This window comes from Podarcis bocagei, assembly GCF_964188305.1.
Source record: "Podarcis bocagei genome assembly, chromosome: 10".
Taxonomy (NCBI): domain Eukaryota; kingdom Metazoa; phylum Chordata; class Lepidosauria; order Squamata; family Lacertidae; genus Podarcis; species Podarcis bocagei.
The window spans coordinates 20695571-21841618 of record NC_138135.1 but is presented as its reverse complement, the minus strand read 5'-3'; the positions used below and the strand labels follow the sequence as shown (position 1 = coordinate 21841618).

Sequence of the window (1146048 nt, the reverse complement as noted above, 5' to 3'; positions counted from 1 at the left end):
GTATTGTTTTATCAGCTGTTGTTTGCTATGTTATCCATTATTTCCCATTTGTGGACTGAAAGCAGCAACAATGGCAAACAGCAATTGTGTTTGCTGGATTGATTCCTGTTCCAGATGTGAGACAAGTAAGCAAACATCCCACTGGAGCTGACACAGTTCCTGCTATCACAGGGGGCATCTAGTGGTGCTGCTGCAGCCACCAGCCTCCCCCACATGAGAACTCATGGGCTCATCTGGCTAAAATGGTACTGTAACCATCCCATTACAGTCCTACTGTTACCAGGTAAGCCTACTTGTATGTGGGGGGTGGGGACATGGTTGGTGACTGCATCAGTATCACTGCTAGGCTCCCTCCAAGTTGTGGTAGATGCTAAGGGGGTGTCCACTTGGATCTTGGGGGGGGGTCACTTAGGGCAGCTTGCCCAGGTTCTCTTAAAAAATATGGTGCTGGTCCAGATTTTGCTCCTCACTGTTATTCAGAAGAGTGTGCTCACTTTCCTATCTCAGTGTGAACAGCAGAGGAATTAATGAGTGCTTATTAAATTGAAGCATTCATGAGAATTCCTCTTCTTTACTATGAGCTGAATAATTTAACTCACATTTTAGCTTTTATGCAACATAATGGGAATGCACGTTTTGCCTCTTCCAACAATGATCTTTAATGGCTTATCTGTTTCAGAAAAGCTGCTGTTCATTGCATGAAAGTCTTAATAGTATTTTTATTATTATTATTTCTTCTCTGCTTGTTTGCATTGGGCGAACATTATCCCAGCAAATATGACTGCCAATGCTTTTCATCTCAGCAGCATGATGTGTTTAATTTGCTGGATATAAGGAGGGACTCCAATTTGGTCTTTGAAATCAAAAGCTAACAAACCTTACAGTAAGCTAAGCCTTGCATGGGAGGGCCTTCGCCACCAGTTTCTCAAGCCTACCCTGCAAGTGTCCTGATTTTCCAGGGACAGTCCTGGAATTATAATAATAATAATAAAATTTTATTTATATCCCACCCTCCCCAGCTGAAGCCAGGCTCAGAGCGGCTAACAACAGTAAAATACTACAGCAGTCTAAAATCAATTCATTATAAAATCAGTTCAAATCAAATTAATGGCAACCATTGGGCTAGAGTTCTGTGAGGATTACCAAAGGCTGTGCCTTGGCCAAAGGCCTGGTGGAACAGCTCCGTCTTGCAGGCCCTGTGGAAAGATGTCAAGTCCTGCAGGGCCCTAGTCTCTTGTGACAAAGTGTTCCACCAGATCAGAGCCACAGCCGAAAAAGCCCTGGCTCTGGTTGAAGCCAGCCTAACCTCCCTGTGGCCCAGGACCTCCAATATGTTTTTGTTTGAAGACCGTAAGGTCCTCCGTGGGACATACCAGAAGAGGTATGGTATGAGGGTCCTAGGCCGTATAGAGCTATAAAGGTTAAAACCAGCACCTTAAACCTGATCCTGTACTCCACTGGGAGCCAGTGCAGCTGGTATAGCACCGGGTGAATGTGATCTCGCAGCGAGGACCCCATAAGGAGTCTCGCCACGGCATTCTGCACAGCTGATGATTTGATCCTGGAATGTCCCTCTTTCCTCTTCCAGTGCCAGTGCCAAGCTTGGGGAGGAGAGTGAACTGGCACTTGCCCTGAGTTGTGGCCACGGCTATGAGAGAGCATCCCATTGCCTCTCCATGGCTGCCACTGCTGGTCTCCTCCCTTGGATGGCTCATGGGGCTGCTGAAGAGCAGGTGAGGGCGAGAGGCTGCCATTGCCAAGACCCAACCCCCTTTGATGTGCTGGCTCTGAGGGGCAGGGCCACCCTGGGTGGGGAGAAAGGGGGAGCAAAGTGGAGAGCAAGGAGTCTTGATTTTTATATTTTTAAAAAATAATGCTTTGTGTGTCTTTGTCTAATGTTGCCCCTTTCTAAAATTTAGCTATTGGTGTGTCTTTGTGTAAATCTACCAAAGTATATATATATATTTTAAAGATGGGATCAGGGGTTTTTCTCAGGATGGTGGAGAGTGTGTCCCATCAGTGGCATAGCGTGGGGGGTGCAGGGGGGGCCAGCCGCACCGGGCGCAACATCTGGGGGGGGGCGCTCGCACTCGCAGCTCTCTGCCCCTACCTGGCTCACTCACTCACTCTCACTGCAGTGCTGGCTGTGCGAATCCGATCCGAGCTGCCGGGTCGCCGCCCACTGTGGAGGGGGAGGGTGCCAGGTGTGTGTTGCGGTGCGGAGCGGAGAGAGAGCGAGGGAGGGACTATCTGGGGGAGGGACAGTGCAGCGGCCGCCCAGCGCAGCGCTGAGCGCGGGAGAGAACCACACCAGACCAGACCAGGCAGCAGCAAGAAGAAGCTGGCAGCAGCGGCAGGTTAGGGGTTAGGGGGCACAAATTACTTGCCTTGCCCCGGGTTAGGGGGCGCAAATTACTTGCCTTGCCCCGGGTGCTGACAACCCACGCTACGCCACTGTGTCCCATTTGTGTTGTGGCGACACTCGCCCTTCTTCTGATAGGAAATGCTCTGTGAAGGGTGGGGGGACCAAAATGGGAGGTCAAGGAGGGTCAGTGGGAGGAGGCATGAGAAATGTCCCAATTTTCATCTGAGGAATGTTGGAAGGTATCCTCAAGCATTCTACCTGCTGAAGGCTGGCAAACAGCATTGCGAACATGGGAGGTCAGGCTGGATGTATGACTGAGAAGCTATTGTGTACAACAGAAACATATACACCAGGGATGGGGAATGAGGGAGCCAAACATTTGACGCTGGGAACCCATGCCAGGTCACGCTGCCTCACTGGCCTAGCTCTGAACCTCCTTGAGTGTTTTTGCGAGGCTGGAATGGATGTTTGCTTTGGTGCAGGATAGAGCAGGGCTTTCCCCCGAAGATTCCTGGGAACTGGAGTTCGTTCAGGGTGCTGAGAGTTGCTAGGAGAACCCTATTCCCCTTACAGAGCTACAGTTCTCAGAATGATTTCACTATTGATTGCCCCTTCCCAGGAAAATCTGGGAAATGGAGGTCTGTGAGGGGAATAGCGTGCTCTCTGAAGTGCAAGCTGGATTTGGAAGAGGCAGAGGGTGGACTGCAAGAAGATCAAACCCATCCATTCTTAAGGAAATCAGCCCTGAGTGCTCACTGGAAGGACAGATCGTGAAGTTGAGGCTCCAATACTTTGGCCACCTCAGGAGAAGAGAAGACTCCCTGGAAAATACCCTGGTGTTGGGAAAGATGGAGGGCACAAGGAGAAGGGGACGACAGAGGACAAGATGGTTGGACAGTGTTCTCGAAGCTACCAGCATGAGTTTGACCAAACTGCGGGAGGCAGTGGGAGACAGAAGTGCCTGGCGTGCTCTGGTCCATGGGGTCACGAAGAGTCGGACACGACTAAACGACTAAACGACAACAACAACAACAGCTCTCCGAACCCTTAACAAACTACAGCTCCCAGGGTTCTTTGCCAAAACCCACAGCTGCTTAAAGTGGTATGATACTTGTCAGGGAACTGACATCGGAGCAGAGGGGAGAGGAGGTGCTTCCCGATTCTGCGGAAGAGGGAACGAGTAAGGGTAGAGAGAGAAAGTCATCTGGGGAAGAATGTTCCGGTGACACCAGGAAGAAGGAGGAGGGAGGCAGCACCTCGGAGGAGAGGCTCCGGGATGCTGGCACTGAAGGGAGTGAAGAGAGCGGAGCGGCACCTCTGGGCACGCCCACTCTGCGCAAAAGGGTTACGCGCAGAGAGGCGAGGCGAAGGGTGTCAGTCAAGGAGCTTTTATGTTGGAGGAAATTTAGGAAACACCCACTCACGGATTCATCCAGCGACTGAGCAGCAGCAGCACCTCGGCTGCTCAGTCAGGGAAAGACACCACCAACTTCCAAGCAGTTTTTGGAACAGCTGGAGGTTTACACACAAGCAACCCCATTTCCCGTGACAGCAATCCGAGAGTCCCTTACGTTGCTTGTGTGTAAGAGCCCTGGGGAACAGTCATGAGTCAAACAGAAGGAGCAGGCGCAGGAGAGGGAGCCAGAGGCGGACAGAGTCTTGAGGAGAGAAACCGAGATATGGAGAGGCAACTGGCTCTACTGGCGGCGCGGCTGGATGAGAGGAGGATGCATGACGCCCAGGGGAAGTTTACCCCCATCGCAAGAAAGGTACCGGGACTTGTGCAGAAGTTTGGGGGCAACCCCAGGGATTACAACGCTTTTAAAACAGAAGTGCAGTATGCGTTGGACCTGCAGTACGATGACTTTGCCGACGATGGGGGACGAGTTGCTTTCGTGGTGGGGCACCTCGAGGGGCGAGCCAGAGATTGGGTTCGGCCCTTAATGGCAGCGGAGAACGCTGCCTTAAAGGACCTGAGAAAGTTCTTCTCAGCGATGGATCACATGTTTTCCAGCGATGTGGAATTGAGTGTGACGCGCAAAGAACTGATGGGGTGCAAACAGGGGAACCAGTCAGTGAGAGAGTACTGGTCGAGATTTGCTATGCTGATCCATAAACTTGGGTGGGATCTGAGTTCGGAACCTATTCAAATGTTGTTTGAGGAGGGCTTATCCCCTTGGGTGAGAGACGAACTTTCCCGCTCGCCCCACCCTCAATTGATGGACCAGCTGACCAAGTTGGCGCTCGCTGTGGGAGTCAGACAAGAGACGCGCGCGCTGGAAAGGCGGGAAGGGAGAGCTGAGCATTGGCAGGAGAACCGGATTCCAGACATGCCAGCACCGGCAGCGCCGCCCGAGGAGCCAATGGAGATTGGAGGAGCCAGCACGCGCGGATTTTCAAACTCCAGCGAGGTGCGTAAGAAGGAGGGGAAAACCAATAAGAGGTGTTTCCTATGCCAGCAGCCGGGACATTTTGCCAGAGCATGCCCTCAGAAGAAGGCATGGCAAGGAATGGTGGGGGCTGTGGGGAGTGAGGAGGAAAAGAAGGAGGAGCCGGGAAACGGCAGGGCTTGGCTGCAGGAAGGAGGGCACAGCAGCCAGGCGAGCAACCAGTAGTAGTGCCCAAACCAGACCCCCCCCCCGAGCAGCCATCGCAATTGAGGTGGTGCTAGAACTCCCAAATGGACACCCCATCAAAGTGAAGGCGCTGCTGGATTCAGGCAGCTCCTGCAACTTCTTTAGCAAGGATTTTGCACTGGAACACCAGCTCCAGGTGGTGCCTTTAGAACATCCCCTGCAAGTAACCACAATAGATGGGAGAGAACTTTTGGGAGGGGATGTAACCCACCAGACCCCTCCCATGAAAATGACGGTTTCCAGACACACTGAGACCATTGCCTTTCACATAGCCACCCTAGCAGGACCACCCATCATACTGGGAATGAGTTGGCTGGCACTGCACGACCCAGTAGTAGGGTGGCACCAGCGGACAGTCACCTTTGGGTCAGCTCACTGCGTAGAGCATTGCCACGGAGGGGAAACCTCGAGGATGGCAGTAGCCAGGGTGGCAGGGATGGTGGTGGGAGAAAAAGGGAGAGTACCACCTCAGTATGCAGACCTAGAAGAAGTCTTCAGCGAGAGAGAGGCGGATAGACTACCCCCTCACCGGCCCTTTGACTGTCAAATCAACCTACTCCCAGGGGCTCAGTTACCAGTGGGTAAGCTGTATGCCATGTCAGATAGGGAGATGCAGGAGTTGCGGAAGTTCATTGACAAGAATCTGAAGAGGGGCTTTATACGAGAATCAAGGGCGGTGTGGGGCAGTCCAGTGTTCTTTGTGGACAAAAGAGACTCCAAAGAATTACGCTTGATCGTAGATTACAGGTCCGTAAACCGGGTCTCCGAGCCTGTGACCTTCCCTATGCCCAGGATTGGTGACATTTTGGCCAGGGTGAGGAAGGGGAAGATTTTTACTAAGCTGGACCTTCGGGGGGGGGGTACAACTTGATAAGGATGAGGGAGGGGGATGAATGGAAAACCACCATGTTCACCCCTCTGGGAGCCTTTGAGTACTTAGTTATGCCCTTCGGATTACAATCGGGATCGAGCACCTTTCAAGCTTTCATGCACCACGTGCTGGGGTCTCTGCTGTACAAGAATTGTGTGGCTTTTCTGGACGACGTACTCATCTATTCAGAGAATGAGGAGCAGCATGTGAAAGATGTCAGAGAAGTGCTGAAAAGGCTGCAGGAGCATCAGCTGTGGGTCAAACTGGAGAAATGCCAATTCCATGCACGAGAGGTGGAGTTCCTGGGATACAGGTTGTCAGCGAAGGGTCTGGCCATGGACCCAGGCAAGGTGCAGGCCGTGATAGAATGGCAGCCTCCCAAGAACCGGAAGGATGTACAGAGGTTTTTGGGGTTTGCAAATTTTTACCGGAAGTTTATCCAGAACTTTGCTCATTTAACAGCACCCATAACAGATTGTCTCAGCAGCAAGAAGAAGTTCGTATGGACGGAGGAGGCCCAAAGTTCCTTTGAAAAGCTCAAGAAGGCGTTTGCATCAGAAGAGCAGCTCCTGCACGTGGATCTGCGGAAGCCGATAAGGCTAGAGACGGACGCATCAGACAGAGCTGTAGGGGGGATATTGCTTCAGCAGGCAAAAGGGGAGTGGAAACTGTGTGCCTTCTTTTCCAGGAAGCTTAACAAGTCGGAGAAAAACTACACAGTGTACGATCGAGAACTGCTGGCAATTCACGAGGCTTTCCGACGGTGGCGACATTTTCTCATAGGCGCACAGCACAAGGTCCAGGTGTGTACTGACCACAAGAACCTGGAGTATTGGAGAACGGCAAGAGTGCTCAACCAACGACAGGTGCGGTGGGCTCAGGAGTTTTCCAAGTTTAATTTTGAAATTAGGTACGTGCCCGGGAAGGAAAATGTGAGAGCAGATGCCCTCTCTCGCAAGCCTGAATACGAGGAAGGGGAGGGAGGACCAGAAGCACGACATGTTATTCCCGAGGACAAATGGGTGTGTGGGGGAGTGTTCGTCGGGAGGCAAGAGCTAGCCGGGTTGACGAGGGATGATCAATATGCACAAACCAAAATCCGAGAAATTGGTATCACTGGGGAAACTCCGGGGGGGTTTGAAATTAAGGACGGAGCATTGTACTATAGGGGGGCCTTGTACATACCTGAGGGGGAATTGAGAAACAGAATACTCAAACAGATGCATGACAACCCCACGGCAGGACATTTTGGACAACATAAAACTATGTTACTGGTCACCAGGCAGTTTTGGTGGCCACGGGTGAGAGAGGATGTGAAGCAGTATGTACGAGGGTGCCAGATTTGTCAGAGAGCGAAGGGGGAGAGGTCAGCACCTGCAGGGCTACTGGAACCCTTACCTACACCAGAGAAACCATGGGAGGTGGTATCAATTGACTTTATGACTGATTTACCCAAAGCCAGGGGGAAAACAGCAGTTATGGTGGTAGTTGATTTGATGACAAAGATGTGCCATTTTATTGCGTGCTCGCATGCGGTAACTGCAGAAGAAACTGCCAAGTTGTTTGTAGAGCATGTTTTCAGGTTGCATGGCGCCCCCTTGAGAATTTTATCCGACAGAGGCCGGCAATTCACGTCCCGATTCTGGAGAAAGCTTATGAGCCTACTGGACGTGGAGGTGGTGTTCACAACGGCCAGGCATCCGGAGACCAATGGACAGGCAGAGAGAGCCAACAGCGTGCTGCAACAATATCTACGCTGCTACATCAACGAGAGGGAGAAGGACTAGGTGGACAAATTAGCGTTGGCTGAGTTTGCATACAATAATGCAGAGCATGTGTCCACAGGGATGAGCCCGTTTATGGCAAATTACGGGTGTCACCCCAGGGCTTTCCCTGGGGAAGGGGAGGGAAGTTGGGGTGTTCCCGCAGCAGAGGAGTTTGTGGAAGAGATGCAGGCTTTACACCAACAACTTAAGTTAAACTTGGAGAGAGCCAAAGAAGTGTATAAGCGGCAGGCAGACCGGCACCGCAGGGAGGGGGAAAACATAGGAGTTGGGGACCAGGTGTGGTTGTCCACCAAAGGGTTGCCGTTCAAAGGAGGGTGCAAGAAGCTACGGCCAAAGAGGCTGGGACCATTCCAAGTAATTCAGCAAGTCAATCCGGTGACCTTTAGGCTCAAAATGCCATCTCACATGAAACTGCACCCGGTGTTTCACAGGTCCTTACTTTCACCTTTCAGGGAAGGGAGGGAGTGTCTGGGTCAGCAAAATGAAACACCCCTGCATCCACAGATGGAGGAAAGGGAACTCAGTGGACATGCAGCTGAGATTCTCAATTCCAGGTGGAAAGGGGGGAGGGGGGAGTATTTGGTGGCATGGGAGGGGGAGCCAGATGAGGAAAACGCGTGGGTCCCAGCAGAAGAAATGAGGAATGAGTATCTGCAGGAGGAGTTTCATAGCAGGTACCCGAGAAAGGCCAAACCACCAGAGAGATTTTGGAGGGAGCAATTTGGCACCACCGATGAGGAGGAAGGTTTTGAGGGTTTTCCAGCTTCCGAAGAGGAGGTAGGGGGTTGGCCAGAAGAAGAATCCGATTGGGAAGAGGGGAGAGACAGCAACAAATGGAGAGGGGTGTTTGAATCGTCAGGTGGAGAGGAGAGTTCTTTCCGAGGGTTTCCTGCGTCACCGTCAGAGGGAAGGACGGGGGGAGAGGAGGGCCCTGGGAGGGAGGTGGATGTCAGGGAACTGACATCGGAGCAGAGGGGAGAGGAGGTGCTTCCCGATTCTGCGGAAGAGGGAACGAGTAAGGGTAGAGAGAGAAAGTCATCTGGGGAAGAATGTTCCGGTGACACCAGGAAGAAGGAGGAGGGAGGCAGCACCTCGGAGGAGAGGCTCCGGGATGCTGGCACTGAAGGGAGTGAAGAGAGCGGAGCTGCACCTCTGGGCACGCCCACTCTGCGCAGAAGGGTTACGCGCAGAGAGGCGAGGCGAAGGATGTCAGTCAAGGAGCTTTTATGTTGGAGGAAATTTAGGAAACACCCACTCACGGATTCATCCAGCGACTGAGCAGCAGCAGCACCTCGGCTGCTCAGTCAGGGAAAGACACCACCAACTTCCAAGCAGTTTTTGGAACAGCTGGAGGTTTACACACAAGCAACCCCATTTCCCGTGACAATACTGCTTTAAATTTTTAGTGTAGGTGGGGCCTAAAATGCATCCAAGAGCCATTCAGAAGATTTGTTTTAATGTCCTTTGAATAAAATAATGCTAATAATATCAAAGGCTCCTGAAACAGAAGAGATCAAAACATGTTTTTTCCCCCCTCTCTCTCTCTCCAAAGAGAAAACATAATCACCATGTCTATGGGGGCTTTATTAGCTGGTCGTAATTCTACGCAAGTCATAATGGCCCCAGGCAAGTTGGCTGTCATTAAAATGGTGGGGACAGAAGCAGATGTCTAATTGAGTGAACAACAGCCCCAACTCTCAAATTAAATTAATTATAGAGCTACCTGGCTGGGTAAAAAAAGAGAGGGAGAGAAATCATCTTGGTAGCGATTAGATATTTGCCAAAGGGACGGAAACATTTTCCCCTAGCAATCCTTTGTGGTAATTTTTCTCTTTGTTCTATGTAAAACCATTTCACATTTGTGATAATTTCGCCTTCCTGTGTAACTTGAATGGTTGTTTTACGCTGATCACCTCCGCAAACTGAAAGCACCTTTCTAATAGTCATTTCTCATGGTGGCTGCGGTGGAAAGTTGCAGGGTATGGGGAAGGTGTTCAGGCCCGAACCCTGTCTCAGCTCCAAGCCAAATCGGATCCAGATAGCAATGGGACTGGCTCAGGATGCAGCGGATCCTAGTCCATCTCAGCCCCACCCCTGCCTTGGGGTCACCCTGTTTTAGGGCTTTCTCCTGGTCTTCACTAGTGGGGCTGCACCACCTGTGAGAAGCTGGCTAAGCCAGCAGAGCTGAGTGGAGGGGAAGCTCCACTCCATCCAAGCCCCCCAACCAGCCCAGGGTAAGGGGGGGACTTGGGTAGCTCTGTTTATCTTGTACATGGGTGCTGACTGCTTTTCTAAACTGCTTTTCATCACAAAGCAACCTCTAAGAGGTTTATATATAGCAACCAAAACAATAAAAAATACATAATCCTAAAATGCAATTTAAAACCACAATAATAAAACAATTAGGATCAACAGCAATACCAAAAGAAACCAGAAATGACAACATGAAGTATCCATTTATGACATCTAAGCAAGGGCAAAAGTGTTCTGGGCTATTGGGAATGTATCTATAGAAGTGAATATTGGAGAGGGACGACAACAGGGGACATCACTATAGAGAAAAGCCTTGCTCAATGCCATATTCACCAGGTTCCCCCACAGATAGAGTTTAGACAGCAGGTTAAAACTTTGTTCATCCAAGAGTTGCAAAGAGTTAGCTAATCTTCCTGTTTCCTTGTACAGTACTGGTTTTAAATGTTTCATTGGTATTGCTACTGGACTGTTACAGTGTTGTTATGCTGGTTTTAAATACTTTTGCTTTCATTTTTTCAGGGTGCCCAAATGTCATCTGTTAATAAATAAGTATAGATGCAGATTTAGAAATAATTGATATAATTCAGTAGTGGGGAAGACACCAGGTGACTTGCGTGCCTTCTCAGTCTGCTGACCAGGATCTGCTAACAGTTGCTGGGCAATTCCAAGGTTCCTGCTCCCTCCATCCAATTTTTATGGTTCCTTGTTTTTAAGCCAGATCTGGATAGGGCAGCACTCAAACAGAGGAGACCTTCAAACAGAGGACAGTCTTCTGACAGCCCTTCAAAATAGAAAGCTGCCCTCTGCAAAGTAGGTCACATAGCTATCTGAGTTGCCAATCCATCAATCAACCAATATAAATAATTTAAATTAAGTAAGCAAATAAGCAACAAAACATGTATCTCCTATATCAGTCTCTGTAAATAGGCTGCTAATGTGCTAAAATCTGCAGCAATGATGTCATGAAAAGGGGGAGGATGTTAGTATTTTCATTCTCCATTGCTGGTTGGATCTTGTGATCCACTGTTTACATTCCTTTGTGATAGGAGTGTGGGAACGGAACTAGACACTGTACTTCTGTCCTATGTGCTTTTGTATTTCTTTTTTCCCTTTGTTGCTTTTGGACAGAGCAGATGTGTGAAGCTGCTGCTTACACTAGCCATGTTTGTTGTTTTGATCTGTAAATAAAGGAAGCTTTTGAGATGCCAACGCCTGCACTTCTAGCTGTTACTCTGCTGATGCATTAGCATGCCCACAGCTCCACCGGAGGTGGGTCACTGGACACCTGAGTGCGCTCCCAGACCAGGCCATGGCCGGGGGGCTGGCACGTTCACAGTAGGGGCTGTAACTCTCCAATGGTCTGACTTCATATTCAAAGGTGCACTCCTCCTGAGACAGATGGATGTCAACCATACTGTGTTCACTTAAGGCAGGGATGGGGAAGCTGTGGATCTTCAGGTGTCGTGGGGCCAAGCCCCATTTGCTGTAGCCAGCATGTTCAGTGGTAGTTCAACATCATCTTGTAGTTCAACATCATCTTGTAGTTCAACTTGTAGTTCAACATCATCTAGTTTCATGTTGTAGAGCATGTGATACGTTTCAGCAGCTTGTTGGAGCAAGGCAATGTTTTGTCAGGCTCTTCACAGATATTCGTAACCAAACCATAGCTGTCAACATTTCCCTTTTTTTTAAGGGAAATTTCCTTATTACGAATAGGATTCCTCGCAAGAAAAGGGAAAAGTTGACAACTATGAACCAAACAGGTTTATTAACAGGATTATATAAGGTTATTGGCAGGGTTCTTAATAGAGGTCTGCAATAGGTTTTCTCTTAGGTCAAAGGTACTCTAACATTTTGTGGGGATGATTAGGGAGGCAGGAGAGGATATATTATTTAATGATGTGCCCAAATAATATGCAGATACATCCATTTCAGATCAATTAATCCAGAATGGGGGGAAGGTATGCTCCTGTGATTGTTCCCAGTTCACAAACAGCTGTTCTTGTTTGTGAACAAAGCTCTTTCTAGAAATTGAGTACCTCATGTTACCTTCCCACCCACTCCTCTTTACAAAGGCTTGTCTCTCCCTCAGCTCCCATCCTCTGAGTTTCCAAACTTGAAAGCTTTCCCACCAAATCAGTTCCCCTCAGCCAGCTCCATTCGAGCTGCGCCTAAGGCTTTCATCCTGTAACTGGGTCACATCCACCTAAAGTAGCTCCAGCTGAGTTGAAGCAGGCCTGTGCCCAAGGGACGTTATATTCTGCCAAGCAGCATGTGCCCCCTGAGGGAGGGCCTCAATCCAAAAGCTATTAGAGAGCTTGTGCTACATGGAAAGCTAGCACCCATATATACTACATGTAGCTCCCAGAACCACACATTAGGAGTCTTTGGGACACTACTGAAGGAGAAGAAAAATTAAATATCCAGTAGCAGAGGGCTGAGCATGAGATGGTGCCATAGCAGGCAATGAGTCACAGCAACAAAGCCCTGAGCTTGAGCAGTGGTTGGTGCTGTTGCCATTACCGCTGTCATCTCCTCTTCTTTCCCTGTCACAGGTGACTTGCATTCTCTCCTTATCACTGCCACTCCAGAACATCCTTTCCCTCTATTTTCAGATAGGGTGACACGTCGGATAAGTCCCATTCTACATCACTTCTTGCTACAGTGGCAGATTCCTAGGCACTTTCTCTAAGCAAGGTTGGCAGCCTCAACTACTCCCCCTCAACCGAGACAGTACATGATTCAGAAGGCTGCTGGAAGAGGAGCGCTCTACTTTGGGTTTTGTTCGGTTGAACTGTTCGGCCTAAGACTCCTGTGAAGGCTTTTTCTAGGAAGTAAGTCTGAGCCAGGACTGGCCCAAGAAGACATTTTGGTTCCTGAGGGAGAAAAACAAGCCCTGTCTTCATCTATCCTCTGTTTGGGGCCCATATTGGGAGAACAGGAAGACATTATCATCATCATCATCATCATCATCATCATCATTATTTCCTGTGGTTCTCCTGACATGCCCTCAACCTGCTCCTAGAATGCCTCCTTTGTGCCCTCTGTGATGTTGAAGGGGTATCAGTTGCAAGCCCTCCTCAGCCTCCCAGAGGATATCCCTCTTTGAGGGTGAAACTCTCTTTCTGCCCTCAGACAGGAAATACAGTCATATCTCAGACATTGAATGGAATCCATTCTCGAAGTCCGTTCAACTTCCAAAACATTTGGAAACCAAAGTGCAGCTTCGGATTGGCTGCAGGAAGCTCCTGCAACCAATCAGAAGCTGCAAAAGCTGCCCTGGACGTTCAGCTTCCGAAAAGCATTCAAAAACCGGAACACTCAATTGTTCAGGAGCCAATTTGTTTGGGAGCCAAGGCGTTCGAGATCCAAGGTATGACTGTACTGAAGAATCCTATGGTCCCTGGGACACCTCCTAGGGACCCAACTTTCGTGTACAAAAAAAATTGGCTTTCTATGTGGTAGGGAAATGCAACATTTTGAAATGAAAGCTATTTGTGAGGGAAAACCAGTAATCAAATTCCATTTTTTAAAATAAAAAAATGGCTTTCTTCTATCACAGTTTATTCTCTAATAGGACATACTCTTCTGCAACAGCCACATTCAACTGTTGTTGGAAGAGCACTGATGTTCTTAACATCAAACAGAGAAATAATGTGATGGTTTTCTCAAATTATTTGCCTTTGCAGCTTTGGCAAATGTGGGTGACAGGCAATCTGGGCTACCTACAATAGCGCAGAACTTCTAACTGCAGACTTTTTGCTTGAGAGTACAAAAACACAATGCAATACCATAAAATGGCTTCTACTGGTCCTTTCGTTTGTCTCATTTGTTTTGTCTTCAGGCATAGCTAATTATCCTGCCAGCCCTGTATTCATTCAGTCCCCCAAAGAGATTTTCAGTATTTTACTTTCTATGCTATTGTTTTCTTAACAAACCACTCTTTCCTTTCCTGCCGCTTCGCTACTCGAAGAAAGGAATTAGTTTTTTAAAAGCCATGCTTCCAGCGGCAATTTGAATTCAGCTATCAAATCATGCCCAACAGGCTGAATATTTGGTAACAGAAGTTAATTAAAGCATGGGGCAATTTTAGCATCAATAAATGGTCTGTTCTGGCAAGAATGCCATGGCCTATTGTCAAGTGCATTCAAAATATGCCTCACCTAGAGCTCTAAATAGAATCTCCCCTCCCTCAAGAAGAGTGTCCAGGATAAAAGAGAACATAAACATGCAATATGCGTGCTGATATGGAGCTCAGAACAGCCTCACCACAATCATGATAGAAGGCTGACAGTGAAGGTCAATTAACACATTATCCTTTTAGAGAGGGTGGGACTGCATGTAATCAATGCCCTTCATACCTGGGTTAGTATCAAGACCAAAGGTAGCCAATGTGGTGCTGGATGACGAAGGGTCTGAAGCCCATAATTCCCATAATTCTTAGCTGGGGGTAGAAGGATCTGCCAGTTTTGGTTCTCTTGTTTTTCCAGTCCTAAATTCAGTTCTCCACATTTCTGCAGCAATTGGAGAATTCTTTTTATTTATTCATTTAAAGAAATTCTCTTGAGAGTTCACCAGCATTTTAATGCGAATTTCTCCAAGGAAACACATTTTTGTACGCCTGGTGTTTTTTTGCAAGCAATTTCCCCTAATATAATGCATTTTCATATGCTATATTCATGAATATGTTCCTTTTTCAACACACTTCTCCTTAATACATGCAGGTTTGTAAACACTGTTTGGTTGGAGTACTGCATTGCAAAGTTCAGAGAAGTGTGAATTTCAAAGGATAGCTGAGTTTCGGTTTATCTGTTGTTTCAGAAAGCACAAATTTGCACCTTTCTCACCTTTAAGTGAGTTCTCACCTTTAAATGAGAACTGAATCAGATTTCTCCTCTATCCCTAGTCCCAGACACCATGGCCCAATGGTCAGAGATTATGGCAGTTGAAGTCCAGCAACATCTGTAGGGCAGCATGTTAAGGTCTTTCACCTTCTTTCCTGTATTCATCAAATGCTACTGTTTGCATAGGGTGTATGGGGTGGCATCTCCTTCTGGGGTAGTTTTTCCACCTTCGGTTCCCACCCTGCACTTAGCTTTCACCTGTGAGTCCTAGAAGCTGTCGGCATGTGACAGCAGCCACATCCCAGAAACGGCTTTGATATGCCAGCTAAACCAGGTAAGGGGAGCCAATGGGTCTCAAACTCTTGCTGAGTTAGGGAATTTCCCTGCATGTGAAGACAGGCCAATAGTGGGTCCAATGGTTAAGGTTCTTCATGTGCTGCAAAGGGAAGGGAGGAGCAGCAGAGGTGGAGAAAGGTGGGTGCGGTGGGTGCAGTCTGCCCTGGGTGCCATCCCGGGGGGGTGTCACCCCCCACCCAAGATGCTTGCTGCAGGGGGGGTGCACCCCTGGGACATGCACCCCGCCCTCTGCTGCAGATACGTGGAATTGTTACATGTCACATGTCTGTTTACATTCCAGCACGTGAGTGGAACATCCACTCTGTATTGCTTTTGTTTTCTCTCTCTCCAAGAAGAACGACAAGGAGAGAGGCCATGTTTTTCTTTGTCCTGATTTATATATAATAAATGTGTAGTTTACACAGAGGAACTATACCAGAAAGAAATGGATGTCTCGTATACCCCAGGTAGTGTGGTTGCTGACCTTGAGCCAGACATCCTGGAGAGTGAAGTCAAATGGGTCTTAGAAAGCATTGCTAATAACAAGGCCAGTGAAAGTGATGATATTCCAGCTGAACTATATAAAATTTTAAAAGATGATGCTGTTAAGGTGCTACACTCAATATGCCAGCAAATTTGGAAAACTCAGCAGTGGCCAGAGGATTGGAGAAGATCAGTCTACATCCCAATCCCAAAGAAGGGAAGTGCCAAAGAATGCTCCAACTACCGCACAATTGCACTCATTTCACACGCTAGCAAGGTTATGCTTAAAATTCTACAAGGCAGGCTCAAGCAGTATGTGGACCGAGAACTCCCAGAAGTGCAAGCTGGATTTAGAAGAGGCAGAGGAACCAGAGACCAAATTGCAAACATGCGCTGGATTATGGAGAAAGCTAGAGAGTTCCAGAAAGACATGTACTTCTGCTTCATTGACTATGCAAAAGCCTTTGACTGTGTCAACCACAGCAAACTATGGCAAGTTCTTAAAGAAATGGGAGTGTCTGATCACCTCATCTGTCTCCTGAGAAATCTCTATGTGGGACAAGAAGCTACAGTTAGAACTGGATATGGAACAACTGATTGGTTCAAAACTGGGAAAGGAGTACGGCAAGGCTGTATATTGTCCCCCTGCTTATTTAACTTATATGCAGAATTCATCATGTGAAAGGCTGGGCTGGATGAATCCCAAGCCGGAATTAAGATCACCGGAAGAAATATCAACAACCTCAGATATGCAGATGACACAACCTTGATGGCAGTAAGTGAGGAGGAATTAAAGAACCTTTTAATGAGAGTGAAAGAGGAGAGTGCAAAATATGGTCAGAAGCTCAACATCAAAAAAACGAAGATCATGGCCACTGGTCCCATCACCTCCTGGCAAATAGAAGGGGAAGAAATGGAGGCAGTGAGAGATTTTACTTTCTTGGGCTCCATGATCACTGCAGATGGTGACGGCAGTCATGAAATTAAAAGACGCCTGCTCCTTGGGAGAAAGGCGATGGCAAACCTAGACAGCATCTTAAAAAGCAGAGACATCACCTTACCAACAAAGGTCCGTGTAGTTAAAGCTATGGTTTTCCCAGGAGTGATGTATGGAAGAGAGAGCTGGACCATAAAGAAGGCTGATCGCCGAAGAATTGATGCTTTTGAATTATGGTGCTGGAGGAGACTCTTGAGAGTCCCATGGACTGCAAGAAGATCAAACGTATCCATTCTGGAGGAAATCAGCCCTGAGTGCTCACTGGAAGGACAGATCATGAAGCTGAGGCTCCAATACTTTGGCCACCTCATGAGAAGAGAAGACTCCCTGGAAAAGACCCTGATGCTGGGAAAGATGGAGGGCACAAGGAGAAGGGGACGACAGAGGACGAGATGGTTAGACGGTGTTCTCGAAGCTACAAAAATGAGTCTGACCAAACTGTGGGAGGTAGTGGAAGATAGGAGTGCCTGGCATGCTCTGGTCCATGGGGTCACGAAGAGTCGGACACGACTAAACGACTAAACAACAACAACAAAAGTTTAGTATAGTATCCATGCCTCGAGCCTGATCTGTTGTGTGTTTACTCTTCTGTGTAATGTGTGCTCCTGCTAAATAGTTGGAATCATGAACGTACCTCGGAGGAGGGTGACTGATGGATCTCTGCAGTGGCAAGGCTGAGAGGGGAGACACTCTGGCTGGGGCCAAGCCAGCTGGCTTTCCATCCCATGGTCCCAACAGCCCCACCCACTGGGTGCACGCTGCTTCAGGTGCCAGAGCAGCTAGCTCCACCTCTGAGGAGCAGATGGGGTTCGTCAGATGTGGTGGAGTCTCCTTCGATGGCCCTTGTGGTCTATTCCAACTCTATGATTCTATGATTCTATGATTCTATAGCCTGATTCTGAACTCTATGATTCTATGATTCTATAACTTGGGAAGGTAGCCCATCTAGGAGAAGAAAAACTCTATCCTTAACCTCCACTGCCTTGTGGGATATCTTTGGGAAAAGAAAAGGCTAAGGAGTAATCCATACACAAATCCAGAGTGGAGTCGGTTGGATGGTGCCTTGTATGCCTCCTTCTGGCAACTTCTGCAGCCAAACTGGTGCTGAATGTGTTGCTCTGTTTTCCTTTGGACCACATCAGTGAAGCTGAGAGAGGGGTCTTGTCGTCTGGACAGCCCAGGACCTCCATAAACACTGCCCAAGCTTGCGCTCTGGAGAGGTCACTTGGGTGCTGCTGATGCAGCAGTTTGACTTCACCTCCGGAGGTGCATTCCATTGTCTCTTGAGACAAATGGATGCCAACAACTGCTTGTATTGGCTGCCAATGGGCAGAAACCTTATTTCAAAGGTATCTGTCATTTGGAAGCCAGTGCAATTAGTATCCACTTACAGAGTCTGCTTCCAGACCACTCTCAGTCCCAGCAAGACTGACTGAAGAGGAGTACTTCTGAGCTTGTTCTGGGCAAATTTACCTCCCTACTGAATCCAATATCTTGTTGCCCCCACTTTACATCTAGGATCATAGTGTGGGTAGCTGATTGTGTATCTTTATGTCCTGATGCCTCTATTTTTTATATATATATAAATTAAGCAATGGGCTCCATATCCTGTTTCAAACCCATGAAAGAAATAGAGCACACCGGTGTTGTGCTGGAGTGGTTAGTCATACATAAACCGCAGAGATCCAGGTTCAAATCGCCCACCTCTCTTAGAACCTGATTGGGTAACCTTGGACCAATCACATTTTCAGCCTTGCTTACATCACAGGGTTGTTTTGAGGTAAAATGGTATCAATTCCACTCCCCAAGTAACCCATCCTGAGCTTCTTAGAGGAAGGATGAGAAGCAAATGAATGTGATAAATTAAACAGACTGCATGAAGAGCAATTCCATAATCCCATGAATTAAATGCTGTAGGAACTGTCAGCAGTTTCCCCCCTGGAAGGTCTCCTGGAAAAAAACCCAACAGCTGAAGCTTGCTACACTGCTACAACTTCAAATCAGAGAAGCTTTCACCGTTGACTCCTTGCCTGCTGTTCAGCTGCTTAAAACACAGGAGCACTGGAAGGAGAAAAAATATACATGGACAACTGCAATCTACAGCTATCACCCCATCAAGGGACTATACATTTTAAAAATAGGAAAATAAAAGGCAAGCACATAATATCCCTACAGCTATAGTGCATTGTGGGTATGGAATTTAATTTAACAGACCCTTGCAAAGTGCTGAAGAAGGCATTGACTGAGCACATACTCTGAGCTCTGTTGATGGATTTGCCCCTGTTGCATCATATCTCCATGCTGAGAATTTCCCTAGGAATTCATGCTTAGAAACCCAAAGAGGCACCTACCTCCTATCAAGTTCTTGCATAAGATCTTTTTGTGGTATCCAGGGCAGCTGGAGGCAGCATCTGGCAGAGGAAATGCATACCAAACAGCCCCAGTTGGAGAGTTTGAGCCCCCACTGCACCGTGAGCTTGTGATCCTCCTCCCCACACAGTATGTCCTTACTGATATTGACAAGCTGCTAATAAGCTCTGAACTCATGTCTGATCAATTCGACACTTGGCTGGACTCTATTGGGGAAAAACACAACCCCACGTGTTCTTGCAGCAGCCATGGCCTGGAGAGACGACTATTCAAGGGCACAAGAGTACATGGGGAAAGCAGAGAGAGGCATTGCCAAAAAGAGAGAGGGCTGGCATGGGACTCAAGGAGCTATAGGAACTTTGAAGAACAGTGTAAGAGGAAATGTGTCAAGATCATGCACTGGAATTAGAGTGGGCACTATGCACTATGGCTGATTTTGCTACTTGACGACCCTTGATGACAGCTCAGGGGAAACCTGCTTAAGAGCCAACACTTTTGCTGGAGTAGCAGATGGATGTAATTTTTCTTTCAAGCACCATTATGGATACACTTCAAGCCCCCCCCCCCCCCATTTTGCTCCCATGGAGTCGTGTGGGCTGGGTCATTGCATGGCATTGGATGTCTTAATCAGTTGAGTAGTCATGGTGTACATAATTCCAACAACCCAGTCCTCACGGAGGGCAGGCTCACACATGAATAGTCCTCATTTGATGACTGTGTGAATTAGACATCATGGATCAAACACCACAGAGGCAACACCCATTTCACCTCAACGGTATGCTAAGGCTTTTCAGTCGCGTGGATTTGCAAGTTCAGAGACAACACACACAAACTTAAATAATCAATCGCACCACTTCAGAGTGTGATAAAATGTTGGGATATCCCCTCATGTGAAGAACTCCCCCTTCTATGTCAAAGGGGATGACTCCATTAGAATGTGCAGAAAGGTTTGTGTTTTTTAATGTGGGAAAGCATTCAAACAACCGCCATCTCCATGCATTCAGAAGTGGAATAGTCTGGCAATTGATACATCAGGTGCAGCTGCTAATTACGTAGCTTGGCTGTCAGCTGTGATTTATAAAACCATTAGGAGTAAAGCTGTGTGAATCGGATCTGGATTGGACTGATGTACATTTGCACAACCTCTCTAATTCATTTGGGCTGAGCTGCTTGACAGTGGAACAGACTCCCTCGGAAAGCGGTGGACCATCCTTCATTCCAAGTTTTTAAGCAGAGGTTGGATGGCAATCTGCCATGGATGCTTTAGTTGAGATTCCTGCATTGCAGGCTGTTGGACTGGATAAGCCTCAAGGTCCTTTCCAACTCTACAATTCCACAATTCTATGAAAACAAATAGGATCCTCTATACGGAAACTGAAGAGAGCTTAAAGAGACTATTGGTACTGACCTTTAAAGCCCTAAATGGCCTCGGCCCAGTATTCCTGAAGGAGCATCTCCACCCCCATCGTTCTTCCCAGATGCTGAGGTCCAGCGCTGAGGGCCTTCTGGCGGTTCCCTCAGTGTGAGAAGAGAGGCTACAGGGAACCAAGCAGAGGGCCTTCTCAGCAGTGGCACCCGCCCTGTGGAATGCCCTCCCTTCAGATGTCAAGGAAATAAACAACTATCTGACTTTTAGAAGACATCTGAAGGCAACCCTTCAGGGAAGGGAAGTTTTTAATGTTTGATGTTTTATGGTTTTTTTAATATTCTGCTGGGAGCTGCCCAGAGTGGGTGGGGAAACCAGCTAGATGGGCAGGGTATTAACAACAACAACAACAACAACAACAACAACAACAACAACAACAACAACAACGTATATTATTATACATGGGAAGATGAGTCTTAGAGGGCTCTGGGTCTCAGAGAATGGGAGAAGGCCAAGTTCTGGAGCTGGAGCTGGAAGGCTTGTGAGAGTGCAGTGCCCATAAGCCAAAAATATATCTCGTAGAGTACAGTTGCACTCATGTTCTGCTTGTGGGTTTCCTATAGGCATCTGCTTGGCCTCTGTGAGAACATGGATTGGGTGTCTCTTCAGCCTGATCCACCAGGGCTCTTTTGATATTCTTATAGATAAGGGCACCAAAATATTTAGGATCAGTTTTATCTCTAAGCAGAACAACCTGTCCCCCATAGAATATGTCACATATTTAGTAGAAAGCCTATGCCACAATACGTTTATTAGTCTTTAAGGTGGTATAGAACTCTTATCTTTTGTGGTGAGTACCAAGGTCCAAACCAGAGTTGAGCGAAATGCATATTTAAGAAAGAACATCAGAGTTTAATATATATGGGTGGATTTTCATCTGAATGGGAAGTTTAACCCATCCCCTCACAGCTGCAATCCTGACTAAAGTTCCCCTGTGCTGCTATTAGCTCTAGAAAAAAGTTCCTGTTGGTGCCACTTCATAGGAGCATAGGGACATTTTTTGTCCAAATCACAGCTGGGGAGGGAAGGCTTAAACCTCTTACCTACATATGCTGCAGTCCCAATAAAAACCACCCTCCACAGTTATTATTTTTAAACCCTGATGATGTTTCTAATGACGCATTTAGTCCAGCTAGTCCAATGACACATTCCTGTCTAGTTTGACCTCAAGAGGCAGTCGCTGACAGATTTAAATTAGCAGTCCATGAAGCCAATGGGCCACTGCTTATAGATGCCCACTCAAGTCTACATTGTTGAGCAGTGTCTGTATTTGATTCAGAATATGGAAATACTCATAATACCCACTTCAACAACACCTCCGCCAGAGAGCCGAATCCAATAATGTCAGTCAAAAATAGGGATGCTCTTTTGTACTTGTAATTTAACATCCTTGTTCTTCCAGCAAGGGTCAGTGCTTCTGAGATGCCCTCACATTGCTGAAGGCTCTTCTTCACCAGCTGTACGCTGCATTCACTAGGCCAGTACTGACTTCTTTTTGTTTAAAGCGTGTTTCCACACCCTCCAATTAAAGAGGATACTGATCTATAATATGCAATCAAGTGTAACCTTTCAAGATGAATCTTGTCAGGTTCCACACTCATGCTTCACATATCAGGGTGTGCAGTTAAAACACTCCTAAAGATATAACACACGGGGGCTTTAACAAATGCTCCAGTTGATAATGGAGAGAGAAAGGGCTTATCCACACTTACCTTTTCTCCACACTTTCCAGGTATGGTTCAAACTTTAAAGCTCCATGTCTGAGCCCCTCCCCCTCTTTTTTGCTCTGGAGTTTTGCCTACAAAAACCCACTCTTTAAAGCTGAATCAGAACAAATGGTAATCTGTGGGAAACCTGAATTGCCATTTGCTCCAATTCAGCTTTAAGGAGTGGATTTTTGTGGGGAAAGCTCAGGAGCGGAAAAGGGGCACTTAGAAATGGAGCTTTAAAGTGCAGACTTGTGCCTGGAAAGAGCGAGGCAAAGGGGTCAGTGTAGATAAGGCCAAATAAGAGTTGTAAGGAGCGATAAGAGGTCATTCCATGATGCTGCCCCACTGGGAAAGATAGGGAAGCATTCCACCAGTTTTGCCAAAAGACTAGCTGTATCGGGCACCTCCTCCCCCTGAACTGTGCCAGCTAGTCATTATAAGAACAACTGTTTGAAAGTTGGCGCCTGAGATTGATCTCCCCCCTTCCCTCCCTGTCCGTTTCCCCTTGTGTGTCATTTTTTTGTTTTAGATTGTAAGCCTGTGGGCAGGGACTGTCTTGCTTTAATTGATTGTACATAAGCCACTCTGGGAGCCTTTTTTGGCTGAAGGCTGGGATCCAAATGAACTAAATAAATAAATAGTTGGAATGCAGTGAAAGAAAAGAAAAAAGATAATTGTGAGAAGAGCCTGGAACGTGAAATGGATGTGAAGAGTGTCAAAATGCCAGAGCAGAGCAATGCAGGGCAGAAAACTGTGTAGCTCGAGGAATGGTGTGTGTGTGTGTAAATCCTGCAGCTTGCTTGCTCATGTGACCTGTTGGCAGGAAATGAGCATTTGTCTCTGGTGATATGATTTCATCCCCCATGGGGGAGTTATTGCTGTCAATAGAATTGGACAGCTAGAAATTGCTTTGCAGTCACTTCATAGGCCATATGTCAGCCCCTTGGCAGTATTACTGGCTGAATTACCTGTAGGTGCTGATGACACCTCTGCCTGGGGTCACTGCAGAGGAGCTTCCCTCCCTCCCTCCCTCCCTCCCCACCCTTGGCCAGTTTCTTCCAACGAGAGAGGGAGACTCTATCAAGTCTCTATGCTCTATCAAGGATGCAAAGCATCTCTATTTATAGCGGCGAACCAAAGTCTCACATACTTGCAATGCCAACAGTGATATATTTATTCAGCAGGATCCTGTCACAACATGTACATCAGACCGGGGCAATTAAGAAATGGAAAATACAAGGACATTCATTCTCTTTCCAAGGCATTCATGCATATGTATTATTCTAGGGTGCAGAGAGCACGAGAACTTCATATACACAGTCAGATAAACATCTCATCCCATGAGCGAAGCCAATGTTTTCGGAACAAGTGCAAACCCCGCATCCCATAAGCACTGTGGTCACATACAAAACAGGACAGGATTGGCTGTACAGTGTCACCTGATTTTTCAGGACCAGGAGGATACTGGACTCTGATTAGAGCATCTTGGTTTAAGCTTTCTTTAGTTCCATTCTCCAGCGAGAAGCCCTGGTGGTACAGGAAACTGGGGGCTAACGCTTGACTCACAGAATCCCCAATCTGAACTCCCTCAGTGCCTTGACTCCTTTTTGTTGGCAGAAATTATCTTTACCTCTTTTAAGATCAGGAATTCATTCTCTGTTGATCTGATGGGCAGGCCACAACTTGTTTCTACAGTTAGCAGAGGGACCCCTGGGTATTAGTCACGATGCAGAAAACTTTGATATCTTTCATGAACCAAAGGTGCTTGTAAAGAAAACTGCTTAACGTTCTGCCGAAGGTTAGGAACAGTACAATAGGAATACATTAGGGGGTGCATGGGCCCCAAGATTTGCCTTGTATTTGTATATATTCAAGGCTGGTTTAGTCCATTGACTGTCTGTCTGCCTTGCTTGCTTGGATGGTGGCAGGCTGTCTGGAAAGCTGGTCGGATGGCCATTTGGAAGCGGGTTGCCATGCTTTGTGCCTCAATGCTGGGTGTTTTGTTAGCAGATTGGCTCTCTGGTTGGATGGCTCCATCAGGGGAGCAAAGATCAATCCCCTGCGTCTCCTCCTCACCTCCCATTTGTGCCAGTGGAAGTTTTTCTTCCAAAACAAATAGCAGCTGATCCAGATTGTGACTGAAGTGGAGGGCAAAGGTTTAATGCTCCCCTGGCCCTCTGCCAGGGTTGATCTGGATTGAGGTACCCATGCTTGCTATTTACCCTTTCAAATGCCATTCATGCCAGTTGCTAATTGCGTGAAAGGCATTATTTCCTGTTTGGCACTCAGAGGAGCCATCAATGAATGCATTATGAAAAGCACATGACAAAGAGATCAATCATCTTGCACTGAAGATCACTTAGAAGAGGGGTGAGGGGCCTTTCATGGTTCAAGAGCCGCATTTCATCATAGGCAAAGTTATGGGAGCCCACATGCCAGGAGGGGAATGGCCAGAGGCAAAAGTGGGCAGTGCAGTGCACATGACATTTCTCTTTCTACAAGAAGCTACCTTCCAGCCATCAAAAACCAGGGGTTCTCTCTTCTCTCTCTCTCTCTCTCTCTCTCTCTCTCTCTCTCACACACACACACACACACAGAGAGAGAGAGAGAGAGAGAGAGAGAGAGAGAGAGAGAGAGAGAGAGAGCACCATCCCCCATCCATTCAAGCAAGAGGCATGATCACAGCTCAAGGACACATTCCAGACAGGCAAAAGCATTCAGAGCCTACAAGGAGGAGGACCAGTGAGACGTGTGGCCTGGGGTGAGGGGATGTCATAGGGAGAGTCTTCAGAGTCAGATTTAGGGTCATGTTAGACCACTGGACCTAAATTTCCCATTCTTGGCTTTGAAAAAGAGGCTCACTTTTGTTGGTAATCAGTTCTGAGAAGTTTAATTTTTGGGGGGTGGGGAAGCCAGGTGTTTGCAGACTCCACACCCTGCTCTGAGAGGAGCTCAGCAGCTCACACTCTGAATTTCAATTCATTTCACATTTAAAGGTGAACTTACCAAATTCTCATTTTCTGAAACAAGATGTGAACCGAAACAGTGATTCCTCCAAATGTGAACTTTCCTGAATTTTGTAGTTCTACAACCAAATCAGGAGTGCAAAAAGGCACGCATTATGGTAAAATGTATGTGCACAAAAATGCATATATTGGTGAAAATAATGTACAAAATGGATTACATCAGGCAAACTTGCTTTGCAATAATGTGTATTGCCTATAAAAAGTTGTTTAGTGGGAGAAATTTGCTGGTGAATTTTTATGAGGACTTAAAAAGAAATCACAAACTGAAGTGGAATGTGGGGAACTTAATTTAAGATTGTGAAAATAAGAAACTGAAATTGACTGATTTGGTCATTCCTACCTATGAGACAGGTGATGTCCCTTCTAACTCTATGATACTATGATTCTATGACCCTGAAACTGGAAATTGTGCACTAAATACACACACACACACACACACACACACACACACACACACACACACACACATATATATATATATATATATATATATATATATATATATATATATATATATATGATTTAGTTTAATGTACATATGGTGAAACAATCTCTACAAAATAGCAGTTCAAAAAATGTAGACACCTGTTGACGGCTCCAAATTCTTCTTGCTGAGTGGCTGGAAAACAGTCAGATCACTCAAACAGGAAAGATTCCCCACATGGGTAAATACAGTTATTAGCTCCAAAGATAGCACCTGTTGGCCACTCAGTGATTGCTCACAAGTGCTGCATCACTTCAGTCACAGACACTTCCGAAATGAAAGGGCTGCACAGACCATTGTATATAGACACCATAGCCAAAAGGCATGTATTGTCACAACTATGGTCCATGATGCAAAGCATCAACGGAAAGATATTTATCTGTGGAGAAAGGAAAAGAAAATTGAACACCTTGAGGGGAAAATTTGAGCTGCTGACTATATGAACATCCATTGTGAAGTGAAAGGCTTGACATTTAGGAACAAAAAACCCACAAAACCATGGTGAACTTAAACCATTTTAAATGGAATGGAGCAACATGTTCCATCATCCTCAGAAATGGGTGAACGCTTCTCAGTTTGATTTAGAATTGGTTTAGTATTTACCAGCTTTCTTAGTGAGGAAAAAAAAGTCCTAGTGTTGGTGCATACACACTGATGTACCACAATCATGTATGTTATGGCATTTCCCCCTAGAAAGTCTAACATGGGTTCCTTTGCCTCACAACCTATGGCAGAGGGCTGCTTGGAAAGTCACTTTTCACTGCCATAGGGAAAGGGTCATAACTCAGTGGTAGAGCACAGACTTTGCATTCAACAGATCACAGGATCAGTCTCTGGAAAAGACTCTTTGCTGAAGTCCTGGAGAGCTGGAGAGCTGCCACCAGTCATTGTAGGCCACAGCCAGATGAATGGTCTGGTGGTTTGACTCAGTATAACTCAGCTTCCTGTGTTCCAAGCAAACTTCCTTATTCAATTAGGGTGACTATGATTACATACAAACTTGCTTAAGGAATTCCAATTTTTAAAAGGATATTATGGCAACACTGTTTCATTTTAACTGATATAAAGGAACCCTTCAAACATCTCATAGCATTCCAATCAAGTGCTGGTGCATATTTTTTTCCTGACAATGATTTATCTATCTTCTGTCCATTATCTGGATTTTCTGACTTGCACATCCAGTGTCTCTCAGTAGTTAGTGTGTTTCTTGCTTTGTACAAGATCACCCATGATACACTTCAAAACTGACTTTTCCCTTCCTCCCCCCATCTTATGGTATTGTATTGTTAAGGTGATGGTCTCTGTTGTTTGTTGCTGTTTTTGCCTTATTTTCACCTGTATTTCAAAATAACTTTCCGTGTCAAGCAGAGGGTTTTACATCTGGGATGGAGACCAACAACCCTATGAAATGTTTACAGGAAACAATTAAGAGAATTGATTGGCCACTCACCCATCAAAAGCTTGCTTGGTCAAATGTACTCTGTCTGTGTAGTTCAGAAAGCAAACAAGGTGAATTTTATTAAAAGTTAACCGAAAGAACTTCTCTGCAGATTGACTACGAAGCTGCTGGTTTTGTGGTTTCACAGCAACAAACAAGAGTTTCATCAAGAGGAAAGGGGTAATATTAAATAACTTCTATGACTGGGTCTCATTTTTGGCAACTGGTTTGTTGAGCCCCGATAGCTTGTGTGCAGGATCTGAGTTCACATTCTGAGCCAGAGAAGAACTTTGTGGGGAATTTATTTATATTATTCAATTAAAAATATTTTTATACTGCCTTTCATACACAGTAGCATACACATCAGATGTTGATGGCGACATTTAACAGGAGTGTGTATATAACCTTTTTAAAAACAAACAAACATTAAATTTATACTAATCACATTTTTCATGGACTTCCCAGTTGCTTAACATATTGCAGCATGAATGAAGATGCTGGACATCCCAGCAGAGTTGCCGGGAACGCTGCCTGCATTTCTTCCTGGGAATTCCTTTCCTTTCTACATGACTTTCCATGCTGAAGCTTGATGAACTGGAACAGACAGACGGATCTAAAAATAAACACCCTACTTGAGAGAAAAGGGTTGTAGGTAGGAGGCACAGAACTGTGTGGGTTTTTTTTAAAAAAAGAATGCTTTTGTTGTTTTCTTTTATACTGTTTTTAAGATTCAGTTGTGCTGCTCTCCCTGCTTCCCAAAGGCAAATTCCTGCTTTCTTGACAACTGGTGCACTGGCAAATGAAGCATAAAATGACAGCAACATTCACGGTGAAAGGAAAAAAGCAGGGGGGAAGTTCGTGACCAAGTCCCTTTTCTGGTACCCATGCACTATAGTCTGATCCATTGGGGCTCAGCCCTATCAAGCAAAATGCCAATTTCCCCCCAAAACGTTTTCCCCAAAATCTCAATACCATGCTCTTTCCTGTTACACAGATCCTTCTACAATCCATTTTAACAGAGAGAGGCTTTTTCTGTCCATCTCCAATCCCTGGCCAATCAAATCTCTGCACCACTCAGTCAATCTCCATCCAAAAGGATTGCTATGGCCAGGAGGTCCCACCCTTCTGTCCCCAGACCGGGGCGGGGATATGTTGTAGTAATTTTGATCTTACCAGAACTACTGGCTGTTAGTCCTGGCTGTGCAGTTTCTCTCTCACTCCTGTTGTCATGATGGCAGCCTTATAATAAATTTCATTTTATCAGGTCTGCAGTCTGGGTTGACCTGAGTCAATACATTTGTTTTGAGCGTGCTCAGAGTTGTTTCCTTAAAGGCTATACCTCGTCCATGTTGGCAGTCCTATGTGGAACCTTTAACCAATTAAGACTGCAATCCTACACATATTTATCAGAGAGCAATCCCCATGGAATTCAGTGGGGCTGCTTCTGAGCAATGGACAGTTTCTTTGGCATGAACCCACATTAGACATTCTGAACCATGGTAAGACACTTAGGTGTTAAGTAATAATAAAAATGTGATGTTTAAAAACCCACTGTTTCTTTGCAAAGGTGACTAGGGAGAGAACCAGAATAGCTGGGAAATACAAAACATTTCTCCTGGGAGAGGAGCAACTTGACAATTTCTCAACCAAAGTAAAATACTTTTCAGTTTACTTAGGTGCTAAGTATTTGTAAAATTGCAATGCTTAAGTGTCCACATTATTTTTGCAAGCAAAGGTGCTGCCATGAGCAGAGCTGTTCGCTGAATTTTAATCCTCTGCACGCAACTCTGACCTCCTTTCCAGGAGAGGGGAATGGAATGTCCCTCAATTTCCAAAGCCCAGGTTTTGAGTGCCATTGCTTATGAGCCAAAATGGCACCATGCAAACAGCACCCACTGGACTGGGGGTGAAACCACAACACTTGCAAAAATACAAAAAGCAATCTGGAAAAATCTGAGTTGAGAGGACCATACACACACAAAGAATTTGTTCAGTAGTCACAGAACGTATCAGTCAAATATTTTCTCTAGCTATTAAAATGAAGCATAGGTTGGGTCCAAGTTCACGACTCAAAAGCGCCACTCCTTCCATTAAATTCTGTCAGCTGCTAATAGATTGAAATTCTCTGGGTTTTTCTCTTGACCAGAGGTTACATCTTCTGGACCTCCTCTTCTCCATAGGAAAGAAAGCAAAACCACAACCACTGTTGGTTCCTAATTAAAGAAATGCTGTTTATTGTGTATATCTTAAGTACAAAAGTTTATGAAAAATATAAAGATATAAATGTACATCTATGACAAATAAAACTCAGTGAGCTGGTGTTGCCAGCTCTTTCTTCCTGTGCAGCCTGACATTTAGCCAATGATGCATCCCCCAGTTTGGAACAATCAGAATCAGAAGGATCTGTATTTGCATCGGCCACTAGCCATAGCAACAAAACAAAACAAAATGTACTAAAGATAGAGGTAAAAACGTAACTATACAAAATACATTTTGAAGGTTTACAACCATGATCATCTTGATCTGCTAAAAGAAAGGACACAGTAGCAATGGTTGAGCGACCCGGCATGGACAACAATAGAGGGGTAATAACCTCACTCCTCAAATCTTTATAAAGAGTGCAAGCCAGCAGCACATGAGCCACTGACTCTATATTGCCATTATCACATGGACATAACCGTTTTTCCAGTGGTTTTTTTTTGAAATCAACCCTCAAGTACAGCCGAAGGCAGTATATTAATCTTGTGAAAGTGAAAGCGCATCTGTATTTTGGAATTGTTAAATTTTGCAAACAGGGTGCCAAAGGAACATGCAGGGCCATTGCTGGCAGCTGAGAGATTGTCAGATGGAAGCACTATTTGGATAGATAATGCAAAGACTTGTGGGGACCCTGGCTCCACATCTGTCTCCTGCTGACATTTGGCTCTTAGGATTCTGGCAAACGGCATGGACACCACCTGGCTGCAAACCTATTGCCTCCTGTGCTTCTGTAGCACTCTACCACTCTACCAGGTACTCTACCAGGTAGCACTCTACCAGGAACTACTGAAGACTGGGAATGGGCCCAAAGTGATAGGAAACACTTCAGTTGCTTCATTTCTGCATTCCAGGCTGCTAGGGAGCAGAGTAAGATAAACCACTTGTCAATCCTTTATGGGATGTCTTCTGTACACACAAATGCTGTAAACAAGAGTTAGATGGCTTTTTATGAACATTCAAGTTGCTGATGAACACTTTAAATTAGGAATAACTTCTGCTGGTGGAAAAAAACCTGACAGATGAAAACACTGATGAGCACATCATTTCTATGGGCTGTATTCAGTGTTTTCAGTCCACTAGCGCAAGGGTACTTGTGCAAGTGGGTGGCTGAGTTTTAATGTTATGCAACAGAGGAATCTACTGCAACAATTGTGCTAGCAGAAATTTGTTCCATACGAGACTGCACAGTCTATTGTACAACAAAGTTACCAGCAAGCTGCTTATGCATTCTCTCATGCATCAGTGCTCCACTGGTGCAACACATTTTTCCAGTGAAACAAGTATACCACTAAGAGACTTCAACTTAGCGCTGCATTGGGTCAAACTATTGTCTACAAACAGATCCTATGAACGTTTGAAGAGACTGTCCTAGGTAAGTGTGCATAAGTTTTGCCATAGCAGAACAAGAAACAGGCAGCTGTTCTGGGTCATTGTGGGAAACGTGAATGGTGACTCACAGACCCATATACCTGACATGAGGGCCAAAAGTAGGTGTTAGTGCTGGTGTGCCCTACCCGGCACTGGGCTCTCAACAACTGGTCAAGGAGTTCAGGACCGGCCTTTCTATTACTGAGACAGCACATCTTGCCCAATCTAGGGGTGGAGGTGAAATTTGGCTCCACTTGCATTTTAATCCAAGTTTATGTAATTCACACTCCTTGATGCAACAGGCAAACTGAGATGCAGTAAACCTTTAACTCTTTTGCTCTTCTCCAAAATTCTGCAAGGAACACAAAGGAAACACAATGCAAATATGGGAGAGAAGGGTTTGGAATCAATTGCTTAGCATTTGAGGGCTGAAAGCAACAACAGCAGCAATTACTGATCATACTCAAAGGATTTCCGGACATGGGACAAATAAACAAACACAGGCAATTTCCACTCCTGTTTCCATTTTCGTCAGAATTCTCCAACATCCCTAGCTGCAGCCACAACATTCACAATGCAAAAAGAGTTCCCTGTTGGTGTTTAGGATATTGAATTGACCTTGGTTAGCAGTGAACATTTACACAAGAAATAAATGAAAACAAGCCAGGACTCTCTGCACAGAAATTGATTTTCTAGCTTGTTGCGTCTTCCATTTCCCTCCCACCCCCACTACCTCTTATTTTGTGCCACAGACCATATGCCAACCTCAGTATCACAAATGCTAAGCTAGCATCATGCGGTCAGAGACTTCAGCTTTGTTATCTCCTATATGATCCAGACTGTCCTGCACTTTTAATGCAGTTTTGGCATTTACTTATATGGCAGTTGCATTCAACTTGCATTTCTCAGGTTTTCCCAGCAACTCAAGGATGTCACACAGAGCTGAAACAAACAATGGATATTCAAGCTGAAATACTGTCTGCCTGCTCCATTTCCTTTCTGCACTAGTCTCTTCTCAAAGGGAAAAAAAGAGAAAGATCTTAAGTGGCTTTGACATGCTCTTTTTCTGACAAACTCATCTTGCTTCCAATTTATCGCCTTTCCCCCCTCCAGGGCCTCCTGCGTAATGGGAGAGGCTGAGTGATCAAGCTCTGGTTTCTACATCCAAATGAGGATTGTTGCCACTCTTCTGAAGATAAGAGCAAAAAAGGAATCTCACCTACAGCAGAGATCTTTGTGAATTTTAAATTTAAAAACAACGCAACAGTAATCCACCAAATTTGCTACAATTCCTGCAGTTAGGTCATGCAGGTATGGCTGAAGATTCAGGTGTTCAAGGAACGTGAAATGTTTTTGCCAGGGAGTTAAGCCAGGTGTGGAATAAACTTTCAGGAAGTCACTGGGAACTTGAACTGGCTAGCTTTATTCACTGTCTTTTCCAACATCTTGCTGCTAATTTATTTCTTATAAATGGGGAGGAGTGTATAGCACAGTGGTTAGAGCACCTGTGTTGCAAGCACAATATGCCAGGTTCAATCTCCTAGCACTGCCAGTAAACAGGAATTCAGGTTTCCTCTGAGCTCTGGACCCTTCACAGACAATTTTTCACCTGTACAGTGACTGTTCCATTGGCCCTATTCCAGTCTGTATGCTAAGTAAAAGGGAAGAAGGTGCTGGCATCTTAAGAGACCCTGAGCAGCAACTCATCCCAGATGTAAGCAGAAGACAAAAGAAATAAGGAGAGATGTCTCCAGAAGGTAAAGAAGTTCTTCCCTGGGAAGTCTAGAAGTTGGTTTCCTTCTCTGTGGTGATGAGCACATCCTTGCATGGATGTTGACCTCCCTGCTTGAAGTACTGTCCAGATAAGGCAATCAGGTGCTTCTTGGGCTGGGGCAAGTCCTCTGCTGCAGAAGCGAGCTGGCGTAACCGCTGTAGAAAGACAAGCAGGGAGCAGACAATGTAGCCGTCAATATAGCTGTTAGACAGACAACCACTCAATAGCCATCTGTATCCATTGCTCTGGGCAAAGACATTCCATGAGCAAATCCATTGTACTTCCTAATGCATGATTATTGGAAGACACGTCTAAAAGAGCAGAAGGGAAACAACGTAACATTCTGATCCATTTTGCCTTTAGGCTCACTTTTTGTCGCCATGTGGTAGAGCCCAATGAACTTTCGGCAGTGCTTACAGATGAGTGGATAGGCACAGGTTTGGGGAGAACAGCAAAGCATCCAGGGACACCTCAAAGTGTGATCCTCCAGGCCTCTCTATCTGGTCCTTGGGACACTCCCTAGGTCATACCTCCTCAGCCACACCCCTCTCCCCCAGCCACACCCCACAGTGGAGTGTTTTTGCCTGGCTGGAATGTGTCCTCAAACTCGGATAGTGCTTCTTGCTCGTCTGGAGGAATGACAGAAGAACGATGTGAATTAGTAGGTGATTCCCCTGGAGGAGCATGCAGCTGCAGACTAGGTCCTTTAAAACAATGCAAACAGCTCTGCCAAGGGGACAGAGACATTTGAAAGACAGGCCCTGCTAGCCTTTTTATAGCTTTGTTAGCAGAGACATCTCGCCAACTCAAGTAGCAGGGCCCCATGGGAGCTGACCAGGGTCCTGACTTGCCTCGTTTCAGACATGACTCACTGGATGAAATCCTAAAATTTATTGCCACTTACTCCGTGCGCCCCAACCCCCAGCAGAACAATATACTAATCCATCTTATTTCAGCATTAGATTCAGTAGGCCAGAGCAGTATCTCTGCTTGTGATAATGGACAGCTTCAACTACCCTTATGTTAACCAAGTAAATATATGTTTGGCTTGAAATACAGGTTGGCTGTGTTTCAGTTGCTTTTGATTTCAGAAAGTGCATAGCGATAGATGGATTTCAAATGCAACCTGAATCGAATTCCTCCCCTATGCTACTTGCGGCTGGCAATGGTGGCAATGGTGACCTCTTGGTGGGTGTGCTGGGACAAGGTTGGGACAAGGTTGGGAGAGGGGTGGGATGGCAGCAGCCCCGCAGATACATTCTCACCTGGAGTACCCCTGATCTCACTCTCTTGCCTTGCCCCATCTTGGCAAGTGCAAAGCTGCCAATGGAAGGATGCTGCCGCCTCCATCCACCAGCCTCACAAGCCACTGCTGGCTGTGCTGAACCTTCTTAAGCTTCTCATTTTTCAGGCTGCTGCACTGCCTGCCTTTCATCCAGAGCAAGCCCTCGAATTAGGAAGAACTTCCTGACAGTAAGAGCTGTTCGACAGTGGAATTTGCTGCCAAGGAGTGTGGTGGAGTCTCCTTCTTTGGAGGTCTTTAAGCAGAGGCTGGACAACCATATGTCAGGAGTGCTCTGATGGTGTTTCCTGCTTGGCAGGGGGTTGGACTCGATGGCCCTTGTGGTCTCTTCCAACTCTATGATTCTATGATTCTATGATTCTATGATTCTATGATTCTATGAATGGCTTATTTGTAACCATCATTTCAAGCAGTAGCAGTTCACTCCAGCCATCAACTTAAGGAGCAGGGGACTCCTATGCTCATTGCAATGCCAATGCAGATTAGGCGCCCCACTATGGAATACAGAAATGGTGAATCACTTAATACAGTGCAATTTTTTCAGTACCATGGGGTTGCTTTCTCTTTTTGATAAAATGCTCAAGATCTGGCCCAATCTGGTGCCATGGCAAGAGCATCCACTTATTATTAATACTAGTAATATTAATACCCCGCCTTTTGCTCAGACCGAGACTCAAAATGGCACACAGGCATATAGGAAGTACCTGTCTAAAACAATAGAGGAAAACAGCACCCTTCACATCCTTAAACTAAAAGCATGCACTAGCATAGGTCAGTTAAATGTCAGAATTTGCATCTGGGAGTTTTGCAAAGTTAATTAACCTTGGCACTTCACGATTTCAGGACTGGGTACATTGCTCTGATTCATGAAGCACTGGTTAACCCAGCTGCTGTGAGCAACATGAGGCCTGGGAGCTTGTGATGAAGCCTTAAGAATCTCAGTTCTCATTTTTTTGTTTTTGTTTAATGAAGTCTCTAGCCCTCAGGATCGCTGAGAGGAGTTTGAACAATATGATGGCAGGAAAGTACATATGCCTGCCTGTTCCTATCATTACTGGAATCCCAGAAGCAAGAAGAAAGGCTTTCATTTTTGAAAGTGTTTCCTAGAGTTAATTAGTTACTCTGATTTTTCTCCAAAAGCCTTCTAAACATAATAAATCGAGAATTCTTCATGTGAACAGAAGGCACCAAATCAGAATATGTCAGCAAGGGAGTGGGCTGTTAACTGAAAGGTTTTTTTATCATTTAATTTTTCAAAACTTTTCAAAGACAAGAAGAAATTCACAGAAATGCAGTTTGCTGCAAAGTGTGTAGGTTGTTGTTGTTTTAAATCACTTCTGGGATTGACTCAAAGTATGAGGCCCCTTCCTCCACCCAAACCCGTGTCAAAAAAAGTGACTTTCAGTAACGCCAACGTGATGCACACTTTATAGCATAAAGTAGGAGGAAAGTAGCAGAAGGGATGTGGTTCAACTGTAGGGAAACTGCTTGGCTTGCAGAAGGTCCCAAGTCCAATCACTGGTGCTTCCAGGTACGGATGGGAAAGTTTCCTGCCTGAAACCCTGGAGAGCCATTGCCAGTCAGTATAAAGGTAAAGGGACCCCTGACCATTAGGTCCAGTCGTGGCCGACTCTGGGGTTGCGGCGCTCATCTCGCTTTATTGGCCGAGGGAGCTGGCGTACAGCTTCTGGGTCATGTGGCCAGCATGACTAAGCCGTTTCTGGCGAACCAGAGCAGCGCACGGAAACGCTGTTTACCTTCCCGCAGGAGCGGTACCTATTTATCTACTTGCACTTTGACGTGCTTTCGAACTGCTAGTTTGGCAGGAGCAGGGACCGAGCAACGGGAGCTCACCCCGTCATGGGGATTCGAACTGCCAACCTTCTGATCAGGAAGCCCTAGGCTCTGTGGTTTAACCCACAGCGTCACCCACGTCCCAAGCCAGTCAGTATAGGGAAAACTAAATTAGATCGAGCAGTGGTTTGATTCAGTAAAAGGCAGTGCCCAACAACCTGTTCTCACAATGTTCTCCAGCCAGACGCTTATGGGAAACCTGCAAGCAGGACCTCAGCGCAACAGCTGTGGCTTCCAGCAACTGGTATTCAGAAGCATTATTGCCTCTGACAGTGACGCCCGGTGGTGTAAGGTGATTGGTATGTTACTGGACCTGCCAACCAATCAAAATTGAGCCCTGACCCCCACGTCTGCTCACAGATTTTGCAACACAGCTCCAGTGTGCAAAACACATGTGGGGGGGGGAATATGTATTTCACATAAAGATGCCTATTTTGCATTGAAAAACATTGCAAATGTGTGTTTTATGTGCAAAGCACATAGAAAACGCGCACAATTTCAATGTTGGCTTTTCATGTGCTCTTTAAAAAAAACACTCCACACAAAGAGGAACGGAACATTAAATGCCAGCAAAACTGCATGCGGATGGAATCAGCCTGTTTAGTCCACTCCTAGCTGTAAATCCTCTGGAGAAAGTGTTGGTTTGAAAATGCTGTAAATAAATGAATAAAGCAATAGCAGGAGCTAATCAGCCAGCCTAGGCTGCTCCAAGAAGGTTCCAATTCTCCACTTGGTCAAATGCAGCTCTCCAGGCCTCTTTTCCTGGTCCTCAGGATTCCCCCAAGCCACAGCCACTTCCCTGGCCATGCCCCTCATGGCCCCCTGCTCTGCACTCTCCTCAAGTGCTTTTGCCTAGCTGGAATATGTCCTTGTACTATTATAATGCCGTTTGCTTGTCTGGATGGAGAGTAATATGTGTCTATATAGGAAGGTAGAAACATCTGACTTCTGCATGGGTGGAATGCAGCCTCCTGTAAGAATCCCATCCATTGCACCGCCCACTTTTGCCTCTAGCCCCGCCCACAACTGGAATGATGCCTGCGGGGGGGGAGATCCCCCGCCCCTGCTAAATATAAATGGCACTTGGGTTTCTCACTAGTTCTTCACTGCCTGTATTTTCCTAGGAGATTTTCTTCAGATCTGAATCTATGATGTGTCAAAGCACCAAGAGTGTTGGATGCCCCCCGTGACCAGGTGAATAGTGCTATAAACACTGGGTATGTGTTTCTATTTGAATTGGTGGCTGTACTTCACAATGACCTTCTCGGTGTCGTTTATTGTTAAAAGAATTGTTATGACAACTCTGTTCTCATCCAGTTGTACTTTAAGAATTGCATTTTTTTGTTTCATTTCTGCTGTTTTTCTAAGCTACTTGAATGATAGAAGAAAATATTAGCTTTCCTGTTATGCAATCCAGTTAATATCAGAAATTAAGCTTGAAGGGCAAAACTGGTGCTCCTCTTGCTTTTCCGGGTTTCCTAAAGGCCTGGATTTCATTTCTGGTGGAATTAAGTAACTTGGCAAACCAGATCATCTTGCTGCTAGGATGTTTTGCACTGGGGTTTTTAAAAAGATAATAATATTTGTTTTGTTTTACCTAATTAAAAGTTGTGCAAGAATTGCTCTGAACCAAATGATTTCTCTTAAAAAATAAATCTTTATTATTTTAATTTTATTAAAACAGAAAGTGGGGAGAGTTGATATTTGTTCCATTTGTATATATTTAATTGTTCTGTTTTGTAATGTTTTCCCCATCTGTGCATGCTAACGATATTCAGTGGTATTTGTTATGGCCTTTGGCTACGACAATAAACTGAAATCAACAAGGCAATCCGGTACAAATGGTTTAATGCTGTCTATTTCTTGGGTTATTGGTGCTGTAGTTTCTTTTTATTGTCTTAAGCTGATTCCACACCAGGGCCCTTTAATGCTGCTCAGGCATTGCTGTTCCACAGCCAGCTTGGAACAGAGGCTGATTCAAAGAAGCCAGAGCATCGTAGGGCAAAATGCATATGACAGAGACATGAAGACACATTGTGTGCAGTTGTTTATGTACTCATGCTTGAAGACTCCAAGCTGAGATGGGTGAGCTGAAGTGTTTGATTTTAAAGGAAAGGATAGATGATATAGTGAGCACAGCAGAAACCTGGGGGTATAGTGACAGAAACAGTGGGGGGCACTTATCTCGAGATAAAAGTCTATAGGAAGAACAAGGGAGGGCATAATGAAGGAGACACCAATATGTATGTCAAAGACATACAAGCTAGAAAGCCCCAAAAAGGGCAGACTCATCCACATACTCACTATGGATGGTAATACCTGGAGCAAAGAGTAAGTTAGTACTAGGAACATACAGTCGTACCTTGGAAGTCGAACAAAATCCATTCTGGAAGTCTGTTTGACATTCAGAATGTTCAGAAACCAAAGTGTTGTTTCTGATTGGCTGCTAGAAGCTCCTGCAGCCAATCGGAAGCCGTGAAAGCCCCTTCGGACGTTCGGTTTCCAAAAATAGTTCACAAACCGGAACAGTCACTTCCAAGTTTGCGGCGTTTGGGAGCCAAAACATTCGGGAACTAAGCTACTCAACTTTCAAGGTATGATTATACTAAATGTCCAGAGTTATCCTGAGATGCTGAATCTAAATTAAGGAAGCATCCATAAGAGGAAATGCAATAATGGACCAATATCTTCACATAGACTGGTAAATGTTTGTTCACATAAACAAAGAGGTAACATTGCTAGATAGCCTAAGAGACTGTGCCCTAGAACTGAGGGAAAGCAACCCTAGATTTAAAGTCATCTGGTGCCTCTGGTTGCTCTTTGATGGTAAAAGGCAGCAGCAGAGACCTATTTCTTATCTTAGCGATGTGGTCTCACAACACTAAGATTGCAGGTGCTGCCTGAACTTTGACAATTCATTGTCAAAAAGAAGTTAGAGGCTTATCTCTGATCTCAGAGCTATGGTGCTCAGTGCTAAGAGCGAAGAGCGAAGATAATAAATGTCTTATCTCCATCCCTGATGTCAGGTGAATGACAGGTAGGTGTGGTTTGCCCAAAATGGCCTGGCAGGCCAATTCAGAGGCCTGGTGGCCCTAGTAAGACCCATGGCTCAGATGTCTCCTATGCCTGGGTTAGTAAGACAGACCTTACCCTTACAGAAGCCTTGCTGGTTTTGCTTCAGCAAGACTCATTTTTCTGTGTGCTTGGTAATTCTATATTTATGCTTTCTACCAGCTTTCCCAGAACAGATGTTAAGGTAATTGACCTGTAACTTCCCAAATTCCACTCTGGATCCTCCCCCCACCTTTAAATGGAGTTATATTGGCCACTTTCTGGTCCTTGTTGTGTAGAAGAGAGAATTTCAGCAGCTGTAACTTGCCAGGCAGCTACACTTGCACTCCTCTTTTGTAGCTAGCCAGTAAATCAATGTCTCCATAATAAGTGTGTAAATTAAGAATTGTCAGTTTCACATGGTTTTTGCTTTCTGGAAATCACTAAGGCTACAGTCCTAACCCCATTTGCCAGGGAGTAGTCCTCACTGAATTCAAAAGGACTTACTTCTGTGCTGTTAGAGTGTTGCAAGGAGAAAAGAGGCTCAGAAACCTATTAAATTGCGGCAATTATTATTATTCCTTTTGAGTGCAATCCTCAACAATGGAGATATTCATTCACATCCCTAAGCTCATCATGTTATGACTTGAAGACAGGAAAGGACTGCATATTGAAGACAATACATTTAAAGATCATTTAAAGATCTTACAGTTAATACCTCAGAAGCAGTGAATTGAAACCTCCAGAGAACAAAGAATATTCCTTTTCATTCCACTTTGACCGTATGAGGCATGCTGTGTCAACACAGTTGACTGGAAATGGTGCAGCTGTCTTCAAAGGTGTTAAAGGCAACATCAAGGTGGAACCAAATTGTCTCCTGAAAACACACCTTTGCTTTCCCTCGCCGAACAAAAAGTTGTCCACCTGTCAAAAACTCCACTAGCAATTCACTCCCTGTCAACAAGTGAGTCACATCCCTCGTTCCCCTTCAGGTAGGTGCCCTCCTCATCACACACAAGAAAAAGGGTCATTGTACTACATGTAGCTGTGGATACACCCAACTGGAAACAGTGAGGTCTTTTTATAATGCAATATTTCTGATCTTTCCTTCCCACTGCATATTTTTCATTTGTTTGTGCCCTTTGCCTCATCTGTGTGTTTTCCTCAAGGCTCCCCTTCCTTTACTTCCCTGTCCGGGGCTTTGCCTCACAACTTGTCCACCTGAGGTGGACATTAAATCAGCGCCGGCGTACAGCCTGTCATTCCTCATTATGTTAGCATCCCTAGTCAGTAAACAAGGGCCTGCGGGCACAACATCACCTTCCCGGAGGTCAGAGCACTAGGAAGGGCACCCTCTGCAAAGTTCATTCTCTTCAGTGCTAGTGTGTGAGATTTCCCAGCCACTTGTCACTGCGACTTAAATTGCTTCACCAGGAAATATGCAGACACACCACCCAACGAGGTGTGCGCCTAGAAGGTTGCATTTCATCCTTTTCAAATTATCTGTCATTCCAAAAGCTGCAGTTTTCAGCAAGCCAACAACAATGATCTTGCACCAAAAATGCACAAGATTAAAAGTCAACGGCCCGATTTAGACATCACATCAAACTGTGGTTTGTATGAAGCATTGTTTTAGAACCCCAGAACAAGCTGCAAGGGTCCAAAGCGGGGTGAGGGAACTTTCTTCTATTGAAGGCTTCATTCTCTCTGCAGTGGTCTGCCAGGGATTTCATGCCAGTGGTGGGAGGAGATAACACCAGAGGCAGGCAGGGCTGCCCCTTCTCACTCTATCTTTCTGCCACCTCTCCCCCACCCTATTTGCCTTCCCTCCCACTTCCTGCCAACAGGTAGCTGGGGACTAGACAGATTATTCTTGCCAGAGTTATGAACTGATCGCCTGCAGAGAGCTTTCCCCTCTCATCTTTCCATCACTCCGCTAATTTTGACTCCCTTCTCCATTTTTCCTCTCCCAAGGCTCAGGGCTGCATAAAATTAGTTCAAGGTCTGCAGGTTGCCCACCCCTGTTCCAAATTTGCAAGCAAATAATAGTTTAGAACTCCTTGGTTGCTCTCATCTGCTCAGCACTCCAACCTTTTGAGCTGTAACTTGTCAATTCAGACACCGCATCAAACCATAGCTGTGACAAACCCTGGTTTGCCAACTGACTTCAAACCACGGTCTCTGATTTGAGTTTGCCAATCAGATTTTAATAACTTGACTTTTAGCATGCTCTTGTTATGTTGATTGGGTTTTTAACAGCCTTGGGGTGTTGAAGGTGGGTTAAACATTTATTAAATAAATAAATAACATCAACATCACAAAGCACAAACAATGATCTGCCCATTCACACATTACCCAAAAGCAGAGTAAACATTCCTAAACCATAGTTTGGCATGATTCCTGCTGTTGTATAGGGGTCTTCCTTTATCCAAACAGATTGGCCATTACCTTGATGTAACAGTCCAAGAAGGGCCTTGCATACGGCTCCTGGTCTGCCATACTCAATCCAATGTATGGTGGCAATCTGCTGTTCATGGGGAACTGCATGTATATCAAGCCAGGTATGCTTTTAAATATGCTAATAAGTTCATAAAAAAATGAATGCCTGCAATTAAGCAGAATTCAGGGTTAGGTCCTCTGAAAAAGCCAGAGCATTGCTTCATGGCTTAGGATGTCACTAACACCCAATTATTTTGGGACCCAGCAAACCAAGGCCATTCTGACTTTCTGTACTACAACGGAAATCACCGAAGCTGCCAATTTCACATCTTGCAAGCCAGTGAACAGCCCTAGCCAAAAGCAAACCAAAGTTCTGTGACCTTAGAGATGCTTCACTTTCTTTTACCTCTTTTAATGATCCTTTGGTTTTCAGGAGGATGAACGCAGCGTACAGTGGGATGCAGATGATAGAGGACAGCGCCATCAACCAGCCCACAGCAATACCCCATGGCGGATATTCGTATACTTTGTTATATGTGAGTGGTGTGTACCTAATGAGTGAAAACAGGAAGGTGGCCTGAAGAAGACAAAAGCAGAAAGCATGACTGCTATGCTAAGTGCAATGAGAAGATAACTCTGGAAAAGAGCTGTATACTGATATTTATAGCTTGATACTTGGTAGCAGAATGATTTAAGCTGTGGAGAGGAAGACAACCCACACTGAACTTGAGTCATGGTAGCCCATGGAGAGGTGGTTGTGAAGATCCTCTTGGGCTGCCCTTCCTGACCTGGCGCCCTCCAGATGGTGTGGACTACAGTTCCCAGCTAGTATGGCCAATAAGCAGGGGTAATGGGGGCCTTCTAGTGGTTCCCTCACTGTGAGAAGTGAGGTTACAGGGAACCAGGCGGAGGGCCTTCTCTGTAATGGTGCCCGCCCTGTGGAACGTCCTTCCATCAGATGTCAAGGAAATAAACAACTATCTGACTTTTAGAAGACATCTGAAGGCAGCCATGTTTAGGGTAGTTTTTAATGTTTGAAGTTTTATTCTGTTATTAGTATTCTGAACTCCATTGTCAAAATAAAAAAATTCCTTCCAGTAGCACCTTAAAGACCAGCTAAGTTAGTTCTTGGTATGAGCTTTCGTGTGCATGCACACGAAAGCTCATACCAAGAACTAACTTAGTTGGTCTTTAAGGTGCTACTGGAAGGAATTTTTTTATTTTGACTATGGCAGACCAACACGGCTACCTATCTACTACTGAACTCCATTGTTACTTCAGCAACACTGCAACAGAAGAACAAGAACCTCATGGAAGGTTCAATGTTTCATCCTCATTCAGAGATGCATTAATGACCTAAAACATGGCACAAAAGATTCAATCTACCTACCAGACAAACTCCAGGTGTGAGAAAGAGCCAGCACACTTTAACCAAGGGCCATGGTCGGTAGCCAATCATATCCTCGATGTTGTCATAGAAACGGTCTGCTCCTTGATGCCCACAAAGAAAGAGAAGGGTGGTTTTTTAAAAATCAACATAAATCCATAATATTATGAACACAGATTAACTTGATTTTATACACACACACACACACACACACATCCAGACAATCATCAGCTCTGTAGTTTATTTGTATGTTTCCATTCCCTCTTTTCTCCAAATAGATCCGGGCAACCGAACAACAACCATATCAGGAGACCATTTTGTCAACTTCATGTCCGACTGGGGTTTTGAAGCTGGGTTTCCTATATCACTAACCCAGGGATGGGGACCACCTCCAGATGCTGTTGAACACTAACTCCCATCATCCCTGATAATGGGTCTCGCTTGCTGGGGCAAGATGGGACTCCCCACCTTGTTCAGAGGGCCACAAACTCCTCATCCCTGTTCCAGCAACTTCACTTCATTACCAGGGATGAAGTAAACTAAGAAGATCTTGCTGTTATGAATAAGATTAAATGGTGTATTCATATCATTATGTTTTTATATGTGTTGGAAGCCTCCCAGAGTGACCGGGGCAACCCAGCCAGATGGGCAGGTTATAAATAATAAAATTATTGTTATTGTTGTTAGACCATTTTTTATGAATTGAAGGGAAACCTGAAAACTTCTATAGTGCTTTGGAATGCAAACAAAGTTCTGTTAGAAGTAAACCTTTTTGGTGATTTACAAGGCATTTTATTTATTGTCTTCTCGTATCTTATCTTCAGAGTTAAAATGTTTTATTGTTCTTTTTCATCTTTAGGCATAATGCTGTTTTATGTTCCATAAAAATAGCAGTTGTTGTTCTTATACAGTTGGTCGGTTTTAGTGGTGTCTTATCTGTTTAGTCATAAGGAGTGCTGGGTCTGGTGATTTTTATAAGCTTGGCTGGGGGAGGACGACACCCTCTGAAGATTGGATTAATCTTTAGAGGTAGGGTGAAATTCTAAGAACTGTCAAGGTGGGGCGTTATGAGATGGCCAGTGATTCCCCTCATCCTTTTTAACCCAAAAGAAAGCCTTCAAACCAGAGTTTGGCCACTCTCAGCAAGAGGGCCATATTTCTTGGACAAGGTTGTTGTAGAGTATGACAGACTGCTTCCTTCATGGATGTGGGAAAGATCTGCCAGTATCTTGTTCAGGACACTCCCAGCCAGAAGCCACAGGCCTGCCAACATTCTCTGACTCAGGGGATGAGTCCTTTGCAGTACCTCTGTCTCCACTGCCTTGAGGACTACAGAATGAGGTGATTCCCCTTTAACAACTCCTGCAAGGCAAGGCCTACCACACTCCAGGTTTTTTCTGCTTACATAAGGCTTTGTGTGGCACCAACTCCCTGCAGAGGCAACATCTACAGTTGCTACTGGCTTTCAGAGCTGTCCAAGGTCCTGTTCTTACCTGCCCACATTTCACTAGCACCAGTCACTGCCTGCTTCCACTTTGAGTCTCCACCTCCCATGGCTCTGGACATTAGGCATCCCTGCATTGCCTAAAAAACTGTGCACTGGTCCTTCTTGCCAGAAGAGAGTGAGCATTGCACAGTTGCCTAGGCAACCCAGGGATGCTTGCCTAGCTTCTGGGGCAGTGACATGAGGAGACAAAATGGCCCTCTGTTGCCTAGGTGATTGTACAACGCTCACTCTCTACCAGTGACAGCAAGCATTGCCCAACCATCTGGGCAATGCAGGGATACTTGCCCAAATTTATGGTGCTAGGCTGGAGCATAGCACTAGAAGTCTTTCTGTGCTGCGGGCATTATTATTATTAATATTATTAACATTCTTCACTTATAGGGCACCTAATGTTTTCTAAGGGCTGTACATATATAAAAAGATAAGGCATGTTTCCCTTAAAGATCACAATCTAATAGATATTACAGAAAAGAGGAGGAAATGTACCGTAGTTAGAAGAGGAAGCAGGGATGCTGGGTGCCAGTCAATCTTGATGGCTTGGCTAGTGACAGAGACCAGAGTATGGCTCCGTTCATCTCTACAATCCTAGGGCAGTCACTGAGCCACCACAACCCAACCTTGCCCATGGCACACTGGTGCATTTCACTCCCAACAAAAACCCAATCCTCCACATTTTACACCAAATTTGTGGGTGATACTTTGACCCAGCAGTACTGTACTTTATTCAGATCTATGGATGAATGTGGGGGGGGGGTCAGGAACTGGAACTGTAGGCTCCGGCCTGCTCCCTGCTCTGTGAACATTTGAAATGGAGCATCACTAAACATTAGCCATAACTTGTCCTGCTTGTAGCACTGTTGAAGTTGATGCTAGTTTTTAAATTTCGGAGTCAAACAAGCAGCAAGTTCCATTGCTCTGTTTTCATCTTCAGGCTCTGACTGAGCAAGCAAGGAATCATATTCCAAAGCCCGTAGCATTTAGACAGAAATGAAAAAGTTGCATTTAATTAAAAAGTTACTTCTGGAGCTGGGATTCAGAGTCAAAGGTCCAAGTGCCTGATCCCAAGTGGCTCAGTATCTCTGTGAATCACAGCAAGTAAACCACTGGCAAGTCACTATGAAACCTTCCCCACACCCCAATGCACATATGCCTGCTGTGACATCAGGGAAGATTAGTGAATTGGGATGCAAGCAACATCAGAAGTCAAGGATGACTTATTATGAGATACTGAGATACAACTTTTTATAAAAAAAGCAGACATTTTGCTAGTGGAGGGGAATGATAATCTAGTGGGTGGGAAGAGAAAAGGAAACATTTTGGATAAGCAAAAAGTGAGTAACAGCAGCAATTTGGGACATATTCACCAACACTGTTCAGCTGGTAGAGCATGAGACTCTTAATCTCAGGATAGTGGGTCTGAGTCCCATGTTAGGCAAAAGGTTCCTGCATTGCAGGGGTTGGACTAGATGACCCCCGTGGTCCCCCGTGGTCCCTTCCAACTCTGCAGTTCTATGATTCTATGACTAGGGTAGCATTGTTAAAGCTTTATTTACTCATCTGCCTCCTTGCAGAAATGCTACACTGCAAAGGTTTCAGCCCAACCCATCAAAGGCAAGGGGTGACATAGTAGAAAGCAATGGAACCTGACACAAATGGATTTACTGAGTCCTTGAACGGGGAGGTTGGCATGCTCTATGTTTCAAAATGATGGTGAAAAGAAATTAATCAGGCTTAAGGAGTCATCAGTTCAGTCAGCCTGTGCTGCTTTCTGGCAAAAGTGGAAGCTGGAAGAAGGATGTGGCTCAGCCTCCCCACCCCCGGTCATCTATTCAAAAGGATTATGTACACTGCCGTAGAGAAGGGCCTTGAATAACTCCTTAGGGAGAGCTTTGTTTAAGTAAATGGAGGTGTTTGCTGTTATCCTGGACAACCTAAAGCGCACAAGGTGAAATACGGTCACAAAGCAGCAGTCCATGGAAGAAGTATGAACCCTGACTCAAAGAGCTGCTCGGTCCCCGGTCATCCCAGCAACTACCTTGCAACAAGGTGCCCCCCATGCCCCAAGAAGTGGTCAGTGCTCCACCTCTGTACCATAGTGTATCTTCAGCCTGCTCCTGGTTGCTCACCGGGCATAGGTGTCCAACTTGCAATGCCTGTGCCCAAATACTAGCATAACCATACTTAGCATTTTAATAGCATGCTGAACACACACCCTCCCTGCCTATTATTGCAGAATCCTTTATAACAGTTCTGAATTAAAGGCCAGCAATATTATTACCCACTCACTCTGAATATTGCAGAGAAAAGCTGAGGGAACTGCATATTACCCTAATCTTAATGAGATCTTGCAAGTTTGCAACTGGGTAGGATCTGAAGGGGGTGGGAATATCCCATTTCACAGCTCGCACTCTTTGCCACACCAACTCTGCCTATCCAAATTTGTCTGTGTGCTTGTGCAAGAAAGATACACTTATTGGAAATTATTAGAGACAAGCCATGGATTCATTTCAAGGCCACACAGAAAATTGCCCTGAGCATTCTTTGGCCCAGTGCCAAACCTGGTTATCTAAGATTCCAACAGCTTAAACCCGAATTCTTCTCCAGCAGGAGAAGTTCTCTTTCTGAACAAGTAATCTTGGGGTCATATACACTGGCGCTGTTCAGAAAATGCTCCCTGGGCTGTGTTATTATTCCAATCTTTTTAAAACATGCATGGTGTGTGTGTGTGAGAGAGAGGGGGGGAGGGGGGGAGGGACAGAGGGAGGGAGAGAAGACTCCCATCTAGACTCTTACTTTTGGCAACTGCAACAGCAAGCAAAAGTTGGCTGGAAATGGCATACTCCTTTCACAGAAATAAAGCCATATGCAGGAAATCCTCAAATCTTTGTCACGATGTCTGCTTGACAGGCAGGGGGAAAGCTGCCAGGCTTTGTGGGTGGCACCATCATGGCTGCCAACAGGCAAGTCTGAAACATGTGTCTTTATTTACGATGTTTGCTGTAAACCTTTGCAGCATAAGCAAAGCAGATCTGGGCTGCCAAACTACATATCCTCGGGTGGAGAGAGGGCAAGAGGAGCAACAATCCCTGGGCACAAGTTGCCCGTTTGCCTACATGGTATTTCATGCCAACATGGAGTGAGGTTTTCGGATGGGGGAGGAAAGAGATTTAGAATAGAGCACATATAATTAGGCATGTGAGCTTGCACACAGGAAGTCAGGGGATCCTTCCTAAGTCTTTCCAGAAATAGCATTCTGTCACCAAAAGAACTATGAGTCCAGTATATCTGAAGGAGCATCTCCAACCCCATCATTTTACCCGGACACTGAGGTCCAGCGCCAAGGGCCTTCTGGCAGTTCCCCCACTGCAAGAAGCCAAGTTACAGGGTACTAGGCAGAGGGCCTTCTCGGTAGTGGCACCCACCCTGTGGAACGCCCTCCCACCAGATGTCAAAGAGAAAAACAACTACCAGACTTTTAGAAAACATCTGAAGGCACCCTGTTTAAGAAAGCTTTTAATATTTTATAGGTTATTGTATTTTAATATTCTGTTGGAAGCCGCCCAGGGTGGCTGGGGAGGCCCAACCAGATGGGCGGGGTATAAATATATTATTATTATTATTATTATTATTATTATTATTATTATTATTATTAGTCTTCCAACAAGTCCCTCGTTTGCAGAAGGAGTTGCTGGGATGTTGACACTGGGATAGTTCAGGATGGGCAACTGGTATAACAAGAGAGCACACCAGTCAAATTTTGAAATTAACCAGCAGGAAAAGCAAATAAACCTATTTTAGATGTACACCTAAATATGTCACACGAATGAGATAAGCATGTGTTGAGAAATGCAGTTGTCATGCAGGTCAAGAATGTGATAACTACCTGCCCCCGAGGGGCACACCTTGGGATTGGGGTGTGGAAGCAGCAGCCGGGGGATAGAAAGATGTAACATCTTACAAGGACTGGAAGAAACACCATGGACAGAATAACCTCCACACACACTGGAAGAACAAGGATATAGTTTGAGTTCCTCACTTGTAGTTTTAGAAATCATTTAATGTGTCAACACGAATCGAAGTTATTAATATTGCAGTTGTTGTATAAAGGATTATTATTATGACTGGAAGGTTATGGAAATTAATAAGATTTTGGAATGCAGAAATAAAGCCATCAATTCTAGCATGCAGGGGGCCACTTTATCTAAATTATATAATTCAGTACTCAAACCATTGGTATTAATAATTACATTATACATTAGCATTGTTATAATGAGGCTATTATTGGATTGTAATTGAAAACTAATAAAAATTATTATTATTATTATTATTTTTAAAAAGGAAGTGCAGGTTTGCTCTCTTCCTGGCATGGACAGCTCAGGAGACAGACTCAGCCTTGCACCCTGTTCTCTGCTGCTGAGCTGTTTCCTGCTAATTGGCAGAGGAGAGATCAGGAGAAGAGAAAGTTTAAACTTCCCCCTCCCCTCTCCTTACTGATTGGAGGGAAAGATCCTTGTAGTTTCACTCCTTGTTTTCACTCAGACATGCATTTTTGTGCACATTTTGGGGTTGGAAAAGTGTATTGCAAAATTCACCGGTGATTTTCAAAGGACAGTTGCATCTCAATTCGCACATCATTTCAGGAAGTGCAAATTGTGGATATCTGCCTTAAAATGTGAACACGAACCAAATTTCTCCCCAATCTCAGAACTTCTACATACCATAAACCCATCCAATGCAGACGACTTCAAAGATAGCCAGGAAAAGCAGGCATGTCCCGCTGGCTGCGTAATAATCAAACAGCTGGAAGATGTACATTCCACCCTGCAAGAGGCACAAAGGGGGAAAGGAAGCCCATTTGCAAACAACTAGAGCAAAATGTCTGAAGAAGCCAACAAACCAGTGAGCTATAATAGTATGGTGTTAAGAAGCACAGAAGAACTCACCTTGCTATTAAAAAAAAATCTGCCAAGCAAACCCATCTAAATGCCTCTTCACTGTGGCAGGGTGTTGTCAAAATGCCTTGACACAGATGTTGGTGGACTCCAGCTCCCATCAGGCCCAGCCCACATGGCCGGTGCTTAAGGATGCTGGGAGTTGTCGTCCAGCAACAATGGAGAGCACCAGGTTCCCCCTTCCTGGATTACAGGTCTTAGTGAACGAGGATCACAGCCCTTCTCATTTCCTACATTCCACAGAATGCCTACACATTTTTGCAATTCCACAAGGCAGAGGGACTTGATCCACCTGGAAAATGCAATGATCCAAGTGCCTCTGGCGCAAGTTCCCAATACTCCATGGAATAGAGGCCTGAAAGAGGGAATGGAACGGGACTCCTACGCTCTTCTGCTGCTGAGAACATGCCTGGCCATGCTGACCTTTGGTGCCAGCTCTGGGTTCTTTGCACAGATGGTAGATGTATGTTCTCTAAGGTGGGCCATTTGGGGGCTTGGTGCACAGACTTTGAATCCTCACATAGTACCGATGTGCCTCACATTCTCCATCATTTCACAGATGGAAATGGGGACACTTGCCTCTGGGGTCCCTTGTGTGACACCCATTGGCATCAAAGCACTCTCAAACCTTCACCAAGGCCCCCAGCCTCTCCTCTCACAATGAATGGAGCCTTTGGGGGCTTTTTTGATTGCTTGCCTGGGTGGAGGATGGGTTTGCATGTAGAAACCAATAACTTCAGTGTGGCCGGATATGTAGCCTAATGTACAAAGATAAAAATCGTATTTGTTGTTCCACCCACTTTTGCCTCCAGAAGATGACTTATGAAGGAACACAGCTCACAGGCTGAAAATAGTTCTCCACCCCTGGTTCAAAAGGCACCCCAGAGACAAAACCAGGAAGAAAAGAGGGGTAGTGATTTATTTGGGTCAGGCACCAAAATACATGGACTGTCCCTGAGGGAAAGGACATATACAGTCATACCTTGGATCTCAAATGCCTTGGCTCCTGAACAAATCGGCTCCTGAACAATCAAAACCTTGAGTGTTCCAGTTTTTGAACAATTTTTGGAAGCCAAACATCCAGTGAGGCTTCCACAGCTTCCAATTGGCTGCAGGAGCTTCCTGCAGCCAATCAGAAGCCGCACTTTGGTTTATGAACGTTTTGGAAGTCAACCAGACTCCCGGAACACATTCCGTTCGACTTCCAAGGTACAACTGTATAGCATATGGAAATGCAAATCGCGTTGCAGCTTCTTCTAACCATTTATGTGAGCTTAGAGTGCTGGATAATAATGATTGTATGCCATTGTGTGGTTGTTGGGGCAGGTGTTATTTCCAAATGCCTCTTCTGCCCTCCCGCTGAGCTCTGCTTCTCACCTCGGTGACCAGTAGCAAGCCTATCAAGTAGCAGATCACTGCAATGCCCAGGATCAGCATCTCCCGGCGTCCTTTCTTACGGAAGATGTCCGGGAACAAGTCAACAATGGCTGTCACCAGGCTCTCGACACAGACAAACTATGGAAGAAATAGTCGTATCAGGAAATACCACGTTCCAGAGCTCCCCTTTCTTTTCTTTTTTTTTAATAAATATTTTTATTCAGTTTTCAAACATAAAATAGAAGATCATTTAACAGTTACATAAAAACCCTTCACCAAAGAAGTAACAAACATTTCCCCTTTCTCGGTCCTCCCTCTCCTCCAATTTCCTTGTCAGTGTTCACTCTTAGCCAGGCATAGGCAAACTCCGACCCTCCAGATGTTTGGGACTACAATTCCCATCTTCCCTAGCTTAACAGGACCAGTGGTCAGGGATGATGGGAATTGTAGTCCCAAACATCTGGAGGGTCAGAGTTTGCCTATGCCTGCTCTTAGTCATAACTTCTTGTAGCCATAACCCAGTCACACACATCTCCCAGCACATGCAGGACTGGACTTGAGATACACTGCTGGAAACCAACCCCACCCTGCCACACACAGTGTTTGCAATGGCATGCCTCACGTGGCCTGAATCCTTCCATGTGGGTGTGTGCATGACTGCCTTGGCACAAGTCAAAGTGGCTGGAAGCCAAAACTTCCCCTTGCCCCTGGGGAGGGTTTGTAACTCAGCGATGGGAGAACATTTTTTCTGCTTGCAGAAGACCCGCGGTTAATTCTTGGCAGCTCCAGTTAAAAGGCTCAGAAGATACCTCCATACAAGACCCTAGAAAGACTGTGCCAGTCACCATAGACAGTACTACATTAGATGGGCTGTTATCTGTGTGTGTGTGTGTGTGTGTGTGTGTGTGTGTGTGTAGATCTATAAATAGTGACCACCATGCATTGTAATGGATGCGTGTTAGTATATCCTTAGTTAGCCAATTCAGCTGCTTTTTCTTCTCTAGACTGGTGACTGGGAGCAGCCACTGAGACCACATAACACCAGTCTTGAAAGACCTACATTGGCTCCCAATACATTTCCAAGCACAATTCAAAGTGTTGGTGCTGACCTTTAAAGCCCTAAACGGCCTCAGCCCAGTATACCTGAAGGAGCATCTCCACCCCCATCGTTCGGCCTGGACACTGAGGTCCAGCGCTGAGAGCCTTCTGGTGGTTCCCTCACTGCAAAAAGGGAAGTTACAGGGAACCAGGCAGAGGGCCTTCTTGGTAGAGGCACCCGCCCTGTGGAATGCCCTCCCATCAGTTGTCAAAGAAATAAACAACTATCTGACATTTAGAAGACATCCGAAGGCAGCCCTGCTTAAGGAAATTTTTTATGACTGATGTTTTAATGCATTTTTAATCTTTTGTTGGAAGCCACCCAGAATGGCTGGGGAAACCCAGCCAGATGGGCAGGGTAGAAATAATAAATTGTTGTTGTTGTTGTTGTTGTTGTTGTTGTTGTCATCTCTCCCCACCTCATAATATTTAACCATGTAAGCAGCTTGGGAAATGAAGTTTCATTTGGGAAACCAAAAAGGTATGGGGGGGGAATGGATGCAACAAGAATGAAGTTTGCATTTGTGTTAGTAAAATCTGTGGATCGTGACGGCTCACCTGGCACCTTCATTACCTGCCTTTAGGCTCCAGGCAAAAATATTTCTCTATAACCAGGCCTTTGGCAGATTAACATTCTATGGCCTTTTAAATGTGTTTGTGAGAGGGGGTTATTGGTGGTGGTGGTGATGGCTTGTTTTGTTTTCTTATGTATTATGTATTTTTATGTTGTGAACTTCCCTGTGATCTTTGGATGAAGGGAAGTATAAAAAATTAATTAATTAATCAGTTAGTTAATTAATAATGCACATCTGATGCAGGTTGAAGTGACAGCTTCCCACATCTTTTCACCAATCTATACAACAAATTAATGCGTTTCATTTATTCGTGTCACTCCTTTTTTTCCAGGTACCATTTAGTAGGTTTCCCCCCTGCAAGATACTATTACAGACATACCACCCCCAAACTCAGGAAAATGATAAATATTTTTCCATACTTGACTGTCCAGTCCCAAGAAGATCAGCATAAGGAAGAACAAGCAGGCCCAGATCTGAGACACAGGCATCATGGTGACAGCTTTTGGGTAGGCGATAAATGCTAATCCAGGACCTACCAATTGAGCAGAAACAGGTGAACTGATGTTTCACTAACCCAATAGATAAGCTGGGTTGATATAGACACATCTACATCTATTATGATGTGTCTTTCCATGTACAACAAGGTGGAGGGAAAGGGCCAGATTCAACTACCCCATTCAGCTGTCAAAAGTTGGACTTCCACTAGCAGAAGAGGACTTTCTGCTCCCTCCCCTCATTCACCCTGTGCATCCCCCAAATCTGCTCTGGAGGATTTGGCAAAATCCCAGAACAGTGAACAGGTGGGAGGAAAGGAGATATTCTTCCATCAGACAAGCATATAATGGTTGTGCTGATAGAACAATCTCCTTCGTGCTACACAGAATTCTACCCAAACAGTTGCATCAAACCAAGTCATACTCATAGTAGACCTATTCACACCAATGGACTCAAGTTAGTCAAGTCCATTGAACTCAATGGGTCTACTTGGGATATAATTTATTGGATACAACCCAGTGCCCTTTATCTTTCTAACCAGATGCTCAATCTAATATTTTATGCTGGCCTTTTTAGCAATTTTTTTTTAAACCTCCTTTAGTGTCGTAGTGGGACCTACAACAAAAGCTTCCAGGTTCTGGAAACCCATCCACTCAATTCTGGTCCTCTCATTCCCAACAGTCAGTCTGGATTCCACACCCTCTAAACATGCTCAGTCCATCCCATCAGGGTGGGGGTCTATTATACTTCCCCACATCTATTTTACCTTCATAACAACCCCACGAAGTAGCTTAGGTTTAGAGCTTCCTGGTGGAGTGGGGTTTTCCCATTGTCTCGATGGTCTCAGTCAGTGGATTTAACTAGCTCTCATAATGATCCATAACTGAGCCACTATATGAAAAGCCAGGTATTGCACAATAATACAGAATGGATCACATGTTCTAGGAATTTTTGCCGGGGGTGAATGCAATCTTGGCTCTGAGAAGTGGCATGAAGATATGCATTATTCCACTCCGTTTATGCCCTGATATGTAATGTCAGCTGGTTCTGGCCAAAGAACAAACTCAGAACATCAACAGTTTTAGAGGATATAAAAATGTTTTCCACCCATAGTCCTGATAACTTTTACGCGTCTCTTCAGGTTTGGGAAGGGCCATAGCTCAGTGGTAGAACAGCTGCTTTGCATGCAAAAGGTCCTGGGTTCAAACCCCAGCATTTCAAGGTAGGGTTGGGAATGCCCCATGCCTGAAGTCCTGGAGAGCCACTGCTGGTCATTGTGGACAATACTGAGCTAGATGGACCAATGGGCTCAGTATATGACAGCTTCCTGTTCATAGTTCCATTCTTAAGACCCCAAGCCATGCTTTATATTTCACCAGTCTCTTTGTTGCAGTCCCTGCATGCTCACCTGATTCAGCCACATATGAGACGGGCACACCCTGTTCGTGAGCCATGAAGCCCAACACGGAGAAGATGGCAAAGCCAGCCACAAAACTGGTGGCACTATTCAGGAAGCAAAGCATAAAGCAATCCCTGCCGGGGCAAAACGAAGGTGAGTGGGTTACAACTGGAGGATGCTCCTGTCCTTTGCACCCCCAGGCTGGAGGTGGGGCTTGTGCATTAAATTAAATTAAATTAAAGCTCCCCCTCCACCTTTTATCCCAGAATTTGAGCACTGGACCTACCAGTACTCATTAGCAGAGCAAACAGTTTGAAAGGCAGAAGATCCTACATTCAAGCCCTCACATCTCCTGATAGGTCTCCAAGAGACCTTTGCTGAGGAGCGTGGAGTATGGTTCCTAGTCTCATCATAGACAACAGTGTTATGACTTCATATATGGCGTGTGTGTGTGTGTGTGTGTGTGTGTGTGTGTGTACTCTCTCTCTCTCTCTCTCACACACACACACACACACACACACACACACACAGGCCATCAGTCCAAAAAAACCCACACCCCAAAAGCAACCATTAAATCATTGTTAGCTGAATGTCCTCACAAAATTAATCTAGGTCATTACTTTATTTACGTTACTTATGAAGAGCCTTTGTAGTGTGCCCTTCACCTCAGTGGATCCCAGAGCTCAAACCAGAGAAGGTATAAAATCATATAAGGCACAATAATAAATCATCAATAAACAATAAGAGCAGCTAAAACAAGAGAACCGGCTTACCTGCCATCAACTAAATGATAAAGTAACTACTGCAAAGGCAAAGAGACAAGCCTTTAATTGGCATCAAAATTATACCTGTATTGGCACCAAGTGGACTTTTATGGGAAGGGTATTCTCCAAGTGGTACACAAGTCTCACTGCGAATGAGATTGGTTGAATCATGATGAGCATATTGGGGGTGGGGTGCGATGAAATAATTTGGACAACTCAAAAGGAAGCATCATGAGTAGAGGAAAAACCATGTCCCAAACCTTGATAGGGTGGAAAATTCTACTCCAGTCATAGAATTTGGAACTGCTTGCTGCAGAATCCCAAGGGAGTCTGATCACAGTGAGGCACAGCTGAGTAGGGTTGCAATATTCCCCAAAGTGAAAATCTGGACAAAGTTTTTGAGTTTTTGTTTGTTTACTTTTTGTCAAAGTAACTGAGATTTTTGGGGGAACATCTCCTTACCTGTAGCAATTGTTGTTGTACTTGTTGTAGCTGCCCAAAGCTATGAGGCACCCCTGGCAGATGGCATAAGAGAAGAAGATCTGAGTGCCTGCGTCCATCCATACCTAGAGCAAAGCAAAGGGGAATCATATCTAGATTCAGAAAGCAAACAATCACAGTTTGGCAGACAGGGCATTGTTTGAGATACCAGGCACAAATCCTGCATCTGTGTCAACTGCCGTGTTTAGGTGACTTCTTTTATGCCCATGTGACAGTTGCTGCTTTGGCAACAGAGTAGGAGAAGCCCTATTAACTTTCTTGTGTTAAATGTGCATTCTTGACCTTTGTAATGTTTTATTTTGAAATCTTTAAGATATATTTTAGTTTCCTGTTTATTATGCTGCTTTGAATGTACACTTTATATCCGACTTTCTTTGGTGATGTTTTATTTGATGGTTTAAGGGGTTTTTTAAAAATATATATATATAAAGCGGTATATAAATGAGATGACTAAAGATGAAGATGCAGCACCTGTCATTTCCACCATGCTATACATTTAGCTGAGCATCGGGACAGAGGAATCTCTCAACTTCCGTTTCTCTCACTTTGTTCTCTTCCCTACTTTATGCTTGGCTTACTCCATTTCTGCATTTGCACATTTTCCTACAAAACATTCACAAGAAAATTCATGCGCATTTGTGTGCAGAATTCTCCTCCTAATATGTGATTTATTTATTTTTTTGTATACAATTTTGCACAATATATGCATTTCTGGAAACTTCCTCCTCTAATGCAATGTAGTGTGTATGTGTGCTTTATTTTCATTAATATATGTACTTAAGGGCACACTTTGGGGTTGAGAACACTATTGCAAACTTCAGGGAAGTGAAAAATTCAGAGGATAACTGTTTTTTCATATACAGTGGTATTTTGGTTCTCTGACTTAATCCGTTCCAGAAGTCCGTTCGACTCCCGAAACCATTCAAAAACCAAGGCACAGCTTCTAATTGGCTGCAGGAGCTTCCTGCACTCAAGCGGAAGTTGCGTCGGACGTTCAGCTTCCGAAAATCGTTCGCAAACTGGGACACTTACTTCTGGGTTTGCAGCATTCGGGAGCCGATTTGTTCAACAACTAAGCCATTCAAGAAATGTGAGTTATATAGGTTGGTACTAAAATGCGAACCCTTGAGTCTTGAAAGGGTTGGTCTCCCATTTTCTGTCTCATTCATTTCCACTTGGCCTAGGAGGGCAGGGCCCTAAATGATGCCAGCTGCAGTCTGTTTCTACGAAATGTTTTGCATTGCTGGCTAATAATCACTACAATTGCTAATACTACCATATTTATGAAGCATGTCTGATATATTTATGTTTTAGTTGTGCCCATTTACTGATTTGTTGACTGCCTGGCTTTGAGCATTATTTGGTTGCTTGTGCTCTCCGTTCATTTCTTGGCTGCTGAAACTATTTGTTTAATCTGCTTTCTGGGTTGCATTTTCAGCTTGCCTTGGTTTTATTATTGTTTATTTTCTATTGCTAAAGATATACCGGTAAGTTATCCGCAGTGGCATGTGGGGTTGGGTGGAGCTGCCTGCCCAACCTTGGCAATGTGACTGATTATCTGCATGGGATCAAGCAGTCATGTGACCATGGTGCCAACAGGAGAGCTTCAGACAATTCTCACACCATCACCACCCAACATGTAAGCAATGTATGGGTAGCCCGTGTGACCAAAAAGCATGGTAGAAATGTCTTTAGAAACAAAGGACACAAACCACCATCTTTTTTAAAAAAAAATGGCAATGGGGCATAAACCTGTAGCAGGAATGGACAGCCCATCACTAGTTTCATATTTAGAGTAGCCACTTGTACTGTACAGTGATTATTATTATTTTTTGGTAAAAAATAATGAGATGCCAGTGCTCATATCTTTACCTACACGGTAAAAGGCTACAAAAGTGGGTGGTACCGTATTTTTCGCCCTATAGGACGCACCGTCCCATAAGGCGCACCTAGTTTTTTTGGGGGGGAAATAAAGGGGAAAAAAATATTTTCCCCCCAGGCGCGGGGCTGGGGCAGCCCGAGCTTCCCCCGACCCCAGCCCCATAACAGGCAGCTCTCTGCAAGCCGTGGGAGCCCAGCGGTGGCTCCCGCTGCTTGAGGAGACATCCGTGAAGCCTGGACGCGCTGAGATCAGCGCGCGCAGGCTTCGGGATGCCGGCAACTCTCCCCAAGCAGCGGGAGCGTTCCCGCTGCTTGGGGAGAGATCCGCGAAGCCTGGACGCGCTGAGATCAGCGCGCGCAGGCTTCGGGATGCCGGCAACTCTCCCCAAGCAGCGGGAGCGTTCCCGCTGCTTGAGGAGAGGTCCGCGAAGCCTGGACGCGCTGAGATCAGCGCGCGCAGGCTTCGGGATGCCGGCAACTCTCGCCAAGCAGCGGGAGCGTTCCCACTGCTTGAGGAGAGATCCGCGAAGCCTGGACGCGCTGAGATCAGCGCGCGCAGGCTTCGGGATGCCAGCAACTCTCCCCAAGCAGCGGGAGCGTTCCCGCTGCTTGAGGAGAGGTCCGCCAAGCCTGGAGAGCAAGAGGGGTCGGTGCGCACCTACCGCTCTCGCTCTCCAGGCTTCAGCGAAAGCCTGCATTCGCCCCATAGGACGCACCCACATTTCCCCTTCATTTTTGCAGGGGAAAATTGTGTCCTATAGGGTGAAAAATACGGTACTCTGTACCAGCAGGTATAATCACAAAGAAGCATCTCATTTGTGAACCACAAAAATAGAGAAAATCCACTCCCCCAAAAAAATAGTAGTGCAGAAGAATTTCATAATATTTGCATAATATTTGCTGGTCCTACTCAGAGTAGAACCATTGAAATCAATTGCCCTGAATCACTTAGGTGCATTTATTTCAGTGGGTCTACTCTGAGTAGGACTTAGTTGATCACAACCCAATTACTATAATTTCAATAGCAATGCAACACATCTCACTACAGTGAGAAAATGGCGGCCTCTTTGCCTGCTCAGTCTGAATGTTAACTGCTCATGATCAAGGTGTCTCCCCTGCCAGGTAACTTACTGCTCAAGATGAAATAGTTAAATCAGCTATGATTAAGTGGGCACAGGACATTGGTCATAATATTATGTTTGCTGACTGGGAATGGTTGTGGAACACCGGTATAAAATTTACGGCATGTAATGCTTTAAAGGAAAATATTATGAAAATGATTTATAGGTGGTACATGACCCCAGTCAAGCTAGCAAAAATTTACCATTTGCCTGACAATAAGTGTTGGAAATGTAAAGAAACTGAAGGTACCTTTTATCACCTTTGGTGGACGTGCCCGAAGATTAAGGCTTTCTGGGAAATGATATATAATGAAATGAAAAAGGTACTTAAATGTACCTTCCCTAAGAAACCAGAGGCCTTTCTCTTGGGCATTGCCTGCCAATTGGTGTCAAAGAAAGATAGAACATTTTTTATGTATGCTACAACAGCGGCAAGAATACTCATCACAAAGTATTGGAAGACACAAGACCTACCCACTCTGGAAGAATGGCAGATGAAGGTGATGGACTATATGACATTGGCTGAAATGACTGGCAGAATCCGTGACCAGGGGAAAGAGACAGCGGAAGAAGATTGGAAGAAATTTAAATTCTATCTTAAGAAATATTATAAAGTTGATGAATGTTAAAATGTTGAGGTTCTTTAGAAAGATAAGGAGATTACAGCGATAAAAGATCAAGTTAAAGAAAAGAATAATGAAGGAATATACATGATAAGATTAAATTTAGGATTTGCTGAAACAATTTTGAAATTTTGGATGCAGAAAGGGGAGGTTTGGGGGAGTCCGAGAAGCGAGGTTTATGAAAAAAAGGATACGAAATTCTACATGTTTGTTTGTCTTTTTATTTGTTTGTATTGTGTATAAAAAATTGTAAAACCAATAAAAATTTTATTAAAAAAAAATGAATGTTAACTGCTCAGTCTGAATGTTATCTTTAAACCAGTCTTGGACCCAACAGCCTTTCAAATAGAGGACTGTCCACTGTAAAAGAAAATAAAGCACCCAGCTACCCTGTTCATAATTGTTGAACCACAAACTATGCAGAAATAGTTCCCATATTTCCAATATTCCTGACTGCTTGCAGTTGAGATGATAACTATGTGATTTTTTTCAGGGGTTTTTCTTTGGCTAGAAACTCTGGCCTCTCTGGGGAAATTCTGACGTTATCCATGAGAAACTCAAGCCAGATCCCAGTAAATTAGAAGAGACATTATCTTTCTCTTTCTTAATCATTTTCACTTAGGGCTCGGTGAAGCCATCTGTCAGGTATTGAATATTTAATAGGAGCGGCCGCATTTGCTGTGCCTTAAGTGCCAATGGCCTAACATATCCATATTTTAAAATATTCTGGCAAACCGCAGTCCTCGTGCTAGAGTAAACTTCTGCTGCCCTTTAGAAAGGGCTGTTGCCTTTAAGGTGGAATGCTAAAAACTGCTTTAGAGGGAGCAAGGTTACCCTGTGTGACCTAGATATTTTTGTCCATGAGGATTCTTTTTAAAAAATAAATATATATCCAAACTGATGCAGAAATATGAACTTAAGATCGAGAAAAATGAGAAACTGAGAGAAACTGACAGATTTCCCTCATCCTCTTTAATATGTAATCTTTTATCTTTGCATGGACATTTTATTCTACTGGTTTAATCATGTTCTTAGATCTTTAGGTAGGTATGGAGGAGAAAAATCAGATCTTGTGATTTCTAGCCACCAAATCTAACCATCAGATCAGAATCATTCATAAACTCACCTGGGGATCTGCTAGTCTTGAAATGTCTGGCTTCAAATAGAACAGAATCCCTTCGGTTGCACCAGGAAGAGTCACTCCTCGAACCAGCAGAACAATCAACATCAGGTAAGGAAATGTGGCAGTGAAGTAGACCACCTGCAGGCAAGCAGAATGGAGATGTAGAGACAAAGTCCTCCTGAACTTAGGACTGTGATCGGGGTTAGAGAAGGAAGGTAATCTGAGAACAACATTGTAGAAAAGTGGAGCTTATTTACAACATACAGGAATACTAAGATCCAAGACACAATCAACCCATGCAGGGGAAATATAGAAATAATTAGGTTAGTACTAGGTACTTAAACAGACATAACCCTGAAGGAAGGTATGACGGTTACAGCAATATTATGGGAATATTATAACAATGAAACAATTAAATTCACTGGGCATTTTAAAGGTGCTAAAACAGATTATTTTATCCTGGGCTGAGCAAAAACTTTTTTAAAAAAGAAAAACTATTGTTGCTGCTGTTAAAAGCAGGTGACATTTAGGGATGTCTCATTGGCAGTCAGAACTGCCAATCAACTCAAGCCTAGTAAGTATGTTCACATATCACGCTAAGCCAAGCCATGGTTTAGTGTGAATATGCATAGGTTTCTGAATCAGGAGAAGGTGGCTGCTTTGCTTTTCCTCAGTCATTCAGCTGCTTTGCTTCACTGCATGGCATTAATCACAGCTCATGGTTTCAGATTACAAGACATAATCCATCAGACAAACCTTGTTAGTCTAGAGAGAGCTAAATCACAAGCCTGGGTTCAGGCAACACTCTAAACCAACCCATGGCTTAGCTCAGCTCTGTAGCAGAACCACCAGGCAGAAGCAAAGCACCTGCCATCTCCTCTTCCAGAGCCCACACATTTGCACTAAACCATGGCTTAGCATAACACGTGAACTAATATTATGTGTGAAATTACCCAGCATCTTTGGGTGACAGAGCACTGCACATTTCCCTGCCTCCAACATGAGCATGCTGTGAGCCAAGGATGCTGGAATACACCTTGCCATAACAACACCACACGGCAGGTGATGCTACCTGAAATTGACCCTCGAGTTTATCTTCGGCTGAACGGAGGGATGAAAGGAATCTGTGAGCTTGCCAAGGAGTTGGTTGGGTCATTACTGAGTTATTTGCAGATCACTCTCCTTCCCAGGCTGAGAGGGGGGAAATGGCGAAAACAGGTTATTTACTGGGACACTGTGGGTTTTGCAGCTGCTGTTGAAGTTGCAGAACAATCAAGCACGGGACAGAGCAATGGAGAACTTCTGAAACAACAATGGGATATTAGCTCCACCCAAGGAATAAAGGAGAATAACAACAACAACCGGGACAGAAAGAAACATCGTGGACAGAATAATTGCCACACACAGGAAGAACAAGGATATCATTTGAATGCTTCACCTGTTGATTTATAAATCATTTAATGTGTCTATATGAATAGAAGTTGTTAATATTGCAGTTGTTGTATAAGGGATTGCAATTTTGACTGGAGTGTAATTGAAGTTAATAAGATTTTGGAACACTGAAATAAAGTAAATAATCAAACCATCAATTCTAGCATGGGGGGCCGCCTAAATTACATAATTTGGCATCTGAACCTTTGGTTTTAGTAATTGTATTATAATTTGGCATTGTTATAATGACATAGCTGGCAACTTTCCCCTATTTTTAAGGTAAATTCCCTTATTCCAAACAGAATTCTCGCAAGAAAAGGGGGAAGTTGACAGCTATGCATGATGAGGCTATTATTGGATTATTGTAACTGAAAACTAATAAAAAAAATATCGGAGAGAGAGAGAAGGAGAGAGAGGAAGGAAGGAAGGAAGGAAGGAAGGAAGGAAGGAAGGAAGGAAGGAAGGAAGGAAGGAAGGAAGGAAGGAAGGAAGGAAGGAACCCTTGGGTCTCCTCCCTCTTCCTTTCTGCTCCTTCTTTGACACAGGGAACCTGGCAGATCAGATCAATATATTTTAGGAAATGACAAGCACACGGTTGCTCCTACTTTGCCAGTGGACTTGACTCCTTTCCAGATGCAGAAGTAGCAGATGATCCAGGCCAGCAGGAGACAGAGAGCCAGTTCCCACCTCACGTTGCCCAGATTATGTATCCCGTCTGTTATTCCCAAGACTCTCCTCCTGCCAGGGTGGATTAAAAGACGAGATACAGGGTGATGTCCCAAGCCTGACATTTCACTATTAGCCAACTCCAGCCCCTTCCTGATTATTTTGACTTAGACCCCCATATAGTCGGTTTCCTTTAGAACCCATCACTTACAGTGCCGATGCTAAATGACTTTCCTTCATCTTCCTCCATTTGATAATAATAATAATAATAATAATAATAATAATAATAATAATAATAATAATAATAATATCTTTATTGTCATTGCCCCCTTCGGGGACAACGAAATTACTTGACTGCTCCATAAAAACACTAATTAAACAATACAGTATAATACAGCAAGGGAGATTAGATGACTTTCAAAGTCCGGGCTTCCCATTCAGGGCCGAGATCGCTCTGGAGAAGAAGCTGTTCTTAAGACGGCTCGTTCTTGTCTTCATCGTCCTGTATCTCCGTCCCGACGGCAGGAGCTCGAAGAGACAGTGACCAGGATGTGATGGATCTTTTACTATGTCCAGTGCCTTCCTATGGCACCTTGTGGCATAAATCTGCTCTAAGGTGGAGAGTGGGCAGCCAACAATGCTCTCTGCCGCCTTAACAACTCTGCACAACCCCAACCTGTCCCGGGTAGTACAGCTTCCGTACCACACACATAAGCCATAAGTGAGCACGCTCTCAATGGCACAGTGATAGAAGGCAAGCAGCCTTCTATCTTCTATCTTCTACCTTTGATCTTTGTACTTGGTTTCAATTTATCTTATTACCTTGAGCAATGGCCATCGCCTTCTTTCCACAGACTTCCCCTCCCTGCTCATCACATTGCATGGTTTCCCCTCCTTTGGACAGTGGACATTTAGCCTTTTTATCTTGCACAGAATTTGAGGCGTACAAATGTTCACATCCTTGTTCAATCCCTGACTTTTTTCCCGTGCCTCTGTCAATAAACTCATGCGGTTCCCCTATGCCTGGGTCTTCTGTGCATGCTCCTTGTAACTTCCTTTTGCTGGAACATTACAGAGGCCAAATTCAAAAGTCTCCTGCCTTTAAATTATAGGGTCGGGGGGAAGGAATCAGAAAAATCTGAATACATACTCCCAGAACTCAGTGGCTGGAGAGGTGGCGTTAAGTGGCATGATATTGTCCTCCAAACTCGAGCTGTTCAGAAAGTCCACACAAAGAGCTGTGGAAAAGGGGAAAGCGGTTGGGTGAGAGTCTGCAGTGCTCCAACAACATTCTGGCCAGACTTTAACCGGAACCCTCCCCTCCCCAGAGTTTCAGAAGGAAATGGCAGCTCCTTATTTATACAGGATCCAGATGTTTGTGGTATGCAGGTTATTACTGAGCAACACAGATACAAACTCCCGTTTCCCCTCCTCCTTTCCCCCACACACTCGCCTTCTGTCATCGCTTTGCATTCATCCAAGTCCACCCTCACTTACAAATGGTGGGGAGGGGCTGTGTGAGAGTTTATTGGTGAAATTCCTAGAGAGGGAAGCAAGTCGCAGAGCATCTAGCAGTGGTGGCGATAGAAGCTAACAATGTATTTTAAATGAGTAATGAAAGTCCAAGAGGAAATGCAAGAAAAGGAGCAGGAATTAGCAAATGTTGAGCATAAAGCAATCATCATCATCATCATCATATTTTTGGAAGGAAAGACATTCACAAGAAAACATCCTCGCTTCTCAGTCATTTGGAGAAGCAGGACTGAACCTTTCTTGCAGTGGTGCCATCAAGGCAAGACTGTGGGGCAGGTGTCAATACCGCCCCCTACACACACACACACACACACACACACACACACACACTCATAGGGCGGCTCTGTGTCTTACTTTAGAAAGGGCAGATCTCTGTTTGAAGGAGCCCTCTCTCTATCTGAAGAGTTGTCCATGCTAAAGAGGCAGAAGAACCACAAGAAGAGAGAGCAGTCAGGACTTTGACATTGCCCATCAACACTTAGTGCCTGGACAGCAGACCGAGCAGCCGCCCAAGACACTTGGTCATTTCTTTCCCAATATTGTGGGAAATTCATGCAGTGTTTGGGGGGTTTTGTGGTGGTACAAATCAGCACAGAAGACCATCACCTCTTTCTTTGTTGCCCTTGGCAGCCATTGTGTGCTGGCACACACATCAAGAAAGGAATACCAGCACCTCTTTTTTAAAAAAAAATTACCCCCAAAAGCATTGGGTGTGTTGTATTCATTTTTAAGTGATAGTGATAATTTTGAAATTGCCTCTATGTATATAAATCTTCAGATTTATATAAATCTAAAAATCAAATATGGGTCCTCTTTTTTGGTGATGCCCCCAGGGTGGGATAAGAACTTCAGTTTTACAGGAAAGTTTGGTGTTTTGTTTTGTTTTTAATATTTTGTTGGGAGCTGCCCAGAGTGGCTGGGGCAATCCAGTCAAATGGGTGGAATAATAATAATAATAATAATAATAATAATAATAATAATAATAGCCCTGCTGAGCCAAGCCAAAATCCAGCCTAGTCCATCACCCTCTTCTCTCAGTGGCAAACCAGAAGCCCACGGAAAATCTGCAAAGAAGGTCTTGAGTTTCACATCACACTCTCCACTCCAATCCCAGCGACCGTTCAGATATTCAGAGGCATACTGCTTCCAACAGGAAAAGGTAAAGGTAAAGGACCCCTGGACGGTTAAGTCCTGTCAAAGGCGACTATGGGGTTGTGCACTCATCTCACTTTCAGGCCAAGGGAGCCGGTGTTTGTCCACAGACAGCTTTCCGGGTCATGTGGCCAGCTTGACTAAACCACTTCTGGTGCAACGGAACACCGTGACGGAAACCAGAGCACATGGAAACGCTGTTTACCTTCCCGCTGCAGTGGTACCTATTTATCTACTTGCATTGGCGTGCTTTCGAACTGCTAGGTTGGCAGGAGCAGGGACAGAGCAACGGGAGCTCACTCCGTCATGGGGATTCAAACTGCCGACCTTCTGATCGGCAAGCCCAAGAGGCTCAGTGGTTTAGACCACAGCGCCGTGAGCATGAAGGACCCCAAATGCAGCAGGGCTGGCTTACTCCATTTTAAAGTAAGTGATGTTTTACCCATGGCCATTTATAAAGAGATGATCCGCACTTGCCCCCCCATCCCAGGGAGGACCATGAAGAGTCTAAAATTAACAAACTATGGGCAGATCCACATCACACATTTAAAGCAAGTTTAAAGCACATGACTACCCTCCCTCAAAGAATTCTGGGAACTATAGTTTCCCCTTCACAGAGATGCCATTCCCCAGCACCGTTAACAAACCACAGTTCCCGTTATTATTTGGAAATCAGCCCTGAGTGCTCACTGGAAGGACAGATCATGAAGCTGAGGCTCCAATACTTTGGCCACCTCATGAGAAGAGACGACTCCCTGGAAGAGACCCTGCTGTTGGGAAAGATGGAGGGCACAAGGAGAAGGGGGTGACAGAGGACGAGATGGTTGGATAGTGTTCTCGATGCTACCAGCATGAGTTTGACCAAACTGTGGGAGACAGTGGAAGACAGGAGTGCCTGGCGTGCTCTGGTCCATGGGGTCACAAAGAGTCGGACACGACTAAATGACTAAACAACAACAACATGCTATTCAGATGTGCGCTGGATATACTGTTAACTTGTGGCTTGGGTGCCCTTACATGGAAATTTGTGAAGGGAAGGCCACCTCCAGACTGGGAACAGGGATCAGAGCCTTAAGATGTCATTAAAAATTAAATGCCTGGTATGAGTAAAAGGAAAATGGCGATTTGTAACGTGGATACACTCGTTCCGCCTGCAGAGAAAGAGGCAAAAGACTGTAACAGAAGGCAAGAGGCATTCAGAGGCCAGGTGGAACCTCTGGCTTTGCTTCTCCGGGGCCCTGTGGATTCTGAATAAAATGAAATAAAGCAAAGGCTGACTGTACAAAGGTGCAGTTCACAGCCCCACTGCATGAGACTCTGGTCTCTTCAGCGACTTGAAAGAGAGAGGCAGGCAGGGGGGTTTGCAGTGTTTATTGCCATGTGAGGAGGTCAGTGGTACAACATTCTTATCCTTTCAGTCATGAGTTCAGAAGGTCATGTTCAGCTCACAGAAAGGCTGTCCACAAAGCCAGGAACCAGCCAGGCACACAAAGGCTTTAAGGGAAAAGAACTAGACTTTTTTTTTTTTACTCAGAACAGAATTGACTACAACATATCTAAGGAGGAAAGCAAAGAGAAGAATGTGCAGTGAGTATTTCCTCTCTCTTTCCCCCCCCCCACACCCCCAAAAGCAAAACAAAAACAAAAACCACTCTCTGGGAGTTGCACTCATGAGATTAAAACAGCCACAACCTTGTAAGGAAGCTCTTCACACAAGGGTTTTTCTTTCCAAGACATCATGAGGTCTTTTTAAAATAAATAAAATAAAATAAAGGTACACTCCACATCTCTATCATCTTGATTGGGCTCAGAGAGAAAATAGGCAGTATCAAATCTTCTCAAAGACAAGACAAAGACGTATCACAAGCGCTAGGTTGCCTTGGTCCAGAGCCATCCCTAACCTTAGGCCGAGAATGATGGAGAAACCTCAGCCAACAGATTTGGGATAGCCTTTGAATTCTTCCAATAGTATCAACCACAACATCTGGGGTTCATTCACCTGCCCATCTAAGTCCTAACTCAGAACAGACCCATTGAAATTAGTGGGCCTAAATTAGCCATGTTCATTAATTTCCATAAGTCTATTCTGAGTAGCATTGGATACAACCCAGTGTATGTTATCATCTGCCAGTAATGTCCTACATAGGTCTAACCAGTCAGTGTACGCAAAGGAATAAATGGACACAAATGTCACATCAGAAGTGACAATATTCAAATGCCAATTTTTTTGCTACTTTAAATTGTCAATTGCTTATTATATTTTCACCAGCAAGGGGGTGAGAAAAAGGATTTGCATTTTTAATTTTGTGTGCCAACGTATCTTGCGCCTGAACCTATGTAGCAAAGTAAGAAGAACTACAGTTCCATTTCTTCAGAAAGCCATGCAGGAGGTGGCATCTTGCCAGAGTTATACCTGTGTTCCAGGTATTACTGCAGCTGGCCCAGGGTAGAACAGCAGCGAAGGAGTTAAATAGGTAGAACAGGGCCCAAGCCAATATGATGATGTAGTAGACATTCAGGAACGATTCGATGACTTGGGAAGCATAGCCGATTCCTGAGTGGCAGAGAGAGATAAAGGTGATGGTTAAAAACAGACAAAAAAGGGCCACAATTTCCTGCCAAGCTGTGATTGAAAAAGACCTAGGTTTTCAGTTACTGATAGGACCGAACATAGTTCAGAGACTGGCCAGAAGCAGAGGTGGGGAAGCTGTGGATCTCCAGATGTCACTGCCATCATCCCAGGCTGTGCTCACAGGGGCTGACGGGGTCCAGCAATGTCCAGAAGGTCACTAGTTTCCCACTCTGGTCTGAAGGCAGGTGAGATCCACCTGCCTGTGGAGGGCAGAACCATTGCTTCACAGTGGGCAGGGCAATGGATACAAATTTCATATTTGTAGAGTCTTCTTCTTCTTTGGCGATCACTCGTAGCCGAGTAAGATTGTCTTCCATAAACATGGTTTTAACAATGAGTCCGTAAGTGACTGTGGAGGCCAATTCTGGATCCACACATCCTTCTACAGTGGGGACATTAGTTCCCAGGTGGGAGTTGATCACGGTGTGGATTTGCCAAGTGTGCCTTCCTCTTAGCACGTTTCTCCCTTGCGTCCTGAGTTCGAGTGTCTTCAAAGCCCATTACACCTTTGGTAAAGGCTGTTCTCCAATTGGAGTGCTCGCAGGCAAGTGTTTCCCAATTGTTGGTGTTTATACTACATTTTTAAAAATCTGCCTTGAGAGAGTCTTTAAACCTCTTTTGTTGACCACCAGCATTACGCTTTCCATTTTTAAGTCTGGAATAGAGTAGTTGCTTTGGAAGACGATAATCAGGCAACCGCACAACATGACCAGTCCAACGAAGTTGATGTTGAAGAATCATTGTTTGAACACTGGTGAGGCTTCTTCCAGTATGCTAGTATTAGTTCGCCTGTCTTCCCAAGTGATGTGTAAAAGTTTTCAGAGACAGTAAGTTAGTACACACATACACACACACACACACACACACACACACACACACACACACCTCTATCCTCCATCCAGGCAAGCAAGAAACATTACTAGAATTCAGGGACACATTCCAGGCAGGCAAAACCACTTGGGGGTGAAGCAATGGCCATGAGGGGTGTGGCCTGTGGAGAGTTCCTAGGGCCGGGCAGAGAGACCTGGAGGGCCTCATGTACAATCCTATACATGAGGTTCCCTGTTGTACAGGATCAGTTTGTATCTCTGCAGCGTAAACTGCCACTCCTGGCATAAACAACGCCTTGCAGGAAATCACCTCGCCCTTCAACTCCTCACTGTTGCTGCAAACAGGGAGCTCACGTTTTTATCTTAAACGCAGAAAGACTTGCAGACTTGTGGTTCCTTGTTGCTGCCACCGCTTCTTCCTCCTCTGAATATATGCCCTTTCACACCTGCCTTGGCAGGGGCTCCGCAGTTTTAAACTTGTTCTGCTTCTGGCTGCTCCTTTGCCACCACCTTTTGACTCTGTATTGAGAACCAGCTCTGCCTCCAGTATCTACACTTCAGAATGACTCGCCCTTTTGACTTAGACTGCAGTTCTGAACAGGTACAACGGCAGCTGGCTCTATGCCATGCCCTGTAGCAGGGGAGCTCAGAGGGAATTAGATCAAAAAGTACAGTGCGTGTTTGGCAGAAAGCTACCAGGACTTCCCTTGTACTACCAACTTGCCTTCAAAGATAGGGCAGATCCGTCTCCAGGCAGTGATCCCACCCTGACCGGTATACTGCCCAAGGGCTGTCTCCAGCAAGAATACTGGGATCCCACAAGCAAAGAGGAATATGAGGTATGGGATGAAGAAGGCACCTGTGGGGAAAGAGAGCAGGGAGAGAAGCTGAAGCAAATTCATTATTAACACCTTTGTTAAAAAGAGGGGGAAGTGATATTTTCACAGGGCTGGATTAATGATCTTGCAAAATAGCTGCCTCCACAAATGCACATTAAGAGTCGTACCCTGGTTTTCAAACAGCTTAGTTCTCAAACGTTTTGGATCCCAAACACCACAAATCTGGAAGTGAGTGTTCCGGTTTATGAACATTTTTGGGAATCTGACAGGGCTTCCTGCAGCCAATCAGAAGCCGCGCTTTGGTTTCTGAATATTTTGGAAGTCAAAAGGACTTCCGGAACAGATTCCGTTCAACTTCCAAGGTACGACTGTATTACAGTTCCATCACCATTTTTTGTTTTTACAAAATGGAGGACATTGACAAACTAGAGCAGAGAAGCAGTGAGGAAGTGGAATCCTTATGCTGACTACCTCTTCTCTGTTCTAAAATAACCCCAGCTACTTCCCCCCCTCTCTCAACAGGGGGCAAGGAAGGCAAGCACCCACCCAAAGAAGGAGCTCACCTCTCCCACTGGCCCCTCCCCTTTGCTGGACTCCTGTCAATAACATATACTGCTATGTTTTTTCAGTGATCATGTGGGACACAACTCATCCACCTAGAGATATACTATACCCCTTATGTGTGTCCTCCTCCCCCCAAAAAAATTCTGGTGCCACCACTGGGGAGGGGGTGAACCGAGCTCACAGTTCTTTGACACACAAAAATGATTGCACAGGTTTTTTTAAAAAAACTGTCTTGTGCAAGACTGTGGAAATCTGTTATCTACTTTGTGACAAATATCTAGCTCATAAAATAGTCCTCTTTGCAATAAATCTGCTGCACAAAATATGATTAGCAGGTGCTAAGGGGACCATCTTATCTAATGATTTTTTTAATCTGATATATTTTTAATTAGTTTCTTCATTGCACGTCATAAATTTTATAGTGAGTTTTATGTTTAGTCTGCATATTGCATATGGCTTGCTGTATTGCGAGCTTAAAATGCGCTGTTACGATTATTTTTTAATTGTTTCCTGATGACCAACGGCTACAATGAAATAAAGGGCACTAGAAAAATTATGGGTGCTGTGCACTTACCACCTCCGTTCTTGTAGCAGAGATAAGGGAATCTCCATACATTGCCCAGACCAATGATCTCTCCAGCCACAGACAGTAGAAACTCCACTTTGTTGGTCCACTGTCCTCTGTCCTCAAGCTCATCCTTCCTCTCTTCTGGCTTTTCTTCTACCACTGGCACAACCATAATCCCACTGGATTCCGCATCCCAAGGTCCTTTGCTTTCCATGGCTCTGAAGGGCAAGGGATGGCAGAGGGGAAGGCAGATCACATGACATGGGGAATTCTCATAGGATTCCTATCAAGCTGTTTTGCTTTGCTTTGCTTTGCTTTGTCCAAACAGTTTCTTATGTTCAAGGTGAGCATGAACCAAGGAGTGAGCCAGTGAAAATAAGGGGGGCTAGGGAGGAGGGTGAAATTGGATCCAGTTTGCATCTAAGGGTGAATCTATTGAATCTGCACTTTCCAAAATAACATGAGAACTAAAACACAGCCATCCTTCAAAATTTAAAAAAATGCATATATTAGAGATGTGCATAAAAATAAATATATTCATGAAAATAACATCCAAAAGTGCATTATTTTAGGTGAAATTATCAGCAGAGAATGTGTACATTAGTCAAAACCACATGCAAAAATGTATTTATTCAGTGAAATTTGCACTAAAATGCTGGTGAATTTTCATGAGGATCTTTTTAAAAAATAACAACAACCTGAGGCCTGCAGGTATAGCAGGTACACACATTTAATTTAATTTTATTTTAATTTAATTTTTATTATATGCAGCAATGTAGAGAACTGAATTTAAGGTTGGAAAAATGAGAAATATAGACTACTGAAATTGTTACTTGAGGCAGACCTTTGTGGGGAAAATGATAGAGATGTATCTACTCTATTCATAGTACACCCATTGAAATGAATAAACCTAAATCGTGTCCATTATTCCAATGGGTCTACTCCAATTATGGATTGGATTACATTGGATTCAATCCACAGCCCTCACTGGTCTAAAACCACTTCTTCACATCTATGTGAATCAGCAATGGCCAGAGTTTGAGTGAGAAAGGAAGGAAGGAAGGAAAAGGAAAGGAAAGAAAATGAAACTAAAATTTAAAACTTTGAATGTAACTGTTTAACCAGAAGTAACGGATTCTATAATCCTTATCTAGCTGAACCATTCCTCAGAAGCTTTGCATCACTTCAGTCTAATTTGCAACAGCTTAGGCAAATATAGGCTTGCCCTGGTAGTAACCTTGAGAACTTTCATCTGTCAGTAAAAGCAATAATAGTGAAAAGCAAGCTAATTTATATCTGTGAAGCCATTTTTGTATATGATTAAAAACCTGAAGAAAATTCAGCATTCCAAATAAAAAAACAACAGTGCGCATCCTACTGCCTGCACAATTATAACACACCAATATTTAATTCAATCCAAAGACTAAATTCAAATAGTGTGGTTTATATGTGCAATTTGAACTCGGTCTTGTTGAATTTCAGTGACTCAAATTCTGAACTTATATTTTTAAAAAATCCCAAATACCTAACCATAATATAAATTGCAGTGAGACAAGATTTAAAAACTTCAGTTTCTCTTGACAACCCCACCAGCACCACAAGGCACACAATACCCTTCCTACAAGGCACCATTTTTCATTCATTCCAGATATTTATATACCACTTTTTAGGCAGAACTCACAAGACACTTTGCGTAAGTTCCTTACAATGAGCATCTTTTCTTTTTAAACTTTATATAAGGCAGCAGGGAGCCTGACTCCTGAAGTTGTTTCTGCTTCTCTCCTCAGGGCAAGATGCTCCCTCAGAAATCCCTGCGGCAGCAGTTGTAGGGAGGGGCCGCCACAGGAAGCTGAATGGCGGCAGCACACAAAACTATTTGTGTTTCTCCCCTTTCCCCCTCACTCCTGTTTCCTCTCCTCCATCCCAGGCCCTGCATCCTCCTCTCCAGTGTGGAGAGCCAGTGTGGTGTAGTGGTTAAGAGCGGTAGTCTCGTAATCTGGTGAACTGGGTTCGTTTCCCCGCTCCTCCACATGCAGCTGCTGGGTGACCTTGGGCTAGTCACACTTCTCTGAAGTCTCTCAGCCCCACTCACCTCACAGAGTGTTTGTTGTGGGGGAGGAAGGGAAAGGAGAATGTTAGCCGCTTTGAGACTCCTTCGGGTAGTGATCCAAACTCCTCTTCTTCTCCTCCTTGTCCTATCCCATATTGCCTTCCCTTGTCTGTGCCTCGCATGTGTCAGCAAACCTGATATGCTTGCTGTATAATGACCCTGACCCAATGAACCCTATTTTCACCTTGTCCTTTTTCACTGATGGCCTGCCACCTGCTGTGCTGAGGATCAGCTTCGCTGCTTGCAAACACACACACACACACACACACACACACACACACACCACCCTGCTTCTCCAAGATCCTCAGATTGCTAAGAGAGTCATCTGCTGTATCCAGATCTGTTGCAAACATGCCATCTGGCTGATCAGCTAAGGAAAATGCCTGTTCAGCGCAGATGCCTCCTCCATCTCGCCAGAGCTCCATGGCTTGTCAAGTGAACGAAAGCCAATGCTTTGTAATGGAACCTGTTCTGAACTGTCACAGTCTTCACCGCATTCCAATTTGTGTCTGCCAAATGCATATCATCAAGCAGAGCAGTGCTTCGGACAATGCTTATTAGCAATGTCATTATGGGCAGACAGCAGAAGATCTAACTTCAATTTATTTGCTTATTAGGGATGAAAACAAAGCCCGTTTCCATAGCCAACCTGTTTTTATAACTATTTACTTGCATTATGAGAACACTTGATCAGACACTTGTTCTGATGTAGCACAAACCCTGACGGGCTTACAGCGATGCGGAGCAGAATCTCTTCTGCAGAATTCTTTTTTGTCCATTTCATAAGTTTGTTAGTAGAAATGAATGGATGCCAAGTGCAAATATAATATTAAGCCAACTTGGCAGTTTCAAAAGTGTTTGACTTTGTTTACTACATATAAATGCAAGTAAAGCAAATATGCTAAATTGGATCCCTCTCTAGGGCAGCAGGAACATTTTTGGTGCAAACGACCTTATGCTACTGGAAAATTTCCCCATTCAGAATTCAAAGTTCCTGCAACTTTGTATGTACAAAATTCAAGGTTTAATCACTTCTGCCAGAGAAATTCTGGAGAACAGCAGCCAGTCAAGGTAAACAACCCTGGGCTAGATGAGTGTATTGGCCAAAATGTGTTATAATTCAGCTTCCTATATCTTATTCTTTAAAAGGCAAGAGGAGAAAGGGGAGTTCTGTAGATCGATTTATCATTGCAAAATTCACAGACCACTATGAAATTGCTAAGAAGACTATTTTAAGCGCATCGTATAATGTGGCATGACGCTTGCAAAGCACTCCCAAGTCATATGTCCAGTATGATTAAAGCCTGAATTGTGTCTCTCTGCTTGTAGGATTCATCAGCGCCATTCCTTACTGGCGCCTCTACAGCGATGGACCTGGGCTTGCTGAGCTCTGTAGACAAGAATCGGAATCAGAATGGACAAACTAATGGAAATCCCTGCACAAGCTACAACATGGGGAACCTCAAGCCAACTGGAGGTCAAATGTGGCCCTCCAGGCTTCTCTAACTGGCCCTCAGGACTCTCTCCAGCCCATACCCACTCCCCAGACTACACCTTTCCCCACCTCTGGTCGGTGCTTTCATGCACCTTTTGCTGGTGCAGGAATAGGATCTTGCCTCTTGCATGCCTAGATGGAAAGGTAGGGATCCGTGCACCTGCAGGTGAATGTGTGCATGTGCAGTTGATAGATATATAATCAATAAAAAAAATTATTTACATTTCAAAATAACCATTTAAACAACCTTAAATCAATGACTTTCCTTCTTCTCTTTCCATGGTTTATTTTGCATATCATACATCCCTGCATATTTTACATGAACCAAACATGAACCAAACCATTCAGTAATCTATTGTTACATCCATCAAAACTTATTTACACTGTTGAATTTATCTTAATGCTACCAGCGTTTTTAAATGAACACAATTTTCACCATATATTCAGTAAACATTTTCCAGACTTCTTTAAATGTACATTCCTCATGTTCTCTTCATGTTCCCTTACTTCATTCTTCATGTTCTCTTCATGTTCTCTTACTCTACATGTTAAATCTGCAAGCTTTGCATATTCCATCAGTTTAAGTTACCATTCTTCATTGGTTGGGACCTTGCTCGTTTTTTATTCCCCCTTCATTTTATTTACTGCAAAAAGTTTGCAATTTCAAGTTGGCTGGTAACGCAGGACCTCCCATTCAACTATAACCGTGCAACCTGAGTTTGCTGGTTTGTATGCATCCCACAAGGGATGCAGGTGGCACTGTGGGTTAAACGACAGAGCCTACAGCTTGCCGATCAGAAGGTCGGCGGTTCGAATCCCCGTGACGGGGTGAGCTCCTGTTGCTTGGTCCCTGCTCCTGCCAACCTAGCAGTTCGAAAGCACGTCAAAGTTCAAGTAGATAAATAGGTACCGCTCCGGCGGGAAAGTCAACGGCGTTTCCGTGCGCTCCTCTGGTTCACCAGAAGCGGCTTAGTCATGCTGGACACATGACCTGGAAGCTCCCTTGGCCAATAAAGTGAGATGAGCGCCGCAACCCCAGAGTTGGCCACGACTGGACCTAATGATCAGGGGTCCCTTTACCTTTTATGCATCCCACCTGGAAATTGCAAGCCTGCACATGCCTCTAGTCGCAGTCTTTCCCAGTATGGTGTGATGCATTTATTTATGTTTATTCTATAATATTGTGTGTGTGTGTGTGTGTGTGTGTGTGTGTGTGTGTGTGTGTTCCTAAATCCGCATTTATAGGTATAAATTAGCATATGCAAAATTTATTCAAATCTGCACCCTCTTTCATCCTTTTTAAAAAATGTGTTGCATTTCCTCACCTCCAGCAGCCATAGCACCCCCATTCCAATCCAAATTGGGTCCCCCTCGGCTGTATACGGTAATTTTTTTTTAAGAAAGACAGCAGTCCAATTAAAAAGTTTTCCGTATAAGACAAGGGTATCAGGTTTACATTATAAGAGTTTGTATGCAGTATATATTGCTGCCTTTAGACTAGACACCTAAGGGGAGGACTCTGCATTCCCTTTCCAGAAATTTTGCAAAACACCTTTTCCCCCAAGGATACTACTAGTCTAGAAAGAATGACCATTTCTGAAATGGAAGGCAGGGGACCTTCCATTTTGAGCTTGCAGATTGCACTTTGGGATCCTTAATTAAAACTTCAATCCAATGCACACTTAGCTGGGAGTAAGCAAACTCGGTAGGATTTACTTCTGAGTAAATATGCAGAGGATTGCACTGTAGCACGCTCATGCCTTCAATTCCTGTTCATACATGCAGCAATAAAATCAACAAAGTCCCATAAAAGATATACCAACACAATGGGGATGACCACCAAGGATTCCCCTTCCTTGGAGATTTTAAAGCAGAGGTTGGATGGCCATCTGTCTTAAATGCTTTACAGTGGTACCTCGAGTTACATACACTTCAGGTTACATAGGCTTCAGGTTCCAGACTCCGCTAACCCAGAAATAGTGCTTCAGGTTAAGAACTTTGCTTCAGGATGAGAACAGAAATCGTGCTCCGGCAGCGTGGCAGGTTAAGAACAGACCTCCGGAACGAATTAAGTACTTAACCCGAGGTACCACTCTATTTGAGATTCCTGCATTGCAGGGGGTTGGACTAGATCACACCTGGGGTCCTATCCACACTTACATGGGAGTAGGTCCCATCTAACTCAGTGAGGATTACTTCTAGACAGAGATATGGCTATAACACCAGGGTTCCCCACCACCAGCACCACCACCAATTGCTCCATTAAAGGGGTGGCTGGTTGGGATTCCTAAATGTTTGGTTTGGCATAGCCCTGTCTCAGATGATGGCATTGGTTGAGATGAGGGATCATCAACAGTGCCCTCTGGACTGCCCGCAATTCCCTGTGGTGGGTGGGCTGTCCTGCTGCACACCTATGCAGGTGAGAGATTCAATCTGCTAAGCAATTGAGACATTTGCAGTTCATCCCAAGTGACTTTTGGCCATGTTAATCTCTGCCCACATCTCTAAGGAAGCAACTCTCTTTGCCAGTGTTCAGAACAGGCCTGCCAAGCCCGGTTGAGGAACAGCCCCAGAGGTAAAGTCCAAGGTTTGCCACCTTGTATCAGCAATTGCTAGTTGAAGGAGTGGCGCAACTGTGCTCACAGCAGCAATATTAAGGTCAATAGATAAGGGACTTCCTTTAGGAACTCTTTTAAATTATCTGCTGCAGGCTCACATACAGACAAATTGATATATGCAGCAATAAACCCCGCATGGGATGATGCACGGCTTGCTCAAGACATTTGGGGGCCTGAGGCAAACCACAGAATGGCATCCTCCTCTCCACCAGGGGAAAAATGGGTGCATGAAAAGCTACATCAGGAAGAGGAGGGGGTGGGAAATAAGATATACATCTTGGGATCTGCTGCCCCATGGATTCTGCTGCCCAAGGCAGTCGCCTCACTTTGCCTCATGGGCGGCCCAGCACTGGGCTGATGTGTGCTCATTTGAGGGGCAAAAACATGGGCACAAACGTGTATTCTGATGTCATGCTTGCACACCGTGAGGCATGCACATACATTGCACTGATGTCACACGGCCCTGGGTCCCCTCTATCATGGGGCAAGAGGTGTGAATGGAGCAGTATCCCTGCCCCCAAATGTTGGCAAGTGCCAATGGTATTGCATATGACCCCTCCAATAACATCATGAGACCAAATCATTATGGATGCACAATAAAAAGAATATATCAAGGAGCCTAGATTTGTTTCACAGAGGCAATAGCCTGGCTCTCACACACACACCAAACACCAAACCATGTTTTCGCCAAGGTGCTTGTTTTCAGGGAAGCAATGTGATTTCTCAACCTCAGTGAAATGAAAACAAATTCTTGGAGTCTGGTCTGCTGTTTTCCATACATGTACACACAGACCACTGGGCCTTCAGTCTGCAGTGTTTCACAATTCATTTCTAGCCTGTGATTCATATTGCTTGACCCTGTCATGGCCTGTCCTTCCACACCCACATACAACTTCTTCATTGCCCTGTTCCTCTCCATTTCCATCACTAGGTATAAGGGAGCCTGTCCATTTCAGTTTCTCCACGTTTTTCATTTTTCTAACCTTAAATTCAGTTCTCCACATTTCCACATAAGTGTGTGATTCTTTTTAAATGGCCCTTGTGAATATTCACCTTCATTTTAAATGAGAATTTCTCTCAATATACGCAATTTTGCAAAGCAATTTTCCTTAATATAGCACATTTTGGCGGGTGTTTTCCACTGACATGTGTATTTTTACCCTAGTATATGCTTTTTTTTTTTTTTTTTGGTACGCATTACTTGACTGCACTGAAAATTCAGAGAAGTGTGGATTTCAGAAAATGGCTGGGTCTCAGTTTGCATATTGTTTCAGAAAGTGAAATTTTGGTGGGTTCATCTTCAAATGGGAACTGAATCAGATTTCTCATCCATCCCTACTCTCAACACCATTTTCTTTAGGGCTCCCCAGTGGACAGGAGTGTAAAAAAAGGGGGGAAATCCTGCTTAGAGTTCACTCAAGGCCAATTCAGCTTGCAATCCTAGGCACACGTGGAGCTGCACTTCCCAGAATCCCCTGGGAACAGGCATTGACTGTTAAATCACTCTGTAAATTGTAACTACACATGTTGGGGAATAGGGGTCTCCTAACAACACTCACCACCCTTTACAAACTAGACCCTCCCGGGATTCTTTGCAGGGGAGTCGTGACTGTTTAAAGTGGCGTGGTGCTGTTTTGAACATATATTGCCGATGGGGCCAAAGCCCCACTGAACACAGAGGGGCTTAGGATTGCGCTGTTAGTCTACTCTCCCTGGGCCAAAGCATTGCTGTCTCCGGTACAATTTCCCATGTTGCATTGCGCTGCCTCTCAAGGCTTCTTCGCCTGAAGCAGGGCACCAAAATCAGTGACAGGCAAAAGGAAAAACCACTCACCTGAGGTCCCACAAACGCCTGCGTCTTGTTCCTGTTAGGTCACCGCAAACCAGCTGGGGAATGCCACAACATCAACAAAATATTAAGGAAAAAGCAAATCCGGAGCCACTAAAGAGAGAGGGAGAGAGAGTTGGCTGAGTAAACAAACCCTTCTCTCTCCTCTTTCTCTCCTCCTCTTTTCCCTCCCCTTACATGAGATATTCCAAGCGAATTATCACCAGAGTTCTCTTGTGGGTGGAGGGTCAGGGTGTGTATATGCATTTCTGAAGAGGGGGGGAGAAAGGGCCCTCTCTCTCTCTCTCTCTCTCTCTCTCTCTCTCTCTCTCTCTCTCTCTCTCTGATTGCCTTATAATACTTCTCTTTATGAAGCAGTGAGAGGAGAAGGCGGGAGGGAGGCCAGCAGGCAGGCCAAAAATGTGGAGACCGTGATCATTTCACAACACTGAGGGGGCGTTTTTCACACATGCGACCCGTGCCGTCATAAATGTGCTCGCTAGGAAGTTAACTCCGTGGGACTTGTGCCCAAGTAAAAAGGCATCGCAATTGGCTGTCAGAGAGGGAGGGAAGGAGGGAGGTTACTACTGGAACCATACATTTCTAGCATGTATAAAGCACATAGCTCTCCCCACCCCCACCCCCCAAAAATAATAATCCTGGGAACCATAGGCTTTTTTTTTTTAAGGGTGCTGGAAATTGTAGCTCTGTGGGGTGTAATCTGCAGTCCCTGGGATTCTCTGGAGGAAGCCAGGTGCTGTGAATGTATTTCTTTAAGCAAGATTTCTGTACCACTTGATTGTAAAACACACACACACCTCTAAGTGTTTTGCAAAAATAAATGTATGGTGTGGGCATGACCTTGTGGGGGGGTGTTCTTGCACCATAATAATGCATCAGCAGTGGGTTCATGCTGCCTTAATTTGCCATGCAATTCTTCCTGAATGCTACCACATTATTGCTGTTTGAATGGACAACGAAACTGAGCTGCAAAGTGGGCCTGTGTCTTGCAACTATGGCATTGGATTTATCCACTTCATTTCTATTCTCCACTCTCCTGCCTCAAAAATGCTCAGGATGGCAGTGTTTTACCCTCACAACAACCCTGGGAGGCAGCTTAAACTGAGAGGCAGAGGCTGACAAGCGAATCACGCCTCGACCTCAGTGGAGTTGGGAAATAAATAAAATAAATGTTTGTTTGTTTGTTGAATAAACAGGATTTAAAAGTTATTAGCTTTGGTTAGATTGCGGAAGAAACAGCCCATCAAGTCCATCCTGGCAACAATTTGGGAAACTTCATACAGGATACTTATTTATGAAAATTTGTAAATGGATACAGCGGTAGGGAATGCAATCAAAGAGGCTTATATCTTCACATGTGCTGGCACTGCACTGGGAGTTAATTTTCAAGGAATGAAATTTACAAAGCAAGAGCTTGCTAAATGTATGGGAAGGGGAGAATGAAGGAATGTCACATAAATATCTAATTGGCTTTATGCAGCCAGAATGGAGATTTCTAAAAGCTGGGAAACTAATGTTCGACAACTGGCTGCAGAGACTAGGGCACGCAGCCAGGGCCATAAAACTAGCATTTAATGTAAGGGCTGGCAAGGGGACAGACAATTGTAGTGGACCTCTGAGCTGCAAGTTTCTTAATTGTATGCCTTGCTTCCTCCAAGGAAATCAGGGCATTATTCATGGGTTCATCCTCCAAAACAATCCTGTAATAGTATCTTGGCCAAGAGTCATGGGTTGCCTAAGGTAACCCAGAGAATTGATGGTTGATCAGAGAGCTGAACCCAGATTTTCCCTGTTCCAAATCCCACGGCCTAACCACTATACCACATCCAAATCAGGGCCAGGTTCTTTTAAAAGCGATTACTCTCTAGTTCCCAGTGCATATTGCTAATCAGCAACACTCCAGAATGGCACAGTTAAGTTAAGCAAACAGAAGCTATGCTCTTTTTAAAACATCTGGCAATAAGGGCGCTCCCACGCCTTTCCGAATTGATAAACCCTTCATACAATATTCACATGATTTGCTATTGTACATTTTGCACCACGCCCAGTTGCACCCACTTGACCCTTCTAACATTAGAGCACCTTCCCTGAACCACTGCCTTGAAATGCCCATAGATGTTATTAAAAGACATAAATAAGGAGGAGACTGGGTCAGTTTGCCTGACCAGAAAAGTGGGGTGAGGGAACACAGCAGCTGAATGTTGAATGTCACAGCCTTAATTCCCAGTGGCCAGGATGCCGAGAACAACATGGCAAACAGGCTCTGGGTCCGACTTGTTTTCAATTAGTTTACCTAACAAATACAATTTCTCCTTTGACTACTATACATTCCTGATCTTGACTATGATATCTTATATTCCACTCTTCCCTCAGCTGTATTTTCATATGATACATCAGAGAAGAAATGAGAGCCTGTGTGGTGTAGTGGTTAAGCCCGTGTGGTGTAGTGGTAATCTGGGGAACCAGGTTCGTGTCTTCGCTCCTCCACATGCAGCTGCTGGGTGACCTTGGGCCAGTCACACTTTTGTTCTCTTTGACATCTGGTGGGAGGGTGTTCCACAAGGAAGGCGCCACTACCGAGAAGGCCCTCTGCCTGGTTCCCTGTAAATTGGCTTTTCGCAGTGAGGGAACCGCCAGAAGGCCCTCGGTGCTGGACCTCAGTGTCCGGGTAGAACGATGGGGGTGGAGACGCTCCTTCAGATATACTGGACCAAGGCCGTTTAGGGCTTTAAAGGTCAGCACCAACACTTTGAATTGTGCTCGGAAACGTACTGAGAGCCAATGTAGGTCTTTCAAGACCAGTGTTATGTGGTCTCTGCGGCCGCTCCCAGTCACCAGTCTAGCTGCCGCATTCTGGATTAGTTGTAGTTTCCGGGTCACCTTCAAAGGTAGCCCCACGTAGAGTGCATTGCAGTAATCCAAGCGGGAGATAACCAGAGCATGCACCACTCTGGCGAGGCAGTCCGCAGGCAGATAGGGTCTCAGCCTGCGTACCAGATGGAGCTGGTAAACAGCTGCCCTGGACACAGATTTGACCTGTGCCTCCATGGACAGCTGACTCCCAGGCTGCGCACCTGGTCCTTCAGGGGCACAGTTACCCCAATCAGGACCAGAGAATCCTCCACACCTGCCCGCCTCCTGTCCCCCAAAAACAGTACTTCTGTCTTCTGTCTTGTTAGCCACTTTGAGACTCCTTCGGGTAGTGATAAAGTGGGTTATCAAATCCAAACTCTTCTTTTTCTTCTTCTGGGCTTGAGGTTCTAAGGCAGCAGACCTTGAATACCATATGGCAAATCACTTTTGAAACTAGGGTACTTTCTCAATGAACAATAGACCTATGTGCCATATCCTAAACCCTTTTAAAACCACACTAGGTACCTGATACTCTTTTTATATCTATATAAAAATTCCACCAAACCATATTACCCCATACAATAACATTTTCATTGAAATATGATTAGGCAGCCAGATGGTTTGCTTTTTAAAAAAAAACAATGTTGACTAGGCATCATTGCTTATGGCAGGGGTCTAGAGTAAAATGCCAACATTTTAAAGAAGCTAATTGTTTAAACAAGACTCTTTAAAGAGGCAATCTTTTTCTGCTGAAGGAATCGCAGCAGAGAGTCAGAAACTGAAGATTTGCATGAATGAGGATATCCTATGACAAGGATTAGAAAACCTTTGTATTTGTAGGGAATACTATATGAAGTTCATTTGGGAATTTGCTATCCTTGCCACATCGCTACACAATCTATTTAAAAACTTTGTTGACAAAAAAAAGTTCCAAAGTGCAATAATAGGGTTCAACGGACAGAAGTTTGTCGATCTGTATTTGAAAAGTTTAAAAGTCAGTTAGTGCTGCCACCTATATTGTTCTAGCCAAATTAGGAAGTTTATAAAGTATCCTCTGAAAGGAGAGGCCCCAGTCACCTTTAGTTACAGAAGACAAAGCCCCAACCCTGACCCTTGGTTAAAACAATTTCACTAACTACTAATTTCTGGGCACAATTCAAAGTGCTGGTCATGACTTATAAAGCCCTATATGGTTGTATGAACCTGACGAGGCGGTAAGATCTTTGAGTGAGCATCTTCCCTCTGTTCCATCATCATCAGAAGAGAGAGCCTTTTCCATGGTTGCTCCAATATTATGGAATTCTCTCCCAATAATGGCTCACTTGGCTCCCTCTTTGTTATCCTTCCACCAACAGGCTAAGACCTTATTCCAAAAATTAAGGTATATACAATGCTGATCACTGGAGACTGCTGTCAGGGCTGTTTTTAATTGTTGGTTTTAAATGTGTTTGGGTGTATTTTAATTATTGTTTTAAACTAATTTGCTTTTATTACATTACATTTTATAATGTTGCTTTTAAATGTAAGCCACTATCTTGAAGGATCAGAGTTTTCCTTCTCCTAGGTACACTGCCTTCCCAAGTTGACAGGCCCCATCTGCCCCTCACTTTCCTCTCCAGCATGTGCAGAAACTGCTTTCTTGACTGTTGGACCCACTATTGATCTCATCCACTCAATCTCTCAGAGCCTGTCTTCAAATGCAAGGGAAGTTCCTAACTCACCAAGAGTTTGAGACCCATTGGCTACCTTCACCTGATTTAGCCAGCCAGTTGAAGCCATTCCCATGATGTGACTGCTGTTGCCTGATGGCAGCTTCTAGGAGCCACAGGCTGAGTACAGGGTGGGGGCCAAAAGTGGTCAAACTACCCCACAAGGAGCACACTGTGTCCCCCAACACCCCATACACCCCAATTTTTGCTTTATTTAAAAAACACTATCGTATCAAAAGGGACGCGGGTGGTGCTGTGGGTTAAACCACAGAGCTTAGGGCTTGCCGATCAGAAGGTCAGTGGTTCAAATCCCCGTGATGGGGTGAGCTCCTGTTGCTCAGTCCCTGCTCCTGCCAACCTAGCAGTTCAAAAGCACATCAAAGTGCAAGTAGATAAATAGGAACCGCTCCGGCAGGAAGGTAAACAGCGTTTCCGTGCGCTGCTCTGGTTCGCCAAAAGCAGCTTAGTCATACTGGCCACATGACCTGGAAGCTGTACGCCGGCTCCCTTGGCCAATAAAGTGAGATGAGCGCCGCAACCCCGGTGTCGGCCACGACTGGACCTAATGGACCTTTACCTTTACTTTTTATAGTATCAAAAACTACATGCGTTCCCAGCATTCTTTATTGTCCCTATGCAAAATATCTCCATTTGGCCTGCTAACTGCACACCAGACATGGCAGAAGACTAATCTGCTGGGGGCTGGTCCATGAGGATGAATGGACCACTGCCCCACCAGCCTCAAGCCTGCCCTCAGCCAGTTCCCACCTGCCTGCTTTTGTCTCCCCACCTACCAGTAGACCGGCTGTCTTCCTCCCTACCATCCCTGACTGACACCATCACCCACTGCTGGATTAATCCCAATGTTTGAGTCAGGATTCAGTTATTCTTCCACAACCTGTGTTGTGCTACAGTCTCCTTCCTGTCTTACCAAATACTAAACCTAACAATGGGAACAAGCTCCATCTCAGCAGTTTTCTTCTTCCGACAAGCCCTCTTCTTCCTCTATTCATCTCTTGCCAGCTGGCAGAGCCTCCTCTGTCTCCTATTCTGCTTGGCCCTTTTCTTCCTGAAACAGGTGCAGAGATTTTAATAGAACTGCTTGGGCTGACTCACGGCCCTCCCACCTGGTCTGTTAACACTGCGGATGTCTTTCTGAAAGATGCATTGGGAGATGTTCCAGGGAACTCCCTTCCTGTCACACAAGCCTTGCGCTGGAGACAGAGAAAGCAGAAGTCCACACAGAGGTCAGCTCCAGGCCACCTATTAATTGAGAATTAATCTTGATTTGTTTGCAAAAGCTTATGGGGACGTTATATAATGCTGGCTGTTCAGTGATCATTCATTCTGATTTGTTTCTGGGGAAGTTATGTGACCATGCACCAAGCAATTGTTATCCACACAAGAGCTGTTCAACTGTGGAACAGTCTCCCTCGGGAGGTTGTGGACTCTCCTTCCTTCGAGGGTTTTAAGCAGAGGTTGGATGGCCATCTGTCATGGATGCTATAGCTGAGATTCCTGCATTGCCCATGGTTGGACTTCCACCTGTGGTACTTCTGTGCTTGGTATACCCTTTTCCACTTCCTTGCTTCTTTGGCTTAGGTTTGCTCTTGTCAATCATCATGATCCTGGCCGGCAAGTTGTGGGTTTTGGAAAGATGCCGGACAAAAAACCCAACCTCAGTCTAGATGCAGTATTTGAGTTCTTATTTGTTCTCTATGTGCCTGATTGCATTCTGAAACATCCTCCAGATAATATACACATGGTTTGGATTTGATGTGCTACATCAGTTGCTAAGCACTTGGAATCCAGGTCTCTAACTCAGCACTTCCCAACCTGGGGCTCACCTGTGCAAGTGGGTTGCAGGCTCCATAAGTAAACCAAAAAAAATTTTTGGTTAAAATCCTTAACTGGTATGATGGATATCACTTACAACTTATATACAACGGTTATAATGTTGGGTTGACATCTGCAGCTGAACTTTGGAAAGGCTCAGGTCTTACATTTTAACACTTGGGAACCACTCTCTGGCAGCTGACAGAAGATCCAGTGAGCATTTGCCATAAGGTGCTCATAGGAGTTAAGTAATTTTTTGCTTGGGTGCCTCAAGTCATGGTTATAAAATTGGCAAACCTGAAGTTAAAATGCATGAAGCAGGCAGCTGCTGAAGACCTAAGGTCCAAAATTAATGGGATAATAAATCAATGAGTCACCATACCAAGTAAATGTGGGCTTGTGGGTCATTAGCCAATCACAGTCCCCTGATGTGCCCACCTGTATGATATGTGCATTTGTAAAGCACATTTGTTGCTTTTTAGACATTTCAAACATTACTCTTTCATCAAGAAATCTGTAAACAGCTAAAAATGTATTGTGTGAAGGCATCTGGATACATGTCCTGTTATAGAGGTTCTAGGTGTTCATCTGTGACACAGCTAATGCCTGCTTGGGGAAGGTTGAATGAACAAGAGCTACAGTCCATTATATTTAAGGATCAGCAAAGCCAGTTATCTTTCTGTGGCCTGACTCTATACCTAAGTCACACACATCCCACACATTTAAAACACTGTCATGACACTTCAAACAGTCATGACATTCCCCCAAAGTATTCTGGGAGCTGTAGTTAAGGCTGTTAACAATTGCTAGATCTCTATTCCCCTCCCAGAGCCACAATTCTCAGGGTCATTTAAGAGTAAATCCCTTTTCACAGGAAACTCTCAGCACCCTTAACAGCTCCCAGAATTCCATGGGGTAAGCCATGACTGTTTAAAGTCATATCATAGCGCTTTAAACATGAATGGTGCCCTAAGCCTGGGCTTTAGTGGAGCTCTCTTTCCAATTTATTTTAGTTTATATGGAAACTACATCCCCCCCCCAAGAGTAGAGAAGAAATATGGGTGGGGAAAGCTGCATCTCCATGAAGAGGAGACTGCCAAAGGATCCACTTGTCAAGATTATGCTATGTAAGCTGAAAGTCAGAGAAGGGATTTGTTACTCAAAGGCTGGGGAAACAAGCAAGCAGATGTTTTAAGCTTTCCATGCTGTCGCCTGAAATCTGGGGAAGAGATACCACCAGTGATTTTAGGGCTCAACTGCTCTGAGATTTTCCAAAGGCACAGTGGTGCACTTGATGGCCTCTGAAAGCCCCTGCAGTACAATATGTACACAGAAATGGCACCACCAATGATGCTGCTGGTTACCTCTCTATGCCTGGCACAGCTTACACCACAGGAAGGTCCAGGCAGGTGGCTGGCATCAGCTCTGCAATGCCCACGACCAGTTTCCAAACTGTGCACAGAGGCTTCTTAAATGAGGGACTTTTCATCTGCAGCTTCTGTAGCTCTGGTTTCACCAATAAATAATAATAATAATAATAATAATAATAATAATAATAATAATAATAATAATAATAATTTATTTATACCCCGCCCATCTGGCTGGGTCCCCCCAGCCACTCTGGGCGGCTTCCAACAAAACACTAAAATACAATAACCTATTAAACATTAAAAGCTTCCCTAAACAGGGCTGACTTTAGATGTCTTCTAAAAGTTTGGTAGTTATTTTTCTCTTTGACATCTGGTGGGAGGGTGTTCCACAGGGCGGGCGCCACTACCGAGAAGGCCCTCTGCCTGGTTCCCTGTAACTTGGCTTCTCGCAGCAGGGGAACCACCAGAAGGCCCTCGGTGCTGGACCTCAGTGTCCGGGTAGAACGATGGAGGTGGAGAAGCTCTTTCAGGTATACTGGGCTGAAGCTGTTTAGAGCTTTAAAGGTCAGCACCAACACTTTGAATTGTGCTCGGAAATGTACTGGAAGCCAATGTAGGTCTTTCAAGACTGGTGTTATATGGTCTCGGCAGCCGCTCCCAGTCACCATTCTAGCTGCCGCATTTTGGATTAATTGTAGTTTGTGGGTCACCTTCAAAGGTAGCCCCACGTAGAGCGCATTGCAGTAGTCCAAGCGAGAGATAACCAGAGCATGCACCACTCTGGCGAGGCAGTCCGCGGGCAGATAGGGTCTTAGCCTGCGTACCAGATGGAGCTGATAAACAGCTGTCCTGGACAATAAACAGCTGTCCAAGCCAGTTCTGTAACATGGAGCAGCCCATCCTTTTCTAAACTTTGAGCCATTTGTAACATAACACTCCTATGCCCAAGTCATGAACCAGGCCAGCAGGTATTCCATTTGGACACCTAAAATCACCCTCCATATCCAACTGCAAAATGAAAATATTTCTTCTCTCTTTTTTTGGAGGTTTAGAATTCTGCCTGGCAATCAAACATTTAGGGTAAAGCCCTCTGAACAGCAGGAAGTCTGCAGTCCTTATAGATAATGCAGAAGGCTCCATCATTTATTTACTTGGAGTATTTCTGAATTGCCTTCCTGCCAAGGAACCCCTTGAGTGCTGCGGTGCGTCTCAGGAGGCATGGGAGAAGTCTCCCCAAAACACAGGGGAGATGCGGCATTGAAAATCCTTCTGCTGAGGCAGCTCCTCCTGGCATCATACACACTGTGGCAGCTCTTCTGTGTCGCCAAGATTGTCTTAGGCAGGGAACCAAAACAGCAGCACCGTCTGACAGATGAGAAGATTCCTGCTAGATCATTAATCACTCCCTCTAATAGCAAACGTGGATGATGAGTGCTGACAAAAAATAGAGCTAGAATGAGACCTCTGAGAAAGAGGGAGGCATTCATTTACACAGGGGAGCAGGCGTTTGCAGATGTAGAAACAAAACCTTTTTTTAAAAAACAACAACACCACTATTGGGGCCAAAAACCAAAGGAACCTCAACACACACAGGGAGAACTGGGTGTTTGTTGGAGAAGGAAAATGGAAAGTGGGAGGGAGTAGAGAATGTTCTGCTTGAGCTCCTCACACTTTTTGCAAGTTGGCAGGAAGCCTGAACAGGAGAACATCCTGACATTGCACTGCTGTACATGGTGCAGGTCCTACATGTGCAAACACACCATTCCTTGAAGGTAAGGTGGGTGTTGCACCTTACCTTGGGCAAAACCATACTCAAAAACACATTCCAGAGCAGCTAAAAAAAGCACCAAATGTTGGTAAACTACAATTCCCATCACCCCTTGCTATTGGCCATGCTTGCTAGGGATGATGGAAGCTGTAGTTTAGCAAAACCTGGGGGGTGCAAAGGCTCCCCACTTGTATAATAAAGTAATAAACACCACTTGCCAGTTTTAAGCTATATTTCTATATGTACCATCCATTCATTGACTGGATTCATCCCATCTAATTAATCCTACCCAATCAGACACCGTGGGAGCTATAGTGACTGGGTACCCAGGAAAGCTGGGTTCCCCAAGGGTTGTTGTTGTTGTTGGCAACTGTCTGTCTCGAGAGACAGTGTGCCTCTGGGGATTAAGTCAAACCGCTGGAGAATCACAGCGCTGATTCTCTGTGGCTGCAGAGACTCGTAGCTTGTAACTGCTGCCTCCTGCATTGATTTTGCTGCAGTCACCTCTCTGAGACACAAGCAGCGTGTACGGAGGTCCTGGGCTACCCAGCCTCACTGATGTGGTCCAAAAGGAAAGCAGAGCAACAGTGGCGTAGCGTGGGGGGAGCAGGGGGGGGCGGCCGCACCGGGCGCAACATCTGGGGGTTAGGGTTAGGGGGCGCAAATCCACGGGTTATGGGGCGCAAATCCACGGGTTAGGGGGTGCAAATTACTTGCCTTGCCCCGGGTGCTGGCAACCCACGCTACGCCACTGCAGAGCAATATGCTTGGCCCCACTTGGCTGCAGGAGTTGCTGGAAGGAGGCGTACAAGGCACCATTCAACCATGTTAGGGACTCCACTCCAGATGTGGGTAGGATTTACTTCTTAGCCTTTTCTTCTCCTGAATATGTCCTGCAATCCAGTGGGTATAGATTTTTCCTCAGGGTTTACTCCCAAAGCCTTTCTCGTGAATAAGTTCCCCAAGGGTACTCAGCCATCATAGAGTCATTTTTTTTAAAAAAAAAGAACCCTTAGGATGATGCTTTGGGATCAGGAAATACAGTACATGCCATGTGCATATTTTGGACTCTCTGCAGTGTAAAGGAATCCTGTTGCTGCGGAAGACTCAGCATCACCCTTGAATCCAACTGTTTAAAGTTCATTTAAATTGCTTTTCCCAAATTCCAATCCGATTGCTGTGCAGCGCACCTAGATCACCAAAAGGAGCTAAAGTACTGGGGACACCTTGTGGCTGCTAGAATGAAGTTTATAATTTTATTTAAAATGCAATCCCAGTTGCTGCTGCTGTGAGAGATTGCTGAGGGATATCACCCACAAAGCTAATCAGTAAGACATCATGGGAGCTATATGTACTCAAATGGTCATTTATTTATTTTGACCTGGTAGGAACATAGCAAGCTGCCTTATATACCAAGTCAGACCCTTGGTAGGGTGTCATTCAAAACGGTCTACACTGACAGGCAGTGGAGCTCCAGGGGTTCAGGTAGGGGGCATTCCTAGCCACACCTGGAGGTGCCAAGAGGCTGAATCTGCACGCAAAACAGATGCTTTACCACTGAGCGATGGACTTTCCTGGTAAATAAAACTCTCCACTGGTACTATAGGGGTGTGGGGATATGGTTTGTTTGTTTTTTGGGTTGTTGTTTTTTGCAGAAGTCCTCTGATTTACAATATATTCTAGTTCTTTGTCCCTCGTTGTTTAAATAATAATAATCAAATGGCCAAAAGCAAAGGCCTCTGTTAATCACTGCTCTAGACCTAGGCAAGTTAATGCGAGCCTTCCGTATCTATAAAATCCCAGATGTAGCTCACCTTTACTGTGTTCAAGTGCTGAGCTGAAGTAATGCTGAATTGTAAGTGCCAAAACTTTCTCCCGCTATTTTCCTATTTTTCAATCAATTAATTTTAAACCAACTGCATTCAAAAGTTAACATAATTTCGGTGAAATTTCCACAGGGCGGGGGAAATGCAGTCTTTCGTCACACATTTTTGAGATGTTTGAAGCTTGCCTGAAAGCAGGGACGTCTTAACCATTGTCTCTAGTGGTGCGTGGTGCCACAGCACTGGGGTCCCAGGGGCGCTGAGTGGGCTCTTTTGCTGCGGCTCTGCGTGAGTTAAGGACCAAGCGAGGCACTGAGGCGGCCGCCTGGCTCCTCCCTGTGTGCCTGGGATTAGCATAGGGCTGTCAAGGGGCTGTGCTGAGAGAGGCTTCCTCCAGCTTCCAGCGAGGCTCTGAGTCCCCGCCCTACCCTGAAAGGAGGAGGAGGAGACAAAGGTGGCTGCAGGTGGGGGGTGAGCCAAGGACTGCATCCCTCCCAGCCCCATGTTCCCTTTTTCTGCCTCCTGGGCAGCTCCAATCCCATCCCTATGGGCGGTGCCGAGAGATTTCCTCCGTTGCTGTGCTTGCCCCCACCTGCTGCTTGGCAAGAGGGAGTTTTAATAGTTGGGAATGTGGTGGGTAGAGGGACGCGGGTGGTGCTGTGGGTTAAACCACAGAGCCTCGGGCTTGCCGATCAGAAGGTTGGCGGTTTGAATCCCCGCAATTGAGTGAGCTCCCGTTGCTCGGTCCCTGCTCCTGCCAACCTAGCAGTTTGAAAGCACGTCAAAGTGAAAGTAGATAAATAGGTACTGCTCTGGCAGGAAGGTAAACGGCGTTTCCGTGCGCTGCTCTGGTTCACCAGAAGCGGCTTAGTCATGCTGGCCACATGACCCGGAAGCTGTACGCCGTCTCCCTCGGCCAATAAAGCGAGATGAGGGCCGCAACCCCAGAGTCGGTCACGACTGGACCTAATGGTCAGGGGTCCCTTTACCTTTACCTTTATGTGGTGGGGTATGATTTCTATTGAGTGCGGCTGATAAGGGTCCCCTGCTCTCCCCTCCCCATGAAATTAAAAGGGGAGGGGGAGCCGTTTCTATGATGTGGGCTGGATGAAGTATTGTAGTTTGTGCGTCACCAGCCATCTGTCTACACCCTTCACCCCTTGCTGACCACTTTTATATTCAGTATTTCTGATCTTGCAACACAGCCTTGCGATTTCATTTTGCAAAGGTCACCTTCCTGGGGCAGCTGATAATTAAAAGCAATATAAAGGTATCATTTCTGCAGCAATGATAATCCTATGTAAATGCACCTGAGAGTAAGCCCCATTGTATAGAGTCAGATTTACTTCTGAGTAGTGCTGCAGGAAGGCATAGGATATGGGAGGGGATGTCTGTATCTCTTCTCTCACTGCTACCTCTCCCCCCCCCCCCACTTTCAGTTTTATCTATTTATGCTAGTTGAAAGAAAGCTGGTGCAAAACATGACAGTGTAAAGGGACAAAAAGGGGCATGTGGATGGTGGGAAGTGGGATTATTATTAGTATTGTTAGAATTTATATACCGCCCTATACCCCAAGGTCTCGGGGCGCTTCACTGAATAAAATCAAAATATAAAACCACAAAATACATAATCAAAATAAAAACAACAGCCCTAATAAGCTCCCACTCCCAAAACCACATTTTAAAAGGGCAGAGGATCATCACAAAGTAAGACAATTAACGAAGCCACTAGTTGGAAAGACCATTATCTCAGAAATGTCCGGGGAACCTTTCCTTAAAAAGGTCAACAACTTTGGGGTTGCCCCCCCCCCCCCGCTTAAAAAAGGTCAACTCTGGGAAACCGGGGGGGGGGGGCACCGGAGGGATCTTTGCACCACGGCACCGGATATGCTTAGGACAGCCCTGGCTGCAAGTGTTCTTTCATTCTACAAGTCATTTCCCCAGTGGCCTGCACTGTGCAGTCTTCTTTGCTGCAGATGCTTAGAAAGTTGAAGTAATTGTAATCTTAATTTTAGCGTTTTAACATTTGTATGTTTCTTGCTTCTGTTTTATCTTTTCTAAACCACTTTGTGATATATTTCTTTACAATCAAGTGGTGTATTAATAGAATAGAATAGAATAGAATAGAATAGAATAGAATAGAATAGAATAGAATAGAATAGAATAGAATAGAATAGAATAATTAGCTAGAGCTGGAAAACCAGTGAGATAAAATGTATGAAATCATACATGGAATCTGTGGGGTTTGCAGCCAAATCACAAGTGCATGTTTTGCTAGGACCCTCTGTGTGAGGCCACTTCCTTTGCATCTCTCTCTTTACACCATGCTCCCAAGCTAAGCAGATATGTGTCTGGGGCTTCAAGTAGGCATGCACACGCACACACACCTATTTTGAGACTACCAACTTTTATATTACAGTAACTTAGAAGTATTTTTCTGCACACTACTTTGATGCATTTGCTGCCTTCATTGAAATGTAAGTAAAACTTTTTGCTTGTCTTACTAAAAATGTCTGGTTCATTCTCTGCAACGGGGGTGAAGAGAGGAAGGTCAGCAGATCACAAATAAAAGGGGATAAAACACTATAATTTTGTAATTCTTAAGCTTCAGCAAACTGTAAAACATATAAGTGTTTTTGCTCAGCTACATCGGCTTCACGGCCTGCTTACTTTTCCATTTCTCCCACACATGTGTATAGGAGGTTTAAATTTTAATCTACAGATTTAATCCTCAATCCATTTCCCTCAAAGAATCTAGGACTTTTTACAATGCTCCATCAATATGCTGGACTGCTGCCCAAATAATTGTTAGTATTCCACACTACAGCACCTCAGCACCTCCTTCTTCATCATGTGATGCAGTTTCATCAGTCTGCAGCTTGCCGACCTATACTGAATAATGGACAAATAATGAAGTCAGTGAATAATGAACTGCTGAATAACAAATGCCTTCATGCCTGGACTACAAAAGAAAAATGATTTCTTTCAAAAAAAAAAAATTTGTGGCAACAAATACTTGCAGGATTTCTGTTTTTTTAAAAAAAAGCTGGCCATCATTTTCAGCAAAAACATTTGCTTTGAATATTTGAACAGCATTGCTATATAATTAATCTTTCCCCTTCCATGGGCCACTAGACAGCCACTATTCTGCTCAGAAGCCACAGCAACAGCTCAAAAAGAAATTCTGCATGTAGGAAGACACCCATACTGCCAATAACGAGGAAAATGTTCCGTGCCCTTGCTTGTGCTCATTGCGATTAGGGATGGGCATATATGTTGATTTCGCCTTCTCTTTTTTTCTTTTGGTTCTCCATGTTTACAATAGATATAAAGTAAAGGTAAAGGGACCCCTGACCATTAGGTCCAGTCATGGCCGACTCTGGGGTTGCGGCGCTCATCCCGCTTTATTGGCCGAGGGAGCCGGCGTACAGCTTCTGGGTCATGTGGCCAGCAGGACTAAGCCGCTTCTGGCAAACCAGAGCAGCACACAGAAACGCCGTTTACCTTCCCGCCGGAGCGGTACCTATTTATCTACTTGCACTTTGTAGTGCTTTTGAACTGCTAGGTTGGCAGGAGCAGGGACCGAGCAACGGGAGCTCACCCCGTCGCAGGGATTTGAACCACCAACCTTCTGATCAGCAAGTCCTAGGCTCTGTAGTTTAACCTACAGCACCACCCGCGTCCCTACAATAGATATAAATCCTCCCTAAAATTCATGAGCATTTTAGTGGGAATTTATCCTAATATGCACAGGTTTGTGTGCAATTTTGCATCTAGGAGTGGTGGTGATAGAAGCTAATAGTGTTCTTTAAAATGAGTAACAAAAGTCCCAATAGGTAAGCAAGAGGAGGAACAGGGATTACCAAATGCTATGGAAGGAAAGACATTATGCAGAAAACATCCTTGCCTATGGATGTGGTGAGATCATTTGGAGAGTCAGGGCCTTGACATTGCCTGGATAGGAGACTAATTAGTCACCCAAATCACCTGGTCACTTTCTTTCCCAATAGAGTGGCAAATTTATACAGTGCTTTTTTGAGATAGCACCAATCAGTACAGTACCAGCACCTCTTTCTTTGTTGCCTTTGGCACCAAAAATGCGATTTAAGTGATAGTAATAATTAGCGCTCTCTCTCTCTCTCTCTCTCTCTCTCTCTCTCTCTCTCTCTCTCTCATATATGTGCATTTTCATGCACACATGTTTATGTACACATTATTTGGCTGCATTGCAAAATTCAGGTAAGTGTGAATTTCAAAGTATGGCTGTTTCAGTTTGCACATAGTTTTGGAAAGTGTGAATTAGGAAAGTTTATGTCTAAATGTAAACTGAATCCAATTCTTACTCCATCTCTAATCAGAGAAACTGAGGTGTCTGGGTCAGGACTGTGCAGGAGTGCAACTAATGTCTGGCCCAGCACACCTGCACAATATTAACACAGCTGTGTTGCCCTCTTTCCACCACTCCATGCCTCTAGTGGCCCATTTGCCCTTTTTTCTTTTTCTTTTTTAGTTTCAAAGCTCTGCTGGCATTTATTCATCCATTCATCATCTTACTAAAAACAACAACAAAAAGGTGTCACTTACACTCCCAGTTCTCCTACCTCAGTCTGACCCTGGAAAGGACTCAGCACAGACAGGGGACACCCAGAGCAGTTCCTATTTGTCTGCGCTGCCAGAGAGGGGGGAATTGAAGAGGACTTTCCTAGCCAAGCTCTTTTCATGCTTTCTTGCAAAAGGCCTTAAGGGTCAAGCTACAAGTGAGGCTCATTGCATGTAAGCAACGAACATGCAGAGATAATAGAAAGAAGAGGAATATCAAGATGATTGGAAGAAATGTAAAGATTATTTGAATAAATATTGTAACATTAAAGATTAGTAATTACTTGAAAGTACCAAATAGGCCTAGGATTAAATAAATAAATGAGAAATAGAATGTTAAGAAAAGTTAAGAAATTTGATTATAATTGGAATATTGTTTTTTGAATAATGAATTGGAAAACTGCTACATTCAATTACAAGGAAATTCAGATGGAAGAGATTAGAGGAAGTCAAGTAATATGTTTATGAAGTTGGAAGTTTGACTAATTAATAAATTCTTATTGTATATGTATATGTGGCTGTATCCTTGGTTATTATTTGTTATATTTGTCTTATTTTATTTTTTTAATTTTTTTTTCTTATTTTTGTTTTATTGATTGTATGAAACTTAATAAATATTATTGGGGGGGAGAGAGAATAAGAATAGTAATAGTAATACAGTCGTACCATGGTTTTCAAACAGCTTAGTTCACAAACAACTTGAAACTCAAACGTCGCAAACCCGGAAGTAGGTGTTCTGGTTTGCGAACTTTGCCTCAGAACCTGAGTATCCAGCGCAGCTTCTGATTGGCTGCAGGACACTCCTACAGTCAATCGGAAGCCGCACCTTGGTTTCCGAACATTTTGGAAGTCAAACGGACTTCCGGAACGCATTCTGTTCGAAAACTAAGGTATGACTGTAATAGTAATAACTGCAGCAGCTGTTGGGGGTCAGAAGAAATGGGACCATTGGATATTTTAAAATCACACCTCCCTGCCATGGTTATGATGACTGCTTCCACCTCCCAAAAGAACTACTTTCAGCCCATGAGGAAAGGAGCTCCTGTTGATGCTGTACACAGTTTGGGCCTTAAAGAAAAAAGGGTAAGGGGATAAAATCCTACTGCAAAAGGGTAAAAGGCCAATACTGGAATACTGTACTTCTGTCCCAAGCCATATGTCCCTACAAGTTGGAAACGGAGCAGGAGCTAAGCCTTGAGCAGCAGATCAAAACCCACTTTAATAGACAATAATGCACATCACAAATATGTGGAAAGAACAATGATTTTATAGATGGAATGGGAAGCTCCCTAAAACCCATGCAAGATAAAATGCTTCTGTGACGGTGTTAAGTATTTCCATCCCAGGCTTCTGTCCTTCCAGTCCTAATCCTTGAAGATCTCACAGGAGGAACATTTTGGTTTGAACCATCTCCTGTGGTTGTGCCCCCAGAGAAAAGACGAAGCTGAATCAGCTTCCACCACAACGTCTTGGGAGAACTCTCTTTCCCTAGCAGCCACCATGGATCCTTTGGAAGGGGGGAAAGGGAAATCAGCTCCTGGGTCCCTCTCTCCTTGGCCACAGGCAAAGTCCAGGACTGTCCAATGCAGAAGGGGCTTGCTTCCCTCTAACAGTGAGAATCCAACTCAGTCAGCATCAGGAGCCTAGTTTTGGAGGCTGGAAAAGATTGTCTTGGGCACATGCCTTGGGGCAAGTCTTCATCTGGACAGACGAGTTGATGGAATCTCTGAAAAACAAAGTGGGAAGAAGAGAAAGTGGAAGGAAGATTATTCCTCTAAGCCAGGGGTCAGCAAACTTTCTCAGCAGGGGGCTGGTCTACTGTCCCTCAGACCTTATTGGGGGCCGGACTATATTTTGAAAAAAATAATGAACAAATTCCTATGTCCCACAAATAACCCAGAGATGCATTTTAAATAAAAGGACATATTATACTCATGTAAAAACACACTGATTCCCGGACTGTCCACGGGCCAGATTTAGAAGGTGATTGGTCCGGATCCAGCCCCCGGGCCTTAGTTTGCCTACCCATGCTCTAAGCAATCAAAGTGTCACTCTGTAGACACACACACACACTAGAAGCTGCTCTATCCTAAGTCAGGCTACTGGTCAATCAAGATCAGGGTTTCCTGAGTTCATTAACCCCCTGATGAGCTTATAAAGTTGTCACCGACTCAAACTTCTTCTCCAACTTTTTATTATTATTTTTTTAATTCAGAAGAAACAAAAAAGCCCTCCTCCTCCTCCAGCCTCCCCCTGCCCTGCAGAAATTAAAAGTAAAGCAATTAAAAAATGAAACAAGTGAAACTTGACATTTTTATCAAATAAAAGTATTGTTCCAAAGAACTCTGTGTGGTGGTAGTGTTCTGTGCCCGTGCTCATTCAGTGTTGCATAGGTGATAAAGTCATGCCAAATGGTGGGGGGAAACCCTTTGGATTTTTTGCCCAATCTCCTTTCCTGCACATACGCTGTTAGTTTGTCTATATCAGGTCCCGTAATTAAGAACGCCATTCCAAATTATTAGGAATGGTACTGAAATAAAGTCAAGAAATATCAACATATAATCAACATTTATTAATCAATCAATCACCATTACTAGGAATCATAACATCTAGAAAAGAAGAAATAAAACAAAGCAGCATGGGCTGAGAATACTGTTGTATTGTGTAATTTAATACTGAATAAGGCTTTTGAAACTTGCTATGAATTATTTGGGGGGTAGAGAAAGAAACTTGAAATGGCTTTAAGAAGGCACAGCTCCAACTACGGGGGGGGGGGCATCACCCCACACGGCATTCATGATACTGCAACTTCTTCAATAGCTCTGAATAGTGGGGAACAAATTTAAAAGATCACACAGGAAATACATGAAGTGTTTTGTCTGGAAGTCGATAAGCAGAGGAGGAGGGGAAGGAAGGGAGCCAGAGAGCACTGCAAAGCGAAGCTCTCAAATGGTGACATTTTAAAAATGCTGTGCAGTCAATAACAAGCTCACAGGAAGGCAGTTTTCATCTGCCTAGCCCTCGAGCCAAGCTGAGCTCGATAAAGCCGCGAACTCCTCTTGCCAGTAACTGAATGATCCTTGGCAAAAATTAGTGCAATGTCCCCGTTAATTACTTTTGCAACACAACAAGCTGGCCTCCAAAGTGCATCGCGTCAATAGGCTGAGTAACCAGCAAGCCTCCCTCGCCCAAGCAGCCTCTCAAAGTCCAATTCTTAAACACAACAACAACCACCTCACCTCTCTCAGGGAGCCCTTGATGGTGGAAAGCTTATAGACAATCCAGAGAGGGATGCAGATCATGGATGAGAGTCCCAGCAGCCAGCCCACCGTGTCTCCCCACCATGGGTACACGTATTTCTTGTTGTATGTCAGTGGGGTGTATTTAATGAGAGAAAAGAGAAATGTAGCCTGGGGAGAGGAGAGGAGGAAGGGTTAAGCACACCATCTGTACCTAATTCATGTTGCTCACTCTATGGCCAGAGCAAAATGGCCTTGAGACAATGAGAACCTACCTGACCAAGATTTCTGAGTTCTGGCCAAGGAAGTACTTCTCCTGATGACCCAACACACACACACACACACACACACACACACACACACACTCTGCATACACACACAGTAGGAGAGGTAGGCAATGTGGTTCGTCTCCAGATGTTGTTGAACTACCACTGGCTGGGGAAGAAGAGTCTCAGAGCCCAACCATATCTTGTTGGCTATCCACAGCATATAGATACCATCAGGGCCGAATTAGGTGAGATGTGGAGGGGCAGCCCAATATGTTTTGCTGCCTGAGGCAAAGCAGCAAATGCCACTCCCCACTTCCCCACTCATAATATTCATGGCTGGCCAAGCTATTTTGGCATCTGAGGCAAAAAATAATAATCTCACAGACACCTCTCCCATAGCAGCAGATGTATCATTATCACCATCCATTAAATAACGAAGCATTTGCTGCCGTTTCTTGACACCCAAAAATTAGCTGCCTGGCACCCAAAAATTAGCTGGAACTCTGCCCAATAGTATAGGCTGGCCTTGGTGATCCACAATCAAATATCTTCCCAGGCCCGTTGTCAGGGGTTGGTGTAGTCAGGCACTGAATGAGGCCCCTGGAGCTCAGAAGGGCCCATTTTCTTCTGGTGAGTGGCAGCACTTTTGATTCCGATCCGCTACAGTCACCTGCCATGGCCAATTACCCACAATGCAATATTTGACCACACATTGCATTTTGGGTAACAGAACCTGTCTATCAACTTCTGCCCCATTTATTACCCACCTCCATCAGAATTAAACTATTATAACTCCAGCACAAACACGTAACATTAGACGTGGGAAAGGGCCAATCCCATAACTGTCAGGATGTTGAACTACAGGACATGAACCAACCTGCATCCAGTTTTGGGTTTAGGCATCCTGAACTTCTTCTGGATTCTGTCTGTTTCCACTTATGCAGAATCCTATCATTATCCCCCAGTTCCTTGAGGAACCACACACTGCAGTACAGTAAAGGTAAAGGTACCCCTGCCCATACGGGCCAGTCTTGTCAGACTCTAGGGTTGTGCGCTCATCTCACTCTAGAGGCCGGGAGCCGGCGCCGTCCGCAGACTCTTCCGGGTCACGTGGTCAGTGTGACATCGCTGCTCTGGCGAGCCTGCACCAGCGCAGCACACGGAACGCCGTTTACCTTCCCGCTATAAAGCGGTACCTATTTATCTACTTGCACTTAGGGGTGCTTTCGAACTGCTAGGTGGGCAGGAGCTGGGACCGAAAGACAGGAGCTCACCCCGCTGCGGGGATTCGAACTGCCGACCATATGATTGGCAAGTCCTAGGCACTGTGGTTTTACCCACAGCGCCACCCGCGTCCCACCTGCAGTGCAGTACAGCAAGAATAAAGACTATCTGTACCCCCATTTTGGAAAATCACTGCCCACTGCCCCTTTGCCCAAGTGCACTCTTTCCTGTTGTGCCTCCTGATCAAATGACTGGGATGTCTAACTCACCACGCAGACAGCTGGAGTGATGAATAGCCAACAGTATTTGATGACAGCCCATGGCCGGTAGCCAATCATGTCTTCGATGTTATCATAGAAACGGTCAGCGCCTGTGAAAAGCAAAAAGAGGAGAGGGAAAGCAGTCTGCTGGAAACATATGGTGGGGAGAAGGGCGGGCTAGCAGCACCTGTTTAAGGTATCAAAGCAATGATTGGCAACTTCTCTGGCCAGTAAGGCAATATAGGGTAGGCCAGAGAAGTGACATCAAGGTGCCTCATTCACTAGGAGTTTTTCTAAGGCCTCTTCAGTATTATTGCAGGTATATTCTGCAACATGCTCTTGAGATTATTATTATTATTATTATTATTATTATTATTATTATTATTATTATTATACCACGCCCATCTGTCTAGGTTTCTCCAGCCACTCTGGGCAGCTTCCAGCAAAATATAAAAACATAGTAAGACGTCAAACTTTAAAAATAATAGTGCACTAGTGTTTTAGCATTGTTCTGCAATGTTTGACCAATCCTCCCACGTTGTTGCTATCTGGAGGGGCTACAGTGCAACAAAAGCAGGACAAAAATACAGTGGTACCTCGGGTTACATATGCTTCAGGTTACATACGCTTCAGGTTACAGACTCCGCTAACCCAGAAATAGTGCCTCGGGTTAAGAACTTTGCTTCAGGATGAGAACAGAAATCGTGCTCCGGCGGTGCAGCGGCAGCAGGAGGCCCCATTAGCTAAAGTGGTGCTTCAGGTTAAGAACAGTTTCAAGTTAAGAACGGACCTCCAGAACGAATTAAGTACTTAACCCGAGGTACCACTGTAAACCAGGGCACGTGATATAAAAAGTTATGAGATTTCAGCAGGAAGTTATGAGATGTGTACTGATTGCAAATGAAGCGATGCGACCACCTCAAAACCTTTGCGGGTAGAAACGATATTGAAGGAGGCATCACTTCCAACCACCCCATTAGTATTGTGAGCACAAATCATTAATGTGTGTTAAGAATGACATCTTGGGAAGCCCCTCGTCTGGTGGTTTTAATGCCTGCTTCAGAAACAATAGAGATGTGCTCTTAAAACAGTGGCATGTTTTTCCATCGCATTTGCGCTTACCATATACCCATCCAATGCACAGGGTTTCAAAAATGGCGACAAAGAGCAGGCACATCCCACTAGCAGCATAGTAGTCAAACAGCTGGAAGACATACATCCCACCCTAAGAAGCGGGGTTAAGGATGCAGAAAGAAGGAGAGAGAGGAGAGAAAGCCAAGGGTTGTAGTTAGTGCACAGAGCTTCTCTTCCCAAGCAACCAGTGACAGCATCAATTCTTCTAATATTGATCTAATATTCTAATATTGATCTAGTATAGCTTTCTACTGATCTGATCTTCAATACAGTGGTACCTTGGTACTCGAAGAGCTTGGCTCCCGAACAAATCAGCTCCCGAACATCGCAAACCCAGAAGTAAGTGTTCTGGTTTGCGAACGTTTTTCGGAATCCAAACGTCCGACGCAGCTTCCGCCTGAGTGCAGGGAGCTCCTGCAGCCAATCGGAAGCTGCACCTCGGTTTTTGAACAGTTTCGGGGGTCGAACGGACTCCCAGAACGGATTAAGTTCAAGAACCAAGGTACCACTGTATAGTATAACTTTCTTTTATCTAGAAACCTCCTCTCCAAATATCAGTTTGGGAAATTATCTTATCTCAACTTGGCATTTCAATACAGTCTCCCTTTACACATGTGGATAGACAAAAATTACATCAAACAATGGGTAATGGCATCCAAACAAAATCAGAACATGAAGCCATGATTTAAAATTGGCTACCAGATTCTGGCTTGTTTGGAAGCCATTGACCATAGTTTCCAGTTCAGACACAATGGGAAACTATGGTTAACTGCATCCTGGCTTACTCATGCAAAGGGAAAATCAAAGTGACTGCAAAAAGAGCCTGTGGTGCAAGGGGTTAGTGCAACCTTCAGTTAACCAGAAGTTTGGTGGTTCAAGCCCATCCAGGGACAGCCATGGACAGGATTCCTGCATTTCAGGGAGTTGGACCAGATGACCCACGGGGTCCCTTCCAACACTACAATTCTATGATTCTACAATGGTCCACATCTTGGCTTATTAAGCAGAGCTATTTATCATCCACTGGGCCATTATTTGGTATTTGGAGATCCTGTCAATGTATCTTATATTGGCAGTGGGCTCCATCTGCTCCCTCCAGATTCCTGTTGTTGCTTTTTCCTTCTTCGCTGCTGCCAAAAAATATCTGAATTTAGGGGAAACCACTGTTGCTCCAGTATCAACTCTGAATTCCCCTCTCTGCAAAGGTCATATAATAACAATAAGTAGTAGCATAACATAGGCCCTAGTGGCTGTTTATATATATTGCACTATTTAATGTTAAGTACTCTACGCAGCAACTGGTGTGCATGTTGTGGGGAGTGGGGTCCAAGGTGGATAATAAGTAATTTATCGTAAAAGTCCAGCCCCGGGGACTATTCCTTAAATACGCCACATCATGATGGAAAGCCAATGTCTCTGGAATGCAATCTTAGCAATGTTCTCCTTTCAGCCTCTTGTTACCACGAGACAGAAAAGAGACGATAAGTTATAGTCTGGGAATGCAGAAGTATGCAGCAGGCCTATATTTAAGCCTCCACATGGTGAGAAACTAGGAATCTAAGGTATCCAGGAGGACGAGCTACAAAAACTCTTGTGTCATTTCATGCCTCTGTAGAAAGCTGGAAAAGAGGGAGCTCCGCTGCACAGATGTCCATGCACTGGGTGGCAGCTGTTCATCTCCATCCAAAAGGCAACTTATCAGCCTTCAGAAGCCCATAGGGTAGGTGGGTGGGTGGTAACTTATTTCAGTCTAAGGGCCACATTCTCTTTGGGGCCAACTTCCAAGGGCCACATGCCAGTGGCGAGCAGGGCAAAAGTGGGCAGAGCAATTAATGTAAATGTTAGTCTTGTGCAGTGAGCTAGTTTCTCAGACACCCCTCTCTCTCCTCCATTCAGGCAAGCAAGAGGCGTTGTCAGAGCTCAAGGACAACACCCAGCCAGGCAAAACCACTCAAGGAGAGCACAAGGCAGGAACAGTGAGAGGTGAAGCCGGTTCATGGCCTGGTCCTGAAGGTCAGCTAGAGAGGCTTAGAGGGTTATATTCAGCCCCCAGGCCTGAGGTTTCCCACTCCTGCCATAGGGCATGACCAGGGACGCAATTCCTGATAATTCACAACACAACAGTGGACCTGCGGTTCACACACTTTCACATAGTTTCTAGACATTGATATCAGAAGTCTAAGAAAAGGTAGGTTTGAGCATGAAGATGTAAGTCCTGTTTTCCAGAAGACCTGTATTATTAGACCTGTATCTCAGCAAATAATATTTTAGTCCTTCCATTATGCTTTCTGTTCTGGATTGTTTGCTGTTAAATTTGTGGTTATTAATTGTTGATGTTTCCAAGCAATGTGCATAAATCAACAGAGAACAATTTATGCACAACCAAGGCAGCAAAGTCACAGTTTTTGATATATTTCATGAAAGCTGCTGATTATTGTATGTTTTTCTTAAATCTTCAAAATTAACCAGCATTAGGAGGGGAATATCTATCATAACAAGGAACTCAACTGTGATGATACATTTTCTTGCAGATAGTAGCATACTTTCTTAATATGGCTACCTTTCAGGGGTGCCAACCTTTCAGGGGTGCCAACTTGAATAAAATATGGGGGGGCAGGTAAGACCCGCCATGATCACATGACATGGTGCATGCAACCATTTGAATGGCAATCCCCATCAACTGGGGGGGCAGCCTCCTCAAATATTTTATTGGTGGGGGCAAACACCCCTTGGCCCCTAGGAATTGGCTCCTATGCTGCATTTGATTAGATAGTTGGCTGTCTATGAAAACCCAGGCTGCAGTGTTGATTTATTACTCAAACCAACTGATAAAGTGCTGGTGATCAGTTAAAGGCAGAGCCCCAATTTGTTGCCTCTTCATCCAGGGGTGGTGAACCTTTGGCTCTCCAGATGCTTAAACCCCTCTCAGCCTCAGCAAGCATTGCCAGTGGTGAAGGATGATGGGAACTGTAGTCCAGCAACATCTCAAGCGTCAAAGGTTTCCCACCCCTGCTCAAATCCTGTTTGAGTCTCCCTGGCAGCTCCTTGCCTTAACAGGGCACTCCTCCCATTATGAAGTGGGAGACCACAGGGTCCTCTGAGGTGACTTCCATTTCCTTATGAGAGGGATGTCTTGATGGGGAAGTAGAGCAATTTGTTCATTTTAGTGCCACTGGCACCCATGGGGCTAAAAAGAGTATGTTGTATTTGCAACAACAGCAAACCCTCTTTCCCTCCCTTTCTATGCAGAAGTTATATAAGCAAAGGAAATGTAAGTTCCGATACCTCTGTGATCATGACCAGTCCCACGAGGAAGGAGAGGATGGACACAATAAGGATTAGCATTTCTCTGCGGTTCTTTTTCCGGAAGATTCCAGGATACATGTCAACTAGGGCCGTCACCAGGCTCTCCACACAGACAAACTAGGGAGATAATTTAGGCACCCATCAGCAATTTCCTATCACCGAAAATCACCCAATTTAGACCCTCCCTTATCATTCAACTCAACAAGTTATCCACAAAGTATTGAACATAACATGGCCCTAGCAGTTCTGAGCTGGAGAAGAATTTGAGGGCTTCTAATGCTTGCCACACCTTAAGACGTGAGCAGACCGGGTTCCCAAAGCTTGATTCCAGTCCTGAGCCTAACCAACATGAACAGCATTTTCACCTTCAACAAGCAATGAATTAATTGAAGGTAACATTAAAAGTTCTCCTTCAGACAACAAGATTCCAGCCTCCTGCACCTTCCCCGGCAGATGATGAGTTGGGTAAGCACACCAAGACAAGTCTAATCAGGTAGGAAAAAATGTATTTCATGCCCTGTTAGGTCTGTCCAAGGCCCTTTTCCTCAATGTGAAGTTGTTGTTTATCACCCACAGCAAAAGAAGCAAGCTGTCTTCTGCCTCCCAGGCGAGAGGTTAAGTTCTTGGCTGAACCTACCCACTCAAGGCATTGTTACCTGGCTGTCCAGTCCCAGCAGAACCACCATGATGAAGAAGAAGCAGGCCCATAGTGGTGAGAAAGGCAGCATGACAACAGCTCGTGGGTATGCAATGAACGCCAAGCCAGGCCCTGTCGAGAGAAAGTGGCTAAGTGAGGTGTGCTGGAATCAGAGAGTTTTGCAAAGAGGTGTTATGAACACCCGGCAGGCAGTGAGAACAATGACAAAATGTAAGCCACATTCGCCAAATTATATTTATAGGGCAGGGAAGTCCAGCCTCTTTCCTGGATCTTTGTTGCACTGCCATGCACAGTATTAATAAAGAAACAAGGCTGCTAAAGTGTTGGGTACCATCTTCAGCAGTAAGTAGAAGAAGAAGAAGAAGAGTTTGGATTTGATATCCCGCTTTTCACTCCCTTTAAGGAGTCTCAAAGCGGCTAACATTCTCCTTTCCCTTCCTCCCCCACAACAAACACTCTGTGAGGTGAGTGGGGCTGAGAGACTTCAAAGAAGTGTGACTAGCCCAAGATCACCCAGCAGCTGCATGTGGAGGAGCGGAGACGCGAACCCGGTTCACCAGATTACGAGACTACCGCTCTTAACCACTACACCACACTGGCTGTGGGCACTGCTACAAGAGAAGGGGGAAGGGGGGAGAGAAAAGGCCTCCCAGTCTGATTTGGCTCTCCCTTTATAGAATCAAGGCACGTTGCCCCCGCCCCCCAAAAGTGCAGTCACATACAGCATTCTAGGATGCTGATGATCATAATGCTACTTTTCTGCATAAACCACTCACCTGACTCAGCTACCTCAGAAATAGGCACTCCCTGCTCCTGTGCCATAAAGCCCAAGATGGAAAAGATGGCAACACCAGCCACAAAACTTGTCCCACTGTTCAAAAAACACAGAGCAATGCAGTCCCTAGGAAGAAGAGGCGAATATCAGAGCAACAAAACAACCACACATCTAGTGAGAATGAAACATTTATAAAGACGGACAGCCAATCAAATGATAAGCACCACCAACAGCCAACAAGACTGAAGTAATCAAATGAAGATGTGTCCATCTTAGGGAAATCACTAAATTAATTGCATGAATTATTAATCAATCAGTTACTGATGAATAGCCTCTTAATTGCAGCTTAGTTTCTCATTTGCTGTTCTACCTGGTGGAAGGGAAAGCAGATTTACTTACTGGTTTTCTTTCTTTTTTTTCTTTTTTTGTAATTAAGGCCGCATCTCTACCCCATGCAGGGAACAGGATGAGTGCAATACAGTTTAAAAAATAGTAATTTACATTTTAAATTTAAAAGACAGCTATAGCTGGCAAAGTGTGTTGAAGTTTTTCAGGGTTACTGTGCTTTTAATTAGTAGCTTACTCTTTGCAGTTTCTGTCTCATTTATTCCTTCACAATTATTATTAGATGTTTTAACTGTTTAGTTGCTGCCACAAGAAATAGGAAGGAACAGAGGAGGGAGAAGATGCAAGGAGTAAGCTTGTAACTAAAGGCACAGTAACTCCTAAGAACCTCAATTCACTTTTTGCCAGTGACAATTTTCTTTTACATTTAAAATGTAAATTAAAGATTTGTCACAAATTAGGTCTGGGGGGGGGACACAGGATGAGAAGGGGGGAATTAAATGCTGGCAATGACATTGTCTGGATTTTCTGTAAAAAGTGAGTGAGTGAGTGAGTGAGTGAGTGAGTGAAGGATGGCAATTCCAGATTATGTTAGTAGTGTGGAACCAACCAATGTGAAAAAGTGGGTTAAATTTTGCTACATTTTACAGAGGGCTGGAAGGGGACAACTTGATATGGAAGATCCATTTTTGGTAGAAGCCTTGTGTTTCTTGTAACAGATGGCTCACCTTTTAGTTTCCGGAAAACGAACAAATTTTAAAACTCATTTGGAAAAGACAGGCAATTTGAGAAACACAACACACAGGATCAGAGCAGGGATTATTTTAATCCAGTAAAGTTCTGCTGCTATGCAGAAAGTATACTGAAGGTTCAGAAAGAAAACAACAAGTGAAAAGGGCAGGACTTTGCATGGTGGACTCACATTCAGTTACCTGAAGCAGTTGTTATGATACTTGTTGTAGCTGCCCAGAGCTGTCAGGCATCCCAGACAAATGGCATAAGAGAAGAAGATCTGAGTACCTGCATCCATCCATACCTGTAAGCAACAGAAAAAACATAGCAAAGTAGAATGAGCATCACCTCAAGGAATCTTTGCCACTTGAAAGACAGTGGATGGGACTTGTTTGTGAATAACTCCACTAGAGAAAATACCTCAGCCTACAGTTTCAAGAGGCAATTTATCTCCCCAAAAGAAAATCCTTTTCTGTCCCCCTTCCCTAACAGTAAAATTAAGTAGGTAACAAAAAGGAAAACTGATCTGCTTGCTGTTGTGTCAAGTGAGGTCTCCCTGTCACTTAAGGTTTGTACACATTAGCCTTTCGTCTGGCTTTAGTCCATTTTCACGCCAGCCTTTGAATCCATGTACACATGACGTTATCCACAATTACTCTCAATCCTCTGGCTTCTTCTGAAATACTGCGATTTGATGTGGTTTCCACAAAGCCACTTTCACTCTGATTACAAAACTGTTTGTGTGGTGAATCCCAGGTGTTTACAGTGGTTTCATGAAAAAGCATGGCACTTTTCCCGGGGCCACAATCTCACCCCACCCCTTCCAAAATAGCACATTTTTCAGGGCAGGAGCAAGGTGCAGTTCACGTGACTCACCTGGAAGCATATCCCAAAGACATGCTGTCAGGGAACTGCCATTGGCTCAGGGGTGAGAGGGGGAAAGCCGAATGGATTACAAAGAGCCCCCAAAGATTGTGGGAAGCAGCATTTCCTCAGCGGAGGAGGGTAGCCACGCCTCCAGTGGGGAGGAAATGCAAGGCTCGGAGGCGGGGAGGCGGTGCCAGGACACCTTGCCTGAGCAAAGCGGGGAGGAGAGAGGTCCCCCGTTACCCACGCCTTCCTTGCACAGTAGGCTTCCACGCAGAGAGGGAAGGCACAGACTGGCCATCAAGAAACTACTCTTCTGGGGAAGGTTTAAGGACCGCCCACTCTCAGATTCTGCCAGTGAATGAGCAAGACACGGAATAGAGGCGCTCTGCTTTCCAAAGGTTTTTATCACTGATAAGAAAGCTTTAACACAGACTATTGCAGCATATTGCCTGATTGTTCTTGAGCAACCAACCTATACCTCTAACATATGCGTTCCGGTTTTGCATTGGAAAAAGTTGGAAGTATTATATAAGCCAGGAAGCCATAATTAACTACAGCTTTTCATTACATTTGAACCCAGAATTATAGCGAATGGCTGCCAAATAAACCAATATCTGCAAGCCCACTTTAAACATGGCTTCATATTCTGCTTTGCTTAGAATCCATTTGCCCTAGTTTCTCCATCTGCATGTTACAGGAAACTGTGGCTGAAGGAACCTTTCCTGGTTGGTGCAAAGGAAAGATCACAGTGACAGCAAAGGGATGCATGTGGGAGCATGATGCCCATCCACATCTCAGCCGATTAAGCTGAAATATCAACGTGCAAATAAAGGCAATGCGCAGCCTGGAACATATCCTAAAATCCTCTGCGGTGTGCAAGAATGTTGCAGCAGACATGTATTTGGCACATGTTGACTTGGAAAGTGCTCACTCAGGGGTGTAGGAAGGGGGGCTGTGGGGGTGGTCCGCCCCAGGTGTCATCCCAGAGGGGGGTGACAAAATGCTCCACCACTGTGCTCACTGAAGGTAACAGGCTTGAAAACAACTGTGTTACACCATCCACCATCAGTACTGCCAAATACTCACTATCCCTTTGCATGAACTATCAAATATTGCAAAATTTTCAACTGTCGGAATCCAATACAGCGGACAAGTTTACAGAGAATTTTTGGAAAAATGTTGAAACATGAAAAGAATGTCTGGGTAACCATCTCTCCTTTGAAATTCAGAGAATAATTTTGAGGAGTGTGCCTTCAGCCGTGAAAGCAGAATACAGCCATCATTGCTGGCAGCCATTGATTGCCTTATCCTCCAGGAATAGCACTTCTCTACTGATGCTGTCAAAATAAAGCTTCTAGGCTGGCCTGGGAGGGGTTTAAAGAGGTTACAAAGGGTTTTGCTGACCTTCCCCCCCCCCCAGACAGGCACCCCCTTAATCTCCTTTGTAGACACCTCCTCCACACAAAAAGGCTGGAACCGGGATTTGACATGGAGGAACTTGTCTTGAAGAGATTAAAAGAGGGCAGTTGGGCAAAGTGGAACTTTTCAGCCAGGCAAAGTGGAACGAGCTTTGGTGACTGAGGGGAAAAGGAGAGGCGAGGAGGGGGAAACATTTGCAGGGCCAAAGAGGCTACAGCAGCTGCTTTTGAACAGATGCACCAGATCCGTTTACCGTTTGTTGTTGCCCCTCAGCAAACTCTAAGCACCTGAGCATCGAAAAAAGCTATCACTCACTAAGGCCTATAAAAAGCATAAAGGTGGCACAACGTTGCCTTTAAGAAACAAAAGTGACTGCCACCAAAGGCATCTATGGGCACCATACTGAGGGTTGTGGCATGGCCTGGAAAGAGGTTCGGTGGCTGGGGAGGAGGTGCAGTGTGGGGAGAGTCCCATGGTAGAGGTGGGGGCTTGTAGAGCTGTATACATAAAAGCTGGATTTTCAGCCCTGCTTGATGAATGAAGAGTCTTCATTGGGGAGGCACAGTGTTTGGAGTCACAACCACCTTTGTTGCCCAGGAGCATATAACAGAATTGCAACAGGGTTTGCAGCAAGGAGATTCCCTTGGGCAGGAGAAAAATCCAGAAAGAAAAACTGAGGCAATGATGAGTTAATTGCTGTCATCCATGCATATCCTCCATTTGTTGAAGAAATAAAAAATAATACGGAGGTTCAGCCCTGGAGATCTCCTCCTGTTTTCTTTGCAGAATTGTTTCATTGTCCACATATTCTGTATTATTTGGGAAATTGCAGTGTTTTCGTTCACACAGCGGCCTTTGTTTGTTAGCACTTAGTGGCCTTGGCTTGTATTGTTCCACGTATTTATAGCAACATCGTTCTTAATCGGGTTCCCGCAACTTTGCCTTTTTTTGTTACCTCTATTGGGGTGTCACACACACACACACACCTCTGCTTTTTGTTTGGTTCCATATAAGGCAGATTGGTATATTCCTAAAAGGGTCATTGGCAGCAAGGTTATATTAAAAAAAATAAATCTGATGAGATTTTCTGCAGAAAGGATAAATCCAGGTTAAACGGGGGGGAGGGGGTTAAAGGCTGCCATTTTGATGCCCGTGATGCAGCAGGTGCTGCAAACAACTCACATACATGAGGAGCACCAATCCCACAACTCACACCTGTCTGGAAGCATCCTTAAAAGGAGACAGAGAAAAAAGAAACATAAAGGAAGCAGGTTGTGGGTGGGTGGGGGATAAGAGAGATTTGCAAAAGGGACACACGAGGATAAGGAAGCCTCTCTTTGCTTCTCTCAGCTTACCTGGGGATCACTGAGCCGAGTGAGGTCTGGGTAAAGGTAGAAGAGGATCCCTTTAGATGCCCCGGGAAGGGAGACACCCCTGATCAGCAGAACTACCAGCATGAGATATGGGAACGTGGCAGTGAAGTACACCACCTGGCAGGAGGACAAAACACAGGAACAGCATCAGCAATTTGCTGCGAAGAACAGCTGGGTTAGACAGGCAGGTGACCGGAGCTTCGAACAGACCTACAGCAAAGCCTGCTTAGCCTTCAAACATTACAGTGGTACCTCGGGTTACAGACGCTTCAGGTTACAGACTCCGCTAACCCAGAAATAGTACCTCGGGTTAAGAACTTTAAGAACAAAAATCGTGCTCCGGCGGTGCAGCGGCAGCGGGAGGCCCCATTAGCTAAAGTGGTACCTCAGGTTAAGAACCGTTTCAGGTTAAGAACGGACCTCCAGAATGAATTAAGTTCTTAACCCGAGGTACCGCTGTATAAGGGATGGGATGGTGGAAGCAAGGAAGGAACGTGTTCCCTCTGAAAGCTCACTGCAATGGAGACTTTCCCATCGCAGCTGGACACTTCTGCTTATCCAGGCCTCAAGTCAAAGCAGCAGATGTGGTACAGTGGTTAGAATGCTAGACTAGAACCTGGGAGGTAAAGGTAAAGGTAAAGGTTGTTAGGATATTCCCGTTCCACCTTAAAAGGGAGCAGGCTGTGAGTCACAGAGTCTGCGTATTTCCTGTTCACAGGATGTTTATGTTTCCTATTGCTTTCGTTTCTCTCTGTGTCTGGAGACACTGACGCAGGCAGTCATGTCTTTCTTTGTTCTGATCAACGCTGAATAAAACTTGTAAATAATGCTCTCCTGAGTGCGACTTTTGCTGTGACTATCTGCTGATAGAGTGTGCATGAGCTCTAGAATGTGGCAAGCTTTTTTCTAGAAACTCATGTTGCTAATTGCTGATACTGCGTGCCTACGGGAGATCGATGGGTCGTCCGGCAGACGGCTTGGGGCCATTATGGACTTTATCTCCCAGGCAGTATCCCAACAACAGGTTATGGGCCCAGATTCACGGCACTTACAGGAGAGTAAGACTGCGACAGACTGCTGAAAGGTATGTGGAGGAAAAGCGAAAGTAAGGCTTTTCTGTTTGCCGCGGCAAGAGCTTTGAACTCCGGCAGACTAATGGATCTGGGAGCTGCGCCAGAGAATTTGTAAAGGGATCCCTGACCATTAGGTCCAGTTGTGGCCGACTCTGGGGTTGCGGTGCTCATCTTGCTTTACTGGCCAAGGGAGCCGGCGTACAGCTTCCGGGTCATGTGGCCAGCATGACTAAGCCGCTTCTGGTGAACCAGAGCAGCGCACAGAAATGCCGTTTACCTTCCCGACGGAGTGGTACCTATTTATCTACTTGCACTTTGACATTCTTTCGAACTGCTAGGTTGGCAGGAGCAGGGATCAAGCAACAAGAGCTCACCATGTAGCAGGGATTCGAACTGCGAGCTTCTGATCAGCAAGTCCTAGGCTCTGTGGTTTAACCCACAGAACCACCCGCGTCCCACAGAATCTGGGAGAGCAGGGTTCAAATCCCTCCTCAGACACAAAGCACACTGGGTGACCCAGGGCCAGTCACTGTCTCTCACAGTCTCCAACCTTAATCACAGGGTTGCTGTGAGGATAATCTGGAGAGGGGCAAAGCTCTCCTTGAGCGCCTTGAAGGAAAACGGAGGATGTAAAGGCAATAAATAACAACAAATAGGTCACTCTACAAATTTTGCTGCTGTTCAAGTGTAATAGAATACATAGAAGTGACAGCTAAGAATATAAATCGAGAATGCAGAAAGGTAAGGTGACTTGGGAGGGCTCAAATACATCCTGGATGACCCAGATATTAGAGGATTTTTCCTTATTCCAGCTGCCCCACATCTCCATGTAGCAGCTCACATGCCATTTCCTGGTACATTCATATTCCCTATGAAGATCATGAGAATATACACGGATACAGAACACATTATTTAATAGAACATATGACTGCAGCAGCGCTTGACTGCAATATGTATCCAAGCAATTAATAAATAAATGCAGTTGGATTTTTAGCCTGTTTCTCCATTCCTACTATAGCAAGTGTTTTAACTGCTTATAAAAACAAAGGGCACGGAATCCAATCTCCAATACTCAGCCCTGACAACTTTAACTGCCACTAACTTAATTGAGAAGACCAACTTAATTGCTGAATGAAGGAATCGGCGGTTTCTGGGCGAATCTTTTTGTTCAATATTTTTTCCATCTCAAGATCGCTAAGATGCAAGCTAAAACAAAACAGTAGTTCAGGTGAAAACTGAATATATCAATGAGGACTCTAAAACAAAAGCATAGTCTGTTCACCCCCACCTTGCTTTATTTGGTTCTGGAGACAATCCAAGTGGAAATTTTCCTCTTACTTATTTCTGAATTGAAACAACAGGGCTGGAACAGAGTTTGTGGGTCACCTGAGTTGAAGTGCCTGCCACAGGAGGCTTCCCTAGATAGACCTGCCATCACATTGAATCAAGGGAGAGGGAGGCAGTTATTGAATATTGTTACAGGCCACCCCAATCCCTGCCAAGCCACACATGGAATTCCAGGGGTTTTGGCCCTCAATCAGGGTCTGTGCTGCATTGGAGATTTGAAGATGCAGTACCTTTAAGAAATATGGTTTATTCACATATTTGCACTTGAATTTAGACAGAGGGAGTCCAGATCTTACAGCACATCAGGGAATGGCTAAGGTGGAATCTACACACATATAAAAACCGTTCTGGAAATGCTTTCCCCCCCACACACAAAAAAAGCTTTTTAAAAAAATACCATACATTGAATTTTACATAGGGCTCATCATCGCCATCTAGCATCACATTGTATATTGCACTTAAAACACACTTAAAATGTTTTATTTGCAGCTGTATAGCTGAATCCATGGCTGGATCTAGACACAACAAAGAAGCATTTCAGTTAAATGCGTTGTAAATTTAAACAGGGGGAACAGGTAGAGAAAAACTGGACTCCACAGCACCATCTGGTGGCACAATGTTATATTGCATATACAATGCATATCAATCGCTTTTTCTTTACCAGTCTAGCTGAGTCCCTAGATAACAGGAGTGGTACCAGATGGGGAAACCCCAGAGGAGGAAGACTCAGAGCTCAGGGATTGGTGGTGGGACACTGAGGAGTACTCAGAGGGAGGATGGCAGGAGGAATGGTTGGATGCTGAAGAAGCGACAGGCTGTAGTGATCAAGGATTGATTGATTGATTGATTGATTGATTGATTGATATTGATTGATTTAAATAACTCGCCCTTCCTCCAAGGAACCCAGGCTGGCAAACAGATGCACAATTTAAAAAGCACACAGTCATTTAGCCTACTTGTAGGTTTGTCACTCAAATAGTAGACATAAGAATCTAACAACTTCCAGTGGTGACTGATCACAGAACACAAATTAATGTCTTTCTTAGAACATAAAAACTGGGTTTGGAGAGAGAGAGAACTAGTGTGATGCAGTGGTCAGAGAGCTGGACTGGGGAGATTCAGGTTCAAGTTCCTTCTTAGCCATGAGGGAATTTTGGCCCAGTCACACCCTCTCAGCTGAACCTACCTCACAGGGTGGTTGTGAGGATAAAAAAATGGGAGGGAGGAACTTTTTATTTACACTTCTGTAAGCTCCTTGGAGGAAATGTAATATAAAATAAGTAAGGAAGAATCCTAGCCGTGGTCTTCCTCTGCATCTGCATTTCTCCTTTAGAAAAACGCACATACAACGTCAACAGCAAAACAACCAGCTTTTATATTTATTTGGATTTGCAGTTTGTAACCTAGAAACAGCATAAATCCCTCTAAGCTGAACCTTTCTCCTCAAAGACCAAGGCAGGACACATTAATGCTCTCACCCAGTAGAATACAGACAGAAACAACAACAAAAATTGCTTTCACACAAGTATTCTCCTCCTGGTCTCCTTATTAAAAAATAATAATGAAGGCATGTGGAAGTCAAATTCACTGAGATTTAGGTTTGGGGAAAGAAATTTGTTTCAGTTTGGCATTTTAAAGTCACTTTCCAAAACAATATGTGAGCCGAAACACACCCATCCTTTGAAACCTAGTGCCTACATGGAAGGTATACCCACACCAGTGTCCTAGTCATTTTTTCTTCCCCAAATTCTGGTGTGTGTATGCTGGCACTCTTGGGCTACCTAACAGAGAGAGTCAGAGCTCTCATCAAACTGCAGTTCACTAGATTCTTTGAGGGGGAGCCAGGGGGATCAAAAGCAGGAACAAAACTATTATAGATGTTGTATACATATGCTCAGCACCATTCATTCCCAGTCCAATTATTCATTCTTAATTTTCCTCATGGCGAAAGGGACTTGCTCACTGCTCCTATGGAACTGGTTCCCCCCAAACCATGGTCAAACACCTTCTTCCTCCATGTTACGCATGCCCTCTAACATTTCTCTGATGGAAATAGGGACGTCCCATTCCATAATAATAATTTTACTATTTATATCCCACACATCTTACTGGGTTGCCCCAGCCACTATGGGCAGCTTCTAACATATATAGAAACATAATAAAGCATTTTTTAAAACTTCCCTATACAGGATTGCCTTCAGATGGCTCGAGGGTCAGATAACTCCATACCCTCCAACATTTCTCCAATGAAAATAGGGACATCCTAAGGAAAAGTGAGACATTCTGGGATCAAATCAGAAACCTGGATGGCTTCTCTAAGTCAGGAGCATCCCTGGAAAATAGGGACACTTGGAGGGTCTGTGTATGCGAACTCATGCAGGGAGTGGAGGTTTCCATCAATTCCCAGACTCTGTGCCTTTCAAATCCTATCTGAGCAGCAGGCAGGCACACACTTGCAATGACAAAGCCTTTTCCCAACTCCTACAAGAATTTGTGATGGGATTGTGTGCCTGAAAACAGCAAAATATTTGCTCCGGTGTAAATGACTGGCCCAAATCCAACCATTGTTGGTTGAATGAAACGATAGCAGATGTTCAGCTTAGTTGTGACCTCCCTTCCCCCCCCCCCACCCGCCCTGGCATTTTTAGAGCACTGTTCACACTGACTTGACTATGAAAAAGCCAACTGCGATCAAAGACATTGTGCTTTGACTCACGTTGTTTTATAACAGATAGGATTTTGTTTGGATCTGGTCCATGCATCATCAGTACCAAATTATTCCATCCATGCCATTGAAGGGGACAAAATATCAACTTTTGTGTTTCCTGTAGCACTGACAAGTTTATGCATCTGCTCAGCGCATGAAGCTCCTGCTCCGGTGGAATGGAAAAAGCCAACAATCACATCGCAGACAATGATGGCACCTCTCCAAAACACTAATATCTGTCTCTGGCCTAAGACAGCCACTTAGAGCATTTTTTTTTAAAGTGGCATGGGATGTGGGAGAAGTCTATTCGCCCCTTCTCAAGCAGGCAGTTTTGTGGGCGGACCCCAGGCCTCCTCTGTGAACCGGCCTGTTGCAGGCCAGATCATCCTCCTGCCACCAAATTGGCCAATGCTGACAGGAATTAGAGTGTGTTACCCGGGGCGTGGGACCAGCTGACCACTAGCGGCACTTGGCCCTGTGTTAAGGGCAAAGGTAAATTCCCGGCTTGCTGGGCCTTCGGCCTCTATTTGCAGTTCGTCAGCCAAGTTACATGTACAAAAATGCAAATATTAGGGTAAGTTGTGCATATTCATGAAATAACCTCATTATAGCAAGGGAAAATGTTTTGCAGAAATGTGTGTTATTAGGCAAAATTGCATAAAAACCATGTCTATATTAGGACGAATACCGTGTGGAATTCTCACAATAACTTTTAAACAAAAATGCAAAGTGATGTGGAAATATGGAGAACTGAACTCAAGGCTGGGAAATTTGAAATGAGAGAAACAAAACTGACAGATACACTTATCCTTATGTGGGAGCTCCATTATCAGAACTCCCAACTCTTTTAAAAGACTCAAAAGCAACAAGGGGGATGCAAACAGACTGGGCTTGCAAAGCTAAGGGCAATAGCTTGCTCCTGTCTTTCCTCAGCAACTGGTAATTTCAGAGGTGCCTCTGAACCCTGCAGGCTGCCTATAGCTGTCATGTACACTAATACTGAACTCCATCCTCTGAGTGCTGGTCCTTATGTAGCCAAAATGGCACCCTCCATGGACAAGAGGGAGGTGTCAGGAGGTCTGCGGAAGCTGCAGAGACCACCCAATGAGGACTGAGCACGTGTATGCATGGAATGCTAGTTGTAGGGGAGAGAACCAGACAGCCATCAGCTGTGGGAAATAAAGGCATCCCCTAGAAGATGGCATAACTTATTGGCTTGAACCCTGAACAGCAGGAGCACTCTGTTAATTTTTAATTAATGTTGCAGGTCCAGTCCCACTTGTCATGACTAACAGACATTGACAGACTTATCCTCCATGAATCATGCAGCTGCTGCATCACATCTAGTTTGGCTCTTATAAATCCAAACTAAGTACACAGGAAGTATTCATGGAAAAGGCCAGCACTTTTGCTCCCAGAATCTTTGTTTCTTTGGTGATCACTTGTAGCCGAGTGAGACTGGCTTCCATAAACACGGTTTTAACAGTGAGTCCATAAGTGACTATGGAGGCCAATTCTGGAAACACATGTCCTTCCACAGTGGGGACAAAGAGTTGATCATGGTGTGGATTTGCCAAGTGTGCTTTCCTCTTAGCACGTTTCTCCCTTGTGTTCTGAGTTTGAGTGTCTTCAAAGTCCATGACACCTTTGGTCAAGGCTGTTCTCCAATTGGAGTGCTCGCAGGCCAGTGTTTCCCAGTTGTCGGTGTTTAGACTACATTTTTTTAGATGTGCCTTGAGAGAGTCTTTAAACCTCTTTTGTTGACCACCAGCATTACACTTTCCATTTTTAAGTTCAGAATAGAGTAGTTGCTTTGGAAGACAATAATCAGGCATCCGCACAACATGACCAGTCCAACGAAGTTGATGTTGAAGAACCATTGCTTCAACACTGGTGATCTTTGCTTCATTCAGTACACTGATATTAGTTCACCTGTCTTCGACACTCATGATGCACAGAGTTTCTTTAAAGCCACAAAGACCATCTATGGGCCAATAAATCATGGCATATGCCCCCTATGCTCAGCAGATGGTACCACACTTCTAAAAGATAAAGAAGCTATTGCACTGTTCTGGAAAGAACACTACCAACATCTCCTTAACCGCAACTCCCCCGTAGCTGCTGACTTCCTCTCACAAATTCCGCTCCCAGAATATTCCTATCACAACCAGGTGCTTACGTCCGGGTTTCTCAAACAATGCAGTGGACCAGCAATTTACCCTGCCCCAATATGCCAAGGACCGGTACTGTATTTGGTCCCTCAAGCATCCCACTCAACCTTGGCTGTGGTGGAGTCCAGTGCAGGCGGGCAGCAGATGGCTTGTGAACCAGCGCTGGTTCATGGATCACCACTTTTGTGTAGCACTGGCCTCAAAACCATAGCCACTGGTTGTGAATCAGCTACAGAGGGGTAGTCATAACACAGACCAATGTTTCCCAAAGAAAGTGGGCTACAGGGATCACAGAATAAGCACCTGTGTACATGCCTTTAGAAAGGGTGTTTTTCCTGCCCTACCTTAATCCTTCCTTGACCTCTTGGGCCTTCCAAAGCTGTAAGAGAACACTTTCATCATGTTCATTTCCTCACACAACAGGAGCCCAGCATGTGTTGGGAAAGAAGCCAAACCAGGGTTGTTTTTGGTCATTTGGAGCTCAATGCAAATTTTGTGTTTATCTTAATGAGCCGAAGTTTAAGAGATAGTCCTAGATTATTTCCAGATTATTCCAGACAAGGAGATCCATTTGCACTCTATTATATTGACATAAAATATGAACGCAGAGATACCTCCCAATAATGAAACAAGACAGCTGAAATGTTAAGGAGAAATTGGACAACAAACGTTAGCAGTGGGAAGGAATGTGGAACAAAATGGAATTGTAGACAACTTAAACATTGAATGGTAAATTGATTATTGCTGTTTCGGTTTTCCTGAATAGGGAAGGGCCATAGCTCAGTCCAGAGCATATTGTGGCATTGCATATAGAAGGCTGTGGGACTGGTGGCCCATTAAAAGTTGTGGGACTACAACTTCCATCATCCCTGACCATTGGGCTAATCTGGCCTGACTTGAAGGGAGTTATAATCCGACAACATCTAGGAGGTCCATATCTGTTCTAATAAAAAAATTCCTTCCAGTAGCACCTTAAAGACCAACTAAGTTAGTTCTTGGTATGAGCTTTCGTGTGCATGCACACTTCTTCAGATACACAGATGCTTCGGATGTGTATCTGAAGAAGTGTGCATGCACACGAAAGCTCATACCAAGAACTAACTTAGTTGGTCTTTAAGGTGCTACTGGAAGGAATTTTTTTATTTTGACTATGGCAGACCAACACGGCTACCTATCTGTAACCATATCTGTTCTAGTTAGTTATGAGTTACTTTTTCGTTACTAACAGTTGCTTATTTTACTTATTAAATATCTTCATGCCTCCCCATAGCAAAGTTCTCTGGGCAAAATGTAAATAACCTCTCTCCATTCAGGGAATGTGTGCCGAAGACTTCCCGTTTTCACAGTTTCCATTCTTAGATCTTCTCTTCGGAGTTTCTGTGTCACATGCCAGCTTTGCTTTCACATAGCATATGCTTCACAAGACATGGGTTTTTTTCCCACTACATCAGTTATCCATCAGCATGTTTGGTCTTATTTTTCTACATTCTAAGCAGGGCCAGCCCAATACATTTTGCTGCCTGAGGCAAAACACAAGATGGCATCTCCTCCCTGGTTCCATGTACGGAAGGCATCCAGCCTGGCAGCTGACTCTGTCTGGAGACGGAGCAGCAGCATCTACCATGCCCAAAGAGCAACAAGGTAGAGCACACAGCACACACATGGCAGCCCTCCAACGCCCTTCTGGAACTCTCTTCCCACTCCATTTGAGATCTGTTCCACACAGTGCTTTCTTTCTAGAAAACAAAGGTGCTCACTATGGTCCTCTTTCCCAGCCCCATTTTCTCTAACACACACACTGTCTCCTGTTCCCTCTCAATTGATTAAAGCCTCATTTTGCATGCCCCCTCCCCGTTCTTCAACCTACCCCGCCACCTTGCCCCATCTGCTCTTCACACCCACCCAGCATCCCACCTTCCCCCTTCTCCTTCTGAAAAGAGCGAGCAAACACAGAAGGGAAGAGGGGCTCACACTAGCCTGTCCACTTCCCGCGCAGCAAGGCAGCAGCATAGCGGCACGTCTAGGGGGAGAGAGCACCATTGTGGGGCAGCTGAAGGGAAATGGTGCAACCTGTCAACTGAGAGCAGCAACCACAGCTCTGAACAAGGGCCTCCTTTTCCTCGCCGCCTCAGCCTCCTGCTTTTCGCAATCCCCCTTTTAGTTACGGTTGCCTGCTTGCTCTCCCCACCCTCTATTTACCTTATTTCAAGATTTGAAGGGGGGGAGGTGCCGGCACTGCGTACCATTCAATAGTGCCAGGGGGGGAAAGCACTGTTTCCACACAATATGAGAATCAGGTCTTTAGTGTTTTGACCCCCCTACCCTTAGGAATACCCTCTCCTGAAGGTGCCTCATGAAGACTCTCATCTGCCAACAAGACTTTCAAGCAGAGAACGTTCACAGTCTGTGTCTGCACTGGAATTGTTTTTAAGATGTCTTTAGTGTTTCGTCAGCTGTTGTTTGTCACCCTGGGAGGAGGGGCAGGATATACATTTAACAAACAAACAAACAAACAAATCTCCATTTCATTATTGGGGGTGTTATGGCAGAAACCTGCTGATAAGGCTCTGTCTCTTATCACAGCGTCAAGGCTCAAGGCAGACTCTCATTTCATTTTGCAGCGGAGGAAAATAATACGGAAACCTTTGCCACGCATGTGTTGATTCCATCTGGCCTAGTAACCACGCTGTGGTTTGCACCTTATCGGGAAAAGACAGTCTCCTCGTGATTTTGAAGTTTAAGAACAGATGGAAGTGAAAACAGAAAGCTGGCCGGGAATGGCTCAGGGGAGTGTATTAAAAACACACTAATGAGCACAGCCAAATGACAGCGACATATTGTGAAAACCGAGATGGAGGCAGACGAGATGGAACGGTTGAGAGGCCAACTCGTAATCACCTTAATGCATAGTACACACCAGGGAGGGGGCAGCCTTTTCCATGTTGGTTTTTGGCAACATCCTCCTATTTTGAGCACCTGTGATGGCCTGCCATAGTCCAGTACTACACACAACCATTACTGCATACATGGAGACACAGGAAACCAGCAGAGACTAGGCTTTTCCTAAGGCTGCAAAACACCGAGGTCATTGTGAGGTCCCTGCATGTTTTCCCCTGCAGAGCATAAAGCACTTTCTTGGGGCAAAATAAGTATGATACTAAATGCATGAGTAGCAGGGTTGTGCATGGGCTCCCACCCCAATGACCTCTGTCTAATGAAAGAGCCGGCATAGCTTCCCTTGCATGTGAATGTTGCGTGATAGACTTCCACAGGGGATGGGAAACATCCTAAAGAGCCCCCCCCCCCCAAGGACCCAGTTAGCACCACTTTTTGCTGAGATAAGCTCCATGCCTTTTAATTGCTGGCTTTGTTCAGCAGCCAAATCAGTTCAGGAGTTGCCTCCTGCCTCCCACCATCTTTATATCTTCAAAAGAGGACTGGACAAATTCATGGAGGACAAGGCTACCAGTGGCTACCAGTTCAATGGCTGTGTTCCACCTCCACTGCATGGCGCAGTATGCCTCTGAATACCAGTTGCTGGGAGTCACAGCCAAGAAGAGTACTGTTGTGCTCAGGTTCTGCTTGCAGGATCTAGTTGGCTACTGCAAGAAGATGAGGCTGGACTATATAGGCCATTGGCTTGACCCAGCAGGTTCGCCTTCTGTTCTTATGTTTGCATTCTAGGAAAAGCTGCCCAAGTTGAATTTCTGCCTGTCACTCACACAGGAAAAATAGGTACAGTGGTACCTCGGGTTAAGAACTTAATTCGTTCTGGAGGTCCGTTCTTAACCTGAAACTGTTCTTAACCTGTAGCACCACTTTAGCTAATGGGGCCTCCCACTGCCGCTGCACGATTTGTGTTCTCATCCTGAAGCAAAGTTCTTAACCCGAGGTACTATTTCTGGGTTAGTGGAATCTGTAACCTGAAGTGTCTGTAACCTGAGGTACCACTGTACAAGTGGTAATATTTCAATAACTTGGCATCCTGCACATGTATAATTGATGCCACCCTCTCCTGGGTGGTGTATTTAAATTCCTTGATGTGGCTAATAGCCATGCAACTAATGTACTGTAACATGTTGTTAAGCCCATCAGCTGCAGAGGGCTACAAGTATTGTGATGGAGGGAAGCGAGAGAGAGAAATGAAATATGCCCACCTTGCCTGTGGACTTGACTCCTTTCCAGATGCAGAAGTAGCAGATGATCCAGGCCAGCAGGAGACAGAGAGCCAGTTCCCACCGCACACCTCCCAAGTGCTCTATGCCATCAGAAATGTTGAGTACTCTCCTCCTGCGGAAGAAACAGAGCCTGGCTTGATTTCTTCTGGGTACACTTTGTAACATCTCCCAGCCTGGCCACTTCCCCCAGAATACACTGTTTTGCACATGGTGCCCCCTCGCAATGTTGTGGAGGGTTGCCATGGGAGCCTCAGAAGGAGCTGGGCCACTCCAAGCCATGTTGCAGCCTGAGGCAAATCGCCTCACACTCCACACCTGCCAGGTCAAAATGAAGAGCAATACTCAAGGCCAGTCAAGTTATTTTGTCGCCCAAGTCAAAAGATTCCCCACTGGATTATGGAACCCCAAGCTTATGTTTTGGTAGCCTGCAAGCTTACAGAAACGTAACCTATTCTGGCAAGTCCCCATACTTGATCATCAGGGTTTCTGAGGAGGAGGTGAACCTAGAGCACACCTGCATGCCCAGTACATGCTCTGCCCCCACACACTGTCCTGTCTGACTGGTTTGGAGCCCTGGTCAATTCTGACTTTGCACTGCTGTAGGTGACAGCAAGCAAGTAAATGGAGCATCCATTTACTTTGTGCATCCATTAAGGAATTCATTGTAATATGCTTCAAAACAAGGGCATATATACGTGATAGCTCTTTGTTTGTTGATGAAGGGCAGGAGTGGGGGCGGGCAGTTCTGGCCCGGTGGTCCAGAACTTTATCTCCTGCCACCCCACAGGTCAATTTTGACAGGTAGGCAGGGCCATGAACCTGACAAACATCTGATGTCATGATGCGTTGAAACAAATTTTCTCACCAGAGAAGCCACACTCTTACAGTGCTCCTTTGTGGGGTTTTGTGTTGGGCGTTTGAATAACCTCCAAGTATTTGACGCAGAGAGTTGATTTCAGAAAGGAAGATGCAAGGGTGGTTTCTATGGAAATGACCTAATTGTCCTCTCTGGTAAAGGAGTGCAGAGGTGTAAATGCATGTGTGGAGGAAAGACAGGATTAGATTACGAAAAAGTGCCACTCCTGCACTGCTTCTGAAACCAGACAGGTGCCATGTGCTCACTGTGCTGGAGCATACATTATGTGCTCCTGAGTCATTTCCTGTGCCAGCCCTCTCCTGACACCTCCTTTACTGCTTCTTCCGTTTTATATACAAATCTATATTTATGTATTTGTACAATTGATCTATGAGAAGGCAGCAAACAACCATTATTGCTTTTGTGCCTGGAATGAGGAGGAGGGTGTTCATTGATGGGTTGGTACAAAGGTGCAGACAGCAGCTGCCACAAGATACCAGATGGGTGGACCTTACGTTAAGAGCATATGCATCCTACAGGTAAGGTATGCATTGAAATTTGCATAGTTCATTTTAAAAATATGCAAAAGATGAGGAATAGACAAGAAACCCAAGGCCAGATTTATGCTCCGCTTTGTGCAGAACTTAACTGATTTAAATCGCAAATTAAGAGTTAAGGTGCACAGAGACCAAGATTCCATTCCCACAGTTCATGCTTTTCCCAGTTAGCAATGCGAGCTATTGAGATCTATAGACTTTGCATGTCCAACAGAAGAACACTCCTGCGGCTGGTGGTTGGTCATAGCTGTGGAAACCAAACCTGAAAATGGAGGAATCTTCACTTACTCCCAAAACTCTATGACAGGAGAGGTGGCATTTTCGGCCGACACATTTAGCGAAGTGTTTGTCTTCTGGAATTCCACACAGTTCTCTGTAAGACAGCGCCAAGTGACAGAAACTGTGAAAACATACAATTGGAAGACATCCCCACAAAATGCAACTAATATACTTTCCTTTAAAAAAAAAAAAGACCAGGAATAAAACTGCAGAGCTCAATAGGATGCTCAGGAAAGAAAGAGTCTGTGCCACATGAGGCTAGGATCCTACAGAGAGCAGGCCTGGGATCAGTGTCCAGAAAAGTGGGGCCCATCTACCACTGAAGCACTTCTGGGAAGCGATGAGGATGGTGAGCACGTGGTGAGGTGCCCAACACCAGCCCACCGACCTCAAGGTTTGGCGCCAAACCTGATTGAGATAGCTGTTCATGAGTGTGCCTGGGCATCCAAGCCTATATGTGTATGAAAAGGATGAGGCAAGTTCTTTCCTAGACAAGATTGGCTACTCTTGATTGACTGGCCACTACACCAGTGTGGTGTAGTGGTTAAGAGCGGTGGACTCGTAATCTGGTGAACCGGGTTCGCATCTTCGTTCCTCCACATGCAGCTGCTGGATGACCTTGGGCCAGTCACACTTCTCTGAAGTCTCTCAGCCTCACTCACCTCACAGTGTGTTTGTTGTGGGGGAGGAAGGGAAAGGAGAATGTTAGCCGCTTTGAGACTCCTTAGGGTAGTGATAAAGCGGGATATCAAATCCAAACTCTTCTTCTTCTTCTTTCAGAGCCAATGAAGTTCAGGACTTAACAGCTCAAGACTACAGCTAGTTCAGAGGTGGTTTCCCCTCTCCCCACCACCACCACAATACCAATCCTATGTGGGGCTAGGGCTAAATTTCAGCCCATCATCTGCAACAATATCCATGTCCACATGTAATGGAGTGAAGGCAAGACAAGACAGCCTGCACTGCCTTGTCAAAAGTGGGCAGAAGTTTGTTTGTGTTTAGTGCACACAGAGGGCATGTGCTGGGTTGGCCTCCCACAGGGAAGGAGGGGCAGAAGAGTAAGAACGTGGCCATGCAGATCTCCCTGGACAGGGAGTTCCAAAGGGTTGAAGCCACGACGGAAAATGAAGTACTGTAGATGGTTATTGCTAGCGGGGGGGGGGCGGTGTGTGGAATCAGTACAAAGTAATACTAAGCATCTTGCAGAACAGCAAGAGAGGGACTCCAAATTACCTGTGTTCCACTCATGATCACAGCTGCCCCATGGAAGGTCTATGGTGAATGAGCTGAAGAGGTAAAACAAGGCCCAGGCCAGAACAATAATGTAATAGAAATTAAGTAGTACAACAATCACCTGGGAAGCATAACCAATTCCTGCAGAGTGAACAAAAGAAACAGGGAAGGGGATTTGAAGAAAATTAATTGGAGTAATAAAGCCAGGGTGGTTTTGTTTTTTCAGGGTTGCACCTACATTTGGGGTACCCTGAAGCTCGAACTGTTATGGGGCCCCCTTTGCAACCAGCAACGAGATCTCGTAACCACTCAGTTATCTTCTTCAGTGGGGTTGTTCCACGACAGATCCCCACAATTATTTTAATAATAGTAATAATAATAATGACTACGACATCTCAGATCTTGATTAAAATTGCTATACTGGATTATCTCACATGTCAAAGTCACTGCAGTAAATAAATATTTCCCATGCCTTGTAGTTTTCAAGTTCTTGGGGGGGGTGAGAAATAGGGAAATGTTATATACATGGATGAATTAAGTTGCTTTTGGGGCCCCTCTGGGGTTAAAGGCTATGAAACTTAAGATTCTTAAATTTCATAGAAGATCTGCCCTGGGTTGCACCCCAGTGGTGGGCAAGCCAGTTGCAAAAGTCAGTGGTTTCTATACACAAACACAAGCACGCACACTTACGCACCATATAACACCTGTCTCCATTCTCCTTCCATGCAGACAAAGGGTTCAAGGGTTCATTCCAGCCAGGCAAAGGAGTGTCTGGCCCCTTGGGGTGGTGTGTGGCCTGAGGAGAGGCCTGAGGGACAAATTGAATCCTTTGGAGGACTGCACTTGGCCCCCAGAACTTGAAGTTCCCTTTGCTAAAGTCAGCTGGCTATCAGTTGTTGATTGCAATGAAACAACTGCCTTTGTTGACATGGGCAAGACATTCCAGCAGCCCTTTGCTTACGATGTTACAGCGAACAATGAACTCCATCCACTTCTACCTACCTGAGCTAACTGCCAGGCTGTGATTAACACAGTAATTTGTCCTGGAATGAAGCAGAAATAAATCAAGAGTCCCTAATGACCCAGGAACCTTTTAGCCTCAACTTTCCATTTGATCCGGATTTTGAGTAACCTTAAAATCATGCAAACATCTGATCAGAAAGTGAAGTGTTCCATTATACTAGAACTTGGGGGAGGGGGTGTCATCCACTGAATCTGAAGGATAGGGGATTCAGAACAGGCTATTTGCCATGCTTGCTGAGGCTGATTGGAGAAGCCTGCCCTAATCCATAATTTTCATAAAATCCCCATAGGGCATGCATTCGCATTGCAGGATACATCAACTTGTCTTTCCCATTTTCTCAGGTGCTCCATTCACCATTCTGGGTGTTCCTTTCATTCACCATGTCTTCCCCTTGGTTTAATTTCCACTTACTTTTTTAATTTTCCCTGCACCTGTTTATGCACTGTACATTTCCTAGGTGTCATATATTCCAGAATCTTACAATTCTACAGGAAAACAAGTAGAGGCTCCCCCTTTTCTCTTTTACTTTACACTAGTTCCAAAGTGTGCCTTATGTCTTAGTTTTGGCACGGCAGCCCTTGTTGGAGGAACTGGGCATGAGGAAGGTGTTAATTTCCTACATGAGAACAAATCACCCTATATATTAGAAAAGGTCAGAGGTGCAAGGCCAGCCAAGCCAGTTGCTATGGCAATGGCCCAGGGTCGTCTATGCAAGGGATTGATGCATGCCAGCTCATCTGTGCCAGGGTGTGTTGTGTGTCCGGGTGTGAAGGGAGTCGGCGTTACATCTTGAATTGCTGGAGCAACAGATATGCTTTGTACTTGTATGTGTCTGTAGCTGTATATGGTACATCCTGTATATATATTTCTCAGCATCCAGAACTGTATTACTGAAGCTTTATCTTCTGCAGCAGTAAATTATTTGGGGCTCTAAGCTGCCTCTGTGTGGTGACTGGACCTGGAGGCAACTTCCGCTGTGTGGGGATCTCATCTCAGATTCCCAACAGACCTTACCCCAGCCGGAAGTGATTGAGGGAATCTTTGATTTAAAACAAACATAAAAACATAAAAAGTAGACATAAGCATGCATTTTACACAGCAAAACAAAAAAGAAGGAAGATCTTTGATTAGCACCCACCCCATGCTGATTGTCACTGCATTAATACAATTTCCCCCAACCTGGTAGATCCTTTCTTGTAATCAGTAAACATCCGCATTTAACATTTTATTTCAGCTAATGTGCAACCTGAGCTTCTCTTTTCCCTTTCCATCATGTTAATTTTCCTCTTCTATAAAAATTGAGATTCCTGTGGTCACTTCAGCCACACTCTGTTGCCTCCACAACAGCGATCTTTGTCACAACTGAGGGGCGTTTGCATTTTCCACTGACAGGTATCACTCTCAAGCTTCAAGAAGCAGTGGTGCTGCTGTTGCAAGAGACACAGTCATTAAAAACCCGAAATAGTGCTGATGCACGATGATCTGATGCTAATGCTACAGCAAACAGCCAAAATTGGGCAAACGTTGACATCAGCATGTGAATGCTGACACCCCCAGCTGAATCTTGTGGGTGTGCAGGGAGGCAAAGGATTCGCATTTTGTCTGTCCTTCAGACATCTTATTTACTTGAGTGTGGCTTCTGATTTATGCTAGGGCCCTCCACCCCACCTGCCACAGAGCAAAAAGATCTTCACGTGATACAAAGTGTATGGAAATGTTATGCAAATATGTGCCCCCTTTTGGAAGCCAGGCAGAGGGTCCAATCCACATGTAAGTGTACCGGGCCCAGAAAATCCCATTGATGCCCTATGTAAGATAGCTGCTTTAGTGCAAAAGGTAGTACAGACTTTCTAGCAAACAAGCTGGTCCCATCATACCCAACTCACCTTCAAAGAGAGGGCACAGCCTCCGCCAGGACGTGACACCTCCCTGGCTGGTGTACTGCCCAAGTGCCGTCTCCAGGAAGAATACTGGGATCCCGCAGGTGAAAAGGAAGATGAGGTAGGGGATGAAGAAGGCACCTACAGATTCAGAAACACATGGAGGTGTTAGATGCTCAGGCTTTCAAAACAGGAAGCTATGGTGATAACAAAGAGCCAAGTGGGGAAGGGCATTTATTTATTTATTTATTTATTTATTTATTTATTTATTTATTTATTTCTGCAAATGTTCATGTTTTTGTTGTTCATTTGTTATATTAAGAAAACCAAACTGAATTATTATTATTATTATTATTATTATTATTATTATTATTATTATTAGAAAAGATATGTTTGCTAACCACACAACAGAAGTAGTTTGACCCTCAGAGGTGTTTGAAGATCATCCCTTGGGTTTGGGCCAACCAATAGCAATACACTTCTCCGGGATTCTGCCAGCAAAATGTTGAGCTTGTGGACACATTGACCCAATGGCCCAGTGAGCAGGTTTATGATGGTTTTTAGAAAGAAAGCTCAGATGACAACAAATATGGTTTTGAATACTTCATACCAGAACAAGAAGGTTCAAACCTTTGATCAGGATGAGACAAATGCAACTTTGATTGTATTTGATCACAGACAAATTGCATTTTAAAAACTAAGTTCACTAACATCACAGAGTCAGCTGTGGAACAAAAACACTGTCTAACTTAACCCTCTGCACAAAGCAAGCCTATCAATTCATTATTCTTAAGAGCCCAAATGAATATGCTCCCAACTATTCTCCACAATATTTTGCTCTGCAAACTTTGAACATATTGAAGATATTCTTGGAATACTCCTATCGTTTGCCAGATACTTACTCAGGATTGGATATCTATATTTTACATACAATATTCGCTTCACTATTTGATACCAGAATAATGTTTGATACTTGATACAACATGGTATTCCGTACTCAACAGTGCTCGGCTGCTGCCATGCAAGGATATCTTGCAAGTTATTTTTTACAGCTGACATGCAACCATAGTTAATATTAGACAGCATTCAGTAGTTGCCATGTAATATCAAATGGTGTTAATATTTGATGCTGGCCCAGCATTAAAGCAGTCAAAAGATGCTTATCACAGTAGCACCAATCTATTCAGCAACATTCAAACTGGTGGCCCCTTGTGACATATGGGGCAGTATCCAACTAACACATCCCATCAACACAACGATTTCTGCAACAGGACTCCCCCACCCTATGTCCTCCCCAAATCTAGTCTGGAGGGTTGGAGGCATGAACGGGGAGGCGGGCCAAGTCCCATTGAGCAAGCAGAAATTTTTGCACTGATGGGATGTACTACTCAACGCTACTGTAGATACAACCCATGACTAACATTTTGACTGAAAAGGGAAGGAATTAAAGCAATTCTTATGCCTTTTGTGTCCAGGTTTGGACAGATGCAGACTCTGCTCCTTGGCATTAATTGCTAGCCACTTTCAACACCTCCATCCGTTCCAGGATCAAGCCAATATTTAACTGACTGGAAAATCACAATTAACTTTAATTTGCTCCGAAATCCCCTTAACGGTTCCAGCTCTTAGCAGGCTGGACTGGGCTCCCTGCCCTTTGACTGAAGTCCACACCAAGCTGGCATGGCAGGAGGCTGTGCCTGCTATGGAAGCAATGAGCTTTCAGACCCTGGGGGTAGAGGGAGGTGAGATCACTCCTCTGCTTTCCTCTGTTCCTAGCCAATAGTAAAGGAGGATGCTTTACTAAGCCTGACAGCAGAAACTGGGCTGGTATCCTCCATGCTTTTCATTGCTTTTTGTGTGTGTTAAAAGGGCATGTACCTTTCAGTTTAGTCAAGAGTACCAGCTGAAAGATGATTCCTTTTTCTTGCTGAAAGAGAAATCCAGGGTCCAATTAAAACATGATGCCAGGTCATATTTTAAAGGAACAAGGAATGGAACCAATAGCGAGATCCACATGTAGGTCAAGTTTGAACTGAGTGTCAGTGGTGGCTGGTGTCAGTGGGGCTGACTAGGGCAGAGAGACTAGGGCCACATTCAACACCATACATTTAAAGCAGCATTATATGAAGGGGAGGTTTGCTACTTATTTATTTATTTAATAAAATTTATATACCACTTGACTGTAAAAAAAAGAAAGAAAACTCCTCAGAGTGGTTGAGTGGATAGGAATATCCATCATCAGTATTCAATTACAGTATTGCTACCAGTATATATTTATTACTATTGTATTGATTTCCAATTTGTATTGATGGTTGCATTGTATATTTTTGTAATAATTGTTTTGGTTTGGTTTAATTTGTTGTACATCACCATACCCCAAAAGTATCCTGGAAAAATCAAGACATCCCGTGGTTTTTCTTTTGTCACGAGAGAATGTTGGCCATTTTGGATGCCATGATCTCACGCAATTGCACACCACAATTATTTCCTGAGGCTGTGATCTTGTGCTGTGACCCCAAAATATACATTTTAGAGCACCATGCCTGAAAAAAGCTCTTTTTCGGGGGGCGGGATTGTGGTGCAAAACCACACGAGATCAAGACATCCAAAACAGCCAACATTCTCTTGAGAAAAAACAGGAAGATGGCGTCTGGGAATATTGTGTCTTGGATTTTGCCATCAAGGTGTTAGAGGGTATGCATCACCAAGAGAAATTTTATATATTAAGAAATATAAAAATGGTTTAAAATAAATATTGAAATCATCCCGGACCATTGGCCATTGTAGTGGGGTTGATAGGAGTTAGCGCAGTTGATAGTCAAGCAACATCTGAAGTGCACCATGTTGCCTGTTCCCGAAGTAACAATGGGGCTTCTTAGTAAACATGCATAGGGTTGGCGAACCCAAGTTTAGGAACATTCCAGCCTCACAAAAATAAAAACAAGCCTCCCCTCTAATCCCTCCTCAAAAACAAAATTCTCAAGCAGAAAGAGAAACAAAAAGGAAAGCCGGCGTGGAAGTAGCTAATCCCTTTCACGCTGTCAGGGTGGGAAAGCGGTTTAGGTAGGCCTCTAAGGCAAATCCAAAAGATTTCAGACCAGAGTTCATAAATCTACTCACCGATAACTCTTACAAGTACCAAGTCCTTCTAACCTGTTTTTCTACAAGCTTCCAGAAAGTCAGATTAAGTAAATAGTTATCAAACCAAACAAGGAGAACAATTCTCAAATGGGTCTCTAGGTAATTTTTTCCAGAACACATACATAACCCACACGACAGCACAGAGCGTAACTGTGGCAGATGACTCCTGGTGAGTCTTTTAAAGGAAACGTTATTATAATAGGTTCTTATACTGCAAAAGCCTATAAATTATCTTAACTGAAGAGAAGAACTTCTGTATTCACATTATACAACTCCTCAGATTTAAAATCTTACTAAGACAGTTACTGCACTTTTTACTTCAGTTGAGATGGTTGAGATGAACACCTATTATCTCCAAACTGCAACTTATCACACCAGTGGTACTAATATAAAGAGAGACAAAAACATTTTCTTGACTTTATTTTTTTTAAACATAAAAAGAAAACCATGGGCCCCTTTTTATAGCAGGTATGGCAGCGAATGGTGGCCTTCACTAACCCACCTATATAGTGTCCTTTGGTACATGCTTCCATTGTGAGGGGAAATTTAATTTACTAGCACAAGCACCTTAACACAAGTTGCTGGAAAACTAATTCTCTCGCCCCAACATATTTTGTTTTGTGGATGATAGTTTCATGTGTGTCTTGCTGTGACATCACTGTGAGACTCATAACAAGTCTCTTCACCCCTTGCCTACATCATTTTGAATGCCCCACAAGGACAGATGGGAGAATGTGTCATTTTCAGTTTCTCTCAGTACCTCATTTTCCCATCTTAAATTCATTTCTCCACCTTTGTGATTTTTTTTTTAAATCTCATGAAAAATTTGTCAGCATTGTAGTGTGAATTTCTTCCAATATAGACATTTGTATGCAACTTTCCCTAAAATACACATTTTTACAAATAATTTTCCCCCTAATCCTGCACATGCTTATATGTTGTTTCCACAAATATATACATTTTATGCACATTTTATCCTAGTATGTGCCTGGCAAAATTTGGATAAGCGTGGATCTTACTGTGTTTGGATTTGTACATTGTTTCAGAAAGTGTGGGTTAGGTAGGTTCTCCTTTAAATGTGTCCTGAATCAAATTTCTCCCTCATCCTTACCCACAAGTAAACAAGTGTGTGTCTGAGATAGAGAGAGCTCTCTAAGGACAGAGTAAAAGAAGCCATCTCCTTGGCAACTCTCTTCATTACATCTTAGGACATGCACCATGTGAGGCAAAATTGTAATGTTATGGAAAGGAGTCATGCTGTCCTCTCATTCCAAAAGATGGGGAAAGGAAGGGGGAAAGCCCTGCCTTCAGTGGGAACACAGAATAATTTCTTCCTTTGTGCAAGGAACTATTTCTACTAATTTGACTAGCTGGGGCTCCCAGCAGAGGAAGGGAGGAGGAGAGAGGAACCAGTGCTTCAAAGCCATTCCTGTCTTTCTTACTTTTGGGGGTCATTTTTGGGATGCCAACCCATTACAGACTGTAAGGCTACCAGATTTTTTTCAATGAATCCAGAGACACTTTTCAACTTCAATGGATTTTGTATGGGGACTGATTTGTAAATCCGGGGACTGTCCCTGGGAAACGGGGACGTCTGGTAACCTTATTACAGAGCCATAATGTTATAGCCAGGTTTTTAGTCCCTCTTCCCTCAATATAGCAATAACTCTGCCTGGCTTTCCAAGCTCTTGTCAAGATTAGTGAGATGGTTGTTGTTTTTACAGTAAAAGTCCTGTAGCAGCTTAAAGACTAGCTAATTTGTTATGGCATGAGCTTTCGTGGACACACATTCACTTCAGATGCATGAGGGATTGTTCTCTATGGACATTTGTGAGTGAGAGAGACAGACACACGGACACAGCGTAGAGCAAAAAGCAGTAGGAGAAAATGGCCATGGAATGCAGAATGTGCCTTCTGAAACAGATCAATTCAAGCATGGAAAATAAGTACGGCAACCATTTCACCACTACAAAGCAGTCAACCTAGACTCACTTTGTAAATTAAGCATCCATAGAGGGACAGGAAGCCAGTAGCCATGTTTGGACAATCGAAACCAGGCTTCCCATACTGTTTGGTACCATTGATCCATGCTTACTTCTGACAGATCTCTCCAGTGTCTGGTTATAATGTTTCTGGTTGCTGAGAGTAGGTGGGTTATGATTTCTTTGTGATGTGAGTGGGTATTATTGTCTTGGAAGATGTTCAGTAGGGCCAATTCTGGGGTGATTTCTAATACAGTGGTACCTCAGGTTAAGAACTTAATTTGTTCTGGAGGTCCGTTCTTAACCTGAAACTGTTCTTAACCTGAGGTACCACTTTGGTTAATGGGGCCTCCTGCTGCCGCCGCACAATTTCTGTTCTCATCCTGAAGTAAAGTTCTTAACCCGAGGTACTATTTCTGGGTTAGCGGAGTCTGTAACCTGAAGCGTCTGTAACCTGAAACGTCTGTAACCCGAGGTACCACTGTACTTGCTTAGTTATTTTACATATTTCTCGTATGGCTGTTGTCCAGAATTTTGGATTTTGGGGCATTCCCACCACATGTAGAGGTATGTGCCTGTGGAGGTGCACCCTCTCCAGCATTTTGGTGAAGTTCCTGGGTGAATTAGCGCTAATTTCCTTGGTGTTAGGTACCATCTGTAGGTAAGTTTCAGAGTAAGTTATTTTCTTTTCATAGATATGGATTTAAAGGGGGGTTTAGACCACATTCTGGTCCCCTGAGTGGGGTTAATCTCATAGCCTATGTTGTCCTCCCATTGTTTTCTGATTACGTCTAGGGGGTTCATGGGATTTTGGAGTAGCATTTTGTATATGGTGGATACCATTCCTTTGCCATGTCCCTTTGTTGTTAGGAGGAGGTTTTTGAAGGTTGTCAGGGGCCTAGTTGTTGCTGATTTTACTACTGGATTGTTTAAAAGGGCATGTACCGTATTTTTTGCACCATAACACTCACTTTTTTCCTCCTAGAAAGTAAGGGGAAATGTCTGTGCGTGTTATGGAGGAAATGCCTACGGGTGGCATGCCTACGGATTTTCCTCCTCTAAAAACTACATGTGTGTTATGGTCGGGTGCGTGTTATAGAGCGAAAAATACGGTAATTGGTGATGTGTTAACCAAGGCATTTGGACGTCTCCTAGTTTGTCTTGTATTTCTTGTGTTGACAAGGGTTTATTTTTATAGAAGTCTGTTAGGTGATATAGGCCTTTGGTTTGCCAGGTTCTGGAGGTTCTGGGCTGTGTGATGGAATAATGGGCGGTGTGCCAGGGGAATTAGAGGGGATGGGGTTGGGGTTAGTTTGCTTATTTCTGCTTTCCATGCTTTAAGCATGGTCTGTGTGTACCTCCTTTTTCTTTTTTTGATGGGGTAGGAGTGGAAAGCAACACGGGAAGGAAAAGTTCACCAAGAACCTCAGCACCATTGCTTCAGTCCCCCCTCCCCAAAAAAAGGCCTTTATAGTTGCATGAATATTTATTTATTTATTCTTTTTAGTAATGTCGGGAGATCTCATGTTGTGTGTGGTTTTACACTTAGCTCGCAAGGACACAAACAGTTTTTGGGAGAAAATTGTGGAAGTCACTGGCTGCCTCCTAAGTCCCCCCCCCTCCCCACCTTGTACTGGGGTTTGAAGAGGAAACTCTTAGGTGGTTTTGTGCAAGTTCCTCTTTCTCTCTCACCCTAACCTAACACATAAGGGTGCTGTGAAGATAAATGGCATAAACTTTGCAAAACATTTTGTACGCTGTAAAAGGCTGGCACTTGGCTTGCTTCGGCTGGCATTATTGATTCCCTCCCACCCATCCCCCATGATATGCAACTGCAGGTGTGCAGGTTCTCTTGTGATCAATGGGAAAGTGACACAGTTGAGACATCTAGCAGATGCGATGTAAATTTGCTAGGCAAGAGCTGCACTTACCACCACCGTTCTTGTAGCAGAGATAAGGGAACCGCCAGACGTTCCCCAAGCCGATGATTTCTCCTGCTACAGAGAGCACATATTCCATTTTGTTGTTCCAGTGGTCGCGTTCTAGGGTTTGATCTATTGCTTCTTCCTTCTTCTTCTTCTTCTTCTTCTCCCCAGAGGCTTGTGCAGGTATTTCTCCATTGATCACTGCCCCGGGGACTCTGTAATCCATCCCACCTTCAAAAGCTCAGTGTCGCCTTTCGCCCCTCCACTGTTATGCTTACAACAATCAAATTCTCAAGCTGGAGGAAAAGTGAGAGACAAACTCAGGGACACGCTCAAAAGTTCACACCACAGCTTCCTTGCTTACAACAGCTGGATATGTTGACATTCCAAGTGCACAAGATGTACCCATAGACTTTACTGAGGCAGGAGGTATTTACTTTGGATTAGAAGAACAGTGTCAGCTTAATTTTTAAATGATTCATCTCAAAATGTTCTGGTTCCTCACAGAGTATCCTTTCAGTAAGCATTCGCCAATGTTTTGTACACCACCAGGTATTTTGTTTATTTACATCCCCCTTTCATTTTAATTCATTTCACTTGTGAAAACAATTCAGTGAAGAAATTGCAATCCTGTTTACTTTTACGAAAGTGTGCCTAGAAGCACTGGGCTCAGACATGTTTTGGGCCATGTTTGCTCCTGTCACTGGCCCATCACATCCTCCCAGACCCATAGAAATAGCCCTATGGTCCCCCTTCAAGAAAATGTATTCACATTTGCCATGGAGCATCAGTGCAATATCCTTCACAACCTGGGGCCGGGATACCTGAACAATAGCTGACCACCAGCTGGATGCTCCTGTGATCTGTGTCAGGGATGGAGAACCTGCAGCTAGACTGATGACTGGGAGTAGCTGCTGAGACCACATGACACCGGCCCTGAAAGACCTACATGGACTCCCAGTACATTTCCAAGCACAATTCAAAGTGTTGGTGCTGACCTTTAAAGCCCTAAACAGCCTTGGCCCAGTATACCTGAAGGGGCGTCTCCACCCTCATCATTCAGCTTGTACACTGAGGTCCAGCTCTGAGGGCCTTCTGGTGGTTCCCTCAATGAGAGAAGTGAAGTTACAGGGAACCAGGCAGAAGGCCTTCTCGGTAGTGGCACATCCTGTGGAACGCCCTCCTATCAGATGTCAAGGAAATAAACAACTACCTGACTTTTAGAAGACATCTGATGGCAGCCCTGTTTAGGGAAATTTTTAATGTTTGATGTTTTATCGTGTGTTTAATATTCTGTTGGGAGCCGACCAGAGTGGTTTGGGAAACCCAGCCAATAGGTGGGGTATAAATATTATTATTATTATTATTATTAGTAGTAGTAGTAGTAGTAGTAGTAGTATTCCAGATGTACTCCAGATGGGACTACAGCTCCCATAATTGCGGACCATTGCCAATGCTGGCTGGGGCTGATGGGGGTTGAAGAGCATCATTCATTAGGAGGGCCAAGGTTCCCCATGATTTCTGTACATCAGTAGACTCCAATTTTTCCAGAGCTCAGACCCATTCTGTAACTAAGGGGACAGCACCAGTCTTCAGACCGGAGGTGAACCTTACTGATGCTTTTGAAGCGGGGTGGGGAGTCTTCTGAGATTTATCCACCTTTAAATCCCAGACTTCTATGCTTTGTTCTCATGGGCACATATTCTGTCCTCTTATTTTATAATAAAAAAACCCAACTGCAAAATGGTGGTGACACTATTTAACTTCTAAATTCTTTTAAACAGAGTATTCCAGGTAGAGCCTGACAAGTGGAGGTGGTAGTGTTTGCTTGTTTACTTTTAAAATTGCACTTTCCGGGGGTTTTCCATATTGGCTTTCTGCACTCATCAAAATAAGCCAAACCATGGAATCATGGAATTGTAGAGTCAGCAGGGTCCCTGAGAGTCATCTAGTCCAGCCCCCTGCAATGCAGGAAGCTCAAGTACAGCATCCCTGATAGGTGGCAATCCAAACTCTGCTTAAAAACCTCCAATGAAGGAGAGCCCACCGCCTTCTAAGGGAGTCTGTTCCACTGTCAAACAGCTCTTACCATCAGAAACATGAACATGACTTTAGATGAATACTAACCTCAGTTGCCTCCCTAAAGTCTGGCCCAGCTAAATTACAGTATTTAAGCAATACAGTTGAAGGTGACATTCCCAAATTCTCTTTCTATACTTAATAGCTCCCATCATTCCCAGCCAGCTTAGGCTAATGGTCAGAGATGATGGGAGCTGTAGTCCAGCAACATCTGGGGACCTGAGGTTGAAGAACATTGCTCTAGACCAGGATGTCCCAAACTTGGGTCTCCAGCTGTTTCTGGACTACAGTTCCCATCGTTCCTGACCACTGGTCCTGCTGGCTAGAGATGATGGGAGTTATAGTCCAACAATAGCCGGAGGTCCAAGTTTGGGAAACCCTGCTCTAGATCAGGGGTGGGGAAGCATGTGGCCCTGCAGAGGTTGCTGGACTACAGTTCCCATTGGGCTGAGCTAGCATGGCCAACAGCCAAGGGTTATGAGAACTGTACTCTAGCAACATCTGGGGGGGATGAGCACAAGTTTCCAACCCTTGTCCTGGAGGAGACCCAACAGGCCTGACCGCTGCCCCATACAAATGAAGTGGACAACCCTGAATATGTACCAGAAACCCCTTGCAACAGATTGTGGTTCTGTAGCAGGTAGGCAGTGTTCCCTTGAAAGCAGTGCTGGATTTACTTATAAACTAAACAAGCTATAGCTTAGGGCCCCCCTCTCTTGGGGCCCCCCAAAAAATTTAAAGGAAAAAACTGGATGTACATTTCCAAAATATAACAATTATTTGATAAAATACATATTTTGTTATGTGCAAATGGCTTTAGATACCTATTAGGTCCATAGTATATCTTCAACACAAAAAGCAGCAACAATTTGTTGTTGACAAAGGACAGCTGGACATATAAAGGGCCCCATTACCTTCAGTAGCTTAGGGCCTCATCAAACCTAAACCCGGCCCTGCTTGTAAGACAGGGCCAGAAGGAAGAAAGCTTGTAAACTTCTCCATTGCTTTAGACCAGGGGTGGTCAGAATGGCGTTCTCCAGACATTTTGAGCTACAGCTTCCCTTACCCCTGGCCATTGACTGTGCTGGTTGGGGACAGTGGAATTTAGAGTGCACAACATCTGCAGGACACTTTCTTGGCTACTCTGCCTTCAATGCATTGACTGATCCCGAGTGCATCACTGAAAGGAACGGGGTGAGTCCTAAGAAATTAGGCAGTGACAGAGGGCATCGCATGTGTTCTGTAGCATCATAACTCACATCACACAAATCTTTAACATTGTTTATTGATCAAGGCAAAGATCTGGCAGCCAAGTGTGCCTGCCATTCTTCTTAAACCAATGGTGCTTTGGGGCCATTAGAGTCCAAGACCAAGTAACTATCAAGGTGGTAACACGGCAGGTGGGGGGGGGCCTTCAGGCTGAGAGAGGGCTGCTTTTAGGTGATTGGATGTGGTGGTAAAAGTGGAATGGGGACTGCAAGGCAGATGAAAGCTTTCAGTGTCTGGCTCTGGGGACTGTTCTAAATAAGGAGGATTCTGAAATAGAGAGCTAGTTCCATAAGCAGACTTTATTATACAAACCGTGCACATTTGTACGTCACTATTAAGCGTAAAGCCTTTATTTTGTGGAAGACTGAAGCAGCACATTGGATGGAGACTGAATGTGGGAGATCTTTAGAGGCTAGCAAAAGTAGCCGAGCCCGGTAAATCTCTCCAGACACATTAGTTTCTGAAAATTAAGCAGACTCTCTGTTGTGATTAGGTTCTGCCCCATGCCTCCTCTGAACCAGAAATGCCTCTTTCCCTGGAAAAAAAATATGAGACTCTCAGGATGCTGCATTCTGCTCACAGATCTGGACATGTGTTGCCCTTTTATTGAAACACACAATGGATACCTGCTGGGAAGCCAAATGCAAGGAAGATCTGGCACATGAGGGATCTGGTGCAAATCCACCTTTTTAAGGCAACTTTGGGCATGCATAGTATTATTTCAATAGAAACTGCGTACATGTGATGGAGTAACAAACCAATTAAGAATAGGATGAACAACTACAAAGGACCCATCTGCTGTAATTTTAATAATGCAGTGCGTTCTTCAATCTAAGGTCCCGCAATGTTGCTGGAATACAGCGCCCACCATTCTCAACCACTTTAGCCAATCATCAGGGATGATGGGAGTTGTAGTCCAACGACATCCAGGGAGCCAAGCCAGAAGAACACAGCTTTATTGGGTCTGTAGGAGAGGATATTCCACCTGCTGGGATCCCTACTTCTTTGTAACTTGTAAAAGTAGAGAGTCTTGATCACTTTCCCATTAGTTCACCTTAGCGATGTGCAAACTATTGCAAACCATCTCTTAATGGTGTGGGGGTTTTTTGAGGGGGGGGGGAGTCAGTTTTGAGATCATACTCCAGGGTCCCTTTGGCCCTCTGGATGTTACTAAACTAAAACTCCCACCATCCCTGGTCTGCTGGGCTGATTGCATTTGTAATTCAACAAAATCTGGAGCCCCAAAGGTTCTCAACACTTGCCTCAGGCACAAGACAACCAAGGTGTTTTCTTTTGAAAATGTCTCATTCAGTGCTTTGCCCAGTGAGAGAATGTTCCCATAATCATCATGTACAGCGTATACTTTGCCTCTCCACCTTCCCAATTCAGAATCTTTAATAGTTCACAGTGGTCCAGTTCTCTCACACACATACATATACACACACAAACTCACAGTGGCCCAGTCACATGCCGAACAGTAAGCCAACTTCCTTCATGCCACATCCAGATGCACCTCAAAGGATCTTTGGATCCCGCTCCCTATGGAGAACGACTCCAGGAAAATAGTGATGGCATCATTCATGTGAAGAGCATCAGCCATTTGTAGGTTACCGTTTTCCTCCACCACCCTGCCTGCCCATCAAAACCAAATTCTTTGATTCATTCATTCTCTCAGCCAGTTCCTTTTGTGAAGAAAACAAGAGATTCCAATACACAGGGAGGAATACTACAGCCCAAAGTGCTTTGAAAGCTACACATGAATGCATAGCCAGAAGGAACAAGAAATCATGTTAAATCAGAGGGGCAGGGGGAGGAGAGAAGGAGAAAGAGGTGGGTGCATAAAGATATCTTTGCCACTAAAAATTGTTAGGCAGTCCGCACACATGCACACCACACACAAACACACACAGTCCGCCTGATGACTGCAACGCAGCCCAACGCAGCAGAGGAGAAGGTACAAAACTAAGTTGTTACCTTGAAGGAATGAGCTGTCAGGGGTCTGGCTGACTGGGGAACCGTGAAAGCAATAAGAAAAAGGTGCTGGCTATTTAAAGCATGCAAGAAAAAAACCTATTCTGCAATGGTGTAATTCTAGACTTTGCCCGGCCCACATTCCTTCCTCCACCCCCACCCCCCAGGGCTGTACAATAAACTACACACGACTTCTGATGTGCCTTACTAAAGGAGCCCTTGCCCACTGCCCAGGCAACTTTCCTCCTCCTTTGCTTTTTGCCGTCTGTGTGGAAGAAATGCACACAAATGTGTAAGTTCTGCCTCTCTTTTCACTGCGACCATGTCTGTGTCACTGGTCAATTTCTGTTCAGTCTCACCTTCCAAGGCCCAGCCACTGAAACATACCACAGCATTGCTGAACAATCTTTTAATGGGGTTTTATTGAGGGAGCAAACAAAGAGGTGGTGGTGGTGGTGGTTGTGGTTGTTGTTGTTACCACTTGCCCTTCACCCCAAGTTCCGAGGGTGCGTTACAACAATTAAAACACAACGCTAGAATTAAAACACACTACTACCCAATATTAAAAACAGTTTAAAAGTTAAAATTACAGAAATAAGATGGGTCCTAAAATAAACTTTTCAAGTTTCAAAAGGCAGGTCAGGGAAGTGCGTCCTCAGCTGTATGCCCCTTGGAGCTCTTCATAAACCCCATTTTAACCACACAGAACTATTCTGTATTGTCAGCTACCTCATTGTTCAATCCAAACTCTTGATTGTTTAGGAACAGGTCCCAATACTGATCGGGGGTGTGGGGCTCCACTTTCTATATACCTCCATTCTGAGAACTGCCCATTCATTCCTGCTCTCTGCTTCCTGTTTCTAAACCAGTTCATGAGCCACATGAGGACCTCTCCTCTTATTCCATGCCTGCTAAGCTCACTTTTGAGTCCTTGATGAGGTACTTTGGGAAAAGATTTTTGAAAGTCTGAGTACACAATGTCAACTGGAACACCTCTATCTATGTGCTTGTTGACACTCTAAAAAACAACTCCGCTGAATAGGCTAGTGACACAGGACCAAGCTAAGCTAACCAGTCTGTGATTTCCAGAATCCCCTCTAGAACCCTTATTTATAAATAGTATTGAGTCTGATCAGAGGGACAAGTCACTTATTACACATTTGTGTTCTTTAAGAACTCTCAAGGGGATGGTGTTCAGATCCAGCAATTTTTTATTTTATTGACAAGGCTTCCTGTGGAAGTTAGTTCAGAGACAGGGATCTGCCCTAAAAGTTATTCTGCGAGGACAGAAGCTAAAAATTCATTCTGCATCCCTGCATTCTTCTTATTTTCCTTTAACGTACTTTTGACTCCCTTGTCATCCGAAGGCCCAACTACCTCCCTAGCAGGTCTCCTGTTATTAATGCATTTAAATATTCTTTGCAAGACCGAACATTCCAGCTCACTAATCTTTGCTAGGAGGCTTCTACCATTAGCTTATAAGCATCCATAACACAGTCTCTTTCCAACCATGTCTCTTGCACTTGCGTTTTAGCCTACTCTTCAACCTCTTAATTTCTATCCTGTGGGGCCCCCCCCCTCTCAACGCCAACTTCTGCCCTCTTCCCTTTAAATATTTTTTTCACCTTCCTTTTCAGCCCAGGGGGTAACATTAGGGTGGCTTCTTATGTTGCTTAAAGACAGGACACCACATTTACACAGCATGCTGAGCACATATTTTCAGCTATGCTTGAGATGTGTATGAAATATATATGAGATCTACACCTGACAATCCCAGGAGTCCTAGTTAAGTGGTTCTCTGCAAATGTGTAGACTAATTTTAAAGTTAATACTTGGGTTATTAAGATTATTATAAAATATGTTAACCTACATGGATACTGGGAATTGAGATAAACGTCTCTCTCTCTCTCTCTCTCTCTCTCTCTCTCTCTCTCTCTCTGTGTGTGTGTGTGTGTGTGTGTGTGTGTGCGTGTGTGTGTGTGTGTGTGTGTGTGAGAGAGAGAGAGAGAGAGAGAGAGAGAGAGAGAGAGAGAGAGAGAGATTAAAAACAAACGTATAATTACTGCTAAAAACAGCATGGCACCAGCTCTTTCATTAAAAGCTGTTAGTTCCCCAAAACCTGTTGGAATAAGAAATAGTAAGGGGTCCATAGTTCAGTGGCATTCAGAATCTACAAAGGCATCTTCAGGGGGGGAAAGCCCAGGTAGCAATTTTAGGAGATATCCCTGCGACACTAAGGGATATGGACTAACGATTCATCTCTACACAAGCAAGTTTCACATATTGCTAGACTGTTGCTGAACATTTTTCAGCTTTTAGGTTATTTGAATCAAGACGCAAATATGGTTTGTTTGTTTTTAGAAAGCAGTAAGATAAGGTTATAAACTGGTCCCTTCCAATTTTGCAGATTTATGAAATGTTATTGCCAGCTAACCCCAGCAGAACCAGGAGATCAAGAACGGAAATTCCTAAGCTGTTTGAAAACATTGCAGTGTGTATTGCACTCACACAGGGGACATTAGAGAACTGCTGGATAACCACCCTAAATTAAGTTCTCACACACTTCAAGATATTCTTTATTGTTTAGACAGCTAAGCAGCTACTCTTGAACCACAGCACATTAAAGAAATTCATGACCTAAATGGTTCACACCTGCATCTCAAAAGCTTCCAAATTCTGAGCTCATCATAAATTATGATCAGTTAAATGTATTCAGTTGCGCTTGATTAATCTCAGTTGCCAAACTTTTCCCCAGAAACCTGCTGTATTTTCTCACTTCTCCCCCCACTCCAAAAACAAAAACCAATAGCTATGCTAGCTTGGAATGATGGGAGTTATAGTCCAAAGAGGATGCCTTAGAACTGTGTCACCATCATCAAAGAGATACATTTGACAACATACAGTCAAAGAACTACACATTCCTCTCTCTGGAGAAATATATGTGAATCCACAGCAATCACAATTCTGTACCAGAATTCCCTGTCCATCTGAATAATTTTTCAAAAAACTAACAGCACTAGTTTAGAGCACTAGTTTGCTGGAGAAAATTTCAACCAGTGCTCTTAATTATTTTGCTTGCAACTACCGTAAGTATGCAACAATTGCCAGTGGTGGTAGACATAAGAGAAATCACAGAATCTATTGGCTCAGGTGTAGAGTTGGTGTGTTTTAATTAATTAGCAGCATGCTATATTTGCAATAAAAATAAATAAAAGCTAAAGAGGAGTCTAGTTTTGCTTTAAAATTCTGGCCATCTCACACACCCCCACCCCGTATGACAGGTAGGAATGCAAAAGCAGTAGCAGTGTAAGACAATGTTAAGTGTCTCAGTAATTACAAAATAGTGAACAATATGTCATTACAATGGCAGGCTTTGTGGGTTAAATCACTGAAAATGGACCATGGTGCCTTACCATCCCCCCCTCCTACTGTTCTTTAGTAGCTTCCTAGGTTAACAAGAGTATACCCACTGAAATCAATCGACTTAAGTCAAGACTATTTATTTCAATGGGTTATTCTTGGGTATGACTTAGGACACAACCCTGCCATTCCAGTTGCATAACCTCACACATACACACATGGCAAGCAGGAGTGGGGGGTTTTATACTGAGGATGTAATGCTTGTGAAACTTTTGCTGAGATTTGGTTCATCATCTGGAAATAGTGAGAATGTAGGACAAGGGTTGACTAAACCCCAGAGCTGGATCTGGCCTCTCCAGGCAATGTTTCTGCCCCCCTCAAACCCCACCAATTTTGGTGGCAACAGTAGATGGCAATTGGGTAGATGGAAGACCAGAACCCTAACAAGGCTGTAGATCTCCCTTCCAATCATTGGATTCATTGATGGAGAAACAATCAGTATGAGTCATTTCAGTAGGGATTCCGAGTGCCTTTGTGTGTGTGCACACGCATACAAGTTTATGGGATGGGCACACCTACTGCTGATATGTGATCCTCCTTCTCTGAAGGTTGGGCCAGGGTGAATACAGGCCACAGGCCAAAAAGGTTAGTCAACCATGCTGTAGGAAATCCTTGATTGCTCATCTTCCAAGGACCTTCCATCATCTTGTGCAATGCCTAAATGAGGCCAAATAGTTCAGAGCTTGCAGAGAAAGTGGCTATGATAGCAGCTTCATTGTTAATCAATTATTTGTGAAGGCCAGGAGGCAAAGCAAGGCCCGCACCAGTGCTTTTGAACAAGGAATGCCAATACTTACCAAACCTAACTTGCCCCTTACGAATCAAGAATTTCTCTTCTGCTCCTGAATAACTTTGCTCTACATTTTTACCATGTTTCCCAGCTTGATATCACCTGCAAATTTCAAACAAAAATACTCCCAGCTGTCCTTCCAACTAGCTAATGACTGAAAATATAGAACAATTTGGTTGCCCAGGACTATGGGCTCATCATCAGACTTCCACTTGTCCCACCGCTTTCCCATGAGGAAATCTGATTTTTACAGCCAAATCGAAACCAACATCAATGGGGTTTTAGAGTGGATTGACATTTGCACCAATTCAGCACTAAAGAGTGGACTTTCTGGAAGAACAAGCGGGGAACTTTTCAGACCCCTGCTTTCTAGGCATGGGACAAGCAGAAGTGTGGACGAGCCCTGTGCAAAGTCACTCCACTGCTTGTCAAATTGAAAGCCTACACCACCAGGGAACCAGGCAGAGGGCCTTCTCGGTAGTGGCGCCTTCCCTGTGGAACACCCTCCCACCAGATGTCAAAGAGAACAACAACTACCAGGCTTTTAGAAGACATCTGAAGGCAGCCCTGTTTTGGGAAGCTTTTAATGTTTGATGTATTATAGTATTTTAATATTCTTTTGGAAGCCGCCCAGAGTGGCTGGGGAAGCCCAGCCAGATGGGCGGGGTATAAATAATAAATTATTATTATTATTATTTCCTCTTTCCCCCAACTCCATTAGTGCTATGCCTTACTACAAATTAAGGTGCCAGCAGGAGCCAGATCGATTACTCTAGGAGCTCAGAAACAGGGCATTATGGCTATGACCTTCCCCACCCTTTGTGCATCCGTATTGAGAAGCCAAACCACCTTCACAGTTTTAATTTCACTCCTGAAAACACTTTTCAGTTCGGTCAGACTCTGTGTGAATGTATTGGGCTGTAAACTTCACAGGAAGTATCAATTCAGCAAGGAAATATTATACATCTTCATCATCACATCAAATGTATTAAAATCCAAACATTTTAAATAATCCATCTCCATTTTGTTCAGCATACCAGTTGCCCTCTTAAAAAGTATTTACGGTAAGTATAGCCTTACTTTTTAGCAAACAAACTTGGCCCCTATTTGCTGCTTTCTTCGCCACCTTTAAACTACAGTGGTGCCTCAGGTTACATACGCTTCAGGTTACAGACTCCGATAACCCAGAAATAGTACCTCGGGTTAAGAACTTTGCTTCAGGATGAGAACAGAAATCGTGCTCCGGAGGCCCCATTAGCTAAAGTGGTGCTTCAGGCTGAGAACAGTTTCAGGTTAAGAACGGACTTCCGGAACGAATTAAGTACTTAACCCGAGGTACCACTGTACTCTCTTTTGTTATTAAACTATGCAGCATGGGGAAATCTGTACCTTTCCTGGGATTTGTTTTATTCCTTGGAGCCCAGGTGCAATATTAGTAGCTTTAAAAGCTGTCCTCCTCAGCTTCATCTCCTAAGTTGGAAACAGCTCATTGTTTTGCATTTCTAATCCAATGGCTGGTTCTCTTCATCCCTTTCCTGACTTCACTATTTTCAGTCTCTATATAGCAGTGTGGTGTATTGGTTAAGAGGTGTGGACTCGTAATCTGGTGAACCGGGTTCATGTCTTCGCTCCTCCACATGCAGCTGCTGGGTGACCTTGGGCCAGTCACACTTCTCTGAAGTCTCTCAGCCCCACTCACCTCACAGAGGAAGGGAAAGGAGAATGTTAGCCGCTTTGAGACTCCTTCGGGTAGTGATAAAGCGGGATATCAAATCCAAATTCTTCTTCTTCTTCCTTGGCAGTTAAGCATGCTACAGATCTCCTTGCACCTGATGAGTGTTAAAAGTCTATAGAAAATAAGAATTATGATTTTTGCATGGGAATGAGCCAGTTGTACATGTGGCAAAAAACAGAGTAGAATGAGGTTCAATTTAAATTTAACTATGGTACATAAGATTTCTTACCCAAGTATACGGATCAAACATAAAAGCTTCACAAATAATATTCTGAAGCCCACAAATCCCAGTTAGCTTAGGTGTTTCTTGCTCTTCCCCAACCCCTGCCCCACAGTAAACATTTGGAGCATGAACCATATTACAAAAGGTGCAATATTCAAGTGTTTGAATAGGTGTAGCATACAGGCCATGCTGAAAAGAAGAAGAGAAGAGTTTGGATTTGATATCCCGCTTTATCACTACCCGAAGGAGTCTCAAAGCGGCTAACATTCTCCTTTCCCTTCCTCCCACAGAACAAACACTCTGTGGGGCTGAGAGACTTCAAGAAGTGTGACTAGCCCAAGGTCACCCAGCAGCTGCATGTGGAGAAGCGGAGACGTGAACCTGGTTCCCCAGATTACAAGACTACCGCTCTTAACCACTACACCACACCTGCTCTCCAGTGTGCTTATTATGGGCTGTGCTTATTGTTGGTATCATATTGTTGGTATCTATTGTTGGTATCATATTGCCCAGAAGGTATGTCTTGGTAGATCATCCGTAGCAGTGACCAGAGGAGGAATGACCACTGGGAGGAGGTGCAGAGGAGGAGGTGCAGAGAAGAAGCGCATGGTGCATCTGCAGTGGCACAACAGGATGCCTTCATCTGCCCCAGCTGCAACAAAACATGTCTTTCCCATATCTGTTTCTACAGCCACAGCAGGCGCTGTAACCTTCCAACAGTTTGACTTCATCCCCAAAGGGACGCTCCTCCATTGTCTCCTGAGACAGATGCGAACCAATGGGTAAGTCATCAACATTTGTAGCAACCACTGCCCCTCCTAGAATTCAAGGGATGGGTTTTCTGATGCAGGACTGAGCTTTGGGGCATTCTGAAACAACCTGCCCCAGGCCAGAACAAGCAGAGGGAGGGGATGGTCTCTGAACCTGCTCTCCAAGGCTTCACAGCTTTCAAAATCAGCATGACTAGGAACTTTCATTGAATTTGCTCTGAACTTCAGAGGCACATGAAAGCAGAAAGATCATTTTCAGGTAAGAGATTACCCTGCCTCATTTGCCAAAAGACAATGTAAACATGTTTCTTTCCCATTTTCAGATGAGGGTCAGTGATAGTCAAGACCTCCTACCCTTAGAGTAACTTAAGTGGGACTTATTAAATATAATAAAGCATTCACACCACTTTCCCTGAACATCTAGTGGAATTGTTGTACACTCTTAAACGTAAAGGTAAAGGTACCCCTGCCCGTACAGGCCAGACGTGACAGACTCTGGGGTTGCGTGCTCATCTCGCTTAAGAGGCCGAGAGCCAGCACTGTCCGGAGACACTTCCGGGTCACGTGGCCAGCGTGACGAAGCTGCTCTAGTGAGCCAGCACCAGCACAGTGCACGGAAACGCCGTTACCTTCCCGCTATAAAGCGGTACCTATTTATCTACTTGCACTTAGAGGTGCTTTCGAACTGCTAGGTGGGCAGGAGCTGGGACCGAACGACAGGAGCTCACCCCGCCACGGGGATTCGAACCGCCAACCATACGATCGGCAAGTCCTAGGCACTGAGGTTTTACCCACAGCGCCACCCACGTCCCAAGTGTACACTCTTACCCTCTTGTAAAGGTGGCTAGTATTACCCTATTACTTTGAGGAGAGACAGAAGCACACGCCAACAACAAACATTTGGCAGCCTAAGATCAGAACAGAGAAGTCCTGGCCTTAGTGAAGATCTTTGAGGATTGACAGATCATACTCATAAATGCAATGGCCTTTGGAAGTAAAGTGAGAACACAATGGCAATGTTAACTGAATAAACTGATGCATTTGGTCTGGTAGGGTGGGTCAACTAGGGTGGTGAATTCAAGGTAGGAAGGTTCCTAGGCTACTAGTCAGGATGGCTATATGGAACCTCTACACTGAGAGGCTGTATGTAACTAAATGCTGCGAAGTAACAGAAGGTTATTGCCTTCACACTCTTGCTCATGGATTTTCCAGAGGCATCCAGTTGGCTGCTGAATGAAACAAGGATGGTGGGCTGGATAAAACTTTGGTCTGACTCAACAGGCCTATTATAGGAACTTGAAAAATTGAAACCAGTGCCAAAAAAGGGTAAAAACTGTCCAGATTGGAAAGCAGACTTAAATAGGCCATAAAACCAGGCCGATGCATAATGAATGCAGAAATACTGCAAATCTATACACATTATACATACTCAGTAACAAAAGAGGGGACTAAAATGTTTGTTTCACCTTAATGATTTCTTGGCCTGGGAAGACCGGAAAGTGTGGGGACAAACACCTCCTGAACTAATCCTATAAAGTCAAGTTGCTTTAAATATTCTTTGACAGTTTAATATCACAACTTTTCTGCTACCACTTTCTGTTCAGAAGTCTGTGGTAATCGAGTTGACTAGGTCTGACCTTCATATTGTAGCTCTGGCTGGTACTTGAGGCTGACCAAGTGAGAAACTTTGTTGTTCCAGGGATCAATAATCTGCTTTAGTTGTTCTTTGCAAATCACTACACTTTCTTACCTTGCGGCCACACAATTGAGAGGACACTTTGTTTCCGAAAGCTGAAACTGCAATCCAGAAAGCTATATAAATGAATGGGGGAGACCAAGGAAACCCAGCCAGAGATTTCTTTGAAATGTCAACTATGATTGCATGAGCTGTTGAAGAGGAAAGATGTTTTTGAATTCAATTTTACAGCGGAAGCAGAAGTGGGTTGCCTGCCTCTTCAACATGTAGTGAAAACTTGAGAAACTTGTCAGCATTTTCCACTTCTTCACAAAGGAGTTAGAGGGTCAAGTTGAAATGCAGCTCAGGAGAACACTTGTGGGTCCTGTAAACAGTTTTATAAAAACACTAGACCCCCCTCTTGACTTAATGAGAGTCCCCCACCCCGATATTATAGGAGGTGCATTATTTGCAGACGGAAGCCAGTGATGTGCTTCAGGACAAAGATGCTTGATCAACGACATCTCCAAGTACCAGATACAACAGAAGGGACACAAAACAGTCAAGGCAGAACACTACAAGATTTTTATCTTTTAGAAAATCCCAACCCCTGCATCTAGTAAGACTGGACACTATAGTTACAACACTCCTAGAACTGTAGAAGAATGGAAACACAATAGATAATGGGAACGGGGGGGGAGGGGGGAGAGACACCACCATGGCCAGTTTCAGCCACTCACAGAAAAGCCAGCAAGGATCAAGATGCCCTGCTAACAGAACAAACTCCAACATGAAGGTAGCACATGAAATGTTTTGTTTTTACCTATTTAAAACACAGGCAGCAGGTGGAGCAAGGATGTGGGGAGTAACTGCTAATTTCCTTGTACTACAAGGAAGGAATGAAGTTAAAAACCCAAGCCTGCAGGCAGGTTTTTTTTTGTGTGTGTGTGTGTGAGCCTCTCTCTTTTTTCTGTGCTGCTGGTAACCGTGGTTAAGTATAAAAACCAAAGAAAAATAATCTTTCTTTTTTTTGTAGAACAAGTCAGTAGTCCGAGACATAGAAAAAAGTAAAAACCAGTCCTTTTTAAAAAATTGGTTTACTAAAACAATTGCCACCTGCTCCCCAAGTCACCTCTCTTCCAGGAAAGCGGGGGGGGGGGGAGGGCGGAGAGAGAGATTGAGCCAGATTTGTGGCCAAGTGTAGGCCTTTAATCCATAGAAACCTAAAGGCGAGGAAGCAGGGCTGCAATCTGTAGACTGCATTTTTAGAACTGTGAAACTACCGTTTGGTGATACTGGGAATACTTGTGAGCTGGCGTTTTTCACAGAAGCATGTCAGTGTGGAATCGTGAGGAAGCTGGGCTACTCTCAGCCCCCATCTCCAACCCCATGCACTCGTGATACCTATCATACCAGCTGCACCTTGCTTCAGACAGCTTAGTGACAGGGTGTCAAGCAAAGCCTGAGACAAGGGGAAATGGCCACCAGTGCAGAGAGGAGTGCTTTGCCAAGGAAACATACCCTCAGCTACATGTTAATTTATACGGTGACCTTCCCACAACAAGGGGAGGGACCACCAAAGGAAGGAGGGCAAACACAAAATCAACGTCTGTTTCCAAGACCTATAGTTCCTTTGCCTTCTAACAACAAAACCAGGAGCTAATTTGTTTGTTTGTATTCCACCCACCCATCTCCCCCTGTGTGGTGCTCAACGCAAGTTCCTTGTCCACATAGCATGGCCTAGGCACCTCTGCCCAATCAGCCCACCACTCAAGAGGCAAACTTGTGGGTTGCAGGATTCTCAGCAATGACCCCCATTTGAACTGTTGAGGCAAAGTAGCTTAATCCATGGGCCTCATATCTGCTCAGCCTGAAGGTGGTACCTATGCTTAGCCTCTTTTTTTCTTAAAGGAAACATGGGAGTAAATACACTGGCTGGGACTTCCAACAGGGTGGTATCTGCATAGCTGGGTCAGTACCCCTGTGCCCATGACATCCCTTTTGCGTAAAGGAAGCCAGCTATATGGGGCCAGCTCCGCTATAGGGCCGTACGTCCGCAGAAGTGGAGCATTTCCAAGTGGCTACATTAGCTTCACGCCGCCATCTTAGTGTTCCATTTCCCTTACGTCCCAGTAAGACCAAGCGGCTGCTAACTCGTCTCCTTGAGGTCCTCCAAAGGTAGTTTGTAGCTCAGCAGGAAATGAGGAGGTGGTGCATGTGTCGGACTGCCTGCCTCCTGAATCTGTTTCTTTGCACAGTTTATACAGATATAATCTTCACTCTCGGCCATTTCTGGCGAGACACCAACGCAAACTTGATGAAACCACTCATCACAGCCGCCATCGCACTGCACCCAGTCTACCTGTAAGATACAATAGACACGTGTTAGTGACATCGCAACGGAAGAGAGACTCACAAAAGGCGACAGAATTCTCCAGCTTAGCATTACAGAAGCTGAGAAACTGAGTACAAACCTATTCAGGTGTCATTAGAGAAGCAAGGGTTAATACATTCATTCTTTACCACCATAATAATAATAATAATAATAACAATAATATTAATAAAATTTTATTTATATCCCGCCCTCCCCAGCCGAAGCCGGGCATCTTTGAAGGAGAGAACTGCATCTGGCCCCAGACCTTCAGCCTGTCCATCAGGAGCAGCGTTAAGGATGCCAGAAACCAGCAGCAGATGCTACAGCACCTCATCAGTTGTTCCCAGGTAACTTCTGCTCAAGGGGACAGACTGAGGGGTGCAGAATACTTAGCTGGGAATTTACCAGGGAGGACGACTCCCTGGTTAATGCAACAGAAATGGGCAGGGAAAGCCTGTGAGAAGGAAAAGCCCCATTCTGTAGGATTTACCTGGAGACTTCATTTTTGAAACCAACATATCGCAGGCGCCTCCCATGGTTCAGATGTTTCAATTCTCATTCAAGTAACAAAGCAGGGTTTTCACAGCCTGCACCCAGAAGACTCAGAGATTCATACAACATCCTAGCTTGCATACAGTATGAGCATACATTACCTGCATAAACTTCCATAACACAGAGGGGACTATGATTCTGGTAAGTGGGCAATTAGGCTCTTGCATTTCACCACCAAGATACATGGCACTTTGCATAAAAAATAATCATGTGAAATGACGCGAGCACAATCCCAGTTCTTGCAGTTAAGATCACAAAGGCCAGGGACATAACACAGTGAGAATTAGCTGCTGCTATACATTTAAGGCTCACTTTCTAGATAATTACAATGTCCATTTGTTCAATATACTCCATTTCCTCCTCAAGAACATACGCACAAACACACACACACACACACACACACACACACACACACACAATATTTCCAGTATTAAGGGGTTCCTGACCAGAAACTGGCCCTTCCTGAAATCTGTGGTTTCAATGTCATATACAGGCAAAATTGGAAGTAAAAAAGTAAAGGGAGAGTCCACAGTTTTATGGCATAATATATGCATATATGAAGACATTCATGTTCAAGCCTGCAGCAAATCCAGACCTGGATAGCTGCTGCCGGTCTAAGTAGCTGGGCCAAAGGTATCAGGCAGCTTCATATATTCAACTCTACCATAGGTATCAAGTTGAAGCAGACCATCATCCCCTAAATTAGTAGTTGGCTTGATTTTCAAGTAGTATCGGATTTTGTCCCCTAAATTAAGTGCACTCTACTTTAAAAGAATTTAAAATTTATTATCTCAAAGTAGCCATAAACCCAATTCGATCATATTATTGTAAACCTCCTTAATTCAAGGCTAAACACAGTTTGCTTCCCCTTTTTGCTGTTCTGAGCCAATCCTACTTTTTTGTTTCTAGCAATGCTTTAGTCACTGATCAAAGAATTCCTGCTTGTGTTTTTTTGCCCATATGTGGCAGAGGGTTAATGGCCACCATGCAGTGGCAGGAGCAAATAAAAGAGGAAGCACAAGTGGGATGGAAGTGCTAAAATTATCAGTTAAACCAAAGGCAAGCACGCTGTCATCAAAAAGAGAAACACAAGCTTTGGTTCCCGACACTGAAAAGCATTTATTTCAGCAGTCAAAAGGATTTTAACTGAGCGTCTGACCTTAATCCTACCCAAAAAGATGAATGAAGTACAGTAAATTAAGATACTCCAACATTTGAACCCAATTCTGCCTCCTCTTGTCTCCAAGCAGAGCACTTCAAGAGTACTTGAGGAGGTGCTAATTCTGTGTCACTTCCTGCAATTGCTGGGGTGTTTTAGGGGTGCAGGGCTGTTGCCTCCAACCTGTCATGGTTGTTGGAACCGTCAGTGGGCAATTAAACATTTATTATCCATTATTTAATTCTGGATAAGGCCACTGACCTTTTGTGCGTTATGAGACCTGGCTGAGTAAGGCCTGGTTTTGGTCTCGTGCAAGTATCCAAACTGCAGTGGGGAGAGAGAAGTGTCAGTTATTGGTAAAGACAGTTATTGGTACCTTAGCTATGCATTAAGGTATGCGGTTCTTAGTTCATTGAATGCAAAATCTATTTCTGCAGTGCTGGAGGTTGGGCAGACCCATTATACTGGATAATTCAGCATACAAACCAAGGCCGGAGCTGACTTGAACTTCTCGGTCTCTGACAACCAGGGGTCTACACCAATACCTTGCTCTGTTCATGCAACAGGGTAAGTTCTGGGATCCACGATCTGCCCTAGTCTGAAAGCCTATTAGGCAAGGTGGGTGACACCACTGCCAACTTGGAAGGCAGAGATCCCTCCCTCAGGTGCCCTCACTGGGGTAGTAGGCCTTTTAGGCTGGTGTGCCACTGGATTCATGAAGCAAGCTGGATTCCGCAACTCTGGAGGATAAGCAACAGGGAATGGGTACCTGTCAATGGTCTGGCTGATGTGTACAACAGAAGGTTGACTTTAGCCAGTGTTACTCCCAATAGCCTATTCATTGGCACTGAATCTCTGGTTTAGGAAGTTGATGCACGTGAAGGAGAGACCAGTGTTAACTCTTATTAATGCCAAAACTGATCAATGGACACATCAGCCTTCCCTCTTTGCTGCCACTGTATCTGCAAAGCATCATCCAGTGGACCTGTTCCAAGTGGCAAATTGCACCCCAAAAATGTTTTCTAAAATTCCTGCTAACTTGACTTTTGGTCTAAATGGCACAGAGACTGTGATTGTGGCTTTTTGGTTCATTCCCATCTACTGTGGGAGAAACAATCTCCTACAGGCCTTGTTACGACTTCCTTTGCAGCCTTTCAAAGTACTGGCCATGAGTCTTGGCGCCCCAGTTACAGAACTAATATTCACAGAATTGCTTGGCTATTGTGTTCATTCTTGAGAGAAACCCCAAGGGCCAGTAAGATGAGATTGCTCACTTCCCTGCCTCACCCCCACCAGCCCTTCTTACAGAATCCCATAATGCACACCCACTATGTATGAAACCACTGGGAGATATCAGGTGTAGGGATGGCATTAGGCATTACTCATGTAACGATCACTATACTTTTTGTCCAATCCAGGTTCTGCAGAGTCTATGCCTGATGTCTGACCACTGAGGATCAAAGTTAATTAAAGCCCTATCTAGATAAGACTAAGGTGACTATGGTTAGCAGGTAGGAAGATGGGGGCTTGAGCTTGGTCCTCAAGCTTGTAGCTTTGCTGGGGGCAGCAAACAACTCCACCTGTTCCAGCAACCTCAGATTCAGACTTAAGGAACCATTCATGTCTTCATAGCTTTGAGGCTGGAATCTCATAAAGTGGCAGAATGGAGTCCACTGTGCTCCAGCATCTGCATCAACTTTCTTATTACCTGGGTCCTTCTCCCTCTTCAAGACCATGGACTCTCCTTCACTGGAAGTTTTTAAAGCAGAGGTTGGATGGTCATCTGTCATGGATGCTTAAGATTCCTGCATTGCAGGGAGTTGGACTAGATGACCCTCACGGTCCCATCCAACTCTACTATTTTATTATTCTTTGACCACCACTTTCCACAGGACCAACCATTGGGTCTTAGAACAAGTGTGCCATCTTAAGCAAAACAGTGCAAAACATTAGAATAAGAGAAATGTACAGAAACATTATTGATGGCTACTGTATGCCATGAAACTCTTTCTCCTACAGTTTGCCAGTGTTTAGCAGCCTCTTGGCACTGAAACGTTTTTTTATTTGTATTTTTTTGGACAAGTGCACAGTGGGCAGGGCAACTATGAGTGGCAATATGTTTTAAACTGGTTTCTAAAAAATACATTAAGTTTATAAAGGAACAAATTAGCAAGGATGTTCTACAATATTCTCTGGTCTGAACTGGTGTGGATAGTGTGAGCGATCAGTCTAAAAAATAGGCAATTTAAAGCATCTTCATGGTGTGTTCCCTAGGTCTCTGCAGCTAAATTCTGCAGCAAACCCCTGGCTTTTGCAGCATATGGAAATTTCTGCAGCAGCTTATGCACTTGTGCAGGATTTACATTTTGAGGCGTGTGGCTTTTTTTGCAAAAGGAAAGCTTTATTTTTCAACAAAGAACCGCACAGCCAACAGCAATCTGCATTGTTCACCTGCACAAGAACCCTCTGTTAGTGCATACCCTGTTTCCCCACCCTGGGTGATTAGGTGCATTACTGCACATAGGCAATAGCTGGCATTGCCAACACACAAGTCAATCCTAGTTATGCGTGCACACACATGCAGAGCAGCTTTGTGGAATGTTCTCTGAACAGAAGCAGCACAAAACTGTGATAAGTTTGAGTGTTGCTTCCAGGAGATTGCTCTTGCAGAGCTGAAAGTAGAGTCCAAAGTTGCTGCAAGTGGACCTGAAAAAAGGTCTCCAGGGCGGAAGAGATTTAATTTGCTATAATCCGATCAGTTCTAAAAGCTCTGCAGATTTACCTCCAGCAAGAAAAGTGGGGCAGTGCAGCATGTGGCTTCCCTCAACCTGCAGACTCATGGCTCACAGGCTTTATGCAAGAGCTTTTGGAAGATTAACTTTCCTAGACGAGGACCGCACGGCCAGCTTAGAGACTTTCACTTCGATACACACCAAGGCCTGGGAATACAGTTCTCTCTCAAGTCTGGAATTAACTCCTGGGTGTCAGTCAGCAGGTTTTCTAGAGTGCCAGCAGGGAAGGAAAGATGAGGAGATGGGAAAACTTATCAGATGGACGAACTATTTTCAGATTTACCCATTTCTCTACTGCATCTCTTAAACTGCATCTGTCAGCAGTCAGAATCCAGTTAGCAAGACTGAATTCTGCTTCAGAACAGCCTAAGTCATACATGCATAAATGGTACACACACATAAAATTCCTTGTTCATTATTATCAAGCATACATTTGTATGGTTTACACCCTTTAAATAAAAATAAAGTGACAGAATGCTAAGACAGCCTGAAAGACAGCAGGCTAGTACTGAGCTCTGAAAAGGTTCAGCCAAGGTGACCCACCTTGTCCTTGCAGGGCCTCTGGCAGTTCTGTGCAGCACATACTGCATTTTCATCATCAGACTCCTCAGCTCCTGACCAGTCATACTTGGAGGGGATATCCAAGATTTTCTTCTCCCTCTTTTTCTCTGTGCACTCTTTCACCAGCTCCACCTTGGCCGCGGCTGCCTTCTCACGCTTCTTCTTCCGCTCCTCCTCCTTGGCCAGTTTTTTGGCCAGTTTGTTCAGCTCCTTCGTCTTATCCATGGTCAGTTTTAGCTTCTTCTTCTTGGGTTTCTCCAACTTCTTCAGCTCTTTAGACTTCTGCTTCATTTCGCCAAAGAACTGCTCTGCTTTCTCCAGCTTGCGCTTGCGCTTCCGCTCAGAAGAGTCTCTTCCCCGCATTTTTAATGGCTTCTCGTCCATGCTGTCATCCTTAAAGAAAAGGTAGTTTGACAAAAGAAAGGTTAGGAAGACGGACATATCACAAAGCAAAGTCAAGGAACTAGGATTGTTTAAATCCTGTAGCGATTCCAGGGAGTGCAACACATACTGCTGTGATGCTACTTGGGTGACACTGTTCATTGTTGGAGTGGAGGCCAAGTGAAAACCCTTCATCCGCCCCACAACATTGGCCATTTTAGTCACCACTGGGAGGGCACAAAAGAGTGTATGTAATGCATATCAATAAGCAGAATGTGTGCACATATATGCAGAGAGAGACAGGCTACATGACCCAGAAAGGCAGGTGCTGCAGTTCAAAGTTTTCTCAATCTTATACAGAAAATGACCAGTTGGTCCATCTAGCTCATACTGTCTACACCAGAGCTCAGGAACCAGCAGCCTTTGGATCCAGCCTGCAGCCTGCCTGACTTCCCTCTACAACAGATAGGCTTAAATAAAAAGCTCTCACACACACATGACTGAGTCTGTTTTCCCCTGAGCCAAACTGCCTAGTAAGAAGGAGATTTTTGATGGGGTAGGGAAAGAGATGAAAAAGTGATGGGGGGGGGAGGAATGAGGCTTTTCCTGAAGGAATGCAACCCTCAACATAGTAAAGATTCCCCACCCCTTCTCTAGCTTAACTAAGCAGGGAAGAGAAGGTAGTTGTTGTTCTAGCCAATTTTGTTTCATCTCCTAGACCCAGAGCCACAGGCTGTCCTGCCTTCCTCAGTGGATGTGGAAGAAACAGAGGGGAACCCTACAGCATTAAGTAAGCATGTCTTGAAAAGGGACTTGGGGGAAGGAAAGAGATGGAAACTCTTCCTTTTGAAGGTAAGTTAAGGGAACTAAATGATTCTCAGTATGGAACACCCATCCTCACCTCCATAATATGTAGAAACCTATCCTCTGATGGTGGATGTGTTGCTTGCAAGATCCGCCAGATGTGCTGGGTCTCATCCAGAGAAACCTCTAGGAGATCTCCGATCATCATTAAATCTTCTAGCTGTGATTTGGCTCCAGGAGACAGCTCAAGCACAGGAGGTTCTAAACTTCGAGGTACCAGGGGGCTTTTGCGAGGCTGCTTCCTTGGGGTGTTGGAGCCTTTTAGAGAGAAGCCGAAAATCACACCAGACAAGTCAAAAGATAATGGTTTACTTTTCCATTAACATAAAAAGGATTAGAACAGACAAGACTTCAAATAAACATTTCAAATGCTGCATTTCTTAGTAGCGAATGGCAATTATTTCCCTTAATTATGGCAGACTGCAAAGTCTCTTGAATGATCAAACACAGCAGTGGAAGCTAGAATTATAGTTAATTACTCAAGAGCCACAAGGCACTCAAGTGTTACATGTTACTGTGAGGTCAGACAATCCCTTAGATGCCCCATATATATAGGAAATGTTACCTTGGGAGCAGCTTTTGGAAGCTGATGAATATGCATGTTCAGCACAGAAGGAGGGGGCTGTCCACATGTGTGTTACAACTTCTTCAGATTTAATGGGAATTTCTTCATCACAAAACAAGTTGGGCTCCACACTGCTAGAGGATTTTACACTGGCATTGTCCTACGAGCAGAATGTAGGTATAGAGTTATCTATTTTTGTGCCAACATATGTTAAGCTAGTGTGTTATAGGAACATGGCTTATGGTTTACTTTTTAACCACTGCAACAGATAGACAAGAGGGCCAATACCTCTCTCCAGATTTATGGGGACGGACAGTGCATTTTTGCTCATTTCCAGTCAGTTAATTCAAATGCAAACTCTGCAGTAAGATTAAAATCCATTACAAGCTTCACAACACATCTTGGATCACCTTGATGTGTCAAGCAACTTTTACAGCTGTGAATGTAAGCTACAGTAAATTGGCTGAAGTTTCATTGAAGAAATAAAACTGACATTAATGGCTCAAAGATTTTTACTGCAGTGCTGACCTTTATGTCATAGCCAAATGCTTCCCTGATGGCTTCATCTGAATCCGTCTCCTCATCATCATAGTCTATAGTCTGTCGCGGAGATGACGACACACTACTCATTGCCCGGTTAAAGCCAGATTGCTGAAAACTAGTCAAGTGACCCTAAGGGGTGAAAAAGTATTAGGAGGTTAAAACTAAGTTAATTTAGAAGAATTCAACAGGAGGTCTCCTTTGCTTTGCTCTATGGATACAATTCAGATCCAGAAATGTAATCTTCACATCTAAATAAAATACAGTATACTGTATTTTGGCAGAGAAAGCCAAAACAGAAAAAGGAGTGAAGCAAACAGGAGGCAGGATACCAAAATGTGATTAGTAACTCTTCAAAGTAAAGCTAGAATCCCATCAGTAAAACAATACGGAAGTACACCTACATACACCTGTCCTGATTGTCACATTTTACAATCTCTGGCTTTGCAGCCTATAAACCCCCTGCTGGTCAATGAATATACTTTATGTGCTTAAAGAAAACGGATGCAATTTGGCCACTTACCTACATTCGTAACAAACTTGAGTTTATTAAACTGTGAACCCACTCCTGTTCAAACTGAACCTTATTCACCTGATTTTGTAAGCCAGGGGTAGGCAACCTAAGGCCCGGGGGCCGGATGCAGCCCAATCACCTTCTCAATCCAACCCGCGGACAGTCCAGGAATCAGCGTGTTTTTACATGAGTAGAATGTGTCCTTTTATTTAAAATGCATCTTATTTGTGGAGCATAAGAATTCGTTCATTTTTATTTATTTTTCAAAATATAGTCCGGCCCACCACATTGTCTGAGGGACAGCTGAAAAAGGTTGCTGACCCCTGTTGTAAGCCTTGTGACTTTATTTTTGTAATGCAAAAGAAAATGTGATCAGCTGGAATTCCAGAGTAACTGGCCATTGTCTGAATGGTGCACTGCAGCTATGAAAACTGAATATACATTTTTATAAAGTTCTGTGCCTTATTGTTTTTGTGGAGGTCCTTATTGTGTACACCTTCACTTGTAGGCCTTACAAGACACCTAATTTAAAAAAAAAAAAATCACCAGAAGCTTTGTGTTGCAGGAGATGGACTGCACTCAGATCAAACTAAGCAACAGTTCTTAATATGCAACAACTTTTCAAGTGTTCCCAGAAAGAAGCACTACATACACCAGAGAAACAAACTACATCCTATGTATTGCTTAGGCCCTGCCTCACCCCTACCTGTAGGTCAGGGTTGGCTGCGGCCTTCTGTAGCTCTGCGCTGATTATTTTCTCTGTTTTCTCCCGGGCAGCCTGTTCCACCATACGTTGGCTCAACACAGAGAGCTTGGCCAATGCAGAGGACAGTTCATCTGTAGCCAGAGCTTGCCGTGCTCGGTCCTGCCAGCTCATAGCCCGCTCTGTCAAGCACTGGAGTGCCTCCCCCTCCGGCAGTCTGACCGGCAGCTTTTGCAAGGACACAAGCAGAGATAAGATGGTCTCAAGGCGGGGTCTTCGCGAACGCATGCAGAGTGGGCATAGGAACTTGACTTCTTTGGCAGGCCAGCTGGAGCCTTTCTTTTGGGAGCTGGTTTTGGGGAGGGGCACACAGGTGCTGTGAAACCAGTCTTTGCAGAGTTCGCACTGGAGCATGAACCCACTGGCTGTTTTGCGACAGATGCAGAACTTGATCTCCTCGATGCGGTCCACCATCATCATCTTTGCCAGGTTGGCTTCCCTGAGGGCATGCATGGCTTCAATCTCCTTCTGCTCACGGTCCTTGAAGACTGCCACCTATTGGACAGGGAGAAGAACAGGTGAAACCCCTTCACTCAGCTCAGCTGCTAAACCCCATTTTCTTCCTTTAAGTGGGGAGCTGAGGAGGCAAAGAGGCCACAGCACCAAACTATGAATCAGAAGATCCCTTGTTTGAATCTCATCTCTGCCATGAACTAACTAGCTGGCCTTAGGCAAACTTTTCTCTCCATCTCTGGCACATTATTACTGAACTCAAAAACTCATGTGAAGCACTATAGAAATATATCATTTTTAAATGTGCAGAAGAACCGTCATCTTAATTTCCACAGAATTTCCTATGAACTTATGTTTACAGATTAGTCCAGTGTTCAAAAGCAGTTCACATCTCTCCACGTAATGAGGGTTTACAGCATAATTATATCATTATCTTTACATGCAGGTACATTTTATCATTCTTCCGAAATGCTTTCCATTTTTAACATAACTTTTAAAATTATGATTGAAAGCTTTCCATCTCAACACTGAAGAGACTTCCACTGAGCAAACAAGAACTATGCAGCATAGCTATTCTGTTTTATTTAATCTCAAAAAATTACAAACAACTACCTCTTTACCCGCCACCTAAAACTATATAGCAATGAGGCATGTTGCACCCAGGTTGGTAAGGCATTCCATTGGGTGCCCTGGCCCTGGAAGAGCTGGGCCTCAGGTCATGATCACAGCATGTGGAGAGGAGGCTACAGATGAAGGTAGACATTAAGATACACAGAGTCCCAAGCCATTCATGGCTCTAAACTTTAGCATCAACACTTTGTCCTGAGCCTGGAAACAAAAGGAGTGATCAAAAATTGGCCAAAATACCTGCCACAGGTAACAACACTCACAAGCATTTATTGTTCCATGAAGTTAATATGTAAGGGCCCCCCATAGAAGAAATCAAACCCAGTGCAGTGCTGTTATAGTTCCTTACCACAGTTGCAGTGTCTCTGGTCTCTTCTAGTCCATCTTCTAGCTCACTCAAGGACTCCAGGTCAAGCTCCTTCTCTTTCTCCTTCTCTATCAGTTCCTTGACTCTTTTTCGCCTGTTCTTACTGCTTCCATAAACACCAATGTCAGTTCGAGGGCTCAGAACCTGCAACCAAAAAGCAGACCAGTTATAAGACCACTCAGATTGAATGCTTCACAGAAACATTTCAGACAAATTTCATTCGAAACCAGATTTAAATCAGAATTCACCAGTGGGACAAATTAAAATGATTTTGGTAAACAGTACTTAATTAGCAAGCTGAAACTTTTTGGGGTGGGGGTGGGGAATCAATTTCAGGCAAAGCAGACCCATTTTCCTAAAGAGAACCCTTTAACATGGTCCTGAAGTTCATGTATTTTCATCTCACTCATGCACAGATTTAATGCTTCTCAATCGGTTATGCATTAAGACACAGGGAAGTGTTATGGCTATACCAGTGCCAAGCATCAGATAGAGATAGTCACTAGCCTCAGGTTGCCAGCTGTCCCCATTTTTACAAATCAGCCCCCAGATTTACAAATCAGTCCCCATACAAAATCCATTGAAGTTGAAAAGTGTCCCCGGATTCATTGAAAAAAATCTGGTAAACTTACACTAGCCCCAGTTAACCATTTGAAAGCAATGCTAAGGTCATTTCTACAGGCCCCAATACAGAATTACCCACAACTTACCTGTAAGAGTGTATAGCTCGAGTTCTTCTTAAGAAACGTTCTGCCTGTTCGCTCCCTCCAGGCACGGGCTGCTGCTACCTGTGAGTCGACTTGTGGCAATGCCTCAAGGCGGACGGGTATCAGGCGGCCTTTTGCAGACAGATTCTCCAGCTGTTCTAAATATGCATAGTTGCTCCCATTCTAGGGGGTAAAGAATAATTCTCAGCTAAACATTCCAACCACCACAGTAAACTGAACTTATGCCATCCTATGCAGCCACGGGTGGATTTCAACACTGTTCAATTATATTAGGATAAAATGGATAAGTGCAATAAAATCACATATGAGCATTAACGCAGCATGACACAGTAAGAGAATAAAATTACAACAGTAAAATAAAAGCAATTCACACTAATAGCCCTGAGAAAATAAAAGGGTCCATGTCTGCTGCCAAAAATACATTGGACAATGCCTTTTAGGAGAAATATTACCCACCTAACCTGGCAATACTGACCACCATGGCAGTGGTTTCAGAGTTTCTTGCAGTGGTCTGTCCCATTACTTGCCACCTGATTTTTTTTAACTGAGAGGCCAGGGATTGAACCTGGGACTTTCTCCATCCAACACAGGGGCTGTGTTGCTGCACTATGGGCCCAACCCATGAAGTAATGAGAAGGCCCTAGGCAATCTTCCTTGGGATGAGTGTCCCAAGGCTGGGGTGCCAAAATTGAAAAGGCTCTTTCCTGCCAGAACTCAAAGGCCTAAGCATTTGGGAAAGGGCCTCTAAAGATGGCCTTAGTGTATGGAAGGAAGTGACCCCAAGCAGCCTATTACACTACCAGCTCTCACCCATAAAACACACACATTTAATAATTTCCTACACATTTCAATAGTTTCCATAATTTACTCCAAAAACAAATTTTATAATTTGTACGTACAGAATTCCAGAACACCTATCTGTAAATAGCAAATGACTTCACTCTGCTTGTGAGGAACAAGTGAGCTTGTATGGGTGCATAAATATAAAATTGAAAACCTCTATAAAAGGACCTGTTCAATTTTTGTTCAAGGAAATGCAGCTATAAGGCTAAGGCTGAGACATAAGGGGCATGGTGGATGATGCCACATATTTATCAATACAAATGCAGCTCATTTAATTGGAGAAGGCTTCAGTATTCAAGTTGCTCCAACTGAGTAGTTGTCACCAGCAGTGACTATCCACCCTTACATTCCGAAGCCAGTTCAGAGAACTAAAAATGTCAGCTTTTATTCACAACTAAACACAATCCCAGCCAGGGAACAGAATCCCTGCCATTCTTCACTTAAAGAAATTTTACAGTTTTATTCTATTTTTGCTGTATATCGCTTGCAGCCTTCAGCATCTTTATTGAAATGGAAAGGCAGGACATAAATACGGTAAGTAAATATTAAGAAGACACTGCAACGCATTGCCAGGATGCATCAGGATTAAAAAGCATGGAAATGAATGGGACCATCAATGAATATCAGATTTCAAAATGAAAAAATGATGCTGTCTTTTCAAGGAAGGAAGCAAATGCCGGTTGGAAAGGATTTAAGGATATATATACCAGCTCCATTGCTTGCTGTGAACCATACCTGAATAGCCTCCACTTTGGATGTCCAGTCTCGCGCTCGCTGCAGGGCTTCTCTTAGTGCCAGCACATTGGGCAAGTAAGCAGGGATGTTCTTTGCTTCATTGACAATGCTCTCCAGAGCTGCTATGCTTTGCCGAGGCCTGGGGGTGCATGGGGACACAACCTGATTAGCATATGGTCTTGCTTTCTTACCTGAAGGAGCGTCTCCACCCCCATCGTTCTGCCCGGACACTGAGGTCCAGTGTCAAGGGCCTTCTGGCAGTTCCCTTGCTGCAAGAAGCCAAGTTACAGGGAACCAGGCCGAGGGCCTTCTTGGTAGTTGCACCCGCCCTGTGGAACGCCCTCCCACCAGATGTCAAAGAGAAAAACAACTACCAGACTTTTAGGAAACATCTGAAGGCAGCCCTGTTTAGGGAAGCTTTAAATGCTTAGTAGAGTATTGTATTTTAATATTCAGTTGGAAGCCACCCAGACTGGCTGGGGAAACCCAGCCAGATGGGCAGGGTATAAATTATCATCATCATCATCATTATAAAGTCCTAGCTACCACGTAGTCATTGTCTGAACAGCCATCACCCAAAACTAACCCCTTCTCTGTGGCAGTGCATTTTTCAGCGTTATTTATTCCATTTTTAAAGCTGATAATGAAAACTGAATATCATCAACAGCATTCAAAGTGCAGTTTTAGCGAGACGCTCCCAAACTTATCTCTGAAGGACAGAATTAGAATGTGAATGGTTTGGTTTCATTTTTTGGCCATAAGGCAGGCACCGCTCCATAAACTTATTAGAGGAGTCAGTTCACGTGTTGGGAGGCCAAGACTCGACTACAACTCATTGTGGCTTAAATGACACCGCAATTCCGAGGTCCTGTAAACAGAGAGCAGAATGACCAAGAGTAATACTCGCCTTGCTTGCAGGCAGACTTTAGCTTTCTCTTCCCACCTCTCGGAAACTGTGAGCAGCTCCTGCAATTCAGCCATGGCCTTCTCTACCGCATGGTGTGGGGCCAGCCCCACCCCTGAGTCAATCAGTTTCTTCATCACATCCAAGGTAACTCTCTGAGGATCTGAAAGGGTCACCCGCACCTCATCCAGCCAGCGTGCCTGCTGCAGCTCTTGCTTCAGGCGAGGCAATTCAGGAAGTTCCACATAGAGGCCAGTGCCCATGTCTATCAGCATCTGCAGCTTAGATGAGTCAGGGACCTCATCCATCATGGCCTCCTGAGCACGTTCATGAAACTCTTCAACGTCATCCAGCAGGTTCTAAGGGAGCGACAACAAAGTGCTCATTCACTACAGTGATGGCAGCTGCCAGAGGGGTTGCAGACTGCATAACTAAGTACTGGTATGTTTGGGATGAGCTGAACATTCAGAACTATTGAGGTTCTAAGCAATGACATCTGATGTCAGGCAGAAAAAAAGCTACAATGAAGAGTTTATTGCAAGAAATGCTGCCCAGAATAACTGACAAGGTAGGAAAAAGTGCTATTATAAGAGCTTTGACTGGAATGGCAAGCAGTGCTAAGACACTTGCTTCTATCCGTTGTGTTAAACCTGAAACCCCTCCCCATAAAACACTTTTCTTGACTATGACTACTGGAAACAATCAAATTCAGTCTCATTACTGTCCGTGTTTTGTTCTCCTGGGATGCTACAGTGTCCAGCTCACTGCTTCCCCCCCTTTGAACAATTTGCTTCTCAAACCATAAGAAGAGCAAGCACTGTCAGGAAAACAATCTGCCTTTGTATCACTTTGGCTATATTTAGAGTACACAAAATGCAAATTATTTTTTGTTTAACATTAGGAAGATTTAAAGACCACAGAACTAAATGGAATAGTGTATTAAACACAGCCCCCGGGTTGCATAATTTTCAAACTTAGATATGTTCATTAATTATCTTGCAGAACTTTCATTTCAAACAGGAAATGGAAGCTCTAAATCAGAGGCAGCTGATTTCCAGATGAAGAGTCTGATCCAGCTCTCTTCCTTCAACCCCCACTGATTTAAAGGGCAGGAGGTGTATAAAAAAGAAAAGTAGAAAGTGCTAAGATTATTACAGTTCAGTGCCGTGATGGCAATCGAAATCACCACCTCATAAGATCAAACATCTGTTGAGCAGAGAGGGGTTGATAACACCCCCATACTCCCTGCCACACACAGACACAGACACAGCTGAACTGCAAAGATCAGCTGAGGAGCAGGGGCTGCAGGCCTGGGCATGACTGCATGTGCAGGATGAACACCCTTCAGTCAAAATCAGGTAGCCACCTCGGTTCTAAAGAAAACCAAAACTCAATCCAAGTACAGCCTTCTCCAAAAACCCACCTTTACTTGCCGGGCCTGACTGATGACACAGGGAAGACTAAACAGCTGCTGCACAAAAGCTTTCAGTTCTTCCACAGTCAGCTTGGTCCGTGTCCTTCCGCTCTCTGGGGTCAGTCTACTATGGGGAAAGAAAAGAACCTTGTAAATCACATACACAGTTCCTGGAGGGCAACAGAGTCAACAAACGGGCCATGTTCAAGGTGTTGGTACTAGCATGTAAAGCCCTATACAGACCAGGACCAGTTGTTCTCTGGGGAAGTTTCTCCTGTAAATTCCAAACATCTCAGAAGCCCGCTCCACAGTAATTTGGAGCAGGGCTTTTAGTGTGGCTGCCCATTCTATGGAACAGCATTCCTGTCAAGATGCAACAGGTGTCACTATCCACACTTTTTAGCAACTTTTTTTTGTTGCTGTTGTTCCAACAGGCTTTCCCAGCTGGATAAATAAGTCATTCCCATGAGTGTCTATTTTGTATCATTTTAGTTTTGTTTTAACTGTATTGGGTGTTTTGTGTTTAACTGTTTTTTACTCTTTTATTGCACATTGCCTTGAGACCACTGAGACAAAGGCAAATGCGATTAATAAATTAACAACAACAACACATAGTAAATTTCCTCTGGTTACGTAAACAAATTTGTTACATAAAATCGAGGCTGTAGGGGAGTTTGAGGCCTTACCATCACACACTCTGAAAAATAGAGTTCAGATGTTAACAATGTAATACTTTAAAAGCTGTATAGCCCAATATTTTATCAAAATTAACAGTAGTGTAGATTTTTATGTAAAAATACAGAGTTAAAGCTTGGCAAAATCTCCACCAATTTTCACCTCACAACAAGCACAAATATTTGGGGACCACATTGCTCAATGCTGTCACCATCAACCTAACTTTTGAAGGTGAAATAACCAGAGCAGGGCCTCCATCAGTGATTTCTATTAATATGCAAGTTCACATGGAGGAGAAAGGAGTCCTTCAGAATACCCATGTAAATATTAATTAGGTCTTTCTAGTTGTACCCAGAAGCAGCAAAATTCCTTCAGCATGAACAAAATGTGATCAACACCAGTTTGGTCATTTTTGAACACATTATTTCCAATCTGAAATGTTTCACCAGTTCCAATTCTCTCACCACTGCAAAAGTTTTCTACACGCATTCTCTAGGGGGTAGAATCCTTCTGATTTGACTTCTCTAAGCACTTTCCAATTTGTCCCCCCTTCACGACCAAACTGCCTTTGGCACATCCCCCCAACCGCCCACCAAACTAATATATTCCATTTGAAAAATGTCAATTCTGGCAAGGCATGCACAATTTATTTTGACAGTAGAATAAGTGTTTTTGGTTGCTGATTTATACAGTTACGCCAAAAATCTACCTCCACCCTTCCTGGTCATACCTGTGCTTTTGTTTTTTGCTCAGAAGCAGTTGGGCCACTGAAGCACAAGTCTCTGCCTCTTTCACAGCATCTCTCAGCTTGCGGAAGAGGTCGTTCTCTGGGTATTTCCTGTCTTCAGCATCCTCCAACATCACTCTCAGCTCAATCACATCTGCAAGAAATTAGCTAAGAGGCCATTTGCACATATACACAAGCACAGCAAACTACTCCCCACACCCAACCACAAAGTCCCCAAGAACAGTAGACTGAACACATTCAAGTTATCATATGCATCCATTTGTTATGAGCTATTTCCTACATCACGAAAGTATTTGCTCCTCACTTTAGTTAAGATGCCTCAATTCATGGCAGTATTTTAGCCTCATTTCTGCAAAAAAATTGTGTGAAAGGTAGGCTGGCAATCAAATACTTCCACTAACTAATTACTGTATTTTTCGCCCCATAGGGCGCACCGGCACATAGGGGGCACCTAGTTTTTTTGGGGGGAAATAAAGAGAGAAAAAACCAGTCCCCAGAACAGGCTGCTATCCGCAACCCGTGGGAGAGCTGTGCGACTTCGCGCAGCTCTCCCACGGCTTGCAGAGAGCCGCGCGAAGCCCAAAGCCTGGGGGGCGCTGAGCTCAGTGCGCCCCCCAGGCTTCTGGGTGCAGGCAGCTCTCTGCAAGAGATACTAGCTTGGTATCAGAAACCCTGCACACATTGTGTAACACACCCATCACCTTGCTACATGGAATAAATGTTAAGTATTAAACCTCCTCAAGAACAGAGTCAAACTACAAATTTAATTCTGAACTAGCCATCCCTTGCTGCAAATGTATGTCCTGCATGATCTAATGTTGAAAGCATTTGCTGCTTGATAAATGAGCAGCAGCTGATTGGCTGCTTCTGGGCAACTGGTCCATATATATATATATATATATATATATATATATATATATATATATTTGCTTTCGTAGATTTTCACGGGTACAGGAATGTAGGTTTTGGTGTCTTCGGGTGTCTTCCCGTGTAAGAGTTGGGGTGTCTAGGCGACGTTTCGACGAGGTCTCACTCGTCATCTTCAGGCTGGTGCTTTCGGCTTCTTGTTACTAGAACAGAGCAGGATCTCAGTGTTTGAGTTCCTATAAATACTGTTGAGGGGGTGTGGTGTATATATATATATATATGTAGGTTTTGGTGTCTTCGGGTGTCTTCCCGTGTAAGAGTTGGGGTGTCTAGGCGACGTTTCGACGAGGTCTCACTCGTCATCTTCAGGCTGGTGCTTTCGGCTTCTTGTTACTAGAACAGAGCAGGATCTCAGTGTTTGAGTTCCTATAAATACTGTTGAGGGGGTGTGGTGTATAACAGTATTTATAGGAACTCAAACACTGAGATCCTGCTCTGTTCTAGTAACAAGAAGCCGAAAGCACCAGCCTGAAGATGACGAGTGAGACCTCGTCGAAACGTCGCCTAGACACCCCAACTCTTACACGGGAAGACACCCGAAGACACCAAAACCTACATTCCTGTACCCGTGAAAATCTACGAAAGCAAATATATATATATATATATATATATATATATATATATATATATATATATATATATAATGAAACAGGAAGTCAAGCATGCAGTACTAAAAGGAACAAGTATTTCAGACGACATAAGAAGTGACATTCCCAGCTGGGATGTCATATAAGCTTGCTTGGGTCATGTAAGCTTGCTCAGGTCAAATGCATACTGTCTCAATCTTATTTTGAAGACAAGAAAACTATTACCTCTCTGCAGGACATAGAGCCACAGTGTAGAAACGTAAGGAAGTAGCTTCACACACCAGCACAGCTTTTCTGACCCTGTAGCCTTTCTTTGTGTCACATTACAAGCTGTTCCTCTGAGCTCAGGGACACTTCCAAAGCATGTTTTATTGTACATGCCCCCATTTTGTATCTTCCCCACAAATCAGGCAGATTTGGCTGAGAATGTGTGGCTGGTCCAGTGAGCTTCATGGCTGAGTGGGGATTTCAAACTGATCCTAGTCCAACACGCTTAATATGCCACATTGGCTCTCTGGAGCTCACTGTGTTAAATCATTTGCTGACTTAATTCAGTTCTATGTTGAACATTTTAGTATTTTTGGTTTTAAATACATGTTTACATGTCTTGGTGAAGTATTTTGTATAGCTTTCCCTGAACTTTATATATTGTTTTAGGATTTGGTTTTGCTCAAGTCCATCTCCCATTTGTGTTTCCAACCAATTGAAAACCTTCCTTAACAGATTCCAATAGGAAACAAAACTGCATCTAACCTTTCTTGTGGTTGAGGTTGGCCGACAGCGCATCTGTGACCCTGCTGACCCATGTATCATAGGACTGTGCTCTGACTTTCACTCCGTACAACAAGGAAGGGAAGTCCTCTAGTGGATACCGGTATCTGGAGATAAACAAGGAGGAAGAACTTTCAAATGTACTGCAACTTTCAAGTGAGTAGAAGCAAAAAAAAAAAAAAAAAATGGGAAAGATGATAACAACATTATGTATTTGTCAGACTATTATGCAATGGATCTTTGAATAAGAGGGAACATTATTACTGTAAACATTTATCCTAGTTTAGAGGCAGAAAGTAAGGCAGTATACAAAAGGAAGCAGGATGGACTGGGAAGATGGTACCTTAAACATTTCTTCTGCATAGAGCATGAACACAAATCATTTGGATGATATAGGCATACAAGTCGTTCAGGGTTACAGGAACACGTAAGAGCAGACAGGAAACAGGTGGTCCTACAAGCGGCACACTGACGCTCATCATCTGGAACCAGCTCAAACACTTCCTCCTCTGACATCAGAACTCCCTAATGCAAAGAAAAAGTGACATCTAACAAAGATAATGGTCAGGGGAAGACCTTTTGTTTCCAAGGCCTCACACAATCTCTTGGTTCAGTCCAAAGGGCACGAAAGCAGAGCTTCCCTGAACTCACCATCTGTATGACAGCCTCCCTTAAACGTGCCTCATCTTCTGTCATGAGAGTCATTTCTTTGCAGACCATGGCAGCCAGCCCCACATCCAAGCACTCTGGGTCTGCAGCCATCTTGAAAATTAGCTCCTCATGAGAGAACACACAGTGACGCCTCAGTCGCCGATAATGGCTGACACACTGCCGACCTATTGGAAGCTAGAAATGCAAGAAGCGAGATATCTGGTTTAGAGCTATCCCCAGCTCATCTTGGGCTTCCACACTGGAGTTCATGAGAAAAACACGTTAAAATGGTCTCATTAAATGATATAGGCAATTATTATGAGCATTAAGTGTGTCACACTATCCAGGAGTAGGGTCTCCAGGGGCCTCAGTAAGTCAAGCTCTTTGGAGTCAACTTGGGGTGGGGGATATGAGGGAATTGCTTGTGTGAGGTCTGGAACCCAAGGGCTTCATTTCACATGATGCCAAAGGAGTCTCAAATAGCCTGTCTGAAATCCGCCTCTCCCCCAGAAACTCCAAGCCAACCACATAATTAGCTGGGAACAAAAAAAGATAAACAGCAATGGGGATGAGAAGCAAAAAACAAGAGGAGTGAGACTTGAAAGTAAGTCTCTCAAGGGGATACCATCTCCTCATAACATCTGATAAACCAAAGAAGCTGCAAGAGCCAACACATTTTAACAGAGGAAAATGATGTCAACATAGTAACAGAGTAAGATTTGGACTTACACTGCAAGACTTGAAGTATATCACCTAGTCTCCTGCCAACAGTAATTATTTCAGCAAAAAAACAAGTGAGGCAACCTTAAAGATCAGATGTCCAAAAAAAGGAAATTTTGCCTCACTTGAATATGAAAAAAGTAGAAAATACAAAGGTTCTTTCAGAATGATCAACTTTGCATTATATTGCAACATTGCATTATATCAATTTTAATTTTCAAGCTCTGGTTCTATTAAAAACAAAGGTGTCCAAATGCAGAGCAAACAGACAAAAGAACTTTCCAAAATATATAGTATATACATTTCATGTTCTTCAGAGTGGTGAATGAAGGTTTGACTTTGTAAGTCAGTACAGTGGACGCTCAGGTTGCAAACGTGATCCATGTGGCATGCACGTTCGCAACCTGCAGCGTTCGCAACCCGTGGCTGTGCATGCGTGGGTTGCAATTCAGCACTTCTGTGCATGTGCAACCGCCAAACCTGGAAGTAACCCATTCCAGTACTTCCAGGTTTCGGCGGTCCACAACCTGAAAAAACGCAACCTGAAGTGGCTATAACCCAAGGTATGACTATACTGAACAAGTTTCAATTTCCCCAATATTTGAGATTTAATTTCCAAAAAGACGACTACTGCACAGAGCATGTCACAACCTCTGGAAATTCTGCAAGGTTTCAGCTTGCATCTAAGTTAGATAAAATACCCAGGCTTTGGACTGCAACAAGTGTTGTGCTTAAAATTGGTTTGATGCAAGGTATTTTGACCATTCAGCCTTATGTAACTTATCATCATAGCATGGTGTAATACAGTGTGATATGCATAAATTATTCAAGGGGCTTATACGAGTGTTGTGTTTTTGCTCAATCAAAAAAAATACACAGACAATATAAGAAAATTTAAAAGCAAACTTTAAGCAATGTATCTGGATATGCTAGTTTAATAAAGAGGTGTCTGAATACATGCCTGTCTAATGTTAACAGCATATTAGTATTTGGATACCAAACCACCATAGGGTTATTATTGTAAGTTGCTTGTTCCATACTAATGGCAAGAAGGAAACTGGAGAGCTGCCAAACCTCCTCAGCAAAAAGCTAAATAGCCATAACTGTATTTTGCCCAATGTAAAGAAAACTGCACCTTGAGCTGTAACCAAAACAATAATCCTTTTCAGATGGGTACTACTTGGATGCCTTTTAATATATAGCACCAGACAGTGCCCAGATAAGAGAAAAGCTAGGTTATGCCAGATGTATACAGACCCAGTCAGCAGTGCAGAAGTTCACAGCTTCAGCAAAATTGTATCCTTGATTAAATCCAGAGTGATAGGCACGTGGAAAAGTCACAACAAATTCGCCAGCACACTGATTGGTCCGGTACACCTAGAGACAGTGAGAAGTGAGAGATTTTGGAAAGAAAGCATCATTATCATATTCATCTTTCAGAAACGGAGATTAACATGGCTGGTAGTAACTACTAATTCATGCATGAACTATGCTATCACCTTTTCCCTTCTCAACCACTTCATAGAATCCATCAACTGATGCAGGCTGCAAAGAAACTGGTTTTTAAACCTCAATCTTTTTACATAAGGCTCTTGGGGCATATCACCAAAGGAGCATCTTTCCACTATCTACAAGTGAAATCACTAGTTGCCTAGATAAGGGTTAAAAGCGTTTAGAACACAATATATACACAGTAGCTAGAAGGATGTAGGTGTTGATGGTGTTGAAAGCTACTTAATATTCCACTGGGAAACCTTCCTAGTCCAGTTCTTGGCACAGGTTTTTCAGACCTACCAAAGCAATCTCAGTTCCATAATCAGGCCTGAAGCTGGATTGAAATGAATCTATAGACTGTTTAAAATGCTATTCCGAGTCATTCTGCGTGACACGAGACAAGTAACTTATAGGCAGGTAAAGGTTCTGCAGAACTTACAGGCACACCATGCTCCATTAGCACATTGGGGTTCATGATGGTTACTAGCTGGTGCAGAAGGTCAGGTTGATTCTCAAATAGTTCCGGAGCAAGCTCTCGCATCACTTCCTCCAGCTGTTCTGCTGCATGGGAGGGCACTCCATACCACGTCTTTGGCTCCCCCCTAGCAAAACATATCATCCATTACCACAAAGAAAGCACATTCTAGCATGAGGCATATTTTCCAACCCTAATCTACAAATTGTCCCCGTCTTCTAGAAGCTGTAGAAGTTTGCCAAGAATAAATTGAACTGGAAAACAAGATGCTTCAAGTCAAGGATGAGCTACTTATTTATAAGCCTGGTCTTCAGGTAATACACAAACAAGGAGGATGCTGAGCAATTGAAGGGAAACATATGATTGTTCAGAAGTTGACTGAAGAGGTTCACAGACATTACTCTGGCCCGACCCACATATTTGGAGTGTTTTGCAACTTAGACATATACCAACTTCTCTCATTAATAACTGTCTTTGCCCCTTAAAGGTAAAGGTACCCCTGACCGTTAGGGTCCAGTCGTGGACAACTCTGGGGTTGCACACTCATCTCGCTCTATAGGCTGAGGGAGCCGGTGTTTGTCTGCAGACAGCTTCTGGGTCATGTGGTCAGCATGACTAAGCCGCTTCTGGTGAACCAGAGCAGTGCACGGAAACACTGTTTACGTTCCCGCTGGAGCAGTACCTATTTATCTACTTGCACTTGATGTGCTTTTGAACTGCTAGGTGGGCAGGAGCTGGGACCGAGCAACGGGAGCTCACCCCATCATGGGGATACAAACTGCCAATCTTCCGATCGGCAAGCCCTAGGCTTGGTGGTTTAGACCACAGCACCACCCGCATCCCTTACTTTGGCCCTTACTGGACACTCATTATTGTATTCAATGCTCTTCTCCCTTGAGCAGAGAACTTGTGTAACATTCTAGAAAAGATAAGGCAAATAAGGGTGACACTACCTGGGCATGCACACCCACCCACCCAATGTGGCAGGAGTCCATACCAGTGAAGGTAGTTGATGGAATAACTCCAGTGATCCTCAATGTGCCAGCAGAAAGAAGAGAAGCACATTCCCACATAAAGCCAGGGCACCTTCATGCCAGAAATATCAGCATTGATGTGAGCAAGAACAGATTGTTCCAGGACTGGCATGTTGTTGAGGTTCCAACCAGAAAGGGCATACTCCTGCCAAAAGAACAAAGACGAGTTTGTAAAGGAACCAGCCAGAAGACCATTAATATACCCTAACATAGGACAAGAGCCAGTTCTTTAGACTCTCCTCCTAGAATGGTTATAATCCTCTGCCACATTCAGGCAGTAAATAAGGTTCTGCAGGTGCTTCGCCATCGCTTGAACCCTGGGTTGGGGCAGGAAGGCTGGATGGGGTGGGGAGGCTGTAACTGATGGCAAACCTGACCTCCATCCCTTACACAGGTCAGCCCAGCCTTCACTTACAGCAGGGGTGAAGAAACTCTAGCCCATGACACCATTTCCCCAAACCACATCCACCTGCCCCACACATGGGGACATATGTGACACCAGGTGTGGGGAAGATAAGGACATGGCTACAAAAGTACAATTGGGAGCTCCCAATTGCGCCTTTGCAAGCAGGGTTCATTGGCACTGACAGCAAGCCCCACTTCGACTGGATGCAGTAAGATGCTCCCCCTCTGAAGAGGAAGGTTTTAAAAAAACAGCTAAGGGAGTTTCAGCTAGCAGGAAAAGCTTAAACACTCTCCTTCTGCCTCTTTACGACACCAATTACCACTTCTAGTGGCATTGCTACAAGAGGAGTCAGTGAAAGGTGTCATTTATCCCCCTACAACTTGTTGCTAAACCAGTAACAATAAAAGTGTTGGGGGGCTCTAAGTAAGCTGCCCTTGGTGGTCGGTCTAACATCCCACCCACCCTCACCATTCATCAGATGATGGAAGCGCTCCTGGCACACACATGTACTGGCTGGTGCCTCCATGCTAGTGATACTGCATCCAACATGCGTATATAAGGAATGAAGTCATTCATACGGCAATGCACACACATTTGGACTAAGAACTCCGCAGAACTCAGTGACACCATAGGGCCACCCCCCATAAGGAGCAGGGGCAATAGTGAGAGGGTACAAATATCTGTTCAGCCCCACTGTCAGCCTGATGAGCTAAATCAGCAGCAGTGGCCTGGCCCCAAGCTTTCTGTCCACAATGCTTGTTGGGGCCAAGAGATATCATAAAGAATGTTAACTGTATGTTAAAACTGTTGCCTCTCAAAACTGAAATACCCCCAAACACATTAATCCTAACAACATATAGAGTCAGCTTTCTAAAGTGCATGCAGATTGTGTATCCTAGCCACACCTCCTCTTCCGGCATTAGCTTTCGCCTGCCATCCTTTATAGGGAAACCACTTCCAAAGTCCTTGGATGAAATGTCGGCTCCATACTCCACAATTACATCCTCCTCAATGCTGCTCACAAGTCGCCAGAACTCCTTCTCCACCAACTCAGTGGGAACCATCTGAAAGCACAGAGGGAAGAGCTTTAAAACTAGCAAGTTAGATGTAAATAGAATGGAGCAGCGCTTACCGCTTCACTGGTGTTCAATGCTTTCTCAAACCCACATTTAAAGCCGTTTTTCTCTCCAGACCAGTGCTGAGGAACTTGAAGTTCCAGGAAATGTTGGACTTCAATTTTCCCTAATCAGCCCAGCCAAAGCACAGGGAAAATGGAAATTGTAGTCCAACAACATCTGGAGTGCCAGGGTGTCCCCACACCTGCCTTACACAGGTGCAGTGAAAGTGGGAGGAATCACACTTGAATGCTCCCCTTCTTCCCACTAGGGAAGCAAGGGTATGCATGTTAGAGAGAGAGAGAGAGAGAATGAGAATCCACACAAGCATCAGGCTAGGTTGTGAATTATAACAAATGCTGCTACTCTGCTCAAATTCTACATCTGGAGGAAACCAACCAGAGAGAATCAGTCACTGTGCTTGTTTTCTTGAAGCAACAGAGTGCTCTTGCTACTTTTTTCACCACAGATCAAGGGTTCATAGGAAACAGAAAGATAGGTGGGTATTACAGATAATTTTTGTATCTAAATTTTTGCCTCTAAAGACACATTCCCCCATTTTTGTCCAAATATCTGTAACATTCTTGTTGGATCTGAATTTAAATAAATGATGACACCAATGTAGGAAAGGATCAATCATGATTAGAATTCATAATCCCTTTTACGATCTACCATTTTTCTAGCAACTAAAGCCAATTCACGAAAATGGCAAAGAGTGGCAGGGGATAGAAGAAAGGACATACTGTATTTACGCAAATCCAATGCACCATTGAATCTAACACACACCTCAATTAGCAAAAAAATGAAACCAAAAAAAGTATTTGCTTTGTCAAAGGTGTTTTTCAAGCTTGCAATCAAATCTAATGTGCCATCAAATAATGCGCACCATAACTTTCGCAACGTAATTTGGTCATACAAGAGTGCGTTACATTCGAGTAAATATGGTAGTTTAGTACTACTAAACATGCTTTGCATGTTGGAAGCCCCACATACCTAAAGAAGCCACAGGACTGGGAAAGAATTCTGTCTGGGGACCTGAGGAGAACCACTGACAGTTATAGAAGGTCATCTCTGGCCTAGATGGGTCAGTGGCCTTGTCAGTAAACAACAACCTTGCTATGGAATGTTTATAAAAATACCTGAAAACATTTTTTTCAAAATTGAAGACAAAATCCAACTCCTAATGCTGCCAGAATAAAAGCCCAACTGGATATTAAAGAGCTTGGCACCTGAACTGCATCCATTTTCCTTTCATTTTGAAATGCAAGGTTTTTACCATGGATGTAGAGAAGGAAAAAGGACTCCATTGGGGCTCTCTGGCCTCTAAAGACACATTCCCCCATTTTTGTCCCATGAACCCAATCCCTGAGGTCTCTCTACAGAAGAGGACAGAATTCTAAATTCTAAATTCTGCAACAACAAAAATATAAAAACAAATTTTAAAAAACCTATAAAATAGTTAAATAGCAACGCTGTGTGGGCAAATCTGAACTGCCTATAGGTTTTCCGACTACTAGTGAGAACACTTTGACTGCAATATATATTACATACTTACGTGGACTGGCATGTTGAAGTAATCAGACTTGAAGTTATCTGCCATCTCACCAAAGCTCTGAAGGGTGTACTCTCGAACAGCTTGTTCAAATCCAAAGGCCTCACGTGGTTTGTTACATTCCTAGAAAAGAGAAAAGGTGTTATTTGTCATCACAGAAAGCAGTTTAATCAGAGCATCCTGCAAAAATGGAATGAAGTTCCTTCATTTAACTAAACTAAGAAATTGTTAAGCTTTCATTTTTTTATCTCTCCAGGTAAGTTGACTTAGGCCAATGAGCGCATGCAGCAGTGTTGGTGAACAAGTGGACTTGCTTCCCAAAATACTGAGTATCTGCGCCTTTTGCAGTACACTGCTGTTGGGGAGAGAAAGACAAGGAAGAGAGCACAGCAAGCTGTACACAGCTCATCAGTGAACCTGGAATGTGACAAACATCTGGAGCAGGACCATTTGAAAGCAGGTTCCACTTTTCCATAGTAATCTGTGTCTAACTCAGCTGTACAGGCAAGAACTCTGCTTGTTCAGATGTTTTCTGGACTGAGGGCCTCTCCAAATATCATCAAGTCCCTACACAGAAACGCCTTTCAGATAGGAAGAATCATGAAAGATCACATATGACAGCTGCCCATGTCTCAGCAAGCCACAATTGACTGTAGCTACTACAAACTTCAAAACGGACACATTTTCCTACTGTTAACGAAGAAGCCTTGTCTCCTGGACAAAATTCCTCTACACCTCAGAAGGGGTAAACCTTGGGTAGCTAGATGAAAAAGAAGACAGGATTCCTGAATCTCAAATAGTTGGAATGAGGAGGGAAGGTATTTCAGCAAGTGTAGCTCACATGCCAAGCTACAATTTCCAAAATTTCCTCTTCTATGCAACTAAAATGACACAGAAATCCTATCCTCTTTTCTTACCTGGCCACCTTAGCCGAACTACTAGTGTTTTATGGCCTCAATGTTTAAAATACGCCAAAAACATAAACAAAATACCTCAGCAACGCATTTAGGGCATCTCCAGTCACCTTTGGGCACATCAGGCAAAGGGGGTATCAGGCAAAAAGTGTGGTAGCTGTCGTCACATCCATCACACAGCAACAATTTGTCCTCGTTGTTGCCCCGGCCACAGAACAGACAGACATAAAGGTCAACCTATACAGGAAACAGCATCTTGAGTTTCATGTCTTCTATGCATAAGACAAACCTACCCAAATCCTTCATTACATCTAATGTAGCTGCATGCAGTGGCCTCCGCAAGAAGATTCTAAATAAGCCTCCAGTGGAAAGATGAAAGATGTCAATCATCATCCAAGGAAGCCACAGGCTCTTTACAGGGTTGGAATAGCATTTGCCGGGCACTGGCCAGCATGGGGAATCTCTGGTTGAGGAATTCATCTTTATGCTTATTTTTTGCTGTATTTTCAAACTACAGTTAACAAAAGCAAATTAATGTATGACTTAAAAGGTAAAGGTAAAGGGAGCCGTGACCATTAGGTCCAGTCGTGACCGACTCTGGGGTTGCAGTGCTCATCTCGCTTTACTGGCCGAGGGAGCCGGCGTACAGCTTCCGGGTCATGTGGCCAGCATGACTAAGCCGCTTCTGGCGAACCAGAGCAGCACACAGAAACAGTTTACCTTCCCGCAGGAGCGGTACCTATTTATCTACTTGCACTTTGATGTGCTTTCAAACTGCTAGGTTGGCAGGAGCAGGGACCGAGCAACGGGAGCTCACCCTGTCACGGGGATTCAAACCGCCGACCTTCTGATCGGCAAGTCCTAGGCTCAGTGGTTTAACCCACAGCGCCACCCGTGTCCAACGTATGACTTACCAATAACAAAATTCAGTGGTTAATACTACTATGCACAACCCAATATTATTCCTGGGCTCACTGATTATAGCCAGGCACCTTTTTTGCATTTCCCCCTAAAAACCATCTATTCTCTCATTAAATATAATCCTCAGTTGTGTAGTATGTAAAGTTATGCAAAATTCAGCGATATCATCTCCCTAATACCAATTAACACATGTTACGAGATGTCACATAATTAAGACTCATTAATTGACCCAAATTTCTCACATTCTGCTATTGGAACACTTGGAATGCATCAAGGTTACTCTGAAACCCAAACAAAATCTGGAGGGAGCCTGTTTTTAAACACCCATTGTACACATGCTTCTTCCATGAAATGCATAGACACAATAATGAGGATCTGGCAGCTCTCCAATTAGCACAGATTTTCTCTGTATAGGCAACTGCAAGCAGTCTTGCTTAAAGACAATGCATAAAGCCAGGAAGAGACTGAATAACATTGCATAGTCTCAAAAACTAGTAGAGGTACTATTTGGTAACAAGTATCCAAGATGTTAACTGTGATCAAACAGAGAACGCCTTGAAATTTCAAATTTCTCATCTTGTAGACCTCTCTCATGAGGTTAATGCAAACAGTTCCAAACTGTAGCCTGAAGAAGAATTAGACTTCTGCAACTAAAGACTGGATTAGAAGTTGCTCTCAGCCAAACTACAGCACTACCAGCAACTTTAATAAAATGAAGGTGTTTTGCTTCCTTATCCCTTCAGTCATCATTTCCCCAAGCCATGTAAGAAGCAACTTATCAGATGCTCAAGAGCAAACTTACAAAGTTGACAGAAAGGGCCCCTTTCCGCTGCCTCATCTGCATGCCGAAAGCTTCCGACCTAGTACCTTTCCGCCTTCGAGGTACGTCATCTAGAGAGAGAATGTTGTACTAGTTATATTCTCTGCAAAGATTTCACAGCGTCAGTCTGGTGTCCTGAATGGAGCAGCAAGCGAAGCATGCTTAGCAGTAAACAAATGAGTCATCACTTAACTAGGTTGCAATGGCACTACTAGCCACAGAATGACAACTTGATAGCATCTTAAGAGCCCAAACCTTTTGTGTTTAAGGTGAACAAAATTTATCACGATAGCTGTAAATAATAATAATAATAATAATAATAATAATAATAATAATAATAATAATAATAATAATAATAATAGTATCTTTATTGTCATTGCCCCCTCTCAGAGACAACGAAATTACTTGGCTGCTCCATCCACCCAGGTAGGGCACTCCACACAAAATCAAAACAACTATAAAAACACTAATTAATACAATACAGTATAATACAGCAAGGAAGATTAGATGACTTTCAAAGTCCAGGCTTCCCATTCAGGGCCGAGATCGCTCTGGAGAAGAAGCTGTTCTCCAGAGCAGAACTGGAGCAGAACTTTAAAGCCTGTGAGCAATCTGTACCAAAGGAATAGAAACCAGAAGGACGTTGATATGATTCCTGAGACTTTGTTCACCTCTTCAAGGCCACAAATCCTATCAACTCCATCACACATTCTTCTCTTACCTTCACAACCTTCATTCCAAAGTTCCCAGTTACAACCTATTTAAAACTGGAATGTGCATATCACAAATTTTACCAGATGAACGCATATATATTCCTAACACCTCTTTTTTTAAAAGGGGGGAACACTGCTCAGGCATGCAAATGTGGAAGATCCATCTGGCCTGCATCTTACTAGCTCATAAGCAGCATATCCACAATACGCACATTAGTAGGCTAGAAGGCTCACCTTCATTGAAATCCTTCCCCCCATAAACTTAACTAGGAATCACAGTGACACATGAGATCTTTAAACTATATCATGTTCGATTATTTGCAAGGCACCAAGTTCCCTCAAGGTTTCAGCTAAGTACCACAGTAGTTTATTTCGTGCTGGCTTCTAGTAGTGCCAGTTTTAACAAATATATAAAACTCTGTTGCATCTGGAACTTACCAAAGGTTCTCAATGGAGTGGGCATGCAGCTGCTATACAATTTTTGGAAATGCTCATGTCACCACTTTGTACCAGCAGCTAAATGATGAACCACCAGGCTCAAAACTATGTTGAAGAAGTTAACATACCTGTGATCCTCAGATGAAGGATGATCATAGAAATTTTAAAAAATAAAATAAAATAATAGCCTCACTCTACTTTAATTGCAGTGGCTTAAAGCTGCTGCTTACCTTCTTTTTCTTTTGCTCCCAAAGCCAATCCCATCATCTTTGGTCCTGCTCCAAAGATCTGGAGCTTCTTCAGTTCAGTGTTTCTACTCATCTCGCCTGCCTCTGCCTGAAAACAAGATAACATCAACTCACCATTAGTATTTACACAGAATGTAATTGCTCTCGCAGTAAATGACCAGAGGAGTTATGGGGCTGGAGCAAACTCCTGCTCCACAGACATCAGCCTTTGCACAGTCACTGCCAAGAGCAGATACTTTGGAAGATAGTGTGGCTTTTATCTCTACCAACATCATGTGTAACAAATTTCAGATAATCAATACAATTTACCTTGCTTGGAATGGCACCCAGCTGCAAAATGTCAAAAGCAGGAAGAAAATTAAAATTAGATCATATTTACTATCCCATTTCTATTAACTGACACCATCTGCTAATGCACTTTTTAAACCGTTTTGTAATGAAGAATAAAAACCTATCACATTAGTTATTAAAGGGCAGTTCCAACAATAAGGAACAAGAATAAGAGTTCATTATACATATTGAATCCGCTTTGAGTTTTTTAAAAATCAAGTGATATATAAATTATAGGAAATCTATACTATTAGAATATAGAACTAAGTATATGCCTTTGTTAATGAGATTGAGTCTTGAAGGCCTGGCTGCTCTCCAGTACGTGTCTCGATTTTTGACACATGCAACATTTATCTATAACCATCCTGCATCTTCTGCTACATTTCTAGTGTTTATTAAAACAGTCCAATCTGCTGTTCCTCAGAAATCCAGGAAAGGCTTTATCTTTCAACAGGCTTAAATCATTATTTTTTTCACATTTCCAAATTAAATTTTGTAACACTAAATAGTATCTCTCATGTTCCTGTCAAGTTGTTTAAAATTCAAAAGGGACATGACTCTTAGTGAATGGAGATCACAGCAGTGCCTGAACAACATAAGGCAATAAGTAGAAAGTGAGATGCAGTTTTAAAAAGAGATAGTGAGAGAGAAATTTCATTAGGATTCTTTATTTTACACGATATCTTGCTTAACTTGTAAATGAGCAATTGCTAATTGCAATTGAAATGTCTTCAACAATACTGACTGTCTACCTCAAAGTTAGCCTTTAACAAAGCACTGTATGTTCCTTTTAACTGTGATCAGGTGATGGAGAGCATTAAATTGCACTTCCTATACCTTCCCTTCTTACTCAACCACTGTTCAGGGATATGCTGGCACCAACATTTATTGCAATTAAAGCTAAGCAGATTCCATACTTTAAGGTTTCTTAAATCAGGATTTCTGACTTAAGAAGTGGAACCCTTAACCCAAATTTTGGAAATGAACCCTGGTTAATGGGGGATTGTCTTTAATGCTACACCTTCATACCTCTTAACCATAGTTAAGCAGAAGCGATGATGGAGTGTGCATGGCCCTGAAAGCTTGTTCTTGGTCACATTTAAGAATGCCTTTGTTGTGCTATGCTAGCACTAAAATTGTGTTTTAGAGAGGTGAATCACAAATGACCTTGTTGGGAGCAAGCATCTCATTTGGAACATGCACAATTGTAGCATCTGCCCCAACGTGGAGAGATTTTGTAGAAACCCTGTAAGGTTTCTGAAAATGGGGTTTTGTTTTCTGAACAATTGTATGCTAAGCTGTGCACTGAAAATGCTGTACCAAGATTCCAATATAAGTACAGAATAAACTGCTTTGAGTATTTCATAGGGTTTCCAAAACTGGTAAGAATGGTCCTGCCAATCTAAAGAACCAAAACAGGCCTATTCCATCCGCATCCAGATATATTTTATCCACATTTCAGGAGAAATATGCTTTGCTACAAACCACACTGTATTAAGAGCAGGGAAGTTGAAAAAGAAGATCAAGAATACTTTTAATGTTGGTCCTGAGGGAAGCATTTAAGCAGAGTCCGGGGAAAGCCACTCTACTCCACAAAAGTACACTACTGGGAATGGTCTAGCTAATTTACATATCCAATTCCAAAAAAACAGCAGCAAAACAAGATGAACCATGAGAATTGCTTTGGAAGACTCAAAAATAAATATATTTAAACCTTCTTAGAGAGGTGAAGAGAAAAAGAAACCAAATGTGATTATCCACACTCAGTTAACAACACCAACAGTAGCAGTAGTAGTATTACTCAAGCATTTAAAGTACTTTATTCCATGTTTTGATTGAAGAAAACACATAGGGGATCCAGACTTTGTTGTGCTTAGAGGAAACTCACCAAAGTCAATGGGACTTAAATTAGTAATAACTCTCAAGTCCCAAGGGGTCTCAATGGGTCTATTCTGAACACAACTAAGATTGGATTCAACCTAGGATTTGTTGCATAGTCAGATACCATCCAATGACCAAATCATACTCTGAGCAGACACACTGAAAAAAATCAACCAACATGAACCAAGTTCAGCGATTTCACTGGGTCTACTCTGACTTGTATTGTATCCAAGTTAGAGCCAAATTAGTCATACCATTAATTTCAATGAGTCTACGTGGAGTATGACAAATGCTAGATATACTGTAGCCCTTTATTTTTCACTTCATACTGAGGGTTTTTCACGCTCATGGTTGAAATTATACATACAGCAATGCAATTCAGTTATTCTATCAAAACACTTAATTCTGGTGGCTTATAAACCAAAATCAATTTTAAAGGGATGTCTTAATAAGATATTTCTGTTTTGACTGTCCAGACTCCTCCCCATCTTCATTTTTATTTTTTAGAATTTCACACTAGACTACACTTGAAGTCTTCAAGATATAACTAATATTACTTCATTTGAACTTTAAGAGATTTGTATACTAGATATCTATGCAAAAACCATGATTACAAAACTACTAAGGACTAGATAGAAAACGTACTTTGAATGTATGTGCCTTCTGCATACAGTATATATTTTTTTAATTACTGTTTCGGTAACCCTAACAAGCTCCACAAGGCCTCCCCTATTTGGCCTCTGAGGCCATTCTGGCCTCAACATCCACAGATAAATATGTAGTTGATTGTCAAGACTTGCAAAGCACAGGCAAAAATGTGTCACCTAATGTCCTTATGATGCCAGGTAACTGGCAGGTCAGCAGTCCCACTAACCAGTCAAATTTGGCCTGTGGGAATGGAGCAAAGAAGATAACGATGGCCTACTGGCTTCATCCAGTTCTTCCACCCCTGTATTAACTTGATACTCTTAGGACACTTGATATTTGTGGAATATTTCTGCTGCGCTAGCACAACCCTCCCTATTCCCATACCTGCACCAGAGCAAGTAGAAAAGTGCAAGCAAAAACCAGACATACCAAATATACCTGGGAACCCTGCAGAGCCAAGCTACCATGTACCAAGTGCAGGCATAGAGAGAAAACCCATCAAATTATTCCAAGTTCAGTCAAGAAACCATCTCCTCAATTGTTATTTCAGCATCATTTAGCCTAAAAAATTAAACTATAATTGTCACTTCATACTTACTTGCAAATGTTAGAGGATTAACCAAAAAGCTAACTTTCCTTTAAAGCCAACTGACAAACCAGCTACTAGAATGTTTTGTTTAATGAAGTACAGAACGTGTCTCTCCTTCCTGTTCATTCTCCTTTTGCATAATCATTTATATCCTCCTCAAATGTATCTGCAACTTAGTGTTTTTATGTTTTAAACTGAGCTATGGCCACCTCCCCAGTGAGCAATCACTCTTATGAGAGTTTTTGGTACCAGCCAAATGCTAATGCATATGGCTGGTGACTTATAATTGTAGCAGTTGTTTTTTTAGGTGTTAAATGATGTAATGAAAATTTTAATTGTGCTTTGTTTTATATGCTGTGTTTTAACTTATTACATTCCCCACTTTAGGATTGCTGCTTCAGTGAAGAACAGGTAATAAAAATTTTAATTAATTAATCAAAACATGAAGAATACTTACTTTAAACATACACAGAGTTTAACAATTAAAGAAAAAGGCTGTCAATGCTAGTTACAATTTTTCATATATTTATTTCACTCTGTTAAAAAAGAATTGGGCTTTAAAAGTAGCTTGTGTCATCACATGTTCTGGAAAAAAATACTCTTAAAATACTCATGAAATAAAGTGGTTATATTAACTGAAATACTGAGAAATTTGAACGGAAGAAGTAGACATTGCTTAGAAAGCCTTTACTGCTACTAGCAATTTCTTCCCTTCAGTGTTAGGACTATTCTGAAGACTTCTGGCCACCACAACACACAAAAAGAAGGTTGTCTACAAATTAACTGAACCCAAGTTCGTACATAACTACTAGTTCTGCTGGTGTTAGTGTGCATCAGCCAATCTCCTCATACATACCAATAGTAAGCATTTATACAGGACTTTAAGTTTTCAAGAATACTCAAAACAAGCTTTTCATTCATTCTTATAAACAATCCTTTAAGGTAGACCAGTTTATCACCTTTGTATTACAGCAAGTGGGGAGCTGAGGTTAAGAGATAATGGTTTGCTTAAGGCCACACGGCGAGGCCACAGTCCAAATGAAACCCAAGGAACTCCTCAGCTTAGCCACCAGCTCAAACTGATATAAAATTCAGAAGCTGGAATGAACACACGTCTTTTTCCTCTTAACATAGTCAGCTTACTCAGTGAGAGAAACGTTAGCGAGGCCAGCACAACGTGAGTGTTTTTATCTAGCACGCTCACTTTTGATCTTTAAAAGGATGGCTTTCTCATGAGAAGTTTTGAGTGAGCCCCCACGGCCTGACAAAGGCTGTTGCATTTCCAATGCATCTGCACTGGTGCAAAGACTAAAGCACTCTGTCTACTATGGCCAAGTGATCTGGGTACCTGGGACTTGACACGTCTGGTTCTCTTCAGCACAACGTTCACTCTTGTACCCTGCTTAGGGGGAGACTGGGCACCAATGCCGAGGTCCTCAACCTCCACTTTTTCCTTAAGGTCCAAGTTTTGCTTTTGGATGCCCTAAAGAATCAGAGCACAGAAGGACACCAGGTTGGTTGGATCTGGGATGGCAGACTCTGGTTTTCAAGATGAGTAGCACTACTGGGAGAAAGGGCCACCAACAATGACACACTGCATTACAAATGTCATCTGGACAGAGTCACCCACGAAAACTGAATAAAACCGATTTCTCAAGTGCTGCTGCCTAGCCAAGGAAAGATTCCTTCCCATGTTTGATTCTTTTCCAACAAAGTCCTCATCCTATCAAGGTTGACCTCAAGCATAAACAAAGAAGTAGATACCATCGCAAAACCAGATCACAGTATAATATATCCCTCTTGATCGTGATATAAGCAACTTGTTTCCATGAGGCAAATGTACAAGAGCACAAAACGTTGTGTTAGTATACAGTAGACAAGCAACATACTGTATCTCATATTACTCTCCTGCAAACAAAGCCATCTCTCACCATAAGGCTGACACCAGACTGGAAAAGCTCATATGGATATAAGATCCGTTCATAGTGTGACTTCAGCAGTGAGCCAGTTGCCTTTCCTGGTAAGTAACCAAGACGACTTGCAACTTTAGACCATTTCTTTTCTTTAGTTACCACTTCAAAGCCTCCTTTGCTGGCAACAATCTGAAATAAAAGTGAAACAGATTTATTTATTTTTTTTAGAAAGCTACATACAAGTTTCTTAAAGCATACTGATCACAGTCCAAATATAAAACTTCACCAGATCCTCTACTTAATAACAAGGGGATAGTTGTTCTGCAGAATCAAATTCATTTCTCGCTCCAAAAGCTTAATGCATAAAGACAATTTGGATGCCTGAAACCAGACAAGAAGCAGTTCCCAAAGGTGTTTGAAATAGCAGATTCTCACTAACAGCCAGAAACAACCAGAAACAGTTTGCTAAACTTGACTTTCCGTCTTATGAAAAGCATTAATTTAACCTGCGGTTCAGTCCAGTTCAGAAGTCAGAAGAGCTGGAGATCAAGAATAGTGGCTATGCAGACACTCCCAGGAAAGAGTCTTAAGGCAACAGATTATTGCATGAGGTAAAACAGTCTTCTTTCAAGCTGAAGGCGGCAGCCACAGCTATATTCAATTCTTAACTGATTCTTATCAATTTAGACCCTCAATGGCTTGATTAAACCAGTGTTTATTTGCCTTGAAGAAGATGCCATGAGAGTAATACGGTCAGCATCAGGCCCAGAGAGCCTTCCTCCAACACCACATTTCCTCCTCCCCTTAAACTGTCAAGTAAATTTGAACAGAATTACAAGCCAATTGTAAAATTCCCTTCCCTGGATATGTACAGCTTTCCACTTGTTCAAGTTCACATATAACAAGCCAGTGAGTTGTGAAATACTACTCATCTCACTCAAAAGGGCCCATAGCTGTGCATACCGCAAATCTGTGTTCTTCCTTCTTGGCATTCAGGGAGGTGACAAGGCACTTTTGAGAAGGCATTCAGCTGACAAATGAACTGCCATGAGACCAAAAGTGCTATTGCACAGTTGGAACTCTCTGCACTACTACTATTATTACTAAACATTATCTAAGCATTTCACAATTATTAAAATACAAACCAGTCTCTGTTCACAGACTCACAATCCAATAGTTAGAATACAGAAGGGAAAAAAGTAGGAGAGGGGAAAGGAAAGCAGTTCCAACAAGTCCTTCACTAATTGATGAAAGGATTCAGGTTGGTCTGCCCCCTTACCATGATGTCCTAAGAGGGAGGGATGCAGCCTCCCAGTGGCCCTTCATCCCCAGCTATGGCAGAAATCAGGCTGTTTACATTAGTTTGCATTATACAGTGGTGCCTCGCAAGACGAAATTAATCCGTTCCGCAAGTTTTTTCTTCTTGCGAGTTTTTCGTCTTGCGATGCACGGTTTCCCATAGGAATGCATTGAAAATCAATTAATGCGTTCCTAGGGAAACCGACTTCAGACCAGGTCCGGGGACAGTCTGTCCCCCGACCTCTTCTGAAGGCTGGGGGGGGGGGGACAAGGGCTTTTCTTCCCACCCCCAGCATTTTAAAAAACCCCGGGACAGCGGAGGGCTTCTCCGCTGTCCGGGGCGATCTTAAAATGCTGGCGGGCGGCATTTTAAAATCGCCCCGGGACAGCGGAGGACTTCTCCGCTGTCGGGGCGATTTAAAAGCCCCTGGGAAGGCAGGCAGGGGGGACAAAGACTTTTGCCCCCCGCCAGCCTTCAGAAGAGGTCCTGGACCTCTTCTGAAGGCTGGCGGGGGCGAAAGTCTTTGCTCCCCCCGCCTGCCTTCAAAAGCTGTCCGGCCCAGGCTTCCCGGACCTTTCCGCCAGCAGCGGCAGCGCTGCCGCTGCTGGCGGAGACTTGCCGGCATGCCGAAGCCTGCGCGCAGCGCGCCCAGGCTTCGCGGATCTCTCCGCCAGCAGCGGCAGCGCTGCCGCTGCTGGCGGAGACTTGCCGGCATGCCGAAGCCTGCGCGCAGCGCGCCCAGGCTTCGCGGATCTCTCCGCCAGCAGCGGCAGCGCTGCCGCTGCTGGCGGAGACTTGCCGGCATGCAGAAGCCTGCGCGCGTTGACATCAGCGCGCCCAGGCTTCGCGGGCCTCTCCGCCAGCAGCGGCAGCGCTGCCGCTGCTGGCAGAGACTTGCCGGCATGCCGAAGCCTGCGCGCAGCGCGCCCAGGCTTCGCGGACCTCTCCGCCAGCAGCGGCAGCGCTGCCGCTGCTGGCAGAGACTTGCCGGCATGCCGAAGCCTGCGTGCGTTGACATCAGCGTGCCCAGGCTTCGCGGACCTCTCCGCCAGCAGCGGCAGCGCTGCCGCTGCTGGCAGAGACTTGCCGGCATGCCGAAGCCTGCGCGCAGCGCGCCCAGGCTTCGCGGATCTCTCCTGCCTTCAAAAGCCGTCCGGGATAGCAGGAAGCGCTTCCCTGCTATCCCGGACTGCTTTTAAAATGCTGGCGCTGGGGAGCAAAGCCTTTCGGCCCCCGCCAGCCTTCCTGAACCTCTTCTGAAGGCCGGTGGGGGGGGAAAGGCTTTGCTCCCCACCGCTAGCATTTAAAAGAGGTCCCCGGAGATTTCCCTATGGGCTTTCGTCTTGCGAAGCAAGCCCATAGGGAAATTCGTTTTGCGAAGCGCCTCCAAAACGGAAAACCCTTTCGTCTAGCGGGTTTTCCGTCTTGCGAGGCGTTCGTCTTGCGGGGTACCACTGTACCAAGGTTGCAGGCTTTAAATAAGTTGTATGCTACATGCAGCTTTGGAAAGGCAGGTTTAAAACATTTTATAAAAATAAACATTTAGTACTACAAGAGTTTAGCATGCTTTACAGGCACTTTTAAAACCAGCAACAATATTATTTAGCATTATTGTATTAATGATAGTTTTAAAATGTACTACTAGCTACCAATTAAATCACAATTCACAGCTTTCTGCCATGATGCAATGCATATGCTATGAACTGGTATGGAAACACTAAGAAGCTGTGCAGTATGAACCCTACGTGCCTGGAAGTTACTTTCTAGTAGAGTAACCATATTAGTCTCCTGCAGCAAGACCCAACAAAGAGTCTTAAGACACTTTCAAATAGTAAGAGTAATTTGCCTTGCTGATATAGAAAGCTACTGCACCCAAAACTCCTTATTGCTTATGTACTCCGATAAAAATCCATGGACTTAATATGGAGGGAGGGGGAGTTATCAATGAACACACCATATTATTCAAGCCATAAGCTAGAATATTTTATGATTCTCTATTACAGCAGGGAAAACGTGATTTTATGAGAAACCACTAACACCCTACCAAATGATTGTAGATTCACACTCACCTTGCTCAGTGAATAAAGATCCAGTATTTTTCTCTCCACGACTGGGATTTTTAATGTAGATCCTTGAAGTTCCCAAAATTTTGCCAGCTGATCTAAGAAGTCCAGCTTCACTCTAGTCATTGCCTATTAACAAACCAAGGCAACAGATGGACGTCATACAAGTTAGGTATGAGAGAAGCACAACACCCAAGGAAAATAATGGCAGCATGCTCACAGACAGCTCCTCTATTTTGAAAGTCTTCAAAACTTAGACCAGAATATGTCCTTTCAGAACCAAGGCCATTTCAACAAATGACAAATCCGAATATAAGCTTTCTACATTTCTACAACTCTGGTAGAGACTTCTCCTTTAGCACTGGCAGATATTTCTTGCACAGCAGAAGTCAAGAAAAAATATTATGAAAGAGGAGAAGAAACAGATGAATCCAAGTACAATAAAAAATACTACTTTAATGCAGATGCCTTGTGTTTCCTCTTTTCAGAATTTTTAAAAGTCTCTTGCAAGTTGCATGTATATCATTTAAGCATTTTCAAATCAAAATGCTATGCAGTAAGAAATAAAGGTATGGATGTAAATTGAAGTTTAAAATATCAGAGTAATATCCTCATGGAAGAGTTTCATTCACTATCTGAAAGCCGAAGAGAGTCTATGTCTCACTAGACTATTATGCTGGTATTAAGTCTAATACCAGCTCTAACCTATTTACTTGAAAACAAGTTCTACTAGAATCATTGAAACAAATCCTATTCAGGCATTCAAGCAAACCTGCAAACTTTGCAAGGGGCATGGGGATGTGCAATGTCCCCTATATACAATGACTGTCTGCTCCACCCCAATCTTCCTGCAGTTGTCTAAATGTGTCTAGAATCCTCCTGACAATCAAACTTCCCTATCATGAATAAGGTTCTAAATGTATTCAGCCAAACATGCTTACAATCGCCCTTCAAACCTACTGGAAAGATCAAAAGATTGGCTGGAGGGGGCAGGGGGAGTAGGGAGGGACAGCGTGTGTATAGATGTTAAGCAGTGAATGTACTCCCTACACAGTTTGTGCCCTCATGCATTCTTCTGAGCACCTGAATATGGTTATAGTTTCAGGGGATGTGTTTTAAACTGGTGTTGTAAGACATTTCCAGTAGGGTGTAAACAGCTCCTGCAATGATGCACAGTAATAAAATGAAACATTGCTCATAGACACTTGAAGTTAAATTAATCGAATCAAGACAATAACTTTGTACCTTATAAAAAAACCCAAACAAACAGGTCTAATGCTTTATGTAGGGGTACAGATTTATGCCAAAGGTTGGGAATCTCACCTCTAGTTCATTCAAACGCTGAACTCGTGGCGTGAAACGAAAACTTTGTACATCACATGCAAAAGGAGGCTGCCAGTCCTAAAAAGAAAGGAGGGAATTTAGTTTAAGATATAAGCCTTCAATAAATATCCAACACATCCCCATAGCTATTTCCCCAATATTTTATAAATACTGGATTTTTATTCTTACATGCAAGTTAAATCAATGCACACCTGAGAATATCTTCAGACGAATTAGAAAGTAAAAAGGCTTTTAAGAACAAGGTTAATTTATTTTAGAGCTGACAGAAAACAGTCAGAATGTTGGCATATTTGAGAATGTATCTGGCTTTAAAAGGCCCTAATTCTTCCAATGTCTATAGTCATGTGGGTCACTAATGTATACAAGCAGAAGCAGAATCTGCAATCCAATAAAACCTTCACTCCTGCAAGGAGATGTTGGCATAAGAGGAACACACAACTGAGGACAATATGCAAGGTAAACCCAAGGATTGACCATGTTGTAAACATGCTTAGACTCTGACTTCAGCAAATGCACTTCAATTTCTTGTCAGTACAGCAGTATGGCCTCACAAGTAACAAGTCCATAGAACACTTTATTTGCCTGTCTGCCTGCATCTCTCTCTGCCAATTATTGCACAGTATGGCATGAGTCAACAAGAGAAAAACCACTTGCCATAAGCAATCAAATTACTACAAACTTTTTTGTAGAAAAAAAGGAAGATAAAATCACTTGCAATGCAATATTTCAAAAACATTTAGAATAGCATACTGCTTAAAGCTTCTAATAATATCAAGCAAGCAAGTTATTCATTGCTGAATGAAGATTTAAATTATCTGCCAACGTAACCAGTTCACTATGCAGGTGCTGAGGCTGCTAGTAAGAATCAGAAGACATTTAAGCTCAACAGAATTTTGAGTTTTCATCTTAGGACCACAGCAGATACTACAAACAATCCAACGTATTTGATGTGGTCCTAAAATAGGCATCTACTTATAGAGCAACATGCCACAAGGCCAAGTAGATGGATTCAAGAATAAAACAGAGGCAATAAAAAAACAAAGGCTACAAAACTTAATGGCACCTATTTTTCAGTATTTTAGTGAATGATAAGACTTGTTCCTGAAGTGCTTTTTAATCCTTATGTATTGCTACTACACTGTTTCAAAATTAAATGTTATGCTACTTTGCACTTGAGATTATACTCTAATTTGCAAGTCAAGAGCATTGCAAATGAATGCACAATGTGCTCTTTTTAACAGTATGCAGTAGTAATCATCCATAATTGTCCTGAATAAAACCATGTTTTTTAAACACAATATAGTAATAGAACTGAAGCTTTTATTATCACTCATCCCCAGTTAGGACTAAATGGGGTGCAACATTACTTCAGAATTCATTTCATTCAGTAACAACTCCCCAAAATATATTTAAAAATTAGTTAAAAGCTTATTGCCAGATCACTGATACTCCAAAACCATCGCTCACTCCACTTTAGAAACCCCTCACTATTGTGAAATTAAAAAGAGAAACCCAAATACCCAACTCTTTTAGTGACAGACAGGGTGTTGACATCTTATTACGGCAACACTCCTTTTCCAGCACCTACCAAACTCAATGTGCAAAAGCAATGCCAGAAAAAAAGCAATTCTAATCATTGCTATTGCTTTTCCCTTTCTACAAGTTATTTGGGGCAGGGAGCTTAAAAACTGAGAATGAAAACTCCAGCACTTTAAACACCTCTTGAGATTAAAGGGAATGTGATGAGTAAAACCGTCTTTCATACTATGCCATGGAATATAACTGAAATATTGTACATTGAAAATGCAGTAACAAAGATGGAAGACAGGATCTAGATTGACCTTGGATGGTGAAGGGGAATTAGCAACATTCAAAGCAGGATGCAGCAACTGGATCCCATTTCCCAAAGCCAGAAAAGGACTGTTCAAGGGGAGAACTAGGAACTTTTTTATGTAAAAAAATAATAATCACCCCTCATATGTTAAATTGATATTTTAGATTATTGAAGAAATGTACTAGAGAAAAAAGGAGTGTAGGATAGAGGACTTTGTTAAATTGGTATAGTGTTTTCTGCTACTACCAAGTTGCCTCCAGATAGACAAGCAAAAAGACAATTTTACTAGATCAAGTTACACAGGAACTGCACACAAATTTTTGATAGGGAATTTTATACACCTCAAAAGGCTTAGGGGCCCTTCACCCTAAAACTAACAGAAGTTAAGTCTTTGTGGCCTAGATCACTTGCTCTATGCAAAACGTAAACATGATAACCCTCCCCCAAAGTGAAAGTAAGTATTCTTATTGTATTGATCATAGCTACTGTATCTTATATTGCTACAACACTGAATGGACCCTTAATCTTCTTCCTGTTTTCCTCCTTTTTTCCTTGTATGCACCTACCCAGCTTTTGCTTTTTTGAAACATCGTTACGGAATTACAGTCAAAATTAAAAACAGGTCAGTATAACAAACAAAAATCAAGGAATCCAAAGGAGAAGTTGCCCCATCGTTAAGGAAGCGCCATCCCTTGGGCACCTTTCACGGGCGAAGAAGCATCACAGACCGTGGCAGCTGGTGATGCGACCGGGCACGGGAGGAGATGAAAAGCCAGGGGAGGGGCTGAAGGGGGAAAAGGGGTCGGGGAGCGACTTCACGGGAAAGCCGAAATCCTGCTCCGAAGACCCAACGTGCCCCCCCCCGCCCTCGGACCCCTTTCCCGGCCCTGAAGGGTGGACCCCACTTCCCCATCCCTCCTCCTCCTCCTTCCCCGGGTACCTTGGGAGGCCTGATCTTGCAGATGCCCGTTTTCTCGGCCAAGGGCCGGATGCGGCCGATGAAGCCGAGGGGGTCGCTGAACTCCTCCCAGCTGGGCTCGAAGACGGGGCATTCGGGCGGAGGCACGAACTCTGCCACGTAGTGAGACCCGCCAGGGCCGTCGTCGTCCCCCGACATGGCGGCGGCGGAGCCGTCGACGGTGATGATGCCGCCGCCTCAGGGCCGGGGAGGGAAGGGGCTTAGCTGCGGCGGCAGAGGAGGAGGAGGCAGGCGGGGAAGGAGTGAGAGAGAGAGGGCGAAGGGGGGAAAGGCGAAGGGGAGGCAAAGAAGCTCAAAGAGGGGCCGGGGGGCGGAGGGACATCCCGGTGTCCATCGAGGGGGGGGCGCTGCTGCCCGCGAGCACTGAGGCCCTCAGAAACAGGCGCCGGAGTCTCGCGGAGCCCACGGCTGACGAGGCCTCCCGTTTGTTTTTGTTTCCCCCTTCGGGGGTTTGTTGTTTTTTCTTCTTCTTTCCTTTTCCTCCCCTTCTTGAGGCTCGCCGGAAGTGACGCGTCTGTTAAAAACCCTTTCTTGCGGAAGCGAGCCGTAAGCATATCCCTCCGAGAAGTAGTTTACGTTCAAAATAATTAGTCCCGGCCGTCTCTACCTCGGGGCTTAAGCCGCTCCTCTCTTCGCGCGAAGCTGGGGAGAAGGCACCGGCTCGTGTTCGCGAGTCGCCTGCTTTTGCTCCTGCAACGGGTCTAAACAGTGGGAGCAAGTTAGGCCGAGGCCCTTTTTTCGGTTCGCGGAGGAATGTGCAGTGCGTTTTGTGTGATGGGACCCGCTTCGGCAAGAGAACTTCCGGTGCCGACTGTCCATGTACCCCATTCTCTCCGTGTGCGAACAGACTCTGCCCCGCCCCCCTCCGTGGAATCGTTGCAGAGCCCCGCCCGCCTCTACGAGCCTTAATGCGCTCCTTTCTCTCACCTCCCCCACCCCGCGTCCACTGGCGGAAGCCGCCTCAGCTGCAGCGTCTCTCTTGACGTTTCGCTCCCCCACCCCGCGTGCGAAACGGCCCACCTGGACTCCACCCACTTACAGTTCCCAAAGCAGCTGTCACTCTCAACATCTACCTTTCCTTCCCCGCCCTAACGGACGCCGCCGCCCGTTCTCGGTCGCCAGAGCAACCGTCCCTCCCCCCGAAGCGCCGCAGTTCCCTGACCCCCTCGGAGTCCCTCAGAGAACAATCCCTCGGGGGGACTGGCTGAGGCGGTTTTAGCCATAGTGATTAATTAAAACGACTTTCCAAGTAAATAAACTTGCCAGCTAACCAGAAAAAAAGAAAACAAAAACCACGAGTTCGGTGTTTTAAAATCGTTTACCTGCCACTTTTCCTCCTGCTGGCTGCAGTTTGAAATATTTTTTTTAAAACCTAGCCCTGCCTCTCGCTGCCTTGCACCAGCTGATAAAATATATTTTTATTCCAGTAGGCAACAATTTTAAAAATTGCTTTTCTTTTTTAAAAAACCTGCAAAGGTCATTTTTAAAATCATTGTTGCTTTTAAATGTATTTTTAACGTGTGTTTTTTAGCAGCATTACTCCGATTTTAAATTCTTGCAAGCCACTCTGAGGGATGTGTAATCACTAGAAGAGCAGGATAGATACAAATTAAAACAGGTTTCCCTGCCTGCAGACATTTTAATCCTTGCAGCAATCTTTGCGAGGGAAGGATAGGCTAGGTGGAGAAACAGCAGCCTACTTTGCAGGGCGTGAGGTTGCAGCACCCATGTTTGCTCAGAGAGATTCTGAGTATAGAGATTTTAATCTGGATGCTGTACATCCACTGGCTCTCTACACCTCATGCCTTTCTCTCCAAAAAAGATTGCTGGGAAGGTGCTGAGAATTGTAGCTCACTGAGTGGTAAACTACAGTTCCCAGGATTCTTATAGGGGTGTGTGTTTTGACCGCCATACTGCTCCAACTCTTTTTATGTCATGTTGGTGTGCAGAACTTCAGCCAATGACTTTTTCATAACATACATAACTGTGTTATCCTCTTAAGGTCTTCTATTAATGGAACAATATCAGAGACTGGTTAAAAAAATAACAACAAACCCATAGGGGAAAAATGGAGGTACAATCTGTAGAGAATTGGGGCTCACCCCTCCCAAACAAAGGGGAAAATTGGGTTGTTTGAAATTTAGACTCCATAATACAATACCATCCCTCAGCATCATCCCACAGCTTTTAGCTTAATTAATTATAATTATAATCAGATTTTTTAAATATCTGTTTTTGACTTTGTTACAATGATAATGTTTTGGTTTGGTTTTGTGTGGGGTTGTTTTGTTTTTTGTTTACCTCTAAGAGCTTCTATTTACAATCAAGTGGTACATCCTTGCTTCTGGTCACTCACTGCCTTCCGAAACCTGGAAGCTAGAAGTGTTGAATAATAGGTAGATAACCTTTCAGGTTATTTCATATGGAATAAACTATGTACCCCTAGTTTTGTCATTAATCACCAACATCAACAAACTGTTGTAAACATGAATAAAAGAAGAGAAAACAAACCACCTATATGCGTATGATTGTTCAGTCTCTTCTATTGTGTGGACAAAAGGGTTACTAATCTGCTTTTTCCAGGCAGCTCCACAACAAAAGTGGAGCAGAAGGGGGCGGGGACTGCTGTGATTCTGCTTTTGTCAAGGTCCTGAGCAAGAATTCGGAAGCGTATTTTCCATTCAATTTCATTATTTTATTTTAAGGATTTATAAAACGTCCTTCAAATATGTTTCTGGGGGACTTTCAAAAAACATAATAGCATCACAATAGAAATAACAGCAATTCATAAAGCAACAATTAGGACAACTAAACAAACACAGTATAAACCAATTGGGAAAATCCTGAGAAAATAAAAAGGTTGTTGTGTAATATAATATGGAAAGGTTGCCCTGTCTCACATTTATTCATTTTCATTTAATCTAAATTAATAACAAATGAATACCACCCCCTGATTCTATGCTGGCAGTTGCTAATAATGTTTAGGATTGCGTTCTGCCTTGATTATGTACTGCAATAAATTCACAATTATACCATTATGTAACCCCAGTGTTTACAGGAAGTTGGTTTGATGTGCTATGACAAACTCTTGTCCATGATCCACCTCACTGACTATTTGCCAGGTGGCAGGTGCTTGATGAGCCCCCTGTTTACTTTTTACAGTCCCAGAAGGGCAAGAAAACCAGGAAAGCAAGCCCTTCATGCGTCGTTATACATAGCTGAGCTTGATTTGGTTCATGTTTAGGCCGCAGCAAACTAATGTGTTCATTGCTTTTTAAAATATACAAACTTAACTTCATTCATGCCCATTCTTCAGCAATTCCCTTTCAACAGCTATTTAACACCCATAAATCCTGCAGCTGATGGTTTCCCCAACATGTAGATTCGGTGCTAGGAAAAGCTTAGATTCTGCCCTGCGTCCCATAAATTAATGCCACTGACTTATTGGATCAGTAATTGATTTCCAACACTATTCAGGACTATTCTGGGCACTTACAAACAGAACGTGAATATTACAGCCTTTCCCTTGTTTGTGTGCAGCATCTGGTATTAAAGAGATATATTGCTTCTGAACATGGAGGTTTGATTATTTGTTAAATGTATATCATATCTTTCTTCCATGGACCCCAAGGCAATATTTATAAAGCTTCCAGGCAGTCTCCTATCTGGGCACTGACCAATATCCATTTCTGCTTAGAAATGGATCATGAATTTGTCTAATGCTATCTGCTGAACACCTGCTGACTTCCTGCTTGCCGCACAGCTTTGTGACTATACAACTAAACTAGTTCAAGGTTCTTGTCTTAATTTACAAAGCCCTTACCCCCTTGCACCCAGGATATAAACACCACCTTTATATCCAGCCCAATTACTAAGATTGTTGGGGGGAGTCTCTGTTGGTTGTCCCCCATGACTCAGCTGCATAGCTCATCATAACTACTAAAGGTGGTATACAAATGTCTGAAATAAATAATGAATTGTTCACCTAAGAATACAGTGGTACCTCGGGTTACAGACGCTTCAGGTTACAGACGCTTCAGCTTACAGACTCCGCTAACCCAGAAATAGTACCTCGGGTTAAGAACTTTGCTTCAGGATGAGAACAGAAATTGTGTGGCGGTGACACAGCAGCAGTGGGAGGCCCCATTAGCTAAAGTGGTACTAGGTTAAGAACAGTTTCAGGTTAAGAATGGACCTGCAGAACAAATTAAATACTTAACCCCAGGCACCACTGTATTTTCAGAATGCAACCGGTTTGGTACCTGACAACGTTGTCATGGGCTATTTGGATACAGAGGAATGGTGGGAGGAAGCAGCTGGGGAACCACCAAGGGAAGAAGGCTCAGAGCCCAGGAAGTGGGGATGGGACAACGATGAGTGGTCAGAGGGAGGAGGAAGTGTCAGAAGCTGAAGAGGTAGCAGGGCTTAGTGAGCAGACAGTATTTATGGCAGAGAGAAGTCCAGAAGCAGACGCTAAAGCAGGTGAGTGGGATGAGGGAGGCCAAGAGGCAGAGATGAATCAGGCTGGTGAAGGTGCACAGGTTTCTCCCCTAGCTCCAGCCTGGTTTCCCAGAGCCAAGAGAGGCATGAAGAGGGTGATGGAGAAATTAGCGTCATACAGGCGCAGTCTCAGATTGCTTGGGGGAAACCCTGGAGACCCTTCAATCTCCACAGCTGCTTCATAAGGGCACCTACCAAACAAGAGCTGCTGTGCTTATTTGACCTAATACTCCTGTGCAGATCCTTTCCCCACCTAATAAAGAGTTAACTGTTGCTCACCAGGGCAAGATAGGCCAATCCTGGCCTGACTGCACTGGTACCAATTAGGATTTTTTAAAGTACCAGAATGTATGTTGGAACAGTGTTTTGATAAATGGACTGTTGTCCACTTTTAAATTTACAGGATAGCCATGTTAGTCTGTTGTAGCAAAAACTAGAGTATTGTGGCACCTTAAATACTTGTAAATGCAATAAACTTTCATAAACTATTTACCAGATGCACAAAGATCCTGAATTGACAAGCATCAATACACATGAGGGAATTTAGAGGATTATTGTTTTAAGTATTATTGAAGGCTGTTTGATTTATAGTGATTTTACTATTTTTGTTGTTGTTCAGAGTGGTTTGGTAAGCAATGTAGTAAGTAAGCAATATAACAAACAAAGAGTTGTGGGATGTGATCCCATCCGCGCTTACAGCAAATACAATGGGGCTTATTTCTTAATATATATTTAAAAGGACTTCACAGTTAATAGACTAGCTGATTTATTTCTGCAATGCAGAGGGTTGGACTAGATGATCCTCAGGGTCCCTTCCAACTCTACAATTCTATGATTCTGTAACAGCCACAATCCTGTACATGTTTACTCAGAAGTAAATCAATACTAAACGGAGTCTACTCCAAAGTAAGCATGTACAGGACTGGAGCAAGGAACACAGTCGGATTTATTTCCAAGCAAATATACACAGAAGTGCAATGATAGCTGCAATCCTATGCACACCTCCCTAGGAATAAATACCATTAAACTCAGTGCCACTTTTTGCCGAGTAAGCTTATTAAAATTTGCAGTGTCATTGTCTTCAGGGGCACCAACCCTAGTTAAGTTTATTCAGAAGTAGATCCCACTGCATAACGCCCAAACGTTAATGGTTTTTTTTGCCTCTTAGTAAACACAGGAATGTGCTGTGCTTTGAAAGAATCCCAAGTCTCTTAGTCAGGCATCCCCAACCTGCGGCCCTCCAGATGTTTTGGCCTACAACTCCCATGATCCCTAGCTAATAGGACCAGTGGTCAGGGATGATGGGAATTTTAGTCCAAAACATCTGGAGGGCCGAAGGTTGGGGGTGCCTGCTCTTAGTTGATGCTGCAAACTGATTAACAGAGCGACTTCTCTGGAAATAAACGACGTAGTAATTTTTTACTCACTTAAGTGGGGGTTTAAGATACCAGAAAACTATTTGCTTTGATTTATATTAATTCCCTCTTTGCTTTCGTTTCGGCGAAGGGTTTGGATTAACTTTTAACATGCCTCTATAAGCCTATCGCCGACTCCTCGCATGCGCCGCCGCTTTCCGTTCTTCCCACGTTTGGGCTTCGTTTCCCCTTGTAAACGAGAGTTTAAAAGTATTGTTGGATGGCAAGAGAGCTGGGATTGGGCGAAAAGCTCCGACTCCGTTTCTTACAGCTCTTTCGATTGGAGAATACTTGTAGGAGCGGAGGGGCCCTCGGCTTGGCTTTTTGGTTCGTCGGTTGAGAGGAGCACTAGCTGCGGCGCGAACGGGAGTGTTAGAGCGGTTAGTGTGTTTGGGGTGAGCGGCGGGGAGGCGCGGGATGGCTGAAGTGGGGCAGGAGCGGAGAGAGACACGATGCAAACTGCTTGCTCCGTAGGGCGGGTTCATGGTGCTTTGCTAGGACAGAAAGGAAGGGGCTCCTGTTTGATTTTCATTTTTAAAAGTTAAGTTGGGGGGCGTCTAATTCAGATGACTAGGAGAGTAAAGCTCCCCACTTATTATTACTATTACAGCGGGTTACAACCATTAAAACGCAATACTCAGAAGCAATGTAAAAGATCTTACAGCCACAGAAATCAGGTGGGTCCCCAAAAATATGCCCAAGCAGGCAAATATACAGGTTTACAGCCAGCCCTCCTAGATTATTTTGGGGTGTGGGGTTGGAGGCAACCAACGTGTTGTGTTGCCTAGCAATTTGGGCTTGGGGGGAGTTGGGTTTAAGTCCCTTTTTAGCTAAAAGTAATCCTGGACCAGTCACTGTCTCTGAGACCACTCAACCTCACAGCTGTTTCAGGGATTAAAAAGCGGGGTGGGGTGGTAAAATGGTTTCACCAGTCCTAGATACGTCCCTTGCTAGCATCTGCTCATAACAACTTGCCACAATTTAAGCCACCTGTCCGACAGTCATATTACTTTATTTCTTTCTACCCCTTCCCATGACATCCTTCCTGTTTTGACTATCCCTGCTACCTTTCCCATTGTGTAGCATACATTAGCCCCTGAAGAAAGGTAGGGGCCTTTTGGTTGAAATTCCTAGCTCTGTGTGATAGGATAAATGTAATAAATCATTTATATGTGCACTATCATGTATGAAGCCTGTTACAAGTGCATAGTTTGCCATATCAGATTGGAAAATTGTTGGCTGCAGCACGGCTTGATTTCATGTGAATTTGGTTCTTAAACCACTTTCTTTGAGCACATGCATCTGTTTGTGAGGAAATAAAAATGGGCCACTAGAGAACCATTAATACACTTTCTCTGAACCTTTGGCTTTATGCTTATGTTACCAAAGAGTAAAAAAGGGTATATTTGGCACTACTGCAGGTGGTAGGAGTGAGCAACATGACTTCCTCTCCAAGAACACCCTCTGCCTCCAAAAGGTAAGTCAAGGAACTGACTGCTTGATTTCCTCTTCATTTGTATTAAATATTATGAATATCTTTTCTTGAAGACCATCTGCCATTCCACACTTAGAGGTGGAACATTGTATTGTAGCTTGGTACCTACCTACCCCTAAGACAGAGTTGTCCAACCTTTGTCGGTCCAAAGGCCACATTCCTTGTTGGCCAGCCCTTTAAGGACTGCATGGGCCAAAAGCTGTGGCATAACCAAGGCTAATGTGGGTGTGGCTGCCCACATCACTCTTGTGTACACACGTGCAGATCACACAACCAATTTTTGTCTTTGTGCTAATTTTCCCCCTTTTCCTTAAATGAGCAACACAAAGGAAAGTATCTGTATGGAGGACAAGGTGAGGAAATTCCCAAGACCAGGTGGGAATTCAAATACCCTGCAATGCCCATGCACCTTTCAGGTGTTTCCTGCATGTATATGCTGTTGCATGAGTGTGGTGAAGTGGAAGAGCCAATTTTGGATGTAGAACAATGCCAATTTTGACACCTTTAATGTTTGGGTGTGCTTAGTCATGCCTTTGTCCAAAAAGGTTTCACAGAAGGCAGGGGAAAGGTACCTTCTTTAGGAGAAATTGAGTTTCTCAAAAATCAAAGATGGATCACTGAGGGTCCTCTCCCAAGGAGCAATAATACCACTCAGTTTTTGTCTAGTGGGAAAGAAAGTTTCAGAACCCTTTCCAGGTGTTCCATTTTCCCCAAAGGGAGCCTGCCACAGTTTTGAGAAACTTGAGGTGGGATAGATTAAATTCAGGTCTAGATTTTGTGACCTGTGTGAAACCATTCTGTGTTTTTATGTTATTGCTAACTGCAAGAATTGAGGTTTGGTAGTCTTTATGACTTTGTAATAGAATTGTTCTTGCTATATTCAATCATGGTGTTCAGGTCAGCTGCCGGCCACGGCTCCCCCAAATCTCCTAGTTTCCCATCACCTCACCAGAATGATTGTACTCCTCTTCCTTCAATCAACGAACGTCTGGCCTTTCTCCGCCCTTCCCGGCAACTGCTGGAATACTACCGAAAGAAGATTGCAGACTTTGATGAAGAGCATGAGGAACTGGTCCAAAGGCTGGAGAAATATAAAGCATCACATGATGAGCAGGTATGGGAAAAGCAAAAGATGGGTGAATGGATCACTTTATCCGGTGGTTGGCAAAGCCAGGTTTAGTATTTTGAATTAGGATTTAGTGTTTGCTGATATGCTTTGTTACTTGGTTTGCAAAGACAGTATTTGCCATCTTGGATTTTCTGGGAAATTCCAAGTGAGGAGTGTTGGTCCATTTTGAAAATACAAAGAGGTGTAAATTTGAATGGTGTGGGTCATGGCAGCAGCTGCCAGAGTTATCTATAGCTTTGGGAAGGACTCTTAATACTTAATACTTAAGTTAAAGTATTGAGCAGTGAAGTCTTTGTGCTGCTCAGTTTTAAAACTATAAACCTGGGTTTGAGTGTCAAACCATTAGCCTCATCCTAAATAAAATGAATTCTAATATGGCAGCTATTAAACCAGTAGCTTATTTTATTGAAAACTAGTCAATCAAATATAGATGGGATGTAAGGGGTTGTACCTAATGTAGGGTCAGAAAGGCAAAATGGGGATTTTGCTGGTGTCCTGCCAGCGCCACTGCCCAACAGCTTCTGTGACTGAACTAGCGGAGTTGGTGTTGGAGAATCCCAGAATGTTAGTTTTCAATAGTGGACCATCATATCATCCTGGAGTAACTTGGGTTGGGGCACAATAGTGCCTTGTCGCAGTGGTCCCACTCCTACTTCCAGGGTCACTACCAGGACTAGCATTGGGAAACTTATGTGGCCTCATAGCAATTGTGCTGCTGGGTTCCACAGTGTTCCGTTCTGTCTTTCTTACGATTTAATAGGCATATGAAACAGTTGCGAGTAGTAATCAGGGGATTTGGAGCAAAGGTTATTTCATCAGTACAGTATTTGGTTCCCAATGAGCAATGAGAAACCCTCTCTCTGCTCTACCTTTGCTGTAACGGCTAGGTGATCAATAACAATATGCTTCCGTTTCCCCCCTGCAGCACAAATTACAATGGGAAATGCGTCAGCGAGAAGAAGAAATCTCCGAGCTGCAGAAGGCTCTGAGTGACATGCAGGTTTTCCTCTTTCAGGAGAGGGAGCACGTCTTGCGCCTTTATGCTGAGAACGATAGGCTGAAAATCAGGTTTGTTGCCTAGGTGGGAAGAGTAAAAAACAGCCTGCAGAACAGAGGGGAGTGGCATGTCTGTGCCATTTCTTTTTAAAGTTACAGGGACTGAGATACTTGCTGTTCTCTCTCACATGAAGAGATCTGCAGGGAAGAATGTGGTGCATGCTTCCTATCCTAAGGTAGATGTTCTGCTGTCCAATCCCCTCTGCTGTTGTCCTAGAGTCTCGGGAAAAGGGCATGCAAAACAAGCAAAACAATAAAGAGGTGGAGCAACTCCCACCCGAGGAAATGTTGCAGCATTTGGCACTTTTTAGTGTAAAGAAAAGGCAAATAAGAGGTGACATGTTAGAAGTTTATAAAGTTATTGCATAGCATGGAGAAAGTGGATAGAAAAGAGTTTTTCACCCTGGACAGCTTGTTGTTGTTGTTTAGTCGTTTAGTCGTGTCCGACTCTTCGTGACCCCATGGACCAGAGCACGCCAGGCACTTCTGTCCTCCACTGCCTCCCGCAGTTTGATCAAACTCATGCTGGTAGCTTCAAGAACACCATCCAACCATCTCATTCTCTGTCGTCCCCTTCTCCTTGTGCCCTCCATCTTTCCCAACATCAGGGTCTTTTCCAGGGAGTCTTCTCTTCTCATGAGGTGGCCAAAGTATTGGAGCCTCAGCTTCACGATCTGTCCTTCCAGTGAGCGCTCAGGGCTGATTTCCTTCAGAATGGAGAGGTTTGATCTTCTTGCAGTCCATGGGACTCTCAAGAGTCTCCTCCAGCACCATAATTCAAAAGCATCAATTCTTTGGCGATCAGCCTTCTTTATGGTCCAGCTCTCACTTCCATACATCACTACTGGGAAAACCATGGCTTTTACTATACGGACCTTTGTTGGCAAGGTGATGTCTCTGCTTTTTAAGATGTTGTCTAGGTTTGCCATCGCCTTTCTCCCAAGGAGCAGGCATCTTTTAATTTCGTGACTGCTGTCACCATCTGCACTGATCATGGAGCCCAAGAAAGTAAAATCTCTCACTGCCTCCATTTCTTCCCCTTCTATTTGCCAGGAGGTGATGGGCCCAGTGGCCATGATCTTCGTTTTTTTGATGTTGAGCTTCAGACCATATTTTGCGCTCTCCTCTTTCACCCTCATTAAAAGGTTCTTTAATTCCTCTTCACTTTCTGCCATCAAGGTGGTGTCATCTGCATATCTGAGGTTGTTGATATTTCTTCCGGCAATCTTAATTCCGGCTTGGGATTCATCCAGCCCAGCCTTTCGCATGATGAATTCTGCATATAAGTTAAATAAGCAGGGAGACAATATACAGCCTTGCCGTACTCCTTTCCCAATTTGGAACCAATCAGTTGTTCCATATCCAGTTCTAACTGTAGCTTCTTGTCCCACATAGAGATTTCTCAGGAGACAGATGAGGTGATCAGGCACTCCCATTTCTTTAAGAGCTTGCCATAGTTTGCTGTGGTCAACACAGTCAAAGGCTTTTGCATAGTCAATGAAGCAGAAGTAGATGTCTTTCTGGAACTCTCTAGCTTTCTCCATAATCCAGCGCATGTTTGCAATTTGGTCTCTGGTTCCTCTGCCTCTTCTAAATCCAGCTTGCACTTCTGGGAGTTCTCGGTCCACATACTGCTTGAGCCTTCCTTGTAGAATTTTAAGCATAACCTTGCTAGCATGTGAAATGAGTGAAATTGTGCGGTAGTTGGAGCATTCTTTGGCACTGCCTTTCTTTGGGATTGGGATGTAGACTGATCTTCTCCAATCCTCTGGCCACTGCTGAGTTTTCCAAACTTGCTGGCATATTGAGTGTAGCACTTTAACAGCATCATCTTTTAAAATTTTAAACAGTTCAGCTGGAATACCATCACTTCCACTGGCCTTGTTATTTGCAGTGCTTTCTAAGGCCCATTTGACTTCACTCTCCAGGATGTCTGGCTCAAGGTCAGCAACCACACTACCTGGGGTGTACGAGACATCCATATCTTTCTGGTATAATTCCTCTGTGTATTCTTGCCACCTCTTCTTGATGTCTTCTGCTTCAGTTAGGTCTTTACCACTTTTGTCCTTTATTATGGTAATCTTTGTACGGAATGTTCCTTTCATATTTCCGATTTTCTTGAACAGATCTCTGGTTCTTCCCATTCTGTTGCTTTCCTCTATTTCTTTGCATTGCTCGTTTAAGAAGGCCTTCTTGTCTCTCCTTGCTATTCTTTGGAAATCTGCTGCAAATAAAATGTTTTAAGTGTGTTGTAAAGTGCAATATACAAATGTGGCACTAGGTGGCGACAGTGCTCAGGTTCTGCTTGCTGGCTTCTCACAGGCAGCTGGTTAACCATGGTGAGAACAGAGTGCTTGACTAGATGGGCCATTGGCCTGTTACACCAGGCTGGAAGGACTTCAAAGACTATTTCTTTCCTTTTTGCTGAACGGCTGTGTTAGGATATGCAAAGCAGTTGGCAATCTGAGTCCTCATTTTGAGTAGGAAGGAGTTACTATATGCTCCGTCAATTCTTTGTGGAACAGATGCAACATTAGTGAGAAGAGAGAAAGAAATGGGATAGGGAAAATTGGGGGCCTTTCACTACACACTGTCTTTACATAAGATCTTGTTCAGCAGCCAGATTCTACAGGAAAGAGAATTTCTCCAGTGTATACAGACAGACAGACAGACAGACAGGCAAGCTATCTATTCCCACTTCTTGGATGTTTCCTGGGCTTAGGGGTGCACCAACTAGTGCCTTTGGGAACAGAAATAAGTCACTTTCCTTTAAACTGTTTTCAGAGAGCTGGAGGATAGAAAGAAGATCCAGCATCTTTTGGCTTTACTGGGAACAGACAGTGGCGAAGTTACCTATTTCTGCAAGGAACCACCTCACAAGGTAAGAGCACCTCTGTTAACCTACAAGACATTTTTATTTCAGGTTCTTTCTAAACTGTTCTATGTTGCCTCTGTGAGATATAAAGTACATTAAAGGCATTGCCTTTGGTGGTTCACAAAGCATATTAAGACAATAAAGTACAGCAGGATGTGACATGTAAAGTAACAATAGTAAACCATGACAGCAAAACAGTAAAGAATTACAGCAATATATAGTGAAATAGCTAAAGTAAATTTCTGGAGTGGAAATAACTATATGCCATGCTACACAATCCTGTGAATGTCTTCTCAGAAGTAAGCCCTGCTGAGTTCAGCCTGCTTCTGGGTAAGTGTGCAAAGGATTGCACTCTAAATCCCTAAGCAAAAGTAGGCTAACAGAACTATCCTTCTAAAATCTGTAACTGTGGAATAGCCTTCACAAAGTAACCCATTAAGCAAAGCCTAATAAATATATTGTGATACTGTAAAAGTTTCCATTGGTCAGAGCCCACTTTGTCAGATATCTAGCTCAACAGATTGCAGTCTTTCCTTTTTTGAAATTGCTTATATGCTGTTATTCATTTCTTAATCTTCTGCTTTGCAAAAACGTAAGATAAAACAATGATAGCTGTAGTTATTCTGCCTATACCCACTTCAAGTATCTTAAAAATTGAAATTGATTAATTGGGATTAGGATCCTTAATTCCCTTAAGATGCATTTTGCTCATGGGATACTCCCATGGGGAGGTCATTTCTGACAGTTTCCCCCACATCCCCAGGTGCACTGTGAAAATCTGCTGCAGAAGGTTTAGAAATTGGTACTAGGGCCTGAAAGCCTGTCAGTATTAACCCCCACTGCACTAAAGTTCTTCCTAAAAAGGGCAACTCAGGATCCAAGCCAGGTTATGACTGTAGTTAATATTGTTGCTATTACAATGGTACCTCAAAACTCGAAAGGCTCCGTTCTCAAACGTTTTGGCTCCCGAACAACAATAAGCTGGCAGTAAGTGCTCCGATTTTCTAATGTTCCCTAGAACACTGTCTTACATGGCTTCCGCTGTGCAAAAACCTAGCTGTTGGCCAGTCGGAAGCCTGGGAACTTGAATGGTCTTCCGGAACGGATTATGTTCCAGTTCCAAGGTACCACTGTCTTAAGAAGTAATTGGTGTGTGTAGGGAAGTTTTAATGTTTAATATTTTATTGTGTTGTTATATCTGCTCGAAGCCGCCCAGAGTGGCTGGCTGGGGAAATCCAGTCAGTTGGGTGGGGTACTATTATTATTATTATTATTATTATTATTATTATTATTATTTATTAAAAGTGTGTGGACTTTATCCCATACCACTAAATCCAGTGCCTTACATAGTTACAAATTCCAGTGGGTTGTCTTTAAAAAGCAACTGTTATCTCTGCAAAAACAGCTACTTAAAACAGTCTACGCAAATGATTTCAACCAGCTGTCTACCATTATTTGTTCCGGAGGTTTGCTCGTTTTTGATTTTGCCAGCAAGTATACAAAGATGAGAAAGACACTTGTAACAAGGGGCGTGGTGTCCAGTTTCCTGATTCTGAGCACGTTTACTTGGTTACTTCCACAAAAGGTTTTAGGAATGCTCAGGCCTAACAAGGACATGCTACTAGTGTGGGGGTTATAATGTCAGAGCAAGAGCTACAACCCTGATTTTTTGCATTAAACAGAAAAAGAAACTGACTCTGCAGGGCAGTAATGGTTTGCACATTCCTCCCAGGATGAAAAGACAGCACAATGGGTTGTAGCTCCACCTGTCTTCCAAAAGCAGGAAATGCACACAACATTGTAGGATGTAGGTGTGGCTTAGGCCTCCTCAACCCTAGTCAATGTTCTGTGTTTGTCTGAGCAACACGCCCCACACCAAAAAAAAACCCTTCTCCTTTCTGTCCCCCAACACTCCAGAGCACATCTGTGGAGCAGAAGGGAGAGAAAGGGAAAACTTCCGTTCTGTAAGCAGAAACCTTTTCTGCGACCAGATGGATATCATCCCCCTCTACCTAATTCTCTGCCTCTCTGAATTCTGTACATCTGAATGCATTCAGGAAGCTCTGACAGTGTTCACTTTGAAGCTGGCAAGCACAAGACAAGATTGTAATTGTTTCAGTTGCCGTTCTGTGCTTCGCTTGTGACTTCATGGAGCACTACAGATGGGTGCATACAGACCCAGTCCTGTACATTGCAGTGCTAAGGGAGCAACGCTTAGGATCCAGAACACAATCTTGGTAATCGGGGGCAAGCTGACTCCTAATTCTGAAGCCCAACTCCAGCAGTGAAACACCACCCATTTGGTGCTGTTGGGTGGCAGAACTAGATGAGACCTGTACACACAACATGGGTAGAAGTGCCCTTCTAGCAACTGGGCTGCTAGAGTAACGAAGCTGCAGGGAGAACCGAGCCACAAGTTCATGTTGCATTCTGGGATTCAGTCATGTGCCTATTTTACTTTAGAATTCTTTTCCCTCTAAGGCTTTTTGCATCGTATTGCTACTGAAGCCTATCTCAAAAGCAGAGCAGAAAATAAACTCTCTTTCTCCTTGCAGGCCACTATACCTCAAAAGCTAATCAAGGGCAGGGATTCACATGATCGAAGTGGCAAGCATACTTCAAAAGCAGGTAAGTGAGAAGCTAAAAATTATTTCCATCAAAGAAGACATCTGAAGAGAGAGGCTATTGTGGGCGTGGGGGGGGGACACCTAAATAAAGGAGTGACATAGCTTTTCTTTACCAATTCAACTTTTATTTCTGCTCTAGGTATAAAACACTGTGCCACAAAACCAGCAGAGAATGGAGAAAAACCAGAAAATGAGGATAGATACAAGAAAGATGAGCAAACACTCTTATTGCAGGTAAGTGGCTTTGTGCAGCCTGGGTGGACTTTTGTTGCTTTTAGATCTCTAAAACCAAATAGTTCTTCCTCCGTGAAAAGTCAACTTTGCCAGTGATGGGCATGATTTTATGCACATTGCCATCCATTGAAATCAGGGGAGCAAGTCAGTGATAATCCCCTGTACCAGGGGTCAGCAACCTTTTTCAGCCGTGGGCCGGTCCACCGTCCCTCAGACCATGTGGTGGTCTGGACTATATTTTGGAGAGAAAAAATGAACGAATTCCTATGCCCCACAAATAACCCAGAGATGCATTTTAAATAAAAGGATACATTCTACTCATGTAAAAAAACACTGATTCCCGGACCGTCTGTGAGCCGGATTGAGAAGGCAGTTGGGCCGGATCTGGCCCCTAGGGCTTAGGTTGCCTACCCCTGCCCTGTACAATGGGCCATCCCCAGGGAGACAGAGACACTTTTGGGAGGTGAAAGGAAGAACTGCTCTGAACATTTCCTTTGACCCTGTGACCCTCCCCCAACTCTAGTGTACTTACTGCAAAAAAAAGTGGTAAGCCAACTCAGGTGGGCTTTTAGCCCTTCCTGTTCATTTCGTGAAGTGGTCCTCCCAGAGCTTTGCTCCAAAGTCCTGTCCCAACAGCGCCACCAGGAGGAGAGGAGAGGAAACATTCCTCCCATAAACTTTCTTCCGTTAACTTATCTTAGAACGCTAGCCAACAAGAAGTATATCATTGCTTAATTTTATTCATTAAATTTGTATCCCAACCTTCCTCCCGTAGGAGCCTAGGGCAGCAAACATCAGACTGTTAAAACAGCACAATTTAAAACAAATTATTAAAACATACTTAAAGCCATTCTAGAACATTAACCTCCCAGTGAGTTAAATGCAAAAGACTGCTTCCTGTGTTCGTGTTTTTGTTCCTGTTGTCAGTCAGTAAGACATTCCTGTGGTGTTTGTTTTCAGGTATGTGCTCTCAGGTATCTTAAAACAATGCTGTAAATTTATTTGAGACCCTATTCTTTCTCTTTGCTTATGATCTCATCACACTCAATTAAACTTTGATCTTTGCTTTAAATGCTCAGAGCCAACAGTAAAAAGAGAGAGGCCAGAATATTCAGAGAAGAGTTGTCTGTTTTGCATTGGACTTCAAAAAATTTATATCTTTACTTAGGGTGGCTGATTGTGACAACACCCCCCACCCCCCATACTTGTAAGCCAGTGTAGCTGATCTATTAGCAACTCATTCATATGGTGATGAATCAAATGCATTTGAAGAAAAGGGAGGGAAATGGGCTAAATGGCTCCAGATCACTGGTTTGTCATATGACAATTGCAGTAATCAAGGTCAGTGAATAGCATGATCATTGAATTAGTAAAGGAACTTAAAAACAGAGTTCATCGATTTGGGTATTTAGCTGCCTTATTTCTCTTTCATTGTAGTGCTTGACTGCCCCAATCTATCTTACAATCTCTTAGCTTTCCAACTGGTTTTCACTTATTGCTTTTATATTCCAAGACTGACAGTTTAGGTAGGTATGGAACTTTTTATTGTGCAAAACCTAGAGTTTCAGAGTTATTTTTATAGCTGAATAAGGCTGCTTAAAGTTGCCTGTTAAAAAGCAAGAACAAGAACCTGACCGGGATTACTTTGCAAATGCATTTTTTTTACCAAATGACTTCCATAATAGTCTCACAACAGGGACAAAAAAATAATATCCATGCTAGCTCTTTCTAAAGTCCATCTAGTTCAGCATCAACTCTTCCATTGTGACAAAGAAAGAAATGATGAGAAAGTTAATAAGGAGGGTATGAAGCCATTTTTCTGCTATTCTCCAGCATCTAGCTGCTCTGGACAGGTTTCTAAGAAGGTGGAAATCGCACTTCTGAACATTACGGCTCCCAGTTATTCTTTGTGTATAGAACAATGTTAGCTGTTCTGCCAGAGGAAAACATAACAGAAAATTCTACCCCCTTTTCTGTACTTGTTTAGGTTGAAGCTCTTCAAGCTCAGCTAGAGGAACAGGCCAAGCTGTCCAAGGAACAAACTGAAGCATTGCTGGAGGACAGACGAATCCGTATAGAAGAGTCTCTGGTCCAGCATCAGAGGGACCAGGAGAAGATCAAGGAGCTTACTCAGAAGTAAGTGCAAGAAGAATGTGTCTTTGCTTTCAGTCTGAATACAAATCATTTTATTCGTGGTATTTTACTTACATTTCTATCCCACCTTTTTTCATCGTGGAACCATTGGTGATGTACGTGTGGTTCTTAGGCAGTCGCCCACCTAGGTACTGACCAGACCTACTTAGCTTCAGCAAGGTGGTCACTTCTTGTGCCTTCATAGCATATTGTGGGACCAATAAAAACAAACCTTACTGTGATGGGCAGAAGTGCTGGTCAACTGTATTAAGACAGTGCATGGACCTCCTATTGGTGTTGATTTGATACTGTGTGAAGTCACAGGGTACTTTGTGTCTCTCGTAGCAGGTATAAAGTGGCAAACATAACATGCGGTAGAAACCAGTCATACATTTGCACTGTCCTACTCCTTAGATATGAACTTGAACTCATTATATGCATGCATATAGATAGCTCTTGTCAGTAGAGCATCATATTTTTAATATGGTCCAGGGTTTGGGTCGCCACTCAGGTATGGAAGAGAAGCATGGCTCTGGGTGCTGGCTTTAATTTGAGGGAGAGTTCACAGCTCAGTTGTAAGGCACATCCTTTGCATACAAAAAAGGTCCCAGGTTAGATAACCGGATCTCCAACTAAAGGAACTTGTGTATGGTAAGTCTGATGAGCTGCTGACAGTCAGAATAGACAGTATTGAACTAGATGAACAAATGACTCCAATATAAGCCATGGATCAAAGATTCTAATATAAGACAGCCTCATTCTGTTGAGGTCCCTCACAGTGGTTTCATGTGGGTCCAAAGCCAGGGACAGCTGCCCGTTGACAAAGTGAATTGCACTGTCAAGCCATTGATCCCCACCCCGATTTGTAACTGGGATAATGGAAGAGCTGGGGAAGAAACTGGTGACCGGTTCATTGCCATTCCTCTCTCCAGTTACCACAAAGTTCAGAACTTGCTGCATGAGAGCACCAGAGATTTTCTCCAGATGAAGTTTGACGCACGGGCAAATGAGAAATCCTGGATGGCAGAGAAGGACATGCTGCTGAGGAAGCTGGACAAAAGAAAAGGAGCACCCAAGTGGAGCAGGATCCGGCGGGACAGCAGCCGAGGTCGGGAGGACATCAAGAGAAGGCAGGACGGCGGCCGAGTGTCAGAGGACATCAATAGAAGCCAAGACAGCGGCCGGCGAGACAGTGGCCAAGGTTCAGGAGACATCAGGAGAAGGCAGGACAGTGGCCAGCAAGGCATCAGCCCTGGGAGGTGGGACAGCAGCCCGGAGCAGTGGGACAGCAGCCCGGAACAGTGGGAAAGCAGCCCAGAGCGGTGGGACAGCAGCCCATACCGGTATTCTATTGGCAGAGTTTCTCCTGGCAGGAGGAAAATGCAAGACAGAGCTGCCAAGCACGTTTCACGAGCAGAGCATGAATGCCGTAAACGATACTGTGCAGAGATTAAGGTAACGGACTGCTATAACCTAACTGCGATTTCTGAAGGTTCAAACATATATTACCATGAAATGTCAACATCCCCTGGTGCCGTGGCACATTGAGATGTAGCCTATTATTATTTAATTTATAATTATAATGTTTTATTTATACCACACCCTCCCCAGCTAAGACTGGGCTCAGGGCGGCTAACACCAAGTATAAAAACAATTGATTAAAATACAACTTAAAAACAAGATTAAAATACAACATTAAAATGCAGCCTCATTTCAGTAGAAACTCAAATCAAAAACTTTTTGGGGATGAAAACGTCAAATCTTCACCAAGGCCAGTTATCCAGACTGGTCCTGCGTGGGCCCGAAAAAAGCCAGTCCTGCCCTGCCAGTCATGTCTTCTTTTTTAATCCCCCGGTATCAAGAGTAGCTTTTTCCTCACCACAGGAGGATATTGTGCTCAAGGCCTGATTGTGAACTTCCCAGAGGCATCTGCTTGGCCACTAAGAGAACAGAGAGGTGGATTAGATTAGCCTTTGTTCTGACCTAGTGGGGCTGTTCACTTGGTGATGTAAAAGTTTGTATAAGATCTGCATCCAGGTTGTTGATTGGGGCCGGTTATAGGGGACATACGTCTCCCTTGTTACAGCAGCTCCACTGGCGACTGGGTCTGTTTCCAGGCACAGTTCAAAGTGCTGGTTATGACCTGTAAAGCTCTGCCTAACTTACCGTATTTTTCGCCCTATAGGACGCACTTTTTCCCCTCCAAAAATGAAGGGGAAATGTGTGTGCATCCTATGGGGCGAATGCAGGCTTTCGCTGAAGCCTGGAGAGCGAGAGGGGTCGGTGCGCACCGACCCCTCTCGCTCTCCAGCCTTCAGGAGAGCCCCACCGCCAGACCCACAAGCTCGGGGGACAGCGGGGAGGCGCAGCGCGCCTTTCTCGCTGTCCCCCGACTTGGTTGGAAGGCTGGCGGAGGGAGAAGCCTGCTCCTCCCCGTCGCCAGCCCTGCAAACTTGGGGGACAGCGGGAGGCGCAGCGCGCCTTTCCCGCTGTCCCCCGACTTGGTTAGAAGGCTGGCGGAGGGCTTCCCCCTCCTCCAGCCCCGCAAGCTCCCAGAGCCATGCCAAAGCTGCACGCAGCTTCGGCATCGCTCTGGGTCCTGTTCTGGGGGCCCCGCGGCTGGGGGAGGGGGAAATATTTTTTCCCCTTTATTTCCCCCCCCCCAAAAAAATCTAGGTGCGTCCTATGGGCCGGTGCGTCCTATAGGGCGAAAAATACGGTAGGCCCAGGCTGTCTGAAACAACGTATTTCCTCATACAAACTTGCCCAGGTTTTGAGATCTTCAGGGGAGGCCCTTCTCTTGATCATGCAACCCCCACAGATATGCTTGGTAAGGATGCAGGAAAGGGCCTTCTTGGTGGCTGCTCCCATATTTTTGAACTCCCTCCCTAAAGAAGGTAGACTGGCTCTCTCCTTGCTGTCTTTCCGCCAGCAGGTGAAGACTTTCTTGTTCCAAAAGGCTTTTGGGAACTGATTGCTTTTAATGAAAGGACTGGTCCTCTGTTGTTTTCATTGTAATTATTGGTATGTTTTTATAATTTTTATATATGTATCTAGTTTTAATTCTATCAATTTTTTTAAAATATTATGTTGTTAGCGCTTCTTATTTTTATCTGTAAGCTGCTTTCCCATCAGGGAAAAAGGCAGAGTATAAATAAATAAATAAATAAATAAATAAATAAATAAATAAATAAGTAGTAGTAGTAGTAGTAGTAGTAGTAATAATAATAATAATAATAATAATAATAATAATAATAATAGATTAATTCCTGACAGGTTGAGAGTGCCTCTTTCCTTCATTATCATTAGTAGTTCTGTAATTCATTCATTCATTTATAGCATATCACTTGTCGCTGTTGTTGAAAGACTGAAAAAAATGGGTCTGTTTTAGTGTGCAGTGGAGGGGGAAAGGGGGTTAAGAATAGTCCTCAGACACACAAATAGTTATCTGTGTTCATTGTCCAGGCAACATACACAAAACACCGAACATGGTTCAGTTTGTTGCCCGTGCAAAGTTGACTTGTTGAATTCTAAAGTGTTGCAACTAGAGCATATGAGCTAAAGTACTATTAGTGTCTCAAACCAGCTTAACTTTAAATCAAGCACAGGGTGGTCCTGTTAATGCCCTTCTTTGTCATAATAGAAGCCACTAACTATTCAGGGTGATCTAGTTGCCTTCATAGTGCTGTTTAGTAAGGAAGCAGTTTTGCATAAGGTCTCTCTCTGCCTTATAGCATTTTATAAGCCAAGGTGTATATATATATATATGTCTCAATCACAGAGGCTACAGGAGCGATTAACACAGGAACAGCGGCTATCAAACATGTTCCGAGAGCAGTGCGTTTCCCTGGAAGAGCAGCTGGCTAAGATTCGAGAGGAAGGAGATGTAGGACGAGAGATCTTCAAGGTAATGCCTTGCCCTGCTGCTGTCAAGCTTAGCAAGCACTTTGGCATGCTGTGATAGTCTCCTCCATCCTCTTTATTGCAAGAGTTATTCACGGGATCTGTAATCTTCTGTTTGCTTTCAAAAGGAACGCTCAGAAAAGATGGGGAAGCGCCTGCAGCTGATGACCCAGCGCTATGAGGCCTTGGAGAAACGGCGTTGCATGGAGGTGGAAGGCTTTAAGACAGACATCAAACAACTTCGGCAAAGTCTGAAGGAGGTAGAGCGACTGCTTTTCAAGGTAAGTGTTGTTATGACCAGGAGAAGGACAGGACTGAGATCCACTAGGGTGGAACCTAGACATGTATAAAAAACGCTGTGAAAATCCTTTTTTAAAAAACATATTGAAAAATATATTGAATTTGCCATAGCTCGCTATCGCCATCTAGAGTCACTTTTGTATAATGCACTTTACAACATTCTTAAAACATTTTGTTTGCAGTTGTGTAGTTGAGTCCTAGGTAGAATTGATTTTGAATGTTCAGACAGAGAATTCCTCTGGTGCAATATTTAGTTCTGTTACAAGGAAGAAAAATAAACAAACACTAGCCCACAACTAGAAATCCTGCTAGCTGTGAATGGAGATGTTCAAAATTGATCTGGTATCCCTTTTGCTATAGTTTTGACTGGCCTTTTAATGAGTTTGTGGGACAGGGATTATTGGTTTGCTTTCGTTCTATTATGCATTTTGTGTTCTCATTTTTTATTTTTATGTTGTGACCCATCCAGTTTTTAAAAACAGATAGAAAAATGGGGTGAGGGGAAGGCTTGGATGGCCACAAACCTTTTGGCAACCCAACAGGGAGACCCACAAAAGCAGTCAAGAAAGCATTTTTTTAACCCTATAAGTTTTTTGAAAATGACGAATTGCAGGAAGGGACAGCAGTAGCCAACAGACCCCAGGATAGCCAAACCACAATCTAGAGCAGGCTTCCTCAAACTCAGCCCTACAGCTCCCATGAGCCCTAGCTAGCTGGACCAGTGGTCCCGGATGATGGGAATTGTAGTCTCAAAACATCGAGTTTGAGGAAGCCTGATCTAGAGGATACCAGGTTGACTTAACCCTGCAATAGTCTAACCTGGAGATAACAAGAAATTACCACGGTGAGATCCAGCTTTTTTCGGGAAGCGTTGTAGTTCCCATGCTAGCTGAAGCTGGAAAAATGGTTCTCCGACTCAGTGTTGCTACTATTTTTTAAAGGACTCTTCTTCCTTTGAGGACACAAAGAGTGCTAGACTAAGGTGGAATATGCTTGTGTGGGACTATACAGGCATTTGATCCTGTCCATTATCTTCTTGATTTAGGGTGCCAATGCACCTTTTGAAAAATAATGGTCAAGTTGACTGAACCTTTATATATCCATCTGTTTTTGTTTCCCTCTCTAGGTGACGGCAACTGCGGGGCCAGAGCAAGACCTTGCAATTCTGCAGGAAGTTCGCCAGGGGAATAGGAGAACTAAAAAAATTCAAGGGGAATTGAAAAATTTAAAGTCAAAGATCTATGGGCTAGAAAATGAGCTCAGAGCCTGCTAATAAGAGACACGCCGGCCAACACCAGTGGCATATAGATAAAGGCCATTGTTGCAACAGCTTTCTCTTATCTTTATTTTGTGACACCACGTGGAGCTTACTGTGGCTCTAGGATGTAACTTTATACTCCAGGACTTAAGGAACCCATTAAACCTAATGTGAGGTTTGGAAGGAAACTCTCTTACTTTATTTTTATTTTTATTTTTTTACATGGGTTTAGAATTGGCTTCCTGCTTTTCTCAATGTCAGTTTATGCACAGATTGAGCTGGAGTCATTGGCTAACTTTTACGTTGCTCTTGCAGCTTGCAGGAATGTTTTCATCTGTTCTAAGAATGATGCAATATTCAGGCATCTCCAGAAACCAGCTCAAGTAGATCTCATACTATGTGTGTCAGTGGTTATTAAAAAGAGGGAAGCGACTTCCCTATGTCCCTCAGGAATTACTTTGTAATGTGTGGGTGACAGTTTGTTTGAAGAGAAGCCCTTGGTTACATCCACACTTGTGGGCAGTATTCAGCTAAATAGTTGCGCAAGCAGAACGCCTTTTACTCACACAGCGGAACTCCACACACTTCCTGCGTATGTGAATGCCCTACACAATCTCCAAATCTGCTCTGTTGTGTTGCAGGGCAGGAAGAAAATTAAGAACCCCAAAGAATTTGCTTCCAAAGAAATGCGACTCGAGTCGGGTTGTACAAGTGCTTCTTCAGTTGTGGGTCTCGCTTAGGTTTTCTTACAGAATATCTTCTGCTGCAAGATACACACTTGAAGTGTTGTGAGGCAGCATCATTTGTCCCCTGCTATAGCATTAAACTTGACATTAATTTAACATTTCTCTTGGTATTTGTCACCAAGGCTTCCATTTCCTACCACCTCTGCAAGATGAAATGCAAGTCTTAATGCAAGCAATTGCTTGCCTTTGACCAATATGTCACACTTGGTTTCCATACTTTTTCCTAGAGGGAAGTGCTTTCCATGCAGGAAATATATAACCTTCCAAGTGATCTTATCTGAAGTCTTATCCCTTTTGAGGTTTCTGGTCTCCATTCTCTTGTGGCTTTGTGTGGGTACTCAAAACAGCCATATCACAGTGCTGCTAATGTGTAAACGCTAACATGCACCTCCAGACAGAATTCACAACAAGAATCACTGCAGCTGGAAAGTCTGTTTGCGCCTCGTTGCTTTCTTTAAAGAAAGCCAGCAGTTATAGTAAGCAAGAAGCTGAGAATGCAAAACAGCAGGCAGGCAGATGGATTTTGTTTTTCCCCCCTTAGAAATCTGACACAGTAAGCAAGAGTAATGTAGATGAGACTGTTTGCACTGCAAATATTAAATGTGATGTGCTAGGTGCTCTTTGCCTGCACCGGTAACATAATAACATCAAAACTATATTCTCGTCTGGCTTGAACTGGATTGTAATGATTTGGACATGCTTACACACAACAACACCTTGAGGATCTCTGAAGAGCAACATGCTGTACAGTAATTGAACATGCCTTAGCCGTGTCTCTTTGTATTTTGTACCTTCTATGCTATACTTGTCGATTTATTCAACTTTTATAATAAAATTGGAGTTGAAACACTTTTAATTAGATTAATTAAAAACACAGTTGTGTTGTCCCTTACAGGAATATTAGGGGGCAATCCAGTCAAATGGGTGGGGTAGAGAACCTGTGACCCTCCAGATGTTGGACTCCAGGTCCTATTAGTCTCGGCCAGCATGGCCAATGGTAAGAGATTATGGAAGTTGCAGTCCAGCAACATCTGGAGGGCTACAGGTTCTCATGTCTAAATTAAGTTCTGTGATCCTTCACAAGTGCCTGGCAATCAAACCTGTAGGTTGCATGGCAAAGTCAATAAAAGATTGCACTAGCCAGTGTTGCCCAATTTCCTCCAAAAGGTAGAGCCTATTCCCAGCTTTCCTTTCCCCCCGATTGCGGATCTTCCAAATCCGCTTGCTTGAAAGATGATAGCAAGAATGCTTGTATATGATGAGATGAAGTCCTGAAATGCATTTGTACTTATGGTGGAAATGGAGATGAGGAAATGGGGGGAACAGGGCAGCTACCATGAAAAGAAAAGGCTAAGACTTCAAACATAAATTGGCTCACGCTCTGAACATATGTTGAGCCATTAGCGCAAGTGGATGTCCGTAGACAGCTGCCCCTAGGTGATTGGGATATGGGCATGCGCATCTAACTCTTAGCCATTAAGACATGTGTGGAGAACTGAAGGCCAAAGATATTAATTTCTATAATGCTGGAATATGGTAATATGTGAGTTTGACACTGGAGCTTCACCATATGAATGTGAAGATCACCATATCGGATCATGCTGGCATAGCATTACACAGCTTTTACGTCTTCAGTTGTTTCCTTCCCACTTTCCAACATACATTTTAAATATAACTGGCGCCACAGGAAGCTGCAGCATTGGCTGCTCTGCCTGGGAGCAGAAGCTCCAGTGTCTCAAGGCTTGTTCACTGGAGATGCCAAGACTAAACCTGGAGCTTCTCCAGTCTCCCTTTTTGCTATGAACCCTTGCCTAAAATTTCTATCCAGAAAGTTAATCTGAACGGAATTCCAGCCAATCCTTTATTTAATATTATACACACACACACATCCTGTTATACATCTCCCCATAGGGGCTGGGGCAACCTGGGCAGATGGGTGGGGTATTATTGTTTTTATTGTTATTCAGGCCACTCTTCTGAGTCTTTTATGATACTCTGCTTCAGGGTTAAAAAATAAGTCCGCCCCAGAGCAAGGGGCAAAGTTTTTGAGTATGTATCACCATTCTCACTAGATCACTTCTGAAGTTTATATATTCACACACACACACAATGTTTAGTATTACTATATTTCTGTGTTTTTTAGTTGTGCTAATGTGTATTTTCATGAATGTTACTGATATAAAATGTTATAATGGTCTGTTGACTGCAAATAAGGATTCGTGTTTTGTTGTAACATAAAAAAGCACTAGGGGGCGCAGTCCCTCTGTTGTATTAAGAGGAGCAAAGGAACTGCTCTTTTTCTGCTTATCCTATTATCGAACATAACATGTGTATGCACAGTGTGATTTCATTTGTAACTATTTTTAAACGTGTGCGTCTCTAGGTTCCTTGCAAGGCTTTCTCTAAGTCTTCCTGGAGCTTTTGAGAAACAGATTTAATTCCTTTTGCCTTCCTACTCCAGCAGAACGTGGGTTGGGGAGGAAGTCGTGCTGCGCTTCCTGGTCTGGGAAGACTGTTCATCTTGACAGCATCTCTTGTTGCTCGCTATCTGCGAGAGAGAGCAATCCAGGAGCCCATAATGCCCTGCTGGCCAATGTCCCATTTGTTTAAACTGCTGGATGGTTTTCTTATTGGGCCACAATGAAAGGAACTTCCTATCAGCCCCCAAATCAGCACAACATTCGCCACTTTAGAAAACCCAGATGCATCTCCAGATGTTGCAAGAGCACACTTGGATGCACAAACCAATCCCACTGCCTGTTTTAACACATCAAAGCTTCTGCTAGCTAGGATAGTAGGTAGGGAAGAATTGCAATGCATTCTCTATTGCTTTATGCCTGGAAGATGGTACAAAACCACTGCTGCAGTAACTTCTCTACATCCACATTCAGCTTCTGGAGTTATCTTCATGCTATGAAGTTGGAGTATCTTCAGATAGTACTTTTCCCTACTCTGTGCTCTATGGGGAAAGGGTGAGTGAACTTCTTCCGGAAGGAGCCCAGTACAACAACTTTTTTTAAAAAAATATTTTATTTATTTTTTTAACTTTTTATTTTTTAATACATTTTTATTCAATACAAGTTAAAATACATACATAATCACAACAGAAGAAAATACAAAAGAGAAAAACAAATACATCTATCCAAGGAAAAGGAATTAGGGAATATTTTGTCTCTTTTCATATTTACAGTTATTTATACCTTTATAAAATGCTATTCATGATAACACAGTGAAATGAAATGTAAGATATCAGAATAAAGAAAATGGGAACAAAAAGAGAATAAAAAAGTAAAAAAGCAGGTCATATATGAAATTTTTTTAAAATTAGATAAGTACTCACAATACATAGCCATTATTATTATTTATAATTATTATTAACAATGTTTTATTATTAAGAAAATTAAACAGCTTCCATAAGGTTAAAGGTAAAGGACCCCTGAACGATTAAGTCCAGTCAAAGGTGACTATGGGGTGCAGCACTCATTTCGCTTTCAGGCCAAGGGAGCTGGCGTTTGTCCACAGACAGCTTTCCGGCTCATGGCCAGCATGACTAAACCGCTTTTGGCACGATGGAACACCGTGATGGAAGCCAGAGCACACGGAAACACCGTTTACCTTCCTGCCGCAAGATTACCTATTTATCTACTTGCACTAGTGTGCTTTCGAACTGCTAGGTTGACAGGAGCTGGGGACAGAGCAATGGGAGCTCACCCCGTCATGTGGATTCGAACTGCCGACCTTCTGATCGGCATGCCCAGGAGGCTCAGTGGTTTAGACCACAACGCCACCCGCATCCTGCTACAACTTCCATAAAGCTGAGGCTGAAGGGGTTGTGCAGTACGTTAAAAAAGCCCAGCTGGATCAGACCAAAGTTCCATCGATTCCAATATCCTTTTCTTACTGTGGGCAACCAGATGACTATGAGAAGCCTTCAAGAGCAATTTCCCCCACTTGCAGTTCCCAGCGACTGGTATTCAGAGGCAACTTGCCTCTGATGCCATCCATAGATGTTTTGACACAGAAGAAGGGGAAACAATGGGCAAGGAAGTTTATCCCTCTGGAGAAGAAGCAACGTGGGACTAGAGGAACTTCCTCCAACGGCTGCACTGAGACCGCATCACTCACGGCAGGCTGCCCTCTAGTTTCCTCACTAGCACAGGCACAACAGAGAGCCAGTATGGAGTAGTGGTTAGAACGTCAGACTAAGACCTGGGAGACCAGGGTTCAAATCCCCGCTTGGCCATAAAGCTTACTGGGTGATAATGGGCCAGTCACCGTCTCTCAGCCTAAGCAACCTCAGACAGTTTTTTTGAGGCCATGTATACCATCTTGAACAACTTGGAATAATAAATAAACCTGGAACAGATGTTAAGTGGGATAATTAGCCATTTAAGGAATAAAGCAGAATATATATCTAAATAAAATAAATAATAAATAAATATAGCGCCACGCTATTCACTTCCTTAGGTGTGGGCACCACTTTGCTCCTGTGAGTTTAGCATCTCAGTTCGAAACACAACCTGCTTTTAGAATACTTGAAGCACATGGCAAATGCCGCGCCTCATTTTGATAGCTGCCACTCCCCTGTTCTTTGAGACCAGCTTTTATTAATGTTTCACTATGCCTGTTCCTAAAGCAGGGCTTTGCAGCCTTTGGTTTTCTGTCCCACAATCACGTTTTAGTTCATGATACTCACAAAGCCAGGGAAGAAGCGCTGGGAACAAGGGTGAGTGGAGACCAGCAGACCTCCTGTTCACCAAGAGGCTGTTGTAGAGGGCAATTCATTCCATCTGTTGCCCCTGTGGATCCTACCACCCAAGGCAATTGCCTCACCCCTGCCTGAGTACAAAGTCCCTACATTCAAAGTCACCACATAAGGAGCTCGTGAGACAGTGTGCCATGTCTTGGGAGGGAAGAAGAGAGCCTGAGACTGGCCCATCCTCAGTTTATATCCTGCTACTGCTGTGTGATCTGTGACGTCAGATCGCTAGTGGGTTTTTCCAGAGCTGTGTGGACAAGGCTTAACTTACAGCTTGTTGCCAAGTAACTTGTCCAGGATGAATGGATTTAGGAGTCAGCATGTCCCCTCCTTCCCGTTCCAACCCCACCACTCCCCTAGAATGCCCACTTGGGGAAACTTACACTGGCATAAGATCTGCCAGTCCCCATGAGCAAGCTGAGCCAGCTGGGATGGGGTAGTTACACTGGTATATCCCAGCTAAGCCAGGATTTCGCCACCTGAGCCAAAGTTCCACCACATCCTAAGTCTTTCAGCCTAATGGTTCTGAGCTCAAGATTGCAGCCATAATCTCTGATCTTAGAAATACTTCACCAATACGCTGCAGCATTTGTTTTAATTCGCCCCAATTTGTTTGCCTTGCTAATTTATACATTTTTTTGGGGGGGGGAGGCTAAATAAACTATTAAGTATATAACTGGGCTAATTACTACCACACTGTGGATGTGCCCATTGTTGGTGCATTTTCAAACATGCAACTCTGTGTCTGCTGTAATGAGAACAGCCAAACCTTTATTCCCGCAAACAGACTTGTGTGCTTTAAAGCTTGGGAGAGCAAGTGTCTTGAATCCATACAGGTGGGCAGCATCCATGTCAACAAGCCAAGCTTATTGAATACAATCAAATGATTGCATTTTAGTGTATTTCTTAGAGTTCAGGGATGTGAGGTTGACCTGGCTGCACCACGTCACCACATTGACAGAACCCACATGATTTACACAGGAGACGTCACCAAATCCACCACCAAATCACATTGAATCCATGGACTGAGCCGTGAACATCATGAAGCCAGGGCCACCAGGAGCAGGTCTCTGGACCTGAGGTACGGCTCCTCTGGATTTTTACTAGGGAGATCCACAAAATCTCTAATCACATCAGTAGCCACAGACTGCTCCACAAAAACCGCATATCCAGTGGTACATGGCACCACAGGGCACAGAGACATGAATCCAGAGCGCAGCTCCCTGTGAACCTGTTTATGTTTTATGTATCTTCCCCCTCCAAATGAAACCCATAAAACCAAGGATTTGACTAAGGCTTCGTGGGGATCCCCTATGAAAATTCAGTGGATCCTCAAGGAATCGTTTCCTGGATCTGAAGGATAGAATCTGAGCTTTCTATGACTCAGGTCATGGGCACAAATGGGATGGGATGGCTGCTGTTCTTGTATGACCACATATTAAAAAACCATGAGGATCCATGAGTCAACTTTTTTGTGTGTCATGCACCAAAAGCCATAAGATCCTTGATTTTTACAGCTCAGCCTGTGGAGACTGTTGTGACCTGTGATTTGGTGGTGGGGATAGTATCCCCTGTTTTGTTTTGTTTTGATCACGTGCATTCAAGAAGTTGACTTGTAGACGACTAAATCCTCCTTAGAGAAGACTTACTGAAATCAGTGGTTGTGTCCAACTTCTAGGTCCAATGATGTCCATGAGTCAACTCCGAGTAGGACTTAGCTGGTTGGATACAACCGGATCCGTGTTTGGGTTTGGTTCGATTTACTGCTTTCAAGGTATATGGCGCGTCCTCAGCCAGAGACTGGCACGAAGGAATCTCGTTCCCCTCAGCCGGTGGGTTGGGTCGGCTGGGGCGGACAGGTGCAGGAAGGGAAAGAAGAGCCTCTGTAACCAGAGGAGGAGACGCGCGGGCTGCCCTCGGAGGTCCCTCCTCCCTGGAGAGACAGCGGGTGTGGGTGTTGCGTTTGCGGGGAAAGAGAGAGAGTGTGAATGAAAAGGGAGAAGACAAGCGGGCTCAGTGCCTGGAAAGGAAGGCGGGAGAGGAGGGCGAAGAAAGGTGGGACGAGGGGACTGAAGAGGTGACTGTGGGGAGACAGAGCGCGCGGGAAGGGCCTGGACCGGCCACCCGAAGGAGAAGCGCGAAGGAAGGCACTGAGAAGAAGGTGGCTCCTGGGCTCAGGGAAGGCGGCGCGTCACAGGGCGAAGAGGCTCTCGCGCCGCCGCCGGGGACCTTACCGTCCGGGCTGCTGAGGGAGCAGGACCAGCCCCGTAGTAGTCCGTCCCCCCCCCCCGCCGCAACCGGACCTAGCGAGGGAGGGGCGGCGACGGCAGCAGAAGTTGAATTTGGGCGGCCCCGCGGCGGTGTGAGGCGAGGCCACTCCGGCGACGCTGTTCCCGCCCGGCCGCGGGGAGGCGGCGGAACGAGAAGCGGCGGCGGCGGCGGGAGCAGCAGCATGGTCTTCCCCGGCGGCTTCGCCTGAGGCGGGATGAAGAGCCGCCCGTCGCAGCTGGGCAAGGTGCTGAGGAGGAGGTTCCGCCTCGTGCTGGTCTTCGGGGTGCTGGCCGTGGCGCTGTGCGCAGCCTACCTGGAGCTGGTGGTCTTGGCCGACGGCGGGGGACACCCCTTGAACCGCAGTGAGTGGAAAGGGGGTCGTTGGGGCTTAGGATTCCCACGCGAAGACTTCAGCCGAGTTTAAAGATCTTAGAAAACAGGCGGGCGTAACCGAGGCGAGAGTGTCTCTGAGCGTGTGCGGAGAGCCTTATCCCGCTCCTCGGGCCCGGGGGTTCCACTGGGGATTAGGGAGAAGGGAACGCGGCTTCCCAAGCAGATTCGGACTCAAGTGCTTCCATCCATTTCTTTTAGAACAGAGCCACAGTGTCAGGTCTGATGGGGCGCAGAGGGAGACAGGTGAGTGTCGGGGAGCAAGGCAGACGGCGCAGCTTCTGCCGACCTCACAATGCTGCTCACTCTGAGGCAGATATCCTGCACGCGCCAGAGCTCCTGTTAGTGAGTTGGTTAAGGGCTGAGAAGTTTCCTGATCCAGAACCTAAAGGCCTAGACTCATAGGATGAGAGGGTCAGGAGGGAAGCGCACCTCAGTTGTTATCCCAGGCAGAAGTGGCTGGCTACCTGGAGTGCTCATTCCAGAGATGGAGTCCTTCACACTCCCTGACTCAATGGAAAGGGAGTCCATCCTGCTGCTCTTCTAGCCAGAGAGAAAAACCATAAGCAGGGGCGTTCTTAAGGGTTGGCCGCATAGCGCCTCTTCCCCTGTGCGCTCCCTGGGCTACTCCTCCACTTCTTTGGGCCTTGGAGGAAGCCACTGGTGGGGTGCGAAAGGCAACAAAAAGCAAACCTTTTGAGTTTCTGGTCCATGGTCTGGGGGCAGGGGCTGTCAATACATCTCCATGCCAAAGGCGCAAGGGATGGGAGGGCACCATCCAGGTCCTTGCCAAGGGAGCCAAGGTATGCCTCTGACCATAAGGAATAGCCGTAGGGGAAGGTCCATGGTCAGTGTTAGAGTATCTACTTTCATAGAATCATAGCGTTGGAAGGAACCCTGAGGATCATCTAGTCCAACCCTCCAATGCAGCTGTCCCATACTGGGATCGAACCTGCGACCTTGGCATTATCAGTGCCACACTCTAACCAACTGAGCTATCCATGCTCAGGCTTTGGATGCAGAAGGTCCCAGGTTCATTCCTCCAACAGGGCTGGGACTGTCCTCTGCCTGCAACCCTGGAGAGCCACTGCCAGGCAGTGTGGACAGTACTGAACTCGATGGACCACTGGTCTTACTCAGTCTAAGGGTTAGGGTTAAGCTCTCGACCGCTGCCCTCAGTATCTGTAATAGTGTGTTAATAGTACAGACCAGTCCTATAGAGTTCTTGTAAGGGTTGAGGCAAAGGCTGTGTTCACATTACTGGCTAAAAATGCAGCTAAGTTGTTCATTTCCTCAGTTTTGACCCAGCTTGTTATTTTTCTAAGAAATGACAGCATTGGTAGCAGGATAGATATGGATTGTGGCTAATGCCGTGTGCACACTGCTTCCCAAACAAGCGTTGGATGCAGAGTAAATAGGAGTGTGTACACAGCCAATGTATGTAAAATACTGAGCTCAGTAAGTATGTAAATACTAGCTTTATTATATGTGCTGGAACATCGCCTTTAGTCCCCGGACTAACCCATTTGGACAGGACTTGCAAAATTAAGGCTGAAAACCCTATGCCCACTTATCTGGGAGTAAATCCCTTTGAATTCAGCAGGACTCCTGAGTAGAACATGTGTAGGATTGCGCTGTAAATTTAAAGATATCCTTGGGGTTAAAATGCACCTTTGGTGAATCTTTCTCCAAAGAAGCTGCCTAGAAATCATGGCTAGAGAGCATGCAATTAAAGATGCATTGAAGACATGGAGAACTGTAGCCAAAAACGTTTTGACTCTGCCCAAGGTTGGAGTTCTCTTCTTGGGAGCCAAATGTGCCTTTGGCTAAGGCTAAGCCTTCCTCCAGAAAGGGGCTGTAATTAAAACCTGCCAACTGAAGACAAGAGATGAATCCTTTCTCATCAGGCAGTGTGAAATTAGTAGGTCCGGAAGAGGCACGTGTTGACAGTTTAGCCATAGGGTATAGCAGAGCATGCAGGGATGGTGATTACGATTTCAAACGTCCCACACCACTCAGGACAACTAGAAGGATTTACTTACAGCTGGAATTGAAATGGGAGCATCCTATCTCCAAAGTAGGGGGAAATAGATGGTAATTTGCACCTCTCTCTTTTTCTCACATGCGCATCCAGAAATGTGGGTGTACTCAAATCTGACAGAATATAGTTGATTGATTCATGTTTGGTTATTTCATTTCTATGCCGCTGAATATATTAACAGTATGAGAGTTGCACAGAAAACCGAAGCAGCAACAGAGAGCTTAGAGAGAAAGTATTGCAAAAATACAGTTACATATAAAAATGTTACATTAATACAAAGTAACTAATATTATATATGTGTGTATGTGTGTATTTTAAAAGTTGCTTCATCCTTTCACACAGCCGCCCCTTTTCATGCATTGCAACCCTTTTAAAAATAGCAAAGCTACTATCGTAAAACACTAGGGAGTAAACCCATTGGACACAGTGGGACTTATTTCTGGGCAACTAATTATGTGTAGGATTGTTCTGCGCAGCTGAACCCGGACAAATTTATTTTCTCCATTGAAACAAGGTTGTCTGAAGGCCATAAAGAGGGCACCATAAATTTGATAGATTCTGCTGCCTCCGGTGCACTTCAGACTATCTGCCAAAACCAGCTTGCTAGAAATCTGGTTATAATGTAAATTCATCATCCTTTAGACTTAGTCAGATGGCCTAAGGTGGATCCTAATGACAGTTTTCCTGGGTTTTTTCAATCTTCATCATGAAGAGGAAGAAAAAATGGTGGTGGATTAATCGGAGCTTGTCCATACTGTTATTTAATGTGGGCCTTCCTTCCATTACCACATTTTTCTGTCTATAAGATGCCCCCATGTATAAGACGCCCCCTATTTTTGGGGACTCCAATTTAAGAAAATGGGGGGGAGATACTATCCGTGTATAAGATGAGCCCAGATTTTGAACATTATTTTAGAGTAAAAAAAATCATAGTCTTATACATGGAAAAGTATGGTAATTCTCTGTTAGATGTTCTTCTCCAAATCATTGCATTCTTACACTTTCCCTTCCTTCAGTCTGGATTTTCTCATACCAGGGATACTCTGGAAAGGAGAGGGTAGGACCATCTGGATTGAGGGAGGGGGAAATGTGGCAAGGCAGAGATTTGGAAAAGAACATTGTATGGACAGTGGAGAATTAATGGAGGTACAGGAAGCTTTTTGTCCACATTAAACAACAATATGGATGAGAGCTCAGTGATCCTGAGTTGAAACGTCAGATACTGAATTGCTCTAATGAATGGTTCACAATGTATTTATATCGTAGGCCAACTCCACATTGCAAAAGTGGGTTGACTGAATGTGGATTAACATGTGGATTGATCACAATTTGTTTCATAAACCAGTAATTCAAATCATGAACCATGTACCTTTCATTCAGTGTTGCTTGATAAAGTTCTCTTACAATGGGGGGAACTGGTGGACACAATTAACCCTTTTGCATCTGATAAAGCAGACTGTAGTCCACAAAAGCCTAAACTGGTAATAAATTTGCAAAAAGGTGCTCCCAGCTACCGTTTTGGCAATTGTAAAAATTTTACGTTTTTTGCACAGCTGTCAGCTTGTCTACCAGTTAAAACGAGAGCCAGTGTGGTGTAGTGGTTAAGAACGGTGGACTCGTAATCTGGTGAACCAAGTTCTCATCCTGACGCATCCTGAGGAAGGGAAAGGAGATTGTGAGTCGCTTTGAGACTCCTTAGGGTTGTGATCAAGCAGGATATCAAATCCAAAATCAAAATCCATGAGATTATACTATTGGTTGTGGCATAAGAAGAGTGTGTGCTGTATTTATTTACATATTCACATTGTGTAGCAGCAGATAACCTTGTTGCATTTACATCAAAGGTTAGCAGCGAACTGTAGCTCAGTAGCAAGTGAGAAACGTATTACCAATTATGTAATCCAAAAAAGAAGGTGAAGGAGATTGAGGTTCTCCAAACATTTGAATACTGCACTGATTTTGCCTTGGTGAGAATGGGTTCGAGGATTAGTATTTCAAGCTCTATTAGGGTTATATAAGGGCAAACCATGATGGCTTAAAGAAAATTACAACCAAAATATATTTTGGGAAATGTACACTTTTAAATTGCAATAGGTACTTGACAAAAACTAGAGGAAAATTAACTTGTGTGTTTAGTTTATGATTGAGAGGGTTTTTTTTTTAGTGGCTTGTGGAGGTAAACTTTGAGACTGCCAGTGCTACCCTACTACCAATAAAAAAAATCTATTTTGAGTTGTAGTAATGAAAAATAAATACTTTTTAATTTTATAAATACTTTTTATTTTATAACTCAGTAAAATTTCCACCTTCTACAGGTACAGGCATGCTCTATGTTTGTTTTCTGCTAAAAAGAGCTGGTCTCAGGCTGAAGGAGACAGAGGATGTTAGGAGTGGAGTTCTTCCAGCGTTTTATTCATTCTCCTTTATTTTTGTTAAATCTTTCTTTATAGTCTCCCAGGTGGAAAACCTAGTGACAACACATAATTGGGTAACAGCCAGCATTTATAACATTGCCTTTGCTGATGCAATAGCCTCCTTCTGCGTTTGTTGTTCTGCATCCCAAAGGTAGATTTTTCTCCAGTAATTTTCCAGAGCTGGAAGTCAGTCTATAGATCATTATTTCCATCTCTGTTTGCAACAGAACACTCACTGTTTAACTTTCTCTGGAACGTACTTATGGCACATGGGATGCGTGGGATCCCAGCAGGCTCCCCCCCCCCTCAAAAAAAGCTTGGTGCTAGCGTTCACAGCATTACTCTGGATTTTTTACTCCTGTTAACGGAGGAATCTGAGGGCTCCCTTGGGCAAAAAACAAAGACACCAACCAGGACAATTTGGAGCAAAAGAGCAGCCTGTAGGCTTGGCCTTTATTGGAAACTGTGGTGACAGGACTCCCATCCACAACAAGATGAAGCAAAATGGAAGCCCAGAACAAAAAAAGACCCCAACTTTTATTAGTTACTAATCCCCCAAACTACACCCCTAAGACTACATCACAACTACATCACAAAAAGGAGGGGTTGAGGGAGGAGTTGTGGAGGTAACCTGGGTATCTTGTCACCTGGCTGGTTCCTCCTTTTCCCCCTCCCCATGAGTACTTTCCAGGTGACAAAGGGGAGTTTGCAGTTTCCTGCCCCCAGAGGGAAGAGCTGATCATTGTCCTTTGTTCCAGTCTGTGCTGAATCCACTCCCATATGCAAGTTCTTTGTGACCTTGATGGTCTTCTGTCTAGGACCATCAGGTTTGGCATAGCAACTGGGCAGGGCTCCTGTGTATGTGTTGATATGCTCAAGGGATTATGGCTGCCCTGTATCAAACCTTCCCCATTTTGTAGTCCTTCCTACATGGAGTAAAATAAAAGTGGAACGGTGCAGATCCGATGTATGGTTGATTTTCTATGAATTTATAACAGAAGCATAGTGTATGGTGGGTGGGTGTGGGTGGGTGTGGGTGTGTGTATGTGTGTCAAGTTTGTACAAAATGAATGATTGGGGGGGTTCCTGCGACACTCTGGATTATATTCTACTATGGCATTCCTACTTCCACTCACACAAACACCAAAAGACTGAAATATTTGCTTCTAATGGCTTTTGTAAGTGTTCTGCAGCATCTGCAATGGGGTCAACTCATTACTGCTTCACATTTAACATTATGGAATAAGGGGAAGGATCCCATTATGAATTGATAAACTGTTTCATTGGTCCATGAGTATCAGAACCAAAATTCCATTCTTCCACCTGGCTACCAAATGTGCCAGACCTCTAGCAAACACAGAAGGCCCAAGGGAGAGGCGAAGTTGTGACTCATATGCACAAGACCAGTATCCAGCCAGTATCTTCTTATTGTAATAATAAAAATAAATAATCCATATTTTAAAATTGGGTTTGCCACTAGGAAATACTGGCGAGGGAGCAGGCATCTGTTCCCCAGTGAGAAAAGATGGGTCTCTATGCCAGGTTTGGGCAGCATGAGAACTGCCTACAGCCCGGGTGCAAGAGGGCATGTAAAGCCTGCTGAATCAATTGCGATCGAAAGGCTGGGATTTTTTTTTAAAAGAGCTGTGTTTATCTGCCAAATTCCCTATTTGATTTTTCAGTTTAAGATTGCTATCTCAAATATCTTTCTTCAGATCTATTTGCTTGTGAGAACTTGTCTTAATGAGTCTTGTGTAGCTACACCTTCCTCCTATGCTTGGTCCTGGATGACTCAGCACTTCTGCTGGAGAAAGTTGGACTGTTTGTATACATATGGAAAAGTTCAAACTCTTAATGCAAGTGTAAGAAGCCTGAAAGAATTGCTACCTCCACCCATTAAACACATCAGATACTGCTGTCTGAGGAGTATTTTGAGGAGCCTGAAATGAATTTGGTCAAAAACAAGAAGCTCTTCTCATATGTTCTATTACAGTTATATTTGCATTTAAAAAGGACACCTGCAACCTGCATTGAGCAAAAATGTATGTCTCCCTGACAAATCTGAGGAATTTCATCTGCACAACTGTCAGTGCTCAGAATGATTTGCAATAATCAATTGGCTTGTACTCAATCCTGTCAAACAGGTAATATTATTTGCATATTTCAGGAATGGGGATGGAGTGAGCAACCTGGCATTTGAACCCAGGCTGTCTTTCCTAAGGCAGGAGTCACTAGATCCCCTGACTCATCCAAAGAGTGACTAATTTGGGCCTAATTGAAAAATGCCAAACATCTCTGTACAACTTTTGTCTTAATGATTGGAGACTTGGGGCCACTCCAAATTTCTTCATGGAAACTGCAGAACTGTTGTGTAATCTGCAATTAGATTGTCACATGTATGGTTATGAGTTTGGGTACCTCACTACATGTTGATTAGCAGGAAAAATACAGCCCATCACAGTTTTTCTGCAAAGCCCCCCCATAATAAAATTGGTGCATATGCTTTTGTCACACATGACAACCAATAGATATTGCCTGTTGTTGCCTATGCAGGAGTGCTTTCCATGTAGCTACTGTGTAGGGACATAATGGGACACACCATGGTTGCAAAGGTTCTAGCTTCAATGTTCTCTCCCTGCTTGAACATAAAGTCCCCTATACTGTCTAAGATTTATTTTAATCATTATTTACATCAGCATCAGTGTGAATATGGCGAAAGCAATCTAGGATTGTCTTCGTAGCCATCAAAACCAAGGATCAATGTGGGTTTACAAACCATGGTTAGGGGCAAGCCCTGATTAGCTTTAACCATGATTGTAATAGAGGGGAAGGGAAACATTTCAATGTGAAAGGGATATGGAAAGCCACATGCAAAATACATGCCTTTGTGTGCTTTAGGTTCCTTCTGTGCAGATTAACATCCTAGGAAACAATCGGAGGGTTGTGCGCCCATCCAAAGAGCCTCGGGGGTAAACTGTGTTGTCAGCAAAATGACAGAAAAGAAAAGGGCCCCTGTCCAAACCTGCTCTCTTCCATCTTTCCACATCTTGTTTCCCTGCATTTTTTATAAGGTATGTGCTATATTTCTCTCTGGCCTGTGACACTCTGAGTATTGCCAAACTTAAGCATAGTGGCAGCTCACCTACAATACAGTCACACCCAGTATGCAAGTCAGTCTGTGGACTCTGTTACGAAGAAAACAAGAGCACATCAGAAAGAGTGCTAATGACTCTTCTAAAGGACCCCGGGGGCTTTCTCACCCTCGAAGCAGAGCTTAATCACCGCTAACGATAAATGTTTTTATGAACTTACTTGCTAGCGATTCCAATACCCTAAGGTAAAATAGTTTACAGGTTTCACAAAGGCAGAGATAGCCTTTTCCTTTCTAGGTCTTTGTCCTCATCTGTATCATCTCATATCCCCAGAGTATATTGTTATGAGTTTGGGGGGGAGGCAGACCCCCCCCCCATAATCTCTACAGTCAGTGGTTAGAATTTGAGCAAACTCATAAGTTCTGGCCAGTTCTTCACCCACTTCCCACAATCCTTTCAGTTGCAAAGAGACATTTCGCTCTTTGCAGTCTAAAGGTAAATACAGTTTAAGGCAGTGGTTCTCAAACTTTTTTTCCTCCTGGACCACACTTTCAGAATAAAATTTTACTTGTGCCATTCCGAATTCCTTATTGGTAAGAAACACATTGGAAAACAGAGAAAGAAACAACAACTAGCAGTGCTTGCACACACACACCACACTTTTCTGCTTGATGGGCCTGTGACAGCTACTTCACATTTTCATTGCTTACATGCAGTGGCCCTGTGCAATCTCTCTTTTATTTTAGTGTGCCTGTTTTGCAAGGGTCCCCTTCCAAACACACAAAATCGTGGGTTGTTGTTTTTTCAATTTCAAGAAAATCCAACACGGACTAAAACTTTTGGCCTTTCACATCAGGGGGTGGGGCGCCTTAAATGTGCTTCATTGAGTTGCACCCAGCAAATGTGCACAGAGCTGCACCCAGCAGCCTTGTAGTACAGGTTGAATTAGGACAGAACCCTCCCAGTAGCTACTAAAAGTGAACGAAGTGGAAGTACAGTAGTTCATTCACACAGCCTACTGGGGTAGATGAGAGTGCAAAAAAAAAGCAAAAAAATAATAATCCCACTTGTGTAATATTTTCCAGGACATATTATTTCCATCCACTCAAAGACAGTTTTAGGGTACTACAACCAGTGCTGTTGCACTGGCCACTGTCCTGCAAGGGGTGCCCAAAAATGCCGTAGAATGGACCATGAAATCCTCCTCCCCAATTTTTTGCGTTGCACAGGGTGCCACTGGAATTTGAGAACCCAAAGCCTGTCACTGCTCCACTTGTGGCCCTTTAACAAAATGTAAACCCCATGACTCTGGGGAATTTGATGAATTAGTGCTTGCATGCTGCACAGGTGACTGGGAACATCTCTGGAGAGTGATGATGTATGTTAGGTTCACATTTATTTCCACAAGCAAGTTCAGGCAGGAGGATGGCATAGATTGGGTTGGTTTTTACTTACACTGCAGCTTTAACTCTAAGACTGAAGGCATGTGCAGGGCAAGGGTTGTCTGGGCATGTGAATGGGTGGGGATGAAAAAAAAAAACAGTGGTTGGTGTCCTCCCCCCCCCCCCCCCGCATGCTTCCTGGTATTTATCATGGCTTTGTTTCCCACACTCTTAAATAAACAGCAAAAGTGCTTGTGGAGTTTTTATTTTGATGATTTACACAAGGTCTACCAAGAAAGCTAAGAAGGAGCGACTCAGGGGGGCGGGGCGGAATCAGAATTAATAGGATGAGGCTTTTTAAATTTTATTTGGCAAGCATTATGAATCAATGGCTCCAGGCAAAACTTGTCCTCGCTTTGTTCTCTCTGGAAAGTGAGAACAACCCAAAGGTTTTTTTTTATCAAGACTTACTTATTATATATTTTTATTTTATTCCATTTATATCCCACCTTTCCTCCAAGGAGTTTGAGGTGGTTTCTATCGTTCTCTTCCCCATTTTTATCCTCACGCCAACCCTGTGAAATAAGTTAGGCTGAAGAGTGAGTGACTGGCCCTTTATCCAGGCATCTAACTCAGCATTGTAGAGTGGTGGCTAAACATAGCCATGTTCATGTAACTTGGTTTGAAGTGAAGCCCCTTCCAATACACCAGGCACCCCCAACTTGGCCCTCCAGCTGTTTTGGGACTACAACTCCCATCATCCCTAGCTAACAGGACCAGTGGTCAGGGATGATGGGAATTGCTGGAGGGCTGAGTTTGGAGATGCCTGCAATACACCTTGAACACAGGATGTTGTGCCCACTGTGTGCACAGGTAAGACTAGCCCATAAACCTCCTCATGCCCTCCAACATTTCTCTGATGAAAATAGGGATGTCTTAAGGAAAAGCGGAGGGACGCGGGTGGCGTTGTGGGTTAAACCACAGAGCCTAGGACTTGCCGAGCAGAAGGTCGGCGGTTTGAATCCCCGCGACGGGGTGAGCTCCCTTTGCTCGGTCCCTGCTCCTGCCAACCTAGGAGTTTGAAAGCACTTCAAAGTGCAAGTAGATAAACAGGTACCACTCTGGCGGGAAGGTAAACGGCGTTTCCGTGCGCTGCTCTGGTTCGCCAGAAGTGGCTTAGTCATGCTGGCCACATGACCCGGAAGCTGTACGCTGGCTCCCTTGGCCAATAAAACGAGATGAGCGTCGCAACCCCAGAGTCGGTCACGACTGAACCTAATGGTCAGGGGTCCCTTTACCTTTATAAGGAAAAGCCGGGTGAAATCAGAAACTGGGGCAGCTTCACCCAGCCAGATGGGTGGGGTATAAATAAATAAATTATTATTATTATTATTATTATTATTATTATTATTATTATTATTATTATTTATTAATTTCTGTAAATCCAGGACTGTCCCTGGCAAATAGGAACACTTGGAGGGTCTGATGCCTGAAACCCTCCTCACACATTATTTCTAATTGTGGGTAGATCATCTGGACCCCTCTTGTCTTTCTGTCTTATACTGAGGTCTTAGTCTACACATAAGAATGACTTTCTTATGTTAAGTAGTAAGCAGGGAACTGCCATGACATGAAGCCACCACATTGCTGAAACTAAGCAGGGCCAGGGCTGATCAGTGCCTGCAGGGGTGACTGCTCACCTACACTTTCTTAGGTTGCATGGCATGTAATAAGATAAAGAGTAAATGAATGTTTGTTTGTTTTTACTATAAATATACTATAATAGGATCGCCTTTGGACTTCCATACCCAGTCCTGTGCTTTTTAACTGTAGACTAGAAGAGCCATGGTTGAAATCACTGGCAGGAAGTGCCTTGAAGTCTTTGTCTAGTGGGCTTCATTCCAGATTTCACACAGGCCAGCTTGAAGGCTCAGATCCTGCCAGCCCATTGGAATACTGTCTGCTTTGGCACTCCCTTGGGACTCTGTTTGCTGCCCAGATGCAACACTGTGCCTGGGGGAATGGAACAGAGTAGTTCTGGACGGCCAGATCCCATGTACGACAACATCTTAGAAGCTCTGCAAAATTCCACAAAGTGGCCTTGTTCCAGATTTCCTACCACATCCAAGCTCCAATGTGGTGCTCAGATGGATCAGTCCTTAAATAAATAATAGTCAAAGCAGGTGTGAATATGAATGAAACATGAAGAGACAGAGGTTAAAATTGATTAATGTCCATTGGGTAAAAGCATCAGGCTGTGTGTGACAGAGCATTAAAAACGAGTAATTTTCTTGAAAAACATTGAGACCTTACATACGTTTGAAAGATTACTTACAGAAATGTAAGTTGGAGGCAGGAAAATGGCACCCCTATCTTCATCTTGCAAACTTGCGAAAGGATCTTCACATGATCTGCTTTTCAAGTTTTTATTTATTATTATTGATTGTCACAGTCCCAGGGTCCCAGACCCCCTTGGTGGTCATCCAGCCATCTTTTGCTTTTTTCAGGCACAGACTGGCCTTCCTTCTCGATCTTACCAGAAGAGAGAAGACCTGCTCTTCAAAGAGAGGGAGGGAGGGGGTGAAAGAAATGAACCCATATAGCACCCTTTGTTGTTTTGTCATGTCCGACTCTTTGTGACCCCATGGACCAGAGCATGCCAGGCACTCCTGTCTTCCACTGCCTCCCGCAGTTTGGTCAAACTCACGTTGGTAGCTTTGAGAACACTGTCCAACTATCTCATCCGCTGTCGTCCCCTTCTCTTTGTGTCCTCAGTCTTTCCCAACTGAGGGTCTTTTCCAGGGAGTCTTTTCCTGGGAGCACTCAGCAGTTACAATAACCTCATTTCCTGCCTCCCTAGGAGGCTTACAAGCAATGAGGAGGTTTATGGGTTAGTCTGGATCTTAGCAGCCCCTTTCCAGCCCCACATTTCCTCAGGTGCAGCTATCCTGGCTGGTCGGGCTCCTGTGATGAAGCAGCCCACTGACCTGCTTCTTTTCCACACCGGTGATTAGGCAGACAGCTGTATCTTCTGTTTCTGTTTCTTTTTAGGACAAATAAGGAGCTACAGCAGTACTGGATTAGTATGACTGTTGATAGCTTTTGAACTGAGTATGTGTCTGTTTTTTTGAGGGTGGAGGCACCTTTATTACAGGGGATGGAAATAGGAATTGGATAGGCTAGTTCAGAGAAAGAAGATGCGACAGTAAAGATATTCCAGTCCTCTCCTCCCTTTCCTTGGAATTCCTGCCAACTGGTCCATATAGATCTTTGTTTTAACATTTGTTTTGGATGTTTTGGATGTTGTTGTTAGAAGCTGCCTTGAGTCTTGGGGAGGCAATATATAGATAATTGTTCTAAATCCATGTAAAAATGAAAAAAATGCTGTCGTGTTCAATCAACCCCCTATCTCTTGACACTTCACCTTGTTGCACAAAAGGCAGAGCAAGGAAATCCCATAATTACATGTAGTGCAGGCCAATCAGATATGACAACTTCTTGACGGAGTTGGATTGCCTGGGGCTTATCTGTAGCCCCTGGGACTGCTAAGTCATCTTCCTGCAGGGTTGAAAGAACCCTGTACATTTTTAAAGTACAGTCATACCTTGGTTGTCGAACGTCCTGGAACTCGGACGTTTTGGCTCCCAAATGCCGCAAACCCGAAAGTATTGTTCCAGTTTGGGAATGTTTTTTTGGAACCCGAACATCCAACGGGGCTTCCGCAGCTTCCAATGGGCTGCCAATCAGAAGCCTCACTTTGGTTTTCGAACATTTTCCAAGTTGAACGGACTTCCGAAACGGATTCTGTTCGACTTCCAAGATACGACTGTATTTAGGGGGAGGGGGTTATTGGTTTGTTTTGCTTTTGCTTTATTATGTATTTGGTATTTTCATTTTGTATTTTTATGTTGTGAACCATTATTCGGTGCTCTTCGGATGAACATCAGCAGACAAATTTAATGAATAAAGTATATAAAGTTTATAAACTTAATATATAAACTTAATATTTGAGTATACTGACTGTGAAACTTGAATCAGAATATTTGTGCAGTGCAAAAAGTGTGACAAATAAAACATATATGGATAATAAACAGGTCAAGGAGTTAAAACTTCTTGTTGAAAGTATAGCATACACAGTGCAAACCCAGCTTTGTTGCTGTGCAATGCTTAAAATGGCCCCTAGACCTGCTTCAGGCACAGAGAATGCAAGCTTGTTTCCTTACTTTGTGGTTGTGGAAGTAGATTTATATTTAGCCGGGCAGTCTGTGGGCCTTGCGGGCGGCTCGAAGAAAGAAATAATCTCTCCCAATCATTACCTCACATTGCCTAGCTTCCCAGAGCATTTAAGCTGCCTGGGTGGAAAACTGGGTGATAAATTTAGATGAGATATTTCTTGCCAAGAGCCATGTATCTGACCCGGCCCGGCCTGGTAAGACAGAAAGGGAGAACGACATAAGATCTCCTCTCAGAAAGGAGCTCAAAGTGCTCCAAGTCTTCCATGTTTCCAAATGGAAAAAGAGAGTGCCTTTCTCAAGGACATTAAGAGTCCCATAGGAAAGCCCTTGGGAACATATTACTGCAGCCTTGTGTTTATAGTGGAATGGCCAAGCTATATCTGTCTTGCATAGCATGGAGTAAATACCTTCTCCATTGAGCTCCCTAAGTATGCCAGCAGGCAGCTGATATGCTTATGTGTGGAATGCTATAGGGCTTTCCTAAAAGAAACCTGACACAGATATAAAGGCCTGCAGTGGCTGTCCTGAACTTCCAAATATTTGGGAGAGGGAAAATAAAATGTAAGGAATCCCAGAGAGCAAAGTACCTGGATTCCCTCCTTTCTCGCACACAGTAGCCTTGTTTGCACATCACTTTAAACCATAATTGAAAGCCTGGGACAAACCTTGGCTATAGCTCATGTTGTTGTTATTGTTTAGTCATTTAGTCGTGTCCGACTCTTCATGACACCATGGACCAGAGCATGCCAGGCACTCCTGTCATCCACTGCCTCCTGCAGTTTGGTCAGACTCATGCTGGTAGCTTTGACAACACTGTCCAACCATCTCGTCCTCTGTCGTCCCTTTCTCATTGTGCCCTCAGTCTTTCCCAACATCAGGGTCTTTTCCAGGGAGTCTTCTCTTCTCATGAAGTGGCCAAAGTATTGGAGCCTCAGCTTCAGGATCTGTCCTTCCAGTGAGCATAGCTCATAGTTTGGAGCAAAACAAGACTCGAGCCTGGGAAATGCTAAGGCAAACCATGGCTTATCTCCCAGTAGCATGGGAGGTAGGGAGGAGCAAGGTGGCCATGATTTCCTCCCTGCACAGTGCATGTTCACCTTTAAACCATATTTAAGCATAACTATGGTTTAAAGTGATGTGCTAACTTCACCACTAATATGGGTGTTAGCTTTCAGGGAATTTCAAATGGGGATATGTTCTTAGAGGAAAGATGTATTTCTCCATATCAGCACAGTAGCCCCATTTCATAAGCTTGTATTCAATGAATTTGTATTCATAAATGCATATGCACCCCTGCACAGCTGATTTTCAGTCTGTAAAAAGGGATGTTTCATGGATCTCCCATGAAATATGTAGTTTGACCTATGGCATACACCTTGTTCTTATAGTTTTCAGTTGCAGCTGTTTGGGAACACTAGTTTCTGTTCTGTCTCTTCCTCCATCTTGTCACTCAGTATTCATTTCCATATGGCATATGGGACCTGCTTAGTCTTGGGCATACCATACGAAAACCCTCCTACCAGCCATGTCTTATTATTGCCTGTGAAGTGCTTGACTGACACAGGCACACTCCTCCCACCACCTCTTTCTCAGTCTCAGGCAAGGAGCACTTATCAAGCTCTTGATGGGTGCCAGATGTAACTAATGGGCTGTGTTCAACTTTGTGGAGGTCTGTTGTACATATTTAAAACTTGAGTCCATTAACATTCGCCCTTGAACATATGCATGTGGACTCATCCCTGCCCTCCAATAACAGAGTTTACAGATGGTTTTTACTGCCCTTGATATTTTTTGCTACTTTAAATAATCCCTTTTTTGTTTGAAAGCCAGCTGTGCAGTCCTTTATGCCAGAGCCAAACTCGCTGATGGGTGCAAGTGCAAGGGTGTGGTCTACTAGTCAGAGCAAAGGGGTGGATGCCAACACTCCCAGCAGTCTATATTTGGCTTGGCCAGCAATGCGTTGTGGGATTTTAAAGGAAGCCAGTTTACCTCACTCTGGCTGAGCAAGGTTTTTTTTTGGGGGGGGGAATGTGTTTTTTAAAAAATAAATATGTACTTGTTCATTCTTGGAAGATGCTGTGTTTTAATCTATGCTTTAAAAATGTGAAAGTTTCTTAAGTACAGAATCGGTCGATGATGGACTGAAGAGATTCCACGTCAGACAGTAGGGAGCAGATGTTCTAAGACCCTCAACACTGTTGATAGTTTCTGGTTCCTCAACTTCAGTGGTTGAGAAATTACTCAAATATTAGCTGCGATGTCTGGAAAATATCTTTTAAAAAGCTACAGAATTTACCAGCTTCTTGGCCTTTATGAGCCTTCAGTCATACAACATGAAATGAAAACAATGAAAAACTCATTTTTCAAAGGTACACATGTTTACCATGGAAACCTTTAAAGGGTGACTGCAATATGTGTAAGGATGTAAGAAGACAGGGATTTCCGTTACAACCTGCCATCATCACAGTTAGAACTGCTTCTGTTCTGCTGCAGTTCTGTTTCCAGCAAATACTGCATTGCTCATTTCATTGACTGCTATTTATCCTAATTTATGTTATGAATTTAATGCAATTAATGATGTAATTTTTTCTCACATCATTTCTTTTAGTGCAAAGACCATTCATTTCAATATTTGTTTTAGTGCAAAGAACATTCATTTTAATAATAACATCAAACATTAAAAATTTCCCTATACAGAGCGGCCTACAGATGTCTTGTAAAAGTCAGTTGTTTATTTCCTCGACATCTGACAGGAGCGCATTCCACAGGGTGGGTGCGGCTACTGAGAAGATCTTCTTCCTGGTTCCCTGTAATGAGGGAACCATTGCTCCTCTGCCTGGTTCACACTGAGGCAGTGGCGTAGCGTGGGTTGTCAGCACCCGGGGCAAGGCAAGTAATTTGCGCCCCCTAACCCGTGGATTTGCGCCCCCTAACCCTAACCCCCAGATGTTGCGCCCGGTGCGGCCGGCCCCCCCTGCACCCCCCACGCTACGCCACTGCACTGAGGGAACCGCTACAAAGCCTCAGAGCTGGACCTCAGTGTCCAGGCTGAACAGGTATACAGGGCTGAAACCATTTAGGGTTTAAAGGTCAACACTAACACTTTGAATTGTGCTAGGAAACATACTGGGAGCCAATGTTGATTTTTAGGACTGGTGTTATATGGCCCTGGCAGCCATTCCCAGTCATCAGTCTGGCAGCCGTATTCTGGAGTAGTTGATTTCTGAGTCACCTTCAAAGTAGAGCACATTACAGTAGTCCAAGTGCTAGATGCAATTGAAATGTGGGGAGTTACATTTTGTTTGTGGACTGGAAAGAACAGCAAGAGTGACTAATAATTGGTACTGTACTTGCTGGATTCAGTTCCATTCCGGACATGGCACGAATAAGCATTGTTTCCACTTCCATTGGAATTCTCCAACATCCCTAGGGATGTGCCACCAAGGCCCAAACAATGGAGCTCTTTGAGTATGTGGATACGTTTTGTTGTTCAGCCTCTATGTCACTTCATTTTTTGATAGCTTGTGGCATTTAAGATTTGTGCTTGTAAGAGACAATACAAGTGAACCACAAGGAAAAATACACACAACATCCTCTTAAAGATGCCAGTGAACAAAGAGTTGGAACTATAAGCAGAAAGAGGCAGAAAATCTGAAAAACCCAGTGTAGACATGACGTTGTTCATATGCATACTTCCACAGAAATGGTTCCTAAAACATTTCATTGGAGGCAAACATTACATATGAGCTAGTCCTTAAAGAAGTGTGCTACTTGTTGCTTTGCTAGACATGCATCTGTCTGGCCAGATAATAGCTTCTCCTTCCCAGTTGCAGCACCATGCAATTTTCATTCTAATTAACTAAGGAAAATCCTTTCATTTTCTTTGATGGAGACCAAGGGAGGAACCGTTAGGGTATTTATAACATGAAAAGACATAAAAATATCATTTTTCCAGTTTTCGGCCCAGACATTCTAATCTAAAACCAGAACCCTACAGTAGTTTTATACCATAATGATTTTTTAAAAAACAAAAAACTACCAAAGTTCTGTTTGCTGCACTCCTTTGGAATACTCAAATCTGTGCTCCAGTGGCTGGGATTGTACTGTGGAGAAGTGCCCCCCCCCCACTGCTGTGTATGTTTGTAATGGAAGTCTGAGGTGACCACAAGATTTGCCTTGTACCTGCAGCATTTGGAAGAAGCCTAATCTGTTTTGGATCTGCTTGTGTCATTTCATTCAGATTCATTCTGATCTGTTAAATCTAAAGCTCTGTTTTACACACACTATAATGGGGAATCTAAAAACAGTGACAACTTTTTTCCTTTTCACATAAGTGGATGAAATTTGCAGGTAAAGGAGCACCCCTGCCCCAAAGTAAATTAATTACTGGTAATCAGGCAGATGCATTTGGGGGTTTTTGTGTAGAGAACCTTTCAATTGTTCGTTTGTTTAAAGAAAAGTCTTTCAGCTTAAAAAAATAAATAAATTCTGAAGGAAGGATTCCAACCCCTAATCTCTCAAGCTTTGGGTGCTTCTCTTGTCAGTCTGGTTTAATTTCTCAGAAAAAGAAAGTGGGTAATGCATTTAATTTTTTGGAAAAGCTGAGACCAGAGAACAACTCAGAAGCTTAGGGGGTCTCTGATCTACTTTAAGATGCCTTGAGACACTTTGTCAACAGCACAATCCAACTCAGCAATGTGAGACCATGACTCAAATCACCCTGGCTCACCTTGCTCTTTGGGCTACACACTGAGCCAATGAACATCTCTAGTATTTAAAGGGAGCTTTAATATTTGCAGTTGGGCACAGTAGAGAGGGGGGGAGCACAGTCGGAATTGCAAATGTATCTGTTTAGCTTTGTATTTTAAAATCCTTCATAATTGTCATTATTTGCAATTTATTTCTGCTCTTAGTAATAATAAAAATTGAAAATCTTTCTCTTTGGACATTGGAGACAGGACAAGGATGATGGTACCATTATGACATTTGCAATGTTCATTTCCGATTTCTTTATAAAGAAATCTGCCCTTTAGTATCTGTACATAATTCATATTAAACACTTGCCTATGTTATCAACTTATGGTGTTTTTCTGCTACGTTTCCCCATTCTTCAGTGCTTGTTTGGATTATGTCTGCTGTGATCTGTTTGCATAACAAGGCAAGCAATGAATAAGAAAACAGAAGTAGTAATTTTGCAGCTGTGTATACCAAAGTGAAATAACCTCCGGGAACCTTATTGTGCTTATGGTTTGCACAACCAGCCCAGCAAACTGACCTAGTGGGTGCAGTTTTCCAGTTCAAATACCACAATAGCCTGGCAGAGGCAGAAGGTCCACACGCAAGCTACCTTTTGCATTGAATATGCTGAGCAACTATAACAAAAGTCTGCCTTGAAGGTAAACTTGCAAGATTAGCAGCTTTTCTTGTGAAACGTCTCCAGCAAACACCTATTCTCTTTTTGCTCTGTGTAGTCCAGAGTTGCAGGAAAGACGACTTTCATGTACAGGCATTGATAGGTCTGAAACAGCAAATAGCAAATGACCCATGGTCATCTTGACTTGCCAACTTACTTGATACTTCACAAAATCACCTTTTATAAGAAGAGCACTGAGCATAATGACTTCTTATGCCAAAAGCAGTGTGTCCAACTTCGTCTCGTTTGACATTGAGACTTTGACTCTGAGTTGACTTATTGTTGTTGGCATGTTGACCAGCAAGTCTGACGCTATTTGAGACACATGAATGTATTAGTTCTACGCATCACTAGCCCTGAGCAGTGAATTAAAACCAAAAAACTCCAGCAGTAGAGCTGAATTTTCATTTTCAGCTCAGATAATTCAGCACTATCAATTGTTTTAAGAAAAGGAAACAGCTGGAGTGTTTTACAAATCCACACTACATACAGGTTTTGTAGCCTCATGTATGTTTTGTTTTCAAGAATGAAGATGGCTTGGCATGAGAAAAATATTGCAAGAACAAATATTTATTGCATTGTTACTTAGCAGAATCTATGCACTGCTTGATTAAAGTAAAACCTCTAAGGAGTTTGTAAGAATTAGTAAAATTTATTTGTTTATTTATTGCTCATTGTTCACCATAAGGTCCCAGGGCCGGATACAGCCTTAAAAACAATGTTGAAAACAATTAAAAACAACTTACAACCATAAAAATAAGGTGTGATAAAATTATAAATAGAAGAGTTAAAAACAATTAAAAAGATAATTAAAATTAGCAGAAAAAAGAATAAGACACATCAACATCAATGTTTCTGGATAGCCTTGCCTAAACAAAAATGTTTTAAGCAGGCACTGAAAAGAGTATAGTGAAGGCTATTTATTTTCCTTTATTACCATAGGAATGCAGAATGCTAGTGCATGTAAGGGACATTCCACCCATTAAATGTACTAGAAATATTTTATTTGAAGTGGTCACAAATGTGCCAAGGAAAAAAAAAATTTCTGGGTCCTGTGAATATGTAGCAAACTTGCTCACAGCATCATGTGTTTGGGCATGGCCCACAGCCTTTTCAGACCAGAATTTGGAACCTATAAAATTGCAATAAAACCAAATGAGGGTGGAGAGACCAACTGTTCTCTAGGTTTGACCATTTATGCATGCCAGACCATTAGTAAGAAGAGTTGCTGCCAAAATCCTCACGAGAAGTTCAGTCTGGAATAGTACCTTCATCATAATCACCACATTATAAGAAAGGGGGGGGGGAACCGGCTGTGTAAACGAGTTTTTAAATGCTCCAACTGCGGTTTCTTTCAACTGGGGTGACTGTGGACCATGGGCTATAAAGGGTTAATGAGAAATCTCAGCTCCTGAGGTTCTTTCTTTCACATTTTTGTCTGTAGGCAAAGTAGGTTGGTTGGTTGCTAGGTGTGTGCATAGCGTACTTCTGGCTGTGGTACAGTGAACATAGGCTTGGACTGTGGGCAAGTGAGCTGGCAACTTAGGAACCAGGGGCGATAGGGCTAATTGAATAGTCAAAATCAAAGAGCAAGACAGGAGGCAGAACCAAGGCACCAATGAGGAGGCAAGTCCAAAGTGCTAGCCAGATGTTGAGACAGAGCGATGCAGAAATCACTTGTTGCTCAAGTACTATGGAGGATTTGGTGGGTGTGAAATAAGTACTTTAAAAAGTAATCTATCCTGACACTTTCAGCATTTGGCTTCCATGTATGTCCATGAGTTCTAGTGTTAGGAAAGAGGGAGTAAAACTTTTCTATATCAACTTTCTCCACACCTTTCATAATTTTATAATTATGTAAGTGTGAGCTGTGAAAATAGGCTCCAGTCCTGTTCTTCTTTGTCTGCAGGCTCAGACACTTGTTCGGCAATTCCCTTCATGTGCACTCCAAAGCAGGGGGCAGGGGAGTTAAAAAGTGCAGACTTGAATCTTGCAGGGAGTAAAAAACAAAACAAAACATTTTGCTCCAGTGTACTGAAACAAAAGTTTTGTGGATCTCATTGACTCTTAACGTTGCTTTATCTGATTATAATTGGGCTGTACTAGGACCTGGGAAACCAGAGTTCAAATCCCCCCTCAGCCATGATGATGCCCATTGGCTGACGTTGGACCAGTCAGTATCTCTCAACCTATCTTACCTCCCAGGGTTGTTGGGAAGATTAACATGGTGAAGGAGAGAAGTTTGCATGCCACCTTGATCTTCTTGTAGGAAAGGTGGGATATAAATGTAGTAATGAAATTAAATATAGACAGTAGGTGGCAGTAACAGGGCCTCCTCTGAGGTATTGCAAATGCCCTTAAATTCTAAGAAGTGTTGCTGGAATGGGAGCTGTGTTCAAATCTTGTATGACTTGGCTATGGCCAAGAACTCTCATTACCAGTGCAGTCAGTCAATGGTGAGGGGGACGACACCAGTATTAAGATGTTGTAAAGGCATTCAGGATATTGGGCTGTCAGTGGGAAGCAGGCAGAAGGACAACAAACTAAGCTTTAATGAAACAAGCCATGGTTTGCTTGGTCATCTGTGCGGCAACTCATGATTTGTTCTCGACAAACCACAGTTTAGCATTGCATGCAAACCTGACCACTGTGTGCATCCATGTGGCTTTAAAAACAAAAAAGGAGACTGGAATGCATGTATAGGGAAGATTGGGGGCCACAAACAATAAATCTAGTGTTCTGTATAATATCTGAAAAGTACTGCAGTCTTTCTCTGAAGGGAGATGTGACCTTTTGCTGCTGAATGTGTACCTCTTGTTTGTTTTTTTAATAAGAAAAAAGAGTTTCACTCTAGGACGGTCTGGGTCCAGATGGTTAGATATCAAAGGTATGTGTAAGGGAATGTATTGTATGGTTGGTTGTTCTTGATATATTGTTAATCTGTTAATCCAGATGCCACTCTTATAGTACAGCAGGAGCCCTAGGCTGTTTAGGCTAGTTGCTTCCTGGGTCAGACCACGGGACAGATGCCGATATGTCAAACCTTGAATGTGACTTGTGTGACTTCGGGAGGGGTGGGGAGGTGAAGAGAGAGACTGACAACACTTTAATGGCTAAGTGAAAAATGTAGCTGCCTCTTGTGTTCACAAAGGATTTATTGTAATGTAGAGATTAACAGTAGAGATTTTAAGGAGGCTGTGATTTCTGACCTATCCTCTTCTCAAACAGCACTGTTTCCATCCTGCTACGATTTGGCTTCCACTAAAACCTACCGTATTTTGCGCCCCATAAGACGCTCCGGCCCATAGGACGCACCTATTTTGGGGGGGGGGGAATAAAGAAAAAAAATTTTATTTCCCCCCCCCAGGTGCGGGGCTGGAAGAACCAGGTCGGGGAACAGTGGGAAGGCACGCTCTGCCTCCCCGCTGTCCCCCGAGCTTGTGGGGCTGGTGATGGGGAGAAGTGCGCTGATCCCGGGACTGCAGGCAGCTCTGCGCGGCCACCGGGAGCGGGGCGGAGCATAGCCCCCGGTTCCCGGTGGCGGTGCAGAGCTGCGCTGGTCCCAGGACTGCAGGCAGCTTTGCGCGGCCACCGGGAGCGGGGCAGAGCTTAGCGCCCCGCTCCAGATGGCGGCGCAAAGCTGCACTGGTCCCAGGACTGCAGGCAGCTCTGCGCGGCCACCGGGAGCGGGGCGGAGCTTAGCAGGACTGCAGGCAGCTCTGCGCAGCCACCGGGAGCGGGGCGGAGCTTCGCCCCCCGGCTCCCGGTGGCCGCGCAGAGCTGCGCTGATCCTGGGACGGCAGGCAGCTCTGCGCAACCCTCGGAGTGGTCTCCCAAGGGTTGCGCAGAGCTTCCTGAAGCCTGGAGAGCGAGAGGGGTCGGTGCGCACCGACCCCTCTCGCTCTCCAGGCTGCAGCGAAAGCCTGCATTCGCCCCATAGGACGCAGGCACATTTCCCCTTCATTTTTGGAGGGGAAAAAGTGCGTCCTATGGGGCGAAAAATACGGTATGTTACCTGTCCCACTGTCCACTACAGCCAAAACCAGTGTAATTAACTGCATAATTTCAGTGCATTCCATTGGAAGGGAAATGTGGAAAACAACACTATTATTTATGTAATAGTTGCCAACTAAAGAAGCAACTCTAGTGAATACGGCTTGTGTTCACTTGCAGGATTTCTGTTCCTGACCTCGGATGAACGTGCAAATTGTAGCAATTTCCATTTCCAGAGGAATTCTCCCACATCCTTAATTCACACTGTCCATTTAAATCTGCTGCTGAATCAGGAGACTCAATAGCTGCAGCCATTCCTACCGATTTCCCCCTCTGGTCCTGTTATCTGCCTCTGTTCCCCTGCTGCAGAATGCCTAAGGGTGAACGGTCCCAAACATTTCTGCAGAAAGTTTCAGTTGGTCATTCAAATTTAGGGTGAAGCAGTGAGTCAGAATCTAGGAGAAGCAATCTAAGGTATAAACAGATAAGGAACATGTGTCACAGTACAGCACAGAGCTGAAAGTATTGCCTGCCAGCCTTAGAAGCATCCTCTTTCTGGTCCTTCATTTAAAGTTTCTGGGAAGCTGCATAAATCAGGCTGATATGACACATCTCCCAGTGAAAGCTGGAAGTGAGGGCAAGTCAGTGAAGTACATTTGCGTTTTTCCATATGATGAGCCAGCACTGAACTAGCTCAAGTGTGCAGAACTGGGTCCTGTACTTCTGTAGACTTAACTGTAATCAAAGTGGAAAAACTTGAGCTGTTACTGTCTGAGAACCAAACTAAAAAAGAAAGAAAAGTCGTAATTGAGGTTTGATTCTCTGACTTCCAAATCAGCACACACTGCATAATAGAATGCCGTTTCTAGAAATGGATTGCTGCTTATGAATCTCATTGCTGTTTTGGCCTTACGCAGTTGAATGCTCTATCCAAACCTGATTAAGAAAATTTGAACTGAGATTTGAACACATTCTTTTAATTATGCAGTAGGTTGTAGACATGTGCATACATTCAACATAGATACCTTTGTTTCTATTGAAAATTAGTAGATGAAATTAGCAAAGTCTTGCTGCTGTGTGTGTATTTGCTCCCCCTTCTTTTTGGAAAGTCAGTACATCAGGTCTACTGTCATGTGTGCTGTTAATATGGAGGCCTAAGCTGCAGAAGGAAAAACCTAAAAGAAGCAATAGCTCTGTGAACAATGCATATTGGGGCTGTCTTCTGTCAGCCAGTGCTGTAGGAAAGGGAGTAGCCTAGAAAGGTGTATGAGGACAGTTCCCACACCCAGTGGAACTGCAACCTACAGAGGAAACTGCTGAAGAAGGTAGACAGCTCAGCCATCAAAGGTATGCCTTCCATGCTGAGAGTTGCAACATTAAAGGATATGACTTATCCATTATATAAAGCATGGTTTTCCTCAATAAGGCCTTTTATCATTTCACCTGCAAACATATTGGAATGGGACACTGCCTGTAATCCCAGTATGTTTTCGACTCTCCCTCTGAATATCCTTAGCTGCTCAAATATTCTGTGTTCTCCAGGTGTCTGCCAGTTCATCGTACCCTTCACTCATCCCTGCCTCCTTCCCCCACCTTGCAAATCTGAACCAACCAGTTGAACAAGATCTCCTTAATAGCTTCACTTGCTCAACCAAGATGACCTTGTAGGGGCAACAACAAACCAGGAAGGAATGTCTGGGTGGCTGGTCAGTTCATGTGAAGTGACTGACTATAAATCTAGAATATGCCAATATGTAATGCTTTAAATTTGGTGCAACAATGCCTGCATTGCAGTATCAAATTAGAATGGAAAGAATTCAAGGAAAGGAGGAATCAAAAGCTGCTGATCTCCCAGAAGAGCTGATGGAGAGGCTGCCATATTATGTTTTCAGGTAATTGCTATAGTGTTTGCCTGCAGGACAGCAGTTATCTTTTCCTGAAATGTCCTGGAATGCTTGGTTGCTGTTGCTGACCAGTGTATAGGAAGACAAGAGAACTCCTACAAATTCTTCTGTACCCAAATTTGACTCTGTATAACATATAATCTGCATGCTATGTCCATCTTTTGAGGACACATTTTATCTGGTTTGTGGTGTCTATGTTGCATGGTTTGTGACGTGGCATGACAGCTCCAGTTCTGCTGCCTAGTGGAAATAAATTTAGCTTTGTAATCTTGGCTACCATCTGCAAGCTCAGCATCCACAATATCAATCAACCTGTGGCTATGTTGTTCTGGAGATTACAGTTATAGCAGGAACTTGACTATGTAACTAATGGAAATGAATGACTACTTCACACTAAATAACTTGACTAATGCAGTTCACTTCTCTGCTTTTTATGTTAAGCTCTGTTTAGGCCATTGTAATCTTAAAGTGGATTTTCATGAATTACAACCTCACCCTGCCTAATTTCATAAGCTGCAAAATATTGTTTTAAAAAAACTCAACTCATCTTATCAGGGGGTCAATTTGTTTTCTCTAGGTAACCAAGTATATGAAGTTCCCCAGGTTAACATATGACATTATCATTTGCCCTCCTCAGGTATTTACATAAGAACAAATTAATGGTGAACACAGAAAGCTGCATTATTGTACCTGAAGCAGCCTTTTGATGTTTGTGGAAGTCATTTTTGCAAGATGTGTTCTGTAAATCAAATATCTTCCTATATACATACCAATGTAAGGCTGTCGTCGCACAGTCCCCTTTGGAAGATTTGTAGTGCTGTACCACAACCCTGGATTTGCATGAAGTCAGAGTGGGGGGAGGGGAACAAAAGAGAAGGGAGGTGTTTTAAATGGTAATTTTAAGCAGCAGAGGCTGGAACAAAGCAGGGGTAGAGGGACACTGAGAAGTTTTAAGGATATGGGTATGATCGAAGGAGCTGTGAGGATATGGGGCGGATTAAAGGACCCGTGAGGATATGAAGGGTTGAGTGTGGAGTATAATAGGTGGGAGGTTTGGTGGGGTATGCGAAGAACATGTGCCAGTACTGTTGTGATATCATTGTTGCATCACAGTCAAAGCCTCCATTCCTTGCTAATCAATACTGATGGGCACAGAGGACTTTGTGCAGCTACATTCTACTTTGTAAAAACAGATAAAGAAATCAAGATTACAGTACTTGGAATTGTGAATAATGGAATCCTGTGAACATTTCTTGCCTCAAGCAAACCTTCTTCTACTCTGTCCCTTCGTTAGGTGGTGTCTCTGTACTTTCATTTTGCCATACACATCATGACATCTAGTTGCCTTAATAGGCAAAAGCCCTGTGTTGCACAAAGGAGAAGGGAACAATGGAGCAGCTGTTGAGCTGAGGCCTCTGCACTGCCTTTTTATGGAAATCTGTTCCATTATTTCCATAGGAACTCTTGGGGTTATTTTGGCATCCAAGACATTAGAAAGGACACTGAGCAGCTTTGTTAGACAAAGGCAGCCCTCCTGGTTGGCTCTGGCAAATACCTGTGTCGCTTCCAGTGATAAGGTGGTTTCAAAAAGCACCCCCAAGCTATGCACCTGCTTTTTCAGAGGGAGTGCAGTCCCATGAACAACTGGCCTTTCCCTTTAATTCCTGGACCTGGAAACCACCCAGCCAAAAGATGCAAGTGTGATAAGTATCAGAGCATGAGACTCTTAATCTCAGGGTTGTGGGTTCGAGCCCCATGTTGGGCAAAAGATTTCTGTGGTCCCTTCCAACTCTACAATTCTATGTAGAATAAAGTAGTAAATGCAAATCTCTCAATGCACAGTAAGTACTTTATTTTCAGAAAAGTGTTCATGGCACAGGAATGGCACCAGATGTTGGGGAGGGTGCTAGGCATGGGGCCTTGGGGGGCCCCCAGGACAGGGTGCAACTGAACTTGGCTGCTGTTTAGAAGTGACCCCACCACTGAAAAGCATCTGGGGGCTTGACGGGGAAGGCAGAGAATGGTGACATCCTGAGTCAGGCTGGTGAGAGGACTTTCCCTTCCCCCCCAGGCCCCTGTTTGGTGCATGAATGAACCAACTGCAGTCGCTGGTTTCAGAAGTGAAGTGTTATGATAATAATTGCCACCATGGAGCCCAAACATGACTTCTTCTGTATTTATTGAGATTGTAGCTTTGTTGCAAAACGATGCATAGTGGACTTTGGCATTTAGATCTTAGAACTTCATGTTTATAGGACACTTATAAATCTACAAAGCAGGGCCTGCCTGTCTGTGTTTAATTAATTCACACGTCTCTTCCAGAGTTGGGTCATCTTGTTTTACTGGCAGGAAACTGAGGCAGAGCAACACGGGTTTGCCCAAGACCACCTCTTTTGAATCAGTGACATAGGAGGCTTGGCTGAATTCTTCTTCTACCTACTGGGCCAACCAGCTCCCTTGTAGATTCACTGCCTTGAAATTAGGAATTGATATATGTAGTTGTAATAGCCTTGTGAACAGCAGGCAAGGAGAGATGACAGCATATGCAGATTCTGCGTAAGCAACCCCCTGGGGCCTATTTCTGCGATGAAAGAGAAGTCTTGGCTTGCATATTCAGCTATTACTTTTCAGGTGCTAACGTTGGTGGGAGGTTATTTTGCAGCCTTCTCTATTAACCATCTCTCTGTGTGGCATGAAAATCTTACGGCTGTGCTTGGGTCATTGTCTGTGCCCTTATAACAAAGGCAGATCGCTTACTCGCTTGAGAAGAGGAGATGAGGGGGAAATGAAGGACCTGGCGATCATTTATTTATGCCACAGTGTTGCATTTCCTTTTGACTCTTCTAGACTTTTAAAGTCCGTAGAGAAAAAGAGAGAAGTGATGATGTTTAAATAAAAATGGCTGAGGAACTTGAGAGGGGTGGCAGGAAAAGGGCTCCAAAAACGGGTCAGTAAGGCATGGGTCGTATATTGCTGTGGAAGTGTCGCAGCCTGGAGACACAGGCAATATTACATTAATATGTATTTGTAGGTATTTATGCTCAAATTCTTTGCCTGCATTTCCTTCCAAAGACACTCTAAGCAGCTCACATGAAAAAAATTAGACTATATGAACATGTCAAGGAAGATTTGGTTTGGTAAAGAAGTCCAGAAACAGGAATAAAAGCAAGGGGGACACTGCTGAGAATGGGAGAGGGTAGCTAGGTAGTTTTCTACACTGTGGCTAGGAAGGAAAACATGCTTTTGTGTGTGTTTTTTGTTGTTGTTATGAACTACTTCCAGTTGGGTTGGTAACTTTTTATGGTAATGCTGTGCTTTACAGATTTCACAGCCATCTCCTTCAATTATCCAGGCTTGCACAGTGAGTCTTTGCCTGCTATTAGGAATGCCTCCCCTTTTCTCCATCATTTGCAGATCCTTGGCCTCTGTCCATGTACCCAGCGATAGTCTTGGTCAGAGTTCCACTTCAGCTTTATCTGACAAGACGTATGTCAGGAATGTTATGCCACTGGCTCCCCCAAAGCATGACGGACATTCAAAGGGGGAAACAGAAGAATTTTGGTTATATATAGTTATACCCCATGTCATTTACTCCTTTGTTTTCATCCCAGTTGGTGCTCGATATTTCATTTCCTCCTTGGAATGCTTTTCTGCTCCACATTCAGCCCCCTTAAAAAGCTCTGCAGTAAGTATCATTGTGGGAAGGGCTGTGGCTCAGTGGCAGACTATCTGTTCTGCGTGCAGAAGGTGTGCCAGGTTCAATCCATGGAAAGTCCAGGTAGAGCTGGGAATCTTCCCTGTCTGAGAACCTGGACAGCCACTGCCAGTCAGTGCATTTTGTTGTTGTTTAGTCGTGTCCGACTCTTCGTGACCCCATGGACCAGAGCACGCCAGGCACTCCTGTCTTCCGCTGCCTCCTGCAGTTTGGTCAAACTCGTGCTGGTAGCTTCGAGAACGCAACCCAGCCATCTCATCCTCTGTCATCCCCTTCTCCTTGTGCCCTCCATCTTTCCCAACATCAGGGTCTTTTCCAGGGAGTCTTCTCTTCTCATGAGGTGGCCGAAGTACTGGAGCCTCAGCTTCAGGATCTGTCCTTCCAGTGAGCACTCAGGGCTGATTTCCTTAAGAATGGATAGGTTTGATCTTCTTGCAGTCCACTGGACTCTCAAGAGTCTCCTTCAGCACCATAATTCAAAAGCATCAATTCTTCGGCGATCAGCCTTATAAATGGACAAGTTCTCTGACTCAGCTGAAGGCAGTTTCCTAAGTATCACTTGGCCCTGCGTGGGAATTCTCAAGCTGCTTTATACCTTTCCTCTGATGCGTAGTTGTTCCTTGGCTATCCCTGAAATAAGAGCCTTTCCATTATCACTGATGAAAACGACACAGTGATCTAAAAATAAGCAACAATTTATTTCTGGCTCTTTGGCACTGCGCAGGTTTTGAATCAAGAATGCTGACTATGGGACCCAGACATGCTCTCTGCTTATCTGTGGCAGCCACTGATGTACATTTCTAGAATGACAATTCCATTGTCTGGCAAGTGGGACTTCCTAGCTGCTCTAGAAAGCATTTCTTGGCAGGAGAATAAATTACAGCTGCCCATAGGAAACAATGGAGGAATTGAAGCCTTTAGAAAAGCTATAACTGGGTAGCAGAAGAATGACACACACACCCCTCAGCTACCATAGAAAGATAAACAAGAAGTTCAGCTTCTTTCTAACCTAGGTCTTATGTTTCATGGGGGGGGGGGAATGAAATTTCTGCTGAGAGAGTGGTTTTTATGAGAGCCCTGCAGTGTAGTCCAAGTGGTGTTATCCCCACATGACACACTGGGCAAGGGGATCACAACCACCGCCCATAACTGTGACATAAGTGGCAGGCAAATGAGATTGAGAACAAAATTGTCATAAGACTCTTTAGAAAAGGCTGTATGAATTGTCACTCTCTTGACACTTTGTTGAGGAAATGTGTAATCATAGATCAACATCAGAGTACAAATGCTTCAAGTGAATTTTTTTGCAAAGATCTGAAAGAACAGGTCAAGCAGTTAACTACTGGTTAATGAACAATACTGATTTCATCAAAGACTGTATTTGTGCATCTCTAAAGTACACTTTCAGGCAGCATATTGCAAATAATTTAGATGTACTTTTCTGATTATGGTTTTTGTCAGCGAAAATATTTGTGACTCAAAGAATTCATTATAAAAACCATGAATATACTCACTATTCAATATAACAATTAGGATTGTTAAAAAGCACTTTAAAATGCTGCAGTAGGATTAATACCTCTCCCCTGGTAAAATAAAATAAAATCCCTGCTGATTATTTCAGATACCCAGTGGGAAACGTTCCACAATATAAAATATATCTGGTTGCAACAAGCATAGCCTTGTTTTCTCACCTTCAGTCACCCTGCAAACTTAAAACCAGGACTCCCTGGAATGTACTGTGTACTGTTCCCAGGCAAATGGGAGCTTTGAGGGAACAGGATGATGTGTGTGCTTGTGTATCACAACACAGGGGCAATGGTCAAACCCCTCCCTGACAGCTCTGCAGCCCCGATACAGATCCGCCCTCCCCATGGCTGCTATTACACATGAGCCTTTGACAATTCTTTTGGGGATTGTCAGAGAAGCAGTACTTTGCAGTGGTTCCATTCCTATCTGTAGGGATGGTTCCAAAGAGTAGCAGTGGGAGACTTTTCCTCAGCCCTGTGGCATTTCTGCAGGTTTCAATCTTGTCTCTCATGCTGTTCTAGATGTGGAGCTATCAGGAACAGTCATTGTAGGATTGGGAACAAAGTGCCATCAGTATGCTGATGACCCCCATCTGAATCGAGAGATGCAGCATAGGTGCTGAGCCATTGTCTGGAGGTGGTACTGGGTTGGATGTGGGCCAATGAATTGCAACCGAATCCGGACACGTTCTATGGTTGGATGGTTCTTCAATTCAGGATTTCGAAGAATGTCCTGTTCTAGATGGAATTGCACTCCTCTCAAAGAAGCAGGCAACATAGCTTGGGAGTACTGTTTGGGTCATCTTTGTCCCTGGAAACCCAGGTTGCTTCAGGGGCCCGGAATACTTATGCCCAACTATAGCCATTCCTAGTCTGTAATAGTCTAACTAGTTACCCATATTCAGTGAATGAGCTCTACATGGGGATACAGTTGAAAATGGTCCAGAGGTTAAAACCGGTGCAGAATTTGAATTTGACAGCCAGGGCACTAATGGATGTTCCTGGTCACATGCATATAACACCAATTCGAAAAGAGTTGCATCGAATACCAGTGGAATTCTGGGTCATGTTGCGGGTGCACAAAGAGATAGAGATGTCAGGGATGAAAAGTATGAATAAAAAGGATGCACTGAGCTGGTTCACATGTAATGCTAAACCAACACAACTGTGCAAGAATGGAGATCACAGTCCATAGTGGTCCAAACCCAGCATTCATGACTTTTCTCCATTAGACAAGCCATGAGCTGTAAACCCGAGAACAAGCCTTGGCTGCAGCTCATAGTTTGTCTATAGCAACACAAACCATGAGCCTGGGTTTGGACAACCTGCTACACCAAATCATGGCTTAGCTCAGTGCAGCAGCAGGACTAGAGGAGGAATAAAGCCACTGTGATCTCCTCTCTGGGAGTCTCCACACTTGTGCTAAGCCATAGTTTGAGATGCTTTGGGATGGACAACTGATCAGCCACTTGCCCAGTCACCTGTAGCTAACACAGAAGAATTGCCTTTAAGCAACCAAGTGGGGAGCCAAATTAGTCTTCATTTTAAGCTGCAAATTATTAATATAGGTATGTGTAGTCAGGTGATTGGAATACAAACTGTTGTGGATTTATCTGTGAGGCTGGTTTACAGACATCATTAACTTTTTATGCGTACTAAACTATGGGACCGAGTGCTTGGATGTGTAAAAAATAATCCAATCACATCCTTTGAGGTGAAGAAAGATGAATTCCTCTAGGAATCAAGAAGCAGCCTGCATCACTTTCTAAAAACAGTAGACTTATGGGAGTTAGACAATTGTGCATTCTGCACTAAACATGATTGCATCTACTCTACTGCTAACCTGATTGGTAGTTATGTGCTATTAGCGATGGCACTTGAACTGATTGTTCTTTCCAAGAGCTTAATTTCAATTTGTTGGGTGCTAACAATCATTTGCTTTATTATGTCAGCCACGCAGCCATGGATAGTGAAGAATAATCTTAGATTCTAATCAGATCCAGATAAGAAAGGGCATCCTCTGGCTAAACTTGTTTTTTCTTATCTAGTGATTCTGATTAGTTTTCACGCAACAGTTAAGTTGTTGGGTTATCCAAGCTTTGTGCAATTATTTTTCCCCCCTGGTACAGATCTGCTTTGTCACCTGAACTTGGCGGATCCCCCAGCACTTTGTAGAGCATAGCCCTTGCAAAGAGGCATTAATTTAGCACTTGGTCTCCTCTTGCAGCTGCTTTTGAACATGGAAGACCAGGGTTAAACCCTTTCCCAACCATAAAGCACTGTGAGTAGCCTATCTAACAAAGTGCCGTATTTTTCGCTCTATAACACGCACCAGACCATAACACGCACGTAGTTTTTAGAGGAGGAAAATCCGTAGGCATGCCACCTGTAGGCATTCCCTCTATAACACGCACAAACATTTTCCCTTACTTTCTAGGAGGAAAAAAGTGAGTGTTATGGTGCAATAAATACGGTAATTGTGGATAAAGTAAGATTACAGTTCAATTTACATATTAGATTAGTTGTTTCTGCTTTGTACCTATCGTCTTCAGTGGTTGAGTCGAACAAGCTCAGATATTGGTCTGATGTGTTTTCACATATGAAATTGTTTTTTATTTTCAGTGTATCTACTATGACTGTCATTGGATATCACCCGTTATTTTTGATTATTGATAACTATGTGTCGCCTGCACCAAAGTCCCTAGGCAACTTACAACATACAAAATGGGAAACACCGTGAAAAATAAATAAAGATGATCACATAAGAGCATAAGTAACCCACATCTAAAATAACAACCCCAATTAACAGCACAGAAAATGATCAGCAGGGTAAAGAAGCTAATTATAAAACCCTAAAAACTGTGCTACTGTTAAAACTATTAAAACTACTAAAAATTACTGAAATGCTTCAGGGGGGCCACCACCATAAAGGCTTTCTCATTGCCACCCTCCACACTTCCCATAGAGGGGACACCCTGAGGCTTAAGAACATCAAATACTGGATCCTGGAAATGCAAAAACATGGATCAAGCCATGATCAAAGAGAATAATTTACTTTTACTCTTAAAACAGAAAAGTTCTTTATTTCTGAAGACTTTTGTTAGGTTTTCTGGTTGTGCTGGAATTAAAGGCAAACTTCCCATAGGCATGCAGGGACTCTACTTAGTGGTTTTATTCTCATCCTCAAATTTAAACTGATGGTGCAGTTGGCTTTTTATAAAGCCAAAACACCAATAAAAGTTCACTAAACTTTTTTTTAATGCAAGTCAAGCCACCTAATCTGCAACATGTGGGTCTGGTTTTATATCTAGCTTTATTTATGTATTTAAAAATAACTAGCTGGCTACCCCACTCCCCTTTTATTATTATATATTCTGGGACCCGGTTGCTGATGGGACATAATTTTTTTCTTTTCTTTTTTGCATACATGAAATAAAAGATCGAGCAAGAGATGGATGTTGGCAACATAATCTTGTGTATGGTGCAACATGGCCTAGATATTGCTGCACCATAAAATCTAATCAGGCTCCACAAACCCTGCTCTGTCTTCTCTTAATGTGCCAGGCTGGTGACTACAGGGACATCCTGGGAAGGGAGCCAGTTTTAATTACAGGATCAGGTGGAAAAATAAATATTCGGATAATCATGGCACCAGGTGTCTGACAAACACATCAATGGATTAATTGCTTCATCTGGTGCTGTTCTCTGCAGTTGTTTGGCTGAAATTGTATATAGCACTGCTGCTGTGTGTATGGTCAGAGGCGAGGTGGGCCAGCTGGACCACTGGCAGAGGGGCCAGGACCTCAGGGCAGCACACAGCGCCTGGAACTGGACACCTCTCCTTTCCCAGCCTCTTTCCATTTTTTATATAAAAGAAGAAGAGTAAGCCATTGGCACACAAAAAGCAAAACATGGCGCTGCTGTGTTCTCAGCCAATGACAGCGAGCAGAGCTGTTTTCAGCCAATGGGTGGGGACTCAGGACACGTGAGTTGTTTTGGTCAGCGGGTGATAGAATTCTATGCTGCTTGCCTACCTTCCTTCCCTGTGATTCCTTTCATCATAGAAACCAGAATTTATTTTTGTTGAGGCAGGTGCTTCCAATATTTATTTGTGTGTGTGTGTGTAAATAATAGTATTTCATGTGTATGTGGATTTTAAAGACACGCCCCCACGGCAAATTTCATGTATGCAGCAAAAATAAAGTCGATTTATTTTGCATTAAGAATCCACTATATAGTTAACTTTAAGGACTTGGGTATATATGTCTGCTCAGCAGTAAGTTTTTTTATGTTTAATGGAGCTTATTCCCAGTTAAATTAAATGGGGTATCAGGGTTGCAGTCATCAGACCAGATTAATATTGCTTGGAACTTTTTGGCAGGGTGGGGGGCAGAAAATATGGCCCTCCACAGAACATAGATGCATCGCTGTTGTTAATGAAAGTAAAATTTGATGCCTACAATTCTTATGGGGAAACACTTCTTGCTGTTACTTTTTGTAAGGATATTTATATATCTCCTGAAAAAGGGAATGCGGTAAAACTAGCAGCGCTGAACCATCTCTCTGCAGCAATATTTTGTGGACCTTTTTATTTTAACTATTATAAATAAAGGCTGTATTCTTTCTGATCTGGAATGTATGTGGAGTCGTGGATAGGGGTTTCTGACTAAAAATAGTGTCCCATTCCATGCAAAGCAGGCTATGGCATGATTCCTACAGAGTCAGAGGTGATCTGCATGCAGTGCTACAGGGGAAAAACCAGACGTCTTGAAATTGTCTGGATAAGCTTTTACTAATTTACCCTGACTTGAATTTTCATAGGGAGCAACCTCCTTTATTACATATGTCAAATATGCTAACAAGGTAATAGATGTACGTACTCTAAACTACATTGGAAGATAAATCAAATTAACAGAAGGTTATTAAAAAACTAATATACAATGATTACTTAAACACCAAGCATTTATTTTGCAATGGAAATATGTTCTATCATTTTGTGGTACTCTCGTAACATTGCTCTAGAAGTAAAAAAAAAAAAGTGAATGAGATATATGTTAATTATATTTGCTCAGCTCTACTTTTCTGGTACATTTCAGGGGCCTTCAAGGGTAAAATGCTAGATTATAAGTTGATAATATTTGACCCACTTTACCACTGTATGCATTGCATACACACCATACATATAAGGTAGTTTGAAAGCACCCCACCTCAGAATCCTGGGAACTGAAATGTATACTTCGCAGAACTATAGTTCCCAGCACCCTTAACAAACTATAGTTCCCAGGATTCTTTGGGGAGGTGCTTTAAAGGTATGGTGTGTATGCAGCCTCAGAATCAGACGCATAAGAAATGCTCAGAGACTGAAGGCTCCTCTGGGGCTCACAGTCTGCAAATTCTTTTGGAAGGTTTTGGAAGGCATTCATCCCCACCCACTGATTTTTACACACTGGACCAGAAGGTTGCATATTCTTTTCCTGCCATTCCCAGGAGCACATCTGGCTGGCATAATTCTGGTCATACAGCAAAGGTGGTAGCATTTTGAGATCCAAGGCCAGCCTAAGAAGCTTGGAAGGAGTTGCTTTCCTTGAACTGGCTGTTCCCCTTCTGATATAATGAAATCTGGTGCCAGTAATTTATTTCATAATACATAATTGGTATTCCACGCCTTCAACATGATTGCGATTTAATTCATTCGGTTGGTTAGCATAAGGAGAGGCCTGTTGGATCAGACCAAAGGCTCATCTCTTCCTTTTTTTCACATTAAATTTTTATTCAGATTTTATAAAGAAAAAACAAATACAAAAAAACACAAATTTACATAAGTTTTCTTATGTAAACCAGCATCCTGGTTTTCTTTTCCCCAGTAGCCAACTAGATGCCTATGGGAAGCTTGCAGGCAGGACCAGAGTTCAGCAGCCCAGCAACTGACATACTGCCTCCAACAGGGGGCAGGCTAGAGCATTGCCATCATGGCTAGCAGCTCCTTGATAGCTTTATCCTCTATCTATTCATTGCTTCACATGGCCAGGAGTCCTAAAGTGATGGTCAGGGACTGGTTGGACGCAGGTTAAATAAGCGCTCTGAATTGTGTCATGCCCCTAGTCCCATGTCCAACTGTACTGTGTTGCTGGAAGAGAGTGGTCTTGGCTTGCCATAAAATGCCTGTACTGTAGTTTCAAGTTGTTTTAACCTATAATGTGGGTATCACAGATTCTGAGCTTTAGACTCTCAATAATCTTTCTGCTTTCACATGGGATTAAGTCCTATGAAAACGATGAGGTGCGTTTGTAAGTAAATACACAGTGGGTTTGTTTGTATGATTATCTTTAACATATGGACAGCATTTTCTTATGCCTTATATAAAGGGGTGAGAAAACACTGCCGGCACGACGGCCATGTTCAGACCCTCCAAGCACCCCTGTTTTCCAGGGACAGTCCTGGACTTAGAGAATCCATCCCAGTTTCTGATTTGACACTGGAATGTCCCGCTTTTCCTTAGGACATCCCTCTTTTCATTGGAGAAATGTTGGCGGGTATGGAGTTATCCAATCCCTGAGCCAAGGAGATAAGTAACTATGCAACTTTAGAAAACATCTGAAGGCAGTCCTGTATAGGTTTTTAATGTTTAATGTTTTATTCCTTTTTTATATATGTTGGAAGTTGCTCAGATTGGCTGGGGCAACTCAGTCAGATGGGTGGGGTATGATATTATTATTATTAAGGACGTCCCTATTTTCATTAGAGAAATGTTGGAGGATATGCATGTTTACTTGTGGGCAACCTGCCATGCAATGCATGGCTAGGGTCCAAGGTCGAAAAGTGGGTGGAGCAAAGGATGTGACTCTTGTCTTTGCAGAGTAGGTCATGTTCCAGCCACACAAAAGCCTGAGTTTTCTAAAACAAACAAACAAACAAACAAACAAACAAACGACACCCCCCCCTCACTGAGATGTTATGACTGTTCAAGGACACAGTCTAGCCAGGCAAAGGCAATCTGAGGATAGTGCAGCTGCATTTAACCCTGAGGCGAAGAGGTTCCCCATTCCTAGCCTATAGGAATTGTTGGTGCTTCCACAATGATTGAGTTGCCATGGTTTTCTTAAACTGAAAGTTTATTTCCGCATTTTCCTTTTACCTTGCAGGATATGGAAGCTGGAGTGAACTAGCTAAAGCTCTGAGGAACCAGGACAACCCTATAGTGGATCCAAGCCTGCAGTTTTATCTGCCTCAGAAACCAGAAAATCTGGTAAGTTGAACTCATAAGTCGTAGTAAGTGCTCCAGATTTAAAAGCAAAGGAATTCAAGTCTCAGGTTAGTGAAAAGAAATGGGGTTGCAAAATCAAGTTTCATCAGTGTACAGTCTCTGCAAGTGTTTACAGTCTGTGTTAATAGATAAGAACTGGATCCTGAATTGTTACACAAAGGTGTGGCTAAAATTATGCATTGCTTTTATTCCAAACAGTTTATGCCCCGTACACCTTAGACACCAGCTATGCTAATTACTCTCTTGGATACAATTGCAGTTGCAGAGGGCACTCTTTTAATAATTACAGATAATTATCAGGTATTTGCAGCAGGAACAAAAAGGGAGGCATTCTTTATGGCAGTCTATCCACTCCACCCCAGTTACAGTAGGAACTCCCTGCCATTGCTGACTTACCTGACTGCTTTTCAAGAGCATTGGTAAGACCTGCCTATATGGGCTCAGCTTGTGTGATCATGGGAAGTCTAAAAAGGGTGGAGAAATCTCAATAAATTTTAGTAGGATGAATTCTTAATCTGCTCTGCCGAGAGTTGGTTTTTGGCATACTTTTATTACCTGCCCCTAACTTTTTATACCAAAATGAGTAATTCAACTCCTTAATCTTTTTATTTGAGCTCTGCATCGGGCAAAAGATTCCTGCATTGCAGGGAGTTGGGGTAGATGACCCTCATGGTCCCTTTCAATTCTACAATTCTGTGATCCTATGATTCTGTGATCGCTTTTTGCCACCTTAACCGTCAGAAAATGTACTGAAAGTAGCAAGAAAAAGGAGCACTTGGGTGTATTTGGCCCAAATACAAAGAGTACATGCCAGAAGAGAATAAACAGGATTCAGCAGCTTGATTTACCTCTCAGATTTTCCTGGAAGACATATGGAGCATTCATTTTGTAGTCTAGACCAATGTAGTCCAGCCTTGTAGTTCAATAAAGCCTAGGGACCCAACTCCCATCACCCTCAGCGGCTTACCCAGTTGTCAGGGATAATGGGAGCTGCAGTCCCAACAACATCTGGGAACCCAGGATTGAAGAATATTGATCTTGGCTGCTCTGTCCATTTCTGAGTGACACATTTCCAGGAAGACGTTGACAAACTGGGGTGCTTACAGAGGAGACAACCTAGATGCTGAGGGCTTTTTGGAAACCAAGTCATAAAATAAATGACTGAAAGAGCACGTCATGTTTAAGCTAGGATATGAGATTAAAGGGAGGCATGACAGTTGTCTTCAAATATCTGCAGCGTTGTCCCATAGAAGATGGAGCAGATTTGTTCTCTGTTGTTGTAGTGGCAGGGAAGCAGGTCTCAGCTAAGATAAATTTTCTCCTCCTTCATTTTCTTTCTCATAGACACACCCACACACCATCCATCCATCCTGTCTGCCACACTTTTATCCAGTGGAAATTCAAGCTATTTTCTTCAGCAGTTAGACCAGGAGACTCTTCAGTCTGTGCAGTCCCCAATGCCCTCAGCATCTCTTTTATCTTTTGTTTTGAACAAGTTTTGATTTGCTTGTGCTCCACAAGCCACCAGTTGTCCACCTCTGAGACATATTCTAGCCAGCCACACAGACTTATTTTCTTGTTTTTCATTCCGTATAGGTTCATAGCAGAGTTAACAGAAGAAGCAACAATAAGACAGATCCTGCAACTTTGATTAACTCTGCCACCTGGAGGCCTGAGGTTAGTGTTCAATATAATGTCTTGCAACTGAATTAATAAACCCATTTAGGCAAGATGCATTTCATACATTTAGTCCGTGTTTATTCAGAAAATGCCCAAATTAGTTGGAATTAAAACTTAGTGAAGTTTTATTTATAAATATCCTCTGGATTGTGCTCCCAACAAAAGATCTAATATGCAAGCAGCCATTAAGCTGTTTGTTTACAGTGTTTGTAGGATATGAGAGATTAAATACATCATAATAAAAACTGTTAAACTTGTATAAAACTGAAAGTGTACAATTATGGCTCCTTGAACTCTGATATGCAACCCTTGAGCTGTCTGTGTCCATATGGTGAGGATGTGAGTAAGAGCCTTCTCGGTGGCTGCTCCCTTCCTTTCTCAAGAAGCTGGACTGGCTCCCTCCTTGTTCATAGAATCATAGAATCATAGAGTTGGAAGAGACCACAAGGGCCATCGAGTCCAACCCCGTGCCAAGCAGGAAACACCATCAGAGCACTCCTGACATATGGTTGTCAAGCCTCTGCTTAAAGACCTCCAAAGTAGGAGACTCCACCACACTCCTTGGCAGCAAATTCCACTGTCGAACAGCTCTTACTGTCAGGAAGTTCTTCCTAATGTTTAGGTGGAATCTTCTTTCTTGTAGTTTGGCTCCTTTTATATATTTGAACATGGCTATCATATCACCCCTTAACCTCCTCTTCTCCAGGCTAAACATGCCCAGCTCCCTTAGCCGTTCCTCATAAGGCATCGTTTCCAGGCCTTTGACCATTTTGGTTGCCCTCCTCTGGACACGTTCCAGTTTGTCAGTGTCCTTCTTGAATTGTGGTGCCCAGAACTGGACACAGTACTCCAGGTGAGGTCTGACCAGAGCAGAATACAGTGGCACTATTACTTCCCTTGATCTAGATGCTATACTCCTATTGATGAGGCCCAGAATTGCATTGGCTTTTTTAGCTGCCGCGTCACACTGTTGGCTCATGTCAAGTTTGTGGTCAACCAAGACTCCTAGATCCTTTTCACATGTACTGCTCTCAAGCCAGGTGTCACCCATCTTGTATTTGTGCCTCTCATTTTTTTTGCCCAAGTGCAATACTTTACATTTCTCCCTGTTAAAATTCATCTTGTTTGTTTTGGCCCAGTTTTCTAATCTGTCAAGGTCGTTTTGAAGTGTGATCCTGTCCTCTGGGGTGTTAGCCACCCCTCCCAGTTTGGTGTCATCTGCAAATTTGATCAGGATGCCCTTGAGTCCATCATCCAAGTCGTTGATAAAGATGTTGAATAAGACTGGGCCCAAGACAGAACCCTGTGGCACCCCACTAGTCACTCTTCTCCAGGATGAAGAGGAACCATTGATGAGCACCCTTTGGGTTCGGTCAGTCAGCCAGTTACAAATCCACTGAGTGGTAGCATAGTCAAGACCGCATTTTACCAGCTTCTTTACAAGAATATCATGGGGCACCTTGTCAAATGCCTTACTGAAATCAAGGTAGGCTATATCCACTGAGTTCCCTTCATCTACCAGGCTTGTAATTCTGTCAAAAAACGAGATCAGGTTAGTCTGACATGACTTATTTTTCAGAAATCCATGCTGACTATTGGTGATCACAGCATTCCTTTCTAGGTGCTCACAGACAGTTTTCTTAATGATCTGCTCCAGAATCTTCCCTGGTATTGATGTCAGACTGACTGGGCGGTAATTATTTGGGTCCTCTCTTTTCCCCTTTTTGAAAATAGGGACAACATTTGCCCTCCTCCAGTCTGCCGGGACTTCGCCTGTTCTCCAGGAATTCTCAAAGATGACTGCCAGTGGTTCTGAGATAACATCTGCCAGTTCTTTTAATACTCTTGGATGCAGTTCATCTGGCCCTGGAGACTTGAATACATCTAAACTAGCCAAGTATTCTTGTACTATCTCCTTAGTTATTCTGGGCTGTGATTCCTTTGCTGAATCATTTGCTCCAAATTCTTCAGGTCGGGCATTGTTTTCTTTATCGGAGAAGACTGAGGCAAAGAAGGCATTGAGGAGTTCAGCCCTTTCTGTGTCCCCTGTTTGCATTTCACCATCTTCTCCTCTGAGTGACCCCACTGTTTCTTTGTTCTTCCTTTTGCTACGAACATACCCATAAAAGCCTTTTTTGTTGCTTTTAACCTCTCTAGCAAGCCTGAGTTCATTCTGTGCTTTAGCTTTTCTGACTTTGTGTCTACACGTGCTGGCTATTTGTTTGAATTCCTCTTTGGTGGTTTCCCCCCTTTTCCATTTTTTGTACACATCCTTTTTTAATCTTAACTCAGTTAAAAGTTCTTTAGATAGCCACCCTGGCTTCTTTAGGCACCTTCCATGTTTCCGTCTCATTGGTATTGCCTGAAGTTGTGCTTTTACTATCTCCCTCTTAACAAACTCCCAGCCATCATGAACTCCCTTTCCTTTTAGTATTACTGTCCATGGGATCTCACCCAGCACTTCCCTAAGTTTTATGAAGTCGGCTTTCTTAAAGTCAAGAAATTGAGTCCTAGTATGCTTGGCTGCTCCTTTCCGCTGTATAGTAAACTTCAGAAGAGCATGATCACTCGCGCCTAATGATCCTTCCACTTCTACCCCACTAACCAGCTCATCAACATTGGTTAGGACCAGATCTAAAATGGCTGTTCCTCTTGTTGCTTCTCCCACTTTCTGGACAATGAAGTTGTCTGCAAGGCCAGTGAGGAATCTGTTTGACCTTATGCTCTTGGCTGAGTTTGACATCCAACAAATATCCGGGTAATTGAAGTCCCCCATTACTACTATCTCCCTTCCTTTTGCATGCTTGGCCATCTGTTCCAGGAAGGCATCATCTATGTCCTCCGTTTGGCTTGGGGATCTATAGTAAACTCCCACAATGAGGTCTCTGTTATTCTTCTCTCCCTTAATTTTGACCCAAATGCTCTCACTTTGGCTTTCAGTTTCTAAATCTTGGATCTCTTCACAGGTGTACACATCCCTGACATATAACGCCACTCCTCCTCCTTTCTTGTCTGGTCTGTTTCTCTGAAATAGATTGTATCCCCCCATTATTACATTCCAATCGTGGGACTTATCCCACCAGGTTTCAGTGATGCCTATTATGTCATATTTAGTTTGCTGTACCAAGAGCTCAAGCTCATCTTGTTTATTTCCCATGCTTTGCGCATTAGTGTACAGACATTGAAGTCCATTAATCATTCCCCCATGTCTCTTATTTAAGGATTTTTTCCTCCCACCACTAGGTCTGCGTGCTGTTTGCTCCATTTGGTCTATGACATTTGGATGATCATCTTCATCAATTCATAGACTCCTACCTTCAGGAGCACTGTCTCCCTCCCTCACATTAGTCAGTTTAAAGCCCTCCTGATGAGGTTTCTGAGATTTTTGGCAAAAACATTTCTCCCAACCATTGTGAGGTGCAGCCCATCGCTTGCCAGAAGTCCATCTTCAAGAAACTGCAGTCCATGATCTAAGAATCCAAACCGTTCCTGTTTGCACCATTTGCGAAGCCAGCTGTTCACTTCCACTATTTTTCCCTCTCTCCCTGGGCCACGTCGTTCAACTGGGAGGACAGATGAGATGACAATTTGTGCATTTAATTGCTTCAATTTCCTGCCCAGAGCCTCGTAGTCTCTTTTGATCTTCTGGAGGCTATTGCTTGCAGTGTCATTGGTTCCCACATGAACCAAGAGGAAGGGGTATTTGTCAGTGGGTTTTATGATTCCTTGCAGTCGTTCAGTTACATCTTGGATCTTAGCCCCGGGGAGACAGCAGACTTCCCGAGACATCTTGTCAGGCCCACAGATCCCTGCTTCTGTTCCCCTCAGTAGGGAATCCCCTATCACCACTACACGCCTCCTCTTAGGTTTGGTTGGGGTTCTTCCATGAGCTGTCCGTTCCAAGGTCGCCTGCACATTCCCCGAGGACTGACTTTGCTGCTCGTCTTCATATACCTGATCGACTGAAATGAGGGAGAGATCCTCAAATGGAGTCTGCTCTTCGTCATCCATGCTAGGGGAGAGGACCTCAAAGCGATTGTGTATTTCTAAACTATCAGAACGAACCCTGGGCCTCCTACTTCTTTGAGTCACGTTTCTCCATATATCTGGCTCCTGTGTTGATGAACTAGCCTCCTTCTCAGGGGAGTCCCCTGTCTCCTCCTTGGTGGAGACGGTGTGCTCTGTTGCTTCCAAGAAGAGCTCCAGATCTCTAATTCTTTGGAGCGTAGCTACACGTTCCTCCAGTTGCTGGACTTGTTGTACTCCTGCAAACATTTTTTTTATTCCAGCAAGCTCTGGGGAACTGGCAGCTTTGAAGGAAAGGGCTCTTGTGCTGTTTTTGTTTTACTATCTGTGTTTTAGTAGATATGTGGTTTTTTTTACATTTCTTTAATTCCATAGATATATTTATAACTTTTTAGCAATAGCTTTTTACATGTTTTATCTGTGTATATTTTATCTGTCTTTATTTTAATTTTTGTGAGCCACCTTGAGTCCTGGTTCTGGGTAAAAGGCATAATAATAATAATAATAATAATAATAATAATAATAATAATAATAATAATAATACTTGCCTGGATGGAGGATAAAAAGGAGTGTGTATAAAGAATAGCCTAATGTACAAAGGTTAAATTCTCATCCATTACTTTGGCCACTTTTGTATCTAACCCCGTTCACCGCTGGCATGTGGCTCTTGGCTCATAACAGTTCCCCATCCCTCCTTTCTTTGGTTGGTTTGGAAATGTGCCTTATTGTCTTTGTTTAGTTATTTGGGCTTAAAGGCTTTCCATCTCATTTTTCTGGATTTGGTGAAGTTGTGTTGATAAAAGTTTGCAAAGCTATGGCAAATGGAGTTCAAAATGGCAGCTGGGTTTATTTCCACACACATCGACCTACACTTTTGCTAATTCTGACAGAGACCCTTTGTAACCCAGATTCTTTTTCCCAGTGATATCAGCTCACCCATATTGTCACTGATTTCTGTCAAATTTGGGGGGCAGGGTCACAGAGGCGGAGGAAGGGTGTGTGTTGGGGGTGGTCTGCCCCGGGTGTCTTTGCTGAGGGGGGTGTCATTGGCAACTCCCAAGCCTACCCTAAGCTGTCGGGGGAAGTGGGGGAGCTGCGCCGCTTTGCCAGCGGCATTCCCCCCTTCCCCCTTCTTTTTGACAGCTGGGGGAGGCTTGGGAATTGCGGGCGGGCGGTGCGCTGAATGTCCGCCATGGGTGGCTCGCTCCGCCCCCAGCTGCAGGGTGCACGCTCCGCTCCATGCACCTGAGTGGCTAGCCCATGCCAGGGAGGGCACCTTCCGCACCCCACACCCCTCGGGAGTGCGCCTGCCCTGGGCAGCATGGGCATATGCTCTGCTGCTGCATGGTCATCTGAGGCAAATCAAAGGATTATGAACTGAACCCTGTTCTGTTCCTGAATTGAATTTTTTTATTCCTCAGATTAATTTACTGTTGAAGCATAGCAGTTTGTGGATTAAGCATGAGAAATCCATACCACTTCACAAATTAATTACAGGGGGTATTCAATACTTCTGTTGTATTGTCAGCATCTGCCTAAGCATGCTATTGCGCTGTGGTTCCTGCGGCTGATAAAAGGGCCCAGAAAGAGGATTGGGGGTGGTTTTATTTCTGCATGTAATAGAGCTAGTCTTCATTTGAACAGAAGGTATGTGTTCCTGGCAATAAAAGGAGATTTGCAACAACAAGGCATCTTTGACAGAAGAAGAGCTTTGGCATCTTTCCCCCACATAGCAGTTTTTAAGAATGGAAAACCAGAACAGGGATTGGCCTTGAAAACCTGGTACTACTTCACTCATGAGGGTTGCAGCAGAACCCCGTGTGTGTGTGGTGACTGTACGCTCTTCTTCGTGCATCCAGGCCAGGGGTCAGCAACCTTTTTCAGCCGTGGGCCAGTCCACTGTTCCTCAGACCATGTGGTGGGCTGGACTATATTTTTTTTGGGGGGGTGAACGAATTCCTATGCCCCACAAATAACCCAGAGATGCATTTTAAATAAAAGGACACGTTCTACTCATGTAAAAACACGCTGATTCCCAGACCGTCCGCAGGCCGGATTGAGAAGGCGATTGGGCTGCATCTGGCCCCTGGGCCTTAGGTTGCCTACCCCTGATCCAGGCTGTGGTTCTGCCAAGCAAAAGTGCTCATTAGTACAGCGGTACCTTGGGTTACAGATGCTTCAGGTTACATACGCTTCAGGTTACAGACTCCGCTAACCCAGAAATAGTACCTCAGGTTAAGCACTTTGCTTCAGGATGAGAACAGAAATCGCGCGGCGGCGGCACGGCAGCAGCAGAAGGAGGCCCCATTAACTAAAGTGGTGTCTCAGGTTAAGAACAGTTTCAGGTTAAGAACGGACCTCCGGAACGAATTAAGTTCTTAACCCGAGGTACCACTGTATTTGACCAGCAGCGGCAATTGTTAGAGAGCTCCCCAACCCTGTCCTAAGGGAATTGAGTTTTCATGGTTGTTCAGTGTTCAAGAAAGCGTGTGACTACAGGACAGTACAGACACATGTTGTTAAACTACAAGTCTTAAAGGTATTCTGGAACTGGCAGTCCTGAACTGGGAGTTGTAACGGGAGTGCTACTGTCCCTAGACAGTACTTGAAAGTGAACCATTTGCTTATTGGAACAGGCGGTACCTGCACAAATTGATGACATTGCTGCCTTCTTTTTCACCTCTTTGCTGTACCTGAGAATAGAAGAGGTCCTTATTGCTGACATTTCTTAACAGATTTTTCACAAGTGCATAGTTTTGCATCCAAGTCATGACTATAGAATGGCTATAATCATTGGAAGTTTATCCAGGGAGGAGAAGCCTGGATGTTCAGTGGATAAACACAAGAGTCCTATAAGCAAAACTGAGGGGGGGAAATGTCATACGCAGCACCACAATGCTTCCATTCTTCTCTGGCTCAAACCTCATTTTTGTCTAGTTTATCTTCACCTGCATTTACACATTCTTCAGATTGTGTGTAGCTGATTTGCCCCAGAGATACGGAACTGCCAAACAATAAAAAACAGAGCAAAGCTTTTTGTTTCCTTTATTTCTAGCAATCACAGACCCCTCCCGAAGGGGCTGCTTTCAATGCTGCATTTCTATATTTTGAGTTTTGCAGGATGGCAAACAGAAAATGGCTGGTCCCGTGGAACTTGGGCATAGGGAAGAAGACAGCCAAAGTGGTGTCTTCCAGATGTTGTTGTTGGACCCCAATTCCCATCATCCCAGTCAGCATGACCAGTGGTGAGGGATGATGGGAGTCGGAAGTCCAACAATATCTAGAGGACACTTTGCTGTCTACACCATGGCATAGGGCATTTTACAGCAACCAAGTCATCTTGCCTGATGCTAAGCAGTTCTGGGTGTGGTCAGTGGCTCTAAGGGCGACCACCTGGAATCCTCCCTTCCTCGAGGTTTCCAAGAGGAAAAGGACAAGGTATAAATGTAACACATAAACTATTTTTCTAGCTTGGGAATGGTTGCATCAGATGCACAAATGAGAGTGTCTGGATTTTTTGTATAGGGATGTTGAAATTCATTTTCTGGCTACTTCTCTTGTTTTAATTTTTTATGGTTTTATGTTATTTTTATTTATTTATTAAATTTATATATTGCCCGTCATCCAAAGATCACAGGGCGGTTTACAATATATAAACACAAAAAACCCACAGCATAACAGCAACAACAAAAAGCAATATCCCCTTCCCTGTTTGTTTATTGCTGTAAACTGCTTTGATGTTTTTTATGATATAGTGGTATAAGAATACTTTTATAAATAAATAAAATATGCCTTTTCAAAATATGGCGTAAGGAAGGTGTCCCAAGCTCTCTGTCCTTGTAGGAATGAAAAATCACGGGAGACGAGAGAGGCAGGTGCAACATGAGGCGTCTGTCAGGGCGGACCTTGAGAGCCTCTTTTATTGAATATTACAAGCATTGCCACAGGTGGGCCTGTGGCTGATTGGTTGATACATACACAAAGAACTTGTGATTGGTTAACATAACTACTAAGGCGGGAATTACATGTGAGAGGTGGGGATTACATGTGATCATTTATCATCGATGGAGTAAAGGCTGGGAATCGGAGCTAGAACTAGACAGGCATGAAGCCTCCTAATTAAATTGTAACTAGAGATTAATATGGCACGAAACAATATAACAATCAAGTTCTGTAGATGTGGTCAGCTAGGCATGGAGAGCAGGTCATGTTGTTTTCCATGCGCTTAGGATGACTGAACAAGGAAAAGAATGTCCTGGTGTTTGGAACAGTTTTGTACAGTTTGTGCAGAAGCAGATTGTAAGCAAGACTTTCCCAGAATGCAAGAGAAAAGAAGCAAGAGAAAGAAGCAAGGCTTCCCCATAATGCAGCAGTTATGGACAGAAGGAGAACCAACAGCTATGTGCAGAAAGAAGACTTCCCTTTATGTCCTCCCCTCGCCCCCATTGCTTTCTGTTTCAGCAATGTTTGGGCTTCTTATCTTTTCCTTGCCCTTAGTTCTCTTTTTCGAGGAACACGTCTGGCAGGAATAAATATTTGCTGTATAGAAAGAGATGGCCATTTTGCAGCCCACGTGAGATTAGAGATTTATAGCCTCTCTTTGTTGTGCAAATCTGCTTCTCCCTATAAAGCTGTTTACCCAAAAAGGGTTGGGCTGCAGGGTCTGATAACCTAGAATTCCATTTTAAAGTAAGTAGAAATCTCTAGGCCTCCAATGTGCATGTCTAGTAATTCAAGTTAGCCAGCACTTCTGATAAAGTGCGTGAAAAGACCTGTGCACACACCTGACTGTTAATACACCTGTTGAGTAAGCTTTAAATTAGGACTATTGCCCAGCACTCATTTAGAATAGATCCCAGGCCCAGCTGGAGCTCTCTAAACCTTGGACAGGATAGTACTGTGCAAAATTGGCAAGTGAAAGGCTTCATTCAATTTGGAACAGTTCTGGTTATTTCCCTACTAAACCATAAAAAGCACCAGTCTCAGATGGGGAATACATTCCTCTTAAAAACCTTTGGCAAGTCAACATGCCCTCTTGCTATACCAGGTTGCAAATGAGTGGGTGTGCCATATGGGCACCAGATCATCTGGACTGTGATTAATAGGAGTATCTCCTTATGCTTGAAGTTCCAGGGCCAAGTCAACCTTCATGTCTTTGAGGACTGGTGCGGTGGCTCCGTGGAACAGCTGAGGAGGAACCTCCACTTTCCGCTGCATCCCCACGTGAGTCTTTTGTATCCTTGTGCCAAATGGAGGGTCCTCTTTTCTTAGGTTCTGCCCAGCTTCCTAACCAACTGTGAGTCAGTGAAAGTTGGTCCTGTATTGGCGAATGGGACACTGTCCCTCCAACCTCCTTCCACCTGCCTGCCTTCTTACCTACAACTTCTCGGGGTGTGGCTCCACCTACTGTTGGTCTCCCTGCCTTCCTCCCTACCTGTCCCAATGGGCACCAGCCAGCACTGCTAGAGTCAGCAGACATTTGCTGCAAATGCTATGCACACTTAGCTAGGAGTTATTCCCATTGAATTCATTGGGATTCATTCTGAGTAGGGTTTTGACTTGAAGAACCACCAGCTTCATGGTTTGCTTGTTTTTAAGCATTGTGGAAGATACCTGGCCACTGAAATTTACCTCCAGAGAGTAGCCAGAAAGAGAAAGAGGGAGAGAGAATATCTGTTTTAGCAAGGGCTTCATTGCAAATTCCTTCATGATCCTGGAGAAAGCTGAACTCCTACCACCCAACTGCAAAGGGTAGGAGCACACTTTGCTCCAGAGTCACAAATGGGGTTTCACTGAACCCTCTCCTAACATGGAGCAAAAAACCTTCAGTTTAGCAAGGCCTTCGATGCAACCCCCTTTGTGATCCTGGAGCAAGGTTCTTTGAAGGTGTCCTGGGAATGTGCCTTCAAAGAGGTTTTCACCTGACATCATTGTGGGCGGTCCTACTCACCTGTCAGATTTGGCAGATGAGGGGTTGGGCAGATATAGGGGTAGGGCTGCATGTTTTTCATACTGACAAGGAAAACCCAAGCCTGTAAAACACTCCAGGAAATGGAGACAGGGGCGCCGACTTATAAAAAATATTGGGGGGGCCCATACCGGGGTCCTGCCGCTGGTTCGCTCGGGTAGCCGGGAGAACGCAGTTCGAGGTGGCGGTGTTGGGGAGAGACCCTCGCTCAGGGCGCCACTAGACTTGGCGGCCGGCGGCCTATCTGGGGGGTTTTGGAGCGTATTTCGGCGGAGCGATTGGGGAGGAGGGGGCTTGTTGCCGGATTCTTCAGCTGAGCCGGAGATCCGCTGCTGGGGGTCCCTGGGCCGAGTTGTGAGCACGGCCTGCTGAAGGGAGATCCAGCCGATTGCGCGACGGGGACGGCCAGGGCTCTCCGGCTAGGGCGCGCGGCTGGCTGGCTGGCGAGGGAGCAGGTGGGGAGGAGGCGGGGGTCCTCACTCTCTTAGGAAACGCACCCGCGCGCCCGATTGCCACGAAGTCCGAAGGGTGCGTGTGTGGAATTAAAAAGCAAAAACGAGATACGGGCAGGGCAGGCAAAGAGTTTTCTGCAAGAGGATGGAGGGCAGGTTGAAGAGAAAATCACTCAGGATGAGACAGTCAAATCAGCCATGATAAAATGGGCTCAGGATATTGGGTATAACATCATGTTTGAGGACTGGGAAAGGTTATGGACCACCGGAATGAAATTCACGGCATGTAATGCCTTGAAGGAAAATATTATGAAAATGATTTATAGGTGGTACATGACCCCAGTCAAGCTTGCAAAAATATATCACCTGTCTGATAATAAATGTTGGAAATGTAAGGAGGCTGAAGGGACATTCTTTCACCTCTGGTGGACTTGTCCAAAAGTGAAGACCTTCTGGGAAATGATCTATAATGAGTTAAAAAAGGTATTTAAGTATACCTTTCCCAAGAAACCAGAGGCCTTCCTCTTGGGCATTGTTGGCCAGAAAGTGTTAAAGAAGGATAGAACTTTCTTTATGTATGCAACTACAGCAGCAAGAATACTTATCGCAAAATATTGGAAGACACAAGATTTGCCCACACTGGAAGAGTGGCAGACGCAATTGATGGACTACATGGAACTGGCTGAAATGACTGGCAGAATCCGAGATTTGGGAGAAGAAACAACGGAAGAGGACTGGAAAAAATTTAAGGACTATTTACAAAAACAATATAAGTTGTATGAATGTTAAAAATTTACACGATTCGGAAACTATAGCTTCAGCAATTAGATTTGGGAAACAGGAAATTATATTTTAAGTAAGAAAAGGTCAAAATCTAAGGTAATACTATGTTTAATTTAAGATATAAGTAACTGATGAAAAGTATGTTAAATTTAGAGGTATAGTATTTGAAAAGTACAAAATAAGGTACGAAACAAGGTAATAATTTGCTGATATCTTTATTATAAAGAATGCAGGGTAAGGGAGATGCGAGGAAGTCCAGTTAGTTATATAAAAAATGTGTTGAATGGTTGGTTTTCTTTTCTTCTTTTTCTTTTTTTCTTTTTCTTGTTCTTTTACTTTTTTCTTCAGTGTATGTTTCTAACTTTGTATTTGAAAACTTAATAAAATATTTATATATATAAAAAAGAGAGAAAATCCTTTCGCTTTTCTGGGGCGCAGGGAAGTCTCAAAGCCGGAGGTTGGGGAAGGGACCCCCTTTGCTCTGCCCTCTTCTCCCGTCTTAGATTCGCATGGGGGTCCCCGCCCGAGCTTGCCTGGCCACCGGGCCACACAAGGGCCGCGCTCTACGCGGCACACCTTGCTAGCCGCGCAGCTGTCCTCCGCGGCTGCGGAGCGGCCCTGCGCCGGTGCCCAGCCCCTCTGGGCGCCCGCTGCGCTGCCAATGACAAGCGGGCGACGTCGCGGGTGGGGAAGGCGTCGCTTTCTTTCCCGATCCTGCATCCTCCCAGTCTTCCAGCCCTTTTTTGGGTTGGAAGCTCGTCTCGTTCGCCCTTCTCCTTTCTTCACCCTGCGCGCAATTTTCCTCCCTCGTCTCCCTCCTCATTTCTCCTTCCTTCCTTCCTTCCTTCCTGACTGACTGACGGGCTTGGGCTCGGGCTCCGGGTCGGGCTCGGGCTCGGGCTCGGGCTCGGGCAGCCACAGCATCGGCGGTGTTGGCGATCGGCGGCGCGGGGGGATGGCCCTCCCGGGGGAGCCGGCGCTGCTCAATGGGGTTGCCAAGGAGACAGGCCGGCCGCCCCCCTCCCCCGGCCCGGCGCCCCCCGCCGCGCCGGTGCCCGTTATCGAGCTGGTGCGCGCCGGGCGCCCTATAAAAGCCGCGGACGCGCCCACCGCCGCCCGAGATTATTGGGGGGGCTGAGCCCCCCCAAACGAATTTTTGAGGGGGCTCGGGCCCCCTCAAGCCCCATGGAGTCGGCGCCTATGAATGGAGAGCAAGGACCAACCCAGAGCCATTACTTATTTCAGGTTACTCAGCCTTTGCTCTTCATTTTCTGCTTCTGTGCTCCCTTCTCTACCTTCTCCCAATAGATGCTTCCCCTTCCCCTGCCTCCAATCCAATTTCATAATTGCATACTTGCTTTTTCCCCCATTACACTTTCAGACACGGACTACTCTGAAGAAACTGGCAGCATCTCCAAAGTGGACAAACTATGGGCTACGCATCTTTGGCTATCTGCATCCCTTCAGTGATGGTGAGGGAGAGACTGATATGGGCCCAGGTTGGAGGGAATTTGATGAAAACAGAAGGCTTTAAACCTGAACAAAACAACATTTTACGTTTTTTTTACTTCTTTCATTTATTTATGTACTGCTTCCAGATTTTAGAAAGAGGTTCATTCTTATTCGATGCTCATTTGAAAAGAAACTTATTGAGGTTTCTCACAGATGAGCAGTAGGGAGCCTGAGACCCTCCAGATGTTGCTAGACTCCAAACTCTCTTAAGCTGGAGTCAGCATAGAACCAATGGTCCAGGATGATGGGAGTTGTAGTCCAACAACATCTGGCAGACCATAGCTGCCTCCACCCCTGTAACAGAGAAAAGATGTGTGACATGCCTGTACAAAATCTTTTCCCATACTGCTGTTTCAAAACGTGTATAGCATCTCAACAAGTTTTCCAGAATTATTAGTGATAGCTTGACCCTTTATAATAAGCCATTTGATGAGAACAAGGGGGACTGCTTGCAGTTTGCTTTCACATAGCCCCATGCTGTACTTAGAAGTCTCAACAATAAGGGCTTCAATGTGTAGCAACCCCTGATGTCACTAGGATGTCAGGTGACTGACAGGTGGGCATTCCAAGCGGCCTGCCAGGGGTGGGGAGATAATGAAGTGGCCTGCAGACTAGAAGATATAGTCACTCCGGATATAGAGGCATTTAGCAGACTTCTTGGCAACCTTGTAAAACTCCCATCCTTGGGGAGCAGCCTTTGCCAACCAAGTGCCCTCCAGATGTTGGGCCAGAGCTTGCAGCTGGCTAGGGCTGATTGGAGTTGTAATCCAACAACCTGTGGCGGGCACCACATATAAATCCTGTTGGATAAATATATATATAACCAGATATTTCACCAGCAGTATGCATTCCAGTTCGTTGCAGTGCTCATGACAGGAGAGGAGAGTACAACGAGAAACGAGTAGGTCAGGCAAAGAAGAGCACTTGGAACATTCCTTTCTGCTCTCATAGCACAAAACTAGAGGTTTAGGTGTCTACATTCTGGTTCTCCCCCCTTCCACCTTCAAAAGAGGGATTAAGGCTTGCCTTCCATTGGAGAAGAAAGCTATTCTCTTTGTCTCCCAAACAGAATTTCCTAATGTACCAGTTAATCCCAGGAATCTCTCTCTCTAGGTGAGTTTCAGTTTGCTATTTCTGCCGACGACAATGCAGAGTTCTGGCTGAGTCCAGGCGAGAGCATCTTGGACCTCCAGCTGCTGGCAAGTGTCGGCAAGGTACAGTACCTGGGGCCTGGTGGGGCAGCGGCGATTGGCACTGTGGCCAGTGTGCAAGCCTAGCAATGGTGTCGCAATCGGCAGTGAACTCCCTCGCAGGATATTGGACATCTACTGTTCTTTCAGCTTTGCTTTGAAACAGCTGGATGCTGCTCTGCATCAAGGTTCAAGAATGACTAAAAATACCAATCAACAGCACTGGATCCACAGGAACATAAGGCGAGTCTGCTGGCCCATAAGGCTAATGGACCATCTATTCCGGCATCATGTTCTCAAGGTAGCCGGCCAGATGTTTATGCGAAGCCTGCAAACTAGGCATGAGCACTCTGCCCACCTGTGATTCCCAGCTCAGAGGCATATAATGCCTTTTGACAATGGAGGTAGAACATAGCCAGCATACCCTTTAGTAAATTATTGAACACTTGCATTATTTAACTTGGGAAGGGCTCACAGCTGCTCAGTAAGCAAACAAGGAGTGTGTTGCAACTCCATCTGCTTGAGGAATAACGTAAAGGGGACTTTTTCTGTCTTTGTACAGACTGGGAAGGAATGGACGGCACCTGGGGAGTTTGGGAAATTCAAGAGCCAGAAGTCCAGGCCAGTGAAGTGAGTGAACTTCTTAGCTGCTGCTTCTGTTTTGCCCAGCAGGCTGCAAGCCTACTCAGTTGTCACCCACCACCAAGGACCAACGCAGCCTCTTGCCCTGCATTGAACACGATCAGCATGCATTCTCCCATACTGATCTCCAAGTTTTTAAAAATACTGTTTTAGAACATTGCAACTTCAAGTGTGTGTGTGTGTGTGTGTGTGTGTGTGTGTGTGTGTAAGTTAAGGTTACCAGACATCCCCATTACCCGGGGACAGTCCCCGGATTTACAAACCACTCCCCTGACAAAATCCATCCATTCCAACTGAAGTTGAAAAGTGTCCCTGGATTCATTGAAAAAAATCTGGTAACCTTAGTGTAAGTAAATTAAGCTTTATCATCAGTAGTGTGCTGTTTGTCCTGCTTAAACCTTAAAATAACCTGAGAGTGCCTCCTGGTGGCTATTATCGGTATTTCCTAGAGACAAACTAATTTCTCTCTTTTCTCTGATGAGATAAATTTCCCCTAAGATTCTCAATAATCAAATGGCAACTATGGGTTCAGTCAGCCAATGTTGTCCATGTCTAGGCTGCAATAATCATCTGACAAACGTGCCATCTGAAAATTAGCCACCCATCCTGTCTTGTGTTGCTCTGTTTCCCTGCTTTGAGGAACTGGAACTCTGTAACTCTTGAGCTGCATGCACAGCACATGTTTGAAGCGCAGTCTCTTTTCCTGTGCTCTGGGTGTTTCTTCTGCTTCTAGATAATCACACCCGCACCATACATGGCTTCCCCCATGAAAATATTGGGAACTGTAGTTCACCCTTCACAGAGCTGCAATTTCCAATACCCATCAAAACTACAATTCCCAGGATTATTTGGGGGAAGTCATGTGCTTTAAATGCATGGTGTGTACACAGTCCAAAGGGCTGAAGGCTCCACTGTGAGTCTTACCCAGGCTGGTGCTCTTGTATACTCCTAGCCAGGGACTTCAGCTGTGGTTTTGAAGTTCCTGCCTGGATCACCATTTCCTTAGTTCCTGAGAGAGACAGGAGGGTATAGAACAGGCCAGGAACCCAACCCAGGCAGCTGGTGTGGCAATCTCAACTCCTGAGGCAGGGATGGTTGGATCCAGTGACTCCATGGTTTATGGTTTCTAATCCTGCTGCTCCTCCAAGGACACTTCAGGTTCTAGGTCTGGGCAGGACTGAACTCGTGACACTCTGACAGTCTTTCAAATTGCACAGATTGATGCTGTCAGCAATGGCAGAAAGTATTCCCCATCTTCCATGGAGACTTTGCCATTAGATGAATTGACTTGTTCATTGCCTAATTTGAGCAAAGATGAAGGAAATCATAGAATCCAGTGGCTATATCCCTTAGCTGGAAGGAATAATTCATCAAAGGCTTAAATAGAACTCCAACCCAGTTGGAGTTCTTGGAAGACATCACTGTACAGAACCAATGGAATCCACCCCCTTTTGACCAAAGAGTAGTAGTCCAAAGTGATGTGGCTACTTCAGTTTCCATGATTGCTTAAGTGGGGAAAGATGTTCTGCCTTAATAGTGTTTCTTTGTCCACTTCTCTCTCACAGGTTGTCTGCCAAAAGCAAGTACTACTTTGAGGTTCTACACAAGCAAGATGACAAAGGAACAGACCATGTGGTAGTGGCAGTGAGTACTCAGGCTAGGGCTGCATTCAGATGGCACGTTATTTCATCATCCCAACATTTCCTTCCCAACTTATTTTTGCATTTTTATGTGATCTATCCCACATGCTCAGAGAAGACCAATTAATTGATCGCTTGAAATGTCTGACATACTCCTGAGTGTTGCATTGTTGTTGCTGTTTTTAATTTAAGAAGACTAGAAAATCACATACATCAGGCAGATGACAAATACTAAATTCGATTGAGCAACCAAAACAGTAACTGCAATGTATTCTTCCAGTACTATGCATCTAATAATGCCAAAGGCACACACTAAGCTATCTCAGGAGCAAGGATTAAATTAAACAATGAGCAATGAGTGTTATTTTTGATAGTTTTGCTCATCCGTTTTTGCCTGGATATTCCTCCTTTGTGAAAAGCCTCACTATCTTCACGCACAGTGTAATATATTAACAGGATCTGAAATTGGGAAAGGATTCCTTGACTTTGTAGATCACAATTGTACATTGTGTACCGAATTACCTTGGACCAGTTATGTATAAGTACAGAAGAGGTTAGGGCTCTTAATAGTTGTGCAGAAGAGGAAATTTTAGCAAGGGCAGCCTTTTCTACACAACTATTAAAGGTACAGGAGCCCCCACGCTGTCTCATTGTGGCCACCAGACCTGTATAGCAGTCCACCAGGGCAACAAATCTCCTGGCTTTCCTGCTTGCTAGAGATCTGTTGAACCACAATATGTAAGCAGTGGACTTTATATAGCTTGGCAAACTCCTAGTCGTGTGGGTCTGTTGCAGACAGATCTCTCTTTCCTTTCCTAATTGTCAAATTTATAAACTTTGAATGCATCTGTCTTTCTCTTTCAGTGGAAGCTGAATGACCCAGAAACCAAGTTTGCTGTTATTGACTCTGAATCCCTCTCCCTTTATGCTAGTAAGTATCTTCCCCTCCTGCCCCCCAGGACTAATAAGGCTAAATTGGCTTTTTGTTGCTGTTAGTCTTCCTTCCTTCCTATCAACAGAAAAGCTTTGCCTCTAACCGCAGCACATCCTAGGCAGATGCAGAAATATTGCACTATACCCTTCACTTCATACCAGGTTTATTTCATAGGCTTTTGAGAGGCACTGAGCTTTGAGGGAGGGCAGAAAATAGCCTAGGAGGCTTGTGAAATGGGACTTGCATGTAATTTACTGAAATTTGGAATTCAGGTTGGGTTGCCAGATTAGCATTTAAAAATAAGGAGCACTTTGAGCTGTGAAATCCCTTGAAGCTTGTTAGCAGTATGTGACAGAATTGACAAGAGTTAGAGTTGCAAGAAGAAGAATATATCCAGCTGTCTTAAGAAGGTGAATTATTCCTTCTTCCTTCCTTCCTACCCTTTCCCACTATTTCTCTCCCCACCCACCCCAATGTGCTTTAGATGAAACACTTTTGAAAATGGACGAAGTTGGTCACATCCCGCAGACACTGGCTACGAATCCAAAACAGATTGTGTACAATCAGGGTGCAATGGAGCACTCAGCTGACATGCTCAAGCCTGACCCCCGGGACACCATTTATAAATGTAAGCATCTAGCTTGCTGCCAGAGCATAGGATTGCAGCCTTAGGTGGTTTTGCTTGGGGCTGATCTAGAGCATCTAGATACAAAAGAGAACAAGCTCCTATGTATTTAATGGTTAGTAGGAGCTCTCTCCCGACTGCCTTACGCCGATCTGCTTCTGTCATAGCCTCTCATTTATTTTCTGTTTCTCAGTGCCTCTCGTAAGGAAGTCACAGTTGCGCAAGATCCTTCCAGACTGCCCTTACAAACCAAGCTACCTGGTCAATGGATTCCCTCTGGAGCGCTATCAAGGGCTTCAGTTTGTAAGTCTTAATTCTCAACTCAAGTCTTTCCCCAGCTTGCAGCTGCTGCTAACACTGAAGCTTAGGTTAAAGGCTGGCTTTCCTTTTAGGAAGGTGTGTGTAGTTGTCCACAGTGGCATGTGATGTTAGTGGATCATCAAATCGTGATCTATTGCTCCACTGTCATTTTTGTGTGTGCTTGCATGAACTTTCTTTCAAAGTGGTAGCTGGATGTGAGCTCACGTGGTGATGCCCAAGCTCAGTAGCTAAGATTGCCTCTGTTTTGCTTGCTCTGCTCCTCTAAGTTCAAACGTATCTTCTCCACTTATCTTGGGGCCTTAGTAGGGGGCAGCTCAATTCTGGTTGCCACACATTTGATTGGCTGAACACCAATGGCATTCATTCTTTCTCCAGTTTAGGCGCTAACTGGGATAACTTGCCACATTGAGTTTACACTTTCTTTTAACCAGTTCACCCAGATGAGAACATTCCTGTAACATGAAATAATGAATCTCTGTAGTGCAGAGCTTTCCAAACTTTTCATGTCGGTGACACACTTTTTAGACATGCATCATTTTGCCACACAGTAATTCAGTTTTACTAGCAAACCGGAGGTTAAACTAACCACTTTCCAGCCCGCCCACCCCCTCAGAGGAGCGTGGGGCATGTTCACATCACACACCTACACACTGCAGCCGACACATGCACGTGTCGCAACACATAGTATGGAAAGCTCTGCTGTAGTGGATCAGTCAACATCTCAGACCTTAAATACCTTATGGGAAATGCAATTGATTATTCTGAGCAGTACTTGATGGTCATTTGAGTAGCATAGATGCTCAGTTACCCTGAAATTGCAGCTGCTGTCATGTGCTTCACTGTTTGTTTCTGTTACAGAAGAGTTAAACCCAGGGCTTTAAATGTTGTTCTTGTTAGCATATATCAACTACCTTTTTCAAGCTCAAAAATAAGGAAAAGAGCTTCTAAATGTTTACAGGTGATTATCTCCCCTCTTTCGTTTTGGAATAAGTGACTACAAAATCAATAGCACGACCATTGTCCTTGGTTTGGAAAACTAAGCATCTCTCTCAAAATTCTACACACGTACACAACAGTCAGTATAAATAAATCTGAGGCAAGGTTATTGATTTTGGGGCTAATAGACCTGAGCTGTGCTCTGAAAAGTTTGGCTGTCCCTGATCACACAAAATAGTCCTGAAGTTTAGTTTTAGTACTGATATTTTTTGTGTGTGGAATCCCCCCCTCCCTTTCTAGGTCCATTTGTCATTTGTATATCCCAATGACTACACTCGTTTGACGCACATGGAGACACATAACAAGTGCTTTTACCAGGAAAATGAATATTTCCTGAACAGGTAAAGCCTTCCTTCTTGGTAACTGAACTCTGTTGCTTTGTCACTGGAAAGCAGGGGCTGAATTTTAGGAGAAAGGCATTTCTAAATAAAATATGTAAACTTTTTTTTGTTGTAGAAAGTATTTTCAGTAACTTGGTTCCTGCTAAACATGATGGGATCTGAGGGTGCCGGGTGCCTTCAGAAAGTCAAAAGGAATAAAGACTGCTTCACACTGGATTATTTCCTACATGTTTTTCTACAGCGAAGAGAGATCTGTATTGCCTTATGCAAGCAGAATCTAAAGCTGCTATTGTTGTTTGTTACAACCAAGGTCCTGTTCACTGACCTCACTTATTCAGTTAGCATTTATTATCTGTTTTTGTATCTAACATGGAGTCCATGGCAGCTTACAGTATATTTTTTGTTTCTGTCACTCAGTCCATGTAACTATATAAATCCCCCTTCTTTTTATCTAAATATCTGCCTATCCAAATGCACTCAATACTCCCTACCCAGAATATTTGCTCGAAAGAGGGTTCACAGTTACCAGTATTGCAAGAAATATTTTTTAAGAAGCTGCAAGATACTTTTGGAACTGAAAAATAAGTAGGTTGTGTTGCCACAAGGTGGATTACAAGTGCAAGGAATGGGGATGTAGTAGGATTAAGGGCCAGTTTATATGATCAGCACATTAAAAAACAAACTAGGTTGTGGAGATGAAGGGAACAGCCCAGACTTCTCTGTCATGTTACGTTTTCTATGGGCAGAGAGTTTTATCAAGGGAATAGCATAAGCATGCAACCTGCTACCTGCAGCCTGTAAGTAGTACAGTCCAAGCAGACTTTTACCACTTGATTCAACTGGTTGCATTAAATGACTCCCCTTAAGCAGAAGAGATGTTTAGCAGAGCAGAAATGTTGCATACTGGCTAAGCTTAAAGAGTGCAGCAATTGTAATGCCTGGGTTTCCTTTTTAACTCCTGCAGATTTGGATTCTTCAGGTATGTGAAAATGGACAAGCCAGAGGGGAGGAATTCAGATTCTGAGGAAACAACTAAGTTGCCAGGTATGGAAAAACCTGGAAAAGTTGTTTTATGGTTGACTGATGAGTGATAAAGGCGAGACTGCAATGGGCAGAATCGGAGGAGGTGGTTTCATATCTACATCAAACGAGGAACAACCAGAATGGGAAACATGGCTGACTAAGATGCTTAGTTCATATGGAAGCATGTCCACCCCCCTGTCCAAAATGCAACAATTATAGAATCATAGAATTGCAGAGCTGGAAGGGACCCTGAGGGTCATCTAGTCCAACCCCCTGCAATGCAGGAATCGTTTGCCCAATGTGGGGCTCAAACCCACAACCTTGAGATAAAGTGTCTCATGCCCTACCCACTGGGCTAAATGCATCAAAAGAGAAACCTGGGATGCCTGTATTTTTTCACCTATAGACTGGGGTATTGCTAAGTAGACTTGGGGCACAGGTTCATGACACAAATTTGTATATGCTAAATTTTTATATATGGATGCCTCTGGAAATTAAGATGATAGATGGCTGGAGTCTCACCGGTATTGCACTTTGCAGTAAATTCAGGCTGCATAAACACTGTACCTTTACAGCACATGAATTCCCCCAAATAGTCATGGGAACTGTAGTTTGTTAAAGGTGCTGGGAACGATAGCTCTGTGAGGGGGAAACGCCAGTTCCCAGGATTCTTTGGGGGAAGCCATGTGCCCTAAATGTATGGTCTGTATGAAGCCCTGGTCACCATGTAAGTTGAGTTAAGAATTACTTCAAAATTAAGAAGAGAGAGAGAAAGAAAAAAACAACAACAACCAAGGCACAAGATATGTAATTGTGTTCGATCTTTTCAGGCTATGAAGGAGAAAATTTTGATGATGCTCAGTATGAAGACCCAGATGACGTGCATCCTCCATTAAGCTCCTCCAGACCCAAAGTGAAAAGTGGTCCCATCCTGGCAGCTGAGTACGCCAATGTTTATGATTATTCCCCACTAAAGCCTCGGACTCTCCTGTCAGTAGCTGGAAAAGGTACACAGAGCAAAGGTGCTAAAAAGCGGGTAATGACATTGGTCGACCAGACCAACAATAAAACCATCCCAGAAATAAATTCACCAGTAGGAAGGCTGTATCTGAACAGCAGAAACCAAGAGAACTCTCCTCTCCGTGACAGAAGTGCCCATGAGTTGCCAGCTACCAAGAGGAAAGGAGGAGATGAGGGCATGCAGACTAACAAAAGGACCAAAGGGACTGGGGAACAAAATCCCATCAGTCGCAAGGATTCAGCTGGAAGTATCCCAAGAGAGACCTTGGTTTTTAATGCAAACGGAAACATGGACCTGTCATCATTAGAAACCACAAAAACAAGGAGGCAATCCCAGGTGCTTGACAAAGGAGCAGGGAAGGCAGCCCTCCAGGAACAGCCTGCTCATGAGGACCAATGGCTTAACCAAGTAGATTCGTATATAGCCCAGCACAAGGCGGCAGATGCTGCAAATGTCATTTTAGGAAGAGTGGATCTGGATCCCCAGCCACCTGTCAGGACTGATTCTGCCCAGCCAACAGTGCACAAGGTGGAGGATGAAGAAAAGGTGGTGGTGGTCGAGGAACAGGAGGAAGAAGAAGAGGAGGAGGTGGAAGGGGAGGTAAATGAAGAAGAGGAGTTTCGTTACATGCCTGCATTTGACCAACTAGTCAACTGGCAGCAGACTTTCAGGGCAAGTAACTTAGACTTCCAGGTGCTGCGGACAGACTGGATTGACCTGAAGTGCAACACTTCAGGGAACCTGCTGTTAAAAGAGAAGGAAGCCCTTGAAGTCACTCATGCATTCCTAAAGAAGCTCAACCAGAAGAACAAAGGGTAAGCCAAAAGTCACCTTGCAGACTCTCTCTGGTCCTTATTAAGGCTGGCAACTGCAGCATGGAACAGACTCTTTGGGTCTGGATAGGTAGCTAGAAACGCTGTCAGATCTCATTGTGAAATGAGGACTGAGTCACTCTTCATCCTTAAAAGGGATGCTTGGATATGTTTGTCTGTAGTCTTGGGGAGCTAGGAACGAGCTCTGATTTCATCTGGTCTTTATCTTTTGTTATTTTCACTGTCATACTGAGTGCCACAGACTTAAACTTGGAACCTTTTTTTAATTCACTGCATTTATATCACACCTTTTCACTCAAGGAGCTCAAAGTGGTGTACATGATTCTCTACCTCCTCATTTAATCCCCACAACAACCCTGTGAGGCTGAGAGGCAGTGACTGGCCCATGGTCACCCATGACCAAGTGGGGATTTGAACCCTGGTCTCTCAGGTCCTACTCTGACACTAACCACTACACCACTGAGCTGTGATACCTTCCTCTCTGCATCAACAGAGTCAATAGCTGGAGGGTGGAGTTACAAGGAGTTCAGTCCAGGGTGCTGACCTTCAGCTGCGTAGGGCTGGACCAGTCTCCCCTCAGCAGGTGCCCTCCAGATTCTGCAGGGCCCCAGCTCTCATCATCCCTGACCACCGGCCACATTGTCTGGCGCTGATGGAGTCAGACAACTTCTAGAGGGAGTCAGTTTAGGGACAGCTGGGTAGACCTGGCCAATGCTTGGTCCTAGTCTCTTGACAAGCCCAGTGGTCTATGGTCAGTATGGGATGGTTGCAAAGCAGGGAAGGGCTGAAAGGGGGCTGTCAACACTACAAGTTGGGAATCTGCGGTGGGCCTTGGGTCTGGACTGGTTGAAGACCACTGCAGGATATGAGACAAGTTTGTTTGGGAGGTAGGAGTTGTCTTGTCTTGTTACGGAACTTGCCATTTTTATTTTAGTTTTGAAAGGGTTGGTGGCTGAACATAGTTGGGGGGAAAATATTGGCATGGCGAAGGCTTTAGTATCTGGCTGATCTCTTGCAGTGAAAACAAAAATTAGGCAAAGGGTAACAGTGCAAATGTTTTGTGCATCAGGCCTGTGGACCTGGTGCTTGGTCAGACACGGCCTAAGAAGCTGGTGTGCAAACGTGGTGCTGCATTAGAAAAGCCTGCTGGATCAGGCCAATAGCCCATCTAACGCAGCATCCTGGTCTCACACTGGCCAGCCAGTTGTGTGTGGGAAGCCTGCAAGCGGGACCTGAGCCCAACAGCACTCTGCCGACCTGCAATTCCTCCACAAAGCTCAATTCCACTTACAGAGAAGTATATCACAAACTAAATAACTCTGAATGTGGTTTCCAAAAATTCATTGCACAAGAAATTCAACACCTTCTTAAATGATATTTACAATACCAAAATAATACGCAACTCAATATCTCTAAGCCAAACCTGCAATTCCTAGCAATTGGTGTTCAGAGGCAGAGGCATCTCTGACATTGAGCATAGCCATCACGGTTAGTAGGCATACATAGGAAGACACAATTCCTTTGTATAATAGGAGGACACCTTATACCAAGTCAGACCATTGCTCCATCCAGCTCAGTCTTGTCTGCACAGGCAGGGGCTTCCCAAGTGTTCAAACTGGGAATGTTCCCAGGCCAATCCCTGGAGACGCCAGGGCTTGAACATGGCACCTTCTGCATGCAACACATCTGCTCTGCCACTGAGCTGTGGCCCTTCATGCCAATTTCAGGCGATTCCAGCTGCTGCGCGTCGTCAATGTAGAGAAGCGGCAGGACCACCTGCGAGGCAGCCGCTACCTTCTGGAGCTGGAGCTGGTGGCACGGGATAAGCGCATTGTCCGTTTCTCAGAATACGTATTTGCACGGGACTGGCATGGTAGCAGCAGCGGTGAGGAGGAGGGTATTATGAAGGATCTGGCATGGGGCCGCCAGCGCCACTTGTTGGCCAGAAAAACTGAGCCAGCCCTGTGCTGGCCAGCAGGCTTTTCCTGGAACCATCGTGCCGTTGTCCACTTCATAGTGCCAGGTAAGGGGGATGTGATAGCTTTATGATCTTGTCAAAATAGCTGCAATGGAGAATGATGGGATTTAGGCTTCTGCCACCTGTACTTCACCTGGTAGAGGTGCTATATCAGGGAGATGAAAAGTCTCAACCATAATTTCCCTCTGAGTTTGTATGCTATATCCTACATTATAGAACAGTATTTTTAGTTCCCATCTGGGACGCAGGTGGTGCTGTGGTCTAAACCACTGAGCTCCCATTGCTCTGTCCTAGCTCCTGCCAACCTAGCAGTTCAAAAGCATACCAGTGCAAGCAGATAAATAGGTACTGCTGTGACGAGAAGGTAAATGGTGTTTTCGTGTGCTCTTGGTTCCATCACAGTGTTCCATTGCACCAAAAGCAGTTTAGTCATGCTGGCCACATGACCTGGCAAGCTATCTGTGGACAAATGCTGGCTCCCTCGGCCTGAAAGCGAGATGAGCACCACAACCCCATAATTGCTTTTGACTGGACTTAAGCATCCAGGTGTTGTTTACCTTTTTTTTTTTTTTTACATTCCCATCTGGCAACCTTAATTTTTCTTCTTCTAACTCTCAGTGCCTGGTTAATGTCCCATGCTCTTTCTTATATTTCCAGAAGAAAGACACAGCATTTTGTTTCATGTATCTAAAATTGTCACATATCCTAAAATTCTCCTAGGACAAAATATCCATCTTAAGGTACTAAAACAGAATCGGTCATCATATTTAGCTCCAGTTTTAGGTAACATCCGTCAAACTAAAGGATGTGTGATAAGTGTGTTTCACAGGAGCACAGAAAAGCCATAGGTGTGGGCTTTGGCTCTAAGAATCCAGCATCCTAAGAACTCCACAGCTGTGTTGGTGTTTTGTTTTGCTTTGTTTTGGTTTTACGTTATACATGAAAGGAGCTAAGCAGAGGTTTTCCTCCAGAAAAATTCTACTGGTCAAGGGATGGAGTGTCTAGGTACTGAACCCCTCACAGTCCTCATAACTGTTGAAACCATATAATATATATGATTATTTGTGTGTGCATTTTTTTTCCAAAATAAAGAGCAGAATATCTATTGCAAAAGGAAGGAAGTAGTGAAAACATGCTTAATTTGGACAATTTGTTCTTAGCTTTTGTCACAGAACTTGGGTTCCCTTAGAGCAGAATCAGTTTGGATAATTATTTTGCACTCACAGCCCTGGGCTGATGCCACAGTGTCATAGAGCTATACTATTTAGAGAATTAAATGATGAAGCCTAGCAATTTTTTTCCTGATATTGGCCTAGATAGCCCACTAAAGACTCTTCCTATAGTTGGACAATACAAACTGGTCAGTGAAAGACTGATCCAGGAAAGCATACCTGCTTTCCTCTGAGCAAACTGCTTCATTATCTTCACTACACCTCTTTGCTGTATAGCAATAATGCTGTATATCTGTATTTAATAATAATAATAATATTAATATCTTTATTGTCATTGCCCCCTCTCGGGGACAACGAAATTTGATAAATTAGTAAGCTCTTAAGCTGCCACAAGACTTCATACATTTTGCTGCAGCAGGCTGACATGGCTGCTCCTCTGGAAGCAGCTGCATTTGCATCTGTAGCTGAATAGGGATATGATGAGCAGCCTTATATTGAGTCAGACTGTATTCCATCTAGTCTCGTGTTAGAGGTGCCAGCAATTGCATATAGAGCCATGCCCCTGTTTACTAGAACAGGAAGCAAATTGTGTATGTGTGTGTCTTGCCCCCTTGGGACACAAAACCAACTTTGCCCTCATTCTGTTCTTCTCTTTGTTCCCGGTGCCAAACAGTGAAAAACCAGGCACGTTGGGTGCTGCAGTTCATTTCTGACATGGAAGAGCTGTTCAGGGTTACTAAGGACCCCTATTTCAACGTCATCATCACAGACTACAGCAGTGACGATATGGATGTAGAAAAGGCTCTGAAAAAGTCCTCATTACGCAGGTGAGTGTTGGGATGCTGCCGAGGAGACGGGGGCATCAGGTGCCCCCCAGCTGGCTCCAGCCACCGGCCAGCAGCCGGAACAGCATCAATCAGCAACACAAGCCTCAGATACCTTTAGAGGCTTGGCACCGCTCTATCAGCAGAGTGAATAAATCTTCACAACAGAAGTGGCGGACAGAGACATGTGAAAGCATTATTTACAGGAGTTTATTCAGCATAGTTCAGGAACAAAGGAAAACATGTCTGCTTCCCTTCGTGTCGAAGCATACAGCAGTATAGCAAAAGCAATATACAAACGGAAGTTCCCAGCAAGCCTGTGCTGGAAGTAAACAGGCATGTGCCACACAACAGTCATGCCTATTCCTTTTAAGGTGGAACAGAACTATATCCTAACAATGAGAGCAGATCTTTTGCATGTGCGAACAGGAACGCGGGCCAGCATATTTGAAGCATATAAGGGACGTATACAATAATAATAATCCTTACTCATAGAATCTTAGAGTTGGAAGGGACCTTGAAGGTCATCTATTCCAACCCCCAGCAATGCAGGAATCTCAACTAATGCATGTATGCTAGATGGCCACCCAACCTCTGCTTTTAAACCTCCAATGAAGGAGAGTCCACCACCTCCTGAGGGAGTCTGTTCCACTGTCAAACAACTCTTTTACCATATACTTCTGTTGTTGCAGCCTAGAATAGCATTAACTGGTTTTGCTGCTGCATCAGCTTGTGGTCTACTACAACCCCTAGATCCTTTTCACACATACTACTGGAAAGCCAGGAGTCCCCCATCTTATATTTGTGCAGCTGATTCTTCCTGCCTAAGTGTAGAAACTTACAAAGCCTTACTTTGTCTGTAAAAATATAACCCATTTCTTGTCTTCAGGTACCAATATTTGCGGTTAACGGGGAACTTTCAGCGCTCTGCAGGCCTGCAGGCTGGGATAAACCTAGTGAAGGTGAGTGATAGCTGGCTAGGGCAGATGTTGTGAACTACAACTCCCATCCCCCCTGACCACTGGCCATGCTGGCTGATGGTAATGGGAGTTGTGGTCCATAGTGTATGAAAGGCAGCAAGCTGGGGAAGGCTGAGATAAAGCGCCTCAGCTGCCGAATGTTAGGTGGTTTCGGAATGATTGAAAGGGGTTTAGTATAAGGTTTTCTTTGCTTTGGGGCTTTCTCTATGAAAACCAGCTCTGTGGCACTCAATTGGAGCAAATGTCAATCTGCAGAAAACCTGAATTGACATTTGCTCTGATGGAGTGCTAAAGAGTGGGTTGGGGTGGGGGGAATCAGCCTTGCCTGCTCTGACTCTCTACGGCAGCCTTTCTCAACTTTGGGTCCACAGATGTTTTGGGACTACAACTCTCATCATCCCTAGCTAGCAAGGCCAGAGCTCAGGGATGATGGGAGTTGTAGTCCAACAACATCTGGGGACCCAAGGTTGAGAAACACTCCTCTAGGGTTTCAGGTGGGATAATCCAAGCCTTATCTGGAGATGATAGGGATTGGGGCCTTCTGCAGGTAACGCAAGATGTTCTATGGCTGAATGAATATAAACCACATGGAAGTAGATGTAGGTTGAACATTTGGGTTCATCTTTCTAACTGAAAGAGTGGTTCATCCATTATAAAAAGTATTCCTATAGTAGTGGAAACTCTTTACACACACATACACACACACAAATTCAGGTATCTGACAGTTTTGTTCTGCATATAAGAAGTTGTCTTGGAGCTGGAGGGTGTTGCATGATGTTGTGTGATGTTCACATCTTCCTTGAATGGGTGTTTCTATGAGCCTTTCCCCACATGCATGAGTGTACTGTGGATAACGACCTGACTGCTCCGTTTCTCTGTTTAATTACAGGATTCACACAGCATCATTTTCCTGTGTGATCTTCACATCCATTTCCCGTCAGGGATCATTGACTCCATTCGGAAGCACTGTGTGGAAGGGAAAATGGCCTTTGCACCCATGGTTATGAGGCTCCACTGTGGCGCATCCCCAAAATGGCCTGATGGTGAGGTGCTGCAGGGAGGAGGGTTTTTTTGCATAAAATCCATATTATTCTGGGCATCTTTCTTCCTCATTATCACATTTTTCTGCAGTTCATAGTTTAGCCTTGTAGAGATGGTTAAAACAGCGGTTTCATAACAGAGGGGGGAAGGTCTAGCACAGACAAGGAAAATATTCTGTATAGCAAGTTTGGTGGAGTCTTTCTCAGCCCAAAGTCAGCAGTCCCTTCTGGGCAACTTCCTAGGGCCTATGTGCTAGTGGTGGCCTTGGGGTGGGGAGAGGCAAAAGTGGGTGGGGGAAAGAATGTACAGTACTTTCCTTAGTTGGCTACTTTTTATGCATAATCATACATTCCTCTCTACCCTCCTTCCAGGCAAGCAGGAGGCAGTATCAGAATTCCAGGACACGTGCCTGCCAGGCAAAACCATTCAGGGAGGGTGCAAAGCAGGGATCAGTGAGGGGTTTGGCTTGGGGAGATTCATGAGGACTGCAGTTAGGCCCCCCCACCCCCAAGTCCTGAAGTTCTTCATTCCAGCATCCTATTACTTCCCAATGAAGAGTGGTTGCAACTCATTAGGGTGTGTGTGTGTGTAGTTGGATCTTTCCCTATTAATCTGTTACATGCCTGAACCAGTGGGTGCCACAGGTTAGTCTGAGAACTTTAATTTTTACTAATAAACCATGTAGATGTGGCTGATGCTTTTGTCTTTCGCTTTCATAGGCTACTGGGAAGTGAACGGCTTTGGCCTCCTGGGTATATACAAGTCAGATCTAGTTCGCGTTGGAGGCATGAACACCAGAGACTTTGGGGAAAAGTGGGGAGGAGAGGACTGGGAACTCCTGGACCGGTGAGTGAAGATGTGTAGCAGCAGCTGGCTTTGGGTTCTCTTCTCATAGGAACATAGGAAGCTGCCTTATATTGAATAAGACCATTGGTTCATCTAGCTCAGTAATGATGGATGAAGTCTAAGGGGAAAAGCACAATGTGGAACAACTAGCAAATAAAAGCAATTAACCAAACCGCTATTAAGCACTAAGTTTCATCCTCGTAAAAAACTTCCTCCTACACGCAAACAGAGCAATCTTATATATTCACTCACAAGTAAGTCCCATTGGTCCAATAAAAACCCACTGCCACTGAAGGGTCCCCCTTACTCTTAGTTGGAGGGGTAGTTTCCTGTGGCTGCCATTCCTGTCCCAACTTCCCACCCTCCTGATCACTTGCTTAATCAGAGTCTAGAGTCCTGATCCTGATAAAGACCTGGCCCATGGTGCTTTAAAGATTCCCCCACCCTCCCAATCCAAGCTCCACAGAAGCAGGCAGTCCTAGTTAGCCTCTCGTTCTAATCTCTCTCCTTCCCTTTCCTCCCACAGGATCTTTCAGGCTGGCCTGGAGGTGGAACGACTCTCTCTCAGAAACTTCTTCCACCATTTCCACTCCAAGCGGGGCATGTGGAACCGACGGCAGCTGAAGATGTGATGAACATTTGCACTCGCAGTGCAGACTTTATCCAGGCATGTCGAGGAGAAGATTCCAGTACTACAGAAGTCAGAATATTAATTTAGGCGTTATGAGAAAATAAGTTCAGGCGCAGAACTGAGAGCTTTAATCTTGTGAGAAAAATGAAAATGGGAAGAAAACGATCCTACCTCTAGTGTCTTACATCCACGACAGCGATCTTTTTAAGAGCACAAAACCAAACTTTCTCACCAGCATGTCACAGATGCACTTCTGGGATGCAAAAAGCACACATAGGAAGCTGCCTTCCTCTACGTCAGACCAATTGGTCCATCTTAGCCCAGTATTGTCTGCACTGACTGGCAGCGGCTCTCCAGGGCTTCAAGCAGGAAACATTGTCAGCCCTACCTGGAAATGCCGCAGATTGAACATGGGACCTTCTGCATAAAAAGCAAGTGCTCTACCACCAAGCTATCACCCTTCCCCTTTCCTCTTCCCCTGCATCATCCCTCTGCCTCAAAAGCCTCTCTTTGTGGTGCCTTCCTACTTCTTCCAAGGTTTTACTGAAATGCTTTCACTTCTTAGAAGCATCAGTTATGCCACAGTTCTCTGGTCAACGGGTACAAATGAAAAGGAGTGCCTTCCACAGTGTGTTAGAAAGAGGAATATAGCCTCGTTATGTGTAGTGTGAGTTGTTTTTAATGATGCTTCCTTTTTTGAGATACTTGAACAAAAACTGTGTCCTGAAATCCATGCCTTTGGACCAAAGTCACTCTGATATGTGGGCTGTGTCTGAATACCTGTACATAAACCCAGTCAGGACATACTAAAGGGGCCTAGCAGATTCTTCTCCTCACTTAATGCATATTGTGCTCTGCTCAGGTACAGCAAAAAGAATTATGTTGAAGCCTTCACCTTGTGGCTTCCCTGCATCTGTATTTCTCAATAAGCGGCCTCTCTCTCTCTCTCTCTCTTACCATTAAGCTGAGTCAAAACCCTGTTAGGACTTGAGATAGGTTTTTGGCACAGAATTGTGTTTATCCTGACAGTCATAGGAAATGGGGAAAACAGGGAACTGGAAATATGAACTTGAGACAACAACCCTTGAATAGCCTAGCACTCAAGAGATTAATTTACAGCAGGGATTAGGAAACTGTGGCCTCCCAGATGTTGTTGGGCTACAACTGCCTTCATCCCTACCTAGCAGGACCGGTGGTTAGGGATGATGGGAACTGTAGTCCAAAACCAGCTGGACACCCAAGTTTGGGAAACACTGATCCCTGAAAACTGGCCATGCTGATCAGTTGGAGTTCTAACAACATCTGAAGGGCCAAAGGTTCCCCATCCCTCATTTACAGTGCAATCCTGGGCATATATTTTAGAAGTCCCATTGAGTTAAATAGCTTTTATACACTCTCCTCCCACCCCTTCTATTTATTTTGTCGTTTTAATGTTGGTTTGTTTGTACTCTGATTTTAATGTGCTCCAAGTCACCCTGAGGCAGGGGAAATAATCCTTTTTGAAGGACAAGATATATTTTGTAAAATTAATTGATAAATTAAAGTTATGGTTTTGTTACTACGTTTTGGTACTGATTATGTATGAAGACCAGGTATCCTTGCATCAGAAAATATGTAAGAAAATGAGCTATCTACGCTGCAGTTTTGGAAGGAGTAGCAAGAAGTTGTGCAAACTGGAAGTCAGATTTGGGCCTGACACCTTCAGGAAACAAACCAGTCCTTAAAGCAGGTCACACAAAATGGGTAACAGCTGTGTGTAAAATGAGGAGCTGAGCTGGTTCATTGATGCAGGTGGATTAAAGTGTGTGTGTGTGTGTGTGTGTGTGTGTGTGTGTGTGTGCCAAATGATAATGGTAATGGCATTTTCTGTCTCTGGAAACATATGAGTTTCCAGACTCCTTTCTTTTTTTAACTCTTTCTTCACCCACTGTAACCCCACCCCCATGCAGCATAAAATTATTATAGTTTTTCAAGCCTCAGTGTGGAGAAGGAGGGGATGAGGCAAGGAAAGGAGGATGTGGGTTGGCCTGTGGGTCAGTGCTTCCCCCAACCCAATTTAAAAACAAAGTAAACCTCTTTCTTCAGAATTATTATTTAATCCTGTTTAAATGTGTGCAGATTTCATTGATTCAACAATATCTTTTTGACTTGGTGACACACAGATACATAAACATCAAACGTTGGATGTGTGTATCAGGATTGGGTTTTGCTATGAAGTCAAAGAAGGAAATTCTAAGGGCCTATGCTGAAAGGACTTACCTGTATGAATCTATTGTTTGTTTGTTCCAGTGTCATCAATGTCACCTTCACTAAAGTACCTCTACACCTTTTATAGCTTGTGTGAATATCTGAAATGTTCTTTGGTATATTTAAACTGAAATGTGTGCCTTATTGATGAGTCCCAAACCTTTTCTTACTTGCAAGAGGAAGCATAAGTGCCTCCGTTTACAAATACAGATTCCTTACAGAAAATGTGTGTGGTGTCTTTTTCTGACCCTCAAATGCCTGCCTGCAAAGTGGACCAATCTAATGTGATTTTTTTGCATATGGGATCTGTCTCCTCTTTTGTATCTGGGTAGCTATGTACTATTCTATAAAAGGATATAAAAGAAAGATGTTTAGTGCTTAAGATTTTCATTCACAGTCTGCATTGAGTAATTTGATATATAGACCAAGCCACACCTTTGGATAAAATATACTTTAATAAATAAAGAGAAAGCAAATAGTTGGAATGTGCAAAAGATGCACCAGTTCTAAGTGGGATGACAAAATTGCAAGTCCTTTATAAAATATTGTAAGAGTGGCTAAGGACAGCATGGGAATAACTTTCAGAAGCAATGCACTGTTTACAAAAATCAAGGTTAACTTGTACAGCTTTAAAATGCTTTGCATTACTATGCATAGTATTATTGCCACCAGCAGAGGTTTATAGTGCAATTTATTTTTTGCCACATGCAAGCTGATGGTCTGTATTTCCACTATAATCTTAGTTTTATACCTTTTGTGTGTGTACACACACACAAAGTACACTTTTTATTTTATTTAAATAACAGAATTTGTATACAGCTAAATTGCAAAAAACTAAGCAGTTTTACATAACAATTTACACCCGTGGAGGAGCAGGACTAAGTACATAGAAACTATGGGAATCTTGGCTATTCAGGAGCTCCAACAAAATAACAGGAGTTTCAGCTAGTTGCATCAGAGCCTCTGCACCACCACCGATTACTGGATCAGGGTAACATAATGCTTTTCATTTAATAATTGCATTTCTCAATGTTTTAGTAGCTGGGGCAGACTCTTCTCTGAGCTAAAACTGGAGGTACACTTCTCATTCTTACTTTTAGGGTAATAACTATCCACCCTCAGAGGAGCCAACAACTTGTGCTCCTGTGTGAGTCACTATTTGGGGCTGGTCATTCTGTTGCATCCCATCATTGAGAGCAGCTGATCCCATTACACAACACAGAAACAAAGTCTCATCCGGAGACATGCATCCCACACTAATTCACTGCTCAGGTGGACGCCAAGCAAGAGCAGTGAATCAAAAAGAAACACAGTGGGCAACCTCTTCTCTGGGCGATGCTGTGTGCTCATACAAGATGGCTTGGTCTGCAATGCTAACTCCATTCCCCTGGCAGCAAGCCCCACTGAATTCAGCAGCACTTCTTAGCAGTTGCGGTTAGGATTGCAGCCTTACATCATTTTTTTCTCCTGCTTTGCAAATCTGTCTTCATCTGACAACTTAGTGTCCTCTTGGACAAAATTTGAACTAGTGACCTAGCACCTGCCCCTTATCAATTGTGCTCATTTGTAATTCTCTTCCAATGTTTTATTTTGATACTGTTGTCCCTGTCGCTTACATTGACTGCTGCTGCCATTGATGGAGTACATCAAGTTGAATCACTGTGGGCTGCTCCTTTCCTGGTGGGAGCTGGGAAACTCTAGCTGAATGCAATCTTCTGAATTGCAGAGGAATCTCATTACAACCAGGGGTTGGGAACATTTTTTATACAGTCCCTTCTGGGTCAGAGACAAAGAAGAACCTTTTTTCATGTGTATGGTAGGCTAGTGTTTACTTACACTCACACTCACTGAAAAAGGGTGCAGAGTAGGGCCAGTGGGTGATGTAAGCTGGGGAAGAGAGGAGTGTTTGGCTGAGGAAGAAGTCTAACCTGGGGAGAGTCCGAGAAAGGCCTGGAGGGCTGCATTTGGCTCTCTGACCTGAAATTCCCCACTACTCCATTACAGGAGATAAACATCATTATGGGTTGAGATGAGGAGAGGCTGCTGTCAAGATCAGCTGAAAAATTATTCACCTCTTCAGAGCTGTAAACATGTTGCAGAAGTAGCCCACAAGGAGCAACTGATGCACTTGCAATAGGGTTTACCCAGGCAGTTGTGTATCTTAAATGGATCATCAAGTCTGAGATCAATAAGGCTATACAGAAAGGCATTCCAGCTATCTTCTACCATGTGCTCCAGCCTGCAAGGAAAAACAAGAGGCTCAGGCAGGTTGTGCATCTTACTGTTGATGGTGACAAGGATAAGACTCCTCTGCTGTGGAACTGTCTCCCTAGAGATAACCACCCTTTTCATATTTGGGGGGGGAGAGAAGGGGGGGAGAGAAAGAGAGAAGAACTGCCATCATCCCACTTCATTACTTATGAACTGCCTAAGAATAATGATTGATGGAGTATCCTATGTCCAAATAGGCAAAAATGGATGGTGAGTGTTTATCTGTCCAATCTGGAAGCATAAGACTCACTCTTTTCTTACCCTTCCAAGGCTTAGTAGATTCTCCGACCACCATAAATGCTAGGATAGAGACCCGTCTTCTGCACACCAAAAGCAGTAATGAAGATGTTGATGATGACTATGATGAAGACTAGGATTGTGGCGATGTTGTTGAGCAAATTCAGGCGCTGCTGCTTCGTCACGTCGTTCAGGTTCATCCGAGCTATGAAAAACAAAAGACAAAACCAAGACAGAATTCAGAGAAAACTCTTCTGCTCACTACATTCTGCAGAAGGTGTGCCGCCACCACCATTATTATTATTCTCTTAAATGTTCAATAGGCTTATATTTTCTTTCCTCCAATAAGGTAAGGTAAGGAAACACAGTTTTACACACTATTCCTTTCCTTCCACCTGGGAGGGCGGAGCCTTGATTGACTCCAGCTACAAAAGCTGAGGCTGCCAAACAGACACTTGGGCTGGGGTCTCATTGCTCTTATTGATGTGTGTGTGTGTTATCTTTGTTTTTGATGTTTTATTTATGACTACTTTTGTTATGTTTGTGTTTATATGAATGTGTCCATGCCAGCTGCCATGAGCATGGTTTTAACTATGGAAGGCAGCATACAAATAAAATGATGATGGTGGTGGTGGTGGTGAAACAATGCCTGGGTCAAACTCTTCCACAGATGAAATAGCTATGCTTCCCTTCTCTGCTCTGCCGCCTGGTGCAATGTTAGGATGTTGCCTGCCTCCTTGAGTTGAAAATTTACTTATAAAAAAATAATCTGTGACCTAATTTTGCCCATGAGTACAGCTTTAAGTCCTTTTCATATTTCCGTGAGTTTTCTGCCTGATTGCTGTGGTTTAGAGAAAAGGGTGGCTAATGTCCTTTAATGGTTGGTGTCCAGCTGTGCCAGCCACAGCTTTCATTTGGAAAAAGCATGTTCAAGGCAAAGAATGGCCTGGGAAATGCCTCTCAACAGAAGCCAATGGCTAGGGGGGAAACCTGGAGATTTCTCTGGAAGATACGGAGAGCTAAAACCATTTTTTTCCCACCCTAGCTCCAAGTGGGAAGCTGTAGTTTGGGAAGGATGGCGAGAGACATGGAAGCGGAGAGCTAGCCAAAGTCTAAAAAGGCTTGGACAAGGAGCTTTTAAGCATGGCTCTATGCCTGGAAAGAGCAAGGCAAAAGGTAGGTGTGGATAAGCCTTAAAATTGGCTACAACCCTCAGGTTTCCAGGGATCTCTCCCACAAAAAGGAAGCTAAATCCTGCCCTTCTTTATTGATGCACAAATATACACCTGAAAAGTCAAGCATGAGTATGCCAAAAATGTTCTGGAAAGCATGTTTATTGTCCAGGTTACACTCTTCACAGAGCCAGGACTTGCTGTGCTCAGTGGCAAAAAGTGGTTTTCTTATAGCCTTCTCTAGCCTGGTGTCCACACCCTGGTGTTTTGGACTACATCTCCCATTAGTTCTAGAGAGCTCAGCTGTATGATGCTGGGGCGGCTAGGAATTGCAGTCCAAGCCATCTAGAGGGCACCAAATTGAGGAAAACCTGCTGTGGTCTGTCGCTTTGTGCAATGCCTTAGATGCAGCCACCTCTTCAGTGTGAGCTAACTCTAAAACCAAAGGCAACCATCCAAAATGGTGAGGACCATTTTAAATTTTTTTAAATAAAGCAGACTACATCCAGCCTTTGCGAATCTGGTGCCCTCCAGCAGTTCTGGACTATAACTCCCATCAGGCCTAGCCAAGCTGGCAAAAGCTTGAAGCAGATGACTATGAGACACACACCAGATATTTCCATTTTTAGATGGCTTTGGTTCTCTAGGGCAAGCCAGAGGCTGGAGGCCAACAGCAGCTGCGGAAGCTGAGGAATGTTTGCGGTCAGGCCCCATAACGAGAGAAGAGATTCCATTGATGCAGCATTAGCTGTAGCCCAAGTTCACGACCTCCGCCATTCCTTTCAATGCCAAACTCACAAGCGGAGAAAGGCAGGCCTGTGTTTATCATGTAAGTCTTATCATGTAAGGGGACAGTGGGGCTGACCCGGGGTCGGGCCAGACAGCTCTGGAGACTGTAGCCCTCTGTATATTAACTGTAGGGGCAGCAATGGAATGCGGGGGAGAAGGGAGGTGAAAGGGAGAAAGGGATGGGGGTTATAGCTGCAAATGATGGGGTTTAGGCAGGCGGGGGTGGTAGAGGCTGTGTAGGGCAGCTTGGGTAGAGCAGCCTTGTTTCCTACTTCAAAAAGGTGGCCCTGTATTCGAAAGCATCCTCTGAAGGACTGTCTGGTTGAAAGATGCAGAAACCTAAGAAGGGAGAGCAAAAGTGGCCTGGAAATTGTCCCATTAACAGTGAGCATCTGGACAGCAAGCTGAGAAGGCACACAGGCCAGCAGGTCCCTATTGTTTCCCTATTTAAAATACAGTAATTATTTCTAAGTTTTCATCTATACATTTCATAAATTACTTTCATTGTAAATCAGTGCTCCTTTGCTGGTGACACATTTATTTCTCTTTTTGCCATCATGTTAAGTCGTTGCCCTAATCTGCAATGTCTCTGTGTGTGCTCAAACATTCAATGAGCATCCAACTTGTTTCTTCCTAAGAGCTATTTTTTAAAGTCTTTTGATTAAGAGCAACACTGGGCATTATGGAAATGAGATTCCTAACTAAGGCCTGTCAAACGGAGAATCCCTCAAAACAGCCTTGAGAAAACTACATGGGTTCCTGGTCCTTACTTTTAATTCTAACTTTAAAATTACTTGCAAGATTAGATTACGCTCGCTATCTTATGAGCATTCTTTTCTGATTTATTTCTGGGGAGGTTAGATGACGTTGCATCAAAGTAAATGTTATCTTCACTTTCCAGGGCATTTCCCCACCCCTCTCCTTACTGGGGGGGGGGGCAGGGACTCCCATATTTTGGGAGAGCATGTTTGTTTAGCCAGGCAGATTCTCTACCACTGAGCAGTCCCACCCCAGCTTCCTAATCACATGGCAATGTCTTGAAATCTGGTAAATGACTTAAAGTAGCATCTGAACTGCTCTGTGAAAAGCACTGGAGCACTGTGCTGGGTATCACTCTTTCCTCATATGATGATCCCTGGAATGAACTTTTGAAAGAAGCAAAGAGGTCTGCAGAAAGATGCTTACCTATAATGATCAGGAGAATCCCAATGACAGTTTGGAAGAAGAGAGAAATGGTGATGAGAGCAGTCAGGACAGCATAATATTGGAAGGACGTCCCCTGTTCCAGCACTGCCTTCAGTTGTGCAGCATTGGCCATGAAGAGCGCCACATCCAGCATGCTCTCAGCCACGCTTTTCTTGGTGGCGTAATGATTGATGTTGATGATGTTTTCCAACCTGGAGCCAGGAATGGATGGCTAGAGGAGGAGAAAGAAAAAGGTCATGGCACATCAGAGAAAGAGATTAGCTTAAGAACATAAAAAGAGCTCTACTGGGTCAGGCCAAAGGCCCCTCTAGTCCAGCAGCCTGTTCTAAGTGCGGCCAACCAGATACCCGTGGGAAACAAGGGAGCAGGATTCAGGTAGAAGAGCACCAGGAAGTCCACAGGCAGGGCACAATCACATTCTCTTCCACTTGTGATCCCCAGCAGCTGGTGTTCAGAGGCATACTGCCTCCGACAGGGGAGGTACAGCATAGCCATCACATCCTGTAGACATTGCTAACCTTCTCCTCCATCAATTTGTCTAATCCTTTAAGAAAACAGCAAGTTGGTGTCCATCATTAAAGATTCAGATCTTCAAATTCTACCATCTATTTTTAATAGTTATTACCTCCTGTTCTCATGGTGGCCATAGGGGGGAGCTCTGAGTAACCTCTAGTCTGGCAGCATCTGCCAGGAATGAATGGGCCAACTGCCCAACAGGATAGTAAATGTTGTTGAAAGGGAGCCAGAGCAAGATCATACTACCACTAAAGATAAACAAATATTTTGGGTACAACCCAGAGAACCTCACTGGGTTTACTGCAACCACATTCAAATAGTCACTGCTGGTTAATTATTACCTAGCTGGAAAAGAGGTCACCCGCATGACGGCTAATTGCCTTTGCAGTTTCTTACTATCTTATGGACTGTTTTGTTGCTCAGAGCAAATATAATAAACAGCAAACTGCCATGCCGGATATTTATTAAAGGATGGCTTGCGCCAGAAACTAGGCGCAAAATGCAAGACCTGTGCTCCTTCACCCTCCCTCCCTTATACAGTGGTACCTCGGGTTACAGACGCTTCAGGTTACAGATGCTTCAAGTTACAGACTCCGCTAACCCAGAAATAGTACCTCGGGTTAAGAACTTTGCTTCAGGATGAGAACAGAAATCGCACGGTGGCAGCGGGAGGCCCCATTAGCTAAAGTGGTACCTCAGGTTAAGAACAGTTTCAGGTTAAGAACGGACCTCCAGAACAAATTAAGTTCTTAACCCGAGGTACCACTGTAGTCGCTTTTAACCATTTGTCCTTGTTTCTATCTTTTTAAGTATGTATAATCCCCTTTTAATTACTAGCTTTATCCCTTACCTGCTTTAAGTCTTATGTGTTCAGTTTATCTGTACGTTTTATCTTATGCTGGTCTGTGACTGAAATAAAGTTTGATACCTATTGAATAAACAGCAAACAACCCTGCTTCCTTACATCCCTACAGCAGGTCTCCTTAATAGTTGTTGTTGCTGCTGCTGCTCCATAGTTTCTCTCTCCAACAGCCATTTTATCCCCAACACAAACTTCTTGAAAACCAAAGGCAGTACAGTCAATGGTCAGGGATGGTGGGAGTTGCAGTCCAAAACATCTGGAGGGCACTAGATTGGAAAATGCTGCACTAAAAAGCAAGACTGAAATTTGTTGAGACATACCAGCTCAGCTTGCAAGGAATGTGAAGCCAAACCAAGGAAAGCACAACTGCTTTACTCCCTGGACCCCAGAACCTGTTGCTGTAGCTAAGAAGCAGACCCTCTAAGTGCCCTTATTTTCCAGGGACAATCCTGGATTTACAGAAGCCGTCCTGGTTCCTGATTTGATCCTGGAATATCCCGCTTTTCCTTAGGACATCCCTATTTTCACCAGAGAAACACTGAAGGGTATAGAATCACATGGCCCCCGAGCCTAGAAGATAAGTAACTAGACAACGTTTAGATGTCATGGAAATAAACAACTATTTGACTTTTAGAAGACATCTGAAGGCAGCCCTGTATAGGGAAGTTTTAATATGTTTTATGTTTTATTATGCTTTTATGTACGTTGGAAGCCACCAAGACTGGCTGGTACAACCCAGTCAGATGGGCTGGGTATAAAAAAGAAAAGTATTATTAATTAAATAGGACATCCCTATTTTCATTGGAGAAATAGGGTATGGAATGGGGTGCAAGACAAGGAGCACCTCAAAAGAACAGAACAAAAAAAGAGGGAGGGAACTCAGGGGCTCAATAAAGAAAATATATATTTTTAAGATTTTAAAAAATAAACTAATGAAAATGTTGGGTCGTGTCAGGGAACTGACATCGGAGCCAGAGGCGGAGGGAAGGCTCCCAAGTGATGCTGGAGAAGGGCCCAGCAGGGAGAGAGGGAGCTCATTCAACTGGGGAAGGAAATCAGCGTAACACCAGGGATGAAGGGGGGCAGATGGGGGAATCGGCGAGAGGGCTCCAGGACTCTTCGCTGGAGACCAGCGAGGAGAGCACGGGTCCTCCGCTACCCACACCCTCCCTGTGCAGAAGACTTCCGCGCAGGGAGAGTAGGAGGAGACTTGGCGTCAAACAGCTTTTATGCTGGAAAAGGTTTAAGAAACGCCCACTGACGGATTCTGCTAGCGACTGAAACAGCCACGAAGTGAAGGGCTGTCCAGACAGAAAGGTTTAACCAGGCAACCTAGCCAGGAGTGGCGGCAACTTACGCACGAGCAACCCCTATTATTATTACAGGTGGCATCCATTATGGGTTTTTGAAGGAATATTTGCAGAGACCTTTCATGGGCAGCAAAGGCCCTATGGCACAGGAGATACTGGTGGGCACCCAGATACCCATGGACATTGTGTGTGGGGTCCCTGGTTTCGTTTGACCCTCTGTCTGTTAGCCTTTAAGCCCCACAAGACTGCTGCTTTTGCTGCAACTGACTAACATGACTACCCTTCTGGAAGCAGCTATCGTAAACAAATATCTATCATAGGTTGCTCATATCCCCCTAGGTTACTGGGAGTGGAAACTGCTCACGCTCACTTGCTCATCCCATGTTCAGAACAGAAATAAATCCAGTTAATACATCACTGCTGTTGTTTACAATTTGCAGATGATACATGACAATACGTAATTGATTACTCACCTTCCCATTCCATTTGTATTGTGTTTCCTTTGCAATGAAACCAATGATGTGGAACAATGTAATGATAACGTATGGTAATTAATTGTGCAAAATTTCACCATAGCAGACAGTGAGACAAATAAAGGGTTTTTTTTGTTGGAAGCCAAACTGCAGAGGAACAGAAACAGGGCAGCATATGACAAATATGGGGCAGGAAGGGAATCAATGCCTTCTTACATCCCAAGTTACCAGTGTCATTGCCCGCTTTGAGATCTTTAGGCAGTGAGGGAAGAAACAAAAGGGCAACAGGAGAGCATGAGACAGAAAGACAGGGATCATGTGAATGATAAATAACCCTCTTTGAGAGTGTCTGCTGGCAGAGACTAGCTGTGGAGGCACTTTATTAAAAAGCCATTAATTCCAAGCAAGTTGCTGTGGGATTCCAAATAAAACGCAGAAAGACACCCAGGCAATTCACACACAGGGAACAAAAAAGGCACCCCATCTACTGGGTGCAGGAGTCCAGGCACTTTATGATTGTACAATCACACTGTTTTCTGAAGGCTAGAGATACAGAATTTGTTCAGCACTGACTGAGGTCACCACTAGAACTTGAGCCAAAAGGCAATAGGAGAAGAAAGAATGCCAAACAGCCCCCTTTTTGCAAAAGCTTGTCCCTATTTCTTAGCTTAACAGAAAAATGGGGAATCCATATTTCTAAAACACATCTGCTACTGAATGTCACCAAATCTTGATTTCCCCCCACAGCTTTACCTGCCACTAACCTGTATTTAAAATATAGGAATACACACACATTTCAGAAATCTGACATGTTTTGGGATTTGCAACAAGTATTGATGTAAACCACATTAAGCATATTACGGAAAGCATATAAATACATATAAATTGATATTCTCATTGGCATCAAGAAGGCCATTTACATCAGCAAGGTATTCATAACTGAGCTGTTCAAAAGCTCTGGGTTTTGTTCAAAAGCCTCAAAGCCAAAATACTGTACTGTATTAACAGTCATGACATTTTAAATATAATACATCTTCTGATATTCTCTTGCAATGCTTTCCATTTTCTGGTACTTGCTTCTTTAACTGAAAGGTAGGATTTTTTAAAAAATATGGTAGTTTAATCAGAATTTAACATTCCAATGAAAGCACACTGCTAGTAAGCTAGTGTTAAATTCCAACTTTCAATCTTTCATCCTGTAAATGGCCCTGTATCAAGAAGTAATTCTTGACACATTTTTCATTCCCATGGCAACATATCACCTGTTGTTTACATAGCAGAAGGATGTGTCTAGCCACACCTGACCAGCAAGTCTAACACATAAACCCTGTCTTATTTAACCTCCAGTCTCGTAACAGATGCACACAGAGATCAGTTGTGCCCCAGACTGTTTAAATAAGGGCTGAGTCTGCGAAGTGGAGCAAATTTGAAGCTCTGCACCAAGAACAGGTGGTACAATCCAGCTGCATTGACTGCATTCTGTTAACATTTCCACCAGTACCCATTTCCTGAAATATGTGCGCCAGCAACCTCCCACAAAGAGTTATTGCAAGTTAGGAAAATACCACACTTTTTCTTTATTTAACTGTTTATTAAATTTGTAGATCACTTCCCAGATGAAGTCCTCAGAGTGGTTCATAATAAAATAAATGTCTCAAATGATTTTAAACATTTATCATATAAACTAGTTTAAAACAACAATAAAATCCAAGGCAAAAATCAGTAACACCTCTCTAATTTAAAACATTCCAACTAATAATTGCTCAGGTTAGATCCTGACTATGCAAAAAAAACCTCCCCAAAATGGCAATATTATTCACTAAGTGGTTTTCCTTCCCATATTCTAAATGTGCAAAACTGAAGCTCAAATGTTAAAACTTCTCATTTTACTTGGGAGTCTTTTGTTTGAGATTTCACACAGCTACACACTTCCCAGATGTGCTTTTTCAATGTTGTCCTCATGAAACTGGGCGGGGAGGCAAAGGGACAGAAGAGGCTGCCAATAGTGATCAAACGGGAGACAAAGATTTGTTTCCAAATCTGAGCTTAACAGACAACATTCAAACTGTTAATAGATGGCGGTGCCGTGCCCCTGCTGACACATTCCCTTTCCAAGAAACAACATGGAATAAAGGACAAGAACGAGATCTTGGCTTTGGCCCTGCAGCGCACAACGTTTAAAGTGCAGGTAAATCACTGCAAAAGGATGCCAGTGGACAGCTTTATGGCTTCCTTGGAACACTTAAAAAGGCACACAGTCATTCCATCAGAACCAAATGCCAATTAATTGTTTCTCATCCTTCCATCACACTCCCCTGATATTGTAATTGGGATTGCAGACAAATGTAAAAACAGCAAGTCTAATTTTTTTTAGCCTTCTAGGGAGTATTGGGGGTGTACCGTATCCAGGCCCTATCTTTAAGGAAGTCCCAAAGATGTCTTTCCCCTACAAGGAACCCGTGTTTCACCAAAGGATGGAGACAGCTGGGTTTTATAATTTAGGATATGGAGAAAACAAGCATTGCATGCTCCATCCCTGCAGTCCTGGGAGGGCAGCCTGAAATCTACACAGCACCCAGCAGAGCCTCGTTTCAGTGCCTCCAACCTCTTCCCCCTGTATTCTATCTTGCTTTCCAGATGCAAACTCCATAGCTTCACCTTAGTCAATTTTTCTCCACCGACCCATCAGCTCTGTCTACCATCTAACCTGATGAGGAGTTCCTTGAACTCAAAGCTTGCACACTATTTTGTGACACTTCGTTTGGTCTAATAAGAGGCTGCACCAGGTGACCACTCCAGGTGACTTCCTGATTTGCTGCACAAAGCTTACATGGTGGTTAGCCATTACTGATCAACCATTCTGATGTTAATGGGGTAGTTTAACAACAATGAGCATCCATCCTGCATTCATCCTGACTTGCTTGTGGGGTGTTTACACGTCTTCCTGCTAGTTATTTGTTCATCCCACATTTTCCCTGTCACTTGCCAAACTACAACAAAATCGGCTGCATATCCTGCACAAAGGCTTCATCTGGCTTTCCTTAGAGCTACAGCAGCAGCAAGCAACTGGGAAAGCTCATCAAATCCCAGTATTGCCATCTGGTTTGAATGCCTCTGGGATCACATTGTAATGGAAAGTTTGCTCAAGCAAATGAAGGAAGCAGAAGGGCAGAGTTTGCAAGAAATATTTCTATACCACCTTTTCTCAATTATGCAGATCACTCATTGGGACAAATTTAAAACACAGCTGACCTGATGAAATGCCTTTGATGCTACCTTAATCTTTCATTGGAAAGATATATATTCGGCCTACAAGTTTTTTTAAAAAAAATATTTAAGGGTTTTCTATAATGTAACATTTCCCCCTAGTTAATTTTATGCTGCTCTACCAGCTGATATTTTAGGTTTTCATTATTATATACATTTTAGTATTTTCCTTACGTTTTTATCCTTACTATAAAGTACCCTGGGAATTTATTTTTGATGAACAGCATATAAATACTCAAAATAAATAAAAACACAAAAATAGGTTGTCTATACAGTGGTACCTTGGTTTAAGAACAGCTTAGTTTATGAACAACTTGGATTAAGAACACTGCAAACCCGGAAGTAGGTGTTTTGGTTTGTGAACTTTGCCTTGGAATAAGAACATGTTTCGCTTCCTGTTGAGTGTGTTCCATTTGTAAACTGAGTCCCCCGCTGCTATGGGAAAGCACGCCTTGGTTTAAGAATGCTTTGGTTTAAGAACGGACTTTCGGAACATATTAAGTTCGTAAACCAAGGTACCACTGTATCTTCATTAGGCAAGTCTGTAGTGTCAAGAGTAGGCGGTATCCAATGATGCCTGCCTACTTGTGAAATAAGACCAGGGTCTGCCCATTCCACCCCCCCAAGTCTCTAACATGACCCCCAAATCTGATCAAAAGGGTTCTCCAACCTGCTGGAGCAGTTATGAAGAGTGGTTGTGGGGCTGCAGGTGGACAAAAGGAAATGAGAAGCAGATGCCTGCTTGCGCAAAACTCTTTGGATAACTCTTGCTTTGATGCAACATCATCTAACCTCCACACAAACAAATCAGAATAAATGCTCATTAAATAGCCAACAGCCACCTAATCTCCCTGCAAACCAATCAGGGTGGAAGATCAATAAACAGGTCATCTGGAAGCACCCAGAGTTCACTTCTTAAGTTCCCTGCTTCAAAAGAACAGTAGATCGTCAAGATGCAAGCTCCAGGAGGCTGCTGTGCATTGCCTCCTCCTGGCTGACCTAAACCTGACCTGGGTCAGCCACGACCATTAAAAACAGGACACTGACACTCTGTGAGAGCCCAGTATTCAGTGTGTTAGGTTTCAGCATGACCTGGGATGGAATGGGTGTGTGCAAAAGCATGCAAAGATTCATGTCCCAGATACTGTTGCAAATAACCTTGCTGGGTGGTGAGCAGGGGGAATCATCGGGGCGCTTCAGCGTTAATGCAGATTCAGATTCCTTTTTAATTTATATTTATACATTTCTGGATATGCTATAGCCTGCGATAACCAAGCATGCTCTTACAAAGACAACAGGTGCAACTGAGCCAAAATTAAGCACTTCTACATTCAACCGAGCTCAGTCAGAGAGTTAAGCTTGTGCTTAACCCCTCAGAGTGTCATCAATGAGAAGCTCAGCGGTAAAGCGAATGCTTCGCATGCAGGAGGTGCCAATCCTGGCATTTCTAGTTAAACTGATCTCAGGAAGCGAAGTTGGGAAGGATTTGTGCCTGAGACCAGGGAACCACGGCCAGCTGGAGTGGACAGTGCACTGCAAGGCTAGGTAGGTCAGTGGCCTGGCTCAGTATAAGGCGGTTCCTATGCTTAACTATGAGAACCAGTTCTGCGTGGTGGTTAGAGTGTCAGACTAGGACCTGAGAGACAGAAGTTCAAATCCACACTTGGCCATGAAGCTCGTTGGAAGGCCTTGGGCCTCTCAGCCTAACCTACCTCAGAGGGTTGTTGTGAGGATGGGAAGAACCGCGTATGCCCCCTTGAGCTTCTTGGGGGGAAAGGTGGGCTGTAAACACAATAAGCAAGCAAGTAAAGTGGCCTGGAAAATTATGGGGTAGGACTGCAGCTTGGTGCCAGAACATCTGCTTCGCATGCAGAAGGTCCCAGATTCAATCGCCCACAAGTGGCAAGCTGGCATTGTTTTTAAAAGAGCTGGCACCCATCAACCATAGTCTTTCTCTGTGGGGATTTCTTCACCCACCCTCGGTTTCAGACCTTTACCTTGGATGTCATTCATCATGGATTGTCAAGGCCAGAACGGATTTTTATGTCCAGCTACAACTGGCTGGGAGTAAAATCAAGAGGTTTTCGACTTTCCTTTAGTAAATGGAAACATGTTATTGTGAGGGGTTACATTTCCTGTCACAACGGTGGTGGAAAACGCCTTTGGGCAGGATCATCGACTGAAGAAGTGCCACAACAACAGGCCACAGTCCTCACTTAGGGCAGCCCGGCCAAACGTCGCTCACCTCAGGCTGCTAGCTGGTTCCCAAAATGCTTGGTCTGCACCACAATGGGGGCTGCTGTGTAGGCAACTCTCAAGGAGTGTGTCCGCCAGGAGAGCTGGTTGTGGTTTCAAACAGTGGGCAGGTTGCCATGCCAACCCCACACACTTGTCGCCAATAACGTTGTGGCCTACTTGAACCCATTCCACAGGCCGGTGTCTCATATTGGGACATGCCCTTGCACATATCGCAAAAACAATGCTTCCATTTTACTTTAAAGGTAGTCTGAAAAAGCTGCTTTTATTATTATTTTTTACTACTTTAAGTGCATAGGCTATATATCTCCAAAATCCCACATGCTTCACTGGTTTGGATGTGGGCACTTTTCTAGTAGCACTTACAGTCCTTTAGGGTAAAGCCATTTCCCGTGTGCTGCGTCTACAGAGATGGTATCTTAGTAACTAAGTCTCACCCGCCCAAAATATGAATTAATCTCCTCAGCTGGTGTAAGTGAGGGTTCACCTCCAGGAGTGGCTAGGACAGGTTGCACACACTGGGTAGCTCGCACTGTGAATAAAGGCAGATTAAGCGGAAACCTCAGCATGAGCAAAGAATGAGGACGACACATGCCTTTCGTGGCACAGTTATTTGAGAGCAACCTGCCTCCCTGCTGTGGCCCACAAGAGACAACGCCAACTGTTCTTGAACGAAAGGAGCAGGCCTGCAAAAGTCTCAGAGGGGGGAGATTTCTTGTGGATGTGCACACACTCTCTCTCCCCCTTGTCCTTTGGCTGACATTGAAACACAATTCTGCTTCTCAGCTGTCTGGTTGTTTGGAACCTTCAGAAACTTTGCCTGTCAGATCAAGTGCAGCACACTCCACAAAGCCTCCTCAAACTCTGCTACCTCCATATATTTTTTTAAAACCTACCATGTAGCACCTAGGAAAGCCTGCCCTATTAAGGATGCTCCTCTTAATGCAGATCAAAGCAGACGTTGTGGTTTTAACACCAAGCTGGCCACACACCCACACCCCACACACCTTTGCTTAACTTCCAGCCTGATAAAGAGCTCTGGATATCTTGAAAGCTTGCTCACTATTTTGAGGCATTGGGGTCATAGCCACACCGTAAGTTGAAATCACTCCTACACAACTTCTTAATAGTCATGGCCTCTCCAAAGAGTCCTGGGAACTGCAGTTTGTTGAGGGTGTTAGGAGAACAGGACAGTTAACCAAGCCCTTGTGTAGAGGAACATCAGACATAGATGTCAATGGGCAGTTGATTGGTTTGGTAGACACACAATGTACCGTATTGGCCTGAATATAAGCTGCACTTTCCCCCCAAATTCTGACTGTGAAAAGTTAAAGTACGGCTTAAATTAGGGACCTTACCAAAACTGGCTTTTACAATATCACTGCTGAAAGAGACATACGGTAAAATGGAATGGGTGTCAGTGCCTGTGGAATTTTAAGGGAGCGGCTTATATTCAGGCCAATATGGTACATTGTCTTTTTATTGTCTTTTTTTCTTTCCCCCCCCTTGAATTTTAAAGATGCGGCTTATATTCAGGCTAATACGGCACATAATGGTCAGATGAATCATTATCACCCCCATATTGTTGATTGGGAATAACAAGTAGAAATGGGTAGGTGATGATGATGATGATGATTTGTGGACAAGCCCCAAATGATGTCATTGCCAGTGGGGCTGCTTGAGGATTTCATTCAGATTTCACTTTTAAGTGAAGCAGCCTGATTTGCAGTTCCTGGACTAATGTGTGGATTGGAGCACCATTGCCTTTTGGTTTTCATCCATCTCTGAATTTTGCAATTCAATTCCCAGCTCAAAAAATAACAAAAAACAAAATGCATATAAAATGTGCATTTTTGTTTTAGGATGGTATGAAAGTACATAATTTAGGCTAAAATGCATATCAAGTGTATTTTATAGTAAAATGAGTGAAATAAGTGCACATTTTGTGCACAGTAAAAATAAGAATTTTAATCTGAATGATTTTACAAAGATTCTCAGATTGATACAGAAATAGGATGAAATGAATGAATATGTGTGAAACTGGCATTCACTTATAAATGAAAATGTGTGAAACTGATATCAGCTTGAACACTGATTGATATTGATTGATGCTTAGCAATGCTGAGAGGTGGCATTAAGAAATATTTTTTCTCTTTGCTTGATGAAGCCCCATTTTCTTGATGTTAAAGTAACTTCAAATGAACATGAGCCTAAAAACTGCTTTGCAGAAGCTCTTGCGACTTGCTAATGCAGTTTCATATACAGTAGCTCCCAGGGGAAACCCTTTCCAAGATGAGAAGTGTCATGTGTACAAGGAGGATTACTTAGAATAATTATTTTAAAAACCAGGACACAGAAGCTCTATATATTTGACTCACTCCTATTTTGTAACCACAGCGGATTCCTCACCAACAGTGCTTAAGGTAGGAAAAGAAATCAAATTAGAAAGACCCTGAAATTAAAAGTAGGTTAGCAGGAAGCGGAGGGGGAGGCATGTATTAAAAATTGAAGAGAAGTAGGGAAGCACAGGAATAAGTGCATAATTATTCTTACAAATATAAAAGTGTAAAGGTAACTAGTTTCCCAGGATTGCATGCTTATGCCCCAAAATCCTAAGAGCCAAGTTTAAGAAACATAAATGGCCTTTACATCTGAGGTTCAAGTAGTTCCCGTCTTACCCACAGTTATGGTCCCAATTTGAAGAGCTTTTCTGTGAAATTTAGGTCCAAGATCAATGGTTCATCCAGAACAAAAGAGTAATGGATTTGTGCAGAAGAGAGCAGAAATTTTGGGGTAGGTCCTTTTCTCATGCTGAGAGGACCCTGTGATAATCTAGTGACTACCTGTGACTATTAAGATGTCCTAGCATGTCATCTTGAGAACTACTTAAGAATATTTATTTTAAAAACCAGTTCTTTCAAAAGAAAGAAGTAGCTTGAAAGCTACAATTTAACTATGGAAGTTGCTTGGCATGTTTTGACCACTACTTTTACCAAAAGTACCAAAAAGGGCTGCTGCTGTTTCCATTGCCTCTGAACACAGTGTGCCTCTAAATATAAGTTGCTGGGGCCCACAAGCGGGGAGAATGCTATTGCATTCAGGCTCCGCTTGCAAGCATCCCAGGAGAAGAAGAGTTTGGATTTGATATCCCGCTTGATCACTACCCTAAGGAGTCTCAAAGCGGCTAACATTCTCCTTTCCCTTCCTCTCCCACAACAAACACACTGTGAGGTGAGTGGGGCTGAGAGACTTCAAAGAAGTGCGACTGGCCCAAGGTCACCCAGCAGCTGCATGTGGAGGAGCGGAGACGCGAACCCGGTTCACCAGATTACAAGTCCACCACTCTTAACCACTACACCACACTGGGACTTGCCTTAGCTGCAAGGGGTTGGACTTGGGGTTCCCTTCCAACCCTACAATTCAATGGCCTCAGAAGGTGGCAGGCTTTCATTCGTGGGAGGTTTTTCAACAGAGGTTGAATGGCAACCCATCATGGATTCTTCAGCCATGATTCCTGCATTACAGGGGTTTGGATCAGATGACCTCTTGGGGTATCTTCCATCTCTATGATTCTATGGTTGGCCACTGTGAGAACAGGGTACTGGACTAGATGGGATTTTGGCCTGTTGAAACAAGGCCTTTCTTATGCATTATGATGGTATCTTTCTTTATCAGGGGGAAATGAAGATACACGTAGCTTCTGGAGAAGGATGTTGCCTTTATGGCCTGTTTGTGGGATTCCCATATAGACATCTGATAGGCCTCTTTGTTTTATTCAGATGGGTTTTTTGGGGATATTTTACATTCAATCTCTATAGTTACAGAAAAATAGACAATTCTTTAATGCCTTCTGCAAAAGTGGAACATTTCCTCGCTTGCAAAGATGTGACATAGAAATTATGGGCAGTTTGCCTAAAGATCTGTCATTCTGGTAGGCCCTTAATTGCTGCATTTTTGGCCACTGAGGCAAGATATGTTACACTTTTAATTATATCTTTGGTTTGGACTACAGAAAATGTAATCAACACTGCAGCCCCCTCACAAAGTTGCCACACAATAATAGCTAGGGACCTGTATGAACCTGTTTTGCCTTTATTTTGTATTGTGAATACCTACTCCTGAAAATCCTCATAAACTTCAACTATTTCTAAGGTTGTTTTTTAAGAGCACACACATACTAGTTGGTCGAATGAAATATATCCCTTTTACCTCTTTGGTGGGCAAATGTGAAAGTGAGAATGTCTCCAGCGAAAGGCATGGGCTTGCCCTGGAATGTACCTGTTGTCAAGCAGAGAGATATATGTTTCTTACACAACTGGAAAATCAAGATATACCCAGTGTATAAACTCTTGACCCATTCTGAAATGAGTGATGCTTTTCATGGCACTTGCACCATAGAAACCTTAATGCAATGCTCCCTGAACCATTTCTCAAGTTGCTGCCTGTCCATGTGATCTGCCTGACAGGGAGATCAGCAAAAGGAATTATGTGAGGCAGGAGAATGGAACAATCTATGGGCAGTCTTTTTCTTCAAGCAGCTGATTTTTTTAAAAAAAACTCCGCACTCAGACCAGCCCTACAATTAGACAGAGTGCAGTGGCCCCCTCAGGCAGCAGTTGCTGGGGGAAGAAAAATGAGTGTGCAATACACACTGTCCCACTAAGTTTGCTTGTCGTCCTTCTGTATGTGGAATGTGTGTACATGTGACCTATGATGCAGTACATATGCAGGCCCCCACTTATGTGTGGTCGACTCGCATGTGATCACGTATACGTATGGCACCATGAAATAAATAAATAAACAAAACCATACCAGGAAATGGCGGAAGAGAGCTAGAGAGTCCGTGGGGCTCGCAAGAAGACACCCCCACCCAGAGCCCAAAGAGGACGTCCGTGAGGGTGGAGGAAGCCCGAAAGAGATTGGAGATTCAGCGGGGCTTCGTTTGAGCTGTTCAGCCTCCCTGCCTAACAGCTGATGCATGGGGTAGTGCAGCAGCAGCAGCAGCATTCCTGCAAGTCCTCCAGAATAACTCAGGAAGAGCAGATACAGAACATACTTCTACCGTTGGGAGTACAGCAAGGAGTGTGCAATGGAGTCCAAGTTTGCTTTAAACTGGTGGGCTTTAATCATAGTAGGGTCAGCCTCTAACACCACCTGAAACATGAGACCTTAAGAACATAGGAAGAATCCTGTTGGATCAGGCCAAAGGTCCATCTAGTAAGTTCCTGTTCTCAAAGGGGCCAATCAGATGCCCGTGGGAAGCCCCAAAGCAGGACCTGAGTGCAACTGGGCTCTCCCCACTTGTGACTCCCAGCAACCGACATTCAGCAGCATGCAGCCTCCAACAGCAGAAGCAGAACATGGCTAGCAGCCATTGATAGCCTCCTCCTCCAAAATTTCTCTAACCCTCTTTTAAAGCCATCCGCGTTTGTGGCCACCACTGCCTCCTGTGGCAGTGAGTTCCACAGTTTACCTATGCACCGTGTGAAGAAGTACTTTCTTTTGCCTGTCCTTAATCTTCCAATATTCAGCTTCATTGGATGTCCTGGATTCTAGTGTTATGCCAAGAGAAAAACTTTTCTCCGTCCACTTTTTATGCACCATGTGTAATTTTATATTCTTCCACCATGTCACTAACCTGCCTTTTCTGTCTTTAATATGCCCTTTTCCTTAAGCCTGTCTCTTTTTCTCCTTCTCACTCTTTCTTCTATCTTTGCCTTCTCTGTATTGTTCTCTTCCCCTTTCCATTATTCTATTGTATTCTTATTTCTAAAAGCAAACACATGGGCTAACCAGCAGGTGGTGCTGGGAGGTAAATCTACACTGAGCTTGCTCTCTGCCCCCCCCCCCCCCCTGAGTAATCTTTCCTAGTGCATTAATCATCTGCTCTCCATCCTTGTCGGCCTAATGCACCGGCAGATTTCCAGTGCATTATGGATTAGATGTGATAACGCCTAAAAGGGGTCATATGTTATCAGGATAATATATCCCACTCCTGCAAGAAACCACAAAAGTGCATTTGTGTAATTCAGAGGCAACCTGTATTATTATTAGGACTTGAAAGGATGGAGGTTAAGAGTTCAGAAACCAACAAAAAATGTTCATTTATATTTCCAGACACTTAATGCAACTTATTTAGAGCAAAGGACCACAGCTTTATCAAGGACTGAGAGCTACCCTGCCCATATAAATACATACACTAACGAGGCTCTTGGATGTGATCATTCTGTGCTGCATGAAAACCTATATTAGGATCCTAGCAGCACTAGAAAAGAAGAAACACAGGAAAACCAAGCCACGAAGAACATACAAGCAGCTTGAGGATCCAGCTTGAGGCAACAATTATCAAATTACATGCTGGATTGGGGCACATTAATGTGCTGGTAGAGGAGCTGGCATGTGCTTTGAAAAATTAAGCCACCATCTTGGATGTCTCCACCACTCCACGTCCCTTGGAGCAACCGAGGGCAGATGTAGCACAGATACAAGAAATCAACCTTGTTTTCGTGTGGCAGCTCCCACACTTTTGTGCGACAGCACCCACCTGTCTATTGCCACCAGACAGGTGCCTTCATTATACTGTACTCTTTTCGCTGCCTGCAAAAAACCCCCACATTTTTTGTTTAAGCAAGCCTACTAAGATATATAAAACATTGACATGTGTTTTAATCTGTTTTTAGTTTAGCACTGATTTGAATTGTTATTGTTTGAGTCTTTTGAACTGTTTTTTACTGATAACCTGATTGTTTTGTTCCTTTTGTAAATCACTTTTAGGTTTTTTTAAAAAAATAATCAGACAGTGTATTAATTTCATGAAATAAATAAATAAATAAATAAATCTTTTCCCCTCACCCGAGTTTTGATACAGAAAAGCATAAAGCAGGCCAGTGAGGCTGGCATAGCTGTCAACTGTTCCCTTTTTTTAAGGGAAATTCCCTTATTCCAAATAGGATTCCTCGCAAGAAAAGGGAAAAGTTGACAGCTATGGAGGGTGGCAGCGTGGAAAGCAGAGGTGCAGTCCAGAGAGGATTTTCGGCCTGGGGAGTGTCCCAAGAGCTAGATAGAGAAGTCTGTAGGGCTGTAGTTATATACAAAGCATTGCAAAAATGCCATGAATCTCCAGCACTCTCTCCTCCAAATGAAACCGGCCCTTGGGTCTTATTGACACTCAAGCAAGTGAGGAGTATCAATTTTGGTTGATTATATGTACTGTGAGCTGCTTTTGAGGAGCATTGTTTGTGGGGAAGTGGCATATAAATTCTAAGCGAATCTAGAAAGTGTGAGGGCTTGTCATCTGCCCAACTATTATTTGGAAATCTAGCCAAAGTTAAGCACTTTGAAGTTGGGATAACAGTCTGCTTAAATTTCATTTCCACTGAAATGCATGGGACTTTTAAAGAGTTATTTCTATATCTAACTGATCAGGCAGTTGAAACATATTTTTTCGTCTTCTTCAGTTGAGCCAAAATGGACTTATGTGCCTGCATTACGGAAAGTAACACACAACAAAGGTGCATTACATTAGGGGCAATTGATTTGCAAAAAAATTAAAATGTATATATTAGGCAACACTGTAAACAAACATGCATATTTGGAGAAATTTGCATTAAAATGCTGGTGAATTTTCATGAGGACTTCAAAAGAAAATTGTGAGCTGATGTGGAAATGTGGAGAACTGTACTTAAAACTGGGACAATGAGAAACTGAGAGAAACCAAAGTAGATAGATTTCTCCATCCCTATACACCACTCTGTCTTTCAACGGAAGGACACAGCCAGGAGGTTCAGGAAAAAACCCTACTTCCCCACACCAAACCAGGGCAGTAAGTCACTTCATTCATTGATCCAGCACAGCAGCTGTCTCTAGGGTTTCACACTGGAGACATTTCGAGCCTCATCTGGAGATGTCACGAATTGAACCTGAGACCTTCTACATACAAATGACATGACTACCATTGAACAAGGGTTGGGCTCTAGTCCCAGATTGCCTCTGTTCACCACAAGGAAAGGGAAGAACTACTTCCTCTCTAGAAAGTAGGGCAGAGAGAAATTGGGGCTCTCCTAGGATGACTTTGTATAACATGACTCTTCTAGTAAAGAATGTAGGCCCTGAGCATAAAATGCATGTCAGGCATAGGCAAAGTGGGCCCTCCAGCTGTTTTGGGACTACAACTCCCATCATCTAAGACCACTAGTCCTCTTAGCTAGGGATGGTGGGAGTTGTAGTCCCAAAACATCTGGAGGGCCAAGTTTGCCTATGCCTGGCATATGTGAACAGTGCAGTGGAAAGACACTGACTTCTGAAAAGCACTCGCCACAATTCACCCCACAGGAATGCAGTCTCTGAGCATGATTCAGAGCTGTTACAGGAAAGCAATGCTGCATTGCAATGCTGATCCTCTCCACTTCCTTCACAATGGAAGTCCAATGTTCTGATGTGCAAATGTATGAAATTAAGGCATGGTTTACTTCTACAGGAGGGATGTGCTTATGTCTGAGGATCAATTCTGGATCTGCCTGAATCACTTAGCAAAGGGGAGGAGAGTCCAATTTGGACGGTGAAAGGAACAATAGGGGAGTTGGTGCTGAACCTTCTCCCACCTGTGGCTTATCTCTTTGCAGTACAGTGGTGCCTCGCAAGACGAAATTAATCCGTTCCGCGAGTCTCTTCGTCTTGCGGTTTTTTCGTCTTGCGATGCACGGCTATTAGAGGCTTAGCGGCTTTAAGAAAAAGGAAACAAACTCGCAAGAACTCGCAAGACGTTTCCTCTTGCGAAGCAAGCCCATAGGGAAATTCGTCTTGCGAAGCAGCTCAAAAAACGCAAAACCCTTTCGTCCAGCGAGTTTTTCGTCTTGCGAGGCATTCGTCTTGCGAGGTACCACTGTATCAGTTTCTCTCTTATCACATCTGCATCATACACTTAAAGCACATTTAAAGTTCACGACCAAGTTTGGCCACCACTGATTTAAAGCATGAACAAAGCAGAGTTGGGTTTAAGCAAATGGACCCGCTGTCACTTCATCTAGTTTGGACCTGAAAGTCAAACAACCAGTCTGGCGAGTCACTTTGGGTGTTGCCAGAAGATGAAAGGAAATTGTTAAGGAAACTGCCTATCAGGAGTAAGTAACTGGCTGTGTGGTTGGCACCAAGCAACACATGGAGCCTGGGAAATGTGGGTGGGTGGTGCTTTTTCTTTTCTGGTTTTGTTTTACCTTCCCAAAACCAAAGAGCACTGACTGAGCGCTGCTTAGGAAGTAGGTCAAGAGGAAATCGTCTCTCACTTCATATTCATATCATTATTATTTTACATGAGCAAGGCAGTGTACTCTCCATCATTGTGGAGTGGAAACCGAAGACTGCTGCTTCTTGGAAGGAAGTTTTGAAAAACAATGTGCACAGTCAAATATTGCCTCCAAGATGACATCTGCAAGCGATCTCCACTTTCAATTCCCCATTGCAAGTTTCCCCAGTAGTTAATTGAACAATTCGGTGGGGGGGGGGAGAATCTACCGCATGATGCACTTATTCCTACTACAGTGAAAGCCAAACTTTGTCTGCTCCTAGGATTCAGACCAATAACTGCCCTTTGCCAGTGGTGCTGGAGGAGTTACTGGAAACTCTTAAGGGCATCATCCATATGGAGCTGCAGTTTGCATCTGTTACTTTTCACTGAAACCAACAGCCCATTCCCATTGCCAAAATCCTTCATAGTGTGGACTGTTGGAAAGTACCCAGATCTTTGATTCACATTCCAGCAACATTTTTTTCTCCGAACACTGAAAAAAAATCATGAGGGGAAAAGTTAGTTTTTGCATGTGATCACCTTGGCAATGGAAAATGGTTGCATTTCTCCCCCCCCCTTTTTTTTTAATAAAAAAAGACTAAAATGATTTGAGTTGTAGCTGTTTAAGAAGATCTAATTTACTTAAGGTTGTAATTTGGAATATCTCTATCCGAAAAGACAATGATTTTTACACGTGTGAAATTGGAGCAAACAACCCTCAAAGTGCAGTCTAGTTTCAGTAGCAGTAGCTCTTTCACCTTCAACTTAAATGGATAGATGTAAATGAAAAACCTGGGGTTCTCCACATGTTGTTGGACTGACACCCATAGTGCCTGTTGATTGGCCATGCTGGCTGAGACTGATGGAAGTCCAGCAACATCTGGAGGTTGAGAGGTTCCACATCCTTGTCCTGCATCTTATACAAATATACATACGTAGTCTTATGAGGGGTTTTTTTTGGGGGGGGGGAGTAGGCTGTATGCTGAGACCCATCTTTAGCAAAACAGCATATATGCTTAAAATTTAAAATATCAGGTCTGGTGTATATACAGAATTCTGTTGCTAAGTCTATCATTTCCATGTAGGGAGCTGATCTATGCATGCAAATTTGGATCATCTCCTTCCATGGAAGTGAATGGAGATCCGTACAGACACAAGAACTCTATGTGCATCAGAGAGCATGGGCACTCCCATGCACTCTTACTGTGAGACAAGTAAGTTCCATTGCACTCACAGGGCCTTACTACCCAGGCAGTGGCTTTGAACCAAAGCTCCATATCTATTCTGAGTCTGACCAACAGAACTCTGCCTCACCTTCTCATTGATTTCAGCACTGTGGGGCAGCGCTCTCCGTGTGTGTGTGTGTGTTTGTAATTTGGAAGAGGTAAGGCTATGTGAGTTGGTTAAAGGCTGAAGGCCTCTCTGAGGACCTGATGTGATTATAGGGCAGATCTGCTGCCTTCTAAGAGTGCCTGCTGACTGTTTGCATCCACTTACGCTGTTTCTATATTTGTAAATGAAGCAAGCATTGCAAAAACAGTGCAAGTCTTCAGTGCTCTCTCATCTAAAGGAGGCCAAGCCTGGGTAGCGCTGCCCAAGGAATTTGTCACCACTCGAGGAAGTGGGAAAGCAAGCAAGCAACAGAGTGAATCAATTAACTGTTAAGATCATGCTGTCTAAAAACATGGATTCTGAAATATACTCAGAGTATATTTCATGCTCTTTATTGCAGCTTGTAAAACAGTGATTGAACTGCCTCCCAAACCTCAGGCTTTTGTATACATTATTTACACAATGAGTCCCCCGTCTGATTGGCTGATTCTGCTTTCCTCCTGGAGCCTGATTGGTCTTTTCCTGCAGGCCAATCAGTTGTTGCATTCTACGATCCTACCAGCCTAATAGGCTGATTAACTTCCTCCTGGAGCCTGATTGGTCTTCTCCTGCAAGCCAATCAGTTGTTGCATTCTAGGATCCTACTTGTCTATTGTTCTAGGATCCAAGCTTAGTACATAACATAACATAACATAACATAACATAACATAACATAACATAACATAACATTCGTTGACTATCCTGCTAAAGTGCTTCCTCCTGCCATGCACAATGCATTCAGCTTCTCCTTGTTTTCCCCACAACATCCTTCACAGTCTTCACCAAGGACCGATTTAACATGATTTGAATGTTTTAACAGCAAAGAAAGAGAAATGCCAACATTATTGCTGTCTCATTTTAATACATACATAGTCTAATGTTGCATGCTGCCCTGAACAGGATGTTCTAAAGCTCATAACCTTAATTCTCTCTTATATAACTTTAATCAACAGACAGACAGGTCACTGGAAGCATGAACTGGTCAAGTCAGAGATATGGACGAATACTGCAAAAGCATGAATACAATGAAGCACGAGTCTTTGTTTACTTCGCCTCTCATCATTCAAGCAACACTTTATTTCAAAGATGCATTTTGTACTCAGTAATGCTTAGAAAAATAAGGCCAACTCTGTGTCCCATGGAACTGAAATTCAAACAACACCAGTGCCCACACAGCTTTCCTTTTGACCCAGATTTCCCCATCCCCAGGCAGCCCCTCTTATATGAGATCAGTTGAATAGTGAGAATACAACATTTCAATTTTAGATTTTAATGCTTCCTACTGCAATATGCACCACCATCATAATGATAATATGCATGCCAATTCCAGAAACTATCTAAAGCAAACAGAGGGACAGAAGAAGGGGCAGAGTACATATCTGGTGAAATGGTGGCTATTCCTGAATTGCGAAGGGATTATCCTAGGAAAGGAGTAGCAACAGCTGAAGGGTAGCAAGGAGAGGAAAAAGATGCAATTAAACAGGAATTAGCAAAGAAACAACATACAGAAACTCCTAGCCTGTTAAGCCTGGGTGTATGTCATTTCTTTTCAGATAATAAAGTAACTTTGTTTTGGCGAAAAATGGGAGAGGGGTTTAATTTAGTTTGTATTTAAAGGTGAACTGACCTAATTTACACTTTCCAAAATAAATACAGAAAATGAAACACAATCATCCTTTGAAATTCACACTTCTCCAAATTTTGAAATGCAATTTTCCAGGCAAGTAATATTTACCAAAAAAATATATGCTAGGGTATATATTAGTGAAAATTGCATGCTTCCTACTGCAATATATTATGGGGAATTTGTTTGCAAAAATGTGTCTATTAGGCAAAAATGCCCAGAGAAATTTGCATTAAAATACTGGTGAATTTTCATGAAGATGAAAAAAAAATGACAAGACATTTGTGGAGAATTGAGCATAAGACAGGAAAAATGAGAAACTGAAAGAAACTAAGATTGACAGGTTCTCTCATCCCTAGTACCGCAGGCACCATGGATGACTATTTCTTCATCCCTGGCGTTTGCTTATCTCTCAGTCATAGCTGTCGCAATCTTTGCAACTGGTAGTCGTGTGTTCATTTCAACAGTATTGTTGCCACACTGTTATTTCCTTGACCTGCTAAAACATGTGGCTGGTTTTCTACTCAGAAGCATCAACGGAAGTATAGTGTCCAGATCAAGGGAAGTAATAGTACCACCCTATTCTGCCTTGGTCAGAACACACCAGGGGTCTGCACCCAGTTCTGGACACCACAGTTTAAGTAGGATATTGAGAAGCTGGAATATGTGCAGAAGAGAGCAACCAAGATGAAAAAGACTCTGGAAATCAAGCTTTATGAGGAATTGTTTAGCCTAGAGAAGAGAAGAATGACTGGTGATATGATCAGGGCTTTCCCCCCCAGCTGGAACTCAGTTCCGGCAGCTCTCAGGTGGGTGCCATTGACATTCTAAGGGAACAAGTAAGGTGTTTGTGGTGAGTTCTGGCACCTCTTTTTCTAGAAAAATAGCAGTGGATATGATAGCCATTTTCAAATACCTGAAAGGCTATCCCAGGGAAGATGAAACAGCTTGTTTCCTGCTGCTCCAGAAAGTAGGAACTGTATCAATGAATGAAAATTACAAAAAAAAACCCTGTCTAAACATTAAGAAGAACTTTCTGATGGTAAAAGCTGCTTGGCAGTGGAATGGTGTGCCTCAGAAGGTGGTGGACTCTCCTTCATTGGAGATCTTTAAATAGAGGGTGAATGGTCATCTGTCAAGGAGTCTTTCAGGGAGTTGGACTAGATGACACTTGGGGTCCCTTCCAACACTATAATTCTGTGATCATGGGTAATATATGATTATTAATAAGATACCAGCCATATGATGAGAAAAGGGTTGAACATTGTCAAAAGAGATGTCTCACCAAAAAAATGAGGACACTGATTTGCATGAAGGTAATTTATGCAAATTTAGAAAGAATTCGTATAATTTAAATAAATAAAAAAGTACCGTATTTTTTGCACCATAACACTCATTTTTTTCCTCCTAGAAAGTAAGGGGAAATGTCTGTGCGTGTTATGGAGCGAATGCCTGCGGGTGGCGGGGGGATCTGCTGCAGTCATGAGCAGAGGATCTATGGTTCCCCTTCCTTCCCTCCTCCGTGGTTACAAAGCATGGATCCACATGGATCCTCAGGATTTTTGCATTGGGCTACTCCAAACTCACTGTCAGATCACATGTCTGTAGCCACAGCATGAACCACAAAAATCATATATTCACTATTTCATTTAGAATATTTTTTTCCTTGTTTTCCTCCTATAAAAACTATGTGTGTGTTATGGTCTGGTGCGTGTTATAGAGCGAAAAATACGGTACATCTCACCCTAACAGTGTGAGCAGGTGACCTGAGTGCTTTCTCTGTCTGCTGTCCAGGTTCTCACTGTTAATTGATAACTTGAAGGCCCAATTACAGTAGCACCTCAGGTTAAGAACTTAATTTGTTCTGGAGGTCCATTCTTAACCTGAAACTGTTCTTAACCTGAGGTACCACTTTAGCTAATGGTGCCTCCTGCCGCCACGCAATTTCTGTTCTCATCCTGAAGCAAAGTTATTCACCCGAGGTACTATTTCTGGGTTAGCGGAGTCTGTAACCTGAAGCATCTGTACAGGTACCACTGTACTCTGTCTTCTTAGGCTTCTTTATATTTCAATTTGACAGCCCTTAAAACAGAAGACATTTTCAAAAACTGCACTGACCTCTGATAGTTTTTCAAAATAGAGGGTCATATTCTGTAAGTAGGGACCATGGTCACCCGTGAGAAGAATATATATGGAGACATGACCATATAGCTGGGTAGGTGAGTGCCAATCCCACTCTCTCTGACCTGGTCACATTTAGGTTTTGGCCCACTTGCCCCATGTTTCTTTAAATCAGCCTTAAATCACTAGGAGAACAGCATGCTGGACCAGGTGAGCTTTTGGTCTGATCCATCAAGGCTTATGAGATTTTGTGGGCAGCAATCTGCATCATCACCAAATGCATAAGCTTATGAACACATTCAACTTTCCATCACACAATCTAGGGAGTGTCCTTATATCATTACTGTCCAGTACAATATCTATATATAGATATATATAATCAAGAAGCAAGGGGGAAACTTTGTTTACCTTAATACATTAAACTATTATTATTAACAAGATGACTTTTATTAATAATAACAAACCTCCACCATTCTAGATTCCTACAGAGATAAGGTACCCTGCCAGTCAGGAGGATATCTGTTTATTTAGCAGGATCTTTCCTGATCTTTTCCTCTGCCCTTGAACTTGGCAACATGCAGCCTTGTTTTTATAGGAACTCCTCAGGAAGGTTAAAACTATTAAAATGTATTCTGCAAGGGCCTTGCCTCAGATCACTCCAGCTGCTTTCAAACTATGAGCTGTCATAACAATTGGCATTTCCTACACCATTGTGTCCACTTGCCTGCTCGTGACTGTTCCAAAATTAACAAAATAATCTCCATCCCTACGACACGCACGCCTAATGCCCTGAATGCCAGCTTTACTAGATCTTGCAATACTTTGCAGTGTATTTCACTGTGGATCTGAAATGTCTACTGTTCAGAGCCTACCTTGCTGCCAAGAGTAGCTTCCCACCTGGACAAAATAAGCAGCTTCAGGGAAAAGGGATTTATTTTCCAGGAAGGAAGCATAGAGGGGATTGTCTCCCATTTCTTGCATGCCATGGCCTTGAACCTGTTTCCCACTCACTCTCACATGGCTTTTTAAAAATAATAATTTTAAAAGCAAAGACAAACATGAAATTGCACTCAGTGTAGTGAAGATAGCCCAGTTTACAGAATTTCTGCAAAGTGCACAGTGCCTTGTAACCTCCCCAGTCTCCTGTTCAATTCACATCCCTGCCTGTCACAATGACAAGCCTTTTGCTTGTATAAAATGTTCTCAGGTCAAAACTGAGCATGCCGCTTCTCTCTGGCTCAACAGCAACATCATCATGTGTCTTTCCCTCCCTCTATATCCTTTCTACATTGATGGCTGCTGGAGCAACACCTTTCCCTGCAGCTGGCCAGAACAGTGAAGTCAGCTGCTTCCACCGGAGCCAGAACACTCCTTGTTTATACATTGTGAAAATGAGCCTGGAGGAAGAGCTTTAAAGTGACCCATTCAAATGAAAGCTCTCCCCACCCAAAGCGTAAATACCTGAGCTCACCACGAAGCTGGCCCAGTTCCTAGAGTTTCAAAAAATCCACTCTGTCAAGTGAAATCGCTACTGGCAGGGAGAAAGCAGTGCCCAAAAGACCACTAAGTCCTGGAGATCTGACTAGCCATTGGAGGGATATGTTGGGTGGAATTAATTTGTACTAAGTCAAGATCTGAAAGGGCTCAGTTCTGGCATATGAGAAAAAGAAAGGAGCAAGGGACAAATGCTTTGTTTTGGCATGACCAGAGTTCCTTCCAACTCACTGATCAGGTTCACACATAAGACGAAGCCATGGTTTATAAACCATGATTTAATTTAGTAAACCAAGGTTTAATTTGATCATCCAAACTTGCCCTAGTGTCTTGACTATGGTTTCTTAACCATGAAAAAGCCACACTCCTAAACCATTGTTTGCTGCTTGTTTATAAACCTTGGTTTATGTAAACCATGGCTTAGCATTATGTGCATACCAAGCCATTAAAAAAGAAATCTATTATCATGCTGGGGAAATATTTCCAACAGAACCATTTTTCTCCAGGTTCTTACAAACGTTAACCTTTTTTTTTTATCCTCTTGTCTTGAACCACCATATTCCATACAAAACAGGCTGTGGAGGATCTGTTCTTTTGCCAGCACTCAAAACAGATTAATTTGAGAAAGTCCTGTATAAACCCCATTAGTTCTTTAAGTGAGCAGGGAATCAGAAATTTAATTTTTTTCTTAAAGGTCTAACTCCTCAAAACATTTTATTTGAAGTCCCAACTAGTTTCTGTTTGGAGGAGCATGCTTAATCTCCCTGAAGCCTGGCCTTCTAGTCTTAAACCGTACCACCCCACGGCCAGTAATTTCATGCTGGTGGAGAAATCCTGCCATGGACAAATGCTTCCTCACTTTAACTTTGATGTAATGGGCTGTTCTCTCCACTTGTGATTCGCAGCAATTAGGGTGGGGTACATATAATAAAATTATTATTAAAAACAGAGGCAGAGAGTAATGCAGGAAACTGATGGTATGTGGACAATTAATTGTGGCCTTCAATCTCATTGATTTAAATGGGCCTCAAAGTGCACTTAACCTACAGATTGCAGCTACCTATGTGGGCGTTATTTTCACCACTTTAGTTACGTGCTGAGGATAACATCCCCATAATGCAATCAGCAGAAAGTTAAGCGTGCTTTAGTGCCTATTCATATTCGTGGAGCTGAAGGGCACAGCTCCCTGTCTTATCCCTTCTGCGACTTTTGCTGTGTGTGGATCAAGCTGTCTTGTTTGCTATTTGGACTAACCTTTTAAAATATTGCTAAATAGGCCAGGGATCCTCGTGGCTCGTACCTTCTCTCAGAGAGGCCCCAAAGCCAATGAGAAAAGAACCAGCACGGGATAATGACGTATAGTGGTGGTGTGTTTTTTGTGGGTTTTTTTTAAAGATAAAGATTAAAAAGATAAACAAACCAGGGCGGGCTGGAGAGGGGGTGTTTGTGTCCTGCCCTGATGTGTATGTTTATTTTGCCTGTGTCAGTTGACCTTGTTTTTCTGAGCTGCCCCTTCATTCTTGGTCTCTCTGCAGCTGTGCTGACTCATAGGCTTTCAACAGAAAAATGGTGCCACTCAATGCAAAGGACCCAGGCATCACCAGCTCCCATTACAGCAGTTACATAGTGATGTCTCTTCTTCAGCTGCACAGTATCATGCTCTCCTTCTCAATGCCAGCTGAATGGTGGAGCAGTGGTTCAACTGTTGGCCTGGGAGACCAGAATTCAAATCCTGCTTTGGCCAAGAAACACAAGGCTGGCCCAATACTAGATTAGCTTCTGCTATACACCAGTGGCAGGGAAGCTCAGGGTTCAAATGTGGCCCTCCACGTCTCTCTATGAGGGTTCTTCCCAGGCCAAATCCCTCCTCACACCTCACCCTCTCTCCCCACACCTTCCTTATTTCACACTCTCATTGTGTTGCCTGGCAGGAATGTGTTGCTGAACTGTGATTAAAGCCTCTTGCTTGCCAGAATAGAGAGAAGGGTGTGTGCAGAGAACCCTCTGGCTTTTGTGTTGTGTTTTGTGAAGGCAGCTCTGTTTAGGGAAGCTTTTAATATCTGAAGGACTATTGTATTGTAGTATTTTGTTGGAAGCCGCCTAGAGTGGCTGGGGAAACCCAGCCAGATGGGCGGGGTAGAAATAATAAATTGTTGTTGCTGATGCTGTTGCTGAAATATAGCTGTACAAAAAGTAAGTGTTGCATCTGTTGCCCCGCCCATTTTCCCCTCTAGCCCCACCCACCGACAGAATGTGGTCCCTGGAAGGCTGTCCTCAGGAGTCCCCATGCCTGCCGCAAATGTTTCCTTTAGGAAGTCCCACTGAACTCCACGGGACTTACTTCTGAGGAAAAACACAGAGGCTTGTGCTGAGAATTGGTTTGCTCTTCTGCTGCTTATGGAGACATAGATAATGAAGAAGTTGTTCCTCCCGCCCCACAAGAATGCAGTCATGATGGAGCCTGTTGTCACAAGATTCTTCAGCCTGATTGTCACCCTGGAGGCTAAATTAATCCCTAGAATAAATCTATTAGCTTCGGTGGGAGTTACATAATGGGTGGCTTTAACTCCTGATGGTAAGCAACCTGCTTTATTCAAATTTCAAGACAACTCAACAAACAAATTTACTCAAATTTCAAACCAGCCAACCCCTGGCAGTACAAAAGGTGCTTGATTCAAATTTCAAAGACACCAAGAAACAGACATTTTGAGATCTGTCCTGCACATTGTACAGAGAAACAGTTGCTTATGCATGGGTTAGAACTGAAATCTGGCCTCAGGATTTTGGAAACGGTACTGGAAGGCCAGACAAGAGACCTCTTTACTAAAAAAAAATTAAAATATTTCGTTTTCACGAATAAGAAAAGTCCCAAAGAAAACCAGAATGCCACTAGGGACCATCTGTGGTCCCGGTTGCCCCCCCCCCATCAAACAATACAGAACTTTATTTTCTCCTGCAAATATAACATTACTCTGTTTAGACTCTGACATACAAAAAGTATTTCAGATTAAAAAGCAGCAGCCTCAAACTCAAGCTGTGCAAAGGACCATACAGAAAAGAGACTGCATTATTTATGCAATAAGCAGAATTACTGTCTTCATTGCCCTGGTCAGGGGAAACCGATGGGCTGCCTGGAGAGGTGGAGTCGTTCTGAAACCTGAGAGGACATAATCACCCTGGAAAGCTTTCAGTTGTCCAGGCCTCAAATACCTCACCACTGGGGGCAGCAAAGCACAGATTTGGAGGCTCCAGTGGGGAAGAGAAGATAAATGTGAACTGTGTGCTTCACAACTGAAGTATTAAACAGGACCATCAAAAAAGGAGGGTCATAAATTCATGATCTGAAGTTACTTAGCTGTATCACTGCCTAGAACAGAGGTGAGAAATCTGGTTCTCCAGATGTTGTTGGAATTCATCTCCCATCAGTTGCAGCCAACACTGTCAACAATGAGGAGCAATGGGAGCTGTAGTTCAACAATATTTTGAGGTCTGACCTGGACGGTCCTGATAGCATATTTTAACACTCCTGCTGGATCATGTCCATGGCTGTATTAACTCTATACCAAAGAGAAGCCAAAGAATGCATCAGAGCTGAGCAGCAATGAGTAATAATTACATCGACAGCCTTATTTCTTATTCCAAACTTCACATTAAATTATAGCTTCTACAATACAGTTTGGTATGCATGAGAGGGGCAGAGCTATTTATATTTTTTATTCACAGCTATAAGGGAAAATGCTGCATATGTTAGCAAATCATTACTTTCCATCATGCCTGCAGGTGGTGGTAAATAAATTTATAGCATTATTTCTAATCTTTGTCGGGCTTTTGAAAAACCATCCTGACTTTGCACTTCAAAATCTTACTTAGGGGGTCTTTCTATGAAACTTTCAATATGGTATCAGAAGTTTAGTTGAGTTTTAAATGGTTTTATCTTTTGGTTATGGCTCTAGGCACCACAGCCTTCTACAAAGGTTGTCAACAGCATTCCCTGTTGCAACTCCATTATTTTGCTCAGTAACAGAGCAACCACTTTGTCAGCAAAAGGTCCTAAATTCAATCCCCAGCATCTCTAGGTAGGGCTAAGGAAGCTCCTGCCAATCAGTGTAGACTATACTGAGATACAGTGGTACCTTGGGTTACATACGCTTCAGGTTACAGACTCCGCTAACCAGAAATAGTACCTTGGGTTAAGAACTTTGCTTCAGGATGAGAACAGAAATCGCACAGCAGCGGCGCGGCGGCAGCAGGCCCCATTAGCTAAAGTGGTGCTTCAGGTTAAGAACAGTTTCAGGTTAAGAAAGAACCTCCGGAATGAATTAAGTATGTAACCAGAGGTACCACTGTAGATTGTCTGCTGCAGTAAAAGGCAGTTTCTTGCATTCCTACTCTATGTCTGTGCACACACCTACCTTTTTTTAAAGAAAAAAACCTTTCAGCATGTCCAATTTCTTGCACAAAGCATGCTACAGTTGATTTACAACCAGAAGACTAGCCATTCAAGTTCCCAACAATGTGTTTCACAATTTATTTCCCTAGCCAATGACTGGCTGATGTGGAAGTATGTTGACAATGACTGCATGATGCAGTTGAGCAGTGACAGATAATTGCTCAGCAGCAATACCATTAGCAAAATATAGCTCAATCAAAATGTCTGCATTCACTGTTGGTAGCCCACCAAGAGCATCCAAACAAAGACTTAAAATACTAAATTGCCCAAGTTCATTATTCTATCTAATCAAGCACTTGGAACAGCTTAATAAGCAATTGGCTCTAACTTAACAATGTCGAAGCTGAAGCCTTTTACAATTCTGAAGCATAGTTAAGAGAGTTTCCCACACCCTCCCATCATTGGCCTCAACTGATGGAAAGTTCAGCCTGATTAAGGTAAGTAATAATCAGGTGTTGATGGTGACACCATCAGCTTCAGAGTGGAGATATCAAACAAAAAAGAGTAGCACTGGCTGCTTAAAAAAGCAGCAGCAGTAGATAACTAAACCAGAGGCAAATACCAGAATGTTAGAGTTAGGGCCTGGAGAAAGATTCTGGTTTGGTTAAAACTACCAAATTCATGTTTCCTGAAACAATACAGGAACTGAAACACAGTTATCCTTTGAAAGTCACACTTCTCCAAATTTTGCAATGCAGTTCTCCAACCAAATAATGTCTACCAAAATGTGTATAAAAAGGAAAACTGCATGAGAATGTACATATTAATTTTAAAAAAATTTAAAAGCATTATATTGCATGCAAAAATGTGTCTATCAGGAGAAATGCACACTAAATTGCTGATGAATTATCGCGAGGACTTACTTGTTTTTACGTGCAAAGGGATGCAGAAATGTGGAGAACTGAATTTAAGATTGGAAAAATAAGCTGAGAGAAAATGTAACTGACAGATTTGCCTCTCATTGCACTGGGCACTGGCCCACTCCCTTGGCGAACAGAGGGTGAGACTGGGCAGGGCAGTTGAGTAGCTACTTTGCAGTCTTTTATCTGAAGTAGTCCTCTATCTGAAAGGCTGTCTGCTCCAAGTCTGGTTTAAAGATATAGACCCATAAGAAGGGAGGGCAGCAAGGAATCAGGAGCATGGAAGTAGTCCACTTGTACAGCAGACTGGACAGGCACACAGCTCACCTGGTCACTGTCCCCACCATAGTGAGATGTACAGTATTGTGTTTCTATTTCAGTGATTCTCAATGGTGTGTGGAGCCACACTGGTGTGGCAGGAGTTGTGACGGAAGATTCAAGGACAGTCTCAGAATCATGTAAATGTTTCATTTGTGTTGATGAGGAGATAAGAGTTTGTCTCGAATTAGACCCAATATAAAGACCTGGCAAAAGCAAGCTGACACCTCTCACTGAGTTTGCATACATACTTAAGGTACCTATGTAAGAGGCTCGTTTATAATCCTAAGTTGGGAATGAGTCATGTTCTTATGTAGCTGCATTGTTTTATATTTTCTGGATGTCCCATGATCATATAATAAAGCAGTTGTGTTCTATGTTATAAATCAAACACTGCTAGGAGTTGTTTCTTTTTGTTTTCCAGTGTATTTTTTATCAATAAAAGGTTTAGTATGGAGTGACTCGAGAGCAAAATTTTATCCTGAAATTGTGACCCAGAGAAAAAAGTTTGAGAACCACTGTTCCATGTAAATTACAGTGACTATTTACAAATTTCCATCTATATAAATTAGCACAAGCAACTTTTCTGCAAATCTGTGTCCTATTTCTAATGATGCATTTCCTCATATCTGGCAATGGCTAAGTGGCCATCCTAGGGCTAGTGCAGAGCACAGTGGTGGCACATTCTGGATGGTGGCAAACTAGATGTTATGGAGCAGATAGAGGGGCAGGAAACAACATGGTACCATGGCAGTTCCACATCTGCTTTCGTGTTTAATTCTACCCGCAGGTAAGCTCTGGATTAAGTATCTCTCAACTCATACTCTTGGCTCATACACAATACCTCTCTATTTCTCTCTCTCTATATGCTCCAGTTGCTCCATGCAGAGTGACTATCTATAGGTCAGTGTTTCCCAACCGGTGTTCCGCGGCACACAAGTGTGCAACGAGACGTTGGCTGGTGTGCCGTGGGAGGGAGGCGGGCGAGTCGGGCGGTGAGAGGCGGCGGCGGCGAGGATCCGCGTCGAGCCGGGGGCGGCTCCGCGGTGGTGGTGCTGAGGTTTCTCTCTCCATTCTCCCCTCACACACACACAGGATCAGCTGACAGGACCCAGCCAATGGGGCGGCGGCGGGGCAGCGCGTGCAAAAGGGAGGAGCGCGAGACAGCGGACGAGGAGGAGGCCGGCATGTCCGGGCAGCAGCAGCAACAACAGCAGCAGCAACTCCCGGCGACGGCTCCTCAAGCCCCGGGCAACCCTACTCCCTCACCGGCCTCGGCCGCCCTCCTGCTCCACCCGCCGCCGCCTCCCCCGCCGCCGCCAGCCACCTCGGCCCCGCCGCCGCCGCCTCCTCCGCCCGCTATCGCCGCCACCACAACAGCCGCCGCCGCCTCAGCTGCCGCCGTCCCTCAGTCCCTCGCTTTGCTGCCTCCTCCCCCCCACCCCCAAAGCTTGGAGGTTCCCCGGCAAGGGGGAGGGAAAAAAATTGAAAACTTTCACTTTCGTGCGTCCCTCCCGGCGTGACGCTGCGCGCTGACGTCACGGGGCTGTAATGGTGGTGTGCCGTGAGATTTTTTTCATCAAACAAGTGTGCCTTTGCCCAAAAAAGGTTGGGAAACACTGCTATAGGTTCCCTTTCTCCAATATGCAGAAAAATGCACCCCAGGGTATTTATGATGAACGAGCAAAGGACAATTTAGAGGATAGGGGAGAAATATCACAGTTCAATTATAGAACAAAGATCAAGTTAGTGGCAACTTACGAAAAAAATCCCTTCTGTGCATATTTTCATGCCTCAAGCTCTCTAGCATCACAATGTTAGGCTATTTGTGGAACACTTTCTAGCTCAGAGTATAGTCACAGCACTGTGCGAGTTGCAGAACAGACATAACTTTTGCTCCACATCTTAAATCACCATTATATTGGCAATATTATCTGGCCCTGGCTACAGAGTTTGGACAAGTTTCAGATACCACCTGGATATGTTCCCTTCCACTTCTTTCTCCCCTTTCCTTCTGTACTTACAGGTTATACAGATGACCTTTAGCTGTTGAAGTGCCCTCAGCTGCATGGAACCTTTTGCAGAATATCCTTCAATCCTCCAGTGCAGAGGTGATAGGAGAACAACCCTTGCTGCCGAGTTATATGTGCTTATATGTTAAGTATACTTTTACAAAATAATTAGGACAGATATAACTCTGGAAAAGGGATTCTTACATAGTTGGATGAAAAATATAGTATTTATTTAATAAATAAAAATGGAAGTCTTTTTAAGGGCTAGACAAGGATCGTGCACTGAAATGTTGCCCTAGGACACACTGAACCTCTAAAATCGTAGGCAAGGCACAGGAGGTGGAAACGTTCTGGTGGTGGTTAGTGATAACACAGCCATGACCCAATAGGCACCTACACCCACTACAAAAATACATTCTGTAGAGCACTTGCATTGGCAGTGGAGGTAGCAGTGGTGGATCTTGGGCTCTCAAATTTCAGTAGCACTCAGAGTGATGTTAAAATTCAACACACACACACACACTTCACACGCTGCCTTCTACACCATTGTTGTGGCAACCCCAGCAGCTTGGCGCCCAGTGCAACCACACCAGTCACACTACCCTAAAACTGCCTCTGGAAGTGGTACGCAGTGCTTTTTCTTCTAGAAAAATAGGTGATGTAAGGGACGCGGGTGGCGCTGTGGGTAAAACCTCAGCGCCTAGGGCTTGCCGATCGCATGGTCGGCGGTTCGAATCCCCGCAGCGGGGTGAGCTCCCGTCATTCGGTCCCAGCTCCTGCCCACCTAGCAGTTCGAAAGCACCCCTAAGTGCAAGTAGATAAATAGGTACCGCTTTCTAGCGGGAAGGTAAATGGCGTTTCCGTGTGCTGCGCTAGTGCTAGCTCGCCAGAGCAGCTTCGTCACGCTGGCCACGTGACCCGGAAGTGTCTTCGGACAGTGCTGCCCCCGGCCTCTTAAGTGAGATGGGCGCACAACCCCAGAGTCGGACACAACTGGCCTGTACGGGCAGGGGTACCTTTACCTTTACCTTTTTACTCACCATGAAGTTCTTACAGTAAGTGTCATACTTTTTAACAACAAAAAGAGGTGCCAGTACTGCGTACCCTTGAGCACCCCCTGAAGAGAGGGGGGAAAGCACGGGTGGTACCTATGGGAAGAAGTGGAATATTATGAAGATGTCTGGATTCTTTAGAACAGCAATGAGCATTCACCCAATTTGATAACTGAGTGTTTATGTGTCTTCCGTTAATCACACTTTTCAGTGCTTTCCCACTGTCACACTTTCCTAAAAACAGAAAGTCCAGGTTTTTTTGCACTAGCACAACAGGGTGCTTTTATTCATTCTAACTACACACTTAAATTTCAGGCTGATTGGAATCTCCTGCTAGATAAGCAGTCCCAAAGTCCCCTTCCCTACTTCTCCAGTGCTAGAGGCCCAGTTCAAATCCTTCCACCTGGGATTGCTTTTAAAAAGGTAACAGGAGATCTGATCATGGGCCTCCCAGGCCACATGCTCTTTGACCCTAAAAGGCCTTGCTTAAGTCTAACAGCAGAGGGGCAGGGCTTCATCAGTCAGCAACCTCAGATGGTCACATTTCTAGGAAAACCACTAAAAGAGAGCAAAGGGCTCTGTTGCACTAGAAAGCATGCATTAGTTGACCATTTCCGCACATGCCAACAAATGTGCTTTCAAGGTAAAGATTTTGTAACCACTCAGAAACCACTTTTAAAGTCACAGAAGCAGAAAAATGGAAGTCTCTTTCTTTGGTTACCAAACCAAACCTACTTTCTTGTCAGTGCCATGAAGGAAACCATATGTGTGTGTGTGTGTGTGTGTGTGTGTGTGTGTGTGTGTGTGTATCTGTTCAGTGCTTTCATCTTTTACTCTCTCTTTCTATGTATCTCTGCAGCCCTTTACATTCTGAATAAAGCCATGTGACAAAAGGCCATGTGCATATTCTGCATCTACATTTAGCAGCAAGAAGAACTGGATTCTATGACTTCTATAAATTATGCTAATTATGCTAATCTGCCTGCAATTTGATTATTTTACATAGTCTATTGGTTAGCCATGAGGCATGGCAAAAACTATGCAAGACAATCAAGACTGGGCCACAGCTATTGGAAAATCCCACAAGCCATCCTGACCTCTGAGGTTGACACTGCAATCCTATATAAAGCCTACTCAGAAGTAAGCCCCATTGAATTTTGTGGGATTTACTTCTTAGTAAGCAGCCTTAACCAAATACAGGCGGCAACTATTTTGTGCGGGGATTCTGTTCTTGGCCCCTGTGTGTGTCAACACAGCACACACAAGCCCACCCTGTTACGACTCCACTCTGCCCTTTTCCGGGTCTAAAATGATCTGTGCATCAGCGGTCATGCATTAACTGGACATGCGCAAAATAGTTACCACCTCTACTCACGTTTAAGCTGACTTTCACAGCCTTAGGGACTAGAAACATGCAGAAATTTGCAGGATGCTGAATTCTGAGCCTAGTACCAATTCTGAACCTAGTTCCAAGCCTGCCTTTTCTTTGAAACAAGAGTGATGAACCTGAATCCCCACCTGATGTCACTCCAACTCCCATCAGTACCAGCCAGCTTGGCCAGCAGCCAGGGATGATGACAGCTCCAAACCAATAGCATTTGGTAGGCCCCATGTTCCCCATTCCCACTTTAAATCATAATGCCAATTACAAGCTAATTACAAGGCGAATTACAAGTTAAGATTCGGCTCTTGTGCATTACAAAATAGTGCACAAGTGTGTGCATTCACAGAGTACATGTGGTGGTGTCTCAGTTTCAGCTGAAACCGTACTTCAGAGAGTTAAGTGGAAGTTAACAAAGTGTCTTGCTACAGAAACTCTTCTTACATGCTCAGGGTCAGCTCTAGACAACATACTGCTGAAGGCAGAGCAGCAAATGACAACCACCCCCTCCACTAATCAAGGTGCACACAGTACCCAAGGCCAATCAAGTTATTTTGGCACAAGGAAATAAATCCTGCATCGGCCTCTTTGCCACTCCCTGTCAGTAAGAATACAACTAAACATTTGTTGCCTTTTCATAATCATCTGTCTGAAGTGGAAACCTCCCTCTGCCTAATAGTAGAGCCAGCCCTGTCCATCATCGTCATATCCTCCTATCTCTTGACACGCAAAGGAAGCTATTATCGTGGCTTGATTCTATGCAGTGTCTTGGCTCATATGTGTACAACACTGGCAAAGAGTCACCACCATGTGGGGCAGTGGGGTCCAAGGAAAGATGAGCAAGTTTGATGGCACTTGTTCTGTTGGACCGATGCACAAAGGCAGAACATCTATCATTGCATTGTAGGATGAGTCAAAGGGTGTCCTTTGATAAATAACTAAAAACGAATGCACAAATTTCCAGCCAGAAATTACAATCATACCCATCTGGATTCTTGCAAATAATACAATAGTTTCTAAACAGTTTGTGAAAACAGCTTTCAGCTGTTGTGCTCCTACAAACTAGTTGCTAAGCTTTTATTCAATAGAAGGCAATGTTACTCACTTTGTGACCAGAAAAAGACGCTGCTTATTGATGAACAGGCTCACACACAACTACATATGAAAAATGAAAGCAACCACAAGATCAAACTAACAGGTGGAGTCTTAGCTCCAAGCAATATTTAACTCTACAATCACCAATTACTACACAAGTTGTTATTTCCTAGAAGGTACTTCCAGTATGTCAAAATAGGGTACTTAAATCATAAATGTATACTTCCTAGTTCCTGAAACTGATTAGTTCAATTTTCACATCAGGGACACAGTAAGATAAAAGCAAAATGATGAACAGCAGGGCAGCACTGAGAATGTTGCCAAAGGCATCATGGCTTAAAAAGGGAAAGTGGACTACAAACACATTACTTACTTACTTACTTACTTACTTACTTACTTACTTACTTACTTACTTAAATAAATAAATAAATAAATGCACAAACAAAAGCACTCTATTTGTTTCACACAAGCTAAAACAACAACAACCAAAACAGAACAATAAAAGGAAGAAACATCCAGGGTTGGTTTCATTTCTGCTTTGGCCATGGAGAGGAACAAATGCTTCCAATTAATGTCATTTCAAATTTCAGACAGACGCTAGAGGTTTTGGTGTGATTGCATTTATGTCAGGTAACTGGCATCCATTGTAAACTTGATCAATAAATGTCATTTGTAGTAGCAGTAGAAGTAGTAGTAGTAGTAGTAGTAGTACAAGTTATATTCAGCCTTTCTGCACCACTGAGCCTCTTCGGCTTGCGGATCAGAAGGTCGCCGGTTTGAATCCCCGCGATGGGGTGAGCACCCATTGCTCTGTCCCAGCTTCTGTCAACCTAGCAGTTCAAAAGCACACTAGTGCAGGTAGATAAATAGGTACCGCTGCGGTGGGAAGGTAAACAGCATTTCCATGCGCTCTGGTTTCCGTCACAATGTTCCGTTGCTCCAGAAGCAGTTTAGTCCTGCTGGCCATATGACCTGGAAAGCTGTCTGTGGACAAATGCTGGCTCCTTTGGCCTGAAGCGAGATGAGCGCTGCAGCCCCGTAGTTGCCTTTGACTGGACTTAACCGTCCAGGGGTCCTTTACCTTTTTACCTTTACCCAGTAGTACAATTTATATTCAGCCTTTCTGCACTTTCACTCTTCTGCAGGTGACTTACAGCATGCAAATAGCTTTAAAATGAAATCACATAAAAATTATGCTATGGATTGGTGAACATACAATAAGGAGAAGTTGCAGCAGGGCCAAGAAACTCTAGGGGTTGGCAGTGGACCCCTTGAAGGGGTGTGGGCCTTGGCAGGTGCCCGATAACACCAGCTCCTGATGCTGGCCCTTCTAAGTGCAAAAAGCAAAGGTGTTTCTCTGTCCTTAGTTGGGTTAAAGGGAGAGCTGAAAGGTGCTTACTTCAAGCTCTGCTTTCAGCAGGGGTTGGCTGCACTACTGAGTTCCATATGACATCAAACATGAATTCCATCATGTTTGATGTTAGGTATAGGGAAGGTGGGTGTGGTTTGAGTCAGTGGCGTAGCGTGGGGGTGCAGGGGGGGCCGGCCGCACTGGGCGCAACATCTGGGGGTTAGGGGGCGCAAATCCACGGGTTAGGGGGCGCAAATCCACAGGTTAGGGAACGCAAATTACTTGCCTTGCCCCGGGTGCTGACAACCCACGCTACGCCACTGGTTTGAGTAAATGGCCTTGCAGGCCAAACTGGAGCCCATGCTGGCCCTAATTACAACTGTGGGTCAAGTGTTCCCCACTCCTGGGTTAAACAGAACAAATGGAAAGGAAGATCATTTCATTCATTCATTCATTTGTTTTTGTTTTTACAAAGCCGTCTTTATATTTTCCCCACATTACATCAGGGCTGAGGGAATGACTGGCTTGACTGGCCTGTGGGCCAGATCCGGACTACCAGACTTCTCCATCCAGCTTGCCAGGCCTCTCCTGTTAAGCCACACCCATGCAAGTTCTCTGTCTGGCCAGCTCACTGTTTATTTCTTTCCAAATACTGGGAAAAGCGGAGTCCTTTCTCAGCACCCGGTGATAGAAAGCAGGGAGTTGGTGATCCAGTAAGAACAGTTTGCAGCATTTCCTCTCTGTACACTGAGAGGCAGGAGCTTCTCGGTGCACAGAGATGCAATTCAGTGAGAGAATAAGAGTGAGAAGGCGGAGGAGAAATAGAGGACAGGAAACAGCCTTTATTAAGTGTGTGTGTCAAGTGTGTCTGTGTGCTAAGTGTGTGTGTGTGCCTTTGTTAAGTGTGTGCATATGCTGAGCCCCACCCACTTTTAGTCCAGACCAACCCACTCTTGGAATGCAGCCCCCCCCATAGCTTTCCACCCCAGTAATGCAGCCCTTGGCCGCCCCAAAAGAGCCTCTACCTCTGCATTACACAGACAAACATGCGTGGGCAAGACTGCTAGCTACACTGTGCCTGAAAGAGTCACTTTTCTGCGTTTATTTGCAGGGAAATAAGCAAGGGCTCTTTTCTTCGTTCTCTCCCTTAGGGAGAGGTGGCAAGCCTCTAAATGCTGGCTTTTAAGTTGTTGAAGGAGGTGGTTGAGACATTGGGGGTTGGCCTGGGCCTTCCTCCAGTTTCTACTTCTCAGCTCTGTTTCCTCACCACATTTTCTGACTCACAGCTTCTCTCCATTCCAATTCAGGCTTCCTTGGAGGCAGCAATGCTTCAAAATACCAGTTGCTGTAAACCACAGGAGGGGAGAGTGCTCTTGTGCTCAAATCCTGCTGTTGGGCTTCCTGCAGGCATCTGATTAGCCACTGTGAGAACAGGATCCTGGACTAGAGGGGCCATTGGTCTGATCCAGAAGGCTCTTCTGATATTCCTTCACATGAGGGTATTCAGCAGGTTTCTGGGTCTGAGATCTCTTTCATGCCCCAAGAAGTACTGAGCACCCATTTTTGGAACCATCCTTTGTGCCTTATGGATGTGATACCCAGGGGGGTATTGTCCAACAGAAGACAGTCAGATCTGCTTAAAGCCAAAGTGAATTAACTCAGATCTAGTCAGGTCCAGCACCAGATTACAGGGGTTTCCCAGAATGATCCAGTTGATGAGGTGTCCCCACAATTGTCCTCTTTGCAGTGGCAGTGCCCCTTCTTCCCTCTTCTCTGTCCCTGCCACCGTTACTTTGAAAAACAAACAGCTTTATTGTCATTGCAACAGTGGCAGTGGCAGCTGCTTCTCTGCCCCCTCTTCCACATCTGGTCTCTGAGAAGGAATCAAAGAGGGGTCCTTCTTCAGAGACAGGTATTCTGTGGGAGCCAACCAGGAGAATGCCTAGGCTGCTGCCCAAGTTTATTTTAAAAGCTGATTTTAAAAGTATTTGTAGTTGCCATAGTAAATCACACAGTGCAGGTGTTTCCCCGACCACCTTTGATTCAGTTCATGCTTTTCGAAACAATACGTGAACACAGCCATCTTTTAAAGTCACACTTCTCCAAATTTGGCAATGCAATTCCCCAACCATGTAACGTGGACAAAAATGCACACACAAGAATGAAATGTGCATATTAATGAAAACATCATTTTTAAAAAGTATATTAGAATATAGTTGCACTGAAATATTGATGAATTTACATAATTACTTTTTTAAAAATTGCAGACTATGTTAAAATATGGATAACTGAATTGGGAAAATGCAGACGTGAGAGAAACTGAAACCGAGAGTCACCATCCCTGGTGCAACATCTCCCCTCATTTCTGGTACTAGAATGCTATAATACAAACAGTTTTAGGAATCCACAACAAATATTTTGAAAGTTCCCATCTTTTGGCATGCTAGCAAGTCAGATATTTTCATGCACTGCCAATTATAGGAGGTTGCTGAAACAATGTTATCAGTATGCATGGCTAGAAAGACTAGGACAGGGAAATTAATAAAGGACTTCACAAGAAAAGGTGGGCTTCGAAGGAGGCAAGAGGGGTGAACATAAAAACCATGCTGGATTAAATTAAAGGCTTATCTAGTCTAGCATCCTATTTCCCACAGTGACCAACAATATGCCTTAGTAGATCAGGGGTAACCAACACAGTTCCCTCCAGATGTAGACTACAACTCCAATAGTCCCTCATAATTGGTAACGCTGAGTGATGATGGGAGTTGTAGTCCAAAACATCTGGAGGGCACCATGTTGGCAATCTCTGATTTAGATGTTCTGATAGGGGCTTCAATGATTTGCTGGCTCTAGCTCCTTCAACCATTCCTCATAAGGCTTGGTTTCCAGATCCTTTGTCATCTTGGTTACCCTCCTCTGAACACGTTCTAGCTTGTCAACATCCTTCTTAAATTGTGGTGCCCAGAATTGGACACAGTATTCCAGATGTGGTCGAACCAAGGCAGAATAGAGTGGTACTATTACTTCCCTTGAACTGGACACTAGACTTCCGTTGATGCTGCCTAGAAGAGGATTAGCTTTTTTTGCTGCTGTGTCACATAGTTGACTCATGTTCAACTTGCAGTCCACCAAGACCACTAGATCCTTTTCACATGTACAGGTGTCCCCCATCCTATATTTGTGCATCTTGTTCTTCCTGCTTAAGTGCAGAACTTTAGATTTCTATCTTTGTTATCTTGGGCCCAGCTCGTTAAAGTCATGTTGAAATCTGATTCTGTCTTCTGCAGCCTTAGCTACCCCTCCCAGTTTGGAATCATCTGCAAATTTGATGTTCACCCCCTCAATCCCTTCATCCAAGTTGTTTACAAAGATTTTGAACGACGGGCCCTGAAAAACTGGCCACGTTTTTCCAGGATGATGAGGAACCATTAATGAGTACTCTTTGGGTTTGGTCAGATTATTTATCCCTGTCTCTTTTTACATTAAGTTGCATTAAAACAAAATATTATTTCCTTGTGCTGCCTTAGTGTCCTTTCTCGTTCTGGGATTGCATTAACAAGGAAGAGTGGGTTATAACTATGGCAAATAAATAAACAAGATATAAAATACCTCAACATCTGTTAAGTCTTGCTATGTGGTCAACTTTAAACTTTAAAAACTCTTAAAACTCAACTCTCTCCTTTGCTTTGGCGGGGTTTATTTTAAATAAAATGCAATCCATCTGCAATAAGCAGCTCTTTCAAGAGACACCCAAGTTCTAGGAAGCGCCTCTCCTCAGCAAACAAACTCTGAGGAGCAGAAAAAGAGGAGCCTGAGAGGGCTGGATCAAGAGGTTTTGTTTCTCTAGGAACCCCAGGTAGGAATTTGGGTCCAGGGCTGTCTCGCTTCGGTGTTGCAGTGTTTATTTCTTTTTCCCCTCATGCCTCGGGTTGGGAAAGTTTTCTAATCAAGCACAGAAGGGCTCTGTGAGGAAGGACAGAGAGAGATGGAATAACTTTCCCCAGCTTGTCAAACAGGCAGGCTTGCCTCTCTCAAGAAAAGCTCTTTCTAAGCAGCTCTCCTTGTCTGGGACTCTCCTCCTTATCAGAAAAGCTTATCAGTCCTTTGATGGGCCCTGTTGGGATCTGGCTCCTGTGAACAGCCCAGAAAGTGACAGAGAGCATGAAGGAGGTGAGAGGAGATATATCCAGAAAGAGACTTCAAAGAAAGGCAGAGGGTGAAATAAAAAAGAGACAAAGAAGTGACTGACAAGCATTAGGCCTCACTCACCAGCCCCCAACCCCTCCTTGATATGCCCAAAATGGACTCACATGAAGGTTGATCATTTCTCCTTCCGATCCCATCTCTCTTTTTTTCTTTTTTTCTTCCCAGGTTTTCTTTTCAATCCTCTCAGCCCGGACAAGAGACCAAGTCTCTGCAGCTTTCTGGAGTCTCCCAGTGCCTTTGCTGGGTGGGAGGGAAAGCACAGCTGCTGGAACAGACCTGCTATTCATCTGCATGATGTGGGACTCTGGCCTGGGCTTCAGCTTTTGAGGGCAGGGGGAGGAGGAGAGGAGAAGGGGTGGTGGTGGTGGAAAAAGTGGGCACACGGATCCTTTATTGTCTCTTAAGATGCTGAATGGCCCTCCTGTCATCATAGCCATGACTACATGTCTCCTTAGCTTCTGGGCCCAGCTGAGCCCTGTGAGGTCACTTGCGCTGCGATGCCGTTGTGCACACAATGTACCAAGAGGCTCAAGGCACAGACCATGCCAGTTTTCGGCACACATCCTAAATGCCACCGGCTGTTACAGACCCCTTGTGTGGAGATGGCTTCTATCACGTATGGCTGTTGACACAGTTACTGAGACTCTGTCACGCTCCTTGTTGACTAGGGGGGGGGGGAGTCACATGTAGCTTATGAAGCCCTTTCCAGTCCATATGATTATACTTTGGCGCTATTTCCAACACACCCAAATTTGGTTTGGGAATTTGAAATTAGAGTCCCCAGGTGCCAAGCTGAAAGTCATGGCCAGGAATGCAGCTCTGATAAAGTATCTCTTTAGAAAACACCCTTCCACCACCTGCAGTAGGAAGCAGGGATTTAGTTTTGCCCCAGAGCAGGTGGTGAAAAGAGTAGCAGGCCAAGAGGCTCAACAGCAGAGTGTGTGAAGCTTGGAGGTGGTCTCATTGGAAAAGCACCTGCGGTGCATGCAGAGGGTCCTGGGTTCACTCTCCAGCAGCTCCAAGTAAGTCTTGCAAAGATCTGTCTGAAACCCTGGAAGTGCAGATTAGGCGATACAGAGCTAAACTGAACCTATGGTCTGACTCAATATAAGGCAGCTTCCCATGTTCCTAGGGATGCTTACATATTATATTCAAGTTGTGTACAATCTGTGTACCTGTGTACAAATTAGTTGAGCTGGAGCTCCTTTCACACAAACACTCATCCATGTGTATAGACAGCTTGCAGTTGTGTTCAGTTTGAACAAGCCGACAGAGTCAGACCATTGGTCCACCTAGCCTAGTATTGATGTTTTCAGTGTCAAAAGCAGATGTCTTTCCCCCAGCCTTGCTTCCTGAGCTTATTTTAATTGGAAATACCAAGACTACTTGCAAGGAAAGCATGGGTTCTCTCAAGGAGAGATGCAGCGTCCTTTGCCACTTCAGTCCTTTTCAGTCATTGCATTTCCTGAATTTACAACCCCACACCTTCCAACACACAGTGTTTCCAGGGTGAAATGAACATAAAACACACCAGCAAAATGTCAAGTGCAGCAACAGCAGATAAAACAGCAGGCCTTATCTGAAAGCACAGCAAAACTAATTCACTAGCTTCCTCCACTAAAAATAGGATAGTCCAAAGCTTGGGGAAATGGTTGTGGTCAGGCGCTGAAATGACATCAAGGTAGGCACCAGGTGAACATCTCTGGGGATTGCATCCACTTTTTAGAAGTGGAGGCATGTTCTCAGGTTGACACCTCCATCCGTACTTGTCTTTTACTTGATGGGGACATTTTTGTGAAAAGGCAATACTTCTACATGAGTAGCATATTGCTTATTTAGGATCATAGGAAGCTGCCTCATACCACAACATGTTTGCACTACTTAGTATTAGCTACAGTGACCCGCATTGGTTTTCCATAATTCCAAACAAGGGCCCTACCTGAAGGTGCCAGGAGTTGAACCTAGGAACTTTGCATGCAGAGCCTGTGATCCTTCGACTGAGCTGCAGCTTTTCTGATACTTTACTCACAATATTTTATATCCCAGGTGGCAAACATATATAGACTTCTTGCAGTAAGCAATGGTTTACTGTGAACACATGGATAATTCCTGCTTCATGGTTTCCCACCAGCGAGCTGGAGCAACAATCCTTGATTTAGCATTGCATCCAAACTGGGGATCATAGTTTGTTTTGCCAAAACAGACCATGTTTGATAAGCCAAGAACAAAGCTTGGCTTCAGATTGTGGTTTGTTTGGGGTGAAACAAATCATGATCCCCAGTGCAAACAGAACATTAAGCAAGGATCATGGTTTGTTGCTCCCACTTGAGAATGGGAATAATCTAAGAGAAAATTTAATGAAAATGATTTATAGGTGGTACATGACACCAGTCAAGCTTGCAAAAATTTACCATTTGCCCGACAATAAATGTTGGAAATGTAATGAGACTGAAGGTACATTCTTTCACCTTTGGTGGACATGCCCAAGGATTAAGACATTCGGGGAGATGATTTATAATGAAATGAAAAAGATATTTAAATATACCTTTCTGAAGAAACCAGAGGCCTTTCTCCTGGGCATGGTCGGTCAATTGGTGCCAAAGAAGGATAGAACTTTTTTTATGTATGCTACAACAGCAGCAAGAATACTCATCGCGAAGTATTGGAAGACACAAGATTTACCCACCCAGGAAGAATGGCAGATGAAGTTGATGGACTATATGGAACTGGCAGAAATGACTGGCAGAATCCGAGACCAGGGAGAAGAATCGGTGGAAGAAGACTGGAAAAAGTTTAAAGACTATCTACAGAAATACTGTAAAATTAATGAATGTTAGAAAAATGTTGGAATGAAATTATATGGCTTTAGTAGAAATGTTATAAGGAATTAAGTATAGATAGATTAATAGAGTATTAAAGGGGAAAATAAGGTTAGAATGTGTTAAGATAATTATAGGATAGAAAACAGAGGAAGATGGAAAGGAATTGCTGAAACAATTAATAGAAGTGGAATACAAAAAGGGAGGTGTGAGGAGGTCGTGGAAATAAGTGAATGAAAGATAAGATATTGAAATTGGATTGTGTTTTAAATGGTTTTTGTTTTGTTTTGTTAGTTGTATGTGTTAGTGTTTTGTAGTGTTTTTTGTATTGTATTGTATTGTATTGTTGTATTTTTTTGTTTGTTTTCTGTAGTGTTGTGTTTAAACTGTTGAAAAATTAATAAATATTATTTTTTTTAAAAAAAAAAGAGAATGGGAATAATCTGCAAGGAGTTATCCACAAGCAGGTCATTATCTGCCGTTTCATAAGCCATTAATCATAGTTTACCATGACATGCAAATACAGCCATAGAGAAACAAGATATTGCTATCATACATCAAAAGAAACCAATGTATTAAAATCAACAAGTCAAACGCTATTGGGGAAAACAGTAACAATGAGAAATCTCTAGTAAAAACCCACACAGGACAATGGCTGCTGGAAAATATGGATCTTTGGTGAGCAATAGTACAGTCAGCCAAGTTTCCTTTGTTATGCAGAGTGTTTCACTGCCTTGGCACCACCACAAAAAAGCCCCTGTTCCTCATTCCCACCCAAAGTACTAAAAATTATGCTGAAGACCCCCTCCCCCCATCTGCAGATGGATGTTTGTTCTGATTCAGCAGTAAACAGTGGGTTTTCCAGGGGAAAGAGGTGGGACAAAAGAAAAACCTCTTCAACCCATGCCTAGAAATTATTGGAGAAGCAGAAGAAATCATGAGACAAAAGTGTGGATGAGCTTTATCTCAAGGTCCTTGGAGGAAAAGTTGGGATATAAATATAACAAACCATCATCATTGCAAGCTCTGAAGGATTAACAAAACAAAGCATGGTTGCTAACTGCAGGGAGGGAGACTATGTAAGTGGGAGAGAATAAACTGGGGCACTGAGGACACACACCACACCACAAGAACTATGGAACTTCAACCATTTCTAATATGATGTTTTCCCTACATCAATAGTACTTCTGTGTAACAGAAAGCATGCAAATCACATGTAGATCATTATGATCATCTACAAGCCATGAACATTTAATGACTGTTAATGCCTCTGTCCTCAATGATCCTTTCAGCAGCAATAGAGGGCTGCTCCTTTGCTCTTGAATGGGCAGTTGTTGCAGAAGGGGATGAGATAATTGCAGGTATTGGTGGTTAATTTTGCACAGATGGAGCATTCTGCTTATTCCTTCCATGTGCTTAGATCAGGGGTGAGGAATCGAAGCCCGGAGACAAAATGTGGCCCTCCAAGCAACTATGTTTGCCTCTTTGGACTCTCAAGAGGCCACTACTACTCCTGCACTCCCCAGGCCATATCCCTCATTGGTTCTGCTTCGTACTCTCCTTAAGTGCCTTTGCCTGGCTTGAATGTAGCCTTGAACTCTAAAAATGCCTCTATCATGCCTAGATGGAAAAAAGAAAGATGTACAACTAATCTTTTGCACAAAGGTAACATGTGCATCCATTGCTTTGCCCAGCATAGCGCATGGGGAGGAGCAATGGCATGGCCATGTCAGGGTTGGGTGTGTGTGAGAAGGGGAAGGAAGAGGAGAAGGGTTCTTGTTTTGGGAATTGGTTCGTACCAAGACTCAGGACTAAGAGTTGTTATTCGGAACTATGCTCCAGCACACTCCGAGTGAAAAAAAGTGCCGTCATTCACCATATAAAAAACAGTTGGGAACCACCACTTTACAGTACCCAACATAAAAATGAAGTTATAATGACACTTATCTAACAGGAAAGGGAAAGAGAAAGAGAAAGATAATAAAGGATTTTGATGGTAATATTGTGTCACTGTAAGAGTCACGCTAGTTCAACACTGAGGTCAACTTCAGAAATATTTCATAATCTATGGCAATTTCCCTTTATTGCCTATGATTAACGTAGTTTACACTGGTTTTTATGGACACAGTAGATGCCAAACTGCAGCTGGTAAAGATTAAATGCTTATTCTACAACTGTAGCTGGGAAATATCAGTGCCTTGAAAATTCTAAATATTTGAACATTCAAAAATCCGTAAGAATTTAAAGACACCATAAAGTTAATGATTTAAGTCTTCTCCCATAATCTTTCTACATATTTTCTCATCCAGTTTTCAAACATTTAGGAAGGAACACAGAAAGCTGCCTTATACTGAGTCAGACTGCTGGTCCATATAGCTCAGTATTGGCTACACTGATTGGGGGCAGATTTCCATGATTTCAGACTGGGGTCTCTCCCAGACCTTCCTGGAGATGCTGCAGATAGGACCTGGGACCTTCTGCATATACTATCATATACTATATCCTATACTAAAATCCTGTAAACCAGGCTTCCTCAAACTCTGCCCTCCATATGTTTTTGGCCTACAACTCCCATGATCCTTAGCTAGCAGGACCAGTGGTCAGGGATGATGGGAATTGTAGTCTCAAAACATCTGGAGGGCCGAGTTTGAGGAAGCCTGCTGTAAACAGTCATTCAGAGTGATGGCTTGTCTACTAGGTTCCCCCCTTATGCATTGAATCCTCCTCTCCACTAGGGGCACAATAGTACAGGTCATGTTTTTAATTTCTTATTGCCGCTTCAGGGGAGGAAACCTAAGAACACTATCTGAAACACTGCTGCCAACATGCATGGCTAGTTTGTTTACAGCCACTGTTTTCGCATGAGGAGGTGACTGCATAAGGTGCAAGGCTGTGAAGAAACATTGTATTTGAGAGTGGGAATGTGCATCATATACCATAATTAAGGAAAAGTCTGGCTGAGTGAATTGCTGGCCTTCAAAGAAAATCACTATTATCTTTTCTGGCTAAGAGTAAGAAAGGAAGCAGTACTATCTGAAACACTAGGTCATTTAAAGTTTTGTGGTTAAACCATAAATTCCACTAGGGAATCAGGAGGAAGTGAGGAATGGGTCAAGCTGAAATAAGAAGAGGGTAATAGACACAGAGTCCAGCTTTAAATTAACAGCTAAAGATCATATAGTTAAGTGGCCCCCTCAATTCCTAGCTGAAATCAGCAGCTTTCTTTAGATTTTGTTTCCGTCATGAAACAGAATAAGCGAAGCCTGGAGAAATTAGAGGCAACTTTTGAACTGTGCCTTTGATCCACAGGTGAAGCTCTTCACAGACCAAAGTTTCATGTGACAACTTCTCATGTACTCTTTGTGCAAGCCCAGCTGCATCCAACCTGATATAGGACAAGTGGTGGCAGAGTTTGAGCGTGTACTTTAGGATTGAAGTCTGGAGGCTCACAGCCCAGGGCGGGGGGGGGGGGGGAAACAGCACCAAAGTCAAAGTTGTATTGGTTTTAGCCAATGGCCGTTGCAAAAGCAAACAAGACACCCCATGTGTAAAACTGGATTTTTGTAAATGTAAATGATTTGGGGAACTTTTTATGTTTTGATGGCTTTCCAGAAATGCCCATTTATTTTTGGAAATGCAAGCTGTCACAACTTACAATGGTTAAGTACCCCAAATCATTTAAATGTTTAAAATCCCCTGTTGTGGCTTTTAAAAAAACCGCACTCGTAGTGGGGCAGCCAAGACTTATTTTGTTCAGATCCTAGAGTTAAGAGTCAGGGTTTATCTAGCAGTTTCTTATCTGATGCCCAATAGCATCCATAGAAAAGTACCTAAAATGTCGAGATATCTAATTATTTACAAAGAACAAATCCTTGTTGTATAATAGGGCAGTTTGAGTTAAGAAGTCATCCTATGGACAATAAAAATAATATTTCTAATGATTACATATAGCTTCTAAATCATCTTTAATTGGAACCCTTTGCACCAGTCCAGCCCAAAAATTCTAACATCCTAGAAAGCACTGCCGAATGCCTTAAAATAACAACTGAAACCCAAGAGGGGAGAGCTTCATTCTGAAATTGCTTTTCAACCTAACATAGGGTATGAAGGCTGTTTCTGCTGGGTGTCTACAGTGGAATACTCACACTTTGTTCACTTACTTTCGGAAGACATCTGTGTGATGTGAGCAAAACATCCCCACATGTTTAGCTTCCTCCCCACCCACCCCAGACCACAGACATTCCAACTTTTGTTGTTTTTTTAAGATAGTGGAACAACTGCACAATTTTCCCCATTATAAATGGCCTATTGTGGAGCTCTTCCAAAGGCAGCTGGGTTAGTTGTGGCCTGTATAGATAGCACAAGACATTTGTTTCTTGTGCTATGTCTCTTTCCTCCCTAGAAATCAACTCTGTAACTTTAACTCTTCTTTTTCCAGATAGCATTGCTTTTATATCAATTTCAGACTATTGATCTAGTTCAGCATGGCCGGCCCACCCATGAGGCCGACTGAAACAGCTGCCTCAGACAGTGGAATCCTAAGGGGCTGCACCCCTCCTGCCCTGCCTCCAAGAGAAGCGAGGAGAAGTGGCAGTGGCAGATTCCAGCAAGATCTTGTGGAACTATCGCAAGATCTTGCATAGCTCATGCAATATTTTGCTGCTGCTACAGCTTCTCCTCACTTCTCTCATAGCAGCAGGGTGCCCCACCTGCTCCCCTACTGCTGCCACTGCCACCAGAAAAGCAAGGACAAGCAGTGGTGGCTTCCGGGTTCCGGTGAGATCTTGCGGACCTCTTGCGAGATCTCGCAAGAACCCAGAAGCTGCAGTCGTGTGACTTTGGCAGGGCAGCATCTTCCTGTTTCCCCTCAGGCATCAAAACAGAATGAGCTACTCCTGCAAATCAGTATTGTTTACTATGACTGGCTGAGGCTCTCCATAGTTTCAGGCAGAGATCTTCCCCCAGTCCTACCTAGAGATGCTACAGATTGAACCTTGGACCTTTTGCATGAAAAGCAGATGCTCTCCCACTCATCTATGGCCCTGCCGTTTTAATATTGCTTTTTTGTCAGGGGGTTCAATAGCCTCTGCTTTTTAGCAGTGTGCTAGTATTGCTAGGCGATATACTGGAAGGAAAATCATATAGAAGAGTTTTTAATATTTCATTGCTACCGGTATGATTATGAATGTATTGCAATAGATCTATGGTGCTAAATCTTTAGGTTTAGCAAATTTTAGGATTTAATTAGAAATGTATGTTACAACTGGGATATGTTATAAGACAGTCTCAAAGTGCATTAGAAGGGAGTAATGTAATGAGTGCTGGAGGAGACTCCTGAGAGTCCCATGGACTGCAAGAAGATCAAACCTCTCCATTCTGAAGGAAATCAGCCCTGAGCGCTCACTGGAAGGACAGATCGTGAAGCTGAGGCTCCAATACTTTGGCCACCTCATGAGAAGAGAAGACTCCCTGGAAAAGACCCTGATGTTGGGAAAGATGGAGGGCACAAGGAGAAGGGGACGACAGAGAATGAGATGGTTGGATGGTGTTCTTAAAGCTACCAGCATGAGTTTGATCAAACTGCGGGAGGCAGTGGAGGACAGAAGTGCCTGGCGTGCTCTGGTCCATGGGGTCACGAAGAGTCGGACACAACTAAACGACTAAACAACAAATGTAATGAGTCTGAGGCGTTTAATTAGCGTTTATATGTACAGACTGTGATTCAGAGTCTGAAGAATGTAATCAAGATCCATGTGTACGGGAATATGTGTGTGGACCTACTTCTGAGCACCAGCAATTAGCATGGGAAGAAGTAATTAACCTAGGTAAATGTCCTAAGTGTGTACCAGCCTTTAATCTTATTCAATCAACAAGTGGTTGTTAGGTGAGCCTGGGGGGATTAATCATTAGTACTTCAAAGCATCAAAAGAACTGGGTATTAGAATGCAAAGGAATAAAGGGGGCTAATTTTTATAGGAACAACAGAATTAGGAGAGATGGTATTAGATTTATATACCACCCTTCATCATAAGATCTTAGGGCAGCTCACAAGATAAAAATACAAGATAAATACACAAATAAATAGTTAAAATGAAAACAACAAAGCAATACCTCCCTCCCACCAGGGTACCAAGAAGTGGCGAAAGAACCACATTTGTATGTGCCCTGGAGACCAAGATAGGCTGCAGAGCAAAAAGTATGCTGCTGTTGCTGCTGCTGCTGCTGCTGCTGCAAGGATAAGCTAGCACAGTAAGGGGTGCTGCTGCACACCAGCCTCCATTGTTCCTAATTTCCCCTAAGGAAATTAGTTTGGTTTGTGGACCAGAACCTTGCAATCAGGGCATAGATTGGCATGGCTTGTAATGCTATTATGCTATTTTATATTTTATATTATTTCAAAACTGTAACCCACTATTGGAAAATAGTGTATTTTGCACAGCAGCCAATAAATTTATTAAATAGAAACTACATAAATTCCTGTTTCAAACTCCTCTGAACCCACTACCAAAAGCTGCTTTGATATATATCTTTCCCATTCTCTGATGCAAGCTACCTCCCTGCATTAGCAAAAAGCTTATTGTCATTGACTTAATAAGTGGGCTTTGGATCAGTCAAATAACTGGATGCAAAATGTGCATTTCACCTGCAGACATTTCCAGATCAGAGGTTTCCCTTAATTGGTTTTGACTGCTTCCTGTTTGTTCCTCACATCCTGCCATTGATACAAGAAAGCTTGCGCAATGTGTTCCGCTTTCACATAATTTGTAATATTAGTTCCAGATATTTTATTTTGGAAGATGCCTTTAGTTGAACCTTTGTAGTGCTGGATGTGTGAATCTGGATCTTGGATCTAGGTTTCCTATAGACCTAAGGTCACATATGGCTTTTACCATACTGTCATTTCGTTGCCATAATTAGAAATAAAAACAGGGGGAACCAGAAATGCAATTTTGTTTCTTATGCATTGTCCTGGCTTCTTCATTTCCCATTACTGAACACAGCACCCATGAACATCAGGTTTGCTTTAGGGTTGGTTGAAACCTTTGGTTTCCCCACACAATCTGGTACTTGCAATAACGCAAAAATGCAGTCCAGTCTCTGATCCGCACTTCCTCATTTGTTTCGCCCCGTGTGTTTGCACGTGGGAGTTAATACATCATTAAAGAGGTACAAAGCTTTCCACCATTAGACAGAACTCTCCCAGTGTCTCTGCTTTTGCCTTTGCCCCTCTAATTACTTCAAGAAGGGGAGGAGGGAAGGAGAAGCAGATGCTTTCTGTCTCTGTACAATCCTAGAGCTTTCATCTCAAGGACATCATCTCTTGTTCAGTAAGATGCATATAAATGTGCATGAATGCAATGGTACCAAGTCCATCTTTTCTCCCTCTTAATACAAAACCCAACAGTGCTCCTGACAGTCCTCCCAAGAGGGAGAAGAGTATGTGGACAGCTGCTTTCATGAACATGGCACCTTCCAGATATTTTGGACAGCAACTGCCATCAAGCCTCGCCAGCACAGAAGGTGCCAGGTGGGTGACGGCTGTTGTGTAGGAACTGCATGGAGATTAGTAATAGAAAACAGAGGAGCAAACTGATGCTATGAATAATGAGGAGCGCTAGTGCAGACTCTGAAATTGAGCCCCCCCCCTCCAATAATTGGGATCAACATGGGGTCATGGAAGGCTTAAAGCAGAGGTGGGAACCTTTGGGGCTTTTCTGTCCTACCCCTGCAGACCAACTTTGATAGGTGGGTAGGACAACTCATCAGTCAATCACCTGGTGTCATTATGATGTCAGATGCCAAGCACTTAGGAACCACAGTGCAAGGGTCTTTTTCAGAGCATTCTGCAAGGCAAGGACGAGTGTTTGAGTTCCCCACAGGGATCTAAGCAATATAGCCAGTCCAGCAGGATTGAACTTCCCACTCATCAGCTGAAGTCATCCCTGCTTTATGTCAGGATTGGCTATGTGACTTTCCCACATTAGGTGTGACACCAGGTCGGTCTGCAAACTGGAAGTTCCCCACCCTTGGCTTAGAGGAGAATTTGGGAGATTTACAAGAAAGTTACTGTCTTTTTTCAAGAAGACAGAAGAGCAACCATATTGGAATTTGCTTCATTGTGTTGAGGAGCTCAGGTGGAGTTATCCCTTATGCACAAGTACACTGCATTTCATTTATTCTAAGGGCAGCCAGAAAGCCACTAAAAAGGGAAGGGCCAGGCACATATTTTGGTTGTTTTCATGAAAATGACTTCCATTCATCCAGCAATATCAGTTTCACAATGTGATAGGGTTATGCAATATGCAGCACCACTGATTCGGAATTACAGCTTCAATGCCTTTGTTAAAATTTGCAAACGTGGCAGTAGTCTTGAATACCTAAAATGGCTGTCAAGATTAACTCCTTCCAATTCCCCAGGCAGAGAGTCTGTGCACACACTACAGTTTAGTGTGCATCCAGTGTGCTCTGTATGCCAGGTTTGCTTGTTAAAATATTGTGCATGCAGCATCAACCCAAATCCAGACATATCCTGTTTCCACAAGTTAGTGAGTTTTCCCCCATAAACCAGCATTGTGTTAAGATTCCTGCTCTGTGGTTCCAGTCATGGGTTTGTTGTCTATCACATGATGGTGTATGTTTTGACTCCACAGTGGGAAGTGACAGAGACAGGATGTTTGTGTTACTGTGTTCCGTGAAGTGGGACTATTGTCCTTTGTCCTTTATCTTTGCTGTCTGATGCTAGAGAGAGTGGGAGCCATGTTGCAATGCTCCGTGTGTAAATAAGGTAGATTAGCCAAAATGCTGAGTTGCTGAGGTCTGTCATGCAACTGCAAACTCTGTGGATCCCCAAGTGTGCTGATGTCCATTGGGATCAGTCACTGTGATGTTTGGGCAGAAGAAAGCTTTTGAAGCTCTCAAACGATCGACCAGGAGGGAGAGAACATGCCGGTCAGGCATGTCTCTCTGTCAGGGTCCTACTCGAGAATAGGACGAGCTCCTGAAACATTGATGCAAAACAAGTTTTTAAAAGTAAATAAATCCACTTATGCCAGTCTGCATACCCTTCAACATGTTGAGTCCCCAAACCAGGATGTGTCTTCCCGGCCATGCTCCTGTCTTCCCGGCCATGCTCCTGTGTGAATCACATGACTCACACAAGAACACAGAGCCCAAAAGATGCACTTTGTTTTTTTTTATAATATTTTTTTATTTGCTTTTTTTCCAAGGTCAGAATACATCGTCAACAGTACAGCAAAAGCGATTTTACAGAAGAAAAAAAGAAAGTTAAATACAAGAAAATTCACATTTCCAGATCTTTTTTCATAATCAACTGGACTTCCCCACATCTTCCATCCCCTGTTTTCTTTGAAATAAAAAAAAAGTAACAGCAAATTGATACCTTGTTTCATGTGTTTTTGTACTTTCATCTGATTATATACTCTATAATTTAAGCTTTTCACAGTCATAACTTAATTTCCGTCATTTTCAAATCTCAATACTGAAGCATGTTTTTCCAAAACTTAGCAAATTTCTCAACATTCATATAACTTATAATGTTTTTGTAGATAGTCCTTAAAAGATGCACTTTGGGGGGCATGCTCTCACATGGGGGAAAATGGGGAGGTCCTGTTTTTTCCAGTATACTTGCAGGGTATGCTGTGTGTGTGCAAATGAAAGTGCATGCAAACAGTACCTTTCTTGTTGTGGTGGTGCCCCCACCATGGTGATGTCACAGTGGGTGTGTACCACAACAGAACATCCCATTTCCTTTCTGCCCCTTAGGACTGTCACTTAATTTAATTGTTCATTCACCACCATCTCCAATGTAACCTTAGCTTCTACGTTATCAGTAGGGCTGGGTGTTAAACAGCTTCTTTTAAAAATCCACTGTTTTCTGAAAGTTGGATATATTGGAAAACTTGTACTTAAAAAAGTTTTACATTCTCACAATGGACGTCAGATTTTTGGAACTCAGGGTGGGTTGGTTAATAATGGGGCTGGGTGGGACACACTTTTTTTCAACCTACTGTTTTGAGGTGGGATACAGATGTAATAATAAGTAAAAGGGAGGTGGGATGCAGATACAGTAATAAATAAATAAAATAATAAACATTCCACAGCTGTTTATTTTATTTATGACTACACCGTATTTCCCATCAAAGCAGCCCCCCAGACATTTAGCTCTTCTCCATTTTCTTCCCTTCTTGGGATCAAATTACAGCATTTGGGACATACATTTGAGGAATATTAGCAAGCCAAAGAGCATCTGCATGTATAATATATTGAATCTAAACTCAGGATTTAAGTTTCTGACTGGCAAAGCAGTTGTCAAAACAATATGCTTCTTTTAATTAGTCTTCAGGGAAGAGAAATGTTTTGGATCATTTTTTGTAGCACTGGGAATTGTTCAAGAGCAGTGGCCTGCAGTGATGTTTTCAACAAGGAAAAATAATAATCTTCTAATCCCCAAGTAAATAAGAGTCAGTTTCAACTATCTGAGATGGTGGGTTTAGGCAGGGCAAATGCTTTTGAAAACATCCTCTCATGAAATCTGTGTCCCACTTCACAACTTGCAGTGCAAACTTAACCATGTCTTCTTAGTACAGTAGTAAGTCCTATTGAATTTAGTGTGGCTTAGTCTCAGGTAAGTGGGATTAGGATTCCAGGCTTACCTCCTCAAGGCCGCTGCATACAAAATGGTAGCCATACAGAGACTGCTTTAAAATGCTCTCCTCAGTGGCTTCCTTTATGTTAGGGATGGGGTTTCTGTAGCCCTCTGGAAGTTTTTGAACTCCCATCAGTCCCAGATACCATGGCTAACAGTCAAGGATGATGGGAGTTGTAGTCTGGACTTACCAGGTATCAGAACCTGATGTGAAGGTTCAGGTTTTCTTTCCTAAAGGCAAGTCAGCAGCTGAGATTTTAATCCTATTCTTTCCTTTGACTATAATTTCATCCCAGGGACAAGAGTTGTCATTCCCCAGGCAGCCATTTTTTTAAATGCTGTCTCTGGAAAGGAAATGAACATGACATAATTTCCCTTCCCAGGAGGATGGCACTGAGGTTTCAATTTGTGTGGCACCAGCATCCTACAGCAAGTTGAGCTTCTGGCTTGCCTTTAGTAAAAATACAAGGAAGATCACCCACTGCAGACCTTGTCTCCTCCTGTATGTCCAGTACTGGACATGCAGAAAGCCCAGGCATCCCTTGGAAACAGCAGTCTAACTGGTAACAGTGAGGACACCTGGTCACTCTATGGGACAGCTACTTCCCACAGGGACCATTCCTAGCCTTTCCTCTTTATTCTAACATTTCAACCACCCCCAGTTTCCAAATATTCTTCCAGGCTTTGGATATTTCTGTCATTGTGGGGGAGAGTAATTGGCAAGTCGGCATAATAAATTTTTTGTTGAGAACCACTTTGTGAAACTTTTTGTTTGAGAAGTGATCCATAATATTTTTAATTAAGCAACTTTTTGAGGGGGCAGAACCATATGGCAATAGCTACATTAATCACAGTGCTGATGGTAAACGTAAAGTCACCTTTGTGTGCCCTTAAAAGTGGTACATGCATTTTATGCAGAATTGTTCCTTTTTATTTTTTTCATAATACTTGTATCTTACTTTCTAGAACCAAAAGGCTCTCAAAAGCACCTTACTGCTACAGGAAATTAATTACCTGCAGCTGTCAGTGCTTGGAATAAGCTAGTTTAACACAGTTCATAAAATTCGTCCAAAAATCTCTGAGCTGCTCCTGAAAGTGGTTCTCATAGTTGTTGAGTGAACTGAAAGTGAATTGATTTTGGGACAGATATTTGAATGATTTCTAGTTAACCTCCAACTTTATTCTCTTACATGTTGTCCTTACTCATTTGGGCCTTTAAGCTTAAATATAACAATTGTTGGGGGAAAGAAATCAAACAATTCACATTCTGTTATATGTGTGTTTTGATGTCTTCTTAGCTTTGTCATAGAAGACAAAGACACAGAGTTGCATAGAAAGGACTACAAAGGTGATATAGTCCAACCCCTAGAAAAGCCCTCTTAAGTATATCACAGGTGTGGGGAACCTGTAGCCCTCCAGATGTTGCTGAACTACAACTCCGATAATCCCTGGTCACTGGCCATGCTTGCTATGGCTGATGGGAGTTGTAGTTCAGCAACACCTGGAGAGCCAAAGGTTCCCAACACCCAGGTATATTTCATACTTCAGCACAGCAGCTTGTAACATTCAGAATGAAAATATTTTCGCTGAGGATCTTTGGATAAACCTGAATTGAACTGTGAACTAGCCATGAACCAGTTCATTTTGTAAAGGGTTGAACTGAAACTAGTTCATTTTAAGACATGTTATACTTGAAGTAGAACAAATTCCTTTTAAAAATGAACTTTACAAACTTTGATATCGGCCTCAAAACTGTAGAATTAGCTGTTAAGAATGGCTTGCCAATATACAGATTTACAGACATTTTGCAAGCATTGTAACTTATTAGGAAAGCAAGGGGAAAATATTTTTGTGCAGTAAATGTGCTGGCATTGGTTATAAAATGTTTACTATGTTTTAAAAACATCTTTACTATACAAATTTTAAAGTAGATTTCTAATTGCACTTAATGTATTTATTATTGTTTAAACAGTTCATACTGTTGTGAACTGCTCTCAACAGTGTAAGATTTTGCAGTGTAAGATTATGGTGCTGGAGGAGACTCTTGAGAGTCCCATGGACTGCAATAAGATCAAACCTCTCCATTCTGAAGGAAATCAGCCCAGAGTGCTCACTGGAAGGACAGATCCTCAAGCTGAGACTCCAATACTTTGGGTACCTCATGAAAAGAAAAGACTTCCTGGAAAAGACCCTGGTATTGGGAATGATTGAGGGCACAAGGAGAAGGGGACGACAGAGGATGAGATGGTTGGACAGTGTTCTCGAAGCTACAAACATGAGTTTGACCAAACTGCGGGAGGCAGTGGAAGACAGAAGTGCCTGGTGTGCTCTGGTCCATGGGGTCACAAAGAGTCAGACACGACCAAACGACTAAACAACAACAAAATTTTGCAGAGCACAGAGGTTTTCATCAGATGCCTAGAATGTAATCCTAAATTGGTAGGCAAGGGAGCAAAGTAAGAGTGAGATCAGAAGGAAAGGAAATTCAAAAACAGCAGACACGTATAACTATTTAAAAGGGAAATAGTTATTTTGACAGTTGACAAGGGCAATGTTGGTCATATCAAAAAATAGCTTGACTAATTAACACCTAAGATATACATGTTTACTTTTATATCTTGATTATTATTTTTTAGTATATTTTAATGCTGTTTTTAAAAAGTACGGTATTTCTTATTGTTCTTATTATTGCATTCTGCTCTGAGATTTTAAAAAAGATGGACTGGATAAAGTTTAAATAAATAAGAGGCATATCAAAGAACACACCAAACGCTTCCATTAAAAGATTGCTTAATAAGTATTCTTCCTAACTTGCCGAAAATCACTGGATGGAGTAGTTACTGAAAATGATGCTTTACATAATTCTTTTAAAGGTTATCTTCATTGATATAAGGTACTTCAAAGAGTGCTGTTGACTAGTACAGCAAATTGGTTGGGAGGCTGAGATGTGAACCAGGAAATTCCTGGTTCAGAGCTTCCCTATGTGATGTAGCTCTCTGGATAACCTTAGGCAAGACATTTTCTCTTAGCCCTCTTATCTATGATATTGGGATAATAATGATATTGCTCTACTAGTGCTTTTCTTCTAGAAAAAATAGGTGTCGGTACTGCATAGCCTTGAGTACCCCCAGGAAAAAACCCGCACTGGCCTTACATTGCCTGCTTGTTGTAATGACTGGGGTGATCAGGTATGTAATGTGCACAGGATACTCAAGTGCCATTTAAATTGTAGCCATTATTCTTGGAAGAATCTGTAGCCATGGCTAGTATGTCATTCTTGGTGGCACCGTATGTGCAGATTGACAGCAGCTTAGATTGAAAATGTGAGGGATGGCAGCATTCACAGTTGTAATTCTTGAAACTTTTAAGCGGCAGAATTTAATGGAGAGATGAAATATACTTTGGTGGCAGAAAGGAAATCTATTAGATCCAGACACTTCAGAGTCAATAGGAAAAAATATGATAATTGTGTTGAAATGAAACACAATGCACAGAGATCATTCTGCTTATGGGTTAATTTTGTTCTCGATGTTAGTCAACTGTGTGTGTGTGTGTGTGTGTGTGTGTGTGTTGCTTAGCAACCAGTTAGAGTGCCATGATCTTTAGTGAGGTAGCACATGCTCTGATTGGCTGTGCAGTTCTAAGGCAGTTTTCCTCTGTATGTTTTAGTTTAATGTCTTCCTGCTCTGTACATAGCCAGGAGTAATTAAGACAAAACTCCTCTGTTTCTTTCTCCTCAAATTATACACTGTTTTTTTCAGTTTTGATCAATAAAGTGTTACTAGGATTTCATTTCTCTTTGGACTCCATCTGCGTGACTTCAGTGGCTTCACTAACACATTGGAGGGTCTCCTTTATTCAAAAAATAATGCAGTGAGGAAGTCAGGCAAGTGTCAAAGTTCAAGCCTTAACATTCCTGAAAATTGTGTTGCCACTCAGCAAAGTGGGGGTGCGGGAAGGGATGCAGGAAGGCAAACCAAACCTGCAAGAGCCATCCAAACATCATATGACCCATATGAGAAAACATAAGGTTTGTAAAACTTCCAGATCCGGCCAGGCTCTTTAGCCAGAACAATACCACTCTTTCCTATTCTGTGATAGTGTGGATAGTGTCATTATATAAATGAGTCACTAGGTGGCACTGGAGTTAATTCTGTCTGGGCGGAGTCAGGTGTTTCCTGCATCTATTCTGTTTTTCTTTAAAAGAGACAAAAAAGTTCTTGTCTAGCTTCGTGACTGGTGAGTTCTCTAGGTCTACCATGGCAATTATACTCTAAAGACCTGCCTTGCCCTGTGACTCTTCCCATCTGAGAGCCTGCAAAAGATCCCTCTGTGAATCCCTTCTCAGCTGATAATGCTTATTCTTGGGACAACAAACTAAAGTGAAGTTAGGAACCAGAGAGGCTCCACAGGAATGGCCATATCATGGCCTCTGTAAATAAAAGGAGCAGGGAGAGAAGCACCATAGTATCAAGTGTTCAGATGAGGTCATCCCTTGAAACTCTGCCAAACAGCATTCCCTTCCAGATCTGTTGAGCCAGTGGACAAGTCTGCTAAAAATGTATGTCTTCCAGAAAGGGTGTTTTAAATTAGGCTGTCAGCTGACTCAAGACTGTATTCCCCTCTGTTGTTATTCTGAAATGCCCTTGCTTCTCCCATCCTCTCTGCCCACTATGTGAAAGGGGCTGCTGCCCCAGCAGCATATTAAACTGCTTTTCTGTGGGTTAGGGGCACCCAGGCACCATTTCCTAAATATCTGTATGTGATGCATGGCTTTTCAAGAGCTGCATCTTACATGAGAAAGAACACTTTTCTCAAGCAGGGCCCAAAGGAAAGAAAAGGCGTCCATTCATATGGTAATCCTCAGCGATCTTGCCTCCCCTTTGCTCTGTTTGCTTGTCTGAATTAAACAAGCATTGCTTCATCGGTTCCTGAAGTAAGTGTCAGATTGAGGTCGAAAGAGCTGCTGGAAAGCAGGACTGCTGAGGCTGGAGAGGTTGTTTATAGACCACCTAAGGTGACCCAAGCCGGCTCCCTCTTGTTTGTTTGTTTATTTTGTTTCCTTTGGCTTCGAGTGGTGTGGAAATGGAGTAGAAGGGCTACTACATTTCAAATGCTGGAAACTTTCAAGGACTCTGGGCTGGAACCCAGCATGGCTGCAAGTGTCGAAAGGCTGAATGTGACACTGGGGGCCCTCTGCCAAGGGTTTACTACTACTGTTGCAGATGGCGAGGTAAACATAAACTCAGATCCAAGAAGCTTGGACTTGGCTTGTGTATAGCAGAGGAGGTGGTGACAGCAGACAATCTGGAGACCGATACAGAGATACAGAGAGAGACAGAGTACTCCATGGTGGGGCCCAAAGCATGCCAGGGTGCTGGTAAGAACTACCTGGTGAAAGAAAGTCAGATCCAGTCTCTGAGTTAACTTTAAGAAACATGGCTAAAGATACATATACTCCAGGTGGTGCCTTCAGACTACTACTATCCTGTGGGTGGGATGCTGGAGCTGTTTGCACAATTCAAGTGGAGTAAAGACAACCTGTTTGTTGAGCATTCATGCTGATTTCCTTGCATAGCTTCAGGCTTTATGGAGAATTTGTTCTGATTTGTTTGCAGGGCGGTTATATGCCAATGAGCATTTGTCCTGCATTCATTCTGATTTGCTTGCAGGTTGTTTATGTGTCAGAACCCAGACAAAAATGTCAATGGGGCAAAACCAAAAAAACAACAAGAGGAACAGGGACAAGGAAAATGGAAACTGTTCCCAGTAAACAGGGACTCCTGGGGCACATACGTAGACATGAATTTCAGTATTCCCATTAAAATATAGGTCAGAACCAAGATTCTTAACCTGGATGAGAAATAGGATTATGACCTAGAAGAGTGGAATAAAGCTCACAAGTTAAAGCAAGACAAGGGTACAATATCACATACAAGCTTTATTACTTAAAGGGGGGAGTTATGTCAGTTCAGATGAATCCATGGACAACCTCTGCTGGAACAGTGTCATGATTTCTGGCCACCATTTAAAGCTGTGTCTCTCAAGAGCATTCCTGGGAGTTAATTCACCTTAAAGCTCAGGAATTTGCAAATTGAACCCTTCTGTGCCAAATAGCTCTGAGTCAGTCCAACTGTGGGTAACAAACTGAATAGTAAATGAGATAATGCTAGTCATGATCTCTTTTCCAGTTATGAACAACATAATGCTTGATTTATTTCATCATGCTCAGATGTGGGACAGGGTGGGGGCATGGGAAGACTTTCCTGTCAGGATAATTATCTGTTCATCTCACATAGCTCCGTTGTTGCAACTCGTTTAAAAAAAAAGATAAGATGTTTGCTTTTGTTGACCAATAAATATTAAATTACAAATTTTATCACAACAGTTCGTATTAAATGTTGCAGGGAGGTAAATTTAGATGAAACTTTCTAGTGATGGACACAATCCAAGGAACTGCAAAGAAAGCTCCAAATGCCTAGCAGAGCTTATGACTTTTTTCTTTTTCCAATTTCCCTGCAATTGAACAGATCACTTTTAAATGGAATAATTAAAAATGCAGTTTGCTGCACTGTTTTCTAGGCATTGGTGGGGAGAGGAGGTGCTGCTGTTCTAAAGTTTTGCTAGACATGAACAAATTCTTGGGCACAGCAAAAGGACTCCTCTGAATTTTGGCATGCAGCTGCAAATCCACCTGGGATGGTATAGTGCAGGAGTGGGCAACTTCAGGCTTGTAGAACCTACTTTATATTTTACTAGAATCCTGATATTCACCAACCAGAGCCAGATGTAAAAGGCATGCACTTAGAATCAAAAATACTATGAGCCCAGGAATTTATGTTAAGTGCCAGAACCAAACTGAGCTCATAGTCCTCCCCCACAAACCCCACTCCTGGTTATAGCCACCACCACCTGCTTTCTTCATCAGAAATACTTGCCAGTCTTCTTTAATTTACCCAGATATCTGCCAGTAGATCTTATCTAACTTCTGCCCACCTGTGGTGTAGTAGTGGGTAAAATGAAATTAAGAATCAATGGAAATGTGTGGCCATGTTTTTTAAGTAGTGGGTAAAATGATGGACAAGGATAGGGAAGAAGACCAAGAATGAAATCCCCATGCAGCCATGCAGTTCACTAGGGGATGATGCTGGCCTGGTCATAATATCTCTAGTGATGGACACCGAATCAGATGGCTTTAAGAGGACTTCAGATAAACTAAAGGAGGAAAAAGTTATCAGTGGCTATTAGCCATCTACTACCTCCACAGCAGTATGTCTCTGAATACCAGTTGCTGAAATTCACAAGTGGGGAGAGAACAGTTACACAATTCCTGTTTCTGGGTTTACCACAGGCATCTGGTTGGCCACTGTGAGAGCAAATGGGTTAAGGGTGGATATCTGGGGTAATAAACAATGGAGGAAAGGTTTTTGTAGTACACTGTACTGCCAGGGACAAACATTTTGTTTTACTGTGTTGCAATCAGCAAATCTATCCACAATCACCCCAAGGAGGAGTTCATGGATTCCAAAAGTGGGCAATACTGATCTGGTACCTGCATGCCTGAATCATCATTGTCAGAAGAGTCTTCCTTTTAAATTTAATCACATGATGTCATATTACTTTATCTGATATTGAAAGTGGCCTGCAGAGTGTGGGCTAGATTTGTATTTAGGCTTTTAGGATATCGAGAGTTCTGTTTTCTAGTGTACGGGAAGATGCGCTTGAGCAGTTAAAGGAAAGGGCACTGGGGACTGTTTGGGATTATTGCATTAGAGACTATTGCTATTAGGAAGGAATCTGCCATGAGAGTATGACATACATAAAGGAGAAATCACTGGGGTAATTTGGAAAATGGCTGACAAATGCTTGTGGAATGCAGGGCTCTATTTGTTGAATAAGAGCTTTTGATGTTGCTTTCTCATGGCATCATAAAAGCTGTCAGTGCTCAGATTAGGTAACTTTCCTAAACCCAACGTCTGTCACCATCTAACAGATAAGGATCTTATGTTCCATGTATTGCGTTTCCTGTTTCTGCAGTTACATTGTTGTTCGGCTCATGACACTTTGACCACTATGCTCTAGTCTGTATGTAGGGAAAATAGTAAGATAAACATTTTTTTAAAAAAAAATCTAATTGATTCAGTAATATTTCTTTCACCCAGTGATGGAAAGGATATGAGGTGGGGCTGGGTGAAGCCTATCATAGTCTCTGACTGATGTCTACATTCACATAGAGAAGACCAAAGTGTCACAGGGGCAAGTGCCTCTCCCTTGTCTCCCATTTATCTAGTGAATTTTGTATGTTATTTATGCATTGTGATGCCAGTAAGTGTGCAAAAGTAGCTGGGTAAAAAAATGAACAAAAGCCTTCAAGCTTCAGCCAAACAAACACACAAAATGGAGGAAAATGACCGCTATGCCCTTTGGCTATGATTCTATTACTTTTGTCAGTATTACAAATGTCCTCCAGATATACAGTGGTACCTCGGGTTAAGTACAGTGGTGCCTCGCAAGACGAAATTAATTCGTTCCGCAAGTCTCTTCGTCTTGCGAGTTTTTCGTCTTGCGATGCACGGTTTCCCATAGGAATGCATTGAAAATCAATTAATGCGTTCCTAGGGAAACCGCCTTCAGACCAGGTCCGGGGACAGTCTGTCCCCGGACCTCTTCTGAAGGCTGGGGGGGGGGGACAAGGGCTTTTCTTCCCACCCCCAGCATTTAAAAAAAACCCGGGACAGCGGAGGACTTCTCCGCTGTCCGGGCGATCTTAAAATGCTGGCGGGCAGCATTTTAAAATCGCCCCGGGACAGCGGAGGACTTCTCCGCTGTCCGGGGCGATTTAAAAGCCCCTGGGAAGGCAGGCAGGGGGGACAAAGACTTTTGCCCCCCGCCAGCCTTCAGAAGAGGTCCTGGACCTCTTCTGAAGGCGGGCGGGGGGGCGAAAGTCTTTGCTCCCCCCCGCCTGCCTTCAAAAGCCCTCCGGGACAGGCAGGCAGGGGGGAGCAAAGACTTTTGCCCCCCGCCAGCCTTCAGAAGAGGTCCTGGACCTCTTCTGAAGGCGGGCGGGGGGCGAAAGTCTTTGCTCCCCCCCGCCTGCCTTCAAAAGCCCTCCGGGACAGGCAGGCAGGGGGGAGCAAAGACTTTCGCCCCCCGCCCGCCTTCAGAAGGTGTTCCCGCCCCGCCGCCCGGCTTCGGAGCATCGTTCCGAAGCCGGGCGGCGGGGGCAGGCTTCTCCCTGCCGCCCCTTGCTTCAAAAGAGGTCCGGGGACAGCGGGAAGCGCTTCCCGCTGTCCCCGGACCTGGGGCTGCAGGGAGAAGATCGCTTCTTCCCCGCTGTCCCCGGACCTCTTTTGAAGCAAGGGGCGGTGTGGAGAAGCGATCTCCCCGCAGCCCCTTGCTTCAAAAGAAGTCCGGGGACAGCGGGGAAGAAGCGATCTTCTCCCTGCAGCCCCAGGTCCGGGGACAGCGGGAAGCGCTTCCCGCTGTCCCCGGACCTCTTTTGAAGCAAGGGGCGGCGTGGAGAAGCGATCTCCCCGCAGCCCCTTGCTTCAAAAGAAGTCCGGGGACAGCGGGGAAGAAGCTTCCCGCTGTCCCCGGACCTGGGGCTGTGGGGAGAAGATCGCTTCTCCCCGCCGCCCCTTGCTTCAAAAGAGGTCCGGGGACAGCGGGAAGCGCTTCCCGCTGTCCCCGGACCTGGGGCTGCGGGGAGAAGATCGCTTCTTCCCCGCTGTCCCCAGACCTCTTTTGAAGCAAGGGGCTGCGGGGAGATCGCTTCTTCACGCCGCCCCTTGCTTCAAAAGAGGTCCGGGGACAGCGGGAAAACCCGCTGTCCCCGGAGCTTGCGGGGCAAGCTTCGTTTTGCGAAGCAAGCCCATAGGGAAATTCGTCTTGCGAGGCAACTCGAAAACGAAAAAACCTTTCGTTTTGCGAGTTTTTCGTCTCGCGAGGCGTTAGTCTTGTGGGGTACCACTGTACTTAATTTGTTCCGGAGGTCTGTTCTTAACCTGAAACTGTTCTTAACCTGAAGCACCACTTTAGCTAATGGGGCCTCCTGCTGCCACTGCATCGCCGCTGCACGATTTCTGTTCTCATCCTGAAGCAAAGTTCTTAACCCGAGGTACTATTTCTGGGTTAGCAGAGTCTGTAACCTGAAGCGTATGTAACCTGAAGTGTATGTAACCCGAGGTATCACTGTACATGGATAGCTTTGGAGAGATGTGTTGTGTTAATTGTTGAATACAAAGGAGAGAAATTGGGGCAATGTCTTGGTGCATATACAGGTGTTTCACTGTGTACACACCATACTACTTGGCTTCCACCTAAGAATTCTGGCAACTGTAGTTTACCCCTCACAGAGCTGCAATTCCCAGCACTCTTAACAAGGTAAAGTCCCCAGGTTTCTTGGGGGGGTACTTAAATGTATAGTGTGTACATAGCCTTCATTCAGCGGACCATAGCTATTGATCTCTAGTTGTGTGTTTGTTTATTTGCATACCCAGAAGAGACAGAGATAAAAATCTAGTTTAACTCACCCCTGCATGCCATTGCCCTGTTTACTCTTCTTAGCCTAGAATTCCTGCTAGGAATGATTGATTAGCAAATATAATTGACTGTGCCCCACCCCTAAACACTCCTTCAGGGTGACTTGCCCAGTTTCCTACATCTGCACTCCTCCTGCATTTCGGCAAACTCCATCCAACGATAGTAGTTAAACTCTCTAAAACCCTGTCTAAGCCTTGTTGTTACTTCAGACTACTACAGCACAACTATCTTCTGCTTCCTATTCCTACCAACCATGAGCAGGACTGTCCACTTACGTAGTGACTAAATTTGTTCAGGAATCTAGTGAACGGCTTTGTAAAAACTTTTTGGAAGTCCAAGCAGGTAACAGCTACCAGATTGCTCCTATCTACATATTTGAGGCTTGACACTTGTAAAGAATTCTAAAATGTTGGCAGAAGCCACACTGATTTACCCTCAGGAAGACTTGTTCTTCTGTGTGTTTTAACAGTTTGAGCTTTAACAGTGAATTTTACCAAATTATCTGGAATGGAAGCTAGGCTGACAGTTCTGTAATGGCCTAACTTTGCCAACCATCCTGTGACATTGTGATCAGGGATCAGAGGTTTGCACCTCTGGTGTTACCTGCTCATTGTTGTTACTGCAAGCCTACTGCTGTAAATCTCAGTCAGCCCAGGGTTCTCTCACGCACAAGGCTATAGAAAATGAATGAGATTAGCTCTAGGGGCTGAGAAGAGAGATAAAAAGAGATGAGATATTAGCACAGAAGATCTTTTTCCAGATTATCCTGCAGCAAAGCATAAATTGAAAAAAGATCAAAGTGGTTATGGAAAGGAGTGGTGCAGAAAATTAAAGGCTGGGATTCGTTCAACTTTTTTCTTTGCTGATAGAGAGGAAAGGAATCAGGATTTTCACATACGCTATTCAAATGGTTTTCTGGGCCCATAAGTATACAGTGGTACCTTGGGTTAAGAACTTAATTGATGCTCGAGGTCTGTTCTTAACCTGAAACTGTTCTTAATCTGAGACACCACTTTAGCTAATGGGGCCTCCCACTGCTGCTGCGCCACCGCCGCACAATTTCTGTTCTTATCCTGAAGCAAAGTTCTTAACCCAAGGTACTATATCTGGGTTAGCGGAGTTTGTAACCTGAAGCGCCTGTAACCTGAAGCGTCTGTAACCCGAGGTACAACTGTATTCGAAGCCACCTAATATAATAGTTCAGAGAAGCAGGTTTGAGCATAGCTAGTTGGCTTGAGGAGGGACTACCTAGGAACCCCATACTCTGGTCTCCTTGGAGGAAAAAGTAGGATAGAAATGTCATATTTGGTTATGAAGTACCATGCAGACAGATAGCAGTGGTGTATTTGTTTGCGTATTTCATTCATGCTGACATTTTTACATGTACAGCATTTGACAAGATGTTTGCCCTGCAGACAAGAATGAAACAGCCTTATTGTATTTGACATAATATTTTTTTAAAAATCATATTTGCTGTCAAATCCTTTAATGAGTAATCTCAGTATTGCTATTTGACAAGTGCAGTTGCTGAAAGCTGAACACTGAAATGCAAAATCACTAGTTTTGGGAAAGTTTTGTTCAGAAATCAGGGGTTCCATTTACAATTCTATGGCTTCACCCCAAAGCAAAGTGGTGCCCAACCTGGTGATAACAAGGGGGTAGCTTCAGCCCAAGATAGGAAAAGAGGAGATAGGGGAATACCTAACTACTTTAAATTAATCCAAATCTTCAGGGCCTGATGAGCTGCACTCAAGGGTACTAGAGCAGGCATGTCAAACTCTCATGAGACTGCAATCTACTCCCACTATACAGTATATAAACTGTCAGTGATCTACCCATTGGAGGAAGGAAGATCCAAAGTTGTTGAGCTTCTTGCGGGGAGGCTTCACTAAAGTTGTAAAGCTTCTATTGAGGTGCATTTGCCAAAGTTGTTGAGCTTTTTTTGTTTTTTGTTTCGTTTTTGGGGTGATCAATCAGGATCACGCGATTGACCAGGATTGACCAGGGATGCCCTGTAGATCAACCAGTAGATCGCAATCAGCAGGTTGGACATGCCTGTACTAGAGAGATTGCAAGCTTGGTGGATCAGGGGGATGCTGTAGATGTATATTAATTTCAGTAAGGCTTTTGATAAAGACCCCCATGATATTCTTGTGAAGAAGCTGGTAAAATGTGGGCTGGAAGAGGTAACTGTTAGGTGGATTTGTAGCTGCTTGAACCAAAAGAGTTGCTCACTAATGATTCCTCTTAATCCTAGAAAAAAATGGCAAGTGGGGCATCTTTATAAACCACTTGAATGAAGAAATTTAGGGGATGCTCATCCAATTTCAGATGACACCAAACTGGGAGGGGTAGCTAATGCTGCAGAGACAGAATTGGAATTCAACATGACCTGAACATATTGGAGAATTGGGCTCAAGCCAATAAAATGAATTTCAATAGGGGCAAATGTAAGGGTCTACACTGAGGCAGGAAGAACCAGCTGCACAAATATAAGATGAGGAACATCTCACTTTCCAATAGTATGCGTGAAAAGGATCTAGGGGTCTTGGTGGGCCACAAGCTGAACATGAATCAAAAGTGTGATGCAGCAGCAAAAAAAAAAAGCTAATGCCATTCTAGGCTGCATGAACAGAAGTCTAAAGTCCAGTTCAAGGGAAGTAATAGTACAGTACCACTCTATTCTGCCTTGCCATCTGTAGTATTGTGTCCAATTCTGGGCACCACAATTTACGAACGATATTGACAAGCTTGAACATGTGAAGAGGAGGGCGACCAAGATTATCATGGGTCTGGAAAACAAACCTCACGAGGAACGCTTGAAAAAAGGAGACTGAGAGGAGATATAATAGTCCTCTTCAAATATCTAAAGGGCTGTCACATGGAAGGTGGAGCAAGCTTGTTTTCTCCTGCTTCAGAGGGCAGGACCTGAACTAATGGATTCAAGTTACAAGAAAGGAGATTCCGAGCAAATTTCAGGAAGAACTTTATGACATTTGGAGCTGTTCAACTGTGGAGCGGCCTCCCTTGGAAAGTGGTGGACTCTCCTTCATTGGACGTTCCTAAGCAGAGGTTGGATGGCCACCTGTCATGGATGCATTAGTTGAGATCCCTACATTGCAGTTGGACTAGATGATCCTTGGGGTACCTTCCAACTGTACAGTTCTATGATTTTATGAGTATGCATGTAGCAGGACCTCCCAATGCCCTTCTTGTCACATTAATCCCTTGGGTCATCCTCTGCCCCAAAGCCCACCTGACAAAGCACAAGGGGCAAAAGTAAAAAGTGAGCATTGCAAAAGTCCCCATGCACAAATGTAAGCACTTGGGGGTGGGGCGGGGGGGGGAGTGTACAAATGTTATTTTCATCTTTGCCTACAAGAGGGAAGCTCTGTGATGGGAGCACTATGTTATATGAGAACTCTCCTCCCTCCCTCCCCCGAATATTTTCATATGAGCTCTAAGAATGGAAGTGGCATTGACTGCAGGGAGCTAAGCCATAGTATGGGGATGAGGGCGGCAGCTAAGGTAGAAGATCTGCTCTTCTGGCCAGTGTACTCCTTTTACTTTTAAAACTGAACTTCCTTCATTTTGCATGACTGGGTCAGTTTTGAGTGGATAAACACTCACAACTGTTGCCATCTGGTCTAGATAAGTCTTCAAAAAAAGGCCAAAATGGCCAATTAAAGTTGTCCCCATCCTCCTCCCTGCTGATTTCTACAAGGGCAACATTGAGCTTAATATGGAGGAGAAGGCTGACAGCCACTGCCCAGACTGGTTGTTAGTACAAAGACAGGTAGGTGAAGGCTGGCTGAAGGAAGAGTGACTGTGGGACAGTGCCCCATTTACCCCACTGTCTCCACTGTCTGCAATGTGGGAAAGAGGGGGTGAGGACATACAAACAAGTCTTGAATTGCAGGATTGAATTGCCTTGTGGTGAATCTTTCATAACCTACCTGAAGAGCCAGGATCCTTTCCATCTTCCGTGTGGTTTGAGGAGATCTGTGATGCAGATCTGCTCCATGAAAATGCAAGGAACACTTAAAACTACGCTCATTTTACTTTTCACAAATCTGGGGTATTAGTTTTTGCATCTCTGCTCCATTTCATTTGAAGTTAGGGAGAGGGAATCACATGGAGGGGTACTTTTAACATATTCAGAAAGGAAAATCCTGACATGTTGCCAATTAGTTTGCTTTTATCAAGAAAGAGCAGTTATATCATCATGACGTGGCAAAATTATTACAGCAAACTAAATGGAAATAATCAATGCAAATTAAGCTCTGCTCTATTGTAGGGTCAAATCAGGATAAAGCAGACTATACTGAAGGAAGTTGGGAGTTGTCTCTTCTGCAAGTATTGCCCTAGGGCCTGGGTAGGCAGTCTGAAAATTTTACAGGCAGAAAGTCTGAAATTCATTTCTATAGCTTCACATGTTTCTTACTTAGTGTTCCTTCCTGGTGTAATTTAGAGGCTTCTACATATCCCTGTGTTTGGCATCATGGATAAGTCTGTAAATGTGGGTTAAAACAAAGAGCTGCCTCACTCTTATATTGGTGAGTCACCAGTCCATGTATGCCAGTGTGAGACATCCTTGAAAGAACCATACCTTTTGAGCTAATTCAGTATAAGTTCTGAAAGAGATACAACAAGAGAATTAAATCCTGCAATTCAAGATTTGACTTCTGTGAGTGGCAGAAATTTCCCAAGGACTCAGGCTAGGGATGGAGGAGAAAGTCGACACAGTTCACATTTAAAGACAAAGCTACCTAATTTGCACCTTCTGAAAGAATACATGGAGCAACACAGTCATCTTTTGAATTTGCTCAACTTCAAATTTTGCAATGCAGGTTTCCAGCTCAGTAATATATTCATTTATTTTATTTCGTTAAATTTATATACCACTAGATTTGGGTGGGACCTCAAAGTGGTTTACAAAAAGATAAAACAATAAAATCAAGAAAAGATTATAGCCATACTTTAAAAATACAAAGGTTAAAATACTAAAACAAATTAAAATTACTTCAGCTTCCTAAGTATCTGGGTAGACTTTTCTAAACAAAAGTGTTTTTAGCAGGCATCAAAAAGTAATGTGTGTGAGGGTATAGTGTGCATAAATATGTAATATAAAATTTGTGTTGCATTAGGTGGCTTTGCTAAAATGTGGATATTGGGCAAAACCGCATACAAGCATGTGTCTACTGTACTAAGAGAAATTTGCACTAAAATGAAGATGAATTTTCACATACACACATACATATACAGCAGCCATTTTTTGACTGGTGTCCAGGGTACTTCCTAAATATTCCAAATATATCCACTGGCGACAACTGTTACCAGGCCCATGCAGAGGGTGGGGGAAAGCCAGGTACACTTACCCGAGACCTCAGAAGGCTAAGTCGGCCAGTGGGCCCTGCCAGGGCCTGGTTGCTTTTTTGTTTGAGTTTATAACTTTATTCTATCAAGACTCCTGCCCATTTATTCAAAAGTTACAATACAGCTTTGTTCACTGCCATATATTGTTCAGGTTCCCGAAGACCCCATGGATTTTGGAGCAGCAGCAAATATAGAGGGGAGAGGGTAGGTAAACACAGCATGGAGGTGGGTGGGTCGCGGTGTAAATTGCCCTCTCCCTGGTCATTAGATCAGTCATTTGATCAGCAGTGAGGGGGCAATAACACCCCACATCTGTTCTTCATGGAGCTATTGAGGAAGGGTGCTGTGTGTGTTTGTGTCTGCCTATGTGCATCTTGTGTTTGTGTGTGAGACTGAGAGAGAACATGCCTGTCTGTGATGACCATACTGACCATTGGCATGTGACTCCTGTATGATTAAGCCCTCACACCCAAAAAAGGTAGCCACCCATGGACATTAACAAGCCAAGTTCATGACATGTGCAGTCTCATCCTGCATGTGTTTACTCAAAACTCAGTCCTATTATAGTCGATATAGCCTACTCCCAAGAACGGACACATAGGCTTCCTATCCTAATCTACAGTGAAGCACTATTACAATATAAATTATATATATCTGGAGCTTATGCATCATGTATATTAGTACTTTACATATTTAAATACAGCTTGGAAGATGATATCTGAACATAAGGAAAACCCATCAATGCTTTTTCACCCTGAACAGTCTGCTTCTCCTCTCAGTTACGCTGGATTTATGCTGGAACCAGCTGATAAGATTTTCTCTGATTTATGCTGAGAAGTGAAAGGCAATTCAGTTGAGTGTGATGCTGCTGATCTACCAGTAGCAGTTGTAAAATTGCCTATGGTTACAGGATTATTTCTATGGAAACACTTGAGCTGCTTCCGAAATAAATGTCTCAAAAATAGGTGTTAGTACATTATTTAAAATACTTGCACAGTTTCTTGTCACCTGTGTTTTAAAACACACACACATATACACACTTTGGCCTAGAAACTTCACAATGGTTTGACTCAAGTGCTTGACAAGAACAAGAACTACATTGGAGAGGCCTGTGACTCTGGTGTTGAAAGGTTTGCTAGCAATTAAATAATTTTAGCCACACATTATTGCAGTTCTCAGTACACAGGAACCTACGAAGCTTTCTTATAGTGTGTGGGGCCATTGTTTCATCTAGTGCAGAACTGTCTACATTGACTGGCAGCTGATCTCCAGGTTTCTGACCAGGAATCTTTTCTAACCCTATCTGGAGATTGAACCTGGAGCTTTCTGCATACAAATCAGACGCTCCACCACTGAGCTATGGCCTTTCCTGTACTCACAAACACTGCAGTGTATACCATATGCAAGAAAAGCTTAGCTTGTGCAATGTGGACTTGGAGCTGTTTTGGCTCATTCTGAGCTGGTTGTGCCTATATGTACACCATAGCAGACTTAATTTGGCTTGTGGTATATCACGACAAAACATCTCAGTTGTAGGGTAGCAATAGGGTGCCCAAAGGTGAAGTTGGAGCTAACTCAGCTCATAGCGGCAGTCTTCTGGGCACTCAGTAGTTCTGTCAGAGGAACAAACTAGAAATTCTGGGAAAGTTGCTGGCTTAGCTTGTGGGTGTTTGTAAGTGCTCATGTCTTCTAGAAAATGTTTTCTGTCACAATGCAGCTAAAGCTCATTAAGGCTCTGAAAAGGGTTCTAAGGCCTAAGCATAAACAGCCAGAGGAATGGAAAAGGCCTAAGTCAGGCCAATGGTCCATCTAGTCCAGCATCCTGTTCTCAAAATGGCCTATCAGATGCCTATGGAAAGCCTGCAAGCAGAAGCTGAGCACTCTCCCTTCTAGCTGTTTCCAGACACTGGTACTCAGAATAGGCATGCCGCCTCTGACAGTGGAGATAATAATGGCTAGTAGACTTAGCGTTTATGAATTTGCTGTATCCTCTTTCAAAGCCATCCAGGTTAGCTATCTGAGTCTCAGGTGGCTCACATGTCTAGGTAACAGGCTTCAGCTCAAATTATACAGGGCAATGGCCTGTTTATTTAAATCTGGGTCTACCATAATCACATACATGGAAGACACTGTGGAGTCTGATTTTACAGCAAAATATGTATGCTGGGAGGGGCCTATGGACACTCCTTCATGTCCTTGTTGTTGATTCCACCCCCAGCATTTTCCTTCCAGCTAGGCAAGCTTCCTACATAGCAGCCCAGCATATATATTTGGGGGGGGGTGACATCAAGCAAACAGGTGTGTTGGGATAGCCAGGTGCAAAAGAGGGTGGGGTCCTGCACCTTTAATAGTTCTGTAGAAGCAGGGATTTAAGCAGGTGAAGCTGCTGTTATGAAAACTACATCTGCTGAAATTCTTTACACACCTGTTAAAAACCAACCAACCAACCAACCAACCAACCAGTCTTCTACTCTCCACTCTGTGACTAAGGAATGTAGTTTGAGCCAACCATCCCTCTTGTTCCAGTGACCCCTATTAACCAGTGGCAGTTCCTGTTTTATGTAACCTGTCCCTGGAAAATTACTGTCCCTATTTTATTTTTGTTGGAGGGATGTCCTGTTAAATTTGTCAATGCAAGTTAAAGCGACCAGATAAAAATCAGACTGAGTTCCTGCACCTTTAATAGTTGTACTGAACAAAAGGAATTTTAGAAGCAGTGGCTTATGTGAGTAAGATACACACAATTACATTTCCATTTCTACTTAATTATTATAGGTGCAAGAGTTCTGTCCTATTTTTCACACAAAGCCTTCATTAGGAGATGTACTTCCCTGATTATAATAGCAGCAGAAGATAAGAACCTGATTACTAACAAATTTGCCAATGGCTGTTCATACTCAGTAACAGAACCAGAAAATCCAGGAACAGCTGAACTTGGATACGTGTCCCTAGAGGCCTGGAGCTCTGCTGCATGCATACCTTGGAAGACTCCATTGGAAAGCCCCACTGAACTGAGGCTGTACGAACCTTTAAAAAGCACTCTAAAGAACAATAAGAACTGTAGTTTGCTAAGGGTGCTGGAAATGGTAGGTCTGTGAAGAATAAGCTACAGTTCACAGGATTCTTTTGGGGGGAGGGATGGAATGTGCTTTAAATACATGGTGTCTGCACAGCCTAAGTGCAACTTATTTTGAAATAAACATTTAATATGTTTTAGTATACTTTTACAATATTTTGTGAACCACTCAAGAGGACTCATCAAAAATAAATAAGTAGAAAAAAGGTTGTCCATGTGTGTGTACGAAGTGTAAGGTTGTAGGTACTTGTTAGACTGTAAAGTATTATTATTATTATTATTATTATTATTATTATTATTATTATTATTATTATTGACAAAATTTCTAGACCGCCCTTCATCTAAGAATCACAAGAGTGGTTTACAATATAAAAACAAACAAATACACAGCATAGTAACAAACATAACAATAATAACCCCCTGGATTAAAAGGCCAATGATTGTTTAATTAGCCAAAGGCCTGGGAAAAGGGGAATGTTTATGCCTGGCACCTAAATATATGTAACAAAGGTACCAGGCAAACCTCCTTGGGGAGCGTGCTCTCCAAGCAGGGAATCTTCTCTGCTGCCTTCACTGCCACTAGGCTCAATGATGAGCCCTCACCAGCATTTGATCGCATTCAACTGGAGTTTTCCTCCACTCACGTTCAATTCGTCTCCCAGCTTGTTTCCTCACCATAAGCTCTGGACTATATCAGGGAGCCAAACGGGCTTCACTAAGCAGGACAGGGTGCTCAGGGTAGAATGTGTCAATAGCCAGAACTGTTTGGATGTTCCAGAGGTTAGCCAGGGTTTCGACAGGAGTGCCAATCATACCAGACTCTCGGATAGACATGTGTTCCCATTTTGTTTTGTATAGATTTGTCTGGTATGCAAAACACATACAAATATTCTGGCACTCATCGGGGTGCTAATTACATTTAATTGATTTTCTTCTGCTTAGACAGGCACACACATTAAATAAGCTCTAGAGAAGTTCTGTGCCTTTAAGACTGTAGAGAAAAGAAAATTCAACAGCTGTGGTTCTCCCTTTTTCTGCAGCATAGTGACAGGAAAACATCACCAGATTTATTTTTATGTTACTTTGTTAAGACTATTATCTCACTGTTTAGGGCCAAGCCCTCACAAAGCAGTTTACAAAAGAAGCAGCTAGGATCAAAACATTAATACAATACTGCAACTATAAGAAGATTAGGCATTCTATGTAACATTTTGGGCTGATTCACACATACAGGCATGTTTATTATTCGGATGTCTGCAGCATCAAGTGATGACTTGCCTTTGTGCAGGACCTATGACAAATCAAACACACCCCAGACAGAACTTTCATATCACTTCAAATTCAGCCTCCTTCCATTGGACATCTCAATGTGGTCAAGGGATCCAAAGATTTTATCATGCATGTGCATGGTAAACTGGGCTTTTACAATAATAAAAGCCCTCAAGAGGGACTAGATCTAGACCCTTGCTTCAAAAGTGACATTTCCCCTATTTTTTTCTCTCACATCCTGACCACATCAGCTAATGCTTGCATTTATAAACTAGTTATTTACTCTGTTGCTTCTTTCCCATAATTTAAAAGCTGGATAGGATGCATGTTCTGACAAGTGACATTTTAAATTAAATTTATTTTAAAATCTGCACTAGCTGTTCGTATAGATGCAAGAGTTAACAGTATATATGACAGAGAGGTCTATGCTACAAGTACTGAATTGTTTATCAGCCATGTCTCTTCCAGAGAACTCTGTGAGTGTGGTTCTAGGCAGGAGCAATCGTCAGCATCCTCAGATCTACTATTGCAAATAACAGGTGTCCTGGTAAAGTAATTAGTGACTCTCACTGGCCATGCTTGGACATCACTTTAAACCATAGGTTAGTGTGGTGAAAACAAGCCTAGGAAAGTCTTGGACTCATATGGCCTCTTACCTCTAGTGGGTATGTGAGAAGGAGATTGGAAAGTTTTGTGCCTATTTTTGATTAAGTCAGTTTTAACATTACACCCTAACTTTAAATTGAGTTAATCTTAACTCTGGGCCTGTGCTCAGGATGACTATTCCAACCCACCCCCAGGCAATTTAGCATCAACTAATCTGTGAGGGGAAAAAACCAGAAGAGAGGGAAGGAAATCTCAAGGCTGGACTTTCACCTCTCCTCACCAGACAATTTTCCACTAGCTGCCCTGTGGGAATGATCTTGATGTGTTACAGACATGTTAATTTTTAATAATAATAATAATAATAATAATAATAATAATAATAATAATGGTAATTGAATGTTACTTGTAACCATCTTGGTAGGTTTTACATCCTAAAAGGCTAGATATAAATATTGTTATGTATAATGAGTCCAGAAGGTCTGAAGATGTAACACCATTTCTGGGCCAACTGCACTAATGCCAATGGTGTTTCTGAGCACAATTCAAAGTGTTGGTATTAACCTTTAAGACCTGAAGCCATTTGGGTCCAAGTTACCCAAAGGACTGCCTGCATATGAATGACCCTGTCTGTGATCTAAGATCTGTTTGAGGTCATGCCAAGGTCAGAAGACAAGATCTTGATGGTGGCAGTAGTTGAACTCTCTTCCAGATTACATTTGATTGGGTCCTTCCATTCTGGCATTCTATAAGCCCTTATTAATTTATTATTGTCTTGTGAGTTTAGGTGATCTAATTCAGTTTCTCTCACTGTGTTATTTGTCAGTATTCACTCAATGCTTCTTATTCTGCCTGATAGTCTACTGTTTTTATTTCTCTCTATGCATTGCTTTGGGAGAGCCTGGCCTTGAAAAGGAACAAATAAATAACCTGAATAAATGGAATAAGGTGCAGGAGCCATACTCCCTTTTGCCTCTGGCTACCCTAAATTTATGGACACTTTGAGTCAGATTAGAATTTTGTTAGCATTAATAGCTACTGAATGGTTAGAAAAACATTGATATGTTATAAGGTGGTTAACACCTGCAGTGATTCCTGCCAGTTTTTACAGTCACATTTTCCTATTTTTCAAAAGTGCTGTTGTTTCACCTGTTTCTTTAGGCAGTGGGGGTGGGGAGTAATCTTAAAAGGGGAAACAGATTGACTTGATCTGAAAGGGAAAACAAATAAATCATGTATTCATAGATTTCTGAGCAATAAAACTTGCAAATTATTAAAACATGTTGTTAGAGCAAAAAAAAGAGTGAAGGAATTGAATTTATTACAGCATCTTTAATCAATTTATCGCCTGATTTTGCTATTTTCCCTTTCCCATAATAATATCTTATTTGTGGGCAGTATTTATTTAAGTTATGAGACGAGGTGCTCAGAGCTTCCTAGGATAGCTGGAGAGCTTTAAAGTTGCAATGTTTTTAGAGGTACTTTAGAGAAGCCATCCTGCTTTCTGATTTAATCCCAGAATGTCCCACTTTTTCTTAGGATGTCCCTATTTTCATTGGAGAAATGTTGGATGGTATGGAGTTACCCAATTTCCGAGCCATCTGAAGGCAATCCTGCACAGGGAAGTTTTAAAAAAATGTTTTATTATTTTTTATATATGTTGGAAGCTGCCCAGTGTGGCTGGGGCAACCCAGTAAGATATGTGGGATATAAATAGTAAAATTATTGTGATGGAATGGGATGTCCCTATTTTCATCTGAGAAATATTGAAGGGTATGTGAGCCTGGCAGAGGGAAAACAAGCCTCTAACAAATCATTTGACTTACCCTTTTTGCTAGTGTAACTTACAATGGGTTTGGCATATTACTAAGCTGAAAGGAGTTTGGAATAGGAGTAAGTCTCCCCTGCCCAAAGCATCCTTTTTTTGGGCTTTACACTAGTCTCAGCTGAGAGTGCTTTGACTGAGCTGGAATGGTGGCATTATACCACTGTTATTTCTGGCTGAGCCAGGTTGAAGTAATTCAGTCAAGGCAGCCCCAGCTGATCCATTTATTCCCAATAGATATTGGGTTCATATTGGTCCCTTTAAAAGTGCAGCATTAAACAGTTATATTCTCCATTCCTTCATCTATTCTTTCCCTAATAGGGTTTTACTTTCCCTGTAAATTTTGAGTATAGTGCAGCTGGAAAGTAAAAAGCTCTCTTCAACTTAAATGGGAAAAGAGGTCTCGACAAATTTGACAGAACAAGCATCCCACTCAGATACCTGAGGCAAATGAAAATCTAGAGCAAAAAGCTGTTTACAGCCCACACCCATGATTCCACAAGAAATATTCACTCTACAGACAAATACACCACAGGCATGAATGGGCATGAGGATTCTGTAAACTATCCAAATTGCAATTATTAACTGCTGTACAAAGGAAACAAGGTAGAATGCCAGTAAAGCTGCTGCTGTTGCCATTTTAAAATACAACGTAAGATGTAATGAAACAAATAGTTTTAATTTATCTCTGGTAAAGTTTTGTTTTTAAAGTGATTTGGCCACCATCAGCAGCTGCATATACTTTAAATAAATGTGCAATTTCTCAAGGGTGCTGGGAATTATTTCTTGTAAGTCCTTACTCCATGCCCACTGCCACATAACTACAGTCGTACCTTGGAAGTCGAACAGAATCTGTTCTGGAAGTCCGTTCGACTTCTGAAATGTTCAACTTCCAACGTGTAGCTTATGATTGGCTGCAGGAAGCCACACCGGACGTCCTGCTTCCAAAAGAATGTTTGAAAACTGGAACACTCACTTCCGGTTTTCGATCATTTGGGAGCCGAAACATACGAGTTCTGGGGCGTTCGAGAACTGAGGTACGACTGTACTGTTCTATGTTTCCCTGGAGAGACAAAATCCCTATTAACTATAATGCCCTTACTTATTTAAATTGTCCTTCCACACAGCATCGTTGTCCTAAATTACCGTACATGATTTATGGTCAAAAGCTTAGTGGTATATAAAACAACAGTGTCTCATACTGTATATTTTACATATTGATCTTGCATCTTTATTCTAGCTAAAGTCCTACCTTCCAATGGCTACACAAGCCTTAGTAACTAGAACCTTTTTGCTAAAATCTAAAAAATGCTGTGCCCCAAAACCACAGACTACAAGCCTCCTTCTATGTGGTTCGTTCAAATTAAATTCTGTTTTATGTGTAACTTTCAGCCTCAATGCTTCCTAGAAAGAGGTATTGCTGCTAGTATTTTATTCCTCCCTGTTCTCCTGCCAGCAATACAAAGATTTAATGATCTATTTGTAGACTTGTCAGGTATCACAAGATCTAAACTGTTACTGCAGGCTAGGGCCATTAGAGCTGTTCCAAATTATTCTTACAGCCCATCAGAGTTTAGAAAGCTGCAAGGGAAAGCAGTGGAAAAGTTACTTCCTCCTTTATGGAAATGGGGGCAGGGAGAAAGACATTTCCACTTCCATTCATACATTCTTCTGCAAATACCATCCAGTTAGCACATGCACAAAGCCAATGAGGTGTAGCGGCTAGAGTGTTAGACTAAGACCTGGAAGACTAGGGTTCAAATCCTGGGTGACCTTGGGCCGTTCACAGTCTCTCAGCCTAACCTACCTCACAGGGTTGTTGAGAGGATAAAAATGGGGAGGGAGAACGATGTATACCACCTCAAGTTCTTTGGCAGGATATAAATGTAATAATAAATAAAATTCCTGGTGATTAGCACTATTGGCCAACATTAGGGAAGCAATTATTTCAGATTAATGGAACTTCCTTCTGAGTTCTGAGCAAGTATGCAAAGAATCAGGCCACACATTTTCAGGTCATAAGCTTGCTCATGCATGTTGCTCATATCTCTAAAAACAACATGGAAATAATTTCTACATGAGTTGGGAGGTGGTGAGCATGTAGAAACAGAAAATATGTCTTTCAGATTTTAATGTGTTGGCAGATATGAGTTTAGGTTCAGAAGAGGCGTGACTGAACCATTAACCAGTTACAGCAACTATATTTCATTTCTGATCACACTACAGAAAATGCTTACAAATCAATAGTAAGCTTGGGGAAGGAAGAACCCCAAGGTGTGACAATGCCAAAATAATTTGTCTATGGATTTAAGGGTTACAGATCAGCATTGTGATAGCCTGAAGGTTTTTAGTATTTGTTTTACAAAATGTGTACACAGAGCTAACCTGTTAAAACTAGAATCCTAAACACCCTTGCTACAGAGTAAGCCTGATTAAACTCAGTGAGGCTAACTTTCAACTGTATATCTCTAGGATTGCCTGGCACTGCCACTGCCACTGGCACTGCCACAATCCCAAGCAGAGTTAGGTGCTCCTAAAACCACTGCTTTCAATGGGCTTAGGAATGTTCTCACCTCTCGAAAAGGTACAGGCTTGAATACAAAGGCTGGTCCTTGACTATGTAGCAGAGGTGACACATGCAACAAAATATTATATCCTGAAAAAGCTGACAGATAAATCCTGTTTTTAAATTATCATTATCATAATTTCTTCTCGAAAACCATTGTCTGAATGTAATTTACACATAAGAAAAAACAGTTAAAAGCACAAAAAACGATGAGCTGCGGAGGCTCCTTCAACAGGAATAATGCAGTAGAGGTGACACACGTGCAACAAAATATTATATTCTGAAAAAAGTTGCTATACTAGTGAATCCTGTTTTATTACCATTCATTTATTAATCTCCTTCTAAACCAATGCAATTTAAGTTTAAAACACGAAAAAACCAATATAAAAACTGACCATCTTCAATTTATAAACTAATGGAATTCTTTGCCCTTATGAGTGTCTCTAATGCAGTGGTAGGGAACCTTTTCCAGCCCATGGATGGAACCTTCCTACATCCAACATACGGAGCCTGCTGGAGGACACATGCCAGTTCTGAGTGGGGTCAAAGGCCAAAAAACATTGGTGAAGCAAGACCACATTCCAGTCATACGAAATTGTGCACACATAGACACCTCAGCATCCTCAAGAGGCATTGTCACAGTTTAAAGACACTTTCCAGCTGAGCAAAAGCATGCAGTAGGACTAGGAATGGGTTTGGCTTAGGAAGAATCCTGGAAGGCCACATTTGTCCCCTGGGCCTGAGGCTCTCCCACCCCATCCTAAGGAGACGATCAATGGCTAGTAGCCATGATGGTTATACTCTGCTTCCACAGGGGGAAGCCGTATCCTGAATACCAGTTGCTGGAAACCACAGGTGAGAGCTCTTGTGTTTGGGTCCTGCTTGCAGGTCTCCCACAGGCATCTGGGTGGTCAGTATGAGAACAGGATGCTGGAATAGATGGGCCATTGGCTTAATCCAACAGGGTCTTCATATGTTTGCCTCATATTACACAGAGCTGGTGAGTCTAGGTGACTTTTAAGCACTTGCTTTCTTATTAATTGTCTATTCTTCTAGTCAGTGCATCAGTCATCGAAAGAAAGTTCCAGTCAATAGACGTATAAAGAAGAATCAATTGTGCTTCCTTGCATTCACAGCCAAGTGTTTTTGTTTTGCAGTGCTCCTTAAGTCATTTGTATTTGGCTGAATCACACAGATTGAGTTCAGAACTCAATATTTTGGATGCAGCACAAAGTTTGCTGGTTTTTAAAACATCCTAGTGTTATGAAGTATTTAATCAACACTGCAAAGCTGTTTAATATAATGTTAAAATGTTACACATAATTAAAAGCTGGTTTGAGTCAGTTCACAAAACAAAAGGCTTATTTACTCACAAAAGTCTAAGGGCTTCCTTGAGTTCATTGGGCTGCTCTTGTGAAGACAACAAAATATTTCTGGAAAAAAGAAGAAAAAACTTGGTATAGTTAAAACATTGCACAAAATGATATATGTTGTTTTCAAAAGTGTGAATTGGGTAGGTACACCTTTAAATATGCATGGAATGGAATTTGTCCCCCATCCCTAAAAAGCAACAACAAAACCAAAACCAGAATTGGGCCAAATATATGATAAACAGCATCTAATTCAGAGGTCATCAGTCCTTGTGGAAAAGTGGACACACTTCAGATTTTGAGAGCATGCTATGAGTGTCATGGGAGTGGGGAATGGCACAACACAAATGTCTACTGTCGGGGGGGGGGGAGCATAGCATAAAACAGAACAAGAGAGATCAGTCATTGCTGCTCTCCCTTCACCCAGAAAACTGTAATGTTTACCACAGGAAGTTAGCTAAGTCTTGCTAGCCCTGATTTTGAAGATACAGCTGTTAAACAATACCTCTGTTTTCTTCAATGGCAGTCTTAAACTGAAGTCTGTTCTGCTATCCTGTACTCACTTACCTAGGAGTAAGCCCTATTAAACACAAAAACTTACTTCTGAAGTAGTCATGAGTACCCCCTACTGTACATTAACTCTACAGTGCAGTTAATTATTAATGAATGCTTGGACATCACCTTTTGCATCATAGGAGCTTCTTTGCAAAGTTTCCATATTTTGCATTTGCCATTTGGAGTGAAGATTCTTTAACATTTACCTGCACTTATTGTGTAGTAATATTTGCAGAAAATAACTGCTAGGGAGTTCCTGAACTCAGATGAATCCACCATAGGAATAAAGCACTGTTGTTGCTGGGAAAAAGGAGCAAAGTACAGAGATTCCAAGGACCACAAGAAAATAAGAGTGAAGCAGAAAAAGTTTACAAAAGGGGATGGGGGTGGGGAGATCCTAGGTTTAGGATTTTCTGTGGCCTGGTGTTGAAATAGTTCACTTATCAATCTAACTTCCCTAATAAACCAGGCATGAGCAGCTAGGCTGGCTAATTTCACTGAAAATGTTTAGAAGGTTATCAGTACATTTTGTTTCATAACTTACTTTCTAGGAGGGCTATAGAATAATACCTATCTGGACTATATATTTAAAGCAGAAACAATCATGGTTTTCCCTAAAGAATCAGCGGGACTGTCATTGGTTCAGAAACCTCTATTCTCCAAGAGATAGAATTATCAGAATGGTATAACAGCCAGTCCCTCTTTCCAGGAAATTCTGGGAATGGTAGCTCTGAGTACAATATAGGGGTCTCCTAATTCTCACTACCTTTAATAAACTACAGTTCCCTAACTTTTTAAATTATTATTATTATAACTAAAGCTCAGATTCTGGGGGCCCTGCCTGCTGCAACAATGAAGGCAACGAAGGCATAGTTGCTGAGTTGGCGACCCCTGCTCAAATCAACCAATCAGTCCCCTCATAAAAATATTATAATTTTATTTAGAAGGCATTATGGGAGGAACACCAGTGGGATATCTCCTGTGGAATGGCAATTCTGAAACTCAAATATTAATTAGGAGGATTGTTCCTGATTACATTAGGATATTACATCAATTTCATTTGTAGTTTGCCACGTATGCTGATGGCTCAGTTGCACGTTTCACTGTGTAGAAATGCAGCAAGAAGCTGTTACTAGTCATGTTTTCCAGCCACATACACCATTAAAGACATACACATACATGGATTTATCCTGACTTAGGAAATTTCTCTTTTGTGAAGTGCAGGATATAAGCAGCTGCCTTGGGGCGGGGTTTACATGTTCTGCAAGGGCTGTTTCTTCACTCACCACGTAACCTATGAGTTGGAGTAGTAGACAAATTCATGGAAGATAATAAGGCTTTTAGCCATGGTGTCTCTGTTGGAAGGAATATCCCTGAATGCCAGTTGCTGGGAATCACAAATAGAGTGTGAGCTGTTGCCCTCAGGTTCTGCTTTCATGGTTCCCATAGGCTCATAGAAATTTAATTTTTTTAAATAATAATAATAATAATAACAACAACAATAATGGTTGGAATTGGAAATTGTTTCAACCGGGCATTGGATTGAAGGGGTCAATGGGCTGCAACAGCAAACTCCTCCTATGTTGTTAACTAAACCAACAACCAACCAAAGCAAACCATTGGCCTACTTAAGATGTAATACTAAACCATGTGAATAATCAGAAGTGAACTGGTTTCATCCTGACCATAGTTTGAGTTCCATCAAGTTCAATCCCTAACAATAAACCTCTCACTTAATTTAAATCAGAAAGTGGGTGAGTCTAACTGTTTATTGTGTTACATGGAGCTTAATTACAGGTAAATGTGAATAGAATTGCTTCCTAAACTAAAAAACCACGGACAGATTTAGCTTACTTTTAGGCTTTCTCACATAGCTCTCTAAAACCAGCGCCGGTGGCAAAATAAGAAGTACGAAACAATTCTCCTGAGAAGCTGGGCTGTATAAAATTAAGGAAGGTACTTGTTCTCATTTAAAGTTCACAGCTTCTGCTGGAAGTCCAAAGTAGGTGAGTTAAGCATGATGGGAAACTCCTTCGCTTCAGAATCAACCCACTGATAATGGCTCCTTTCCTCTCTCTCTCTCCACCTCCCTTTACTACGCACTCTCCTCTGAGGCAGCGAACCGGGCGAGCGTGCGAAGGGAGAAAGCTTCCAAGTCCTCTGTGAAAGGAAAACCACAACTCCCACAGTTCCCTCCAATTCCTCCTCAACCCTCTCTGCCTGCGGTGCATCACGGGACCTATAGGCCGCGCCGCGGCGGGCCGCTTCTGAGGCACCCGCGAACTACATCCCCCAGGCAGCCGCGAAGGAGAAGCGGCGTTGACGCAGGCGCGGTGGAGTGCGGACGGAAAAAGGGGGGCGTGGCCTCCGAGGCTTGCTGTCTCTGTGGCTCCCTGTGAGTGAGAGTGTGCGTGTGTGTCGGTTTCGGGTACAGTCGCCATTTAGCGCGGCGAGTTCCCCGGGGCTGGGAGAGGTGGCAGCGGGGAGGCCCATCCCCCACTCCCCTCAGGAGCCGCGAGCGAAAGAAGGACGGGAAGGAGCTGAGGCGGACGGGCGGGACGAGCTCGTCTTCCCTTCTTAGATTATAATATTACGAATTTCTGCCTCCTTCCCACACCCCGCCTCTCAGGCCAGCCACTCTCGCAGCGTGAGGCGCGCGGTGGCCTCCTCCTCCTCCGGGTGAGAGGAGCGAACGAGGGAAGGAGGGGCGGCGACGGCGGCGGGAGTCCCGGCATCGTGTGAGGGGACGGAAGGCGACACTCCGGCGGCGGCGGCTGGCTCTCTGACTGGACCGGACTCGAAGCAAGGAGCGGGCGGCGGGGCGAGGCAGAGCGCGCGCGGCCCCGACAGGGAAGGGCCTCGGCCAGCCCCTCACCCCACCCCGTCGGCTCGGGGCCTGCCGTGGGCTCCCGCCCGGCTCCTCCGCTTTTCTCCTGCGACCTCCCCCCCGCTCCTCATCGGATCCCTCCTCATCTTCGCCGCTGTTTGCTGCTCCATGTCGGCCCCGCTGCTCGGCCCCCCGCTGCAGCAGGATGGATGCGGACACTGACCGCCTGCCGCCGCCGGCCCAGCCCGCTCTGCTTCTACAGCAGCAGCAGCAACAGCCGTCGCCGCTGCTGCCTTTCCTCCTCGCGGTGAGGAGCCTCCGGGAGCCTCCACTGCCGCCGCCGCTGCTTTCGCCGCGAGAGCAGCTCCTCGGCGCGCTCCCCGCCTTGCATTGACCCTCCTCGAGTCAGCTGCTGTTGCTGCTGCAGCAGCGGCAGCTGCTGGTGCTGCTCCTGCCGCCGCGGCTCCCGCGCCTTCGCCGCGTTTCCCTCCTCCTCCGGCACCATGTCGGGGGGCGCTTCGGAGACTCCCCGCTTCCTGGCTCCTCCGCCGCCCCCGCCCAAGAACGGCTCCAGCTCGGACAGCTCCGTTGGTGAGAAGCTGGGGGTCGCCGCCGCCACCACCGCTACCGCCGGCACCGGGGACCCCGAAGGCTCGGAAGGCAGCGGGGCCCGCATCGAGGAGTATCGCCGACGCCGCCACACCATGGACAAGGACAGCCGTGGCGCGGCCGCCACCGAGCACCGCTTTTTCCGCCGGAGTGTCATTTGCGACTCGAATGCGACCGCTCTGGAGCTTCCGCGGCTGCAGCCCGCAGCGCCTCCCCCTCCTGCAGCCGCCCGAGGGAGCATCCCGCCCGTGCTGGGCTCGCCGCCGGAGTCTGTCATCCAGGCAGCATGTGCTTCTGTCACTGCTAGCCAGGCTCCCACGCTGCTCCTGCAGCAGGCACCCCCTCTACCTCCACCCACAGAGGGGCAGCCTGGTCAAGAGGCGTTGGTAACAAAGGACGTTGCCCCACTGCTGCTGTCCAAGGAGGATGGAATAGAGGTCACCCCACTGCCCCCTACCAGTACAGCGGGAACCACTGCCGTTTCTGCCCGGGATCTGCAAGAAGAGCGGACTAAACAGCAGGAAGATATTGAGGAGCTGGAGACCAAAGCTGTGGCCTTCTCCCCAGATGGCCGTTTTCTTAAGTTTGACATCGAGATTGGTAGAGGCTCCTTCAAGACTGTCTACAAGGGGCTTGACACGGAGACCACAGTGGAGGTTGCTTGGTGTGAGCTTCAGGTAATAGAAAGGTGTCAGCTTGCCTTCAGGGTTAGGGTAGACAGGCACTCACTCCCCTACTGCCAAATTGATAGTCCCAAAAGAATGGCTGTATTCCTGTGTGCGATCCATGGAAGATTACAATTGATCATGGCTATATATTAAATAGTTTCATTTTTGTGTGTGCTGTAAAGGTGATCTGGGAAGTATTGGTTACTCTTAATGGCCTGGAACCAGGCTCATGATACTGGGCTCGTGGTTAAGTTCTCTTCTTACTAGCCACAAGCTGTAGCCAAGGTTTATTCTTGGCTACAGCTCAACCATGGGCCAGAGTTTGGATAACACACTACTGTAAATGAAACTTTGACTTAACTCTATGTGGTGTGACAATAAGGAGGACTGGGGAGAGGAGCACAGTGGCTGTGAATTACTGTCTGGGAGTGTGTGGGCGTGGTAAACCATAGTTTAGTGTACTGGGTTGTGCAAATCATGCCAATATGTGAATCAGGCCTATATCTGCTAACATTAGATGATAGTCTCAACTTAAGATTTTGGTATATACTTTGGTAGCTTCACTACTCTGGCTGTTCAGTTTTGGTTCACATCTGCAACCTGTCAAATGATAGCAAACCCTTTTTAAATTAAAATAAGTCAGTAGGGAATGGTTTTATATTGATTAGGGCTGAGTCCATTGTACAATGTGGTGATAAAATATTTGGAAAATGACAATTCTGTGGAGCTGTAAAGGCACTAAGTTTAGCACCAACCCTGTTAAATTTGTGCAAAGCCTTCATATTTCTACTAACTGTATACCTCAGCTTGGTAATGATACTGCAGCATACATTGTTTATTATGTTTGTGTATGTAACCTGAAGTAAAAAAATCTTTCTGATACGATATTTTCCCTGGAATAACTATCCAGAGATTTATTTCTTGTTCCCTCTCCACATTTAATAAAAAAATCCCAGTTACAGTATGTTTGGCTGTGGTAATGTGTGTAGGGCATATGTGTAATATCAAACAAACTGTGGTCATGCACTAGAGAACTGTGACTATTACAGTTCACCAGTGTACATTGCATGCTTGTAGGAGCAACACTGCCTGTCACACTAGTGGTTTGCCCTGTCTGTTGTGAAGTGACTCTTAAAGTCTGTCTGCCTGACACATGTTAGGTCATGTTTAAAGTGAGGTAGAAATGTAAATTGGTATTGCTTCAGATATGTTTTATGGAATGGTAAGTGATTAAGGCTTCAATCCTAAGGGGTGCATTTGTCTGGATGGGAGGAGAGGGGAAGAATGATGGTGGTTCTACCACGTTATCCTACTACAAACTGACAGACTCAAGCTGGCGCTGTGGAAGTGAGGGTGGAGGGACACTCTTGAGTTGCAATGGGTTTATCCAATTCTTTGTTCATGTAGTTCCATAGGTGCAATGGGATTTCTATTTCCTCTCTACTGTCCATACTCCCAAACTCTGCTCTGGAGGATGCCCCAATCCTCCACAGCTGATTTAGAGGATGTGGGGGTGGGGGTCTGGAGGTGACAGGAGAAGAAGAGGAAACTCCATTGTGCACACATGTCAGTTGTACCATTGTAGCTGCAGCATTGGAAACAATGAATTGAAGAGGAGATAGAGATCTAAATGCACTCAGAAGTGGACTGAATTTCCCTCCAGTTTGTGGGCGTGTCATGGGACTGGAAGGAATTTGGATCATTCAGGTCCAAATCATTTTCTAGCATGCTGCTTTTTGACAATACTGATGCTGACATCAGTTAGGCCAGGGCTTTGAAGGAGCTAGGACCATAGCATTGCCCCCTTTGTGAACCAGATGAGGGTCATATTGTATGTAGCTGTCTGTACATTGTCAGCTTTCTGGCTACCCTGTGTGTGTGCATATGGGTGCATGAATTGAAAGGATTGCAGATGTTCTTTGAGTGAGCTACTCGCACCATCTTTGTAGTTAGGCAAGTAGTAATTCCTTCTTGATAGGTCAGTAGCAGTATTCCACACCCAGTTAACAGACATGAGTGGTACAGTGGGTAGGCTGGCAATTTTGGTTTGTCATTTCTTGTACTCCACAATCGTTTTACAGTAAAGACACCAATAATAGTTCATATGAATTGAGTCTAAGAAAGAAGTTGTTGCATTGTGAGTTGAACAGTAAATACATGAAAGGTGCTCATTCTGTTTGGAAAAAAAATCTGGGTTGAAAAATCAATGCTGATATTTTCCAAAGGCATAGGGGGCAGGCATATAATTTGCACTGCTCGCCAGTGAAGTTGCTAGCTCCAGTATATGTTGAAAAAGTTTGTATGAACAGTGATATTAAAATATTTTAAATAAATATTAGATGCACTAAACTTCAGAAATGTAAACCAGTGATCTCCAATTAGCAAGTACTGTGGACTTTCAAAACCCAAAGCCATGAGCTCCTTACTTTTGAAAATTTTGATATCTCTGTGGTAGTTTTTTTTTTTATGTGAATGGTGCCATGGACCCCCTGGGTGTGTTACACGGACCTCCTAGGGTATGTAGACCACCATTTGGGAACCACCGATGTAAACAATACAAGTTGCCTTTCAGAGAACATCTTGTTAAGTCTGGCAAACTGAGTAAAGATTCTTCAGTTTATATTGGTTTGTTTCAGGGTCAGCATTTGAAACAAACTCATGCTCACATGAGAATTCAAAAAACTTGGAAGTTTGTTGCAGGCAGAATAGACCAAATGCAGCAGTGAGGAAGATAAATTAACTCATGAACTAATTAATTTGACTCCCCTATACCAGTGAGGATGGCCAAATACAGACTCTCCTGAGGTTTCCCTTCCTATACTTAAATTTAAAACTTGAACTCTACTTGTAATGATTTCTTTTTTACGTTTTATTTAAGTGCTTGCTTAAATTGAGACTATCAGCTTAGAAATAGAAGCTCTGTGGTAAGATTGTGTGCTTTGGGAACAAATTGGTTTAAAGTCAGTCTGATATTAGGGTTTGTCTGCACTAGTAAGTTGCCTGGTACTTATTGTGCTCTGCTTTGGCCTTAATCAAAATAGCTTTTTATAGATTGAGGAAAACTTTCCTTTGAAGCAGGATTCAAGTGTGCAGCTTGACAACTGCACTGGAATAGCAGTTATGCCTGTTGATCACAGTGTAGTTTTGTGTAGGCCGGTTTGGGGTGCAGAACAACTTGTGGGGGTTGGATGTGCATCCAGTCCTTGAATTTATGCCAGGATGCACTTGCCCTTGAAGACTTTGAAAAACTAATGGTGAACCAAGTGTAAGTGAGAATTTTAAAGTGTTGTCAGAAGTTTGTATTCTGGGTGAAATGAACTTTGAAGTGGTTGATTTTTGTTTGCCATCCTCAAGTACCTTTTGTTTGAATGCATTATGCTCTCTCTCCCATGGGTTTTTTCTCATCTTGAGTCCTTAATAATGTAACAGTAAAGTTATCTGATAAGTATCAATATGAAATTAGAACAGTATCATCACCACCATCATATTTGTATACCACTCTTCATCTGAAGATCACAGAGTGGTTCACAACATAAAAGTACAAAATGAGAACACAAAATACATAATAAAACAAAAACAAACCAATAATCCCCCTCCCAAAACCCAGTTAAATGGCCATAGAATGTTAATCGGCTAAAGCCTGCTTATAGAGAAACATTTTCACCTGGCACCTAAAGATATGTAATGAAGGGAGAGCATTATATAAACAGGGAGCCACCACAGAAAAGGCCTGTTCTTGTGTTGCCAACCTCTGGACCTTTCATGGAGGAGGCGCATGAAGGAGGGTCTTCGAAGATGATCATGGGGTCCAGGTTTCTTCATGCATACTGCCATGCTCATAAATTAACTGAAAAGGGTGTAGAGAAACATGTCTTTGTAGGCAGTGTTTTGGGGGTTTTTTATACAAGGCATTTGCAGTTCTACATAGGCACTGTGTTGGCCTGATGCAGTGAGATGCAACAGGCTTTTTGCTGAGATAGCTGCTGAAAGCAAAAAACTTCACGGAGTGCTCTATAGAAGTAGTCATAACATGGATATCCATGAAGTACTTTCAGCTCTCCAAGTAACTGTGCTTTCTGCTCGCTTTAAATACGTTTCTTGCAATGTTGGTAGATTAGGTTACATTCGTATCCCACTTATCTGGGAGTAAGTAAGCCCAATTTAACTCAGTAGGACTTCTGAATAAACGTGGTTAGGTCTTCACTGTTAGTTTGTTAAAGATGTTGTATTGTTTAGTTAATAGGAATTTTAAAATATTATTTATTAATTTAATAAAATGAATTTCAAAATACAGTTGTGAAGCATGATCTGATACATTATTTTATTTTATATACCTTATACCCTGCCTTTTACTGTTAACTCCTTACAGAGGCAGCTTACCAAAATGTTAGAATAAATACATCAACTATATCTGAAAAATATCTTAACAATTAAGCAGCAATGTAAAATTCTGGAAAGATGCTGTTTATTTCTGTATTATGTTGGAGTGGAGTCCCTAAGACCTCCTTCCCTGTGCCTCCTTCCTACAAGTCCTGCAGCCAAATTGGTGCTGATGTATTCCTCTGCTTTCCTGGGCAGCCCAGGACCTCCATACACACTGCCCAGGCTTACGCCCAGGGGAGGTCACTTCAGTGCTGCTAACTCAGTGGTTTGACTCCCCCCCCCAGTGCACTCCATTGTCTCTTGAGCAGACAGATGCCAATAACAACCTCACCTCTGTATTTAATGTACAGTGGTACCTCGGGTTAAGTACTTAATTCGTTCCAGAGGTCTGTTCTTAACCTGAAACTGTTCTTAATCTGAAGCACCACTTTAACTAATGGGACCTCCTGCTTCCACCGCGCCGCCAGAGCCTGATTTCTGTTCTTATCCTGAATCAAAGTTCTTAACCTGAAGCACTATTTCTGGCTTAGTGGAGTGTGTAACCTGAAGCATATGTAACCTGAAGCGTATGTAACCCGAGGTACCACTGTACTGTTGTTAACTAGTAGACTGGGGTTTCCAAGATAACATATTTTGAGAAGGTTGTGGTACTACATTATATATTGAACTTGAGTACCATTACCACAATGTCTCTTCAGCATTTATAGAAGCCAGTGATTCTAATATAGAGTATGATGTGAATAGAGTTCTTCATGTTGAGATAAGTGTTCTTGACTGTACAGGCAAGTGGAGAGCTTTGAGGCTTAATAGTAATCATGATTATTTATGAAACTTTTACTAAATTCCCAGTTTCAGTATTGTCTGTGTTTATGGCAAGGTATAAATATTTTGGAGAATGTAGGATTTGAGTAGTCTGTAATGGAAAGACAGTGAAATCCTTATTTGCTGGGGTATGTATGTGTGTGGGAGGGGGGGAGTAGGTTAAGTGTGTTGCTATACTTCAAAATGCTTTGTTTCCAGTCTGAATCATCTTCCTCTGTTTTGAGTCAGCAGCTTGTTCCCTTAGCTTTGATGGATGCCAAAACTGCTTCATGGACTCTTGTTCACTTCTGAAAGTTCATGCAAATATAATCATGCAAATAAAATATAAAATTATCATTGGGAGGTAAAACCAACCTACCAATTATCCTATTGGCTTCTGATACAGAAACTAGATTTAAAAAATGTTTGTGGATATAGTGGTTTAAATTTTCACTGATTTGACAGTTGATTTTTCAGAATGTGTTCTTGAGTTTGTAATAGCCTTCCTAGCTGAGATAGTATGGTTAATAGGCAGAAATCCTTTTTGCCTTCACTATATTTCTGTAGGTCAGAGGAACCTAAGTATGCAATTGATTATTCATTCATGTAATTAAAGTGTTGGGTGTGGCCTGTGACCTCCAGTTAAGTCCCTCCTTCCTTTTCATTGAGTCAGTTCTGGGTGGGAATGCGGAGCAGATTCTTAATTCATATGTGCTGAAAGCACACCTGTGAAGTAATTAGCTCATTGTGCTAAGAAATGTTCTGGCATTGGATTGCTGTTGAGATTTCTGTTACTCACCAAGGAGCCAACCCTTTGTGTAGTATAATCTTGCACCATAAGAGGAAGTGTCATCTGTCTGATCAGTGGCAGGTTTATTCTAAGCATTTTTTCTTCCTCCACAAGTAGCCAGTACACTGCCTGCCCCTGAACTTTTCGTAACTGAAAGAAAGAACATGAAAGAGGGAAGAGGAAATAAGAATTAGCAGAGAAGGATGGGAAAGAAGAAAGAAACAACCAACAGAGAATGGAAGAAAGACAGGAAATTTGGGGAAATGAAAGCACAGTGAGGGAGCAAGAATAATAGAGATGCCTTAAAAATAATGGGGGATTAAGGAGGTCTCCCTTCTGAAACCAATAGCTGAGCATTGATTCCCTTCCCCCATATAGCATAATGAAGACACTGAACCCACACAGTAAATTATAGTTTTGGTGAATAGGATTTGCCCTCTTTTACAAAATGGCTATTGTCCCTGTAAAATATGTTTAAGATTCTGTTTGCATTTACAGTCATAGTATATCAAAGGTTAATGGAGGAACTTCACAAAATGGCTGCTCAAAAACTGCAAAGTTGCTGCCTGTAACCCATGTATTATTTACAACATTGTCTGGAATAAGGTCCAAGACACAAATTTATTAATAACAATATATTTGCCTGTCCTTCTGATTGTCTGGAACTTTGTGCTTCTTGGCCTATATAGTTCACTCTGTGAAGGCCTTGTCTCAGTCTGGGAATTTCTCTGAAATGCTGCCTTTGATTAAATTGAAATTTCCAGAAGTCTGGCCATGTGATGTAAATTTTCTTCAAGGATTAGTTCTATAGGATAGGTGAAGCTCAAAATTAATAGGAATCCTGGGAATTGTAGTACGATACAACAGAGACCTGTCCTATGCTTCAGCTACTGTTATACGGTAATTGAGAAAAGAATACAGAAGTGTTGGAGAAGGGAAGACAAGGCACCTGCACAAAGAGCTGAAAGAAGAGTTGGGGACTTATACTGTGATTTACTAAGTTGCTTGCTGAAAGAGAACAAACTCTGCTATCAGGTCTAAGTTCTACTGAAGGACTGAGGGGAACTGTAGCTGCTGGAGACAGTTCTTGGACCACAGACTGCTGAACAATAAATCATACCACTTTGTCTTTGGAAAGAGTTTCTTGCTGGCAAGGACAAGCACAAAGTTTGTGTTTGTAGGGATATTCAGCTGGGGACCAGGAGGGAAAATAGGTTATACTGCCTTCGTATACCCATATATCCCATTCAGTCACTTCAGTTACTAATCTTTAATACACATTTTAAAACTAAAGTTAAACCTGAATTTTTGCCCAAGACTAGTAGCACTTTGTACCTGAATGAAAAAGCATTAATTCAGGACTGCTGGTGAAAAACCAACTCCCATTCAGCACTGGCTTGTAGCATCCAACAGTTCACCATAATCACCACCTACGGTGGTACCTCATGCACCAGCTCCCAACACAATATTTGCAGATATGTTTAATGGATTTCCCCCCAGAGGTTTGCAAATGAAATTGCTCAAAACACCCAGTACCAGATAATCTGACCATCTTGAAACAAAATAAATTTTAACATGCTCAGCATAATGTGAGAGCAGGCAGCATGGCACAACTGTGTAATCTTCTGCTCTGTTTGTTTTGTACTGGTATATAACAATTTCACATATCTATATTTAAGTCAATTTCATTATGAGTCAGTAAATGCATTTGACTAGTCAAGTAGTAAGTTCCAGAATACTATTAATATAAGCTTCATTTTCTATTTCGTTGCATATTTTCTCATCTATTTCTTTTTAAGAAATAGAAACCTAATTCCTTATTAAATCCCATATGCCCAATTCACTAAAACTTATTTCACACATATTTTTTACATTGCACAAAATATGTCTAGCTGCACATTAGAACAAACCTTAATCAGTCACTTTCTAGTGAAATGTTCTGGAAATGTCAACTCACTTGGAAGGTGACATCTGAAAGCTAGTGGCACATAAGCAATACTTCACTTTGTTTAGCACTGTTATTCTAGAACTCTTCAAAGATTTATCTTACCAGGCACCCTCAGTACTCAACTACTTACTCCAAAACTGTGCTGCCTCTGTGATGACAGAATAGCTAAGCCACTGGCTGTATTTGGACATTCTGATGGACTATGGTTTATCATGACAGGAGTGAGTCTAGCCTCACGCCTCTTCCAGTGCCGTAAAGGACTTTGGAAGAATTTCCTTCTGTTTTTGGTGCATGGCAACTTGCTGTGTCATCCAGACCTGACAAAAGAATGTCATGTCATTTCCCCCTTTCTGCTTTTTTGTAGTGATCGGAATGGACCGTGCCTTCAGGGACCAGTTCTTATTTAGCTTATCATGCTGCTGTACCTAATTGTGCAGTATGTTAAACGCTGCTGCTTAACATTTAAGTGTTTGCTGCACATATATTGGACTTTTGTAATCTCTACAGCAACCCTTTCAGGGCAGTTTGGTTTTATACCTTGGTTGAGGTTGAGAGAGTGGTTTAAGGTCACCTTCGGAATTCATGGCAGAAGCAAGATCTGACTCAGGAACTTCTTGATCTGTAGGTCAATCTCAGTCACTATGCTACTTATCCCCAAGCTCACTTTGTTTATGATGTAAGACAGATGTGAATTTAAGAGATAAATAGTGCAAAAATAGATGTTTGTTCTACATTGTGTGAGAAGATGGATTAGTATATTATCACACAAGATTACAATGCTATTCTAAATTACTATGTGTCTGTAGTAAATTGCATATATCATTTGTTTCAGTTTTCTTTGTACAGTGTTGTTGCTTTGAAAAGGTTGCAGTATGCCTAACTAGACCATGGAGTTAAAAAAAGATTTACCTGAAACTCAAAATGCATATCTCTTAAGTTGGGAGATCTCTATGTGGAAAAACATGAACATTCAAGTTGCAATGTTTATTTTTAACATTAAGAAGTGTTAAAATTGTTTGTAAAACATGCTTTGTTAGGAGCAATGGAATTACCAATCAGCCTGGGGAAGAAATAGCCAAGTTAGCTTCCTTCTATGGAAATTTTTATTTAAGGAAGAATTCCACATATCTTAATGTGGAAAAAAATCCTGACTATAGAAAGAATGTTCATCTACCCCTGTGTTTTTATAGACATTCTGATCGGTCTCCTTCAGGCTTGGAAATCAACTCTTGTGGTAGTTGTCTGCCCCAACCCTCCTCATTTGCCTTCTCTGTATCATGCTCCATTGGTACTTTTTGCACCACCTCTTTCTGCTGTGCTTCTCTTTCTTCCTCCCACAGCATCCTTTCACTTCTGCAGATTGCCAAAGGGGGTAGCAGCAACTGCCATTTATGGAATGCTAATGTTGCCTATTCTTCACCTTGCCCTCAGCTTGCATGATGGAGTCTCTTGAATTATGGAGGCTGCAGATAAGGCTTTCTTGTTCTAGTCATATAATTCATTGATAGAAGGTTAGAAAGGAGATTGCCTTGTATCCAGTGTTCAGAATGTTTTTTGAAGACTATAGCCAACACACTCTTGCTTGTCCTTAGCATTCAAAATGCACAATGGCTTGTCTTTGTCTCTTATCTAGAAAGGAGGCTGGGTAGTTAAAATCTTAACTCGCCACAGGTGACCAGGCTAGCGGTCAGCAGCAAGCATGATCTTATTTTAAAGTATTGCTGTTATGTAAACAGATTTTTGCTGAAACATGACTACTTTGTTTACACAGAATCTGAAAATAGACTGCAGAAGTTTAAGTAATGATTTGAATTTCCAAGACACAGCTGATCTTAATTGATTTAAATTATTTACTTTGTTGTAAATTGTGCATTACCTAAACAAGTGTCCAGTACTAGCTGGTTGCCATAACAATCTTTTTAGAGAATATGCACCACTAACTATATTGTCACGTAATGTTAAACCATGGTTTAATGCTATGTGGATGGATCTCATTGAGCTGAACAAAGCCCCTGGCTTGCATTCTCCCCTCTTCCCATGCAGCTGACTGAAAGAGAGTTGCCAGTTACTTTGTTAACCTGACTTTCACCTTGAGTATGAACCAAACACGTAGTGTAAAACAAAAAAATAAAAATAAAAGCCAACTTCAAGCTATGGGTTATGAAGCTGACTTGTTAAACTGACCAGCTTTTACTTTAAACCAGGATACCTTGTTTGTTAGTAACACAGCCAAGATTCAGGGAAACTGAAAGTAGTCTTTGCAGCTCTCCTGGCTAAAGGGGTGAAGGTAGCTGGAGCAGTGTGTGGCCCTATTCCTTTCTTCAGGCCTGGTGAGACTTTTCCATGTACAGGCAGCCCCCCCCCCCAGTTTACGTGTGTTCAATATGTGTGCAACCGTGCATCATGCTGAATCTAGAAGTGGCCCAGAAATGTTATAAAAATGTCACTGAAATGCCATTAAAAGCGGGTGGGCGGGGCGTAGAATGGGGTACTTGCAGGTTTTTCCAATGGGTTTCAATTATACATGATTTCACCAATGTGCATGGTGGCTTGGGATGTTACCCACGGGTGTAAACCAGGGGCTGCCTGTAATTCTAAACTATGGTTTAGCATTACTGTATGTGTAAATGTAGCTTTCGTATCCTTGTGAGGACACTTCAGGAAGATCATTCATTTGAAAATAAGGGCCACCATCCAATACAGTAAAACAGTCCAAGAATGTTATAAAAGCAAGGCTGATAATTTCTGGGTAAAAGCTGTATTTCTGGATTAGATATAAAATGGCCATGTTGTTCAGCTGATATTCTATAAATACCAGAGGACTTGCTCCAGTAATAAGTACAATAAATGATATATTGTTCCATATTTATAAGGCTTGACCTCAGCAGTCAAATATTCTCCCTCATCCTGTTTCCCCCCCCCTCCTGTGTGTCTGTTAGAAGATCATGGACTCAGTCTTAAGAGATGCATACAGTTTCAACATATTTGTGTATCAGCTAAATTTCATCTAATTTATTTAGAATCAACCCTTAATTGTGGTTGAAATGAAACTGAGTATAAGCAATTTTGACTTAAAAAAAACCACACACCAAAACTATCCACTCTTAACACATCTATAGTGCATGGTTGAACAGCTATACGGTGACAAAAAGTGTTAGGGAATGTGCTCTACAAAAGGTCTTGTGTTTGAGTAGTCATAAAAAAAGTTAAGATCACAGCCGTTTTGGAAATGTAAGTATCAACCTTAGCAGGTGTCAGATGCAGGTCTAAAATGGTTAACGCAATCTATTTACTGTATACAAATGAAGCCTGTAGTCATACATGTGCAACATAAAGTGAATTTGCAGTAATTATATCTGTGCTCACTTTTGTACCCCTGAATATAATGCCTGTTTTGTTTTCATAGTTTGCCCGAAATTAAGAGTAGTTCTGAGTCATATGAAGTAAAGCAAATTTATGTTATACAGTCTTGTCATCTATTGGGGGGAGATATTTCCAAACTTGAAAGTTGGTTGCTATATTTCATGGAATACATTTGTGTTTATATTGCTTTGCATGTGGTTGAAATGAGTTGGTCTCCAGTGTAAATTGAGGATTCATTGAGTTGTAATGCTGGTTAAGCCCTTCCTCCTGGATAAATGAAAATAACTGATATTTTAATAGTATCTAGAATCATAGTTGGCAGATTTAAGGCAAAGCTGTCTCAATCAGAGTAGCAATGTGGGTAAATCTCTGTATAAACAGTTTATATAGAGAAAGTGATGCAAGACAGCTGGTTTTCAGTGATGGCTATAGTTGTCATTCAGCTCACATTTAGAATGTACGTACAGTAATTGTAGCAATAGTGGATGCTGCAGTGATGTGCAGAAGTAGTAAAACTAAACTTTGGCTCCTTGCAGTTCAGAAATTTTACAAGCTTTTATTTTAATTTTGCAAATTTAATATTGTGAAGGTCTGGTTCACATGTCGCTTTAACATGTTACTTAAGCTTAATTGCGGTTTAAAGTTGAACATGGTTCATGGTGTGAACATTATAGGAGCTCCACTCTTTTCCCTGCTCCTGCTTTCTTTTCAGGAGATATGCCATGTTTGGGTTTAGTGTTGCAGGGCTCATGGTTTGTCTCTTTTCAAGCAAACCAAAAGCTTGTAACCATGGTTTGTTCTTGTCATAGTGCCTATGATTTGTTGGGAGCAAATTAACTATGAGCCTGGGTTTTACATAACTTGAAGCCAAACCATTGCTTGGCTCCTGCCAGTGTGGCTATAGTGATGGAGGAGCAAAGTGCCTGTAATATTTGGTTTGTTTAACATATTCAAATCTAAAAGTTGTGGGAAGGCTAGAACATCAGTCAACTGTATTAGCGCCGTTACTCTGACTGTGGTAAAATACATCCCTCAACAGAGTAGCTCTAATTTTGTCAAGAATTAGATATAGGGTTCATAGTCATTGATGCCTGCTGAAGGGGAGCCCCACCACTGCATGTTCCTTGCAGTGTTCTTCTTGGTTGTTGTGTTGTTCATATATTCATTTAAAAAAATGCTTTCCATCTGATCTGCAACACATAGCTTTGTTTCTTATCCTTTTTAAATGGTGGATTTCTATTTTTTTTAGGACTTGGGAACTCTTGGGATCTGCTTTGCTGATAGAATAAACTGTGTTTTAAACGCAGAATTGAAATTTAGGGAACAACTCGCACCAGCCAATTTGTATCAAATTAAGATCAAACCACAGTGAGCTATACTTAAGATAATCTCTCATGAAATTGGCTTGCTCTGAAATGTAAGAGGACATTTATTTTTTATCTCTGTTTCTTCAATGCAGAATATAAGTATAGTGCCATTCTATATGTATATGGCTGTATCACATTTTGCTTATTGTTCTAGCTGTCCCTTTCCCAAGAATATATTAGAGCTTAAAAAAATATAGGTAAGTCATTAAAATGGTGAAGAGCTTGGAGGACCTTGTGAGGAAGAGCTTTTGGGTTGGCTTTTTAGCATAGAGAACAGCTTAGAGATTGGCATGTTTATAAAACTCCAAATGGTTGTGAAAAGCAGAACTTTTTCTTCTTTTGTTTGATCCGGCTTGCATGTAATGCTAAGCAATTGTTGAGTGCTACCTACACATGTTGGAATAAGCCTGCATTAAGCCAACCTCCCATCCGATACAGTCATACCTCATGTTACATTTGCTTCATGTTACGTTCTTTCAGGTTACGTCCTGCGGCGACCCAGAAGTACTGGAAAGGGTTACTTCCGGGTTTTGCTGCTTGCGCATGCACAGAAGCGCCAAATCGCGCCACACACCTGCACAGATACAGCGCTTCAGATTGTGCTCTTTTCATGTTGCGAACGGGCCTCCGGAACGGATCCCATTTGCAACCAGAGGTACCACTGTACTCATGTCTGGTTAGGAGAAAGACTTCTGAAAGCTTTAGTTTCACTTTCCACAAATCATGATTTGTGACTGCAGATGAACTTGAATTGTAGTTTAAACAAACTGGCCAGTTTCAAAGCAAGCCAATTTCAAAACATAGGTTATGAAAGCTCACTTATTTAGCTAACTAGAGTTTGGCTATGGGTTTACATGGGATTAAGATAAACAATATACCGGTATACCACCGGCCCATCCCGTAGGCCTTTTCTTACAACTCTTAGACTTCAGATTTTTTAATCACTTATTTTGAACCAGTTCCTGGTATTTGTGTGCAAATAATCAGTTTTGTATTTTAGGGCCAGAATGTTAAGGTTTGGGTTTGATACATTTCAGAAAACAATCCTCTTAACAATATTTTATTTTATTTGGAATTTGGAATTGGATTCAGGTTTAGGTTTAGGTTCGGTTTAAATAAATTTTTGTGTATCAGCTTGTTACCTGCCACTTACGCCTATTGTCTATTTCAACTGTCTTAATACCTTCACAATAAAGTCTCCAGGATTTTACATTACATTAAAATCAAGCTGGGGCATGTTCATTTGGATGAAAACTATATTCTGTGAGACATCATTAAACTTTCAGGCACTGTTAATGTGGCAGGTTTAACAGGACAGCCTTGATTCCTGGCCTTTTTCAATTAAATGCATTTAACAGTGTTGCCAGTTAATGGTAACCTTGTAGTATGAGCTTGTGTTCTTGCCTGACCAATTGACCTGTGTTGCATTCTACCTACGTTTCACTTCGGATCATCTTGCCTTGCTTTGTCAGCAAGCTGCTTGTGGCCCTGCTCTTTTGACCATAATAAAACTTTGATTCTTGATCCTTGTTAGGCCTGATAGCTCATAATGATAAACCATAAATATTTCTATTTAAATCTGCATTCCAGTCTGATTATCTTAAGGATTTAAACATTTACACTTAGGTAACCTTCATCTGTTAATAGCAGCTTTTTTGGTTTGTTTTCAGGTCTGATCATATTTTTAGGTCTTCTGAACAATTTTGTAGTAAATCTTTACATTTTGTAAATATTAAGTATCCTCTGTTGATTGTTCTTACTTACATTTTAATATGGACATGTCTGTCAAAGGCTGACTACCTTCGACTTTACTTTTGATACCTCTGCTTGTGAGTTTGCAAAGAAGCATTGTACTAGCACATATTGCCATTTCTGTAGGCCTGTAGATGCATGTGGCTTTTTTTAAAGACTGGTTTAAAATTATATTGAAATAATCTGTTTGACTTGGGCTGAAATGCACCCTGGTGAAGAGGCATGCAAGCTGGTGTGAAAACGTAAAGGTATTAAATATATTGGGTGCTTACCAGCTGCTCATTCTTTATACCCTGATGGGAAAAAAGTTAATTTTGGAAGAAGAAATGCAATCAGATTTTGTATGTATCATAGAACTTCCTGTGCCATATTTAGTTCTTGACATTGCCCTTTGTGGTTTTAGGTGAGCAGCGCATTCTGGTATTTAGAACTATCTTAGTGGGGTAAAACCTTCATCCTGCTCACATTTGTTTGCTTACAGTTCACACACTAACCAATAGCATGCTGCAGTGGTTTGCACTGTGGAAATTGCTGAGGATGCATTAAGCATAGTTTCTAACTTTGGTGCTTTTCATTTGCATGTTGCCTCAGTTTACAGCCATTCTTCTTTGTGAAGCACTAGATCTTGAAGTGTTGGTCTTTTTCTTTCTTTCACAGAATTTATTCAGTCGTCGCTTACTAATGAGGATATGAAAGCAGGATCTGATTAGCTTACTAACCTGTTTTTTTTAAAGTTTGGTTTCATATTATGGTTAATTAATAGAGACGGAACCACTGTTTCCCCATTTGGTTGTAGCAGAAACTGTAGTTCAGAGTTCTAACAGGATCTAATACAGGGGTGGGCAGACTTAAAGGCTGGTGGGATCTATTTTACTTGAACCCTAAGGTTCTGCTCACCTCACCCCTGGCCTAATAGAGACATTGGTTTCTGCATGTTCCCATGTTACCTATCCTACCTGAGGAAAACAGACATTGTCTATCAAGTTTTAAAAACACTTCTAAATCTTAAGATGAGAAGAAATCATATGTGCCTCATAGAACTGGCTTGGCAATTATCTTGATGTTATATTGAAGTAACTGTAGAAGCCAAGTAAAGTGAAGTGCTGTATGACTGCAGATCTGTAAAGAAGTATGTGCATGAGCTTCTCTGAATAAGTATATTTACTTTATACAGTGGTACCTCAGGTTAAGAACTTAATTCGTTCTGGAGGTCCATTCTTTACCTGAGGTACCACTTTAGCTAATGAGGCCTCCTGCTGCCACGCGATTTCTGTTCTCCTCCTGAAGCAAAGTTCTTAACCCGAGGTACTGTTTCTGGGTTAGCAGAGTCTGTAACCTGAAGCATCTGTAACCAGAGGTACCACTGTACAGTACTCAATAAAAGACTTGAAGATAAGTACAAAAAATGCACAGCATGCAGTAAACTTGCCCAGCTTGCTCACCTCCCCTTATTGCAGTTACAAAATTGCCCTGGGTGAAGTGTCTAAAATTGCTGTAGGTGAGTGTAAAATGTAAAATGTATGCAACTCTCTATCCTGGTGATTGTTCTTTCTGACATATGAAAATGAAACTTCCATTATCAGATGTGGTTGTTACAATTACAGTTTTGACATATTAAATTCTAACCCAGAAGCTTCAGGGTTTCTCAAATGATTGAAAATAAACAGAAAAAACTACAGCAATATTTCTAGATGGTATTTCAGGAAAACTTCTGACAAACTTTTGAACAACTCAAATTACAGCATTTAAATGAGTCAATAGACAGGCCAGCCCTTTGTTCAACCTTCATTGCACCTGTAGCAATAGATTAAGTATTTGCCATGTAAATGTTCGTTTTCAGGTTTCTACAAAGCAGGGAACAACCATAATATTTTTAATTAATTTAACAGGATTTATGTACCACTTAATCATCAAAACGTCTATGCAATTTAGATAATTCATTTTAAAGTTGCTATTATGGAATACTTTCTATTCATTTAATAAAATTTGCATATCACTGGACTGTAGAAAAACAATCTATCTCTGGGCTTCTGGGTAGATTCATAAAGGTCATGATATATAGATATTGATATTTGGCTGGATCTAGCTTCAATTTGGCCATGGCTTGCTCAGTGGCCTGTATGTTTTTCCAGTCTTGGTATATTTCCAGCCTGCTTTCTTTCCATACTTTAATCTTGAAATTTCTCAGTTGCCCTCAGAAATGGAAACTTTTAAAAAAAGTTTTCTTTAAAATTTTCTTTTATGCATTTTCATCTTTAATGTGGTTTAATGTGGTTGCATTAAGATACATCTTTGTTTACATAAGAGCATATGACATGCAACAATTACATAAAATTAAAATTAAACAACTATAAATACTCAGATAAATGTTAATAAATATATTAACAAAGTTATGTTGGAGTGTATCTATCAAAATTACTACAATCGGTACATATATGAAATGATATATAGTAATGTGTATTGCTTAGATTGCTGACCATAAGTAAAAGGTATTTTGTATCAATAAACAAACTAAACAATTGTCATCTAATAAAGATGCCAATGAAGAGGTTTTAGGTGAAAAAGATGGTTTATTGATCCTAGATTCCTAAGCATGCATTTATTACATCGGATTCTCCTCCATAAACTGTTTTTCTCATCTCTTTACCTATCCATAATAGGTTTTTGATGTTTGTCTTAACTGAACAAGATATTAAACATGAAAGGGAATGGAATAGTAGTTTTGATTTTAAAAAGCTAAAGCAATTAGACAGGCTAATTTAATCTGTCGTAATGAGTTTGTAGGTGTTTGCTTGCAAACCAAGCAAAGACCAGCTAACAAAATCTGAGACTGCTCTGTATAGACTTAATACAGAACATTCTTAAAGCCAGTTGACACATGCATGCCTGTCATTTTTAATCTCATCACTTGATTACTCAACACTTGATGGCATGATCCTACAGATAATCATCACTGTCTATTTATATTTTATTGAAAACTTGTGATTTTAACTAATCTCCTAGTTTTACTGACTTTTTTCTTAGTCAACCTGTGCTTCAGCATGGAGGAAGAGTGGGATTCAAAAATACAGAATAATTAAATGAAGCAGAATATACACTGACCACTGAAAAGCCCTTTGTTTGAGGTGATATAAGATGGTGGTTGATTTAGGATTGCTCAGTCACATGTAAGGACAGTAGTACCTTGGTTGTCAAGCATTATCCATTCCAGAAGTCCATTCGACTTCCAAAATGTTTGAAAACTAATGCACAGCTTCTGATTAGTGCAAGTGGCCTGGAAACAATAGCCAACAGCTGCATCGGACGTTCGGCTTCCAAAAAACATTTGAAAACTGGAACACATACTTCTGGGTTTTCAGCATTCGGGAGCTGAAATGTTTAAGTATCAAGGCGTTTGAGAACCAAGGTTCCACTGTGCTAGATTATACAGCTGTAAAGCCATTGAACATAAATGTGTTCAGTGCTCTATATTAGCTTGTTAAAAAACTATTCCCTCTGTTAGCTTGTTAGCTTCTTGCTCTGTGTTAGCTTGTTAAGAGATTATGGGTTTTGTTTTTGTAAATTAATGGACTTCATTTAACTGCTCCGTGGCATTTTTGTGTGTAAAATCTTTTTCCCCTGTCTTGTTGAGAGTTCTGCTTTCTACCTTGTTCTCTAAAACAAAGCAAAAAACACATTTCTGCTTTGCCACTCTAAATAGACATGATTTCATCAGCTGTGACTGTTAATTTTGTTTCTTATGGAAATTTAAATGGCATATGATTTTACTAAACACAATCAAGGTCTAAGATTGGTGTTCAGTTTCACTGCTCAAAGGCTGTGGCTGTTACTTTGATAAAAATTAGAGACATCTGTTAGTCACAATGGTTCTGATACAGTTTTATTGGCAAACTATGAGGGAGGCTTAGTGCTGGAATGATGTAAGAATCCTTGGAAGAATCCTTGCTGGGGGGGAGAAAACTACTTTGATTCGCCCCCCCCCTTTAATCATGATCATGGGATTCTGATTATGTAGCTCCCAAACCATTTAGAAGGCTTAGTGTTAACAGATCTAGGACTCTTTCCCCAATCTCATGAAGCATTTATGTAGTTGTAAAAGTCTTTTTAACAACATGGAAAAGCAGAACAGGACGGAAACGTCACATTTTTAACAGTCATTAAAATAGCTTTAGTTTCTTCTAAAAACTGAACCAGGGGAGGGACAAGGCTTGAACTTCAATTTGGGCACATCAAGACTTGGCCTTTGGAACCTATTTTCTTTTTTTTATAAATTTTTTATTGGTTTTTCAGTTTTTATAAACACAAACATTACACAATACAAAACAAACAAACACATAAACAAACATGTATAATTTCAAATCCTTTTTTCTTAAACCTTACTTCAGCGACTTCCCCGTACCTCCCCTTTCTGCATCCCAATTCGGAAATTTGTTTCAACAAATCCTAGCCTTAGTTTTATCGAATTTTCCCTTATTCTTTTCTTATACTTAGCCTTTTACAGCTGTAATCCCCTTATGTCCAAAACTTCAACATTTTAGCATTCATTAATTTTACAATATTTCTTAAGATAACTTTTAAATTTCTTCCAATCTTCCTCTGCCGTCTCTTTCCCCTGGTCACAGATTCTGCCGGTCATTTCAGCCAGTCCCATGTAGTCTATCACCTTCATCTGCCATTCTTCCAGAGTGGGTAGATCTTGTGTCTTCCAATACTTTGCAATGAGTATCCTTGCTGCTGTTGTAGCGTACATAAAGAAAGTTCTGTCTTTCTTTGTCACCAATTGGCCGACAATGCCCAAGAGAAAGGCCTCTGGTTTCTTAGGGAAAGTACATTTAAGTACCTTTTTCATTTCATTATATATCATTTCCCAGAAAGCCTTAATCTTCGGGCACGTCCACCAAAGGTGATAGAAAGTACCTTCAGTTTCTTTACATTTCCAACACTTATTATCAGGCAAATGGTAAATTTTTGCTAGCTTGACTGGGGTCATGTACCACCTATAGATCATTTTCATAATATTTTCCTTTAAGGCATTACATGCCGTAAATTTTATACCGGTGATCCACAACTGTTCCCAGTCAGCAAACATAATGTTATGACATATGTCCTGTGCCCACTTAATCATAGCTGATTTTACTGTTTCATCTTGTGTATTCCATTTCAACAGCAAGTTGTACATTCTTGACAAATTCTTAGCCTTAGGTTCTAACAGTTCTGTTTCTAGTTTTGATTTCTCCACCTGGAAGCCAATTTTCCTGTCCTGTTTATACACCTCCATTATTTGATAATAATGGAGCCAGTCTCACACTTTATCTTTCAATTTCTCAAAGCTCTGTAGTTTCAGTTTATCTCCTTCCTGTTCCAAAATTTCCCAATATTTTGGCCATTTGGCCTCCATATTGAGCTTTTTCACGGCTTTTGCCTCCATTGGCGACAACCACCTTGGGGTTTTGTTTTCCAACAAATCCTTATATCTAATCCAAACGTTATATAATGCTTTCCTGACAATATAATTTTTAAAAGCTTTGTGAGCTTTAACCTTGTCATACTATAAATATGCATGCCATCCAAATACATTGATAAAAAACCTTCCAAATCCAAAATATCTGTATTCTCGAGGAGCAGCCAATCTTTCATCCAGCAAAAAGCTGCTGATTCATAGTAAAGTTTAAAGTCCGGCAGGGCAAATCCCCCTCTTTCCTTTGCATCCGTTAAAATTTTAAATTTTATTCTGGGTTTTTTGCCCTGCCAGACAAATTTCGAAATGTCTTTCTGCCACCTCTTGAAACAGTCCATCTTGTCAACAATCTGCAATGCTTGAAATAAAAATAACATTCTAGGCAATACATTCATCTTAATAACAGCAATTCGGCCTAACATTGAAAGCTTCAAATTTGACCATATTTCTAAGTCCTTTTTAACTTCTGTCCAGCATTTCTCATAATTGTCTTTAAATAAGTTTACATTCTTGGATGTCATGTTAATCCCCAAGTATTTCACCTTCTTAACCACAGTCAACCCTGTTTCATTCTGGAACCTCTCCCTTTCAATAGCTGTTAGGTTTTTCTCCAACACCTTAGTTTTTTGTTTATTCAACTTGAATCCTGCAACTTGACCAAATTCTTGAATTAGTTCTAAAACCCTTTTCGTACTAGTGTCTGGCTCTTGTAAGGTGAGTACTAAGTCATCTGCAAAGGCCCTTAATTTATACTGTTTAGCTCCGACCTGGACCCCTTTAACCAGCTGGTCACTCCTAATCATATTCAGCAAGACCTCCAGGACTGATATAAAAAGCAATGGGGAGATTGGACACCCCTGTCGTGTCCCTTTTTCTATTTTAAATTCTTTCGTTATCACATTATTTACAATTAACTTAGCCTTTTGTTCAGAATATATTGCACCCATACCATTCTCAAATCCTTGGCCTACCCCCATCCCATGTAGATTCTTCTTCATTTGGAACCTATTTTCAGTGCTCAGACAAGTGAAAACAGTAGGGATGTCTCTGTATATTCCTAACACTTTGCTTACCACTTGTTACCACAAGCATTTCCCACATATCTGGCATTATCCAGACATCATTCCCAGGCCAAAGGATACAAGCTGCAGTTAAGTTTGAGCTCCTGTTTCTACCATTTCAGAATACTGGGAAGGAAGCAACACAATCCACTGGTATGAAGGATAGATTTAATTAGTGCCCAGTTCCTGGAAGGTGTCTTTCAACTTCCCCATTCAAATAAACCTGTGTTAAGTCAAACTTACTTGGAGAAAAGGTTGGAAGCTTAGAAATTCCTGTTGGCTATGTTAATTCATTTTGCGTTACATGCACTGTTGAACATAATGTGAAATTAAAAGTACCATAAAAAGTTAAGTGCCAGGTAACTCCACCGAAAACGGCCTTTAATGGGAGAACAAGCACGGTCCTAAATCTACTTGAACAGTTCTTAGAGGCAATTTTATACAAACAGAAAAAAGATTTTTGCTAGTGAAATCTGAAACATTTAAAAGTACAGTGGTAGCTCGGTTTATGAACTTAATCCATTCTGGAAGTCCGTTCTTAAACCAAAAACGTTCTTAAACCGAGACGCGCTTTCCCTAATGAGGCCCCCTGCCGCTGGTGCCCTTCCACTGTTCGGATTCCATTCTTAGACCAAGGTAAAGTTCTCAAACCAAGACACTATTTCTGGTTTTGCAGAGTTTGTAAACCAAATCGTTCTTAAACCGGACTGTTCTTAAACCGAGGTACTACTGTAGTTGCTTGCACTACTCATGACATTTAGTATCATATATTGGAAGGCTTAAAACTGTTCCTTTCAAATGATTTTACATATATATTAGGATGCGAGTTAGGTTTTTGTTTCCTAAAGTTTCTGCTGTATTTTATTATTCTGAATAAAAACATGGTAATTTCCTTTTGTGTACTCTGTGATTAACTTTGGAGTTCTATGTTAGTATGAATTCTGTGCATGGTGAGCATTTTTATTTTTACCTGCAAGAAACAAAAATAGATGGCTTATGTGACTTTAATATGTTAGATGCTGAAATTTTGTGGAATATCAACAACTTTGGCTCCCTTCCTAGTTGCATTGAATTTCCTAGTTGCATTGAATTTGACCCAAATAAAAATAGCAGTGAGTAGACAAAGGGTGAAGGTTATTGGAAGAATTTTGTTATCATGTCAGTAATATTTTGGCATGGGCATTGCTCTGAACGATGTAGTAGCGTACAATGAAAGTGCTTCACTTGTGATAGTGTGTTCTCCCAATTGTGTTGTGCCAGCACTAAAATTATATCATTAATGCAGTTCTTTTAGTCTGCATTTTTGTATGTATCTTTAAATGTTTGTTACTCAATGAGCCCAGGTGATAGTGCTAGAAAAAAAAAGTTAAAATATAAAAAGAAGTATTTTTGTGGTCGTGACTGACAGTGATATTCTGCATTGGTTAGAGCTAGTGGGTTAAGGTTAAGCCTGTAAAAGTTTGGATTGTAATGGGGGCATATAGGGAGGAAAAGCTGTTATATTTTGTTGAAGCTGCTTTGTAGCCGATTGTAGCAGTCTTGTAAATAAGCCCATGAAAGTTACTTACATGTGGCAGGTGGAGAGGATAATTTCTAGCCAGGGTGAGGGCTGGTTGAAGTGGGATGAAGAGCTCTGCCCCTTACACTTGTATGCATGGCAACCTGCTTGATTTCTATTATGTATGTAGAGAAGTGATAGATTTGCCAACCTACTCACTCAGCTGTGCAGTTCCTTGTCAGCTTATGGCTACTAGGCAAGTCTTAAATGTGCTGAAATATAAGGCTGGATTATAGTTAGGTACTTAATATATACTGAGCTCAATGTTCCCAGCTGAAGCTCTTGATTTTCTCATGGTGAGCAAACTGGCAGTATACCCTTTTGGAATAATTTTAAGTTAAATAAACCATAAGTACTATCTGAATTTGAAAATATCTGTTGTTGAAATACAAAACTTTCCAGTTGAACTTGAAATAAGTCATAATTGTAACTCGGGCATTGAAAGCTGCTTGACAGTAGCGTTGTTTCTTTTGACTAAATCCACTTTACAGATTTAATCCTGTTGCAGAAAGGATTTTAATGAGGCTTCTGAAAATATAGTAAATGTAGCAAATTCTTGGAATAAAGTTGGAATAAGCAAACAAAGTTTTTGCAAATTGCATGTTGCTGAAAAATCACTTTGCAGAGATCCCATAGGGTTCACTTTTTCATGAGATGTGATATACAAATTTAATAATCATAAACCTAACCTACATGTGTTGGCTTTTATTGGCATTGGTTTGGCAGGTCTTGTGGCCAAACTTCCATCATGGGGTGGATGTGATGCCAACTCACAGAAGGCACTGTACTGGAAGTGCAGATGACCACGCCAAGCGACCCAAATCTTGTATTTTCTCTGTGCTGGTGCTACTTTAAGTGGGTTGCTTCACATTACTGCATGATAGGGTGTGTCCTGGGTAGCAGCTGTATAGAACTTGTGATTGTACACAAAACTCTGAGGATTGTTGCTGCAGGTCATGTATTTTCTGTTTCTTGATAGGTAGACAAGCAGCGCTGTCTTACAGCTGCTGACACTGCGGCTGGCTGTAGACTACCCTTTGCGGGAGTTAGTACCGGAGGTGGTGTTAAGAGCGGCAATGATTCATTGTGTATTTATGGTGTGCTTTAGCTGGCATTAGTGGGATGTGATCACATATTCACAAATGGTCTTGTGGTGTTTTAACAATGGTTATAGCTGCTGCTTCTGCTACCACTAGTGTTTATTCAGTAAACATTTGTAGTAGAAATTGTGCATCACAAGTTGTGCTGTTAAAATATGACTACGAAGATGAAGTCAAGTAGTTTGAAGCCTATAGATGTCTTTTTATGTTTCTGGCAAGATGCCTTTGTGCATAGTGATAAAAAAATGCACATCTGACTGCCTAAGATGTGATTACAAAGCCACCTATGCTCCAATTTTTCCCGAAAGTTTTATTTCTAGGATATTAGCCATGGAGATCAGATTAGCTTCCCTAACATCGCATAGGACAATTGTTGTGAACTGCATGCCAACTTTTGCATTCCAGTGTTATGTAACACTTTATTGCTTTTTGAAGGAACTTAGAGGACTCGGTTGTGTAACCAGTGTTGTAGAGATTGGCATGGTAGCCGTTTGCCCTTAACATATAACGTTTCTTTTAAAAGGTATGGGATTTGTTAGCCTGCTTCATAATAAATGCAAAATCAGACCTCTAATATAATACCTCTTATCCCTTCTTGAAGTGATATATTTATATAATTTTGAGGTTGTAAAGGATTCTTCACTCTAGTAACACATTCTTCTGCAGGATGGCCGATACTTTCCATCGTTCCTGGAAGAGGAAAATACAGATTCAGTCATCCTTTTGAATACTTATTGGGGAGCAGTGAACAGAATGAAAACTCATTAGCATTTAATACTTTGCTTCTTTATATCTGGCAATTTCAGTTTGTCTTTAAGAATATATTAATGCGCAGTTCAGAATAGTAAACACAGTGTGTCTAGAAACTTCTTAATTCTTTGGAATTTCAGAATTCTTTTTATTTCATACGCAATATTCAGCATAAACTTTAATTATTTCTCTATTTCTTAGCATGTAATATACACAGTTTAGCTGTGACAACTAAACTGCAATTTGAAAGGCAGGCATTATGGTTGTGGTAGGGCTGGTCATTTATATTTTAAAAGAAAAATGCTAATAGTGTTTGTTTTCATCTTCCCCATTTCTTCTCACATTGAGATTTGCAACTTGTCTATGTTGAATTATACCATCTTCAGAGATTCACAAAAGACTTAAGTGGGGCAGAAGGAAGGTAATAAGCAGTGTTAGAAATTAGCCAGGTGCATTTTGCTACTGGCGTGGGTCTAGTTGCGGCCACATGAAATCCATATTGTGATATTGGTTCCATAATTTTTGATCATGCATGCAGTATGCAAAAATCCCAGTGTGTTAAAAACTGTGAAGCTAGCCAATGCCTCTACTTAGCTCCATCCTTATTTCAGACATTGTGACATAGCCATATATCACAATGTTGAAAACCAGATATCGCCCAGCCCTAATCTCTAGATGCCAGGTTGGTGACTGATATCTCCAGCTTTCTTAACCAGGTAAGCAGAAGAGCTTATTTATGTTTTTATAGCCCACTTTTTTATCCAAGGAGTACATGCTTTACCCCCCCCCCCCATTTAATCTCTACAAAGACCCTGTGAGGTAGGGTTAGAGGCCCAAGGTAACTCAGTGAGCTTCATGACAGTGGGGTTTCAAATCCTGATTTCCCAGGTTTTAGTCCAGTACTCTGACCACTTCACCACACTGGCTTCCTAGAGTACTTCTGCTATGGGGAGCTATATAAATTAAGTAGGTAAATAAATGTGGGGAAAATTTCACTTAGAGAAGGATCTGAAATATTTTCTTTGAAGCTTGAATTTGTTTTATTCTGGATTATTTTATTTGATGTTTTAATGTGTTGTAAACAGCTTTGAGATTTTTTCCCTTTAAAATATTAAGTGGTATAGAAATGAAAATCATCATAATCACACCACTTTAAAAAAGGCACCTAGACATCCACTGTGGCAACCGTAACCTAGGTTTAAGGTTCTGTTTGATGATTAGCTTATATATTTGAGTTCCTAACACTGGTAATAAGATGTAGGGACTTGATTATATAGGCTCCTTGAACCATGACAACCTACAGAGTTCTGGTTTTGAATCCTGAGAAATAGCCTCCAAACTGTTCTCATTCAGGCTTTTGAAAAATAGAATGGCGCAAAACCAAGGACAACATGTGCCTTAAAATACAAAGTAATGAGAAACAGACTTCTCTGTTGGTAAGACTGTGTATGAATAATATCCTAGGTATCTTGCTTTATGATGCATTTAGGTCATATTGTTCATCCTTAACAGTACTGACATTTCCTGGTCATTCTCTTGTTCTGTCCAGCATTCTTGCAGAATAACCAGTCTTTTACTTTGAATTCTCTTTCATCCTTACTGCACTTCATGTTTTCTTGTTTACACCCCATTCAGAAATATATAAAAATGCTACATGGCGCAATAATTAAATACTTCAGAGATGCAAAACCATATCCTTTTGGCTTCCTTATCATTAGGCCTTATACACAATTACCACAGCAAACCTCTGAGTTATTCATAACACCAAATGTCTCTTATGGTTATGCAAGCTAAAAAAATAATGCCTTTGGACACATTAATCCACTAATCCTTACAACCACCCTGTAGGGCATATCAGTATTTTTAAAAACTCAGTTTGGAAGGACAGGTGAAAATGTATAATCTGTTTTTACTTGAAAGTAGTCAGGACAATTTAAGAGATTTAGAAGCAGGAATACAAACACTGCAACCACCTAAACAAGTATTTATTTTATTTATGGATTGCTTCCTGTTAAATAACTTTGAGATCTTTCATAATAAAAACAGCAACAATAAAAGCACATAAAAATAATTTCAAGCATTAAAAACAATATGACATCTGCCATTGACTGAAATAAAACAGTAAAACCCACACTCAAAATCTAAAGCATACTAAATTGCAGCTTTCAGGCATAGGATATCGTACTGTGACGTAGAAAGGAGGCCTGGCAAGAATAAGGCTTTCAGGTGCTTCTTGAAGCATGAGAGAAATTGGTCTAGACCAGTCTCCCTAGAGAGTGGGTTCTGGAGCTGTTTTCCAGCTGAAAACTGAATTCCACTAGCACAGGAAAATTCTAAATGGGACTCTTTGTTCCCTACATGCAAAGGGGTAAGCTTGTGCTGAAGCTCAGAGCTATCCAGTTAGTTTTTGCCTAGCTACCAATTGGTGGTAGCAGGCTGTGGGGGAAGAGGTGTTTCCAGTTCTTTTTTAAATATTTATATTAATTATGGTGATTTCAGTTAAAATAAATAAAGTGAAACAGAAAAAAGGGGAAAGTGAGAGGGAGAAAAACAATAACAATGATACATTTAAAAACACAAATATACAAAAAAAGAAGAAGCAATATACGATATTCCCATACATTCTTATATAAATAGGTAGAGTGTTAATGTCCTGGTGCTTATGTAAATGTTAATAGCCTACGACATTATGTATAAACTCATTCCAAATTTTATCGTATTTATCCATACAGAGTCTGTGCCTGTAAGCAGTCTGTTCATAAATTGCGAGTGATGTCATATCATCTGTCCATTGATTGAAAGCTATCATATCTTTATTTTTCCAATTCCTCAATATCAATCTCTTGGCCACCACTAGGGCATGGAAAATCCATTTCCATTGTCTCGTTGATAATTTCCATACTGCAGGTATATAGTTCAATAAAATATTCGCTGCTGAAAGATTTAACTTTCTGCACAGTCATAGTTACACAGTCCAGCAATTTCTCCCAAAACTTGTTAAGTAAAGAACACTGTACAAACATGTGTTTCAGAGAGGCATTGTCCTTGCCACATCTCCAACACTGAACTGTCTTAGCTAACCCTTTTTTATACAACCGTAAAGGGGTCCAATAAACTCTAAATATTATTTTCTGTTGTATTAGTCTTAATTTTAAATCTAATGACACCTTAGGTATTGAAGCTAATACATTTTCTTAAAAAAATGTGCTACTTTAAAAATGTGCTCTATGTGTGTGAGAGATGTCTATTATGTATTCTGGAAAGGTGCTTGCTATACATTTGAATATTTCATAATACATTGTGCCCAAATATTGCTAGATGGTTCCTTAGGTCAAGGAACAGGTTTCTGTCTGTGTTTGGATACAGCTGGACACTATTTGAATCAAGATGGTGGACTGAAACTTTAAAAGCTGCACTGATTTTTTTGATTTCTTACAATTCCCAAGCAATGCCAGTTATAAGTAGTATATATTAATTGCTTAGTATGAATTATTCAAATATAAACAGTAGTTAGATCTTCACATGCAAGGCAAACTGTACCTATGAGACTAATTGGGACGTTGTTGAATTAGCCAGAAATTATAAACTTAAATCTAGAAGAAAAACATTGATTTAGAGTTCTAGTATGTTAGCTGGCATATTGCTTATATTTGAGTTAGTCATAGGATAGGAGAACTGAGCAGGCAAACTGGTGATAGTTATAAGTATTACTAAAGGCTATATTTGAAGATGGTATTTTCCTAGGGCAGCTTCCTTGTAAAGAGGAAATGAATACAAACACAAACTGAACATTGAACGGTGACCTTATCCAAAACTATGATAAGAACTGCATTTGCCCTGCACATGCTTCACTCACACTTTGCCTTTATGCATACAAGAGTTTGTAGTTGATTTCCTCAACTTGGTAGATTTTATACCCCAAAGTGTAAAATATAGGAGCTGTTGGCACTAGCTTCTTGGCCAAGGTTTATTTGTGTTTGCCTTCCCTTGGAACACATTAGTCTTATGTAGCCCCAGGGAAGGTGCAAATGCGGAAACCCCAACAGTTCTCTCAGACTGATGTTTGTTTCAGGAGTTGGCATGTGCTCCCTGGCCTGGGTTTCCTTGCTTCTGCAAAGAATAATATCTGACACTGACCTCCTTTTGGACTCTGTACAGTTCACTAATATCTTTTTGAAAAATACCATTCTATTCTGCTGTTCTTGGGTTCATGAATGCTAGAATTTTCTCCTACGCAACTGCTCTATTCCTTCCAATCCCCTGTGCTTATGAGCATTGTGCACAGGTGTTAAAAACATCTGATTGTTTGTTGCCTAGCTACAGTTACTATAGTTTGGGATCCCATTGTTTTAATTATACTTTTTTAAAAAAGTGTGTCTAGTTGCTGACAATGCCATAGTTTGTAAATTTAAGCATTTGCAGAATAGCCGGCATGTTAATTATTTTATCTACTCTTTATCGTTTCATGTAAACAAAAACAGAATTTTGAAGATACCAGTTGCTATGCACTTGCATTTCTCATAGACTTTGTAATATCTGTCCTTTATAAAATATCAGTGTTTTCATCTTAGAAAACTGTAATCGGAGACTGTGTACTGCATTATGCATGTTTGTGTGCTTTTAAAATTATCTTGCTCATTTAAAATTTATAAGCTCTCAAAGACAGTTTAACTCACCCATGTGAATTAAGATCAGCTAGAGAGACTTTGCTCTGGGTTGTCACCATCAACTGCAATGAAGATATCGTCTGTTAGAAATGTGGTTGTTTTTTTCTTGGAGTGGCATACGTATTGTGACACTCCAAAGGGAAATTCACCAGGCTTGCTCCACTTAAAACCTTTAGGGGATTGGTTAAAAAACACAGCTGGAATTCAGAAAATATGATCAATATTTATTTCTGGGACAAAAAATTGTCTTAATTTTGGAGCAACTATATTTCCTTAAAAACAGCAACACTTAAATGTGTTTGAAAAGTTATATTGGTGACCCATAGTTGGCTTTGCTCATCCTCACTTCTATTTCCTGTTCACCTTCATCTGCCCATGATGGCAAAGTCATTCAATTGACATCACTGCCCAGAGGGGGAGGGCAGGTGTGTGTGAGCAGACTAGTGGCTGCTGACCCATCTTCCTTGTTTCCATTGCCTCTTGTTCTTTCCTGTTCAGAAGGGAATGGTGGATTAGCAGTCAACAGTGATGAGGAGAGGAGGAGCAGGGTTAAAGACCCTGAAATGGAAGGCTTACTTCTGGGTTACGGGCTTTGGAAGGTGCAAGGAATATCTGACTCAGTGCCATGCCTGAATAACCTTGTTAGTGATAGGAGGATGCAAAGTGCCAACATGGACCTAGAGAGAAAGTTGTAGTATTCTAATTTACTAGTGGACACACAAGCGTGGTAGGAAAAAAATTTTTTTTTAAACAGCTCCTGTAAAAACCATTGGGGGCAAGGACTGTGTAAGCATCATTTCTTCATGCTGCCCAGACATGTTGGTGACAGAGAGTGGTGCACAAGGATAAGGACCTCCTGGAGTTGGGGGACAGTTTCATTCTACCTACTCCTTTTTATTGTGAGGGTGGATGGGACACTAAAAGAAACACATGGTAGCCAAGTGTGCAACTTGAACAATTGCTTTGTGGTTCTCTGCTTGTGAATTAAAAATAATAATAATGAAATGTCCACTGGGGAAATGGGTTGCTATTACCTGAATGTTCTATGAAGTTTCAGGGGCCTGTTTATTTGGATCTGGAGCTAAATGAAGTTGACCAAGTTATAAGGTTCTTCCAGTGTTGCAGCTAGATGGGAGAAATGGTTGAAGGAAGTCTGGCTTCTGGCCTGGCAGTTGTATGAATGTTGTTTAATGTGCCTCCTTGATACTTAAAAAAGTTACATGCAGAAAGGAAAGTAGAGTTAAGCTTTGGAACAGACAACTAAGCATTTTTATTTGGATGAACTATCAATATAATTCGGATCATGATATAATGTGTTTAGTGCTACACATTGGGCATCTCTAATACTGAATGCTAATTCCAATGTTGAATACCTGTCAAGTATAAATTGCCAAGAAAGGCTAGTTGTGGTTTGAATGATTCTTTTATTTTCTGTCCACATTTAGTGCCCTTATATTACAGAAATGCAAGTCACATGCTGGGTAGTGTTGCATTTCTGTTGAAACAATGTCAAAACAATTTACTGTGGGTGGAAAGGAATGAACAAAGCTAGCAGACAAGGCTTCATGCATCTGTTTCAACTTGCTAGGAAGGCAATATTGTTGAAGGGGATGTGATGAGCCCTGGAGGTTTGCTATCAAGGAAATGCAGTGTTTATCCATTTTCTTTATTATCCTTTGGGATTTCATTTATGATTTGTTCTAATTATCTGTTATAACAGTGAAAAAATAAATGCTATCTAAGCCATGGACCACTCTTAATCATTACATAGCAAAGCACATGTCATCTTAATATTGTGGGGCAATTAAATTGAAATTGATAAGTGGTAGAACATGGTTGAAGACTTCCACACGGTCATGCACCTCATTTAAATGACCAGCCTGTGTGCTGTAGGGGTTTTGCTCTGATTGGTAAGGAACTATGTATTGTTAAAAAGGTTGTGTACCATCCCCAATCCCTGCTGAGCAGTAGCAAGATTCCAGGGGTTCCAGGCAGCTATCCAGATTTGTGTTTCCTTAAACAGTATGTTATAATACATTGTCAGCTGCAGTGCAATTCACTCCTTTCCCAAATGACTTTGGAGTAAAGTTAGCATTTGACACACCCTGCAGAGAACAGGGAAAGCATCTTAAGTCAAAAATTCCATGTTTACATCCAAAGGTTAAAGGCTTCCAGTAAGAAACATACTTAACTGGCCTGGTTTTGCTGTCTAGTCATCAGTAGTTCATTTTTAAAAATGTGTGCAAATGTGTTTGCTTTCTCATTTAAGTAAGTCTTTGAGGAATACTTGAAAATGTTACTGGGCTTACATATACTGCTTGTTGAATCCTTGCAATCTGAGAGAATTTGCAGAAGACCCAAAATATGTGGCTTACCAGTCAAGTCAGTTGCCCTGTTCCAAAAGTGTAATTTGCTGCACCAGCACTTCTAATAGCATGTTTTCTTCTGCTTTTAGTGCAACAAAAGTGAGATTAATTCTTTTGTCATGCATATGTTTGTGAATTTTGGGAAAGGATGGTAGTAGATGAGTTTACAGTACAATCACATATTCCACACATTTAACTTACATGATTGAACCCCGGCCAGTTAAAATTGCACAACTGGAATGTAATCAAGGTGGAGAGCTTAAAAGCTATTTTGGGGCCAGGTCCACTGTGTGAAAAAAGCTTTTAAAGGGCAAGGGCTGCTCTGTGTACAGGTTCTGGAAGTTCTGGGCATGTTCTCTCTCGTCCCTTCCCCCACTAGCCCACTGTTGCAAAAGTACTTTTAAGAAGAGAATTGCGGTGGTGGTGAAATTCAGGCTTTTTGAAAGTTCTGTATTTAAATTTCTCAGATTAGGTTACTCAATGTTTCTAAATTTGTAGAACACAAATGCATGTGTTTCGCTTTTCAACCCAGGGTTTTCTTTACTCTTTTGGCATTCAGCATTGTTGAGATCTCCAGCCATTTTGAATACCAGTGGCTGGGGGGGGGGGAGTGCTCTTGTGTTTGGGTCCTGCTTGCAGGTTCCCTACAGGCACCTGGTTGGCCACTGTGAGAAGGGGATGCTGGATTAGATGGGCCAATGGCCTGATCCAGCAGGTTCTTCATATGTTTTTCAAGTAGCATTGTTACATTGTTGTGGGTTACTGAGGCATTCCCTTTATGCTTTGTGTGCGAGCACATTTGCTTAAATTCTTGAATAGCAAGACTCTGAATTCTAAGATAACATTCAGTATTTCATGCTAAAAAAAGGACCTAGCAATCAAAACTGTCAAAAGGGAAAAGAAAAGCAGCATTCAGTAGAAATACAAAAAAAAAAAAATATGAATTGCATAAATTAGTATATAAAGCCCTTAACAATTTAGGACCAGTTTACCCACGAGATTGCCTTACCCTACATGTGCCCACTTGTCCTCTTCAGTCGGCAGAATTGGCATTACTACAGGTGCCATGTAGAGCTCATTCCACATTTGTAAGAACTTGGTCATTTAGTGTGGCACTGCTTACACTTTGGAACTCCCTACCTATTGAGATCAAGCACCTCCACTGTGCTATTTTCAGTGCCTTCTAAAACCAAATTACCTCAACACCTGATTCACACAATAGCACAGCAGAGGGAGGGAGGGAGACAAATTATTTTTGCAGCAGCAAAAGGCACGTATTTTACAGTCGCGCTACCCTGCAAGACCCCCTGAATCACCAGGCCAGGCAGGTGGAGATGTTAGGTGTCAAAGGTGGTGCTTTGACATCTCCATCTGGTTGCAAGAGGCCAGTTGCATGTTGCAAAATGTGACTAGCGCCCAACTGATTTCAAAACCTGGTCATATCTTACCTTGACTGGGCCTGATAGGAGTTGGGATGCTACAACATCTGGAGGGTCAGCACAGTTCTCTGTTATTTCTTTTATCATCCTTCAATAGTGAGCAGTTTCCAAGTAAGGATTCCTTTATAGGGTTATGAGTAGTCATGCAGTGTATTTTAAACCTTACAAAACTAGAAATTAAAGTATTAAATGAGCAAATTGTATTTTTAAACAAGGTTGACCTGCAGTGGTTAAGTGTGCATATGTTTGTAGGCAATGTCTGATAAGTTTGCCATAAATTCAAAAGTAAATTCTCCAGATGGGTTTTTAAGGAAGAAGATAATCAAACTGCATGAAGTTCTGTAAAAACCACACTTTTCTAGGGAAGAAGTAGCTGCTACAAGTTTATCTGGTCACCTGAGGTGTCTTTCTCCTTACAGTACTGGTAAAATTTAGTATAGCACAAGTAGACACCACTGACTTTCTGCTGTGGAGATAAAGAATGGAAAACTGCAGCGATGTTACATCACGTGTTGGCTGAGGAGGGGTGTGTGTACGGCTGGGCTTCTTCAGTCCTGTGTGTCTTGTAGCATCTAATCCTGCCCCAAGAGTCAGTATGTTCGTGGCCTTGCCTATATAATTACCGTAAGTTTGATTTGTTTCTGTTCCAGTTTTTCATATATGTTTTCTTGCCCCCATCTTTTAGGATCGGAAGCTGTCCAAATCGGAGAGGCAACGATTTAAGGAGGAGGCTGAAATGTTGAAAGGGCTTCAACATCCTAACATTGTTAGGTTCTATGATTCCTGGGAGTCTACTGTCAAGGGAAAGAAGTGTATTGTTCTGGTTACAGAGCTTATGACATCTGGCACATTGAAAACGTGAGTATAGGCTTGCCAGAGCCATACACTAATGATGAACATGGATATCAAAATTACCAAAAAATAAATGAAAAGTTTTTGGTTTTTTGGGCAAAAGCCTTGTAAAAGCCATTGGATATATATTTGGATATATTGACCATTTCTGAGAAGGAGGTTCAGAATGATAGCTACTGTGTACTCTTTGGGCTTTAAATTACCAAACCTCTCAACCCATTGTCAGTGCTGTACTGTGAAGGAAGAAATGTTAATAGGCTTTAAGGTCCTACTTTGGCAAGTCATATCATGTCTCCTGTACAGCAAATGCTTGAAATTCCAGGCAAAATAAGCAGCAAGGGAGTCCTCTAGTGGTCAGTGAAGCACTCTTTGCTCTTCTCTATATTTTGATTCAGAATAGAATTATATATCAAATAAACTATGGGAAAGGACCATAAATATAGCATCTGCCTTGTATGCCGAAGGTCCCAAATTCAATTCCTGGCATCTCCAGGTAGGGCTGGGAGAGAACCCTGCCTGAATCCCTAGAGTGCTGCTGCCAGTCAGTGTAGATAATACTGACCTAGATGGACCTATGCTCTGACTTGGTATAAGGCAGCTTCCTATTTTCATAAGTTCATGTAATATAATTAAGAAATTCTTACTTAATTAAACTGTTTTTAAAATTAGAATTCCTTAATGGCAACTAGTTTTTGTGTGGAGGTACATCGTGAGGAGAGTAGCTGTCAAGTTTGAAAATCCTCTTAAATGAATGGAATCAGTGAGTTAGAGGAAAAGACTGTAGATAAGCTAGTCAAAGTATCTCAACTTGAGTTCTTTCTGAGGTCTACTGATACCCCAAAATAGGATTAGTTAGAAAGTGGTAATAGGGTCAGTTACCAGGTCTGCCAGATTCCTTTTCAGAAACTGTGGATTTGGAGACCAATTGCTATTTTCATATCTCAACACTTTGATGAATCTCTTTATTTCCCAAATCAAAGACAACAGGATTAATTGAATTTACCTGGGTTGTAGTCGAAATTTGGCTGTCCACAATGGAATTAAGTTTAAATTGTGAGTGGTTTACTTCTGTCCAGGTACAGAAGCCTGTAATTAGTCTCTGTTGGCAACTTCTGTAGGCTTTATTATCAGCTTGCATGTGCAGTGACTGAGCACATGTAACCATCATTACAAAATATCTTATTTGAGCAACAGCTGTATCTGCTAGCATCTTCTAAAACCCGCTTCCCCCCTTTCCCAAGCGAGCAAACCGTCAATCTTAGAAGTTATGGCTTAAAATAAACTTTAGTTAAACAAGCCTGCTTCATAAGCCTGATTTAAATTGGCTTAAATTGACCAGAGATTAAGAATATAAGAAAAGCTCTGCTGGATCAGACCACTGGCTGATCTAGTCTAGTCTAGCATCCTGTTCTCACAGTGGCCCAACCAGATGCCCATGGGAAGCCTGCAAGCAGGACCCGAATGCAATGGCATTCTATTCTCCTGTCAGCTATTACTACATTTCCTCTTTTGCCTGCTTTCTTGATTTCCTTATTCATCTCAGAATCTCCCCAAGCATTTAGATAAGGGAGGGTGATAGTACATACCCCATACTAAATTACTCATGGGGCCCACAATAATTTTGTGGACAAGCCTGCCTCTTTGGGGATTTCTAGTTGGCTTGATTCAATGTCCTCTTTGATGTACAGAGTGAAACCATCTCCACTACATCCTTCCCTGTCCTTACTATAGAGTCTATATCTGGAGATAACAATTTCCCACTACCTCCCTCCGTTCCACGAGGTTCCCATTGTGCCCACTATATCAATGCTGTCTTTTAAGACCATACACTCCAGTTTGCCAACCTTGGCTTAGAAGCTTCTAACATTAGCTTATAAAGATTTACATACAGTGTCCATCTTCAAGTGTCTTTGGCCCTGGGGTGCTTTGGCCTTTCTGAATTGCTGACCTCTGCCCCTTCACCTAGTTCTCCAGCTCCACAGTTTAAATTTTCATCATTTTCCCCTCTCCCCCCCCAGCTTCATCTCGGGGGGGGGGGGAATTTGTTCCAATCAGCTCCTGTTGGCACTTCCCCTGTAATCAGTTCAAAAGCTGCTATGCCATCTTTTCTCTTTCATTGTCAGTAGTCTGCTTCCACTCTGGTTCAAGTGGAGTCCATACCTTTTGTACAGGCTTGGCTTGCTGCAAAATGTTCCCCGGTGCTTATCAAATCCAAACCCCTCTTCCCACAACCAGTGTCTCATCCACACATTGGGATTGCTAGCCTGCACCACACTAGCTGGTCCTGTGTGTGGACCTGGTAGCATTTTGGAGAAAGCTACATTGAATGTCCTGGCTTTCAGCATCCTATCTAGCAACCTAAAATTTGCTTCCAGGACTTTGTAACTACATTTCCCCCATGTCACTGGTGCAAACATGCACCATGACCACTGACTTCTGCCTAGTACTCACCACCTGTCTAACTGTGGGCAGTGGGCAACACCTGCACCCTTTGCACCAGGTAGGCGGTTCACATGCAATCTGTATGCCTATCATAATGGCAACCATCTATGCCTCTAATTATTGAATAACCCACAACCAGGATCCACCCACCTCCTTGAAAAATATCCTTGGCACAAGAGGGTACCAGCTCATCCAAGGAATGGGTTCCTTCTAATGTATTATTTCCCTCTACCTCAGAGCAATGGCCTCCTTCCCTGAGACCCTCAACCTCTCTGACACCTGGGGAGCTTTCATTCTGGGAGTGGGCTGCATGTTAGATCTTCATGAGCCTAGAAGGCTGTTGCTGTGTTAGTCCTAGGAAATGGTTTATTGTTTTTGCAAGTTTTGATAAGGTAGTATTTATGTTACAGAAGTTCAGGACAAATGGGAAAGTAGATGATACTCAGCATTTCAGAGGTGGCTAGAAATGGAAATGCATTTAGTTACAGCAAGTACTTAAAAGATTTACAAGGACACTTGGAAGTGACTAAAACATTTGAATTAAAAGCCACATGTCACCCACATAAATTGAATTACAGATGCTATTTCACTTCCTCTGATAGATTTCAGTGACCTGTAAGCTCATTTTCGTTTGCTGCAACATATGATACTAGTTTACCTGCCAATCTGTTTTAACAGAATTAGCCAGTACTGGTATGCACTGCTTTCAAATTCAGAACAGTGCTTTGGTTCATTGTTGCTTTCCCTGGGTGAAATGGGGGAAGGAGCATAACTGCAGAATGTCAACTCAGAATGAAAAGAAGTTTTTGTTGGAAAGTGAATGACAGCTATGATGTCACTGTAGCAACCACTTAGCTATTGAAACATTAAATGAAGGAGCTCAGCCAGGAAGCCTTGGTTACAGTGTAAACTTGCCTTTACTTGACTGATGGTAATTAAGCTAACAAATGAAAAGATTTTTATGTTCTCATTGAGACCTTGATCCTGTCCAATGACAATATCTGCACTAATTTTAAGAATTTTAGAAACGTATTTTTAGTTGGCATATTCTGTATTGTGATTCTCTCCCCACTACCCTTTATCTAAATGTGAGTAAGGTGTCAGTGCTTCCAGAAGCATTTTGATCCTCCTTGAAAATCTGGTGGGAAAAGTGTTTTTTGTGTGCCTTGACAAGCCCATTGTCCTGTGAACAAACCTCATTATACCCCAGTTAGCTTCCAGGAAAATAATTTAATTTCTTAGTTCAGCCTTTAGCAATACCCCTTCCCCCCACCAACCTTTCCTCTATATTAATAGGTTTCCTCCTTTCCATGTAACGTGCAACGTTCAAAGGTTGCTTCCCATGTCACCCCCCATGACAGGTGTTTGGGATTCTGTGGCTAGCTTGGATGCCATTATTATATGATCTTACAATAGATGCTTATCGTGATTATTCCACAACAATTCAGTGCATGTTCTGATCTCTGCTTATCCACTTCATTGTAAGAGCATGTCTTGATAGAATAATTTGGACAGCTGCCAGTTCTGGATGATTGATACTAATCCCCATTGCTACAATTTCTGTAGTTCGAAAGGAGGGACTTTGAAATCACATTTCAAACATTAATCCTGGTGTGAAAACTGCCCTGTAAAAAGCATTTGAGAGATGGTTTCAGAGGGAAATTGGAGTTCAGCTTGGAATAAGAGTTGAGAAGAGGAGGATATTAGAAGGAAAGTATGAGTATGAAGGGCTCATGGGAGACTGGGAGAGGAAACTGCTGGTGTACATGTTCTGATTTGATTTCTTGGCTGAGATACCCTTTGAGTATTTTGCTGCTCGCATAATATCACTCAGGTTTTTGTGCCCATTGCACAAGATACATCTTAAGAGAGGCAGTTTGGCTCAGCTATAGTGTCTTTGATTACATTCTTGGCTCTTAAAACGTACTTGTCTGTTGCCAATTCTCTTCTCTTAAAGGCTTTGGGCCCCCAACTTTTCCTGCCAGGGGTGCTGACTTTTCAAATATTATCCTAAGCTGGTATCACTTCTGAAGTCTCTTGAAAATGGAGCATTTGCAGGAAGTGTAACAGCTAGGTTTTAAGTAAAATTAATTGATGTAAAGCTAATTGCTTAAAAAGACAAAAAATTATTACAGCATGTACAGAAAACTGAATGGATACTTAAAATTATTTTAGTTTCCTATGAAAAAGAGAAACTGCTTTGAGGTAGTGAATGTGCTTATTTTGCCCTGCTTTTGAAAAACATATAAAGATGAAACTGGACGAAGGAAGAGTTTTCCTATGTGCTTTTCAAGACTTCAGGCAACTGATTAGAAAATGGAGTAATTAGGAGGAAAGGAAAGAAAGGGAAATAATGATCTTCTAGGGCAGGCATGTCCAACCAGTCAATTGCAATCTACTGGTCGATTGTGGGATCGCAACCCGCCGCCCCGCCCCCCACAAGCCCAACAACTCTGATGAAGCCTCCTCAAAAAGAGCTCAACAACTCTTGCCACTCCCTCCCACTCAAAGAAAGCTGACAATGGATAGATCACTGCTAGTTTTTTTATACTGGGAGTAGATTGCAGTCACTTGGGAATTGGGCATGCCTGTTCCAGGATACTGAGGGGATGAATGAAGAATGGCCAGCAGAGAAAGAAGAGTTGCCAAAGTCAGTAGAGAAAAAGCATGTGTGCACACATGGATCCAGTAAAACAGATCTTCTTGAAATCGCATTTATTGTTTCAGAGGTTATTTACTCCCTGCTCCCCTCAAAATCAAATATAAATCTGAGGTTTCAATCCTTATGGAACCTCATAATTTGTGCATGGGATCACCTCAAGAGTATTGTCAAATCATAGTCCACCTGTGTCACAGATGTGTTCTGTGATTTGATGGCGACTTTGTTATCATATTATGTAAAAATCATGAAGATATATGGGAATCTGTTCCTTCGGCATGTTTTTGTGGTGATGGCAAGCACTGTCACTGTGATTTTTACTGTGCAACCTACTACTAAAATACATTACTAGTGCAAGGGAACCTCATATAAAATCATGCACATTAAAAAAGATTTTTTTAATTCTACTGAATCTCAACTTTTACCCAGAACCCAAAGAATATGAAAGAGAGGGAGTGTGTGCTTATGTGAGCATGTGCACATGCATGCATTTTCTGGAGAAGGGAGTTGAGGAAAAGCACCAGAGGTGGGTTGCTCCTATACCACACACTCTCAAAATTTCAAATGTGCCCACAGGTTCAGAAAGATTGGTGGAGCCTACTGTGCAGTTTCTATTACCTCTGAAAAGGAAGACTGGTTTTCAGTACTCCCAATACTTCTCTTTGCCCTATGTTCTTTTTCTGGAGGTGTGGAGTTTGGCTCATATGAAAGCCTGCTTTTGTTACGAGCTGTTTGTTTGATGTTTGTAGTTCACTTGTGGCATTCCAACAGCATGGACTTCAAGATGAAGCTTGAAGCTTATTTTTATTCCTCTGGCTCTTTCCCTAGGTACTTAAAAAGGTTTAAAGTGATGAAAATCAAAGTACTGCGAAGCTGGTGCCGGCAAATACTGAAGGGTTTGCAGTTCTTGCACACGCGTACTCCTCCCATTATCCACCGTGACTTGAAGTGTGACAACATCTTTATTACTGGCCCCACAGGATCAGTCAAGATAGGAGACTTGGGTCTGGCAACCTTGAAGCGGGCTTCCTTTGCCAAGAGTGTGATAGGTAAGCTTCTGGTTTTGTTTTAGCAGTTCTTACTTGAAAATTTGCCTAATAGAATTTTCCAATTCTCACAAAGCAAAAAAAGGAAATGAAAAAAAGCTTCATCCCTGAAAATTCTGGAGTTTTAGGTCTCATAAAATATGGGTCCCTGATATTAGTATTCTCCTAAAGAGTCTTCTCAAGGTGTGTAGGCTCTTTCACTTAGCAGAACACTTGATAAAACCAAAGTATTTCCATCCTTTGAAATAACTGTTCTGAACTGGGATTAAGGGGAAGCACAGAGTTTTGAATGAAAATTCTTTTTTTAAAAATACAAACCTCTGCCTTATACCTAAAATTTCTGGGCTGCTGCATTTAAGTACCCTACAATAGCTTTGTCAGCTGGTCTGAAACTATGACCAGATAATTGGTTTTAACAGCTCTGTTCTGCTATTTGTTTTGTGAAGGATGCAAGCTAACAAGGGAAAAGATGGTCCTTTTTAGTCTGCATCTGCTAGTGTGTGTTTTTAGAATGCAATCTACAGCTATTTCTGAAGTTCTGTTTTCAGAAGTTGTAATACCTGATTTTAACAATACAAATTCACATTTGCAAATATCTTGGCCTTTGTGACAATGAAACATTTCCTGCTTTCCAGCCAGTCTAGAAACAACTAATGTTAGTGGAAAGGGGAGAATATTCAGTGGGAAATGACCAACTTCCTTAACATAGCAGTCTCTTTTCCATATGTTATGATCAACTTTCAATTGGAAAACTGCCATATTCTGACTTTTTTGAACAATTGAATTAGTATGCTCCCTTTCAGTTAAGGCTGGAACACCACTGAATCATGGGAAGATGGATAGGGAAGTTAAAAGTGATTGATTGGTAAATTTGCATACAATCTGGTTTGTTTGCAGGAAATAATTCTCTGCTTATTGGTAATTTCTGGCTCTTACATATCTCTGATTCATATAGTGCAGATTTCTGTGAAATGGAAGGGTGCATTGGTTTGATACATCAGGGATAATACACCTCCTACAAATTGATTTTAAAATTAGGATTTATTGAATCTCGCCCTCTGTGCCTATAACTCAATCTCTCTATATTTCTGAGTATTTTTGCCTGTAGGATGTCCCTCACTATTTCCTGTATCTGCAGTAGGCCTATAAAATGTACTGCAGGTGAAATGGTAAGTATGTAAAAAGGGCTCTGGTGAGTGGCCTTTGCAGAACATTTTTGAAAAATTAATTTTTAAGAAACCTTTATTCATAAGCACAGGGTTTTTCATTGCAAGGCTTTGTTTAAAGTGACACTAAACAGAAGTAAATGGAGTGTTACGGGTCAGAGACTAGCTGTGGACTCTTTCCAGTACTAATTTTTTACAGCAGAGGGCAGGCAGGGATGCTGAAACAAGCCTCATACCTCCTTTCTCACAAGGAGGAAAGGTAAGTGTGTCTAACAAGTATTTGGTTTGTAGTCTAGCTAGTCTCTTACTTTATTTTTCTCCATTTATCTTCAGCCTGGGATTCAATCATATACCATTATGACTAAAATCTTCATATGTTCCCCCTGATTCTGTTCCATTATAATATATATAAATGGTGAACATAAAAACCTTTAACTGTTGGTTCCTCACTTCTTGCAAAGGCCTTGCAATGGAAGACCCATGGGATACGTTGATGAAACAGAGTGACTGAGGGTGTCCTCCCTCTTCTTTTTGCTTCCACTTCTTCTTTTCTCACAGGTCTACCCGTCTACTCCCTTCTGCGGTGAGTAACGCCAGCAGCCTCTGCTCGCTTTGAGACATTTAGAGTCTGAATCGTTCTTTTAATTTAAGGTACCCCAGAGTTCATGGCACCCGAGATGTATGAGGAGAAATACGATGAATCCGTTGATGTATATGCTTTTGGGATGTGTATGCTTGAGATGGCTACGTCTGAATATCCTTATTCTGAGTGTCAAAATGCTGCACAGATCTACCGTCGAGTGACCAGCGTAAGTCTCCTATAACCCTCTACAATTGTAGAGCTCCTACCACAGCTAACAAAAGATGTCTTCCTTCAGTGATAGAGGATGGGTAGCTTTGCAGGAGAGATAAAGAAAAGAAAGCACACACTTGGGAAAATGTAGAAGCTCTCTTTCCTAGCTCTGCATGAAATGCAAGAGGTTGAATGCTACAAAAAGGAGGAGCCACAGCCCACACTTAAAGCTCAGGTAGAAATCAGTTATTTAATCCTACTGTTCATTGGCATTCATTCAGGAAAAGTTGCGTAACCAGGTACTGTACCAAACTAAAATTGGATATTGGTGGAAATCTTTTGACCCTGTCAGTTTTTTCTTCATTACAAAACATTAACTTGAACATTAGCTCTTGATCTGAACAAATATGTTAGAGAGTGAAAGAATTATAGGCATGTGTTGCTTAACTAGGATTCTAAATACTTGTTTATACAAGCTGTAAGGAAAAGTTTAAAATACTTTTGTCCTACCATTCAAGGAAATATTATTTTCCGTTGGTTTCCAGTAGAAATATCCATATTTCTGGTTCAAGTCTTGCCATGCTTGCACAAATATAGCTAAAGCTACCACTTCATATGAGGGATAAACAGACTGGGGTAAGCTTGAGGTTTGTGAGGGTGCAAAAAAATAAGTGGTGGGAAGAAGCTCCCCTCCAAAAAACAACACCCAGGGAGAATTCAGTGGCTATAAAAAGCATTAGTAAAACCATTAAGCATTAGTAATGTAGCTGAGATTGAGCCCAAGTGTTTCCACCAGGTCCATGAAGATGGGGGAGGGCAGCTGGGTACACTTTTTCCGGGCCCTGGAGGGCTAAGCTGACCAGGGGGGTAACCCAGGACCAGCTTCTTTTTTGTTTTTGAGTTTATAACTATAACAAGACTACCACCCCAGACCTCAGGTAAGCTCTGCATGGGGCTGGTTTCCACCCCATGCCCCCCCCAATTGGTGGGAACCAAAATGGAGAAAACTACCCACCACATAGAAGCCTCACTGATGTGCATCTGCATAACTCATTGTTCTAGACTTGCACTCCTTAGAACAGTGACTCGAGCAGAAATACCCAGGAGATGGCCTCCTTCGAGTGTGGCAAATTCATAGCCTTGCACGTGAATAGGAAACCTTTCCGAGTTCAGTAGCAAAGTGTGCCTCTCATATTCAGGGGGAAATAGTGTGTCTCCACAATTAAGAAACTTTGGGGGGAAATTGATGAAAATGGATGCGAGATTCAGCCTGTGTTCAGTAAACAGTGCCTTTTGATATTAACTCATAGTATTAAAAAATAATTTATCAGAGCACCAACCAGTGCCAGTTGAGATAATTCCTCTGGGAAGGGGCTTCCTCACTCAGTGCAGCAGCACCATCACAGGCAGCAGATTTTTTCCATTTCAGTCACAAAGGAGGTGGGAGTTAAGGATAGTCAGCTGGTCTCAACTAGGCCTGAATTGAACATGCGCTCCCTTGCAAACACAGCCTTTGAATTATTCTGGCCTTTTCTTCCTTGTTGGTGACTTCACTGCAGCTGCCTCCCTGAGCTACCTATAGGATGTTGCATCCCCCTCAATCTTCTTCTCAAAAGTCCACATTTTCTATGAAGCCTTTGACACAACCACATTATCTGTGGAAGCTAAGCCTAAGTGCAAATGAATTGAATACATTTTTCTACTTCCTTCCTCTATTGTTTTGCTTGTGTAGGATTTTAAACTTCTTGGGGCAGGGACCAGCTGTCTTTTTTCTCTGTAAAGCACCATGCACGCTGATGACACTGAGTGCAAGCCTGCCTTTTAAAATAATAAACTGAATAGAATGCAATGAACTTTATTATTAAAGTTTCTGTTTGTATTTTTTCTTTTAGCTGATGTTCTGTAGTACTGAAATTTTAACTCTGAAAATTGGTGTCTCTTATGTTGGTGACTCCAAGACTCCAGGTAGCAGTGAGCAGCATCTTGTTTTGATGGTGGGGTTGCCTAGGGGTTTGGCTCCCCACCTTCACCCTAGAATGGAATTTCCCTTGTCACCCTCATCAGAGGGCTATGAAATGTGCACTAAAGTGGGATAAATTTGGACATACTGTGGGACCTTAGAGGGAAGGGTGGGTGATTAATAATAATAAGTGGGTGTGATTGTGCAGAGCAGAGGGAAAGCTTTGGTATACTGGGGCAAGTTAGAAAGAGGAAGATCAAGCCTTGTATGCAGGCCAAATTTGGTTCAGGGTGGCATACACATTGCAGATTTAGGCATACCGGTAACCCACAACATGAAGAGTCAAGTTAGAAAAGAGAATCAGAGACTATAATCCATTTCATTTCACTTTTGCCTTTTAAATTCATTCATAGGAAATAGTGTTTCTGTAACGTTCCTGAAACAGGGAATGATTCTATTGGGTTTACAACTGAGCAGGGCAAAGTTCAGCAGAAACAGTTTAAGGGAAACCAACTTCATTATTCACATGAGCTAAATAAAGAGAACCAAAAGCAAGACAACACTACCAGTAATGCAGTTGCAGAAATCAGGATAGTTATTGTTTCCCCTTTACTTTGTCTTTCCTCTCTGCATGAGTGTTTGTATGTCAAACAGCAAAGATCTGAGGATCAGAAATCAGACTTGTAACTGTACAGGCAAAAGTAATTTATTTTAATCCTTTGTGAATACAGTGAGTAATACAACTTCCAAGCTACTTCAGAAGTATGCAGAGCTCCTGGGGCTAAAACGTTAGGTATGCTGGCCTCCTGTATTTCCATACAAATGTGTGTAAAAGATCCAGGTTTATTGCTAATCTCCCAGGGCTACACTAAATACTTAACCATGAATGGATACAAGTTGTTTTGGAGTTTGGTACTTGTTAAAGGACAAACTGTCCTTGAGTTTCCTGCACCTTTTTTAACCTTTCAAATCTCTGCATGGAAGCTGTTTTTGAACATCATGCTAAACCATAGTTCAGCATGAAGTGAATGAGCCTAGGTGAGCCTCAGGCTTGCATTCTCCTCTTCTCTCACTCAGCTGGGCAGAGATTTGAAAGCTTTGGCTTTACTAGTTTGTTCCATCCAATCTGGTAAACATTAATGTTCCTTGAAACAAGTTGGCTTGTTTCAAACATCATAGTTCTCATTAAGCAGTTTGTTGATCTGGATGAAGTGACAAATAATGAAGAAATGGAAGCATCTGACTGCTCTCAGCTGTGTGGAGGAGGCGAGAGATCATGTATGTGTGAGACTAAGGCTCACCTAAGCTTGTTCGTGTCACTTAAGCTACAGTATAGTGTAGGAGTGTGGAATTTATGCCACTCCAAAGTAGCTGGACTGTCAACTTGCATCAGTCCAAGCTATCGTGGTTAATAGTAAAAGATGATGAGTGTTGTAGTCTAGCAATATCTGGAGTGCCGCAGGTTCCCCATGCCTGCTTCAGCACAATGTCCAAACTTGGCCTGAGTCCGTTATATGGGACTAGCATTTTTGTTTCAAAGCTCTTCTGGTGATGCAGGTTTTTCTGTATTTCCTGTAGGGTTGTTTGGTACAATTCAGCATTACCATATTTTTCACCCTATAGGACGCACCGGCCCCATAGGACGCACCTAGTTTTTTGGGGGGGAAATCAAGGGGGGGATTATTTTCCCCCCAGGTTTGTGCAGGCATCCCCAAGCTAGAAGAGGGAGACAGAGCGCTCCGTCTCCCTCTTCTGCCTTCAGGGACAGACTCCCTAGCCTCTGTGGGGCAGCGCACTCCACTGCCCTGCAGAGGCTTTGCACAGCCATCCCCAAGCTAGAAGACGGAGACGGAGCACTCCGTCTCCCTCTTCTGCCTTCAGGGACAGCCTCTTTAGCCTCCGTGGGGCAGCGGCTTGCCCCGCTGTCCCCCGAGCTTATGGGGCTGGCAGGGGGGGGAGAAGCCAGCTTACTCCCCCCCCGCCAGCCTTCAGGTCAGGGAATAGCGGGGTGGCGGCGCTCCGCCTCCCCGCTATCCCCTGAGCTTGTGGGGCTGGCGGGGGGGTGGAGAGGTAAGCTTGCTTCCCCCCCCCCCGCCAGCCTTCAGATCAGGTCGGGGAATAGCGGGGTGGCGGCGCTCCGCCTCCCCGCTATGCCCGAGCTTGTGGGGCTGGCGGGGGGGGGAGAAGTAAGCTTGCCAGACCAGGTCGGGGAATAGCGGGGTGGCGGCGCTGCGCCTCCCCACTATCCCCCGAGCTTGTGGGCTGCAGGCTGCTGCCCGCAAGCCTTGTGAGCCCGCGGGACCTCCTGCCGGGCTTGCAAGGCTTGCGGATAGCTTCCTGAAGCCTGGAGAGCGAAAGCCTGCATTCGCCCCATAGGACGCACACACATTTCCCCTTCATTTTTGGAGGGGAAAAAGTGCGTCCTATAGGGCGAAAAATACGGTAATTGGTTCAGTGCCTTAGATATTGCCCAGAATTTCCATATAAGAATGCTGCTTTCCACAATGTGTGGAAGATAAGGTAGATTCAGATAATTGGAGTGATTTCAGTGATTCCAAGGTTTAGTTCATTGTATGAAGTTAACTTCAATTGTTCACATAAGCAATAGGTTTTATTTATGGACAACCTAATATGTACATAGAATCATAGAATCATATCTTAACACATCTGTCTTAAAATGTTAGGCTTTATGTTTAAGTTCTATGATTCATTCATTAAGAACCTCGTTATTTGACATTTTCATCCCAATATTATGGATGTTTGCTCAGGAGGAAATCCCATTAAGTTCAGGAAGACTCCAGTAACCACCTCACAGAACTAATCCAGGAGGATACTGCTGTCGGTGGTATCAAAAATTTTCAACAGATTGAAAAGCAAGAGCCAGAGATGTATTCTCCTTGCCCTAGTTCTTGGTACAGGTCATCAGGGCAACACAGGCTGATTTAGTCACCAAACCAAGCCTGATTCCAGATAGAACTGGATCCAGATAGTTTGTATTCAAGGACTGCTTCTCCCCATATGAACCGACTCAAACCATGCTGACATAATCTGAAGCCCTTCTTCGTGTGCTTCTTCCATGAGAGGTCTGGAGGGTGGCAGCACGAGGACAGGCCTTTTCTGTGGTGGCTCCCTGTTTGTGGATTGCTGTTCCCAGGAGGCTCATCTGGTGCCTTCTTTAAAACCAAATGAACAAACAAAATGAACCAAATGAACAAACCATATGAATGAACAAACCAAATGAACAAACAAACAAACCCCCAAATGAGCCAAATCCAAATGAACAAACAAAATATCCTGCAGCTCCTTTGCTACCACCTTGCCCAAGAAGCGAGTATTGGTGACCAGGTGGTACTTATTGTAAACCTCTTCAAGAGTGAATGTGCCAGCAAGCCCCACTTCATTGCACAGTGGCATGTTCTCCACATCCTGGACTGACCTGATCAGTCCCCCACCTGGCTTTCATCAGCCAGAATGGGTAGCGTTCAAGAGAGCTTGTTCCATCATTGCAAGAGTCATGCCCACCTTCGCAGTTGACTGTGAAGAGCCAAAGGTCTCCAGTTCAGTGGGTTTTTTTTAAAAAATGAAACTCTGCAGAGGTCTATGGCAGTTTAAAACTATTTAAAGGTGGCCGAAACATGTTGAGTGTGTTTTGCTCCTGATGGTTCTTGAATCTGTACTATATAAAGAGACCATCTTATCTATTATGCTATTCTGCTTTGTTATTATAGCACTGAATTTTGCTACTGACCCATGTCCTCATTGAACTTAGGGCCAAGATAGTGATATGTTAAATGTGTGAATGCATTTAACTTGCTGACTTCTCTACCCCTCTCATGTTGTTGTTTAGTCATTTAGTCATGTCCGACTCTTCATGACCCCTTGGACCAGAACACGCCAGGCACTTCTGTCTTCCACTGCCTCCCGCAGTTTAGTCAGATTCATGCTGGTAGCTTTGAGAACACTATCCAACCATCTTGTCCTCTGTCATCCCCTTCTCCTTGTGCCCTCCATCTTTCCCAACATCAGGGTCTTTTCCAGGGAGTCTTCTCTTCTCATGAGGTGGCCAAACTATTGGAGTCTCAGCTTGAGGATCTGTCCTTCCAGTGAGCACTCAGGGCTGATTTCCTTAAGAATGGATAGGTTTGATCTTCTTGCAGTCCATGGGACTCTCAGGAGTCTCCTCCAGCACCATAATTCAAAAGCATCAATTCTTCGGCGATCAGCCTTCTTTATGGTCCAGCTCTCTCTTCCATACATCATAGCTTTAACTATACGGACCTTTGTTGGCAAGGTGATGTCTCTGCTTTTTAAGATGCTCTCTAGCTTTGTCATTGCTTTTCTCCCAAGAAGCAGTCCACCTCCCATAAGATTCCATTAATGCCAATACCTGCTTCATCAGTACTGCAATGTTTGTGGGGAATAATTAAATCTCTCCTCCCCATACTCTGCAGTTGTGCTCTCCCTATGCCTTTAAAAACTTTTTTGAAAAGTTTGACTGTCATCATGAATTTAATGTTTTGTCTAGCTTGACTGTTGGCCATTTTTTTGTACATGTTTGCCCATATAACTCCACTAATTGTTTAGGAATGAAACTGGGCTGAATATATTTAATCTGGTCTTTTAGAATGATCAGTTCCCACATGCGTTTTCCCCACTTAATGCAAACAGCTATCACAAATGAAACATTATAGATGGCATTTCTGTATGACTGTACTTTCTAGGAAGGAAGTTCACACATTTAACTGCAAGTCAACTGACAAGTCATCACAGGACTAGTTCATGCGCATTTTTAAAAGTTTCTACCCCCTACATTCAGTTCTAGCAATCAAAATAAGCTGTGAATCTGTCTCTTTAGTGGGGATTTATAAAGTAACAGTGCATTTCATGCATCCAAGCAACAAATTAATGAAAGTATCTGCTGTAAAGTGTTGAAATAGGTAGGGTCTGTGGAGTCAAAGATGTGTAGGAGATCCTAAAATGGAACTATATTTGAGACTTGCCTGTCTCTACACTGCAATGAAGGTAACCTCCCTCTGAACAAAATTACTGTAACCAGTTCATAAACTGATTTGTGAATCCTCAGGGATCTGCTGATGATGAAGGGAACCCCAACCAAGGTTCACAATGTGAACTCACAGAGTATAATTGCCAGAATGGAACTGAAATGTTGAGAGAGAGGGAAGATGGCGGGTAGAGGCAGAGGCCAGAGGCAGAGGCAGCCAGCTATCAGAGGAATTCAGTGCCTCCTTCATAAGCACTGTTCCACGTCATCACTGAACTTCCTTCCACCTTCCACTGTGTATTACACTGCCAGTTGACCCCACTTACTACTTCACCCTTCACTGTTTGTCTCCTCTCATGTTTATGCCTAATTCCCCTTTCACATACTGCCTCCAGCAGAGCAACAGGTTCAGCCCACCCTCTGGATATGTTTAAGGAAGTGCAATGACTAGCAGTGTTAATTAGTGAGAACTACATTGGATTTATGAAGATGCTCATTGTGAAGTAACTCCACACCCCCCATCATAATATGACCATTCACTTCATAGGAATAAACTGGAGAACAGAACTTCCCAGACGTACACTGGAAAGTCAAAGATGGGGATGAAGGTGGGGAAAGGAGAGTCAAACTTGTTGTGCAGGATAAAAGCTGTTATGATGAAGACAGTACTGCAGTGCTGGTTCACAAAATGTGGACTATGGTGGTAAAATTCAGTATCTCTAAGGCATGGAAGGTATTCTGAGAAATCCTTATATACTGTATTTTTCGCTCCATAAGACACACTTTTTCCCTCCTAAAAAGTAAGGGGAAATGTGTGTGCGTCTTACAGAGCGAATGCAGGGGGGAGGCAGGCAGGAAAAGCCCCCAAGAGCCGCACACAAGCTCAGCGCGGCTCTTGTGGGCTTTTCCCCAGGAGGTAGAAGGGATTGACGCGGCCAGTCAGTCCCTTCTCCCTCCTCGTAGAAAAGCCCGCAGGAGCCGCGCGCTCCTTAAAGGGTGTGCGGTTCCTGTGGGCTTTTGCGGGAGGTGGGGGAATTGCCATAGCCGTGCGCAGCCTCTCTTGGTCGGAGAGGCTGCGCACGGCTAAAGAAGCCAAGACAGCGAGTGGGATGGATCCCGCTTGCTGTCTTGGCTTCTTTGCTCTTTGGGGCTGGGGGGGGGATAATATTTTTTCTTGATTTCCCCCTCTAAAAACTAGGTGCGCCTTATGGTCAGGCGCAATGATAATGGTCAGGTGCGCCTTATGGAGCGAAAAATACGGTAAAATGTGTTGATACCACTAAGTAGGGGTGAGTATTGTGTGCATTACTAGGGCATAGCAAGCTGTAATACTGGTAAGAAAAAAAAAACATAATTTGGATTGGATATTGGTATTTAAAATTGAAGTTTAGCTGGGCAAGCTTTAGAGTCAGGAATGAAGTGGTTAAGCATGGATTGGGTAACATAACAGAAATTTGCATTTCATAAGATGCATGGAGTAAATTAAATTACCTTGCATAGTATTGCCTCAGGGTTGGGAGGAAGGGGTTAACTTTGTTTTCCATTAGGATCATGAGTTCTTTTAACATTTCCTTTAACGGTTTGTAGCAGCCTGCATCTAGCTCAAACCAGTACTGAAATAGCTTAGTAAAAAAGTAATGGAGATTTTTCAAAGTACCTTGCAGCTTGACTCTAGAGTTCATGGGCCAACATAATTAATGGCAAAGTCTAAAAGAAGATTAAAGCAATTAGAGTAAAATTCCTTTCAGACTCTATTGTTAATCCCCTTGTTTGGGGGAAATCCTAAATACCATTATCAGCTATCATAACTTTCTTAGCACTTCCATGTAGGAAACTGCATGTAAATTGTGCACAAATAGTTGTGTGTGATCTCACGGGAGGGCAGTAGCCACGGGTTGTGGCTTCCTGATGTGGATACACAGTGACACAGATGCATATTCAATTAACTACATGTGATCTGAATGTGATCTTGCATGAGTTTCTTGTATATCTAAAATTGGAAAAAGTTTCCAATCTTCTTACAATCCCTCCCCTCCCTTAGCAGTCTTGCTGGCATGGCCACTCTTCTGTCTTTTCTATGAAACCTGCCACTGCTATGCACCAACATGGCATCTAGCAGACTGGTGTCTTTTCAGTAGAAAGACTTGGATTGTTTTGTGGATGTTCTCATCTGAATACCAGTTAAAATGGGCCTGTGATGAGTCAGTGTGGAAAGGTAATGTCATGTTTTGTCTTGCCCAGTAGCTTGGGAAGAACAAGGGTCTAAGAGTGTATTAAAGGTGCTCTCCAGCTTTGGTAGAGGTTGCTGATGTTCTCAGTTATATTCAGCATTCAAAATTAGCTGGGCCTTTTGCAACTGGATGGAGATGTCCAGGAGCCACCCCTGGCGTCTAGCATCTCCACCTGTCTGGGTGCAATCAGCTGGTCTGCAGGGGGGACAGCAGCAGCAAAAGACACTTGTCTTTTGCTGCAGCACTACCCCTGGCAAATACCTGATTCTCCCAGCAGCACAGCAGCAAAAGATGCACCTTTTTTTGCTGCTGAGTTGCTGGGCAGATCAGGTGTTTGGTGGGGTACTGTGCTACCCTGCAGACCCCCTGATTTACAAGGCAGCAAATAAAAATAAAATAAATTTATGCCAGGTGAATCAGGTGTTTGGCGGGGCAGAGCGATAACAAAAGACGTGTCTACCCAGCAGACCCCTGATCTGCCTGGCAGAATTTTTTATTTTTTGCTGCAGGGCTGCCTGGTCTGGTAGTGGGGCAGTCCCCCCATCTCAATGGTGTCTAGACGTTTTGGTGCCCACAACCTAGGTCCCAGGAGCCACATGGCTCCTAGCATTCATATCCCAGTTTCTAACAATGGTATTTTAGTGCTACATGTGGTTTCCTTGTAAAACTTTTCAACAGTCCATAAGATAACTGGCAAAAGAGCAAAATGTAGAGGCATAGGTAAATGCAGGGACATAGTTCCATTATTTGCTCCCAGTGCGGAGTAAAATTAGAAAATGGGTTGTATGGCTACTTATAAAAAGAATACAGTAATCTAGGTAGAAAGATGAGTTCTGTAGCTGCATTTGACTAAGTAACATCCTAGTAGTGCTATCAGATTAATTAATAATAATTGCTATAATGCCAGTCAAGTGGTTGTGCCTGAAATTATAAATAGAATCATCAAGACACTTCAGTTTCAGCTACATTCTTTTTAATACTCTGCATGATATAACAGGGAAGCTTGGACAGGGTCTGTTCTGGGTTTTGCAAAAGAAGATGCCAATTTGCCTGAAATAGCAGGGAAGGACAAAATGGGAGGAGCCCTAAGAAGGCTTACCTGTTCCATGGCATTTATTATTGCTGTGTGTCAAGGGGCTTGGCCAGTGGAAAACAGAGTTCTGATTTCTACAGGCTGACACAGGATGAGGGAAGGCAAAACTGTAGAGAAGACTATGCTTCCTTCAAAGCTTTATCCCTGCTTTCCTTCTGCTGTGCGTTAAGTGTGGACTTTAACAGTCCATTCTCCTTTTGTGTGCACAAGTCTCTCAGCATATTTGCCTCTGAGTCTCCTAATGGATCTTTCCAAGAGAGATTTTTGCCCAGTGTTTGTCATCATAAATTCACACTGTTGTTGTTCTCACACAGACTGTGGTAAAGAGGTAAGAATTTCTGTTATACTAGCTTGCATTCATTTAAGTCATATGATGGGAAATAGGGGGTCATGATGCTTCTGTAGAGAATTCTGTATAGATCTGTTCTATAACTACTTTCATATGTGGGGTGCTATGCAGCGGCAGTCCTGACTTCAAAATATTAAGTATCTGGACTTAAGTATGGTTGTAATGGTTTTGGTGCAAATTAATTGGAGAAAGGACAGCTGAGACTCAGGTTTTGTGTGGATCTGTTTAGGAATTATGGTCTCCATGTGCATGGAAAATAATGTTGGCACAATTACTTGGATAATGCCTGGAAATCTAGATACAGTACTAGGGCTTTCTGACTAGGATGAACAAACACACCAGCAAACTGTGCAGAAGAGGGGGCAAAGGAATATATCTAGTATCTTTGATATACTAGATGATATACTAGATATGGGTTCTTGAATAACTCTTCGCATACACAAGTGAAGGAGGCATGGGGCCCAACCATCACTGTGCACAAAATGCGTTTGTCTCTGTAAGAATGAAAAGTAATCAAAAGTTTCAGTTAATGTAATTTAAGGGTGGTGCCTGTCTTGTGCGGTTAGAAGGAATAGGAATGTTTAAACGGGCTAATGTAAGTTAATTACACTTGACAAAGATATGGAGTATTAAGCACTCTTTATTTTGATAAGTGCTGTGTTAACCTATGCCACTTTAATACAGATACTATATTCTGGCGCTTGGTTGAGCAGTTAAGAATTTATTTTTGGCTCTAAAGTTGCCTTTCAGCATATTGTTCATTTGCCATTTTGAACTGCTGTGAAAGAAAGCTTAGTGCAAATATATTAACCCAGTTTTCAACACAAGTAGTGTGAAAGAGAGCTATACTGACTTGATTCTAAAATGCTTTAAAAATAGTTAACACAGAAAAATTTATATAAGTGACAGAGTAGGCTATAGTTTAAATTGGCATGTAATAGCAAGCAGGAACTTCTGCAAAAACAGTGCAAAGGCAGCAAATACTTAATCCAGGGGGTTGCCTTGAAAGGAGGAAATGTCGTAATTATCCAGTGTACCATTTAATGTACTTGGAAACTAATTGATGAAAGAGGAAGGTCTGATTCACTTCAGACTTCCTTCATCCTGTTCCATGAATGCTCGCTCTGGTGACTTTGGTTTCATTGTCTTGCTTCTTTGCTACTACACTATATTAGCTCAAAGATAACACAGAGTTTTTCTGATTATCTTTTGTTATGATTGATTATCTTTTATATATGCAAAGCTGGTATGACTTCGAGAATGGAATAAAGTATTTACATTATTTGATACAGAACAATTGTATATCAATGAAAGTGTATAGTGCCAAATAGTAAACTTCTTAAACTGAAACATTAAGTTCAAAAGAGATATTAAAACAACAACAACTTGAAACTTCCGTGTTCATAGTCCTCTTTCAATGGAAATATTAACTGTTCCAAACCATTCACAAGTAAACTGCCTTTATTGTGGTTAGTGAGTATACTTCTGTGTATGCTAATACAATACTGAGCATAGGTTCACAAAAATTATCAGCCCACAAGTTGTTACTAATCCTATGGTGGTCATTTAAGGTATAAAATAATAATAAACAAGCAACTTTATATCTGTCAATCCCAAACAACGTGCCATTGTTCTTGAGCTCTTATCATCCCTCACCGTTGCCCTTGTTGACTGGGGCTAATGGGATTTGTAGTGGAAATCATCTGGAAGGCAACTAGTTGAGGAAGGCTGATTTAAACCTTACCTGTCTAGTCACCTAGATACAACTCTGTAAGCAGCTCTTTTCACAGAATAAATAAGACCAAGTAGTTTGGAAGAATGTGCTAATACATAACAGTGTGTCTCTTGTCTATAATAAGTCATCAAAGTTTGCACTACTAAGTCAACATTATCTAAATCATGCCCTGCTAGTAACTGGAAGGCATACTTCGTATTATATGCAGGTACAATGTGTTGTAGATATATGTGTTGACCAAATGTGATGTGTACTAGCTTATACATAACTAACACTGCTTCTCAATGTTAGCTTGACCCTCAAATGGCTTTGTGTACATGGCTGGAAGCCCTGAACAGTACAACATGTCCTTTACTTGCTCTCCCTCCCTCCCTCCCTCTCTCTGGTTTGTTTTTTAAATTGTTTCGGTGGACTTTTGAATTCGTATTGTAATCACTTCATGTGATCAGATCACAAGAAGGTAATTTGAATTCAAGACTTTTCCCTTGAATAGTTCTGCATGAAAATACACAGATCATAACTCTATGCAATTAAGTGTTCTAACTGATAAGGGCTGCCTGTCAGATTACTAACAGTTTTTCCCCCTTTTTGAGTTGTAGATTAAAATGTTTTATAAAAGTTTGTTATAACTTAGAACTGCGGCCTTTAATTATGCCTCATTAGTCAGTTAACATATACTGTATGTCTAAAAACAAGGGAAGTATCATTTTTATTCAAAATCATTTCGTTGTATTTGATAGTTTTCCTTTAGTAGGTGAGCAACTGGAGAACAGGGTTTTGTTCTGTTTTTGCAATGCAATAAGAGCAGGGACTTTTCACCGAAATTCATACTTCTAAAAGAACAGGAACAATTCATCTGAGCCAACAGCCTTTGTTGATAAGGCACTAAAAGTGAGCTGGTAGGAGTAAATTTAATAGGGCAAAATGGTGACTAAAAGCCCCTTGGAATGCCAGTTAGACAGTAGCTTGTATTGTATCACAGTCCATGATATCAACAGTTTTTTAACTTTTTACATGGCCCCCAGATTCCAAGTTGGTTACTACTATTCAGATAATTTTACTGTGCCAATGTGGATTGAGGTTTCAATCACCTGTGAATAAATGTTTATTTAGGAAGAGTTCTGAGACTGTTAGGTTATGTACAAAGGAACTTGAAGAACAGGTCAAAGGTAGCTTGCCATATAAATTAGGACCTTTTTATGTGTGTTGAGTTCTGGGTTTAATAAATATTAATCTTGTAAAATGCACACAGTCCTATCCTGTTCTGTCACATCTGTTTATCTGTCCCCCCACCACCACCTCAAAATCTTTGCACTGTGGCTTAATGGTAAATATAGGTTATGCCTGGTGAGAGGAAAATCTGTTAATATAAATTTTGTGCTAGTTTATGTACAGAAAGATAGGCCATGGTGAAGGTGAGACTGACCACTGGGTTTGACAGAAGAGTAGTATGATCAGAAATCAGATCTTGGCCTGCTTGGATAAACCATACTAAAACTAACCACAGTTCCCCATTTGGAGGAAAAGACAAACTGCAGCTGGTATAAAATGGAAATGGATGTGTCAGAGGAGGAGAGAGGAGGAAGAGGAGGCTTGTATATACTAAACCGTGATTTAGTGTTGCATCATTTTGGGTCACTGACCTAAAAAGAATGAGAAAAGAAAAGATAACGATGGATATAATAAATGTGGCAATGTATTTGAGAGAAAACAAAGTGAATCTCATTTTGCCAATTACGACAAAGCTAGATTCTGGGTAAGTTGGAAACCAATGGTTACTTTAGAGAAAGAAATTATCTTAGCATGCCTTACTTAATTGTTGCAGACTTCTAGGAAAGAGGAGGGCAATATATTTGTATATATATGCTTGTTGGAATCTTTCCAGCATTCCTCTTTGAAAATGGATTTTTATGACTGCAATAGCATTTAAAATATATAGTTGCAAAAATACAAGTAAAACAAGAAAAGTTGTTTTTTCATAATTAAGTTTGGAAGTTAATTTGATTAAAAGCTGGTGTTTTCCACACTCAAATATAACGAATGCTTTGATCATTGAATTGGAGAGAAATCATGAATCAAATCACCATGGCATATCTTGTGAAGAATAAAACAGTCCATATGACACGAGCATTGTGCCTCTATAAGATTGAATGTCACCAGCCATGCTAGAGATTTAAATAGACATTTTTGTTACCGTATTTTCTCACATATTCTTCTGTATTTCAGGGAGTCAAACCAGCAAGCTTTGATAAAGTAGCAATTCCTGAAGTAAAGGAAATCATTGAGGGATGCATTCGTCAAAACAAAGATGAAAGGTAAGTATTCATTCCATTTGGACGAGGCACTTCAGATATTCCATAGTGCACAATAACAGTGGTGTGTACTCCTTGAACAGTCAGATAAAAATAATAAAGAAAGAGAAATGAAAAGGTCTTTCGATTCCCTGTCTGTCAGTCCCATATAAAAAGATTATTCAAAGTATTCATTCTACAATAACATCCAGCTGTTCTTCCTTCTGCTAAATGATACTTTTTCAGTCTTCAGACCCAAATCTCTCAAATTCATTAATTTTCCTTTCCACACAAAACATCTAAAAGGGGTTCTCCAATTATTATTTTTTATAAATGTCGACAATAATTTTTCTCTAGCCCAATGTAACAACTTTTCCTCCAGTAACTTCAACAACCTTTCTTCCATATTGAAAAATAATAAATTGTTTCATCTTTGTTCACGCAAAAGTCTCTACACTATGGTCATATGTTAAAATAATATTTGATATTTATTTATTGTATATTTGTTAATTCACACTCAGTTCGGTTATCTTCCGATCCTATTTTCTGTTGGCCGTGATTTTCCTTCCTAATTTTATTTTGTAAGTTCTTTCCATTTCTCACCAATATACAAATAAAAATGAAGCTACGAGGAAACTAACAGAATATGAAAAGAGAGTAATAATAGATAGTATAATGACTAAGGGATTGATTTCCCTTTTATACAAAACCCTTATTAAGATTTTGCCCCCAAAAACATTTAAAAAACTGATGAGAATTAATTTGGGATATAAACATTGAAGAGGATAAATGGAACAATTTATGGACAAAAGGACCATATAAATCTCTGTCAGCAACTAAGGATTGATTGCTAAAAATTGTGCATGGATTGTATTTAGCATTCAGTATCAGTCATCCTTATTGTTTTGAAAAAGGAAGTCCCTTTAGAAATGGCATGGATATATAGAGTTTGTCTTAGAACAAGATTTAAATATTCAGTGGAATATGGGCAGCCCAATTAGAAAATGGAGGAATTGTTTGTGTATTGTACTATGTGATAACGTTCTCCTGTCTTTTCCATTCCCCTTTTATTATTTCCTTTCTGTTATGATCAGGTATGCTATCAAGGACCTTCTGAATCATGCATTCTTCCAGGAAGAAACTGGTGTGCGGGTAGAGCTAGCAGAAGAAGATGATGGAGAGAAAATTGCCATCAAGCTCTGGTTACGAATTGAAGACATTAAAAAACTTAAGGGCAAATATAAGGATAATGAAGCGATAGAATTTTCTTTCGACTTGGAAAGAGATGTCCCAGAAGATGTAGCACAAGAAATGGTATGTCATATAGATATGACAGGTATTCCCACTTCTGCACCTATTTTGGCAGATTCCAGAGACATGGAATTGAACCATGTAGCTGATTTTTTTTCTTTCATGATTTTGCTCACCCCAGTGCAGCCCAATTAAACTTAATACAGTGGGAATAAATGGTGTCTTCTTGTTGTTGTGATGTATTTCTCAGACAAGCCAGACTTCCATAGCTGTCTGAAAAACAGTAGCTGGGAAAAGCAGTCACACAGTGTAAGGGGCTGAACTCTGTCACCCTTCCAATTTGAGCATACCTACAGAGGTAGCTTTGACTTTCATTTCCCCCCCGCTCCCCCAATAGTTCCCTTGCATGCACATATTTTCAATAATGGATGGATCCATATTTTTCTTAAGTAAAGAATAATCAATGCACTTAAGAGTTGCTCTGCTTCATGGGTAGCCCATGTGATACTCTTCAGATGTTGCTGAACATAAAACTTCCAAAAATCCTTGCTAGTATGGCCAGTGATCAGGGATGATGGTAGTTGTAGTCCAGCAGCACCTGGGGGCACATCATTGGCTACCCCTGCTCTAGATTATGTAGGTGCAGTGGACATTTGTTGAAACTTGCCTTTATGATATCCCAGAAGGATTAATTTGGGGGATTAACTACTACCATCTAGCTGAGCTGGCAGTTCAATTATATTTTAACACTTATTTCAAAAAATTATATACTTTAGGGCACTTTTACCACATGGAGAAACACATCTGTCTATCTGCTCACTTTCCATTATAATTTTAAGCTGGATACAGTACTTACAAGGCATAAAACACCACCAGAATCAGTTTTTGCAACAAGCTTCTCTCCAATAAATTAGAAGGGTGCAAATGTTGCTAGGTCTCATTCCCTAGCCAATTCCAAACTAATGGTTGAGTACTTCTGAACAGAAGGTTGATGCAGCTGCTTTGACCTTGCAGCTGGGGTAGAAGACACTGTATCCATCTTTCCCCTTCAAGGTGATTGCACTGACTGCCATATAAATGGGAAGGCAGATGCACTTAGTAGTATATGTGCTATCCATTGCTTCATGTGAAGATATTATTTGCTTTATGATAGGATCTTATAATCTTTTTGCCTTGGCTTTTTCCCAGTAGTCTTGGCACGTTTGATGTATAATTATAGAAACTTTTATTTTGCTTTATCATTGTTTATCTGATGGCATGAACCATCTACTTTTCAGGTTGAGTCTGGGTATGTCTGTGAAGGGGATCACAAGACAATGGCCAAAGCTATAAAGGATAGAGTGTCCTTGATCAAGCGAAAGAGGGAGCAGCGTCAGTTGGTGAGAGAAGAACAGGAAAAAAGAAAGCAAGAAGAAGTCAGTCAGAAACAGCAGACCGAGCAGCAGTTACAAACGGGCACTACCCAGCAAGGAACTAAACATGCTGCACCTGCCACTGGTGTCACTGCCATCCCTGCTGCTTCAGCTTCGGTTTCCACACAAGTAGAGCCTGAGGAGCCAGAAGCCGATCAACATCAACAGCTGCAGTATCATCAACCTAGCATTTCTGTATTGTGTAAGTACATGCATCTTCTGACCTGTATTTTTGGACAGTTAAGTCAATACGTAAAGCCCGGTGTGACTGAAACATGTCACTATACAATAAACTAGTCACCATCCTCCTGGGTCATCCACAGGCATTTATGATTTAGACAAACATAAAGTGGTCAAGATAGATGGCTCCACTGCTCTCTTGGTAGACCTCTTCATATCAGCTGCTCCTTGAACATCTGAACAAGCAAGACCACCTTTAAGAAGCATACTTGCACTGAGGCTGGTGCAGATAGCTCCCCAACCCAAACTGCCCTTGCAACAGATGCGGCCCCCCTTCCCTGGGAGAAATTTTATTTTGCTCAGAATGGGAAGTGAAGTCACACACACACACACACACACAGCATTCATCGCTTTGCCAGCAGACTAAATGCACCTTGGACTGACTTCATGCAGATGTGTGACTGGTCCACTAACAGTGTTTACTCCAAACACTGAAGCTTGAGAGTCCTTGTAGATCTGTGTCTTGTGAATCGGCAGGATGCAACTATCGCATAAGCAGTATACAAAGAGTTTAAACCCGGGTACAGAATGAGGATCCTGATGTAGCTCCAGATTTTGAGCAGACTTTCATTCCAGCTCCCATAGGTGGCTGATGTTGATCTTGACCTAAAGGTACTGTTCTTGGAAGAATTGTATAATGAAGGTGAGGGTGCTGATGACTTGGCCATGGTTTTGCTGCAGCCTGATTTCCACTTTCGATGGCTTTGAAGACAGCTCTCCTGACTAAAAAAAGCCAGAATGAGAGTGGCTGCTACCTGGAGCTTTATCTACAAGCAGGGAACCTTCACTTAGCCATGCAAGCATCAGCCCTATTGCACCCTAACCTGCCTATCAGGTTTATGTTCCATGTCCTGTCTTCCCTCTTTCTTCTCCTTCAGAACAGAAACTCTCATACAGGAGGAGGGGAAAGTACAGGAAATCCAAGTGTTGTGGGACCAACATGGGTAGTGATGGTGTTTTAGGCCACAGAGGTGCCCTCATGGTGGCGTTGTGCTTGGTGGGGTGGGATAGGGTAAGGTGGCAATGAAGTCAGAAGAGCTCTGGGTTGGTGATGCTGGCATGCATGCACACCTGTGGGACTGCTGCAACCAGCTTAGAGATCCTCTAACCTTGCTGGACTATTGTAGCAAGTTCACATTGCTGCCATTGGAAAAACACCACTGCCACACCACCCTTCCATCATGTGCCATTACTATGTTCAGGCATAGTTGAAGAGCCAAGCCTGAGACTATGTGATGCCTGTTGGAAAGCTATGGGGAAAAGTACCATTGAACATAAGACAAAGGGCCAGACAAAGGGACTTGGGATCAATAAATAAACATGGTACAGCTTGAAAAGGATTATGTTAAGGCCACCAGGGAAACACTGAAGATCCCTACAAGAATCACAAATAAAAGTTGATTGCAGAGGCATATGAGGAAGGGGGAGTTTAAGGGACTCTACCAAACAGTGGTCACATCAATGTGCTGTTCTGATGCTGAATTCAAGAGGTACATGTTAGCCGCTTTGAGACTCCTTAAAGGGAGTGAAAGGCGGGATATCAAATCCAAACTCTTCTTCTTCTTCTTCTACTGTCCTAGAGAGGCAAGTGACTTGGTAGAAATGCATAACAGACACACTAAATGAACAACTGGCAGCTCTGCAGCCACCTGTCCAGTATTCTCACTGCCGGGGTACATCCTACTGTACGTTAGCAGAATCACACACAACCCTGATTGAACACAAATCTTCTCTGAGTCAATAGATCAGCCAAGGAAGAGCCAAGAGCTACTGTAGATGTATATGGGCCAGCTAACTGTTCATTGCTCATTGTACATTGCACATTTGCTGTCGAAAGGATACTTGAGGTTAGGAGTACCACTGCCTTGTGAGACCAGCTGAACTTTGAAACGATAATGGCTATGAAGATTTGGGCCTTTCTGAAAACAGAGGCAGTCTGGCATTTGGCACATGATGTGGAAGAATGGGATAATCCTTTGGGATATCTCATGAGATTAAGAGATGGTATAGGAGGAAATGTGTCCAGAAAAAAACCTCATGTTGACCCTGTACAAATTGGTCCTTAATGGGAGCTCATTGCATGTCAGCAGATCATAGCATCTGTGGGCTGTAAAATCTTCAGAGACGCAATATGTTCTTTTGATTCCTCTCCTATCCGTATTTTGGTCCCTAAAAGCCAAATGTTTCAACCGTATTGTATTCCAGTCTATGGATGGATGCCAAAGGCATGTTCATAGAGATGAACATTGGCATGTTCAGCCAATGTCACAATATGGCCATAACATTTTATGTTGTGAAGCATTGAATCTGGACTTCTTGATAATCTCTTCACTTTTAACAAGAACAGATTTGTTGCCATTTCGGGAGCAAAATGCAATCAGCATTATCTCTATACTGTGGAAATAAAAGGTGTTATGGACAGGAGTTAGGGCTTTGGGTTTCTTGTACCTGTCCCTGCTGCCTTCCCGATGCACAACTTCGTTACTGCCATTGTCCTTTCTAACATACTCAATCTGAGCACAGTTTCTGTGATTTTGTGTTGTAGGATTTGGGGAAAGTAGGGGGCATGTACTAGTGCTGCTGAGTGCTGCTGTCTCTACCTTAATTTTGTATAAATTTAAATGAATTCACAAGTAGGTCTGGAACTTTGACTCAGCATGAGTTCATGAGCAATTTAAAACCAACTCTTTTAATGGTCTTTACAGCTGATGGCACCGTTGATAGTGGACAAGGATCATCTGTCTTTACCGAATCATGTGTGAGCAGCCAACAGACAGCTTCTTATGGTTCCCAGCACGAACAATCTATCCCAACAGTTCAGCCCCAAGGATATGCAACTCCTGTTGGCCAGCCACAATCACAACAACCTGGAGGATATCAGACGTCTGGAGTGGTAAGGCCAAAGCCAAAGTAGTAGAGGGAATACTTCAATGAGACTTGCTCGGAATTCCTTTATTTGTGTAGGCTTTTAAAAAACCTGTAGTCTGAGGTTTGAATGGAAGTTAAAGATATATTTTGTGTGGGTAAAACAACATACACAACAATGTAAAATTCCTTTCTCTGATAGTTCTTCAGGCGAGAGAGAGGGTATCTCATAGAAAGGTATAAAGGCAGCAGAACTTGGGGTGGAAGCAGCAATAAAATTCCCTTTCACTTGCTGATTTTGCCTATAGAGGTATATAAAATTCTATTTAGCTTGCAATGCATAGTGTGTGAGGAAGTTTATAATTGAAAAGTTATGATGAGCTTTATGAAACAGCTGAGTGTGTTAAGAGAACATATTGTGCAAGATTTTAATTACAGCTACAGAAGGTAAGGATTCCTAACCATTATAGAATGCTGCATGCGGACACTGCAGTTTTAAATGATCCCACTTCTGTTTTGCCATTTATTTATAGCTTGCATTGAATTGCTCATGGGCACAATTACCTTTCCCACTTCATGCGTTCATTTGTGTTACCCTTTATTTGGTACCCTTTTCTGGTATGTTTTCAGAGCTGACCTTGGGGGTCTTCTAGAAAAACTCTTTTACTCAGATCTTTTTACAAACCTTGCTGCTTGTTAAAGGCCAAAAAAAGTAACTGTTTCTCAAATAATTTACCTATATCTAGAGGATGCAGCCTTTCTGGTTTGGTTATCTCTGTTATTATGATGATATATTTCTGTAAATTACATTGGCAAGAGTTATCGTAGAAGATAATTCCTCATTGGAGGGAAAATCTTGCCAGTTTTTACAAACAGAGCATCTTTCCATTCTGTTCAAATGCACATATGAAGTTTTGTGCCCTTTTAAACACATGATCAATCACAACTTTTAATACTTTTTTGAAAGTTTATTTGAGTTGAGTTCCATTGCTGCAGTTCAAGGACATGCCTTGGATCAATAACCCATTAAGCAATCTTCACATGCCTTGCTTCAAGGTTGAATAATATGGCTAACACCAGGGGAATACACTAACAGTTCTTCTGAGCAGGCCAGGTTTGGATGATGAATCGAAGACTTCCAGAAAAACTTCCATGCAGACTCTTCTGGAAGTTTCAGGTGTCAGTGCAGTTTCATTAGGAAGAAGACTTCAAAAAGGACCGATCATTTTGGTTTTCCCCAAGAAGCTCTGGGGGGAAAATACAGAAGCATGTTTGGGGGGACAACGACCTGGCTGCCGGAGGAACTATTACATTTTAAAGCAGTAATTTAGGTGATAATTTGTTTACAATGAGAAAAATAAACCAATGACCTCTGGGGTATAGGCAGATTGCAGCAACTATCTTCTCTAATAAACTCCTCTCCTGGAAGATGGCCTAATTCTAATTTTAAGACAGCTGTCACAATTAAAGTCTTGCCTTGTTCCACAGTTTATGCTATGGTTGATTCCTGTTGTCTTGCAGTCCCTGACTGAATAAACTTAAGGTGTCCAGTCAAATCCTGTATTTAGGAAGCCAGTTCACTTTAGAATGAAATCTGATGTCAGCAAAAATAATTGAAGACAGTAACACTAAATTTGGAAAGAAGGAAAACATCTTTGCACACACCATGTTGCCAATTTCAAACCAATGTTCATTCCCTTTAGACTTCTAGAGGCTTTCAGTTAGGAAATGTATCGGTGCTGGGAACAGCTTAAACACATTTTTTATGGAACCAGGGTGACAAGAACATATGTCTACTTCTTCCATATATATAAACTATTTGACAAAAGTAATGGAATTTGACAGTCAAAATAGAACCTGCAGCCCTCTGAGGTGCTTATAACCCTCTTTATTGTACATGATGTCACTGTCAAGTTCCTTCATACCCTGTTTGTTCTGATCAGCATTGGCCCTTTGTCATGAATGTGTCTCCCTCAGTTCAAGCTCATTAGCCATGTGGTTTGTGTTCACTTCTTTTTGTTTCCTTCCTTAGCCTCAACGTGGCTGTAGCATGTCGGTTTGTCCTTCCCCTCTTTCTTTCCCTCCGCTGTCCCAAATCCCTCTCAGTGCTCCTTCTACTCCACCATCAGTGTTATGTGCACCTCTTTCTCCTTCTTACCTTCGGACTGCCCCTGAGGAAACTTTTGGTGAAAAGCTTTCCAAAGCCTTGGAGAATGTCCTGCCCATGCACACCGCCTCTCCACGCAGCAAGCGGCGTTCCAGCCTGCCTTCCCTCTTTCTCCACCCTGTATGTCACTGTATGACTCCTGGCACATTGCAGATAAGTCACCACTAAATACATCCTGGCGTCATTCTTCAAATTAGATAAGAGACAAAATGGGGACTGTGTTATCCTGTGCTTCTGGAAAGTTGATTCTTCTTCCTCCTCCAAAACCTAAGAGTTAATGTGCCTGAAGTTTCAGGAAAAAGCTGAAGTGCAGCATGCAGTTTAAATGAAATCTGCAAATTATATGGATTAGTTCTGATCTGATTTATACACTTTGATTTGGGGGCTACAGTTAATAATTCTTCAAATCATATGTATATGTAGCTGGCTAGAACCATGCCAGTGCCATTGAAAACCACCGTGAGGCATCTGTGAATACTTGCTGCCATTTAACAGGGGGGAAAGTTTCCAGCTCTGACCATTATGGAGAAAAGGTTCTGGTGAACAGGCAGTATAAATCAAAGACTCAAATTGCTAGAAGTCTAGTTCTTCTGTTCGGCTCTTAATTTTTGTCGTGTGCTGCTTCCTTGTATACTACATTTCTCCTTTCCTTGTTCTTACTTCCAGAACTGATGCCAAAACTAATGTGACGGTCACTGCTTCCACTTGGGGATAATTGATTTCCTATTAATTTATTCTTGCTTTGATTGAAGTGATAAGTCATTAGAGCAGGAGAGGAAGATAGAATCACTTTCTACAGAACAGAAAAACACATTGCCTTCTATTCACAGAGGGTGTAGGACTAATCCTCACTCTGTACTGTTAATTGTGTCATATAAGAGTTTGCTCCTGCTTTTCCAGAATATAAATCAAAACTTTGGTGCAATGGGAGAGAGAGAGAAATTGTAAGTGACATATAAAGGTGAAGTGGCATATAAGCTTTATACAGGGGTGCTATAATTGATCCCATTGATATATTTTCTACAATCTTTTGTGCATGAATTAGGAGATTAGAAATCTCCTTGGTGATGCACTAACATGTTCAACACTTAATTGATGGTACACGTTTGAAAGGACAGTACATTTCCGAAGAAGTTAAATTTCTTGTTTTCCCCCAGATTCACAACAGAATTTTTTCCTTGAAAGGCAACTAATTTTGATAGGAAATAAATAATGTGTTGAGAAATAACCATGTTTTCATTAAAGAAAGTTGTCCAAAGTTTTTTATATAGACAGAAGGAGATGGGTGGAAAAGCAGCTTCTAACAAAAGCAAATACTCATATAGACACTGATATCTGCCAAGGATGTATTTAATGGATATGTATAACCCTTCAAAGCATTTTACGTGTTGACCATGAACTAGGCGTAGCCATTCTATAAGGTTACTAAAGAGAGCTGCCTATTGAGCTGAACATGCTAATATGCTTCTATAACGTGTGAATTACTTGTCTTGTTCATGTCAATACAGCCTCAATCCATGGTGCATCCGTGTGGGGGAACCCCAACGTTCCCAGATTCCCAAGTATTTTTTCCAACCGTTCATGAACGGCCAGTGTCTTTCTCGCCACCACCCATCTGCCCTTCACGGGTGGCCATTTCTCAGCGACGCAAGAGCACTTCCACCCTTGAAGCCCAAACCTGCCACTTCCAGCCCTTGCTCAAGACTGGTCAGAGTTTTGTTCTCCCTGTTGGTAGTCCAGCAACTTGGACACCAGAGGGACTGGTGACAATGAGCAGCACAGCTGGGGAGCATATGCAGGCTAACCCTGGTTTTGACTCGGCTCAAGGGTTGAGTGATTACAGATCTGGACAAGCGCTTTCAAAGGATGCTGCAAGCATGTTGACTCAAGAAGCAATGTATTTAGTGGGCATGCACTACCAGTCCCAGTTGCCAGAACACTATGATACAGTGCCCCAGAATCCCCAGGGGACTGAGCAACACTTACTGCAGGCTCCTGAACAGAGAAATTTGCAAGGCGGCCCCCCGCAGAGTTCTACTTTTGAATATCAAACTGGGCAGCCATTTCTGGCAAGACAGATTCAGAACTTGAGACTGGATTCTGGAATGAATCCACCATCACCATTGTCTAGTATGTCAGCACCACTGAGTGCAGATGCCACACAAATGAATTTTCACCCAGTATTTGTTCCACATTCTGCACCTGCCATACTCACTCACAGTGCGGACGGTCGAGCAAGTTGTGTGTTTGAGTTCCATGTTCAAGCACCCAGTGCAACTGCAGGAGACGGTGCTGTCCTCTCACAGCGCGTTTATAGAAACCGTCGAGGCTCCACAGATTTTAACCAGGAGGAGGCCCCTCAGACAACCGTACAGCCTGGCCGTCTTCAGCCTGTAACGGAAGAGCAGTGCAGCTACCTAGGTTCCGAGTTCATGGTGACTAGAGGCAGTTCTGTCTTACAGAGCTGGCCAGAAGGTAGCCCAGGATACTCCAGTGATTCATCACAGTTGACTTCCTCAGACACTGGTGACTTTCTTTCTCCTCCTCCCACTGGGGTATCTGCATCGTATGATTCAGGCTTGCCTCTGCTTGCTGCCCAGCTGACTCAGAAGGCATTTCAGGATTCACAGATCATCTTCCACTTCCCACAGGGAACTTCATCTCAACAGGCTTTCTCGGCACTGGCTTCATCAGGACCATCTACACTCTATCCTCAGGTTACAGGAACAAATGTTTCCAAATTACTTCGTTTTTCGTAACCCCCCCCCCCCCCGCAACTTCATAGTGCAAAACTCCTTGTATTCCTTATCCTGTTTCAACCTTTCCTTAATCTCCTCACATCCCTGCAAATTACTGGAGTATTTGAGATTAGAACAGTATTGTGTGGTTGTTGAAGCTTCTGTGGTCCTAGCTTACTAGGAGCAGCCCTCATTGTGATCAGTTTATGTCGTATGTATTGATGGTTGTCAAAACCTTGCCGTGTGAGCCTGTTTAATATGGTAACAAGTGCTGGTCATTTAACAATGTTGAAAAAAATTCTTTTTTACTTATCTGATGCTCACTTGGATGCTCAGGTAAGAGAAATACAGAGACTGTTTCACAGCCTGAAGATGTACTAGACTGGATGAAGTAATAACTGTTCTCTATAAACACAAACCAAAGCAGTACCACTCTATATTCATACTGTGCCAAGTAGTGCCCTTCTTTCTTAACACATGCACTTTCTCGGTCTTATTGTAGGTTAGAGGCACTGTGTTGTACAGAACTGATTAGAGTTGGAGGTTTTTCTGTCTTACTGTTGCAGAGGTCAACAAGTGGCAATCTCTAGGTCAAACCACCCTCCTGCGTGATGTGTGTTTTCTAACTGCCAACCATAGAGGGGTATTCATAAGCAGTAATAGCAGGAAGGTGTGAGAGTTTGGCTTATTCTGTCCTCACCATAAATAGGTAAGGGGACTGTCCAGCAAAATTATTGGCTGACCAGTTTGTGTGGTCTATGAAATAGATTTTGTGAGTCTTCAAAGCATTGCAAAAATGCACAAACCTGTTTGATTTGTAGGACAGAGACAATGATAGTGTGCTCCAAGGAAGACTTTATTACTCTATTTACAACTCCCTGGGAAAACTTTGTGTAACATTGAAGAAGGACTATTCTGCAGTCATAAAACTGCAATAGCCTGGTTCATACATTATGCTAAGCCATGGCTTGTTTAGCCAAAGCGTGGTTTGCTTGAATATCCAAATTCTCCAGAGCAGACCTCAAGGTGAAGTGGTGGTTGACTTACAAACGATGGCTTGTTTTCTTCTAGAGTTTGACATATCTAAATCCATCAGTCTTGCTTAACCATGATTTGTATTATCCCACCACCACAGGCACTTGCCAAGCTTCAATTGCATGAGGGAAAAGCAGTTGGAGAAACAAGTCGTGACTCCCCCCTCCCCTTAGTTTTCAAGGTGACTTGTGGTTTCTTGAGCAAACTATTATTAGAACAGACCATAGCTTACCACTATGTTTGTGAGCACAACCATTGTAACATGCTTCCATATAAACAAGATGCTAAACTACCTTTAGAAAGCAAACAGCATGAAAAGTTTTTACAAAATTATTCATCAGACAAATGCCCAGAAAACAAAATATGTAGGGCAAGCTTCCTCAACCTCTGCCCTCCAGATGTTTTGAGACTACAGTTCCCATCATCCCTGACCACTGGTCCTGCTAGCTAGGGATCATGGGAGTTGTAGGCCAAAAACATCTGGAGGGCCAAGGTTGAGGAAGCCTGATGTAGGGTATACATACTTTTTGTAAGGCAACCCACAAATAATAATAATAATTTATTATTTATACCCCTCCCATCTGGCTGGGCTTCCCCAGCCACTCTGGGTGGCTTCCAAAAAAAAATTAAAATACTGTAATACATCAAACATTAAAAGCTTCCCTAAACAGGGCTGCCTTCAGATGTCTTCTAAAAGTCTGGTAGTTGTTATTCTCTTTGACATCTGATGGGAGGGCGTTCCACAGGGAGGGCGCTATTACCGAGAAGGCCCTCTGCCTGGTTCCCTGTAACTTCCCACTAACAAAGGATAGTGAATATTGATAAGAGTTTTTAACTGTACAAATGTGCTTTGAAGCATTTTAACTCTTAAAAATTACATTGAGAGTCTCTGTCTTTCAACTTTGATTTGATTTGATTTTGCTGATAGTCTAATTGTTTTCACTGGCATAAACTAGTTACCACCATTGAGAGACTATAGTTTGCGGCACCCATGGTAGTAGCTCAGTTGAATGCTATGGGTTTCACGAGCATCAATCAGTAGTGTTTGGGTAACATTTATAAGAGGAATCAATTTTCTTAGAGCAATTTCACATCAGTCTTGAGATGCAGATCTTCACAGCCTGGTAAGGTGGCATGTCTTAAGTGTTGTGGAAGTCTCTGGTTCAAATCTTGCCTCACTTATAAACTGTTGCCTTCAGCCCTCAATTGTCAATATGAGGACAATAAGCTGACCTTTACAGGTTTCATGAGATAATGTATTTCCAGTGTTTTAGAAAAGCACCATGCAAGTATTTAGTGTGAAGTCTTGGAAGTAAATGTTTTTTTTCTGAAAACAAAACCTCACTTTTTACTGATAGCAGCATTTCAGTAACAGTAGTGAAACTAGTAATGTGAAAGTTTTATTCCTTTACTCACTTTATATTAGTGACTTGTAACTTGTTGCTTTTTCTGGGTCCTAGTAGTCTTTTTTTTGGAACAGTAGACACATTTTTTTTGGTGGTGGGGAAACAGTTTTTATTACTGAGACACGGGAATGCTGTATTTACAAGTTCCTTTGTGGATTTCCTTGGAGAAATCAGCAGACGTTGAGAAATGTTTCTGTGGTGAAACTTGAACACAAACAGGCAAAATAGATTCCACAGAAGCACTTAATTCAGATCCAAACCTTACAGGATGAACCTCACAAGCTAACTGAATAGTATTTTCTCCTACCTCTCAAAATGACCCCACAGCTCTGTCCCATGTTTCCACCATACTGCCAGCGTATATAGAATATGCTTGTTTGATAACAATCTGACACCATACGTTCCTATAGGTTTGACTTGGCTAAATGAACTCCTTCGGCTACCTTTTTTCTTTCAAATTCTTTGTGTAATTGTCCAAATATTGTATACCTTATTCAACCTTGTCACTGCAACATTACAAGCTTTAGCTCTGATTTTTCCACTTTGTACATACCATTTTTCCATTATATACCAAGATAAAGCCCAGAATGTGGTATACATTTCAGTATGCTGCAAATGCCTTTTTCAAAAATGATCATTGCCATTCCAGTTTGGGTAGTTGGCTTTTCTTTTCTTTCTTTCACATCCATTCATGATTATTGTGCCTTGCTTACTTATTAAAATGGGAAGTTATTAGCTGGAAATCAAAATTCCAGGACAAGTCTTAGTTATGATGCTTATTAAGATGAATTAATATTGGCCTAGATTACATATTGCTTGTAAATGCAGATATTTAATGGAGCTAAACCAAACTACAGCTCATTGTTTCCTCTTGTGCTAGCGTAGCCTGATGCAGATCTTTGACAAACTGCATGAGGATGAGATTTGCATTGTAGAAATGCATCATGCAGAACTTAGACTTGCAACTTGTATTAGATGCTACAAAAATAATGCATTGTAAAACAATGCATTGCAATGACAGTACTTTGTTTGAAGCGTCCATATTGAATGCTGTTCTAATTCATTGGGGCTGTTTAACTACAGGCCAGTGTTGTTCAGGTGCTTATTTTCAGTACAGAAGTTGGCAAAGAATCTGATTCTCTGTCTTTTTCCTTTAGGCGCAGATGAAAGGGCAGCCAACCTCAAATGCTTCATCAGTTGGCACATCATCCCAGCTAATGCAGCCAAGTCAACAGGTAATGATGAGCAATTGTTTTTCATATATTTCTGTAGGTTGAGGATATTCAGTGCAGTTCTTTTTTTATAGTGCTTTCAGTGTTTATCCCCAAGTTTGACTCGGTAGCAGGTTGAACTACTCTATGGCTCTCCAGCTGATGCTGGACTCCAGCTCCCATCACCATGAGCAAATACAGGCAATGGTCAGAGAAGATGGGAGTTGTAGTTCAACAACATCTAGAGGACAAGAAGTCAGCTACCTTGTTTCTAGGTAGGAAAGGTGGGTCATGGTTAAATTAACATATACTAAAGTGAATTTTGTACATTTTTTTTTATTTCTTTGGGGATTTGCTGTGGAATTTGTTTAAGATTTGTATTTTTAAAATTTTACTTTTCTGCTTCCAAGTTATAGGTGATTATCATTCCTTTGACTTAGCTTGATTTATTCTGTATGCTTTCCCCAGAAATGTGCCCAAAATAATATTTGGTGAAAGTTTGTTAATGTGTTGAAAATGATTAACTGTAGAAATCAGTCCCATTTAACAGTTAGCTTTCATCTTGCATGAGACAATTTCATGTGGTGTTCCTATGTAACTTTTCTCAAAAAGCTTTGCTCTGCATGCAAACTTTTCTGGTATTAGTAGTTGGCAAAGTATAGATAGAATGTTCCTGGTTCCAGTAAACTATGATTTCAAAAAGTAAAAACAAGCAATGAACTTGAGCTGTATCTCCTCTAAGCTCTGAGGGCCTTCTAGCTGCTCCCTCATTGCGAGAAGTGAGGTCTTCTTGGTAGTGGCACCCATCCTGTGGAACTTCCTCCCGTCAGATGTCAAAGGAATAAATAATTATACGACCTTTCATAGACACATGAAGGCAGCCCTGTATCAGGAAGCTTTTATTGTGTGGTGTTCCATATTCTGTTGGAAGCCACCCAGAGTCCAGAGTAGCTGGGGCAACCCAGTTAGATGGGCAGGGTACATTATTATTATTATTATTATTATTATTATTATTATTATTATTATTATTATTAATTCTTCCTATGTCTGGCTTCAGAACACACTGTTTACTGTGTTATTTGAACTGGGAAATTGTGTTTCAAGATCTCCCTATGAACTTATATTGCAAGACATGTTTGGTTTGGGTTTCCAGGAGGCCTTAAATCACAGTTTTCTTGTTTGAGCTTCCTATTTTTTTAAGCCAAGTTCCAATGAAAGGCTGAACTTCACTTTTGTCTGAGTGCTAGTTGTTGATTCCCTTCCCACCATGCACATGCTTGTATAGTGTCACCTCCCCACCCCCCAACCTTTAAGTAAAGGTAAAGGGACCCCTGACCATTAGGTCCAGTCATGGCCAACTCTGGGGTTGCGGCTCTCATCTCGCTTTATTGGCCGAGGCAGCCGGCGTACAGCTTCCAGGTCATGTGGCCAGCATGACTAAGCCACTTCTGGTGAATCAGAGCAGCGCACGGAAACGCCGTTTACCTTCCCGCTGGAGCGGTACCTATTTATCTACTTGCACTTGATGTGCTTTCGAACTGCTAGGTTGGCAGGAGCAGGGACCAAGCAACGGGAACTCACCCTGTCGCAGGGATTCGAACCGCTGACCTTCTGATCAGCAAGTCCTAGGCTCTGTGGTTTAACCCACAGCACCACCCACGTCCCTTGACCTTTAAGTAGGCTGTGCTTATTTTCAGTTGTTTCTCAGGAAGTTTGTGCTAACTCTACCTCAGTACTGTTGAACATCTGAAAACAAAATATTATCATTAGAATACACACATACACAGCAGGAATTCAGATATACCCAAGACAAGATCAACTGCTGCAAAATATTTCCAGATAAAAGGTGTTTTTGTCCAGTGTAAATAATCTGCTGTTGTTTTTTCTTCTATGACAGAGCACCCAGCCTTCAGCCTCTTCACAACAGACTGGGCAATACCAAGTTCAGCAGCCTTCAGTTTCCAGTGGAGCTGCTCCATCGCAGCCAGTTACTCAGCAAGCACAAATAATGTCTGTGCCTCAGGTAGCAGCTGGGACACAGGTAAACTACAACTTGCTAGCTCCTGGAGGGCTTCTGTCTGGACTACCTGAATTGTTTGCAGCTAAGCCCCCTTCATTTATGTGACAAAACAGGGTATATAGATATATCTAGTTGGAAATGTGTTGTCTGGAAGAGTACAATGAAAGTATTAGGATAAGGAAAATCAGTGTATTAAATGGGAAGACTTAACCCATCAACTTTTGTCATGGTCTAAAATGCAATGCCTGATTTTGAAAAAGTTAGAAAACCTGTGTGTTGTTTGAGAGTGCATGTGTGTGTGCATAGTTTTTGTTTTGTTTTTAATCAGTGTAGGGGGTCAGTGGCTCAGTATCCCAACACTGAGTGCTCTTCAAGACGAGCCTCCTTTTTTCTCCACATCTCCCTCCTTCACTCCTTGCCCTAGAGGCTTTTTGCTGACTCCAGATTGGTCCTGTAGATGTATATACTTTTGAATCCCAGAATACTAAATTTTTGTGGCAATTTTGCTTAAGTTTCCTGAAAAATTTCCTGTTGCATTTCTCGCTCTGCTTTTTGGCACTAACAAGAGTATTTCTATATGTTGGCCGAGTGGCTTTCAATTCCACCTGACCTTAGGCTCCTACACCCATATGAGGGGTTATTAGAGGTGTGTTCTAGATAAACTGATGCCATGCTATAATAATAATATATTACTACTACTACTACTACTACTACTACTACTACTACTCTTATTATTACTACCCCACCCATCTGGCTGGGTGTCTTGACCTTGTTTCTCCATCCTGAAATTCTCCTTAGATAACAAGGATAATTTCTCCAAAATGTTAAAGATATGCATCAAAAAAGAGCACCAAAAATTGCTAATTGGAAGTAACCCTCCCAGCCACTCTGTCAAATATATTCCTTCCCTGCTCCTGTTAAGTGTGGTGTAAACATTTTCCCCCTTTTCTTGGACTAATGCAATTAAAAGCCTGCTTCCTGCAACCTTTCTCCTTAAAGGTCTATCTTTTTCTTTACCTCCCCAGCTTCCTGTTTCCCAGCCAGTGCCGATCATCCAAGGTGAAACACAGTTACCTATGGCAGTGCCTTCCCTTCCTCAGCCTTCAGTTGCCCCTGTCATGCCCATTGGCTCTCATTTTCTCCCTATGGGCCCGCCCTTACAGACTCCCCTTCACCCACAGTTCTCAGTTTCTCAGATGCCCATAGCAACACCTCATGTGTCAGTGGCTCAGCCTGGTTTCCCAACTCTACCCATCTCCATGGCATCTGGTGTTAGCCAGCCATTGCTCACTTTGGCCACATCTGCTGCAGCAGCTGCTATTCCTGTGGGTTCAACTGTTGTCCCTAGCCAGCTTCCAACTCTTCTGCAGCCCGTGGCGCAGCTGTCCGGCCAGGTTCTCCCACAGCTTCTACAGCCATCTGTTCAGCCCATGGGATTGCCAGCCACACTTGGACAAACTGCTGAAGTACCACTTCCACCTACAGATGCTGTGTACCAGGTATTGTGGCAGTCAAGAAAGAGTTCCTCTCTTCTGCTCCTCTGGTGCTTTAGAGTCCACTAAGACGTCCTGAAAAGTTACTTGCAGTCTTTGAAAGGAGAGGCCAAATGGTTTTTCCATATACAAGGGAAAGTCCTGATTTCAAACCAAATTTGATTAGTAATGGTATTTTGTTTTTGCATTGGTAGTTTTTACTGAGGAATGAATCGTAGAATTATAGAATTGGAAGGCACCCTGAGGCTCATCTAGTCCAACCCCCTGCAATGCAGGAATATGCAGGTGTCCCATATGGGGCTTGAACCTGCAACCTTGGTATTATCAGCACCACACTCTAACCAACTGAGCTGGAAGAGTAATGTCGACTGACATGTAAATGACTGTCAGATCACTGAAGGGCCACAGTTTCCCCACTCAAATACCAGTGCAGGGTGGGGAGCCTGTAGCTCTCCTGAAGTTGTTGGACTGCATCAGCCCCAGCCAGCAGGGCCAATGAGGTACGATGGGAATTGCAGTCAAGCAACATTTGGAAGCTACAGGTTCTCCATTCCACTACTACCTTATGCTTGGGTGTGATGAGGGCATCTAGCAAATCAGGAGTTTCATCTCAGTTAATAGATTCAAGCTATGAGATTGCCAGGCTGCAGTGATAATTTGCTGGAGTGCTGGCCAGGCAGTTTTGACTGTCAGCTGGAGCACATCATAAAAAGCTTAACAAGACTTAAATTGTGGAAGATACAGAAGCACCATGATATACACATGGCAAGCAAACAGATTTCCCATGCTCCAGTTTTAGGGAAACATGTTGAACTTGTCTTCAGTAGACAGCACAACAAAAATAAATAACAAGTGAAACCTGTCTTTTTGTCTCTGGAAAGAGACTGGCAAGCAGGCATTAGAAGAGATGGAGCCCTGTTGCTCTGACTTGACTGGGACCCAGTCATCTGACAGCTTCTTTGCAGACGTGGTAACTTGATGGAGCATTTATAATTAAAAGGATGGGGAGGACCTTTTTAGTACACAGGTCGCTTTAAGGTCCCTTTAGTTGTATGGTGCACTGCTGTTCCAGAGTGCATGATGGCTTGGGATTTAACATTGACCCCAAGGCAGTAGGCTTTGTTCCTTTTTAAAATAAGGTACCCTGGAAGTTGTGCAACAAATCTAAGGAGTTCATGGCAGGAGGGAGTTAAAAATCCTATGCAGCTTGCCTTGCATTCCCCCCCTTTCTATCTGTTTCATACTATTTCCCCCTGAATTACCCTAAATTACAATAACTTGGCTTCCTCATTTATCGCAGGGCTTCCCACCTCGGCTACCAGCACAATATATTGGAGACTCAAACATTGCTTCTTCTGTGGCCTCTGCTTGCCTCCCTTCTGCAGTACTATCCCCTCCCTTACCCACAGATGTACTGGCTCAGCCAGGCTATCTTGCTGCAATGGTACAGCCTTATGTGGAGCAGAATGTTTTAGTTTCTTTGGGCAGTCTAGGCGGACAGGTTCAAGTGCCACAGCCTGCTTCCTGTTTAGCACAGCAGGTCTCATCTTCAGCTTCCCAGCAAACAGCATTAGAGGTAAATGGACTATGCATGTTGCTGTGTGTGTGCATTTTAAAAACTGAGTTTCAGGGCATGAATTTTGAATTCACTTCCATTTGGGGTAGCAAGCTGAAAAATCATATGCTAATCGTCAAAATGAATTTCTCTTACAGCAGAATGTGATGCCAATGTGGAGACCTTGTTGCCCCTGGCTATGCTGTTGGGAAGTGAGTGGGCCTCCCAAGATGCAAAACACTTGCTAGCACTTCTCTTCTTGCTAGTAATGCCAATCATTGTATTGAAGACATGCTATACTCAATAGTCACTGGAAAAAAATCTCTCCTCAAACGTGTTCCCTGCAGCCTTGCTGTAGCTGGGGGAGATTTGAATGGACTTTGCACTCTGCATTGGCTTCTCTGTTGCACATTCTGCTAGTAAGATTTCTGGTTGCATGGCAAGCTGTAGTGCCACCATCATGTAGTGAATAAAATGGTTGACTTTCACCAGGCAACTTGTTTCAAATTTGCACGAAAACCTCATTTGGGGTTAAAAATTTGAAATGTTTAGATGCTTTAAGATGTTCTAGAGAGAACAGTGTGCTTTTCAGCTTCTAGTTACCTAGATGGATTGACTATGATGGGGCTGGAAAAAGAGCTTTTTAACAAGATGCATGAAGGGATTGCTTTATCTTTTGCAGAGTACTTCTGGAGTTACTCAAACAGCACCTGCAGAGACTCAACCACCAGTGCAGCAGCAGCAGCCTTCGCAATCAACCCCATTGGTTTCCTCAATAGATAGGTAAATAGTAAATTATTGCTTTTCAACTTGGATATTTATCATTACAGACATGGTGCTTCTGTTAATCTGTTTCTGATTTGGGTGGACTCTTCGCATGTGAACTCTTAACATCTGCCCTCGACATCTAAGCTGGGGCATTGATCTTGTTTGACTCCAGTTCCATCATCCCTGACAATCAACCATGCTGGCTGAGGCTGATGAGACCTCTGGAGGGTCACAAGTTACCCATTTCTAATTGTAGCTGATTACTCCTTTCCTGAATTACAGCAAGGCTGATCAGACGCTAGTTGTACCAGCCTCATAATGTCCTAACTTAACTATACCTTACCTGTTGCAGCACCCTATTAAAAATGAGCTATGTCTTTCCTGAAAGTGACTCAAAAGGTGACTCTTTCTTAAAGCATGTAACATAGTGATTCCCAAACTTTCCCCCCTACAGACCACTTGAAAATTGGTGAGGGTCTTAGTGAACTACTTAATTATTTTTATGCTTGTTTATAGCAATTGTAATATGCTGCACTAGATGCTGTATGTTTTTTTAATTGCATTTAATTGCTTCTTGTATTTCTTATATATTGTATGTTATTGCAAGGCAACCCTCCATTTTTGCGAGGTTATGCGTTATATTGAATGCGTGTAAAGTGGGGTGCGCGCGTGTATTACAATTTGAAGTCTATGGAATTAAAACTAATATAAAATATAAGAAATAAAAGAAGCAATGAACATACAATTAATAATCAATACATTATGAATATTTAAGGCAATGAAAAGTACTGTTTCCCCTGTTCAACCACAAATCCACAAACATACTGTGGATCACCTGAATGTGGATCACTAGACTACTAGTGGTCCACAAACCACAGTTTGGAAACTCCTGATGAAATATACAAGAGAGGCATTTAATGACTAATTAAAAAACACATTTGAGCCTCATTTCACTAATGCAGATTTAATCATTTTATCAGCATGTAGTGGTAGAATTTTCTTAAGAGCAGTTTACTTACATTCCTTGATTTGCTGAGAGATACTGGGAGGGGGGTTACAGGTAAAAAATAGCTGATTTTTCCCCCTACTTGTTTTTCTTTAGTGCACATTCAGATGTTGCTTCAGGCTTAAGTGACTGCAATGAAAGTGTTCCAGCATCTAGTGGTAGACATGAAGGGAGGACTACGAAACGGCATTGTCGAAAGTCAGTGCGCAGCCGCTCTCGGCATGAGAAGACTACACGTCCCAAACTGAGAATTCTTAATGTGAGTTTCTTTTGGTGATACTGCACTGTATAGTCTGAACTATGGTTTAGTGGTACATCTGAATCAGTCCGCTGTGTTTTAAAACCTCTGTTTTAGTGCATAGTGGGGTGGTTCAGACATAATACTAAATCATAGTTTCTACTAACTCTCTTTATTAGAGTAGGCAAAAATATTGGCTTTATGCAAGGGGAGGAGATTAGAAATGTTGCTTTTTAGTTAACAGCAAACTAAGATTTGCTCAAACCAACATTATAAAGTATAGTTTGATCCAGGTTTGTAGGTAAGCTTTGGTTTGCTATTGAGTAGAATCTAAAGCTTCACATCTCACTTTGCATGCAGAGGAAGGGGAGGAGGGAGTGTATGAGCCAAGGGCTTGTCTCTGCCCCTCTTCATAACAACAAACCAAGGTTTCCCATTACAGTGGTGCCTCGCAAGACGAAATTAATTCGTTCCGCAAGTTTTTTCTTCTTGCGAGTTTTTCGTCTTGCGATGCACGGTTTCCCATAGGAATGCATTGAAAATCAATTAATGCGTTCCTAGGGAAACTGACTTCAGACCAGGTCCGGGGACAGTCTGTCCCCGGACCTCCTCTGAAGGCTGGGGGGGGGGGGGACAAGGGCTTTTCTTCCCACCCCCAGCATTTTAAAAAACCCTGGGACAGCGGAGGACTTCTCCGCTGTCCGGGGCGATCTTAAAATGCTGGCGGGCGGCATTTTAAAATCGCCCCGGACAGCGGAGGACTTCTCCGCTGTCGGGGCGATTTAAAAGCCCCTGGGAAGGCAGGCAGGGGGGACAAAGACTTTTGCCCCCCGCCAGCCTTCAGAAGAGGTCCTGGACCTCTTCTGAAGGCTGGCGGGGGCGAAAGTCTTTGCTCCCCCCGCCTGCCTTCAAAAGCTGTCCGGCCCAGGCTTCCCGGACCTTTCCGCCAGCAGCGGCAGCGCTGCCGCTGCTGGCGGAGACTTGCCGGCATGCACAAGCCTGCGCGCAGCGCGCCCAGGCTTCGCGGATCTCTCCCCCAGCAGCGGCAGCGGTGCCGCTGCTGGCGGAGACTTGCCGGCATGCAGAAGCCTGCGCGCAACGCGCCCAGGCTTCGCGGATCTCTCCCCCAGCAGCGGCAGCGGTGCCGCTGCTGGCGGAGACTTGCCGGCATGCAGAAGCCTGCGCGCAACGCGCCCAGGCTTCGCGGATCTCTCCCCCAGCAGCGGCAGCGGTGCCGCTGCTGGCGGAGACTTGCCGGCATGCAGAAGCCTGCGCGCAGCGTGCCCAGGCTTCGCGGATCTCTCCGCCAGCAGCGGCAGCGGTGCCGCTGCTGGCGGATACTTGCCGGCATGCAGAAGCCTGCGCGCAGCGCGCCCAGGCTTCGCGGACCTCTCCGCCAGCAGCGGCAGCGCTGCCGCTGCTGGCGGAGACTTGCCGGCATGCCGAAGCCTGCGCGCAGCGCGCCCAGGCTTCGCGGACTCTCCTGCCTTCAAAAGCCTTCCGGGATAGCAGGAAGCGTTTCCCTGCTATCCCGGACTGCTTTTAAAATGCTGGCGCTGGGGAGCAAAGCCTTTCGGCCCCCGCCAGCCTTCCTGGACCTCTTCTGAAGGCCGGAGGGGGGGGGAAAGGCTTTGCTCCCCACCGCTAGCATTTAAAAGAGGTCCCCGGAGATTTCCCTATGGGCTTTCGTCTTGCGAAGCAAGCCCATAGGGAAATTCGTTTTGCGAAGCGCCTCCAAAACGGAAAACCCTTTCGTCTAGCGGGTTTTCCGTCTTGCGAGGCGTTCGTCTTGCGGGGTACCACTGTATATCTGAATTCAGTCACTGTTCTAACCTCTTGACAAATTGTTCTCCTGTGCTGCTTTTTCTGTCCTAAATTCTTATATTGGGTTATACTATTGTGTTTCTGTTTGTTTGTTTGTTTGTTTGTTTGTTTGTTTGTTTGTTTGTTTTGCTTAAGATGGCATATATTGAGTTGTGTAACTACCGTGTCCCCATCAAGCTTCCACCATATTTTAAGATTGTGTATGTATGTGTGTGAGGGGGGGCAAGGGGGGAAGAGAATGGCCTTATTCACATAGCACTAAGCCATGGTTCATTTAACAAACTATGAGCTATCACATAGACAATCAAACGGTTGCTTGTTTTCCCCAAGTTTACCTCCTTCTAGCTGCTCTCATACCTTTCTAGCTTGGTGAGCATCTGGGGTGGAGAGGCCAGAAAAATCATGGTCAAGGAAGGTAGTTCACACATAACACAAAGCCATATTTAAAAGAAACAAAGGTTTGCAAGTCAGTAACAAATCATGGTTTCAGATCCTGGTTTGCTGGCACTAAATGCACCATAAGTATACTACTGGCCTGTGTTTAATAAACTATGGCTTCATGTTATGTGTGAACCAGACAACTCTGTCCCCTTGTAATATATGGAATTTCACTTTTATGGGAGATGAATTCAACCCCCATGCCCCTGAATGCCTTGTTCAATCCCTTTATGGCTATGGGGGAAACCCCTGGTGGTTCTTGATAATTTCATCTGCGTATTTTTCTGCCTCTCTATATTGCTCCCAGCCCATCTACAGCTATGATTCTCTTCCATTCTGTTTACTTCTCATCTTGAATAACAGAATTGTCTGTTCCAGGTTTCAAATAAAGGAGACCGTGTTGTGGAATGCCAGTTAGAAACACACAATAGAAAAATGGTTACTTTCAAATTCGACTTGGATGGTGACAATCCAGAGGAAATAGCCTCTATCATGGTAAGCAGTTCAGATGGAAGCTTAATTCTGTGTTCAAATATTAGCTTCAGTACCTAATATTTAATTGCTACTGAATTTGCTTTCTCCAAGTGCTTGTTTTTAGCACAGTTTTATTGTAATTTGTCTGCTGAGTTTTCCACAGTTTGCTGGTTAACAAATGTTTGAAGTTGCTGCGTGTAGGCTAGTACTTGCTTAAATCAAACTGTTGAATCAACTTCTTTCTCAGAACTATCATTTCTTCAAGCAAACAATTGTCCAGCTGTTCTGCACTCAAGGGCCATGATCTGGAAGCAGCAACTGGCTAGCCCAAAAGCAGAATGCATATTTTTATTTTGGGGGGAAATCATACCTCTAATATTTGTTTCCATAACTACTGTAATGTTTGGGAAATGATATACAAAGTATTTAGTCTGCCAAGTAACATCATGGAAGGCCCCCAGTAAACTCCATGATTACTGAGAATATAGCTGCTCATCCTCTGTTTAGATTGGTCATCCCTCCCTCTTGTTATCACTGCAAGAGATGCAGTCACGTTTGCAGAAGACAGAAAGCAGCATATTTGGCGAGTGTCTCTGTGACCAAAGCTGGGCATGGTTGAGTTCACTACCTCACCAGTTTATTTTTTTATTTCATAAAATTTATACACCGCTTGATTGTAAAAGAGAGAGAGAGAGAGAGAGAAATGCCTCAAAGTGATTTACAAAAAGTGTTCAAACTAGTACTTGTAGATTGGAAGGCCAGTTTTCCTTTGTAGTATAGGAGAGAAAGTTCAGCATCTGTAACTGCCGTAGTTCTGCATAGTTTTCCTTTTGGTGCTTCCGCCTGAACTGCTGCTGTAACTTGCTCAGGTGAGTGGAAGGTGACATGTCTGTACTTACCACAATTCCAAATTTTATGCAGGTGCAAAATGAATTCATCTTGGCTATGGAGAGAGATTCATTTGTAGAGCAGGTGCGTGACATCATAGAAAAGGCAGATGAAATGCTCAGTGAGGATGCAAGTGGGGAACCAGAAGGTGACCAGAGCATGGACAGTATGCATAACCAGGTAAGGGTTTATCTTACTGTTTGCACTCATACCTTCTGCCACAAGGTCTATGCGTCTTTCTACTGCTCTGTCTTCCATCAAGCAATCTTGGCAAAAGTTATCTATCAACTTGAGCTGAAGTCTTAACGATAAAGAAATTATGAAAGCCATGAAATGACTTCTCCTTGGCCGCGTAAGCGGAAGGGAGTTCACAAGCCTCAGAGGAGGTTTACATAGAATTAAACCAGAATTTACCATTTCACCCAGACATGGCCATCAGTGTATTTAGTGGTCGAATGCTGGGATTATGCAGAAAAATAATCATTTCATTTGTTGCAGAAATTGGATGGAGACTTCAAACAGCCGGATCCTGTGTCTTCTATGCCACAAAGAATAGGTAAGGGCTATTGAATTCTCTTAACAATCTTCTATTGCTGGTTTGTATTCTAGGTGTAGTATAAGACAGTCATGGCATGATTCAGTACCGTGTGGTAGATTGTACATATTTCAGTAGGAAATTGCACAACTATAATCTTACATTTTTCTCTGTTACTTTAGGTGTTCCTCCTAACTCATTGACTCAGGTTGTCCATTCTGCTGGAAGACGGTTTATTGTCAGCCCTGTACCTGAAAGTAGGTTACGAGAACAGAAATTTTTCACTTCTATCCCATCAGAAAGTGAGCTGCTTGATATAGGTGAGTTAATCACCATTCCCAACACATCCTGCTCTTACCACTAACAGAATGTGTGGATTTCAAGGAAACAGTTTTACAGGGCTTGTATCAATAATGAATTTATTATTTGTTTCTAAAGGCACGTTTCTCTCCATGTGTGCCTACCTGTGTGTTGGGTTTCTTCAGTGGCCCTTCTCAGTTTCTCCAGCCAAATGAGCTGCAGCTAGTGGTTATGGGGGAGAGAATGTCCTTGCCTGGTGACCACTTTGGTGTCAGCTCCAAAAAAAAAAAAAAAAAAAATCCAGGCGGTTTAATTTGCTGTAGCTTTAACACGTTTTTATTTCATCTGACTCTTTTGTAATTTTTATGTTGGAATTTTGAATGGTTTTATTGTTTATTGTGAGCTGCATTGAGAACTTTATTGTAGGGTGGCTTGTAAATATTGTAAAACAAAGAAGGGGAACCATTGGCCTTCCAGATGTTGTTAGATACCAGCTCCCATCAGCCCCAGCTAACAGAGCCAAGGATGATGGGAGTTGTAGATCAGCTGCACCTGAAGGGCTGCAGTTTCCCCATCTTTGTGGTAAAAATCTATAGGTAAAATGAAAGTAAACCTACCTTCTTTCTTTATTAGCATGGCATAAACTGTTGCCATCTATTTGAGTGTGCAGTACTGTGAAAGGTATACTGTTAGAAATAGAAAATTAGGATTCCTAGTCATAAAGGGGTATCTAGCTGCCTCTTGCATCCATAAGCTATCTTGCATATATATGCTTGTTTCCAGTACTTTATAAGCCTCAGTGACTTGAATTTGTGGTAGTTCACCGTTGCTGAAACCTGTGGGAGCAGGGGAATCAGGAAAATAACTAATTGTGCTACTGTGTTCCTCCTTCCCCCAAGTTTCCTTTAGGTAGAAAATGAAGAGGCAGTCAGTGCAAAAATCTGTTGCTATAGAAAGTACTTATGGCCTTTGATATCTTTCAGAAATCCAAGTTAGGCCCATTGATTTCAGTGGGGCTACTCTGAGTAAAACTTTGTTAACTACCACCCAGTAAGTTTCTGCAGAGAAGCTGACTTTACCTCTCTTCCTTGCAGTTGCTGCTTCTCCATCTCATGGCCCTGGAATGAATCTCTCTCACTCGGCATCTTCACTCAGTCTGCAACAAGCTTTCTCCGAGCTTAAACATGCTCAGATGACGGAAGGACCAAGCACAGCCCCCCCAGTTTTTAACCAGGCTGTGCCACCTTTTCCATGCCTAAGTTCAAGCATGAATGGGGGGCTGCCACCAACATCAGTGCCTGCTCCTTCTGCCTCAGTTCCTTCCACCACCGGTGTTTCTTTACCAACAACTCAGTCAACAGAAAAAGTGACAGCAGGGCTTCCGTCGGGTGAAGAATTGCCGGGCTCCAGCTCTCCACCACCAGGGTTGCAGTCACAGTCAATTAGCGGAGTGCCTTCCAGCGTCAGTGCACCTTCTTCTTTGTCCACAACTGCATCCCAGGTGGCTTCTGCTGTTGGGGAAATTGTTCCTAGTGTTAGCACCCCTGCTTCTTTAACATTGCCACAAGCCGGAACGACAAGGCCTAGCATTACAATATCGGGAGTTGTGGCACCAACTGCGACATCTCAACAGGTTGGTGCTGGCAGTGCTGCCACAGCCGATTCTCAAACATCGGTCCCTGTGTCTTCGGCACAGAGCGTGGTTTCGCAGTCTTCTCAGTTGAACACCAGCGGCTCTGTACCCAGCCTAGCTGAAATGGTGGTAGTTAGTGTGCTGCAGCCAAGGTCAAAAATCGAACAGTCACCGGAAAAACCACAGCAAGTCAGCGGAGGTGGACTGCCCGCGCCTGTTTCTGTACCTATATCTTCTGCAGTAGCATCAAGCATATCTAGCTCCATCTCGCAGCCACTACCCATCCCACCCACAGTTACCTCATCTAGCTTAGGTGCTGCAGCAGGTCCTGTTTCTACCCCAGTATTACCTGGCATTCTGCCATTGGCACAACCAGTAACGAATGTCCCTGCAGTCCAGCAGACTTTAATACATAGTCAGCCTCAACCAGCTCCATTAGCCAATCAACCTCATACTCACTGCCTGGAAGGGGATGTTGACAGTCAACCCAAAGCACCTGGCATAGATGACATAAAGACATTGGAAGAAAAGCTCCGGTCCCTTTTCAGTGAGCATGGTGGTGTTGGAGCAGCTCACCCATCGGTATCCCTGGAGACATCACTGGTGGTGGAGACTACAGTTATGCCTGGCTTGCCAACAACTGCTGTTGCGCCCACAAAACCTGCGGCACCTGTTGCAAGTACCAGTATACCACCAGCCAGTTTGATTCTTGGTCCAACAGGCTTACCTATTGCGACTCCAGTAGCCACACCTGGGCAAGCAGGCACTCCAGTCACTTGTGTTACTACTACAACGTGCAGTACAGCATCAGCAACAGCCAAATCAGGGACACCTCCTTCAAAGCCACCTCTTAGCAGGGCACCGGTAAGGAATCCAGTGGTCTTATGAATGCGTTTTAAAATATCCTAAGCTAGGAGCCTTCTAAGACTGACCTGGAACATTTAGCTATTCCTTCCATGGCCAGTTCCGTGCATTTAGTGCTTTAATTCAGCTGTTCTTCCCCCCATTTGTTTTGTATACCTCTTAAGTATTGGTGCTTGCCATGACTTCTGGATGGCCTCATTGTGTACAAAACAAGGAAGAAATAATGTATCACTAGCACCATGGGCTGTTTTCATTTCAATTCACATTCTGGGTGGCCAATAGCCATGGCACCTTCTTCAAATGCAAGGCAAACGTCTGACCAACATTGAGAGAATTGTTGCAGTTTGCTGCTGAGCATCAGTTTATTAAGATGTAACACATTGTTAGCTGTTTTTGGGTGGCCATATGAGGCCTGTTTTGTGACATGTACATTCAGTAAATAGAGAAGATGTTAAGTGCCAAAGTATGCAGTAGGTTTTGTGGTCTGATGGCGCACTTGCCATATTAACTGTAGTTCTATGATAAACATGGGCTGTGCCATCAATATAAATTCTACAGGAGAAACTACTGTTGGAAAAGAGATGGCTAAAAGATTTGTGGTGTTCACAGAAATTTGTATCAGATTGTGTAGAGTCAATTGTTTCCTAAAACTGCCCAGTGTCAAAGTAGATAGCACTGACTTTCAGTTCATTCATGTTTCCAAAAAGTACTGTACACATTGTTTATTCCATACTGAAATTTGTACAGCTATGTATTTTTAAGAGGGAGTCGAGAGAGTGTTCAGAGATCCCGCACCTTACCTTTTAAACTTTCATTTCTATTATTACATACGGAAGTTGCTGGAATGTTCTTTCTAACTTTGCTATGAGACTGATGTGCTTCATTCTACTGCCTCTTATCTAACAACTTTTTGGTAACTTAGCTGAGTTTTTCCTCACATTTTGCATGTTCAACCTTCTTTTAATAAAACACCCAGTAGACTGCTAGTTTTTATGAATTCAACTAAACCCAAACATGCACCATCAGTCCATTTGTTAGCTCCTTTTTACACTTTTGGTTGATCAGCCTTGCAAATAATTACAGTAACCGTAATCCACAAATACTTACTTTAGCTAGCCAGACCTTCTGAATGTACTTGTGCATCAAAGGATGGCTTGAGACATGCCATATTGCAAACTACTTGCATGGGAAGAGAGGTTTTTTTCTCTCAGTATAGCATGGTGTGTAAACAATAATACACATTCAGTAGTTTCTATCAAAATGGCTACAACAGATGTTTTGTTGTAGAATGGTAATAGGTTTCTAAGCATGAATGCCATAAGATTGTAATACTAGGCACTGTGGGTGTCTGTAATGTTTGCTGTGCCTAACTATTTCTCATGAATCAGTATCTGAGATAACAGCGTTATCTTAAGAATTGTTTGGAGAAGACTGCTAAAAGTATTTTCCTCCACTTGGGACTATATCATATATGACACTATTTTATGCAGGGACCGCAATTAGTCTGCTGGAAAACTAGGTACAGTATTACGTGTTACAAAACAAAACAAAACAAAACAAAACTGCCACATGAGTTTACAAACTTCTGTGTAGAGTAGTTTTCATATAGGAAGGTATCATGAGTAGAAAAATGGTCCATGTATGAAATGAGTATAAAGACAACTCTGGCATTGACCTTTGAGAGCCTTTACCTGGTCTGGGTGGTATTCAGCTAAGTTTTACTCAGAGTAGACCTGTTGAAATTAGTTGCTCCCTTAGTCACGTTCATTCATTTTAATGGCTCTATGATTCTGTGAAAACGTGGCTGTGTATTGCCTTGTTTAAACTGCCCTTAAATACGGGGGTTGGTTGTGTTCCCTCTAATAGCTTTCGCTGCACTTTGTTTACAGTCAAATAACCCAGATCCCACTATCAATCCAGTAGCAGGTAGGAGGGTAGGAAATCTGTACCAAGTGTTAGTGAGAGACAAGCAGTTGCCAGGGAGTGAGCAGAGAAGGGGCAACACTATAGAAATGGGAAGTCAGAAAAAGATGGCAAAGCATCCGAGTGCTGGACCATGTTTTAGCATATCCCCATCTTCACGGATAATATGCTATTTGTGGTTGAGTCAAAGCACATTGTCTCAAAAATTGTTTCTATTTTGTTAATGGTACCCCTTCAGTATTAAAGCTTCTACAGCGAATTTTCTTTTTTCTATATGATGTTACAATCTTTTTCTTCTGTGACTGAACTTGAATTTTACCATCTATTCATAGGGGCCACTGGTAGGTTCTGAACTTCCAGCTGGCACTCCAGCCAGTGAGCAGCTGCCACCCTTTCCAGGACCTACACTAACTCAGGTGCTATATCTGCTTCTCCTTTTTTCCCTTTTCAAAGAGCATGTTTAAATTAAACTCTGTTGCATGTTACTTCTTTCTACACTTTTTTTTACACCGAGTAACCTTTTCTTTTATAAAAATTGAAATGGTTTCTTCATTTGATACTCCTTTTTTCCTTTGAAGATTGCTGTGCCCCAATGTGCAAGCCCCACAAAGAAATAAAAGCTGCTGAACTTCATGAGCACTAGTTTAAAGCTACTTGTACTTTCTTGGGGTCAGCATTGTAGACCCAAAACAGCTGGAGGGCCAAGTTTGAGGATGCCTGTTCTAAACTAATCTTACTCACCTCATCAGTCAATGCTGCTATGATATTTTCATGGCTGGATATGTAAACAAACAAACAAACTGCTGAGTAAATTATAGCAATTAAAGGTGTATTTTTATACTTTTACTTAGGCCTCTCTTTCTGTTTTCATACTATTCATTTATAACACAATGCTAACCATGCTTAAGATGTTGTAGGAAACGTAAGATGAGGCACACTTTGGGTAAGTGTAATGTCTCGTTTCCACAATGGCCAGTAATGGGTTTCATACCTATCTGGAGAGCAATTTCTAGGCTTTGTCCTACAAACATGATAGAAAGAAACATCTCAAAAATATTAGTCTGATATTATGTGGCATTGCATGCCTAATAGCAGATATTCTACTTCCGTCATAAGTTGATTGAGGTATGGAGTCATCAATACAAAGTCATGTATGATTAGAGCCAGATTCTTACATTTTAGTACTTTGGGGAAACAAAATGAATCCATGGAGATGTTCTCCAAGGTCTGAAACAGATGGATGAAGTGTAAAGGATGAAATTTAATGAATGCACATGAGCTGGTTCCTTTGATTCCTAGATTATTGGGTAGATAAAACAACTGTTTTTGCCTATGAAGGCTAAGGACTGGTTTATATGGAGGTTTTTATTGAGGTGCCAAGACATGGATTGAACAGATTTGATTGTAGTTGACTTTTGCATTGGTCATATAATAACATCATGTAGCTTGTTTGCTTTCAACAGACATCTACTGAGCAGTAAGGAGTGATTCTTTTGGAAACTTTGTAAATGACAGTGCGTTAAATGTTGGATGGGTAGAAAAATGTAGCCCAGAGTATTATGGGAATCTGACATCTCAACAGTCACCTGACTGGCTCAAAGATGTTTGTATTAAGGGTGGAATTCAACTAAGCTATATGCAGAGTAGACCAATTGAAATTAATGAACATGACTAATTTAGGCCCATTAATTTCAATGTTCTACTCTGAGTAAAGCATAATTGAATACCTTACAATGTGCCCATTTATCTCTCCTCTTATTTCCTGCCATATAGCTGTTGAAAACTGGAAATAACTGTTCTCTGAAAGTTTAGTGCACCTCAACTCTGGGTATATATCATATCAGCAGCAGCCCATTGTCAGTTCACTTTATACACCTAAAGTAGGCTGTTGGCTACAAACATTTATTCCAATAAAATAGTTTCCAACGTGCCCACACAGGATTATTCTGAAGGAGGCTTTGTGTCTGTGTCTTAAGTGGCTGTGGGCTGTGGAATACACAACCACGAGTTCTGGACTCTTCACTAGGTTTCTTTAAAAACATGAAATTTATTAGGTTCCAAGAAGCTTGACTGCTTCATTGTATGTTGTTGTAAATGACATTATGGTGAAGTAAAGTCACATTCATGAATGTTCTATGATTAAAAGATGATAATATTGTGGTCTTCTGCTTAATCATTGAATTTCTGATGTCACTTCAGAATTCTGTTGTAGAATTCAAAATAGTTTAGATGTTACATGTATAGCAAGGTTTAAAGGGGCAACAGCTAACAACAGCTAATTGTTCCTACTTCTTGCAGTCCCAGCAACCTCTGGAGGACTTGGATGCCCAGTTGAGAAGAGCCTTGAGTCCAGAAAATGTTCCAACAACATCAGCTCCTGCCGGTGTAAGTTTTGCTGAATTAGTGACCAAAAAGTTCAACATGCCCATCTGCGTCTGCACTGCTTCTGTGTGATGGAAGCCCAGGGCAGAAGGGACATGTTTACTAAGGGCTTACAACTTGCAAGATTCATTTCCAGGGGCTGGAGGGGTGAGCAGGAAGCAGTTGGTTTCATTTGGCCCACCACAAGCTCTGGAGTAGAAGTATTTATGTGGCTAACAAGGGAAGCAGGATTCTTTGCTTAGAGATGGGAGAGGCAGTCGTCTCTTGCAGCTATGATGAGTGGAAGCTCCAGGGACAAAATAGATTATTGGCTTAGAACAAAGGTGTCATTGGTTTATTGCCTGTTTCCATACTGTTTGTTTTGTAGTATTTTAATTGTGGTTGAACCTGATTCTTGTGTTCTTTTTTTAAATGGAAAAGCAGGAGTGGTCAATGCACTACCCTCCAGATATTGTTGGCTACAACTTGAATCAGCCCCGGCTGTTGGCCATGCTGGCTGGGTCTGGTGAGAGTTGCCCTCCAGATTTTACTCAAATCAATCATGTTTACTACCCCTTCAGTATAAAATAGGCACCACATACCTTATTTTAGACTCCATTTATACATGTAGAGGTCTATGTATTCCTCCATGTATGTGCAGGCCCCACATCATGCTATGCTCCTCATAATTACGTACACCATTCTCTACTCTTTAGATATATAAATATATTTCTGAGCTTCAAAAGTAATGAATGTTTTCTGAGAGAGGTTGTATAAGCTCAATAAGTTAAACAGGAAGGTTATTGGTGGGTTTTCTTTTTGGATCTGGTGCCACAACTTTTCTCCCTGACATCTAGTTTTCTGTGTTGAAGTTTTTTGCATGTGGAATAGTATTCAGTCATGTGAACCTCCACCTGCAGCCCAGACACAACTTTACCATCTCAGTGAGAACTAGCATTTTCTCCAACTATGAAAACAGGCAATGGAGTTGTATGGAAAACAAATTGTGTTATATGAAATATAAGGCTGTACAGTGAAACCTTGGTTCTCGAACTTAATCTGTTCCGGGAGTTCGTTTGACTTCCGAAACCATTCGAAAACCAAGGCGTGGCTTCCGATTGGCTGCAGGAGCTTCCTGCACTCAAGTGGAAGCTTCATCGGATGTTCAGCTTCCGAAAAGCATTCAAAAACCAGAACACTTCTGGGTTTTCAGTGTTTGGGAGCCAAAACATACGAGTATCAAGGCGTTCGAGAACCAAGGTATGACTATATTAGCAACAGCAAAGCTGTTTTTTCTTTTTTTAAAAATAATTTTTATTAACTGGCCAATCACATCAAATCACATCACATAAATTCCGAATTACAAAGCCGAATTTTAAATTTTGTTGAGGGAACCCATATTTCAAGATCCGAAGGGGGATTCTGATCATCTTCTTGCTACTGTGTTAATGTCCAAATCAGTCCAAACAAAGTTCATAATTCTATCCAGACTTATCTTGCTGTTTCCACATCACATCTTGTTCATATATTTTCTCTTTTTTCTTTATGATCTCTTCTGATAGTCTCCTTAAGCCGATAAACACTAATAATAATCCTGTGTGGGTTTTTCCGTACTTCTAGTCCTCAAATCGAGATGGTTTCCATATATCATCGCCTTGATAGATAACAACGCTCTTTCCATCATTAATTACAGAACTGTCGTTCTTAAGTCCCACTGCGGAGTTTCATCCACAATATAAAAACAGCTCTATTTCTCTATTTCTCCTCTCAGACTTAAGTCCTCCGACAGAACTTCCCAATATGGCGACAGTATTTTTAACTGCGTCATTCCAAAGCCCTTATACATTCCACGCTCTTCTTAAAACATGCTCTGGTTCAAAAGTTTATCTCCACACAGCCTTAAATCCACAGCTTAAGGCCTTAAAATGACATTTCTGACTTGTGGGGGGGGGGATTCTTGTTTAATCACATAAAGGTAAGAAATGAAAGTTTTTTCCCCTCCCCCATCAGTCCCTTTGCCATACCGAGTCTTGGCGTATCTTTTCATGATTTATACTTGTTCCTCCGACTCGTCTTGTTTTATCAGAGATCTCTTCTGTTAGCAGTCTTTACTCCCCCTTCTTCCTTGAAATATGTGCATTAGCTTCATCCAAATTATTTCTTTTGAAGTTCTTGCAGCTAGTGGTGCGGATCAGAGATGGCGTCCAGGAGTGCCGAAATCCCACAGGAGGGCATTGTGCCTAGTGCCCCCATCCCCACAAATTCGGGGGTGGTATAGGGCACAGCAGGCAAGGGCAGTCCCCCACCATAATCCTGGGGGGGGGGGTAGGGAGGCTATTTACTCCCATCACAGCCTCCAATTTACCTCATGTGGGTCGGAGAGATGTTATTGTCAGCCATCGTCCGATGCGCCCCTAGTGGTCCCCCCAGCAAAGCTGTTTTTTCAGGGTTTCCCCTCTCCAACTTTAAGATGCTGTGGTGTGTGCAGAATTATTTGAAACAGGATGGCCTTGCATATGCTAATACTGGATTTGGGAAGGCTGCTTAAGGAGAGGCCTTGGCTTTCTATAGTGGATACTCATCAGTGCTTTGCTTTGGCATCTGAAGCTTAAGAGAATTGATGTGATCCCGTGAATAACTACGGGCAAATTAGTGCCCTGAATTTTTTAAAAAAGAAAAGGAAATTAGAATATTCTGGTAAACTTTATTTTGTTTGTTTGTGTTTTTCATAGCCTCTGCCATCAGTGGCTTCTACAACGGTTACTGGAATGGCATCTGCACCAGAACAGTCTACAAATACTGGTAAGAACCTTTTGGAATGAACAATGTCTGAACAAGAACACTTGCTGTCTGCTGTTTGTTATATTAGAGGTTTGTTCATGAATCCTGTGCAAAAGGATTATAATCTCAAAAATATTGGCTTTTGGAATTCTACCTCAAAACAAATGAATAATAATTAAAAAAGACCCAAGTGATTATGTGGATAGTTTGACACGGGGTGAAAGTACGATTGCTCTTAAGCAGTGACTAAAATGATCTGTAGGGTTCATTCTTTTCCCAGTAGCTTTTATGGGTAGCACATTCCCTTTTGCTCTTTAACAATGATTTGATTGTACTGTGGTCACTCAGGCATTGTAAATATTCAGGCTGTGCACCAGATTTGGCTGAAGCCTGAACTGAATTGGGCCAGTTAGGGAGGAGGGGAATCCTAAGTTGGGTAGAGGCAGCACCAGACTGAGCCAGGTTGGGCTGCCTGGAACAATCTGGGACTGTTAGGGAGTGGGACATTGGTTGGGATGCAGGAGAGGCAGGGAGTCTGTTTCTCCAGCAAACTCCCCGCAGGGAATGTGCTGGGGAAGCTGACCCCTGAAGGATTGAATTCTCTGGTAAGCATCTAAAACAGTATTCATTTTGCAAGTCTCTCTTGCTGTTGTAATCTTACCTGATTTCCTCCAGCACACTAGCAGCTCCTTCTGCTGAAACCGAACAGGGATTTGTGTTGCCATACAAGGCCCTATAAAGAAAGTGCCTACAGTGGGTCTGGCTTCTGCCGCCTCCATCCACACTACTCATTGCTCCCATCATCAGCCTCAACAAGTTCCCTTCCTGCCTATCTTACCCTTTAAGCAAGCACCAAGCACATCCCATGGATGCTGCCGGGTCTTGGGAGTTCAGGCTTCTCCCACCTGTGCCATTCCTTGCTGCCACCCAGCTGTCCCTTGAGGCCTTTCAAGTGGAACACACTGCATCTTCCTTGCCAGCCTCTGCTTTTGCGGCACCTCTCAGATGATGAGGGAAGCGAGCGCTGTGTCTCTTTCCCCACCCATGAACAGGAGGTTTCAGTCCCATTGACTTTCAGCTCTGCCCTGCCAGTGTGCTCCCTGTGGGAAAAGGTCTGGTGGAGCAGCTCCCAGCAGAATTAAATCCTCCTGCTCTGGGGTGAGGTAGGAGATGCAGAGTTTGCTCCTTTCCTCTCCACTCCCCCAGTTGATTTGGGGCTGGATCTGGGCCTGGTGTTTCCCACATTAGCCCAGTTTTTTTGGAGGGGGGGCATGCACAGCCTTAGGAAATAGGTCATTGTTTTCCCATTGCAACTTTAGTGTAAAGTTCTTTTCTCTTGTACGAATTGCTTGCACTTCTCTTCCAATAGGGCCTAATGAGTTAATATGTTAGTAATTCCTTTAGGTTTCTCTTGGGTAGGCAAGCAACATTTCTGCCAGTAGAATCCTGTCATGTGTTGTCAATGCCAATATGAAAATAATCAGTTTTTGTTAAGGAAATGTTCGAATGAGGTACTACATGCCTTTTTGTAGAAGGTGAATTCTGCGTGTTCCCAAAACAAAGCCCCCACCTAGCCCTGGTTAACTAGAAAAAAGTAATATGACTTAACTGAAAGTGTTAAAACAGTTTTGTAACAGCTTCCTTTGATTTAATTAGAGGAACACATTTTTGATTGACTTTTCTCGGAGAATTTTGTTCACGAACACAGTGAGCAAAAAATTGAATTGCAAATCCTCTTCCCACTTTTCCCCATTTCAGATTCTCAGGATGCAGGAAGCTGCTCCACAACTACCACCTCAGGAGTTGCAGTTCTTAAGATGGGTCGTTTTCAGGTATTCTACAGCATTTTGTTGTGTCTACCCTAGCTACTGTGTGACTTCTATGGTTCTTATTTTATAGACAGGGAGCTGAGACTGGGACAATATTGTACAGCTGTTATGGCTGCTCTGGCCCCATCTGCATCAACAACACTCTTGCCCTTTAAGCATTACTAGCATTCTTCAAAAGACGTCCATCTTGTCTCATTATCCATTTTCTGCTTTCATCTTGTGACTATGTTATTTGGTGTCAGCACATGTTTTTATCAGAAAATGATCTAATGCAGTGGTTGGCTCCTTTTGGAGGGAGAACTGTTTAAAATTGTTCTGACTTCTTACGTGAAGCCTTGGCACAAACAACCCTTAGTTCTTGTGCCTTACTGTAACTGTAACTAAGCCTATACATGTGAAGCAGATCCACATATTTTTCTGTTTAACCCTGCTTCCACTTTCTTTTCCTTTTTGTTCTGCGTCCCCTGTGTCAAATTTCAGACTCAGCTGCTCAAGGCAGGAACCTATCCTCTTACACTTTGTAAAGTGCCATTCTGTAAAGGTGCTCTGGCTATAATACTGTATGTCTCTATTGTCTCTAGGTGTCAGTAGCTGTGGATGAGCAGAAAGAGAGTGGAAGTAAGCCCAGGCACTTCGACACAAGCAGCTCAGATTCCTCATCTTTGTCTAGCAGCAGCAGCCCTGAGAGTACTCTGGTGAAGCCAACCTCCAGTGGGATAGCCGAGGCCATTGCTGTTACCTCTGCAGATGTGGTGGATGGAGTTTTTTCACACACTTCCACCGCCAATTTGCAGCCAACCAAGGTTGGGCGTTTCCAGGTGACGACGACAGCAACAGACCAAGTGGGCCGGTTTTCTGTGTCTAAAACTCAAGATGAGGTGACCTGTGTGGAGAGAGAGGCCCCTGCAATAGTCCCTCTGACTGTAAACTCTGAGCACGTTTCTTCTCCCATCAAAACTCCTAAACCAGGGCTTATCGCGAGAAGGCATTCTCTGCACCTGAATGGGCCATCGTCTGAGCTGGAAGCTGCCTTCCTGAGTGGTGCAGCTAAGGAGCAAGATGATGGCTCAAGGAGTCCAGACACTCTCCATCCACCTGGGTCAAAGATCAGTCTTCCAGTTCAGAGCCTTAGCAACTCATTCAACTCTTCCTACATGAGCAGTGATAATGAGTCGGACATAGAAGATGAAGACTTGAAGTGCGAGCTGCGCCAATTGCGAGAGAAGTAAGTCCTCTAGCCCCACCCCACCCAGACTTTTTTAAGAGGACATAATGAGTAGAAGCATGACTTGATGAAAGTTTTATCCTGTGTAGTGGGACTAAAAACAGTTATCTGCAGCCAACACTTGCAGGGAATTTGTATAGTGAGGTCTACAATATTTGTCCCCTGTTTTTCTAGTGGAATGAGTGTTTCCTTGCAATTAACATCTCCTTATTAATGGATAGGCAGCTGAGGATGAGAAAATAGGGGCTTCTCTGAGAGTTCACAGCAGAGGCAAGATTTGAACTGGAGATGTCTGGGACACTGTTCAGTCTTAGGTGCTAAAAATGCATGAGTGGACTAGATGTCTAGCTCTTTAGTGTTTTATGAGTGGACTAAAGTACAGAGCTCCCATGCTTCTGGCTTTCTCGCTTTAGCTAATTGCAAATTCAGGTGATTCAGTGTTGAGAATTTCATTCCTCCTGTGCTGCAGATGTGTGTGTGGGATTGTTACATGTCACATGTCTGTTTACATTCCAGCACTGATTGTTGGAGTCTTGGGAGAGGCAATTGAGATACGCTGTTTCTGCTCTGTATAGCTTTTGCTTTTGCAACTCTCTCCGAGGAACAAAGACAGAGAGGAGCCATGTTTTCTTTGTTCTGTTACGTTTGATTTAATTTGCAATAAATTAGGCTTAGATGTTACTCCTGAAGGCTGAGCTTCTGTTTTGAACTCTGCTTGTCGTGTTCTCGTGTCCCTGAATATGGACCACATCAGCTTGATGGGAGACCGGAGTGATGAATCCTGGGCAACACTACCTTGGGGGGAGGCACCAGGCCTCAGCGTTCATAAAAGAATTAGAAAAACAGTTCCAAAACTGCCTGGAAAGAACCTCTGGGCTTCCAGGATACTTTGGGCAGTTGAGCCAAGAGAGAAAAATGGATCTGAAGCCAGGGGTGGGGATCTTGTGACCTTCCAGATGTTTTTGTACTCCAGTTCCTATCATCCCTGTCAACTGGCCATGCTGGCTTGGGCTGATGAGCTTAGTGTATTATCTATTTATTTCTTTTTTAAAAAACAGACTCAGGGCAGGTTGCAGTGATTAAAACATAATGAAGCACAAGAAAATAAATCAACACAATTAAGTAAAGTATCAACCATCTGTCCATATATTAATATATAGGCCAAACCTTAACGTTCTTGAAACACATGGTGGTCCAAGGTTCCCCGTTTCTGATCCAAAGGAACCAGGCTCATCTAGTATCAGTGAACTCTAGGAGTAGGCAGTTGGCAGTGGGAGAAAATGAAGGGCAGGGGAAGAGAATTTAACTACTGATGGTCCATGTGTTTTACAGTAAATGTCCACTTTTCCCACTACTCTCTCCTCCCCGCCCCCTTTATATAGCTATAAAATCCTTAGTACAACAGGAGAATGCTGGGGTGGATTTTTTCTCTCCCCTTTTCCTCCTGAAACTATTTGCTTCTCCCCCTTTCCTAGCCTGCCCTGAACTGCCCTGCACTGTGTTGCATGCTGTTTGGAGCACTCCTCTGAGAGGGTGGTAATCCACTGTCATACTGTGTGCAGCCCTAGTTGTATGGGATAACGCCTAGATAAATAGCTTCTAATCTGGGTTCACTTGTCCATCCATTATTGGGATGATTTAGTGGTATGAAAAGTGACACATATTTCTTTCCTGTTCATTTAGGCACCTTAAAGAGATCCAAGAGCTTCAAAGTCGCCAAAAGATGGAGATTGAACTGCTTTACACGAAACTGGGCAAGGTACCTCCAGCAGTAATCATCCCTCCTGCCGCTCCTCTGTCAGGCAGGCGAAGAAGACCCACTAAAGGAAAAGGCAGCAGATCCAGCCGCAGCAGCTCCCAGGGTAACAAGAGCCCTCAAATTTTGGGTAAGACACTTTAGAAATGGCCATGGGTTGGGTAAGTTGACTTTGTGTAGTGTCTTGTGACTTTTTGTTTAATACGGGCTGCTTAATATGGGCTCGACTGGCTACCATGAACTCTCCTACTGCAAATTCTCCTTCCAACTGCCACTGATCTTTATCCCACTTCCTTCAAGGAGCTCAGAGTAGTGCACATGATCGCTGCCTCTCTTCCTTTTGTAATGTAGATTAAGCTGAAAGCAGGTGGCTGGCTTTCTGTTTCTTAGTGAGCTTTATGTCTCTCTGGCAACTTGAACCAGGGGTGGGGATATTTTTGTACTTGGCCGGCCAAATCCTTATTTTCCCACGCCTGGTGAACCAAATTTGACAGGTGTGTGGGGTGCCTACCTCTCAATCACCTGACGTCACTACAATGCCATGTGACATTGTACTTTGAAGCCCTTCAAAGCACACTGCAGGGCTGTTGGAAAGTGTTTTGCAAGCAGCCCAGTGCTGCTCTTTAAACCTGGGAAAACTGGAGGTTTAAGTAGCAGCTTGAAGCTCTTTGTAAAAGGGCTTTCCAACAGCCCTGCACTGTGCTTTGAAGCAGCATGCAGCAAGACTGAAGTCTCCACTCCTCAGCAGATGAGTGGAGAGTTCAATTCTGCTCTCTGCAGGGTTCTCAGCAGGATTTAACTCCCCTCTCCATCAGCTGATGAGCAGAAAGTTAAATTCTTCTGCAGTTCCTTGTGGAGAACTGGTTTGTGCAGCTAACACAGAAGGCAACCCCATGCCCCCAACAATCATCTGGTGCCTCCCCGCCCATCAGTGTGGCAACAGCTGATTGGCAGGTGGGTGTGATTTTGAAGAAATAGCCTGGCTGGACAAATTGGGGGCCCTGTTGAACCAAGATATGCCTGCAGGTCAGAGGTTCCCCACCCCCAGAAACCCAGGTCTCCTCAGCTCACATTCAGCTGTCTTTATCCACAACACCACTCAAGTGTTATGCAAAACGTAAGCACCAAAGTTGTATTCCATAGCCTTTTCACTGTGCATTTTAGACTTTAGATGAAAACTCAAGAAGTGCTGAGGGATTGTATTGGGCAAAGCAAGACTTCCTGCAGCATTTTCTGTGGGGTATGTGCAGTGAAGACATGCAGTTAATGTGTTTATTGTTTACTGCCTTGTAGATTTTACTTTTAAGGTGTGGAATGTAAATATAACTAATTAGTCTTCCGTTACCGTACCCACTAGAAACAGGTGGATGCTGAGTCTTAATTTGTGTGCATTGCCCTTGTTGACGGAGTAGCCACAAGCAGCAGTGTAGCAGTCCTGTGAAAGCTTTTCAATTTTTTGGCCTGTGTTCATTTCTCCCATTAGCTGTTGCTGGTTTCAGCCTAGTTAATATCTAAAGCAGGGGTAGGGAACCTCTGGGCCACAGGCCTAATCAGGCCTTGCATAGCTCCCAGTTTGGCCTACAAGGCCATTTCCCTCCATGCCATGCCGACCTACCGCACACACAACATAATCAGATGTGATGTCAGGCGAGGGGCAGGTAGAGCCTTAAAGTGCATTCCCAGTTGTGCATTGGCAAGGGAGATTTGCTGTCATGGCTGAAGAGCTGATTGGCAGGAAGAGCAAGCCTGCTGGGGTTGGGCTGCACAGTTGATCCCTGCATGGGAAGTTCTGTTGGCTGACATATGGTAGTTCAAAGCCCTTTTTTCTGCAGGAATTGTCTCTATTGTAGTGTAGTGCAGCTTATCCCTGCAAAAAGCATGTTTGAAGTTGCTGCCTATCAACTGATAAGTGGCAACTTCAAGCCCACTGGATTGTATTTGCTACCATGTTTCCTGGTAGCACAGCTGGTCTCTGCAGAAACCAGGCACCCACCAGTTAAAGTGGGCCACTGGAGTTGGGGTAACCCACTACTAGCCCCCCCCCCAGCTGGATCCAGTTCCCTATCCCTGATCTAGAGTTTCCTTTCATGTGCCAGAGGTCATCCTTAAGAAGTGAAATATGAACACTGTGCATTTGGGATGGGAAAACTTAAGTACCCATCATGTTGCCAGTGTCCTGATTTGCTTCCCTCTCTCCCTAGGCAATCTGTCTGCTCAGAGTGCACCTTCGGTCTTGCCCCAACAGCAGACCCTCCTCCCTCCTGGCACTGTCCAAGAGACAGGACAGAACCATCTGTTACAGCCTCTGAAACCATCTCCTTCTAGTGAGAACCTCTACTCTGCCTTTACTAGTGATGGTGCCATTTCTGCGCCAGGCCAAGGTAAATGTTGTAGATTAGCAGCATGGAGAGAAACGTGACTGGGGGCTGAGGTGGGGGATTAAATATCCTGCTACATTTCAGATTGTCTCCTTCGTAGGATGAAGCTGTGAGGCCTGGGACACTCCGGCAAGTAAAATTAAGGATATGACAGTGAAGGTTGCCCTGTATGTTTTTGCACCTTCCACATCAAGGAGAGATGATGGAGGGGAAGAGCTTGAGGCAGAGAGTGCAATATGTTCTCCCTGGATAAATTGGGAGCTTGTCAACTTTATTTGCACAAGTTAGAAGTTTATAATGGTCCCTGAGAGACCATATTTGAATTTGCAGTTTGCATGCATAACATACTCATTTCTGACACACACATTAATGGTGTGGGTGGAGTGGCTTCAAGACAAGGAGGTGGATATATCAATACAAGAACAGAATATGCTACTGCTTCTTCCAAGTCACCTTCCTAATGAGAAGGGAGCTTCTGCTCATTCCTTTTTAACCATATGAGCCCTACTAACCTGTACCTCGTGTGTCTTTCAAGTTGTGCAATGTATTATGTCAATGTGTGCATTGGCTGTTTTATATCACTTGTGGCATGCAACCCTGTTCCTGCTGGATTAACTATTGGAGGATAGCTCTGTTCCAGTTGAGGAAACAAACATGATTTTGAGAGTGGGGGTGGGGGAAAGAAGAGTCCTGGCTCCTTGGGTCTTGCAAATGCTCCTCTACCAGTGAGGTTCTTTTCTCCTGTGTCTTGCTAGTGCATTTCACCACCAGCTTAAAGAGTTTTCTAACATCTTGTAGTTGTGTTCTGTCTCTCTTCTCTTCTCCTTGTTCTTCCCCTCTTTTATTTTTGTTTTATCACAGGGTGTGTGAAGTTTAACTGTGCATCTGAGCGGGTGACATTCAAGCCTGGTGGCAGGAGGACCCGATTTCTGAGTACGCCCTGCTTGGCTCTTTGTGTGTAACACCTTTACTCCTTCCTCGTCTTTTTGTTTTCTGCTACTTGGATCTGTTGTCACATGCTGTCCATTCACATCTGCCTTCTTGTGTCTCTCCAACCCCAGGGCTTGGCTGAGTTGCTCTTAAGTATATCCTCCAGAAAGCTGTCTTTAAAAAAATTATTGTGCTGCTCAGCCAAAAGGCTACAATGATAGTGGCTTATGTTTTTCAAGTTTTAATGATGCTTTGGGTAGCAAACTCCTTTCCTCAGTTTATAGTCTTCCCTGTAGTAACTGCAGGGAAGGCCATGATAGAACCTTTCCTAGTGGTTCAGCTGGGGTTCTGTGCAGACCTGGGCCAGTTTGCATAACTCTGAAGAGGCACAGCCAGCTGTTTATTTGTTTGGGCAGAGTGTGTATGTGGCAGTGACTGTCACTGCTTCAACATGCATAGCGGCAATTCAGGGTTGAGGGCTGTGTCTACTGTTGAATTGGTGCTCACGATGGAACACTTCATAGAATCGTAGAATTGGAAAGGTTCCCAAGGGTCATCTAGCTCAACCCCTTGCAGTGCAGGAATCTCAGCTAAAGCACCCATGACAGATGTCTGCTGCTTTTCCACCAAAGGACTTGAAATCAAGACGACAGTCCAGGAAGCAGTGTGACTAGTATCTACTTTTGGAGCTATGGGCATTGTACCTTGTTGTTACTCCTGTTGGAGGGAATTGCTAGCTTTTTTTGCCACTTCACCCCACCTCAATTCTTAGCAGAGGAAAATGTTTAAGGTCCCCGTCTCTTGACTAAAATAGGAACCTGGGAAGGGATTATTTGTATTAGCTCATGAGTTGCATAGAGATATGATCAGCTTAGCATACGGGTGCCTTATTCAGGTTTAGACATGCAAAACCTACTTCATGCGTCATCTGTTTTAGTTAGAAGAGTGACTTGTGGGAATGTATGCTTGAATGGGAAGGGCCAATGTTTGAGAAAGCGTATTCCTTCCCTCTTCCTGTGCTTTGGAAGGGAAATGTAATCCCTTAATAATTGGGATTAAGATGCTTCCAGCATAAATATTTCTTGTGCTGCATCTCATGTGTTGCTTGGCACACTGTCCTTGCAGAGTGTAAAAACATGTTCAGCCTGCTTTGCTGGAGCTGTGTATTACACTTCTGAAATTAATGGTGTTTAAAGGACTATAAGGCACTTAACAAATAATATAGACCTAATAAAAGGATTAAAATTATAGCCAAAGGAATTGAGCTCTAAAAATAGCTGTTCTACATACATTTGATTGGGTCTGTCTCCAACTTCTACTGAACTAGACAGGGCCATGGAAATAGGTGGAAATGAATGGGTCGGTTGTGCTGTGATTCTCCAGCAGTTTGACTTCACCCCCGGAGGCACACTCCATTGTCTCTCAAGACAGGCAGATGCCAACAACATGTATCTATTGAATTGTGTGCTTATGCTGCAGATAGAATACTTTTTTCCTAGGTGTGCAAATTGTATTCTTCTTCCCAGACTTAAAAAAACCAGCAGGATCTTGGGATCCTATTTTTGAAGAGCATCTGTCCATGTACACTGAGCAGCAGCTCAGCCACGCCAGGGATTTTTCTGTGCCTGTACCTAATGAGCCGAGCAGCAGATTCCAAGACAGCCTTGCACAAGGACAGCTACAATGAAAATCATAAGATGATGATATTTGACTTCAGAGAAGTTAAAAGAAACTACCTTTTTAGGATTTGAACTTGCAGCACTGCTTTAGCCTCATCGTACTTGGTTTTTAGTTGCTTGGGGCAACTGGAGTACTCTAAGTCATGCATATTTATTCTTATTTAAAGTATTTATATCCTGCCTTTCAATCCATATGGATCTATAGGGTGGGTGGCCAGCACCCATCATAAAAACTCTTGCAGAACAACATGCAGCTCTTCTCCCCATCTCAGGCTTCTTAACTGGAAATTTCAATGTGGACAGTATAAGGCAGATCTGAAAGGATCTGCAAAAAATAGTGATAAAGCCAGGACTAAGAACTAGCTTCTCCCAGAAAACATTGAATTGCAATAAAAGATTAATAAGAGATCAAGGAGTAGTCATCCTTTATTATTGTGGTGGATAATTAATAAATAGCAAAGATACGGCTAATCTTGCTGCACACTTGCTCTAGTTTTAATGTGGCTGTTGAACGGGAGGTACCTTTGTGAAGTAAGATCCATGATGGGGAGACAGAAAATGCTACTTTGGTCTCTGGAAGTAATGGCATATGTGCAGTACCCTCTGCTGCATCCCTCAGTTTATTGCAGCTGTCCTGTAAAACAAGGCAGCACTTGTGGAAGCACGGCTTGGCTTGATGCTCAGTTTGTTTACAGGTTTCTTGTTTTACTGGATTTTGACCCGACATCCTATCACAGATTCTGGGATGGTGGGAAAAGGTTTCTGTTAGAAGTTAGAAGACTGGGCACAAATAACGGGTGGGTTTCTTGATAGCTGGAGAAGAAGTGGAAGAGATTAAACAGGTATGCCCTACCTCTGGTGGCACTGATGTTCCAGGAAATAGGGAATCAGAGAATGTCAGAATTGAGCCATTATAACGTACTCTCAAAACTTTCAGTCAGAAGGAGAAATCTGATCAGCTGGGCATAAATTAAAGATTTAGTCCAGTGTTCAGTTCAGGATTTGTTTGACTTTCAGTTCGAACTGGACTGAAGCTTTCTTTCCTCCAATCAGTAAGAGTACCTGAACTGTTGTCTGAGACTCACTCAGTCTAACTCACCAAAACCTACTTAATATTGGATGAAATGATTAGGCCACAATCTTAATACATGTGAGAGATACAGGTGCACAAACTAAATGTGAATATTGATGCAGCTCCTCCAGTTGCCACTGCGTGTCTTGCTAGAAAAGTCCTGAAAGAATCGAAAGCAGTGTCACCAAAGGACAGGGTCCTGTTGTATTCTCCCCTCTTTATAACCAGGCTATTTGTGCTGTTTGCTTGACACTAAATGTTTCTCACTGTTTCTCCCTAACAAAATGCTTTCTCTTTGTGCTTCAGGGAAGATGGTGAAAAAAGTCTGCCCTTGCAACCAGCTCTGTAGTAATTATTGCATTTTGGTTACTTCTGAACTCTGATTGCCAAGCTGCTGTTTAAGTTTTCCTCTGATCTCTGAAGCTTAACCTCCCTGAATCTGTCTTGAGCACAGCATCTGTCTCTGTGTCCCTTTCTAACTTGTTTCTGCACTAACACTGCAACAGGCCTGGCCACCTCACGACGGCAGTTCCTTGCTGGAATGGCATGTTTTGACTATCAGTCACCTGTGTCCTCCTTGCTGACGAGTAATGATGCCAAAGTGTACATTAGCACAAGTAATTTGCAGCATTTTGGGTCAGAAGGCAAAATCTCCCTCGTTCATGGGCTTTGTGTGCAGTGATCATAGCGGAAGGGGTTTGCCCTAAGCACTGATCCAATTTCAAAAGGAGCTTCCATATCTTACTAAGAGGAAGGGCAAGGACCCAGATGTCCTTAGAGAGTACCCGCAACAGGAGAAAGTGTCATCATCAACGAAGAGTCAGTAAATGGGAGTGAAGCAAATTGGCAGCGTTAAGGTGGGGAAGGAGCAGTGGCGTGTGCAGTGATGTGATCCACAGGGCCAGTTAAGCCTCTGCATTTGTTCAGTTGTATGAAGAGCCGAAATAAGTTTCTGTAACGTTTGCTGTGACTGAGCAAGATTGGAGGGAGGTTTTTTCCCCATGGTCACTGACCTAAGTGCTTGTCAGACTCTTCTTGATGGCTGGTTCAGTAGATGAAGTGTCTTGAGAACTGGCTTCATAATAAACCAGACACAAGAGTATTTTCAATACAGCTCACATTTAATATGACATTCCCTCTTATATTTTTGTTTTAGAGGGAAGACAATCTGGTGCATTTTCAACAGCTTGTAAAGTAAAAAGCCAAACATTAACAGACCCCACCTATCACTTCTGGATTGAAACTCTCTCCCCACCCCCAATTTACTATTGGGGGGCAGTGTCTGGGCATTGCAACAAGAGCTGTTTTCTGGCCATCAGGAAGGGGCTGATGGATATGTGCCGGTCCCTGCATGAAATTGTTGTCAGGAGAATGCACTGATATTTTTATTGGTACCATGTATCAAGATTCTTACCACCACCACCACTTTTTTAAAATCTCTGTTGCCTGTTCCCTGTACTATTCTTCAGGTTGCTCATTTTTTTTACTTAGATGTGCGTTTGTGTTCCAGTTTCTCACACTACATGGCTGAATCTTGTTGCATCACAAGTATAGTTTCCTTTGCATGTTACACAGTTACGATCTTATTACTATTAACTCTGCATTCCTTCCTCTCACCTGGGCAGAGGATTCTTCCTCCTTCCTCTTCCCTGCATGTGGATGAGCACCACTCCCATCTTATTTAGTAGTTTTTTTGGGGGGACTGCTGCGTCTTTCACCACCTTGGCTAGTTTTATCCGCTTGTTCGTATTTCACAATGCAGTGGCACCTTGCTCAGTTGCTCTAACCAATTATAATGTTTTGAATTCTTGTCTAATCTGGCTTGGATTCAGGGAGGCCAGTTTTATCCCAAAGAATCAAGGGTCCAGTTAAGTTGCCAGTACCTATGACTTTGCTTCTGACAGCAAGTTCTTGAGCAGCAGGAATGGATTATCAGTTTTTAGATTTGAGTCTTGTGCAGTGGGAACTCTTGGTTCCCTCTTTGACTTCTTATAAAGCTTTGATTCCATTATTTTGACAGTCCCAGGAGCAAGCTGGGTGGAATTAATGTGCTACCTTCTACTGGTCTAATTGGTGTTTCCTCAGCTGTTTTTCATCAGGTTGTACCTTCACTCCTTCCTTGTGTTGAAATAGGAAGGCCTTTTCAGTGGACTTGAATTGTACTGAAGGCTTTCCCAGATGCACTTCTTGTACAGTCTTGAGCAATGCAATGGGCTCATTGGCTTCTATACATTGGAGACAGTGTCCTATCTCAGTGGTCATGGTGCTTGTTTCATAGCACATGTGGGGTTCTCAACGCTCTTAAACTCTTGCATTTAGGTTGCTGCTTCCTGAATAACCATTTTGGACAAGTAAAAACAACTCTTTCACACCATTCCACTACAGATTTGCTATAGAATGGCCATCACAGCAGAAACTTGGATGCTTTGGATTTCCCTTCATTCTTAGAATTTGATCCTACCAGGTGCCATATTCTAAACTGAAACAGTTCCTTGCATTTCTCTTTGCAGAGCTGTATAAAATTCTGTATGGTGTGAAACCCAAATGTGCAGGTTCTCCTGGAAGCTGCCATCTGAGTTGGAAGCACCAGGTGATGGTTTGCCGCTTCCTTTTGGCACTGTTGTGCTTGGACAGTAAGCCAGCAGGTTCAGGTACATTCATGAAGATGGAAGTACCTGCCAGTAATACAATGTCTCGTTCCAATAACAAGTCCCTGGGGCTTCTTAGTTTCCATCTGCAGAGCAGAGCAGCTGTCCGTGCTGAGTGAGTGGGCAGAGTTGGCAGTAGCATTAGCTTGATATAATAGGTGCTTGTTGACAATGTAGAGGAACCCATTAATCATGGACCTGTCATTGATACCAAAAGCTAGTTCATTCCCCAGTGGAAAATGGCAACGTTGCAGACCACCCACTGATCTGGAAAATAACACACAATTACATGATTAACCTAATAGGAGTGAAACTGCTAGCTGAGCCCTAAATCCCTTCCTCTTCATTATGTCCTGGTACTGAATTGTAGAATTCATGTGCATGGCTTTTTAAACTCTTGCTTTCTCCTATTTTTCCATTGTAGCTATAGTTTTGATGGCCTTCAGGAACTATCATACAGTCAGGTTTAAATGACAGCCATTGCTTTGCTCTTCTAGGGACCAGCAGTACAAACACTGTTGCGGGTACAGTGAACAGCCAGGCACCTCAGTCTCAGCCTCCTGCCTCTAGTCGAAAAGGGACCTTTACGGATGACCTGCACAAGCTAGTAGACAACTGGGCTCGCGATGCCATGAGCCTCTCTGGCAAGAAAGGAGGCAAGGGGCATGGCAATTATGAGGTAAGTACTTGCTTGGGGCATTTTATCTGGTCGTAGGCACCTGGCCAACTTACAAATCATTCATGGAAGAATCTGACACATTTCTGAGGGAGAAGCCTCTAAGGACTGTTTTAACATTGTTTGGCAATTCTGAAATAACCTCTTGGGTTGGGTTTTGTTTTTAGGGCCCAGGAATGGCAAGGAAGTTCTCTGCACCAGGTCAGCTCTGCATCTCGATGACGTCCTCCCTTGGTGCTACACCCATCTCTGCTGCGTCAGCTACCTCCCTAGGTCACTTCACAAAGGCCATGTGCCCCCCTCAGCCATACGGTTTCCCAGCAGTGCCCTTTGTAGCTCCCTGGAGCGGGACAGGTGGTCCAGCACCGCAGCCTTTAGGCCAGTTCCAGCCTGTAGGTGCCACCTCATTGCAAAGCTTCAACATCAGCAACTTGCAGAAATCCATCAGCAACCCCCCTGGCTCTAATCTGCGGACCACTTAATGAGACCCAGGCATGCTGCTGGGTAGACTTGAGGGGGGAGATCAGGCCCTGAATCAACCACTAGGCTGCAGTGAACTGGCTATTAGCGCCCAAAGGGGGGGGGTGAACTTCCTCCTCTAACCATTGCTCTCTGCTCTCCGTAAGAAAAGCCCTCCATTTTGAATATGGGGAGAAGAGTGATCAGGATCTTCCACGATGGGACATGCTTCCTCTCGTCTGTGGCAAGTGTGTAAAGATGAAAGCTACCACACAAGCCAAGGGCTTCGTGCTGTAAAATTCATTTGGCTTAAGATGCTGAATCTACATGGGTTGAGACGGGAGAAATGTTGTTAGTTTTAGCATGAATCTTTAGTATGCCATTTGTCTTGCTCTGAGGAATTAAGCCGGGGGTGGGGGGGAGCTGTCCATTATTTCCATGTCTCTTCCTTCCGTCAGACCATCACACCGAAGTTCCTGAGCTGATGGGGCACACAAGTGGACTTGCAGAACAGCCCGTGCTTTGACATAGGTCATTACTGCTTTAAGTAAAAGATATTAACAGCTTTGACTGCAGCATTAGAGCAATTTAAATTGTTTAGAAGACAAATTTTTAAAAAGGTTCCCTGCGGACATGTACTTACCATCAGTTTTGATGTGGAAACACTGTGATATATAAATGTTGTTGGACAACAGTAGTTTAAAAAAAAATGAGTGGCATATAGAGGGTTAAACAGTTAAAAAGGAAAAAAAATGGGGGGAAAGCTAGCTATATCCTGATACTTATTGGAGACACTTTAACTTTTTTTCCTTTGTATTTTCATTGTATTAGATAAATGTGAATGTATAATTGTATAAATTAATGTACTTGAATACTTGTCTGTTCTCCCAGTATGCTTGCTGGATATTTTAGTGCCTTGGACTTTTATTGCTTCTACAGTTAGTATCACCTTCCCAGCAGACTTTCGCCAGGCAGAGGGAGGTTATTTGGATATAGTCACTGGAATACCAAAGGCATAACACATTGGATGCTTATACTGTAATAGTGTCGAGAGTAGGTGTTGGAGGGGGAGCTATTGCAGCTTTTGTCGGAAGAGTAAAGCTATGGAGTGGTGGGGGAAACTGATGTGGCTGATGCAGCAGCAGTGAGGGATTTATGCGGAGGTGCTGAAGAGAATGAACACAGTGACCAGAGTAGAAGCTGGGTTGTTGAGAATAAGGGAAGTGGGGGGGGGGAGAGGGACATCTTTGAAGGGGTAAGCACCTACGGGTGGGTTGACTTTTAAGCTATAAAGGTTTTTTTAGTAAGGGTAATGTATGTCAAGGAATTGGAGCGGTCACTCTGGAGAGGGAGGGTGTTTGCTGGGATTTGCTCCCCCCCTGCCCTGCCTGTCAATCCAATCCTGAAAGGCCAGGAACACATCTTCCTGGTGCAGCATCCATTGCTAAGGATGGATACACTTGAAACAGCCAGCATCAAAAACAACTTTTTCTTTCTATGTCTAAAGGACTTAAAACTGGTACCAGGACTGTAACTAACTGTGTTGCCTTTTAGTAGGTGTACTATATCTCCTACTCGCCTTCCTCTTTCTAACTCAAAATACTGGTTTCCCCGATCGAATGAAATAACTGCAACCAACTAGTATTACTTTGCATTGCAGCAGCAGGCTGTGAAGTCAAAGTACTTCTGCTTTGGACTTGGGAGCAGCTTTACTGCTTGGTCTGGAAGTCTGTTTTCTCTTTCCCCACCCCCGGAAGTCCTCTAAAGTTAGCAAGGACATTTGTTCTTTCTGTATTTCTTTCACTCTTCCCTCAAACATATGCACAAGTCTTTCTTTCTTTCCTTCCCTTCGCCTCAAGTTGAAGTTTACAGTGGTTTTGTCAGGCAGAGGTAGGATTTGGACCCGGTGGCTGAAAACAAAAGACGCAAGTCTAGGTGGCTGGGATTCAACAACTTTTCAGAATTAAAAAAAAGCCCTCACAGGTGAGATGGGAAATTCAAGGTGAGGTTGATGTGCAGAAAGCAGGAAGGAGCAATGGATGAAAAGATGCCACCAAATGTTAGAAGATCTAGTCAGCTGAGTGTTGCACAAGGATAGTATTTCGGTTTAATATGTTTGAGGTCGAGTTTTCACTTAGTTATGCAAGTACTGGTTTTATTTACCATTGATTTCCCTCCTGTGGATGAAATAACTGAGGTCTAGAGGAATTAACTAATGCTACTGAACTGTTAAATTATTTTGTGTTATTACACTTTGAATACCTTTTTCCACAAGATCTGTTTCTGAATTACAGATGTTTTCTTTACATTATTTAACAATGTACACTGTAAAAAAATAAAATAAAATGAATTCAAACCTTGGGCTTCCCTGGCCGTAGTTAATGGTATGTTTTGCACTAAATCCAGGCATTGCGCTTCCTGTATGATTGCGCTTTGTGCTGCAGTTTGTTACCTTCTTTGTAGATATTTAATGAAATCATTCAAATAAACCAAACCTGCTTTTGTTGAGCTGTGGTTTTTCATTTTCGAATGGCCTTGGTTCCTCCTGTGCCCGAAGCTTAACAATTGTTAGTGAGCTCTTGTTACTCCCACTAGCATTATTGTTAACAATCATTTGAGTTTGAAGGAGTGCAGGTGCCTTCAAACAAATATTTAAATAATACTTGAAAATTTATTATTTGGTTTCTGAGACTTATACCTTTTGAAAAGATCTTTCCACAGATAATACTTCCATAATAGAAATCTAAAATGGGCAATTTGGTAGTAATCAATTTACACTGTGAGGTCGTGTCAGTAAACCACCTAAGATTGTTGATGTTGACCTATTCAGTGTTTTGTTGGCCTTGCTTCATTAAATTTAAATAATTTGCTTTTACCAAAACACACTGCAGAAAAAATGATAGTCCTAATTACCCAGAGAAGTCCTCCAGCCACATATATAACTTATAAACTGTATATGCCAAAATACAGCATCTTTCCTTTACTCTTGACTGGTTCTAAGTAGGAAGATTCAACCTAGGCAGCAACCATTTTGCACAGTGATTCCAGTCGTGGCCCACACAAGCGCCAGCAGAACATTCATAGGCCGCCCCATTCCGGGTCCAAAAGGAGCCAGGCATTAGCGGTCACACATCAATTGGATGCATACAAAATGGCCGTTGCCTGTATATCAATTCCAAACCTCTTTAGTAAGCTTCGTGTCCAACTATTAGCCTCCAACATTTTTCTTTATTTGAAAGAGAACAAGGGAAATATGATAAAACTGTATGTGTGGCTGGCTCCAGTCTTCATACAGTGGGACATCAAATCTCACAGCTTTTCTGAATGAAAAGCTTTAATTTAACCACTTTAATAAGCAGGATTCACATTGTATAATTAGCACACTGGCATCCTAGCCTTAAAAAACTTTTCATTCCACAAAAGTAAATTACTATTACTGTTACACAAAACTTGTTTCAGAGTACATTTTTAAAATGCTGTTACATTCCTTCAGCTTTGGTTCTATTTTTTTCCTTAGGAAAGGGCAAATAGTACAAAAATAGTTTGCCTTGCTTTACAAGATGCAGCCTTGTTAAAATGGATTCCTTCCTATTACAATAAAGGGAGTTAAGAATAAAGCAATGTTTTGTTTTTGGATATGGAGTTACATCTGTTAATCTTAATGGAGAAAAATACTGATATTCTTTTCTGAAGATACAGTTGATGGAAAGCAATGTTTAAAACTTTCAAATTCTGAAAAATCATGAGCACAACTTTTTTCCTGTTTAGTGCTTGATATAGTGAGATCTGAAGAATATTCTCCATTCTGAAACTTCCGAGTGCAAATTGCGTTCTGAAACCTGAACAGATAAAGCACCACAGTCAAGTCATTCATCTTCTGTTATGCAGGCTCCAGCCTTCTCTTCTTCATCCCTTGGCTCCGCCTGTATGGGCTGCATTCAGCTAAAACAGGAAACAATTGTATGTAGGAGAACTTTCTTTACAAGTCTCTTACACAACTGAGATATTACCTACTTTTGTCCTCTCTCTTCAAGAGACCATTTCTCCGAACAGTTTGCAAAGCCTGAACTTAGAACTGCATCTTAAAACACCTTTACTTCGACACAAGTTGCCAAAATCTTGGAGGAGGCTTTGAGACCGAAAACACCAAAAAAGTAGCAAGAAATCTTTCACCGCTCGTTGCTGGGCACCGCAAGATTCAGAGGTAGCGTAGATGATTTGCAATTTGAGTGTGCTAAGCTAAAATAGATATACATGCTTGCCCCATTGTTGACAAACCACCACCCTATATTACCCAGTTTCTGCTGCTGTCTACATTTGCTTCTCCACCTCTTAAACTTACCTGATATGTGAGGTCGAGGGCTAGTAGAGGGATGCTGCAGTGCAGGTTTTGCACAGGGCCTCTGGTTATTTATTTTTTGTGGCGTTCTGCTGCGTGTCATCATGACATACTGCCCACAAGGTGTGCCTGGGTGTTGGGCTGGCCCAGCTGCCGTGCTGTGATTGGTAACACTAAGGTCCGTGGCCTCCAGAGGTAAGTCCCAAAGCTCAGGGTCATCTGGAAGAAATGGAACATTAACAGTGAAGGGTCAGCTGCTGACCATTCCGTTCCACGTCTTGACTGCCACTGGGTTAAAACTGTAACAGGGTGGAACTAGACATTGTGTCAGCAAACACAAAATCCCAAGCTTGGGTTTTGCAATGACATAGGAACACACCGGGGGTGCTTGCTTCTTCTGTGCCCACTGATTTTGCCTTACAAAGGGCCTCCATCCGTTTCTCCTCTCAGATGGAGGAAGGAGAATCTAGAAAAAGGATGCACATTTCTTTTTCATGTGTCCTGCACCAACTGTTGCCTGAAATGCTGCAAGAATGTGAACCAACCTGAGGCATTAAGTTACAGCAAGACTTACTAAAATGCACACTGTGTGGGGCTGTTTTTGGAAGCTGTAGTTCTTATAGAATGTGGCTACCAGTTGCTCATGGGAGCCAACGGATCAGAGCATGTAACACTGACTTTATCAGCTGGACTGGTTCCTACTGCATTTGGGGAGCTAATGTTTAAAGCTGTAAATGACTTGGGACCAGATAGTAAGATAAACTGCAGAGGCTCTTCCTGCAGATCTGCTGGTAAGGACTTCCAAGTCTGGTGGGCACAAGAGATGGGGGTTTTCCAGTGGCAGACCAGTCACCATGGATCTCCTCCCCAGAGGTGGTGCATTTTGTTTTCTGCTTTTGAACAGGTTTTAAGGACTTGGCTGTTGTAACTGAACAATCATAGAATCAGAGTTGCAAAGGACCACAAGGGTCATCTAGTCCAACCCCTGACAATGCAGGAATCTTTTGCCCAACATGGGACTCGAACCCATGACCCTGAGATTCTTATTTGTGACCCATGGTATAAAATACCTAAAAGAACCAACAACCCTCACCCACCTGCAAGGAACTCCTCTTCCACAGCTGGTTCCAGCTGTGCTGAAGTGCTGTGCTTAATAGCAGGAAGAGCACATGCTTCTGGACAAAAGAGAAGCTTAATGTTAGTGGAAGAGTACATATTTCTCTGGATTTAGACTACTTGCATAGAAATAATGCATAAGCTGTCTTCCTAGGCTGGTGGAGGGTGGGGGAGAGACAGGATAGTGGTGGTTTGGGCTTTATTGATAATGGAACAAATAATATTCTTCACAAGAGCTGTCCCACATCATAGGGACAAAAAAGGACTTGCCTAAATGACCCAGCATGAATAAGCTATTAATTTCCATTTCGTCCAAGGAATGCCAACTTATCTGAATTTGGCTCAATATGGAGAAAGATGGTTATTTCAACTATTAATAACAACAGATAGGTGGTGTTATTAATATGCTCTAACCTAGCCTGGACCCAGAATGATATACCAGCTGTTCTCCCCATCTCCATCACAAATCTGACTGCTGCACTGTTCTGCCATCTTAGTTGGGGCTTACAGATGAATTGGGTTTACAAACACCAACATTAAAACAAGTCCCTAATCTGACAATCACCTTATTAATGGGTTTTATTAATATTGCTACTTTTATAGGTTGGGTCAAGGCACTATTTTTCAAAAATATATTAGGTCTGCCTGCTGATTATATAATTTTTTGTTGATTTGAGTTAACTGATGGATTAAATAATTATATCTACATTTTATGAAACCTACAATAATAGGTGCCTTTTTCACAATGCTAGATGAAGTGAGACATAACTACTTAACAAACAAAAGTTGACACCAGCATTGGAAGGAAATATCTTCTTTAACACATTCAGCAACATGGGACAGAAAAGTTTCTGCTGCCATTTATTTTGCCAGGAAAATTCAATCTCTAAAAATGCAGCACTGCATAAAAATTAATGAATGGATAAAAAACCAGTCAAATGAGATAGTTTCAAAAATGTAAAAAAAACCCCTCAGATGCTAGTCAAAGCAGCTGCAGCAGCAGATTAAAGTTTGGGTTAAGCCCTCACTTTGACCTCTTTAAAGAGAGTCATATCCAGGGAAAACACACTTGTTTAACATCTCACTTTCAACTCTTACATTGACACAGTTAACACAGCAGGAAATAATTGGCCCTGTTACTTTGGCACTTCATCTGCCCATTCTGAGCTTCTTTGCAGTGCAGCGGATACAGGTTCTAACTAGCATTTTACCTTGACCTCTAGGTTCACAAGCTGGAGTAGTTGACTGGATTTGCTGTTTCTTCTGCATCTGCTGTCTGAACTGCTGCTGAAGTTGTTTCTGCCGCAACTTCCGGTGGTATGTTGCATCACACAGTGAGACCTCACTACCAGAGAATACAGGAAGAAGGGAATGTTACCACTAAATTCCCTATTTCATAACCATACTTGTTCAGAGTAGACAATATAACCAGGGTGGGGGATGGGGGATGACACTTTAGCATATATGGCAATAGCCCACGCTGTGTAACTACATTCACTTGTACAGTAGTACCTCGGGTTACATACGCTTCAGGTTACAGACTCCGCTAACCCAGATATAGTACCTCAGGTTAAGAACTTTGCTTCAGAATGAGAACAGAAATTGTGCTCCGGCTGTGCGGCAGCAGCAGGAGGCCCCATTAGCTAAAGTGGTGCTTCAGGTTAAGAACAGTTTCAGGTTAAGATCAGACCTCTGGAACGAATTAAGTACTTAACCAGAGGTACCACTATAATTTGCATAAATTATTCAACTACAGATCTTCCCTTGCCTCAGATTTCCTATTCTGTCTACTTACATGCATCCAGTGGTCCATAAAGGAAGAAGGCTTTATCCTACAAGATTTGGCCTAAGGTTATACTAGGAGGTACTTCTCACAAACCAGTCTTTCTCCTGCCATCTCAGTGAATGAACACTAGTTTATAGTGGGTGGGATTACCAAAGTCTTTTTTGCCCCAACCAGCCAGCCACTCTCTTTTTCATTGCTTTTATTTATTTTTGCCAAGCGAGTAAAGCTGAATAGGCACAAGTTAAATGTGCATAAGTTGCGGGCTTACTGTATAAGCTTACGGATCTAGTGTATTAGATCTCCCACCTGCTTTGCTGATCTTGTTCAGAAGTACTCAAAGAAGATTCTAACTGCTCAGTTTTGACAGGAGTCGCTATAGAAAACTGCTGGTGGTCTTTGCTTGTCTTCTTCAAGCAGCTATTGTATCTTGCCTTTTCTATAGCAGGCTCAAAATCCTGTCTTTTAGCATTGCTCAAATCAAAATCTGGAGGCATCTAGGAACAGGAATAAAACAAACAGCCTTTCAGTAGCTACAAAACTTCAGAATGTAATGGAAACATTTCACAGACTCATCTGTCATGTTGCCCAGGAGACAAATTGCTTTCCTGGAATGCTTTGCCTGTTCACAACCAAGTTTCGGCCTGGTGCTATGAACTCAACCAATGTGGTTATTTCTCTAACTTAGTGGAGATTTGTCATGTTTAGTAATCAACACCAACTCTGTCAACATGTACTTTGTGGATCAGCTTTGTTTCCTTGCAACTCTCTGTGATGTTGATTCCCCCCCCTCTTAAAGCAACCTAGGAGTTATTTTAAAACAGATGTAGAAAGAACAAATGAAGAAAACTGCAGATTAACAGCCTGGGAATGCTGTAGAAATCAGTAAACACGACAATTTCAGCCTATCTGCAGCTTTCAATCCATCACAGCCAAGGGCATACTCTGCCTTCTTTGATGGAATGCCAATTTAGGTGACACACACTATGGGCTGCAGTCAGCAAGGAATACTGTAGATGTGTGAAGGATGGGTCGACCAGAATGCAGCATCTTAAATGATGATTCACTGGGGTGGGGTGGTTGTAGAAGAGCCCAGTTAGTAATGATGACTGGAGATGAAGCTGTTTTGAGGCAAGAGAAGATAAGGACCCTTTTCTGAAAAAAGGATATAACATCTAAGATATACTTAATTGAATGGTTTAGAGAGCAATCCAAACCAGTAAGGCTTTATAGACTGGTAGGGCTACTACTGCATCAGCAAACATCTTGGGCACATGCAACTGATCCAGGCCCCCTCTATGCCCAGCCCAAATGGGGCTCGGATTCATTCGTTGGCCATTCGTCCTTGTGAAAACAGGCTTAAGGGCATCTATCCTAAGAAAAATGCATTTTGGCATTTCGCTATTAAAAATAACGAATCCCTGGGAATCTGCTCAGAAAATAATGTAACAATGCTGCAAGACAAGCTAGCTACTTTAGAAAGAGATCACTGTGAGGGGAGAAATGGTGCAATAAGAATTACAAGAAGATGGGAGCTGGACTGTCCCATATAAAAAAGAACAACATAGTAAGCTCTGATTTTCAGTGTTCATTGGAAGGTACTATAATTTTCTGCTTGCTCCTGAACAGCTCTGACTGGAAAGTGAAAACACACACACATGAAAAATTATTGAGTGTTTTGAAGCAGAAAAAGTGTCAGCAAAGCAACACACTGTAGAGATATGGTGCATCAGAAAATAACCATAAGAATTTTCAACTGGAATATCCAGGCAATGAAATTACCTATTCAAGAAGAATGTACTGTTGCATGGCAGAATAAAGAATGGAGCCTTTCTTGTCTGTATTATCTATACTCAAAGCAGAATTTGGCATGTTTACTGCAGAATTCTAGTTTTTGGAAGTCCCAAGTAACACACCTGGCGAGGAAGCTTATTCACTGATCGCAAGTAGTCTTTGTCCAGGATGCAGTTCCCAAGAGCATTACCAAAGCACCTGAGAAAGGACGAGAGTTAGTCGTCTTTTAGAACACAGTTCCCCCTTTTCATTGCTTTCGAGCTAGCAAAATGTCTTCTGTTGATTGCCACTTACTTCAGTGCCCTCTTCAGTCCATCTGTAACAGCTTCCTTCCTTGCTTTTTCTAGGGACAAGGCCTTGGACTTCAAGCCTTCACTTACTCCATAGCCAACATCTTCATGGTATGAGCCGTCCTGCAATTTAAGAATACGCAAGAAAAACAAAATGGCCATTTGGGTTTGACTATAATCATCCTAATGAACCTTGCTTTGTGGCAAAAGCAGCTTAAGCAGGCACTGCAGTACATTCAGTTTTTCTGGAGTCTACAGGGGACTCACGTGTCAATCAAGCCTGAAATATTATGCTAGTTCAAAGTATTCCAATCTTCTGCCAAATACATCCTAAAAAATGGAAACCAACAGCATTTGGATACATGCATTGCAGTTTAAGACTTGTCACTGTTTAAAAGCAAATGCGTAAGTCAGGATTTTTTCCTACAGTATTTTATTTCATCTTAAAAAAACAGGTGTGTGTTTTGACCAGTAACGGGTCTAATAAATAAGCATTTTTGATCGACAGGAAGTAACACCAACAGCCATATTATTATGTACCTTTTGCATACTGTTCACTTTACTTTCATGGCTCTGAAGAACCAGCACCACCAACATACAGTGGTGCCCCGCAAGACGAATGCCTCGCAAGACGGAAAACTCGCTAGACGAAAGAGTTTTCCGTTTTGGAGGTGCTTCGCAAAACGAATCTCCTATGGGCTTGGTTCGCAAGACGACAATGTCTTGCGAGTTCCTGCTGTTTTTTTCCCCCTCCCCCCTTTTCTAAGCCGCTAAGCCGCTTATCAGCTGATCCGATCAGCAGATAAGCCGCTAAAAGCAGCTAAAAGCCGCTAATAGCACTAAGCCGCTTATCAGCTGATCCGATCAGCAGATAAGCCGCTAGAAGCCTCTAAAAGCCTCTAATAGCGCTAATCCGCTAATCCTTCAATGGGCTTGCTTCGCAAGATGAAAAAAACCGCTAGACGAAGAGAATCACAGAACTGATTCTTTTCGTCTTGCGAGGCACCACTGTATCTCCCGATCCCATTTACCTTAAGTTGGACTTTCACAAAGGCACAGACCCCCACATAGAATTTGCCATTATTGAGATCCACAAAATCTGTGAAGTGCAGAAACAAAAAACAAAAACATTTAGTCTAACATAGGGAGCCAGATGATTGGTCTGCCTATCATTACTGTGCACTGGTAGCTAGGCAGTCGTAAAAAGATGTAGGAGAAAATATAGGGAATTTAGAATATGGTCACAACACTATTGGCATGGATGCAAATGTTTGTCAAAGAAATTAACTAGAAAGAATACAGAGATATTTCCCAAGCAGAATGTTGGTTTCTGAACTAGAGGCTTCTGAGGATAATGTTCAGATAAAAGAGTATATAGACCTGAAAATTACCCTTAAGACATTACTGCATTATTGACCTTAGTGAACTGTGGGAATGCTGTGGACCCCATTTATTTTTATTTCAGCAAAGCATTTGACAAAGATCATGATGTTTTATTAGCAGACTTGTTGAATGTGTACTGATAAATAATGCTGGATTCAGAGCTGGTTGGAAGCCATACTCAGAAGGGTGTTCATCAATGGGTTCTCATTAAACTGGATGAATGAATTTAGTGAGGTGATGTAAGGCTCTGGGACTCTTCAACATTTGATCAGTGATTTAAATGAAGGTGTGGAGGGAATGCTAACCTATTTGCAGAAGACACAAAGCTGAGATAGATCACTAATGCCTTAGCAAACACGAGTAAAATTCAGAATGAACTTGGTAGCTTTGGCCTAGCTCCCCATTCTTACAATATGAAATTCAACAGAGGCAAATGCTAAATCCTGCACTTGGGGGAGGTGGGGGAAACAAAAAAACCCAAATGGACAGAGAGTCACATTGAGTCAGCAGTGTGACGCAGCTGCAGAAAATAGTAATGCAGTTTTAGGCTGCCTTAATCAAGTCATAACGTTTCCCATCAGCTTTTAAAAATATTTTTAAATCAAACAATTTCATTAGTAGTAATATTCTATGAGGAATTTCAGCTTCTGATAATCTGAATCACATTCAAGATGACAGAATCAGCTTCCCTAGGAACTGGTCTTTATTTTGTAAATCTCTATGACTCTATCCTCTTGACGAACTGAATATGTGCTGAGAATCGATAATTAAACATTTGTAGGTTCAGTGTGGACAGTGGAAGACAGAAGTGCCTGGCGTGCTCTGGTCCATGGGGTCACGAAGAGTTGGACACGACTAAACTTTTGATAACTTATAGAACCTGCAGCATGAAGCAGCTGGAAGAAGCTTAAAATTGGTTCTCACCGACATTCTGCTGAGTGACAGAATGAGCCCAGCCATTGTAGCCAAACATCTCATTGGCCAGACTGATGACTCTGTGCCCTTCAATGTAGCAAACCTGAAAGTAGAAAGAAAGGACAAAAGTGTCAAAAATCCTTCTTAGTCAGTCTTAATCTCATTAAATTATTGCAGAAGCTACATCTACTTGCAAGAGTGTTCCACATTACAGTACCAAACAGCTAACCAAAATTAAAAATAATTGTTCTGAGTTTGAGATATTAAATTGATAAGAATTTATTAAATTACATGTGAAAAGAATTCTATACCCCAGGTCTGTCCTGTACTGCACTTATTTCTTTAAATCCCTAGCCAGCAATGGGAGAGCCACTTTGAGGAAAGGTAGTGGGCCAGCGCTGTCCACCTTCCCAAACTGGAGAGCCAGAAAGTACTATCATTAACAAATGCTGACACCTCTGTGGCCTCTGACTTGGAAGATTGCAGCATTCAGCAAGCACCAGTTGCAGATAACCCTACACCAGGTATGTCCAACAGGTTGATCGCGATTCACTGGTAGATCCCCGAGAGGTTCTGGTAGATTGTGGTTGAACACTGGGTCCCTTTCCTTAGTGTTGGTAAAATAGAATCCGGCCCCACCCCCTCCCTTTGAGCTTAGGCTTGAATTCTCAAAAACCGTGGCTTTCCTCCTCCCTAAAAAGCTCAACAACTTTGACCTGAATGGGGGTAGATCATTGCCAGTTTTTAATTCTGTGAGTAGATCGCAGTCTCTTGGGAGTTGGCCACCCCTGCCCTACACTATGGTGCTCCTCCTGAGAAAGCAAGGGCATAGGAAACTGCTGCCCAAAAGGATTCAGGGAAATATGCACTACCAACAGGCAATGGGTAATTTTCAATATCAAGTAAATAAAAACTGTGTACACACTTTTGTACCTTCTGTCCTCCTCCAGCTTGCCGGCTACTGATGTATTCTGGGCCCAATCTCTGTCGCAGGGCAGCCTGGACGGCCTGGTACTCATCTGCTGTATACTGACACTTAAGCAAACCACACACACAATCATGAAAAGATCTAGCATATTCGTAACTAATTTCTCCCCCTTTCTTGCAACTGATTTAGTTCAATCAGTCCCATCCTCCATAAGAACTCTTAATCTAGTTATACTCTGAAAGCTATATCCAAAAGGAAACATTGTACCTCACAGGGTAGCTCCTTCATTATGATAATACCATGAATTGCTTAAAATGGTAACTACTCTGTTGCATGAGTTCCCCCCAGTTCTCCTCTGAGCGCTCTTAAGTATAATTCAGCCAAATCAGAAAGAAATCTCAGCTGGTATATATTTTCCCAACACTTGTCACCAAACACCAACTGAATTAAATAGTAAATAATAACTCTTGCGTTGTAGTGTGAGCTAAACAATAGCAAAAAGAGTGCAAAGAAATATTAAGAGTATCGCAACAGATTTTCAGCTACTCTCTAGGGAAATGGTTTTTATACAAAAACAAATCTGCTTTCTGCTCTAAAAAGGAGTACTTTTTACATTCAAAACACATTGGGATCTTTTCATAAAGATGGCTTTGTACCATATTTTGGATTTGATCCATGTTTCTTCTGTCTATGTAGAGCTTAAATCAACTACAGTTCCCCAAGTTTGGACGTAACAGGGAACTGTGGTTTATTTAAAAGAAGCATCTAACCCCTTCTCTATGCCCAGGGTAGGAAGCATAATAAACCAAGGTTTGTGCAGATTCACTCACATACTTTGAAGCCATGGTTTCCCATTATGTCTCAACTGGGCCGTTATCCATAGTAGATTTTGCATTGAAGCCCCACCAGAAAATCTCACACAAATCTGAAGGTGATGGTAAACTGACCTGTCCAAACCACATACTGGAGTTAGCATTGCTGCTGCTGATTCCATTTCTTGTCAGTTCTGTTCCAGACATTCCTAAAAGTAAGTAATACGAACGTCAATATATATGATCAAAATAGAAACAGTTATTTACCAATTTTTTTAATAATCAAGACCATATAGTTCGAAATAATCATATTACGTTAAAGTTATGGTTTTTTCCAGTAGTGATGTACGGAAGTGAGAGCTGGACCATAAAGAAGGCTGATCGCCGAAGAATTGATGCTTTTGAATTATGGTGCTGGAGGAGACTCTTGAGAGTCCCATGGACTGCAAGAAGATCAAACCAATCCATTCTTAAGGAAATCAGCCCTGAGTGCTCACTGGAAGGACAGATCCTGAAGCTGAGGCTTCAATACTTTGGCCACCACACTGGCTCTCAGTAGCAGGAGTATCAAACAGGTTTTGCTCTTACACCCCCCAAATGTTCTTTATGTGTCTAAATAGGAGTAAGGAGTAAATGACAGCTATTCACTTCTACATGAGATGTGAATACAAGAATGGATATATAAGAGCATATATAAAGGGATAAATACACTCCGGGATACCCTTGAAACCTGTCTTTCTGTCTTGTTGCCATCCCATCTTAGATCCTGTCCCTCTTCTCAGCTCCAACCCCTATGCAGCTCTGCATCCTCTGCTGCTCAGCAATTTCTGATGTTTAACTGTGGGGGATCTTGGAAAGTCTGTAACCTCATATGCCTGCACTGCTCAGCAGGAAATAATTGTGCAGTGAGGGAAGAGTAGCATGGTTAGAGTTCAGCTCACGACAGTTAGAAAACTCTCTTCCTCCATCAGCAGCTTGCTGTGTTTTCACACTGAGCACAGAGAGAACTCCCTTTCAGTGGCTATCAAGGCAGAATTATCCTGAATTTGTGTGAACTGGAGGTAAAACGTGTGTAAATGTGTTGATTTCTGTGGATGTATGAGTGTGGATCTGTGTGGCTTTGGCTCTGCACTCCAATGGAAGGTTATCCATGAAGGAATGCAGTCTTTTGATGGAAAACAGTCAAAACCTCTGGGCTAGTGTGTGTGTGTGTGTGTGTGTGTGTGTGTGCGCGCACGTGTGTGTGTGTCTGTAACAGGCATATATGCTCAAGTTTCCAAGAATCAGCAAAGGTTACCTGCTTTAAACATGAAAAGACTCAAGGTACAAGACTATAAGTAAGAAGACTGTCTGCTTTGTATAGATAAAGGAATTGGTTTAGTTATCGATACTGAAGAAATGGGGAAACACCATTTTTTGCACCACTTAGAAAATGCACTTTCTGTGCCATTTAGTAATGCCTAACTACTAGTTTTTAAAATTGCCTGAAGTAACCCAATTGTACAGGTATTAAAACAGATACCATTCGTGGAAGTGAGAATGTAAAGAAAAGCCCATATATTGAAGTAATTAACGTATTTTTAGAACATTATCACACAAAACCTAGTGATTTTCTTGTAGCTCATCAATGAAACTGAGTTGGAAGATTCAGAACAGACAAAAGGAAGTATTTCACAGCGCCCAAAAGCCATTGATGGCCACCAACCTGGGTGGTTTTAAAAGCGGATAAAAAATGTTAATGGATAAGGCTATCTGTGACCACTAACCCTAATTAATGTATGTATGCTACCTGCAGTTGGAGGCAGTACTGCTGGAAAATGCAGGACGGGACTGCTGCTGTGCTTGTGGGCTTCCCATAGACATCTGGTTGGCCACTTTGAGTACAGAATGCTTGGACCATATGGGTGACAGGCTTGATCCAGCATGCTCTTCTTGTGTTCTCCTTTTTCTGCCAACTGCTATTCTCTTAAACACCAGCATTTTCCTCTCATCAGTGACACATCACAGCTATCATTAGAATGTGCTAGCATTTTTAATTTTGGAAATGTCAACCCCGCTTCCTTAGTTTTTTGTTTTTACTACGAAATGTGCTTTTTTAGCATTCTGCAAGCTTTATTATTCCAAATGCAACAACTTTTCACAGACCACCTTGGCTTTTTGTCAAAACTTTTTACCATATTAAATGACAGAAATACAGGTAAGATGTTAATTTTACTACAAATTTTCCCATTCAGAATTATCATTATAAGTAACTTGTAACTTGTGTGCATTTAACTTGTGTGCATTCAGCTTTCCATGCTTGGTAAAAAGATTTTTTTTTTAATTAAAAAGGGGCAGCCATTCAGGAAAAAAAGCTTTGGCAATCCCATCCACAACTGAACCCAAAATGTTTTGAGTATATGCAATTTGGCTTGGAATGTAACCCCCGTGTAAATCAACAGTCACCTGTAATTTGGCCCATTCATTCAATTAGTGGCAAAAGAGGTTGATGACACACCACTTTAAATTGTAAATGGCTGAGATCCTGGCCTGTCATGCTTCACTTCCATCTCAAAGCAGCCCTATGGGAAAACTGCTGATGAGGACCTATGGGTTACAAAATATTAAACAAACTGCAGAGGTAACCAGTGAGCTTCCAGCTTCAATTCAATATGCTGACACAATCACAGCTTGCTTTGTGGAGTAACCATCCCCATGAATCCCTATGTTGGCTGTAATCATTAGATCAAGCCTTACTCATATTCCCACTACAGCAAGTGAAACAAACTGCAACAAGGAGGAGTTTCTCTGCAACCACCCACAAGATTGGAAGAAATCCCAAAGATAGATCAAAACTATGTGCTGGCATACTGAACATGTTTTATTATTTTATTTAAAATATGTAGTGCACCTTTTCCCAAGGTGCCTTGCAATCAAAGTAAAATCAAACACAATGCTTATCTATGGGTTGGCAGCTAAGATTAATATGATGACCTGGGGGTTTAAGATTTTATTGGTAGGCTGTGAAAATTTTCCATGAAGCCTACCAAATCTGAATTGTTGTTATGCTTCTATATTATGTTGCTTTAGATGTTTTTATTCTTATGCAAAATGCTTTCATATAAGAAAAATAGGTATACAATTGTGTTAAATAAATATATTCTGCAATAAGAAAATTTTAGCTGAGGATTTCCTATTGATGGGAATTTAAAAGCTCCTTGAATAATCACTTGGGTCATTTCCCAGAACTGACTAATAAAAGCTGTTGGCTGAAAATTTATGATGGAGCGCAGTATCTTTACACTCGCATTTCCTGTAGTCATTATTTCAGAAGTCACCAGTCTAACGGGAAACATGGTACTCTTTAAGGCAGAAGCCATCAGTTATATTACTTATGGGATAACCATAGCATTATTTTAAACAAAGGCAGTGTTGAAGCCATTAACTGAAAAGCTGTGTTCTCTTTTCCCCATAGCTCATGACTTGGTTCACTTCTGCCACTTGCAGTGCTTTTCTAATCTTTGGCTGTAGGTTTGGCTAATGCGGGTGAATCTTTTGTATGATAAGGTATGAGACTAACAGAACAATTGAAACTCTGTGGTTCACCATCTTCCACCTCCACCCCACTGCTGGCAGAGAAGTCACCCTGTTGAGAAGTGTTCCAATGTCCCTGCCCCCCAAAAAACAATATGCATAAGCTATCACCCACAACCAAAGGTGCCAACTTGAATAAAATATGGGGGGGCAGGTAAGCCGCACCCCACATAACTGATCACAAGACATTGCAAACACACACCATTTGAATGGCAATGGCTATCAACTTGGGGGGCTAGCCCCCTCACAATATTTTGTTGGGGGAAGTGTCAAAGGGACCTCAGCCCCTAGGAGTTGGCTCCTATGCCCATGACATCTCCAGCAGAGGTAGCCAGCAGAAAACCATGAAATGTGAGGGCAATGGGCCAGATGCAGACCTCTTCGCTGCATCAGTCTGGGAGTGACAAAAACCACTCATACATCAACTCATCTCAGACTCATTGCCAAGAATGCTCAGATAACATATCCGGTATTCTGTCTAACCACTGCTAAATAGAGTTAAACAAGGTAAAGGGACCCCTGACCATTAGGTCCAGTAGTGGCCGACTCTGGGGTTGCAGCGCTCATCTCGCTTTATTGGCCGAGGGAGCCGGCGTACAGCTTCCGGGTCGTGGCCAGCATGACTATGCCACTTCTGGTGAACCAGAGCAGCGCACGGAAACGCCGGAGTTAAACAAACCAAGTAATAATATACTACCATAAACTTAAGTAGTAGGAATACTACAGACTAGCTATGAGAATAATTAAGATTACATAATTCCCTCTTGGGAGGCTTCAGCTAAATGCATAGTTGTTGGCATCTGTCTGTCTGGAGAGACAATGGAGTGTGCCTCCAGGGGTGAAGTCAAACCACTGCATTATGCATGAATACATAGCTGAGATAATTTCATAATGGTTGCAACCATATATAACTCTGGACATTATCCCTACCACAAACCTACTTTTAAATTAGAGAGTTATATTCCTTATAGATCTGGGTTTTTAACATTGATTTATTTGGTTGAGTTGCATATATTTGTTAATCATTGTTGCAAACTTCGCTAGAGGGGAGGAACTTTAATTATAATTATGCTTAATTGTTTTTTAAATGATTTCCCTCCCCCAATGTTTTTAACTGTTCCTATTTTATCTGCAAGCCGCTTTGAGTCCTTGTCAGGGGAGAAAAGGCGGGTTGTAAACAAATAAATATTTTTTTTAAAAAAACGTATTTGCACTGACTTGCAGAGCAGGGTTACCTCTTAAGCCCCCTACCCCACAAACTCGCGGTGGAGCCGAATATTAATCGACCCCACCCTCAAAGAGGCCACATTTCCCGGGGCCCCGTGAGACGATTTTCCTCTCGGAAACACCAACGAAGGTTCGCCCTGATCAACGCGGCTTTACCATTTCGGGCGTCTATGACAGAAAGAAGGCACGAGAGAGAGCCTCTTACGGGGGGCAGGGAAGGGCAAAGGTGCGCATTGAAGGAGTCGGGGAGATCGACTCTTTTGTGTCAACTTGGTGACTTCCGCTCTCCAGTTACCTGCACGTAAACGGCGGGCAACGGCAGCCACCGCAGAACCTCCTCCCAGCACCAAATCTTCAGTCAGGGGCACCGCTACGGCAAGCGAACGAAGGCAAAATTCCCGCCCGCGGCGGGCGCGCTTGCGCAATATCTCGCCCTAAGCCCGTGGGAGGAGCCTCTACGTAGCGCGCCCGCGCGAGTCAGAATTGGAGCGGCCCCGCCAGTGGTGTGTGGCGGCAGCGAGGAGGGGGGACAGGGGGGCAGACCAGGAATCTGGGACGTGTCTGGGAAGAGGCGGCGTGGATTGGCGAGGGGAGGCGGGAACGATATTCGGCAGGCGAACGCCTATTGGCCAGGAGGCGGGACCGCCGCGCGACTAACGCGATTGGCTTCCGAAAGGCTGGCAGGGAAGGTGGGCGGGGACACGAAGCGCTACGGAGAGCGGAGGGGCCAAGAAGAGGGTCGTGAGCGGGTGAGCTTGTGGTGGTTGGCGGGCGGAGGGAGGGAGGGAGGGAGGGGGGCGAGTGGGAAGGCTTGTAAGCGGAGCATGCTGGGTGTAGTACGAGTGAATCGATCGATCCCATCGATGGTCGCGTGAGGCGGGCGGGGCGGGCGTGTGAGGGAAGAAGAGGTCTTAAGCGTGTCGCGCGCGCCGGCGAAGAGCGAGGGGAGGCAGGGCTCGCGCCAGGGGAGAGGCGGGGCTTGGTGTTCGCCTCGCGCCGGGGGCGCGGGCGGGGAGCTGCTCGCTCGGGTGAGGAGGAGCCGGAGCGCCAGCCGTGAGGGGAGCAGCGGGCGGAGGAAGACCAGCCTGCTCGGTGCCGCCGCCGCCACAGCAGCTGACAGACAGTGGCAGGGACTCTCAGCCGACCCGGAGGCAGGTCAGAGAACTGGGCCTGTGTGCGGCGTGTGGGGTGAAGCCGACGGTGGTCGAGATGAGGGTCTCGACGAGGGTCTGTGTCGCTGAGGGAAGGGGGGAAGGTCGGGTGGGGCCTGCCCGCCTGCCTCTGCCGGGCGTGTGGTCATAGTTGGCACCCCTTGACCCGGGGCCTATCAGCTGCTCCACGAAAGCGGGAGGGAGAGGCCCGTCCCCTCCACACGAGCCGGGCATCCACGTTCCGGGAAAAGGTGCTCCATCCAGGATGCCTCCTCTTCCCCGCCCCCCACCCTAAACTGGCTCTGCCGAGGCTCCCTGCCTTGCTCAGAACCGTGGCCTCTCCCTCGACCCCACCCCGTTAGCATGAGGCGGCGTCGGGGAGGTAGACGAGCCCCACCTGTCAGGCTCGTCGGCAACAGCCAGTGAAATAATTTTTTTCTTTTGTTAGGGGGAGGATAGCAAAACGGATTTGCGGACATGGGCGCACCTATTGTTGCGGCTTCTCGCCCGGCGCTGCAGCCCTTTTGCACATCCTGACAGCTGATGCTACTCTTCGATAGGTGGCTTGATAAATGCACAGTGGATCATGTAGTCTCGTAGCCGACTCTCATATTCACTGCCTCATGTTAGCAACTGTTAACCTTGGGGTGGATGCGATCATCATCTTTTTCTGTGGCTGGCAGCCCATTAGTGTAACAAGGTGCTCGCTTTTTGTTTCCTTGAGCGGGCTGATGGTTCAAAGCATTGCAAGAATGGCAAGCAAGCAGCCTTCTTGAGGAATTTGGCATGCAATGCATCTAGGTACAGGACCTGAAAATCAAAAATCTCTGGTATGGTGGCAAATTTGTCCTTTACTGGAATGGTGTAGTAATAAAATATTTTCTGGAGCCTGTGCATAAGATGAGCAAGAGTTTTAAACAGTAGCTTATCTTTCATAATTCCATTTTGTCTTTAACTCTGATTGGATTGTGAAACTCTGCCTTGTTCTGGTAATTCCATCAAATATAATGGGATGGGGCTCATGCTGTGGAGGTAGCAGAAATAGATGGCATTTCCTTGCAGGGGTTGGGATTGGTGATCCCTAGTACAGTTTCTTCAGTTTTGTTTTTAAAATTCTCAGATGGGTTGGGAAAGATCTGTTTTGAAGTATAGGAGTTGTTGCCATTGAAAATAGATTGGCTAGATGAATTATTAACCTACCTCAGTATGTGGCTGTTTCACATATTTAGAAATATTCACCCTTAGTTAGGAAAGTGTATAGTCTGCAGGGTTTGTCCTAATCATCATATAATAAAAGAAGTATTGCCTAGCATTTGGCATAACTTAAAAAGAAGTATTGCCTAGCATTTGGCATAACTTGTCACTTGAGATCATTTTTGTGCTGTACATGAACTGCTTCTGAGTATTTTAAATGGACCATTTTAAAATGAAGCAGAATTACAGTCAGTGCAATCTCAAAAGAGATTTCAGCACTTTGATTTTGCACAATCTGAGTTAGATGTTGTCAATATAGCATGTTTCTCTGGTATAACTTAACTATTTAGAATAGTTTTTAGGAAAAAAATATAGTGTGTTTCCTTTGGCAAACAACATTTTGATATTTTATTGATTTATTAATGGTTTGCTGAACAAAAAAAATTACTTTTGTATAGCACATAACATTTTTAAATTTAAATTCCAAAATGTTTTAGCTGTTGGTTTGATATGATTTCCTGCCCCTGCTTTTGAGTGATGAAGCCATAAATATTTTTACAACAAATCCATTTTTCTGTAAAGTTGTATTGATTGTATCTTGCAGAGAACATAAGAACATTACTAGTTTTGATTATTCATGATAGAAGACACTGTGGTGCCTAAACATTTCTAGAGGCTGAAGTCTAGAGTGCAAAAAATATTAGAGGTGTAAATTTTTAAAAATTAAAGATCCAATAAAATAATAATAGCATGGTGTTAAAAAGTCATCTACAGCAACAAACACATTTAATTTTTTTAAAAAAGATAATAAATGGGCAAAACTGTTATATTCTGGACTTTGGGAGCCAGAGAAACCCATGTACAGAGTTCTGTCAGTACAGGGAGGGGTGGCTTATTTCCCCCCTCCTATGTCATAATGTCATTGGTGTTCCTCATCCTAAATGTGATTTTTGGTATATTAGTATTATACTGTTCATTCAGTTTGTATCTGCTAGGAATTGATAAAGGTACATGCACTGATAGCCTCTCCTGTACTGGTTTTGGTATTTTGTTATTTTTGTCTGGTTATTGCTTTGCAGGGATGTGCTTTGCTTTTAGGCATGTTCATCCATTACACAACACAGACTTGACTTCTCCACCCACAGCAATCCATTTTTTAAATAGTGAGTAAGAAGCAAGAATGCCTCTGGAAAGAAGAATCAAGTGACAGGTCTAGTTTGAATACGCCTTGCCTGATTGTGTTTAAGAACAAGCTGACAGTGGCATAATTAAGATGGTATTTTTGTGCACATCCTGAGAGCAAGCAAATACCAGTTTCAGGAGTTAGGAAAGTCAGAATCCATTTTCCAAGCATCATTAACTGCCCTAAGTTCATGTACCTAACATCTGATGGATAGTATAAGTCAGCCTTCACCAGCTGGGCTGGCTGGGGCCAACCAGAGTTGTCGAAAACATCTGGAGGGCATCACATTGGCAAAGGCTGATTTAAGGCAGGCATGTTATCTAGAGCTAATGCAAATGTGTTCCTAGCTCCACTCCAGGAGGTGCACAGAACGTTTGAATAATGAGCACAACACTGATAGTTTTTTGTGATGTGCTTTGAGGGAATGAGGATTTAATCCTTGCACAAACTCTGTAACTTAGGCCAGTGCTATCCACAATTGATTCTCATGTATAATCCAAAACTGTTGGGTGTGCAATGGGGCTAGGCCTCTCTAAATAGGATGGTAGAGCACCTGGTTTTCATGTAGAGTGGTCTCCAGGTTCAGTCCACAGCAGCAGCCATCAATATCACCATCTGAAATCCTAGGGGGCCACTGCTAGTCCATGTAGACAATACTGATCTAGATAGATCAGCTGTATAAGGCAGCTTTGTCTGTTTCCTGTAGTTTGCATCTGATATGATCTTTTGACTGGAGACTGCTCCTCTACCAGCTCTGATTCTAATGATTTGATTTTGTTTCCTTAAAAAACTTATCCCAGTTGCAGAGCATAAATCAGTGAAGTGTGTGTGAAGGAGTGGGAAATCTGGGGAGAGTTGAAGAAAATCATACTGCTTGCAAGTAAGGTAAAGGGACCCCTGACTATTAGGTCCAGTCGTGGCCGACTCTGGGGTTGCGGTGCTCATCTCACTTTATTGGCCGAGGGAGCCGGCGTACAGCTTCCGGGTCATGTGGCCAGCATGACTAAGCTGCTTCTGGCAAATGCACGGAAATGCTGTTTACCTTCCCGCCAGAGCGGTACCTATTTATCTACTTGCACTTTGACGTGCTTTTGAACTGCTTGCAAGTAGTGTGGCTTTTAAAAGTGGGAATTATGCATGCATTTGAATGGAGCATTGAAAGAAGCTACTGCATGATGCCCACAGCAACTGCTCCAGGTTTAAAAGCATATAATGGGGTAACCAGTGTGGTGTCCTCTAGTTATTGGACTATAATACCCATTCATTCCTGATCATTGACCATGTTGCTTGGGGCTGATCGGGGTTGTAGTCTGACAATATCTGGAGGGCACCATGTTGGCTACTCCTGTATATTTCGGAAAATGCTGATAGGGTCACTAGCATTTTGTTGTTGTTGTTGTTCTTGCCCATTTGCCCACAAGTCTCTTTCTAAACATTAAAAGTTCCCAGCCATAACAGTCCCTGAATATCTTTGCTTCCTATAAGTAGTAAATACAGTAAGTATTTGGTAAAGGTTTAGAAGGAAGACAAGTGAGATAGCTTCTGATTTCTTCTCATGAGGGAAAATAGAAAGCTTTGTGGGATGTTTTAATCTGATAATTTATTGAAGGTCAAGCTATTTTGCAGGGAAAAATGAGCTAAGCTTTGAGGGAAAATGGCTCTGTAGGTCTTACAGCAGAGTGCTGATTTCTTTCAGCCAAAGGGCCTTGTGTCAGGGGTAACAAGCAAGAGGTATTATGCTAGTTTCAGGTCACATTTCTGCTACTCTAAAGGAGGGCAAAGAACAAGCCATAAGTGGACATGGCCTTGTGAGTTCTGAGGACCAGAGAGGCCTGGAGGTATATATCTGGTCCCTATCATTGTCTTGCAGTGGTAAGTTTATGTGTAGAACATCTATCAGCACACGGGCGGTTGCCAATCCGTCTGCTTCCTCATATCAACCGTTGAAGAGTACTGTATATCATGTGAATCTGCTTTCTCTCGGAAACTACAAGGGTGGTTTATTTTTTTTGAAAAATGTTGTGACTCCGTCTATAGTTCTGACATTCAGAGTTGTTTTCTATGGTCTGTGGATACTGGGATTTGGAAGGACAGTTTAAAGGACCTGTTACCATGCCCTGGAATTTAAATAAGTGGTGTGCATTGCAAAGGTCACACTTGCATTTCTGTGCAGGAACTGTATCCTCTCACTTCCTAACACCTCTGTCAGGGTTGGCAGTTCCATGTCTGACTGTAGTTCCATGTTTTTCTTCTCCATCTTTAAATATATTGTTAGGAGGGCAGAGATTCTTATGTTTCAGCTAGTTTACATAGCAGTCTTGTAACTTCCAAACACTGTGTATACTTGGTAAAGTAGGGAGACCTGGAATGATGTGAACCAAAATGTAGCAACTCTATAAATGTTGTTGCAACATATATCCAAGGGAAGAATTAAAAAACAACAACCAAAAAACCCTTCTTTAATTTAGTTTTGTGGATCTTAAGAAGTTGGTATGACCTCTCTTATTTTGTTTTATGACAGTTGAAATATATAGCTGTGGTGACAAAAGTAAAAGTGATGTGGCTCAGTGGGGCTTAAGTCATGACTAGCTTGTCCCATTGATTTCAGTAACACTAACTTAGACCCCATTCTTCTACACACTTATCTGGATGTAAGCCCCATTGAACTCAATGGGATATTGAGACTTCATTCTGATCAGGCAGATAAAGAATTGCAATGGCAGTCTAAATCTGACCCAACAGAGTTCCCAGTTTGGCTTGTGAGGCTGTTTCCCCCAAACCACATCTACCTCCTTTCATCTATGATGTCCAGCGAGGAATGTGTGGAGGTGTGGCTGCCAGTGTGTGACTGGAAACCTTAAAGTGTGCTTCGAATTGTGACATTGCTGATTTGCAGTGAGAGCAAGCCAGCTAGGTCAGTTGCACTGAGTTCCCCATGAGGAACTCAGACGTGTAGCCAGCCACTGCAGATTATTGGAGCTTGAACTGAGCGCATTCCAGCCTACCTGTCACATGTTTGGCAGCAATGGGGACTGATTAAGATCTGGCCTGTTGAGCCAAAAGGCTTCCCCAACTCTCCCTGGTCTATATCCTTGCTGTGTAGTTTTTGGTGGGGTTTTTTGGGGGGGTTTTTAAAAGAAAAGATTTGGAATTGTATTGCCTATTGTAATGGGTCAGTTTTACTGAATTGGGCCAATTCATTTAAGCAGCGATCAAAATTTCATCCCTATTATATTACAAATCTGATGGGAGGACCTAAATGGTTGTCCCAGATTTTTTTTCTCCCTTTTTTGCTATGGAATAATTTTTCATTCTCTTATGTAATTATATATTTAGGGATCCCACCCAACCCCCATTTCATCATGGCAGATGGTATGGCACCCACCACTCGTTTTGTTGCTGCTGTCAGGATGTGATTCATTATTATTTTTTTGCCACTGATTTTAAAAATAGGATAGATTATGGAAATACTGAATTTCCTTTTTAAATTCCTTGAAACAGTAGGAGCCTATGTGGCTTTTTGGGGTCTCCTGCTCTTTCCCCACATGCTTTCCCCCTCCCCACATCCTTGGTATAAAGCATGCACAACTCGAGTTTTACCACACAAAATCTGGGGAAGTATGGTGAACTTCCAGAGGAAGTTGGTGATGTTCTCAATTTTAGTGGAACACTGTGATACTACTATTCTGAATACCTGGTAGTTTTCTTATTAATTGGTTTAACAGTCAGTCGTCAGTCTGTCTGTACCTGGAGACAATGCAATCAGTGTCATTCCTTTCTTCCCAGTCAACAGATGTTCTGACCTTGTGATGAACTCTTCCACACTTTTTCAGCCATCTTTCAACAAATGTCAGACATAATTCTTCACAGAAAAATAACTGATTTTGATGGTGGAAAGGGTCAGTATAGAGACCCTTGTCATCCAATTCTAGCATGCCACTCATCCATATCTTGTCTGCCAAAATCCATTTACCAACATAATTGTCCCTTTGCAGTCAGAGCATACCCTGTGACTCCTAGCTCTTTCTAAGCTAAACCACTTTCCCATGTCCTATTCTTGGGATAGGAAGATCTCCAACCCATGAGCTGAATCAGGCCTACCAGCCCTCTCTATTTGGTTTGTGAGGTGTTTTAAGTGAGGCCACCCCATCAGGTGTCGGGCAAGTAAAGACATGGCTGGGCCGAAGTGGATTTGCAGTCACTACTGGTTAGGGCACCAGCACAACACATTGGAAGCCCAAACAATCAGGGATTGCATAGCTCAGTGTGACCCATAGTTATCAAACTTAATTCACTGGGGGGTACCCTACCTGCACTCCCAAACCCCCTTGCATCCCAAACTTATTTCCCCTACATCCTATTTGCCTAAATGTCTGTCACCCATGTCTGCTTCTTAAGCAACTACCACCCATTCCACACCCTTCTCTGCCTGTCAGACAGACTGCACACCCCACACCTTTTTACCCTGGCTGCTAATTTAAGGGAGAGGCTAATGTCAAAGAATGCACTTGCAACTATTGGTAGCTCAGCCCTTTTCCCTTTTAAGAGCATTGCTTCCTTGCCTTGATGATGTTGTAATGACCAGTGTGGTAGGTGTGACTGCATTGGGAACCCCAGGGAATCTATTAAGATTCTGGGCATTATGTTTTATAGACCTGCTGAAGAGTAAGTCCATCCCACTTGTTATATTAAACACTAGATTTCCCTTCAACTAGCAGGGATAATGCTAACCTTTTTGCCTATGACTGTTCATGGGCTCCTTTAGGCAGGAGGGCAGGTTATAAATTTAAAATAAATACAAACTGTAGTAAGGAAAGGGCATAGTTGGTATACCAATAAGCATTCCTTGCCACCAGAAGGATCTAGGAGTACCCCCAAACTATGCACCTGTTTCTTCAAAGAAACAGGTGCAGTTCTGTCCAGAACTGGTGAACCAGCAGACCTGGGAGCTGCTCACCCATCGATTCTCTCCTTCACCAGGATTCAGTCTGTTTGTTGGTCCTCATCCAGCTCACCATTGCATTCAGGTCACAATCTCTCCTGAGGCATGACATGGTGCCCCAATTCTCCTAATGACCACTCCCGGAAGTTTCATATAGATATTAAAGAGCACTTGGAATAAGATGGTGCCCTGTAACATTCCACCACACAACTGCAAAGGGGCAAACACATAATTTGAAGCCTGAACATATTGTTGAGCATGAACAGAAAGGGCAATCAGAAGTACCAAAGAGACATTTTTCCATTTGCATGTTTGAATCTTCACAGAAAATAAGGAACCAACACTTGTTAGAGAATGGAAACTGAATATCTTTCTTTCTCTTACAGATGATGATCAGCTCCAAGAAACTATGTCTTCAGAAATGAAAGCTTGTACCTACTATAAACAGTGATCGGCCTTAAGTAGACAAGAAACTATAGTCAAGAAACTTCAGAGGAACTCGTCCTTACCTGGTTACCTTGTATCATAAATTCAATCATGTATGGAAGTGCTCGGTCAGTTGGTAAAATTGAGCCAAGTAGCCAGAGTCCTGGGCGTTCACCAAGGCTGCCACGATCGCCACGGCTGGGCCATCGTCGAACCAACAGCACAGGTGGCAGTTCTGGAAGTAGTACTGGGGGTGGCAGTGGCAAAACTCTTTCTATGGAAAATATCCAATCCTTAAATGCTGCCTATGCCACTTCGGGCCCTATGTACCTAAGTGACCATGAGAACGTGGGTGCAGACACGCCTAAAAGCACCATGACTCTTGGACGATCTGGGGGGCGTCTGCCTTACGGTGTTAGGATGACTGCTATGGGCAGCAGCCCCAACATTGCCAGTAGTGGGGTTGCCAGTGATACTATAGCATTTGGAGATCATCATCTTCCTCCTGTCAGCATGGCATCCACAGTGCCTCATTCACTGCGCCAGGCGAGGGACAACACTATAATGGACCTGCAGACGCAGCTCAAGGAAGTGTTGCGGGAAAATGATTTACTACGCAAGGATGTAGAGGTGAAAGAAAGTAAACTTAGCTCCTCCATGAACAGTATCAAGACGTTCTGGAGTCCTGAACTCAAGAAGGAAAGAGCCCTGAGGAAAGATGAGGCATCCAAAATAACTATTTGGAAAGAACAGTATCGAGTTGTACAGGAAGAAAACCAGGTTAGTAATCTAAAGAGAATTCTGCAAGGGGAGGGTAGATACAATTGTTTTAATGAATGTTTTTCAGAGAATTTCCCTTGGCAGTCTTGAACTTGAGACAAATTATTCTATTGATCTAGAGTCAGTATATTCAGTTCCAAGTAGCACCATGGAACATGGAAAAGTGATTTTCCTGTTTCAGATTTTGTATCCACATTGCAGCTATGTTAACAGGCATGTCCAGAGTCCGTCTTGGGGGCCTAATCCGGGCCGTCGGTCTCAACGACTTCAACCTCATAAAAAAAAAAAGCCCAGCAACTTCAGTCCTTAAAAAAGCTCAACAACTGTGGTTGGCTCTTTGGTCGGCCCTCATCTGGCCCTCTTTGAAAAAAGCTTGGACACCGCTGGCATAAGAGAACAGTGAAGTGGGGGGAGAGCATCCAGTCCTTTCCCATCAGTTCACTATTCCAGCTCAATCCAGTATAATTCGAGTGTTCTCTGTAAGGAAGTGAGCAGAAGATTTATATCTTTGTAACGTGGAAATTGTTGGATGTATTGGGTACTAGGAATAGTTAGACACTTACTCAGCAAATATTCCAAACTGTTGTGTGACATATGGTTGAATATTTAGACTCTAGATTTTAAGACTTATAAAATTATAAACAGTATGGAAAAACTGAAGAGAAACTATTCCCTTTCTCGCTGCATTTCAATTTGGTTAAATCCACTTGAATCCAGTGGCAGTAGATCCAACACATATCTAATGAAGTATTTCTTCATAATTCACAATTTGGTTATAAAATTTGTTGCCGCAGGGTATATTTTTTAATACAGTGGTGCCTCGCAAGACGAAATTAATCTGTTCCGCGAGTCTCTTCGTCTTGCGGTTTTTTCGTCTTGCGAAGCACGGCTATTAGCGGCTTAGCGGCTATTAACTGCTTAGCGGCTTTAAGAAAAAGGAAACAAACTCGCAAGAACGAAACATCTTGCGAAGCAAGCCCGTAGGGAAATTCGTCTTGCGGAACGACTCAAAAAACGCAAAACCCTTTTGTCTAGCGAGTTTTTCGTCTTGCGAGGCATTCGTCTTGCGGGGCACCACTGTACTAAGATGTACATCTTGCAAATACTCCTTGCATGTTGTTAAGATGTGTAGGGGACAGTTGATGAAAGACTTCCTTTGAAAGATAGTCGGAGTTTCTTTTGACAAGGTCAAGGTCTTAAAATATTTTCAGAATAAAGCCTAGATTCATATTCAGTTGAATATATTTGTTTATGTAACCAAAGCAATTACCTTTCAAGTATCCTTCATGCACACAGGCTAGAAATACTCTTGGTGGTTTTCTACCAGGTGTAGATTGGAAATTTCTCCCTACTCTCACCTTTTATGTCGGCCTTCCAGGGTTTGTTGAAAGGTACCAGTGGCCCATTTCCCTGGCTGCTCCTCTGCATTCAAAAGCCTGTTACTAGAAGTGTACCCAACCTCACATGTCCCTACAATGAATGGAAGATCCACCTCCCCTAATTCCACTTGGTTAAAATGAAAACTATATTATATGAAAATTTGAAATCTGCTAATCCTTGCTTCCTCACAAGTGCCTTTGAAATTGTTATTTAAGATTTTCTAACTTAGTGTAAGGTTTTTTGTTTCTTTTTTATGCTATCTTTTCCCTCATGCCCATCCTTAATTTGAATTAATCTTTTGATTTTGAATCTAGGATTATTGTATACTTTTGACAACCAAATAATTTTTCATACTACATTATTCAACAGGGGGTGGAGGGAGTAAGGGGAAAACAGACAAGTTGTGGTAGCTGCCCCCTACCTAGCTAAAAATTAATCTGCAAGTGTTGGAGTTCTTGTCTGACAGGAGCTAGTGTTAATCGAGAGAATTGTGTCAGACCAGTTAGTCAGTCTCCACAATTGTTTGTCAAGAACCTAGGAGTAAGTGGTGTATTAAGGAAGGAGAGAGTGAATATAAACTGCAGGATTGTGTCTAGTTTCTTCATGTAGTTCCAAACTATGCATTCAGTATATCTGAAGAAGTGTACATGCACATGAAAGCTTATACCCAGAACAAACTTAGTTGGTCTCTAAGGTGCTACTGAACATTTTTTAATTTATTTTGTATGCATCAGAATTCTCTAGTTCACAGTTCAGATAAGGAAAGTACAGGGTGATATGCATTGTTGAGAACCAGTATGGTATAGTGGTTAGAGTGTCAGACTAGGACCGGAAAATCTAGTTTTCAAATCCTCTCTCATCCATGTAGCTCACTGGGTGACCGTTGGCCGGTTATACCCTCTCAGCGTAACCTACCTCACAAGGTTGTTGTTGGGGTTATATGAGGAGGGGGCAAACCATATAAACCACTTGAGCTCCTTGGAGAAAATGCAATAAATTAATAAATAATGTTAGTCATACTTGGATTAGATCCATTAAAGCCAATGGACTTAAGTGCATTGATTTCAGTGGGTCTGCTCTAAGTTTGACTTAGTTTGATATAACTCATAATACATGGATAAAGGGCAAAATCTAAAAGAATGATTTTACATTTTAAAAGGACTGTCCCTAGAATTAGTGAACATTTTGTGGTTGATTAGAATTTTGGCTGTGAAAGGCCAACATTTTTTTCAAATACAGTGCTGCCTCGCAAGACGAAATTAATTCGTTCCGCAAGTTTTTTCTTCTTGCGAGTTTTTCGTCTTGCGAAGCACGGTTTCCCATAGGAATGCATTGAAAATCAATTAATGCGTTCCTATGGAAACCGCTTGCCAGGCTGGCGGTGCGGAGAAGGGCTTTTCTCCCCACCGCAAGCCTTCAGGACAGGTACGGGAACAGAGGGGAAGGGGCGCAGCGCTTCTCCTCTGTTCCCGGGGCTTGCGGTGGGAGGAGGGTTTTTCCTCCCCACCGCCAACATTCAGAACAGCATTCTGAATGTTGGCGGTGGGAAGGAAAACCCTCCTCCCACCGCAAGTCTTCAGGACAGCCATCCGAAGGCTGGCGTGGGGAGAAGGGCTTTCCGCCCCACCGCCAGCCTTCGGAGCAGCCTTCCGAAGGCTGGCGCGGGGAGAAGGGCTTTTCTCCCCACCGCCAGCCTTCGGAGGAGCCTTCCGAAGGCTGGCGCAGGGAGAAGGGCTTTCCGCCCCACCGCCAGCCTTCGGAGGAGCCTTCCGAAGGCTGGCGCGGGGAGAAGGGCTTTCCGCCCCACCGCCAGCCTTCGGAGGAGCCTTCCGAAGGCTGGCGCAGGGAGAAGGGCTTTCTGCCCCACCGCCAGCCTTCGGAGGAGGTCCGAGGACAGTGGGGAAGAAGCGCTGCGCTTCCCCGCTGTCCCGGAGATTTCCCTATGGGCTTTCGTCTTGCGAAGGAAGCCCATAGGGAAATTCGTTTTGCGAAGCGCCTCCAAAACCGAAAACCCTTTCGTCTAGCGGGTTTTCCGTCTTGCGAGGTGTTCGTCTTGCGGGGCACCACTGTACTACTTTGGAATCTGTCTGAAACGACACCTCTTGAAATCCAAATACTGTAGTAATTGGAATAAATAGGATGCTTTGGAACTTTGAAAGTGAATATTACTTTAAAAAATAGAATTGTCTTTGCATGTAAACATGTGATTGGTTTGTGGGTTTGTTTGTTTTTTGTTTGTTTGTTGGATCACTGAAAATGTTTCTTACTTAATGAGAGGTGGGGGTATGCTGGCTTTCCTATATCCTATTTCTGTCATTCCTTACACCCATTCTCATTATTCATTTAAGTAAACTACTAGAGCTTTATTTTCTGAGCCCACTATAATTACTACTATAATGGTAGGACGGTAGAACTGTAGTCCAAAAAATAAATGGCACTATTTAAAAGCAATGCGGAATATGTAATGAGATACACAAACCAGGCACACTAATTAGTCCACCTCTAATTAACTTGTTTTATGCCATCTATATCAGTTGTCCGTTTGTATCCTTTAGAGTAAATCTGATCAACCTAAATTTTATTATAAACAGATTTTCCCACCTAGGGCTTTGGACTAGGGATTTCTTTGAACTAAGTTGCGAACACGTTTCAGCCTATCAGTTAATCTGATAATTTAAAAAATATATCTTCAAGGCTTTTGGCTAATATCTCGACAGAAATGCAAGGAATAACTGAAGGACACATTCCAGATCTTAACTGGTTACTATACTTTTTTCCTCTTAGATGTGCAAGGTTTGTGACTTTCTCAGTTCCAAACATGAGTGTACCAACAATATAAGCAAAAGTGAATATTCAGGGTCATTTTATATATGAGTTCAACTGGCTGATGGGCTGTGGGATCTGGGATGATGGGAGCCATAGCTCCAGAAACATCCCTATCCTAGAACCTTAGCAGGAACCTTGCCTTAGGACTTCATGCACAAGCACACAACACAACTCTGTTGCGATTGCTTTGTAGAATTTGCAGTGTGCAAACAGGTCTGTACCCTGAGTTCCTAGACCCTGCTTGCATAATAGCTCATTTTTTTATTGTGAAAGGTATCTTAATCCATAGTTTCAAAGTTATGGGGTTCCTTTCACACCCTGTTTATTTAGGAAAATGGAATAAGTGCGATTGGACTAAACAACCCTTGGGGTTACTTCCAGCTCCACAGCTATGTAATTCTATGAATGAAGCATGTAAAGTGAGTACATTGAGGAGGGAGGAAATAGTTTCTGATGGGGAAGGTGGTTTCGTAAAGCTGTAACTCTACAGAACCACCACCTGACTCATGAGTGGCCTCCATGGAGGACATTTGGGGCTTCAGAATACCCCTTTCTGAACAGCTGCAGCCCAAGGCTTTAATTAGGTTGGCTGGTGTAGGGTAAAGACTCCATGGAGCCACAATTTGATTTGCATGCAGTTTGCATTGACTGTTTTGGGGAGCTAAGAACACCCCTTTGTGGACAGCAGCATGAGAGCCCCAAGTCTTTGTTTTATGAGTGTTCCCTATTCTCCACTTCGTCAGCATTTATAGTCAAAATAATGCAATTACTCATCATTAATAGAAACACTGCTTTCTGATAGTAGTGGGATCCCCCTGGTAACATTCAAAATTAGCTCTCAAGGGTCAGATCCATGGATTGGAAAGCACTTGCTGGATGCAGGCTGCAGCTGGATTTCATCTAACCTTCTGGATCTCCTTCTTTGGGCTGGCCCAAAACATTTTGCTGCTTAACATGAAGGACAAGATGGCACCTCCACTATTCCATGGAAAAAAGCCAACCCAACTGATGGCTGAATCTTACTTCAGCACTGGCATTATGAAAAGTGAACCTGAGGACAGTGGGCTTCCTTCAGGCCACAGAGCAGGCTGTATGGCATAGAGAGCTATGTTCTCCAGCACCTCACAGCTTCCTCCTTTTCCTCAGTATCTGCTGCCTGAGGTAGGGGCACCTCTGCCAAGTGGTAGGGGCAGTCCTGCCTTCCACCCCTCCATTATTTAGCAGAGAACATCTGAGACGGGAACAGACTTTAATGTTGTGCAAACTGTTGCACCTCCTTCCTCTACAAGAAGAGAGGGGAAATGTAAGCAGAGAGGTAGACGTTTATTTGCAAATACACAAAACATCATGTGTGGTTTTTGCAACTGCAAACATGCAGTTTATGGGATGCAGTTAAATTTTAAAGCTTGAGGCTTTGAAAGCAGGACTTTGCATTTCAACTGTACATTGAAATTGTTTACATTCTCCTGGGATTACTGAGTAGTTCTTGTTTTTTTCTGTCACAACAGATAAAAGTGTGTTGGAAAGCTTTTAAAAGTCTGTGGAGAAAATAGGTGAAATTCGAGTGGAATTACTTTGAATTAAATATTTGCTTCTGTTTCCATTGGATATAGCTTTGTGCATCTGTTAAGGGTCTGTATGTGGGTCTGGCCCCACCTACTATTGGCCCTCTGCCCCAAAATATTTCCACGCCTATGTCCTTGGTGTGTGGACTCTGCCCCCCCACCCCTGCAAACTGAACTGTCTGCTGCTCATGCAGCAAGGTAGCTTTTCCTCTTGTTGTTGACTGACTTGTCTTTACTGATTAAATTGGCACATGATCAATTATCCAGGCACATAGATTCAGTCTTTGCACTCAAAATGTCAGTTTGATTTCATTAATGAACTGTGCACTGATATACTAAATGGTCTGGCTATATTAGAAGATTCAATTACCAGGGGTCCACAAGTTTTAGTTTTCTTAAAAGGTAAAGGGACCCCTGACCGTTAGGTCAAGTCACGGACGACTCTGGGGTTGCGGCGCTCATCTCGGTTTACTGGCCGAGGGAGCCAGCGTACAGCTTCCGGGTCATGTGGCCAGCATGACTAAGCCGCTTCTGGCGAACCAAAGCAGCGCACGGAAACGCCATTTACTTTTCTTAAGAGGTAGCTATTACCAGCCTTTTCCTAAGTCTTTTGCATGTGACAGGCCTTGTTCTGCTTCTACCTTCTGTAAATTCCCAATGTGAAATGAAACAAGAGAAGGTCCCTTTCTTTGAGTTCTCTGACACAGAGGGATAAATAGGTACTGTACTTGTTTCACTCTTAGGAGCCTTTGCCGTAAGCCAGAAATGACATAATTCCTTTTTGTTTCTTCTCCGTTCCCCAGTGTTCATTGGAGGCATTGTGAGTTCTTGGCAACTTATAGAGAGCTCATGAAAAAGATCAGTAATACCATACAAGTTCCCCTGAATGTCAGCTAGCCTGAAAGTAACAGTCTTCCTCTGGTTTATATTGGCCAGTTGAAAGCAACTGAAAACAAGAATGGAAAGTTGTTTCCTGCAGAATACCAACAAGGTGTTTGTTACATACCTTAGTTATGCAGTCTGCCACTAGTAGCTTCTAGCAGAATGCAATGAACACCCACTGGTTCCATTAGGAGTAGGGCAACTCAGTTGTTCATGAATCTTGGATAATTTGTGCCCTGAATAATACTGAGAGGCATCGCCTGCAAATCTTTTGCAGATTTTATTTCTCTGTTGTCTAAAATACTGTGCACATGAGTATTGCTCAGATCTCTGCTGTGGGGTATTGTAGAACTGTAAAAAAGTACAGTAATAAAACTTCTTATACAGCTGAAGTGGACTCTAGCCAAGAAAACATATGGTAAATTGCTGCTCCAGTTAGGAGACCTAACAAAGAAATAGATAATGGCCAATCCTGCCCTGTGTTAATGTCTCTCTCAGAAGTACAGTCATACCTCGGGTTACAGACACTTCAGGTTGCGTTTTTTCAGGTTACAGACGTGCCGAAACCCAGAAGTACCAGAACGGGATACTTCCAGGTTTCGGCGGTCATGCATGTGCAGAAGCACTAAATCGCAACCCGCACGTGCGCAGACGCAGCGCTGCGGGTTGCGAACGTGCCTCCCGCACGGATCATGTTCACAGCCTGAGCGTCCACTGTATATTGTTACAAGGATTGTGCGCTACACACAATCTCTGCTGAGCAGTAGCTAGATTCCAAAACATTACACCCAAATAATGTCCCTCTTTGGTCCTCTCATAACTTCAGTGAGCTTGGATCCAAAGCAGCAGTCAGTCATGGCCCCCAGCCTCTCAGTGCAGCCTCCGCAGCCAGCATTGCATGGCATCTGCCCTTCAGCCCCCCGCATGGAGCCTTCCTCACTTCCTGCTTCTCCTTCCCAGAAAACCCTTTGCCAAGCATCTCTTCGCCTTCTGTCTGCTCACCCACCTTCTCCTTGCTATTCCAAGCCTAGTTTTAAGAGGTGATAATTTTCCTGTAACCTACGGCATTGCTCAGCATAACCTTGGCAACCTCCGTTGGCACAGACTCAAGGATTTCCATGTGATGAGCCACCAACACCTTTCATCATGCTTAACGGCTTCTATCCCAGGTGAGGCCCTGGCCTAGAAAGGAAGCTTAGCCTTCCACTGGCCTGGCATCTTCCCTTCAGTAGTCCAAAAAACGGCTACATCCTACCCTTTCATTACTTTATAACATTTATTAACTCTAGCAGTTATAGGTGCCCTATGTTACCACAGATCTGTAACAGTATTATAGTAGAGGATGAAAAGTAGGGCATTTAGCCGTGGAAGTTAGATGCAGGAATTTTATAACATTATAAAATTATAAAAGGTGTTAAAATAAGAAAATATCTCTTGATACAAGCATACATTTTTCAAGTGAATTTTTCCCATCTTTGTAACAGAATATTTCAACAGACCATTACATTTGTTTTCCTCACAGTTCTCATTTATTCTTATATCAGTATTTAGTCTCTCACACTTCAAGCTAGCAGTTTGAAACATTAGAAGTTGAAGTGTTCAGACTTCAGCAGTGGCTGGAAAGCTTGGAGATTAAAGGAGGGGGGGAAATACAAATCCACCTCAGCCTTGCATGCCCTCTCTGTCCCTTTTGGTTTTAGTCTGGAATCCCAGCTACCTTATATTTAGAAAAGATAAGATAATTTGTTCCACCCCCAAGCACTCCTTCAGAGTTCCCCCATCAGTATCTTTAGAACTTGATCTCATCACCTGCCATGAGGCTCATTCACTTGAGCCAGAGAAGACAAACGGGATGCTGACCAGAACAAGGAAGGACAGAATCTGTGGCATCCTTGGTAGCTCTTGTGGGCTACATTTTCTTGTTTCTAAAGTGTAAAAACCTACTACAACAGCAGGCTAACATGGTTGTCATTTAGCAAATTACTTCTGTTTCCTTGATTCATTTAATATTTGTTTGTTATTCTTACTATTTCTAAGCACCATTCTTATTTTTCTGTGTAATTGTGGACCAGGTGGTCAATACTGGACTAGAAATACTACCGATTTATCAATTTATTTGTGTTCTTTTTGATGCAAGGACCAAGTTGTTATCTCTCCCCCCACCCCAGCAGTGCTGTCCTCCTTCAATCTTTTGAAAGGAATAGCCTACAATTTTTTAAAGTAATAATGCAAGTAAAAGGGATTTGTTAGATACGAAGTCTTTCAATCTTTTATGACTCTGATTAGTCTTCAGATCATGAACATCTGATTACACTTAATTTAATATGTAAGGCATCCCCCTCCCCCGGCTTATCAGTGGTGATTTGACAAGTTCCACGCTGTGTCTTCATCTGGCATCTGTACCAGCAGACGGTCTTGTCAACATAATGCTACAAAGTGTCCATATGTTGGCATATTGGTAATCTCCTCAGGTGTACTCAGTCATAGATTTCCCTCCTCAGATACTGCTGATTAGCATTTTGTCAAAGTTCCATGTTTGTCATTGAACTGTTGTTTGCCATCACTTTCCTTTATAGAGACTAGCCTGGATAAAAATAGATTTAAAAATATGATTTTTAACGTTTTGTTTTGGATTTTTAAAACATCAATTATATTATCTTTCAAACTAGCCTTCATTTTAAAATGAAATATAAATGTACTACAATATAAATGTTTTAAAATCTTCCCTCAGTCCCTTAAAACTGAATTGTTGACATCTTATCAAACAAAGTTAAAGCCTGTTTTCCAGGCAAGTAAATGAACCAGAAGTAAATATTTGGTGACTTTGGACATCAGGCATTCTCAATATGACAAGAAATCATACGTTGTACAAAGGCATGGTCAGAACTTGTGGACATTGACTGGAGCTGAATGTTGGGGGAGATTCAGGATAGATAAAAGAAAATGCTTCTTCATACAGTGCACAGTTAAACTTTGGAATTCGCTCCTATAGAAGGAAGCGATAGCCACCAACCTGGAAGGCTTTAAAAGAGGATTAGACAAATTCATGAAGAACAGCCATGGCAGTAATGCTTCTGAATACCAGTTGCTGGGAATTGCAGATGGGCAGAGTGCTGTTGCGCTCATCTCTAGCTTGCAGGCTTCCTACAGGCCTCTGGTGAAACTAGGATGCTGGACCAGTTGCACCTTGGGCTTGATCCAGCAGGGTCCTACATTTTACAAAAGTTTCACAGATACATTGGGCTCAAAGAATCATATCTTCCAGAGCCAGTCCACTTGATGCAATCATTTAAGCAGCAATTATTTTAAGCACATTTGGTGGACTTGGCCCCAAGTAAAGTTGATAAATCAGATTATCACTCTGTCAACATTTTGAACCTCATGAACTATATACATCCTTCTCAAATTGTAAGGAATATAATGCCAAAAATACATTATTTTGTAAGCAATTTCTTTTGCTTTAACATCAGTTATCCACAGCACCAACACACACGTTGGACCATTGCCTAGTAGATACATTTAAAACAATTTCTGTTCATTTCATTTCATATGAATGCACTATGAAAGGATATAAGTTTGTGCATTTTTATTTATCTCTTTGGGAAGACAATTCCAACCATTTTCCTAATAGTTATTGGGGAAATTTTTGTACTTACCTGATTTTTGCAATATAGTTCTCAGCTAAAAAAATACAAAAATGTCTTTTTAAAACCCACATATTATAGAGTTAAGCATGTTCATAAATGGTATTAATATTTATTAAATTTATTACCCACCCTTCACCAGCAGGTCCCCAAGCAGGTTGCATCAATTTAAAATTCAGAATTAAAAACAATTAAAACAAATTATTCACAGGAATAGGGTTATGCAAATGTGGGGGACCTGCTTCCTGCTTTGCAGGCCTTTTCCACCTGACCTAGGAGGACAGGGCCCTGACTGACTGCAGCTGCAAAAGCTGGGGCTGCTGAGGAGGCCAGTGACTATCTTGGCTGTGAGAACCTGCTTTAACTTATGTGTTTTTCAATACAGGGACTTTGTTGTTTTTAAACTGAAAGGTGTGGGATGTGCCCAATCACAGTGGTTCAAGGTAGGGTTGTGCCTCTGAAGACAGTTTGGAAACTTCAGCTGGTCCAAATTCGGTGGCTGGTCTGCTCACTGGGGCATTTGTAGTTTTATGTTGCGAACCACCCTGTAATCTTCACATGAAGGGCAGTATACAAATTTAGTAAAAGAAATAGAAATAAATAGAACAAGTTGCCTTTGCTTCCTCTTTCCTGCATCCTGTAGTTACACTCTGTGGGATGTATAGTGATTGTATTTTCTATTCATGCACTGACGTGTATGCCCTTAAACCAAATTGAGTCATTTTCCTGAGCCTTACAGAATTGACAAATGTACTAGTAGCAGGCTACTTATATGCAGAATTTTTAATCCCTTTCCTTTTCTGCTGCCTTTGAGATAATTCAGCACAAGAACTTCTTTAAATGTAAGTTGATTTGTGGGATTGCCAGATAGATTAAATCCTATTAAAATCATAGCTTTGCTTCTAAATGAAGCTTTCAAACACTACAGAAATAGCTCTTGTATTTCCATACAAATAACAGGTCTGATGTCCCAGAGCAATTATAAAGTTAGAATGGCAATATGTGTTGGAGTTGGCACGTTCTACATCAGCAAGGTCCTGTTGGACACCTGACATTAGCTCCTTTGCTAGCTTTTCTGAGTGGGTGGAAACAGATTGTCAGCAGGGAATCCCTTTGGACAGACAGGTCTTTGCTTCCAATGTGCATTAAGCAGATTCTATTTTTTGAGAATGCAAACTGTTTTTAAGAGCAGATTAACTAGATATTTTTAAAAGAAACTGAAGACTTTTTAGTGTTTCTACTTCATTGTAGTATGCTTTAGGCGTCACCCTTCCTCTTCTACCCCAAATGCTATTAAAAAAAGAAAAAAAATGGCTGCTCCTGCTTAACCAGCTTTCCAGGTACGCTTTTGACATGTTGGCTTCCATACAAGCCCATTTTTTCAGTCATGAGTATTCATTGCTGTTCTGCTGCTTGTTTTCTATCTATACCAATGGGTGAAGCTTGGTGGAACGTGTCCATTTTCATGCATTTTGTTTTTTGAGAAAATAATATGGAGGTCTTGCACAAGGGTGATATTTACTTTGAAAGGGTCCAATCCTAAGCCTTATTAAATTCATTAGGACTTTCTTCTGAGTAGATATTGTTAGGATTGCAGTGTAAGGCTTGCACAAGGGCTCCTGCTTCCTTTTTTTTTTTTAATTAAAAGCCCAATATATGTCAAGGATGGAGTCAGATGCAGGTCAGAATGAAGAGACAGAGGCAGTTGTCAGTGAAGTTAGGTATTTATTCAAGGAAATAGTATGCAACTCAGAACACTTCCTAGCAGCTCTTGCCGCCATAGAGCAGTTGCCAGTACTGAGGATTTTCCCTCCCTCTGCACAGTTCTAAGTCTTTCACAAGCCGTCTCAAACCATGCCTATGCACATCAAGTCACTGTTCTGTTCTCATTATCCTGTGCATTCTTGGAGATCGGAGGGGAGCTTGGCGCAGTAGGAGAGGGAGACTCCCATGATTCTTCAGCAAGCTCTTGACCCCACCCCCTCTTCTGTTTCAACCTTTGAGTCTGAACTGCTCCCTGCTACCGGCTCTCTTTGCTCACTAAACCCTGCTGCCCCTTCAGCATCTGACACCTCCCCACAATCTTCTCCCTCTGACTTCTCTGTGTTCTACCACCAATCTTCTGGCTCTGAGCTGGGTTTCCCTTCGGGGTTCCCCAGGTGGTACCTACCACCACTCTTCTTCATTCAGCCAGTCCCTGACAATTTGTGTACTGTGATGAGGCTCCAAGGTAATCCAGTAGGGAGAGTGGATGGTTGGATACAGCTGCCTGAAGATATCACAGGCAGATTGAACAGCAGTGTCCAGCTCTTGCTTGCTCATTTCTCCTGCTCTGGAGCAAAAAAAGGCCTACAAGGAGAATTATTTTTTGGTGTGTTGGCCCTGTGGTCTTACCTTCTCCTTCCCAACCCCCCTTTTCTTTTGTTATGTCTTTCTGTTAAGACTTCTCTATTCCACAAGCTCGGAGCAGATTAGTGTAATATTCCCCAATGCATTGCTCAGGTTGCTGAAGATTTAGAAAGGTGCTTTCATACAAAAACATGGGATTAAATCTTATTTTTTTCTTTGTTTTATTAGCCTGTCTTTTCATCATATTTCAATGTTTGGGGAAGCAATATGTTTGCTATGCAAAAGAGTTGGGCCCCTCATGTTCTTCATTTCTTTACAGTTCCATTTTTAACATAGTGAATTCATGGATTTGGTTTTCTTATTTCCAGCATATGCAGATGACAATCCAAGCTCTTCAGGATGAGCTTAGGATCCAGAGGGACCTGAACCAGCTTTTTCAGCAAGACAGCAGCAGTCGATCCAGTGAGCACTTTGTGACAGAGCTTACAGAGGAGAACTTCCAGCGGCTTCATGCAGAACATGAGCGCCAGGCCAAGGAACTTTTCTTGCTCCGCAAAACCTTGGAAGAAATGGAGCTGCGCATTGAGACGCAAAAGCAGACCTTAAATGCTCGTGATGAGTCCATCAAAAAGTTGTTGGAAATGTTGCAGAGCAAGGGACTGTCAGCAAAAGCAACAGAGGAGGATCATGAGCGGACTAGACGGTTGGCCGAGGCAGAAATGCATGTGCACCACTTGGAAACCTTGCTGGAGCAGAAGGAAAAGGAGAACAATTTGCTAAGGGAGGTGAGTTGGGATTCACCCATAGAGATTCTGTTCTACTGTCTAACCTTATTACTTGCAGTTCAGACTTCTCTCTTGTCAACCCATGTTTACTTGAAATAATTAGCTCTTAATAGTTTTGATTTTAATTAATTTATATTACATTAATTTTTATTTTTTAGAAAAATATTTTTATTAAAAATTTTATTTGGTTACAAAAGTACAAATATAGTCTCTGTTTCCAGATCATAAAGTCCTTTCTGCAGATTAGTTCTATTCGATGTGAGATGTTGATGTATGCAGGATAAGGTTGCGGGGAAAGAGAGATGGGAAGGGTCTATTTAATTAAAAAGGATAAAAAAGGAAGAACAACAGACAATTTAAAGTATTATGAAAATACACGGTAACATACAACTTCTGACACAGCCTCCCTCTCAGCCTCCTGGTTCTCACCTGAGGGTCCAAACTCTCAGCTCACCCACAAAAGTCTCACAACTAAAATAGTTACTGGAAACAGCGGGCATCACCTAGTCTCTTACTCTAGACTTGCTTTTTCTGGTCAGTCCCAAGGTGGATGCTAATTCCTCAGGCTGCTCCCGGCTATGTCCCATTCAGCTGCACTCTCTACACTCAATTCCAGGTGCAGCAGATTTATTGAGTGGGGTTCCAGTGGATGGGAAAAGAGCCCCCCTCCACTCACAATCCTTTCTTCACCCTATTTTCTTATCCTACCTCTCCAGATGCTTTACTGCTCCATGGCAGGGCTTGCTAGTTCACTTTCCATCCTTGGCATGAACTGTGTAATTAAAAACTGTAATGGTTTTGGATGTTCCTTATGCCCCTCTGTTAAAGAATATAGTACAATTGATGGTGCTGTATAAAATGTATAGAAACTGGCAATTACTTAATTGCATATTTGCTTTCTGTGTATGTTAGGGGTGGCTGAGCTGTGACCCTACAGAAGTTTTTGGATTCCCATTTCCCATCAGCCCCAGTCAATATGGCCAGTGGTTGGGAATGATAGGAGTTGTAGTCTAGCTACACATAATACCATTTGGACCAAAGTGTACTCAGTACAAGATCCAGTATATTCTTCGTGTATGGATGTATGTGTGCAAACGACTTGGGTGTTTCTGGCAATAATATAAAAATAGTAAAGCTGCTTCCACAACAGCTAGAAAGCTAACATTTGAAATGTTGGTCTTTGGAGATCCATACACTTCTAGACTTGGACTTCAGGAGAGTAGATTTGTAGTAGCACCCAAGAGCATAAGTCTTAAATTGAGATCAGACATACATGGTTGGAACCTGGCCTTTCATGTACCTTACAACCCTCTGATGGGCGAGGGAGAATCACCAGTGACAGCCAGGAACTTGTGCTTGCAGAATGGCAAGCTGTATTTATTCTCTCTCTGTGTGTAAATACTACTTGTGTAACCATCTGAGGATGCTGCTATATATTAGTCCTGTGTGTTTGTGTGTAGTTTCATTAGAAAGCTGTAAATGAGCATCTACCTGTGTATAGAAGAATAAGGGGAAATCTTGGCAGCAGTAATGGATGGTTGCTCTGCCATTTCCATGGAAACAGCCACTTTGCTATGAAGGTTATTTGAAGAAATCATTTGCTGCCTTGGTTGCATAGTCCAAAACACACTATTTAAAGTGAAGAAGTATTGCACTTTATAGTATTGTATTCTTTATAATTTTTTGACGTAAATAATTCATAAAGTAATAGCTAAATGTAGCTGAATAACTTTGCGCAATAAGCACTCCTGCTAAACAAAGAAGCATAATATCGGCTAGACAGTCACTGCCAGAAAGTAAGGTAGAAAGCGATGTGTGTGGTCTGATGAAGGAATAAAGGACTAGGTTGATACACTAGTGTTCACACTTTCAGATTCAACTGAAAATTGAGCACAATAGAAAGTTTTTTTCATCCTAACATTTGTTAGGATGTCCTGTTGTTGTGTCCTATGATGCTCAGAGCTCCACTGCATGCGTGCAAATTTTAGGTAGCTTGATGAAATAAATTTCAAGTAGGGCCTTTTGGGCAGGTATTGAAGGGTGAGTGGTAGGGACAATATATGAAGAAGGGCACTTCATATTAGCAGAATGCCAGCACCTTGAATTAGACCCAGCAAACAGGTGGTCAGTACAACTGTCACAAAACCAAGCGGATGTTTCCTTGTTGCCTTGTGTGTCTCAGCAGCTGAGCTTCCATGACAGAAGTTCTGAACACTTTTCAAGGGCAGCACAGGCATTAATTGAATCTGCAGAAAACAATTATCAGTATATTAATGACACCACATTACTAGCAATTTTGGAAGCTCCAAATAAATATTGAACTTATTTTAGTACGTTTTCTCTTCCAGTTAACTCTTCTTTTTTGGGGGGGGGGTGAGGGGGAGATACTTTGGTACAATCAGCATTAAGTCCAAAGAGCATCAGGTTTGTCTTTCCTGCAAACGTATTCAGTGTCCAGAAGATGGTGGTGTATTGCCTACAGCCTCCCACCTTGTTGCTGTTGTTATAGAGGAATAATGTTTGACCTTGCTTAAGGCAAATGCAGGTTTAGTGGGAAACTATCCTGTAGAATATGATTAGAAATGCCCTCCAAATATTTTAATGATTACTTTTATAATAAGGATCTATTTAATTTTACTGGCTCTTCTTTGTTGCTTGAAATTCTTTTAGAAGCTGTTCTTCTCGGGACAATTAATTATACTTCAATGTGAAGTCTGTTATCAAATTACAGGATTTTAATCTAGATTTTCTTTGTTATGCAGTGCACATAGAAACCTTTGGGTTAGCTAGAAGTTCCTCACACATGGAATTTTGCAGCCTGAAAACAGAGCCTATTAATTATATGGTAGATGCCAAAGCCTTCCATTTTTTATTCTTCTTCAAGTTCAACATTATTGCTGCTTCCTTTACTCTGATTAATAAATACAGTACAGATCATGAACTCCTATTTGCTCACATTCACCCAAGCTTACTGAAATGGGATGAGGAAATCTCAGTATTTGTTTATATATACCATATTTTTCACTCCATAAGACACACTTTTTTCCTCCTAAAAAGTAAGGGGAAATGTCTGTGCATCTTATGGAGCAAATGCATGATTCGTGGAGCTGGATTGCCCAGGAGCAAAAAGCAGATTGTGCTGCTTTTTTTTTTTAAGAAAGAGGGAAGGGGGTATTGAAACAAAGCCACTGAGCAGCTGATTAGCAAGCGATCAGAGGGAGATAAGGGACTCTAGCGATAAAGGAGGCTGCCTGGGAGGGGGGGAGGTAAAGACAGCGAACTTGCAAGGAGAGGAGACAGGAAAACAAGCAATGAGGAAAGAAATTAGAAGAAAAGGAGGAGCAAAAAAACTGTTCCAGCTAAGGAAAAGACACTAAGGCAAATAAGAGGGAAGGGGCTGTTAAAAGGAAGCTGCTGAGCAGCTGATCGGCAAGCGATCGGGGAAGGAGATAAGGGACTCTAGAGATAAAGGAGGCTGCCTGAGAAGGGGGATGTAAAAGCACATGGATCCTCAGGATTTTTGCATTGGGTCACCCCAAATTCACCATCAGATCACATAGCATGTGTGTGGCCACAGCATGAACAACAAAAATCATACATCCACTGTTTCGTTCAAAATATATTTTTTCTTGTTTTCCTCTAAAAACTAGGTGTGTCTTATGGTCAGGTGCGTCTTATGGAGCGAAAATACGGTATTTGAAATCTGTAGAAATTTTATATTGATAACTATTGTTAGATTGCCACGTAAGAAAGAAGGGACATCATGGAACTTCACTGCTTGTTCCAAGAATTTAAAAAGGAGATAGGGCTTTCTGAAATAAGGGGCATCATTAAATTGCTGTGGATTGGGTGTTTCCTCACATTCCTCTCTCCCTTAAAAGAAGCTGCTGTTTACCGTAGTTTCTTCAAGCTACCTGCAAATTGCTAAACTGAAATACTGTAATACTTGGAATTGAAATGCCTCAGCTGGAGGAGGAGAGGATAGAGGATGAAGAAAGAGCTGTGAGTGGAGGGGGGTCCTTTTCCCATCCTTTGGACCCTCTGGGAAACCCCCTGAGTTTGTTGGACCCTCCCTGAGGCTGAGAGGGAGGGTGTGCCAGAAGGAAAATGAACGAATATTGATTTATATCTACATTAGTAACTTCGTATCAATGTAACATTTTTATATGTAACTGTGCATTTTGTAATATTTTGTTTAACTTCCTGTTGTTGCTCCAGTTTTGTGTACACCACAGAGATATTTTTAATATATTAAGTAGTATAGAAATTAAATAATTGATATTATAATTGTTCTCTTCTGAATGTAACGGCTTTGTTCATCTTCTTACATCAAGACTGGACCAAAAAGGGGTTTGGCAAAGTTTAGGATCTTGCTAGCTAGGGATGATGGGAGTTGTAGTCCCAAAACAGCTGGGGACCCAAGGTAGGGAAACACTGGTCTAATTGACCTCTGAGCTGGAAGTAAAGATATAACTGATTTCAGAATAACTCCAGTTTAGCATAAAGCAAATTTTATTACTATTGCATTCCAAAAATACATTTTAACACTGAAGCAAAAACTTAATTTTACTTTAATCTTTTTAATGAAAACATTTGGATTAATCAGACTCCACATTTAAAAACATAAATTACATTTATGTATAGATAGACATTTTTCAAATGACAGTTGACCACTTGAAAAGTAAAAGAAAAGCACTTTCAGAATTCCATCATTCTACAATATAATGCTGAGGACACATATATTCTACAGCTACCATTTCCCCCCAAAAGTAAGACATTCCCCGAAAATAAGACCTACTTCCAGTTTTGCCTCTCGCTGTAATATAAGGCATCCCCCCCAAAAAATAAGACCTGCCCGATAATAAGGCCTCCCCTGAACATAGGGCCTCCCTGGAATATAAGGCCCACGAAGGTACTGTAAGGCGTCTGACTCCTCTGGACCGTAGCAGCGGGCGCCGCTGCGCAGCTCACTGATTGGCCGCAGCACAGCTGGAGCTGTTCAGGCGGTGCGAGGTCTCTTTAAATCAGAGAGCCCGCGCCACCGCCAGGACAAGCTGCCGCCTGCTGCTCGCTCTGCCCTGACGGAGTCTGGCTGACGCACAATTAGACAATAAATGTGTACCATGTTCTTCTTCATGGAAAAATAAGGCATCCCCTGAAAATAAGACCTAGCGCATCTTTGGGAGCAAAAAATAATATAAGACACTGTCTTATTTGGGGGGAAACAGGGTAACTACTAAAAGCTTTCAATAATGGCATTGCTGCCATGATTTGTTATCATTATTTCTATAGCAGATAGGACATCTGTCCATTTCTTTGTGTCTAGCTGAATAACCAGTGTGTGCTGAGCAACTCTTGAGTCTCTAGCTGTGTACAGCTGGGCATCTGGTTGTTTTGTTAGGGGCAAACAGAACTGCGAAAATATACATCCTACCAATTAGGCAAACCTTATTTGGCTATCAGCAAGCCCTGGAGGAGAAAATAGAAGGGAAAGCAAACAAATGAAAAAATGTCGACATGAAATGCTTGTGGTAAATAATGGAAGGGGTCCAATGTACCTCATCTAGTAAGCATTTCCCCCCAAAAGAACACTGTAAATAAGAAATCAGTGTTGCAAGATTGCACTATGAAAGTGTTACTTCCTATATCAAGATAAAGCCACTAAGGTAAAATTTACTTCTGGAGTACAGTGAACCCCTGTAGTGTTATGTAAAGTTGGGGGAGGGGGTTTAACATGCAGGAATGAACAGAAGCAGTATAAAAGCAGTATAAAAACTTACTCCAGTGCTCTTGAAATGTTGTAGCCATACATACACAAAGTGAAATTTATGGTACTGACAAAATGCTGAGTTATTTTCTACATCCTATTTTGAGAAGTTGCTGGGGAGAGAATTGACCCCATCTAGTCTAGGCTTTCAGTAGTTTTAGCATCTCATTCATTTCTTTAAGGATATGTCAGACTGCTGATAGGGCTTAAAAGCCAACACAAATCAGCTGGTGATAACTTCAAGACATGCTAGGATCAACCGCACTCTAGATTTTCCAATAAAATGTTTTCATACTGGAAACACTAGTGTTATCTCACAGTTACAAAATCTAACAATAAAAATGAAAGCCAAAATAAAGGAACGTAGCAGAACAGACAGAAGTGTGCTTCCTGATTCCTTCTGTTGCCAGGTTGGTGTCATGAGCAATCATAGGTGATGTCTTTTGCTGCTGATGACACCTTTGTGTTCTGCTTCTGTTTGGAGACTCCTTTTAGTCATTCCAGGTAGCAAATGGGGGGGGGGGGCTTTGCTATGCTGCTCAGTTTGACCCAACTGCTGCAGGATTGCAGGCAAGCAGGCCACATTCCTGCCCTTGCTAATAAATGTCACATGGCCCCTATAGAGCTAGTAGCTGGTGTGCTGCTCCATAGCCATCTCTGGCAATGGTGCCAACAATAAGGTGTGTGGGCCTAGTTGCCAGAATTTCTGACACCTTGCACTGTCTTAATCCCTTGCTTCCTTAACTCCTGTGTATTATGTGTGGAAGCTAATTACAAAAAACTGAAGGAAATAGAGTATAGTTGGCTTGTACTCTGTAAAATACAAAGAAGAATTGATTCTCTGGCACCATGCAGCCCTGCATTCAGCTTTTTTATGCTAGAAGTGCTTATTCTGTGATACTTACTGAAATATAGGTGCTCACTTTTACACCCATTGCATGTTGGCTGTTTTGATGAACAACCCAGTGAACGTTCTCTCATCCCTTGCTGTGTCTCTGGAGAAAGCTGTCGTCATCAGTAACTAGGTGGTTGCTACTCTGGGCGTGTAGGAGTATTATTGGCACAGATGCTTTATCAGCTTGTTAAGTTCATACCAGATTGTTGCTGTTATTTATTAATCCTCTTTTTAAAAAGTATTTTTATCCTCCCACCAGAAGATAAAGTTTGAAAAGACCATATAAGGAATCATCTAGCTGAAAGGTATTGGGGTTTTTAAGTTGCTTCAGCTGCCTGCTGTTGAGTGTTAGTTGTTGGAAAGGCAGATGATTAATAACCATTTCACTTGTGTGTAGATTTATTTCAGTGGACTGTAGATGTCTGTTGTTTGATGTGAAAGGTCATCCAAAATAGTTGGATAATGTTGTTCATACTCTATTGAGTAAAGTCTGTTGTGCTTAGCCTTCTTGTGTTTCTTTCTGTACAGGAAATGCATCGTCGTTTTGAAAATGCACCCGATTCCGCCAAGACTAAAGCTTTGCAGACTGTTATAGAGATGAAGGTAAGAATTCTACAGTTACATGAAAGAGGAGATGCCTATTCAGAGCAAAGGGCATAATATTTCTTGTTCTTTTGCTATTCGGGGTTTAAAATTTAACCATAAGCAGCAAACTGTGGTATATTAAACCACAGACATTCATTGACTACACAGGAGATAGGATTTTTACAAAGAAATTGATGAGCAGAATGTGTTGAGGACCCCTGTGCTTTCCATCTCGCTTGAGAGCAAAGCTGCAACACCTTTTCATCCAGCCAGATTACGGAAAATGTTCTTTGCTCTTCCTACTACTGCTGGAATATTTTCAGGGTGTTGGGGCTTCAAGTTTCAACACATGGAAGATTCTCCCTTCTTGTCTTTCTTCACTGACTGACAGTGTTCCTGTAGGAGGGCCTGTTTTTTGTTTTGCCATATCAGGGTGCTTTCACAGTTTATGAAAAAGACTAATTTGCCCATTGTTCACTGTGTCTGAAGGATTCTAAAATCTCTTCCATGGAGCGTGGACTCCGAGATTTGGAAGAAGAGATCCAGATGCTGAAGTCAAATGGAGCCCTCAGTACAGAGGAACGAGAGGAGGAAATGAAACAAATGGAGGTGTATCGTAGCCATTCCAAATTCATGAAAAACAAGGTAATGAGTGAACACTATCTGTTAGTAAACGATATACTCCTCTAAGAAACTAATTAAACCAACTAATCACAAAGCAGATGAGGCACTTGCATTCCACCCTCTCTACTGGTGTATGTAGGTAAAGGTAAAGGGACCCCTGACTGTTAGGTCCAGTCGCGGACGACTCTGGGGTTGTGGTGCTCATCTCGCTTTATGGCAGAGGGAGCCGGCGTACAGTTTCCGGGTCATGTGGCCAGCATGACTAAGCCGCTTCTGGCAAACCAGAGCAGCACACGGAAACGCTGTTTACCTTCCCACCTATTTATCTACTTGCACTTTGACATGCTTTCGAACAGCTAAGTTAGCAGGAGCAGGGACCGAGCAACGGGAGCTCACCCTGTTGTGGGGATTCGAACCACCGACTTTCTGATCGGCAAGCCCCAGGCTCTGTGGTTTAGACCACAGCGCCACCTGTGTCCTACTAGTGTATATACTAGTGTATATACACACACTCAAATTGTTGAAATGGAGTTCCCTCATGATAATGAAATACAGTTAACTCTTTTTCATAATTTGAGTATTGTTCTTCAAACAGTAATTTTTATTTCATAAACTGATGTAGAAGCGCTATCCAGTCTGTTCTTGGCAAAATTAATCACAATTAAATGCAACACAAAAGGGCAGTAGACCTCAAAAGGCCTGATTATTATTTTTAAAGGAGATCCAGTTATTGATCTACTGCATAATAATCAAATTAAAAACATTCTGCATAGTCTTCTTTCAAATTTATGTATTTTATTTTCAGCAGTGTTTGATACTTGGCTCTTTAAGCCAGTAATTTTTTTCTCAAATTGTTCTCAATTACAAGAGTTTGTCTCATTACCAAAGAACCGGTGGTGTGTTCTAGATAATGACATGCCATCTTTGTTGTTATATGTGCAATATTTCCTGCATGCAGCTTAGGAAGAAGTGTTTTATTTTAGAGATCCTGCCTTTTTGCCAGGGTGGAGGGTTTGGCAAGTGTTGAATCTGCTGGCTGTTTTTTTGCTACGATTTTCCTCCGTGCAGACTGTGGACATTTGACAGGAAAACATTCTCATATAAAAGTAAGAGAATAATAATGTCGTGGCAGGTAGAGCAACTGAAGGAAGAGTTAAATGCCAAAGAGGCCCAAGGAGAGGAGCTGAAAAAGAGAGTGACTTCTCTCCAGACTGAGGTCTCTGCCGTAAGATTGACTTCTCTGTGTGCAGTGCCGCTTACTTGGGCTCTGCTGGCTTTCCGGGTAGCTTACTTTGCTTACCTTGCACTCTGCGGCTGTGAAAAGCACTATAACTAACTATAAATCTGCATCTGTCTTTAGCTTACTTATGGTTGATATAAGTAACATCACAATCTATAATCTACTTCAAACACCCAATTTTCATGACTTGGGCTAAGGTGTCATGCTATATTTTTAGATTCTTTCAAAGTGCTTCACATGCGTCTGAGATGCATGTACTGAGCTCTTGAAAATGCACATTAAAATGTTATGACTTTGATTGTATTCCACACTATATTTTGTCAGGCTGTGTATTTTCATAAACATTGTGTGAGATTAGGAGCAGAAATGCAGACCTTGTTAGGTCCTCATTTCCTGTCCTGCCTTGAAGTTATGTGCTGCACATTTAATCTTAAAACATGTCTGGATTGCAAGTTTTTTGACTTGTTGATGTATTTGGCTTCAATTTCTAGGATGAAATGAAATAATATCTCTATGATAGACTCAACAGAGAAAATATTTTTCTACATCAAAACTGAGCTGTGATCTTACCCTGATTACAGGAGATTGTTTCTCTATTTAAATAAATCTGATTTGAAGATTGTATAAATGCATACATCTTTTTTTTAATGGGCTATCATGGTGCACCAGTGTATGAAAATATTTTGCAGTTAATGAAAAATAATGTAAGAGAACAGGGAGGGGACCGAACCCATTTTTGGCAAAAGTACACAGCTCCCAATGTCCCTCTAAATCTATGCTGTAGGGTCCCATAGGGGGCGAGGAAACTGTTGGAAATTGCTTCCCTTCATGTTTTATTCATGGAAGTTTCACAGTCATCTGAGCGACACTGTTTACTACAATCTTAGGCCCTTGTACCTAAGTTAAAAGAATACAAGCTTTGCCTGCAGGTTCATAATCTAATACAGACAATGACCTGGATTTTACTTAACACTAAGTCATAGTTTGTTCAACAAATCATAGCTTGGTTTGCAAAGTTTGGTTTGTTTGCTAATTGCTCTTGTCTCATGCCTTTGGAGCTTGGTGAGTGTCTGAGGTGGCCAAACAAACCATGGTTAAGAAGGGTACTGGGTTCACATGCCATACCAATGGTTAAAACAGACCAAGCTTCATGAGCTGACAACAAACCATGGCTTCAGAACATGATTAGTTGGTGGTAAGCAAACCATAGTTCCACAGAACTAAATGACCATCTCTGTTTCCGTTGAGACATGATAGGCACTAACTATCTGTGCTTTCTGGAAACAAATACATGTTTGGTTCATCCCTCTAGAAAAGTCTGTTGAAACAATCTCTGTTTGAAGTGTTGTTTTAAAAACGGTACAAATCTTCAGTTGTTTTTGTACTGTTTGAAAAATTATCATTAGGTTTTTATGATGTGTCTGTCAATTGCCTTGAGACGTATGTAAACATGATTAATTAATTAATAGTTAAGCTGCTGGGCAGAGTATGGATGATCAAACAAATCATAACTAAATCATAGATTCTTCATGGTTTAAAGTTATGTGCAAACCAAACTTATAATTAATATAAATAATGTTTATAAGACAAAATAGGGGAGGAAGGGAGCCTTGGCCTTACTATTGGAACAAAGGATTTATAATTTGCTGAAAGCCTTGAGAGTACTCAAGAGTGATGTCAATATAGTTACTAGTTAATGTTTAAAGTACTACCTGGGAAATACATTGAAGTTCCCTCAATTTTCAAATGCATATTTTTTTCACATCTTTGCTAAAATATTTTCCTCAATCATACATAATTGCAACACAGAGAAACGCAGGTATTAAGTAGTAGGAATGTAGGCCAGAAACAAAATGATATTGGCACTCTTCAACAAAGCAGAACAGCTCCTTTTTAAAATCAATGTTTTTTGCTTCTGCAATTCACTACCAAGTGCTTTAAAAAGCTTAGGCAATAACTGATTGGCTTACTATTTGGCCTATTATTTGTTCTTTCAGTTCTTGGTTCATCAGCAATTGTTGGGCCTCTGCCTGAAGTTGAATGTAGTAGTGGAATAATATGCATTTTGGCTACAGTCCAGTTCTATTTTCATTTTACAACATTATTTTAAGACTGTACTTGCACAGGCGCATGCGCTCAGTGAAGTTTACTGTCCTTTCCGATTTCCTGAGCCAGCTTGGTGCCATGCCTTTGTGATAGCTGGAAATATTTCCGTAAATAGTTCTATTTACTTTGACAGATTAATGTACAGTTTGATAACCTGTAGTTTTCTCTTTGGTTCCTTCTTTAGATTGGTCAGGTGAAACAGGAACTGTCACGCAAAGACACAGAGCTGTTGGCCTTACAGACAAAATTGGAAACCCTCACAAACCAATTTTCCGATAGCAAGCAACACATTGATGTTCTCAAGGAGTCCCTCACAGCTAAAGAGCAGAGAGCTGCCATCCTGCAAACAGAGGTGAAGGGCACAATCTTGAATTATTGCTGTTTGTTAACTATAAGGGGGCCTTTTGAATTCAGGGATAAAATACAGAAATGTAATGCTATGGAGCTCTTGAACATGGTATGACAACTTTGCTCTGTTTAGAGAAGTCTAAGCCTGATTTCTATGTATCAGAAATCAGAGTGTGACAGTTAAGTTTTTCACCTTAATTTCCACTGTAGCAACTGGTGCATTAAAGAGGTAAGTTAATTCCCCTTCTTATAAGCGCATAGAAAACTTAATGTTCAAGGATATCTTCAGGCACTTAGCAAATATACTTCTTTTATTTAACAGAACTTAAGCATTGCAGAAAAGGACATATATGAGGTTAATAGCATAATAAACTTTATAAATTGCTGCTATTACAATTCTCAAATATTGATTATTGATGCTGAACTGAGAAACCCCAATTAGTTCATAATTGTCTGAATCGGCAAGGCTAAAATTGGGCAGCAAATAAAAGGTTAGCTGGACCTCCCAAACTGAAAATGAAAGGGGCTCAAAGGAAGGGATATTTACTCCTAATTTTTCCTTTCTTTTTTTTTTAAAAAAAATGATATTTATTGAGAATTTAAAATTACAGAGAAAAAAAGAAAAGAAAAGGAAAAAGAAGTTAAACAATACAAGTCAATAAAAAGAAAGAAGAGAACAAAACACACAATACATGAAAACCAAAAACAAAAGCGAACAAAAAAATAAAAACAAATCCAATATTCCCAAATCTTTATCTTTCGTTATCTTGTTTCATCGACCTCCTCGATGTATTCTAGTTATTAATTATCTCAGCAAATCCTTTCCATCTTTCACTATGTTCTGTCATTAAATTGTCTTAATTTATTTTAACCTTATCTTACCATAAAAAGCCCTAAAACTTAAAACTTCTTTGTACATAACTCCTTATAGCATTTCTACTAAAGCCAAATAGTTTCATTCCAACATTTTTTCTAACACTCATTAATTTTACAATATTTCTCTAAATGAATTTTTAAACTTTCTTCCAATCTTCATCCACCGTCTCTTCTTCCTGGTCTCTGGTTCTGTCAGTCCTTTCTATCCATTCCATTTAGTCCATCAACCTGGTGATCTTCTATCCGAGGCTCTTAACTCTTTTCCATGTCCCTTCTGCAGATCTTCTTCATATTTATACCTGCACTTTACTTTGTCTTCTGCTGATCTTGTTCTTAATTCCCTTCCTTTATTGCTGAGGAGTAGATCTCGGGGAGACTCCAACCTAACAATGTCTTTATCCCTTCTCGACAGGTCCCAATTTTTCCTTTCTAACCTTTCACAATTATCAAAGATTTCACCATTTTGAATACTGTGGTGTCATCCACAAACTTGTGAAGTCCTGACTAGGTCATTTGTGAATACATAAGCCCACAATTTATGCACATTTAACTTGTGCACATTCAGCTTTACATGCTTAGAATTTTTTTAAATGGAAAGCGGGCAGGAATCCGGGGGGGGGGAGACTTTGGCAATCCCACCCACATTTGCACCCAATGTGTTTTGACTATACACAGTTTTGACTTTAGGCATGATCCCCAGAATATAACCCCAGCATAAGTTATAAGCTTACTGTAAAAAAAACCAAAATCCTGGTTCTGTTACAGCTCCTTGGAAAAACTCAGTTAGCTGCCACTCTCCCAATGTGCCCATTTCCTGTTCTTTAACTAAAATATGTCCTGTTATCAGACTTGATTAACTGAGTCCCCAGTTGACAAGGGTTTGCTAAGCAGCTTCAGAGTCTATTTTCAAATCCTGGTAGAAAGTTATAGTTACAAACAGAAGAGAAAAGCTAGCATTCCAGTGGCTTTTAGTTTGATTACATTATTGTTATCTGCTCGTATTGGTGCATTTGTATATATTTGTATATATTTGTTATGCTTACAGCCTAAATGTATGTTCTGCAGACCATACTTTCTGAAAATGGCAGCCCTGTTCTATAGACCACACCTTCTGAAATGCATATATTTAAAGGTGTGATAACTTCTTAAAATGTTGAACTATGCAACTCCTTTTGTTCAATCACAATTAACATAGTCTGGAAGGTTTTTGAGTGTAAGCATATGGAGCTGTTTTGTATGAACACGTAGTTTTATTGCTTCTATTTGGATAAATAAATATGTTAGCCATAAGAGGGCGCCAGTGTATTGGTTATTATAACACAGTACTTCACATTAGTTCCTAATGTTCATCAGAATGAACTAACTAGTTAGTGGCAGATGTTTATATTAAGAGGAAGATGAAAAAGTATGGCATAATTTATATGAATATTTCAAGCTTCATCAGAAAGTGAGTATTTTCTTAACCATGCACAATAAAATTGGTGTTAACCTTGTGCGCTAAAATTGTTGAGTGATATGGCTTCCTCAATAACTCTTCTATTTTGCATTTGTTACAGAAGAGTTGTTAAAAGTATAAACATTAGAGTGCTTCTATAAATTTTGCTATATACCCTGTCTCAAAATACCATAATGCTTGCTTCATGTGGGATTAATTTGACTCTCAATACTCAGTGCATTGCCCTTATAAATATTTGACTGACATAACACTCGGTAATATTACAATAGACTGTTCTACTGGATTACAATTTAGCATCCTTTTCTGGATTGCTTTGGAGAGAAGGCAGGGCAGTCTTTAGGCAATGCTTTACTTCAGGAGTGAGGAACTGGCAATCCACAGACCAGTCCTGTGCACAAAAACCTTTCAGACCCAATTGCCAACCTCTGAGCTCTCCGCCACTCTTCTCAGCCAGTGGCAGGCCAGCAAAGATGTCCTCTTCTAAAACAGCTGCTTGGACCAGTAGTAGATAAAGCAGGTTAGAAGCACCTGTCTGAACCTTCCCAATTTCCAGTGCTTGCAGTGTTCCATCCACCTCAACTTTCAGGTACTGCTTAAAATCTTGGTTCAAAGGCTTCTCTCCTCTTGCCTTTCCCATTTCCCCAGTGAGACCAAAATGTTACAATAAAGGTAGTAAGGTAGCTGTATAGGACACCTGCAAAATGCAGTACAGTGAAACTTCTGTAAATGTGCTTGTTCAATGTGCATCCTGTGTACTGAATTTCATTTCTCTAACTTTAGTTGTATGCACAGTGAAAACATTACAGAATACGATGGTAAGACTGCAAATGTTTTTGCTTCTATTAGCCTAGTTTTGTTAATGACCTGAATGTATCGCTTCAGTGTCAGTAAAACTGGCACCTATAATAAGCATGAAATTATCTTAAAAATTGGTGCTCTGAGAATTAAGGTTTCCTGTTTTTCTGTCATATGGATATTTGTACCCTAAAAGTTAGAAGGAAGTTAGAGCGGAAGAAAGGAATCTAACCCAAAACACCATCTGACAGTATTAACAAATGCTCATGTTAAATCATTTAAAAGAATAATCCATGTATACATTCACTGAACATTTTTTTAGTTTGAAATGCAATAACATTGTAGCAGAACACTTTTTTTTTTACTAGACTGCATGACCAACAGCTAGTATTAATAAGTGATGCATATTCTTTGCCAAGGAAACCAAATGTATGTGGGGGTGTGGGGGGTGTCCAATATGCTGCTGAATGTGTATAGTTTAATCAATCCACAAGCAAGCTCTAGATTTTGCCAAAAGTTCCAATTACTGTAAGGACTGGAATGAATGAAAATCATGAAGTAGAAAGTGGAAGGTTGCCAATTTATAACACATTACCAGTAGACTGGTTGTTGTTGTTGTTGTTGTTGTTGTTGTTGTTGTTGTTGTTGTTGTTGTAGTCGTTTAGTTGTGTCCGACTCTTCGTGACCCCATGGACCAGAGCACGCCAGGCACTCCTGTCTTCCACTGCCTCCTGCAGTTTCATCAAACTCATGCTGGTAGCTTTGAGAACACTGTCCAACCATCTTGTCCTCTGTCGTCCCCTTCTCCTTGTGCCCTCAATCTTTCCCAACATCAGGGTCTTTTTCAGGGAGTCTTCTTTTCTCATGAGGTGGCCAAAGTATTGGAGCCTCAGCTTCAGGATCTGTCCTTCCAGTGAGCAATCAGGATCAGTAAACTGGTAGTTGGTGTCAAATAGGAATTGTTTTCTAGTAGCCAAAACCCAGGGTTGACAGGTCTTCAGACACAAAAAGGCCAAAGCTGCTTTTGAGAAGTTATTTATTTTTTATATGGTTTTATATGTTCAGTAATAACCTGCCATGCAGCAGCTTTCTTACTTCTTATGCTCCATAACAGAAAAGTCATCACAGAGGACAGTCACATTTTTTTTTCAAAATGAAAGAGTTGAATGTCTATTGAGCACACATACTTAGTCTATAAGCCTATTTAAATTGTTATAACAATAGTCATTCAGTGCATAGAACTGACCACAAGTCCTACATGGTGGTATCCCAATCAATAATTTCATGGGGTCTGAAAATATAAAGAGGGGGCAGCTATACACCATTGCTAAATGGTGTCCCTGGGTACTGCCACCTTGATCTTTATTTATAAAGCTGTTGTGTTGTAGGAACATGAGTGTTGGGAGTTAGGAGGGAGAAGCCTCACTTTTACCAGAATAACTCTCCAAATTCCAAGCTCTTTTAAAAATGGTGTGCCTGTATTTTTCAGCCTTTTCTCTACAGTTATGCAGGCATGAAATATTTGTTTCCTTCGTTGAAAAGTGTAACATATTTGAGGCAACTGTTCCACTTTGATGCATGTAACAAATAACTGTGGGTTTTTTGTTTTTAGTAAAAGCATGAAGCTAGGGAGATACCACTCTCTCTTTTTAATTGTCCACAGACATGTTGATATAAGAAATTTACTTTAAAACTGTTCAGTTATTTTAAAGATGTACCATGGAAACCTGGTACATCTATCTTCTCTATTTAAAGCATCTGAATCCAAGGCTTGGCAGTTGACATCTGTAATACTGGGTCTGAAATGCAAAATGACCTTGTTTATCCTAAGGGCAGGTAGGTGGAGAGGATGTTGAGGTTAGTTTCAATATGTAAAGGAATCTTTATAAATAGTTGTAGAAACTTAAAATATTTTTGTAAATAAAGCAAAATAAAAAGCAACATTTATTTTGGAATAAAATGCTTCATCCATATACAATTTTATTACTATCCCACTGAGTCCTTCTGCTTGGCTCAGCGTTGGCAAGCATATGGCTAATTCAGTCTCTTGAAATATGGGTCTCCACCACCACCGTAATGTCTAAGTTACTCGGTCCTTTGACCTTCCCTGTACCAACCCAGTGCCAAATGAGGAAATTTGTATGCAATAGAGAACTGAATCCAACACCCAAGAGGTTTGTTATTTACCTTGACTTTACTAAGCTATTTGAGGCTCTTGCCATGTAAGAATTTATATGTATTCCACATGATTTTCATATTTTCCAGTTCTGATCCTCTGTACACCTAGAATGGGAACAGTTTTCAGACACCTACTAGGGACATTTTGACATGCATTGCTTGTCTTATTGAAAACTCAGAACACAGATTTATCAACAAATGTTTTTGTCGTTAGAGCACACAAAAAGGACAAAGTGAGACAAACAACAATCTGACTTTTCTCCTGAACTGAGCTCTCTAGTTGGCTGAACTGCAACAATGGCACGTAAGCTTAGAGGTCAGAACAGACAGAACTCTGGGTTTAGTTTATTAATATTAGCTTATCTGATTTCTCAGTATTCTCACTTGAAGCACACCAGGATAGCATTGAGGAGAGGGAGTTGGAATGCTGACTGGTGAGGAAACTGATTAATCGTGGGAGAGACAAACTAAAACAGTGAAGAGAGATGATCTCACAGCAGCTGTTGTGACCAGAGTACTCTTCGTGGCCCTTTTTCAGGCATCCAGCCCCACAGCACCAGGGAAAGGAGGAGAAAGATGGATATTGTCCTGGTCACACCCAGACCCATGAGGATGAGTGACTGGATTTTTAGTTCTTTATTGGCAAATCACTCGGGTACATCAGCTCCTAAAGTGCATGGGATATACACACCACTCGCCACTAACTTGCTGTCTAGGCAAGCTCCCTCCGCAGCCCTGTGCCCTGTCTTGGACAGTGGGAGCAGCAGCAGGGCCTTACCCCTCTCTGCTTTCTTAAGCCCCCTTGTCTGATGTGGTGCATGCAAACACCTGATGTCTCCTGCTTAATGGCAACTCCAACTGCTCTCATCCTTCATACCCCTCTTTGAGCATGGAGACAGCAGAGGGGCAAATGGAGGAGTTTGCAAAGGCCTGACTCTCCCTGGGGCTGTTGCTGGCTTTCCAGACTCTGAGACCTCCTGCAACTGCTCCTCCACATCCTTTCCCCTTGTGTCTTTCCACCCAGTCTCCTCCTCTGCCAGCGACTGCCTTACAGGTGGCTCCGAACCCCACAAATCACTGGCCCATTTCCCTGGATCCTCTTCCTCCCCACTTGCCTCCTCTGCCCATTCCTCAGGTTCCTGCCCATCCCTGACAGATATAAACAAACAGCTCTGTCCTTCCTTGGTCAGTGGAGGATCCTGGAGGAGTTCCATCAGCCATAAATATTTTTAGGCCATGCTGCTGCTCTGTAATTAAACATAAATCAATATCATAAAAGAAAGAAGGCCAGCTTTTGGTTAAAATAACTTTCCTAGTCAAAACTAGGAAGGCTGTTTCTTTGGAATAGCTTTTTGAGTACTGAGAAAGTTACACAATGACTTTGTTGAAGTTGGCACTAACCTGCTTGCCACAGAACTTGAGTGTTGGCATTCTGTGTGAGGCATCCATAAAATGTGTTGCTGTGTATAAGCAAGTGCATAATTTCTGCCCGCAAGAACAGGGTTAACATGATGTCTCTGTGCCTTGCCAGCTCTTAACAAACTTTGCTGAAAGCACATTCTGTAGTTTCTAAGATGAGACCTCATACAAAAATAAAACCAGGAGTTTTAGCCATCCCAAATATTAAATCAATATTGAGTTCAAAGTATATTGCCATTACAGATATGGGTGTTTATTCATATACTTAAATTGACTTCTTTGATTGGAATTAGGTATAAATTAAAATGCTGGTTTTAGGGGGAGAGGGGAAATAATTCCTGACAATGAAAATGATTTTTGTCCTAGGATCCAAAGTGTGCTTGATATAAAGTTCTGGACATTCCTTCTGTAAGGTACCAAGTATCTCAAACCCGAGGCTCTGGCAGCAGGGCTCTGGCATCTAACTCCCTAGACACTAAGGGCAATTTGGAGATTAACTGTTGTTCTGCAGCACAGCTGTTGCAGGTGGTTAGAGGGTGTGCTACAACTTTCAGGGCCAACAGTTCCAGGAAACCACAGGAGGGCAGAGTGTTCCATCCTGCTTATAGGCATCTGGGTGGCCACTATGGGAACAAGATGCTGGATTACATGGGCCCTTGGCCTGATCCAGGAGGCTTTCCTTATGTAAGTGACAGTGTTGCAAGTTGCCCAGCTTTCTTCATATGCCTGCTTTATTTAACATGGCTCCTTACTTTGAGCAACTCGTCGCTCAGTGCTGGTTTGACTGCTACAGACTGTCTAGAAGCCAGCATGGATGTGTAGGACAGCTGACACACCTTAATTTTTTTTTATTACAGTGGTGCCCCGCAAGACGAATGCCTCGCAAGACGGAAAACCCGCTAGACAAAAGGGTTTTCCGTTTTTGAGCTGCTTCGCAAGACGATTTTCCCTATGGGCTTGCTTTGCAAGACGAAAACGTCTTGCGAGTGTTCCGATTTTTTTCCACTTCCCCCCTTTTTCTAAGCCGCTAAGCCGCTAATAGCCTTTTAGCCGCTAATCCGCTAAGCCTTTAATAGCCGCTAAACCGCTAATAGCGCTAATCCGCTAAGCCGCTAATAGGGTTGCTTCGCAAGACGAAAAAACCGCTAGACGAAGAGACTCGCGGAATGGATTAATTTCGTCTTGCGACGCACCACTGTATTTTTTGAGAAGATAAATGGTAGCTGTTAATCGTGTTCCATTCTCCTGGACAGATGGTCCATCTTGATAGGGGAGTTTTTCAGTAAGCTGGATCAGCATCTTAATTTCTCAAGGCATCAACCAACCTTGAGTGCCTTTGAAGTAGGTTGTTTAAAATCAGATATTACTTAGGTTTGGCCCTCAGACCAGCTGGGAACTGGCTGAAGAATATGGTGGTGGAGAAATACATGTTTTTCATAGCGAGGAAAGAACCTGCTCTCCATTTGGGCTAACTGATTATTTGTACTTATGGCTGATGCCTCCTAATATTTATAACAAAGGAAGTTTTATTTCCGGACCTGGTCTCATTTCTTAAGGCAAATTTATGCTTGATTTGGCCAATTAGGATCCTTAAAAAAAAAAGGAGGAACAGCCCATTAAAGGAAAAACCTAGAGCATCAGCTGCAGTTAACTCATTGTCTGATTAAACAGCTTTTCTGTATTTTGAATTGACCAAGTTTCCTTTAACATCTTGAGCTTGCACAGAGGGAGCCAAAGATTCAGAATGCAGCCAGCTTACTCACCGTGACTGATGGCCTTGTAATGAATTCAGCTAATAAGCACCAAATCTGATACTGTCAAATAGGATTAACAGCCACGTTAGCTAGCTTGAACTGTTTCTGAAAGCCAAACCGATAAGGGTCAGTGGGTTTCTTTTGGGATCGTGAATGGCCTGGTGTTGTCACTCTTACTCTGCAGTGGTCTTCCAGGTTGTTCTTTTCTTTCTGGTAGCCATCTTGCCTAGTCGGAATTAGTGTTCAAACTGTTCTCATTCCTGCTACCGTCCCCCCTTTGACTTTGGAACATACATAGGCTGAGAACACAGAACAAAATATTCTGCAAATTATCAGAGCTGCTAGAGTCTTGGTGAACTCTACATTATGTCACTTCAATTCTGCTGTTTGCTTTAATCCTTGTTCTCTAAAATGTCAACACAAACTCGGTGGGAGGGCATACTGACTGCTAGATAGGGATGCACAGTAGTGTCGTCTTTTTTTCCTTTTCGTGGTGTACTTGATACAGTAATATCGTTCATTCCATGTTAGCCTTGTCTCTCCCATTCATTTTCCCCCACTGTCAAAATGCAACCTGCAAGCTTCTTGGATCAGGGACTTAGATTTTGCTTAGGTTGTAAAGTACTATGTACAGTGGTGGTCACACCTACGTGAATTTATGTGGGATTATGTGCTCTCATGCTTTTTTCAATGATATCTTTTTGAAAAATAAAAAGCGTACTTGCCAGCTGCTTTGAGTGTTTAAAATTAATTTAGATTAGAGTATTTAGGTCCATTATTAATAATGGCATGTTCATTTATTAGAATCATTGATGGCCATACTTTTTACCCCTGAATCCTAATACTTCAAAGATCCCTTTCAGTATGAGTCTGACCCAGATGCTCAATCAGCTGTGGGGTTAGAACTCGTGTAGTGTAGCAGCCTACAGAGATATCTATGTATCTATATAGATACACATTTTTCTGAACTTGTACTGCAACTTGCCACATAGGTGATGTTTGGGGAGACAAAAGGGAGGGAACATATATTATTTACTTATTTATCTTTAATCTCCTAGGAAAATGTACACTGATCAAAAGCGGTTGGGGTTGAAATCACAGGAGTTGAAATTGTGAAACACAGAACACCAGGTGGTTCAAAAGACACAGAAGTAACGGTCTTTGGAGCTGCTTCTCGCATTACTTTTTTTACACCAGGATATATACCATAGTGCAAGATATCTGTGTTTGGATTATGTTAATGGCATATTAACATTTTTTACCTTTTTTACCTTTTTAATAGCATATTTAGATTTAAATTGCCAGCAGTTGTCAGCAAAATACAGGGAAGCATAGGACTTGTCCTTTTCAGATTAGCCTTTGAAAAGTGGCAGATTAAGCATACATTTACCAGGCCCAATGTATTCAAAGCTTGCATATATGTTGTATTTGGTAGTCCATGATGAAATACAAAAAGTTAGATGAAACATATCCCTAAAGCTATTTATTATGTATTATTATTATTATTTATTGTATTTCATGCCTGCCCTTCACCAGAAGGTTCCAGGGCAGGTTACAGATGATAAAAACACAATTAAAACAGTAAAAAACACACCCCACCTATAAACCACAAATCAGTAATTCATACAACACGTTACAGAGAAGCCACCTAAATCAGTTTTTCAATTTATAAAGACCAGGGTAAAGAGCTGTGTCTTCAGCTACCAACTGCTTAATCAACCAGATAACAGGTCAGCTATTTTATTAGAAAGTGCAAATCTGCCTTTTCAACTGCTTTCTTGTGTACTGCTTTTTTAATTTAAAAAATTGGTTCAATGCTCTTACTATTTACTTTTACAGTTCAGCATCTACTTTCTACTATAAATTTAGCATTTTTGATGCAAGATTTATGTTTGATGGGAAGCAGAGAGAAATAAACTTGTGAGCTGAATCTGGTAATACAGTTCAATTCTTTGTCAGCAGAGTTTTCCCTTGTTTAAAGGCTGTCTTGCTTGAAGGTAATTGGAAGTCTTGTTTCTTTTGACTGATTTCAGGTGGATGCTCTCCGGTTACGTCTAGAAGAGAAAGAGACCATGTTGAATAAAAAGACTAAGCAAATTCAGGAGATGGCTGAAGAGAAAGGAACTCAAGCTGGAGAGATTCATGATCTCAAAGATATGCTGGATGTGAAAGAACGCAAGGTTAATGTTCTTCAGAAAAAGGTAGGCCAGCCAGGTATACAAAGTTCTGCGCTCCAACTCTTTTTGTCCGAAAGTGGTTATACCGATAGCTACGAAAGTCGCATTTAGTGAGGATTGTGGTTCAGCGTTCTGTTGCAGTGGGAGGATTGGTAATGATAAACCTGAACAGAGTTTTATAATTAGCAGAAAAGCTAGACTGTGTTGCTCAAAAGATCTTTCACCGTGTTTCTAATGCTACATTAGTCTTTGCAATGACTGGAATGTTAAATCTCATACGTACTCTCTTGTATAGCGAGTGGTGGAGTCTGCATAAGTTCCTGGAATGGCTGTGTGATTGATACGAACAAATAATATGATAGTCAGGGAAGTGACCGTTGGTGATTAAGCCTGTACATCATACGCTTGTGCAATCACACACCTGGGTTCTGTAGCTATGCAGAACAATATCTGGCTACATTCTAGATCTTTAGCTATGGAAGTGTTGGCCCATAACTCCTATTCTTGAGCCTCCCCCTCAATCTGGATGTGCTTGAAGGGGCAGAGTGAATACTTTCCTGCTCAGATCTGTCATAACCATCATGACTGGAGCAGATTTGAGAAGGTTGGTTTCTTTTTCCTCCTGGAAAAACGAGTCCTCATTATTAAGAATGCCTTTAGTTTACTCTCATTTCAAAATAGATTGGCTTTACCTAACTTTTTTCTTTTTTGATAACTTAAGTTTCACACGCTACAAATGATGACAATCAGTGCCATCTGGGTGAGGAGCACAAGTAGACTCATTCATGTGTGGCCAGAAGTTTGCATAACAGTAATATGACCCTTCCCAACTTGATGCCTTCCTTCTGTTTTAGACTGGAACTCCCAGCAGCTCAGTATGGCAGCCTTTTGTGTGTGACTCAGAACTTTTGGTGTGCACCTTGAAGGGGTGGCAGTGGACTTTTCTGAGCCCCTGTAGAGAAGCACCTCTAATATTTAGAGTGGTGCAAAGCTGCTTGTAGGATGCATTCCCACAGTTGCTCGTGAATTTCTATGTCCATAGGCTGCTATTGACATAGGGTGCCATGCTTGTAAGGAACATCAATGGAAGCATTGGGCCAGATCAAATTGCATGCTGCCTCATAGAAGACGCTCTGTGGGAATGTATGATTTGGAGTGTCCCAAGGCTTTTTGTGGACATCTTTATCTCAAAGCAGGCAGAACTTTGGAGAAGTCACCCGTCTATCTTTATTCAATTTAATTACAAGACAGTTACAAAATGGCAACATTAAAAATGCTTAAACCCATCAATTTTCCATATTAATCCACACACAACATTCTTGCAGTAAAAGCAATTTTAAAGAAGTTTTTATTACAATTTTTGAACAATAAAATTAAAGTAATAGGTGAATGGCATCTACGCCTGGTGACATGTCAGTTTTTAATCTGTCTATAAGACCTGGAAGATTACTTTATATATATATATAGAGAGAGAGAGAGAGAGAGAGAGAGAGATTCCATGCAGTTTGCACTAGTCAAAGTTAAAATGATCATTCTCTTCGCAGAAAAGAGCTCGGAATGGTCTTTAATATTCGTAATTCAGTGGACAGTGTAATATATGTGCTTTTAAAGGTTCAGTGCTTGTTATACTAGGATTGATGTCTCCCCCCTCACCCACCCTCTCTCCCAGCACACATAAACACTTATGTGTTTTTCAGCTTAATTTCCTGTATAAGATAAATTAAATGGGACAATAGTAGCTGGCTGGACGTTCCTTGCATGAAATTAGCATAAAACCCATCCTCTCAAGGGTTCCCCTGAGGTTTCATGTTACAGTGTATTTCTTGACTTTGTAGCAAGTTACTGACTTGGAAAATGTAATTGAATGTTTGAATTAAAGCCTCTTTGAGAACCTGTGTTAAAGTTGTACAGCTTCCTGTTTGACTGACTTGCTGCTGCAGATGCCAGGATCATTCCCTTTCTATCTGGCTCCAAAGACTCTTCAAATTAATTTTTATTCTCCCTTGGCAATATCTGTAATGTAGGCCATCTGATTAAAGATGTACAGCCTAAAGTAAATCTTGTTGAATTCACTGTAACTTAGTAACATGTGCATGTAGCTACAAATTAGCTACAAGATGGTTAACTATTAACCTATTTTAATTAATAAATAAAATACTGCAGTATTTTATCAGGCTTAACTGCCACACTTACATAACACACTGTGTTTACTGAAATACTGTTCATGGTGCTCTTGAAGCTGCAAGGATGATACTTGATGAGTTTGCAATTGATGTGTGTGCTGCAACCAGAGCAGATATTCATATAAACTTTTGAACACTTGATGCAGAGATGTGGAAGAATGGAAATGATTCGTAGTATAGATTAGAAGGGTAAATGCAATTTTATTAGCATATTTCCTTACGATACTGTATGTACAGATTTCTGCTAGGAGTGCCTACTTTGAATTGTTTTAAAATTTACTGGATGTCATTTTCTGTGTTCTTCTGAATGGTACATTGTCTTCCACACATATCTCAAGAGAATCATTCAATAATGCAGGGTAGCATAAAAAATGACGGGGAACTGGAGAACTGGGAGCAGCACAGAGATTTAGAAGCATCCATGGAAGAAAGAGGTAGTCTCAGTGAATTAGGTGGGAAGGCACAGCTGACTGGGCTTCCATCTTAACATCAATTTTATATATATATATAAAATTGGCTATGTAAGCCTGGAACTTCCCTCATCCTCAGCTAATGATTTTCCAACTTAATCTCTAATATGCATTTTATTCTTATTAATATTACTATTAAATCATGATCTTGAATAAACAATTTACAAAACTTCTTGTAGCCCTATTAGCGATGTCAGTTGTTTACAGTTGTCTTTCAAGTACAACATAAATTTATTCCAGTCTTTCAAGAAATTCTGGTCCTGCTGGTTCTGAATTTTCCCAGTCAATTTTCCAATTTGGCATATTGACTGGGCACCTCTAGTAAGGAATAGAATGCTGTGCAATCTTTCTAAAAACATGTTGCCCATCTGTTTCATGTTAATCTGATTCTTTAATTGATCTTGCTTTATTTAAGATTGAGAATCTTCAGGAACAGTTAAGAGACAAGGAGAAACAGATGAGCAGTTTGAAAGAAAGGGTAAAATCCCTGCAGGCTGATACCACCAACACCGATACTGCCTTGACCACACTGGAGGAAGCACTTGCGGAGAAGGTGAATATGAAAGAAAGACGACCTTGCCTAAACCCTGCCCCCCCCAAGCCACAACAATGTATTCTCCTTGTGAAGAGTTTGTCCTATCTCAGGCAGGAAGATCCCATTTTCATTGGATGCTATCAGTTTAGCTTAATCAGGTGCTGCAGTTTAAAACACTTCCGATTGCATTTGGTATGTGTATTAATCAAGCACATGCTGACTTAAAATCTTCTGAAAACTGTTCAACTCTGAGCTTGGATATACGGCTTGAGAAATATATGAATTAGATAAGGAAGCTGGAAATGACTTCTAACCTGTGACGCTATGATAGTTGTGCAGCTCATCTGAGAGATGCTGTTTCTGTGTCATTTTTGAGATTCATAATAATGATGATGATTTTTTATTTGTATCCCGCCCTCCCCAGCTGAGGCCGGGCTCAGAGTAGCTAACATCATAAAAACAACACAATATGCATAAAAACAGACATCAATTAATTAAAATACATCTTAAAATTAATTCAGACAAGTTAAAATCTGGGCAGGTGGCAATTATCAGGTTGGAACTGAGAGTGGTTAGTTTTTGGCTGTAGTTCAGAACTAAACTGTAAGCTTGGTCCAGTGCTGCATTTGTTTATTGTAAATAATACAGCATGACAACTTTATATTTTTAATTACTGTATGGCAACAGTTACCTCATAGTCACTTAGAGTGCTGGGTGGTGAAGTGAATTTTGCTGTGTGTTGAGTAACTTGTGTTTGCGAGCATCTCCTGGGCATAGTAAAATCATCCTTGCCACCTAGGAGGACACCACAGATCACAGGATTTCAGCTTTGGTAGTCACCCCAAGATGAATTGATAAGTTTGCTTCTGAATTTAATCAGAGATTCTTTTTTTCAAAATGTTTTGCCTCTAATGTCTTTCTATATTTGTAGGTTGGATTTTTGATTCTGGTCTATTTTATTTCTGATTAACAGCCCATATAGATTAGTGCAGCCGATGGGGTCCCTTCAGATGTTGCTGGTCTGTAGCTCTCATCATCCCTGACTATTAGCTGTCTGGGGCTGATGAGGGCTGGAGTCTAACAATATCTGGAGAATACTGTGTTGGCTACCCTGACACTAGTGTCATCCTGGTGCAGCAATTGCACAAACTGCTTTATTTGGTACTCTGCATAAGTTCTATTGGGAGGGGGACAGTGATGACAAGGGATCTGTTTAGCTTTATACTGCATGCTTCTGAAAACTACGTCAGAAGCAGCATTTCTGCTCTCTCACTTCTTCAATTTCTATGAATGTGTTGTCTTTGTGACATGATTGGTGTGGATCTTGTTCTACCAGGGAAACGGTTTAGCGAAGACCTATCATGTGTTTAATTTGTATAACAACTATGTGAGTGAAAGGTTACAGAAATTTATTTAAGTCTGCAACACTATGTACCCTTGGGAACAAGACTCATTTGAACTCAGTGGAGCTTGTGTCGATGAGTAAACATGTACAGACCTTCTCAGAATTAAGCATTTGTCCAGCCAAATGGATTTCTTTTGACAGAGCACTCTGTTTTTGTCAGGAACGTACAATTGAGCGCCTGAAGGAGCAGCGCGACAGAGATGAGCGAGAAAAACAGGAGGAGATTGACAACTATAAAAAAGATGTTAAAGACCTGAAAGAGAAAGTCAGCGCCTTGCAAGGAGATCTTTCTGAGAAAGAGGTTAACCAATATATATTATAGGCATATAAAGTAAAGAATCTTCGTGTTAAGAAGGGTAGTTTTCTTGATTCTCTCAGCAATTTTATCCACTAAAAACTGAAATGTACAACACAGACATTCAAATGAATATGCATGGAAAATAAGATGAAGTTTAAAATTGCTGATACCCAGAATGTGTTTGTTGATATTGGTGAAAACTGCAATTTATGGCTTATTTTCAACATTTGACATTATCTTATTGCCTGGATTGGTCACTAGACATAGACATCAATGGATACTGAAACATTGAAAATTTTAATGTGGCTGATTGAGCATAAAAGGGAAACACAAAAGGGAAATTGGGGATATTGGGAAACAGAACAGAGGGGGGAAACCTGAAACAGGTGATTGATGAGTGCAAATGCTCAGTGGGGCATATTTGCAATCATTGCCATGCTGACTGTCTGCTGCTGGGGTATGTGTGCGTGTACATGCTGGAATTTTGAATAGAAACACTTCACACTATAACATTTTGTTGCAGGACTCTACTTGTCATTGACACATGAATGCTGCTTCTGGTGTTCCCATGCTGATACTTAGAAATCCAAAATTGAAAACCAAGCATGAGGGAGATACATTGCCAACTTGGGTTAACTCAGAGATATGCACAAGCGTGTGTGTGTGTGTGTGTGTGTGTGTGTGTCTATATGCAGATAAATATATAAATATAAATATGCACACCCAAAAGAGACCCATCTAGTGGCATGGAACACTGAGAATTGGGAGGGGGTGAATAATTAGGGGAAACTGACAGCTGAATAGGAGAGAGAATAGAATGGAGCAGTTACAACAGGAGAACAGAGATACAAACCAATGATTGGGAGTGATGGGAGTTATAGTCCAACAACAACTGGAGGGCCACAGGTTTCCTATCCCTGGACTACAGCTGTCTAGGAAGTGGCTGTAGGCTGCAATTGCACTTTTATTCAATTGGGGGGGGGGAGTCAGGTTTTATGAGCTGGAAGTGGGGGAACAGTGATGCTGAATTTGGGTGGGGGATGAGAGGGGAATGTTGTGATAAATGAGTGAACAAAGCACAGCTATTCCATAGTAAATGGTTGGTGTGAAAGTAGTCTTTCTGTTTTATGCCCATAGACATTAATGGCAAAATTTAATAATGAAATGTAACTGGGATTCGGCATTAGTTTGTCCCTTTCCCCATCCCCAAAAATAATAACCCAAATGGAGGGGGGGGATGAAAGCAGGCCAGTGATTTCTGGGCATGTTCAGTGGGCACAGAATGCTAACTGACTGTTGGGGGGGAGGAATGGAATAGTAATAGCCGGACTCCTGAACAGAAGCACTGAAAGGGTGGAAGGGCTGAAGAGTCTTGTGGTGCCTTAAAAGGGTGGAATAAGAGTCCAGTTCAACAGATCATCATGTGCTTTTACTCTAGGCATATGGATTAAAGAAAATAATAATGCAGTCAGGTGGAAATGAAATCTTGTTATATAAAATGGAAATGGAAAAAATAAACTCTGGCAATTGTGTTAAAAAATCAATATATATACTTCATTGGTTTCTAAGGGCCCCAAGACTCCTTGTTGTTTTTGATTCAGCATAGCTATCCCTTTTGGCACTGAGCTCAGTGACAGTGTGAAGTTAATAGCTGATTGTTTTTCTTCAAATAAGACATAATTTCATCTAACACATTTAGAAGTACTCTCTTCCATTGAAAAAAGAGGTTTTCATATTTGATGCTTATAAGCCTCTAAAGAAATGTATTGTTCCAGAGCAGAAAACAAAATGTAATTGATATCTAGATTGGGAACAAAATATTGGTGCTAGAGCTGAAAAGTATAGTTTTGTTCTTCATGCTGCTGCATGTGTTACCTTTGTTGTAGACTTCATTACTGGATTTGAAGGAGCATGCATCATCTTTAGCATCATCAGGACTGAAGAAAGACTCTAGGTTAAAGACATTAGAAATTGCCTTGGAACAGAAAAAGGAAGAATGCCTGAAACTAGACTCTCAGCTGAAAAAGGTAAACACTAGAAACCTTTCTCCTTTCAAATGGAAATTGCTGGTCCTTCTCAGACTTATCCTTCTTTTTTGCCATTCCCTGCAAATTCCCTCCTGCAAATTTTAGATAATAAATTATTACTTTGGGATCAACAAAGCATTGTCGTTCAAAAAAAGTGTGTAGGACGATTGCATTAGTGATTGGGGTTGATTTCCAGCCACTTTTGCACACAGCAAGACAGTGACAATAGAGAATACATGTGTGACTCATGTCCTTTTTCCATGCTTTTGGGCATAGTATGACCTAGCTCACACATTTTCCCTTGATGAGATGAAGAGAGATGCCAGTTCTCTCACACATCATATCCAGAAGTTTGTAACTTCCTCTCCCTGTTTCCTTGTATCATGCAAAGCAATACAGAAAGTAAATAGACTGATAAAGCTATTCTGTCAACAAAATTCTAATAACTAACTAGGAAAACATTAGTTATTTGAATGGATGCAAAGGCATTTATAAACACAGCTAGTTCATAAAGTGTTGAGATGGGGAGGGGCTAAAATTCTACTGCAAAAGATCATCTTAACAGGCATCAAAGTATAAAACAGGTAAACTTCATAAACTAAGGAGATGAGAGTTGTGGAATAAGGGAATGCATTCACATTGTAATTAAGTTAGGAAAAAAGCAGCTGAAATAACCATTAATTGGAGAAGAAGCATAGTGGAAGAGTAATCTTAATTAATAGAAAATATTTAATATTCATTTTTGCAGTTACTCACTGTGGAGATGCTTTTAAATATTTGTTTTCCATTCCACAAGTCTTAGAATAAGTTTCATCTGAGATTTGTCTTCGGTTCTTAGTCCTGTTGTAAATCCTGTTTTAGTTTTTTATTTTTTGAAGCATTTCCCATGCCTGGGCCTATTCCAGTTGCTTTAACAAAAAGAGATGCAAATAACCTGCTGGAGCTCTTCATGTAAATATTCCTGGTCTGAAATGCAAACCTTTCCCCCGCTTTTGGCTACATGAAATAATTAATTACCATCAGAGAGGAACGGAGATCAGCCTGATTCTTTCCACCTGCCAGAGTCTTCCAGCAACTAAGTCTGCCTCACTTCCCACCAACCAGTAGAATGCCATTTTAAATGCCAGGGCACAGTGATTGTGAGAAGAAAAGAGACTGATTTGGCTCTGCCAATGGATCAAAATCTTTGACTGTGCCCAGCCAGTAAATCTCAAATCTTTATGCACTAGCCATTTGGAGAGCGTTTGAGGGAAGATAGATTTCAGCCATTTGCTGGAATTGTCTTGGAGCCATTAGCAATAGTGATTGAGTTTCTCTTGGCCTGCTGTGATTCCCACAAAGTAAGCCACAAAGCTTTCAGATGAAATTGTCAAGACAAGAATCTAAACTTCTGGAGATACTCAAACAAAAGCAAATGAAGCTGGCAGCAGTTATGGAAAGAAGAAACCCTCAAAAAAGGAGAAGCACCAGCAGATAAACTACGAAAAGTTTCAACATATCATCTTACAATAGAATTGTGGGTGGTTGTAGTTGTTTTTTGCATTACATTGTAAGCTTTCACATGGTGGGAGGAAAACAGATTTATAAAGCTTGCATGTTGGGGATAAATTTCTAGCCTGGTCTTCTCACTCACTAACTTTGTGCAGTCAGCATTCAGAGCTACTGATCATGTGTGTTACCTTTCATTGACAGATTAGCTGTTACATTTTATATTTATAGTGCGGAGAATGCAAGAGTTCCTAGATTCAATCCTTAGTATTCCCTGGTTTGGCTGCAGTCCTGGAAAGCTACTTTCCTTCATTGTAGACTGAGATACATGGACCAATAACCTCGCTCAAGATGTTATAACTTTCTGTGTTCAACTTTCTGTGTTGTAGGAAAATTCATGTTCCACTATAACATTTGAAGTATGTCATGAGAGTGTTGCTCCCAGTGTATAGCTGTACTAGGTTTGCCTGGTCAATGAACCCTGTTGCTCTGTACGTTAAACATTGATATGTGTATATGTTCTAAATACAGCTGTTGCAACATTGAAATATTCATACATTCAGATACTGAGTAGATCCATCAAGTTATCTTTTACAGCATTTTTGAGGTATAGTACACTCACATATTTAGGTTGCTGAACTTATTCAGTAGAGCTGGCATTTTTAAATTGGGGGGGGACAAGCCCATCAGGAGGTAAAACCTTTCATCCTATATTTATTTAAATGTTCAATAAAATCATAGCTCGGTGCTGCCTTAGTCAGCTTAAGGCTTTTTTTTCTAAGGAGCTTTCCAGCTGTTAATTGGTTTAAGTATGTAATGTATTGTACAGCCAATGGTTATCCAGACTTCTCCTCACTACCCGAAAGAGATGTATCCAAAGACTGAAGCAGAAAAATCCATTAAAGGGAAAATAAAGACTGGATTTGGTTAAAATCTCTACTTCAGATTAAATCCTAAATCTACAATCAGCTCCTTTTCTCCTACAATGAATGTCTCTACATCTTTCTGTAGATTGTTTGTGTTACATTTTTCTCTCTCTCTTGCACTGTTCCTTTCCCCAATTCTTCCCCTCTTTTCCTGTCTTTCTCCTTAGCATCCTGAAGTCTTATTGAGTCACCCATCCAAGCCAGTAAGTGTTATGACAAACTGGAAGGCCATAGCCAACCCCATTTGATTGTGCCGTTTCTGCATGTGTAGTCTCTTGTGTCTTTGTATTCCGTTCCCAGGAGACAGTGAAAAATTTCAAGGCTGTCATGCCTAGGTCAGACAATGGAGGTGGACTTTCCTTGTTGCTTTGTTTTAGTTTTTTTATTTAATCAGCTTATAGTTCTGCTACCTTTCTGCTTCTATGCTTAGTTGCTTTTCTAATCTGTATTTCTCAGATCCTATTTTTTATATGTGAAGTATAGGAGTGCTGTAACAAATTAGAAGGTGGTAGACTCTACTTCATTGGAGGTTTTTAAACAGAGGATCTGTCAGGGATTCTTCAGCTGTGATTCCTGCATTGCAGGGTATTGGAATAGATGACCTTTAGGGTCCTTTCCAATCCTACAATTCTATGTTTCTATGAAATAATTCCAAAATCCTTGGGAGTGTATATTGCAGATCAGGAAAGGTACTATGAGGATGATGGCATGCTTAATGAGCAGAGTTAAAGAAGCTATCGGAGGCAGGAAGAGTTCCTTCAAGAATTGGAAGCCTTGCCCTAATAAAGAGAGCAAAGGAACAAACTTTGGCAAAATAAATGTGGGCAGACAGTAAGGGATGCTAAAAAAGAATTTGCACAGCATAATGCTAAAAAGACTAAGATCAACAACAACAAGTTTTTTCAACAAGTTCTTTCCTGCTTGGCAGGGGGTTGGACTCAATGGCCCTTGTGGTCTATTCCAACTCTATGATTTTAATATATTGGTAGCAGGAAACCATCTAGGGAGGAAGTTGGACTCTTGGATGTGTGCTAAAGGAGGGTAAGGAGATTGCTGAGAAGCTGAATTAATTATTTTTACCTGTCCTCGCAGTGTAAGATATAGGGCAGATCCCAGTGTCTGAACTAACTTTTGCAGGAAGGGAGTCTGAGGAACTGAGGCAGATAGTGGTATAAGAGATTAAGTTCTAGACTTAATATACAAAATGAAAACTGACACATTGCTGGATCTGGAGGGCATCCAGCTGAGAATTCAACTCAAATGTGAAAATGGTAATCCTATAACAAAAATATGTTTTCCCTCTGACGAGCCTTCTCCATACCTGAGAACTGGAAAGTTGCCAGTGCAACACTAGTTGTTAAAAAGGAATTCAGGGAGGATCCTGGAAATTGCAGACCAATAGGCTTAACTTTTTTGATGGGAAAACATGTGGAAAGTATTGTTAAAGATAAAATAACCAAGCATATAGAAGAACAAGTCTTGCTGAAGCGTAGGCAGCATGGTTTCTGCAAGGGCAAGTCTGGTTTCATAAACCTACCTTTAAGAGTGTCAGTAAGTATATAGATAGAGGTGATCCAGTTGACATAATGTACTTGGACTTTCAAAAAGCATTCAACAAGGTAACTCAACCAAGGCTTCTGTGTAAATGTAAGAGTCATGGAATACAATGAGAGGTCCTGTTGTGGATCAGGAACTGGTTAAGTAAGAGAATAGGAATAAATGGACAGTTCTCTGAATGGAGTGATGTAGAAAGTGGAGCCCAAAAGAATCAGTACTGAGACTTTAGGGGTGAACAGTGAGGTGGCCGAGCTTGTTGACAATACTGAATTGTTCAGTTGTTAAAACAAAAAGAGATTGTGAAAAGCTCCTGAAGAACCTCTCCAAATTGAGTGGGCAGTAAAATGGCAAATGCAGTTCACTGTAAACAATGGTAGAGTGGTGTATGCCAGGGTGAAAGAAAATCTTAATTTTATATATACGCTCATGGGGTCTAAACTGACAGTAACTTACCAGGATTGTGACCTTTGGATCGTCATGGATAACTCTTAAGTAGATGTTGACTCAGTGTGTGACAGCTGTAAGAAAGGCAAAGGGGAAGTAGGAGAAGCTGCAAGTGGGCAAGTTGATATTCTGCTATTTTCCTCCTTGAACTTTAGATTATGGAAAGAAAATCACCCACATTTAGTTTATATTTCCCTTTTAATAGTAATAAGTAATTTGCAACAGATGTGAACAGACTTTAGGCTAGTGAAATATACATTGGATTTTTTTAAATGCACAGCTTCACAGCCCCCCAAATAAATTCCAAGCCACTGTCCCCGCCACCTCCCACCCCAAGAGAAGTCAATAAATGCATGAGCTAGTAGCAAAAGATATGGGTTCACGTCTGTGATCAATGATGAACGTAACTTGGTGACCTTGGGCCAGTCACTGCCAGGGCCTAGCCTCCCCAAGACAGCGATCATGTCCAAAGATAGACCTGTCCTCTAATGCCTGAAGCTTACAACACTGGCAAGTGCCACTTCCAACTTTTTCTTGCTGTGAAAAAGTATCAAAACTCTGCTCTCCTCCCACTATCCTGCTCCACTGCATCGTTTCTTAGGATCATTGGGAAGTGACAGATTGGGACAGGAGGCCTTCCTGTATTTTCTTTTATCAGGTAGGTCATAAGTAACAGCAAAGGGTCTGGGGCTCAGTGGAGTGAGTTGCCTGACTGAGGTGTAGATTGCACATGGAGAGAAATGTTGATTAACAACAAGAAGGCAAGAAGTGGGAAAGGATGCCTGTCCCTCCCTGTTAAGCCTGTGCATTTGAGATGATTCTTGGAATGTGCCCTCGTAAAGTTCTTGGCAAGAACACCTCAGTCATTGGGGCTAGATAGAGAAGTAATAAGGTAAGAGATTGCAGGGTTAGCATGTTCTTCACAAGCTGACTGGTCAGAGTTGGATACAAGATGGTGGATTAGATGGAGCTTTGGTTTGATATAGCAGGACTCTTGTGTCGTGTCTTGGGAACAGAATGTGTTCTGTTACGAATGTGAATATGGATACAAAGAATAATTCTTGGGATACTTTTTTGTGCAGGCTCATGAAGCAACATTGGAGGCTAGGGCCAGTCCAGAGATGAGTGACCGATTTCAGCAATTGGAAAGAGATGTGGCTCGCTACCGGGAAGAATCCAGTAAGGCTCAAGCTGAACTGGATCGTCTACTAGAAATCCTGAAAGAGATGGAGAATGAGAAAAATGATAAAGACAAGAAGATAGCAGAACTAGAAAGGTGAGAAGGGATGGGGAGAGAAGCCCGTTATCACTTTTCCAACTTGCTGCCATTCAAAATAGGGCATTGGGGGAGTTTCTAAAAGTTAGTTAAGGGTTTTTGCTTTTTTCCCTGCCTATTTCAAAAGGTATGCTGATGTTTCTGGGATCTCTTTTAAATAGCAGGAGGAAAAGTACAATTGTAGGAAACGATGGTAGCTCAGTGAAGCTGGCTTTCGTTTCATGTACTGTACATGCATACTTGAACCTGACAAATTTATATGATTTACTATAGTACAAGTACCACAGATAATACTAAGCATTTTTAATATGCAGCTTGATGTGAGGACTAATTCTGCCTATGTGAGAGCATGTTCTGCAGCCATATGAAATTAAATAGGAGAATGCCACTTAGTAGCTTTGAAACAGGATTTCCACTTCTTATATTATTATTACATATTTATTTACACCTCCCCTTTTTCCCTGACAAAGACTCAAGGCATCTTACAGCTAAAAATGCTCTTCTTGGTAATAATTTCTTAGTAATGTGGTTTCCCCAAGCCCATCCTTTTCTGTGGATAGAAATTAGGTAGGACTTAATATCCCCACTAGATTTGAACAGCTAGCAGTTGGGTCACCGGAGAAGTCATGGGAACAACACCTTAGATGGAAAATGGAACAAAACTATTAGCCATTTATTAGGCTTTTAAAATTTCTCCTGAACTGCAGTCGTAAACTCTTAGTCCGTTCTAAAACAGTGACATATAAGTATTAGTTACAGTTTGACCAACAGTTGCCTTGAAAGGTACAATATGGAGGTTCATTTCTTGGCGGTGCACTAACTTTTCCTCTTTTGCCGGAATGGGTTTCCTTAACATTATTTCATATGGATTCAACTGCATTTTGTCAGGTGCCAGGAAAATCACATAGATTAAGACCACCACCTGAGTAGAATTTTCCTTGGTGAATATATTAATTCTTGAAATGCAGTAGCTGCTTGGCGTTCCCTCGTTGCCCAAAATTTGTTCATCTGACTTAATATTTCAATGTTGAGTTAGATGTTGAATGTGTTTAATAGTTATGGGCGGCATTTGTATAAAGAAATCTACTCAGAACTCCAGAGAATATAATTAAGAGAATTTATTGTAGGGAGAATTTGCACATCTGTAAATACTTGGTGTTACTGCTTCACATTTTTATCTTCTTTGATATGCAGAATCTGCTCAAAGGTGACAAAACAATATTCTCCATTCATTAGGAACACACACATAATTAACTTGCATGAAGCCTCTCAGTTGGATTAACAGTTCAAGTTTGTTACCTTGGATGGCATCTGATCCTGTTTCATTGAAACAGTAGAGAGCTTTGAAAAATCAATATTTATTATTTTTCAATGAAACTTTGAACATTTCCATGAATGGTGTTCTGTTGGCCACAAGGGGGGAAATAGGTCATTTCCTTTATTTTTGAATTCCAAAATGTCTGTTAGGACAGTTGAAATAGAATTGCAGAAGTTTTACATAATATTCTTGAAATTTAATTTGTCAGTCTTATATAGATATCTCCCAAATTTATCTTCCTTCACCAGTATTTGATTATGGTCCAATTTTGCATTTCTCTGTATCCTACCAATATGCATGTTTGGATGTTCCTTCAACCTCAAAATATGTGCAGATTTCTCTATCACTGTTGGAAATATTGTTACCTTCCTTATCATAGAGGTTTAAAACCTTGGAATAATCTTTTGAGTTTTTCCTGTCATCTTTTTACATTTAAAATGTTTCTAAATCCCACCATCTTTCTTTTCAACTTCTTCCAAGGTCAGTCATTATGGAGAGCTTTGTTAGTCTTCTCTCAGAATTCCTGCTGTACTATAACTGTAATTGGATTGTTCATTTTTCTGAGTGTAACCTACAGTCTTGAAGGATGAATTCTCAATAGAGTTTATTACTCTCCAGTTGAAACTGAAGATAATATGGTTCCATTTCAAATTGGAGGAAACATGTATAGTATTTAAGATCTTCCTTTGTTACCACATTCTTCCAATCTGTAAGAGATAACAAGAAAAATCACTTTTTTAAAGCATAGTTGATTATTCTGAAACATATGTTTTTAATTTGTACAGGAGACACCACTAGATTAACTAACTGGCTGAGACACACCACATTTGTACCATTAGCTTCCCCTGCAGCATATACTTATACACCTAGTACCTTACCATAGGGAAGTTGGCTGATAAAAATAGCTTTTCAAGCTGGAGCCAGACTAGCGACTGCCTCTATACCAGGGTGCCACTCCATAAATGAGAGAAAAAGAAGAAATTAGTTGATGATGTTATCAATGAATTCTTCCATAGCTGCTTCCTAGAAATAAAAGAAAATACAGTATATGGCAAAAAGAGTGTTGGAAGCACTACATTGGCTCCCAGTACATTTCCAGGCACAATTGAAGGTTGTGCCAGAAACTACAACTAATCCAGAATGTGGCAGCTAGACTGGTGACTGGGAGCAGCTGCCAAGACCATATAACACCGGTCTTGAAAGACCTACACTGGCTCCCAGTACGTTTCTGAGCACAATTCAAAGTGTTGGTGCTGACCTTTAAAACCCTAAACGGCCTCGGCCCAGTATACCTGAAGGAGCGTCTCCACCCCCATCATTCTGCCCGGACACTGAGGTCCGAGGGCCTTCTGGTGGTTCCCTCCCTGCAAAAAGCGAAGTTACAGGGAACCAGGCAGAGGGCCTTCTTGGTCGTGGCGCCTGCCCTGTGGAACACCCTCTCATCAGATGTCAAAGAAATAAACAACTATCGGACTTTTAGAAGACATCTGAAGGCAGCCCTGTTTAAGGAAGCTTTTAATTTTTGATGAATCATTGTATTCTAATATTCTGCTGGAAGGCGCCCAAAGGGGCTGGGGAAGCCCAGCCAGATGGGCGGGGTATAAATAATAAATTATTATTATTTATTATACACCACGCCGTGCAATGTGCTGATCACATCACCACTCACTTAAGGGAGCCTGGCCCCCTCCTTAAGAACTTCAAGGCCCCCAAAGTGCCTGCAATCCTTCAAGTGTTCCACTATGTTCAATTGGGCTACTCCCTGTTCAATATGTTTAGGATTGCATCATCAGAGGCTGGTTCTTAGCTCTTTTTGAACAGGTGAAAACACTTCAATAGATTAAGTGGAAAATCAAATGAAGAACGCACCCAATTTGTGAATGGCTTTGTTTTTACGCAGTTCTGTTCACGTATCAAATGTCTGGCTTTCTAGTTCCTTTTACTAATTACTTGCTCTCTTTATGTATTGTCATCCCACAATCATCTAATGTTTCATTGATGTTTCTTTTGTGTTCTCCCTCTCTGTCTTTCCTGGTTCCCTTGGGTTGTTTTGTGCCTGTGGTTTTTTGGCCATGCCTTTTCTCAGAAGGCACGCTTCGCACAGAATATGCTCCCCCTACCAGGTGTCTGTCTCTCCACCCCAGCCTGTAGGGGGTTTTGTATGGGACTTTTTAGGAAAGTGAGTTTCTTACAAGGCTATTGTTTCTTGCTGGCGGAATGCTGCTTTCTGCTAACTGGCTGCAATTTCGGCTGGGGTTTGCTGTAGTCAGTGTGTGTATGTCTGCCAATGTGCCACATTAATTGGATTTATGCAACATTTTTAGACCCTGGAATACAACTTAGAGCACTAGTTCTGCTGGTATCATATTATCAGCATTTTTGAACGACTTGTGTTTTGACCTCCTCTTCTTTTGGTGGTTGTATTTCTGTGAATTCCCGCACTATAGCTCCATTACTTTCAGACCATTTCAGTTTCAAGCTGTTTGGCTCAGTTGTGCTCTCAAACCTATATAAAACCTGTTTTGTGTGTTTTTAAAATTAGAATGAGAAAACTGAAAGATAACACACAACTCTGAAACATCTTGCTTATGTATATAAATATTTATTTAATTTGTCTTTGAAGGCACACTGCCCCCATAAGATGGTTTACAGCTCCATTTATATATATATATATTTCTAGTAAGGCACAATCCAACTGAACAGGAACTAAAAGAAAAAAATATATTTTATAGGGTTTTATTCTAATTAAAAGAAAAACACATAGTTGTGATAATACCCTGTGTCTCTTCATGGGGTATGGGGTCACCACTGAGCGAACCCTGTTAACCCAACAGCTCTTGCTGGCAGGTCAGAGAACAGGGCCTTTGATACTGATCCCTACACAAATGCAGGCACATAAACCTGTATGGGCATACTTTTCGTTCTCTTCAGGGTGCCCATCATTCACCTTTCCTTAATAAGCTGTTGATAACTAGTTGCGGGCCCGGGTGCAAGTGAAGCCATGAGGGGTGGAGGGTGAACAGGCAGTTAAGATATAAAATAAGACACAAGGCACCAGTGCTGGGATCAGATAAGGCCACAACTTTATTGATTACAGATTTATGCAGGTTTGGGCATAGGCATTGTGTATGTATCTTGTAATCAACCAGCCTGCCTGCTGGTTTATGGATAAGAAGTAGGATTTGGCCACTGTCGCGGGTCACCTATTGACATGCTTCATATCCAGAGACCCTCCGTCCCCCGATCACTAGTAAGGATACTAAGGCCTTTCTGCCCCTTTTGGGTATTTGGGCAGGAAGCACCCCCCAGGCTCCCTTGGGGATACCCAAACCCCTGCCCAACTGGTCTAAGAATCCAACCCTCAGCCGCCACTTGAGATGGACCCAATACTGACTCTGCCCATGTAACTGTGACAAACTGCAGCTCCAGTGATGTTCTGTTCAGGGAATCCAGTGAAGACTGCTTGTCTTAAGCACACTGACTTTAGCCAGGGAAGGGACTGGAGGGAAGACTTTCCCAAAATAAACAGAATTTAAAAAATGCTAGTTTGAGGATTGTGTCATGTTTAAGCCATATGCTTATCTCATATTGAAGTAGTGAAATGACCTGAAATTATTGAACTTTGCTCAAACTTTATTTAGAAATGCATCACTTCACCCTATGTACCATTTCCCTTCAATTTTGTAACACATTGTATCAAAGGTATGCACTTAAAGTTTGGAGGCTGCTTCTCAATGTTGTAAGGAATGCGGGTAGCATGTGTGCTTGGAGAAAAATGTTGCTTGCAATAATGGTTGCATTATTTTGTAATTTGAGTTGCCTCATTCTAACTGATCTTGCTTGCTCAGGCCTGCTTTGTTTGGCGAAGTTGCTTGCTGTTTTGTATTTCAGCCAATTTCACTGATGTAGGTTTTTTAAAGGATGTTGTACATTTAAACAGAGTGTTTCCAAGCTGCTCTGCAATTCTAGGCATGTTCTAAATGTATAAAGCAACCAGCAGGGTTTTTGGCTAGTTGATGATCTGCCAGGTCACAAGCTTCCAGTGCCTGCTATATTTTTGTTGCCCGGTATTAAATTGGTATCAATACAAAGTCTTGTAGAAAACAAACTAGGTAATGTTTATTTTTCTCTCTCTGAGGTCTTTGACATTTAACTGAATAAAGCACATCTCATCAGTCATTTCTGGCCCTGTCCTTGATGTTGGCAAATGAAAAAAGGACATTTCTACAGTGGAAAAATAAATTTGGTCATAAATAATCTGAAGTAGACGTTTCATTGTCCTTTCCTGACTTCTATACTTTCCTCACCCCAATCCCTCTGAGATATTAGAGTAAATAGTAAGTAGCTGCAGTGTAATACTGACCCAAAATCAGTAGGTTCTAAGCTGCTAACTTTTTTTGAAACACAGCTGTTTTAAAATCTGTTTTCTTGTTGTAAATGTATCTAAAGATGACAACTTGCAGTTGAAAGTTAACTTTCAGAGCAGCAGGTACTTTTTAGCTGAATTGACTGGTATCATTAGTGGTGGTCTGTCAAGTATCAGATCCACTATGTTTCTAATCACATTTCTTTTGAAGTAGCAGTCTTCAGTTTTTAGCAGTTTGTATAGTTGGTATATTTAATCCATTGAAATAACTTTGAAATGAGGCAGTGCATCGATTTGAAAAAAATGTGCATTTTACACAAATCAACCTGTTGGTTTTGGATATAACCTTTTTTAAGTAGCCTTAAACTGGCTTACAGTTATAGTAGGGAGCTCTTGAGTAAAACTGAGTAAGAGAGCAAATAATAATTTAACTTTTACTCAAGACATATTTTTTCTAGTAAGTAAAAATTCTGGTGGTCACTTCTGGATCCGAATATTTGTACTGCATTCCTAGAGTACGTTTAAGATAGAGCCAGTTCATAGGTTACCACGACTGTTTCTTGAACATTTATATGTTATTATGTGATCTGTTTCTCACATGCATGATTGTCTTGGAGAGGAGGAACAGTATATTGTTCCTGATGAGGAAGAGCATGATCTGGGTTGAATGATTGTCCGAAATAGCCGTAATTTTAGCTTGTAAAAACAACACAAAACTTTCTTTGCAACTTGCTAAATCAAGAAGATGAAGAATAATGCTGCTTTGATTTTGTCTGTCAATCTCATATTTATCAGTGAAATTGACCATAGATAACTCTGAAAACAGGGTGTTAGAATTAAAGCAAAAAAGGCAATAATGAACTCCTGAGGCCCATGGCTGTGCAGTAACCTCCAACAGGTAGTCTTTAGCATGCCTCCCAGTCCATAGTGTTGGAGGGAACTGACTAGAAGTAGCATGTTCATTATTGTTTTTTAGATTGCACCTCATTATATAGACTTAAAATATAGCTGACTTGACAGCAAGCTTGAAAATGTTCTTAGGTGTTTAAAGAGTTCATACAAAATGATAAGTAGTTCCTGGATTTTCTTAAAGTTTTATGAGCAACACATGAAGGCTTGTGGTGTATTGATTCGCTTTATTTTGGCCTTCTTGTTGAGATAAATTAAGATATTTTCTTGGAATAAATTTTAAATCTGAGAGGGAGGCAGCCTGAAGAAAGTTGTCTGATTTCCCAGAACTGTCATCTTGCTAACATCTATGTTCCATGAAATATTCTCTCAAGCAGTAGACAGTTGCTTTCCAGTTTGATCCATGCAAACTTTGGCGTTGTCTTTACACTATTGCTCCAAGAAAGGAAACAAAATAATCAAAAAGAAGGCATTTTCTGGAGCACTCCTTATGTGTTGAATGGTGTAATCTAATTGGGTGGTTCGAACTGCCCTAAGACCTTTGGGTATAGGGCAGCATAGAAATTAAATAAATAAAAAAATATAATTAATTCTTTTTGTTGCTGGGAAGTTTACCAGAATGGAGGATTTTGGTTGAAAAAGCCTTGCCTTTCTTTCTTGTCTTGCTTTCTGATGCTGTGCTGCTCCTTTGTCACTTTTCTTGATGTCTTAACTTTGGAGTATATCCTCATTAACCTTTTCTCTAACTTTCTCTTTCACATTTCCTACCCTGGATTTGCTGCTTGGTTCAGCCTCACTTCAAGGTCAGTATATATTAATTTAAGGATTTTATTAGAGAGGTACATCTACAGCTCAGGTAGTGAAATACTGAAACCCAATTTTCTTCTCTAGAAGATGGGATCAGAAATATCTTACTCTATATGGGAGAGCTGGACTACAGAGTAGTTTATAGCACAAAACTTGGATGTGCTGGCAGTAGTTACTGTTGTTTGTTCAGACATTAGCAAATTCTTATCAAAATGATGAGCAGGGGAGAGTGGGACAGTCAGCACATTGGCTGGCTTCCTCCAGTCTTGCACTGAGTATCTGCATTGTGGCCTCTGTGTCACCTCATCCAAGTTCAGATTCTCCATCTTCTGCCTGGTGAGGGAGAGGCCAATGAGGCGTGAGTACATTGTATCAACAGTGGCTATGGGCCATCTTGAATCCGTACTGTCTGCATGTTGCCACATCTTTCAAGAATTCACTTGTTCTACACCTTATTGATTTATCTGTGTGCACGGGCAGACATTTTGACCTGACATTAAAATTTTAGTCAATTTTATCATTTTGATCCAGTACCTGAAAATAAGAGAGTCCTGAGTGGTACTTCTCTTTGTAATTGGAAAATCAGTTGAATGGCCTACTAAGACCCAGGAGCTTTGGTCATGCGTCTTAATCATTGTGTGTGTGTGTGTGTGTGTGTGTGTGTGTTTTATGTCTTCAATGCGAAGTTTTAAATCTGCGCTATACTTACGGGCTGTGGCTGTTTGCAAAATAATCCCATTGTATGAGAGTAATAAATTAGCTGATCAGTACACATATTTTTCAAATAAGGATTGTATGGGACATTGTTTTCAATGCTTATGCAAATATAGAGGGCTGCTTTGAGGGGGAAGTATACCGTTTAGAGGCTAGTTTTGAACTTGTGCATACTTGTTTTATGTATGTCTGAACACTTGCAAAATTTTGAGTATGCGGGATGTATTTCTAATTTAGGATATTATGGTGTGCTGTGCTATTGTCAGAAAGAGCACTCTGGTTGTTATGCCAAAGTTACACATGTTTCTTTTTTGGAAGTTGCAAGAATAATCAAAAGGAAGTTATTAAAGTTCCAAAAATATTTGTATAACCAAACTTACAACAAAAGCCTGTGTTGAGCTATTGATCAGCATCCCCACTGGTAATAACTCCACTTACCCATATATAGAGGAGGATAAACTTGGGAAGCAAGAATAACAGTAACACTACCTGATTTCATCGCCTCTAGTGGGAGAAAAATTAAAAACACATTGTTACAGTAATTCATATCCTGAGTGTGCCATAGAACCCCAGAAAATTTAGCATGTGGCTTTATTAATGCCATATGGGGGAAGATGGTGAAACATGGAAGACAGGGCTGGCAAATCCCAGTGTTCTTCTAGCCAGGTATGTTTCCAGTCAGGTCTGAAATAGTTTGGAGCAAAAGACCATAAAGGATAATTAAAAAAAAAAATCCAAGCAAAACAGTGCTTTAATTTCTAGTTGGGTAAGAAGCCAGCAGGAAAGAGATCTTATCGCATTTCACCAGCTAGACATGAGCAATACTGAACATATGTTCGCCCTAAAGGCATGTGCCAGAAGTTTGCAATGAAATGGCATAATTGTCAAGGAGTTTTATAAAAAAGGAAATGGTGTAAAGGCTCTAATTTAAAAAGTCATCTCTATTCTCCAGAGAAAAAATGTTCAGCTGGTTTTTCTAAGTACAAATAGTTGCAGTTTCTAAGTCTGAAATGCATATAGCAGAATTAGAGTAACTTCTTATATCTTAAGGACAGCTACTGTACTGGCCTACTGATAATCAGCATTTGAAAGCCAAAGTCCTTTTAAATATTTTGATTTTTAGTTCATATTGCAGAAATGGTCTCAGTGCAACACTAATAAACTAATAAACTTACCATGCTAAGTTTATAATGAAATGATTGTCTTGCAGCTAACTGGCCAAGTAAGCAGTCTTGCACGCATGTGCAAATGCACATATGCAGAAATTTTTCACAAGGTTTGAATATTCTGGTTCTGTGCTATCCTCAAATTCAACTGCTTCATAAGTCTTCTACCAGCTCTTAAAACTGAGTTGTAAGAAGTGGGTCATTAAATTGGAAATTGGCCCCAAATTTTCTGCACATTTTTCAGGAGGTATGGGTCTTGCCATGACTGATGCCTCAACTCAAGCTAGTCAGGCACATGTTACCTAGCATACTAAACAAAGTAATAATTCAAAATATTTCGGCAAAGAGCAAAGTCTCTTTGATGTATGTATGTACATATGTATGTATGCAACTGCTCAAAAGCTCAGGGGCAAAAGAGCCCTCACAGTTCTCCCCTCCATCATATTGGTAACAAGACCAGTGAGTGCATAGCTGTCAACCTTCCCTTTTTTTTGCGGGAAATTCCCTTATCCCAGCGCCGTTTCCTGCTGCTTCCCGCTTCTATCCCGGATTGTTGGATATCCCGTAGACTGTCCCAGGGACAGGTGAGGCTGCTGATCCCTTATTTTCGAGGCTCCCCGGGACAGGTGAGGCTGTTGATCCCTTATTTTCGAGGCTGCTGATCCCTTATTTTCAAATCTGAAAGTTGACAGCTATGCAGTGAGTGTAATATGACCTCTTTGTCATTCTGCCATAACATCAATATATCATCATATCTCACCATCCTATTATTTAGGGAGAAGGCTTGCACAAACCAGATGGCCATGTTTATGAACTTCTTTGTGATGCCTGCATCCCATGGGTGGTAGTAAGCCTATTGAAATTAATGGACTGACCTTGGTCATGTTCATTAACTTCAGTGGGCTCACCCTGAGTGAATTCTGTCCCATGTTTCTTTAGGAGAAGGGAAATGAGCCCTCATTCCTCCTCCCATCCAAACACTTCCCCCTAAATGTCTGAAACAGGTCCCAGATTCATACTTGGAGGCATTTCCACAACTACATTTAAATTTGTCAACTCTAAGAACATAGAAATGTCAATTTGTTTCAGTACATGCCCGTGTTGCCAACAGTTTATTAAAGTCTTCAATCATATAAAATACAAATCAGTGATAAGATTATTGTATATAGCCCATACCTTCTCTTATATATCCTCTATTTCCTCACTCTGCCTCAAACTATTTTTAAAATATGTAATGGTAGGGGTTGACTGAGCCCCCTCTGGAAATAATAACAAATTAAACATACAAGCAAGACCAAAAGCAGGGGATGTGGATTATAGAATAACGGCTTCTCTCTTCAATCAGCTTATAGCATGATATTAATTGCCTTCTATGTCTGTATTGGGTGGCCTTCCAAATATTGCATGAATCAGCCAAGATGTAGGACATGCTTAGATACATGCTTATGCAATCTTCAAATTCCAACCAAAAGGTTAATAGCATAGGACAACCTCAAATTCCACCCCTATATCCCAAACATTTTAGAACACTCATCTTGGGACAATATGAATTTTATTTCTATCTTTCTAGACTTTGCAAACAGTTCAGAATTAGTTTAAAATGAAACATTCAACCTACGACACTCACCCAAACATCATTACAAAGAGATGTTTAAGTCTTCTTCAAGTCATCATTAACCTGGCTTTTGACACTTCAGATGTATATTTGTAGGACCCACTTTATTTTAATAAGTTATTTTAGACTGTTTTTAACATTGTGGAATATTGTATTTTTTAATGTGTTTTAAATGTTGTACCTCACCCCGGGACCTTAGAGTGAAGGGTAGGTACTAAATTGTAATAATAATTAGCAGCATCAGTGAGGAACATTGTTGTATCTCCAGAGGAAGGATGTTCTGTACCTGGGGCAGTGTCACAGAGAAGGCCCTATCCTGTGTCACTATGTATCAGGTTATGCACATCAACACACCCACAAAAAGGACCTTCCACACAGAACACAGGATTCAACCAAGCAGCTATAAAAGTGTTCAGCTCAAAGTCATTTATTGATTTACACGCTAAAGTTAACACCTTAAATTAGACCAAACAGCAAATGAGCAACCATTGCAATTCTAGTCTAGCAGTGGCATCCTGCACTAGCTGCAGCTTCTAGACTGTCTTCAAGGGTAGCCACATACAATGCAATACAATAGTTCAATCTACAGTGCAGTAGTACAGTATACAGAGTAGATTTCACAGTCTTTATGTGCCCAAATGAGTATAATATTTGTACTATTATTTTAAAATAATTTTCAGATATTGTAGGGTTCAGCACATGTATGCACATTTATTCTCTCCCTGTGTTGTTGACTGCTCACAATGCTTTTGAAAGCGCCACATGGGAAATTATTTAGGGACGGGAGAGGTTGTTTTTTAGGGAAATTGATGGAGCACAGTGTTTTCATTTACCATTATGTAAAATGTTTAAATTACAATATATCGTCATGTTAACATATCCCAAAGTAAACAAATTATCCAGTGTGACATCATTAGAAAGATAATTGAGGTTATTATTCAAACTTAATTTATGTGCATCAGATTATTCCAGCAAATACAGCCTCCTGAGGGTGTTTTTTAAAAAAAGACTAATAACAAATGATTTATGTGCACCTATTAGTGACAAAGTAGACAGTCATTATATAGCTTATAGAGTCCCCCTACCCCACTATAAACCATGTATGTTTTATGGTTTACCAAAACTAAACCAAAATGAGTTCCAATGAATAGCACTTACTTATTTATTTCATTTTATTTATTTTCTCACATTTCAATCTCACTTTCCTTCCATCATGGAATCCAAGTTGATGTATGTGTGGTTCCTAAGAGGTCATCATCCAGGCAGTAACTCGACCCAGACCTGCTTGGCTTCCACAAGGTGGTGACCGCGTCTGCCTTCAGACCTTCAGGAACTTGGGTTCCTGTTATCGATCTCTGTGCCACTAATGCAAGAGGGGCATTTGCCAGCATTTGGGCCCATTTGCTATCTTTAGGCATTATTAAAAGAAGAGGTTGCACAAGTACTCTTAACCATATCAGCAGAGAAATTGTATTGCTCTTTGTAGCACCAGATAAGATTCTAGCTCACTCAGGGGCACAAGTGCCTCTGTAGTTTTCTCTCCACTCAAGAAATGTGTGATGCAGCCACAAGTTCATACCTTTTACAAGGTATGAAAGTCTTCCAGGCTAAAATGGGGTCAGTCACCGGCAAAGTATGTGACTGTAAGGGATTCATTGTCCCCCTCAGATGTTCTGTGTTAGCAACTCCAACAATGACTGGCCTACTGCCATTTGAACAGTGAAGAGGTGTGCTCTAGTGAACAAGGATTCAAACTGTGGGCAGGGGAACATACACAAACCCCTCTCCCAACACATCATGCCCCTCTCAGCCCTTGACTGCACAGTGAAGGTCTGTGGGAGACTTCTGCTTGCATTCTCTTGAGCACAGTCACACAGAGAAGCGTGAAGAAGCCCCACTGCAGACCCACACAACATGGGGAGGGGCGGAAGAGGGAGAGCATGATGTGTAAAGATGTTTGAGGTGCAGTTTGTGTGCACCTCCCCGTCCCCATCCATATTTGGAGGCTTTGCATGTTCAGGGAAATGCCTAAATAATTTTTTGCTTGATGAATTTCTCTTCTTATAGGGAGAGACTGTTCTGCTCACCCTGCATACTGATTCACATCTTTGTTAAGAGTGGAAGTGCAGTCTTTTCCACACTGTTTAACACTGAAAAAACTGGGCTCTACTCTGTTGTGTTGCTTTGGTAGAAATTCAACCTAGCTTTCTTAATTGCTTTTTCTGGATTTAGGCCAACTCTTACACAGGTTTTTGGTTGTGATTTCTCACTGTTTAATTGCTAAAAAAATTGTCCAGTAGCACCTTAGAGACCAACTAAGTTATTCTGGGTATGGGCTTTCGTGTGCATGTACACTTTGTCAGATACACGAAGAAGTGTATCTGAAGAAGTGTGCATGCACACGAAAGCTTATACCCAGAACAACTTAGTTGGTCTCTAAGGCGCTACTGGACAATTTTTAAAAAATAAATAAATTATTTTGATTGCGTCAGACCAACACGGCTACCTACCTGAATGTTTAATCGCTTATCAAGCCTGGAGATAGGTTGGAACCTTCACCTTCCAGGAAGAGGATTTTAGCCTTTCCTTCCTGCCTCTTGAAGTAGGAACTGACCCAATACTGAGTGACCTGCTCATAATTACAATAAAAATTACCAAGGGAACGATTTCCTTATTTATTTCCCAGTGGTCCTTCAGTGCTTGATATGTTTTACTAGTACTGTTTTTTAATGTCCATATTTGATGTCCATTAATTTCAAGGAGTCTACTACTAACGCTTCTAAAAAATAATAATTCTAAATAATTATTTAAAAATGAACTACACATAGATGCAGTCTGTGTTTCTCAAATGGCTGGCCTCCCAAAGGAAGGAGTTCAGTACATTTTTGGAAAGAATATGGATGAAGGGACAGAAACAATTTGTCTAATTTTGGAAAAATAGTTAAGAATCAGGATTTTCCAAAGGATAGATTGTAACCCTTCTAGAATCATTAAAAGGGGAAGTGCGGAGTTGCAAATCCCTGATTACTGTAGAGAGTAGGTGCTGGGGGGAAGGTATAGGATCTGATTAGGTATCCCCCAGCAAACTTTTCAGATGAAGATGTATAGACACAGAAACTCTAGTAAGTTTAGAAGATGATATAATTTTGTGACGTTTGCAAAATACTGATGAGATTGAAATAATGCGAAAATAAGTACTGGGTAGAGTGGCAAGAATTAATCTGCTTCTTGATCTTACCTATACCTTTGAACTCTCTTGAGACCTATTTTAATGGTTAGGTACAAAGTTGACTTCTCCTATCCACCCATCTCAATTTTCAATTCTACTTCCCTTCCCCTTCCTCTATACTTATCTGTACATGGAATTTGTTTTTAAAACCTGGGTTTCCTGGTTTCAGGATATAAAATCCACCCACCCCTCTCTGAAAACCCATTTGGGGCTTCTTGCTGGCATACATACAACAGTCTAGTTATATTTTCATGACTTCTAGCAACAAGCACTGTTTTCATTGGCATTGGTTGCCTTGTCTTATAAATGCCATGGAAAAGTGAAGAGCAGTGTAAGAAAATGACGAGGACTTGTGGCAAGAAGCTCGCAAACAGAACTCCTAATGGACTGTTTGAACTTGCTAGCGTTCGTTTTAATAGTGCTACATTAACTCCTTTCAAAAGCATAATGTTTTTTTTAGCTGTTGAATTGTGTCTGAGGCATAGATGATGAGAGGAATTCATCTTCTCTTTAAATGACATCGCAGGATGGGTCTGCTTCTTATTTACTTTATAGGGGGGTTGCCTTTAAAAATGCCTGTTTTAATTTCTTTTAACATAAAGATTGTATTTATAAAAAGCATCCAATTAATACTTTAGACACTGTTGTCTGTTCTTCCCAAAAGATACAGGAATGATTCCAAAATGCCATTTAGCCCTGGCACTAATGTTGAGAGGGACTGCACAGGTAGTTTTTATCAGCTGAAGAGAAGCTTCTTGTTCTGAGGGACATAACTTTTGTAGGCCACTCAGCTGAGTTTGCTCCCCCACTATTTCCCTGCTTCGCATGTTACCATAGAAATGGACACTGTAGCAGTTAGTGTGTAGCCGCATATGCCCTGAAATGTGAGGTGATGTGCACCTCACATGTGTCACCTGTGATCTTTACAACTATTCAAGAGTAAGTCCAATATGTGGAAAGGAATCTTTAAGCACATTTTATTTGTAGCAGTTAATTTACTATTACAATAAATTAGTTAGTGGTGTGGTGCATTAAAAAGTCTAAACTGGAAAATAATGCAAATAAAAATGTATTGCAAGTTAACATAGATACACATTTTGTAAAGAAGTAAAACCATAGAACAGTGAAGTATTGAAATGATAGTACAGTGGAACCTCGGGTTGCAGAAGTAATCCGTGATGGAGGCATGTCCGCAACCTGCAGCGTTCACATCCTGAAGTGCCATATCTGCGCCGGCGTGATTTGACGCTTCTGCGCATGCGCGAGCGGCAAAACCCGGAAGTAACCAGTTCCGGTAATTCCAGGTTTCCTGCGGTCCGCAATCCAAAAACACGTAACCTGAAGCATCCGTAAAATGAGGTATGACTGTACAAAACAATAGCTCTTATAACAATGAGTCAGAATTTGAGTCGTAACCTGCTCCCTAACCTCTAAAGGTGGCCATTCTCCCTGAGAGTGTGTATTGCAAACTACTTAATCTTGATCATATATATTGAAATATAAACATTGGGATACATTGATTCTCTGGCCACATAGGAGTCTTTTTTAAGTGGAAAAAAGAGTGCGATATAAATCTGACGTTACACCTCCACTTTTCTTCCATAGATGGCATACTTGCAAAGAGAACGCTCCTCAGCCTCTTAAATGTCAAAAAGGCCTCTTAGGTTAACTGTTAGCAGAACAGATGGGATGCAGGCATGGCCTAATCTTCTCTGGGTCATCTGCTGGAGCAAACAAGGTCAAAAGACTATCTAATCAAAGAGTATCCAAATGTCTAATATTCAACATAACTAAATAGTCATTCTTTGGCTAACAGCTTTAAAGCCTCTCTTATCTTAAAACAGCAGTTTGTTAAATTGCAGGCTACTGTTCTGTTTTGCTTATTCTTCATCTTGGGGGTGGGAGCCATTCAGAAAGCTTTTGCACGGTGGTTGAGCCACATAGCGCCTGAATGTAGCACATAAGAGGAGCCTCTTACATTCCTACGCAAGAGGCAGGATGTCAAGGCCACTAAACACAATTCCTGGGACCTCCCATGTGGGAACAATAATATAAAAATAGATTCTGAATAACAATGCCAAGGTGAAATGTCTTTGAGACACGTGAGCATGTGCAAACCCCGCAGCACTACCCACTACCAAGGAATTCTTCTTTGCCTTAACACTATGAATTCTGTGGGTTGAAGAATAGCTTGAGGCTCTGGAGACAACTTCTAAATATAAAACAGCACTAAAGCATTTATTTCCATGCACCTTAAAAATGACAGCAGGGACTGAGCTTGAAATGTACATCTGACCATGCTTATTTAGTGGTGGGAATATTACTATCATCAACAACAAAAGATTTGCAGGCCACTTCATAATATAAAGTAATCAAAGCGGTTTACAGAATCAAAACAATAACAATATCCTTCAAAAACAATTTAAACAGAACAATTTCTTCAGATATACAGTTGTTCCACAAATGATTGGGTCACTGCTGTGCACAGAGTGGGCAAATAGTTCTCTTGTCTGGCTACCCCTCCACGCCAGAATACGTCTGGTCAGTTCAGGGTTTTGTATTCTGTGGCCATCACCACCTTCCCTGCTAAGGCCTTTCTAGGGGAAAATAGCAACCCAAATGCCATACATACACCAGAAGAACTTGCTGCTGGATCAGGCCAGTGGCCCATCTAGTCCAGCATCCTGTTCTCAGAGTGACCAACCAGATGCCCCTTTTGGGAAACCTGCAAGCAGGATCTGAGCAGAGGAGCAGCCCTTTCCCTTCCTGCGGTTCCCAGCAACTGGTATTCAGAAGCATCACAGAGCAGAGCCATCCTGGCTGGTAGCCATTGGTAACCATCCCCTCCATGAATGTGTCTTGTCTTCTTATGAAGCCATGCGGATTGGTGCCCACACATTTTGTTTGGCCTGAGACATTTTTTCTGTCTGTGGCCACAGAGAATCCTAGAATTGTGGGACTGAAGGGACCCCAAGGGTCATCTAGCCCACATACCCCCCCCCTGAAATGGAAGAAGGCAGCACACACATTTACTGGTTCCATGGACGGAGTCCAGCTGGAGGAGTGGCTGGGTTTTATTCTAGCTTCACCAACTCTGGGAGTTGATGTGATTTCAAAATTTGCAGAGAACAAAGTTAGGAAAAATGGGTTTTAAGTGCTTATGCTCACAATGTTAAGTAAATAAACCAGAAAATAACACTTGGCAACTGTATCTTATTTTTCCTACTTTAAGAATTTCAGTGTGTGGGGGGGGTGTTGACAAAAAAAATTCCACACTGGGTACCACCTGACTTGCTATGCCACTGGGTCAACAACTGTGGGAAATGGGGGGGGCTGCCAGAGGGATCTTTGCACCATGGCGCCGGATATGCTTAAGACGGCCCTGGACTTAACACCGTAGGCTTCATCTCAATATGTTCTCATCTTGTCTTTAAAAAAAGTCACCATAGTGCATATTCAGTTTTTGAACTCAAGCACAGCCTTGGGGCCAATTCTAGAACTCCATTGTATAATTTATTGTGTGCAGAAGTATTTCATTTCATAAGAGTTTGTCGACTTTGGTCACTTAACTGAAAATGGGTTGCTGCAGTGAATAACTTTGCCAAATCTACACCATTGCTGAAAATACAGAAGAATTGTTCTACCCTGCGTTTTATAACTTCTGCTTTCAAATGTAGATTTGCACAAGCATTTGAATACTTGCTTTCCCCTTTACAGGCAAATTAAAGATCAGAATAAAAAGGTAGCAAATCTGAAGCATAAAGAACAAGTGGAGAAGAAAAAGAGTGCACAGATGCTAGAAGAAGCTAGACGGCGGGAAGACAATCTTAATGACAGTTCCCAGCAGTTGCAGGTAACGTGAATCTGTATGTCTGACACAGGGCCATCTTCCTTGAAATTTCTGCCTCAGTTGCTTCCTCGCTTTCAGACTTATTCCTAATAAAGGAGTTGCTTTGTGATTAAAGGAGGAGCTTTACCCTCACAGCATTCTGAGATTCTGGAAGGGTGTGGCCTATTAAGCTTCAACAGTTTGATCCCTTTTATGGTAAGTGAGCAAATAGGACTTTGCTTCAGCCGTAAGTTACTGGGACAACATTATAAACTCGTCTTCGATTTCAAGTTGGTTACAGAGTCTGGCTTCCGGTGCTTCTAAATATCTTGCTTAATTGTTTTGAGATACTTGGACTTAGCTTTTGTTCAGTGAAGAAAGCCTGAGAAGCACTCATGTATCAGTAAGTATCCTTGGAGTTACAGAATTACATTTCTGTTTATTTGGGCACGGATCATTTTCTTCAATTTCACACCTATTCACTGCATATTTCCCTCCATCTATAAAGCCACTGACACAGTGCCATGTTGTCATAAGTGACTCCTCACGGAATATTTCACAGCATAAAGTAGGCATATTGTGACAGTCATCTGCAATACCAAGTTAATTTGCAATGGAAGCTGTGTTCTGATGAACATACTTTAGTTGAACAAAGTTATCTGAGGGGTTAGCAGGTGAAATGTATTCGAAACGTGTTTTGTAGCAATAGAGTGATTCTCATTTCAAAGTGGACTATCCACATAGAATCATAGAATTGTAGAGGTGGAAGGGACCGAGGGTCATGTAGTCCTACCTCCTTCAGTGCAGGAATCCTTCCCACAGTCATTTCTGGGTGGGCTCAAACCAGCAACCTTCTGGTTAACCAGTCACACTGATCCATTGCACCACAGAGATACATGGAGAGAGGGTGCAGGGAAAGGGAGGCTGTGCACTTTCTAAAGGTCCTGTACAGACTACATTCACTATACTATCTGGAGCCTGATTGTGGGAGGCAAGAAGGGAAAGAGGCATGGTTCTGGTGTGTACATGTGTAAATAACTCCTCAAATAAACATTAGGGAAGCTGTTGCAAGCTAATGTTGAACAGGTAGAAGATAAAAGAAAGGCTGATGAACTGCTCATTATACAAGGACTTGTGCATCCATCATCCATAGCTTATACAAATTCCCAGTGTTGGGCCTCTGTGCCAATGTATGTACAGTGAAGAATTCAAGGGACATAATTTATAGGTCAGTTTTAGTGTTTCTACTTGTAAGCCTTTGCAAAGTAAGTGGAGATGTGTCTTTAAATGTCCTGCTCTATTTCAGCATTAATCTAATAATGGCCATATGCTTTACATATAGGTATGTAATGGCATTCAAATGTCAGTTTTCTCAAATATATAACAATTCACTTGAAGGTGAAATAAGTCCTCTTTGGTGGTCTTATTTTGGACATGTCTCTTCTCCATTTAGTAGCAGGTCCAGTTTAATTATATCAGTAGTTTAGTGTGGGTGTGTGAGTATGGGCATGTAGATATATATAGATATGTAATTTTAAAACATCAAATCAGCTTGCTCTGAATCCCATAAGGATGCAGTTAATCATAAAATCATATTTATTACAGTGACTAGGGGGATATTTGTCATGCTCAGTGAAGGAGCCAGCTTAGTCTCTGTCTTTGTACCACCACCTGGGGAATTTGAGCAGCCTCCTGATGCTGGTATTTCAGAGTCAAGAGAATCTAAGGCTAGTGGCTCAGAATCCATGGAACCTGAGGCTGGTTGCCTAGAACCTGAGTCAGGACCCTCCCCTGAGCCTGACTTGTAAGAGAATCAAGTGCTCTGTATGCTACCACACCTCCCAAAAGATGCAGGGAGCAGGCCACTAGAGAAAAGTGAACCATTTTTTGTCTGCAGGGTTGGCTCTTTAAGACACACAGTCTTTAGTCCAAGAGCTTAGACCTTGGGAAAGTGGCCCAGAGGAAGAGATTTGTAAGGCCCAAGTTCACTTCCAACGGTGAGCTAATAAAGTTGCTCACTCAGAATATTTTCATTAAAATTCTGTCCCCACTCTTCTCCAGCAAGAATCCAGTCAGCTTATCCAACACAACTAGTTTTCCTTTATTCTCCTGGGAGCTAATTAGTTAAATAAAAAAGTAAGCACAGAGAGAAATAGATATACTGTAAGCAATCATTGCCGGTTTTGGGGTTAGTACACAGAAGCACCAATTTTAAATAATTTTGGCTTTTGTGGTTTTGGCTGGAATTAATAATTCATTATGTAGTGCTTAAAAATATGATCCCTATTTTCTTAAACTAGCCATCTGCAATCCAGCCAAATAAACAAGCTTCCAAGCTCTTACTGCACTGTCTGTAATAGGCATGTGGTTTGTCTCTTCCTAGTCAAATATCAAAGTGTTCATTTATACAGGAGTTTCTGATGATGGAAACTTGACAATTGGAAAGAACAATAATAATAATAATAATAATAATAATAATAATAAATTTTATTTATATCCCGCCCTCCCCAGCCAAAGCCGGGCTCAGGGCGGCTAACAACAATCAAATAATCAGTCAAATAATCACACAATCTAAAAATATTTCATTATAAAAATTAATTAAATCAAATTGATGGCAACCAATTAAGCAGAATTATGTGCAGGTTGCCAGAGGAGGGAGTCAGGCTGCGCCCTGACCAAAGGCCTGGCGGAACAACTCTGTCTTGCAGGCCCTGCGGAAAGATGTCAGGTCCCGCAGGGCCCTAGTCTCTTTTGACAGAGCATTCCACCAGTTTGGAGCTGCAGCCGAGAAGGCCCTGGCTCTAGTTGAGGCCAGCCTAACCTCTCTGAGGCCTGGGACCTTGAGGATGTTATTATTTGCAGACCGTAGGTTTCTCTGTGGGGCATACCAGGAGAGGCGGTCCCGTAGGTACGAGGGTCCTAGGCCGTATAGGGCTTTAAAGGTTAAAACCAGCACCTTAAACCTGATCCTGTACTCCACCGGGAGCCAGTGCAGCTGGTATAATACCGGATGAATGTGCTCTCGCAGCGAAGACCCCATAAGGAGTCTCGCCGCGGCATTCTGCACCCGCTGGAGTTTCTGGGTCAGTCTCAAGGGCAGCCCCACGTAGAGCGAGTTACAATAATCCAGTCTGGAGGTGACCGTCGCATGGATCACAGTGGCTAGGTCAGGACGAGAGAGATAAGGGGCCAACTGCTTAGCTTGGCGGAGATGAAAAAATGCCGCCTTTGTTATAGCTGTAATCTGCGACTCCATAGAGAGGGAGGTATCGAAGATTACACCCAAACTCTTAACGGCCGGTGCTGGCACTAATTGCACCCCCGCAAGAGATGGGAGTTGCCCCCTCGATCCCATATCGTCCCGCCCCAGCCAGAGGACCTCTGTCTTCGAAGGATTTAACTTCAACCGGCTCCCACGTAACCATCCAGCCACAGCTTCCAGACATCTGGTCAGTGTGTCTGGGGTCGAGTCAGGATGGCCATCCATCAACAGATAGAGTTGGGTGTCATCAGCATACTGATGGCAACCCAGCCCAAAACTCCGGACAAGCTGGGCGAGGGGGCGCATAAAGATGTTAAAAAGCATCGGGGAGAGAATTGCACCCTGAGGCACTCCACACACCAAGGAGTGGCGTGATGACAATTCCCCCCCAAGCGCCACCCTCTGTCCCCGACCAGAGAGAAACGAGCGCAGCCATTGAAGGACTGTGCCCTGGATCCCCACGTCGGCAAGGCGGTGGTCCAGGAGTTCGTGATCGACCATGTCAAAGGCTGCTGACAGATCTAGAAGAATCAGCAGCCCTGACCCGCCTCGATCCAGCTGCCTGCGGAGATCATCTGTTAGGGCGACCAGAGCCGTCTCGGTCCCATGACCAGCGCGGAAGCCGGACTGGAATGGGTCCAGAGCAGATGTTTCATCCAGAAACCTACCAAGCTGTTCAGCAACCGCTCTCTCAATCACCTTACCCAGGAATGGAAGATTCGAGACCGGGCGGTAATTGGATAGATCTGAGGGATCTAATGATGTTTTCTTTAAGAGCGGACGCACCACCGCCTCCTTCAGTTCCCCTGGGAATATCCCGGTGCCAAGGGACAAATTGATGATATCCCCCAGGGGGCCCCGCACCTCGTCTGGACACGCTCTAATCAGCCATGACGGGCACGGGTCAAGAGGACAGGTGGTGGGCTTTCCAGCTTGGAGGAATCTGTCCACATCGGCTGGAGATATCCGGTCAAAGTGGTCCAATACTGGACCCGAGGACAGTCGAGGGGCCTCCAGTTCCTTTATTGTATCCAAATTGGCAGGGAGGTCATGGCGGAGCAACAGGACCTTCTCCACAAAAAAGCTCGCAAATGCCTCACAGCTGTGTGTCAGATTGTTATTTAAATTTGGCTGTCCTTCAAGGGACGTTAAAGACCGGATTATACTAAATAATTGCGCCGGGCGAGAGCTAGCGGATGCAATGGAGGCCGAGAAGTAAGACTTCTTAGCAGCCTTCACTGCCATCTCATAGGTTTTCATAAAAACCCTATAAGATGTTCTTGAGGCTCCGTCACGGGCACCCCGCCATACTCGCTCTAGCCGTCTGAGGTCCCGCTTCATTTTCCGAAGCTCCTCGGTAAACCAGGGAGCCCGGTTTCTGCGGGGTCGCAGAGGGCGCTTAGGTGCGATCTCATCGATGGCTGCCAGGAGCTGGGTATTCCAGCCCTCAACAAGCTCAGTCAATGAGTCGCCAGGGGGAGCAAGGTCCCGCAAGGCTTGACGGAATCTATCCGGGTCCATCAGCCTCCGCGGGCGAGCCCAAATCGGCTCGCCACCTAAGCAGGGTGGGGGTGGAAAGTCAATCCTGGCTTTCAGAGCGTAGTGATCAGACCATGGCACCTTCATCGAAGGAGACATGATCACATCTATACCGGCGCCAAAGATCAAATCCAGCGTGTGGCCTGCTTGATGTGTGGGGCCCGAAACAAACTGGGAGAGCCCTAGTGTCGCCATGGAAGACACCAGGTCCAGAGCCTGTGAGGAGGGAGTGGCATCAGCGTGGAAGTTGAAGTCTCCCAATACCAATAGGTTAGGGAACTCCAAGGCCCAGCCGGCCACCGCCTCCAGCAGGCCTGACAGGGTGGCTGCTGGTGCGCTAGGTGGCCGGTACACCAGCCAGACAGCCAAGCTCTCCTCGGAGCCCCACACTAGGCCAACACATTCAATGCCGGGGATCGATGGCGATGGTAGAGCCCTGAAAGAACAATCTTCCCGGATTAATACTGCCACCCCTCCCCCCCGGCCCACAGTCCGTGACTGGTGGAGGACGGAGAAACCCGGGGGCGCCATCTCTCGTAAGGTAACAGTTACCCCTTCGCGCACCCAGGTCTCCGTCACACAAGCCAGGTCAACTCCCTGCGAGATAAAGAAATCTCGCAGGGTAGCAGTTTTGTTGCCTATAGACCTGGCATTGCACAACACCAGTGAAGGAGGTGAGTAATCCTTGCTCACCCTACCCTCGTCTCTCGGGATGGGGCGCAGATTGGAAGGGGTACGAGCATATCCATATCTCGATCCCCTTCGCCTATAACATCTGCCCCCACCGCCATACCTCCCTTGCCCCTCCACGGTCGCAATCCCAAGCCTCATACTAACCTCCATTTACAAATAGAAAACAAAACAACCAAAACAATTATGCCCAAACAAAACCAATCCCCGCCCCACTCAGTATCCACCCCCCAAAACAAAACAAAATGGAACAAACAAAAATACATAAATAAAAACCACCATTCACGGTGGTACAACAAAGTAAACAATAAAAGCACCTTTAAAACACCTTAAAATATATAAAAACATCTTTAACATTTGCAGCAGATAATGAAATAATATAATAATATAATAAGAGGATTGGAGGAATAAAACCAGCAATAATAACAATTAACTCAATTTACCTGGACTAAAAATGAACCAATTAAAATGGATTTATAATATTGTCCATCTTTAGTTCTCTTATAACAGCTTTATACATGAGAGTTTGCTTCATGTAGGAAGATAAAAAACTGATCCCCTCTCTTTTTTCCTTCTCATGGCTTCTAGTAGGTACGTAGACAGTAGCATTTAGAATGAGATGTCACCTAATATGAATCAGTAGCTCATAATGCTTATCATAAATATGAGGCAAACTCCACTAGCCCTCCTCTGGTTCTGAGTACAAAACAAGCTTCTGAATGTGCTTAATAATGTGCCTTTTAATTTTCATTTATATTTAATCCAAACCCAGATACCAATTAGGGCTCACAAAATGATCATACTGACTCCTTCTGTTCCCACATAGTCTATTGGCTGCAAGGAATAGAATCTGGCACTTTAAAATCAGTAGTCTTTCATCCAGAGTTGCATCTGAATTCTATGAAAAAATATGTGGGAGCTTCCTCCACTGACATTGCCACTACCATTGAATAATCATAGGTTTCATTTTTAATAATAGGATACAAAAAAAGTGGGGCACGTTCTCAGGCTCTGTTAAGCAAGGTGCTCTTTGTTACTAAGAAAACATCTTCCAGCATCATGGGTATGCATTGTACAACTTTCTCTTTGTTAGAGGCCAGTGTGGAACAGTCTTGGAATTGGAAGTTAGGGGAAATTTCATGTTCTACCCACCCACCCACCTCCAAAAAGGCGTATCCTGGAAAAATAATGTATCACCAAGTTATAACTAAGGCACAGGAATGGCTTTTGTTTGGTGATGATTTATTAATAGCTGCTTGTTTTGCTATACACATCTGTTTTGTTTACTATCTGCATTTGCTTAGCTTTTTCAGATTCATTGGATATTTAAGTGATAATATATGAGTAACATTAATATTCAAAATATATTGCTACATTTTCATATTGATTACATTACAATATTAAGATGGAATTGATTGTTGCACTACTTGATCATTTTCTGGATTTTCAGTAGAATTAGAATGTCCCACAGAGTTAATACTTTTGAATAGGGAAACTTACTACGTGTACTTGAATTGCAAATGCTTGCTGCTTATCTCAGATGAAAAACACAGCTATACCTCCATTATACTATGCTTCCTTCTATGCAGTTGCTCAGATCGGCTTTAACCAGACACACATTCTTCTATAGAGTAGAAGTGGAGACACCACTGAAGATTCTGAATATGACAGTCTGGATTCTGACATAACATAGACAACCTAATGAGTATTTTCCATGTCTGCTGCAATTAGAACTGCACACTATAATTTTCGAGGACTGTCTGTTGCAGACTGGGTAGGGTAATTCTAACTCTAAGCACCTGTAACAACATTAGAAGGGTTTAATCAACACTGCTTCAGAAGATATAGAAAGTAAGCACAATGTTCGTGATGCTGGAGTAGCCAGTGTATGAAGATCATCTTCTTTGTTGAGACGTTCACTTGAGTAGCATCTGGACAATTTTTCCTGTGTTAGATGATGTTGCTTTCTCCTTTTTCTCTATTCCAATATGTGTGTATTAGTACAAACATCAAGATTTTCCTGTCCTCTCATCACAACACAAGGCTTGTGTTCTTCTCTCATAAGTCAAGAACCTCTCTGTACAGAAAGAGTCTGAGAGAACTGTGTACATTTGGCAGAACTTGCAGTAGTTTGCTGAGGTGTACCATCCTCACGAATACAAGATCTTGCAAATATCATGACCATTTAAATCTTTTTAGCAATTAACAAAGTGAATGGTGCCAAACCAGTCCTCTTTCCAGACAGACAGCACCACCATTCCTCAGAGTTGAAATGACAAATCAGAAACCATGGGAAGATTCTTAGAGGATGCTAACTTGCTGTTGCTTTATTTCTTAGTGCTTATTAGTTGCTATATGATATGCTAGTTGTGAACTTCAGAGAAGCCTGGCAGACCCTTCCTGATAATCATACATTCATGGTGGATGAGATCAATACTTGAAGTAGTGTGAAACTGGAAAAAAGACAAATGTTCTGTCATTTAGTTGAACATAAAACACTCCTTGGATAACAAGCAAGCAGTGGCAACTCATGTTTGTGTCTGAGTTACGGTTTCAGAAGCTTACAACATTCATATATTTGTGTAAAAACATTTCCTAGTCTATAGCCTAAAGATCTCTTGTTTTTGTACTAGATGTTTCAAACATTAAATAAGCATCTGATGTCGCATTTTGGTCTATGACAACATGGTTTACATATGTAAGGGATTTCATTCTGAAGAGAATTGGTTCCTAATGTTTCAAATACTGCTTATTTGACACTCTGGCCTTCGTCTTTCCACCTCACATAGATCCTTTGCCATGTTGATTTAATCAGATGGTGCTTTGTATCACTCTCCATATAGAAAAAAAGGAGCTCTTGTCTCCAAGCAAATCACTAACTGCAAGTTGCACTCCTTCCAGTTTTCTATGCCTTGCCTGTCAGGTTGCGCGTGCCTGAGAAGAGATTCTGAATGCTTGCTGCTGTACCACAACATCTGCGTACTAACCTGCTATGGAGCTGCATGTGAATCTGCATCTTTTGCACATAATCTGTCAACTGCTCTAGCTGCTCTTTACACAAACGGCACTTCTAGCACTGATCTCTTGGTTTGCTCTCTTTCTCCTTTACTGTGATGCTTACCTTCTCCAGCTCTGCCTTCACTTACAACTTCTCCCTTCCTCTATGCGAAGATTTGTGCTTGTGGAATTACATCACGGGAGAGTAACTTATGGTTGACGTAGCACTTGGCTTGCCGGCTTTTTAAATCCAAGCTACTTTATCTGGTCTCCTATCATTTTCCAGGACAGTCTGCATAAGAAGGATGATCGAATTGAGGAGCTAGAAGAGGCACTCAGGGAGAGTGTGCAAATAACGGCAGAGCGTGAAATGGTGTTAGCTCAAGAAGAATCAGCCAGGATACAGTCTGAAAAACAGGTCTGCGTAATTATAGTCACTGCTGTTGCTATCTAGGCAACATTGTTAGGTATTGTAACTTGATTTGTTTAGCATTGTATCAGAGAATCCTAAAGCCCTTTTGGTAGACTTTTTTATTTAGTTCATTTTCAAGTAATTTCCCACCAGATATTTTAAGCCTCTGAAAATGAATCCTCTAAATAGTGCCTTCAAGTTCCACTCAGTAAAATATACCAGTATGAGAACAGCTATCATTAAACAGGTTTTTGTATCTTGCATTTAAGCCCTTTTAGAAACATATTCTGATAACTGCTGCTTCCCTCACCCATAAACTCCCCTTTCCATTGAAACAATGCTGACATCAGAAAAAAGATGGAAGTCACTTTTTTCATTCTAAAGATTTTCCCAGCTAAACTTCTTTAACATTTTAGTGCTTTTTGCACATTAGCCATACACACTTTTTGAAAGTAAATAAAAGGATTTTGGATTCAAAATTATCAAAGATGCATACAAAGCAGTGGGTGAACTGGATAAAATCTAATATGAGATTATCTTTCTTTGAAAAGTAAGTATTGAAGAAACCTCATGTGGGCTGTTTCTATATAACCACAACTGGTAGTGGAAAAGTATTCCTTAATCTCTTTGGGGAAAACATTTAATCATTAGAAATGGCAGTGCTACTTATACTTATTTTAAAAGGATATTATTTTATTAACAATCTATGAGCTAGTTTCTTACTCAAAATAGGGTGCTCAAAGCAGCATACAACAAAGAAAAAGAACAATAAAAGGAAACAGCAAAAAAGTGATTAAATAAAATAACCATGTAGCAGAGAAAGCATGAACAGAATTGACAACAAAACCAAGCAGCTTAAAAACCAAACAATGGGAGAAGATCAAACAATATCAAAGGCATGAAGGAAAAGGGTGGACCTTACCACTTGGCAAAAGGATAATAAAGAAGGAATCTGATAAGCGTTCTGAGGGAAGGGCATTCCACAGTGAGTGTGCAACCATGAAGACTCTGTCCTGCATTCCCACCAACCACAGCACAGCATAAGACAAAATCCTGTGTCTGTAATATTGGACTGATCTCTGCCACCTTGTTAAATATTGCACAAGACATACTCAAGGTTGCCCATTTCTCCACATCAGGTATCGGCAGCCAATCTGACTCTTCTCAGGATGACTCATCTATTCATAGTTAATATAATTTCATGGTCTTCTGTTGTGGTGGTGGTGGTGATCATCACCATTTGTGCCCTTTCAACAGCCACTGTACAGCATATAACGAGTTTCTGTACATTAGAGCAATGAGCAGCAACGTCCATGTGCTTCCTTCCATGTTACTTCAGCAGACATATGCAGCATTTTGCCGCGGCTTCCATGGCTGTCCTTCAGGATCTCACATGATGCAGCACCCTCCTCCTCTCTGCTGTTTCCACAAACCATTTTGATCTCAAGTGTTGACAGCTTGGAGTTCCTTGTTGGCCATTGCTCTTTTGGAGGACAAACAGCACAGGAACACTGTAGCACAGAAGGACTACCACTAGCATCTCAAGTGCTTGTGCTTTGAAATAGTGAGTTTGTGGGAAGGTACCCAAGCAAAAATATAATGTAGTGGTTTATCGCAGGACTTTCAAAACAGTGTTTGCTTCCTTCTGAAAGTGTACTAGAGCAGTTCTTTGGGGGAAACAATCATTTTGACACCAATAAATACATAATAATCTTATTACTAGGGGGCGGGGCGGGGCTATGCTCACCTCTGTGATGACAAATTATATCAGAGGACAGATTTCCAAGGTGTGATGGCCAGTGCGCTAAGGCAACTGCTTCTTTTTTAGTGGTAAGTACTCAAGTACTCTCTGTTTTAAAGAATAATGCATGGTATTGGTGTACCAATAGAGCAAATACTTAAATGTAACTGCAAGAACAGACAGTAAATGGTTTTCTTTATGCACTTACTAGAGTGTTTCCTTCACTATTGATTCTCTAGTCCCTTGTCTCTATTGCACCATATGTACTAGATTGCATTTCATCCACTAGACAAGCTTAGTAAATGTTTCAGAATTGTTTTTTTAGCACAGCAGGTGTAACATCATCTCATGGTTTCTCTTCAAGCACACTTGCACCACCACCATCACCTGCAATGAAATTCTCACATAGAACATAGGCAAGACTGTTCTTAACTATAGATTTATTAGTGTACTGTACAGCAGGGTTCATGTATGCATGGTCAAGTCAAGGTTCCTTGCCTGTAGATAAAGCTACAGGTGGTGGGTACTCTCATTTTTGCCTTTCTCAGTCCAAACTCATGAAAGGTGGGTTTTAATGAAGCCATGCCCACAAATTATTATTATAATGCATATACACAACAATGCGGGTGGCGCTGTGGGTTAAACTACAGAGCTTAGGGCTTGCTGATCAGAAGATTGGCGGTTTGAATCCCCGCAACAGGGTGAGCTCCCGTTGCTCGGTCCCTGCTCCTGCCAACCTAGCAGTTCAAAAGCACGTCAAAGTGCAAGTAGATAAATAGGTACCGCTCCAGCGGGAAGGTAAACAGCGTTTCTGTGTGCTGCTCTGGTTCGCCAGAAAGCGGCTTAGTCATGCTGGCCACATGACCCGGAAGCTGTATGCTGGCTCCCTCGGCCAGTAAAGCGAGATGAGCGGCCCAACCCTAGAGTCATCCGTGACTAGACCTAACGGTCAGGGTTCCCTTTACCTTTTTATTTGAGGCATGTTAAAGTTTTCCCTTTTGGGCTCCTAACAATTAGTAAATTATAATATATAATGAACAAATCTCTGACCTCTAGTCAGAGTAACACATTTTTCCAACTGATATGTTTGGTCTGGTGGTTGGGAAGACTTCTGATCCTGCCAACCGTGGCAGGGGGAAATTGGTCAAAGGCTTACAAATATTCTAAACATTCTGCATGTAATATAAAACAAGGGGGGGTTATAAAGCATAATGTAAGAGTTAAAGATATCTGGGCTCTGTTGTCACCCACTTCACATTACAACTTTGTTTGGTTTTGGCTGGAGAACAAACATTTCCGCTTTGGGAGATGTCCTTATTTCGGAATTAAAGGGGTTGGTGTAGTTTAATATGGTGCATAGTATGGCCTGAAGGATAGAAAAAAATGTAAATCCTTCCTTTGCAAGACGGGGGGGGGGGATAGGGGAGAGCTGAATGGGGTGCAGAAGTGGGAGATAAGGGTTGGGATGTTAGGAAGGGGGCTTGGGAGGAGTGGGCTGGGTGGATGGGAGTCAAGGAAATGGGGAAGGGTAAAGAAAGTGATGCGGGTGGCGCTGTGGTCTAAACCACAGAGCCTAGGTCTTGCTGATCGGAAGGTCGACAGTTCATATCCCTGCAATGGGGTGAGCTCCCGTTGTTCGGTCCCAGCTCCTGCCCACCTAGCAGTTCAAAAGCACGTCAAGTGCAAGTAGATAAATAAGTACCGCTCCGGCGGGAAGGTAAACGGCACTGCTCTGGTTCACTAGAAGCAGCTTAGTCATGCTGGCGACATGACCCGGAAGCTGTACGCCAGCTCCCTTGGCCTATAGAGCAAGATGAGAGTGCAGCCCCAGAGTCGTCCGCAACTGGACCTAACAGTCAGGGGTACCTTTACCTTCTTGCAGTTTAATTGTGCAAGCACATAGATATTTTATTTTTTTCAGTGTTTTGGAAGCCAGATCCCGCATCACCATAACTGGGCTGTTTTTATAAGTTATGGAGATAAGCCTCAGGTTAAGTTTTAAAGTATTTTTAATAAGCTCCTTTATGATGGGCAGGCTGCTATTATTATTATTATTATTATTATTATTATTATTATTATTATTATTATTATTATTAATTTACTTGTGCTGGAAATTATTTTCTTAAGATATTGTTACCATTTTCTTTCTCCAGCAAGGAAGAGGGTGGTGCTATCTTGGCTGTAGCCTGCATTAGTGCATTCTTGAAGTGAGCCTTCTGTCTCAGAAGGGGAAGAATTGAGTGAGGTCTTTTGTTTTCACCTTTTCTGAATCTTTTTGTGTTACCCTCTCCTTTCTTAAAGCTTTGAGGGTTTGTTTGTTTTGCTTTAAGCTGTTTTTCTGGGCCTTGGAGCAGAGCTTAGAGTTTAAGCAGCCATCTTCTTTCCTTCATGGTCATGCCTCCTATGTGTATATCTTTTGAAGCTGTTGTGGGGAAATTTCCTTAAAAAAATAGGGATGGGTTGTAAGAGCAAAGTTGTGGTTCAGCTCTCCCAGATAAATATTCGTATAATAACCTGTTTTCCCCTTTTCTTCTTGAAAGTTTGTTGTGGAGCATTAGATAGGTGGGGAATGGGGTCTGTTGCCAGGAAGGGAAAGGGGCAGGTCTGGTAAGCACCAGCAAGAATCTCCTATCCTTGTGACCAATTTCGGATTCTAAGTGCTCTTGTCTCGTACCTCTGTAGCCAAAAGATCATATGGAGCAGAATACCAAAATGAACTCGGATTAGATATAGCAGCAAGCAGTGACTAATGCAAGCCAGGACTCTCAAACCCCCTTCTTCAAGTAATCGTTTCAGTTAGTAGTTTGGGTGGCATGGGTCTGGACTGCAAACAAATCACAGTTAAGCTAAATCAATATTTAGTGTAGAGATGTGGAACCTGTGGTACTCCTGGATGACGATGTACTACAACTCCCATTATTGCTAACCGTTGGCCATGCTGCTTAAGCCTGGGAGGTGAGGAGAGTTGGGAGTCTGGCAACATCTGGAGGATCATAGGTTCCCTTAATGCAGCCACTAGCACTGCTCAGTAATAGCTGTATCATGTTCTTTGTGTTGTAATTGCATCAAAAGTTTGCAAGTGAGGTGTTTGCTTGCTTGCTTGCTTTTAAGAATGCACTATTCCCATATTTTCACTGCAAGGGTTCTAATTTTTCCATGTGTTTAAAAGTTGTGTGAGAAACAGAAAATTGTGTGAGAAGCAAAAAGTGAAAATTGTGGTGATGTGCACCTCTGTTTTTGTTTATAGAGTCTGACGAATCCTTTAATGTATTAAAAGTGTTACCAGTCCTAGATTTGAATTGCTCTCTGCATGTTGGTACTACTTAAACTCTTTAATTGCTCTTTCTGATTTTAATTGCATGCTTTCCCCTCTTTCTTCAATTTACTGTTTTCCACCATTCTGCTTCTTGTTGCCTGTTGAAGCTATCAGATGAAAGAATGCACAAGACCAATCATTTAGACTGTAAATTGCTAAAGGTACGAAGAAGTCTCATTTCTGTTTACATTCCCCACTGTCTGTCCAAAAATAATCTTTCTACAAGCTAGCCCTGTGTAACCCTATGGCCTTGCTATCTTGACATCCCTGTTATTGTGACTGTTGGGAGGATATGTTGTGCTCTGATGCAGCAGCTTGGAGTGGCTCCAATATTAAAATTCTACCTATCCCAAGCCATCAAATTGTAACTGAAATTGCTCTTGCATCAGTTACAGCAAATGCTGTAACTTGAGCTTTAGGGCAAGAGCTTTCCATTGTTGAGGAGCCATCGCTAAGAATGGCTCTTTATATTACTTTGCAGCCCAAACTTGTCACATAGATAGTAAATGGAAGACGATATGTAGGGTTAGTTTCAAAGGTTATGATGAGAAAATGAGGCCAGGTACAGTTTTCCAGGGCTGAACACCAGAGCCTATATAGCCTTTAAAAGTTTACAGCTCTGATATTAATTCTTGGTTTTATCCATTATCAACTAAGATTTTGCCAAGTTGGGGCAGATCAGTTTCCAGGGCAAATGAAGATTTTGTGTGATGTAGGTGTTGGAATAGGGCTTGTGAGACCAGGGTTCAAATCAGCCATGAAACTCATTGGGTAACCTTGGGCCAGTTGTCTCTCAGACTAACCTACCTCACAGGGTCATTTACCTTTTTACCTTTTGTGAGGATAAAATGGGAACGAAAAGAAACATGTACTGTATGCCATCTTTAGCTCCTTGGAGGAAAGTTGGAATATAAATGTGATAAAAGCCAAGCAATTTAGAAAAGTGAGTGTGGGATAATGGTGGCAGCTCTTGCTCCTGTGTCCTTTCACAGGAACATAGGTCAGTGCCTTCTACCAACCAGGTCTTAATATACATCCATCTAAACCAATATTGGCTACTGTGACATCACCTGCTACCTGCCCCTTTTAATTGGGAATGCCAAGGAATGAACCTGGGATGTTCTGCTGGTGAAATATGTGCTCTACCAAAGAGCAATGTCCCCTTCCCTAAAAGCATGGAGCAAGGCAGTTCCTAAAGCCTCTCCTGCATCCAGTGACTGTTCTGAATGCTAGTGGGGGAAATGGGGAGACCCCTCCCTTTCAAGAATTCTGAATAAACAGAAGGGGCTTACCGTCTCTTCTTTGGAAGCCGTTTAAGCTGAGTTACTTCCTTATTGGAAATTGGCAAAATGAGCCAAAACATACTAGAAAACGGGGTTCAATACCTGGAATCAGCTTGCTTTTTTAAAGCAGGGATTCACTTTTGGAATACAGTACTGTGGCTTGACACATTTCTATTTTTTCCAGTGCATTTTTACCAAGCATTTCTGAAGTTTGTACCCAGGAGCTAATGCAAGTTAATAGTGGGAAATATTTTGAAGCTTTCCAGTGGGCTTTCAGTTCGCCAGTTAAACTCGCCCACAAGTCAGGCAATCTACTTCATGTTGAGCTGCCATCTTCACACAGAGAAGTGATTATAACTTAAGTAAACATTTCACTGTTAAAGAGTAAAATAAGCTGCTGCTTTAGCCACAGGGCAGCTTCATCAAACTAGTGGTCCAGATGCCGGAAGGGATTGAAAACAGTTCTCCTACTGGTTACAATGTTTGGTGCCAATATGTAGGCCCTTGCAAAAGCCAGACATTCAGTTGTTTAGTTCCTCGTTTTCCCATGGCCTGGTTCAAATATCTCGTGGATTAGAAGACCACAGAACAACTCCTTTTCCTTCTCAGGAACACTTCTCCCATGCCAGCAAGGCTCTGTTTGTTATTTGCATGGCTTCCTTCATTTTTCTAGCACTCTTAACAAGCTACAGCTGCTAGTTCTCCTCTTCAGGTCTGGCAACTTAGGCAGAGTTGAAGAATGGTTTCCTCTTTTTATTCAGAAAAGGAATTTAGCTCCTTTATGGTTCACATAGGAGCAAGGGCATTTATATTGTCATATTATCCCACTCTGAAGTTTGCATTGATAACATACTTCTCTTTGCATGAGAGAGTCTGTTTTAAAAAATGACCTATTTCTCCTTAAATAAAAAAAGATCTAATTATAAAGGAAATTGCCTTATTTGCCCTATTTAGATATTCTTTATTAGATATTCTGTATTTTATTCCATGTGTAGGCAGACATAATTTCTGTATCAACCAAATAATCACTTTGATCTTTCCATCCTGTGTTAATGAAATGTAAATTTCTCAGTGAATATTTCCTTCCTTATGAAGGACCTTCTCTTTGCCAAGTGATGGCCCATTAAACCTTAGGTCTGCCTAAATCACTTGTTGGTTCCTTGTACATTACTTCCAGCAGAGTGAATGTTCTGTGATGGGTTCTGGACCCTGGACCACATATATTTTGATGGTAAAAGACCAAACTGGTCATACTGTACTTCATGTACGTTAGAAAGGGTGAAACCTGAGGTAAAAGCTCTCATATCATGTATGTCTTGGTGATACGTTCTGTATTACTGAAGTAAGGCAGTTCTTTTCTAAGGCCCATGACGAGGAAGTATGCTTGTTTTAACATTTCCTTTTTATACCTTTTGTGCATTTTACTTTATTGCTTTCTGCATGTTACTATTTTGCTGCTGAATGCCAGTCCTCCTCTCTCTATATTGTTTCCTATGTTTCTCTATGTTAATACTCCCAACGCCCTGTACTCTGGGGAAAATACAAAAAGTATTTCAGCTTCTGATTGGCTCTAAACTGCTGTGCAGTGATCCATAAAATCAAAATTCTTTGGTCTAGTGTTACAAATATTTGCCTTCTGGTGTCTTTTCAACCATTGTTGATGCTTGAGCTGCTGTTATTTCTCTTACACAATCCAGTCAAGGAAGTGGGAGATATTGTAGTGGGATTAGGCCACTCACTTGCTTATACTTTAATATTGGTAATAGAGCATCAATTAGCTAGAAATATATGTGCTTATGGAAGGTGTTTTTCTTTTCTTTCTTTTTTTAAAAACCAACCCCTGCAGATTCTCTTTTCTGATTAAAACTGCTTGTCTGGTGTGTGTGTACACACACACACACACACACACACACACACACACACACACATTGTAGTTGACAGTCCAGTATATTTGCATTTTGAACTTATATGGTCAAAACACCTTAACCAATTCCCCTCCCCCTTCTTTCATTTGAATGTCACTTTAATTGTATTGTTCAAAATGTCTAATAAGAAACTTAAATATGCCTTTTAAAATTGACTGAAGTTCTGCTCTGAATTACTCCTAATACTCTAGCCCAAGGTGGCCCACCTTTTCATAACAAGTGGGCCGCAAGAGTCCTTCAACAGAGAACCCACGGGCCGCACACTGCCTTGCCACATGCAGGGTGGGGCGTGCAAGGCCATACTTTGATACAGAAACATACACAACCCTCTTGCTGCTTTCCCAAAGCCAGTAAGCGAGGCACTGAGCTTTTTGAAGGAGGCACTAGAGCGCTCTCGTCTCCTTCCCAAAGCTGGGAAAGCTCTAATTAGGCTTCGGAGAGGAGACAGGAAGACTCTAGGACCCTGTCAGAGCCCTCATGCCTCCTTCTCAAAGCCCAACACCTTGCTTACTCAAGGCAGCACAATGGCTGCAAGGAAGTGGGACATCAAATGTTGCCAAGGCCTGCCAAAAAGGCCTAAAGGGTGTTGGACCATCCTGCTCTAGCCTGTCCCTGCTATTGCCCCAAGGTACCGAGTTACTATATGATCCTACAAGCGTTGACTGGAAGGAGCTGGAGAGCCCTGGGGTAACACAGGCATTGGTTTCTTTGTCTTGGTTCACACATTAGTTAAAAACTATAGTTAAATGTGAATACGAAATGTACTAGTTCACACTACTGAAAATTCTTGCTCCTCTCTTCCTCTGCCCTTGCTGCTGCAACACTGCCAGGAAATAAACCAGAATCTGGCAAGTAGTAATCTCCAAACCTAGTCTTATGGTTTGTTTCTCTTCAAACCAACTGTGAGCTGTTACCAAGGTTTGTTCTTGGCTTACTTGTTCTTCAATAGTGATGTGGAAACTGGGTGTTCTGTATCTTAGGACAGAAGCAGTTGGGAAAAAAATGTATTGGCTGTAATATTTGACAGCATCTAAAGCATCCTAACACTTCCTTAGAAATACTGGACCTTTAGTGAATCTATAATTCTTTTTCCTTTTTCCTTTTTTGTATCTCTGTAAAGGTTTATTAGCTTGTGATTTTAAGGAAACCATCTGGATGTCCTGGGCACTTCACATAATGTACTTCTTCGCTGTGCTATGCAACTTCGGCAATTAAAGTACATATTTAATCCCCAGCTCCAGTTTGTACTTTCTGTCTCCAAACGAGATTCAGCTTTGTGTTCTACTTGGAAAGAATTCTCAGTAATTTATGGACACCTCCCTCCATCCCCCCCAAAAAAGCTGTTCTGTTTTTCTTTTAAGAATTTTTTTCTCAACTTGTGGAATGTCATTTGTTTTGGGGGACAAGGAGATTAAGGCAACACATCATGTAAAGGAATATATCAATATCTTCTGTACCTATAATTATATAATATTAATATTGGGCTTTGGGAGGAAGTTTGTTTTCGTGCTGCCCCAAACTAATGCTGCTTTTTAGTACAGGCAAGTAGGGTGTTAGTAACAGAGCTCTAGCTTTGAAGGCAGAAACTGGTTGATCAAATGGTACCTAATAACTTCTACTTCAGCTATTCATGTGACTTAGACAAATCATGAGGAAAAGGGTTCTGTTCAAGTTCTTGTAATACATACTGAAAAGTTACTTGATGTATGTTGTCTTGTGATGTTTATTAAAGTATTGTGATAATGTTGAAATTAAGAATTATTGGTCTGTAGTTAACATTTTTTGTGATGTAACGTGTAAATTCTCATATAAGCATAAAGACAGAACACAAATACTCACTACCAGTGCGACTTAAGTTATAAGATTTGCCTGTCTCTACTTTGTAATAACAACATTAATTGTAAACATTACAATTACATTGCAAACATTAATGTAAAATTCAGGGAAATAGTAAATGCAAGGCTGAACATATCACTTGAGATATCTCCCCCCCCCCCAAATTATTCAGTAGCTCTGGTGCATTGCAAAGATATATTTTTTAATTGCATACATTCTGCTTCCTCTTTTATCATTCACAAACTCCTTAGGTGGAAGAGTTGATGATGGCTATGGAGAAAGTAAAACAAGAGCTGGAATCTATGAAAGCAAAGCTGTCCTCTACCCAACAATCTCTGGCTGAGAAGGAAACCCACTTGACCAACTTGCGGGCTGAGAGGAGGAAACATTTGGAGGAGGTCCTGGAGATGAAGTATGTTGTAATATTTCTTTCAGGCCTTTACTCTGTCTTCCAGGTCTTATATTAATTTCTGTTTGAAAGTGTTCCTTTATCACAGGAGTCATTGCTTCTTTTCTCCACTTTAAAAGAATGGATGGTGTAGTCTAAATGTGTTTAGGAATATAGGAGAATCTTACAGAAACCTGGCTTCCTCCTCCCACCCCAGCCACCATCACATAACACCTCATGCATTCAAGTGCATTCCTATAAATGGATCCTACTATTTGTATTGGCACTCAGGCACGTTTGCAAACCCAACCCCCCCCCCCCAAATTACAGTGGAAGATACTTGAATTAAATTATCACATTGACGTGGAGACAAGGTAAATGCATTTAAGGCACAAACTCTAATTAGGAGGAGTGATGGGTTTTTGTGAATGGGGACAAACACCATATTGGAGCTAAGGAAGGAGAGAATGTAAGATTCTATTGGATTTTCCATTTTAAATTTGCTCGTTAATTCCTAAATACTTATAAGCAAGTTCCACTGATTTACTTGGAAGTGAGTACTTAGCAGTCTTCAGAGTGGCAGTTATCTATTTAGAGCTGCGTTGGCAAGCGCTGCCAGCAGATCATTAGAGGCACTTTTAGTTGTTTAGCCATCCCTGAAGAGAAGGAACATTTTTATTGGCAGAGTTAACAGTGATTTTGGTTTTGCGAGCCATTATTTATATTCAGCTTTCCTGTTAACATCATTGCCTTTTATTTTATTTTAGGGGTGGTAGGAGAGGGAGAGAAATTAAGATAGAAAAGAACAGTTTGTGCACAATGGGAAAATGGTTTGGAGGGTCTTAGAGATGGAGCATGAATTACTTTATATTATGAATATTATATTCAGCAACCTGATACCTGGCACTAGGACACTAAGAGTCTGCTTTTCTTTAAAAGTTTTTTAATAAAAAAATACTGTTGCACTATAAATTTGCCTGCTTTGAGAGCTGGTTTGTGAGGGGGAAGGGGAGACCCTAACGCAGGAATCCAAAGCAACATGAGATATGTCTTATAATCAGTCCTCTAGCAATGTATTTGTCTGCCAAACTGCTCTGCCAAACCTCATTAAAATGTATACATATATGCATGCTGTGTTGTATATCCTGGAATGTTTTTGAACTTGGAGCTTTGGAGCATTCACTGAAACCATGTCTCTTCATTGAAAACCTGTTGTTAACTAGTTAGTTACTGTTGGGAAATAGCTGAAACTAAAAACTAAGTCTCAACACTTCCCAAAGCCTAAGCCAAAAACATCTCAGAAACGTTTAAATATTTCAGTCTGGGCTGGTACTCATTGTGGGTGCAACTGAACGTGGTTGTGTTGCTGAGAAATTATAAATGTGTGTTTTTCTGTTTCTTGGCCCTTTGCACTAGAATGTATTAAAAATGTTATGTATTGGAATGAGCAATATCTATGGATGAGTTTCCTAACCTATACCAGTGAGAATGACACATTAAATACACTTACTGGGTTTCAACTTGGTTCTTGTGTAGTATGGAAGTTTAGAGTAATCAGAGGTGCAGTTTGCTGGGGTGTTGCAGTCCATAACAAAACACTTCTCTGACTTTGGGGTAGAAGGGTTGGCGTGAGTGTCAAGAACTGGCAGGATGCTGATGAGTGTGCACCAGGGGAAGGGGAGCTGGAGTCCAACTTGGGAGAGAGGGGCAGTGGTGTGTAGGGACCCGTACCGGCCAGGAGGCAATAGTCAGAGGAAGGGTCAGCCTCAAAGCTGGAGGGTGGAACACAGGATGGGTAGAGAGAAGAGGAGGAAGAAACAAGTCAGGCAAATGAAGGATCAGGTGCTCTCCCATCCTTTCCTGCACCACTGTATCCCAGAACCAGAAGGTAATTGAAAGGTGATGAGCAGAGGAAGTTTACACACAGGTGCAGTCTCTGGCTGCATGCACGTAGCCCGTGAGGGAAAGGTATATAAATTGGTGAAGGGGGAGTGGTCTCCTGTTGCTGCAACTGCTCCATAGAGCCTAGACCTGGGAATAACTGCCTAGCCGTTAGATTGGTGTGTGTAGATAACCAGAGCTGGAGAAGCGATTCTAAGTGTTATCTTTGACAATAAATAGTCATGTGCATTCCTTTGGCTGGGAAGCCCCCTTGACAGTGGGTGGGAAGAATATATGTTTGGCTTCTTTTAATCAACCCTGAGCAAGGAGATAAAAATGCTGTATGGGTAGGGAATAAATGAATCAATTTTGTTTCAAACTAAAATTGGTAGCGGGTCTAGAATAACGGGTGAGGCTGTAATTGTTCTTGATGCAGTTACAGTGGTACCTCGCAAGACGAATGCCTCGCAAGACAAAAAACTCGTTTTTTTGTTTTTTGAGCTGCTTCGCAAGACGATTTTCCCTATGGGCTTGCTTCGCAAGACGGAAACATCTTGCAAGTTTGTTTCCTTTTTCTTAACACCGTTCATACAGTTGCGACTTGACTTCGAGGAGCAACTCATAGAACGCGGTGTGGTAGCCTTTTTTGAGGTTTTTAAAGACTTTGGTGATTTTTGAAGCTTTTCCAAAACTTTCCCGACACCGTGCTTCACAAGACGAAAAAAATTGCAAGACGACAAAACTCGCGGAACGAATTAATTTCGTCTTGCGAGGCACCACTGTACTTACACCCACCCTTCATTCTGGGGCCAGTGCTTAACTTGTAATTGCTTTTAGTTTACCGCTTCCGCCAACCCTGTACATAGGACCTCCTGGGTTAGTTTCTACCTGTCTCTTCATTGTTATGGCTGGTTTCTTCATATGTTCCTTGTAAATTATTGTTCTCCTCTGTGCAAAAGGTGCAGTTCCTGCATTTTCTTTCAGACTGGGATCAAGAGATTGCATGTTTTTCTTGCTTGTGGGGGAGACAAGCGGTCCCTTCTCCTGGCAAGGCTACAGATTCTTGTCCCTACCTAATTGCTCCAGTGGGAAGCACCATCCAGTGGGATTGCTGACCAGCAATCAGAGAGTAAAGAAAGTAAGCATGGTGAATGGGTGGCTACTCATTAAGCCTTCCCCACTGTACCACAAGTATGATTTTTCATTGGTTGGAAAGGTACTGCCCCTTAAATTCACATCAACTTGTGTAGGTCATTTTTTGTATGTTGATTTGAAGAGATTCTGAATTACACTGTAGGAATGGGAAGTACTGCATACCTTTTGAAATAGATCTGAGTAGCCACAAGTGCCCACAGTACTCCAGTAACCACAACCACATTTGATTACATCAAAGCTTTTCTTGTTCATGCAAGTTAACCTGTAAAAGTCAGAAAATATATTGTTCACTTGCTCTCTGCACTTTTGCCTGCATTTCAAACCACTTCTTTTCTTGGAGTTACTTCTGTTCTCTTTGTTTTTACATTTCAAGCCTCCAGCTGCTGGATAGCTCAGTCAGTAGAACATGAGGCTCTGACTCTCATGGTTGTGTATTTGAACCCCATGTTGGAAAAATGATTCCTGCATTGCAGGGGTTGGGCTAGATGACCATGGTGGTCATTTCCAACTCTATGATTCTAAGCATTTTATTATTATTTTTTGCTGTCTAGAAATAATTTAATACTTCACAAATGAAGGCTTGATCAATAAGGTATAAGTCTTAGCAAATGGATGGCTTGCACAGTTGCCAGTCTCTGTATCTTTATATTTTGCATATTCAGATACTAAGAGGGTTACCATTTTAAAACATAGAAACTTGCACTTCTGATACATTATATCTCAGTTTTAAAGAACTATGAAATACTGTATTGAAAACCCCAACTTCGTTCACACATTGCTTAATTTGAGAAGTGAATACTGATATGTGGTTTTCCCAGTTTAACACTTGCCTTTTGAAGCTACTTACTGTTGCATTTCTCCAACAAAAAATTAATCATTAGAGTTCCATGCTGTTGAGATTGGGACATTATGAAATGGTAGGTGTTTTGTAATATATATATATATATATATATATATATATATATATATATATATATATATATATATGTAGGTTTTGGTGTCTTCGGGTGTCTTCCCGTGTAAGAGTTGGGGTGTCTAGGCGACCAGCCTGAAGATGACGAGTGAGACCTCGTCGAAACGTCGCCTAGACACCCCAACTCTTACACGGGAAGACACCCGAAGACACCAAAACCTACATTCCTGTACCCGTGAAAATCTACGAAAGCATATATATATATATATATATATATATATATATATATATATATATATATATATATATATATATATATTGTACGCAACAGTGGCCCTGTTTACACATAACACTATGCCAAACTATGGCTTAGTGTGACTGTGTGGGCTTCTGAGAAGGAGACTGAGACTTCTTTGTTCATCCCTGGTTCTTTTAGTTTTGTGCGACATGGCAGCTAAGCCATGGGTTGACTTGGTATGTTGTCTGAATGTGGGCTTGTGGTTACACTCTCTGCTCCTTAACTGTGAGCTGTATCCCAGGTTTGTTCTTGGCTACGGCTCGTGGTTAGGGAGCAGAGAGCTTTGCCACAAGCTCAGGTTGGGTGACATGCCAAGCCAAACCTTGGCTCAGCTGCCTTGCCATGCTGAGTTAACCAAGAAGAGCAGGGCAGCTGCAAGCTCTTCTACTGGGGGCAGCATGATTGTGAGGTCCTGGTAAAAACATATTTTGGCTTGCCTTGTTGTACAAATCAGGCCAGTGACAATTTAACCAGCTATTATTATAGTTTAGGGCAGCTGCGCTGTGAATATGAAACGATATAGTGTTAATGGTAAATATGGAGATGTGGTTTTTAAATAAAGTGCCTGTAAATAAGACCTCCTTTCATCAACCTGGACAGATTTCTCTCCAACACATTTTTCTTTAGCTGTTAGTAATGTGTACATATTTAATCCAGATCATTTGTTTTTGTACTCCACCTAGTCCCCCCCCCAAAAAAGGATTTCTGTTCCAAGCAGCTCTCAGATACTAAACTCTCGAGTACTGTGGCTCACAGTTACGTTATACTACACTTCATGATAAAAATCTCTGTATCTCATTATGTTTTGAACTCCATGGTCCCTGAGAATAGTCCTATAGAGAGAATGCACTATACTATCTAAATGAGCCATGACAGGCTTGGGAGCAAGACCAACGGCTGAAAAAGTGCACCAGGTGGTGTTAAAGGGGTTTGTTCCACTCAGTAATTGCTCAGGCTGTTAATGTTGTAGGGAGGAGTGGGGAAAGGAGGTTCTTTCTGCCAATCACTTCCTGAGGATTTAACTACACTATATTCTTGTTTCCATACCATTTCAGGGGAGTCTCTCTCTCTCTCTCTCTCTCTCTCTCTCTCTCTCTCTCTCCTTTCCCTCCCAGTCTCCTTTCTGGAACTATTTTCTACAAGGGTGTACATGAACAGTGGGGCGGTGCTGGTAAAACTGGGTTCTCACTTTAGAGCGATGCTGGAAAAAGCTGGCACATCAATTCCAGTCGCAGGTTGTTGAGAATAAAACCCCTCTTATAATGTTTTAATCTAGTTAAAAACTATAAATATTTAAAGTGGGATGGAGGACCCTAGTCAGGAAACATTTTAACCAGAACAGATGTCTGCATTCCAGTCAGGTTTACACAACTTCAGGGTCATTTTTCCTCTCATATTATTAGATTATAAAATGCTTACAGAAATCTACTTGAAAAATCCCATCTGCATGGAAGCATTTATTTTTGCATTAGAGTGCTGGGATACTACGTTTGGTACTGTTGCTGGAGGTCTGAAGAGTTCACTCTGGGTGGGCACATGTTCTCCTCTTTATGCCAACCTTCGTATAGAAAGGAGCTTTTGGGAAAAAGTGATTCGTTTGGGAGTCTGAAACTGTATTTGCATGTACATTTTTAAACCTCAGCAATCAACCAGGTTCTTCCTTTTGCTTTACCTATTTCAGCTCAATCCTGAATAGTTAACTTCTCTGGCAGCTGGGTCATACCTCTTATTCCCTTTCTCCCACCCCCACCCCCGATGTGGAACATAAATTTTGCCTTTTAGCTGACAGAGGGAGGATGAGGATTGGGAAAAGGCAGGTCCCATTTCTGGAAAATAGTCCAGATGCCTGTGCTCCAGTTAGGGGTGCTTTTTACCATCTTTGTCTGGTATATTGGCTATGGCTGTATCTGAATCAGTTTATCTTGGCCACAGTTGTCCATTCATTGGTAACCTCAAGACTGGATTACTGCAATTTCGCTCTGTAGAACTGCCCTTAGCCTAGTCCACAAGTTAGACTGTTGATGTGGGCAGATAGCTTGCAACATATGATGCTTCTGTTAAAACATCTGCACTGGCTGCCCATATGCTACTGGGCCCAGTTCAAAACTGTTGTGTATATACCCCTGAACACCTGGGTTCCAGAATACCCTTACATACCATCTTGTTCACTGAGAGCTAGCGGAGTGCTGTTAGCAGTCTTACATTGCTCTTTTGTTTATGGAGGGAAGGAAGGAACATCTACTTATTCTTCTCTCCAGTACTTTTTTTCAAAAAAAATGTTTAGGGGTACTCTCATTTTGACTCAAGAAAATCATGATTTTATAGTTCAAATCAGGAAAAATAAATACAGTAAATGGACAAAAGTACAAAGATTCACAAAATGTTTAGGGGTATTCTGCATACTCCCGGGGGGGGGGGGGACTGCTTCTCTCCATCCTCAGCCCCAATCATACAGGCAACTGTACAAAGGTAAGAGGCATACCCGTTGCTCTGCCAACTTTTGGCACTGGCTTCACCTACATTTTGCCTCTAGTTTCATGCACCACTGTATGCGGCCCCTGTAAGATGGCCCACAAGGTAAAGTGGCCCTCAGGCTGAATAGGGGTCCCCACACTTGTGCTAATTGTAAGCAAGGTCAGTTACATTTATAGTTTCTTCATCCTTCTCTCTCCTCCTGTGAAATTTCCTGACTGTTACATACAAGTCAGTCCAGTTTATTAAAGGGGGATGACTATAAGTCACTTTTGATTTCTATCTGCATATGTTGTTAAGATGAATCAGTGTTCCTTTATTCAATCTAAGATCAACACTTTATTTCCACAGATTTCATGTACAGATGCCTGTAATCATTACTGGCAAAATAAATAATTCATCCCTTTAATTTGCAACTTTTGGGATCTACATGGACCTTGTTTGGTTTCACCAAACTATGCATGTTTTGCTTTCTTTTGAAATAAAAAGCATCACCAGTTCCTCAGGGTGTCATTTCCCCGTTCATAAATGTTCATAGCAAAACATTGATGCATATAAATCGTGTTAGTTTACTGCATATTTCATTAAGTATAGTCACTCTGTTGTTTAATAGACGTTCCAAGTTAGAATAGTATTCTATCTTACTAGTCTATATTGTGGATTTAATGTACTGTGAACAATAGTATCTTTGAGCAGTTCTAAATCCTACCCAGAAGACATTAACTTAGTTAAAAATGTAAAGAGGGAAATCCCAGCGGTTGTTCTGCTCATATAGTGCCCTGTGATATGTAAGTCATCATTATTTTTAAAGGGGTAATGTGACTTGGAGACGAGAACGAGGAGCTTATATACCATGTGCACTTTCAGAGTTCATTCCAAATTATTTTGTGAGTTAGACATTCTTTCTGGTGTTAATGTAGAAGTTCATTAGCTTTTGTTTGGATTATTAAGGGTGTGTTGTGTACTATAATAATTTATGGTAGGTGGCATAACACACCTGGAAAGATTAGGCTGGCTTGCTACAAACTCCAAAGGATACATTTTGCATGAAAATACAGTTTTATGAGCAGCAGCAGCAGCAGCATGACAAGGCAAACATTAAAATATCATGCATGAGGGGGGAAATTAGAATCTGTACTTTTCAATGTATCTACCAGTCCAGTTTCCATTTTAGTAAAAATACAGATTTATAATAAAAAAAATTCCTTCCAGTAGCACCTTAAAGACCAACTAAGTTAGTTCTTGGTATGAGCTTTCGTGTGTATCTGAAGAAGTGTGCATGCACACGAAAGCTCATACCAAGAACTAACTTAGTTGGTCTTTAAGGTGCTACTGGAAGGAATTTTTTTATTTTGACTATGGCAGACCAACACGGCTACCTATCTACTACAGATTTATAATTTACAGTTTGCATTCTTTAAAATTGTAAATTTTGAAACTTGGTTTTTTATGCAAGATAGCATCTTGCTGAGTACCGTATTTTTCGCTCTATAACACGCAACAGACCATAACACGCACGTAGTTTTTAGAGGAGGAAAACAAGAAAAAAAATATTCTAAACGAAATAGTGGATATATGATTTTTGTGGTTCATGCTGTGGCCACAGACATGTGATCTGACAATGAGTTTGGAGTAGCCCGATGCAAAAATCCTGAGGATCCATGTGGATCCATGCTTTGTAACCACGGAGGAGGGAAGGAAGGGGAACCATGGATCCTCTGCTCACGACTGCAGCAGATCCCCCCCGCCACCCACAGGCATTCGCTCCATAACACGCACAGACATTTCCCCTTACTTTCTAGGAGGAAAAAAGTGAGTGTTATGGTGCAAAAAATACGGTAGTTGGTACTTTATTAGGGATCCAGTATTTTATGGCTTTCTCCCCACCACAATCATCTCATATTGCTCCACACTTGTTCAACTGCAGAAAGATGCATGGACCTTGTGAAGTATCAAGAAGGAAGTATCCTATTACAGGTTTCTATCCTGTGGCTTGTTGTATCTGCCCTTTCAGTGTCCCTCAGACTTGACCTCTGACTCTGCCAGCAGATACCTTGAAGCTAAGCAACCAGAGCAGCAGGAGGAAGTACTATGCTGACCTTGCAGCCTTTGGCTGCTAGAATTGGAAGCTATTGTTTGAGTCTAGACTGCACAGAGAGATACTTGGGCAGTTGTTTGCTGGAATGATTTGTAAATATTTATGGCTGAAAACTGTTGATACTACTTTTTCCAAAATATCTACACTGTGTTTGGGTTTTATAGAATCTTTTGTTTATGAATCAATTTGTTCTGAGAAGTACCTTGAAGTGAATACTAGTTAGGCAGAAAACCAACAAGCCATTTGCCTTATTCCAGGAATTATATGCTTTACTAACTCTTTAAAGCTTTGAAGTTTTTGGATTTCTATTTTATGAATGACTGGGAGGAATTCATTCTGTTTCTGTTTTTTTTTTTAAACTACAGTGGTACCTCTGGTTACGTACTTAATTCGTTCCGGAGGTCCGTTTTTAACCTGAAACTGTTCTTAACCTGAAGCCCCACTTTAGCTAATGGGGCCTCCCACTGCTGCCGCCGTGCGATTTCTGTTCTCACCCTGAAGCAAAGTTCTTAACCCGAGGTACTATTTCTGAGTTAATGGAGTCTGTAACCTGAAGCGTATGTAACCCGAGGTACCACTGTATATAGTTTCTCAACTATCTTTTTCCTTGTATTGTGATTGAATTGGTTTATACAAAGATTTTTGTGTCATAATTACTTCTTTGTAGAATGCTTTGCAAGTTTTCAGCTTCAGTTTTATACATATATGGCTTCCTATTTTGGAATGTCGTGTGCAAATTTAGCCTTGAAATGTAGCCTTCTAGACACTTGCAGTAACAATTCCCAAGTTGATACCTGCTACTCCAAACAGCAGACAGAGAATGGCATAGTCTAAGAGGGACACCAAGCAAGGCTTATCTATAGCACATGGGGAAATCAACAGCATGGGGTAAAAAAGAAGGGAAGCATAAATTCCATCCTGCAGGTAAAGCTCAAAATCAGCAGTATTTAATGTAGAGCTGGAGGTCATCTTCTGGAAGATTAAAGGTTGTTTGGTATAGAGCTACCAAATTTATTTGGTTTGCATTTGTCCAAAAATGAAGTAGCCTGCAGATACTAATAATCGGTTAACTCTCTATTTACAACGCAAATCACTTCAAGAAACTTCACTCCAAGGCTTCACTTTAGTGGTCTTGACCACTGTAGCTTATAGCTTCTTTACAACATGGAATGTATGACTAATATTTCTGCAATGGGAGAAACGGAATGTATAGTGATGTTTCAAAAGCTGTTTCGTCTGTTACACCCTCTTCAGATGTTGTTTTGCTTGCTTTTTACCCTTGGAAGAAATCATAGGTCAAAGAATCCCTCATGTAAATAGATGTAGCTCCATTGCTTGAATTTGACTTAATATTATTGTTCATATAAGTGTGCTAATTCACCTGAGATGTGGACTAAACTAAGATCAACTCCTGCTTTGTTTCCAACCCAGGTATACTGATACCCTGCAACTGCAGAGGGGGGGAGGGAACTAATTCAGAGAGTTCTGTGCATTCTTTTTCATCTAAGAGTATTCATTTCATATAGTGTGAATCAAAAAACCTTTTATAGTACACGATTTTTGATTTATTTATTTTTTTTGTGCGTGTGTGTGTCTCCAAGTCTTGGTTAAAAGTTGTATTTTAAGAATAATAGGTCAAAATCTATATGCAGAGATCACCCACAGTGCCAGGGTGCCAGCTAGTACCACCTGCAGTCTCTAGGAAAGGTATCAGTAAATACCCCTCAAAAATCCACAATGCATGAGAGTCTGTTTATTCTTCCTGCTCAGTTCATCTTTACACTGGCTTGGTGACTTTTACATTGAAACCCCCCCTTTAATTAGGGCCACATTTCATTAGATACCAGAATTGGATACCCACCTTTCCTTCTGCTCTGAACAGAGAGATGCAAATATCTTACCTTTGTGAGCAAGCATGGATGTGGCTAATGTATGCCTCTTTTGTGTTGATGGGTGGGGCATGCCCACACCATTCTGGTTGCCCTGCTTCTTTTTCTGCTGTTGAAGTGAGATCCATTGTATTTTGTACAATACCTTGTATCACAGGATTTGATATGAGATGGTTTAGTATAATAGTGTTCAAAATGTCACAAGAATACTGATATTGTGGGAGCAAAATTACATTTGTTGTAATGTGAAACACTCAAGTTCTCCTAGATTAGGGGCTTCAGCAAAGTGTTGTAGATTTGGGTAAAGCTGCCAAATTTGGAACAATGGAAGTTGACTGGCTAGAATGCATTTGTATACACTATTGGTTTTGATTCTGGCAGCAACCATTTGTTGGATTTGTGATTATTTCTGTTTTAATATATATACATACTATCATTATTGTAGTTAACAACTATAAATTCCCATGGATCATATTCTGACCTTTTATTCTGTTGTAGCTTGAAAATGAAGGCTTCCGCCTTCCCAAGAAAACAAAATGCTTTAGGGCAGAGTGTTTCACTGTAGCATGAAGCTCGTTGTTTTGCTTTGAAGCTGACAGGGGTGCATTGCTCCTCTGCTTTTATTATAGCCAGTCTTTAAATTACAGCCCTCTTTTGAAGAAATGGAGTAGGGGAGCGTGAAAAAATAGGGTGGTATTCTGGTAGTTCACAAATAAAAATGTGGGAAAGATATACTAATATGCAAAGTTAACTTTAGAGCAGAGTATAATTATTGATGAAGAATGGAAGGAGGTTGAAACACATATTCAGAGCATTTAAGTAAGAAGTTATGATGGCCATTTGACTAGTCAGATGAGGGACAGAGGAACAGACATACAGGGGCTTTCCCTTCATCCAGTCTGCTGCCCCACCAAGGTGCCCGAGTTAGCCATATCAGTTCCCAATTGAGTCCACACATCTTGCTTTTGAATTACAGGTCAAGTTCTCATGCAGGACTTGATCCCAGTTAATCACACTGATCTGGTTTGCATCACTGAGACACGGGTGGAAGAAGGAGCTGGTGTCTGTTTTGTACAGTTATGTCTACCAGGTTTCTCAGTGATGTAGCAGCATAGACCAAGTGGTCAGGGAAGAGGGGTTGCCATTGTCTGTCATGAGCCCTTGCCAGGTGGCCTGTTCAACAGTCTACTAGAAATGAATAATTGCAGATATATTGTATCAGCAGCAGTACTGGTCTGCAGGGTTTATACAAAGGCAGGCAGGAAGAAGAGAAAATAGTAACTCTGCAGGAGCAGGAAGCCTAGTAGAATGGTCAGCTCCTCAAAAATTAATGGATCCTGGTGGATTTCTCCTGACTGAGGTGACAGGAGCTTCCAAGGGATAAGGCTGTGGTTCTGCCAACATCCTCGCCAATCTGTAGAGTACAGAGGGCCCACGTAATGGAGCCAACCTCTTTTTAAGCATCCTCTTCCTTCTTGCAGAGCTCAGAAAACTCCTTGGTTCACTGGGGAGCTGGAAGCAATGAAATGAAAGGGAAGACAGCTAAAATTATGGTGGAGAAAGACTCACAAGTCTTTCTGGACGCAACTAAGACCTCATATTAAGCCTATTATGTATGTGGCAATGATAATGTCACAAAAGTCTTACTTATCCACTATTATTGTGTCTGCACCGTACTGTCCATTGAAGCTGTTTCATGTTGTGAATGACCTATTACACATTGGCCCTTGGAATGGGGACCAGTAGCATATATGTGCAGGAAGAATAGACCCCCCCCCTCCAAAAAAAAAACTTGGCAGCTAAACATTTCAGAAGTTTAGGAATACTTTGTTTTCCTTTCTCATTCTCTTGTAACTGAAATTCCTGGATTTGGGCACCAGAAATATCGAAAAGGAGCAGAACCAAATTTCCCCCCAGAAAAAGCAAATAATACATCTTCGGAATCTGATTACCCGTTTTCAGTTACATCTTGGTGGAGCTGGCAGGCTGGAGTCAGGTTGATGACTCTGTTAGTAGCAATAGTGCTTTGAAAAAACTCCATCAAAACCTAGTGCAGTTGGCAAGAAACTTATTCCTGTTCTGCATTTTCCATTTTACTTAATTTTGTTTCTAGATTTTCAGTAATGTCCATCTATTCTACTTCAATCCACTCTTCATCCTGTGAGTGATAAACTAACTGGTTCCTTTTGTAAGTGTACAGGAATGTGCATGCTTGCTAGTTTTTTTGGTTTCTTTTTTTAAAAAAGCTTGTTTTAAATAACAGTCCTTTCCTGATTTGCACAATTTTAGCCATCTTATAACAATGATTTACTTGTTTGTTTGGAAGATGCATATCCCACCTTTTGACTATAAGCGCCCTCAGGCAGATCTTGGATTATTCTCTCACTTAATTTTGAATAAGTATTTTAAAAAGTACTAGGCACTGTGCAATATATGATCTCTACACAAAAATACTCAAGTAAAAAACCAGCAGGAGAAAAAAAGCACATGTAGAAAACAACAAGATTTATACAATGTACAGCAAAAACAAACAAGCCTATAGGCTGCTCAGAAGAGTCAGGATTTACGCTGGCACCTGAATTCTTTGGGTAGGCTCTCCTCCTAGCAGCAATGTCAATGATTATAATGGAGTATATAGGGTGGCAATCTCCAGGCCTCAAGCCACCAATGATTTCATTTTCATGTTCTAGTTCTAAAACTTAAAGCTCCCTAATACTATTTTTTTAAATGCCCTTTCCCACTGTGCCCCCCTCATTGTGGTGGCTGTATAAATGCTATGTGTTAGTCACCCTCTACCCTAACTGGCTTGATTGGCCTGATCAAAGCAGGCAATTGGGTGTAGAGGGTTAAACAGTGCCCATCTGTTCTGGATTTGCTGTTGCTGGAGGAGGCAGAAAAGCCAGGAATTAGTGAGTGGCTTAGTCTTTTTTCTCACCATTGGCAGCTGACAGAAATGCTGATGAGGTGATAATGAACTAAAAAGTCTGCCCCTTTGGCTGGGTGGGAAGGGAACCCAGACAGTGGGCAAGTCTCACTCTTGGCCTTGCCAAGATTTTCCCCTTTTTAATAGAATCTATCTAAGTCAAAAGTTAACAGGTATACTTTCCTGGATGCAGTCAGAAATGTAACTTGCCACCAACAGGTACTTGAGGAAATGCATGAAAATATATATCCACTGTGTTCTGCATCCATCAGCTGGAGTTACCAGACAGCTTGATCAAGCGGAGGCAGTGAGGGAAGTGAGGTCAGCATGTGTGTTTATGAAAGGCAGATGCATAATGTTACTTTAACTACTGAATATATTTTGCAGAGCATACAGTTTACGTTATCTGGATTTTCTGGAAGTAGTTGCAAGCAGTCCTTAATCTTTACATCCAATTGCCCCACATTTCCAATTTAATTTGCTGCATTTCTACTGCTACTAACTTTTTCATGTTTACTTAGGCCACAGCATACTAGGTGATGTGTGAAAAAATTGTGGTTAACATTGGCGATGTCGTTCCCTCAAAACCATTTGGCTCTTTTCCTGTTGTGTAATTTTCTGCAGCCTCAAATCCTAGCACTTTAGATAACTCCTAAGAGGTACTCTGTGTGTGTACACTTTGTATCCTACACAGCCTTCAAGGAGCTGAGGGTCGCTTATAAGAGGTTATTGGATTTTATCTTCATAACAACCATGATAGGCTAGACAGAGATAGTGGTTTGCCAAAGGCCACCCAGTGAGTTCAGTGGCTCAACAGAGCTTTGACCCCGGGTTTTCCAAGTCGCAGCACTAGTCATTGCATCATGCAGTGTGACTCTGAATACCAGATGCCAGAGAGGACTCTTGTCTTCATGCCCTGCTTGTAAGCTTTTTGGAGACACCATAGTTGGAAGCAGTGAGATAGCCTAGATGGACCCATAGAAACAGGTCCAGGGTACCTTAAGCGCCACCATACCCTGTACATCCCAGTTATAGTGAAGTAGCATTATTAGCAGTCTTCCATAGAAGCACAACTTATATCAATTAGAAGTTGTGCGGTATTGTGGGCCCAACTCTGTAGAACACCCTCCCACTGGAATGCAGACAGGCGCCATTTGTTGAGTTTCTGGTGCCTGTTTTTTGAGGTTTAATTTGTGTTTTAAATTTTGTGCATTGTGTGTTTTTATTGTTGTAAGCTGCTTTGTGACCTAGATGTTTGAAAATCAGAATATAAAATTTTAAAGCACATGAAAATAAAACACCTACTGGCCTATGGTAAACAGTCTTATATAACTCTTTAATTTTTTTGATTAGACAGTCATTTTAATGGTTTTCTTTTACTGTTCTTATGCTGTTTTATATTTTATATATTGTTGTATACTACCGTGTTATACTGTGTGAACTGGTGGTGTATAAATACTTTTATTTTATTATTATTATTTTAAAAAATAGCTCTGGTTGCAGCATAGTATTTTGATCATCTGTCTACTTCTCCTGGCAGTCTACTTCAGCCATGAAATCATTAATGCCTGAACTTTGTTTTGGACATATTAGCTTCATTTCCCCATCCCCTGTCACTTGATCTTTACTATGTTAATATGCTGCTTTGCTTCACATTGCTTGCACACTTCCATTTGTATGATTGTTGGTACGGTTTTCATCATAATATCTTTATGACTGTCTGACTGATTGACTGCCCAAAATGGAGGCTATTGATGTCCCCCTGTTGTTGACAATGAAGCCACATGGGAGACTTGCACATTACAGTATATGCATTTGTTCCCCAGATGGCAAAAGGGGGCTTCCCAAATAGCAATATACAGTATAAGACCATGGAGCTGTCATCTGAAGAAGGCAGCTTTCATTTTCAGATTATGTCTTAACTGGTGTTTGACCCAAAGGAGTTGTCCGTATCCGGCACACATTTCTCTCTCCTTTCCAGTGCAAGGTACATATGCAGTAAGCCAGTGAGGCCTGACTTGGGAAAGTAAGGAAAACTACATATTTAAGAAGAATTAAGGAAAAACAGATGACTCTTAATTAAAAGTATTTGTCAGCACTCCAAGAGTTTATTTCGAAGAATATTGCCAAGCTTTCAGAGCCCCTTCATATTTTGCTTCCCGTGACATATTTCAAGGAAACCAAAGTGTGTTTTTAAACTTGATTATAGGTTAGAGAATGCCAAGTAATTATCTGCCCAGAAATCGCTTTTCTTTCTTTTCTATTTTTTTTTATAACTATGCGTGAGAGGAAAGTTTGGTGAGAGTTGCTGGTATAATTAACCATTTCAGTCTGGCCAAGTTTCTATTCACAAAACATTAGATTTCATCTTCAGTTGATTGCCTGCAGAGGGTACAGGATTGCATGTGAGGGCATGCTTTGCTTTGCATGTGTGTGTGTGTAGTTCTGGCCTCTCAGGGTGGCTCCTTGGAGTTCATTGAAACAGATGCTGTTATGACAAGTTTCTTAGTATCGCACTTCATTGTGAGTTGGCCCAGAACCCTGAACATTTGTATTTAAATTTTTATTTATTCATGTATTGGGACATGTAACCTGCTCTAGGCCATTAGGTTTAGTGAAAAACAAGCTAAAATATGCAGTAGCTGAACAAGCCCCACCCCACGCCTATGTAGATTATTACGCAGCTCCCCCAATGTTTATCAAGATGTTAGAGCAGGCATGGCCAAACTTGGCCCTCCAGATGTTTTGGGACTACAATTCCCATCATTCCTGACCACTGGTCCTGTTAGCTAGGGATGATGGGAGTTGTAGTCCCAAAACAGCTGGAGGGCCAAGTTTGGCCATGCCTGCGTTAGAGGGATCTCTGGGAACGAATCCCAGCAATACATGTATCTTTCCCATTGTTACATAACTTCATTGTAACACAGCCATTCCAAGCCAATCATACGGGGCTATTCAGACATTACTTTTACCCAGAGCCGTAGCTGGGTGATCTTGTGCCCTTGGCAGAACCATCCAGATTGCGCCCCCTAGCCACGGACAAATTAGCTCTTAATTCTGCCTCTCCTCCAATCCTCCACCCATTCAATTCACCCTCTATTTAAAACCTTTTCTTATGAGGCAATGATCAATATTTTTATTTATAGACATATTTATGGACATATTTTTTTAGCCGATTTTGCAGCTGGGGGGAGCTTGCCTGCAACCCTGATGGGGGCCCACCTCACCACTCCCTAGCTCCGGCCCTGCTTTTAGCCCTGGGATTCCACAAGGGGGCAGATCAGGAAGCAGGCCATTCCCCAAATTATGTTCCCAGAGATTTGATCTTATTGACCCTCTTTCTTATGCATTTGTTTCTGTGCACATTTGCAAAAGAGCATCTTCATTGCTTTTTAGTGCTCAGTCAATCCTGTTAATCAGTAACTGATTATCCTCCCGACTAGTTGAGGCAGTGGGAAATAAAAATGCTGTTAAGTTGGTTGGAGGTACTGCCAAAGACCTCCAGCAGAGATTGAAACCTATTGGAGTAAGTGTTCTCTGATTACGCACAGCTAGTAGCCTGTCACAGAGGGGGGGGGGGAATTATTCAAGCATTTAAAATGCAGCCATTAAGACACTGAAGTGAGAAAACTGTGTGGATGTTACACTTTCATATTTGTCTGTCAACGTTCTTAACTGTGCAGGATGATTTGTGAATTTGCAGGCTATGACATGAAGGAAGGACCAGTTAATCCTTTAACAATCTCTCAATATCTCTCTCTCTCTCTCTCTCTCTCTCTCTCTCTCTCTCTCTCTCTCTCTCTCTCACACACACACACACACACACACTTTATATACTGCTTGGTTGTAGAAAAGACCTCAAAGCGGTTTACAAAAAAAGAGAAAACAATAAAATAATTCCTTTAAAAATGTACAACCATAATTTTAAAAATATAGAAAGTTAAAACCACAACAGAATAAACTAAAAATAACCAATAAAACTCATACAAATGTTCTAAACATCTGGGTAGGCACATATGCAGTAAGGCGATATTGTGGGTAAAAGCCTACGATAAAGCCTCTGGCTAAAGGCTTTATATACCAATAGTAACACCTTAAACTCATCCTAGTAGCAAATCAGCAACCAGTGCAGACCTCTGAACACAGGTGTTTTATGCTGACAAGGTCTCATTCCTGTCAGCTATCATGTTGCAGCATTTTGTACTAACTGCAACTTCCTGATCAAGCACAAGAGAAGCGACATGTAGATTGCACTGTAGTAGTCCAATCTTGAAGTAACCAGTGCATGAACTACTGTGGTCAGGCTCCCCCAGTCCAGTAATGGTCGTGGCTGTGGAACCAGTTGCAGTTGATAAAAGGCACTTGTAGCCACTGAGGCTAGCTGAGCCACCATTGACAGAGCTGAATCAAGAAACACCCCCAACTGTAAACCTACTCCTTCAGGGGGTGTGCAGCCCCATCCAGTGTAGGCAATTTGCCAGTTTCTCAGAAACAGGAGCTACTCACCCACACTGCCTCCATCCTGCCACGATTCAAGCTTAGCTTGTTTTTCCTCATCCATTTCACCACAGCATCGAGGTAGTGGCCTACACAGACTACACAGCCTCTGCTGATTCAGATGTTATGGAGAAATAGAGCTGAGTGTCATCAGCATACTGATGGCACCTTGCTCCAAAACTTCCAGTGACCACTTCCAATTGCCTCATGTAGATATTAAATAGGACTGGAGATAAGATAGTCCCCATTGCAACTTTCTGGACTCGGTCCTGAAGGTAGAACTGGAACCACTATAATACCATTCTGTGAGAGCAGAATGCTGGAATTGATGAGCCTTTGGTCAGATACAGCTGGGCTACTCTTTTGTTATGTTGTTACGATGATAAAATGGAGAGAGGGAGAACAACATATGCTGCCCTAAACTCATTAGAGGTAAGGCAGGACATAGATGTAATATATATAAGAAAAGCTGTGAACATGTACCAGTATCTCTGAGTTTTTAGATATAGAATATGGATTGTGGTAGCAAAAGATGCTGAACAGATTTGGAAAACAGATTTGGACTGGATCCTACATAATCATATCATATAGTAGACTTCTGGCAGTGGATACTAGAATGTTTCACGAAAACAAGGTACAACAGTGAAGGAAAACGGATATATAGGCCCCTGGAAAATAACTTGTATTTCATTAGGAATGTGCATTACATTCAGGTGCAGAGATTTAAGCAAGCTGATTTGGGATCATCAGTAGCTGCCAAAGTTTCTTACAGAAATGCAGTTATCTGTATGAGAAAGGCATTGGTATTGGAATGAATATTGATTAAAAATTGCTATTTTGATTAATTGGCATTCTTTCTACATCATACACCAACCATTCTGTTTCTCCAGAACTGCTCAGTATTTTCCTTGCCACAAATATTAAAATTTCAAAATTAGCTCTACAGCTCCAAAGGCTATTTCAGTTTATTGTTTCAGTCATCAAAAAGTACTTACCACAACACATCTTATGTTCTCTTGGGGGGGGGGGGAATATCAGTACAGTTGCAGGCTTAAAGAGATTTGGAAAACATAGGACTGGAGCCTGCATAATCATATCATAAAGTAGAGTTCTGGCAAGACAATCAAATGATAATGAATTCAACTATTTTATGTTTTTCAGTTATGGGAATCTAACTGTTCTGTACTGTGGTTGGAATCACCTACCCCACAAAATACTTTTTCCAATATACCACTTTATTTTGAAAGCCTTTCCACTCCGGCTGAAAAAATATAATGATTGTTAAGTCAACTATTGATTATTGTTAGTAGAACTGGAGCTCTGGAATGCTAATACTTGAAAAGCAACTCCCTTATTTGATAGACAGTAGAGAAAACATGCCAAAGTTTCCAAATGACTAATTTTCTTGTAGAAATGGCCTTCATTTAAAAAAACAACCCAAAAAACTCTGTGGAAATGTCTTAGGAATTCCAAGGGGAGATAACAGTAAAACTTGAGATGCAGGTATCTTAATCCTATGATCCAAGTAGCCAGCATCAGTGAAATATCTGTCAGAACGTACAAAAATCCCAACCAATCTCTTTTATGATATTGTAGTTGAAACAATATTAAATTGCTAATGTAGGTTTATTCCCTGGCCACAATTGCTCTGTTAACTGCTACTGTTCATGGAACGACTTGTTGTTGTTTGTTGTTTAGTCATTTAGTCGTGTCCGACTCTTCATGATCCCATGGAGGAGAGCACGCCAGACACTCCTGTGTTTCACTGCCTCCCGTAGTTTGGTCAAACTCATGTTGGTAACTTCAAGAACCCTATCCAACCATCTCGTCCTCTGTCGTCCCCTTCTCCTTGTGCCCTCAATCTTTCCCAACATCAGGGTCTTTTCCAGGGAGTCTTCTCTTCTCATGAGGTGGCCAAAGTATTGGAGTCTCAGCTTCAGGATCTGTCCTTCCAGTGAGCACTCAGGGCTGATTTCCTTAAGAATGGATAGGTTTGATCTTCTTGCAGTCCATGGGACTCCAAAGAGTCTCCTCCAGCACCATAATTCAAAAGCATCAATTCTTTGGCGATCAGCCTAAATCCGAGGCAAGATTGAGGATCCTCCAAATTCCCTTATACAGTGGTACCTCGGGTTAAGTACTTAATTCGTTCTGGAGGTCTGTTCTTAACCTGAAACTGTTCTTAACCTGAAGCACCACTTTAGCTAATGGGGCCTGCTGCTGCTGCTGCCGTGCCGCCGCTACACGACTTCTGTTCTCATCCTGAAGCAAAGTTCTTAACCCGAGGTACTATTTCTGGTTAGCGGAGTCTGTAACCTGAAGCGTCTGTAACCTGAAGCGTATGTACCCTGAGGTACCACTGTACAACAGATAATGGGATAATGTTAAACAAATAAATAGCTGCATTAGTGTTTTGTATTGTCTCATTTTTTAATGTTAAATATTTGTACAGCTCATGCATTCCTTCATCCAGTGCTTCCTGCAGTTGGACTCCCAACAAGAAATTAATAGTTCTCAGATATTATTTGAGACTGAAAAGACAACCATGTCACCCTTCTGCTTGTCCTGTTCCTTGTCAACCAGCCTTGTGCTTTTCATTAGTGCAAACCTGGAAACTCTTTTTTGAAACCATTGGCAAATATTTATGAACGGGTCATTTTCCGGTTGAAGAACCTTTTCCTCGTCATATTAGGACATTTTTTTATAGCCGCTTTTTTTAAAAAAGAGGATTAATCCACATTAATTTATACTTAGACAGTTTTAATTCATGCAGAGCAGTTTTAGAAAATTGCTAAGAATTAGACTCTTAAGTGTTTTGCAAGTGGCCCATAAAATAGTTTCCAACTTCCTTGATACGGAGGAGTCGCCCATCAAGGCTAGAGATACAAGTGTATTAAGACTGTCTTGATCTGATAAGCTTTCCAAGGAACAAGAGTTGCAAAGCCACATGCTGAGTCCCACAATCTCTGTAAATCACAGTTGCTATATTTAAAATGTTCTGTTAGATTCATATTAAACATGGTTGTGAGGTGGGGAAAATGGATAAAATCTAATGTAGACCTAATTAAAGTTTTAATTAGTGAGCTACTCCCCTGATATTGCAATGTATAGGATGTATCTCCAGCTACAGTGCTTATGAAATAGTATGCGTAGGTGAAATTCTGTTTTATGGTTTTTCACTTAAGTGAAAAATAAGGTTTTTCTTCTGTTAAAGATATCGTATGTGTCTGAGTTCATGGGAAAGAGCACCATCTTAAATGGAAATAAAGTGTTGTTTTTCAAAACTCAGTAGCCATGATGGTGTGGGTTGGGCAGGATACTATTTATCTCTTTTCTACCAAAAGTAACTAGCTTTTAATTTTGTATATTTTGTGTCCTTCTGAAACACTGTCCCATATTAAAACCACAGAAGTTCCATAGTAAACATTCAAGTTGGTTTATAAATAAAAATATACAATGTAATGAATACTTTAAAATGTGGATGGGAATACATGAGCCAAGAAAGTGCAGTTCTAATCTTGAACTTGCAGAACAAGGTAAGGTAAGCCAAGTAAAGAACAACGAATTGTATCCATTGCTGAGCTAGTGGAGATCCACTGGTGTAGCAAGACCTGTGTTTCTTTCCCTCCTGCACCCCCCTAAAATCTGCCCCGGAGGAGCCCCTAGCCCCCAAGAGCTGAGTTTGAGGGTCCACAAAGGGAACAGGAAAGAAAGAAGTTATGTTGCACTCACGGAATTTCCTAGCATTGGATACATCCCATCGGCTGAAAAACCAATTCCCAAAGAAATTGTTGGGGAGCAAAACTTTGGTGAGAAGTTATGAGAAACTATAATTAATAATGCTGGCAGTCTTGTGTAAAAGCATCTGACTCCTTGTGCTCTATAGTTTAATCCACCAACTCTGAAAAATGGCAGCCGTGGTGTCATGAGAATGCACTCAATCTCTGTTGCAATGACAAAAGAAATGGATATTTAAGTAACACTTTTATACTGATTACAGGAGGCAAACCAATAAATACTGTATGATACAGCATGTTTATGAACAAATAACAATTAATGTACCAGTAACAAACGACAGTGGTTGCATTCAGACATCATATTCCATATCCTTCAAAATATGGCTTGAGTACTCCCCTCTCTCATACATTCAACTTAATATAATATTTTCATTAACATAATATAAATTAATGACTAGATAAATAATATTACAATATAATTTCTGCATTGGGTGTTTGTTTTAGGAGCCCGGTAGAATTGGAACTGAGGTTAAACACAGTCTGAGGTGCATAAGTACATCAGCCTGTCTTCATTTGCTAGCACCAATGGAGACTTCTTCACCTTCTTAGAGGGACATAAGTAGGACGCAGCTTAAAGGTCAGGACGTGAATAAAACCAGGGAAAGATTTAACTGTAAGCACTTTCTGCTGAAGGGGGATGTGGTGGGAAAAGTCTTCCGCCCTGTGCTAAAAGGAATTACCTCATTTTGAGATTTGGATGCTTGGGGAGCAGCAGGATCAATAACTCCAGTTGGGGCATTGTGTTGATCTCCTCTTGATTCCTGAACCGCTTTACATTTCCCATGTCGGGAACCCAGACGTTTTCGGTAACAATTCCTTCCTGTTGCTTGCATGGTTCTGCTAGAAAGGCAAGAATTCTCTCTAAACTGTGGAGTTGGAGTCTCTCTGGGGTGCTTTAACTAAATAAAAGCTCAGTGTCTACAGGCCATCAGTCTTATTCTGTCCCTCATTCACTACTCCCATCACCCACCCACCCTCAAACTAATCAACCTGGCACTGGGCGCTTTGAAATGTTTACTGAGAAAACAGTTCTGTTTTGACAGACAGCAATTACAGCACCTGGGCTTAAAGCAGATTTTACAGCTCTTTTGGGGATGCTTTATGAATAGTCACCGTGAGGTCGGTGCAGATTTGTGCAAACAAGCTTTGAGGCAGAAATGGAGCCCCATTCTCTTAGCTACACACAACGCTTTATCTCACACACATCCCTTCTGGGAGAATCCTCATTTTCTCAGAATAACTGGAACCATCTTAAAGCTACTCCATACTCTCCATGTAAAGAGAACCTGTAATAGGAAACAACCTTAGGCTACCCTACATCTGGGTGGTTTTGTTTTTAACCACTTTTTTAGAGCCCATATTACTTAGTTTCAGTACTTGTGACTTGTTGGACTAAAACCTATTTTGACTCTGACATAACTCCTAAAATGGAAATTCTGTAATAATCTTGTTGTCTAATCCGTTTTACATGTTGAATCTGAAAGGTAGATTGAGGTATGCAGAAGCTTTTTTAAAAACTGTTTTTTATTGTAAAGCAGTTGCTTGCCCAGGCTCCCTGTCAATTCTAGGATCTGCCCTGTTTTTGTTCTACACAGTTGTTACAGAGGGAGTCTATTAGTCATAACAATCAAATGAACCTCCATATGCCAAGACAGTGTAACTCTGAATACTTGGGGCAAGCAGCAGAAGAGGGCTGTTGCCTCAATGCCCGGTTTGAGGGCTTATTTATGCATCTGACTGACTGCTAACGGAAACTGGATGTTGGAAGAGATGGATTATTGGTCTGAACCAGCAGGCCTTTTTATATTCCTCTGAAGGAGTTTTTTTATTTGATTTTGTTTAAGGCTATTTATAGAAGGGCTGCACTTTCCCAGTCTTCTGTCCCACACAGGTTATCTGAAAACTTGGCTCCTGTCATTAAAAGCCTTCTCAGTTGTTTCCCCCCTCGCTGCATTTGCTTCATTTCTTAAAATGTTTCCAGCTTTGGAAAGCTTGGGTTTCAAAATCTTCACTCTCCCAGCTACATTTCAGTGTTTGTCATAATGTTCACAGTTTTTTGTAATAAGATCATTCAGGTTATCTTTATTGCCCCTCTGAACTTCATTATTGGTTTCAAGAATTTGTTAACTCTATTTTTAAGTTAGCCTCAGAGTTTTTCCACAGTGATGTCCAGGACAGAAAATGTCAACGGCAGATCTGTGTGAAAAGGTGCCTGTTTCTGTCAAGCAGTTACTGCTTTTCTCCCCTCAGCTCGACCCCTGCTTTGAGCATGCATTGGCCTCTGTCTGTGTCTTCAGGAAGGAGAAGGGCTTTGGCCTATATTTGAGAACACTGTTCTCTCTAAGGAACTTGGCAGTTCTGGAACCACATGAAAGCTATTAGCATCAATCCCCTAGGTAGGGTTTGTGGTGAACTTTGACTGCTGTAATGACTTCTGTATTACAACAAAGGCAACATTTTTGTAACATGCTTCTAATCTTTGATAGTTGAGAAGAGGAGCAGAGACCACGTGCTGCTGCTTTTAACATCCCTGTCAGTTGCTGGTTACAACTAACCTACAAAGGCTATAAAGTACCGTATTTTTCGCTCCATAGGGCGCACCTGACCATAAGGCGCACCTAGTTTTTAGAGGAGGAAAACATGAAAAAAAAATATTCTGAATCAAATGTTGTACTAAACTATTTAAAGCAGCAACGCGGGTGGCTCCTGTCTGCTTTGCTGCTTTAAAGCGAGCCTCAGAGGAGGGTAGGAAGGGGAACCATGGCTTATCTAAGTCTAGTTAATAATGCTGAGCCTGATTTTATATGCAACTCAAAGCCCTTGACAAGCTGAGATAGGCCTTCATAGGAGGAGGGGAGGAGAAGAGAGGGAGCCATCATAGCTCAATGGGGAGAGCATGGAGAAGATCCCAAGTTCAGTCCTTGAAAGCTTCTCCAGGTAGGGCTGAAGGTGTGTCTCCTGAAACCCAGGTGAGCCTCTGCCCATCAGTGAAGACAAAACTGAGCTAAATGGGCTCAGGGGTCCTGACGTGGTACAGGGAAGGTCCCTCTGTTCCTGTTTAAATTAGCCCTTTCTTCAGAACCATGGGGAGTACAATCTTAGTTTGTTTTTAAAGGGAACAGCTGTAACCTCAGTGGCTTTGCATGCAGAACACCACACGTTCAATCCCCAGCTTCTCCAGGCCTGAAACTCTGGCAAACTGCTACCAGTCAGTGTTGACATTACTGAGCTAGATGGAGTAGTGGATCCGACTCCTTATAAGGCAGCTTCCTAGGTTCCCATTAATGCTTCAGATCTGGGTGTGAGGCTTGTTGTCACGTTTAGTGTGGCGAGGGTGGTTCTTTGTACATCTGGAAGATGACTGTGTCACCTTCCATCACCCTCTTGAAGGTGCTTTTACAGCTCAGGGAAAAGGGCAGGCAGCCACAGCATGTGTAGACTGTAGCATCCTGAATTAAAAAAAGAGCTGATCTTAAGCTTGAAACCAGGACTTGCTCTTTAACCATGCTGCTCCTCCAGTTGCCAATGCCATCCATGTAACCTTGTGTGAATATCAAGTGTGGGTTGTGTCCAGGAACCTGGGAGGATTTCTTTCACATGAGTGCATGTTTTCGTCTTTAAATAAACAGCCCATGCAAGTTTCTAGCTCTTATGGCCATGCCTGGCTGTCTCAGTGGAAATCTGGGGAGGCTGAGGTGGACTTTCCACTGGTCAAAGTCTTCCTGCCCAGCATCTATTTCCTGCCCTCTTTCCCCACTGAACCCCCGCACCCTGCTTCAAAGCAAGCCACGGAGGGGATTCCCTCCGCTTTTTACACGGGTGTAAGCTGCTCCCCTCCCACTTTCCTGCTTCAAAGGGAGCCCGGGAGGAGGGAATCCACTGCAACCTCGAGCAGCGAGAAGGATCCATGGGTCCCCTCCTTCCCTCCTCCGTGGTTGCTTTGAAGCAGGAAAGTGGGAGAGGAGCTGCTTACACGGGTGTAAGCGGCTTCCCTCCCACTTTGCTGCTTCAAAGCGAGCCATGGAGGAGGGAGGGACCAACGGAATCCCCTTCCCTCCCTCCTCCCCGGCTCAGCTCAGCAGCCACGGCTCTTGCTGGGTTTACAATGAGCCGGAAGGAGGGACAGACGGCAGTCCCTCCTCCCGCCTCCCTGTAAACCCAGCCAGAGCCGCAGACACACTCTATGCAGTTCTTGCTTTAAAGGGAGAGCTGCACAGAGCTTGTCGGCAGCAGCGGCTGTTGCTGGCTTCGCTCCATAAGACGCACAGACATTTCCCCTTACTTTTTAAGGGGGAAAAATGCGTCCAATGGTGCGAAAAATACGGTATGTGAAATATTTGCCTTAAACTGTGCCACCTACAATAAAGGGGTGGTACATTCATGAAATTTGTTTAGGGTTTCATTAAAATTGCGTTAAGGTTAACCCCCACTTTAAAGAAAGTAGGGGAGAAACATTCCACATCCAACATACTGAGGGGATTTAAAGGCCCCCAATATACTCTCAGTGTAAATAACTACTATATGTGCTATGTACTATATGTACATATGTGCATATATGTACTATATGCAGCAATTAAGATGAGATGTAACCCCAAATAGTATTGTAGGGGTTTTATTCATATATAAAGTTGATTTTCAGTTTGGGGGAAGGAATCATCAGGGATTTGAGACCCCATTGGGCATCATTATCAACTCCATAAATAATCTCTGTACTATAAACCGTAATCTCTTAATACAATTTTATTTTTACATTAAACTGGAATCATTATCAAATGCATTACATTTGAATCAGCATATAAGCAAGGTGTTTTGGGTCTATCTTTTTTGCAAGCATAAAGAAGTTGAACTAGCAAGCCTAGACTTAGCTAAAAGGTAAAGGTAAAGGACCCCATTCAGTAAATATTATTGTCCTTCTATGGCTTTGAATGATATGCAGCGTTGGTCAGCATTGATAGCAATCACTTAGCAAAGAATTGTGAAATATAGCCTTTGTGAAAAATATAATGGTTTGTGTAATGATCAGAAACCTGGGTTACTGTCAAAATATGTTCCTGTATTGATTTATAGGTGATGGAGATTAGTCTTAAAAAGTCAAATTCATAGCAGCTTTGTGATCTGTGCAGCCAGACCATTCCTTATTCTTAAATTAGTATAAAAAGCATACCAGTCTCTTTCATTTAATGGGAAAAATAACAGATCTAGAACAGGGAGAACATCAAGCATGTTAAGAAGTTTACTCCATCACTTTGGGGCCACTGTAGTTACCTCTGAAACTGAAATTTAGCAGCTCACTGGTGAGCAGAGGCCGGCAACAAGAAGCACTGGTAGGGCTGAGATCTATTGTTTCTAAGTGGTTGCAGGGCTGTCCAGGTGTCCTGATTTAAAAGCTGCTCCTTGAGACAGGAAATTGTATCTTGTTCTGAGGTTTACTGTAATAAAGTACATAGTCCTGAGGGATGGCGCTGCTGGGTCCATGAATCACTTTATGGGCAGGCTGCTCTGACCTCGGCCCAGTGATTTATTCATATCATTCCGCAGCAGGAATGGGAGAAATGTGACCAGCAAATGGTCTTGCTCCATGGATGAGCCTTTAACTAGGAGACCAATATATATCCTTGAAGCCAGATCCAAGATGCCTTTGCAGTATGCCTTGGGAATCTGTTAACAGGGGAATTCCTCAGATTTCCTGAATGTGCTTTATGATCTGTCAAGATCTGAATGGCTTGCTTAAAAAAAGTAAAGGCTACAGACTGCTGTAAACACACTTAACTAGGGAGTTAAGCCTTAGGACTTATTTCTTAGTTAACTTACACAGGGTTGTATTGTTAGAGAAAAATCAGTACATTTCAAGTGCAGGGTTCCCAGTAATTCGCTCTCAACTTATATTTCTGCCTAGGAATTATTTTGCACAATGCTTGTGCTGCTACTGTTTTGTACAAGTCGAATAATGTGATGGTAGAGTTCTGATAGTAGAATAAATCTGCAGTTCATAGAACTTACAGTTGTCAGCGATAGGATAAGGACTTAAATCGGGGGTAGGCAACCTAAGGCCCGTGGGCTGGATGCGGCCCAATCGCCTTCTCAATCTGGCCTGTGGACAGTCCAAGAATCAGCATGTTTTTACATGAGTAGAATGTGTGCTTTTATTTAAAATGCATCTCTGGGCTATTTGTGGGGCATAGGAATTCATTCATATATTTTTTCAAAATATAGTCCAGTCCACCACATGGTCTGAGGGATGGTGGACCGGCCCATGGCTAAAAAGGTTGCTGACCCCTGACTTAAATTATTAAAATAATTTACTCATTGAAAAACCTGTCCAAAACTGCATACCTAGTGTTTATTCATTAGTCATCTGTTGATGACAGCAACTTTGAGTGATTACTTACACCTGTGAAACTGCTGTCACAGATCAAATATTATAGACAGAGCTTTCATATTCCTTAACTAGCACCAGCTGAAACACATTGCTTTCAGTGACAGCAGTTGATGCTTTCAACTGCTAATCATCACGTGGCAAAATATCATCAAATGGCATGTATCCATGTGTGGATCTGCCCAGATTAATATAAGAATAGACAGTAACTTTTCAAGTGCAATATGCATTACATGATATCTTTCTGTGTGTGGCTGGACTATATGTGTACACTCGTTATCTTTTCCTGCCAATTCTAGCATGTTTTCCTTCCCTTTCTTTTGTGCTTGTCAAATTCCTAGTTCATAGTTGGTATCGTACACCCCAAGATTGGCATTCTTTTAATTATACAAAGCAATTTACACTTACATTCATACATACAACAAGCCTAGGCTAATGACTTTCATATAGGGTTACATATTGGTCTGAGAGGACAAGCTAATGCTTTTTTGCCATATACCTGTCTTAAGATCTAGAGTGGGTTATAGCTTTAAATCAAGGATGGCCAAACTGTGTGGCTCTCCAAATGTTGTTGGGCTACAACTCCTATGATTCTTGGCCACATTGGCTAACACCATCATGAGGGTCACACGTGAGCTAATCTTGCTATAAATAATTTCAAGTATAAAACCAGTAAAGGAATATCACATTTGGACCAGCATCCTTTAGTTAAATAATGTGAAAGGTAGTACTTAGGAAGAGAACTACAGTACAGTGGTACCTCGGGTTAAGAACTTAATTCGTTCCTGAGGTCCGTTCTGAACCTGAAACTGTTCTTAACCTGAGGTACCACTTTAGCCAATGGGGCCTCCTGCTGCCGCCGTGCCACCGCCGCCGCACAATTTCTGTTCTCATCCTGAAGCAAAGTTCTTAACCCAAGGTACTATTTCTGGGTTAGTAGAGTCTGTAACCCGAAGGGTCTGTAACCTGAGGTACCACTGTACCATCTGACAGCTTGCATGTTTATATCGTGGAAATAGGAACAATCTTTTTTTATTTAAAAAAAATGACAAAAGTTGGCCTGAATCATTAGACACTGTGTTGGGGATATAGTGACTAAGGTGCTGGGGTGGCGATTAAGGCATTCATTATCTCTTGTCTTAGCCCTGAGCAGTGATTCTATAGTCTGAGAATCTTGCAAGAAGAATGAGGATCAAAACATTGTAACTATGGGAAAGCAAATATTGATTTATTTTATATTATACAGAATTTCTATAGAGAGGTTGAGAATAAAAGCTGAGTCATGTGACCACATCATTACCTTTATTGTGGGGAATTTTTCTACTTAAGGCCTAGCTGCATATTGTACCGGGGGGAGGGGGAGTAGTTTGGAATGTATTGAGTTCACACCTTGAACTAAGGACTGATTGCAAACTTCTACACAGACTATTTGGGTTTATATTATCCATTTAGAATGCAGGTAGAGGTGGATAATTTGCAATTTGGAGAGGTCTCCCAGGCCTGGCTCCTGTTTTGACAGCCCATTCAGCAAAGCATCCTCCAGTGGCCTCTCTTCTGTGTCATGGGGACACAGGCAGACACAGTCTGGAGGTAACAGCAAACAGCACCAGCCACACCCCAATAAGTGCTAGGTGGCTGTGTCTGGGAGCCACCTTCATTTAAATTTCCCACATAATACCACTCTTGGCCATTGCGTTGATCTAGCAGCTTGACATTCATATGACAATCCTTTTTAAAAGCATGGTTTTAAAGGGGGACCTGGGGCAGGTGGCAGTAATAAACTTAAAAACTTGACCAGGTACAATTAGATGTTGTTGAATGTACGTGCAATTAAGCCATTCTCCTGTTCTTTTTCAGGCAAGAAGCCCTTCTAGCTGCCATTAGTGAAAAAGATGCCAATATTGCTCTGCTGGAGCTGTCGTCCTCCAAGAAAAAAACGCAAGATGAAGTAGCTGCACTTAAACGAGAGAAAGACCGCTTGGTGCAACAGCTGAAGCAACAGGTACGAGAATATTGTTTGATTCAATATGTGAGTCTGCCGTTCAATTTGCAGCTTGCCTTAGGCAAATCCCCTCGGCTACTACCTACCTCCTCACATGTCATGCTTTCCCCAAACTGAAAGCTACCACAGCACTTTAATATTTTTTCCAGCTATGAAGGCTGACTCTCTTACTTTCTCAAAAAGAGAAAACGCCAAAGGTTAAAGGCAACCAGTTTCTGGTGGGGTTAGGAATCTGTCCTATAAATAGTTACGTGCAAGACTGAAGTAAGTCCTACACATTAAAAATCGTTGATCATTTTATTTTTCTATGATATGAAACAAGTGGCTGGAGTCCACATGGGCTGTATGAGGACTAATAAACTGAAAGCTAAATCCAAATAAGACAGAACTGCTCTGTGTGGATGGCCTGTCAATCCAGACAAGTAGCATTGATCTTGCTCTGGATGGAATCTCAGTCCATGTAACAGCTTGGGTTGGATTAAAATGGGTCTAGATAAGCAGTTTATTCCATGTGTGCCTGGGACTGAATAGGAGCATCGTGTCTGTAAGTGACAGCTTAGCTTCCATGGAGGAATAAGAAAGTGCTTATTACCTGTAGTAACTCTAGGAACATCGGAAACCCAGCCATATTTTATGTAAGAAGTCCCACAAGTTATTTTGAGAGAGTTATAGGCATGCAGACCTATTATTAAGATGCTATCCTAGATTAGTAGATAACAAACTTATGTCAGAAAAAATTCATGTACAACTTATGAGACATATGCTCTCCTCCTTTTTCTAGCTAACACAAACATGGGAGAACTGTTTGAAGGAAAATTGATACTTCTGAAAAGCTATAGAAGTCACTTAAACTATTCTTGGTGATTTTTAGCTAAGTAATTCATTTGCCAGATAGTTAGCAGCAACTCCCATCTTTGGACAGCCACTTTTGGGCCCCCAGCCATCACCACCACCACCACCACCATTTACTTCACTTTCACTCCTATTACAACTAAATTACTTTGTTGCCAAAGGCAGCAAATTGGAGCCAAAAAGCCTTTCCACCAAAGGTTTCTTCTGAAGCACCGGTACTCTGGTAGCAGTGGTTTTTCACTTAACATTTAATACTGAAATAAAATGTTTAATGTTTGCTCAATTAAGTTCTTTTTCCGATAGTTAAAACCAACATTAAAACAGGTCAGAAATCAACTTTACAGTTTTTGTAATATTCAGCTTTACTGGAAGAGTAATAAATACTGTCACTTTGCAGCAAGATGGCCATTCACCAACAAAAGGCTTTGATACACAGACTTTAATGTAAAATACATATTTTCATTTCACCATGCTGATAAAATGCTTCTTGGCATTTGACATTTGACATCCATCCTCAACAATATGAGGAGAGGAACGAATTCTAGTATTATGAGAATCTATGATCCTGCAGGCTTGATGCAAAACCCGAAGTAAAAGCCTTGAGAGTATTTTCCTATCATGAGCTTCTTAGGTTTTTATCCTGAAGAATGTGAGATTTGTAACTCTCACAGAAAATACTTTTTAATAAACAGGTGTCTCCTGAAAACCTCCTTTTATGTGGTGTTTTTGGCTGCCCTTCTATCAGTTGAATAACCTGTTCAGCATAGCATTATAGTTCCATTTTTATAGATTGAAGAACAGTTAAAATCCAAATCATATACGTAGTAGGTAACTTTCTAAACCCCTTAAAGCATTTTGTAACCATCAGTATCATTCTGCTTAATACATTCCACTTGAGATGTGGCTAACGGCAATGGGGACAGGACAAGCTCTGTCTCATTTTCTAACCACCATGAAAGCAACAACTGAAGACATCTGTCTATGGAGGACCAACACAATATATTTTGTTGCACAAGGCAAAGTACAAGATGGCACCTCCTTCGATTCCATGTACAAAAGCCAAGTGGGCTTGCAATTGGCTCTTACATCAACACTGGTGACAGGATAACATCCTCCACCAGACCAGAAGCAGCAGACCAGATTAGAAGGCCCAAGAGACAGGCCACTTGGCAACAGAGTTATTAAATAGTTTGGCAGAAATAAAAAACTGAGTTCAAGTTTTTCATCTGGCAGCGTGGGCTAGGACAGCATCTAGATTCCTCTCTCAAATCCAGCTCTTTGACATCTAATTTATCTTACAACTTAGCGTAGAATAAAGTTCACAAAGAAGTCAACTGGAGTTTTCCAGAAACTCTGTAGCCACGCTAACCTTTGGGTTAGAGTACAGAAGCAAAATTACTCTTTGAAAATGCTTCACAACTTCTATCCCAGATGAATGGTAAGTAGCCAGTGTAACATCAACATTTTCAGAATTAGTTCTGTGAAATGTAGACTTCTTGTTATAACTTCTGTTACCCAATAAGTAGGTAGGTTCCATGTTGGAGATTCAGTTTTGCTGTGTAAAGGGGAGTTCATGTCTCATGAATCTGTTAATCTCTACCCAGCAACCCCTAAGGAAAAAAGGCAACCATGGATGAGAGCATATCATCTCAGAAACTGGTTAAAATATTAAGAGCCAAGAGTATTCATTAATTAAATAAATAATAAAAATTAATGAGTAAAACAATGTATTTCTCAAACTATGAACAATGTAAAGTGTGGATCATCAACAAACTGTTAATTTTTGCAAAAAACACAACAAAACTAGAAAACTCAGTTTGATAGCAGTAGAAGGGAATTAACTCATAACATGACTAGCCTCTGCAAGAGTGTTTCAGTCAAAAGAAAGGAAATACAAAAAGTTTGATTGAACAACTTAGATTCAGCAACCAAATAATGACTACCTATTTTGTAGCATTCTGTGATGATTCCTTCAGTTTCCCTATTTGCATTCCTCACACAGTATCAGATTCCCACCCACTCAACTAGCAAATTGGTTACTGTTAAAGAGAAGGGAAGAGTTTTGGCAAAGACATTCTGGTTCTTTAATTTCTCTGTGTGCTTGTGTTTAACTTTGGATGAGGAGAAGTATTTCAGAAAGAGGATATGGTATTAGTGTTGTTTTAATTTAAAGTTCCTAGTCTTTTAGTAGCAGGAATGGGTTTTAATATAGAGACAAATTCATAGCAAAATGCTTAGCATTGACCAGGCCATTCCAGTAAACTGAGCTGCCTGTTCCAGATTGACTTTCAGTGTTCATCCTGTATTTCCTGTATCATTGAAAGGATGAAGTGCAACTGTCACCATATATTCTGGCCACAGTTTAACTACCCCCTCCCAGTAATTTTTCTTAACTGGTTCCTGGTGCCATACTGGTTGTGGGGGCTCTATTTAGAGTTGGGAGGGTGAGTAGCATAGCTTCTGGAAAGCAGTACTGTTTAACAAAGTCCAGATGTGCTGATGAGTGAAGCTGGTACACTTGGATTAGAAGTTATAGCTGAGCCCTGCTATATGTGTGGTGAGGCACTCATTGTGGAAGTAATGTAAATCTAAATAACTTGGCCTGCTTATGTACAGTTTATCTACCAGATATGTGTCACAACATAGTTCTCAAATCATTAGATGCTGATTATAGTTTATCACCATGTAAAGTGCTGGTCTGCAGCTTAGCTTTGTCAGTAGAAGCCATGGGGAGATAGATTTTCCTGTGATGTCTTTAGTGCTTTAGATTTCTGAGGTTTCCCAGCAGAAGCTCTTCAAGACAAAAGCTGTCACTTGCCCCTATCTGCCTGCTAGTTGATATTTAAAGAATTCTCGTAGCAGTGAGGCAAGCCTTAGAAAAGGATGTGGAACACAAGCACACTGATGAATCAACCCCAATGGATGTGTTTGGGGCAATAATAATATATAATAATAATAATTTATTATTTATACCCCACCCATCTGGCTGGGTTTCCCCAGCCACAAGGGTTGAGCATCCATAGCGTGAAGACATCTGGATCCCCCCAAAGAGTATATTGCTTACTCCAGGTTTCAAATGATGGAACTTCTCATAAGCAATAATAGCATAGGCTCAAAACATAATCCCAAATATGAACAATGGCAATCGAAAAAATGAATATAACTGCACTGTTTTTAGGCAGATGGCAATTGACCTTATAGGGGGAGATGGTCTGGCTTCAGAAAACAGTCTCCAACTCAGAAGAGCTTCACCAATAAGAACTTCAACTCTCTGCTGCCAATAAGGTTTTTCTGTCTCATGTTTGACTTGCGAGCACCACCTGTGCTCTCTTAGTCTATGTTTTCACACCATTAACTTTAAGTCTTTTTTAAAAAGTTTTTTTTAAAAAAAGTCAACAAAGTTACAGACAGGAAAGCTGGAAGTACAGTGGTACCTCAGGTTAAGTACTTAATTCGTTCCAGAGGTCCGTACTTAACCTGAAACTGTTCTTAACCTGAAGCACCACTTTAGCTAATGGGGCCTCCTGCTGCCGCCGCGCTGCTGGGGCACGATTTCTGTTCTCATCCTGAAGCAAAGTTCTTAACCTGAAGCACTATTTCTGGGTTAGCGGAGTCTGTAACCTGAAGTGTATGTAACCTGAGGTACCACTATAACTGTATCAATGACCAGGGCTGACCTATTTTTCAACAGTTGAATCAATCATTACATATAGCCACTGCCTAAAGCAGTGGTTATTTTCCTATAGAGCAGTGTGCTGTGGCACCCTGGGGTGCCTTGAATGATGGTTGGGGTGCTGCAGGCAATACTGGCTTTTGCCCTCTTTCCTTCCCTCCCTCCTTTGATGCCCTCTCTGCTTCCCAAAGGGTTGCAGCAGCCCTGACTGCAAGCTCCACAGGTGAATGTTGCCTCTGGAGCTGGCCAGGGGTTCTGGTTGCCAGGAACCGAGGTAACCTCAGAGTAAGCAAGCAAGCAGGTGAGGGAGCCCAGCCAGCCAGTCCTCCAGCCCTTGATGTTGGGAATGGACAGGCAAGTCCCAGGCCCCAATGGGACTGTGTGAAGAGGCATCTCTTTGGGGCGGGGGGGGGGGGGTAGATCACAGACCAGGGACTGCAGCAGTAGCTGCCCAGAGGACTCCCAAGGAGAGGGGGCTGAGGGAACACTCCACAAGGGAGGGTGTATGAAAAAGGGTGAGAGGCTGCCAGCTCTGCAGGAAAGGGGTGACATAACTGGGCTCCTGAGCCCCACAGGGGTGCCGCAGAAAGAATGTAGTGGACTCAGAAAGGTTGAAACCTATGCTCTATAGAGGTTTTTTTTTTAACCCATTCATCTCTGTGGTTTCAGATTATTTTAGCTGCTGTTCTTTGTTTTTGTTTGACTGGCTTTTAATTCCTGCCCCCCAAATCTGATAAATATATAATAAGTAATGAAAATTCTGTATAGCATTTGAGTGACCAATTCTCAATAGTTCTTACAACAACCATGTAAATGAGGTTAGTATTATCCCCTAATTTGTAGGTATGCTGAGACAGAAAATATCCTGGTTTGTCTTAAGGTCAATTGGTTAGTTCATGGTAGAGGTGAGATTTGAATCACATACTTCCAGATTCACAATTAATTTATTTTGCTATTATGCTTACATTGCCATATAAACAATAGACAGTCAATTAGTAGGCAAAAAAATGTAACATTAAAATTTAGTCTAAGTTTTCAGTCTGTTGCCTTGCATTGTCACCATCACAATGAAATTCTTTTCTTCGATGATGCAGACAGAACTTTAAATGTGAGGGTTGCCTTTCCAAAGTATGTTAATCTCCCCCACATGTTGGAGCTGTGGTTGCTTCTACCCTGAATTCATTCTTGTGGCTAACAAAATGAGATCATAGAATCAGCACAATTCTGAATCTCCAAAAGACTAAGAGAGATAAATTAAGGTAGTACAGAGGATATAGCAGAATTCACATGAAAACTAGGTGCTTTCATTGTTTCTGTACAAAGTTTAGAGTTACCTATTTACTTAAACTTTTTATGCTTGTTTGTAGTGTCTTGAATGAATGTGTCTGGGGTGTTTTGTAGATTTTTAAAAATAGTTTATTTTATGTACTATCCAGCTCTGGTATTGGTACTGATGTAGAATGGGCTATAAATCTAAATAAATATGTATATATCAGATTGCTGTCTTCCCTACCCTCTGCCTGCCCAGTCTCATACAGAATCTATCCTCTTTATATTTCGTGCTGAAATCAGAATCTTACATTTCTGCCAACTTCTGAAGTTAAAACTGTTTTTTAAAAAAATAAATAAATAAAAATCCTTGTATGTATGCATAGTTAAAATGGGAAGGCTGTGCTCTGTGTGGAAGCAATAAGTAGCATGAGGTTTTTTAAAATCCATGTTGCCCATTTCTGCATCCCAAAAGGAAGCAGATTGGGTTTCAACAAGTTGTGCTTGACTGGAGATTGAAGAATCCATTGTCTGGGAGTCCTAGGGAAATCTGGATTCAGATCAGCTCCCTTTTAACCATCTGTTCCATCTTTCTCCTCCATTATTTCCAGATGTTTAAACTACTACAAAATTCTGATATAACTTTTGTTTCCTCTTCCACTCTCTATAATCAAACCTGACGTCCTTCCCATTATAGGTCTTCTGCCTTTTATGATACTGTGGGGATTTTATAAACTTTTGGCTTTCCTGATCCTTCTCAGGACCCCCAGTTACTAGTAAATCAGCCAAGACTTCTGGCCTTTTTCTGTTAGCTCCTTCATTCCCACCTCTTCTTTTGCTTCTGTCTATGATTTGTGATAATCCTTCAGCTGGCTTGCTGGCCTTAGAATGACACTATCATCAAGGACATAAGGCATAAGGCTGAGTACGGTAAATGATTTAGGTTTCTCTTGTTCAGGGGAGGTTGTTCACCACACACATGCACCAGATACAGTGGGCAGTTCTAATCAGAGAATGCTTCAACACTATTTTCCATGTCCTTTGCTTGTATATGCTGTCAGTGTTATATAAAAGCCAGTTCCAAGGGTTCCATCACACCTGAGTGTCACACTAAGAAATTTAATCCAAATTGGGATGGCTCTCAATCATATCTGTGCAACAGAGTAAAATAAGGAAAATCTGGGACACAATTTGGACTGGGAGATAAAAATTGTAGCTTGCCTCAGGTACTAGCAGTAAGGGTCCTTCTATATGGGGATTTTCTTCTTGCCCTACCTATGGTAATGATGGGCATTAGGAAGGGGTATAGAGTATAGAGTCTACAGTATATCTTAGGTATACAGTACTGTAATAGCTTTCCCCTTGCTTCCCTCTCAGACTCAAACTAAGATACGTATTCAGGAAAGAGGTGGGCAAGGGTGAAGGGAATGCCTGAGAACAAGTGACTTTCAAAAGACCATATATCCTCTCCACAAAATGTTACGGACAATTAACTGGTATAGAATAAATAAGAGATTGGCGCTAAATGAAAGTCATTTACCAGTACAAATGTCTACAAGACATTTACTAGTCATCTACTGTTCAAATTGTATGGTAACCCTTTTATTATATACAAGTGACAGAGAAGGTGGCCGGGAATTATCTGTGCCTCTTTGTGTGACTATATATACTGTCACCGTGTAAATGAACACTCAGCCAATGAACAAGATATGTTAAGGATAGATGAGGAGTGGAGAACCTGTTGGACCCCAACTCCCATCAAGCCCAGCCAGCACAGCCAGTGGTCCAAGATGATGGGAGTTGTAGTTGCACAACATCTGGAGGGCCACAGGTTCCCCATCCCTGGTGTAATTTAGCTAAGCTATTTTGTTTGTAGCCTTCCCTCAGTAATTATATGAAAAGAGGAATTTTCTGCCAGTTTGTATCTTATGTGTATGTGTTGTTCAGCCTTGTGTTAAGCTGCAAGAACTAGCAATTTTAAGAAAATACCTTTAAAATTTAAGGACATGTGCAAGCATATGTACGTCCAACTTGTAAAGCCACTGTTGAAGGAAGGGTACTTGTCATGAGCAACCGTGTCTACTCAGATCCAGCTTAGGGAAACCTGTTCCTATGTGTTTGAGGCAGAAGCTGGCTGTGCATGGTGTATATTTCTAAAAGTTGTGGTGTAAAAAGCTTGTGTGTGTGTGTGTGTGTGTGTGTGTGTGTGTGTTTTACGTACCAAGCAAATGTGAAACACAATAAAATTGCAAGCAGTGCTTTTTTGTAAAAAGTGGACAGCCCACCTGAAGTATTTGGGAGACTGGTGTGAATGATATCATGATTCTGAATCACTGATAAATACATGAGTCAAAAGCACAGTGAAAATCTGTGCTCACTCTGCACACAAGACCATCACTAGTTGTCTTTCTAAGGTAGATCTGTAAGCAACCAATTTAATATGGCTGCCGCTGCCTTGCTTACTACTCCAGAAAATATTGTGAAAGCACTTGGCAATGCTAAGGGAAGAAGTGAGGGAGGACTGTACTCCTCCTCCTCCTCCTCCTCCTCCTCTTCTTCTTCTTCTTCTTCTTCTTCTTCTTCAGCCAACTTTGATTATTACTCTGCCAAAAGTAATAGCAGGCTCAAATAGTTTTGTTTCTTTAAATAATGTTGCTATCAGCAGTGTTTATATGATGCAGACACAGGCGCATTCATGTGTGCACCCAGAACTGTTCCTACGCTCTTGCAGACAGCCTGTGTTAAGCTGACACTGAGCAGTCCCCATCACTTTAGAATCCAGGAATTTACATCTATTGGTAAGCATTTTTTCCCCTTCCTAGGAACAGTTCCTAGAATTGGGATGGCGGCCTGGGAGGGGATGATAGTATTTTCAGCCTACATATAACCCTTTGAAGGTGCAAGCAGATTTCTGGGTCATATGGTAACACACACAAACAAAAGCTCTGGTGAATCTGTGAGTGTTGATCACCTTAGATTTGTTGCCATTTCAGGCAGTTCAATAGCTACTGAAAGAATTCCTAGCTGCCTAAAAGAAGGTTGTATAGCTGCAATTATTGTCAAAACAGTGAGATGGCAGTGTGTGTGTGTGCCCTGTTACTGGAATCTGAATAATTCACCCACAAATAGATGAAAGGAGAGCCAGGCACCATCTTTTTTGGTGCAATAGAAGTGGTGATATAAAATTGTAATTGTTTGAAACTACTTCATTGAGCTTTTATGATAAATTTCTTTTCACATTGCCTTTGAGAAACTATTACTTTGTCCAATGTTGCTAATGACATTGCCATTAGAGAAACTAGACTGCCCTTGAAGCTTCAACTATTGGACGTTTAAACTGCACTTTTCAAGTTTGCAAAACTGGAATGAAACCCTTCATAACTTCCATAAACTGGAATGTTGGTTAATGTGATTCTATTTTACAAATATTAGGGACATGGGTGGCGCTGTGGGTTAAACCACAGAGCCTAGGACTTGCCGATCAGAAGGTTGGCGGTTTGAAACCCTGTGACGGGGTGAGCTCCCGTTGCTCGGTCCCAGCTCCTGCCAACCTAGCAGTTCGAAAGCATGCCAGAGTGCAAGTAGATAAATAGGGACCGCTCCAGCGGAAAGGTAAACAGCGTTTCTGTGCGCTGCTCTGGTTCGCCAGAAGCGGCTTAGTCATGCTGGCCACATGACCCAGAAGCTGTATGCCAGCTCCCTTGGCCAATAAAGCGAGATGAGCACCACAACCCCAGAGTCGGTCACGACTGGACCTAATGGTCAGGGGTCCTTTTACCTTTCTTTTACAAATGGATGGTAAATCTTGACCTAAACCAAACTTGTGGTGCGCTGAACCAAATGTACATGTATTTTGCCTGTAAGGTATTTAATAAACCCACTGTTTTTGTAGTCACAAGAAGCAAAACTTAAGGGCTCATCCAGGCTTCCTTTTGTGCCATTTTTCTAGACATCTCCAGGTTTTAAAGTTGCCTGGAAAGCTCAGCGCCAAAGAAAGTCTGGATGAGCCCTAGGTTCTTGGGACAGTCCAGTCCACACATAGCTTATCAGCTGCGTGGATGATAAACTGTGTTTGAAGTGGCTTGTTCCAAACTGTGCAGAGGAAGGAGCATCCAGCACTCTTCCATCAGGCCTAGAGGCAGTTCCAGCTGATAGTCCCTGTTAACATCTGTTGTTTATGAGACAAAACCAGGGTTAGGGAAATTGGTATATAGGCTGGAAACAGCTTTGGTGGATAGGCACAGCAGAATGGATCACAGGGTGATGGGTGCAGCACCTGATTTAGGGTGGTGCAGGTGATTCCCCCCCCCCCGGGCACTGAGCCAAGGGAGTGCAAAATACTACTACTAATATTTTTTTTAATACCCTTTTTTTTTAGCACCAAACGTTTGTTCTTGCTTAGGGCACCATATTACCAAAGTCCGCACCTGGATGAGTGAAAACTAAAAGCATTGTACATAAATTGTATTGTACATAATTTGGAAGCACAATGTTCCTAGTATGTATATGAAGCTAATTATATTTCGTAAGCTGCCTTACAGAGGATTTGCCTTGTAAGGCAGCCTGTAAGTACTTCAAATAAATAAATAGAAATAAATAAATAAACTATCCAGTGGAGGTGTAATTGAACTGAGATTTATATATTTTAATCATGAATTCCCCAGCTCCCTTCAGTACCTTAGCACAGATGATATTCCTTAGGTGCCTATTAAGCAATTACTATAATTTTTTGTTCTCTTCTTACATTATTGCTTTACCTCATGTTAGATGTAAATTTAGATACATGGCAGTGTAGCTGCAGCACTGGCCCATATTTTTGTATATGCTGCCTATCACTGAAGTATGTTTGACAGCTGAACTGTATCTTATAACTTCTACCTGAGAGTTGAGCTTGTACTTTTCAGTACAGTTGGCAGAATAACTCATGTTTTCGGTCCAAATTGCCTATTTTCATTAAAGTAATTTACTTAGTGCTAGAAAATCCAGATGAGGAAATTGAAATTATGGACAACTTTACTGACACATCATTAATTTTAGTTCTGTTTAGATCTTCTTGCCATGTGTCTTTTAGAGACCCTTACTTCAGCAGTTTATTTAAAAAAAGAAGACAAGAAAGCATCCTAGCAATTTTACAAGGTTTAAAATGTGATATTATGTGCATAAAACCAACAAAGACTTATCCTGCTATAAAACATAGGCAGTGGTAGCAGCTGCCCACTGCTGCTGCTAGGGTGAAGGGCAGGGCGAGGCATCTAACAGCAGGTGGAGCTAGGGTCACAGTAGGCAAAACACAGGTGGCACATAGACAGGCTTGATGCATACGGAGAAGAAGTCGACAAGGGGTGAATGGGATAGAAATAGTCAGGGTAGAGACTGGGAGGGAGAATAAACAGGTTAAGAAGGGTTAGGGGGAAGCAAGCAATGTTAGAGGCTGAGTGGAGGCAGAAAGGGAGTAAGGCGTGCTGCCCTGCAAAAAAAAATGAAGTCATTTTTTCCACAGTGTAGAAACCAAATCATCTTATCATGGTTCTCTGCCCCTGCTCCTTCTGCTGCTTCCCAGCCAGTCTCTAAAGTGTTGTGTTGGCTAAGCTCCTGTCTCTCAGAACAGAATGGCAGGAGCAATGTGAGACGATGAAAGCATCCTGAATGAATTCTGAATATTCCAGGGTCACCAGTCAGAGTAAACTTAAGGAAAGTGTTTTAAAGTGTGTGTGCTCTGGATTATTGCTGGGTGTTGGTCTGGAATAAGACAGTTTGTGCACATTGTGGCAAATAATACTGTCCTGATTGACTGGGTGTTTCCAATTTCAAGGCAATAATGCAATTTGGAGAATGGGTGAGTTTTGTCACCCTTTCTGAACTTTTTTCCCCCAATGAGAAATTGCTTGGAAAAATGCATTGGGTGGTGTCTCTCCTCCTGGAGATCTAGGGGGTTGCTGTCTGAGATGGCACAGTACAGTTTATAAAAATAAGTAACATCTGGTTTCTCAAAACAATCACGAGTTTTGGGTATCCTTGTAACTTTTATTTTACATTGTAACATTATTATTGACCAGTTAACATAAATTAATAAAACAGCAAATACTCCATTCAAAGTCATATATTGCTTCTTCCCTTTGTTTATAAATATATTTGTGTGTCAGCCTTTGGATTCTAGGTTTCGAGACTGAAATTACTTGATGTTTGTGTCATGCCACAGGTTGGGACTTCCAGTAAAATAGTTCTCATGTTTCCTTATAGTGTTCTGGAGCCCTCTTGAACAGTTTTCTAAACAATGATCGCCAGAATTATTTCCCACATCACCATTCCAGTCACATATTTTGCAAGAGCGTGAAATATCACATTCCTACATTTAATGTAAAGTCGCTTGGGCTTTTCCCCAGCTGCATCTGTTTTAAAAGAATTGCTCATGGCTAACCCCTTTGGAGATGTGTGGTGTGTGATTTTGGACGTTATACCACCACATCTAAGAGTTTAAGGCAGAAGGTAGGGCAGGTGTTTTTTCCAGCTCTGTAAACAAGGACTGAAGTCTGAGAATGTTTATCACAGTGCTGTTTTTATTTCACAATGGTTAAGTGGCTGGTGATGCAACAAGCTGTAATTCAAGATCAAAAGAACACATCACTTCTGATGATTACTATGTTAGACTCCAGGAGCCTTCACAATAGACGCATACAGTGGTACCTTGGTTTTCAAACAGCTTAGTTCTCAAACTACTTGGAACCCAAACACTTCAAACCCGGAAATGAGTGTTCCGGTTTTTGAACTTTTTTTCAGAAGCCGAACATGCTCCGATTTGAGTGCACAGTTTTGTTTTGAGCGAGCAGCTTGGCCCCAGCAGCGACTACCGCTGCTTCCTTCCCTTCCCTTTCCTCTGCTGGGAGTTGGGCGGCTCCTCGGAATGTTAAGTGACTCTGAAGTAGGGAGACTAGGAAGTTGGTGACTCTCCCCCAGCGCGCAGAGAGGCGGTGTTTGGAGGGGAGAGTGGGGGGGGGAGAACTATGCTGGGCAGGTTGACCTTCCCACCCCCTCGCCTTCCCTCCCTCCTCCCACCCCAAGCCCAACCCTAAGCGAGGTCCAGATGAGGCAATGTGGGCGCTGCATTCCCGAGTGGGGTATTGGGGCGGTTGGACTGCATGCAGGCTCCATCCTGCCCGGCTCAGTGTCCAGTGGCTAGGAGCACGGTCGAGAGCAGCCGCCTCCTCCTCCTTTCCACGCTCCGGTGCTGCTGCAGCATCCTGGAGCCGCCATGCCAGGGACGCACAGGCAGCGCCCGACCAGCTCACGGCTGCCGCTTTGTCATGCTGCCTAAAGTGGAGACAGAAGCCCTGGGACTCGCCAGGGTGAATGGGGAGCGTGGACAGATGCCGGAAAACATGCAGCCCCCTCCCACATCCAGTTAGCTACCTCCTTCCCCACCCCCACGTGTGCTTCTGAGTTCAACACCACTCCCTAGCAACTGGCATTTAGATGTGGCATCTTTACTCTCTGATATCAGATCTTAGTCCTAGGATTTGATGGCTCTTCCTCTTCATCCCGCCCCCACGTTCAGCCACTGTCCCTCCACCCAACAAACAAATACTTCCTGCCAGAAAACCCTGGACTTTATTCCTCCCACTTGGGGGGTTCTGGCCTGTTAGGCCCGTGAGCAGCCTCTTGTCCTTACCATATTAGCTGCCCTTTCCATTTTGCTTCCTCTTTGCTAAGTCATTCACCCTCCAGGGCTTCTTCTGGCCTTACATACATTTTAAATACTTTTTAAAAGTCTTAACATCTTGGTGACTTGGCACAAGGCCTGCAAAAAAGGGATCCATCTCCATATGCTAATATTCTGTTTTGCTTATTTTACCTTTGAGCATCTCTTGTGTCGAACCAGAAAGAGTCTTAAAAGTTTGTAAGTTTGTGGGGAATTGACTTAATAGAATACTAGGCATTGGGTTATATTTGTGTTCCTGATTCAATATTACTGTCATCTTTTTATTTAATAAAAAAAAACATTACTGTCATCTTAATTTGTTTTCCTGATCACACATTTATTACACGTTCTCTGTACTAATAAGTCTAAACCTACCTAATCCCACCAAGCAGGTTTCATCAATAAAGTGATAGGAAAGGTAATTTTATATAATACTACCATATTCTTATAGTTTAATTTTTTTATCAGTAATTTGCTTTTAGCAGGTATGTCAAATGGCTTGTCCATATGAAAATGGTTTTCCCTTAGATCACTTGAAATTGGAATTAGATATTATTTCATATGATTATCTGTATATAATAGGAAATTTATACTCCAGTTCTATTGTTATATTTAATACATTGTGTACATCTCTTTTATAAATAAAACCCTGAAAACTCAGTATTCTTATGTCTCTTTTGCAGACTCAAAATCGCATGAAATTGATGGCAGATAACTATGAGGATGATCACCTCAAATCGTCATCTCATTCCAACCAAACTAACCATAAACCCTCCCCAGATCAGGTAAGAGCCCTGCTCTTTTTCTTTTTACAGTGATCCTTTACTGGTGTGTACTGATTTGTATATCTAGGACCAGAAGCAGCTTTTCCAAAAGGGAATTAAAAGAATTAGCTTGTTCTGATTTATGACATGGATTTCCCTGCTCTGGTATAAAATTGGAATTCCTGTTAGCAAATCATTAGATTTCATTATTTCAGAAGGACTGGTCTAGCAGAGGTTTGTTGGCATATCATTCCTAGTGTAACTCAAGTGAACAGTTATTTCAGATTGCTTCTTTCTATGGAGACCTGTGTGCTCAAATCTGTGGCCTTATTGCTTGTTTGTAAGGGTGGCTGCATCCATGCGAGGAAATCCCAGCCTGTGCGCTAAATGATCATAGGCTGTTCCTGTGCATGCTCAATGAAGCTTGTCCTAAAAGAGAATCAATTTACCATTTCCTATGCACAATTTAACTTCAGATGTCGCTGACTGAACTGAGACGTGCTTGGAAACTAACAAGATGCTTAGCAAAACCCATATTCAGTGCAAGAGGACCTCCTAACTAGAAAGCTCTCACCAGTACTACAGCATTCACTAACTTAGTTAGAAATAATAATAACCCTTATCTGGTTACCATCTAGCTTGATAAGGTGAATATCTCACACATCTGCACACTCTTGTAATTCTAAAATCATCATAGAGGTATCCCATTTATATAAAAGTATGCCTATGTTGTGAAATGTTTATAGGGAGAAATGAAAAATGTAAGTGTGTTGAAAAATGCTTGAAATTGCCCACTGATGCAAAAATTATACTTCAGCCACTTCCAAAGTGATATTAAAGTGGAGGAAAGCTTAGGGAGACTTGGTATGTTGTGTGTGCTTTCCTCTGAAGGACACAAAGAAAAAAACAAAGGAAGGGTCACTCGTAATTTTTCTCTCCCTACCACTTTCTATCATTCTAAGCTTTAAAATTAGAATCCAAGGGTCATCTAGTCCAACCCCCTGCAATGCAGGAATCACAACTAAAGCATCCCTGACAGGTGGCCATCCAACCTCTGTTTAAAAACCACCAGGGAAGGAGAGTCCACCACCTTCCGAGGGAGTCCATTCCATTATTGAACAGCTCTTACCGTCAGAAAGTTCTTCCTAACATTTAGTCAGAATCACCTTTCTTATAACTTGAATCCATTGGTTCATGGTTCAGGTCCTAAGCTCTGCAGCAGAGGAAAACAAGCTTGCTCCATCTTCCATGTGAAAGCCCTTAAGATATTTAAGAAGGTATTTATTTCAGAGTACAGCCACCAAAGGAATCATTGTATCCTGCTTTATTTATTTATTTATTTGCCAAGGGGACACGTTTCTAAAACCTGCAGTAGGGAACTGAGAGTCCTGCCTGAAAGCCATTTGAGGCTATCAGTAGTTGGAAACTTTCAAGCTACTATTTGGAGATGTCAGACATAACATTTCTCATGATGGAGCAGCATTGATGTTGCAGATTAAAACAATGTTCTGCAGTTCTGACTTTCATGGGGAATAAAAGGATATTTGTTTTGCACACTGAAAGGAGGTGAAGGGGCATTTCCTTCATGTGAAATATGATTGCAGCAGAAGGTAGTGATCATATGAGATGAAGGCAAACTGTCAGATGTAGAGAAGTTCAGCCACAATTACCAATCAGATGTGCCTTCAGCATATTTTAATGTTTAGAAATTAACTAAATCACCTAAGAATACTTATAGTGATTCAGGGTATTTGAAGATAGCAGAGTAGAAGATACAAGGAATTAGTGGCTATTTTTTCTCCCACTAGAACGTTTTTCTTTTGTGTGGTTTAAATACTAATCGAGTCTTTATTTCATTCCCATGCTGCTCTGGGGCTTTTCCCCCTTGTCTTCTCTCAACCAATAGGATGAGGAGGAGGGTATTTGGGCATAGCCAATCAGATGCTCTTAGTTCAGCCATTTTGTTCAGAACGGTGAGAATCAGCTTTCTTTACCAGTAGAAAAGTTTCCCATGGTCACTCTTGCATCTTGCTTCTGTGTGATTCATGAGGTTTGGGTGTCTTTCCTTTCCCTTTCTAATGTGGCCTCTGCATGTAAATGTTTTCCTACTTATTTGTATTTTTTATTTTTTTTAATCTGTTAACTTGTTACTGTTTTGTGTCGTTGTGAGAATACACTCCCAGAGCATGTGGTTGGATTTATATGCAAGCAGCAGCATGATTCATGTTGTAAGAGGGAATGTCGCCATTATACTTTAGCAGTAGTTTAACCATGGTAGCTAATATTTGCAATTAGAAAAAACTTTTGCTATGAAGCTGAACAATCCAGAGGTTCTCTTTTTAAAAGTAACAAATCACTCAAATCACTTTTCTGCAGGATTTGAGCACGATGAACCATGCTGCTGATATTGCTGCAAGATTGTTGGGTGCCCCCAGTTACCTACAGTGTTTGATAAAGCAAATGAGGATTTGGAGAAGATTAATAGTAACTTAACGGAAGAAATAGCTTTCCAACTTTTCTGCATTCTGCCTGATTTATTGTCTTGTTAAATATATTGTTTCATTGGTCAGATCCTCCGTTCTAAGTCAATTATGTAGGAAACCCACAGCAATTGTGATAGGGCCAAAGTTTTAATTTTACAACCTGGGAGTTGAATTGGCACTCCCTTTATTTGGGAGGGGGGAATGATTTAATTCATGCTCATTAGTGATCTCACGCCCCTTTGGAGTCTTTCTTTGCCATGTCTTTGTGTTTGTGTATGGTGTTAAAACTATTCAACATGATGGTGAAGAGTAAGTATCATGCTGAAGGATGCCAGGGAGCTGGGTGAGCTGAGAGGTAAGTTAATGAGGGGGAAGAGGAATTAGCTTAGAAGGCAGGAGCAGTTCAGACTCATTTACATGGTAAAATGAAAATACTGTGGCAGATGTTGATTAAAGGAACTTCCATTTAAACACTGCATGTACAAAGAGGATAAAATTGAGGAAACATATGTGCTTCTCTGTCAACAAAGTGTTTGCTCCTGTTACTTTGGAAGACAAGAACTGACACAACAGATAAAAGGGTAATGACATCACTGGGGCTTTAGTAGTTGTTTGCAACTTATTTGCTGTGGTGTAACTCCTACATTTGAAATCTTAATAAAAGAGGCAAAGGGTAGGACATGAGGATGCAAGAAAAAGGAAGAGAATATGAATATTGGAATGGACAAGAGAGAAGATGGACCATCAGATCCATTACTGAAGTGTGAAAGTTGAAATCTTGAATCTACTGATACAAAGTGTGTTGTGCCTATGCTATGTGTATTGTTTGTACAAAGAGTTTTGTCAATGGGCTCTTGCATTTGGTCAGCTTTCCAGTGCCTTGCTGTAGTCAGTATATAGTCAGTCATTAGGACAGAGCAGGTCAAATGCTCTATAGTAGAAAGGACTTGCTCCATCTGCCTGGGACACCCAAGGTGAGCTTCCTTACCTGTGGCTGCAAGTAGTTAATAAACCATGATGCTGTATCTTCAGTCCAGAGATAAATGTGTACACCATAGGAGTCAAGTCAAACCTTACCATAATAAAAATAAAAAATTCCTTCCAGTAGCACCTTAAAGACCAACTAAGTTAGTTCTCGGTATGAGCTTTCGTGTGCATGCACACTTCTTCAGATACACTGAAACAGAAGTTGCCAGATCCTTCTATATAGAGAGAAGGTGGGGAGGGGTATTACTCAGAAGGGTGGTGGGAATGGGAGATTGGCAGATAGCTGAGATGAGCCTGTTGACGACTTCTCACCCCTTGCCTTTTCCTGTAAGACCTATTGCAGTCGTTAAGAGTCGTCAACAGGCTCATCTCAGCTATCTGCCAATCTCCCATTCCCACCACCCTTCTGAGTAATACCCCTCCCCACCTTCTCTCTATATAGAAGGATCTGGCAACTTCTGTTTCAGTGTATCTGAAGAAGTGTGCATGCACACGAAAGCTCATACCAAGAACTAACTTAGTTGGTCTTTAAGGTGCTACTGGAAGGAATTTTTTTATTTTGACTATGGCAGACCAACACGGCTACCTATCTGTAACTTACCATAATAGTTCCTGATGTACTTCCTATTTCAGGAGGAAGTACCAGCTGATGTTGAACGGCTGAGCCTGTACTAGTAAGAAACCCCTTAGCTCTTTAGGTCCTGCAGAGACCCATCTGGGGATTGCTGTTCAATCCTGTCATCTCTGTTTGTGGTTACCATTTTTGTTATACTCCATGTGGGTAACTCATGTCCCAAGTGTTCCCTGCCAGGGCCTTGCCCTCCTCCCTTTTATGCCTAGTTATATTCCTACTTAGGGCCTTCATTCTTCCAACTTTTTCGACATCAACCACACAGAAGCCTCTTACTCCCTTCAACAAGTCCGCCCCAACCTCATTCTCCATACCAACCACTTAGGCTTGGTACCACCATTCAAAAAAATCAGAATTTACCTTTTATGTAATAATTCTCATTTAGTTGTAGTCAACTAAAATTTCCTGGCACTTTGAAGTCTAAATGAACATGAAAAGCCCTTAATACAGTGTGTTGAGTAAAAAGAGTTTTGGTTTTTAAAATTGAATTATGTCTATCACTCAAGGACAAGTTACAGGTAGGTAACCGTGTTGGTCTGCCATAGTCGAACCAAAAAAAAAACCAAAACACAATTCCTTCCAGTAGCACCTTGGAGACCAACTAAGTTTGTTATTGGTATGAGCTTTCGTGTGCATGCACACTTCTTCAGATACTTCTTCTTCAGTGTATCTGAAGAAGTGTGCATGCACACGAAAGCTCATACCAATAACAAACTTAGTTGGTCTCTAAGGTGCTACTGGAAGGAATTTTTTGTTTGTTTGTTTCGACTCAAGGACAAGAACAAATAGTGTCATCATCATCATCATCGTCCCCCAGAAATAATAATAACTAGCAGTATGTTCAGGGGTTTTGAGTCTTAATCCCAACACACTAATCTTGACTAATCTTTGGATGCAAACTCAGGAAATTTAACAAAGGTTTTTTTACTTATATTTGGTCCATAGCGATAAAGTTGTAAAATTCAGCTCTCACCTTTACTATCTTACTCATCATAATGGTCATCTTGTGGAAGAATAGGCACTGAAAGCCACCATGATATTTGTATGAAGAAAGAACTGAATAATAATTGTCTCTATGATAGTGAGCCTTAAATAAAACTGAAAATGCAGTCTATCTGATTACTAAAAGGCAACGTCATGAAAACTTACCTGGAGACGTGCCATGCTCAAGGCTTCAGCCTTCTGACATCAAAATGAGGATCTTGCCAAAGACTTTCAAATTAATTCCATTTCACTCCCTAAATTCACTAGGAAGAAGTGGTGGTTGTTGTATACCTTCACATACCTTAATACATCCATCCTCACTCTGTGGTTTTGTTTAAAAAAATGTTAAAACTATCGCTAACACAGAAAAAAGGCTTTAACACATCTTAGAAGAACTGAGTCCCAGACTTTGTGGTTCATAACACATTGAACAATATGAAGCCACCTCATTACTGTCATCAGGAGATTCCTCTCCTCCACTCATATCCAAAAAGGACTTTGTTTAAAAACCATATTAGTTTACTGCCAGTTTCCAAAACATTTTGACAGTGGAGAAAATGCTGACATAAAAAACATTTGATGTTCCCATGATCTGCCCTTCAGTCTGTATAGGGCAGTTCTGTTTTGCTTCACTTAGGCAGGTGCCAAACCACTTTTGAGATCAGGCACTTTCAGAGAAGTGGAGCAAAAGGCAGGGGGCACAGTAATAGTAGTCTTGTTTTAGTCCCAGTTTAAATTTCAGTCATCTTGGAAATTCTTTTAAATTATGGTGTCTGAATTCAGCCAAGTGCACATTCAGTTTTCCATCTTCATCAAAGCATCTCAGTCTTAAAACATTGTTCCACTGTTCTGAATTTGGTTGTGAAGATCAGAAACATTTTGTAAGTAGACTGCCAGTTGTGGCAGTTCTGTGATGTGGACAGATATCTATAGAAGAGTACATTAATTCACATTTTTTTTTTTTTTTTTAAAAGTGATGATATAATGCAAGCTTTTTCATAGTCTCTGGAAGCTGTTTCTGGGAGTGTCAATAGAGAAAGCAGTGTTCATTCTTTTTTATCTTTCCCCAGGTTTTTTTTTCTTCCCCCCCAAAGTTTGGCTAGTTCCCAAGGTGAAGGCGGTGAGCTCTGGAAATCATTAATCCATGGGATTTGTTCATGGTGTATTAAAATTTCAGAAAGAATTTGCTTTATAAATATGATTTCCTGATTGACTCTGGCAGAAATGAAACCAGAAGAGATGGGAATGTCAATGCAGCCAAAATTCCTTACAGTGGTTTCTGTTGAAACGTTATGGGCAGGGAGGAAAAGTCATCTGGGGAAGTGACTGCTGTTGGTTTTGAACCTCTTGTTGAGGTTCTGCAGTTGATTCTTCCAAAAGATTCAGAACTTGCAATGGAAATTGATCGTAGTTTTTAAGGATGTTCTTGTATTTTCCTTTTCCCCTGTGAATAGGGAGAATTAATATAGCTATTAGAGATTCCCTTCCCAGGATCCATGCCCAGTCCAGGCCACATTTTGACTTTTTGTACCAGGTGTAGGGGCACAAGGGACAGATTGGGATTCTGTTGATGTTCTGTTTTGACAGTTTATCTGCCTGGGCTGATGGAGACTGTCTCAGATTTGGAGTTGAGGGCCCCCTGGCTTGCTGTCTTGGGAACCTCAATATTCACATCAAGGTTTCCTGGTTTGAGACAGTGTAGGATTTTGACTGCCACAAAAGCCATCGGGGCTATAACAAAATGCCATTGGCACAACCAAAACTATGTGTTGACTAGGCAGAAATGTGGGTTTGATTGTAGGGGATTTTTCATCAAGTGGTGGTCAGACCACTTCATGTTGAGGTTTTGACTTTCAGCACCCATTTTCCTCTTTGGGGGTGGTTAGACCTATTAAGATAGTCTGCTGTCAGAAGCTTATAATGCCTGAAGGATTCCAGATTGCCATGGGGAGTTTATTGTTGCCATGACTGACACTCCTGTAGAAGTTTTGCTCACTCTTTGGGGTACAAAGAAATCTCTGGTCACCTGCTTTTAATTAGTCTTAGTCTTTAACTGTATTGTTTTTATTCTTTCTTACTTTATTGTAGTGTATTTGAGCGATCTTTTTTCTGATGGAAGTTAGTCAAAGTGAAATTTTTGTTCCTCAATCCAACCTGCATTTTAATAGGGTTAATAAATACTACTAGTTGGCCCAGTGTTCAGCATTGCAATGAAAATAACCATTTTGTATTGAGCCAACTTCTGTTTATGGTTATTAAATAAATTCACTCGGTACATTGTGCCAGTATTTTCAAATGCACTTATTATGTCATGTTTGACAGGTTTTATTGTGCTTTACATGTGTTAAACAGGACATTGAATGAATACCACTAGCTTGGGCAAAGACAGGGATGGCCAGAATATCTCTTGTTAATAAAGAAAAGCTGTTTTAGAAAATATTCCCATATCTTGGATAAGCTGTAGAAAGCATTCAGATTGCACAGAGACTTGAAACCCAGCTCATCAGTCCTGTCCAGCTCTGCCTTTCTGCTTGGCAGGTGCTTTTTGCATCCTCTTAAGATAAGCTCTGCAATTGCGGGAAGCACTGTGACTCTTGCTAAGTGGCCAGCTCAAATTAGATGTGGGAGAAACATAGAGATAAGCACGGTACTTACTGGTGGAGTTAATGCATCCCAAGGGAAAGAAATGAAATCCTCTGTGAGCTTTACTATTCTCCAAGAGGGCAGGATCAGCCCTTTACAAAATAAGCAGCAGTAATCAAATTAGGATACTTTCAGCAAGTGGCTTATCCATGGATAAAATGATATTGTTTCCAACTTGATGGGTTCTGTTCCCATAATTTAGGTAGTTTATACTAAAGGAAAAGGGGTCAGTATCATCATACAGCTATGGTTTTCCTAGTAGTGATGTATGGAAGTGAGAGCTGAACCATAAAGAAGGCTGATCGCCGAAGAATTGATGCTTTTGAATTATGGTGCTGGAGGAGACTCTTGAGAGTCCCATGGACTGCAAGAAGATCAAACCTATCCATTCTGAAGGAAATCAGCCCTGAGTCCTCACTGGAAGGACAGATCCTGAAGCTGAGACTCCAATACTTTGGCCACCTCATGAGAAGAGAAGACTCCCTGGAAAAGACCCTGATGTTGGGAAAGATGGAGGGCACAAGGAGAAGGGGACGACAGAGGATGAGATGGTTGGATAGTGTTCTCAAAGCTACCAGCATGAGTTTGACCAAACTGCGGGAGGCAGTGGAAGACAGGAGTGCCTGGCGCGCTCTGGTCCATGGGGTCACGAAGAGTCGGATACGACTAAACGACTAAACAACAACAATCATCATACAGGACCATCATTATACAGTACAGAGTGGCATCAGAAAGGAGCTAGTTCAGCAAGCATTCATATTCAGTTGGATAATGATAATGCCACTGTTTCAAAGGATACTGTTAGTTTCCTTTCTACCTAAAGAAGACCAGAAGACATGTCTACTGTATTAGAACATGCAGCCTTAACATACATAATCTTTTATAGGTATCTCTGTGGAAAGAATACTGTGTTCTCAACCAAACAATGCTTCATCCTAGTTCTACATTCTTGACCTTTGTTTCCCTATTTTAAAAGTGAATTCTGAATTTTATATCAACCCAAGACGGGCCAACACTGGTCTCAGCCCTAATCTGTATGCTTTTTAGAATTTAGAACTGGTAAAAAGAATTATACAACTATCAAACCCATGATTGTAGAACTTTTCCAGTCAGCCACCCGTTTGTATGAATTTTAGGCATGCTAAATCATGTTTGAGGTAAATCAGCTGCTTCAAACGAAGGGAAAGGCATGTGATACATTTCTGGAGTGAAGGGTGAAGATTTTTCACTTCCTTCCCTGTCACATTCAGAGGTCAGGCTCCTTAAAATCCTGTGTCATGCAAAAATTACACATTTGTAACTGGGAAAAGATGGGCCTGGATGATAGGCAAAAACTGATGTGATGATAAAGATTCTTGGGATAAGAATGACTTTTTGAATTCATTGTGTTGTAAACACAAGAAAATAAACATTACCAGACCACTCCGTATATTGCTTTCAAGTTACCAGTTCCAGCACTCAAGTAAATTGAGAACTGCTGATATAGGGCTTCCATGGGGGGGGGGGGTTAACAATGGGTGTACAACAAAACACACTTGCATTTTGCAGCGAACTTTAAAGAAGAATGGTGTTGCTAATGAATTATTTCTCTTTTGTAGTGTTCTTATCTTTCTGGGTGGGACATAGTTTTACTTATCAGTTATACTGCAGGCCTGCTAACTTGAGGGGTTTTTGAGAAGTCTTGTAGCCAATATTACTACTATTGTCTGCAGCCAACCATAAGCATTGTGTCAATGAAAATTTATTTCCTTTCCATATTTTTGCCTATCAAGTCATCCTCAACATCTTTCCAGTCCTGTAGCCCTTACAGTCTTACAGCATTGCCTTTTTAATTTTAAATTCCCTGTAACAGAAGTAATATTCCATGCTGTTTCTTTTTACAGTGCTAAAATGTTAATCCTAATGTGCTATAAACAGGGTTCTACAGTCTTACTGGGGAAGGGATTTTGACACCACTAATCTGTAGCTTTCAGCTCCTCCTATTGCACAACCATTAATCCATTCAAAGAGTGTTGGAAACATAGCAAAGGAGCCAGAACAGTTGTGTATGCAGGACAATGTTGAAAGTAGTACCAGCACCTGTTTCTGTTGACTGAGAGATTATCACACTTCTGTGTTCATTAGCAGAGTTAGAGGGTATGGTTGGAAAGATATCTTATTCCTGCTGACAAGCAGAAGGTGCAACCACAGATTTTGCCTGGATGTGAACATTTTGACAGCTAAAACTTCACCACAGGCAACCGTTGCTGATGCAGGCCTTGTACCTTATTTTTGTTGTTAGAGATTCTCTTTCTTATTCCTCAGTGTTTAATTGGTTGTAATCAACAGAATGTTCACACTCTCAATTTTCCATTCTCCAATTATTACTTTCAAATCCCTGTGCTCTTTTAGAAGGAAGCACATGATATAATTAAATAAATCTGCAAAACATTTAAAATTAGTATTTAAATGTATAGCAGAGAAACTTTTTTCTTGAAATCTGTTAATTTGCTTGGGGGGGGGGCCCTTTCAGGTGAAACAAACAGAATTATATGCAACTCTTCTCATGACTGGATTCACACGTTCTCTTCCTATCTCCCCTACCCCACCATGCAATTATATTTTTACGTAGAGAGAATTTGGTTACTCCTCTTAGCTTACCTCCAGTTTTCTATGTTATAATTAAGTAAATGTCCCATTTGCTTATGTATTTGTCAGATTATGATTGACTTGCATTCTTTTATTTTAGGTAATTCAGCCCCTTTTAGACCTTGATCAGAATCGCAGCAAGTTGAAGTTGTATATTGGACATTTGACAGCCCTGTGCCATGACCGGGACCCCCTGATTCTCCGTGGACTCACCCCGCCTGCTTCCTACCACCAGGATGACAACCGTGCAGCTTGGGAGAAGGAGCTGCAGAAGATGACTCTGGAGCAGGTAAAGGAACTTCTCATATATAACAATATGGGGCTATTTAGTTCAGATGATAAAGGGTGTATTAAATTGTACATGATGCAGAGAAAGTGGATAGAAGTACATTTTCTTCTTCTTCCATAGCACCAGAACCTGGGATCATACAGTGAAGCTGAATGTTGGGAGATTTGAGATGGACACGTGCTCATACAATGTCCAGTTAGAAAATTAGCTTTCACAAGAAGCCACCAAATTGGACAGCTTTAAAAGGGGGCTTAAACAGATTCATGGAGGATACGACTACCTGTGACTACTAGCCATATATAGCCATACCAAGACATAATGTGTCTGAATGCCAGTCACTGGATAACAGCAGCAGGAGGAGGGGCCTACTGTCCCCCTTGTCTTGCTTCTGGGCTTCCCCTAGGTATCTTGTTGGTCAATGTGGAAAATGGGATTCTGTAGTCTGATGTAGCAGGACTCCTCTTAAGTTCAGGCTTCCAGCAACCCTGCCATGCCTTCTTCTAGGATAGTATAAACTATGAAATTCAAGTTGGTCATCTCTTTCTCTCCTTCCAATTCTAGTTTTTCTTTTCCAAATGATATTTAATATTTTGTGGCTCCTGATAACTACTGATCACACTCAGTCCTCATTGGGATGTTGGGGGACTGTCACCTTTGAGAGTTTTGTTGGGGATGGATTTATTACAGTGGTGCCCTGCAAGACGAATGCCTCGCAAGACGGAAAACTCGCTAGACGAAAGAGTTTTCCGTTTTGGAGGTGCTTCGCAAAACAAATTTCCTATGGGCTTGCTTCGCAAGACAACAATGTCTTGCGAGTTCCTGCTGGTTTTTTTTTCCTTTCCCCCCCCCCCTTTTTCTAAGCCGCTTATCAGCTGATCCGATCAGCAGATAAGCCGCTAATAGCCGCTAATAGCGCTAATCCGCTAATCCTTCAATGGGCTTGCTTCGCAAGACGAAAAAACCGCTAGACGAAGAGAATCACAGAACGGATTCTTTTCGTCTTGCGAGGCACCACTGTATTTGTTTTGCACTTCTGCAGAACCTGAGGTTCCTGAAAGTATGTTAATGCTTCTTCTTGGTTCTTAGCTGCGCTCTTTTGGCTCCAATACTGCCTGTATGGGGACATCAAGTTCAGTATTAAGCAGATGAAAGCCTGTCTCTGATTTTTCCTAACACGTTTTGTCTTTTAACGAGACAATAATAACTTATTATTTCCCTCTTGTTGAAACATTTGGAATCTTTAATTTTTTCAATTTAGAATGCAGACTTCTAGTTGGTGTTTATATTTAAAGAATAGCAACAGCAACAACGGAACGGCAACAATAGCAGTAAAAACATGACACTTGGAAAATCATCAAGGCTGATTTTCCCACTGAATTTTCAAGGTAGAAGTTTCTGCATCTCTGAACCAAAGAAAACGTAATGGTTTGATTCAGATGTAATGCTAAAGCTATGATTTAATGTTGTATGCATGACCTTTGTAGACTCCTCCTTTCCCTCCTCCAGCGCAGCCCTAAGGAGAAGAGGGGAAACTTTCCCTTCTGTTTTCAGTTAACCACAGTTTAAAGTTCAAATCCTAAACTGGTAAATATTAGCTTATTTATTTAGCCACAGTTTGGATTTGGACATGACACTAAATTTTGGTTAGAGTTTTTTAAAAATGAAAATAAATGAAAGCATCCAATCGCCACCTGCAGCACCAGAGGAGGGGAGGGGCATCTGATAAACATAATTTAGCATTATGTCTGAATGAGACAATCAAATGAAAATAAAAACACACACCTTGCTGTCTTCCAAGCTGGATACTGGAGATCTCTAGAATCTTGACTATTAAAGTGTTACGAGAAAATATCCCCTTGAATTATCTGGAATGAGATTTTGTATTTCTTTGCCTTGATTACACACTAGGTACATGGGAGGGATTGGCGCTACACAGATCGGGGCTGCTTTGAAGATATTTTGCTTGACATAATGTTATAATGTCGTGCTTGACTTCACTGCTTGAAATTTACTCTAATATCTAATTTTTTTGTAGCTGGTTGACCTGGAGTTGTGCTTGTGTTGTTTAAATGAAGCATAGTTATGCTCCTATATTCCTGTATAGGCTACAATCCAACAGAAATCTAGACATTCTTAAACTCACTGAGATTGGTGGATTTAAGCACACCTAGTTCTGTGTTGTTTGGATTGTAGCCAAAATGGCACAATTTCCTGATATTTTTATGGATGAATGATTTGGAAAAGGTGGCCATTTGTTTGGGACTTGAAGTATGGACATAAGTCCTAAACTTAGCCACACACATAATGTACTTTGCTGCTAGAAATGTCATACTTTGATTTTTCTTTCTTCCTCCTCCTGATAATTGCTAGGCAACTAAGTATTTAGCTCACCAGGGAGCATAGATCTGATTTTTAAATTTCCTTTAGCAAGTTACAAACATGAAAGTCAATTTCACCCCCACATTCTTTTTACTTTAACTCATTACCTTGAAGCTCCTGACCTGGTTTGGTACCTCTTCAGAGTTACTGTTTACACAAAGCTCTCATTATTCTAGCCCCTCATTTTGCTTACTAAAACAGCTGGAGTAGATTAAGTGCCTAGCCAAGAGTGCAAGTGCACTGAAGTATTTGTCGTGTGTGTTTCTGTATTGCTCACATTGGAACAGACATATGTAAATAGATGTTTTACTTGTATACTTGGAAATAACATTTTATGTGCCCTCTTTCACATCATAATCATTTCCCAGTTTTCACTCTTCTCAGGCAAAGCACTTGTTTAATTCTGTTAATTCTTCCATTATGTATATCGTAGAGCAAAATCTCTGTCCCATAGTATCTCCAGCCTTTCTACTAATACTCATTTCTATCCCAAACATTTACTCCTCTTCTTTGTGTAGTCATTCAATTTATCATCCTTTCCCTTGTCAGCCTGTGCAGTAGTACCTTTCATCAGTTCTTGCTGCTATCTTCATTAAAATCGAATTCCTTATCTAATTTTCTTCCACTCTGGCTCACTGGCTTTGTTTGCAACGAGATGAAATGCTTAAATCATTGTATCCAAATTAACCTGTTGTACATTTTACTGAAATTTAATTATTGTACCAAAGGAAATTTAACTAAGTTTATTTCATCCGTGAGCTTGAGACTTTTTCTTTCATGGTTATATTATATGCAAACCTATTATATGCAAACCTGGAATATATCCAGTACTCGTGTACCACCAAAAAGGCATAAACTACTGGACATTAATTCTGTACCAACAGCAATAATCTGGTTTCTATAGCCTGGTGTGTTTTTGTTTCTCTCTCCCTCCCTCTACCTCTCTCTCTCACACACACATATCTTTCCTGGTTTTCATCTTTTCTGATGTTTGAACTTTTCTCCTTGCACTTTTAACTTTAAAACAATTTTCAAAAAAAAGAGGGGGAAAGCACTTCAGCAGCCAAATTCCAAAAGGCCAATAGAAGCAAGTCCAATAATTGGAAAGAAGAAAAGGTCTCTGAAGATAAATGTGTCTGAAATACAATCCCATGCATGAAGTGGATTTCGGATTTGTTTCTGTCTTCACATATTGATTTGAAATAGTCCATGCTGTCCTCCATTGAACCCCTGAGGCCAAAAAGATCCCCCTACCAAACTGCACCCACAGCTGATTCCTTCTTTAAAAAAAATAAAAATAGCCAACTTTAATCAGGTGTCAGCACCTATGCGACAAAACTTTGGGCTGAGAGGGAGTATTATCCTGTAAATTCCCCTGGATCCCTCAGAAGTTATGTTTGTTTGTTTGTTACCACTTATAAACCACTTAATATTTCAAAAAATTGCAGGTGTTGCACTATCTAGAAACCAAGCAATATATCATTAAACAAAAACACAATCTACCACCATCCTACCATGGTTTCCTCATGAGTTGGGCTTCAATAATAGTTACATTCTCAAATAGTTGAACTTCGTCATGTTTCTTCACTGAGGGGAAATCATCGTAGGGAGAATTATTATTTTGCATGATTTTGTTTAGGAAAGGGGAACTGCTTCTCATTAAATGTTGACAAATGTTCAGACATGGGTATGATTCATAGACACAACAGTTTCTTCAAAAAGTAATTACAATATTCACATCTGTCTCTAAGGAAATACCTCTGTATAGCAAAACTCCCAATCCATCTCTGGGTTTTGAGTCTCTCCTCAAAGGTAACAGTAATATGTTATAGAGCTTGACATTATATTTTCATGCCTTCTCAGACACAGATGTGGCTCATAAGGATATTCCCTTCACTTCATGGTTACATTTCTAGGGAGGGACAGATCTTTCCCTGTTCACTAATGCTTCTGTGGGTGACTTTTGCCCCATATCCCATTCTTCCTGTCTTCAGATTTCTCGTGGAGAATTTATATAATTAATTTCTGAAATAGCACATGCACAGGTTTCCTCTTAGTGCAGATTTCTATTGGTTCAGATTAGTCCTCTACCCCATTCAGTTTGCCTTTGAATGCTGTATTACATTTGTACATTTACAGGAGATCATTTCTTATTTTTCTCTTTAAATATATATTACCAAGTCGCCCAAATGTTTTGTTCCTGTTGCAGCAGCAGTAAGCAGTGAGTTCAGGATTGGTTGCTTTTCTTCCTAGGAGGGAGGAATGGGGGAGGTATTGATGGTGGATCGTTGCTGCTGGTCTTAAATGCTTACATGGCTTATATTCACGTAAAAGTCTCCAATGCTTTTTGCTCAAAAAGGGCAGTGGGGGAGCTGTCTGACCTGTGTGATAACGTTGCTGTAATTATTAAGATACATTAATAAATTGCACAATCATGGGGGAGGTGTGGTGGGTAATTAGCTTGTCACCATTAATTCATCTGGCTTCCATCTCTTAGATGCTATTTTGTGCTTGTCTTTGGTTGGAGGATCTCTGCATTCTAGCATTAAAAAGTAGATCCCACAATCCTGAAGTCAGTTGACTCTGCTTTAAAGTACACAGTACTTGCATACCAATTTATAATAAAATGCATACCATGCTTGTGGAAGATAAGAGAGATATTGGGGGTTGAGATCAGAAATTGTTTGCAGGATTTTAAATGGCCAGCTACGGGATAACCTGTTTATGTATATAATAGATATAAATATATGACAATTGTTTTAATTCTATTAGTATTTAATTTTTTTAATTACTGTTTTCCCCCCTGTGTTTTTAGTTGTTTTTATTTTATTTGTAAGCTGCCTTACAAATAAGGGAGGGGAAATAGTGGAGTATAAATAAACATATAATATATAATTTTTTTAATATGCACTGAGCCTTAGGAAACAGCAGTATTGGTGCATGGGAGCCCCTTTGGCTACTTTTAGTTAAGATACATTACAATTAAGCATTGTGCTGACCATTTTTTGACTTCTTTTGAAATATGGATTTAGAGAAGAATGCCGCTTAATCTGTTGAACATACCTTGGGTTAACTACCCACCAAAAGTGCACAGAGTGCCACCGTCCTATGCAGTATGAAGATGTCACATAGATCACAGCTATGCTGCTTGCTTGAAACAATGTGGTTTCTTTTTTCCTGTGATATATGCTAAGAACCTGTCAGCACCTATACTCTCAAATTACCTCTTAACTATCTCTTGTCCTTGGTCATTTCCACAAACCAGCATACGTGGAATTCTCATCATAGCTTGGAGTGGGGAAGGAAACCAGGGCTCTCTCAGTCATGTCTCCCCTGTCTATTGGTAGACTCAGGTGGAATCTAGACACAAATAAAAAATGCTGTCAAAATGCTTTTTTCAAAAAACATTTTGGAAAATATATCAAATTTGCCATAATCTCACCATCGCCATTTAGTTCACATTTGTATAATGCACTTAAAACACACTTAAAACATTTGCAGCTATATAGCTGAGTCCTCTCTAGATTTACACATGCAAACATCTCATCACTCTTCCCTCAAATGTTGAAAGCTACCTTTTTGTTCTCTTTACTTGCATCTTACCTAGCACACATTTGGAATCTGCACATGGCAATTTTCTTTCTAGCAGGATTGTTTGTATTGAATTAAAATTGCAGAGTGAGGTTAACTATTACCTTTTAAAAATAAATAGCCTGGGAGATGGTAGTGGCCATACAGTAATGTGGTAGGAACTAGGAACCCAAGGATATTTTGAGAAGATAACTTTTTGTGGGCAATATGTTAAGAACTTTTCCCTTTATACATTGGGGTTCCCCCCCCCCCTTTTAATCCTCCTCTCCATCTCTCTATACCTCTCCAATTTTCTTTTGCTTCATAATTTATCATCAAGGTCTTTACTCAGACATGCAAAGGGATGATGAAAACTAGGTGGTTTTTTTTTTGTAGTGCTGTAAATCAGCTTGTGGACCTTTATTGTGGAAAGGTATGGTAAAAAGGAGGGGATGCTTGTTTATGCATTAATAGATGTCTTTTCAAATGTTCTAAAACATTCCATCCAAGGTGCCCCTACAGGTGCAACTGCTCCGAGCAAATAAAATGTTATTCAGCAACTATGCTGTCCATTTTTTTATCTCCTGTGTGCTTGCATGAATCTTCACTGGAAAGCAACACCTGTCAATATGGTTGCCCCAGGCCAGGCATTATATTTTGCGTGTGGTTGTGTCTATAGGGATCCCCTGTTTGGTATACATTTGGAGGACAGACTAAGGACTAATTGCTGGTGTGACATTTTAAAACACAAACATGTGTTTACTCAATTCTGTCATTTTTCTTTTCTTTTTTTGCAGCTTCACAATGAGCTGGAAAAAGGCGAGAGGGACAGTGCAGAGCTACAAGAGTTTGCCAATGCCATTCTACAGCAGATAGCCGATCACTGCCCTGACATCCTGGAGCAAGTTGTCAATGCACTTGAAGAGTCATCTTGACCGAAGCCAGAGCTAGCCCCCTAGCAGCAGCATGCCTGGGGGCCAAGCCCGGTCAGTCCAAGGAGTCATGAGGATGCAGAATTGTGTGAAAGTGGGGAGGGGGAGAAAACAGAAACTTTTGGTGCACCTTTTTATAAAAAGAAACAAATGAACCTATCTCCGCTCTTCCAGTTTATAGATACTGATTCATGTCTGCATTCATCCTCTCACTGCCTTTCTTCTTTGGAATATGCCTCCCAGTTACTTTTCCTGTTGGCTTTGGGATACGTCTGCTCAGAAATTTACTGAGTTCAGTAAGCATGGAAGTGGCAATATATTGGACACAGGTAGTTCTGGTGATCCTTGAAGTGGTGGCAGGAGAACACTTGCCTTGATTTTGTTTTTTTCCGTTAGTAGAAATCTTTGGCCTACCTTCCTTTATGAGGGAAGTTGAGTGTGTTCTGATAGCGGCCCACAGTTGGCCAACATTGATTTAGCTAGCTCAAGGTATGCTGCCTATGTCTGCACAGGAGTTTTATCCTAAAAGCGGAAGCTGTTACAAGGAGCTTGTGGGTGGTAAGGAGAATCCCTTGTTCTCTTTGGTAACTTCAGTTGGGTAAGAATGGGAAACATGTTTTCTCTGGTTTTCTGCCTATTGTAAGCCTTGCTTTTGTTTACCAAAATAGCTATGAAATGCATGTGGCTGTTGGGGAAGGGTCATCTTACGTGAAAACCTGGAGAGCCACTGCCAGTCAACACTACTAAGCTAGATGGCAGCTTCCTGTGTTTTCTTTAGCCAAGTTTCCTGCTCTTCTGGCAAATTTTAGTACCTTTTCTACATAGCTTTGCATTCTCATGTGAAGGGTGCTCTCTTTATGCATTACTTCTCATTTTATCTATTTCTGATTTCTTAGGGGTTTACTTTATAAGCTATGCCCGGCTCCAAGAGTACTAGATATGGTCGCCCCTACTGCTTCTTCTATAACACTCACCAAAGACTGAGTAAACCCAAAATAGTTTCTCTAAATGGCATCCTCTTAACGTATCCAAATTCACAGGCTCATAAATAGGAATCTGGCTATTCACATGTTTTGCACCAATTGTGAAAATACAGTTTTAATCCGGGCAACATTTTATGCATAGTGTCATTCTTCAGGCATTCACAAGAACAGAATTCTGGTATCAGGTTATTTCTTCCTGAGAGGAACTGTTTTTGATGTTTATTCTTGCAGATTTCAGGATTAATAGAACCTTTTGGAGCAAACATAGAAGAAAGAGTTAGGATTCTGAACTTAATGAAATAAGAGAAAAGATCACTGTTCCTTACAATGCTTTCCTAACTCATTTACCTCTATAATGATTGCCCAAATCACCATGCTTGGCTTTTCCAGCTTAAGCAATTTACACATGGATAGGCCCATGCATTCAAAGTTTAGAAAGCAGACACGCTCTCAAAGCCTTTTTCTTTCCCCCTTCAACAATGTCCCCACTCCACCAGTGCAACTTTCCAATTTGGCAACCCATGCCCTAAGACATTATTTTCTATATAGCAAGGGATAATTTTCTATAAAGTTACTGTTCAGTCATTACCATCTTCAACCCATGGACATTGAACAGCCCCAATATCCCCAATCAGGAGCCTCTCTGACTGAATCAAGAGTCCTCTAGGCACTCTATGAATCCTTTATTACTACTTTTTATACACATAGTTTCTGCCTTTGAAAATGAAAGGATTCAGTCACTTCTTCAAGATGCTCCATTTCTTCCTTTTCATTCTCATGCAGGAGAAGGAACCTGGGGATACCTCAGAAAGGAGATACAGTATAAGATTGGTTTGGAATGGCAAACAGTGTTTCTCATGTGGATTTTCTGATGAGGAATTCACATTGCTGTCTTAGTTAGCACCTTCAGGACTTTGGAGATCCGGAATGGTAGTTTTAGAGCTGATGGCATTAATAGCCTGAGGCCGATGCTTTTTCTCAGAAAGGCGGGCGGGGGAGAGACTTGAATGTTCTCAAGGTTGAAATTGCCTTTACCGGAAGGCATGTAGACAGTGACTGTACATACCATTGAGCCATGCCTCATACCAGAACCGCGCCTTTGCCCCCATTGTTTTGAGTCAGCACATTTTGATAGGAGCTGTTGTTTTGAAATCTCCCTTATAGCCTTTTCTTCTTCATCCCTAATTACTCACTGTAGGGATTTAATGCTGCCTGTAAAACCATCTCAGCCTTCAGGCCTAACATCTTCCCACCACCACCACTCCCAGGCTATCCTATTAAGTTATATGGCCACGTCTCCAGCTGCCCTTGTTCCCTGCTGTAAAACAATCCACTCTCTCTGTGGGGGAAGCTATGGAATTTTCCTTATCAGCGGTTGAAATGACTTCTGCTTGTAAACCTCTTACTCAGATGCTCTTTGATAGTGGCTTTGGGGGCAGGGGTGTTGCTGAAATTTCGGGAGTGGAGATGGAGATAGTTGCTTGTGGTTGATACTTCATCCCCATGTGCTTCTGGCACTGTGCATAAATCGCATAAATCACAGTTCTCCATGCTAGTATTTTTGGAGCCTTTAACTCAGCTGCCACCATGTGGCTGTGCTACTACAGACACAGGAGCTGCTTAAGCAGAGAGATGCCATTCCCAAGGCAGTGTGTACATGGCCCACCAAAATGAAATTGGGATAAAGCCCATTGTTTACGCTCCACTCTACTCACAGCATGTGCTCCGGGGAGGAGGGGATTTGTGAAACAGAGCCAGTTCCCACACTGGCCATTTGGTTTCTGTCCACCCAGCAGCACACCTGCTGTTTGAACCCCTCCCTCTCCAAGCCCAAGTCTGGAGTATGCATCTCTTTCAACTCCTCTCTTATCCCACCACCAAGCACACAACTTTCCCACCCCATTCCATGAGCTCAGAGTCCTGTCACCCTAATGCCTGATCTAAGCTCCCAGTAAAAAAATGATCTAATCCCTCAGTAAAGTACTGAGAGAAAGAGAGAGAACAAACAAGATCTTATCTTGGAACAATGACCTGACTTTATCAGCAGTGTGCCATTGCAGATAATCTCCTTGATGCCATTTGGATAGAGGTCCTGTCTCTCTGCATTTCTCTAGGAACTGTGGAGCCTTAAATGCAAGGTGTTGGCCATGAATTGTTGTTGAACCTGGCCTGCTTCAACTTGCTTCCTTTAACAGAAGAGTGCAAAATAGTTGACTGCCTTGTGGATCTGGTTAACATTGTTAACGTTTTACAAGATATAAAATGCACAGATCCAAAAGGATTATATGTGGCAATCTGACTGCCACTACACTATCACAGCTCTGAAAGATTTTTGTATCTACCATATCTGAAATGAGTGAGATCTACCACTTGTGTCCAGAAAATACAGCTCTGGACACTTGTGCTAGAAACCTATCCTCACCTTCCTTGTTATTCAGTCCAGCTTTCAGAAATAGTCTCTTATCAGGGGATTCTAAAATCTCTTGTTTTACACTAGCAATGGCCATATACTTTTGTTGCCGGGTTATAACAAGGCTTGGTTATATTTAAGGAATGTGGTGTTGCTTTTTCAAGCTATAAAGATGCTAATATGTAAAAGATGGTTATAAACTTCAGGAACCCCCTGTAGAGGGAGTAGTGGAGCAGTTTGTCTTAAATTTGGTGCAGTTATTAAAACTCCCTAGACAATCCAGGTAATTTCTTGACTTCCTAATTGGACTGCTTAATGCTCCCAAGGAATCCAGATTCTGCTTCCAATCCTATCAAATCCAGGTGTTTAAAAATAATAAAATAAATGGCACTTCAGACTCTGAATTGTACAGTGACACTAGCTACTAATGTTCAAAGAACTAATAAGAGACACATCTTAGTGAAATGTTTTTTTCAAGTTTGGGGTCTGCTATGATGATTGCCTTTTGATATTGCTTTCACTTAAAAAAATGCCAAACTCTAAAAATCCAAAACTGAACGAAATGGTTAGAGTGTGTGCTATCATATACCAGTGTATTTGGGTCTTCTCAGTGTATTTTAGAAGATCACTGTGAAATATGTAGTATGGGAGTTTTAGGCATCTGTTTTTCTCTATTCTAACATTCAGGGAGCATTCTGTTTTGGAAAATTCTTATATCTGAAACACTAAGTTAATGGAACATTGATTTCCTCCTATCTCACACCTCTATGCTAGCAACCTAGCATGGTTTCGTGGAGTGACCTGAGTGAAAATGTCAAAACAGTTGGAGCTAGAAGGTGCTACTTCAGAGAACTAAGCAGTAATAGTCATGGAAAACAGGAAGTTCTTGATTTAATAACACTGCCCCTAGTGGTGGGAGTGGAATTGGGAAGTCAGGCAATTGGTGGCTGAGAGCTGCCAGAATTGACAAGACAAAACTCTTCTCATGCCAATCACTCAGTCTTGTCAGTGCAGCAGGTGCTGTTTTTATAATACAATATTTTTTAACTTTTTTCCATTTGTAGAGGAAAGCCGTTATCCTTCTGAACAAAATGGCTGTGTCTGTTGACCTTTTTTTAAAAATAAAATAAAAGCATTTCCAAACTTTTTAGTGTCAAAAGCGTAAACATAAGAATACTGACTTTTTTCAGTGTGTGTGGCGAGTGCTGTAACCCTGTCATCATTGGTATTTTCCCTTTCCTTTTTCAGGGGTATATTTTTTATTTTTTATTTTCCTGTTTTGTTCTCTGCTTGTCAATTATTGTCTGTGTGGTCCTCTGGCTGGGACAATTACCGACAATGTGTGTCTGTTGTCCAGTTTTAAATAAAAAAAAGATAGAAGTAGAAATGAAAAAAGTTGTGTATTAAAAATATAAAAAATTAAATGTATCATCCAAAGGAATTCAAAATATGAAAAGGCAAAGTTCTGGACAACTCCTCCCAGTTTTATAAGGAAATGGATTTTTTAGGATCAAGGTACCTTTCAATTGCCTTTGACAGACCAAGGAAGACCAAACCAGTGTGGCCTTCTTAGCAATGTTATTAACTCCTGATTTTATCCCTCTCCCAATACTGTAATGTATGGATGACTTTTCAAAAACAGGAAGGGGCAGCATTAGAAACTACTTTTTCCATTGATATCTCTGGGGCTTTAATACTGCAAATTTAAATAGAAGGGATGCATTGCAGCATTTTTGCACACTCTTTTAGTCTCTATTTTTTACACACAAACTACTTAGTATTTCTTAATGCACCTTCATTTATGTCAGTCCCAGTTTATTTGTGTGTGGTTATTTTGTATGTACCCACTTTTGAAAATGTGCATTCAGAATCTTACAACAAAGGGCTTGCCATTCTTTTCTGCACCAGTGGGATGGAAACTTTTGAATTTACATTTAAAGGGTATGGCCAACATAAATCTGCATATCATAAATACTGTTGCTACTAGCCATATCTTAATTTATTTTACATGAATGTACCTTTTTTAAAAATACTGGTAAATTTGGGGGATATCAGTAACTCTTTCAGTTTGAGGTTACCAATGTTCCTGTGCTGCTGTCTATTTAATTCATTGTTCATTGCTGCAGCAGAAGTCAAAGTTGAGAATGCTGGGATACATTTTTGTTAATATGGGATATAAATATTAAGCCAAGCTTAATTGATATTCTTTAATTTGTTTTTTAGACATCTTTTATGACTAAATCATTTCAATCATTTCCACCTGGTAAACCTGGGTTTCCCAAACTTGGGAACTACAACTCTCATAATCCCTAGCTAGCAGGACCAGTGGTCAGAGATGATGGAAAATGTAATCCAAAACAGCTGGAAGCCAAAGTTTGGGAAACCCTGCTGAGTGAACCCAGGATTTGGCTTCATACTGGTTTCAGTGGGCACCTCCTAAATACAAATAGTTCACAGGTGTTGCTTTGCTCAGCTAGTCTTCTGTCCTTCAGTGATATTTGGTATGCTAGATCTAAGCTTATTTATGCATATCAAAAGTTCGTGTTCTTCTTTAGGTTCCATGTAAGTAAATGGAGTTGTATCCAGAAGACACTATTGTCAACTGGCATGACTTAAAGCTGATGTAACATCATGTTCATTCATCCCTGCCAGGACAGTATTGCTACTTCCCTCTCATTTACCTCATGCTGAATTTAGATCACCAGGATCCGTTTTAACAAATTTTTCGTGAAGGCAGCACAGCGGGCTGTCAAAGGGAGTGAAAAATTGTAGGATGTCCCCAACACACACACACACACACACACACACACACAACCCTCTCACGCATACACTACAGAAAGTGATCTTTTACTACTCAGAAAGTGATGTGTTGCACTTTAACAGAGGAGGAGATGAGCTTTGCATATATAGTCTGGCATACTTTGAGTTCCTTCTGGAAGGAGCAGCAGCGGGAGATAATAGATGTCTGTGATGCAAGTGCGCACGCTGCCTTTAACTTGTATGTGTTTTATTGATGGAGTCATGTTACTGACAGGATAATGAATTGCAAAGAAATTGTGTTATATATTCAACTTTGCCTTGATAATATAAACACTTTTGTTCAGTTTTTTTTCTCTTTCCTTTTTTTTAATTCACAAACTAAGTTCATGAGGAAATTATAAAATTATTTAAAAATGGTGCTGTCTGCTTGTTGTTTTTAATTGCCTTTTAACCTTCCTCTTGCCACACTTCCTTCCGTACCCTCATGTGTAGTTGCTACACTGACTCCAAAGCATAAGATCATAAGAAGACCCTGCTGGATATGTAGCCCAGCATCCTCTTCTCACAGCGGTCAGCCGGATACCAATTGAAGCCCACATTCAGGACATGAACACAACAGCACACGCCTTCTGATGCCCAGCAACTGGTGTGCAGAAGCATATTGCCTCCAGCAGTGGAGATAGAGCATAGTTGTCACAGGTAGTAGCTGTTGATAACCTTATTGGTTAATTTGTCTTGTCTAATCCAAGGATGTGTTGTGTTTCTATGGAACTGTGAAAGGAGGGAATTGCGGCATTTGAGGACATGAACATCTCTCTTTGTACTGTCACAGTTGTCACATGACACATATTTAAAGTTCTTCTGGTTCACCATAGAGCTCCATAATTATTTTTCTTCCTTTTTTGATGCTGGTTGGACCTCTACTTCCCTGCCTCCATCTAGAAAAGTCCCAAGTTACTTTTTTCCTTTTAGTACAATAAAAGAGATGCTCAGGATGGCATATCCAGTATACATGCATATCTACAGAAGTATATAAAGATTTGGTTTTCTTTCACTGTACTCCCAACCATCCATGCTACAATGCCCTGCCATGTGGTGCAAAGCGTCCTTCTCATCTCCCTGCTTGCCTTCAAAAAAACACACACAAAAACTTGCCAGCAATGTTTTGCCATTTCAGGTTCATTTCTTATTTTTAAATTCATTCTACTTTGATTATTGTGCATTTCACATCTTTGCATTCAAGGAAATTACATAAAGGCTTTGTTTTTGTTTTTTTCAGATTCAGTAAACCTGAAAATTATTATGTCCTGATCTAAATAATTTATCCATTCATTTAACTTGTAAGAAACAGTAAGTAGCTGATTTTAAGAAAAGAAAACTAGCAAAACTGGCTTTTCACCATACAAGACAGCTTTTTTGCTTCCCTTGCTTAGAGATGCATCCTTTCTCATGGCAAGTCCTATAATGCACCACTGCTTAATGCCCATCAGGTTCATCTGCTGGCCTGGAAATTCCAGTGCCAGCCCATCTCTATCTGCAACAAGACACATTTAGGGGCTTCTTTAGAACTGGGACTCCAACAAAATTGCTCTTCATCTGATTCTCCAGCACTCCCTGCAGTTTTAGCATCCAGGGCAATTGATCAATGTGAGCAGCAGTACAGACTTTAAATCTCTGTTATAGTTTGTATTAGGAGATAATGACCTTAGCCTTAGAAGTTCATGTATGCTTATGCCAAGGATGAAGAACCTGAGGCCCTCCAGGTCATGCTGAATTTCAGCCCCAGATAGCATTGCCAGTCATCAGAGATGCTGGGATTTGTAATTCAACAGCATCTGGGGGGCCACAGGCTCCCCGTCTCAGCTTTGTAGGATTTTAAAACCAATTTTTGTCAATGAAGCATGGGAAATGGCCTTAGGGGCTCAAAGAATCCTGCTGGAAACAGATCTATTGCCTTAATTCAATATCTTTTAGATTTATTCTGCAGATAGAGATCTCTGGGCTCACATCAGACCAGGGCTTGCTATGTTATCTCATAATTAATACCTCAGTTAGCTGGACAAAACTGTAAGTTAAATATAATGTTACATCTGAATGTGTCATTCAGAAAGCATGGGGGGTTGCAGTTTTCGGTGGTATGCCCTTTCTGAACTCCTGAGCTGCTGAGGTTCAAGAGTCACAAATTCAGGAAGTGGTCAAAGCGTAACTTCATAAATGCCAAGGATTCTCTCCCTAGAACAGATGCCTGAGTCACAGCTTAGAGGGCCTGTAACAATAACATTGCTTATGCTAAACAGCAAAGGTGCCAAATCTCTTTCATGTATTATCAGGTTACCATTTATGTGCTGGGCAGTAAAAAGAGCGCAAGATGTCCTGTGTTGAGACATCTGTGCCTAAAACGGGGGGGGGGGGGGAATGAAACAGGCATGAGAATAACAGTGATTGAGTCTCTGGTATACACTCTAGTTGAATTTCTAATATTATATTCTCCCCCTGCCTGCCTCTCTGTGTCAAACCCTCAGGAGTCCTCAGGCCACACCCCTTCACAAGGCCTTTTTGTCTTGCTGGAATGTGCCTTTGAACTGTGGTGGTGCCTTTTTTGCATAGAGGATGGAAAAATTGCAAGCGCGGGGGGGGGGGGATAACCTCTGGCTTTTGTATTTCTGGAGCTGTAGCTTACTGTACAAAGGTAAGAGTCACATCCATCACTCTGCCCACATTTGCCTCAGGTCAAGCCAACATGCAACCCTTTGTTGTTGTTTTTATAGAATTTTTTATTGGTTTTTCACAGTTTTTATAAACACAAACAATACACAACACAAACAAACAAGCACACAAACAAACATGTATAGTTTCATATCCTTTTTTCTTAAACCTTACTTCACCGACTTCCCCATACCTCCCCCTTCTACATCCCAATTTCCAAATTTGTTTCAGCAAATCCTAACCCTTGGTTTTATCAAATTTTCCCCTTATTCTATTCTTTTGCTTAATCTTTTACAGCTGTAATCCCCTTTTTTAAAAAAAAACCTCAACATTTTAGCATTCATTAATTTTACAATATTTCTTAAGATAAATTTTGAATTTCTTCCAATCTTCCTCCGCCGTCTCTTTCCCCTGGTCGCGGATTCTGCCGGTCATTTCAGCCAGTCCCATATAGTCTATCACCTTCATCTGCCATTCTTCCAGAGTGGGTAGATCTTGAGTCTTCCAATGCTTTGCGATGAGTACTCTTGCTGCTGTTGTAGCATACATAAAAAAAGTTCTGTCTTTCTTTGGCACCAATTGGCCGACAATGCCCAAGAGAAAGGCCTCTGGTTTCTTAGGGAAAGTACATTTAAGTACCTTTTTCATTTCATTATATATCATTTCCCAGAAAACCTTAATCTTCGGGCACGTCCACCAAAGGTGATAGAAAGTACCTTCAATTTCTTTACATTTCCAACACTTATTGTCAGGCAAATGGTAGATTTTTGCTAGCTTGACTGGGGTCATGTACCACCTATAGATCATTTTCATAATATTTTCTTTTAAGGCATTACATGCCGTAAATTTTAAACCGGTGGTCCACAACTGTTCCCAGTCAGCAAACATGATATTATGACCAATATCCTGTGCCCACTTAATCATAGCCGATTTAACTGTTTCATCTTGTGTATTCCATTTCAGCAGCAAATTATACATTCTTGACAAATTCTTAGCATGCAACCCTTTGAAGGTTGCTCATGAGGAAAAACAAAAGGTTCCCTACCAATGTTTTCCGTTATATCATCGAATCCAGGCATAGGCAAACTCGCCCTCCAGATGTTTTGGGACTACAACTCCCATCATCCCTAGCTAACAGGACCCAAAACATCTGGAGGGCTGAGTTTGCCTATGCCTGATCTAATCTGCTCTCACCATGGGGGAAAATGGGAGAGCGGGTTAAGAAGAGTCTGCTGGATCAGGACAATGGGCCATCTAGTTCAGCATCCTGTTCTCACTGTGGCCACCCCTGATGCCTTTGGAAAACTTGCAAGCAGGACCCCAAGCTGTAGTTCCCAGCAACCACTATTCAGAAACATTACTGTCTCCCACTGTAGAGGCAGAGCATAGCCCCCATCATGTGTTAAGGGGTTTCTGCACCACCTTTCAACATCTAGTTTCAGCACAGTTTACAAAAAATAAAATAAAATACAGTAACAAAAAAAGCATGCAATTGAAACCTCAAAGGGCAATTAAAAGCAGCACTAAAAATCACAATATCAAAGCAATTCAAAAGCCTCCCTGGAAGAATAAGAAGGTGTTTGCCTAGCATTGAAAAGATGAGCATTCCAAGTGCCTGACGAGAGAAATCCAGTGTCAGGACACCACAGCCTTATTATTATTATTATTTCATTGTTCCATGTATAGAATGCTTACTATCTGAACCATATGTGCCCCCTTCCCAGTCATCCATCACCTCACTTCAGACAGCAGGAGCACTCTGGGGATTGTATCATCAGATGATTATCAGTGTACAGGCAGGCTGGTGCAGGAGCAGGCTTTCTTCAGGAACCAGCAGCCCCAATTCATGTAGGCCTTTATAGAAAAGCCACCAGCACCTTGAACTGGAAACCTTGATCAGAGGCCAGTGCCTCTTAGAGCAGTCACTTGGGGGGGGCATTTAAAGAGGCAATAGATACAATTTATCCCCATCCTCCTTAACTACAGATGACACAACAGTGCTGTGTTGCTTTCTTTTCATTCACAGCAGTCCTTATCTAGTATTTCTATGCTAAGAGGCACTGCTGCATTATCTCTATTGACATCATGATGGATAGCAACCTACATATCTCACAGTTATTCATTAAGCTTGGAAATATAACCCAATGCCTTAAAAGTACATTCTAGCAAAGCAATAGCAAGTTTCTTTGAGACAAGCCATTATCGCTGACACTGCAACTGCTTTCAGACACAATTCTTGTATTATGAAGGAGGGAGAGAAACCACACCTTTTTATGTTTCTGTCACATCACCCATTTATTTGTGCTTGCTTTATTTGTGCTTGCAATAATATCTGTGGGCCTTCTAGATGGCATATACTGGAAAAGCAGCAAGGAACTGCCATTCTTTACTGCCATCTCATAGTAAATGAATGGTACCATGATAGGGGTTGCTTGCTTACCCTGCTCTAGTTGCCGGGAGCATAATAATAGCAATGGATGCTGAATTTAGAGCTCCACTTATGCCATGAATTCATTATTGTGTCCAAGAGCCTGGGGAAGCAAAGTAGCAATGATTTGTGAAGTCCGTGTCCATGTGTAGGTTAGTTTCTGCAGACACCATCTCCAAGTGTACATGCCAGTTACACATTTTGGGGAGCCTTCAGACAGCATACTATCAGTGGACTCCTGCTCCCCCACTAGCCCATAACAGTATATTTTGCTCACTGTCTATACTGGTCACTCTATAAATTGCACCATATATATAGTTAAGCAGTATTAAAACATAATAAATATGTAAACTGTAGAAACAGAGAACTTAAAGGGCACAAAAGAATCAGCAATGTTTAATTCAAGACCAGATCAGCCTATAGTCACAATATAACAATATATGAGAGCTAGTGTGGTGTCATGGTCCGAATGCTGCACCAAGACTAGAGAGACTAGCTTTGGGAAGGTGATGTGAGAGCTCTAGGATCTTGGCAGAGCCTCACCCCTCCTTCCTAAAGCCCCTGCTTCCCTTAACCTGGCTTTGGGAAGGCACCACGATTTTAGCCTCACACATGGCATGATATTGCCAAGTCCGCCACTGCTCATCACTTGGTTTCTTCACATTTGTACAACTGAACGTGTGGCTTAGTTTCATTGGGGAAAAACATTGCAACTGATATGAAAAGTTATCTTGTGTTTCAGTCTTCATGCAAGCAAGTTAGGTAACCCTTGATGCTGTGGTCATCCAGTGGCAAACATGCATGTGTAAATTGAGCCAAAGTTGCCTGATCTTAGAGGGGGGGGGAGGGGAAAAAAGATGATGACTTGGAGTGCTTCCCAAAAACATGCAGTTTACATAAGCACCTCAGAAAAACCACACTGAATCAAACCGGGGTCCATCATACAGGCCATCTTCCTGTTGTAATAGTGGGCAACCAGATGCCTATGAGAAGCCCACAAACAGGACTTGAGTGCAACAGCACCCTCTCAACTTGTGATTCCCAACAACTAGTATTCAGAGACACACTGCCTCCAACAGTGTAGGTAATACACAGACATCATGGTTAGTAGCCACTGACTACCTCATCCTCTATGAATTTGTATAAACTCATTTTAAAGCCGTCCAAGTTGATGGCCACTACATCTTGTGGGAGCAAATTCCAGATTTTAACTCTGCACTTGTAAATGTAACATGTAAATGATAAGTATGCTTGAATGGACATTTGCAAACATCTGTTTGTTGCGTTTACATTTGTAGCTGTAGATTTAAAATCTCCTTAGGGTATACTTAACAGTGTAGTGTGTGACCATGTTTTTCCCCTTCACCAAGATTATCTTCATGCTGGAAAAACATTACATCTGTAGTAGCTCTTGGTTACCAATGGAATGTGTACAGTAAATGTTAATGCCAGCTAGTTTGGTCTATGTCTGAACTAGTAGCTTATTCTTAAAAGATAAGGTTGCTTAATGCTTTCAGTCATAACTTCACAAAACTGGTAGACTTCACTTCAACTCTTCGGGCTGCAATTTTCCCTTCTTATGTGCTTGCTAACCTTTTGGAATTTTTTAGCAAGCCCTGGAGGCTATTTCTACAACCCAAGTCTAACAGCGTTTGTGTATCAGCTGTAGCCATCCTTGTGGAGATGATAAGATGACCTAAGCTTAGATTAATGCTGAAAGACCAGGCCTGTGGCCTAAATCCTTGTGTGCAGGTTGAAGGAAAGGACATAACAGAATGCGGGAGCGGGTATATGTAAAAATGAAACAGAACAAAATTACGAATAAAGATGTTTCACATTAAACTTAGCAATTTTTAAATATGCTCTTTGGTGTAAGTCTCTTGGAGACCTGTTAGGTTACAAGTTACTAATAATTATAAATTAATTAATTAATTAATTAATTAATGATGTTATGGTAAGTAGGAAAGGTGGGGTTGAAGGGCTCATGGAACAACAGTTCGGCAATATTAGTTGGGGTAAAGAAGGGGGATTAATTGGGTGGAAATGGGTTTCAGGGGATTACTAGCTCTATTTAAATTCATTCCAAAATTCAGTTTACAGTGAAATTGTTTTTACTGTTTCTCTAATAAACACTCTAGAATGTGTTAGCCCTGGATAACGGTCAGAGAACTCCATGCTTAAATGGTTTGAGCACGTGATATAGCAAGGTAAACTGAGCATCCACACCACATGTTTAAAACACATGGCTTCCCCCCAAAGAATCCTAGGAACTGTAGTTTGTTAAGGGTGAAAGGAACTGTATTCCTTTGAGGGTTGGCCTACAGTTCCCAGGATTCCTTGGGGGAAGCCATGACTGTGAAAGTGGTTTAAATGTGCCCTAAATGCATGGCATGGATGTGACAAATCTTTGCCAACCAAGTGATGGTTTGGGCTGCAACTCCCATCAGTCACAGCAGTCTAAAACATCTGAAGGGCACCAATTTGGCACAGGCTGCAGTAAGACTGGTGAGTGATCTCAACTCAATAGTTGCCAAGTTTGTTTTCTTCAGGCTGCAGAGTGGGGAGGGCTAGACTGCCCCTTTCTCTTTTCTGCCTGGAGGGAAGCTAAAACTCCCTTTCTATTGCCAGAGACCTTCTTCAAATGGAACCACTCTTGCCTTTATAACGAACCAGTGTGAAGACTGAGTGACTCCCTCAAAGGGACACCTGTTGACTCAGGTTTTCCCCTTACGTGTGCAGAAAAGGACAAAGGAAAGGTTGTTCAGACAAGCTTACATTTTTAACACTGAATGAACCTTATCGCCAGCCCCTATTCCCTTTGCGGCTTGTTTACAGCCTGCTTATTTTGGGACTGGCTGTGTAGTCTGCCATTGAAGTGTAATAATTATTCTTAAAGCTAAAAATTGCACCAAGCAAGTCTTGAATGTCTGCCCACTTTGGGAATTAGGGACACTCTCTGCATGCTGATACACTTATTGCCGTTCAATGGTGTGTTTTGGCTTTGACTTTATTTGCCTTATTGTAACTGTGGAGATAATCAAGACAGACTGTTTACACAGCAACCCAGGGTTCACCAGAAGACTGCTGGATTGAGTCTCAGAAGGATCTCGCTGCTAGCAGAATTGCCAAAGTGATATTTTCTCTGGGTCCAAAACTCAAGAGAAAGGGAAACCTTTGTGCTGTGGTTCCCTTTTTAAATAATAATAATAATAATAATAATAATAATAATAATAATAATAATAATAATAATAATGGAAATGTCTGTTTTGGCAACTGCTGTGTTCCCAACCCTAGTGGGCCTTGGGACATAAGCAAGATATTGTGGGGAACGGCCTTAGCTCAATGGTAAAGCATCTGCTTTGCAGGCACATGGTCCCAGGTTCAGTCCTCAACATTTCCAGTTAGGACTAAGAATATCTCCTGTCTGAAGCATTGGGAAGCTGCTGCCAGTCAGTGTAGACTTTGTATAAGGAGCTTCCTAGGCTCCTCTCCCGTGCAGCAAGGAGAGTGGGACTGGGGGAGACTGCAGACAAGTTGGGAGTCGGACCCCTGAACTGCCAACTAAGGCCCAAAGATGTGCAGAAATTTGAAACCATCTTGGCAGCAGATAATTTGGGGAGATGGGGTTCAAAAGCTATTGCTGTGTTCTTAAGTGAATAATCTAAGACAAAAAAGGATGTTCACCTAGTTTATATGCGGCTCATTCAGAGGAAGCATACAGCAAGTTCTTTGCATTATGGTACCTTCAGATCTTTGTGTGTGTTGCTATATTGTCCCACACAGTTGCTTTGTACTAAAATGCCATACTTTGACAGCAGGAAACTCCCATGCAGAAATGTGCTCAGGATCTGCTTCTCTGAGCTCATTTGAATCTTGGCAGAATTAGCTTTCACTTTTGGGAACTTATTAAGGGGAAACAGCTTGGATGGGCATTACTTTTCAAAATGTATAGTAGGCTAAGACCCAACTTTTATAGTCAAGATATAAGGGTGAACCTCCACCTCTTTTTCTTCTTCCACTCCACCTTTTTCTTTCTGTGCATGGCAGCCATTTTGTGCTGGCACCCATGACACATATCTATATATTAGCATGTTGAAAACAACAATACGCACACCAAAAAAGTCTCTCTCTGGCTCTGTTAGGAATTGAAAACGAAACCTAGAGGGGCTACCAAGCACTGAGTGCTATTTAATATATAAATAGCACTCCCAGCTTTCTGTTATTTGTTACTGCAGGCAGACTACACAGTTCATTCCCATTTGTATCAAGGTAAGGCCGAGAGTTAGGCCTCATTTATGCCATACCATACATTTAAAGACTGGCCACTTTAAACAAACAAGGCTTCACCCAATGCATCATGGGAGCTGTAGTTCATTAAGGGTTTATTTCCCTCACAGAGCTCTATTCTCAGAGTTCCCTGAGAACAGGAACTGACTGTCAAATCGCCCTGTGAGGGGAATATTGGGGCCTCCTAGCAGCTCCCGGCACCCTTAAGAAACTTTGGTTCCCAGGATTCTTTGGCAGTTAATGTGGTATAATAGAGGTCAAGTTTCCCAAAGGAGACACTATGAGCTGAAGGTTTAGGCAAGGCCTCAGACTATCACCTCTGTTGGAGCTTAAGAAGGAAGTGAAGAGCAGAGCACAAAGGTATGTAATTTTTTTCTTTCTTTTGTTGTGTTAATGGTATATTCTGTGGTGCGGTGGGGTGGGGGCGTGCTAGGAGAAATTCTCTGGGCCTAATTTCTTACTTCTGTGGTAGGCATGAGGTGCTCAAGGAAGTTTTGCTAAGTGGGTGGGGAGGTGCGTTAGCAAGGCCTACATTTCGGCTCTTGAGTATGTTCCGTTTTTATACGCCCCAAGTACACTTGTAAAAGCACTTGGTTTGTGTGTTTGTTTATTTCTAAATCCCAGTTGCTGGAGCACTGTTACCAACACAGGGCAGTTGTCCTTTTTTCTTTTGAATGAGAGGGATTTGCGGCTTTAGCTTGCATGGTATTACACAGGGCCATTTAATTGTTTATCTTGACAATAGGTGTTCGTTGTGTGGAGCCAGTTAGCTGATTGTGTAAAGCCAGAGAGCTGTCTTTAGACACAGTGACCAGACCTGCACCCTCTCCCACAATATTAGAACTTGGGGGGTCATCCCAGTTACACTGATAGACAAAGCACATGAAGATTATTACTGTAAGAGGCATAGGCGCCGACTCCATGGGGCTTGAGGGGGCCCGAGCCCCCTCAAAAATTCGTTTGGGGGGCTCCGCCCCCCAATAATCTCCGGCGCCCCTCCAGCAGAGCGCCATCGCCGCCCCTCCCCCAGCCCAAAATGCACAGGGTCGGGCTGCATGCCTCCTGCCCTCCCTCCCGAGCAAAAGCTCCACCCAATTTCCTTCGGAGCTGATTAATAGGCGCAGCACGCTCTCCCCTATTCGCTCACGAGGAGGCGGCGCCACTTTATTTGCATATTCATGAGCTTATTTATTATTCATGAGCTTTCCCGGGGCCCCCCAATATTTTTTATAAGTCCGCGTCCCTGGTAAGAGGTGGCGGCAGGCAAGGTGGTTAGAAAAAAATAACATAAGAGCCTGTTGGATCAGGCCAATGCCCCATCTAATCCAGCACCCCATTCATTCAGTGATGAGCCAGATGCCTGGGGGAAACCAGAAAGCAGGACCCCAGCACAAAAGCATGCTCTTCTTCTGTGGCTTCCATCAATTGATGTCTCTGACTATGGAGGCAGAACATAATGGGAAATGGCTCTATATCAGCTACAATGATTATATGAAGCTTCCAGGTTTAGAGGCAGTATACTACTGAATTCCAGTTGCTAAGGGAATTCCAGTTGCTGGGTAGGTTATTGCCTTCTTGCCCAGCTTCTGGGTCTGGATGCTAGACTAGATGAGTTCTTAAAGGTAAAGGTAAAGGTACCCCTGCCCGAACGGGCCAGTCTTGACAGACTCTGGGGTTTGTGCACCCATCTCACATCTATAGGCCGGGGGCCAGCGCTGTCCGGAGACACTTCCGGGTCACGTGGCCAGCGTGACAAAGCTGCATCTGGCGAGCCAGCGCAGCACACGGAACGCCGTTTACCTTCCCGCTGGTAAGCGGTACCTATTTATCTACTTGCACCCGGGGGTGCTTTCGAACTGCTAGGTTGGCAGGCGCTGGGACCGAGCAGCGGGAGCGCACCCCACTGCGGGGATTCGAACCGCCGACCTTTCGATCGGCAAGCCCTAGGCGCTGAGGCTTTTACCCACAGCGCCACCCGCGTCCCAGATGAGTTCTTAGTCTGATGCAAAAGGGCTACTGTTATAAGCCTGAGGAATACTCAAGTGCATTCAGGGCTTCCCATACAAATTTGTTTGGCCACTGTGGGAACAAAATGCTGGATTGGGTGGGGTTTTGGTCTGACCCACCAGTTCTCTTAGGTGCTTAGAGTGGGAGGCTGCTTTCCCCCACCATTCCTGAAAGACGCTGCAGCCATTGTTGTTGTTTTACCCCATCTTTATTGCAGGGAGTTCAAACCTGTGATTACTCAAGGGACTGGATACCACATGTTGGGATTCACAAGTGGGAAGAGTGGTGTTGCACTTGGGTCCTGCTTGTAGGCTTCCCAGAGACATCTAGTTGACCCCTATGAGAGAAGGATGCTGGACTGACTAGATTGGTCATTGGTTTCACTTGTGTAAAAATGATGACAGATAAACATGCTAGGCAGAGCTCTCAGATCATTTGACATCATCTTGCAATGGAAGCAGATACTGTAATGGGTTTGGTATTGAATAGTGGGAAACTGAACTGATGTATTACCAATGATATTGGAAGGCTTGCCACTCAGAGCATCTGCTTTGCATGCAAAAGGTCCCCAGTTCTCCTGGTAAGACTGGGAATGTCTCCAGTCAGAAAACCTGGAGAGCGGCTGCTGGTCAACATAGATAATGTTGAGCTACATAGACCCAAGAGTCTGACTTGAACTTTATTTCTGTTACCGTGTGCTGTTTCCCTCCTCAAATGCTGAGCAGGCCTGGATCTCTATCTGTGTGTCAGGGTTGGAGTCAGGTGTAGGTCAGCAACAAAACAATAAATCACCCGAGGGCAGTGACGTTAACTCCTTATTCAAGGGAAGCAAACTGCAACCTGTGCCTACTGGTCTCACTAACCCTTTCCAGGCGGTCTTGCCCCAATGAAGCAGTTGTGAGGACTGAAGGTCCTCACTTTCTCAGTGCCCACTAGGACTTCTCCCCTCCAGGGTATTTCCTACATGGTCTCAGGCTGTGTCTGTGAAGAAGCACCTTATATTCTGCCCATTTCATTTCTCTTGGGGTTCTAGGAGACCAGGGTGGAGAGGAGCTGCTCACCGCAGGAGGGGGAGACTCCCTGGCTTCTTCATCAGCCTGCCTCTCCTGGCCCCACTGCCCCCTAGTCCCCGCTTTGGCCTCGGAGTCTAAATTATCACAGCCTCTTCCTGTTCACTAAACCATGTCACCTCTTCTGCTGCGGATGCCTCGTCCTCCCAGTCTGCTTCTTCTCCCTCTATCCACTCATTGTTGTCCCACCACCAATGCCTGGGCTCTGAGCCTTCTTCCCCTGGGGGTTCCCTGGCTGGTGCCTCCCACCACTCCTCTGCATCCAGCCACTCCATGACACTGTACAACATTGCAAAATGGAGCAGAACAAGAGGAAAACTTATTTTGGGTACCTAAAGTGAACTGAGGTCGGAGACGGCTTTGTCATCTATTTATTTGTATTGGATGCAGCAGAGCAATGGAGAGAACGCAATGACACCACTTCCCACCTCTTTTCCTTTTAAGTTTTCATTGTTGTCAAGACACCTTGTTCACTGTATTTCGGTATGACACTGCTTACTTTTCTGAGCATGTTTAGGCGTGACACTAGTGTACAGTATTTGAGAATTATGTCACGGCAGAATGTGTTACAGTCTGCAGCTGTGCAGTTAAGCGTCTGGCCGAATTGTTTGGGTATGTATTTAAATTAGCGTGCACTTTCCAAAGAAATATCCCCTCTGAAGCCAGCCAACCAGATCTAATTTCAATGTTTGTCAGCTTTGGCTGCTCATAGTACTTCTGACAGTGCTTATATAAATACTATGCTTTTCATAGGGAAAGGTCGGTGGATACGTTTCAATAGAATGGTGTGAGACAAAACGGACCCAAACATGACTCGCAAGCCAATTGTCCTCAGCAAACCCAGCTCAGGGAGAACAAATGGCTGGTGGTTTAATTCTTTGTTGACAAACCATGTACTTGCAGTAGCTCCAAAGGTGCACATAATGCACACACAGGCTTCTGGTGACTATTTTCTGGTGACCCTGCCCTACCTTGTGCTCCAAACTGGACTGTTGGGGCAACAGCATAACCACGTCTCCACCCAAACTTAAGTACTCACATCTGATGGGTCATGTACAAGCAACGTGTGACTTCTCCTACACAGAAGTTGTCACTGTGCCTGCCGCTTTAAACCGCTCCTAGTCCTGGGGGACAGCAGGGGAGGCATCCCGCCCTTGCCCCAGCCCCAGCTCCTGCTCCTACTCCCCCAAACTCTTCCTTATCATTCAGCCTTGGCACAAAACCCCATAAAACACCTCCTCCTTCCACTGCACCAGCCTCTGGCTCCGCTGCCTCCACCACACGATTTTCAGAGCCCTGCCCGTCCCTGACACCAACACCTGACCATTTCAAAGGAGAGTTGCGCCTTGATCCTCACTCTCTTGGGTGTTTGCTGAAAGGCTTTTACCTCCTGAGACAGAGACTCAAGGACACCTCCTGGAGCCCGAGGACACTTTCATAGGCTAAACTGGGGGCAGCTGGTACTGGCAATCTGCTTGCTGTTTAACTTTTCTACAGTGTCCCAGAGTAATGGGTGCTCCAGGGCATGACAGGACAGTCAACTCAACTCAGTGATACCTTGGGCCAAGTAGGTACCGGGTTGAAGGTGCCAGTTACTGTTGCCACCTCTGCCTATCAGGGAGTGAAGATTATACTGTCAACAAGAAGCCACAGTCAATCTGTATTCCCAGGGTTCAGTGCCATCTTCATCTCTTAGTCTATGGCAGGCATGGCCACCTCCAGCTGTTTTAGGACTACAATTCCCATCATCCCTGACCTCTGGTGCTGTTAGCTAGGGATGATGGGAGTTGTAGTCCCAAAACAGCTGGAGAGCCAAGTTTGGCCATGCCTGGTCTATGGGAATCAAGTGCAGTGAAACACAGTTACTGTATATCCGACTCAGGGCTGAGTTTCACCATCGTGAGGTCCTGGAGCAATCTGCCAATGCATGTAAGCATTTTTATTTTATTTTTAAGATTAGAATATTGATGCTGATTGCCACAGAGCTGCTTCTATGCCTGGTGAAGCGGGCTTTACTCTTACAAAGACCTAAAACACCCAAAGCAGTGCTAGTTTGTAAATGAAGAAGCACAAGTGAGCACTTTAGGAGAAAATGTGGAGAGACAGGGCTGTGTTTGCATGTCTGCTGGAGATGGGATGCCTTTCCCACTTAATGCCGGAAGGTGTAAGCAGCACCAGTTGTTTTTGTTTACCTTTGGAGGCTTTCAGGTAAGCTTGAGATTTGCAACAAAGACAACTAAAAGCCTGAATTTGCATTTAATCCTAAAGCCAACATTCTACCTGATTCAGACCATGAACTGGGAGAGTGTGTTTGTCTTTTCTTTTCTTTTGGCTTTGATTTCTTACAAGTTTGTTGTCATTTATAAGGATTTACAGGAGACCACAATGTTTGATAAGACAATTGGCAATAAACATGTGACAGTGACACACCTGTCTGGGAAATGGGACAAGATTCTGAAGCAGAGAAAGGGGGAGAGAGGTTTTTTTAGCATTTTCATTTGCTTCATGTATCCATCACAGCGTCCAAAGCATCTTTTGAATTTTTAATTATAGAAGTCTAAATGAATCACCACCATGAGTACAATTTTGTCATGCCATTTAAAAAAATGCAAGCGATTGTCTCAGTTTTACTCAGCTGAGTTTGGCCTTTGAGACAATGCACTGCTGTCTCCCATGGGTGTGAACACACACCACTTAAACTTTCCAACGAAAGGAACATAGCTCTTTCTGGATAGTGTATATGCGGCGCCAGGTTATGCATATTTTCTAAGATGTAAATTCCACTATACTCAATTGGACTTACTACCTAGTAAGTGTGTTTAGGATTGCAACTGATGTAAACAAAATCTGCTCCTTTTCCCTTATGGGGTATCCAAGAGCCCATATAGAGTCCTTAAGTGGGTTCCCTATTGGTAGGAGAAAATAACAGAGGCCAACCAAATAATATAGAGAAGCAAAGCAGCTAGTAAGCCTGATCTTTATTAAACTGTTGCAGCAGGGTCCTCACCACATGCAGGAGGGAGGAGGAACCCAGAACAATGGTGTGCAAGCCCTTATAAAGACTTTTGAAATTGTCCACCCTGTAGCCCAAGACCACCCCCAGAAACATCATACATACATCACAGAAGGAGGCGGTCTGCAGCAGAAATTCTGTCTGTCAGGATATGTGGCAATAGCCAGTGATTGCTTACTTGGGCAGCCTGGCCATTCTTTTGTGATGGTAAATACTTTAATTCCTGAATCGAGGTCACAGGCTCACCTTTAAAGTAATGTTGTCCACCTTTCCAGCAATACAGCCAATGTGCTGAAAGACATTAATTCAGCTTTGAATGCTCAGTAATCTGATTTGTACATGAAACATGTACAAAAGAGAACCATGTATCCTAGCCTGAGCTCCTTGGGGAAATGATCAAAATTGTGCCTAGCATTCAAATGTTGATGAAGAATCCACCTTGGAAACACTTATGCTGAGTTTCACAATCGTATCTTGAGAGGCAGTTGAAAGTATGCCCAAATGGACAAAGTAATGCCAAAGCAACATTTTATGGTGCACCATCTTGATTCAGAATGGTGTCTGACATACAAGTGTCAATGAAGACCACTGTCCTACCTCTTGAAACCTCATGCCAAGTTTGGTCACAATATCTCAAGAGGCAGCCGAACCCATAGAGAAACCCATAGAGAAGAGTTGGATAGGCAGGCAGACAAATAATTTTCCAAAATACAGTAGATAAAAAGAGCCTGCTGGATCAGGCCAATGGCCCATCTAGTCCAGCATTCTGTTCTCACAGGGACCAACCAGATGCATGTGGGAAGCCCAAAAGCAAGACCTAACCACAACAGCATTCTACCCACTTGTGATTCAAAAAAAGCTGGTATTCAGGTACATACTACCTCCAACAGTGGAGGTAGAACACAAGTGAACACATGATGTTCTTCCTTCCTTCCACCAGTTTATCTTCACAACACCTTTGTGATGCTCAAGGTCACCCAATGAGCTTTATTGCCTGAGCAATAATTGGAACATGGGTATATCTGGCCTAACTCTTGACACTCTATCCAGTATACTGCACCAGCTATAGTGTAACTAACAATATATATTTAAAGTAATTGTGTGCATTTCTGTCCACTTCTTAACAATGTTTTTGGAAATGCTACGTCTAGTTGGAGTAAGTCTAGTTTTTCTCCTGGGACACTAGTGTAATGCAGAGACTGCTCTTGCAGTGAACCCTCTGCCCCAAGGATGGGAAACCTGTATCCCTCCAGATGTTGTTGGACTACACATTCCACCATCGTGGACCAGACCATTGGCTGGGCTGGCTGGGGCAGATGGGAGCTGGAGTGCAGCAACATCTGGAGGGCCACAGGTTCCCCTTCCTTGCTCTTTACAAGGTTAAAGTGTGTGTGGTTCAGGGTCTGAATTGGCTGAAATGCCACAACTCCAAATAAGTGAATGTGCCCTTACTAGTAAGCTAAGCCCTCTGTTACTTAACAGCTGCCTTCCTCCATGCCTCTTCATGACTGTGAGCCAGCCATCTGCCCTGCTTTAGCTTATTCTGAACATTTTTTTTGCAAACTCAGGGTTTTCCTGTAAACTGTGTGCAGCTATTAATTTGTTTGCACGTCTATACATTACAGGCATGTTTCTTAGAAACCAGCATGTCTGCGGGATATAATTACTGTGCTTTGCATTTGGTTCGAGTTCTAAATGTGGGAACATTTATTTTCTTCTGAGTAGAGGATGTATAATGACATGCATTGCTTTTATGGGCATGTGCGTTACTTTGCTAAGTTACTCATGAGGAGGTAAGCTAAGAGTTGTACTGACTCTCCCAAGCAAGTGCTAATAAAAGCACTTGCTCATACACCACTCCAAACTGTAGGTACTGTAGCTCCTTTAATGTAGGCTATTCTAGAAATAATGAAAATATATTTATTGGAGGTGGATGTGGCATGTTCACTCTTTTAGTATCTAAAATAGCCCATTTCAGTTGATTTGTTCTCTTCCTGTACACAATGGGCCGACTGTATTCTGTCTCCCACCTCTTCCTCCTCACCGTCCATCACTGTTGCCCCTGCATGTAGTAGCAACCTGACTATCCATGCTAGCAACTAAGAAACTTAATCCAAATAGTTGGACAAGTCTTAACATGCAAAAAACTTCACCCTTTTCTAGCCTGTAACCACCCATGGATTGACTGAGGTGGGATTTGTAGCTGCACCCCAGAACATAATATCTATGCTTATATAATGCCATCTGCATTGTTTAATGTTGATACATAATCTATAAGCATGCATCTGGCACCACTGTAGGATGAGAAGGTGTGGTTTATAGATCACACACAGACCTTCAAATTAGGGTTCAGCATTGTTCTCTTCCTGTACACAATGTCCCAAATGAGTTATTCAGTGACCTCCCCAGTGGTTCTGTAGCTATCTCCTTCCCTTACTCTGCAGATCTAGACCAGCAACCAAGTCTCCTTAATTCACCCACTTAATTCCTTTCCTTTATTGCAACATGCATTTGTACCAGCAATAGCAAGAACAAGCCGTAGCTAAATACTAAATGTTCTGTTCAGGTTCAGACTCTATTAGAGTGTCCTACCTATGAACACAGGATAATCCCTACTGGATCAGATCAAAGGCCCCTCTAGTTCACATTGGCAGAACATGAGGACAACAGCCATTTTCTGCTGCGGTTCCCCACAAGCTGGTACTAGGGACATACTGCCTCTGATCTGGAGGTACTATACAACCATAATATACTGTTTATAAAGCTCAATGTAACATAGATGGCACTACATGAATAAAGAAATAACCATGGCTAGTTGCTACTGATAGCCTTACCCTCCATGATATCTTCCTTCTTCTTTATATACATAAAAATGTAAAGCGGCCATCTCACAACCCCCATTGGAAGATTTGTAATGACTTATTTCAATCCTGAATTTGCATGAACTCAGGGTTGGGAAGGGGAGCAGATGAGAAGGCAGATTTTAAAATGGTAGTTTTATACAATAGCATGCCCCCCTTACCCCTCTTCTTCTAAACTGAAGAGGATAACCTTTTTCAGACTGAGTCCCAAATTATGGGGGCCCTTGAAGGCATCTGAGAAACATTTTTGCATCACAGAATCACAACAGGGGATCCATGGGGCTTGTCAGTTTTTGTTTTTTTTTTAAAAAAAACTCCTTCTGTTCTTCTCATTAAACATGACAACTCTTGAATTTGGTGATACCTTGCTTGATTTATGGTATTCGTTCTGGCTAAGCTTCTGTTACTGTGGTTTTGAGTAATCCCCAATGTTCTGGAAAGAGCTGACCCTCTTGACTTTCCCGCATTCTTAACTCCAGATCATTTACAAACAAGTTGGAGAGCACTGGTCTCAAAACAGATCCTTGGGGAACCTCACTGTTTATAACCCTCCATTATGAGAACTCTCCATTTGTTCCTACTCTCTCCTTCCTGTTCTTTAACCAGTTATTGATCCATAAGAGGACCTCTCCCATGATTGTTTGCTCAGCTGTCTTTGGAGAAAGACTTCGTCAAACACTTTTTTGAAAGCCCAAGTAAACAGTGCTTACTGAATCCCCCCTATCCACATGCTCATCCAAAGCCTAGTAAGACAGGAACAACCTTTTCAGAAGGCTTGTTGAGACTTCTTCAGCAAAATTTGTTCTTCCATATTCTTGATCATTTTTTAAATAAGGCTTTCCAACAATTTATCTAGAACAAACATTAAACTAAGCAGCCTATAATTTCCTGGATATCTGTCTATCTATCATCTATCTATCTACTATCTATCTATCTATCTATCTATCTATCTATCTATCTATCTATCTAATCTATCATCTATCTATCTATCTAAGTGAGAACATGAGAACAGGTCTGTATTATGTATTTATGTGAAATAAGAAGCTGCATAATTGCAAGTGCGGCAAAGAAGAACAGCAGTATGTTTGCTCACTTCCCAGTTCTCTTGGCAGAGACGAATCTTAGGGACCAGTTACATATTTTTGTTAGCAGATCAGCAATTTCACATTTAAAAACTCTCAGATGGATAGCATCTGGAAGCAGTGATTTGTTCATAAGAATTTTATCTCTTGTCACAACTATTTGTATCAGTTCTTCAGACTCCCTTTCTTTAGAAGAAAGGACAAGCACAGTATTTGCCCTACATTTTTTGCCGTGAAGACTAGCAAAATAATTCATTTGGTTGCTCTGCAGTCTTCTTTTCCTCCTTTAGCACACTTTTAATTCCCTTACCATCCAGTGGTCAATCGTCTTCCTACCCTTCTGAAGCCTTTAAATATATATTTTTGTTATTCTTAATTATTTTAGCAATACACTCCTGTAATAATACCAATAGCAATGCATATAGCAATGACAATACATTAATAATTCGGTATTATTATTTGCATCCCTTTTGCATTTTTTGTCAGCTTGTATTACTTTTATCAAAGTTTATGTTCCTTTTTGTTCTCCTCAATGTAACCAAACTTCCATTTTCTGAAAGAAGCCTTCTTGTCTCTAATCTGTTAGCTTCCTTGACTCTGCTCATTAACCGTTGTCAGGAAACTGACATCAGAGCAACAGGAGAAGGAGAGGCTCTCCGATTCTGCAGGGGAAGGTACCAGCAACAGGGGGAGACGCAGCTTGATAGAGGGGGAAGGAAATCAGCGTAACACCAAGGATCCAGGAGAGCAAATGGGGGAAGAGGGGGAAGGGCTCTGGGATTCTTCCTTGGAAGTCAGCGAGGAGAGCACTGGTCCTCCACTACCCACGCCCTCCCTGCGCAGAAGACTCCTGCGCAATGAGAGGCGGAGACGATTGGGTGTCAAACAGCTTTTATGCTGGAAAAGGTTTAAGAAACGCCCACAGACAGATTCTGCTAGCGACTGAGGCAGCCACGCTGAGATGGGCTGTGCAGTCAGGACGGTTTAACCCAGGCAGTTAAGCTCCCAAACGGGGACAATTTACGCACAAGTAACTCCAAACCACTACAACCATGCTGGCATTCTCTTGGATTTAGTGGTACATTTTCTAATCTGGGGGTATCCACTCCAGCTGAGCTTTTATTATTGTGATTTTGAGTAGCATTCAGTGGTTCTGGAGACAGCTGACCTTCTTGAATTTCCCTTTCAACTTCCTTTATACTGATCTGTCGTAGGATTTTTGTTTTTGTTTTTTAAGAAATACTATATTTTGAAATAAACAAATCTTGAGCCAACTCTACTATAATCATAGACACTGTTGTTTTCCAGACGCTGTTGTTTTCCATTATCAGAACATAGATTTATCTAATTCCTAGTCTATGTGTGAGTATGTGTGAGTTGCCCATTATTCCACACTATCTCTTTTTGAGGCCTCTCTGATTTCATTCTCCATCTCAAGAATACCCTGAGCATTTGGGGCAATAGAACGACAGCAGATCCCCATCAATCAAATTGAAAATTTTAAAAAGTGTTGATGTTAATGGAACTGAACTTTCATTTCAGAAGGAAAGCACCCTAGATAACTGCTGTAGCATAGGGGTTAAAGACTAGGCTGTGAATCAGGAAGTCCTCGGTTCAAATCTTGCCTCTGCTAGGAAATAATTAGCTGGCCTTAAGGCAAGCCATTTTTACATCAATCCCCTCACCCCAGTAGAAGCTGGTCAGTTTGGGAGAAAGAGGCACTGCCCCACCAACCTCAGTCTGCTCTCAGCTAGTCATCATGTGGCTGCCTTCTTACACCCTGCCCATGGAGTGGCACCGCCTGTCAGCTTCCTGCTCCTCCATATTCCTTGTAGAACTCATCAGGGAGGAGCAATGGGGCAAACCTGGAATTAATTGACTTTGCCTGTCATTTGGCTCTGGCACCATCTACTGTTGGCCTCCCTGCCTTCTGCCCTGCCAGTCCCAAAGAGCACCAGCCACCAGCGCCGCTGCTACCTCCCTGTTTGCAGTATGAGGGATAATACTGAATTGCCTTACAGAGTTGTTTATAAAGATTTAAATGAGATAATGCATGTTAATTACTTTGAACCCTCACAAGTGCTATACAGATGTTAAGTATTATTATTATAGGTTCTATTCAACTAAGTTCTCAGGGTGGACCCACTGAAATAAGTGAACCTAAGTTAGCAATAAAATAAAAAAATTCCTTCCAGTAGCACCTTAGAGACCAACTAAGTTTGTTATTGGTATGCGTTTTCGTGTGCATGCACACTTCTTCAGATACACTGAAGAAGAAGTATCTGAAGAAGTATGCATGCACATGAAAGCTCATACCAATAACAAACTTAGTTGGTCTCTAACGTGCTACTGGAAGAATTTTTTTTATTTTGTTTTGACTACAGCAGACCAACACGGCTACCTGTAACTAAGTTAGCAATGCCCATTAACTTCAGTGGGTTTTCTTTGAGTAAGCCTAGTGTTAGATGCAACCCTGTTTATTACACATGTGGGGAGAAAATGCAACAACACTCAGTACAGTGGTGCCCCGCAAGACGAATGCCTCGCAAGATGGAAAACCCGCTAGACGAAAGGGTTTTCCGTTTTGGAGGTGCTTCGCAAAACGAATTTCCTATGGGCTTGCTTCGCAAGACAAAAATGTCTTGCGAGTTCCTGCGGGGTCCCCCCCCCTTTTCCCCAAGCCACTAAGCCGCTTATCAGCTGATCCTAAGCCGCTAAGCCACTTAACAGCTGATCCGCTAAGCCGCTTATCAGCTGATCCGCTAAGCCGCTTAACAGCTGATCCGCTAAGCCGCTTATCAGCTGATCCGCTAAGCCCGCTAAGCCGCTAATAGCGCTAATCCGCTAAGCCGCTAATGGGCTTGCTTCGCAAGACGAAAAAACCGCAAGACGAAGAGACTCGCGGAACGGATTCTTTTCGTCTTGCGAGGCACCACTGTATATTAAGAAACAAAATTGTGTATAGAGAGAGCCAGCATGGTGTTAGTGGTTAGTGCTGGACCAAGGACCTGCCCTGCCCAGCCATGAAACTCATTTGCGTGGCCTTGGGCTAGTCAGTCTCTCAGTCTAACCCAACCTCAAAGGGTTGTTGTGCAGATAAAATGGGGAGGAAGATGGCCATATACACCATCTTGAGCGTATTGGAGGAAAGGTGAGATATAAAAGCAATGAATACGTAGTAGAGTATCTTTATATATCTATATCTATATATCTATATCTATATCAAAACATAGAACATGGATTCAAGTATGATTAGGATCTACTTTTGCAGTTGATGAGCTAAATGCACACTGTGTGTGCAGTCTTGTGTGCTTAAACAGATAGACCTTGTCTTTTTAATTTTTTTAAATGTGATTCTTCTTCCTCCATCCAGCTTGTCTTTTGGGGACACAGAATTGCAGTGGGAAGGGGTGGGACAGTACAAGGATTACCTTTGTTTGGAGGGGGAGCTGGGAGCCCAGTTTATAAGCACAAGAGCACACACAGTCTGGCCAACAGACCCTCAAGCTCAGGAAAAGTCAAAGGTCAGTTTGGAAAGTGATTTATCGCCAGCCATTCACGCATGGTTTCTGAGAACTGAGTAAAAGGCATAGGGCAGAGAGGGAGAAGGATATGAATCAGAGGAAGAAATCAGGACACAGATCACTTCTGTGTGCTGTTTAACTTTACAGGACTTACCCCCACAACACACACACTTAATGACAGCAATAAAAACTGGGACCAGCCTATGGCACCCACTAAGACTGTATTATGGCATGCCAGCCATCTTAAGTTGGTTAAAGAATCTGATAAAAGCCTAGATCAAGGGGTCTTAGCCATTTGTGTGCCCAGCCCCCTTGGCCAAACAAAAGCAGAAACAATACTCCCTTTCTATACACAAGGCCTCACAAGAGCCTATCAAGCTGCCTTCTGTCAAGTCAGACTTTTGGTCTAGGTAGCCAAGCTCTGTCTACTCTGTATAGCAGTGGTTCTTCAAAGCCTTGGGTGGAGGTCTCTCCCCTGCAACTTAACAGTTCAACCTAGAGCCTTCCACATGCAGGGTATCTGCCCTGTTACTGAACTATCCGTCTTATCTACTGAAGGTGGGTGGCAATGCATTAACCACCAAGGCCGCATTTAGATTGGTTGCATACAGCGGGGGCCTTCTGAATGTTGTTGGACTCAGCCCCACTCAAGATGTTAAATGGTCAAGGATGATGGGAATTGTAGTCCAGCAACAATTTGGAGGGCTTCGACTTCCCCATCTCTGGGTTACACTCTCTTTTGCCCCATATCTTCTTAGCCCTAGCCACTATGCATTGGTATCAGTATCAGTATCGGTATAGGTATAGGTATTGTAAGCCTGCAATTTATGCACATTTAACATTCAGCTTTATGTGCTCGGCAATTTTTTTTTTTTTTAAGAAGTGATCAGAAAGGGGGGGCATCTGGGGAGAAAGACTTTGGCAATCCCACCTGCCATTACACCCAATGTGTTTTGACTAGAAGTGATTTTCGCTTTAGGCACAATCCCCGGAGTGTAACCCCTGCGTAAGCTGCAGGCTTACTGCAATGTGTGTGTGTGTCCCCTGTACTGCTTCCAAAAATGCCTAGGCTTTGGCAGGTCTTCAGGGGAATGGAATTCCTCGGTTGGTGGCTACCTGCCAAAGAAGGCTCTCTGCTCATCCTTGTGGTCTTGATTTGGTAAGCTGAAGAGGGCATCCCCAGTCACTCTTAAAGGTCATAGTGGAGTGTCAGAAAGATAAGGGCAGCCTCTTGGGTATGCTGGAACCAGGCCATTTAGGGCTTTGAATGTCATCCCTAACATCTTGGATTGGGTCCAGAAAGGGAGAGGGAGCCTTTGGTCTCTCATTCTGTTTTACGTACAGTTTTTAACTTATCCCTACAGTCCCAAGTATTGGTAACTTCAGAGCACTCTCGTCACTTATCAGTCTTTGCCCAACCATGAGACATATAGTACATCTGCCTATACAGCATACACTTAAAGCTCCTCCGCAAAGGTTGAGAACTGTAGTTTACCCTTCACAAAGCTGCAGTTCCCAGCACCCTTAACAATCTACAGCTCCCAGGATTCTTGGGGGGCTGGATGTGCTTTACATGTGCTTTAAAAGTATGGTGTGCAAACGGCCTCATCAGGAAAAACAGGTTATATGATGTGATGTGTACTTTGAGCAGTGTGAAAGGGTGTTTTAGATACTTATGCACAATTAACTCATGGAATTCATTGTCACAAGAGGTGGTGACAGCCACTAGCTTAGACAGATTTAAAAGGGCAGTAGACAAATTCCCCATTAATGACTACTTGTCATAGAATTGTAGTGTGGGAAGGGACCACAAGCATCATCTAGTTCAACCCCCTGCAATGCAGCAATCTTTCACTGAAAGTAAGACTCGAACCCATGACTTTGAGATTAAGAATCTCATGCTCTACCACCTTGCTACCTCCAGGAGGCAGCTTGCTTCCAAATTATCAACTGTTGGGGGACAACAAAGGGTAGCTGCTGTTGCCCTGATGCTTTACCTGTGGACTTCCTGATTGGCCACTGTGGGAAACAGGATACTGAACTAGAGAGGGCTTTGGGCTGATTCAGCTGGGCTCTTCTTATGTTTAGCATTTTTGTTCACTTCCATTTTGCTGCAAAAATACACCAAACTGACAGTGTGGGAAGCTGCCAATCAGCCTTCCTTATGTACAGCTTGGTTATAGAAGCACTCCTGGTGGGAGCCTTAAAATAACCTCAGAAATCCAGCAGTGTAAGGACTTCTGTCTTGGATTTTTGGCCAAGTGTTGTCTGTTGTCAAGATAAATTCTGCCACTGCGTGGATAAAACCATCTCTCCACACTTTTATACCTTGCTTTTTATACTACAGTTACTGCATCACTTGTTGAATTTCCTTCATTAGCTCATTCTTTTCATTTCAGTTGTCAAGGGACCAAAATATTTCCTTTCTGTTTTGCTGAGGAACGGGGGAAATGCCACATATTAACTGGCAGACTCTACAGACTTTCTAGTAAGCAGAGGATGTGTGGCTTCACAGTTATAACAGAGATGGGGAACCTGGTGCCCTCTAGATGCTGCCATCATCCTTGATCAATGGCCATGCAATGTCTAGGGGGGTATAAATTTGCTTTCCTCTGTGTTAGAGTGCTTGGCTTTGACTTGTGAAGAAGGGTGAGTTTGAAGCTCTGTTCAGTCATGATGCTCACTAGCTGATTTGGGTCAAGTTACCCCATTCATCCAAAACTACCTGACACAGTAATTTACTTAAACATTGAGCCCTTGGAGAAAAGACAAGGTAAAACTGTAACAAATACACACACAGGCCTGGTATAACACTAACCCATAGTTTGTTTAACAAACCATAAGTTAACAGCAAGTTGTCCCACAGACAATTTTTCCAAAGCTTTTTTGCTTTGCAACTGCTTTTGCCTACTGCCTTTGACGTTTGTTGGGTGTCTGAGATGAGGTGGTCAGACAAACCATGGTTAAGGAAGGGTTCAAGATTCATATATGATGAAATGCCATAGTTAAAACAAAGAAAGATTCATAAATCAATAAATCATGTCTTCAGGTCATGGGTTGTTGGCAGTAAACTAACCACAATGAAGCTGCTAAGCAGGGTTTACACATAACACTGAGCCACAGTTTAATAAACCATAGTTTATTAAATCATTATTTAGTGAAGTAGGGTAGAGACATATTTAATAGGCAAAATAGAGGTGTATGGTAACATTCCTTCTTCCTTTCCTATAGTCCTTAATGAAATACTGGAGAATTCCTGTCTCAGTTATGTCAGTTATCAAAATTGCTTGCTATCAAAATTCATTGTGTGTTCCCTGCTTAGTATCATGGTACAGTAATGTATCTCTAAATCTAGAGAGCTCCACTTTACACAAATGTTTGCTTATCCAAATGTTTGGAATATTCTCAAGGGCCATTTGGATAAACGATTCTGTATTTGTAATTGCTTGATTTAGGCTAAGCCCAAAGAAAATAGAAACCCAGTTCTCTGGATTCTAGAAGAGCCATACATTCTTGGCAACGTCACAAGGAGGCTGTTTGGCAATTCTGCCTAGTCTTCCCTTTCTTTAGATAAACATGGGTGGAAGGGCAGGACAAAACTCCTGCACTAGACAGAGCACATCCTGTTATCTGAATGGTTTGTGAAGTCATGTAGCCAAAGAAAGGGACCTCAGCTCATTGGTAAACCACATCTTTTGCACATATGGGAACCCAGATTCAATCTCCAGTTCAAATAATGTCAAGTAAAAGTGTCAGGAAATATCTCTATCTAAGACTTTGGAGAGCCATTGATATTCAGAATATACAATAGACATGTAATTTTATTTTTCACAGCTGTTGGTTTTACTTATATTTTGATAATTTTTTAGGCTAACTGGTTTTTAACATTCAAGTTTATGACTATTTTAATTAACATTTTATAGTAAACGATTTAGAGGTTATAAATGATTAAGTGGTAACTAAATCCAGTTAAATAAAATAAAATAGATGGACTATTCTAAGGCAAGAATAGCAAATACGATGCCTTCCCTATGTTTTTGAATGACAACTCTCATCAGCCAGCATACAAATGCACGTAACACCATCAGCATGTATACAACCATCATTTGGGGAAGGGCTGTAGCTCAGGAACAGCTGAGCTTTGCATGCAGAAGGTCCTAATTTAAATTCCCAGCATTTCCAGGTAGGGTTGGGAGAGAATCTTCTCTGAAATCCTGGACAGCCACTGCCAGGCAACATAAAGAATACTGGGCTAGGTGAACAAATAGGAAGCTGCCTTATATCAGACTAGGTTCTATTCTTTCCTTGATTCCACTCCACAACACCAGTTATTTCCAAGAACTGCTTGGAAATTAAACTTCCCCACCGCACCCCACAGGTACACACATGCAGAAGACCCCTACTTGGGAACAAGAGAGGGAGTTATATGGAGGGCAGCAGCCATATTATATTATACATACCTTTATATTTTGTATGTAAGATTATTGCAGTGCCCTGGGTCCTGGCATGCAATCAATGTGAACTAAATGAACTAAGCCTTTGGGATGCTGTGTGTCAGCTTGATGGACTGTTTCCTCCAGGTGCAGAAAGATTCTACTTCAGAGCTGATGAATGCCTGATAAAAGACAGAGAAAAGTCTCCATCACTAGAAATGTGGTTAAATATTCTGAAGAATTGTACTAGTTTAGTTTGAGTAGCTCACACTATGGGTTGAATTCAAAGCAGTGCTAATGAGTCAATGTAAGCATTTTTACTTTCTTAGTAGAATGATCCTCATTCTCCGTCCCACCCCATCCCATCAGACTTCAGAATTGCCACCTCAAATGTTCCAGAATCATTTCAAATGAAGGGATTGTAAAACCACACACACACAAACATGCCTCCTTGAATTCTGCCCATTATAATCCAGTAGGATGACAAAAGTGTTTAACCTTAGCTTGATCATGCCCACTGTGCTCTCAAGTCTTTGGGTAATGAGATGTGTGCTTTTTAATTTTCTTTACACATCTAGAGGGGGTCCTTTTTGCTCCTCATAGCTATGGTCTTGCAACCATCAAATGCTGGGTTTATAACTTGTACATCAAGATTAATTTAAGTTGTATCAATGGGGGAAAGCGTATTTGTGTGTGCACTGATTAAAAGAATGCCGGCCTGTCCCAAATAACCTCAGTGTCTCATCACTGATGTTTCCCAGAACTGAGGCCAGACAGTTTGTCTTTCATTATGTAGTATTGTCTAAGAAACATTGTTTAACTGATATCGGATGGGAAACTGTGATGGTTCTGAGTGTTGTGCCTGGGGCATGGAAATTCCCATTAACCAAAGCAGTGCAAATTATATATAGCTAGTAAGATCTGTAGGTTACACAGCCCATCTTTCTTCTTGACTCCATCCCCCAAGGGTCAGCGAGGAAATCTTGTTGTGGAGAGTACACCACTTCAGCTCCAGTTCCAAGAGCGAAGGACCACCCGTTCTACTACATCAGCAAACAAGCTACCTCTGGCACTTAAAAAAGCATTAGTGTTAGGAACTGTCAGTCGGAATCCCACCCTTTTGTAGTCTGTCCTACATATTCAGGTCACATGAGCTTTTCTGCTCTGGGGAGGCTGACTGGTTCCCATGGGGTGGGGGGAGGAAGAAACTGGAAATGGGTTGTTTGCCAATTCAGATAAGGACCAGTTCTAATTGTTTTTGGTTGGTTTTTTTAAAAAAATAATCAGCAACATGGTGGTGATTTAAAAGAGGCCTTCACTTTGTGTACATTTGCTGTGATGGAGTGAAGGGCTTTCTCTTCCACTCCCCCACCCCCCAAATTCTTCAATTTTGGAAAACTTTTCCATTCTTGGAAAGAACTAAACTAAGGAGGGGGACTTGTGTCTCTCCCGTTGTTGCTGGACTCAAATCCCATCATCCCTCGGCCACAGGGTCAATGGTCAGGGCTGAAGGAAGTCAAAGTCCAACAATGCCTGGAATCTACCTATTCCCCAGCCCCTTTCTAAATTATTCTCAACCTTTCCACACCTTGATGTTGCCATTTCCCAAAGTAGGAAATGGGGTATGTAGGCGAGTGAATGTGTTATTTTACAGCTGAACGCGTAAATCTGTCAATTTCTGTTTCTCTCAGTTTCTGATTTTTCCATTCTTAAATTCAGTTCTCCACATTTTCAGATCCATTTGTAATTTATTGTTATTTTTATTGTAATTATTAATAAGTTTTGAATAGATTTTATGTACATAGATAGCTTTAATTTTATTAATGTTTAATTGTTTATTTAATTATTATTTTTTCTATGTTTTTAGTGATTCTTGTTTTTATCTGTAAGGGAAAAAGGCAGGGTATAAATAAATACAGAATGATTATGTATATATATTTTAAAGCCATATTGAAAATTCAACAGCATTTTAGTGTAAATTTCTCCTAAGCTATAAGTTACTGTATACAGTTTTGCCTAAGGTAATTTATTTATATGTAACTTTCACAAATATATCCATTTTTGTGCAAATTACTGTATCGTATTGCAAAATTTGGTGAAGGGGGAATTTCAAAGGATAGCTGTGTTTTGGTTCACATATTGTTCTGGAAAGAGCGAATCAGGTAGGTTTGCTTTTAAATGCAAACTTAATTGACTTTTCCCCCTCATCCCTAACTGAGGCTCCTGTTTTCTCCCCACTATTGTAGGTCAGCTGTAGTGTTCTGCACCAAGTGCGATGTAGCCTTGGGTCGAAAAAGTTTCCCTTCCGCTGCAGTAGAAGATAGCTGTATATCAGGTGTTTGGCCCTCCAAATGTTGATGAACTAGAGCTCCCATCAGTTGCAGCAAGCATGGCCAGTGGCTAGGGAGAATGGGAGTTGTAGTTCCCAAACACCTGCTCTATGTGCAACATGACTAGAAGATAGTGTTTTCAGTACTATAATGAAGTTCAAAGTTCTGTCATACATGAATCTACTCCAGGTCCGTCCCCCCCCCAAAAAAAAAAACTGTCTTACTTTCAGGAGCCTAATTTGAATGGAAGAAGGGGTTGGAGTTGGAAAACCTTGCCAATCTGCTGAGAAGCATGCAGAAATTGACTGGTAGATCTCAATCTCTCTTCTGTCCACCCCTGTTCCATTGCTACTGGCAACCACTCTGCAAGGTCTCTAGCAGAGACCTTTTTATCAGCCTATTAATCAGAGATTCTTTTAACTAGATCTGCTGGGATTGAGCCTGGAACCTTGTGCATGCAAAGTGTGTGCTTTACCACAATCCAGGGAGAGAAACCAGGGACATGATGCAATATTAAAGGTAAAGGGACCCCTGACCATTAGGTCCAGTCGTGGCCAACTCTGGGGTTGTGGCACTCATCTTGCTTTATTGGCTGAGGGAGCTTCCGGGTCATGTGGCCAGCATGACTAAGCCGCTTCTGGCGAACCAGAGCAGCGCACAGAAACGCCGTTTACCTTCCCGCCGGAGCGGCACCTATTTATCTACTTGCACTTTGACGTGCTTTCGAACTGCTAGGTTGGCAGGATTACACACTCCTTACTTCCTGAGAATCACCTCCAGTGCAAGGATTGAAGAAAACTGATATTGCAAGAACGAGATCCCTTCTGGCCCCAACCCACCCTCCCAACCAGCCAGCCTCCAGAATTGTTTAGCCTTCTTGACATCTCTATCCAAGGTGTTCAGCAGGAGTTAACATCGTCCTCTGAAAACAATCTGATGCTATGTACTCTTTAAGCCATGTGCCACTACCACATGGACCTTAGAACTGTAGAGTTGGAAGGGATCCTTGGGGATCATCTAGTCCATGTAGAGACTGGGGATCCTTTGCTATAATTATTGGTCAACCACATTCCAGGCCCAGGTCACAAGGCAAAGTTTGCACTCTTTCCCCACTTTTGTTGTTTCCTGGTTTCGCTTTTACAGCCCATATGGGATTAGCTCTATGTTCCTGATGTGCTTAGGCTATCATTTCAGGAAGAATCCTATTCAAAGAACTGATAGCTGACTGGGTAGTCTAAGGGCATCAGCTGTCTACTCTGCCTACTATTCCTCATTGAATCAAAAGTTTTAAACAGCGGCCCTCACTGTGTCTACAGAAAATGTTTTGTTAAGTTAGATTTGGACAAGCATCTCACTCCTAGACATGTGCATATGCTGCAAATACTCTCAGGTTGCTTCCAGATGGCCTGTTCTCGATGAATGTTCATCCTGATCCGCTTGCAAAGTTTGAGGGAAAGTGATATATGTCTCCTATTTATTAAGCATTCATTCTGATTTGTTTGTGGGAATGTTATATTATTATTATTATTTATTATTATTTATTATTTTTATATACCATCCTATACCCGCATTTACACTTTCCAGTGCATTTCCCCATCACTTTCTGTATGGCAAAAGTTCATTTAAAAAAAAATGCTGAACCTCCTTCAATGCCAGTAAATTTTAGCTGTGCGATTAGAACCCCATAGCAAAAACAGTGACAGTTGGGAAGCAATGTCAGTAGCTTGCCCAGATGCTGTTAAACTGTCATCTTAGGCTGTGTAAGTCCATTCCAAATTACAAAAGATGTGAAAGCTTGCATTGACATGGAATGCTTTACGGTGGCTGCAATGCCTTTTGACTGGAGTGCATGCTTTTTTTGCAATGCCTTTTGACTGCAGTGTAAATTATCCCATATTATACACAGTCCCTCCACCAAACTGGCACAGTGCAACTCTTAGTCTACAGCAGTGTGATGATGATGGAGGCTATTGCCAACACAGCTGCAGAGTTCTGTGTTAATAGGACATCACCGCTTGCAATGCCATCGCAGTTTCATAGCTCTTGATTATGTGTCTGTGCAGTGCCCTATCCTACACTAGGCTGTTTAAATTGGCTGTGGAAACCCTGGCAAGAGATCTTGCTTCATAATGTGAGCTCAGTGAGCTTTGGCAGTGAAAAAAGTGGTGGAAAAGAAAAGCAAATTGATAGAGGATGTCTATGAATGGCCAAGATTGGGCGTCTGGCAAGACCTGCTTTTCAGCAAGTGGGTGAGGGATAGCAAAAGGCAGGTTGAGGTTGGTAGAAAACATCCCGTTTGTCCTCATGGACGAGCCTCTAGTGCTGGTTGGCTACTGTGGGAAACAGGATGCTGGACTGGAATATGGAACTTTTGTTGTTGAACTACAAGTCCCATCCACCCCAGTAGGTATGGCCAATCTCTCTGCATTCCTGTGTTGCATCCCTGTATTAGATTGCTCTGGCAGTGCTCATCTTCTGTTCCACAGCTTGCAGCATGGCTAATCTCAATACATTCAATACTCAATACATGTATTAGGTCATTCTACCTAATGTTTAACTTCAGCATGCCACGTCTACCTAAATTGTTTCTCGGCCAATCCTCAGAAAGCATGACAAATCTTTGGCCATCCTCTTCTTTCCTCAATGTTTTGAAAGTATTTGTAGACCCTTGAGGTATTGTACTCTATCCTCCTTAATCTTTTTGTCCCTTTGGGCTAAGCATACACAGGTTCCTTCAGTTGTAACAGACTTAAAAACAAGATTTAAAATATATATACTTAGTGGAAGCACACAAACAAATTAACATTTGGTGATCATGCAAACAAGCTGTTTTATCCCATGGATAGCCCCTTTGCTGTTACCCTGACAGCTGTGACTCAGCAGTGTAGGCCATTTTGGGGGTGAGTGAGACATAGGTTGTTGAGGTCCCCATCCCTAATGAAAATAGTCTCCAACCACTGTCAAATCACAAGTCACATCTGTCTCCATTGACTAATCCATAAAAATCACAGACCTGCTGCTTTGCAACACTTATCACAGCTTAAAATCATGGATCCAATGTACAGGTCCTCATGAATCCTCATATTTTTGTACAAGGCACCACCACAATTCAGGACAGTTTCAGGGTACACAAAATAAAGTACTTCTTCGTCCAACACACAGTTAAAACTATGGAATTCACTACCAGAAGAAGCAGTGATAGCCACCAACTTGGATGGTTTTAAAAGAGGATAAGATACATTCATGAAGGAGAAGACTATCAATAGCTACTAACCCTGATGGCTATGGAGGCCGTAATACTTCTGAATACCAGTTGCCAGAAACAACAGGAGGGGAGAGTGCTGTTGCGCATAGGTCCTACTTGTGTGCTCCCAAAGGCGTCTGGCTGGCCACCATGAGAACAGGGTGCTGGAGAGAGTGCTGACTTGGGAACCAGGATTCAAACCCCACTCAGCCATGAATCTCACTTGGTGACCACAGGCTAGTCACTGCCTCTCAGCCTAACCTACCTCACAAGGTTGTTGTGAAGATAAAATGGGGAGGAGACGTATGTATGCCACCTTGAGCTCCTTGGAGGATATAAAGGTAAATCTTCATCATCATCCAGCAGACTCTTCTTATGCTGAAAAGTACAATCAGTATAGATGTGATTTGTCTTATGTATAAATTATGAAGAGGATCTGCACCTTGGATGACTGTAAACTGTAATCTGATGGTGTTTTTGTGGGGGGACTTCATGTAAAATGCAAATTCAAGAGGATCCATTTTAATTCACTGCAGCTGAAAAGCAAAGTGTGTGCGCGCGAACAACTTTGTCTCATTCTGTTATCTGTGGGGTGGAATGACTTGGAGGAGGTAGGGGCAGATGCACCAGAGGAGCAAGTGCCTACAGCACTTTCTCAAAATTCCAGATGTGCCTGTGGGTCCAGAAAGCTTGGCAACTGCACACAGTTCTTAAAACTACATGATATTTTGCCCTACATGGAACTTGGCAATATTTAGCCAAGCTGCAACAGGCCCGTGAACAAAGTTCCCCTCTCAGATGCCTGGGAGCCAAAGTGTTAAGTTTCTGCAGACATGCATGGAGACCAACATCCCATCTCATAAAACACATTTACCTTGGGGTGAGAAAACCTGGCACCAAACACTCGCTCCAGCCAGTGCAAAGCTGAGGCAATGTTTCCCTCTAATTAGCTGGTATTTGCTATAATAGCTATTATGTTTCTGGTTATAAAGTCCTGAGGACAATGGCTCCTTCTTTCTTTACCCAAGGGTTGGGGGGGGGATGAAGGAAAATCTGGGTTACTATTCCCCCCCACTGATTCCCCCCTCCCTTTTGCTGTATTACAAAAGATAGGAGGTTCTGCCGAAGAGGGGACAAGGATGGAAAACATGTTAGGCTATGAAGGAAACTAGACAAAGCCTTCAATTCTCTTCATTTTTTATTGAATCACTAGTATTGAGGGTGACCCATTTCTCAAAAAATATCACACAATCAGCAGTTCTACCTTGAGCAAGAAGTGATGCTTGGAACCCAGACAGTGTTTGAGTTGAGAGACAGATGGGAGAAAATATCTATCAGCTATCTAATATCCAGTCTCCTTGATCAGTGCTCTTGATGATGATGGGTTGTATCCAACTAATGTTCACTCAGAATAGGCCAATTGAAATGAATGAACCAAAGTTGTGTCCATTCATTTCAATGTATCTACTTGTAAGTATGAGTAGCATTAAATGCAACCTGGTTATAGAAAATAATTAATATACTGTCTTCCGTATATGTAGCAGGGAAAGCAAAAATGGACAGGTCTCCCTGCCTTCAGGGAGCTTGCAAACTAAAATAGGCAATGGGGAAAGTGACAGAAGAACAGGAAGTTAAGGGCAGGGAGGGAAGGAAGTAGACAAATGACATCATATGTGCTTAAACCAGGGCTGGAGAACCTGTGGCTCTCCAGTGATAATTGGACTGCCATTCCCTTCACTCTTAAATAGTGGCCACTGGCTTGGAGTCCAGCAACGTCTGGAAAGCCAAAGGTTCCCACTCTTGATATAGTGGATATTATTGGACTTCAGCTGGAAAGGCTGGGATTAAATTCCAGTTCAGCCATAATGCTCAAAGGGTCTCCTTGGGCAAGCCACTATATCTGAGCCCAATCTACCTCGCAAGTTTGTTGTGAGGATAAAATGGGACAACCCCATGTTTGTTATCCTGAACAACTTGGAGGATAGAAATCAGCACTGGCCCAAGACATTTTGCTACCTGAGGTGAAGGACAAGATGGCATCCCCATTTTATGTACAGAAACCAACTACTGACAGCTGCATCTTACTTAAATCATTGGCAGCTGCAACCTTTGCCACACCTGAGGGCAGCAGGGTAGTTTAGAGGGTCCTGGACAGGCCATGTGGCACACGCAGCTCTGTCCTCCAAAGAGGAATTGGCCTTGGAGCTGCCACTGCTGCTTCCCCCATCATCTGCTGCCTGAGGTGTTCACTTCATTCTGCCTAACAGTAGAGCCGGCCCTGATGGAAATCCATATCAATAAATGTTATTGCAACACATGCAAGCATGTAGCTTCCAGTTCCAGCACAATTAGAACAGAAAGTAATTTTATTTGCAGTGCCCCCTAATTGCATTAAAAATTGAAACTAATTACATCTCTCCTTAATTACAAATTATAAAATAAAGAAGGCGTTTAAAATCTGCACAGCCAATTGTAACAATAACAATGGTATGTAAACTTGCCAGCAACAATTAGAACACCCTTCTGCCTCAGGAGGCTGAGATCACCAAGAACAGTTTTTACCCTGGAAATGCTTGGCATCAAGTCTTGAGGTCTGTTTCTAGCTTATAACATGGCTAAAGAACAACAAAAATCTGAACTTGAATGCATGACAGAAGTCTGCATGACGGGTGGGGAACCTGTGGCTTTTCAGATGTTGGGCTACAACTCCCATCATCCCTGATCATTAGCCAAGTGGCCTGGGACTGAAGACAGTTGTAGTCCCAACAACTTCTTTAAGGGCCACAGATTCCCCACCCTTCTGCTATGCACGAAGGCTGGTATTAGGCAGTACAGAACTGGTCCAACTTAGCTAGATCACTCTTGAAGAGTTTTGGAGAAAAGAAAGGGGAACAGTAAAATGGGCAGAAAGAGAAATATACTGTTGTCAATCTCTAGCCACAAGGATGGCATATTTGTTTTGAAATACGGCCTAGGACCCTCGTACCTACGGGACCGCCTCTCCTGGTATGCCCCACAGAGAAACCTACGGTCTGCAAATAATAACATCCTCAAGGTCCCAGGCCTCAGAGAGGTTAGGCTGGCCTCAACTAGAGCCAGGGCCTTTTCGGCTGCGGCTCCAAACTGGTGGAATGCTCTGTCACAAGAGACTAGGGCCCTGCGGGACCTGACATCTTTCCGCAGGGCCTGCAAGACAGAGTTGTTCCGCCAGGCTTTTGGTCAGGGCGCAGCCTGACTCCCTCCTCTGGCAACCTGCTCAGAATTTTGCTTAATTGGTTGCCATCAATTTGATTTAATTAATTTTTATAATGAAATATTTTTAGATTGTGTGATTATTTGACTGATTATTTGATTGTTGTTAGCCGCCCTGAGCCCGGCTTCGGCTGGGGAGGGCGGGATATAAATAAAATTTATTATTATTATTATTATTAAGTTAGTTATTCTTGGATTTTGGAAAGACATTCTGGAGAAGATCAGGGATACTACTGCCTACATTCATAATCCAAAAACTTCTTTTAAAATGTTGGAAGAGGACTGCAAACTGATAACACATGTCTGTTAATTCCAGCTAGAATCTGAATTGCAACTTTCTGGACATTTTCTGCTGTTAGGTCTATGTTGGATAGGCTTGGATCTGGACAATATCCTTGTTGACAAAACATGTCGGAAGACTGAAAGAAGGAACAAACAAATCCAAGTTTATTAAAAGATTTTATTCATCCCTTACTGGGATGCTAATTTTCAAGGTGATATATGGGGGTATGGGGGCTGTTTTCACATCTTTAAATATCTATAATTCTCTTTTTAAGTCTTGGAAACTATAATATAAGAATAGCCTTGCTGGATCAGGCCATCTAGCCCATCCTCTTGTTCTTACAGTGGTCAGCCAGATGCCCATGGGAACCTTCAAGTAGGACCTGAGTGAATCATTTACACACTTTTCATAATAATAAAGAAAGATGAATTGGAAATTCAGGTATAGATAGAGAACAAACATAAATACAACCTCTTCCCATATGTTTGCATGCTGGTAGTGCTCCTGTTGTGACCCACCTTGGATCAGGCTGTGACCCAACCCGCCAATTGAAGACCAGTAGCCTATAGGGATGATTTGATTATCAGGATGGCCTGAGGTTTTGATATATGCACAATAAATATATTTTTCTGTTGAATTTGACACCTGGTTGCCTCTTTAAGACCTGAGAGGCTGGTATCAAATTATGGAACCCATGGATCAGGGTGCTTTTTATGTGTAACTTCCTCAGGAACTATCTACACCAGTGTTTCCCAACCTTTTTTGGGCAAAGGCACACTTGTTTCATGAAAAAAATCTCGAGGCACACCACCATTACAGCCCCGTGACGTCAGCGCGCAGCGTCACGCCGGGAGGGACATGAATTGCTAGCAAATTACATAATCGCCTCCTTGAGGGCTGGCTCATCTTCTCCGAAGGCAGAACCCCATTAATTAACAGCACAGACTCACACCATAGCCAAGACGAGGGGGGAAAACCTCAGTCATGCACAGTCATGCACATGTGGGGGCTAAATGAGGACGAAGACCGGGCAGAGAGCAGGGTTCAAATCACCCCACCTGGCCAGGACAATCCCTGGGTGCTCCCTTGGGCCACTCGCCTGACCCACCTCGCAGGGCTGTTGTTGCGAGGATAACACGGGGAGAACCACGCGCGCCCCCGGGAGCTCCTTGGAGGAGAAAGCGGGCGATGAATGCAATGCACGAAATATATGAGAGGCGACCAGGTTTTGCAGGTGAGGGGCCCCCGCCAGCCTCCGCTTCCAACACCCGGCGCAACGACGCCAAAGTTTCCCCCCGGGCTCGGCTCAGGGAGCAGCACTGCTCCCCCCCCCCGGCTCCCCTTCGCCCTCCCGGCTCCCTCTGCCGCCCACTGGGGACCCCCCTCACCTGCCAAGTCCGGAGCGCCGGTGGAAGTTGCATGCATGCATGCAGGGCGCCGCGTTGCCATTGCATTGCACTGCACTCCATGCAACGCCTGCACGCATGCATTGCCTTGCACGCCCGCCAAGGGGTCTCCCTGCGGTCCGATGCATCCCCTCCGGCGCGGATGCAGCATTGCAAAAATAACCCCCCCCCCCGACGCAGCCCTACCTGGGGGGCAGCCTCCGCCGCCGCCACTCCGCCTCCGCGGGGATCCCCGGGCTCCATCCTGCCGCCCGATCTCCGCGGGGGCGCAGGCAGGCTGCGTGGGGTCTGCGCGGAAGAGCCCCTGCCCGCCCGGCCGCCGCCGCTGCGCTCATTCCATGGCCGGGAGAAGAGCGCTTCAAACAAAACGCCCGGCCCGCCAGGCCACGCTGGGAAACGTAGTTCGCGCACCCCGCGCAGGCGCGGAGCCCAAGGGCGAGGGGACTACGGATCCCGGCAGCCCCCGCGCCGGGGACGGAGGGGGAGAGGCCGGGTGCAGGGATGGAGGGACGGGTGGGCGAGCGAGTGAGTGAGTGAGTGACAGCCGCCAAGCCTTGGCGAGAGCCAGGAAGGGCCTCCCCGGAGGAGGAGGAGGAGGAGGAGGAGGGAGGCGCAGAGCGGGAGGGAGGGAGGGAACCCCAGGCGTCATCTAGTGACGGCGCCCCAATCGAAAATTCGACTTTTAAAAAAAAATCTTTCGAATTTTTTAATTTTTCCCGCGGCACACCAGGCAACATCTCGCGGCACACTAGTGTGCCGCGGAACAGTGGTTGGGAAACACTGATCTACACAGAGGAACAGATGTGGAGGCAAGGGCAGGGTTGGCTAGCTGTATTTGTTAATCACTGCACTTGAGCATAGATTGTTGTTTTCACTGTGTAAATCCTGGCACCACTAGAATTCGGCATCCTGCCCAGTGCTTGGTGTTCTTCTCTTTCATGCATTTTACTATAATTTCACTCTGTGTGTGTGTGTGTGTGTGTGTGTGTGTGTATATATATATATATATATATCAGGGGAGTTCCCTCTCCAAACTCGTCTTGCTTTATGGAAATGTTTCACAGTACATGTGCCAGAATGCAGACGCCCAAGCTAGGTTTTGAAAAGCAGATTACTATTGTCAGAGAGACAATTAAATGAACGGATCAGCTCGTCAACTGCCCAGTGTATTGCCTCATTGCTTCCATGTGCTACTCTTTTGGTATTCATGTTGGCTCTTATGTGTACGTTCTTGAGGCATAGATTGAAGTTATTTGTCTAGAGTCCAGCACTGTATGCCTTATACTGGTGGATTTCTAGATATAGCCACATTATGTCTCTGATAATTTACCAGAAAGCAAGTGCTACCAATTCAATAGTACACTTTCCTGCAGGTGTTCTTAGGACAGCATTCTTCTTGTCACACACATGGGGAAGGGAACAGATACTTCCCAGTCAGCACAAGAGGATAGACTGATCAGTGTCCCCTAATCAAAGATATGTGTATTTGTTTGTGTATGTGTATTGGAATTCCAGTTCCATCTTCAGGCAACATATCTGAACTACAGAACTGGAACCAGTGCAATTTGGCTGGAGCAATTTGCAAGTATTGGTGCAACTGCGGTTCCATGCAATTTGGCTGGTGCTTCTCCTTTAAATTTGGCAATCCCTGCTTCAGGCAGTGTCATGTTTCTTTCCCCAGCAAAGGGGAATGTTAAGTCCTAGAGTATTGTGGGCAAAATCCTCTTGGGACACTTTTGATGAGTGTTTGTGGCACCAGCATCATGTGAGATCAATAATGCTTGTTGGAGCGACGAGAAAACAAATACAATTCCTATCCACCATCTAGGTAAGTTGAAGTACTTGGATGAAAACTGATACAGTGCCACAGGAGTCACTGCCAGGAATTCAAGCTGCAAAACACATGAATGTCCATAGAAAAGAATGCTAGTGTCAAAATTCACACTCACAATACAGTGGGGAACACATGGGCAGGAGTGCAAGGAAACATCTGCTTCTACTACAGTGGAGCCCACACATGGTAATAGATGTGCTCTGCTTATATTTTACAAGCTTACTTAAAGATAGTCATTGATACCAGACAAAAAATCAGTGGCAAGTGAGATCTGAACAGAAATGCACAGCATTCAAACTGATGCCACTGACAATCTTATCCATAAGTGAGGTAAGGCTTATTAAACTCAGGGGTACTTATTTCTGATTGAGGCTGCAAGAGTTAGCTGGCATAGCACAACTTAGTCATTTAACTTTGCTTAATGGAGACCACACAAGGGGAGAGTACTTTTGTACTCAGATTCTGCTTGCGGGTTTCCCATAGGCAATGGGTTTCCCAGTGGTTGGCCACTGTGAGAACAGGACACGGGACTGAATGGGCCATTGGCCTGATCCCACAGGCTCTTCTTATGTTTATGTTCTTAATATTAGGTTGACAGGCACTGAAATTCCTGCTCCATTATCATTGTAGTTCCTCATTTGTAGGCAGGTAGGCAAAGATATTCTTCCACCTAAAATATTTGTATTAGAATCCCAGCTTCAAAATGGGCAATTCCTTTGCTAGGGACACTGCTTGACTGCGTTAAACACTAGGGATACTGGAGTGCTTGTGTTTATACTCAATTACTGCTGTAATGAGTAGCTAACGTATTTATTCTGTGTATGTTTAAGCTTTGATTGAATTGCCACAGACATTTCATTGCCATTTGACACCATTGCATACAATCCTATCCACCGCCCACACATCTCTATGTCAACTTATAGGTAATATCCACAAAAGCTTATGCCACAATAAATTCGTACGTCTTTGGTTAACATCTGTTTGTCTCTGGAGACAATGAAAGAGTGCGCCTTCAGGGGTAAAGTCAAACCATTGGAGAGTTACAGCACCTGCTGTGGCTGTAGAAACAGATATGAGAAAGACATAGTTTGTTGCAGCTGGGGCACATGAAGGCATCCAGTTGTGTTGATGCAGCTGTACCATGGTGTTCCTTCTTTCTGCGCTCCTTTATGGTGCCACAAAAGCATTGTCACCAGCTGCTAGAGCCCCATTCTTCCATTCCCATCTCATCCCATCCCAGATCATGGATTCCCGGTTCCTGAAACTGTTGAAGCCTCCCAAGTCAGTTTTTAAGAGCCTGCATATCTGCTCCTGTGAAGTGAATAATGTTGGACTGCAGATGCCTGCTTTTCCAAAGGAGTTGAAGGCACTGCAAAGCTCTACAGCAGTGTGTGTGCATGCATGGGCAGTGAAAGAGCAGTTCATCTGCCTTTTGCTCCTCTGAAGCAGCTGAGTCTACAACAGGGAGGAACAAGGGGTGAAAGGCACTGAGTGTCAACTTTTAGCATGTGTCTGTATCAAGGGACTCATATGGGGGGGCGGTGGGGGTGGTGGTGAGATGTGTCCTGGTGATGGATTGGATGGTATGTTAGTGGAAGGGACAAGTGGTGGGGTCAGGTGGTAGTGGGGAACTCAGTGGTGTTGAGAGTGTGCTAGTTTAATCGGTTGGGGAGGAAAGAATGTCAAGTATATGTGAGAACAGGAGCAAGCTCCAAGCTAGGGGGAATCTTGGAGAGTCAGGAATGAGGCAGCAGGAAGAGGGGGTGTTCCACGGAAGGAGAGGATGAAAGAGGAGATTAGTAGGGAAGACTGGGGAGAGCGAAGGGGTCAGGGCTTTAATGAAAAGGAAGGTCTATGAAGTTCCTCACGGGGCAGCAGTGTCGCCACGCCAGCAAGAAGGGTGGCAATCTAAAGTGGCGAGGAGGGGTGACTCTCGGGCTGCGTTTGGAAGAGACAGGATGACAGCGAGCGCTATATACACGGTGTGTGTCGCGAGGCGGGGTTGAGGGGGGTTGCCCCGGGGTGGTGCCCATCGCCGGCGCTGCTGCCGCGCGGGGCGGGTAGGAGGGGGGGTGCTTGGGAGGGAGGGAGAGGCGGGCGCGGGGCGTGGGGGGAGGCGGGGCGGAGGTTGCTGCCTGAGCCCCCGGGATCGGTTCGGCTCGCCTTGCTCCGACCCTTTGCACTACAGTCGGCGCCGTCTTGCTGCTGCTGCTGCTGTCGCCGCGGTAGTCAAAACTCCTACCGGCCTAAAAGTTGTCTGGTGCAAAATCCCTTCTGCAGCAGCAGCCCGAAAGAAAGCGAGAGCGCCAGCCAGCCAGCCGCCCGCCGCGGGCAGGAGGGAGGGAGGGAGCGTCGGCGACGGTGGATGCCTATTGCCCCTGTTGCTGCTGCAGCCGGCCAGCCAGCCAGAAGCGCGCGAGCGGAGAGGGGCGCATCCAGCCCGTTGGAGAGGAGCGCGGGGGCGCGTCCCCGGTGGCTCCCGAGCTGACCTTGCCTGGCCCGGCGCCTTCCGCGCTGCCAAAGGGCGACTCACCTGCTGCCTGCGCTGCGCCGGGACTAACTCGAGCGGGGCGAGGAGAACACACACTCGCTCACACACACCGAGAGGCAAACTTGCCGCAGCCGTCGACGTCGCGGGGTTGGAAAGCGCGGAGATGCAGGTAGGGGGCGCCCCTCGCAGGGCCAGCGCCGGAGGGCCCGGGCAGGCGCTCTTGTCACCGCCGGGGCGCTGGGGGGGGGGGGGAGAAGGAAGGAGCCCTGTCCGAAGAGCCCCGGAGCCTGGCCTCCCTAACTGGGAGTTGTGGGGAGGGAAGTGTGCGCGCCTTGCTATTTTTCGCCGAAACAAAGCTCCCTCTCCCTCAGAACCCGCCTTCACGCGTTCTTGCCCCTACGGAGACGCAAACACGTGTCCCGGCTCTCCTGGGCCCCGACCGGGGTGAAGCGCCTCGCCGCCGCGGCCGGACAAGGAGCGGGTTTGTGGCGGAGGGCGGGCTTCGCGCTGGTTGTGGCTCTTGGCGCGCTGGCCGGGGGTCCCATTGGACTCGGCGGGACTTCACTCCTGCGGAGACGCCTTAAAAAGCTCGTCCTGGTTGGTGTCTCGGCCCGGGCCGGAATTTAGCCCTGCTTCAAGCGGAGAGGAGAGTTCACCCTTTTTTGAGTAGCGGGGAAAGAGCGTCTTGGCGAGCGGGCACAGCGCGCTTCTGTTGCCGAGAGCTGCTCGCCACACTGGTGGGACTTGCTCGAACAAGGGTGGGTAACCTGTGCCCCTCCAGATGTTGTTGGGCTCCAACGCCCATCGGCCCCAGCCAGCGTAGCCAATGATCAGGAATGATTATTGGCAGCTGCAGTCCAGCATCCTTATGGAGGGTGACAGAATCCCCACCTACTAAACTAGGGGGAAGTTTTTGCAAGAGGGAGGGTGCATCTGCCTGACAGTCTGGCAGGTTTGAGCTCCAGCAACATCTATTCTTTTAAGGCAGCACTTTCCCTTGAGAGTAGCTCCACTGAACTCAGGGGGGTTTACAGTGCTATCTTAACCCTGTCTACTCCTGGGGTGACTAGGATTGCAGTCTCAAGTCTGTAGGAAAGTTACACAGGAGCAGTCTCCAAATCCTGCTTTTGTTGACCTGTTTCAGGGATTGCTGGTGGATGGGGAGGACTGGGGAAGCTTCCAAGCAAGAAAACAAATCGGATTGCAATGTTGAGAGTGAGGAAAATATCCTTTCTCTTCACTCACAGCCTTTGGACTATTCATCCACCAAAGGAAAACCAACTTTCTCGTACCTTGTTTTACAGCCTCCAGCTGTCTTTTGCCCTGGTATATTTACTGGTCTTGGGTGCTTTGCCATCCTGTCAGGTGGAGGATAGCTGAGTGAGCTCTTGGACTATTCTGCTGCTGCTGGGGCATCCCTTCAGCCTGTCTGGTGGAGCCCCAGACTCCAGGGTGAACAGTTTGCCCTGCACAGCCGCATCCCAATGCAGGGCACTTTGGGTGGTCGCTGAGCACTTTACAGTACTTTTAATGAGGTGGAGACTGAGTGCCTCATGGGTAGATAGGAGCTGCTCACAACCTCGGGAGGGCAGCTGCTGTTTTCTTCAGAACCTGTAAGGGATGCTTGTGGCACTGATCCTCTCAAGACGCTGTGGAAGGAAGGTGCTTTTAAGTCTCTCTTTAAATTACTCTTCTCTCATCACCTGTACTTTATGGCCTGTCATTGGCAAGATAACCTTGGAAAGTGAGGCTCTCAATTTGTTTGTAATGAAATTTCAGAGGCGGAGTTCAGCTCTTAAAGCCTTTGGCAACCTGGTGTCTTCTAGATGTTTTGGACTGCAAAGAGGCAGATGAGAGTCATGGTCCAAAGCAGCTGCTGAACCAGCTGCTGGATGCATTTGATGAGAGATTATGCTTGTCTTTGTGCCCTGTTTGTGGGTGTATGAGAGGCATCTGTGTGGACTAGATGAGCCTTTGCTCAGATCTTGCCAAGCAATTTACTGTTTTCTTTAAATGTATGGTGTTCACACACTGGAAGTCAAACTGAGCCAGAGAAGACAGTGACCCCCTGGCATGTCTGGGTTAAAAGGCTCTTGGGTGACATGACTGAGAGAGTTCTCTGTGTGAGGCCTTGGAGAACTCCTGCCAGCTGGGGGGTTCTATTCTGCCTTGGTCAGACTCCACCAGGAATATTGTGTCCAGGTATGAGCACCACAGTTTAAGAATATTAACAAGCTGGAATGTATGCAGAGGAGGGTGAGGCTGACCAAGGTGATACAGGGACTGGGAACCAAGCCTTATTAGGAACTGTTGAGGAACCTGGGGATGTTTAGCCTGGAGAAGAGGAGATATGGCTATCTTCTAATATCAGAAGGACTGGAAGATGGAGCAAGCTTGTTCAGAGGCTAGGACCCAAACCAATGGTTTCAAATTACAAGAAAGTAGATTGTGACCTAACATCAGGAGGAGCTTTGACGGTAAGAGCTGTTCGACAGTGGAACAGACTCCCTTGGAAGGTAGTGGACTCACCTTCCAAGGAGGTTTTTAAGCAGATGTTGGGCCATCTGTCATGGATGCTTTAGTTGAGATTCCTGGATTGCAGGGGGTGGGGCTAGATGACCCTCAAGGTCTCTTTCAACTCTACAATTCAATGTCTCAGTTGCCTCTGTTGAAGACAGTTCCATTTGTTAACAGGTAGTGGCCACATGAAGCCAGGGCCGATGACACTGTTCTTGAAGCCAACTTTAGCTCATCAAGTTTTAACAAGATCTGGAGTCCTGCCTCTTTTTAGAGCTTAAAAGGAGCAGCCAGAAGTGAGGGAATTGATTCAGGATGGGGATCTTTTGATCAGGAAAATGGCGCAAGGGGAAAGGTTAAGCACGCTCATTTCCCCAGTTCCACTACCACAATCTAGCCTTTCCATTGTAGTCACAGCTGTTTTTGAACTTTAAGAAATATGCTGGGAGGTCCAGTCACAGTTATCCTGCATCATGCGTAGTTTGGTCCTAATCCATTGTGTTGCAAAAGGGAAATGCATCTGTTTGTAGTGCTGGCCACATGTAAAGTGTACCACAGTAACTCAACCACACAAGGCTAAGTGGATGTTGACTGTAAATCAGACTGGGGTTCAATATATATCTCTATTATTGTCCTGTATTTACCATTATTATGTTCAAGTGATATTCTTATTGTTTATGAAATTTACATTCTCTAGGTGGCTTATAGAAGGTCAGACTATGGGACATGTGGCTTAACAATGCAAGTTCTCATACTCACAACATACTTCTGTTCCTTTTTTGCCGCACTTGTACTTACACAGCTTCTTATTTCACACAGATACATAATACAGACATATTAACACCTAGTCTCATAGATGATAGATGATAGATAGATAGATAGATAGATAGATAGATATAGCACATGCATACATACATGTACACACGTGTGTGTATTTTATATCTATAATCTACCTAGACAGGTGTATTTGTATTCTTGACTAATTGACCTAATTATAAACCATGTGGTTAACACTCCATGTGGGAATGTAACTATTCTTGACGCATCTATGTGCTGCAGGTGGAACCAACTTTCCTAAATAGGAATAACAAGTAGCCTTGATTTGTTATTGAACTTATTGAGGTGGTACACGATATTAGGGTCTTCATATCTCTCCCACTTATGCTCCTGATCTGTGTATACCCTTGCCTACAAAAAGCTCACACAACAATAAACCAGTTGAACCTAGTACTCAGTGAGGTGACAAACCTGTGTTTATGCTGTTCCAGTTTGGACTGTGAGTCTCTGAATGCTCCTCTATACAAAAATAGCTCTGCACATAGGAGACCAGTTGAGGTAGAACCCTTCCACCAGACCTTTTTCTTGCTGTGTGGATTTTTTATATGGAGGAGGGTTTAATCCTATGAGGCTAGAACTGCAGCCTATAATGGTGCAAGTCCAGAAAACACTCTGCTTTACCATTTCACAGACAGCTTGGCCTAAACCCCTTTAAATTGCCACACTATTGTTTATCTTGCATTTGTGTCTAGTCCTAGTCTTTTGCATCTTCAATGCTCCTGGCCTGCAGTCTGTTTTGTTCTCCTATAGTTGATGGCAGGCCAGTGTGTGTGGTGAGGGGAACTTTGTACATCTGTTGAGGGTGTTTCCTTGGTGGTTATGTAAAGTCTAGATGACCAGCAATTATAGAAGATGGGAGGTGGAGTCTTCTAGTTTCAGCGAGGTGCACTGTGAATGGTAGAAGACAAAGTCAGGTGGTGACTTCTACAGCAAGGGGGAAACTTCAATGGAAAACGTCTGAGATCCTGTTCTGCCTGAGGGTACCTTTGTCTAGTTGTGTTCTCCAGCACTCTTCCAGACTCCTATCCTGCCCTCTGTGTGTTGGAGTGTTGCAAAGCCAGTTACGTAAAAAAGGTATGGAGCTGCTTTGGTTGTGGGATGCATTCTGGAAATCCACTGGTTGCAACCAAAAACACAGTGCAAACTACTGGAATGAATTGACTATTCCAAATTTGGGCTTTTAAAATATCCATACTGCAGGTTAAATACTTGTAAAATTACCGTATTTTTCGCTCTATAACACGCACCCGACCATAACACGCACATAGTTTTTAGAGGAGGAAAATCCATAGGCATGCCACCCGTAGGCATTCCCTCCATAACACGCACAGACATTTCCCCTTACTTTTTAGGAGGAAAAAAGTGAGTGTTATGGTGCAAAAAATACGGTACTTTTACCTCTAAGCAGTGGGTGTGTGGCAGTGACATGGTCTGCTGTGCTGATGATGTGTTCTGTGGAATCATACAGTAGTGCTTTCAATATCATCATAAAATGAACATTTTCTACAAGTACAGATGTTTGGCACAATAGTTGTGCAGTACTCAACCATTTGTTTAACATAATCCAGATTACAGGCATGATTTTTACAGGTTCTGTCTGTAGATTTTATTCTTGTTTATGAATGAAATCCCAGCTCTTTTGTATTTTTTTCGATTCCAATAAATACTCACACATGCCAAATCTGACCCAGGGCAACTTGTACCTTAAGATAGGATAAAATGACCTGTCCACATATTCTTCTGTTTGATTAAGGTTGTATAATACTTAAGATAACTCCTGGCATAAAAATGTGGCAATGTGTGCATCTTGCATTTCTCAGCCCCTGGGATTTGCCCTTCCCTTTTCACTTTCTATTTCAGGTGTGCCATTTTAGCATTCAAAGTGCACCTCTGCATTGTCCAACTCCAACTTATTGAATTGTGTGTATGTTCATATATACCTTTTCTGTTTAACTTTTACATTTGTTCGGATTCCCATGCAATGAGCAGCCTTATTTTCGGGGGGGGGGGGGTTTGAAATAGGGTTGAATAGGTGATTAGCACAAATTGCATAATGCATATTCGGCAGGAAAATCTTAGTGAGGCTTACTTCTCTCAGGTAAGTATGCATAGGATTGCAGCTTAAGTGACAGCTCCTCAAATGTCAAACTATGAAGGAAAAAGGAAGATAACCTTGCTTCTTTTCAACACTTTAAATATACTGTCAGGGGTCCTAATCCAGTAACCTATATGTGGAATGGCTGAGCTTGTGTACCTATAAGCTGACTGGAAAGTAAAGAAAAGTTGAATTCTTGCCAGCCAACTTTTGGGTGGGAAAGTAGGAGTTGAATCCAGCCCCCTGCACCCTCTCCTCAACAGGTGATTTGCAGAATCCCAGCATTGTTTACTGGGCTACACACACATTTCTGGCTCCTTTGTTGGGTTTGGGAATACACTTAGTTGCATTTTAATTCTCCATTCAGCCAGGAAAATATGTGTAGCAACTTGTCTATCATTCCAGCAGAGATAGGGCCAATCATTCTGATAAACACTTCCAAGAACTAGACTAAGTTGCTTTGTGGGACAGATCACACTCCCAGGCTGCCAGTTGCCATCCTTTTTGAATATCATATGTATATCTCATCAGGGCATACATATGCTCTGTGCATATATATCAGCTTATGTAGTTCATGTCAAACTAAGGTGGGTTTCTTTTTCAATAACCAAGGGGCTAAGCGGCAAAAAGAGAGAGAAAGCAAAGCTGTACGTAGAGAAATTTAAGAATTTGGTACTGAGAAAATTAATGTGATTTTAAAAGGGGGGGAAAGTATGTGGAACATGGAAGTAAATGTGCCAACAATTAATGAAAGCAGGTTTTCATTTCTTCTGTCGAAGAAATTGGAATAGTATATGAAGAGGGAAACTTTGTGAGATCCAAGTGCCAATTCAGAGTAGGAGGCAGAATTGGACAGGCAGCCTGGCCTTACTCCAGCCCCAGATTTCCTGCGTTCCCAGGCTTCATCTCTTATGCTTCTGTGCCCAAGGGTATCAGAAAGAGATTCCTCTATTAGGAAGGAGTGCCTGCCTTCTTAGTTCATCTGGTAGTAGATGTAATACTATACAGCACATCTCCTTTGGCTGCCTTCAGACTTGCTCTGTGTTTCCATTTTGTGATATTAACCCTTAACAGTGATGTAGTTTTAAAGGTTTTGTGTACTCTTCCTCCTCTTCTTTCTTTTGGTATTCTCTGCACTTTTGACACCCCCTCCACCCGCATTGGTTTGAGATGGTCTAAGCCACCTACTATGCACAGTAATTCCAGTTTCTGATTTTGCAAGGTGTAGGGTTTTCAAAATCAGACGGTTGTACTGTCTTATATTAGCCCAGGTCATGATAAGGTTTCTGGTGAAAAACACTGATTTTTTTTTTTAAAAAATCAAATCTGCATTTTGCTTTTCACATGCTGCGTGCACTATCTGTGTGTTTCCCCTTAATGCATTGCTTTTGTTGCCAGGACATTGTATTTTCCGTCTATACAAGGAACAATGGCCATTATCCCACCAATGTTAAACTTTTGTAATTCCCATTAATATTAAGTATATACTTAAAATGGTTGAGATTTATTTAATTGACTAAACTGCACCCAACTTTTAAAACTGGAACAATGTTATATTTTTCAATCCAGTAATACATTCATCAAATATTGAACACCCTTTCTGAACACCCATGCTAACAGGTCCCACTAGCTGCTTATTAGTGACTGGTTTTAAGGTCTTGCTATTTACATATAAAGCCATAAACAACTCTCAACCAGGTTACCGGAGGCAGTGACTTCCCCTCCATTGTCTGGCAAGGACATTTTTCAGGTTCGATTGGTTGATCTTAATCTTGCCATGACTCATTGACTTGTGACACAGAAATGGGCTTTTTCAGTGATGGCCCCAATATTATGGAATGCATTGCATGCTGAAATATGAGAGAACCCCCCCATCTATACTGGCATTCTGTGACCTATTGAAGATGTATCTGTTTTACATAGGTATTCCCTTCATCTCTTGACCTGAATCTCCTGTTTTAATTACTGTACTGTGCTGTTTGAATGGAATTGTTATGTTGTGTATTTTCATTGTGAATGGTTACATTGTAATGTATGTATGTAATTGGTTTTTATATTTGTTAAATGCTTAGAATCCTATTTTGGTTTTAGTGGAATATAAATAAATGTAATAATAATAATAATAATAATAATAATAATAATAATAATAATAATATGATGTATGATTGGGGTTTCATAAATATCAACACGATGTTGGTTGCAGTGCAATAACACACTTTACCAAACATGACCTGCCACATTGTCTTCATCATCTCCAGTTATAAAGGCCTCTGAAAGCAGGGTTAGGAAAGGGGAAGGATCTGTGAACTACAATAAGGCATCAGCCTTAAGTGCATATAATCTTTCAGAGAGTCTCTGTGATGCCAACACTAATTGTTTGCTTGGACTTCCACAGCAGACTTACCATTGGCAATAGGGGGGGAAAAACTTTTTAGTTGTTTTATAATGCCACTTACTGTTTTCTTCTATGCTAAATGATGCCATTATTCCAGTTAAGATTGGGGGGGGGGGACAAGAAAAAAAAACAGCAACTGATATGAAAGCCATATGCCATATGCGGGAAGCTGCCCAGAGTGGCTGGGGCAACCCAATCAGATGGGCGGGGTACAAATAATAAATTATTTATATATTTTGTTGTTGTTGTTGTTGTTGTTGTTGTTGTTGTTGTTGTTGTTATGTCCAATAGCAGTGAATTAGGCTTAACTAGACACTGAAGGGGATTGGCTGCCACAGACCTGTGTCTCCTCAATGTGTTGGAGAAGGATCATAGCGCAGTAAGAGAGCAGAGGTTTCCACACTCACTGTGCCCCCCAGACCACTTGCAAATTGGTAAAGGTCTTGCTATACCACTTAATGAGTTTTCTGCCTAGCAGTTGCTTAGCAGTTGTACTGTTTTTTAATTATATGGAATTCAAACTCTAACACAATAAAATGCAATAAGAAACAAAAGGATTTAAATTTAATACAATTTAAAAATCCTTCTAGAGGTGCATTTCCCCTTGATATGTTCTTCCTTTACTCTTGCTTCATCTTCGTTACTATTTTCTTGAACATTTATTAATTTGTGGTTTTTTTCAGTCTCCCTTCTTCAACCACAAATCCATTTTTAGACGTTGACTATTATTATTATTAACTAACAGCTCCCACTTTTCAATCACTCCATCTTGCGTTCACTTTCTCAGCTTCTTAGCTTCTTCCCCTTCTCGCTGCTTCCTTCATTTCCATGTATTGGCTCCCCACTCTTTTCAACTGCCTTGTCAGCCTCTTTCCCCCTCTTTTGACCTTCCACATCTTGCTGCCAGCCACAGCTGTATTCCTCTGAGAAAGACAGAGCCTTCTCCCCATATCACTTCTGGTCAGTCCTGGCCAGGTTCCAAGACTGAAGAAGAAGCCCCTGTACCCCCCCCATTCTTCACACACATTTTTCACATGCACATAGCTCCGCCACTCCTCAGAATTGCTTCTGTGAACCACCTGCATGAAACTGGTGGACCATGGACCACACTTTGGGATTGAGAACCTGTGTGGTAGAGCCTTGCATACAGGAAGTCCCACATTCGTAACCTTCCCTGCCTTCTGACTTAGAACTGGCACAGAAGATAGCACTGCCTGTTGGCTTCTTCCTTTGCAGCCTCAGTGTTGCCTTGTGGAACTCAGCAGGGTTGAGGGTGGGAACAAGCAGTTGGCTCTGCCTTTCAGAACCTGTCATTGGTTCTGGCGCCACCTACTGTAGGCCTCCCTGTCAGTCCCAGGGGCCACCAGCTGCCACTGCTCTTGAAGTCTTTGCTACTTGATTCACACATCTTGGCTGTCTGGCTAAGCCCGAATAGGTGCCAACACTCTTCCTTCTTGCCTGTTTACCTGTCTAAATTTAAGCTCTTCAGTCGGTATTCTGTGTCCCTGGTTGACATGTGGTCAGGCTCAAGTTGTGGCTCTGGCTGCTGCTTCTGCTTCTGCTGCTGAAGCATTTCCTGGCCTGTTGTGGGCTGACCATGGTTGGTTGCTCACAGCTTTCTTCCAGCAGATATAACTTAGATGGCTTCCCCTGAGGATTTCAGCAAGCCTGTTCTCCCACTCTTATTTAGGCTCGGTTTACCTTTTACAAAAGGAGAAAATAAACCCTTGACAGTGCAAAAGAAGTACTAAACAGTTATCTGCCTCCAATTTGTGCTCTTTCTTTCTCTCTCTCTCTCTGTATGTGTGCCTAAACAAATACATCACAGTGGGACCTGGAATCATCCCACATACCATTTGAGATCTATGGCAACTTGTGAACCAAGTCTGATGATTCCAAAAGAGACCTTGAGAAAATTCTCAAAGGGAGTAATGTTCCTTTTTTTCATGATCCACCACCAGCACTTAAGAGCTGAGGCTTGGCAGCTGTTTGACTCTGTGCCTATCATTTTGTAACTTGAGATTTTGTTTCCTTGTGCTGATTGTAGCTTTTGAGTTTAGTGGGCAAACCTTTACTGCTACTTCAAGGAAAATGTAAATGTTTCTCTGCTTAGATCTTCTGTTTCCTGGAGAACACAGCAACTATGTGTTTCTATTACTGCAGTCTGCTATGTGGGATAAGCTGTATGATGCCTAGTCTGGTGTTGTGGTTAATGCTATGAATTGGCAATGAAGGCTAGAGCTGCTGGGAGTTGGACTCCAGTGACATCCGTGGAAGGCCACATGTCCCCCACCCTGCCTTACAATAATTCTGTAAGGTAAGAGAGTATTCATGCCACTATATTGCAAATGGGTAGACTGAGGCTGAGAGACTTACTTGCCTAAGGCCACTAGCGAATTAATTGCAGAGGCAAGCTTCAAACTGGGACAAACTGGGACTTTCTGATTCACAACTCAGTCTCTTAACCATCATGCTACACCAGCTCACAACTATTAATAGGCGTCTACTCCTCCATCAGCAGAAGACATCAAGAAGAGGTGGCAAGAATACACAGAGGAATTATACCAGAAAGATATGGATGTCTCGTACACCCCAGGTAGTGTGGTTGCTGACCTTGAGCCAGACATCCTGGAGAGTGAAGTCAAATGGGCCTTAAAAGCACTGCAGATAACAAGGCCAGTGGAAGTGATGGTATTTCAGCTGAACTATTTAAAATTTTAAAAGATGATGCTGTTAAGGTGCTACACTCAATATGCCAGCAAGTTTGGAAAACTCAGCAGTGGCCAGAGGATTGGAGAAGATCAGTCTACATCCCAATCCCAAAGAAGGGCAGTGCTAAAGAATGCTCCAACTACCGCACAATTGCACTCATTTCACACGCTAGCAAGGTTATGCTTAAAATTCTACAAGGAAGGCTCAAGCAGTATGTGGACAGAGAACTCCCAGAAGTGCAAGCTGGATTTAGAAGAGGCAGAGGAACCAGAGACCAAACTGCAAACATGCGCTGGATTATGGAGAAAGCTAGAGAGTTCCAGAAAGACATCTACTTTTGCTTCATTGACTATGCAAAAGCCTTTGACTGTGTTGACCGCAGCAAACTATGGCAAGTTCTTAAAGAAATGGGAGTGCCTGATCACCTCATCTGTCTCCTGAGAAATCTCTATGTGGGACAAGAAGCTACAGTTAGAACTGGATATGGAACAACTGATTGGCTCAAAATTGGGAAAGGAGTACGGCAAGGCTGTATATTGTCTCCCTGCTTATTTAACTTATATGCAGAATTCATCATACGAAAGGCTGGGCTGGATGAATCCCTAGCCAGAATTAAGATTGCTGGAAGAAATACCAACAACCTCAGATATGCAGATGACACAACCTTGATGGCAGTAAGTGAGGAGGAATTAAAGAACCTTTTATTGAAGGTGGAAGAGGAGAGCGCAAAATATGGTCTGAAGCTCAACATCAAAAAAAGAAGATCATGGCCACTGGGCCCATCACCTCCTGGCAAATAGAAGGGGAAGAAATGGAGGCAGTGAGAGATTTCACTTTCTTGGGCTCCATGATCACTGCAGATGGTGACAGCAGCCACGAAATTAAGAGATGCCTGCTTCTTGGGAGGAAAGCAATGACAAACCTAGACAGCATCTTAAAAAGTAGAGACATCACCTTGCCAACAAAGGTCCGTATAGTAAAAGCTATGGTTTTCCCAGTAGTGATGTATGGAAGTGAGAGCTGGACCATAAAGAAGGCTGATCGCCGAAGAATTGATGCTTTTGAATTATGGTGCTTGAGGAGACTCTTAAGAGTCCCATGGACTGCAAGAAGATCAAACCTATCCATTCTTAAGGAAATCAGCCCTGAGTGCTCACTGGAAGGACAGATCGTGAAGCTGAGGCTCCAATACTTTGGCCACCTCATGAGAAGAGAAGACTCCTCCCTGGAAAAGACCCTGATGTTGGGAAAGATGGAGGGCACAAGGAGAAGGGGACGACAGAGGACGAGATGGTTGGATAGTGTCTTCGAAGCTACCAGCATGAGTTTGACCAAACTGCGGGAGGCAGTGGAAGACAGAAGTGCCTGGCGTGCTCTGGTCCATGGGGTCACGAAGAGTCGGACACGACTAAACGACTAAACAGCAACAACTCCTCCATGTATTTGTCTGATCCCCTTATCAAATCTTCTGTGCTTGTGGCTGTCACAATATCTTGTGGGGGGGAAAGTCCATAAAATAATTTTGGATCCTCTTTAGAGCAAGGGTGGAGAAACTTTTTCAACTCGAGGACCACATTCCTTTGTTGGCAACATGCCAGGGGCCAGTGGTGGGTGGTGTCAGAGGCAAGAGTGGGTGAAGCAATAGCTGTGACTCTTACTTTGTATGGTAGACCTCTTTCTAGCCATGCAAATGCCATTGGTTTCTGTATCGTCACACACATCTCTTCATCCAGTCAAGCAGGAGTCATTATTGCTGTTCAAGCACATATTCCAGTTGGGCAAAAGCTCTTAAGGAAGGCACAGGGAACAGCCAGGAAGCGATGTGGCCTGGGCAGAATCCCAAGAACTGGATTGAGAGGCCTGGCCCTTGAGCCTGACGTTCCTCACTCCTCTTGTTTTAGAAAAATCCCTGGGTTGGGTACCCAGGAAGTTTTTAAAAATAGAGAAATCCTCTGAAACTCTTTAGAAAGTTTTCTGCACTGGGGCCAAAGCTAATAGCAGAGCACTAGTGTAAGGATTATTAGGGTGTTAGTGTGAAAGTGTCACACTCAACCAGGTTCCTATGCCATGTTGTGGCATTAGGATGGAATCCTACTGAAGTCATGCTGTATATACGGTATGTATTGCATGGTGTGTGTTTTAGGATAGCATAACAACCACTTCGAAGAAAGGATTAACACCCATGGAGCACGTTGTACCTCCAGATGCAGACACTACTACCAAAAGTTCTAGTGACAAATTTAGTTTCTTGAGATGATAAGTTGTAGGGTGTCCATGGTGCACATAATGGTGTTAGTTTTGCTTTATATGTTTGGTTTTTTTTGTTCTGGGGGAGGGACCATAGCTCAATGGTACATATGCACTTTGTATATAGAAGGTCCCAGATTCAATCCCTGGCATGTCCCAGTTAACAGGTCTGGAAAAGATCTATTTCCGGCTGACACCTTGGAGAATCGCTATTGATCAGAGTAGATAATACTGAACTCAACTGACCAATTGTGTAACACAGTGTAAGGCAGCTTAATTTGCTTCCTTCCTTCTCATTGTCATTTATGTTATGACACCAAAACCTGTTTCTTGTCTAGTCGTATGGCTGTAAGGCAGGCAGTATACCTGCAACATCTAATGTAATCAGAGCAGTTCCACATGCTATAGTTGCTGTGGGAAGCACCTGTACTGTACAGTGTTTGTTGCAGAAAACATGTAAAATGTGGCCATCATATGCATTTGCACACCTATCTCAAAATCACTGTGTATGTGTCTGGGAACCTCAAATGGGGGCAGCTTTAGATGTTACAATTGCTCTGTAAAACATTGGTGCTATGTTGGTGTTTCCTGCAGTTGCACACATGCAAGATGTGAGCATCACCCACCCACCCACACAAAATTGCCTGGGAACTTTGAGTACACAGGAACTGACTAGCTTGCATTTGTTGCTGTATAACATGTGAAGAAGACCTAAATATTTAGGGGGGAAGAAAAATACCTGTTATCATTGTTTTAGATATGGACCTGCCTAATTGTGCCCTGTATGCTGAGATGTACCAGCTTCCTCTTCCCAGTTTTTCAGTGAGTTTGTATTTGACAAATACTATCTCCCATGGAGGGACGCGGGTGGCGCTGTGGGTAAATCCTCAGCGCCTAGGGCTTGCCGATCGCATGGTCGGCGGTTCGAATCCCCGCGGCGGGGTGAGCTCCCGTCTACGGTCCCAGCTCCTGCCCACCTAGCAGTTCGAAAGCACCCCTAAAAAGTGCTAGTAGATAAATAGGTACCGCTTTAAAGTGGGAAGGTAAACGGCGTTCTGTGTGCTGCGCTGGTGCAGGCTCGCCAGAGCAGCAATGTCACACTGGCCACGTGACCCGGAAGTGTCTGCGGATGGCGCCGGCTCCCGGCCTCTAGAGTGAGATGAGCGCACAACTCTAGAGTCTGTCAAGACTGGCCCGTACAGGCAGGGGTACCTTTACCTTTACCTTTTATCTCACATGGGCATAGCCAAGGGGGGCAGGAAGGGGCAGCCCCCCCAAATAAATAAAAATCCATAAAGTACTTAACTAAATGAGGTTCTGCCCACCTGTAACATAAAGCCTGCCCCCCTAACAAAAATCCTGGCTACACCCATGCTATATCCCACAGTAGCTCACATCAATTAAAATAAAAGAATGTCAGGCCCTGCTCTCAAATAGGTTTACAAGCTAAGAAGACAAGACACAAAAGGGAAGGAGAGTGAGGGGAATAGGTATTTAATTTAAATATTTAGAAACCACACTTCCATATAAAATATCACAACACAGAAATGGAGATCAGTTTGACTTTGACAAAGCCAGAACAACATAGTAAACTGCAAGCAGGCATTTTTATCCAATCTGGACTGGACTGGTATTTCCTTGCTAATGTTTTTGATTGGGTAAAGGTGATGCAACTATCTTGTGGCCCTTATCCTTTTGGCCAGTGGTAAAATGTCTTTCTTTTTGCCTTGGAAGTCCCAGAATAATTGGAACTGAGTGGGTTGGGGTTTTTGTTGGCAGGGATGGGAAAGTCAAGAACACCCTTCAAACTGCTTTTTCTCTTGCTGATGACTGAGGCCAGGCAGGCGTTTCCTTTCCCAGAGCCAGATTTTCATATCGTTTTCCCCAAAGTTCACCATGAAAACTACTGTCTCAAGAGCCAAAAAGCTAGCATCTTGACCTCCAGATGCCAGAAATCCCCCAAAGCAATGTCATGTCCAGGTTTAGTTGGACCTAAGCAAATGTTCAATTTAAGAGTGGCTTTGGATGTTAAGAAATGCCACCTGCTATATGTGAAATCCTGTCTGTAATCAACTGGCAGCACTTAACGATCACATTTTGAAGGGGAAGTTGTACAAGAGCACTTGTGCAGGCCGTGCTTGTACAACGTAAGTTCCTCTTCAAATGTTTCAAAAAGTGCTGCCAACCAATTCAGAAGACACTAGACATCTAGCTTGGCAGCACATCTGGAGTTTTCTGAGTGTCATAATGTTGTTTGTGTACTGCTGCAGTATTGCAGCTGAAGTGGATACCTAGTCAATTGTACCACAGCCTGATGATTGTCATCTTGTGGCAACATGAAGATGGGGTTCTGCATGTTTATTTTAATGTTTTGATGAAATTGTTTTATTGTGTATTTAATTATGTGGGGTTTTTTGTAATTGGTTGTATACTTGTGAACCGCTTAGAAGCCACCTTGGCAATTAATTGTTATATGAGTGAGTGAGTTAATGAATGAATGAATGAATGAAGTAATGTCGGCAATGACAAGAATCCTTCATTTTGTTGCAGAGCAAATCTGCAAGGCATATAAGCAAATAACTGCATCTGTAACCTGACTCCATCAGTCAGTTACTCTAAACTCATTTAGGGAACAGAAACTTCTGACCTTTATGTGTTCAATCAAAACTAACCACACCAGGTGAAATTTCAGGTACCATATACTTACAACAAGAGATTTGGATCAGGTATTACTTGACTAGAATAGTAATGTTGGGTCCTAAGCAAGCTTCCTATGGGGAAGATGGTGGGACTTAAAAAGGTACAATTAAGCAGCTAGGAAGTGAGAAAAATGTGCCATACACTGCAGTTGAGTGATTCTGCGTCCGGGTTGTATTATTCCAAAACTGCTGAACGTTTGCTTGCCTCGCTGTTGGTCTCATGTGTGATTTGGGCACTTGACTTACAGCCATGAATGTTGTTACAGTGGTACCTCGGGTTAAGTACTTAATTCGTTCCGGAAGTCCATTCTTAACCTGAAACTGTTCTTAACCTGAAGCATCACTTTAGCTAATGGGGCCTCCTGCTGCCGCCGCGCCGCCGGAGCACAATTTCTGTTCTCATCCTGAAGCAAAGTTCTTAACCTGAGGTACTATTTCTGGGTTAGTGGAGTCTGTAACCTGAAGCGTATGTAACCCAAGGTACCACTGTAGTTCAAAAGCCTCACTTTTTGTCTTACAAGTTGCTATGCCTGTCTGCAAATAAGAACTTAGGGTGACATGTGCAATGTTGCACAAAAATAAGGTGTTAGAATTGCATGGCAGAGATGCTACTTGGAATTAGCCATTTTTTATAAGATCCATGTCCTGGTCATTTGTCACTAGACTACTGCAGTCTTCTGCTCTGTAATCCACCATTGTTTCACCTTGCCCACCCCCCTCAGACCCAACATTGGCTTCTTCTGTCCACTCCCAGATCAGGCACAAGCTTTTCATATTTACCTTCAAAACCCTCCACAGACATGCAACCCGATCCTTATCTCTTAGCTATTGTGTGCTGCTGACACATCCCTGCCTGTGACCTTTACTTTTCCAGTTTCATGACTCTCACTTATCCAGAGGTTTCCTGCTCCCTGAAAAATGTTTCTGCCTTGCCACTCTGTATGCCAGGAACTTCCTCCAAATCCCTCTTAAGAACTCACCTGTGCTGCAAAGCCTTTGGAACAAGCCCCTAGTTCCAATACCCTGAAGTCACAATTTAAGTAAACATATATTCTTCCCATATTTATCCCTACCTCCATTTCCCTCTGTTGCTTCCCTGTTTTCACATTATGAGCCTCTTGAGGACAGGGACCTGCCAAGTCTGTCCTTTTACAAAGCACCATGGTGAAATGTGAATGAGTAGGGTTGTCATATTCCCAAAACCGAAAATCCGGACAAAGTTGTTGAGCTTTAATAAAATTAAGTGCCTATACTCTGTTCCCCCCACACTCAGCCCTTCCCATGAAGTTTGTACAGTTATTGAGCTTGTGCCATAATAGCACGAAGGAAAATGCTTCAATTGCTCTATACCAGGCATGAGGAACCTTGGGCCCCCCAAATGTTGCTGAGCTACAACTCCCATCAGCAGTGGCAAGCATGGTCAATGATCAGGGATGATGGAAGTTGTTGTCCAGCAACATCCAGAGGGCAAAATGTTTCCCACACCTGATGATAAACTGTGCATAGCTACTGGTGCTGCCAGGGCAGGACATCAGGGCAGAGGTCCAGGGCCCCACTTTGCAGAATGGGTAGGCAGGCCACCAAGTGCAGCTTACCACATGTTGAAGTAAGTAAATACAGATTTTCATTTGTATCATATCTCATCTATTTTCAGTGCCAGGGCTTCACCCTGGAACATGTGAAATCACCATGAGTGAATATGTATTGCTGAGCAGGTTCAGGATGCATTTCCTTTACCATTGAGCAACTGCAGAGAGCCTCAACGCGTCCAGGGTTACAGTGGTATTTCCAGGTAGAAACCCTGAGCATCACTTTTGGAACATAAGCCTTCTCCTTTAGGGCTCATCCACACTTTCGTTTGTCCTGTGATTTCTAGGCATGGGTCTGATAGGTTTTTATTTTCTCCTGTCACTTCTCCCTGGAAAACTTGCTGGTTACTTCTGAATCAGAACAAATGTCATTTGGGATTCTGTGGATTGATGCAGTAAACAGCAGGTTTTCCCGGGAAAAGCAGCGAGAGAAAAGGAAAAACCTATTGGACCTGTTCCTAGAAATAACAGGAGAAGCAGAAGTGTGGACAAGCCCTACATTTCAAAATTAAGCCTCGGGCCAGGTCCAGTTTTATTCTTAAAAAGCCTGCTGCAGGCTCTCTTCATACAACCCCAAAAGACTGAAAACTCTGTAAGTGAGCTCTGGTCTCAGTTTTCATCAGCTTTATAATCTTATCAACTTTAAAAACAAAACCAGATGATTAGCCAATTTATTTAAATTCCTTGCTAAGAGTTGCTCAACCTGCTGTGCCTCTCACTGCACTTTGGGAAGGCTGTCCAGAGCTAAATATAGCGGAGCTTTCTCTGGACTGCAGTGTGGGTCAACATGTCACTCAGTAAAATTTACATGGAAAGTAAGGTGGGCAGCCAGCTCTTATTTTCAGCCTTAGGATTGTGTGTGCTGGTAAGTCAGCTCTCCCCAGATTTCATATTTAGACCAGCAGCTTATTTTTTCAAGGGAGACTTGCAAGCCTTGTATGTCTAAACACACACAATATTTACTGTCGCTAACCATGAAATATATAAACTGTTGGATTTCCTTTCCACCACTACTTTAACACTCATATCCGGAAGCCAAATTAAAAGTGGTGGGACAGATAGTTAAAATGCATGTCTGCCCCGTTCATAAATAGATAGTATGGGGAGGTCTGCTCTTTATGTAAAACTCAACCTCCCCTCCCCTTGCAGTACTTTGTGTCACTTGGTTGCTTTAAACCATGTTTCCCCAACATGATACCCTCTAGAAAAGGACAGCCCAAGAAATTTTTGTACTATTTCCTCCTGCCAGGGAAGAAGGGGTCAGGATAGATCTACATGATTAACAAAGGGAGAGGGGGAGAAAAATAGGATCAGCATTGGGATCTGTTGACCAGGGTGGACCCTGTCGCCTGAGATAGTCTTCTCACCTCACCTCATGAGCTTTATTTCCCCCAAACCACATGCACCTGCTCCACATCTGATATAAACATTAGTATGAGCACATGGGTTTGTCCAAAAGGCTCATGGTTTGTTCTGGAGACCTAAACCAAAAATCCACATTCTGGTGACACACTAAACTAAACATGGCTTAGCCAAGACTAGAGCAAAACGTCTGACCAGGAGCAAAGCAGCCATGATATCCTCTTCTGGAGTCCCTATACTGGCATGTTCAAACTTCACTTTGTGTGACATGCGATCCAGGCCACATTATCCCACTTCTCCTAGTTTTTTACAAGGTTTGTAACCAAGCAAGCAAATGGGGGAACTTCTGCCATTTCCACTTTCCGGTGAATATGTTCTTTTCAAAATTCTCAATTGTATAGACCAATTCATGAAGAATAAATCTGTTACCCATGTCTTCTAAATGAAACCTCTCTGTTCAGAGACAGTATATCGCCAAATACCAGTTGCTGGAGGCCAACAACAAAGGTTGCCCATTGTCTTCATGCTTTGTCTTCCAGGGCATCTGGTTGGCAATTAGCTGGAAACAGAATGCTAACTAGATGGACCTATGATCAGATCTAGTGGAGCAGTTCTTTCATTTTTGCTGTCCAAAGTTTAAATCAGGTTCAATGGCCATTTTGAATTGCCCACCAAGTTGGATGGCATTAAAAGGGGGTTCGGCAAGTTCATGGAGGATAAGACTATCAATGACTGCTAGTCATGATGGCTGTGTACTATACCTCCAATATCAGAAGTAGACTGTTTCTGAATACCTGTTGCTGTGAATCACAAGTAGGGAGAGTGCTGTTGTGCTCAAATCCTGCTTGTGAGCTTCCCATAGGCCTCTGCTTGGTCACTGTGAGAACAAGATTCTGTACTACCTGGGCCTTGTTCCTGCAGAGCTTATGTACCCTTTATTGCACTGATGGGAAGCTGTCATGAGAACCTCAGTCTGGTGCTTCCTGGGTGGTTCATGGTGATCTAGCAGTTTGAGATCTTCTGACACCCTTGAAAGTGATGAATTTCAGACTGAACTGGAAAGGATCAAGAGAGAATTAATATGTGTGCTGGGTGGGGAGACTCTTTATCTCTTGGTAAAGCTATGGGAATAAGAACTCTCCTTTAGAGAAGGAGGAATGTTGTTTGGACTGACATACTTGGAGTTACCTAATTTAGATGAAACTTGAGACACTAAAGATATGGGGGACATGAAACTGGACCTTACACTCCCATCCAAACAATCTACTTACGGTAACTGTAAAGCCATGCAAATTGTGCCATCTCTTAATATTGTTGATAGGTTTGTTCTTAAATAACATTAGCTGGTACTTGTGCTAGAGATTTCGTCTAATTTTAATTCAGTTTTCAAAGTAAGGCAGAGTTTCTCAGACTTTTCAAAGTTGTTATTTGTTTTGTTTATTTAATAATATTTTTATATGGCTTACATTAAAAGAAATCTTGAAGTGGTTTACAAAAGAAACAGTTTGCAGAAGTGTTACTGGTGACCCTCCCACCCCTGGATTTTCTTTTCAGCCACATATTCTGAGACTTGAAAATATAGTGATTGCCTGTTAAAAATTACTGCATACCTAGAAAGTCAATAGGTAATTTAAGAATAATACTGTAATTTGGTTTACTATATATATTATATTTGAAGTTTAATTCTGTGTGAAAATAAACTTTTTGACCTGGCACACAGCTGGGTGTGTTTCTTGTGATTTCTCCACAAAAACACCACCCTAGCCTGCAACTTGCTTTGGGTCACCACCCACTGATTGATAATCTCTTAATTCAGGACTAGAAAGGCTATGTTGGTAGAATAACCCTATCTGGATCCTGGACAAGTTTTAAATCCCCAAATGTCTTAAATATGATTGCTAAACCACACCTTGGCAGATGGACTCAGAACAGTTGCTCAGATATCAAAACCATACTATGGCAACGTCCAGTGAAGAAAGATGCCTGCACAAAATGTCAGCTGAATGAAGGTTAGAAAAACGCAGCTTAATTACAAATAGTTTGAATGCATCAGTAAGTATGAAGGAATCTGCTTTGTTCTCTCGTGCAGCAGCCTCTGGCTTATAAAAGGATGTAAAGCTGCCCAGGCAAGTTCTATGGATGTGTGGCTTGCTGGTTCCACAAGAGGCAGACTCCTATCATCTGCTTTAGCTTTGATTTCTTACATTCTAGATTGTGCTGAACTAGACTTAATTATTACTGAGGCATGAGCATTCAGGGTGGGGAACCTGTGGTCCTCCAGATGTTGATGGACTCCCATCAGTCCCAGCCAGCATGGATGCTGCTCAGTGATGATGGGAGTTGTATCCAACAACATCTGGAGGGCCACAGGTTCCCAACCCATGACTTAGGGACTCTTGTTCTGATTCATCAGCAGTGCTGGCTCCAGGTTTTGGGAGACCACTGGGCAAGGTGCCCTCAACAAGCTCCCCTCTTCTCCAAGGCATCACTGCCCATTCATTTGCCTTCTCCCTCTGGACCCAATCTGAATAGTTGTCCTGGGAAAAGTGGGTGGAGGTTTCTCTATCTCCATTGGCTTGATTACAGAAGAGGGCAGGTGAACAGGCAGCAACAGCAAGGGACAGGAGTTGCAGGGCCAAGAGGCACCAGAGGGTGTCAGTGTGCCCCCAGCAGGGATGTTCACTTTAGCATGTGCCGTACAGTGCCTATCTGTGATGCTGACCCTGTCCAGTGAGAGAATTCCTTATATCTTTAGTCCAAGGGTAGCTAAAACATTAGGACCACAATAGAAATGGACAAACTGCAGCCTATCTATTACATTAGAACGTGTGCTGTGTGTAACCAATGAGTTGCTTGCCAATTAATAAGCTGTATGGAGTATGATTCATGTTTGTCTTTACACAGCACAGTTTTTGGTTTCTTAGTGACTTCAGCGTTCATACTCCATGGTCAACCCATTATCAACAGGGTGCCTTTCAGCCCTGAGTTATACCGTAAATGGGTAATGCAGTACCATGTGTGGAATAATTTGAGAGAATGTATATCCAAGTGTGAGTGCAGCTCATTGTACAGCTTGGGAATCACTGAGAACTGCTCTTTCTCAAAGACCCTCCCTTTTCTTCGGGGTTTTGTTCTCTTGACTCATTGTGTTTCTTTCGTCACTCATCATCTATATCAGGGTGGAAGGGGCTACCCAGTCTACGTAAAAGCTTCCAAGGAATGCCCATGAGCCTGCAGGAAGTGGCTTTGTGCCGCTTGGGTGGGTGACTCAGCTGGCGGTGGCTTTTACCCCCCTGTGTTAATACTGACTCAGCATCCCTTTGTGGAATTATATAGACCCTGTGCTGCTGGAGCCCTCCCTTTCAAATAGTAAATAAAACTAGGGATCAGGGCAATTAAAATTCCAAGGGTGTTTTGTGACCTGGCCAGATTCCAAGATGAATTATAGCTCTAAATGCTTTCTAAAGCTTTTAACAAGATAATAGTTTGGGGAGGGGAATCTTTTTGTACTGCATTGTGCTGCACTGTGTGACTGCTACCATTTGACATCCCAACAAGCAGCAATAAATAAAAGTGTCCTCTGTAATATGAGAGCAGTTTTGAAATTGGTTATTTGCAGGCTTTGTGATATCTATCTGGACAGTACGATCAAGAAGTCAAGGTGTTTGCGTGTGGTTAATATTCTTAGAATTCAATGTTAAGCAATCAAAATCCTTGGTGCCTGGAACTGATATAGGTGTAATATGATTTTTCTGGTTCAGTTTTGTTGTTCTGGCTGCGTATTTTATATTGTGTGTCAATCACTCTGTGGTTTTCTAAATTAAGAGCACTACCAATCTAATAAATAAAATAGACCCCCATTATCAAACGACTGGGGGGGGGGGGGATTCTGTATTGCAGCCTTGGCCAGCAGGTGATCTTCAGCTATTTAGGACTACAACTCCCATCAGGCTCAAGAAGCATTGGTGCCCTGGAGAGTTTGGTGAAGTCTGCTGTAGTGAGTAAAAAGAGAACATATTCTCTACTGCTTATGCAGAGGACATGGGATTGCCACACTTATAATTCAGAAGTGTATACTGCTAAGCGGAATGTCACATAGGTTTTTTCTAATAAACACTTTGTAATACATCTATGTTCTATGGGAAGGATATCTCTGGGGCTTAAACCATCAATTGTTAGAGGCTGCAACTGAACCTCATCAGCTAACCGAAACCCTGACTATTTTCATATGTACTGTTTTTGAGTCTTCCTTCTGCTCTTAGGGTGTATATATGTATGTCAGCAATGCAAATTAAAATGAACTTGTATATTTTGCAAAAAAATCTTAAACTAAAGCTTTTTTAAAAACATTTTTTAAAATGGATTGATTTCAACCTTGCTGCCAGTTTTATGCCACACAGTAGATCTATTTCATCAGAAGTGCATTTTTAATCTCTCCCTCCTCCCTCGTAATTTGTTCTGTTGAGTTGTACATGTCTGTTGTGTTATTAAACTCTCCCTTTGGTTATTATCAACATAATATTACATGTTATTTTTAAATTTATACCACCTTTCCTTCAAGAGCCTCAAGGCCACCTTGCATGGTGGAAGGGCGGGAGAATAAATAAATAAATTGCATGAAGAAGCCGTATGCTCCATTGATTTCCATGTAGATGGGCTGCACTTTCAAATGTTAAAAAACCACCTAAATTTTGCACATGAAGTAAAACTCAAGATACAGCAGGGATTCCTGTTTTCAGTGCTGACTTTCCCTCTCCAGGCTCCTCAGCCACAGGCTCAGGTAACACATGCACACTAAAGATATCCCAAAGCATTGTTGTAGAGCCCCCACTTTAATCTATATCTATCTATCTATCATCTATCTATCTATCTATCTATCTATCTATCTATCTATCTATCATCTATCTATCTCTATCATCTATCTATCTATTTAGTTTTATTTATTAAATTTGTATATCACCCTTCATCCATAGATCTCAGGGCAGTTCACAATGTAAAATGCAATATAAAAAAATTAAATACATGATGAAAATAAAAACCACAAACTGATAAACTTCCCTCTCCCCCACCATCTTTATACATTTATATAAAAATGTGTACCTTGTTTGTTTGTTTTATCTCAAGGTGGTTTTGGGGGAAGTGTTAATTCACAGTTACATTTCTGGGATAGTGAAGGGGAAATTGTTTGTAAGCACTTCTGAACTGTCCTTGCCATCTCTAACCTATTTAACACTCACTTTAAAACAACTACAGCACTTTATACAGGGTTCCCTGGCCTTGATGTATCAAATGTTCCTGCGGGCATCAACAGAAAGACCAAATCACATTATTATTTTTTAGAAAAGTAGTTATCATGAGGAGCACTGTCACTTTGATTTAATAGCATTTTGCCTAAAGGATTCCAGCATGGTTTGCCAACATATATTCCAAAGAGGCCATTAAGCTGCTCAGATGTCTGAAGCCCTAATAATGACAGTAATCTTAGTCCTATCACTTTACTGGCAAGACACTGTCTCAAACTGTGTCAGTCATTTCTAGCATGTTTGTAGATACACTGCTGACCACAGGCATACGACGACTTCCAAATGGCAGCTGGTTTTTAGCAGAGGTCTTGTTTTGAATCATTTCCACACCTCCCGCCTCCCGATGGGAAGGAGCCACCAAAATATTTCGGTGCAGTAAATTTGTCAGCACAGATCTGAATATAATTTCTATGTAGGTGATAATAGGTCACTGTGGTCTGGAATGTTCTGGACAGATGCAAGTTGAATCTGCTTCAGGGTTGCTAAACCATAATAAACACCAGTGTCCTTGGAAAGAAAGTGAAGTAGAATGCTCTCCACAATGCAGTTTAGGAAAAACTTTGCAAGGCAAAATATAATTACCACTGCAGGCATTTGGCCTTCTTAATGATCACTCCTCTCCACTCATCCCAGCCATGAAAACTGACTCTAGTTCTCATGACCGCAGGCGGTCAAGTGTCCTTATTTCTCTTCTGAATGAGAGAGACCACTTCCTAGCTTCATTCTGTAGCCCTGATTCAGGTCTGACTCAGAGAGGAAGCTCAGGCACCAGTTAAGTCAACTACATCATCACTTCCCCTACCGCCCCCTTAAGTTTAACTTGGCCACTTAGCAAGATCTTGACTTGAGGCAGCCAATTAAAGCAAGATAACAAAAGAGCAACGCACAGTGATGGCAGAGTTGGTTGGGTTCTGTTGTTATTTTCTTTAATAATTGGATCTTGGGTTGAACATCTCTCAAATGTAAAACCTTCACAGAATTGGCAATGACTGTATAGTTTAAAAGTCTCTGTTTGGCCAGTGCTGACTACACGCTTACACAATTATCCCTGGCCTGGAAAAAGATCTAAACCACAATGGCTAAGTATAGAGGTTTCTAAAATATCTTCATATATACAGTGCCTGAATACACAAACACAACCAGCCTCTCTTCTGCCTACAAGAGCAATATTTTCCATAGGATTCATATTGACATAGGTTTTGCTCCTGCAGTCCTGCTTATCTACAAAAATAAAGCCTCTACCATTGCATGCCTGTCCTGAACCCCACATCATCTCTGTCTGAAACCCAATATAAGCAGTGGGTGGCTTCTGCCAACCCCATCTAAGGTGTAAAAACAAGAGCTTTCCTCCTCCCTGGTTCAGTAACTTTTAACAGGGGCTCATTTAAAGATAATATATAGTAGCTTCAAAACACCATAGTCTGAAAATACAAATAATGGGATTCACACATCAAGATTTCAGAGAATCAAAATGGAATTCATCAGAAACAAATGTATCTCAGTGCTGCGGTTGATTGCAGGCTGAATGCAAGTCAGCAGTGTGATGTAGCTGCAAAATGAGCTAATGCTATTCTGGACTGCATTAAGGATGGTAGTAAAGGTGATCAGGGATGTGGGAAAGAAGTTTTGTAAGGAAAAGCCGAAGGAATTGGGTATGTTGAGCCTGTAAAAAGAAGAGCAAGGAAAAAGAAATTGGGTTTCTTGGTTTTGGTCAACTGAAAAATATGGAAAACCTGGATTCTAAAGACCTGTTCTTTCAATTTTAAATAAGAACATGTTACTAGCCCCTCTTGTCTCCATTTGAAATGGTTGCAACTAAATGTCAAAATAGAAGAATCCTGTTGTAACTTTTTTCAGACTTTAAATTCAGTGGGTTGGATCCAGACTCATCCAGACTAAAGTTGAATTTATGTTCCATTGAAATTAATGGAACAAGTTTCAGTCCTGATGTAAGTCCTGTTGATTATGTTGGGATCTTATTGCAACTTACTTGGGCTGCAATCCTTGCCATGCCTACTCAGAAGTATGTCCCACTGAATTCAATGGTGCTTACTCTCAGCTAAGTAGGGTTAGAATTTCAGCCCAAGTCTAGATTCAACCCAATATATTTAAAATTAAGCATCTCTGTGAAAACATGCCTCCTCCCCCCCCCCCTTAATTTACTCCAGCTGCAGAATCTGGCTGGTCTGACTGCAACAACTTTTTAAACAACTTTTTAAAAATGCTGAATTCCAGACCTGGCAGGTTATATTTTGTAATGAAAACTGAGCTCCTTTAGACCTCTGCTACTTTCCTGCATGTTTAGTTCTGCGAAAGTACAGATAGGTCCTTTGAGGTTTGTTTGTGGTGAGACACACATCCCTAAGTGCATAACGTAATTCGGCTGGATCTTGGCCAAGGGTGGAGATGGCATATGATTAGATCTCTGGATAACTGTCAGAGACTGGAGTTAACCTGAGCGGTGAGTCCCTTAGCTGCAAACAAGCTCAAACCTCCATTCACCTAGCAAGAGCTGTGCTGCACATGAGCAGCTTGTGTGCCTGTATCGTTTCTCTTGCACTATGCCTTTGCACAAATGGACACGTAACCTTTCCCAAAGCTTGTGGTTTTGCAAGCAGCACTTTGTGTGTGCATGTCTGAATGAGCGAGATGCATAACATACTGTATTAAGCACTGAGAATAGCATCTTGGCCCATCGGCAGTTCCCATACTGTGGGAGTGGTGATCTGAATTCAAGCCCAGGTTGTGTGCCTTAAGGAGCAACACCTGGGTTTATGCTTGAGTTGTGAGTTTTCCCACAGACGTAGGTGGTACTTGGATGTCTCTCCTCTCTGTGCTATTATGGTGCTTCCCTCAGGAATGCTATGGCCATGGGTTATAAATACTGGCATCAAGTCAGGACAGGGGAAATCCACCCAGGTTTTGGATAATGAGGCCTTCTTCTCCCTCTTTGTGGGGCCTGCAGACATCTATGTATGTTTTTGTGGTTGACAGAGCTCTGAATATGGGAACTTCTGTTTTCCTTAGTAAGGAGCAAGCCTGCTGTGAGCAATGGCTCACATAAATACAGTATTTATTTACTAATTTTTACACTATTTATGGGGGAGATCTGAACTCTGCCTCAGCATCAGTCCCCATCTGTAATATCTAATAAATAATCAAACAAATCTAATAAATAAATAAGTTAAAAAATATTTAAAATGTGTTGGGGAGGGTGGGTTTATTGGCTGTTTTTTATTATTATGTATTTTTTGTTTTTATATTATGATTTTATGTTGTAACCACCCTGAGACCTGCAGGTACAGGGCGGTATACAAATCTAACAAATCTTACAGGGTTGTGGTAAGGATTACAATTAGATAATACATGTGTAGTGTTTTGAACATTTGAAAGTGCTCCTATCATCATCATCATCATCATTCCTGTCTTCCTGCCTATATTTTGTTGTCTCTTCCATTGTTGGCTTTTTTGTTATATCTGGTCATTATTCCACTTGACCAACTAGCAAGCTGGATTCTGCAGAGTAAACACCATCAGGGTTTGAAAAGCCAGTAAACTTCAGAGCCAGCCTGATAACATTTTGGGGTTGGTTTGTTTTTTGCTAGTGACCGCAGCCTTGGACTAGCCAGGCTCTACCTTGGCTCTCTGCCCATTTCCTTTCCCCATGACTTTATCTCCATGCCAAGAACAGCTGTACCTGCTAAGCATTTGCATGTCAAGATGCTGTTAAAGCTCCAGGAACAGGCCAGTTAAAAATCTGGCAACCCTAACTTCAGCCAGTGGCCTCTTTAAACTGGAGTTCTGACTTCTGTTCACTGGAGATAGAGAAGTGAGGCAGTTGAAGCTAGGAGGCTCCATTTCTCAGCTGCAATGAAGGAGGGTTCTTGCTGAATCTGTTTAAAAGCAGCACAGATCAAAACACAAAGAGGGGATAGAAAGGGAGGAGAAGAGCACTAAGCGCCTCCCATTCTCTCCTGATAATCCTTTAAAAATAATTGCAGCCCCAAACTTCTGGCCTCCAGCAAATTTTCCACTCCATTAGAGGCTTTTGTGAAACTGGGGAAAGAAACCCGCAGACTTGCATATTGTGGTGTTGCCTGAAACTTCCAGCTGGGATTTTTTTCCATCAAAAGGGGATTTTAGTAAAACCATTATAAGGGGCTTAGCCACAGAAAAGCATCTGAGCTGTGAGACAGGGCTAGATTAGCATCAATGGGCTTGTTTTTTGGCACTGCAGACAAGGGAAGCTGCACATGTGAATTCCCTATACTGTAGTGGGTTGCCTTCTTGCCAGGTGAGTGACTGGGGTTCACTGCCATGCATATCCTGCAATGGGAGGGAACTAAGAGTGTGTGATGGTTCAGACAGGTTTCCTGGTCATGGGACAGAAGCCATTCCCTTCTGGACCCTGTTTTAACGCCCTGAGTAAAAATGACAGGACACTTGCACCACACTGATATGTATATATTGCTGGGAATTTGAGTGCTTATTCAAATCATGGGTAGGAATGTTAATTAATTGTTGAATTTAAACCATCCAAAATAAAGTTAGGTCTTCAATGGGAACACCAAGTCCCATTCTATTGTTAACCTATGCAGATCAATAAAAAAATTGCATAACACTTACGGAAATTTGCAGTATGTTTTTTCTGTTGTTTTAATGCATGCCCTTCTAAAATGTGTTGGGGGCGTTATTGGCTTCTTGCTGTTTTTATTTTGTTTAAATATTTTGTGGTTTTATATTCTGATTTTATTCTGTGAACTGCCCTGAGACCTGTGGGTATAGGGCGGTATATAAATTCAATAAATAAATAAAATGTGTGTGATTCTAGGCCTGGTGTTTTATGGTTACCGGTAGTTTCTTTTAAAAAGAACCATAGCTCTGTGTCAATTTATATTTGGAAACTAGAGTGAAGGCTGCACTGGACGCTGTAAACAGCCATGAATGTCCAGCAATACTCTAGACTAGTCTCCCTTTAATGCTGATTCCCCTGAGATATAGAGCTATAGCTGGATCTTCTGGAAGAAGAAACTAAATCAGATTTTACACCCAATTGCTACAAGGAAAGCACAACCACACAGTAAGGCACTTCCTGAGTTCCTGTTCCAGCAGTGCTCATGAGAATGTACTCTGTCATTTTGGAAATATGCTATTAAAGTATTTTATATATTTGGAGCTCTAAAGAAACTTGCTAGGCTTTTAGGCCATTTCATGTTTTGGATAATGTAGGTTTGCCCAAGGTTAGGGAAAGTGTGGCCCTCCATTATGTTGTTGGACTACAGCTCCCATCATCCCTGACTGTTGCGTCTGGAGATTTATCTCTCTTTCTGGATAGTATTAACAAAACTTCACAAAGCTTTCATACATAGATTTACTGAAGATAATCAAGGCACATGTGGAAATATTATTCACATTCCAATAGGCTGTTCTGTGGCTCTGAATGAAGATGGTTAGAAGCTTTTTATGAAATTCTCTGTGGAGTTCTGTAAGGACAAAGTGAGTTCACCCTTCTTCTTGAGTTTGCCATAACTAGACTGCCACAAGATTACAAAGAAGGAAGGGAGGTATTTCCCTGCTCTCTGGCAAAGTAGAATAAAAAGTAGAATATTGCTGTGCCTACATTTCCCAACCTGCCTTGGGGTCTAAAAACGGGCAGCATTGTTATTCCTTCTATCTAATACTAATACACACATTTGCTATCACTAAATAACTGAACTCTGTGGGGGCAGAACACTGACCACTGTCTGTGCTGGCTAGGGCTGATGGGTGTGGGTGTCCTACAACATCTGGAGGACCACAAATTCCCTCCCCCTGCTCTCACCTATGAATTATCATTTCTCAATAACAATTAGTCTTTGCCACAATGCGTTGTACTATTTTTGATGTAATATATTGTGGCTACCAAATTATAGAAGCAGTTATAATGCCAGAAATCCTTTTATAGCCTTATGGCATTTTCCTTTAAGTCAGGGGTGGGGAACCTGTGGCTCTCCACACTACAGCTCCCATCATTCCAAGCTGTGTTACCCATGCTAGATGTGAGTCCCAACAGCATCTGGTTCCCCAGCCCTGTTTTAAATTAACCTAGCTTCTCAGGTATGCACATAGCTGAGCTGAACTGGTAATGTAGGCAGTGTGACTTTTATGCATGTGTGGCATAAAATAAAAGGTATGCTGTCTGAAAGCCCAGGGGATTAAAACCTTGCTGTAAGGAAAGCCAGCGTTTACATGCATTTGTCCCCCACTCCCGCTGGCAGAGGTTGAACCGGGAGGAGCCTGAGGTTTTCCTCTTTGGCAGCTAATCTCTTGCAGGTGTGGTTTGCAGACATATGTATGAAAGGGAAATATGCCATCTTTGGTATTAGGAAGGCTGTGTTAGAGCAGCAAAATTTTAGGGTCCTGCATTCTGTTCCAGGCACTGCTTCAAACAGTGTGACTTTAGGCTAGTCTCTCTGCTTCTCTGGCCCTTGTGCTTAGGATGGTGCTACCCTGCTTTGTAATGTGCTTTTAAAAGCCAGAAAGGGAAAGGATTAGATGGATAATACTAATGCATTGCTAAAGGCTATCCTCCTTGTAGTTCTGCTTTGTTGGAGAAGCTAGGTTAAAGGCACTTCAATGCTGCCTTCCCCAACTTGGTGCCTCCAGATTTTTTGAACTAACTACATACAACTTTAGCAACTCCATCAGCCAGCATGGCCCATGGTCAAGAATGATGGAAGTCCAACATCTGAAGGGCACCCAGTTGCGGAAGGCTGCTTTAGTGACATTTAGTCACATGTCCTGTATACCAAACTGCAACCACAGTGGTGTTATCTGATCGTCATGTTAATGTTTTAGTGTAGCTGTTATGATATTCTAAACATGGTCAGAGGTAGTACAGTACTGTCTTCTTTAGTATCATGTCACATGGTCTGTGACTGAGCATTGGTATTCAGCCAAGTTTTTTTAAAATGTAATTTTATTAAAGATTTTCTTGATTTACAAAGGCATGTGCAATGTCTCTCTCTCATATTTTTTCGACGTAACACTTTAAAAAAACCAAAAAACTAATTGGTTTAATTTGTTGAGACATTAGGAAGAATAGGGGAAAAGAGGTGGGGGGGGGGGAAGATGAGTGGGGGTGGGGTCGGGTGATGATGTTTCTATTTTACTTAATATATGTGGGGTTTTGTGTCATTGTTGCTTGTGCAGGTTCTTTGCTGTTCACTTGTGTTCCTCTGGTGGTGAGAGAGGTTGGGGTTGGCTAGGGTGTAGCTGTTCATTTGTGGTTGGCTGTGGTGGTCTTTGTTTTCATGTGTGAGTGGGGTGTGTGTTTTGGATCAGGTTAGCCATATTGATTTGTATGCTGTTGGTGGATTTTTGTCATTGTCTTGTTGGGCTGTGTATGTGATAAAGGGGAGCCATACCGGGTGAAGGCGTCTTCTTCTATATGTCCCTGTGTCAGTTTCAGTTTATTGGTTAATTTTTCTAGTAAGGCTGTTTCCCATACTATTTGGTACCATTGGTCCATGCTTACTCCTGACAGGTCTATCCAGTGTCTGGTTATGATGCTTCTGGCTCCTGAGAGTAGGTGGGTTATGAGTTCTTTGTGGTTTAAGTGGGCATTGTTGTCTTGGAAGATGTTTAGTAGATGTTTAGTCTGGGGTGATTTCTAATACTTGCTTGGTTATTTTACATATTTCTCGTATGACTGTTGTCCAGAATAGTTGGATTTTGGGACACTCCCACCACATGTGGAGGTATGTGCCTGTGGAGGTGCACCCTCTCCAGCATTTTGGTGAGGTTCCTAGGCGTATTAGTGCTAGTTTTCTTGGTGTTAGGTACCACCCGTAGGTGATTTTCAGAGTGAGTTCTTTTCTTTTTGTTGATATGGATTTAAAGGGGGGTTTAGACCACATTCTGGTCCATTGAGTGGGGTTAATCTCATAGCCTAGCCTATGTCATCCTCCCATTGTTTTTTTATTGTGTCTAGGGAGTTTGTGGGAGGTATTCAGCCAAGTTAAGTGGTTTGCTCCCTCTTCTGTCTCTGACATCATAGGAACTACTTGGGACATGATTCGTATGGCTCAGTTTCCGTGGAATGTTGTGTATAATTTCCTACAGCTGCTCCTAAAGGCACTTTAATTCTCATTTAAAGGAAGGAGTTTGATGTGGGTGGATTCCAAATGTGATTTTCCCCAGAGCTGAGGCAGTTTGTGTGTTTGTATGATGAGAAGTAACTTACAGGTCCAGTGTGGATACAGCATTGTTGTGTCCCTTGTAAACCAGAGTTTGTGAAGCCAGACATGATCACCCAGGTCTGCATACTCTGCCCCTCACATATCAGCCTTAGTGTGGGAATCCTGTCTTCTTTTAAGCTAGTTTTCCATTACATCTGGAAATTCGATGGGAGCTGTAGTCTGACAGTGTCAGAAGGGCCACAGGTTCCCTAGTCCTGGTTCATACAGTGAAAGCTCTTATAATTTTTTACCCAACAGGTCAGGGGTGAGGAACTGGCAATCCTTCACAACAATCAAAATCTGTAACCACTGACGTATATTTATGAGATTTTATAAATATATTGCTTTTTAAAACCCTACAAATGATGCTCCTGAGGAATAAGAACAAGTACCCTAAAATGATGCTGTTGCTTCCCTGCAAGAACTAGAAAAAGTGCGGTGTGATGGTGGCACGGGTTCACTCCAAGCCAGAACCCTCTTTTTGGCTGTCATGCTTTAAAAGCCTAATGCTGCAATCATAGATATAGCTCGTCAGGATATAATAAATCACTATGCACTCAACGGGCTTAATTCTGAGTGGGCCTGGTTAGCCGGGCTGTTTTTACACGTGACGCCAAAAGCGCGTTTTTGTCTGGAATGAATCACTTGTGAAGATGGTTGGTGCGCCGCCAAAAAAAAAGTCGAGAGTGCCGTTAAAAAACAAACAAACAGACAGACAGACAGACAGACAGAAAACGGTACATTTTCGCCAACGCGGGCTTTTACCACCTTCGAGAGAAACCTATTTCAGGCGTCACTTGTGAAACCGGGCCCCCAAGCCCGGCTTGTGTCGCCGGCCCCCAAACGGCGGGCAATGCTGCCGCCTACTGGCAAGGAAGGATCCCTGTAGCGGGGAGCTCGGTCTTCGCCAGCCGCGAGAGGGGCTGCTGGACGCTCCTTCTCTGGCTGCAAACCACGAGGCAGGGGGGCCAAAGCAGAGCGAGAAACGGGATGCTCGGCTGGCCTGCCGGGGCGGCTGGGCTAATACTTTCTCCGCTTCGCCCTGCTTTTGATCCTATTTCAGCTTAGTTCCTGTGCATATTGCGGCTGCCGCGGAGCGCTCCATGCCCGGGTTGCGCGCGCCTGCCATGCAGAGCCCTCTCCTTTATAGGCTAGCGGACAATGGCATTCTCTCTCTCCCGTCTTGTTTTGGAAGATCACTGTACGTAGCGCGGTTAAAGCGGTGCCTGGGGAGTTCTGCGCTGGCCCTGAACTCCGGGCAGTGATCGGGAAATTCAGAGGGAAGACTCGCGTTTCCCAAGTGGGTAGCTGTGTCTCCCGCGGCCTCATTGACGCAGGCTGTGTGAGACCAGAGACCAACGCAGACTTTATGGCTTTAACACCAAGCCATCATTTCCCCCGCTTCTCCACCCACCCTTGCTTTGGTTTAACATGCAGCCTCAAGAATTAAAATAGCTTTCAGTTAATAATCTGCTTTTTAAATAAATCAGGTTAGCACATTACCCAAAATTCAATACATGTGCCTTTTTGATACCCTGAAAGATGACTTAGAATTTAAAAAACAAAAGCTTCAATTTGTTATGCTGTAATGAAATGTCATGGAGACCCACCAAGTAAAAATTGACCATCACTGACAGAAATTGGCCCTGACTGATTACCGGTAATTAGCAGCAGCCCCAGTTATTTCTATAAGACTTCCAGCATGCAAAAATGACCTACAGTTTTAATCTCTAGCTTCAGAAACAACCTCATGAGATAAATCAAGGGGGTGAGAGGCCTTTTTTTCACAGCCAGTAGGGGAAACACAACCCTTTATGCTCAGTGCTACACTACTCTTACTTCACATCCTGTGTTAGAGGTTACAGCTGCTGCTACTGCACAGAGAAGCCAAGAGGATATCTGGGGCACCAAAGCTTTTAGAGAACCACAGAGTCTGAGAGATGGTAAAGGGGAGACTGGAGCACCCAGCTCTTTGAAATGCAAGCAGCTGGGCAGGAACCAAGAGTTGTTCCACAGCACCTATTGCGAGAGCATAAGGCAGGGGGTTGCCAATCTTTATAGGCCAGCGGGCATATTTGGAATTCTGAGAAAGTACTGTGGGTGCTAGTCACTAAATGGTTGCTGGGATGTGTGTGTGACGAATAAAAAATGGATGCCACATCTAAAAGAGCAGAAAAGAGGCAGGACTTCAAGCAGCCACCCCATCAACGAAAAAGGCAACTACATCAGCCTGTGTCGCTCTGTCTCACACAGAGACAAGTTATTTGCACCTCTGTTCAGAACAGATGGGACGGAGGGTGTCCAATTCTGGCACCCAGTGAAATGTGGCCATGTTTAAGAGGGCTTGTTCAACATAGGAGAGGCTGGGCCAGTACAGACAGGAACTGCACAGGAAGAGCAAATGGTCTAATGATTTGTGGATGGGGGTGGGCATTTTCTGTGCACCATACCTAAGGGCTGTTCTACCACCCATCTGACTAGATAAGTCTTTAGGTAGTCAAACATATAAAGACCAGTTCCTGTGTTCTGTCATGCATAGGCGCCGACTCCATGGGGCTTGAGGGGGCTCGAGCCCCCTCAAAAAAATTTTTGGGGGGGCTCAGCCCCCCCAATAATCTCGGGCGGGCGCCCTTTCAGCAGAGCGCCGCCGCCGCCTCCCGCCTCCTCCTCACCTGCTCCTTCGCCAGCCAGCCAGCCGCGCGCCCTAATCGGAGGCACTGCCGGAAATCCCGCGAGAACAGGGGAATCCCGACTGGCCACACCTCCCAGCCAGCCAATCGGCTGGCTGGGGGGGGCGTGGCTTGCCCTATTTAGGGCCGGAGCCACTTTATTTGCATATTCATGAGCTTATTTATTATTCATGAGCTTTCCCGGGCCCCCCCCCCAATATTTTTTCTAAGTCCGCGTCCCTGCTGTCATGCCTATCATTAGCAAGAGATAGACTCCATGGTGGAGATTGGCAGCTAGGAGGAGGCTTAATTTTAGAATGGCTTCCATTATATTATGTGTGGGCTAAAGCAAATGGTGTTGCAGTCAGTGGGACTTGTACTGCCTTCCCCAGCTGAAACACACTGAGAGCAATGTTTTCTGGAGATAGGACAGGACTTTTATTTTGTATTTCTTGTTAGAGTGAGGAACCTCAGGCTTGGGGGCCAAATGCAGCCCTGCAAACCTGTCCCTCAGAACTCTCTCAAGGCCACACTTTGCATTCCAAATGTTTTGCTTGATGGGGAATATATAAATGGGTCATTTCACTCTGTTAATGCCCTGTGCTTTTTCTCAATGGAGGACAGAGAGGGATGTGTGAAAATGTATAGAAACTAACCTATTGTATAAAGACAAAATGTTCACGTCTTGCGCCACACACGTTTGTCTCCGGCCCCATCAACCACTGGCAGATGGCTCTCAGAAGAGAATATTGCCCTCAGGTTTAAAAAGTTTCCCCATCCCAAGATTAGACAATTCCTCTTCTTCTTCTTCTTCGGTGATCACTCGTAGCCGAGTAAGATTGTCTTCCATAAACACGGTTTTAACAATGAGTCTGTAAGTGACTGTGGAGGCCAATTCTGGACCCACACATCCTTCCACAGTGGGGACATTGGTTCCTGGGCAGGAGTTGATCACAGTGTGGATTTGCCAAGTGTGCCTTCCTCTTAGTACATTTCTCCCTTGCATTCTGAGTTTGAGTGTCTTTAAAGTCCATGACACCTTTGGTAAAGGCTGTTCTCCAACTGGAGCGCTCGCAGGCCAGTGTTTCCCAGTTGTCGGTGTTTATACTACATTTTTTTAGATTATGTGTATGTCGCAAGTAGGTCTGTGCTTGCCTTGATCCTGCAAGCTGACTTGTTCCTCCCCTCCGGAAGAATATACTTTTAGGGAAGGGGAAAGTGGAGCTAGGGAGTTCTTCAGCAGAGCATTTTTTCCCCACCAGAGACAAGGGCTACCAGTCCTAGAATCTCCAGTGAGAAATAGACGCATTACGTACTATTTCTGCTGGAGATTCTAGAACAGGTAGCCTCAGTCCTCACCAGGAAAGGACTCTCAGCTGAAAGAATTATCCATTGCCTTTGCATTCTCCAAAGGTAATTTATTGGGCTGGGGGCAACCTGGAAAGCAGAAGATGGTGGTGGGGGAGGTATGTGCATTGTGAGTTTCTTTGAGTCTCTTTTAAATGCTTGATTAGAACTTTCACAAAAGCACAATTCCTAAGGGAGCAATGCTTGTGCATTCCTAGCAAAATATGTTGGTCTGGATGGATGTTGCTATCTGCTTTGTCGGGAGAGTCTGGCTTTCGATATTTGTGACTGGAAATGGATTCTGAACTCTGCCCATGCACAGCTAATTATGGAAATAATAGAGAGTGAAGGGGTGTCATCCCAGAGTCTGGGCTGGGGTGCCTGGAAATACTTTATTTCCATTTATTGAGTGAAGCCAGCTGGTGCCCTGTGCGCATGTGCAATTATAAGAACTCCACAACAATTAGGCTCCGGCTTTTGAATGAGCGGCTCGGGGGCTGTAGTCCATAAATCACTCAGCCCATTTCTCAGCTGCGCCCTTCCTGTCAATATCTGTTACCAGTGACTGTTACCACCTGCTATCCTTCTTGAGCTTGCCTTCTGCTGTTGCCCTTCTATGCCATCTTCCTTCTATAAACAAGTCCTATTAGGTGCAGACTGTCCAGGATTCAGCACATTATAAGTCCTTCCTAGGCTCCTGTATCATATGCATATTCTCTTTCTCTCCTGTTTATATTTTTTGGAATTTAAAAACTGAAGAGAACAATAGAGATTGTCTTCTCTACTTGGAGCTAGAATTTGTTGTGGTCCTGCCCTATTAGAGAAAAAGTTAAATTGAGATTACAATTTCACAAACATTGGCTAGAGAACTGGGCCAGTTCTGCCATAAGGCAAAGTGTGACCTGCCTCAGGTGGCAATACTGGAATATCTTTAAAGGTTAGAAATGACCCATTATTTAGTTTAGAATTATATTGTTACCACCAATGTATCATGAATCAGTGGCACAACTCCAGAGCAGAGATGAAGCCTTGGATTAGAACTGCACCAAAGTATGTAGCTTGGGGGAATGTAGTTTACATGAGAAAGGTGAAACCTTTTATTCCACTAACTTTTAAAATCTTCAGAACAGTTGGACTGTTGGGGTGCAGTTGGTCTACAGTGTGCAGCCTTCATGAGACTTTGTTGTTGTAAAGACTTTTGGCTCAGTTGTTTTAACTGTGTATCCTAGACCTTGAAGAGAGAGAGAGAGAGAGAGAGAGAGAGACTCTGTATTGGAAAAAGATAAAAACACATTTTGAGATTATTCCATTTAGGAGCATAAGAAGCTACCTAGCTCAGTATAATATACTACATTCACTGTCAGCCGTTCTCCAGAATTTCAGGACAGGATTTCCCATCCCTATTTGGATATTCCAGGGAATGAACCTAGGTTCTTTTGCATCCAAAACATGTGCTACAGCCCTTCCTTTTGTTCCAGCCACCAATAGTGGCTCTTCCTAAATGCAAAGTACACTCTTTTTCAGGTACCCATTTATTAGAATGTTTTCCCCTTTTAGCACTTTCCCCAGGAAATATATATAGAACTGTTGATCAAATCAGTGTGAAATCTTAACAAAGCTATTTTAGGCTTTTTGCATTGGGTCTTGTTTTTACCAACTAGATTTGATTTAATTTAATTGGGGAGGGGAAAGGGGGAGGAGGGAAATGCATTAGCTACATTGCAGAACAAATGTGGGAGAAATCTAACTCCTTGTAAAAAATACTGAAACCTCACCTCTGTCTCCCACCCCACCCCCTCCATGCAGCTTTTAAGGCTAGAGAATTTGACAGGAAGGACTCTGGCTGGACACTGCAGGGAAGCATTATGCAATCATGCCAGCAGCTTTGGCACAGCGCCTAGAAGACATCCTTAGGGGTCTTCAAACATAGCCTTAGCTATTCCAGTAGAGTTATCGATTATCTTTTCTTAACAGACAGCAGTATGAAAGAGCAGCTGCCTATAGAAGTAGGCTTTGCTGAAGGGAGGGAGGCAGGAAAAACACAAAGGCCCCACTTTGCTGGAACCAGACTGTGCCTGTGCCTGAGAGCAGCAGATTTTGCAGAACACATTCCTTTGAAATGCTAGCATTGAGGTGCATTGACTTCTATTTTCAAATCTTCACCCCCCTCCTTTCCCAAATGCCTCCAACTTGAGGCAAGCACGTGCCTCCTTAACTCCTCACTGCCTATCTAGTTCATCATGGAACATGAAGAAACTCTGTGCACACTCTGTGCAGTCTCTTTGCCTGTATAATCACAGGAGGGGTGTCCAAAAGAAAGCAATGTCTGCATGAAACAATCCACACACCCCATCCCGTTTTAGACATATAGAAAAATATAGTGTGAACCAGCATTCTCCAATTGCTTGGAGTTTTGCTATCTACCACCTGCATGGAGGTTATAATAATACATAGCATTTATATTAACATTTTAGTGTAGGTTAAATGCTTTGAATACTTCCTCCAAGTAATCCTTACAACTACTCTATAAAGTAGCTATATTTTCCCCATATTGCAGATGCAGAGTGGATCAGGGCTGAGCTGAGTTGTGGTTTGCTTAAGGCTACTTCATGGCTGCAGCAATAGTTGAACTGAGGGTTTCCCAATGCACACTCTTAGCCTTTACACTGCAGCCGCTCTCAGCAGGTTTAGGTAAGTGAACACATTTTGGGGCTCACTCCATCTAACCTTGTGGCTATATGCTTTACAAGGCTATTTACCTTGGAATCCCAACCAACCAAATGGGAATTTCACACAGCATCAGTGCTCAGACATACTTCCCTGACTTTCCAGCCCCAAACTGCATCAGTTTCCGCTTTTTCTGGGCATCAGACAATGCAGAGGTATTTCAGCTTGGAACAGGTCAATATAAAAGGTTTCTAATTTTTGTTCCTATACTCCACCCCGTACAGCCAAACTGAGTTAACTTCGGAATTCTGTGTTGCCTCACATGTCCGTTTAGTTGCAGCAGCTGGAGGGCAAATTTTCTCCCTTATTCAATTAGGAAATAATATAGTGAGAGCTTGTTCTCATCCTGGTTGGGGGAAGGTCAAGGAAAAATACAATACTTCGCTGTAAAATCAAATACGGTGGGGCCTGAGATCACACTCTCTGACACCCTCTAAGAGCATGTGCGAAAGTAGCAGTATTGCAGCTATAATAACTGTTCTTTTAAAAAGTATTTTTCCAAGAAAGAAAAACAAATGCAGTTCCTTGTTATGGAATACTATTTGTTAACTGGATGCATAATTGGTTCACAAATTAAATAAAATTATGAACTATGGCTACAATCTATATGCTTTCCTGGGAGTAAGCTCCATTAATAACAGTAGGACTCACGTCTGAATAAACATGTATAGGATAGTGATGTAAAGGTAGAAGCTTTTTCAGATTTTTAGCTCAGTTTGCAATGCCAAATCTTCTAGTTCTTTGGTAGGTGTTTCCTTGAATATATAGACATATCTGTTCCTTATACTACCTTGTGTCATAGCACATTGTAAAGGCTACTACGTTGTTCAAAATCATGTTGGGAGCTGCTAAATTTTGCATTTCCCTTTTGACATTTAGATTTGTAACCTCATCCTGCAACACTGCACTCTAGAAAAACTCATAGGATTACCGGTACTTCCATAGACTCAAAGAGAACCCAGTGCTAATAGAAGCACATGACACACTTTCGGAGGTAGTGAGGGGACATCCCCTGTGGTGCCATGCTCAGGAAAGGGACTGATACCTGAAGTAGCAAGACATCTCTCCAAAATCCTGGTGCAGCACTTGGTTCTTTTGGTCACTGTAGTGCTTCTGCAAAAAAAAACAAAAAACCTTTCTCCCTGCTGCTTTTCAGGAAAGAGCATCAGTGGTGGAGCATCTGCTTTGCATGCAGAAGGTAGCTGTGCTTGGTAAAGAGACTTGTAGGCCACATTATACAATAATGTTTCTCCTTAATGGGATGTGGAGAGCTTGTGCATGGGTGTTCAAGCAACTCTGGACAACACAGCCACAGCTTCCATTGGAAGGACTTTCTCCCCTGCCAGCCAACAAGCTTGGCAAGTGGGAACCTGCTGGTTAAGTGCTCATCTTTCCACTCATTCAGAATTTCTTACTGAATTGGCAGCCTGGTGGCCCAATAAGCAAACACCACTTTCATAAAGAGATACTCTTGTTATGCACAAAAGAGAGAGATCCTTTGGTTTCAGCCTACAGTTTATCTGTCCCTGTTGAGGAAAACTTCTGCTCTAGGTCCAGTGGCGGAGCTTCATGCTCCGGCACCGGGGGGGGGGCAGAGAACAGGCAGGGGCGGGGCTGGCGCACGTCCTGGGGGCACGGGGTGCTGCCCACAGGGGCATGGCGTGCGTCCTGGGGGCATGGCATGTAGCGTGGTCAGGGGGGAGCAGCTGTGATGGCACCCCAGCGGGATCACGCTGCCGGGGGCAGTGCACTCCCCCTGCACTCCTATTCCTCCGCCAGTGTCTAGGTCCACTGAATATGTCATATGAAGGAGAGAACACTAGGACTGGCCACAAAGCTCTCTGACTGACTTCTGGCAAGGAAATTCAAGCAGAAATTGTGCTCCTTTTGGCTTTCAGCAGGGCCTACCCTTCTGGGTAAATAACGAACTAGTCCTTACTTGAAGAGATGTTTTGCTCCCAGGCCAGCTTTCTGACAGGGGCATAATCTGCCATCCCACGCAAGAAGCATGCTCCTCTCTACTGCCAAATTGAAGGAGAATCCAGTTTGGATGCCAGGAAGGATGTAACTCCTGAACTAATCCTGGAAAGGGAACAATATCAAGCATGGGAGTTCCCATTTTTGGCTGCCACCAGATCTATTTTATGGAGGTAGCTCTGTAGCATGCCAAAGCCCAGAGCAACAATTTTGGGCAACACTAATTCAGTTCCAATATTAACATGCAAAAGGACAGGTGGAGCCAAGCAGGAGGGAAGCACAGAGCTCTCTTTCTCAAACAGACCTTCTTTCTTTTTCTGCTTGATGATTGAGGTTAAGTCTCTTCACCCAGAGTTTTTTCAGCTGAGAAAACAGGTGCTAAAGCATCTGGAAAAGTGGATTAATCAGCCCAGGAGTGATACCCTTTTTAATTGGGTAATGACCCTCATATCACAAGAAGCAGAAAGCTTTTTCCTTTCAAACTTCCATTAACAGATCTACTGCCGCTCTAACAACCTATGTAATTTTGGAAGGGGAATTGCTTCTATTGAGAAACTACCTGATGCTGGCCTGGTTCATAAGCAACAGGCCACTGCCTATGTTTACTTCTTGGTGCTTGAAATGGTGTTTAAGTGTCGTAAGGAGCCAACATTACAAGTCAGGTTGCAGAGAGAGGTTGTTTTGTTTGCTTGCTTGTTTTGTTTTACTATGCTCTGATGCCTCCAGTGGGTAAAACGAGTCTTGCATTGCAGGAGGTTGGACTTGATGACCCTTGTGGTCCATTCCAACTCTACAATTCAATGGTTCTTTGAAGTCTGAGGAGTTGCTCAGGAGAAATGGTCTTCCTTTCCTGACACAGCTTCTCTGTGCTTGGCTTCTCCCCCCGCAGCTGGTACTGCAGCAAAACACACTGCTGTTGAGCTGCTCTTTTTTGTCCCAAACCTGCCTGGATGTCAGGCCTAGAAGCAAGACAAGGCTTATCTGCTGTGATCTGACCTTGGCATTGCTTAGCAGTACACAATGGCATTCTGAAGCTCTTCACAAAATGGCATCCAGTAGTTTCTGGAACCCACAGACACCAAGACAATAGTGCAAGAACTGTAAAAAGCAAACTAAAAGGGTTCCCTGGTATGTCTCCCATTTTCCCGCCTTTTTTACTTCAGGAATGTTACTGGTGACAAGAGTGGTTGTTGCCCTAGCCTGCCTTTCCTTCTGATATCCTCAGTGAGGAAGAGCAGGCATATGGAAGGGTGGCTGTCATCTGTCCCTCCTTTCCTGAGGGAGCAGCCACCCTTCCCCTACAAAGGCCTAATAGAAGCACTGAGGCCTAACAAGTTTGGCAAACAAGGGTGCTAACAGTACTGTTGGCAAGTTAAATGAAGTTCCTGGAAAGTCCCTCTGCCACCTCGTGGAGTGTGAAAAAGTAGCATAAGCCCCTTGTGGAATTAGCAGTCCCTTGTGGTAGTGCTTTAAATTAAGTGTAGCCAGAGATGTGAAAAGCTGATTTTATTCCTAAGAAGCTCGTGTCTCTCACTTGATGGACGCTAGAGAACACAGCTGAAATCTCATTGCAATACTAGATGGAGAGGAAGGGCAGCCCTGGTTCTTTTTTCTGCGGGGAAACCAGCTCCCTCTTTTGTGAGGTGCAGCATTGGATTGGGACAGAAAAGTCAAAGTTTTTCAGGGAAAGCAAAACGGTAGAGAAGAGCAGCTTTCCAGAGGATGCAACTCTCTCATTTCAACTTATGAGGCACAGGGCTGGTGTGTTGCAAGAGCCAGGCAGCATCACCGAGGCATGGCCTTGAGGTAAGAATAAAATGGAGAGGAGTGGCAACTGAACTCCCTCCCCTCTTAAGCAGCTGCCTGTCTTTTCTTCTGTAAGTAGGAAGTGGCACTGTTGCTCTGGGGCTTGAGACATTGGAAACAGTCCCATAAGGGTTTCTCTTCATATGCAAGCTTTCCAGCTGGTGGAAAGGTTACCACTCCTTGCCAGGTGTTTTGAAAGTTGAATGTGGGAGGCTGCCTTGTGCTGAGTCAGATCATTGCTCCATCTGACTCAGTGTTCTCTATGCTATCTGCCAGGGGTCTCTTCCAGACCTGCTTGGAGATGCTGGGGAGAGATCCTGGGACCTTCTATATCTAGGGCAGCTGTTCTGCCACTGAGCTACAGCTCTCCCTAAAAAGACAGCTGGGCATTTTTGTGTGTGTTCATGCATGTGCGCACACAATCTGGCACAAAAACAAGTTTGGGCAATGCCCTCATACTTCCCTGAATACTAGCACGTCTGATCATCAGTTTACTGAATGGTAGAGTACAACCCAGGAGTCTATAGATCTTCTGAAAGTTAGATCAAATACAGGCCTGACAAGAGAATTCCCTTGCATTTATCACCATAAGTTTCAGAGAATCAAAAAGTTGTCCCTGAGAAAAGAGATATCACACATGGGCACAACTTGAGGTAGCAGTACCTTATTTCATCAAGGGGTTCTCTTTGTCAAATTTCCTACCCTCCTCCCTCAGAAACAGAGAGCAGTGGTCTGTCTGGTGAATAAAATCGGAGTTTTAGAACTTCCTCCTGTGGAGTAGACGCTTCCTCACCCCAAACATAGAAGGGATAGAGCAGGACAGACACATTCAATTCTGAGTGAGGATTTCCCCACCTTTTATCTGAAGTCATTATACAGTAAGCCCTCAATTTATATGCCTTTGGGTTGTGCACATTCAGCTTTATGAGCATGGCAAAAAAATAGAAAAGGGTGGGGTTCTGGGAACTCAATGTTTTGACTATACACAATTTCGGCTTTAGGCGCAATCCCCGGAACATAACCCCTATGTAAATTTGGGCTGATTGCAATAGGATGAGGAGCTTGCTTCTGTTTAGAGAGCTGATTCCTCTCCCAAGACTTCTGAGGTCATTGAGGCATTTCCAAAGGCAGTAGCAGAAAGCCAGGTTAGGTTCTCCAGGTGGGTGCAGTTTAAATAAGTAAGAAACGGGACGCAGGTGGCGCTGTGGTCTAAACCACTGAGCCTAGGGCTTGCCGATCAGAAGGTCGGCGGTTTGAATCCCTGTGACGGGGTGAGCTCCCGTTGCTCGGTCCCTGCTCCTGCCAACCTAGCAAGTAGATAAATAGGTACCGCTCCACCGGGAAGGTAAACGGCGTTTCCATGCACTGCTCTGGTTCGCCAGAAGCAGCTTAGTCATGCTGGCCACATGACCCAGAAGCTGTCTGCGGACAAACGCTGGCTCCCTCGGCCAGTAAAACAAGAGGAGCGCCGCAACCCCAGAGTCGTCTGCAACTGGACCTAACAGTCAGGGGTCCCTTTATCTTTAAGTAAGAAAGAATTGCCCTTCAGTAGTTTGGATGGCCTCCTAGAAGGTCATGTAGTTGCACTGGTTAGTTGTCCGTAAGAATGATATAAATTGGCTAAAGTTTCTGCCTGTGGCAGTGGATATAAGTTTAGATAGTCTACCCTTGTCTGCTTCCACCTTTGCAACTGATAGCGTGAGGTTTAATGCCATTACGGCGGCATTAGTTGGTTCTCTGTCTTCCAGGTCTTACTATTATTTGGCTTAAAGACTTATTGGAATGTACACCTCAAAATTTATGTGATTTGTTTTTCCTTGTAAGGCTGTGGTTTCTGCCCATTGGCTTAGATATGCTCTTCGATACTATGTTTTTTTCTACCTGTAGTTTGGCAGCAGATGGGGTCAGGCCAAATGTATCAATTGCAGCATATGGCCATTTCACAGTCTAATAGGAATTATCCATTGTTAAGTGAGCTTGGTTTGGGCCATGAAAATAATTCAAAGAAATGGGTAGCTCAAAGTCACTATTGAAGCTTGCAATCACACCTGGTTTCACTAGTACATACAGATTAATCCTATAGAACTAGATCAAGTCCACCGTCACCCAGGAATAAGGAATGACACAAGCTCAATGCCCAATGGGGACCCCTTGGCCTATACAAAATGTTCCCTTGCCCCAAACTCCTAGTCTGCCAGGAAAAATCTTTCACTATTGGGGTGCAGGGGAGAACTTTCCAGAAGTGGGGCTTGAGAGCACATTGCCTTGCATATAATGCCTAGCCTTGGCATCTCCTCCAAAGGGGTATGACCGCCCTCTCCATGCATAGAGCATCTATCTTGGCTGCCATAGATCCAACACACCACTAAAAGCCTCCATGACATTCTCGGTGGGTGAACCCTCCATCTTCATGTGACATTTGCCAAATTATCCTTCCATCGAAGGGTCCTGCAACAAGTATTACAAAGTGTTTTTTCTCTCTGTTTTGGGAATATTGCTATTGGATAGCCCTTTGTTGTCTGCTCAACTCCCTTGACTTGAGAATGGAAGCTTTGTTACCAAGTGTTCTTCTGGTCAGCAGACACCCCCCCCCCCCGTATTAGTACAACCAATCATGGAGGGTGGTTCACATCTTCTTCTGTGCTATTTACCACAAATTTTCAATAAAGAACACTGTTGAGGTTTCCCGTCTCTCCATATTATTCTTTACTACTATTCTGCTGGCAACAAATGTAATCTGCCAATGGCTTTTTGTTTGTAGGAAATTTCTATGGTTAAGTCCCGAAACTAGAAGGTTCCTCCTCATCAGGAAGGACAGGTTTTTTCTGATTGGCACTGCCTTCTTTTGAACAGGCGTTAATCCTCTGCTCCCTGCTGACCAGAACATGACTCCAACTTTTTGTTCTCCCCTGGTCAACTGGTATTTTTAAAATGATCCATTACTCTGGGTGAGTTGGATAATGGCTTCACAACCAGCACAAGAGACAACCAGTCAGCTTTGTGCACAGCCACCTTTTATTGGAAACGGGGGAAACTTGTGGCTCCAGTATGTGGGAGTTTCGTCTAATAAAAAAAAAAGGCGAATGAAGGGAGCACATGCTGTGCAAATGAGAGATGTCTGTACATATCCAGGTTTTCAGAACAGAATGCAGTTTGTTTGGCTTCAGATATTTGCATATATTATTCCAGCCAAAGCTAGAAGGTACCAACCATTCTCTTACCAAACGTTGTCCTTTATCTTGGCAGACAAAAATTCACTCAGCCATAACTGACTAGTTGCCCTTGTATAAATCCTTCCTATTCCTCACTGGAAACAGACCATGTTCATGTTGGAACTACTGGTGCAAATGGAGGCCTGTGGCACAGAATGGAGGGTTTAAATTGCTCTGTAGAAGAGTGAAGTATAGATGGTTAAGAAAACAAAAACAAATCCACAATAGCTAATGTTCTTTATGTGCTGAATCCCAGGAAAATTTTAGTTTCAGCTCTGGTTTTTCAAAACTTGCTACGAGTCTCTTGCACCAAAGCAAGGTGTTAGGGAACTTGTCTCCATTACATACACAGATTCCACTATCACTGCTTACTAGTCAAGCATTCGTATTTTAATAGTGTTCATTGCCTCTTCAGTCATGAACATGTTATAAATTATAAAAAGAAAAGGCAAAAGTAGGAATAAACATAGAAACAGACCTTACACCTCCCTCCAAGTAAAAGATGGATGTAGTGTCAGGCTCAATTAGATCCAATTGTGCTGGCTTTTGCCAACGAGAACAATGCCGCTTGTGTGACGAACTCCCAGCAGAAAGCATGAAATATTTTAAATAAAAGCAGCAATAGCCATCTAGGTGCTAGCTTCCTCTTGAGGGCACAGTGGAGGTCCAGTAAAACCTTACTCTGAACAGGAAATGCAAGGATGGCCTCCTCCCAACCCCAGGCAGAAATTTAATCTTGTTCCTTTCCATGTGTTAGAACATGAATATATTTCAGTGTTGAAGGAGAAACTGATGTTGCCGGTTCCACTGTAGCTGAGGAAGTGCCTGTCTTTCTGCTGTAGTTTTATGGACAGTTTACCTGGGGTACTGTTAGCAGAGAAGCAAACTAGTAGAGAGGAGAGTTTGAATGGAAGAGAGTGGCTTGCAGCAGCCCTGGAAGTGCTTGAAATGCAAATGTACAGGAACTCCAGACCATCCCCCACCCCCGCCCTCCACATGGAGGAAAAGCAGCTTAAATACAGCCAGGCCTGGAGAGGAATGTTAAAAAGAGGGAAAGAACCACCCCTCCTCCCTTCCATAGGGACCCTCACACAGCAAGATTCAGTATGCATGACTGAACAAGCAAGCAAGGACAGCTCCTCTTTTAACTTTCCTGAACAATGGCTGCTGCTCCTTCCACCATTTCACATTCTCTCTACCCCCCCCCCCCTTTAATAAGAAAAGAAGGGGAGAAAGCCATGCTGCATGACTTAGAAAGAAAAAGCTTTGTTTTATGCTCGATAAGCACTGCTTAACCCCCCACTACAGTTTTGAAAAATCCTCAGTAGAAGTTTTTAAAAAACTGTCAGGCCAAAAGTCACAGATGAGTACAAAAGGGGGGGACTCCCCCCCCAAGGCTATTTTTAACATCCAAGTTTGGCTTTCACTTTATTTTCAAGACTTGGATGATTTGCATGGTTTCATCCTTTTGCCATCCAAGTTTCTAGTTATCCAGATTCACTTGATATTTAATGCAGCAACTGAGGATATTGCCTCTGTTGAAAATGAAAAACCAAACATTGCTGTACTGTTCTCAGCATCTGTAAAAAAAAAACTTATTAAAACTCTAGTAGCAATAGTGATTTGCCCAACAGTGAACTGAAAGCTATTACTGGACAGGTTCAATTACATATTACATGTAGACAGACTAGGATAAGCTAGGACTAACAGATCCTTCCAAATGGAACCAATTGCTCAGTTGTGAACTTCTAATTCTGAAGTTGTTTAGCCTCCTGTACTAGAAGGACAAAGCATTCCAACTCCTTTGATTCACTAGACCAAATTGCTTACTGACTGCTTACTGACAGAGGAGACAAGGCAAGAGCTCTGTGATGTGTCTCTTCTCACAACTTTTGATCAAATATACCTGCCTTTTAAAAAGTCAAAGACAACACAGATACAACTTTTTTTTCAAAAACATACTTCATATTTCCTCTTTTATTATATAAATATCAGTTTAACCTTTTACTGTAAGAATATAAAATGTTTTAAGAGGATCTTTATTTTATACAAATTCACAAACAGTACATTTATTCCATGGTGGGGTTATGTGTCTGGGCTTGTCTGAATTCCATTACCTGCAACTGTGGAGGATTTGAAAATCTGCTCAACTGCCCCTTCTTCCCCCATCATTTTTGCTTTCTTCAAAGCTGACTTATTTCTCCTTTTAAAGACAAGTAGTCAAGAAGTGGCTTTAATTTAATGAGAGAAGAGAAACAATAAATGAAACCAACTTTTCCCATTCATGTTACAACTACAAGTCAGTCCACTCTGCTCTTCTTTCTACTTCCATATAGGAAGCTTCTTACTTGACCTAGGTAATTTGAGAGAAGGGGAGGTGGGGATTTGCATAATATATATATATATATCTAAAGAAACGGTGTTTCTATTTCACATCTCTTTTAACCATAGCCCAATCATAAGTTTGGATGTTTACATGTTACACCTTTTTGTGCTAGAAGAGTAGAAATGCAAGAGCATCGTTGGGTCCCCAGAACTTTAGTCAGAGAGGGAGAGGCACAAAGATGATGTGTATGTGGGACACAGGGGGAAAGAAACCCCAACCAGCCTCCCCCCTTGCAATCATAAACCCAAGAGATTATCTTTCCAGTCTAGGCACAAAATATTTCAGTCTCTTATCTTTCTTATAAAAACTCCTGGGGGAGGGGGGTTGAGAACAAAAACAAAACAAAACCCCAAAACCCGAGGTAGCCAAACATTTATATAGAGAATATATTAAGCAGTAAAAGTGTACTTAAAAATCCACAAGAACAGCCACTTCAAATGTCTTTCAAAATTAGACTATGTATGAAGATGAATACTGAAGAGAAGAGAATGAATAAAAAAAGCTGAGCTCACCCACAAGACTTTTCAGGGAAGGGAAGCTTTGTAGAGTAGTTTTGTTTGTTATGTGTTTCTAAATAAAAGACAGTCACAGTATTTCTAGTGAAAAGTACAAGTGAAGATTAATTCCATCGTTCATACACCCTCAATTCTCCAAATGGAAAAGATGTGTGGTTGGATATGTTGTTAAAAGTATATATTATCCCAAGCTACACACACACATAAAGGAGGGGAAAGATGGAGTAAGGAGGGAGAGAGAGGCGGGGGGGGGGAGAGGGGAGAATTATAAAATGTTGAACAAAGGTGACTTCAACCTCTAGACTGAGACTGCAATCTTATGCACATTTACCTGGGAGTACAGCCTACTGAAAACAGTGGGATTTACTTCAAAGTAAATATGCATAGGATTGTACTGTTAACTGGCAGCAAAGGAAAGATGGTGATGGGGTTGGTTGGATACAGCATAAAATGAGTCCAAGGGAGAAATACTGTGTTTGATGTCTCCTCCCCTTTTTCTGCAAGCAACAGTAAGAAGTATGAGTGCACTTCAGTTGACACTCCATTTATAGTGCTGTGTCAAAGAAACATCACCTGCTCAGGAGAGAAGTCTAAAAAGCATGGCTGTTTCTAGCCTCAAGCACAAGGTGGGGGGCAGGAAGAGAAAAATAGAAGCATTATGGCCCAGAAGAGGTAGCATGATAGGGCTGGGAAAGACTCCTGTCTGAGTTTCTGGAGAGCTGCTACTAGTCAGTGTGGATAATACTGAATGAGATGGATCAATGGCCTGACTTGGTATAAGGCAGCTTTCTATGTTCCTGTGATATCTACAGCTTGTCTACATACCATATAAAGAAAGGGGTGGATGACTACAAAAAGCAAACTAGGAACGGGTGAACAAGCAATAATGGAAAGGAAATAGGAAAGAAAGAGACTTATGCATGCTCAATAAAGAGCCAGTCTGCAGTAAATAACAACAATGGCGGGCTAGGTTTTCTTCTTCCATCCCTAGTGCAGAAGGGGGGTGGGGGGTGGAATCAGATTTGGAGAAAGGGGCTGTATTCATCCCCAGTGCATAAAAGATTGAGAAGCTGCATTCCCAATAGAAAAAGGTAAGGACAGTGATACTGTATCCATCCACAGTGAAGGCTGATATAAGAGTGCAGTTGTCTCCCACTGGTGCAGGGGAGGGAATTATGAAAGAACGGTGGGTTTTCCCTCTTTCCCACCTCCACTGCTATGGCAGGTAATTGAGGGGGTAGACAGGCAAGTACTGAAGATACCTTCCCCCACCCTCCAGGTTTAGAGTCATATTTCCCCCACCTCTTCCACTGCAGCAGTCAGTTGTTGAGTCCCTCCAGAGGGGTGGGGATTTCCAGGTGTCCCCTCCTCTCACCTGACTTTCTCGCTCTCAGTCATTTGCCAAAGTCCCAGGTTGAGCACCTTGAGGCAGGGCAGTTGAGTGATACGCTCCAGGCCCCTTTTAGTTATGCGGGTGCAACCATAGAGGTCAATGCCTGTGAGCTGACTGAGGTGCTCTGCGATGAGCTCCAGGCCCTTGTCGGTGATGCGGACGCACTGGCCAATGTTGAGAGTGCGCAGTCCGTGCATCTGGCGCACCATACGGTTGATGCCCTCGTCGCTGATGTGGCAAGAGCAAAGGGAGAGTGAGCGCAACCCATCCAAACCCTGTGCAATATAGGCCAGGCTTTGGTCTCCCACTTTGTCACAGAAGGAGACGTCCAAGCCTGAAAGACGCAAGCTGCCCATTGCCAGATGCATGATGCCCGTGTCACTGATATTGTCACAGGAACGCAGGTTCAGGGTGCGCAGGCTGCTCATGTGCGACAGGTGCAGTAGCCCTGCGTCTGAGATCCCCCCACAAAAGCTGAGGTTGAGCTGGCGCAGCCGAGTGAGACCCCGCGCCAGATGCTTGAGCGAGAGGTCGCTGAGCTTCTGGCAGTCCTGCAACGTGAGCTGCTCCAGGCCCAGGCAGCCCTCTGCCGCACTCCGGGTCATGCCTGCCAGGTGCCCAATGCCCACATCAGAAAGGTGGCGGCAGGAACGCAGGTTGAGGCTCTTGAGGCGCTGCAGGCCCCAGGCGATAAGCAGGAGGCCGGTGTTGGTGATGTTGCTGCAGCCGCCCAGCTCCAGCACCTCAAGACCCTTTAGGTACTGGGCAATGCGGCCCAGGCTGCTGTCGGTGATCTGCTTGCACAGGCTTAGGTTCAGGGCCCTCAGCGAGCTGATTTCTGCCACGAAGGCGTGGCCCAGCCCGTTGTCGGTGAGGTTGTAGCAGCCGCTCAGGTTGAGGCTCTCAATCTCCGCCATGCCCTGAATCACGTAGCTGAGGCTGCGCCGCAGTGATAGGATCTGCACCCTCCGGATCCCCCTGGCCGCCAGGCTGGGGAAGAGCGATGGGTTGGCACGGCGCAGGTGCAACTTGGCCTCTACGCCCCGCCACACCGAGCGGTGGTAGGCGGCGTCCCTCCAGGCCGTGCACACCTGCGCCACCCGGCCCTTGTCCCGCACCTCCAGGTACCCGAAGATCATGGCCAGCAGCTCCGGGAACAGGCACGAAATGTGCGTCTCCATCGCCCGGGCCCGGCTCGCCTCCGACACGCAGCCACCCGGGCCCGGCGGCGGAGCCCGCCGCTCCCGCCGGGGCCCTGACGCGGCTACGGCTGCTCGACCCAGCCTCCGGGCCGCTGCCGCTGCTTGGCAGGTCTTCGGGGGGCTCTCCTCGCCGCCGCTGGCTGCGCGCTCTCTTTCTCGGCGGCCGCTTCCGGCTCGGGCCTCACATCGCCACCGCCAGGGCAGGCGAGGCGGGCGGCTCGGCCTCTGCTGCTCCGCCGAAGGAAGCTGGGCTGCGAGCCCGGCCTCTGGCGCGCAACTGCCCTCGTCCGTCCCCGCCTCTATCCGCGCCACACCAGGCAGGCCGCGTTGCCGCCTAGCGTCTTTCCTGGGGCGGCCCCGCGCCGCATCGCGCTCAGTCCCGCGGGCGCTTTCTCTTCCCCGAGCGCCGCCGCCTCCTCCTCTTCCTCCTTTGTCTCCCAGCCGCCGCTCAGGCAGACCCCGCCGGCGCGAGCGAGGGAAGGGCAGCCCGCTGCCGAGCTCTTCCTCCTGCCGCCCTCGCCGCCGCCGCCGCCGCCGCTCTCGGGAGACCCGCCTCCCGCCTCGTTCGGCTCGGCAGGCTCCGACTCGCGCGCTCCCTCGCTCACTTGCTCGCTGGCTGCCAGGCCCCGGCACCGCGCTCAGGCCGGGCGGGGGAGGGGACTGGGCAGGAGGAGGAGGAGGCTGCTGCTGCTGGGCCGGGCCGGGCTCTGCTGCGCCACACCTCCCCGCGCCGCCTGCGCAATGGTACGATCCGGAACACTCGGAGCCGTCGCCTAGGCAACACCCCCCTCTCTCCCCCCCTCCTCCGGCAAGCCGGCGGGGTTAACCCTCGCGGCGCCGCTCTCCATCAAGCCAGGCTCCACGGGCCTTTCGCGGAGCGTGGAGTGGCTCTCCCGGGACCACCGTGCGGCGTGGGGCCGGCCAGGGGTTGACCCCAAGAATAGTTTAGCAGCTAGGAGGGGGAATCCTACCTGCTGTTCTCGCCGCAGCGCCGTGGGTGCGCTAAGGTTAGGATATGGGAGCGTCGCCGTTGCCCGCGTCAGAGACTTCGCTGAAAGGGCAGGTGTTAAATCAAGAGTGGGGAGAAGGGGAGTCTAAGCTCCCTTCCCTCCCTCACTTGGGGCTGCCTGGAGATGGGCGAGAAAGGGTTATTTTAGTAAGGCTAAAAACTTTTTTTGGGGGGGGGGATACCCCAAACTGCTCTTTACGCCTCACCCTCGACTCAAGGCAGTATTGTTTATTCTTGGTTAGCTTTAAATTTAAATGAAAATATTGGGTACTATCCCTATTAAAAAAATAAAGCTGAAGGTATTTAATTAATTTAATTAATTAAGCTGTTAATCTGCATCACACAAACCTTTGCAGTGGTCTTTGAATAAAAATAACACACAAATCATATATTGTTTATGAACAATGCAGTCTTTTCTACGTATATGTCTTGGAGACTTGGAAGTAAGTCGCCTTGGGTTCAAGGGGGCTTTACTCCCATTGTAAGTAGGTATGGAGTTGCAACCAAAATAAATGAGAAAGCATGTATCTAAGCTGTTACTTTGAAGATGTGAGTGGCACTAAATATTTGTTTCACAGGGGGCAGCTGTGGATAAAAATTCATGGTTAGATGGTTAATATAAATATTAGGGGAAATAACCGTTTAAATAACTGCTGCTTTCAGCCTTACATGGACTTGTTGAAAGTAAGGGACTTGCTTTGGTGTTTGACTTGCCAGATATCTCTAGACCTCCAATATTATCTGCCTCTAGACTTGTATGAGCAGGCAAATGGCCCAAACCCAGATAGCTTAGGTAAAATTCAGACTTCTTGAGGTGTGGATTTTATTAAACTTTGACAACCTGTTTGTGCCCTTATATCCTCTAAACATCACATTTCACATAATAACATTCCACACAGTAGTACAATAGCTCTAGCAAGAAGTTCCTCCCCATTCTAGGCTTCCTCAATGTCAGCTCAGGCATTTTTGTGTATGTTGCTAATACTTTTCAACAAGGACAAAATGCAGTTTTTTTCTTTCTTTAAAACACATTGCGGATATAGCCTCTCATTAAAGATATTTCCATGTGTGACTGCTGCTGATACTAAACTGCAGTGGGGAATATCCCATTCATTGGTGGGTTCATATCAAAAACCATTTGCCAAGTGGTAACTTACCATGGGGTCCAAATAATGACTTGGATATCTGCTTATCTGCACTGGCCTGACAAATAGGGCGGAAAACATCACCACAAAAACTGCATCTCATCAGAAAGCAGGAGTGCTAAGAAACTCCATGAATTATGTCCCAATGAAGCGATACTGAAAGCAAAAATGTTGGTTTGCGTTGCACAAAGCTACCCAAATAACATTTCAAGACAAAATACCACTTTTCTCAATGGTTCAACATTAGAAAATGCAAGTTGACCTGTAACAAACTGTTGTACTGTATTGTTTAAAGGGAGTGTTCCTTTGCAGAGTTCCAGCCAGTTACCTAGCCATGTCCTCCAGGATGCTCCTATCTCTCTCCCCACCTCCTTTTTCCAGCTCACGCTCAGTTCTGTGCCTATTGAGAATGCTCAATTCCCATTGGACTGTTTGTGGGTGAGGGTGGGTGGATTGTACTGCTGCAACCTTCTGAGGCACCACTGATGCTCTTATTTCTCAGAGATGTCATTTTTGCTTTGTTTCTATTAGAACACGCTACATTAGTTCACTGCCTGGGTCCAACTGACTGAGAAGTTCTTCAGAAGCTCTACATCTCTTGCACAGCTCCCATTAGTTTTAATGGGGTGCACACAAGATATCTTCCTGATAGATTGCGAGCGCTGAGTAGAGTAGGTATTAACTGTAGTCAGCAACATCTCTTTAAAATTATGTAATCACTTATCCCTTCAGGTTTCATAGCATTACCTGTGTATCTATGGTTGTTATAAAACATATATTTTTGTAAGGCTATGAACCTGCTACAGCACATTTTAAACTTTCTATTTTAAGAAATACTCATGAGTCTTGACTAAATAAAATTATTCCCTAATCCTTCCAAGGTTATTCCAAAAGGAAGGCTTAATACAGATATAGATACAGACTCCGCTAACCCAGAAATAGTACCTCGGGTTAAGAACTTTGCTTCAGGATGAGAACAGAAATCGTGCTGCAGCAGCTCGGCGGCAGCAGGAGGCCCCATTAGCCAAAGTGGTGCTTCAGGTTAAGAACAGTTTCAGGTTAAGAACAGTTTCAGGTTAAGTACGGACCTCCAGAACAAATTAAGTTCTTAACTCAAGGTACCACTGTATTAGTGAAAGAGACTTTGTAAGTTGGTTGCTGAAGTTTTTCTCAGGACTTTGAGACAGCAGTCCTCAGAAAATAGATGGCATCTGCATAATACCAATTTGCTGAAATGGATGTTTCCATTTCTGTATGAGCCTGAGGGAGAAGTCCCACCTCATAACCCTTTGTTTGGCTGGATCCAAATGTACTTGGAATCCTGTTTGCTACATTCACTCTAGCATATCTGCCTGCTTGTAACACCATTATTTCTGAGCAATAGCTAGCTTTGTGTGTTGTTTTGGAATTGTATGCAGCTCTCCATATCTTTGGTGACATTGATTTTCACTGGGGTTGGATCAGTATAAATAGAAGAATGCAATTCTATATAAAGGAGAAATATTCCATGTAAACTGGCACACTTGAATTTAAGCATGCTTTAAAGTCAAGGCTGTAGGAATAAACCAATTTAAATGCTTCTATACTGTGTAAAGTTGGGATTTTACCCTCAGGCTGTGATTTTACCACTTGGGTTTGGAATCAAGCCATGGAGGTTAGGCGGAGGGACAGTTTGGGTAGAGCTGATTTATGGAATGCATGCTTTATGAGAGCTCTGAATTTAGATCAACTTGGGTGCACCCTAATGCCACTGTTCAGTACAAAAAAGGTAGTGATGGGATAACTTCACTCATTGCTCAGGATTGGCATTACATTAATGTTACTCATTACTGGCACAAGATCAAGGGACTTGAGCAAGTCAGGCTGAACGAGGGCCAACAAAATCTTTATGTTGGACTAGTGCGTGTTGCTTCTTTACAAATGGTGTGTGTGCTTTACCTACCATACCCTATATTTTCATCTGTTGGTAAGCTTGATTGCTGGCAGTAGTTGTATTAAGAAGAAGCCATGGATAACTTCTAAAGGCATTAAATTATTTTAAATGGCTTTTTAATGGGGGAAAAACATTTCTATTGGTATGTACCACATCAGTTAGGGCTAGAAAAATGTATTATATTAGAACCTTGGGGCTGTAACCTCAGCCTCAGCTCTGCATATCTACATATTCTCGGTAGATTTATTGATATCAAAGAAGCAAAATAATGGGTGAAACCGAAGTGCGCCGTGTCAAAGAAACCCTTGGGACAGGGAGTAGATATATAAATCCCCAGTATAACAAGCGAGTCATTCTATATGGTAAATGGAACGTTGAAAAACTGCACTCCTTTATACGTATCTCATGGGAGATAAGGGAGCAGTCCTAACCCATGATCTGTTCTGCTGCTTTGTGTGTTAGGATTTGGCAGAGGTGTGTCCTCACCTTACTCTGCTGGGGGTGGTGGGTCTTTGCTGCCAAAGGTACAGTCTGTTTTGGAGCTACCACCAGCATGAATAATAATGGTCAGTGAAAACTCAAGCAAAGAGGTCTATTGGTGCCTCCTGAATAGGAGTAATTTTCAAAAACTGAGAGTGGATACAGGCAGCTCTTAACAGTAACCTATCCTGATATACACTGAATAGTCCTGCTGCATGCTGAAGAAAACTTAACCCGAATTTCTTATGTTTTGTTATTACTCTTATTTTTATTGTGAGTTTCCACAACTTCCATCAAGAAGCAACAGCTCTTGTATAGTGGTCAACTTTGTGAGCTGCTGGACTTTTTAAATTTCCACAATGTCCCAACATAGTGTTGCTCAGGGCATTATGGAAAAATTAAATTGCTGACACTGGTCCTCAAGGCAGGGCATGCCAACTAAAAACAATCTCATACTCTCTCTCAACTCCTCTGGTTCTCCATGCAATGCACCAATAAGTTGGGGCTCTTTGTAGGTCTCTTAGCCTTGGCTGTTACCACCTTCTGGAACCAGCCCTGGCTTCATCCCTTCCCTTCAACAACTTGTCTTTCTGTTCAGTGCTGCTGGTGAACAACAAATATAATACTGTGCTGTATGACCCCATTTGACCAAATGCCTGCATTGTATTTAAATCATTCAGGGGACCAGAAATTTGAATAAATGGATTCTGTAATGTTTCAAGGGTGGCGATGGTTTCACTCAATTTTATGCCAGACTCAATTATGTCTACTGAAAAGAAGTAGGGTGGTTTTACATCCACCTGATAAGAACTAGGATGGCATTCCAGCCTGACTTGAGCACTGGGATTCTATTTCTGTGGTGTCACAATGACCTGGCCAGTGTTCTGCAACCTTGGGTACAAAGATGTTGTTGGACTACCATTTACATCATCCCTGACCATTGATTAAACTGGCTGGGGATGATGGCAGTTGTAGTCCAACTATGTCTGGGAACCTAAGGTTGAAGAACACTGATCTACACATACAGAACAAAATTTGGGATGACGACTAAGGTTCAGGTGCCGATTTTTTACGGGGCGCAATGCTAGCTGCTTACAAGATATCAGACAATAATTGTCTCTCTCTTTATCAATGCTTATCTCAAGCAAGGAGTAGAATGCACTCTCATTTCTGTGTTTCTGGGTTTCAGCCTTTGCCCTTTAATTCTACGCTCTCTCCATGAAGAAGAAAGCAATTTTCATAGGAAAGCTGGCTGGTGGGAAAAGGATTAAGAATCTAGTCGCTCTTCACACTGCTTCTCGAATAAAATTTGGAGCCTCCCAAATCTGCTATTTTTTTTAAAGAAAGGTTGGTTGAAAGTAACATGCATTTGCAACTTGGAAGACTAACCCCAGTGTATGGATTCATATATGTCTTGGTCTTGTGTTTACCATATGTTTAATAGGAATAAGGAAAAATGATCTGTAATAGGATTTTGTTTTATCCAAATAGCAGCTGTTTGCAATTTTTCTGAGCTTCCAAAAAGTCAGAAGACAGATGGGGCAGTCAAAATGTACATTATCAGTGCAGTTTATCATGGAGACAAACATTTTGAATGCCATGCTCATCATGACCTGAGCAGCATTTTCTAGGCTCCAGGAAAACTAGTTGTATTGGCCCTCATCCCATTAGAGACACACTAAACAATGTAATAAAAATCATATTAGTTCTAAAATTGTTAGATTTGAGGGGATCAGATAGTCACTATGGCTTTATGACTGTATCTGGCTTCCTAGGTTGTAAATCTGCAGTAAGAAGCATATTCTGCAGTCTTTGAGAATTTGAGTCTCAAGCCTCCTAAGAGGGGTCTACAAACATTAGTTGAGCTTAGCCAATTGTAGCTAGCAGAGCTCACCTTTCCCACTCCCACTTTGTGTGCCTTTAATTTTTACCTGGTGTCCTGGGAAAGAGTTTTATAGGAGAGAGGCAGCTGGCAAAGTATTTGGCTTTGTTCAGACAAATCGCTGGCGCTTACTGACTTTTAGGCCCTGTGTGAATGAGCCTGGAATATGTCTTAGACGCAAATGCTCATTTCCCCCCATGAGTTCTTCAGTTCCCTCCTGTCCTGGTTTGTGACAAACCATAGCTGCTCATTACATCTGAACATAAACTATGGTTTAGGGTTTGTAAACCAGATTATGCCAGGGCCAAGCCTGTATGGGATGGAGAACCTGTGGCCCTCCAGAGGTGGTTGGACTTTCTCTCCCATCAGCTCAATGCCTGGATAACGGTCAGGCATGATGGGAGTTGAAGTCCAGCATCTGGAGGTCCATAGGCTCTATTTTCTTGTTGCATGTTATGGTAGGATCTCCTTCCCTCCAACTCATGACATTGATGCTGTCACAGCAAGGCACCATTTTGAAAGAGACATGCTCTCCTTTCCTCTATTGCTGATGACCCCCCCCCCCAATTGCTTTGTTCACTATCTAGCCCATTGAAGAGTTCTGGAGAACTCAAAATCTTGCACACTATGTTGTGATATTTTGGTTGACCTAATAAAGACATTGCCCTAGTAGGGATTTTGAAATAATTTTGTTATTCCCATGGTGGGAATATGCAGTAGGCTTTTCCTTCTGGTTGCCAGAATTAAAATTTCTCATCACCAACACTTGTATTTGTGGGCCCCTGCCTCCTAGGTAACCTGAGGAATCAGATGAGTGCATGGAAAGGATGGTTCTGTTCTAAAATTGGTTGTAACTGGTTTCTGTAAATCTTATAAGATTTAATTACGTCTGGACAGTGAACAGATGCATTGTTAGAAATACATTCACTAAAATTACCGTATTTTTCCGTGTATAAGACTATGTTTCCCCTCAGTTTTTTTAAGTTTAAAATTGGGGGTTGTCTTATACACAGAATATTTAAAATATTTATTTCTTAATTTTGGGTGCAAAAAATAGGGGTTGTCTTATAGACGATGAAATACGGTATATCCAGAACTCTGCATTGTCACTGCCCCCTCCATGGCAAGAGGCCATGGAGTTCTTTGATAAGTTGTGTCTTGAATACGTATATTCTACCCTCAAATCTCTTTACCATAAATGTTTTTGTAGTAATAGCTATACACAATTGAAGGTCTAAGTGGTAAATTGCATTTCACACAAATATTGTAATGTTTTTCACCTGCTTGGGAGCTGTTAATCCAGTTTCCTGGAATAACCACTGATATTCCAACCCCCTGGGTCGTTTCCAGATGATAAAGTTGTTTGTTCTTTCCCCTATCCAAATTACATTGATGTTCAAAGGGAATGGGACATTATTTATTGGCAGCTATTTGAAGGAATCAACTTAGTTTAGATTTGAGTAATTCAGGCTGAGTGTATAATGCCTTCACACATACTCTGTTATACTACTTGTGTGGCCATAATGAGGTAATCAGATAGTCACTTCATTTAGGTTCCAAGATAGAAACACATTATTAATATCAATGGAATTAGTCCTAAGCAAGTGGTTTTAGCGTATGGACACCCTTAGAGTTGTAATACTGCCCCTACTTACCTGGAAACAAGTCCCATTAAATCATGAGAGGCTTACCTTTGAGTAGACACACATTAGCCTCGCTGTTAAGTGCCTTACAATGTATTTTCAGAACCGTATTTTATTTTATTTATCACTTCACTTCACTTCATTGTCCCATTGGGCCTTAGAAAGGACATGGAAATATCCACAGCCAGCATTCATGTATTAATATGTAAAATCAACATTCAGAGACACTTGTGTTGGACTCCTTTCCTGTCTTAAAATTGTTGACTTGTATTTGTCAAAGTAGTTTAAATAGTTATCAGCTACTAGTGATGTGTATGGCTTCATGTGGCCATGCACCACGATCCCTACACAGTTTTGTTCATTTTTCACATATAGTCGTTTTCATATCAATTGAAAACCTAACTAGTGGTGCAACCCAACTGAAGTGAAATACTTTTGTAAACAATTAATCTATGTGGGAGAGTTACGCATGTGATATGCAGTGATCCTATGCATGTTTTCTCAGAAGTAAGTTTTACTGAGTTCAGTGGAGCTTACTCCCTAGTAAATATGCATAGGATTGTAGCCTACATAGAAAGAAATGGGACACAGGAATACTTAATTTTGGCTGTTTTGTACCTGTAGTGAGTAAGCTGAATTCTTCCTATTGCTGTTTGTCTCTCAAACCATTTTTATTCCTAAAGAAATCTGGGAGAAGGAAGGTATCCTACTTAATGGAATTGAAATTCCTAGCTGCAGTTAATGTCTGCCAATAGGGCTATTAGCTGCTTGATTTCCAGGGAAATGATGATATCGTGTCTACTGAACTGTACAAAAGTAAACTTTACAGTTTCTAATCTTCCGCCCCCCATGTCCCCTGTTAAATCCAACTTAACAACAGCTTCAGATGATCCTTAGTAAAAAAAATCATTTTAATTGTTTTTCCCCCTCCCACCATCCTGTTCCACCCCCCAATCTAAAACATTTATTTATTTAATCACTTCTAGGCAACCTTTTAAGGCACCCTCGTCCCCAGGCATCTTACATAAAATCACCATAAAATACCACATTTCAGTTAAAACACCCATTTAAAACACCAATCTAAAACAATATGCAGACCAGTAGTACACCATTATTGATTAGCTAAAACAGTTTCAGACAATTTCAAGTCATCATTGCCATAACTCTTTTAAGAAAAGGCAATCTGAAATAAGCGGGTTTCGAAGTCTGCTCTGTTAGAACTGTATTCACATCCCTTGGGAGGGGATTCCACAAACATGGAGCCATACCCAAGCTAAAAAATCTAAATCTCCCACCCCTTGCTTCCCACAAAATGCCCTGGTGGGGGTTATTGGGTGGGCTACCAAGGAGGCAGACTGCTGGGGATGTTGGTGGAAAGAGACAAGAAACTTTCCTCCCATGAACTTGCTTAAGGTAATTTATATTGGGGGTGATTTTTGCTTTGCCAGCAGCTCCCAAGTGTGCCATTGGTCAGAAGAGCGCTTCCCAGAGACACATTGCAGCTGGCATGGGGAGGGAAAGGAAGCGTTCCTTCACATTGGAAGAGTCTTATACTGAGTCAATATTGTCCCTGCTGGCTGGCAGTGGCTCTCTAGGGTTTCAGCCAAGGGACAGTCTCAGACCAATTTGGATATGCCATTGATTGAGCTTGGGACCATTTGCATGCAAAACAGATGCTCTACAGTCCTTCTATCAACATTTTTAAGTTGGTTTATCTTAGGATCCAAGCCTTTGCAAACTAACCATTGAGAAGGACTACATATGTAGTGAGCCCTGCTGTATCTCTGCTCCTAACAGACTCATAACCTATCAAACACCAGCCATGCCTCTCTAACTGCTGTCCATGCCTCTCAGAAGGTCAGTGCTTCTGTCTGTGACCTCTCCTGCCACTACTGCTGCAATATTTATGAGGATGATGAATCTCTGTTTGGGACAATTCATCTGAGTCTCTGCTCTACAGTGGATAAATTAATCTGCCAAAATGTCGGCTTATAATTGAGAAGAGTTTACTTAGGCTAATAAGTTCTCTCTCTCTCTCTCTCTCTCTCTCTCTCTCTCTCTCTCTCTCTCTCTCTGTCACACACACACACACACACACACACACACACACTCTACACCTCCAACAACTTTTTATAGGATGCATTAAACAGGATTTTAATGTTTTGATATTGCTTTGTGCAGCATGAATTCTGTACCACAAACAAAATAAATAAAAGCGGCAAACTACACAAGAAATTCTAGGTTTTTGTGAGTGGAATGTATTGCACAAAAAGAATTGGCTTACAGAACTTGTGAACTCAGGACCCATATTCCCTTGTAATTTTTTATTTTTTTAAAAGGTAATGTGTGTGACCCTGAGTATGTGCAAAATGATTTCACCTCTGAAACCAGGCACCTTGAAAAATGTTGTTGTTGCTGCTGCTGCTGCCGTTATGTTAGTAGCATTAAACTGTTACAATGATGCATTAATATGTATTCTTCCTGTTGCTGCTTTTGGCTCATTTATGTGGGAAGGTGGCATACAAATTAAAATAAATAAATGATGGAGGAGTTATATCCCACACTTCTAGTTAAAATACACTGGTTAGCGCAACCTACAACATATACAAGAAGAATGTCATAAAAACAATCTAAAACAATTATAGATAGAGAGGATTAGTGATCGAAAAAACTGGGGGAGGGATTCTGCCTCATAAAATAAAAGTCTGCTGGATTAGAAAGGACAAAGTGCACCTGAGCACATGTAAAATGCCTTGGATGAAACATTTTACATATGCTCAGGTGCTCTGTGGACACACACAAATATTGCACCACATAAAACTCAGGAAATGACAATAAAATCTCAGAATAGATTGTTATTGATCAGGCAGATAGGATTCTGGCTTTGCCTAAGAGCCTAGCTTGTACTTGGTGGGTCTGTCTACAATACTGAGTTCTATACAGTACAGTGACTTAGCAGGAGGGTGAATGGCATCTCTACCACAGCAAGAAAGGTGGAGGTGACAAATGGATTAAACTACTGTATCTTCATCCTAGGGAAGTGCAACTTTCCATCCAGACTTGTCTCAATCGTATCTTTGGTTATAAAGAGACATAGTGGCAAAGAGAGATGCACTGTCCCTGTTCCCCTGTCACAATGGGATCTCGCCCAAAGGAAAGAGCAGGCTAAGCGATTCTAAGGCAGGATTTTTGTGATACTATAAAATAAATAAATCAGAAGCTCCTGCAATACATGCAGTTCTTTTTTAACTATTAACTCTGCCTTTCTGGAACTGTGCCACCAGTATATTTTCAGCGATTAGATCACGTTCTAAAATTGGCAATGCACTAAAATTTGACAGAATCCTGTCTCCTGCCCTATAAATATCCACTCCAAAGTCATATCTCTCAGGAAAGCGAGAGAGAGAGAGAGAGAGAACCATTTGATGATGATGATGATGCTATGGAAGCTTGCTGTGCAAACTGGGGTCCTGGTTAGAGCCCAGGGTGAGAGAAGAACAAATAGAAACTCCAGAGAGAAAAGATGCCAAATAGAATTGTCAACAAGCCAGAGTTCTTGGCCGAGAGCAGCTCCTTTAAGTAATAGTCCAGAGACTCTCGAGATACGGTCGACTGTACCTTTACAAAACGCGCAAGCTATATTTTCTGCTGTTTCTACTGTGTATGAAAATATTTTGGAGGGGAAAATATTTCATGGAAACCTGGCTCTTTGACCTTTAGGTGTGGAAAGAGTTTAGCAGATGGATGCCAGCATGGTGTCCAAAAAAATGCCATCGCTGTCTGTAAGCATTTATTTTAGGGAGTGTGGTAGACATGGGTAGAATAACTGACTGTTATGGAACGGAGGGGGCACCTAACCCGTTCAGCCTTACTCTGCAGGCAGGAACATTCCTGATGTCTCAGTATAGATTTGGTGCAGTGTTCGCCCCTTTGCCCCTCCTCCAAAAGTCTTACTTGGAAACAATATGATGCACCGGATGCATTTCCAGCAAGACATGTTGTCGTTGTATGTTCTTCTCCTGCTCCCTAGTCAACGGGACTGTCAGCAGACATCTTGGGGCCCTTAGCACTGTGTCATCAGTGGGGGCCCACCCCCAGCACCCCTCAACACCCCCCCTCGTTGATATAATTCTTTCTTCTTCTGCCACTGCAGCATCATGTACCATGCCTGCCAACCCCCCAAGCAGCCCCAGCTGTAACAAAACATGTCTCTCCCTTATTGGTCTCTACGGCCACAGCAGGCGTTGTAACCTTCCAACAGTTTGACATCACCCCCAAAGGCGCACCATTCCGTTGTCTTTCAACATCTTTATCAATGACTTGGATGATGGACTCAAGGGCATCCTGATCAAATTTGCAGATGACACCAAACTGGGAGGGGTGGCTAACACCCCAGAGGACAGGATCACACTTCAAAACGACCTTGACAGATTAGAGAACTGGGCAAAAACAAACAAGATGAATTTTAACAGGGAGAAATGTAAAGTATTGCACTTGGGCAAAAAAAATGAGAGGCACAAATACAAGATGGGGGACACCTGGCTTGAGAGCAGTACATGTGAAAAGGATCTAGGAGTCTTGGTTGACCATAAACTTGACATGAGCCAACAGTGTGATGCGGCAGCTAAAAAAGCCAATGCAATTCTGGGCTGCATCAATAGGAGTATAGCATCTAGATCAAGGGAAGTAATAGTGCCACTGTATTCTGCTCTGGTCAGACCTCACCTAGAGTACTGTGTCCAGTTCTGGGCACCAGAATTCAAGAAGGACACTGACAAACTGGAATGTGTCCAGAGGAGGGCAACCAAAATGGTCAAAGGCCTGGAAACGATGCCTTATGAGGAACGGCTAAGGGAGCTGGGCATGTTTAGCCTGGAGAAGAGGAGGTTAAGGGGTGATATGATAGCCATGTTCAAATATATAAAAGGATGTCACATAGAGGAGGGAGAAAGGTTGTTTTCTGCTGCTCCAGAGAAGCGGACACGGAGCAATGGATCCAAACTACAAGAAAGAAGAACTTCCTGACAGGAAGAACTTCCTGACAGTAAGAGCTGTTTGACAGTGGAATTTGCTGCCAAGGAGTGTGGTGGAGTCTCCTACTTTGGAGGTCTTTAAGCGGAGGCTTGACAACGATATGTCAGGAGTGCTCTGATGGTGTTTCCTGCTTGGCAGGGGGTTGGACTCGATGGCCCTTGTGGTCTCTTCCAACTCTATGATTCTATGATTCTAAGACAGAAGGATGCCAGTCAAATATAAGAAATATGCAGCTGTTAAACTTCTACCTGTCATACAGCTGTTGAAGGCATAGAATCTCTATGAAGCTAATCCTGAAAGAGTAGCCATGCTAGTCCTTTGCAACAATGCCAGCTTAGGTGTCTTGTGGCTTTTTGAAGTTTTAACTGGTTTATCGTGGCATGAGCTTTTGTGTTCTTGAGCTCACTATGGGCCCATCCACACTTCAGTTTGTCCTGTGATTTCAACTGCTATTTGGCTTGCAAAGGAAAATCTACATATGAACAGAGGTTCCACATTTCCCCTGGTTTAATTTCACCATCACCTATCTTTCCCTATACTTTGGATACTTATCATAGTAGCTTCAACCCAGGGCCCAGGGCCCTTCCTTTTTTAGTACAAAGTTGTTCTCTCTCCCATTGTACATGTCAGCCTCTCAAATGTTTTTAAATGGCTCATGCTGAGTTTTGTCACTTTCAGGCCTTTTGACCTTGTCCACCTCACTTAGCTTCCCTGTCTTTTACATGCCTTGTGAGTAAAAGAAAACACAGATAATATTTGCCCACTGTTCATAAAACACTTTTAAGTCAGCGTATGGAAGGCATTATATAAGTGTTAAGTATTTTTATGACGGGTTTATTACAGTCCATCTTCTCTGGCCCCGACATGTCTGAGCCAGGTAGCATTGCCAGCGTTTTTTTAGTTGTTTTTGCTTTCTTTTTCTCCTCCTTCTCCTCTTCAACTGATCTTAGCCATTCTGCTTTTCACTCTGTTGCCTTTGCTTTCTGCTTTTCTGGCTGTGCACCCCAGAGACAGCTGTCAGAAAGCTGCTGAAGACCATCAGGTATATCTTGGCATTTCCTGCTGCACAGCCTCTGACCTTAGTGACAGCAATCCCTGCAACAGTGCTAGGCTACAGAAAGCCCGAGAAAGCAATAGAACAAGGCAGTGCTTAGATCACTGGGAAAGGCAGTATGAAAGTGGTACTGCCTGGTGGAAAGGTTGGGGCCTCAGCAGTGGCGGAGGAAGCCTCTCTGGCACTGAGGGGCGGGGTGAACTGCCCTGCAGCGCCCACACGGTGCCCGCATGGACTGCACATGCGCGGCACCCATACGGACGGTGCTTGAGCAGCAGCCCGTATGGACACCACATGTGTGCCCTCGGCTGCTCTACAGCTGGGGGAGGGAGGCAGCAGGCCATCTTGTCACCCACCCCCGGGTGGCACCCTGGGCGGACTGCCCCCTGCCCCCCCTCAAACACCTCTGGGCCTCAGAGTCTTTCAGGAGAGCAGCTGCTGCATGCTTCCGGTTGCAATCCCTGTTCACAAGGGAGGAGGACACTGCAGAACAAGTGTACATGACTTGTCTCAAAGAATCCTGGTACAGTCATACCTCGGGTTGAAGTAGCTTCAGGATGTGTATTTTCAGGTTGCGCTCCGCGGCGACCTAGAAGTAACGGAGCACGTTACTTCCGGGTTTCACCACTTGCGCATGAGCAGACAGTCAAAATGTCGTCACGCGCATGCGCGGAAGCAGCGTATCGCAACCCGCCGACATGGGTTGCGCTCGCTTCAGGATGCGAATGGGGCTCCGGAACGGATCCCGCTCGCATCCAGAGGTACCACTGTAACTAGATTGTGAAGAGTGCTGGGAATTATAGCTCTGAGAGGCAAGCTACAGTTCCCAGGATTCTTTGCGGGGAATCCATATCCATTTAATGTATGGTGTGCATATAGCCTAAGTAAGCTCTACTGAACTTTGGAAACATGCATAATATTAGGGAGCAACTGGGACCCGGTTCTCCGCATGGTTTAAAACACATTAATAGGAAATGCACCCATACCAAATAATTTTATTGATTGATTTCGCAAAATTGATATATTGTTCGATTGTAAGAAAACCTCAAAGCAGTTTACAAATATGATCAAATTTGGGCCACAGAACGGGTGGTGGGGTAGCCTCTCCCCTGCCACCAATGCTGTTTCTGATATTTTAAATCTTCCTTGGTAGAGGAAACTACTCTTTTGTTCCACAGGGGAGGAAATAACAGCTACCATTTCCCAAAGATAGTAGACTGTTCATGTAGGAAAGAGCAAAGCAAGAGAAGCTGGCAGGAAAATTATAGTACTTCACCATAGCTCCCTAGAGTAGTAAATGGGTTATTAAAATCATACCCAGATATGGAGGTAGTAGAATATATTTCTCATATTCTTACTTGATTTTTGAAAGTTAATAATTCTATAGTCTAGGTGGAATATGGACTGTGCTAATCTTCAATCCAAACATGGCTAGAGAAGCCACTACATGGAGCATGATTCTTGGTACAAGCTTTAAAGCATTCTCAATTTAATGGTTTCATGATTTGTCCTTTTACTTGAATTAAAATTACAATCACGCACATTGTGGGAGACAAGTTTAAAAACAGATGACAATAAGGAGGAAAAATGGCAGCTGTTGGAATACCACCACTCAAGTGTTCTCTAGATTACATCTTTTGGGGTGTCCCCCTCCCCTTTATGGTTCTATTCATTTCTTTAGTTGCCTAATAAAACCTTACCTGCAGCAAATCCTTTATCTAAGGTCATAAATGCAATCAGTAAAAGAACTTATCTTGGAGAAGGATCGCTTTCAGATTTTAATTGGGTTACAGCTGTCTGTAACAAACAAAACCCTGGTGCTGGGATCATACTGATGAATCTCTTGTATTCTCCGAGTCCTTTGCTGCTGGCTTCCAAAAGAAATGAGTTTGGAATGGAATAGGGGCACAACTGCTCTGACTCGCTATGGTCATTCCTATGTTCCTAAGCTTCTGGCAGCCAATCCTAAACACTTGCGCTGGCATGTCTTCCTGCATTTGTCTTGTAATATCCAGTGCCAAAAAAGTGATTTTGAAAAAAAGTTATTAGGCAATCAGATGTTTCTAGTGAAACACAAGGCTATTATTATTATTATTGCTGATCCGTGAACCCCTTGTTTAATCTCATATCCTTCAGCCCAACTTCTGTGGAGACCAAGTACTTGCAAGAGCATTTGCTGTTAATTCTGTTTCCATTTCTGCCCTCACCTCTTCCTGCTGTCTCTCCCTACTGTCAAATGTTAAATTGTAAGCTTCTAGTGGGCTGAGACCTTTTTCTCTTTGTGCTACCATGTGAAAACCACTCAACTGTTGTGTATATCAGTGGCACTAAAATGGTAAACATCCTTCATCATCTAGGATTAGAGCAGCAATACCTCTCTTTGCCTTCGTTTAAACATCAGTAGCTTTTTCCATATTAAATGATAATAAAACATTCAATATTGAATAAGAAACTTTGCACCAACATTTTCTGTCCAAGACTTCAGTCTTTTTAATTTGTTAAAAGTTACAGTACCACACTGCCAGGAGGTACTGTTGTTCTGTGTTAACATATTTTGAAAAGCTGGATGTGTTATTATTAGTATTAAATTTTTGAATTATATTATTTAATTTTTGAATTGCTGCCTATGAGGCATCTGGAAGTGATTTGCAATATAATGAAAACATATAAAGCATTTACATTAAGCCACTCATCCAAGGCAAAAAAAGTATTCATCTTTATCTCAGGAAACTGGTGTATGGCTTTTCTTTACATGGCTGTGAAACAGGGTAGGAATCTCATGCCCAGGGGCAGTGGGTGGGGCAAATGCAGTCTTCCATGCCTCCTTATCTGGTCCTTTAGACTCTCCAGAGTCCAGACCATATACTTCTCACTGGCCCTACTTTGTGCCTCCTGAGTGATTTTTCTTGGTTGGAATGTGTTCTTGAACTGTGATAATGGCTCTTGCTTGCCTGGATGGAAAATAGAGACGAGTATGGAATCCTCTAAGGGACACGGGTGGCGCTGTGGGTTAAACCACAGAGCCTAGGGCTTGCTGATCAGAAGGTCAGCAGTTCGAATCCCCGTGACGGGGTGAGCTCCCATTGCTCGATCCCTGCTCCTGCCAACCTAGCAGTTCGAAAGCACGTCAAAGTGCAAATAGATAAATAGGTACCGCTCCGGCGGGAAGGTAAACTTCATTTCCGTGCGCTGCTCTGGTGCACCAGAAGCAGCTTAGTGCTGCTGGCCACATGACCCGGAAGCTGTATGCCGGCTCCCTCGGCCAATAAAACAAGATGAGCACCACAACCCCAGAGTCGGTCACGACTGGACCTAATGGTCAGGGGTCCCTTTACCTTTTATGGAATCCTCTAGCTTTTTGTGGTTGGAACATGGCACACACTACAAAGATAAGAGAATCACATCCATTGCTCTGAACACTTTTGCTTCTGATCCCACCCACCACTGCCATGCATTCCCCAGGTTTCTCATGAGCAAATGTGGCCCTAAAGGTAAAGGTAAAAGGACTCCTGACCATTAAGTCCAGTCGTGAACGACTCTGGGGTTGTGGTGCTCATCTCGTTTTACTGGCCGAGGGAGCCGACGTTTGTTCGCAGACAGCTTCTGGTTCATGTGGCCAGCATGACTAAGCAGCTTCTGGCAAACCAGAGCAGCGCACGGAAACGCCATTTACCTTCCTGCCGGAGCGGTCCCTATTTATCTACTTGCACTTTGACGTGCTTTCGAACTGCTAGGTTGGCAGGAGCAGGGACCGAGCAACGGGAGCTCACCCCGTCATGGGGATTTGAACTGCCAACCTTCTGATCGGCAAGCCCTAGGCTCTGTGGTTTAGACCACAGTGCCACCCTTGTCTACATGTGGCCCTGCCTTGAGCTAAAAAGGGTTCCCCACACCTCATGTAAGACACATTTCCTTCAGCTGGAGAATTAACTCTCAAGAGTCAGATGAACCAGACAATAGCCTGTTTCCAACCCAGACCTGAAATGTTGCTCCATTGCTCCAGATAGCAACCCCAGCTTTTAAGAAACCCTTTACATTTCTTCTGGCCACTCTCCAGCTCAGACAAAAACCACTTTCATATTGTGGCTATTTGAGTGCAGCAGGAAACAAAGAGAAGTCCCCAGAATGAGCCAATGTGTAGACCAGGGGTCAGCAACCTTTTTCAGCTGTGGGCTGGTCCACTGTCCCTCAGACCATGTGGTGGGCTGGACTATTTTTTTTGAGGGGGGAATGAACAAATTCCTATGCCCCTCAAATAACCCAGAGATGCATTTTTTAAAAAAGCACACATTCTGCTCATGTAAAAACACCAGGCAGGCCCCACAAATAACTAGGAGATGCATTTTAAAAGCACACATTCTACTCATGTAAAAACATGCTGATTCCCAGACCATCTGTGGGCCGGATTTAGAAGGCGATTGGGCCACATCCAGCCCACGGACCTTAGGTTGCCTACCCCTGGTGTAGACCCAGAAACCTTCCACTCATGGAAGAAAAGATTAAGAGGAGAGGTTTCCCTGCTAGGTGCAGCATGCGAGGAACTCTTGTTTGCAACCTGTCATGAAAGCGCTTTTCAGTTTATTGCTCCATCCATGTTATCCTTGGTATCAGTGCTGAATTCTTCACTGATGTCACAGAAGGGCAGGGCACATAATCTGTCTCCTTTGGAGGGAGAAGATAAGAGGGAACACAATCAGACTTTGGATAAAAGGAACTTGTAATGAAAGGCTTGTGAAAATAGAATAGAATAAAATAGTAGCTTCAGGGCAAATAGCTGCTTGGGTTTGTGTTTGTATTTGCATATGTGCATGAGTGTTGTGATTTAGGGTTATGTTTAGAGTAGACCCACTGAAATAAATGAGATGACTAAAGTGGCATTGATTTCACTGGGTGCATGACAAGGGGCCCTGCGGGATCTGATTTCTTTCCATAGGGCCTGTAAGACAGAGTTGTTCTGCCTAGCCTTTGGCTTAGAATCAGTTTGATTCCCTCCCCCTCTTTCTTTTTCCTTTCTCCTCCTGTGAAGAGGCTGCATCGTAATGTTTTAATGTTGTATTTTAATCTTGTTTTTAAAATTGTATTTTAATCAACTTGTTTTTATTATTGTTTGTTAGCTGCCCTGAGCCCGGTCTTGGCTGGGGAGGGCGGGGTATAAATAAAATGTTGTTGTTGTTGTTACGAGGGCTGTGTACACAAGACATTTTATTCTCAAAACAATGAAGACTGAGTACTAGGGGTTTTTTCCCTTTAGTCCACACACAATCTAGATCTACAGTAGTGCATTTTTTTGCCTCTGAAGAGTCCTCCTTGAAAAACGTGTTTTATGTGGAAAATAAAATCTCATTGCAGATTGATTCTACATTACCTGGAATATGTCCACTTGAAAACTGATAAAAACAGATGCAGGTGGTCTCAGCAATGGGGGGGGGGGGCAGATGGTATCCACATCTTTCCAGGCTAGACCTGTACCAAGATTGCAATCACCACTTCCTTCTTAACTAGGATGGGGGCTGAGAAAAAATGGCATGGGAAACCTAATCAGGGGGAGGGTTTTCAAACCTGTATCAAGTAACCACACCCACCCTTGTGGACTGCAGGATCTAGAATCATTCTAGATTGAAACCAACATGTTGAGGATGAGTGTGAACAATTTTAGACTGAAAAATACCACATTCTTGTGCTACAAACAGAGTGAACACAGCCTAAGTCTGGATCCAACCCATAGCCTTTTTTACATCTTCCCAGATGAAAGAAAGTTTGGGAGCCCTGTATGTTGGCAGTGATTGGTGGTGGTGTCGCTCACTTTAGCCTCCAGTTCCTCCTCTGAAAAAACAGAGGTTTAAGTGAGTCCAGTGGTGGTGATGTTTAAAGACAAATCATTAAAATATTTCAGACTGGACTGAGACATCTGCACTCTTCGATTTCTATGGTCTGCTCTGAGCTCTCTTTTTTATTAACTCTCAAAGGTTCAGTCACATAAATACCACGTTAAGAGGCTTAATCAAATACAGTGGTACCTCAGGTTAAGAACTTAATTCATTCTGGAAGTCCGTTCTTAACCTGAAACTGTTCTTAAACTGAGGTACCACTTTAGCTAATGGGGCCTCCCGCTGCCGCTGGCACAGGATTTCTGTTCTCATCCTGAAGCAAAGTTCTTAACCTGAGGTACTATTTCTGGGTTAGCTGAGTCTGTAACCTGAAGCATCTGTAACCTGAAGCATCTGTAACCCAAGGTACCACTGTACTGTACTTCAGTCTTAGGTTCTCAGCCAGAAATAACCACAAGAGAATTGGTGCACCATGAGAGGAATTCCTGTTTGCACTCTGTTGTACCATTGTCCTATGGTTTACTGCTCCCTCCATGTTGTCATTGGTTTCAGTCCCTGAATTCTTCACTGTTGTCAAAGATGGGCAGGGCACATCATCTGTCTCCCTTGGGCAAAGAAGATAGAGTGAATACAATCAGACTTTGGACAAAGGGAACTAGTGAAGAAACACTTGTAGCATGATTCAAAAATTCAAACAGCAGCCTCAAGGCAAATAGCAACTTTGGTGTGTGTACATTTGCATATGTACATGTGATTGTCAGTGGTGAAAATGGCAAAGGGAGGAATTAAAACCATCCCCTCATGCCATGAACCCAATCCTGATTGGGGTCCTCTGTGAGTATTGCAAGTTAAAAGAATACTCTGAGTCACAAAATTAAACAAAATGTGACTAACATGACATCTAGTTCATTCCAAAGAAGTTAGTTATACTGGAGTCTTTGGAGAGATTCAATCCAATGCGTGCTTTTCCCGAGGCAAACTCCAGTTAATGAAGTACGTGAAGATCCAAAGGTTCAGGCTGTAAGGCTACTTTGGAAGTAAGCACCATTGGACACAAGACTTTCTTCTACACAAGAGAGGGCATTCTAAGACAGGGGTAGTCAATGTGGTGCCCTCCAGGGTCTACAACTCCCATATACCTTGGCCATTGGCCATGCTGGCTGGGTGTGATGGAAGTTGTAGTCCACAACATCTGAAGGCAGCTTGTTCTACTTCTGAACATTAACTAATTTATTGATAGGTCTCTTTAAAGCAGGCTTCCTCAACCTCGGCCCTCCAGGTGTTTTGAGACTACAGTTCCTATCATCCCTGACCACTGGTCCTGCTAGCTAGGGATCATGGGAGTTGTAATCCAAAAACATCTGGAGGGGTGAGGTTGAGGAAGCCTGCTTTAAGGTTATGAGAGGATGAATGGAGGCTTCTTTGTGACAGGTGGCAGGCTCAAGGCTGGGACAGGAGTTCTGGGTGACCTGATGACCTCCAAGAGATTGTTCTAAGTGTAGAACCAAGGCCTTTATTTAGACTGGAACCCTTGTATAGGTGCCATCAAGATTTGCCAGGATTGTTATAAGGTGAAGCAAGGCAAGGTTAAGTCATCACCTGCAGGGAAAGAACAGCTAAATAATGTCACTTACTATTGACAGAACTGTAACCTGACTATTTACATATTTATTCATCTATAAGTCTTGCTGACTCCATTGAGGCAGGCACAAAAGAAAATGTGCATAGGATTGCTGCAAGGATTGTAGCCCCATATCAAGGGCTCCTTAACTGTCTCGTAAGGAACTTCTTGTGCTCAGCACCTCATATTTTCCCAACAGTTTCCCCTTTCAAAACTTTGTCGTTCAAACTATGACCTGGAGCTCAAGGTACATCATTTAGGCTCAAAGTCCTCAGTGTTGAAGGGTCCCTGCTCCTGAACAAGATGTTTGCAGTTTTGCAGATCTCCCAAACACTTTCTTGTGGTCCAAGAAGGCTCGCTTGTGTCCAGCATCCAGAAACCAGATTCTAACCTCTGAATGAACACATGTGTCAGAGCTGCTTGAAGATCCTAGCTCACAGAGGATCACGCTAGCCAGCAGTCATTAAGTAAAAGTCTTTATTGAATTACAGTTTCCATTCTCACGCTGCTGTCCGCAACTCTACGTCTAGTAGCTAGATCGGCGAAGCTCCGTCTGAGTCTCCGCCCCGTGCGCACCAACTTAATATCCTAGCCTTGCTCCACCTTTTCCGCCTGACTGTCCTCCTCTGGGTCCCTCTACCCCCCGGGGCTTCTTCCTTCCGGGATTCTTCTGACGCTGACCCGGACCCTCCTGCCTCCTTGCGCCGGGCTTTAGGACCTGGTTCCCTTTCGGGGCTGCTTACTGCGCCGCCTTCCTCTGCATTTGAACTTGGCGCGCGCGCCCAACCTTCCACTTTCCTCTTAACCGTTTCTTCGCTCCCCGATGGAGGTGTGGCCACTCCTGACTCATGCCCTCCCTCCTGTGGTGAGCTGCCAGCGCTTCCCCCCTGGCTCCCTTCCTCTTCCCTGCTTCCTGGCGGTGACGCTGGTCCCGATTTCCAGCTGCTCCCCCCTGAGTCTCCTCTGGCTCTATCTTCCTGGGGTGCCCCCCTAGACTCCCCCCTTGCCCTGGCCACTGGTGCTCCTTTCTGTGAATCCTCTGATTCACTGGAAAGACTGGGAGATCTCGGGTAGTCGTCATCACTCATCCTTTCCTCTGCCTCCTCCCCTTCGCTCTCTGTTTCCTCCCTTGCCCGTGTCTCTGCTCCTAAACCCCTGACATCCATCCCCCCCTCGAAGCCCCCCAGTCCCCCCTCCCCTCCTTCCGGTGCTGGAGCTGGGGGCTGCTGTTGCAAAGGGACGAACGTCGGATATCGGTCGCTTCCCGTGGCAGGCCTCCATCGGAACTCTTCCGGGTCTTCCTCCCTGCTCTCGTTGACGACGGTCACCTCCGCTTCCATCTCTGTGCCGCCGTGCTCGAAACCAGGGTCGTCCCCGAAAATGTCCATGTCCGTCTCTCCCTCACTTCCTCCTGGCGGCGTTGCTCGTCCTGAGCAGTCCAGCCACTTTCTGCGGAACTGCTCCTCTGGCCTATCGTCCCACCAATACGAGGGTTCTGAGACAGATCCCGAGGGTGACCCCTCCGGGGAACGGACGTCTCGTGTTGGTTCCTCGTCCGAGTCGAACCCCCGGAACGTGCTGGCCGAAAGCGTGGGCGTGAAAAGCCAGTCGTCGAAAAAGTCTGCTGGCATAGGTCTATGTGGGAAGAGGGCATGAAACTCGTCTTTGAGCAGAGGTTCGTCTAAAGCGTAGCCCGGCACCCAGCTGTTCGCACTGGCCGGGGTGCCCTCCCTGGCGAGAAAGTATTCTACCCCCTCTTCCCCCCATCTGGAGTCCAAAATCTCCGTGACTTCGTTGATGCGCTCCTTCTGTGCCGCTCCCGCGTGCCCTGTTCTGTCTTTGGCCGGACTCGGCGCCGTTCCGGGTTCCTGGAACCTGTGCGGTGCCTTGTAGGGAGTGAGCACCGATCTGTGGAATACCGGATGCATTCTGGAACCCTCCGGAAGTGCCAGTCTGAAAGCTACCGGGTTGACCTGCTCTTCGACTTGGTAGGGCCCCAGTTGTTTATGCCCTAGTTTCTTCTTGGCCAACGACCTGGCCGGCACTGCGTGGGCTGCTAACCAAACCCAGTCTCCTACGTGGAGCTCTTCTCCAACCCTTCTGTGCTTGTCTGCTTGTACCTTGTATGAGTGCTTGGCCAGCTCCAGGTGGCGCCTCAGCTGATCGTGGACTTCCTGCAGCTCCGACGCGAATGCATCTGCTGTCTGCGGCTCCCCTTCCCCCATTCTTTCCAGTCCCGGGAAGGTTCTGGGGTGCCTCCCGTTGTTGGCGAAGAACGGCGTGACCCCCGTGGATACGTGCTTCGTGTTGTTGTAGGCGAACTCTGCAAGCGGCAGGTAATCCACCCACGTCGCAGGCTGTTGATTTGCATAACATCTCAGGTACTGCTGCATGATGGCATTGACCCGCTCCGCTTGCCCGTTGGTCTGCGGGTGTCTCGCCGACGCCAGGTTGATCTTGACGTTCAGGAAGCCCATCAGCTTCTGCCAGAAGTTCGAGATGAACTGCCGCCCGCGGTCGGACAGAATAGACCGTGGCAGACCGTGAACCTTGAACACGTGGTCTATGAACAGTTTGGCGGTTTGCTCCGCCGTGGCCACCTTAGCACACGGAATGAAATGCGCCATTTTGGAGAACAGGTCCACCACCACCAGCACTGCCGTCTTGCCCCTTGAGCTGGGCAGATCCGTGACAAAGTCCAGAGCCACCCTTTCCCAAGGTTCGACCGGAGTTTGCAGCGGCTCCAACAGTCCGGCCGGCGGTTTGTGCACTGGCTTGGCCCTCTGGCAGGTGTCACACCTCGCCACGTAGTCTGCGACCTCCCCTCTCATTCCAGGCCACCAGAAATCCCTGGCTACTAATTCCACCGTCTTCTCCTTGCCAAAGTGCCCGGCCGTGGGCGCGTCGTGCAGCTGCTGCAGCACCTTGGCTCGAAGTTCGTCTCCCGGCACGTAGATGGCCCCTTTACGGATGAGCAATCCATCTCTTAGCTGGAAACCGTCGGCCGCTGCTTTGCCCCTTTGCACCTCTGCCATCTTTGTTTGTGCGAAGGAGTCCCCCTGCAACGCTCGCCGCACCGCCTCTAGGTCCACGGTCGCCGCGGCGCACGCCCACACTGTCGGTGCGAAGATGTGCATGGCGGCCGCTGGTGTTGCGTCCTCCAGATACTGTGGCTTACGGGAGAGAGCGTCTGCCATGATGTTGGTGTCCCCCGGGACATACTCTATTCGGAAGTCGAAGTTCGCAAAGAACTCAGCCCAACGTATCTGCCTCTGGTTCAGGAACTGTGCCGTGCGCCAGTGCTCTAGATTCTTGTGGTCCGTGCAAACCTGCACCGTGTGCTTGGCGCCGACCAGAAAGTGCCTCCACGCCTTGAAAGCTGCATGAATGGCCAGCAACTCCCTGTCCCAGATGGTGTAGTTCTGCTCGGACTTGCTGAGCTTCCTGGAGTAAAACGCTCCCGGTCGCCACACCCCCTGCGGGTCTTTCTGCAGCAGGACCGCCCCCACGGCTCTGTCCGAAACGTCTGTCTCCACCCTCATCGGCTTGCTGGGGTTGACATGAAGCAGCTGCTCTTCCGACGCGAAGAGACGCTTGAGTGCCTGAAAGGACTGCTCCGCCTGCTCTGTCCAGATGAACTTCTTTTTCTTGGAGCTAAGCGTGTCAGTGATGGCCGCCGTCTGCATCGCGAAGCCCTTGATAAACTTGCGATAGAAGTTCGCAAAGCCGACAAACCGTTGGACCTCCTTCCGGTTGCGCGGGCTCTTCCAATCCAACACTGCTCGAACCTTGGCGCTGTCCATGGCGAGCCCCTTGTCAGACAGCTTGTAGCCCAGAAAATCCACCTCCGGCACGTCAAATTGGCACTTCTCCAGCTTGGCGTAGAGCCTATGTTGCTTTAGCCTGCTCAGCACTTCCTTGACGTGCTTGTCATGCTCCTGCTGCGACTCCGAAAAGATCAGGATGTCATCTAAGAAACAGACGCACGTCTTGTAGAGAAGTCCCGCCAACACGTGATGCATAAATGCTTGAAAAACGTGGGAGCCATTTTGCAGTCCAAAAGGCATAACTCTGTATTCGTAGGTACCCAGTGGCGTGAACATGGCTGTCTTCCACTCATCACCCTCCCGCATGCGAATGAGGTTGTACGCCCCCCGCAGGTCCAACTTGGTGAACACTTTTCCCTTCCGCACCTTCGCCAGGAGGTCGTCGATTCGGGGCATGGGGAAGTCCGACGGCTTGGTCACACTGTTCAAAATCCTGTAATCCACCACGAGTCTTTTTTGGGGCGTGTCTCGCTTCTTAACAAAGAATACAGGACTGCCCCCCGCTGCCTTGGACTCTCGGATGAAACCGCGCTCCAAATTATGATCGATGAAGTCTTTGAGTTCCTGCAGCTCGTCCTCCGACATGGAATACAGCTTCCCTTTAGGCAGCGCCGCCCCCGGCAGCAGGTCAATTTTGCAGTCATATGGTCTGTGAGGGGGTAGCCTGTCCGCCTCCTTCTCGCAGAAAACTTCCAAAAATGCTGCGTACTTGTGGGGAATCGCTTGCAGCGTGCCTAGCAGCAGCTGTGACTCCTCTTCCTCTCCTTCCTGCCTGGGCACGATGCAGTGTTCAGCACAAAAGGAAGAGCCGAAGACCAGCTGCCTCTGGTACCAAGCCATCGTTGGGCTGTGCTTGTCCAGCCAACTCATGCCCAATACAATGGGCGTGTCAGATAGTTGAGTGACGTTGAAGCTGATGATTTCCCTGTGATTCCCAAGTCGCATCACCATTGGTGGCGTCTGCTTCACCACTTGCCCCCCGAGCAGCTCCCTGCCATCCACAGTGACAACCTGCAGGGGCAGTGTGGCCGGCAGCAACTGCACAGCGTGCCTGTCGACAAAGTCCTGCCCTATAAAGTCCGCATTGCTGCCTGAGTCAATGGTGATTGGCACGTCCATGGTGATTCCATTGGGCAGCTGGAGAGATGCTGTGAGCCTCACTACTGGTTTGGGCGGGAGGGGGTTCACTGGCTGTAAAATCTCTGGGGACTGCGTCACTAACACGTCTGGCTGGGCCCCAGTGCCTCTTCCTCCAGCCAGACATCGTCGTTTCCCTGCTGTGTTCCTCCTTGCTGAGTTGCTGCAGTCACCATTGCTGAGGCTGCAGTGAGCTTGTGGGGCCTCTGGGGACACTCTTTCGCCATATGCCCTGGCTGCTCACAGACGTAACACTTCCTGTTCCCTCTAGGAGGCTTCGCTTTCACCGTTGTCGGTGCTAGGGCTCTGGTTGCTGACTGAGCCCTTGCACCTCCAACCTCCATAGGTTCGGCTCCTCCTCCTGGCGGAGGCGTGGATTGCGCCCGCGCTGCTTCTCTGGGAAGGAAGGAGGGGCCCCCGGCTGGTTCGCGCCCTCCACGCCCTTCGTCCTTGCTCCACGGACGTCCTTCCAGCCTCACCCCCACTGCCAGTGCCCGCTGAACGACCTCCTGGGTGGTTCGGGGTCTCTCCCCCCTGGCTATCTCATCTTTAATCGAGTTGTGCAGCCCCTCCCAAAAGAGGTCTCTTACAGGAGCCGAATCTCTGTCCCATTCCAGGGCGCTGACCAAGGCGAAAAAGCGGGCATGATACTGTCTGACGCTGGCCCTCCCTTGTCTCAGCCCATGCACCTCCTTCCGTGCAAGATCCACGTCAATACTTGATAAAAAACACCCATCCATCGCTTTAATAAAGGCATCCGCATTCTGGAGCGCCGGATCCTTATCTCTCCATAAATTGCGCAACCATGCTTTCGCATCCCCATGCAGATGGGACATGATGAACCCCACTCTCTCTTGTTCATCTCTAAAGTCTTTATGCAGCAGTTGCAGTGCGCACAGTACGTCTGCTCTAAAGTTGGGATACTGTTGCAGGTTCCCATCGAAGTGAGAGAGCAGCCCGCCTGTCCGTCTCGCCAACCCAATTCCCTCCTGCCGGGGTGTCTGCTTTGCCAGCACGTCTAACCTGACCTGGAGATCCCTGCAGGCGGCAGCTGCCTCCTCCTCTCTCTTCCTGGATGCTAGAACCTCGGCGTTCAGTTGTGCCACTGCTTTTCTGAGGTCCTCTATCTGCTGCTCAGCCGTCATGTCATCTGCCGTTCGTGAGCTCGCTAGTGGGCACCTGCTTCTCTCCCCTCCTCGAGGCTGTAGATGCCCACAATGGTGAGACGGAGCTTACTGTCAGAGCTGCTTGAAGATCCTAGCTCACAGAGGATCACGCTAGCCAGCAGTCATTAAGTAAAAGTCTTTATTGAATTACAGTTTCCATTCTCACGCTGCTGTCCGCAACTCTACGTCTAGTAGCTAGATCGGCGAAGCTCCGTCTGAGTCTCCGCCCCGTGCGCACCAACTTAATATCCTAGCCTTGCTCCACCTTTTCCGCCTGACTGTCCTCCTCTGGGTCCCTCTACCCCCCGGGGCTTCTTCCTTCCGGGATTCTTCTGACGCTGACCCGGACCCTCCTGCCTCCTTGCGCCGGGCTTTAGGACCTGGTTCCCTTTCGGGGCTGCTTACTGCGCCGCCTTCCTCTGCATTTGAACTTGGCGCGCGCGCCCAACCTTCCACTTTCCTCTTAACCGTTTCTTCGCTCCCCGATGGAGGTGTGGCCACTCCTGACTCATGCCCTCCCTCCTGTGGTGAGCTGCCAGCGCTTCCCCCCTGGCTCCCTTCCTCTTCCCTGCTTCCTGGCGGTGACGCTGGTCCCGATTTCCAGCTGCTCCCCCCTGAGTCTCCTCTGGCTCTATCTTCCTGGGGTGCCCTCCTAGACTCCCCCCTTGCCCTGGCCACTGGTGCTCCTTTCTGTGAATCCTCTGATTCACTGGAAAGACTGGGAGATCTCGGGTAGTCGTCATCACTCATCCTTTCCTCTGCCTCCTCCCCTTCGCTCTCTGTTTCCTCCCTTGCCCGTGTCTCTGCTCCTAAACCCCTGACAACATGCATGCAGATGCCTATACCTGGGACTGGCTGGCAATGCTTTTCAGTGACGTTGCACCATCTCTGTGCCGATTCGGCATTTATTATGGAAAAACCATCCATCCGCACGCAACTTCCTTCCTCTCTAGACAGGCAGGCAGAATTTTCCATTCTACCCATCACTTCTTTTTAAGAAAAGAAGAAATCTTAACAGAAATACACCATTTCCCTCCTCCAGCACACATATGTAACAAACAAGGTTGGAGAGCTGGAAGAGGTACAGAATGTAAGATGGGATAATGTAGCCCTGTTTTTGTCAGATGCAGATCCTGCTGTGCCTAGATAGTGTGCTTTCCTTTCCTTCGGAGAGCCAATCATACAAGGTATTTTTTGTCCCAAGGCTCATTCTGGGGCTGGCAGGTCTCACATCTGCCTGCCAGGTGTAACAGGCCATCAGGAACAGCAGGTACATCACATATGAGGCAGTGCAGCAAGCACAGCTTTGGTGCAAACAAACGCAGCAGCTTTGCTGTAGCAGCTTATAGGAATCTGAAAATAAAAATGCTTCAGCGGCCCCTGAACTCTTGAGCTTTGGTGATTGATGATCGCTGCTGGTGTTTACGAGGATATCTATGAAACGTAGTTGCTTGCATACTTTGGATCGTAAACCGATCGGTTGCAGACCAAGAATCCTGGAGAGGGAAGGTGGGCGGGGGAGAAAGAAGGGAACCTTTTGGGACCCAAATTATTGCAACAGAACTTTGGACCCAGGGCTGATCTACATCTGTGACATCTTTCTGGAGGGACCTGGTGTGTAGAGACCATATATATGTATGTGTGATGATGACCCAGCCTATAATTAGCAAGATGGAGCAGGGATGCTATTTAAGATGAACAGGAGGAACCACTGATCTCATTCCTGGGAACCAAAAGACTGCTCCTAAACACCAATGGTCAAACTACACTTAAAAACTTAATAGCAGCCTCATATGTGTATATGTGCCAGTGTGTTTGCATGCAATTTAGATCTGCACTGCTGTGCTGGGGAAAGGGGAAATTGTTTCCCAATTGGAATCCCTTTCCCACAGCTATTACTTGCTCCATGGAGCAAAATATACAGGTCTCAATACGATATGTGTGTGCGTTGCCCTGCAGGGAAAATAGCAGCTTCATGAGCTTTAAAGAGGAAAAGGACACAGTGAAAAGGTTGCACAAATTCCTTAAGCACTGTGGTCCTGATTAAAATTAAGAGCAGTGTGGTGTAGTGGTTACAATCCTCGGCAAACTGAAGCGCATTGGGTGACCTTGGCCAGTCGCTGCCTCTCAGCTTAACCTACCTCAACAGGGTTGTTGTGAGGATTAAAAGAGGAGGGGAGGACCATGCCCACTACCTTGAGCTCCTTGGAAGAAAGGTGGGATATAACTGAAATAAACAAATAAAATTCATCTCCTGTGATTGTTAGTAATACTGCAGAGCTGTGACCCTTATTTGCCCTTGGTCAGACAATGTGATTTGTCTGATTTGTAGGCATCATCTTCAGCCCATTCACCTCTCTTTTCAGAAATTAAGGACTAGAGTAGCCATGGGTCCTACTTTACAGAAGACTGTCCTTCATTTGAAGGTGTCCTCTATTCAAGCAGTGTAGAATTGGATCTACCTATACTTCAAGGTAGTTGTAGCTGAGACAGATGTCATATATCCTTCAGCAATGTCTTTGCAGCACAGCGTTTTCACAGTTTAAACAAGGAAAGAGTTGCCTTTGGGGGTTTAATTTGAAATGAGGTTTACTTGTGTCAGGTTTTGGGAAATTTTTCTATGCCTCCATTTCCCCTGGAATTTGTGCATGAGGCTTGGGGAGGTTCAGGCTTTCGGGGTCTGCTTTGTTTTTTTTACTAGAACCCTGAAATCCACATGGATGTTTGATCTATAGACTCATTCCCAAAGCAAGATCATGAACAACAACAATAATAAAAATACTATGGCTCACCTGTAAAACATCAGTTTCAGCAAACAGTCCTTTTCAAGCTGGTGTTTCATTTGATGGCTCATTCCCAAAGTAAGTCATCACTTGATTCCACAGTCATCATTCATAACTATGAGCCAACAATAAGGCTCAGCAGCAGCACCCGTTTTCTGTGCTGCAGATGAGCTGTGAAGATGAGGGTGCCTTTGAGCATGTGCAAAGTGCAATGCCATCCAAGAACCACAATTTGTGCCCATGTGTGTAAGATGGGGCAGCTTCCAGATTCCCAGGCGAACTTGAGCCCCCAAACATCTCATTGTAGAAATGAAGCACTGGATCTGTACCAGTTTAGAGATTGGAAGGGAGTATTAGGAAGTGATGCAACAGAATCTCTGGCCATGGCTTGCCTGTGGGTTTGAGGATCTGATGTTGGGACAAGAGGAGAGCCTTTGAAGTTTTGCCTGAAGTTCCCGGAGCCGGCTCTCTCCCCCTCCATAAAGCCATTAGGCTCTGGTGGTGCCAGCCCTATCTCTTGCTCCATCTTGGCTGCTTTCCCCCACCCTCACTTACATACACAAACCTCCTGCCCTAGGGGTTGGAAGGAGGGGCAGGACCGTGAGTGTGCGGGGTTATTACAGGGAGTCCTTTTGAAGAGGAGGTTTATTTTCGGGAGGAATTGCGGGGGAGCTGTTAGTCCCCTGCCATAGAGGCCAGGTCATTTCCGGGAAGGCTCTGCATGACAAAGAAAGGAGGTTTCACTCCCTTTGATCTGCCTTCGCCGGACCATGCGCTGCACACCTGCTAGCGAGCCGCCACCATGCTCTCTGGAAGGGGAGCAGAAGTGCCTCTGGGGCGCCCCCTGATGGGCTAATACCAAATGGCCTGGAGCCATCCCTTGGGGCTGAGTTAAGCCCCACCCCGCAACTATACTCCATCATTGTCTTCATCGGCTGCCTCTTTATAATGTGTGAAGCCCTCTCATTCCTGATCAGACTATCTAACCGGGTTTTATCAGTTCTCTCTCTCTGACAGTGCATTTCCCAAGCCCTGCTAATAACTAGAGATACCTGGGATTGACCCTGCATGCATTTGGCTGCAACCCCTCCTCTTCCAATATTCACACAGTGCATTCAGAAGTTAAGTCCCATTGAGTTTAATGGGATAGTTTAATGGGAGTTTAATGGTAGGTAAGCATAGGATTGCAGCCACATCTAAGGTAGGAAAAGAAGGGTTTGCCCCCTCTTCCTTACTCCTTCAGTGTGCTACTCTGAGCAATTGGTGTGCTTGTATTATCTCCCACAATCAGAAAGTGCACCAGTGAGCATATTTGTTGTCTTACAAGGAAGGGATGGGAAGCCTGTGACCCTTCAGATCAGCCTTGCCCAACCTGGTGCCCTTCAGATGTCTTGAACTGCAAATCCCATCAGCCTCAGCCAGTATGGCTAACTGTCAGGGATGATGAGAATTGTAGTCAGACAACATTAAGCGGTCCCAAGGTTTTATATGCCTGATTTCAGGGCGAGTTATGGGTCTGGTGCACTTTAAAGGTCTATGTAAATTTCCTGCTATGGCAACAGCCCTAAAGGGCTGTAGGATCCAGTAAAGAGTTCCCATTCAAAGCTCAGTATGGACACAGTCATGCACCCTCCCTAAACTAAGTATGAATTCCAGTGTTGAAAGTGACATGGCTATTGAGTGCCCCATATCCATGTCTCTGCTGGTGGAGCTGAGCTCTTTTGATGAGTTACAGCCAAATTAGTGGATTGCCCTAATTTGGGTTTGAGCTGACTTAAAATGTCACAAATGATCCTGTGAAACCTGCTCCCCCCCCCATGCAGCTTCCATAAGAGTAGTCATGCTAAAATAGTGAAGTATTGTGGCATCTTAAAAACTAGCATTTATTGTGGCTGAAGCTTTTGTGGGCTAGAGTCCACTTCACCAAATGCATGCTAAAGTGAACTCTAGGCTACAGAAGTTTACACTATAATAAATTTGTTAATTTTTAAGGTGCCACAAATCTTCAGGTACTTCTGAAGAGATGTGATGATTTACAAAACACAGTTTTCTAAATGAGTCATTTTCCACAATAGTCAGAAAGCCCATTTTTAAATATAATATATCTATACGCAGAATTTGTGTTACTCTTGACACAATAAATCCGTTAATATTTAAGGTGCCCTAAGCCCCTTTGTTTTGTTTTTACAAATCTTCAGATACTCCTGAAAGGGCAGAAATGATTTACAAAACTTTCAAACACAACTCTCAAAGTGGATGATTTGCCAAGATAGTCAGAAGGCATGTGCTGTTGTTTTTAAATATATGCAGAAATTGTGTTACTCTTGACACAAAGGGTAAGAGATAACAGGAGCAGTAACACAATCTTATGCAGCCTTCTTGACAAAAGGATGTTCCTTCCAGTATGAACGAAAGGGGGGTGGGGTGGGGGACCATGAAAGAGATCTCCTCTCCACCTCCACCCTCCAGTTAATTTTTAAACAAGAGTTGGCTCATACTTTCCTGGAAGTTTTGCCTATTGACTTGAAAAACCTGCCCATCCCCCCTTGGCTAATCTGGTTGTGCGTGGTAGCAAGGGAAGAACACTCTGCAGGTGTTCAGACATTCTCCTCTTTATTATGAACTAATTAATTGTGCTGACCTTAAAATATCTTCCAGGGACGATCCTTTGCCCCCAAATTAAGCCTTGCCAATGGGATCTCTTTGAAAGGAAGTGAGCAAGTTTTCTAGCGATCTGGTCTGGAAAGATGATATCCTTCCAGCCTCCTTCTCCATGTGTGTGTTTTGGGGTGGAGTTGATGATTAGCCATGAGAGGAGCAGGGGAAGTTTCTCTGTTCTCCCCCCCTCCCCATTTTAGTGTACTGCTCTTCTTGTTTCTCCTCCTCCTCCTTTACCTCCCTTTTTCTCTGCGGGAGGTCAGGCCTGCTCCAAATGATCCGCATCACACAATCCAAGAGATGTGATGCCTCAAAGCATTTTGGCACACAAATGCAAGGCTGCACCTCAGCATCCCTTGCAACCACTGCAAAAAGAAGCCTGGGGTGCAATTTCTAGATTGCATATTGTCAAGCCAGGTGTGCCACTGTCTAAGTGTGTTGCCATGCTAAGCAACTGCATGAGTTGCTTTTGTGTAATGGGGTCAGCAGCCCTTGTAGGATTTAAACTGTGCCAGGGCTCACCCCAGAGTCTCCTTTCACCACTGTGATATGCCTAGTAATAGTAAGCTGGAGACTAAAACCTTTCCAGGAAGATAGAAGGCTTTGAAAATGCCAGGTGGTACCAGATCTGCCTCGTATCCATTTCTCCATATTCTGGGACTGTGTTAACCATTGCACTGTTCACTAGAAGGAACTTAGCTCAAATTTGCTCACCTCTGGGGGGTTAACCACCTGAGGGAAGAGCAGCCCCGAAGTGCTCTTAACCATTTTAGCCTCAAGAAACAAGAAAATACAGAGTTAAGGAGGAAGGATTATGTGTAAGTCAAAAGCTGGCACAGCTAACATTTCAACACCTGCGTCCAAAAAGGGATGCTGTGTAACTTGAAAGCTTGCTGCAAGACCAGCCAGAAAGTATGCCTTGATTTTAAGGGCCCCCTTTAACCTCCCCACCTTTTCACACTTTGCTCATTTTTAACTAGTACCAGACCTCTCGTTTTTGTCGCTACTTCCCCTCCCCGCCCTACCCTTTGATGCATGCCCTGCTTTATGAATCATCCCGCCAGCCCTCCAGAGGAATTCCCTCACTTGCTTTGTGTCTCTCTCTAGTCCTCCTAGCCAAGAAGTGAATGCCTCTGAGCATGTGCAGTCTGTAAGTGGAATATACTGCCACAGTTCGTGCTACCCACCGGCCTCTCCCATCTCCGTGGGTGGGTGGAGATGCAGAAGGGTGGGCGCCCTGGGAGAAGATCTCCGGCGCGTCTCCAAGCCCAGCAGGTCTCCAGAGACGCCCTGCGCGGTGGCTGGGGAGAGGGGGCGGCGGAGAGCAAGCGAGCGGCCAGCCTCCCTGCTGCTGCAGAGATCCCTCCTTCCCTCCCACCTCGCCGGAGCTGCTGCGCCCCCTCCCTCCCTACTCCTCTCTCGGGCCGACTACCCTCCTTTTCATTCCCTTCCCTTCCTTGTCTTGCAGGGAGCCCTGATGTGTCTCAGCCTGGCCGGGCAAAGACGCGGGAGCCGCGGGAAGCGCACCATGCCCGGGACGCGGCTGATCCTCAGCCTGACTCTCCTCTGCGGCTGCACGCAGCTTCTGGTCGAGGCCAGCTCCTGGTGGTGAGTGAGACCCAACGGGCGATGCCCGACTCACTTTTTCTCCCCTTTGTCCTGTGTTTGCGTATTTTTTGGAGGGGGCCCCGAGGAATGGTGAGGGAAGAATCCGGGCACGAAAAGGGACGCCTTCTCTCTCCAGCATCACCAGCACCTCCGCACTCACTCCCCGGGGACGGATAACGCACGTGGAGTTTCCTCCTGGCCTTAGTTAGAGGCTGTGGTGGGGACTTGGGATTTTGGGGAAGTCGTTTAACTGCCCCTCCCGTTCCTGGTTTTAACAGCATCTTTTGCAGACTCTCTCTCCAGCTCGCCACTCGGAAGACACCCAGTGCGCGCGTTGGGAGCAGTGTGTGTTGTTGGCGCCTTGTCTTTTCTGCAGCAAAAATCTCTTTTTAGAAAAAGCCCCTTTGAAAGTACTTCTGATAAGTAAGGGGAACGGACTGAAAAAGCACATTCCCCCCCTCTCAATAGATGCGACTAACTAGCTACGCTTTCCTCTTTGGGCTTTTTCGTTTTCTCCTTTGCGTCCATCGTTGTCCTGCCCGGTCTAAGTGACACCCTCAGTTCCGAGCGCATCTCCGGGAAATTAGTTCCGTTGTAACCAGTAGGAGTTTTTACTTCCAAGGACTTAAAAATTGCCAGCATTTGTGGAGAACTCGCTTGAAAGGGCGAAAGGGTCTATGTTGTGACTTTCTGTCACTTTCTGGGCAGCGCCTGGCACTCTTCTGTTATTAAACCAAAAGTCCACATGGAGACTGTTTTTTCCCCAAAGCTCAGAGCAAGGCAGGCGTTTCCTGATGAGAGACCCTAAAGTGGTGTTTGGGGGGGGGGGTGGTGCTGTCGGTTCCTGATCAGTTGTAGGAAACTGTTGGTTCTCCCATTTAATTAATTCCAGAAGTGTGGCTGTGTTAGTTTATGCATCCGATGTAGGAGGCTGATGCCTTTTAAAAGGTGGGGGGGGGCTAGTTAGCTACTTTGAATCCTCTTCCCCAATTAGGGAAGTCTCTGCCACTTGGCTCTTAAGAGGTCTCTTTGTGAGTTCCCCAAGCAGGGTCCCTTCCAGCCCTGTCCACATTCTGTTGGAAAGACAAAGCCTCAAAAGCCAAGCTGCGGCTGCAAGAGATAGACAAGACAGGGAGACAGAGAGCTGGCCTGAGATTGGATTGATTGATTCATCATGGTGTTGGTTTCTCATTCCAGGTCATTGGCTATGAACCCAATCCAGAGACCTGAGATGTACATCATTGGCGCCCAACCCGTGTGCAGCCAGCTGCCAGGGCTTTCCCCGGGGCAGAGGAAGCTGTGCCAACTTTACCAAGAGCACATGGTGTACATTGGTGAGGGGGCCAAGAATGCCATCAAGGAGTGCCAGTACCAGTTCCGGCAGAGACGGTGGAATTGCAGCACAGTGGACAACACGTCTGTGTTCGGCAGGGTCATGAGCATAGGTAAGTGAGGGTCCAGGATGGAGAGGGTGGGATGGTGGTTCTAAGGATCATGGAAGGTGTGGTGGAGATGAGAAGGTGTGGACTGGGAGGCGTCAAGAGCAACACCTGGGGAAAATGGGGCTCCCAAGAGCAGAGGTATCTACAACAAGAGTGATGGTTGGGAAACCTGCAGTCCTTCATAGGTTGCTGGACTCCAGTTCCCATCAGCCAGCACAGTCCAGTGGTCAAGGATGATGGGGAGTTCAGGAATCCACCTAGTACTCATGGGAAAATGTGGCGTGATCTTTTAGAGTAACCAAATGAAACTTGTAACACATGGCAAACTAAAAGTCTGTCATTTCATCAGGACAAGTTATTTGTTGTTTACTGTTGCAATAATTGTTTTCTCAAAATTTATCTTCTGTACCATGAAAATAAATAAAAAATTTTTTTTTAAAAAAGGATGATGGGAAGTTGTAGTCTGGCATTATCTGGAGGGTCATAGACTCCCCATCATTGCATTAAGAGGCTGGGTAAAGCAGTAGAAGTGAGTGGGGTCCACCATTAAGGCTAGAGCTACTTTGAGGATATCATCACCTGAGTATAAGGAAGTAGGAAGGCGATTTGCACACGGGTGCAAGCATGGTGCACCAACGAGAAGAGAGATAGGTTGTAGGTGGCATGAGTATCACATGCAGAATGGAGCAAATGGTGTTAAAAAGTCATGGGAAAGCCAGTTTGTATGAGAAAGACGGGGGAGCAGGTGGAAAGTAAAGGGGAACCAGCTAGCTTCCGGGTAGCACTGGTTGGAGAAAGGAAATGAGATAAGATTAATGCCAAGGGGAAATGGTTGTGGGTGGTTTGTAGAGCCAGGGAAACCTGCATGGAAGAAAAGGGTGTGATTTCATATAGTGCTTGATCAAGTGCTTGAGGAGTAGCAAAGATATAGTGATAGATACAGTACTTTCAAAGACCAATCAATCCTTAATTCTGCTGTGCCCAATTTAAAGTCTTCCCCTCCCTCTTTCACTGTATCTAAGCATAACAGATCTCACTCTTGCCTCAGGCTTCACTATTAAAGAAATCCCTAAAACGGGCTTCCTCAACCTCGGCCCTCCAGATGTTTTGAGACTACAATTTCCATCATCCCTGACCACTGGTCCTGCTAGCTAGGGATCATGGGAGTTGTAGGCCAAAAACATCTGGAGGGCTGAGGTTGAGGAAGCCTGCCCTAAAGCATTGATCAAAGATATACCTTGAGTTACAGCTCACTACCTTTTTGAATACAAAGGACAAATGGACTGAACCGAAACTGTGAGTCATTGAAACTTGTCTGTAACACCCTGCTGGTCAATGTGTCATGTACTAGAAGTGTTAAAAGGTTTTCTGATTAGAGATGGTATTGTCTGAAATGACTAAAACATTTGCATTGGAAAACCTCCCTTGTTTCCTCTAACTATATAGAGCAGCTACCTTTGCATTCTGCCTGATGAAAAGTTATGTGAAGCTTCAAGAGTGACATGCTAGAAATCAGTCCCACAAGAAAAGAACCCACTGCCAGTCAGGGCTTCCAATTGTGTGATACATTCCTTTATGTACTGCACAGGTGTGCAGTATATGCACTGTTTTGGAAATGGCCTTGTGGAAAGTGGACCTAAGGGATCGTTGCGTTGCTTGCTGTCTTACCTGTTTTGTATCTCTTTAGGCGCTTTTTGATCACAGTTAGTATTTAAAATCAGATGCACTCAAAAGTGTCCAGAAGACGTAAGCTCTGCAGTCAAACAACTGACCTTTCATTCTAAATGTGTTGGGGAAATGCACTCTGTACATTGCTCAGAGTCACCGTTACTGGATGTGCTTATCATTATCATTGAAACTGGTTCCATGATTAAGCTCTGGCTGTATCTACGCTATTGGGAGGGGTTCTAGAACTTCCCTGGGTATATTATTCAGTTATCCACCTGTTTGGAGGGTCAACACACATCTGGAACTTGGGGAGGAGAAGCAGGTTGGAGGTTTCAGCAGAACAGCAGTGTTTGGGTCCCATGCTGTGGAATACTCTTACAGCAGAGATTTGGCTGGCATCTTCCTTGTTTTTGACTTTCAGGCGTCTCTCAAAGACGCTGTTTAAGCATAGAGGTATTTGCAGCTGTTTACGTTTTATTTTTGATCAGCCAGTCACCTTAATGATTATCTGCATTTTTAAAAATGGTCTTTTAAGTTTTTATGTTGTACATCAATCTGATATTTTATGATATGGCAGTATAGAAATGCTTTTATAAACAAATAATGCAAGTGAAGTCTGCAACCCACTGGTCTCTCTTCCTTTAGTTTTCTCTCTGTGTTGTCGGATTACTCAGATAGGGAAGCCTTATTTGGAAATTCCACTTCATTGTCTTACAAAACCCACAGACAATTTGTGCCCTACTTGCCTTCTCTCATCTCCAAAATATGACATGCAGTCCCTTTGCCTCATGGGGCAAGGAAGGAGGGGAGGCTGAGGAATCGCTTTGCTTTCTTTCTCCATCAGTGGAATCCTGGAACCTGCCCACCATGAGAATATGGGGCATCTCCAGGGTGCCATCTGCCCTGCAGTAAAGAGGTTCATTGACAGGCCATTTCAATACTTGAACTGAGGTGTGAGGTGGAGACATTGTTCCAAACCCTTTTGAAATGCAACCCTCCGCTGGCAAGAAATGGGGAAATCCGGGCTCAGGTTTGATGTGTTCACTGTGAGGATAATAAAGGAAAGGTGTTAAAAACTACAGCCTCCTTTTCTCAGGGTTTTCCCAGAGCTGGAAAAGGCCCCTTGCAAGGCAGCAATATATTCCTTCAGAAATTCTCTTTAACATTCAGAGGAATTGAAGTATGTTTTGAGAAAAGGTGGTTGTAGCCTTTTAGAGTATTTATTTCTCACTGATAAACCTCCTCTTTGTAATCAGTTTCCTGGTTTAGGATACCTACATTGGATTGGATGGCTCTCATTGGTTAATTAAACATCAGCAATAATGGGCCATGTTTTAATTTTGAGGATATTTTAGGAAAATGCCAGTTATCTTACAAGATCTTTCATTGTTCCCCAATAATTAATAATTAGACTGAAATCCTATAGCAGGGAATAAGTCCTATTAAGCTCAAAGGGAGTCACTTCTGCTCTGTGTAGATGTGAGCAGTTAATCACTTACATCCAGATTCCCTTCCAGACAATGAGCTGAAAGTGGATTAAATTCAAAACAAAAATGTAGCCAACCCCATAAAACAATGCAACAATATTATAAGCTATAAACACACACACTTTTTGTTTAAAATAATATTTAATGAGTGTGTGTGTCTGTGTATCTGTTTTTCAGTCCTCTTAGCATCTGTAATTTAAATTCAAAATCTACAATGGCTAGGCTACAGATTACAGTGAAACTTCTTGCTGTACGTACTTTCTATTCCCCACAGGGACATTTACAAGTGAATGTTATAAATGTTTACTCTGAAGCAAGTCCCCACTGAGTTCTGTGATTACAACATACCTAAGATGTTTTCAGAGTCTCTTGTCTCTAATCCCATTGGAGATAAGTAGATCTAAGCGTATGATCCTAAGTGCATTTGCTTGAGGATAACTTAAGAGTGAGGCAACAGGGACCAAATGAACATCAGAGGTCATCTATATTGTCAATTATTCAAATAACATTAGGTTACACAATGTTTTCCTTTAAGTTTCCATAGCTCAGTGGTACAGCATCTGCTTCACATGCAGAAGGTTCCAGGTTCAATCCCTGGCACCTGAAATATCCCCTGTCTGTGGCCCCGGAGAGCAGCTCTCAGTGAAGACAATACTGAACTAGAGAGTTGATAGTGTTGAGAGACAATCTTGTGCAGTAGTTAGCATGTTCAACTAGAACTTGGGAGACCAGGGTTCAGATGTTCAGCTGTGAAGCTCGCTAGGTGAGCTTAGGCCATTCACTGCCTCTTAGCCTAACCTTACCTCTCAGTGTTGTGGATGAAAGGGAGATATGGGGAGGGAGAGGCAAGTATGGTTACCTTGAGCTCTTTGAGGGAAAGGTGGGATACAGAAATGTAATAATAAACAAACAACAATGAAACATGTTTACAATAAATTATACATAAGATTATTTATTAGTTGTTTTATTAAGTAAAAATATTTATATACTGATTTTCTCTTAAAATGTCCCAGCTGGTTTACAATAAAAAGTTCCTCATTATTTAAACATTTAAAAATACAATAATGCAATTTGATCAGCAGAAACTCTGATTGGCTGAAACAATTCATATAATTCCTGTAAGCTACATGGGATATATGTGCATAGCAGCCAGTGCTGATTACCTAGGAATTCGCATAGCAGACTAGGAATTTTTCCAGGAAAATGAAGGAGTGTGTGTGTATGTATGCAGGGCTGGTACTGTCCATATAAGCCTTATGTAAATAAATGCATGCACATGGGGTTTGCAAGCCATTCTTGTATCACAATAGAATCTTGCAAAACCCCTGTGTGTGTAAGTATATATGTATTTACATACAGTACTTATAGGATGACCTACAACAAGTTCTCAGGGTGGCTCAGGCCAAGAAGTAAAACAATTAACAATTCAATAACGGTTGAAAGCAAAGAAGTATAAATGCAGCATAAAAAACAGTCATGGAGGATAAGACCAGCTTAAAGTTAGGACTGATTAAAAGACCTGATGAAAATGAAAAGGTGCCAGAATATCACCAGAGATCAGTGCCTGGTGAGCTTCCTTGAGGAGGGCATTACTTAGCTGGAGGGGCATCAGGGAAAAGGCCCATTGCCATCTTCCATGCCTCACTCAGAAGGGAGTTCTTGGGAAAAGCACATCTGAAGAGGATACTTCCAGAGGAGCACATTCTTTTGCATGTGGTGAGAATAATTCTTTAAGAGCTTCCTCGTGATTATATGCACCAGGAGTGGGGAACCTTTTTAGTTGTTGTTGTTGAGGGCCACATTCCTTAGGTCAGAACTTTCTAACCTCTTCATGTTGTTGACACACTTTTTAGACATGCATCATTTCATGACACAGTAATGCAGTTTTACTAGCAAACCGGAGGTTAGATTAATCCCTTTCCAGCCCTGGGAGGAGTGTGGGGAGCATTTGTGCGACACACCTACATGCTGCAGCCGATACACTAACATGTCACAACGCACAGTTTGAAAAGCTCTGCCTTAGGAGTTAATTTGTCAGGGGCCTGGGCCGCATTCCCATTTGTGAACTGGACTGAAACCAGCAGTGGTTGGGTACTGAGTAAAAAATGAGTTGCGAAACACATTCTGCCCTCTCTTTTCTCACTCTCTGCTACCCACTTTCCCCACTCTTTTCTTCCTCACCCAGCAGGCTACTGGGGAATTCTTGCCAGACCCAAAGGTCTGAACTGATCTCCAGCAGCGGAGTTTGGAAATTAAGTCGAGGGCCACATACAATTAACCCAAGGATTGCAGGTTGCCCACCTGTGACATATACTCTGCTTGAATGTTGCACCTTGCTAAGCTGCTCAAAGAACTTAAAACAGTAAGGAGAGCCCTGCTGTATCTGACCTGAAGCCTGACGTTTTCTGTTCAGCAGTCTTCTTTCCAGCAGTAGCATTCTGGGGAGCTGACAAAGTAGGATATGAAGGCAACAGCACTTCCCTCTTGGTTATTCCTGAGAATCTGGTAGTTATGAACACACTGCCTCTTTGTGGCTAATAGCCGTGATAGGAACTCTTTCAAATCCCTGAACAATTTCAATGTTTATTTTACTTCCAAATATCCCGCAGGACATATTTCTTTCCTTTGCCTTCTTGAGGCGGCTGAGAATGAAGCAGAATGGTAGGAGCCACAATAAAAATGTGACGTGAATACTTACAATTTAGCATGATTCAGCCACTGCAGGAGGTCTCTTTCAACCAGGGCTGTGTAGTGCCAATAACTGAGCAGATCCACACACTTCCTGGCTTATATGGAGCCCAGCCTGTCCTTTGTTGTATCCAAAGCATGGAGTCAATAAGAGGTCCCAAGGGAAGTCAACTCAAAGGAACGAGGATGAGAGGATGTCTGATGAAGTAAAGGAATCATAAACCATCTGTCTCCCTGCTGTCATTTCTACCCAAAGATACCAAAACTTTGAGTAATCATAAGGCATATCTGAGGGGAGGAGTGACACATTCTCACTCCTTTTAAGATCAGCAAATTCAAACAACAACACACAGCTAAAGTGGTTGCTCTGTCCATAACAACAGCAAAATCCCAATATGGTGCATTCTAGGGTGCATTCTTGGGCTCCAGTGCACATACAGAATTATGCACAAGCTGAGATTGCTCCCATACACAGATAGTGATTCACACACAAAACTTTCCCTAACGGCAGCTCCTGCTCATATGGAGCTCTGTGCACAAACACATAACTTTGGATCTGAATGCTAGTGTCAATATTGAGTAATACTATTATTGTGGGATATTTGCCAACTGGTTTCCTGTTGGAACTGGCAGGAGACGGGGAAGTTAGGATTTGGGGCGAAAATGGGCATGGTGGTGTCAGATCTGGGTGTCAGATGTGTGTTTAAACCCAGATCTGCCACAAATCACATAGACAATGGGCTGTGTGTGTGTGTGTGTGTGTGTGTGTGAGAGAGAGAGAGAGAGAGAGAGAGAGAGAGAGCGCACAGATTGAAGGAGCAAGTGTTGCCTGAGGGTGGAAGCTGGTTGTTACCCTCTCCTGTGGCATACAACCTTGGTTCATTTTTCACCACTAGTTTCAGAAGCCCCGGGGGCGGGAAAAAAGCCTGGGGAGAGGGACTAGGGGGATGTAAATATATGGGTTGGTGTGGGGGAGGCTTCAGTGTGGCTAGAGTGGTGGATTCAGAGATAGACCCAGGCTCAATCCCCCACCCCTTCAGCTATGAAGTTTGGCCTATATTTCAGTCTAACCTAATTCACAGGGAGAGGGGAGGAGAGTACTGTACAGTGGTTCCTCGGGTTACATACGCTTCAGGTTACATACACTTCAGGTTACACACTCCGCTAACCCAGAAATAGTGCTTCAGGTTAAGAACTTTGCTTCAGGATAAGAACAGAAATTGGGCTCCAGCGGCGCGGCAGCAGCAGGAAGCCCCATTAGCTAAAGTGGTGCTTCAGGTTAAGAACAGTTTCAGGTTAAGAACAGACCTCCAAAACGAATTAAGTACCTAACCTGAGGTACCACTGTAAGATCGTACTGGAGGAAGGATCTGGACAAAATATATACTAAGCTGGACCGAATCCCTTCCCACTTACTTTCTGTGTGATTTTCACAGATGCACGTAAGCAAATGGATCTGTGGTTGTAAGTTCCTGTAGTTTAGCCCCAAAGGAGCCTGGCCAACCTTCTGATCTTAGAGCAAGATGGAGGGTGGGTCTTACCATTATCTATAAAGGTTGTCTGTGGAATTGTCTGGAAAGAGGGGAGAGGACTCAGTGAGAACATAACAAGAGCCCTGCCAGATCAGAGCAAAAGCCCATCTAGTCAAGCATCCTGTTCTTACTGTGGCTAGACAAGTGCATGTGGGAAGATCACAAGCAGGACTTGAGTGCAGCAACACTCTTCTAATCTGTGATTCCCAGCAACTGGTAGAAGAGCATGAGAAGAGGCTGCTGAATTGGGCCAAAGGCATCTAATCCCAACACTGTTCTCACAGTGGAAAACGAATCAAGGGGCCCTCCAGACATCCTTTTTATTGCTCATTCATGATTATTTATGCTTAGGATAGTATCAGGGCAGTTATACACAATCCTATTTTCAATACTGCAAAAGCTTTGTGGCAGACATACAGCTTCATTTCCAGTTGGTGCATAGCTTCTTGCTGAAATCCTGTAACTTTTTATATCACAAATGTTCCAGGGCTTTGTTGTGGTTGTGCTTTAGTACAAGAAAGTGCCCCTTCAGACGGCAATCATGTGGTAACATTGGAGAAGCATCGTGGAACAACTAATAAAGTGGAATAATTTGTAGGCAGTCCAGTATAAATCCACCACCAATTTACTGTTATTTTATCAATGGCATATTACAGAATACACCTGCAAAACAGAAAAAGGCACCAGTCCCGAGATGCCCCAAAAGAATCTTGACAGTCCTTATATTAGCTAAGGTAGAAATTAATTTTGGGTGGTGTGCTATGCAAATAGTCAATAGAACCCAAATTGAGTTATTTTACCTAGCAGTTGGGGGGATTTTCCTTCAGAGAATAGAGTCTCATCTTCAGTTGGTACAAAATTCTGAACTTACATATGTTTTCTCAGAAGATGTATGGGTTTAGGGCAGTATATAAATAAAATAAATCCGTAAGCCCTACCACATACGGTGCATACACTGCATACAGTGGGACTTACTCCCAGGTAATTGTGTATGATTGCAGATGCACTGAAGGGGTCAGAACTAAGAACTGTTGTAGGCGATTCCCACACTGAACTTACTCCCATGGAGGGATGATGGCCTGGACAATTAAATGTGTGAGCAATACAGAACTGCAGAAGCTTGCATTGCAGTATAAATCCCTAGACCCTCAGAGCCTCTATTAACTGAGATTTATGTATTTTTGTAACCTTACCATTCTCCCAGGTAGCCGAGAGACCGCATTCACATACGCTGTTAGCGCTGCAGGGGTGGTGAATGCCATCAGCCGTGCCTGCCGTGAAGGGGAGCTTTCCACCTGCGGTTGCAGCCGGACAGCCCGGCCGAAGGACCTGCCCCGAGACTGGCTTTGGGGCGGATGCGGGGACAATGTGGAATATGGCTACCGTTTCGCCAAGGAATTTGTGGATGCCAGGGAGAGGGAGAGGAACTATGCCAAGGGATCCGAGGAGCAGGCCCGCACACTCATGAACCTACAGAACAACGAGGCTGGCCGCAGAGTAAGATCCTTTTTTAGCACTTTCTCTTTGGGGAAGAGGCAAGTTTAGATTGTAACCAGTGTGCTGCATTCTTAACAATGAGACCAGTTTATAAGACCCAACAGTTTATCTGAACCTAATAATAAATGCCAGTAAACAAACCAAAAGCACACAGTTCAAGCACCTGAATGCTAATTATTACACTGCCTTTTCCAGTGATCATGGAACTATTCCTACCTGTCATGCATGCATATCATTAATAATAATTCGTAAAAAGTGGCAAATATTTATGTCCCACTCTTCCAAAAGGACCTAGAAAAATGTGCAAAAAATGGGGGGAAAATATGTGTTCCTTGGACACTGAGAATTCTACAACTAGGGTTGTCCTCTTTTTGTGTGAGAGAGACCTCCTCTGCTTTAATAGCTGCATGGCAGGCAACAGAAGTTCAACAGATGAAGCTTTCTCCTGACATGGAGATGGTAAGGTGCCACCTGTTAGGAACATAGGAAGCTGCTATACATTGAGTCAGACCATGGCTCCATCTAGCCCAGTATTGTCTTCACCGACTGGCAGTGGTCTCCAGGGTTTCAGGCAAGGGTGTCTCATACCTGTACATGGAGTTGCTGGGATTGGAACCTGGGACATTTTGCATGTAAAGGAGATGCTCTCCCACTGAACTACAGTGGTACCTCAGGTTAAGTACTTAATTCATTCCGGAGGTCCGTTCTTAACCTGAAACTGTTCTTAACCTGAAGCACCACTTTAGCTAATGGGGTCTCCTGCTGCTGCTGCCGCGCCACCGGAGCCCGATTTTTGTTCTTATCCTGAAGCAAAGTTCTTAACCTGAAGCACTATTTCTGGGTTAGCGGAGTCTGTAACCTGAAGCATTTGTAACCTGAAGCATATGTAACCCGAGGTACCACTGTATATTCCTTCTCCTGGGGTAAGAGGAATTTCTATTGAATTTCTGTTGTGAGGTGCAATTGCCAACATGTGAATAACTGCAGTTGGATCAGGAGACCTGAACACAGGGCATTAACTCTTATGAGTTGGAAATGTGACACGAATTAACTCAGAAAATAGAGGGGCCAGGTCTGTTGAATGAAGGCTGTGTATGTCTATCTTCAGGGCTCATGTGTCCAATTTCATCTTCTGATTCATGTTTTCCTGATGCAAGGAAACAACATTTTACAAGTGCAGTTATTTGGCTGAGAACATGTGCAATATTTTATTTTTTAAAATACATTTTAAAGAAAACATATAAAATCTGCTTCTCAGTTTAAAACCTTCTTGGAGCAAACTTCTCAGGCTGATAGCATTCTTTCACCCCCACCCTAGCTAGTGCGTTAATTGCAATAATGAATGATATGTGGAATGCAGTTGCACAAATGACACATGAAGATATGGACTTGTCAGGCTGTCGCTCCACCTAGCCCATTAACATCACTAGTGATGAGTGACTAACTGCCTGTGCCATTTTTGCTATTAATGTTGCTGCCTCTGTTTTTTAAAGATTCTAGCTGTGTTCTGTTTAATTGTCTCTACACAAATGAATTTGGCCCTCTCTGTTCTTCATGGATTGGAGACCAGGTCTTACTGCATGGGGCACCCTTGATCGCTAAGGAGCATCTGAGCACTTTCTTTCCCCCTTCCTTGGTGTCTGCAGCTCAAGTGATGGAGAACGAATTCTGTCCCACTTCAGTTCCCAGGAAGAGCCATAAGGGGGTGGGAATGGAACTGAATTTGCTTCAGTTTTCGACACAGTCCTGACCCCATCACTGCTCCACTGCACTCTTGAATTTTTTAGGGCCCCAAACTTTTAGCTTTATTGCCTGTTGTTTGTTTGTCTTTGACGGTTATCTTAGCCTGCCCTTTCCTTCCATCTGTCTCTTTCTCCACTTGGTCTCTCCTTATCTGTCTCCCTTTGGCAGCTCTACCACGTTGTTTACCCGTTCAACATGTAGCAGACTTCAATCATCAGCCACTCCATCCAGTGCCAAGCAAGGCTGAGAGGAGGCTTGGCTAATTAACCACATAGGAATTAGCCCGTTGATTCCCTTATATCCCAGTTCTTTACAAGGGAAGAATCAGAAAGGAATTTGAGGTGGAGAGCGAAGAGGGACAGATTTATACAAATTCCACTTGCAGATTGAGTCCAGTTGGTCTATGTTTCAGGTCCAGACATCTTAGCTTCCTCTGGAAACTTGTACTCTTCACATTGTTTACATAGCTCAGTCAAAATCTTTCTTCAAATGGTCCAGCTCGTAGCTACCTGCATTTCAGCAAAGAAGATACATGAGGAAACCATTTCTTTCTTAGTGCCAAATATCCCCCTTTATGTAGGCATACAGAGTTGTGCCGGCATCACTTTGAAGCAAGTGCTATTCATCACAGTAAGATTGGTATCCAGGTAATCAATTTAGGATTGCCTGATATAAATAGCAATTGATTGTCTTTAGAAGAGAGCTTCCATCTGGCTCTCAAGCCATGTTTTGATTGATTAGACTGCCATGCAGCTCTTGGAGGGAGCTCTTGTTTAAAATTATCGTTAGGTCCAATTAGCTAGGACAGAGATCAGAATCCGCTTATTCTTAAAATTGGCTCCCATGGGCTTTTTGTACATGACTGAGGAAGGCTGTCATTTAAAGAGACAGTCTGCCACCATTACATCTGGTTTGGCCTCTAGATAATGGAAGTATAATATAGTATTAGGGTTTCTGTCTCACAAACTTCATGGAAAGCAACTTTAAATTCCATAATATCACTCACTTTGGACCTGAGACTGAGGCTCAACCAGCCAAGTCTTATTCAGTGTACATTGGCATTGAGATGGTTTTCACAATCTCAGTCCGGTCATACAGCATGGTTACTGGCACTGCTAGTAACCTTCTACTGTAAGGGAACCATGTGCTATTCTTATGTGTGTTTTCCTGCAACCATCTGCAAAAATGCACATATTTGGGCATGATGTGGAAGTTAAACCTCACACTTGCCTCTTTGCTGTGGCTTTCATTTTATACTTTGGTTCTAGCGGACTCACCTGCCCCTAAAACTCCATATGCTCAGAGTATATAGAGAGCTCATTCTGAAACAGAACAATAGTAAAAGATATGCTAGACCTCAACATAAAAGGGGGGGGGGTCCTTTAATAGATGAGGCCCTCCAGAAACATTTGCAGCCATATGGCAAGGCTTTCACATTTGTTGAAGCAGCAAGGCCCAAATTAACCTTTAATCCTGCGTGGTGGATCTCATCAACTGCCAATTCCCCCTCTTCTATTCCCCCCCCCATCTCTTTCATTTGCATGTTAGTTATTATTATCTTCCTTTTTATAATAATAAAAAATGCTGAAATCTTACACATTTTTCAGTTAAGTACTGAAGGATGCTATTGTTGGTTAGGGTGTGGTGGCAGTGTGTTGGATTACACTTTAATTTGCCTATATGGGAAAAAGGAAGCGTGACTTCTTCTCTTTTCCTGATAATGACAATTAATTAAAGTTACCCCCCCCCCAAAAAGGTACTGGGGCTTAAGCGTCCCTGGAAGTGACATCCTTGGCTTTTGCTACAGAAGCTCCTCATAATCATCTCACATGTGCAGGGGCTGTTTGTGGTTGCACAGTTCAAGGGAGCGTCATTCTGCACATACTTAAAGGCACTGAGTTAATGAAGTAATCAAATTACTTTTCTTAGTAGTATCTGTCTGTCTGTCTGTCTGTCTGTCTGTCTATCTATCTATCTATCTATCTATCTATCTATCTAACCAAGGCTCTTTGCAATGCTTGATTAATAGCAAGAGCAACAAAAGGAAATTGAAATAACAAACAACAAAGGACACCACTGCAGTACGAACAGAAAAACAGAATCCATAATGGCCACCAAACTCCTGCATTCCCCCCAGGCCCTCTGGAAAAGATGAATTTTAACAGTGCACTAAAAACAGAATAGTGATGGAGGCAGGCAAGCTTCTTTGGGGATAGCATTCCAAAAAAAGGTGGTAGAACCAAAAAGGCCCTGTTTCTAGTGGTCAAAGCTACCAAACTTCAGAAAGTTAAGGGTTATGTAACAGAACCTCAAGTGTTGACCTGAGCATTCAAGAAATTTGTCCTTTGTGGGAGGACGAGGAGATTAGTATGCTGGTTCTAGACTGCTGAAGGCTTTTCAAGTGAGAACCAGCACCTCAAATTAGGCCTACAGAAGAATTTTGTCATTTTGCAACCACAACAGCATTGGAAATTGGTTTCACGACAAAGCAATGGTGAGACCTTGCTCAAAGGACACCCTGAATGTAAAAAGGCAGGAGGAGAATATGCTTAGGTTTCCTGGCTCTGCTACAGCTGTTGGATTGAACTCAACATAAAATAAAAAATCCAGAAGTATAGGAGAATATTTAGAAAGGAAAGAAAGTTGTTCTAATGCTTTCTTAAGCCAGGAGGCTCATCTCCAAGGCCTATCAATATTTCTTTATATAGCAGAAGAACGCTTTCCAGGCTTGCAAAGCCAGAGTGCTTTGCTGCTGTGCAGACTTTTGGATGTTCCTTTTTTGTGCACAGATATTAGTTCCAAACCCGCTTGGATTGGGCCCCAAGTGCTTTATCTGCATCACTCACCTATAATTAGAAATTGGTTTGAAGACTGTTTCCATCATCATGGTTCTCTCCGTGATGGACTTATCCCACCATAGTTAAGTGGAGCAGATCATAACTTTGCCAGAGAGAGATTGTTTCAGGATGTCTCTGATACTGGCTGAGTTCTCCTGTTTCCTGAGGGAGATTTCTTTTTTTAAGACTCCATGGTATTCACTCACATTTGGATTGACGTCAATTTTTTTTTGTTTTAAAAAGCTGTCATAAAGACTCAAAGTTGAAATACAGATTTTTAAAAGATGCATGGCTACCATGAGAGTAATAGATTTTATTAAGCAGTAAGCATCCAGCAGCTCACCATGAATCTCTCATCTCTGATCTAACACCAGGCAGACACATTGAATTTTGTAACATGCCTTGTAGGGTTTGAGCGGGGGTGGGGGGAAGTGTTGTGTTAAAACAGACAAGAATTCTGTGGTTCAGGTACTGTATTTCTTTGAAAGTGCTGCTTCACACATCAGCCTTCCAATTAGGTGTACATAAATTACTGGTACAAACCAAACTGTATAATGTATTTATAGCAGACCTTTCTTTCTTGATGGTGGTGCCTCAAGGTAGCGTATGCAGGATTTCCAGGGGTTTTCTCATCTAGTCACTGACCATAAATATTTGGGGAAAGGCATGTGCTTTAAATGTGTTTTAAATCTATGGTGTGTATATGGCCTTAGTTTCAGCAGGGTTGTTGTACCATGTACCTTCAGATGCCTACCAATGGATCCTCTGTATTATTTAACCATTTGTGGCACATTCATAGCTGGGAGGGAAAGGACCAAGGCATCTTTGTCTGATTACTTGGAGGCATTTTTAACTCACCACAGGTGATCAAGCCAGTGGCTCTATTCAAGCTTCATGTGCATCATTATCACTCTTCTATATAGGGATATTTTTCATCTACTGAAACTTCCTATCTTGGTCAGTTTGCTTTTTCATAGGAGTTGATTTAACTTGATTCTCAGGTTGGCTTTGTATGTACAGAATTATCTCAAGGCCACTGTACAGATTACATAGCAGCAAACCTGGGTTTGTACAGTGTATGCTTGATAGAATTGATTCAGATTAATGTATCCGTACATTTTTCCAAATGTATTATTTGTCTCCCTCACACATTACATTTTTAGATGCATGGTGTTTTTTATTATATTAAAAAACCATTACACTAAAAATATAATGATGAAGAATATACAGTGGGGGAAATCTCTCCTCATTTAGATCATTGGCTCTGACGTCCACATTTTCCACAGCAGACTTCAGTTTCAAAGGCATCCAAATTGTGACAGGCATTTTCAGATATTGGAAAACAAACTTCAGTCAACGTGCTTGCACTCAATTCTGAACCTTGTCTTAACAGCAACTCACATGACATTCTGTAGCCACTGTTACAAAATTCATGGACTGTTATATGCCTTACCAGCTTTTCAAATCTCGAAAAAAGGAATTCAGTAATGGGAAAATGGGAGTAGACAAGTGACTGACCACCAGGTGGCGAACAAGATGCAAATACATAGTTGCTGCATTCATGCGCTTGTTGGCTTGCGGTGTATATTCTATCTCTCCAACACCACCCTGGCTAAACTAGACATAAAGGTCGCATGATGCAACTTGGGTTGTGCCAACTTCCTGTAAAAGTATGTTCCCTCACCCACACACCATCCCATTGTTTCTTCCCTGTTGTTTTACTCCTAGTGGGAGTTGCATCCATTATCTGACAAACATCCATCCGAGAAAAATAACAACATGTGGGCAGTTTAAAGCCCTTACAATGCTGCTTACAAGGAATATAAAAATATAATGCACATAATCATATAATACAATCTCACCATTACATTGAATAACCTTTTTACACGGCAACATAATCTAGTAGCAAGACCAGCACCATGCATTAAAATTAGCTAAAACACGTTAAAGCAATTTGGGGTTTGGTTGGGTGGGTGCACCAAAAAACCTTTAAGAGAAAGTCACTTGAAATAAATGGACCTTCAGAGCCTGTTTGAAGGCCTGTATTGGTGGAGCTGTGTGCACACAACAGTCCTTAGGAGGGCCAGCAATGAAAAGGCCCTGTCTCAGGTACCTGCCAACCCAATTGATCTTACAGGTGGATCTAGGAGTACAATTTCCATAGGTGATCTTGGGATCTGAGCATTTCTTGTAAGTTGCTCTGATAGGACCTGGATACAATCTTCCAGGTAACAGAAAATGGACAGGGAGCCACCATGCTTTAAAGTGTTAGATTAGGTTTAGGAAGACGCAGGTTCAAACGCCCACATAGCTGTGATGTTCATTATATCAACCTACCTTACTGGACTGCTATGAGAATGGGCGCAGTATAAGAAAATAATAATTAATCCTGATGATGTAAGTCCAGCGAGGCTTGCTTCTGTGCATAAGGTTGCACCAGTTACCGCTTATGTTGTGCCAGATTTTAGTGCTGTTTGAACACTTTGTCTGACCCCAACATACCTTCTTCATTCCATAGGCAGTGTACAAGTTGGCCGATGTCTCCTGTAAGTGCCATGGCGTCTCAGGTTCCTGCAGCCTCAAGACCTGTTGGCTGCAGCTGGCTGACTTCCGCAAAGTGGGAGACCTCCTGAAGGAGAAGTACGACAGCGCCGCTGCCATGAGGATCAGCCGCAAGGGCAAGCTGGAGCTAGTGAACAACCGCTTCAATTCGCCTACTCCAGAGGACTTGGTGTACGTTGACCCCAGCCCCGATTACTGCCTGCGCAACGAAACCACGGGCTCCCTGGGCACCAAGGGCCGGCTCTGTAATAAGACCTCGGAGGGTATGGACGGCTGTGAGCTGATGTGCTGTGGCCGAGGCTATGACCAGTTCAAGAGTGTGCAGGTCGAGCGTTGCCACTGCAAGTTTCACTGGTGCTGTTACGTCAAGTGTAAAAAGTGCACAGAGATTGTCGATCAGTACGTCTGTAAATGAAGGGCCCACAAGAGCTACAAATCTATATTATATAAATCTATATAAATCTATTTTATATATTTGTATAAATAAATAGATGGTATGACGATAATAATTAAAGACATTTATTTAAGAGACTTTTAAAAATCTAAAATGTTTCCATTAGAACAGCTAGATGGTTGGGCTGCTCCTTTGTTATTTAATAGGGGAGCAAAGCGGGGCGGGGGGGAGGAGGTATTTGTTCGCTGGTTCCCTCCCAACCATGTCACAATGCATCCAGGATAAAAGGGATTCTTGAGGGTCCTCGAAAAGGATCTACCTACAGCTCCTTTATCACAAAAGCAGGAGGATGGGATATGTTCCCTTTGCTATCTTGTGGCTGGATTTCACCTCGGGTGTGTTCTGTGCCTTTTTCGACATAGCCAAAGGAGTGCCCTCCACGCTCAGGTCGATTTCCAAAAGGACTTTGTGTCATTTTCTGCTTCTTGTCCAAACACACTGTGGGATTCCAAACTACAAGGTGAATTACCTGTTTTAGATATGGGAAGAATGATTCAAAAGGCAGTGTCCGTGCCTGCTGTGGTTGATGTGTGGATTGAAAAGAGACTGTTGCACAATGGCAGATGGTCCCCCTGCATCAAGCGGGGGAAGGAAAACATTACCTTTGACCTAGAAGTGCTGCTTTACCCCTGTATATCCTGACAGAGACCCCGGCATCTGATTCTCCTGCATTTTGTGGAATGAAGAAGGGCGGCAGCGGAAGTGGAGGGGGCTCTGCTGAAGCTTTGGAAAGGCAAAACTGTCAGAAGTGGTTTTGTTGGTTGGTGGATTTTCTCTTTCTGTGGAAAAAGAACTGTGTGGTGTATTGATCTAACCTCAGTATACATGACAGCTGGTGACTGATCTCTTGGGACTACTTGGATTGTTTTGGGAAAGGGGCTTATTTGGTGTGTCTCTGGACTTGAGAGAAAAACAGACATGATTCAACACACAGGATTCGACAAACATAGCACCTCAGTCTCTACACGGACTCAGATGGTCATGGGTGTCACAAGGGCCTTTTCATCCCCCTTGCCTCTGACCTAGATGTACAGTTTCTCTTTTAACATTAAATATCCCTTGTTCTTGCCCTCTCCCCTTGTTTTTGTGAGCACATTTGTTTTGTGTTGCTGCTAATGCCTTTCACAGCACAGGGACTTTCTGCCAAGTTGGACTCCTTCCTGGTTTAAAACTTTTATTGCAGTCAGACCCAATTCTTGTGTTATTTTTTGATATGGTCAAGTCACCAAGAGGTGACATTTCGAAAGAATTATGTCTGTTGCTGGAAGACCGTTTGATTTGTACACTTCCTTGCGTGCTGAAAGCTGATTTTCACCATCCCAATGATGAGGGTCATATTGCATTCTGCAAGTTATCTTGTTACCATTGACTGGCAACAATGTAGCAAGTGCAAGTCATAAGCCAAAAGAAGAATCAAATATATCCTTAAATCTATTGTCATTGGTTCTGAAATACAGCATTAGGAAGTTCAGGGAAAATTCTGGAACATTACTCCATTCTTTTCTCATATCCACAGATTGGCTAGACTGGATGAAAATGGGCCAGAGCCATTTTTTGTTAAGGCAGAAGTGTGTAGGAAGGATGCCTTGGAAAAACCAAATTGGGGAGGTGAGCAACGGTATTTTTTGCATCAGAGTAAAGAGAATGATAACAGGTGATAATTGCAATAGCCTCCCCCACCCCACCCCATCCTGCAAACACAAAAACCTAATCTGCTGCAATTAGTAAACCAGCAGAACTAGGTGAGAACCTTTCTCCATGAAATATAGTTTTCCATATGCAAGGGTTGTTGTTGTTGGTATAGAGGAGTACAGACCTTAAAAGCCCACATGTATAGATTGAAGCTGTCACAAATGCACTCCACATGTGCTGCTTGCAGGCAGCTTGGGTGGTATCCTCTTGTGTCAGCGATGCTGTGTTTGCCTAGATGGCAATAGAGCAGGGTGAGGGGACTAGGTTGAGGAGAGCTCCAAGGCAGTGGCAGACCTGCAGGCATGACGGTGCCAACCCCAACCTTGCCACCACCACCTCATCCTGCCCCATCCTTGTCCAAAGGAGCATTACATGGCTGCCATGAGGATGTTGTTGCTTCCACCCCATGAGTCACTGCTGGGCTTTGTGAGTACAGTCGTACTTCGGGTTACAGACTCTTCAGGTTACAGACTCCGCTAACCCATAAATAGTACCTCGGGTTAAGAACTTTGTTTCAGGATGAGAACAGAAATCGCACAGCGGCGGCGCAGTGGCAGCGGGAGGCCCCATTAGCTAAAGTGGTACCTCAGGTTAAGAACCGTTTCAGGACCTCCGGAATGAATTAAGTTCTTAACCAGAGGTACCACTGTACTGTATTAAGCTTGACACAGCTGCAGGAAAGTACTGTTTTCTAAAGGCCATGAATCCTGCATGTAGTTTGTCAGTATGACAAACACACATGCGAGTCTGTTTTGCCATGTGTACACATAGCAGGTAGCTTGAGGTGGACAGGGGCAAAGAGAAATTTTACATGCAATGAAATACATATTTGCATTTGTCACAGGCAATAACATATATGTTGGATCCATACAATTTCCTTCTGCTCCCTTGGAAAGGGATCACTCTTACCTGCTCTGTTCTGCATGCAGAAGGTCTCAGGTTCTGTCTTTGGTATCTCCAGTTAGAGGAGGTCAGGTTGCAGGTGATTATTTATTTATTTATTTATTTGCCTTTGACCATTGAAAGCTGCTGTTAGCCAGAGTAGACAGAAGTGGGCTCGATGAAGGCCTGGTTCCTATGTTCTATATTGGAATGTTTGCCATGTATGAAATCTTCCTGAGCCTAACTTTAGGCTCAACTAGAGTTCTTTTCCCCCCAATTAAGCACTAATTATCAAGTATATGCAGTCATCCTACTCCTGATAGCCACCCCGTGGAATACAGGGTCATCAGCAATTGTTGTTTTCTTAACTTCCTTGCCAGTGAGCGATGGATGAAAAAGGTTTGTTTTTTCAGTACCTACAGGGACCATTTGTACTTGAGCAATAGTCAGAAGGCCCAGCCAAAAACTGGAAACAATTACTGACAATATTATTTGCAATACTTGCTGTTTAAAACAACAACTTTTATATTTTTAAAAAACAAATTGCCAATAGAAATAAGCAAGAGCCCTGTAAACTAGAGGTCTGTAAAATACAACTCAGGATTTTTACAAGCTCTGTTTTTCTCCAAACATTTTTAGTCTTTTTTTTTTACCATTTCTGCTACTAAAGTTGTCAGCAATGCATATATTTCATAGGCAACAGATTTGAAGGGTCCAGAATATATAAGAAGAGCATTCTGCTTGCAAATTAACTTGCTTTGAAAATACTGTTCAGTTAATATATATATATATATTTTAGGGTTTTAAACAAATCATTAATCCATACATTTGTTGGCATCCCAGAGAGCTATTTCTTGGAATACACCAAATGACCCAGATTTATGTTCTTTTTATATAAAATCCAAAGCCAAAGGTACAATAATTCAAAGTGATGAAAGCTGTTTTCCACCCATGGAAAAACTGAGAGGATAATGGCCTGATCTAGCTCCCTTAATAACAAACCAGTAATTGGAACGATCCCCAAATCCCATGAAATCTGTGCGCTACAGATGCTTGGAATACAGTATCCTTTTTTCTAAAAAAGAAAAACAGTGTTTTGGCTGCCTGAAAGGTGCTTCCTTCCTTCATATCTCTAACCTTTTATTGTGCAATGACTGCATACTGGCTTGTTTCACACACAACACTCAGCCAAACCATGGGTAAGAATGAATATACAGGTGTGCAGATGCTTTCAGTGAAAATTCTGCTGCTTTACTCCTTTCTTATTCCTGCCTGCTGCTCTACCTGAAGCTAAACATGCTTGGCTTAGCATTACATCTGAACCCAGTCATGTCATCTGTCAGTATTACATGTGAACTAGGGCACTGTATGATATTTGTTCTGAGGTTTAGGCTCTTTCTAGATTTTTTGGTACAAAGTGATATTTAGATATGCTGGGCGATTATGCCCCCGTCATTCTGGGATATAAAAAAAATCCCTGGAAATTTTGGAGTACAGGAAAGGAGAATGATCTGGAGAATTGTTATTCTTGGGAGATGGCATACTGTATTCCCATTTCAACCGCTAAGAAAACAGCAAGGTATCTCCTGATAAACCCAGTTTTTTGTATTTCTTAATGGAAAGCGTGAGAAATGCTCAGAGAAAATGAAAGGAGTTTCCAATATTCTGCTAAAAATGGTATTATTCCTTAAAATGTTGTGGCTACCCATCTTTCCTCCAAAAAGGACTGGCATTTTCATTGACAATAACTAGGCTAAAACACAGTAACTTGCCCAACAACAGTCTGTAAGCTTGATAGCAGGCAAGATCTGAACAGAGATTTTCCATATCCAGCCTGAAAGTCTAGACACTGTATTACACGTTACATGTTATCTAAATTGCAGTAAGATAGAAAAGACCAGGAGGCACTGTAAAGAACATAGTGTTGACACAATCTGTATCCATAGGGCCTACACTCGAAAAATACACATGGATGGGACAAAGGTGAAATGTGAGGAGGAAGGCTTTGAAGAAGGACTACCAATGTTGGGGGTGGGTGTTGAAAGTTTTAATAGGTAGTACAAAGTGGGTTGATCAGAAAAGACTTTGTAAATGAAAAGGTTTTGAAGGGTTTAAAAGAGAGGTAGGACTGGTATTTGTTACTGCACTGCAAAGAAGGGGGAAAGGTGCTTGAAACCAGAGGAGGCCATATAGCTAAGAGGAACAGGTAATTTCTCAAATGGTTGGATAGATAGTTGTAGATTTCAAATAGAGCTCTGGAGTATACCCAGTAAGGCAGAATTGCATATGACTAAATAAGAAGTTTTGAGCTTTTGCACCAAACCAATCTCTGCTGCTCATACAACGGCTGACCATCTTTGCTTATTTGTACCTCACTTTCTATATATTGAATTGGGGGCAAGGCATTTCTAAACTGTTTATTCCACTGTTGTGAAATGTCACAACACTATATGCAGACTTATTTGGGATTGCTAGGGGCATGCTGCCAAGGCTGGAGCCCTCTGGCAAGTAATTCCATGTGGAACCCACCATGGGTTTGAGAGTGAAGGTCTGCAGTGGGGAAGTCTCCTGCACTTGTTGAGGCTTCCACGATGTTTAGAACCCATATTATGCAAGGTTCTAGATCACACAGGGGGTCTCCATGAGTTCCCACTGCAAATCTTCACCCTCAAACTCATGGAGGGCTCTATATGGAATAAAGGTGATCCACCATAGCGGGTGGGCCTTGGCAGCATGCTCATTCTCCCACTGCCCTCCCTTGCATGTTTCTTTACAGGCAAGTGCAGTAAATACACAAATAGGGCTTCAGGGGTAGATACCTCTGAGTAAATAACCTAGGCTCAAACTGGAAAAGTGCTGAGGGAATTATTTGCTTGTAAATCATCTTCCATTTGCCATTATTATCATCCCCTGGCTGTGAGAATATATACTGGAGTGAACTATGTTCAGGGCTGTCTCAAATCAATTTGGTATCACAAACATCTGCTCTGGATTGCACTACCTGTGAAGTTTGCTCTCCCCAACCCTTGGACTGTTCCAGATGATGTGGTACATTCTTTTGTGACACTCAGCTGCATTGCTGTCCCAGTGACTGCTTGGCTTGCTTGAGCAACCCAGTCAATTCTGGCTCATTTTTATTCAATTTTGGTTTGTTTTGGCCTTTTTCTGCTTGCACTGAAAGATCTTGAGCATGTGGAAGATTGGTTTGCCAAACTGCTGATGTAGAAGCTCCAGCTTTATTGTAATACAATAATACTAACACTATAATTTAAGTGTACATCTTATACCTTTAAAGCACATTCAAAGCACATTCTGTCCTTCAAAAAAATATGGGCATTGTAGTTTGCTAATGGCAGGTAATTGTAGCTCTGAGGGGTAAACTACAGTGCCCAGAATTCTTTGAGGGAAAGAATGCACTTTGAATGTGCTGTAAACTGTGTACACAGTATTTGTTCAAACTTAATAAACACATATCATATACATTTAAGATAATGCTATAAAAATGTGTGATCACAGATTTATTTTGTTATTTGATTCCCCACACACTGTGTCATCAGTGAAACTGTATGTTGAGAGATACAGAGCAGGAAAAAGGAGCTACTCTTAAACACACTGTATGGTTGGACTATAGAATTCACTACTGCAAGATGTAGTGATAACCACTAATTTGGATGACTTTAAAAGAGGATTAATGGACAAATTAATGGAGGAAAGGGCAACCACTAGCCACTAGCCATGATACTGTAATACCTCCAGTATCTGATGCAGTATGCCTCTCAATGCTAGCTGCTGGGGATCATGGGAGATGGTTAGTGCATTAATTTCTTGCTTGCAGGCTTACCAAGAGTCATCTGCTTTGGAACTGTCAGAAAAGACCAGAAAGGCTTTTGGGACGATCCATTTTAACATAGGGAGCTGCCCTACCTGAGTCAGACCATTTGCATACATAGCTCAGTAGTGTCTACAGCGAATGGCAGCAGCTCTCTAGAGTTTCAGAGTGCGGTCTTTTCCAGACCTACTTGGATTCTGTATGCAAAGCAGATGCTTCACTGCTGAGCTATTACATTATTTAATCCAATACATTACAATATAAATTCAAGATTTAAATCCTATAAATATCACATACACAAGTCTTCAGTTTCTGAATAAGTACCTAAGAGAGTCCCTTTGCTGGAGGTCATATGTATCAGCTGCCTCTCAAAGTCTCAGTTTGCCTTTGGGTCCTCACAATCAGGCCACAAAGGCGAGACTGCCCTCTCACTGTTGTTGTTTTTCTATAAAAACAGGACATATTCATTTCTGAAATGCCAATAAACCATTTTTGTTTTAAAGAGCACAGTATTTAAATCCAATTTTATGTTACTATATGAGGTATGATGAATCATGTTTACTAAATCTTTGTGGTTTGCATGGCTTGGCAGGAATGAGGACAACGGCTGTAGAATTCTAAGCATGCTGTCTCATAAGGAAGTACCATTCAATGTAGGGAGATTTAGGATACTTCCAGATGGGGTCTTTATATTGCAAACAGGTCATTCAACAGGTCATTTGTGTGCATAATTTGCATGTTAGCTTCAATGCATTTCCTTTTTTCAGTCATGGTATTTGTTGGTATTCTGCTGTTTGCCATCCACATTAATGGACTGAACTTGATGGGATTGGTTTCCCCACCCCACACCCATAGCTACTCCTTCTCCATCTTTCACTGCCTTCTTCCAGTCTGGGAATGTATTTTGTACCCATGTGCACACCATTAAAAACAAACAAACAAAACTAGTGAAAGTGCAGAGAATCAGAATTACCAGTCCTTCATTATTAAGTTTTACAATAGGCAAAATGGAGTTTTATGCTTTTGGGAGGGGTTGGGGGAGGGATATCAATTTCCATCACTTCGCCCCCCCCCCTTTTTCTTAATATACTGAGGTTTTGGGCAAGAGTGATAAAGCTATATTCCTCCAGTAATTTGGTAGAGGCATGTGAAAATACTGTATTTAAAATGTGCAATAGGCTCCCATAACATTGAACAGCACAAGCACACATTCCGTCACCCAAAAAAACCACAGCAGCTTTGAAATACTGAAACAAGAGGTCTTATGCAAGCTATATCTATACTAAATATAGGCATTTTAAAATTTTGTGAAGTAATTCCCCATATGTAGTGTGTGGATGAAGAGCAAGGTTGCTGAAATTTGGATGTGGCAAACAGTGGAAATTGGTCTCATTTGGTCTTGGGACTGCCTGTCTGAAAGCATAATTACTGCCTGGTAAGGATTTCAACCTTCCAGTACAACATTACACATATCTACTCTTGAAATGGCTCAAGGTCGCTCACGTGCAGTCACTCATGTGCAGTTTTGCACCTTAATCTCACTTACATCATTGCAACATCCACAGTTGGGCAATAATATTTACTGGGACAAAAAAAAAAATATTGACGACGGTGTGGCAATTTTTTGAGTCCTCCAGGACTCTTCACTGGGCAAAGTTATTACACAAAGCAGTGTTATGGAAAATTCTGGGTGCGGGGCTACTCTGCCACCCAGCTCGTCGGACTAGGTCCGCGGGTCCCTGCGGAAGAAAATGAGCTCAGCCGGACAGGAGCAAACTGCAGAAGATCCAAGTTTATTGCGCAACAGGTTCAAGGCGAGATTGAACCCCGAGAAAGGGGTGACATGAACTTTTGAAATTTCTCTCCATATCCCAGAATACAGTGCAAAATACATCCCAGTTACACCATGAATACATTAAGAAAAGGTTGGGTTACACAGATTACATCACGAATACATTAGGAAGAGGTTGGGTTACACCGGATTAACATATGGAGGAGGGAGGGGGAATATGCAGAGCTGGAGATATGGGCAGATAAGCACATCCTGAGAAGACAATGGTCCAGGTATGCATAGTCTGTCACCTGGCATCGCAGGGAGGAAGGGCTTGGCAGAGCGATTTGACCGGATTAGGGTCTTGACACCTTGCTTGAGGGATTATGGAGGACAGGGGAGGTGTCATGGAGTCCTAGAGAAATTGAGCAAATTGGCACGTTGATTTTCTATGAATTTTATAGATTTTAGTCCCTTTTGACATTGACAATTGGAAATAAATGGATATATTGTAGCGAAGAAGAAAGTGAAGAAGACACCCCCCCTCCGTAGCAGCAGAGAAGTGTGTGTGCCTGATGACAAGTTCTGGAAGACTCGGAAGGTTGCGATACTTTTGTGACATTTTGGCTGGTCCCCCCAAAAGCATCGCTCAGCTGATTTGGGAGGGTGCCGCCGATAGGGCTACCTTTGCTTTTTATATTACTTAAACCCCAGCATTGTCATGACTGCAGGGAAAATGTAGGAGTCTCCTGCTGCTGCTCTAAACATCATTTACTTGGGAAAGAAAGTAATAAAATTAAACACAAGCTTTGGCAACCATGTACATTGCTGGCCTCAAGCTATATACATACTGTACAGTGATATACACACTTTTCTTATCAAGGATGATATATTATACAGTAATAGGGACCAGTATTGCCACTTTCCCCTTCATCTGTCGCTGCCCTGAGGTCCTTCCCACTCCTCCTTTTGGAACCTCGCCGCCTTCCTCGTACTTTGAAATCAACAAACCGCGCGAGCGCGCCGTTGAAAAACAACCGCCGCCTGAGCAACAGCCCCGCGCGACTCCGCTCCTTCCGTAAGCAGCGCTCACCCATTACGCACTTTGCGCAGCAGCCGCCGAACCAGAACTAGCGCCTGGCGCTAAAGGACGCTTTAAGAGCCCGCGACCTACTTTCCTGCCAATGCGGAGGCGGTGCCTTCGGTTTCGGCAGGGTCACGCGCTCAAGCCGCCCGCCTCCGAGAAAACTACACGTCCCAGGGTGCCCTTGCGCTGAGCCTCTCCGCCCCTCCTCCCCCGAGCACGTCCTCCCGGCGTGGCTGACGCCTGCGCGTCCTCCGATTACGACGCTCCGCCGCCCATTGGCTCGCCGAGCCTCTTGCGATGATGACGCGCTCCGGGGCAAAGGGGAGGCGACGGGAGAGCTGAAAGAGGTGGCGAGTGAAGGCGGAGGGGGCGGGATTCCCGGAGGCGCCGGCGGCACCGTGGGGACTCCCTCCCTCCGACCCCCCTCAGCGCCGGACACAGCTGGGCAGCGAAGTGAAGGCGCGTCCGGTAAGCCGGGCTGAGGGGCTGGGGGGCTCCGGGCTGGGGCGCCTCCTGAGGAGCGGGCGGCGGGGCCTCGGCCGGCTTCGCTGCCGGCTGACATAGGCCGCGGGGTGGGGGGTGCGACCTCCGACCTCCTCGCTCAGGGCCTCCTTAGGCCGCGGGGGTCGTAGTGCTCGCGGGGCGCTCTCTGCCGGATGACCTCGATTTCCTGCACTCGAGCCCCTCCTCTTGGGCTGCTGCTGCTGACCTTGGGCAAGTCACTTATCGCCTCTTCTCCCACCCCGCGAGCTATAGTGATAAGTGCCTGCGAAAGCCTTTCGGCCTCTCGCGAAACGCCCAAGAGTTTTACTTTTTAAATAAATGAAGGACCAACTCCCTTCAGTGTTGCATCCGGTAGCTAATACACCTGTATAGTTTGAGTCTTTGGATATACTGAAGTAATGGAATCATTAATTAACAAGCAAACAGTGGTATTTTTTTTAAAGGCTTTTCTGCCGCCCTAAAGACGCAAAACCAGCGAAGTTTTGTGGCACTTTTTAAAGGGCTCACGAATTTTATTATGGTGTGTGGTTTTGTGGCCTCTTAGTTGATATCTCTGGAAGTTTAAGACGAAAAGAAAGAACTTTTAAACCAAGCAACTCCATTCCCACTCTCCTACCCCCCCTCAAAGTAACCATGGTTCTCATCCTAAACACACTTAACACACTGCCCCTTGGGCAGCCTGGCTTACTTCTGAGTAAACATGGACCTGCTCTTGGTTTTCCACACACATTTGGGTAGTCTTAATTGTTAATCATCACTTTAGGAGATGGCTCCTGCTTCCCAAATGGTGACAACACTTGAGGTGAAAAGCACTGGTCATGTTTTTGTAAACTGCTTCACAGCTGTTAGCAGAATTTGAGGAAATGAAGTGTTAAGTAGTTTTGAGGACTTCCATTTCAATAAACATGCAGAGAGCTACTTGTGAATATCAACATTTCTATTGAGAATGTCAGTTGTCTGCGTATTTTGTACTGTACACTAGGAGTAAATCTGGACAAGAAAATGAAACATAAAATACTGATGTGAGAAAATACAAGTACAACCAGAGAACTATTTTACTCTGGTGGAGAGTGTGCTAGGCTTAAAATGTAACTATTATGGACAAGGCTTGGTATCAACAATTGTGTACTTGTGTCTGTTGGCAGAAGGTACAGCTTACACATATTTGAAATATTTGTAAATGACAACTGTTCGTGTGTATTTTATATTTGGAAATACTGCTTTACTCAGAAATCTTAACACACCTGGCCTTTTGTAAAATTGGTACTGCAATATTTTCTTGAGAATGTGCAAAACTAATGTTCAAAGCCTATGCACTCCTTGGAGTAAGTGTAATTGAACTTAACATGAATAAGTATGTGTATCATAAATGAGAAGTTAATCTACCTAGTTATGGAATCTTGAGCAGATTCTAGAATAGTAACTTTTTGGCTGCAGTGGCAAAAAAAATCAATAACCGTCTGGCACACCAGAGACCAAGGCTACAATCTTTTTCAGAAACTCAAAGAAGTGTACAACCAACTTCACCAAAACAAAATAAAACAATATTTTAAACCTCTATATTCTCATATATGAAACATAGTGTATCTGAAAAGTACAGTGTCACTCAAAGGATTGACAAAACAGAAGTTAAATAATGTTCTTGCAGTGGCTTGCAACATTGTTTTGGTGGCTTTTGTCACAAACAGTTAACCTTTTTGGTGGCTTGTATCCATCACTGCTGTTTGTTGAATTAAATCTTAGTGGCTCATAGAAAGGCCCAAATGTGGCCCTGACTTCAACAGTCCTTGCATTCACGTATAGGTTTAGGATTCTCCCAAAGTGGGCATCTAATTATTTATAGCTTTGTTACCAAGAAACATATTCCTTGTTTATAAAGAAACTGCATAAAGGGTAACTTCACATCTTAACACAAAAGTAGTGGCAGGAAGTATGAGTGACTCATGTCTCCCCTCTTCTCACACTTTTTGAGTAAGTAGACTTATTATTTCTCCTATCACGCGATGCACAGCTCCACAGTAGCAGTACCCAAGTTTGCTTGCATAGGAAGTTGTCACTTGTGTACAAACATAAAAAGCTATCCTAAGTTGTTTACAAACCACTCTGTTAATAAGGCTAAGTGACTGTATTCTGTTCTTAGTGGAAATCATATCCGCATATCAATGAGAGCCTAAATTTTAACAGGATTAATGGAACAGCAAAAAAAATTGTTTATGAGTAGTAGTTAAATCAGGACCAAAATATATATACTGAGCAATATTGTGAGCTTTCTTTACCATAAAGACTGGAGCTCAGAAGAGCCACTGCCAGTCAGTGTGAACAGTACTGAGCTAGGTGGAGGATCAATGGTCTGTCTCTGTATAAGGTAGCTTCCTGTATTCACAAGTCATGTGAATTATTTTTGTGTCATGTTTTCACTTACCTGCCATGAAATACTCAAGAGTCTAATGCGGCTGATAGGTAACAAACCACCTTTGATCTTAATCTTATGTTCCCAGTTTCTCCTAGGGGCGAAGAGAACTAGAAGTCACCTGCTTCCTGGCAGGTTTTCATTTGTCTTAGAAGGAAAACAAGCACGGGACCTTTTCTTTATCCAGTTTAGCTAACACATTTAATACCAGAGTAGCACTGCCACAGATCCTTTCAACTAGGATGCTTGCATGGCCTGATCTCTTTTTCCAATGGCAGACCTCTCTTACCACTGAGAGGGAGCTCCAAAAACATCCTTCGGCATTTTTCAGAGACTATAAGATTGCACCATATGTGTTACATATGTTTATTCACTGCTCAGACTGTTAAGACTTACAGCTGAGAGATTTCATCATGTGTTCCTTGGTCAACAGTTTGACTCAAATGACAGAGTTGTTGAGTCAATCAGATGACCTACATTCTGCTGACCTGAAAAGGTGTGGAAGTGAAAAGAGAATAAATATTGTTAAGTATTTTTAGTGAGAAAGTGAAATATTGCTAAGGGTTATTATATAAGGATTCTTATTAATACCTGTATCCCTGTTCACATAGAGGGTAGGCACCCCAAGGGCTGTATAATTATTATTTTTATTATCACTCACCCTTCACCAGCAGTAGATCTCCCAGTCCACCTATGCAGAGGGATGAAGGTGATCTTGCCTGGCAAGTCACCACATTGCAGGGAGTGGAGCAGGGGAGGCTTTGGGCTTGCTAGATACAAAGCCCTCCAGGTCTCCCAGCAAGCTCCCAGAACACAGGAAAAGTAAGTGAGGCCTGAATCTAATGTATTATTTCAGTCCCATTGGGAGCAGTGGGAGAGAAAATCCATAAAAAGTGGCTTCAAAGTTAAGAAGGGACCCTCTCTCTCCTGTATACACACACACATTGTGCCATGCTGGTATGAGCCGGGCACAGCTTTTGATTGGGCAGCTTTTTCACCTTCACATCTTCCCCTTCTGCCTCCCCTGCACTCCCTTTGCTCTGCTCATTCATTGTTAAGCAGTAACTTGTGTATGCATAGCCAGGGGAAGGGAGTTCTATTACACAAGAGTGTCTAGAACAGTTTGCCACCAGTATTGAAGATTCTTTGGGACAAATTTTAGGTGAAAGGGTTGTTGACTTTAGTTGCATAAAGCACTCGAAATGAGCTTGCCGAGCACTATTTAAAGAGCTTGTTTACCAATGTGTACAGTGCACTGGACTTCTGCCTGTGTGTTGCGTCCATTTTTAAAAAGGTGTTTACATTTCCCTTTGGAAATAAATCCTCACCCGCTTTAAAAAGTAGAAGTCCATATTGGCCAGTTGATATAAAGTATTCCACTAAGAAATTGCAACTCAGCTATTACTTGTTGCATGTTTATGGATCCAAGGCTATTCGGTCTGAGTTCTAGCCCCTTCTCTGCATTCTGAGATGTCTTGAGTACTTTGTTTCTGAAGGTGCCCAGCATGCCATGTCTACCTCTTAGTTAACTTGGATGTTTCAGAGTTGAAATTAAAGATCTAATAAATGTTTAAGTTAAAATACAGTGGTGCCTCGCAAGACGAAATTAATTGGTTCCGCAAGTTTTTTCTTCTTGCGAGTTTTTCGGTTTCCCATAGGAATGCATTGAAAATCAATTAATGCGTTCCTAGGGAAACCGCTTGCCAGGCTGGTGGTGCGGAGAAGGGCTTTTCTCCGCACCGCAAGCCTTCAGGACAGGTACGGGAACAGAGGGGAAGGCGCGCAGCGCTTTCCCTCTGTTCCCGGGGCTTGCGTGGGAGGAGGGTTTTTCCTCCCCACCGCAAACATTCAGAACAGCATTCTGAATGTTGGCGGTGGGAAGGAAAACCCTCCTCCCACCCCAAGTCTTCAGGAAAGCCATCCGATGCCGCTCGGCAGCATCGGAGCTTCGTTCCGATGTCGCGTGGCGGGAGGAGGCGTTCCCCCCCCGCCGCCCGGCATCGGAGCTTCGTTCCGATGCCGCGCTGCGGGAGGCGGCGTTCCCCCCCCGCCGCCCGGCATCGGAGCTTCGTTCCGATGCCGCGCTGCAGGAGGAGGCGTTCCCCCCCCGCCGCCCGGCATCGGAGCTTCGTTCCGATGCCGCGCGGCGGGAGGAGGCGTTCTCCCCCCGCCGCCCGGCATCGGAGCTTCGTTCCGATGCCGCGCGGCGGGAGGAGGCGTTCCCCCCCGCCGCCCGGCATCGGAGCTTCGTTCCGATGCCGCGCGGCGGGAGGAGGCGTTCCCCCCCCCCGCCGCCCGGCATCGGAGCTTCGTTCCGATGCCGCGCGGCGGGAGGAGGCGTTCCCCCCCCCGCCGCCCGGCATCGGAGCTTCGTTCCGATGCCGCGCGGCGGGCGGAGGTCCGAGGACAGTGGGGAAGACGCGCTGCGCTTCCCCGCTGTCCCGGAGATTTCCCTATGGGCTGTCGTCTTGCGAGGCAAGCCCATAGAGAAATTCGTTTTGCGAAGCGCCTCCAAAACGGAAAACCCTTTCGTCTAGCGGGTTTTCCGTCTTGCGAGGCGTTCGTCTTGCGGGGTACCACTGTAAAATGATTTTGCTTTTGCCAGCCTACAGTCCTACATAAACAATAGGTGGAAACACATAGTTCAGTTGTATGCATGTTTATCTGTAAACACCTGGTCTTTGAGCATTTTTGCATTGGAAAACTTACTCCTGTTTCACTGTCATGGGATTGTTGTCAGAATGATAGTTAAGGGGTACTGCTAACAGCAGAGAACTCTGCCAGAACTAGTAGGCCTCAAAGAAATATTGGTCTCTCCTCCTCTGCCCGCTCCCCCTTGCTGAACCACTGGCAAGGAATTATATTGTACTAATACGAAAAGTCAAAAGAAACCACTATATTTTTCAACCCTAGGTAAGTAAAGGAAGTGGATCATGCTGCTGGGCATTCCCTGAAATTTAGGCAATGTGGTGTAGTTGTTAGAGGGCAATCCTACATCCATCACTGCCTTATCTCACTCACCCTACCTCATGTGGGTAGTATGGGCATGCATGGGCCATCCCTCTAAAATGGATGTAGAAGTATTGTCCTTAGAACAGCCCATCTTAAAATTCACAAAGACTACAGTCTATGTTTCTAAATACAGCTCTGAAAGGAGACTCACTTCACTGCAAAAAACCTCTGTATTTAGGTAAGGACATATTCCCACCACACTACTCTTTGCTGTTTTGCTTTGACTGCTCTAAAGTATTAAAATATACTTGAATACCAGAACATCACTTGACTAGATTTACAAAGTCATGCAACAGATATAGATATCTTCTCTTCCTCAATCAATCCTGTTGGTCAGGTTCTACCTGTGTCCTTGGAGCTGGGTGAGCAAAATATGATGTCCGTAGATATTCAATTGAGTAATTTTCAGGTATGGATATTATATATTTGGTTGGCTAAGCTCATGGCTTACAATGGAAGCATCTTTTGGATTAAGTAAGCCCACATTGTACAACTAAGTAACCAGTTTTACAACAATGTCACTTTTAATTACTGTATAGCATTGTGGTGGTGTAATTAAAGTAAACAAATATAATAAAGAATTGTTGGGTACATGCATACAGCACCTTCAGTTTGAAGTGTAGCCCTATTAAAGGAGCTGTGATATTTAATGGGCATGCCATATGCAAATTGAGATCAAACTTGTCCAGTATATTGTAGGGGGAAAACAGCTTGGCAGCCAATGCAGTTTTGCTGTAGGTGGAGTTTTGGCTTTTATCTCCTGAAGGATCTGGGCATGGGTTGGTAATCTCTTCCACGGTGAATGCCAAGCTCAGTTTTCCCTGAACTGGGTTAAAGTGCAACATCTTGCTTGTATCTGTTTGTCAAGATAGCAGGGGTAAGAAACTCTGAAAGTTCTACTTGCTAGGATTGTGTAGCATATAATAGATGAAACACTTGTGTTTCATGTTACCCTTATGTCTTGTTTTATTGGAGTTTAATATTCAGTCTGTGGTTTAATTTCTTAAACTGTAGTCATTTGTATTTACCATGAAATATTTTTTGTTGAAATTGGTATAATTTACTTCTCAGTAAATGTGGATAGGGTATGATTATTAAATGTTTTACCTAACACTTAGTGCAAACTGCAGGATGCGTTTGGTAGCACTGTGGATCTTATTCATTTATGAAATCTTATTTGTATACTTCAAATATTTAAAAGTTTTGAATTGCCAGAGAGAATTTTGGCCTTTTGGGTGATATGGTGTAGGATGGTGGCATTTTCTCCTTCTCCAGCATGATTTTTCTTATTCTTTACACCAAAAGCTACACTACTACTTAATATCTAAGCCTCAGAACTTGTAATGCACATCCATGTATGTAGTATGTAGACAGCCTTTGACTTATTTGTATATCCTTCAAGGCCATTAAATGTTCAGTAGGGAGTAAACATGATTCTGTAGTGCTCTGACATGGATCAACTATCCTTAGTTTTCTTTATTCAACAATCTGAAATGCTTCGCCTTACATAGTTAAATAAGCTTTGGATTCTGACATATATTAATTCTATGCAGAGTCATAGTAGGACAGAACTACTTCAGATTGAACATTCTGTGGTTGCACAGACTTTTGAAGCCTATTCCAGGAGTGTCTCTGTAGATTTTATGTATGGTTTGTAATATGGGATTTGTAAATAGTATTTATATGGCAATTGGGCTGTGCTCTCAGTTGCATTTCTTGAAAAACTGGTAGGGAAATTAATAGGGAATGGCTTACTCAGTTGTTTCTTCTGAGCTATAACAACAACAACAACAACAACAACAACAACAACAACAACAACAACAACAACAACAACTTCCTTATTTATACCCCGCCCATCTGGCTGGGTTTCCCCAGCCACTCTGGGTGGCTATATCTGCGATATCTCCCATACTTGGAATGCCTAGCTTTATAAATTGCATGCCACTGGATAGAAGTTTAAACTTCTAAATTCTGGCATTTTGCTTGTCTCCCTTAGTGGTCACAATCTTCCATCTGCTTTACATGTAGATGTACATGATTGGACGTATGCATCTTTGAGTTGGCCTGATGGACTAGCAAATGGATTTTAAGATCCCTATGCTACTTGAAGAGCATAGACAACTGCCAAGGACTTACTACCCACAAAATGTTCAAGCTTTCTTAGAGTACAAATGATAATTGTCAATATCATAGTTCTATTTTTTATGATAATATTATTTCTTGGAACTCATTGAGCCAAGTTGTAATCTTTGCATTAAGGCCAATGTGTACCCATGTAAAAAACTGCCTTGTCTTTTGTGTGTGTGTGTCCTCTGCAGTAAAATGCTGCTCTAAAAAAGGAAATGAGACAACGTTGCATTCTTAAGGGTTGACTTTACTCTGGCTTATGTGGTACTTCAGGCTCTATTATTCTGAAAATAGTCACGTTTGTCAACAGTTCAAACATGGCTGTGACCAGAGTGCTATTCTTAACCTTGACTGTCTCTTGACAAATACTTTTCCTTCAAACTTCTGCTCACATAATGATATCTGAATGGAGTAAATCTTTATATTTGTTTCATGCTTAAATTAAAGTTATTACAATGTTAATTATAGACTGCTGTTCATTTGTCATGGAAAATGTTTATGCCACAGGTTTGATTGAATGGTAAATGTTGTGCCATGTCCGTGTTATGTCTGCCCTAGTACTTAAATGAGATAGGTTCTGTGTTTAGCTACAGAGAGTAGTAATACAGAACTGCAACCACTCTTAATTGTAAATCTCAGCATTTATCAATCATGTAGTTAAATATCATCCAATGGCTAGCATGAGTTCAAGTACAACAACATCCCCCCCCCGCCCCCGTATTTGTGTCAGCACAGAGCTATGGGCATACTGAAACAGGAGTTTGGGTTGGGAAGCAAAGAAAAATCAGCAGGATTTGGGATTGGATGCCAGACAGCCAGAGCAGTGCTGAAGGCTAGAGGAGTGGTTCAAAATTATACTTCTTTTGTGTTTTTATGATTATAACTTTGACAGCCTATATTGACTCTTGCTGCAAATCTTTGTACTAAAAGGCTAGGAGGGATATATTTTGATAGATACACAATGAACTATCTTTCACTTTGACCGCAAACATTTATATACACAAAACAAGAGAGCCTGAAACTTCTGAGGCAGACGTTTTCAACCTTTTTGAGTCCACCGCTCCCTTAACTAACTACATGCTTTCTGTGTCACCCCTGTGGGGCTCAGGAGCCCAGTTATGTCACCCCTTGCTTGCAGAGCTGGCAGCCCCTCACCCTTTTTTGAATATCCTCCCTTGTGGAGTGTTCCCTTCACTGCCTCTCCTCTCCCTTCTCTTTGGGAGACCTCTGAGCAGCTGCTGCCGCAGTACCTGGTCTGTGAACTGCAGCCCCCCAAAGAGAGGTGCCTCCCAGAGGCACCATTTGCCTGCAGAGCTTATAGCCAGGGCTACTGCAATAAACAGTTGTGCAAGCCTTTGGGAGGCAGAGATGCGAGGGGGCATCAGAGGAGAGAGGGAAGGAAACGGGAGCAGAGACCAGTGTTGCTGCGGCACCCCTGACCATCATTCAAGGCACCCCAGGGTGCCATGGCACACTGGTTGAAAACCACTGCTCTGAGGGATATTGTCAGGCCATGCCTGTGAATCTTCCATTGGGGCCATTGCTCATAGCCATGCCATATTTGTGCTGCTAAAGTGCTTTTTTTTTTTTAAGTGCACCAAGTGATTCTTATCTTGAGCTGGAATGTGCATATGGGATTTATGTTCAGATAGCATCACTTAATATATTTTCAAGAATGCCCTTCTTTAACTGGAACATTATATTAGAATGACATTATATGGTTCACCCTGTACCAATGGACATGACTTGTACTAATATTAACTTGTGTATTTATCTTTGTGATTCAGCCCTCTTCTATACAAGATTCTAATTGTCTGAGAAATCTATTATATAAACCACATATCTTATCTCTTGTGTAACTCTACTGCATAAAAAGTACAAAGGGCAGACCTTTTGCAACTCTGAGTTTGCAAACCCAAGTTATAACTAAAATTAGCACATGACCTCACACTTGTAAGCAGAGCAAACACAGTTCTATACAGTGGTGCCTCGCAAGACGAAATTAATTCGTTCCGCAAGTTTTTTCTTCTTGCGAGTTTTTCGTCTTGCGATGCACGGTTTCCCATAGGAATGCATTGAAAATCAATTAATGCGTTCCTATGGAAACCGACTTCAGACCAGGTCCAGGGACAATCTGTCCCCCGACCTCTTCTGAAGGCTGGGGGGGGCGAAAGTCTTTGCTCCCCCCCCCACGGCAGCATTTTAAAATCGCCCCGGACAGCGGAGGACTTCTCCGCTGTCCGGGGCGATTTAAAAGCCCTCCCGGGAAGGCAGCCAGGGGGGACAAAGATTTTCGCCGCCCCGCCAGCCTTCCCCTCTTTTGAAGCAAGGGGCGGAGGGAAGAAGATCGCTTCTCCCCTTTGCCGCCCCTTGCTTCAAGAGGGGTCCGGGGAGAGAGAGGAAGGCGCACGCGTTTCCCTCTGTCCCCTCTTTTGAAGCAAGGGGCGGCAACGGGGAGAAGCCTTCGCTGCCGCCCGCCAGCATTTTAAAAAACCCCGGGACAAAGGAGAAGTCCTCCGCTGTCCCGGGGTTTTTAAAAAACCTCTCCACCCCCCGCCAGGCTTCGGAGCAGCCTTCCGAAGCCTGGCGGCGGGAGGAGGTCCGAGGACAGTGGGCAAGACGCCCTGTCCCGGAGATTTCCCTATGGGCTTTCGTCTTGCGAAGCAAGCCCATAGGGAAATTCGTTTTGCGAAGCGTCTCCAAAACGGAAAACCATTTCGTCTAGCGGGTTTTCCGTCTTGCGAGGCGTTCGTCTTGCGGGGTACCACTGTATCTGATTCCACATGAAAAAGTTACTAGTCTATAATGGCTACATTGCTGGACAGTTACACCCCTTAATTGCTGTATATGTATGAACTAGTTGTTCAAGGTCTGTTGTTGCATAATCTGAAGTTGCTCTGGTTGCATCACTGTGGTATTAAGATAGCTAGTTAGTTGAATTTTTAAGATGCTTATACTCTCTTCCCCTAATGGTCAATAATGGCAGTAACTGTTAACAGAAAGTAGGGAACAGGAAAGCATTTTTGGAGCATTTTTCAAAGCACATTCCTTCTACCAATCATACAAACTTGAGGAAAGGAGAACTGGTGTTTTTCTAGCCGTGTGTTTCCGTTAACATGGGTGATGTAATCTCACTTATCTGCTGCTACAGTCCTTGGTTGTATAACTTAAAATGACTGTAGCACACGGAAGAGCATTTCCATGACCAAAGGTGCATATGTGCTTCTAGTGCTAAAGGTTAAATATTGTATGCACCTCTATTTACTGCTGACATTATCTGGCAGAAAGGTAATAGCTAACAAGAAAGCCCTGAAATTGAAGGCTTTGGATCCAAAGTTCTGCAGATCTCCAAGAGATCCTCAGCTACACCAGCCCTGGTGCTGTCATAGTGAAACTTGACCCACCTTCTGCCCTGGCCAGTGTGAGTTGACAGGGCTTGAGATAGTGTGTGTGTGTGTGTGTGTGTGTGTGTGTGTGTGTGTGTGTGAAAGACAGACAGACAGACACTATACACTACTGAGAACTCTTCTGTAAATAATCTCCTGGCTCTCAAAAGAAACCTCAAACACGAATTATAGAGTTGGAAGGAACCCCAAAAATAATCTAGTCCAACCCCCTACAATGCAGAAATCCTGCCCATAGCCATCCCTGGGTGGGCCTGAGCCACTAACCTTCTGGTTAACAGCCAGGCACACTGGCTGTCCATATTGCCATTGCATTTTATCAGAGGCCATGTTGTATGCAAGTTCTGTGTTAGAGACAACTGTGGAAGTTTACTAGTCCCTGGACACCTTTATTTTTGTCTGTTAATACTTTGTTGTCTGCCTAGGCAATTTGCTGTTTGAAAAACTCAGCTATTGTGTTTATCAGCAGTTTACAGGTAACAAAAAGCAGCTGTTGGGGACACACATTCTGTCTGCTGGAGTCTTGGTATTACTGATGTCTCTTTGTTAGCAAAGTGTTACTTCCCCCATTGACAAAAAGGAACTGTACACATTCTCATTGTTACATTGAAAGTGACCTCAGATGGGCTCCTCTCCATAAAGCAGAAAGACCTAGGAATTCTTGGTATTAGTATGTCAGGCATTAAAGTTTCCCCAGGAGACTGGTCTTTATTTGCAGAAGAAAGGTTGATGGTTGTTGTTTTTATATAAAATAGTTAAGCGTCTTGGTGAATTGCATGATTCTCTAAGGGCTCTCTGCTTTTTGAATGTAGTGCATGATGCTGCTTTTATTAGTGCTCTGGTTACAGTAATGTCCTATTGTTAGAGCATTTGAACATTTAATGTAGGAATAAAATGCTTTGGAAATGCTTTGGAAAAAGCTCTTTCCCCCACTTTAGACTTAGGTTATTAGGTTGCCATAAACAGAAAAACCTCCACCAACCCAGAACACTCTTGCCCTCCTAGAGTATGTGTACATACGTTTGTGTATATAATCAGGCAACCACAGTATTAAAATCTTGAAATACATGGTTAGTGTATTCTTCTTTGGGCTTTTTAGCTTTTCTTTTGGCTTTTTAGCTTTTGACAGAAAGCTTCACAATGTAGGTAGCTGTAGTTCACTTTTCATAAATCCCATTGCTGTTGGGACATGTACCTGGGATTCTAGATTTGGTTTTAAGGATGTGTGAGCTGCCTAAATCATGGTGGTCTCCATGCTCTTCTAAGAGTAAGAGTAGGCATTGTAAATAGAAATTGCACAATGCTTTTATGGCATAGTGGGGAAATAAAATGTGAAAAATCTGGTTGTGTAATTTAGAGATAATTGCCAGCTTCTACTGTGTTAGCAACTAGCTTTATGGGAGTCTCTCTTTAGAATTAGCAGTGTTCAAAACTCCCACTGTTCTAGGCGCATTTTACGACAAGGAATTTAATTAGCGTGTGCAGTTTCTGAGCTTAGGTCGCAGTACTGAACCTAAGATTTCAGATTAAATTTGTAGAGTGGAAGGAAAGGAGGACCTTTTTCTGCCTCCCTACTTCCTCTGAAGACTGGAGAAGAGACCATTAGAATATTAGGGGTACAGGCAGGGGAAGCATGGCTTTGTTACTGCAGTCTTCAGATGAGGATTAGACCATGTGAAAAATGAATATAAGATTTTAGCTGAAGATAATTAATTTTCAGCTTTGTATTCTTGTTATAAAAAAGGGCACATAGACATTCCGTTGCTGTGCCTATAACCTAGGTTTAAGGTGCCATTTTAGCTTCTAGCTTTCATATCTCAGTTTCTAACACTGGGAATTAGTTGTGTGTAACCCCAACACTCTCCGTTCCCTTCTAAAATGGACTGGCAAACCTTTCCATACACCTGCCTACTATAGCCAGTTTTTAAAAATGGCTCACACCCTCTTTGAGGGTCATAGGCCTGTCTCATGCAGTGCCTGGCCTACAGTTCTATAGCCTAACTGACAGTGTGGAGCATCCCTGACCCTGTGTCTCCTTGAAATTATGACCCAAAATGGCAAACCCATTTGGAGTCGAGCCCACCGCCCATGGCAGGAGCTGCTGTCATAGTATGACAGGCCCTGGACCACTCCCCAGAGCTGCATTCATTCAGCCAGCAATTAAACACTAATCTCCACTACAAACAGCACACTCTTGCCTGCAACTGGATGATGCAAAATAACATTCAGTGAATATACAGGGTGAGTCCTTTAAAAGAGGGCCTGTGGATACAGAGTACACATGTTCCACGAGGTCTCTTTTAAAAGACTCACCCTGTATAATTGGGTTCTGATATAGTGGGGTGTCTGTTAATCTGCCATTTAAAAAGATAATTGATTAAATTTGCGAATAAGCGAAACCTCAAGAGCCATAAGAAAACTTAAAATACAAAAGCTGTCCATCATTGTAAAAGGCCTTTTTCTGTATTTAGTTTTTTATTCCTGTATGTTAATACAGCAAGCCTGCAATGTACACACATTCAGCTTTATGTATGACATGGCAGAAAGGGGGCAGGGTTTCAGGAGTAATGGCTTTGGCAATCCCACTTGAACCTAATGGATTTTGACTATAGGCAATTTTGGCTTTAGGTGTGATCCCCAGATCATAGCCCCCATATAAATAGCAGGCTTACTGTACACCAGAACAACCTTGAACAATGATTAGGTGTCTTCCCTGACTCATCATTAAAATTGCCCTGCCTGATTAATCAGTTAAAGCTTCTTACTAATTAAAGTTTGAAGATTAGTTACAAGCTATAAAGTCTCTGCAAAACCTTTGTCTTCCATTTGTGACACGCACATACAATACAGAAGTGGAGACCATTCAAGATACTTGTTTAAGCTTATGTCAGCTGAGTACAAGATTTTCCTATCAAAATGATGACATTTACAAGTATTTCTGACTAGTCTTTGGTAGTCTTCACTCCCTTTAGGAGGTGTATAAGACACATGCTTTGGTGACAGAACCTTGTGCTATAACCTCTGGTCTTGTGATCATGCTTAACTGAGAACCAAATGTCAAGATAGGCTTTGCAGTGAACAGTATCCACATTGTTTTGCAGTGGATTGGTGCTACACATTAAAAAGCTCTGTATTTAAATTGAATCATGGAATTGGTAATTTTTACCTTTCATAACACCACAGATGCTCCTCTAAAGCTTATTTACTTCAGTCCTAGGGAAATGCGAATTCTCCATGATTGGCTTTCAGCATCTTCAAAAGTGACTATAAGTTGGATGTTAACATAATTATATGCTGGCGTGTTTATGAATGACAGTTTTGTTTCCTTTTTCAGGACTAGCCAGTCTGTCATCGCTTCCTGCCGGAGAAAATAAGAACCTTTCTTGAGAAGACCCTGGTCTCATGAACGAATCAACGGATCTCGGGAATGGCAGCATTCTGGAGCCAGCACTACGGCTCAGGAAGGGACACATGCCCGATCCTGCTGGGCAGGAAATCCTTGATAGTGACCAATCCAGTGAGCAGGGGCCCCTCCTAGTGGAGCCACCTGAATCTTCTGAACTGGAAAAGGTAAATAATAATTGGTACTCTGAAATCTAGCCAGGGAGTTGCATCAAACCTTCTTGAACAACTTAGGGATAAATTAACAATTATAGGGGTATGGTTCTTATCAGAGAAGGCTATTCCACAGTGTCCAAGACCCAGGCCATTAAGGGATTTTAAAAACAACAACACCCCAGCATCTTGAATTTATCCCAGAAATGAACAGGTAACCAGTGGTTTTGTTACCGTGTGTGTCAAATATACTTCATGTTGGAGAATCTTGACAAGTCTTACCGCTGTGTACTGGAGGAACTGAAGTTCTTGAACTGTCTCCAGGGGCGACCCTGCACAAGAATCTCAAAAGAAGGTGAACTTATTACCAGGGCTTATAATAAGTTGTAAGGGTTTTGAGAGAGGGGCACAGTCAGTCTACCTCCAAAGTTGCTGTAAAGTCCTCTGTCACAGGCTGCTACCTAGGAATCCAACAGGATTGTTGGATCCAAGAGTGTTTAGTTTGGCCTCCACATATGAACACAGGGTGCAAGTAGAACAGCACCTCCTTCAGTTGTGTCATTGGGAGAAAACCCAAGAAACAATAACCCTTCAATTTAGCTTCCTTGTATCAGTTCTAGTTGATGTACCAATATATAAACACACACACAAAGCAGTCCAGTGATCCTATCCTAGTTTTTCCAACACTCAGCCAAGTGATTTAGAAGGTCTGTTTACTTCCAGGCAGGAGTGTTAATAGTATCATTTAAATCCATTGCTGGGCTGATGGTTTAGCAGTCAGTATCATAATGACTATAAGGTACTTAATAAATGTAATTGGCTTTCTAATCATTACACGAAATTCCCCTTTTCCTCCTTCCCCCAAATGGGAAGAGAACATATATTTTTATATGATATGTAATAAAGTATAAGAACATTTGTAAGTTCACTCTGACTTTAAGTTCTGTTTGTGACCATTGCTAAGGTTTGGGTGGCATAATACATTGGCATAAACAAATATTACATGTATGTGGAATTGCCTAAAAACCTTGTAAAGGAAAAAAGGTAACTGGTTTCAGGTTCTGTTTCTAACAAAATGTCTAATGCCAATGCTTTGATGTAGGGTTCATTTCAAGCCTGTTGTGCAACTTCTAAGAATGAAAATTCTTAGGCTGTGGGTAAGGGACGCAGGTGGCGCTGTGGGTAAAACCTCAGTGCCTAGGACTTGCTGATCGTAAGTACCAGCTCCTGCCCACCTAGCAGTTCGAAAGCACCCCTAAGTGCAAGTAGATAAATAGGTACCGCTTTATAGCGGGAAGGTAAACTGCGTTTCCGTGTGCGGCGCTGGTGCTGGCTCGCCAGCTGCAGCTTCGTCATGCTGGCCACGTGACCCGGAAGTGTCCTCGGACGGTGCCGGCTCCCGGCCTCTTGAGCAAGATGAGCGCGCAACCCTAGAGTCGGACACAACTGGCCCGAACGGGCAGGGGTACCTTTACCCATCCTTACTAATAAATTTTGTGCAGGTGCAGAAAAGAAGTGGCTAAGAGCACAGGAAATAAGCACTGAATTAGTAGTTAGAGAAAGCAAACTTACACAAAGGAACAGATGCTTCAAATGGAGGGGACAAGCTTTTGGTTTGTGGGATCTACTCTTTCTTTTTCTTTTGCCACATCCAGTCACTACTGGGAGTGGCTGCTTGGCGACAGAGCTAGTTTTGATTACTAGCTGCATCTTCTGATGAAACCATACACTGAAGTGGTCTGCTTGTACGGTACCACAATTTACACCTGTGTTACTTTATTTATACTTTGCCCTTTTCCCTGACGGGACTCTCAAGGCAGCTTACAGATAAAAATAGGAACTGTTTAAAACATAGAAAAAACAATCTATAATAAACAATTCAACACGGATAGAATTAAGACTATATACATATATAAATCTATTAACATTATACAAATAATTGTGATAAAAATACCACAGTGCTAACTCTTTCATTAAAAGTAGTCATTTCCCAAAAGCCTGTTGGAACAAGAAAGTCTTCACTTGCTGGCAGAAGGACAACCAGGAGAGAACCAGTCTAAGGTAGGGGGTTCCAAAGTCTCTAGTCTAGGAGCAGCCACCAAGAAGGCCCTTGGTTTTATTAACACCAGGCTCTAAAATTACTACATAAAACCTGGTTACAGTGATTATTATTGTTTATATTGTTCTAAGTGCAGAAAGGATACCTTTTAGAAGTTCTCGCCAACCCTCCATTCTTGGATACATCCTCCCCACACTGATTAGCCCAAGTGAAAGTATCTGATACTTACCGTATTTTTCGCCCTATAGGACACACTTTTTCCCCTCCAAAAATGAAGGGGAAATGTGTGTGCATCCTATGGGGCAAATGCAGGCTCCTTGGCTTCAGTGATAGCAACGCGAAGCCTCTGAAGCCTGCTCCGGAGGCTTCGCGTTGCTTTCGCTGAAGCCAGGAGAGTCTGCTCTTTGAGGCTGGCGGTGGGGGGAAGCAGCACTTCCCCCATCGCCAGCCCCAGAGGATGGGGGTCAGCGGGAAGGTGCGCGACGCCTTCCCGCTACTCTCCAACCCGGCTTTGAGGCTGGCGGTGGGGGAAAGCAGCACTTCCCGCATTGCCAGCTCCAGAGGATGGGGGGCAGCAGGAAGGCGAGCGACGCCTTCGCGCTGCTCCCCGACCCTGCTTTGAGGCTGGCGGTGGGGGAAAGCAGCGCTTCCCCCCACCGCCAGCCCCACAAGCTGGGTCGAAAAGCCTGCAGGAGCCGCTCTTTAAAGGCTGCGCGGCTTCTGTGGGCTTTTCTATGAGGTGGGGGAATTCCCCCACCTTGCAGAAAAGCCCGCAAGAGCCGTGCAGCCTTTAAAGAGCGTGCGGCTCTTGGGGGCTTTTCCCCAAGGAGGGAGAAGGGACTGACTAGCCGTTTCAGTCCCTTCTCCCTCCTGGTCGAAAAGCCTGCAGGAGTTACGCGCTGCTCCTGTGGGCTTTCGCGGGAGGTGGGGGAATTCCTCCACCTCCCGCAAAAGCAGGGAGAAGGTCTTGGAGTAGCGCATAGGCTGCGTGCAGCCTGTCCGCTGCTCCCAGAGCTGTGGAGGGGAAATCATATTTTTTTCCTTGATTTCCCCCCCCTGAAAACTAGGTGCGTCCTATGGGCCCGTGCGCCTTATAGGGCGAAAAATACGGTACTAGTAGAAAAGGAAAGAATGAAAGCAGGCATTTTTATATTCTTGCAACCTAATCCTATGCATGATTCCAACAGGCACTCTCAGAACAGAACCATTGTTATTAAATACTGTTCAGGCATTTTCAGAACCTCGGTCTTGTAGATCTGCTCTACGTGGAAGTGTCACAGGATTTTCAAGTGAAAATAATGCTCAGAACCCTCCTTCCCCCTCCCTTGCCTCCCATCTTGCACACAAATGAAAGTAAGCTGCCTTGAATTCAGCATAACTTACTACTGAGTGATATACATAGGATTGTGCACTCTTAATCCTCTTTCTCTTTCCTCCCTCCCCCTTCATTATCAAATGAAAAATACACCATTAAGTAAGATATTCTGGATCTACGATTTTAGAAGGCAGCCTCGGCCAAAGTGAAGGGTGGAGGTGTTACAGAAGGTTTTCAACTTTAGGAAGGAACGTCAAATCAAAAGCTGCCTTATACCTGGCCCATGCTATTATGTTGTCTTCCTCCTTGAAAATTTATCTGCACTGCTTCCTTTCTTCACTTTGCCACTTCATAATCACTTTGTGCTGCTCCAGCACAGGCCCCACCCAGAATAAATGGCACGTGTACAGTGATGCTAGCTACTGCTGATCCTTCCCATAGAGACTTGAGGTGAATGGGCTAGTCTGTGATAGTAAGGCAAGCTTGTGGGAGGTGGGTCTGAAGTGGCCCTCTAATTCTCCCAATTGATCTTGCCTATCCAGCTTCAAGACAGAAATCTTAACCGTAAAGCATTATGAGTATTAACAGTGTTGTGACAATGCTAGACCTGTTTCCTTTGAAGTGTCTGTTGGGGAGGGCACATCATGGTGATGAAAAGTTCTTGTATCAGAATTTTTTAGCAGCACCTTTTTGTTAATTCCGACAATTGGCATTTTTTTCTGTTAATGTTCAGGCACTTAACAAAACACTCTTGAAAAAGGAAATGTCAGTTATTCACATTGCGTGTCTAAGCACTGTGAAATGCATTTGTATTTGATACTGCTTGTGTGTTCAGTTTCCTTTTCTATGGAGAAATAGTTTGGCAAGTTTTTATTCTGAAGTCTGTCATGCTTAGCATGTTTACTTAAAATACGTTTTGAAATCAGCAAGACTTCCTGTTTTAAAGCTGAGTGACGCTTATTGGATCACCTTTACCCTACCGTGTGTCTGTTTCCCTCTGACGGAGGAAAGCGCATCTTTTCCACAGTGGTATTGGAGTACTTCTCCAAGAAAGAAAGCCTGTGGGGTGCCAGGTGATAATTCAGACTGTCCTCAGGCATGCAAATGATAATTGGATTATTTATTGTACACATTTTTATTTTCACTGTGGTGGGTGTAACTCTTCTAGAGGAACCTTTGCTAACCTAGTACCCCCTTGACGTTTTGCCCAGTCAGCATGCTGGCTGGGGCTAATGGGAAATTCAGTCCTAAATGTATGGAGGGCACCAGGTTGGCAAAAGTTGCTCTAGTGAATATTCACGTTTTCTTAAGCTGTTGGTGCTTTTTTCTGCCCTGTGCCGGACTGTCTGGCCTCCTTCATGGCATTTATCTTCCTTTGCCCTTTGCTATTTGAATGGTTGGAGTGTCTTTGTTCTCCCTGCTGTTCTTCAGTCACTGATATCTCCTAAAGAAATGGTTCTCACTGTGACTTTGTTAAACTGACACAATCAAATGCATGTGACTTTTATCACCTGATGAATGGGCTTTTTATGTACAGCCCTGAAAACCTGCACTTGACTCTCTCCCTTTTTTCTTTAATCCTCCAATGACAGAGAGGGAACAAAAGGCTGTTTTCTTCACATTTCCCCCCCAGCTCCCACAGCCCTCTGCTCTTGATTGATGGTGGTTTTTGTCTAAAAGTTCCTGCATCTGTGGTGCTCTGTGCACTTGCAGTGTGTGGCCTAGAAGCGTGTCTGTGAAATTTTGGGTCCTTTGCTCTGAAGCATTTGGTACTGTGCAGAGGATAATGAAGCGCAGCACTTGACTCTTCAGTCAGTGGAAGGCTTCTTCATGGCAGATACCCAGCTGGAACATTTGTCAAGCAGCCAGGGCCTCCATGACTCTTGAATTCAGCTGTTTGACCTTTTGGAAAGAATCCATTAGTAAGCCTACTTTGAAAGTGAAAAAACTGTGCTCAAGCATAGTAAAAATGGGAAGGAAAAGAATAGAAACCAAATAAAAAATACTGACATGAATACTTAAGAACAAGGGATTTAGAGTTCATCCTTAAGGAAAGGCATTGGAAACCTGTTGCTTTCTTTTGCATCCTGGTGTGGAAGAGGAAGGTCAACCTGCTGTATGCCATTATGTCCTTTATTTGTTTATTACAACTATTGCTTTTAACTTGTTTTTAGCTCTTTGTGCTTTTACTATCTAGTTTTGTGTTTTTATATTGCTATAAACCGCTGTGATACATTTTTATGGTACAGTGGCATATAAACATTTCTATTAAAAAATAAATAATAAAATGTAAGAGACAAGGCACGGCAGCTACTCATATTTGCACCTTATTAAGGTTTTGTATTTCTGTAAATAACATGCTCAGACAATCCTTCTTTCCCTGCCTCTACACTACATCCCACAATCTCTCAATTGCCATGTTTTCTAATTTTTTTGGTTATGGTAGGACAACTTCTCCACTTTTAGATCCTGCTTTTGCATTGTTTTAATATAGTGAACTGGTTAGTAAACGCATAGAATTGTCTCAGTGTCTTGGATACAGCAAAGGCAAGTTCTATATATGCCCTTGGTATTTTTTTCTCTTGTTGCTGCTTCTCCTCTGTGTTTTCTTTTACCCAATGAGTGATGAGCTATTTCTGCTTTCATAGCAACAAATATTACTTTCTAGGATTCCTTCTCTCTGAACTTTAAAAATAATTTTTAAAGGCCAGTATCTGAAAGGTAATCATGTGCGGACACAATGCATGGTTCTGCCAATTTATTGTCCTCTTGAGGGAAGAGGCAGCCATTTTAGAAATAAACAGGACCTTACTGTATAGAGGTCGGTGGAGTTTTGTTTTGTTTTTTAATAAATATTATAATTAAGTTTTCACATAATACAACTTTAAAAAACAGGCAGGTGGAGATTTGGTGGATACCCTTCTGTCATTATTTTTACCAGGTTTGCTATGCACTGTCCTGGACTTTTTCACTTAACATGGAAAGTTGTGTAGTGTGATGTTGCTTGTGTAGCTTAGTCTAGACTGGCAACTGATCTTTTGCGACTGGATGGAGATGTCCAGGAGCCACACTTGGTGCTTAGCATCTCCAGCTGCCTGGCTGCAGTCAGCTCGTCTGCCGGGCACAGCGCAGCAAAAAATGCACCTTTTTGTGCTGCTGGGTGAATCAGGTTTTTGGAAGGATAGTGCAGTAGCAAAAGACATGTCTTTTGCTGTTGCACAACCCTGCAGACCCCCTGATTCTCTTGGCAACTCCCCCCCCCCCAGTGAAAAGAAAAGGCGCCTAGACATTTTGTTTTGGTGCCCACAACCTACGTCCCAGGAGCCACATGGCTCCTAGCATTCCTATCCCAGTTTCTAACCGCTGCTCATCAGTTGCTTTTATAAACCATAACTTGTTGAGATCCTAGTTTGATTGTAGGAGAAAGACAAGAAGGCATTTGGTTCATTTACTCTTGCAATGTAAGAGAGGTTACACTGCATCAAGCAAATAGATCACATTTCCATTTTCTGGCAGCAGGTAGAAGGGGGAGCTAGCAAAGGTATTTTGGCAATTACTGGTGGTGAAAGCAGGGTTTTCTGGAGCAGTATAATTTCTTATGTATCTTGTTTCCTTTTAGCATGCTTCATAAGCCTGTTTTCTCTCCCTTCCCCCATATCGCCCCCTTTGCATATGAAGTGTTGCTTTACTTAGCAAGTCAAATGCCAGGCAGCCTGTCACTCTCATGCACAGCTGCTTTTGGAATTAGCATATGGACAAAAGAGGTGGGGAAGAGCCTTCTTGGGCAGGTGCTGTTCTTCAGTCTGCCCAGTGTCAGAATGTCCTAGTCATTCCCCAGATAAGATGCATACACAGCCATCTCTTGCATTGCTGTTGAACACCAGCAAACAGATTTGCTGTGACCTGAAATATGTGTGAACACGCAGGAAGAAAGAATTCTTTGCAGCGAAGGAGCTCTTTAATATGTCTGCTTAAGCCCAGACACAAATTATCATAAAGCTTGTGATTTGTAGGCTTTAAGAAGAAAAAGGAAAGAAAACCTGAAATATGTAATAAGCTCTCCCATGATCAGAGAACAGTTCTAATTCCTGTTAACACATTCCAGAGGGGTAGCTGAGTTTCATGGCTGCCAACGAAAAGCTTATGCCACAATCAATCTGTTAGCCTTTAGGTTGCCTCACGAGTTTGTTGTATCTTGCAGACATCATATTTTGATCAGTAGATCCATTGTCCTTTTTCTTCATGAGACAGATCCCTCATGACTTCTGTTAAGTTGCATTTATAACTGAAGGAGACCAGTTAATGTGATATACTAATACAAGGGCTCTAACTTCATTCTGTCTCACAATTACCCCCCCCCCCACTGTCTAGCTCCTGCCTTTGCCTGTACTAAGCGGCTATTTATTCTTTTATTTATTTATACATAACCTGCATTTTTCCTGACAGGACTCAAGGCGGCTTACAGATAAAAATAAGAACCGCTAAAAACATTGAAAAAACAATAATGATAAAACAACAAAACCTTGATAGAATTAAAACTATATACATATATAAAATATATTAAAACCATACCAATAATTACAATAAAAGCAGCCCTGCACCAGCCCTTTCATTAAAAGCAGTCAGTTCCCAAAAGCCTCTTGGAAAAAGAAAGTCTTCACCTGTCGGTGGAAGGACAACAAGCAGGGAGCCTGTCTAGCTTATTTTATAAGGAGTATGTGTACACTCCAGTTATGCCAGTTCTCTCCTCTTCCCCATTTCTTACAAAGGGTTTCTGGACTCTCATAACAACTCTTATCCTCACTTCATCCCTCTCTACTCTTTTTGTTATGCCTTATCTTTTCCATTATTTTTCATCTTGTTTGAATTCTGAATGCCTTTGTCCTGAAGGCAGGGTGTTCTTCTGAGTGATGTTAGTGCTTAGTCCCATGATGGCTGTTGTCATGGGCAGTTTTTTTTATACTAATGGGAGTAGATTTGTGCATAGGTAAGTATCCTCAGTCATGCCATATGTGGGGAAGCTATCTTGATTGGTATGGTAATGCCCACTAACTACTAGAGTACCATTTACACCCACACCCTTTTCTACAAATCCTAAGCGTTCTTTTAACTGTTGCACTTTGCCTGACTTGTACCGACCTTTCCCCATGAGTTTCTTTCTCCAAAAAAGTAGTGAGACTTAGTTGATCTTCTGTAACTTGCAGCATTTAAAAGACTTAATAGTTGAAGGTCAGTATAGATCACTGTGACCTTGAATACCAGTTCTGAAGACAAAATGACTACACTCTGCATTTGACTTCAGAATAGCAATTAACTGCATCCAGATGGTCTGCTTGCAGAGTGACATGTTGCCCACTTCACCTCTATTGTGATGAGGCTGCAGAGTCCCTGGAACCAAACATGCCCATGTAGCCATTTGGCAGCCAATCAAAATATCCTTGTGATCAATTAGATGAACAGCTTCCTTCCAGAGTCACATTGCTGCAAGATACTGCAATCTCTGTTGTAGGCTTGAAATGTTTCACTTTGCTTCTCTGTCCCTCTTCCCAATGAACTGCATTGCAATAATGTATCTGCAAATGCAGTATTTGGGGAAGAGAACAGAACATGGGTGACCTGTCTGTTCCTGACTTTACTGTTTGTACACTTAAACAACCTACCTCTCTCATTTTTGCCTAATAATTACTTTCTGTGGCTGAAAGGACGGAGCATGTGTCTGTTAGGTATTGCCATAAAGACCAATGTGAGTTTCTGTACTATAAATATCCCCAGATTAATAGGTCCCCAGATAATATGTCCCCAGACAAACTATGGAGTAGCTGGCTTAACATTATGCTCAAAGTAGTGCTTGTGGCTTTATACTTTTCAAACAAACCAGCCTAAGGCTAATGTTTGTTCTAGGCTTCCTGGCTATGTTTTTTGAAGAGAAACAAATCACAAGTGCTGGTTCAGATCCAACACTAAGCCAGCCTTCCCGTGGTCTGTTTCTCCACTCATAAGGGAGGAATGAGGTGGAAGAGCTTGAGCTAGGTACACCGGCACAAAGTATGAGCATGTTATGATTAAGACAGACAAACTCCACTTGGCTTAGCATCATGTGTGAATACGACCAGTATGGTCCAATTTCAAAAACTAACTGAAGCCAGTAGAGAAGAGGTGAAATCCTCCACAATTGAGGTTATGGGCTAGGTGTTCAGAAACTAGAAAAACTGTGGGGGAAGGGATACTCTGCTGGCCGAACTTGAAACCTAGGCATAGCTTATTAAACTTGGTTTTAAAAGGGTGCATCCTTGGTAGACAAGCTCATTGCAGTCTATAAACCGTGTTAAAGGGCTTTAATACACTTGTGGAGAGTTACTGTTTTAATAAATGTTGACAGCTAGATCCAAGTGCGTAGAGCAAAAGAACCATCTGAATCTTTAATGATGTGGATTGCTGTAGCTGCTCTTCAGGCAGGTTTTCATGTAGAGTATGTGGAACCATGCTTCCATATAGTATAGAAAACTGCTTGCTTTGCTTGCTTGCTTAGGTTCTCTTTTTGTTGTCGGATCTAGTATATTGAGACTCAAAGTTTGTGCATTATTGAAGGTGCACAAGGAATCTCCTTTTTTTGAAAGCTCTTTCTGGGTTTTAACGGTTTTGAAGTAGATATATGTTTAAGTAAAATTGCAAGCCTAAACAGCTTCCTTAGCTGTGAATGAGGGGAAGTGGAAAAGGCTCAGGAATTGTAGGCAGGGCAAACAAACACACCACATCCTTTCATCTCTGCTGCACTGCCTTGCATATTTTAACCAGGAAGATGCCTCTTTGTTTGATGGCAGCAATCCATTCAGTTTATCACATACAACTTTTGTAGAATAACTGGTTGCAGTTTTAGGCAGCACAATGGACTCAAGTTCGTATATTTGTATTTGCTGTTAAATTCTGAATTTTCTCAGTAAGCAGTGTGCTTGAATAAGTGTGTGCCAAGTATTCTAGAGTTGCATATACATTCTGATGGGTCATTAGTGACTTTCGAGTGGGTCTCTTAACCAATATAAAGCCTTACGTGGAGGTGAGTTCTAGCATGCGTAGGTGATGATGTATGTATGCTGGTTGCTGCTTTAGTGTGAGCAGCTTTGAATAGTACAGAATCTGTAAGCTGGGTTAGTGACCTTCTCCAGTGACCATCTTAAGACCTGCTTGAGTCACTTACGTAGCTTCTCTGTTCATTCTTGCAGGAAACAAAGGGAAGGAACTGTACCCTTTTCATTTATGTTTGAACTGTTGCTTTCTCCCAGATCTCTTTTAAAACCAAAAGCAATATATTGACAGATGGGAAGATTGCCAAACTGGTGAGAAGGAGAGAAAGTAAACTCACTAAGAATTGATCTGCCTCTTTTCTCTATTCTTCCTCTTACCTCCACCACCCAATCTCTTGATTTTTAACCTAGCAGCTTGGCTGTTTTGCAGGTAGGTGTTTATTGTGGAAGAACAGATCCTGCTAAGATCACCTTTGGTGCACATTTGTATGTACTTTCAATGATCTCGGATTAAATTATTTTGAATTATAGAATTTTGTATTGGTGATTCTGAATTCTCAATGGACTCAGGTCCTTCTGGCAGGATTCATAAGCATCTGATTGTCCAGTGTAAGAATGGAATGCTGGGCTACGTAAGCCTTTGGTTTGATCCAGTAGTGCTCTTCCTATGTTGATTAACTTGATTTTTTTTATAGTGAAAGCATAGTTAGCAAAGTTTTCTCTGAACATTTAATAAGAAAGATTCTTAACACTGTGTGGGAGCAAAACAGTACTTAAGTGTCTAATCCATATTAAATAACATTGGGAAAATAACTAAGGATTTGTTTTCATTTATGATAGTCAATCTGAAATAAATTATTTGCTCCCTTAAAAAACCTTAGTATATATAGGGCTTTACCTTTGACTGTCCTTTAAAGTGCATGGTGCTTCTGTACAGTATAGGTAGGATTTTGATCTTGCGCTACAGTATTGTAAAACTACATTAACGGGCAGAAGATGCATAAATGACTGGAAAAGGAACTCTTTCTGTGCCAGCCTCAATGTGAGCCTCCTCAATTAAAAGTTACTAATGTTGGCTGGTACAGATGAGAATTGACTAAGTTTCCTGGGTCATTGAAGAGGCTCTTAAATGTTGGAAAGGGACTATCCAATGCTCATATGCTTTGCCTATAGAAAGTTCCATTTTTAGTGACCAGCATTTCCATTTAAAGACTGTCACATTATTAGACTGGGAAAGGCATCTGCCTGAGACTCTAGGGAACCCCTGATAGTTGGAGTAGACAACACTGGGCCCAGTGGCCCAGTTAAGTCTACTGCAGCTTCGTGTGCAATCTTACAGTTAGGCAATTAGGTAAGATGTTTGGGGAAAGCAAAGAACAATAAAAAAGAGAATCAGTTTAACAGTGAGTTTGCCTGACACCGATTCTTCCTAAAACATTGTTGTAGTTAATAACTGGATTCTCATAAGCAAAGGCATGCAAATTGTGTTTGTTTAACAGTTCTTTTCTAGTAAATAGGTTGGTGATTGACATAATCTGTGCAAGGGCAACAAACTGCAAAATGCATTCATGCTGTGTTAACCGCATCTTATTTCACATTGAAAGAAAGGAAAAAGCATGATCAAATTCAGAGTTTTGTCTATCTTTCTAAAAGGGAGTAATAGAATCATAGAATTACAGAGTTAGAAGGGACCCAGAGGGTCATCTATTCTAACCCCCAGCAATGCAGGAATCTCAACTAATGCATCTATGACAGACGGCATTCCAACCTCTGCTTAAAAACCTCCAATGAAGGAAAGTCCACCACCTTCTTAGGGAGTCTCTTCCACTGTCACACAGCTCTTACCATCAGAAAGTTCTTCCTGATGTTTATTCAGAATCTCCTTTCTTGTAACTTGGAGCTATTGGTTTGGGTCCTAGTCTCCAGAGGAGACAACAAGCTTGGAAGATGGCTGTTACATCTCCTCTCAGTCTCCTCTTATCCAGGCTAAACATACCCACTTCCCTCAACTGTTCCTCATCAGGCTCGATTTCCAGATCCTTTGTCATCTTGGTTACCCTCCTTTGCACACATTTCAATATACTTCTTAAACTGTGGTGTCGAGAACTGGACACAGTACTCCAGGTGTGGTCTGACCAAGGCAAAATAGAGTGAAACTATTATTTCCCTTGATTGGGACATTATATTTCTGTTGATGCAGCCTAGAATAGCATGAGCCTTTTTTGCTACTGCATCACAAAGTGGCAGCTATACCTAATAGTCTCTTCCCTTCCATAGCACAAATTGGGGACCACCAACTCCATTGCATTTTGCTCAACAGCATTGGCTAGAGAACCTAATTCTGGAGTATGCAGCTAGAGAACATGTTTCTTTTGAACATTCTACACTTGTGTGCTTATCTGGCTTCATATTTGATAGTAGAATTCCATGTTAAGTCACTGAAAGCAAAACTTGTTTTTGCTTGTTATTCAACAATTCTTTTATGTTTCAGAGTTCTGATCATGTTGGCAGCGATGATGCAGCTCATGAGGATGAAGGATTTATGGGGATGCTGCCTCTCCAAGCTCACCATGCCATGGAGAGGATGGAAGAGTTTGTATGTAAGGTAAGAGGCTGCAAAGCAAGTGCCCATCATGCTCTGGTGTGCTTCACACAGCTGTTGGGTCCTTTGGCTAGCAGTGCATGCACTTCTGGCAACAAAGAGCCAAGTCACAGTGGGTGGCCATCAAGGAGTTCTGTTGTCTTGGCTGATGCTGCCACTGTACGTGTTGGGATCTTGCGCTTCCAGTAATTGGATGAATTAGAAAGTTTAGCATGATAGGGATTACACGTTGAAATGTAGGATTAAACATGATGGTACAACTGTTGAGCCTCTTTTTTGAAACATCTGTGGAAGTCCAAGCAGAATAATGCCCTCTGCTTCTAGTGTTTCTGGGTCAGAGAACTTTAATTTACAAGGTCACCTTTTTCCACACACTCTCTTTCAGGCCTTTGCAAATCTTTGTTTGGAGATTACCATTTGTCTCCCTTGTGTAGCAGCCTCATTGTGTCCACCGTCCCAAGTGAAAAAAGCCAGTTCTATTGAAATGCCACCCTGGACAAATTCATTGTGAGCTGTGTAAATATTACTGGTCTTGACTTTCCTTGGCTAATTTTAAAGGGAAACAGTTTATGCTGGTGTCTGGCTCTAACATCAGAATCAGAACAGAGAATATTATTTTTACCTTGTTTTGCTGCTATCTTTTCATAACTGGAAGGATGACCTTGGAAATGCAGGTTTTATTAACAAAATTTCTACAAATATATGAACCCCAACTTTAATGAATCTCCATTGTTACCATCTTTCTTTTTTCCACCTATCACTGTAGTCTCAGAATATTTGACTTTGGGTGATTCATATTTTAGAATGGCAAACATGCTCCCAAACTTTCATGGAGGGGTGCTTTGGATTGGCTTTTCTTTGCCTTCATGTGTTACACTACAGGGAGCAGTTTTTTCAGTTTCCTGAAACTTCATACTAATTTCAAAATTATTTGTGGTGGTAAAGGTGGATTTTGTGGAAGAGTGCAGTGGCTGAACTATTCTCTATACTGCTTTTTCCATTTGAAATTTAATGTGTATTTCCTTGGGAAACTGCCACAGGAGGACTAACACAACCCCTCCTTACTCCCTTTAGGTGTGGGAGGGCAGATGGCGCGTCATCCCCTTTGACGTCTTGCCCGACTGGCTGAAGGACAACGATTACCTGTTGCATGGGCACCGCCCACCCATGCCCTCTTTCCGGGCTTGCTTCAAAAGCATTTTCAGAATACACACAGAGACCGGCAATATCTGGACACACCTACTAGGTATTGACTTGGATGTAAATGTCATATGAATTTATCTTTTATAACTAATAACTGAGTTAAGAAGCAAAGGAAATAGACTTTGGAATTTACTGCTGATCCAATAGCAAGAGCAAGATTGCCTGGAGCACATCTTACAGGACTCTACAGGATATGTTGGGCAAGAGTTTGGGGTGAATTATACTTGCATAGATGAATCCTGGACAAAGGGTTGCAGTGACTTTCCCCTTCAGTAATCTTACTAAATGCCTGTTCAGTAGAATAACTTCTCTTTGTTCAGCACCAACTAACTTGGTTTGAATTACTCAGATGTGCAAATCCCCCCTTTTCTGTTTGTGTTGGACTCCCCTCACCCCATCACTGATAATGTTTTGAGGATGCTCAGATTGACTTGGCAGAGCTACATGAATCCTCTTCCTGTTGTCCAGAAAGATAATTCAGATTTCTGCTCCAACACTGCTGTTCACTAACAGCTTTTAGGAAGAAAATGTAAACACTTTGGTATGCATGTGCTGCTCTGAGTCAAGACCTTGGTCCAAGGCTTCAACCTGGGACATCTGAATTGCAATGCTGCAGAAAAATTGTGTGCTTTGTACTTCTGTGTGGCTTTCTCACTGCAGCATTGCCCTTGAAATAAGCTTAATTGCCTGTGCTTACTGGACCTTTCCTGGCTCTTGGGACTAATGATGGAACAGGCCTCAAATTAGCTTCAGTTGGCATTGCAGTGACCATATTCTGTTTGGCTCATTGGGGAGGACAGAACTAGAGCTAAGCTTGCATACTTTAAACATTATTGTCAGCAACTGTTTTGCTTGGCAGAACATTTAGGTTGGAATAAACCTAAAGCCCTTTGGTTCATCGATTGGTCATAATTGTGCCAGCCCAACTTCTGTATGCTACATCACCATGCCTCATAATATTTGGGAGAAATAGTGCAAACAAACAGCAAATTGAATCTGTTTCCAGCTTTATATCAGGCCACCCATTCCACCATGTTCCAATCCATGCACAACACACTAAACCACATTTTAACATGATGTGCATAATGTGGCCAGGGGTTTCCCAAAGCTGTTCAAAGCATATGTAGTACCTCACTCAATGATTTGCAAATGTTAAGTCAGATGATCTACAGAAATGTGACATGACATTTCTCAAGTGTACTGAATTTGCTGTGATGCTTTTTTTGGGTTCTCCCGCTACACTCGCACAAGCTTCAGCAGGTCTTGTAACATTTATTTTTCTTTGTTTAGGCTGTGTGTTCTTTCTGTGTCTGGGCATCTTTTACATGTTCCGGCCAAACATGTCCTTTGTAGCACCTGTACAAGAGAAGGTAGTGGTTGGAGTGTTCTTCTTGGGAGCCATTCTCTGCCTCTCCTTCTCATGGCTCTTCCACACAGTTTACTGCCATTCAGAAGGTGTCTCAAGACTATTCTCCAAGTAAGTATTGTAGTGGTTCAATGTGACTTCATAGCCGGAAAATGTATGTGAAGCACTATGAAAATTGTCAGTGTATAAATGTTTAGCTGTTGGGTCCAGGCTGAGAAACTGGAATTTGCCTAAGAGCTCTACTTCAGCCATTGATGGGCTGCCCATATTCCTGACATTGTGGTTAGCAGGCCAAGATTTAAGAATTTAGATCAGAGCTCTTCTCCTAAGGTTTGTCTGTCTTTGCTAATATTTGGAAGTTGCTGTTTAGGGGTGGTCACAGTAGGAACCTTATTAGCCACAGAAGTCTTGCAGCAGAAGCTGGACAATGATGCAACTAGGCTAGGCTTGTTGGGTGCTGTGGAGGCTGTGCAATCAGTGAGCAGGCTATTTCATGTGACCTTCCTGAAACAACTTTCCCCCTCTCTTCCCTTGCCTTAGACTAGACTACTCTGGCATCGCCCTCCTCATTATGGGCAGTTTTGTCCCATGGCTCTACTACTCCTTCTATTGCAACCCTCAGCCCTACTTCATCTACTTGATTGTCATCTGTGTCCTGGGCATCACAGCCATTATAGTTTCCCAATGGGACAGGTTTGCAACCCCCCAGTATCGAGGAGTACGAGCAGGTAAGACTCAAAGGATCACTTTTAAAATGCTTTCCTCCACATGGAGGGATTTGGTCTGAAATTTTATTCCAAATTGGAACAAAGTGCTGAACTTACTTATGCATGGTGCTATTTTTTAAAATGTAACTTTGAACGGAGTGTGCGCGCATTCATAGATAAAAAGTTTGACACTCCTAATCTGTCAGTCATATTTGCATAATGTCAGGTTCTAGAGAGGTAGCCATATCTGTCTGCAACAAAACTTATTTAATGTTCCATATTCAGATTTATAGTGACATAAGTTTTTGTGAGTTAAAGTCCCCTTCCATGATGTGTTGCCTTCCATTAGTCATGCTTATGGCATACAGACAGATATACAGTGGTACCTCCGTTCTGGAGGCCCGTTTGCAACATGAAAAGTCCGCAACCTGATGCGCTGTATCTGTGCAGGTGCACGGTGCAATTTGGCGCTTGTGCGCATGCGTGAAGTGCGATTTAGCGCTACTGCACATGCATGAGCAGTGAAACCCGGAAGTAACCCTTTCCAGTATTTCCAGGTTGCTGCGGGATGCAACCTGAAAAAACGTAACATGAAGCAAATATAACATGAGGTATGACTATACATACAGCAAAATGTAGTCTCCAAACAGGCCTTGAAAAGTTTACACTCTGCATTCTTTATGTGTACAGAGAATCCACTAGTTGTGGGTAGTTAGTACTTCATGCACCTTATAAATGGGCATCCCTTCATGGATACATAATAAATTGGTTGGTATTTAGATGCCATAAGATTCCTTGTGCCTGCATCATGTGTGTTTTAATTTGCACTGTCCCCCCCTTTTTTTGTATGATTAACTTATAGTACTCATTATGTGACATCTTGTTTGGATGACAGTAAGTTAAGGATTCTGGCTGTAAATGCCCTCTGTCCAATGAACACAATTTGTGAAAATGACTCATCAGCTTAGCTGGATGCCATCTTTCATAATGGCTCTAAATTCTGGCAAAGTCTGAGGAAGCTAGAAAGTCAGACAGGAGGATAATTTAGGATAAGGTATTGTTTAAAATCAAAACCCTAAATGCATCTTCTAGTGTAGTAGTTTCCAAATTTTGTCATGAGGGTACTGAAAGAAAAAGAATCTCCTAAGGACGAAAAACATCTGCCTGCAGGGAAGCTGTTTGCTGTTACAGACATACACACATTCAGCATCTTATTTGTATGCCACCTTTCCGTAGTTTAAACCATGCTTAAGGCAGCTTACAACATGAAAATAATAATACATAAGTACATAGCAAAAGTAATCTTCAACAATAAATAAAAGTACACATTCAAATTGAACATTTCCACATAGATCATAAGATCTAAAATAAGATACAAAAAATTATATCAATAACAGCAACACACACCCCTCCAAACAAAACACCCTAAACAACCCCCCAGCCCAACAATCTGTTCAGTAGCCTCAGTTTTTGTAGCTGGAGTCAGGGCCCTGCCTTCCCCGGCCAGGTGGAAAAAAGGCCAGTAAGACAAGGACTCCTAGCCAAGATGCTTATTCCACCGCTCCAGCCTGCCTGCCCTCCTTTCCATTCCATCTTTACAGGAGGATGGAGACTTTGTTCTGTCCATCTCTGCTTTTGGAAATGATTAGGTTTTCCTGATACTCCAGTGCAGAGGATGCTACTTGCTGAATCTCTACAAAAATTGCTGCTCTGGGCTTTGTCTCCTTCCATTTGGGAGGCACACTTGGAACAGTAACTCCTGTAGCAGTGCATGGGAAGGACTCCTCCGAGGGAAGGTGAAATTCTTGCATGTCTGAATGCGCGCACACACAGAATGTGAATGTAGTCATGAATTCAGGGGGGAAGGTCTCATTTGCTTGCTGGAAGTTTGAAGAATTTGTTCTAGAATATTTCTGTACCTTCCAGGAAGTTGTAAATTTATACGGAGGATCAGGAGATGAAATATATAGCAATTGAAACTTAGTACAGTGGTACCTCTGGTTACGAACTTAATTCGTTCCGAAGGTCCGTTCTTAACCTGAAACCGTTCTTAACCTGAAGCACCACTTTAGCTAATGGGGCCTCCTGCTGCTGCTGTTCTCATCCTGAGGTAAAGTTCTTAACCCGAGGTACTACTTCCGGGTTAGCGGAGTCTGTAACCCAAAGTTTGTAACCTCAGGTACCACTGTACTGGGAATACTATTTTGCAAATATTGAAGGTTTTAATTATCGCGAACTGTCAGTTCAATCTGTGGACTGGAGCAGACAAAACACCTTTGAAGTTTATTCTTCCACGACTGATGTAAGTGCTGCACTTTTTTGGTCAGTCAGTGGTACATGAAGGCCAAAGTTTCTTTCTGCCACTCACAGCCCACTGGCAGGGAGTCTTTATTTCAAGGCTTGTGCTACAGTCTCTAGTGTGCTTAGAAAGCTAGAGGTATATTAACATATTTTGAACAATTGTGCACAGTGGGTGTGTAGCATACATTTTAGGGCACTTGAGAATGAAATCAGGTTTACTTCATTTTCTACAACAAAATGAATTTTGTCTGATTAAAGAAATTATAGTTGGTTGATTGCAATTTTAAATGATCTGCATAATAAAAGTCACTTGAATTAAATGGTGACTTTGGAATGGAAAAGCATACTTTCTTTATCTAGTATTTAAGTGGTGTGTGCGCGCACACACATACACACACACACGTATGTGCTGCAGCAGGCATAGTATTGAAGGAGGATATGCCTCCTGGTTGCAACAGAAGAGAGAATGCCTCTTCTAAAATGACATTTAGCACTATGATTAGAAGTACATGGAAATTATTATTTTTTAAAAAATGTGTTCCCAGATTGATCAGGGGCTCCTCTCTAGTTGACCAAATGGGTTGTGGCCCTAAAAACCAACCACCCAAGTAGTCTTCCTGCTCTGCTTTGGGATCCTGAGCTTTGGCAGTTTGCCCTCATCTCTGCCACTGCTTCTCTTGTGTCCAAGGCTGAATCTGTCCCACTTCCCTTATCTCCTAGGAGTGTTTCTGGCTCTGGGCCTTAGTGGGGTCATCCCCACCCTGCACTTTGTCATCACGGAAGGGCTCCTCAAGGCTGCCACAATGGGGCAGATAGGCTGGCTGGCTCTCATGGCCTGCCTGTATATCACTGGCGCTGCACTGTATGCTGCTCGCATCCCGGAGAGGTTCTTCCCGGGCAAGTGTGACATCTGGGTAAGTATGGCTAATAGATGGCAGGCACATAATAGGGAGGGTGAGAGGCATTAATGCCATCCCTACTGCATATCTGCAGTGATGGATCACTGTGGTCTGTGGCCAAGCTCTATAAAGACACAGTTCTATAAATGCCTCTTACTGCTCAGTTCTGGGCTAAAATGGAGCCCTGCTGTGCAACTGCTAACTTTAAAACCCCGTGAAACTCTGCAACCTTCTCTTGGTAGGCATTACAAGAATGAAAAATATTTGCACTGTATCTGCCTTGGCATATCTGGCTCCCAAGAGAGGGAATGGTGCACAGCTGCAAAAATACAACCATTCTGATACAGCGCTGTTAATGCTCTGTCTTTGTTTGTTTATGTGTATGCGAGCATGTATCTTGTCCTCTAGCCAGTTATGCCAAGTTGACTGGGGCTGGGTGGGTTTAAATTGGCACCTCTTGGTGCTTGCATAGCCTGTTCACACAGAGAAACAAACAATGGATTCCTAGGAAGCAAGAGGGCTTATTCTTTGGCTGGTTGATACTTCACAATCTCTACTTATTAGCCAGTACCACCTATGATGCCCTCCTTTGGTGACTGTTCTGGAAAATGGGAGTCTCCATTACCTAAAGTGAAACAGTGTTCTGTTTTTCTCTCTCCCATAGTTCCACTCCCACCAGCTGTTTCATGTGTTTGTAGTGGCTGGTGCATTTGCGCACTTCCATGGAGTTTCAAACCTTCAGGAGTTCCGCTTCACAGTTGGTGGAGGCTGCTCAGAGGACGAGATGTAGTAAAACTGACCGCTTGTCCAAGATCGTAACCAAAAAAGCAGAACCGTTGGAGCAGTCAGTCTACACCTGACCCAGGATGGTGTAGAAGCTTCGCAGGGATTCTAACTAAAACTTGGAAGAGAAATTCATACCTCAAGCATTGGAGTGAATTGATTCTGAAGACCTGGAAGTTCTTAAACCCTAATTTATTCCTGGGGTCTACAGACTAAGCTACAGAAAGCCCTTTCTTAATCAGCTTCTGTTCAATGCCATATTTATTTGTAGAAAAACAAGAGGGGTTGTCATGGGGAGATGGCTTAGCATTTTCTTTTCTTTTTTAAAATCTAGCTTGATTAAGATTTGTATCTTGTTCAGGTAAGTTGATTTTTAGATGCTCTTTTGGGAGGAAAAATGTAAATAAGATTTCTAACATTCTGTTTAATTGAAAAGTTTATATAAATGTTTTAAAATTGTGTGGGAGGGGAGGGTTTTTTGTACAGATTGCAACATGCAAGTACCACACACTGTTTCAAGTTTGCACGAACCCTTTTAAGTGCAAGAGGGCCAGGTGAAACCCCTGCAGCATCTGGGTTCTACAGATTCTTCCTAATGTTTGGGGATATACTGGACAACTAGACCCAGCAGGCTCAGTCTGCACACAAGGGTTCAGGGTAAGCAAGTGTGGACAACCTTAAATTGGGCTGACGCTTGGGCCCCTGTATGTTCAGAAGGCAAAGGCAGGAGACATTGTGCAGCTGAGCTCTGCTCCCTTGGCAGGGCGTGCCTTCTAAGATCTCTGCCATTTTGTGGATAGTCTTTAGGTGGTCTTTCTTTCCACCAGCCTTTTGCTGTGTTGGGATTTGATGGCTTAAGGCACAATATGGTATGTATCTCGACCTCTTTGGCAGTGGGGTCTCTTGTCAGTGTTTCACCATTCAGTTGGGCCTGCTATCCTTTTTTATCCAAGTGCAATTGTTAGTGTCAGGCATCTGCCTTCTAGTTGAGAGACAGTAGGATAAGATGGTCTGCAGGGAGTGAAGAGGAACATATGAAAAAGCAGCCTAGACTAGCTGTTAATTCATTCTAGAGTATGTTGTGTGCTGCTGAAGTACAGTAGCACTAAGGTTGCCCGGTATTAAATTCCACCAAGCTCCACTTGGCTGCAATGTAACACTGCCGATCCTTCTTGCTTCCTTCTGGTATATAAGACAACGCTGCGCACTGGGCTTTTTTCTTTCTTTAAAAAGAAGAACAGCTTGCAGAATCTGCTTGGATATTACATTTTTGCCTCTCCTCAACAGAGTGCTTGGTACCCAAGAGAAGCTTGTTGCCTCTTTAAAAACTTCCCCAGATAGCTTAACTGCTTGTGGGGTAGCCGTACATTCTGAGAAGGGCAAATTATCACTAAGCAGAACACTCAGTCGGGCAAGAAGTGTAGTTGCTGTTTTCTCCTGCTAGGCTGGTGAGGCATGTCAGAGATGGAGAGAAATGTTTTGACACAGTGTAGAATTTGTGTTGTTGAATACTCACAGTGGGGGCACCATAGTATAATTAACTACAAGTGTTGGGAGATGATAGAATTTGTCACATGTTAAACTGCTTTTTTGATTATTAGAAGGAAGTTGGTCTTTCTGTCTTTTCTCTCTCCCGCCCTCAAAACAGAACCTTAGTGTTTAGACCTACAAGAGGTGCTTAATGGGTGCTTGTAGGCAATTTCAGATGTGTATATCCTGGGTAGGATCCTGATGTGCTGAATGCAGTTAGGCCAGAATGGCACCCTAATGCTTCTGATTGTTCAATCCCATACTAAAAAACAGAACAGTATTAATTGAACCCCTTTAATGGAATAGGTGATGATTTAACCTTCCCAGTGGTAAATGTAGCCATCTGGAAGAAGGAGGGCTTGCCTGATGGGGAAAGTGCTACTACATATCGTACTCAGATCTACCTATCTGAAAAGCTTTTTTTTTTTTAGAGAGAGAAAAAGGGGTGGTAGGCTGCTTCTGTATTAGCAGCAGAAATAGCACCTCCCCCATTCTGGATCATCCTATGCTCACTCCCAGAAAGGGTTTCTCACAAACTGGTCCTACAGCACACAACCTGTACAAAAACACACCCTCCACTTATTCTACCCCTTTGGTCTCTGTTTAGGACATTTTTTTGTGTCCCAATAAGAAAAACTGCTTAGCTGTGCACTTTTCCGTGGTGCTTGCTGAGACTTCTTCCCAGGTTGGCACCTGAATGCCTTACTCTCAGCAATCGGAGGTTCGCTTGCTTCCTTTGTGTGTGCAGGTTTTCAGTGTAGTATAGTTCAGAGTTACAGCTTTCTTTTCCCATTAACTAGTGGCCTTGTTCAGTATTTTCTTTTTTTAAAAAATGCTTACTGTTGGAGGCGACAAAGCACATCTTGGACTTTGAAGATTGGGGTCTCCGGGCAATGGGATCTCATTACTTGTTGTATTCTTAACTTCTAATAAAAAGAGCAAATGCAATGGAGGCTTGATGGGTGTTGTCTTTTTGGTCTCATTCATGATCATATAAGAACTGGATGGACGTATAGAAAAGTATGGATGGGAATGTGGCCTGGAAATATAGAAATTGGTTTGTGTTACATTAAATGGTGAAAGTTGTTCTTACATGTTTTTGAACCAAGAGTAGAGAACCATAACCCTTCCCGATGTTTGGGTTTTTTTTTTTACACTTTTTTCTCAACACACCATGTGCTCATATATTAAGGTCAGTTTGACAATGTGAAGCTCTTACACTATACTGGAATATTGAAAATACATCTAAGCACATTTACTTGTGAATGTGTGGGTCCGTTTTCAGCATAATTCCAGTATGACCTGTGATGGGATTTTGTGGCATATTGTGTATGACAACCAAGAAAAACATGAAACAAAAATATAATGAAAATGTCATATTTTAAAAAGAGGCCAAATGTCAAACACATATTACAAAAGCAAAAGTTCAACATCTTCTGTACTGTCACAAATCTCTCTTGGGGATTTGAGAGTAGGACTTTCTTATTGAAATGCTAGTCATGTCAAGGAAATACATACCAGCAGTCCTGTAATATGGCTTCCTTCCTTTGCTTGCATTCTCAATTTCTGAGGTCTTAAGGTCTTGGCTATCCAACCATCAGCCCACGCCTGGCACGTAAACTACTGGGATCTAGAAATGAAAACTTGGTGTGGTGAAAATTTTGCCCATAATTTCGTTCATAAGGCAAAATGGCTTTCAAAAGTTAAGAGAAATTTCACATTGTATTAGCACACCTCTGAGGGGTTACTCTCTTCCCTGTAAACTGATAAAGATTGTATTATACAGCTGGTGCATCCATGAAGCCGTCAGCATGTCTGGCAAAATAATATTGCGGGATACAGTAGGAACTGGAAGGTGACAGTCATATTTCCTGTGCATCTGTAGACTTCCCAAAAGTGTCTGCTTTTAAACATTTGCGTCTAACAAAGCTAATGTGCACACTTAGCCTCGCCATGTTTAATTTTGTAACCTATGTAATTTTGTAACCTATGCAAGGGAGTTATGGCTAAACTCCTTGTCCAGTGATGTGAAGCTGAGGGAACTTGAGAGGTGTGGACAGAAGGAATATTTCTAAGGCTAGAGTTTAAGTTTGCCTCAATAACACAGAAACATAGGTAGAAACATTATTCCCTTTAGCTCAGTACTGTCTACACTGGCTGGTAGTAGCCATCCAAGGTTTCAGATGAAATTCTCAACCTGCAACCACTCCCTATAATGCATCAAGCCTCTTGAAATAGAACACATGGAGCTATTTTCACATCAAGCTGATAAATCTAATCATTGTCTGAATCAGCTATTTTAGAGGAAAGCTCTCTGTGTAGCCTTAGAAGAGCTTAAATGTCTGCAATAGGCAGAGTTGCAGGAACTCCTTGCCGGTTACAGGAATCCCTGCCAAAGCCTGGCTTGGCAATATTGTTCTCCAGTTCCTTGACAATAGAAATGAAACTCTGTTGATGACCATTATATTCTCTTAAGAAGGTAATATTCCTGCCATTCCTGCAGAACTGCCCAGGTGTCTGTTAAGTTAAAAGAAAGGGGATTATGAGATGCTTCTCTTTAGCAGATAGTACTGACTGTTCCCATTTTGCAGCTAGGGTAAGTTATAGGTTAAGTCCATCCATTTGGCAAATGCCACCCACTGTTCCAGGCCTTTCCCCCACCAGTGTAAACTTTTCCATGCTGCTAAGGCAGGGAGGGGAAGCTGTGAGATCACACAGCTTGGTGAGCCTGTTGGTCCATAGCCATAGGTGCCCCACCCTCAGTTGCAAGCTTCTTGAAGAAAGGAAGCCCCACTTCCAAACACAACACAGCTAGCAAGTTCCTTGGGAGGATGCAGCCGAAGAAGTTCCTGAGCCTCTGTGGCATTGTCCATATGCTCTGGCATGCAGCAGTTGTCTTAAGTGCCCAAGTAGCATGGTCCTCAAAATAGAGCATTTGCCTTTCTGGTCCAAAATAAGGACTTTGATGGGCCTTGTCACCGCAAGAGAACAGCTGTGGTTCCCAGAGGAAGGAAGAGCAGGGCTAATGAGGCAGAAATCTCTGCCGCTCCTCCACAGTCCTGGGCGTTTTCCTGAAAAACAAAGCAAGTATGTGGTCAGCAAGTAGAATTTAGAGGGCAGCAAAAATTAAAGCCTAGCTTCATTTTAACTTGGGCCAGATGACTGAAACTTTTTTTGCAACGGGGATGGCCAAATCCAGCTCCCGATAACAATGGATCCATTCATAGGGCTGGCAGGATAAACTGTGTCCGTGCAGAATATGCGTGCTCATGAGTGCCTACCACATGGCAAGGAACCCAATGCACTTGGCTATATGTATAACGGGTGCACAGGCTTGTTGCATACATCACATCAAACACACACTGATGGACAGGTGGGGGCACTGTGCCCTATTTTTAGGGCCTCCACATAGGCAAACAAGTGAGGCAGCTTTGTGGTGGTTAGAAATGAAGAATCTATGGATTGACATTTCAAAACCCAGCCTATTTTATTTAGGCCAGCACATTATCATGGCTGCTGTGGGGCAGAGCCTACTTTGTCAAATGCAACAATTCCTCAACCCGCCTTACCTCGGGATGGAATGCATGGCAAGTATCTGGTCGCCGCCTCAGCTTCTGGGAACGCATCCTGTCACATTTCACTGATGCATTATGTGCAGTGCTGTTAAGGTTAATAGCAGTTTGGGGAAATGGTTGAAAATCAGAAACAATCCCATTTATGGAGGAGCTGTGTTGTCCCAGAATTCCAGTTTACAGCTAGGCTGTACAAGTCATAAGATGTATTCCCACAGAGGTGCCCTTGATTATGAAGCTACTGCAAGGCCTCTACTCACATGGAATGTCATGCACTCATTCTAGCATAAAGGGTGCTGTCACAGGCAGGACATTTCTCAAAATACTTATGCTACACCTGGTAAGTAAAGGTAACAGTAAAGGGACCCCTGACCATTAGGTCCAGTCATGGCCGATTCTGGGGTTGTGGTGCTCATCTCGCTTTATTGGCCAAGGGAGCCGGCGTACAGCTTCTGGGTCATGTGGCCAGCATGACTAAGCCACTTCTGGCGAACCAGAGCAGCGCACGGAAATGCCGTTTACCTTCCCGCTGGAGCGGCGCCTATTTATCTACTTGCACTTTGATGTGCTTTTGAACTGCTAGGTGGGCAGGAGCAGGGACCAAGCAATGGGAGCTCACCCCGTTGTGGGGATTCGAACCGCCAACCTTCTGATCGGCAAGTCCTAGGCTCTGTAGTTTAACCCACAGCGCCACCCGCGTCACTACACCTGGTAAGTAGGTGGGCTCAATTAAGATCAGCTAGTATTTTTGAGCATACTTTAATCTGAACACTGCTTAAATTCTATTGAAACTAGTGGGAGTTAATTTTCCCATTGATTTCAACATGATTTTAGTTGGAATGGAGCCATCACGGCAGCTTTCAAGGCTAGTGATCACACTTAATGAGCAAGCTCCAGGAGCAGTTAGCCAGGGGAAGCAATGGGACATAAGTTAGTCACAACCACCTTGAGCAAAATTAGGGCTACAATCTACATATTTTTTCCAGCACTGTTGCTGCAGAGCTAAAATTTGTCTACCAAAGGAGAAACTTACTGTTATATTAAATGTGTCTTCATAGTTTCATGTGTATGCCTTTAAAAGAAGTTCTTCCTTGCAAGTTTTTTAAATAACCACTCTTTCCCCCACAAACATACACTCCACTGCCCCAATGTAAATCTCCCTGAAACCTGTTGGTATCCTGTGCATCTATGTCATGGTTCTGTTCCAGAACAAGAGTCCCTGCAACTGTAAAAAGCAAACACGTGCCCACATGGGAAGAAGTAGCTCCCGTAATAAGCAGTTTCACCCTGACATTTTGGAGCTGCAATGCACAACAACTTTCTGTACCATTCACTGGCTTACAGCAAATAAGTCCATTGGTCCATCTCACACAGTATTAATGTATTATGGTACACAAAGCACATGGTCCACCATTGACCTAGGACTCCTTCCTTAATTGGGCTTCTATTTTGCAAATGCTAATGAAACCAACAGCATCTTCATCTACACAGAACTGTGTGGGGACACACTTCAGAGTGAAGACTATTTTCAGGTTCTAAAGAGAGTTTAACTAAATAGCAAGTCTGATTTCTCTTTCCGTCTTATGCCTGGTACCCCTGTGCTTTTTCTTTCCACCTCCTTTCCAGCAATTGAGGAGGCATCTAGGAAAATGCACACAATCAATCCATATAGCACTTACCAAACAACAGTACGCAATCGTAATTAGCAGCACATTAACTTGCCATTGCTTTTGCCATGCTTTTCATTAGAACGTATGCTAAATTCTTCCCACCCCAAAGAACTACTAAAGCAAACCCTCTGCATCAATTCACTGTTGGAAAAATGTAAACCACAAGAACTGTACAGCCCAGTACAACCTCTACCAGAAGAAAGATATATTTGACTTCTTTAGGTTGCAGTAGGACAGGTGGAAAGTTGCTGCAGTCACATACAGCATCCACAACCAGGAGCAGGAGATTGCTGTTGGTAATTTGCTGCACCACAAACATCCTGTAAGGGCGAGAAGACCCCCCCCCCCAAGAGACTATGGTCAGAACAGAAGGTTACAGAATACTCCCCTTGCCCCTTCCAGAGGTGTCTTTTTCCAGCAGGAACTCAGTTCCAGCACCTCTCAGGTGGGTGCCATTGCCATTCTAAGATAACAAGGGAGGTGAGTTCCAACACTTCTTTTTCTAAAAAAAAATAGCACTCCCCTTCCCTTCCCTTCCCTTCCCACCACCACAAACAAGCACATGGTTCAAGCAATAGGAAACAGCAAGAATTAAAGCAAATGGGGAGGGGGCAGAGGAAAATGTATTTAGTTAATAAATGGGAATACTATTAGGGAATATTCAGAACTGAGTTGAAGACTGCCACTTTCAATTACACAAATACAATTTTATTGCATTGGAGGCAGAATGGTTGAGAAACTTGAGCTGTGGGTTATAAAGCAGGGACAAATCCTTGTGTACTGCGGACTAATCTGTTAATACTGTAGTGCAGCTCTTGTGTAAATGGATTGATATGATGCTTGACTCTGGATGGGAATGTAGCATCTACATAGTGTGTGTGTGTGTATGTGTGTGTGTGTGTGTGTGTGTGTCCATGCACAATTCAGAGGTTGTAGGTTTTTAGTGTTCATCTTCAATGTACTCTGCATTGTAAGCATAGTGCTCATGCATGGAAGGGCCTAAAGAAGAACTAATTATGTATTGGCTTAAGTACACCACAGTTATGTGTGCCAAGGCAGGATTACAGATTCAGAGTGTGTGTTCAAGCCAGTGTAAATGTATGTACAGGACTGACCTGCGTATTAAAGTGTATGTGTGGGGAGACCAACCCTATACAGCTATGCATGGAAACCACATTCAAAGAATGACTATAAAGCCCCATGTGTCCTGACTTCCATGCAAGTGGCCCAATACTGAGGGATCAGCTGGTGACGTGGACAGACTCTGCTCACATGACACTGAGGCTACAACTCCATTCTGTGTCTGCTCCCATCTCTAGCCATGAATGTGGTGCAGCATTTGGACTGCGAGCTTGAATTCTCATTTATTGTGTATGTGTCATTTTCATAATTACTATTAATTATTTTCTGACAACATGAAGTATTCATGTTCAACTAATATGGAAAATGCATCCTAAACATGCCTATAGCCAGAAAGACCAATAGTCCTCTACTGCCCTCTGCTGGGGGACTATGAGTGGTGTGTACTTAGCTAAAAGCAAAAAGTTCCATCTTAATATTTAGCACCTGAGTTTTAGTTCTTAGATCACCTCCTATAGGCTTGTGGAGGCTTTATTCAAATGGCCGTCTCTGCAAACAGAATCCTGCCAGCTGTACCCAGCTGGGTACCATGTCTGAGTTAATGGAATCATTTAAAAGCCGCATAATAATAATAATAATAATAATAATAATAATAAATAGTACATGTTTCATGGGCATAATCTTAGGGCTGGTCCAAATGTTACATTTGAGTGATAAGCTTTTCCTTCAGCAACACTCCCTACAGAAGTGGCAACATCTAGAACACTAGTTATCAAATTCCACCCCCCAGTCCACTTGAAATTTGCTGAGGGTCCTGGGGAACCACTTAATGATATCTCTACCTGCTGCAATTCCACAGAATTCAATTTGTAATACAATAAAATACAATATTAAGAAAATAAAGGAAGTGATAACAATGCAATTAAAAATTGACACAAAAGTAAATGCAAAGGATGTATGATTTCCCATCTTCAGCCACAAATTCACAGACACCTTGAGAACCACTTGTGGTCCACAGACCTCACTTCAGGAACTCCTGATCTGGAAGCTTCCCACCTGGTTCAACCACCCAAGTGAATGAAGCAGCCAACTCCCAGCACCATAATTCCCAATGGTGTTAGTGTGGGATGCTGCAATAAGAAGCTGTTAGATATCAGAGCTGTGAACATTACATGAAAATACTAATGTCTGAATTAGTCCTAAGCTTCCTTACAATAATCATGTAAGTTAGATCAGTTAGGGGGCAGGAGGGGAGGGAGAGAGAGAGAACAATTTTCTGGAGATCACTTGCTGAGTTCATGGCTGAGCTAAGAAATTGTCCCATGCGCTTTAACCATTATGTTTATACCAACCATCATAGGAATTGCTTCAGAAGCTATTTGGTATTAGTAGCTACACAAGAGAGTCATGTGTTGCTAAGAGCAAGGCTGAGCTTATTTGCACAAGACAAAGTATTCAAATCTAATTTGCTCCTAGTATGGTGTACCTGCAACCAATGCCCTGACAGAAGGGCTTTTTTCAGCTGGAACTCACCAGAACTCCGTTTCAGCACTGCTCAGGTGGGTACCATATAAGAGAACAAGGGAGGAATTCATGGTGAGTTCTGGCACCTCTTTTTCTAGAAAAAATAGCACTGCTTGACCGTATAAATGAGAGAGGAGAAAAGATAATGCCTAAGGCAGGGCTGACAGTTCTCAAACTCACTATAGCCAGACTTGAGTCTGTCTGTTTTTGGCAACAGATTTTTTGGTGCCAGTATTCAGTGTTTAGGCACACTGAGCCTAATGTTGGCAAAGTAGAGTTCTTACAGGTAAACATGCCTCTCAGCCCTTGCATGCAGTTTAGAATGAGTGATGTAAGTTCTCTAAATGAGGGACAATCTCACATGGGAAAACACTCTATGGAGAGCTTTGTGTGAAAAGAAGATTGCCTTGAAAAGAAATGGATGTTGAACAGAATTAACATATCTGTGGGCCCTCATGGATATGAATTATTTGGAACAGGAATGCTCTACACTGAAGCAAATGCCCTAACCTATAAAGAAAAAAACTTGATCATGTTCTGTTTTGCCTGTCTTTCTAAAGGGAATTCACAGAACCACAGAATTGTAGTGTTGGAAGGGACCTCAAGGGTCATCTAGTCCAACCCCCTGCAATACAGGAATCTCAGCTAAAGCATCCATGGCAGATGACCATCTAGGTAAAGGACCCCTGACAGTTAAGACCAGTTGGGTGCTGGTTGCGGTACTCATCTCGCTTTACTGGCTGAGGGAGCCGACATTTGTTCGCAGACAGTTCTTCCGGGTCATGTGGCCAGCATGACTAAACCACTTCTGGGGAACCAGAGCAGCGCACGGAAACACCATTTACCTTCCTGCCAGAGCAGTACCTATTTATCTACTTGCAGTTTTACATGCTTTCGAACTGCTAGGTTGGCAGTAGCTGGGACCAAACAACGGGAGCTCACCCTGTCGTGGGGATTTGAACCACCAACCTTCTGATTGGCAAGCCCAAGGCTCAGTGGTTTACACCACAGCGTCACCTGTGTCCTCTGCTTAAAAACCTCTGAGGAAGGAGAGTTCACCACCTTCCAAAGGAGTCCATTCTACTGTCAAACAGCTCTTACTGTCAGAAAGTTCTTCCTGATATTTAGATGGAATCTCTTGTAATTTGATTCCATTGGTTTGCGTTCTAACCTCCAGAGCAAACAAGTTTGCTCCAACTTCCAATATTCCTTTAGATATTTGAAGATGGCTATCATCTCTTCTCTCGGTCTCCTTTTTCCCAGGCTAAACATACCTAGCTCCCTCAACCATTCCTCGTAAGGTTGGTTTCCAGACCCTCACAAGGCCTGGTTTCCAGTGAAGAGTGTGGCTGAGGAGAGTTCTAAGGACCAGATAGAGAGACTTGGAGGGCAAAATGTGGTTCTGGGTCTGAGGTCCCCCACCCGTGCACTAGGCAAAGAGTGTGTTCAAGGCAGACCTTGGTACCTGGCAGGTTCATGTAGAAGGGAGTGGTCTGTGAGGGACCTGGGTCCTAAGCAATTGTCACTACTATTGTTACTAACCAACTTGAATTGAGGTTGGAATAGTTCATAGTTGCAGGCAATTCAGAAGAAATTGTGGAAAATAAGAGGCATTGCAAGGATAACAAGGGACAGTTAGTTTGCGTGGAGATCAGACTAACCAGGGAGAACTGAGAGGCACAGGTAGGAGAAAAGGAAGAAAGAGAGCACATTTCTTACTTCTGACAGTCTCCGCATTCAATAATCCCATTGGTCTCTTTGATGGCAGGTTCATATACAAACACTGGGTATTCTGTGTCACATGGCTGTAGCATGTCATGCTTCTTGTGCTTGTGAGCTGAGATGGAGAAAAAGAGGCTGAGTGAGAAAATCGGGTGAAGGAAACAAATGAGGTGTGGGAAAAAGAAGCGGAAAGATGTTGACCCAAAAACGAAGATTACTGGCAGCCACTAGGTGGTGTGGGAGACTCAGTGTATGAGGATGCCCTAGAAGCATGAATTTGGCCACCCTTCAGCCAATGGTCGGATTATGTAGCTATCACTCTGACAGGCTGTTTACTGCTAGAAAGTCAAAACACACAAACAAGTGGGAAACCACTTGCAGTTAGTTCATGGTTAGAATCAAACCAGCTGGCCAAGACATTACTAGGTGGCTCATATGGGGGAAACAGGAAGACTTTTTACTAACGACAGTGACTGCATGAAATATAGCGGGCTGGGCTGGGCTAGTACAGCACCAATATTTAGTGATTGCAGCTAATTACGTAAGAAGGAAGCTTTACTAGAAAGAAAGTCCACTACCCAGCTCCCACTAGCCAACATATGAACTGACTACTTGCAGTGGAAAGATCTACATTTTGGGGACCCTGAAGCTTGAACTGTTACGGGGGCCCTTCGGAATCAGCAACAAAGCCTGAATAACCACTGTTATCTTCTTCAATGGCAGATGACAGGTCACCAAACCTTTACAACACCTGTGATACTGACTGTCAGACTTTGGTATTGTTGAAATATATATATATATAAAAATAATTACTTTTGAAGTTTTTGGAAAGCTGAAATCCAAAACATTTAAGAAAGCATAAATATTGTTTAAAATATTTATATTATTAACTGAGTATACAAAACTATTTTAATTGTGTTGCATGTCAACATTTTTAACATTTAGGTGCATTATTTATTTAAAGAAACACCAGGTGTCATTGTGACATTTTGAAGGACAATGTATGATGTTTAGACTTGAGGATAGCTGAGATAATGCATGGATATGTTTGCACAAAGAAAAAAATAATCACCTGCCAGATAGTCAGGGAGTGGGTGAACTGGTTGGTCATCAATAACAGCAGAAGTTTGCATTTGATAAAACTAACAGTGGGGCTGCTGTCCTTCAAACAGAGAAATGCCCAAAATGCTGGTGGACATTTGCATCACACTGGCCTGAGGGAGAAAAGCTGTGTTGGCATTTATTCACTTGTGCGATGACGACAACTCAGAGACACAAAGATATTGCAAATGTCACACAAACACGTATAGAGTCTGTGTCACTCATTGGGAGTTCAAACAGTGACAAATATTTAAAAAAACACCCTTTTCTAGTTTGTTTTTAATCTATCCATTTTTATCTCCCTGCCCTTCAAGGAGCTCAGGATCCTTTTATCATCACAACTCCCTTCTCAGGTAGGTTAAACCTGTGAACTCTTGGAATTGGAATCAAGCAGGTGGTTGAGCCTGTCCAACACTCTAACCACCCTGGCTCTCTCACTAATCTGTGACTGTAGCTTTTGTGAAAATTGCAGTGCTCTAATCTGGATACAAAGCTTGCAACACCATTGCACACAAAATGAAGACTTGTGTAGCCCATCTGTCAAGCACCAGTGAAGCGGGGAGAGAGAACTGGACTCGCCTTTCCTTGTTGCTTCCTGCTGGGAAGTGAGTATCAGAGCTCCCATTGCTTTGTCACAATGGTACCTGTCCTTCCTGAGGGGTTTGCAAGTGACTGAATCTTTGCTTCAGTGAAACCATCACTGACAATCTGATTCCTCCCATTGCTTTTCTCTGCCTGTAATGTTGTTCACCACATAGTTCCCTCAACGTAACTATGCAGCAGATTCCCTATTCTAATCTTTCAACTATGAAGGAAACAGCAGGCTATTTTAACACAACCTCCCTCAACTGGGATTAAAACCGAAATAAATTTATGCCAGATGGTGCAATGAGTATTGTAAACAACACCTATTTGTTTTCCTAGGTCTTAGTAAGTTTCCATGCTGTATAGCAAGGATTTGTCCAGTCCTGCATACGTCACCCTGATGTTCTGCATTACCCCTCTGCCCTAAATTGGTTGTCTTGTCTAAGGTCTTCTAGATAAGATTTGAACCTGGAACTCCTCAACTCACCAACTCCCTAGAAACTAATAAAGGCCGCTGATTAGACAGCTTGTCTACAATGTGACAAAATGTAGGTGGACAGGAGTCTTAACCACAGTGCAACCCTGATTGGGTGAGCCAGATTTAGCATCTGTATAGACAGACCCCACATTTAGGACTCAATATATTTTCTAGGTTTCTCTTCTAGTGCAGTGTACCTTACTAAAACCTAGAAATTACCCAACATGGAAAATATGTGGCCTATCCAGGATGCAAAACTGTGAGTTACAGCCGTGCAGTTACATGTCCACAACCAGCTCACTTTACATATCCAAACTTTGACTCTCCCTCTCCTCAAAGTAGAACTGCATTAGTGTCATGTGTGGAAGGGAAGATCCACAGCATGCTTGCCATCTTCTTACTGTGTTTCGTTCACAAATAACATTTGCTCTTGGAGCCACAGAGATTCATTTTGTTCAAACTCCCTTTTGTCTCTCTGTTAAACCACACTTTAACTGGATCGGAAGTGAATTTCCTCATACTCCAAACAGTTCCTTGGACACAGAGCAATAACAGCAATAAATTGAGCCTGAGGAGAGGGAACAAATTCAGTCAGCTTCAACACAGTGAAGCCACTGCTACATTTGGGGCAGGGCATTCCCTCCCCCCCCCATCCCCCAGTTTCATTCCACAGATGAGCATGAATTAACACCTGAGCAGCATCGGCAAAAAGGAGCAAAATGTCACTGCCATCCTGATATTTGCAGTCACATTGATCCGGAAAAATAACAACAGAGATAGGTTTTAAATTGCTGGCATTTCACTGTCAGCAGGGCAGCCCAAAGATATTTTTTTTCTAGCCCAAGCAGCCGTCCATGTGACCAGAGATCGGCACCTCTGCACCATTTTATGATACTGCAAAGGGCCTTGAGTTTCTGTATCTCTGCTTTCCTAAGTCATATATTATTAAATATACAAGACCACTGAGTGGTTTACGTAAAATTGTATGAAATCTCTCTCACAGATTGCTAGATGTTACAGCACGTGCACAGGACAGCTGCTCCCCAGTGGGGGCTGGTGTCTATTGGGATAGGCAGGCCGTAAGGCATGGATGCCAACAGTAGGAGGAGCCAGAGCTGATGATAAGCAGAACTAATTCTAGTTTAACCCCAATCCTCCTCCACAGAAGGGCAACAGTGGCCTAATAGATCAGCGCCCACTGCCTTCTCTGTCTTCCAGCCCTCATGGGTTGGGTACGTTGGGGAAATAACTAAATCCCCAAATACTACTCTCCACCAGTTACTCCTATGCCGCTGTCCTACTTCCCCAATTCCTCCGAGGCTTATAATCCACCAGCAATAGTCTGGAGGATTGGAGCCTCTTAGCCCCACCCTTTATTTATTTATTTATTTATTTATTTATTTAATTGAATTTATATACCGCCGTCTCAGGGCAGTTCACCCTTATCTACCTGTAGCCCATCCTGGCTGATTACTGGCTGGGCTACTCATGAGTAAGCAACCAGTTTAACAACTTCTTTGCCACAGGAGCTTTAGCAACTGCTGGTGTTTGGAATTTGGGAAGGAAATAATACCTCTTGCCAGGATATCATAGAGAAGGTTTTTCCTCTCCTTGCCTAAGGGCAGGCTGGTGCTCAGCTGACCTGGGAAGTACCCTCACATGCCCCAGCTCTTACATGTTGAAGCTTTAGTGACATATTGGAACATGGGAAGTTACTGGACTATCTAGCTCAGTTTGGCTACACTGATTGGCAGCAGCTCCTCAGGGTTTCAGGCCGAAGCTATTTTCAGCCCTACCTGGGAAATAAGGATTGAACTTGGTGTCTTCTTCATGCAAAGCAGATGCTACACCACTGAGCTATGGCCCATCCCCTGTTGTTGGGTTTACTGGCAGCTAATCATGATGACAAATGGTGTGAACTATGCAAAGAGTTTTAATACTTATCTTGGTTAGGTATATCTTATTGACATAAGGGCAGCTCCCATATTTCTTATTTCTATAGACAAGCCATTTATCAGCCAGCCTTTGTCTAAATGGTGGAGGGAGATTAAAGGGCTAGAGCTGCTTATTCAGCCAACCTGTAATCACATCTGCTTCTCTAACATAAATAAATTATGAGAAAGTTGAATGAACTTATTTATTGAAGTTGCTCTAGCGATCAGAACCTGACTATCTGCAGTTGTCTGAATAATACAGTTTTGCTGGATTTCCAGTTGAGTGATTACCACCTGTCCTCATGCAATTCTGCAAACAGGCTGAAGTTTCTTTCTGATAGATTCTTGCCCATCTCTAGCTAATTATCTCTACTTGCATTTTGTACCTACTGAGAATGCAAGAATGTCCTCTCGTGTTTCTTTCTGAGCTCCATATTTGACCTGGATCCTCTGATTATTATGGATCCTTTTAGAGCAACCATAGTACATGGGAGCTCTGGTTGGGGCTCAACTAAGGTTACCTCCCTTCCTGCATGATGCAACCACCACCATGTCTTTTCTCTTGCACGAGTGGCACCTCCCTAGTCCACCCTTCCTCCTTTCTTCATCATCCCGCTATTGTTGGGTTTACTGGTAGCATGCTAATTATCATGCAAACACTTAGGCCTGGCCTGATTCAATTACCACTCATGAACAATTGAACAGAGGAAAGAACTCCTTGAAGTTCTTACTCTACCTCTAGACCTTGGGATACCAAGCGTTATTTGAGACATCAGGCACCAACTCCAGAAGCAGCACCTATTGGTCTGGCCTAGCAAGATAGCAAGATCAGATCGTAGATTAAAAGCGCCATAGGAAGGCCTATGCATTTGTATAATGTGTAAATGTACTGAGAATGAAATGGGGGGAGAGCGCGGTAGAATAGAAGATGGAACGCTGATAAACCTTGCAACTTTTCAAATACTGATTTGTTCCTTTATAATGGACCAAGCTTGTTGTAAAATATCATTAATATTGAAGGGCAAGACTTGCAAATATCAATATAAGATTCACTTTAGCAGTGTCCAACAGAATTCTCCACCCATTGCCTATTGCCCAGTAAGAACTGCTGCCATGCAACCTTAATTCATTTCAGTAAGGCTTGTATGGGTGAACCCGCATGCTTTGCACAAGCTGTTGTTGTTTGCACATATTGGCACATCCCTAGAGCTACTGCACATCTTTATATTCAAGGTTATAGCTGGACCAGCAAGTGCAGAAACTTGCAGTGAAGTATGCCAATCACACAGTGAGTGGTAGCACAATAATTAAACAAGTAGTGATAACTCTGTTTTCAAATAGGCAGTCACAGCTAATTCCTGAACAGCTGTGAAGTGGGAAAGAAATTGCCCCCCGTTTTCTGGGCAAATCTGCTTAGGTGTTCTCCTGTTTCCAGAAAATGGAGATCTTTTTGCTGTACTATAATGATTCTACTTACCATGATGGAAAACAGCCTTGGCTATATAGGTTGCATGGCATAACATGTGATGCAGATGAATCCATGATGATAATCACAAGATGGTGGTAGAATTCCATGGTGAAGACACATGAATAGGAAGAATGGGAAATGAAGAAAGAAAGAGGAAGAATGACATGGTGGTGAAATGAAGAAATAATTATTCACAATAGTAACAATGAGTGTGAGACTACTCCTTAAAATTCACCTGCCTTTACAGTTAACTAAACTGCTGTTTCATGAGAAATATGTTTTATTGTCTTATATCCTTCTTTCCTTCACATAAGCCTATGTGAAGTGAATGTGATTTGCTTAAAAATACTAGAATATTTGACACTGAAAGCTTTGGCCTGCACACTCCTAAATGTTTAGGAGCAGGCAATGCTTTCAGAAACAAGTACAATATTGGAAGTACACCCTGGACTAGAGAGAGACAGCTATTCTATCTGGTTAAAATATGTGTAAGCAACATAATGTATGTAACCAGCATATTACTGTTGCCAAACCCTAGCAGGCAGTACCATAAGTAACATTTGCTGTATGAGATTGTGCTTTTGAAATGATTTCTGCCATTTATTATTATTAAATGAAACGTATTAAGAATTAATTATATTTAGAAAGTTCTTTCTTTCTTTCTTTCTTTCTTTCTTTCTTTCTTTCTTTCTTTCACTAAAGACTGCCTGTGTTTTTCTACTTTTAGCTTACATTGCTGTTATGTTTCAAAAATTATCTCCAAGATACAGAGGACTGGAATGGAAGGAATAAAGTTTCGTAATTTTAAGAGCTCATAGACAAAGCGACACTTGCTCAGAGCGCATGTGATCCACAGACCACAAGTTACCCACATTGCTGTTTTAGACACTGTACCACAGGCTTTTAGGGGTCTTAATACTGACACACTTCCCTGCACGTTCCAAGCAAAGTGCATGTAGATGAAAGAACTGGCCCACCGCTTCAGCAAATAGTTGTTAGTAGTCTTCCATCCACTTCATGGGATACCCCAACACAGACCACATATATGAGCTGACACAGTTGACAGTGTTATTAAACCTTGCCAGTATATTCCAGGGTGTCTCAATAAAGGTGAAATGGAAGCTGGCGAATAGATTCTCAGTGCCAACAGGGTGACAATGTCTCTGGATTGTGCTAAATTGCATTCGTATGTGTGATTCCTTCATCCAAGCCCAGTGGCTGCAAAATTGTGTGTGCTGTGAGCTGGCTGCATTCCCATATACTCACCATCTGCCAAATTGTCTGTGTGCCAGAAGCCAGATATGTTGAACTCCAGAAAGAATCTGTCAAAAGACGGGGGGGGGGGGGGAGATGTATTTTATGCTAGCTTGGAAGGGCAAAGGTGTTACACAGGCAGACAGTCCCTGTGATTTGCTCTACTCTGAGCTTTTAGTCTGCAGGAGCAGCCTAGAACTTGCCTTGCTGTTTCTTTTTAGTTCACACCTGAGCCAGTTACTTTAAATCTTCCTTTGTTACTTTTCAGAATGGTTAATTGTGCCTCAATCCTACAATAAATTACTAGCAATTCCTGTGGCAAGGCTGTCATTAACACTGTGCTCCTTGTGGCTGGGAGGGAAATATACTCGGTCACCTTGAAAGCCATCTGCTCGGCAACGGTGGACGCTGGTATTCAGTGCCCAGCGACAGCTGTGGAGTGTGCCTAGCAAATTAATCTCTATGAAGAATCTTGGAATATGGCCCTTGTCTCAAGTTCAAAGGTGTCTGAATCTAACACTTCAGTCTCTGCCTAGTATAATCATTGATCTCCACTGCACTACCAAGGAGGCGCTGCTGGTAGTCCCTTCATTGAGTACTTTCTAAGGTGGGGGGCAGAACACACAGTAAAGCCTTCTTGGTGGTGGCTTCCCATTTATGCAACTCCTTCCCACTGCATGTTTGATTGTCTTCCACTTTCTGTTTATTCATATGGCAGCTTAAAACATTATCTATTGTTACAGGCTTACAAAACATAGCAGCAGAAGCCTTGTTTGTTAAGCTCTACTGCGCTGCTGACTTTTAAATGTTGTTTAATGGTATTTTATGGTTATATTTCTGTTCAGTTTATTTTTAATAGCCATTTGCTGGGTGTGTTTATTTATTTTTTAATGTGCTGACAGCCATTCCAAGTTCTACATGAGGGGGAGCATGGTATCTACAATCTATGTTGGAAAAAAGCTTGTTCTCTATATAGTTGGACGCCTTAATATATCATAACCAAATTAAGCATGATCAAAGGCCAGGTTTTAACCTATGTTTGTATGCAGTTGGGCCTCATTTTGAATCAAGATGAAAAACCAAACCTTTCAAAGGTGCACTGTGTTAGTCACTGATCACAAAATGATGCCAATTTTTGGGGTTTCTGAGAACTTCCGAGCAATGCTGGGTATGAGGTTGTTAGTAACAAATATATTAATAATAAAATATCAAATGTACTCATGAATCTGCCTTTCTTCCTGAAGCCCCACCTCCCACAATGTGTCACCTTGGCAGAGATGGCAAGTTAGGTCTACTCCATTAACATATTTTCCTAATAGGAACAGGATTGTCCCTCCTCTATATTTTCAACAGAGCAAATTATTCAAGTTCATTAGAATTTGAGAAGGGAAGAGTAAGCCTGTCACTTGTTGATTTACCTCCATATAGATACTCACAGATATTTTGTTGATTTACAACCACGTAGTAGAACATAAAAGTGTTAATGTTAGTGACATTGGCTCACAAACACACAAAACTCTTCCCCAGGGAAAAATGTATCATTGCTGGGCAAGCAAGTGGCTGTGCCTGCCTTCTTCTGTTTATGATATCTGAGTTCCTGCTCCCCAGTGCAGCTTCTTTGCATATTATGGACTTCCACTTGAAATCAGGAACTCTGGACCCCTTTACTGGCCCTGTTATATATGTTGTACTGCTACAATTTTGTACGAATCAGTTCTCCATGTTTTCACAACTGGAAGGTGCAAATAATTAAACTGCCTACTTGATAATGCTGCTGGAAGCCTCTTGGGTACCACAGGAATGAAGGCATGACACAAATGCCTCTGCTTCATACGATGGCAGGATTTTTCCTCTTAGAGCTCTAATGCACTAATCCCATGCATGTGTGCGATGCTTGCAAATCACATGGCTTGTATGCACAAGCCATTCTCCTTCTTCATGTAGTCTTTATCTCGAACTGGGGAATTTTCAAGGTCAGCACAAGCAGCAGACTCCACCCAAGAAAAAGATGCAGAAACATGGTAGCATCTTCTGTGGTGTGTGTGCGTGTGTGTCTGTTTCCTGTGCTTCTTGTATTTGTGCTACAAAGCATTGAACCAGAAGTGAAGGAGGCTCACATGCAGATATTCTCTTACAAAAATAGGGCCCAGATGTTTTATTAAACAGGCCCAGTGGCACAATTTTGTCTCTGTTAATGTGACTCATCTGACACTTCAATGCTATGAAGCGAAATCTCCCTTTTACCTGATTATTCCATTGTGACGCACTGGCTTTGGTACTCATTGCTACAACAGGGGTGGGAGTTAAATACATTTCTACAACGCAAATCTGTATTGGATTTACTGGCATTGTCTCACCAAAATAATTCTGGAAGTTATCTTGCTGGGAACTCTGTAAATGACTCCTAACCTTTCAAAGAATTATAGTTCCCTAGGGAGAGGGAATGACTATTAAAACAAGTTTGTGGCTGCAGACACACTAACCCATTTGCTGCACAAAAATGTAGTTTTTCTCAGTCTGGAATGGTTCATGCTTATGCTAAACATGCTGCTTTCAACACCTGGGATAGCTCAGTCAGTAGAGCATGAGACTCTTAATCTCAGGATTATGGGGTCAGGCCCCATGTTAGGCAAAAGATTCCAGCATTGTAGGGGGTTGGACTAGATGATCTTTGTGGTTCCTTCCAACCCTACATTTCTATGATTCTAGGTTGATTTAATTTCCTGCTGGCCACAAGGGTAGATGTGGTTACTTGGTACACATCTAAACCCTCCATGCCCTTTCCTCCCTGCATATGTCCCAGATGAATGAAGAAGCAGTGATTGTGATTTTGGTATACCCCCACTCACAACATCATTGGAAATATGTGCATACACATACACAAACACACCACCATCTGTTTTCAAATGGACACACTTTGGGGTTATGCAGAATCAATATACAAGGAACTTTTATTTTCTGAATGAAACTGGTTTCTCAATAAGTGCTTTTCAGGGGCCAGAAATATGCAATACATGGTCCATATTGTGTGCGGACTACATAGAAAAAACAAGTACTCATTCTCCATTGATTTTAGAATAAAATGTAGTATATAAGTAGCCTGCCTGTAGAAACAGGTGTGTCTTAAGTTTCATAGAACTGGAAATCCATTGATGTCTCTCAATTCTACATTTTGGAATAACAGGACTATCTATATAGTGACTGCAACTTCTCCAGCTTGTGCTTCTAAAAGTTAGGACTGTCAACTGCTTTAGGACTGTTTTGAATATTTTCTTGTTTATTCACAATTATAGTCACATACCAGAATTTTAAAAAAGGCTTGTGCCAGTAATATCAAGCCCCACCAATTTAAATTTCCTCATACCTATTAACAAACACAAGCATTAGTTGATTAATACATTGATGTAAATGTACTAAAGCTTGCAGTTACAGTGGTGCCTCGCAAGACGAAATTAATTCGTTCCGCAAGTCTCTTCGTCTTGCGAGTTTTTCGTCTTGCGATGCACGGTTTCCCATAGGAATGCACTGAAAATCAATTAATGCGTTCCTAGGGAAACCGCCTTCAGACCAGGTCCGGGGACAGTCTGTCCCCGGACCTCTTCTGAAGGCTGGGGGGGGGCAAGGGCTTTTCTTCCCACCCCCAGCATTTTAAAAAACCCCGGGACAGCGGAGGACTTCTCCCCTGTCCGGGCGATCTTAAAATGCTGGCGGGCGGCATTTTAAAATCGCCCCGGGACAGCGGAGGACTTCTCCGCTGTCCGGGGCGATTTAAAAGCCCCTGGGAAGGCAGGCAGGGGGGACAAAGACTTTTGCCCCCCGCCCGCCCGCCTTCAGAAGAGGTCCTGGACCTCTTCTGAATGCGGGTGGGGGGGCGAAAGTCTTTGCTCCCCCCGCCTGCCTTCAAAAGCCCTCCGGGACAGGCAGGCAGGGGGGAGCAAAGACTTTCGCCCCCCGCCCGCCTTCAGAAGAGGTCCAGGACCTCTTCTGAAGGCGGGCAGGGGGCGAAAGTCTTTGCTCTCCCCCGCCTGCCTTCAAAAGCCCTCCGGGACAGCGGAGAAACGCGCTGTGTTTCTCCGCTCTCCCGGGAAGGCAGGCGGGGGGAACAAAGACTTTCGCCCCCCGCCCGCCTTCAGAAGGTGTTCCCTCCCCGCCGCCCGGCTTCGGAACGATGCTCCGAAGCCGGGCGGCGGGGGCAGGTGTTCCCGCCCCGCCGCCTGGCTTCAGAGCATCGTTCCGAAGCCCGGCGGCGGGAGGAGGCGTTCCCGCCCCACCGCCCGGCTTCGGAGGAGGTCCGAGGACAGTGGGGAAGACGCGCTGCGCTTCCCCGCTGTCCCGGATATTTCCCTATGGGCTGTCATCTTGCGAAGCAAGCCCATAGGGAAATTCGTCTTGCGAAGCGCCTCCAAAACGGAAAACCCTTTCGTCTAGCGGGTTTTCCGTCTTGCGAGGCGTTCGTCTTGCGAGGTACCACTGTATAGTTTCTACTTCTAATGATATTTCCCTCCAGAACTCCAAAATGTTTGTACTCACATGAGGAAGTCAGTTATCAGCCACTTTAGTGCTCCCAATAAGGCATAAACTGGCTGTTGAAAAAGAAGAAAGCCAAAGAAGAGGAGTATTTTACAGAGCCCACACTTCCAGAAGCCAATCTACAAATTAGGAGGCAGATTCTAAGAAGCAGCAATATGCATACAAGTCAGCCTACTACCAATAATAATTCTGAACCTCATCTTTGGAAAGGTCGGAAAGCTTATCAGGAATTCGCATGAGTCTTTGAAGACATAATTACTTAACTGGCTCTCTTCAACCATAATAGCCTAAATAGCTCGTAGAAAGAAAGAGCTAAAGCTATTTATGCGACTAAAACTTTAGAAAACATTTTTGTTCTAATGGTGGAAAATAGTGTTTGCACTTCAAACTGTACACAAAAGCAAAACACCACACAAACCTTGTTAGTAGGCGTGCCTAATGCAACAAGGCCTCTAGCATATAAACTGGTAGGTGCTACACAATGCAGAACAATTTTAATATCAGGGGATTTCTAGTCCTCATGATCATGCTGAAAATGTGGATAGTCTCATCTGAAGGATTTAGGCAACTCTGCTTTGGAGCAAAGGTATTATTTTTCTTTTGTGGGAATATGGCATACGAGGTATATTTGTATATCTTAATTCTAATATCATTCTCAACTAAACCTAATAAGGTCAAAGGTTCAGTCTGTATTTTCTGTTCTCTCCATTAGTGCTTTCTTCTTATAAACAACAATGGTGACATTTCCAAGGATTACCATATTTTTCACTCTATAACACGCACCCGACCATAACACGCACGTAGTTTTTAGAGGAGGAAAATCCGTAGGCATGCCACCCGTAGGCATTCCCTCCATAACACGCACAGACATTTCCCCTTACTTTTTAGGAGGAAAAAAGTGAGTGTTATGGTGCAAAAAATACGGTACTTTTTTGTTTCATTCTGTCAGGCGAGCTAGTTTCCAAACAGCAGGGAGAGGGAACCTGTGGCCCTCCAGATATTGGACTGGAGAAGACATGGGATTTTAGCTGTTATATTTCCAGTTTCTTCTCATGACCATCATTCCAACTCCCCCCCTTTTAAAAATGTCTGCTCATCTCCAGCTCTCCTCATAATTTGTTTATTTATATGATTTATGAGTTAATTTCCATGCTTTTGTACATGCTCAAAGCAACATTCAAAACATTTCTTAAAGCACCTCATTAAAGTTATATAAACAAACAGACATGATAGATTGAGATTCATAAAACGATGAATGAATTAATGATGAAAGCTATTGGAGTGATATCCTTGTCTTTTGACAAAAAGGTACCAAAACATAATTTTAAAAGAAACGATGAGTTACTCAACCAAATTAGGTATGCCTCATTTGCATAGTTTTATTGTAAAAACCCAATTTGAATGTTTTGGTTTTAGAATTTGGAGGGTTTTCTGTAGCGTTTTAAGATCCCTTTGGCCAAGTGCTTGTCAGTGCATGTCAGGTGGAGTGGCAAGATCAGAAGAGCAAGGATGGGCTAGATGAACCTTAGCAGGAACCAAGGTCAAGCATTTTGCTGCTCTAACCAGACACAAGCCTCACCAGGAAACTTTAATAAGTAGTCGGACCCTTCCAGATGGGTGGGGTTTTTTTTTTTTGGGGGGGGCTATATTCTGTACTATGCTATTGACACAGTAAAACTGCATTAGTGGTGGGTTTATACTGGACATCTACACATCATTCTGCTTTATTACTTGTTCTCTAATGCTTCCCCAGAGTTACCAAACATTACTGCTATCTGGATGAGCATTCTTGCACTATAGTGCAGCAAAAGCGAGACCCCGGAACACTTGTACTGTATTATAAAAAAGTTACACCATTTCAATAGGAAACTATGGGACATGCACCAACAGGGAATGAAGCAGTACGTCCATCCCAAAACTTTTACCACAAACAGTATTGTAAATGTTATCGTGCATATCACCACCCCAATACAATGAGAAGCAGAAATAATTCTGGATGCACAATAAAAAAGATGTCTGAAGAAGCCTTTAGGCTTTGCCATATGATCAATTCTGACATTTTGATGTTTAAGAAAGGCTTGCCTTTACTGGGTTTCTTAGTTTTACTTGCTGGTGACAAGCTAAACCACTGCCTACCATATTCAAGGTGCCAGGTTCAGGACCTGTGGTAAGCTTATATTGTTTTTATTCAGAGTTGAAAAAGCACTACATTTTCACATATCTACCCATCTCTCCTTCAAAGGACAAGGCTAAATCTCCTAAAGGACTAGAGCTAACATGGGTGATAAAAAGCCTTTTGATTTGCAGTACCAGTCCAACTGTAATTAGTGAGTGTTTCCCTATTTAGTTAATACAAATTTAATTATGTAATGCCAGATACAACTACTTAGTTAATCCAACTCTGACAAACAAATCCTACTCTGATCAATTAAAGGTGCCACAACCTGAAACTTTCCTGGCACAGAACCAGTAGACAGCAACAATTTCATGTAGCCAAAATTGGCCCCAGAGTGCTCCAATGCAGGATTAATTCAGAGTTCATTTTGATTACTGGTGAAAGATGCAGCAGGCATAAATTGAGATGGGGGGGGGGGGAGAAAAGGAAGGAAAAGTTCAGCAACTTTCCATCCCTAGAATGCATTGTCTCTGGTATCTTCCATCTTTTCCAAATTAATACACATGTACTGCTATTTGGTCAATACATGTAGCATGAAACAGATCCCAGGATCAATTGCAGAATGATGGGTCAATTTTTACCTGTGCCTTTCCCCATTGAATTTTGGAATTGTTTTGCTTGGTCTGCTGACTCCAGCTAAATGCATGTGTGAAACAGAGTGGAAATTACTTACTTTGGGAAAGGAAAATTGGAGACGGCTAATTGGTTACTGAATCAGAAATATATTCTCACTATGCAAGTGCCACATTTTTCTGAGCACATAGGCTGTAGGTGAAGGACAAAAAGTGGCAATGGGAATCTACTGTTTCCCTGTGGTGTCCAGCTCTTTTGTGAAACCTTGAGTGTCCCTTCTCACAGAATAGAAGCACTTTGGACTTGGATGATTTAAAAAATGACCACCAAAAGGGTTTTAATCATCATCTTTGTTGTGACACCAGCAAAAAGGTTTTTCACTAACCAGGAAATCTCCTGTCCTGTAATAAACAATTAAAATCCCCTTCCCAGTCTGCCTTCACTGGCGTCATCAGATGAGTGACGTAATTGTGTCCAGCCCCCACAATCAGAGTACATGGAGAAGAGGACATGAGGGCAGACGTGCCTTGGCTTCTTCTTCTGTCCTTGCATAGTCCTCAAATAAGAGCACAGGAAAAGCAATCAGGCTTGTAGCAAAGACAAGGATGATAAGCATGATTCCGCCCTCAGTGTAATCAGCAGTGGAAGCAAAGGCACTTCTGCCTTCACACCGCTCTCTCCTGCACCCCATGCCTGGCAATGATGGCGAGGCATGGGATGGTCTCACCCTGGAGCAGAATGACTTAAAGAACTGGACCAATGCTGTTCTAAAATATTTTATTCCGTGTTTTATGTATTATGTAGAAATGCTTACAGATACTTACACTGAGAAGAGGGCGCGCACCGCTATGGTGGTGGTGGGGCATTTTACACATGGCTTGGTAATCGTACATTTTCACCCTGCAAAAAAAACATAAAAAACTGACAAGCGGGCCCATGTGTTCAACACACCAGCTTAGCTCAAGAGTCCACCAGTCTGCCTAGCCCACTACTGTGCACTCTGACTGTACAGTGGTGCAACGGAACACTGTGGCGCCAGAAGCGGTTTAGTCATGCTAGCCACATGACTTGGAAATGCAAGCTCCTTCAGTCTGAAGCGAGATGAGCACCACAGTCCACAGTCGCCTTTGTCTGGACTTAACTGTCCAGGGGTCCTTTACCTTTTTAAATTCTGGTTGAAGGTGACTTTCAAAGGTCTAGCTGTAGTTTTGCCCAGGTCTGCTATGCAAGATTTTTAGTGGACATGCCAGGAACTGCACCTGAGATTTTCTGCATGCAAAACATGTGCTCTGTCACATGCCCTTTGCTCAACATAGCTGCAGACACATTCATTTGTCCTGCATGAATTCTAGCCTGGATCTGTCTTCACACAGGGAACAGCCATATATCCTCATCCTAATAATTTAGTTTAGTTTGTGCTTAGCATTGGATGTTTCACAACAAGATCTACTCCCATACAGTGTTTGATTGACTATGTGGTATCTGACGAAGAAACTTCTTACTGATGTCACAATATGCCCCTACCCTATGAAAACTTTGTATGTGATTTACTCGAATTACCTCAGCTGCTATTTTTACTCACACCAAGGTCCTGAAAGCTGCTTCTGGACAGCTTAGTGCTCTTCCAGACACATCTGGCTGTGCTCTCAGATTTCTTTATGCCATTTGTGTCTGACTCTGCATCCCTCTGTATGCTACATCAACAACATGGGAACTGCTTCGGAACACATGGACATAGGAAACTCCTTTACACCATGTCAGATCATTTTGCTCATCATTGTCTGCACTGACTGGCAACAGCTCTCCAGAGTTTTACACATAAGTTTTCACCAGAGAAGCCAGGGGTTTAACCTAGAACCTTTGCATATGAAACATGTGCTCTACCGATGAGATGCAGATAATGTTTGAAAGCCTGTGCCCTGTACTATGCTGTACAGGGAAACATCAGATGAGAATAGCAAACAGTTAGCTTTGCTCCCATGGTTCTGGGCTCCCATGATGTTCTGGCAACATGTAAGGGCCTCCAAGTCAGGAACATAAACAGCCTAGATGAAGCCACATGAAATTGTATTGCTACACAGTAATGTAATGTTACTTCTGACATTTTAAAAAGGATATGTGCCTGTATTTTGTGTATTTGTTTGTTTGTCATCTTTCAACATGCATTCTTAGAACATAAGCAGGGAAATGAAAATAGGTAACATTTTGCATTTGTTCACGTTGTGCACAAACTGTGTGACAGTGGATATAATCAGGAGTGAATCCTGTTACTGCAGCAATGCTTTTTTTGGCTGCTGCAATCATAGAATCAGTACTGGCTGCCCCCATTATTATGCAGTTCACACATTACATTTGCCTATGTGAGCATATACCTGGAGATGCTTGAATCTTTCTATGGATAACAAATGTGAACAAGTCCTAACAACTGAGGCAATGTTCCACACCCCACTGTCTTCATTCTCTTTTTTAACGTTTAGCTGTGATAATTCTCAATGGGGATAAGGCATTTTGCTTCAACCAGGCTCTTCTCTGAAAGGAAATCAATACAGAGGAGATAGTAATACTTACTGTTTGAACATTCCCATGCTTATAAGCTGGGTCATAACAGAGCCATCCACTTCTCCCAAAAATTTGCTGGTCTGCAAGCACAGGGAGATAAAGAGAGAGAAAAGCAGAAACTATAGATAAACCTCCTCAGCTTTTTATCAGTCCAGCTAATCCATCCCCACTACAAGTTTGAAATCCTATACTTAATATTGCCACTATCATAAAACAAGCCCTTTAAGCAGACGGTGCTCTGCTATGTCCTCAGGCTGTTTAGCAAAGAGGGGTTTAGAGAAGTGTGTGGTGCCATGGTCAATAAAAATGAAATGCAAATCTTAGCTCAGCCATGCACTTACCAGGTGGCCTTAGACAAGTCATCATTTATCAGCTTATCATATAAACTATGGGGATAGTAATACAGTACAGGCATACTATATGGTATGTTGTTGTAAGGATGAAGCAGTGCCCACTATCCATGAAGACAGTGGGTTCCGACGAGATCTTGATGAGATCTCACAAGGTTTTGTTGAGATCTCTTTGGAAGCTGCCACTGCTGCTTCTCCGCCACTGGCAGTGGTGGCAGGGTGAGCAGGGTGCCTGCAATGGGTGCCACCTCTTGGACTTCTGCCGCCTTAGGCAGCTGCCTCAACCCACCTCATGGGCAAGCCGGCCCTGGCTGGAATGTAGCCTATTGTGCAAGAGTCACTTTCATTGCTGCACCCACTATTACCTCTAGGCCTGTCCAATGCTGGCATGCAGCCTCTAGAAAGTTGACCATGAGGTAATGTGGCCTGGCTTAAAAGAAGATAAAACTCAACCCTGAGTTCCTTATTGGAAAGGCAGGGTGCAATTATAGTTAATAAATATAATTATCTTGGGAGATTCACAAATTTGCACGAAGGCTAAAAAGTGATTAGTGCATGTATTCACTGTTTTTTTGGGGGAAAACCTGAAGTCCCCTTGCTTAAGCCTTAACAAAAGAAATCTGCAGACTTGTCCAATTTGCTCCTCCCTGCCCCCCAGCTCTATAAACAGGCTTTATAAGTAAGCACAGAAAACATCTTACCTGTTTGAAGGCTTTGGAAACGAGTATGAATCCATTATTATCAATGAGAAAGCAGTTCAGATTCTGAAGAGAAAAAAAGAATGAAGAAGGAATTTCAGCTATAGAGAAGACAATATTGCCTAGTATGAAAGCATCTGCTTTACCCTGTGAGCTGCTATGATTCTGCTCCCACAGTTCTAGTGGTCTTATGTAAGGCATTACCGTTAACTCTGCCTCTGGTTTGCTCCCACCACTGGCGTTTGAATCCATGTACACACAATGTTACCCACAACAGAGAGCTAACCGCTTAGAGATTTCTAAACTTAATTTTATTGTTTTACAATCAAGCAGTATATAAATTTTGTTAAATAAATCAGATAAATCCTGTAGTTTCCTGAGAAATACGACTGTTTGATGTGTTTCCCCATAGACTGCCATTAATCTGAAAGGAAACTTATGCCACATTTGTTTTGCAATTAAGTTGAGCTGTGTACACTTGAGACATCTATTATTATTATTTATTAAATTTGCATATTGTCATATACCCATAGATCTCAGGGCAATTACAATATAAAAAACACAAAATACATAACAAAAACTAAAAGCAGCCCAATAATCTCCCCCTATTGCACATGCACAGATGAGTTTCATGAATAGGAGCTTGGGGAAGTGCTATAGGGGCAGGTCTTCACGTTGGGTGAAGACATCCCTGTCTCCTCTGTGGTGTGTACAACAATCAGCAAATGTGACTTGACATGCAGTGTGTGTGGGTGTGTGCCTGGGGAATGTCCTTGCTGTGTTTTAAGCTGCTAATGTGTACAGCACCTAAGACTCTCTGATGTTTTGTTATTTCTGTGCTTGCTTACAAGTTTCCTGAATTTGATATCAGAGTACTGGTTGTACTTTTGCACTACTATTGTAGGCTTACACTCCATACTGTTTCCCCCCAAAAGTAAAGCATATTTGGGGGCTCATGCAAGGCTATCCCAGAATCCTGTTCCATTTGGCTTCATAGAGCTCATGCAGTTCTGTCTAGACTCTGTAGCATTCTTTGTAGCATCTTTGGGGCAAAGTAAACACAGCGGTGTACTGCAAGGTACAAGTCCGGTAACTCATTAAAAAAGCAACCGCAGGCTACAGAAATGAAATAGATGTTTTTCTGGAACTCTCTAGCTTTCTCCATAGTCCAGCACATGTTTGCAGTTTGGTCTCAGGTTCCTCTGCCCCTTCGAAATCCAACTTGCACTTCTGGGAGTTCTCGGTCCACATACTGCTTAAGTCTGAATGAACACTATATTCATATGCTTATCTTCATAATTAGTCATAGCTGTGGTTCTCACAATGTTTTCATAACAATTAATTAAACCTAATGACACTCTCAATACACAATTGATATTTGGGAATAATATGGGGTACTGCAATTCTATAAGCTTTCTAAATGGATTCTAGAATTTTTATGAAAGTCCAAGTCCTTCCAGTCCACATAAAACCCTCAAGAGGTTTTCACGTGCCATTTTTCAGAGCCACATTGTCTTATCAGAAACTTCAAAGATGGATTTTTAAGGCTTCTTGCCTTGAGTGCTGGACTGTAACTGAGGAAACAAGAGGTTCAGATCCTTGTTTAGCTATGAAGTTTGCTAGGTAACCCTGGGTCAGTTTCCCACCCCACCCCTCATTCTAACATACCATGGAGACTAAAAGAGAATGAACCATATGCACCTTTGCATTTCTTGAGGAAAGGATGGGCTAAGAATGCAATAAAAACTAATGCATTTTCTTTTTCTCACATTTTAAACAGCTCTGAGAGGTTAGGCTGATTAGTGGCCAGTAAATAATTTACATATATAGAGCCAGCTGGGTTCAAATTCTGGCTAGGGACCAAACGGGACATGATGAGGCTGTAGTTTATCCACATCCTTCTTCATGGGGATCAGGTCTATCATTTACATGGGTAAAACATGTGTAGAGGAAAGTGGAAACCTGATCTTCCTGCCCATCTTATCTCTCTGCGCTCTTCCGCTTTACTCAATTTGTCCAGCTCACGTCTGGTGTCAAAAATGAACTAGGAGAAAACTGCTTAAAGAACAGAACACAGGAAGTTTTTCTCTCTTCCCCCTTGCAAGGAATAGACCCACCCACTTTATTTCTGACGGTTGCCCTACCATATCTGGTTTGGATCTCAGGCAAAGAGAATGGCCCTCAGCAATGAACCATCTCTTTCCCCCATCTGTAAAAAACAAAAACTAGCCAGGCAAATAAAAAGCAACAGGGGAATAACAATGATCCTGAGTCACAGAACCCTCAAGTTACATTTCCTCAATTATAGATCTGAACAATTAAAATAATAATAATAATAATAAAACTAGCAACTTACGTCATTCTGACAGTTCAAGGGACACAGACCATCCACATCACTGCACTGGAATACAAGAGGAGGAGTTAAATAGTGTCTCACTTTAGACTGCATTTACCTGGGCATCATTAGGTATTTTTACAGGAGTAAGGAGCAGGCATGTCTAATTCAGGCAATATTTGCACATCATATGCTGGTGTGTTACATCCCCTTCAGCTTTCTCCACAAGAAGGATCATTTTAAGTAAGCCTATGAAAGAAGTGTCCCAGTGGTCTTTTCAGCTCAGCTTCCTAGAGTGGCAGTTGTTCTTTATGTGAATGTGGTTATGCTGTATTTTATCTTAAATTGGATTAAGCTACTTCACCATGCCTTGTTCACCATGACTTTTCTGAAATGTTTCCAACTGAGACATACATATGCAGCTGTACAAGCAACATGAGCCCAGGAGTTTGCAACAAATACCACTCCCTGGTGCTTGCTTCTTATGTGTTAGATACATGTTTGTTACTTCATATGCTGTGTTCAGTGTGGAATGATGACTATTTGGTGCATCAAAGCAAATTTCAGTGTAGCTAAACATGACAGAACCAGAAGCCCTTGATAGTAATAGTAAAGACTGTTACACAACGGAGAAAGCAGTGACAATGTTCGCTGCCTTTGGTTTTCGGGTAACAGTTTGACAAATGATATATGAACATTGTATAGTGTCCTTGGGCACTGTCCATTTGCTTCAGTTGGAGATCTGCAGTGAACCAAAGTTGACATGTGTCACAGCACTGAACCTAACAATACATGGAGGGTTAAATGGTGAGTAAGAAAATATTGTTGGTGCCTGTGGGTTTCATAATTATCATTCATTCTGTGCTTACTGATTTGTCCAGTACAATTCTTCCATGTGTGTTTCCTGCCATGCGTTGAATGATCAATCTGTTGTTGGAAATTACTGGAGGAATATGTTGTGAGGGGTTGCGTAAACTGTGAGTTTTATGTTGGTTGGAAGATTTTAGCATGCTACACATTCGTTTGTTATTACCTTATCTTATGGTTATTATGGGTATGGATATTGCATGTTTATGTATTTGAATATTTCTTAATGTGAATCTTCTGAAAGTTGGTTTCTTGTCCCTGTATGTATTTAGATGTATTTGGATTTTTGGTATTGCAAACTGCTTCAAGTTCTGTGGATACTAAGGAGTCTATAAAAAGGTAAAGGTAAAGGATCCCTAACAGCTAAGTCCAGTCGCGAACGACTCTTGGGTTGCGGCGCTCATCTCACTTTACTGGCCAAGGGAGCTGGCGTTTGTCCGCAGACAGTTTTTCCGGGTCATGTGGACAGCATGACTAAGCCGCTTCTGGCGAAACCAGAGCAGCACATGGAAACGCTGTTTATAGAGGACCCAAATCAGGGGTGGGGAACCTTCAAACCAGTGAAGGAAATTTGGAACATGAATCAAGTTTTCAAAAACAAAGAAACACCCAAAACCATGCCCATCTGCCAATCAACTGATGCCACTCCAGTTGATGGGCAGGGGTGGGGGGTGGGGTTGATTCTATGTTAGCTGTTCCACTGCTATCAAACAGTATGCACAGCAGAAGCAGCAGGTTTTAGCCCTCTCTCATCAGCTGATAAGCAGGGATTAAATCCTGCTCAGTTTGGCTGCATGAATCAATTCCCCTTCTGGGAAGAGCCACATGCAACCAATGCACAGCATGGGGCTGTTTGAAAGTCCCTTTGCATGCAGCTCCACACTGTTCTTTGAACCTCCTTTGCACACTTACTGTATACAAAGAAGCAGGTTTTAACTCCTGTTCATCAGGCATAAAAAGGTAAAGGGACCCCTGACCATTAGGTCCAGTCACGGATGACTCTGAGGTCGCGGCGCTCATCTCGAGGGGGTTAAATCCTGCTCAGCTTGGCTGCATACACCAAGATCCCCTGCTGGGAATAGATGCACATGACCAAAGTGCAACATGGAGCTGTTTGACAGCCCCTTTGCAAGCAGCCCCACTCTGTTCTTTGAACCCCCAGTTTTTGAACATTTAAAGAACAGCTCAGGGCTGCTTAAAAAAGGGCTTTTAATCAGCTTATGCTGCCCTTTGAAGTCCCAACAACTGGGGCTATCACAGTGACATCAGGCTTGACAGGAGGATGGTTCTGTCAAATTGTCAAATCTGGCCAGCAGAGGTGGGGAAATAATATCTGCCTGTCAGCTACAAAAGGTTCCATATTCCTGCACTAAATAAATAGATCTGTCTTTTTCACTTTTCTATTTTATTTTTTTTAACAGAGGACTGTTATTATCTAAGATGCACAAGGGAGAAGCTGATGAAAATGTTGTCTTTTTATTAAAGAACAACAATAATTGAAGAAATCATGGAGCTTCTTAATGTGGATCAGCCATTTTTTAAAACATGCACATTAGCCCAGGAATCACATGCCTGCTCTGTGGTTAATGGAACAGATTGGGAAAATCTGTCAGTAAAAGTACTGCCAAAGGCGCCCTATTGCTGTCAATCAAACCAGCAAGTGTGAAGACACATAGATGATTGAGTGATAATCACTGTGATTTAATGGGAGAGCTCCATTTTCTTTCTTTTGACCCAATTAAGACATAGAGGAAAGGGAGTGTCTGACAGTGTCTATCTCCCCAAAGCTGCTTACTCCTCCATCAGGAGGCCAAATCCCAGTTAAAATATATTTTATTAGTAAATGAGAAGTGTTCCCCAATTTTACAGAAGGGACACCAAAAAAGAAATAGATTGAAATTTTCTTACATGAATTGCTATATAAACCAGGAACACTGAAATATCCACAGAAGTATTTATTGTTATGAGTTTGCATGGACAGGTGGAGTCCCCCAAACCCTGGGCGGCCCCTGTGTGGAGTAACTTAAGACAACGTGCTATGGGATTAAAATCGGCCACAAGTTTATTATGTTTCAGATGTGGGTAGACCTTGGCTCAGGCATTGGGCGTTTATCCCTCGGAGTCCCCCGCCGGGGATCTGGGGAACATCAGGGTTATCCAGAGTGGGGGGGGGATGGGCTGGCTCTGGAGAACATATGTTCAAGCAGAGAGAGCCCACCCCCATTATGCTGCCGTTGCAGGGGAGAGCAATGACAACCTCTAGGCGTGCGGCCAATGCCTCCCCTCAAAACAACCCCTTTAACGGGGAACCCTGGGATGCCACCGCAAAGAGAAGCTACACGCCCACCCCCATTTAGGGAAGATAGACTAAAGGATTCCGCCCAAGGCCTGATAACTGCCAAAGTTGTGACGTTTTGCTACGGGAAAGGCAAACCTGCCAATGCAGGAGAATTCCTTTCCAGACTTCCGGGTTAGCGCCTCCAGTAATGGCTGAATTCCTCTGATTGGGAGGGATTCGCTTCGTGGAAATTAGGGTCTGGCCGCCACGGCGAAGGCGGGGACCCACAAAAAATCACAGGTGGGAGAAGCCTGTGAATGTGGGATTCGGCTGGCACCTTTTGCGCCTCCCCTACTCGCGGGGAAACCCGGTTTCGGGGATCCGGAGTGACGTGGGGTGAGTGGCGCGGTGCTTCGAATTGACTGCTTCTTTCACGGAGTGAAGCCGCATTGCTGTTGCCGGAGAGTGCTGACTTTTTCCTGTGGACAATTTGATTTTAAAACAACTACCCGTGAGTAGAACGAAAAATTGGATTTTTAAATGTCTTAATTTGGTATCGAAACGGGGAGGTTTCAAACAGGAAGTCCGCCTTCCCCTTTTGTAAATAGACCGAAGCAAAAAGGCTGCAAGCTAAAGTCTTGGAAAGCTTTTCATAAAGGATTAAACTTCCATCGGCTAAAATCATCAAACCCCCCTTGGAAGCAGGAGGAGAGGGGGGAATTTTTAGACCGTGTAAGCCTGCAGGAGAGAGTGAAGAAAGTCAAATTACCACCGCTCTGAACCTGGAAACGGGCTGCTAGTAAGACTGAAGTTTTGGATATGCTCATTAACTGTGAATAGATCGTTTGTTGACAGTAAGTTAAAGAGGAGAAATACATTGTTTCCATTGTCTCCTTCTGCGTTTAAAAAGGAGTAAATGTAATTGAAAATTGAAACTATCTTTATTGTTTGAACTGTGCTTAAAAGGATTGATACAAATAGAAACTGTTTCCCCCTAGAGGAAGCCTTTGAAATTGTTACATGAGCTGAGCTGGGGGAATTTCCAGCTGTAAGACGAGACTGTGAGAATCTGGGATTGACCTTGGACTGTTAAGAATGTTGACAGAAGAAGCCTTAGTGGTTGCATTATGTAAGATTAATGACTCACTGGAACAGCTCCATAGGAAGATAAAAATTGATAACTTGGAACAAAAAGTGACTAACTTGGGACAAAAAGTGAATATTAATACAGAAACTATTCAGGAATCAATACAGGGATCTACTTTGACATGGCAAATTGAGGAGAAGGCGGGGGAGAAAGTTGTCAGAGCCCCAGCCTCGCGGATGCAATTTGATGACTATAAGTTGATGCCTTTTATGACTGAATTTAGAGAAAACCAGACTGAGGATTGGAGCCCCGCTTGGACTGGAGAAGGAAAGTTGGATAGATCCCTTCATGCAGGGATTTATTGACCTTTGGGACCTGGACTTGGGTCAGGAGGAGACTGGAGTTGTGGGGACCGCCAGACTTGGAGGAACTTTGAAATACGACTGGAAATATCTTGTGAACTTTACTCTTGACTATGGAGATTTGGCTGATTTGTCGAGAAGGAATAAAAACATTGTTAGGTGGGAATTTCCCCGAGATCTACTTTTCAGCATCAAAGGAAGGAAAATAAGAACAAGATCAGGAGAAGACAAAGTAAAGTGCATGTATAAACATGAAGAAGACTTGCAGAAGGGACTTGGAAAAGAGTTAAGAGCCTCGGACAGAAGATCGCCAGGTTGATGGACTATATGGAATTGACGGAAAGGACTGGCAGAATCCGAGACCAGGGAGAAGAGACGGTGGAAGAATATTGGGAAAGGTTTAAAATCTATATATGGAAATAATGTAAAATTAATGAGTGTAAGAAAAATGTTGGAAGGAAATTATATGGCTTTAGTAGAAATGTTTTAAGGAATTAAGCATAAATAAGTATTATAGTTTTAATGGAAAATAAGGTTAAAATATGTTAAGATAATCATATGACAGAAAACAGAGAAAGATGGAAAGGATTTGCTGAAATAATTAATAGAAATGGAATACAAAAAGGGAGGTGAGAGGAGGTCGATGAAACAAGGGAATGAAAGAGGATATTGAGATCGTATGATGTGTGTTTTTTGAACTGTTTTTGTTTTTGTTTTGTTTAATGTGTTAATGCTGTGTTGTGTATTGTTTATATACTGTATTGTATGTTTTTTCTTCTTTTTCTTCTTTTTTTTCTTTGCTTTTCTTCTTTTTGTAAGGTTTAAAAGTAATAAATATTTTTTTTTAAAAAAAAGAGAATTCCTTTCCAGCCCTTCAACAGCAACCTTGACGTAGCAGCGCCCGCGTACCTGTGGAGAAAAGGTTAACCTGCAAAAGAAGTCTTAACTGAGGGTGGGTATGGTGGGAGAAGCTCTGGAGCCAACTGACGATTCCCAAGTAAGATCCTCCCCCTATTGTGTGGGCAGGGTGGTCCCTCCCCCTACCTGGCCTGATCACCTTGGCAATGCCTCCCCAGGCCGTATTGGGCAACTGGCTGAGGTAGGCTGAGACCTCCAGGTATCCCACCTGGGGAAGGCGAAGCCAAGCCTGTGCTAATGGTGCCGCATAGGGTCCAGGGGGCTGCTTGTGACCACGCAAAGGGTGCCCCCCATTTAATGTGGGGAGCGGTCATTGTGGCTGCCAGGCTCCCCTAAATTTGTGGATCCAGTAGGTGTTAAAATTTAAGCAAGCCTTAGGAAGTTAAACTGGATGCCAGACTCCTAATTCCTGGACCCATCGTCTTGTGCTTAGGAGATTGCCTGGGAGATGGGCCATTAAGAAAACAAAGGAAGGGTAATGGGCCCTTAAGAAAGCCAAGGAGGGGGGGCTCTATGCCAGATGGCAAATGGGTGGAGGTCATCCTCCAACTCTGAGATAGTTAGAAGAACAAAAGCCAGAGTTTAGAGTTGGTTGTGATGTGACCTAGAGGAAAAAAGGCTGCAGGCTGGTAAGGCAGAAAGCTGGAGCGAGAGTCACAGCACAATGGTTGATTTCTGTTGGAATCCAAGGCAGCAGCTATGAGAGAAACAAGACCTTTTGGGAGGTGTTAATGCTGTGAACCCCTCCATCTTAGGTTCACGTTGTGTATATGTGTAAAAAACCATGGTGCCTCATTTCCAAAAGGAAACATGGGTAAGCACCTGGAACCTCGGTAAGCACCTGGGACCTCGCACCGCTTGGAGATTGAGGTGTTGCGCAGCTCTATTGTAGAAGCCTGGGAGAGGGTAGAAGTAGCAACCCCTTAAAAAAAAAAGCAGGCTATTTAAAGGTGGGGAAAAAAGCCCTGTCAGCTCTGGTTCATTGTGCCTGTGGCAAAGATTCTGCCATATGTTTCTATTAAATATAGACATTTTCTTAATTTGTACTGGATAAAATAAGCTGTCATCCTGACTGTAACTTTCTTTATTGCCTTGTCATTGTGCATTAGAGCAAGAGGTTATGGCACCCTGACAGCTAATTTGAGATGTAGATTCAACTCAGCACCAACTGAATCCCATTCTTTGATTAAGCTGCACAATCCTGTCAGACAGGAATGCAAATATTTCCTGGAGACAAGAACTGATTGTGATAATCAGATTCCCACTAGTCTGTTTACCCTTCCAGGGCCCACCTGCATATTAATTAAGCTGGTAGGCTGTAGAAATTCCATTAAATGCTTCTGATTGGCTTTGCATCATATGGAGTATCATATCTATCACAAAGACAAAATAATGTCTTTTTTTTCCATATTAAGAAAATAGGTGTAGGCTGACATCCTAAAAGGGAGGCAGGGGTTGGGGTGGGCAAATTCTTTTTCATGTAAAAAAAATCTTCTCCACCTGGTCTTCTGGAAGCAATGTCTACTCTCCATAGGCAACTAAGCTGATTAGTTGTGCCCCAGCCTCCACTGGCACAAAAAAGCAACCAGATGGAATACATTCTGGAGAAACAGATCGGTATTCTGTTCTTAGAAGCCATGTCTTAGAAAGTGGGCTAAATCCCTAGCTCTGGAAAGATCAAACTTCACCTGATGATGCAGCAAGGCTAGTAACTATTGTGAACTTATTTGCAAAGTTGTTTAGAAGTTGCACAGGACTGAATCGGACCGTGAGCTCAGCTGCATCAGAATCAAAGCTTTGTAACTCTAGCTGTTGCTCTAGGGCTGCTGGGGTGGAAAAGCTTAAATGTACTTATTCATGAAATATGTTAAAGCTCATCAGCCTCTGATGACTTCATAGGTATCAAGCCATTTCTGAACCTTCAAACTTTTCCCATTATATGACTCAGACTCTTTAGTGTTTCTTGGCAACTTGCTTTGGTTTGTCTGCAATATTTAGGTACTCTACATATAAATGTATTCAACCCAACTCCTGACACACAAATGACACATGACTATCAACGTTTTATGAAGCACACACAGGAAGGGGCTTCTGGGAAATCTCTTGACCTTCAGAGCTCCTTACTTACATCAGTGTCATTGGGCTGGAAGATGGTAAATGGAACCATTGACACGCAGATCATTGCAGAACATGGAAGGGAAGTGGAAAGAGGAGACAAAATGTCCATTAGTAACTCCTTATTGAACCATTATTGACTGCCAGTGAACCAAGAGAAGGCTTCTTACACATGAATGGGTGCTGGAAACAGAGCCAGAAATGTGAGCAAGTTTCTTTTCAGCACCCTCAATCATCACTTTCTCATTCCCAGCTAAACTTTGTATAGCGTATAATAATGTATAACTGCACACATGTAAGGAGGCTGATAATGCCAAGTTCTTAAACTGAACTACTTATTTATGACACTTCCCCCTCTGGGAAGGAAGTTTTAGCCTCCATTTATTCTCAACTAGACAGTCATCTTTTGGGCCGGGGGGTGGGGTGGATCTAGTTCTCAATGTGCACCTTTCCCTCAAATGTCTGTGATTATGGGATGAATGTGCTTGTTGTGGTGGTTAATTTAATTTTTCCTGCATTCACCTTAAGGTCCCAGGGTGGGTTACAACAACCTAAAATACAACATTAAAAACAGTTTAAAATGACTTACAATCACAAACATGGGGTGGGTCCTAAAAATATACATCTCAGGTGTCAAATGCCAGTGTAAAAAAGGGAGTTCCACAACAGGGACTGCCACAAAGAATGTCCTTTCCCAGGCTACCACCATTCCAAGCTTCTGGGGCAACGAAACTATCAAGAGGGGCCCCTCTTCCTATCTTAACACCCAATAGGATCTATAGGAAAGGAAGCAGTCTTCAGGTATTTGGGGATTTAAACACTGGTGTGGGCACGTTAAATTAAGCCCTGAAGTGAAATGGCAGCAAATGCAACCAGTAGTACAGAAAGCGCTTACAACCACAGTACTATTAGACTGTATCAACAACACCCTTTCAAATTCAGCCTTAAGAAAATAGTTTGAGGCAGAACGAATGGCCATCTAGATTAGGGGTAGACAACCTAAGGCCTGGGGGCCGGATGCGGCCCAATCACCTTCTAAATCCGGCCCGCAGACAGTACGGGAATCAGCATGTTTTTACATGAGTAGAATGTGTCCTTTTATTTAAAATGCATCTCTGGGTTATTTGTGGGGCCTGCCTGGTGTTTTTGCATGAGTAGAATGTGTGCTTTTATTTAAAATGCATCTCTAGGTTATTTGTGGGGCATAGGAATTTGTTCATTTCCCCCTCCAAAATATAGTCCGACCCCCCCATGGTGGACCGGCCCACGGCTGAAAAAGGTTGCTGACCCCTGATCTAGATTAAGCAGAGACAGCATGACGGAGTGCAGTGCAATCAGGATGGTAGAGGGGAGTCAGTAAACTTTCTGACTAAAACGAAACAAGATTTTGAAGGGCTGAATCGGTACAAACATAATTCCACAATTAAATGTGTCAGCTGCAGTGGATTTAATGCTATGCCAGGCTTGTGACGTCCTGTTAACATGACGTTCTGAGAACAGACTGGCAGCTGATGCAGCATTGAAGTTGTCAAAGGATTAGCAAAACGTGTCATTTAAAAACTAATCTATTGCACCAATCTGTTTAATACACATTTTACAAAGGATTTTGTGGAAATGCGGCAAGTAAAACATCACCATATATCACCTTCTGCTTTTGCACTATACTTCAGCATTCTTACCTGCTGTGTAGCCATCCAAAACTTACGCTGAAGAAATTCTAGTTTAATTTGCACACCCACAGCTATGGGGAAACAAAACAAGGAGGTTGGGGGCGGGGAGAGAGAGAGAGAGAGAGAGATGTTAGGGAAAGAAACTAAATATTTCCAAGCAGTCACCAGAAGAAATCACACCATTTCCAAGTGTAAATGACAGGTAAATGCTGAGTCAGAACATAAAGTGAGAGTCAGGGGTTTAACAAGGTGATGTAAAAGGAAGCATCAACTGCTGTGCTGAAGTACAGACACCTGCCTCCCACTAAACACTACCAAGATACAACAGGCTGCCAAATCACTTTCCCCTTTGGTTGCTGCAGATTATAAAAGCCATCTGATATAATCATGATTCAAAAGTGTAGTATAGGAAGACTCTTAGGCTGCAAACAGAAAATACAGTAATTCTTAAAGAGAGCTGAAAGTGGCAGGAGACAGGTATTGCTTCCCAAGTTCTCTACATGTGTTTTGTTTGTTCCAAAGAAGCCTTTAGTCCAAAGGCTTTTGGAAAATGTATAAAAACTCTGCAAAATCTTTTTACCAGAGGCAAAAGTACACAGTAGGAGCAGTGCTTGCATTTTCAAATTACCTTCAGTTCTTGGAGCGGGGAATCTTTCTCATCTGTTGTCTGCCTAAAGTCATCTCGTGTGTTCATGGCAGAGGTAAGATCTGAAACTGAGATCTTGGTTCACAGATAAGTCCCCTGGCCTTCATGCCACACTAGCCTCTTTACTCTTGGAATCTGATGCTGGAATGCAGCTTTGAAAGCGTGAAAACCATAGAGGAAAGAGTTCTGTTCTATGCGTACATTGAACCTGGCAGCCAGCATCAGGGGCAGAGTACATCATTTTTGCTCTTGGAGCCATGGTGTCAGTGTCCTTCATGTCATGTTTCTACTGCTGGTACATCTTAGAGCATTCTTATAATAAAACGAATCTGACTGTTGTGGAATAAGGAAGGGAATTATTTCCTACAGCTGCCTTCTCCCTGAATTCCGGAACATGCACAACCAGACAAGACACAAGATTCATCTGGGTCCAAGTTGTAAAGATGTAATGGAAGTAGAAAAGATGAGACTGAATTTTTCTCTGGCATTATTGGCTAAATATTCATTGAGTTACCCTGAAGAGACAGCAGTGAGGATCTTTACAGAATAATAAAAGGCAGGTTTCAGCCTGAGTGCTAAGCAGGAGCCAGCAAAGAAACACCAGAAGCCTGGCCCCATGGGAAAGAATTGAGGAGCCTGGCTGGAGGTGAGAATAACCATGAGACATACTCTCCTGTCACTTTTACAGTGCAAATCTATACATTCTGTGTTTCCTCAAAACACAAGAAGATAGAGAACTCCTTTGTACCTAATTCCTCAAATTGTCCACTTAACTCAGAACTGTCTACTCTGACTAGTAGTGAATCTCCATGTTATCATGGATCAAGATTGTACCTGTTCCTTATTTTTTTAATTGAAGTTTTTTTGTGGCAATTCTTGTAATAATACAAATAAAATGACATTAAAATAAAAGAATAAAATAAAAGGGAGATTTAAAATACAGAAGGGCGAAGTAGGTTGAGGTGTTTTGACCATTTAAACTGGAAAGGCATCCACAGCAGTGACCAGAGGAGGAATGACCACTGAGAGGAGCACAGATAGAAGAAATACCATGGGGCATCTGCAGCAGCACAACCCGATGTCTTCATAATTAATTTTTATAATGAAATATTTTTAGATTGTGTGATTATTTGACTGATTATTTGATTGTTGTTAGCCGCCCTGAGCCCGGCTTTGGCTGGGGAGGGCGGGATATAAATAAAATTTATTATTATTATTATTATTATTATTCATCTGCCCCAGCTGCAACAAAACACGTCTCTCCCATATGGATCTCTACAGCCACAGCAGGCAATGTAAGCCTCCAATAGTTTGACTTCATCCCCAAAAGTGCACTCCTACATTGTCTTCTGAAACAGACGGATGCCAACAACAATTCTACTACTATAGATCCATCCTCAGGGATCTATCATACCCCCAGTGGGCCTTATTCCCAGGTAAATATGCACAGGACTGCAGCCTATGTCACTCCTGTGCCATTTCTCTTTTTTGACCCAGCATTGGTGAGGTGGATTGCAAAGGCGAAAAAGGTAAGAAAAAAAGACAACCCAGTCTAAAATTATCAGCAGTTGCTATGCTGGAGGGGTAGGATTTATTTATCCCCACTCTTTAATGGAGTGGGCTCACGTAACTTTTTCAGTAGTACAGTAAGGAAGCTATCAAGTCTAAAAAAAGTAAAATTAAAATAAAACATTAACTTTAAAAATAGGCTTCAAGATGGCACAGGTATTTTGGTACAGGAAGGAGTATATTATTCACCAGCGAAATCGTAGAAACAATAGGTGCATGCAACACAGCAAAAATATTCAAAACAGCAGTGCTTATTGCTGTGGAGTTGCTTGTAAAAGGAATAATTACATTTCTCCAGGACCTGGTTCTAAACATTTTGAGGGCTGGGATACTGCAATCACTACCACCCTCCTCCTCCAATTTTACTTGTTCCTGAGCACTTACCCATGAAAAACCCATATTATTTGGTAAGGACCTGCAACTAATATCCCTCTGGTGCTATTTGATGGGAAAACATCATAGGCTGTAAATGACGTTGTTTGCAGATTTGGTTTAAAAGACATTCTGCCTTTGTACACAGGGTAAATTCCCTGTTATCCCTTGAAACCATTCAAGTGAGAACCATTTCCTTTATCACAACTAGATCATATCACTGGCCTGCAGCTTTCTTACAACTCTTGAGTGGATAATGCCAGAACAACAAACCTTGGAAGAACATGAAAGTACTAAGCATTTCATGTTTTCACCAGAAGAAATCTAAATCCTGGCAGATTGTGCAAAGGGAATGAAAAACATGGCAAAGAAGAATCTGTTTTCCATTCGTCCTACAGAATACACAAGTAAATCCCACTGCATTTAGTAATTAGCAGGAGGGTCAATACAATACAGTTATGTCAAAAGTGAAGATTACTAAGTAGTTAATATGCTTCATATCAGCAAATGGAGAAGGTAGATAAATGGTGTGGGCGGGGGAAACAGGGGTGTTTGTGTGCGAGTGGAGTGGGAGTAGGAAGCAAGCCAAAGTTCAGGGCTAGCCATGTAGTACATTCTTGTACAGCAATTTGTACTCAAGCTACAGATACCAGATATGGCACTTGTCACTGTTCGGGCTGCATGCATTTATGCATAGGGTGCATGTGTAAGAGCATAGGAAAAACCATGCTGAATCACAGTGACAAACCAAATGCCAGTGAGAAACCTGCAAGCCAAAGCTGAGTGCAACAGCATTCTCCCCACCTGTGATTCCCAGCAATTGGTATTCAATGGCCTATAACAGTAAGCTTCCCTTGGATTAAAAAGCAACTTACCATGTGGAAAGGAAGGCAGGAAGAAAGGAAGGTGTTCAAGAACACAGCGAAAAGCCCCTTTCAGTACACCAAAGTAGCTACATGGATCCTAACCTATATTATACTGTATTAGTTCTCTATCACTTGCAGCTTGTCCTTCAAAAACATGCAGAAATGGAAGGGACACATCTTCTTTCCTAATCACAATTTTACGTAATTTAAAAGGGACACATCACGTAATTTAAAAGGGTATCTCCACCCAGGTAGAAATGTTTGTGAGAGAAGCCAGATATAGAAGGCCTCAGACCAGGGATATCCTGCTAGCAGCTTGTGGGCCACATCAACCCCCAAAAGCAGTTTGGAACTTGACAGCCCTATGTAACTTAAATGACGACACGGGGTAACATTTGCCAAGGGTTGTAAGGAAAATGTTTTCAAAAGGTGTGAGTCTGAGAAATTGACATTTAAGTTCTCTGACTCACATTTTCTGAATTTATTTCAATAAATGCTTCAGTAAAACATCTGCCCATATGTATTTATTGAATAGCAAGATTAACATATGAGAAACGTGGGCAGGTAGGATATGGCCTTTTCCATTGTGGCATGACAACTGTAGAACGCCTGTTCAGAGGAGATGCCAACTGTCTCCATCACTGCCCAGAATCTGTCAGGCACCAAAGAATGTGCATTTCAGTTGGCCTTGGGGGTATATTGATTTATCTATGTAAATATAAAAGCTTGTTAGCCTAGCATCAATGCTTATGACCAAGAAGGAGGGTCACCACTCCTAGATCTTTCTTTGGTGGCAGAGTAAACCAATAATTTTGGAAAGGGAGATTTCATTACATGTCCCCTAATCTGAGTAGGTTTCAGTTGGGACATTTTGAAACATAGTAGGCTAATGGGAGCCAGTTCTTGGAACCACCTTCACATACAATGGTTTTGTAATCTTGGACCCTATTACTGCAACCCATTTTTTCATGCCATCAGGATCTTGACCATTGTCTCACTGGTTTCAGACTACAGGAAGGAAGGAAGGAAGGAAGGAAGGAAGGAAGGAAGGAAGGAAGGAAGGAAGGAAGGAAGGAAGGAAGTTGTGCAGTTCCATCTCTGAGACAGAGACAGAGACAGAGACAGAGACAGAAAGATGGCTCCTTTGCACCATAATGGCTAAGAAAACTGGTCCCAGTTAACTGACAATGATAACACATACAAATCCCTCAAAATCTGAACCCATTATGCCTTCTCGAAGGACTGCAAAAAATAGTTACTTAGCCTGGCTTTTAATAGCCAGTGCTAAGCCTATTCACACTGCACATAGTTAAACTTCAGAATTTGCTGCCACAAGATATAAAAATGGCCTCCAGTATGAATGGCTTTGAAAAGGGATTAGATAAATTCCTGAAGACTAAGGCTATCAATTACTACTAGACATGATGACTATGCATGACCTCCAGTATTAAAGGTATTAGACCTCTGAAGCAGTGTTCTAGTTGCTGGGGATCATGGGGAGGAGAGTGCTGTTGTGCTATTGTCCTACCTGTGGAACCACAGATATCTGGTTGCGCACTGTTAAAATGATGTTGGACTGAAAAGAAGTGGTTTTGGTATAAGGTTAATAAGAATAGGTAAATATAGATAGTTATACGGATGAAAATGTATAGTTATAATAGGTTAAGTATAGAGCAAAGTTAAATGAAAGAGGGTAAGGATTTGCTGAAAAGACTTGGAAAACGGGAATACAAAAGGGGAGATGTGAGGAGGTCAAGGAAATAAGCAAATGAGATCAAAGATGCTGAAAAATGGATTTATTCTTTTTTAAAAATATCCTTTTCTTCTTTTTTTCCTATTTCTTTTCCTTATTTCTAGGTTGCCTTTTTGTCAACTTTCTTGTTAGCTTGCGTTTGTTAGTTTTTGTTTGTTTTTTCTTTATGTGTAATTTTTTGTATAATCTCAATAAATATTCTTTAAAAAAAAAATTCATTGGGTGTTCTGTATTGTATTGTTACCCATCGTGAACCTTGGGATGCAGCAGGATAAAAACTGAACTTAATGAAGTCTTGCTGCAGAATGTTTTTCTAATTTTACTAAGCGTGGCAGACCCGAGACAACTCTTTGAAAATAGTTTTCACTTTGTCCATGCTGCAACTTTATTCCTTTCTACCTGGTTCAATACACTCCTGTCTCCATTATTCTGACATGGCAGTTGGTTTGCCTTTTAAAAAGGGCATCATTTCATAAAGGAGGACCTGAGAGTAACCAGAAAGAGACCTCTTTTGATCTATTTTATCCTTTTAGTAAGTGAAAAATGTCTGCCCATCAAGTGCTTGTCCTATTGTTGCTGAAAGTCTGAGAGCCATTATACTTAAAAAGTAACTTCAGAACAGTCTAAAAATAATTAAAAATGGAAGTAAAGCAAGTACAATCTAAAAAAAAGGAGAGGTGGCATTGGAGGAAATGCAGTTAGAGCAGATAGGATGAAGGGTAATTCTTGCTGGACTAAGCTTTGGGAAGGGAAATTGAGGGCAGAAGAAAGATGTTTGACAGAAATGAACATTTGCAGGAAACAAAAAAGGACATAATATGAAAGTTTTCATAGAGGTAGCTGAGCAGGTTCTCCTGGACTGATACCCAATCTACCCATTATGCAGACTGAGGTGACTGACTAGGTATGGAGGAATTATAGCAGGGTGTTTGTACAGGAATCACATTTCTTCATATTGTGTCGCTCAGCTCTCAGTCTCATCCCTATCTAGGGATGCTGGGGATTGAACCCAGAGCCTTTTGCATCCAAACAGATGCTCTACCACTGAGCTATGACCCTGCCACCATAGGCTACTTTTTCTGCCAAGCTGTTGTAGCTGCTAGCTCTTTATCCAGAGTCAAGTTTCAGTCCATCTTGGAGACAAGATGTATTTTCTCCTTTCTGCTTTCCAGGTTGCCAAAGAGCCTGGGTGCTGCCTTCCACTCTGGCCCCTTAACCCCCTACTCTGTGCCTATTCCAAACCCTATTGAAAAACTAGCAGGCAGGCAGCCAACTCCTTCACTTTTCACTGTGTTTTTTATTATGCACAATTAGTCTCCTTTCTTCCCCTTACCTCCTGCTGCTTCATAACAAGGGGAAGAAAGGAAGGAGGATGCTTAAATCCCTCCTGATTATCTGCTCCTGCTTCTCAAAAAGGGGTGAAGGGAGTTCAAGCAATACAAAAGCACCTGCTGTTTCCCAAGGAGAAGATGAGGGTAATTCTGAGCTTTCAAGCTCCTGACAGACTCTAAGACTGTAGATGTTTTGAGAGTAGGTTCTGCTTGCTTGTCTGGGTCGGCTCCTTCTCACTGGGTGAGCCTGTGTGTCTGAATGTGCATGCATGCTCCCCCCCTCTCTGTGTGTGTGCACTGCTGCTGTCATCACAGATGTACCCCCAGCTGTCACTCCACCCTGCTCCGTCTCTTCCTCTCTCTTTCTCTCGTCCCTCTCCTCCCCACTTGGCGCTTTCTCGATTATTCAGCTGACTGCCGTCCCTATTGCACACAGCTATCTCCCCTTTACTCCACTGCTGCACTTCCGATGGTTCCAGAGTCTTGGCATCATGCAGGGAGAAGGGGGATGATGCCGAGCGGCGCTTTACGAGCGCTTGCCTGCCTGCCTGCACATCGCTTGCACAGAAACGTTGGGATACCCACAACAGGGTTTGGCAACTCTAAAGAGACTCCATCCCAGCCAGCAGAGAACTGTAAGTAGCGGATCTTGTCTCTGTGGTACCATCTGACTGCTGGGAAAATTGCTTCCACTTGTCTGCCCTTTGCCATTCTGTCCAGAGGGTATTCACTGATTTAGGGAGGGATTTACGAGGCTGATGGATCAATCTCTCTCACTTTCTGTGTGCATGAAAAGGCAATTCTGAGGGAGAACACAAATGACCAAAGCCACGGGCCAGTCGTTTGATTGCCAGAGTGGCAGGTGATGATGAGTCCAGTGCGGATAGTTGTGGGTAATCAAAGTCAGATGCAGAGGGCTGAAAGAAATAGTGCCTGCCAGCCAGTGATAAGGCATAACGCTTCCTCAGTGGCAAAGATAGTTATAGCCTCAGAGAATAGGCACTGTGAGGGTCAGTAGTTTGGATCACCGTTGCTTATGCCTACCCCATCCCCCTGAATACTGGATCTTCTTGCATCCCCAATCGAGAACAATTTCATATGGAAACTTGCCCAGAAATAGAGGGGTGGAGGGAGGAGAGAAGTACCACTTTAACTAGTGACAGTTTTATAGGCACAATTTCTAGACTGAGTTGGTTCTTTAAAAGAAAGAAAGAAAGCTGGGCAAAACGAAGATACGGACAAGGAATATGAAGGAAGAAAAAACGAGTATGTTTGTGGACTAAGAGCTTGTCCATAGAAAGTTCAGATGCCAGCAAAGAAGATTTTAATGTGATAAGGCACTTTCTCTTGGATTTGTTTTTTTGTGCCCCTGTTCCACTGATGCACCGCATGAGAATCATGCTACAAAACATGAACCCAGAGATGCCGTACTGCAAGAAGAGCCAAAAATAGTTGTCTCATCCCTTCCCCCCTCCCACTGCTGCCCTGGAGGCTGGTCCCAGAGATCAGTGAACCTTTGTGAAGGTGTCATGCTGGTGGAAGCAGGCGGAGGAAAAGGGCACAGGCTACCTTTTTGTAGTTTTTGATACATAGGAAGGATTTACGCAGAAGAAAGCAGGCGGCACTGAGAAGAAAAGCAGGGAGAAAAGGGGGGGAGGGGAGGGCTTTCTAATCATGTCCTTTGTGTGTGTCCGCCCCCCCCTCTCTCTCTCTGTGTGTGTGTGTGTGTGTGCAAACAAGATCAGAGAAATGTGTGTGCTGAATGAGACAGAGTGCACACATGCATCTCTTATTCACAGCAGCCTGCCACAATGCATCCATTTCATTGCCTGTCTTTTTATTTTAAAATTAAAGTAGGAATTGCTTGAACCTCAGCTGATTTCTAGACCTACTTACCATGCAGGGTATGGAAATGTTGTTCTATGGTATTGCAGTTTGCCATAATAAATAATAATAATAATAATAATAATAATAATAATAATAATAATAATAATAATAATAATGATGTTTTAGACCCTCACCCACTGAGAGCCTCATTTTATCTATCTATCTATCTATCTATCTATCTATCTATCTATCTATCTATCTATCTATCTATCTATCTATCAGAACAACCCTGTTAGGTAGGCCAGTATTATGATAGCCATGTTATGTGAGGGGGAAGATAAGGTTAAGAGATAGTGGCCTCTTTTAATGGGCTCATATTTCAGATTGAAACGGGGGTTTCCAAGTTTACATATTACCCTCTTCACCACCAGTGAAAGGCTGGAAAGTCAATAGTGGTTGGAGCCAGAGCCAATTAATTCTAGTCTTGTCTCCATCTTTCTTTCTGCTGAGTTTATCGAGGGCAACACTGAGATTAAGGAGGAGGCAGCCAATAGGAAATGCTACCCACTGGATTGGTTTTAAGTAAAAAGGCAAGTGGTTGAGGGCAGACTAAGGTTGGTGGGGCACTACCCTGTTTGCCAGGGTAGTACCCTGTTTGCCACAAGGGACAAGCCCCTCCATTGTTTACCATGCCACCTTTCAAAAATCTGGATCTGAACTTTCCCCATACTTTGAGAGAGTTCTGGTAATGGGTTCTGTCCCGTTTTAGTCATAAATCTAGTCGCAAACAGGGTCAGTATATCTTACACTCAAATAATTATCTGCAACTTGTGAATTTCAGGAAAAAAACTTAGGAGTTGGTTCAAAGCTGGGGAAGGTGCTGTTATACAATAGAAAGGGGGATACTTTGCGCACTTTAGAACACATGTCACAAAGGTCAGAAAACTAGGGGCTCCTCCTCTTTTGTCAGCTGAGGTCATTCTAGAAGCAAAGACCACTTGGCTGCTAGGGTCCATTTTGTAAGACTGGATTGTTCTGCAGCTGCCGAGAACAAACAATGTTTGCTAGTGGATTATTTCAAGTGAGTGAAGGGCCCGAGGGAATTGTATCCCAGATTGACATTATTGCAGACACTATAAGCAGTCACCATTCTACCCAAGGCAGTTAAAATAAATCCAGATAAAGGATCTGCATGGAGGAAAGCCCAAACAATTTGGTCTTCTCCTAGTAGCATACACTCACTTTCACTCTGAAAACTGCCTGCCTACTAGTGCACTGAATTAGGATTTATGATTCCTTAATAATAAGATGTCTCCCTTTCAGTATTTCAAACCTCCATTAAGTTATTTTCTAAGCCTTCTGCAGCACTCAGATACTGTGGTAGGAGGTGTGAACATGTCAAAACTCAAACATGGAATGGTGGGTGATGTCTAGATGAAAGCATATGGTATATGATGACAGTACTGAGGGAAGAGAGGAAGTCAGTTATCGCATGTGTGAAGATGTAATAACCACATCAGCACCAAGCAGCCCCTCTGTTCCCTGAAGGCTAACATAAATGAGGCCCTCTTCTGCTTATTTTGGTACCAGGGTGCAAATTCTTTTCCTGGGTACAATTTGTCCTGCTACAGTCTCTCCACTGGAGCCAGAGTCCTAAATTGCCCTCAGTAGCACCCACCAGAAACTTAGTGGTGAAGAAATAACTCCACCTGCAGCCATTTACAGCAAAATCCTACACATGTTTACTCAGAAGTAGTTGAGTTCCCAAGTAAGTGTGTACAGGATTGCAGCCTAAGTCTCTTAAAAGTAGACAAATCCTTCAGGACTGGCAAAGTGGGAGCATCCACAAGCACTTTATATACTTCAATCTTGTGGAGTCTCAAAATATGAGACCTGGATACCTTGGCCAGTTCACAAAGCATTAGGAATATAGGATACTGCCTTACATTGAGTCTAACCATTGGTCCATCTAGCAAAGTGCTGTCTGCACTGACTGGCAGTAGTTCTCCAGCATTTCAGGCAGGGAGCTCCCGCAGCAATATGTAGAGATGCTGGGAGTTGAACCCAGGGGTATTTTCCATGCAAATCATGCACCACTGAGTCATGGCACTTCCCCTGAAGGCATGGGCTGTGAGGAAAGAGGATCCATTCTGATGAGCCATATGGCAGCATTTCAAAGCACTTCCCACTTCCCTGATGGTCTCTTAATTGTCCTTCTGAAGCAGTTGGCTTTAGTGTGTATCACATGGGTTCTGCACGGGCATCTCAAGGAACACTCTGGGGGACTAGAATGTCCCCTGTGGAACCTGCTGGAGATGCTTAAGGCTTCTTCCGAGTTGTGGCATGCAGTGTGCTTATACCACAGCGGTTAATCAAGTGAAGCAAATTCATGAAGCTAATTGAGGCAGAAAGAGGAATAAGCAAAAGTCCTTTTCAGAGTTCAGTATAAATATAGTGCAATTTAAGGAGGAGGGTGAGCCTTCCTCTGGGAACTTTGCTAGCAGCTGTAAATGCAGATTTCAAAAACCCCTTAGGAATGAAAAGTGGCTGCCATATTATTGTTGACATCTTTTGCTATTCCATATCTTGATTTCTGTGGTGATGACTTTATGCGCAAAAGCCCCCACAAAACACAGAGGCAGCTATCCAGTTTCTAACAGACTTCAAGTCTGAAGTGTGGCCCTTCACTATTCGCTCACTCTTCCCAAACTGCCTTTCTCCTTGGCTGGCAAAATGGCTCACAGCTTTTCATATGATGATAACTCTGATCAGATGGGAGACAGCTGCCCCTCAAATATGCAGAAGCCATGTATCCTTTTAATGATGCACTTCTGTTTACAGGGATATTTAAATTGCAACTCTGTCACTGGAAAATGTTATGTTTAACACACACCCCTGCTAGCACACTCACCAGATTTATGAATGCTTTGTAGAACACAACTGTTTCCCACCCACCGCACCAATATCTGCACCATTTTAGAGTGTTTAATTATCAAGAATTTAATTGTTCCCACATGGCCTCACTCAAATGTGTGAGCTTTTATCTCTTTTTCAAAAAGGTGAATACCAGTCCTTCCTCATAGCACTACCATTTTGTGGCCATTTGCTTTTAAAAAATTGATTATATTTATTTTCATGGGAGGCTGATGCTATCTTTCTCCAGTGCTATGATTCTGTGTTGACTGGGATTCCCTTCCTTCCCTCCCCCAAAATCTTCCTGGCAGCAAGTCTTCTGACTATGCATGATGTAGGATTAGTGACTAGCACTTTGGTATCATGATGTTTATGCACATACTGAGGACAATTTTGTTTAAAAAAGCTTTATGTGACCCAATCACTTATCAAATATTAAGTTTAGATCTGTAGAAATTGTTGTATTGTTTTTAGACTCTGTAGGAATTGTTGTATTGCTTTAGAGTTTGTGGAAATGGTTTTATTGGGGTTTTTTTAGAACTAGCAGGTTTTGTATGTGTTGCATTTCATTTTTATCTTGTTGTATGCCACTTTGATGACTTCAGGCTGTGAAGCAGTTCATGAAGTTGTAAAATAAATAAATAAATCTAATACACGTTTTGGAAAGTTGTTTGTTTGTATCTGGACACCTGTCAAGATATCACAACCAAATTTTGCATGGTAGTTCCTGAGACCAAGGAGAAGGTTTTCTTCTATGTTTGGATACAATTGGATCAAGATGTCAGACTGAATTTTTCAGAACTGCATTATTTTAACCACCAGTTTAAGAACTGCTATGATTGTTTGCTTTCTTGGAGTTCCCAAGGTACAATATATGAGGTTGCAGGTAATAAATAATGGCCTATCACGTGACTGTTTCGGGGTAGGGGCTAGAGATAATACAGCACTATGGAAAAACTCTAAAGGTTTTTGTGGCCTATTGCATCATGCTTTGTGCTGTTTTAAACTAGCATAAACAATAGGCTGTACACATCAACAGTTTTCTTGTGATTGCACAGCATGTGTTCTGTAGTCTAAAGGTAGATAAGTGCTTTGTTTGGGAGAATGAAAATGGATTGGTGTGAAAAAACTAAAATGTCACAATAATAGTTTGTTTGGTGCAAGAAAGTGGTCAAAATATTTCAAGAATCCATGTAAATAGACGTGAGAAATTTGAAAGAATATGGATATATTTAATGCTCTTTTGTTTAAGGATAAGTGGATTCCTCATAAGTACTATGTCATATTTCAGAATGGCTGCCCGAGTTTCAAATCAGAATTCAGAAGCAATGCAGTAAGAATATTTGTTGGGAATGGGGGTTGGAAGTCTTGTTTTTCCTAAGGCTCATATTGGGTCACCATCACTTTCTGATTCATATTCCCTTTCTTGCTGTGATGACTTATGGTGCATAATAAATATTCATTTGTTCTCTGATTTAAAAACCACACTTTCATATCTACCACAGAAAGGGTCCACACATAGCCACATGCCATTTCTACTCCTATCTATGCCATCTCATTCTGCCATCTATGACTTTCTGTTCTGCACAGCAGTCAGTGTTCTTTATGTATTGCACCGCACACTGGAGATATGCTAGCATGAAATGCCACATGCATAATGGGAACAGGTTATATGAAGCTTTTCTGACTCTGGAATTGCTTGGCCCCCTGTATGATTTAATAAGAACAGGCAGGTGTTGTCATGGAAATCTGCTTATTTGCCTCCAAGCTCAGACACAGTGCCAGAAGTCGCAGCAGGAGTTTTCTAAACAACAAATGTGCCACAGGGTAAAGGTGTGGTCTAGTAGACTGAACACCAGGCAACAAAAATGAAGGGCTAAAGCATTTTAATCTAAAATCTTATATCAAAGTTGAAGCCCAGATTTAGACACTGCTTGAACCGCCTCTCCCTTTTCTCACATTGCTCCTTCTTTAAATCTCTCCTTGTCTTCATGAACAATAAGTGTACTCCTGATGCACATTTGAAGACCAATTTCCTGCAATGCGCCCCGTGGCAGACCTACCACCACCATCTGGATGCAGTCTCAGTGGGGCAGGTGTAGCATGCCTTGTCAAAGGAACCCAAAATTCCTATCCCCAGGGGGTTGGACTAGATGACCCTTGGTGTACCTCCAATCCTACAATTTCTGTACTCCCACACACTGGCTATGTTACTTACACAGTTACTTAAAGAAAACTCTTGAATTGCAGCTAGTGCAAGTCCTATAAGCTGGGGTCATATTACTTTTTATATTCTATGCAGTCAAGAGCAAAAGACTGTGATAAATAAATGTTGAATTGTAGCAGTACAAGTGAGACTGAAATTTTCATCCACTTGTCAGTTCTAACATTCCCACTCAATTTGGGAGCTGAAAAAAATTCTGCAAAGTCATGGAATAAGATGGGCTGAAGTCATGGCACAGAAATCTCCCTGTCTTCCCCTACTCCACCTCAGACATCCAGCCAAAAAACAGAACATCAAATTTTAAACACTTGTTGGTCCAAAAAATGTTTCATCTCACTTGCTTTACATTGCTCAAATAATTTTATTTAAAATAGAAAGCACCAGTAAATGCTAGACCATTACTTTCAGAGTTCCTGAGGCTTATTTCTTCTCATAGGTGTCATAATCTAAAAGCCACAATTAAAAGTCATTTCACCACATTCTTCCTATTCCCCCCACCCCATTTTTGTTACACACAGCATTAAACTAAAGAAAAGCCTCTTAGCATTTGCAGAGCTGAGAATTTAGTACAATTATGTGGGGAAATGATATAACCAGAGCTAGGGTTCCCAAGCGACAGCCCTTTCTCCTAACTGCAACATGCAACGCCACCTCATCCCCCAAAGGAAGAAATGTGGGAAGGAATTGTATGTGCTCAAAGTCTCCCAAATAAATTCACAGGCAAATATAGAGAGTGTGCTGTGCAAAGAAAGCTGATCTCTCCATCACTTCTACTGACCTCAGAATGGACACAAACCTTCTGTCAAGGGGCTAAACAAGGGGGGATTAAATCCCTGAGCCACTACTGACTACACGATTAACCTCTGCAGAAAATTAAAGTGCCTATGGAGAAGACCTTTTCCTCTGCAGCTGAGAGAGACAAAAATTGGGATTTGGATTAAAATTGGCAAGGCTGGTGATAAGCTGCCACCCACATGCAACTGTTCCTGGCTAGAACTGAAAACGGTTTCTCCAATCTCATATGGAATCCCTCACCCTGATTCACACTGGGTATTATTTTTTTCTCCATATTAGGGATGGAGAGAATTGTATTTCTCTGCGCTGAACAGGAAGGCAAGCAGTAACTTGTCCAACTAAGCTGCCTCTGTTCTACTAAACAATATATACATGTGCTCTATGCTAGCGCTTAGAATTAGTGCTGTCCTGTTACTCTGGGTTTCAGTCACAACAGAATCTGTTATTCCCAATCTGACTCATCCACCATCCATCATAGCACATCGGATTAGTCCTTTTCCCCCTAATAGATGCTTCTTCACCATTACTCTTCAGGATCTGTGATGGCCACCATTTTGAAAAAGCCTTGGAATCTCTGTAATCGGGTTACATATGCTTCAGGTTACATACGCTTCAGGTTACAGACTCCGCCAACCCAGAAATAGTACCTTGGGTTAAGAACTTTGCTTCAGGATGAGAACAGAAATCGTGCTCCAGCAGCGGGAGGCCCCATTAGCTAAAGTGGTGCTTCAGGTTAAGAACAGTTTCAGGTTAAGAACGGACCTCCGGAATGAATTAAGTACTTAACCCGAGGTACCACTGTATCTTGAAAAAGAGTTTCAGATGACAAACAGTTGTAACCAGCCTTTTATATGCCATGGGGAGTACATTTCAGCAGGCTACTTCTTGGAGAGAGTTTAGATAACAGTGGAAACAGGGAATCCCTCCAGACTGACACTATTGTGGACTGGGATTTAAACGCATACCGGGAACTTTAGGCTATTAAAGCAATTAAGCCATTCTGTTGCCCTAGTGCAAGAAATCCACTTTTAGGGGGGCCACTAGGGGGCGCATTGGAAGATGGCCGACAATACCATCTCTCCGACCCACACGGGGTAATTAAGAGGCTGTTATGGGAGTAGGCAGCCTCCCTTGTTGCCCCAAGGAAATGGGGAACACTGCCCTTGCCTGCTGTGCCCATAAATCACCCCCTAATTCGAAAGAAGGGGGTGAGGGCCCTAGGCAGAATGCCCCCGTGTGGACCTCGGCTCTCCTGGATGCTGTCTCTGATCGCGCACTAGCTGCAGCAATTTGGAATAATTAATTACAAAAGAAGCAAATGCACATATTTCAAGTGAAGAAGGGGAGTGAAGTCTGCTAATTTAAGTGACCTCTGCGAAAGAAGATGACGGGTTGGAGAAACAGGAATATTTTACGATGAAGATACACCAAAGGCTGGGTATGTTGACAACAACGGGACTGAATGGGGGGACGGGACCTTTTTTACTTTCCTTCTATGTGATTTACAAGAACCCTTCCTCATTAGAATCGTCAGTTGAATTGACCCAAGCAGGATGATTAAGGTCTGTGTGGAGATAAACTTTAACCAAAAGTATGCTTTATGGAGATCGAGAAGCAATAAGAGCTTTTGGGAATGGCGCAGCAATTAATTCGGAGTCGCCATCTTGCCAAAGGATTTATAGCCGGGAGGAGGAACGGACTTGTTTTTAGACTGCATTCCTAGTGAATCTCCTCAGAGGTTTTGAGAAAGGAGGCAGATTGGTGAAGATTAATGACGCTAAGACTGTTTTGATGTATGGAAGTGATGTTATATGGAAAACGTCTGGATATGGCTACTGGATAAAAAAAAAAAAATCCACGCAGGATTACAAACTGTTCTAACCAGCTTGCGGAGATTATCAGAGGTCACAAAGAGAAAGGAAAAATATATGAAAATAACAACAAGAGATGTGGAAAAACAATAAGAAAGGACTAGATAGTACTGTGAACATCATGGCATGAACTTAGATGTAATTTTTAGAAGACTGTAGAAATGCTTGATATGGTGAGGATTGTCATTTCTAATTACCGTATTTTTTGCACCATAACACTCACTTTTTTCCTCCTAGAAATTAAGGGGAAATGTCTGTGCGTGTTATGGAGGAAATGCCTACGGGTGGCATGCCTACGGATTTTCCTCCCCTAAAAACTACGTGCGTGTTATGGTCGGGTGCGTGTTATAGAGCGAAAAATACGGTAAATGCCTTAGCGCAATGGTTTACTGAGCTAATGATGATGTTCATGCTTAGCATGAGCATATGGACTGTTAATTCAAAGGTAGAACGGATCAGAAACTTCCTTCCTTCAAGCATTCCCCTGGGGGCAGAACTGGGAATGCAACTCACAACAAACAGTTTCTCTGGCAGATTCTGCATCTTCATTCATTTGGAAGAACATCTGGGAATGACTTATAGCTTTCTTGAAAGCATCACAAGAGATTTTTCCATGGATTCTGGCTAGTTCATAGGTAGGTTTTGCCATCACACTCACCAACACCTGAATGGCACTGCCAGTGCCAGCACAATGCTCCTGGGGGGCCCAATTGATGGTGGGAAAGGGGAGGGGAGGAATGGTGGACTCTTCCAGGGCATGTGGACTCTTGCAGCTGCTCAAGTATACTGGGTGCTTAACACTGGGCCTGATCTCATCACTGGCTTGTTGCTTGAGTATTGCCAACAGCACTGATATAGTGCATTAAAGTGCTTCAGCTATATTTTCTCAGCAGTCTTTACAATAACCCTGTAAGGTAAACCAGTACTGTTATCCACATATTACAAATAAGGGCTGAGAAAATGGTGCCTTACTTAAGGCCACCTAGAGATTTTGAGGCTGAGGTGAGTTTTGAACTAGGGACTTCCTGGCTTGGAGCTCATATTAAGTGGCCCCTTTCCAAAAATAGGAAGGTAACATTTATTTATTTAAAAGTCTAGTCTCCTTTCCAATACCTCAGTCTTGGGACACTTTACAATTTAATGAGCGTTAATACACTTTGTTTAAGGATATTTTTTTCAGAGTAGCCTGGTTTTATAAGAATGCTTATTAGTTATAAATTGCCTCAAGCCTGAAGGACAGGAAAGGAAGCTAGACATTAAAGCTTATCAGTTTTTATTTAAATACCTATTAGCTTTAAATTGTAAACTGCCCAAAGCCTGAGGGACAAGTGAGGCGGCTGAACCTTAAATAGTCCCCCCAAATAGCTCATATTAAGCAATACTAGTGGGTACTACATTATGTTGCTTTGCCTATTCATGAGGTATTACACCTCTCATTGTAACAGGTTAGGGTAAGACCACATGAATGGAATTGCCTTGCCCAGAAACAAGGTAATCAAAGTATTTCAGTGATGCTTTTCAAAATACAAGCCAAGCAGCAACTTCACAGAGCCAAGTATTATGGAAAACAAATTCTGAATTAGCACTAGAACTGTCACGGCAACAGCTACGCTTCTCCAGCAAGCAACTGATGCAACTAAGCCAGGCCTGCACAACTTATGATCCACCATGCCAAATGGAACCCACCATTCATGTACCCTTTAATATGAGATGATGTACTTAGGGTTGCTGTACCCCAGCCCCCCAAATCTGGAAAGCCTAACTTGCACATTATGCAAACTGCTAGCTAATTATGCAAATCTAGCACATTCACTTAGCATTTTCCTCTAACAGTTGTGCATTTGCTCCTGGCACATACCGCAAAAACTGGGGAAGTTGGCTCATGCCACGAAAGAGTGGTCTTTCTCATTTGTTCTGCCTTCATTTCCTTTCTGAGTCTGAGAGCCCAACAAATTCTGCTGGGGACAGACATGGCAGGCTTGTGCGTCCTACTGTCTCCTGCTTCTGCTGCTTCAACAGTACATGCACCTGCTCCTCAGTCATGCAAAAGGAGAAAATGTGACCATTTTAGCTTATTCACTGCCCTCCTAAATCATGACCCTTCTGCAGTTGTGCACCAAAAACAAAGCCATCTCTCTTTAGGAACCATCCAGACTTCCTTTTGTGCCACATTTCTAAGCACAGGTCCACTTTTTAAAGCTCTATGTCAGTGCGTGTGGTTTTTTTTGGGGGGGGGGAGCACTTTCCCTGTAAAAACCCACTCTTTACTGCTAAATCGGAACAAACAGCAATCCACAGATAACCTGAACTGCCATTTGTTCTGATTCAGAGTTAAATGGCAAGTTTTCCTGGGGAAAGCAATGGGTCGGGGGGGAGTGCTCAGATATGAAGCTTTAAAGAACAAACCTGTACCTAGAAAGTGTGGGGCAAAAACTAAGTGTGGATGAGCCCTGTGTTTGTAAAGCATAGCCTTGGTCAGGAGGAAATGTGATGGCTTCATAATTAGCAGAGTAAAAAGTCAGTTGTAATTGCATACACCTGTAGTACGGAGTAACAGATTTCAGTCAGCCTTCAAAATAATTACAAACCAGATACTTTGACTTGGATTTTAAAATGAACTATGTACCTCTTTTCTAGTTGTCCATCCATATCCCAATCATTCCACCAATTGTGCCGCATGCAACGCATCCCACAAGCTCCACCAGAGAAACATATATCATACAAGCAAGGGAAGTGTGAATCTTAACCCTATCACAAAGGTTTTAAAGCATCCTTGGCCATATTCTTTAGACTGGACCACATTATAAAATACTGCACAGGTCAGTGGGGATGGGGACCAGACTATATTACTTATTTCCACACACTTGAAACATTGAAAGTGTAGCACATAAATCTGGAAGGGGCATGAAGAAGCCTAACAAACTGGACTGATTCCTTGTAGGAAATTTTGGCCCATAAGGACACCACCACCTGTTGAACAGTCCCACCTTTCTGAACCAAAATCTCTATCTTCCCCAACTTGGTGCCCTCCATGTGTTCTGGACTACAAGACGCATCAGCCTCAATCAGTACAGTCAATGGTCAGGGATAGAGAAAGGGATACTGAGTAGTTTTAATTATGGGAATATATCGCTACTCTAAGAGAATTTTATTTCAAATCACATTGTTTTCCACCATGATTCAGCTCTGCTTCCCCACTGGTCAATTGACGTCTATCACAACAGTAACAACAACAACAACTTATTATTTATACCCCGCCCATCTGGCTGGGTTTCCCCAGCCACTCTGGGCGGCTCCCAACAGAATATTATTAATTAATAAATAACAACAACAACCACAACAGCAACAACAAAACATCAAACATTTAAAACTTCCCTAAACAGTCGTTTCCCCTTGCTGGCTGCAAGGCAGAAGAGAACATTTTTCTTATATTGGACAGAATGCTATCTGCACATTTCCTCCTCTTTGGAATGAGAAGGATATGTTATATTTTAAAAAATGAAAGAGAGGGCTCTAGACAAGCTGATGTCCTAAACTAGCACCAGGTAGCACACATAGAATCTAGATCACGATCCAATAATCGAATACCAATGCTTAGACATAGTTAATGCTGTTGGGCAGTTGCCAACGGCCTGAGCCCTCAGGACGGCTGTTTACCTAGACACTGACTAAAAATGCTGTCTATAGCCACTTGAACTCAACACTCCTCTGAGTGGCTTCATTTTAATTTCCCCACAATGTCTCTAAAGCCCTGACATAACATTGCTCCAGAGTTGAGGTGGATAAAGCCTGGTTCTTTGTCAGGGTCCATTTTGCCATTTGTCATTCTATTCCATCATGTTTCCACCTCAATCTGTAATTATTTAAAACCTCATTAAAATGTCTATTGTTTCTAATATCTATTTTTTCACAAGATACATTTTTGTGTGCATTTTACCCTAAAATATTCCTTTTTACATCAAAAGATTTATTTTTAATACATTTATTGGTATGTTTTTGAACCAAGAATTCTATTGCAAAATTCAGAGAAGTTTGAAAATGTCTGTATATGCATGGGAGGAGGAAAGGGAAAGAGAAAGAGAGAGAATATGACTGGAAGATAATCTCCTTAAAGCATCCTCTATCATTTGCCAACTCTTCAGCAGAATTCTTACAAGGCTACAGCAACTGAGAAAGACTTTAGTGTCACTGATGTGTGTGAATAAGCTCTCAAGCACTCTGTGATATTGGCATATGTTCCAATCCTTATGAGCTACATTTCTCTAGTTTAACAGACATACACTCGGCACCCTTGACAAATTCCGTTTCTAGGAGCTACAGGTGAGAGATGAGTGCAAGAGTGGCTATGTTTGATGCCTGTTTTATCTATGAGACATTATTCATTTTGTGTTACACACACACGTGTGTGTGTGTGTGTGTGTGTGTGTGTGTGTGTGTGTGTATCAAACTGGTTTGTGCTTCCAGCTTGTGTGTAAATCCCTGAAGGTTTATAGGCTCACTGGATCAGACAATGGGAGAGATTTACCCAATGGAGATATTGCAAGGGCACAAAAGGTTAAAAACTGTAAAATATTTTCAATATGTTTATTTTTAATAATTGAAAATGGAACACTAACACAGAGAACAAAGTTTACTTGCAAAACCAGAGGCAGTAGAGGTCAATAATGTAACTGAGAATGATTGATGACTCTAGGAATTCATGAAGGACACAAATGTGAACAGTTATTAGCTAGGGTGCCCACAGCAGCCAACCTAACATTTTGAATATCTCTAATATCTAAAATTGTTGAGACTGAGTGGAAGGGAGTGGAGTTGACTTTTTAATACACTTGGCAGCCAAAATTCAAATATGCTGTGCTAAGACAAACCACAGGTCAAAGTGATCTGACCATTTTTATATTCAGGAAAGAGGAATCTAGAGAGAGTCCAGAGACTAGATATGATGAAGCACAGAAACTAGAATAAGTGAAGATTATGATATCAATGTTGACAAATATAGACATTACATTATACTGATAGAAATATGTGGAGGAAAGTTTGTGCATGTGTTATAAACGCATATGTTTGCAAACATGCATGGATTATATAGAGAGCCTGCTGACATGTACACATTGAAAGCACATTTTGTAAAGGATAATACAATTAAGATAATGAAAAACCTATCTCAGTTGCTAACATGAATCTTCATGAGGGTTTAAAATACATATTATGACAGCAGATCTATTCGTTTAAACCCAGGGCTCCGCCCCACTCTACCACTGGGCTCCACACACACCTATGCCCACAGATAAATCTAAGCAGAGTTCCCTGGTTCATTTACTCAGAAATAAATCCCATTTCTTTTAAGGGAGGGTACTTCTACATAAGATGTTTATGATTCCAGTCTTACGCTGTACCTAACTTTTTCCAGATTGATACCCTGTGTCTGTTCAGGGACATGTGACTACACACTTAAATGTCACTGCACAGTAATACTTAACTACATGCTCAACCATTTGAGATAGCAAAACAGGTTAGGGCTTTAAAGCCACAATCCCATGTTTGGAGTGTGTAGTTCATGCTGCCAGGGGCGTCTATTTGTATGTTTATTTGTGGGTTGTTTTTTATTTAAAAAAAAGACTGCTGTTATTTTCTGTGATGTTTATAATTATTTTGTTCTTCCTTTTTGCTTGAGACATATATGTGGAAGGTGATTACTAAATAGCAGCAGCAGCAGCAGCGTTAGTCTTGATTTATCAGAACCTAATATCTAATCTGGGACGCGGGTGGCGCTGTGGGTAAAACCTCAGTGCCTAGGACTTGCTGATCGTATGGTCGGCGGTTTGAATCCCCGCGGCGGGGTGAGCTCCCACCGTTCGGTCCCAGCTCCTGCCCACCTAGCAGTTCGAAAGCACTCTCAAGTGCAAGTAGATAAATCGGGACCACTTTATAGCGGGAAGGTAAACGGCGTTTTCGTGTGCTGCGCTGGTGCTGGCTCACCAGCTGCAGCTTCGTCACGCTGGCCACGTGACCCGGAAGTGTCTTCGGACGGCGCCGGCTCACGGCCTCTAGAGCGAGATGAGCACACAACCCTAGAGTTGGACACGACTGGCCTGTACAGGCAGGGGTACCTTTACCTTTACCTAATATCTAATCCAGACATTCAAATCCCAATGAGGGTCAGATGTACTTTACCACATGCTCTGTGTGGTTTAATCTGAAAACCCACACCAGCGAACACAGGAACATGGGAAGCTGCCTTATAGTGATTCAGACCATTGGTCCATCTAACTCAATACTATATACCAGGCACGTCCAACAGGTAGATCGTGATCTACCGGTAGATCACTGGACGTCTGTGGTAGATCACTGGCTCCCTCCAAAGAAGCTCAACAACCTTGGCTCCCCTAAAAAACAGGGCTTTCCTTCCTAAAAAAAGCAGCTCAACAACTTTGACCTGAACCTCCCAAAATGGGGTTGATCACTGTCAGTTTTTAACTCTGTGAATAGATCGCAATCTCTTGGGAGTTGGCCACCCCTGCTATATACACTAAGACTTGGAAACACCAAGGATTGAACATGGGACCTTCTGCTTGCAAAGGAGATGCTCTACCACTGAACCACAGTCCTTCCCCAAAGGGAGAGGAGAATTATGAAGAGTAGCAGTCCTTTCAAACCCAAGACCCCCTTTTAACTGAAACTTACAACATGGGACCCAGTTCTCTAATCATACATATTCATCTTCCCGTGCTTGCTTCTCATTTGCCAGGTATCAGGAAAGTATAGAAAAGGAAACCTTGGTAAATGCAATATGCATTGTAAATGCGACCAAGGTGTACCTGCTACAATCCTCTTTTATGCATTGTCCCCCGCTTTTCCTTACAAAAATCCCATACAGAAAAAAGAAAATGGTGGTTATGATTCTGCTGTGACCCACCCGAGATCAAGTTGCTCATGACACACTTGTGGGTCCCTCCTGACCCAACAAACCAAAGAGAAGTGGTACAGAGGATGCTTTAGGGTGAGGACTAGAATTGCTACCTCTCATTTTTTCTGACCATGGATCTGTTTCTTTTAACCCATGGGGAGTGAACATGGTGCCCTCCCATTAGCCCTGACCATTGGCCATGCTGGCTGGAGCTAATGAGACTTTAAATGCAACATCATCTGGAGGGTATCATGTCAGCTACTCCAACTTGCCTTCAGTTTGTGAGATGAGCAAGAATTCAACAGACAAAGTTTCCCTCACTGATCTAGAAAAAGGGTGTGCTTGTTGAATTTCTCTCTCTCATGCTATTGTTAAGAGCACAAAGACTCTAGGTTTCTGGAAAGAAACAACTAAAATAATTAAAGGTATTTTTCTCCCAATAGATACATTTTGATGAGGCGTCTGAATGATGTTGGTAAAACAAGAATATTAAATAGATATTTAACTCCCAAACCACAGCACAATTACTTCTCAGACTAATAAAAAATAATAATATTGGTTATATTTTGCCTGATTTTACCCTTCTGAGAGCTACAATTCCAAGCACCTTAGCAACTACAGTTCCCAGGATTCTTTGGTGAAAATCATGTACTTTAAAAGTGCTTTAAATATATGGTGAGGATGTGATCTATTAACTCTACATGCAGACTTTTTCAAAGTAGTATAATAGTAGTAATCATGAGTGATAGATGAAATTGATGATGGATGTAAGAGTCTATTAATTAAAATAAGGGAATATTATCATTCCCAAATGACTGCTAATTATGTATAGTGCGTTCCAGAAAATGTTTCTGTTGTAGTTAATCTTGATGTTGAAACAGATCTTAACATTTTATTTTTTAAAAAAGGTAGTCTCTTTCAGGAAAAAGTTTCTTAAAAAGGGATTGTACTCAAATTGGTCAAATCCTCTAATCTAGATGCCCACACATATGGAAAGAGGGAGGGAGGGAGGGAGGGAGGGAGGGAGGGAGGGAGAGGGAAAAAGAAAGAAGGTGATGACTTTTGTGATGATTCAAAGGTATAGGAAATGCACTTTGCACATGCTCAGAAGCAACTTCTTTGCTGTTATTTCTTCATAGATTTCCATCTAGGTCATGGTATTGAACACAGATTTTAGGGTTCAGCGGCTGGGGGGGGCAGCTAAAGCTCTCCACGTGGCTTAATTTGAGCCAAGATTCATCAGACCTTAGCTCTGGAACCCGTATTTAATGCTAGTACACAGCCTTGGGGCATATGAAGTAAGAACAGTGCCTCAGTAAACATGCAAAATGCCTTTTCTTCAATTCCTGCACATCACCTGTTTTTTGTTTTTGCACTTGACTGATAAATATTAGCTGTGTGAACTGACATTCCAAAGAAAAACATTGTGTTCAAGGTGTTGTGTGGGTAATAGGAAGGATGCAACCGAGATGTGTGATCTGTGACAGCCCATTCACACAGACAAGCCATCACGATGCCACGAGAAATGTGGATATGTGCAAACCAACCCTAAGTAAGAACAACAGGCAATTTACATAGGAGTCAGGGAAAGAGTTTTGAGGTTAAAGACTGGCATGGCTCCCAGTCAAGCTCAAGTGCTTCTCCCCCCCCCCCCTTTTTTTAAAGAAATATGTTTTCTGCCTTCACATCCTCAGCACAATCAGGTAGCAGCATTGTTAAGTTGTCCTTTTGAAAGGTGTACGTCTCTTTGGTTGTACTTGAGCCCAGCCGTACAGGTGGATTGTTGATAACATCAGAGCAGCAGCTGTAGAGCAAAACCAGGCTGAGCGATGGGGGTGGGAATGAGAGAGGCAAAGAGAGTGGCAGGCAGTTCCTAATACCTCAGGGAGGGAAGGACAGGATCATTCCACAACAGGATTTGAAACTGATCAACTCTCCAGCCCAGCCATCCAGCGCAGCCTGCTAAGTCTCTGTGGCTGTCAGCTTAACTCTGCTGCTGGTTCCTGTGGGGTAGGGGAGTTAAATAGGACACAGACTCTGAGAGGAGCAAACCTCTTTGCTGGGAGTCAAGGAGGCAGAGAAAGAGAGGAAAGAAGGTGAAATTTGGCCAGAGCCCAGGCTGATAAGCAGAGCATCTCCAGGTAAGTGCTCCTGCTGTGTCTTGGCAAAAAGGGGGAGAGGGAAGGAATATGTCCAGAGGATGCTCCAGTGGCTGGTTAAGAGCACTGGGGTGGGAGCCCTGAGCTCTAGCAGGCGCAAAGGGGTTTGAGGCTTTCCCTTTTGCAAGGAAGTGCAAGGAGAGATTCCAACTCTCTCTCTCTCTTTTTTGGAATGTGGTTTGTGTGTGTGTTTTGTGGGGTGGCGGGGGGGGGGGAGGCAGGCAGATATTTTGTAAACGCTCTTAATATCTTTCACCTCGGCATCCTCGTGTCAGATTATCTCTCTCAACAGCTTTCACGAATCACACCAAATCCTCTCGCCCTCTGTGCTGTGTGATTTTAAGAGCCTTTGGGAGGATTTGATTGCCCATCAAAATAAATGAATGAGGGGAGGGAGGAGGAAAGGAAAATGATGGACACGGACTGAGCTTCGGGCATATTATACAAAGCTAAAAATAAAGCCAAAAGGGAGACATAACATTTTCCAAGAGCAGGCGGGGAGGAACTGGGAAAAGAGGGAGGAGGGAGGAGAAGCCGGATTTTAGTGGGCATTCTCGCCGTTTCTGAGCCAATAGTGGGTGGGCTGCAAAGCTTCCCCCTGAATAAATCTGAAAAAGCAGCAGGAGGAGCGGTAAATGACACTTCCCAGAAACACTGACCCCTCCTGCCCCTGCCTTTGGTAGCTAAAGGGCAGGGGGAGAACCTGTTGTCATGGTGGCTCATTATAATCACCAGGGGATAAAACTGATTATCTTGGGGGTTTCTAATTAGGATGCTCACCTCCTCTGACATACAGACACTTCCTTTAGATTAAAATGTAATTCCTGCACCCCCCCATACCTCTGCTTTCATTTGTTTGCTCTTCAGCTGCTGCAAAATTAAATCTGTATAAACCACCAGGACTCTCCCCTCAAAATTGGGAGATGGGAACTCCTGTTGCAGGCATCTCCCCCGCTTTGTCACCCAGAAGGGATGAGGGGGAAGGGAAGCTTAGCAGCACAAAAGAGCTCCAAGCATGTCCCTAGGGGCATGACTGTATGCATTTTATGTACTTATTTTCTCCCAGTGGGTTCTGAAGCCCTGATTTCAGTGCAGCACCACAGCTGACTACACGGAAATTGGTAGGCTAGGCGATACATTTGCTGTTCACCAGGTCTAGCCTTCCAACTTCCTCCTAATGCTGGGGACATGTGAAGTAGACTTGGATTGAATAAAGTAATCCCAGCACTGGTTCACCCAAGCCTGTGCATGTGCATCTCTTGATCATAGCTGTCAACTTTCCCCTTTTCTTGAGAGGAATCCTATTCAGAATAAGGGAATTTCCCTTAAAAAAGGAAAAACGTTGACAGCTATGCTCATACACTTGAAAATCAGATGACTATCTGAACTAATTAACAATATTGTATATGAAGTGGCATGAAAGGTCTGTGATGTTAAACCTTCAACAGCCCAAGTCACACATGCATGTCATCACTTGATGCTGTGGTCATCAGATGGTGAGCACAGGAAATGTATACCACCAGATCGCTCTCCATCTATCTCATTGTCATCTACACTTACTGGCCACAAGGTTCCAGAGAGGAGTCTTTCACAGTCCCACCTTGAAATGCCAGGGTTTGAACCTGGAACCTTTTACATGCAAAGCATATGCTCTACCACTGAACTGCACTGTGAACCAGCTTCTAGGGTGTCTCTAAGCACATTAAGAATGGCTTCCTCTCGCCAGTGAGACGTTACACACATCTGGGATTAGAGGCGGGATGTTCAGGTCAGAAGATTTAGCTTAAAACTGGCACTGGGATTTCTCTTGTTGCAAACTAACTGAGGCAACCATGACTCTATACAATGTATTTCTACTACATTTAACCATGATGGTACCATTTATTAATTGGGAATGCTTATATGTCTTAGGGGTGTGTGGGCATGGGACAGCATTTGCAGTGGAGAAAGTGGGGTGATGATTAGGAGGATGTCCTCAACCTAGCTAGCAAGGAACTTCCAACAAGCAGTTCCACGTGTGATTTATTAGTTCTGCTCTGAACTTAACACACACAGGAAACATGTAAAGCAGGCACAGGGAAGATTCAAGAGTTTCCTAGAGGGAGCAATGTTTTTCCCCACAGAGCAGAAGAGGGATTGCATCGAATCAATACTGCCAGACATGGAGTGGAAAGAGGCTACTTCAGGCCTTTTTGTGCAAGTTCCTCCATAATTGTTTCTTGTTTGTTGCACATAATCTGCACATCTTCCCTCAAGTTTACTCTTTTGTTGTAGCAACATTGCATTTTTTCTGCTATCAAAACTGCAATATTTCGTAAATGCAATTCATTGCACTTTATGTGTGGCGACAAGGAATGTTGGACACACAAACTGGATATCATTTGTTATGTGATTAGTAATTAATGATGCAATTTAAACCCCTCCCAGCTACCTTTATGCATTTCTCTGCTAAAAAACTCCAGTACACCTGCACTGATATAGCCAATTTCAAAGCAATGAACAATCCTTGTTCATTATCTAATACTGCTTTCTGATTAAGGTCTATTAAAATGTGGTTTTCTTATATCTATGGGTTGGCAGAGTTCTTTCAGCCTTTTTTCTACACTCCCCTGCCAGCCACCTCATCTCATCTTTTTGGCCTTCCCCTTCACCAGCAGTTGAGAAGCACTTCCAAGATGGCACCATGCCTAATCTGAGCATTCAGATTTCCCAGAAAAATTGCTCCAACTTCACTACACATACCTAGCAGAATTTTGGAGATGCTTTTCCCACTGCCAATCCTCAGTGAGCACATTTTATTTTATTTTTTTTTATTTTTAAAAATATACTAAAGACGTCTCACCTTGCCTGATAGTAAAGCCAGTTAATTTCAGTGAGGTTTCTTCCAGACCTATATATGATTCTGTTAGACCCCTGATAGCCATGTGCTCTTTTGTTCTGCTTTTACCTTCTAGATTCGTCAGACTGCTGTTCATTCCTGCAAGAAAGTGTGCCAGCCTGGCTGGCAGGCACAGGACACCACGGGGAAAACAGTAACCATCATGCTGTCTCTGAGTGGAGGCTACTGGTGGAGCAACAGGCTTTCCCTGAGATGGAGAAAAACTAGCTGTAAGTACTGCCCAGGTTGTTTGCTAAGCAGGAGGCTGTCCCCTTTTTCTCCAGTGAGGGGGAAGGGAGAGTGTTTTTATTTCAATAGTGACTGTAGTGCTCAGATTTCCCCCCTATGAATGACAAGAAGTGTAATGCCGAAGGAAGAAGCAACGGTGCTTTCACATGTTGCAGATAATAATAATCAGTGGTTACAGGTTGTGATTTGAACAGGCTTGAGAGTGGTAAAAGTGTGGGTACCAACTTGCTCTTAATGCCTGAAACGATGCCCAATATGCAAAGGAGCCTCTATCACCTTCCACAGTAAGTCCTGTATATGTTGGTATCACAACAACCCACAAAAGTTAATATTTTTGCCCTCTTAAAAATATAACACCCATTATTTTGCAGTACAGAGAAGGCCAAACACTCATAGGGAAAAATTAATGATGTGAGGACCTGTGATGCACATCTCAAAACCATTTCAGTTCATGACAGTCATGTCATACATTGACCAGGCTATTCAATTGTCATAGTCACATTGCAAAGGACTATACTTAAATTTTAAGTTGCTCTTTCCTATGTTACAGACCACATTAACTATATTCACAAGCTTTACAAATGTCAAAGTCCAGATGGTGTCATTTGTGAAGCAGCCTATATTGGCCCAATTCCATTAAACTACTCATTGCGGTGATTCTTACAGTATGAGGTTCAAGAAGTTGAATTAAGTCATGCACTACGGGGGAAAAGTGGAAGCAGTGGTATGTTGATGTGTTTCGTGTAATATTTGCATGCACACACCAACATTTCTTTCCCACTAATAGTTTCCAAAAGAGCTCACATTGTTCGTCTTCTTAGCGAACAATCCCTGCTGGGGCATTAGCTCCAGAGCTTAAAAAAATGTGGATATGATAAAGCAGGAACAATAGAAGTTTGAGGTAGGCTAACAGCACAAACCTCTGCAGACCTACTTAGAAGTAAATCCCATTGAGTTCAGTGGGAACTATTCCTGGATAAGCAAGTATAGGACTTCAGTCTAAGCATTACTCCAGTGGAACCACCAAGCCACCTCTGCAGTGAGTTATGAAGAGAGTTATTTTTGTTAATGAGGATACATGCAGCTAAGCTAGGCAGGGGGTATAGACTCACACCAAAAAGAAAGACTAGGGGTCAGAACACAAGATGCTGATGATATTTACAGAGGAAATTATTTCCTTTTGCCTAAGAGCCTTGCCTTTGTTATACACCCTTGCTTCCTAGATTGCCATTATAAATTATTTACTCTAAACGCCACTGAGCCCAGACCTAATCTTATATTCCTGGATCATCTTACTACAGTCCTGAACATCTCACAAAGTAACATTACCTTTTCTTGACATAAGATCATACAGTATGCTGAATATTTCACTTAGACTATTGTTTAGTAGTTAATGCTACTTTTCATGAGACAAAAAATTCCTACCTGCTCTGCTGAGCATTCACAGGCACACTGCCTTTTGAGACCTGAGTAACCATACCTGTATCCCTAACTAACCACACCATGACCTTACATTTTTGCCTAGTAGATATTGTTGGAGTTTCCTTCAGGAAAACATGTAACGTTGTCCCCCTGCCTCTCTCAGCCATCATTATAGTAGTAGAGTTGCGGTGTAAATTAAAATTCTCAGGAAATTATGCACCCAGATGTCTGGTAGGGGTAGCAGTACTAATGGTAGTTTCCCAGAGGTGGTTAGAGCATAAAGGATGGCATTTGCTAAAACAGACATAGAAGAGTGTCACCTATATAGCCTTACCTGATACATTCTCACCTTTCCCTGTACACAAAGCAGCTAAATGTGCTCTCATCATCACAGATATCACTGTATAATTAATATGGTACTTCAGTCAAGCATCCAAGAAAAGCAAGATCACTTGCACAATTCATGTCACTTTCCCTTCCCTCTTGTTCTTTCAAGCATCATCCTACATCCATAGAATGAGATACTCTGAGTGGAATTAAATACCTCTAGACAGAGAATACCAACTCTGGTGCCAACAGGATCTGTTTTCTGGGTTCATGGCATCCCTTGTAACATCTATGCTATTGACCCTGGCCTCTTCTTAGTAGAAAGGCTGCTGTGAGGCCACAGAACACCCCCACCCTCACCGCCTATTGCTTAACTTTTGTTAGGAGAGTTGGGGTAGAAACTTGAATCAGCATCTGCTGGACCTGTATAGATGTCAATTCACTTAACTGAGAGGAAGAAACTTATTAAGAATCCTTCAGACTACAGACTTTGTTTGGAACCTGAAATGGTTCAACAAATACCACATTACTTAATACCAAAGACTGTGTGGGAAACAGGTATAAGATTTGGATTTAGCCCTTGAATTAGGTATCAGTATTCAGGTCCATATGCATATTCATTGGTTTTGGATTTAACCCAAATCCAAAATGTATGATGTGCTTAGAAAATGAAAGCAGTTTGCAATGCTTTTTTTCGACTGTAGATCAAGGGCTGCTGACTTTGGGAACATTTATTCACCTTTAAGTTATTAAAATCAGGTAAAACCATCTAGTTTTAAGATTCTTTCATTCCACGGAGGGAAGCAGATGGAAGGGCATTTTCTTTGGGGGAAACACACCTTTCAAACCTATTGCCTGCTTTACTTCATCCTTTGAGTGCTTATTTGTTGACCTTCAGAAAATTGTGCAAGGTTTCTCTTTTCAGGCTTCACTATTTAGGTCTTAGATATGTAGCATGGATTTTAGTAGTTCATGAGTAACCAGGGTCTTTGGACACTGGCTGCAAAATGCTAACTACATTAAAATTTGTACTGGAGTCAAAATCATCTCTGTCCACCACAAATTCTGTTTTTAAGAAAACACAATGAATTGATAATTTGCTTTCTAAGTAACAACTTAAAGGTGTCCAATCAAATATTATCAAAACTATTCTGATAATTTAGAAAGAGTTAGCAATTTTCTATTCTAGCTCTGAGTTGTTCTTCCATCATGCTTGGCTTTATTGTATCTATTATATTGAAGCACACTGGAATCAGGCAGCAAAGCCCTCTGGGAATATGCTGACCTTTCTCCCTCACCATACTGTAAGAATGTTTATTCCTTAGCCCTGCTAGCTCATAAAAGGCTAAAAGGAAGTTCACACTGTGGGAATCCATCTGGCAGTACAAGGATTCATCCATGAGGAAGCTCATTTGGTTATCATTCTAATCACAGACTATTAAGAGAACTGAGATTATTAAGAAGCTATCCTATATAGGGTCATACCAACTGGGCATCAGGCCACAAGGTAGATTCTTCTCACTAGACATGAGAAGACATTCTGCATCTGGCTGCAAAGGAAGGCAAAAATCTTAAGTGAAACTGTGCATACAGTCTACCAATGATGTTGTTTTAATACATGTTCTTTCCCCCTCTTTTCTTTTGCAGTGCTTGCCTGTTGGCTTTCATTCTGTGCAGCAGAGTCCCTCATTGCTTGCCCCTCCCTTTGCAAATGCAACAGCGGTACTCTAGAGGTGGACTGCAGTGGCTTGGGCCTTTCATCAATCCCCTTGGACATTCCTACAAATACCAGGACCTTCCTTTTCCTCAACAACCAACTCAGCATTTTGCCAGAACAAACTTTCTCCAATTTCTCTGCCCTCCAGAGACTGGATCTTTCCAACAACTTCTTAGACCAACTTCCTGAGAACATTTTCAGAGATCTAGTAAACCTCACTGAACTACAGCTGAGGAACAACAGCATCAGGAGCCTGGATAAAGATCTTCTGCAGAACACTGTTCTTCTGCGTCAGCTGGACCTCTCCATCAATGGGCTTGCTCAAATCCCATCAGGCATCTTTGATGACCTGCCGTCTCTCCGTTGGCTTTCCCTCAGGTCAAATCGCCTGCAGAATTTGGACAGGGTGACCTTTGAGCCTTTAGTTAGCCTGCGACAGTTGCAAGTGGGGGACAACCCCTGGGAATGTGACTGCAACCTGAGAGATTTTAAATACTGGATGGAATGGTTCTCTTACAGAGGTAGGTACCACTGAGAGAGGTCCAAATCTCAATATTGAAGGTTATGCACTCCTAGTCTTTCCTGGCTATAAAGGGCTGAAAAGGAGCAGCTAGACAGGAAAGAGAGAAAAGTTGGACTGATCAGGCTGACCCAAATTCTAATTCTCAGATATGGAGAACGGTCACTATGCATTATAATCCTGCTGTATTATGTTACAAAGTCGCATGTTGTAGTTGGAGTTGCAGGTTATCTTCTCATCCAAATTTCTCTCTGCATATGCTGACAGTTGTCCAAACTTTCAGAAGAGGATATAATTGAAGGGATCAAGATGAGGAAGGCGTCAAGCCCATCTGATCATTTTGGAGTTTCCAAATTCACTGGCTGCAAATCGCTACAGTGGGAAAAAGATCAGGGGAACGTGTAGTTGCTAGAATGCAAAATGAATTACAGAATGCATTCAGATATTTTCCTTGATCAGGCAATTTCACTGGTGCTAAACACCAAACAAAGCAGAGGGAAGGTCAGTGGTCGTATTGCGCAGTTTGGATTTTGACCTTAGTACTACCAATTGTGTGCAAGATTCCCACAGTGGACTTTGACCTCTGCTCTCTCAATGGGGATTTCACTGTTTCAATAGAGCCAGTGCCCAGGCAACCATAATTTTATATCTAAGTTCTCCCATCTGGGGGAAAAATGGCTCAGCAGCATATATGTCAATGATGATGTGTTAATTAACAGTAACCTTTGAGTCAATTAACTGTAGTATGTTGTTATTACTGATGGAAAATGTTAAATATTTCTAACTGCTGAAACACTATAACCTGAGCTAAAAGCAAGAGCTTTAATTGCTGGCTACCCTTTTTGATACAGGCAAGTTCCTCTCTCTCTCTCTCTCTCTCTCTCTCTCTCTCCCTCCCTCCCTTAGTAATGTCATTGATTGTTGTTCAAATTCTTTTTCCAATTTACCTTGTGAGTCTGATTTTGGGCCAAGGGCAAGTTAAACATTGTTATAAAGTGTTAGTAGACAGGAAAAAAGCAGCAGCAATGTATAGGACGTTCTTCTTACATTGTGTTGAAACAGAAAGCAATAAAGGGCTAAAGGTAGCAGGATCTCTTAGGGTAGCAATCAATATCTGTTTTGCTGATGGATACAGAGGACTCTTGTTTAGCCACACATTATTTAGGGGACTCTAATCTAATAGAAGTTTCAGCCTATGAAGGCTTCTGAGTTTCATGGACAAAATCTCAGTGACATCAGTTATGCACTATCAACACTGCTGGTGGTTATAAGGCTGTGGAAAAAGAATAGCTAAGCTGGTGTTTTTCAGCATATTCCACAAAGACAACTATCCCCATAACTTGAGACTGTCTTGGGTCTCACACTTGTCACCTAGTTTCCAAACAGAACGTTCTCTGTGTAACACATTTCTTCACTCAAAATGGCCAAATGCTTAGTTAAAGAAGGGGTGGGTGGGTGGCTTTGTTGTTGGCATCCATCTGTCTAAAGAGACAATGGAGTGAGCCCCTGGGAGGTGAAATCAAACTGCTGCATTAGCAGCACCTAAGTGACCTTCCTGGGGTGCAAGCCTAGGCAGTATGTATGGAGGTCCTGGGCCTCACTGATGTGGTCCAAAGGAGAGCAGAGCACCAACTTGGCTGCAGGTGATGTCATAGGTGTACAAGGTGCCATCCAACCATTTTAGGGATTCCACACTGGATTTGTAGGGTTTACTACTTAGCTTTTTCTTCTTCCGAAGATATCCTACAAGGCAGCAGAGGCTTAGGATCACAGTTTTACTTCTAGATGGGCTATCTTCCTAGGTTGATGAGTCCCATCTGCCCCTCACTTCCCTCTACAGCACATACAAAAACTGCCTTCTTGATCATTGGTTCCACTATTGGTCTCATCTGCTTCAGAGCCTGTCTTTGCATACAGGGGGAGTCCCTAACTCACCAAGGGCTTGAAATCCATCAGCTACCCCCACCTGGGGTGTTAGGAGAGGGGTACTGCCATCATGCTCCTTCTGGGGTAGTTTGTCCACCTTTGGTCCCCAACCTGCACTCAGCTCTCACCTGCAGCTCCTAGAAACTCTCAGCATATGACATAAGCTATGCCCCGGGAAGAGGGAACTATCCCTGTATATTTAAGTGCTCAGCCACAGCAGCTGCATTGAAATGAATTATTGCTCTGAGCATGATGTGATCTGATACCAAAATAAGGTACTGAATGTGCTTCTTTTTTCTTATGGGACAGGAGGAAAGATAGACCAACTGGCATGTACCCTGCCTAAGGAGCTACGGGGGAAAGATATGCGCATGGTGCCCATGGAGATGTTTAACTACTGTTCCCAGCTGGAGGATGAGAACAGCTCTACCGTACTGGACAATATTGGTCCTCCTTGCAGTAAGGGAGCCCCGACTGCTCCCAAGCCTAAAACAACAACTCCTGAAGCAGAAGAGGATCCCAGTGTGGGTTGCCCCCAGAAACAAAGATACCGGCCTGTCAGTGTGCGCCGAGCCATTGGCACAGTCATCATAGCTGGGGTGGTTTGTGGCATTGTGTGTATTATGATGGTAGTGGCAGCAGCATATGGCTGTATCTATGCATCTCTCATGGCTAAGTACCATCGGGAGCTGAAGAAGAGGCAGCCATTAATGGGTGACACAGAAGGCGAACATGAGGAACAAAAGCAGATTTCCTCTGTGGCATGAATACCTTATTGGAAATTAGTGGCAGAGGAGAACAGGATATGAGAGGCCTATGGCTTGGGCCTTTCCACATCTTCCAAGACATACAGATGGACTGTGCTGCTGTTCCATTCATCCAATTAGTAAAACATGCTTCTGGGTTCAGAACACCTGGCTCTGGGTTCAAGTCCCTCTCACTTGCCTCTGTCCTCATGTACTTCCAAGTGAATAAACTGTAGTCAGACCTCAAGTGCTTATCATTTTTCCTCTTTGCACAAGACTCCCCACAGACGCTCATTTATGGGGAAGTTCAGCCAACCCAGCACTATCTTGCCTCTGCTTCAGTTCCTGACGCCTTCAGAAACTCCCATACCACCACAGAATCTTTTACCAACAAAACAAGCAGCCAAAGGCACTAAGACAACTCCTGTGGAAGTGTCTAAACTTCACAGGTTGGGTCACTGATATTACTGCATGACAATCTACTCCTTCCCATTAGCTGTATATTCAGAAAAACCCAGTTCAGAGCCAGCCCAGAACTGATGAAAGGCCTGTAACTGAGTGCACAATATCCACAGGGAATTTGACTTTCCTGTTTTTAACATTACAAAGGAATTAATATCCTTTTACATAAAAAATACGCATTGCGTATACTCACTCTGTTGTGTAGTCTAGTCTACACAACAAAGGGTGCAGACAAATAAAAATATTAACATAGGCTGATCACCCACATATATACACAGACTTATTCATATACACACCTCTTTCCTTTGCATACCATCTGTAGATTACTATTTGTAGAGCGCTATAAAGTGTGCCAGCCACTGTCTGATATGGATGATAATTTATAATCCCTGCAATGAAGGACATTAAAAAGTATTTGAAGAAGAAGCAAAGGTGAAATAAAGGAAGGATGGGTCGTGACTATTAAAAGGAGAGTTACTTTGGGAAGGCTAATGTGTATCCTCCAAAAGGGAAAACATTTTTTCTGGGATATTAGAGAATTAATCTGAAAGGCTCTTATAGTCTTTGTGGCAGAAGTGGGTCTCTAGAAGGGATTTAAGAGGAGAACAACCTTTCTGATCTCCTTAGAAAGAGTATTTTGAGGACTTGGGTAGTGGTGGGGAGGAGTATGGAAGTGGTCTTATGGAAACAATACACACTGTAGGTCATAACCAGAATCATTAATGTGGCTATATGCAATGTAACACAGTGTGGGTCAGATGGGGAGAATTGGACAAAATGATTTAGAGCTATGAATAAGACATCAAGGAGTATCAGTGTAAAATGTAGAGAGAGGAGATGCTGTTCAGGGTCAATGTTGGTCGGCTCTTCATGCAAACAATCTACTGATATAGGCATGTATGAATGACACTGGTGCATGTAAGCAGCCATGCAAGAGTCCTACTCAAAAACAGGGAGAGTAGCATTAATATTCTCTGCAGCATCCATGCATATAATACACACATACATTCAAGGAACACACAGATGCATACATGAGCACAAGCATGCATGTGCACATACACACTGAACACACATGAATTCTTATGCAGGGTATCTTTCCCAAGCTCAAAGCATATCACATTAGCCTCATTTCTTTTCAACCTGATGGCAGGGAGGAGGGAACCAACATAAGGACTCATTTTATATCTCTGAAAGTGGGATAAAGTGCTGTCTCCAGGGGAGAGCACATATTGCCATGGTAACCTGCTCTAGCCCGTCACAGCGGGTATTCCTGGGATAGGAAGATGACACGAGAGGTCGTGCAGCCGCAGTTTTTGTGGATACTGTGATCCTTGCAGTCATGAAAAAAAAATTGGCAGCTGGCCCAGATTCCAAGGTATCTCTCTAGCAACTCAGGAGCAGAGCCCAACCATCACCTTAGTTGGGCATGGAGCAGGTCTTCAGAATTCTTCCTTCTTTTGTCGTATCCTTATGCCTTTCAATGAGCTCAAGTTCTTTCTTTAACTGTTGCTGCTGGTTTGAGTAGAAGCAATGCTTACTTTCCTTTAATTCATCCCTAAATCTCCTGTCAGCAAACAAGAACACTGTGAAGGACTCAAGATTACATCTTGGGAGCAGTAATTCAACCCTCTACCATCCTATTAGCAAAGAACTACCACATCCCAAAAGAGGGAATAACCTTCAGACAGACAGGCATGGCAGGAAAAAAATTCTCATGGAACATTAGAGAGGAGACAGTGGGAAATGAGATTCATTCATTTATTAAATTTGTATCTCCTACCTTTCCTCTCAAAGGAGCCCAGGGCAGCAAACATCAAAATGGTAAAACAACACAATTTAAAGTGGTATCCAAACGGTGAATATGGCTATGGCATCTAATTTTAAGATCTGTGCAGAAGGTCAGCATCAAGGTAAGAGGCAAATTCCAAGAATGGAGAATAGACTCTTTCTCTCATTACGTACCATGTATGTATTGTAGTCCCTCAAAGTGTGCAACTCCACTTCCGCTTTATCCCAGACTGATGGGCAAAACTAGGCTACTAAAGACTCTAGCTAATGTATGTATGTATGCCTGTATTGCTCCTACTGCATATATACCCAACAAACTAGCACTGGCACTCTGCCTGCTGGATATACAATTCCAACCTTACTGTCTCTATAATCTTCCCAAAGGTAACATACATACTGGACAGCACAATTATACTTGAAATTGGATTTTTGTCAGAGCTGTATATTTATAGATCTCTATTTTACTTCTAAGAAATAATTATGACATGATTGCACAGAACAAATGATGTGTGCATGTGTGTTTAGAAGATGAGAAGAATTGAGGAGCGTAAATTAGGTGGGGGGGGGGAATCCCCTTCCTCTTCCATTCCCTAGTCTCACCTTTGGCAGGTTTCCCTTTGTTGCCAATTACATTTTCTGTTTTCCATGTTGTGAGTTTAATTACAACTTTAAACTTTATTCCAATTTATCATTTGTTATGGCATAGGGTTGGCCCTGATACTTCCACATTTTGAAATCCACATCTGAAAAGGGGAAGTAAGTGAAGGGACAAAGTAAGCGTTTGTTGAGAAAAGTAGGGGTGTTGAATGGATAATGTTGGTCCCAAAGACACTGGAGTACTTGGGTAGTAAAATGGGCTGTTAAGAATGCAATAAGCCAATATAGGAAGTGTCCTCTTTCAAGCTACTGGGAAACTGTGCCTTCAGCTGTAATCAGAAGGTCTGGAATGATCTTGTTACATCATTTAGCATTCTTGAACTAGGGTTGAGGAAACTCTATGAAGTCTCAGAAAATATGCAAAATGTCTTGCATCCCATCATCTTCCATTCATATAAAACCACAATATATACCTGTTGAAAACACAGGGATTTAGACCATCTGATTCTTATATGGCTGCTACAAGTATATACTCTGGCTGTGGGCAGTATAGATAATCAAAAGAAGAAAGGGTTTGGATCCACCAATTTCATAATACTTATTCCATTTGAAAAAGAGGTTCACTTGTATAACATTTCAGAACTGCTGTTCAAGTGAACTGAGAAGATGAATACCTTAGCAATAGGGCCCTTCAGCAGAATCAGTATACTCTTTCTACTGGTTAGAGATCAGCATGCATACCTGTACTAAACTACCTATGTATAAGACCAAAATACTATCAGAAGTATATGCATGTGTAACTGTTATGCTGAGATTATTCAGGAGTTTAGCGATATGCCATCAGTGTTAAAATTTGTATATACAAGACCACAGGGCACTTCACAAATGGCACAAATAATGCCTATTAATGTGCCACTTGAAAACTCTCTTACTATGGGATCTAACATAGGGAATAGCCCTAATACTCCATAACTTTCAAACTATCCAGCTATTAATTTTAATAACCAGACTGATGTTTCTTTCTCTGTAGGTATGAGTAGGCCTGGTTTTGAAAACACATGCCAAAGTGCCATCACTGAAAATGAAGCAGCATAGCTCTCCTGTGGGCTTGACTGGTGCTGATCAAAACAGATTGGAAGATAATTAGAAATGAGAAAGGGATGCAGTGCAAACATTCATAATGCATGCACCTGTTAACATCACTGCAGAAATCCGGCATACAAGAGGTTTAAGTAAAAATTCCTACATCACTTGTGAAAACTCCCTTAGTATGCTCCAGACTATTAGGTGCAGCCAGCAGCTGACAGCTAAGGAGAGAGTACCCTTTAAAAAAAAAGTTGGCAAAAAGCCATAATGAAGGACAACCTAATTCTTTTAGTAAAGGTGGATATAGACAAAAATGTGCTTTCCTGTGCTGGTAGGTCAATACAGCAACCAAGGAAAGTTTAGCTCCTGGTACAGTCAGACTAACCCAAGAAAACAAGAGGTAGGCACAGTTCCTCGGGGTGGGGGTCTTGAAAGGAGGACAGATGGCACATACAATCCTTTTTTTCTGTTAGAATTTAATGGAGAACCAGTTTTTAAAAAGCAGCTGAAGGTATATTATATTTCTGGCTTGTTGTTTTAGAAGAATAATAAAGAATGTATTTTCCTATGCAACTCCTGTTTTACGTTTGGTTTGTGGAAATAACCTACTGCTGTGCAAATTTTCTGCAAGAATGAATGAGCGCAAGAGATTCTCTAACATAAAGGGGAAATACTCAAATACACAAAGAAACAGAAGGGACCAGAAGTGAGGCTAAGGCAATTGTTTAATTTGCATTGGACCACACCTCTACGAATCTTGCACCAAGGGAGGTTGCCAGTTTACGGTAGTTTGTTGGAGCAACAACAAAATTCTTGTGGCATTTAAAAGACTAACAAATGCATTGTGGCATATGTTTTCACTAAGTTCATTTTATGAGATATATGATTATCCTCAGTTGGCAGACAAACTCATCAAGCATGAATGTGTGTACACACACACACACACACACACACACCCTAACTAATGATAAACGTGCCTATGATGAAGCAGACTCTACTCCATGAAAGCTCACACAATAAAAGTCTTTAAAGTGCCACAAAACTATTTATTATTTATCTAATACTTCAAAACGGGTAGCTAATGAATTGGGCTCCAGATGTTCTTCGACTGCAATTCCCATCATTCCAAGGGCAGATAGGAACTGTAGCATAGCAACATCTTCAGGGCATTATGTTATTTACCCTGCCTCCAAGACTTCCTAGCCATCAACAAATCACTACCTTAATTTACCTATGAGTTAGCCTTACCTCACATGTCCCTCTTGACCACTTTGATTGGTGGAACTGGAACTACTACTGGTGCCACATAATACCCATTCAGCATTTGTAAGAACTAAATTATTTAGTGTGGTAGCATGTACACTTTGGAACTCCCTGCCTATTGATATTCAGCAGCCTCCTTCACTGTATTCTTTTTGGTGCCTGCTAAATATACAGTGGTACCTCGGGTTACAGACACTTCAGGTTACAGACTCGCTAACCCAGAAATAGTACCTTGGGTTAAGAACTTTGCTTCAGGATGAGAACAGAAATAGCGTGGCGGCAGCGTGGCGGCAGCAGAAGGCCCCATTAGCTAAAGTGGTACCTCAGGTTAAGAACAGTTTCAGGTTAAGAACGGACCTCCAGAATGAATTAAGTTCTTAACCTGAGGTACCACTGTATTCTTGTTTAGGCCAGATACTTAGGAGCGCTGTTATGAATTTTAATTTCTTTTAATAGTTTAACTTTTTGTATGTTTTAAAGTAATGTAAATTTTCTTGATTTTCTTGTTTTATCTTTTTGTAAACCACTTTGAGGTTTGAGAGGTTTTTCAAACAATCAAGCGGTGTATAATTTTTATGAAATAAATAAATTTAAGCGCAAGGCCCTTCACATAGCAGTGTTCCATGCAGAGTTACATGCCCAGAGACAGCTAGACATTCTGAACTTACTACATCATACCAGCACTAAACCTGTCATCCTCATCCATGTGACCCTCTTTTTTAGGGGCTTGTTCACGCTGCCCTTATGCTATGCAACTTTTACAGCTCCTTGGATCTGCATCCCCGTCAACTGTTGAACTGGGCATGCACTGGCTGGCTTGTGCTCCAGAATTCTTCAGACCTACTCAAGCTGCATCCAAGCAAGATCCTGTTATGCACTGACCATGTGCTGGGGGGCAAGGGATTGACACTCCTAACTCATCAGGAAATGCTCATACAGTAGCAAAACAGGGTGCCACATGGCTTCTGCAGCAGAAACTGCGCAGGTTAGTCCATAAAAACCTATCCTTGCTACTGGATGTTTAATACCTTACAAGCTGACTGGCTAGGGAGCACTGTGCAAATTATGCTTTCACACCTCTCCCTTCCAGCATGCAATATTGCTCCTTTCCCCTCCCCCCCTTTTTTTTTGGTCTCTTTCATCATCCTAATCTCTCTCTCTTGCCTCTCCATGAGCAGCTGCTCTTCAGATATTCCTTTCTCTGATCTTCTCAACTGTCACTTCTCAACTGTCATAGACGATCCCAAGCCCCCACATTCCATCTGCCTTCTAAAAAGGTAGCTCTCCTCCACAAGCAAGGGCTTTTCTCTGGCCATTCTTTCTCTTGACACAAATCCAGGTCATCCGAGATGGAGAGGCACAGCGGAGCCTTTGCGCCAGATCCAAATTTAGATGCCGGTTTGGCTCTAAATGACTTAGCCTTTAAGGGTATTGTAAGCCAAGGGTGTGATGTGAATGAAGAAATCTATGTGTAGTTGATGAGGAATTGAAAATATGTTCCTTCAGACACATGTTCCCTAATGTGAAGAACTTGAATCATTTCCAGAACTTTGTGGAAGTAGTACAGAAACCCCACCAGGAGGGCGCTTGGCACAGGACAGCTCTACTTTGCTCTCCATTTCATTGCATGTCAGACTGTACAGACTGCTGAAGCCTTTGCCAGCAGGAATGAAGACATATAGAAGCCAGAAAGCAATTCAGCTGAATTTCCAAAAGGAGAAAAGTAAGGGCTGTTCACTCTCTTTCCACTCGCTGCTGCTGTCATTTCCCTATCTTCTGACCATAACTCTATGGGGAGGGGCTATGTCCCATGTTCAATCATTGGCATTTCTAGTTAAAAGGCTCTTGGGTAACTGGTGATGGAAATTCATATTGTGAGGATTACACTTCCCAGCTCCCACTGCCACTGAAGTCAGCAGTTTTTACTTTATGCACTGGTATCGTAAGATAGCATGGGTTGGTTTTTTGAGTGGAAATGAGGAGAGGGTGTCAAAGAGGGAACAGAACTAATAACTATGCCCAGGGCTCACTTGCACAGCCATGAGTCACATTTCAATACAAAGCACTACAAAATTATTCCGCTATTGTAGTAGTTTGTGCAGTTATTAGAATCCAGAAAGCCAGATATGCCCATCACAAAAGCGCAAAGGGAAAAGCTATAAACTGACTGCAAATTAGATCCACAGATCATGCAATTTCCAAGGCAATGCACAAAACCCCTAGTATCCAGGTGCTTATGTAAGAACTCTACATCCATGACTTTTTGAAAACATTAAGTGTGGATGTGACCAACAGCTGTATCATGCAGATACACTAATCAGAGAGAATACATGAATTTGTTACTTTGAACCTGTTTCAGAGACATAATACAAATCTGAATACACCTAATCTCTGGATATGGTCTTCCAAGTGCTTGACAACCCTCCTGTTTTTGTACTCCCAGGCAAGCAGCAAAAACAGGTCTTCGCAGTCCCTGGTGTGCCATCATACATTGCTCTTGGGCTTTATTCAATGCAGGGATTTACAAGATGTAGACACATGGCCCTGGCACAGGGCATACTTTTATCTTTAAACCAGATTAGGACAGGACAGTCATTCAAACAGAACTCCTTCAAACAGAGGACTGTTGTCTGATAGCTCTTCAAGGAAAAGATTGCCCTCTGTAAACAAGACATATAGTCACTCTATTTCTGAATACCAGAAATACTACTAATATTGCTTTTGGGGTAAGATGCTTGAGAGGGTGATGGCAGTCCAGTTGCAGACACTCTTGGAAGAAACTGATTATCTTGACCCATTTTATTTTGGGTTCAGGCTCAATTTGGGGCAGAATCTGTCTTGGTCACCCTGATAGAGGTCCTTATTCAGGAGAGGGACAGAGGGGAAGTGTGATCCTGTTGCTTTTTCTTGATCTCTCAGATGCTTTTGATACTATTGAGCACAATATTCTCCTGGATAGCTGCACCGGATTCTGCCTAACATGGGGGGGGGGGCGTATACATGGTGGTTACCCAGATCTATGCCCTCAAACACGCCAGGAGCCCAATATGTTCACAATTCCACCAAGAATTCATAGTTGTGTCAACTTATGCTACTGAAGTGGGCTCCCTTCACAGAGGAACTATGCACACACATGTACACACATTTCAATAGGGTTGGAGGCATGCATGAGTTAATACCAGTGAAAAGAAGGAGAGGAAATTAAAAGTGAAAAGTTGAAAGCCTAGCACATGACTCTTCCTCTATCACATCTGTGAATCCTGGAGCGTGAGAGTAATTGTCTGAAATGAGTCAGACCAAAGGCACAAGGAAACAGTTGCTATAGCAACCCCCTCGCTGCTCTAATTCTGCGTAGAATTAAAACGTTATCAAATGATTTAGGAGAAAAGGGGGGCAGCTCAAAATCTATGGGCACCCCTCTCAAAATGTCCTGCGGTGTTGTGAGCCTCCTCTAGGACAAAGCCACGGGCTCTTTTCCCTTCAAGCACAACAGCAGAAGTAATGCAGAGACAAACCAGTAAGGAGAGCATTGGATAGATAACTCTGAGCTCGACAGCGTCAGCTGTATGAGAGATTAAACCAATTCCTTGGCTGCAATTTCAAATCTGGAATGGGATTTAAGCCAGCAGATCGGAGATGTGGAATATTTCCTTGGGAAATCCACAAGTATCAGCAAGGAATTTCCAGTAAAACTCTCACACTGGCACAACCGCATCCCAGGTGAGCTCAAAGCACAGGAATGAGGCACAGCATAGAAACTCTAAAACAGCATATTCCTCCTTTAAAATCAAAATGAACTCCTGCTTAGGCTTTTCCCTACATGGTGGGATAAACAAACCAACATAATGAATAATTAACTTTGCGTTTAAAAGGAAATTATTGTGAAACTTCTAATACAGCTTTCTGTATAAATATCTGTGCATAAGCTTGAACTACCACAGCTACCTACAATGCCTCCACCTCTACTTTCCCACCAGTTAACTTAAATGGAGAGAACAGAAACGGTAAAGCCAAAAGGCTGCTCAGCACCTGGTCTTTGCTGGAATTCAGCCCTGTTGTCATGTATTTGCAGTTAGTTAACCTAACTATCCCACAAGGCTATGTCTGCACGAATGGCTCCCAATGGTCTAATGCAGAATGTAGTGAGAAGAAGGGTTGCAACTAGCCCTTTAAATTGGGACCAGCGGATTTTCTGCACTTGTGCCAAATACACAGAACCTGCACAATGGCTTGTGAATATGAAGCAGGCCTTCTGACTTTTCTTCCCTTCTGTACCTCTTTGTTCCGTGTCACAACTACTTTGAAACTTTGTCAGGTACTGTACAGGGGGAAATAAGTCAGAAACTCCTCTGCGTGCATGTAGCTCACAAGATTGATGGTTGTCTTCAACTTATTGAGTGATTAAAAAAGACCCTTTGATGCAAACAGAGAGGTGGTCTGGGGAACAGAAAAATACAGTGCCTTAGAACTCCTTTGTATTGGGAAGGGCAGATCCATCTATGAAGTACTTTGGAGTTTTAAGCCATGGCATGCAGATCATGGTCCTATACGAAGCAGCAACCAAAATCAACTCTTTAAAGCACATGGACACATACACAAACTGGAGTTTGTTCATGTTTGGAATTCTGATTAGATTCCAAGCAAATAACTCACTTGAGGAGAAGGTCACACAATAAGAGAGACATCATATATACACAGACCAGAGAGACAGCAGAACTCCCGCACAGATTCCAGCAGTTTCACTGGGACTTTAAATCTGTCAACAGCTGCGATGTAACTACAGCAGTTTCTCCCTAGTGAAGCATAACGCCTCAGGTTATTGACTCACATGAGAGAACAGTCAGTAACGTTATCTAGAGTGGGGTTAGGAATTCCTCATATTATACAGATTTATGTTTGTCATATGTAGAGAGCTGATTTAGCCAGTGAGAGACTCTAGGCTTATACCTCTGGAGACAAAATAGCCCCAATTAAACCATAATTAATAATTATGTCTTAGTTAATGTTTGCACAGTGATCAAAAGCTGTTAGGTACATTACAGTAGCAAATAGGCTTCTTAATTCACTGGGAAAGATATGCTTTAGACCGCAGAAGCTCCCTTCATGTGGTTTCCACCTAAAAAAGGCCACAGCCTACATTGAGCTAGCAGTACAGAAAAACACTCAGTATTCAGGGACATACACAGAGGCAAAGATGACATATTTGTCTTTTATATTCTGTCCAGAACATAACCAGAAGCAAATATTTGGCTGCTTATTGCTAATAAAATTTTGATATTTAATGCTCTGCCCCTTCTTGACGACCCTGATCCAACCTTAAGCTTCTATATTTGGTTCTAGCCCACTTTTTACATGGTCCTAAGCAAGCTGTAAGATTTCTCCAGAGGTCTCTGTTCACATCCTTTGGCTTCCTTTTTCCCTCAACTCCGTGCTTCAGTTCTTACAAAGAAATGCATCTAAGGCTGCATTAGTATCACATATGCTCATAGTGCAACTCCCTTCTTTGAATGCTACAAATACAAAACAAACCAGCAAACCATATGACTGATTGTTCATTTGACTTTTAGCAATTTTCTGAAATGTCACTATCAGCCAATACCTTTTCCTCCAGCCACCTCGCAGCGCTCACTCTCCATTCTCTCCAAAACACCTGTCTCTCCACTCAATTCTCTCCTGAACTCACCACTCACTGCTACCATTACAAAACCTCAGACATCAGTTAAACCACTTCAAGGACATGAAGAAAATAGTTACATGAATGCCCCCAAACTACACATTGTACATCATTAAAAGACTAAGCCATCACAGATTCACAAGCATCGAGAGCTTTTAACATGGCTAAGCTGAACAGTCTTAGGCTTCAATTTTTGTTCTGAAGATTGCCCATTTGATAAGGTGTAGAGATCATTCATGGAAAACTCAATTGCCATTTGTTCAGATTGAGTGGTAAACAGTGGGTTTTCCCAGGGAAAGCAGAGAGTCTATCTATCTATCTACCTACCTACCTACCTACCTACATTGTGCTATTTTTCTAGAAAAATAGGTGCCAGAACTCACCATGAACACCTCCCTTGTTCTCTTACAATGGCAATGGAGCCCACCTGAGTTCCAGAGAGTTCCAGCTGAAAAAAACTCCTGATTCTACCCATCTACACACTGCTTGAACACAGACCTAGAAATCTCAGACCTGTGCCTAGAAAGTGTGACATGAAAGGAAGTGTGGGTGAGCCCGGAACCTTTAACTGAAAAAGCAAACAGGTGAGGCTTTAGAGGCTGCTTCCCAGTCCTTCTGCCACAGAACTGTACAGCTTCCCCAGGTATGTCCCTTTGGGGCATTTGCAGGAACTCTATAGTCCTGAAAATGAGCAGACTTTTTTGGTGAGTGGGCATGTGCAGAAAAAGTGGCAAGAAACAGATATGATGTTTTCCCAAACACAAAAATGACAATAACTCTATACATGTGACTTTGTCTAAGGCCTAGTTTTAAATAGACGGATTTCAGACAATAAATTCTGTGACAAGTGATGGTTCACCTACCAGTTTGCAAAAGAGACAATTTCATACTAAATGAAGTGTTTCCCTATCCTTAACCTCAACCCTATGCCTCAAGTGTATTGAAACAAGTTCCTACCTGCAGCAATTGCCGTCTTCCCACCTACAGTCACAGCCACAGAAGTGCTCACAGTTACCGCCTCAGGCAGACCTCCTTCTGTCAAGACATAAATGAAGCAAATTTAGTACCTGACCCTGTATCCCTAAGGAAGAGGGTCTCAGAACTGACACTCACAAATCAAGCACACAACTGCAGTACAGAGAAGAATGAGGTTTAATCTATACAAACAGCACAAACCTGTGTCAAGACTCCAAGCTGCAGGTGGCGGTTCACCTGAGTGATTCATAGAATCATAGAATCATAGAGTTGGAAGAGACCACAAGGGCCATCGATTCCAACCCCCTGCCAAGCAGGAAACACCATCAGAGCACTCCTGACATATGGTTGTCAAGCCTCTGCTTAAAGACCTCCAAAGAAGGAGACTCCACCACACTCCTTGGCAGCAAATTCCACTGTCGAACAGCTCTTACTGTCAGGAAGTTCTTCCTAATGTTTAGGTGGAATCTTCTTTCTTGTAGTTTGGATCCATTGCTCCGTGTCCGCTTCTCTGGAGCAGCAGAAAACAACCTTTCTCCCTCCTCTATGTGACATCCTTTTATATATTTGAACATGGCTATCATATCACCCCTTAACCTCCTCCTCTCCAGGCTAAACATGCCCAGCTCCCTTAGCCGTTCCTCATAAGGCATCGTTTCCAGGCCTTTGACCATTTTGGTTGCCCTCCTCTGGACATGTTCCAGTTTGTCAGTGTCCTTCTTGAACTGGACACAGTACTCCAGGTGAGGTCTGACCAGAGCAGAATACAGTGGCACTATTACTTCCCTTGATCTAGATTGCTCCTTCAAAGTTTAAAAAGTCCCTGCACATGTCTAAGATGTTACAGAGACATCTCCATAATGTGTGTGTGTTTATTAACTCAAAATACTTATAGGCTGACTTTCCGGGCAACGGTGGCTTGCAACAATAAAAATGGCAAAATATTGACAGTACAACCATAAAGCCATCAGACCCCTCCCAAGAAAAAAGCCAATAAAAATACTGAACCAGCAAATTAAAACACTTTCCACAGCAATAAAAAAAAAATTAATCTAGGTGTAGAAATGTTTTTCATGAGGAAGCATTCATTCATGTTTGCACATCCTTGTAATCTGAAATGGTACAGCCAAGATACAGCTTTAATACTGCAGCCGCTGTTTGTCTGAACTGAGTCTCTTAAAATCCTCAGAAGCTGCTCTGTGCATTACTGATCAAGAAATAACAAGACCACATCACCCTTAATTAGCATAACAGGGTTGCTTAATTTTCAAAAATAGGGAGCTACAATCATATCTGAATTTTTCAAACCAATAAAGATTCCAAACAGCATGTTAAAGAAGGATGTGAAGAACTGGGAATGTGCTCCCATTCAGAAAGTAGCATAGAGAAGATTCTCTGTGATAGCAACTAAAACATCTGTTTCCACATTTATATACAGTGAACTGTCAAATTGCCTATGGAAGTTTATAAGCAAAAGGCATCATGAATCGCTAGATATATTCATCCTATTTCCTGCTATGGGACCCCAAATATCCTCAGTAGGAAACTATGGACAGTGTGAACTATGTTCCTAATGAAATTTCACAGTCATAAATACCACAGGCTTTAGCGGAGAGGGATGTCTATAGGCCCAAGTGGTTGCTAGGGACAACCATGGAATGTTCATTCAAGTGGCTGCCGCTCCTAGCAAATGCAGTTAAGGCCTGTAGACTTCTGGTAGTAGCAGGTACATTTCTATGAAATGCATGACCCATGAGCAGCCCTGCCATCCATGTGAATATCTTGCCTAGTTACAAAAAAGGACTGCTGCAATCGTGGCATGTGGCATACATGTGGGTATGCATGCAGTTCTGATTTATTCACACTACTTCCTACAGGCAAATACAAGCAAGCTGGAGGTTGTTCACATTTACATATTACCTTGGCAGGGCTACATGCATGAGCTAACCCAGTAAGACAACTTAAAATGCTCCATAGTTTCTCCTGTCACACTAACAAAATGTTAATTAGTCAAGATTTCAGTCCATTTATTCAGTGGTTAGATTAATTCACCCTGGAAGAAAAATGTTAGTTAATATTCAGTTTATCAACGGAGTGTCAGGTGTTTTTGATATTTGAAATATATGTGACCTACCAAAAGAGCAGATAGGATTAACTGGCCCTGTAAGGGGTGATGGTTGAATTCTGAAAGAACTGTTTTGACAGCCCTAAAGGTCATTTAATTTTGGATTAATCCAATATTTTAAAGAAATTTGTGGTCTCTCATTTGGGACAGGTGTTGCACAGCCACTTTTATCACGAAAGAAGAATACCACACCAATTAAGTACTGGTACACCAGAAGGTAACCACCGCATTGTTTGCATGCCACCACAATCCCTGAGCGTTGTGAGATTGCAGGGGTTCCAGATGCTTATCCAGGGTTCAGTTTCCTCAGAATGAGGGTCAGTGGAGACTGTGGTATCTTTAGGATATATTATTTATTTACACATATATACAACTTGAGCCTACACTGGAGAGGCTTACAGCATTAACATCCCAATAAGGTACTGCTTCTCCCATAGCCACAGCCTTGTATTGCAGCAGAAATCAAGCATGTCTCTTTTTCACAGGATTCAGCCTGCAGCCTGCTTATTGCTTAGCTCTCACACACCCCTCTGACAATTGTCCTTCCAACCAACTGCCAGGTGAAGAAGAGGGGCTCATTCATTTGTTCTCTGGCACAGAGCCACTTCATTTGTTACCTTAATGGCCCATACTTAAGGGGCCATCACCTTGCCAAAAAGCTGGCCTGGCTATTCCAGCAATTCATTCCTTGCTGGATCCAAGAATTAGAAGGGAACTCAGGCATAAAGTCTAACCCCCTGTGCCCCAAAATCACAACAGTAGATTAGAACCTGTTCTCTCAAAGAACAGATAGAGTGGACAACCTAATAATAGACAGTACTGTTTCGCATGGTGTCTCACATGCTTGAACACACCTCAGTACATAAACATTCCCTACACATAGAAAACTATTAGGTAAAAAGTTTGGATGGAACTCCTCTCTCTGACATCTAGCTTGAAATGCATTCAATTATGCCAGGCCCCACCTGCAGTCTGAAGTGCTACAGTCATGAAACAGGTTCACTTCCTCATCCGCTATTTGAGAGAACTAGGTTTGTGAATCAAGTGTAGGCAAACTTGTTTATATTTCTTTGTGCTTTACAACTGTTCCATTTTCTGTGTTAACAGGGACATTCTGAAGGTCAGAATTTCTGGTCACATCACACACAAACACATGTTTTTATTCCTTCACAGGATATTGCCTTACAGAATGTTCTGCCCCAACATAAGGGTTTTCCTTTCTCTTCCCCCACAGTTCCAGAACTTGTCATTTGCTTTTTATTCTTGGCTCCATCACCAGTGCCCAACGTGTCCTGAACATGACTTTGCAGCTTCATTCATTTTTAGCCTCAAGTCTTTGTGCAGATTGAAACAAACAACAAAAAACCTACAACAACCCTGAAATTAAGTTGATTTGTGGAAGGGCATTGCACAGACCTAAGGGAGCACTTGTTCAATTCAAGGACTCTCCTTCTGGATAGCATTCATATGCCTCAACCATTATCCTTGTGGCATTCAAAAATCCCCTCTCTCACACTCATACACTTCTGTGTGTTTTGGGGACAGACAAAGGACACCAAAACCCTCCAGCAGAATGCCACGTGACTTCCTGCAGAGTTATACGTGTAGATACAGCACAAACCCTAAGGAAATGAGAGCTTTTAGTTCACTTGCTGGACACAGCACTAATTCCAACTTCTGACCTTACCTTTTGCATGTTACAGCTCCAGGGGAAATGATCTAATAAGAATAGCATGACATTCTTCCTCCCCACAGGCATATGCATTCTAATATGTTCATTACCACATGGAGCAGCAGACAAATGTACTCCCCTGCAACCTCAAAAACCAGCTTGTCCCTGACACACAGTCTGGAAACAGATTGAAGTGGTTTGAAGGAGTCCACAGATGTCTATGTGACATCTGAAGGCAGCCCTGTTTTGGGAAGCTTTTAATCCCCCCCCCCCCGTATTTTTGTTGGAAGCCACCCAAAGTGGCTGGGGCAACCCAGTCAGATGGGCGGGATATAAGAAATAAATTATTAGTAGCATTAGCATTAGTATTATTAGTGTTCATACACATTTTTTTATCCTAATGCAAATTCTATTCAAGCATGTCCTGCAGATTGAACTGAAAAAACATAAAAAGCCCTGCAAATTTGTTTACTGAGGTGAAATTTGGATATGCTACACACCCGCTTCTGCCCACAACTTCCTCTTGCTTCTCGTCAACCCACTCCCACATGGGTTTAATTTCTACATCTAGTTATTAACATTAAAAGGTGTCGTATGCATTTATTTCCAAATCATCTGGGGAGGCATTTGCATAAATTGGTTTGTGTTTGTTTTTTATATACACCATCACAAATTATTGTTCCAAAACAGTGCTTTGTATAGGTTTGGGAGATCCTGTGGTCAATATTATGAAATGGGCCCAGAAACTAGTCATACCTACAGTGATTTTAAGTTCTGCTAAAGAATGAGTGTGTGAGATTTTGGACAGCCCCAAATATCTGTCACCCAAGGTCAAAGCACACCTGCATGAGTTCACTAAACATGCAGTTTCTGGTTTGTGTATAAAGTAGGGTCAGTATCACTAAATGGAGCACATAGTGAAACCCCATCTCCCACCCCACCTTACTTACTAACTGTAACTTAGGGTGGGGAACCTATTTCAGCCTGAGGGCCACATGCCTTTGTGAACAACATTCTGAGGGCCACATGCCAGTGGTGGGCAAGGGTAAGAGGCAAAAGAGCTAGGAGAAACCAATGTAAATTTTATATCTGCAATGTAAGTTAATTTCAATACACACTCACACACCTTTCTGTATCCTCCATCCAGACAGGCCAGAGACATTATAAGGATTCAGGGGCACATTCCAGACAGTCAAAAAGACAGGGGGCAATGAAAGGTGCAGCCTAGTTCAAACAAGAGCCAAACGGAGGCATCACAAGGATTGCATTTGGCCCTGCCTCAGGTCTGAGGTTCCCCACCCCTGTCCTAACTTACCTCAGAAGCGAGCCAGCTGATGAAAAGTGTTCAAGTAGCAAAGTATGGGGAAGATTTTGTTCCCCTTCCCCATTATATTCAGCAATTAAAGATGAGCTCTTCAACTCTGCTTTATAATGAAACCAGCAAGCACATAAATATATCTGGTTTGTCCCTCAATTCCACTACAGAAAATGTGAGCAGAGCCTCTGTCGTTTATTGTCATTTCAAGGAAATCAAAGCTGTTACCCTGAAGTACTTTTTCTGTGGCAAAGTTTAAGCTAAAAACTAAGTAAGTTTGAGTTAGCAGCAATGCTGAAAACAGATACCAGGTGCTGTGGGGATTTAATTATGCTGTGGCATCACCTGAGATCTTATAAGGCTTTGAGAATGTCAGGGAGTAAGAAAACATGAGGTCAGCAACTGCTAAAGCAAGGGGGTAAAGAACCTATGTTGGACTTCAACTCCCATAAGCCCCAGGCAACATAACCAATAGTCAGAGATGATGGGAGTTGTGGTCTAACAACATCTTGAGGCCCACAGTTTAGCCACTTTAAAGGCGCAAGAGCCACAAAAGCCAAAGCAAGGCTTCTGGTGGCCAGGTAATAAGGCTTCCTGGAAAGAGTGGAGTAAAGGTAAGTGTGGATAAGCCCTTAGGGAAGGGAACAGATGAAACTGCAGAGATAAAAGGCATAGAAGTTGAAGGAAAAATAGAGAGGCCCAAGTGCAAACATTGTTCATGAGGAAACCTTCATTTCCAGGTCCTGGTCCCTTGCAAAAGAGCTACCCAAAATAACACATTAGAACAAGGGAACATTAATTTTTGGAGGTGTTTGTATCATATGGAGTGTGTGGTGGGAATACAAGTGCCTCCTCCCATTCTGGTTATATATTCCTTCTCTTAAAACATAGCTGGGGTAAAGAGAGTTGGCAAATGTTTGATTTAAAAATTACCAGTCTGGAAATGCTAGCGAAAGAGCCAGGCTACGACTTGCAACACATTGAGTGAAAGCTGGCAACATTAGTATGCCCATTATACAACATTAATACAGCTAATCAGTGGAACCTGATTATGATCAGGGGCTAGAAGAGCCTGACAGATCAAGGGTGGAGCCTGAGAGGAACTGGGCTGGGTCAACAGGAAATAATATTTAAAAAACAAGGAAACAAGCAAACCTTTGTCTAGCCTGCTATTGTTTATTAGTATTTCTGCCCCAAGGCTTCCAGAGCAGAACTTTACAGTTCTATAAAGGATAGCTGACAGATCTAGGAAGCGCAAAGGAGAAAACAAGGAAGGAGGGAAGGGCTGAGCTTCTTTATCTCCATTCCACTCACCACCACATTCACATCCTGGTTCACATTCTTTTTCCCAGTCTTGTTTTCTTTGCTCAACTGCTGTCTTCTCTACCCACCCACCCTCCCACTACAATGCCAAAAAAAGCTTTGCAGCTAAAGCATTGTGCATTGTGATGACAGTGCCTGAATGCAGAAGAGGGTTGAGCAAAAGTACATAGTGGTTTCCAGACCACATAGATTCCCCCCATTCTTTTGTGGTAGTTGTCATTGCTGTTCATTGACATCATCTATTCCTCCCCGCCCTCCACAGAAGTGATTCCATGAGAACACTTTCTGAAACTTAACTTTGCACTGGAACAGTGAACCCTGAAGTCAGAAAAAGCATTGGCTGATGAATATGCCCCTCCAACTACAGGTGTTTTCATTCAGTGATAACCAGACCTGGAAGGAGAAAGGGAAGAGGAGAGGCTTTCTACTGGCAACTTCCCATGTATAACCTTGGAGCAAACACATGTCAAATTGGTAACTGATTGATACACTGGCATGTGTAGTTCCTCTTCACAAAGCTGAGAGTCCCCCCTTGTATCCTTCCATTACTTTAGTGTAATTTTGACACACCTGCTGTGTGATTAATGAAAGCATATGGCACAAATTTCCCTCAGAGCTCTTTTGCACTGGGCTAATTTTGGCTGCCTTAAAGTACCCTTCTGTATGTCATTTTTCATGGTGAGCGAATCCTGCATCACTACACCGCTGCGGCAAAAGGGTGAGATTCGATGATGACCAACACAGCCTTCATTTAGCAAGTGAGATGAAATGTACACCACCCAGCTTGTGAGCAAAATAATGAAAGCCCCATTCTCATCAAAACAAAGTAATAACCTCATCTCATCTCTGCAACATGCTGACAGCTATTCAAATTATTGCAATGATTAATAGGTCTGACCACCTGTCTGACATGCATACAAGTGTTCTCATGGGGGTAGGATAGTGCTGACTGGCCCCACCTTTTTGGTGTCCAACCTTCATGAGTTCCAAGGGTCTCTCTGCTCTGAGGCCTCAGTATATATAACAGAACATTCATCAACATCCTAAGCGCAATCTGCTCTTCCTTGTTTTTGTTGCAGGTTGCACTGTTGAAACCTACAAATGTAGATCCCTGTGCTGGCAGGACTTTAGAATATATGGAGGTTAAGGGGCAGCAACAAGTCAGTTTCCCATCAACAAGACAGTGCTAGAGATGCATGAGCTGCAAAAAGAACTCAATCCTTATGCCAGATTAATGTACACAAAGCACTCCACTGCCGCCACCTTCCCTGCCCATCCCTGGACCCATAAACTTTACAGGAGAAGTGGGGTGGAAACTGACGTGAACATTGTCATTTGCCCATGAGGGGTGTCTGGAAGCGTAGTTCTAGTCCAGGCACCCCCAAACTCTGCCCTCCAGATGTTTTGGGACTACAATTCCCATCATCCCTGATCACTAGCCCTGTTAGCTAGGGATGATAGGAGTTGTAGTCCCAAAACATCTGGAGGGCTGAGTTTGGGGATGCCTGTTCTACTCCATTGTCTGTGTGACAAATGGATGCTTGGAGTGTCCATGCTACCACCTCTGCCACTGTTGCCTGTCCTTCCACCCAGGTAAGGTTTGTGTTGGGCTTGGGCAGGAAAAGATGGCCAATGCTGGAGGAGGAGCAGGGTGTTTGAGGGTTGGGTCATGCAGTCCTTATTCATAATCTGTTAGTGGGCGACATCAAGTGGGGCCTCGCCCTGCCTGACCTACTTATGAGGAAGCAACAAAGGTGTTCACTTTTGTAAACACCCTTATTCAAGTCCACACAACATCCTTTGTTTGCACAAGGCTATAAATCCTTCACAAATACCTAAACTCCAGCTTTGCCTTTAAGTTATCCCCTCTTACCTCTCTCTTTGAGATGCCTTCAATTGCCCCAAGACAGTAGCATCCTGAGGGCATTCAAATAATGAGCAAAGGGGGGCAGCTTTATGCAGTCCTGTCAGGAGCCACCTATGCTCCTGCACCTTAAGCCTGACAAGACTGGAACCACAAGGAGGCAACACACTCTGAAAGACAGACGTTGGTACTCGTACGTTTTGGCTCCCAAATGCCAAAAACCTGGAAGTAAGTGTTCGGGTTTTCGAACATTTTTCAGAAGCCAGACGTCTGACAGGGCTTCCGCTTGAGTGCAGGAAGCTACTGCAGCCAATTGGAAGCCACACCTTGGTTTTACGTTTTGGAAGTCGAACGGACTTCTGGAACAAATTCTGTCCAAGAACCAAGGTACGACTGTACCTGCCAAAACACCATCACCAGAGGCATAGTACCCTTTGGCAGCCCAAGGCCATCTCCATCTTAGTCCTACTCAGTAGGGGGTAAGCACTAACATATGCTCTGGATAAGGGCCCTTCTGAGCTCCAGGCAGAGGTGGGGCATGATACTTACTGATGCAATAGCTCTGTGAAGACGTTTCCCTTGCTGAACCCAGTTGAGGCCTTCTTCTTCAGAACCTGCTCCTACCGCTGAGAACTGACTGGACCACTCCCTGGCTTGTCCCACACTCCTTCCTCAGAACCTGAGACTCCTTGCTCTGTCAGTATCTGTTCCTGCTGCTTCCCACACCACTCAGAATTTCACAGCTAGAAGTATCCCTGCATTTGATTTATGCAGATTCCTTTGAAGGTCTGCATAGAGTTAGTGCACTTTTTTTCAAACTTTCTGGTTATATGAATTGGACCAAACAGACATATAATTGTATATATGTAGGCCCTGTGTACGTTTTCTGATAAACATATATGAGCTGGGTGTGGGCTTACCACTGTGGTACCCATCACAGGTTCAGTACACACCGATGAAAAGTTTTAAAAAGCCATTTAGGCTTTTTTACTCATTCCTTAGCATCATTAACAGAGGGAATAAAAATTTCGGAAAAGATCTGTGGGCCTTTCCTGTGTTTTATGGCCATCTCAGCAGTTATTTTAAAATGACATTTCAAGTTCCAGGTCTTCCAGGTGACCACAAAAAAGAGAGCTACAAATGAATATTTATATACACTATTAACTTTGGATCCAACCTTGTGTGCTCTAGGAGTAAATCCCATTGGTAACAATGGCCAATTAAAAGATGTTTGAATGGTTACAAAAACAAAAGGACTGTGCCTCCAGTGTGTGCTTGCTGTTTTTCTGCTGGTGGGCTAAAGCAATGGTTGAAAATATCCTAATTTTCTACTCATTCACTTGAGCTAAGAAGCTGCCTACTGACTGATTTGGCTTCAATTGTATTACAACACATGAATTACGCAGAGTTACCTGAAGGATCTTCAAAAGGAATGCTATAAATGAAGCTTCCTGGGGGATGTTCAGCTGCTCGGCGGTACCAAAGTGGGAAGTGGTCCATGGTGAAGATGCTCTCCTTATCTTCACGGGTCAAGAACTTCCTGGAAGAAGAAAACCAAGCATCTCTTTTTTTCTCATCTGAAAGGCCTATTGTTCTTCAGAATGTTTTTCAAAGCATTATGAACATATTTTTAAAAATTTTATCCAGTTCTCATCTTCCACAGCCCACTAAACTGCAACAAATGCAGCTGTTTTTAACCAGATAAAAACCAGCAGGCCAGCAGCACAAGCGAGAAGACTGGCAGAGCAAGCAAGCAAGCAAGAGGACAGGTAGGTGACACAAGTGGGCCTTCCTATGTCCTCCCTGTCACTGCTGCCACCACCCACCTGCCAGCTTGCTTGTTTGTTTGTTTGCATGCATGCACAACAGGGCCAAGGAAGCCCAGGGTCCAAGTGAGTGAGTGGGGTTGAGAGTTGGCAAGGGGATAGGTGGGGTTAGTGAGCAATGCAGACAAGGGCAGCAACCGTGTGTGTGTGTGTGTGTGTGTGTGTGTGTGTGTGTGTGTGTGTCCTTCCTTTGACAAGTGGGGTCAAACAAACGTTGGCAACAGTGAAGAAAGTGAACTAAACTTCTGAAGTACTGAAGGAAGACAGAATGTGAATTGTCATGTGCTGTTTCAGAGCCCTTCCTCCTTTAATTTAGTGACAAAATAAATGTTTTTACTCTTACAGTTTTTGGAATCAATGCTACCCACAACTGGAATCACCAAGGAAACAGAGAAACCATGCACTTTAGGCAATACACAGGAGTCAAAATGACCCTGCAAAATGCTGTTAAAAGTTATTAGTTACTTGTTATACCTACAGGTGAGCTTAGCCTAGGACCTGTCCTCTTCATTTTGTGCAAGCAATTGAAATTACAAAACATGTCTAATTTAGGCCCATTCATTTTAATTGATAATAGACAAATCACTCACATCCCTTTACATTACCACAAATTGCATTGAGGTCAATAGAATTCTACAGATTTAAAAACCCTTTACAAACCTGAAGGAGGAGAGGGGTTGTTGTTTTTGAAATAAAGCAAAACTATCTATTTTCCCCTCCCACACACACACCCATTCCTATTATTTTGTGCAAAACTCACCAATCCAACCTTTAGGATCACTGAGACCCCAAGTGCATCTGCCAGTGTTTACAAGCAACCTATACCCCCACTTCAGCAAGTGGCCAGATTTAATGGCAACTTTCAGTCAATATCTTTGCAAAATGTGTTGTTAAAGGTTGCTCTCAACACTTCCAGGACACAGTGTCACTGGCCTCCTTCAAAAAAATCAATGTAGTCCTCAGATTTTATTATCTGCTTCAATGCTGAACTACCAATGTGAGAAACAAGGTTGCCTTGTGCACAGCCTGTATAATAAGGTTACCAATAGTCTCCCCAATGCTTTGTGCCATGTGAGAACATAACAGTGGGTGAATTACTAGCACCTTTCAAACGAAGATCCCCAATGAGACAGTATATGCCTTCCAAACTCACTAACTGGAATATAATTTTGGCTGTGCTGCAATGGGCACAACAGGGTCAGAAGAACTACACCCAGTTTATTCACCCAAGTCTCAGCAATACATGCCCAGTTGGCTCCCTCATCCTTGATCAAACCATGAATGAACATAGTCTTATTATGTACCAACTTGGCATTAAGTAACAGCACCACCTGGTCAGATGGCTTGGCCTGCAAACATCCATATCCTCTTCTTCACATATGACTTGCCCTCTACCCAGTGCTGTATATCCTACTGACCATAATCACAGGGATATAGGGGAACCCTTATTATATTTTCCTCTGTTCTGTCCACTCAAACATCCTGCATGCTTCCATTTTTCTTATTCTGTCGGCTGATCTTCCCACCTCTTTTAATCCTCAAATTGTTTTTAAAATATCCTACATATGGGCTCTAATTCATAAGGTTAGCTGACGACTCTGTTCAGTGGAGCCACTTCCCTACAAACCTTTACATATGGTAAGAGGCCCATTGCTGTCCTCTCCCTTTAGCTGTTCCTTGGGTCCATTCGACTAACATGAGGTGTGATATTGCAGATGATGAACTGAAACAGTGATTTCCACTTTCACGGTTTTGTCTTTTAAGGATAATGGACCCAGCTCAGTGGTAGAGAGTATCAGCTCTGCAAGCACAAGGTCCCAGGTTCAATCCCTGGCATCTCCAGGTAGATGTGGGAATGTCCCGACTGGAAACCCTACCAGTCAGTGTAGTCAGTACTGAGCTAGATGGACCAATCATCTGACTTTGTATAAGGCAGATTCCTATGTTCCTAATGCATTTGCCCTATCCACAGTTACCTGGGAATAAGCCTCCCTTAAACAACATGTGGTTATTTCTGGGTAAACATGCATAGGATTGCCCTGCTAGCCTTTTATGCTACACTAGCTCCTATTCATCTTCTGTTACTGTTTTCACCACACTGCCTCCCCTTCCACCCCCAGAAACAGCATGCCTAATGAGCCACCGCAACTATAAAAGCAGCAGCTACAGGGTGAAACAAACCACATCAACGATGTATGTCATGTCTTGCTTTAAAGGACCCTGAAGCATTTTTTTTAAAAAACACACACCAAACAAACTGTATACTGTACACTGGTACAAGTGTGACTTTATCACCCATTACAGAACCACTGCAGAGAGGGACAGAGCTATTCTTTTACAGCTCACAGCTACACTATGCAAACACTTTAGGACATATAAATTGTGCCTACCTGGGGAGATTTAGAGAGGGACACGTTAAGCTCTCCGGCAGGTCTTTGGCTGTGTAAAAAGGTTTATTTCCACATTTTCCCCATAAAGAGCCCTCTGCTATTTTAAAAGCACACAAAGCAATCAAGAAAGGAGATCGGAACAAAATGTCCAAAACATTTTGCTTCAGTAAAATGCTGATATGTGAACATATAGCAGAAACTGTTTTATCAAATACTGAGTTGCAAAAGCTGTTGGGTATCCAGGATACTAATGTTTATTATATGCATTGAAGTTCCAATTATCTGTACCCCCGGCTGTCTGAGGGTTACTCCAGATGACCTCTTTATTGAGCATTCATCCTGATTTGCTTGCACAAAGCTTACACAAAGGTTAAACTATGTCCAGTCTTTATTGAGCATTTGTTATGAGGAGGTCACATGACAATTAGCATTCATTTTGAATTCATTCTGATTTGTCTCCATTCCCTATATTAATGGAAATATATGGAATATTTCATTTATCCCACACACTTCAGTGCATTTTCCTCATTGCAAAAAAGTACCGGTAATTTTATTAAAAAGTAGATTTGTTGCACCATTGCATCAGAGCACTTTAATTGCAGAAACCTAAATCTCCAGTATGCACTTAAACCTCTCTTACAAAATACTGACAGTGATTTGTATGTTTGTAAGCCCTTGAAAAGATAATGACTTGAATGCTAAGCATGTATATTTGAGGACGGCATTCCATATTTAGGACACAATGGAAAAGGTCCTGTCTCTGACAGCCAACCCACCTAGCTTCTGAAAGTAGGGAACCCTGAGAAGGGCTTCAGCTGTAATCAGGAAACAGTATTTCATGGAAGAGGTCTTTCTCATCGCCTGTTGCCAGATCCTTTAAAAAAAAAAGTGGCGATGCCAAAGAATAAACCTGGGACCTTCTGAATGCAAAGTGTGTGTTCTATTACTGAGTTTTGATCTGATACTCTGATCCCAGGCCTTTTAGGAGTACACACACACACACACACACACACACACACACACACACACACACCACAAGATTGGATGGCCTACATGGAACATCATCTTAGTTTCAGATGGTGCAATTAACTCAGGCTTGACAAGTACATTGATTATTGCATCAACTTGGGAGCCTTAGAAGAAGAACATGCTTAATAGGACAAAACTAATAGTTTCAGTCTTGCAATTCACAGTACCAAGCACCTGATATTTCTTTGAGTGTTACCTGTTTCCAGAACGAACAGAAATCAGACATTAATGATTCTGTAATACTTACTCTGCTTTTCCATGCGGGATCAGATTATACAATGGATCCTTATTAAGCATCACATTAGCAAATACCTTACTAGGTAGTGTGGGGCACATTAAACTTTGGCCCAAAGGAGGTGGTAGTATCAAGAGTGCCTCCCTGTGACTTGTGTGCAACGTATTTTAAAGATAAGATTGCTTATATCTGCTGGGCCCTTGACTCGACTATTAGATGAGTCCCAAGAGGAGTCCAAAACACTGTCCAGTCCTGTGTTGTTTGAGTTAATAAGGCTGTGGACAAAGTGCTTGGCTTGGTGTGGGACACCACCTATATTCTTGCCCCTCATGGAGAATAAAAAGTAACAGGAAGGGACAATTGGCTGGGCTAGGGAGGTGATTACTGCCTCATTGAGAGAGTGGTCCCTGCCTGCTAAAAGGAAGCAGTGGTAGGTCTTAGGAAACCCTTCCTGGATTCAAAAAACCTAAGTAATTACTACCAGGCAGTAATTTCCTCTTCTTGGGCAAGGTCCTTGAGTGGCTGCAGGACAGAACCAGGCTCTCTTGAATGACCTGCATGACCTCTGTGGGGAGAGACAGGGAGAGTGTGTCCCCGTTAATTCTCTTTGAATTCTCAGAGGCTTTTGATACCACAGACCATGGTATTCTTCTGGAGAAGCTGACTGAGTTCAGAGTGGGCAGCTCTACTTGCGATGGTTCCAGTCCTACTTGGATGATTATTTTCAGAGGGTGGTGTTGGGGGAATATTGTTTGGTCTCGTGCAGCCTTTAGTGCAGAGTTCACCAAGCTTCAAGGTTCACTTCTACATGAAACCACTGAGTGGGATTATCCAGAATTTTGCAGAATGATAGCTATTTCTGTCTGAGGACCATCAACACAGCAAATTTCCCTAATCCAAAAAACCAAACCAGCATGTAGGCAGTTGTACACACTGGGATGCAATGTGGTGCAGGGCTGGCTGAAATTTGGCTAGAGTCTGCTGCATATAGGAAACACATGGGATGCACATGAGTTTCCACATTAATAGATGTGGTCCGTTGTTCTCTGCCTACTGCTGGTGCAGTAATTCTTATTTCTGCATTTAGATTGTGCCCATCCAGCAACAGCCCAAGCAAGCGGATTAGACTAAAAGTAAAGCTTTTTTGGAAAATGGTAAACCTAGCAAAAATAAAATAAAATAAAACCAACCACTGCATATATCTCATGTGGTACTAGACCTCAGTCTACTAGAATCTAAGCCCCTTGGGCTGAAAGTCCAGATTGTAATACTTTTGCCCCACCAGATGGAGCTGTTGTCCGCACCAAAACAGTCGGGTTGTTCACGTGCAATGTGTAAAGGGTAAGAATGCAGAAAAGATGATTAGTTGTTTTTCAGTTCAACAGGGCTGAATTGGAGTTAAGCCTGACACACAGAGACAAAACCAAAGTGTGGAGGTTGCATCAAGTGCTGCTTTGCGGAGCATGCTCCACTGTACAAGACGTTTGTAAATTCTTGCAGTGTAGATGTGTAGATTTTTCGCCGCACCATTGGTAACCATTGCCCAAAAGCAAGCCATTGAAATGGGAGCAGTGGAAACTCCTTGTATCCACCTGGCAAATAGGTAAATGCAAACTGATTGCCACAATGGAGTACTCTCCATGCAGTTGCATTCTGAGTGGCAAGCACACTGCTTATTCAGGTTCCATTCATCTACACATATACATGCCCTAGAGATAATTAATCACCCTGCTAGATCAGACCAATAGCCCATCTAGACCAGCTTCCTGCTCTCATAGTGGCCTAACAGATGCCTAGAAGCAGGACCTTAGTGTTACAGCACTTTCCTCCTGTGGGTTCCAGGAATTGGTTTTCAGAAGCATACTGCCACAGACCATGCAGGCAGAGCAGAGCTATCCTGGCTAATTGCCTTTATAGCCTTATCCTCCATGAATATGTCTAAATAAAGTCTAACCCTCATTTCAAGCCATCCATGTTGCTGGCCATCACTGCCCACCTCCAGTGGGATTGAATTCTATAGGTTAACAATGTGCTGTGTCTTCCCACATTTAGCTTCATTGGATGGCTTTGAGTTCTAGTGTTATGAGAGGGAGAAAAATTGTTCACTTTCTCTGAAACATGCATAATTTTATATGCTTCTATCATGTTGCCTCTTACTCGCCTTTTCTCTAAACTAAAAAGTCCCAAGTGTTGTAATTTTTGCTCATAGAGATGTGCACTGCTGCCACATATGTGCCTCCTGAGCAGGTTCTTTCTTCTGATTTTTTTAAAAATCGTATCAGGATATTGAGCAAGGCCACTAAATTCCACGTGCATAAATTTAGAAGAGTAAAGGCACTGCAAAGAGGGACACCTCCTATCCCAGCCAGGATGTCTGGTCACCTGTAGCAATATCTGTTACCCGAGGCATCCGGTTACTAACAACTGCACCATGCATGTACTAACAGATATTGCCACAAGCAAGTGGAAGGGATCTGGTTATGAGAGTATCATAGCAGCAGCAGGTGTCACATGTTAGCTCAGGAAGGTAGTGTTACTCCAGACAATGGATGTAGCAAGAACACACTGAGAGGCTACACTGTGCATCCTTTCACTAAGGGAACAAGGCTGGCGATTTGAACCAACAGGTTGCCAATTATTTCCTTGTGGCCTTTGGCAAAGGGGGGGGGGGAAGACTGATGCTGAAAATAAAGCATGCCTAGAAGACATGCTCTTGGACACAAAGACTCAGTTTCCCTTGTTCTGATTCAAGTGCTCCCGTGGTCCTTATTCACCAGGTATAATACCTATTTTCTGCTGCCAAATCACTGCCCTTGTTTGCCCTGTGTTGCCTTTCAGAGTGGCCTTTAAAAGTATTGTTAGCGGGCAGCATTGCAATTCTTCAAGCGTTTGCTTCTTTCCCAGTGTATCTAGATGTGGGGACAGAGGCATCTTGACTCTAACCACGACTGCATGTAAATGAGCACAGACAGCAATGTGTCTTGTAAACTACAGGGTGTCGATGACAACTGTATTTTTGAATTGTTAAGCAGGATACATTGTAGGAGAAGGAAAATCCAGGTTCAGATCCCTCTCCAGCTATGAAACTATGAAATGGGTAGCCCTGAACCAGTCACCATATTGTAATAGTGTTAGCTGGGATCTTGGAGGCCATGTAGCCCAAACCCCTGCTCTGTGCAGGTTCTGAAATGGAAGATGCAAGTCACAGCCAGCCACCTATAAGGCAACAACCTCAGGCAGCAGGATCCACAGGGATCTCCAAGGAATACATCACCTGCCGCTGCAGCAGCAGTAGCAACAATAGCTGCAGCACAATCCTGGGAGGCCAGATCTGATGCCTCCTCAGCAGCACTCCCACGCCACCTCTACAGTGGCCTCTCAGCGAATAGGAGGCTCTGCTGGTCTCCTCTCACCCCTAGGAAGGAAACGTTGGGGGATGTCCTCTGTGTCTTCTGGGTTATGCACCCACCCAGTATAATTCAGAGCAGACCCCTTTTCCTCCCACGACTGCCTTTGATTCCCACTTCAAAAGTCTGCTAATATTGATTTACTTCCCCCCCTTGTTTCTGGTATAGATCTTCACTCACCCCATTTTCGCTGGCCAAGGTGTGTGTGCCATTTTGAGGTTCCTCTCAGGTGCCAAAATGTCTTAGGCCAGCCCTGATGCAAGTACAGAGACACTGACAGATGGCCAGTCAACCTCTGCTTGAACACCCCCAGTGAAGGACGGTCCACCGCTACATGACACAATTTGTTCCAAAGTCATATACAGGTTTATCTTGCTTCCCTGCAATTTCCAGCATCTACCTATTAGTTCTAGTCCTGCCCTCCAAAGCAACGGAGAACAAGCCTGCTCCATCTTCCACGTGACAGTCCTTCAGATATTTGAAGAGAGTATCTATCCTGTCTCCCCTAATTCTTCCACTCTCCGGGCTAAACAGGACACAGTACACCGAACTATCGGCCTGACCATCTACCAAACTGGACACAGTACACCAGACTATCAGTGCATCTCCCTTCACAGGGGTTTACACTTCACAGCTAACTTTACAGGGTTATTTCTAGGGTAAATAAGGGAGCAACCTCTTATGCTGCCTGGGATAGTAGGATAGAAATATAACAACAACAGGCAAGTATATCTCCCACACCCACACATATATCTGCTACTGCAGACTAAATAAAGACAGAAGTTGGAGGACCACCTTCAACAATGTGAAAAGGCCTTCAAGCACTGACTTTTGGAGAGCAAAGCGGGATGTTACACATATACAGAGTGTCTTTATTTTTGTCTGTGAGATGACAGAAGGTATGAAGCTGTGTAGAGCAAAGATTAACATATAAAGTGCTGCTCTGAACAGAGGTAGACTCATCCTGGCGCTCTGAAATGGCTATGGCTTTGGATTGAGGGAGGAGCCACAAGTGTGGCTCTCATTTGTTCTCATTCCTCGCATTAGGGGAACCCACCCGTCTGGTGTTTTATTGTGGGTGTATTCTGCAACAATAGTGCATTAGTGCTGGATTTATTATGCGTTCTTTTAATTGAGGGGCTATAGCACAACAAAAGTGGGACAAAAACTCCCCAGAACATTTGTGGTTTGAAAAGTTATGAGGTTTCAGCAGGAGGTTACAGGATATGCACTGACTGGGAATGAAGCAGTATTGACCGCCCCAAAACAGTTGAAACTTCAAACAGTATTAAAAGTGGAATTGTGTATGACTGCACTGATAGCAACATGAGCACAAATAAACATGAATATGCAATAAAAAGAACATATAGCGTAGCCCTAGGTAGGGATACTCATGTGAAAGCCCAACCATTGGTTAGATCAAGACAAGCGTGTTTGTCAGCCCACACAATTTCCTGTGCACTGCAGAGGGGGATGAGAAGGAGTCCTAATGTTTGAACCAGGCTCTGGGGCCAAGCAATAGTCAGCCCTGAATCAAAATGAAGCCTGAGCCTTTGGGGACGTTTACACATTCCCAAAGTGATCTCAGATTAGTCTGAAGGGGAAGGCAAGGGTTCCTGAGACTGGTTTTGTAATAAGTAAAACCAACAAACTCGCAGCAAAGTAGTGACTGGGTTTTAGGTTGGCTCCTGATTTTTCCAGGGAGACCGCAACCATCTGCTGCTAGACTCTCTAGATCAATGTACATCATGTTTGCTGGTTTTATGCATCCTGAAATCAACCCCAAAAGCCATGTGGTAAGTCAATATAAGGAAACTTTTATCAGTTTATAAATTGATATCCTTTGGAGTTCAATATTTGCAAAAGATTAAGTAGAAGGGTTTGACAATGACAGGAGGAGTTGTTGAGAGGAAAGGAATGGTTATTATACTTCCTGTGCATTTGCTGAATGATCACTCCATGCACATTCATTCTGATTTCAGTCACCCTAAGCTACACTGAGGGGCAATGGAGGAGGAATGTCTCCGAGATATGCATCCGAAGGACTCACCTGTTAGAAAGTTTCTCAGTTCCAACATAGAGGGCACTCCTCATAAGACCAGCCCGAGTTCCCATAAAGGCCATATCCACCCCTCCTTCAGCCTCCCTGTTGGATGTTGTTGCACAGAAAGAGAGAGACAAAGAAATATAGCATTAGGTTTCTGCAGAACCAGTTCAATATCCTTTGCACCAAACAACCTGAGGTTAGTGGGGCATAGAATACAAGCTTTGCATACAAAAGACCCTAGTTTCAGTTCCCACCATCTCCAGGAAGAGCTGGGAAAGGCTGTTCTCTGAAGGCCTGGAGAGTAGCTGCCAGTTAGTGCAGACAATACTGTGCTGGATGGACTCATCTGACTCAGCAGAAGGCAGTTTCCAATGTTCCTATGCGATAACCGCACACATGTCACCACCATCACCACTTTCCAGTGTTACAGAGGGTGATGGGATTCTATTCTTGGCCTACGGAACTGCAGCCTTCATATTTTCTTTCTGTAAGAAATCATTCCCTATGAGGAAAAGCTAACTCTCCACCCCCATCATTCAGCCTGTTCACTGAGGTCCAGCCCCAAAGGCCTGCTGGCAGTTTCCTCACTGCAAGAAGTGAAGTTACAGAGAACCAGGCAGAGGGCCTTCTCAGTTGCGGCACCCGCCCTGTGGAATGTCCTCCCATCAAATGTCAAACAGATAAATAACTACATAATTTTCTGAAGACATCTGAAGGCAGCCCTGTATCAGGAAGTTTTTAATGTTTGATGTTTTGCTGTGCTTTTATTATGCTGGAAACTGCTCAGGGTGGCTGGGGCAACACAGTCAGATAGGTGGGGTATAAAATAATAATAATAATAATAATAATAATAATAATAATAATAATAATAATAATAATAACAACAACAACAACAACAACAACAACAACAACAACAACAACAGGTCCCACATAGAGCACATTAAAGTAGTCTAGCCTGGATTCAGCAAGAACATGTTTAGATGTGGCAAAACCTGCCTTAAATTATGAAGCATGCACTTACTCAGACAGGTTGAGTGCTAATGTTGTCCAGTAGGCTTCCATGGGTGCTGTTACTACAGCATCAAACAGCACCTCTTGAACTAATTCTTCATCGCCTGGGCATGAGAATGAAGAGAGAGAAAGGAGAAAGACCAAGTGCAAATACTAAGTAAGGTTTTATGACGCTTTGAATACCTTATTTTGTTATTTGTGTGTACATTTATCAACCCTAATGCATGGTTTGCATGCATGGTCTTTTCCTAATTTTATGCTAGGATCTACGAATCTATATTTATTCACCATTTTTGTACAAAGCACCCGCAAACTATCTCATATATTAACATTTCCCAAATAGAAAAATCTCTTTTTTCATATTAATGTTGGTACCCTAAACAAATTTGCTAAGAAGGAGCACTGATTTCTTTATGAAGATCTGCATCCAGATAAATATGTTTTGACCATCAGCCTTAATTAAACTTTTGATTTAAGAATCTATATTTTTTAAACCTGCAGTCTCTAGATACTGCTAAAATGCAAGTTTTTTTCCTGAGGAGAGCAGCAAGTTGCAGAGTGTCTTCACCTCTCAGCAAGAGTGCTAACGCTCAGTTCTTTCAATTTCTCAATTTTCTAGTCTTAAGTTTAGTTACCTCTTTCTTTTTAAAATCTTTTTCAGTCACACAAAGTAAGTCACACAAAACAATACAATAAAATAAAAATAATTCAAATACGAAAAAGTAATGCAGTACAGCTAAAAGAGACTTATTTAGCTCTTCACATTTTGCAGCAATTTTTACAATCATCATGAAAATTCACCATCATTTTAATGAAAAATTCTCCTTAAAACACATTTTTATATGCAGTTTTGATTAACATGGACATTTTTGCAAACAATCTCCACTAATATAATGCATTTTATATTTTATTTTCACTAATATATTCATTTTTAATGCACACTTTCTCCCAATATATGCATGTTTAAAAACCGCAAGATTCTGTTAGCATATTGATTAAGAAAGTATAAATTTGATAGATTTGGCTTTATAATTCTAATTTAGAATTCCACACCTTCTAAAGTGTCCCTGTCTGGCTCAAACAAACAGGTGGCTTAACCCAGAGTAACTTTCTTCTTGTTAATGAGGCATATTTACCTCTCAAGTCCTTCATTCAAGCCTCTGGAGAGAGGTTTGCTCTCCAGAACACCCTTGCCTAGAAAAGGCAGGCTACTGGGCTGATAGGTTGAAGCTAGATGAAGAAATCATAACTTAGTGGTACAGGTTCTGTCTTCCATACAGAGGGTTCTGGGTTCAATCCCTGGCATCTCCAAGTAGGTCTACCTGAGACCCTGGAAACCCACTGCCAGTGAGCACACACAGTACTGAGTTAGATGGACCATTGGTCTGACTCAGTATGAGGCAGCTTCCTATGTTCCTATGAAGAAGGCAGATGTGACAGTGGGAGACAAAGGTTAAGTTAATACATAAAGAGAGACAGATACATTAATAGTTGCTAGCAATCAAAGCCATGATAGCCGAAAGCTCAACTTTCATTTTCAGTGAGCAGCATGCCTCTGACTAACCGAACAAAGCTGGGAGATTAATGAGAAGAGGTGGATGTCACCATCTGCCTAGGCATGGGCTGAACCTGCCAGTTCCAATTTGCAGTTAATTTGAAAACCAAGGCAGGGTCAGAATTAATTATGAGTAGGCAGTGGTGCCATGCTGATTACATCGTCAGCATACAGTGGGGGCACATAGACCTCACAGCATGTTGTACCCTGGACAGCAGGAATCCTCAGGTGAGACAGAAAAGGGGGGAATGTGGAAGAAGACGTCGCAGGACTGTGGCTCTCCATCATACAAGGATTTTGAATGTGGCACACAGGTTAAACATCTTGACTGCCCCAGTGCTTCATTCATGCTTAATGCTTTTGTACTCCACTTCTGCAATTATGGGATCTGACCTCTCTTGAATAGCGACAATGTCACACACAGATGAAGTAACTTGCTATCATACGTAGGGATGGTGGAGAAATTAATTTCATTTTGCATTTAAAGGCAAACCTACCTAATCAACGCATTCTGAAATAATACATGAACCATCCTTTGAAATTCACACTTTTGCAAATGTTGCAGTGCATTTGTCCAGCCACAAATACTGTAGCCATATACTGTAGTGTGCATAAAAATGCACTTATTAGTAAAAATAATATACAAAAATGCATCATATTATGGAAACTTGCTTTGTAAAAGTGTATACCAAGGCAAAATTGCATACAAAAATGTGTTCCATTAGAGTGTTGATGAATCTTCATGAGGACTTTTTTTAAAAATGCAAATCTGGAGACCTGAACTTAAGAGAGGAAAAACGAGAAACTGAGAGAAACCGAAATTGGCAGATTCTCCCATCCCTAATCATAATAAGGTTTCTCGTTAGGATGTATTCCAGGAGTAATATTTCAGAACTCACATTCCAGGTCAGCTTCTTCTCCTGTGAGAAAACGGATCACGGCCTCTAACTGACTCAGCTTCCTGTGATCTGGATCAATATCTGTAATGCAATAAATCCTAGAAAGAGAGAGACCAAAAATGTGATTCAGAAGTTCCTTTGGACAACTTTTCTGCACTCATAAGAGGTGTCCTGGCAAATCTGCATGCTTGGGACAGAGCTCAAACCTCAGTTGGAACAACTCCCATGATCTCTGATCTCCAGCATATACTTAAGAAATGAAGACAGTTGCCATGGCTAAGACCTGTCAGCTCTGGACCCAAATGTCCACTACTCGCAGTAATGGAGAACCTAGGCCCTAGGGCATGGGTAGGCAAACTAAGGTCCAGGGGCTGGATTCGGCCCAATCGCCTTCTAAATCTGGCCCGCAGACGGTCTAGGAATCAGAATGTTCTTACATGAGTAGAATGTGCCCTTTTATTTAAAATGCATCTCTCGGTTATTTGTGGGGCACAGGAATTTGTTCACTTTTTTCTCTCCAAAATCTAGTCCAGTCCCCCACAAGGTCTGAGGGACAGTGGACCGGCCCCCTGCTGAAAAAGTTTGCTGGCCCCTGCATGTTCTGTGACTGAAAAATTGGTCCAGAAAGTAACATCAAAACCATCCTTTGCACCCATATCAGTGCATCAGGAACAAAGAATGTTACTTGGTTTCTAGGTCTATGCACTTGCTCAAGATGCATCGCTGCATAGATATCTGGAAGCAAAGGCAAGAACTTGAATCAAATTGCTCCAAAAATATAGCTCTGCACTTCAGCTACAAATTATATCCATGCTAAGTGGGTGCAGCTCAACAATCAATCATTTGAGGATATCAGTGATGGAGCTGGATTAGGGCTACTGTAGAGAATGTTTTGATAAGAATAAAAGATTCCCGAGAAAACGTAGTTCTAATTTAAGGGGTGTGTGTGGAGTTGAGCAGTTTGTTTATTTAGCATCTAGGAAAGTTAGGCTCCTCACAAAAAGTTTAAAATAACACAGTGCAGTTATTTCATGGGATCCACATTGTTCCTCAGGATACAGACTTACATAAACAAATGTTGCTGCCTGAAGACAGGGCATTGGTTCATACAGGGCAGCAGGCAAAAATAATTCCTTTTCTCCAACACTGCTAAGATTCTTTAACTGGAGATTCCAGGGACTGAACACAAGACCTTCTGCATGGCAGATGACAATCTGCCACTGAGCTTTGGCCCCTTAGATGCCAGGACCATGTTTTCTCAAGGCCTTCAATGTAAAGTCCCCAAAGCCAAGCAGCAGCTCGTTCGTCTCCTTCCCAGGTCCCCCCCAAATTAGAAGAATTCCTGCCACTTACCATTCATTGGCTAAAGTCAAGTCTGGCTGCAGCAGATCATGTAAACCTGAAACCAAAAAGCAAATGGTGCAATGAAGACTCATTTATTCACAGTCTTATGAATTCCTCTGTATGTTCAACGTGTTCTTGTATCCTGTGTTTCCCCCAGGAATTGAAATGGGAGGGTGAATTTTCAGGGGGTGAAGATGAGACCTCTAGACCTCAGTGAATGTGAGCTCAGGCTGTGGGGGTGTTTAAATTATTTTCCCTCTTTAGATCACAACCCGTTTCCTGTTTATAGGTCTTCCTGTTTGAATCACATGGTTTAGATGTGTTATAAAACATGGGTTCTAAAATTCCACATTCTGAGAAAGGGGTGTGGCCCAGGAAAGGTCCTGGGGGTCAGACAGAGAGTCCAGGAAGACCATATCCCACTCCCAGGCCTGAAGTTCCTCACTACAGGTACATATGAACCAGTTTTTATTTGGGTAATTTGGGGAATGTGTTCCCATAATATGTATTTCGGGGATTTAATTAATAGGCTTCTATTGCCAAGTTCCTGATTCAAATAGGGAAACAAATACTTAGGAGATGTGGCAGTGTGTGGCAAAGGAAAGAACTGTTTGAGATATGAACCCAGCTGTGTTAAAACAAGGCAATGTTCCATCAGTTCTCCCCGTGATTGCTTGATGAAGCTATGCCATTCATCCTACCTTCTTCCACTGAAGTGTCCCCAAGCAGGATGTATTCACCATGCCCTCGCGATAGAACGACTCCCAGACTGTGGATTAAGAGATGAAAGAGAAAATGTTTTCCAGCAAGGAGACTTGCAAAGGCCTGTATTGTGTGGTGGAGCTACTACTGTAATAAACACTAACTTACTTGCACTGAAAATTTCTCCTCATTTACACATTCCTTAATTAACATTCTAAAATGTCAAACTTGGATTTTGATAGTGTAAATTGAATGCTGCCATGAAAAACTGATTTTAAGTAGTGAATCATCACTTAAATTGAACTCTCATTACTGAAACATACATTGTGAAATTCCAAATTACAGGAATGCAACTAACCAGTAAAAGAACTCTAAGGCTAGAAAGGACTTGAGAATGAACTAAGTCCTTAAAAGTAACAGCATATGGTGCAGCCCTTCTAGGAATGTAGCACTTTGGGACGTCATTGGGAGAATATATGACCAAGTGAGGCCAGCAACAAAGTGTTGCAGGTTAGAGTAATCTCCATCCCCATTTCCAGGATACTCTATTTCATAACCTACCCAGTTTTCCATCCCTACTCCCCACCTTAGGTCAGTTAGTATTTTTGTGGCCACTGGTCACACCCACTCTTCACTGGGCTATTTCCCAATCCTTAATGCTTACAAAAATATATGTTTTGTACTTCTCCAAACTTTGATGGTTTCCCCAAGCCTGCAGCTGCCTCCCTCTGGTGTGTGGATGATGCCAGTTTGACTGCAGAGTTGGATGTATGTATTTATGTTCTCCTTTATCAAAGTCCTGCTGTTCATTGAAATATATGAAGTGTTCTTCTCTCTGAGGCCTAGGCTTTCATTTTAAATACAGGGAGAGCATGTTATCTTCCACCTATATTTGGTATAGTCCAGGAAGGGCTATAGTACATGATATATCTGAAAATGTAATTTGGTCCTAAAGTAGGTCTTCCTCAGATTAACCTCACTATTGAGACTACCGTGTACTTAATTAAAAGCAATCTAGATGTCTCCACAAGTGAGCCAAGGCAAGTGGTCTGACTGTGCAGATGTCTCCCACCTCCTAGCCCATATAAACATGGACAATGCTTATTAAAATGAGATGTGCTGTAGATGAAGTCCACCCAGCTATCAAGTGCTGCATTTTAGATGCCCTTTTCTTTTATTCCAGAGGTGCAGAGGTAAGTTGTAGTCACTTTTTAAAGTTATTAAATTAGTATAAATCAGAGGTGGGAAACTGGAGACCCTCCAGATGTGGTTGGATCAACCCCCATGGGTATAACCAGCGGTCAGGGACAGTGGGAGTTGCAGTGCAGCAACATCTGGAAAGCCACATGTTTCCAACCCTTGCTCTAAGGGACCAGCCCACTCACCTAAAGGGTGTGCCGCTGATATCAGTAAAGAAATAGTCATTAGTGAGGAAGAGAACCCGTTTCTGGAAAAGAAGAGAGAGAGAGAAATCACAACAAGAAGTGTAGTTTTGTCTCTTAAATGTGACCACTGGTCATGTCCAAATAGCGGCTGCATTTCAACAAGGGTAGTCAGGATCTCTCCAAAGGTCCTGCTCCGTCACCTAAAGAGTGTTATCTTCTTATTGGAGGAATTTAGAAGCAGGATTATTTTCTTGGGTGTTGCTTTTTTGGAACACCAGACAGGAGTCACTCCATACATGCATTAAAGAATCTCAAGACAAGGACAACCCCCTGGTTAAAGAAAAGTCAAGTCATATGGATTAGAAGTGATTAATTAATTTGGTATACCTGAATTGAAAAACAACAACAACTGAATAGTATTGAAGAAAAACACAAACATATTTCACTTTTTTTTAGGTGATGCACCAACAGTTCGCAGCAGGTAGAAGAAGAAGAAGAAGAGTTTGGATTTGATATCCCGCCTTTCACTCCCTTTAAGGAGTCTCAAAGCGGCTCACATTCTCCTTTCCCTTCCTCCCCCACAACAAACACTCTGTGAGGTGAGTGGGGCTGAGAGACTTCAAAGAAGTGTGACTGGCCCAAGGTCACCCAGCAGCTGCATGTGGAGGAGCGGAGACTCGAACCCGGTTCCCCAGATTACAAGACTACCGCTCTTAACCACTACACTGTCACAACGCTAGAATTGCTGAAAGTTGGAAGATTCAGAACAGAAAAAAATAAAGTACATTGAAGGGATTGTGACAGTTTAGGTCATGAGACTTAAGATCTACTTTGGGAGAGAAGCAGAATCCTTCCAGTAGATCCCATTGCAGCAGTGACTCTGATGAGTTATTAAATCCATATAACCTTCCTCCAGGATCAGAGGCATCCACACCAACTGCCATGGGAAGCCCTCAGACCTCCAGTTAAGCAGCCCTGCATCAAAAGCTTGCCCCTTTGCTAACTCGCAGGTTGTTGTTCTTGCGGGGCCCTTTCCAAGTAGGATTATCTGTGACAGTGAGGTCTCAAACCTGTTGCCAGCTTGCTCAGACTTCTCTTGCAGGTGCACACTAGCGACACAATATGTGCTGGAGGCACACAGGATTAGAATGCAAAGACTAGCAACAGCAAAATCAATGGGCAGATTGCTCCAGCCCTGCTTCAGTACACCTCAAGTGTTGCAAAACCCTGCAAGGAGCCTTATCTGTGCCAGACCTGCCATAACTCAACAGATGGGCTAGATGGAGTTACCAAAGGGATTGGAGACATGGGAGAGAAGGTAGCAGAGCAGCAGGATCAGAGTCTCTGTCCTTGTAGCTCACTTCCACTATCACTGCAGTCACATGAGACTGTCTCTCTCTCTCCACCATTGCCCCTCCTCCTGCCCGTTAAGCACTAATCCTCAGTGTACTGGAAATCCATCTGGCACAATGACAGCAGGCATCGAGGGGGATCGAGGCAGAACTGTCCATGCATCACAAAGATAGATTGCTGGCTGCCAGCTGAGCATTTCAAAAATATCTTGGCTGACTTCATTAACTGGCCAAGCATGGACAGCCCAACAGCCCTGAAGGTTTGTGTGTTGGCTGCCCAGAATCAGGTGGCTTCCCTATGTTCAGCCTGCAGGGCAGGGGAAGAAAGATGCCCACCTCAACTTATAACTGTGAAAGATTCAAGGCTTCCCTCTGTGTGTCTGATTCTCATTCCTTTTATTGCATTTGGGTCACTTTTAATATTTTACTCTGGGATTCCTACCTTGCCATAAAACTTATTGGTCCATCACTTTTTACAAAACGCCTCACAGTGACTTACAAAATATTAAGAACTTACCAAACACTTAAAATCCATTAACAGAGAATAAAGCATAAGAATAATAAAAGTGTCCAGCCACCCATAAGCATAACAAGGACAAATTCTAGTCCACTAAAACCAGGTGTCAGGGAACTGCCATCAGAGGGAAGAGGAGAGGAAAGTTGCTCCAGTGATGCAGGGGAGGGAACTAGCAAGGAGAGAGAGAGAGCTCCCACCAGGGAAAGAAATCCAGGGGACACCAGGGAGAAAGGGGAAGCTGAGAGCAAGGCGGAGGGGAGGCTCAGAGACTCTTCCAGTGAAATCAGCGGAGAGAGCACAGGACCTCCGCTTGGCACGCCCACGCTGCGCAGAAGGCTCCCACGCAGAGAATCTAGGAGGAGACTTGGAGTCAAGCAACTTTTACGTTGGAAGAAATTTAGGTCCCGCCCACTGACGGATTCTGCCAGTGACTAAGACAGTCGCGTTTCAAGGGCTGTCAAACCAGGGAAAGTTTTAGCTATACGGCTAGCTTGGAGCAGTTTGCAGTTTACGCACAAGCAACCCCAATTCCCATTACACCAGGCAAGAATCATTCCACATTAGGATACACTTGTGAAGTGTAGTAGATGTCAGGATTGTAACAGGGCTTTCCCACCTCATTCCTGCAACCCGCTCCAGCTCCTGAAAAGCTACTTGGTAATTCCTCTGGCATAGTGTGGGATATGTATGTGTTCCGGGTGAGGGTGAATCCCAAAATGAGACATGCACCCTTTATGCAAGTGGAAGTGCCTTCCTTTCACACAAGGGGCTGCCTTGTGTGTTCACTGTGTTCAGGCCAGTATTTCTTAGCATAGTCTCCTACCTCACAAGGTTATTGCAAAGATAAAATAGGACAGGAAGAGAAGTCATTATATTTAAAGTAAGAGAAAACAGTAAAAAAAAGTAGGGAAATGAGAGAAAATGAAAATTGACTTTGATAAAAATAGGCACTATTAAGCATTTTGTATTAAGAAATATCCATTTGAATTGCTGAGAGAAAATTATACTGCAGTTTTATTTTAAGGGGGGGAGAAAGTAATAAAAGATTTATTTTTAAAGCATTTCTGAATAACTCTTCTGCCAGACACGAAAAGTGACAAGACACTCTCGACTATAGCAGGACATGATACAGTGCAGGGGTGCCTATGAAAGAAACGGATAAAACTTGATTTCATCAGATTTCCCCCACTCTGCCAGTTTCCTTTTCCCTGTTGTTTTTGTCTGAGTATGGATGTTAACTGGTAAAGTACATGAACTCTATATCATGCACACAGATTTACACAAAGGAGTCTTGCAATCTCAATTCCAATATTTAATTAATAAACGCTAAGGGATAAGTGAGCTATTTTGTGTAACTTGAAAGTCGACTGAAAGTCTGTGAGCGCAGAACAAGGGCAAGCAAAGGCTGAAGTTAGTGTGTGTGTGTGTGTGTGTGTGTGTGTGGAAAAGGAAGAAGGTGAGAAAAGGCATGGAATAAGGAGCTCCCATGGGACCTTTCTTTGCTAACCTTTAAAATGCTTTTTCATTGTGCTCTGAGAGAAAGAGAAAAATATACAGTTAACTAATTGAATTTATGGATGATCCAAAAGAGCTGAAAGATTTGCATTGCCAACCTGCATAAGAAAAATGTATAGGAGCTATAAAAAGGCTAGTAAAACTGGGTAAAGACAATTGGTCTATTATTATTATTATTATTATTATTATTATTGTTGTTGTTGTTGTTGTTGTTGTTGTTGTTGTTGTTATTACATTTATATCCCACCATTTCCCCACAATGAGCTCAAGGTGGCATACATTGCTCTTCCTCATTTAATCCCCACAACAACCCTGTGAGGAAGGTTAGGCTGAGAGACACTAACTGGCCCAAGGTCATCCAGTGAGCTTCGTGGCTGAGTGAGGATTTGAACCCTGGTCTCCCAGGTCCTGGTCTGACACTTTAACCACTGCACTGGCTTTCAGGGGAGTTGAAGGCATCTTAAACAATGGTTAATGTATGACCTGCCTCTACAGCAGATCTCAGGTCATAAGAATATTAATATGGGGAGAAATGTTCTGTCAAGAGGTTTAACCAGAGGTGGCAGTAGGGCACACACACCCGGCAAAAAAGCATGTGTGTGGCAGTGGTGGACACTGGGCCTTTAAATTCCAGCAGTGCCCTGTGTGACGCACCCACCAACCTCTTGCCTTCCATTGTTCATCATTGTTGTGGCACCCAGATTAAGGGAAGTAATAGTACTACCACTCTATTCTGTCTTGGTCAGACCACACCTGGAATACTATGTACAATTCTGGGCGCCACAATTTAAGAAGGATACTGACAAGTTGGAATGTGTGCAGAGGATGGCATCCAAGATGACAAAGAGTCTGGAAACCAAGCCTGATGAGGAACAATTGAGGGAAGTGGGTATGTTTGGCCTGGATATGAGGAGACTGAGAGGAGGTATGACAGCCATCTTCAAATATTTAAAGGGCTGTCACATAGAAGATGGAGCAAGCTTGATTTTTCCTGTTCCAGAGGGAAGGACTCAAACCAATGGCTTCTAGTTAAAAGAAAGGAGATTCCGACTAAATGTATTTCTGACAGTAAGAGATATTTGACAGTGGAAGAGATTCCCTGGGAAGGTTGTGGACTCTCCTTCATTGGAGATTTTAAGTAGAGGTAGGATGGCCATCTGTCATCTGCAGGGGGTTGGAATAGATGACCCTTGGGGTCCCTTCCAACTCTACAATTCTAGGATTCTATAACATTAGCTCAGTATTTTTGACACTGACTGGCAGCGGCTCTCGTGAATTATAATATTCTGTATTTATGCGCCTGTAATAATTGAGTATAATCATGTTACATAATGTAAATTACAGTTTATTAAGAAATAAGCAAGTCCCACAACTATTGTCTATCTCAAGGTTAAAATGGGCAGAAAAGGGCGAAAGAAACATGCAGGCCGCTGGAAAAAAAATATTCAAAACAAAATCCATAATAAGACGGAAAACTCTAAGGAGCAATAACAGGAAAAGACATGATGGTAGGTAAGGGATAACTAATTAGGTTCCTCCAAAATGTCATAAGGCAATTAGAAATGAAACATTGTATTGCACCCAGGGAGCTTCATGACAAATAACTACAGCAGTACAAATTTGCAAGAAATGATTCAATTTCACAAAAAACTGCGGTTCTGCCTCCTGAATAATCCTAAACAGGATTTGAAAGAAGTCTTGCAAAGAACAAAATTATGTTAATTATTTTGTAATGTAAAGCTGGAAACACCCTCAAAAGTTCACTTAGTTTGACTGCCCTGCACTGGAGCAGAATATGGTTTCCTCTTATGGCTTCCGTTTCCCTGGGGTGATAATGTTATGCAGGTCCTTTGTGAAGCAGAAAACAGAAGGAGGGCCATGGTAAACTTTTCATTAGCAAATTTTGAAATTAATGTAAGTGATGCACAGATACAGAGTCAAAAGAAATCAAACTGCATAATATTGTGTAGTGATTGAAGGACATGTTACATAGAAGCTTGAAGACATAGGCCCTGACAGATCTCCTTTGGATGTGCATAGCAACATATCAGGGTAGAATGGGACACAGGACTTTTCAAAAACAGCCATTGTTGCCAGTGTGGTGTAGTGGTTAAGAGCGGTAGACTCGTAATCTGGTGAACCGGGTTCGCGTCTCCGCTCCTCCACATGCAGCTGCTGGGTGACCTTGGGCTAGTCACACTTCTTGGAAGTCTCTCAGCCCCACTCACCTCACAGAGTGTTTGTTGTGGGGGAGGAGGGGAAAGGAGAATGTTAGCTGCTTTGAGACTCCTTCAGGTAGTATTAAAGCAGGATATCTTCTTCTTCTTTGTCCCAGTAATCCTGGGAGCATAATGCAATCTTATTTGCTCCCAATTCTTCTTTATTCCACTAACTTCTGGAGAACTTGCTCAGTAACATTTTGGTTGGTTGGTAAAGACTGTGGCTATAGGATTCATTTTAGGTACCGTATTTTTCGCTCTATAACACGCACCCGACCATAACACGCACGTAGTTTTTAGAGGAGGAAAATCCGTAGGCATGCCACCCGCAGGCATTCCCTCCATAACACGCACAGACATTTCCCCTTACTTTTTAGGAGGAAAAAAGTGAGTGTTATGGTGCAAAAAATACGGTAAATCTTCAGGGCTTTTTTAAAAAAAAGAGTTTAAATGTGTGACTTTTATTTATTTATTTTTTAAAAAAATTCTTGTTTTGAACTGTACATTTATTGCTACATTTATGATTTTATGTGAATTTGCTTTAATTCTGTGCAATTGTTCCAAATGCAGGGTACCAAAACAAGAAATTATATACTCACCCCTTTATCTACAGGCACCTTCACATCCATTGAGAGGTCACCTGTTTCCCCATTGATCATTGCTGTTCGTAGCTGCAGAAGGGAACAGATTTGAATTAGTGCCTCCAGCCAGGATTGCGGTCATTTGCTTTAAAGTGGCCTGCAATAGGCAGGAGCCTTTGACATAAGCTTTTCTTTTCTCCCCCTTTTAGAAGCACATCTTTAGCTAAGCATAGCGGACAGCAGGTTAGGATGAGATAATTTCATTGATCAGTCATCCTGGAGTGCAATTATCACTTTACAACATCTGATTACTTCAATTAAGCACAGGATCTGTATCCATCAGGGCTGATTCATACTTTAAGAAGCAGTTGTGTTTGCCAAGTGCACTGCTGTCTGCTGTGAACAGGTAAAGGAAAGCAAGGGGACACAAGCCTTGATGTACTTTTTTGCCAAAAGAACTCCTCTGATCACACATTTTAACATGAGTACCTTATTATAGATCAAGACTATTGATCTACCTAGCCCAGAAATCTCTATTCTGAATGTGGGTGGCAATCTAACACCAAGCGAATATATTCTTTTACTGGAGAGGCCAGGGACCCAACTTCTAACCCATGTAAAGGACTTTGGCCTGGCTTATTCTCAAGAGTATATACTCAAATATACTAAGATATGAACTAAATCTCAATTTCGGATCTTTTCAGGTATCCTTTGCATGCTACCACTTTCAGAGGTTAGCCACACATCATCATCATCATTATTATTATTAGAATTAGAATTAATATACCGCTCTATACGTGGAGGTCTCAGGGCAGTTCACAGAACAATATCAAAATATAAAACCACAAAATATATAATCAAAACAAAAACAACAACCCAATAACTCCCCCCCCAAAAAAAACATTTTAAAAGGGCATAGGATGTCAATCAAATCAAACAAAGGCCTGGTTAAAAAGGAACGCTTTTTCCTGGTGCCTAAAGGTGTATAATGAAGGCATCCGGCAAACTTCCCTAGAGAGAACATTCCCGCTCTTTCCAGGAATAGGTCCACACTTTAAAGCTCCATGCCCAAGCATTGGGTTTTTTTGCTCCAGAGCTTTCCCTGCAGAAACCTACTCTTTAGGGCTCAATCGGATCAAACATCAGTTTGGGTTTTCTGCAGATTGCCATTTGCTCCAATTGAGCTTTAAAGAGCGGGTTTTCGCTGGGAAAACTCCTGAGCAAATAAAGGGTGCTTGGACATGGATCTTTAAAGTGCAAACCGTGTCTGGAAACAGCAGAGGAAAGTAAGTGTGGAGAAGCCCTTAGTCTAGTGACTAAAAGAAACCTGGCCTTTTAGTTGTTGTGCACCACAGCGATGGAATCACCCCACCCTGCAGCCCCTGCAATGGGCTAACCTGGCCCAATCTTTTGTTTTCTTCTAACGCACTGCAAAGGGTTTCCTTTTTCCAAAGGCATTGTGAACATAGGAGCATAAGAAGCCGCCTTATACCAAGTCAGACCATTGGTGCAACAAGCTCAGTATTGTCTACATTGACTGCAAGCAGCTCTTCAGTGGTCTTACTGGGAAGATTCCCAGGCCTACCTGGAGATGCCAGGTACTGAACCTTCTGCCTGCAATTCAGATGTCCTACCCCTCAGCTATAGCCTTCCCCAGTAGTTTTATTGTGACCTGCTAAGAACCCACTTTGGTGGGAGCTGGGTGAGGATGCTCTGAAATCCCAGTTTAGATACTTACAGTTTCATCCACGTCTTCCCATTCCACCTCAGAAAGATCAACACTGTTGTAGTTTGGTTTGGGCTTTAGCTTCTTCCCTTCTTTATACTGCAGTTGAGAAGTGAGACAGAAAGCATTCCTGCATTGCTCTGCTGCTTAACAACCATGAAATATACTCTTTTCAGTTTTAGAGAAAAGGTGTATTTCTGCTAGGTGATTAGATAATAGATAATTAGGCACATGTCTCTATTCCCTAAAGTATATCCAAGCACATTTATTTTTGCACAAGGAATGGTCGCTCAGTTGGTGTGAAGAACCCAGGCATTTTTCTTCCATCTAGCCCGTATCTTTTGGGAAAGTCACCTTTGCCCATCATTCAAACCACAACACCCACAACCCTAAGCTGCAACTCTCGTCGAATAGAATGCAGCCATTACCCTTAAGGCTAAAAAGCAGAAAGGAAGCACCTTCTTGCCAGGTAAGAAGTTCAAGGACTTGAAGGACTTCATTTGTTTCACATTTGTAAAGAACTAGCCTGCTTTGCAATTCCCAGGCTAATACAGACAACAGCACTTCAGTTTTTGCACATCTGCAAATTTTGCAATATAACTTTTGTCTCCCCTCCCCTCTCCAAAATGCATATTAAAATATGGACTCTTTTAGGTTGAAATGCATATACAAATGTGTATTTTGAGCTAAATTAGATATCAAAAAATGTGAAACTCTGCAGTAATAATAATAATAATAATATGATGTTCAACAGACTTATACAGTAAGCCCACAATTTATGCACATTTAACTTGTGCACATTCAGCTTTACACTGGTTGCGGGGGGGGGGGCAAGGTTCTGGGGGAAATGACTTTGGCAACCCCACCCTCTGTGGGATTGAACACTATGTATTTTGACTATACACAATTTTGACTTTAGGCACAATCTCCAGAATGTAAGCCCTGTGTAAGTTGTGGGCTTACTGTAAATGAACACATGTAAAACTGACATGGTCCAGAAACAGACTGACCTGTCCATCCCTATCTGGCCCCATTTACTGCCCAGAGAAGGAGCAGTTGCAGGAAGATTGCTTCCTCCCCTCCTTGACAAAAAGAATGCTTGACTCAAAATGCTAGTTGCCCTGAGGTTTCAGAGCAGGAAGGAAGCATAATTTGGTCTCACTGATCAGTCAGAGGACTGAGCTTTGGTGTTTGTGTGTATGAGTTTGAGGTTGTCCTATTAAATTATTATTATTATTATTATTATTAACCACCTTCTGGCAGTGCCCTCACTGTGAGAAGTGAGGTTACAGGGAACCAGGCAGAGGGCCTTCTTGGTGGTGGTGCCCGCCCTGTGGAATGCCCTCCCACCAGATGTCAAGGAAATAAACAACTATCTGACTTTTAGAAGACATCTCAAGGCAGCCCTGTTTAGGGACATTTTTAATGTCTGAAGTTTTATTCTGTTTAATATTCTTGTTGGAGCTGCCCAGAGTGGCTGGGGAAACCCAGACAGATGGGCGGGGTATAAATGATAAATAATTTATTATTATTATTATTATTATTATTATTATTATTATTATTATTATTACAACCTGTTGCAAGATGCCTCGAGAACCATTGGAATGAAAGGCAGGGTACAGAGCTTCAAAATAAAATAATTATGAATGCAGTGTGGAATGTGGCTATGTGTTCATGGGTACCCACTGGCTGGTACTCATGACATCACTAGTGATGGGAGATAAGATTTTTTCCCTCCCCATTGTAAACATGCCATCTTGTGCAGTTACTTTTATTTGAATGGACAGCCACCACTCTCATGTTCCAAACGTGATAGCAAGAGATAGCAAGGAATGATAGTTGTAGCACAGTAGTCCCAAAGCTAAGAATGGTGTGTTTGGGATGATATCACACTGCACTGGATCATGTGAACCAGGTCTTGGTGTTTCTGGGTCACTTACCAATGGCCGGAGGTCTGGGTGAGACAAAATGTAGCCATTGTTCGTGTTCAGAAAGGCGTATCCATGGACACCCAGCTTTAAACCAAAAGTATGATAACAATTAACTTCATTAACATCCAAGCCCCTGATGCAGTATCGGCATGAGTGAAGTACTTATGCATGACAACATCCAAGGCCTTTAATTGAAGAAATGCATGGATAATATTGATGAACTGACAGTGAAAGTAATGGAACCAGGCAAAATTTGAAAATGCATCGATTAGGAACATGGGAAGATGCCTTGCACCCGGTCAGGTTATCTGTTCATGTAGCCCAATGTTATCTAGGCTTACTGGCACTGGCTCTCTGCAGTCTCAGGCAGGTGTGTTCCCCATCACGCACAACCTGCTTTTGTTTTTGTTTTTCAAAGAAACTGGAGGATGCCAGGAACTGAATCTGCATGCAAAACATGTGCTCTGCTGCTAAGCTATGGTCCTCCAGGGAACCATAAACAGAACTGAATGCATTAAATTTCACCTGGCAATTCAATCATATCCTGTTTCAGTCCCCAAATACTTTAATGTTCTTACAATATGTCAAAAGAGTGTGATGAAGTATCAGGTACATGCAAGCATGCACTCACTCACATATTCATGCACAAACGAATCTCTGGGGTTGCACCATATTTTCTACTTCAATTACACAGGAGTTGTGCACATTTAGACTGACACACAAACCAAGCCCTTAAAAAATGTCTTTAGATACAGAACTGATATTTTCATGCGGCTCATGTGCAAGTTTCTTGGTGAGGTTGATGGACTTCCATTTATTTATGGACTTCCATGATATTTTCATCTGATAGTTGCAGACTTTCCGTACTATAAAATAGGAGCAGGGAACATTTTCTCTGTAGAGGGCCACGTTCCCTAAGAAGTAATCTGTTAGTGGCCAGATACCAGTAGTGGATGGGGCCAGACAGGGACAGGCATTCCCTTTCTTCTCTCTTTGCCTCTGCCATCTCTTTTCCCCCTTCCTTGCTACATGATATTAAACCAAAGACCACAGGTTTCACACCCCTGCTATAAATGGTGGCAGGGAGCAGGAAAGAAGGTCGCTACTTATCCTTATTTTACTGAAAAGGATTTAAGTTACTAACTACCTACATTTCCTACCAGGTCCCTCATTCAGTTATTTAGTGTTCCCAGAATAGTGTAACCTAAGAAAGGAAGAACTGCCTTTAAGAATCAGATGAAAGTCCATGTAGCCCAGCAGTCTGTTTCCAACAATGACCAGTCAGATATCATTAAGGAGCTCTTAAGCAAGACATACAGGGACGCGGGTGGCGCTGTGGTTTAAACCACAGAGCCTAGGACTTGCTGATCAGAAGGTCGGTGGTTCGAATCCCTGTGACGGGGTGAGCTCCCGTTGCTCAGTCCCTGCTCTTGCCAACCTAGCAGTTCAAAAACACTTCAAAGTGCAAGTAGATAAATAGGTACCGCTCCGGTGGGAAGGTAAACACTGTTTCCGTGCGCTGCTCTGGTTCACCAGAAGCGGCTTAGTCATGCTGGCCACATGACTCGGAAGCTGTATGCTGGCTCCCTCGGCCAATAAAGCGAGATGAGCACCGCAACCCCAGAGTCGGCCACGACTGGACCTATTGGTCAGGGGTCCCTTTACCTTTAAGCAAGGCATGAACTATCCATTGCTAGCTCTTGGTTCTTGGATTCAGGGTTATATTGTCTCTGTGCACAGAGGTTCCATTTATGTACTATTATGCCCTCCTAGGGAGGTCACTTCGGTGCTGATAATGCAGCAATTTGACTTAACCCCTGGAGGTGCACTCTATTGCCTCTCGAGACAGCCAGGTGCCAACAACAAATTATGTGCAACCCAGTTCTTAGTTCTTAAGAATTTCCACAAGTTAAGAATTTCCACAAGTTCTACCATGTATCTGGTTTGGGCTTCCTTTGGACGGAGGTTAGAGGGGACATATGGCATTCTGTACTTTCTGCATTTATTTACGAATATACAGTACATGTCAAGCAACAATGGAGATTCAAAACTTAAGCACCCCAACTGATTTTCCAAAAGCTCACTGCTCTGCAATTAGATTTCAGGGAGGCAGGGGAGTGAAAAGAGTGTGACTTGCTCTCAGCCTGACACTGTCTGCTCTTTCTTCCAATACAGACCTGGATCACTGCATTCTTTAGGGGAGAAGGGACCCAGAATAGTTGCTGGGTGCTCAGCAGTTTTTCCATAACTATTCATAAGTCCAAATCTCTGTCCAGATATGCCTCGGGGAATCGACACCAGGTATGCCTAGGGGAATCTACAACTTAGAATCACTAAGTTGGAAGGTGCTCCAAGAGGCCATCTTGACCACCCCAATTTCATAACAATACCAACAGCACTTTCAGTTCTCCAAGTGTTGGTCCTTATGTAGCAAAAATGGAATAGTCAATGCATAAGAGGGAGGTTTCATCAGGATTAGGGTAACCCCAAGGTCTGCAGAAGTAAAAAAAATTTTAGAAAATAACTTAACATTGATTCTATTCCCGCAAAACAACAAATGCAATCTAGTGAAGACTGAATGTGCTCAGTGGCCTGGAATGTTGATTGATTGTTGGGGTGGAAAGAGAGAAATGGGTGGGAGAAAGTATGGAATGGTGAATTATCAAATCATCACTAACTGACAGGAACAGCAAAAAGGAACACTCCAACTAAAACATTTTGTTGCAGGTCCTACTTGTAACAGCTAATAGCTTTTGACAGAGTTAATCTCCATGAATTTTCCTAATCTATCTAAACTAGTGACCGTCTCAACAACTTGTGGCAGCGCTGCCTGTGAACAGATGCAGTACTCCGTAGGGTGGCTTTGTTATCAATATCAGGACATTCTTCTGAGATTGCCAAAACTGTGTGACAACAGCTGGACTGTATTAGCTTGATTCTTACCTTGTATCGTGGAGCCAGCTTAAGGAGTTCTCTCAAAGGAACATCTGAGCCTACCACACCCAGGAGAATGCCATGAGATCTCTGTAAAATAAGAAGAAATTAAAATTGACAACATGCTACTCCATTCTCCTTGGGTTAATTATCATTTCCCCCATCCCCACCATCTGGTCTCGCAGAGTTGTGTGACAAAGCATACAGACCGTGGTGATGAAACAAGGAAGGGCAGACTGGATTAACCAGTAAACTCCCTATGGTATAATGCAGAAGACCAGGTGGATGAGAGTTACAAATGCAGCAGGAACAACAGCTCAGTGGTATCACACATGCAGAAGGTTTCAGGTTCAATATTTAAGGTCCCAGGTTCAATACTTGGCATCTTCACTCAGAAAGATCAGGCATCAGGTAATGGGAAATACCTCTCTGTCCAAGACCCCGGACAGTTGCAACCAGTCAAAGTAGACAATACTAGATGGGCAAATAGTCTGACAAGGCATATGGCAACCTCCTAAGTTACCTATATAGCTTTGTTGCTTCCTCCCTCGCCCATTTCCAGCAAAGAAAATTTGTTTCCATCCAACTTCTCATTTGTTTTGATTTTTAGATTTCTGTTCTCTTAACCAACAAGACTGCTGGTCAATGGACAGAGTTTAGTGCACCAGTGCAATACCCCTGAGAACAAGCAAAAAAGGGATTAGCCATCTCATTGTTGATCAACTAGTCAGAGTTATACTGCCTCTGAACAATGAGATTTCATTCTTGGCTGTCAAGACTTAACAGGCCTATCCTCCATGAATGTATCTAGTCAATTTAAAAAGTCATGGTAGCAACCATTGAAACATCCTGTAGCAAATATCTTTCTGGTCCCCATATTAGAACAGATACTTATTTATTTTACTGACAGCACAAGCCCTGTGCTTGTTTACTTAGACCTAAGTTCCACTGTTCAGTGTGTCATAGTCCTAGGTAAGCGTACATAGAATTGCAGCATTGCAGTGTAATCCTGGGCCCACTTACCCATATGTAAGTCCAACATACACTGTAAGAAAATCCTATTCTGCTAAAGTGAGGAAGAAGACATTGCTCTCCACATTGCACCATCTGCCCTGGATAACAGAAGTCATCTAGAGCACGGGACAGCAGACTTCAGGTTTGTTGGTTCCACTTTTTTTAACACAATAAGTCCAAGATCTACCTACCAACACATACCCTGTGACAACCATTTTGTGACTGGTGCTCCTTGTACTTTCTCAAAATTCAGAATGTGCCCGCTGGTCCAAGAGAGTCAGAAGGCTTACTTATCCTTTATATAGTTTCACTTTTGCAAATCACAACATTAGCCAAAGGTGGATTCAGGGTAGTTCGAGCTGTTCAGTCGCACCAGGTGCACACCCAAGGAGGGTGTCTTCTCAAAGCCTAGTAAGGGCTTGCCTGGCTTCAGTAAGGAGGTGCTCCTACCTCCTTCCCAAAGCCAGGCAAGCACTTACTGAGCTTTTGGAAGGAGATAGAAGGGCTCCAGCACCCCACCAGAGCCTCATGCCTCCTTCCCAAAGCTCAGCTTAAGCCAGTGCCGGAAGGGCAACAAATAGCCTCACACAGGACGGCATATTATGAAGATCTGCCACTGCATTAGCCTTCTCTCTGCTTTCACACTGAGAAGTATCTCCCTGAGAGCATCATGCTTACCGTTTCATTCTTCTTGCTGAAAACTGGCATAGCCACCGTTGTCATGAGCAAGAGGCTTTGGGCTTGAGATGAAAAGAGCTATCAGATAGAAAACAAGCAGCATATTAGCAAGTGGGACAGCAGTAAGAGCATAAGGGGAACCAGCCACCACTGGAAATGCAGCAGAAAAAGTGTACTGAAAAGCACCCTTAAAAAAAAAATGCCTAAGGGATGTTAGAAAAATAGTCCATTTAGAGGAGGGTGAAAAAGGTGCCTTATCAAAGATGGCAGGGAGTATCCAAAACAGTGGAATATAATATTTAGGTACTAGTGACGACGCTTATGCATGTCCAGGTTAACATGGCATCGCCTGAGGCACAAAGACATAGCCAAAGCACATGATAATCATAGGTGCATGAACAATATATACAATGTATTCTAAAAAGACATAGATAAATTAATGCAGGTGACACCATGGGGATACATGGAAACCAGGGGAGAGAAGCAGAGCACAGAGGGCCTACCCAAATGTGAGACATTTACCAGGACCTCAGATAAACGGGAATGGCGATCACACAAGGATAAACTGACATGGCACTATACAGAAGACAGTGAATTTGGATAATTGGAAGGTTGAAACAGATAATGTAGGGTGTGTGTGCATGAAATGATTATAGTATAAAACACTAAACATAGACATCACAAATAAAACACAGACACACACGTGGTATCTATTCTCAGGAGAAGCAACCCATTTGGCCTGGTACAGCTGTTCCCCTTTAGCAAAGTCAAGAAGTGGTCTATTATCACCATTTCACAGCATGGGGGTCCTTGAGAGCCAACCAATCAAAACAGCAGCCAGACAAACAAAATGCTGGAATTTTTTAATCATTTGGCTGACATTTATTTTGGAAAAATTATGCAGCAGAAATAAGCATAGTTTAAACATGCTGCAGTACATGGTATGTGTGGGTATATGGGTGGGTGGGTGGATAGGTGGGTGGGTATGTATGGGTGTGGGTGGGTGGGTGTATATATGTATGTATGTATGTGTATACACACATGTATATATATATATATATATATATATATATATATATATACACACACACACAAACTATATATATATATATACACACACACATATTATAGATAGATGATAGATAGATATAGTGTGTGTGTGTGTGTGTGTGTATAGTATATATCAGAAATGAAATGAAATGAATGAAAGGAAATAAAGAGACTTCCTGTATATAATCTCAAACAATCAATGTTTCTCAGACCTATGGAGAGCGTTTTGTAAGTATTCACATCACCTCACATACATTATCTATGTAATCCTGACTCTGCTATTTTAAGCTGGGACAGTCTTAATATAGATGACTTGTGCAGGGCTGTCCAGTGAGCTTGTATCGAGTGGAGATTTGTACCAGAGACTTCCAGCCCATGGGCCATGCTCTGAAGTTCTACTCTACAACAGCACATCACAACCTCACAAATACATCCAGAGCTATCCATATCCTTCCCATGCTGTACAGCTCTATCACTGCTGTACAGCCAACTTTCCCCCACTGTGGATGTATGGTTTAGTTACAGCTAGATAAACTAGTACAGAACATGTACTAATGACACCCAGAGTAATAGTTGGCGTTCACAGAACACAAGGCAGATTGTTACCTCCTCAGATTGTGGCAGCTAGCAAGAGATGTGGGTGACAAATGAATGTACACATTAATGAATGGACAAACAAATGAACACACAAACTAATGATACATACAGTAAGCAGCAGAGACAAATGCAAGCAAGAAATGTAAGAGGAGCAAGCTAATAACCCAGGAGCAAAACCATTCTGAAACAGTCCAAAGCAAAGACTGATAAAACACAATGCAAGTTGCACAGCTGACAACTTCCAGCATACAGTAGGCTTGGCAAAACAAACTACCATGAAAACTTCATGTCCAATCTCACATTAGAGAATAAATAGCTATGCACCTTTTTAGTGACAGCCTTGTGCCCTCTAGTTGGCCTCCTCCCCTCCTCCAGTGGTGGGCCCATCTGTCAATTGTGGGCATGTGTGGACAGCAGCAGCACATGAAGATGTACTCCAACTAGTGTCAGACACCTGTCTTTAGTTATAATTTCTGGGCCAATCTAGACCTGATAGTACATGCATTTTTGTATTTAATGTGCATTTTAAGTATTTAATTCAAGAATCTGCTACTGAGGGGTCAGATAATTATCAGGATCACAGTGGGCAGGAAGGAGGAGTTTCACCCTTTACTCCCTTGCTTTTCACACTAGGTGGGGGGTGGGTGGGCATTGCCTTCAGAGGAGTGATTCTGAGTGCAGCAGGGGAGGAAGGGGTTAAGTGTTCCATTCCCAGCTGCTATGATCCTGATAGATATCACCCTGTTCCCAGAAGATATTTTCTTTTCTGAAAGCTAGCATGCTAAATGCATTTAATATCACATCTACTTTAGCCCTTCATTCCCCACAATGCTTCCACTACAGCAATCTCCATGGGATTGTAATACATGAGCAAGGTGTACAGCTCTGAGCAGTGGGCTGGGGAGGAAAAAGTAGAGGATCTATATTGGGGCCTAGTGTGTCACTGGGGACCTGGCAACTGCCCAAGGATGCCGTAAGCAGATGCCTTATATGGGAATTGAGGCAACATGTACAAAGCACATAAACGTGGCCACATCATCTTTTTTTGTTTTCTTGTGGCCACCAAGAAGAACATCAACTCTGATCTATTAGTGGGGTTCACACTAAAGTGTTATGGTGCACACTTTGCATCAGTAGGTATAGACTTATGGCCAAGCGGCAGAAATACATCAGTGATGGGGAATTCTTTACAGCTCAAGGGCCTCACTCCTGAGGAGAAACCTCTAAATGCATCCTGAATTTCTTTTTGTGCAAAATTTGAGTGGGAACTCTACTTTTTGGTGAAAGAAGTCCCCACTGCCAAAGAGACAAGGCACTATACAATTACAGGGCCAGATTGTCTCTTTGGTAGGAGAAACTTGCAGCAAAGCAAAAAACCGAATCTCTGTTTCTATGTGTTGTTCCTCTACTCCTCAAACTTAGCCTTGCTTTGGATCTTGGACTAAGTCATGAAGGACAATACTTGACACCTTAATGTATGTCAGCTCCTCTGTGTGACAGATAACAGACTACAGCACTGAAGCCCCACTGGGCTGGAGGCTGAGTGACCCATTTCCTGAGCTGAAAAGCTAATCTCTTTTCCTGTTGATAATCTTTTATAAAGTGTCTCTGCAGAGTTCACAGAGGACAGAGATACCACTTAAGTCAGGGGTGGGGGACCTCCAGCCCACAGACTTAATTAGCCCCATATGGCCTGTGAAGCCTGGCCCTTGACCAAGTCATGCCTAGCTACCCTCCACCTGATGTCATATGATGTCAGTTGTGGGGCAGGTAAATATGTGTTAAAAGATTAATTATAGCAGACTACTGGATCCTTTCTGAGCCAAAAGGGGGTTTGCAGCCACCACTGGTCAGCAGTGCCTACAAAACACCATGCACAGTGCTTTGCAAGCCCCAATCTGATAATCAAGGCTTGCAATGAATGAACAAAGCAGGCAAAAAATTGTGTTATCAGTTGATCGGCAGATGTACAGCTCTGCTCACTTGTCAAACCTGGCCCATGAGGGTGAGGGACATTGGGATCTGACCCATTCACCAGATTCAGTTCTCCATTCCTGATGTAAATCATGCTATGCCTGGATCACCATGGAATTTCAAGGATATCACATAGAAGCAAAGAGCAGCTAAATGACATCTGTAGAACCTTTTCAAAAGGCAGTACTCATAATAATCAGCTGCTGCTGCTAACTACTTCCAACTTATATGTGTATTTTATGTTGTAAACTGCCCTGTGGTCTTTGGATGAAGGGTGGCATATAAATTTAATAAATAATAGTAATAATTCAGAAAACAACTCTAAGAGACCTTTGTCTCTCACCCACCTTGAAGCTTACCAGCTGGAAGCTTTTCTCAAAACACTTACCGCGCTGTCCATGTAGGCTTCAGTCCATATGATGTCATGATCGTGGTTGATAACCATTGGTCGACTGAGTACATGCAAGTATTCCATTACATTCTCCTGGACGTCAGCCAAAGTTGATATCTGTGTGTAGTACCCTAACACAAATAATAAGTATTCCCGCCCCCAATAAGAGAGTTAGCTTCTTTGAATTCAATTTCTGAATCTGTATTCTACTGATTGGAGTTTGGAGTGGTTGCTTCAGTCTCCAAAACAGGTTTTACTACATATAAACAAGGCAAAATCCTATTTGCATGTGTGCAATGAAGTCTAGCACAAGCTGGAGGACATTTCAGAAAATCTAATGAAGGGTAGGACATGCATTTTTAGAATAAATTGAAATAGGTACAACTTCTTGTTTGATTGCATCAAAAGTTACCAATCTGAAGATGCCTGTCAGGGAACTGACATCAGAGCGAGAGGCGAAGGGGAGGCTCCCAGATTCTGCGGGCGAAGGACCCAGCACCAGGGGGAGAAGCAGCTCAGTAGAGGAGGAAGGAAATCAGCGCAACACCAGGGATAAAGGGGGGCAAATGGGGGAAGCGGAGGGAGAGCTCTGGGATTCTTCTCTGGAGATTAGTGAGGAGAGCACAGGCCCTCCACTACCCACGCCCTCCCTGTGCAGAAGACTCCCGCGCAGTGAGAGGAGGCGGCGACTGGGAGTCAGACAGCTTTTATGCTGGAAAAGGTTTAAGAAACGCCCACAGACAGATTCTGCCAGCGACTGAGACAGCCACACGGAGATGGGCTGTGCAGTCAGAACGGTTTAACCAAGGCAATTAAGCCTAGAGAGGCGGCAGTTTACGCACGAGTAACTCATACCCATTACAATGCCCCTTCGTGTTCTTACCTCTATCATTCTTAATCCTAGTTATGGGGAAATTGTGATGCTCCAGCTGCTGTTGGACTTACAATTCCCAACACCCCTGATCCTGGGCCATGCTGGCTCAGGCTGATAAAAGTTCAAATCCAACATAATCTGGAGGGTCACAGGTTCTCCATTCTTGCTTTACCCCATGCCTCCTAAGATCCTTCATCCCATGTATCCTAGCCAAACTCTATACAGTATCCACGTTGAAAACAATTTAAGAAGCAACAAATCCCAACCAAAACTCTTTCTATCAAATCTTGCTGCATTCACTCCCCACCTCATTAAAAACTCCTTAATTCAGCCCCCCTTTATATCTGACTCAATCCTTCTCACAATTCTAAGGCACTTGGCAGCACAGGCTAAGTAGCAGACATATATTGGAATCCATTCTGTCTACTGCAGCAGCTTTGGAGCTTTTCAGACTCAAACTAGGCTTGTAGGTTATACAAAGGCCAAGGTCTAAGAATGGATGGCTGCAGTTTGCTTATGATAAATGACTTGCAGCAAAGGATGATATTTACCTTTGTTGTTACATGCTATCCATTTCACATTCTGTGCAAAGCTGACTTCCCTCCCGATAAGATATGTAAAAACCCGTACCTGTGAAGCAAAAATGCAGACGTTGGAATTAAATGTAAAATAGCCTATTTGTCTGACATTCAGTAGAAATACCTTTTCTAGATCTCACAGCTGTAAGGTGGAATGGGAAAGATATGCAGTATTGTACGTTTTGTATACTGACATTATGCAATAGAGTTCTCTTCGTAAAAGTATGTGAAAAAGAGTTCCTGCTAGTAAAAATATCATTTTAGACCTATTTTGGAAAGATTAAGGGTAAAAAGCAAAGGTAAGCAGTACTTATGGGAGATCTTAACATCCTTCTACCAGCAAATACATCAGTTGAAGGAGTATCATATTTTCCCACCAAACAATAATGCAGCCTTGCTGTGAAATGCTATTATACCCACATACTAGAGTTTGCTATTTGGAAAACAGTTGTAAGTGATGTCACAAGTGACAAACCCATGGGTAAGCAAACTAAGGGCCGGGGGCTGGATCCGGCTCAATTGCCTTCTAAATCCGGCCTGTGGACGGTTCGGGAATCAGTGTGTTTTTACATGCATAGAATGTGTCCTTTTATTTAAAATGCACCTCTGGATTATTTGTGGGGCATAGGAATTTGTTCATATTTTTTTTCAAAATATAGTCTGGCCCCCTACAAGGTCTGAGGGACAGTGGACCGGCCCCCTGCTGAAAAAGTTTGCTGACCCCTGGACAAACCCAATGCTCAGACTATTTAGAAATGTTAAAGTAATGAATTTCCCCCCAGTTATAGGATGTTATCCAATTAACACATCTTGCCAGTGCAAGATTTCCACTTGCACAATGGAACTCTACCCTAATCTACTCCGGCGCACCCCCCCAAAAAAAATAATAATCTTGTGACGCTCTGGAACAGATTTAGGGAGGAAGAGTCAGTGGAGAAGAGGGCAAGGAAGTTCCTCTGCACCAGCAGAAATCCTTGAGCTGATGGGACATGTTACTTGGATACTGTTCATAGACACTGAGCACTTCCTACTTTGCTACTCTAATTTTTATAAGCAGTACAGTGGTGCCCCGCAAGACGAATGCCTCGCAAGACGGAAAACTCACTAGACGAAAGAGTTTTCCGTTTTGGAGTTGCTTTGCAAAACGAATTTCCTACGGGCTTGCTTCGCAAGACGACAATGTCTTGCGAGTTCCTGCTGGGTTTCCCCCCCCCTTTTTCTAAGCCGCTAAGCCGCTTATCAGCTGATCCGAACAGCCGATAAGTCGCTAAAAGCCGCTAAAAGCCGCTAATAGCGCTAATAGCGCTAATCCGCTAATCCGTCAATGGGCTTGCTTCGCAAGACGAAAAAACCGCTAGACGAAGAGAATCACAGAACGGATTCTTTTCGTCTTGCGAGGCACCACTGTAGTTGTAATAATATTGTTACTATTGTTTACTACAGGGGTCTGGAACCTCAGGCTCTGGGAAAGCGCCTCTTTGCCAGGTTCTTAGAACTCTTCTCATGCCATACCCCTCACTGGTCCTACTTTACACCCTGAGGCTTTCACCTGGCTGGAATGTGTCCTTGAACTCTTGACTGCCTGGCTGAAAAAGCTTCCCCACCCTTGATATATTATCACTTACCCGGGAATAACTCCCATCAAATTCAGTGGGGCCTACGCGTATAGCATTGCATTGCTGGTTAACACCGTGTGCTACTCAGTACCTGATTAGCAGCTCCTGATTCATTCCACACCAATCTGTCCTCTTTACTCTTTAACATTCAGCACTTAAGAAACAAACCTTACGATCGGGCCAGTTGAACTTTTCAAAGACATATTCGTAATCTTCCATAGCTCCATCAGTGATCAGCATGATGGCTTGGTTACAAAGACCTCCTTGACCAGCATTTCTGAACTGGAAACAGAATGGAAACAATAGTGATATTAATTATCTGACTGGTACAAATGGGGATTAAATGAGTTTACTTGGAAGGTTCACGGTTAGGAACACGGGTCCATCTAACTCAGTATCATTTACTGACAGCAACTGACAGTGTCTCCCTAGCCCTACCTGGAGATGCCAGGGATTGAGCATGTGACCTTTTGCAAGAGCTATAGCCCTCCCACGTCATTTAAATTATGGCCTTATTTAAAAGCCCTTAATTATGACCTAGGGGAAACTCTGATCAATTACAGCGAGAGTCTGCTCAGAAGCAGAACCTTAGTAAGAATCCTCATTATTCCGAATGCATTTCCAAGGGATCTAGATCTTAATTTCTAAAATAAGAAATGCTGTTATTTAAGTTTTATGAGAAGTCAGGCATTTATCTTAAAAACCTTTTATCCAACCTTCTTGTGGTGAGAGGAACACACTTTGCACATGCCTTGAGGCACACTTTGTGGTTATTTCATATGAAGCAGGCATTTGCTCCGGCATGGACAATAAATCCTGGGACTCAGCATTGGTAAACCCTCGCTTGAATGAAACACTGGTCCAGAGTATCATATTGTTACTAATTTGTTGTGCTGTACATAATTCACATGCCTTTTCTCAAAGTTGTGCTTCTATTGGGTGGTGGTGGAGGGTTCAGTTTAAAGTGAAACACAATTATTTTGTGCCTATGGAAATCCAGGATCCCCCGAAATTTCACCTACCCTAAATTTGAAGAATTTGTGGCTTTTAGTGGATTTTCAGCTCACTAGTGCCACCATCATTATCAACACTGGACTGTTTTTTGTCCATTCCCTGATACAGTTTCTCAGTAGTACAACTATGCTGCTTGGCACTAATGAGATTTAATCATCATGGCATATCTATTTCTAGCTGAAGCACCACTTGGTAGGGTTACACATATGATGGTTTGGATGAATCCTATTATTCTGGTGCAAAGCAGAGCAATTGCATCTCATTCTCGTTCCTTCAAATGTCTCCAGTCTAACCCTTTCCACCTCTTCTGTCATTTGAAAAGCAGACTCAATCAGTCATTCTGTACTCTCAAACCACTGAATAATTGGCATGATGCTGAAATATGAAGGACAAAGTTCTGATTAAATGCAACACCTAACTCAATGGCATCATTGCTAAGGAAACAGATTGGGGTCACCTGTTCTCGTGGGAGCTAACAACCTCATGGTTTACTTTCTGATACTACAGACCACAGCTATAACCCAGCAGTGGAACAGACTTCCTCAGAAGGTGTGGGCTCCACCTTCGCTGGAGGTTTTTTATGTAGAGGTTGGATGGTCATCTGTCATGGATGCTTTAGCTGAGATTCCTGCATTGCAGGGGGCTGGACTAGAACAAGGGTTGGCAAACTAAGGCCTGTGGGCCAGATCAGGCACAATTGCCTTCTAGATCCGGCCCGGGGACAGTCCGCGAATTCAGGCAGCTGGCATAGTGCGCACGCGATGGTTTTTGCAACTCAGTCAGGCTTGGGGGTCAAAAGTGAGGCGGGCGGCTGCTCAAGACAAGCCCCTTCTCCGTCTGTCATGCACACGCAGCAATCTTTTCTTCTGGGGCGGGGGGTGGGGAAGAGGGAAAAGGAGCCACAGTTCGGATTTCCACCATGGAGCTGCTGGTGACTGACCTCAGGAAGGGCAGTTGCGGCAGCAGAGGCTCAGAGGCGCCTCAGGAGCGATGCCTACCAGTGTCTGTGGCGGCAGTGCTCCCCGTCAGAGGAAGTGGGGAGTGCCTTGGCGGCTGCACTCTGGAACAATTCTGCACTCTGCTGGGGAGGCCGCTTGTTAGCTACAGGGTGTGAGCTATGGAAAAGGAAAACAGCCGCCTCCACCTCGTCTTCCCTCACACAGGGAAAATAACGTTTTTGCTTGAGCAGCACCAGCCTGACTTAGCGTGGCCAACAGCTTTTCCCTTCACCCACGGATGCGCACACACTCTCCAGGGCTGACAGGAATGGCGAGCTTACCTCAGCCCCCCAACCCCCACCCCACCTTACTAGAGAAATAATAACTGTCAACGCGTAAAACACAAAGGAAGCAGTGTGGGTGTATGAGGGAACACCCCCCCCAAAAAAAATTTCACATTTGTGCAATGTTGGGGTTGGTCCAAATAAGGGTTTTTGCCAAAAATGTCGGTCATAATCATGACAACATATAGTCCTGCCTCCCACAAGGTCTGAGGGACAGTGAACCGGCCCCCTGCTGAAAAATTTGCTGACCCCCTGGACTAGAAGATCCTCAAGGTCCCTTCCAGGTCTACAATTCTACGATCCTTCTTTGTCATGACAACATCACAATTTCATTGTAGTCTAGAGTCAAACACTTAATAATAATAATAATAATAATAAATTTTATTTATATCCCGCCCTCCCCAGCTGAGCCGGGCTCAGGGCGGCTAACAACAACCAAATAACAGTCAAATAATAACACATTCTAAAAATATTTCATTATAAAATTAGTTAAAATCAAATTGATGGCAACCGATTAAACAAAATTCTGTGCAGGTTGCCAGAGGAGGGAGTCAGGCTGCGCCCTGACCAAAAGCTTGGCGGAACAACTCTGTCTTGCAGGCCCTGCGGAAAGATGTCAGATCCCGCAGGGCCCTAGTCTCTTGTGACAGAGCATTCCACCAGGTTGGAGCTGCAGCCGAGAAGGCCCTGGCTCTAGTTGAGGCCAGCCTAACCTCTCTGAGGCCTGGGACCTTGAGGGTGTTATTATTTGTAGACCGTAGGTTTCTCTGTGGGGCATACCAGGAGAGGCGGTCCCGTAGGTACGAGGGTCCTAGGCCGTATAGGGCTTTAAAGGTTAAAACCAGCACCTTAAACCTGATCCTGTACTCCACCGGGAGCCAGTGCAGCTGGTATAGCACCGGATGAATGTGATCCCGCGGCGAAGACCCTGTAAGGAGTCTCGCTGCGGCATTCTGCACCCGCTGGAGTTTCTGGGTCAGTCTCAAGGGCAGCCCCACGTAGAGCGAGTTACAATAATCCAGTCTGGAGGTGACCGTCGCATGGATCACAGTGGCTAGGTCAGGGCGAGAGAGATAAGGGGCCAACTGCTTAGCTTGGCGGAGATGGAAAAATGCCGCCTTTGTTATAGCTGTAATCTGCGCCTCCATAGAAAGGGAGGTATCGAAGATTACACCCAAACTCTTAACGGACGGTGCTGGCACCAATTGCACCCCCGCAAGAGATGGGAGTTGCCCCCTCGATCCCATATCGTCCCGCCCCAGCCAGAGGACCTCTGTCTTCGAAGGATTTAACTTCAACCGGCTCCCACGTAACCATCCAGCCACAGCTTCCAGACATTTGGTCAGTGTGTCTGGGGCCGAGTTAGGATGGCCATCCATCAACAGATAGAGTTGGGTGTCATCAGCATACTGATGGCAGCCCAGCCCAAAACTCCGGACAAGCTGGGCGAGGGGGCGCATAAAGATGTTAAAAAGCATCGGGGAGAGAATCGCACCCTGAGGCACTCCACACACCAAGGAGTGACGCGATGACAATTCCCCCCCAAGCGCCACCCTCTGTCCCCGATCAGAGAGAAACGAGCGCAGCCATTGAAGGACTGTGCCCTGGATCCCCACGTCGGCAAGGCGGTGGTCCAGGAGTTCGTGATCGACCATGTCAAAGGCTGCTGACAGATCTAGAAGAATCAGCAGCCCCGACCCGCCTCGATCCAGCTGCCTGCGGAGATCATCTGTTAGGGCGACCATAGCCGTCTCGGTCCCATGACCAGCACGGAAGCCGGACTGGAATGGATCCAAAGCAGATGTTTCATCCAGAAACCTACCAAGCTGTTCAGCAACCGCTCTCTCAATCACCTTACCCAGGAATGGAAGATTCGAGACCGGGCGGTAATTGGATAGATCTAAGGGATCTAACGATGTTTTCTTTAAGAGCGGACGCACCACCGCCTCCTTCAGTTCCCCTGGGAATATCCCGGTGCCAAGGGACAAATTGATGATATCCCCCAGGGGGCCCCGCACCTCGTCTGGACACGCTCTAATCAGCCATGACGGGCACGGGTCAAGAGGACAGGTGGTGGGCTTTCCAGCTTGGAGGAATCTGTCCACATCGGCTGGAGATATCCGGTCAAAGTGGTCCAATACTGGACCCGAGGACAGTCGAGGGGCCTCCAGTTCCTTTATTGTATCCAAATTGGCAGGGAGGTCATGGCGGAGCGACAAGACCTTCTCCGCAAAAAAGCTCGCAAATGCCTCACAGCTGTGTGTCAGATTGTTATTTAAATTTGGCTGTCCTTCAAGGGACGTTAAAGACCGGATTATACTAAATAATTGCGCCGGGCGAGAGCTAGCGGATGCAATGGAGGCCGAGAAGTAAGACTTCTTAGCGGCCTTCACTGCCATCTCATAGGTTTTCATAAAAACCCTATAAGATGTTCTTGAGGCTCCGTCACGGGCACCCCGCCATACTCGCTCTAGCCGTCTGAGGTCCCGCTTCATTTTCCGAAGCTCCTCGGTAAACCAGGGAGCCCGGTTTCTGCGGGGTCGCAGAGGGCGCTTAGGTGCGATCTCATCGATGGCTGCCAGGAGCTGGGTATTCCAGCCCTCAACAAGCTCAGTCAATGAGTCGCCAGGGGGAGCAAGGTCCCGCAAGGCTTGACGGAATCTATCAGGGTCCATCAGCCTCTGCGGGCGAGCCCAAATCGGCTCGCCACCTAAGCAGGGTGGGGGTGGAAAGTCAATCCTGGCTTTCAGAGCGTAGTGATCAGACCATGGCACCTTCATCGAGGGAGACATGATCACATCTATACCGGCGCCAAAGATCAAATCCAGCGTGTGGCCTGCTTGATGTGTGGGGCCCGAAACAAACTGGGAGAGCCCTAGTGTCGCCATGGAAGACACCAGGTCCAGAGCCTGTGAGGAGGGAGTGGCATCAGCATGGATGTTGAAGTCCCCCAGTACCAATAGGTTGGGGAACTCCAAGGCCCAGCCGGCCACCGCCTCCAGCAGGCCTGACAGGGTGGCTGCTGGTGCGCTAGGTGGCCGGTACACCAGCCAGACAGCCAAGCTCTCCTCGGAGCCCCACACTAGGCCAACACATTCAATGCCGGGGATCGATGGCGATGGTAGAGCCCTGAAAGAACAATTTTCCCGGATTAATATTGCCACCCCTCCCCCCCGGCCCACAGTCCGCGACTGGTGGAGGACAGAGAAACCTGGGGGCGCCATCTCTCGTAGGGTAACAGTTTCCCCTTCGCGCACCCAGGTCTCCGTCACACAAGCCAGGTCAACCCCCCGCGAGGTGAAGAAGTCTCGCAGGGTGGCGGTTTTTTTGCCTATAGACCTGGCATTGCACAACACCAGTGACGGAGGTGAGTAATCCTTGCTCACCCTACCCTCGTCCCTCGGGATGGGGCGCAGATTGGAAGGGGTACGAGCATATCCATATCTCGATCCCCTTCGCCTATGACATCTGCCCCCACCGCCATACCTCCCTCGCCCCACTACGGTAGCAATCCCAAGCCTCAAACCAACCTCCATTTACAGAGTAGAAACAAGTCAAATCAAAAACAATTGTACCAACACAACAAATCCCCACCCCACTCAATAGCCAACCCCAAACCAAACTAAAACAGAACAAAATAGAAATACATCAATAAAAACCACCGTTCACGGTGGGACAACAAAGTAAAAAATAAAAACCCCTATAAAACATTTTAAAATATATAAAAACATATTAAGCATTTGCCGCGGCAACATCAGTGTCCTTAAAACAGTAGCGGTGGCGAGTGTGGGCCCCGCCCCCTAGGCCTGGAAGAGTGTGCCTACAGGAGGGAGCGGCCTTCCTCAACCCCCACGGTGGAGCCGCAGCAATGGTGTCCCAGTGCCTCATGAGGCCTCTTAAGCTGTGGCAGTGGTGAGTCAGTCTAGGCCCCGCCCCTTGGGCCTGGTGGAATCAGCCTGGGAGGGAGCGGCCTTCCCAACTCACAGTGCAGCAGCAGCAGTGGTGTTCCGGTGCCTGGTGCGGCCTCTTAAGCTGTGGCAGTGGTGAGTCAGTCTAGGCCCCGCCCCCTGGGCCTGGTGGAATCAGCCTGGGAGGGAGCGGCCTTCCCAACTCACAATGCAGCAGCAGCTCACAATGCAGCAGTTCCTAAAATAACACTGTCCAAATATGTTGACATCATATTCTCTTGCTGTAATTTTAGCCAACATGCCCATCAGCAGCTTTTGGTGCTGTCACAGAGGGTTTTTGTCACTGTTATCTGGAGAACTTCCTTCTCCTCCAGTGCATTGCCATAATTGCCACAATGCTGCAGGATATGGAGAGAGAGAGAGAGAGAGAGAGAGAGAGAGAGAGAGAGAGAGAGGAAAGACCTTTATCCCCACAACATTTCTTACCTCCCTCAGGATTCTGAAGGATTCTGTCAAGGCTTTATTCACTGTCCCAACTCCTTTTGCTTGCAACTCATCCACCAGCTGCTTGAAGTGCTAAGCAAAGAAGCAAGAAAGGTTTTCTCATAGCATTAGACAGTTTAGTCTTCTTCAACCTGGTGCCCTCCAAATATTGTTGGACTACAACTCCCAACCACCCTGATCATAGGCCATACTAGATGGGGCTGATGGGAACTGTAGTCTTGGGATGGAAAAATCTGCCTAATTTGGTTCTCGCAGCTTCTCATTTTTCCAATCTTAAATACAGTTTTCTGTGTTTCTGCAGCAATTTGTGAATTCCATACTTTAAAATTCTTATGAAAATTCTTCAACTTTTTAGTGTTAATTTCTCCTAATAGACACGTTAGTGTGCAGTTTCAACCAATGCATACATTTTTGCAAAAGATATAATCCTAACACGTATATGGTGTATATGTGTGTGTTATTTTCACCAATATGTTCATTTTTAGCAACACATTCCCCTCATATATGCATTTTTGTAAACACTGTTTGGTTTGAGAACTGCATAGCAAAATTCAGTGCAAATCATGAAGGATAGCTATGTTTCGATTCTCACATTGTTTCAGACACTGCAAATTTGATAAATTCAGCTTTAAATGTGTACTGAATTGAATTTCTTTTCCATGCCTATTGCAGTTCAAAACATCTGGATTTCACCACCAGGCTGAGATAAAGAATAATGCACAATCATTATTTATTATTATTAAATTTATATACCGCTTAATATTTAAAACAGTCTCTAAGTGGTTTATAAAGAAGAAAATTTAAAATTATTACACACACACACACACACACACACACCAGTTCACACTCAATAATGCGCCTAAATATGTCCCTAGAAGTCCAGTACTTACCTCTCTGTTATCTCTATCTGCTTGAACCAGGATCCCCTTGAAACAGGATTCAACATAATGAACATAATCATTGTACTGTAAAGGCAAAAAGGGGGGGGGGGTAGAGTGACTAGAAGAAAAGGAATCTTCCTTAGAGAGTTACAAAGGTTTCAGGAGATATTGTTATGTATAAAGAACCATCACAGCTTTTGAAAGCATACATTTTAAAATGCAAGATTCCACAAAATACCTCCCCATGCTCTTTGGAAACAAATCAAGGCATAGATTCACACTAGACATTCCCTCACTAAAATGCCAGCAATATGTGTAATTTAAGAAGTGGATAGCCTTGGTTGCCAATATCCTGTTGCATTCCACAAGTAAGATCTTTACCTGAATTTTTAAGTTATTGGTTTGCTCTTACTCCATCCCCCACCCTCACAAGACTGAGCCAAGTCCAGCAAAGCTTTGGCAGGCAACTCTTGCTAGGCCTGATGGGAGTTGTAGTACAGCAACATCTGAAGGGCCAAAGGTTCTGCACCACGGCTTTAAAGTGACACAAAACTCTGCTGGTTTTGCTGCAACAACAGAGTACTATGGCTATCCCTCGGGAGACTGTAAAAATAAGATGCTGCCCATATGGTGCCAGAATTATTCAGGCAACATTTCCTGCCCTCTTTCTTGATTTTCTTCAGTGTTTCCCTTTGTTCACTGCTTATTAGACAGCAACTCCCACACCTGCTTTAAAGGCCAAGGCATTTAATTATGGCACAAGCCATTATGGCACTTGAACTCAATTCATCACAAAAGCTTCTGCCATAATAACATGTGTTAAGTCCTTAAAGTGCCAAATGAGAGACTCAAATTGCCACTTCATGTGCAATTTACTATGGCCCACTGGGATCTTGTTTCCTATGAAAAGCAACATAACATAAAACATAGATAGATAAAGAGCAGGCATAGGCAAACTCGGTTCTCCAGATGTTTTCAGACTACAATTCCCATCATCCCTGACAACTGGTCCTGTTAGCTAGGGATGATGGGAGTTGTAGTCCCAAAACATCTGGAGGGCTGAGTTTGCCTATGCCTGCTCTTTATCTATCTATGTTTTATAGAGATATACAGATATACAGTAGATGATAAAGACAGCATATGTGTTCTAGGCTGTATTTAGTACAGTGGTACCTTGGGTTAAGTACTTAATTTGTTCCGGAGGTCCGTACTTAACCTGAAACTGTTCTTAACCTGAAGCACCACTTTAGCTAATGGGGCCTCCTGCTGCTGCCGCGCCGGCAGAGCCCAATTTCTGTTCTCATCCTGAAGCAAAGTTCTTAACTTGAAGCAATATTTCTGGGTTAGCAGAGTCTGTAACCTGAAGTGTATGTAACCTGACGCATATGTAACCTGACGCGTATGTAACCCGAGGTACCACTGTACTAAAATTTAAATACCGTACCTCACCCTTCATTAATAACAGCTTACAATGAAAACTAGATATTATGAACAGGGCAAACACAATATTGAAATAACCACACACAAGTCTAAACTGAAGAGAGGGCATGTCAGTTTCCCAAGGTGGACACAGGGACGATTTGCTGCAGATAGATTTGTCTCAAAGCAAGCTACTTATGTAACAAATAAGGATATTTCTGCAAAGTGGCTTACTTAAGGACAGAGATTTGTAGCCTCTCTTGTGTTTTTCCTCAGCAAAAAATAATAAAATAAAAGTAGGCAAAGTATTGCATCAGCCGTGACCATCAATCTGAGGTTGACTACCCAAAGGGTTTAAATACATGCTCCAGCTGGTATAAAAACCCACAGGCTTTCAGCTACATTCTAAAGACATGGCACTTTGCTTTTTCCTGTACACAAAGTGGGTGCATTTTGCCAGAGCACCTGATCAAGTGGCAGTGTTAACTCCCTGACAAAGTCCGCAAATCGGGATTATGTTTGCAGCCTTTGACACCCTAGATACCTCAGCTGTCCTGCAGTAACCCTAGGTGGTGGTGTTTAAAGGGACTCCTTTTACTGCTGCAGCTAAAAGGAGAGACAGTCAGCCCTGGTTGGGGATAGGGAGAAATTGACTTTGGTTCACATTTTAATACAAAGCTGCCTAGTTTGTACTTTCTGAAATAATATGTGAACTGGAACAGTTATCCTTCCAAATTCACATTTCTCCAAATTTTGTGATGCAGGTTTCAAACCATGTAATGGGGACAAAACATTCATGTGAGGAGAAAGTACGCATACATTTGTGGAAAAATAACAAAGGAGATGCATTATATTAGAGAAATTCGCTTTCAAAGGGGTACAATTTTTTTGGGGGGGGGAGTGTATACATGTTGTCTTCCCTTGCTAATGGACTGGATGAGAGCCAAGAAATTGAAAGCTCATTCTAAATAAGACTGATGCCCTGTCAGTGGGTGGTTTAGTTACAGGCTAAATTACAGTGAGAGGCCAGAAACTACTCAGGGGCACGGTAGCGGGGAGCAGAGAGATGAACTGGTGAGTGTGGCTGGCCTTCAGACAGAATTGTGGGTATCCTTTCCTCTCCCATTCCAGGTCTCTCTCTCTCTCTCTCTCTCTCTCTCTCTCTCTCCACCCACCCCTGAGCTCACCCAAATGACCAGTTAGCCATTTAGTCAGTTATTTTTGGACAGCGGAGAATGTGATTGTTCTGTTGTCTTTTAATCCTATGAAAACTGCTCTTGAGAATAAATACTCTGCCCGAGCCAGTTCAAAGTCTTAATCTGATCGCAGCAAGGACTATTTTTAACAGCTGTCTTCAGTTTCTGGTACTGATAACTGAGACTAAAGATGACTTTAAGTAAATACTTCTAAACAATTTCTGTCTGCAACAAATGCAAGACTTGGAAAAAAAATTGTTGAGACTAGGGACATATCTGGGCATAGCATTCTTTGCAAAAAAAGGGGGGAGAGCAAGCAAAACAATCAAGGAAGTCCCTTTCATGAAGCATGAGGGCAATCTTAAAATTTCATGTGATTATATTTTTGTAAGAAAGTGAAAGTATCCAGGTATGGCCTTCCCTAGAGCATACCACAGACAGGAGTGGTTCACAGGTTGGACTGAGCAGGTCATGTGTCATATCTAACAGAGAGAAAGGTCATGGGGCAATTTCTCTAGCCTCTTCTAACCAATCAGTGAATGGTGGTTGGAACACAAATTGAAATGGCTGGGAGCTAGATGTTTTGATCTTTGTGAATTCCTATAGGAACTAACCTGATCCACACCTCCTGGGATAATGTGCAATCCTAACCATGTTTATGGGACGCGGGTGGCGCTGTGGGTTAAACCACTGAGCCTAGGACTTGCTGATCAGAAGGTTGGCAGTTCAAATCCCCGCGATGGGGTGAGCTCCCGTTGCTCGGTCCCTGCTCCTGCCAACCTAGCAGTTCAAAAGCACGTCAAAGTGCAAGTAGATAAATAGGTACCGCTCCGGCGGGAAGGTAAACAGTGTTTCTGTGTGCTGCTCTGGTTTGCCAGAAGCGGCTTAGTCAGGCTGGCCACATGACCAGTACAGGGAGCTGTACGCCGGCTCCCTCGGCCAATAAAGCGAGATGAGCACCGCAACCCCAGAGTCAGCCACGACTGGACCTAATGGTCAGGGGTCCCTTTACCATGTTTACTCAGAAGCAAGTCCTCCTGAATTCAATGAAACTGACTGCCAGTAAGTAGGGAGCAGTACTGCGGTCTTAATTATCAAGTGGCTTATACCCTTTCTGAACAGTCTGAAATAGATATTGGTTCAAAAAAAAAATGCATCTAGAAATGCCAGTTTCAATAAAAAAAGAGATTTATAAATATATATTTTGAGAGAAAATACATGTAGAAATATGGATTTAAACGTGAAGTTTTGTGCATCTTAAAAGTCTGGAGAGTAGTGCAGATGCAGGATGGAACAGGCAAACGCAGGCAAACAGCAGCAAAAACGACATGGGCCAGAAATAGATTGATCTGCTCATCCAGTGCCAACCCAGAGCTCTTTCTCAAACTAAAATCTAGTTCCATTGCCTCCGAGGGAGATGGTGTTTACAAATGAGGAAGGAGTTTGTACTCACGGCAATAATATTAACAAAGTCATTCTCTCCCAGCGTGTCCAAAATTGTGACAATGGTGTGTTTGGCAATAGACAGGAGCAAACCCTTCATGCTCCCACTGATGTCCACCACAATGACAATATCTTTGGGTGATGTAGCAGCCTGGATGTACCTTGACAGGAACAAGAAAGGGAAGCAGTAAATATCATGTAAGTGTGCAAGAGTGGCACTAGTGGGAGGTTCCTGGACCATATCAGGGAACACATGATCCAAGCCGGAAGAAGTGATCTGAATGTATGGTAGAATCAGAAGAATGTATTGCTTCCTTTCCTATTATTATTAATAATAATAATTTATTATTTGTGCCCCGCCCATCTGGCTGGGTTTCCCCAGCAACTCTGGGTGGCTTCCAACAAAGATTAAAAATATATTAAAATGTCACACATTAAAAACTTCCCTAAACAGCGCTGCCTTCAGATGTCTTCTAAATGTCAGGTAGTTGTTTATCTCTTTGACATCTGATGGGAGGGAGTTCCACAGGGCGGGCGCCACTACCAAGAAGGCCCTCTGCCTGGTTCCCTGTAGCTTCGCTTCTCATAGTGAGGGAACCACCAGAAAACCCTCAGCACTGGACCTCAGCGTCTGGGAAGAACGATGGGGGTGGAGATACTCCTTTAGGTATACTGGGCCAAGGCCATTTAGGGCTTTAAAGGTCAACACCAACACTTTGAATTGTGCTTGGAAACGTACTGGGAGCCAATGTAGGTCTTTCAAGACCGGTATTATGTGGTCTCGGTGGCTGCCCCTAGTCACCAGTCTAGCTGCCACATTCTGAATTAGTTGTAGTTTCCGGGTCACCTTCAAAGGTAGCCCCACGTAGAGCGCATTGCAGTAGTCGAAGCGGGAGATAACTAGAGCATTTAGCGTGGTGATCTAAGGATGCATCCTTCAAATACATGGCCCTTTGACACCTGCAGCGTGTGTCTTCAGGACCCATCATATTTCTGTCACTGTAATTTGTTTTAACTGTTTTTAATACAGTTTAAACTTTTCGATTGTTGTAGTCATCCTGGGAGCTGCTGAAGGGCAAGTAACAACAACCAAACAACAACAGTAATAACACCCTGCCTTAGGAAAGGTGGTGCATAGATTCTAACAAACCCAGCAACAATTTTAAAAGAACAGATTAAAGCATTTGGGGCTTTTTAATTTAGAGAAATGACCAAGAAGGACAGGATTATGCAAGGTGCGGAGGAAGTGACAGACATAACTTTTCCTCCCTCATAATATAAGAACTTGTGCTAAATTCAGAATAAATGAAAGAACATATTTCTTCACAACCCACATATTTAATTTATGGACATCGCTGAAACAAGAAGGGGTGACAGCCACCAGTTTAGCTGTTTTTAAAGGAGGATTAGGCAAATTTATGCAGGGTAGGTCTGTCAGCAGCCACTCATTACACAGACAGTATGCCAGTTACTAGGAAGCAACAGCTATTGCTCTCAAGCTCTGCTTGTGAGCTTTCCAGTAGCATCTGCTTAACCTCACATTCCCCAATCTGGCACTCTCTGGATATTTTGGACTAACTTCCATCACCCTTCGTCAGCATGGCTGTGCTCACTAGTGCTGATGACAATCACACTCCAACACATCTGTAAGACATTTGGTTGGGAAGGTTGTCTTTAACCATTGTGGAAAAGAGGATGCTAGACTGCTTGGGCTCTTGTTCTTTTGATCGATCGTATTTTTAAAGTATTGGTTTTTTAAAAACATTTATAAATCACCCTTCACCTGTAATGATATCCGTGTGGAATACAACACATAAAATTACATAATGCACTATAATAAAACCATAAGATCCCTTCCAATAAAAAAGGAGCAGTGAAAAACCCAGGGCAGGATCAACTTCACACCTAAACCACAAAAATGCCTGAGCAAACAGGCAGATCTTAACTTGGTGCCAAAATGGTGAAAGTGACGATGCAACCCGGTGTTCAAAACTCCCATTGTTCTAGGTGCATTTTGTGACAGGGAATTTTGTTAGTGCAAGCAGTTTCTAAACTCTGGGCGCAGTACTGCATCTAAGATTTCAGAATAAAACTGCAAAGTGGAAGGAAAGGAGGACCTTTTTCTGCCTCCTCATTTCCAGCCACTCTCTGAAGACTGGAGAAGAGACCTAATAATAATAATAATAATAATAATAATAATAATAATAATAATAATAATAATAGTAATAATAGTAATAGTAATAATTTATTTCTACCCCACCCATCTGGCTGGGTTTCCCCAGCCACTCTGGGTGGCTTCCAACAGAAGGTTAAAAATACATTAAAACATCAGTCATCAAAAACTTCCCTAAAAAGGGAAGAATATTAAGAATATTAGGGGGTGGGCAGGGGAAGGACGAGACCATGTGAAAAATGAACATACTATTTTAGCTGCAGTTCATTCATTCAGCTTTGTATTCTTGTTATAAAAAAGCATGCCTAGACATTCCATTGTTGCACCCATTGTTGGTTTCTGCTTTCCTTCACTGTGCAGCGAAAGGGCTTGTCACGAGACAGGTGTTTACATTCCACAGTCTGTACTGTTGGAGTTTCTCACGGGAAAGGGAGGCTGGATGTGACGTACACTGGTTTCCTGTTTTTCACTGTGTGATTCTCTCCAAGCTGTTGAGGAGAGAGGATGCATTTTCTGCTCCGGCAGAGGCAAGATGTCTTTCTGTAATATACCAGCTTTGAAATATAAATAAAGCAATATAGAGTATGCAGCACGTACTCCTCATCCTTCCGCTGGGCACAGGACTCTGCTTTAAACCAACACGTGGTTATGGGCCCAGAAGTCGAATCGGAGTGCCGGCAAAGGATCGGAATGCAGAGGGACAGATCGGAACGGAATCTGCTCTGCGCGTAAAAGTGATTGATGAGGTATGTGCTACTGCTCCGGGCAGCCTGCCAGCTTCTAGTTAATTGCTTTATGGCTGGACTTTGAACTTTTAAAGCCGTTTTGCCGGGAATAGGCAAAAGGCTCCCAGGCTCAAGTTACTATGCTGGGGAAATCGAAAGTAACTTTTAAGTGCGCTTTTGGAATAAAGCAGCTGCAGTAGTGACGCAGCAAGATTTAAAGCAGCATATATGACGCTGAAGGCTAATGCCAGAGTCATGATGGCCCTTCAGGATGCTTGTGGGATTCCTAAGCTCAACAAGAAGAATTATGCAGACTGGGTTCTGTATGCAGAGGCAATTCTGCGGAAAGAGGGTTTGTTTGAGGTGATTACAGAAACCCCCCCAGTTCCAGTTACAGATGCATGGGAAGCTAAGGATTCGAAAGCTAGGGGAACGCTTACATTGATAGTATCCCCAGAAGAGCTCTGTCTATTGCGTGATAAGACCTCAGCCAGAGAAATTTGGGACGCTTTGAGAGAGGCTCACTTAAGGACAGAAGCTGGATCTACCATGTTTTACTTTAACAAGATGCATAATATGGCTCTTGCTGAAGGTGGAGATGTGCGTTTACATCTGATGGAGATGCAAAATCTGAGACATGAGCTGCAACAGAGAGGACTCAACTTTCCAGAGGCTGTGTATTCTTTCATGATACTACAATCTTTGGGTTCAGGTTGGGAGTCTGTTGCAACCCAGATTGCTGTGCAGCCAACCGCTCAGCTGACAGTGGACTATGTAACTGCCGTGATATTAAATGAAGCAGATCGCCGGGGTGCTAGCTGCATGGGCAAGGGGGAGTCTTCACAGACGTCATCCCTTAGTGCAGTGGAACCACCAGATGGCGCCAAAGCTTTGAAGGCAGTGAAATGCTACTCGTGTGGACGTCTAGGCCATATGAAGAGGGAATGCAGATATCCCAGGGCCAAGACAGAGCAGCGCAGCGAAAGCTCATCGCGTGGAAAAGGCCGAGGCAAAGGCAAAGGTCCGGTGTCTAGGACAACGCAGCACAAGGCTATGGTTTCACGCTTCACTCCAAAGGTTGCAGAGGTCCAGAACACGTCTAGATCTTTCTTCGTTGATTCAGTGGCAACCCACCACATGTGCAACGATAAGAGACTGTTTGTGTCTTTTACACCGCAGGAAGGTGCGATTCACAAGGTGGATGACCACACTATTCCCAGTAAAGGCTACGGAACTGTTGTTCTTCACAGTTTGGACTTATCGATACAGAATGTGCTTTACGTGCCAGACGCCAAACATAATCTGCTCAGCGTTGGACAGCTGAATGAGCGGAACATTGACGTTTCCTTCAAGAACAGGAAGTGCATCATCACAAAGAAAAATGATTATGTATTGCATGCTGAATATGTTGATCGTTTGTTTGTTTTGTATTATGATGATGTTGTGCAGGATGACACTTGTTGCATTGCAGGTTCTAACAAAAGTTTGCATGCAGGATGTATTCATGATTTTCATAGAAAATTTGGTCATTTGCATTTTGAGGCAGTATCTAAAATGCCTGCCTTGGTTGAAGGTATGACTATTAAACCCTGCAGGTACCACATGAAGTGCAAAGCATGCGCAGCAAACAAGGTGAAAATGGCTGCGAAAGGTAAGGTGTCTAGTAGGCAAGCTACAGAACCATACCAGATTGTTCATGCTGATTTGGTTGGACCACTAGCGCCCTCTTTGGTTGGAAATAGGTACTTCATGGTTCTCATTGATGCATTTTCTAGGTATATTTTTGTGTACAATCTCAAGCAGAAATCAGAGGCTTTTCCAAGGTTCAAGGAATTCTGTGCTTGGTTGGAAAATGTGCATGGTAAGAAGATAAAGACTCTTTTCAATGATCGCGGGGGAGAATTCACTTCTCAGCAGTTTGAAGCTTTTCTGACTGAGAAAGGAATTCAACACGATTTGTCTAGTCCTCGCTCGCCATGGCAGAATGGACTTGCGGAACGGGCAAATCAGACATTGCTTCAAGGGTTAAAAACCTTGCTGCATGATGCCAATCTTCCAGAGAGTTATTGGGCCGAATCTCTCTCGTGTTTTGTTTACAGTTACAATCGCAGGTTATCTTCAGCGATTGGTTGTACCCCCTATGAGAAGATGTTTGGCAAGAAGCCATACATCAAACACATGAAAATTTTTGGTTCTGACATGTGGATTCACTCACCACAAAGCTCCAAGTTAGACAAGCGTGGATTGCATGGTATCTTTCTAGGTTATCAGAAAGGGTCTTACAGAATAATGATGACTGACTCTAAGACAATTAAGCTCACGAGAAGTGTTGAGTACAATGCAAAGTGGGGGGAGAATGTGGGAATTTTCCAATGTTATCCTGATGACAGTGATGAGACTGAGGATAGTCAAAAGCAACCACAACAACCCACTCCCACTGATGGAGGTTCTGAGTCTGAATCTGAAACTGAATCGGGTGATTCAGAGGATTTCAAGAGTGCGAAAGCCTCTATGCGACCCTCTGAAAGCTCTGATCAAGAATTGGAAGAACCATTGTTCACAATAGGTCGCTTTTCTCCCAAGAAGGAAGAGGAGAGTCTTGAAGACTTAAGGCTAATTCGTAGGTCACAAAGAGCCACAAAAGGCAGACCTCCAAAGAGATTTGCTGATGAGTTTGCTACGATAGCAGTAACAGCTGTTAAAAGCTCCAAGAAGGTATTTGAACCTTCAAGTTTCCAAGAAATCCAGGGTTTGGATTCAAAGGAAGCTGAGCCATGGTTAAATGCCATGAAGGCTGAGCTTGATTCCTTAGAAAGGAACAAAACTTGGGAGCTAGTTCCAGTAGTTCCAGGAATGAAACTGCTTGGAAGCAAATGGGTCTTCAAAGCGAAGACAGATCAAAATGGCAAGATAGTCAGACACAAAGCCAGATTGGTAGCCAGAGGTTTTGCACAGGTACCAGGTGAAGACTATCACGAGACCTACTCACCCACAGTGAGATATGAGAGCATTAGGCTTATGCTCAAGCTAGCTGCAGAGGAAAATCTACACATAAGTCACCATGATATTAATACAGCTTTTCTGTACGGATCTCTAGATGAATCACTTTATATGCTTCCACCTGATGGCGTACAGGTAAAACAGGGATTTGTTTGTGCTCTGAAGAAATCCCTTTATGGTCTCAAACAAAGTGCACGGTGTTGGCACACAAAACTCACTGAAGTATTGTTTTCTCTAGGTTTTCAGCAAGGGAAAGCTGATCCATGTGTATTTGTCAAAGAGGAGGGGCAAAAGAAACTGTACTGTTTGTTTTATGTTGATGATTTATTATTCTTTTGGAAAGATGCCGCAATGTACAATAACGCCCTAGCTCAACTGAAAGAGCACTTTGACATGAAAGATCTTGGTGAAGTAAACAACTACCTATCTCTGGAAATAGAGAGAAATCAAGATGGTAACATTCTAGTACACCAGTCACGAAAAATTGCTAATGTGTTAAGCAAACTAAACCTGATGGATGCTAACCCTGTAGACACACCGATGACAACAGGTTATCAGGTAGATGACACTGAAGAAGCATTTTCTGACACTACACTGTACAGAAGTGTGCTAGGCAAGCTAAACTTCATTGCCAGATGTTCAAGACCAGACATTGCTGTTAGCTGTAATTTGCTAAGCAGACAAGTCAACAATCCTAGTGTCAAGGATTGGAAAGCTCTGAAACGCATAGCGAGGTATTTGAAAGGCACTATGCATTACAGACTGAGATTTAACAATCAGAAGTCTGGTGGTCTTGAGATATTTGCAGATGCAAGTTTTGGAAGTGACACTACAGACAGGAAAAGTACGTCTGGAGTTTGCTACATGTACAATCAGGGTCTGTTTGATTGGTCATGCAAGAAGCAAACAACAGTTAGCTTAAGTACTTGTGAAGCTGAACTGAATGCACTGTCTTATTCACTTAAGGATTGTGAATGGTTAGTACAATTGTGCAAAGATATGAAAATTCCTGTCAAATGTCCAATCCAGGTTTACCAGGACAACAAAGCATGTTTGGCTTTGCTGAAGTCTGAAGGTTGTAAGCAAAGCACAAAGCACTTGCAATTAAAGTTGCAGCATGCTAGGGAATGTATTCAGAAGGGACTCGTAACGGTGTCCTATATGCCAGGTAATGAAATTCCTGCTGATGTATTGTCCAAGATTGTATCAAGGGATCAACACTGTACCTATGTGCAGAAGTTGGGTTTGTACTGATATTGTACGAACACGCTGCCCAGTGATGTTCACAGAAAGGGGGAGGATGTTGGTTTCTGCTTTCCTTCACTGTGCAGCGAAAGGGCTTGTCACGAGACAGGTGTTTACATTCCACAGTCTGTACTGTTGGAGTTTCTCACGGGAAAGGGAGGCTGGATGTGACGTACACTGGTTTCCTGTTTTTCACTGTGTGATTCTCTCCAAGCTGTTGAGGAGAGAGGATGCATTTTCTGCTCCGGCAGAGGCAAGATGTCTTTCTGTAATATACCAGCTTTGAAATATAAATAAAGCAATATAGAGTATGCAGCACGTACTCCTCATCCTTCCGCTGGGCACAGGACTCTGCTTTAAACCAACACCCATAACCTAGGTTTAAGGTGCCATTTAGCTCCTAGCTTTCGTATCTCAGTTTCTTTCACCGTGCCAACCACACTTCTAAAGAGAGGGTGTTCCACAGGGAGGGTGCCACTGCTGAAAAGCCTTGCTCTATGTAATCACCACATAATGTACCCCACTCAATGGCGTAATAGAGGGAATAGTCACAGGTAGATGATATAGGGAGAGGCAAATCTTCATATGTGTACACATAAACACTTGCCTTGACTGTTAGGGAGCAATTTTAGCATTCCCTTTGGAGACAGTGACATGAAGGAGAAGCTAAAATTGAATAGAGGAAGTGCCACTGATAGTATCTAGAACAAATCTCAGAGGGAAGCAAAAGTTGGAAGGAAGAATAAACTCTGGGTCCCTCCAAATCAAACACAGGAGTATGAAATCTTTTCAAAATCTCTCACCAGCCTCGATTTCGGCAGTCAAAGGAGAGGACCCCATTTTCATCTGGTGTCCATTTTATTCCTGTAGAGACATCAAAACAATTTTGCTGTGGATCTGGCACACACAGGAATACAAGCAGCCCTATTACGTAAGCATCAGAACCTTAACTAGGCCCTTTCCCAGCATTACAATATTATAACAGTTGCTTATTCTGGGATTTCTCTACACAGTGAAGCAAAACACAATCCAAAAACCTTGAACTCTCTATCAGTTGTGCAGAGATCATAACTGCAAAGCAAACCAATACTGTACTCTGAGGCTGCAATCCTGTGCCTATTTACTTTGGAATAAGCCTCATTGACACAAATGTATGAGACAGAGGGTCATCAGTCATGGGCAGGCTCCTAATTTAATTACCGTATTTTTTGCACCATAACACTCACTTTTTTCCTCCTATAAAGTAAGGGGAAATGTCTGTGCGTGTTATGGGGGGAATGCCTACGGGTGGCATGCCTACGGATTTTCCTCCTCTAAAAACTATGTGCGTGTTATGGTCGGGTGCGTGTTATAGAGCGAAAAATACGGTAAATACATCATTATTACTGTGTACTCACCCTGCCTGAACTGCAGGGAATGGGCACAAACAAGACAATTTATTTTGTCCCGTTTATTTTGACTAGTTTATAGTTTTCTCCCATGGACAACATGAATATTGTGGGTGGTGTTGGTAGACCAGTTGATGACTTTTGTGCCTGTTGTAGCAGTTGTAATAGGCTGTGCTAAATGCTGTAATTGAATTTTTCAGACCACCTAAACAAAACTTGCACATCACCAGTGGTCCAAAGAACAAAGTTCGGGAACCCCTGATTTAGTTGTAATATCTACATTTTATGAGTGTTTCCCAAGTTTGGTGGGACCAACTTCCAAGTCAATATGCATAGGGGTGTGGGAAAATGATTGCTTGTACATAAGAGCATGAGCAGAGTTCTTATTATTGCAGAGTGATTTTACAGCACGAGATATTGTTAAGAGCATGATGAGCACGTGAACACCTCATGCTAGACTAATGATTGGCTCACGTAGCATAACACTCTCTTTGTCTGTGGGCAAAAGCAAGGTTACATTCCTTTGATTTGGTACCTTTGAGTACCAGGCAGAGCAAGCGCAGTGCTGGAGGAGAGAGGATGATTTATTTTTTACTGCACACAATAAACATTGCGGCTGAAGCCAAAGCTTTTTCTTCAAGTCATCTTGGTGTGAGACTGATTTCTTACTGATTTTCTTACTGATGTCGAGCTGGATTCTCGACATTGGGGATCACACCCTAAAGAAGCTTAACATTGGCTATGTGGGATTTCAGACACATAGCACTCAAGTACAACATTCCTAGAGTGAACATGCTAGTGGATGCTTTGTACCAGCCAGGAGTCTAATTTGCTCTCCTGAGCTGTGACAAATTTCCTCTGCATGTGACTTGAGGCCATGTGAGTGTGTAAGGCCTAATCTGGGCAAGGGAGCACAGCTCCTTCCTTTTGCTCTTCTCCATTTTTGCTTTTCCATGTAACAGCCTGTCTGCAGTCACTTAGGAACTAACTCCCTTATGGGATAGTTCCACATGTGTACAGTGGAACCTTGGTTTGCATACATCTTAGTTTGCATACATTCTGGATTACAAACACGTCAAACCCAGAAGTGTATGTCCTGGTTTGCAACCTTTTTTTGGAATACAACCCTTCCCCCCCCCTTCCCCCCCAATTATGAACAATTTTTTTTTGGAAGCCCCATTGGCGAAAGCGTGCCTTGGGTTACAACCTGTTTTGGTTTACAAATGGATGTCCAGAATGGATTATGGTTGTAAACCAAGGTACCACTGTATATAGTTTTGTAACCTAAGTCTGCCTTCAGGGATCCAACTGTGAACTGAATGATTGTGAGTAAACTACTTTTATATTGACTTTAATAAGACCTGTCGTGTCTACTCTTTTTAAGAGGGACTCAAATGAGCTTGCAACAAGCAAACCGCTGTGTATTAAAAAGTGGGATGCACTCTGTTAAGTAAAGGGACTTGCTAATGCAAGTTGGGAAGGATATTATTAAACAATATATCCTCTCTTGCCTCCCTGAACATTCCCACAGGCTGGTGTATTGTAGCATCTCTGAACTGATTTTGGTTTAGTGTACTCCTTTTCTTTGAATAATTAAGGCCCAAACTATATGTTATGGTCTGCCCCTTGAGGGCACACATTTTCTTTCAGAAATTGCATGCTATGTATGGGCAAATGTTTCAGTTTTTGTTTCTCCAGTTTCTAATTTCCCATGCTTAGCATTTCACATTTCCATATGTTTATGAATCATTATGAATCCATTAGCATTTTAGTGTAATTTTCTCCTAATATACACCTATTTCTCTGCAATTTTGCCTAATACACACAATTTTACAGAGTGATTTCCCAAAATATAACATTTTAAAATGTTATTTTCCCTAATACATGAATTTTAATGCATACTTTCCCCTAATGCATACATTTTTGTACATATTACTTGGCTGTAATGGAAGGGTTCATGTATTGTTTCGGAAAATGTGAACTAGGTAGGTTCACCTTTAAATGCAAACTGAATTGAACACCCTCCAAATCCCTATTGCAAGTACACAGCCTTTCAGCAAGATCAGAACCTGGTGTGGAGGGTAGGAAGGCTTTAGCCCTTGCTCCTTATTGTGGTTGCAATCCAAATCTGGGGCTGTGAGCTCACATCTTTTATTTTCATGGGGGTAAAGCTTCATTCAATCCATGTGCAGTTAAGCCTGAAACCTTTCTAAGAAAAGGCCAGATAGGCATGAAGACCTTTACCTGGATAGAGTCTGAAGAATCCTGTAGAGCTGCCAAAATATTGCCAAGTGAGAGTTGGATCTCTTTCAAAATTGTCCACAAAAACAGCATTCAATGCTTCAGACATATAAACCCCATTCAAAATATCAGGGTCTGTGACAAAAAGAGGCAATAAGGGAACAATAGTAAGAAAGGGAAAGAAAGAATGAGAAGGAATAAAAAAAAAACCTATAGAGGATACAGATGCACCAGCGTCCTCCAACAACAATATCTAGCCAAACTCCCCTCTTCTTTCATGAGGACTAGAAGCCTAACAAATATCAATGTATCAAGATGCCTTATTCTAAGTACATCTAACATTAAACTAACTGCTCCAATATTTTCAATGAGTGGCACCTGTTTTCCTCGGGCTTAGCTGTAGGTCTCTCCTTGCCCAGCTTTCGGACAAAATCTAACCAAAGAGATGGTACTGATGAAACCCAGCTAACTAGGGACAAATTGCAGGTTACTCTGAGAGAACTATAATTGATCTCCCCATTCTTACTCAATTTTATTTTTGTTTTTTTGCCAAGTTCAGGTGTATGTGTGTTCAACACATTGATTGGGGATGCTTAACGATTCCCTTCCTGTATTATTTACATAATCCAAATCACCCCTTCAAGCAGTTTTTGCTCAGGGAAGGGGAAGAGCCTGTTAAAGGTCTGCCCTCCTGCCCACCTTCCTTCCTTCTGTTTTTGAATCCAGGCACCCAGCTGGTTATTTTATTACTCACCCACATACATGGGTCACAAGGATTCACATTTTCCTCCCATAAAACATACATAACACGCAAGTCTATGGTCAATCTTTTCCTCTCTTCCTAGAGTTGCCAGCTAAATTTCGATACTTCATCTCTGGCTCTATTGCTGCCTTACCAGTAGAATTAACACAGAAATTCTCTACCTTTGTTGTAAACATTAGTTGGAAGCTGTATGTCACTTAATGTTGTGTTCACCAGCAGGTTATTGAAGTGCTCATTTGGTTCCAGAATGAATTCATCACCAAGCTCCACATAATTATCTTTATCATCCTTTTCGTTAATGAGAACGGCATTGTAATAATTAATCTGGGGATGAAGAAAAAATAGAGAGACAGTATATTAGATTTCAGTACCTAAATATCACGATGGCATGACCTCAGTCACCCCAGACACACATTCATTTATACCTTAATAACCCCCCCACAAGGCTTTACATCACAAAATCACACTAATCCACAATCTTCTGGTGCAAAACCAAAAAATAAAAATGCGCAAAACACCTGTTCACCTGAGGCAAACTTGCAACAGTCCCGAGCCAATCCAAGGATTCCAACCCAACCAAATTCCAAGATTCTAGATTCCTAATTCCAATTAAGCTTCTGGATTTTACTTCTGGTTATGTCAGTGTGAATGTCGTATTCAGTATGTTGTATGTATGTAAACGTAGAATGTGAGTGCAGTGTATGCTGTATATGCATATGTGTCATTTATCTAGAGTGGCCACACCCAACATTGGCATGTGGCCTCCAGAGGCTAGGCCAGAGAGGGAATGTGGCCCTCAGGCTGACAAAAAGTCCTACCCCCCCCCGTCTAAGGCAATGTGAATAATTTTCTACTGTTAAAAAATTTAGGTTTCATTGATATTAAACAAAGACCCATATACAACATTCAGCAATCTTTCCCCAGAAGTGACTGGATATTGCATATGGATTCAAAAGTACGCTTCTGGGATTTTTTGGCTGGTATGCTTTGTTGTCATTCAAGGATGAGATAAGCTAGACTGCTGAATATAAACCCCTTCTATATAAACAATTAAAGGTACAGAAACCCTACCCCTTCTTTGAACTTACGATAAAGGAATAAGCTGCACATCTCCTGCCTGTGCTGCACATTCCATGCAGGCACTGGATTTTCCACTGACCTACATTCTCAGGCTCACTTTATATTCTGCTGGGTTTAACACTGATGAATTTGTCAAACATACAGCTGAATTTCAATCCTCTAGACTGCCTCGGCAACACAAAATGTCTAAGTAATTGGCAGTTTTGCTAACTGACTGCCTGCAGATGCAAGGTGGCATACTGGGAGATCATTAGATGCCAAAGTTTGAGTAGCAAGGATATTGATAATTGGGATGAATGATGAACTGTATACATTTGTATGCCCTCTTAAAAGTGACCTCTGCTCTGGCTTCCTGCCTAGACTCTCCATATAGTCCACATACACCTTGATAGTCTTTGATAGCTAACAGAATCCTCTATTTGTATTGCATTGACTTAAATGCTGAATTAGGGAGTGAGGTCTGCATCAAGGCAGCTAAACTCAAAGGCCTGCTTAATGCCCCTCTTTTTTTAAAAAAAATAAACAAACATAAATCTGCTGTCTTGACAACTGAGCACAGAGAGACCTTGGGTTGATATCGTTTAAATCTGTTCAATACAGGAAAAATATGAATAATGATAAATGCCAGAAATGTTCACAAGCAAGTCTGGCCTATGCGATTTGAAAATGTTCTGTTACTTAAGCTCCTGTGGAAAAGATTTGCAGAATTAATTAAGCTACAATGCTGATTTAATCACCTTATTTTGAGATGCATCCCTGTGAGGTAGTAGGTTTCTGCTGAACTCTGAATTGTTTACAGCATTGCTTGTGGCAAAGCACATTATTTTACAGTTCTGGAAATCATATTCTATGCCTATAATTGGAAGACTGGGTTGAATATCTTTTAGATCTGCCCATTAAACAATGAATCATGTTCTACAGGAGAGATAAATCAGGAGAAACTTAATGCAATTTGGCAATCATTATGAGAATTATTCTCTAATTGATTATTATTTGGCTGGAGGAAAAGGTTCCCCTTCCCTTTAATGTTTCCTCATCACTTCCTCATCAAAAATCTGTCCATTAGCCAACTAACATATTCTACTGGGAAATGCTGACTGGGTGAAGGAATGAGGATGTGGAGTCTTGCTAAACTGGGAGATATCAAACTGTTTTCTCTCTGTACTACTGAAAGTTGGGCTAATCTCCCGTCAATTTTCATTAAAGTATTAATACCAAAGCAGTGCCTTGTATACATCTGGTGCAGGAGCTTAGGGCAAAAATATTTCAGGACCCGATACTAGCTGCATGTTACAGGTGAAAGTTGTATGCAGGCAAAAAAAAAAAGGTAAATAAGGGAGCAGGAGGCACTGAATGTTATATAGTATGCATATGGATGTTTACAAGTCACCCTTGCCCAGCCCAGCAAAGTAAGACCTACCAAAGTAAATGGGACCTATGACAAGTAGATTTGCACAGTATTGCATCTTTATGTAGAAGGACCATCAAATTCATGGCTTCCACATGACAATTTAAGACCAATCCACACTGTGTGGCAATGGCATTCACTTTTGTGTGCCTTTGCAGAAAAGGCTAGCTAGTGATTTCTGGCAAATGTGGCAAGGCATCCAGTGGCACCCAAGCTATGCTTGCTTGGGGCTCTGAAGAAATGCTACAAATGCCTCACTCAGTGCCTTCTCCCACAAGGGGGCAATACTAGAAAACCACCAATATATGGCTGGTTGGTAACGCCTTTTTCACCTGCACTATAATTAAGACCTCATTTTGAATGCCATAACACTTTCACCAGTGATTTCCACAAATTAATAGGATGTTTAGAATTTCAGTCCAGAGAGTTTTAGCAGGCTCACAACAAGTGGAGCAGGCATCCAGTGGAGAAAACTGCACTCCTAGGATAGCCAATGTGGTGCCCTCCAGAAGTTGAGGCAAGGCAATTCTCAGCATGTCTAGGAATGTGATAGGTCCAGCTCCCCCTGTCTGAGGCGCTCATGTGAATGAATGTTTCTCCATACGAAGAAATTTTTCTCTGCATACAGAAGTAAATGTCAGGGACAGTTCAAGGCCTAGCCTTCTTCCGAGATCTATGTTTTTGTGTGTGGAGGAATTTGGAACAAACACTTGCAATAAATGCATGACTTACATCCAATGAGGAATTGAACTCGTGATACAGATCTGCATCTTCTGCTGCCTCAACCAAACGCTGTAAAATAAATAATAAAATGTGAAGTGACGCTCAAGACTTTTCCAAAGTATTACTCAAAGCGAGGAAAACAAATCTAAAATAATGAAGTTTAGGAGAACCACATTTTCCCCCAAGGGAGGTTTCTATGTCTTTCACAGTTGGATGTCACATTCAGCTTTATCCAAAGTGGAGATGTGGTAGTGAGAAAATTATCACCTGTTGAATTTCTGCCTGTCATAAGGTGTCTAAAAACATAGCACGCCTGTCAGATGAAGAGGGCGGGAGTGGGAGAAACCATAGTAACCCTACTCTTGGTCTCCATAACTTGGCTAACCCAAAAGAAAGTGCTGAAGGAGTGTGTGTTTTTAATGTATTTTTATTAAAGATTTTCTTGATTTACAAAAGTATGTGCAATGTCTCCCTCTCGTATTTTTCCCCCCATGTAACATTTTTTTTTTTTTGCAGGAGTGTTTTAAAGATCAATGGACATCTTTCCTGCTACAAGGTTAAATTTAGCTGGTTATATTCACAGTCTTTCCTAGCCAGCTCCAACAGTTCCCCAGACAGCCTTTCAGGCTATTAAGCGCAATCTTTATGGGGGGGGGGAATGTAGCAGAGAAGCAACGGGGCGGGGGGGGGGAGGGATGCACATTTCTTTTTGGAACAGAACCCAGAGGAAAAACAACCATGCAGTCCTTCATCTACTAAGTCTACAAAGATGAAGACAAGAGGGCTGTTACCACGGTCACAAAACCAATGAACCAAGCACAGTCTGCCTGGGTTTATTAAAGCAGGATCAAATAGCCATTTGCCAACAGCACCAACTAAGCCAGCACAGTATTTTTATTTTGTAACTGCATAGGTAATCCACATATTTCAGTTGAAAAGAAATTATACACACAGATAGACACACAAAAATGGGTGCTTCAGTAAATAAATATAGACAACTGTGGGGCAAAACTACAAATAGCATGAGAGAGCTATGTTTTCTTTTTTTAAAATTATTATTATTTATTCACCTTCTTACCCACCCTTCACCATAAATTCCAGAGCAGGTTACAACAACTGAAACAGGGACCTTCTACATGCAAAACACGTGCTCTGCTTGCTACAGCATTTTTCTTCTGGAAGGCGACTAAAGAAATCTGTTCCTACATGTTTATTTATTAAGTACCATGTACACTATCTCCTCACCACACCCTGCAGCTTTGAGGTGTGCAACAAGTTTAACTGAGAAAACTATAAAAATGAAAGATTTGAATAGGTCAGGCTAGACAAGATGTTGGACTACAACTTCCCATCATCCCTGACCATAAGTCACGCTGACCATGAGTCACGATGGGAGTCTACCAAAATCTGGCAAATGCTATACTGCCTACCCCTGGATTGGAGGATGATCTGTTTTTATTACTTTTGTTTCTTTTCCTTTTTCACTCTTGCCTGGGGAGGAATATGAATATTTACCTCAACAGCTTCTACTTTTCTCCCCAACATGCTTTGCATCTCTTCAGAGAACTTCTTCACCAGCTCCAAGCCATCCACCTCTTTGATCTTCAGAGTTGGTTCCACATCTTTATACTTCTATTAAAGGCAAAATGAAAACAAAGGACTCAATTTCTCAAGGAATGTGATGGGTCGATTATCATTGAGCTTGGTTACCACAGCTAGTGTGTGGTTGAGATTTCCAAAAAGTATAGTCTGGATTGAGTAAAATAGCTTGTGACTCAAGAGAATTAAAAATGCTCTAAATAAAATAATTCACCTGAGGTGCAAACATGACCTAAAAAAAAAGACCTGCCAAAGTGCCCAAGAACAAACTCCACAACAGACCTATTGAAGTAAATGCATGGCCTAAGTAACTTGAAAGCCACAAATAATTTATGTTTATTGCAATTATGGTACTTGCTGACATAAATTATGTGCTCAAAAGCAAAAGTTAGATTTTCAAAAATTAGATCTTGGGTGCATCTGAATATCACAGGGCAGTTTACAATATAAAAACACAAAAATACATGCTATAATAACAAATAAAAACAATAACCCCTCCACCCCCACAGTTTAAAAGGCATAGATTGCTTAATTAGCCAAAAGCCTGACAGAAAATGGATGGTTTTGCCTGAAGCCTAAAGATACATAACAAAGGCGCCAGGCAAGCCTCCCTACATAACAGCCCAGCTACTGGAATGACTTCAAAGGTCACCTCACATAGATTACACTGCAGCGGCCCAACCTCAAGACTGCCAGTGCATGGATCACCATGGCCAGGCTATTCCTGTTAAGGATGACCACAGCTAGTACAACAACAAAAGCTGGCAAGAGATGCTCCTCACCATGGAGGTTATGTGCTGGATCACTGTTGATTATGGCAGCATCCCTAGACCATATGCCTGCTTCTTCAAAGGGAATGCAACCCCATCTCAGAACAGGCAGCTCATCTAATTCCCAGACCTAGGAACGGCCTACCCACAATGCCTCTGTCTGTATCTGTCAGGATGCAGCCACTTACTGTATCATCTCACCACTGCCTCCAGGTACTGCTCTAGAATCTGCACAACCATTCCCGAGTCAGATGACACAGAGAAATAGAGATGGAATGCTGGGTGTCATCAGCGTACTGGTTGTACTTCACTCCAAATCTCCTAATGATTATTCCTAACAGTTTCATATATGTGTTGAACAGCGCTGAGGACAGGATGGAATGATCCAGCAAAACTGTTATGGTGCTGAGGAAGAGCTTCTCAATCCTACTCTCTGGAAAAGGCCCTGAAGGTAGAAGTGGAACCACCATATTACAGTGGCTCCAACTCCAAAACTACATATACAGTGGTACCTCGGGTTAAGTACTTAATTCGTTCCGGAGGTCCATTCTTAACCTGAAACTGTTCTTAACCTGAAGCACCACTTTAGCTAATGGGGCCTCCAGCTGCCACCGTGCCGCCAGAGCACGATTTCTGTTCTCATCCTGAAGCAAAGTTCTTAACCTGAGGTAGTATTTCTGGGTTAGTGAAGTCTGTAACTTGAAGCGTATGTAACCCAAGGTACCACTGTACTGTAGTCAATGCAATGGTATCAAAAAAACCACTGGGAGATGAAGGAGAATTAACAGGGTTACATTTCCCCTGTCCTCCTCCAGATAACTGTCAGGGTGATTTGGCCTCAAACCAGGTCTGAACCTAGATGGGAGTGGGTCCAGATAATCAGCTTCATCCAAGTGTTCCTCATGGTTAGTTGATAGAATCTATCCACTGCAATGTCATCACACACATGACAAACCAGCCACAAAATGCTCTAATGGGCTTCCACACCAGTGGGCACTGCAGAAGTACACCAGGTTATTTTTGCTTATCAGATTTTCCATGATAAGGGGAAAGCCAGATTACATGTAAAAAAAATTATGTGGTGTTGCCACTTTGGTGATGTCATCAGGCAGATGTAGTGAAAAACTTGCATGCACCAATAATTTCAAAATAAATTGGAAGCACTTCTAATGTTAAAGAATATTTAGGCATTTTGCAAGCTCTCTATATATGGACAATTATATTACCTGTAATGATAATTTGGAGGAATAAGATGAGCAATCAAAGATCCTGCCATTATAAAGGCTCATTCATTCATTAGAGAAAACTGTGGAGCATATGTGGGGTAAGAAATGCCTTGAGGGTGGAAAGGGGAGGAGGCAGCCAGACAGAAATAGAATGATATCAAGCCCCTAGTAGGCATGCATAGAAGATGCCAGCTTTGCTTGGTGTGATTAGCAATGCAAGGGCTTTGCAGGATTAAATACAGCCTCTGCATCCATGCTGATGCTAGTGGAGCAGGGAAGAGGAGAGAGTGATCACAAAGGTTAGCCTGGTAACACTGCAAAGGAGAGGTGTGCATGGACCAGAGACAGAAGGCCTAGGGGTTAATGGGAAAGTTCATGATACTCATCATCACACATCATCTGCTGCCTAATCCATTTGATTCAGCAGCACAATTTTGCTGACAAATATGCTCAGCTCTGCTACTCTAAGAGTTTTAATTGTGCTCCTCGCCTGTGAGATCAGGAAATCCCACCTAGGAACGCACAGCTGGATGAGAATCTCTTGTGTGCCTTCTGCATAGAAATGTCTGTCTGTCTGTCTGTCTTTCTAGATCAAATATTAACAACCCCAGAATTCATTAACAATAATGACACCAGAGTGATTCAGGGTGGAACAACAGGCATGAAGATAAATAAGCCGCAAGACTTTTGCATCTTACAAGCTTTCATTCTATTCTATAAGGGTGTGTCATCCAGATGTACATAATACATTCTGTGGTAGGCTCACAATGGAACAGTGCCCACCACATTTTGTTCAGGCAAATACACGAAAAAAGAAAAACTCAGACCTGAGGCTTGCTGGATGACCTTGGGGCACCTACTGTTTCTCAGCCTAACCTACCTCACGGGATTGTTGTGAAGATACAATGGGAAGTGGGAGAACCTTGTATACCACAAATATATGGGCCTTGCTATTGTTTACTTGTTCACCATATTCGGGGCCAGGAAGAAATTTTCTGCAATCAAACTGGCAAGCTTGCAAGTTTTCACTTACCTCATAGCAACCGCACAATTTTGGGGGATAGGGCATTGGATCAGATCCTTAGTTGTGGGGGTACCCTGTTAAAGGGTCCAGGATTGGTGACACTGTCCAGGAGTCCTCAAAGGGACTGATGGGCCAATATACCTCTCCCAGTGGTGATCTGTGTGGGGTTATGGGACCTAATCCATGTTGGGGTCGACTCCCCAGCACAGGGTCAACCCCTCTCAGTTCCGATCAGGCAGAATGCAGGGTGCTTGATGCTGGATACATGCTCAATGCCTTAGCCAAACCTATCCTTTCCTGTAATCAATGAAGTTGTGGCTTAATTCAACCCAGTATGTTTCCTCTGCCCATTCTTTCAGTTGTCTCTGCACCGCCTATGGGCATCATGCACTTGTGACAGCAATTATACCTTTAATAGCCGACCTAGATTGCTGTCTGTGGACTCACACTACATTTCACAGCTTCTGGCTTCTTACTACTATATTTTGGAAAAGTCACAGTTCATCTGCTATCTCCATGCTTAAGTTATAAAGTGTGGGCATGAGCGGAGGGAAGCTAAAGCAGAAGCTAGGTCTACATCAAAGTTGAAAGTTGTGTCATAAATTGAAATAGTTCCCTCCAATCCCCAAAGGAACCCTACTCTCTTTAACTTAAGTTCCATGCATCATTATACTAGCTGTCCTTCACTTTATATGTGCTTATATAATTCAGACATAGATTTAAATAACTTGGTTTACTATCAAATTTAGTTTGGGCCTGAGAAGCAGCTTAGCAACAGAGAACCTGGTTCAGTACTCTGTTGCACATTCTTGGGTCAAATTCAATTTCTTGAGGATGGAAACATCATACTGGGCTCCATGGGAAAAGAGACGAGTTGGTGCTGCACAAAACATCTTATTGGTTTCTCTGTCAGCTCCTCTGATAGTTATAGCAGTAAATGGATTTGTTATAAAACAGAAAAAATGATTTGTTGCTTGCAGCATCCAACTCTGATGTTCACAGAGAAATGAGGACAAGTGCAAAGAATGATATATGCTACTTTCCCCAAACCACCTAAGTGGGATGCCTCATTCCCATGATGAAATTTAGTAGCAAGACAATGGCAGAGAAAGTGAGTGATTAGCTTAGGAAAGGTGGTTTGACAGAGCAATATTTCCACCTAAAGCTTTCCCCTCCAAGCAATAACAGACACAACTGCAGCACTGGAAGATTTTGACAGGACTCACGTTCTCTGCAGCATTGATTCATACACAAATGGTATGGCATCCTCCAGAAAGCTGCACACTCATATCCCTTCTCCAGAGTATATTGCATCAAAGGGCAAACAACCCTTGTGGGACATTTAAAGCCATTACAACACTAAGTCAAAATAGAACCATTTTTATACAGTGTTATAGACTCATAGAAGAGGCAGCAAAGAGAAATCGTTTCCTCCCTCAAAGAGGGCACGTGTTGCGGTGCGACCTGGCAACCAAACCCTGTGTTGTGGGAGGGTATGATTGGATAGCCACAACACCCTGTTGGTAGGTCCCTTGATGCTGGGTTTAATGAGGCCAGTGGGATGCTAGCCAAACGGATCGAGGGACCTATATATGCCCATGCACGTGACCCTGAGCTTCCTCTTTGCATGTTACCCTGAGCTTCCTCTTTGGGTCAGTGCATCGGAACACCCGCCCACCTCTCCCTATATTTAAGGCTTGCGATTGACCTTGCTATGCCGTCGTGTGTCGTCTGTCGTTGGGACAGGGGCACGGCAGGAATTTTCCCCACTTGGCTGATTGGCTGTTGCCATTTGGGTTTCGCCTGCCACATAGCAAATCGTCACAACTTGTAAGGTTGCGGATAGGCTCTGGTTCAGGTGATAGGGAGGGGGAAACGCTCTCGTCATCCCTATGAGAAGGGTATTCTGTTAAAGGAATCCAGGGACTCAATGGTTTGGTCAACCCTGAGAGGGGTTGTGCCTGTGCCTGAGTCCAGGGGGACATCTGGGTGGTGGACTACCCTGACCCCGGCCTTTCCGCTGTTCCAGGTGTTCATCCTAGGCTGACCTATGCTGGTGCCCTGGGTCAGCGCTACCTGCCACGGTGCAGGGAGCTTGTCGAACCAGAGCCTATGCAACCAGTCACTTGATGTAATCAATAAAGTTGTGGCCTAAATGCTGCCAAAAACCAAACCAAAATTTGAGTCTTGTCTGAATTTATTTAAGGGGGAGGTTAAAAGGTCTAAACACGCAAAACAAACATCCTTAAAAGCCACAGCAAAAGGATAAAGTTCTGCCTCCTTGGGTGCACCAGGTTTAATTGAGAACAGCAGATATAGAATAAGAGCTATAGGACTTCCAGTCCACACAAATCCCAACAGGCATCTGCGGATTTCATGGGGAAAACTAATGATCTATGTAAGTAATGAAATACCAAGAACCATTTGTCAGACGAGTCCTACAGGAAAGCCACAAGAATTCATTTATCACTTCATAGCAAAAAGGTACACTTCCAATGAAGATAAGTTAGCACCTTTGGCACTGGTTAGCACTGTAACATCAACAGTGCTCCAAACATCCAGTCAATAAAATCTATGGTTGAGCTGAAATGGGTGGGGTAGGTGTGTTTCATTAAATTGATCACACCCATTAACCCACTTACCCATTTCAGCAATATTGAGAAAGGGCGACTTAGAATCAGAGAAAAAAAGTTCCCTCATTCAGGGTGAAGCCAGTAAACATTACCCTCACTCTGATTTGGATTAGTGGTGTCATCATACAGGCAGGGACTGCATCACAGCAAACCCAGAAGTAACCCTAAAACGTCATTAAAAATCACAAAATGGGGCAGGGTGGGGGCAGAACAGGGTGTTTGCAGGCTTTTTCACTGGGTGTTCTGGTTGTACACAATTTCACGCAAGTGCGCAATGACCCAAAATGCGACCCCTTCACAAACCAGGAGTTGCCTGTATAGCTTGTTTGCCTATAAGGCACTGTGATGTCATCAAACTGACTACCAATTACTAGAAACTACAGGATGGGAAAAGTGGAAAACCTACTTGCAGGTTTCCCACAGGCACCTGGTTGGCCATTGTGAGAACAGGATGGGCCATGGGCCTGATCCGGGAGGCTGTTATGTTTTTACTGTATGATTTCTTATTGGCAGGATCAGAGGGCAAGCAAGAATAATAATTCTATTTTAAAAACAAGCACTAGAGCAGCTGCCAAGAGGGGACAAGATTTACATACTGCTTGATTGCCAGAAAACCTCTGAAGCATTTTACAAAAATGTAAAATAAAATATAAAAATTCTCTGTTATTTAAAAATATTCCAAAGATGTTTTAAATCAACAATAACTAAAAAGAGATAAAAACACATGTTACTTCTCCATATCTGGAAAGGGTTGCCTATTAAAATAAAATTGTTTTAAAGAGGTGCCTGTAGAAATGAAAAATCAAGAAGACTTCCCTTTAGGTGCCGAAAATAATACAGTGAAAGCACCTGCCTGATGTCAATAGACAGGGCGTTCCAAAGTACAGGTGCTGCCACACTATGAGTGCAGAATGAGTGTTATGTGGCATCCATAATAGGGTCAATTTCGCAGATCAAAGCAGTCCACATATATGGGATAAGGTCATCCTGCAAGTAAACTAGTCCAAGATCTTAAGGGTTCTAGATACTAATAATAACACCCAGTGCTTTTTTTCTAGAAAAATGCGTGCCAGTACTCACCATGAAATTATTGCACGTACTACACTTTTTAACAAAAAGAAAAAAGAAAGAAAGAAAGCTGCTGGTACTGCATACCCTTGAGTACCCCCTGGGGGGAAAGGCACTGATAACACCTTGAATTTGGCCTGATATCAAATGATATCTTGGCCTGATATCAAATGAAAACACCTTGAACTTGGCCTGATATCAAATGAGCAACCAGTGCAAATGTCTTAGCAGAGGTGTTATATGCTAAACAGATCTGGATAAACAGAACTGAGTGTCATCAGTGTACTTGCCCCAAACCTGCCAGGAGGCCAAAAAACACTCTCCCAGCATTAGTCTCTGGACTCGGTCCTGTTGGTAGGATCAGAACCACTGCAATAGTGCTCCCAATTCCCATTCCACAGAGCCAGTCAAAGAAGATTACTATGGTCAGCGGTACCAAAAGAGAAGCAGGAGCAAGGTTGCACCCTCCTTGTTCCACTTTCTTGTAATGGTCATCCATCAGGGTGACCAAGGGTGACTCAGTCCCATGGCCAAGTCTGAACCCAGATTGGAAAGGATCTAAATAATCCATGCCATCCAAGAATGCTTGCAGCTCCCCACCAAAACTCTGTCTACCACCCTCAGAAGCTCTGTGACTCTGACCTTGTTGGCTGAGGTACTCCTGAAAACTTGCCAACAGAAAGTCAGTTCAGCCATCATAAAATCTACCAAAAGAAGCACGTGAAGCTAAATTAGGAATGGCAAAAGGGCGTAAAGAAAAAGCAGATTTCAAAAGTTGTCAAACCATCCATTTCCTGGATTGTGTATTTGGTTTCTCTTCTGCATTCCAGCCCACATTAATTAGTGTTGATGTTGGAAATGTCATGATGCTAATTACTTCTGTATCTGGGGCCACTGTGAAGCTGCCCAGATGTACTGGTCAAGATTAACATCCTGACTAGGCATAAATTACATTTTGATTCAGTTATCATTACAATCTTATGCATGTTTCCGCGGAAGTCCTACAGAGCTCAATGGCACTTTCTCCTTAGTAAGCATGTTTAGGATTGCAGCCTCAGACTACCTATTGTAAAGCATACTGGTCGTCATAAAGATAGATTACTCTTATTAAACTCTTAGTAGTCGCTAAGAATACCTTTGCCAAGCAATTAAAAACTTGAGCTATAACAGGGAATGTACAATAGATGTGTTTTATTCTACTTAATGAGGAAATTAACCAATGTCATTGAAATGAAAAATGGTATTACTACTGGGGACAATATCTCTCTCTATTTGTGTGTATACACACACACACACACCAAGCTCACCACATGGTGGTATTATTATTATTATTATTATTATTATTATTATTATTATTAGGATTAACTACAGGAAATGAAAACTGAATACATTCTAGTAAGGATTAAAACAGCTCACCAATTAAACATGCAGTCTACAGAAAAATAAACTACAATAATGATACACTTCTACTGAAGCAGATATAACAGGCATATGTTGTATTATTGAAGGCAATTAATTTACAGGCAAAATAGCGCATATGGCCTGCACGAAGGGAAGTGCCAATCATTTGCCCAATCCTTCTTTGCTCTTTATTTTTTGTTCTTATGCCCTCTCTTCCTGTACCATCACACCCCATAGCAATTACCTATTCTCTGTCTTGGGGTGGGGGAGAATAAACAGTCCATAGAAGGTGTAGGAAAGTGTGAGATGGAAAAATACCAAATCATGCCAAACCAGCAAAAATATTTATTAGTCTATGCATAGGATCTTTGATAACCTGTCACAAAACTGCAAAGTACTATGGAATATGACGAACCAAAACATTGTTCAGAAAAACCACAACTGCTACTTTTAAACCACATATGCTATACAACAGACATTAGTGCCATTATATGCTGCTGGTGTGTATGCTCCCATTCTAGTGCTGAGCAGGATATTAACTTCTCAGCACACTCTCAAAGAAGCACAGCACTGCCCCACCCTGCTGCCAATATGCCTCCAGAACAGTGACAGTGACAGACAGATTGGACAATATTTTCCTCTCCCAGCAGTGTAACACTGTCAAGCACGGTACTGACATGGACAGCTGACTGCCGCTGAAAAGTATGGTAGGATTTTCTAAAATATACTTCACATGAGACAACACATTTTTTAGTGTCACATGTGAAAACCACCTAAAACAGTGAAACAGAACCTGTGGCCTCTCATATGTTGTTGAACTTGTCTCCTCAACATCAGCCAGCACGGTCAAGAATAATGAGAGTTCTAGGCTAACAAGTTTTACACAGCCATAGATTCCCCATGCCTGTAAAGAAAAGAATCTGCACAATCCCAAATGAATCAGGCTATCTATCTTGTATAGTTACCATAGTAACTAAAGGAGCCCATTCCAACTCTCAGAGGTTTTGCGAAATGAGTTGCTTCTCTGCCCATAAAACCTCTTTCCCTGAGCATGTGGTCAAAAGCATGCCTGCCTAAAGGCCAGGATGATAATTTGCCAGGTTATACTTTGCTGAAAGCTATGTGTATTGGGGCAACAGCAGAGATTGGGGGGCAGGCGATAACTGTGTAATATTGATGCAAGCAGCATGACAGCAAAAATGTTACTGAGAGAAGCCAAAGAAAGAGCACAAGGCAAACACCAATACTTCACTGGGGAAAGACTACAGCTTTGTTTATTTAATTTTGCTAGGTGCTTGTTCCACATACTTTTCTTATCCTAGGTACTGCTCTATCTTAATAATTGGCCCCAAGAAAATGTTGTAAGGCTAAATAGTACGAAACTGCTGAGGTGAGCTAGTCAACACTGTAGTGCAGGTGTCCCCCTTCTCTTGGAGGTGTTGTTAGAATAAAAGAATAGCCTGCTGGATCTGGCCAGTGGCCTATCTAATCCAGCATCCTAACCAGATACTGTGGAAAACCTGCAAGCAGGACGCGAATACAAGAGCACTTCCTCTTTCTATGGTTTCCAGCAACCAAGGGCATAGCTAGCTGCTCCAGCACACGGAGGGCAATTCACCCAGAGGGGCGCCACAGCAAGCTGCCCACAGAGTCTGCATGGCAGACGCAAGCCCTATGCTGCCGTTTGGGGCAGCACAGGGCCCCAAGCCACTGCGTCACTCCCAGGAGAGACGCGTGGCTCAGGTAAGTGTGCCATTTTGTCACCCCCTCAGGGATGACAATCAGGGCGGACCACATTCCCTGCACCTCCCTTCCTACACCCCTGCCAGCAACTGGTATTCAGAAGCATTGTTGTCTCCACTGTGGAGGCAGAGCATAGCGATCATGGCTAACAGCCATTGATAGCCCTCTCGTCCATGAATTTGTCTAATTCTTTTTACAAGACATCTAGGTTGGTGGCCATAACTGCCTCCTATGCACTGCATAAAGAAGAATTTTCGTTTATCTTTCCTGAATCTTCCAGCATTCAACTTCTTTGGATGTCCACATGTTGTGATGTTATGATGGAGGGAGAAAAAGCATTTTTATATTCACAAGCTTTTGAAACTTTGAGATTACTGTATTATAAGATGCTGCAGTACACCATCTTGAATATCCTATAGAAATGTAAGGTATGCATGTTTAAAATAAATATCAGAACAAACATTCTCTTTGGTGCTGGTGATATGTTGTGAACCTCTCAAGTTTAGAAGGTACAAAATTTTGAAAAGAATCAAAGCTTATGAAGTATCCTAATACTTGCTTTTTCTGAAATATGTTTTTAAAGAGAGAGGGGGAGAAGAGAATACCGTATTTTTTGCACCATAACACTCACTTTTTCCCTCCTATAAAGTAAGGGAAAATGTCTGTGCGTGTTATGGAGGGAATGCCTACAGGTGGCATGCCTACGGATTTTCCTCCTCTAAAAACTACGTGCGTGTTATGGTCGGGTGCGTGTTATAGAGCAAAAAATACAGTATATTTGCACAAAAGATTATAATGAAGGATATTTTATGAAAAGTATATGTGGCCTATATACCACTTACCTTTTGCAATAAAAGAGAGCCAGAATACTTTGTGACTATGTAATACAAGTCCCCACCAAAGGCATCAGCCCAGGACTTCACTCTATACAGGAAAAAAAAAAAAGAGTTATTTCCATGTTTGGCAGCCAGATGAGCAATTATGATGCATCTGGTCACTTCAAATGCTGCTATTTCCCTCTGCCAATGTTGACTTCAGATTCTGAGGGACCCTTGAGCTAGATTCCCTCATTGGGAATTGCCATTGCCGCCTCTACCCATTTGCCTACCCTCTCCCTGTCAGTCCTAGGTGGAGGCTGCTTCTCCTTCCTGCTCTAGTCACTACTTGGAGAGGGGCATGTGGACCAAGCAGCAGGAGCAAGTTGGAGGAATATGACCAGGGGGTTCTAGGGTTCAGCACTGGGGGCTTTGATGTGTGGATCTTGATAGGTACCCAACAATACAGGCAGCCCCTCCTGATACCAGCCCTGTCTTTCTGCCAATACAAAGCAGCAGCTCAGAACAAGCTGTATTCTCTTATATATAATTTTAAATAATTTAACAGGCAACTGACTATAGGACTAACGTTTTACATGTCTAATAAGCAGGGTAGTTTTGCTGGCTTGCTTGGAGTCAAGTTGTCTCCACACCAGGAATGGGTAGCCTCTTGCTTTCTAGATTTTGTTGGACTCCAACTCCTGCTAGCCCTAGCTGGACTACAGGGAGTTGGATTACTGATGTGTAAAGCAGGGTTGAGGAACCTCCACATGTTGTTGGATTACAAGGGGCAGAAAAGCAGCAGTTCAGAAGAGTTGGTGACCAGAGGTTCTATGCACATCAGCCACCATGGTAACGGTTAAGGGAGATAGCTATGAAACTTAATCGCTATGCCATATTTCCATTTTGTTGAGTAATAACTGGATGAAATCAATGAAGTTTAAACTGGAGAAACAACGTATGGCTTGTGTTCCATGGCTGCAATCCTGTGCACAGTTAAGCTTCTTAAATCCCTTTACTTCAGTAGTTTTTAAGCAGCCTTACTGTAGGATTGCAGCCAAAAATTTCAGAACCTCAGTTTCTGAGGCTAGGTTGTGATGCTGTGTAATATTTACCCTTGGAGGCATAAAGCTGTTCTTTGTTTAAACAGTCCCATGACACTGTACTGTGAATTGTTTATTTCCTTCCAGCAACATATGCCAGCACTCATATAAGATGTGGGGGGGAAAGTGCTTATTTTCTTACAAGATTGTTATCAATTGTACATTTACTGTAGGTCCTTGGGACAGCGTATTGAGAACAGTGCAAGGTTTGGTTTCTTCCTGATGTGTTTGTAATGTAAATCAAAGAGCAAGGGGGCTTCCATATTTACACCTCAAAGTGTACATGGCAAAGATAAAGAGGGCTAAAACCAAACACCCTTTTAACGCCTCATAAACATGCTTTAGATATAAGTGGGGCACATTCACATTTGAAACACAACTCTGCAAGAATCGCATATAGTTTGGGCCTAGGTGAGGTATAACTATGAACATCTGGGTCTTACAAAGGCCTACACAGATTAGTTTTCACCTGTGCATGATGAGAACATTTCTGATGTTCTGGTGGTTCCAGAGCAGTGGAGGCTGGATCTTAGGGTGAATGGCGCACTGGCCCACCGACCCTAGTCTGCTCTCAGTCAGCTCCCACCTTCCGGCCTTCCTATTTACAACCAGCCGGGGAGTGTATGTGTTTATCAGTTTCCTATTCCTTAGTCTCAGTGTTGCCCCTTGAAGAATTCAGCAGGAAGGATGGTAGGACTGTTTTTTTTCAGTCACAACTTGCCAGAACTCTCAAGTGGGCACCATTGCCATTATAAGAGAACAAGGAAGGTGTTCACGGTTAATTCCGGCACCTCTTTTTCTAGAAAAATAGCACTAGAGGATGGGAACCAAAAACTAATGAGTCGGCTCTTCCTGTTATTGGCTGTAGCTTTACCTCCTGTTGACGTCCCTGCCTTCTGCCCTACCATTCCCATTGGGAACTAGCCACCACTGTTTGAGAGAATGAAAGAAACAAAGCAGGAAAGGAATATAAGGAGCCAGCTCTTTCTTGTTTTGACCTGGCTGAAGCCTTTGCCACCATGTACGAAAAATGTCACTTGTGAAGCAACCTGAGGGTACCGGTACTTCTCCCTTCTAAATAAATAAGTAGGTAGTTGTTTGTAAAATTTCATGGGCAGAGTAGGAGGATAAGAAGCACCTGCTTATAATCCCTCTTCTTCCCATTCCCTTCCCCACCTCAGTCTATTTCTCTGCATTCCTATCACGCAACCTCCTTCCTTGCCACTTGCATTTCCTCTTTTTTTGGTAATGTGTGTCAACCGGAAAAAAGAGGATATAAAATTTTCACATGCCTATTTATAATATAGATGCGAATTTAGAATTAATTGCTGTGATCTGAGTAAAAAATACAGTCATCTTCTGTGGATGACTGTGGTCACATGGTGGTAGTGGGCTTACAACAACATAACGTAGGTGCCTGCTCACTCTGCTGTCCAGGTGTCAACGGCTGCTGGACAACTGAAAGATAATAATTATAATAATTTTATTATTTGTACCCCACCCACCTGACTGGCTGGCTTCCAGCATACAGAGTAACATAATAAAACATCAAACATTAAAAACTTCCCTATTCAGGGCTGCCTTCAGATGTCTTCTAAAGATTGTATAATCACTAACTTTGATGGCTACTTGTGCTCCTTTGACCAGACAGCCCTTCAAATAGAAAACTCCTTCAAATAAAGCAAAGGATGGAAAATGCAGGCCAAGGGTCTGAATGTGGCCTTCCAAGCGTCTTTCTCTGGCCCTTGAGACTCTTGCTAGGCCATGCCCCACATTCGTCCTCCCCCTCCCCTCTTTCTTTTGCCTAGCTGGAATATGTCCTTGAACAGCAACAAAATCTGTTTCTTGCCTGAAGAGATTATGTTGAAATTTCTGACTTGCATGAGGTTAGACTATAGCCTATTGTACAAAGAGAAGAGTTGCATTAATCACTCTACACACTTTGTACACCTGGCCTTGCCTACAATCAACATCCAGTGGCCCTTGAAAATGTTTCCCAGCCCCTGAAATAGAAGACAGCCCTTCAACAACCCTTGAAATATAGGGGTGCTGTTTGTAAAGCAAGACACATGTCCACCCTGTGCCTCTAGAGTCCTGTAATGCCTCCTGCTTTTCATTTTTCCTCCTCATTGCTACAAGGGAGGGAAGGCTCGGGTTGTGTGGCTAGGCCCAGAAAAAGAAGTGAAGAGCTTTCCAGTATGGGCTTCCCAAAACAGCTGAAATTGCTTCAAGACCCTTTCAGACAACCTCACTCACCAACCCCCTCATCTTCAGCCAGCCAGCTCTAACTAGGCCGGAGTGGCGGTGGGAAGGGAGAAGCTCTGATCGGTGGTGCTCATTTTAAACCAGCTAATTAAGGCAGGGCTGCATCATTTTTATTTGCCTTAGGCCTTGGGGTGCTGGCTTCATTGTGGCATTATGCTCCAGCATTCACAACCACTTTTCTAGCTTTATAGATTTCAGGAAAGAAAAGAAAGGCACAGCAAAAATTGACAATGCACTGTGGAAGCCTTTAGAAAAACGAGGGTTTAAGACATACTGTAGTAATGTAGCCTTTTTTAATCCAGGGTTGGGAGCTGTTAGATATTTTACCTGCCCACGGTACCCTCAGGTTCAGTATCAGGTATTTGCTTGAATAATAGCTGCAGGACTCACCATGTCTACTCAGAAGTAAGTCCCATTGACTTCAGTGGCGCTTACTCACAGGTATGTGGGGTTAGGATTTCTACCTCAATCAAATATGGTGACTGGGGGCAGCAGGGGGAGGAGAGGTTCCATTTATTTCTTTTAATCACACAAGCTGACCTGTTCAGTCTTTCCCCTGTTCTGCCATGCTGCACTTTCTGAGCCACACCTGATTCTTAGCAGAGGTGGGATTTTTTGATTTTTTTAAAAAATAACATCTCAGCTTGTCCTGCATCCTGAGGCAGGATGACTTTACACAGAGCACCCATAACCCTCTCCCTTATTTTGGCACACTAAGAGCAGTTATAGATGCTACAGCCCTATACAGCCAGGCACATGCCTGGTTACAGCTGGGTAAGGTTGACAATTCAGGGTGATAATACCCAAAAGGGAGATTGTGCAGGACGTGTGCACATCCAAAGCTGGCACACATTCCCTGCACTCCTTCATTTCCAGACTATTCTTGCACCAGACTACCATTTTTAATAAGAAATTGGTGATTTCAAGTGAGTAAATTGAAAAACTTCTTTTAAAAAAGGACTTTTTTGAGAAGGGTACAGAAAGTAAGATGCATGCCGGTAGGCCAGTCATGCCGAACACCAGATTCAGGATGACCATATTTAACCTGCACTACACTTGTACATTGCATTCATATCAAGCAGCATCAGAAGTAAATGGCAGGATGGGAGTATTTTTGTTCTTGAAAGGAAAGAGAAGGCCTACCTATGAGATGGTGCGTTAAACAGCAACAGAGGCAGCTTGGGGAGACAGCAAAGGCTAAGTAACACAAACAAGCAAAAGGGAAGGCCACTTACGTTTCGAGTGGTATCTTTGTCTGGGACCTCGTGAAGGGCAGGAGGCAGGCGAGTGAGAGAAAAAGCCACAGGAGGCCACCTGGCAGCATCCTCCACACCAAAACTATCAGCAGCAAGATCAATTGCATAGACCGAGGGATCCTTGACCTTGTTTCCTTCCCTTAGGATGGTCCTCCTGGCATCAGGTAGGCAGTCCCCAGCATGGTGTTTTGCTGGGGTAAGGGTGTGAGAGCGAAAAACGGGGAACACCTAAGCCTTCATCCTATCGTAATTGTGTTGTGACATCGCTTCTCTTCCCCACCCCTCTCCAAACAGGCTACAGCTCCCTGAAGGAACTGGCACCTGAATCTGCTGGGTTCAAGTCAGATGGGGCGACTCAGAGAGATCCACCACCCCATGGCTGCGAAGGGCAATAGTGGACATCCAACTTCTGTGCCCTGCAGGAATGGCAGACTGAGGGGAACTCTGGAAACAGCAGAAGCAGCAGTATCTACGTAATCCACTGCCGGCCCTTTAATCCCCTCGTAGAGCAGCAACAGCAGCAGATTTAGGGAACTGGAGTGGGATAAAATCAGCTAGGATTACTCTGATTTCCGAAGACAGGCATCAGTCTGTCCAATCAGAGCTTGGAACAGCCAACTCCAAGCCCACAGCATCACGACTTCAGAAATAAAAAAAGCCTCCTGCCCTTTGATCCCTGCAGAGCATTTTTCATGATATCATAGAGGGCATCAGCATATTTGTCTACCATATTTCCTGCTCTGCCCTCCAAATCAAATTTAGTTCTTTGTTTCTGGCTCCTTCTCCTTGTTAGTACCTTAGTTTAGTTTATTAAATTTCTTAGGTGCCTTTTTTGAATAAAAAAAATCCAATTGTGTCTTAGTCTTACAGCAATTAAAATATACAAAAGCTATGTATATTCTGAACTAACAAGCCTGTTCTTTGTGAAATCTATGCAGTCCTAATGGGATCAAAGGAAAGAATTTAGAACATGGGGCGGAAACTTATCTTGGCTGTCCGTCATATCAGAATTTTCAGTGGCATATTATTTTGTGAATTATAGTTATCTAGATTCCAGTCTAGAGACGCACATTCATGGGCAACTGTTCAGGGACTGTATAGCAGTGCTGGGTGGGTCCAGATGTAAAAGTGGGCAGAGTGATGCATGTGACCATGTGACTTGCATTGCTGAGTAGGCAAAGCACAAGCCACACAAAGTCAGTAGTTTCTACAACACACATCTCTACAACCTGGTAAACGGAAGACATCATCACAGTTCAATAACGTATTTTAGTCAGGCCAAAGAATTCAAGGTCAGTGTGGAGTATGGGTGATGGCCTGGTGCAGGACAGAATCCTAAGGGGCAGGAAGGAAGGTGTGAAGGACTATTTTTTGCTCCCGGGGTTCAGATTCCCGAGCTAACTGGCTTAATTCTCATACCTTGCAAGGTCAGGTTACAGTAATCACACTCCATGGATACCAAAAAAGTAGAGTACTGTTCTCACCCATTTCCAGCTGGCAATGAAGTGAAGGGGTAGCAAAATGTTAAGAGTATTAGCTTCCATGTAAAGAAATTAACACCCTTGGTAGATGAAGGCTAGAAACCATGCCAGGTGATCTTTCGGTCAGCCCTTAGAAGAAGAAAAATATATGTTCCAGGTGTATACAAAGGACATTGCTAGATTCTAGTGCCAGTGTGCAACACAAGGCTTCCCTGAATCTGTTGGGTCTCTTCCTGATACCTCAAAGCTCACTAGGTCTTTGCAAAGGCCTCTAAGACAGTGTCTTCAGAGCACAGGCAAGGGTGCATATTATAGAAAGGGCCTGGGGCCTTCATCAGGCTTTTCTTCTCTCAAAGGTTCTGAAGGATACTCTCCAATCATTCTTGTTTCTGTTGGCTTTTAATTTTGTATTTTGGTTAAAGGGAAAATATGGTAAAATATAAGGAGAATTCCCTGGATGTTTGAGGCAAGTACTCTTTGGTGATAGAATCCCAGCAGAGATTTAAAATCACCAAACATGCAGCAAAGTAAAGCATAGAAATATAGACTGTTTGACCTTTTAAATATCCCCTTCTAAGTTTCTTCCAAAGTTTCTGAAATATACTCGGAGTCGAGAGTGGATTTCATGCTCTTTATTCAGCTCACAGTGGTAAGAAGGAATGGAAGTTGCCCCAGGATGTCTGCTTTATATACATTATTTACATAATGGGCCCCACGTGATTGGCTAATTCCGGAATTCTCCTGTAGGCCAATCAGGTTGTGCATTCACTTCCACCTGGAGCTGGATTGGGTGGCTCCTGTGGACCAATCATACTGCTGCATTGTTCTAGGACCAATCAGACTGCTGCATTTTGGATCCTATTCAACTCAGTACATAATAGTTTCCCACCTCCCTTAGCATAGAAAGAGACCACACGTTTGGTAAGTTAACAAATGATTTACTTACCCTTCAAAGGTCAGATTCATGTGCTTTTCCATAGAGCAGCAAGAAATGGCAGGCAGCATAACTTGGTTTCAAAATGGTAAATGCTTCTAAATTATTTGTATAGAAAGACAAAGATGGCTTGCTAAAGCCATACAATCTATACTTGGAGCATCCAGATTAGACATCCTTGCCGGTACGGTTCACATAGTGGAAAGGAGGATGGTGGAAAGTGAAGAGGGTGGAAAACAAAGAATTTGGTAGTCCTTCCTCCCAAGGTAAGGGTGTGTGACCTAGCTAAGCCTCGTAGGACAGCTTACTCTATGCTCTTAACCCCTTCATGCATTTTTGTTGTTGTTGTTTAGTCGTTTAGTCGTGTCCGACTCTTCGTGACCCCATGGACCAGAGCACGCCAGGCACTCCTGTCTTCCACTGCCTCCCGCAGTTTGGTCAGACTCATGTTTGTAGCTTCGAGAACATCGTCCAACCATCTCGTCCTCTGTCGTCCCCTTCTCCTTGTGCCCTCAATCTTTCCCAAACCTTCATGCATTAGAGTTAAAGCATGTTGGTTATATGAGGCTGATTTATCCCAGTTTTATTATTTCAGTTCTTAACCACTGAGTAGATGTACACACTCCATGTCTGTCACTTCCTTTGATCTTGCTGTCTGATGCAGACCACTGTCAGCTTTTAAAGTGACACATGACTCCACATTTTGCTGCTTCTGCAATAGACTAATGTGATTACACTTCTGTGGTTTGAAGGAGAATTGCTATTCTGTGCTGTCTCTGTGGTTGCACAAAAGACAGGATTCATGTTGCTTACTAGTCCCTTGCTCATGCACTCATTTACAGTCCAGAGAAAATTAATTTTGAAAAATGGTTGTTGCTGCTTTATACTTTGAAGGCTGTCTGAAAGGCTGAATGGAAGAGTAATGGTTCACAGCAGGAGGCTGAGTTAGTGGGAAGCATCCAGGGAGTCGCAATAGTCATCAGTGTGAAATCCCTCTCATTTAAGTTCGTCATCAGTCTTTTGGAAGGGAAAAGGAAAATGCATGTTAATGAAATTCAAACATGAGAAGAACTGAAAACATCATGCATAACAACAGAGAACAGGAAATATAATGCAAAAGGATTTAGGATATGATTAATCTAAATGTATGCATGTCTAAGTATCTCTGAAATTATCAGTCTGAGTACCTCTGAAACAAAGGAAACTCCAGCTGACTGCAGGTAAAAATGAAAATATTTTCTGTACAATGGCATATCTATTAATTAGTTTGTTAGTGTGGCTTCAGGAGATTCAGGGGCTCTGTAGTGACAGCTTTTAAACTCCTCTCCTTAAAGAGTAAAATTATTTCACTAACTGAGAACCTCCTCCTGTTACCTAACACCACTGACCACTTAGGAATGATTCACACATTACTTTATTTGAGGGGTATGTAAACACAAGGAGATATAGACTTGGGCATCACAGACATATACTCATTAGAAAAGCAGGATTGGCTATGCCTTTCTGAGGGAAGTAACACATGGCAGACTCAAAGTTGCTACCTAAAGTAGTCACCATAGGTCATGTGTTTTCTTCATCCTTGTATAGTTTTACTTACCCTGCCTATGTGTGGCATTGTCATGCTTCCTAGTCTCTGTTCCCCATCATTGGCTGCTTGCTGATGGCAGGCTTGCAGATGGGGCAAGACGGGAGTCTGTGATGAGGAATAAGGATTGGGAAATGCATAATCTGACAATGTTATAGGAAGGGTGGGTAAAACAGGTTCATATCTGCAAGAGGGACACTGCCAATAATAAACTCACATTTACCACCACATGCTATGTAATGTGTAAAGGGGCTCTTAGTAGTCATGAAGCAAAACCAACAGGACACAATAGTGATCGAAATTTCCAAGGATTAAAGTCATGTCCAGTGGCAGACTATAGAGAATGCAAGATACGTAGAGCAGGGATGGCAAATTGATGGCCCTCAAAATCCAAAAACTATTGGAAGGCCACAGGTTCTCCATCCCTGCTCCACACATCTCTGATCCAACTCCCAGTAGTCCAGCTCCCATCATCCCTGACCACTGGCCATGTTGTCTGGGTTTGGCAGGTAACAAACTTGCCTACTTGAAATGAAGCTCTCAATCTCAGGGTCATGGGTTTGAGCCCCACATTGGGCGAAAGATTCCTGCATTGCAGGGGGCTGGACTGGATGATCCTAGTGGTCCTTTCCAACTCTACAATTCTATGATTCTATGCCGCCACACTAAACAATCAAGTTCTTACAAAGGCAGAACAGGTATTATGTGGTACCCGCGGTAGTGCCAATTCTGCCTATTGAAGCGGTCAAGTGGGCACATATGGGGTAAAGCAATGCCGTAGGTAGACTGGTCCCAAGTTGTTAAGGGTTTGATATACTAATAGTAACACATTGAACTTGGCCCAGTAGCAAATCAGCAACCAGTGCAGATCTCTGAGCACTGGTGTTCACTCCTGTTAGCAATCAAGCTGCTGCATTCTGCACTAACTGCAGTGTTCAGATCTGGTGTGAGGTAAGCCCCACATAGAGTGCATTGCAGTAATCCAGTCTTGAAGTAACCAACACATGAATTACTGTGGCAAGGTTTTCCCGGTCCAGGAATGCCGTAGCTATCAAGCCAGTTGCAGTGAGTAAAAGGTACTCCTAGCCACTGAGTCTAACCCACAGTGCCTCTGTCTTGATTTCCTTTCAGTTAATACTTGCATGAGTCATCACTTCTTCCCTCTTGAATCAAGAGTCTTCACCTAACTCGATATGAGCAAAAGTAATGTAACACACAACAGTATCCATCCATTCTTCCCTCACATATAGTCACCTTTTTAATAATTACCAAAAAATAGAGAGAGGTTTAATCATCCCACCAGTCACTTTTATATATAAAAGAATACTAACGGAAGTCGTTTATTGATTCTTCTTCCCCACCATTTTTTTAAAAATCAGATTACAAATGAGAACATTCTCTCTGACAAAATGTTCTTCACATGTTTCTGACAAACGTGAAAATAAGCTTTGCTGATCCCAATTACTGAGTCTCCCACAACTATATTGTGACCATGGACAGACCAAAATGCTTTCTTCTGACCTGAGGAGTTTTTCCTCTCAAGACCTCCTAAGTCTTGTCACCAAATTCTAGCTAGGAGTCTCTTCATAGTCTTAGATGCTACCTCTCTGATACATTCTGCCTCCTTTTGAACCTTTACAGGTTTGCTTCAAGGGAGCATGCTTAGAATTGTCACATTCTTATTTCAACAAACTGAATTAAAAGCCTTACCCATAAGAGCATAGTAAAGGTAAAGGGACCCCTGACCATTAGGTCCAATCGTGACCGACTCTGGGGTTGCGGCGCTCATCTCGCTTTATTGGCCGAGGGAGCCGGCGTACAGCTCCCTGTACTGGTCATGTGGCCAGCCTGACTAAGCCGCTTCTGGTGAACCAGAGCAGCGCATGGAAATGCTGTTTACCTTCCCGCTGGAGCGGTACCTATTTATCTACTCGCACTTTGACGTGCTTTCAAACTGCTAGGTTGGCAGGAGCAGGGACCGAGCAACGGGAGCTCACCCCGTTGTGGGGATTCGAACAGCCGATCTTCTGATCAGCAAGTCCTAGGCTCTGTGGTTTAACCCACAGCGCCACCCGCATCCCTAAGAGCATAAGAGCATACAGTATAGCCATTTGTGGGCTGTGAGGGCTGGTTTTGACCCACTGCATCCATTATGTCCATTAATTTTTTTTGCAAGTTTTGGGGAAAGAAAACAGGAAATGAAATAGAACCCTCTAGTAAAAACAAGATATATTTACCATAACATCATTTACTATTTTAAAACTCTTGGCTCATTTTTTATTTTATTATTGTTGTTTTCTGATAACTGTATGATTTTCCTCCAATTTATGAAACAAGCTTCTGTGAATTCATACCAATTAATAGCCATTGGTAGGTGCTTCCCCCACTATCGTCTAAATTTAGATTTGCTTAAGCAGTCCAGGATAAGGCAAGCATTTTCTCACCCGAAGCATTTTCAGCTGAGGATATCCATTGTTATTCTTAGCAGCAGCAGCAGCAGGATGCCCAGAGAGCAAAAAGCGGGAGGCGAGGGGAAAACACCAAGCACAGATCTGAGAGAGTAAAGCAGCATTTTCCATCATTAACTGAATTTTTTATATATTTTTAAAAAATAGAGCAGATGTTTCATTTTCTCTCTCCCTTTTTGTAGGGTAAATGTCAGCTTCCTCCCTGCTTTCCCCCATCACATGCTGTTAGACTCCCTCCTCTCCCTCCCTGCTGAATCATTTGCTCCCCTTATCTAACAGGCATGCAAAGTGCTAAACCTAATCTTTTCACTTCACCGTCAACATAACTAAAAAAGAATTTGATTGCTAAGGGAGAATGCATTAAAAAAAGAACGTAAGGGAAAGAGATTAAGATTCACTATATGGTAGTAAAATAGATCCTGGGAGAGAGAGAGAATGAAATTGGGTTTACTTAGTGTTTCTGGGCCTGGCATTAGGGCAAGTGAGGAGCATTTTGTGTCATGGAAGAGCCATATTAGGCAGCATCTAAATGTTGTAAATAAGATGAGTAATAAATAAACAATGTATTATTATTTATGTTTACTCCTATGGAGAGATGCTTGTGGGATTTTCTGCTTCAGCAGCCATCTGCCTCAGCTGCAATCTTATGTACGCCTACTCGGGAGTAAGCCCCATTGAACACACATGCTGAAGAAGCATTCATCTGTGATCAAGTTCCAGGAGTCTTTCCCCTCAGTTACCAAGGTACTTTTGCATTGACTGTGCACGACTTTTCTTGGTGTGCAGCTGTGAGAGCAGAAGATGTGGAAGTTGAAAAATGAGGAAGCTAAACATGTTAGGGGAGTATGTGTTTATTAAGCACTTAAATGACAAGCAATGCCAGGGACAGTGCATAAGGGTGCGATGCACTGGGTTTCCATACCTAGCACAAACTGCCCAAACAATACTAAAACCCCTCCTTCTTTAGGGCCAGAATCTACTCTTTTTCACCTTTATCTCCCTGTTTCATTTCATCCTTGTAAATACTGTTGAAGTATCACTGTGTCTTTTATCAATTTCTGATGAGTCAGATACTGACTTTATGTAAACCACTTATAATTTTTCTCTTAGTAGCTGCTCATCTGACAATCTCACAGGGCTGGAAGGAGTCCTTTGGTTGTCTTTAGATATTTCATTCAATAATGTAATATTTATTATCATTTATGATAAATTGTATTCTAAAAGAAGGGTACCTGTGGGTTTTGCCTCTATTTGGTGACCATTTGCTACTTGTATGATAGGCCAATTATGAGGATGGCAAGTCCCAATGAAATACGCCTTTATTTTGTATTAATAACATTAGTTTAGTTTTTTCCTGTATCAGGTTCTGGATCACTGTGTAGTCTCTTGAGAACGTACTTTAGTTTGAGCTAACAGCTGTGAACCCAGGGGGAGTGTTACACTTCTTTTATCTTATTTTTTAAAATTTTATTTCATATTTCTTACTGAACTATTTTAACTTCATGATAAAGTTTTGATTTTTTAAAAAGCAATCTTTTACCCTATGTTCCTTCTTCTACAGACAATGCAAAACAGTTAGTCTGGAGTCCCAACTCAGAGAATAGTGGCATTTTATAATGGATGTAAATATAGAAGTTTTCTGTTTTAAAGATAGTCAGGTCCTGCTTTTACTTTTGAGCCCAACACTTGCACTTATGAGCCTATTGATGTCTGCACTATGGGGACAAGGCTCATAGCAGCGTTCCTGTAATTTGGTGACCTTGCAAAGGATTTGACCTTGCTCCTCAGAGCTATGGAGTGCACACTCTCAGCACAATCAGTGTTCAATATTTCATCAATGAAAATACATTTACAATTTTCCTCCCCTGTCCCACAACATGAGGGAAAGAGAGAGAACTTCAGCTAGGTATCAGAGACAGTGGAGATCCAGTTAAGTGAGCCAGTCCAGGTAACTATTAACACTTTATTAATCCCTTTGGGCTTTACTCACTAGACTCCTCTGACTTCTAATCAGAGCTTTCAAATTGACCAGATCATTCATAAGTCTGGACTGACTTTGAAATAGACTATCTAGAAACCCTCCAAGAAAGCTTAATTGGCTGGCAACTTGATTTGGCAGGACATAACAAAATACTCTGTCAAAAGGAAATGAGCAGAGCACCCTACTCATTGCAGAACACACTGAACGCAACTGCCAATCAGACTGACTTCCCTTTGACTCCACTAAGTCACCTGCCCGAAGAAGTACCGGTAACTTCTGCAGAGTATTTTTCTGCTTGGTGCTGTAGAATTCATCCCCAATATAAATCAGATTTATTCCAGCCACACAGTAATAGATTTGTCTCATTCAACAGTATTGTTCAGACAATCATTAGATCAGCATATATTTCAGTATATCTATTATACCAGTGAGCTCACTGTACTAGAGAGCTGCAGGTTTGTGACCTGATCAGTATTGCCAAGTCTCCTAAAATCTCTATCTGTTGCTCACTGGCCTTTAGTTTGTCTGAAGGCTTTGTGTGCTGCCTCAGTTTACCTAGTTTAGTCTGTCGGGCCCTAGTATGGGAGACTCTGTGAGCCTATGTTGCAGCTGCTATTAATTCGGAGGAGAGGTGGAGAAGGATGGGCAAGGAACCTGCAGGCCCCAAAGAAAAAGTTTTGTGCCTGCCCTGTGATATTTTTCTAAACAGAGAGAGAACAGTGAATCATCACTGTAAGAACTTAGCAGAATCAGGTCTGAAGCGCTGAGCAAGAAGGCGCTAAAGGGCAGAGGAAAACTGTAGCTGCTGGACTTCTTGCAGTTCCTTGCTGGCTGGGACAAACACAAGCCAAGGTCTGTGTCAGATGCTGTATTTTTAGTCAGATATGTGGGTGTGGGTGGTTATTCTGGGTTGTTTTGTTTTTTTAAAAAAACCCCTATCTATACCCCTCAGATGTAAGCCTGCAAACACTGAAACGCTAATAATATATGGTGTCAGGAGTTGTTCTGTTTCCTCTATGAAACAGAGCAACTTCCACTGACCAACTATAGTGAATTATAATAAATGTAAAAGGATGTTATTTCTCAAAAATTATTAGGCAGTGCAATTTTTTAACTATTTGGCGTGCAGCTCCTGGCTCAGAACCAAAAACATACTCAGAAAAAGGCACATCAGCATTCCTTCCTCTCAATCTCCAGTCACACTTTCTATTTTCCATCAAATCCCTTATTAGTTTAGTCAGCTGCCAGTTTTCATACACGACCCATCTTTTTCTGCATGGGGCAATGTCTGCTTTGAAGGAAAATGTTCACATAGATTTACTCATCTTCTTCTTTTGAGCACCATTGAAATGCCCTTAAAGGATTGGAGCAGTTTTTTGTTTTTTTTTGCTATGCATTGGAAAAACATGGAATCATAAGGTTAGAAACCCACTGAAGCACCCAAGGATGATGTTAACATGAATGTGAGCCAGAGGTTTCTTCTGCACTTCTGATTGTTGAAGCCTGCAATGTGCTGTGCAGTTGACTGACAGGGCTTGAAGTGTGCTATGTATGGACCTTCACAGTGCTTTGCAAGACCTGACAATCATCAGATCATGGGTGCCTTGTGTGTTGTGCCTTTGCACACGTGGTTTGATTTCACAAACCATGCAGGCAAAAATAGGTCCCCTGACATCATGGTGATGTCAGACAAATGGCAGGTGTGCAGCGCCCCCCACCTGTCAAATTAGGCCTAGTCGTCCTGTGCATATGTATGCATTGGACTATGGCATAGAGTGATAGCTTTAAGCTCAACTTGCTTGGGCAATGTCAAGAAGTATCCGGATGTTTCATAACGAACCCCCTTTTTCTCCTGCCATTGACTGAAAACCACTCTGCTTGCTAAATCTGAAAATCCACAAGAAAAAAAGTGTTACCTGTCTTCCCTGGTGTATTGTACAAAATGGATATTATAGCCTGACAACTTCTAAGCTACTTTACATCTGCAGAGGAGCCAATATGCCAGAGCCACCCGGCGCTGATCCATTTTATGCACAAATAATAATCTTGATAGAACGCTGATCTGCAGAATTACAAAAGGTGTTTAAAACTCTGATCTTTCTTGTTCACTCTCAAAGGCTGTGTTCAGTAAGGGAATGAAGAATAAATCAAGGAGAATGCAATAATGGCTGAAAACAGACAAGCTTTATCCAGCAGAGAGCTCCTGCTTGCATAATTTACACAGGCAACCCCCTACAACAAGGCTTTCACTATAAATAAATTCAGATTTACTTGTTTGTTTCAGCCATTGGGCACAACAACAAAAAAGTACATATTTAGGATTCAAACAGCAAAATGTTAAAACCAGGACATGGCATGATGGATGATAAATAAAATCAAACTCAGTAGACTAAAAAGAATAGGGTCTTAAGGAAATAATAGATTGATGCCAAATGAAAATAATTAACTTGTCAAACCAGGTCAACCTGAATAACAATAGATAATGTGTATTCAGAAATGTATTTGCATGATCAGGCCACAGCAAGATCACTACTTCTGAATCATTCAGAATTTGCTAAGATCTTGTTAAGGAAGGTTGGGACAACCCCTAGTGGAGCATAGGGTGTCTATCTATGCACACCATACAATCAACTTATTTCTTTGGTATACTTATACTTAACCCTTCCTCTAAGACACTCATTCAGTGAGATAGATTTAATAAATTATCACATATACAATTTAAAGTGGACTTTAAAATTCTTACCTTGTTTATTTTCTTTACATCTATGTGAGGATTTAAAAATTGAAGTTGACAGCCGTAATTAAAGCAAGAGGTGCTTATATTTGAATTCAGATGTCCTTGTGCAAAATCCAGAATCCGTATAATTGGAAGCAGAAAAATAGTGAGTAAATTGCACTAGTCAAAACACCATAAAGCAAACACTTAACGCCATGAAGCCTGTTTTTTAAAATGAAGTTTATAAATAAGGTAGTCTGGAAAATAACCAGGATGCTTTCATGATGTATATTTGAATTGTAAATATACTGACATAAATGGCACTAAAATCAGAGATGCTGCTTTAACACTTCACTGACATTTCAGTGCCATCCTCAGTTTAATGCATACACAGCCTCACAGGAAATGCAACGGATACTAAATGTGAGAACCAAGACATTAAGCAAATAAACTTTCCCAGATCATGCCTGTCAACCCAAGCAGCAAAATCCCGTCATCTGAAATTAGATTAATTTCATGCCACCAGACTTCCCAGTTTTGAAAACCTTACAACCAACTTCCTTGGCAAGCGTTGTGTTGGGCCCAAGACTGCAAATGGGGTCCAATTCCAAGAGAAACAGACAAGGGTTAAATGGGCAGAAGACGGGCTGTAAGCAAGGCAATCTGCTTTGCAACTCAGTGCAGCAAGTTGCTCAGGTGGAGGTGTTAGCTTGGAAGGAAAGGTTTTATAATGCATGGTGCGACTCCACTGGCTTGAGAGGTTAGCTGAAGAATGGAAGAGATTCAGCAAGCTATATATAGAGGAGTGGGATATTATGGGAGCCTGCAGGTCACTCGACTTTCTGGCTTTGCTGTAGCAGGTCCCAGAACCTCAGAAGCAGCTTCTGGCTGGATCTAAACACCCCTTAGTTCCTTCCGCTGACAAATTACTGGCATTACACCTCTTTGTAAGGTATCATCCCCACCATATTCAAAATTATTCTGGCCAAATCACCCAAGACCCAGCCAAGGTCCTTGCCTTCATAGAATCATAGCGTTGGAAGGGACCATTAGAGTCATTTAGTCTAACCCCCTGCAATGCAGAAATATTTGGTCCAATGTGGGGCTTGAACCCACAACCCTGAGATTAAATATCTCATGCTGTATCAAAGTCCTTCATAGTCTTGCTTCATTACCTCTCCACTTTTGTAACCACCAAAATGCCTAGGACAGTGTTTCCCAACCAGTGTTCCGCGGCACACTAGTGTGCTGCGAGACGTTGCCTGGTGTGCCGTGGGAGGGAGGCGGGCGAGTCGGGCGGCGAGAGGCGGGGCGGCGGCGGCAAGGAGAGGCCGCCCAGCGCGGGGCTCTCGCCGTCTGCCTGCCTGGCTGCCTGCGTGGCGCTGACGTCACGGGGCTGTAACGTGCCCCACATAGGCACACGCGGGGCGGCGAGCTCCCTCCCTCCCACATCCCATCGCCGGCTCTGCACCAGGCAGTAGAGCTCGGCGAAGTCGCCGCGCTGGAAGGCCAGCAGCGCGTGCGCCTTGGCCAGGCTCTCGCCCGCCTGCGCCTCCAGGCACGGCGCCTCGGCGTAGGGCGGCAGCGAGACCAGGAAGCGGCCCAGCCGGCCGGGGTCGCCTGCCTGCAGCAGCGCCTCGCACACGCACGAGACCTGCTCCGCCGAGAAGCGCGGCGAGCGGAGGATCGGGCGCGGCGGAGGCCAGCCCCGCGCTTGGAGAGGATGCAGCAGCCGTCGCCAAACCCGATCCTCCTCCTCCTCCTGCTCCGCTGCCGTCCTCTGGCTCTCGGCCGGGAGGAGCCTGCGGCGACGGGGCGGGCGCCGAAGTTGGCAGAAGTTGGCGCGCCTCCTCGGCAGCGCCTTCGTCCTCCTCCTCCTGCCTCTGCTCTCCTCCGGCGGCGGGGGCGCGCCGCCCTCCCCGGTCGGGGGGCTCGGCGGGGCCCGCGGGGAAGGAGGCCATGTTCGCGGCGCGCGGGATCGCGGCCCCCCTCGCCCGCCTCCGGCCCGCTCCCCTCCCCCTGCGCGCTGCCCTAGCCGTGCGGGTCTCCTCCCCCTGCGCTGCCGCCCCCTTTCCACATCCTAGGAGCCGCGGTCCGCCTACCGCCCCCGGGCCGCGGCGCGGCTCCCAGCCCGGGCTGGCCTCCGCCTCCTGGGACGCGCGCCCACCCCCGCAGCCCCCCAAACTTCGGAGCAACTCTCCAGACGCTTCTCCCCCGCCTCGGTCTCCCTCCTTTCCACTTCTCTTCCCCCCTTCCTTCCCTCTTTCTTTCTCTTTCTCTCCCACCCGCCTTTCCTTCTATTAACTTTCCTTTCCCCTCCCTTCGTCCTTCCTACTTTTACTCCTGGGCTCCTCCCCCCTTTGCGCAGCCACAAATCAATCTCTCTCTCTTTTTTCCCCTCTCTCTTTTCTTTGCTCAGACGCAAAAAACCGCCGCTTTTTGGAAATCCGGACTGCTGTCCCCGCTGAAACGATACTTTAAAAAAGGAAGAACCCACTGGCTCTTATTTCTGTTTAAAGCAGTAGATCCCAAACTCTTTTGGCCCACTGCCCCCTTGGTTCCACATCCCCCAGTGTCCCCTATGCTTACTCTATAGAAAGCATTACAGGGGTTAACGCGGCTCGCTAAGGAAGATATTAATAGAATTCTGCATTTGGGGGGAGACCCTAACAGTCATCTACCATTACCTTCTATGCTGTTACTATTTTTTTTAATTTTTTTTACATAAGTAAAAAGTGACCTTTCCCCATCTGGCATGGTGGTGTGCCTCGAGATTTTTTTCATGAAACAAGTGTGCCTTTGCCCAAAAAAGGTTGGGAAACACTGGCCTAGGACTTTGCACTCTGCCAGCTTCACCACCCTCAGCCATCCAAAGGTCTCCTGCTGCCTCAAACTATTCTGCTTTTTCTCCCTTTCTTGCCCCTTATGCCTGAAGCCTGTTGTGATGCCAGTGGTCTTACATGACAAAAGCAGGTGCATAATCCTATTTGACAGATCCAAACTAAAGAGGCCACACTTCACCTCACCTTTTCATGCAATTCTAGTGCCTTGCACTAAATTACGGAATATCTTGTGCATTGTGCTGTACTTAAAATCTAACGCATTTTTGAGGAAAGTTAGATTCAAACTTAAAAACCATAAAATCGTAAGGTTTTCAATTCCAGAATCTTTTAGCCTCTGTGATAATAAGATGAATCCAACACATAATCTGTGTAAATACATTTTATTTTCTTTACAAATGGGTAATTGAAACTACTGTCCATCTTCTGATTGAACAACACAGTAGAAATGAAACTATTCATTCATTCACATTGCTAGTTTTAACAAAATGCTTAAAAGTAATGCAGTCATCCCGGAGAAAAGCACACAGAAGTTATCACAGTCTAATGAAGGCCTATATCTACATCAAAGGGGAAAAACAGCTAGAAAGAAAAGACTCTATAAAGAGTTATAATGTAATCATCTACTCCTTGCTATGAATGTTCTGGTCACAAAATAGAAAAATATTTGCTTACAAAATGAGGTTTTGTTTTTTGTTTTTTAAAAAAGAGGAAAACCACCTCTTTCCTACATAGTAGTCTGCATGCAGAGAACTTGGGGTGTGTTGCAGGGAACAAGAAAGGAAATGGAATGCAGAATCCTATCAAATTCTTGGCATAGACAAGTCGTTTTGCAGCGGCTGACTCTTGGTTGCAGACCCTTCCTGCGTTATCTTTTTCACACAACTCTGGCATGTAGGGGGAAATTGTAACATGAGAAACCAGTCTCCTGCGGGCAAGTAACATTCCTTCCAAAGAATAATGACAGCCTCTGTTGTGGTTTTTCTTTTTTGGGGGGGGGGGGTCAGTAGAACTGGAGGTGGTATGGATGTCCACGGCATACGCATTCACTTCTTTGCCATCAAACAGGTTTAAAAACAAAACAAAAAACCAACATACAGATTGTGTGAACAGAGACAGTAGAGGGATGGATGTCCAAATCACTGGCAATGATGACCACAATGTTATTTTTAGCTCTTTGAAAAGCTATCTGCTTTCTCTAGCAACAGCTTTCACAATAGCTTCAAAGTTTACTACTATAGTCCAAGCCTGCCACCTGGTGGCCGCCAGCAAGTACCATCCTTTGTAAACAATGTAGAGCAGTAACTTCCACCTATGGTAACTAATGATTCCAGCAAAGTACCTAGGCAACTAATCTCTAATATTCTTCTTTTAAAAAACACAAAAAACAGATGTATTATTGAAGAGAAAATATAAATCTTTATACATGCTGGTATCCAGCCTACATAAGAAAAACACTATAAAGGTATCTTAAGTCTGTTGTCATACTGTGACATCACCCTACCCTCTGGAAGGCACTATCCGTTCCCACCCACTCATTCCTCAGCAGAGCACAGACTTGCCAGCGAGCATCATTTAAAGCTATGCAGAAAGCCCAAAACCCCTTGTTTTGTTTGACGGTTATTTTAAAAAGTCAAGTTCAGGATATGAGATACATTTTAATTTTTAAAAAAACGAAGTTTCACATGGGTTTTTTCAGTGCTGCTTTTCTCACGCTGACAAGGTACGCGTCATAGATGATGTTTAGGAAGTTGTCGTCATTCTGAAGGGGAAAAGGCATATACTTCGTTAATAATATGAATTTTAAAACCACAGAGAAATTAAAACTCCACATTTTTTGAACCATTGTGTTCATTAATGCACTGGGAAATGCAAATTTAGATCCTATGAAGCCCACGGAGTGGTCTTGAGCATGCCACCCACTGTCATCCTAATTATTTTCCTGGGTTTTTGCTGAGGCTAAAATGTTGTTCTAAGCAACTTGGAGCAAAGGCAGGATAAAACTACTTCTACAGTCAGCGGTAGCTCTAAGCAGGATCCCCACTGCTGGCTGACAGAATGAACAACATTTGGGCACAGATCAGCAACTCCCAATTGACTGCAGTGCATAGGAAGATTTGTTGCATCTAACATGTTTCAGACCTTGTGAGAAACTAGAGCTGCTGTCTATGGTCTGGGCTCTAGCTACTGATAAGACAGCTGCAAACTGGGGGCTATTTTTTTTTCAGGGCACACAGGTGCCTAATTGTAGACTTACAATATGGTAAGTCTTACTTTCATAATAACCAAACTGGACCATCAGCCAACTTAGCAAAATGGAGAAGTAACCTGTGTAACAAAACAAAACAAAACACTCAGTTGAGGATTATCTACACAACAATGCTGTATGCTTACTGGTGACAATTCATTCCAACTCTCCGCTCGCTGTCATCTCCTAGGGTGACAGATGCATATAGTTTTTAAGAGAGGACAAGGACAGATGAGAAATGTAATGGCCGCTTTACCTGGATCAGATGTAGTAACGTTTCCTGTAGTTGTAGCTTTGTCAATGAGCTGCCGTTTGTAACAGCTGCTTCTGGGTTCTGCACAGACAGGTTGTTAGTGGAACTAGAAACGGCTTCTTGGTTCACAACGGGCAGCCATCCACCTTCACTTGGCTTTGGCGGTGCTGGGGCAGACTGACTGAACACCATTGGGGACATCAGTAGTGAAGGAGCTACAGTAGCAGGAATTCGCTGCGGCGAGATGACCTGCTCATCACACACAAGGGCATCACATTGAATTACACGTCAACCACAGCTATACAAAGGAATCTGAGGTGGCATTAAAAAACTATCTGGCAAGCAGCTTACTGCCTTTCTGGAAGGTGAACTCAACCCTGCTGGAGCTGGCAGTCATCCTAGCAAGGCAGAAAAATATTCCTGGGTTGAGGGTGATAGGGTCACTGCCAGTTTGATGTGCCACCAAGCATAGAGTTGAGGTGGCTCTTGCAGTCCAGAGAACCTGGATAGCCATTGTGAAGATAGTGAGATGGTGCCAAGGGAATGGACCCAGAGCCAAAGAAACCACCAGAATGGAGAAAGGCTGCTTCTTGGAGACCGAATCATTCAGACATAGCTTAGATGTAAGAGGGTGGGCAGCTAGAATTCAGAAAAGCCTGAACAGTTTCTCAACCAGAAGGGCCAAAATAGATTCAGTGTTGCAGACCCATGTGTCAGAACTGGGTTGCTGCTGCAGCCTGACAGAAAAATTATGCCAGTTGTGGGTTCTGTTGCCGCAGCAGTGGTATGACCTGCCAGCCATAAATGGCCAAAAAGCTATGCTTGGGGTATGTATGTATGTAGCAAAATTTCCCATGCAGATCTGAAATTGGCCAACTAATTCTTTGGGTGGAGGGCAGCCCTTTAAGTCAGGAGGCTTGTCAGGTTCTGCCTGAAAAATAGACCCCTTATTTATTTGTATACACATACTCTGCCCCCCCTCCCCTGATGGTATTCAAGGCAGCTTACAGTTAAAAACAAGAACTGCACAAAACAGAAAATTCAATCATCAAAACACAATGAAACACTGATAGAATTAAAATTATTAACATATATGAAATCTGTTTAAAACATACCAATAATTACAATAAAAACAGCATGGAACCAGCCCTATAATTCAAATTTGTACTTAGATTCACCCTCCCTATCCTGATGTTTCTCTTCTAATGATTCCATGAGGTTTTTATTTGTTTATACAAGACATTATCTGCTCATGTAAAGCCAAGTGAGGATTTAAGCAGGGCCTGCGCTACAAATCGGTGAAAGGCTGCTGCACTAATGCATTCAGTTGCTTGAGTTCAAGATTCCAACATTAAAGCTAAATTAAATAGATGCTGGCAGACAGGAAGAGACGGTACATTGACGATCCAGTTGCTGAATCTCGTCTTTGCTAAGCAGGGTGATTAATTAGAAACCATTAATTCATTTTATCTAATGGTTGGGAGAGCTATATATCACCTGTAGTTATACATTTTGGCAGCCCCATACATTATGAACAAGCAGCCTGTTTTGAAGAGCAGATTGCATATTGCTCCACATTACCATGGTCAGCAAGGTCTAAGGCTGCAGTCTCTAAGGCGAAGTGTAATCCCACACACGTGTATAGCAGATTGCAGGCTTCTGTTGACAATGGCCATGCTTTTAAAGGAAACTAATACTTGTATGCAGCTTAAATAGCTGCATAAGCCTCTCTTTCTCTGCCCCAAGGCAGATATTTCAGAATGTTATTTTTAGGGAATTCCTTCAAGGCCTAGGCATTAATTATGCTTGAAGAGACTAACAGACATGGAATGAAACACTTTATTATAACAACTTGGGCTGGAGGCAGGTAATAATTTTAAAGAAACTGGAAATAGCATACATGCATAACCCAGATGCAGATGTAATGTGCCTGTTCCCAAAAAAATTAGACAGCCTTCCCCAGCAAAGGAGACTTCCTTGTTTGTTAAATGGGCTTTCCTATGATGTCCAACGCAGGAAAATGTGGTTTAAGTACTCGTTGTAGACCAGGCTCAAATCTGTGATATGCTTCCCACAGGAATTTGATTGACCACTGTGAGGAACAGGATGCTGGACCAAATAGGGCTTTTCTTATATTCTTACAAATAAGATATCTGCAGGGGGCATGATAGGAAGAAGGTGTGCTTCAGCCCATCCTTATTTCTACTCCAACAAACCATATTTATTGGTAATTGGGAAGGTCACATTTGAATACAGCCATAGGTTTTGATTAAAAGGACCCCTTGTCTGCATGGAAAGCACTCTTTCCCCCCACAAGTGGAGGTGTTGTTTGACTTCCCTGACCCACAGGAGTCACTTGGCATAAGTGGCTGCAACAAGAAAAGAGAGGAAAGCCCCATTGCACAGACAAAACTCCAATGGTTCTTTGGGTCCAAACCATAGTCCTGCTGTCTGACTCTAAACTGGTTTTTTATCAGCGCATGCCACAAGCAGGAATTCTACCTTTAAACCACCTACTTTCAAGATCTTCCTCCAATTTTCTGCCCTTTCCTCTTATTTTGGTTGCACCTCTTACCTCTTTACAATTAATGCAGCTTTGGGAAAGCCTTCCTATCAACCTTTTTTTGTGAAAAACCATTTTCTATGTGCATAGTTGAAACGGACTGCCCAGGTATGCTCTTTGAGCAGCTCAGACTTGATCAAGCTTGTTTTTTCTTTGAGTTGATTCAAGTACCACTGTGTTCTGGTTTTCCTAATTGCTTTCGTAACAAGTATTTCCCCTCCACTGAACCTTATACTGCAGATTACAGCTTTGAAGCCAGATGGAGATGCATCACAAGCCAAATCAAAATGAGACCAATAATATGTCGACTCCACTGCTGAGGAAGTACAAACTGCAGATTCCAGTTACTGAAGGAACTTATGGCGAGTCCTTTAAATGCACATTTGTTCAGTCCCACCACCAATATTCAAGATGTTGTCTAGGTGGCAAGCTGCACCCAGCAGACCCTATAAAACTTGGTCCACTTGAAAGACAGTGGAAGCAGATGAAATGCCAAAAAGCAATTCTAGGGAACAGACTTTTGGGTGCGTTTATTGTCAGGTTCTGCTTTGATTCACTTTGCCTGAGCATCTGCATGTGTGACTGCGCCAACACTATTTGACTGAAATGTCTGTCCTTAGTTATGGTGACGAATAAGTCTTCAGCTGGCAGCAATACACTATAGTACAGATTAGCAGCAATGCTCATCCGGAAGTCTTTACAAACTTAAATATTTCTGTAGAATAGACACAGATGATACTGCCAAAGTCTGGAGCAAGAACTTCCTCACATAGAACTTTTAGGCCAAACTTCTCTGAAGTTTGAGCTTGCTTGCTATTGGCTCAGCATACCAGCAGCAGCCCTTTCTACCACTGTAGCTGTAGCCTTCATTAAGCAGCTTTTTATGGGCACTTGAACCCTCACAAAGCTTCTGTACTTTTATAGTTCTATGGTAGAATGTGGCAAAGAGACAAAACCTAACATATAAGCTATATAAGAAGACCTGGAAAATGGCATCCTAAGAAATGGCACCCAGGAAACATGGCAACCACAATGCAAGCTGGCAGTTAGGTTAGCGGCTGAGGAAAGCTGTCGTTGTATGTGAAAACGTTATGGCTGGCAAGCATTGGCACACAGGAAAAAGCTTTAAAAACCAGTGGGTTTTAAGCTTCAAGGGAGCACTTAGGCCAGGGACAAGAGAACTAGCAACTGGGGGTAGTGTTCATGCCGGTGAAGAAATCTGCTGACATATGTTGTGAAAGAATGGCATAATGAAACTGGCTGACCGGGGTAATTTTAAAAATTAATCTCTGTTCCTGCTGCTGTCTCCATCAAAACTGATGGCTTTTCAATGAAAATGTGAGCCCCTGGGAAATCTGAACTCCTGGTCCATTTGTGTTTGACACCCGTTTTTAAATCTCAAACCCTTAACACAACCACAAAATAAAGACCTGAGCAAGGCCTATGGAGACAGCCACAGGCTCAGAACTTAGTTATACCCATTATACTATAGAGCCAATTAAATTTGCTGCAGTTGGCAAGACGTGCTTTCTTTTCCCATTAAACTGGTGTCACTGGGGGCAGGTTTAGCCTCCACCAAGTAGTTTCCCAAGGATATTGCTTTATTTTCTCCTGTGTAAGTGAATGGCCCCTATCGACATCTGTAAGAAAACATTAAGAGCTGCACTATGGGATACTGTATTGGTGGAAATAAAACCTGTTTTTCAACCCTGGGCAACTCAGCCCAGAAAGTACCTCCCCTGCAATGCACAGACAATCTCTCAGTTCCATCACAATACTGTGCAATAAAACATTATCTTCCTATGGATAGACTTTGCTGTCCACATTCTGAATAACATCAGCAAGCTGATTAAAGTATCACATCATGAAGCTATTATCAAATTCTATCCCAAATGGTTGTTTTTCCATTTCATTTTAGTTCAAATGTCATAAGCATCATCCTCAGACACAGGGTCAATGAATCATCAAATTCCAACTTTTCTTGTTTTGACACCTCCTGCACTTTCACACTTTCTATTAGTTCAAATTATAGAGCCTAACAATAAGCTCAATTTCCAGTTTTATTTAATAGTGTGCTTGGCTGCAGTCTATGGAGGAGAGGCTGGAGGAAATGGCAGACTGCACAACAAAAGCAGCAGCCAAAAGCCAAGCCCCCACAGCTGCACAGATCCCATTTGCCCAAGTGAGGGATTTCCAAGGATTATTAAAGGGATCATTTAACTTTGGAAGTGGTGGGAGTGATTTGTATTATAATTTAGAAATGCCTTTTCTTGGATGTAGCTTGACAACAGCAAAATATGCTAGTATATCTGAAAAACCCTTTATAAACAAATCAAGAAATCAAGTGCTGAAGGTCAATGGGAAAGCAAAACTATACTCCATAGGGACACAGCTATGGAAACCTAGATTCACTTGGGATCAGTAGTATCAGTGGATGTGCAGGCAAGGGATCTTTAGCCTAGTTGCCCATCCCAGCTGTATTCCTCCTTACCACATTTTGCCATTAGGCTTCACTCAAATGTTGGCATAAGGAGAAATAGCTAACATGCAGTTGGGTGGAGTCCTGTATGATGGAAATTACCTGTGACCCAATATCTATGTGCAATTTGTCCAATTTCTGCTTTTCTTCCATCATAGTTTGGAAGCGAAAAGATTGCAGAAACTGAGTGAATTATTTATCCATTCCTGCAAGTTTGCACCTAGTTCATGTCTTACTTCCTATACATGGTGGTAAGCACATATCCCAAGAATAAGGCTCATACTCTACCCTATTCGCGAATATCTGGAATGACTCTAACAATATTCAGAAGTATCTCCAGTGAACACACAGGGCTCTCACAAATGCACAGGAGCAGTGCCATGCTCGCAATGGGATGCACATGCAGAGCTACTCCTTTTGGAAATGAATTGGGAAACTCTTGTGCGAATGGCATCTTCATATACCTATCAGAGCTCCTGTGCACACAAATACTTGCTGGATGTTAACTTTCAGTTCCTGCAATAAGAGACAAGTTCTCAGAGGCAAAAGCAAGCAATACCTCTGCCTTCATGCATATAAAGCAAACTGTCTCAAATAAGCCATCCAAGGAACTGAGTGGACCAGCAATCCTTCATTACAGCTCCGAAAAGCCATTACAGTCGTACCTTGGAAGTCAAATGGAATCCGTTCCAGAAGTCCGTTTGACTTCCAAAACGTTCAAAAACCAAAGTATGGCTTCTGATTGGCTGCAGGAAGCTCCTGCAGCCAATCAAGCCACGGAATCCTTCTTGGACGTTCGGCATCCAAAAACAGTTTGCAAACTGGAACAGTCACTTTGCGATGTTTGGGAGCCAAAACATTCGAGAACTAAGCTGTTCAAAAACCAAGGTACGACTGTACTGGCTATGGTCTAACAATGCAGAGGACATTCAGCTACAAAATGTCCACTTGCCCCCCTTGAAAAGGCATGCCCCACTTCAAGAACTTTTGAATCTGGGGATGAGGATGACTTGATATGAGGTTCACCCACAAAGGTAAAAGGTTTTTGATTTGTTGGGACATTTGCTGGTGAATGGAAGCTGCACACAAAAAACCCACTTGGGATTTTTCAAATCTACATGCTTGCAAAAGCTCAAGCTAAGCCCAAAGGGTTGTTAAAATGAACTAAGGAGCAGTGTTTGGACACCACTAGTATGGACCAGGAACTAGCCTACAGTTCCCCAATGCTGGAACTAAGAGGTGTACTTTTGTTTTTTGAATGTTGAAAGTAGAAGAACAAGCAGCCTGTTGATCCAAGGTTCTTGGACTCTAGGATCTATCAAATCTATTGCTGGTTTACCTGAAAAAGAGGAGGCTGCTTTTCTGTGTTTGAAGCTTTGTCCATCCAGGAATCCAGAGGTTTTAGGGTGGTGCTGCTCTGAGTAACCACGGGAAACTTGGCTGCCAAGGTTGGCCGACTGGATACATGCAACTGCTGCTCCTGTTGCACTATCTGAAGTTTCTTTAATAACTCTTGTGGTGAAATTACTCCAGAGTTTCCAGATTGGTTCCCAGAGAGAGGAAGGGACTGTCCGGGAAGTTTGGATTGTTCTTTACCAAAGGCTGGAGGCCCCAAAGTCTGACTTGGGAGAGAGCCATTGAAATACATGAGATGAGGCTGTGTCACATTCTTTACCTGGGCTCCTGAGGAGACAGCAGGAGCCCTGCTGAAGACTGATGCAGCAGAACTCACTGGTCCCGCATTGCTGGGCTCCATTTTTGTCATTTGTCCTGACTGGCTTTGCAGCTGTTGCAGCAGGCTGCGTGTGCTGGCGGCATCTTGGACTGGATGAGATGTCCGAATGCCATGAGAAGCCACAGGCTGGAAGAGTCCTGTGAAAACCTCCCCTACCGAAGGGACGCTGCCGTTCTCACACATCCGGTTCTCAGGGAGTTCAGAGACTGGGTGAAGCTCTGCTCCACGCACCATCAGTTTCTGAATGGCCGGGCAAAGCTGCTTCTCTGCTGTGGGCGAGTGTCTTCCAGGTTCCTCATAGGACAGAGAGCGCACAACCCCTTGCCTCAGAGGAAAGTTTTCTTGGTGAAGTTTTTGTGACTGCTCTGAGGTATCTTGGTATATGTTAGACTTTTCCTGCTTTCCAAAGAGCGTCATGAGAGATAAGTGTTGTGGTTCAGGGTCTATGTTCTGGTGGGGGAGCGGGGAGGAGAAAAGAAAGCCAGTTTAATTCAGAAAAATAAAGGCAAAATAAAGGTTTGGCTAGCAGCATCAAAGGAAGAGAGAGAACAGCAGATGCCACTGTACATTCTCCGAAAGCTGAACAAATGGCTTTTCTACAAACAATTGGTAAGATCACAGGCGTTCTGTTTGTGGCAGAAGCATGAGTTTGGAACCAGTTGGTGGGAAGATGATTGGTGAGGACAGTTATAAGGAGAGAAGTGGTGGACAGGGGACAGCTGCTTCTTCAGCACACACCACACTATCCTGACACTGCCTCACAGCTTGCTCCAGTAAGTGTTGGGTCTCTCCCTCCCTCCCTTCATCATCACTCAGCAGAAGAACCTTTTCACCTCCAGTGAACTGTCTCACAAAATACCATTTATTTTATTTACTGTATGATTCTTTATCTGAGTGTAGCAAAGTGTGTAAGATTACACAGAACTGCACAAATGGTCACAATACAGTAGCACCTTGGTTTCCAAACGTCTCCATTGATGAACATTTGGGTTTCAAACACCGTAAACCCGGAAGTAAATGCTTCCATTTTCAAACATGCCTTGGAAGTCAAACTGAGTGTATATGTTATTTTTCTCTATTAAATTTGCAGACCGCCCTTTGCGCCTCGGTTTTCAAAAGTTTCAGAACTCAAATGGTCTTCCAGAACAGATTACGTTCGAAAACCGTATAGCAGAGCTTATCTACCTGTTTGCTGACTGTATGTACTAAATTATTATTAACAACTCACAGCTGGTATATGAAGCTTTATTTCAACAGTTTTCTTGCATCTTTATGTGGGTGGAGGAAATGGGTTGAATTTAGTTTTGTTTAATTTACTTTTTATTTCTATGGCTAGAATCATTTTCGCATCTTAGCTTTAGAAAGCAATATACCTAGAGTACAGCCTGAAGATATATGAGGTCACCACCTTACTGAAGCTAAGCAGGTCTGGGTCTGCTCAGTGCTTGGATGGGTGACTCTTGGCAGCCATATGCACAATGCATGGAGTTCCACGATAGAAGAAAGATGGGACATAAATGTAAGAAATTAAATTTAAACAAAAGAGTTCATACTCTGGATTTTTTAACAGTTAACTGATCTGGCTCAGTAATCAAGAGCACACACCCTTGTAAGGTGCTTTGGTAGGGATCAGAGCAAGATCAAACTTTTCCAATATTTGTTAAAAGAATCCTACAAATCAAGAGGCAAGAGGTGGCCTGCTGAGCACAGTCTTCCTTCTTCCTATCTCTGAAATATTGCACACAAACAGTGCTGTGTGTTGTTTCCTGATTAAGGGCATAAAATTGGACAGCACAGATCTCTCAGCTTTGAACACGATGTGTGATTATGAGCTGTATCTTAGTCCTCCCAGCCCAGTGTTCATGAATATTGTACACTTTGCAATGGGCTATAAAATTTCATTCCAATGTAAACAGAATTGCATTACAAAATTCCATTAAAATTGCATCCATTGTAAGAAGAATTGAAAGGTTTTAAGAATCAAAGGGGTACTATGAAAGGTAGGCATAACTCCCAACGCCAACACAGGGAAAAAGCAATCAGTAGAAGCCTACAGGTGCTCTTATTAATGCTTTGGATTCAAAGTCTGTAAATCATAGACAGTCACTACTGAAGGAGTTTTAAGAGCAGCAATAGAAATGGTGCCCCTCTCAAAATAGTAGAGGGAAAAAGAGGGCAGCATCAAACACAAAGGTGGGGGGAGAGAAAATATAATTTTATTAAATGATAAAATGCCCTTATAAACCAGTGAAATGCTTGATGCATATCAGTTCTTCACTAAACTGCATTGGGCATTTTGTTGTCTTATAAGGTGAATATGTTTTTCAGGGGCAATGAAAGAACAACAATATCCAAACAAACAAACAAACAAACAAACAAACAAACAAACTATAATACAAACTGTTATATAACATAATCACCAGTGCCCCTGAATTATATGCATTATGTTACATAGCCTCGTTCTCAAGGGGCTTTCTGTCCTAAATTTCAAATGGAATACTACCAGACTGCTGAGGGTAACTAAGCTACTGACTGAACTGGTGGTAAAGTTTTGTTCTTATTTAGGAAAAAAGCCACTTTAACAGTAAGCACATTCCTCACCCCAAAATTAATTGATTTCACCTGTCCCCAAAAGTTGTTGATGTTCCCCCTTTCTTTAGGGGATGAACAGTCCTGTGAAGGGGGTGAGGTGATATTTGGCCTAGCATGGCCAAGGGCTGTCCATGCCTCTCTGTTCAGCCATTCCAATAATACAACCTTTGCTTGTTTATTTTGTAGTAATTGTTTTCTGAAAGCTGTGTGCTTTACTGATGCATACAGCAAAATATACTTGAGCCCTCATCCAGACTTATTTAAAAATGAGTTCCAAAAAGCAGCGTGACTACCTGTGGTAAAGATACATACCACCACACCAGGGTAATGAAATTGTGGATCATGGCTGGGTTGAGAGCAAAACTGGATGCGATGGCAGAGGTTCACCCAGCAAGGTAATATTTTTATATTGCACAGAAAGGCTCCTAACACAGACTCATAAGCCTTCTAAACTAAGAAGCTTAGGGTTAAGAAAGTAAATACAATAGCATACCTGGACTTGTTGAGGAATACACTGGTGCTGAGTTTCGCTAGGCTTCACTGGGATTGGTTTGATCAGGTTGGGGTTGTCATATATAGCAGAAGAACTGGTTATCTGTTTTGGCTCTGAGCACATTTTACACTGCAACACACAAACAAAAGTAATGCTACATTAATTCTTTTTATAGAAAGCAATTTTTATTTTCAATCTCTCCATCACCGTGAAAAAAAGAATACAGTACAGTTAAACTTGAGAAGAGAAAACAGAACTGACAAATTGACAAATGTCCATGAGGATCAAGGGTACCTGAAGGAAAGACAATTGGATTTTCTTGGAACATGAGCCACATGCAATATAAGTGCAGGAAATATCCATACGAGGGATTTTATACAGATCATCTTCCATTCTAATCGTCTCTTCACTCTGCTCTTAACCTATAGTTCATGCAGACTAAAGGCTAGACTTAGATTTAAAAGGGTAAAAAACATTAGAAAAACAAAACAAAAACAGCAGTGGCTTCAGGTTATCCAGATAGCACATGACATTTGATAGAACAGTGGATTTTTGTCCCTGACAAGGCTCTTGAGACATCAAACATATTCAAAATCATAATAAAAGAAATGTAACATAATAAAATAGTAGAATAGCAGGGGGGGGACCCAGAATCATACCCACCAGTAAAATTCAACAGAATAAAACATAGTTAAAAACCAGCTGCAGAAGACTGGGCAAATTACAAAACAACCACTTGGCCCACAAAAGAAATTAAAGCTGGCACTGGCAAACTTCTCAGTTCCATCAGGATCTGGTATGGCTGGGCAACCCCAGGCGGTAGAGGATCAGGAGAAAGAAGAAGGGGGGGCCTTGTAGGTTGGTGCCCAGGAATGGAAGATGGAGGTCCTCTCCTTGTGACTCCAGATGTAGTACTGGGGCGGGGGAGAGATGTGCTGGCTCTCTTCATTGCTCCTGCTGCAGAGTCCCATTGGGGAGTGAGAAGGACCCTGACCAGTCAGGGGGAGGGGCTGAGCAGGAGGACTCAGTGGGGAAGACGGAGTCAGAAGGCTCTTGTCAACAGAGAAGAAGGCGCCACCTCTGTAGGTGGGATCAGACACACCCGCCCAGGCTAAGCACATATCTGAATGCAGTATCAGGAGGCGAGAGTGTATTGAGAGTGATCTCACCCTGCCTTGTATTTAAAAGCTAGGCACGAGTGGTGTGACAACCGTAGACATCTCTGTTGCTTCTGTTCACTTTTGCATCTCTTGCCTTCCACATGCACTTTGGAATCATGACCTCTGGACTAATTGCCTGCACCATTATTAGTATGAATAAATATATTTTCTTTGGAAGCTGCTTTAGACCATTGGTCCATCTAACTCACAATTGTGTGTATTGACTAGCAGCGGCTTTACAGGATTTCGGATGGAAGACATCGACACCAGCAAGGAAGGGAGTGTATCTAGCTTCAGGTTAGACTGGGGGATAGTAGTTATTTATTTGAATTATAAATACTTTATACTTTCATTTGCTGTTCTACTAAACATCACTAGAGAATGTGAAGTGATAAAAAGCACAAGCTAAATAATAATACAAAAGTTAAGAAAAATAAAAAGCAGTTATCTCAACTGAAACAAGCAGCAGCAGCAGCAATAATCAGTACAACAGCAATTGAGAAAACCAGTAATGGACTTCATGTTTCTTTGCTTAGTGATTATCCCAAACTCCAGTGCAAAGAGGGTCTATGCAGGATACAAAAGCTGATTCCATCACATGGAATTCAGTCACAAAATGATAAAATGTAAAATAGCTATTTTGAGAAGCGTGGTGGTCCTGATGTGCAGTGGCTTTTGATGCAAATAAAACTGTAAAATGTGTCACCTTTGCTTAGCTTAATGTACATGATCTCCAGCTTTGAGAGGACAGCTATTCCTGTATCTCAAAGGGCTTCCGAACATAAAATTCTCTATGATAGATTATTTTCTTAGCAACCAATTATGATAAAGAAATAGAGGGATGGGGTGGAATAAGAAGCAGACATGGACTGACTGACTCATCCTTCAAACAAATGTTTTCTAACAAAGAGAGAAAAAATGAAACCACTTCAGTCTTCTACACAATCTTTTCTACTGTACAATAAAAGGGGGAAAAACAATTAAGTACCAATCATGAAAATGGGTTTTTCTTTGTTCCTTCGGAGGGAATGTGACCCTATCTGGAACAAGTACTTGCCTATCTTCTGAACATGGGAGCTACCCAACCAAAGAGACTCTGCCTTCTCAAGATTCAAACATAGTTCATTGGCCCTCATCAGCCCACCACTGCACTCAGACACCCGATCCATGTACCGATGACATCTTGCCCACAAACCCCTACTGACTGCCCCCAGTGGCTTTGTATAAATGCTAATAGCACTGGGCCCTGCAGGACCCCACGGCACAGGGCCCAGGGAGTATTCATCCAGTGCTGCTCTCAGAACACAGCCATGAAGGTAAGGACAGAACCATCATAATATGGTGCCTCCAATACTAATCCCTCTGAGTCAGTCCAGCAGGATACTGTGGGCGATAGTGTCAAAAGCCACCAAGAGATTGACCAGAAGTAACACAGTACGTAGTGCTCCCCATCTCTTTCACAATAAAGCTCATCCATCAGAGCAACCAACGCTGATTCAGTTCCAAAACCGAGTCTGAACCCAGACAGTAGTGCATCTAGATAAATCTAGTCTCATCCAAGAATACTTGCAGGTATTGTTTTATACAGGATAAGCCTCACCTTGGTATATTCATCTTTGGCTTTGTTGAGCATCCGTAGGATATCCACTTCTTTGCTGTCACCCAAATTCAGGCTTACTGGGGAAATTCCAGTGCCAGCCCCCTGCTGCGCTTTCAGTTGTTCTTGCTGAGTTAAACTGGAAATGAAGGGTGAAGTTAAAAATGAGGGAGAAAATGGAGTTCAATTCCAACTGCTTCAAATCATTTAGCAGACATTAAAAATGGTTCCAAGGTTGTTGTTTTGGAGGAGAAGGGCTTGCCTGGGTTGATAACGTAATTTCTCAAATTTTGTGCACACTGGGCCATAAAAGACTTAAATATCCCTAACACAGTCACAGATCGTCTGGCCGGGAAGTACATTAAACCACAGCTCATTTTATGATTGCTGGTGATGGTAGGGTGGTGAATATACACAAACAAGTCTTTAACTGCTAGTAAATGACCAATTTCCTACCCCAGCTGTTTTATAATTACTGCAAACTGCTGATAATTCTAACACACAGTCACTTGGCTGAACTGCAGTGCAGTTTTAACTAGATGAAATGCTGCTATTATAACCCACTAAACATGGTTTACAATCATACAAATCCTCACAAACTAGTCTTTTACTGAAGAAAATTAGCAGTCTGAGAGACATTTAATCACCAAAAACTGCAGGGAGAGCTGATTAGCCACAGTTATCTTTCAATAACGTACAGTTGTTTGAGATGACAGCTTGCTTCTCCTGAAATCTTGTATAAATTCTTTCTTGCTCCTGATATTAACCATTGTGGTGTTGTTCACCATGACAAAGGCACCACTGCCACACAGGGATTGTCAATATAAGGCACTCCACTCTCTTTCCTCAGATGCTTTCATGGGCTACAAGTCAACTTTGTCAGTCTCCCGTTCTAGGCTGAGGCTCACAGAGGTTTTCTGATCAGGAATGCAAGCATCAAACGATCAAGATTGCGGATATTTCACTGTGGGCTGAATACAACATGTGACAACAGATATCCGAGTCACTGATGACAGAGAGCTTAATGTGTTGCTTCTTTCAACATAGCAGCAAGAGATTTATGTAAAATCCGCCTTCATAGATGTCAGTGATCCAGGAGCCCACAACTCTTATCCTCAAGAGTCTTTGGACTCTACTTTTGATTGGATATTTGATGGGTATTCTATGTTAGCAGAAAGGAGGGGGGAAGATCTGTAAATAATGGGGCCCCAAACGCCACCAAAAGCAAGGAACAACAAAACCTGTTTTATAGTCTTATTAGAGTCTTATTAGCCTTTAAGGTGACACAGGATTTTCTTTCTTTCTTTCTTTCTTTCTTTCTTTCTTTCTTTCTTTCTTTCTTTCTTTCTTTTTGCTATAGCAGATCAAACAGACCTATTCCTCTGGATCATGTATTGGCCGTGGCTCAATATGCTTCCACTCCCTGCACAGGCTACACACTATGTTAGCTATGCTAAAATTTGTTTTAGATGACTGCTTCCATATCAACCTCTTATGGATCAATAACTGCTTAAGAAAAGGAAGCAGACCTTTTAAACAGTTTAGAATAAGGAGAAAAATTATCAATAAATTACCCAAAGGGTCTATACTGGGAATGCTACCTTTTATTCATAAACATTCTTAAGTCAGGGGTAAGCAGTGAGATAGCCAAGTTTGTTATTTGGGCTGTGAAATGCAAAAGGAAATTGAAGGGTTCCAGAAGAATCTAGCTCCAAACCGAGTGACTGATAAGAAAGCTTCACACAACATTTAATGTACGTAAGAGCTAAGTGATGCACACTGGGGCAAAACACAACTACTCTGTACATATGGATGTAGGATCTGAATTGACTGCAACTAACCCAAGAAACAGAACTTGAGGTTGTGGTAGGCAGTTCACTGAAAATGTCAACTTTTTGTGCAGTGGAAGTGAAAAAGACAAGTCAATATTGGGAATGGAAAATAAAACTACCAATATTACAATGACTTTTATATAGATCTACTGCGTGACTACATTTGGAACATTAGGTGCAGTATATCTCAAAAATTCTATCACAGCACTAGAAAAAGTTCAGAAATTTCCCCATGAGGGAAGCATTTGCACACTTCCAATGCGGTGGGGTGGGGAATACAACTAAGGGGAGATATTAGAGATTTTTAATTTAATTACTCTGCTCCTTTCATGCCTATTTCTTTTTTCAAAAAGACTATAGCTGCAATTAAATTGTGTTAGGGAAATGTTAACTAAATTTGTGATCTGTGCATACTTCTGTAATGCCTAATAAGCAGTAACGTGTAGCTTATAGTTTTCTATTGCACTTCAGTGTGAATGTGAGTCAGGATAGGATAAAACAGTAGGTGATTATTTTTAGAAGTATTTAAATATTTTTAGAAGTTTAATTGTATTAGTATTGATATGTTTTGCTGCCCTCTGGCTCCTCTGGAGGAAAGTGTGGGGTAAAAATCTAAATAATAATAAAGTGTGGGGTAAAAATCTAAATAATAATACTGGGGAAGAGGAGCTCTGACTTTCCTAGAGTGAAACATCTTCTCTCTTTCTCTACAGCAGATGGACTCTTTTGAACATCCATTTCCAGGTCTTGTAGAATTTCCTGATCAATGCCTAGCAGGAGAAGTAAATCTGTAGATCGTTTCACAGTAATTACACTGTAATGTAACTGGGCAAAAACAAAGGTTGGCTGGTCCATTGTTATGCCCAGGCAAATTTAACTCCCCTGATAAATCCTCTAAGCTGCAGGCATCTGGTTAGAGTTAGAATTTAGATGATAAATTGAGCATACCTGCACCAGATTCTACACTGGACTCCACCCTGGTATCTTTAGAAAGTTACAGCCCAAACATCATATGTACAACCAATTGCAAGAGCATGGCATTAGATACAAAGCGAGTGTAAAAGTAACATGGGAACCAGAATAACTGGAATGCCTCTGCAAGTGGCCTAGCTACCATTACCACACAGATGGCTACAGGATTACCAAAGAGAGAGAGGGAAGGGCCTTACCTCAGTGGTACAGTATTTGCTTTGCATGTAGAACACCCCAGGTTTGACTCCTGGTATCTCCAGGTAGGACTGGGAGAGACCCTGTCTGACACCCTAAAGAGCCACTGCCACCTCAGATTATGGCCTGGAGGACCTCTGACCTCAGCAATCCAGATAGGATCCCTCAAACCGGTACCTAGCTAATCCACCCCGTGGTGGAATTTCATCATTCAGGGCACTTAGAAAGAGATGCTATCTGTCAGTGCTTGGATATTATAAAACAAATATATTAAAAATACTATGAACTGATCTCTATATACTATAGTAAGCACATTTATAACATTTATTGAATGTATATGGTCCCCGGCTTAATTGTATAATCCAAGTTTTACTGAAGGCACTAACCTGTTTCAGCAGGTTAATCTTACAAACAGTCCTATTTCAAAGGAGTAGGAAATAAAGTTGCATACTTCTCCATATACCAGGGCAAGTGAGATCAAGAGGAATAGACTATACAAAATAAATTGCAAAGTATAAAAATAAATTACAATTTACAGACATTTGCCTGTGATTTATTTCCTCCTCAGTCTTTATCAAATAAGAGCTTTCCTCCCAATGAAGGAAACTTTCCCTGAACAAATCCAAAATGCATTAGTCCAAATTAAAATATGCTTCACAGTGCAATCCTATGTAGTTTTATTCAGAAGTAAGTCCCATTGATTTCAATAAGACTTACTGCTATTTAAGTGTGCACAGTACCACAGCATCAGTTGACCTTTCTGCTTTGATGAGCCCATTTATGCTGTTAATATAAAGGGGGTTAATCTTAAACAGTTTCAATATAATGAACAATGCGATAACATGCAAAAGAACACAAATAAAATCCTCCAAGGGCTTCTTTGACCACCAGCACTTACTTTTTCATGAGCTCTGCAATTCTTTGGCATTCTTCCTTATCATAAAACCAAATTCCATAAATGGACACTGTAAATGCACATCAAACACAAACAATGAGCAACACATTACAATGCTTTCCAGCACCCTCTGGCTTTGTAAAGGTTTCAAAAATATCTTGTAAGCCTTAAACAGTTGCATTTTACCTTCCCCCTGTTGCTATATGATGCAAATATTTGGCTGCTCCCCATACCTTCCAGTTTCTGTTCTGGCTCTGTACCAACGTACCAGGTCCTTCCAACTTCTACTTGTGCAACACTGTCCGCAGCCCCATCAATGAGGTCTGCATTTATTTATTTTTATTAACGTTTGAAAACCCACATAATTTGGACCTCTGGCTGCTGGAAACTAGCCCCAATGCCTTGAATGAATGGGCAACTTTTACCCATCTGAATGGAATGGAATTGGGGGTACTTTCTGGAGTGCTTTTCAGAGTGATCAGGTCTTATGTGGTCTTCTACATGATTAGTTGGGGAATGTTGATAGAGAGAACAAAGTATATGCAGTGTAATAAACCTTCTGTTATTGGAGTGAAAGACAGTCTCCCCTTCTATCATCGCTTTGGTAAACTGGAAATCCTGGAATAACTGAAAATTGAAGTCTGCTAAGAGATTTGTTCTGAACATTTGGGGGTAAATAATCACTATAAATAGCAGCAATGTTTAAAAGACTGCACCCATTTTTACAGAACATTTTCTATCAATGTCCCAGATTTTTGTTTTACTTGTCTAAATAAAGCATTTAACACAATAGATTGTAGTAGGTCCAGGACGCCTGTATACATAATTCAGGAGGTGTTGTTGGTTTTACATTGTGACAATATGTCCACATTTTATACAGAAAAAGGAAATTAAATCTTGAAGCACAAGCCAACAAGCCCCACCCCAGAAGTGTTTAGTAAAAAAATCTATTGAAGGTGATAATGAGAGCTATTTTAGGTCCCAAATTAAGGAGTGATATATGCACTTATTTCCATGCTGAATGTGAAAATAGCATTTGTCCTCAGACCATCTGAATACAGAACGTGATGTCACACCTTCTGCAATGCAATTTTAAGTGCACTCAATAGTTAAAGTTAGGTTTTTGAACATCAAGTGCCTAAGCAGATTAACTTGAAGGTTACTTCACTGGAACTCAAATCCAATTAGGTGGCTGTGCTATATGTTTGCTATGAAGTAAATTGGCATGGAGTTCAGTTGCACTGAGTTATTGCCTGCTAAACTGCAGCATCTTCCTGCCCAAACAAGGAATAATTCCACCCCCACTCATGGTGGAAACACACCTGCAGGCACATAGATTACCATAATATATTTCCCTACAATTCTTGCATGGTCTCCACTATTTATAATTTGCCCTCATGAGATCAAAACCAGATACAACCACATCAATGCACTATTCAATTTCCAAAGGTGTAATTTCTATCTTAGTTTCAGCACCCAGGGGCTAATTTATAAAGCAAAGCAACCTCAGGAGGAATTACAAGGAAATATTATTAAATACACTCGCTCTAATTCTCAAAGGAGACTATAGCCTTGGAGTAAATCATATGCTGTACATATGAGACCCTAACTGAAATCTACCACCTCAAATTAAGCGTACATCCAGACAAGATCAATTGGTCATTTGCTGTCATGGCGCTCCTTTGGGAGTTCTCAATTTGAACTTTCTCCCCCTGGGAATTGCAGATTTGGGTTTCATATATTCTTTACTTGCCTGTATTAAATGCTGAATTTGTGCAAATGCATTCAAACACATCCCAATAAACTTAAGCTTGTTTGCCAAGTCAGAGATGTTATTTCAGGGCTAGCATTATTTTTAATTACCTAAATATTGTTTTAATTTGCACTTCATATTTACATCACAATTTTTTATTCTATTTACATCATCATATTTTATCACCATAAATGTTTCCTGTGACATTTTTTAATTCAACAAGCAACAAAGAGAATGTTTCCTACTTTTTCCCAGCTAAGCATTCTTTATTTTCTCTTGCTGCGTATAGCCAACATGTTTTTCCAATAAGAGACTTGCTGACAAATGAGAGTGCAGCTTGAGAAATGAGTTTTCAGTAATGAAAGGATGCAATTTCGCCTTTGAACAAGACAGTGAATAGGGTTAGGGTTCAATCTCCTATTTTGAAAGACTGTGCTGCAGCTTGTGTCATGTGACCCAAGACCCAGTAACTGAGTACTGTCACGTGCAATTGGTCCTTTCTTGTTACAAACTGCAGAACAGCTTGCGCTTACTGTCTTGCCTTCCAAGGTTTATGAAGAGCCTTAGCTGCACATGCTGTTCAATGGATTAGGGCAAAATACACTGTTTAATGTCAAGGCTCGCCCCTGAAGTCAATGGGATTAATGTGCAAGTGAGCAGTCTGAAGACTACAGACAAGAACAATTCATCTTAACCTGTGAAATACACCAACAGTTTTTGCTTCCCTCTTTTTTAATGTATACCTTCATTACTTAACATTGCTTCATCTTAGGCTCATTTCTAACATAATGTTTTGAATTTGCGAAATGGCTTTTTAAAAGCATTGCCTGAGTGCTTAAGCAGAAATTGTACATGGGGCTGATGTATTTTCTGTATCAGTCTGTCAATGCGATTCTAAATTTCTGCGCATTCCTGTTCTTCAGAAAAATTACTTGGATGATTAATCGCTTCAAAATGGTAATCTGTGCACAAATCACTTAATTGCAAACTATTCCAATGCAGCTTTTCTTGTGCTACACTTTGACTATTATATGAACAGACTCAGGGATGCCAACTTAAATAAAATACCGGGGGGGGGGGAGGGGGAGCCCCGCCCTGCATAACCGATCAGATGATGTGGCACACCATACCATTTGAATGGCAATTCCCATCAAATTTGGGGAGGCCCAGCCTCCTCAAAATTTATTTTATGGGGGAGGGGCCCCTGAAGGGACCTTGGTCCCTAGGAATTGGCTCCTATGAACAGACCTACTAAGAATCCACTTCAGACAACTGTTCAACAATATTCTCAATTCTTTATTAGTCCTCTTTATGCTCAGCAATAAATTCTAACTAAAAACTGCAAGAAAGCTAGTATAACAAAGGGGCCTAGAGCTTGAGGTGGAATTCAGGAAGTCATTGGTTCAAATCTCACCTCAGAAATGAATTTACGCAGTCTTTGGAAAGCCACCATATCTCAGCCTCACGTACTCATCCTACATCCGTAATATGGGAACAATACTGAGTCCTAAAGAATCGCAACGGGATAGCACAACAGATGAACACAATAAAAATGTGGTTGTGGGGTCCAAAATAGTGCAAGTGAACAACTTCAGTGAAAGGATCCCAATGCACTTTGAGCAAAAGCTCTCCCCAGGGAAATATTTTAGTATTCCTACACAACTGGATAGTTGTTGGGTTTTTTTAAATGCACTCCGTTAAGCCTGAACTTTTTCAACAACAGTTTAAAACCATACAAAGCATGAATCAATTTGTTTATTTTTATCATAACATAAAGTGTCAAATAAAAAATGCCTTAAGGCACACAGAACTAGAAAAATCAACATGAGAAGTCTCTTCACTTGAAAATATAAATGTGATGGATATCACATTTGATGAACTGGTACCCCACATGACCTGCAAAGGGCAAAGGACTGGATCAGAATGCATTCCTAACAGTGTCAGACTCAATAGCAGTTTGTCCAGACCAGCAAGAAAACCCATCTGGGAAGCTGTAAAAGAGGCCAGATAATATCAACTTATCTGCTGGACTCCCGACCTATTGTCTAATGCAGAGAGTCTCCCTGCAATTCTCCCTTTGACTAGAGTGCAGTAGGGTTTTATAGGCCAAATATACCTGCCATCTCCTTATGACACCAGTTCTCAATTCCTCCCTTATCAGAAAAGAAATGAAGAACTGCTTGCTCTTCATTTTCCTTCACGGGTGTTAAGTGCAGCACACTTCACTTCTATTTCAAATTAGGACTCCCATATGACACCACACCTATGCATGTGTTTATTGAATCTGGTGGTACCTGCATACATGTTATATGGACAAGAGTTGTTACATACTTAAATATCACAATCCCAAAATGATTGCCTAAACCAGATGCCTCAAAACAAATTAAATCCATCTCTTGTGACAAGTTATGGATTGAATTAGATTGATTAGCAAGAGTGGAAATCTCTCTTTAGCTCAAGAAATCTGTGGTTAACTTCTGCTTGGAAGAAAAGGGATTTATAATCCTATAATGGTGTTTAAGTTCCCTTAACAGTGCCCTGGCTGCTTTCGTTAAAAAAATAAAAATAGCTCAAATGCCACAGGATTGCAGGCTCAGAAATGCAAAGTAGCACTTTAAATGAATGCAATACAGATAGGAGTGAGTGGTGTTTTCAACAGTATCTTGAGCACTGTGTGGACCCAGTAAGGAATGCATGTTTACAATAGGGCAGTCTCCTGGCTGGGACAGACTACTAACCACATGCATAGCATCCGAATATAAAGTTAAGGCAACACCATCATTTAAAGCATGCTGCCCCTGAATGATTTACAATCCCAGACACAAAAACAAGCTTATTCACCCATCAGTCTGTGGAGCCATTTGCAATCTCAGATTAATTTCACTGGAAAGGTTGCATACTTATGGGGTAAACGGCATTCCTTTCCTTTTAAGGAGATGTTATCTGGGAGTTATTTTTTAATTGCTGAAAAATGTTAGAAGACTAGTTTTCAGGGCTGGCACTGAAGCAACCACTTTATCACATTGCATATAGATGAAAGAATCTAGAAACGCACTGCAAAATATGCATCAAACTTCCATTGCATAAGACTCGTGTGTATCACCGTTTTGTAACTCTATTGGCCTGGTTCTCATTAAAAAAAATATGTAATTCACTCATTTGATGAAAATTTCTCTCTGGGTGAAGTCCATAAAGTCCAAGAACCCCTTTAGAAAGACATATTCCTCCAAAACAAGGGTACATTATCAGAGACAGTGGTGGTGATGTATGAAAACCAGAGACCTCTATGACTCAGGGAGGTGATGAACTGACAGGCAGATGGAGCCCATTATCCTCACTTCTGAGTCCAAGTTTTCCCTGTAAAACTAACAGAGGAGAAGGATTCTAAGCAAGCACAAGGCACAGACCGCAAGAAAAAGACTGGGAAGAACTGAAAAAACCAAGGAGCGACACACAAGATATCGCTCAGATTGTAAAGTGGTTTCCTTCGGTCTGCCTTTGGGAGTTTTAACAAAATTGTACAATTTTTGCAAATTTTCCAGCTACTAGGTTTGAATACTTCTAATGAAATTGTCACTGTCACACAAAGAGTTCACTTTTGCCATCTATCCGTTTGGACTGTGAAACTTCATTTTGAAGAACAGGATGTTTCAGACCATTGTTCGGCAAGCTACTACAGCTTATCGTCCACTTCCTACGCACCACCCAGGGGAGCCTGGAGTGAAGTATACTGGCAAGATGGTCCATGAAACCCAACTCAGTTGCTTCTACATCACACCAGGAGGTAAGGACCCATAGCAACATGATATACAAAACTCAATGAAAAGATAACTGTATTTTATGATATCTGAAAAAATAGAGTGAATATTTTGGTATCTGCAGGTGAAATATTCTAAAATTCTATTTCTAAATTTATAAGAAAGGTCTTTAGAACTGAGAATTCCCAGAGTACTTACAGAGACAGACAATTTCAGAAATAAATATGCCTAAATAATTTGGCAGAGAACTGATGTCTAGCTTCTTAAAACTGTGATAACAAGACTGGTTTCCAAATGCTCACTGTGTCAGAGATTTTTGTTTTCTAATTTCTCTTTTTTCAAAATTACTCAGTACATGGTCACAAATAATTTTGATTACTTTTAAATGTTTGCACAAAATCAGAATACAGAAGCTCTCATAATGGGTATATAATAACAGTATGGAACAAGAACAGTAAGCCACTTCAAATGTCTCCTTTTTCAAATAAAACTGTCCAGTCTACTTGGAAAGGCCTATCTTATCTCAAAGAAATGTCCAATATGGCCACAGTTGGCCATATTTTCTCAACAAAATATGTCCAGACTAAACTGTACTGTCTATGTTTTGAAATCCAGAAAGGGAACCTCTGGCACTGTACAGTGTACTGCATTAGTCTTTTTATGAATTCGGAACCATCCATAATTGCAGAAAACTCAAAAAGTGCCTCTCATACCACCCCTCAGATTTTACCTCCGAGAGTGGAGAATCATTGCAAAATCAGCACCAGCCGTTGACAGTCTGCATAGCATTGTTATCTTAAGCACTTCATTCCACCTCTTCTCACATGGCATAGTTTTGCTCTGATACAATACTGAATATTAATGAAGATGGATACTGTAATGAATTGGTATTTTTGGTGTATCAGAATGATCTATCAATGGTTCTCCAACAAGTGTTGGGAGCCTAGGTCAAAATGTGCTGAAAGTTTAGATAAGACATCCAATGGAGAAGACTTGTACTAGAGTTCCAAGAAATCTATAGGCAATGAGTATAATGTGGATATTGTTTGCTTTGTATACAGTTCTACCTCAGAACAGGAAAGTGGTTCTATACCAGCAGCTTTAAATATGTGTTCTAGGGGAAAATAGGCTCCTCTGAAGATTATCAGGAGGTTCTTCAAGTGGCAAGCCACCCTATGAAATATGATATGTCATATGATGGTCTATACATAAAAATACATAGTACAGCTGGTGCATGACTTAAAACTGAAACAGGTCTTCCTTCTTTAAAAGCATACATTTATAAATCTATGTTTCTATACCAGGGGGAAAAGTTTGCTGTCAGACCAACATGTAGCAAAACTGTGGTTTTTAGACCTGCATAATAGAAAAGGCTGAGCACACTGTTATAACAGTTTGATGTCACGTTACTCAATTTGCCCTGCAATGTCATCTCAGTTTTTTTCTGCCCATAAGACCCATAATGTAATATTTACTGAATATGTAAGCCACTAATCTAGAGGACCTTTTGGAACTTTTCAACTTAGAGTTCTGTGATAGTCTACTGTAAAAATATAGAATTGTTTGCACAACACAGTTGAAGGAAAGTTCCTGTTCAGGGAAATTATATACTAGTAACCCACACTATAATACTTCTCTTTACAGCATGAAAGTATTTTACTTCCCAGGAGCAAAAGTTCTGTCCCTTGCCATTACTAACAGATCTCTGTTTCATTTGATACCTACAGATACACATGTATAATGAAACCAAACTGACTTCAAATACTGCCTAAGCAAAGGGTTAGGGTTTCATTTAGTTGTTTAGTCCTCCTACTTGACTTTCAAAGTTCTGTTATTGCTAGAATTATGCTTGAATATATGAAGTGCTCATTTTTATATTACACAGAATAGTTTAACCAGGGCTAAAATATATACAAAAATATGTTATTCAAAATAATATACAACAGAAAAAATGTTATTTGAAGAATATAAGTACTAGCCAATTTAATGGAAGGGCATAAAGAGGTAATTTTCTTACAGTAAGCACTAATTTTGCTTCTAGGCTATAGTTAGCTAGTCCAAGCAAATAACTATTATTGAATCTACGCCTGATTACAGCTGAGGTTATGAAGTGTATTTACCCCTAGAATAGAACTACTTTTGAATTGGAGGGGTAGGGAGGGGAAAGCATCCAGTTTAAGAAAAATAGCAAACAATTATTTTAAGTATTTAAAAGCAAAGTTGTGTTTGGACCATCATATTGTGGCTTATTAAGGCAAGATATGAACAAGCCTTTTGCCCATGCAAACAGCCCCTTCGCTCCTTCATAGTGCCAACCATCTACCCAGAAAGTCTGCAATTAACCACAATTTCTTGTTCCATCTATACTGGGAAACTATGGTTGCCAGCTTTGGAGTAAGTCAGAATCCTCAACCATAGATCCCAGCTTGTTCCAAAGCTGGAAATTTAGAGATCAGACACAGCTGGCAGCCACAGTTTAGAGCAGGGGTAGTCAACCTTTTTATACCTACCGCCCACTAATGCATCTTTCTTGATGGTAAAATTTCCTTACCGCCCACCAGTGCTCAATGGAAGGAGGATTCAGCTTGTGCCGTAGAACCCCCTACCGCCCACCCAGAATCCTGAAACGGCCACTAGTGGGCAGTAGGGACCAGGATGACAACCCATGGTTTAGACAAAAATGAACACTGTAGTTAATTAGATACTTCCTGGCTCATGCCACGAAGGGAGGAGCAAAGGAGCTGAGATAATATATTCCAAACTGGGCCATTATGTGAGGATGAACTAGAATAGTCAGCATATTTTAGCAAGTATCCAATGGGTATGGAGATGTGAACAGGTTCAATTATCAATCACATTTTCACCCAGGGAATTTTGAGCTAAAATCAAGCACTTTCAAGTCCTGTTGATCTCGGGGGGGGGGGGGAGTTCAATGCATGGCTAGTTTTGTCCTACTGAAATCAAATGGGACTTTAAAAAGTAGTTCAGCTCAGATGGATCATACTTTTACTTCAAAACATTTTGTTTCCTAATTTTTTATAACGAGACTTGCTATAACAACTATTCATAGTCCACTCTAACGAGATCTAGAGAAGACTGAAGATTTGAGAGGAACAGATGACATGGTAGACAAAAACCACTGCTGATGTTGGCTGGTTAAGGGTGTCATAATGTCCAGGGTTCCTACCCAGATGGCAAGCAAGAGGAACAGAAATGAATGCTTTTTACAGAACAAGGAGGGGAAGGAATTTTCTACTTCTTGTTCTTCTACAACTGTAGCAGTTATTTTGTTCTCAGCCTTGATCTTGCATGCTCCAGGAAAAGACACCAAGATTATCCATGGCAACTGCACATGTGCACACTTAGTCAGAACAACCGTAATGCCAAGCTATGCAGATAAGAGCTTAATTTGAGCCAAGTCTCACATGCCTTAGCCCAGCCTTGCATTTAAGAATCAGTTCGGTAGCCATCGGCAACCAGGAATTCCATACAAGGAAGTGAGCAGACTGGGAAAGGAGGGATGGAGCCCCCTGTCCTTCCTATGTTTAATGTGAAACGAAACAGGCAGCTGAAAGAGCGCAGCAGAAATGTGTCTCTCTCTTCTGCCTTTGTTAGCCCCCAGCACACTTGTAAAAATGTTTGAAGGCTAGTAACTTTTGAGGGCTTGTTTTACAAAGCTGGCAAACATTACTCCTCTGTCCTTCCCAATCGCTCTCAACTAATGGTGTTAATACCTTATAAATTCACTTGTGATGGAGGCATTATGGCCCCTGGTTTTCAGGCAAAGCCCAGCATTGCATAAAAAGGGGTGAGGGAGGAAACACCGTAAGCAGCTGCACTCTCTGGAATCTGGGATAACACTAGCATGGGGAGGAGGCGCAAAACAAGCTCTTCTGATGTGGCCCAGGGATTCTCACATTAGTTCAGCAGCATAGGAAGGAACAGTGCTGCAATAGCCACTGGCATGATGTAAGGAGGAGACGAAGGTTAAGCAATGGTTCAGAATGCATTGCAGGCGTCCCTAAAGACAAAGAGAGGCACAAACTTCTCTCTTTTTCCTTTTGCTATTTAAATATGGGATGGCTGGGACAGGAAGCAGTGCAGAAAGTTAAGAGTCTTTGTGTTGTGATACTAATAGTTGGCATGGGGTGGTGTCAAGAGCACTCTGTATTGTTCTAGTTTGGGAACACTAGCTTTCTGTTTCTTTATTTTTTATTTCTCATGGTATGTCAGGTTTCTACCCACTAAGACTGCGAGATAGAGAATTGGTGACAGTATTCCTTTAATCCTCTAGCTTTGGAGGAGGATTTTCTCTGGCCCTCCTGTGATGCAATGTTGCTGTCTTATATTATTTTGCTCACTAATTGACCTAAGGCATCTCACTTTATTTTGCTGAATAGTTTGCTGTTTAAATATGCTGTCATCTACTACTACTACTACTACTACTACTACTACTACAACAACAACCAACCAACCAAACAGCCTTATATTTAAACACTACCCTTTGACACACACATCAAGCTATTGCAAGTGGGGCAGAGCTCCTCATCAGTTGAGGTCAGCATGGTTATGGTGACTGACTCAACCTCCAGTTGGTCACATCACCAATGCTTAAAGGGAGGTAGAGGGGGAGGAGACAAGGTGGAAGCCAGTTCAGTGTGTTGCAAATTCACCAGCAGGAGTGCCAGATTTGTCTCCAACAATGGACCTTTTCCCTCCCCCTCTACTTCCTGTAAGCAGCAGCAATGAAACTGACAGGTCAGATGAGAAGTGCCATTCCACCATGCTGTCTGCTACTGCTCTCCATCCTTCCTGTGCCAGCTGCAATAGGTTAATAACTTATGGGCTTATTTATATGACTACCTTCGCTGTATGGTTTCAAATCCAGGCTGATCCCTGTTTATGATTAGTGCTTAATTCCTTTAACCATGATTAAGAGCAAGGGTAGCATTTCTGCCCAAGAGAGGAGAGGAGATTTGTGGAGGGCAAATCATGCATTCCCACAGGCATTCAACTATGGGAAAGAGGGAGCATAAAGATTGCATCTGCATTGGTCCCATGTCCAAAAGTGCTCCGATTCCCAAGTGTACAGAATCCCTGCTTTCTAAAGAGTTCTTGGGACACCACATTTCCTCAAGGCCAACATGTGAACTGGAAGAGAAAAATCAGTCCTTGATATCACTATATGGTGTGGGTAACCCATATGTGTACAAACACAACAGAAAACAACCCAGCTTTTCTCATCCTCTTCAAGTGTTTGTTATGCCTATGAGTCTAATTTGGTATTTAAAACCTAGAGAATGCTGTAATCTCTTAGGCAGATGGATTGTTTATTAATATGCATTTGTGAAAGCACAACAGAACTACAAGCTGTTCAGGCTTGCTAGATGCTAGTGTTACATAAAGAACTACTAACTACAAATTACATGCAAATGTTGTTTAAACGAGCCCTAATGCCACATTAAAAGGTAAGCAGGCCAGCAGGCAGGCATGGGACAGGGAAATTTGAAGCGGGGGGGGGGGGGAGTATATACTTTTTCCACTCCCTGCTTCTTCTCTGCCCAAATGCCCCTGTCACTGCTTTTCCCACCATGGGGTTCTAAACTAGCGCTTGTCTCATTATTTTGGCAAGCCTGCTCATGACTCATGCAGACTATTCTGTAGGTTAGGTTGCTGGATAAGACACATGGCTGGTGTACTAATGAAATTTCATTGTCACGATAAAGGCTGGCTCAAGACATTTTCCTCCCTGAGGAGGAATAAATTGCACCCCATACACCCCGACAAGTCAGAGGGCCTAGTACCCAAGGCCAGCAAAGTTATTTTGGCACCCGAGGCAGAAAATCCCATTAGAACCTTTTCCTGGCAGTAAAAATACGTGGCTACTACTACTACTGATAATAATATTAGTAATTAGAATAACTAACAATTTGATACCCTTTTGTGACATCTAAAATCAGCAGCCTGAGGAATCCAGCCTCGTCAGTGTTAGAAGGCAGCCAAGGCAACACAGTCATCCTTCAGGACAAATGGGAACCTTTATCAGCTGAAGAGCAGAGTAAAAATCCTTCAGACAAATACCTATAAACTGAGACCACTAGAAAGCTATCAGTATCACTGATTAAGCCCTTGCTGCTATAAACATGAGCTTATCACATATCTCAGTGGGAGTTATTGAGCCCACCTGTATGAACATACCCATTTCTTGCTTGTGCTAGAGAACCCAGGAACTTGCTATACAACAGGGGTGGAGAACTGGATCTGGCTACGGGCCGTATCCTTATATACCCTATCTCTCACAGCAGTCACCTGACATCACAATGACATCAAATGATGGAGCGCTTTGAAGTCCTAGCAAAAGTCAGGACACCAAAGCACCATCCTGGGTGCTTGCAAATAACCCTCTGCAGTACTTTGAAGTGCCACTGATCGACTCTTTGCAAGTCTCTTCAAGGAATAGCTGGATATGGAGTTTCCCTTGGAGAACTTGCTAGTGCAGCCAATCCAGGATTTTCAACTGCTTTCTTGAAAAGTAAGAAACTTTAAAACTACTTTTTCAAGTTTTGAAAATTTCCACAGAGATTTTCAAGAAGCAGCTTGGAAGAAGCATACTTCAACCCCAAGAATGAGTTTAGTTAATGCACGAAAGTGTTACTCACATCTGGCATTTCTGTAAAGCAGAAAAGGGTCCTGCAACTGGAAATCCAGATCTTTAGTTATGGGTTCTGTCCGATTTTCCATACTCAGCCTATTCATAATAGTGAATCCATACTTCGGTGAAGCTGATCTGAAAAACGATCAGAAATAAAGCCCTCCACAGTCAATGAAAAATAACTGAATGAAATTATATTTTAAAACACTTTGTTCTACAGGTATGGCTATATTTTTTACTAAAGTATCTGAAAGCCTAAGAAAAGACTTGGCTTTTGGGGAGGCAGCATTTTTATTTTTTTACCAACTTCAGTACAGGTCAGACTCCTCTTCCTCTTAGAACGGCACCCTCTCACTGTTATAATCAATATCCTCCTCTACTACTTTAGAAATTTACATATCTTATTTTAATTCACTGCTTCTGCAGTTTACCTGCAGTTACCTTATTTTTATTTAAATACAAAAGATAACAATTTGTGAGGGCTAAGCAACAGTGCTCCCAACAAGAGCTCAGCTAGTTAAAAACTAATATATGAAAGAACAGTTTTTAAAAATATCTGAATCTCTTGTGCATACAAAGCACTCTGCCCAAACGTACACTTTAACCATCAGAGGCCTGCTCCACTTTAACAGTGTCGGATTAGTTGCACCCTTTACATTATAACTTCCTTTTTATGATGAAGCAAGAATGGGCACACTAAGGAAATTCGCTACACAGAGGGCCTTTATTCCCATTTTTAACCTTTGCCTTTTTTAACCTTTTCAACACACGGTTATTAAAATGGGTACATGTAGAATGTTCCAATTTTGAACTGTGTTTGATACCAGTGAAAAGACACTGGCTTAACGTGTGGGAGACATTCCAAGTTTGGTAGTCCTCTAAGGATGTCTCTGTACCCTGAAGCCACAAGGAATGTGCATTACAGGAAGGGAGGTGACAGAAAATGAAACAAAGGGTGGAAATGATAGAAAGCAGCAAACATGATGATAATCAGAGAATTATAAGATTCGTTTGTTCAGTTCATTTTACTTTTATTCCTAACAGAAGGCTTACTTTCAACATTTTAAAAAACACACTTATTTCTCCCCTAACTTGCAGCACCAGCAGGTTATAAATAAAACTGTCTTTATAAAATGGTTTCCAGAAATAGATGCAGAAAAATACTCTCTTATCTCTGTTCCTCATTTTACTTTTTGACAGTCTGAAGTGGTTTTTAACAGTCTGAATTGTGGAATGTATGAATTTGAACTGGAAAATATTCGGTTTAAATCTCTGGAATCAACTTGCCAGGTATTACTCTGTAGGCAAGCCCTGTTTTCTTGGTCTCAACTGCCTTTAGGCTATACAAGAATAACAACACAATAAAGTCTGTTCGACTTCCAAAATGTTCGGAAACCAAAGCATGGTTTCTGATTGGCTGCAGGAAGCTCCTGCAGCCAATCGGAAGCTGTGGAAGCCCCATTGGCCGTTTGGCTTCCAAAAATAGTTCGCAAATCAGAACAGTCACTTCTGGGTTTGCGGAATTCGGGAGCCAAAACTTTCAAGAACTAAGCTGTTCAAAAACCAAGGTATGACTGTACTGACCTTCCTTACAGGGTTTTTAGCACTTTCAAAACCCTAAACAATTACAATTTATTACTACTAGTAGTAGCAAGCTTGTGTTTCACATTGTTCTTATTTTTATTATTATTTAGTTATTATTTATTATTATTTAGGGCTCTCCCAGTTTGTTTCGGGCCCCACACATCAAGCAGGCCACACGCTGGATCTGATCTTTGGCGTCGGTATAGATATGATCATGTTTCCTTCGATGAAGGTGCCATGGTCTGATCACTACGCTCTGAAAGCCAGGATTGATGTTCCACCCCCACCCTGCTTAGGTGGTGAGCCGATTTGGGCTCGCCCACGGAGGCTGATGGACCCTGATAGATTCCGTCAAGCCTTGCGGGACCTTTCTCCCCCTGGCGACTCATTGACTGAGCTTGTTGAGGGCTGGAATACCCAGCTCCTGGCAGCCATCAATGAGATCGCACCTAAGCGCCCTCTGCGACCCCGCAGAAACCGGGCTCCCTGGTTTACTGAGGAGCTCCGGAAAATGAAGCGGGACCTCAGACGGCTAGAGCGAGTATGGCGGGGTGCCCGTGACGGAGCCTCAAGAACATCTTATGGGTTTTTATGAAAACCTACGAGATGGCAGTGAAGGCCGCTAAGAAGTCCTACTTCTCGGCCTCCATTGCATCCGCTAGCTCTCGCCCGGCACAATTATTTAGTATAATTCGGTCTTTAACGTCCCTCGAAGGACAGCCAAATTTAAATAACAATTCGACACACAGCTGTGAGGCATTTGCGAGCTTTTTTGCGGAGAAGGTCCTGTCGCTCCGCCATGACCTCCCTGCCAATTTGGATACAATAAAGGAACTGGAGGCCCCTCGACTGTCCTCGGGTCCAGTATTGGACCACTTTGACAGGATATCCCCAGCCGATGTGGACAGATTCCTCCAAGCTGGAAAACCCACCACTTGTCCTCTCGACCCGTGCCCGTCTTGGCTGATTAGAGCATGTCCAGACGAGGTGCGGGCCCCCCTGGGGGATATCATCAATTTGTCCCTTGGCACCGGGACATTCCCAGGGGAACTGAAGGAGGCAGTGGTGCGTCCGCTCTTAAAGAAAACATCATTAGATCCCTTAGATCTATCCAATTACCGCCCAGTTTCGAATCTTCCATTCCTGGGTAAGGTGACTGAGAGAGCGGTTGCTGAACAGCTTGGTAGGTTTCTGGATGAAACATCGGCTCTGGATCCATTCCAGTCCGGCTTCCGCGCTGGTCATGGGACCGAGACGGCTCTGGTCGCCCTAACAGATTATCTTCGTAGACAGCTGGATCGAGGCGGGTCAGGGCTGCTGATTCTTCTAGATCTGTCAGCAGCTTTCGACATGGTCGATCACTAACTTCTGGACCACCGCCTCGCCGACGTGGGGATCCAGGGCACAGTCCTTCAATGGCTGCGCTCGTTTCTCTCTGGTCGGGGACAGAGGGTGGCGCTTGGGGGGGAACTGTCATCCCGCCACTCCTTGGTGTGTGGAGTGCCTCAGGGTGCGATTCTCTCCCCGATGCTTTTTAACATCTTTATGCGCCCCCTCGCCCAGCTTGTCCGGAGTTTTGGGCTGGGCTGCCATCAGTATGCTGATGACACCCAACTCTATCTGTTGATGGATGGCCATCCTGACTCGGCCCCAGACACACTGATCAGATGCTTGGAAGCTGTGGCTGGATGGTTACGTGGGAGCCGGTTGAAGTTAAATCCTTCGAAGACAGAGGTCCTCTGGCTGGGACGGGACGATATGGGATTGAGGGGGCAACTCCCATCTCTTGCAGGGGTGCAATTAGTGCCAGCACCGTCCGTTAAGAGTTTGGGTGTAATCTTCGATACCTCCCTCTCCATGGAGGCGCAGATTGCAGCTATAACAAAGGCGGCATTTTTTCATCTCCGCCAAGCTAAGCAGTTGGCTCCTTACCTCTCTCGCCCTGACCTAGCCACTGTGATCCATGCGACGGTCACCTCCAGACTGGATTATTGTAACTCGCTCTACGTGGGGCTGCCCTTGAGACTGACCCAGAAACTCCAGCGGGTGCAGAATGCCGCAGCGAGACTTCTTACGGGGTCTTCGCTGCGGGATCACATTCATCCGGTGCTATACCAGCTGCACTGGCTCCCGGTGGAGTACAGGATCAGGTTTAAGGTGCTGGTTTTAACCTTCAAAGCCCTACACGGCCTAGGACCCTCGTATCTACGGGACCGCCTCTCCTGGTATGCCCCACAGAGGAACTTACGGTCCTCAAATAAAAACATCTTGAAGGTCCCAGGCCACAGAGAGGTTAGGCTGGCCTCAACTAGAGCCAGGGCTTTTTCGGCTGCGGCTCCAACCTGGTGGAACGCTCTGTCACAAGAGACAAGGGCCCTGCAGGACTTGACATCTTTCCGCAGGGCCTGCAAGACAGAGCTGTTCCACCAGGCCTTTGGTTAGGGCACAGCCTGACTCCCTCCTTTGGCAATCTTTACAATACTTTAGTTTATGGTTGCCATCAATTTTGATTTTAATTAATTCTTATGATGTTTTTATAATGTTGCACTATTTTAGTGTTGTTAGCCGCCCTGAGCCCGGCTCCGGCTGGGGAGGACGGGATATAAATAAAATTTATTATTATTATTATTATTATTATTATTATTATTATTATTATTATTAAAAATATATAGGAAATATATAAAAAGTTCTAAATATTATTTGTAAGGAAGATCTAGTAAGTTTAAAAGAGGGCGCGGTATCATAAAACTTTGACATCGGAAATATTTGCCTGATACTTTGTTTAGTCTGCACAGAAACCTCCTCCTTACACCTTGTTATAAGTTTTTCACTGCCTTATTATCTTAGGAGAAAGGTATGGGGAGTCACTCTCTTCATCAAGGTTCATCAATCTGCAGTATTTAAAAAATAATAATAATTCTACACTTATCATGTTAACATCAGACCAAGTATCTTTAATTTCCAATTTATGTTTTCAACCTTCATAAGTGATGAAGACTTTCATGCAATTCAAAAACTTGTACCTCTTGATCCAGTCAACGATATCACTTTTCTGTGCTTCTTTTTTGTAGTATGAGAATGGTGTGAATTTAAAACACTGATATTAAAATTAATAAAATCCCCACCTTGTGTAAACAAACAGTGTTCCTTCCACATCAGTCTTTTCCTAAAATCAATTAAAAATGCATAATTTTAAAGACAGAATAAACGCCACCTAAGTAAATTAGTGCAAAGCATAAGCAGACAAACGACAAAATTGGGGGCTGTGTCAAATGTTACAGGTGATGAAATGTGATTTTAAAGCACCAATTGAACACTGGCTTTCTGGTATATACATGTCTTTTAAATCACTGTATGCATTTTTCTAAGCACACATGTACAGTACCCCCCCCCCCCCGTTTTAACATGTGCTCTGTATATATGCACTAGAAACATAACATATGAAACAGGCCTTTTCAATGAAGAATTAGGCCCAGATGCCAGCTCATTTGTCATAACACAGCTGCTTTCCCATTTTGGGGTAGAAAATGCCTCCTTTCCTAAACTAACAATCCTGTTTGCCAGGGTCATATTAGACACTTCATCCAAATTGCCCTACTGTGGCTGAAGCAAGAGCAGACACTGAATTTTTGTTGAGTGGAAAATAAAGCAAGATTATCTCTGTATTTTTGGAGAATGTGAAACTCCATTTTCATGCAATCTAGGCTCTAAACATATACTGTACCATGGCTACAGCAGGGCTGGCATCAGGAGTCTGCATGGCTAGTAAATTGCTGAGGGCTCACGCTTCCATAAGGTCTCACTGCCAACGCGTAATATGCTACTGTCCAGTATACTGCCCAGGCATCATTCTGGCCAACCTCCTTTAAAAAAAGAAAACTCTGAAGTTCCAGGACAACCAGAGCTATGTTTGTGTGCCTTCACTAAACTAAGCAGCCAGTCCACAGCGCATGAAGAGATGTCTGGCAACAGGCCCATGCAAGGCTTGTCTGAGGCCCAGGGAAGGCAGGGGCACCAAATCTGATCTGACACTACACACTAGTATGCAGTAATGCAGGTCCACAGGCATGGGTGCTTCACCCATGGTCGTTTCACCCATTAAGTCCCCGGTCGGCTGGGAGGCACATTTTTGGCAAGACAGTGTAAGTCCAGCAGGCCTCCAAAGCTCAGGACAAATGTACCCAGCTACCCCCTGCCCTCTGCACTGGCCTGTCTGGCACCACTGCAAGCTGCTTTTGTTGGGCATGCTGGCCAGGGAGCTGCACCTGGGTCTAGTCTTTGCTGTGCTAAACTGGGCGATCATAGCCAGGCAGTTTGAGGAGACAAAGGAGGCAGCTACTGCAGCTTTGCACACCCTTTGATGGGCACAGTGGCCCAAGGAGCTGTTGCTTCAAGGAGCTGCTTGTCTCAGTCCAGTACCTACTAGCACCAAATCAAGCAGCCACCCCAGGGGAGAAGCAGCAGCAGCATTGCACACTGCATTTTGAGCATGCTGGCCCAAGTAGCTGTTTCTCTTAGATCTGGTCAAACACTAATTAAAAGTAGATAAACAATGCAATCCTGTCAATGTACTGTATACCCATAAGTAAGCCCCACTGTGTTCACTGGGGTACAGTCCCAGCTAAGCACAAGCCTATACAGTACAGTGGTACCTTAGGTTAAATACTTAATTTGTTCTGGAGGTCCGTTCTTAACCTGAAACTGTTCTTAACCTGAAGCACCACTTTAGCTAATGGGGCCTCCCGCTGCTGCTCCTGCTGCGCCGCCAGAGCACAATTTCTGTTCTCATCCTGAAGCAAAGTTCTTAACCTGAAGCACGATTTCTGGGTTAGCAGAGTCTGTAACCTGAAGCGTATGTAACGGGAAGAGTATGTAACCTGAGGTACCACTGTACTCAGAAGTAGGCCACATTAATTTCAACGTGAATTAATCCCAAGTAAATATAGGACACCAGGACTGCAGCCTTAGTTTCTCCCCAAGCACCTCCAATATTACTGTCCTCTCCAGGTAAACTCATTATGAGGTTAGTCCTATAAATGCAAGCAAGCTCGGTATCGACCTGCTGTAGATGCATAGCTGTCAACTTTCCCCTTTTCTTGCGAGGAATCCTATTCGGAATAAGATAATTTCCCTTTAAAAAAGTTGGCAGCTATGTCTAGATGTCATGGTTTACTCGCCCATCCTCCCCTTCCGCCCTGTTTGCCCGGGCTGCAGTCACGCATCAAGCCGCTTAAAGCGCATGAGCGGAAGAACAAGTTAAAAAGCCAGGGAAAGTGTCTCCCAGCAAGTTTCAACTGCGCAGACGCTTTAACAACGATTTCGCCAGCCCCGCCGCCCCTCCACTACAGAATTTACGACGCGAGGATGACGTTGGTTGATTTAAAGTGGCAGGTGCTTTATTCCATCTCTGCCCCATTTCACCACCACCACCACCCCGCGATGACACTCGGTTCCTCACCCACTCATTGGCTCGGTGCCCGAAAGTGTAGAGCGCCACCTGGCTGGCCACGTCTACGATGCTGCAGATGTAGGGGTCGTGCCGCTGCAGTGCCGCCAGGCTGATGTCCAGCCCCTTGCCCAGTAAGGCGGCCCCGGCCACCGCCGCAGCCATCTTGCCTCCGTGAAAACAACACTTAGAGCGCGGGACAGACACGACTAGCCGAGAGCCGAGAAGAAGAGAGAGATGGAACGCGCCGGCCTGTTCCCTCAGCGCCACGACCGGGGAAAACCCAGTCCTGGTGATCGAGCACCGAGTCCGGAGAGCGCTAGATTGTTGCCACTGGCAACAGGTCATCTCAAAGACCCTCGGCCTGTGGTTTGTCCCTTACGAGACCCACGTTAAAAAATAAAGGGAAAACGCGAAGAGCAAAGATGCTGCCTGTAAAAAGCTAAAATAAAACCCAAACTCAACAACGTTTTTTTTTCTTTGGTTTTTTCAATCTAGGAAGTTGTTTTCATACTTCTGTGTAAAACAAGAAATGAAACCACAAACCAACAATTGTGTTATTGTATCTCACATTATCTGCCAGTCAGTGCCAAATTAAATCATTTAGCAAAATAAGGAGAAACATAGTCACTATTGTTACTATTTTTATTCAAATACTGTAGTTTTAAAAATTACAAGGCAAATTCATAAAATGTTGAGGAATCCGGTTGCCACCTTTTTAAAAGAGGGACTTCCATGATGTTAGCAGGTGCATAACATGCACAAGTTCAAAGGGGAACATGCTTACTACTATGGGGGGGGGACCCTTGTCATAAGTCTACCTCTCATACAGTGGCTAAAACCACAGGAAACACGACACACACCCTTCAGATTAAGATACCTTCAGTATCGGATAATGAGATTTTGGGGAAAGATATACTGGTGCCATATTTTAAAACTTTCTTGCTATGACATGGCTTTAACAATAATACAGAACATCCATAATCTAGAGTGAATATTCTTTATTTATTGCATTAGCCGTGTGGCCATAGCATATTTATTTTTAATAGGATTTTTAGATCTGAGTCAAAAGTTTTGACAATTACGTAAATTCAAATCCTTTAAATGACTCACCCTTCCAGGAGTGCCATCTCACTGTATTGTGTAGGCCACACCTCTTCCACAAAACAATTATTTTTAATATTAAGCAGCATCAGCTTCAATAGCAAAGGTGAGTTTTCTTTAATTGCCTAGCCACAACATCAAGGTTGTGGAAAGGGGATGGCTCTAGATTGATTTGAAATATCATTTTTTTAAGCTTAAGAATTTGAAAGGATTTATTTGCCTGCTTTGGGGAAAAAGTGGGGCGAAACAGATGAAATATTTCAGGTGTTATGGGCCCAATGTGTTTAAAATTTATATTCTTCCTCGGGGCTCTTAACAGCAAGACTACTGTATTCTCTAGTGTGTTCTGTAACAAAACAAAATGCGTCCCTTAAGAAGAAATATATTTTACAATGTACTGGATCAATAAAATATTTATTCTTTATACCTTTGAGATTTTGTCACACACACACACACCCATTCTACCCTGTTATTGGTACCTTTCCTTATTTTTCTTATTTGCCTGCTTTTCCACTCATCCTGCTCATTGTGTGCTGAAGAGCAAACAGAGTAACTGGCAGAACAGTCAGATGACAGCTCAATCGATCATGTAGTTTATTTCAGTGGGTATTGTCTCAACTCTGATGCTGACATGTGACAAATTGGCACCATGATTCAATCCTGGGTTTCCATTTTGAATTCAAGACCCTTCCTTTTCCTCTCTTCTCTCATTACTTGAATTAAACATTTTATCAATAAGTTTCTGGCTAAATCAGTTTTGTTTTGTTTTCAATTCAAACAAAATGCATATATTAGTTTATCTTTTATGTAAATATGCAACAGTACCCTCTAGTGGCATATACATTCAACCACTCTGACATAAAAAGAATTCTGTATTATGCTTATGGCCCTAGCAGAATGAAACTTTCATACAGTTTTTAACCACACACTGCCTGCTACAGGTTAATTTAACCATTTGACAAAATTATGGCCGTACTGGGACAAAGGAATGATACACTATTGCAGTAGTTTTGCAGTAATGTCTTGCAAGCCTGAACAGCTTGTGGCATGCCAAGCAATGAATGGTGGCTCATTTTTGTTGCCAGAAAATATGGTTGATAAACACTTTAAAAGCTACATGTGGCTTGATATGGTGGGTAAGATTCTTTTTGATGGGTCTGCATAACCTCTTTCCAGTTCATAATAGATTGTTAGAGGCAGTACTGATTAGTGTAAAATACCTCTTTCTACAGAGGATTCCCACAAACTTACCTTTCTTAATCTTGAGGTCTGGTCTCAAGGAAATGAGGCTACAATTTTGCTGCTGCTAAACAGGTCTGCATCTCGTCTGTCCCTAGTTTGGAGTTCTCATGAGAAGCACACATACATGCCACTTTGGGTTCCATGGTCGCAAAAAGGCAGGGTATAAATGTAACAAAATACATTTTAAAAATGTACTGTATTTTGAAGACAGAATCTAATTGTGCCACAGCTGTGCATGACCTCGGGTTCCTGAGTGGTAAGATTTCCTCCAAAACCCTCCTAGTCTTCCCTTGTAAAAACGATATAATATGTAAATATGAAGGCCACTATGCCCATTGCAAAAATAAAGCTGCATTACTCAAGTGTGCTGAAAAGGAAATGAAAAAGAAATACCATCAGAGCTGTTTCTGATGGCAAAGGGAATATATGCAGGCAAAAAGGTAATTGTTGCAATCTGCTCCCAATGCTGAATTCATTATGTTTCTTGACAAATTAAATATGATATCCAAGCAGTAAGGACATGACTGTGACATTTCACTTGAAAAGTATATTTCTCCTCAACACGGTTGATATAGCTGTGGTAAGAAAAATATATTAAAATAATTGCTTTGAGTCATCTTAGAGTTGGCAGCCTTCAAACCAAATTTTGTCCCCTATCTGTCCTCTTCCCAGTTGTCAAAATAGGGGTGTGGATGAGCAGTATCTATGACAATGGAACTTGACAGCCGGCTATTTCAGGGATGAGACAGGGCAGAGTGGTCCTTCAGTAAAAACACCAGGTGTGCTAGTCCCGGGGGGGGGGGGGAGGTTACAGAGAGGCGAGATCAGGGTCCTGGGTCGAGGGTCTGTAGTCTGTCCTCCAAGGGCGGAGCGGGGTCCAAAGCAAGGAGCCGGGCAAGAATGGGAACTCTGGAGGAACAGGTCTGGGTGCTGGCTGAAACAGATCTTCAACAACGTTGTTCCCGCAACGTGGGACTGGGCTGACTGGCCTTTATCTTCTCTGAGGCCAGGGGCGGTCCCGGCCCCCAGGAGACCCGCCTCTCCTGACCTTAAGGTGAGCACTCCTCCTGGGAGAAACCAGTTCCCTCCGCCTCTCTGCCCTGAGCCTCTGCAGCTCAGGAGAGGCTGGAGGGTTACTGGACCCAGGGGGAGACTCACCTTCCCCTGACAGGGCCAGGAGAGGCGCACCTGTAGACACTGTGTCCTCAATCACCTCCGGAGCCAGAGTGGATTCACCTGGTGCCTGCTCCTGAGGATCCGGCACAGGTGCAGGCGCTTCAGATCCAAAGCCCTGCCCCAGCTCAGCCGGCCCTGGAGGCGGGGACTCCTGTGCAGGCTGGGGTTCCTCCGGTTCAGCCTCTGAATCGGATTCCCAGGCCATCACACCAGGGTTCTTGAGCTACAGCTCTCAAAATGTAGGGGAAGCTTTCCAAAAGTGGAGTAGGAATCTGCTAGGGAAGGTGCAAATAGCTTGCTACCTCTACACATCTTTCTGTCTGAGCAGTTTTTTAAAAGTGAGATGGAGTATCATCTTTTTTATTTCCTGGTCAGCAGAACTGGAATGGTCCTATGGCCACAAGTCAATTCCTAGATGAACTAACAGTTATGGAAACAGGTAAAGCAAGCAACCATTTTTTAAAACAGAAACTTGGATTGTGTATGACCTCTCCTTTGGAAACTCAGATGCTTTCAATGTAGCCCCAATCCTTCCATCTATTGGACTGAGACCCTCAGTGTAGACTAAACCATAACATAAAAAGACTAAGAACCCATCTATTCTAGCATCCTGTTTCCACTAGCGGATAATACTAGATGCTTCTGGGAAGTCCACATCATCAGAAGACAACAGCAGCTAGACAAACTGCCTTTTGTTTGACCTTGCATCTCAGCTCCAAACACTTGTGTATTTCCCAGCAATGCAACCCAGACTTGTCTCACAATGTAACCTTTGGTTTCAAATGTTGTCCTGCTGCAGGAGTTGATAAATTATCCATTCAAAGCACCTATGTGCTAGTGCAGCAAGTCTTCATTGAGGAGACACCAGCTACCATCATTGTCCCTGCTCTCTTGATTTAGGAAGGCTTGTGTTGTGACAGCATGTGAAAACTCCCATCCTACAGATACTTTAACTGATTCATTAATCAGTCAAAGCAGACAGTAAATCAACTAAAACAATCTTTAATCAATTGGCAGCCTTACTAAAAATATCAATAGGCTATCTTTTTTTAGCCTGACTTCCTTTTCAAGTTGACAATGGACACTTTGTTACATCTCGATGAGTGTTGGAACTGTGATTCATAATTATGTATTTGCTGTGAATACTGATATGGCATGTTGAAAATCCTGAGATTTTTTCACAGACGAAGAGTTTTAAGTTACTACCTTGTTAAGGGACCAGGCAAAAAAGATTGGACCACACCTGATCTATCTTAACAAAACAATAACCACAAACACACACAAACCAACAACCGAAACCTCCACACACAACCACAATATAAGGCAACAGCAGGCATCCTCTCAATAAGGTAATGAAAATAATCCATAAAAACTGGGTGATCTGCTGTAAACTCCTTTTGAGTTTTAATTGTGGGCCACTTGAATTTTGAAGGAGAGAGGAAAGAGTTCTGGAACACCCTGAGATTTACTTCACAAACTACTTTCTTGTGTTTTCTTTTAACCTGTAGACATAAATATTTTACATGTACACCTACAACATTCATGCACACACTGTAGAACCTCACTACCTGTACAAAAATGACAGGAGCTACAGAACTGGGAAATGGGAACTGACATGGTGAACTATGAGAACTGCATTTTGAAATTTGAGAAATAATATTCTGGACAGACCTCATTCATCCAACCTGGCTACTGGTCCATCCTGGGCAACAGCAAGGGCTATACAAGTATTCTTGTTTAGATTGTCCAATATTGGTATTCCTGGCTCTGGTATGTTTCTGTGTGCCCCTCAGCCCTGACTCTGGCTCACCTTTGGCTTCTTTTTTATGGCTCAGCCTTGTAACACCATGGCAAATACATGTTTACTTTTGTACAGTGTGCGAAGTGGTACTGAGCACTATTCAGAAACATATTTACATTATAAAGATGGAGGTGGTACAGTTCAAAACTATTTTAGACAGTAAAGGTAAAGGGACCCCTGACCATTAGGTCCAGTTGTGATCAACTCTGGGGTTGACCTTTTATTTTTGAATGCTTTCCCACATTTTTTTTTTAAATCCTTATGTAATAAACCAGCACATCAGGGAAGGTTTAACTGATGCTCAACTTTATAACATATGGATCAACTTATTATATTATAAAATATGATCTTCAATAAATATAATCCAAACCTGAAGACTGGACTGATGCATTCCAGAAAGTTCTGGTTCAAAATTGAACACGATCTCATTTAGATTTGAAGGCTGCTCCATACATGACATTTTCTCCAAATGGATGGCTATATATGTTTATATTGCTCACATGTGCACGTACACACACACACAGAGAGAGAGAGAGAGAGAGAGAGAGAGAGAGAGAGAGAGAGAGAGTATTCAATTTTGTAATGACTACCCATATTCAGAAACTTCTGCAGAAGTTTCTACCACTTCATGATTTTCTATGTGGGTAAGGTTTACACTACCCAGCTACTCCTGGGTAGGGGGGTGAGTGAATTAGATTCAGTGAACAGACAGTGAGAGAATTGAGTACTTGCAAAAATATTTTTTGGATTAATAATAATAATAATAATAATAATTTTTTATTTATACCCCGCCCTCCCCAGCCAAGGTCGGGCTCAGAGCGGCTTACAAGCAATAATAAAAACAAGATGAGTGATTACAACTTAAAAACAAAAATAAAATACAACATTAAAATAATGGAACATTAAAATATTAAAATGGAGCCTCATTGCAGGAGAAGGAAAAGAAAAAAGAAAAAGGGGGCGGAGGGAATCAAATTGGCTCCAATCCAAAGGCCAGGCGGAACAACTCTGTCTTACAGGCCCTGCGGAAAGAGATCAGATCCTGCAGGGCCCTGGTCTCATGAGACAGAGCGTTCCACCAAGTTGGGGCCAGTGCTGAAAAGGCCCTGGCTCTGGTTGAAGCCAATCTAACTTCCTTAGGGCCTGGGACCACTAGGGTGTTGTTATTTATGGACCTTGAGGCTCTCCGTGGGGCATACCAGGCGAGGCGGTCCCGTAGGTACGAGGGTCCTAGGCCGTGAAGGGCTTTAAAGGTCAAAAGCAGCACCTTAAATCTGACCCTGTACTCCACCGGGAGCCAGTGCAGCTTGAAAAGCACTGGATGAATATGCTCCCATGGCAGAGACCCTGTGAGGAGCCTCGCTGCAGCATTCTGTACCCGCTGGAGTTTCTGGGACAGCTTCAAGGGCAGCCCCGCATAGAGCGAGTTACAGTAGTCAAGCCTGGAAATGACTGTCGCATGGATCACTGTGGCCAGGTCGGGGCGGGAAAGGTAAGGGACCAACTGCTTGATGCGGCGAAGGTGGAAAAATGTCGCCTTGGCTGTTGCTGTGACTTGCGCCTCCATGGAAAGGGAGGCGTCAAGGATTACACCCAAACTCTTAACGGAAGGCAATGGCATTAATTGGGCCCCCGCAAGAGAAGGGAGTTGGTCCCTCATCCCCATGCTATCCCGACCTAGCCATAGGACCTCTGTCTTCGAAGGATTTAGTTTCAATCGGCTCCCACGAAACCATCCAGCCACAGCTTCCAAGCATCTGGTCAGTGTGTAAGGGGCTGAGTTGGTGTGGCCATCCATCAGTAGATAGAGCTGAGTGTCATCAGCATATTGATGACAGCCCAGCCCAAAGCTCCGGATAATCTGGGCAAGAGGGCGCATAAAGATGTTAAAAAGCATTGGGGAGAGAATTGCGCCCTGCGGCACTCCACACACTAAGGAGTGGCGTGATGACATTTCCTTCCCTAGTGCCACCCTCTGTCCCCGACCAGAGATAAAAGAGCACAACCAGTTACGGGCTATGCCCTGTATCCCCACGTCTGCAAGGCGATGGTCCAGAAGATCATGATCGACCATGTCAAAGGCTGCTGACAAATCTAAAAGGATCAGCAGTCCTGACCCGCCTCGATCCAGTTGTCTACGGATATCATCTGTTAGGGCAACCAGAGCCGTCTCCGTCCCAAAACCAGGACGGAAACCGGACTGAAATGGATCTAATGCTGATGTTTCCTCCAGAAACCTACCAAGCTGTTCAGCAACCGCTCTCTCAATTACCTTACCCAGGTATGGAAGATTTGAAACTGGGCGGTAATTGGATAGGTCTAAGGGATCTAATGAAGTTTTCTTTAAGAGTGGACGCACCACTGCTTCCTTCAGTTCCCCTGGGAATGTCCCCGTGTCAAGGGACAAATTGATAATTTCAACCAGGGGGGTCCGCGCAACATCTGGACACTCCCTAATCAGCCAAGACGGGCACGGATCAAGGAGGCAGGTGGTGGGCCTACCAACTTGGAGGAATCTATCCACATCAGTAGGGAGTATCCGATCGAAATGGTCCAACACTGGACCTGAAGTCAGTCGAGGGGCCTCCAGTTCAGTCACTGTATCTAAATTGGCAGGGAGGGAGTTGAGGATATTAACAGCCCCCAAATATCAGTGGGCAGCTGACAGAAAAGTCTAGGCTTAACCTATTTGTGTGAATTTGTTTTCCCTGGTGTGCTTTGAATGTTTGGCAGTCACTTCTCCTTCTCCACTGTCTGATTTTTTGTCATTTTCAAGTGAGGCTGTTGCTGTGATATGTTTGCTGTCAAATGAAATTTACAGCCACATTATCCTGCCTGACAGCTATAGCAAGGAACAAGGATCTCCTAAGAAGAAACTTCCACCCAAAGGGCATAAAGCTTCTCATATTTCTTTTGGCTACTCTCTGGCAAGTTCCCAATTCTATTAGTTTCATTATCACTGCAATTTAATCTTTCAAAAAAACAAGAACAAACTGAAATTGTAGAGAACCTAGTACTCTCTGAACTTCAAGAAAACCTATGCAGCTTTTAGACAACGTAAGTGGGGACAACAGCTTGGCAGGTCTCATTGGCCCCTACAAATTCTTGCTAAAATTTCAGTTAATTTTAAATTGAATTGCTGATATTTGGGATCACTACAGCAGTCTTTTTCCTTATTACTGGTAACAACTAGAGGCCCAGTGGGCCTAATCTGGCTGCTATTTGGTCCACCACTGAACAATGAATAGAGCCTTTTAGCTTTGCCCAAACTCTTTGCAGGTGCAAAACTCTTCGCAGCAACCTCTCACTCATAACATGCAGCATATAAACACCTAGTTATGAATGCTTTGTCCTTTGCAGTTCTCACCATAGATCAGAGTGAGAGCTGGTTTTGTTATCTACATGATCATATCACACAAAAACTCGGGGGGTGGGGGGTGGAATGTTTCCTGCTGTTTAAAACTAAACCACTTAAGTGGGAGCCAGGTCTGTCCAGTGCACAGAGAACTAGAATCTGGGTTCATACAACATGTAATCATTGTGTAATCACTATGGGATCATTCACTCATAAATTCAAATAGCTAGCTCCTAAATCACCTGATGACTATCAGCCAAATGTGTGAATTATCTGCAAAGCATGGAGTTTTAACTCTATATGAATCCACCTCTATATGAATCCACCGGGAGCTGTCACCAGGACTTTTAGAGTGTAGCATCACCAATATGCAAATGACACCCTGCTCTGTCTCTCTATTCCACCCGAATCAGAAGAGGCAACTGAGGTGCTACACAGGTGTCTGAAAGAGTAATGGGCTGGATGTGGACTAATAAATTGAAACTGAATCCTGAAAAGTCTTGCTGGCAAGGAATGCCTGTTTCCAGCTCTGGACCATTTGGGACAGAGATGACTTGGCCATGGTATTCCATGCTCTGGTAACTTATTCAAGTCAATGCAGAGTTGGCTTTATTGGGATTTTTGTAGTTGTAAATGGATAAGTTAATACTGGTTCCCACAATACTGTGACACAGTACAATGATGAACTTGGTTGCCATGGAAATGTTTCTAGTAAAACAGGAATTCAAAGCTATCTTAAAAGAACGCTAAACGTAGCACACATAAAGTATTATGTATTATTTATTTATTTATCTATCTATCAAGGTTATATACCATTCGGTTTTCAGGCCAAACCATAGGAGTGTGCATTTTTTCATCAGTTTGCATGCTGAAGGTACACCCAAATTTCAACAATCCAGTTTGGAGGAATTGTCTCAGCACATGAAAGGGATTACCTCAGAGACTGTAACCGCAGTACATGCATTGAGATGATGCTCATGAAGATGATCGTGCCCAAGGCCTCTTTATCATTATTGTACATGTCAGCTAAATATCACTCTTCCATAAGACCTCAATATTAAAATTTTAAAAGAAAAACCAATAGAAATTGATACTGCTCTCCACAAAAAAACCCACAAGCCTCCCATTTTTGTGGAGCATGACAACTGAGGCTGGTAACATTTGCTCTTGCACGTTTCCTAGAAAAATTGTTGCTGTTTTTAAAGGTGCATAAACACAGGTACAAAAGTACTTGCATGCATGCCCAGAACAGAAAAGGTGTGTGTGTGGAGGAACTGACTGAAAGGAGACATGGAAACACAGCACAGTTGCTTTCCACCAAGCTTCACCAACTGATGTGAATGGTAAGCAGCAGAATGGCAATGAATATCCATGACAGAAAAAAACATGAACGTGTAGATGTTAATATGTAAAATGCCCATGGTCTTTATCACGACCAGTGCTTTTTTTTCTTAAAAAATGTTTAGGGGTACTCTCATTTTCCTACTCATATTGAAATACTGTCCCTCAATGAGGCCATACTTAGATTCAAAAAATGTTTAGGGGTATGCGTACCCCTGCATACCCCCAGAAAAAAAGCAGTGATCATGACCTTCTTCTGGAAATTGCTTTCGTCTTTGAATCAAACTGGAATTAGTTCAATACATTGGCCTTTACACATCTGGAGAGTAAATGCTGGATCCTAGGAAAAGAGGAAGAGGAAAAGAAGAAAAGTAAATTGAATCATTGCACAAACATAAACAGGTAGTGAACAACTTTATTACCAGCATTTTGTATTTATTCAATGCAGCCCTGCTATTGGATGTAAAACCCTGCTTGGTAGAAAAAGATGACAGACTGCAAAAATTTGACTTGGTATATTGACAGATGGTGCACAGTTACTGCATCCAATTTCAATGGTAGCTATATTCAAATAGTGTTTGAAGTGCAGCTTGTAAAATGTACTGGAGTTTCTGGTCCACCTTAAGTTATTGCAGTACTTACAAGCCAATCCTCACACATGGTATAAGGCAAATTTTCCTGCTCTGAACAGCCCATCACCAAGAACTTCCAAGCTGCTAGATTGACCTTCTGTCCAGTCTGGGGCAAATAATGGTAAAAGCATAATAATCAACTAAACAATGGCTGCCCTTTAATCGTACCTCCTGATTTGACCCTGTATAATGGTGTTGCACAACCAATATTATAATGAGGCTCAATAATATTTTGGCAGCTCCTTAAGTAGTAAATGGTAAGTATAAGTATTGTTATGGAGGAGGAAATAATTTACCAGTACAGTTCACCTTAGTGTGACAGCCTCACTCTTCTTGTTTTAATCATGACCACTTAGCACAACACCCTCCCATCTGTGACTATTCCATTTCTTTAAAGAAACTGGGGGCATATTATCATGCAGTAGTGAAGAGTATATTTTTATTTCAATACGTTTGAGAAAGCATAAATAGTTCTTCTCCCTGATCCTCCATTTTATCTTCCCAACAGTTCTGTGTGGTAGATTAGGCTGAGAAAGAACCAATGTGGTGTAGTGGTTAGAGTACTGGACTGGGACTGGGAAAACCCAGGTTCAAATTTCCACTCAGGCCACAAAGAACTCTGGGTGACCTTGGGCTAGAGTCAGCCCAGCCTTCCTCACAGGGTTGTTATGAGGGTAAAAAGCAGAGGCAAACCATGAATACTGCTCGCTTTAAAATGAATAAACTTGCTGTGTTGGAGGCAGGCAGTGGGGTTCAGGCTGGGATTCTTGCAGTAAAAATAGGTATTATGAATATGTGTCCTTATGTTCATCTATGAAATATTGGAGGGTGTGTTAAAGCCAGATGATTAATCCAATCAAGAAGAAGGAAAAGAATCATAAATTGACAAGCCTACTTTCAACCTGCTCTAGTGTAAAGAAAAATAATAACAGAAAACTGCATTGTCCTAGAAACTAAAATGGACAAGAAATAATACTTTCCTGTAGCCTAATATACTTCAGCATTTTGTTAAATGTATTCCCATATTATGGCCATTTAAAATGAATGAAATGACTTTTCTTCTGGAGCCTGACCTTCATTTAGCACATCCATTTTGCTGTTTGAAGGAAGAAGCATTTGGAATTTGCCAGCTTCATACTTTTATCAATCTCATGTCTGTTCTAAGACAGCCAGGACCTGTCTGCAATATGGAGAGGAACATAAACTGTTTAGATAAATGCCAACTTTTTCTATTTCATAGCATAAAAAACACTTTCAGCCATAAAGCAAAATCAGCTCATTCTATATATGATACATAGCTTATAGTATACAGGATCAGTATCAGCTACACCAGATTCCCACTTTAACTTTCAGGCAAAAAGGCCTCTAGATAACACCCATTCTTATGAATAATTATATAATCCAAATATTTGGAGATTGCCCCACTCTTTATATGACTATTAGGTATGATAGCCACCTGGCTGACTATGGGCGAGAAAATCAATACCCACAAAAGAACATCCATATTGATTTATCTTCCTTCTAATTTGCTATTTTGGGGAAACCAGCTATTACTAGGATAATACTGTATAAAGATTCTCAGGCAAACAGATTTGCCATTATATCTGGATTGAGAAATTTCTTTTCTGTTGAATGATACTATGATCAATATCGCTAATTTATTGGAGGGATTCCTCATCAAGGTGCTTCCAGAAATAGACAATTTTGCAGCCGCCTGGGTGCTTTGACATGGGGGCCTTATACTGCAAACATGTCATAAAGGTCCAATTTTTCTGTATAGGACTTCCACACATTCCCATTTTTTCATTGATAGATATCAATCGCTATTCCACTTATTACTGTTAACATCAGCGGGTGGAGCTTGGCAGAATGTATCTGTACTGTGGTTTTGTGTCATTCTTCCCCCGCTCTCTACTCACTTTACTGTTCTGGGCATGTGCACAACTATTTCTGTACCTTAGTGGGTGTACCTTTAATATAACATCCCAGAAAGTGTGCAAGAGCAGATACTACCAGTTGGTAAAGTGGAGGCTTGTTATTTTTAGCAGGGGATGGTATTCATTTCCAGTTTGTTTGGTTTTTTAATTAATACTGAGGTTTTGCAGAATAGTAATATTTACCTAACTAGTTTATTTGTGTGCATTGACGTTTGCTCCGATTCAAGCAGTAAAGGGGGAAGCGGAAGGGCAAATGGAAAACTGCTCAGAGATGTGCTTTCTAGAATGAAATAAGGTCTTAGTGGGTGACTGTCTGGATAGACAAATTAATACCCCCAAATTAGTCTTTCCCTCAAAAGGCTCCCCCATTCCTCCGCATCGCGGCTCAATCAAGCCAAACCCAAAGGACCCGAGGAATCAGCAGCAGAAAACAGCTATGAGTGCCTGGAATCTAAAAACCCAAGAATCAACTACTGCCCTAAACATCATCTCCTGGAATGTTGCCGGCTGGTCCAGATGCCTCTCCCATTCTACAGACATTCCCTTCTACCGTCAAAACTTTAATATCATCGCTCTCCAGGAGACGTGGGCGGCTGAAAATCCATCACTGGAAGGATACTATATATATGCAGTGAGAGCAGTTGCAGGCAGAGGACCAGCGAGGCTCAAGGGGGGGGTTATGCATCCTAATTTCACTCTGCCTAAATGCCACCTGTAAGGAACTGTCCCCCCTAGAGCACCTAGCAATGGCCCTACTCATATCCTGGGTAAACTGCAGTTTACTAATTATCAACGCTTATATCCCCCCAACAAGCAAAAAAACCGATATTGAGAGCATGTGCTTTCTAGGCATGGGCAGGCCTATGCACAGGGCGGGGGGTAGCCAGGTACATTTGCTCTGGGCCTCAGAGGGCTAAGCCAGCTTGAGGGGTGGGTAGTGAAAGACCAGCTGCGTTTTAGTTTGAGTTTATAACTTTATTACAACAAGACTCCTGGCCTGGGCCTCAGGCAAGTTCTGCTTGGGCCTGGGTCAAGTGGGAGCGTGGATGAGCCCTTAGAGGAAGTGTCTGCATAAAACTATACAGTGGTACCTCAGGTTAAGTACTTAATTTGTTCCGGAGGTACGTTCTTAACCTGAAACTGTTCTTAACCTGAAGCACCACTTTAGCTAATGGGGCCTCCTGCTGCCGCCACGCCGCTGGAGCCCGATTTCTGTTCTTATCCTGAAGCAAAGTTCTTAACCTGAAGCACTATTTCTGGGTTAGTGGAGTGTGTAATCTGAAGCGTATGTAACCTGAAGCGTATGTAACCCGAGGTACCACTGTAGGTGGGTTTGGCATCTGGCAACTTATGGAGAGTCTAGCTGTGTACCATGGGGCAAAATGAGTACAGTGGTACCTTGGTTTAAGAATAGCCCTGTTTGCAAACTATTTGGTTTACAAACTCCGCAAAACCAGAAGTAGTGTTCCGGTTTGCAAAAATTGCCTCAGTCTAAGAACAGAAGCCGAACGGTGAAAGGGCACCGGTGGCGGGAGGCCTCATTAGGGAAAGCGCGCCTTGGTTTAAGAACGGTTTCAGTTTAAGAATGGACTTCCAGAACGGATTAAGTTCGTAAACCAAGGTACCACTGCATATAACTTTTATTTTTGGAGAGAGAAGCAGGGCAATGTAATGTACTATTATTTAGAGATGGAGTGAGTAACCTTTTTTCTATTATGGGCTGCATTTCCTCAGGGGTAATTTGTTTGTGGTGGTGGGTCATTTTCTCTCTCTTTCTCTCTGCAACCCTCTTTTTGCTATCTCCTCTTCCCCCCTCCAACTTTCTACAAGTTTCTACTTTTCTCTCTCTTTTTTTGCCTTCTTCCTTCTGCCGGCTCATCAGGCTACCAGTGGAAGAAGTGATCACTCTTGCCAGAGGTCATTTGCATGTACAGAAGCCCTCCTTTCCTCTCGCCACCAATGCACAAATATTTTGAAACTGAAGACATCAGCAACTGCAATATGTTCAGACCAACCATTCCTCCTTTTCAGAACATATAGACAGTCTCCATAATGTTATATGTATGGCACTGGACAGTCCATTAAATTATGTCTGACTTTCCTTGGTTATGGGACTTCCAAAATAGCGTGTCATCTGTTTTCATCACTGAGTGTATTTGAGGCTAAAGGGACATGGAAGAATCTATTCTACAAGGTAGTTTACTAATCACTGTGTTTGTTAATACTGTCAAGACAACCTGATTCTAGGTCATGGTTTTGTGGGGAGCAGAGCAGCTCCCTCACTGCCAATACTGAGCTCTTGGCACAAGCAGATGATTTGCAGATAACTGGAAGAGTACCACACAGACAGTCATAAATGACTCACCTAAAGGGGATACAGGGTAAGGCAAAACTCAGATGAGATGCAACCCAGAGAGATGCAACGACAGGACAGGTTCAAACCTGCTTGAGTGAAGCCCTTTGTGGAAACTCTGTGGTGGGGCTTGTTATGTTACTCATTGGTGTTAGAAAAACACACTGAACACATTCACACCTGCCCTTTTTCAATATTATTCCATAGGTACCAGGGCTGAAGCAGTAAACTCCAAGTTAAATTAGCCCCGGATCCAATTAGTATCTAAATGTGAGGGCCCCTTTGAGCTTGAGACCCCAGGCCAAATGGCCTTCCTCCCCAGGTAGAGTGGAGGCAAAGCCTGGCAGGACAGCTTACTCTATGGCCTTAACTCCTTCATGCATTAATTAGAGTTAAGCATGTGATTATATGAGGCTTGGTATATCCCACATATATGAGAAAAAAGTAGTTGTGAATGAATGGTGTGTATGTTTTGGCCCTGAACCAAGGGAATTTGGTTCTTGACAGGGGAAAGCTTCCCTATGTCTACCCTAAGGACATCCAATGGGCCACTTTTGTAATAGAATACTAGGATAGTTGGGCCTTTGGTCAGATACAGCAAGGATGTATTCCATGGCTACAGCTTCATGCAGTAGAAAAATATGCGCCTGCGATTGTGGAAATTGTTGCTAAGGAGCTGCTGGTGTAATCAATGGACATTCCATTTTATAAGACATGCTCTCTGAGTACATCTCTGAGGGCACTAGGAGAGCATTGTCTAAATAAGACCAAATTGATCGTGTGGATTATATAAAACAGTAACCAGTTCTGTAAATGGATGAAAACAACATTGCCCAAATGTTTTCAACAGTGTACCCTCCTCCACTGCACAGATGCCTGCTGCTGAACATTTCCTGCTTTCCTAATGGACAGAGTATGTTGCTTTCCAAAGGAAAGCCACCGTCACAAAGTAGGACATTTGTTCATCTAAAGAACCGGAGGAAAACAGCAGCTTCCTGAAAAATAACAGTTTGGCTAATTGGGTCACCCTGGGAGGGGGTCAGATGCCTGCAGATACCTGGCATGCCTGCTGAGCTTCTGAGCCTCTGCAGCTGATCATTTATATTTTCAGATTGATTTTTTAATAAAAGCCTTTTGAGCTTTTGTTTCTCAATGGTTTCTCCCCGGACTTGTCAACTTAAGTCAAATATGAGATGTTTCATACATTGGTTCCCAATGGTTTGGATATGTTGTTGGTGCCAGATGAAACCCAACAATGGATGTAAAATATTAATATCTCATTCATAAATGATGAGTTTTTGTAAGTTAACCTTAAATACCATAAATAGTTGTTGCTTTTGTTACTTATAAGGTTATGCATAAGATTTTGTTACTCATAAGCAACCTTAGGGGGCTATGAGGACTTAAACAAAATAAAAAACTTCCAGAGTACTAGCTGTGTTAATCTGTTGTAGCAAAAGCAACAGAGAGAGTCCTGTAGCCTCTTAATAGCTAGCAGATTTATTATGGCATAAGCTTTCAAGGACTAGAATCTACCTCATCAGATGCATGGAGTGTCACATTGAGATGTTGTGTGTGTGCGTGTGTGTGTTTATTACATTTATATTCCACTTTTCCTCCATCATGCTCAATGTTGTGTACATGATTCCGTACCTACCTCAATTTATCATCACAACTACCTTGTAAGATAGTTTATGTAGAGACAGAATTACTGGCCAAAGACCATGCAACAAGCTTCTTGAATGAGTGGGGGATGGAACCTCATTTCCCCAGGGTCTTAGTCCAATATACTAACCATTAAAGCATTACATCACACTGGCTCTCATATATATCAGGCATGGGAAACTTTTTTTCAGCCTGCAGGGGCAGCATGCCAGTTCTGAGCAGAGCCATAAGCAGGCAGTGATGTTTCTCTTATCTTAGTACAATAGGCTCCATTCTGTGGGATAACCAGCCTCATATAACCAACAATGCTTAAGTCTAATTAATGCATGAAAAGGTGTGTTGGTTGGTTGGTTGGTTTATTGCACTTATATCCTGCCAGACTTAGCCTAGTTCACTTCCCCTGACCTTGGGAGGAAAAGGGTAGTCAACTCTGTTCTTTCCCCAGTCTCCCTAAGAAGCTTAATGTGTGAGGAGGTTTGAGCTGGTTGCTCCAGCTCAACTGCATGGCTCTCGTCAGCTATTCTTGAGTTCCTATACCAAAATTTTAGGAACTTTTATCATTTTGTAACTAACTTAAGTTTTACTGCTTGTGCAACTTTTCTGAAGCACATGGACCTGAACTTTGAAGAGTTTGTAAGTAAACTGATTTTTTTAACTTACCAATCATGTGGTCTTTTTCCTATGCTAGGGGAAGAGCGAAACTTTGGACAAAAAAACTTTTTAAGGGAACATTTTGGAACTCACATGAAAAGGCATCTTTTATAGGTATAAGGGCCTATACAGTAGTACCCATTAAAATGAATAGCCAAGCCTAACACAATTTCAGTAATTTCAGTGGGTTTACTCTGAGCAGAACTTACTTGGATACAGCCCATTGTAAACACTGGGGTCAAAGTGCAAAGTGTTTTTGCAAAAAGGACGGTCTGTAATAATTCAACACAAGCTTAAATATGCAAAATACACATCTTAAAGGTAAAGGTAAAGGTACCCCTGCCTGAAGGCCAGTCGTGTCCGACTCTAGGGTTGTGCGCTCATCTCACTCTAGAGGCTGGGAGCCGGCGCCGTCCGAGGACACTTCCGGGTCACGCGGCCAGCGTGATGAAGCTGCTCTTGCAAGCCTGCACCAGCACAGCACACGGAAAAGCCGTTTACCTTCCCGCTATAAAGTGGTACCTATTTATCTACTTGCACTTAAGGGTGCTTTCGAACTGCTAGGTGGGCAGGAGCTGGGACCGAACGACGGGAGCTCACCCCGCCACGGAGATTCGAACCGCCGACCATACAATCGGCAAGTCCTAGGCACTGCGGTTTTACCCACAGCGCCACCCGCGTCCCTAAGCATGGTTAAATATAGTAACAGCTGTTGTGGGACAGAAAACCACTGCCACTGTTCAAGTTCAAACGAATAAAAACAGAAAGATTACCGGTAATTTTGTCTGATTAAAATAATTTTAATTGATCATATATCTGCTCAGTTACGGTATATTTAAATAAGTGTGTTATCAACATTTGTGCCTTTATATGTTATGGAAAAACTGTGAGTGACAACCTGACATTTAATAAGCAAAGATTATCACTCTCTGTTGGAAAGAAAGGCCATTTCTATAATTTCCTGTTTCATTTCATATATTCCATTCTCACAACCTCAACCAAATAGCCACCTGTGGCTGACAGGGATGGTTGGAGGTAAGGGATCTCTGCAAGCAGGGAAGGGGTTAATCAAGAAGGAAGGTGGGAGCAGCCAGGGCAGGGCAATGGCTGCAAGATATAAGGGGTGTGCAGAGAAGCAAGAAGGAAGGAGGACTTGAAGAAAGTTACCAAGGAAAGTGAACTGGCAAGGTCCAGGACAGTTGATGAGGAACTCTAACCTGTTTATTGAGCATTCATCCTGATTTGTTTGAGGGGAGATTAGACAACATCATCTATTTATTGAACATTCACATTGATTTGTTTGTGGAGAAGTTAAAGGATTTTGCCTCAATCAAGTGTTATTCCATCACTTTCCTTATTGCAAAAAGTCAAACTTTGGGAGAAAGTGAAGTTGTTGCCCAAGCCCTCGAAACAGGGATAGCAGAGAAATTAAGATTCAACTTGCATTTAGAGGTGAACCCTCCTAATTGGCAGCTTCTGAAACAATATGAGAACTGAAACACAACCATTCTTCAGAATTCACACTTCTCAAAGTTATGCAATGCTGTGCTCCAGCCAAGTGAACAAAAAATCCCTATACTGCAATAAACCACTCCTTGAAATGCACATATTAGTGAAGATAACAAAGATGCATTATTTTAGGTGAATTGCCTTGCAAAAATGTGTGTGTTTGGCCAAATTACATATCCATGTTTATATTTGGAGAAATTTGCATGCAAATTCTAATGAATTCTCCAGAGGCCTTTTAAAATAAAATAAATAAACTGATGTGGAAATCTGAAGAAATGAAATTAAGATAAGAGAAAACTAAGAGAAACCAAAATTAACAGATGTACGCACCCTTACCTCCAAATCACCTATTACTGCACAACTTACAGTCCATGGGACTCTCAAGAGTCTCCTCCAGCACCATAATTCAAAAGCATCAATTCTTCGGTGATCAGCCTTCTTTATGGTCCAGCTCTCACTTCCATTCATCACTGCTGGGAAAACCATAGCTTTAACTATACGGACCTTTGTCGGCAAGATGATGTCTCTGCTTTTTAAGGTGCTGTCTATGTTTGTCATCACTTTTCTCCCAAGAAGCAGGCGTCTTTTAATTTCATGACTGCTGTCATCATCTGCAGTGATCATGGAGCCCAAGAAAGTAAAATCTCTCACTGCCTCCATTTCTTCCCCTTCTATCTGCATACCACCATTCTATAGTGATACACAAAGGGTGCTTTACAAGCTGAAGAAACAAAATCTACAACCAAAATTAATATTTAATTAATAATTAAAGCTTCCTGCACTGATTCTCAGCAATGTAAACAGAAGCCATTCTTTTCAGTGTTTGGGTGCATGCTTCATTCATGCTGGGTAGGAGATGCAGATGATAGAAAAATGCATGGCCTAAAGCAGTTGTGCTGGCTATGGAAGATGGGAGTTGTGGTTTAAAATGTCTGGAGGGCAACATGTTGAGGATAGCTGGCCTAATGAAGGTTTCCCTACTCTGAGAATACCCTTCAATGGAGAATACATACCGGTAGTTCTGCTTGAAATGCCTCTCCCTTCTCTTTCTGAGCCTTTGCACACAACTGAAGAACTAGAGTCTGGCAATCTGATTCTCAAGTGAGGGCAATGCCTGTTCAGGCATTGTTAATGACTGTTACTGGGCCAAGTTGGTCAGCAGCTTTCAGCTTCATCATAATGTCAAGGAACAGTGTCAAGCCAGTTATGAAGCTCATGCTTATTCATACATAAAGTTCCAAGTTCAATCCCTGGCACATGGAGAATGCCTCTAAATCAGTGTTTCCCAACCACTGTTCCGCGGCACACTAGTGTGCCGCGAGATGTTGCCTGGTGTGCCGCGAGATGTTGCCTGGAGGGAGGCGGGCGAGTCGGGCGGCGAGGAGAGGCCGCCCAGCGCGGGGCTCTCGCCGTCTGCCTGCCTGGCTGCCTGCGAGCTCGGCGGGCAGCGCCTCCGTCCGCAGCGCCCGCCTCGCGGCTCTCATTCCCTGCCAAAGCTCACCCAGCCAAGCCGCGCTCTCCTTCCTGCTCTCATTCCCTGCCAAAGCTCACCCAGCCAAGCCGCGCTCTCCTTCCTGCCTCGCTTTGCTGCCTCCTCCCCCCCACCCCCAAAGCTTGGAGGTTCCCCGGCAAGGGGGAGGGAAAAAAATTGAAACTTACACTTTTGTGCGTCCCTCCCGGCGTGATGCTGCGCGCTGACGTCACGGGGCTGTAATGGTGGTGTGCCTCGAGATTTTTTTCATCAAACAAGTGTGCCTTTGCCCAAAAAAGGTTGGGAAACACTGCTCTAAATATCATTTGCTGGGGAGTAATAGCTAGAGGCAGCTGTTCCCTTGATGCCCTGATTGTGGGTTTCCAAGATTCTTCTGGTTGGCCCATGTGGGAAACAGGATGCTGGAAAAGATATGCCTTTGGCATGATCCAGCAGGACTGGTTTATGTTATTATCTCAACTAGCAAGGCTAGGAAAGGCTTGGAGTGCTTGCTTCCAGTCTGAAAAGATAATACTCAGCTAGGAGAACCAATCTTCTTTAAGGTAGTTTCATAGGTAAGAGTAATTTTCAGGCACTATTACATAATGCAGGAAGAACAGGAAGGATAAATGACCCCCCTGCTCACTTTTTTTCTTTTCTTTGCTTTTTTCTATCCAGAGTTTAACTTTTGCATCTTCCTTTGTATTCAGTGGCACAGGCTGAATCTTCCTGTCCACCTGCTCTGTATAATACATATAACATCCCAAGAAGCCACCCTGAGCTGAATGGGCAGCATTTTTCTGTGGCGATATCCCACACAATCACATTATGTGAATACTGTGTGAATACTGTACTACAGCATGTGAGCAGGGCAGGGTCTCCTGTCCTTGGCAAGGTGACAGTCAGGTAGGAAAGACTTGTACCATCAGCCCTGACCATGTGGTCTGGAATGTTTGCACATCAGAATAGTATGGAATACTCTGGGAAGCAGATCCCATATGTCTGTGAATTAAACTATTGCCCCAAATCAATATATTACATTAAAGTTGAATGGCTTGTTTGAATCCAATGCTTGGGACCCCCGCCCCCCCATATTTTTCTTTACCAAAACAAAAACAAAAACTGTCACAGGAACCATCAATTTAGACTGGGACAACAGCGTCAAAGGAGGATGGTTTATTTATTTAATTTCCTGTGCTGCTTTACCACTGACTATCACCCCCGACCCCACCAAAAAACACCTCTTATTTGTCACAGGATCAAGTCTGGAATGGAGGATAGGTGAAAACAGCATCAAGAGCAGACAGGCAGGCTAAGGGAAGATCAAGAGTAAGATGCAGGCGGAACTAAGCAGAAATGAAGTTTCAAAAGCAAGCAGGCAAGACAAAACAAAGGAAATCACACTTCCCATAAGGCACAGTCAGCTTGTTTCGAGTAAAAGATGTTAACCAGACAATTAGTAGCTTCTTCCTTTTGCAGAGTATGTTGAAGGCAGGGATCAAAGAAGCAAGGCAGCCAAATTAGTCCTAACGGTACATAGGAGACTGCCAGTTACAGCTGGACTATTTGTCTATTTAGCCCAGTATTGTCTACTTTGAGTGGCTGAGGCTTGCCAGGTTCTCTCCCATTTTATAGGTGATTTTTGCAAAACTTTTTAAGAAGTTTTTTTTCCAGCAGGCATTGAATTGCCTTTTGCTGAGCAGGTTGATGCAGAAATTTAGCAGGTGAAACTTTTTCTGGCATGGAAATAAATAATATGATTGCAATGAGTTTCACTTGTTTAATTTCTAAGTGTCAGGCTGCTTTTGAAAACACAGAAGATAGGACAGAAAAAACGCTGATAACTCTTAAAGGCAGGCAACATTGTTTTTGAAAACCTCCAGATATATGGGTGATGGGACTGCTAAAAGAGTATAATCAGAGAAAGAGAGAGAGAGAGAGACTAATGGTGTGCACATACAGTTCTCTACTAGACATCAGGCATTGTTTCATGTGCTAATTTCTGCATGTTTCAATAATAAATCACCCTGCACTCCATGAACCTCATTTCCACCCAGCTGTGAACATATCAGCTTGCACAGTGTCTCACAGATGGAGGAGGAAAGACATGGAGGGATGTGAGCACAAATGTCCTTATTTACTTTGCCTGTTGGCTTCAAAGTCGAAGGTGGAATAAAAAACAGAATTTATATAACAAGCGTACAAATAGTATATTTTTAAAAGAAGAGATTGATCTTTTAGCTTTTCATGTGACTTCTGCATTTATGTGACATACTGTGGAATTCTATGCTTGCTAAGTTAAATGGCACTTAATGCAGCCTAAGGCTGTAACTGTATGCTCACTTACTTTGGAGTAAGGCCCATTTAACTTAGTGGGCTTACTCTCAAGTAAATATGCATAGAATATGGATTTTAGGCTGCAATCCAAGCTCCTCTTCTCTGTGAGTAAGTCCCACTGAATTCAGTGAGACTTTAGAGTAGACATGGTTAGGATTGCACCCTAAATACCATTCAGCTGCAGTAGGACTTGCTTCTGAATTAACATAGTATTGCAGTGTATGCTTGCAATCTTCTATGACTAGAAACAGCATAAATGCATTTGAAAAGACAAGGTCAGCACCATCTAAGTGTCCCTGGGAAAGCATTCTATAAGCATGGTGCCATTGTAAAAACTTTTATGTGTTGGGTATTAAATCAATTGAACACTTGTGATTTACTTTGAGTAAATGTAGTCAATCGAAAAATCGCTTTTGAGTTTTCCTAAGAATAGCTCAACAACTTTCGGGGTGTCCTGGTTTTTACTTTTTGAAATATGTCAACCCTAGGTGTGCATAGGATGAGGCTGTAAGATGACTGCACATAGAATATACAAAACTGCAGAAAATGATTTCAGAATGAATAAATCAATTTGATTTATTGTATTGCATTTTGTATCTTTTCACTACTTGGGGAGCCTTCTGACCAAAAAAAGTAGTATACAAATAAACTTTATTACTGATGATATTAATAGGGTTTAAACATGCAAGTTGCTCCCTTGTTGAAGTTTGAGTGTTGACAAAATAATTTGCTTAGCCACCTGGCTTGTAACTAGTTAATCAATTAAATCTAAATAAAGGTGTTTTAGTGCAACATTTTCAATATCAGTATTTTTTTGAGATATTGAAGGAAATTTAAAACAGGGCTCATCCACACTTACCTTTTGCCCTATGCTTGATAGGCACAGGTCTACGTCCTGGTCTGTGTCCAAGCACTTTTTTGCCCTGCAAAACTTGCTCTTGAATACTGAGTCAAAACAAATGGCAATTCGGGTTTTTTGTGGATTTTCGTTTCCTCTGATTCAGCAGTAAAGAGTGGGTTTGTGTGGGAGAAGTGCCAGGGCAAAAAATAAAAAATAAAAAGTGCTCAGGCAAGGAGTTTTAAAGTATGGACTTGTGCCTAGAAATGCAGAGCAAAGGTAAGTGTAAACAACCCAGTCCTAAGTAAAGCTGGGTGTGCAGAAGTTCATTCAAATGTGGACAGCATACAATTGAGTCGACAGCTTAATAAAAGCTACTGCTCAATGTAAAAAAGGCCTGAATTTTCCTCTTTGCATTTCCTGTTATAGCAACACACTGGAATGACAACAGTCCCCAAATTTGCCCTTACTAATTAATCAATTAAGCTTTCATTTATGAATGCACAGGTTTAAAGTAATTAAACTTTGTAGCCAGATAAATTAACTCAGCATTGAAGCACATAATTCAGTTACTCTTGCTGCTTTTTCCATCATCTCTATGAAAATAATCTCCAAATTCTAACTTGATAGAGCAGCTACCTGTACAGTGGGACCTTGGGTTAAGTACATAATTTGTTCCGGAGGTCTGTTCTTAACCTGAAACTGTTCTTAACCTGAAGCACCACTTTAGCTAATGGGGTCTCCTCCTGCCGCCGCGCCGCCGGAGCACGATTTCTGTTCTCATCCTGAAGCAAAGTTCTTAACCCGAGGTACTATTTCTGGGTTAGCGGAGTCTGTATCCTGAAGCGTATGTAACCTGATGTGTATGTAACCCGAGGTACCACTGTATATAGTTTGGAGAAGGTGCCAATTCATCCAAAGTTCATTTGAGCGCAAAGCAAGAGCAAACTATGAGGAGGTGCCTGAGGTTTTTTTTTTGGCTTGGTCACATGCCTCCTATACACAAAAGCAAGTTTGGTTTGTTTCTTTTTATTAGAACATATCCACACCATTCATTTAAAGCGCATGGCTTCCCTCAAAGAATACTGGGGATGGTAGTTTGTTAAAGCTGCTTGGAACTGTAGCTCTGTGGAGGGAAAACTATAGTTCCCAATATATTTTGTAGGAAGCTTTAAATGTATAATGTGGATGAGACCTCAGATTTTAAGACAGCTGAAAGTAGGTTGAGGGAAGCATCCAGATTTACTCAGATTTAATTTCTCCCATTTGCATTGTTTGCCCAAGCAGCTTGTACAGGTCTTTGAAATAATATGAAACCAGTTTATGGGAGACAAAAGTGGGGTGAGATGAGGGTATACACAACAATCAGCTTCTGACTGCTTTCTCTCTTTCAAACTGCCTTCAGCCTTGGATAAAAAATACACATTCATCTGTATTTTTTTTTTGTTATTTCGCCCTAGTGTCATGGGAAGAGCAAGATTAAGTGAGGTTGTTGATGCCAAATTAGAATGAAACTGCTCTATATTGTTCTTTCCGATATATTGCTCTATTTTGTTGGTATTCTGGTGGACTTTTAGGTGCAGAGCCCATCCAGAATTTGGCTTGCCAGTTACCTCTGACATGTATTTTATATCTCCAGCTATCCAGTTCAATTATAGTTTAACAAGAGAAATGGGATATGATAGGCTTAAATGTAGCACTGGGGCTAATCAGATGTATTCCCATTGATTTTAGGTGGGATTATACCCAGTTACCCAAGGCTCAGTATGGCCTTATGTCTATCAGAGCATGCAGTGAAAGGGATCATAATTTAATTCCAACTGGTTAAGTCAGCTAACTATTTGACTAGATTCTTTCAAATTTTTGTTAGTGTGGTTAGTTTCATCTTGGGCTGTGTGTGTGTGTGTGTGTGTGTGTGAGAGAGAGAGAGAGAGAGAGAGAGAGAGAGAGACCTATTTGTTTAATTGCAAGACAGGAAGTCCACCTCAGTCACACAAAAAGGTGGGCGGAGACCAGCTGGCTGTTGTATTTTACTGCAACAGCGTTCCCTGCTGTACCTTAGGGCAGCAAGTTAGCTTAGGAGGTGTTGGTGACGTGACCTACATGTCCCCTCACTGCTGCTACCACCCTGTTCTGCCCTGGAATCTAGGCCTGACCTGGTATCAGACATGGAGCCCTCAGAAGATGAATCAGACACCCCCAATTTGATTACGTACTTTGAGAAATTGATGGCGCGGGAAGAGACTGAATCCAATGCTGATACTCCCTTTCAGGGAGCCTTTGGCTTCATAAAGAACCCCGGGGACTTTCTGAGGAAGAAGTGGAGCAACCCCTGCAATCCTTGATAGCACAGGCTTCAGATCCAGGCTGAAAAGTGATGTCACTGTAGGAGTCATTGGCCTATGTATGAGTAAGTAGTCTATTTGTGAGTAAGCAATCCTTGATACTCCTTCACTGCTAGCATGTGTGGGTTTGGAGGCCAGAGGATATAAGGCCTAATGAAGGAGTGAGGACCAGGGGTCCACCTGGGTCCACTTTGGAATAAGCTGAAAGCTAAAAAAGACATTTCTCTCTCCCCTGCTTGCCCCTGCTTGCAAAAACAATATTTTTGCAACACAGCGAGTTTGCAAGAGGATGCGGTCAGGGGATTTTGGAGCTGTTCTGAGAAACTGTTCGTTTGCCCAGGATGTCTAGCCCACCACAAGGTTCTAAGCCGAGCAACCTGTTAAAACCACAAAAGAGGAGGGGGTCAAGGAGCATTTACTGGAACCAGTAAAAGGGGTCAGAAAGATTTTAAACTCGCAGCGCCACCTAGTGTGTAATGCAGTTTGGAACCGAAAGACCAACATCAATTATTTAATTGGTTGAGCTTCAATGAATATGCATAAAGGGGAATGTTTGAGGGCTGGGTCAAGGGTTGAACCATTGTTTTGCCTAAGGGGATAAAAACTGTTTGCCCCTGGTGTTCGGGGGCATTTTCTCTCATTTTGGCAGCTGAATGCACCCCTTTGCTTTGCTTGTCTGACAAATAAACCAAAGTCAATAAAACTTTTGTAATTAAAATATTGCTGCCTGGATTTTTCCATTCTGGTCTGTATTCTGAAGTCTCTAACATTTCTGGTGCTTGCGTGACTCGGATAGGGACCTTAAGTCCTCAAAAAGACCAGAAGGCAGCTCCCTTGTCCTTTTCTAGGCAGGACACAGGGGAAGGGCCAATAGGCCGCTTATCCTGGCGCCACCGAGGCTTTTCTTCGGAGGAGGGCGAAGCCAATTTGACCCTTCTGCTGGATCCTGGAAGAGAAGGCAATGGATTGAAGGACCGAGGTTGACAGGACAGGGCAGAGTCCAGCCGGCTGGTGAGTACATGACAAAGGGCCCTGGGGACAGAGGAAGACAGAGACCCCCTTGTAATTAAAAAGGGGAAGGGGCATCCTGATCACATGCCCAAGCGTGTTTGGTGGCAGTAAGGGAAGGATTGGCCCCTGATACCCACCCACGCTTAAGGATTTAAAGGAAGGCAAAAAGGAAAAAGGGGGGGGGACCGGGAGGCTAGTGTGTGTGGTACAGCGTCCAGTGAAAGAGGCACTTGGTGCGTGTGTGTGTGTAACCCCAGGGTATTCCCCTGGGGTAGAACCAATAAGTACTCCGCTTCCCAGCAGCGCGAGCTCGACTGGGCGAGGAAAATTGGGAAGTGCATGTGTGTGTGTTTGGTGTTTGGGGACGCTGCACAAGGGCCATATTAAATATGGGAGGGAGTGGCTCAAAAGGTCTAATAACTCCCCTAAAGTGCATGCTGAACAATTTCAAGAAAGGATTCAGCGGAGACTATGGCGTTGTGATGACGCCAGAACGCTTACACACTCTGTGTGAACTGGACTGGACACAGCATTGAACTGGGAAGAAACATAGGGGCCCTAGCTGGGACAGGGCAACAAGGAATATCTTTTGAGGCTGAGTAGTTACTTAGAGAAGAGTTTCAGACTCAGATTCAGATTTGGGAGCGATGGAGGGGATCGCTCCAGAGATCCCTTAGGTTATCCAAGTTAGTATACAGAACCAGAGTGCATACAAAGCTTTCAGATCTCTGGACCTCAATGAAGGCAAGAGTTCAGCCAGGCAGAGCTGGAGGGTTCTCTGCTGAACTGTAAGTTTGATAGTAAGGCAAGCCTCCTAGTTTCTCCAAAGCCCATCACTGAACTGGGAAGCACATGAGCCTTGCAGACCTCCAACAGTTTTGATCCCTATAGTAAGTACAGCTTGACCAGGGAGGGCAAGCTAAATCCCAGAACTTAGTTAGGGAAGAGCTGGGTATCTATGTGACCAGCAGCAGTTTGGAACACATCAGGGAAACCACCAGTAGTGCCCTAGCTTCTCTGATGACCAGTGAGAGGTGGTCTATGGCTAGGAAATACGAAATGATTTTAGACCTATAGCAGTTATAGGTGAGACAGGGAGGGCAATTTAATTGGTGTCCTTAACCAGGCACCAGCTGGATGGCTCAGTGCTCAGGTGTGTCTCAGAGAACACTGCAGCAGACCCCTGGTTTGAGACTCAGGCAGAGAAACCTCAAGAGAAGACCTGCATCTTTGTGGCCACCACAGTTGACAAGTTAGTTGCCACAGAAAAAGGATGAGGGAACAGAAAAAACAAACAAAAAAAAAAACAAACCAGCCGGACACCTGAAACTGACCACAGGGTGTGACCAGCCAAGGTCAGGTGTCTGCTGGGAGAACTACTAGAAGTTAAAAACAACAACAACAAAACACAAAAAAACTGCATAAAACTAAAAGAGGAAGAAGAACTTTCTCCATTTAACTTGCATGAGTTTGTGAACATGGATGAAGTTCTAGAGGTTCACGTGATAATAGAGAAACCCCCCCACCCCCCTGGCTGAAGAAATATAAGACTGATCAATTCAAAATTAAGGAGAATTAATACACAGGCTTTAGAATTTCTTGGAACGCCTGATGGAGGCATACAGAATTTGGACCCCCTTTGACTTTGAACTCCCTGCACATGAGTTAATGGTAAATGCCTCCCTCATAGGACAATGTGCAAAGGACATTAGAACCAAAATCCAAAAACAGCCTGGGTTCCAGGGCATGTCCAGATTTCAGATCATGGCCATCGCCCAGAAGGTGTTTGAACAAAGAGGAGAGGCTGAGAAGAGGGAGAAAAAGCAGTGGAGGAAAGAAAAGGCAGCAGTGTTAGGCACAGCAATGGCTCACAGGCCAGGGACCCGAGGGGTCCGCCGTAGCCATTCAGAGACCCGTGGCCAAGGGGGAGGAAGATGTCTGTTCAGCAACAGCAAGGCCATAAGAATTACCCCTGTGAAAGGCTGCATGGAGCCAATTGGGAAGCCTGGTCAAAACGCATGTATTATTGGCTGGCAGAAAAGCAACTATGGGAAAGTACACAGGCTGAAACAGGCTTTGCCCAGCCCATTAAGAAGTTTACAGGCGCAGTGGAGGCTTGTGAAGGAGACGTGGCTGATGCTCTAGAGAAGCCCTGGGTTGCGTGGCAGGGATTGAAGACGGCATGTCAGGCTGCAGTGGAAGCCACACCAGAGGGGCCTAGAGGATGCCCAGAAAGAGTACCAAGCCCAGAGGGGGCTGAGTACCAAGCCCAGAGGGGGCTGAGGCTGCTTTGGGAAGTTGTTTCTACGGTTCAACGCATCTGTGTGATGCACTGTGTGTTGGAGAAAGGCTGAAAAGGCAGTTGCAAGCTGTTCCTCAGGCAATGGAGCACCCAAAAGTGGGGGGTGCAGGCCAGGCAAGCCATTCCAAGAGTTCTGAGGAGGCCAAAGTCTCCAAGAGTTATTTGTCCTCTGAGGTGAAGTCCAACAGCGAAAGGCATTGCCATGCAATTGGCAGCTGGATGCAAGGCTAACATCTATATTGATTCTAAATATGCCTTCTTAACCCTGCATGCGCATGGCGCCCTATGGAAAGAGCGGGGCTTGAGTGGAGCCCACGGGAAAGCTCTGAAATACGTTCCAGAAGTTGAGACATTACTAGAAACTGTATGGGCCCCCAAAGAGATTGCTGTAATGCACTGCAAAGGCCATGATAGAGGTTGGGACATGGTCACTAGAGGCAACCGGAAAGCAGATAATGCAGCTTGTGAGGCAGCTCTGAAACCTCCACCAGTGGTCACCACCGCCCTCAACCCAGCTACCCTGTTGCCGGTAGGAGAAGGTAAGGAGCAGACGCACGATTGCATTGAGGTTATGGACACAAGACTGGACCAGGAGAAGTGGCCAGAGGAAATCGATTGGCAGACAGAGTGGCCAAGGAAGCAGCCCGGGAACCGGCCCCGCCTCAGTTATTGGAACAGTGGTCCCAGAAGGGATCTTAAGCACTGCTGACAAACCAGATACTATGTATCCACCCACATGAGGCCAGATGCCACAACCTAGCAGCTGGAGAAGTATGTGTATATAGCCAACCTTTATCAACTGGCGGCCCAGATTTCCAGGAAATGCCTGCTATGCCAAAAGAATGATCCCAGAACTCACTCCAGACGATGTGGAACCACGTTACACCCTTGATGAACAGCAGTGGACCAGCCAAGAAGGAGCAACGCTCCAGGAAGGACCAGACAGCCGTGTTTTTGTGCCCCAACATCTGGCCAGCACAATTGTAAAGAATTACCACGAGTCCACCCATTTGGGAGGCCCAGCTGTTCAAAAGCACACCTTGGGAGAATATTCTATCTCAACTAACTGCTGCTATAACTAACTGCTGCTATATCCCAAAATGTGCCCTGTGCGCCAACCAAGAGACTGAGACTATCACCCTTTGAACTTCTATATGGCAGGCCAACCCCTTTCGTCCGAGACATCCCCGCCAGTTTGGGGCAGATGGGAGATCACATCACCCAAGAACAAGTGCAATCCCTGTGTTTGTTGTGTGTGTTTGCTTCCTTTCCAGGTATTCCCTCGAGCGTACACCTGCAGTCCCGCGGCAGTCTCGCTGAGCCAGTTCACCAGTTCCTCTGGGTGACAGCGTCTGGCGACCCCCTCATCCCCAACTGCAGTGAAAGTAGTCGAGGTGATCCCCTGGGTACATCACACGCATCTGAAGAAGGGTGTCTGGACTTGCAAGAGAAATCCTGCTGACCCTCTGAAGTTGATCATCACCTTGTGTCTGACGCTACCAGGGAAAAAGCGTTAGGCCACGGGCAACGAGATCCTGCGACTAATCATCACAAGGACAGTTACAAAGACTTTCTCTTTTCTCTCTTATTTTCTTTATTGACTTGCTCTATGTCTTATTGCCCTGACCCTACCGAACCATACCAACCCTATTGGCCGCAGTACAGCATCCCACTCTCCCACTGTGGCTCTTTATTCACTGCATTGCCCAGCGCACTTGGATGTGGCTCCTCCGGGGAGCTGCAGGATTGGTCGAAATCTATCGAGTTCTAGACCGCTCTTGTGGTTGTGGGAGAATAGCCTGCTGGTTGCAGGGTAGAGCACTGTACCAACCCCATTTGATAATCAGGTGCACATTAAAATTACTGAACAGGTGCCTGTAACTTCTGCAGCCCCACCTGTGGTTGTCGTGGTGGCTCAAGCCTCCCAAAATCCCAGAATACTACCTGAACTACTGGGCCTGGTAACTCCACACCTAATACCCTTGAATGTGGCAGGGTATTCTTGTGGCTGCATAAGAGTTGCCGCCCAGTAGACAGACAGGGCACCTAGTTCCGGAAGAATTGGATGGGAGGGGTGCCCGCGGGCAGGGTCCCCAACGTAGAAACTTGCTCTCCAGCAAATTTAGAGGCACCACTAGGACTTTTGGTATTGGGACCAGAACCCCTTGATATAGTCACCCCGTGTGTCAGGCCGTTGCAGGGGTGGATATATTCTTGTGGGTGCATGGTGATATATGAAGAGGGGGAAGCCCCTTTTGGGTATAATCTCTTGAGGAGACAACACGAGGGCCCAGTCCACCCACAAGGGATTATAGGGAAATTGCTCCATATAGTGGGTGCCTCAGCAAAAAGGTGGAGAGTCACCCCTGAGGCCCAGCGAATAATTGAATACGAATATCAGTGGGCCCTTCAGCAGTAAAAGAACATTAGGAATGGCCCCCGAGTATTGGTGGGAGGAACTATGGAAATATTGGGGTTGGTGGGTAGGCGTGGTATGTACTGCCCTACTTCTTTGGATACTCCTGTATTTTTGCTGGCATTGGCCAAAGCGGGAAAGAGTTCCCTGGTCTCCCTGCCAACTTTTCCTGTCTAATGACTGAGTGGGGCGTCCATAACCCCTACACTAGGTGTTTACAAGTGGCTGAAGTGGTAACCCATTCTGCCAATAAGTCACCCCAACAGATGCCACGAGTGGACTACCACTCCTCCCACTGCCACTTAACCGTTCCGCCATTCACAACCGAGCATTGGTCAATGCAGCTACATGTACGCATGTCCTGGCTCTCTATGATGTGGTACCTATAGGTCCATCAAAATGAAAATGCAGAACCATAATCGGTCGGCATTTTCATGATGGAAAGGGGGGAATGAAGGAGTGAGGACCAGGGGTCCACCTGGGTCCACTTTGGAATAAGCTGAAAGCTAAAAAAGACATTTCTCTCTCCCCTGCTTGCCCCTGCTTGCAAAAACAATATTTTTGCAACACAGCGAGTTTGCAAGAGGATGCGGTCAGGGGATTTTGGAGCTGTTCTGAGAAACTGTTCGTTTGCCCAGGATGTCTAGCCCACCACAAGGTTCTAAGCCGAGCAACCTGTTAAAACCACAAAAGAGGAGGGGGTCAAGGAGCATTTACTGGAACCAGTAAAAGGGGTCAGAAAGATTTTAAACTCGCAGCGCCACCTAGTGTATAATGCAGTTTGGAACCGAAAGACCAACATCAATTATTTAATTGGTTGAGCTTCAATGAATATGCATAAAGGGGAATGTTTGAGGGCTGGGTCAAGGGTTGAACCATTGTTTTGCCTAAGGGGATAAAAACTGTTTGCCCCTGGTGTTCGGGGGCATTTTCTCTCATTTTGGCAGCTGAATGCACCCCTTTGCTTTGCTTGTCTGACAAATAAACCAAAGTCAATAAAACTTTTGTAATTAAAATATTGCTGCCTGGATTTTTCCATTCTGGTCTGTATTCTGAAGTCTCTAACACTACCTTCCGAGTCTCCCAGTTGCTGGAAACAGTACAGGTACTGATGGCTTTATGTTCTGTTTCCTGAATGCCCTGTGAGATTGTCTCTGGATGATGTTTGGACAGACTGATTCTCTTTGCTTGACCTTGTTTAATTTGGATTTGTCCTCTTTGGTGAATGCTTGTATCTTCTGATGCTGGGACCCCAGTCCCTGAGGGAATCACCTGGAGCATGATGCGGTCCCTCATACACCACCTGAGATGGCTGCCCAACAGAAGAGAAGGCCCTGTCCTCCTCCCCCCCCCAAAAAAAAACACCCTGTTCTCCTCAGCTGAGCTCTGATACTGGCTCAAGAGATAATAAAACATTTGGGGGGTGATGAGAACTATAGAGAGGAGTGAGCTTTCTCATCTATGCACTCTTTGTTCTAAGGGTCTGGTGCACGTGCAGCTAGCTGCATGTCCCTCACTTCATACTGTGAATGGGGCAGATCTGGCTTTAATCTGGTCCCCTGCTTTTGAGTTTGCCTGCAGCTGCTCTGGTATGTTCAGTGTGAGAATTAAACCCATCTATTATGACTGTTTGGTGTCCCTGATTTTACACAGAACTTACAAAAGCAGGCACAGTTCACTGCTGTTTATTAGCGACCTTGTCGTCTTCTCTGAATTATGGGCAGCTGCATTTGATCACAGGGACCTGCTAGTCACACTTGTGATCCGGTCCTTTGGCTTTTTGTTTTTGGCAGGTGGGATAGTAGTGAACATTTCCTAGGCCCCACTACAGTCATAAATTTGGGCAGAAAAAGAATGAATTATGGGTGGTGAAAGCTCAGGCATTTATGGAAGCAGGATTCCTTTTCCCCTTTCATTTCAAAAATATAATCTGTACTAAAGAAGATTGGATGCAGTACTCCAGTCTGAAAAACAAAACCTAGGATTTTTTCCCCTACAGCAAGCACTTCAAATCTGATAATATGAGAGAAACATTCTCACACATACCCCCATTAAGAAGTTAAATTATAAGACAGAGCATTTTTGAAATATAAAAATAGAGCATGCATTGTTTCTGTGGTAGGGATTAATTGTTTTATCCCTTGTTTCAGAATAATTCTAACACACAATCAAGCACTGGCATACTTTTCCTCTATCAATAAGAAAATATATTCCTGAGCCAAGAAAGAAAATATTGTTTGAATCACAAAGTAGACATGCAATATTATATTTAGAAGTTTGGCTAATATAAATGTCTCTCTTATGCAAAGTGAGAAATCATCTTTGTTTCTTGGGGAAAGGCATGTGATTTTTGGAAATCAATGGATGCCTTGTATTAAAAAAATTATTAATAGTTTATCTGATTCTTCCTCCAAGGATAAGTGGGCAGTAGCCATACTGGGGATCTGGATCAAGGGGGCAGGGCCCGCAGGGGTGGCAGGCAGAGGAGCAAGAAGAAAAGGGCAACTCCTGTGGGGCTGCTGCAATCTCTTCATACTGTAGTTTGCAGCACCACCTGTCTGCGACCAAACAAACTGTAGCATGAGGACGTTATTACATTTTTATTATTGTATATGTATAGACAGAAATGTGTGAACTCACAGGTGTACTGTTTAAGCCAGTTGTGGCCTGTGTTGCTGAGAAGCCACACCAAATATTTTGCACATGGTTCCATAGATACAAATCTGCATCTTATAAATTAACATGTTTAGATGTAAATGTAGAATTCAAATATCAGAGGGGGTAAGGCAAGCAAACTCATTTCCCACCCAAATTATCCTAAAGTTATTAAGTGAGTTCATATTCTACTGTGCCACTCCTAGATGTAATGGGCAGGTCAGGAAGCTACATCTGGTCATGTTCTGTACAAGGGCCTTAATAGTGACAGCCACAAACAATTTGCTGCCTGAAATGGAGCCCAAGTGGTATGCTTTTCCACCCCCGCTAGGACAAACAGTTTTTTAAAAAGGTCTTACAGTACCATTCTACCAATTCCTGATTTCATCAGTTCCCCACCACCGCGTCTGTTGTGCTGTTGTCTGAAGCACATTGCTTTGCCTTGTTGCTTGACAAGGTTAGCCTTGAGCCTTAGCAAGAAATAAGAGATAAAGCAGGAAGCTTTCCAAGGGCAAATAAGGTAGAAAAGTAGAAGCATGATAAACCATGTTATTATTAACAACTCTATCCTGACAAATTATCATGCTTAATTGTGCTTAAAATATGTGCTAAGAAGACTGTGCATCAAGGAGGACAAGACACTTAATCTTTCTGTTTCAGTCTGCATGCTATGCAGCTGATTTATTCATCCTGCATGAATTCAGAGTTTCTGTCTTCATGAATCTTCCCTTTTGTCAAACCGGCTGCAAGCTTATGTGTATTGTCTAGTGGGCACAGTGTGTTAAATCCTGGACCTTGCTTCTGCCAATGTTCCCCCTCTAAGAAGCTCTGCCAATGATCACCAGATACCCTTCTGCTCCTCTCTTCTCTGTTACATCAGGACAGCCCATCTAATCGCTGTCAGGGACTTCAACACCTCCACCAAATCACTTACTACACTACAATATGGATTCTCCTAATGTGACTCCATTCTCTTCTAGACTATGGAGTTTCTTTCTTTGACCTAGCTTTAAAAATGTTTGATTTGGAAAACACATAATTCAACAGCCTCTGCGATTTTTATAAAATTTCATACCCTTACTTCACCATAAGGTCTCAGGCCATGGGAAGCTGTATTTTACTGAGTTAGATCATTGGTGCATCAATCTTGTCTACACAGTGAGTGGCAGCAGCTCTCCAATATTTCAGACAGGGGTCTCATCCAGCCCTATCTAGAGATACTGGGGATTGAACCTGGGACCTTCTGCATGCAAAGCAGATGCTCCTCCATGGACCTAGAATCCTTCCCAATTTACAACAACCATAAAAAAATCATACAATAATAAAAACAAGTAAAATAGTTCCAAGCTAAAGTAGTGTCATATAGGTCAAACAAAACAGAAGTATGTCCCACAGAAACAACTGTCAGAGGTCAGGGCAAACAACAAACAAGAGAAGCTCTACAATGAAGATGTGTGTCTTCTCTCTCCTTCCCTCTTGTTTTTCTGTATTTTCTGGTGCCAAAAGATAATTGTTGCATCCATTTCTCTTTCTCACCATTTGTTCAACTGTTGGCTAACATTTTTGCATATGTCTGTTTTTCATTTGGATGGCAGAAGTTTGTGATCCATTTTATTCTGTTTTCAGCACTTTCCCCTAAGGAATACATTTTATTTTAAGCCTTTGAAGCCTGAGTTTTAAATACTTTCAGTATTTGGCCCAGTAAATACTGACAGTTGGCTTTCTCTAGCAGTGGGAAATTTCGAGCAGCCTTCACAGAGGCAAAAGGCATGGTAGGATAATAGTCAGTATCCTTTGAATAAGCCATTAGCAGTGAGTGGATGTAGTACAGTAATCTATCTATCTATCTATCTATCTATCTATCTATCTATCTATCTATCTATCTATCTCCTATATCCCGCCCTTCCTAATAAAAGAACCCATAGTGGTAGTGCTGCCTTAAATCCTGTGTGGTTGAGAGCTGAGTAAAAAACTAACTTCTGCCATAGAGTTGCTTTGGGAAATTCTCTCTTTCTCTCCCCCCTTCCATTCCTCATCTGTAAAATGAGAATTGATAATGAGCTATCTCAAAAATTTGCTGAGAGGATAAAAAGTTAGTTTGCATTCTACCTAGCTGCATTACAGGAACAGGTGACTACAGGAACAGACGAGACAACATGACCCACTTACTTGGCCTTGCTGGATCAGCTGCCATTTGGTTCTTCCCCTCCCAGAACTGTTCCCATCATAGGCCTTTCCACTTGGTCATGACAGTTATGTGGTTATATGAATTTGCTAATTTTCCTCTTCTCTTTCTCCCTCCATTTTTGTATCATATCTATTAGATTGTAAACCTGTGGCCTGTCCCTCTGTTTTAATTTTATTATTATTATTTGTATTTTGGGGGCTTTTCTTTCCCCACAACTTATTTTACCTCAGAAAAAAGGCTTGCCTGGATTGATGGCTTGTGAAAAGTAGGTTTTTGCAGGCCCAACAAAACTTATGGCAAATGGGTGAGAAGCTGACAAGCAGACCATTCTGGGAAGGTTAATATTTTTTGCATCTACCAGTAAGTCTTTTCTTCTCATTCTGGAGATGCAGTAATGAGAGAAGCTTCTTTTGGTGCAGAGCATCTGCTTGCATATAGAAAGCCCCAGGTTCAATTCCCAGTAGGACTGGGAATGTTCCCTGTCTGGAACCTTGGAGAGCCACTGACAGTCAGGGCAGACTATATTGAGCTAGATGGACCAATAGACTGTCTCAATATAAGGCAGCTTCCAACTGACAAGGTGGATATAGAGCATGGGTAGGCAAACTAAGGCCCAGGGACCGGATCCGGCCCAATTGCCTTCTAAATCCGGCCTGCGGACGGTCCGGGAATCAGCGTGTTTGTACATGAGTAGAATGTGTACTTTTATTTAAAATGCATCTCTGGGTTATTTGTGGGGCATAGGAATTCATTTATTTTTATTTTTTTCAAAATATAGTCCGGCCCCCACAAGGTCTGAGGGACAGTGGACCGGCCCCCTGCTGAAAAAGTTTGACCCCTGGTATAGAGGCATAGCGACTGGAGCGGTGGTCTGAGCCAAGGGTTCTGGCTTCTCCCAGTGCTGTTGACTCCAACAGGTTTCCTCCCTGTAGAAGCTGGATTGCCACCTCTGCTGCCTTGTGTTTGGCTACTTATACTGTACTCTAATTCAGTTGAATGCTGTCATTTATGTAGCCATAAACTGCAAAAGCCATTCACAAGAGTTGAGGTATTATCAGACTCTGGGGAACCCTGAAGTTTACCAAAATACAGTCATATCTCGGGTTGCGAACACTGCGGGTTGCTCAGTCCCCATGAAATGCTGTCTGGCTGTCGTTGAGAGAAAGATAAAACTGAAAATGTGGAAGTTTTTGGAGTCAAACCTACAGTAACAATACATATCTATACTAGTTAGTATGTGAAGGAGTTAAGGACCACAGAGTTCTAAATTCTTAGAGCAGACTCTATGGTGTCACATCCCCTTTTCTTCTGGTTGAATCATGTAAACTGAGCAGACATGTAAGACTGGTGCTCCATGCCCAGACTCCAAGTTTGCAATCAAGAATACATTGTCTGTGTTGTTTCTGCTGTTGTATGATGCATGAATGAGACGTGATTATTGTAAGTAAAGCGTTTAAACTTACAAAAGTTGATGATCTATTCACTCTGATGGGGGTAGAGGTGAGGAGCACAATTTTAAATGCTCAATACTGGGACAACCTACCGGTATATTTCCCATTCTTTGTAAACGTTGCATAGATCTGTGTTTTAAACTCTGCTGGGGGCTCTTTTGGCCAAAGAGAGAGTCAAGCCCTGCAAGCTTTTTGAATTCAGGTAGTTAGCCATTTTTCTTTCATAGTTAGTTCCCCACACACATGGGACTTCAGGATTATCTGATGTTCCCCAGTTATTTCTCAACAAAAACTGAGTAGGCAGATGAATTGAATGGGGTGACTGTAAAAGGAAGATACGTACATTTGTGGTCTGTACAGATCTTTTCCTTGTTCACACAGAGAAACTATTTTTAAATGTCCCCATGGACAGACGTGAGAGCTGCCCGTAGAAATCAATGGAGAAACCCAAGATCTGAATGTAGCTGGATGAAGTACCAGTGTCTCTTGTCCAACTCCTAAGAAACAAAATAGTACATAGTACAGTGGGCATAGAGTGCTTTACTGTTGGAGAAGAGGCATAAAATTAGGAGGAAGGGGAATAGAATGGAGTGGCTCTGCCTGTTACTCAACTGTTAAACAAATTTGGAGCTTATTCAATAATAGTAGTGGTAGCTGCAAGCGCCTAGAGATTTCCACCACTTTTGCGCAACTGCAGTTACTTGAATTCTGTAAGAAAAACTATGGCTATTTAGAAATGCATTTGTGGTGCAGGTGACTAGTTGATAACTGCTTGGATCATACTGTGGTCTTGGAGTTCACATCCACAGCACCAAACAGTCGAGACCATGTTCTTTTTCTACCACCCATGCCAAGGTGATTGCTTTAAAATTAATGTCTTTTAGAAATTTTTGCATGGTATGCTGGGAGAGGATTTTGATTTATTTAGTACATAACAACATTTTGGGTTGCCTCATTATGTCTCTTGAACAAAACAGCTCTTTTTTCTTATTGCATGCTTCCAACACTTCTATAACACTTTTTCCAAAAGTCTCTGTAAATGGGGCTTCGAATGTCCTCAGAGAACAATTATTCAAAGTAGCAGTGTAATAAAACGTACAGATTTACAGTCAATGATTTAACCAGTCCAATTAGGGACTGTGTAGCAGCTGCTTGTGGTGTTTTGATGATGATTTTTTAATGGTAACAAAAAGAGTTATTCTGAGCAGCTTTATTGCAATTTTATTTCAGTGAACGATTTAAAAAGAATGACTCTAGGTAAAAATGTTTAGTGCTGCAATGGCAAAATGCAACCTGCTGGTTGAAATGAAAAATACGTGCCACATTTACCAGAACACCCTCATATAATTTTTTTCAAAGAAATCATTGTTCATCTTAGTGCAATTGGTAATTTTAAAGCAAAGAGGATTTGTATAATATGGCAAAAGGAATAGGGGGTTGTTGGGGTTGTTAAGACTTCTAATGGTAACAATTTTTAAAGGCAAATATTGATTGAAGTGGAAACAATGTGAATTTATGATGACCCTAATCCAAAATTACTATGATGGAAATCTTTAAAAGGTATATCCAAAAAGCAAATTGAGGATTGTGATTGAATTGGGATGTTTGGAGGACAAATGTAGTTCAGTTCACATTTTAAGGTGAGCATGCAGTTCAAAAGCACGTCAAAGTGCAAGTAGATAAATAGGTGCTGCTCTGGCAGGATGGTAAACGGCATTTCCGTGCGCTGCTCTGGTTCGCCAGAAGCGGCTTAGTCATGCTGGCCACATGACCCGGAAGCTGTACGCTGGCTCCCTCGGCCAATAAAGCGAGATGAGCGCCGCAACCCCAGAGTCAGCCATGACTGGACCTAATGGTCAGGGGTCCCTTTACCTTTATACCTAACTTGCACTTCCCCAAACAATACATGAAATGAATCACAGCTATCCTTTGACATTTGCACATCTCCAAATTTTGTGATGCTATTCTCCAACCAAATAATGTGCACACAGCTGAATATATATGGGGGAAAGTTCATAAAAATTAGGGAATTTGCTTGTGAAAATGCATATATTAGGAAAAATTGCATTAAATAAATGTAATGTGTACAAAATGTGTATTAAAGTATACTAAAATGTTGATAATTTAAAGGAGAATTTTTTAGTTTAAATTCCAAACTGATGTGGAAATGCAGTGAAGTGGCTGAAAAAATTGACAGTTTTGTCCATCCATAGCAGTATTTGGTACTAAAAAAAAAATGATCCCTGGTTTTAAAAAAGTGATGTTTGAAGCATATGTCATCATCATACCTGAAGTCAACATTAAGTGAGAATAATTTGGAAAGTCTTCCACAGCAAAATACGTGACACCTGGCACGTCACAGGTTAGAAAGAAAGCAGAGGTGCCAATCCAATATTATAAATCCTGGCATGCACTACTCTGGCATTGAATTGATCTTATGCTGGCAGGGGTTCAGAGCATTAAGTAGCTGATATTCTCATGCCTAAAGTGACACACAGTGGTTAGAAGCCAAGTACTGCTGCAGCACAACCTTCATTTATTTCAATCAGAGGCCTTTTTAAGCACCTTTTGAATGGCAGCTACATTATTCAGGGCAGAATCCATAGGTTAGTGGGAGAGCACATGCTTTGCATGCAGAAGGTCCCAGACTCAATCTAGATAACAGGAGATGGGGAAACCAGAGCAGCCAGTACTGGGCTTGATGGATAAATAGTCTGGCCTGTGTTCTTTATGCCAAAACAGTGCACTGATACATATACATTAATTGCCCAAGCAGTCAGAAGTTACAGGGGTGAAGCTTTTGCCTGTAATGGGCTTCTTTTGGAAGGAGGTCATAGGAAACTTATTGTGTTTTGTAATATATGCATTTATTTAGAAATATACAGGTTGAGGGGTGTATGAGGTATTAGGTGAGGGGTAGTACCTCTGATGGGGGACATGTTGCGCTCCTTCTGGGGTAGTTTGTCTGCCTTTGGTCCCCACCCTGTACTCATTCTAAAGTGCATTCTGCTGGAAAGTTTGTAATCCATTTTGCATCAAGAATGCACTTCTCAAGCACTTGCTGAATACATGCATACACAGAGAGCACTTTCTCAAGTCATCTCCTATTGGGGCAAACCTATTGACCTGTAGGACTGTACTACTTCCCCGCACCACATTTAACTTGCCTATGAATGAAATGGACAAAATAGGAAGCAGCACAATAACTTAGCCACCTCTGTAAACCAATATAGATCCTCTGTCTATAGGTACGTGGTACCTCTAGTTACAAACGTAATTGTCAGGGGTTTAGGAGAAGAGGCACGGGCAAGGGAGGAAACAGAGAGCGAAGGGGAGGAGGCAGAAGAAAAGATGAGTGATGACGACGACCCGAGATCTCCTAGTCTTTCCAGTGAATCAGAGGATTCACAGAAAGGAGCACCAGTGGCCAGGGCAAGGGGGGAGTCAAGGGGGGCACCCCAGGAAGATAGAGCCAGAGGGGACTCAGGGGGGAGCAGCTGGAAATCGGGACCAGCGTCACCGCCAGGAAGCAGGGAAGAGGAAGGGAGCCAGGGGGGAAGCGCTGGCAGCTCACCACAGGAGGGAGGGCATGAGTCAGGAGTGGCCACACCTCCATCGGGGAGCGAAGAAACGGTTAAGAGGAAAGTGGAAGGTTGGGCGCGCGCGCCAAGTTCAAATGCAGAGGAAGGCGGCGCAGTAAGCAGCCCCGAAAGGGAACCAGGTCCTAAAGCCCGGCGCAAGGAGGCAGGAGGGTCCGGGTCAGCGTCAGAGGAATCCCGGAAGGAAGAAGCCCCGGGGGGTAGAGGGACCCAGAGGAGGACAGTCAGGCGGAAAAGGTGGAGCAAGGCTAGGATATTAAGTTGGTGCACACGGGGCGGAGATTCAGACGGAGCTTCGCCGATCTAGCTACTAGACGTAGAGTTTGCGCGCAGCAGCGTGAGAATGGAAACTGTAATTCAATAAAGACTTTTACTTAATGATCGCTGGCTAGCGTGATCCTCTGTGAGCTAGGATCTTCAAGCAGCTCTGACAGTAAGCTCCGTCTCACCATTGTGGGCATCTACAGCCTCGAGGAGGGGAGAGAAACAGGTGCCTACTAGCGAGCTCACGAACGGCAGACGACATGACGGCTGAGCAGCAGATAGAGGACCTCAGAAAAGCAGTGGCACAACTGAACGCCGAGGTTCTCGCATCCAGGAAGAGAGAGGAGGAGGCAGCTGCCGCCTGCAGGGATCTCCAGGTCAGGTTAGACGTGCTGACAAAGCAGACACCCCGGCAGGAGGGAATTGGGTTGGCGAGACGGACAGGCGGGCTGGTCTCTCACTTCGATGGGAACCTGCAACAGTATCCCAACTTTAGAGCCGACGTACTGTGCGCACTGCAACTGCTGCATAAAGACTTTAGAGATGAACAAGAGAGAGTGGGGTTCATCATGTCCCATCTGCATGGGGATGCGAAAGCATGGCTACGCAATTTATGGAGAGATAAGGATCCGGCGCTCCAGAATGCGGATGCCTTTATTAAAGCGATGGATGGGTGCTTTTTATCAAGTATTGACGTGGATCTTGCACGGAAGGAGGTGCATGGGCTGAGACAAGGGAGGGCCAGCGTCAGGCAGTATCATGCCCGCTTTTTCGCCTTGGTCAGTGCCCTGGAATGGGACAGAGATTCGGCTCCTGTAAGAGACCTCTTTTGGGAGGGGCTGCACAACTCGATTAAAGATGAGATCGCGAGGGGGGAGAGACCCCGAACCACCCAGGAGGTCGTTCAGAGGGCACTGGCAGTGGGGGTGAGGCTGGAAGGACGTCCGTGGAGCAAGGACGAAGGGCGTGGAGGGCGCGAACCAGCCGGGGGCCCCTCCTTCCTTCCCAGAGAAGCAGCGCGGGCGCAATCCACGCCTCCGCCAGGAGGAGGAGCCGAACCTATGGAGGTTGGAGGTGCAAGGGCTCAGTCAGCAACCAGAGCCCTAGCACCGGCAGCAGTGAAAGCGAAGCCTCCTAGAGGGAACAGGAAGTGTTACGTCTGTGAGGAACCAGGGCATATGGCAAAAGAGTGTCCCCAGAGGCCCCACAAGCTCACTGCAGCCTCAGCAATGGTGACTGCAGCAACGCAGCAAGGAGGACCACAGCAGGGAAACGACGCAGTCTGGCTGGAGGAAGAGGCACTGGGGCCCAGCCAGACGTGTTAGTGAAGCAGTCCCCAGAGATTTTACAGCCCGTGAACCCCCTCCCGCCCAAACCAGTAGTGAGGCTCACAGCATCTCTCCAGCTGCCCAATGGAATCACCATAGACGTGCCAATCACCATTGACTCAGGCAGCAATGCGGACTTTATAGGGCAGGACTTTGTCGACAGGCACGCTGTGCAGTTGCTGCCGGCCACACTGCCCCTGCAGGTTGTCACGGTGGATGGCAGGGAGCTGCTCGGGGGGCAAGTGGTGAAGCAGACGCCACCAATGGTGATGCGACTTGGGAATCACAGAGAAATCATCAGCTTCAACGTCACTCAACTATCTGACACGCCCGTTGTATTGGGCATGAGTTGGCTGGACAAGCACAGCCCAACGATGGCTTGGTACCAGAGGCAGCTGACCTTCGGCTCTTCCTTTTGTGCTGAACACTGCATCGTGCCCAGGCAGGAAGGAGAGGAAGAGGAGTCACAGCTGCTGCTAGGCACGCTGCAAGCGATTCCCCACAAGTACGCTGAATTTTTGGAAGTTTTCTGCGAGAAGGAGGCAGACAGGCTACCCCCTCACAGACCATATGACTGCAAAATTGACCTGCTGCCGGGGGCGGCGCTGCCTAAAGGGAGACTGTATTCCATGTCAGAGGACGAACTGCAAGAACTCAAGGAGTTCATTGATCATAATTTGCAGCGCGGCTTCATCCGGGAGTCCAAGGCAGTGGGGGGCAGTCCCGTATTCTTTGTTAAGAAGCGGGACATGCCCCAAAAGAGACTCGTAGTGGATTACAGGATTTTGAACAGTGTGACTAGGCCATCGGACTTCCCCATGCCCCGAATTGACGACCTCCTCGCAAAGGTACGGAAGGGCAGAGTGTTCACCAAGTTGGACCTGCGGGGGGCGTACAACCTCATTCGCATGCGGGAGGGTGATGAGTGGAAGACAGCCATGTTCACGCCACTGGGGACCTACGAATATAGAGTTATGCCTTTTGGATTGCAAAATGGCTCCCACGTTTTTCAAGCATTTATGCATCACGTGTTGGCGGGACTTCTCTACAAGACGTGCGTCTGTTTCTTAGATGACATCCTGATCTTTTCGGAGTCGCAGCAGGAGCATGACAAACACGTCAAGGAAGTGCTGAGCAGGCTAAAGCAACATAGGCTCTACGCCAAGCTGGAGAAGTGCCAATTTGACGTGCCGGAGGTGGATTTTCTGGGCTACAAGCTGTCTGACAAGGGGCTCGCCATGGACAGCGCCAAGGTTCGAGCGGTGTTGGATTGGAAGAGCCCGCGCAACCGGAAGGAGGTCCAACGGTTTGTCGGCTTTGCGAACTTCTATCGCAAGTTTATCAAGGGCTTCGCGATGCAGACGGCGGCCATCACTGACACGCTTAGCTCCAAGAAAAAGAAGTTCATTTGGACAGAGCAGGCGGAGCAGTCCTTTCAGGCACTCAAGCGTCTCTTCGCGTCGGAAGAGCAGCTGCTTCATGTCAACCCCAGCAAGCCGATGAGGGTGGAGACAGACGCTTCGGACAGAGCCGTGGGGGCGGTCCTGCTGCAGAAAGACCCGCAGGGGGTGTGGCGACCGGGAGCGTTTTACTCCAGGAAGCTCAGCAAGTCCGAGCAGAACTACACCATCTGGGACAGGGAGTTGCTGGCCATTCACGCAGCGTTCAAGGCGTGGAGGCACTTTCTGATCGGCGCCAAGCACACGGTGCAGGTTTGCACGGACCACAAGAATCTAGAGCACTGGCGCACGGCACAGTTCCTGAACCAGAGGCAGATACGTTGGGCTGAGTTCTTTGCGAACTTCGACTTCCGAATAGAGTATGTCCCGGGGGACACCAACATCATGGCAGACGCTCTCTCCCGTAAGCCACAGTATCTGGAGGACGCAACACCAGCGGCCGCCATGCACATCTTCGCACCGACAGTGTGGGCGTGCGCCGCGGCGACCGTGGACCTAGAGGCGGTGCGACGAGCGTTGCAGGGGGACTCCTTCGCACAAGCAAAGATGGCAGAGGTGCAAAGGGGCAAGGCAGCGGCCGACGGTTTCCAGCTAAGAGATGGATTGCTCATCCGTAAAGGGGCCATCTACGTGCCGGGAGACGAACTTCGAGCCAAGGTGCTGCAGCAGCTGCACGACGCGCCCACGGCCGGGCACTTTGGCAAGGAGAAGACGGTGGAATTAGTAGCCAGGGATTTCTGGTGGCCTGGAATGAGAGGGGAGGTCGCAGACTACGTGGCGAGGTGTGACACCTGCCAGAGGGCCAAACCAGTGCACAAACCGCCGGCCGGACTGTTGGAACCGCTGCAAACTCCGGTCGAACCTTGGGAAAGGGTGGCCCTGGACTTTGTCACGGATCTGCCCAGCTCAAGGGGCAAGACGGCAGTGCTGGTGGTGGTGGACCTGTTTTCCAAGATGGCGCATTTCATTCCGTGTGCTAAGGTGGCCGCGGCGGAGCAAACCGCCAAACTGTTCATAGACCACGTGTTCAAGGTTCACGGTCTGCCACGGTCTATTCTGTCCGACCGGGGGCGGCAGTTCATCTCGAATTTCTGGCAGAAGCTGATGGGCTTCCTGAACGTCAAGATCAACCTGGCGTCGGCGAGACACCCGCAGACCAACGGGCAAGCGGAGCGGGTCAATGCCATCATGCAGCAGTACCTGAGATGTTATGCAAATCAACAGCCTGCGACGTGGGTGGATTACCTGCCGCTTGCCGAGTTCGCCTACAACAACACGAAGCACGTGTCCACGGGGGTCACGCCGTTCTTCGCCAACAACGGGAGGCACCCCAGAACCTTCCCGGGACTGGAAAGAATGGGGGAGGGGGAGCCGCAGACAGCAGATGCATTCGCGTTGGAGCTGCAGGAAGTCCACGATCAGCTGAGGCGCCACCTGGAGCTGGCCAAGCACGCATACAAGGTACAAGCAGACAAGCACAGAAGGGTTGGAGAAGAGCTCCACGTGGGAGACTGGGTTTGGTTAGCAGCACACGCAGTGCCGGCCAGGTCGTTGGCCAAGAAGAAACTAGGGCATAAGCAACTGGGGCCCTACCAAGTCGAAGAGCAGGTCAACCCGGTAGCTTTCAGACTGGCACTTCCGGAGGGTTCCAGAATGCATCCGGTATTCCACAGATCGGTGCTCACTCCCTACAAGGCACCGCACAGGTTCCAGGAACCCGGAACGGCGCCGAGTCCGGCCAGAGACAGAACAGGGCACGCGGGAGTGGCACAGAAGGAGCGCATCAACGAAGTCACGGAGATTTTGGACTCCAGATGGGGGGAAGAGGGGGTAGAATACTTTCTCGCCAAGGAGGGCACCCCGGCCAGTGCGAACAGCTGGGTGCCGGGCTACGCCTTAGACGAACCTCTGCTCAAAGACGAGTTTCATGCCCTCTTCCCACATAGACCTATGCCAGCAGACTTTTTCGACGACTGGCTTTTCACGCCCACGCTTTCGGCCAGCACGTTCCGGGGGTTCGACTCGGACGAGGAACCGACACGAGACGTCCGTTCCCTGGAGGGGTCACCCTCGGGATCCGCCTCAGAACCCTCGTATTGGTGGGACGATAGGCCAGAGGAGCAGTTCCGCAGAAAGTGGCTGGAATGCTCAGGACGAGCAACGCCGCCAGGAGGAAGTGAGGGAGAGACGGACATGGACATTTTCGGGGACGACCCTGGTTTCGAGCACGGCGGCACAGAGATGGAAGCGGAGGTGACCGTCGTCGACGAGAGCAGGGAGGAAGACCCGGGAGAGTTCAGATGGAGGCCAGCCACGGGACGCGACCGATATCCGACGTTCGTCCCTTTGCAACAGCAGCCCCCAGCTCCAGCACCGGAAGGAGGGGAGGGGGGAATGGGGGGCTTCGAGGGGGGGATGGATGTCAGGGGTTTAGGAGAAGAGGCACGGGCAAGGGAGGAAACAGAGAGCGAAGGGGAGGAGGCAGAAGAAAAGATGAGTGATGACGACGACCCGAGATCTCCTAGTCTTTCCAGTGAATCAGAGGATTCACAGAAAGGAGCACCAGTGGCCAGGGCAAGGGGGGAGTCAAGGGGGGCACCCCAGGAAGATAGAGCCAGAGGGGACTCAGGGGGGAGCAGCTGGAAATCGGGACCAGCGTCACCGCCAGGAAGCAGGGAAGAGGAAGGGAGCCAGGGGGGAAGCGCTGGCAGCTCACCACAGGAGGGAGGGCATGAGTCAGGAGTGGCCACACCTCCATCGGGGAGCGAAGAAACGGTTAAGAGGAAAGTGGAAGGTTGGGCGCGCGCGCCAAGTTCAAATGCAGAGGAAGGCGGCGCAGTAAGCAGCCCCGAAAGGGAACCAGGTCCTAAAGCCCGGCGCAAGGAGGCAGGAGGGTCCGGGTCAGCGTCAGAGGAATCCCGGAAGGAAGAAGCCCCGGGGGGTAGAGGGACCCAGAGGAGGACAGTCAGGCGGAAAAGGTGGAGCAAGGCTAGGATATTAAGTTGGTGCACACGGGGCGGAGATTCAGACGGAGCTTCGCCGATCTAGCTACTAGACGTAGAGTTTGCGCGCAGCAGCGTGAGAATGGAAACTGTAATTCAATAAAGACTTTTACTTAATGATCGCTGGCTAGCGTGATCCTCTGTGAGCTAGGATCTTCAAGCAGCTCTGACAGTAATTCATTCCGGAAGTCTGTTCTTAACCTGAAACTGTTCTTAACTAGAGGCGTGCTTTCGCTAATGGGGCCTCTTGCTGCTGCTGCGTCACCAGCACATGATTTCCGTTCTCATCCTGGGGCAAAGTTTTCAACTCGAGATTCCAGGTTAGCGGAGTTTGTAACCTGAAGCGTTTGTAACCTGAGGGGTTTGTAACTCGAGGTAACACTGTATATCAAAACACCAGTTTCTAGCCCCTCTCTTTTGAGAGAATGCAAAAAATTGTTGTTGTTGTTGTTGTTGTTGTTGTTGTTGTTGTTGTTGTTATGTTTATGTTTATGTTTATGTTTATGTTTATGTTTATTATATTTTAAAGAAGGAAAAGGTCTGTGGAAACACTAATTGACAGGAGGGTAATAGAGAACATTGCTGAGCACTAGTTTGAAAACATGCTGACCTGTACAGACAACACAGATAGTTGTGCTGCTTTAGATTATAACATCACACAAAGATGCAAGAACAGTTGCAAACTGTTACGTACATAAGATAACCCCTGTGAGTTTCAAAGGGTGTACACAGCCTATTTCTCCCAGCCTGATTCACTAAGTGTGGGTTGAATAGAAACATCATCTTACTATGATCAACATTTAGGAAGTTGCTTTGGAGTTTGGTAATCAGTCTTGTAGGTTATATGACCCTGGGAAAAATTCACTTTAGACTGAAGGATATAATTGAAACCAGCATGTCTTGTTGCCATACAATAATTGACTGGAATCAATAGAATATGACTCATCTAAAGTAGATACAACGTGGTCACACAGGGAAGAATAATCATAGGCATCAATGTAGTAGAGGGAAGGAATACTGATTAAGGAATAGCATCACAGAAGGGGTATTGTAAATTATATACTGAGTCTGAATTAACGGTGCTCTATGCTGTCATGAAAAGAGGGCAAATATTGCACTGAGCTGAATTAGAGGAACCATGCAGTCACCAGTTCTTTTTCTGTACTCATCCCTAGTTAAACAAGACTAGGTTAAAGTTTCAGTAGTAGCCACCACACAGCACTGATCAGGAATAAACATATTTAGCTCCATAGTCATCAACCTTTTCAGCAAATGCATTACAAATGTATACACCCCCCCTGTTCCTTGATGTGGATTTACTTCCAGGCTCAGTCAAGTAAGTAAAGCAATCTAAATAACCCTAGTCCATCTGAAAGAAAGGTTCTAGCTTACCCTCTAGCTTGCCACATTTACCCACCTGCAACATTTCCCCCCTTGAGGTCACATCACAGCCAAGCCTAAAGCTTTGCCTTCTGACTGTGAGTTGAGGGAGGGGCACCATTCAGCCAATCTCAATCCCAAAGTATTGCTATGGCCAGCAGGTTGCTTCTATCTCCATGTAGAAAAACTATGTGACAGTAAATCTGTATGTTAATGAAGCTGTTGGCTCTCAGTCCTGGTTGTGCAGTTTTCCCTCCCTTCTGTTGGCATGATGGCAATCCAGTCCCATTGGCAGGTCTACTTTTCTGGTAGACCCAAGAACCAATGCATCTTTTCTGAACATCCTCAGAATTGTTTCCTTGAAGGTCCTCATGCTATAGCAGCAGGGCCATGAGGCTACTGCCTCAGGTGGCAGGGTCCACCAGGTCAGCAGATTCCAATGTATAGTAATATAATAGTACATTTAAAAACTGAAGTTATTAACTCACTTATGCTTATGCATTTATGCATCCAGTTCTGGGCACCACAGTTCAAGAAGGACACTGACAAATTGGAACGTGTCCAGAGGAGGGCAACCAAAATGGTCAAAGGCCTGGAAACGATGCCTTATGAGGAACGGCTAAGGGAGCTGGGCATGTTTAGCCTGGAGAAGAGGAGGTTAAGGGGTGATATGATAGCCATGTTCAAATATATAAAAGGATGTCACATAGAGGAGGGAGAAAGGTTGTTTTCTGCTGCTCCAGAGAAGTGGACACGGAGCAATGGAGCCAAACTACAAGAAAGAAGATTCCACCTAAACATTAGGAAGAACTTCCTGACAGTAAGAGCTGTTCGACAGTGGAATTTGCTGCCAAGGAGTGTGGTGGAGTCTCCTTTTTTGGAGGTCTTTAAGCAGAGGCTTGACAACCATATGTCAGGAGTGCTCTGATGGTGTTTCCTGCTTGGCAGGGGGTTGGACTCGATGGCCCTTGTGGTCTCTTCCAACTCTATGATTCTATGATTCTATGATTTAGCTCCTTCATATTATCAGGCATAGCCATGTTTATGTAGCTGAATGCAAAGGGCCCCCCAAAGGACTACACACAGGGCTGCATAGACCATCAATCCACCAC

At 43.0% G+C, this 1146048-nt stretch overlaps 15 protein-coding genes and 9 long non-coding RNA genes across 70 annotated transcripts; 10 read left to right on the top strand and 14 right to left on the bottom strand.

Annotated features, from left to right (window-relative positions):
• Positions 1-30837: 30837 nt before the first annotated feature.
• On the bottom strand, positions 30838-78405 carry SLC6A12 (solute carrier family 6 member 12). The gene is made up of 15 exons (XM_081210592.1): positions 78149-78405; positions 70098-70309; positions 68845-68979; positions 67072-67212; positions 63124-63211; positions 61913-62045; positions 59880-60014; positions 55090-55193; positions 53873-53997; positions 52389-52501; positions 50297-50434; positions 48686-48788; positions 42464-42564; positions 41480-41650; positions 30838-32581 (listed from the first exon to the last, which is right to left on the bottom strand). Exons 2-15 carry the CDS (start codon positions 70303-70305, stop codon positions 32435-32437), a joined length of 1842 nt encoding a protein of 613 aa, XP_081066718.1. The 5' UTR covers positions 70306-70309; positions 78149-78405; the 3' UTR covers positions 30838-32434.
• A 16965-nt stretch (positions 78406-95370) lies between these two features.
• Positions 95371-139435, bottom strand: SLC6A13 (solute carrier family 6 member 13). Of its 2 annotated transcripts, none has more exons than XM_081210132.1 (15): positions 139401-139435; positions 134085-134374; positions 127037-127171; positions 124127-124267; positions 122903-122987; positions 121181-121313; positions 109708-109842; positions 106264-106367; positions 104988-105112; positions 104210-104322; positions 103533-103670; positions 100236-100338; positions 99123-99223; positions 97361-97531; positions 95371-95847 (listed from the first exon to the last, which is right to left on the bottom strand). In XM_081210132.1, the coding sequence occupies exons 2-15, from the start codon at positions 134302-134304 to the stop codon at positions 95728-95730; spliced, it is 1824 nt and encodes a 607-aa protein (XP_081066258.1). In that variant the 5' UTR covers positions 134305-134374; positions 139401-139435; the 3' UTR covers positions 95371-95727. The 2 variants fall into 2 exon arrangements, with proteins under 2 accessions (XP_081066258.1, XP_081066259.1); XM_081210133.1 differs by lacking the exon at positions 139401-139435 and adding an exon at positions 138880-139033.
• Positions 139436-148571: 9136 nt separating this feature from the next.
• KDM5A (lysine demethylase 5A) lies at positions 148572-194097 on the bottom strand. Of its 7 annotated transcripts, XR_014012082.1 has the most exons (30): positions 193198-194096; positions 190403-190480; positions 189086-189208; positions 185735-185905; positions 185152-185286; positions 180338-180443; positions 178939-179027; positions 177294-177452; positions 176305-176424; positions 174540-174698; positions 173192-173373; positions 172159-172321; positions 171483-171602; positions 169506-169700; positions 169198-169379; positions 168837-168961; positions 166552-166702; positions 165156-165273; positions 163736-164091; positions 162829-162967; positions 161233-161412; positions 160505-160666; positions 159019-159570; positions 157787-157930; positions 157259-157418; positions 156731-156951; positions 155431-155841; positions 154878-155095; positions 152357-152419; positions 150328-150372 (listed from the first exon to the last, which is right to left on the bottom strand). XR_014012082.1 is itself a non-coding variant. In XM_081209769.1 (29 exons), the coding sequence occupies exons 1-29, from the start codon at positions 193372-193374 to the stop codon at positions 150160-150162; spliced, it is 5151 nt and encodes a 1716-aa protein (XP_081065895.1). In that variant the 5' UTR covers positions 193375-194097; the 3' UTR covers positions 148572-150159. The 7 variants fall into 7 exon arrangements, 5 of the variants coding, with proteins under 5 accessions (XP_081065895.1, XP_081065894.1, XP_081065897.1 ...); XM_081209769.1 differs by lacking the exon at positions 154878-155095 and having other exon boundaries at positions 148572-150372; positions 165156-165270; positions 193198-194097; XM_081209768.1 differs by lacking the exon at positions 154878-155095 and having other exon boundaries at positions 148572-150372.
• Positions 194098-199279: 5182 nt separating this feature from the next.
• On the top strand, positions 199280-217757 carry CCDC77 (coiled-coil domain containing 77). 2 transcript variants are annotated; one of them, XM_081210035.1, is made up of 12 exons: positions 199280-199531; positions 200573-200628; positions 201544-201760; positions 202701-202843; positions 205616-205712; positions 208262-208334; positions 208473-208567; positions 210555-210703; positions 211633-212155; positions 214482-214607; positions 214732-214884; positions 216030-217757. In XM_081210035.1, the coding sequence occupies exons 1-12, from the start codon at positions 199295-199297 to the stop codon at positions 216174-216176; spliced, it is 2016 nt and encodes a 671-aa protein (XP_081066161.1). In that variant the 5' UTR covers positions 199280-199294; the 3' UTR covers positions 216177-217757. The 2 variants fall into 2 exon arrangements, with proteins under 2 accessions (XP_081066161.1, XP_081066162.1); XM_081210036.1 differs by lacking the exon at positions 199280-199531 and adding an exon at positions 199541-199828.
• A 6379-nt stretch (positions 217758-224136) lies between these two features.
• On the top strand, positions 224137-295237 carry B4GALNT3 (beta-1,4-N-acetyl-galactosaminyltransferase 3). The gene is made up of 20 exons (XM_081209893.1): positions 224137-224299; positions 261185-261288; positions 262903-262983; positions 272140-272235; positions 275597-275687; positions 276841-276941; positions 277480-277547; positions 279125-279203; positions 280064-280130; positions 280618-280761; positions 280952-281061; positions 282316-282416; positions 283381-283460; positions 284270-285275; positions 287021-287316; positions 289117-289270; positions 290157-290229; positions 291137-291290; positions 292008-292134; positions 292661-295237. Exons 1-20 carry the CDS (start codon positions 224152-224154, stop codon positions 292764-292766), a joined length of 3186 nt encoding a protein of 1061 aa, XP_081066019.1. The 5' UTR covers positions 224137-224151; the 3' UTR covers positions 292767-295237.
• Positions 295238-295448: 211 nt separating this feature from the next.
• On the bottom strand, positions 295449-342229 carry NINJ2 (ninjurin 2). Of its 3 annotated transcripts, none has more exons than XM_081210479.1 (4): positions 342094-342229; positions 300667-300898; positions 297534-297725; positions 295449-297251 (listed from the first exon to the last, which is right to left on the bottom strand). In XM_081210479.1, the coding sequence occupies exons 1-3, from the start codon at positions 342124-342126 to the stop codon at positions 297556-297558; spliced, it is 435 nt and encodes a 144-aa protein (XP_081066605.1). In that variant the 5' UTR covers positions 342127-342229; the 3' UTR covers positions 295449-297251; positions 297534-297555. The 3 variants fall into 3 exon arrangements, with proteins under 3 accessions (XP_081066605.1, XP_081066604.1, XP_081066606.1); XM_081210478.1 differs by having other exon boundaries at positions 297545-297725; XM_081210480.1 differs by lacking the exon at positions 342094-342229 and adding an exon at positions 313581-313646 and having other exon boundaries at positions 297545-297725.
• A 42866-nt stretch (positions 342230-385095) lies between these two features.
• WNK1 (WNK lysine deficient protein kinase 1) lies at positions 385096-495768 on the top strand. Its single transcript, XM_081209697.1, is given in 35 exon segments — positions 385096-386769; positions 420249-420421; positions 426345-426565; positions 428380-428537; positions 443118-443206; positions 444277-444496; positions 445711-446047; positions 448791-448978; positions 450983-451012; positions 451014-451061; positions 451063-451119; positions 451121-451237; positions 452626-453834; positions 457454-457531; positions 459405-459548; positions 460553-461026; positions 462321-462596; positions 463258-463358; positions 464446-464608; positions 467228-467344; positions 468245-468391; positions 468710-468767; positions 468929-469066; positions 470141-471543; positions 473799-473882; positions 475765-475851; positions 478560-478629; positions 480367-480440; positions 481019-481662; positions 483346-483548; positions 485620-485799; positions 486658-486750; positions 489784-489825; positions 492623-492804; positions 492969-495768. Coding segments are annotated over 35 exon segments (8703 nt in total). The 5' UTR covers positions 385096-385986; the 3' UTR covers positions 493284-495768.
• On the bottom strand, positions 386776-415377 carry LOC308595874. The gene is made up of 4 exons (XR_014012160.1): positions 415229-415377; positions 410924-411031; positions 392744-392884; positions 386776-390173 (listed from the first exon to the last, which is right to left on the bottom strand). It is a non-coding gene; the product is annotated as an uncharacterized lncRNA (long non-coding RNA).
• A 700-nt stretch (positions 495769-496468) lies between the features above and the next one.
• RAD52 (RAD52 homolog, DNA repair protein) lies at positions 496469-511947 on the bottom strand. Of its 9 annotated transcripts, XM_081210379.1 has the most exons (13): positions 511429-511662; positions 509118-509181; positions 506756-506829; positions 505814-505915; positions 504890-504983; positions 503614-503681; positions 502587-502705; positions 502415-502490; positions 500808-500995; positions 499927-500060; positions 498697-498774; positions 497603-497818; positions 496469-497202 (listed from the first exon to the last, which is right to left on the bottom strand). In XM_081210379.1, the coding sequence occupies exons 3-13, from the start codon at positions 506825-506827 to the stop codon at positions 497141-497143; spliced, it is 1209 nt and encodes a 402-aa protein (XP_081066505.1). In that variant the 5' UTR covers positions 506828-506829; positions 509118-509181; positions 511429-511662; the 3' UTR covers positions 496469-497140. The 9 variants fall into 9 exon arrangements, with proteins under 9 accessions (XP_081066505.1, XP_081066504.1, XP_081066510.1 ...); XM_081210378.1 differs by lacking the exons at positions 509118-509181; positions 511429-511662 and adding an exon at positions 511716-511947; XM_081210384.1 differs by lacking the exon at positions 503614-503681 and having other exon boundaries at positions 511429-511664.
• A 148-nt stretch (positions 511948-512095) lies between these two features.
• On the top strand, positions 512096-675348 carry ERC1 (ELKS/RAB6-interacting/CAST family member 1). 13 transcript variants are annotated; one of them, XM_081209879.1, is made up of 21 exons: positions 512096-512169; positions 520277-521096; positions 534111-534527; positions 541718-541792; positions 542264-542419; positions 543531-543614; positions 545929-546096; positions 556604-556771; positions 559816-559953; positions 561501-561641; positions 563525-563665; positions 566247-566282; positions 569163-569356; positions 587198-587333; positions 596084-596215; positions 601374-601427; positions 606562-606722; positions 636855-636999; positions 651173-651274; positions 661710-661898; positions 668645-675348. In XM_081209879.1, exons 2-21 carry the CDS (start codon positions 520428-520430, stop codon positions 668780-668782), a joined length of 3444 nt encoding a protein of 1147 aa, XP_081066005.1. In that variant the 5' UTR covers positions 512096-512169; positions 520277-520427; the 3' UTR covers positions 668783-675348. The 13 variants fall into 13 exon arrangements, with proteins under 13 accessions (XP_081066005.1, XP_081066003.1, XP_081066004.1 ...); XM_081209875.1 differs by lacking the exons at positions 512096-512169; positions 668645-675348 and adding exons at positions 512273-512575; positions 653160-653226 and having other exon boundaries at positions 661710-661844; XM_081209874.1 differs by lacking the exon at positions 512096-512169 and adding an exon at positions 512285-512575.
• On the bottom strand, positions 556435-557168 carry LOC308595884. Its single transcript, XR_014012175.1, has 2 exons — positions 557031-557168; positions 556435-556624 (listed from the first exon to the last, which is right to left on the bottom strand). It is a non-coding gene; the product is annotated as an uncharacterized lncRNA (long non-coding RNA).
• A 7124-nt stretch (positions 675349-682472) lies between the features above and the next one.
• Positions 682473-822185, top strand: WNT5B (Wnt family member 5B). Of its 8 annotated transcripts, none has more exons than XM_081210346.1 (6): positions 684435-684713; positions 798518-798625; positions 803061-803200; positions 804398-804645; positions 813222-813514; positions 820613-822185. In XM_081210346.1, exons 3-6 carry the CDS (start codon positions 803070-803072, stop codon positions 821069-821071), a joined length of 1131 nt encoding a protein of 376 aa, XP_081066472.1. In that variant the 5' UTR covers positions 684435-684713; positions 798518-798625; positions 803061-803069; the 3' UTR covers positions 821072-822185. The 8 variants fall into 8 exon arrangements, with proteins under 8 accessions (XP_081066468.1, XP_081066472.1, XP_081066470.1 ...); XM_081210345.1 differs by lacking the exons at positions 684435-684713; positions 798518-798625 and adding exons at positions 769297-769399; positions 771078-771217; XM_081210342.1 differs by lacking the exons at positions 684435-684713; positions 798518-798625 and adding an exon at positions 682473-682571.
• LOC308595935 lies at positions 700354-703613 on the top strand. Its single transcript, XR_014012233.1, has 2 exons — positions 700354-700398; positions 703311-703613. It is a non-coding gene; the product is annotated as an uncharacterized lncRNA (long non-coding RNA).
• Positions 712061-717323, bottom strand: LOC308595921. Its single transcript, XR_014012217.1, has 3 exons — positions 717226-717323; positions 713640-716147; positions 712061-712185 (listed from the first exon to the last, which is right to left on the bottom strand). It is a non-coding gene; the product is annotated as an uncharacterized lncRNA (long non-coding RNA).
• Positions 764920-768454, bottom strand: FBXL14 (F-box and leucine rich repeat protein 14). The gene has a single exon (XM_081210327.1). It carries the CDS (start codon positions 768369-768371, stop codon positions 767169-767171), a length of 1203 nt encoding a protein of 400 aa, XP_081066453.1. The 5' UTR covers positions 768372-768454; the 3' UTR covers positions 764920-767168.
• Positions 787134-788209, bottom strand: LOC308595936. The gene is made up of 2 exons (XR_014012234.1): positions 787938-788209; positions 787134-787234 (listed from the first exon to the last, which is right to left on the bottom strand). It is a non-coding gene; the product is annotated as an uncharacterized lncRNA (long non-coding RNA).
• On the bottom strand, positions 814426-830371 carry LOC308595889. The gene is made up of 3 exons (XR_014012183.1): positions 830155-830371; positions 820597-820723; positions 814426-815766 (listed from the first exon to the last, which is right to left on the bottom strand). It is a non-coding gene; the product is annotated as an uncharacterized lncRNA (long non-coding RNA).
• A 307-nt stretch (positions 830372-830678) lies between these two features.
• Positions 830679-868118, top strand: ADIPOR2 (adiponectin receptor 2). Of its 2 annotated transcripts, none has more exons than XM_081210399.1 (8): positions 830679-830839; positions 845163-845398; positions 858271-858384; positions 859456-859627; positions 860875-861061; positions 861491-861678; positions 864679-864872; positions 865522-868118. In XM_081210399.1, exons 2-8 carry the CDS (start codon positions 845231-845233, stop codon positions 865645-865647), a joined length of 1149 nt encoding a protein of 382 aa, XP_081066525.1. In that variant the 5' UTR covers positions 830679-830839; positions 845163-845230; the 3' UTR covers positions 865648-868118. The 2 variants fall into 2 exon arrangements, with proteins under 2 accessions (XP_081066525.1, XP_081066524.1); XM_081210398.1 differs by lacking the exon at positions 830679-830839 and adding an exon at positions 837061-837174.
• LOC308595895 lies at positions 846831-858258 on the bottom strand. The gene is made up of 3 exons (XR_014012192.1): positions 853897-858258; positions 848552-853042; positions 846831-847666 (listed from the first exon to the last, which is right to left on the bottom strand). It is a non-coding gene; the product is annotated as an uncharacterized lncRNA (long non-coding RNA).
• On the bottom strand, positions 866871-1044075 carry CACNA2D4 (calcium voltage-gated channel auxiliary subunit alpha2delta 4). Its single transcript, XM_081210589.1, is given in 41 exon segments — positions 866871-868209; positions 868689-870241; positions 870740-870810; positions 872606-872618; positions 872621-872732; positions 876736-876853; positions 882314-882334; positions 883571-883626; positions 888089-888141; positions 891662-891737; positions 893406-893476; positions 894448-894510; positions 896801-896845; positions 904420-904434; positions 906086-906147; positions 952922-952999; positions 962651-962778; positions 972176-972271; positions 973194-973287; positions 975638-975735; positions 976991-977036; positions 977683-977750; positions 979069-979130; positions 985271-985342; positions 986991-987077; positions 988919-988993; positions 991853-991933; positions 993536-993613; positions 997545-997678; positions 998973-999051; positions 1000784-1000897; positions 1007306-1007395; positions 1008214-1008288; positions 1012273-1012423; positions 1020209-1020269; positions 1023038-1023169; positions 1023959-1024121; positions 1027018-1027077; positions 1028524-1028640; positions 1039315-1039396; positions 1043891-1044075. Coding segments are annotated over 40 exon segments (3321 nt in total). The 5' UTR covers positions 1044019-1044075; the 3' UTR covers positions 866871-868209; positions 868689-870145.
• On the top strand, positions 929162-945600 carry LRTM2 (leucine rich repeats and transmembrane domains 2). Its single transcript, XM_081210358.1, is given in 5 exon segments — positions 929162-929206; positions 929208-929243; positions 934264-934417; positions 937833-938423; positions 940658-945600. Coding segments are annotated over 5 exon segments (1269 nt in total). The 5' UTR covers positions 929162-929176; the 3' UTR covers positions 941116-945600.
• LOC308595877 lies at positions 947548-1044584 on the top strand. Of its 4 annotated transcripts, none has more exons than XR_014012163.1 (5): positions 947548-948013; positions 962902-963007; positions 971827-971921; positions 977271-977431; positions 1044206-1044584. It is a non-coding gene; the product is annotated as an uncharacterized lncRNA (long non-coding RNA). The 4 variants fall into 4 exon arrangements; XR_014012164.1 differs by lacking the exon at positions 1044206-1044584 and adding an exon at positions 979525-979553; XR_014012165.1 differs by lacking the exons at positions 977271-977431; positions 1044206-1044584 and adding an exon at positions 975645-975725.
• LOC308595914 lies at positions 979798-982278 on the top strand. The gene is made up of 2 exons (XR_014012211.1): positions 979798-981040; positions 981481-982278. It is a non-coding gene; the product is annotated as an uncharacterized lncRNA (long non-coding RNA).
• A 13699-nt stretch (positions 1044585-1058283) lies between the features above and the next one.
• On the bottom strand, positions 1058284-1096525 carry DCP1B (decapping mRNA 1B). 6 transcript variants are annotated; one of them, XM_081210038.1, is made up of 10 exons: positions 1096136-1096525; positions 1094402-1094540; positions 1093803-1093843; positions 1089101-1089228; positions 1076934-1077000; positions 1073040-1073175; positions 1070280-1070408; positions 1066799-1067644; positions 1060421-1060666; positions 1058284-1059678 (listed from the first exon to the last, which is right to left on the bottom strand). In XM_081210038.1, the coding sequence occupies exons 2-10, from the start codon at positions 1094435-1094437 to the stop codon at positions 1059598-1059600; spliced, it is 1710 nt and encodes a 569-aa protein (XP_081066164.1). In that variant the 5' UTR covers positions 1094438-1094540; positions 1096136-1096525; the 3' UTR covers positions 1058284-1059597. The 6 variants fall into 6 exon arrangements, with proteins under 6 accessions (XP_081066164.1, XP_081066165.1, XP_081066166.1 ...); XM_081210039.1 differs by having other exon boundaries at positions 1096140-1096525; XM_081210040.1 differs by lacking the exon at positions 1096136-1096525 and adding an exon at positions 1095737-1095754.
• Positions 1096526-1146048: the final 49523 nt, after the last annotated feature.

What these genes read in the sequence shown, in the direction of transcription:
- SLC6A12 (XM_081210592.1), bottom strand. Translation starts at nt 70,305, where the DNA reads ATGGAAAGCAAAGGACCTTGGGATGCGGAATCCAGTGGGATTATGGTT. An exon ending in GAGTCAAGTCCACTGGCAAA is followed by an intron (nt 60,015 to 61,912) that starts GTAGGAGCAACC and finishes GCTTGCCTGCAG; the next exon opens with GTGGTCTACTTCACTGCCAC. An exon ending in TCTTGGGACTGGACAGTCAA is followed by an intron (nt 50,435 to 52,388) that starts GTATGGAAAAAT and finishes TTTCTTCCATAG; the next exon opens with TTTGTCTGTGTCGAGAGCCT.
- WNT5B (XM_081210341.1), top strand. Translation starts at nt 716,531, where the DNA reads ATGAAAAGGAAGGTCTATGAAGTTCCTCACGGGGCAGCAGTGTCGCCA. An exon ending in GTCGAGGCCAGCTCCTGGTG is followed by an intron (nt 803,201 to 804,397) that starts GTGAGTGAGACC and finishes TTCTCATTCCAG; the next exon opens with GTCATTGGCTATGAACCCAA. An exon ending in CGGCAGGGTCATGAGCATAG is followed by an intron (nt 804,646 to 813,221) that starts GTAAGTGAGGGT and finishes CCATTCTCCCAG; the next exon opens with GTAGCCGAGAGACCGCATTC.
- KDM5A (XM_081209768.1), bottom strand. Translation starts at nt 193,374, where the DNA reads ATGTCGGGGGACGACGACGGCCCTGGCGGGTCTCACTACGTGGCAGAG. An exon ending in TCCATCAACTACCTTCACTG is followed by an intron (nt 172,322 to 173,191) that starts GTATGGACTCCT and finishes ATGTTTTGCTAG; the next exon opens with GGGGGAGCCAAAGACGTGGT. An exon ending in CCAGAGACACTGCAACTGTG is followed by an intron (nt 159,571 to 160,504) that starts GTAAGGAACTAT and finishes CCTGTCCAATAG; the next exon opens with GTGGCAGTCTTCAAGGACCG.
- ERC1 (XM_081209879.1), top strand. Translation starts at nt 520,428, where the DNA reads ATGTATGGAAGTGCTCGGTCAGTTGGTAAAATTGAGCCAAGTAGCCAG. An exon ending in TAGACTGTAAATTGCTAAAG is followed by an intron (nt 601,428 to 606,561) that starts GTACGAAGAAGT and finishes CAAACTCCTTAG; the next exon opens with GTGGAAGAGTTGATGATGGC. An exon ending in AGAAGATGACTCTGGAGCAG is followed by an intron (nt 661,899 to 668,644) that starts GTAAAGGAACTT and finishes CTTTTTTTGCAG; the next exon opens with CTTCACAATGAGCTGGAAAA.
- FBXL14 (XM_081210327.1), bottom strand. Translation starts at nt 768,371, where the DNA reads ATGGAGACGCACATTTCGTGCCTGTTCCCGGAGCTGCTGGCCATGATC.
- SLC6A13 (XM_081210132.1), bottom strand. Translation starts at nt 134,304, where the DNA reads ATGGATTACAGAGTCCCCGGGGCAGTGATCAATGGAGAAATACCTGCA. An exon ending in TCACTCCAGCTGTCTGCGTG is followed by an intron (nt 97,532 to 99,122) that starts GTGAGTTAGACA and finishes TCCTCTCCCCAG; the next exon opens with GCTACATTTCTCTTTTCTCT. An exon ending in TCAAGGGCTCCCTGAGAGAG is followed by an intron (nt 95,848 to 97,360) that starts GTGAGGTGGTTG and finishes TTTGTTTTTCAG; the next exon opens with AGATTCCATCAACTCGTCTG.
- DCP1B (XM_081210037.1), bottom strand. Translation starts at nt 1,096,471, where the DNA reads ATGACCTGTTGCCAGTGGCAACAATCTAGCGCTCTCCGGACTCGGTGC. An exon ending in ACACTGTTTGTTTACACAAG is followed by an intron (nt 1,089,229 to 1,093,802) that starts GTGGGGATTTTA and finishes ATCGTTTTTCAG; the next exon opens with ATCAGCTTCACCGAAGTATG. An exon ending in GCTTTACAGAAATGCCAGAT is followed by an intron (nt 1,077,001 to 1,089,100) that starts GTGAGTAACACT and finishes GTGCATTTACAG; the next exon opens with TGTCCATTTATGGAATTTGG.
- B4GALNT3 (XM_081209893.1), top strand. Translation starts at nt 224,152, where the DNA reads ATGAAGAGCCGCCCGTCGCAGCTGGGCAAGGTGCTGAGGAGGAGGTTC. An exon ending in CTCAGAAACCAGAAAATCTG is followed by an intron (nt 261,289 to 262,902) that starts GTAAGTTGAACT and finishes CATTCCGTATAG; the next exon opens with GTTCATAGCAGAGTTAACAG. An exon ending in AAAAAGTCCTCATTACGCAG is followed by an intron (nt 289,271 to 290,156) that starts GTGAGTGTTGGG and finishes TCTTGTCTTCAG; the next exon opens with GTACCAATATTTGCGGTTAA.
- NINJ2 (XM_081210479.1), bottom strand. Translation starts at nt 342,126, where the DNA reads ATGGGATCGGAAGGAGAAATGATCAACCTTCAT. An exon ending in GAGAAATGATCAACCTTCAT is followed by an intron (nt 300,899 to 342,093) that starts GTGAGTCCATTT and finishes CTCCTCCTCTAG; the next exon opens with CCATCCATTCCTGGCTCCAG. An exon ending in GATTCTCCTGATCATTATAG is followed by an intron (nt 297,726 to 300,666) that starts GTAAGCATCTTT and finishes TGTTTTTCATAG; the next exon opens with CTCGGATGAACCTGAACGAC.
- RAD52 (XM_081210378.1), bottom strand. Translation starts at nt 506,827, where the DNA reads ATGTCTGGAACAGAACTGACAAGAAATGGAATCAGCAGCAGCAATGCT. An exon ending in CCAGTATGTGGTTTGGACAG is followed by an intron (nt 505,916 to 506,755) that starts GTCAGTTTACCA and finishes GGTTTGCTTAAG; the next exon opens with TGTCAGTATACAGCAGATGA. An exon ending in GAACAAGATCAGCAAAGCAG is followed by an intron (nt 500,061 to 500,807) that starts GTGGGAGATCTA and finishes ATTCTCTGGTAG; the next exon opens with TGAGGTCTCACTGTGTGATG.
- CCDC77 (XM_081210035.1), top strand. Translation starts at nt 199,295, where the DNA reads ATGCGCCGCCGCTTTCCGTTCTTCCCACGTTTGGGCTTCGTTTCCCCT. An exon ending in AAGCATCACATGATGAGCAG is followed by an intron (nt 201,761 to 202,700) that starts GTATGGGAAAAG and finishes TCCCCCCTGCAG; the next exon opens with CACAAATTACAATGGGAAAT. An exon ending in GATACTGTGCAGAGATTAAG is followed by an intron (nt 212,156 to 214,481) that starts GTAACGGACTGC and finishes TCTCAATCACAG; the next exon opens with AGGCTACAGGAGCGATTAAC.
- ADIPOR2 (XM_081210399.1), top strand. Translation starts at nt 845,231, where the DNA reads ATGAACGAATCAACGGATCTCGGGAATGGCAGCATTCTGGAGCCAGCA. An exon ending in AATCTTCTGAACTGGAAAAG is followed by an intron (nt 845,399 to 858,270) that starts GTAAATAATAAT and finishes TTTATGTTTCAG; the next exon opens with AGTTCTGATCATGTTGGCAG. An exon ending in TATCTGGACACACCTACTAG is followed by an intron (nt 859,628 to 860,874) that starts GTATTGACTTGG and finishes TTCTTTGTTTAG; the next exon opens with GCTGTGTGTTCTTTCTGTGT.